General features: G+C 46.6%; 4 protein-coding genes and 1 pseudogene across 23 annotated transcripts; 3 read left to right on the plus strand and 2 right to left on the minus strand.

Moving 5' to 3' along the window:
* Nucleotides 1–138513: 138513 nt before the first annotated feature.
* On the plus strand, nt 138514–220439 carry top2a (DNA topoisomerase II alpha). Of its 3 annotated transcripts, XM_038778601.1 has the most exons (36): nt 138514–138669; nt 140823–140972; nt 141274–141364; nt 141454–141517; nt 143325–143470; nt 144814–144911; nt 145280–145492; nt 153550–153723; nt 155244–155345; nt 156530–156667; nt 157545–157683; nt 165631–165788; nt 168536–168661; nt 171420–171530; nt 171703–171808; nt 172473–172582; nt 172668–172760; nt 173013–173127; nt 176354–176475; nt 179978–180126; nt 185886–186117; nt 188042–188176; nt 189287–189487; nt 190878–191073; nt 191964–192055; nt 196156–196299; nt 196974–197057; nt 198659–198856; nt 200496–200607; nt 202124–202285; nt 206148–206277; nt 206375–206457; nt 207972–208163; nt 208795–209006; nt 214398–214399; nt 219901–220439. In XM_038778601.1, the coding sequence occupies exons 1-36, from the start codon at nt 138637–138639 to the stop codon at nt 219965–219967; spliced, it is 4680 nt and encodes a 1559-aa protein (XP_038634529.1). In that variant the 5' UTR covers nt 138514–138636; the 3' UTR covers nt 219968–220439. The 3 variants fall into 3 exon arrangements, with proteins under 3 accessions (XP_038634529.1, XP_038634530.1, XP_038634528.1); XM_038778602.1 differs by lacking the exon at nt 214398–214399 and having other exon boundaries at nt 208795–209010; XM_038778600.1 differs by lacking the exon at nt 214398–214399 and having other exon boundaries at nt 138515–138669.
* Nucleotides 220440–242345: 21906 nt separating this feature from the next.
* LOC119954526 lies at nt 242346–243390 on the plus strand (annotated as a pseudogene).
* A 27796-nt stretch (nt 243391–271186) lies between these two features.
* LOC119954525 (gap junction delta-3 protein-like) lies at nt 271187–276826 on the plus strand. The gene is made up of 2 exons (XM_038779824.1): nt 271187–272321; nt 276776–276826. Exon 1 carries the CDS (start codon nt 271199–271201, stop codon nt 272054–272056), a length of 858 nt encoding a protein of 285 aa, XP_038635752.1. The 5' UTR covers nt 271187–271198; the 3' UTR covers nt 272057–272321; nt 276776–276826.
* A 28201-nt stretch (nt 276827–305027) lies between these two features.
* raraa (retinoic acid receptor, alpha a) lies at nt 305028–961546 on the minus strand. Of its 16 annotated transcripts, XM_038778946.1 has the most exons (13): nt 760086–760310; nt 737488–737546; nt 711964–712058; nt 673418–673531; nt 670034–670088; nt 546309–546864; nt 415968–416116; nt 381455–381596; nt 349065–349225; nt 331725–331901; nt 327941–328145; nt 311254–311412; nt 305028–309511 (listed from the first exon to the last, which is right to left on the minus strand). In XM_038778946.1, exons 6-13 carry the CDS (start codon nt 546481–546483, stop codon nt 309315–309317), a joined length of 1365 nt encoding a protein of 454 aa, XP_038634874.1. In that variant the 5' UTR covers nt 546484–546864; nt 670034–670088; nt 673418–673531; nt 711964–712058; nt 737488–737546; nt 760086–760310; the 3' UTR covers nt 305028–309314. The 16 variants fall into 16 exon arrangements, with proteins under 16 accessions (XP_038634874.1, XP_038634871.1, XP_038634876.1 ...); XM_038778943.1 differs by lacking the exons at nt 673418–673531; nt 711964–712058; nt 760086–760310 and adding exons at nt 895510–895610; nt 961432–961546; XM_038778948.1 differs by lacking the exon at nt 737488–737546.
* Nucleotides 961547–973256: 11710 nt separating this feature from the next.
* Nucleotides 973257–1004567, minus strand: cdc6 (cell division cycle 6 homolog (S. cerevisiae)). Of its 3 annotated transcripts, none has more exons than XM_038778938.1 (12): nt 1004493–1004567; nt 996920–997059; nt 994556–994852; nt 993089–993288; nt 990806–990978; nt 989361–989467; nt 987536–987675; nt 987211–987311; nt 985166–985230; nt 977913–978121; nt 976036–976176; nt 973257–974675 (listed from the first exon to the last, which is right to left on the minus strand). In XM_038778938.1, exons 2-12 carry the CDS (start codon nt 997047–997049, stop codon nt 974586–974588), a joined length of 1653 nt encoding a protein of 550 aa, XP_038634866.1. In that variant the 5' UTR covers nt 997050–997059; nt 1004493–1004567; the 3' UTR covers nt 973257–974585. The 3 variants fall into 3 exon arrangements, with proteins under 3 accessions (XP_038634866.1, XP_038634867.1, XP_038634865.1); XM_038778939.1 differs by lacking the exon at nt 1004493–1004567 and adding an exon at nt 997461–997530 and having other exon boundaries at nt 977913–978118; XM_038778937.1 differs by lacking the exon at nt 1004493–1004567 and adding an exon at nt 997461–997530.
* Nucleotides 1004568–1153433: the final 148866 nt, after the last annotated feature.

The raw sequence follows: 1153433 nt of genomic DNA on the forward strand, positions 1-1153433 counted from the left end.
CTGTTTGCCTCAGATGGAATGGGCCTGATCTTCCTTTAGGGATATACATCATCACCCTAAAGCCAGATATTTTAGTTGCAGGTTGCCAATAGTTGAGGTGCGGAACTCTTCAAACGTGTGTTGGGGTACTCATCAAGCTTAACGAGTTAAGAAATGAAATGAAAAATGAAAATGAAATGAAATGAAAATGATGGAGGCATCCTGCTTTCCTGTCAGCTACCATCCTAACCATATGGGCAATATTGTGCAGGAGTACATGATGATAATAATAATAATCGCTTATTGTTACAAGTAGGATTCAATAAAGTTACTGTGAAAAGTCCCCAGTCGCCACATTCCGGCGCTTGTTCGTGGAAGCCGGTACGGGAATTGAACCCACGCTGCTGCCTTGTTCTGCATTACAAGCCAGCTATTTAGCCCAGTGTGATAAACCACCCCCTATCCTTGGAAGGAAATGCCGGACATCAGAGCTGTCGACCAATCAGATTGGCTGACCACTCTTCAACCTGGCCGGGCACAGCACTGCAGAGGCCAGAAGCGGTACTGCAACGCTCTGCCCGGGACTGAGTCACGGGACCTACAAAAAGGTAAGTCGCGAATATGATGAGTGAAAAGATCCTGCCCTCAGGATCCAGGTTCACTTACCAGTCATCCGAAGTGCCTGATGCACCACATGGCCTTTCAAAGAGCTGTTCCATGGGTAGAATTTTAAGGATGGCAAGTGTGGTGATATGAGTGGGAGCACTACCATTGGTGCAGAGCATTGGTTTCCCATTGGCTCTGGCTGGTCATGTGCCTCTCGTCTGATTGGCTGGGACTAGTCATGTGACTGCTCACCAATTGGTCGAGAGGCAAGTAGACCCCGCCTCTGAGGCGGGGTATAAGTGCCCAGGTTTCCCGGCGGTCGGCCTTTCTCTGTAGTCGACCACCGGTCTAACAACTAGCTGATTAAAGCCACAGTTTGGATCTTCATCGTGTCTCGCGTCCAATCGATGGTACATCAGCAAGCGATCGGTATTCGCCACCCTGAGAGTCAGAGTAAAACAAGCAGCAGCCAACTCTCGAACTCCCACTGGCATTTACCTTAACCTTGAGCATTGATTGGTAGTGGGAGGGATTTCCATCTACCTTAGAAGGAAATGCCAGACATCAGAGCTGTCGACCAATCAGATTGGCTGACTGCTGACTTCCGGTGGCTGTGATGGATCAGTAAGCCACACATTTGGGAGCTCCCGTTTTAAAGAGATTTTTCGGCTCTTTTGAGAGCCCAAAACGGAAATTTTTCGACGTTTCCCGGTGGGGGAAGGTGTGCTGAACAACTTTCCCTGCAGTCCATGACTCGAACTCGGAGTGGATTGGGGGAAAAAAACAGCAGCAGCTCCTCAGAAAAAACGGGGGAAGGGATCCAAGATGGCCGCCGACAGAGCTCCAGAGGAATGGAGACTCTGGGCCCAGGAACAACAAACTGATCTCCTGCGCTGCTTTAAAGAATTCAAGGATGAAGTACTGAGCTCTCTGCAGGAAACGAACAGAAGGCTGTCAGAGATTCAGTCCACCCAGGGTGCTGCCATCAAGAAGTTGCAGACGCAGGCCATTGAACGAGAGGAGGAGGCCGTGGTCCTCGTGAGTAAGGTGGAGGGGCACGAAGCACTCCACAAGAAGTGGCAGGAACGCTTTGAGGAGCTGGATCACCGCATGAGGCGGAAAAACCTGCGGATCTTGGGCCTTGCAGAGGGGCTGGAGGGATCGGACCTGACAGCCTATGTGGCTGTAATGCTGAATTCGCTAGTGGGGGCCGGATCTCTCCATTTGCCCTTGGAGCTGGAGGGAGCGCACAGGGTGCTGGCCAGGAGGCCCAAGGAAGATGAACCCCGCATGCGGTGCTGGTGAGGTTCCACCGGTTCAGTGATCGGGAGTGCGTGCTGCGCTGGGCTAAGAAGGTGAAGAGCAGCATTTGGGAGAATGGGGTAGTGCGGATCTACCAGGACTGGAGTGCGGAGGTGGCTAAGCGGCGGTCCGGATTTAATCGGACGAAAGAGGTGCTTTATAGAAAAAAGATAAAGTTCGCAATGTTGCCGCCCGCGCGCCTGTGGGTAACTTATTTGGACCGGCACCATTATTTCGATTCCCCGGAGGAGGCGTGAGCCTTCGTGCGGACGGAGAAACGGGACTTGAACCAGGGGTTGGGGGTTGCGAGGTCGGCTGTAAGATATTAGTGCTGGATTCTGCTGTTGCTGTGTTCTCTTTTTCTTCTGTTGTTTTCTTCTTGTTTTAGTACTTTTGCAATTTTGATATGGTTATTTACGGAGGGGTTGTTCTGCTATGTTTTTGTTTTTGTGCTGTGGGACATTGTCTGGGCTGTGTATCTTGAGGGGAGGGGAGGGGGGGTATGTTGTATTCTATGCCGGAGTGGGGATATGGAGTGGGGCTGATATTTGGGAGCTGCGTCAGAAGGGTGTGGTGGGGCAGTGCGAAAGCGCGGGCTTTCCTCTGGTTTCCCGTGCTGCGGGGCTGGGGGGTGGAGATGGTGACGGGTGAGGCGGGGGCTTAACTGGTTCTTCCCCGCGCTGGAGCGGTGCCAGGAGGAGGGATAGATTGGGGGATGATCCCACTTCGGGAGGGGTCGGGCTATTGGCGGGAGTTTCCGGGGTCAGCAGAAGTTAGCTGACCCACGGAAGTACAATGGAGGACGGTTCGCGGCTGGGAGGGTTCCTAGCCTGGGGGGGAAGGGAGGGGGGGAAAGGGGAATACCGGGTTGCTGCTGGTAGGGTCAAGAAGGAGCTGGTGGGGGCTGGGGGGACAGAGGTGAGGGGTTGTCGCTATGGGGACGGGGTCGAGCAGGGGGTGCTGGCCTGGGGCGGGCAGTCAACGGGCTATGGCTAGCCGACGGGGGAGGGGGGCGGGACGCCCTCTGATCCGGTTGGTCACCTGGAATGTGAGAGGGTTGAATGGGCCGGTGAAGCGGTCGAGGGTACTGGCTCACCTGAAGGGGCTAAAGGCGGATGTGGCAATGCTTCAGGAGACCCACCTGAGGGTGGCGGACCAGGTCCGCCTGAGGAAGGGATGGGTGGGGCAGGTTTTCCACTCGGGGTTGGATGTGAGGAACCGGGGAGTGGCGATTCTGGTGGGGAAAAATGTGTTGTTTGAGGCATCGGAGGTGGTGGCGGATAAGGGAGGTAGGTATGTGATGGTTAGGGGCAGGCTACAAGGAGAGAAGGTGGTACTGGCTAGTGTGTATGCCCCAAATTGGGACGATGCGGGCTTTATGAGGCGTATGTTGGGACGGATCCCGGATCTGGAGGCGGGAGGTTTGATCATGGGGGGGACTTTAATACGGTGTTGGATCCTTCACTGGATCGGTCCAGCTCTAGGACGGGTAGGAGGCTGGCGGCGGCCAAGGTACTGAGAGGGTTTATGGACCAGATGGGTGGGGTGGATCCATGGAGGTTTGTAAGGCCGAGGGCACGCGAGTACTCTTTCTTCTCCCACGTACATAGGGTCTACTCTCGGATAGATTTCTTCGTGGTGAGTAGGGGACTGATTCCGAGAGTGGAGGAGGCCGAGTATTCGGCCATTGCAATCTCCGACCACGCTCCGCATTGGATAGAGTTGGAGATGGGAGAGGTGCAAGACCAACGTCCGTTGTGGCGGTTGGATGTGGGGTTGTTGGCGGAGGAGGAGGTGTGTAGGAGGGTCCGGGCAAGTATTGAGGGGTACCTTGAGGTGAATGATACGGGGGAGGTTCAGGTGGGGATGGTCTGGGAAGCCCTGAAGGCAGTAATTTGTGGGGAGCTGATATCCATCCGGGCACACAGGGAGAGGAGCGAGAGGAGTGAGAGGGATAGACTGGTGGGAAAGATGCTGGAGGTGGACAGGAGGTATGCAGAGGCACCAGAGGAGGGACTGTTGGGGGAGAGGCGCAGCCTGCAGGCTAAATTTGATTTGCTGACCACTAGAAAGGCGGAGGCACAGTGGAGGAAGGCACAAGGGGCAGTGTACGAACATGGTGAAAAGGCGAGTAGGATGCTGGCTCATCAGCTGCGTAAGCGGGATGCGGCTAAGGAGATTGCTGGAGTGAGAGATAAGAGTGGGAATGTGGTGCGGAAGGGGGTAGAGGTGAATGAGGTCTTCAAGGATTTTTACGGGGAACTGTACCGGTCGGAGCCAACGGGGGAGAGGAGGGGAATGGAGAGGTTCCTTGACGGGCTTTCTTTCCCGAAGGTGCAGGAGGAGAAGGTGGAGGGGTTGGGTGCGCCGATTGAGCTGGAGGAGCTAGTTAAGGGGATCGGGCAGATGCAGTCAGGGAAGGCACCGGGGCCGGATGGGTTCCCGGTGGAATTTTATAAAAAGTTTGTGGATCTAGTGGGCCCCTTGCTGGTGCGAACACTCAATGAAGCGTGGGAGGGGGGGACTTTGCCCCCGATGATGTCACGGGCGCTGATCTCGTTAATTTTAAAGAAGGACAAGGACCCCCAGCAGTGTGGTTCATACAGGCCCATATCTCTCCTCAACGTGGACGCTAAGGTGCTGGCAAAAATCCTGGCCACCAGGATAGAGGACTGTGTGCCAGGGGTTGTGCACGAGGACCAGACAGGTTTTGTGAAGGGAAGGCAGCTGAACACGAATGTGCGGAGATTGCTGAATGTCATTATGATGCCGGCGATTGAGGGGGAGGCAGAGATAGTGGTGGCACTGGATGCGGAGAAGGCCTTCGATAGAGTGGAGTGGGGGTACCTATGGGAGGTGTTGGGGAGGTTTGGATTTGGTGAAGGGTTCATTAGATGGGTAAGGCTGTTATATGAGGCCCCGATGGCGTGCGTGGCTACGAATAGGAGGAGGTCGGAGTACTTCCGGCTTTACCGAGAGACCAGGCAGGGTTGCCCCTTGTCCCCCTTGTTGTTTGCACTGGCAATCGAGCCGCTGGCGATGGCATTGAGAGATTCAGAGAGGTGGAGAGGCTTGGTGCAAGGTGGAGAGGAACATAGGGTGTCGTTGTATGCCGACGACCTGTTACTGTATGTGGCGGACCCGGTGGGAGGGATGCCGGGAGTGCTGGATTTACTAGCCGAGTTTGGGACCTTCTCAGGTTATAAATTAAACTTAGGCAAGAGCGAGGTGTTTGTGGTGCACCCTGGAGACCAGGAGGAAGGAATTGGTAGGCTCCCGCTTAGGCGGGCAGGGGAGAGCTTTAGGTACCTGGGGGTGCAAGTGGCCAGGGACTGGGGGACTCTCCACAAGCATAACTTTACCAGGCTGGTAGATCAGATGGAGGAGGAGTTCAGGAGGTGGGACATGCTGCCATTGTCGTTGGCAGGGAGGGTGCAGTCCGTCAAAATGACAGTGCTTCCGAGGTTCTTGTTCCTTTTTCAGTGCCTGCCCATATTTATCCCCAGGGCCTTCTTTAGGAGAGTGACTAGCAGTATTCTGAGTTTTGTGTGGGCACATGGGACTCCGAGAGTGAGGAGGGTGTTCCTGGAGCGAGGAAGGGATGGAGGTGGGCTGGCACTGCCCAACCTTCTGGGGTACTATTGGGCAGCCAATGTGTCAATGGTGCGTAAATGGGTGATGGAGGGGGGAGGGGCGGCGTGGAAAAGAATGGAGATGGCGTCATGTAGAGGTACGAGCCTGGGTGCCATGGTAACGGCACCGTTGCCGCTCTCCCCTAAGAGGTTTACCACGAGCCCGGTGGTGGCGGCGACCCTAAGAATCTGGGAACAATGGAGACGGCATCGGGGGGAAACAGGGGGCTCGATGGAGGCTCCACTGGGTGGCAACCATCGGTTCATCCCGGGGAACACGGATGGGGGATTCAGGGGGTGGCAAAGGGCGGGCATCAGCAAATTGAGGGACCTGTTTATTGGCGGGAGGTTTGCGGGCCTGGGGGAACTGGAAGATAAATTTGGCCTTCCCCAGGGGAACATGTTCAGATACCTGCAGGTAAAGGCGTTTGCTAGGCGACAGGTAGAGGGATTCCCTTTGCTGCCCTCGCAGGGGGCGATGGACAGAGTGCTTTCGGGGGTGTGGGTAGGAGAGGGGAAGGTGTCTGACATCTATAAGGTAATGCAGGAGGTGGAGGAGTCGTCAGTGGAGGAGCTGAAGGCTAAATGGAAGGAGGAACTCGGGGAGCAGATAGAGGACGGGACTTGGGCGGATGCCTTGGAGAGAGTCAACTCTTCCTCCTCATGTGCGAGGCTTAGTCTCATCCAATTTAAGGTGCTGCACCGGGCCCACATGTCCGGGACTAGGATGAGTAGGTTCTTCGGGGGTGAGGACAGGTGCACCAGATGTTCGGGGAGTCCTGCGAACCACGCCCATATGTTCTGGGCATGCCCAGCACTGGAAGAATTCTGGAAGGGGGTGGCGGGGACGGTGTCGAGGGTGGTTGGATCCAGGGTCAAACCAGGGTGGGGACTCGCGATTTTTGGAGTTGCGGTAGAGCCGGGAGTGCAGGAGGCGAAAGAGGCCGGTGTCCTGGCCTTTGCGTCCCTAGTAGCCCGTCGAAGGATTCTGTTACAATGGAAGGATGCAAGGCCCCCAAGTGTGGAGACCTGGATCAGTGACATGGCGGGATTTATAAAATTGGAAAAGGTCAAATTTGCCCTGAGAGGATCAATACAAGGGTTCTATAAACGATGGCAGCCTTTTTTGGACTTCCTGGCTCAGAGATAGGTAACTGGGTCAATAGCAGCAGCAACCCGGGGGGGGGGGGGGGGGGGGGGGGAGGGGTGCATTATTGTAGTGTTTATTCTGTAACTTTATAGTGTGTTAATATGCGTTGTTGTTAAAATGCTGGGTTGTTCATGGGGATGGGGCGAATGTATATGATTGTTAATATTATTGTTATTTTCGGTATTTTACTAAGGTGCGTCAATATTGTATAAAATCAAAATTTCTCAATAAAAATTATTTTTAAAAAAAAGATTGGCTGACTGCTCTTCAACCTGGCCGGGCACAGCACTGCAGAGGCCAGAAGCGGTACTGCAACACTCTGCCCGGGACTGAGTCACGGGACATACAAAAAGGTAAGTCGCGAATATGGGAGGGTAGGGGATGCCAGCTGGGTGGGGTAAGGCCCTTAAGTGCGGCATGGTTGCTTCACAGAGCCAGAATCCCAGGTTCAATTCCCGCTTGGGTCACTGTCTGTGCAGAGTCTGCACGTTCTCCCCGTGTCTGCGTGGGTTTCCTCCGGCTGCTCCGGTTTCCTCCCATTAGTCCTTGTTAGGTGAATTCGACAATCTGAATTCCCCCTCCGCGTACCCGAACAGTGTGGCAACTAGGAGATTTTCACAGTAACTTCATTGCAGTGTTCATGTAAGCCTTTTTGTGACACTAATAAAGATGATGATGATTATTATTATTATTATTAAGTGGCCATTATGTGGCCGCATAAGGGCTTTAATAGGTTCTTGGACAGTTTTCGTGCCCACGGCCCTGCCAAGCGTGAAATTGTGGGTCTGGGTCGGGGCAGACGAGTTCCTGGGGGGAATTCATCCATTCTATTTTATACGAATAGCTGTTACTCGTGTTGCCTGCATCACGATTGAGCAGCATTACCTTTTGAAAATTAAAAAGATTATCAAATCAAAGTCGTGAGAAGGCGATATCGTAATATCCATAAATCACCGTTGTTTTTAATTGCTGTCTAGGATAGCTAACTAGATATTTTTGTGAATTACAAATAAATAAGGCATTTCAGAAATAAATTAAATTTACTGAACCATGTCGGGTGTTCAGTGAGAGTGCTCGAAGTACTCCACATGGAACCAATTAAAACGTTATAATGACAAGGAGTTGATTGAATTCCATTGGGATCACTTTCGACCCAACACTACACCTTGAGGTGAGAGACAAATGTGCCTGGTCTCTATTTTTCTAATTGTATGGCTCAGTTTTTTCTAATAAGTGACAGTCAAATTTAATAAAAGATAAATCATCTCCACGTAAATAAATAGATCCTTAAACCATTTGTTTACCTGTATTCTTTATGATTTTGGTTTAATTCTAATTACTAGTTCATTCTGATGGATATCATTGCTTAATAATAAATCCTCACTTGAGTATTGGAAACGTGCTGGCCAAGAGGCATCTTTTGGTTTGGATTGAAGGACAACTTTATGGCGCACTGATGCTCTGGTGTGACAATAACTTCAGCTAAAGGCATTATGAGTGGGTAAGGACCTAAGGGACATGTTGCATAAGCAGCAGAGTATTGCAGAAGAAAAGACAGTATCCAGAATAAAAACTTCAAACATTTTCATGTGAGTAACCATAATGGGTTTCTGGTAAGTTATATTGAGGACTGAGTTCAGTTCTGTTCTGGTTTGTCCATTCAAGCCTTGAGTCTATTGTTCATGGAAGAAACATGTCTAAAGATATTGGGTGGGATTTTCAACCCAGCGCCCGGTTCGATTCCAACCTTGGGTGACTGTCTGTGTGGAGTTTGCACGTTCTCCCCATGTCTGCGTGGGTTTCCTCCCACAGTCTAAAGATGTGCAGGTTAGGTGGATTGGCCATGCTGAATTGTCCCCTAGTGTCCAACAGTTAGGTGGGGTTATTGGGCTACAGTGATTGGGCCAGAGAGTGGGTCTTGGTCGGGTGCTCTTTCAGAGGGTCAGTGTACACTAGATCGGCTGAATGGCCTCTTTCTGCACTGTAGGGATTCTATTCCATAAATATAGTAGAGGCAAGGATATGCACAATGTCCACTTAGAATAGGGTTCACGAAGTTGACAAATAGCATGTTGAAAAAATTGAGCTTGATTTTCACGGTGAGGCTGAAATGTACATGGAAATCTGAAGCAATAGAGAAATGCACAATTATATTGAGGTAGAAAGATATATTCTTGATGGTAGACCAGCATGGAGTTTGAAAGTTGCACAAAATTCAGAATACTTTCTACCAATAGCAAATTATTTAATCAAAGGTTAGTTGAAAAGATTTAAGTTTGCCACTTGAAGGAGTGGAGAGACGGCTTGCCTGAAGCACTGGGAGATTTTTTTAAAAACAGTCCATACTGTTGATGCATTTTCATGTGTGACCATAATGGGTTATTAAATTTGCAGCGCTGACAACATTTCCCACAGCAGGGGAAATGCATCAACTACACAGAGCTTGGTACCCAGTGCCAATATTCATATTTTTGTTTGAGAAGACTGAGCAAAATGATTATTGTTTATAAGTGAACTGCAATCGAAATCATAAGGGGGAACATGCCTTTTGAAATATGGGGCGGGATTCTCCGACCCCCCGCCAGGTCGGAGAATCACCGGGGATCGGCGTGAATCCCGCCCCCGCCGGCCGCCGAATTCTCCGGCCCTTCAAAAGTCGGCGAGGCGTGAGTGGCGCCGCCCGTCCCGGAGAATGGCGGGGACCGGCGCGACTCAATGGCCCCCGGGGCTGCCCGAAGTCTCCGGCCCGCAATGAGCCAAAGTCCCGCTGGTTTTTGCCGGTCCCGCCGGCGTGGATCAGACTAGGTCCCTTACCGGCGGGACCTGGCGGCGTGGGCGGGCCCCGGGGTCCTGGGGGGCATGGGGAAATCTGGTCCCGGGGGGTGCCCCCACGGTGGCCTGGCCCACGATCGGATCCCACCGATCGGCGGGGGGGGGGCCTGTGCCGTGGGGGCACTCTTTTACTACGCGTCGGCCGTGTCAGCCTCCGCAATGGCCGACGCGTAGGTGACCCCCCCCCCCGCCCTGCGCATGCGCGGGTTGACGTCAGTAGCCGATGACGCACCCGCACATGCGCGGACTCTCGCCGGCCGGTGGAGTCCCTTCGGCCCCGGCTGGTGTGGCGCCAAAGGCCTTCCGTGCCAGCCAGCGGGGCGCAAACCACTCCGCCGCCGGCCTAGCCCCTAAAGGTGCGGAGGATTCCGCACGCTGGCCCGACGCTGGAGTGGTTCACGCTATTCCGTCCTGCCGGGACCCCCTGCCCCGCCGGATACGGGAGAATCCAGCCCATGGTGTTTGGTAATTCTATTACACATTACCAAACTTCAGTCAATGCAGCTGCTGTAATGATCATTTTATATCCCTGATGAGCTAGTGAACGGGTATGAATGCTGCAAGATTCTTTCATGTGGTTGTGGAATTCTCTGTACTCAGAGAAAGAAAAACTCAATGCTACTTTGATTCACCCACAGACTCTGCTTGTGCGCAGCCAGGAACCTTCTATCATAGAATATAAGAACGTAATAAATGGGGGCAGGAATACATCATTGGGCCTCTTGAACCTGCTCTGCTATTCAACAAGATCATGGCTGATCTGATTATAGTCTTGACTCCACTTTTGTGCCTGCAATCCCCCCCCCCCCCCCCCCCCCCCCCCCACCCCCACCACCGCCAACACCCCGGCCCTCCTCGCCACACAGAACCCTCGATTCCCTCATCGATCAAAGATGTCAAACCCATCACTGATCACTGAAAAGATCATTCCAAAACGCCCGCCACCGTCTGAGAGTGGAAATTTCCTCCTCGTCTCCATCTTGAATGGAAGCCCCCTTATTGTGAAACTGTGTTGCCCAGTTCTAGATTCTCCCCTGAGGAGAAACATCCTCTTCAGATCTAGATTCATGTGGTCCTCATTAGTTCTCACCCTCACCCCTTCCAGAAGACACCAGTATAAGAGCAGCTTTGACCTGAGGCAGGAACTTCTAGGCTGGAAGTTTCCTTGTCCTTGCTGCTGGAGCGATAGTCAACCAGTACAGTGGGTAACACATTGACTTGTTGGTGCGGGGCCTATCTAAGACTCCAATTGTGAGTCGTGGATATCTATGTAACCAGTGGTGGTATGGAAGAGCCTGTGGTTGCAATTTCCTTATTAGTTATCCATTTAGTGTATATATCGTAATTATTCACAAATGCATTTACTTACAAGCAAATTATGCCAGGCTTGAAATGGAATGAAGCTTAGTTTTCCATTTTAATGGCCGTGATTTTTCACTCCTGCTATCCCACATCAGGAACGTAATCATAATACGTTAGCATAACATTATCAGGATGGAAGGGAGACATAGACATGTCTGATCCTCAATCTCCAGGAACTGAGACAGGTGTAGCCACCTGGGGTGGCCACGTCCCGATTTCAAAATGGACACTTGCAGAGAATGAAGGGGAAATTGGACAGTGCTAAGAAAGCAAGCAAATGCAAGGTTTGTCTGTGGATTGACGTTTGCAGCTCCCAGACAAGACCGATACTACAAGCCATTAGTATACTAATGAGCTATCTCCAGGGACAAAAGAGAAACATTTAAGCAAACGATACCAGAGCAGACTCCCCGGCGCCAGTGAAGACTAAAACAAAGGCAGGCCAACGGTCACCTAGGGCCCGCCCAACAATCAGGCAGCCACCCCTTTATTGGAGAAAATCAACACAGATGATTAGGATATGGTCCAATTAAATGGGGCCAAGTTCAAGGACCGCCCAAAAGAGCGTGAAGCCCCTTTGGGGTATAAAGAGGAGCCCCCAAGACAGATCGCTCTTCTTCTTTTTCATCATCTTGGCCTTGGCTCTCAGTGACGAGAGACCCGCCAAGCACCAGACAAGTAAGTCCAAAGTCAACGCACGCTACGAGATAGACGCTCCTAGCTACTATTCTATACCAGTTCGCTGCCAGCAGCCTCAGAACCGGACAACGGCCATTGTTCCTCTGACTGAGTGGGCACCCGAAGCTAAGTATAGGCTTTAGTAGTAGTGATAGTTTAGTGAGTGGAGTTTTTGCATGAGTATAATTGACTGTGTGTGTAAATAAATGTGCATTGATTTCAAACTTACTAACTGGTGTATTGAGTCTTTGATCAGTATTCGGTTTTGAACCTTGTGGCGGTATCGAAAGGATACCTGGCGACTCTTGAGCAAGCATAATTAAAACAGAGCAAATTAAGGAGAGAGTATAACGAGCAGCATAGGCTCTGTGAATTGTCCTGATTTTTCTGTGCCTCTGTTGGGGCTGGAGTCAGGGATTTGGATTGTTGACCCCCCCCTCCCCCCCACTTTGGCTGCTCCCCAGGTGAGAAAAGGGAAGTCATTGTTGCATGGCAGGGGCCTGAGAAACTGCAGAAAGGGCTCGCAACATCATAGTCTGATGGATGCTGCAATGCTGGTTGAGCACCACCAAGCTCACCATCAGCAGAGGAATGGTCTATGTCCTCACCGGCCCACTGAATTGCTCTCTCCTCAAAGTCCCTGAGGACCTTGCGTTCTGGTATCCCTCCACCCGTCTGGGATCTCTCCCTCTTGTTATGTGCCAGTTTGTCCTGTATGAAGACAGATGGAGAGAGTATAAGCAGGAGGCGTGCCAGGGCAAATGATAAGGATGTCTATGTCTATGTCACATGTCACTGTGTCTATGGTGAATGGGAACCAGGGAGGTGATGAGGAGACGAGCCACAGGGGAGATGAAGATGTGTCTGGACAGTGAGTGAGCGAGCCTGTTAGCAACCAATGTGGGAGAGGAACGGTCTTGGGGGAGTAGTTTCTTTCAGAATCTTCCATTCCCGCCATTTTGAAAACTCTCTCCAGGGGCCACTTTGGAGGACCTTGCCTGCCATAGGCAATCAAATGGTATTAAAGACTATATGAACCATCATTCAACACCGTCTTCTGTTTTGCTTACCCTGTTATTTATCTCTGTTGACTACAAACAGCATAATAAATCATGTTATTCTCAGATGTCAAAAGGCCCAATTGCAAGATTAAGGATATAAATTTATATAAGAGCCTAGGCTGGTTACAACTGAAATTAATTCGTTTTAATAGGTCACTGTCGTCATTACAGCCTGAAAGCCCAGACCATACGTTAATATCTGGCTTGGTTTGATTTTTCCAACCCCTTCCCTGTGCCAATAAAATCAATGGAGCTGGAAATGAGATGCAAGTGACTCAGCGCTAACTCTATGAAGTTAGTCCCATGCTGATGCACTTGAGCTAATCCTGGTAAACAGATGAGGGAGAAAGGAATAAAAGGTTTTGCCGATGGGGTTAGATAAAGAGAGTTGTAGGGACGGCTCATGTGAATCGTAAACACCGGCACAGATCAATCGTGTCAAATGGCCTTTTTCTGTACTGTAATATTCATTTTAATTATTTGCAAAACTCTCTGTGGTGATTGTATATCTGGCCAATTACTAGACACTAAAACCTGGCAGCTGTGGTGTGAGACCTGACTGACTTCCCTCGGGATATCTTTACACGACAGGGTAATCTGCAATTCAGCACTCCCAGCAAGATAGCCGTAAGGGGGGGGACGGTTCTGTAGCACTATTGAAATTGGGCTAGTAATCCAGAGAGCCAGGGTGATGCTCTGGGGATTTGGGTTCAAAACCCACCATGGTTCTTTCACTAGGAAGTGCTGAGGAATTTAGCCAAGTGTGTTATCATGACCGTTACAGGCTTGGAGGGCCGAAGGCTGTATTGTTCTTTGATCTTTGGTAGATGGTGAAATTTGAGTTGCATTTATGTCTTTCATAAAAGCCCACTAATGTCTGTAAGGGAAGGAAACCTCCCATCCTCACTGCAATGTGGTTGACTGTTAAATTCCACTCTTAGCAAGCTACTCAGTTCAATGGGCAATAAATGGGCAGCCAGCGATGCCCATGTGCTATGAATAAGTGAAAACAAAATCACTGGAGAGTTAATGCGTCTAAAAAGATCCCAGACTGAGTTTCTTAAATATCCCACAACATCCACCTGACAAATGCCATCTCCATGTTGGATCTCAGTGTCATATCACATACAATGCCCTCTCTCTATTGGCTATGCTAAATGTGGCAAACAGTTACGTTGGCAGTATAGTTGAGAGCAGACATGATAGTGTCAATAGAGATCTGGCTTGAGTGCAATTTCTGGTCTGGAGACCGTATGTAAATATTGAAACCAGTACATCCAGTTTAAATGGAGCAGAGGGAGAGTGTGCATCTCTCTCCTAAAACTGAATCCCATATCGCAGTGAATAAAGGGAACTTTAACTGTGGAAGGAATGAGAAAAATTTACTTTTATTTCTAGTATATTGAGTCCAGTGCACAAACCTACAAGTAAATCAAATATAATGATCATTTTTCTTTACTTGTTGGAGGTAGGAATTGCAACTGGGCCAGCATTGACTGTCCATGCAGAATCCCTTGCTAGGGCACTTAAGAACAAAGAACAAAGAGAAGTACAGCACAGGAACAGGCCCTTCGGCCCTCCAAGCCCGTGCCGACCATGCTGCCTGACTAAACTACAATCTTTTACACTTCCTGGGTCCGTATCACTTCATTCCCATCCTATTAATGTATTTGTCGAGATGCCCCTTAAATGTCACTATCGTCCCTGCTTCCATCACCTCCTCTGGCAGCGAGTTCCAGGCATCCACTACCCTCTATGTATAAAACTTGCCTCGTACATCTACTCTAAACCTTGCCCCTCGCACCTTAAACCTATGCCCCCTAGCAATTGACCCCTCTACCCTGGGGAAAAGCCTCTGACTATCAACTCTGTTTATGCCCCCCATAATTTTGTAGACCTTTATCAGGTCGCCCCTCAACCTCCGTCGTTCCAGTGAGAACAAAACGAGTTTATTCAACCGCTGCTCATAGCTAATGCCCTCCATACCAAGCAACATCCTTGTAAATCTCTTCTGCACCCTCTCTAAAGCCTCCACATCCTTCTGGTAGTGTGGTGACCAGAACACTATACTCCAAGTGTGGCTTAACTAAGGTTCTATACAGCTGCAACATGACTTGCCAATTCTTATACTCAATGCCCCAGCCAATGAAGGCAAGCATGCCATATGCCTTCTTGACTACCTTCTCCACTACCTTCTCCACCTGTGTCACCCCTTTCAGTGACCTGTGGACCTGTACACCTAGATCTCTCTGACTTTCAATACTTTTGAGAGTTCTACCATTCACTGTATATTCCCTACCTGCATTAGACCTTCCAAATTGCTGTGCATCTCTGGATTCACATGTAGACAAGACCAGGGAAGGATGGTAGCTTTCCTTCCCAAAAGGACATTCGTGAATCAGGTGGGTTTTTACAACAATGGTTTCAACTCAAATTTCACCATCTGCCATGGTGGGATTTGAAGCCAGGTCTCCAGGGCATTACCCTGAGTCACTGGTCCAGTGACAGTACCACTACGCCACCACTTTCCCTCCCTGAATAGTAGAAATTTCTTGGGTGGGATTCTCCATCTCGCCAGCCCAGTTTTCCGGCGCAGTGCAGCACCCCCCAGCCGGCAGCGGGATTCTCCGTTGTGGCCACCCCACGCCGTCGGGAAATCCACGGGTGTGGTGCCCTGCTGGTGAAGCGGAGGATCCCTCCCGACGGAGAATCCGACAGCTTGGAGTCACTATTTGTAACAGCATTGTGAATGCGTTTGTGAAGATCCCCTCTGGTTGTCAATTCCATTAAAGTTTTTTAAAATGTTACTGGAAATGCTGAACTGAGAGACCTGCAGAATTCATCATCTCTAACGGGCATGTCCTAGGGATACACAGAATTGGGCTGTCTGGATAAACATGAGCCACCCTTTGAAAATTTAGAAAGAAGGATGTGCTCAGCATCTAACGTGTGATGTAGTTGACTTGTTAAGACACTTGTACAAAGTGCGTATTTTGGAATGTTTATTGCAGGGATCCTATTCAGACCTTTTTATGCCTACTCCAGGTCCAAAATATTCCAGTTCATGCCTGGAATTCCTCAACAAAAACAAATTACCGACGATGCTGGAAATCTGAAATAAAAGCAGAAAATGCTTGAAATACTCAGTCAGTCTGGGAGCATCAATGGAGAAAGAAACAGAGGTAGCATTTCAGGCCAATGGCCTTTCATCTGAACTGGAAAAAGTTAACAGTTCGTCAGGTTTGAGGCAAAGACAGAGGCAGGGAAAGGGGGGAAAAGAGGATAGAATGAAAGGAGTGGTCTGCGCAGGGATGTGTCATAATATACATCTATGTATATAATGGATTGTAGACAGGCAGTGATTGGCACACAGGATGACCAGTAAGCACACAGAACACAGCAGCCAATCACCAGACAGGACACTACCACTATAAAGCCAGAGGGCACTAGGTTTCCCGCTCTCTCTGAACCCAGCCACTGAGATAATCAGAGTCCCCGAGCTAGTCAGTGCAAACACCATGCGGTAGCTAGTAAGTCTGGTCAGGCTAGTACATAGGTCTCCAGTCAAGTCAGTATAGTGTCAACCCACAGTTGAACATGTATATTAGTTAAGACGTTAAATAAAATCATGTTGCATCTTATCCAGTGTTAGAGGTCTGTCTCTCGCTACACTGCATCAAGTGCAGTCCATATCGACCCACCCTGCCTATCACATCAGGATGGAAGACGAGGGAGATTAAATGATGAAAGGGATGATGGTGCAAGGCAAAAGGGGAACAGAACCACATTTGGATGTGGACTTCATAAAGGCCTAGAGTTGTTGAGGGGAACAGAATGTTTGGCACGAAAGAGGAAATATTTTCTCGGATGTAGCTTTAACTATGGAGGAGGTGAAATGGAGCACCAGTTATAACTTGGGGTGACAGTTATGCTGGCAGGGACCGTGGTAGGTGGCAAACTATCCTGGCCTCAGTAGCATGAAGTGTGAGACATAACTCTTGAGCTTCATCTGTGTGAATCTAGTCAGATCCCCTCAAACAAGCTACTGCCAATAAAAAGAAACACTTTAACTTCTAACCGATACCATCTTTATCTCCACTCAAACAAAACTTGTCACAGGTCAAAAGACACTTATAAATAGAGTTAGAAAACACAGGACTGCTCGCCAATTTTTGAATAAAGAGATATTTTAAGAGACTGCTTGAAGAGAGAGATTCTGTCAGGTTAATGCTGAATCTCTGACAGCCTTCTGCAGAAGCTACTGTTCAGCTCACAGCTAAAACTAAACTTTGCCTGCTACAGCCCTGGCTCCTCCCATTAATTACATCATTCCACTCAAATCCCATGACCCAATTGCTTAAATTACTGTCTTTAATTATCTATTCCTCAGGGAATTCCCAAAACTCGTAACAAAATCCAATTAGGTCTCTCTTTGTAAACATATACAGGTTGGAAAGAAAGATTATATGACTTTTCCAACATCTTAATTACACGTTTTACGGGCAGCACGGTGGCCTGGTGGTTAGCACAGCTGCCTCACGGCGCTGAGGTCCCAGGTTCGATCCCGGCTCTGGGTCACTGTCCGTGTGGAGTTTGCATGTTCTCCCCGTGTCTGCGTGGGTTCTGCCCCCACAACCCAAAAAAAAATGTGCTGAGTAGGTGGATTGGCCATGCTAAATTGCCCCTTAATTGGAAAAAATAATTGGGTAATCTAAATTTTAAAAAATAAATAAAAATTACACGTTTTACAGCCACAAAGTCTGGCTGTCTTTCAAACCAGGACTTTTAAAAAATGTTACAGCAACAGATACAAACACACCCTAACCCAGGCTTTTAAAAACTTTACTTCATCAAATACCTATTATACATCAGATATACCAATTTCTTACATTCATCACGACCCTCTCAAAACTGAATCTCCAGGTCACTGCTAGTGTGCAAACCTGGATAAATATCGTCGGGACATTAAAAAGGTTGTTTTCCTTTTGTCATTTTCTTTGAATGTTTCACTTTATCAGAAATGAAGTTATTGAAAATGAGGGGGAAAAGGTTGTTTGCCTGACAGCCAACTATCATCCAATGAGTCTTTTTGCTTTCCAATTGCATTGGAAGGTGGTACATCGCAAGGATGGTACATCGCATTGGTCGACTATGGCTGGAGCGTGGGGGCAAGTCATGCGATTAATTCTCCAGGAACATATTCACTCCCAAATAGTAAATCTCGAGATGCCTCTAAATTTTTTTTTATAAATTTAGAGTACCCAATTATTTTTTCCAATTAAGGGGCAATTTAGTGTGGCCAATCCCCCTGTCCTGCACATCTTTAGGTTGTGGGGGTGAAACCCACGCAGACACGGGGAGAACGTGCAAACTCTACACGGACAGTGACCCAGGGCCAGGATTCTAACCCAGGTGCTCAGCACTGTAGGCAGCAGTGCTAACCACTGCGCCACCGTGCCCCCCTTTAGATGTCTCTAAATTGACGGGAGAATAATCTGAAGGTAAAGTATCAGCTACCGCCCAGACAGAGCAATATGAGAGGAAACTGATAGCTTTGGTGGAAGAATGAAGTGATTAGAAATCGGCAGTGTCAACTTCTGTTAAAGGCTTTCGAGGCACCCAAAGCAATGACAGATGATTCACAAAACTGCTCAAGATTAGAGTTCAAGAGATGTGTAACAAGGGAAATAACCATACGGTGTTAATGGAATGAACCGGAACATTCAAGGTGATAGATAATTGAGAGCTAACAGCAGCTGCCAAAACTTCAGAAAATACTCGAAAGGTCAGTAAATTGAAAACAAAGATAAATCATTTTTGTCCAAACCTGAACAAATTTCCACAATGCAATGGGAGCTGAAGATTCCATATTAATAATCTTATCTCCCATTCCACTCAGTGTAAATTAAACACAAGACGCTTACCTGTTCCACCAATTCTAATCATTTCTAGTGACACAGTGGATCTTAGATTCATCGGCTTATTTTGCATTCATATTTTGTATTCGTATATTTTAAATCACTTATTAATTCTTTAATATGCAGCTCTTTCAATATGATATTCCTGTCCCTTCGTGAGAATAAATCTTGGTCCAATGTTTAATTAAACCACTGCCTTGAATTTTATTTTGCTGATAAGCTCCATTCATTTTCATTTAATAATTAAAGGACAAAAGTTTATTTCTAGCATGACTTCTTTCTCCCTGTTGGCCTACCAACAGGGAGAACTCTTCACAGCTTCGTGTCGGAAATTGCCCAACCATTTTAAAATCAGCGCAACAGAACCTAGAGGATACGAGGATGAATCAGCTACTGAATTGAGAAGATTAGAAGACAATGTGAACATTGAGGGCATGTTGTCTGAAAGAAGCTTGAGTTCAATCAGTTGCAAAAGAGTGAGATAATGGGAAGGAAGAGATTGGAAGCCAAACAAATGCAAATGATGCTCAGGGTTGCCAACAGAATTGGCCTGAAATTGAAGATCAATCTCCAGGACACGGCAGTGTGCAAACGTGGAGAAATATCATTGAGAAACTTGTGTTCTTTGTTATTTTCTTTAAAACATTCTTTTTGCCAGGTATAAATATATTGTAAATGGGGGGAAAAAACTACCACTTGAGTGAGTTCAACTCAACTGGTAGCACACTCGGACCTCAATTAATAGGCTGTGGTGTCCAAGACCCCAGTTTAGAATTTGGTGGACATTTCAGCGCCATCCAGAGGAGCTGCTGCACTGTCAGGACACTGATCCGATAAGATAGGCCCAAGAAGTCTAATCAGGTACCCATTGGAGATTGAACAGGAGCACTCAAAGAAGGGTAGGAGGTTTCTGGGTGAAAATCATCTTGGGCAGTAGCCCAAAATGTGCAACCGCATATCAACACCCTTCAGCGAAGAAGAAAATGGTGCGGTGTATAAAACTGCGATTCGCGATGGCCTGTTGCTCGCTATCGCACTAGGCGGATTTCGCAACCTTGTGGCCCGGACAGTATTCTTCCCCAAGCAATCACTCACTTACCTCATTGCCGTATGCAAAGTGGCTGACACGTATACTGAGCGTGATTGATTACACTTCAAGATGATTCATTATATGTGAAGGGCTTAAAGATGCCCCAAGAGATCTGTTAAAGTGATGTATTTTTTTTTTTTTTTTAAATTTTTTTATTGGAATTTTTTGCAGAAAATATAACAAAAGTATAGCAAAAAGCAGTAATATGCAACTAACAGCCCCATAACACCCACAATTCCCCCCCATACCGTAACATCACATGTATCACATTCCCCCACCCCCCCCCCCAAACAAGAGAACTTAACCATAAATTAAAATTAGATAAATCAAATTTAAATAAAATAAGCTAACATAATCAACGCCCCCCCCCCCCCCCCCCCGGGTTGCTGCTGCTACTGTCCCAGTACCCTATCGTTGAGCCAGGAAGTCGAGGAAAGGTTGCCACCGTTTAAAGAACCCTTGCACCGATCCTCTCAGGGCGAATTTAACCTTCTCAAGCTTAATAAAGCCCGCCATGTCATTGATCCAGGTCTCCACGCTTGGGGGCCTCGCGTCCTTCCACTGTAGCAAAATCCTTCGCCGGGCTACTAGGGACGCAAAGGCCAGCACACCGGCCTCTTTCGCCTCCTGCACTCCCGGCTCTACCCCAACCCCAAAGATCGCGAGTCCCCATCCTGGCTTGACCCTGGATCCCACCACCCTTGACACCGTCCTCGCCACCCCCTTCCAGAACTCCTCCAATGCCGGGCATGCCCAGAACATATGGGCATGGTTCGCTGGACTCCCCGAGCACCTGGCACACCTATCTTCACCCCCAAAGAACCTATTCATCCTCGTCCCAGTCATGTGGGCCCTATGCAGCACCTTGAATTGGATGAGGCTAAGCCGTGCACACGAGGAGGAAGAATTTACCCTCTCCAGGGCATCAGCCCATGTCCCGTCTTCGATCTGTTCCCCCAGTTCCCCCTCCCACTTCGTTTTCAGCTCCTCTACTGACGCCTCTTCCTTCTCCTGCATAAGCTTGTAGATATCGGATATCTTCCCCTCCCCGACCCAGACCCCCGAGAGCACCCTGTCACTCACCCCCTTCGCGGGGAGCGCAGGGAATCCCTCCACCTGCCGTCTAGCAAATGCCTTTACCTGCAGATATCTAAACATGTTTCCCGGCGGGAGCCCAAATTTCTCTTCCAACTCCCCCAGGCTCGCAAACCTTCCGTCGATAAACAGGTCCTTCAGCTGTCTAATGCCCGCTCTATACCATCCCCGAAATCCCCCATCCTTAAAGTGATGTATGAATGTAAAAATTCCTTCCTAAACTACGAAAACCCATCACCTTGCCAAAAATACACAAAAAGACTGCTCCTTCACAGAACTATTTATGCTGATTGAATGAGTAATTTGCAATTTTTATTAGACGGGGAATTTTTGAATCTGTATTTTGGGAATTGTATTCCATGATTTCATGTGTTTCATTCTGAAAATTGAAAACCGGCATGCTTTCTTAAGGGTGACTTGCCACAGGATATGCTAAGCATAGAATGGGAGATAAGATTATTAATATGGAATGTTCAGCTCCCATTGCATTGTGGAACTTTGTTCAGGTTTATCTTAATTGGGCAAAAATGATTTATCTTTGTTTTCAATTTACTGACCTTTTGAGTATTTTCTGAAGTTTTGGCAGCTGCTCTTTATGACCAATGAAGTACATTTTTAAGTGCACACAGCAAGATCCCACAAACAGCAATCTGATAATGACCATGTAATGCTGATTGGAGGGATAAATGGCCGCCAGGGAAATGGGGGTGATTCCCCTAAGAGGTAGTGCCACGGGATCCTTTAATGCCACCTGAGAGGGTAGTAGAGTAAGAAGTCTTACATCAGCAGGTTAAAGTCCAACAGGTTTGTTTCAAACACTAGCTTTCGGAGCACTGAGGACTTTAACCTGGTGTTGTAAGACTTCTTACTGTGCTCACCCCAGTCCAACACCGGCATCTCCACAACCTGAGAGGGTAGTAGGCCCTCCATTTAATATCTCATTCAATAGGGGCAGCACGGTAGCTCAAGTGGATAGCACTGTGGCTTCACTGCGTCAGGGTCCCAGGTTCGATTCCCTGCTGGGTCACTGTCTCTGCGGAGTCTGCACGGTCTCCCCGTGTCTGCGTGGGTTTCCTCCGAGTGCTCCGGTTTCCTCCCACAGTCCAAAGACGTGCCGGTTAGGTGGATTGGCCATGATAAATTGTCCTTAGTGTCCAAAAAGGTTAGGAGGGATTATTGGGTTACGGGGATAGGGTGGAAATGAGGGCTTAAGTCGGTCAGTGCAGACCTGATGGGCTGAATGGCCTCCTTCTGCACTACTATACTCTTCTACTATGTTAATAGGCAGTACCTCTGACAGTGCAGTACTCTCTGACTACTGCACTGAAGCATTAGTTTTGATTTGTGTGCTGCCACCCACAGCCTCTTGACTAAGAAGCAGGAGTGATGCCAACTGAGCCATGTTTGAATCTTTAGTTCTGTATTACCCTAAATCATAGATTAATCATAGAATTTACAGTGCAGAAGGAGGCCATTCGGCCCATCGAGTCTGCACCGGCTCCTGGAAAGAGCACTCTACCAAGGTTAACACCTCCACCCTATCCCCATAACCCAGTAACCCCACCCAACACTAAGGGCAATTTTGGACACTAAGGGCAATTTATCCTGGCCAATCCACCTAACCTGCACATCTTTGGACTGTGGGAGGAAACCGGAGTACCCGGAGGAAACCCACGCACACACGGGGAGGATGTGCAGGCTCCGCACAGACAGTGACCCAGGCCGGAATCGAACCTGGGACCCTGGAGCTGTTAAGCGATTGTGCTATCACACAATGCTACCGTGCTGCCCCCTTATAAAGATTTATAAGGGCTATAGATTTATGCATATCTGTATTGGCTCTGTAACTCTTATCCTGTCGGTTTAACGTGATGGACAAATGTTGTGTGGGGGTGGGTGGGGAGTGAGGGTGGAGGCACACACAAATCCCTAATGCCTGTATCCATTACAAAACACTGCTCAGGGAACGTACCTCCCTGCTGCAGTTAGGCTGGGGCACAGTTAAGGGGTGATACCGTCAAGCCAACCTAAATTCAAATCTGTTCACTTTCGATATGTTTTTTTTCACATTGCTTTTATTCTTAATGGAGACAAATCTAAAATAAGTGAAGGATCAGATTAAATCATGTTCTGAAAATGCCTATCTTTTCCTGTCGTGGTTTCCAAAGCTCTACTCAATACTGCTGATAAAAGCTTTTGACACACAGGCTTCCCTCACAGCAGGGAATGTTATTTGTGCATACATCAGAGGATTGTTTGCAACAGTGCCATGGTTTAGGAGAGTGATAATAAGAAGTAACAGTCTGGTGTGAAAAGATAGGCGGCCCCTCAGCCATGTTTGGCAACCATTCGAAACCTGGGTGGTTGTAGAAACATGAGATAGGCTTACATCCAGCAGGGAGAGTCGATATGGCTCAGTTGATAGTCACCCTTGTCTCTGAGTCAGAAGGTTGGGAATTCAGAACCTGAGCACAAAATTCAAAGGCTGAACTCCAGTGCAGGACTGAGGAAGTATCGCATTGACAGACTGCCTTTTGGTTGGGACAATTAACTGAGGCCCTTTCAGGTGGGGTGAGAATGATCCCGTGGTGTGATTTTTAAGAAGAGATGGGGAGCTATCACCTGTGTTGTGGTCAATATGTATCCCTAAACCAAAATCACGAAAACAGATTACATTGTCATTGTCACATTGTGTGGGAGCTTGCTGTGTGCTGAAGAGCTGACATGTTTTCTACATTACATCAGCAACTGTTTATTTTGACAGTTTTATGAGCATCTCAAAGAATTCCCAATGGGAAAGTAGGATGGGGTGAGGTGGGGACATGGGGGCCACAGAGGATGAGGGAGTGTGGAGGGATATAGAAGTGCATGGATGCATATGGTGCCATGGAGAAATATGGGAATATGGGTATAATGGAAGTATGGATTGGGAGGTATATGGGCGACATTACAGGTAGAGAGATAAGGGGTGAATACGGGGGTAAGGGGATGAGTTTTAGGGGCTGTCACACACATCCACTGAACTGGATTCATGTTCCAGTGAACAGAGGCCAGCCTTTCAACCATAGTTTATGTCTTGGGCTACTTCAGGAGACAGCGCCCCCCCCCCCCTCTCTCCCCCATGCCACCACTCCATAATGAAGATAGCATGGGCAGGCAGGCGGCAGGATTGTGACATCGGGAAATGGTCCAACTCACCCTGCCTCGAAGGGGAAAGTCCAGGCAAGTCTTACTTTCTTATTTTGATAAATGAATTATAAATGTTTGCATTATCATGGTATATTTGGAAAAATGTGCTAAATATAAAAACATCAACTGACAGATGTGACTCCACAAATGGGCAGCAGTTGCTGAACAATCCTGAGTGTTCTAATAGCTACACTAACACCCAAATTAAGAAAATCAATTGAGGTCGTAACCTGGCTCATTTAAACCTGCAAGAAACGACATACATTCATGCTCAGAGACGGCAGCACCGGGATTTGCCATCCCACCAATCGGCCAGTTGGGAAATCCCCGGACGTGGGTTCACTGCCAGCGTAGCGGAGAATCCCAACAGCGGAGAATCCAGCCCTTTGAAAACAAAAAGATTAAGTTTAAGCCTTGAGACTTTTGGAATTGCCCAGGAGTCTGGACAGCCTATCCTTCCCTGTTGCTGTCTCCATGGCAATACCTAACCAATCAGAGTCGACTTGCCAACCAATCAGCAACCTTTTCTCCTGTAGTGTGAATTTTTGTGATCATTTGAAATTTGGCATTCTTTGTCTGGATTCTCTGCCGCTGATAGCGGAGGTCCCAATGCGGCGGAGAATCCAGTGTCGAGTGAAAAAGGGGATCGGCGCCAAGCGCAATCTCTTTCCGATCTTCCGGTTTCCCGCTGGCGGCGGTATCAAGGCATCCTCCTGATTCCACAACATGAAAGTTCAACAGTTCACCTACGCTTTCACCAAACAGGCAGCCCACATCCATTTATGACTTTGGTTACTGGCCATATGTGCTGCAGCAGAGTTGACTGTGTATCCAAAGCAGAATGGCATAATGATGCCCACGTTTTCGTTTCTACATTTCTTTTAATTAATTTATGGGATGTGAGCTTTACTGGCTAGGCCAACACTTGCCCATCCCTAATTGCCCTTGAGAAGGGGGTGGTGAGCCACCTCCCTGAACTGCTGCAGTCCATGTGGTGTAGGTACACCCACAGTGCTGTCAGGGAGGAAGGTCCGACAGCGAAAGAACGGCGACCTATTTCCAAGTCAGGATGGTGAGTGACTTGGAGGGGAACTTCCAGCCGGTGGTGCTCCCATGTGTCTGCTGCCCTTGCCTTCCAGATGGTAGCAGTCGTGGGTTTGCAAGGTGCTGCCCAAGGAGGCTTGGTGAGTTCTGTGGCAGTTAGTGAAGCCATCCTTCAGACCCGACACCATGCCAGCTGAATTTTAAAATGTTATTACTAAGAAGCTGTGAAAACGTGAGCAGTTTGTAGCCACGCTCATTATCCTGCAGCATTTTCTTTTTGGGTTGTATGAGTGATTCTAACACAGTTTGAAATGATTGCCAGGGAACAGTGTTTGATGAGCAGCATTAATTAACATCACTGGTGAGCATCTAATCTTCAAACTGAAAGCAACTAGTCGATAACAATAAGAGAATCAAATGGCTGTTCAGGGTTTGCCAATTGAACAGGCTGAACTCTGAACTGAAATATGTTTCCACCATGAAATTTAACAAAATAGAAAACCATTCAGTCTTATTGCTTATTTACTTACTTCCACTGTAATGGTAATGAGGGGCGGAATTCTCTGACCCCCCGCAGGGTCGGAGAATCGCCCGGGGCCGGCGTAAATCCTGCCCCCGCCGTGGCTTTAATTCTCCGCCACCTGGGAATCGGCGGGAGCGGGAATCGCGCCCTGCTGATCGACGTGCCCCCCGCGCCGATCGGCGTGCCGCCCGCGGCGATTCTCTGGCCCGCGATGTCCCGAAGTCCCGCCGCTAACAGGCCAATCCCGCCAACGTGGTTTCAACCACCTCTGGTGGCGGCGGGATTGGTGACGCAAGCGGGCCCCCGGGGTCCTGGGGGTGGCGCGGGGCGATCGGACCCCGGGGGGTGCCCCCCACGGTGGCCTGGCCCGCGATCGGTGCCCACCGATCGGCGGGCAGGCCAGTGCCGTGTGGGAACTCTTTTTCTTACGCCGCCACCAAGGCCTCCACCTTGGCAGGGGCGGAAGAGAACCCCCCTACCGCGCATGCGCCAGTGGTGACATCAGCGGCCACTGACGCACCGGCGCATGCGCGAACTGCCGAAGGCCTTTCGGCCAGCCCCGACGCCGGGCGGCGGGCGGCAAGATGAGCCTAGATTGCTTATTGCTGATATAACCTGTGGCATTGCTAGTAAAACTGACATTTATTGCCCATCCCTATTACCTTGACCAGATGGTTGCAGGCCTTTCTCCAAAACCACTGTAGTCCTTTTCTTCTTCCTTCACAGGAATTGGGCCTGATTGGCTAGCCAAGAATCTTGCATATGGTGCACACTGTGGCCACTGTACATCAGTGGTGCAGGGAGTGAATATTGAAGGTGATGGATGGGGTATCAGTCAAGCGGGCTGCTTTTTTTCTAGATGGTGTCCAGCTTCGTGGGTGTTGTTGGAGCTGGTCTCATCCAGGCAAGTGGAGAGTGTTCCATCACACTCCTGATATGCCTTGAAGGTGGTGGACAGGCTTTGGGAATTCAGGAATTCCCAGCCTGCCAGTAATAAATGTTATTTGCCACTTATCAACCAAGTCTGAATGTCGTCCAAATATTGCTGCTCATTGGCATCAATTGCTTCTGTATCTGATTTGATTAATGTAAGAAATTGGTATATATTTTGTATTTTATATCTGTTGCAGTAAAAGCCTGGGTTAGGGTATAAATCTGTTGCAGTAATAGTATTAATGAACCTTGGTTAAGGTACCCAGACTGCGTGTCTGCTGAAGCTGTGATTAAGGTGTTGTAAGAATGAGGTAATCATTCATTCCAACCACTTGGTTACAGATAACGGGCAAATGGAATAGTGTTTATATTTTGGATAGTTCCTGGGGTTTAGATCATTTGAGGGATTCTGTTTCATCCTAGCTGAGCAGGTCGTGGGACAGCTTAGTGGGATACAGATGATGTAACTAATGTGAGGAACCTGGTCTACGATTCTCCGACCCCCCCCGCCGGGCCAGAGAATCGGCGGGGGGCCGCGCGAATCGCGCAACACCGCCCTGACGTCGGGACACCATACTCCCACCCGTGAAAAAATGGGCGGACACGCTTGGCGCTGGGCCGCACGGAGAATCGGTGTAAACGGCCGTAGTGGCGATCCTCTAGCGGCGCTGCGATTCTCCAGCCTGGATGGGCCGAACGGCCGTCCAAAAAAGTCTGAGTCCCGCCGGCGCCGTTCTAACATGCTCTGGGCCGGCGGGATCTCAGGATTGAAGGGTCTGGGGGGCGGCCTGTGGGAGGGGGGGGGGGGTTCCAACCCCGGGGAGGGCCTCAGTAGTGACCTGGCCCACGACCAGGGCCCACCGATCGGCGGGTCGTCCTCTCTGGCTGCAGACCACTTTTCTTCCGCGCCGGCTCCTGGATCCCTGCGCCATTTGGCGTTGGGGCCGGCGTGGGGATGACGGCCAGTGCACATGCACTAGTTGGCGCCGGCCCATCTGCACATGGGTCGACGCTGGGACCGGAAGCTGGAGCAGCATGGGCCGCTACAGCGCCATGCTGGCCCCCCAAGGACCCAAGAATTGGGTCTCGGAACCGGAGCTGGCGCCCAAGTAAAGTACTCCTGTTTTGGCACCGGTGCCGGCACTCTGGTGCCACACCAGAGAATCGCGACCCAGGTCTGTCTGTAGTTTTAAGTTTCGTGAACTGTTGTTAGGTTGAACAGAAGGGTCTGAGTACTGGATCTGCTCTTGGAAGGTCTCTCACCAAAAGTCTCTACACAGAGTAAACCTGTTTTGTTAACTTTATTTATAAGTGGCATTTGAACTGTATTTGCGTTTGCTTGGTTGGAATATTTATAGTGAATATGTAGGGAATAAATTAAAATTTTTCCTTTTGTTTTCAGAACTATGCAACTTTGAATTGTAGAGCTATTTCTGTGATCATACTGTGGTTAATGATGTCTTAAAATAATGTTTGTTTTAACCTAAAAGATCCCAATTTGTCAGTGGAATCACTCCTGGGTGAAGTATCCATTCCTCACTGTTTTACAAATGGCAAATTGTTGGGGTTTCTCATCTTATGTCCGAACATAAATTGGGGTCTGGTCCGGTATCCTAACACTGAGGAATCATGAATGGCACTGAACATTGTGCAATCATCAGTGAAGGACCCAACATCTGACCTTATGATGGAGGGAAGGTCCTTAATGAAACAACTGAAGATGGTACCTAGGATGTTACCCTGAGGAACTCCAGCTGTGATATCCTGGAACTGAGATGTAGACCTCCAATAACCACAACCAACTTCCTTTGTGGCAGGTATGACTCCAATCAGTGGAGAGATTTTCCCTTATTCACATTGCCTCCAGTTTTGCGAGGGCTCTTTGATGCCTCACTCAATCAAATGCTGCCTTGATGTCAAGGACAGTGGGCGGGATGCTCCGCCGTGCCACATTTCTGCCTCACCACGCCGGCAGGATGCTCCGTTACCCCGGCCCATCAATGGGGTTTCCTATTGTGGGGCAGCCCCACGCCGTCGGGAAACCTCCGGGCGCCGGCAAAACAGAGCATCCCGCCGGCGGAGAATCCCGCCCAGTCACTCTCACCTCGCTTCTTGCACTTAGTTCTTCTGGCTATATTTAAACCAAGGCTGCGGTGAGGTCAGATGCTGAGCGACCCTGGCGGAACCCAAGCTGAGCATCAACAAGCAGGTTATTACTGTGCAAGTGTTGCTCGATAGCACTGTCGATAAGACTGTCCATCACTTTGCTGATGATCGAGAGTAGAGTTATGGGGTGGTAATTGGCCAGGTTGGATTATCCTGATTTATTTGCACAGGACATACCTGGGCAACTTTCCACATTTTCAGGTAGTTGCCAGTGTTGTAGCTCTCCTGGAACAGTTTGGCTGGAAGGTGAAGACAAGTTCTGGAGCACAAGTCTTCAGTTGTTGCAGAACGGTGTCAGGGCCCATATCCTTTGCGGTATCGTGTGGTGCATGTGGTGAAGATGTGCTCATAATGTTGTCCAGTTGGGAGTTCCAGGATTTTCACCCAGAGACAATGAAGAAATGGCATTTGCGTCAGGATGATATGTGACTTATAGGGGATCTTTGAGGTTCCCACACAGCTGCTGCCTTTGTCCCTTTAGGTGTTGAAAGCTATGGTTTTGGGAGGTGCTGTTGAAGAGGCTTTTGTGATTTGCTGCAGCGCATCCTTCAGACAGTGCATACTGCAGCCACAGGTGGCGGATGTTTAAGTGGATGAATTGCTAATCAAGAATCCAGGAAACTGAAGAGTATTCTGATTAATGGAGTGAAGTAGATTTGAGGTTAGAATGAGAGCCTCTCACTGCCCTGTTGTTGCTCCAGTCACCGTGGAGTTTATATGACTTGTCAAGTTGACTTCCTTGTCAGTGTTGGCTTCTCGGGTGTTGATGGTGGAGGATTCAGCCAAGGTAATGCATGGAATCTCAAGGCAGGTGGTTAGACTCTGTCTTATTGGAATAGAGAGAGAGAGAAGAAATAATAGATAAGAAAGGAAATTAAGAAAAGATCAAAATTAAAAGGTTAAACTTCTAAGAAAAATTCACAACCAGCAGGAATGAGGCTCCCTGCTCCAATTGTTCACCTTCTGGTCTGGAGAGTTAGAATGATGTTGCAAGAACATAAATCTCCTCATTAAAAGGCTAGGCGTACTAGCCCCAACTGTCTGCAGTAATTTTAATTCTTCATTCAGCTGCAAATGCAACAATTTCTTGAAACGTGTGTTGAGGATCAGCTGACATGCTCATGAGGGCAGTATGGCAGCCCAATGGTCAGCACAGTTGCTTCACAGCTCCAGGGTCCCAGGTTCGATTCCCGGCTTGGGTCACTGCCTGAGCGGAGTTTGCACATTCTCCCCGTGTCTGCGTGGGTTTCCTCCGGGTGCTCCGGTTTCCTCCCACAGTCCAAAGATGTGCAGGTTAGGTGGATTGGCAATGCTAAATTGTCCTTAATTCCCAAACAAAAGGTTAGCTGGGGTTACTGGGTTACGGGGATAGGGTGGAGGTGTGGGCTTAGGTAAGGTGCTCTTTCCAAGGGCCGGTGCAGACTCGAATGGGCCGAATGGCCGCCTTCTGCGCGATAAATTCTATAATTCTATGAGGTTAATGGCATGAATTTACCTCTTCCTCTCTGCAACATACCCCACTAGGGTAATCTTTTGTATGAAAGCATCTATCCCAATAATTATTAGCTGTTTCCACACATGTCCTGCTCTTTGAAAATAAATACAGCACTGAGATAATAATAATAATCTTTATTATTGTCATAAGTAGGCTTACATTAACATTGCAATGAAGTTACTGTGAAAAGACCCTAGTTGCCACATTCCAGCACCTGATCGGGTACACAGAGGGAGAATTCAGAATGCCCAAATGACCTAACAGCACATCTTTGGATTGTGGAAGGAAACCGGAGCCTCCGGAGGAAATCTGCACAGACACGGGGAGAACGTGCAGGCTCCGCCCAGACTGTGACCCAAGCCAGGAATTGAACCTAGGACCCTGGAGCTGTGAAGCAACAGTGCTACCCACTGTGCTACCGTGATTTACACCCTATCCACATGGATGGAATAGTGGTCTGCTCTGTCTTCCAGCGCCCTATTTGAAATGAGTTTTCCAGTCTCAGCCCACCTGCCATCAGGGCACACAACTGCATCTATACAGGCTTAAAGCAAAATTGGCAGCTTGACCAAGGGTGGTCATAGGGAGTAGTTAATGTGAGATATGACATTTGTGCAGCAGGGAATACATTTCTTATGGGCTTTTGCACATTGTTGGAATAGATTAGTTGCCGCTCACTCTGTACCTGGATGTGGTGCCATTCAGCTGGGATTTCTCAATGCTAACAATGAATATCCAAGATGTATGACATATTCATCGCCATCACACTGACATCCAACACAAAAACAAACTTACCCTACATTTTGTGGAATAAAATAACTGCAGTTTGAAACATTTTCAAGAGGGTATAAAATGTATACTGTGCACTAATAAAATCTGATTGATGAAGTCGCACGGAAGTTGGTTCCTATGCAAGCATCTTCAGTTAATGCATGGCTGCCACCTTGAAAAATGAGAGTGGCTGGGGGAATCTGAGGTACAGTTAATCATTTGTGAAATGAGCTAAGTCAGCTCATCTTGTTCGCTGTCTTCATTACAAATGAATCTCGTGTTCCATTTTAATACCAGGATCCTTTTGGATGTAAGTTGATTATAACTCATCTATTTTTGGAGCTGGGCTAATCTATATATAACCAACGTCTTGACAATGGGCAGTCTAGCAAAATACTTTCTGATGCCTTAATCTTAAAATGAATCCGTTACAATGCAGCTTAGTCCAGGTGACTACAGGGGAGATACAGAGAGACAAAATGCACGAAAGAGTCAGCCCTCCATCTGTGTAGCTGAGTATAAATACAACTCACGCAAATAGGCTGTGGTTTCTTACAGATGTTGGACTTACCAGAATATCTTTGACACCAGCAATCCCAACAAGCTTGAGAAAATGTGCCTTTTCTTTGACTATACTGGATTGGTTCAAGGTGGAACTTGAGTTTGGAATTAAACTAGATGGGAAGGTATAGATATTCAGACGGTACAGCTACTCAGAAACCAAGGAAACCATTAGATCAAAGGGAGTATTATCTTGGTCTTTAAATAGATTGTTCATGATGATGAGAAATGTCAGTGCTGGGAATGGAACTCTTCTTAGTTCAGAGACCCAACTGTAAGTAGCAGTCACCCCAAGGTCACATATGGCACTCCACATCTCTGTACCCTGGGCTCTCTAACGACGGGCTCACCCGAACCTCAGACAAGCTCCTCTGGTTGCACCACTGCACCATCGTTCAGCTTGGGGAAGACATCCCGCAATCTCCCTCAATAAGATTATCAGCCAAGATATTCAGCTGAAAAAAGAGACGTGTTGTCAAAGCTCCTCCTCGCCTTGTGCTCACCAGGGCAGACGCAAGGATACCAAATCTCAAAGGGAACAACAATTTATACTGCATGAGAAGAGAGCGCTGATTGGTTGGCAAACGGATTCCGATTGGTAGAGTATTGCTCTGGAGAATGCAGCAAGCTTTTGTTTACATTCAAAGCAGGCAAGTCAAGGCACTGCCATGGGGAATGAACCAGGAAATGACTGTGCCCCAAGCTTTAGTATAATGAAAAGGTACAATGCACGCACATGTTCTATTTGTTTGCAAAGGACATGACCCTGTGTGCGAATATACACAGCTTCTAGCATGCATAAGTGAGCCTGATTGATAATATTAAACTGGTGGTTAGTGTAATTCTTAGCACAATCAGGATTGTTGAGCAAGTGTTTTCCAATCACAAAATCACATCTGATGTTGGACACTTGTTGGACACTATGCTCTGAGTGTTGTAAGCATGGGCTGATTGAGTACAGCCAGTACTTTGCCTGCTGCGAACAGCTGAAGGGGCAGGTTGTTTGATATCAGCCCCCAGTTATTGGGACATACAGCCTATGTACCTGGTATCACACTAACACCAAAATTCATATACCACGATGCTCAATTATGTGACTACAGCATCTTGGTAGTGAAGAATACCACTCGTGTTGCTATTGCACAGTAACAGCATGAAACAACTGGCTTCATTCACCCTGTTGTTCACCTTTACTGAGCTCAGTTTATGAGGAATAAATCTTAGAATCATATAATACCATGTAGAAGGTGGTCATTCGGCCCATTGAGTCTGCATCGACCCTCTAGGCCCACTCCTCTGTCCTATCCCCATAACCGCACCTAACCTTTGGACACAAAAGGGCAATTTAGCATGACCAATCCACCTAACCTGCGCATCTTTGGACTGTGGCAGGAAACCGGAGCACCCGGAGGAAACCCGCGCAGAGACGGAGAAAATATGTAAACGCCACATAGGCGGTCACCCGAGGTCAGAATCGAAGCCAGCTCACTGGCATTGTGAGGCAGCAGTGTCTCCGTGCCAGCCCATGATCCTCAGCCTGGCCATTTACAAAGCCCAGGTGCAGTTAATGCACAAACCTTAGCCACTGGACAACTTTCACTGGCGTCATAGTTGCCTCTGGAAAAGGCCGGGAATATCTGGATTCTCCTGGGTGATCTTTAAAACCAACACATTTATCAACTTTAATCTTCATTTTGCTAATGGGAACCCTGGAGACTATCTGAGTGGCATTGAGGGAGTAAAGTCCAGTGAAACAAACATTCTCAGATATCCCGATGCTCTGGTAGCCAACTCAATGGCAAATGAGATCATACAGCCAGAATGAATCCTCTGGCTTCATTGTAATAGGAAATTTGCAGCTGCATGCTTAACTATGTCCATTAGGGAAGACCCCAATTCTGGGTCAAGAGCCAATGTAATCAGTCTCTGCTCCTTTTTCCTCAATAATATGTTGATTTTCTTCAAATGCAGTGAAGAGGATGCTCCATCCTGGCTTCTTTAGACCAATTCATTAATTACAAATGAATCCACTTTAAATTCCACTGACACATGTGGGGCGCGATTCTCCGCTCCCCACGCCGGATGGGAGAATCGCGGGAGGGCCGGGCGAATCACGACACGCTGCCCTGGCACCCCCTGCGATTCTCCTACCCCCCCCAAAAATGGCGTGTCGCGTTTTTCGACATGCCGCTCAGAGAATCGCCGCTCGCCGTTTTTCACGGCGACCGGCGATTCTCCGGCCCGGATGGGCCGAGCGGCCTGACGAACCCAACGGGTTCATGCCGGCGCCAACCACACCTGGTGGCTGCCGTCGTGAACAGCGCGCGACAGGTAAGTGGGGGGCGGAGAGAGGATCGAGCACCACGGACACAGTCTTTTCCCTCCGCCACCCCGCAAGATCAAGCCGCCACGTCTTGCGGGGGCAGCGGAGGGGAAGACGGCAACTGCGCATGCGCAGGTTGAAGCCGGCCAACCTGCGCATGCGCGGCTGACGTCACCTCGGCGCCGCCGGCCACGTCATTCCCGGCCCGCCGCTTTGACGCAAGCCTCGAGGACGGACGTTCGGGATTCACGTACCGCCGCTCCTAGCCCCCTGGGTGGGGGGGGGGAGAATAGGGTGCGAGGAGCGGCCTCCGACGCCGTTGTGAAACACGGCCAAGTTCACGACGGCTTTCCCGATGCCACGTGGCATCGGAGAATCGCGCCCGAGAAATCATAGATAAATTCTGACGACTTCGCTTCGGTTTGTTGACAGTGAAATTACCCTAAATCTAAATGTACATTTTGCATCAAGGGAGCCATCCTGGGTAAGCCTGTAAACGGAGCGGTGCAAGTGTAAAGATTATAATTTTCTGCTAATGTTTTATTTATTCGGACCTGACCTTTTATGCTAAAACAGAATCTAATCTCAAACCAACGTAGGAGGATTCTCGGGCAATCTCTTGCAGGATAAAAGAGCGGCTTTACATTTAAATCCCATCTGGAAAAAAAAAATCAGGCTTCAAGATAGAAACATGAAACAGCTGTTCTTTTACATTTGGCAGTGACGGTCTATTGGCCCAGATGTTCTGACTTCTGTATTTTCAGAGATTGGATGCACAATCCCCCCCATAAAATACATGTTGGGGCCCCTCAAAAGTCCCCATCTGCTGAATCTGTGGGAATTGCCCGAGAAGTTTGAACCTCTAATTTTAATAATAATTAAGTTCAAGCAAGGTTTTCACCTTCTTCTCAATGAGAAGTTTCTGTCAAGTGAATACAAGCTGTCTTCACACTCCCATGACGCCTATGTAGGCTATGTTATCATAGTTCAATGTTAAAACTTCCATTATTAGTGGGCTTAAATCCGAGGAGCTCTTTCCCATATCGGGAGTGTCTTGAGCAAGGGGGAATAGTCTCAGGAAAAGTGGTCAGACATTTTGGCCAAAAGGTTCACCACGGCGGAGAGGGTCTCCATCGTGGCAAAAATGGCGGTCCGGCCTGGAAATTCTAAGCCCCGCCTATTAACACAGCGTTCCTATTTTCACGGGGGTGGGACTGGAGTCTGACCGAGGTTTGTTTATGTGTAGGTTATGGAGGCAGCTGGCTACTTAAATCATCAGCTGCCTCTGCTGAAGTGGAATTTTGGCTTGCCAGGAGTATGATACCTGGAATGCACAGATTACACCAGGAAAGAACTTGATTCGTTTGGAAAGCCAGTGCACTCCTTTGATGAAGTAATGTACCCCTTTGGATATGGTCCTTGGGTAACTTTGGGAGACGTAAGGAGCCCTATTAAACATGGCTATGTGCAAATTAACTCATTGCAACTGACAAAGCTGTCAAGGAGTTTGCAAAGGTGTCAAGGAGCTGTCAAAGGATACTAGATGAGTTGGCATGGAGGAGTTAAGGGCAAAAGATGGCGAGTGGGTGCATGGTTTGAGCTGAGTTGGAACTAAGTAGGCATTGGGGTTAAAAGGGGCCATGGAGATGTAAGTAGGGGCCATAGGGTGCATGCGGGGCTATGTGGAGAGGGACATGGGTTGGCATGGGGGTATGAAGGGTAGGTAGAGGGGTATGAGTTGGTGTGGGGGTATGAGTGGCCCGGGGGTGTATGGGTGGGGGAAAGGTTTGGCATAAGTGGTAACAGTGTTCACTGTTGGAAGGGCAAGCTTTTATAGTCTCATGTTATTTTATGGAAATATATTTATTTTACTGCCATAAGTTGTTGTGAAATACAAAACATTTCTTTCCCATGAGACAGCCTGTTCAAAAATTGAAGGAGTCCATGCCTGTCTGCCTCAAGACAGTCGCCCCTTGTTAAACTCTTGTCTCGAAAAACCAAGGTGATCGTCAAAGTCAGTACATCACCAAGGTTGAGAAGAGCAGAGGACATGATAAACATGATAAACTCAGAAGAAATAGTGTTCTTGCTATGTCAAGTTTGGGTTTTGAAAACATGTAGATTGTAAGATGGATGGCGGGAGACCGCAAATCAATAGGCCTCGTGCAGCACGCTAACCAAGAGCTGGGGCAGGATTCTCTGAGCCCGGGGCCGGGCCGGAGAATCGCCGCAACTGGCGCGGATCGCGCCACGCCGCCCTGACGCCAGCACGTGATTCTCCGGAGAGCAGAGAATCGGCGCCATTAGCGCCGCTGCGGTGGGCACGCCGCCGGGTCAGGGGCCACTCTACGGGTCCCCCCCCCCCGCCGATTTTCCACCCAAGATGGGCCGAGCGGCCGTACCAAAAAAACCCGAGTCGCGCCGGCGCCGTTGTAACCTGGTCTTACCCGGCAGGACCTCGGCCTGTCGGGGGGGAAAGGGGGGGGGGGCCTCTGCTGTGGCCTGGCCCGCGATCGGGGCACACCGATCGGTGGGCTGGCCTTGCAGGCGGGAGTCCTCCTATGTTCCACGCCGGCCCGTGTAGCCCTACACCATGTTGTGTCGGGGCCGGTGCGGAGAAGGGAGACACCGCGCGTGCGCGGATATGCGCCGGCCCCACTGCGCCTGTGCAGACCCGTGGCGCCCATCTGACGCCGGGATCGGCAGCTGGAGCGCCGTGGGTCGCTCCAGTGCCATGCTGGCCCCCTGTAAGGGCCAGAATTGCTGACCCTGAGGCCATGTTGATGTTGTCAAGAAACGCGACGGCGTTTACGACGGCGTCAACACTTAGCCTCAGGATCAGAGAATCCTAACCATGATCTTATCGACGCTGATAAGATCCTGGGGGGACTTGACAGGGTGGATGCTGAAAGGATGTTTCCTTTTGGGGGACAGACTAGAGCTAGGGGATGCCATTTAAAAATATGGGGTTGCCCATTTAGAAAGGAGGGGAGGAGAATTTATTTCCCTCAGAGGGTCGTGAGTCTTTGGAAGTGTCTTTCTCAGAGAGCAGTGGAGGCCAGGTCAATGAATAATTTTCAAGGCAGAGGTAAATAGATCCTTGACCAACAAGGGAGTTGAAGGATATCAGGGGTAGGCAGGAATATGACATTGAGACCACAATCAGAACAGCCATGATCTTATTAAATGGCAGAGCAGACTCGAAGGGGCTGAATGGTCTACTCCTGCTCCTAATTTGTATGTTTGTATAAGGTCCTGAGACCAGTCTTCTGGTCAGGTAGGCAAACAAGATTCAGCCATGGTGGCACTGGCACCTGTCTGGGATATTTAAATAGAATAACCCACCACTCAATTTTCAACAGGTTTCTTCTTCAAGCAGAGGAGGTTAAGCAAAGTTTGATAGAGGTGTTCAAAACCACAAAGGGGTTTGAGTAAATTATTGGAGAGGTTGGGATTCTTCTCCCTGGAGAGCAGAAGGCTAAGAGGGGATTTGCGAGAGATGTTCAAAATCAAGAGGGGGCTGGACAGATTAGGTAGAGAGAGACTGTTCTCACTCATAAAAGGATCGAGAAGGAGAGGGCACAGATTTAAAATAATTGTCAAAAGAAGCAAATGGGATGTGAGAAAAAAGATTTTCACACAGCGAGTGGTTTGGGTCTGGAATGAACCAGCCGAGTGGGGTGGAAGCAGGTTTAATCGAGGCATTCAAGAGGGAATTGGGTGATTATTTGAATAGTTTTGTGAGGGCCACGAAGAATCCAGCACAAATCTTCAGGATACAAAGAAATAACATTTATTTACAATAACATATATATACAACAGCAGCAACTTCCCTTGCTGCTCACTCCTCTCTCTCTGCTGGTTCCAAACTGGCCAGCTCTATTTATGCAGGGAGTCTGCTAATGATTTCTCCGCCCCCCCTCATTGGGGAAGCTCATACTCCCATAGGATTGTGGGATTGTCAATAGTCCCCAGCCAGTGGTAAGCAGGCAGGTTATAACAAATAGAAACAATGTGCAGGGGCACGGGAAACGACAGGGGAATGGCACTATGTCATGATGCTTGTTTGGCGGGCTGGGGCAGTCACAATGGGCCAAATGGCCTCTTTATGCACCGTTACAGTTCTGAGATGCTGTGAAGGAGAAGCTGTTTCCAGTGTCGGAAGAGTCAATAACAAAAGGAGACAGATTTCAGGCGATTGGCAGAAGAACCAGGGGTGATATCAGGGGTATTATGCAGCAGGTTGGTATGATCGAGCATGCACAGCATAAAAGGCCGGTGGAAGCAATTCAACAATAAATTGGATTGGATTTGTTCATTGTCACGTGTACCGAGGTACAGTGAAAAGTATTTTTCTGCAAGCAGCTCAACAGATCATTAAGTGCTTGGGAAGAAAAGGGAATAAAAGAAAATACATAATAGGGCAACACAAGGTATACAATGTAACTACATAAGCACCGGCATTGGATGAAGCATACAGGGTGTAGTGTTAATGAGGTCAGTCCATAAGAGGATCATTTAGGAGTCTGGTAACAGCAGGGAAGAAGCTGTTTTTGAGTCTGTTCGTGCGTGTTCTCAGACTTCTGTATCTCCTGCCCAATAGAAGAAGTTGGAAGAGTGAGTAAGCCGGGTGGGAGGGATCTTTGATTATGCTGCCTGCTTTCCCCAAGCAGCGGGAGGTGTAGATGGAGTCAATGGATCGGAGGCAGGTCCGTGTGATGCACTGGGTTGTGTTCACAACTCTCCGAAGTTTCTTGCGGCCCTGGGCCGAGCAGTTGCCATACCAGGCTGTGATGCAGCCCGATAGGATGCTTTCTATGGTGCATCTGTAAAAGTTGGTAACGGTTAATGTGGACATGCCGAATTTCCTTAGTTTCCTGAGGAAGTATAGGTGCTGTTGTGCTTTCTTGTTGGTAGCGTCGATTTGGGTGGACCAGGACAGATTTTTGGAAATGTGCACCCCGAGGAATTTGAAACTGCTAACCATCTCCACCTTGGCCCCGTTGATGCTGACAGAGGTATGTACAGTACTTTGCTTCCTGAAGTCAATGACCAGCTCTTTAGTTTTGCTGGCATTGAGGGAGAGATTGTTGTCGCTAGTTGCGAAAGGATAAATCGTTGAAAACTAACCTTCTGCAGAGCATTGGGGAAAGAGCAAGTGTTTTGGATTAATCGGAGAGTTCCTTCGACAAGGCAACACAGCTACGATGGACTGAATGGCCTCCCTCATTTCTGTATCTAATTCTAGGTCATGGACATTTGTAGAATGGTTTTTACTTCACCATGTTAGAGCCACTGATTTCTGACACCAAGCAGTTTAATGGTTTTCAGCTGCTAAGCTTGAATGAATCAGGTTAGGTTTGAAAGTTGTAGATTTCAATACGAGGGTGCAAGGAGGGGGGAGAAGCATACAGGCTGGCATATTTTGTGCATTTCTACTGCATCATTTAGTACTGCGGTCATCCTGAGTTTGTGACCTGCCGGTGGAACTGTTTTGGTGACTAAGTGGCTGTGAACATTTCAGCCTTTAAAAGAGAAAGCAGATCTGGGGGGTGAATCTTTTTGAATTCAAAGCTTTCTGTTGCTTTAAAGGGAAGAAACCACAATTAAAGAATATTGTATTCATCATTTTTGCACTATGTTGTGCCACATAATATATACACAGTATATTATATATCCATGTTCCGGGCACATTTGGTGCAGTGGGTTAGCTCTGTTGCCTCACAGCGCCAAGGCCCCAGGTTCAAGCCCGGCTCTCGGTCACTGTCCGTGTGGAGTTTGCACATTCGCCCCGTGCTTGCATGGGTTTCGCCCCCACAACCCAAAGATGTGCAGGGTAGGTGGATTGGCCACGCTAAGTTGCCCCTTAATTGGAAAAAAATGAATTGGGTACTCTAAATTTTTTTTTAAATATCCATGTTCTAGTGTTAATTTGTACTTTATTGCTCCTCCTTCGACAAACATTCAAACCCTCCACCACCGACGAACAGTGGCAGAGCAGTGTGTACCATCTACAAGATGCACTTTGATAACTCACCAAGGTTCCTTAGGCAGCACCTTCCAAACCCACAACCACTACCATCTAGAAGGGGAAGAGCAGCAGATACCTTGGAACCCCACCACCTGGAGGTTCCCCTCCAAGTCACTCACCGCCCTGACTTGGAAATATATCACCGCCGTTCCTTCGTTGTCGCTGGGGCAACATCCTGGAGCTCTCTCCCTAACAGCACGGTGGGTGTACCTCCACCTCAAGCGGTTCAAGAAGGCAACTCAGCACCACCTTCTGAAGGGCAATTAGGGATGGGCAATAAATGCTGGCCTAACCAGCGACGCCCACATCCCAGAAATTATTTTATTTTTAATTTAAATAAAAATTTTGGCCATGCACAAAGGGAGCTCTTGGCCTCAGAATCATTTGTTTCCATTATTATACGATCCCAAAAACTGTTCAGTTATATTACAGGATTGATATACAGTCAATTCCTGTAAGAACATAAGAAATATAAACCTGGTCACCATTCAGTAAAATAGAGGCTGATCTGACGTGACCTAAGCTCCATGTTTCTGCCTGACCCCGTTACCCTTATCTGATTCCTGCTGTAACAGTTGAAGGTCTGCACCTTGACTGATCTCTAATGTTCAGCTCCGGCAATGGTTTTACAGTCTTGTCACAATGAAATTTGTCTTTCTGCCTTTTCACCTTGATTTTTTTTTCATTCACACCTGTTGCTACTTCTGGTTTCAGTGGCTTTGTTTTTCCTGTGGGATGAGTAGTCTGCGTGTGATATGACATTCGTCTTTGGACTGACAACTTTCCATGACTTCAGTCAGTGTGTTTCTCCACTCGAGGGATGCCTTGTATATATCAGTGCTCGATTCGCTCGATTCCTTCATGATTCCTTTGGCAATTTTCACTGCCCCCCTCAGTCTTTCCAATCAATTGAGGATAAGGTGGAGATGATGCATCGTGTTAAATTTCCCAATTGCTTGTGAAGCGGCTGAATTCTTCACTTGTGCACTGATGGCCATTATCACTTATCACAATGTCTGCAATGCCACAATGACTGAAGTGTGCTTTCAGCCTTCTACTGGTTCTCCTGTTGTCATTTAAATCTGCTGGTTTGATTCCCAGTCATGAGAAGCCACCTCTCCTCTAACGCTGACATTGATGCAGAGATCCAACCTTATATCCAATCCGCGAGCACCTCCTTTGCATGCCTAAGGGCGTGCCTTTGGCGACAGTGACACCAAGATCCTGATGTACAAGCTCATTCCAACTCTTCCATGCAGCTCAGAAACCTGGACTAGATACAGATGCCGGATCAAGGCTCTGGTGAGGTACCATCAACACTGAGACGGATTCTCCGCATCAGTTGGGAGGACAGGCGTACTAACATCAGTATCCTTGAAGGAGCCAGGAGCACCAGCATCGAGGCCATGATCATCCAAAACTAACTCCGCTGGGCCGGCCATATCCTTAGGATGTCAGAGTCCCAACTGCCAAAGCAAATCTTCTTCGCCCAGTTCAGGGAAGGCTTCCGAACAAGAGGAGGACAAAGGAATCACTTTAAAGGCATCCTGAAGGTGAAATTCAATAAATGCAACATGGACACCAACACCTGGGAGACCCTTTCTCAGGAGAGACCTACTTGAAGGAACCTTCTGATTGAAGGGACACAATCCTTCGAGGACACCTGATGGCAAGAGGAGGTCTGGAATAGGAGCCCGGAAAAGGAATACCAGTGATCTAGAGTACAAGGACCGATCCAACCACTTGGAACCACCTGTCAGGCATGCAGTTGAAGATGCGGCTCAAGGATTGGACTCATCAGCCATGGAAGAACCAACAGAACAGATGACCAGTAACACAAGATTTCTTAGATGAACACTCATACTCTCTAACGAATGGTGGCCGAAGTAAAAGAACACATCTCTCACTTTCTTCAGCATAAATTTCTCCTCTTCCAGTAGACTTGCTCTCACTGAGGGTTCTTGAATTTCTAAGAAAATTCCATCTTTCATCAAATCATCTTTTATTGCCTGAATTCACATGATTCTTCAAACTGTGTTAATGCAGTCACATACTGATCAATAGTATTTGTTTTCACCTTGAACTCTGATGTTGAATACATAGCGTTCATAAGTACTAGGGGATTTTCACAGTAACTTCATTTGAAGCCTCCTCGTGACAATAAGTGATTTTCATTTTCATTTTCAAGTTACATTCATGTGGCATTCAAAGCATGCATTTAAGACCTGCAGAATCTCTGCCGCCTCTTTTCTTTGTTCGTCAGTTAGATTTAGGGTGGAATACAATTTGCAGTAGTCCCTTCCCAGCAATGGTAGAAGTATTGCTATTGATATTAGTTCTGGCTTGTAGTTTTGCCAGTGCAAGCAAAGAACCTGCCAATTCTGCCACATATCGCCTTTCATTTCTCCCAGAGTAGAGAGGGGTACCTTTACAGCCATGTTAACTCGCACAATATTTTCATGCGCCACACAAGTACCAGGCAACAAACATCTCCAACAAGAGATGATCTAACCATCGTACTTTGATATTCAATGGCATTACCATCGCTGAATCCCCCACTGTCAACATGCTGGGGGGTACCTATGCCCAGAAATTGAACTGGATTAGCCATATAAATACTGTGGTTCCCAGAGCATGACAAAGGCTCGGAATCCTGTGGTGAGTAAGCAACCTTACTTACGAACAATGGCAGCTGTGTGTACCATCTACAAGGTGCAGTACAGGAATTCACTAAGGTTCCTTAGGCAACAGTTTCCAAACCCAAAACCACTACCCTATAGAAGGTCAAGGGCAGCAGAAACATGGGAACACCACCCAGGTTCCCCTCCAAGTCACTCACCATCCTGCCTTGGAAATATATCGTCATTCCTTCATTGTCGCTGGGTAAAATTCCTGGAATTTCCTCCCTAACAGCATTGTGGGTGTACCTACACCTCAGGGCATAAAACAAATGACATGCAGCCTTCCATTTATTTTGCTTTTCCTTGTCTTTTTTCAGCAGCTTTGAGCAGATTCAAATATTTCTGTGTGCCTTTACTGCGGCATTTCCAGGGTTTCAAAGTTCTATTTTAGCTCCACCTCTGATATCAGGTTTTATTTTCAAAGACCGCATTCCTTTCTTGTCTAAAGTCTTTACTGAACTGATGTAAAATGTCAGCTTACAGAGAGAGACATTAATGGCAGTGATCGTACGCCGATGGCAAGCCAAATAGATCTTGGGTTGGATTCTCCGATTGCCGACACCGAAATCGCGTTCGGCGACGGTCTGGAGAATTAACTCCCCGACAGAATCGGGAGCAGCGCCGCTTTCGCGGTGCTCCGCCCTCTCCAAAGCGGCGTGCTCTTTGAGTACGCCACGCCACATATCCACAGCCTCAAGCCAAGCCATTGCCTGAGGCCCAACCTCTAGTAGTATTGAGAGGGTACCCCAATGATGCGCTGGAGAATACCTCCAGGAAGTCCCCACATAAGGGTTTACCCGCAATTAACTTCCTCTGGACAATTGCGCTGGGCTGGGAATCATCCCACAGAAGCAATTTAGGTCGCTAACTTCTGATGGTTCTGCCAGTTTTATCCTGATAGTTAAAAAGATCACTTCTAACTCCAGAGTAACTATTTTAAAAAACTATTTTTTTAAAACCCAGATCCAGCCTCGCACTGGACTGCCCCCCCTCCCCCACCGCCCCACACACGCACACACATGAACCCCCAAGTGACCCACCCCACCCCTGCCCCCCCGCCTGATCAATCCCCCCTCACCCCATCCGACCCAACGTGACTCCCCCTCCCAGTGCAACTCCTCCCCCCCCCTCTTCCTGGTGCGACCCCAAATTTGATACAGGGGATACCTGAAAATGTAGCAAAAAAAACATGCTGCTCAAAAATACAGAAAGGATATAATGGCCCTGGCTGCAAGCCAGACTCAGGATATGATAATGTTCACACACTTTTAAACAGGAAATACTGCACTTCAAATGGAAGCCAGGCATAAAACAAAACCAATTTAAAAGGAGAAACTTAAGATGGGGGTGTACTGTATTATTTTTATTCTGAATATACTTCCATCCTTTCCTGCCAGGCATCCACACTTTGGCCGTCTGTGTGGAGGGCTACTTGCTTCGTCTCCAGGTTCACTGCTCCGCAGTTTGCTGTGTCTCCCTACTGTCCACCACGAGCCACAGATTTTGCTCCTTAGATTTTGTCTTCTGTCTTTTGTGCAATTTCTCAGAGAAATTATGCAGTGTCCTTGCAGGTGCTTTTCAACCACCGAGCATATTCCTTGTGCGTTTTTGTTTTTAAGAATCCGCAAGTTCTAAAAGCATTCCAGCCAGCACATTTTTTAAAAAGAGCAAAGCCTTCTAATGGCCACTTAAACTGCATGTGTACAAAGACTGATTTCATCTCAAAGAGAGGACACATGGGACATGTAAGGTTAACTTGCATCATCTCCTTCCACATCAGTCAGTCTCGAAGATTGAAAAGGCAGTCTTGTAAATTCATAAAGATAATTTATGTTAAGAGCATTTTAAAAATAGGTTCTGCTGAGTTGCAGAGCGCAAGATGAATGCCTCCGGCAAAGTGCTCGATTGTGTTCGTTTGAATGCCCTTGCTCGCTGACGGAGTTAACCTGGGGGGCGGTGGGGGGGGGGGGGGGGGGGGGGGGGAGTAGAAGGAAGAGATGGTTAATGTCAGCACTGGCCTCAATTGAGTTCCAACTGGCCAAGCAGCAGAGGTTGGGGGCGTCTAAAACTAGAGGGCATAGGTTTTAAGGGGGGAGATACAAAAGTGTCCAGAGGGGCAATTTCTTTCACACGGAGGGTGGTGAGTGTCTGCAACGAGCTGCCAGAGGCAGTAGTATTGGCGGGTACAATTTTGTCTTCTAAAAACATTTGGACAGATTTAGGTAAAAGTGAATATTTTGTGGTGTCTCGGCTAGGAGTGGGGACAGGGCTGGGGGAGGGGGGGGGGCTACCATTCTGTAGGGCAGGGACTCACTTTAGATGTCTGTGGGTGCATGTGGCACGAGGTTAGGGGGGGGCTTCGTAGGTATAATATTACTAGTCTGGTGGGAAGGGTGAAAGCGGATCTGGCAAGGTGGGATGGTCCCCCTCTGTCGCTGGCAGGTCAGGTACAGGCAGTTAAAATGAATCTCTTGCCCAGATTCTTGTTTATTTTTCAATGTCTGCCGATCTTCCTGCCATCGGGATTTTTCAAGGAGGTCGAAAAGTTGAATACCTCGTTTATAGAGTGGGGGGGGGGAAGGTGGCTAGTATTAGGAAGGTGCTGTTGCAGAGAGGACGGCAGTCAGGGCAGGTTGGGTCTTCCGAATTTACTATTTTATTACTGGACGGCGATCGTGGAGAAGGTGAGGAGCTGGGTTAGAGGGGGGGACTCCCAGTGGGTTAGAATGGAGGAGAGTCTGTGTAGGGGGTCGGGGCTGAGGGAATTGGCAACAGCGCCGCTCCCGATGGCCCTGGGACATACTCAGAGAGTCCGGTAGTAGTAACAACTGTGGTGACAACCACTTTAGATATGCATACTTGCAGTAGGGGGATGTATGGCTGTACCTGTAATACAGGTTCCTCCGGTAAGCCCCTTCCGGCTAGCTCCGCCCACAGGGAGCTTGTGTATAAATATGCGTGTGAGTCACTCAGACTCTAGTCTTCAGTTGCAGCCGGAGGAATAGCATCACACAGCAATAAAGCCTCGATTGAACTTGTCTCTCGTCTTTGACTGTAATTGTAGGCGCCACAACATCGTTGAAAATCTGGAGGCAGTTGCGCCAGAACTTTTGGCTGGGGGCGGGATCAAGGGGAATGCTGATTTGGGGGAATCACAGATTTGAGCCAGCAAGTGGGATGAGTTTTCGGAGATGGGAGGAGAAGGGAGTCAGGGCATTAAAGGATTTGTTTCTAGGGGACTGGTTTGCGGGATTGAAGGAGCTGGGGGCGAAATATGGGTTGGGGGCAGGGGGAAATGTTCAGGTATATGCAGGTCTGAGATTTCGCTAAGAAGGAGATACAGAACGTTGCGGCAGCGCCAGCCTCCACACTGTTGGAGGAGATGCTAACGACAGGGGGAATGGAGAAGGGGGTGGTGTGTTCAATTTATGAGGTGATTCTGGGAGAAGAGAAGGAAGGAAATTAAGGCAAAGTGGGAGGAAGAGTTGGGAGAGAGCATTGGGCAGAGGTTGTGGTGTGAGGTGCTCCGGGGGGTAAATGTCTCAACATTGTGTGCGAGGTTGGGGCTGATACAGCTGAAGGTGGTGCATCAGGCGCACATCACAAAGGCGAGGATGAGCCGACTCTTTGAGGGGATAGAGGATGTTTGTGAACGTTGCGGGGGGGTGGGGGTGGGAGGGGTGGGGGGGGGGGGGGAGCGTAAACCACGTTCATATGTTTTGGTTCTGTCCAAAGCTTGAGCGACATTGGAGGGAGGTGTTCAGAGTAATTTCGAAGGTGGTACATGTGAGACTTGAACCAGGTCCTCTGGAGGCCGTAATCAGGGTACCGGATCGGCCGGGGTTGGAAGCGGGTGCGGAGGGAGATGGTTTAGCTTTCGCCTCGCTGATCGCCCGAAGGCGGATCCTGTTGTGTCAAGTTGCTAGGAATAGCTTTCATTCTGTCTTGCTTTGGAGCAATTACCTTGAGCTAAAAACAAGGTGCAGTCCACTTAACAAGTGACTGATCAAAACCCTACTCTGATCTGTGTGGACAGACAGCTGTTTTATCTGTACTTCCATTGTATACTCATTGCATAGCCAGAGAACAATTGTGAATAGCAATATATCAGAAATATAGTAAACCCACTGAATGAGGTATTTTCTGAATGGGCCATTCATTCCATACACTGCAATTTTTTCTCAAATCTATTGGTCATTTAAATATATTTTCTTTATTTCAAATTTCATCTTGTTCCTCAAGGCACTGATTGCAAGCTGTGTTACAATTTCCCAAGTACTGCCTGCCTTGTAGTACATTTGCCTCAAGGTTTTCGCTCCTAAGTCAGCCTAGATAATGATGTGATGGTTATTTGACAACCAGAGAATCATTGCCACGCAAAGCCTTGTCCTCAACTGGCATCAATGTTTGAAATTGTGTCATTGGAAATCAAGCAAGAGAACGCTGATGCTCCCTCTCCGGTATCTCTGGGCTCTGAGGGCAAACCTGGGTGGACACTGCTGACTCAGTACTAACAAGCTAACACTTTGCACTCTCTACGGACTGAATTTTCCCTGCGGCAGTAGGTTAGGAGTTGGGACCAGGAGTGAAATGTTGAAGTAGCGTGTCAGTTTATTCCCATCTCTGAGGAATCATGTAGGGTCAAAAGGCAGGGGTCGACAGGGTGTTAATGAAATGAAAATGGCTTATTGTCACGAGTAGGCTTCAAATGAAATTACTGTGAAAAGTCCCTAGTCGCCACATTCCGGCGCCTGTTCGGGGAGGCTGGTACGGGAATTGAACCGTGCTGCTAGCTTGCCTTGGTCTGTCTTCAAAGCCAGCGATTAGCCCAGTGAGCTAAACAGCCCAAGATGATGCCGTCACTTGGATCTTCCCGACATCGGACATATCCCCTGCTGAGGCCGGAGCCCCATATTTAACTAGAGGTGGCATGTCAGGGGGCCATCAAAATCTCCTGTCTCTCGCCCCAGCATGAATCAGTGTTACAACAACCAGCGAGCAGTTCTTCTTCCACAATGGGCAGCACGGTAGCATGGTGGTTAGCATAAATGCTTCACAGCTCCAGGGTCCCAGGTTCGATTCCCGGCTGGGTCACTGTCTGTGCGGAGTCTGCACGTCCTCCCCGTGTGTGCGTGGGTTTCCTCCGGGTGCTCCGGTTTCCTCCCACAGTCCAAAGATGTGCGGGTTAGGTGGATTGGCCATGATAAATTGCCCTTAGTGTCCTAAAGAATAAGGTTAATGGGGGGGGGGGGTTGTTGGGTTACTGGTATAGGGTGGATACGTTGACTTGAGTAGGGTGATCATTGCTCGGCACAACATCGAGGGCCGAAGGGCCTGTTCTGTGCTGTACTGTTCTATGTTCTATGTTCTAATGATGGCCTGACAACTGTGGCCATACTTTTGTTTTACCGCCTCCATTTTGACGTTCGCTCGGGGTCTTCTACCTGCCTCACCAGGGTCCCCCCCCTCTCAGACATCACTGTTGGCCCTCCTATTGGGCCTCTTGCTTCCCTGATCCACCTACCATTCTTAATTGGACGGGGATTTCAAAGATAGCTTCTTAATTGGTTGCCTGTGAGAAGGTCGTGACTGATGTCCCACAAGGGCCACTTCCAGGTTCCTGATCCAGAATTGAGAACCACATTGGGATCGCGACCTTTTCAGAAAAACCCAGTGTTATGACGCCCTGGGCCAGTGTATGAACAATTCCAGACCCACTTGACCCGGAGTCACAACACAGTTGAAATTAACTTTTAATTTAAAAAATACCCGAATTCTTGCGCTGCCCAATACATACAGTCACCATGTTTGTAAATTTAAACAAAATTAACTTTTTATTATTACCAGTTGTTAAGTAATGGGTTAATAGACATTTCAATTAGTTGAGTCATTTATGTTAAGTATCCAATAATTCACACTGATATGTAAAGGGGCTTCAGGTGGCATTTGTGTCAGGTGATATAAAGATAGAGGGGCGATTCTCCCCTCCGCGGACCAAGTGCCCGCGCCGTCGTGAAACGCGACACGAACAGGGCCCGGGCACGACCTATTCTGGCCCCCACAGGGGGCCAGCACATGCTGGAGCGGTTCATGCTGCTCCAGCGTCCTTACGTGGTGCCAAATGGGCGCCGCGCCAACCCGCGCCATCCTGCACATGCGCGGGGAACTTCTTACACGCGCCGGCCCCGACGCAATATGGCGTGGGTGTTCAGGGGCTGGCCACGCCGGAATGTAGGCCCGGGGGGGGGGGGGGGAGAGAGGCCGGCCCACCGATCTGTGTGGCCCAATCGGAGGCCCCCCAAGTGAAGGAGCCCCCCCCCCCCACAAGGCCACACCCTGGGCGTTCCCGCAGAGCTCCCGCCGGCAGCGACCAGGGGTGGACAGCACCGTCGGGATCCTGTCATTTCGGAGCGGCCGCTCAGACCATCCGGGCCGGAGAATCGCCGCTCGCCGCTCGCCGTTTGCGGCGATTCTCCGAGCGGCCCGGCGAGATTCACACGCCGCTGGTTTCGGGGGGGGTAGGAGAATCGCGTGCGGGGGTTGGGGAGGCGTGGCGCGATCCCCGGCGATTCTCCCTTCCGGCGGGGGAGGGTGGGGCGTGGGAGGGGGGTAAATACCGCCCAGAGTTTTATGCAGAGTCTGTGAAAGTGAAATAAAGGTGGTTGTAAAAAGGAGCAGTACCTTTGACTCTTTATACAATTACTGGTGCTAAACGTCTAACACCAGTAACTATAATTAAATAGCCAGCAGATGCAACTGGTTAACTGCTACCTAATTTCTAACCCCCTCTTTAACTTGGTCCACCCTCTACGCACACAGAAGACAAAGACAGAGGGGAAAGACGGGTGTAAAAAATAATACTATAAGTAAATGGATGAGTCTTTGTTTAAGATGGGCATCTTCCAGTTAGATTATTCCTTCAGTCTAGGTCTACAGTCGGATGGTACCTTTGCCTTCAGTCTGTAATGGTTTTCACTGTGGACTCATCATGGTTTTGGAAACTTCTGACTTCGGACAGTAGACAGAGAGAGAATGTGGTTTCCACCTTGAGTGCCCAGTGGCTTCTCTGGAAATTCACAGCAACAGTAAGTAACCACCATTTGAGAGACAGCAAGAGAGAAAGAAAAAGCAACACAGCTTCCTCTTTCTGAGTCCAGAAGCTTTCTGCTGGGTTATCTGAAAGCCCCACCTTGCAGGATTCAATCACTTGTCTGGTTCCAGGCAGGATACTGTCTCTGGCTAATCCATTAGCAACCAGCGAACCAATCGAACCGAATCGTTCCAATCTCTCGGGTGCCATAAAGTCTGGGTTCTGCTGTTCAAAATTTGAAACATAAACAAGTGTGCTGTTTTGAAACGTTTGCGTTCCGCACTTCCTCTGCTCCACTTAAAATATGTCTCCATTAAAGATCCATGGACCAAAAATGATAATGACAATATAAAATAAATAGGAAATAAGGGAATCAACAGAAGGCCCTTACTCCAGTCCTATGGCTCAGTTCCACACTCATTGGTAAATGTAACAAATAAATCAGCATGCAAGAACTTTTACAGTGGCATATGTCACATTTCTGTAGTTTGATAAGGTGTTGCTGATAATGGGCATACAACTCATTATAGCAATGTCACATTGAAATGACCTGTGCTTATGCAATACTAATATTTACCTTCAAGCACTTATTTAACTGCTTTAAAAGGACTTTTAAAAAGCGAGCAAAGACAGTAACTTAAGATGGCTGCCATATGTCACATGATGTCTGGTATTACAAGTTGGCTGTTTCAGGAAGACTCCAATGTGCATTACAATTAAGAAATGCCAAGGCCACCCCATTTGGAACCTCAAACCTGCTGATGTCAAGATTACTGATTACTGGAACTCAGAAGAAATTTAAGTTAAAACTTCTCAGGTGCAAATAAGAATTGTTTTATTTGTCTTCTATTGATTACAATTTGAAAGTCATTTAAAAGACAATTCGTAGGCAATTTGACGCTTTCAAAGAACCACAGAAATTATCTTCTTGCTTAGGCAAACAGCTCGACAATAGCTTTAAAAGTCAACGTCTGAAAATGAAATATGAACACAGTGAGAAAGTGAATAGTTCAGATCAAAATATAAATGATTCAAGGAAAAGAGGGAGAGAAATCCAGCTAATCTTCAGCTTCAAACCAACACCACCAACCAACCAAAACTAACCTACCTACCAACAAAACCTACCTAAAAGTTGTGTTGGAGAAAATGATTGAATAAATTTGCAGAATATGTGTTTTTAATCCTTAATTTAAAACTGGGGCTTAATATTTATGCTTAAACAGCAATCTTTTACCTATATTAGGTGTATTAGAAATACCTGGCTTCTACGCTATGGCAGCAGGAATGGAACCAACAGGCCACCATTAAAAAGCCCTTCCTCATCACTGACCCCCACATTCCACCCACTCGGCTTGAACTTCCTACACCAACATTGGGCACTCCTCAACCTTTTCCGTACTGACCAAGGCCTTTGTTCAGCAAATCAGCACAAGTGGAGCTGTGGTGCTCCCCAATCAATGGCACATCATTGAAGAGTGCGGAGGGCTCAAGGGAGCTCCATTTAACCACTGCTGAAGTGTGACGAATGCAGAATTTTAGATATATCGGATTATAAACATTTGGTGATTTAAGGGTTAAAAGCCTGTGGTTAGAGTGTGTTTGACTGCAGCAGTCATGTTTTTAATAAGAATCTTGTTTTGCAAGACCAGGCAGCTTTTAGGAGCCAGAGGTGAAATTGACCAGAGTAATGTGTTTTCAGCCTAGGCTAATGCAATGTTGTTTGACTAGGGGGAGTCCCTGGGGAGTTCATTTGTTTTCAGCTTGGGGAGATGATGTCATTGCTGGGTGGAGTTAAGGCATTCAGAAATATTGAGAAAGCTTTTTGAGTTGAGTATTGATCTTACTATCTCTTTAGACCACAAGAAAAGTCGTTAGCTCCCAGTAATATGGTCATATAAGAGTAATAGTATTAAAGCAGTACAGAATTGAGAACAAGGGTGAAGCTGAAACAAACCAGTTGAAACAGCTTTTTGAAGGCATCCAGCCAGAGTCTACAGGGATTCTAACAGGGGCTAAAGCGAGCAAGTATTAATCTGTGCCATTGGGATGCAGGACGATCTGAGAGCTGTATGTTTTTTCCCTTTCTTGTTTAATTGGGAATAGAGATAGTAATTACAGGCATGGTATTTACCGAATTGAGCAACATTGTTTACGGAGTAATTGTAAGCTATTTTCGGGTGTGTAGTTTTAATATTATGTTAATAATAAAGTTTTTGTTTTAAAAATACCAATACCTTACTTCTTCATGCAATCACTCCTGGAGCGAATCATTCTTTCTGTACAGTCTTATAAAAGGTTAGGTGGATTGGCCAGGCTAAATTGCCCTTAGTGTCCAAAAAGGTTAGGAGGGGTTATTGGTTACGGGGATAGGGTGGAAGTGAGGGCTTAAGTGGGTCGGTGCAGACGCGATGGGCCAACTGCCTCTTTCTGCACTGCATGTTCTATGTTCTAAAACATAAAATAAAATATTGGGGTTTTGGTTCAGTGTCCTAACCACTGTTGGGGCCTGGTCTGGGATCATAATAAAATTAGGGGTTCGTCCAGGATCTTAAGTATAATTCCTTGTTTGACTTGGGATTATTGAATTTAAAGACCGGGAGTGTGTGTGGAACGATTGCATTCTTTCAGGTATTGAAGTTTAAATAGGAGTGACTGGAGATGGCTCTTTCAGTTACAAAAATGTCCCTGGGCATTTAAGAAAGTACCTGGGATGATTTACAAAGGGGGACAAAAGCGAAACTTCTGGTTTTGGCGGAGAAGCTGCAGTTAAGCTTATCAAAAGGGGTGAGGAAGGTAGAGGTAATTCAAGCCATAGCTCAACATTTAAATTTGCCAGGGACGCAGCCTGAATCATTGGAGTTAGCTCAAATTCAATTACAAATGAAACAAATGTAGGAAAAACATAAACAGAAAGAAATAGAACTGAAGACATTGGAAATGAAAGAAAAGGAGAGGTTGGCAGTGGCAGAAGAAAAGGAAAAAGAGAGGGCTTTTCAAAAGGAAATGGAAAGGAGGAAAGTTGAGGTAGAAATGGATAGATTAGGAAAGGGATAAGGAAAAAGAGACAGAATTTGAACTTAGGAAACTGGAACTGCAAGAAGAACAACACCTTAAAAGGTTGGAGTTAAAGGCAGAAGCTGAGGAAAGTCTAGAGGAAGAATAAATACTTCTTAGTATTGTTTCCACATAGTCTTACATATTGGGGTTTTGGTCCAGTATCCGGACTATTGCTGGGGTCTGGGCTGGGATGGTAATAGAAGCTGTTGCCTGTGTTGTTGACAACTGCACCTTCTAAATTAAATAAAGACAAATTTAAGGGTTAATGGCTGGGACATTAAAGAAACTAATCACCTGGGCTATAAAATTGCCGCAATCTGTCCAGACAATCAATTACTTTCTGAAGTTGTTATGGGGAGAGAATTCATGTGACCAGAATAACAACTTTCAAATGTCTTTTAGTAAACCACTCAAGCTGCTAAAAACTAGAGTTTGGAAGACATCTGCCAATGGGACAGAAACAGCCTTCTCCCCCCTCTTTCTCATGTTCAAGAATTTTGGAAGCCACCACAGAGATATTCCATTGAAAAGAACCTTGGTACAATCACCTCAACTTTTGGAAAAGTCGGATTACAATTTAAAAGACACTTTTCCTCTGCGGGGGATGGCTCGGCAGTGGCTCTTTGGGATTGTCAATGGGGTTTCCCGTTGAACATAACACTCGGGAAACCCATGGCGGGAATGTGCCATCAGTGGGACCGTAAGATCCCACCAGCGTGAACGGCCAGAAAATCCCACCCAACTCGGGAATGTGCCGTCAGTGGGACCGTAACATCCCACCAGCGTGAACGGCCAGAAAATCCCACCCAACTCCTCCAGAAGTTGCAGATTACATCAGCCTCAACTCCACTGGAATTTCAAAGCCACCATGGAAAAAGTTTACCACAGCCACAGATACTACTGAAGGACTCCTAAACAGTGAACTTTCTATTTTTGTTTTTCCCATTTATCAATGAATTTTAATTTGGACAAAGATCAACCTCCTAAATTAGAAATTGTAATTTTGTGCACATGTGTGTGTGTGCGTTGTGTGTGTGTGTGTTGTGTGAAGGTCAGAACATGGGTCAGCCTTTTATATATCTTTATATCATTGTCTGGTGAGCTTGCCCCTCAATGAAAACTAACCCTTTCCTTTGAAAGCCAGTCAATCTGGTTGCTTGCAAAGAATGCATAAGCGGTTAAGCACAGACATTGAGTTAATGTCTTCACCTTTCTATATCATAAACTAATCCTGTCATGAGCATTCGAGGAGTGGAAAAGAAAGATACAGTCCTGACACATCCAAACGTATTCCTGCTGTATTTATTATTCACGACACAATACTTGGGGCAGTTTTGCAGGCCAAGTTGAGAAAGTAAATATAGCGTCAACCTTGACTCAGACATTGGACTCTCCCCTGAGTCAAAAGGCCTACGAGCATAATCCTGAGCAGATAAGTGCAGTGCTGAAGGAATGTTGCACTTTCAGGATACCCTCTTTTGGATAAGACATTAAACCAGGCTCCAGGTGGTTGTAAGTAATCCTCGGACTGAATTCGAAGAAGGGCAGGGGAGTTATCCCATTGACTTTGCCAATAGTTATCCCTTTAGCAACATCTCTTACAAGAAAAACTGATTCGATTCTCAGCAAAGGTAAATAACCTACAAAATAGTACAAATGATTAAAACCCAGTTCCACCCAATGATTGAATAAACTCTGGCTGACAGTTCCTGTCCTGTGAGTGGACATGAAATGAAATGGAAAATGAAATGAAAATCGCTTATTGTCACGAGTAGGCTTAAAATGAAGTTACTGGGGAAAGCCCCTAGTTGCCACATTCCGGCGCCTGTTCGGGGAGGCTGGCATGGGAATTGAACCGCGCTGCTGGCCTGCCTTGGTCTGCTTTCAAAGCCAGCGATACCTGACAGCACAAGAGTTCATTCACTCAGTGTACCTAATCCCCTGATTTTTGTCTCACAAGTTAAAGTCTGCAGATTTGTACTCTCCAGAGAAAAATGGACCCAATCACAATACAAATCCCTGTAAATCCCACGTCATAAAATCCGAATGTATTAATCTTGTCATTATAAACATAACTCCTTATCAAGCGACTGAAGGTCAAATGAAATCCCTAAAATCCCAGCAAAACCCATAAACCCCTGTAACAAAAGCAGAATTTGATGGTTGTCAGAAATTGCTCGCTAATTCAATCATTTACCTTGAAATCCCTACGTTCTGTATACTTATCCTGCTGCTATTTACATTGTTTAATTCAAATCATTGAATGATGCGTTAAATTAATGATCCAAATTATCAGCAGTACATTTTATTGCTGCCGTAAATCTGGTTTTTGCCTTAACCCCTTATCCAGGTGACCGAATGTGAAGCTGATACTTCAAAGGGAGGCGATGGCATAGAGGTATTGTCTCTGGACGTGTAATGCAGTGACCTGGGGGCCTGGGTTCAAATCCTATCATGGTAGATGGAGAAATTTGAATTCAATAACAAGCTGTGAAAAGGGGCAGCATGGTGGCGCAGTGGTTAGCCCTGCTGCCTCACGGCGCCGAGGTCCCAGGATCGATCCCGGCTCTGCATCACTGTCCGTGTGGAGTTTGCACATTCTCCCTGTGTTTGCGTGGGTTTCACCCCCACAACCCAAAGATTTGCAGGCTAGGTGGATTGAACACGCCCTTAATTGGAAAAAATGAATTAGGAACTGTAAAAAAAAATTTTTTTAATTAGTGAAATGGTCTATGGATGCCCAGAAATCACCATTGTTAGAAATGCACCTGCAGGGCGGTATGGTGGCACAGTGGTTAACACTGGGACTACGGCGCTGAGGTCCTAGGTTCGAATCCCGGCTCTGGGTCACTGTCCGTGTGGAGTTTACCCATTCTTCCCGTGTTTGCGTGGGTTTCACACCAACAACCCAAAGATGTGCAGTGTAGGTGGATTGAACACGCTAAATTGCCCCTTAATTGGAAAAAAAATAATAATTAGGTACTCTTGTTAGAAACAAAAGTGCGTGTTCAAAGTTGTCACCTAAGGAGACATTTTTGCACTTAGAACATAGAACATAGAACAGTACAGCACAGAACAGGCCCTTCGGCCCTCAATGTTGTGCCGAGCCATGATCACCCTACTCAAACCCACGTATCCACCCTATACCCGTAACCCAACAACACCCCCCTTAACCTTACTTTCATTAGGACACTACGGGCAATTTAGCATGGCCAATCCACCTAACCCGCACATCTTTGGACTGTGGGAGGAAACCGGAGCACCCGGAGGAAACCCACGCACACAGGGGGAGGACGTGCAGACTCCACACAGACAGTGACCCAGCCGGGAATCGAACCTGGGACCCTGGAGCTGTGAAGCATTTATGCTAACCACCATGCTACCCTGCTGCCCACTTGAATGTAAAATAAACACAGAAAATGCTGAAAATACTCAGCAGGTCAGGCAGTATCTGTGGACAAGGGAAAAGAGTTAATGGGACAGGATTTTCTGGCCCTGCCATAGCAGGTTCCCTCACAGCAGATTGACTTTGGTGGGACTGGAACATCCCGCCAGCAGGCGGGGCTGGAAAATTCCAGTCAAGGTCAAGGAGCTGAGGAGGAATCTTGTGGAGGCGACGGGGGGGGCATCTCAGTCATCAGCGGGAGAGCCAACGGGAACCCCGTGTCACCTCTTTTTCAGGAAGGCCACGCCACACCGTGGTCCGCTCGGGCACTTGACAGGCTGGTGATGAACCTTTCCCGCCTGCCGAGAGCTGCCGGCCACTCAGAGGTCAGCAGCTCTATTAAACGGCCGCGACGCTGGGGAGGTGGTGGCTGCTGCTGTTATGACACCAAACGAAGGCCGGGGATCATCACTGGATCCCAGGCCAGAGCTGAATGATGGTGGGGCTGGGTGGTGCTGGTTGGGGGGGGGGGGGGGGGGGCTGGGGAGGGGGGGTGTTGCCAGAGTGGAGGTTGGCAGCAAGGGCAGAGACAAAGCTTATTTTTTCCGATGAAGTGTCCCCATCGGTCAGGTACGGACTGGGCGCCTTTGAACAAGAGAATCCCTTCCCCCCCCCCACCCCTCAGGAGCAACCTCATATGGGTTTGTTTGCCATGCTTGTCGAGCGTCCTACCTGCCATTGGATTATTAGTAGAGACAGTGGGATGATGAACTTCATGGGCGGCACGGTAGCACAGTGGTTAGCACTGTTGATTCACAGTGCCAGGGTCTCCGGTTCGATTCGCGGCTTGGGTCGCTGTCTGTGCGGAGTCTGCACGTTCTCCCTGTGTCTGCGTTGGTTTCCTCCGGGTGCTCCGGTTTCCTCCCACAAGTCCCGAAAGACGTGCTGTCAGCTGAATTCTCCCTCCGTACCCGAACAGGACCGGAGTGTGGCGACTAAGGGACTTTCACGGTAACTTCATTGCAGTGTTAATGTAAACCTACTTGTGACAATAAAGATTATGGGCGAGATTCTCTGATCCTGAGGCTAAGTGTTGATGCCGTCGGAAACGCCGTCGCGTTTCTCGATGGTGTCAACACGGCCCCAGAATCAGCAATTCTGGCCCCTACAGGGGGCCAACATGGCGCTGGATCGGTTCACACTGCTCCAGCTGCTGATCCGGCCATGGAATGGGCGCCGGGGATGCGCGCATGCGCAGTGGGTCCGGTGCAAACCCACGCGTGCGCAGTCCCACCGGTGCGATTTTAGCGCATGCGCGGTGTCTCCCTTATCCGCACCGGCCCTGATCCAACATGGCGCAGGAGTACAGGTGCTGGCGCGGAAGAAAGGAGGTTGGGAGACAGAGAGGCCGGCCCACCGATCGATGGGTCCCGATCGCGGGCGAGGCCACATCAGAGGACCCCCAGGGGTCGGGGCCCCCCTCCCACATCTCCCCCGCCACCCAACCCTTCAACACTGAGTTCCCGTCGGCTGAGAGCAGGTGTGAACGGCGCCGGTGGGACTCGGCGTTTCCACGAAGGCCGCTCAACCCATCAGGGCCGGAGAATCGAGCGGGGGGGGGGGTGGCTCATAGAGCAGTGACCACGCCGGCGCCAATGGCACAGATTCTCCGCTCTGCGGAGAATTGCATCCCAGCGTCGGAGCAGCGTGGCGCGATTATTATAAGTGGACCAATAATTAGCCATTCAATGGTCGCAATTTTCAGAAGGGCAGGAAGGTGCCTATGGGCATTCCCGCCACAGACTTAATCGGGTTGGAGACAGGAAGATGAAGAGGTTCCCCCTTGCCGCCACCTTGCCATATTAAATGGCCGCCACCCACTGCACACCCCACCACCAAACTCACCACGGGCACATGATTCCGTCCTTCGTGTTACCTTGCATTACGCTCCCAGAATCATGAGCTGCAGGGGTGTAAAAAAATATTATCTTCGGAGACAGCCTCACCAAGGAAGATGTGAATGTTGTAATGATGAAATCCTTTAATTATGTGTAGGATAGCTCTTCTTTCCCTATAGGGTCACCTTGACTAGTATCAAGAAGATAATCCAGACAATGTACTTGAAAGTAATTACTGTTGCAGTACTAATCACCACTATCTGTTTTTTTCTAATGGAAAACGTACCCTGTGGTCACCTTCAGCGGTTCGGTTTTTAAAGGATAAAAAAGCAATATGATTCATTTTAAATTACAAAAAGAAATTTTGATTTCCTGCAACATTTCATTCACTGTGTTAGTCAGTGATGCCAGATGATGCTTCCTTTGATCACGTATATAAATATATGCAGCTTTTGAAGAGATAAAGGAATTCCTCTGAAATTTTCAAACGATGAATGGCTCGGCTGATTAAACCTGTGAGCAGTTGATCCCTGCAGACTGGGCAGCGCTGTGGAAGTGCCCTCACCACACAGACTGAAATGATGGTTCAAGTAGAGGCTCAACGCCACTTTCTCAGGGGCAACTTGGGATGGGCAACTATTGCTGGGGGCACCTATATCCCAAAAATAAATGTTTAAACATGTTCAAGTTACATCCCTAGAGCTGGATCTTCGCTTTAGGGTCAGGAAACAGAAGTCAGGATTGTTTCCAGTGCCTTGAAACACACCCCCCACCTCCCCACGCTCTGTCCCCCACCCCCCAACTCCCCTCCACCGAGGGAAGCAAGCACCAATTTGGGATTGAGGCAGCACCTTGACATGGAGGCAGGTTTCACATCCAGTTCAGGGCAACAGATGATGAACTTCACAGGTGGCACAGTAGCACAGTCGTTAGAACTGTTGCTTCACGGCGCCAGGATCCCAGGTTCGATTCCCGGCTGGGGTCAGTCTGTGCGGAGTTTGCACGTTCGCCCCATGACTGCGTGGGTTTCCTCCGGGTGCTCCGGTTTCCTCCCACAAGTCCCGAAACACGAGCTGTTAGGTAATTTGGACATTCTGAATTCTCCCTCTGTGGACCCGAACAGGCGCCGGAATGTGGCTACTGGGGGATTTTCACGGTAACTATAATTTGACTAAGTGTGAGGTTATTCATTTTGGAAGCATGAGGCACTCTCAATTACGACACGAAAGTTAGGTCAGTAATCAAAGGCTTTAATAAGCAGTGAACAATGGCAGCGTCCATGAGAAGTGTGCTCGCAAAATGGAGTCTCATCTTAAGTACTGTTTCCCAGGGGGCGTAGCCAGAGGCGGAGTCCCCCAGGGTTCCAAGCCTCTTAAAGGGGCAATGTATTCCGATCATCACAAGCCTCTTAAAGGGGCAAGGTATTCCGATCATCACAAAGCAACAACTGGAAGGCAGATTACTACCTGAATGGTTGTAAATTGGGAGAGGGGAGTGTGCAGGTAGTTGATTCGAAAACTTTGAATATATTCAAGAGGCGGCTGGATATAGCACTTGGGGAGTATGGGATCAAAGGCTATGGGGAGAAAGCAGGATGAGACTATTGAGTAGGATGATCAACCATGCTCGTGATGAATGGCGGAGCGACTCAAAGGCTCAAAAGGCCTCCTGATCCTATCTTCTCTATATCTATGTAACAATGGACTCTCAAAAATGGAGGGCCATTCAGAGGCCTTCCAGGTTGAGAGGAATAGCAGGATGCAGCAGAGGGTAACTTCAACATAGAAGCACCTTCTCAACAATTCTTTTAAAAATATAAGCTAAAATCAGAAAAATCAGCCACACCACCAGTTTTGAGGAGGGGGGGTGTGGTGGAGTACCTCTACAGGATGGCCTTTGGGAGCACCCATGCTCAGGCAGGGAGGTTGGGCCTGTAGAGCTGCCTGGAATGCTGCCCCCTTCTGCTTCCAGGTAGGTTAAATGGCTCCACACCTGGTCAGGAAATTGGTGGCCGACTGGAAATCCCCAGACGGCTTTTAATTTGTGGCCTTAACCAGGCTCATTGGCTGCGCACCTCAAGGGGGTAGTCAGCCCCACCAGGCCGTGAACCCGCCTCTCCTAAAATAGCTAGCAGCAGGTGAAGTGACGAAACCAGAATGCCAGCCAGCACCTGTACATCTAAGCCCCTGGCACCTTGTTTGCTGAACTCGACAGGGCCTCAAATTCTGTCCCTGCCCTGTGTTGTGATAATAGGGGCTGGCCTCCGTACCCCCAGGTTGGAGACGGAAGTATTGGCCGTATCTCACAATTACTATCCAAAACACCCACATTGGAATATTTTAGAGTCTGTTATTAAAGATGAGATCGCGAAGCACTTGGAAGTGCGTGGTAAAAGAGGACTGAGTCAGCACGGCTTTGTCAAAGGGAGGTCATGTATGGCAAATCTGTTAGAGTTCTTTGAGGAGGTAACAAGTAAGTTGGACAAAGGAGAATCAGTGGACGTGATCTATTCAGATTTCCAGAAGGCCTTTGACAAGGTGCCATACAGGAGACTGTTAAATAAGTTAAAAGACCATGGTGTTAAGGGTAAGATCCTGGCATGGATAGAGGATTGGCTGACTGGCAGAAGGCAAAGAGTGGGGATAAAGGGGTCTTTTTCAGGATGGCAGCCGGTGACTAGTGGTGTGCCTCAGGGGTCTGTGCTGGGACCACAACTTTTCACAATATATATTAATGATCTGGAAGAAGGTACTGAAGGCACTGTTGCTAAGTTTGCAGATTATACAAAGATCTGCAGAGGGACAGGTAGTATTGAGGAAGCAAGGCGGCTGCAGAAGGACTTGGACAAGCTAGGAGAGTGGGCAATGAAGTGGCAAATGAAATACAATGTGGAAAAGTGTGAGGTTGCACTTTGGAAGGAAGAATCTAGGCATAGACTATTTTCAAAATGGGGAAATGCTTCAGAAAGCAGAAGCACAAAGGGATTTGGGAGTCCTTGTTCATGATTCTCTTAAGGTTAATGTGCAGGTTCAGTCGGCAGTTAAGAAGGCACATGCAGTGTCAGCATTCATGTCAAGAGGGCTAGAATACAAGACCAGGGATGTACTTCTGAGGCATATGGCTCTGGTTAGACCCTATTTGGAGTATTGTGAGCTGTTTTGGGCCCCATGTCTAAGGAGGGATGTGGTGGCCTTGGACAGGATCCAAAGGAGGTTCACCAGAATGATCCCTGGAATGAAGAACTTGTCGTATGAGGAATGTTTGAGGACTCCGGGTCTATACTCGGAGTTTAGAAGGATGAGAGGGGATCTTATTAAAATGTACAAGATACTGCGAGGCCTGGATATAGTGGACATGGAGAGGATGTTTCCACTTGTAGGAAAAACTAGAACCAGAGGACACCATCTCAGATTAAAGGGATGATCCTTTAAAACAGAGATGAGGAGAATTTTTTTCAGCCAGAGGGTGGTGAATCTGTGAGTCTTTGCCGCAGAAGGCTGAGGAGGCCAATTCACTGAGTGTCTTTAAGACAGAGATAGATAGGTTCTTGATTAATAAGAGGATCAGGGGTTATTGTGAGAAGGGAGGAGAATGGGGATGAGAAAATATCAGCCATGATTGAATAGCGGAGCAGACTTGATGGGCCAAGTGGCCTAATTCTGCTCCTATTTCTTATGGTCTTCTGATTTCTGCCTGTGGTCAAGGCATCTCTTTAGACTCACATATGAAGAATGGCACGTGAGCAATTTACTACCCAAAAAAAAACATAATTTTTAATTTACTTTGGCAGAGGAGGCTGAGGGATGGAAGGACATTTGCAGGAGAAAAACACAGGGCATAATTCTCCCATTTTGAGGATCGACCGGTCGCGTTGCGTCCGAAAAGCTCTGTGGCACAGTGCCACGCGACCGATAGGTACTGGGAAATCCCACTTCCGGGATCTTCCCGGCTCGCCGAAATGTGAATCTGCCCATTGTGGTTGAGATCACCTTTTTGGCAAATCTGCATATTAGAATGAGACAGCTAGTCCCACTCTAATATGCATTCCCGAGATCGACCCAAGGCGTGGGATATATCCCCTTTGCCTCAGAGACCATGAGTGAGTGCCGTTCAGTGCTGGTCACCACAAACAGGGACCAGATGGATTGGCACTTGTGGGGTCGCCCAGGGGATCGGAGGTCACCAGGTGCATGCCCTCTGGGCAAGGAACCCTGGTACTGCTGGTGCCACTTGGGCAACCTGGCACTGCCAAGGTTCCAAGCTGGAATTTATGTATGGTGGTGATCAGGCTGAGGTGTGCCCTGCATGGGTGTGGAGTGCTGTGGGGAGTCTGGGGACCTCCTTATAGTGAGTAGGGAATTGCAGGGGACTCGGGGGTCACGTTGGCGGCGTGAGAGATCGTGACGCCATTTTTAAATGGCATCCCGATCTTTAGCTGCACTGATGGGTTCCGGCGAGCATGTAGAAAATGGGGCTAAGTGCGGCCTCGCCTGGGAGTTCCCAGTTGTGGCCCCCGATCTATACGCATTGCCATTGTTTGGCAGGGTTATTTTCAGCACTCCAAGCACCGGGAAACACCCAGATAATCTCGCGCTCTGGGACTTTGTCCCCATTTGGGTAGGTTGGTCTATAATGTCATGGCAGGGGCAGAGACGAGTGTTTTCCTCTGTGGCTGCCAATGGGATGACATGCCAAATCTTCCTGCCCCAACCTCATTAATTAAGCGCCCAGGTGTTTTATGTCATATTCAGTGGTGGGGCAGGCCTGGTAGTCCACGACTGTGTTCGAGTGTCGCGTTGAAAAGATGCCCAACATCACTGACGTACTATTGAGGGCCGATGTCTGACTGCCTGAAAATAAAGATATTTTTCCAGGAGCAGTCTGAGACCGGAAATTGGACCTCCTGAGGACGAAGATGGATCTTCAGGAATTGTACAGGTCCCTCCTCCAGGACACCAAATCTGGAAGCACCACTCGCAGATGCTCCCCCCGACCCAGTGCTGCACTGTCCCATAGTGCAGAGCTGCATCAGGCCTCCATCCTGACCTCTGGGGGCACTGTTCGGGTGAGTCCTAACAGCAGCTGTTCCGAACGTGTTTCACGCCAGCTTGTATTCCCGCCAACATTGCGGAGATTGTGGTTGTGTGGGGGGGTGGGGGGGGGCGGGGGAGTTGGGAATTCATCTGCATCTCATTACGCAAATGAGGTTCATGCCAGCCTCCAGCGGGTTTTCTGAGCCACCATACCGGGCACGAGAGGAAGATCCTGCCGTAAATTCATACCAACGTGATACCGATTTCTGAGCACCCTGCCCGCCATATTCTTCCCCCCCCCCCCCCCCACCCCCCCCCCCCCCCCACCCCCCCCCCCCCCCCCCCCACCCATGCCCACCATCAAACATGCCAGTGGGGGTTTGAGGGAACTCTGCCTCCACACTTTGAAGTGGAGATGCTCTTTCTCAAATAGGAATCTCAATACTAATCACAAATAACCGGTTAAAAATTCTAACCTTCATGTCAGCACATAATTAGGAATGTTCTTATCTAAATGTAGAATAGTTAGTGATGACATTGTTGTATATATTGCCAATGAGATTCCATCAATTAAAACAGCCCCGGGCATGTTAGAATTGGAACATACCCAGTTTCATTAAACAGCATTTACACTGGATTTTTTTATACGGAGGATCTGTGACTAAACGCGTGAAGTATGTGCAATGTGATTCACAGAATCGCAACAGTGCGGAAGGAGGCCATTTGGCCCATCGAGTCTGCACCAGCCCTCATACTTACTCTTTATGTAGGATTTAAATTTTTCAGTTTGGTGATATTTCCAGGCAGAAAATCCCAGCCTGGGACTTTGGAATGTCCAATGTGCCTGACTGAAACAGTCATTCAGCTTCCACAGTAATTTTAATCTAAGTTTTAACATCTGATTCAAAACCCCACTCCCAAACTGACAGCTACAGTAATATCCACTGTTATGTCAATACTTCTGACTTGTCGGTCAGGGAATTGAGTCGGATGTTGGTGAGTTTTGGCAAAGCTATCTTAACTGTGTACCTGCTACATTCCTGTGGAGGATGGAAGTGTTAAAACCCAGGTTTATAGAACAGTACAGCACAGAACAGGCCCTTCGGCCCTCAATGTTGTGCCAAGCCATGATCACCCTACTCAAACCCACGTATCCACCCTATACCCGTAACCCAACAACCCCCCCCCCTTAACCTTACTTTTATTAGGACACTAAGGGCAATTTAGCATGGCCAATCCACCTAACCCGCACATCTTTGGAGGAAACCGGAGCACCCGGAGGAAACCCACGCACACAGGGAGGGGACGTGCAGACTCCACACAGACAGTGACCCAGCCAGGAATCGAACCTGGGACCCTGGAGCTGTGAAGCATTTATGCTAACCACCATGCTACCCTGCTGCCCTGCTGCACAGACGTTTCTCATTCAATAGATGACTTGTTCTTAGTCTTGTAACTGAGGGCAGCATGGTGGCACAGTGGTTAGCACTGCTACCTCACAGCGCCAGGGATGCAGTGATTGAGAAAGATATAGAGGGAAAGATAGTCTCTGGCCCATAGTTTTCAGGCGCATTCATTGCCTAGTGTCCCATGTACTTAATGACTACACGCGTGAGATTCAAGAGGATTACCTGCAACCTGTAGCACAGAGGTTAGCACAGTAGTTAGCGCTGTTGCCGCACAGCGCCAGGGATCCGGGTCAGATTCCGACCTCGTGTGACTGGGGAGTTTACACATTCTGCCGTGTTTGTGTGGATTTCCTCCGGGTACTCCTGTTTCGTCCCACAGTCCAAAGATGTGCAGGTTAGATGGATTGGCCATGCTGTATTGCCCCTTAGTGCCCAAAGGGCAGGTAGAATTGCAGGGATAGAGCGGGGGAATGGGCCTGGGTTGGGGTGCTCTTTCGAAGTGTCGGTGCAGACTCGATGGGCCGAATGGTCTTCTTCTGCACTGTAGGGATTCTATACTCAATGTGCTTGATTCTCTGCGTGTGGACTCAGACTAAAGTAAGCCAACACCACAGAAGCTAAACTGGAATACAGATATTTAGAGATTGCAGAGATATTTTAAAACTCCTGTAAATAAAACCCATTGCACACTTAGAAACCGGCATCCTCCCTGTATTGCTCTGAGGTATGTAACATATATAACATCAGTATGAAATGAACAGATATTTTATGACCTTAAGAACTGATGCAGCACAGAATACAGAATTGAGACAAGAAATTGGGCTTATGCTTTCAAAAGATTTCTGTTAGTCATCTTGGATTATTTAAAAAACTGAGCTTGTCCAAATCTGGAATGATTACAATGGAGTTCCCAAATAACAGAATACCCAGATATGTACAGCCCCATGGATAAAGACTGTTGAATTAAAATTTGATCCGATAAATTTAAATTCTACACAAAGCCTTGCAGGAATTTATTTTCATGTAACTAAGGTGTTTCACTATTCATTAACTCTGGCATGTGGATTTGTCATGAACAGGAAACTAACAAGGCTCGAAATGATATTACAAGTTGAGAACCCTTCATCTGAAACCCTTGAGGCAGACTGCCTTTTGGGTTTCAGATCATTCCAGATTGGCGATGCTGCAGATAGGCCGAGCACTACTTACATTAGAATGGCCAAAGCCTAGGATAGCTATGGTCTAAAACAGTGTTCTTCAAACTTTTTTTCCGGGAACCCATTTTTACACACCGGCCAACCTTTGGGAACCAACTCAGCCAACCTTCGCGACCCATGCCAGCTGACCTTCGCGATCCACGTGGCTGACCTGCGCGGCCCACCATTTTCTCTTACCCTGTTTGCTGCTGACAAAAATTGAGAAAATGGTTTGGGGTCCATTTGGCCCTCGTACACGCTCCTCCAATGGAACCTGTTGGATGAAGGTGAAGCTTTCTGGTGTCGGAAAGTATGGGGTCTCCATCTGTCCAAAGTTCTGCATTTTGTTCCTGTAAGATTTCATCAAATAAATCCTCCCCCCCGAACTTGTGTAAAAAAAATGAATGAAATAAATGAAAGAAATAAAAATTAAATGAATAAAATGAATGAATGAAATGAATAAACGCCCACCCGAACTTGTAAAACAAAAACTGCGACCGTTTAAAAAAAAAGTGGCCGCATTGTGCATGCGTGTCCGATCATCGGCGCGCATGCGCATAGTTTTGCGCATGTGCGCTGGTGATTGGGCACGCATGCGCAGTGTGGCCGCAAATTTTTGACATCATTGTGACCATTTTGAAGGCCACTTGCAGCCGGCATTATTAACAACCGGCTGCTGCGGCTGTTGTGCGCAGATTTGCACGATCGGAAGCGCCGCGACAGATGCTTCCGGTCGCGCACGCGAGTTTGACAATGCCTGGTCTAAAATAAATGACCTGGCGAGACAGGTATGCTGTCTCGCGGAATAGTACGTACAGGGCACCTGAGATACGTTCCCACCAGTGGCACCATCAGCAGTTCTGCTTATGGGAGAGGATTCGCAAGGTAACAGTGCGGGCAAACAACTAGACTTCCTGCGCTAAATGACCTGCAGGGGGGCACGGTTTATTTCGACCCGGGTCAAAGACTTACCGTGCAAAGGTTGACGAGGTTAAAAAAAGTGAATGTGTTGGATTTTCGGATTTAAGGATAGAAGATACTCGACCTGAATTAGGAGTGTCTCAGCAATTTGCTTTCAGGATTTCCTGAGAAGCAAGTTGTGATGGATATCACGTTTGCCGCAGAATTTGGTTTGAATTAAGTGATTAATAAGAAATTAATACGACCAGTATTTTAATTCAAAGTGGAATAAAACCATTTCAGCTAAAGGTCGTCCAGAAGTCATCATTTGACGGGAGAAACTTCTAGCCGACTTCCAGGATAATTAATACATTCCAAACAAATACAGGATAAGGAAATCCTTGCATTGACACCCCGGAAATTCTCTAGATCATTCCCCTACACCTATAATTATTCAAACCATGAGGACAGGAACATTCTTCAGATAAACAATACACAAATCCTTCCTCAACTATATAACTCTTGACACTTAGAATAACACCCTCAAAGAAATGTCTGTTTGACAATCTATATATCTAAGAAACATGGTAACACTGAAAAGAGACAGATCTCTATACGAGTCCCTCTTTCCCAATATATCTTAAGACACCTGACATTCACTCAGGCACTAAGATCATTAAAACATATATTGATGATAATACATCAAATTAGCCATTTGGCTATAGGCAATTAGCCAACAATAAGTGATAAGATAACAGAGAAAGTCCTTGACCAATTAAAAGATTTTATGTATAAAAAGAGGGGCAGTTTGGCAGAAAGGTACCTTCTCATCCCCTGCGGGAGTGTGGGTCAAAGCTCTGTTCTTCAAGCTTGCCACATCAAACAAAGACCATCATGGTTTTGTAAATATTTTTCTGTTAAACTTCTTAGAAATGTATTAGAAATTGATAGGAGATGCTTTAGGATTTTCCATGTTTTAGATATTTCATTCTCTTAAGAGAAGTTAGTGTGTTAGCAGATAACAAAGGACTGTTAATGGTTTTTAATATTATTAACAGATAACTAAAGACTGTTAATCAATTTATATTTTTAACTCTGCAATTCTGAATGTATCAATTAAGGGTTTTTTACAATAAAAATACTTTAATTAAAACTGTACTGTGTAGACTTACTCTCAAAGTTTAAAATCATAGGCACTCATTTAGGAAGTCTTAAATGACTAGGACCCACGAAGATAGAGGTAACGATTTAGTTCTGAAAAGTAACTGAGATCCTGTTTAACTGTCTGAGACCTGGAAAAGCATTTTCCCTTTGTGAGATCTAGTTTGAGTCTTAGCAGAGAAACGGATTTCCCTCTTTTGGTGGGTTAACCTGGAGCATGGGTTAATAATAAAGTATTATCAGGTCCGGAATAACCCAAATTCATCATAAAGTGTCACTTCCATTGGATGCACAAGAACATAGAATCACTTCTAATGCTAACTAAATAAAAATGTGCTATGTTCTTCTTTCACGAGATGTGGGTGTCGCTGTCTAGTCTGGCATTTATTTCCCACCACTAATTGCTCTTGCGAAGGTGGTGGTGAGCTGCCTTCTTGAACTACTGCAGTCTATGTGGTGTAGGTACACCCACAGTGCTGCTAAGGAAGGTGTTCCGGGATTTTGATCCAGCGACAAGTGAAGGAACAACAATGTAGTTCCGAGTCAGGGTGGTGAGTGGCTTGGAGGGTCACATGCAGGCAGTGGTGTTCCCATGAATCTGATGTCCTTGTCCTCCTAGGGTTCTAGGTGGTAGAAGTCACAGGTTTGGAAGATGCTGTCAAAGGAGCCGATGTGAGTTGCTGCAGTGTATCTTGTAGATGGTCCATACCACTGGCACTATGTGTTGATGGTGATGGGAGTGAATGTTTAAGGTGGTGGATGGGGTGGCAATCAAGCGGGCTGCTTTGTCTTGGATGGTGTTGAGCTTCTTGAATGTTGTTGGAGCTTCCATCAAACTCCTGACTTCTGACTGACCTGGACAGTCTTTGGTGAGTTACTCTGCACAGAATTCCAAGCCTCTGACCTACGCTTGTAGCCATAGTACTTATATGGCTAGTCCAGTTCAGTTTCTGGTCAATGGTAAGCGCCAGGATGTTGATAGTGGGAGATGATTAGATTTTCTCTTATTGGAGATGGTCATTGTCTGGCACTTGTGTGAATGTTACTTGCCACCTATCAAACCAAAATTTAATGTTGTCTAAGTCTTGCTGCATATGGACATGGACTGCTTTAGTATCTGAGAAATTGCGAATGGTGCTGAACATTGTGCAACCATCAGCAAACATCCCCACTTCTGACCATATGATGGAGCAAAGGTCATTGATGAAACAGCGGAGAGATGGTTGAGGCGAGGACATCCCCACTGAGGAACTCCTGCAGTGATGTCCTTGGACTGAGATGGTTGATGTCCATCCATCTTTCTTTGTGCCAGTTATGACTCCAACCAATGGGAGATATTTTTCTATTGAGTCCACTTTAGCTTAGACTCCTTCATGCCACACTAAGTCAAATGGTGCCTTAATGTCAAAGCAGTCAGCCTCACCTCACCTCTTGAATTCAGTTTTTTGTCACTTTGCTGACCAGCATTTGAGTACTGCTGAAAAAAGTAGCATGTTGTCAAAGCTTTTCATCTTGCACTGATGAGGACAGATACGTGAGTATGAAATTTAAAAGGAAACAACAAATAATACTGCCTGTGAAAATGGTGCTGATTGGTTGGCAAGTGGACTCTGATTGGACAAGGCACTGCCTTGGACAATGCGCCAGGGAAAGGTTACACCCCCTCCCCCCCCTCCCCCCCCTCCCCCCCCCCCCCCCCAGCTTTTGTTTAAATTCAACAAAGGCACGTCTTTCTCATGCAGTTGCTCCCTTTGAAATTTGGTATTCTTGCATTTGTTCTGATCAGTGCAAGGTTAAAAACTTCGACAGCATGGCTCTTTTTTTCAACAGTACTCAAGTTCTGTACTACCAAGAGATTATCTGATTATCATTCTAGTTAAGGTAATTAACCAGGCTATCAAATTAGTGCAAATTCTCAAAATCTCACATTGTTCTGATTTTTTTCTCCATGACATTTGCATTAATTTTAAAATAACCTCTCTGTGGTCCCCAGAGGAATGAATATCAGAAGTACAAGAGGGTAGCTCTGCTCACAAAACAAACTAGGAACGAGTGCTGATGGAGACACAGCAATGATCAAACCATTAGTGTATGTTGTGACTGCAGAAAAAGCAGAAGCCACTGGCACAAGTGCATTTAATTCACACCCTGGCGGCAGTAGGATATTTAGACCATGATTTAAATATCAAACCAGGTAAGGATGGCAAGTTTCCTTCCAGGGGAATTTTTAAAAATAAATTTCGAGTATCCAATTCATTTTTTCCAATTAAGGGGCAATTTAGCGTGGACAATCCACCTAGCCTGCAGATCTTTGGGTTGTGGGGGCAAAACCCACACAGACACAGGGGGAACGTGCAAACTCCACATGAACAGTGACCCAGAGCCAGGATCGAACCTGGGTCCTCGGCACCGTGAGGCAACAGGGCTAACCCACTGCGCCACCGTGCTGCCCCTTTTCCCGGGGAAATTAATAAATCAATTGAGTGCTACAGATTTTCGCCTTCAGACCAAAATCAAATTCTCAAGTTGTTATTGTGGGCCTTGTGTTTTCTGGAGTGCTCGTCAAGTAATATAACCACTGCACTGTCAAACCATGCAAACATACCTCTACAATTGTTCTAAATTTCCCCCTTTGCGATCCATGATAGTATTTATAATTCAGTGTATTTGAAATGTACTATCAATGAAGACACATATATTTCCAAAGCTACTTATTAATATTAATAATCATAAATATATAAGCAAACCTGCTTTGTGTCTACATATATATATATACATATATACTGTATTACTATTTGTGTCTGTTTCCATGTCTGCATGGGAATTGGCAGTTCTTAAAGGATTAACCCTTCAATTAGTCAACCTGCCATTTGATATATTCCTCACGTACTGGGTGTATGGCTGGTTTTCCCGTAACAGCCTCCCCGAACAGGCGCCGGAATGTGGCGACTAGGGGCTTTTCACAGTAACTTCATTGAAGCCTAATCGTGACAATAAGCGATTTTCATTAGGGGCTGGTTTAGCTCACTCAGCTAAATCGCTGGCTTTTAAAGCAGACCAAGCAGGCCAGCAGCACGGTTCAATTCCCGTAACAGCCTCCCCGGAGAGGCGCCGGAATGTGGTGGCTAGGGGCTTTTGACAGTAACTTAATTGAAGCCTACTCGTGACAATAAGCAATTTTCGTTTCATTTTTTCATTTTCATACGAGGTGTTGGACATTATTTGTCGATTCACTACTGGTGCATTTTACACTCTACCCCAGAAATCTATCTGTGTCATTCTTCTGTTCCCTGGTGGTCTCCATACCCTGTGGAGATCCCATGTTTTCTGGCCTGCCCTCCCAACAATCCTTCATTTCTATTTTTCAAACTAACACCTTCTCCTATCCTGCCACGCATTATCCTGAAGCTATTTTTGGCAAACAGGCACGTGTTGGAACTGCCTTTCTGAAGTCTGCAGATTAGGTTGCAGATTTTCTTGCTTCTTTCAGTCATTTGATTAATAACAATTTCAACCTTCAGTTTCAGAGATGCTCTCTGTTTAATGGTTCACACTGAGTGACAGCATTGCGCTCCATTTCGGGCATTAATTTTCATAAAATCAGTGTGGGTGCAGGGGAAGGGCTAATTTGTTTTCCTAAGTGAGCTTTGGCAAAACACACAAGAAATAATGTGGCATGAATTAAATCTGCTGCCTCCTCTCACTGCTGTATATATGAGAATTCGCCTGAGTACTTTTCCAGTCTGTCTTTTGTCATTCTCAATGTTTCCTTAAGTACTGACATAAAGATTTTTCATCGGCACTCACTATACCATCTCTTGATTTTATCCTCAGCAACCTCGAGTTAAAATCTCATTCTAATTCCACACGTAACCTCCCCAATTCATTCAGGTCTCCCATCAGGCTCATTGAATCATCGTTGTGTGATGCTGAGAAAACAGTTCTTTCACTTTTGTATCTTGTTTTGAATAAATAGATAAGGACCTCCTTGCTCTGATGCACCCCCCCCCCCCCCCCCCAAAGTATAATAAGCTACCGCTGCCCATTTATTATGCCTGCTGAAATGGCTCATCCATCCTCTGTGAGCCACGAACAACCAGCACGAGTTTGTAGAGCCAAACAGAAAGTAACTTTATTGACGATATTTACACAGCACCAGTAGTTCACTACTGGTTCCCTCTCTAGCCGGGACCACACTGGCCAGCTCTATTCATACAGCTGCACTGCTAACGATTGGCCCCGCTCCCCCTCATTGGGGGAGCTCATATTCCTCAAGATTCTTGGGGCAACCAATCGTCCCCAGCCAATAGGATCGGGGCAAGTTGTAACACATCATAATACAGCAACTGATATCCGTGGCAACATAAAGATATGACGTGGAGATACTGGCGTTGGACTGGGGTGAGCACAGTAAGAAGTCTTACAACACCAGGTTAAAGTCCAACAGGTTTGTTTCAAATCGCTAGCTTTCGGAGCACTCCTGAGGAAGGAGCAGTGCTCCGAAAGCTAGTGATTTGAAACGAACATAAAGCTCTGTGGGAATGACCACTGGAGCTTCAGAGAACACAAACAACCCTCATATTGTCTTCCTCCTCCTTCAACGGCACCTTCCAAGCCTGTAATCTCTACCACCTAGAAGAATAAGGACAGCCGAGACATATAAACACCATCGTGTAAGTTCCCTTCCAAGCCACACACCACCCTGACATTTTCTTATTCATTTACAGGATGCAGTCATCATTGGCGAGGCCAGCATTCATTGCCATCCCTAGTTGCCCCTTAGAAGGTGGTGGTCAGCTGCCTTTGTGAACCTCTGCAGTCCTTGCGGTGTGGGTACCACCAGGGAGGGAGTACCATGCGTTTGACCCAGCAATAGTGAAGGAACGCTGATACAGTTCCAAGTCAGGATGGTGAGTGACTTGGAGCAGAGCCTCCAGGTAATGGTGGTCCCCGGTCTCTGCTGCCCTTGTCCTTCTAGGTGGTAGCGGTCATGGTTTTGGAAGATGATGCCGAAGGAAATTTGGTGACTTACTGCAGTGCATTTTGCAGATGGTACGCACGGCTGCCGCTGCTCATCGGTGGCAAGGGATTGAGTGTTTGTGAAAGGAGTAGCAATCAAGCGGGCTGCTTTGTCCGTGATGGTGTCAAGCCTCTTGAAAATATATTGTTGTTCTTTCACTGTCACTGGGTCAACATTCTGGAATTCCCTCCCTAACAGCACAGTGGATGTACCTACACCACATGAACTGCAGTGATTCAAGAAGGCAGTTCATCATCACCACCTTCTCAAGGAGGTTGAAGGATGGGAAATAAATTCTGGCCGAGCCAGCGACACCCATATCCTGGGAAAGAATTTAAACAAAGATGTGTAATTGTTTGCATTAGTTAAATTAGTATTTTTGGTTGGTAGAGACGCTTTTTAGAGTTTGGTAAATTATGCTGCCTAGTATAGAATTGAATTCAGTCAAGAATAAAGAACAAAGAACAATACAGCACAGGAACAGGCCCTTCGGCCCTCCAAGCCTGTACCGGTCATGCTACTAACCTTGGCCAAAGCCATCAGCTCTTCCTTGTGCCGCATCCCTCTATACCCATCCTATCCATGCATTTGTCAAGATGCCTTTTGAATGCCGTTAATGTATCGGCTTCCACAGCCTCCCCTGGCAACGCGTTCCAGGCACCCACCACCCTCTGTGGAAAAAACCTGCCTCACACATCTCCTCTAAACTTTGCCCCACGGACCATAAACCTATGCCCCCTGGTGACTGACTCCACCCTGGGAAAGAGTGCCTGCCCATCCACTCTATCCATGCCCCTCATAATCTTGTAGACCTCTATCAGGTCACCCCTCAACCTCCGTCATTCTAATGAAAACAGTCCAAGTTTATTCAGCCTCTCCGCATAGCTAACACCCTCCAGACCAGGCAACATCCTGGTAAACCTGCTCTGCACCCTCTACAAAGCCTCCACATCCTTCTGGTAGTGCGGTGGCCAGAATTGCGCGCAATATTCCAAGTGCGGCCTTACCAAGGTTCTATACAACTGTGTAGCATGACTTGCCAGTTTTTATACTCGATGCCCGTCCAATGAAGGCAACATTCCGTATGCCTACTTCACTACCTTGTCCACTTGTGTTGCCACTTTCAAAGATCTATGTCAAGAATATGTCAAGAAGATCGCATATTGAATCCCCTGTCTGTTGCTGAGTTAGCTGACGGCTGACAGTGTCCTGCCCTTTGTCGCTGAATCGGATGATTGTGGGCTCAAGTCACCTGTCGGAACCTGAGTGTAGTGATCTCTGTATAGTAATACATGATCAGACTATGTTCAGTTAGTACTAGCAACTGAACACTAGATGGCCACACCAGGACCTATATAAATATTTTCCCGCTCTTTCTTAGAGGAAGTGTGTATCTGGAGTGCAGAGAGTACAGAGCTAGAGAGAAGAAGTTAATAGTTATTAGTAATTATCTTTATCTTATTTAATAGTTTGATCGACAGTTATTTATTTGTTTGCTAGTTTAGTATTAAGTAAAAAGACCACACAAGATTATTTTATATTACTCATTAAATTACTTTATCATCACTGGAAGACTACGACTATATTTCAACAGCTCGGCCAGATAAAAAGAGTAATGTATATAACAAAATAGTAATATAACACTGTCCACAAAAACCAAAGGCTGACACTTCCACAAACCACGGCGGTGGGGGTAGAGAGCCGCTGACATGGCGCATTCAAGATCTGCCAGCGCCGACTCAGCAATTATAGAGGACAATATAACAACCCTGTCATCCAGTGAATAAATATATTTACTTTCTAAAGGGAGACAATGAGCAGAATAGAAAAACCATCAGTACCCTATACTCTGCTGCAGATTACTCAATTTGAGTTTTCATTAGAATGCAAACATCTTAGCAAAAACACAGGCCGAAAGTAAATATCACCCATGATTCCCACTGGATGCAGCTAGATATTTTATTCGAACCTGACAGAATGATAGTCAGAGACATCAGCCATGGAATTAGGGTCAATCTGCAGCCCTAAATACACCAGATTGATAAATCCAGCCAGACGTCTTGCCAAGCTTCTACTCCATCCCGAGAAGGTGAAGTGGAAATGGATCACTGGGTATGTTTGCTTTTGCAAAGCAGCTTCAGGTCACACCAGGGCGACTCTCAGTTCTGTCACTCTGAAACAAAATGTAACGGTGCTTAACAATGGACACTTGTATTAATTGCATCTTCAACACAGAGAAATGTTGCAGGTATCTTGTAGCAGGAAACTGTGGATAAGAAAATAAATAATTAGAAAGGAAACCACAACCACTGTTTGATGGAAATTCCAGTGTGTAGATTTTGACAGTTGACCTCAAAGATGCACTGGGGACTTCCTCATGGAAGCTCCCAGGGAATTGTCCAGAAGCGCTAACTTCCTCTGAACAATCGCATTGAGAACCATCCAATAAAACAACTTTGAATGGTTCTGCCAGTGTTATGCTAATAGTTACTCTGAAAATGTTAAAAGGAATAAAATCAGGGCGGCATGGTGGCGCAATGGTTAGCACAGCTGCCTCACGACGGCGAGGACCCGGGTTCAATCCCAGCCCTGGGTCACTGTCCGTGTGGAGTTTGCACATTCTCCCCGTGTTTGTGTGGGTCTCATCCCCACAACCCAAAGATGTGAAGGTGGATGGAACGGCCACGCTAAATTGCCCCTTAATTGGAAAAGACTAGAATTGGGTACTCTGAAATTTTAAAAAAGAAATAAAATCAATTCTAATGTCAGTATAACTATTACAAACACACAGACCGATCAACACACAGGACACCACACTCCAAACCCCGAGGGGACACCCAACCCCTGACTAATCACCCTCCCATAGTATCCCGCTACCCCCTACCTCATTCTCCAAACTCTCCAGCCCCCCCACACCCACAATCTCTGACCCAGAATCCAATCCCCATCACCCGCCCCGCTGACTCCGACCCCTCAAACCATCCCCCCACCCAATCCCCTGTCACCCTCACCCCTAAACCCCCACACTCTGACCTCTGATCCCCTCACCCCTGAACCCCCACACTCTGACCTCTGACCCCCTCACCCCTGAAACCCCACCACCTCTGAGCCCGCCCCACACCCTGACCTCCAACCCCCAAAACCCCCAGACATCCAACCCACATCCCTCTCCTCCTGTCCTCTGACACCCCCAGTCTCCAACCCTCCCCATCCACTACGTCCCCATCCACCACCGACCTCCACACACCCTGACCTCTGAACACCCCACCCTGACCTTTGATCTCTCAACCTCTAAACCCCCCCAGACCTCTGACCCCCACGCACCACCCTATCCCCATCAACCTCCAAACCCCCCCACACATTCCCGACCCTCCCGTTCACCCAAATCCCAACCGCTTCCCTTGGGCCTGTCAATTTCACTGGGCCATTGAAACTTACTTGCGTTACAGCAGCTAGTGCAGTACAATTTACATAGATGATTTGGAGTTGGGGACCAAGGGCAATGTGTCCAAGTTTGCAGATGACACTAAGATGAGTGGTAAAGCGAAAAGTGCAGAGGATACTGGAAGTCTGCAGAGGGATTTGGATAGGTTAATTGAATGGGCTAGGCTCTGGCAGATGGAATACAATGTTGACAAATGTGGGGTTATCTATTTTGGTAGGAATAACAGCAAACGGGATTATTATTTAAACGATAAAATATTAAAGCATGCCGCTGTGCAGAGAGACCTGGGTGTGCTAGTGCATGAGTCACAGAAAGTTGGTTTACAGGTGCAACAGGTGATTAAGAAGGCAAATGGAATGTTGTCCTTCATTGCTAGAGGGATGGAGTTTAAGACTAGGGAGGTTATGTTGCAATTGTATAAGGTGTTAGTGAGGCCACACCTGGAGTATTGTGTTCAGTTTTGGTCTCCTTACTTGAGAAAGGACATACTGGCACTGGAGGGTGTGCAGAGGAGATTCACTAGGTTAATCCCAGAGCTGAAGGGGTTGGATTATGAGGAGAGGTTGAGTAGACTGGGACTGTACTTGTTGGAATTTAGAAGGATGAGGGGGGATCTTATAGAAACATTTAAAATTATGAAGGGAATAGATAGGATAGATGCGGGCAGGTTGTTTCCACTGACGGGTGAAAGCAGAACTAGGGGACATAGCCTCAAAATAAGGGGAAGGAGATTTAGGACTGAGTTTAGGAGGAACTTCTTCACCCAAAGGGTTGTGAATCTATGGAATTCCTTGCCCAGTGAAGCAGTTGAGGCTCCTTCATTAAATGTTTTTAAGGTAAAGATAGATAGTTTTTTGAAGAATAAAGGGATTAAGGGTTATGGTGTTACAAAAAAAAAACAAAAACAAAAACTAACAAAAAGTAGAGGCAGCACAGTAGCATTGTGGATAGCACAAATGCTTCACAGCTCCAGGGTCCCAGGTTCGAATCCCGGCTTGGGTCACTGTCTGTGTGGAGTCTGCACATCCTCCCCGTGTGTGCGTGGGTTTCCTCCGGGTGCTCCGGTTTCCTCCCGCAGTCCAAAGATGTGCAGGTTAGGTGGATTGGCCGTGATAAATTGCCCTGAGGGTCCAAATTGCCCTTAGTGTTAGGTGGGGTTACTGGGTTACGGGGTTATGGGGATAGGGTGGAGGTATGGGCTTGGGTAGGGTGCTCTTTCCAAGAGCTGGTGCAGACTCGATGGGCCGAATGGCCTCCTTCTGCACTGTAAATTCTATGAACTTCTATAAAAGGGGATGTTGCCACCCTGAATCCGATGCCACTGACTAGGCTGGAATCTGCGGGACTCTTGCAATGCAGGCCTCTAGTAGCTCTGGCCATCGGAGGTTTAAGTGCAACGTTCAGGTGCAGGTCAGGGTGCATTAAAGTCTTGTCATTCTAGTGGGTCTTTACATTTCAACACCAGTTGAAAGTTATGGCCCGATTATCGTATTTTTTTATTCTAAAAATTGAATCATACTTTTTGTTAAGTCCTATTCCATGTCTGGTCTCAGCCATAGTCCATGTGGATATCGTATTTGTTTACAACTCTCCCTCCTATGAGCAGGAAACTGTGGCAAAACAAGGGATCACAACAGAAGTGATAAGGAAAGTATCAGGATATGGAAATTCCAACAAGGGTAATGAGTTGATTACAGCAAATTAACAGACTTGGTTTTGTTGATGGACATCTAACATGCCGGTGTACTCACCGTTCCTTTCCACATTTAATAGACCACACAGTAAATGCATTAATCTGGCAGTATTACAGAATGCAGTGTTAAAGAAGTACGTTTGGCTCGGAGGTGACTGATTGACAGAGCCCTGTGCAATGTGTCAGACTGATAGCGAAATATTCTTCAATACACTGGGCCGCAACCACTGAGCTCCCCAATGCCATATTTGAGGGGTACCCCAAAGATGTGCTGGGGGATCCCCTTCAGATGATCTCAGGTTTAAACAGCAATTGCCCAGAAGTGTAAACTTCCCCTGGGCAACTGCCCTGCAATGGGAACTATCCAAAAATCCGATTTATATCGAAAACGTCAGATGGTTCCAACTGGGTTACCCAGAAAAAGTTGGAAGAATTAGAACCACGTCTAACCTCTGGGTAATTACTGTGCAGACCGAGGCCCAACCCCACGGACTCCACCAGCAACCCAGAGTAGGACTGCCCCCATCCCTCAACTACTCCTCCCACCAATGGACACCCGTACTCCACTACCCACAGGGTTCCCCCCCACCCCCTCACTACCCAAGCCACAGGTCTCCCCGCTCAACACTGACCCCCAAGGGTTCTCCTCTTACTCACTGACTATCCCACCCATAACACCCACCCCATCCCTGACCCATTGGGGACACTCCCATTCTCTGACCACCCACCCCCAAGGGACTCCCTCAACCTTCACTACCCCCCAGAGATCTCGCCCCAACTCCCGACTACCCAACCCACTGGAATCTCCCCACACTCCTGATCACCCCACCCCCAGGCTAATTCCCCCATTCCTGCCTGCCCCACCCATAAGACTCCCCTCATCCCCCACCCATGCAGAGGTCCTCCCCCATCCCCCAACTAACCCCCCCATAGGATTCCCCCACCCGAATCAGACTGCCCCCTCCCCGGTAGGCCTCATTCCAAACACCCTGAGGCCTGACCTGCCCAACCTCCAATGATTCCCCCGACCTCCGATTTCACCCAATTCACCCCCTCACCACCCCACTCAATCATATCCACCGACCTTAGACACTTCCCTTCTCCCTGGCCTGTCAAGGACCTGTACATTTCAATGGATCTTTAAGCTTACCTGCCTTCAGCAGCCAATGCCATTGTGGTGAGATAACCACTGTAGTTATGCGTACTGCAGTAGGGGGATGTATGCCTGTACCTGTAATACAGGTTCCTCCGGTAAGCCCCTGCCGGCTAGCTCCGCCCACAGGGAGCTTGTGTATAAATATGCATGAGAGCCACTCAGACCCTTAGTCTACAGTTGCAGATGGAGGTACAACATCGTACAACAATAAAGCCTCTATTGAACCAGTCTCTCGGCTTTGAGTATAATTGTTAGCGCTACAATTTATTGTTGTACGATTTCCCAGTCACCATGGACATCAGAATCAAGCCTGACCGTCTGCAGCTGGATCCGCAGTCGCCTCAAGCCAGAAAATACTTTGTTCACTGGCTCGCAGTCTTCGAGGCCTACATCTCTTCAGCGGACCCATAATAAAGGGGCCTAGCCTCCTTCAGTTTGATCTCCTGCACTTTTTTAATACCTACAACTAATTAAGTGCCCCATTTGAAAGGGGCACTGTTACACCACTGCAACAAAAATTAAATATTTCAAGGAAACCTATCTGCTCAAATTAAAATATAACTTAAAATGTGATTCCATCTCCCCCAGCGCCGGCACCTTGTGGATGGCCTCAAGTGTACTGGTGAACACCACGTTCTCACTCTCCAGTGAGATCCAGGCAAATGCTCCCTCTGTGGTGCACAGGCCCTGGACTGAGTCTGGAACTCAATGCCTTCTGGCCTAGAGACCGGAACTATTCTGGCTCCCGCTTCTATAGATAGAAACACAAGTCAATCCCCAGTTAATACCAACCAAAGGAATGCAATTAAACACTCAGTTCATATGCAATTAACATTTCTGTCCAGCAACTCCAGCAGCGAATCTACATTATGAAAATGTAGGTGCCCTCATTATCTTGATCTTGGAGGGGTAGAAATTACCGCAGTCTCACCAGTTTTCCGACAGCCAGTGCCCTGTTATCTGGCACCAGCACCGTTATAGTGCACCCCTTTGTTCCATGCATTGTGTACTGAAGTGCTAAAATAGAGTGAACTTTATGCTGTGGGGTCTGTATCCACTGGGCTGTTTTCTTTGAATAAGAAGGTTGTGAGCTCAAGACTGACTCAAAGGCTTCAGTACACATTCTATGCTGGCTCTTCAGTGCAGAACTGAAGGGGGCAGCACGGTGGCGCAGTGGGTTAGCCCTGCTGCCTCACGGCGCCGAGGTCCCAGGTTCGATCCCAGTTCTGGGTCACTGTCCGTGTGGAGATTGCACATTCTCCCTGTGTTTGCGTGGGTTTCGCCCCCACAACCCAAAGTTGTGCAGGTTAGGTGGATTGAACACGCTAAATTGCCCCTGAATTGGAAAAAAATCAATTGGGTACCCTAAATTTTTTTTTTTTAAGTGCAGAACTGAAGGACGTCAGCATTTGAATGGGATGTTTAATTGTGGGCCCCATCTGCCTGTCCTGGAGGATATAAGCGATCCTATCCCACTTGTTAAAGAAGAGGAGGGAGATTTATTTTTATCCCCTGACCGACCAACACCATCAAAACAAGCTAAGCGATTCTTTCTCACTCGTGCTACGTGCAAATTGGCTGCCACATTTGATGGCAACCTTCCCTCTCATAAGACGATGGTTTGTCCTGAGGTGGTCAATTCTGGCTTAAGCACCACCTGACCTGGCTCAGGAGCTCCACTCTGGCAATGTAGTGTCTGCCCCATTGTCTGCTGAGAATGACAGTGGGCTGAGAAGATGCACAATTCACTGGTCTGTTTTCTCTGGGCCCATTCCTCGGCCAGCCGAGCTTTTAGTTTCTGATCATCTCTTCAATGCCCTGCCAAACACTCAGCTTCCAGAGGTCAAGGCCTTCAGCAACTGTCTCCCAGTTGTCAGCGTCATCTTCATATCTTGCTTGCAGGTTTCCATATAACAGAGTTATGGATACCCAAGAGATCATGATCCAGTGACCAGTTCACCATACAGGTCATGGGATTTATGATCATCATCTATCCAATGAACATGGCCAAGTCGACACAGGTATCGTTGGCTCAGCAATGACTGTGTGCTGATGGAATTAACACACTTGGGGAACCCTGAGTAGGTGATCTTGACCTGAAAAAGAGACGCTAAGGATACGTCTGAGAAACTGTCCAGCCTTTTCTCCTGCCTCACATATGTTATCCAGGTCTCATCACTGTAGAGGGGTGCACTGAGGATGCAGGGTTGGTGGACTCACAGTTTGGTGTTTTCCATCAGGTGCTGTTGTTCCGCACTCTCTTACTCAACTTGGACATAACAGCTGCAGGTTTTGTGAAGCTGTGTTGGTTTCAGCATCAACTGACAGATTGTTGGTGATTATGGAGCTGAGCTATGTGAAGCTATCAGCAGCCTCCAATTTCACATTATCAATGTGAATAGATGGTGGTGAGGCAACATCAAAGACCATGATATTTACCTTCCTGATTGTTGATGGTCAAGCCAAACTCTTTACAGATCTGTGAGAGTCTGTCTATTTGTCACTGAAGATATTCCTCGGAATGGAATAATCATTGTAGAGCAATTCCCTGATGACGACTTGGCACAGCTTTACCTTGGATCTCAGGTGAACAAGGCTGGACAACTTTCCACCTGTTCCGGTATCTAAGTAGGAACCCTCTGGCTTGTCACATTTGCTTAAAAAGACAACAGCAACTATGCTTCATAAGTATTGTGCTAATTTTATGATGTCCTAATAAGGTGTTGCATGAATACAAAATCTTTCCTCTTTTTAAGGACACCTCATAATATTACAGATGGCTGCAAAAACCAAAGAATAGTCCTCCTGTTGCCATAGTACGCACGACCGCATTGTTGTCCATGTTTCTAGAGAAATGAGGCTCCCTCCTGCAAAGGGGATTATGTTGTTGTGGTTCCAATGAGCGAGTGGGATGACAGAAACCCCCTGGAGCCCACAGGGCACCTGCTGCTGGTCGATGTCACATTTCAGGGGTAAGTGAACAAAGGATGAAATTGAAAGTGGCACAATATCACCAAAGAAATCTAAAGCACTGGGGTAAATTTTCCAGCCCCCTCACCGTGGGAAGAGTCATGGGCGGGAAGGAAAATTTGACAGACCATTTAAAAGTCCATTAACCTCGGGCAGGAATGTCTGATCTTGGGGTGGACGGGACTGGAAAATTCCTCCCAATGTTACAGATAGGAGGCGGTGAGTTCAAGCAGCACTAGTTTTTCCGCTTACTTCCCCTGTTCATACACGAAGGTGTTTTGAAATTTTAAATAAGCGGGGTCCTATTTTCCAACCCATAGGTTTTTGTGCGTTCCATTTTCTGCTAATAACCCCACAGCAAATTCGAATTAGGATTAACTCAGAAGGTTCATTTATGGCGCACAGTCAAAAAAACCGTGAAATGGAGGGAGCGCAGCTCTCCCCCCTCAAACAGTAAAAGGAGGGATAGAATGAAGAAGGTTTTATGGTGCAGAGACCACAGAAAGAATAGATATTGGTTTGTGTGAGTGCCAGAGTCCAAAATCAAAGTCCATAAAGGTTGGTGGACTGAAAGCCTGTGTTGTCAAATTCACTTTTCCGGTTGATACCACAGGGTGTAGTAGGCACCCAGAGTTGTATCAACTCTGTAGGCCATTGTTGCGAAACGTGAATCAGAGTCAGGGTAGATGGCGGCCCATTGTCTAGACGGGCCAGGATTTGCTTCAGTGAGGCCTGCCGGTCAAATGTTAAACAGCAGGATGGATTTGCAGGTCAGAAGACAGTATTAAACTGTTCAACAACTCAGAGGCTTAGGTTATATGGCTTTAATTCACCACAATGTCTTCAAAAATCTATCCAGTGCCTGAAAATTGTTCTTGAGTTCCAGGCTGATAACATCCCAGCTATTATGGGTTCAGGGTCTGGTATTTGGAAAGTCATTGGGTGAGATTCTCTGGCCTCCCCGTGGCAGGTTCCTCAGCTGCAGGAGGTGACCCACTGTTGGCCGGCAGCGGGATCCTCTGGACTCGCTGCTGTCAATGGGATACCCACGGCAGGGGGCGCACCGTCGGTGGGAACAGAAGACCCCCACCAGCATGAACACCCGGAAGGCCTCGCCCATTGTCTCCATGGTCTCACAAGAAGCCGGGGTTTGACAAATGCAAACAGCCCCCAGGTGATTTGGTAGAAGCTCCTTTGACACGATGAGGTGTGACATTCCCAATACTGAGCCGTGAATTATTTTGTTCTGGAGACTCGCAGATGATAATTCACGGACAGAGGGTCAGCCATTTTAACGGTCTCCATTCAGCCAAAAAGTCCAGTTTAAAAGTAAGAAATGCCAATAAGGAAATATTTTAGATAAACATATCGGGTTAGATTTAGTTGCGTCATAGCACAAAGAAGAGATCATAACATCTGGAAGATAGGTGGCAAGGTCGAGGTCACCGATTTAAAGAGAGTATCAAAAGAATGAGAGACTCCATGAGGAGATACTAATGCAGCAGGTGGATCGGATCTGGAATGTACTGTTTGTGAGTGTGGTGATTGTGATGTTCCTTGTGATTCTTGTTCTCAGGATGGATGTTGTAGTGCTCACAAAGACCACAGAAGCTAAATTCATTAACAAAGCTAACATTTATTTCCACTACTTATTAAAGCTCGACCGCTTACTCCGATAGTGAACAATAATCTAGTAATCTACACTCAACTAACGCTAGTCTCTACACTCTGGGCTGGATTCTCCGATTTGAAGACTAAGTGCTGACACCGGCAATGGGAACAGTGGTGTTTTACGCCAGACAGAATGGTGCAAAAGCTGCACCGATCCTCTGTCAGGTGGGGGGCTAGCAGGCACACAGCGTAAAGCCCCCGGCTTTATCTGCAGATATGACTGGAGAATTGCCGGGCCTGCAGCGGCTGCACTGTGCAACATGGCGCTGGCTGCACGAGGACCCGCCCTGCCAAATTATGCCCCCCTTTGGCCAGACTCTCCATGCCCAGACCACCCCCTACCAGTGCCCCCAGTCCCCGCCAAAGCCCCCCTACCCACGGATCAGCATCCCCCCACCCACCCCCGACTGTGGCAGTGCTGGACTCAGACTGTAGCCAACACGCCGGGTTCACGAGAATAAATAGCACACGTGTCCAGTGCTGTCGGGAACTCGACCTGTCAGGGGCGGAGTATTGGGGGAGGGCCTCTGGTGACGTCCTGAGGCCATCCATACGGTGAGAGGCATACTCTACAAGTACGCCATTTTGGAGGGGACGAAGCATCGCAAAAGCGGCACCGGCCCCGATTTCGGTGTAAACGGGGATTCTACGGCCGATTGCCGAGCCCGACTTTGGCGTTGGAGACCGGAGAATTCCGCACCCTGTCTATAACTGTACTGTCTTCTCTATCACTGCTCGCTCTAGCTCTCCTCCAGCTCTCTCCCAGGAGTCTGTGAGTCAGTGCTTTATATAGTTCTGCATCTAGCTCCATCTAGTGGTTAATTATGATACGGCATTAACTCTTTGTATTCTGAACATTTCCCATAATGTCACAGTAATAGCAGGTTCATAGCGAGGCTTTCAATTATCCGAATGAAAATATTTGCAGGTCTGTGGGACTATCTGATTGGCTCTCTGAGACAGGTGGCACAGCTACAGTGGCCGAACGTTCTCCTTCTATGCTGTAACCATTCTGTGATTCTCTGAGAAATAATTTTCAATGGTGGAGACAATGCTAACTGATATAGAAATAGGGTTGGTAAATTTAAATACCTTCTACCAGTGTAATGAAATACTCCCCACTTGCCTGGATGAGAGCAGCTCCAACATTATCCAAGAAGCTCGACACCATCCAGCCCGCTTGATTAGCACCCCATCCACAAACATTCACTCCCTCCACCAACAACACAGCAGCAGCCGTGTGTACCATGCAGGAACTCACCAAGGCTCCTTAGGCAGCCCCTCAGGCAGCCCCTCCAAAACCCACAACCACTCCCACCTAGAAGGAGAAGGGCAACACATGCATGGGGACACCAACACCTGGACGTTCCCTTCCATGTCACTCGCCATCCTGACTTGGAAATATATTGGCCGTTCTTTCACTGTCGCTGGGTCAAAATCCTAGAACTCCCTCCCTAACAGCACTGTGGGTGCACCCACACCTCATGGACTACAGCGGGTCAAGAATGCAGCTCACCACCACCTTCTCAAGGGCAATAAGGGATGCACAACAAATGCTGGCCTAGCCAGCAACACCTACATCCCAGAAAAATGAATTTTTAAAACAACAGTCTTAGAGGATGGAACACTAGAGGAGATGCAGATCACGGAAAGTTCCTACCATCCAATTCAATGGAAGAAGGGGTGGTTAAACTTCTGTTGCAGAGAGCTATCATGGAGACGATGGGCCAAATGGCCTCCCTCTGTGCTATACAGCAGTCTGATTCCCTTTATTCCCGCATATAACATTTGCACCTGTATCAGAGAAAATGAACAAAGACAAAGGACCTGAAATATTTTGAAATTACATGTCATCTTTATGTTGAGCCAACTTCTTCCCAATCTCCAAGGAGGGGAGGGATAGGTTGTGGGGTTGTGGGGGGGGGGTAGTGGGAGTTGCTGGTATTTTATCTGAAATGCTTTGTGACATTTAGATACCAGGGCAATTTGTAATTATGCAATTGATTTATTGTTGATGATAAATTTCTACACTAACATTTAATTATTGCTCCTTAACCTTCTCTGTGATTTCCCCCCCCCCCCCCCCCCACCCCCACCCACCCCCCCCCCCCCCCCACCCCCCCCCCCCCCCCCCCCCCCCCCCCCCCCCCCCCCCCCACCCCCCCCCCCCCCCCCCCCCCCCCCCCCCCCACCCCCCCCCCCCCCCCCCCCCCCCCCCCCCCAAGTGCACTCTGAGATAGAAAAACACTACATGTGTCCATATATTTCATAAGAAATACCTGCTGGTGGGTATATCCTAAGGTTAAGTATATTGATTTTAAATGTCAAATTCTGCTCGATATTTATTCTTTCAGACATCTGTGTTCTTCAATGTGCAGCAAGCAATTCATAACCACAATGCATGTTTAAGCAGCAAAGTTAATGGATTCTTTTCTTCATCTTTGGAAATGTTAGCCTACTGCTAATGTTGAAGAGGACAATATAGACACTGGTGTTTGGACTGAAAGGAGCTTCCGCCTATTCACCCAGCTCCTGTTCACGTCAATGAATAGGCTCATAAGATCATAAGAACTGGGAGCAGCAGCAGATCATGCAGCCTTGAGCCTCCCAATCACTAAGATCATGGCTGATCTGATTGTGCCCTTATCTCAACTTTTCCCCCACGCTACCCCACCGACTCCCTCATCAATCAAAAATCTGTCTAGCCGTAGTGATGGTGACTATCACATTTGATTGTTGTTAAAACTCAACTGGTTCACCAATGTCCTTCAGGAAAGTTAGCACTGCTGCCTCACTGTGTTAGGGACCCGGGTTCAATTCCGGCCTTGGGTGACTGTCTGTGTGGAGTTTGCACTTTCTCCCCCGTGTCTGTGTGGGTTTCAAAGAACAAAGAAAATTACAGCACAGGAACAGGCCCTTCGGCCCTCCCAGCCTGCGCCGATCCAGATCCTTCATCTAAACCTCTCTCCTATTTTCCAAGGTCTATTTCCCTCTGTTCCCCGCCCGTTCATACATCTGCCTAGATGCATCTTAAATGATGCTATCGTGCCTGCCTCTACCACCTCCGCTGGCAAAGCATTCCAGGCTCCCACTACCCTCTGCGTAAAAAACTTTAAAAACCACGCACATCTCCCTTAAACTTTCCCCCTCTCTCACCTTGAAATCATGACCCCTTGTAATTGACACCCCTAATCTTGGAAAAGCTTGTTGCTATCCACCCTGTCCATACCTCTCATAATTTTGTAGACCTCAATCAGGTCCCCCCTCAACCTCCGTCTTTCCAACGAAAACAATCCTAATCTACTCAACCTTTCATCATGGCTAGCACTCTCCATACCAGGCAACATCCTGGTGAACCTCCTCTGCACCCTCTCTAAAGCATCCACATCCTTCTGGTAATGTGGCGACCAGAACTGCACGCAGTATTCCAAATGTAGCCTAACCAACGTCCCAATACAACTGTAACATGACCTGCCGACTCTTGCACTCAATACCCCGTCCGATGAAGGCAAGCATGCTGTATGCCTTCTTGACCACTCTATCAACCTGTGTTGCCACCTTCAGGGTACAATGGACCTGAACTGCCCAGATCTCTCTATACATCAATTTTCCCCAGGACTCTTCCATTAACCATATAGTCCGCTCTTGAATTTGATCTTCCAAAATGCATCACCTCGCATTTGCCTGGACTGAACTCCATCTGCCATTTCTCTGCCCAACTCTCCAATCTATCTATATTTTGCCGTATTCTCTGACAGTTAACCTCGCTATCTGCAACTCCACTAATCTTAGTATCATCTGAAAACTTGCTAATCAGACCACCTATACCTTCCTCCAGGTCATTTATGTATATCACAAACAACAGTGGTCCGAGCACGGATCCCTGTGGAACACCACTAGTCACCTTCTCCATTTTGAGACACTCCCTTCCACCACTACTCTCTGTCTCCTGTTGCCCAGCCAGTTCTTATCCATCTAGCTAGTACACCCTGAACCCCATATGACATCACTTTTTCCATCAACCTACCATGGGAAACTTTATCAAACGCCTTACTAAGTCCATGTATATGACATCTATAGCCCTTCCCTCATCAATTAACTTTGTCACTTCCTCAAAGAATTCTATTAGGTTTGTAAGACATGACCTTCCCTGCACAAAACCATGCTGACTATCACTGATAAGTCTATTTTCTTCCAGATGTAAATCGATCCTATCCCTCAGTATCTTCTCCAACAGTTTGCCTACCACTGACATCAAGCTCACAGGTCTATAATTCCCTGGATTATCCCTGCTACCCTTCTTAAACAAAGGGACAACATTAGCAATTTCTCCAGTCCTCCGGGACCTCACCCGTGCTCAAGGATGCTGCAAAGATATCTGTTAAGGCCTCAGCTATTTCGACCCTCGCTTCCCTCAGTAACCTGGGATAGATCCCATCCGGTCCTGGGGACTTGTCCACCTTAATGTCTTTTAAAATACCCAAAACTTCCCCCTTCCGTATGACAACTTGACCTAGAGTATTTAAACATCCATCCCTAGCCTCAACATCCGTCATGTCCCTCTCCTTGGTGAATACCGATGCAAAGTACTCATTAAGAATCTCACCCATTTCCTCTCACTCCACACATAAATTCCCTCTTTTGTCTTTGAGTGGGCCAATCCTTTCTCTAGTTACCCTCTTGCTCCTTATATACGAATAAAAGGCTTTGGGATTTTCCCTTAACCCTGTTAGCCAAAGATATTTCATGACCCCTTTTAGCCCTCTTTATTGCGCGTTGAGATTCGTCCTACTTTCCCGATATTCCTCCAAGCTTCATCAGTTTTTGAGTTCCCTCGATCTTATGTATCCTTCCTTTTTCATCTTAGCTAGTCTCACAATTTCACCCGTCATCCATGGTTCCCTAATCTTGCCATTTCTATCCCTCATTTTCACAGGGACATGTCTGTCCTGCACTCTAATCAACCTTTCCTTAAAGACCCCCACATTTCAAATGTGATTTACCCTTAAACAGCTGTTCCCAATCCACATTCCCTAGCTCCTGCCGAATTTTGTTTATACTCTGCCTTTCCCCAATTTAGCACTCTTCCTTTAGGACCACTCTCGTCCTTGTCCATGTGTATTCTAAAACTTACGGAATTGTGATCGCTATTCCCAAAGTAATCACCGACTGAAACTTCAACCACTGGCCGGGGATCATTCCCCAATACAGGTCAGTATGGGACCCTTCCTGAGTTGGACTATTTACATACTGCTCTAAAAAACTCTCCTGGATGCTCCTTACAAACTCTGCTCCATCTACGCCTCCAGCACTACACAAATCCCATTCATGTTGGGGAAGTTAAAATCTCCCATCACAACCACCCTATTGCTCCTACATTTTTCTATAATCTGTCTGCATATTTGTACCGTTACTTCATGCTCACTTTGGGAGGCCTGTAGTAAAGTCCCAACAATGTTACTGCACCCTTCCTATTTCTTAGCTCCACCCATATTGCCTCAGTGCTCAAATCCTCCATAGTGTCCTCCTTAATCACAGCTGTGATATCATCTCTGACTAATAATGCAACTCCTCCACCCCTTCTACCACCCTCTCTATCCCTCCTGAAGCATCTATACCCTGGGATATTCAGTTGCCAGTCCTGCCCTTCCCTCAACAAGTCTCAGTAATACCAGTAACATCATATTCCCAGGTACTAATCCAAGCCCTAAGTTCATCTGCCTACCTGCTACACTTCTCGCATTAAAACAAATGCACCTCAGACCACCTGTCCCCTTTGCGATCATCATCTCTTCCCTGTCTACCCTTCCCCTTAGTCACATGAGTTTATTATCTAGTACCTTACTGGCTTTAGTTGCTGCCTCTTTACTGACCTCTAACTTCCTAATCTGGTTCCCATCCCCCTGCCACATTAGTTTAAACCTCCCCAACAGTGTCAGCAAAGCACCCCAAGGACATTGGCACCTCCGGGTGCACCGGTTTCCTCCCACCAGTCCAAAGATGTTGCCAGCTTATGTGGACTGGCCATGATAAAACTTCCCTAAGTGTCCCAAAGATGTGTAGGTTAAGTGGGGTTAGGGGGATAGGGTGGGGGAGTGGGCCAAGGTAGGGCTGCTCTTTCAGAGGGTTGGTGCAGGCTCAATGGGCCGAATGGCCTCCTTCTCTCCTGTAGGGATTCTATGAAGAAAACCTTACCTAGTTTGGCCTGCTTGTGACTCCAGACCCACAAGTGACGGCCAAATCGCATGGGTTAATGGCCATGACTTTCCCGTCGCATTTTCCTGGGACTCGAGTCTCGTTTTGGCCTCTAACTCTTGCAGGGGTTTCTAACCGATTTGCAGTGGCGGGATTTCAGTTTGAGATCATCCCCCCCCCCTCCACCCACCCCACCGGTGATGTAATTAGGTTCACACCCAGGTGGCGAAACACCTGTTTTGACACAGTGACAGAAGGTCGGGAGTGAAAACCTGGCCTATGTTTCTGGGGAGAGAAACACTCCGCTTTCAGTCAGAACGTGACACTTTGCCATTTTTCAGGAAAATTCCACCCAATATTTAAAAAAATCAGTGCGATGTTTGGAAAAACAACTCTGTAGGTCAAAAAAAAGTTCTTTACACCCAGTCACCATTTTCAATGGGCCCAGCGTAGTTATACAGTCAATCCTCAACTGGACTCTGATACATTAGGTACCGTGGGCGGGATTCTCCGAACGCCGATGTCAAAATCGCATTCGGCAATCGGGCAGAGAATCCCCGTTTATGCCGGATTCGGGGCGGCGCTGTTTTTGCGATGCTCCGGCCCCTCGGGGAGTACGCCGCATGCCGTGGTGAATGGCCTCAGGACACCACCTGAGGCCCCCCCCCCCCCCCCAATGCTCTGCCCCCAATGGGGCGAGTCCCCGACGGCTTGGGACACGTGCTCAATACAGTCGGGGGGGGGAGCCTTTCCGCTGGCAGGGGGGGGCTTTGGCAGGGTGTGTGGGGACTGGTGTGGGGTGGTCCGGGGTTGGTGAGGCTGGCTACAGAGGGGGAAGTTTTTGGCAGACCGGGTCGGCATGCGGCTGGGGCCATGTTGCACGCTGCTGCTGTGCGCATGCACGGCCACGGACCTGGCCATTCTCCGGCCGTATCCACAGGTAAAGCCGCGGGGGGGGGGGGGGGGGGGGGGGCTTTACGCTGCGCGGCAGCTAGCCCCCCCATCGGATGGAGGATCGGTGCAGGGGTGGCGCCGGCTTTAGTAGTCAGTAAGACCAGGTCGATCCTGCGATCATGGCCGCAGGATCGGAGAATCCTGTAGGTACAATGATGAGGAAAGGAATGGGATGTCATTATTTCACATTCATTTTACCTAAACTCAGATTTTGTACAAGGAAAATGAACACAGTAGCTAATCTGGCCACCCAGCTGTAATTAGAAAATTAGTTTGAAGCAAATCGGGTCCATGTGGGGTGGAAATAATGAAAGCTCAAACCATTCTCTCAACTAACCATCTCTCCAAAGAGTCCCTTTAATCTAGAGTTTGTGATGTTTAATTAGATTCAGAGCTTCAGCAGCCACCTAAGAATTTACCCGAAAGGGTTTTAAATATAGCGAGCTGTCAAGTGTTTGTCATGATAGGCAAACATGCAACCAATGAACACTCAGAATAGGAAACAACCAATGGGCAGTCAGGACACCGAGAGGTGGCGTCACCACAAGTGGGCATGACAGAAACACTATAAAAGGGATGTGGCGCTCACGCCCTGCCTCTTTCCACAGACAGACATCTAGAGAGTTAGACAGGGTTGATCAGCAGCATCACACCCCAGCACGTGGCTTAGAGCAAGCTGCTGCAGTTAGACTGAGTTACTACAGTTAGATTAGCAGAGAGTCAAACTCATTTGAGAACTGTGTTAATAGTTCAATAAACACAGTGAACTCATTTCAGAGTCTGGAGCATCCTTTAGTTAAGACTGCATCAAGTAGCAGCCTGTGTTATCCGAAGCAGCATAACACAACAGTGTTGTGTTCGATTAACCTTTTAAATTGAAGGTGTGAGAGCCTTTAAAGCCCTCAAAAGTGTTGCAAATGAAACCTTGGCCTGAATCTGGTACTCGCCAATACGAAATGTGCAACCGGACGCATTCGGTTTCATGCTGACTGGCCAATTAACGGGCAGCCAGAGTGAAACACGCACCAAGAAAGGCTCCGTGCTGCTGGGAATGGGGGGGCGGACGCCTAGAAAAGTAAGAGTGTGGGCGGGCACTTCTATTGAGCTCCCTTAAGGCAGACAGCTGCTGCTGCTGTGGAGCTGCCTCAGAGCTGCGGGCTCTGTACAAATTAAATGAGATGAAAAAGATGGAACCAACTGTGTCTGTGCAGCACATTCATTTTTTAAATTAATTTAGAGTACCCAATTCATTTTTTCCAATTAATGGGGCAGTTTAACATGGCCAATCCACCTAACCTGCACATCTTTGGGTTGTGGGGGCGAGACCCACGCAAACACGGGGAGAATGTGCAAACTCCACAAGACAGTGACCCAGAGCCGGGATCGAACCTGGAACCTTGGCGCCGTGAGGCAGCAATGCTAACCACTGTGCCACTGTGCTGCACCTATGCAGCACATTCAAGCACCTGACAGCAGAACATAAAATAGCACCTTTTAAAAAATTATGTTTCACCAAATAATTGCTTCTATTTTATACAGTCTGAAGATATTTAAATTGTTGACAAATTAACATGATTATTTAATGGCTCCTATTTTATACGATCTGAATTCCTGAAGTTCTAGGGTAAGACGAATTTGAGGTAGAAAGTTGGAGCCACTAAATAGACACAAATGTTAATCTCAAAAATATAATCGGTTGTGACCTGGCATTTACACCAGATATGTGTCCATTGGCGCCATTCAGTACTGACTTTACCCAGGTTTGTCGGGTAAGTAGTGGGGCCATTCACGTTAAAAAAGGTCAAGTCTACCATCCGAGCTTCGGAGGAAGGCTTCCTTACTGCATGGGTGCAATTTGTCGGCCTGTCCCAAAACGTCCTCGAGGCCAGCAACAGGCAGTAGAGAGGGAAACTGGAAAGTAAAAATAAAGACAAAGAGGGACGTGGGGGATGCACAACCAGGGGGGGGGGGGGGGGGGGGGGGGGGGGGGAGAGAGAAGAGAGCTTGAGAGGGAGGAAATAAACAACGCGGAGTGGGGTGGAGAGGGGGCAACCACATCGCCCCCCCCCCCCCAGGGGCAGGAAAGAATCATAGAATCACAGAATTTACAGGGCAGAAGGAGTCCATTCGGCCCATCGAATCAGCACCAGCTCTTGGAAAGAGCACCCCACCTAAGCCCACACCTCCACCCTATCCCTGTAACCGCCCCCCCCCTCCTCCCCCCCCCCCCCCCCCACCTAACCATTTTTGGACATGAGGGGCAATTTAGCATGGCCAATCCACTTAACCTGCAAGAAAGGGGGGGAGGGATGAAGGAGCGAAACGAGGAAAAGGGGGAACACACCCCCAGAACAAACAGGGAGGGCATCGGGGGAGGGAGGGGGGTGACTTGATTAATTAGTCCAGATGACTATAGGTTGTTTTCCCCTTTTGAGAGGGAGAGCTGACTGGTGGTGATTTAACCTGAGGATCACCACACCTCAGGCGAGGGGCCTTCATGACTATCCTCACCCGGCATGGGGATTGAACCCACGCTCGTGGCCTCGCTCTGCATCACAAACCAGCTGTCCAGCCAACTGTGTTAAACAGATGGGGCTGGTGGTTACACGTAGCATCAAGCACACATCTATAGATTTGTATGTCCCATGGAGATGGAAAATTCAGCATCTGGTCATCTTTTGGGCAGGGGCATGAGGTGGTGTTGGGGTGGGTGGAGGGGAGGGGTGGTGGGGGTCTTCAGGGCAGAGATGTTGGAGAGCTTGTTCATGGACCCCCCTACCTCACGCAACATTTTGCCAGAGCCAGTCCCAATTCAGGGATCACATTTGATTTTTTTTTTTAATTCTGCCCATTTTTTCAGGAATCTGACTTGCTTCTCTCTCTGAAAGTTTTCGGATCATTGGTATTCCCTTTGAATCTGCTGTGTCTCGTCTCGGGGTCTAGTCTTCAATTCAATCCCTGGTTCCAGATGAGCTGGAAAAACAAGAAACCCGATTACAAGCAGTCAGACCCCAAATCCATTTGCTTTTGTTAGTTAGGCAACAGGAACAAGCATTTTGCAAGCAGATTGAAACCATCAGGTTGCAGAACTAAATAGTTGAGCAGGCGGCAGGAACCGATGGACCTCTATAGTTACGGAACATTTTAAAAACTATTTCATATAAATGTAAGTGTTATTTTTTTTTTTTTCTTTTTATAAATTAGATTACCCAATATTTTTTCCAATTAAGGGGCAATTTAGTGTGGCCAATCCACCTACTCTGCACATTTTTGGGTTGTGGGGGCGAAACCCACGCAGACACGGGGAGAATGTGCAAACTCCACACGGACAGTGACCCAGAGCCGGGATCAAACCTGGGACCTCAGCGCCGTGAGGCGGTTGTGCTAACCACTAGGCCACCGTGCTGCCCTTAAATGCAAGTGTTATTGACAGTAGGAGCAAATGTCAAGAATTCTTACACTCTCGATGTGGTTCTGGACTTTGCAAAGTCTGCCAAATATAACTGTAGTGCTCATTGATTTAATGTGACTTAGAAATTGACAGCTAAATTAAGCGTTCTCACTTATTCCAGCAGTTAGTTACAATGGGAGACAGGTTGTGGCATTGAAAACCCTATGGCCCATTTATACTATTCCTTGCTGAATATCAATCATGTTATTTTTTTTAATTCTTTCACGGAACCTGGGTGTCGCCGGCCAGCCCAGCATTTTTATTGCCCATCACAAATTGCCCTTCTTCTTGAACCACTGCAGTCCATGTGTCGTAGGTACACCCACAGTGCTGTTAGAGAGGGAGCTTTCTCATTACAGCATCTACCACTTTCTGACATGAGTGCGGGTCTCCTGGCCTTCACCCATATCCCGTTCAACTATTGATTGGTGGGGCAGCACGGTAGCACAGTTGCTTCACAGCTCCATGATCCCAGGTTCGATTCCCGGCTTGGGTCACTGTCTGTGCAGAGTCTGCACGTTCTCCCCTGTGTGTCCGTGGGTTTCCCTCCGGGTGCTCCGGTTTCCTCCCACAGTCCAAAGATGTGCAGGTTAGGTGGATTGGCCATGATAAATTGCCCTTGATGCCAAAAAGCATGGGTGGGGTTACTGGGTTTGCGGGGATAGTGTGGGCATGGGTGGGATGCTCGTTCCGGGCTGGTGCAGACTCAATGGGCTGGTGCAGACTCAATGGGCTGGGTGGCCTCCTTCTGCACTGTAGATCTGTAGATTCTATGATTCCATGATTCCCCTCTCATTTGAAGGAAGACTTCCCGGGTGGAATTCTCCGGTCCCCCCCCCCCCTTGCTGGGTGGGAGAATCAGCGCGGCACGAATCGCCGCCCCGATGCCAGGATGCAATTCTCCGCGGTGCAGAGAATTTCGGCGCCAGCGTGGTCAGCGCGGCGCCAGTTGGGGTACGCGCCGACTCTCCGGCCCGAATGGGCCGAGCGGCCATTATCACAAAGCCGAGTTCCGCCAGCGTTGTTCTAACATCCTCTGAGCCGGCAGGACCTCAGCGTTGAAGGTTGGCCTGTGGGGGGAAGGGGTGGTCCGACCCCGGGGGGGGGGGGCCTCCGTAGTGGCCTGGCCCGCGATCGGGGCCCACCAATCAGCGGGCCGGCCTCTCTGCCACCCGGCCTCCTTTACTCCATGCCGGCTCCTGGAACCCTGCGCCATTTGGCGTTGGGGCCGCCGCGGGGAAGAAGGCCACTGCGCATGTGCGGACCCCACGGCACCAGATTCAGGCCGGGATCGGCAGCTGGAGTGGCGTAGGCCGCTCCAGCGCCGTGCTACCCCACTGGATACCAGATAAGTGAATTGCTCCTTATCTTTTTCAGGAAAGTCTGGCGTGAAACGCCAGCGTTTTACGCCGGTGTGGGGACATAGCCCCATTTTTGGAGAATCCAGCCCCTTTTCTTTTATCCATTGAAGGGATGTGGTCATCTCAGTGTTGCCTTTACTTTCAAAGAGCAGGACACTTGGAAACACGTGGAAATAGGGGCTGCTTAGCTCACTGGGCTAAATCGCTGAATTTTAAAGCAGACCAAGGCAGGCCAGCAGCACGGTTCAATTCCCGTAACAGCCACCCTGAACAGGTGACAGAATGTGGCGACTAGGGGCTTTTCACAGTAACTTCATTTGAAGCCTACTCGTGACAACAAGCGATTTTCATTTTTTCATTTTCAACAGCAGACCACTAATGGGATAGAGTCTGCTGACAAAATAACAGGGAGTTTAACACACCTACCATTTTTAGTGTGGAACTTGTGGAGAAGAAGCTAACTGTGAGTTAGGAGCTGCCAAAAATAAAACCTGCGCCGTTTTGTCAATAACCTCATGAAAATACCAACTTGCCCTCAACACAAATTTGTTGGATTTGGACATTGATGGACCATTGAACGCACTGCAGAAAGGTTGGGGAAGTACTCTTGCCCTATTAATGAGGAGATTTATGTTATTGTGACACTCCAGGCTCGAATGGGAACAGCTGGAGCAGGGAGCTTCGTTCCAGCGGGTCGGGAATTTTCCTGGGAAATTTAAAAAGATTTCAATCTTGAACTTTTTTTACTTTTCCTTCCTTGTCTCTTTTTTTCCCTCTCTCTCTCTCTCAATCCAATATTTATTTCCCTCCATTTATCTGTCCCTGATTTGACTCTAATTCACCCATTTCTTTGGTTAAAGAGATGGACAGTTGGTCCCACCAGGATCCCAGATGCGGCGTTCCCCCCCTCGTTATCCGCTTGTGCCTCCATTAATTTGCGATGCAAAAGCTACTTCATCTGAAGTGTGACGAGAGGTTCAATAGAGAACGCTGGCAAATTCTGGGCCAGTGCTTAAAAACGTCTCGAGAGACAGAAAGACAAGAATACATGCACACACACACAGGACACACAGACACACAGACACACACACAGATACACACACACAGATACACACACAGACACAGACACACACACACAGACACAGACACACACGCACAGACACACACGCACACACACAGACACACAGACACAGAGACACACAGACACAGACACACACACAGAAACACACACACAGACACACAGACACACACACAGACACACACACACACAGAGACACACACACACACACACACAGACACACACACACACACACAGACACATACACACACACACATACAAATGCAACACACACTTCAGTTATCACATTTATCTATTTTTTTTTCAGCTGCTGAATTCTTGTGACCTCTAAATAACTTCAGAAACAGCCTAAATGCAATTAGTTTCGGAACAAGAGTATGTCTGCACACTATTTAACAACAGCAACTTGTATTGCTATATTTTTTTATTCATTCTTTGAATGTGGGTGTCGCAGGCTGGGCCCATCCCTAATTACCCTTGTGAAGGTGGTAATTGAGCTGCTTTCTTTTTTTTTTATAATTTAGATTACCCAATTATTTTTTTCCAATTAAGGGGCAATTTAGCGTGGCCAATCTACCTATCCTGCACATCTTTGGGTTGTGGGGGTGAAACCCACGCAGACACGGGGAGAATGTGCAAACTTCACACGGACAGTGACCCAGAGCCGGGATCGAACCTGGGACCTCAGCACCGTGAGGCGGTTGTGCTAACCACTAGGCCACCGTGCTGCCCTTTGAGCTGCTTTCCTTAACATTTTAATATAATTAGAGTACCCAATTATTTTTTCCCAATTAAGGGTCAATTTAAGCGTGGCCAACCACCTAACCTGCACATCCTTTTGGGTTATGGGGGGTGAGACCCACGTAGACACGGGGAGAATATGCAAACTCCACACGGACAGTGACCCGGGGCCGGGATCAAACCCGGGTCCTCGGCGGTGTGAGGCAGCAGTGCTAACTATTGCGCCACAGTGCCGCCCCTCTTCTTAACCGTTTCAGTCCATGTGGTGTAGATACACCCACAATGCTGTTAGGGAGGGAGTTCTATGATTTTGATCCAGCAACAGTGAAGGAACGACAATATGTTTCCAGGATTGTTGTTACATAACAAAGAATAAAAACACAAAAACCAACCGCGGCAGCAGCAAAACAACCAAACCATCCTTACACACTCCCCCCACCATCCCCCCCCCCCCCCCCCCCCCCCCCCCCCCACCACCACCACTCCACCCACTGCCACCCCGGCGCCTGCCCCCACCTTTCTAATTTTTAGCCCAACCCGAACAGAAAAATAAACCCCCCCCCCCCCCTCCCTCCCCCGCCAATGCCTCAATACTCCTCAAAGAAGTCGATGAACAGCTTCCAACTCTAGGTGGGCCCCTCCTCTGCATCACTAATGGAGAACTTGATTTCCTCTGAGTGCAGCAGCTCTGCCAAATCGCTCACAGTAAGAAGTCTCACAACACCAGGTTAAAGTCCAACAGGTTTGTTTCAAACACTAGCTTTCAGAGCACAGCTCCTTCCTCAGGTGAATGAAGAGGTAGGTTCCAGAAACATTTATAGAGACAAAGTCAAAGATGCTAGACGATACTTTGAATGCGAGCATTTGCAGGTAATTAAGTCTTTACAGAGTCAGAGAGAGGGGTCACCCCAGGTTAAAGAGGTGTGAATTGTCTCAAGCCAGGACATTTGGTAAGATTTTGCAAGCCCAGGCCAGATGGTGGGGGGTGAATGTAATGAGACATGAATCCAAGGTCCGGGTTCAGGCCGTACTTATGCGTGTGGAACTTGGCTATCAGTTTCTGCTCAGCGGTTCTGCGTTGTCGCGAGTCCTGAAGGCTGCCTGGAGAACGCTTACCCGGAGATCAGAGGCTGAATGTCCATGACTGCCGAAGTGTTCCCCGACTGGAAGGGAACATTCCTGCCTGGCAATTGTTGCGCGATGTCCGTTCATCCGTTGTCGCAGCGTCTGCATGGTTTCGCCAACGTACCACGCTTCGGGACATCCTTTCCTGCAGCGTATGAGGTAGACAATGTTAACGATGGCTGAGTCGCACGAGTATGTACCGCATACCTGGTGGGTGGTGTTCCCACGTGTAATGGTGGTATCCAAGTCAATGATCTAGCACGTCTTGTAGAGATTGCCATGGCAGGATTGTGTGGTGTCGTGGTCGCTGTTCTGAAGGTTGGGTAGTTTGCTGCAAACAATGGTTTGTTTGAGGTTGCGCGGTTGTTTGAAGGCAAGTAGTGGGGGTGTGGGGATGACCTTGGCAAGATGTTCGTCTTCATCGATGACGTGTTGAAGGCTGCGAAGAAGATGTTGTAGTTTCTCCGCTCCGGGGAAGTACTGGATGACAAAGGGTACTCTGCCGGTTGTGCTCACATATACCCCTATGTTCGGTGGTTCTGAGTCCCACCAGCACACCAAAATCCATCCCCGGGCTGTCAGAAGGCAAAGGCCAACACATCGGCCTCTCCCTAAGAAGCTATTTTCAACCGAACACCTGCACTGACAGCAACATAGAAACCAACAAAATTCCGGCAAGGGAACCCCTCTCCCAAATATGGGGCGAAATTCTCCCAACGGGAGACAAAGTGCCGACGCCGGAGTGAAAACCGGAGTGTTTCACTCCGGTGTCGGAGGCCGCTCCTCGCCCCCTATTCTCCCACCGCCAGGGGACTAGGAGTGGCGCCGTGTCAAAGCGGCGCTGCGTAAATGAAGCTGGCGGCGTTTAAATGGCGTCACCCGCGCATGCGCAGGTTGGCGTCCTCCCCACGGGCGCCCCGCAAGACATGTCGGAGTGATCATGCGGGGCGGCGGAGGAAAAAGAGTGCGTCCTTTAGAGACACCGGCCCGCCGATCGGTGGGCACCGATCGCGGGCCAGACCCCTACTGAGCACCCACCTGGTGCTCGATCCTCCCCCCCCCCCCCACCACAGGCCACATACACAGCGTTCGCGCGCTGTTCACGGCGGCAGTGACCAGGTGTGGTTGGCGCCGGCGTGAACCCGTCGGATTGGGCAGGCCGCTCTGCCCATCCAGGCCGGAGAATTGCCGCTCGCCTGCTACAAACGGCGAACGCCGATTCTCCGAGCGGCCTGTCGTGAAACGCGGCACGCCGTTTTGGGGGGGGGGGGGGTGGGAGAATCACGTGCGGGTGCCAGGTCTGCCCGGCGGGAATCGCCCGGCACTCCCACGATTCTCCCACCCGGCGTGGGGGTCGGAGAACCGCATCCATGATTCACTTTACTGCATCGAGTTGTGCTTCATACAAATGGAGTTCCTGTCCCATTTAACCCTGACAGGAACTGATTGTATCGGGCCAAGAACAAGCCTATATGGGTCCTGTCTAATTTCACATCCCCTCCGCTGAACTGACAGTGGGTTTATGCTGGGAGCTCCCGTACAAATGTTGGCTGCAGCTGATTTCATGTCTGCCCCAGGGCTGGTAACAATAGTGTAAAATAAATCCTTTATTCATGAGATCAAATCCCATCAGGTGTGGAAGGGACGGCGAGAAATAAGATCATTAGATGAGATTGCCCTAATTTAAGATCTATTTATTTGTGATAAAATATTGCCACGTAGTCATAACCATCACATAAATATCAATGCTGGATTTGTTTTAGCGCTTAAATGTTATTACTGTTTAATGTAACTATTGCACTTGTGCCTCCCTGATATGTTGGTAAAAGTCATTCTCATTTTCAGCCTGCATTTTGTAACACGGTGACACTAATTTTCCAATAATTGTTTCATTCTGGCACATTAGCCAGCTCTCCTTGTGATGTTTTGGCAGACCCTGCAGCTCCCTGAATCAATACAGTTATGTTTTTTCATCACAAATCTCATAAAACTCATTAGTCTTCAGCATCTCGCATGTGCTGATCACAAGCTTCACACACAAAAAATACAGTTTTGCTCGAACCAGTGAAGAAATTATATTTATTAATACGTATACGCGCCTTACCCACTCTTGAGAAGCCTCAAAGTGTCTCACAGTCACTGAATTACCTTTCTCTGAAGTGTAGTCACTGTTGCCTTGCAACCTTTGCCCACAGCAATGAAACAAATGACCATTTGGAACATCAATGATCAAAATGTGCCCTCAGCAACATGGAATCTATGAAAAACATCTTTTTAAAAAACATATATTTGTGGAATTTCCAAAAATAAACAACAATATCAACAGACAGGTACGCAGGATATATAGGTAAAGAATCAGGAAAGTGTTAAGCATATACATTGGTCTTTATGGGTTGCATGGTAGCACAGTGGTTAGCACTGTTGCTTCACAGCTCCAGGGTCCCAGGTTCGATACCGGCTTGGGTCACTGGCTGTGCGGAGTCTGCACATCCTCTCCGTGTGTGTGTGGGTTTCCTCCGGGTGCTCCGGTTTCCTCCCACAGTCCAAAGATGTGCAGGTTAGGTGGATTGGCCATGATAAATTGCCCTTAGTGTCCAAAGTTGCCCTTAGTGTTACTGGGTTATGGGGATAGGGTGGAGGTGTTAACCTTGGGTAGGGTGCGCTTTCCAGGAGCTGGTGCAGCTGGTGCAGCCTCGATGGGCCAAATGGCCTCCTTCTGTCCTGTAAATTCTATAAAAACAGTGGTTAGCACTGTTGCTTCACAGCACCAGGGGCCCAGGTTCGATTCCCAGCTTGGGTCACTGTCTGTGTGGAGTCCACACGTTCTCCCTGTGTCATAGAACATAGAACAGTACAGCACAGAACAGGTCCTTCACCCCTCGATGTTGTGCCGAGCAATGATCACCCTACTCAAACCCACGTATCCAAACAACCCCCCCCCCCACTTAACCTTACTTTTTAGGACACTACGGGCAAGTTAGCATGGCCAATCCACCTAACCCACACATCTTTGGACTGTGGGAGGAAACCGGAGCACCCGGAGGAAACCCACGCACAAACGGGGAGGACGTGCAGACTCCGCACAGACAGTGACCCAGCCTGGGAACCGAACCTGGGACCCTGGAGCTGTGAAGCATTTATGCTAACCACCATGCTACCGTGTCTGCATGGGTTTCCTCCGGGTGCTCTGGTTTCCTCCCACCCCTGTTAGATAATTTGGGCATTCTGAATTCTGACTCTGTACCCAAACAGATGCCGGAATGTGGCGATGAGGGGATTTTCAAAGTAACTTTATTGCAGTATTAATGTAAGCCTACTTGTGACAAAAGTAAAGATTATTATTATAACAAACAACTTAACTAGTGTCTAACTTTCTGGCCTTACCGACCCTAATGTTACGTCTTGCTGGTTCCCCAGATGGTATAGCAGGAGTGGAGGCGGCCTGCTGTGATCCCCGCTCTGCAATGGGTTTCGTTGGCGGCTGTCTTCTGGGGCTACCGGGCTGAATTGGCCCGGCTGCTGCTCAGGCATCTGTGGTTGTGTTGTGACGCCCTGTTCTGCCCGCTGCCCACCAGGTGCCCCAGGGACAGAAGGGAGGAGTCCGAGGTGCTGCGGTATTCCAGCATCTCCCCTGCGGGAGTCACTGGCATGGACCCCATCACCAATCCTCCCTCAGGGTGCCCGATGGCCCCCGGCTACCCCATGGGATGGAGGTGCTAGGGGAACTATCCCCTGAGGCTCTCCCACCATCTGGCACTGCAAATCCTGGAGGCCCGCTCTGGTCTCGATCAGAGTCTGCATGCTGCCGTCCATGGAGCTCAGGGAGTGGGCCATCTCCATCTGGGATTGCGCCGCATCACCCATTGACTGTGCCACCACCCTCTGGGTTTGTGTCAGTGGCTGTGCCATCTCCCTCTGTGTCTGTGCCACATCAGCCAGCGCCTGGGCAATACCGGCAATGTTCCCAGCCACGGCCTACTGTGATTGGGCCACGCTAAGGAGCCCCACTGCGATTTACAGGTGGCTCTCGCACACTGTGAGGTGGCAACCCTGCCCTGGGCCTCGGCCAGCACCTGCACAGAAGTCCCAGGCCTTGGAAAACCACCGCCCCCAATGCCTCCACCGCGGATGCCATCCGTGGAGTGTTGGCCTGGGTGGCACACATTGTCGGCACCACCTCCTGCTCCTGCACGTAGTTGGACTCCTCTAACTACACGTGCAGTTGCTGGATGCTCACCAACAACCCCTCATGTAGTCCCTGGCTCTGTGACTGCATCTCCACAATCGATGGGACTGTCCGTTCCAGAAACCCAAAACCATCTGGATGGCAGCTGGTCCTTGGGATTGGCCTGCCCTCTGACCGTCTGCCACCTCGGGTGTTCCTACCTCCACCTGCTGTACCCGGTCAGCACCAGAGAGTGTCCCAGGAGCCTCTTCACTAAAGTACCCGACCGAGGTGAGTGTGTCTGGGATGGTGGAGGGTGTTGGAGAAACTGTGACGTGAAGTCAGTGTTATCCCCAGACTCGAGCTCCGGGATGTCCTGAGTCTCGGGCGGAGGGCTGGTGTCCGAGCTGCTCTCAGCGTCACTGCTCGGCTCGTGGGGGGGCTCCGGCTGTCGCACTGTCTGGGGGTGGGAGACATCAGATGGACCCGCCCCATCTCCGCCAGGTCCTATAAGACACAAAACAAGAAGTATGATCAGACCGTGGGCCAGGAGAGGGGAGTGCTGGTGGTGGGGGTACGGGTGGTGTTGGGGTGAGGGTGGTGTGGGGGTGAGGGTGGGGGGGGGGAGTGGGTGGGGGGGCATGAGAGCGAGAATGAGGGTGCTGTGGGGGTGAGGCTGATGTGGGGGTGAGGGTTTGGTGAGGGTTCGGTGAGGGTGGTGTGGGGGTTAGGGTGAGAGTGATGTGGGGGTGAGGATGGTGTTGGGGTGGGGGTGGGGGTGGTGTGAGGGTGAGAGTGACGTGGGGGTGAGGATGGTGTTGGGGTGGGGGTGAGGGTGGTGTTGGGGTGGGGGTGAGGGTTTGGTGAGGGTTCAGTGAGGGTGGTGTGGGGGTTAGGGTGAGAGTGCTGTGGGGGTGAGGCTGATGTGGGGGTGAGGGTTCGGTGAGGGTGGTGTGAGGGTGAGGGTGATGTGGGGATGAGGATGGTGTTGGGGTGGGGGTGGGGGTCAGGCTGATGTGGGGGTGAGGGTGATGTGGGGATGAGGATGGTGTTGGGGTGGGGGTGGGGGTGAGGCTGATGTGGGGGTGAGGGTGATGTGGGGATGAGGATGGTGTTGGGGTGGGGGTGGGGGTCAGGCTGATGTGGGGGTGAGGGTGATGTGGGGATGAGGATGGTGTTGGGGTGGGGGTGGGGGTGAGGCTGATGTGGGGGTGAGGGTGATGTGGGGATGAGGATGGTGTTGGGGTGGGGGTGGGGGTCAGGCTGATGTGGGGGTGAGGGTGATGTGGGGGTGAGGCTGATGTGGGGGTGAGGGTGATGTGGGGTGAGGATGGTGTTGGGGTGGGGGTGAGGCTGATGTGGGGGTGAGGGTGATGTGGGGGTGAGGCTGATGTGAGGGTGGTGTGAGGGTGAGGCTGATGTGGGGGTGAGGGTGATGTGGGGGTGAGGGTGATGTGGGGGTGAGGATGGTGTTGGGGTGGGGGTCAGGCTGATGTGGGGGTGAGGGTGCTGTGGAGGTGAGGCTGATGTGGGGGTGAGGGTGATGTGGGGGTGAGGATGGTGTTGGGGTGGGGGTGGGGGTCAGGCTGATGTGGGGGTGAGGGTGATGTGGGGATGAGGATGGTGTTGGGGTGGGGGTGGGGGTGAGGCTGATGTGGGGGTGAGGGTGATGTGGGGGTGAAGATGGTGTTGGGGTGGGGGTCAGGCTGATGTGGGGGTGAGGGTGCTGTGCGGGTGAGGCTGATGTGGGGGTGAGGGTGATGTGGGGGTGAGGATGGTGTTGGAGTGGGGATGGGGGTGAGGGCGGGGAGGGTTTTGCTATTGTGGAGCTCCACGAATCCTGTGCCGGCAACATTAGTCTCAGAAAAGGAGAATTCCGCCCATTGACTGTTTTGTTGAGTTTGATAAAGTTTGCTATGGCAGCAGACAAATGCTATGATTGGATTGGATTGGATTGGACTTGTTTATTGTCACGTGTACCGAGGTACAGTGAAAAGTATTTTTCTGCAAGCAGCTCAACAGATCAGTACATGGAAGAAAAGGGAATTAAACAAAATTCAAGAAAATACATGAGACTACATAATAGGGCAACACAAGATATACAATGTAACTACATAAGCATTGGCATCGGATGAAGCATACAGGGTGTAGTGTTAATGAGGTCAGTCAATAAGAGGGTCATTTAGGAGTCTGGTGACAGTGGGGAAGAAGCTGTTTTTGAGTCCGTTCGTGCGTGTTCTCAGACTTCTGTATCTCCTGCCCTATGGAAGAAGTTGGAAAAGTGAGTAAGCCGGGTGGGAGGGATCCTTGATTATGCTGCCCGCTTTCCCCCGGCAGCGGGAGGTGTAGATGGACTCCATGGATGGGAGGCAGGTTCGTGTGATGGACTGGGCGGTATTCACGACTCTCTGAAGTTCCTTGCGGTCCTGGGCCGAGCAGTTGCCATACCAGGCTGTGATGCAGCCCGATAGGATGCTTTCTATGGTGCATCTGTAAAAGTTGGCAAGGGTTAATGTGGACATTCCGAATTACCTTAGTTTCCTGAGGAAGTATAGGCGCTGTTGTGCTTTCTTGGTGATATGAAAAACAACTTTGATACTATCTTGTTTGCCCATTCCAGTGGAGTGCTGACGTAACTCCAATGAGAGTCCAGCTGAATGATGGTAAATTCTCCGGAACTCAGTTACTCTGAAACGAAAGGGAAAATGCTGGAAAATCTCAGCAAGTCTGGCAGCATAAGTACGGAGAGAAAAGAGCTAACGTTTCGAGTCCGATGACTCTTTGTCAAAGCTCTGACAAAAGGTCATCGGACTCGAAACGTTAGCTCTTTTCTCTCCCTACAGATGCTGCCAGACTTGCTGAGACTTTCCAGCATTTCCCCTTTCGTTTCAGATTCCAGCATCCGCAGTAATTTGCTTTTACTCTGAAGGAGCCAGGAGCCGTCATCACCAGCAGCTCCAAACATGGTGCTGGGAGTCTCTCCTGAAAAAGACCCGAAAGTAACGCAAAATAATTTCACGCAATGATACATTTCCTTAATATTCCAATGAGTGTTTATTATCCATGAGTTAATGGATTCACTATTTCCCTTGATTCCTTCAAAAGACTTCAGCAGAAAACCTCTATCTAATTAAAATGCTTTTAGCGTCTTCATCTAAATTCCAAATGAGGCAACGTTTACTTGTCTTTTCTTGAACCTAATTACCTTTCATCATTCAATAAAGGAGAGACAATTATCTGTGACTCTACTATTCTTCATTTCATTTTGCTGTCAGTGATAACATTTATTGGCGCGAGGCATCGGATCGTTGGATGATGGATCAGCTATAGCTGCGAATGCATGTTGCTCTTCAGGAACAATGCAATTTAATCATTGATTATCATAATCCAACATTGATATATGTGGCACCAAAGCACCCACAAGTATGCTGACGGATGAAAATCAGGATGGCACTGTAGCTGCAAGACGACATTTTCCAAGGGGCAGCACGGTGGCGCAGTGGGTTAGCACTGCTGCCTCACGGCGCCGAGGTCCCAGGTTCGATTCCCGGCTCTGGGTCACTGTCCGTGTGGAGTTTGCACATTCTCCCCGTGTTTGGGTGAGTTTCGCCCCCACAACCCAAAGATGTGAAGGGTAGGTGGATTGGCCAGGCTAAATTGGCCCTTAATTGGAAAAAAAAATGAATTGGGTACTCTAAATTTATAAACAAATTTTTTAAAAAGAAGACATTTTCCAGACTCCCCGACGGTCCGTTTTCCTGTTGCAGAGGCACTCGCCAATGGCCACCAGAAGGATCTTCCGGGCCCACCGAAGTCAAAAGCATTGATCGTTGGCCGCGCCCCTGGGGAACCCGCCGCAGGATGTTGCCTTCAGGGCTACTGGAAGTTCCCACCTTTGGGAAGGATTGGAAAATCCCACCCATTGAATTAATGAAGTGGTGAGAACAATGGTGCATGAACATACGAAATGAGAGCAGAAGTAGGCCGTTTGGTCCTTCGAGCCTGTTCCACCTTCAGGCTGGCCCATTTGTGTTTTGACTTCCACATTCCCACCTGCCCCTGATAACCTTTGAGCCCCTTGCCTCACAAGAATCTATCTACCTCCCCCTTGTAAATATTCAATGACCCCCCACCTCCATCGCCTTCGAAGGCAGAGAGTTTCAAAGTCGCACAACCCCCTGAGAAAAAAATATTCTCACCTCTGTGCTGTTATGTATCAGAGAGAATACATCCCTGCTGGTGAAGTGTCACCTGATCTGTAGTGACCTCAGCAGTGATTTTTTTTGCGCGGGCTTCAGTTCTCCACCTTAAGTTGTGTGAGCAACAGCCCAATAAGACCACTCATCGTCTTTGTAAGAATCCAGAGTGCCGGCACCTCCACACCTTTTCTCTTTGCGGCAAACTCAAAGGGAAAACTGGCGATGAGGATTGAGGCAAGAAAACAGAATTGCTGAACAAATAAACAATTGTTGGCAAAATGGGTGGAGACGGCATCGAGAGCAGAGAAAGGTTCTCAGGACAAGACCCACACACACGTCAGGCAAAGCAAGCCGCCGATGTTGAAGGTTTTTTTTTTAAAAACGACTACTCGGGCAGCAGGGTAGCATGGTGGTTAGCATAAATGCTTCACAGCTCCAGGGTCCCAGGTTCGATTCCCGGCTGGGTCACTGTCTGTGTGGAGTCTGCACGTCCTCCCCCTGTGTGCGTGGGTTTCCTCCGGGTGCTCCGGTTTCCTCCCACAGTCCAAAGATGTGCGGGTTAGGTGGATTGGCCATGATAAATTGCCCGTAGTGTCCTAATAAAAGTAAGGTTAAGGGGGGGGGTTGTTGGGTTACGGGTATAGGGTGGATACGTGGGTTTGAGTAGGGTGATCATGGCTCGGCACAACATTGAGGGCCGAAGGGCCTGTTCTGTGCTGTACTGTTCTATGTTCTATGTTCTAACCGTGAGGAAAGAAGAATGAACGTTTGAAAACTCGCTTGAAGTTGAAGTGGGTAGAGTGCTGCAGGGACCGGTCACTTTTTTTTTTTAAATTTTAGAGTACCCAATTATTTTTTCCAATTAAGGGGCAATTTAGCCTGGCCAATCCACCTACCCTGCACATTTTTGGGTTGTGGGGGCGAAACCCACACAGACACGGGGAGAACGTGCAAACTCCACACGGACAGTGACCCAGAGCCGGGATCGAACCTGGGACCTCAGCGCCGTGAGGCGGTTGTGCTAACCACTAGGCCACTGTGCTGCCCTAGGGACCGGTCACTTGATGAATCTTAAATGGGCTGCGGGAATGGGGATTCAGAAGCCTTCCGACTCTGCCCACAACTCGGGGAAAAAGTCAAACCACAGTCCGGCAAAAAGGAAAAGAAAACTCTGAGCAGCTTTGTGGTTAAGGGGATCACTTGTGCCATATATACAAAAGAAATGGAAGGGAAGAAGTTGTTTCAAGTATAAACCCGAGGAGCCAGGATCCAGACTGGCAGGAAAAATGGGAATCATGGGTGCATTTGACGAGGACTGTGAAGCTTGGAACTCATAAGAGAAAAGATTCCAATTGTATCTCATAGCGAATCAAACACCAGAGAACCTAAGGTTGCAACATTTCTTAGTTCGGTAGCACGTAAAACTTTTATGCTGCTACAAAGTTTAGTTCACCCAGCAAAACCAGGAGACAAGTCCTATATCAAACGAATGAACACTTTAGAAGAGCATTTCTCACCTAGACCATTGTTAATTCCACTGCCAGAGAGTCAGAGAGAAGGTGAGAGCATTTTACCATTCATAGTGACTTTAAGACGGTTAGCAAAATACTGCGAGGTTGATGCAACACTCGATGACACTCTTTGTGATAGGCTGGTTTGTGGACTCCACAGTGAAGCTATTCATAGAACATAGAACAGTACAGCACAGAACAGGCCCTTCGGCCCTCAATGTTGTGCCGAGCCATGATCACCCTACTCAAACCCACATATCCACCCTATACCCGTAACCCAACAACCCCCCCCTTAACCTTACATTTTATTAGGACACTACGGGCAATTTAGCATGGCCAATCCACCTAACCCGCACATCTTTGGACTGTGGGAGGAAACCGGAGCACCCGGAGGAAACCCACGCACACAGGGGGAGGACGTGCAGACTCCACACAGACGGTGACCCAGCCGAGAATCGAACTTGGGACCCTGGAGCTGTGAAGCATTTATGCTAACCACCATGCTACCCTGCTGCACCAACTATTCAGTGGAAGCTGTAAGTGATTTAACTCTTAAAGCTGAGAGGTACTCAGTTCACTTTGAAGGGGTTTGAGGACTACCTAAAGGGAAACAATGTGCACCAGATCAAGTCAGCTCCCCACCTTCCAGCATCAAATGGTTTAGCCGTACGTTTCAGCCAATCATTGAAACTTCCATCAAGGCATCGAAGGACCAAGGTACATTGGCAAGAAGAGTTCGCAAATTGGTAATGTCTTACTGGAACACCTCACACGCAACAACAGAGTTCACCAGCAATGCCGTCGTTCAAGAGGAAACTGTGAAAACAGTTTGATCTTTTGATACCACCTGATACTTTAGAGTTTGTCAAATGGCAACAACAAGCACAGATTCCTAGGAGGGAACAAAACTCTAAAAAAGTGAGTATTCAATCAAGGAGAGGGAGCTGGCCAGAAGCTATACTGCTAGCAAGAAATGGGTACGTGCTGTGATCCTAGCGAAGACAGGTCCAATATCAGACACCATACGAGATGGAGGATAAAAGAATCTGGCATCATCATGCTGACCAGCTACTAGCTTCAAGGGGTGAAATCGCTTAAACTTCTCAAGAAATATTTTAGACAGAGATAGTTCAGAACAGACCCTAAACACAGAGACAAGTGCAGATTTGGGGTGGGTTTTATCAGCTGTTCACAGGGGGGGGATACTCCAGCCCCTTGCTGGTGCACAGGTTTCCCGACGATGAGGGGCGCAGTCAACAGGAAATCCCGCTGATAATGGTGGGACCAGGATATCCCACTGGCGGGCCCCCTCTGTCACCGGAAAACACACGGCGGGCGGGTTGGTCGGTAAATTCAGCCCACTGTTTCTGAAGACTTCCCATTACCTCCAGAGACCAGAGTAACTTCCCAAGAAGTACCACCTACTGGAGGAAAAGACAAAGCTTCTGAAGGTCACGAGCAGCCAGGTTCCAGAACGTCAAATACAACCCAAGAGGAATAGTCTTATTAAGTTGTATATATTTGTATAGAGATAATGCACAAGTGGGTCTGTTGTATAAATGTTAAGTCGTTGTCACTGTACTAAAGAAGTAAAGGGGGACCGGTGTTATGCATCAGCGAATACTATCCAGCTGGCAAAGCATCACATGGTCTGTAGTGATGTCTGCAGTGAGTGTTTGCGGGAGCTTCAGTTCTCTATGTTACATTGTATGAGCAACATCCTAAAATAGTAACTCCTAGGGTTGGATTTTCCGTGGCTCGCCATTGGTCGGCATAGGTATCTTCTGCTCCCGATGTTGTCAGCAGGGTTTCCCGTCATATGCCTCCTTGTCACCAGCAACTCACAGCAGGAGTGCGCCGCCGGAGGGACTGGAAGATCCTGCCTGCGTGAACAGCTCCTTGCTTGAGTGATTGGAATGCACTTACCTCACTTTGACGTGGTCGATGTTTACAAGCATTGGGGTTTCACCACTTAGGCCACGGAACATGGAGGGAGACGAATGGATCAAAGCTGCAAAGTGGTTTCTAGAAGCTGACAATCGCGCAGACAACTACTAGAAAGCTATGAATGGCCTGCAGCTAATGGAACTGTGGGACCCAGACGCAGATCACAGCTGTTCTCTTTGAGGAATGGACATGTGGAGCTTCAAAGTAAGTGATACAGCTGTAATTCTTCTTACTGCCCCTGTCAGGACAATTCTCTCGCTTCCAGACAGGGTTCTGTTTTCTGGGTGGGCGGGGGTTCTGTTTGGGTCTGGGTCTGTGGTAAAATCCAGACCAAGAAAGGAAACACAGGACCTCAAGAAACACAAGAAATTCAAAACTTCAGGCAGCGAATTAATACTGATCCTCAGTTGTTCCATTTTAGCATGCTGTAGGTATAATGCTTTGGTGAAAAAAAATGACTTGTTGTTTGTTTAGAGGACAGCAAATTCATTATACAGACTATGATACATATGCAATTTTCTACACCTCAAGGGAAGTAGCATCCAGCCCAATCTTTTCAACCTGAGACGCCGATTTTACAGCACAAAAGGTTATTGTCTTGCTCAATTAATGCAGCAAATTTCTTCCATTGAATTCCTTCAATGTGTGCCGGGTTTTCTCCCAAGAGCCATTCATGAATTTTGATCTATACTGGAGCCAAAATGCTGCTGCAACCTTTGAAAGAAAACTCAGGCAGATAATTTCCATCAATTCTGCCCTATCTGCGATGAGAAAATGGGTAAGTTTTATGAGGAGCATCTCAATAGATGGCATTTAATTTCACAAGATCCATCCTAAATATTTTCTAGAGTCTGTGATAAATACCGGGCGTGAATACAAATCTGCATGCATCTTAAGAATAATGATCACAGCCATCAACTATTTCCTCCAAAATTTAGTTTGGTCGGTAAAGTTAAGCTTTCATGTGAAGCTGGCTTCTTTGCAGAGTAATTATATCCGACAGGATAATTTCTCAGTTTAGTGAATGGGGGAATACTGTGATGGGTTTAGCTCAGTTGGTTTTGTGATGCAGAGCGAGGCCAGTTCGATTCCCGTACTGGTTGAGGTTATTCATGAATAACCCCGCCTTCTCAACCTTGCCCCTGGCCTGAGGTGTGGTGATCCTCAGGTTAAATCACAACCGGTCAGCTCTCTCCCTCAAAGGGGAAAGCAGCCGATGATCATCTGGGACTCTGGTGACTTTACTTTTACTGTGATAGGTGAAAGAGTATCATCAAACTGGTTGAGTCAACACTTACATTACTTTTATCTTGTATTTTGCGAACAACAAAAACTCATTAGAAATGTTAAAATCGTAAACATTTGTGCAACAATAGTCATTGTCAATTGGCCAGTGTCAAGGCAGCAACACAACTGTTCCAGAACAAAGTTGACTGAGCTGAGAACAACCCTTCAATTGCAGGACAAGTTTGCGTTCAAATTGGTTCTTGATGAGCGACTGATGATCTAAACATCAGCGAATTATCATCCCCTGTGGTGTTTGGTAGACTGATAATGTTTTTGAAAGCTGCATTCAGCAAGAGGTGATGGTATGTCGCGGTTTGCTCGGGGAGTCCGCATTGCCGTGGTAACATGCACGCTGTAGTTCAGAGCTACCTTCTATCACATTGCTGACCAGGAATCTCTCTGGTTGTTAGGGCCTGCCATTGGTGTGTGTTGGAAGGGCTTGCAGGTCGATACTCAGCCTGTTTGACTGCATTATGAATGCAACTTGCTTGGCCATCGAGTCTCGGGGTGGGACTCAAATCCATAGGCTTAGAGGCAGGGGCACTACCCATTGCGCCACCTCAACAAGGAGTGTCAGGCCTATTTTAAATTTATAAACAAGGGAGATGAATTAATTGCAAATTTGCACAGTCAGTTCTGATGTAATTTATTCTTTAACTGGAGTCTTTAGAGAAATAAGCGGTAACTATGAAGGAGGTTTTTATTTTTGCGGCCTCGTGGAGTCCATGGACTCTTCTTTTTAGTTTTCTGAAAAATCTTTTGTTGAAGTTTTGTTTGCACTTCTGCCCTATGCTCCACAGCTATATTCATAGCCAGATATTCCTAGAAAGAGAGCATGCAGTGCCCACGGGCACCATCAAGGCCTTCTACACCCAATGGGCACCACAGGGGTTGAAGTGCTTCATTGATCCTTTTAAATGCACTCCTATTTGATGGTTTTTAAAAATACATTTAGAGTACCCAATTATTCTTTTTTCCAATGAAGGAGCAATTTAGTGTGGCCAATCCACCTAACCTGCACATCTTTGGGTTGTGGGGGTGAAACCCACGCAGACATGGGGAGAATGTGCAGACTCCAAACACACAGTGACCCAGAGCCGGGATTCAAACCCGTGTCCTCAGCGCCGTCTTATTTGATGTTTCAAGGTTCTGTTGACCTTTGTTACATTTGGGCAGTGCCCCTCTCAGAAGCGGCTCATCTTGCATTATCCCTTTGCTTAATTGCTTTTGTCTACTTGGTTGCCCTTCCTACTCTCTTGCAGGTGGCTCCTGCTTGCTCCTGCAGAGTGCCGCCAATGCCTGGAGGTTCACCGTCGGCTCTTCAGCCGTCGTGACTGGGGGAGAGGACCCAGAGGATGGGAACCAACATGCTGCCTGCGCCGGGGGGAGGAGCCTGGTCGGAATTGGCCTGCTGCTGAGCTGAAGGTGGAGACGGAGCTCGCTCGTGCTGTCATTGAACTGGGTGGTGCCGGTGCTGTGGGAGAGGCAGGCGGCGGCCTGATTGACTGTGCTGCTGTGTTTGTGACTATGTGCTGCTCCTGTATTCAGCCTTGCTCCTTTGCACTGTGGAATTGTTAATAAATGAAAAGATCTAAAGGAGTTTTTCAGCAAGGTTCCAGGTGGAACTGAATTAGTGTTGAATTAGCTGATCATTTCTGGTGCAAGGGCTGGGTGCTATCATTGGCCTTTGTGTTCTTGACCTTGGGAGTAGAAAAAAACTATTTCTGAGAGCTACTTAGTGAACCTTCCTGGAAGATCCATGCATGAAGTCAGTAAGGAGGGTATCAAATTCAATTGATTAACACCTTTATTTATTTATAGACTACTGACATTGTCTGTGGTCATACATGTAGCTTGTCCACTTTGGTGGATTATTTGGAGAGCTACCATCACCTGTGAGATCATATACCAGCAAAGGTCACTTTTGTCACAAGAGAACATTGAGGTTGTGCATAAGAACAGGAATTGGAGGGCAGCACGGTGGTGTAGTGGTTAGCACTGCTGCCGCATGGTGCCGAGGTCCCAGGTTCGATCCCGGCCCTGGGTCACTGTCCGTGTGGAATTTGCACATTCTCCCCGTGTCTGCGTGGGTTTCGCCCCTACAACCCAAAGATGTGCAGGGTAGGTGGATTGGCCACGCTAAAATGCCCCTTCATTGGAAAAAAGTGAATTGGGAACTCTAATTTTTTTTAAAAAGAATAGGAATTGAAAAACATGACGCTTGCTTTTAGGGACAGACCAAAACCTAAGAACTGTAAATGTGTCAATTCTGCAACATTACTGCTGTGCCCCAAGTTCAAAACAGAAGCGTTTTCCCCACACAATCCAAGAATGTGCAGAGTGAGAAAATTATACATTTAAGGAACAAGAGTTTTTTCTGAATATTTTTATTAAGGCTTTTTATATATATATCCCATATCAAACACAACCACACCAAAAAGAGAACAAACAGGAATTCAAATAACCGATAAATATCTAACATTCCACCATCCCCCCTCCCTGCCACTACTCTCCAACTCCCCTACCTCCTATTTAACCCCCCCCCCCCCCCCCCCCCACCCCCCAACCCCACTGCTAACATCTTAACTGTTTTCAAAGTAGTCGATGAACGGTTTCCATCTCCGGGCAAACCCCTCCACAGTCCCTCTCAATGTAAACGTGATAGAATCATAGAATTATAGAGTTTACAATGCAGAAGGAGGCCATTCGGCCCTTGGAAAGAGCACCCTACCTAAGCCCACACCTCCACCCTATCCCCATAACCCAGTAACCCCATCTAACCTTTTTTGGACACTAAGGGCAATTTAGCATGGCCACTCCACCTAACCTGCAAATCTTTGGGCTGTGGGAGGAAACCGGAGCACCCGGAGGAAACCCACACAGACACGGGGAGAACATGCAGACTCTGCACAGACAGTGACCCAGCCGGGAATCGAACCTGGGACCCTGCAGCTGTGAAGTAAATGAGCCAACCGCTGTGCTACCATGCCGACTATGTGCTGCCGTACCTCCCATCTTTTCCAGTCTGAGGAATTCCGCGAGGTCGCTCACCCACACCCCTGGTTTCGGCAGCCCCAGGTCCCTCCATTCCAACAAGATCCATCTCCAGGCTACCAGGGAGGCAAAGACCAAAACGTCGGTCTCAATGGCGCTCCCTGGACTCCCGGCTCTTCCAACACTCCAAGGATTGCCACTTCTGGACTCAGGACCACATTCACCCTCAACACCTCAGACATCACGACAGCAAACCCCTGCCAGAATCACTCCAGCTTCGGGCAGGCCCAGAACATGTGGACATGGTTCGCCAGCCCACCCGCGCACCACCCACACTTATCGCCTACCCCTCGAAAGACTCATCCCTACTCACCCTACTCATCCTGGCCACCGTCATATGCACTCTGTGAACTACCTTGAACGGAAAAAGGCTAAGCCCCGCACACGACAAGGATGCATTCACTCTCCTCAGAGCCTCCCCCCACAGCCCAGCCTCTAACTCCCTACCCAGCTCTTCATCCCACTTGTGCCTGACTTCTCCTCTCGGAGCGCCCTCCTAGTCTATTGACTCTTTGTAGATCTCCGAGACTCTGACCTCACCCACACCTGTTTTCGACACCGCCTTGTCCTGCAACCCCGGGGGTGGCAGGTCGGGAAAGGATGGCACCTGCTTCCTCACATAGTCTCTCACCTGCTAATACCGGAACCCATTCCCGCTGGGCAGCTCATATTCCTCTGCCAAACCCTCCAAGCAGCTTCCCTCAACGAATAGGTCCCCAAACCGCTCAATGCCGCCGCCACCTGGACCTATGATTCCCGCAGATTGGTTCCCAAACCGAGGCCCCCTCCAGCCTCCAGTCCTACCGCCATTGTCCCCCACACCCTCAGGGCCCCCACCACCACCGGAGGAGTACCTGGCCGGCGAGAACGGCAGAGGTGCCAACAACAGTGCCCCTAAGCTCAAGTCCTTGCACGAGGCTGCCTCCATTTGCTCCCATACCGACCCCTTCCCCACTAATGGTAATCACAGTAGCACAGTGGTTAGCTCTGTTGCTTCACAATGCTCTGGTTCCGAGTTTGATTCCTGCTTGGATCACTGAATGTGCGGAGTCTGTATGTTCTCCCTGTGTCTGCGTGGATTTCCTCCAGGTACTCCGGCTTTCTCCCACAAGTCCCGAAAGATGTGCTTGTTGGGTGAATTGGATATTCTGAATTCTCCCTCAGTGTACCCGAACAGGCGCCGGAATGTGGTGACTTGGGGATTTTCACAGTAACTTCATTGCAGTGTTAATGTAAGCCTACTTGTGACACTAAAGAAGGTTAGCCGGGATTCTCCCCTCCCTGGTGGGGCGGGGGGTCCCGGCGTGTTGGTGTGGCGTGAACCATTCCGGTGTCGGGCCGCCCCAAAGATGGGGAAGTCTCCGCACCTTTAGGGGCCAAGCCCTCACATTGAGGGGCTAGGCCCGCACCGGAGTGGTTCCCGCTCTGCCGGCTGGCGTGAACAGCCTTTGGCGCCACGGCAGCCGGGGCCGAAAGGACTTCGCCGGCCGGCGTAAGTCCATGCATGCGCCGGAGCGTCAGCGGCTGCTGACATCATCCTGGCGCATGCACAGGGGAGGAGGTCTCTTCCACCTCCGCCATGGTGAAGACCATGGCAAAGGCAGAAGAAAAAGAGTGCCCCCATGGCATAGACCCACCCGCCGATCGGTGGGCCCCAATCGCGGGCCAGGTCACTGTGGGGGCACACCCCGGAGCCAGATCGCCCCCCCCCCCCCCAGGACCCCGGCGCCTGCCCGCGCCGCCAATCCCAACAGTCAGGTAGGTGTTTTGATTCCCGCCGGTGGGAGAGGCTTGACAGCTGCGGGACTTCGGCCCATCGTGGGCCGGAGAACCGTCGTGAGGGGCCCGCCGACCGGCGCGATTCCCGCCCCCGCCGAATCTCTGGTGGCGGAGAATTCGGGACACGGCGGGGGCGGGATTGACGCCGGCCCCGGGCGATTCTCCGACCCGGCGGAGAGTCAGAGAATCCCGCCCATTATTACCCACTTTCTTACCATGGCTATATTTGCTGCCCAGTAATAATTCATCAAGTTTGGCAAAGCCATCTCCCAGCCCTATATCCCCACTCTAGCAGCACCTTCTTTACTTGTGGGGCTTTACCTACCTACACAAACCCTGAAATCAGTGCATCAACCCTCCGAAAAAAAGCCTCCGGAATATAGATCAGGAGGTTCTGGAACACAAATAAAAACCTGGGGAGAACCGTCATTAAGGAACAAGAAATTAATTTACAATAACAGGTTGAGAAAGATGACCTGTTCAGAATGATAAGATTTTCAGGCTCAGCAATTTTGTGAATTTAGCTTTTTGGATTGACAAAAAAATGTAATTGTGATTGCTGATGGAAGAGACTTGAGTATAGAGTACTGAGGAACCGGCATGTACTTAAATATTCTTTTCTCTCATTATAACAAGATAGCATCATTAATCATCTTACACAGGGAGGAGATTTGACAGCATGGTAATATCAGCAGACATAGCAGTGCAGTCTGGTTTAACTGCAATTGCCTGTTCTTTTCTATATAATTGCTGGAAACTGACCAGCTGACATTTACAGTTCGACATTGTACTGCACTGTTAGCTTTGGCTTCGTCACTGAAATGAGTGTTTCACAGCATTGAAGGTAGTTGCAGAAATACAAGCCCGCCAGAGGCTATTACCGTTCTTCTGAAATGTGTGAAACTACTCTGATCTCTGTCATATGACGTGTGCTATCTCTGGAAAATGTATTCTGGTGAAGAGTAAGCAGGGCTGGCACTCGCACTGGCACCTTCAGCCCTGCCCGCTTGAAATAAATCATCACTGTCATAGCCTCGGCTCCTAAAGTGGGCTGTCTCCCTCGTCTCACTACAGGATGATAAATGGACATCCTCATCTCCCACTTCCTTCAGTTTTCCTATGCTTTACTCAATTCACGGTATTTGGGATGCTTAATCAATACCACTTATTGACTTACGACCACCCATTTTGGAAGGGGCATAAACTGTGGCAATAATCCTCGGCCCCCATCATTGCTTGGATTTGCCAGGTCCTAACGTAAAACTGCCCACTTTTGTTGGGTGCACTCAGATCTGTTATTAACCCATCATTCGGAAGGGAAAATGCTGGAAAATCTCAGCAGGTTTGGCAGCATCTGTAGGGAGAGAAAAGAGCTAACGTTTCGAGTCCAATGACTCTTTGTCAAAGCTAACAGACGGAGAAAGTGGGAAATATTTATACTGTGGAGTGAGAATGAAAGATGAGTGGGACTTCCCAATATTTCCCACTCTCTCTGTCTGTCAGCTTTGACAAAGAGTCATTGGACTCGAAACGTTAGCTCTTTTATCTCCCTACAGATAGATGCTGCCAAACCTGCTGAGATTTTCTAGCATTTTCCCTTTCGTTTCAGATTCCAGCATCCGCAGTAATTTGCTTTTCTCATTAACCCATCATTCAATGGCGTTCTGGTCATTAACATCTTAGCAATGTTAGGCATCAACACTGATCTGCATTTATAAGGCACGTTAAATACAGTTAAACACCCCAAGACATTTAATTTAATTTATTTATTTTAAATTTAGAGTACCCAATTCATTTTTCCAATTAAGGGACAATTTAGCATGGCCAATCCATCTACCCTGCACATCTTTGGGTTGTGGGGGCGAAACCCACGCAGACACGGGGAGAATGTGCAAACTCCTCACGGACAGTGACCCAGAGCCGGGATCGAACCTGGGACCTCAGTGCCGTGAGGCAGCTGTGCTAACCACTGCGCCACCGTGCTGCACCCCCCCCCCCCCCAGACATTTTCAAACAAAATATGACACTGCTCTGATAAAATTATATATTTTTTAAATGTCACACTGGAGGAGATATTTGCCACAAGGTGGTATTTGAATAGGGGACTAAAATTAGGTCAAAGAAGTTGGTTTTTAAAGGTGTCTTAAAAGGAGAAAGGGGTTGAGAATAGGAGAGGTTTAGGGAGGGAATTCATAGAATCGTAGAATCCCTACAGCGCAGAAGGAGTCCATTCGGTCCATCGACACTGCACCAACCCTTCGAAAGCACACTCTACTCATGTCCACTCCAGCCATGTCCAATTCTAGAGCTTAGAGGCAGCTAAAGGCAGCCACCGATGTTGGAGTGATGAAAATCAAGGATTTGAAGAAGACAGAGCTGGAGGAATGCAGAGCTCCTGGAGGATTGTAGGATTGGGGAGGAGGGTAGAGTTTATGAGGGACAACACCAGGGTGGGGTTTGAAAACAAAGAAAAGAATTTTAAAACTGAGGTGCTGCTGGATAAGACACAAATCCGGGGACAGCAAGCTCACGTGTGAAGAGTGAATAGGACTTAGTGAGGGTTAGGATGAACTTAAGTTCACGGAAGGTGCAAGGTCGGAGGCCAGCCCCACTGTTGTGCCCTGCTTGCATTGCGAAAGCAGCTGAGGGAAATTTTAAAAATGTAAAGCTTGCATTGCCCAGTGCAATCCGTCGCAGATGAAAGCAGGTGGTTGGAAGACTCTTTACACTTCAGCTGGTTCAATTCCGGCTGAGGGTGACTGCCTGTGCGGAGTTGGCACTTTTCCCCCGTGACTGGGTGGGTTCCCTCCGGGTGCTCCGGTTTGCTCCCACAGTCCAAAGATGTGCAGTTTAGGTGGACTGGCAGTGCTAAATTTCCCCTTAGCTTCGAAAAGGTTAGGCGCGTTATGGAGATAGGGTGGAGGCGTAGCGTGGTCTTTCCAAGGGCTGGTACAGAGCCGATGGGCCTAGTGGCCTCCTTCTGCACTGTAAATGCTATCATTCTATGAACTCAGACTGGGAACAATATGTTGTGGATTGGTTGGCAGAGCTTGGATTGCATGTTTCAGTCTGGAATGGGCCCCATTCCCAGTCTGGTATTTCTCATCATCAGTTTGGTTCTCCATATTATTCAAAGGATCAGACTGGCGAGGAGGCGAAAGTAGACTTAGTTAATGTGATACCTTCAGGAGACCCAAGAAGGTGATCCAAGCATTGGTTTATTTTCCAGTCAATAGACAAGGCCGCAACACGGCATACAGCACATAAATCCCAACCAGTCCTATTCCGACATGCCGGTCCCATTCCAGGCCGGTTTTTAAGGATTGATGTCATGAGCACCAGCTGTTTGGACTCCGCCCATCAGCGGGGGAGCTCGTATTCCACAAGCCCAATGGGGCGATCAATTGGGTCAATCAATAAGTGGTTGGGATCTGGGATGCACTGCCTGTAATTGGAGGGCCAATAGAGGCAATTAAGAGGGAATTGGATTGTTGGGCGGGATTTAACTAAATGGGAACAAAGTTCCATAGTGAGCACGTTTAGCTGTGCGTTTCCCGGCAGTGGCAGCGCGGCCGAAGCCGCACATAACCCTGTTTTATGCACTGAGGAGCACTGCTCACCGGAAATCCTCAGTGTAGCCCCCCCCCCCCTCAAAACTCCCCTCCACACCCGCGCACGGCACCCTGACCCATCGCCACCATTCAAAAAAGCCAGCTTGGCACCTTGGCAATCCCTGGGAGACCCCCACAAGTGTCATTCCGTCTGGCGTCTGGTCCCCATTTGTGGAGACCAGCACTGAACGGCTCTCGCCCAAGGTCTCTGAGCCGAATGGGATATATCCCAACACCTCGGCTACCTTGGGAAACTGCATATTAAAGTGAAACCAGCCGTCTCCCACATCGAAACATCTCACAAGGTCACATTGGAACCTTGTGAGGCGTTGCGAGCCAGGTAAATCATATAATTTACAGTGCAGAAGGAGGCCATTCAGCCCATTGAATCAGCACCGACCCTTGGAAAGGGCACCCTCCCCAAGCCCACACCTCCACCCTATCCCCATAACCCCAACTAGTCTTTTTTGGACACTAAGGGCAATTTAGCGCAGACAATCCACCTAACCTGCACATCTTTGGACTGCGGGAGGAAACCGAAGCGCCCCCGGGGGAAACCCACGCAGACACGGGGAGAACGTGCAGACTCCGCACAGTGATCCAAGCCGGGAATCGAACCTGGGACCCTGGAGCTGTGAAGCAACTGTGCTAACCACTGTGCTACCGTGCTGCCGACCCGGGTCTCCTGGCTTCCTTCAACAATGCTGCACCTCGGCGGGCTGCTTTTCGGGCACAGCATGGCCGTTCGATCGGGCCCATTATCTGAAAAGGAAGAAGGTACAGGAACACAGGAAGAAGGCCAAAGAGTGGCACAAGATAAATTGTACCCTTGGAGAGAGAGTGGGAGGCACGATGGGCCAAATGTCCTCCTTCGTGCTGTAACCATTCTGTGAAATACTGTGTAACTTTCTAACTCATGCAGGATAACAATCGATATTACTTTCCCCGCTTCTCTAAAGACTCTGTGCAGAGATTGAGCATTTCCCCATTCACCCCTCTTGCGCTGCGGTGACACAGGGCAACTCCCACACAGACTGGTTCCATTCTTTCTTCAAATTCGGAAAAACCTGAGCTATTTCTCCCACGCAAGCTGTCTCGGCTGCCTTTGTGCAACACAAATAGAATTTCTGACCTTCGATCAAACTGAGATTCCCAATGGCAGCAGCTAAAATGATTGCACTTTAATTGAGTTTACTTTCAAAGACATGTGCTGGAAAGTAGATTGCTGCTGTAAGGGTTGCTGGCAGAGAATCAATTTGCTCTAAGTATTGGGAAATTGCCAAAATTCCTCACCAAGAGGTAAAAGTAGCTTTTTTAAAAACACGTAGTAACTACATAAATGGGGCAGTTTGTACACGTAATTGAGAAATATGTTTAAAATGCTAAGACAGGGCATACTGGGATTCAAAGCCTTAGAGGCTCCCTTGGTAAGAACTAAAACATGCAATGAATTTAACCTTACTTAAAGTTCAATCTGAAACAGTCACGTTAGATGATTTTTTTTAAAAACAGGCCCATTAGATCCTTGTTCATTTCCACCTTTATACTCAACATCCTTTGGTGCTGTGGGTCTGTAAACCAGAAGCTTTGGGTTTAAGTCACACCCTAGGACCCGATGGCCAAGGAAGGCGCATTCATAACGTGGCCAAACAGGTGAGGCTCACTGATGCACAATGAATGGACACGAAACATAGATGAAGTCCAAACGAAAGGCTTTAATGCACAAGAAGTGTGCCCGGCAGCAGGCGGACAGAAGAAAGGCCGACTGCCGGGAAGCACGGGTTCTTGTATCCCGCCTCGTAGGCGGAGCTACCTACCTCTCAGCCAATCGGTTGAGAGGCACATGACTTACCCGGGCCAATGGGCAACGAGTCCTCTGCACCAATAGCAGCTCACTTCCAGATACCGTAATACCCCTAGTCATACTACCACATTCACCCCTTGTTGAAAAAGAACCGGGGGGGGGGGGGGGGGGGGGGGGGGGTGGTACGGGAAACGTGGACATGAGGATTGGGGGGGGCGTGTCCCGTGAGTACGTGAGAGACTGGTAGTATGACTAGAGATGTTTAAGTCGTACTACGGCATTGATGGCTGCCCACTGGCCCGCAATTATGTGCAAAATACAACAACTATGTACAGTGTATAAAATTGCGGGGGGGGGGAACAAAAAAATGGAGAACAGACAAGGAAAACAAGAGTCCATCCACAGGCAAGAGTCCACCAGTAGGTCATATTGATTCACTCAGTCAATCGGGTGTCTTTAATATCCTGCTTGACCTGCGTAGCTGTGCCGGCGACGTTGGAGCGGTGGTTGTCCGTGACTCCGGGAGCGATGATCCTGTTCCTGTGTCCGTACCCTTGCTGGAGCTAGCGGGGGCCAGGCCGGGGGAGGGGCGTCCTGTCCGCTGGGCCATGGGGGTGTCGGTGGGGCCGGGGGGAGGGGGGGGGGGGGTTGCTGGGGGAAGTTGGGGTTGGGGGGGGGGTGCTGGCGCTGGGGGGTGTGGTCGAGATCCGGCGGGTGCCAGGTCCCGAAGGGAGACCGTGTCCTGTCAGCCGTCGGGATACTCCACACACGCGTATTGCGGGTTTGCGTGGAGTAGCTGGACTCTTTCGACCAACGGGTCCGACTTGTGCACCCGCACGTGCTTCCGGAGCAGAATGGGCCCGGGGGTAGCCAGCCAGGTCGGGAGCGGGGTCCCTGAGGAAGACTTCCTGGGAAAAACAAGAAGGCGTTCGTGAGGCGTTTGATTAGTGGAGGTACAGAGAAGTGACCGGATAGAATGGAGGGCGTCTGGGAGGACCTCTTGCCAGTGGGAAACTGGGAGATTTCTGGACTGTAGGGCCAGTAGGATGATCTTCCAGACCGTACCATTCTCCCTCTCGACCTGTCCGTTACCCCGGGGGTTGTAACTGGTCGTCCTGCTGGAGGCGATGCCCCTGCTGAGCAGGAATTGACGCAGCTTGTCACTCATAAAGGAGGACCCCTGATCGCTATGGATGTAAGCGGGTTAACCGAACAGGGAGAAGATGGTGTGTAGGGCTTTAATAATGGTGGTCGTGGTCATGTCGGGGCAGGGGATGGCGAAGGGGAAGCAGGAGTACTCGTCAATCACGTTGAGGAAGTACGTGTTGCGGTTGTTGGAGGGGAAGGGACCTTTGAAGTCCATGCTGAGACGTTCAAAGGGGCGGGAAGCCTTTATCAGATGCGCTTGTTCAGTGCGGTAGAAGTGCGGTTTGCACTCCGCGCAGATGTGGCATTCCGTGGTCACTGTCCTGACCTCCTCGTTGGAGTAGAGCAGGCTGCGGGTCTTTATGAAGTGGAAAAAGTGGGCGACCCCCGGGTGGCAGAGGTCCGCTGGAGGGTTCGGAGACGGTCCACTTGTGCGTTGCCACGGGTGCTGCGGGACAGGGCATCGGGAGGCTCATTTAGCTTCCCAGGACGATACAAGATGTCATAGTTGAAGGTAGACAACTCGATCCTCCACCGCAGGATCTTATCGTTCTTTATCTTGCCCCTCTGTGCGTTATCGAACATGAAAGCCACTGACCATTGGTCTGTGAGGACGGTAAACCTCCTGCCGGCCAGATAGTGCCTCCAATGTCGCACAGCTTCGACTATGGCCTGTGCTTGATCCTCCGCCGCAGGATCTTATCGCTCTTTATCTTGCCCCTCTGTGCGTTATCGAACATGAAAGCCACTGACCGTTGGTCTGTAAGGAGGGTAAACCTCCTGCTGGCCAGATAGTGCCTCCAATGTCGCACAGCTTCGACTATGGCCTGTGCTTCCTTCTCGACCGAGGAATGGCGGATTTCGGAAGTGTGGAGCGTACGGGAGAAGAAGGCCACGGGTCTGCCCGCTTGATTGAGGGTGGCCGCCAGAGCTACATCGGACGCGTCGCTCTCGACTTGGAAGGGGAGGACTCGTTGATAGCTCGCATCGCGGCCTTTGCAATGTCTGCTTTGATGCGGCTAAAGGCCTGTCGGGCCTCCATCGACAGGGGGAAAATGGTGGACTGGATGAGTGGGCGGGCTTTGTCGGTGTAATTGGGGACCCACTGGGCGTAATATGAAAAGAAGCCCAAACAGCGCTTGAGGGCTTTGAGGGAGTGGGGGAGGGGAAGCTCCATCAGGGGGCGCATGCGTTCGGGGTCGGGGCCTATCACTCCGTTATGCACTATGTAGCCGAGGATGGCTAGACGGTTGGTGCTAAACACGCATTTATCCTTGTTATAGGTCAGATTAAGGAGTTTTGCGGTACGGAGGAATTTTCGGAGGTTGGTGTCGTGGTCCTGCTGGTCGTGGCCGCAGATGGTGACATTATCGAGATATGGGAAGGTTGACATATTATCGAGATACTGTACCGTCTGCTCCTGGTGGCGACGGGTTTGCAATCCGGGGTGAGGTTTGCAAACAAGGATGGGGGATCGACCTTGAGGGACGCGAGGCTGCAGACAGTAAGAGGGGGCATAGGGCCGCCGAATTTGAACGTTAAGCTCTGGAGGTTGCACTGGAAATTTAACCCCAGGAGGGCTGCCGCGCAGAGGTGGGGAAGGACGAAGAGCTTGTAGTTTTTAAACTCCCTCCCCTGGACTGTGAGGTCCGCTATGCAGCACCCTGTGATCTGGACCGAGTGCAAACCGGAGGCCAGAGCGATTTTTTGTTTTACCGGGTAAGCGGGAAGTGCGCAGCGTCTTACCGTGGTGGGGTGGACAAAACTCTCTGTACTCCCGGAGTCCAGCAGGCAGCTTGTCTCGTGGCCATTGAGGAGGATCTTCGTGGTTGCCGTGGACAGCGTGCGGGGCCACGACTGGTCCAATATGACTGAGGCGAGTCGTGGCAGGAACTCCTAGTCGTCATCTGGCAGAGAGCAGTCGCCTGCGGGGTCCTCGGTGCCAATCCAAGATGGCGGCGCCCGTCGGCCGCACGTGGTGGGGGGTGAACAAAATGGCGGCGCCTGGGGATCACGCGTGGAGTCGGGGGCCCAAAATGGCGCCACCCGGGGGTCGCACGTGGCGTCGGGGGTCCAAAATGGTGGCGCCCAGGGATCACTCATGGCGGTGGGGGTGGGGGCAGCGAGGTCCGCGGGACGCACGGGGCCCCTGAGGAGAGTGGGGGGGGGGAGGACCCGCGGTCGCTACTCGGGACCACAGCGACCGCTTTGGACTGACAGACGGCCGCAAAGTGGCCCTTCTTGCCGCAGCCTTTACAGGTTGCGGTTCGGGCCGGGCAGCGCTAGCCGGGGTGCTTTGCCTGGCCGCAAAAGTAACAGCGAGGCCCCGTGGGTTTATCGGGGCGCCCTGCGGCACAGGCCGGGGGGGTTCCGGGTCTGTGGAGGTGAGGGGGGTCATGTTGCATGCTGCCCAGGGGGGCGCCGCACGGTCGGGAGCGTACGCGAGGGCGTAAATATTGGCGACATCTAGGGAGGTGGCGAGGGCCCGTCCCTCGGTGAGGCTTAAAGGTTCTTTCTCTAAAAGTCTCTGGTGGATCTGCGAAGATTGCATACCCGCAACGAAAGCATCTCTGATTAAATGTTTGGTGTGCTCGGCCGCAGAAACTTGTGGGCAGCCGCAGTTCCTCCCCAGAACAAGGATGGCCCGGTAAAATTTGTCTAAAGACTCACCAGGGAATTGCTGCCTCGTGGCCAGTAAGTGCCGAGCGTAGACCTGGTTCACCGGCCGGATGAAATGTCCTTTAAGCAAGTCCATGGTCGCGTCGTTGTCTGTTGTGTCCTCTATGAGCGTGTACACAGCGGTGCCAACGCACAAGTGGAGGATGTGCAATTTCTGTTCCCTCGTCGGGACGTTTTCAGCTGTGCTCAAGTAGCTATTGAAGCAAGCCAGCCAGTGTTTAAATGGTGCTGTTGCATTTGCTGCGTGCGGGCTGAGTCGAAGGTACTCCGGCTTGATACTAAGCTCCATCCTTTAAAATCTTGTGCATTAAATTGATGCCCAATCAATGGACACGAAACATCGATGAAGTCCGAACGATAGGCTTTAATGCACAAGAAGTGTGCCCGGCAGCAGACAGTCAGAAGAAAGGCCGACTGCTGGGAAGCACGGGTTCTTTTATCCCGCCTCGTAGGCGGAGCTACCAACCTCTCAGCCAATCGGCTGAGAGGCACATGACTTACCCGGGCCAATGGGCAACGAGTCCTCTGCACCAATAGCAGCTCACTTCCAGGTACTGTAATACCCCTAGTCATACTACCACACTCACCCTGCTAGTCCTTCCAACACGTCAGGTGGTAACAGTGGGAGAGAATCCTCGACAACCAAGTGATGGACGTTAGCAAGAAAAAGCAATAGACCTGAGGATTGATTACGAAGGGGAAATCACAATATGAAAGTCAGTGAGCGGGGAACATAAAAACTGAAGGTGAACTACAGGTATGTAAAGAGAAAAAGTGTGACAAATACGAATATAGGCCCCTTACAGTCAGAAATGGGAGAATTCATAACGGGGAACAAAGAAATGGCTGAGGAACTAACTTTGTACTTTGCTTCTGTCCTCACAAAGGAAGACATGAATATGCACTGGAAGTTCTGAGAGGAGCTGAGGAAATGAGTATTAGATAGTTTTGGGGGAAATTAATGGGGTTGAAGCCGATAAATCGCCAGGATCTGATAATCCTCAACCCAGAATACTCAGGGAAGTGGCCTGAGAAATTGTAGATCTATCGGTGGTCATTTTCCAAAATTCGTTGGACTGTGGAATAGTTCCTCCATATTGAAAATATTTTATCGAGCTTTAAACATTTTATGTCAAAAATTCACAAGGCCAAACAAAACCAGCACATGGGCACGATTCATCGTCCACGCGGCACCTGAAAAGCAGCTTGCCGCGGCACAACATGGCCGATAAAAGCCACGAGACCCCGCTCCCAGGATCTACCCGGCTCCCCAACACCTTGCAAGATCCATCATGATCTCATGGAGACGTTGTGATGTAAATCCTGCCGATTATGGGCAGGATACCTTTTGGCAAATCTGCATGTTAGAGCGAGACAGTTAGCGGGTGCTAGCCTGGGACCATGGTGGCAGGTTGGCATTGCCAAGGTGTCATGCTGGCATTTTCTGTGCACGCTCTATCGGGCCAGGGTGCCCTGCTTGGGTATGGGGGGGGGGGGGGGGGGGGGCTGCTGGGGACCCTCCCATAGTGCATTTGGACTGGGGTGGGGGGGATTGCTTTGGGGGTCTCGGAGATTGGGACGCCATTTAAAATTGTCTACAAAATTATGAGGGGCATAGGCAGAGTGGATAGTCAGAGACTTTTTCCCAGGGTAGAGGGGTCAATTATTAGGGGGCATAGGTTTAAGGTGCGAGGGGCAAGGTTTAGAGAAGATGTACGAGGCAAGTGTTTTACACAGAGGGTAGTGGGTGCCTGGAACTCGCTGCCGGAGGAGGTGGTGGAAGCAGGGACGATAGTGACGTTTAAGGGGCATCTTGACAAATACATGAATAGGATGGGAATAGAAGGATATGGACCCCGGACGTGTAGAAGGTTTTAGTTCAGACGGGCAGCATGGCCGGCGCATGGAGGGCCGAAGGTCCTGTTCCTGTGCTGTTTCTTTGTTCTTTGTTTTCACTACACTGGGGAATTTAGATGAGCGAAGCTCCCCAGGGTACAAAACGGGGCTATGTGCGGCCTCAGCCACGTTCACCGCCCCCCTCCCTCCCCCCCACCTGCTGAGGCCCCTTACACAAAGTGAGTTTTGTTGTATAGCCATGTGTTTCTCAGCGCTGCGAGCACGGCAAACACGTGGCTAAACACACTTGCTATGAGACTTTGCTCCCATTTTGTTTGCACATTCTCCCCGTGTTGCGTGGGTTTCGCTCCCACAACCCAAAGATGTGCAGGCTCGGTGGATTGGCCACACTAAATTGCCCCTTAATTGGAAAAAAATGAATTGGGTACTCTAAATTTATTTTTTTTAAACTTCAAAGTGTATTATGGAGTTCATGTGACCTAGAACTTTTTGTTGAATTTGGCTAGGATGAGCACAAGGGCCTTCCTATCAGGTGTGATCCAACAGTCTTCCTAGACACTTTAATCAAAATAAGCTTTATTCTCAGAACTTAATTAACATTTGTATAAACACACAGCAAGAATTCTTATCAATTACAAATATAAAGACACCCCACATCTGTCGTAGTCAATATTTTCCCCACTTCGGAACTGTGATAGAGAATTTAAACAGCATTCATTAGGTAAGCAAAACTGAACTTTATTTACAAATTAGAACTGACTGCTAGCAGCAATGGCTGAGACTTGAAGTCGGAAGGCAGTCAAATACAAACTGCTGAGTCCGTCCCAAGTCTGCGATATTACAGAAGAATAAGGCGATTTTTATACATTATAGGATCAAGATAACATGAATACAGCTTGGTCAGGAATTTGATCGAAAGTAAAACATAAGTAATAATCGTTACAATGGCGTCACCTTGCTGACCTTTAGAGGACTAAAGTCTCATATCATTATCTTGTCTTTGTTTTAAGAAATGGACAAATTTGTTTACGTACAGGAAGAGACAGTTTTTCAGCTTGGTATGTATTGAGACTACTCTGGTCTCATGACGAACGAACTTTATCCGAGTTTAGAGTCAGCCAGTTCCCGGGTCAAGTTGACCTTGGCTGTTTGTATCTGTGTATTTTGTATCTGTGCCTTAGGTTATGTGAAATCAGTTTAAATTCAATTGTACCAAGAAGACTTGACTAGTTTTCCCATCATGCCGTTATTTGCTTCGCACAATACCACATATCTACATTAATCTGTGTATAACACTCAATGAATTCCCCCTTAACTGTTCCAATTAATAAACAGTATCTCATAAACCAGAACTGTAGAAGACTTTCAAGGGCGTGGCCCAGCACTCTGCATTCCCACTTGAATAAGACTATTTTCCTGAGATTCTGACCCCGTCTCACCAGCAGATTTAAATCCTTCCGTAAATCAAACAATGGGCGAAATTCTCCGACCCCCGCATGGTTGGAGAATCGCCCGGGGCCGGCGAAAATCCCGCCCCCGCCGTGTGCAAAATTCTCCGCCACCTGGGAATTGGCAGGGGCAGGAATCACGCCCCGCCGATCTGCGTGCCCTCCGTGCCGATCGGCGTGCCCTCCGTGCCGATCTGCGTGCCCTCCGTGCCGATCGGCGTGCCCTCCGTGCCGTTCGGCGAGCCCCCCGTGGCGATTCTCCGGCCCGCGATGGGCCGAAGTCCCCCCACTGAGAGGCCTCTCCCGCCGCCGTGGTTTCAACCACCTCTGACGGCGGCAGGATTGGCGGCGGGAGCAGGCCCCCGGGGTCCTGGAGGGGTCGGGGGGCGATCGGACCCCGGGGGGTGCCCCCACGGTGGCCAGGCCCGCGATCGGGGCACTCTTTTTCTTCTGCTGCCGCCACGGCCTCCACCATGGCGGAGGCGGAAGAACATCCCCCAGCACGCATGCGTCGGTGGTGACGTCAGCGGCAGCTGACGCACCGGCGCATGTGCAAACCGGCGAAGGCCTTTCGGCTAGCCCTGGCGGCGGGCGTCAAAGGCTGCTGGCGCCGGTTTTGCCGCCAGTCGGCGTGGCGCCGACCACTCCGGCGCGGGCCTAGCCCCCAAAAGTACGGAGAATTCCACACCTTTGGGAAGGCCCGACGCCAGAGTGGTTGGCGCCACTCCGGTATGCCGGGATCCCCCGCCCGCCGGGTAGGGGAGAATCTTTTAAGTTACCACCAAGGTATTTTTTACTGAAACAGATATTTAAAATGAAATTAGAGAGAGACAGGTCAAAAGACTTCTCTCTCCTGTCTGAGTAGACAGCAGCCAAATGTGAAAGCAAAACCAAAAAATCTAACACAGCCACAGCCCAGCTCCATCCATATAAATGACATCACTGAAGCCATGTGATAAGACAAAAAACGTTCTTAAAAGGGATACTCCCATGGCAACAGGGAGAATGTGCAAACTCCACACAGACACAGTCACCCGAGGTCAGAATCGAACCCAGGTCCCTTGCCTTGTGAGGCAGCAATGTTAACCACTGTGCCACCGTGCCACAATGGGATGCAGCGGCGCCCATTATTTTGATAAACAACATTATTTTCAGACCATTTTCATCAGTGCTCATTTCCTTACAACATGAATATATCTAAAAAGGGCACGAGCTTTATCTTCAAACACCCAGTCCCTGTTTTATAGTTAAACCTAGAAACAGCTGTTCATATTGTATTCCTGTTACAATCTTAATATTGAGATGTGGCAGACATGACTTGCTCCTTTGTGTTGTCCATGTTGCTGAGCTCTGGTTGTCCGGATTGAGTCTGGCAACTACTAGAACGATGAGAACTCGTTGGTAAGACAATAGTTTATGATTCCATGATGATTGCCCATCTCAGATGTTACTAACATGACGATTCGTAAGCAACCAACACCCTCTGCTGTACAGCTGCGGTATTAGAAGTAAGATTTCCATTTCTATGATGTCTTTTCCCATCTGAGGACTTACCAAAGCATATTGCGACCAATAAAGTACTTTTGAAGCATAGTCACTGTTGCAATGTCGGAAATCAGACATGCAATATCTGCATAGCAAGTTCCCACAAACTTCAATCGATAAGGGTCAGATAATCTGATGATGGTTGAGGAATAAATGTTGTTCAAGGTACTGAGGAACATACCTCATCTTTTAAAAAGACATTTAATTTCGCAACACCTGTGACAGTGCAATAGCCTCTCGGTACTGTTCAGACTAGATTTGAGCTCAATTCCGTGGACGCATGGTAGCACAGTGGTTAGCACTGTTGCTTCAGGGTCCCAGTTCGATTCCCGGATTGGGTCACTGTAATTTTGATTGTAGTGCCTGCTGTTCAAAACAAAGAGGGTAGAGGAGAGGAACTTTCAACTAATTTGGCTTATTTGGGTAAGGCAAGGTCCAAAAGGAAGAACTGAATGGGTTAAAAGTCCGTTAAAAATGATACCAGCTAAAAGTCACACAAGTCGCAAGCTGTTAAATTCTCAGAGACAGAAAACTAGAGATGAGAAACCTGGATTCTATGTTTTAGGGACTATGTCCCCATGACGTCGTGAAAACTGTTCCCTTTTACGCCAGAAAAACTGGGGTCAAAATGCCACATAGTCACAGCCCTGCAGAGGACTAGCAGGGACGTCATGAAACTCGCAGCTCCAGCTGCATATATGGGCCCCCGCACTTCAGGTCAGAGGTTGCACATGTGCACGGCTGCAGCCATGCTCCATGGCGACTCAGACCATGAAGCTGGGCCATGTAAATAGTGCCCTTGATTGGCTGCGCGCCCGACCCGGACCACCTACCCAAAAATAGCCCAATTCTATATAAGGTCCCCCCCTGCCCTCTGTCATGTGAGAGTACCTTTACGAAATGGGTGTTTATAAATGGGTGTGTATATAAATATCTGTAGTGAGAGTACCTTTAAGAAATAGGTGTTTATTACTGCAGTGATGTCAGAGAGTGGGTGGAGCTGGGCTGTCTGTCAGCTTTTTACTTTCGTTTTAGGTTGTTTGCTGCAGGGTGTGGTTTAATTTAGTTTTCAGAGCTGGATAGCTGCAGTCACAGCCAGAAGGTGTATTAGAGACTCTCTCTCTGTAATCTAAAGAATGTAAATCGATCCTTTGGTGATTTAAAACTAATAACTGCTCTTAGTAGTGACTTTAACCTGATGTGCTTCTGTTAAAAGTTATGTTTTTTGTAAGTCTTCTGGATGTTAAAAGGACAGTGTACGCATTACTGAGTGTTGTATTCTTTGGGGGTTGTATTTGAATTAATGGTTGCTAAGATGTTCACTGTATGTTTTTAACTTGAGTTCATAGAATAAACATTGTTTTGCTTTAAAAAATACTTTTCCATTTCTGCTGTACCACACCTGTAGAGTGGGCCGTGTGCTCCCCATACCACAATCTATTAAAAGTCGTGGGGCAGGTGGACGCCATGATACACTTTGGGGTTCTCTCAACCCTGGCCCATAATACCTCCGATCGACCCTCCCCCGACCATGGCGACTGCGGAGTGAGTCCGAAGCCACCGCGAGTATCCCAAACGGCTTATGTTAGATCCACGCCGTCGTCCATGCCATCGGGACTTCGGCCGGTCGGGGGCAGAGAATAGCGGGGCGGGCCTCTGGCAATTGCTGCAGGTAGAGGATACGTGGCGGGCGTACACTCCGAGTACGCCCCTTTTCAAGGGCCGGAGAATCGAGGAAACAGCGCCGGTCCCAATTCCATGCACGGAAATGGATTCTCCGCCCTGGTGCCGGACGCGATTTTGGCATTGGGGTGCGTAGAATCCAGCCCCAATTGTTTCAGCTCTGACTGTCTACAGATACCATTCAAAGTCTGATGCTGTATTAATTCTCAAGAGACAGTAGTCACACAGCTCACATACGAACATTCAGTTGAACACTGTACAGCTGTAGTTCTCGTGTGTGCACTAACACGCAGGCCAATGGATAGGGACAATGGTACATCACTGGTCAGGCATATTTTTAAATCTTACTTATGCCTAGTAGTTATTAGATAAGTGGAAATCAATCTGTGCTTGGTGACATTATAATTAAGTATACCTGCCCAGATTATGATTGATAATTATACTCATGTGTTATACATTATGTAATCCTAATTATTAGTTCTGAATGGACACAGATAATTAATACACAGGATGTATTCTTTGATTGGTATATATTAATTACCTGAACTATAAGCAAAGATATAATTACTCTGTATTTTCTATGATCAGGGAGCTGGCAAGCCATCTGATGGATGTTTAGCTCCCCTGCTGTAGCTTGAATAGAGTTCTTGAACTGAAACTCTGAGTGTGGTCTAGTCAGTTGTGAAATGAGGGACGTTATAGTCGAATAGTTGTTTGTCTCCTGCAACATCACAAAACTATAACCGGCTGTCATGAAAACTCACCTGGTTCACTAAAGGGAAGGAAATCTGCCATCTTTACCTGGTCTGGCCTACATGTGACTCCTGACCCCTAGCAACGTGGTTGACTTTTAACTACCCCCTGAAATGGCCTAGCAAGCAGTTCAGTTCAAGGGCAATCAGGGTTAGGCATCAAATACTGACTTTGCTGGTGTTGGCCATATTCCATGAAATAGAAAAAAAAGTTGATTGCCTTCGCCTCCCTGATTGCCCAGCAACGAATCTTATTGGCGTGGCGGTCAGCAAAGCCACCGGGTTGGGGGGGGGGGGGGGGGTAGCAGCCTGGCTGGGGGGACTTATATGAGTTTCTTAGGATGGAAAATATCAAATACAAATTAAAGGGTTCAGCGGAGGGTTTCGAGGCAAGGTGGGGGGTAATTGTGACCGTGTTTGAGGAGTTGTTCGTCTTGGGGGGGGGGGGGGATGGGGGGAGGAGGGCGAAAAAGGGGGGAAATGTGTACAAACTACAGAATCACGTGGTGGGAAGTTTGTTTCCCGAATTGTTTATGTGTTGTAACTTTTCGTATACGTTTGAAATAAAATACATTTTTAAAAAAGAAAAAAATTAATTGAGGGGAGGTTGGTGTGGAATGTACACAGTATAATAATAATCTTTACTATTGTCACAAGTAGGCTTACATTAACACTGCAATGAGGGTACTGTGAAAATTCCCTAGTCACCATACTCCGGCACCTGTTCGGGTAGTCAAGTCGGGCCAAAGTGCCTGCAAATTCTATGTAGACACCAAGAATTGGTTTTACCTGACCACTATTTGCTTTTACTTCTGTCACTCTTTTCAAACTTGTCAGTATATTACTAATTAAACAAGCTTTAACAACCAAGGCCATCTAAAAGAAATTTACAACCAATGAAGTGTAATAACAATAATCACTTATTGTCACAAGGAGGCTTCAATGAAGTTATTGCGAAAAGCACCTAGTTGCCACATTCCGGAGCTTCTTCGGGGAGGCCGGTACGGGAATTGAACCTGCGCTGCTGGCCTTGTTCTGTATTACAAGCCAGCCACTGTGCTAAACCAGCCCCTATGTGTAGTCACTGTAGGGGGCGTAACAGGCATTTTGTGCACAGCAAGCTCCCACAAATGGGGAATTTAGCGTGGCCAATCCACCTATCCTGCACATTTTTAGGCTGTGGGGAAGAAACCCACGCAGACACGGGGAGAATGTGCAAGCTCCTGACGGACAGTGACCCAGAGCCGGGATCAAACCGGGGACCTTGGCACCGTGAGGCAGTAGTACTAACCACTGCGCCACCGTGCTTCCCTAACGATGAGAAGTTTTGGTAGAGGTGACAGAGAAAGCAATATTCCCTTTGGCGTGTGGGACAATAGCTGTTGGTCAAAACCATGAGGCAAAAGGCCAAGCAGGAAATGAGGAGAACTTTTCATGAAGTTAGGATTTGGAATGTTTTGTCTGAAAAGGGGGTGGAAGCTGATTCCTTAACTAATTTGAAAGGTATTTGAGGATGAGACAGTTACAGGGTTACAGGCAAAAAACAGGCATGGAGGACTAAGGGTGGTTGCTCTTCCAAAAAGCTAGCACAGGCTTCATGAGCCTTTGGTGCTGTATGTTTCTCTGATTCCAATGTGACCACAATGGAAATATGACATTTTCCGTTGAGGTTGCACAGCAACAGAAAAGCAGAATGTAGACGTTGGAAATCTGAAATTAAAAATTTGCTGCTAAAGTCTATGGAGAGAGCTAATCTTTGTTGGCAGCGCTGCCCCCCCCCCCCCCCCCCCACCCCTCCCCACCCACAGGTTTGCCGGCGCCATGGGGTGGCTTTTCTAGTAATTCCTATTGACAGCGACAGGAGCAGAGAATCCCGCCGCCAGTGAGATACACGTGGCTGGGAGGCTGAGAATCCCGCCCAACATTTCAATGAGCCACTGCAACACAGAAGGGGGCCATTCAATCTATTTTATCAACTCTGCAGAACAATCCAATCATTCCTCATTCCCACTGAAAGACATGCATTTGTACAGCACTTTCTATGACCATTGGATGTCTCAAAGTGTTTTACAGGCAATGCATTACCTTTGATGTGTAGCCACTGTTGTAATGTAGGAAATATGGTGACCAATTTGCACACTGCGAGCTCCCACAAAGCGCTATGTGATAATTTACTGATAAGATCATTGAAGCATGAAGGGGGGGCGATTGGAATGCACTTAACTCTCCTTGAAGTGGTCAATGTTTATCAACATTGTGATGAGAGCACTTCAGAATTACTCAAACATGAAGGAAGATGAATGAAGCGAGGCTGACAGCTGTGTGTGTTTGTGGAAGCTGTCAGTCACAGTCCAGTGAGGGAAATGAGTGAATGGCTTGCAGCTCAAGGATCTGAGGGGTTGAAACACAGGTCACTGGCTACCTTTTCCAGGAATTGACACATGGTGCTTCCTGTGTCTGAGCCAGCAAGGTGTATGTCCAGGTGAGTGTTACAACAGTTGTTTTTTTTCACTGCCTCTTTCTGGTCTGCTCTAGCTTCCAGACAGGGGTCTCTTTTCTGTGGGGTGGGGGGCTTCCTGACAGGTTTCTGACAGGTTTCTCTTGTCTGTGGGGTTTCCTGAAAGATTTTGTTTTTCTGGGAGGCTTCCTGACAGAGGGTCTGGGTCTCTTTAACTAGTGAGTCTCAAAGGGGGGGTCTCTTTATTTACGGGATCTCTGGGGGAGTCTCTTTATTTAAGGGTATCTGGGGTTTCTATTTTTAGGGGGTCTCAGGAGGGCCAGCAGGAGGGGTCTGATTGGGGTGGGGTGGGCAGGTCTTGCATTGTTGGGGGTGGGTGGCCCTCAGATGGACTTTGGGGGTCCCCCTTGGCCCACTGTGAGGTCCCCCGCTTCAGGGCCACGCTGGGAAATACTTGTAGTAAATTCCGCCCACGTGATTCCCAGCCAAGAGGACCAGAGAATCATGCAGGCCTGGAGAATATGTGCCCGTCCGCTAAGTGGATGCAAATGGGTCATTAGGACCCATTTCCATCCTCCTACTGGCACCTGGGTGTGCACCTCAATCCCACTACAAGCGGGAGACCAGAGCACAGTTGCCGGAACTGCTTTTTCCCCGACACCCTATTCTCTGCCGCATCAGGAACCCCCGCTACTGCTGATGGAGAATCCAGCCCCTTTATGTCTCTCTTGAGGAGACCATGAATTGGATTCAATTTGAATTGGCACAAGGTTTTGGAGCAACAATGAGATGGATTAAGGGCTCTCCCTGTCTACTTTGCGCATTGGCTTTGTAACTTTAAGGATGGAATAAAAATTAAAAATAAATAAATAAATGGTGGCTTAGCATCCTGTGAAACATCAAAATCTGACCCAAAAGTGAGCAACTCCAACAGTGCAGTTCTCCCTCAGTGCTAGATCAATAGACAGGTAGGTAGATAGATAATTGGTTGATTGAAAAATCATAATAGCACCAGCCAGAGTCCGCCAAGGTGTTTTGATGATACAAATAAAACAAGCAATCATACAGCTCCCGTGAGGCGGCACGGTAGTACAGTTGCTTCACAGCACCAGGGACCCGGGTTTGATTCCCGGCTTGGGTGACTGTCTGTGTGGAGTCTGCATTTTCTCCCCTTGTCTGCGTGGGTTTCCTCCGGGTGCTCCGGTTTCCTCCCAGAAGTCCCGGGAAACGTGTTTGTTGGGTGAATTGGACATTCTGGATTCTCCCTCAGTGTACCTAATAGGCGGCAGAGTGTGTGGCGATGAGGTACATTTTCACTGCAGTGTTAATGTAAGCCTACTTGTGACAGTAATAAAATTATTATTATTTATGAAACCAAACAGGAAATGCTGGAAAATCTCAGCAGGTCTGGCAGCATCTGTACGGAGAGAAAAGAGCTAACGTTTCGAGTCCAGGTGACCCTTTGTCAAAACTGGTTTCAGATTCCAGCATCCACAGTAATTTGTTTTGATCCTTTATTTGTTGTTATTATTCATAATAATAAATTGTGGGCAGCATGGTAGCATAGTGGTTAGCACAGCTGCTTCACATAGTGGTTAACACAGTTGCTTCAAGGCTCCAGGGTCCCAGGTTCCATTCCTGGCTTGGGTCAGTGTGTGGAGTCTCCACGTTCTCCCCGTGTCTGCGTGGGTTTCCTCGGGGTGCCCCGGTTTCTTCCCACAGTCCAAAGATGTGCAGGTTAAGTGGATTGGCCATGCTAAATTGCCCTTCGTGCCCAAAAAGGATAGATGGGGTTACGGGTATAAAGAGGATAGGGTGGAGGCGTTGGGCCTAAGTAGGGTGCTCTTTCCAAGGGCTGGTGCAGACTCGATGGGCTGAATGGCCTTCTTCTGCACTGTAAATTCTACGTTAATGTAACTGCAGTAAATTATTAATGTAAAAAGTATAAATAAATTACACAATTATGAACAGTCAAGTGTACAAATAGTGAGGGCAGCACGGTGGCGCAGTGGTAGCACTGCAGTCTCAAGGCGCCGAGGTCCCAGGTTCGATCCTGGCTCTGGGTCACTGTCCGTGAGGAGTTTGCACATTCTCCCCATGTCTGCGTGGGTTCCACCCCCACAACCCAAAGATGTGGGGCGCGATTCTCCGCTCCCCACGCCGGGTGGGAGAATCACGGGAGGGCTGGGCGAATCACGACACACCGCCCTGGCACCCCCCCCGCGATTCTCCCACCCCCCCCCTCCCAAATGGTGTGTTGTGTTTTTCGCCGCTTGCCGTTTTTCATGGCGACTCTCCGGCCCGGATGGGCCGAGCAGCCTGACGAACCTGACCGGTTCACGCCGGCGTCAACCACACCTGGTCGCTGCCGTCGTGAACAGCGCGCAACAGGTAAGTGTGGGGCCTGTGGGGGGATCGAGCACCACGGGCGAGCTCATGAGGTGACTGGCCCGCGATCGGTGCCCACCAATCGTCGGGCCGGCGTCTCTAAGAGTCACACTCTTTTCCCTCCGCTGCCCTGCAAGATCAAGCCGCCATGTCTTGCGGGGGCAGCGGAGGGGAAGACAGCAGCCGCGCATTTATGAAACCAAACAGGAAATGCGTCAAGGCCGGACGGAATTCACGAACCGCCACTCCTAGCCCCCTGGGGGGGGGGGGGGGGGGGGGGATAGGGTGGGAGGAGCGGCCTCCGACGCCGTTGTGAAACACCGGTTTCACTCCGGCGTCAGCACTCAGTCTCCGGTTGGGAGAATCGCGCCCATGCAAAGTAGGTGGATTGAAGAGGCTAAATTGCCCCTTAATTGGTAAAAATGAATTAGGTACTCTAAATTTTTAAAAAAGTGTACAAATAGTGTCAATACAATATTGTACTGGGGGTATCAACTTGGGTTTATGCACCGGGGTGACATGAACCTACAATCCTTGGAGCTGAAGACCTCTCATTGAGCCAGCGCTGGGTATGTGATGACGTCGAAGGGAACCGCGGAGAAGCCGGGCCGACCCCAACCCCCGTCGGGCGCCGCGTGCTGACGTCACGTCCGCGCGCCGGCGCCGCCCAATCGGATTCAAACCAGAGGGCCCGGGCGGCCGGGATTGGCCGGCGCTTTGGCGGGCTGCGAGTCTGATTGAAGAGTCCGGGGGCGCGAGCAGCGAGCGTTAGTTTGAGCGGGAGGAGAGCGGAGCGCTTTCACCTCAGCAGCCGCTGCCGCCGCCGCCGCCACCAGAGACTCCGTGAGGAGGGCAAATAACGTCCCATCTCCACTTTGTTCCAGCAGCTTTTAACATCCCCCATTTCAAACCATGGCGTCGGATCTTGCATCGAGCCCCTTGAGGGTGAGTACAGGTGCCCCTTCCCCCAAAGCAAACGTTAATCGTTCGCTTCAAATTGTACCCAATGGCCGAATAAAAATCGGGCTATTTTTAATGAAAACTCGATGAAGTGCAAAGTTCCAGTGGCCGATTAACTTTTAAAATGCACAAATACCTTCTGGGGGGGGGGAGGAGGGGATGTGGGATTTTATTTAAAACTCGGATGAAGACGTTGGTGGTCAAAGATCTATATCTAACCTCGAAGATGAGGAGAGTACATTTTTAAAAAATAATCCTACTTTTGCAAAGTTTCCCCCCCACACAAACACTTTTTTTTTGTCTTGCCAGACATTAGGCAGTCAGTGATTGGAGAGGAAGATTGACCAGAGTTATTGAGAGGGTTTTAGTTCTTTTGGAGCAACTGGCATTACTCCCCCATTCTTGAAGCTGGGGAAGTTTGAAGGGGGTTTAATAGAGGTGGACAGAACTATTCAAAGATTTGTTAATCTTGCAGAGTTGTCAAACTTCCTTAAATCTGCTTCCAATGACCGCCTTTTTCTCTGGCCAGGAACCAGCTCTGGAGATGTGCACCTATCCTCGCCTGATGTCAACACGACCTACGCTGTGCTGATATCAGGATGTGACGCTGGTGCATCTCTGGACCATAACAGTAGCATTGTGGCTTCATAGGGACCTGGGTTTGATGCCCGGCTTGGATCACTGTGCGGAGTCTTCTAGTTCTCCCCGTGGTCTGTGTGGGTTTACTCCGGGCGCTCTTGTTTCCTCCCGCAAGTCCTGAAAGACGTGCTTGTTGGGTGAATTGGACATTCTGCATTCTCCCTCGGTGTGCCCGAACAGGCACCGGAATGTGGCGACCAGGGGATTTCGAAGGCACAACATCCAGAATTGTGAGAGTGCACAAAGGTCCAGTGAAAAGTGGGCAAAACGTCGTGAAGGAGTTCAGTGTTGCTAGGATTGAAGTGAGCCCTATTAGTGCGTGGGGTTGCCAACTGTGATTATGTGTATTCTTGAAGGCCCCATCACGGGACTTGCCCCCACGCTCTAGCCATTTGTTGGCCAGCGCATTCATGATGCACTGCCTTCCTAGGACTTTTGGGAAGAAAAATTATTCATTACCTGATTGAATGGCGCTTGACTGTCAGCCAAATAGCCCTTTCCCCCATTTTCAATATATTTATACCTGGTAAGAGAAATGTTCACAGAGAATAACAAAAAATATATCATTTAATAGCCTGGTGATTTTCATTCAAGGTTACACACAACAGTGCCCTGGAGATTGATTTTCAATCCCAGATAAACCCAAGATTTGTGTGTGTGGACTTCTGTACTCTGACCACCTAGCATGTGGAAATGCCCCAATAGTGTAATAAATATAGATTGGTCCTTCAAAACATGGACTGTATTTTAAGAGAGGAATTTGAGCTGCAAAATGCTGAAAGATATAGGGTGGGATTCTCTGACCCCCCCCGGGGTTGGGTCAAAGAATCTCTGGGGGGGCGGCAGCGTGAATCCCAACGGCAGCTGTTCAATTCTCCGACGCTGGGTCGGGGCCGTTGGTTACTGGCCAGCCCCGTCGGCATGAATTGGACATGGTCCCACACAGTGGGACCTGGCTGGTGTGGTCTTCGGGGGGGGGGGCACCACTGTGACCTCGCCCATGATCGGGCCCACCAATCTGTGAGCGGGACCTATGCGTGAGGGCACACGCTGGCCCTTCGCGGCGTTCTTGCCGCCGGCATCGGGTCATCCCACCCATAGTTGTGATTATGTCGCCTGTGGCAGCATTTTTTGGTGAAAATCCATTGGCAAAGCATTAAAACATCTTTGCTTCACTATAATCTTTGTCCTGGCAGCCCTTCAAAGATATGTTTGGTGCCAATTGCCCAGAATCACTCAGCAAGTATTTTAGCAATATGATATATGTTTTGCTACAGGGTGTACAAACTCTGGGGTGGAGGGGGTATGTAAGGAGCTAGTATGTCAGTTAGATTAGCGGCAACAGCATGGAGTTTGATCCCATTCCGGCTGAGATAGACTATCTGGTAGCAAAGAAATTAGGGCACTTTGCGTGGTTCAGCCAATATTCACCTAGAACTTAACTTCAGGCAGAGAACTCGAGTAATGTCAATATTCATTTTCTTTTCATCTTCCCTCAGCCTTTGTTTCCCAATCAAGTCAGTAAGGTGAAAAAAGGTGATCCTGATCGCAGATTGTCTGTTGAGAGAATCTACCAGAAAAAGACACAGTTGGAGCATATTTTGCTCCGTCCTGACAGTTACATCGGCTCCGTGGAGACAGTTGTGCAAGTGAGTATTGACTTTTAAGAACTTCACAATTAAGAATTTGTAGTAGCCTAACCATGTGAAATCATTGTTTGATGGGGAAGTTGATTTCTCTTGCACTCCATCCCCTCCTGGATCCAGATTGAGGCCATTTGTAACATCACTATTTCTGGGGTGTCCTTAGTAATATTTAAAATGCGACATTGGGGGGTATTCATTTGCCTGAAGTTTACTGAATATCTTTGAAAACACAAGAACTGTACAAGAAAATTACTGTGTCTGTGATCTCAAACTACATGAATATACTATCTCTACTCTTTTATAGCAAATGTGGGTGTTTGATGAAGAAGTTGGTCTTAATTGCAGAGAAGTGACTTTTGTTCCTGGTTTGTACAAGATATTTGATGAAATTCTAGGTATGTGGAAAAGAAAATCCGAAATAATCTTTCTGCATTTTGGAATAAGAATATAAACTAAATTGCAAAATTAATCCTTTTTTAAATAGTGAATGCAGCTGATAACAAGCAGAGGGATAAAAATATGTCCTGTATCAAGATCAATATTGACCCGTAAGTATTTTAAAAATCTATTTAGAAACGCGGTGGATTCTTAAATATTTATGATGGAGGGAAAAAACGTTTTGAAGTGACAATTAGTTACCTTGAATTCAACAGTTTAAAGCTCACCCCATGTACAATCTGACTTTTAAGGTGAAAGAGGGCACAATATACTGGCTGCATTCCACCCGAATGGTGGCACGATGTTGCCGGGAGTGGCCTCGACTGGGGTTTACCCAGCTCGCCACCTCGCAAGTTCTAACGGAATCTAGTGAGATGCCACGATCTGGATCCTGCCCATTGTGGGTGGGATTGGTATTTGGCAAATCTGCATATTAGAGTGAGTAGCTCCTCACTCTAATATGCAACTCGCCTGATCTACCCGAGACGTTGGGACCTAAGCTCTCTGCCTCGGAGACCTTAGGCCTGTGCCGTTCAGTACTGGTCTCCAAAAACACCCGGCTAAACATGCTCGATACGGGATTCTTGCAGCTCATTTAGATTGCACTCCTTGTTTATATGAACTGTGTCACATGAAAAAGTATATGCGGTGTGCAATCAAATTTATTTTTAAATTACATTTCAGTGAGACTAGGTGGTAGCTTGTTATTATCATAATTATGCTTATGCTTAGTCCAAATGGCCACCAGTCCAATCATTGAGCACTGTTCGAGGAGCTCTAAACTTTGGTAATATTTAAAGCTTTGTAGTCCAACAGAATGGGAAGCCACAATTATGGGGTACGTCTAGAAACTTTATTTGACGCCATTCGTTTCAAATTAAATGTGAGAAATAGGTGTGCTGCATTTGAACTTATTTTGTCTGGTCAAACTTCTCATTATTTACCTTATATTGTTACATTGACTACCAAGCGTACGAAGAATCACGATCAATCTGGTCAGCTTTGTAACTTAATATCATGAATCCAACGGCAGTTCAATGATAAATCATTTTAACTCCGCAAGGTTTAATGCAGCTCCACAAGTGCCATTGGCACCTCCAGAAGTGAGGTTATATCGTTCAACACAATATAAAATATGGGGTGGCACAGTGGTTAAGCCCTGGGACTACAGCGCTGAGGAACCGGGTTCAAATCCCAGCCCTAGGTCACTGTCCGTGTGGAGTTTGCACGTTCTCCCTGTGTCTGGGTGGGTTTCACCCCCCACAACTCAAAGATGTGCAGGGCAGGTGGATTGGCCTCGCTAAATTTCTCCTTAATTGGAAAAGAAAATAATTTTTAAAATGTATAAAATATGACAAAACTATCTCTGCCGATGAACAAAATTACCTGTGATGTGAATATCATCAGCACGGCTGGCATTTGTTGCCTATCCCAGATTGAGACGGTAGTAGTGAGCTATCATCTTGAACTGCTGCGATCTATTTGGTGTAGGTTCACCTAGAGAGGTTAGGGTGGGAGTTTTAAGTTTTAGACCTGACAAACCTGAAGAAACTGATGTAAGTTTGAGTCGGGATGATGTGTGGCTTGGAACAGAATTTGCAGAGTGTGGGGTTTCCGTGCATCTGCTGCCCTTGTCCCAGATGGTTCAGATCATGCGCTTGCAAGATGCTGTTGAAAGCGGCTGGGTGAGCTGCTGCCGTGCATTTACGGATAGTATACACTGCTGGTGGCAGAGGAAGGTGAGTGTTTGCGGTGATAGATGGAATGCCAACCAAACTTGCTGTTTGTTCTTGATATTGTTGAGCTTGAGCATTGGAGCTGAACTCATCTGGGTTTGTGCCTTGTAGTTAGTAGGCGTCGTGTGCGACTCATGTATAACATGAAGAAAGTGAAATTGTTATGTATTTTTACTCACAGTGAGAACAACACAATTACAGTGTGGAACAACGGAAAGGGAATTCCTGTTGTGGAGCATAAAATAGAGAAAGTTTTTGTTCCTAATCTCATTTTTGGCCAGTTACTGACCTCCAGCAACTATAATGATGAACAGAAGAAAGTTACCGGTGAGTTGTGTTATTATTATTTAGAGTTAGACTGTTTAAAAGTATGACATTTTAAATAGCTTTCGGATGTTATTGTTTGGCTTAGGACAGAATGTGTTATTGAAGCTTAAGAAAAACATGATGTGATCATTAAAAATGAAGAGTGACCAGTTATGGACTTCATTGGTAGATGCCATGGTGTCCTGGGTGCTACATGTAGTTTGTACCCGGGAACTTGGGTATTAAAAAACCTTGATTTGATTTAAATTTATGAACCCATGAGGCAACCATCAAGAACAGTTTTTTTTTAAATGAGCGCAATTAGGACTAAATGGCCTTGATTTCAACATCATCACCAGGTTTTCACAATCCTGATTTGGAGCATCTCTGGCATAAAATTTAAGTCACTTTTACAAACTTATGCAAGATGGGGTGGAAAGAAGTTGCCATCACCATTTCACTGAGTATGTTTGTGACAAATGGGTTTCCTGGTACATTTTTGATGGGAGAGATCAAGATTAAATGGATTAGAAGGTGACGATAATTGCAACGAGGTGCTGCATCATATTAGTTTAATTCATTATTCTGCTCTGACCTATAATTTCTATTTCACTTTATGTTATTTGTAGTTAAATAGCAAAACACATAGAAGTTTGAGAAATAGATTTGGTTGAACTATAGTTTTTTTGTGGTACAGTTTGAGGAACTGGGAGAAGCAAAACTGAGACGTAACATTACTTGTGGGAGATTGTAATTACAGAATGACAAGTCGACATAAGCAATTTAAATCTAAATGTAATTAAAATATGACTACAATGGAAGCAAGGTTTTAATATAGATAATGCCTTATCTCAGGGGTGGGCAAACTACGGCCCGCCAAAGGTCTTTATGCGGCCCACCAAGTCATTAAAAAAAAATTTTTTCATTAAAAAAAATTTTTTTTTTAAGGTTAATGGGGGGGGGGGGGCTGTTGGGTTACTTACTGGTATAGGGTGGATACATTGACTTGAGTAGGGTGATCATTGCTCGGCACAACGTCGAGGGCCGAAGGGCCTGTACTGTTCTATGTTCTATATGAGGCGCCCGGAATCATAACCGGGTGAAGTAATTATTTTACTTAATATACTATGCGGCCCTTTAAAATTGTGAATTTCTGAATGTGGTCCTTGCACGGAAAAGTTTGCCCATCCCTGCCTTATCTGCTTATGTTTTTTTTCTCTGTGATACTTGAATTTCACTCTCTTACTCGGACAGTAAAGCTCTGAATACTATGTTTAAAAAGTCTGTATCGATTGCAGGTTTGATGCCATTAGCTGTTGCTTTTTAAACTACCAAACAGAATAACCCTTATTTGTTTCTTTCAGGTGGGCGAAACGGTTATGGTGCAAAACTCTGCAACATTTTCAGCACAAAGTTTACAGTGGAAACTGCTTGCAGGGAGTACAAGAAATATTTCAAACAGGTGCACTGAACAGACCACTCTAGAATGAGAAATAAATAGTTTCGGTCAAAAGAACTTCAGTATTAACCTTACTCAGAGCAGTTGTAGTGTGAGACAGTTCTTGGGCTGGTATCTACAAAATATCCTGTACCTTTAGTAAGCACCGCAGTCTTAAAGAATCACTGAGAAAAATCATTCAACATCACATTGTGGATTTTTTAAATAACACATCCGTTTTTAAACGTGTTGGTATTCTTGTTTCCATGTTTTTGGGGAATGTGTTATAGTTGCAGTGTGTTTTAGTTAAGTTCTTAATTAAAATTCTTTTCGACAAATTCATTTAATCAAGGTAAGTTATCTTTAATTTTATTGCACTTTTCTTTCTACAGACATGGACAAACAATATGGGAGATACACAAGAAGCTAAAATCAAGTTTTTCGATGGTGATGACTACACTTGCATCACTTTTCGACCTGATCTCCCTAAATTCAAAATGGAGACCCTTGATAAAGATATTGTGGCAATAATGTCACGGAGAGCATATGATATTGCTGGCACCTGCAAAGGAGTGAAAGTGTTCCTAAATGGCAAGAAATTACCTGTACGTTTTTTTAAAAATACTATTGCGGTCATTCGGGAGAGCTATATTGTTATATGCTATATCTGAATGCCAGGCATTTTAAAAAAATGATTTTTATTCAAAATTTCAATAACAAGATACAAAAAGAAAAGAGGAAACAAACCCCCCAACCCACCATATATACAAAATAAATAAATTAACACCCGTCATCAACACTGAACAAATATACACACCCCTTCAGAGACGAAGCCCCGCCCCCGCCCGCCCGGGTTGCTGCTGCCGGGAAATCTAGGAATGGTTGCCACCTCCTGAAAAACCCCTGCACCGATCCCCTTGGGGCAAATTTCACCCTCCAATTTAATGAACCCCGCCATATCATTGATCCGGGGGCGGCGCATACTTCCACTGAAGAAGAATCCTCCGCCGGGCTACCAGGGACACAAAGGCCAGAATACCGGCCTCTTTCGCCTCCTGCACTCCCGGATCCTCTGCAACCCCAAATATTGCGAGCCCCCAGCACGGTTTGTTCCTGGATCCTACCACCCTCAACACCGTCCTTGCTACGCCCGTCCAAAATTCCTCCAGTGCTGGGCATGCCCAGAACATATGGGCATGGTTTGCTGGGCTCCATGAGCACCTAACACACCTGTCCTCACTCCCAAAAAACCGGCTCATCCTTGTCCCGGTCATGTGAGCCCTATGCAGCACCTTAAATTGTATGAGGCTGAGCCTCACGCAAGAAGAGGAGGACTTCACCCTCCCCAGGGTGTCCGCCCACGTCCCCTCCTCGATCTCCTCCCCCCAGCTCCTCTCATTTACCCTTCAGCTCCTCCACCGAGGCCTCGTCCTCATCCTGCATCACGTGGTACGTTGCCGAGATCCTCCCCTCTCCAAACCACACCTCCGAGAGCACCCTGTCCTAGACCCCGCGCAGCGGCAACAGTGGGAACACCGCCACTTGCCGCCTCACAAACGCCCTTACCTGCATATATCTGAAGGCGTTCCCCGGGGGGAGCCCAAACTTCTCCTCCAACTCATCCAGGCTCGCAAACTTCCCGTCCACAAACAGGTCCCCCATCTTTCTAATACCTGCCCTGTGCCAAATCAGGAACCCGCCGTCAATTCTCCCCGGGACAAACCGGTGGTTCCCCCCGTATCGGGGACCTCACAGAAGCCCTTCACCTCCCCCCCCTGTGCTGCCTCCATTGCCCCCAAATCTTGAGGGTAGCCGCCACCACCGGGCTCGTGGTATACCTCGCTGGAGGGAGCGGCGCCGTCACCAGCGCCTCCAAGCTCGTGCCCACACAGGACGCCACTTCCATCCTCTTCCATGCTGCCCCTTCCCCCTCCATCACCCACTTGCGCACCATCGCTGCGTTGGCAGCCCAGTAATACCCACAGAGGTTGGGCAGCGCCGGCCCCCCCATATCCCTGCCCCGCTCCAGGAACACCCTTCTCACCCTCGGGGTCCCCTGCGCCCAGACAAACCCTGTAATGCTCCTATTAACCCGCCTGAAGAAGGCCTTCAGGATAAGGATGGGGAGGCACAGGAACAGAAATCTTGGGAGCACCGTCATCTTGACTGACTGCACCCTACCCGCCAAAGACAGCGGCAGCATGTCCCACCTCTTAAACTCCTCCATTTGCTCTACCAGCCTCGTGAGGTTAAGCTTGTGCAAGGCCCCCCAGCTCCTGGACCCCTAACTACCGAAAGCTCCTCTCCGCCCTTTTTAATGGGAGCTTACCAATCCCCCCCTCCTGGTCCCCTGGGTGAACAACGAACAGCTCGCTCTTCCCCATGTTGAGCTTGTACTCTGAGAAATCCCCAAACTCCCTGAGAATCCTCATTACCTCTGGGATCCCCCCCCCCCCCACCGGGTCCGCCACAGACAACAACAGGTCATCTGCACAGAGCGACACTCTTGTATTCCTCCCCACCTCGCATCAGCCCCCTCCAGTTCCTTGACTCCCTCAACGCCACGGCCAGGGGTTCAATTGCTAGCGCAAAAAGCAAGGGGGACAGGGGACACCCCTGCCTCGGCCCTCGGTATAGCCAAAAATACTCCGACCTGCTATTCGTGGCCCCACTCGCTACCGGAGCCTCATATAGCAGCTTCACCTACCTGACAAACCCCTCCCCGAACCCAAACCTTTTCAGCACTTCCCACAAATACCCCCACTCGACCCTATCGAAGGCCTCCTCCGCGTCCATCGCCACCACTATCTCCGCCTCCCCTTCCATTGCTGGCATCATTATAACATTCAATAGCCTCCGTATGTTAGTATTCAACTGCCTCCCTTTCAGGAACCCTGTTTGATCCTCGTGAATAACCTGCGGCACACAGTCTTCTATCCTCGTGGCTCAAGTCTTCGCCAACAACTTGGCGTCTACATTTAAGAGTGAGATTGGCCTGTATGACCCACACTGCAGGGGATCCTTGTCCCGCTTAAGGATCAAGGAAATCAGCGCCCGAGACATCGTCGGAGGCAAAGCCCCTCCTTCCCTTGCCTTGTTGAAGGTCCTAACCAACAGAGGGCCCAGCAGGTCTGCATACGTCTTATAGAATTCGACCGGGAACCCATCCGGCCCCGGCGCCTTCCCCGACTGCATGCTCCCTATCCCTTTGACCAACTCCTCCAGCCCAACCGTTGCCCCCAGTTCCCCCACCCTCGGGAATCTCAGCCGGCCCAAAAAATGTCCCATCCCCCCCATCTCCAGTGGGGGTTCGGACTGATACAGTTCCTCATAGAAGTCCCTGAAGACCCCATTGATGCCTACCCCACTTCGCACCACATTCCCCTATCCTTAACTCCACCGATCTCCCTAGCCGCAATTCGCTTCCGAAGCTGGTGCGCCAGCATCCGGCTCGACCTTACCTTATATTCATACACCGCCCCCTGTGCCTTACTCCACTGAATTTCCGCCTTCCTGGTGGTCAATAGGTCGAATTCGGCCTGGAGACTACGCCGCTCCCTAAGCAATCCTCCTCCGGAGCCTCCGCGTACCTCCTGTCCGCCCTCACCATATCCCTCACCAACCTCTCCCTCTCTCTCTGCTCTCCTCTCCCTGTGGGCCTGGATGAAGATCAATTCTCCCCTAACCAGCGCCTCCCAGACCGTCCCCACTCGGACCTCCCCTTTGTCATTGGCCTCCAGGTACCTCTCAATACAACCTCGCCCACCCCCTCGTCTGCCAGCAACCCCACCTCTAATCGCGAAAGCAGACGCTGGTCTCTCTCCTCCCCCAGCTCGAGGTCCACCCAATGCGGGGCATGATCAGAAATGGCTATCGCCAAGTACTCAGTATCCTCCACTCTCGCAATCAGCGCCCTACTCCGGGAATAGGCCTTCTGCACATGGGAGAAGAATGAAAATTCCCTGGCTCTCGGTCTCGCAAACCTCCATGGGTTAACCCCCACTACCAGTTCTGGGTCGATCCAGTGCCGGCTCCAGCACTGTGTTGAAATATCCCCCCATTATCAGGCCCCCCATCTCCAAGTCTGGAATCCGGCCCAACATGCGCCGCATGAAATCTGCATTGTCCCAATTCGGGGCGTATACATTGACCAGCACCACCCGCTCCCCCTGCAGCCTGCCACTTACCATCACATACCTCCTGCCACTGTCTCCCACAACGTCCGACGCCTCGACTGACACCCTCTTTCCCACCAGGATCGCCACCCCCTGATTTTTTGCATCCAGCCCCGAATGAAACACCTAGCCTACCCATCCCTTCCGCAATCTAACCTGATCCGCCATCTTCAGGTGCGTCTCCTGAAGCATGACCACATCCGCTTTCAGCCCCTTCAGGTGCGCAAACACGTGGCCCACCCTCCCCTGCCGACTAGCCATTACCCTTCCTCAGCCCGCCACGTGCCCTCGCTCGGTCAGTTCCCCACGGCGGCAGACCCTCATCTCAACTTCCTCTACCTGCTCCAGCTCCCTCTTGGCCATTACAGCAGCAACCCGGTTAACCCCCTAGCTAGGACCCCCCCCCAAGCTGCATTGCTCCCTCCATTGCACTCCTGTAAGTCAGCTGACCCCGGCCATCCTTCGACCCCTCCCAGCGTGGGGCTTTCCCATTGCCCACCAGCAGGTTCTCCTCTCCTACCACTCTCAGCGCGGGAGAAATCCCGCGCTGCCCAGCTCTGGCCCCGCCCCCTTCAGCGCAGGAAGAAGCCCGCGCTTTCCACCTACCCGACCCCACCTCTGACGTCGCTCCCTTTACCGGCCCGGTCCCCCCGCCATCGGCCCCCCACATTGCAGATCCCGATCCCCCCCCTCCCCGAGCCCATCGGACAGACCCAAGCAAAAACTGCCCCACCCACTCGAAAAGCAACAAAGAACCAACAATAAACAACCCCCCCATAAAATGTAACACAGCTACACGTAAACCCCCGTACCCAACCCTCAGTTTGAGTCCAATTTTTCGGCCTGTACGAAGGCCCACGCCTCCTCCGGGGACTCAAAGTAAAAGTGTCGGTCCTTGTAGGTGACCCACAGCCGCCCTGGCTGCAGCATGCCGAACTTCACTCACTTCCTGTGTAGCACCGCCTTCGTCCGGTTGTATCCGGCCCTCTTCTTTGCCACCGCCGCACTCCAGACCTGGTAGATCCGTACCTCGTTCTCCCACCTGCTGCTTCGCTCCTTCTTGGCCCACCTGAGCACACACTCCCGGTCAGCAAACCGGTGGAACTGTATCAGCACCGCCCACGGCAGCTCATTTGGCTTGGGCCTTCTGGCCAGTACTCTGTGGGCCCCCTCCAGCTCCAGGGGCCCCTGGAAGGACCCAGCCCCCTCCAGCGAATTTAGCATGGTGACCACACAAGCCCCCACGTCCGACCCCTCGGGGAGGCCCAGGATCTGCAGATTTTCCCGCCTCGAACGGTTGTCCTTCTCCTCGAACTGCTCCTGCCATTTTTTATGGAGCACATCGTGCACCTTCACCGCGAGGCCTAAGATCTCGCTTTCGGAGACCTTTTGTCGGACCTCTCGGATCGCCATCACCTGGGCCGTCTTGAGTTTCCGGTAGCCTACCGGAGCCTTCATCGACTCCAGCAGCTCCATTTTAAGCTCCCTGAAGCAGCGCTGAAGAGCCTCCTGCGCCCACTACATCCATGCCGCCTGGTCTCCGCCCGCTGCCATCTTGTGCTTCTTCCCTCGCTTCTGCTTTGGCTTTGCTACCACTTTTTTACTCGCCCCACTCCTGGTCCAGGCCATACACTGCTGGGAAATGTTGCTGACTCCTTCCCACACCGGGAGACGTCGAAAAAGTTCCGTTGGGGGCCCTAAAAAGAGTCCAAAAGCCCATTCCTAGCGGGAGCTGCCGAACATGCGACTTAGCTCCGCATAGCTGCAACCGGAAGTCGAATGCCACAGCATTTATAAGAAGTGGCAGGTTGAGAGTTATTTTAAGGAGCTTGTTTCATTTTATGTACAGGTTTAAAATTAATACAGTGATTTAACCTAATTTTAATGTTCAACACTAATTAATGACTGACCTGAAGCAGCTTAAATTGAAAAGTGAAAATTGCTGCAGCTCATTTTCAAGATACAAAAGAGACATCCACTTGTGCATTCAGGATTACTGATCCCCAAAAAAGTTTTAATGCACCTCATATCAATATTAGATTTATATCTAATATTACTTGGACCCTCAGATGGCCATTTGCTTCTTGGCTCCTGTTTCCCCTGAGTTGGCTCACAATTTAGATCCCCTTCCCTTCTTGTGTTCTCCAGTTTATGATAGAATTTACCCTGCAGTTTGAGAGGGAGAAGCTGCAATCAGATGTAACGGTATTACAATTAAATAAGGGTAACTACAAAGACATGAGGGGGGAGCTGGCTAGAGTTGATTGGAAAAGGAGCCTAGCAGAGAAGATAGTGGGACAGCAATGGCAGGGGTTTTGGGGTGTTATTAGGGAGGCACAACAGAAATTCATCCCGATAAGGAGGAAACATGCTAAGGGGCGGACAAGGCATCCATGGCTGACGAGGGATGTCAAGGACAGCATAAAAGCTCAAGAAAAAGCAATAAGGGGGGAGAAGATGAAGTATGAGTGCATGCTAGCTAGTAATATAAAGGAAGAGTTTTTTTCAATATATAAAAGGTAAGAGGGGCAAAAATAAACAATGGACCGCTGGAAAATGTAGCTGGAGAAGTAATACTAGGAAGCAAAGAAATGGCAGACGAACTGAATAGTTACTTTGCATCAGTCTTCACGGTGGAAAACAGCAGTGGGATGCCAGAGCTCTGGGAGAACCAGGGGGCAGAGGCGAGTGCAGTGACCATTATTAAGGAGACGGTTCTGGGGAAACTGAAGGTGGATAAGTCACCTGGACCAGATGGACTACATCACTTTGTCCTCAAAGAGATAGTTGAGGAAATTGTGGAGGCATTGGTGCTGATCTTTCAGGAATCGCTGGAGGCAGGAAGGGTCCCAGAGGACTGGAAAGTGGCTAATGTAACACCACTGTTTAAGTGTTGTCAGAAGACAAACACAGGACACAACCGACAGAGTACACTTCGTCGTCCAGTACTTTCCTGGAGTGGAGAAACTACAACATATTCTTCGCAGCCTTCAACACATCATCGATGAAGATGAACATCTTGCCAAGGTCAACCCCACACCCCCACTACTTGCCTTCAAACAACAGCGCAACCTCAAACCATTGTTTTGCAGCAAACTACCCAGCCTTCAGAACAGCGACCATGACACCACGCAACCCTGCCATGGCAATCACTGCAAGATGTGCCAGATCATCGACATGGATACCACCATTACACGTGAGAACACCACCCACCAGGTACGCGGTACATACTCGTGCGACTCGGCCAATGTTGTCTACCTCATACGCTGCAGGAAAGGATATCGTGAAGCGAAGTATATTGGCGAGACCATGCAGTTGCTGCGACAACGAATAAATGGGCATCGCGTGACAGTAACCAGGCAGGAATGTTCTTTTCCAGTCAGGGAACACTTTAGCAGTCAAAGGCATTCGGCCTCTGATCTCCAGCTAAGCGTTCTCCAAGGCGGCCTCCAGGATCCTTGATCCTTGAAAACAGAGATGAAGAGGAATTTCTTCAGCCAGAGGGTGGTGAATCTGTGGAATCTTTGCTGCAGAAGGCAGTGGAATCCAAATCACTGAGTGTCTTTAAGACAGAGATAGATAGGTTCTTGATTAATAAGAGGATATGGGGTTATGGGGAGAAGGTAGAATGGGGACGAGAAACTATCAGCCATGGTTGAATGGCGGAGCAAACTCGATGGCCGAGTGGCCTTCAGCTCCTATGTCATGGTTTCAGTGGGAGAGTAAAGAATGTTTTGTGTGATAGTCTCAGCAAATTTAAATTTCCGTGCATTTGAACAGAATTGATCAGTAAATTACCCGGTCAGTGGTTGCTACTTAACCCAAAGAAAGCTATCCATAAATATCTAGTAATTCTTTGGTGTGAATTTTCCCTTTCTTAACGTTAAACGTTTAAATATGGTGCCAAGCCAAGGGGAGCTCAACTATCCAACAATAACATCCAGCAAGTAAAAAGCTAAGTATTTTTAGTCAACCTGAGAGAAAAATGCACTGATTGTCCTTCACTTTTAATAGTTTATACGGAGATGAAAATAATTGAGACACACATAGGAGATTAAGGTATCAATTGAAATAACTAAGTCTTGGAATATATTTTAAAATGTGAACGATTTACCACAAATATAGAATTTTGTTTTGCAGGGCCTTGAAAGGCTTTTCAACAATACCTATCGCATTGTTGAATGTAGTTATCCCTCATTCAGTAACGTGTGTCTTTTTCAGTGGGTTTTGCAATAAGATGTGGCGGAGAGTTCTCATCAGTTCATTGATTTGTAATGTTTGCAGTCAATTGGTATGTTAATGGTGCAACCTCTGGATAAGCTTACAATCACTGCAGCAACCTCTGGATTTGACTGTGCATTTGGACACACCCAATGTCTGTTTCAGGAGAATAAAGATGGCAAGGACTGATACTCTCGCCATCTTAATGTTGCAACGTTCAGGCCAGTGTCCAAAACTAGTACTTTATCTTGTCTTCCTGCTAATAGGTTTCTGGATTCCGTAGTTATGTGGATCTTTATGTAAAAGACAAAGTGGATGAATCAGGCAGCCCACTTAAAATAGTCCATGAAGTTGTAAATGAACGATGGGAAGTCTGTATGAGTATGAGCGAGAAAGGCTTCCAACAGATTAGCTTTGTAAACAGCATTGCCACCACAAAGGTAAGTTAATATTTATTTTTGCTATCTACAGATGTTTGGCCAAATAGATTTGCCTTGATAAACATGGCCTGAAAAACAATTCTCTTTACCCAGGGAGTAGCTGAACCATACACACTACAGAGGTCCATGCTTTGATCTTATGTGAGTTGCCTAATCTTAACCAAGGAAGTGGTTTATAAAGAGAAATGGAAGTGGCTCGGCTATCATGAGAGGTGTATTGCAGGACAATTCTTCAGGAATCAGAAAATTTCGGTTTATAATAATAATGATCTTTATTAGTGTCACGAGTATGCTTACATTACACTGCAATGACGTTACTGTGAAAATCTCCTAGTCGCCACACTCCGGCGCCTGTTCAGGTACACTGAGAAATAATTCAGAATATCCAATTCACAGGTTGAGGATTGCATGGAACATTGATTTTGAAACTTTTATTTGTAGCTTCAGTAAGTTTACATCCATCCTGGCATGTAAGGTGATAATTGGAATAAATTTTGAGTAATATCAGTTCCAAGTAGACCACACAAATTCCCAGAATTGTAAGTTTATCAAAGAAAACAATTGTCAATCTCAGACAATCTAGCAGGATTGGTTTAGCTCACTCAGCTAAATCGCTGGCTTTTAAAGCAGGCCAGCAGCACGGTTCGATTCCCGTACCAACCTCCCCGGACAGGCGCCGGAATGTGGCGACTAGGGGCTTTTCACGGTAACTTCATTGAAGCCTACTTGTGACAATAAGCGATTTTCATTTCATTTCAGGGTGGCAAATGGAAAATGCACCTCGATTCTGCAGAAACCTTTATCCACATGACAAGGGTGTACTTGATTATTACAATGTGTGGCAAAGATATTCAGCATTCTGTCATCTTTTTCTGCAATCCTAACGAATATAAGATAACATAAATAAAAGTTAATTTTGTAATTAAATTGATTGCCTTTTCAGAACAATATTTGGAATGAATTCAAACATCTGGATGGAGCATTGTATCTTTTTACAATTAAAACTTGCAACTTGCACTTATAGGGCGGCACAGTGGCTAGCACTGCTGCTGCAGCACTGAGGACCCGGGGTCACTGTGTGGTGGAGTTTGCACATTCTGCCCGTGTCTGTGTGGGCCTGACCCCCGCAATCCAAAGATGTGCAAGGTAGGTGGATTGACCATGCTAAATTGCCCCTTAATTGAAAAAAAATAATTGGGTACTCTAAATTTATTTTTTAAAAAGTGCACTTATGTTGGGCATTTAATGTAGAAAATAAATGACAAGATCCCGTTCAAAGTTGTACTTCAACATCAATCAACATGGAATCAGAGGACATAGTGGGTATGATGACTAAAAGCTTGGTTTTAAACAAGTTTTAAATGTATTTGGTGAGGCAAATTAATTTGAACAAGTCACTTCAGAGCTTGGAGCCTAGATGGTTGAAAGCATCACCGTCAATAGTGAAATAATGAGAGGATGTTGGTCATCGGTTGTACTGAAGTTATTTTAATAGCTGGTGTGACTATTTCGTTTTACAGGGTGGGAGACATGTTGACTATGTCACTGACCAAATGGTGAACAAATTAATTGAGGTAGTTAAGAAGAAAAATAAAGGGGGCGTTGCAGTGAAGCCATTTCAGGTAAGGTTTGCATAAAATGTAGTTGTCAGTGGAGCTGTTGAAAGCCGGTGACCCCGCTCCAGGGATCTACCCGGCTCACCAATGCCTCATGAGATTCAGCGCAAGTCTGCATATTATCAAGGCAGCAAGCTTCGCTCTAATATGCAGATTCCTGAGGCTTTGGGGTTCATCCCCTTCACCTCTGACCTCGGGTGAGCACCGTTTGGTACTGGTCCCCTTAAAGGAGACCAGGTGGAACGGCACTCGTGTGGGTGTCCAAGGGGATCGGAGGCCCCCAGCCGCATGGCCTTTGGGCAGGTGGTGCCCTGGCACTTTGGCAGTTCCACATGGGTGCCAGCCTAGAATTCCCAAGGTGCTCAGGTGGTTAGCTGGCATGGGCACTGCCAAGCTGGCATTATTCGCGGGCGCATGATGAAGCTGGGATTGCCAGCGGGTGTTTGTGGGGGCAGACGGACCCTTCCATATTGTGTTTGGGGTGGGGGGGGAAGGTCGGGGATTCTTTGGTCCTAATCTCTCCCCCATTGTAAAAATCCGGAGCTACACGCGGCCTCAGTTGCGCTTTGCCGTTCATGCCCCTTACCATGTTGAATAGCTATGTGTTTCACGCGGCTTTGGAAGATCGCACCCCGTTTCCTGCCAGAGACCACACGTAGAAATCGGGCAGAATTGCGCCCTTTGTCTTTTTGTCGTAACTGGTATATGGATACATGATAGAAGATGGATTTTAAATGAGAAGGAATGTAACTCCTTGTGATTTTTTTTGAAAACATTTGCAGTGTGGCTGTCCATTTTAAATAATATCCACTGGAGAGATTCCTTGTACTAATAGAGTACTAATTAAAGACAAAGCACCAGAAATCTGATGGCTTCATGGTTCACCTATAGTCCTCAGAGTTAAACGTGAAACTAAGACAGTGTCCATTTCTCTAGTTTCTGAAATGTGCAGTATTATCAGGAAAAACTAATGAACCTTAGATATGTTGTCAGTCCCTGATCCAATCTAATGTTTGTCATCTGCCTTTTCTTTAAAGAAAATTGACTTGTTGATCAAGGAAATACATTTTAATCATCTTTTTTGTGATGGTGTCTAGTAGTTTGATTTGCTGTTATGACACAACATGTCTGATTATTCTCTGTTGCCTGTTTGTGTGTTATTAACTATTATAAACTTGTATTTATAACAGATCAAGAATCATCTTTGGATCTTTGTGAACAGTTTGATTGAAAACCCAACATTTGACTCCCAGACCAAAGAGAATATGACCCTTCAAGCAAAGAGCTTTGGGTCACGATGCATGTTGTCTGAGAAATTCATCAAAGCGGTATGCTCCGACATCCTAATCTATTTAATATCACATTTTTTTTCATTGAATGCCACTCCTTTTTCCCAAAGTATACTTAACACTTCTCTACACCTGCCATGCACTCATCTGCTGTGTAAGAACATCTGTTAGCACTTTGCATTCTTTTTCCATACTCATATTTTGCTCACTTTGCCCCTACTCTTGCTTCCCTATTACTGGCTCTATCACTATCTGTCCTGGCAGGGGCACTGATCTAATTTTCACATTTATATCCAATTTCAGTTGCTGGTGCTTTTCCACTGGCAAAAATATTTTGAATAGTATTTGTTGTGAAATGCATGACAGCTTCAACATGCTGACATGGGGGAAATCTCAGTTCCTGCCTGCTGAAATTGGGAATCTTAATTGGGTGGAGAATCCCGTGATAGCTGAAAAACTGGATTGGTGCTGGGTAGACCCGTCCAGAGTCTCCGTCCCACCCTGCCGGCCAGAGCGGCTTCCCGCCACGCATCAGCAGGGACATGCAAATAGCTCTTAAGTATTCGGCCCGAATATCCAAGCCCCCCCAACCCCAGGTACCAATGGGAAATCTACCGGACAGGCATTGGTGCAAGTATTGACAAGCGCTTTGCATTTCAATTTTGCAGTGCAGTACTGTTAACTGACCTTAGATTGACAGCTTAATGGTTTAAACACAGCAGGCAGGAGGTTTATTTATTTTTTTCCCTCATGCTTGAATGTACCCTCCATTGATCCGAACCGCAATGTTCCCTGTTCTGATTGACAGCTGCTGGTCACTTCAACAGTGTTAAGAGCTTTCTGTGATTAGACAAGAAGAAGTGAAAGTGCTCTGCGTTTTGAAATTGTGCTTCATTTCATTCTGTTTCTGTTGTAGGCAATGAACTGTGGCATTGTTGAAAACATCATGAACTGGGTTAGGTTCAAAGCTCAGAATATGCTTAATAAGAAATGCTCAGGATTGAAACAAACAAAAATCAAAGGAATTCCAAAATTGGATGATGCTAACGATGCTGGTATGTTGACATTTCTGGCATTTGTCACGAACAAATTTTTAGGGAAGGCAAACTATTGTAGTAGTAAAATATTAATGTTCAAGTGCTCAAGCGTTTTAATGCACGAAAAGCTAGTTTGTGGGCTGTAACTGAACGTAAAACTTGTTAATCATACCTGTATTATAAGCGCAACTAGGAATTCTGTTCTTTTGTTCAATGTATTCATTTTCTTGTAAGGAAGATTATTTAATTAAACTTTTTATTCCCACAAGAGATCTCAAACTACACGAAGAAGATATTAGCTGGGATTTTCCCACCACATGCTGTCTGTTTTTCAGCAGTGGAGGGGTCCCGCCAGCGGGATCTACCGGTCCCGCTGTTGTCAGCGGGAAACCCGTGCGCCGGCGTGGGACCGGAATTTCCCGGCGGCATCGACAGTCAGTAAACCCGGCCCACTGACTAAAAACTCATAACTGGTCTGCAGAACTCAATATTAAACAAATTGGGCATTCACAACTAGAACAAGTTACTCACGTGTGTCTTTCTAATTCATATTGTTATATTTAGCTAGCCCATCTGACAGTTTATACTTGAGCTGATTGTTGAATAAGTTTTTAGTTGGTATTTGGAGGTCAAGTTTTAGTTGACAACAGGGAACAATCCAGCCTGTGTGATTTGCGACATTATTTTTCTTCAGATTTGCCTTCCTATCGAGTATAGGAAGCATTGACTAAAATTCATCCAAAGGACATGAGTGCACCAGATGCGTTTTTACAACAACTGATGAGAGTTTCATGATTTCAATTACTAAGACTAGCTTTTAATTTAAAAATTTTCAAATTGATTTAGTTTTCTCAATTGAATATAAATTTCACGTGCAACTATGGTATACTTTGACCCGGTGTCCCGAGCATTAATTTGGGCCTCTGGATTTATCATCTCCCCAAATTGCATGCATGTTAGCTGAATGGCATGTTAGAATCAAAGTTAAGTAATCCCACAACCGACAAATCCGATCAAAGCTCAGCAGTTCCTGTTACATCCACTTGTAAGAGGCAGTGGACAATTAAGCAATGGTGGAGGAGGCTCCATCAACTTCCCCAGTTTGAATGATAGGGGAGCCCAGTACAGCAGTGGAAAACAGGAGGCTGCAGCATTTGCAATCATCTTCAACAAGAAACGGCAAATGGATGATCCATCTTCTGAAGGCACTGGCAATACAGATGACAGTGTTTGACCAATTCAATTAATTCCACATGACATCAAGTAACAGTTAAATGCACTGGCTACACCAAAGGCCATTGGCCCTGACAAATCCTGTGTAATACTGAAGGCTTTCTCCAGAACTCCAAGCCAAGCTGCAGCACTGGGATAGACCCAACAATGTGAGAAATTGCGTGGGACAAATCCAGTCCAACAAATGACTGTCCATCAGTCTATTTTCAATAGTTCGTGAAAGACGGTGCGATCAAGCGGCATTTACTGAGTGCAACTTGCTCACTGATGCTCAGTGTGAGTTTTAAAAGAGCCAGCTAGCCCCCAGACCACAATACTAGGGGTAGGTGGTGTAGTGGTATTGTCACTGGACTAGTAATCCAGAGACCCAAGATAACGCTCTGGGGAGCTGCGTTCTAATGTCACATGAGAACTATGAGCAGGAATAGACCATCAGGCCCCTTAAGCCTGCTCTGCCATTCAATAAAATCATGGCTGATCTTTTTGTTCAGTAGGAAGTCTTACAACACCAGGTTAAAGTCCAACAGGTTTGTTTCAGACACTAGCTTTTGGAGCACTGCTCCTTCCTCAGGTGAATGAATAGGTATATTCCAGAAACATAGGTATAGACATAGTCAAAGATGCCAGACAATGCTTAGAATGCGAGCATTTGCAGGTAATCAAGTCTTTACAGATCCAGAGATAGGGGTAACCCCAGGTTACAGAGGTGTGAATTGTCTCAAGCCAGGACAGTTGGTAGGATTTTGCAAGCCCAGGCCAGATGGTGGGGGCTGAATGTAATGCGACATGAATCCTAGGTACCTGTTGAGGCCCCACTCGTGTGCGGAACTTGACTATAAGTTTCTGCTCGGCAATTCTGCGTTGTCGCGCATCCTGGAGGCCGCCTTGGAGAACGCTTAGCTGGAGATCAGAGGCTGAATGCCCTTGACTGCTGAAGTGTTCCCTGACTGGAAAGGAACATTCCTGCCTGGTTACTGTCGCGCGATGCCCATTCATTCATTGTCGCAGCGTCTGCATGGTCTCGCCAATGTACCACGCTTCGGGACATCCTTTCCTGCAGCGTATGAGGTAGACAACGTTGGCCAAGTCACACGAGTATGGACCGCATACCTGGTGGGTGGTGTTCTCACGTGTAATGGTGGTATCCATGTCGATGATCTGGCACGTCTTGTCGAGATTGCCATGGCAGGGTTGCGTGGTGTCGTGGTCACTGTTCTGAAGGCTGGGTAGTTTGCTGCAAAGAATAGTTTGTTTGAGGTTGCGCGGTTGTTTGATGGCAAGTAGTGAGGGTGTGGGGATGACCTTGGCAAGATCTTCATCGATGGCGTGTTGAAGGCTGCAAAGAAGATGTCGTAGTTTCTCCGCTCCAGGAAAGTACTGGACGACGAAGGGTACTCTGTCCGTTGTGTCCCCTGTTTGTCTTCTGAGGATGTCGGTGTGGTTTTTTGCCCCCCTTCGTACGAGGGCATCTTTCAGCGTCTGTAGATGTCTGTTACGCTCCTCCTCGTCTAAGCAGATCCTGTGTATACGGAGGGCTTGTCCATAGGGGATGGCTTCTTTAATGTGTTTAGGGTGGAAGCTGAAGAAGTGGAGCATCGTGAGGTTAACCGTGGTTTTGCGGTAAAGCAAAGTGCTGAGGTGACCGTCCTTAATGGAGATCAGTGTGTCCAAGAATGCAACTGATTTTGGAGAGTCATCCATGGTGAGTCTGATGGTGGGATGGAACTTATTGATGTCATCGTATAGTCGTTTCAGTGATTCTTCACCGTGGGTCCAAAGGAAAAAAATGTCATTGATGTATCTGGTGTATAACATCGGTTGAAGGTCCTGTGTGGTGAGGAAATGTTGCTCGGTTTCTCTCGTTATAAATATGGCGGTCAGTATGGTCGCCTTTCTCAATCCTAATTATGTTTATGCCTTGGAGTCGCCAGGTATCTCTCAGTACCGCCACAAGGTTCAAACCCGAATACTAATACTTAACTTAACTTACCCATACCCATACTTAACTTTGGGTGCCCACTCAGTGAGAGGAACAATGGCCGTTGTTCGGATCTGAGGTTGTTGGGTTCGCAGAGGTACAGGAGAACAGCTAAGGTCGTCCGTCTGGTAGCGAGCGTTGACCTTGAACTTGCTTCTGGTGATGCTGGTGGACAGGTCTCTGGGGCAGCACGGTAGCATGGTGGTTAGCATAAATGCTTCACAGCTCCAGGGTCCCAGGTTTGATTCCCGGCTGGGTCACTGTCTGTGTGGAGTCTGCACGTCCTCCCCGTGTGTGCGTGGGTTTCCTCCGGGTACTCCGGTTTCCTCCCACAGTCCAAAGATGTGCGGGTTAGGTGGATTGGCCATGCTAAATTGCCCGTAGTGTAAGGTTAATGGGGGGATTGTTGGGTTACGGGTATAGGGTGGATACGTGGGTTTGAGTAGGGTGATCATTGCTCGGCACAACATCGAGGGCCAAAGGGTCTGTTCTGTGCTGTACTGTTCTATGTTCTATGATCAAAGAGCCAATACACCAGTTAGTTCAAAGTCAATACTATTTATTTACACACACAGTAAGATCTACGCATGCACAAAGTACTACAAACTAAACTATCTTTTACGCTAACGCCCATACTTAACTTTGGGTGCCCACTCAGTGAGAGGAACAATGGCCGTTGTTCGGATCTGAGGTTGTTGGGTTCGCAGAGGTACAGGAGAACAGCTAAGGTTGTCCGTCTGGTAGCGAGCGTTGACCTTGAACTTGCTTCTGGTGATGCTGGTGGACAGGTCTCTGCTTTGAGAGCCAAGTCCAAGAGAGCAATTCTCTCGTGGGGCTTCCTTCTTATACCCGGAGGGGCTTCGCGCACTTTTAGGCTGGCCTTAAACTTGGCCCCAATTAATTGTGCCACTTCTTGATCACTGGTATTGATCTTGACCAATAAAGGGGTGGGTGCCTGATGGCTGGGCGTGTCTTAGGTGGCTGTTGGCCTGGTTTTGTTTGTGCTTTCAGTTTGAGGAACTGGCTCCGGGATGTCTGAAACAGTATCGGTTGCTTGAGTGTTTTTCCTTTGTTCCCGGAGATGGGCCATCAATATGCTAATTGACCTATAGTTTCAATTCCGTCTAGGAGCTGTCTCTCCAATATGCATGCAGGCTCTGTGCCTGCTTGTTTTCATAACATTGTCCACAGTTCCCTACATTCTTTGCGAGCGTCCATTTTGTATTCTGGAAGTGCCATCCCAGATAGCTGCAGAAGTCTTGTTCAAACTTGTGCATGAAAATGTTGCCATATTGAGGTGCGAATTTGGTCCCCATGGCTGTTCTGTGCATCTGGATGAAGAACTTGTTGTCGAAGGTGAAGACGTTGTGATCCAGAATTAACCGGATGAGTTGTAGAATTGCGTCTGAAGATTAGCGGCAGCTGGTGCTGAGTACTGAGGCTGTTGCAGCAATGCCATCGTCATGGGGGATGCTGGTGTTGAGTATCAAGACGTCCATTGTGATGAGGAATATTCCTGGTTCAACTGGTCCATGGGTGCTGAGTTTCTGTAGGTTCGTCTTGTGACAGAAGCTGGGCGTACCTTGTACGATGGGTTTCAAGATGCCCTTGATGTAGCCAGAGAGGTTCTCACACGGTCCCATTGCCTGAAAAGGTAGGACGGCCTGGTGTGTTGGCTTTGTGTATTTTCGGGAGCAGTAGAGATCTCCAATGCGGGGAGTACATGGGATGAGAGCACGTAGGGTGCTCTGAAGGTCTGGATCCAAGGTCTTGATCAGTCTGTTGAGTTGGCGGATGTGTTCCTTGGTTGGATCTGCAGGTGTAGTGTTCCTGTGAGTTGTCAGTATACTTTGCAGTAGTCCGTTCTGTTCAGTATGACGGTGGCCTCTCTTTTGCTGGTTTGATGACGATGTTGCGGTTGGTCTGGACAGTGCGGATGGTGTTACGTTGTGCTTGGGTGATGTTCGGGGCTGTCTTGTGAATGCGACTGATGAATCTGGCATTGACGCGACTCCTGATGGCTTGAGCATACATGTCGAATCTAGGGCAGCGGCCTTCCGGAGGGGCCCAATTCGACTTTCCTCTTCGGTTGCCACACCGCAGATCTCTCGGTCTGCTGTTCCGGTTCATTGGTAGTCTCCTTGGGTTCGCTGTCGGCCTCTTTGAGGTCTGTGGAAGAATTCCCGGAGCCTCATTCACCTGATGAATTCTTCCATGCCTGCCGCAAGGCTGATAGGGTCCATTTTGGTGGTGGTGCAGAAATTGAGCCCTCTGCTGAGGACTTTGATTTGCTCTAGTTGACGGGTGTAGTGTGACAAGTTGACAATAGATTTCCCTGTATTGTTTTCTACTGCGGTACCGGGGGAAGCTTGGTTGCTGCTGGTGGTGATGCCGAGTTTCTCAAGCTTCCTGTTCTTGGTGTGCATATAGGTGGCATAGTGTTGTTGTCTCATCTGTTTGCCGGTGTTCCGCAGCTGGTCTGCTGCATCCTGAGTGCAAGTTGAGAATATGGCCTCTATCTTGGGTTCCAGGTTGCGTCGTCTACTGTAGAGCTGGCTAGAGGGAAACAAATGTACCCATCAGGTACATTTGTGGAGTGTGAGAGGTGCGACGGCAGAGTCTCTCAGCGTAGTCTGTGTTGTAGATCGACCTGAGTGGGTTTGTGATCTGTAGTCCTTTCGGGTGCTTTCTTGCATCTTTGTAGAAACTTAATGTCAGTGTCTATATGTGCGCTCTTCCTGGAGATCCTCTCCACTTTGAGACGGCAGTTTTCGGTGTCAATGGTAGCCATGATGTGGAGATGCCAGCGTTGGATTGGGGTGAGCACAGTAAGAAGTCTTACAGCACCAGGTTAAAGTCCAACAGGTTTGTTTCAAACACTAGCTTTCGGAGCACTGATCTTTTTGTTGACTCAGCTCCACTTACCCGCCCGCTCACGATAACCTTTTATTCTTTTACTGTTCAAAAATCTATGTCCCTTTGCCTTAAAACCATTTAATGAGGTAGCCTCAACTGCTTCACTGGGCAGAGAATTCCACAGATTCACGATCCTTTGGGTGAAGAAGTTCCTCCTCGACTGTGCTCCCCCTTATTTTGAAGCTCTGCCCCCAGTTCTAGTTTCACCCGCCACTGGATATAACCTCCCTGCTTCTATCCTATCTGTTCCCTTCATAATTTTATATGTTTCTATAAATTCCCCTCATTCTTCTAAATTCCAATCAGTATACTTGGTCTCTCCACGGCAGAAGGTGAAATTTAAATTCAATTAAAAACCTGGAATTAAAAGCATGAAACTATATCGATTGTCATAAAAACCCATCTGGTTCAATAATGTCCTTCAGGGAATGAAGTCTGCCATCCTTTCCTGGTCTGGCCCACATCTGCCTCCAGATCCATAACAACTGGGTTGACTCTGAACTTGCCTAGCAAGCCACTCAGTTCAAGGGCAATTAAGGATGGACAATAAATGCTTGCCCACTCAGTGACGCCCATTTCACATGAATGCATTAAAAACAAAAACGACCTGAATTCCTGATGTGATATTGATTCCTGACCATCAGGGCATCATTTGACTAAGTGTCAATAACCTGCAGCAAGATTGAGAGAAATCTAAATTATGGGGTAATCCCCATTAGTTGGAGTCATAACTGCCTAAAGGATGGCTACATACACATTTTCAGCTGCTTTGCCAATGATCTTGCCATCATGAGGTAAGTGGGATTGATTGCACACTATTGAATGCCATTTGCAACTTCTCACATGGTGAAGCAACCATGCCTGCATGCAGCAAGACCTGGATACCATTCGGACTTGGGCTGATCATAACCTTAGCACAACAAAAATGTCAAGCAATAACTATCTCCATCAAGAGAGGATCCAATCATTGACCAGAAACTTAACTGGATCATCCATGGGTACAGAGCAGGTTCGGGGCTGGAAATTCTGTGACGAGTCTCCTAATCCATAAGCCTATCTACCATCTACATGGCACCATTCAGGGCTATGAGGGAAAAGTCTCCATTTGCCCGGATATGGGCAGTTCCGACAACTCCAGTAGCTTGACACCATTCTAGACAAAGTAGCTCATTGTGATTGGCATGCCATCCAACGTGTTAAACATTCACTCCCTCCAGCCCGATGCACAGTGGCTTTAAAATACACTGCAGGAATTCACCTAGGCTCCTTTAAAAGCACCTTCAAATCCTCCAAATTCTACTCTTTTTTTTAAATAAATTTAGAGTACCCAATTATTTTTTCCAATTAAGGGGCAATTTAGAGTGGCCAATCTACCTATCCTGCACATCTTTGGGTTGTGGGAGTGAAACCCACGGGGAGAATGTGCAATCTCCACACGGACAGTGACCCAGAGCCGGGATCGAACCTGGGTCCTCAGCGCCGTAGGCAGCAATGCTAAGCACTGTGCCACCGTGCTGCCCTCAAATTCTACTCTTTACAAGGGTAGCTAGCAAATGGGATCATTGCCACCAGAATGCTCCCTCTCTCAGCCACACACCATTCTGACTTAGAAATAAATGAGTATTCATTCACTGTTAGAGGCAAAATCATGAAACTCGCTCTTTAACATCACTTTTGAGTTTACGCATTAAATATGGGCCGAAAGGGTACAAGAATGTGGCTCACCACCTTAAGGACAATTAGAAATTTGTGATAAATGCAGGTCACATCACATGTACAGGAAAAGAATCAATTTTATATGAGTTATGTGACGATAAGGGTAAAACTTTTTATTTCAGGGACAAAGCATTCTCAAGGCTGTACCCTTATCTTGACGGAGGGAGATTCAGCCAAGACCTTGGCTGTATCGGGTCTTGGAGTAATTGGACGGGATAGGTATGGCGTGTTTCCTCTTAAAGGGAAAATTCTCAATGTACGGGAAGCCTCTCACAAACAGGTAAGTCAATGTCAATACTGGAATTTATTTTGCATCCTAAATGTTAAAAAATGTCCCAAAACGCTTCACAAAGACAAAATGCAAATGGCAAGTCTGCTAAAGCTAGGGACAAGGGGTGCACAAGAGCTTAGATTTGGAGAAATTGGTAGTAGGTATCTGCAGCACCAGAAAAAGTTACTCGTCGCCTCGGAAGGAATGAGATCATCAGAAGAATTTTAAGCTTGAGGCATTGAGCGTACCAGGAAGCAATTTGAACATAAGTTCTGAGCAAATGGGATGGAATTTGCCAGCAAGAGTTTTAGATGCTAAAGGAAGTTTGGAGGCTAGCAAAACAGCCTTGGAATAGGATGTGGTATGGTTTTCAAAAGAATACGTTGGGGCAAGTGTGGAGACAGGAATATTTAAGGTGGAAGTTATCGAGTTTTGTGATAAAGGGTATGGATTTGTAAGTTCTGCCCAGGGAATTCTAGGATGTTGAGCTTCTGAATAGTCCGGTCCAGCCTAGAATGATACTCGGAGAACGCTGGAATCAGTGATATGGATTCGGTCTGTGGTGAAAGCTAAGACGATGGCTTTGGTGTTTTCAAAGACTGGGGCAATTCTCCGGCCAAGTTCATAGATCATAGAAGTTGGGAGAACCCTGCAATGGGATTTGTGCCAGGTGCCAGACAGTTTCTGATGCTCCCATCCTGTTCCAGCTGGTGTGATCTGGTTTATGCCCAGAACCAGATTAGCATTAATCTTTATTTAAATATTCAGGATCTGTTTTAAACCATCTCGACTCCAGGACAACGCTGCATGAGTTCCTCAGAGTACTAGGCCCAACCATTTTCTTTTTATTCTTTTTTTAAAATAAATTTAGTGCACCCAATTAATTTTTTTCCAATTAAGGGGCAATTTAGCGTGTTCAATATACCTTGCACATCTTTGGGTTGTGGGAGCAAAACTCGCGCAAACATCGGGTAGCATAGTGATTAACACAATGGCTTCACAGCGCCAGGGTCCCAGGTTCGATTCCCGGCTTGGGTCACTGTCTGTGCGGGGTCTGCACGTTCTCCCCGTTTCTGCGTGGGTTTCCTCCGGGTGCTCTGGTAGGTGGATTGGCCATGATAAATTGCCCTTAGTGTCCAAAAAAGGTACGGTGGGGTTACAGGGATAGGGTGGAAGTGTGGGATAGGGTGGAGGTGTGGGCTTAGGTAGGGTGTTCTTTCCAAGGGCTGGTGCAGACTCGATGGACCGAATGGCCTCCTTCTGCACTGTAAATTCTGTGATTCTGGAGAGAATGTACAAACTCCACACAGACAGTGACCCAGAACCGGGATCAAACCTGGGACCTCGGCGCCATGAGGCAGCAGGACTAACCCACGGCGCCACCCTGGCCCAACCATTTTCAGCTGCTTCATATGACCTCCCATCCATCATAAGATCAGAAGTGGGGATATATGAAGCAGTTCATGTCCAAATGCAGCAAGACATGGACAATATCCAGGCTTGGCTGGAGACTTAGTCCCCAAAAAGGGAGAATCCCGCCCGTGGAGTCTCCCAGTGCTTGTCGTTTTGGCAGGTAGTACCCTGGGTGCAAGCTGATAGGGGCACTGCCAAAGCAACAGGTGATGTTTCATCTTAACCTCCGAGACCTCGGGCGAATGTTATTCAGCACTGGTCCCCACAAACGGGGACTAGATGGAATGGCATTCTACACGGGGGCAGAGAATAGCCGTTTACGTCATGAATCCGGCGGGGCTTCTGTGATTCTCTGTCGACCATCCAGTCGCGCGCGCGTGGTCGTCCATGCACCAGCCGGGGGCCGCTAAAAGAGGCCTCCGCGGTCGACCGGCTGAACACCCGCCGGCGTGGTTTAGATCTGGTACCCAACAGTGCTGAGTTGGGGTGGGGGGGTCGTGGACTCTCCTGAAGTGGTCGGGGGCCTCCCAAGATCAGGACACCATTTTCAAATGGCATTCCGATCTCTCGCTCCACTGAGGTGCTCCGGCGAGTGGAGCTCCTTGATGTAGAAAAAGGGGCTATGTGCAGCCTTGGCTGCACGTACCCCGCTGAGGTCCCTTTTGTAACGAGTGACAATGTATAGCCATGTGATTCTTGGCGCTATGAGCGCCAGGAAACACACAGATAATCACACTCGCAATGGGATTTTGTTCCCATTTAGTTGAATTGCGCCTTTAATGTTAGATGTCTCACAAAGATAATTCTGGGTACTCTGCAGTAAGGATATGGGAAAAACAGTTGCTTCACAGAGTGGGACCCAGGTTCAATTCCCGGCTTGGGTCACTGTGCAGTCTGCATGTTCTCCCTGTGTCTGCGTGGGTTTTCTCTGTGTGGTCGGGTTTCCTCCCACAAGTCCTGAAGGACATGCTTGTTAGGTGAATTGGACATTCTGAATTCTCCCTCAGTGTAGCCAAACAGGTGCCAGAGTGTGGCGACATGGGGATTTTCACTGTAACTTCATTGCAGTGTTAATGTAAGTCTACTTGTGACACTAATAAAAATTATTAGATTATTATTATGTGTCCCCAGCAGACAGGTCACCAATAGTTCTGCTTTGATTAAGCACTGTTGGTTGGATCAAGAAGGGGAGTGCTGCCTAATCTGAGTTGGTACTTCAAATGAACCATGCTATTTTCCATTCTAGACGGTGAAGATTCTAATGGCTAATATGGTGGGTTACTACTTTAGTAGGCAGTTAGAAATATTTGGGCTATGTACCAATGGTATTTTTGTTTTTGCAGATTATGGAAAATGCTGAGATCAACAACGTGATAAAAATCATTGGTCTACAGTACAAGAAGGATTATAATGATCAAGAGTCTCTGAAGACACTCCGCTATGGAAAGCTGATGATTATGACAGATCAGGTTGGTTTAATTGATTTATCACATCAAAAAAGTAGCTCGGGCGGAATTTTCCCAAAAGCCTCTCCCGGGCCCCTATTCTCCCCTCCCCGGGCGGGCCGTGTCGGGTAACTCAGCTGTGGGGCATTGTCGGCAGTGTCATGGCCTGGCGCGCCTAATGACGTCAGCCGCGCATGTGCAGGTTGGACAGCGCCAATGCGCAGATGACGGCACGAACCCGCGTATGCGCGGTGGCCGTCTTTCCCCTCAGCCGCCCCGCAAGATGTGGCGGCTTGATCTTGCGGGGTGGCGGAGGGGAAATAGTGCATCCGATTTGGACGCCGGCCCGACGATCGGTGGGCACCGATCGCTGGCCTGTCCCCTCCCGAGCACAGTCGTGGTGCTCTTGCCCCTATAGGCCACCCAGAAGCCCCAAACGGGCTTCTCACTCCCGTTTCACGACGGCAGCGACCAGTGTGTTTGCCGCTGTCGTGAACGTTGGCCCATCGGGGTCGGAGAGTCGCTGTGAAAAACGGGGGCCCGCGATTCTCCGCGGGTTTTGCGGCACGCCATTTTGGGGGGGGGGGGGTGGCAGCGGAGAATCGCGCCCCTCATCTTTTCGAGTAGTGTGTAAAGTTCAGGCCGTGAATATCCAGATGTCGTCATTGATTTGCAGCAACACTGCAGCCTCTCCTCCCTATGCCACAATTCCCAACCCCATCCCCCACAAAACGTTGTGATCTATTAAAATTGCACTCTATTGCCAGTGAATGCCATTGGCTAAACAAGGTATAAATTGCTGACAAAAGCAAAGTGCTGGGAATACTCAGTGGTTCTGGCAGCATCTTAGAGAGATAAATAGAGTTTATGGGCACCGAGTGGTTAAGCATGATTGCAATAACAATCCACCCACACTTGGGACAATTATTTGGAGGTTGGGGTGATTTATGCCGTGAGAGATGTATTGCGACCTAAAGAGTCCGGCAAGGCCGACTCCTCAGAGATTGTGGTGGCAGTTTTAAAAGGCGCCCCGAACTCAAAATAATGCTCCACCCCATCAGGCACCCCTGCTTCAGGCCCCCCACATCAAGTCAGTGATGCCATGACCCCCCCCCCCCCGTCCGTTAGGCCCTGCCGCTTGGCTGTGCCAAACGCCAGGAGACCAGTCCCTGACCACCCGGGGCCTGAGCATGGTCATCGCGTCTTGTCTCTGTTTTCAGAAATCAGTAGTGATTCCTGCCAGCTTTACGTTACGTGGGTAGGTGGGTGATTTCCAGGAGCCGGGTGAATCCGGCTTAAAACAAATTAATCTTATTTAAATATACTAATCTCATTCATGCCCATTAGTCGTCAGCCGGGAGAGGGAAGAACCTCAAAATAAGTTCTGCCTGGCGCAAATCACGTGATGGCCCTCTCGCAAGAGTCTCCAGCCCTGGGGTGATTTGCCTGCGTGAGCTGGACCGGAAAATTTCCCCCAATGTTTTGAGCCAGCTATGACTCCTCAGTCCTGAATAGTACAGTTCAGAGCTGAGTCTTTCCAGCACTTTGTTACTATTTCAGATTTTCTGTATCCGCAGTAGTTTGCTTGTTTTTAAGATATAAAATGCTGCAGGATTCGGTCTGCTCGAGGTGATCTGATCATTCAGCATATTACTATATTATTAAGGCAATTATAGGAAAACATTTGTGGTATTAAAAAGTTGACCGATTTTAGTAGTGTTGTGCACTGTATGGTGACAATTCTGAAAACAAATGAAATATGATACATTTTTATTGTGTTAAGACAAAGAAAATAAAGTGGCAGATTGAATTTAACACAGAGGAGTGTGGTGAATTTAGGGAGATCAACCAGTTATAGGGAGTACACAATAAATGGTAATATACTAAGGGGTAGATGAAGTGAGAGATCTTGGCGTACAAGTACACAGGTCCCTAAAGGCACCAGATCAAGTAGACAAGTTTATTAAGAAAGCATATGGAATGCTCTCCTTAATTGGCAGAGGTATCGAATATAAAAGTAAGGATATAATATTGGAATTATATAAAACAGCGGTGAGGCCACAACTGCAATATTATGTGCAGTTCTGGTCGTCCCGTTACAGGAAGGGTGTTATTGCTCTGGAGAGAGTGCAGAGGAAGTTTGCAAGAATGTTGTGAGGGCTAGAAAAGTGTAGCTACGAGGAGAGATTGGATAGGTTGGGGTTATTTCCTTGAAACCAAGAAGGCTGACGGGTGACTTAATTTTTTATTTAAAAAAAAAATAAATTTAGAGTACCCAATTCATTTTTTCCAATTAAGGGGCAATTGAGCGTGGCCACGGGGAGAATATGCAAACTCCACACGGACAGTGACCCAGGGCCGGGATCGAACCTGGGACCTCGGCGCCGTGAGGCTGCAGGGCTAACCCACTGTGCCACCATGCTGCCCGAGGGTGACTTAATTGAGGTGTACTAAATTATGAAGGGAAGAGATAGGGTTTTACAGGATAAAAATTGTTTCCCTGGGGGAAAATTCTAGACCAGGGGTCATGAAGAAGAGCCATTTTACGCAGAGGGTAGTAGGGGTCTGGAATTTGCTGTCCGTTGTGGTGGAGGCAGAGACAATAAACTCTATAAAAAGTACCTGGATCTGCACTTTTAATTGCTTTCAGCTACAGGAAAGAATGTATTTGAGATCTTGTTTATAAAAATCTTATGTCCTAATGCATTTTGTTATGCATGCCTGTGGAAAATGTTCCACACTATAATGTGAATCCTAATTCTACTGAATTATTATTTCGCAGGATCAAGATGGTTCACATATCAAGGGCTTGTTGATCAATTTCATTCATCACAACTGGCCTTCATTGCTCAGGCATAACTTTATTGAGGAGTTTATTACTCCAATTGTGAAGGTTTGTTCAGATATTTTTGAATAGCATTGAATGAAATAATATTCTGAAACAGTCCATCATGTAAAAGATGCATAATCAGACTTAATTTTACGTCATAGTTTTCAGTGCTCAGTGAACTAATGCAGCAGAGGCATTTAATAGTCTATATAAATTCAGGTTATGGTTTTCCCAGGTGTCAAAAAACAAGCAAGAACTGGCATTTTACAGTGTCCCTGAATTTGAAGAATGGAAGAGTAACATCGACAACAGCAGAACTTGGCGAATAAAGTACTACAAAGGTTTGTTAAAACCCTGTGTTATGGTACGCTCAACTGTAAAAACCTATTTTACTTCGTTATAAAGTTTCCTCTGATACAAAAAAATATATACTTTCAGCATTTAATTTTTTCTTGTAAATAGATCAAAACGGCGCAGAAGACCCAGGTTCGATCCCGGACCCGAGTCATTGTCTGTGTGGAGTTTGCTCATTCTCCCTGTGTCTGTGTGGATCTTATTCCCACAACCCAAAGATATGCAGGGTAGATGGAATGGTCACGCTAAATTGCCCCTTAATTGGGAAAAAAAGAATTGGGTACTCTACATTTATTTTTAAAAAGTAAATATGACAGAATAGAATCTACTCTTCATTCTTGTAGGATTGAGTTCTGACTTGATGGTGGGAAATTTCTAGACCCCCGCTGCGAATTTCTCCGCAGTGGAGCCGGCGAGCCATTGAAATCTCCGATCACATCGGAGGTTCCACTGACATGAAGGACTGGAATATTCCGGCCCATAAAATAAAATTTGCCGTTTTCTTTTTGCCTGTACCTCACCATTTTTGATTAACAGGTGAACTGTTAGTATTCCACTCTTAACTCTTCCGAAGTGTCTCATGACTTCTTGTAATATTCTGTGTACTCATGAATTTGGCTAACATCTAACTACTGGACTTAAATCATCTAGGTTTGGGTACGAGCACTGCTAAAGAGGCAAAGGAATATTTTGCTGAAATGCAGAGGCATCGAATCCCCTTTAAATATGGTGGACCAGAAGATGATGCTGCGATAACTCTGGTGAGAATTGAGTGCTACAGTATATTGTCAAAATCAGAGTTTTGTCACCTAAAATGCTACAATTAATAATCCTTTCGTTCTTCAGGCATTTAGCCGGAAAAAAATTGACGAACGCAAAGAATGGCTGACTAACTTCATGGTTGACAGAAGACAGCGGAAAATAGATGGATTACCAGAAGTACTGTATAAAAATTAATTTGCTGCAAATCACAACAAATTTCTTAAATTAATAATGTTATAACCCAGTATTTGAATGCGCCACATGGAAGCTGAATAAAAATAATTTATGTACAGACAATACTATAAACTATGTAGATCCTTGGTAGCTATGAAGAATAAACTCACAACTGTTGAGGTGCAGGACATGGCCTGCTTTGCTGTAGAATATTCCTGGGAATGCTTACATAAAATCATTTTGACTTTTTTACAGCAATACTTGTACGGGAAAGAAACAAAATATTTGACTTACAATGAGTTCATCAATAAGGAACTGGTGCTTTTCTCAAACTCTGACAATGAGAGGTCAATTCCTTCACTTGTGGATGGTGAGCTTTTAGCTGTGATAAATACACTGGTTTATTCATTAGTTTATAGCATAATGGTAGTTTTCTATTTGAAATGTGAACATTTAAAGACAAGTTGTCTAAAAATTGATTAATTATCACTGTTCTTCCTTACTTGTGAATGCATCTGGTCTTCATTATAGGTTGTAGGCATCAAAAGGCTAACGGTTGGCTGCTTCATATAATTTTTTTGTTAGTTAATTGCATAAGTTGATTTGTTGCAAATCAATTGATGGCCAAAGGAAATAGAATACTGCAATAGAAAGGGGGTCAGTCAGCCCATCATGTCTTTCGACTGTTTGAAAGAACATAAGCGATGGAATAAGCCATTCAGCCCATCCCATTCAATGGAATCGTCATCTTTACTTCAATGCTATTTTTCTGCACTATCCCCGTATTCCTTGATGTTTTAATATGTAGAAATCCAGTAATCTCAGTATTGAACATACTCCGCTTCCACAGCCATCTAGGGCAGAGAATTCCAAAAATGTACCACCCTCTGAGAACAGTTGCCGTACCTAATTTTTTTCCCTGCAGCTTTGCAAATTTTTCTATTGAGGTATGTACACAATTCATATTTGAAAGTTAGTATTGAGCTTGCTTTCCTCCACCCTTTCTGGCAGTGCATTTCAGATTAGCAACAAATCATTTCATTAAAAATTCTCATCTCCCCTCCGGTTCTTGTTCAAATACTTTAATTGATGTCCTCGTTACCGACCCCCAGCCAGCGTCCCAATATTTCTCTGAAAATTGTTTATAGTTTTGGACAGAAATCAAATCTCTGCTCTGTTCAGCTGTTCCGGTCTTTCCACCGAAAATAGTCATAAGTCATAGGATCAGAATTAGGCCATTTGGCCCATCTGGTCAGCTCCGCCATTCAATCATGGTTGATGTATTTCTCATCCCCATTCACCTGCCTTCTCCCTAAAACCCTTGATCCCCTTTTTAATCAAGAACCTATCTATGTCTTGTCTGAAAGACACTCGAATGATTCGCCACAGATTCTTCTGGCTGAAGAAATTCTTCCTCATGTAAGTTTTAAAAGATCGTTCCTTCAGTCTGAGGCTGTGGTCTCGGATTCTAGTTTTTCTGCAAGTGGAAACTTCCTCTCCGCCTCCACTCTATCTGGGTCTCTCAGTATCCTGCAAGTTTCAATAAGAACCCCCTCATTCTTCTAAACTCCCAACGAGTATAGACCCAGAGTCCTCAACCACTCCTCATATGACAAGCTCTTCATTCCAGGGATCATTCTTGCGTACCTCCTTGGACCCTTTCCAAGGCCAGAACATCGTTCCTTAGATACGGGTCCCAAAACTGCCCACGGTACTCCAAATGGGGTCTGACCAGAACCTTATACAGCCTCAAAAGTACATCCCTGGTCTTGTACTCTAGCCCTCTCGACATGAATGATAACATTGCATTTGCCTACATAACTGCCGACTGAATATACACGTTAACCGTAAGAGAATCTTACTAGAACTCCTAAGTCTCTTTGCTTCTGATTTCCTAAATCGTTTCCCATTTAGAAAATAGTCTATGCCTCCATTCTTCCTACCAAAATGCATAACCTCAAATTTCCACATTGTATTCGATCTGCTACGTCTTTGCCCACTCTCCTAGCCTGTTCAAGTCCTTCTGCAGCCCTCCTGCTTCCTTAGTACTACCTGTCCCTCTGAATATTTTTTGTATTATCTGCAAACTTAGCAACAGTGTCCTCCGTTCCTTTTTAAAGATCATTAATGTATATTGTGAAATGTTATGGTCCCAACACCGACCCCTGAAGCACACCACTAGTCACAGGCTGCCATCCTGAAAAAGACCCCTTTATCCCCACTCACTACCGTCTGCCAGCCAACCAATCCTGTGTCCGTGCGAATATCTTACCCTTAACACCATGGGCTCTGAACTTATTTAACAGCCTCCTATACGGCACCTTGTCAAAAGCCTTCTGGAAATCTAAATAGATCACATCCACTGGTTCTCCTTTGTCTAACTGCCTTGTTACATCTATTATACCACTCATAAATTTCCTGCAGCTTCTTCCTGTACTATGGCGTCTAAAATTGGACACAATGGTCAAGATTTTCTGCCCTAATTTCGACGGGCAGCAAAGGGGGCAGAAAATCCCATGGGAGTCTGAAAATTGCTTTTACGTCAGTGGGATTGTCTCCCTCAATTGTCCATGCCAATGACGTAATGGGGTTAACCCCCCATGCAATTGTGGTGGTTGGTGATTTCTTGAAAACCGTGGTTGCTGGCGGGGTGAGCTCATTCAGAGCCTACCTGGCCGGCATAATGTCGTCGGACCAGCCTCCAGGGTTTCATTTGACTGTCAAAGCTATGACGGGAAAAGTACACTACTTTTCCCCCACCCCCTTTGCATTGACACTTAGTCTAAAAGATGGAGAATTCCACCTTCCATGGAATCTCTACAGTGCAGAAGGAAGCTGTTCGGCCCATGAAGCCTGCACCTACCCTCTGAAAGAGCACCCCACCTAGCCACTGCCACCACCCTATCTCCATAACCCCACCTAATCTACACATCCCTGGACACTAAGGGGCAATCTAGCATGGCCAGTCCAGCTAACCTGCACATTTTTGGACAGTGGCAGGAAACCGGAGCACCTGGAGAAAATCCACACAGTCACCGGAGGTCAGAATCGAACCCGGGTCCCTGACACTGTAATGCAGCAGTGCTAACCACTGTACAGCCTTTCCCACCTTATATTCCAGCTGAGGCTTCACCAGTTATATATGATTTAGCATATGGTAGAAATGATGCAACAAAGTCCAAACTTTCAGATGTCCTGGAAAAACCTGGGACATGTGGATAAATTGTTTACTTTAGTTAACTCGAATGAGTTGCAAAAACTCAAATGAGTTGCATAAATATAGGTTGATGGAACAGAAAAGGGATTTCTGCACGTGAGTGTAAATGAGCTTGTAGTCATTTCAGCTAAAATCTGTGTCCAGCTACTTAAAGTTCAGATTTTATGATATGCCATTTCTTGGTGGATGTGTTTAAATGTACCATGTGATGTTCTACTAAGTCATGTCACCCTAGGAAATGTGCCCTATGTCTGCTGGATTTGTTGATCTCAACCAGGATAGCAATGGATAGTAAAGTTAACGTTTCACTTTGGGAGTGCATTATACTTGGGAATATTTGACTTTACATTTCTTTCATCCAACATGTTTATTAATCAAGGACTGAAACCTGGTCAGCGCAAGGTTTTATTCACCTGTTTTAAGCGAAATGACAAACGCGAAGTCAAAGTTGCCCAATTGGCTGGTTCTGTTGCTGAGATATCAGCCTATCATCATGGTGAGGTAACTGCTGTTAATTTTCCTCTTCTATAAAAACAGATTTGTTTAGCTTGGAAACAATTCATGATGCATGAAATGTTTGTGCTCATGTGAATTTTGTGGCATATATCAAATTCCCACTTGACAAAGGGACAACGTTTGCATTTTAATGTCCTCTTCCAAAGTTCACGAGAGAATAATATTTAAATGATTTCTATAATTGCTAGTCAGTGGTAGTCCTACCTTAAGAACTAATATCCGCGGGTTTCCTGGCAGCGTGGGACCACGCAGTGCCGCCCGCCGGCTGCGCGATTCTCCGTTCCCGAAGCCAGCTAATGGGGTTCCCCATTGTGGCCACCACATGCTGCCAGGAAACCCGCGGGCATGAGTGCGCTGCTGGCAGACCGGAGGACCCCGCCGACGGAGAATTCTGCTGATTGTTTCAGCTTCTTAAGGTAGGACTACCACTGACTATCAAGGCAGGGTATTTAAGGGCATTGCTATGATAAATCTTCCAATGAGTCTGGAATCTCAGTATTGAGATCCAGAATTAACAGCTTCATTGCAAACACCACAAAAGAATGGGTCTCTTTACCTGTCATATCCTCGAGTACCATTACTGGACTAGCAACTTGGGTATCATATATGCAAATGCCACGTGGAAAGTTATGAAATTGAATCGCAAAAAAATATATGATTTTCAAAGCATTGGCCACGCTTGCAGTCATACATTAGCCTTCCCTTAACCTCAGTGTTCAAGTATCAAGAACTGTGGCAGTTCAAGAAGAAAGCACATCATCTTTTCGTGGCAACTCAGAATGTGTAATAAATATGACCATGGCAGCATTGTCTGCATTCTGTACATAAATAAAGAGTTTATTGACTAGCAATTACAAAAAATAAATAATTTCCATGAACACAAATTACTCCTATAATGTTTAACAGATCACCCATGGTTTTTATATTTAAAATACCATTTAAGTGTTAAAAATGGTTCAGACGGATTTTCAACAGCAATAAAGAGGCAAATTGACTTAGATTAATTCTCTGTAAAGTCCTATTTTCTCAGTTGGTGAAGAGACCACAAAGACGGGGAGATATCAGAACAGTTGATCAAAATGCAACGGTCATGCCCTACCCGACGCGACCGGTAAATCTCGCTAGATTTACCCATTCCGTTACATCTCATGGCATCTCGTGAGAGGCTGTGATCTGGATCCTGCCCGCAATGGGCGCGACCCACATCTGCATTTTAAAGTGTTCAATGAGGCAGTGTTCTTCAAACTTTTTTTCTGGGGACCCATTTTTACCAACCTGCCAACCTTCGGGACCCAACCTGGCCGACCTTCACGACCCACCATTTTCTCTTGCCTTATTTGCTGCTGACAAAAATGGAGGAAATTGTTTTGGGTCCCTTTGGCCCTCGTCCAATGGAACCTGTTGGATGAAGGTGAAGCCTTCCGGTGTCGGAAAGCATGGAGTCTCCATCTGTCCAAAGTTCTGCATATTTTTCCTGTGACTTTTTATCAAATGAAACCCATGATGTTCAATACGGTTAAGTGGGGTTACTAGGTTAGAGAGCTAGGGTGGAGGCGTGGACTTGAGTAGGGTGCTCTTTCCAAGGGGCGGTGCAGACTCGATGGGCCGAATGCCCTCTTTCTGCACTGTAAATTTGATGATTCTAAAACACCGCCCGCCCCGACCCCCGGAAGTTGTAAAAAATAAAATATAATGGAAGAAAATTAATAACCCCCCCCCCCCCGAACTTGTAAAAAAAAATAATTAAAATGAACAAAATAAATGGGGGAAAAAACCCCACTGCGGAACTTGTAAACCAAAAAGTTGCATCTGTTTTAAAAATATAGCAGCCGCACTGTGCGTGCGTGCCCGTTTATCGGCCCGTATTCTGCGAACATGTTTTAAAAATCGGCCGCATACGGTGATCGGCACGCATACACAAGGCGGCCGACTTTTTTTTTATCATGTTCGCGGCCCCTTGCAGCCGGCGTTATTAAAAGCCGGCTGCTGCGCGGGAATTTGCGCGATTGGGCGCGCTGCGGACAATGGCTCCACGACCCGCAGGTGGGACGCGCCCCTGACTTTGAAGAACACGGCAATAAGGCACACTTTGATACGCACTCGCCCGAGTTACCCAAGTCTTGGATCTGACCCTGAATGAGCGCTGATTAGTACTGGTCTCTACCAACATTGGCCAGGTATACCGGAACTTGGGGGTGTCCCACAGGAGATTGGGGTCCCTAGGTGGTTGGATTCTGGGCAGGGTAGTAGCGTGGCAACCCAGTGCCTCTCTGGCATTGCCAGGGTTCCCAGGTGGCGCTGGCAATGCCTAGGTGACATCTTACCCGTGATGGGGATTTGGCGTGGGATGGCCTGCCATTATGGTGTGGGAGGACATGATGCCCCCTTGTAGGGGAGTTGGGGGTCCAAAACTGCGGTGAGGGGTCTCTAGATTGGGACGGCATTTAAAATGAAATGGGACTATGTGTCGTCTCTGCAGGGTATTTCTCGCCGAAGCTCTGAAATCAAGCAGAATCCTGTTTGATTGTGGATTGTTCTCGTCGCTCCCAGCATCGGAAATACCCGGCTAAGCGTGCTCGTCATGGGACTCTGTTTCCTTTCCGTTAGATCGCGCCCAATATTTCTCATTGTCAAGTTTGGCCAAAATAAAACTTTCTAAATTAAATCACTACTTTTACTATCTTTGGGGGGGGGGGGGGGGGGTACTTTCTGGGCTGGTTTTATGATGGAGGTTAACTTGCAAAAATTCAGTTGAACACCATACTTATGAGATTAGCTGATACTTTGATGTGAAACATCAATGGGGGTATTGAGATTAAAAAGATTATTCAGTGGATACATTTAATCATGGAATATGTGATTTTAAAAATTGTTTGAACATTTCAATCACTGATGACTAAGTATGATTTCAAAAAGCATTTCTAATTAAGTTGATTGATTTATCAATATATTTTCCCATAAATTTTCTATTGTAGGTATTGACAAAAACATTGCACAAAATGTGTAAACAGGAAATGTGTTATACACGAGAATTCTGATACATATGGCAGACTTTTCCAGCTCTTGCATGGAAACCAGCATGTTCTCTGCCAAGCATAAATATGCATGGGCAAGGACTACCGTGCAGCTGGATGTCGCTCCTAGCGCCAGTGGGGACCAGTCCTGATTCTCTGCTGACGGGAGCACTGAAACTCCTGTCGGAATCCCAGCCTATATGGACTGGGTCTTAGAACTGTCTGAATTGAAACTTTTGGAGGAGAGGTGAAATGTGTGTACTAATATATAGGATTTGCTAAAACATCACCCTTAATTATTGTTTGTCTCCTGATAAAATGCAAGTATATGCCATAATAGCATAAATGGAACACTCAGTGGCAGCATAACAATATCCTGATTTTATTTTCATGAATTATTATTCAATCAAATAATTTGTTGCATTGCAGTTCCAACACATTTTACTATCTGCTGCTTTAATTGATGCTTTCAGGCTTCTCTTATGATGACAATTGTTGGATTAGCTCAGAACTTTGTGGGCAGCAATAATATCAATGTTCTGCAGCCAATTGGTCAGTTTGGTACAAGGCTAAATGGAGGCAAAGATGCTGCAAGTCCTCGATATATTTTCACTATGCTCAGGTGGGTGCCATTACAATGTTTAAGTCGTAATTGATAGCAGCTAGAAATGATTTTGGAAGGATTTAGTTAGCTGGCCTATTGCACATTTTGAAGGCTGCTTTTAAAGGAAGATTCTATTTTGTCAACTACTAAAACAATCTGCCTATATTTCATTGTTCTGCTTCTCAACGTTCATTATGGCTAAGCTGGTTAATAGATTCATGTGTAGTATTTTTAAAAAATATTTTTATTCTCCTTTTTCACATTTTCTCCCGAATTTACACTCACCAACAAACAATAATCAACAACAAATATGTCAAACCCCATAACAATAACAATGATCCCATCCTCCCATCGACCCCCAAACATCAGCCCGCATGTTTACATAAACAAATGACAAAAAGGAATCGGGGATTACCTATAGTTACCCTTAATATACACAACCCCCCCCCCCCCCAACTAATGTTCGATGTTGTCCAGTTCTTGAAAGTGCATAAAGAATAATGCCCATGACTTGTAGAACCCCTCCGTCCTTCCCCTCAGTTCAAACTTAACCGCCTCACGAGTCAAGTATTCCAACAGGTCCCCCCCATCATGCCAGGGCACAGGGTGGAGAGGCTGCTCTCCATCCCAGCAGGATCCGCCTTCGGGCGATCAAAGAGGCGAAGGCTACGATATCTGCCTCCGCACCCGTTTCCAACCCTGGCTGGTCCGACACTCCGAATATGGCCTCCCGGGACCAGTTTCACATGCACCACCTTGGAAATTACCCTAAAAACCTCCTTCCAGTACTCCCCTAGCTTTGGACAGGACCAAAACATATGAACGTGATTCTCTCTTTTCCCCCCCCTCACTCCCTCCCCCGCCGGGCAACATCTTCTACCCCTTCAAAAAATCGGCTCATCCTCTCCCTCGTGAGGTGCGCTCTATATACCACCTTCAGCTGTATCAACCCCAACCTCGCAGATGAAGTGGAGGCATTCACTCTCCGGAGCACCTGACACCAGACCCCCTCCTCTATAACCTCTCCCAGCTCTTCCTCCCACTTCACTTTGATCCCTTCCAGTGGTGCCTTATCCTCTTCCAAAATAGCTTCGTACACCGCTGACACTGCCCCCTTCTCTAGTCCCCTTGTCGTCAGCACCTCCTCCAGCAATGTGGAAGTCTATTCCTCCAGGAAGCTCTATCTCTTTCCTGGCAAAATCCCGAACCTGCATATATCTAAACACTTCTTCCTGCTCCAGCCCATACTTCGCTTCCAGCTCCCTCAATCCTGCAAACCGACCCCGAAGAAACAAATCTTTTAGCGTCTTAATCCCCATCTCTTCCCAATTCCGAAAAATTCCATCCCACCTCCCTGGCTCAAATCTGTGGTTCCCCTGAATCGGCTTTTCCCTGAAGGGAATGAAGCTATTATTACCGGACTCTGAGTATTTCCCAGGAGCTATCAGGAGCTCTTGCTAGTGCTTTCAGCTCTGACCCTCTGTACAAACTCTCCTCCATTCTGACCCACTGGGAATCAACCCCTCTGACCCAGCTCCGCACCTTCTCCAGATTTGCCGCCCAGTAGTAGTACATCAGGTTCGGGAGACACAAACCCCCTGCCTGCCTTCCCCTCTGTAGCGGCACCTTCCCCACTCTGGCCACCTTCCCTCCCCATATGAACGAGGTAATCCTTTCCTCTATCTCCCTGAAAAAAGACTTTGGCAACACATTCATTTTAACCGCCTATACCCGACCCGCCAGTGACAGGAAGACCATCCCACCTTGCCAGATCGGCTTTCACTCTCCCCACCAAACTAGTGATGTTGTACCTGCGAAGCCGTCCCCACTCCTGGGCAACCTGCATCCCCAGATACCTAAAGTGAGTCGTCGTCGCACCCCCCCCCCCCCCCCCCCCCCCCCCCCCCCGGCCTAGACACCACAAAATACTCACTCTTGTCCAGGTTCAACTTGTACCCCGAGAAAGACCCAAATACTCGCAGTAGCTCCAATATTCCTTCTATCGAAGAACTCGGTTCCGACACATACAGCAGCAAGTCGTCGGCATATATTTCTATTTCTCCCCCGCCCCCGCACTATTCCTTTCCATGCTCCCGAACGTCTTAATGCGATGGCCAACGGCTTAATCGCAAGTGCAAACAGTAGGGGGGACATAGGACATCCCTGTCTCGTCCCACGGTGGAGAGAAAAGCATCTCGAACTGAAGTTGTTCGTGCGGACACTCTCCTTCGGCTTCTTATATAATAGCTTTACCCAGTTCACAAACCTTGGTCCAATCCCAACCCGCTCCAGCACTGCCATCAAGTACCCCCATTCTACCTGATCAAACACCTTCTCGGTATCCAATGCCACAACCACCTCTGTTTCCTTCCCTTCCGTCGGTGCCGTAATGACGTTCAAAACCCTCCTAATGTTCGAAAACAGCTGCCTCCCTTTCATGAACCCAATCTGATCCTCACCTATCACCTTCGGGAGGCACTCCTCCAGCCTACACGCCAGTACCTTCGCCAATACTTTCATGTCCACATTCAGAAGTGATATGGGCCTATACGACCCACACTCCGTCGGATCCTTGTCTTTTTTTAGCAACAGTGAAATCGATGTCTGCCCCAAGGTTTGTGGCTGCAGTCCCTTCACTATCGCTTCTTCAAACATCCACACCATCAGGGGTGCCAGCTTATCCTTAAATTTTTTATAATATTCCACCAGAAACCCATCCGGCCCTGCCACCTCCGACTGCATCCTCCCAATGGCATCTTTTATCTCCTGCTCCAGTATTGCTCCTTCTAATGTAGCCCTGTCCCCCTCCCCTAGTCTCAGGTACTCCAACCCATCTAGAAATTCCTGCATCTCACGGTCTCCCCCTGGTGGCTCTGACCTGTACAACCTCTCGTAAAACTCCTCAAAAACCTTGTTAATCAGCTTCCACCAACCAACTTCCCTGCCCTATCCCTTACCTGAAGAATTTCCCTTGCCACTGGCTCCGTTGGATTCTCTGTTCGGGAAACTATGGACAGGATTCTCCGGCCGGCGATTGGAGAATCCCGCCTGAGGTCAATGGAGTTCTCCATTGTACCCAACTTGCCCATGATGTTCCTATGGCGGGCGGGGCATGAGAATCCAGCCCTATGTTCTGCTGGATCTGAATCGCTTCTTTTCGCGTAGGAGCAGCACCAGAAGCGATTCAGTGTCTCTTGCTATGCAAATTTATGGATGGCTGCTATCGTAAAAGATTCTGTCACAAATCACACTATCAGGCTGCCATTTTAACAGGTGACCAGATAGTGAGGTCCAACTGCTGTTGGCCACTAGTGAGAAGGCCGTCCCTTCTCACTAACAAGTAGGGGCTTCCTCCCCATCCCACCCCCCAACGTAGGACTTGCCAGGGTGCCCCCCAACCGAACTCATGCAGGAGGGTAACCTGACCCCCTCCCCCACAACCAGTGACCCTGATCAGGTCTTCCCCCACCCACCCCAATCAATCAACCTGCCTGGAAGCTAATGAGCAGTTCAGGCCAAAACAGTGAAAAACCATCAAGCTCCTGACCCCATCAAAAACAGTTAAGTGCTTTCTGTTGAGAAAAAGATCAATTGAAAGCACTTGACTCCTAGATGTCAATAAATGTAGTGGTTAGTTTCACAGCAGGCTAATTGAAATCCATTCAAGCATGAAGGGAAGTGAAAATAAACAATCCAGATATCTGGCTGTCTGGAAGCTACTAAATGATATTTCTCTTTGAAGTGAATAGAAGCCTTAAAGATCGTGGATCTGAAGGTGTTCAAAATCTTGTGATGTGGTTTTGGCGTTTTTATGAAGTTACTGCTGCTTTCTACAGATCTGTCTGAGGCAGCAGGTGTCGGACACAGATGAGTGCGGCTGATACGGCTGCCCCTGCCGGCAACTGGATTTTCTGTCCCACCAGCTGGCCAATGGGGTTTCTCATTGTGGGCAGCCCCATGCCGTCAGGAAATCCCTGGATGTGCGTGCACTGCTGGCACAACAGAGAATCCAGCCAATGGAGAATCCAGCTCTCTAATATGGGGAAGTTCTCTGATTCAGTCGTTCCCCTTTATGGGGTGTTCTCTATTATGTGGGGTGGGCACGATTTGCATTGTCGGGGGAGGGGTCCCCCTGCTGGACTTTGGAGGTACATACCTTAAATACATAACCAGTTTGTCCACAGGGCCATACTGACACATACTTCTACCAATCCACACCTAGGTGAATTCCGGCCCAGAGAATCACAGAGGTGTGGAAAATCCGGTGTTCAGCTCATTAATAGAATGCAAGTGAGTCATTTTGAACCATTTGCATCCTCCCATTGGTGTGGGCCGTGGACCTCTATGCCGCTGCCAGTGGAGGGCCAGAGCATCGGAAACGCTGAGCACTGATCACATGTTTTACCTGGCACTGGCAGGATTCTATGACACATCAGGAACTCTGCTGCGGGCGGTAGAGAATCCAGCCTCAGATCTCCTGTTGTCTTAGTCTCCTGAAATGTTTTTGTTTTTAAAATATGTCTGAGCTACAAGTTCAGAACAGGTAAAAATGTTTTAATTGTTCCAGTTGTTACTCTTTGAAAGGGAGGAATTGCCTCTGAAAATTAAATCATATGACTGAGTTTTACTTTGTGGACATCTGAGCTAAATCAGTTTATTTTTCTAACAAATCATGTTGGAAGATTTTTTAAAGAAATGTTTGACCTGATTCTGGGTGAGTTGAATATTTTATTGGAAAATAAATGCGAATGGCACATTGACTCAGAATGGGCTTAACAGGGGGCAGCATGGCCACACAGTGGTTAACACTGCTGTCTCACGGCGCCATGGACCCGAGTTCGATCCCGAGTCACTGTCCATGTGGAGTTTGTACATTCTCCCCATGTCTACATGGGTCTCACCCCCACAACCCAAAAAGTTATGCATGGTAGGTGAATGCCACGCTAAATTGCTCCTTAATTTGGAAAAAAAGCAGCTGGGTATTTTAAATTTATACAAAGAAAAACAAGAATGAGCCTAACATTTATTTGAAAAGAACAGAGTCGGTATGGAGCCATGAACCAAATTCCCCCTCAGTCATAGCATTCTCACCACTGCCAGGAAATTTGGATTTGAATATGCAGTATGAATACGTCCCAGGATCATGGGCTGGGCAGCTGAATGATGGTGCAAACAGGATAGCAAGGGTACTTTGCAAACAGAAGGTGGATTTCTATGCATTAGAAAGGCTTGGAGAGATTTTCTGTGGTTGAATATCCTGAAAAGGGAAAATAAAATACACTCAGTTTCAAAATAAAGTTGAAGAACTGCTATAAGAGAGAAAATCACACTAAAATGAAGGATACAGTTCAGCATCGCAAATTTTTAAATCTTTCTCTGAAGCTACAGCCTGAAAATGGACATCGTGAAAAGAGGATAGGGAAAATTGATAATGAGAAACATGGGGAAATTTGTGCTCTGATTTTTAGAACTTTGAGAAAACCTCAATATTTGTGAAGAACTAAAAACTTAGAATTTCAAACATAGTCACTTCAGTATTTTTTCCCATTTTAAGCTAGCTCCTAATTTTTTTCAACCTTTCTCTGCTGATCGTAGTATTTCGCGTTTTACTGTTATGCAGGTAAATAAAGTTAATTTTACCATTGCCAGTTGCAGATGTAACATTCTCGTATTTCAATAGGTGGGTCATATCTACAGATTTTAATACATAAATTGTCAAAATTGTATTTGAACTAGCTTCCATGAATTGCGTAGTAATCACAATTTATTTTCCTTAGTACATTGGCTCGTTTGCTCTTCCCCTCAATGGATGATGCTATCCTGAAATACATAGATGATGATAATCAGCGTGTGGAGCCAGAGTGGTATATACCCATTATTCCTATGGTGTTAGTGAATGGTGCAGATGGTATTGGCACAGGATGGGCATGCAGAATCCCCAATTATGATGTAAGAGAAATTGTTAATAATATCAGACATATGCTGGATGGAGATGATCCAGTGCCCATGGTAAGTTGATTGTTCCCATTTCCATTAACTTGAATTCTTTAAGGCAGGGATTGTGATGTTGAAAACTCACCACTATTAGAATTCCCCCTATACCAAAAAGGGCCGCCATTCTAAATGGTGGACAGGGATTCTCACTCCCTGACTCCGATGCAGGCTTTGGGGGTGCTATTCAGGTCAAACTATATTTTCAAGTTATCCCCGGTATAACCCATACCTTCACCGAAGAATTTTCCTACTTACCCCTTAGTAGCATTGATATCCTGGGTCCTGTGTTGCTAAGTAAGTAAAGTAGGCTAATAACCACTGTTTCGGGTTAAAACGTTTAAGTTATTTTATTATATTTTTTCTTTTAAAAGCTGCAATCACTTTCTTTACAGAAAGGTAAAAAGATCTTGCTTCTGGATCCTGCTGGTTGGTTGAAGGGACCTTCAGGCCCACCTTGACAATCAATCTTCTTTAGAGTCTGTTCTTCTTGAGATGTATTCGCCTGTGAGCTCGGTTGCTATGATCTATCTTTCCCATGACCGAGCTGACTAAGCTGAATATGCTTGTTTCTCTTGTTCCTTCTCTGCTTCTCTCCTCTCTTGAGTTCTGGTTCTGCCAGTTCCCGCTCTGGTCTCTGGGTTTATATTCTCTTTCTAAGTTATTATGTTTTATGACCTTATTGTAAAGTAACTATTATTTCATTTTGATTGTAAAAAGTATCATTGATCTAAACATTCTAATACAACTAAGTATTCATTTTGACATAACCTCACCTCTCAGGTCTCTGATTACAGTGTTTCCTTTGTGATGTTCAAAGTTCCTTTGTGATATTCAAAAATGCTTTGGTTTCAATAGAGGTGTGAATTTTGGTTTGGTTCCTGTCATTTCTATAGTTTTATTTTCCAATTGTGTCCCCAGCTCATAATTTTGACTTTGATTTTGACTTTAAATTGTTTCTTGTAGACTAATAGCCTCCAATTTTCTTTTAATTTACTTGATATCGGCAGAACATCACACTTAGTATTGTCAGCAAATTCAACTGAACCTCATCCTTTCCTTTTGAGCTGTTTACTAAGATAGTTACTTTTAATGAAGGTGTGAGCCATTGTTTTTAGCTTCATACAAAAATCCTGTGTGTTTGCTAAGCCTGCTTGAGAGAAAGAATCTGCATTTTATAATCCTGCTCTTTTCAGCTGCTATTAACCCGTTGTGGGATCTTTCCCTGTATTCTCTCATTGATACTATAGGGTTTGTTCTGTACACAGTCTATACTGAGTGAATGGGCATGTAAGTGCCTTTGGTTGACAAGAGGGACTGAGGGACACAAGATGGCATGGAGGATATGAGGGACCATGGTATTGAGCGGAGAGCATGGTTAAGATCCCTTTCTAAAGGCTCCCTCATCCAGACTGTGGTCCACAATGCCTCTGAGGGGTCATGAGTCATTAATCTGAAAAGCTGGCTGGACCTCAAGACAATTGCAGACCACTAGGAGTTGCTTGTCCCCATATTGGAGCCAATTGGTCGGATTAGACCTGTACCAGCCTGCATCCTGTGCTGCGGTTGGGGTGCTGAGAATCCCAGAATCAAGTCCCAGCTCTATTTTTAAATGTATGCAGAGACTCCCCGACTGAAAATCCAGCCCGATGTCTGGAAAATTAGTCAGGCCCTATGGATTACTAGTCCCAGTGATGTTGCTCCTGTGCGTCTCTCCCAATTTGAGAACATTTTAAGATCATCCTCCTTTGTATTAATACACTGTTAAGAAATTTGTTGGTAGGAATCTTGTAACGTGGGTAATTTAGTTTTAGTCGATACCTGATTAAATTAATTTGCTGACCGGTGGCACAATTTGTTCATATTAAATGTGGTGTTCATTATTACAGAATTTTTGAATGTAAATTCTTCTGATGTGCACGTTGGATTTTTTCCTCAATAGCTTCCAAATTACAAGAACTTCAAGGGTACAATTTTTGAATTGGGTGCCAATCAATACATGATTAATGGAGAAATCTCTGTGTTGGATACCACCACAGTAGAAATTTCTGAACTCCCAATCAAGACATGGACTCAGGCAAGTGGAGCTTTCATATCTTATTAAACCACATTTGTTATATAAAAGTAGCGCAGTTAATTTAAGCAGGCATTTGCTGTTAACATCCACCTCCGTCAAGTTTTTTGTAGTTGCTTTTTGGTTGCATCAGTTTTACGTGGGTTTTATAACGGGGTTTGGCTTGCTGTTAAACGGTTAGCATTGTTCCATCACAGCGCCGAGGACCGAGGTTCAATCCCAGCCCCGGGTCAGTGTCCGTGTGGAGTTTGCACATTCTCCCTGTGTGTGTGTGGGGGTCTCACCCCCCACAGCCCAAATGCGAAGAATCGTAAAGGCTGCCGTGGGACAGGCCATGTCCCACGACAGCCTTCACACGCCCACTTCTAGGGCCGATTTCTTTCTCTCTCTCTCTCTCTCTCTCTCTCTCTCTCTCTCTCTCTCTCTCTCTCTCTCTCTCTTCCCCCCCCCCCCCCCCTCACCCCCAGCGGGGCTAGGAGCCCGGCCCCGTGTGTCAAGTCCGCGCGTCACGCCAGCTGACGCGGCCGATGACGTCAGCCGCGCATGCGCAGTTGGCGTCTTTCTCCTCAGCCGCCCGGCAAGACGTGGCGGCTTGATCTTGCCGGGCGGCGGAGGGGAAAGAGTGCGTCCGTTTTGGATACTGGCCCGACGATCGGTGGGCACCAATCGCGGGCCTGTCCCCTCCCGAGCACAGTCGTGGTGCTCCTGTGCCAATCGGGCATCTGTCGCCTGTTTCACGATGGCAGCGAGCAGGTGTGTTTGCTGCCGTGTTGAAATGGGCGTGAAGGCCCGGCCTCGGAGAATCGCCGCTCGCCGTAAAAAGCAGCGATTCGTTGGGGGGGGGGTGAAAAATGTCGAGAGGCCCTCCCGCTATTCTCCCACCTGGCGTGGGGGGTGGAGAATTGCGCCCTCTATATTTTAAAAATAGTTGTATTTCCACACTTAGCCAAACAGCTATACAAATAGTAGCCATGGTTATGTCGGCATTGCTTTGAAGTACTTTATTTCAGTGAAGTGTATACCTCAGCACCATGGATTGATAAAGTATTTATACATTTTTCTTACCAAGCTAACTTAATGGACTATTTCTCATTGCTGCTGTATCTTCTGCAGACTTACAAGGAGCAGGTACTTGAACCAATGTTGAATGGAACAGAGAAAACTCCATCATTGATCACTGATTACAAGGAGTACCACACTGATACCACTGTACGTTTCGTAGTAACAATGACTGAGCAGAAACTGGCTGAGGCAGAAGCAGCAGGACTGCACAAAGTCTTCAAACTTAATGTCCCTCTTACATGCAATTCAATGGTAAATAATTTCCAATTACTAAATTATCTACGTATATTGCAGTTTTGTTTGGGTATCAATACTGACAGTTACTTCATATATATGCTTGCACACTATGTCCCTTCTGAGCCACACAGCAACCTGAGTTCCTCTGGAGGTTGTGCAGAAGTCTTTAAGTTACTGTAAGCAAGCGGTTGCACACTAAAACAAATCATCCTTGCAATGCAAACAAAATAAGGGCATGCTGCTTCTACCACTGGAACAAGCTTCAAAAGCTCCAGAATCTCGATGCTTTTACAGCAAATCTGCAGCAGCATTATTTAGAGAGCCCTAACCACTCCAGGCAGTCCTAATATTCCATTGAAACTATTACGTTTGGAAAAATTACACACCATTTTATTTTTCTTTTGATTCCCTGATTGTCTGTGAGAGCCAGCCAAGTTTTTTTTTTTCTCTCCATGATTATTTTTCACTGCCTCCACTCCCCTTCAGAGGTTGAAGACCTACGCAATCATTAATGCATTGAGGGATGTTTTTGTCCCTAAATCACCTAGCAAAAATGCAAGTGATCTTTTAGTCTCCCGGGGCTGGCCATTGTATTAGTAGTTATGTGTGTGCATTGATATTAATGATAAGGTTGATTGTTTGGCCTAAATGTTGATTCTAAACTACAGAAGTAAAAACCTTAGTTACTGGTTTTATTAGGTATAAAATTAAGTTACCCCAATCCCCCTATGACCATGGGTGGAATTCTCACAAAAGATTTCTAAAGTGTGGTCTCTGGCAGGAAATGAGATGTGATTCCCACTGGGTGGATCAGCATGATCCACGGCACAATCCACCCACACTTAGAACTAGTTTGTATTCGCACCATAGAATCCAAAGAAGCCTGTAATATGCCAATTCTTCCAGCCCTGAACTCGTTAATTATGCATCCAAGTGTTTCACGCCGTATTCAGTGGCGGGGAAATGCCTCCATCTCGAAATCCGGAGACAGCCTGGGCATTGTTGAGGTGAATCCTGTCATTTGCATGCTACAATCTGGCATGGGGAGGGGAGCAGGGGTCAGGCCTTCACGTACATTTCATTAACAGGCAACAGATGATGTTCACGCCAACCTTTGGCAGGTTTCCCGACCCGCCATGGCAGGCACCAGCAAAAGATCCTGCTTTAAATTCATCGATTTCTAGGCCACCAGCCACATTCTGCACTCTGTTCCTCCTTCCCCCCCCACCCCATGCATGCCATCAAACCCACCAGTGGGGGCTTGGGAGAATTCAACCCATTGTATATTTCCCATTAGAAATGGATGATTGGTATAATGGTTCAAGACACTAGATTTTTTTAAGCTGGTTTACATGCTAATCAGTTAAAAGTCATCTTAATTTGGTTTTCTAATTGCTTTTTTTAGGTGTTGTTTGACCACACCGGTTGTCTGAAAAAGTATGAAAATGTACAAGACATACTGAAAGAGTTCTTCAACTTGCGCCTGAAATACTATGCTTTAAGAAAGGATTGGCTTGAGGGATTACTGGGAGCAGAATTTTGCAAATTAAGCAACCAGGCTCGTTTTATTTTGGAAAAGATTGAAGGCGTATTGGTCATTGGTATGTCTTTTAATTATTGCCTACGGGTTTATGTAGCATGTGTTTTGGCCTTGCCTATGCTCCAAATGTGGGCACAGGACAAAATATTTGGAAGCGATATCTGGGGCTGGTTTCTCCCCTACCCGGCGAGGCGGGGGGTCCCAACGGGATGGAGTGGTGTGAACCACTCCGGCGTCGGGCCGCCCCAAAGGTGTGGAACCCTCCGCACCTTTAGGGGCTAGGCCCACGCCAGAGTGGTTGGCGCACTGGCGGGAACGGCCTTTGCCGCCACGCCAGCCGGGGCCGAAGGGACTCCGTCTGCCGGCGGAAGTCCGCAGATGCGCGGGAGCGTCAGCAGCTGCTGATGTGATCCCCGGGGGGGTCGCCATCACGGAGGCTGATGCCCGGCGCGGAAGGAAAAGAATGCCCCCACGGCACAGGCCCACCCGCGGATCGGAGGGCCCCGATCGCGGGCCAGGCCACCGTGGGGGCACCCCCCCCCCCCCCGGAGCCCGCCCGCGCCACCTGGTCCTGCCGGTAAATACCTTGTTTAATTCACGCCAGCATAACAGCAGCGGGACTTTGGCCCGTCGCAGGCCGGAGAATTGCCGGGGGTGGGGGGGGGGCCTGCCGACAGGCGCGGCGTGATTCCTGCCCCCGCCAAATATCCGGTGCCGGAGAATCGGCGGGGGCGGGATTCACGCCGGCCCCCAGCGGGGGTTCGGAGAATCCAGCCCTGATTTCTTTTGTATCATTGGATGTACCAGTGTGTGTGCTATGTGATTTTAATATCCAGTGACACTGGGCTACAAAATTCTATTTTATGCTCGGGCCATATAATGTATAAGGATACCTTCCTTTAGTGGTCTTTAAGGCTTCATATTAAATTTATAATTGTCTTTCCTCTGTAGAAAACAAACCAAAACGTGAATTGATCCAGTTACTGGTCAGCCGAGGTTATGACTCTGATCCTGTGAAGAACTGGAAAGAATCTCAGGAAAAGGTGATAGGCTGGCAATATCAGATGAGACTTGAGCTGTGCAAATGTACACTTATAATTTCATGCATTATTTTAAACAATGATTTTACAAATTGATCTATTAAACAAAGAATAATACAGAACAGGAACAGGCCCTTCAGCCCTCCAAGCCTGTGCCGACCATGGTACCTGCCTAAACTAAAACCGTTTGCACTTCCGGAGTCCATATATCCCACCCTATTCATGAATTTGTCTAGATGTCCCTTAAATACTGCTATAGTACCCACTCCCACCACCTCCCCAGGTAATGTGTTCCATATGTTTACCACCCTCTGTTTTTAAAAAAACTTGCACGCACATCTGTTCTAAAATTTTCTCCACACACTTTAAATCTAGTCCTTGACTAGACTTGACCCCTAGTACTTGACTCTCCTACCCTAGGAAAGATCGTGGCCGGGATTCTCTCCTACCAGGTGGGGGGGTCCTGGCGTCGGGCCGCCCCAAAGGTGCGGACGTCTCCGCACCTTTAGGGGGCCAAGCCCGCATCGGAGTGGTTCCCGCTCCACCGCTGGTGTGAACGGCCTTTGGCGCCATGCCAGCCGGGCCAAAAGGACTTCACCAGCCGGTGTAAGTCCGGGCATGCGCCGGAGCGTCAGTGACTGCTGACGTCATCCCGGCGCAGGGGAGAGGGTCTCTTCCGCCATGGTGAAGACCATGGCGATGGCGGAAGAAAAAGAGTGCCCCCACGGCACAGGCCCGCCCGCCGATCGGTGGGCCCCGATCGCGGGCCAGGGCACCCCCGGGGTCAGATCGCCCCGCGCTGCCAATCCCACCAGTCAGGTAGGTGTTTTGATTCCCGCCGGCGGGAGAGGCTTGTCAGCGGCGGGACTTCGGCGCGGCACGATTCCCGCCCCCGCCGATTCTCGGGTGGCGGAGAATTCGGGACACGGCGGGGGCGGACGATTCTCCGACCCGGCGGGGTGGTCGGAGAATCCCGCCCCATCTGACTATCCAGTCTTTCCATGACGCTGATAATTAGCTTGCCTCTCAACCTCCGTCGTTCCAGTGAGAACAGACCGAGTTAACTAACCTCTCCTCATAGCTAATGCCCTCTATACCAGGCAATGTCCTAGTACACCGCTTCTGTGCCCTCTCCAAACCATCCGCATCCTTCTGGTAGTGTGGCAACCAGAATTGTACACAATATTCCAAATGAGGCATAACTAAGATCCTGTACAGCTGCAGCATGACTTGCCAATTTTTATATTCAGTGCCTCGACCTATGAAGGCCAGCATGCCGTATGCCTTCTTGACCACCTTATCCACATGCGTTGCCACTTTCAGTGATTGGTGGACATGCACACCCAGATCACTCTGTAAATCAGTATTTGCAAGAGTTCTACCATTTATTGTGTAATTCCTACATGCATTGGATCTTCGAAAGTGCATTACTTCACACTTGTCCAGATTAAACTCCATCTGCCATTTCTCCACCCAAGAATCCAACCAGTTTATATGCTGCTGTATCCTCTTCACTATCCGCAACTCCACCAATTTTTGTGTCTTCTGCAAACTTACTAATCGGACCTGCTGCATTTTCTTCCAAATCATTTATATACACCACTAACAAAGGCCCAAGAACTGATCCCTGTGGAAAGCCCCTAGCCACCGCCTTCCATTCAGAAAAGCACCCTTCTACTGATACTGTCTTCTGTGCCCAAGCCAGTTCTGTATCCAACTTGCCAGCTCTCCTCTGATCCCATGTGACTTCACCTTTTGTACCAGTCTATCGTGAGTTACCTTGTCAAAGGCTTTACTGAAGTCCATGTATATAACATCTACTGCCGTTCCCATATCTATCATTTTTGTCACTTCTTTGAAAAAATTAAATAAATTAGTGAGGCATGACCTCCCCTTCAGAAAACCATGCTGTCCATCACTAATAAGTCCATTGTTTCCAAATATGACTAAATCCTATCTCTAAGAATCTTTTCCAATAATTTCCCTATCACTGACGTAAGGCTCACCAACCTATAATTTCCTGGATTGTCCCTACTGCCCTTCTTAAACAATGGAACAACGTTGGCTACTCTCCAGTCCTCTGGAACTTCACCTGTAGCCAATGAGGATACAAAGATTACTGTCAAGGCCCCAGCAATTTCCTCCCTTGCCTCCCTCACTATTCTGGGGTAGATCCCATTAGGCCCTGGGGACTTGTCTACTTTAATGCTTTTTAAGATGCCCAACACCTCTTTGTTAATATCAACATGACTCAGAATAGCCACACACTACCCATACTCCTCATCCACCGAGTCCTTCTGTTTGGTGAATACTGAGGCAAAGTATTCATCCTTCCCATTTCCTCTGGTTCCATACATAGATTCCCTCCAAGAGCCTTGAATGGACCAACCCTTTCTCAGACTACCCTGTTGCTCTTTACATATGTATAAAATGCCGTAAAGTTCCGTAATCTTGTTTGCCAATGGCATTTCATGACCCCTTTTAGCCTTCCTAACTTCTACTTTAAGTTCCTTCCTACTTTATATTCTTCAAGGGCTTCGTCTGTCCTCCCCTAACCCTTTTAGACCTTATGAATGCTTCCTTATTCTTTTTGGCAAAGTTCATAATATCCCTCGTTATTCCAGGGTTCCCCATACTTGCCACCCTTATCTTTCGTCCTCACCGGTACATGCCAGTCCTGAAATCTAATCAACTGACATTTGAAAGCCTCCCACATGCTGGATGTTGATTTTTCCCTCAAACAGCCTCACCCAGTCAACACTCTCCAGATCCTGCCTAATGCTGTTGTAATTCACCTTCCCCCAGTCTAACACCTTCACCTGAGGACCACTCTTGTCCTTTTCCATAAGCAGCTTAAAATCTCCAGAATTATCCCTGTTCCCGAAATGATCTCCTATTGAAACTTCAAACACCTGGCTGGGCTCATTTTCCAGCACCAGGTCTAATGTAGCCCCGTCCTGAGTTGGGCTATTTACATAGTGTTTCAAGAAACCCTCCTGGACGCTCCTTACAAATTCTGCTCCATCCATGCCTCTAACAGCATGTGTGTCCCAGTCAATATAGGGAAAGTTAAAATCACCCATCACAACAACCCTATTGTTTATGCATCTTTCCAAGATTTGTCTGCATATCTGCTCCTCTATTTCCCACTGGCTGTTAGGAGGTCTGTAGTAAACCCCAACATTGTGACAGCGTACTTCCAGATTGCCTTGCTGGGATATAAATTATTTGTGATACTGGTTATATACTTTCCAAGCTATTGTGAAAAGTGTGGGGTTAATAGAGCCTTTGAGAGGCAGACAATGGTGCAAAATGTTCACAGCATCAGATCTTACCAATCTATTACTACACAGATATCTTTGTTTGTTGGCAACCCTAATAGGCGGGATGCCCCAACCTCGGAACGCCCAGAATGTGTTCTCCGATGGGATGGAGAATCGGGCGCGAGGCAAAATTGGTTCGGCATCCTCTGACCCCTCGTTGGCTGCATGAATGAGTTCCGCGTCAGCGGGAGCATGGAAATAATGACCCATTTGCACCTATTTAGCGGGTGCCAGCCACAAGACCCGCTCGCTCAAGATGACAGCCCGATAGTGGGATTCCCCTCGGAAATCCTGCTTTACGGCCACGGGGTTCGTAAAACTAGTGCAATTCAGCTCCAGCAGAAGAGCTGGCCACTACTTTCTCCATTTGAAATCCGACAAATTGATATTTCCTATACTGGCGAGAGTTTCCTGGGTGGGGAAATTGAACATTTATTGAGTGCGGAGGTGTGAATTTCCAAATTTCATTTATCTACTTTAAGATAGGGGTTTAAGGGTGCCACAGTGGTTAGCACTGCTGCCCCACGCCGGTGAGGATCTCGGCCCCGCGTCACTGTCTGTGTGGAGTTTGCATATTCTCCCAGTGTCTACATGGGTCTCACCCCACAACTCAAAGATAAGCAGTGTAGGTGGATTAGCAACGCAAATTGCACCTTAATTGGAAAAAAAATATATATTAAATAAGATAGGAGTTTAGGCCTCAGTTGGATTTTATTTGAAGCTACTCACTTAATTCCTTCTGTTTTTCTTGAATAAGTATTTTTAATTGCTTCCTGGCAGGATGAAGAACCTGAGCTAGAGGATACCGAGGGAGAGGCAACCACTACTTCATCTGGGGCCGATTTCAACTATCTTTTGAATATGCCCATGTGGTATTTGACCAAAGAAAAGAAGGATGAATTGCTTAAGCAGAGAGATGTCAAAGTAGGTTTATGTGGATTAATGGAGACTGACATTAAATGTGAAGACCTTTTATTGCACTTGAGAATGGTATTGTCTTTAAGAGATCTAAAGTTTTAACAACCTTGACACTATTGCGTTTTTTCTAAATTAATTTGTTATTGGGTATTTGTGTGCTGTGACATAAATGGTCCCAAGATGCAGACAGGAAGTATGAGATGATTTGACAAACAATTTGTCAATGCCTGAATCAGGTATTGGGTTTTTTGCACATGCATATGAGTCCATATGTGGATTCCTTCTGTAAGATTAATTTCCCGTGAGGCGACCTATATTAGCACTTCATGCAAGGAAACTAACAGAAATGTTGTTCCCAGCTTCATATTAAAGGACCCGTTCAGCACTCTTTACACATATCTACCCACTGTTCCCTGTATCTTGATAACACTTGTAGCAATATCAACTTGGAAACCTCTGCACCAATGGGACCATGATGCTTTACAGATTCTTGAAATAAGGACTGATGTTGAACTGAACTAAGTGCCTCTGTTCCTGGCTTTTCGACATGAGTTGTGCAAGCCACACAACTCACTTTACATCCATATCTCTGCTATGGTGCTGATTTGGAAGTGAGGAATCTACAGTGTATGACTCGGACAATGGGGATTAATTTTTGTTTCCAAATTATTTTACGTTAGGAAAAAGAATTTAAAGATCTGAAACGGAAAACCCCAACTGATATCTGGAAGGAAGACCTGGCAGCCTTCGTTGAGGAGCTTGAGGTACTATAACTGTTTCTGCTTGCTTGGAGACCCAGTTGAATTAATGTGGGAATACTTATTGCACTATATACATTGGGATCACCCAGTATTTTGCCTCATCCCTGTCCCTCTTCCTTTTGATACAGACCTTTCGTAAGGGCATTGAATGTGTTGTCTTTAAAAAATATTTTGTCATGAAGTAATTTGCAAGTTCATATTATAGAGAAAAAATTATTATTTAACACAAACCTACTGCTGCAATTAATGTATTTTTGGTTGAACTAGTTAAGGAAAGAATATTTGCAAGGTACGCAGATGCTATTCTGTAAATACTGTCCTGCGATCCTTGGTATTCATCACAGCCAGGTATCGAGCAGTTGGGATCTACATTAGACATTTCTGGCACATAAGTCATATACTTTTATTGGGTGTTGTCACATTGCTAGGCTCATGTTTTATTTGCCCAAGTACATAATGTGAATTTGTCTAAAATTTAGCCGTGGCTTATTTTTCTTAATGCTGAGGTATTGTTGCTAATGGGCTAGATCTACCGGCTGTATTGCACCTGAAAAGCGGTGCGGCCAGTATATGTTGGGAGATCCCATTTCCGAGATCTACTAGTGTGTGAGTTGGGGAGGGCAGCACGGTGGCCTAGTGGTTAGCACAACCGCCTCACGGCGCTGAGGTCCCAGGTTCGATCCCGGCTCTGGGTCACTGTCCGTGTGGAGTTTACACGTTCTCCCTGTGTCTGCGTGGGTTTCGCCCCCACAACCCAAAAATGTGCAGAGTAGGTGGATTGGCCACGCTAAATTGCCCCTTAATTGGAAAAAATAATTGGCTAATCTAAAAAAAAATTTTAAATGTGCGAGTTGGGGCCCTGCACTAAGGAGTTATGGCAAATGTAGCTCCTTAGTGTGGGGTTAAGTGTGGCCTTGGCCGCGCTTTCCCTGCTGAGGCCTCCGATCTACCCGGATCGTCGTTAGATAGCCTGCCGTATCTTGGCACTCTGAGCGGCGGCAAACACCAGGCTAATCGCGCTACGGTACTCTGTCCCCATTCGGGTAGATCACATCCAAAGTTTGTCTTGCACCTGCTCCACTGATTGCGAACAGTTTCAGCGAAGGATCCTAAAACAGATGTTGAGTTGCTCATTTTCATAGACCTGGCCTCTGTTTTAGGCATGCCTGGAGATACTATTTTCGCCCTGTGCCCTGAAAATGTTTTTTTTTGGCTGGGATTTTTCTGCCGAAACCCACGCCCCTATGGCAGATTCCCCAGCAGCGTGGCTGATGAGCAACTCAAATGACCATTGACTACAGCAGGACCGGAAGATCCTGCCAGCAGCCAGTGGCGAGGCACCACCCCATCAGAAAATGGTGCAACAAGGACCAGCTTACTCGTTGTATTTCATTGCTGTTTTCAGGTCTGTGTACCGCAACCTGCTTACACACCTGTTGAGTTTGCTGGTTGACTTTGCATTTTTTAGGTGAAAGGTAATATAATTACATTTTCTTCCATCCATTGCACAATGCAAGAGATTTTATGGACAATATAAGTTCTTTATCACTCTGAAGAAATGTGTATTTTCTCTTTTCAAAACAATTTACTTTTTCTTTATTCAGCGTGTGGAGATAGAGGAAAAAAATGATGAAATGGTTCACATTTCTAAGGCTGTTAAAGGTAAAGGTGGTAAGGGCAAAATCAGGAAGCTACAGATGGAAGAAACCATGCCATCTCCTCAAGGCAGAAGGGTTGTCCCCAGAGTTACGACTGCCATGAAGGTGGAGGCCACCAGAAAAAATATCAAGAAAAAGGGAAAGGTGAGTCTATCTGCTTCTGGTGTGATTCCTAAAGGCCAATGTTAACAGAAATTCCAGTGAGAACAGATGCAGTGGGTTGAATTTTCTCTCAATTTGTCAGTGTCAGTCCCTGACTAAAAAAATCTGTGTGTATCTCTCCAGATGCACAGCCAGGTTTCCAGACTGATAACCACCCATTCTGAACATGGGAATTAGGTGCAGAAGTCGGCAATTCAGCCGTTTGAGCCTGCTCTGCCATTCAGTCAGATCATGGCTGATCTCTTCCTGGTCTCAAATCCACCTCCCTACCTGTTCTCCATATCCCTTTAACACATTTTTTATCAGAAATAATCTGGGGCATGGTTTGCGGCTTCATTGGTAGGGTGGGGCCTGATAAAGCAGGCACGGTCAGCTCCAGAGGGATCAGGGCAGCATATTTAAAAGATGTCGTGATCAGCTCTGAAATTAACCCCCCCACCCCACCCACCAGCACCATCAAGCATGGAGAAATCAGGGGCTGTCTTTCCCAACACTACTGTAGCAGTATCACGGGCACTCTTTCCCCCTTCACAGCCAAGGGTCGTTGCCACCCTCCCCTGCAACCCCCGCCGAGCAACTCTTACCCCGCTCATGGCATAAGGTGATTTTCCCCGTGGATGTCCATCTCTTCTCCCCCCCCCCCCAATCCCAGGGCCTGTACTTAGCTTGGTGTCCCCCAGCAGGATCCCCTCGACTGAATCCCATCTTTAAATACCGATTGTAAACCTCGTCACATTGGTGACGTTCGAATACTTAGTGAGAGGAAATCGTGACAAGGAAGCCTTATGATAATATTATAATGAAGGGTGGGAATCTCGTTATGTTACTGGTGAGGGGCAGGGAAACAAGAGCCAAAATTCTCTGGCCGTTCACCGGAGGCATGATTTTCAAATCGCTGGCTTTGAAAGCAGACCAAGGCAGGCCAGCAGCACGGTTCAATTCCCGTAACAGCCTCCCAAACAGGTGCCGGAATGTGGCAACTAGGGGCTTTTCACAGTAACTTCATTTGAAGCCTACTTGTGACAATAAGTGATTTTCATTTCATTTCTGGTCCCACCAATGGTGCACCCCACCTGCAGGTTTCCTGGTGGTGTGGGGTGGCTTTGATGGAACAGCCACTGTCAGCGGTGGGAGCAGAGAATCCCGCCGCCAGCGAACAGTGCAACACCATTTGCTGTCGAGAAACACATGGCTGAGAGGCTGGAGATTCCCGCCGGGGAAATCTAATTTCCCATCTAGTGGGATTTTGCGTGTGCGTCGCTGTTTACTGTCGCGGCGGAAGCAAAGCAGATTATTTTGATCAGCCATCTGGAGATGTCCGTGTTTTCAGTTGAAATCTTAAACCTGATTCACTGATTGCAATTTGCAAACCATCTTTGTACTTTTTTTCTTTATGAATATTAGAGAGCTTGTTGTCAATGGTAATGGCTTCAACAATGTTACTTTTGTTTGCTTGTTGTGATGTAAGACTTTGCAGATTATAAAATTATTAATTATTCAAAATGCTACTTGTTCCACATCAGTTTTTGATCTTGAACTGCAGTGTAAGATTGCTGCTATTTGTTGTGGCTGTAATGTGAATTTTAGACTTAATTTAAAAAAAATATTTGTTACACTACAGAATGAAACAGATTCTCTTGCTGTTAAGATGGAATTTGGCGATGAAGAGGGAGGTTCTCTTGAACAAGGAGGTCTTGCAGAACGACTTTCAAAGAAAGTGAAAATTGAAGCAGGTATGTATACAGTGTAATTTAATCAAAAATGACTCTATCTGTAAAGAGGAACTGACACTCGGTATCTGTAAACAGGAACTGACACTTGGAAACACCAACATGTGGAACTATTGTACAAGCAGATGTTTAATTTCTTCTAATGCACTTGAACTGAATGCCCAAGTTGAGGAAAAGGAGAATCTCTCCTGTGTAAATTACCTTTTATTTTATTTTTAATTACATTTTTAATGGAGCAAATATAACATACTCAATACATCACCGAACATTAATTGACTTGGAAATTAGTGGCACAATTTAATGGTGAAGCCTTGCGATTAAATATATTTATTTAAATTAGGCTCATTTAAATATGGCTGCGCCATTTTCTCCCAGGGCCCGGGAACTATCAGTCTTGCTGGGAGACCTTGCCATGGTGTCGCTTAGCACTGGCCCACACAAACATGAGAAAGGGGGGGCTCCGAGGCCATTGGAAACCCGTGGGCGGTCTGGTTCTGAGCAGAGTAGTACATCTGCTGACACCTTGGCAGTGTTCGGATGGCACTAGTAGGGGTCCTGGCTGTGCCAGGTTGACAGGGCAGGGGGTGCCTTGCCCTTGAAGGGGGGGGGGGGGTTTGAAGACCCCCTAAGTGGTATGGTGGGGGTAGTCCGGAGGCCATGGTGGGGGTGGCTGAAGGGGGTCAAAAGATATGGCCCCCTGATCTGCAGATACTCTTCCTGAAAGGAAATTAAGGCGAGTGTGGCAAAGTCCCGTTAAATGGTAGTGTAATTCTCAGCGATGTAGGCCAAGAAACACCCCACTAAACGCGTCCAAAACAGGGCTCTGTTTTTGTCCTGTTATGTCGCACCCTACAACACTGTTGCACATTGTTTTGGCCGAGTAGAACGTAGAACATACAGTGCAGAAGGAGGCCATTCGGCCTATCGAGTCTGTACTGTCCCACTTTAGCCCTCACTTCCATCCTATCCCCGTAACCCAATAAACCCTCCTAACCTTTTTGGTCACTAAGGGTAATTTATCAAGGCCAATCCACCTAACCTGCACGTCTTTGGACTGTGGGAGGAAACCGGAGCACCCGGAGGAAACCCACGTAGACACAGTGAGAACGTGCAGACTGCACAGACAGTGACCCAGCCGGAAATCGAACCAGGGACTCTGGCGCTGTGAAGCCACAGTGTTATCCACTTGTACTACCGTGCTGCCCATCAAGTAATTACCATCATCGTAATAGCAAAGATGTCTTGCCTCCGATTGATTGCCTGGTGTGTTGGCACTATCAGGTTGACACTTTCGGTATGGTTATTGTGTCTGAATCTATTTTCTCCCAGTCCGTAATATACATCAATCTCAACCCAGTGGCATAGAATGATGTAATTTCAGAAGAATAAGATCAAATGATAATTGTTATTGTGTTTGCCATTTAATAGCCTGCCTGATTTTACATAGATATAATCCATTTGAATGAGCTTATTGCACTGTTTCTATTGTTCTAATAAATAATTGATCATTTTTTTTAAGGGACCAAGACCAAGCCAAATGCTCAGAAGCAGACTAAACTTCAATTTAAACCTCTTGCAAAGAAAAGGAACCCATGGTCAGATTCAGATTCAGCATCGGGGTCAGACAGTGATATAGAGATTATTGACCTTCCTTCCAGGCAGAAAACACAAAGGGCTGCAGGTAGTGCTTTTGAATCCGTGTTTATGCTAAATATTTTGCTAGCGGGCAGCTCTTTAATGGTTTGCAAAGATATTTTATAAGTACTGGTTTTGTGAATACAGAAGAGGAATATACTAACAACAAAAAACTATCAGAGTTGAAGTATTAAATTATCTACACGTATAAAAGAAGTCATGGTTAGCTTTAATGGATCAGGTGGGAATAGCAATATCAATCATACGGATTGAAAGCTCCTGGGCCTCTGCTTGATCCCAGGAGTGGTAGCAATGCCAGTAATTTTGGAATTGGGCATGGTTTTTGCAACAGACTGCTATTGAGTTATCCTTGCTCCAAAATATATCTGTTGGACAAAGAACAGATTTGGCTCTGACAGCATTAGCAGTCAAAATACGCCTGCCATAACACTTGTTAATTAAGTTCATATTAAAAAATGACCATTTGTCCTAGACTCTGGAAAACAGCTGACATCCTACACAAAGAGGATGCCCTTGACATGAAGGCACCATTTCACTGAGTGATATTAAGGATATTGAAATCAATGGGAATCCAGGAAAACCCCAGTATCAGACCTAGCACAAAGATGATGATTGTGGTCATTGACTGCTAATCAATGCAACTGCAGGGGTTTGACAGGGCAGTGCCTTGGGTCCAACCATCTTCAGCAGCTTCAGTGACCTTCACTTCATCATAAGGTCAGAAATGGGTTGCCTATTGATGATCACACTGTGTTCTGTTCCATTTTCAAAAAACAACTCGTGCCTCCATGCAGAAAGCCATAGACAGCATTCAGGCTTGGGCTGATAAGTGGCAAGTAATAACATGTGTCACACAAGTGAGAGGCAGTGATTATTTCCAACAAGAGAGAGTCTAACCATTTCTACTTGATGTTGGACCCATTGACAGAGGCCAGCGCAGCGATCCTCTGCTCCCGACTGACCGAGTTCCCGATGGCATGGAACTAACCTGCTATTGCTGGTCGGGATGCTCGCATGGCGGCTACGGACTCCGTTCGCCGGGACGCGGGGGATCGGACACGGGCTGGGGGAGGGCTTATTGACGGCCGGGATTAATATCCGCGCGGTCGGATCCTCGGGCGCGTGGCTGATCAGGGGAGGTCTTAAGTTTTCAGTCTGCCTACGCGGTCATTGGAGGCTGTCGCCGTGCGCATGCGTAGACTCAAAACTGGAAGTGTGGGGGCTGTATCCGCAGCTGAGGCTGCGTGAATTACTCTGGGTCCCTGCAGGGCATTGAATTAACTGATCTTTTTTATAGAAAACTCCAGCGTTTTTACACCGGCGTGGAGTCATAGTCCCATTTTGGGAGAATCCAGCCCCTTGGGTTTACCATTGACGGGACCAGTTACTTGAGAGCAGGTTATAGGCTGGGAATTCTGTAGCGAGTAATTCACTTACTGACTTTCCACGCCTATCCACATCTACAAACACGAGTCAGGAGTGTGGTGGAATGCTCACCATTTTTCTCGAATGAGTGCTTTATCAACAGTGCGCAAGAAACTTGATACCATTCACGACAAAGCAGCCTCCTTGACTGGGGGATCAAACCATCCTCAAGTTAAACAGCAGCCTGTATAAAATGCACTACAACAACTTGCCATGGTTTCTTCAGAACCATTCAAATCCATGACCTCTACCACCTAAATGAACAAAAGCAGTAGGTGCATTGGAACACCTTCACCTGCAAGTACCCCTCTAAACCATACATCATCCTGACTTGAAGCTATATTGCTGCACCTTCACTGTCATTGGGTCAAAATCCTCAAACTTAATTCCTTACAGCTCCATGGGTATACTAACACCACAGGGGTTCCAGCGGTTCACCCCTACCTTCTTGAGTACAATTGGGGTTGGTCAATAACTGCTAGCCCTGCCAGTGATACCCATAACTCATAAATTATTTTAAAAACCAGTGGGCGTAATTCTCCGCTCCCCACGTGGCGTGGGAGGGCCTCCTGACATTTTTCACGCCCCCCTGGCACCCCCAGCGATTCTCTCTCTCTCTCTCTCTCTCTGTCTCTTCTCCCCGCCCTGGGGCTCGGAAAAATCACCGCTCGCCGTTTTTCACGGCGATTCTCCAAGGCCGAGCGGCCGGCCCTTCACGCCCGTTTCAACACGCCAGCAACCACACCTGGTTGCTGCATTCGTGAAACGGGCGCCAGATGCCCGTTTGGGACATCGAGGGGCCCGATTGGCACGGGAGCACCACGATTGTGCACGGGAGAGGACAGGCCCGTGATCGGTGCCCAGCGTCCAAAACAGACAATCTCTTTCCCCTCCGCCACCTGGCAAGATCAAGCCGCCACGTCTTGCCGGGCGGCTGAGGAGAAAGACGGCCATAGCGCATGCACGGATGACCTCACAAATGCGCCGTTTTGCACGTCATTTCCGGCGCAATGAGGTCGCGGCCGGGAAAGACGGAGGCCCGCTCCTAGCCCCCCCCCCCCCCCCGGGGTGGGGGTGAATTAGGTGCGGGGACGGGCCCCGAGGCCGATTTCACGACGGCCATCCCGGTTTTTATCAGGAGCGGGGAATACTGCCCTGAGTCTTCAAAAGAGTTGAAATGATAAAAAGATCACGTGCTTGCGAGTCCTTCCTATGCTGAAAGGTTTGCTGTATATTTCCAGCATTTTGTTTTCAGATTTGTTATTAGTTGCTTTCTTTTTGTTTATATCAACTTGTAATAGCTAAAAGCATTACCTTATTTCAAAGCTATTTCATCCTTCAGTTGTCACACACAAATCAATTGTTGGTAAATTAAGATAATTGTTCCCAACCAGTACTATCAAATGATATACAGTAGAAAAATTTACTTGGCAGAAGGCTGTTCATTTTCAAAAACATAAGTGTGCAGTTTAACATTTCAGTCAACTTGCACGCCCTTTAGGGCAGCACGGTGGCCTAGTGGTTAGCACAACCGCCTCACGGCGCTGAGGTCCCAGGTTCGATCCCGGCTCTGGGTCACTGTCCATGTGGAGTTTGCACATTCTCCCCGTGTCTGCGTGGGTTTCGCCCCCAGAACCCAAAAATGTGCAGAGTAGGTGGATTGGCCACGCTAAATTGCCCCTTAATTGGAAAAAATAATTGGGTAATCTAAATTTTTTTTAAAACTTGCACGCCCTTTAATTTATGTGTCTGCAATTTAATTTTAGTAACCAAATCATATTTTTATAGACAAATTCAAGAAAGCTGTTACTAACACTAACTAGTTGAAATGAAAAAATGAAAATCACTTATTGTCACAAGTAGGCTTCAAATGAAGTTACTGTGAAAAGCCCCTAGTCGCCACATTCCGGCGCCTGTTCGGGGAGGCTGGTACGGGAATTGAACCATGCTGCTGGCCTGCCTTGGTCTGCTTTCAAAGCCAGCGATTTAACCCCGTGCTAAACCAGCCCCTAGTTGGCATCTTTCACTCTCTGATTCTTTCAATATTATCTTTTGGAGATTTCAAATACAAGATTATAACTTACGTTTGCTGACATTTTAAGAAAAAAGATGAAACCCATATATAATAGCTATTACTGGACACTGAATCCTGTTCTTACTACCTCAGTTTTTCCTTTCTATAATCTTTAAGTTTCTGATTCCCAAACTTGATGGCACCAAAACGTTGGCATTTTATGCAGGATTTTAGTTCTACAATTGGATTTTCCAAGTCACAATACACTAAATTAGAACTTCAAACCAGAAATCGTCTTTGCATACTAACATTTTTGACCATGTGTTTGTCCTCCCGGGGCTCATTTGTGGTGTTTTTTCGAGTGCTGCTCGCAATTTATTTAATATTTCCTAAGTGGAAAGGTACAAAATTTTCTTTCTTAAGTTTTCGCTTTCCCCATTTACCATAGCTTCGAAGGCCAAATATACACTTGGGTCATCTGATGAGGAGGATGATAATGATGAGAAAATGATGAGTGATCAGGAAAGTGATGCTGAATTTCATATTTCTGACAGCGAAGCTGAGTTCTCGGCTCCAAAGTAAGTGTGAAAATTAGATTTAAGATCATTGATGAATTTGTTCCAATTGGAATGAGAAATCTTACATTTCCTTATAATAAATAATGTGTTTTTACAGGAAAGCTCAATCAAAAACTTCCAAAAAATCTGTTCCTCGTGAAAGTACAATTCTGCAATCATCACAGACATCGTCCAAGACATGTAAGTGAATCTCCATTTCCAATGATAATAACTTTAAGGAACTGTCATTTTTATAAAGATTTGAAGCACTGCTAATGGTTCAGTCATTTTTTTAAATAATTATTTTTTAAAATAAATTTAGATTACCCAATTATTTTTTCCAATTAAGGGCCAATTTAGCATGGCCAATCCACCTACTCTGCACATTTTTGGGTTGTGGGGGTGAAACCTACGCAGACACGGGAGAATATGCAAACTCCACACAAACAGTGACCCAGAGCCAGGATCGAACCTGGGACCTCAGCGCTGTGAGGCAGCTGTGCTAACCACTAGGCCACCGTGCTGCCCTAAATCATGAAAATGAATGAACTGTACAAACTAGCGAGTCCCGGGTTTGATATCTAAACTGCTGTGCATTTCAGCCAGCTGATTGAAGATGGAAAAATTCTCTTTCTGTCCTTGGAAACAGTCATCTGTTAATTTTAAAGTGGGTACATGAGCTCTGGTGTTTCTTTATGGTATGTTTATCGGGTTAGGGGGGGTGGATGGTGGGCTGGACATGGGTAGAGTGCTTATCTTGAAGTGTCTGCAGACTTCATTGGCCGAATGGCCTTCTGCACTGTAGGGTTTCTATGGGGAGAACAATGCGGCACATGACCAAGTCTGATCAAAACTGGTAGAACCAAATCCTAACCAGATAATACTTTCATGAATCAGATGGGATAGAACAAAATGTTGTATCTATAAAGTATATACCAATAAAAGAAAGTTCAAATATTTAAATGGGGTTATTTTCACAATTGCATTGTGAATGTGGGAGCAGCCACGTATCATAGTATGATTGTGCATTCTTAATACAATAGTTGATACTATACCAATGATGACCACATTTTCTTCCTGGACTGGTTATAAATGTTCAGATTTGACCGAATGTGGATATTTAGCCCCAGCATTCCTTGTGTGGACAATAATTGGTGAGGAGATGGTACTAACTGACCAATGTTGCCTGATTTGCTCCTGCATGCCACCTACTGGTTTGTTGTAGAGCAATCGGGTTTTGTTTGCAGGGAGATCAGCAAAAGGATTTTTAAAAGCTGACTTGTAATCAAGTCACATTTTCTGCTTATTATGAATTGGATTTAGTATGAACGAGGGTCCAAAGGGTCAAGATGAAAAGCTTTGAGTAAAACTTTTAACCCACAATAATGCTTGAGATTGAATTGCGTTTTGGCATGAAATGTCTAAAAAGCTGTACATGTGCCTTGCTAAATATGACTGCCCAGATCAAACACATTTAATTAGATATTTCAAGAATTCGTTGTATTTTTGTAATTCTGAAAAACAGCACTGAAATTGCTTTGCTGATTGTGTATAGCATATATTTTTTCAAGGTGATCTTTTTCTTCTATTGAGGAAAATATTGGTGCAACCTGTTTAGAAAGTGCACTTAATATGCAAATAGTGTTTTTCAGGATTTTGACCGTGCTATTAGATTTTTTTAAAGTAACTGTAAAATCTGTTTTTGTTTATGACAGCCACGGAGGACATTCAAAAGAATATTCCTGAAGTAGCTGATGATTCTTTATCAGCTTCTGATTCAGTTAACGAACCTGAAGCTTCCTCAACCAATTCTACCACTTCTAAACCAGGAGCCAAACCTGCTGGAGAGAAAGCAGCACCAAAAAAACGTGCTCTTGGCAAGAAACAAACCTGTGCTTCTAAGAAAGGCAAGTAACTCTGTTCTGATAAAGATCTGGTATGAATTGCAATCTGACAGTACTCCATTTCTGGTAAGAAATTACTGCTCCAAATTGGAAAGGGTATCAGAAATTGTTCCAATTATATTTATTTCTTTGGATTTAAGTTTAATTTGAATTTAGCTGTGGCTAATGCTCAGCAATAATAGTTATCAATGTGTTATAACTTTGAGGCCAATCTGCCGTTGCTATTGAAAGCATATAATTGCTGGATGAATTTGATAGTTATAACTGAGTTTTAAAGATTTATATCATATTGTCAAACATTGTTCATAAAAAGAGTTATAGCAAAGCTCATTTCCTAATTTACAACAGTGGCCACACTTCAGAAGTAATCATTTTGAGATGTTTGGTGGTCTTGATAGGTGTTACTAGGAGAATCCTGAGAAGCTTTCCTTTTGACAAGTCATGAGGACTGCCTACTTGAGAAGCTTTGTGGAAAATCGAGATTTGGTTGTTCTCGCAGTCAGGGAAAAGGGATATTTATTGTATTAATTTGTGTTCTAAGGTGAATTATATCTGCTGCAAAGCTATTGAACAGTTAATAAATAGTGGCTTTGAAAAGCTCAATGTTGGGTCTAACCTAAAATATTATTTCCAGATGAAAGCCAGCCTTCCATTTTTGACGTTCTCACCAAACAAAAGCCTGCTCCCAAGTCTTCCAAGACCGCTACGAAAAACAAAACATCATCTGATGAAGGCAATGTTTCAAAGAAAGCTGCTCCAGCTAAAAAACCTAAAAGGAAAAAGGACAGTGATTCTGATTCGGAATCTGATTTTGGATCAAAGCCTGCAAAAGCAACTGCGAGCAAAGTGAGTGTTTTCTCATTTCAAATTCTGGGTCAGCCTTTCACTTTTCAGAGCCCAAAATTGCCAAACGTATTTCTTTAAAGTTAGTAATAAGACCTTCAGAGTCCAACTTCACTTTTTGTAGATTAAGTCAATAGTTATAGCTAGTACGTACTCCCCATAATCTATGAATTTAGTGATTGTGAGAAATCAGCATAAAACAAAATAACCATGTCACGATTGAGAGGGTTGCAGAGAATTATAAAGTGACGACATTGAAATTTCCCTTATTCTAACAGCATAAATAGGAGCAGTGGTGGCTATATGACCCCTGCTCTCATTCATTGGGATCAAGACAGATCTCACATTTGGACAAGGGGCCAGGAGTCGGCAACTCTTCAACTCAAACCACTCCACAATTCAATAAAATCAAGCTGATGCAATAGTAACCCCAAATCTGCAGCCGGTCTACTCCTGATAACCTATCACCTCCTTACTTACCAATAACCTATCTATCACTGCCTTAAAAATATTAAGATTCTGCTTTTTCAGGAGAGTTCCTAAGACTCAAACCTCTGAGTGGAAATATTTTGCCTCATTTCTGTTTTAAGTGGGCAATCTCTTATTTTTAAACAGTGACCCCTAGTTCTAGATTCTCTGACATTGGAAACATCCCCTCCACATCCACCTAGTCAAGACCCCTCAGGGTCTTTTATGTTTCAATTGAGTTGCCTCTTGCTTTTCTAAACTTCAGTGGGAAAAAAAGTCTAACCTGTTCAACCTTTCCTTCTGAGATAACCCCCTCATTCCAAATATTAGTCTGGTAAATCTCTGAACTTCAAGGCATTTACATCCTTCCATAAATAAGGTGACCAATATTGTACACAATATTCCATAATAATCTTTATTGTCACAAGTAAGCTTACATTAACACTGCAATGAAGTTACTGTCAAAAGCCCCTAGTCGCCACATTCTGTTCGGGTACACAGAGGGAGAATTCAGAATGTTCAAATTACCTAATAGCATGTCTTTCGGGACTTGTGGAGGAAACCCACGCAGACACCGGGAGAAGGTGCAGACTCCACACTGATATTGAACCTGGAACCCTGGAGTATCCAGATCCCTCTGCACCTCCAAGCTCTGCAATCTCTCGCCATTTAGATAAAAATGCCTTTATTATTCCTGCCAAAATGAACATTTTCCCATATTCTACTCCATTTGCAAACTCTTTTGCCCACTCACTTAACCTATAGCCTATCTATATCTTTTTGTAGCCTCCTTATGTTCTCTTCACAGCTTACTTTCCTACATATATTTGTTAAATCAGCAAATTTGGCAACCGTGCCTTCAGTCACTTCTTCCAAATCATTTGGTTTTTTAAAAAATTTGTTTTTATTCAAAATTTTACAAACCACTACAGAAAGAAAACAACAAAAAACATAATAATTATAAAGAAAAGCGAATTAGTAACTTAAAGCAAGGTGAGGTATCTGCCCTTTACAAGTAAAATCTATCCACCACCCCACCCCCGCCCCTCTGGTTTGCTGCTGCTGCTGACCTCCACGTAACGTTCCGCGAGAAAGTCAAGGAACGGTTGCCACCGCCTGGAGAACCTCTGCAAGGACCCTCTTATGGTAAACAATATGCTTTCCAAACTTAGAAACCCGGCTATGTCACCGACCCAAGTCTCCACACTTGGGGGTTTCGCGTCCTTCCACATTAACAAGAACCGTCTCCGGGCTACCAAGGAGGCAAAGGCCAAGACTCGAGCCTCTTTCCTGCACTCCTGGATTTTCTGACACTCCAAATATTGCTATCCCCCAGCTCGGCTTTACCCGAGTGTCCAAGACCTTGGACGTAGAGGCAAAGCCTCCAAAATTCTGTAAGTGCCGGGCATGCCCAAAACATATAGACATGGTTTGCTGGTTCCCTGAACACCTCACACACCTGTCCTCCACCCCAAAGAACTTGCTCATTCTCGCCACTGTCATATGTGCCCGGTGCACCACCTTAAACTGAACTAGGCTAAGCCTGGCACAAGATGAAGAGGAATTGACCCTGCCCAGGGTGTCTGCCCAAGGCCCTCATCCAGCTCCTCTTCCCACTTGTTCTTCCATCGAGGCCTCCTGCAGCTCCTGGTATATGTCCGACACCTTTCCGTCCCCTACCCACAGGTCAGAGACCACCCTGTCCTGTATCCTCCGGGCCGGTAGCAGCGGAAATTCCCCCACCTGCTTCCTCGCGAAAGCCTGGACCTGCAGGTACCTAAAGGTATTCCCTGGGGGCAACCCAAATTTATCTTCCAGTGCCCTCAGGCTAGCAAAAGTCCCCCCCCCCCCAACTGCATCCTGGTCTTTGCATCCAGCCCCGAGTGGAAAACCTGCCCCACCCATCCCTTCCTCAGCCTGGTTTGATCCGCGACCTTCAGAGGCGTTTCTTGTAGCATGGCTATGTCTGCCTTTAACCCCCTTAAGTGCAAAAACACACAGGCCCTCTTGACCGGCCCATTCAGGTCCCTCACAGTCCACGTGATCAGCCTGGTTGGGGGGTTAATTACCCTGCCAACTAGCCATCTCCTTTTTTCGGCCAGCCATGTGCCCGTGCCTCCCGCACACACCAGCCCCCCAGCCGGAGACTCCCCATCCCGACTCTCCCTTTTACTCTGAAAATTGATTCCCCTCCAGTCAGCAAAGCAGCATACCAGCCCCTCCCCAGTCCTGATAAATACGGATCTCGCAGTTCTCCCACCTGCTACATACGCACCAGCATCCGACTCCTCCACGCCTTCAGGGAGACCCAGAATCCGCAGGTTCTGCCTGCTTGACCTGTTTTCAAGGTCTTCCAGCCTCTCCTGCCATCTTTTGTGTAGAGCCTCGTGCGCCTCCACTCTAATCGCCAGGCCCAAAATCTCATCCTCGTTATCAGAGGCCTTCTGCTGCATCTCCTTGATCGCCGTCCCCTGCATCTTCTGGGTCTCCACCAACCTTTCAATAGAAGCCTTCATAGGGACCAACATCTCCACCTTTAACTCAGCGAAGCAGCTTATGAGAAACTCCTGCTGTTCCCATGACCACTGGCCCCACGCTGCCTGATCCCCGCCGACCACCATCTTGTTTTTTCGCACCAGTTCTCCTCTCTTCTCCAAAGCCGCTTTTTTGATCGCCCCACTCCTGGTCCACTCCGTACAGCGTTGGGGGACCATCACTGTTTCCTTCCCACACCGGGAATCGTCGTCCAGGTGCCGCTGGAGCTCCATAAAAGGGCCCAAAAGTCCGTTATCGGCAGGAGCTGCCGACTGTGCAATCAACCTAGGCACAGCCGCAACTGGAAGTCCTTCCAAATCATTTGTCTAGGTTCCAGCACTGATCCCTGTGGTACACCATTTGTTAACCATGCCAAGTTGAGAAGGACCACATTGATGTTTACTCTCTGCTTCCTTTTAGTCAGCCAATCTTCAATCCAGGGAGCGTGATCTTCCGGCCCTGCAGCGCCCAAAAAGCAGCAGGCCATTGCTCAACGTGGCCGGTAACTACCGAGAGACCCCGATCCTGGGATCTTCCCATGCTCGCCACGTCTCTGATCTCGAGATGTGAAGCGCATCCATTGTGGGCAGGATCACTTTTGACAAATCTGTCGATTAGAGTGAGGCAGCAGATCTCACACTAATATGCAATTCCCTGAGGCTGCAAGCACCAGGCAAAATGCGGCTAAACCCGCTCACTATGGTACATAGTTTCCATTTTGTTTGATTGCGCCCATGACATTTTAGATCTTGGCTCGATTTACCTGCCTACTCACCATATCCGTGATTTCCTTAAGAGTCCAAAAAAGGTTCTCCATGTTAAATGTACAATGGGTGATTATTCACCTACGGTAGAGAATTCCAAAGATTCCACAATTTATTGAATGTTTGTTGCATTGCCTCTGGTGAGCATTTCCCTCCAATGGTATCTAGAAAATGCAGTATCTGAAAAATGTAATAATTGAATGATGTGTTCCTATTGAACTAATGTGCTGCAGAGCAGCTTTAGAAATTACATTTAAAAAAACTTGTGTTTAGAGAATTAAAAGCAGTGAATGAATGGGTGTGTTTTAGGATAATATAGCATCAAATAATTTAATCTAGTGTAGTTCCATATACAATGATATAAGTGGAACTAAATGCAGTTAAAGACAGCTGTCTGGAGCAGGTGATTAGCATCTTTTCAACTCTGAGATTTGGTTCAAGACTAGCCTTAATGGAATTCTTTTTTTGCTGCTCGAAAAGTCTTTACTAATTTATTCAAATGTGCACTGTGATTTATTTCTCTTTCTCTCTTTCCCCCCCCCCCCCCCCCCCCCCCCCCCGTCCCCTCCTCTTCCCCCAACCCATGTTCTCGCCTGCACACCTCTGGTGGGTTCTGCTCGCAAGGTGCAATTGGTGAGGGGCTTGTCGTCATTCACGTCAGTGTGATTGGACAATCCAACTATCGGACATAAAGGCCTCATAATTATATGTAAATGCATTCAAATGGGTGTGCAGCACGGTGGTTAGCACTGCTGCCTCATGGCTCCGCGGACCCGGGTTCGATCCCGTGTGAAGTTTGCACATTCTCCCCGTGTGTGAGTGGGTCTCACCCCCACAAACGCAAAGGTGTTCAGGGTAGGTGGATTGGCCATGCTAAATTGCGCTTAATTGGAAAAAAATAATTGGGCACTCTAAATTTACTGTAAAAAATGCATTCAAACAGGGATTCAACAGAGCAAAAAATCCCACGCTCAGTTTCTGTCTGCCAGATGATTCATATAGCAGATGTGCTCTGCTGTTTATCCAGAACCTTGCTTAATGCTGCTTTGCTTACCATAAGACATAGGAGCGGAAGTAAGGCCATTCGGCCCATCGAGTCCACTCCACCATTCAATCATGGTTGATTTCAACTCCGTTTACCCGCTCTCTCCCCATAGCCCTTAATTCCTCGAGAAATCAAGAATTTATCAATTTCTGTCTTAAAGACACTCAACGTCCCGGCCTCCACCGCCCTCTGTGGCAATGAATTCCACAGACCTACCACTCTCTGGCTGAAGAAATTTCTCCTCATCTCTGTTCTAAAGTGACTCCCTTTTATTCTAAGGCTGTGCCCCCGCGTCCTAGTCTCCCCTGCTAATGGAAACAACTGCCCTACGTCCATCCTATCCAAGCCATTCATTATCTTGTAAGTTTCTATTAGATCTCCCCTCAACCTCCTAAACTCCAATGAATATAATCCCACGATCCTCAGACGTTCATCGTATGTTAGGCCTACCATTCCTGGGATCATCCGTGTGAATCTCCGCTGGACCCGCTCCAGTGCCAGTATGTCCTTCCTGAGGTGTGGGGCCCAAAATTGCTCACAGTATTCTAAATGGGGCCTAACTAGTGCTTTATAAAGCCTCAGAAGTACATCCCTGCTTTTATATTCCAAGCCTCTTGAGATAAATGACAACATTACATTTGCTTTCTTAATTACGGACTCAACCTGCAAGTTTACCTTTAGAGAATCCTGGACTAGGACTCCCAAGTCCCTTTGCACGTTAGCATTATGAATTTTGTCACCGTTTAGAAAATAGTCCATGCCTCTATTCTTTATTCCAAAGTGCAAGACCTCGCACTTGCCCACGTTGAATTTCATCAGCCACTTCTTGGACCATTCTCCTAAACTGTCTAAATCTTTCTGCAGCCTCCCCACCTCCTCAATACTACCTGCCCCTCCACCTATCTTTGTATCATCGGCAAACTTGGCCAGAATGCCCCCAGTCCCGTCATCTAGATCGTTAATATATAAAGAGAACAGCTGTGGCCCCAACACTGAACCCTGCGGGACACCACTTGTCACCGGTTGCCATTCCGAAAAAGAACCTTTTATCCCAACTCTCTGCCTTCTGTCTGACAGCCAATCGTCAATCCATGTTAGTACCTTGCCTCGAATACCATGGGCCCTTATTTTACTCAGCAGTCTCCCGTGAGGCACCTTGTCAAAGGCCTTTTGGAAGTCAAGATAGATAACATCCATTGGCTCTCCTTGGTCTAACCTATTTGTTATCTCTTCAAAGAACTCTTAACAGGTTTGTCAGGCACGACCTCCCCTTACTAAATCCATGCTGACTTGTCCTAATCCGACCCTGCACTTCCAAGAATTTAGAAATCTCATCCTTAACGATGGATTCTAGAATTTTGCCAACAACCGAGGTTAGGCTAATTGGCCTATAATTTTCCATCTTTTTTCTTGTTCCCTTCTTGAACAGGGGGGTTACAACAGCGATTTTCCAATCCTCTGGGACTTTCCCTGATTCCAGTGACTTTTGAAAGATCATAACTAACGCCTCCACTATTTCTTCAGCTATCTCCTTTAGAACTCTAGGATGTAGCCCATCTGGGCCTGGAGATTTATCAATTTTCAGACCTTTTCGTTTCTCTAGCACTTTCTCCTTTGTGATGGCAACCATATTCAACTCTGCCCCCTGACTTTCCTGAATTGTTGGGATATTACTCATGTCTTCTACTGTGAGGACTGACGCAAAGTACTTATTAAGTTCCTCGACTATTTCCTTGTCTCCCATCACTAGATTACCAGCGTCATTTTGGAGCGGCCCAATGTCTACTTTTGCCTCCCGTTTGTTTTTAATGTATTTAAAGAAACTTTTACTATCATTCCTAATGTTACTGGCTAGCCTACCTTCATATTTGATCCTCTCCTTCCTTATTTCTCTCTTTGTTATCCTCTGTTTGTTTTTGTAGCCTTCCCAATCTTCTGACTTCCCACTACTCTTTGCCACATTATAGGCTCTCTCTTTTGCCTTGATGTATTCCCTGACTTCCTTTGTCAGCCATGGCTGCCTAATCCTCCCTCTGATAACCTTTCTTTTCTTTGGGATGAACCTCTGCACTGTGTCCTCAATTACTCCCACAAACTCCTGCCATTGCTGTTCTACTGAGTGTGCTTGTTCCATACACACTCTTTAAAGCTGCCAGTTATTATCATAGAAACTAGGAGCAGGGATAAGCCATTCGGTCTTTTGAGTCTGCTACAACATTCAATATAATCATGACTGATCCTCTATCTCTGCCATATTCCTACTTTCTCCCCATACTCCTTGAGGCCATTAAAATCTAAAAATTTATCTGTTCTTTCCTGAATACATTTAGTGACTTGGGTGGCACAGTGGTTAGCACAGCTACTTCACAGAGCGTGGTTCAATTCTAGCCTTGGGTTACTGGGCCTCCCTGGACATCCTGATGGCCAGTACGCCTCGCAGGTAACCAGATCTCATGAGACGTCGAGATCTGGGCCCTGACCACAATATGTGGGACCCAGTCTTGCATAGCTAAGTGGATTTAAGAACCCACTTATAATAATAATCTTTCTTATTGTCACAAGTAGGCTTAGACCAACACTGCAATGAAGTTACTATGAAAATCCCCTAGTCGCCACACTCCGGCGCCTGTTCGGGTACACGGAGGGAGAATTCAAAATGTCCAATTCACCTAACAAACACATCTTCGGGACTTGTGGGAGGAAACCGGAGCACCCGGAGGAAACCCACGCAGACACTGGGAGAACAAGCAGACTCCACGCAGACAGTGACCCAAATGGGAATCAAACCTGAGACCCTGGCGCTGTGAAGCAACAGTGCTAACTACTGCGCTATTGTGTCACCCTAACATAACTTAACAGTGCTGATGCCAGATCTAACCAACTGCTGCATCTACCAACCTCTGCAGGGAGATCCTAGCCAGGTGCCATTGGAGGCTCCTGGATGGTCAGGGACAGTGCAGATTGGCAGTGTCGGTCAGGGCCTGAGGGGAGCCATGCTCATGAAAGGAGGGATTGGAGGGTAGGGGTGAAGGGGGCATGGAAAGCCTGAAAAGGGGGGGCCCCCTCAGCATTCCCATATCGGGGTGCGCTCACTTGGTGGGCAGAGGGGGTGACTGTCCGTTGTTGTGTGGGGGCCTTCAAGCTCACTTAGAGATCGTGCCATCCTTTCAAAGTGATGGCCTAGCTTCTGAGTAACTGGTCTGGCCAGCGAATTTGCCTCCCCAGTGAAGTGTGGGCTAGCCCGGAGGGAATCTCCCCAGCGCCAAAAAAGTAGTTGTGTGGTTAGATAGCGGTGGGGAGAGAGCTGGGGAGAAATTGCCAGCCAACCCCACCTGAAATGACAATGAAACATTTCTGTTAGATCGCCCTCTGCTTCTAGATTGCCAACCAGTGAAAACATCCACCCTGCACATAGTGTGTCCAGCCCTGTTAGAATTTTATACGCTTAAATCAGATTTCCTGTCATCACTCTAAACTCCAGTGTATACAGGCCCAGTTGAACTAATCACCCTCATAGGACAGTACCGCTAACCCCAGTTAACTTTTAATAGATTTTGGTTATGGGGAGCACAAGGGCCCACTTTCCAGGTGTTATGCAACAGAGATCTTAAAGTATTTTTAAACAAAACAATGTTTATTCTATGAATCCAGCTAACGTTTTCTAAACACACAGTAAACATCTTATCAACTAACAACACAAATACCCCCGAAGATACAGTACTCTATAGGCAACCCTTAATAACTTTCCTAACAACAGCCAGATGCCAAACACCCTTTATCTATAATTTTTCTTGAATTCCTCACAGACAACAGGTGTTACTTTGAAGTTATCAAGTAGTCTGGAGACATTCTTTAGCATGCAGAGAGAGAGACAGAAAATACACCTTTCTTTAATTGCAGCTCCCAATTGAAAACAAAACCACAAGAAGTCAGAGCCACAAAGCAGCTTCCAGCTCAAAATGAAAGTAAAAGACAGAATCACAGCCCAGCTCCACCCGCATAGTGACATCACCGCAGCCATTTGATAAAACACATTTTTTAAAATCGTAAACCAATGTAATGGCTGCTGAGGGAGAGATGGGGGGTTCAGAGAGTGTGCAACATTGCCATACTTTGATGACAGTTGAGCCGCACACTTGGCGGGGGGGGGGGGTTCGGCCAGGAGGGGTTGGGGTGGATGGGCACGGAACACCATTGCCGCAGCCAGCAAAGCAGCTGCACACGCCGCTGATTGCCCACTGTGAACTTGGGGCCAAGGGGCTGGTTTCGCTCACTGGGCTAAATCGCTAGCTTTTAAAGCAGGCCAGCAGCACGGTTCGATTCCCGTACCAGCCTCCCCGGACAGGCGCCGGAATGTGGCAGCTAGGGGCTTTTCACAGTAACTTCATTGAAACCTACTTGTAACAATAAGCGATTTTCATTTTCAAGTGTCATATAGGTATCACCCCAGACCAATCCCCTTTGTCCCCAGCTGACCCATAAGTGGGATGTGCACGCTCCAGCACAACCAGTGCCATCTTGTGGCTGGGATGTGTGTGTGTGTGGGCATTATAATGTGTATATTTGGCTGCAGCTCAGAGTGTCAATCACAGACCCGGTGAATCATGCACCATTTTTCATTTACATTGATTGTATTCCACATGGCGCCAGTTCTAGCCCCTCCCCAGTTGCTAAATCAAATCGGGTTCGGCGCCATCTTTGCTGTTGTGAAAGTCCACAAATTCTGTGACGGCGTCACCACTTACATCTCTGAACAGGAGAATCCTGCTTCCTATTTCTGAACTCAAATTCTCTTACAATTAAGGTCAACCTATTATTTGCCTTCCTTGCTTGCGGCACCTGCCTCTCCACTTTCATTGACTGGTGTGCAAGTACATCCAGATTCCTTTGTAGACCCACATTCCTCAATAAACCACCATTTATATAATACTCGTCCTATCTGTTTTTCACACCAAAGTGTATAACTTCGTTGGGGGGGGGGGGGGCAGGGCAGAGAAGACAGCTCTCAATTTGTTCTCACTCTGTTTTGTGTCTGTCAACCAATTGTTGATCCATACCAATACATTACCCTCTACCCCTTTTGTGAGGGACCTTGTCAAACGCCTTAAAGTCCAAATACACCATATCCATTGGTTCTCTGATCTCTATTCTAGTTACATACTCCAAAATCTCCAAGAAATTCGTTAAGCATGATTTAGCTTTCATAAATTCATACTGGCTTTGTTCAATCCCATTAATGCTTTCCAAATGTTCTATTGTTACATCTTTTATAATTAACTCAAACATCTTCCCTCCCCACTACTAATGTCAGGCTAACTGGCCTGTAGTTCTTCTTTTCTCCTCTTGAGTTTTCTTTCTTCTGTTCTGATATTTCGATTGACCAAGCTGACAGTAATATTTTCCTCCATACAAGGCTGTTGTTTTATCTGAGACACTTAAGCAGGTAGCCAAAGAGCGCATTGATCAAAAACTGACACAAGTACTGCTTTGTATCATAACATTTTGCTAACAAACTGTTAAAAGGGTTAAAGTTCACTTGCATGTGCTGTGTGAATAGAAGTATTGCCATCATTACCCAACAGCGATGTCTGATGCTTATGTTTACTTATAAGTAAAATTGTTCTGCAAGACATCCAACTCATCCGTGCGAGGATGGCTTGCTGTTTGTGCACTGCTCTCAGCTGATTTAGCTCATTTTAGGTAGAGCATCTGGAGGGTACTAGTATTCCTGAATTAAGGAGTAAGTTCTCACTCGTAATTGCAATTCGGCAATGCCTGCTGAAAATGTGTGAACATGAACATTGGCACGGACCCAAAGAACAGTGATGCCCTTGCCTCCTTCTACATCTACATGATGATACATTACTGATGACCGTTTGAGATATACATATATCACCACTTAGTTAATTAGTTAATTTACTGTTGACTTTGGAAAGCCATGTTGGCCACTACATTTATTTTCGTTTTTGCTTCTTTACTTGTGATCATTTGAACTTTAGTTCTGGCTTCCCTCATCATTTAATAAAACACAACCAGAGTCCTCAAATAGTTATATTGTTTTTTCTTTACCATGATTATCCTTCAGAAAAGCAAGATGGTGGACGATGAGAGTTTCCATGTCGATGAAGACTCCAATTCAAGTATTGATCTAGAGAGAGCACCTAGAATGGCCAGCCGTGCAAAAAAACCTGTTCGGTATTTGGAGGACTCTGATGAAGATTTGTTATAAATTTTTTGATATTGACCCAGTTAATATGTTCACTGCCTGTGTTACTGGAGACTTCCTGGGGGGGGTAGTGGGTGAAAATCCATCCAGATTCCTGCTCTTAACCTGTGGGGGGGAAAGTGCAGGTGTTATGGACTGGGTTATAGGCACAATTGAATAGCCTTTTGAGTGCCAATTTTCTAACCTGTATGAAGAATTATCTAATAGGCTGCAAATGAATTCATTTGGAAAGATGCAGGCTAATTTTAAACTTGATTTTTGTCTGTCTGTTGTAAATATTTGCTGGCAACATAATCTTATACTCTTAACTGAATCTTATACTCTCACTTACCTGTTCACTCGCACTTCACTTTTTTTAACTTTTTCAAATTTCTGAAATAAAACTTTTGTAAACGGTACAAGTATTGTGAGCCTTCTTTCAGTCAAATTTGTGCTTTTGGGTAAAACATAATCTCATTCATAGTTGCTTTATTTAACTTAATATTATTGCACAAAAATTACTTATTTGAAAAATAATCAATTTATTAATTAATTTTCACATTAGTTCAATGCCCACAAATAAGTATGATCAATGCATAACTTGAATTCGACACTACGATCAGCATCAAGTACCATGGTCTGGTACTCATTCCCTCACGCATGGAAGATCAACGGGTGGTCTGATTGAGGTGTTTATGATGATTAGATAAGATAGTTTGGATTGGATTGGATTTGTTTATTGTCACGTGTACCGAGGTACAGTGAAAAGTATTTTTCTGTGAGCAACTCAACAGATTATTAAGTTCATGGGAAGAAAAGGGAATAAAAGAAAAAAGAATGGGGCAACACAAGGGTATACAATGTAACTACATATGCACCGGCATCGGATGAAGCATACAGGGTGTAATGTTAATGAGGTCAGTCCATAAGAGGGTCATTTAGGAGTCTGGTAACAGCAGGGAAGAAGCTGTTTTTGAGTCTGTTCGTGCGTGTTCTCAGACTTCTGTATCTCCTGCCCAATGGAAGAAGTTGGAAGAGTGAGTAAGCCGGGTGGGATGGGTCTTTGATTATGCTGCCTGCTTTCCCCAAGCAGCGGGAGGTGTAGATGGAGTCAATGGATGGGAGACAGGTTCCTGTGATGGACTGGGTGGTGTTCACGACCCTCCGAAGTTTCTTGCGGTCCTGGGCCGAGCAGTTGCCATACCAGGCTGTGCTGCAGCCAGATAGGGTGCTTTCTATGGTGCATTTATAAAAGTTGGTACGGTTTAATGTGGACATGCCGAATTTCCTGAGGAAGTATAGGCACTGTTGTGCTTTATTGGTGGTAGTGACGATGTGGGTGGACCAGGACAGATTTTTGGAGATGTGCACCCCTCGGAATTTGAAACTGCTAACCATCTACACCTCGGCCCCGTTGATGCTGACAGGGGTGTGTACAGTACTTTGCTTCCTGAGGTCAATGACCAGCTCTTTAGTTTTGCTGGCATTGAGGGATAGATTGTTGTCGCTGCACCACTCCATGAGGTTCTCTATCTCCCTCCTGTATTCTGACTTGTCGTTATTTGAGATCCGGCCCACTGGTTGTATCGTCAGCAAACCTGTAGATGGAGTTGGACCCAAATTTTGCCACAAAGTCGTATGTGTACATGGAGTAGAGTAGGGGGCTAAGTACGCAGCCTTGCGGGGCCCCGGTATTGAGGACTTGTGGAGGAAGAGTTGTTCATTCTTACTGATTGGTCTGTTGGTCAGAAAATCGAGGATCCAGTTGCAGAGTGAGGGGCCAAGTCCTAAGTTTTGGAGCTTTGATATGAGCTTGGCTGGGAGTATGGTGTTGAAGGTGGAGCTGTAGTCAATTAATAGGAGTCTGATGTAGGAGTCCTTGCTGTTGAGATGCTCTAGGGATTAGTGTAGGGCCAGGGGAATGGCGTCTGCTGTGGACCAGTTGCGACGGCATGTGAATTGCAGTGGATCACGGCAATCTGGGAGTATGATGGTGATCCGCTTCATGATCAACCTCTTGAAGCACTTCATTACGACTGAAGTTGGGGCCACCAGACGGTACTCATTGAGGCACATTGCCTGGTTCTTCTTTGGCACCGGTAGGATGGTGGTCTTGAAGCAGGTGGGGACCTCGGAGTGGAGTACGGACAGGTTAAAGATGTCCGCGAACACCTGCCAGCTGGTCTGCGCAGGCTCTTGAGTGCACGACCGGGGATCCCGTCGCCTTCTGAGGGTTCACTTTCAAGATAGCCAATCTGACTTTGGAAGCTGTGATGCTGGGTATGAGTAAGTTATGGGCTGCTGGGGCACTAGACAGCAGATTATTGGTTACCTGGTCAAACTGAGCATAGAATGCATTGAGTTCGTTGGAGAAGGGTGCGCTGCTGCTGGAGATACTGCTTGGCTTCGCTTTGTAGCCTGTTATGTCGTTTAGTCCTTGCCACAATCGCCGAAAGTCTGTCTGTGACTAACTTGATTTGATATTCTCTCTTGGCATCTCAGATGGCTTTGAGGGGGTCGTACCTGGATTTCTTGTATAGGTCAGCATCGTCTGACTTTTTAAAAAAAATAAATTTAGAGTACCCAATTCATTTATTCCCAATTAAGGGGCAATTTAGCGTGTTTAATCCATCTATCTTGCACATCTTTGGGTTGTGGGGGCGAAACCCACGTGAACATGGGGGGGTTTAAACTAATTCAGCAGGGGCATGGGAACCTGGATTGTAGTTTTGGGGTAAGGGAGATTGAGAATATAGAGGTCAGGAGCACAGATTTGACTTTGCAGGAGGGAGCCAGTGTTCAGGTAGGTGGTTTGAAGTGTGTTTACTTCAATGCCAGGAGTATATGAAATAAGGTAGGGGAACTGGCAGCATGGGTTGGTACCTGGGACTTCGATGTTGTGGCCATTTCAGAGACATGGATAGAGCAGGGATAGGAATGGTTGTTGCAGGTTCCGGGGTTTAGGTGTTTTAGTAAGCTCAGAAAAGGGGGCAAAAGAGGGGGAGGTGTGGCGCTGCTAGTCAAGGACAGTATTACGGTGGCGGAAAGGATGCTAGATGGGGACTCTTCTTCCGAGGTAGTATGGGCTGAGGTTAGAAACAGGAAAGGAGAGGTCACCCTGTTGGGAGTTTTCTATAGGCCACCTAATAGTTCTAGGGATGTAGAGGAAAGGATGGCGAAGATGATTCTGGAAAAGAGTGAAAGTAACAGGGTAGTTGTTATGGGAGACTAACTTTCCAAATATTGACTGGAAAAGATATAGTTCGAGTACATTAGATGGGTCGTTCTTTGTACAATGTGTGCAGGAGGGTTTCCTGACACAATATGTTGACAGGCCAACAAGAGGCGAGGCCACATTGGATTTGGTTTTGGGTAATGAACCAGGCCAAGTGTTAGATCTGGAGGTGGGTGAGCACTTTGGAAACAGTGACCACAATTCGGTGACCTTTACGTTAGTGATGGAAAGGGATAAGTATACCCCGCAGGGCAAGAGTTATAGCTGGGGGAAGGGCAATTATGATGCCATTAGACATGACTTAGGATGTGTAGGTTGGAGAAGTAGGCTGCAAGGGTTGGGCACACTGGATATGTGGAGCTTGTTCAAGGAACAGCTATTGCATGTTCTTGATAAGTACGTACCAGTTAGGCAGGGAGGAAGGGGTCGAGCGAGGGAACCGTGGTTTCCAAAGAAGTGGAATCTCTTGTTAAGAGGAAGAAGGAGGCCTATGTGAAGATGAGGCGTGAAGTTTCAGTTGGGCGCTTGATAGTTACAAAGAAGCGAGGAAGGATCTAAAGAGAGAGCTAAGACGAGCAAGGAGGGGACATGAGAAGTCTTTGGCAGGTAGGATCAAGGAAAACCCAAAAGCTTTCTATCGGTATGTCAGGAATAAAAGAATGACTAGGGTAAGAGTAGGGCCAGTCAAGGACAGTGGTGGGAAGTTGTGTGTGGAGGCTGAGGAGATAAGCGAGATACTAAATGAATACTTTTCGTCAGTATTCACTCAGGAAAAAGATAATATTGTGGAGGAGAATGCTGAGACCCAGGCTATTAGAATAGATGGCATTGAGGTGCGTAGGGAAGAAGTGTTGGCAATTCTGGACAAGGTGAAAATAGATAAGTCCCCGGGGCCTGATGGGATTTATCCTAGGATTCTCTGGGAAGCCAGGGAAGAGATTGCTGAGCCTTTGGCTTTGATTTTTAGGTCATCATTGGCTACAGGAATAGTGCCAGAGGACTGGAGGATAGCAAATGTGGTCCCTTTGTTCAAGAAGGGGAGTAGAGATAACCCCGGTAACTATAGGCCGGTGAGCCTAACGTCTGTGGTGGGTAAAGTCTTGGAGAGGATTATAAAAGATACGATTTATAATCATCTAGATAGGAATAATATGATTAGGGATAGTCAGCATGGTTTTGTGAAGGGTAGGTCATGCCTCACAAACCTTATCGAGTTCTTTGAGAAGGTGACTGAACAGGTAGACGAGGGTAGAGCAGTTGATGTGGTGTATATGGATTTCAGTAAAGCGTTTGATAAGGTTCCCCACGGTCGGCTATTGCAGAAAATACGGAGGCTGGGGATTGAGGGTGATTTAGAGATGTGGATCAGAAATTGGCTAGTTGAAAGAAGACAGAGAGTGGTAGTTGATGGGAAATGTTCAGAATGGAGTTCAGTTACGAGTGGCGTACCACAAGGATCTGTTCTGGGGCCATTGCTGTTTGTCATTTTTATAAATGACCTAGAGGAGGGCGCAGAAGGATGGGTGAGTAAATTTGCAGACGACACTAAAGTCGGTGGAGTTGTAGACAGTGCGGAAGGATGTTGCAGGTTACAGAGGGACATAGATAAGCTGCAGAGCTGGGCTGACAGGTGGCAAATGGAGTTTAATGTGGAGAAGTGTGAGGTGATTCACTTTGGAAAGAATAACAGGAATGCGGAATATTTGGCTAATGGTAAAATTCTTGGTAGTGTGGATGAGCAGAGGGATCTCGTTGTCCATGTACATAGATCCCTGAAAGTTGCCACCCAGGTTGATAGGGTTGTGAAGAAGGCCTATGGTGTGTTGGCCTTTATTGGTAGAGGGATTGAGTTCCGGAGCCATGAGGTCATGTTGCAGTTGTACAAAACTCTAGTACGGCCGCATTTGGAGTATTGCGTACAGTTCTGGTCGCCTCATTATAGGAAGGACGTGGAAGCTTTGGAACGGGTGCAGAGGAGATTTACCAGGATGTTGCCTGGTATGGAGGGAAAATCTTATGAGGAAAGGCTGATGGACTTGAGGTTGTTTTCGTTAGAGAGAAGAAGGTTAAGAGGTGACTTAATAGAGGCATACAAAATGATCAGAGGGTTAGATAGGGTGGACAGCGAGAGCCTTCTCCCCCGGATGGAGGTGGCTAGCACGAGGGGACATAGCCTTAAATTGAGGGGTAATAGATATAGGACAGAGGTCAGAGGTGGGTTTTTTACGCAAAGAGTGGTGAGGCCGTGGAATGTCCTACCTGCAACAGTAGTGAACTCGCCAACATTGAGGGCATTTAAAAGTTTATTGGATAAGCATATGGATGATAAGGGCATAGTGTAGGTTAGATGGCCTTTAGTTTTTTTTCCATGTCGGTGCAACATCGAGGGCCGAAGGGCCTGTACTGCGCTGTATCATTCTATGTTCTATGTTCTAATGTGCAAACTCCACACGGACAGTGACCCAGAGCCGGGATTGAACCTGGGACCTCGGTGCTGTGAGACTGCAGTGCTACCACTGCGCCACCGTGCTGCCCTTAGGTCATTTGACTTGAACGCCTCAGATCTGTCCTTCAGTAGGGAGTCAATCTCGCGATTGAGCCATGGTTTCCCGTTGGGGAACATACGTACTGCTTTCTTTGGCAAGCAGTCGTCCACGCATTTGCTGATGAAGTCTGTGACGGTGGTGGCATACTCAAGTTGGTTGCTGAGTTCTTGAATATGGACCAGTCCACTGTAAGCAGTCACGTAAGAGCTCTTCTGTTTCCTCGGACCAGCGCTGCTCGACCTTAGCTGGATTCTCCCGCTTGAGTTTCTGCTTGGAGAAAAGATAAAATCTCTAGTGAGGCAAAACGGGTACAAAGAAGCATAACCTTATAGTTAGAACTAAACTGAATCGGGGTGATTGTCAAGAGAGACCTTTTACACTGGAATGAAATGCTGCTGAGGCTGGGGACGGTTGAACATTTCAAATCAGATTGCTGGATTTTTGTTACATGGTTATGGATCTGAGATAGGCAACTAGATTATTTAAACAATCAAACATGATTTAATTGACTGGCAGGACAGGTTCAAGGGTTGAAAGGCTCAATCCTGTTCTACCCAAGTGCCAGGTACAACATGAACATTTTACTGGACACGATATAGTGCTCTGCATGACATTGTGCCTCTTGACTTGCCCGTTAGCTTTTCTGAGGTTAGTTCAAGCACGCCAAAGTAGCTCACATAATGTTGCTTGGCTACTAGAGGGACCAATAAGTTTGGATTTAAACATGAGGGCATCATAATTCCAGATCCATATGGGGAAATTGGCCATAATCTCAAGGGCAAGTACATGATAGTTATCCTGAAGTTGTACATTACAGGCCTCCACCCCATTTGATGTTGCCGACGGCCACCCCAAAGAAAATATCCAAATTCCCATTGCCGTTCAAAAATCTTTGTTCCTGAACTCAAATTAAGTGGTTGGGACCTCATCCCCCTAAAACAGCTCTAATTAGTTATAAATGACATACTTTTTTTTGCCTCAATTTTAAAAATCTTTAGATCTCCAGTTTTACTCTATTTATAATATACATAGTGCTCCACAGAAATATTGTTACAAATGAGGGTCTGGTGTGGCTCAGTTAGCTAAACAGCTGGTTCACGATGCAGAGCTGAGGTTATTCATGAATGATCCGCCTTCTCAACCTTGCCCCTCATCTGAGGTGTGGTGATCCTCCGGTTAAATCGCCACCAGTCAGCTCTCGCCCCTCAGAAGGGGAAAGCAGCCTCTGGTCATCTGGGACTATGGTGACTCACCTTACGAAATTACATAAAACAGTACAGGCCCTTCGGCCCTCGATGTTGCGCCGACCTGTGAAACCCCTCTAAAGCCCATCTGCACTATTCCCTTATCGTCAATATGCCTATCCAATGGCCATTTGAATGCGTTTAATGTTGGCAAGTCCACTACTGTTGCAGGCAGGGCATTCCACGTCCTTACTATGAGTAAAGAACCTACCTCTGACATCTGACCTATATGTACCTCCCCTCAATTTAAAGCTATGTCCCCTCATGCTAGACATCACCATCTGAGGAAAAAGGCTCCCACTGTCCACCCTATCTAATCCTCTCATCATCTTGTATGCCTCAATTAAGTCACCTCTTAACCTTCTCTCTAACGAAAACATCAAGTTCTACCTCGTCACCACATGTCAGCCCCCTCTGTGCTTCCAAGATAGTTTTTCAGACATTCTCGCCTCTTCGAACCACAATTTAGAACATCGTGGTCAGTCCAGCCATGAACTCCACCCCTACTTGTTGCTGTTTTTGCTGCTGAAAAGTTGCTACTCGATTACTTGCAGGCACGGCTAGTCCAACTTCCCCACCCCATAAACTCCAGGTCATTGAAAATCACTGACTTCTCTCCATAACTTGCAGCAAATTGCATCCTCCCCCTCCCCTTGGTGCACCCCAATGAACCAAGCTCAACCTCATCTGAGGATCCTCTCGATAGAGAACTGTGTGTTCTTCCAACAGGACTCGTGGTGCACCCCCCAATTTCAAACAACCCAATCCATATATGATCCCTTAAATGAATAATGATGTGGAGATGCTGGGGTGGGCACAGTAAGAAATCTTACAACACCACATTAAAGTACAACAGGGTTATTTGGAATCACTAGCTTTCAGAGAGTAGCTCCTTCAGCAGATGATGAAAGAGCTACGCTCCAAAAGCTGGTGATTCCAAATAAACCTGTTGGACTTGAACCTGATGTAAGACCTTTTTTTAAATTTAGAGTATCCAATTCATTTTTTCCAATTATGGGATAATTTAGCCTAGCCAATCCACCCATCCTGCACATCTTTGGGTTGTGGGGGAGGTGAGTTGAAACCCACGCAAACACGGGGAGAATGTGCAAACTCCACACGGACAGTGACCCAGAGCCGGGATCGATCCTGGGACCTCAGTACCATGAGGCAGCAGTGCTGACCACTGTGCCACCGTGCTGCCTTTGTAAGACTTCTTAAATCAATTAAGCTACAATAATAAAACTGTGCCTCCAATGGTGAAGGCCCCAGACAGTGGAATTCTACCTGGACCTCTTTAAGACCTGACCTCGACTAAGCCTTTGGTCCCAATAACTAACCTGGCTCAGTATCCTTTTTTTTGTGCCATGTTCCCGCGAAGGCCTTACGGGCATTGTCCTGCACTGAAAAGCGGTTTACTTTGGGTGGGGAGGGATAGCAAAATGATTTGCCCTGCTGACCCCTGTTGTGGTAGGAGGCCATGATGTGGAGATGCCGGCGTTGGACTGGGGTGAGCACAGTAAGAAGTCTTACAACACCAGGTTAAAGTCCAACAGGTTTGTTTCAAACACGAGCTTTCGGAGCACTGCTCCTTCTCACCTGAGGAAGGAGCAGTGCTCCGGAAGCTCGTGTTTGAAACAAACCTGTTGGACTTTAACCTGGTGTTGTTGTAAGACTTCTTACTGTGGTAGGAGGCAGCAGATCCAGCCCCGTGGGGGGGGGGGGGGGGGGGCGGAGAATGTGGGCTCCTCGTTAATCCCTGAATGAAACTGGACTCTGCGTTGACAGCTGGGTGATAACATAGAATTTACAGTGCAGAAGGAGGCCATTCGGCCCATCGAGTCTGCACCGGCTCCTGCAAAGAGCACCCTACCAAAGGTTAACACCTCCACCCTATCCCCATAACCCAATAACCCCACCCAACACTAAGGGCAATTTTGGACACTAAGGGGCAATTTATCATGGGCAATCCACCTAACCTGCACATCTTTGGACTGTGGGAGGAAACCGGAGCACCCGGAGGAAACCCACGCACACACGGGGAGGATGTGCAGACTCCATGCAGACAGTGACCCAAGCCGGAATCGAACCTGGGACCCTGGAGCTGTGAAGCGATTATGCTATCCACAATGCTACCGTGCTGCCCCTTATGATGGCACAGTGGTTAGCACTGTTGCCTCGCAGCACCGGGGGCCAGGTTCGCTTCCTGGCTTGAGTCACTGTCTGCGGGAGTCTACGTTCTCCCTGTGCCTGCGTGGGTTTCCTCCGGGTGCTCCGGTTTCCACCCACAAATCCCGAAAGACGTGCTGTTAGGTAATTTTGACATTCTGAATTCTTACTCCGTGTAGCCGAACAGGCGCTGGAATGTGGCGACTAGGGGCTTTTCACAGTAACTTCATTGCGGTGTTAATGGAAGACTACATGTGAGAATAAAGATTATTATTATAAAAGTCTGCAAACTTTGTTGTGTCAAAGTGAGCGGTTCAGTTCCTCCCTGCAACATGTGCAGGGGCAGGGAGGACGCCGGGGGGAGCACTGGGACAATAAATAGCAGCAGCCTTCACACAGAGGGGGGAGAAAACCCCATCTGGCTGGGCTGAGAGCTGCTGCTCTGGGTCACAAGTGAAGAAAAAGTGGATTGGTCGCGTTTCCCAAAATAGGTGGATGGATTTGGCGCGCGGGGGGGGCTGGGGGGTTCAGGGTCCAGCCCTCGGGCACGTCAAAAAGTTACTTGTTTGGAAAGGCTCCAGGATCGTCCAACTGAGAAGAAAGCTTCCATCGTGATCCCGGCCGCTGCTGGAGGGAGAGTGTGTCCAGACACCGCAAGATGGGATTTGTCCTGGAGAGCTTTGCCTGTCACTGAGAAAAGTTAAGTGAAACTTCTCACTCACTCCTCTCCCTGTTTTATTGCTTTGGCGCCTTTCAGGGGCAGTTTGGAAACAGACACGGTTCACGGTGACACTCTTACTGATAGAGGATTGATGGTTCAGTTTGTCGTCTTACCCCCCCCCCCCCCCCACTAATGTTTGATTTTGAAGGGGACATTCCCCCTCCCCAGTACTAAGCTTGTGACAAGCCACATTGTCAATGTGTGTGGCAGCGACTGGAGAAGTTAATAAGGAACCTTTCAGTTGAAATTGAAGCGCATTGAGAGCGCGGTTGGAGTGAAAATGTTTGTGTCACTAACCCTGCCGGGGAGGGTGGCAATGGGATGTGGAGTTTGCCCCCCCCCCCCCCCCGGGTGTCCGAAACGCAGGTTTTCTGCATCTATTTACCAGCTGCAGATTGGGTGGCTTTCCACAGCAGGAGAGGCGGTGTGGTTGGCAGAGCTTCTGGAGATTGCCCACCCCTCCTCCCTCTTAAAACGACACTCGGCCCGAAACGTTTCCTATCCGGCTTAATTCCCATTGAACCCTCATCCCCGGTGGCACAGTGGTTAGCACTGCTGCTTCACAGCGCCAGGGTGCCGGGTCGGATTCCTGGCTTGGGTCACTGTCTGTGCGGAGTCTGCACGTTCTCCCCCTGTCTGCGTGGGTTTCCTCCGGGCGCTCCGGTTTCCCCCCACAATGTCCCGAAAGGCGTGCTTGTTAGCTGAATTGGACATTCTGAATTCCCCCTCTGTGTACCCCAACAGGTGCCGGAATGTGGTGACTGGGGGCTTTTCACAGTAACTTCATTGCAGTGTTAATGTAAGCCTACTTGTGACAATAAAGATTATTATTATTATGTTCCTGCTGAGATAAGGTTGTTGGTTTCGGTTGGTCTCAGAATCGCTGTGAAATCTCAACTGGCCGGTGCTGAAATTGTTGGTGGCTCCTTACTGGGCAAGTCTGCTCTCCTTCCAAAGTAATCATTCTCTCTCTCTCCCGGTTATGTCACTCCAGGGGGAGTGGACACCACAGCCAGGCTGGGATCACCCACTGCTGACAGAAGCTTCGTTTCCAGTAGATGTCACTAGATAGTAATCAGAAGCTGAAACTCCCCCGAACCGAGCAGTCGCCTCCCTCGCCCTGTTGGGGTATTCATGGTATTCTTTCTGACTTTAGCTAAATCAGCAGATTCCAAGGATCTAGCTATTCTGTGAAGCACAACTGCTCATCACCTCAACTAGGTGACACTTTAGAAAAGTTATTTTCACGACCAAGAATGCAGATCATTTTTTAAAAAATCATTGTGTTGAAGCAAGATTTTCAATGAATTACTTGAGTGAATGAAATGAAGGTTAGCCACATTAAAGTGAAGGTTATTGATAATGTCACTGGATAGATTGGTTCTGGAAAGCTATTTAAAGTAATATTCTCAAAATATCTTTGATCTGTGAACTGGTGCCACACTCAGCTGTACAAAACTGCTTTGATTCCCGGGTTGTGTGAACTGGGGGCAATAATTGACTGCATTGTTCCTGAACTGGGAGTAAACAGTAATCAGGTTTTTTATTCGGGTCGTATCCAATTGCCTTTGCTGGAAATTGTGCATGTTGCAAGACTTATGTTTAACTGTGCATCTACAGCGCAACAGCTTGCTATCATTTATTTTTAATGTGGAGATGCCGGTGTTGGACTGGGGTCAGCACAGTAAGAAGTCTTACAACACCAGGTTAAAGTCCCAACAGGATTGTTTCAAACACTAGCTTTTGGAGCACTGCTCCTTCACCTGAGGAAGGAGCAGTGCTCCGAAAGCTAGTGTTTGAAACAAACCTGTTGGACTTTAACCTGGTGTTAGAACATAAGAACATAAGAACTAGGAGCAGGAGTAGGCCATCTGGCCCCTCGAGCCTGCTCCGCCATTCAATTAGATCATGGCTGATCTTTTGTGGACTCAGCTCCACTTTCCGGCCCGAACACCATAACCCTTAATCCCTTTATTCTTCAAAAAACTATCTATCTTTACCTTAAAAACATGTAATGAAGGAGCCTCAACTGCTTCACTGGCAAGGAATTCCATAGATTCACAACCCTTTGGGTGAAGAAGTTCCTCCTAAACTCAGTCCTAAATCTACTTCCCCTTATTTTAAGGCTATGCCCCCTAGTTCTGCTGTCACCCGCCAGTGGAAACAACCTGCCCGCATCTATCCTATCTATTCCCTTCATAATTTTAAATGTTTCTATAAGATCCCCCCTCATCCGTCTAAATTCCAACGAGTACAGTCCCAGTCTACTCAACCTCTCCTCATAATCCAACCCCTTCAGCTCTGGGATTAACCTAGTGAATCTCCTCTGCACACCCTCCAGCGCCAGTACGTCCTTTCTCAAGTAAGGAGACCAAAACTGAACACAATACTCCAGGTGTGGCCGCACTAACACCTTATACAATTGCAACATAACCTCCCTAGTCTTAAACTCCATCCCTCTAGCAATGAAGGACAAAATTCCATTTGCCTTCTTAATCACCTGTTGCACTTGTAAACCAACCTTCTGTGACTCATGCACTAGCACACCCAAGTCTCTCTGAACAGCGGCATGCTTTAATATTTTATCGTTTAAATAATAATCCCGTTTGCTGTTATTCCTACCAAAATGGATAACCTCACATTTGTCAACATTGTATTCCATCTGCCAGACCCGAGCCCATTCACTTAACCTATCCAAATCCCTCTGCAGACTTCCCGTATCCTCTGCACTTTTCGCTTTACCACTCATCTTAGTGTCATCTGCAAACTTGGACACATTGCCCTTGGTCCCCAACTCCAAATCATCTATGTAAATTGTGAACAATTGTGGGCCCAACACGGATCCCTGAGGGACACCACTAGCTACTGATTAGTTGTAAGACTTCTTACTGGATTTAAGTGTCACTGGCAAGTCTGCAGCCAGGATGTTTTTGGGGTCTTTGCTGTATCCAGTGCACTCAGCAGTTTGTTGACATCATGTGGCATGAGCTGAATTGACTGAAGACCAACTTCAATGGTAATTTCAGGTGGAGGCCGAGACGGGCCATCCACTCGGCACTTGTGGCTGCAGATGTAAAACTTTCAGGCTTTTTTTTTGTTGCATTCGTGGGCCGTGCCACTTATCATTAATGACTGGATGTGACAGATCTTGTGGGATTGTCTTCAGAAGGACTCTGCGGTGCTTCTACAGATACTGCCATGAACAGATACATCTGTGACAGGTGGATTGGTGAAAATGAGATACAGTAAACTTGTCCCTCATGGGTTTTCTCACCACCTGCTATAGATCCCATCTGGCAGCTGTGTCTTTCAGGAATTTGTCTGAGGGACAATTCCTCATGTCCATCATCCATGAAGAATGGCCATTTGGACAACTTCATAGATCATCATAGAATTTACAGTGCAGAAGGAGGCCATTCGGCCCATCAAGTCTGCACCGGCTCTTGGAAAGAGCACCCGACCCAACGTCAACACCTCCACCCTATCCCCATAACCCAGTAACCCCACCCAACACTAAGGGCAATTTTGGACACTAAGGGCAATTTATCATGGCCAATTCACCTAACCTGCACATCTTTGGACTGTGGGAGGAAACCGGAGCACCCGGAGGAAACCCACGCACACACGGGGAGGATGTGTAGACTCCGCACAGACAGTGACCCAAGTCGGAATCGAACCTGGGACCCTGGAGCTGTGAAGCAATTTGCTGCAGGACTTCCAGACCAATGGCATTCTTTTTTTATATATAAATTTAGAGTACCCAATTATTTTTTCCAATGAAGGGGAAATTTAGTGTGGCTAATCTACCTACCCTCCACATCTTTGCGTTGCGGGGGGTGAATCCCAAGCAGACACGGGGTGAATGTGCAAACTAGACCAATGGAATTTTACTCTAGAATTCTACTCCCGCCTTTAGCAGAGAATGAGTAGGTGGGTCAGACAACTGGAGGTCAAAAAGGATCATAACCCCATTAATACTAAGCACCGACAGTTTAGTTATTGAAAGGGCTTGAGGGGTAGTTAAGAGTCAACCATATTGCTGTGGGTCTGAAGTCACATATGGCCAGATCAGGTATGGATGGCAGATTACGACAATGGTTTCATGGTCATCGGTAGACTTTTAATTTCAGATTTTTATTGAATTCAAATTTTATCTTCTGCAATTTGATTTGAACCTGGGACCCCAGAGCAGTACTCTGCGTCCACGGATTACTAGTCCAGTGACAATGCCACTACGCCACAGCCTTCCCTTTTAATTGTATATGTTGGATCTGGAAAACAATTGGAACCATGGTTTCAGAATATATTCCAGAAGGTATAATATTTAAAAAACAGCATAAATAGACCTAATAATGACAAATAATGCTTTGAGAGTGGATTTACTGTAACTTTATAGAGCAATATATGTATGAATTTCACACATAATTTTTTGAAAATAAACAGTTGACATTAGATCCAACAATTCAAAGAAATAATCCTAGAATTGTTACAGCACAGAAGGAGGCCATTCGACCCATCAAAATTATGCTGGCTCTCTATAATAGCAGCTCGGCTAATCCCACTTCCCTATCTTTCCCCTGTAATCCTGACGAGCGTTTTCCTTTGGATCATTCTCCAATTCCCTTTTGAAATCCGTGATTGAATCTGCCTCCACCACACCCTCGGACAGTGCATTCCAGGTCCTAACCACGTGCAGCGCAAAAGAGGGTTTCCCCATGTTTTGCCTTTAGTTCTTTTGCCATTCGCTTTGTAAACTGGTGTCATTGGGTTCCTAACCCTTCCAGCAATGGAAACAATTCCCCCCCCCTGTCTACAATGGGTGGGGTCTTCTGGCCTTTCCCGCCGGCAGGTTCTGCCGGTCCTGTCGATACAGACCCTCCCCGGCGGTAGGACAGACGAGTCACTCAAAGCGGCGTAGACATCAGGGGGGCTGGAAGACCCCGCCGGCGGGCATCGGGGGGGGGGGGGTTCCTGTCCTCTGACTGATGCCTTTGTGCTTCTGAACACCTCTATAAAATCTCCTCTCATCCCTCTCCTTACATAGAACAAGCCGGCTTCTCCAATCGATCCAAATCCATCATCCTTATTTGCTATTTGAACATCATCTGCACAGATTTCCCATAGTACCATTGAGCTATAGCATTGTATAGAAAACAGCTATCAATTGTACCAACAAATATTTTTATTGAGGTGAAAATCCATTTGTTCATTATGCTAGAACAGAGAGAGTTGCTTTATATAATAATAATCTTTATTAATCTTTATCACCAGTCGGCTTACATAACACTGCAATGTGTTTTGGGCATGTGTTTCTGGCAGGGGTTTCATGTCAGAGGTTTTAAAGGGGAGGGGGTGTTCGAGTCCAGAGGTGGCGATCTTTGGTGTGTCGGAAGGCCCGGGAGACCAGGGGTAAGAGAGGCCGATGTCCCGGCCGTTGCCTCCCTGATGGCCAGACGGATCCCATTAGGGTTGAGGGACTCGGAACCCCCCCAAGTCAGGGGTATGGGGCAGGTTTTCTCAGACTCGAGGAACTTAAATTCGCCTTGTGGGCTTCATTGCAGGGGTTTGCTCGTAGACGGCAGCCATTCATTGACTTCTTCGAGAAAAATTAAGCTGCCAGCAGTGGGGGGGAGAGAGAGAGGTGGGGGGAAAGAGAGGCATGAGGGGGCGAGTAAGGGCAGGAGAAACAATGGTAAGAGGGGCTGGGGAAGGTGCTGCTGTCAGTGTAAGTCATGTTGGCTGGGGTTTGTTACTGGGGGTGTGTTGGTAATATTGTTTTGTTTTTGTTGAAACCTGATGTTTAAAGTTGTTAAAATTCTAAATGCCTCAATAAAATATTTTTTAAAAAACACTGCAATGAAATTACTGTGAACATCCCCTAGTCGCCACATTCCGGCGCCCGTTCGGGTTTACTGAGGGAGAATTCAGAATGTCCAATTCACCTAGCAAGCGCATCTTTCAGGACTTGTGGGAGGAAACCCACACAGACACAGGGGAGCGTGCAGACTCGGCACAGTCAGTGACCCAAACCGTGAATCGAACCCAGGTCTTTGGCGCTGTGATGCAACAGTGCTAACCACTGTGCTACCGTGCTGCCCATATGCGATCTTGTGTCACACCTTGCATTTCTAGAATTGACACCGGACCTGCGCTTACCCTCCTCACCTGAGGTCTACAAGCAAGTATTGTCCTGCAGTGCTACAGGACAGCAATCTGAGTTTTTTTCCCCTTGCTTTTCTTCCGCATCAATCCCGTGGTTTACAAGGCCAATTAAAGCAGTGCCAATAGTATTCAAGATCAGAAGCAAAGTACTGCTGAAATCTGAAATAAAAACGGGAAAAGCCAAAAGTACTCAGCGGCTTCTGTGAAGAGACAAAGAGTTTTTAACAGTTCCTGTTGGCAACCTTTTTATCAGAACCAAGATGAGTTGAGCTGTGTCAGCACAGAATGATGACCGAACTTGCGAACTTCCTACTTAGTGTTGATGAGTATCAAGACAATTATGAGACTGAGATGTCAGGTACAATCTGTGATTTTTTTTTTTCCATCCTGCTATTGCCAGTTTATAACAGCCTGTATTTAAGAATCTGATTTTTGAGGTAACTGTGTACTTAGTCCTGTTTATGATTGCAATTAAGTAATAAACCAATATCAGCACTTTCCCGAGAAATATAAGATTAGGAAGGTTTATTCGTTGAAAACACCACAGGCATGTGCTCAATTCGCTGGGACAATTAGTCATGGAAAGATGCTTCGGGTGGGGTACACATATTATGGGCTGGATTCTCCGTTTCCCCCGGCCGCCTGTTTCTCGGTGGGGCGCCGTTCGCTGGTGACGGGATTCTCCACTCCTGCCGCATGTCAATGGGATTTCCTGTTCAGGCCACCCCCAAGCTGCCGGGAAACCTGCGGGCGGGGGTGCCTGCCAGCGGGAAAAGAGAATCCCAACGGCCGGAGAATGTTGTATAAAATTCTGACAGGCTGGACAGACTGGATGGTGGGATGTCGTTTCCTTTGGCTGGGGCCTAGAACAAGTGATCACAGTCCCCAGATACAGGTTTCGGACTGAGATGAGGAGAGATTTCTTCACTCAGAAGGTGGTGACCTGTGGAATATTCTACCATAAAAGGCTGTGGAGGCCGAATTGCCAAATATATTTAAGAAGGAAATAAAATAGATTTCTAGGGTGGAATCTGAGCAGAATTTGGCAGAGTGCCAGGCTCCCACAGAAAACTGGCATGTGACTCTCCAGTCGCACAGACCAGCTTTCTCATGCAATCTTGAGCCTCTTTGCCAAAGATATTGGTGCGTGTGGTTTATACTGCCACGCTGGTGGGGGCCGGACATCATAGAGCCAGGAACCAGCTCCAAAGAGATCGGAGCGCCATCTTCAACGGGTATCCCTACCAGCGGCACAGCCTAATGGCTCTGAATCCACATCATAGAGGTCTCAGAGGGGACCACCCCCAGCATTCATCGCCGGCAAAACACCCCCTGACATTCTTCACTGGCAAACCCCCCTCCTTATCCATCGTTAGCAAACTCCCCACCGCCTGACATTCATCACTAACATTCCAACCCCTTTCTCCCAATGTCTACTCTTCCCCACTCACCACACATCAACGCAACCCGCCCCCCCCCCCACACCAAATTGGACTCCCGCTATTATCCGCCATTGGCACTGCCACGTTGGCATTATGGACCTCTACGCTCCCAGAGGGATTCCCTCAACTGACTCACAGCTGACCCAACCTGTAGTAAACCTTGCTGATGTGGCATTAAATCAGTGATGTATGAACATTTAGTGAGGGGGGTGAGAGATCATTTGGCAGGGGGGACTGCTCATAACATGAAAATGTGTCAAAATGCATTAAAATGAGATTTGCATTCTTTGTGGAGTGAATCTCGTGATGTTACCGGCAAGGGGCGGTGCAAATTGGGAAGCGCACCCTCTCTGGAGTGAATTGCATTTCCTGATTCCCGCGAGATTTGTGACCCGCGTCGTCGATCCTGCGGGCGGTGAGTGCAGGCTCAAGATTCCGCCCCTTCCCCATTGTTACTAGACTCCTGAATGGCCTTCTTAAGGACTGATCTGATCGCTCTACTCATCTTCTCTACTGTTGTAGTATGCTTGCAAATGCTCGCATTCAAAGCATTATCTTGCTTCTTTGACTTTGCCCATATATATGTTTCTGGAACATACCTCTTCATTCACCTGAGGAAGGAGCAGTGCTCCGAAAGCTAGTGATTTGAAACAAACTTGTTAGACTTTAACCTGGCGTTGTAAGACTTCTTACTGTGCTCACCCCAGTCCAACGCCGGCATCTACACATCACTACTGTTGTAGCACCTCTGTATGCTTCACCCGATATCAATGTCAATGTATTTACATTGTGTACTTATCATATGTCCTGTGTTTTTCATGGCTGGAACAATCTGTCTGGACTGTATGCAGAACAATACTTTTCACTGTACCTCGGTACATGTGATATTAAATTTAAATCTATAGATGTCAAGGGGCATGGGAGAGTGCTGGAGTACGGTATTGAGATCGAGGAGCAGCCATGATCATATTGAATAGCAGAGGAGGCTTGAAGGGCTGAATTTCCGAGTTTCTATGTTGCACTTGTCCCCTATAGATTCATGAATCGTACACACTTGACTTGGAGGTGAGGAGGCAAAGGGAGATATTTATGTAGAATTTTTTCTCCACCAATTTAAATGGGGAGTCCACAGGAGGGTATAACGGTCACACAGTGGTTAGCACTGTGGCTTCACAGCTCCAGGGTCCCAGGTTCGATTCCCAGTTTGGGTCACTGACTGTACGGAGCCTGCACGTTCTCTCCGTGGATTTCCTCCGAGTGCTCCTGTTTCCTCCCACAAGTCCTGAAAGATGTGCTGTTAGGTAATTTGGACATTCTGAATCCTCCCTCCGTGTACCCGAACAGGCGCCGGAGTGTGACAACTCGGGGCTTTCCACAGTAACTTCATTGCAGAGTTAATGTAAGCCTACCTGTGACAATTATTGAACATTGCATGTGAAAGGGATCATAGCATCCCTACAGTACAGAAGGAGACCATTCGTCCCCTCAATTCTGCACTGACCGTCTGAAAGGGCACCCTACCTTGGCCCACTCTTCTGCCCCATTCCCGTAACCCCACCTAACCTCAGTAAGGGGCAATGTAGCATGTCCAATCCACCTCACCTGCATATCTTTGGACTGTGGGAGGAACCCAGAGGGAACCCACACAGGCACAGGGACATCGTACAAACGCCACACAGTCACCAAGGTCAGTTTCGATCCCGGGTCCCTGGCGCTGTGAGGCAGCAGTGCTAACCACTGTGCCACCGATCAAAAGACCTTTTTCTCAGCTCTTTTTTTTTTAAATTTAGTGAACTCAATTCATTTTTCCAAACAAGGGGCAATTTAGCGTGGCCAATCCACCTCGCCTGCACATCTTTGGGTTGTGGGGGTGAAACCCACGCAAACACGGGGAGAATGTGCAAACTCCACACGGACAGTGACCCAGAGCCGGGATCGAACCTGGGACCTCGGCACCGTGAGGCAGCAGTGCTAACCACTGTGCCGCCATGCCGCCCTGGAAGGTTGGTCACTAAGTTCATGGATAACACGAAAATTGGTGGGGTGGTAAATAGTGAGGAGGATAGCCTTAGATTACAGGAAGCTATAGACGGGCTGGTCAGATGGGTTGATCAGCGGCAAATGGAATTCAATCCAGATAAGTGTGAGGTGATGCACTTGGGCAGGACAAACAAGGCGAGGGAATACATGATAAACGGCAGGACCCTGGGAAGCATCAAGGATCAGAGAGACCTTGGTGAACATGTACACTGGCCCCTTAAGGTAGCAGAGCAGATGGATACAGTGGTTAAGAAGGCATATGGTGTTAATCCCGCTGTCTCACGGTGCCGGGTTCAATCCTGGTCCTGGGTCACTGACTGTGTGGAGTTTGCACATTCTCCCCGTGTTTGCGTGGGTTTCGCCCCCACAACCCAAAAAGAAGTGCAGGCTAGGTGGATTGGCCACGCTAAATTGCCCCTTAATTGGAAGAAATGAATTGGGTACTCTAAATTTATATTTTAAAAAAGAAGGCATCTGGTATTCTTGCCTTTATTGGCCGAGGCATAGATTTTAAGAGCAGGGAGGTTATGCATTAAAATGTTGCTTCGACCACAGCTAGAATACTGTATGCAGTTCTGGAATCCACAATATAGGAGGGTTATGATACCGAGGAGATTTACAGGAATGTTGCCTGGGCTGGAGAGTTTTCGCTAGGAAGAGAGATTAGATAGGCTGGGGTTGTTTTCCTTAGAGAAGAGGAGACTGAGGGGGTGACATGATTGAAATGTATAAAATTACGAGGGGCACAGATAGAGGAAACGGGAAGGAACCTTTCCCCTTGGTGGAGGGATCAATGATCAGGGGGGGATAGATTTTATTTAGGTAAGGGTGGTGGGAGTCTGGAACTCACTGCCCAAGTTGATGGTGGAGGCAGAGGCCCTCATAACATTTAAGAAGTGTTTAGATGTGCACTTGCAATGCCATGGCATACACGGCTATGGACCGGGTGCAGGAATGTAGGATTAGAATAGTTAGGTGGTTGTTTTTGACTGGTGCAGATGTGATGGGCAGAATGGCCTCCTTCTGTGCTGTAGCTTTTCTGTGGTTCTAAGTGAGACGGTCTTATAGAGCCAAGGAAAATAACTGCAACCTATTCAATCTCTCCTCGTAGCTACTTTATAATGTAATTAACTCCTATCAAGAATAAAGTTGGGTTGAGATCACAGCCCTGGCTCAGAACACTTTGTCAATATGATCCTGGCTGCTTTGTGTGGGCATAAAGCTCTTATGATTAATAATAGAATTTTGATGGGGATATCTAGAGATTGTAACAGGAGTCATAGGCACTTTGCATTCATGAATCAAAACCTTTCTCAAACTGAGGTAAGCAACCTATAGCGTCTCACTGTATTTGTCTCAGTTGGTTGCACCTGCTGTAGTGTAAATAGCTGTTCGATGTTGGACCTATTCTCTATTCTCCGTGACATTTGTGTCTGTGAAGGTCCTTGATGTGAGTAAATATCATCCAAGCAAATTATTTAGCCACTGCTGACAACAGAGTAATAGCCTCATAGTTAATGCAATCACATTTTGGTGCTGTGCGTTTGTAAAAAGAAATAAGTGATGATGCCTTTCCACCCACGATGAGCGATGATTTCAACAGCCCATTCTTTTGTCATGTTGTTCCTTCATGACTGTCTTTGAAGGGCGATGTCCCACATGTATGTTTGGAATGTAGGAACAAGAATAGGCCCTGAATCAGCACCTCAGGCTTGTTCCGCCCTTCAATTCATCCACTCTTCAATTTGGCAGATTTTCATTCATCCGCGGGGGGGGGGGGGGGGGGGGGGGGTCAACTTGCCAATTCTGTCATTTATGTTCCCATCGGTGGGCTCCTGAGCTATTATGTCGATAATCTACAGGCTTCGGCTCAACACACAACCGCGCAGTTCACATAAATTGTAGAGGAGCAGGAAAAGAGAATGTTGAGATGGGGCAGCACGGTGGCACAAGTGGTTAGCCCTGCTGCCTCACGGCGCCGAAGTCCCAGGTTCGATCCCGGCTCTGGGTCACTGTCCGTGTGGAGTTTGCACATTCTCCCCGTGTTTGCGTGCGTTTCGCCCCCACAACCCAAAGATGTGCAGGCGAGGTGGATTGGCCGCGCTAAATTGCCCTCTTAATTGGAAAAAATTTAATTGGATACACTAACTTTTTTTAAGAAATAGAGAATGTTGAGAAAAATAACCCACAGTGTGTCGTCCGTGATGTGGACTTGAATCCCTCTGACAACTTAGATCCACGAGGATTGAGATAAGATTGCGACTGGTTTGTTTTCAGTATCAACGACTGTACTGAGGTCCTTCCTAGTTTGCATTGCACAAAGCACTGGAGGAGCAGCTTATGTAGTTTCTGAAACCAGAAATCTATTTAAATCATTCTCTGACATTTTTAATTCTACATTTTCTCAGATACTGAATAATGTCAGATCTATTCCCTTCCCCCTCCCTTTGGGATAAATATACCCTCCCTGTCTGCATAGCAAAATGACACGTGCTTCTGTTTAGGAGTTATGCCGAGGAGTTATAGGGGTTGAGTGGATAAATTTCAATCTCTCCTTGTCCTCCTGTCATTCTGCAACCAAGTATTTCTCGGCAGTCAGCCACACAGCACTATAAGATCTAAAAATAAAATCAAAACACTTTTCGATGAGCCTTCGTCATGCTCTTCACTGACCCTGATTAATTTAAAGGTATATTCCCCGGGGGAGAGAGGCTTTGGATTAGTGGTTAACATTTCTGCCTTTGAATGAGAAGACAAAGGGTTCGAGCTCCTCTCCAGACAGACCTAGTGGTTGGAGACAAGAATGTGGTCCCTAAGCATGGGGCTGACATCCTGCAGGGCACGCACATCCAAATAGAGGGACCATTGACGCAGTGGTAGCATTCCCACCACTGAGTCAGAATGTTTGCGTTTGGGACCCGCTCCAGGCAGCAATCCAGAAAAGGAAGTAGAACAGAATGAACTATCGTGAAAGAATTTAACTCAGCCGAGCCTGCCGTAGTGGCACCAAGTCCGCACAATTCAGGAAGGCTACAGGGATGGAGGTAAAGGCTGGTCGAGAATCCACTTTACAGCGTGGCTTCAATGAAGGTTACCAAGAGGGTGTGAAGATGTTGGTTCCTGGACAGATGAAAGGGCTTCTGAGTGCTATGTTATCACGGTATCACCTGAATGGAACTGATCCTAATCTCCTGGTCAAAGTAAACCAACTCTTTGGTGTTGCTGCCCAGCAAGAGGAACCTATTTTTAGAAATCTGAGTGCACCGTCCCAAGAAACAACGGTTGGTGACGTAACGGAGTGCATCGAAGACATGGGCTTGGACACATTGCCAGAGAAGCAACCAGCTGGGGGCAACTGCAGTCGTGCTGAAGGTGAAAGCTGCAGACCTGACAGTGAGATTGGAAATCATGACCATGGGATCAGCAGTACCACTTTGCGGGCAGCACGGTGGCGCAGTGGTAGCACTGCAATCTCACGGCGCCGAGGTCCCAGGTTCGATCCCGGCTCTGTGTCACTGTCCGTGTGGAATTTGGACATTCTCCCCGTGTTTGCGTGGGTTTCGTCCCCATAACCCAAAGATGTGCAGGGTAGGTGGATTGACCACGCTAAATTGCCCCTTAATTGGGGAAAAAAAAATTGGGTATTCTAAATTTTTAAAAAAACATTACCACTTTGCAACATCAGAAGTGCTGTAGGACTGCAACAGGAATTGATGAAGCAGAAATGGCGAAGCAACTGTGCCGAGACTGAGCCGTCTTGTTGAAAGACAGTGATCTACCATCAGATATAGCACTTCATTTCCAGCTGTAACCGTAACAATTTTTCAGAAAAGGCTTCCGCCCAATATTTTTCAACATCTTTTGGGCTGTTTTTTAAAATAAATTTAGAGTACCCAATTCATTTTTTCCACTTAAGGGGCAATTTAGCGTGGCCAATCCACCTAACCTGCACATCTTTGGGTCGTGGGGGTGAAACCCACGCAGACACGGGGAGAATGTGCAAACTCCACACGGACGGTGACCCAGAGCCAGGATCGAACCTGGGACCTCGGCGCCGGGAGGCAGCAATGCTAACCACTGCGCCACCGTGCTGCCCCCTTTTGGGCTGTTTTAATGTGATTAATTGCACCTATTCACTACCTCTAGAAGCAATAAAAAAAACTTAAGAAACTAAAAAAAAAGAAAGAATTTCACTGAAAGAAATAATGATCAATAGCAATCCCTCACATCTACACAGATCCATGTGTCTCAAAGTACTAAACAGGTTTTCCTTCACTCGTTCTATGGTTCTTTGAATACCATGCCGAAAAAAAAAATTCCGTGTTTGTGTGGGTTTCACCCCCACAACCCAAAGATGTGCAGGGTAGGTGAATTGGCCACGCTAAATTGCACTTGGTGTCCAAAGAAGATTAACTGGGTTATGGGGATAGTGTGGAGGTGCGGGCTTAAGTAGGGTGCTCTTTCCAAGAGCCGGTGCAGACTCGATGGGCCGAATGGCCTCCTTCTGCACTGTAAATTCTATGACACTATGAAGTGGTGGCACGGTGGTGTTGCGGTTAGCACTGCTGCCTCACGGCACCGAGGTCCCAGGTTCGATCCCGACTCCGGGTCACTGTCCGTGTGGAGTTTGCACATTGTCCCCGTGTCTGCGTGGGTCTCACCCCCACAAGCCAAAAATGTGCAGAGTAGGTGGATTGGCCACGGTAAATTGTTCCTTAATTGGAAAAATAAGAATCGGGCACTCTAAATTTTTTAAAAAGGGGGAAAAATATTAAGGCTAACAATATAATCAAATATAACCACGTTTGACAACCGTAATCTATATAAACCACCTCCTTTGATATTTCTGAGTATGCTCTGAACCAACTCTCGGGACTTTGTTCTGCATCGTGTTGCCACCTTTTCGAAGTCCAAGGAATGAATTGGGGACAAGGTGCAGCTTTATAACTTGGATTCGGGTGTGAATTTCCCTGCCAACCTGATTGACTAATATCACAGGAGGAAATGCACTTCTTAAAAATACATGGATCCATTCCGTGCCTGGTCTGTCCAATTCAAGATTAAAAAGGTGTCTTAATCTCTTAGGTAAAAACCCATTTATCTTTAATCCTCCAGTAAGCAGAAGATGAGTTCAGAAGAAATAGGAGCAGAAACAGGCTATCAAGCCCATTCCACCATCCAATAATATCACGGCCGGTCAGGTTGTGGTCTTAATAGCACCTTCATACTTGTTCCCTTGAGGCCCTCATCAATCAAAAATCTGTTAAATGTGCCTCTGATATGTTCAATGACCCGGCCTCCTCTGCTCTTTATGGAAGAAAATTTCAAAGGCTTGGAGAGAAGAAGTTCCTCCTTATTTCCATCTTTATAAACTCTGTTCCCCCTCCACCCCCCACCACCATTTCTAGATTCCCCATGGGAGGAAACATCGTCTTAGCCTCCACCATGTCAAACCCCCTCAGAATCTTGTGTTTCACGATCAGGTCACCTCATTCTTCGGAACTCCATTGAGCATGGGCCCAACTTGCTCTACCTTTTCTCATAGGACCGCTCCTTCATCTCAAGGGTCGGTCTAGTGAATCTTCTAAAAAAATAAATTTAGAGTAACCAATTCTTTTTTTTCCCAAATAAAGGGCAATTTAGCGTGGCCAATCCACCTGGCCTGCACATCATTTTGGGTTGTGGGGGTGAGACGCACGCAGGAAAGGGGATAATGTGCAAACTCCACACGGACAGTGACCTGGAGCTGGGATCGAACCCTCAGCCCCGTAAGGCAGCAGTGCTAACCACTGTGCCACCGTGCCGCCCCTTAGCCTAGTGAATATTCTCTGAACTGTTGCAAGTATTTGTTTCCTCAAATAAGGAGACCAAAACTGTACTCCAGGTGTGGTCTCACCAATGCCCAGTACAGTCGAAGCAAGACTCCAGTGTGGTGTTTTGTGGAGTAGTGGATCATGGGATTTAGTCCTGTGTTTCCCCCCATGTATGATGTGCCATTATGAGGGACAGGAGAAAGTTATGGCACAGAGAACCATTGTGCATTCATAGGAAGGATGAAAAGAAAGTTTAGTGGATGAGTCATTTTAGAATGGGATATCTGTCCAATTAATTAGCTTGTGTTGCATGCTGGTGGCTCCAATTGGGTAACCCCTTTGCTCGGTGTACTATCGACCCCACTCAGTGCTCATCCGCTGACTGCTGATCTGTGGAGAGTGAAACCACTCTGTACATAACGGGCAGAAAGGAACGTAAGTTGCTGTGTTTTGCTAATCTAACTTGATGCTGGTTTCATTGTGATTATTTCAGGTAATGTTTATCAATCACGATTTTGGTCCCTCTGAGTTCAGTTTCAAAGCCTTTGCTATGATTATTAGATGTTATGAATTTCCTGCTGAAATTAGTAAAGTGAAAGTATTTATCTGTACACTGATGACACTCTGATCCGATCATTACCATGGATAGCATTCGGTGTAAATGATTCACCTTGTGTTCATCAGGACAGATTGACAAGGATATCAAATGTGAAGAGAATAATAATTTCCACTGAAATTAAATGAAATGAAAATCGCTTATTGTCACAAGTAGGCTTCAAATGAAGTTACTGTGAAAAGCCCCTAGTCGCCACATAAAATGTTTATTTAAAAAAAAAGAATTCCTACAATGATGAAGGTGGCCATTCGGCCCATCGCGTCGGCATTGACTCTCCGAAACAGCACCTTACTCAGGCCTACTCCTCCACCCTAACCCATAAACCCATCTTACCTGCGCATCTTTGGACTGTGGGAGGAAACCGGAGCACCCGGAGGAAACCCACGCATGCACGGGGAGAAAGTGCAAACTCCACACAGACAGTCGCCGAAGGCCTGAATCAGACCCAGGTCCCTGGTGCTGTGAGGCAGCAGTGCTAACCACTGTGCTACTGAGCTGTGCTGAAATCCCCCATGGAAACCATTATCATCAGGTTGACTCCTTGCTGGCAGGTATGAAGATTTTTTTCTTTTAAAAAAAAACAAATTTAGAGCACCCAATTGGTTTTTTTTCCAATTAAAGGGCAATTTAGCGTGGCCAATCCACCTACCCGCACAGCTTTTGGGTTGACCCACGCAAACACGGGGAGAATGTTCAAACTTCACACGGACAGTGACCCAGAGCCGGGATCGAACCTGGGTCCTCGGGGCCGTGAGGCAGCAGTGCTAATCACTTGGCCGCCGTGCTGCCTTCAGTATTAAGATTCGAAGAGCAAGTGGGGGAAAAAAGAAAGAGCAAAGACATCTCAGTATCAATATCTTCCCTGGTTACTATTACCCAGCTCCTTTTCTCCTTCGTTGTTGGGCATGCATTCATTGATGCAATTAAAGATTGATATTCAGGATCATGAACATAGAGAATAGAACATACAGTGCAGAAGAAGTCCATTCAGCCCATCGAGTCTGCACCGACCCAATTAAGCCCTCACTTCCACCCTATCCCCGTAACCCAATAACCCTTCCTAACCTTTTTGGTCACTAAGGGCAATTTATCCTGGCCAATCCACCTAACCTGCACGTCTTTGGACTGTGGGAGGAAACTGGAGCACCCAGGAGGAAACCCACGCAGACACGGGGAGAACGTGCAGGCTCCGCACAGTCAGTGACCCAGCGGGGAATCGAACCTGGGACCCTGGAGCTGTGAAGCCACAGTGCTATCCACTTGTGCTACCGTGCTGCCCACTAAGAATAGTGTGTTTCGGTGTGCACACACACCCATGTGTGAGCTTGCACGCAGTGGTATGAGGGAGGGGGGGCAGATGTGCATGGGTCTTGGAAGGCGTGGCAATATTGGACCTGTATTTGTCTGTGGATGTGTCACTCAATGGTTCTACAATCCAAAGCAAGCTCCCTGTCAGGACTTTTCCATAAAGTGTAAGTACTTGGGTGAGATACAGAGGTGCTGACGGTGCCTATGAATATGTACGTCAATGTGACTCACTGCCCGTGGAGGAGGAGGAAAATGAAAAATCTTTATTATGGCCTTAAAGGCCCCAGTAGAATAGTCAAGCACTGACTAACGGTGTGGCAACATTGATCTGATTGTCACTCCAGTTAAACCGGTCTAGAGTCCCACATTTTTGTCATTGTTGCTCAGAAAGCTTATTAAGAGACTCGTAAATCACAGCGTGAGGGAAATGCAAATTGCTGCGGAGGTCAAAGACATTCTGGGTCATTCACCCTTGAGTGATTGGCATTGGAAAAGATCACGAAGCTGTCAAAAATCATACCGCAACATTCCACACGCCCTACAAAACGTCTTCAGGACAGCTAAACAAAATAAATTTTCAAATCTGCTGCTACAGTTCACAGAATGGACCAGCAGAGGAAATTATTCAACCCCGGCATATTTCTTCTCCTTGCCCGCTGTTGACTGTTCCTTGCCTGGTTGTGAGGGGGCACGGTGTCTGAGTGATGGGATGTTGGTAGATCTTGAAGTAAACTTTTCAGATTTGCCCAATCTGCTGGACGGAAAGATCCAAGGAGTCATGGTCACTCAGCCTCAGCACATTTACCCGTCTGCTTTTGAATTTGCCACTGATTGCACATGTCACATGTGTCAGCAGCCTTCACAGGAGAATATGAAAGCATCTATGAGCCTCTTGTAGCTGGGTGTGGGGTCATGGGCTGGGAGGGAAACTCCAAAATGCCCTAATTGCTTGAATGCTCTTGTTTCTGTATCTCAGGTCTGCCTTTTGTCTCCTGCAGGTGTGCTGGAGGCAACCCGGGGAACATGAAGGTTGTCTCTTGTTCATTGTCACTCTGAGCATTTACCCGACAGATAGCAACGCCCATGCAAGGGTGGATATGTGCCAATTATTCAGAGGTTGGGATGTTTTCGCTTTGAGTGTTTTGTTGGCAGCACAGGAAAACACTGTAGGGTATTGGTTAAGGTATTGGTCGGACGAGTCAGAGATCATAGTCATCGAGTTTTTACAGCATAGAAAGAGGCCTTGCCAGGCATTCCACGCCAAGGGAAAGAATACCCTAAACGGCCCTTACAGTGGCCATGCCAGCGTGTGGAGCAAAGCGCTCCCTCAGGCGAGATCAGTGTCCTTCAAATTTCAACCCAGTGCTTTCAATGTAACAGATCTGGACACTTAGGCAAACTGTGCATGGACAAAACATCTAAAGGCACAGAAGACCCAGAGATGACTCATGAGGTCGAGATTGCACACAAAGAGGTCATACAACCAAGCCTCTGGGGTGAGGTCAAAGACTCTGGATTTTCATTTTGGAATGCAGGCATTTTGGTTAGCGACCATCTCATAAACTTTAAATTCAACACAAGAGCCACTGTTCGAGTCCTATCAGACAGACAGATATGGCTGAGAGAACTCTGGTAATGGACAACAGCAACATCTGGTCATAGGCATGATTCTGGAACCATTAAGGAATGGCGGCAAACAAACCTTTGAGCCGATGTATATCACCTGTAACCAGTCTTCCTCTCTCTTGAGCAGAGATTCCCGTCTAGCCCTGAATCACTTCAAAATGGCAGAAGATGTCAAGATAATCACTGTTGTAAATTATACAGAACTGCCAATTCCTGAGCGTTCAAACAAGGCAGAGTCTCCTGTCCGGGACTTCAGCTCTGAGCTGTCTTCTCTCGCAATTCTTCAAAATAAAGTTTTGCCACCGGTGCTGGAAAGTCCTCATTGGTCAGAGCAGCTAACCACTCAGATTGTTACCACAACGGCTCCATTGCAGGGTGGGCAAGGGAACAACCCACAACCAGAGTATTGATTAAGTCAACACCTCAACCATGGAGCAAACGCTGTAACTCCCAACCAGAATGGGCAAGCCACAAACGATGCTGGAACCAAGCGGCAGCCAAAAGCCAAAAGCAAAGCTGAGCTTACTAAAAAAAACAAAACACACCCTCAAAACAGAATGGCATCTTCTATCACGACAACCCACAGGACGAATGATGAAGAGTAAAATAAACACATGGAATCGGGCACAAGGTTCGTCCAACCTGTAAGGAACAGGACGGAACAACAACTACCTATTCACTGTATTTTGAGTTATTCTAGTTTACCCCATGCATTACATCGTTATTACTATTCCATCACCTCCCTTCAGGTCACTGAGTTCATAGGTTCAGGTAGCTACCTATCACCATCACTACCAAATCGACAAAGAGCAGTTCAATACCAATGAATGGAAAAGGGGGATGAAACGATACCCAAATGCCACAACAACCTCCAATCTGCAACCACAGACCCCATCACTCCTCTGGTAATAGTGCGAACCAAAATGGTAAGGCCTGCAGGCCACCTGAACCTATGAGCTCAGAGACCTGAAGGGAGGTGATGGAATAGAAATAACAATGTAATGCATGGGGTAAACTAGAATAACTTCAAATACAGTGGATAAAGATTTTTTTCCGAGTGGGGGGGGGGGGGGGGGAAGTATTAGGGCCTGACACATAGAGTTAACGTGGGACTGAGTGCAGTACGGCCCACATAGTGATGTCAGAGTACACATGACCCACATCTAGGTGTCAGTCTAGTGTTGGGTCAGAGCTGTGTGTATAAGCAAGCATGGCGAAAGCTCCCAGCTCGAACCCTTTACTACTATATATGTGTCCAGAGTTCTCAGTTAATAATCTACAATTTTTTTAAATTTTAAAGTACCCAATTCATTTTTTCCAATTAAGGGGCAATTTAGTCTGACCAATCCCCCTACTCTGCACATATTTTGGTTGTGGGGGTGAAACCCACGCAGACACGGGGAGAATGTGCAAACTCCACACGGACAGTGACCCAGAGGTGGGACCGAACCTGGGACCTCGGCGCTGTGAGGCAGCAGTGCTAACCACTGCGCCACCATGCTGCCCCATAAATACACACAGTTAAGAAATTTCAGACTATGAAGACTTCACCATTAAGACCTATTGAACAGTATCCAACATCCTACATGAAGAGCGTTTCTTTCCAGAGGGATAAAATTGAAAGATGATGGAATTATGCCAAACCTAGTTCAGCTCGAACTTTGGTTAGAGCACACTTGTGAGTTTTGGCTGCCATATTTTAAAATGTAGATAGAGGAATTGAAAAGGGAGGAAAAATAATTACAAGGATGAGACTGAGGTTATGCCTATCAGAATAAAATAAACAGAAAAGCAGTAGTCCAATAGAGGGCTGTAAAATTATGAAAGGTTTTAATAGTAAACCGAGAAAGAAAGAGTGTTTCTGCTAGTGGGAAAGAGCAAATCTAAAGGCCATCAGTATAAGATAACAAGTAGGGAATTTAGAAGAAAGTTTATTTCGGCAGATGTGGAACTCGCTATAATCTTTATTGTCACAAGTAGGCTTACATTAACACTGCAATGAAGTTACTGTGAAAAGCCCCTAGTTGCCACATTCCAGCGCCTGTTCGGGTACACGGAGGGAGAATTCAGAATGTCCAATTCACTTAACAGCACGTCTTTCGGGATTTGTGGGAGGAAACCGGGGCACCCGGAGCAAACCCACGCAGACATGGGGAACGTGCAGACGCCGCACAATGACCCAAGCCGGGAAACAAACCTGGAACCCTGGAGCTGTGAACCAAATGTGCTAACCATAGTGCTACCATGCCGCTAACACAGCGGTGACTGGGCTGAGCAGTATAGATGCCTTTTACAAAGAAGCTGGTTAAGCTGATTTCAACACTCTCACGTCTCCCGACTTTTACTTGGAGAGAACAGAGAACAGAGGGTGATGCTGCTCATTTAGATGATGGGAGGAAGCTCACAACGGAGTGTAAACGCTAGCATGGATTGGTGGGGCCGAATGGTCTGCTCCTGTGCTCTATGTCCTGCTTAATTCATCCCTACAGGATGGGAACTTTTCTGAGTGACTTTTGAATCTAAGTTGTTGATGTAAATTGAAAATATCAATTGAGGAAGCCGACAGCGCCTCGCCACTGCTCCACGTGAGACTTCTAACCCTGCCCCAATCCCGATTCTACGAACAAACTCCCACTTCTCGAACCTTTAGCCAGTTTCTCGTCCCTTCCTGACTTTTTACTGCATCTTCTTTTCAGTTGAAACGGCAACCCTCCACTGCTTTGTCTGCCAAAGACCTTTTTGCAATTTGAGGTCTCTCTTTTTGGCAAGAAGTCTTACAGCACCAGGTTAAAGTCCAACATGTTTGTTTCAAACACTAGCTTTCGGAGCACTGCTCCTTCCTCAGGTGAATGAGGAAGCTAGTGATTTGAAACAAACCTGTTGGACTTTAACCTGGTGTTGTGAGACTTCTCACTGTGCTCACCCCCGTCCAACGCTGGCATCTCCACACCGTGGCGACCATCTCTTTTTGGTAACCGTGGAGCGAGCTTCCACCGGCAAGTGAAGTGGGCAGACAGGTGACCTGCCTCTGACCTCTGTCAGCAATGCTGTTGAATGGACAGCTTCAAATGTGTGAGTGCCTTGAGCAAACGATCTCTGGAAGCAACTGCTTCCCATAATGGCAGGGCTAAAATAAGGAATCCGGCATACTGTGCAGGAACTGGTGGTCACGAGACCTCTGTCTCTCCAGTGCTGGCCGCACTATCATTCCCGCTCCTGATTTCAACACCCTCACGTCTCCCGATTTTTACTTTCCCCTGTCTGAGTCAGGTCGTGGCCAGCCTTGTGCAACATTTCATTTGAACAGGCAAGCCGCAAAACAGCCTGGCTGCCGGCAACTTGTTCTAATGAGGGTGGAATTTATTTGTTTTCATTTCCAGAAGGCCTCCAATGGCTTTTCCTAAATAAGGGAAAGAAAAAAAGTGCCTGACAAAAGTTCCCAAGTGACGCTGTTGCTGTGCAGAAGCCCTGCACTGATGATAAGTAGTGAGCTTTCCTGCAGTCCTGTTCTGGAATCCATCTCGGTGCGTACTGGGCCAGACATCAAAAAATAACGAACCGTGCCAACCTTCCACAGGGCTGTGCACAATGTTGACCAAAGAACAAAAGAAAATTACAGCACAGGAACAGGCCCTTCGGCCCTCCCAGCCTGCCCCGGTCCAGATCCTTTATCTAAACCTGTCGCCTATTTTCCAAGGATCTAAAAGAACAAAGAAAGAAAATTACAGCACAGGAACAGGAACACAGGCACAGGCCACTCTCTTATCTCTTACGAAAGTATGAGAGATGCTGCAGAGGGGATTAGCCAGGATCGTTCTGGGACTTCTGGGGCAGGGGCTGAAACCTCACCAAACACAGCTCGTTCTCATTGGAGAGAAGTCGGTTTAAGAGGGAGCATGAACGAGATTTTAAACTGACAGACGAACGGAGAGGGTGCGTCGAGCAAGTTGATTCCGTGTTTACATTGCTGATTGAAGCCCACGAGAGTCATACAAGAAGCAGCCTGCATCTGGGCAGCGTCTTGAATTATATTGTACACTCTGACGAGACTGTCCTTGTCGGTAGCTAAGACCCAAGATGGAGAAAAACTGTGTTGGCTAGTTGGATCTCTGCCTCAGTGAAAAATTAATATAAATAAATACCTTTATTGTCAGAAGTAGGCTTACATACATTACTGTGTAAATCACCGAGGCACCACATTCCAGCGCCTGTTCGGATACACGGAGGGGGAATTCAGAATTCACAGCTGGTACGGGAATTGAACCCACGCTGCTGGCCTTGTTCTGAATCACAAACCAGCTGCCTAGCCCGCTGAGCTAAACCAGCCCTGCCATTGAACAATATGCACAAGACCAGACCGCTTGAAACAACACCCACAACGGAGGAACTGGTCAAAAGATAAAAGCGGATGCTGGAATCTGAAACCAAAAGAGAAAATGCTGGGAAATCTCAGCAGGTCTGGCAGCATCTGTACGGAGAGAAAAGAGCAAACGTTTTGAGTCCAGATGACCCTTTGTCAAAGCTCTGAAAAATGAAGATGAACTGATCATTCATTTTGTTACTGTTTTTGGGATCTTGCTGTGTGCAAATCGGCTGCCACATTTCCTGCATTTCGAAAGCGCTTCTTTGGCTACAAAGCACTTTGGGATGACGTGAGATTGTGCAAGGTGCTATATAAATGCAAATCTGTCTTTTCCTTTAAAACCCATTCACATAGCAACTTCATTGCAAGGTAAGCCTACTTGTGACAACAAAGATCATTATTATAATAAAGTATAAGCATGGGAGCAGGCATACTGGAAACACATTGGACATGTGTTCGAATTGTGTGTGTGTGTGTGTACACGCACTAAGGTGAGGGATAATGGTGTTTTCATGCATCATGTTTGAACATGGAAAACTGCATGAGATGGGTTTAAAAAGGGCATCTCAACCTAAACCAATGCATGAAAAATGCAAATCTGTCTTTTCCTTTATTATTTTACCTGAGGAAGGAGCAGTGCTCCGAAAGCTAGTGATTTGAAACAAACCTGTTGGACTTTAACTTGGTGTGGTAAGACTTCTTACTGTGCTCACCCCAGTCCAACGCCGGCATCTCCACATCCTGAATACATGAAAAGTTGGGTCTGTGATGTCAGCGGCCTTTTTCGATTTACGAGTGTGCACGGAAGAGCAACACCAGAGGCAGACTTTACACTTTTAGGGCCACACGCTCTCCCTCTTTGCGGTGACCCCACATCACATTGAGCCCTGCCCACAATGACATCTCTGCTCACCTCCCTCTCGAGTGGGCCAAGCCTTGACCCTCAAGAACCATATGTGTGGCTGCCTGGCTGCTGCAGGCTATCCGGCCTGGCCTCCGCTCTCTCTCGCCCTCGCCGCCCAATCCAGAGGCTGCCCAATCCAAACCCCTCACTCTCAGCCCTGCCTGGCTGGCCTCTGGTCAAGTTGCCCTGTTCCCACTAACTCCCCAAGACATGTCTGGCCTTCTTCACACCTCCCGACTGCTGATCCGCTCACCTCTCGGCTCCCACTCAGGTGGCCAGGCCTTGAGCCTCAACTCTCCATGACCACCTATGCTCCTGGCTGGCAGCTGCTTCTGGCTATCTGGCCTGGTGGCCTCTGTTCCTTTCAGTTGGTTACCCTGCTGCTTCCCTCAATGGCTGTTTGCCAGCACCACCTTCTCATCTTGCTGAAGGCTTCCTAGGTTCACACCCCCATCTTAGGTCAGCGACCTCACTTTTGCTTCAGGCTGTCCGTCAGGCCAAATGCCAGAAACCTGACGACTGCTTTGTACCTTTTAGCCAATGTTCCGAAATTTCACACCGATTCAGGAGATCCGTGTCGGAACTTCTCTAGGCCTCAATGCCTGGCAAACTGTTTTCCCGCTCGAAAGGGGAGTCCACCAATCAGAGCCCCATGTTGTTCTGTACTGCCTGCTGCCAATAAGCAAATTTAGAGCTACCAAGCCTCTGATTGGTGTTCCCACCATAGGTCACCTCTCTGTATGGGGGCCCCCAATGGCCGGGGACATTAAACTTCCACCTCTGAGCAACACCAAAACTCAGACCTTCGAAGTCATTCCCTCAACAGATCTTGCTTAAGCCACACTTGGAGCACTGCGCACAGCAGGTGGCACGGTTAGCACTGCTGTCTCATGGGTTCAATCCCGGCTCTGGGTCTCTGTCCATGTGGAGTTTCCACATACTCCCTGTGTCTGCATGGGTCTCACCCCCACAACCCAAAGATGTGCAGAGTAGGTAGGTATTAATTACATCTATACTGGACCTCTTGGCTGTCTTACCACTTTGAACTAGGCGACCCTGGTCACATTTCCTTGCTCTATGTAAATAAAGGATATCATGGTGTTAGGTGATGACAGAGCTGCTCTCTTGTACATATACTTTGAGCTACAGAGGGAGCCGAGCATATAAAGCCCGAAATGTGGTGGCTTAAAGAAACTTGCATCTTCCTCTCCCCACTCAACCCCCAGCAGGCCATCAGTTGGTTAGGAGACATGTCAGCATAGCAACCAGGGTCTTAGCAGAAACTCTTCAATGCTGTTTCACCCCGTCCCCCAAAACTACCATGGTAGCACAACTAATATACAATGCACAACTATTGGAAAATGGGCAACAACTACACAGCTGAGATCCGACAACCGCAGTGATCAAAACTGGGACCTCTCTGCTCGACATTGTGACATTATGGGAAATGTTCAGAATACAAAGAGTTAATGTCATATCATAATTAACCACTAGAAGTGGCCTAGTGGTTAGCACAACCGCCTCACGGCGCTGAGGTCCCAGGTTCGAATCCCGGCCCTGGGTCACTGTCCGTGTGGAGTTTGCACGTTCTCCCCGTGTCTGCGTGGGTTTCGCCCCCACATCCCAAAAATGTGCAGAGTAGGTGGATTGGCCACGCTAAATTGCCCCTTAATTGGAAAAAATAATTGGCTAATCTAAATTTATAAAAAAAAGAAAAAAAAAAAAAAAATTAACCACTAGATGGAGCTAGATGCAGAACTGTATAAAGCGCTGACTCACAGACTTCTGGGAGAGAGCTGGAGGAGAGCTAGAGAGAGCAGTGAGAGAGATCAGAGTACAGTTATAGATAGAGTGCAGAGACTAGTGTTAGTTCAGTGTAGATTACTAGATTACTGTTTACTATAGGAGTAAGTGGGCGAGCTTTAATAAGTAGTGTAAATAAATATTAGCTTTGTTAATGAACTTAGCCTCTGTGGTCTTTGTGAGCACTGCAACATCCATACTGAGAACAGGAATCACCAAGAATGCCACAGACATCTGAGTTTCTCACTGGCTGGCGCGCTGCCCGCAGGAACCCTCTGGATTTATTACACTTCAACCTTAATTTTATTACACTCCTCTCACAATTACTTGCTTTGTTACGGATGTTTGCAGAAAACAGTTTCACCAACTCTCAAAGTCCATGAGCCAGAACCGGTTTCCCTGCCTAAACTGAAGGTCATTTTTTAGCAAAAGATGGAAGTTGAACCACTAACCCAACATGGTTGACTTGGAGCACGGAAGGAACACATTGGGGATGAGGGGGTAAATAGAGAAGTAATGATGCAAAACTATTAATTCGAACATGGGACAATATTACCATTCAGACAGGTACATTTTTCACATTCCCCGGTGTCGTGACTACTGACATTGAAAGGATCGCTTTCTGTTTCCGCTGCTATTGTCTCTTTGTACTTTGATTCAGAGGCAATTAGTTGCTGTCAGGGTGGCACGGAAAAATCTAAGGTCAAAGCCAAGGGAGAGGCAGCTTCTTTCCCCCTCTCTGCCTATCTCTCACAATCTTTACATCTACTGATAGCTGGATCAGAGTTACACTGGAAGAATGACTCACCCTGAATTGTTGCAGTTACAAGATGTAATTGCAGCAATGATGGTCTATTGTAGGCCGATTCTGCCAGCAACACCAGCCACCCAAGCATGCAAATGGTGTGGAGGAAAAGCACAACCAGAAACAGGCAAACAAATGGAAGGAAAGTGGACAGAACACAGCAGTAAAATTAAAAAGAAAACTGATCACCTGCTGAATTTGCTAAGTTTAACCAGGGGACAAGGGAGAATAGAAGTCAGCCTCTGATTCCTGTTCAATGACTTTCCCGCTAGAGTGCGTATGGGTGTAGGTGTCGAGTAAAGACAATTCAACTGCGGCGTTGCTGACACAGCCAGTTTTTGTTCTGCATTCCTGCTCCAATTATATCATGGAACTGTTACAATTAAGGGTGGGTCACTACGGGTAGCACGGTGGCGCAGTGGATAGCACTGCTGCCTCACGGCGCCGAAGTCCCAGGTTTGATCCCGGCTCTGGGTCACTGGCCGTATGGAGTTTGCATATTCTCCCCGTGTTTGCATGCGTTTCGCCTCCACAACCCAAAAGATGTGCAGTGTAGGAGGATTGGCCACGCTAAATTGCCCTTTAATTGGAAAAAAAAAATGAATTGGGTACGCTAAATTTATTTTTTTTAAGCCAGTGTAATTCTGACCCAGCTAGCAGTGTATGCAGGAATTGAAAAAGATATGGAGGGAAAGATAATCTCTGGCCCATTGTTTCCAGGCACATCCATTTCTTCGTGTCCCATAATGACTACTTGAGTGAGATTCTAGAGGATTATCTGCAACTGTGGCACAGTGGTTCGCACTGCTGCCTCACAGCGCCAGGGATCCGGGTTCAATTCCAACCTTGGGTGACTGTGCGGACTTTGCACATTCTCCCCATGTCTGCGTGGGTTTCCTCCGGGTGCTCCAGTTTCCTCCCACAGTCCAAAGATGTGTAGGTTAGGTGGGTTGGCCATGCTGAATTGCCCCTTAGGCTGCCCAAATTGCCCAAAGGTTAGGTGGGGTTATGGGCTAGGGTGCTCTTTCAGAGGGTCAGGGGAGACTTGATGGGCCGAAAGGACTCCTTCTCCACTTTAGAGATTCTATGAACCTCTGAACTGGACCCTACACGGATCAACATCCTCAAGAGGAGGGAATAAATACAAGAAGGAAATAGTTTATCAAAATAACAACATAGAGAATTCTCAATCAATTTGAATAAACTTCTGTCCTGCATTCCTTTGGAGGAGAAATTAAAATGGGGATTTGACTACAACATCATTGATGATAATAGCTGACAAATGTTTGATGTGTCCTGTCCTTAAACATTCCTCTGCTTGTCCCTCTGAGATAGTAACCCAATGGAGATTGAAGAAGGCAATATAAGTCACAGATTTAGTTAGGGTTGTCCCAGATTGTGGATAAGGGCACAGATTCTGTGGAATTCTTTTCAGTGTGATAGCAGAAGGGCCATTTTGCGTGTCTCAATGGTGCGCTCTTGCCTCTGAGTCGGAAACTCATGGGTTCAAGACCCACTGAGACTGGAGCATTAGGTAGGATAACTTTGCAAGTGCCTTACTCAAAGGGTGATGCACTATCGGTGGCGCTGCCCTTAAGATGAAGTGCTAAACAGTAACCTTGTGTGCCTCTCAGGTAGATGTGAAATATCCCACAGTGCTACGTTGAAGGGGAGGGAAGTTCCCCTTCGTGTCCTATGATTCATCCCTCAACCAATATCGCTAAAACAAGTTATCTGGTTATTATGACCTTGTTGATTGCCAGAGTTGCTATGCAGAGATTGGCTTCTATATTTACAACTGTACAACAGTGACTACGCTTGACAAGTACTTAATTGGCTGTAACGTGCTTTGAGATGTCCTGAGGTTCTGAATGTCTCTCCATCAGTTCAAGTTCTTTCTATTTTGTGATGGGGCCATTTGTAATGTAATGTAATGACTTCCAAGATGGAAGTCAAACGCTATTCTGGAATACAATCTTTTTTTCCGCCACTAATACAGTAAGGTTAACCACTCATTGAAATGCTGGTTGCTGTAATGATAATTATTCAACTTAATTAGCTGTAAGTCATCCGTGGCCAAAGGTCAAACAGGAGCTGGACACGAGAAGTGAAAAAGCGAGCCTTTGGCAAAAAGGAGAAAATTCAGATTAAGGTGTAGGCATATCTCACTGAAGAAACGTAGATCAGGTTCAAATCCAAGAGCGCAAGAGATAGTAGTCCAAACAGCTCAATGTCACTTCCACAGTTGAAGGATCTGGAAAACAAAAGGACAAAAAAAAAATCAATGTTCAGGGTGGAAAGAAAAACTGAATATGTACTCGGGAGTTTTAGGAATGGTAGGCTCCACTCCAAAGACCAAAACCAAAGAAAGTGCGACGAGCTTTAGGGAGGGAAGGGTCAATGTGAGGACCTGGAGACGCATCCTCTGAACCCGGTCAGTTTGGGAATTATTGAGGGAGTGGGAAAGCCATACGTTGCCACTCCTCATTGCCATCTCATCTGGGTACAAGCAGACTGGTGTTGGTGTGAGGGCAAGACCAAAGTTGATGAGTGATATGAATGCTTGCTTTGAAAGCTACCAGATGAATGGCCAACAGGGCAAAATATTGGTAGGTTGCCATTGTCCTATGGAACCAATGGCATTCCATGGGGACAGTACTCCTGGAGATGAGAAAAGAAATTAGTGTAGCACAAATGACCTGACAACTCGATTATAACCTGAAGTTATAACTATTGAAATAAAAGTTCTGTCTTGATTCATTGAAGGAACCTTCTGCACTATGGGGTGTATCTATATTGCCAGATTTGGCTGCTTCATCCATTGCCTTCCCTTCATGATGAGGTCAGAGGTGAGGATGTTTGCACAGTGTTCAGCACCATTCGCGACTCCTCAGATACTGAAGCAGTCCGTGTCAATATGCAGCAAGACCTGGACAACATTCAGGTTTGGCTGATAGGTAGTAAGTAATCTCATGCCACACAAGTGCCAGGCAATGACCATCTCCAACAAGAGAGAATCTAATCCCCTCCCCAATACCAAGTTCACCAACTGCAGAGGTCTGAAATAACTATGGCCGAGTACTCTGCTTTGCTCACCCAGGAAGAAGGGACCTGCCCACTGAGTGTTCTGCCAGAGTATTTGATGGGCCCTATCCAACTCTGAAGGTACCTCTCCACCCCCACCCCACCAGCTCAGTGAACATCTGAGAAATGTACTTAGTTGGCTTCGGGTCCTCTCCGGTAACCCCATGATTCTGAGGTTTTGTCTCCTCGACCTGTTCTCCAGGTCATCCACCTTTTCCTTCAGATTCTTGTCCAGCTCCTCCACCAGCAGCATCTCAGCTGCCAATGAGGATTTGGTCGCTACGCTGTGACAAGGCTGCCTCTGCACCCTTCAACACCTCGCCATGTTCCTTCACAGCCTCTGAGGGTTATCTCAGCTGCTCTGTCTAAGCGCCGCCTCAATTGACTTTTTGAGGGTTTCCATCACCGCCTTTCCTTGCTAATCAAACTGTATCTCAAATTGCAGGGCAGGGCAGCACGGTAGCATTGTGGATAGCACAATCGCTTCACAGCTCCAGGGTCCCAGGTTCGATTCCGGCTTGGGTCACTGTCTGTGTGGAGTCTGCACATCCTCCCCCTGTGTGCGTGGGTTTCCTCCGGGTGCTCCGGTTTCCTCCCACAGTCCAAAGATGTGCAGGTTAGTTGGATTGGCCGTGATAAATTGCCCTTAGTGTGCAAAATTGCCCTTAGTGTTGGGTGGGGTTACTGGGTTATGGGGATGGGGTGGAGGTGTTGACCTTGGGTAGGGTGCTCTTTCCAAGAGCCAGTGCAGACTCGATAGGCCGAATGGCCTCCTTCTGCACTGTAAATTCTATGAAACTCTTGTGCCAGCACTCCAATCAGCGTTTCACCATAATAGGAGCGGCCACACCCGCCGAGGCCGCATCTGCCATCTTCCCTCCCAATGAGCCTCATGAACATCCTGGCTCCGAAGGATTACCAACTGTAACCTTCTTGCCACCAACCTGTAACTTTCGACATACTTTTGCCGACAGATGCCTAATACAATTAGATGGGCCGGGTTTGTCCACCAAAATCCCTCAGGAACCGGCCAAAAAGGACCAAAAAACAAGACCCCTGGTGGGAGCTACCTTATGTGCGACCTCCTCCTACATGCCACTACCAGAAGTCTCCAATGGCTTCAGGCTTGAGGGACTTTGATTCCCTGGATAGGTTTCTGAAGTTGGGACTGTTTTCCTTGGAGAAGAGAAGGCCGAAAGGAGATATGATAGAAAATCATGAGGGGTCTGGACAGCCGAGAGGGAGAAACTGTTCCCATTGGTGGAAGGGCCAAGAACTGGAGAACACTGAACTTAAGATGATTGGCCAGAGAACCAAACAAGGCATGAGGGAAAAAGTTTTTATGCAGCGAGGGGTTAGGATCTGGATTGCATGGCCTGAGAATATAGAGGAGGCAGATTCAATTTGACTTTCAAAATGGGAATTGGAAAATTATATGAATAGAAACAATTATAATAATTTTCATTGTCACAAGTAGGCTTACATTCACAATGCAATGAATTTACTGTGAAAGCCCCTAGTCGCCACATTCCAGCGCCTGTTCGGGTACACGGAAGGAGAATTCAGAAAGTCCAATTCACCTAACAGCACGTCTTTCGTGACTTGTGGGAGAAAACCAGAGCACCCGGAGGAAACCCACACAAGACACAGAGAGAAGGTGCAGACTCCGCCTAGACAGTGATCCAAGCCGGGAATCTAACTTGGGACCCTGGTGCTGTGAAGCAACAGTGCTAACCATTGTGCTACCGCGCTGCCCGTGATGGGGGTTCAATAAGAGTGCCTGGTATAGCAGCCTCAGGGTAAAGGCAGGAATAATGGATTGCTCTTATCAGGAGCTGACATGGATACAACAGGCCGAATGGCCTCCTTCCATGCTTTAATCGTTCTATGATTCACACAGTATGGTAGTCTGTGGACAAACGACCCAGGTTAGCACAAGTGTCATTCAGGATGTGAGCTAGACAGGTCCGCCCAAACTGTTATTATTGGTTCTGACGTCTCTCAAATGGATAGAAACCAACAGCTGTGAGACACAATAATTCTCACGCACTGAATGACTATTCAGACCAATCTACCGGAGAGCCTGGGGCTCACAGGACTTGAGAGGGAGATTGGCTGATATTTAGCCTTAGCACACGACTTGTCATTGGCTCAACAATATCGTGATCCCTTTCAATTCAGAACAGATGCCAGTCAGATCTCCCCCGGGTTCGCCACCAGCCAAGCAGCAAGGTAAGACAGCGCAAGTGCCAAAACCACTATGCCTGGTGTGATTTGAAGCTTGATATCAGAGGCCACGGCAGCTATTGGCTCCAATTCCTCCACCTGATATGCCACAGCAAGCAGCAAAGAGTTCTCATTACCAAGTGTTAATGGCTATTAATTTTAGTTATTATAATTAGACTAATAAAATAACAAAATGAGACGCATTTTTACCTTTATTCCCAGTATTGAATGGATTGCAGCCTCCTCTGGATTGGATTGTGCTATTTCCATTGTCCCCCGTGCCATCCTCCGTTTGGAATCTCCGGCCAGGAAGCCTGGTGGAGGCAGCTTCAATTGAAGCATTCAAGAGGGCATTAGGTGATTATTTGAAGAGAAACCGTGTGCAGGGGCAGGGAAAAGGCAGGGGAATGGCATGATGCTCCTTTGGTGTGCCGGTGCAGACACGATGGGCCTCCTCCTACGCCGTAACGATTCGGTGATTCTCCCATCTTGTGCATCCTTGTGGTAAAGTTCCAGAGACATCAGTAACTTGGCCATGTACTCGTTCTTCACTTGTGTTCCAGCCAGAGATGCCTGTAGCTCGTAGTGTCCTGTTGTACGGTACATGTTGTCACCACAAAGACCCACGTGCTTCAGTTAGGTCACAGAAGAGTGATCAAGGATAACCGTTATCACACAAATAAATGCACGGGATAAGGTATTCATCCCATTAGCTTATCCATTCAATGAATTCCATGGCTGATTTTTCTTCTGTTTTCCCAAATCATTGACCCTGGGGCCCACTAAACTCCCAATTGCAGCCCCGCTCCTAGAGGATGTTCAAACATTAAGCCTTTCTGGTCCACGTGCCTCACACAGACACACACACAGCCCACTGCCAGAAGCCAAAGGGCAAATTTTCTTTCTGTTTATATGATTACCTAAAAAGAGGGTTTTACTTTCACGCCAATCCTACTCAAGTAACAAAGGAGAATTCATGCCGAAGATAAACCCCATAATAATCGATGGTGGGCTCTTTTTGAGCATGAATTTTGTTTTGTTAGTGGGGATTCAGCATCACAAGCAGAGCCAGCATCTATTTCCCGTCCCTAATTGCCTTTGAGAAGGTGCTGATGTGCTGCAGTCTGTGTGCAGGGGTACATGTTGGGTACTTCCAGTTTTTTGACCCAGCGACAGTGAAGAATTGGCGATACATTTCTGAAGAGGAGTCCATACTGGACTCAATGTTAACTTTGCTTCTCTCCTTACAGATGCTGCCTGACCTGCTGAGCTTTTCCATCATTTTCTGCCTTTGTGACAGATGTGCAGCGTCTGTAGTACTTTGCTCTGATGATACATTTCCAAGTCCGGGTGGTGTGTGATCCAGTAGGGGAAGGTGATGGTGATCCCATGAGCCCGTCCGTCTTGGCAGCAGCTGTGGAAAGTGCAGTTGGAGAAATGTTATGAATAAATCATTCCGATTTACAATGGTAGATTTTGTCAACTTGTGGCCCTGGCATTGTGGCTGGTAATCCCTGCAAATGACTATCAGACAGCTTCTATAACAGGTAGTCATTGTCAATTTTACACCCCTCAGGTCTTGCATTAATCAGGAAACGAATGTGGGATGTGTATTATCCACCTATTTGCCAGCTTGTACGGTATAACTTATTGGCTCTGTAGTTCCTCTTTCAGTCTCCCCAGTTGTGCTGGGCAGCTGTTGCTGCCAAATCCGTTGAGATGCCGAGTTCTTAATGCAGCCACCAGCTGCTCGAAGGGCCGTTGCTATAATCAGAGCGAGGGTGTGTCTGGAGCTGCATATCTCAATTATGATTGAATATCACAACTGAGTGGGGATCAAACAGAATTCCCCTCTCGCCGCCCTGCCCTTAATAATGACTTTAATGAGGGACTCGTTGACTTTTTGTGCGAGCCATTACACCAGGTGGAGAGATGGTGCCGATTGTGCCAGAGAAGGACTTACTATTGCCCACAAGTGAATTTCAAGAGTTAAGCCTATGACTCCAATTGGTCAGCAATAAATAGACTAGGACAGGGCAAAGGTGCTGGTTGTGAGTCTCGTTCGGAGATGCATTTCATTTGTGGAGGATGGATGTTGAGTAACTGAAATTGTTAGAATTCTCCCCCATCCACATCACCTCACAGCTATTTACAGCGTCGGCGGACGATGAGCAACCTGCATTTATATTGTGCCTTTGACATCCTCCAAAAGGAAACATCTGACAGAGCTTCACCATTGGCAGGAGTAAGGAAACCATCCAATTCAAGCAACCTTTAGAAGCAGAATCTAAAAGGCTTGGTTCAATAAAGGTTTTTTTTTAAAGTTGGAGCGAGAGTCAGAGAGTTAGGAGTGGAGTTTCACTGAGCGGGATTAACCCAAGACTAGATTTGGAGAAAGGCTATGTTTGGTGAAGGGGCGTATTGCAGATAGGATGAGAGGAGCCATGGGAGAGAATTAAACACAAGGACAAGAACTTCAGATTTGTTTTGTCGAAGGGCACTCTGGGTTACTAAGGTCGCTGAAGTTAGGAGGAAAAGAAAGTGGCTCTGTCATTGGCAAAAAATGTTGCTGTAGCCTTTCAAAGGTTTAGGAATTTCAGAAGAGGGATATAAAACAACCAGGAACCAATCAGAAACATCAAAGTGTGACATCACAGGAAAGCAGGTAGGCGATTGGCTGGTATTTCCGATTTATCGTATCTAACGGAGGGTATTTCAAGCAGGATAAGTATATAATTTAAATCATTGACAGGACTGGAGGCATTGATCAAAATTGAACTAGTTGAATAATAATTTTTTTTTTACAGTACCCAATTCATTTATTTCTTCCAGTTAAGGGGCAACATAGCGTGGCCAATCCACTTATCCTGCACATCTTTGGGTTGTGGGGGTGAGACCCAGGTAGACACGGGGAGAATGCGCAAACTCCACACGGACAGTGACCCAGGGCCAGGATTGAACCTGGGACCTCAGCGCCGTGAGGCAGCAGTGCTAACCACTCCGCCACCGTGCTGCCCCCCGAACTAGTTGAATAATTACTTAATTGAAATACTATAAAGATGCCAGAACTAAATGTGTTGCAGCTGCAGAGTGTGGGAGCTTATGGACTCCGCTGTGTCCAAGGTGAACAGGTCTGCAGTAAGTGTCTGTAGCTCCAGGAGCCTTGGCTGGGAGATTAAAAACATTTTTTTATAGAACATACAGTGCAGAAGGAGGCCATTCGGCCCTTCGGGTCTGCACCGACCCACTTAAGCTGCACGTCTTTGGACTGTGGGAGGAAACCGGAGCACCCGGAGGAAACCCACGCAGACATGGGGAGAACGTGCAGACTCTGCACAGACAGTGACTCAGCGGGGAATCGAACCTGGGAGCCTGGTGCTATCCACTTGTGCTACCGTGCTGCCAATAATAATAAGCTGCGTTTTTGACACTTCGGGGGGGGGGGGGGGGGGGGGGGGGGGGTAATGTTACCTGGATAATTTGTTCCAGGAGATAGTCACACACTTTAGACTCAGATCTTCTGCTTTGGTCAGTGGTCAGAGAAAGGAGGATGTGCCTGTGAGTGAGGCTGGCATGGAGATCGAGAGGATTGAATGGAGGAGCCTCAGCCTTTGCAATTCTCCAATAGGTTTGAGGATCTTTCAACTTGTATGGATGAAAGCAGGGGCTGCAGGATGGATGAGCACATTGACCATGGCACTGTGGCACAGGAAGCTATTCAAACAGGAGGAGTTAGTAGGAATGTAGTTGGGATAGTATGTTTTCTTCGGGACAAAGGTTTTCAGTACTTTAATGGTTGTCTGGGCTCTCGGCCAAGCATACATAATGAGGATTATGAATTTAATTCTTATTGAGTGTGTAGAAGGGCAGAGCTTGGGGTTGGGTAGAAGGGCAGAATTTTGCATTGGGGGCATAAGGGTCAAAGGGGTGTGGGTGCAAGGAGAGGGCAGAGGTGGAAAGGCACGGCGGCATAGTGGTTAGCACTGCTGCCTCACAGTACCAGGGACTCGGGTTCGATTGTGGCCTTGGATGACTGTGTGGAGTTTGCACTTTCTCCCCGTATCTGTGTTGGTTTCTTCCGGGTTCTCTGGTTTCTGCCCACAGTGCAAATATGTGCAGGTTAGGTAGATTGGTCATGCGAAGTGCCCCTACGTGTTCAAAGATATACAGGTTAGGTGGAGTTATGGGGATACGGCAGGGGAGTGGGACTTGGGAGGGTGCCCTTTCAGAGGGTCGCGGCAGACTTGATGGGCTGAATGGCCTCCTTCTGCACTGTTGGAATTCTATGAGCTTAGCAAAGGGGGCATGAGGGACCAAGGGAAAAGGTGGGTGGAAGGGTAAAGCTTGGTATAGGGGCACGAGAGGCTATGGGAGGTTGATTAATGGGCAGTGCTTGGCATAGGAGACATGAAGGGCCATGGTGGGTGGGCAAGGGCCATGAGAAGAACCCTTTGAACTTAACTTTTAAAAGATGCCCTCATGCAGATGAGGGCTTATGACTCCTTTGAGGGGCTGTGAACCACACTCTTTAAAAACCTGGCCTGACGCCACAAAAATTACAGAGGACATGTCTATGTCCACAATGGGTCTGGACAAGTCGGGAGTGTTGGACGTGGGTTTTGACAGGAACTAACCTGAATCCTTTATAAGGCTCTCCTGAAAATCAGACAACCCAGGAAGGGGGTCAGGAATCCCAGAATCAGGACCTGCCCAGCATTCTTGAAGGGCTCCCGAATCAGCCCAACTCAGTGAAGATCCTGGCCAATGAGCCTGCAAAGGGATATAGGTAGGCTCCATGAGTGGGCAAAGATTTGGCAGATGGGTTATAACGTGGGAAAATATGAACTTGTCCAGTTGGGCACAAAGAATAGAAAGCTGCACATTATTTAAATAGAGAGAGATTGCAAAACCCCTGAGGTACAGAGTAGTCTATGTGTCCTGGTACATGAAGCACAAAAAGTTAGTACAACGGTGCAACAAGCGATCAGGAAGGTAAATGGAATGTTGCAAGGGGAATGGAATATAAAAGTAGGAAAGTTGCAACAATTAGACAAAAGATTGGTGAGACCGTATTGGCAGTAATGTGTACAGTTTGGATCTCCTTATTTCAGGAACAACATAATTGCATTCGAAGCATTTCAGAGGAGGTTCATCCGACTGGTTTCTGGGATGCAGGGTTTATCTTCCGAGGAAAGGTTGGGCCTGTATCCTTCGGGCGTTTTGAAGATGGAGAGGTGATCTTATTGAAACATAGAAGATCCCGAGTGGACTTGACAGGGTGGATGCTGAAAGGCTAGAACTAGGGAATACTCTTTGAAACTATGAGATGAGAATTTCTCTCTCTCAGGGATTTGCTAGTCTGTAGAACTTTCTTCCCCAAAGAGCAGTGGAGGCTGGGTCATTGCATATTCTTCAGGCTAAGATAGATAGATTCTTGATCGGGTCTAAGGGGATGGGGGTGGGGGGGGATAGACAAGAAAGTGGAGGCCACAATGGAGCAGGCTTGAGGGGCTGAGTGGCCTCTCCCTGTTCCTAATCCAGCTGTCCGTAGCAATTCCCGTAAAGGAGATGTTGAAAACGTTCCCTTATCTTTAATAGGAAGGGGCTTACTCTATCCACAGAATATTAGTGGAGTTGCAGAGGGAATCTATTTCTCCACCAGTGTCCCGAGTCCAGTAGTTTTTTTTTCCTGCAACCTCGCTCAGCGCTGTCTGTGTTCATGATTCAGTTTGAATTATAGATCTTTGCCCTAACCTTCCAATGAGGACAGGAGCTTCCAGTCATTTTATCCCCTTACTTTAGAATTCTCTTTCTAAAGCCTCTATGATCGTAGTTTGGGCACTCCCTTCCTCTCTTTTTTCAGCACTTTGCTGTTGTTACACGGCAGTGAACAATCCCATAAAAGCTCAGGAAACCAGCCTTTGACAAACTTGAATCCTGAGATTCAAGAGCCTTGCTTCCCAGCATGGCAACCACTGTTAACTGTTTTTTTTTTAGTAAGTAAAGATTGACCAATATAACATAGGATTCAGTTCCCATATTGGACATACTTCCCCCATACAGGATAGAGAAGCTCCTAGTTTGATTCCTGCCCATGCTGGGTTTACTGATCTTGGGTGGGACAGCACTGGGGGACTTATAATTGACCTCAGCACCCCCGCTTAAGAGAACTATGGAGGATTCTTTTCCTGTTTGTAGAAGTACTGGGTTGCAATGACTAGCGGCCAGGGACTAACAACAATAAAGGTTTATTGATAATACCGAGCGGCTCTTCCATGCTGCGTATCTGTCAGCACCCAGGGGAGATGTCCTGTGCTCCTGACACCTGACACCTATTATACCCGGGTCAGCCCAGCGTCCACGTGACCACCCAGTCTACGTTGCTCATTTTCAATGACAAGGCCAGCTTTCCGATATCGACTATTGGCCTCCTAAAGCTTATTCTTCTATTCTTCCCTTCTACTGTGGAATCCTTTAGTCACGTGTCTATACTTGATTATTCCAACACACTCATGGTTTGCCTCGCCTATTCTAAGGTCCATCAATCTCAAGTTGTCCAAAGCTCTGCTGCCCGTAACCCAACTTGCATTAAATCCCATTTACCCATCACTCCACGTTTGCTGACCTGCATTCGCTCCCAGTTAAGTGGCACCTCAATTTTAAGATTCTCATCCTTGTTTTTGAATTGCTCTCCTGGGCGGCACGGTGGCGCAGTGGTTAGCACTGCCGCTTCACGGCGTCGAGGTCCCAGGTTCGATCCCGACCTTGAGTCGCTGTCCGTGTGGAGTTTGCACATTCTCCCCGTGTCTGCGTGGGGCTCACCCCCCACAACCCAAAAATGTGCAGGGTAGGTGAATTGGACACGCTAAGTTGCCTCTTAATTGGAAAACAAATAATTGGATACTCTAAATTTATGGTAAAAAAAGTTTTTGAATTGCTCCTGTCCACATACATTTGTTCCTGCAGCCCCTGTAAACACAATCTGTGCTCCTCTTAATTCTGACCTCTTGGGCTTCCCTCATTTCTGTCACCACAACACTGGGGCCTGTGCCTTTGGCTAACCAAGACCCTAGTTTCTTAATTTCTATTTTAGGCCCTCTCTGCCTCTCCGGCTCACTTTCCCCTTTTAAGTTGGCATTTAAAACCGGCATATTTGACTAAGCCTACTGCCATCTACCTGAATATTTCTTATGTAAGGGGTGCCATCTTTTGTTTTCTGATGCTTTGTGAAGCATTAGCATATTCTGTTACATTGAAGGTGCTGTATAAATACAAGTTGTTGTTGTTACATCTTTGGAGAGTCTGCTTGTTGATAGTGTGGATCAGGAAAATCTCCATGAGATCAGCACACTTGGCCAGCAGTCCCAACGCCCCCCCACCCAATTTTATTGAACGACTTGGACAATAGGGAAAGTCACAAGTTAGTCACATTGACCTCTGCGTTCAATTCTCCAATCCACATTCTCTATTTTTAAAAATAAATTTAGAGTACCCAATTAATTTTTTCCAATTAAGGGGCAGTTTAGCGTGGCCAATCCACCTACCCTGCACATCTTTGGGTTGTGGGGGCGAAACCCACGCAGACACGGGGAGATTGTGCAAACTCCACATGGACAGTGACCCAGAGCCGGGATCGAACCTGGGACCTCGGCGGTGTGAGGCAGCAGGGCTAACCCCCTGCGCCACCGTGCAGCCCCTCGCATTCTCTTAAGTGAGATGCTACAGCAGGAAGGGAGCCTCAAAAGATTTACCCCATTTATTTGGTAGAATGGCCAACAGACGCCAGGAGAAATCTCTGGAGGATTGCTACATGTGTTGCTGGGATCACGTGTCAATACACTCTGCAGGAGGAAGTTGCATAAAGTAGCAAGGCTCCCAGTAGTGAATGGGATATTACTAATAAGGCTCGGTCAATAAAATGGCATGCAACTAGACACTTGCATGCATTGCTTTATGACAGGGATTAGGCGTTTTGGTGCATTCTTGCTCAGTGGTGTCCTGTCGACGTTTTGCACAAACCTATAATCATGTTTTCCCAAATGACAGGGTTAAGTTATCGCTGAAACTGGCTTCAGACCTCCACTGCTATAGAGGTTACATATGTTTGACAGAATTAATGTGGGTGTTCCTTAGCAACACTTCAGAGGCACGATGAGTGTCTTATAAAACAGAACACCGTAAGTAACTCCGTTTCAACTTTGGTTTTGGTAGAATGTCAACAATTGTATCCTGGCAACTTTTCCACCCCCCCCCCTGAATTTCCTGGCAGAAAACCATTTGTGGTCACGTGGCCTTATTCAGCTGTGTCAAATTCACGCACAGAGTTGAGAAGTGGTGTATTACATCTTGTTTCCATTGCTGGTACACGGAGTCCAATTGCTCCAACTTGGATGGAGAACTTGGATTAGGTAGATGGCAAAGTCCCTCATCGGTGTAGGAGCAGTGTATTAATTCAGTGCCGGGAGAGATGCAATGGAATTCTTCCGTAACTGCGGATCGAGTAACGCTGTTGCAGAATGCACTTTTCCAGCAACTGAAAAATCTGATTTCAAATGCATCAACCAGTACAGCGATGCTCTGTTTCTCCAGTTGAGTTGGTGGGACGGGCAGCACGGTGACGCAGTGGGTTAGCCCCGCAGCCTCATGGGGCCGAGGTCCCAGGTTTGATCCCGGCTCTGGGTCACTGTCCGTGTGGAGTTTGCACATTCTCCCCGTCTCTGCGTGGGTTTCACCCCCACAACCCAAAGATGTGCAGAGTAGGTAGATTGGCCACGCTGAATTGCCCCTTAATTGGAAAAGATGAATTGGGTACTCTAAATTTATCAAAGAAAAGAGTTGGTGGGACAGTGAGTTTCAACACTGTCCGTTCAATGCTGGCACCTGTATTGGAATCTGATCCAGGCATCAGGATCAGTCTCGCTCTAGTTTTCAGTAATGCTAAACTGGCAGTAATTAAGACACCAATTAAGGAAATTAGGAGTGGACAATGTTAATTGAGTTACTTTGTGTGTCGCTGATGAATGTTTTTTTTAAACTCCCTTTCTGCAGGTAGGAAACGGGACTGAGCTACAATGGGAGAATGGAGTTTCTTGAGCGAATTGCTGGAATCAATCAAGAGCCACTCCCCGATGCTGGGTCGCATTTGGCTCCTCCTCATGATGATTTTCCGTATCCTTGTCCTGGCTACGGTGGGGAGTGACATCTTTGAGGATGAACAAGAGGAGTTTGCCTGCAACACGCTGCAACCTGGCTGCAAGCAGGTGTGCTACAACAAGGCCTTTCCCATTTCCCCCTTCAGGTTCTGGGTGTTCCACATAGTGATCCTGTCCGTGCCGTCCCTGCTGTTTGTGGTGTATGCCATGCACCAGTCCTCGAAGGACGAAGAGCAGCAAGTGAAAGTCGGCATCCTGCAAAGGAAAGAGCAGGCCCTCGATGGGACACCAAGGATACAGAAATGTTACATCACTCACGTGATTCTGCGCCTGCTGACGGAGATTGGCCTCATCGTTTCGCAGTGTTTAATATACGGCTTCACAATCGAAGCCCGCTTTCTGTGCACTGGCTTCCCGTGCCCTCACATCGTGGATTGTTTTGTCTCCCGGCCAATGGAGAAGACGGTGTTTTTAATGTTCTATTTTATAGTCGGCGTCCTCTCAGCGATCATTAGCTTTGTTGAGTTGCTGCACATTCTTCACAAACTGTTTTACAGGAGGCCGCTGAAATCCTGCGAACAGCAGAACCGCTCAAACATTGACTACGAGAGGGGTAGGGACCCCCACTCAGTCCAGCTAATAGACAGCAAAGATACAAAGAACCACAACACCAGCCGTTCTGACATGGAGTCTAGTCATAAGACCAAATCTTTAGGCAGCAGCAACAGTGGAAGGTCCTCGCAATCCAGTGCAAAGAAACCCCCTCTTAATATCTGAGAAGAAACTGGTGCAGGATCTAATCAATGACTGACTTTTGTAAGGGACAATCCTTGGTGCACCAAGCAAAGAAAAACAGGATCTGGAATCTTAAAAGGCGCAATATTGAATCTGATCAAAACCTTCTGTGGGACCATGGACACGGAACAAAATTGATTTCATTCATTTGAATCCAGTTTCTCTCTTTCATAAGCTTGTGCTTTTATCTGGCCAGTCTTTGCCTGGCTATTTGATTGACTGCAGTCGATCAATGGAAGTTGTTAAGGTTAGTGAGATATTCTGGAAATAGACAATCACTTTCTTTGGGGGGCTGAATATCCTCCCGGGGAGGGAGTGGTGTGGTTAAGTGAGTTGGTGGAATCCATACTCGAATGGGTTATAGCGGAAATAGGCCTTGGATTAAGTCAGGCATTTCCCTGAAAGGTGAGGAAGACACATTATGGCAGGTGCCTGTCAGATTAGAAGACTCAATGACTATCTCGCAGGTTGGAGATTTTTAAAAAGATTGTTTTATTTTATAGTGGAAACGCCTCTCTCCTCCTTTACCTACGATCCCTGATTAAATCTACAAGGATCTCAATGAAACGGGCGCTAGATTGAAGATTAAGGGTGCTGGTCTGGCAAAACAATCCATGAGCTGTAGCAGCAAGATGTTGGCAGCAACCACCTCACTTGCCCAGTTGTGCTGTGTGTGAATGTACAAAGGTTCCAGATTCAACCTTGGTCTGGTTAGTTTCAACTATGGTTTGTAGGAAGGGTCTCTTGGCGGAGCGAGGGGTTGGCGGGCGTGGGGGCAGTAGAGAAGGAAACATTGGTCGGTGATCCAGCTCACAAAGTGAATGGACGATGGGTGAGGATAGAACAGGGCAGCACGGTAGCATTGTGGATAGCACAATCGCTTCACAGCTCCAAGGTCCCAGGTTCGATTCCGGCTTGGGTCACTGTCTGTGCGGAGTCTGCACATCCTCCCCGTGTGTGCGTGGGTTTCCTCCGGGTGCTCCGGTTTCCTCCCACAGCCCAAAGATGTGCGGGTTAGGTGGATTGGCCATGATAAATTGCCCTTAGTGTCCAAAATTGCCCTTAGTGTTGGGTGGGGTTACTGGGTTATAGGGATAGGGTGAAGGTGTTAACCTTGGGTAGGGTGTTCTTTCCAAGAGCCGGGGCAGACTTGATGGGCTGAATGGCCTCCTTCTGCACTGTAAATTCTATGAAATTCTATGAAACGTGATATGCCTACTGCCGTTGTCCACGTTCACAATGCCCCCCGCTCCAGGGTTTCCCTGGAGTCTCGTGCAATTGACGATTAATCCTTTAGAGGCTGCTGGGGCAAAAACCTAAGGTAATTGAAAGCAATTTGCATGTGTTTTGTTTTTCATTTTTGTAGAACACTTTTAAAAGTTATAGAACATTGGAGATTGATTGGGGAACGTTTGGAAGGGAGGGAGGAGATGGGAGGTCTGGTGATGAACCCTTGGAGTTGGCCGAGATACTGAAGAATGGCCAAGGACTGAGTGTCGGTATGCAACACGAGTCAGCACCGTGAGGAGGCAATGAAAGCTGAGATGGGGGGAGGATTGTTAGAAAATAAGATTCTGCCATATTCTGCAACAATTTTTTTAACTGGAGTTGGCTGGTACCAACTTTGTACTGTAACAGAGCGACATTACGTTTTACTCAAATGTGTAAGAGTTCCTGGCAATATTTGTTGTCTGCTCATTTGTACATTTTATTTCTGATTCTACATCCTTTTAAATGTTATTAAAGCCATATTTGAAATGAATACAGTGGGGCAGCATGTTGATTTATCAAGAGACGGGAGGGAGATTGCATTTGACCTTGCTTTACTATTCAACTGAGTTTTTAAAATCTCAACTGAGATTTCAGGAAAGCAGTTAAGCAAGAGGTCAAGTATTTTTCATTCTTTCATTGGGTGTGGGGGTCGCTGGCAAGGCCAGCATTTATTGTCCATCCTAAATGCCCCTTAAGATGGCGATGGGGCAGCACGGTGGCGCAGTGGTGGCACTGCTGCCTCACGGTTTCGATCCTGGCTCTGGGTCACTGTCCGTGTGGAGTTTGCACATTCTCCCCGTGTCTGCCTGGGTTTCGCCCCCCACAACCCAAAGATGTGCAGGTTAGGTGGGTTGGCCATGCTAAATTGCCCCTTAATTGGAAAAAATGAATTGGGTACTCTAAATTTTTTTTAAAAGGTGGTGGTGAGCTGCCTTCTTGAACCGCTGCTGCCCGTGTGGCGTAGGTACACCCACAGTGCTGCTAGGGAGGGAGATCCAGGACTTTGACCCAGTGACAATGCAGGAACGCCAATGTATTTCCAAGCCAGGGTGGTGAGTGGCTTGATGGGGAACTTCATAATAATAATACAATAATAATAATCGCGTATTGTCACAAGTAAGCTTCAATGAAGTTACTGTGAAAAGCCACTAGTCGCCACATTCCGGCGCCTGTTGGGGGAGGCCGGTACGGGAACTTCCAGGTTGTGGTGTTACCGGGTATCTGCTGTACTAAGAGAGTAGAATAAGGTGAGTGTTGTTGATGAGACAATGTGGCAGATCTGGCCTGTGAGCAGCCTGTTCGCTGGTAAGGGCATCCTGGTTTGGCCAAGGCGGGATGGCAGAGAAAATGGAAGCTATCCTATCAGAGAGAAAAGGTGCATCCCTAATTTCAGGAAGTAAATATTGGAATCTGCGAAACACGCCAAAAGTAACGATTTTCATGGTGACCAATTTCCAGATTTTGTTATGCCACCTCCCTCATTGTCTGTATGATGGCGCTCTGGCCTCGGATTTAGAGTACCCAATTCATTTTTTCCAATTAAGGGTCAATTTACCGTGGCCAATCCACCTAGCCTGGACATCTTTGGGTTGTGGGGGCGAAACCCACGCAAACATGGGGAGAATGTGCAAACTCCACATGGACAGTGACCCAGAGCCGGGATCGAAACCATGAGGCAGCAGTGCCACCACTGCGCCACCGTGCTGCCCCCATCGCCACCTTAAGGGGCATTTAGGATGGACAATAAAGGGGAATATGAGTTTAACCTCCACGTCCAGGGTTTGAGCACAAGGTCCAGGCTGACACTTCAGGAATGATGGAGTCCTTCATCGTTTGGAGTAGATAAGATGTTAAACAAAAGCCTTACAAGTTGTTTAGTTGAACCTGAATTATCTCCAGATACTGTAGAAGAGATGGAGGGAATTTTCCAAGTGTTCCGATCAACATTTTCCCTCAATCGTTGCTACCACAAATGTCCGATTCATCTCAATCCTGTGCACAAGGATCCTGCTGGTTTGCCTACAGAACTGAGAACTCTCAATGCGAATTTTTAAATTCATTTATTCTTTTTTTTTTTAATTCATTTTTTACGGGATGTGGGCCTCGCTGGCTCGACCTGCATTGCTGTCCATCCCTAATTGTGCTTGAGAAGGTGGTGGTGAGCTGCCCCCTTGAACATCTACAATCCATGTGGTGTAGCTACACCCACAGTGCTATTAGGGAGTGAATCCCAGGATTTTAACCCAGATGCAATCAAGGAACAGCGATATATTTTCAAGTCAGGATGGTGAGTGACATGGAGGGGAATTTTCAGATGGTGGCGACGGCGTTCCATGTGTCAGTTTCCTGGATGGGAGTGATCATGGTTTTGGAAGGTGCTGTCCAAGGAGCCTTGGTCAGTTCCTGCATTGCAACTTGTAGATGGTACACACTGCTGCTACAGTGTGTTGGTGCTGGAGGGCCAATCAAGCGGGGCTGCTTTGTCCTAGATGGTGTTGAGCTTCTTGCATGTTGGTGCTGCACTTATCCAGACAAGTGGACAATGTTCCATCACACACCTGACTTGTGTCTTGTAAATGGCGGACACTTTGGGGAGTCAGGAGGCGAGTTGCTTGCCACTGGATTCCTGGCCTCTGACCTGCTCTGGTAGCCACAGTATTTATATGGCTAGTCCAGTTCAATTTGTGGTCTATGGCAACCCCCAGGCTGTTCATAGTGGGGGATTCAGTCATGGTAATGTCATTGAATGTCAAGGGGCGATGGTTGATTCTCTCTTATTGGTCATTGCCTGGTACTTGTGTGGCACAAATGTTACTTGACACTTGTCAGCCCAAGCCTGGATATTGTCCAGGCCTTGCTGCGTTTGCATAAGGACTGCTTCAGTGTCTAAAGAGTCGCGAAATACTTTCAGTTGTTTCTTTGATATAATAAAGTTGCTATATAAATACAAACTTGTTCTTATTTTTCTTTTAAACTTTTCGCCAATGATTTGAACTTAAATGTTCCCTTCCATTGCAAGTAGAATTGTCTTCAGATTATCCCGGAATCTTCTGGATACTGTTGCAAGCAAATCCCAGGAAGAAAATCATCAGGGCATTAAAATAAAAATCCCTGACCACTTTATAGTTGTAAAAATATTGGGGAAGAGCATTACTGGACAGTGGGTGGCAGGATGTTAGAGACACGACTTCCAGAAGTAGATTGAAGCAGAGTTGGCAATGCTGGAGGCCTGATCTATGATAGTCCCAGTCCACAACTGCCCACGTCTTTTTGTCCCCTTTTGTTTCTAACCCATGCCCTTTGGGTAACTTGGTTGCCCCTCTCCTGGGTTTGGGTGGTCCATTAAAACTCGCTCAATCTGACACCAGGGCAAGTCATTTTCAGAAATGAGCCACCTTAGATTCACAAAATTCTTCTCTTTTTTTTCAGTTTTGTTTCCCTTTGTTGATTCGCCTGTTTGCTTGTGCAAGGATGTGACCGGTACAGCTCGTGTGACTTTTCAAACTACATAAATAATCCTGGAAAGAAATCTAGTTTTGTTTATTTTTCAACGTGTTTAAATAAAACAAAGGAATCCCCAGGCAAATTTGAAGTGTGAAATCTGTAGGGTGGAAGGGGGAAGGTTTCTTTCATTCCCTTTACTGGGCTGCACATTTTACTCATCGTCAGCTTCCAAACTTCTCTATAAATGACACATTCAAGTGGAGTGCGTGTGGAATGTGTTCACAGTGCAAGCTAATGTTGACAGAATGACGCACTTCTCCCCAGGAAACGGCTCGTTCGTCTATGAAATTCATCTACCCTGAATACACCCGCTCCATGAAAACAGACAATTCGGAACCAAGAAACTAATCCTGTGGATCCTGTTTCCAGCACATTGCGCATAAACTGGGTGGACAATGGAGCATGATTTAATCTGCTCCCAATCTTCTCCTTACACATCACTCCCCAGCCAAAGCAGGAGAACTGACAACCTACTGACAGTCCACATCATTATAGTCTTGTGTTAGAGTAGCCTGAGGGGGTGGGCGGGGATGGGGGTGGGAGGGGTCACTTGTCATCACTACCCCTCCACCCCCCCCCCCCCCCCCCCTACACACAAATACCACTCCCGCAGTTAGAATTCAGCAGATTTCTGTTGGGTAGGGCTCCCTTCCCTGGGCAGACCAACTGAGATCAGGGACTCACCCAGATTTTCACAGTAACCTCATTGCAATGTTAATATAAGTCTATTCGTGACACTAATAAAGATTATTATTATTAGCGTGCGGACCCAGTTCTGAGCATTGGCAGAACTGACGGCTCCGCTCTTCCCTCGCTACATCAGAACTGTCACATTTTTCACTTTCTCGGGGGGGGGGGGGGGGGGGGGGGGGGAGCCTTTTACACGCAATCCCGGGAATGGAGAGGGATGCTGGGCAGAACCAAACGATGAGGTTGGATTTTCCTGTCTCTTGCTCCCTCCCCTTCCCATCGTTACTTTGTCTCTGTGATGATCAAATCGCACTTAAATAGGCCAGCATGGTGGCGCAGTGGGTTAGCACTGCTGCCTCACGGCGCCGAGGTCCCAGGTTCGATCCCGGCTCTGGGTCACTGTCCGTGTGGAGTTTGCACATTCTCCCTGTGTCTGCGTGGGTTTCACCCCCACAACATAAACTGCTTCTATTGCTATGCCCTTTATAACTTAATGGGGATAGGTTTATTTTTTTTAAAGGGACAAACAAGCTTTCTCATTTAAAGGTATGGCGTATTTGTCTCGCTGAGATTATAGCCATGGGGATTTTATATATAAACCATCTGAATCCATAGAAGGCCTTACAAGTTTTCATTGTAGCACAGTGATACGCCAGTCAGCACAAAAAAGCTTTTAAAACTTTAAACAAACAGAACGCCCAAAAGTAATTTGGATATTTCGCCAAATCAGCTTTTGTCTTTCCACTTCCCCATCTTCTGCGTTCTCCAGAAAGCATTTGGTCTCCGTCAGGGACCCGTTTCGGGGGCACCCATGACCGTTGCTCCTTAACCGTTACTCAGTGTCACATTAGAACATAAGAACTAGGAGCAGGAGTAGGCCATCTGGCCCCTCGAGCCTGCTCCGCCATACAATGAGAACCTGGCTGATCTTTTGTGGACTCAGCTCCACTTTCTGGCCCGAACACCATAATCCTTAATCCCTTTATTCTTCAAAAAACTATCTATCTCTATCTTAAAAACATTTAATGAAGGAGCCTCAACTGCTTCACTGGGCAAGGAATTCCATAGATTCACAATCCTTTGGGTGAAGAAGTTCCTCCTAAACTCAGTCCTAAATCTACTTCCCCTTATTTTGAGGCTATGTCCCCTAGTTCTGCTTTCACCCGCCAGTGGAAACAACCTGCCTGGATCTATCCTATCTATTCCCTTCATAATTTTAAATGTTTCTCTAAGATCCCCCCTCATCCTTCTAAATTCCAACGAGTACAGTCCCAGTCTACTCAACCTCTCCTCATAATCCAACACCTTCAGATCTGGGATTAACCTAGTGAATCTCCTCTGCACACCCTCCAGTGCCAGTATGTCCTTTCTCAAGTAAGGAGACCAAAACTGAACACAATACTCCAGGTGTGGCCTCACTAACACCTTATACAATTGCAACATAACCTCCCTAGTCTTAAACTCCATCCCTATAGCAATGAAGGACAACATTCCATTTGCCTTCTTAATCACCTGCTGCACCTGTAAACCAACTTTCTGTGACTCATGCACTAGCACACCCAGGTCTCTCTGCACAGCGGCATGCTTTGATATTTTATTGTTTAAATAATAATCCCGTTTGCTGTTATTCCTACCAAAATGGATAACCTCACATTTGTCAACATTGTATTCCATCTGCCAGACCCTAGCCCATTCACTTAACCTATCCAAATCCCTCTGCTGACTTCCAGTATCCTCTGCACTTTTCGCTTTATCACTCATCTTAGTGTCATCTGCAAACTTGGACACATTGCCCTTGGTCCCCAACTCCAAATCATCGATGTAAATTATGAACAATTGTAGGCCCAACACGGATCCCTGAGGGACACCACTAGCTACTGATTGCCAACCAGAGAAACACCCATTAATCCCCACACTTTGCTTCCTATTAATTAACCAATCCTCTATCCATGCTACTACTTTACCCTTAATGCCATGCATCTTTATCTTATGCAGCAACCTTTTGTGTGGCACCTTGTCAAAGGCTTTCTGGAAATCCAGATATACCACATCCATTGGCTCACCGTTATCTACTGCACTGGTAATGTCCTCAAACAATTCCACTAAATTAGTTAGGCACAACCTTCCCTTTATGAACCCATGCTGCGTCTGCCCAATGGGACAATTTCTATGCAGATGCCTCGCTATTTCTGCCTTGATGATAGATTCCAGCATCTTCCCTACCTCCGAAGTTAAGCTCACTGGCCTATAATTTCCTGCTCTCTGCCTACCTCTTTTTTTAAACAGTGGTGTCACGTTTGCTAATTTCCAATCCACCGGGACCACCCCAGAATCTAGTGAATTTTGGTAAATCATCATTAGTGCATCTGCAATTTCCCTAGCCATCTCTTTTAGCACTCTGGGATGCATTCCATCAGGGCCAGGAGACTTGTCTACCTTTAGCCCTATTAGCTTGGTCACACACACTGAGCACAGGTTCAGCTGGCAGAACATTATGAGTCATAAAGATCTGCTTTAAGTCGTACTCTGGACACTTGAGCACAAAATCTAGACCGACCCTCCAGTGTTGGGCAGGTGGTACTGCACTACGTAGGTGCGCCTTTTAGACAAGACATTAATCCAAGGCATCGTCTGCAGTGTCGGGGATGAAGGGGGAGTGGGGTTGGGGAGGAAGGGTGGGGTGGGGGCAAATGATCCCATGGCACCATTCAAAGAAGAGAAGATTGCTCCCAGGTACCTTGTTAATATTTATCCCACAATCAACACAAAAATACACAAACTGATCGCTGCTTTGTAACTTGTAAAAACACGTCCGCATGAATGATTGCTGAATTGAAATCCAAGCTTACATGTGGTCAGAGTGGAGGTAAAGATGGTCAATATTGCAATGTGCACCTTGAGCTGGGCAAACGTGGAACTTGCTGATGAGCAATGAGGTGGAAAAATCAGCCGTTGACATCACCGCAGTACAGGCCAGTGCAAGACAGATTGAGCCAGTCCTGTACAGGAGCAAAAACTCCAATCAACAAGATGCCGACGCTGCCACTCAGTGCGTTTGATGTTAAGTAATGGGTTAAGAGACATTGCAATTAGTTGTCTCATTTATGTTAAGTGTTCAATGATTGACACTGATATGTAAAGGGGCTTTAGGTGGACTCTGGAGCTTGTGATGATCTGTAGAGTTCTGTGCAGAGTGAGTTTGAACCATTAAAGGTGTGTTGGTGGAAAAGGAGCTGAACTCTTGCCTCTTCATACCACAGCATCTAGTACATTTTACATTTGACAGAGTCTCATTCAGTTTCAAAAGTAAAAGTTATCTTCCCTACTTTCTCTCACAAAATCAAAGAGGTCGTTGTCGTAACTAACAATAATAATTCACGTGAGTGGAGTGTCCGGTGAGTCCCAAGTCCATCAGTGACTCTGTCTGCAGCATTCTGAAGGCCAGGCTTGAGCGCGATGGTGGTTAGAATTACCAGCCGTGCCCACCTGCAGCCATTGTCTCAGCAAAGGCCCATTTTCAAAAACAGAATTTAAACAAGAGAATATGGAAGTCAGGCAGATTTTTAAAGATTTTCTTGTTTTATCCGTTGTTGGCATGGCAATTTAGATAGCTTTTTTCCGCACTTTGTCTTCACAAAATCCTCAATTACGTAGCTAAAATCGAGTAAAAACGCATTTTCAACTGTCAATGTTGTTGAGTTTGTCAAATGTTTCTGGCTCATCGTACTTCGCAAATAATTTTAATTAAAGAAAAAGAATGTTCTGCAGAAACATTTGTTTTTTTTTAAATTTAGAGTACCCAATTCATTTTTTCCAATTAAGGGGCAATTTAGCGTGGCCAATCCACCTACCCTGCACATCTTTGGGTTGTGGGGGCGAAACCCACGCAAACACGGGGAGAATGTGCAAACTCCACACGGACAGTGACCCAGGGCCAGGATCGAACCTGGGACCTCGGCGCCGTGAGGCAGCAGGGCTAACTCACTGCCCCACCGTACTGCCCTACAGAAGCAACTGTGACAGGTACTGTTACAAATATTTTCAGAATGGTTTCCACGAAAGGTTGCCTGCAAACCATCACGTGCCAGTCTTTACAAATCACCCTTTGAGAGAAGTGATTGCTCCTCATCTCTGTCTTAAATCTGCTACCCCTCATCCTAAAATTGCGACCTCTTGTTCTAGATTGCTCCACAAGAGGAAGCCTCCGCTCTACTGTTGCTCATTCTTGTGAGTGCGTTTTACACTCAATTGGCTCTGTTTTATTACTTAGCCCTAGAGTCGCCAGGTATCCTTATGATACCGCCACGAGGTTCAAGTTCAGATCAATGACTCAATACACCAATTAGTCAGGTTCAAAACAAGACGCGTTTATTAATACACAGTTATTCGCTACTCATGCATATAATACTAAAAGACTAAACTATTCCTACCACTAATAGGCCAATACTTATCTGGATAAGGGAACCCACTGGATTAGGGAACAATGGCCTCTTGCGCTGTACTGGATCTGCAGGCTTCCAACTGGTATGGACTAAGGGGTCAAGAGTGTCTATCTTGTAGCGTACGTTGTATGACATTTACTTGGTGGTGCAGCAATTGGCCAGGCCTCTCCTTCTTACGGTCAAGTTCTTCGAGAGCTGCTAAGATGTTCTGCTGGGAGGGCCGGCTAAGAGAATGAACTGAACTTGACACCTGTCTTTCATAGGTCCCCCCCCCCCCCCCCCCCCCCCACCCCACTTGAATGGCTCCCTGTATCACGGTGCTATGGTCAGTTTGCTCATCCTCCTCACAGACCCCCACTCTCACCCACAGAGGGAGCACGTTGTGTTTCAATTATATTCACCTCTGCTAGCACCTGGTCATGTTCTTAATGAATGATGGAACAAGGGCAGCACGGTGGCACAGTGGTTATCATTGCTGCCTACGGCGCTGAGGACCCGGGTTCAAATCCCGGCTCTGGGTCACTGTCTGTGTGGAGTTTGCACATTCTCCCCGTGTCTGCGTGGGTTTCACCCCCACAACCCAAAAGATGTGCAGGATAGGTGGATTGGCCACACTAAATTGCCCCTTAATTGGAAAAAATAATTGGGTAATCTAAATTTTTTTAAAAAAATCAATGATGGAACATGCACAAAGGGGCTGAATGTAATAATAATCATCTTTATCATTGTCACAGGTAGGCTTACATTAACACTGCAATGAAGTGACTATGAAAATCCCCTGGTCGCCACACTCAGGCGCCTGTTTGGGTACTGAGGGAGAATTTAGGACGGCCAATCCACCTAACAAGCACGTCTTTCAGGACTTGGAAACCGGAGCGTCCGGAGGAAACACGCAGACACTGGGAGAACGTGCAGACCCCGCACAGACAGTGACCCAAGCCGGGAATCGTGTGCAAGTCCCTGTCTTCACAATTTTAAGCTGTAAAACAGGTTAATTTGTGTTTTAAATGGCACAGGCAGAAATTGGGTACTTACCGGTTAAAAAGCTTTTATATCAAAACACCTTGGTTGAGGAAATAGGGAAAACATGGCGAGTTATCCCGGCTATCTCCACTGGATGGCGACATGGCCTTTCCAAGCTAAACTGGTTCTTTGCACTGTTGGTGCCCCCTTGTGCTGATAATAAGAATTACAGTAGGATGGGAGACAATAGGTGGCATTTCAAAACAAAATTGCCAAAACCTAAATCAACAATAATGAAACAAGGCCAACTACTTTCCTGGTCCGTTGTTTCATTTTCATTTCATGCAAGTGAGCTTCCCACCAAAGATATCTGAAGAAATCTACTAATATTAAACAAAATACCACCAGTCAAAATCTGAAGCAAATAGTAAACTGAAGCAGAAAAACTGGAAATGCACCTGATAGAATCTGAAAGAGGAAGGGCAGGTTAACATTTTTCACTATTTCTTGCAGGGTCCCACCCAAAAAGAGACAGTGTAGGGGGTCATTCAGCCCATCGAGTCTGCACTGACCGTCTGACCCTTGGGGCAGCACAGTAGCACTGTGGTTAGCACAATTGCTTCACAGCTCCAGGGTCCCAGGTTCGATTCCCGGCTTGGGTCATTGTCTGTGTGGAGTCTGCACATCCTCCCCGTGTGTGCGTGGGTTTCCTCCGGGTGCTCCGGTTTCCTCCCACAGTCGAAAGATGTGCAGGTTAGGTGGATTGGCCATGCAAAATTGCCCTTAGTGTTGGGTGGGGTTACTGGGTTATGGGGATAGGGTAGAGGTGTTGACCTTGGGTAGGGTGCTCTTTCCAAGAGCCGGTGCAGACTCAATGGGCCGAATGGCCTCCTTCTGCACTGTAAATTCTATGAAATTCTATGAAAGAGTCGCCCACCTAGGTCCCCTCCCCACCCCAGTAAGCCCACTTAACCTTTAGTCATTAAGGGGCAATTTTATCATGGCCAATCCACCTAACCTGCACATCTTTGGACTGTGGGAGGAAACCGAAGGACCCTGAGGAAACCCACGCAGACACGGGGAAACGTACAAACTCCACATGGACAGTGCGGGGGGGGGGGGCACTGCAGCACCTGGAAGAAACCCACGCTGACACGTGAACAGCACGCAAACTCCACACAGACAGTGGTCCAAGGCTGGAATTGAGCCCAGGTCCCCACGCTATGAGGCAGCAGTGCTAACCAATGTGGCATTCTAATTCTATTTCTTCTAATCCTATTTTCCAATGATTTGGCTTTTCAAATGCTCATCTAAATACTTCTTAAATGTTGTGAGGGTTCCTGCCTCTACCATCCTTTCAGGCAGTGAGTTCCAGATTCCCACCACCCTCTGGGAAAAAACATTTTTCCTCAAAACCCCCCCCAAATCTCCTATCTCTTATCTTAAATCAATGCCACTGGGTTATTGACCCCTCCATTCAGGGGACAGGTTTCTTGCAATCTACCCTGTCTATGCCCTTCATAATTTTGAACACTGCGACCTGGTCCCCCTCTGCCTTCAACTCACTCGTAAATCAACTTCCCTGTAAATGAATCCATCTGTAAAATAATTCAGCTGTAAATCAACACTGACCTGTGAATTAATTCACCTGTACAGGAACCCACCCATAAAGGAACCCAGAAAAACTGTTGATAGTGGCTGTGTCCACGTGTAGCCCCAGGTAAACCTGCCCACATTCTCAAGGTACTGACCATCACCATGAGATGTGAGTGTAATCGACGGCTCTCACTGGATACACAAGTTCCATATCCCAATGACCTTCAGATAAGGTAATGAAATTAATCCAGGTAAGCATTACAAAAACTAATACAAAAAATAAAATGCCGCAGATGCTGGAAATCTGAAATAAAAGGAGAAATTCAGATGAATGATCACGGACCTGGAACATTAACTTTGGCTCGGTCTGCAGATGATGCTGAGCACATAGAACATACAGTGCAGAAGGAGGCCATTTGGCCCATTGAGTCTGCACCGACCCACTCAAACCCTCACTTCCACCCTATCCCCGTAACCCAATAACCCCTCCTAACCATTTTGGTCACTGAGGGCAATTTATCACGGCCAATCCACCTAACCTGCACGTCTTTGGACTGTGGGAGAAAACCGGAGCACCCGGAGGAAACCCACACAGACACAGGGAGAACGTGCAGACTCCGTACAGACAGTGACCCAGCCGGGAATCTAAACTGGGACCCTGGAGCTGTGAAGCCACAGTGCTATCCACTCGTGCTGCCCTAATGTCTTTCCAACATTTTCTCTTTTTTTTAATCCCAGGGGAGCATTAGTCATACATCAGCAAAATAACGGAACTGATCACCGGGTACAAACTGCATGGTTAACTTGCATGACAGTAACCCAATAAATCACAGACGGCATGGTTTGAGACGTGGCAGAACCTACTGCTGTTTTGGAAGGAATGACGCCGTAAATTGACATTTGAAAGACCTAACCTTGTACCTAACCTTACACTCCAGAAGACTTTTCACAAAGTTCTCCATGAAAGGCTGCTCTGGAAGCTTGGAGTCGAGTACAGTAGCACCAGGAGGTGGTTAAGCAATAATTGGGTTCTAGTTACAAGAGCGTTATCTGATGGAGTGCCATTTCCTCTTTTACAAAAATGGCCTTGTGTCAGAAATAAGATGTGAGCTGGTCATGTTCAAAGAAAACTCCAGACCAGGGTGTGAGGAAGGAGAAGTGTGACGAGGCACACAAAACACAACAGAAGAGTTTCAACGAAAGTTGCAGCCGGACAAAGATTTACTGAATGAAACTCAGATGACTGTGAGGCACTGAATAACAAAGGGAAGAATGCAAGACACACCTCGAGTGAAAAATGATGTAAAGACTACAAAGTTTTGGGAGGAACATGTGCAGTTAAAGACAGAGCAGCCACAAGGGATGCAGAGTATGTTGTTATATAAGAACCGTGCATATATTTATTTAATTCTTCTTTAAATTTAGAGTGCCCAATTCATTTTTTCCAATTAAGGGGCAATTTAGCGTGGCCAATCCGCCTACCCTGCACATCTTTGGGTTTATAGATAGATAGAATTTACAGTGGAGGAGGAGGCCATTCAGCCCATCGAGTCTGCACCGGTTCTTGAGTTCGAGATAGAGCGAGTTTATTAACTACTGAAAAGGTAACGAGAGAAAGGATAAAACATGTGGATCTACATTCATACAGATTATAAGTGAGAATTGAGTCCAATATTAAGTAAATATAAATAAAAGGCTCTTGAATCACATGGAGTGAATGATGAAGAGAGCGGCCTTTGTGGTTTGATTCCAGTAAAGTTCACTAGTTGATTCTTCGACCCATCTGCTCCATGGTTTGATAAAGATATTCTGGTTCCCATCCTTTTGCTGGGCTAATTTCCTCAGTCAGATGGGTGGCACAGTGGTTAGCACTGCTGCCTCACGGCGCCGAGGCCCCGGGTTCGATCTCGGCCCCGGGTCATGGTCCGTGTGGAGTTTGCACATTCTCCCCGTGTCTGCGTGGGTCTCACCCCCACAACCCAAAGATGTGCAGGTTAGGTAGATTGGTCACGTTAAATTGGCCCTTAATTGGAAAAAAATGAATTGGGTACTCTAAATTTATTTTTAAAAACTTTCTCAGTCAGTGAGCCATGTCATGGCTATTTTGCAGCAACACGGCTTCGGTTACTGTATCTCACACCTTCAATGTGGAAAATCTTCCAGCTGCTTATCCACACTGGGGCAACTCATCTCACTAGCTTTAACCCCTTGTATATTACAACTAGAAACCAGAATCCACTAGTCCACTTGGGCATTAATAATAATAATAATAATAATCTTTCTCCTCAAAATAAAATCGAAACTTATCTGAATTATTCATCTTGAGAATGGTTTATTTACTTCAATTGAATGCAAGCGGTGATTTTTAACATCACAATTCCTGCTGGTGCAGGATTCGCTATGGTCAGCATTGTCTCCATATCCCCAGCACATTTCGGGCAGTTTCTCAGCGTCTGTCCAGAATCCTGTTCAAAAGCATTTCCCAAAGGACAAGGGCAGAAACAATTGAAGATGTACTGTAAGAACTTGCCATGTCTTCATCCACAGCACTTCTCAAACCTGTGATCATTACCACTTCGAGCAGTGGGCACGTGAAGTGCTGATTGCTCTCAACATTGACTGTGAGAGCCGTGTGCTCCCTCTGCGTCCAATCAAGTGTCGACATTTATTCTGTTTTTACCATTTGAAGTTGATGGCAGTCTATTGATATATGAATGGTTAATCATTTTCCATAACTTATAAAATATTGGACGTGTGTTAAATGTATTTAATCTTTTTCAAGGGTCATGTTTTTTTTGTAAATTTAGAGTACCCAATTCGTTTTTTCCAATTCAGGGGCAATTTAGCGAGGCCAATCCACCTACCCTGCACATCTTTGGGTTGTGGGAGCAAAACCCATGCAAACACGGGGAGAATGTGCAAACTCCACACGAACAGTGACCCAGAATCGAACCTGGGACCTCAGTGCTGCAAGACAGAAGTGCTAACCACTGCACCACCGTGCTGCCCACTGAAGGGTCATGGTTGGTGAACAAGCCCGATTTCAATTTTGCAGCCCACTGAGATGAAGGAGGGCCATTCATCCAGCCCACTCACTAGTCTAGGGCGCCCATCACTGAATTAGAAGGACAAGGGCAGCAGACCACTATCTGCAAGTTCCCTCCGATTTGCACAACACCCTAATCACCGATCGGTACTGGGTCAAAACCCTGGAACTCTCTCCTTTCAGCACTGGGGGTGTACGTATAGCATGTGGACCTGCGGCTCAACATTACCTTCTCAAGGGCCATCAGGGGTGGGTATTAATAGAATCCAAGCCGGTGGTGAAGTCAAAACTAAGACACCGAGCTTTTCTTCACTGAGAGAGTTTATTGCTTTTTTATTCAGTCTCATAGCACGAGTGTCCCATCCGTCCCCTATTTATACTCTTTTAATAAAAACAATCAACAAATGAAACAATGAGAGGAGTGACAGCCTCTGGTGGGGCACTCTAACTGAAATAGAATGTTGGAAAGAAACTTAACTAATGAAAGGAAAATGTAATTCCTGGACATGACGACGTACCCAGCCTTCATGATGCCCAGCGATTACGGGAGGCCTGAGGCATGCCCAGTGGACGCCCTCTTTACATGTGCACAAAGTACTTAATTAAACAATGCCTCTCTCTCTCGTTCTCCCGCGCTCTCTCTCTCTCGTTCTCCCGCGCTCTCTCTCTCTCTCTCGTTCTCCCGCGCTCTCTTCTCTCTCCCGCGCTCTCTCTCTCGCTCTCCCGTGCTCTCTCTCTCGTTCTCCCGCGCTCTCTCTCTCTCGTTCTCCCGCGCTCTCTCTCTCTCGTTCTCCCACGCTCTCTCTCTCTCTCGTTCTCCCGCTCTCTCTCTCGTTTTCCCGCACTCACTCTCTCTCTCGTTCTCCCGCACTCTTCTCTCTCTCTCTCCCGCGCTCTCTCTCTCTCGCTCTCCCGCGCTCTCTCTCACTTACTCTCTCCTGCTCTCTCACTCTCCCATGCTGGGGCTGGTTTAGCACACTGGGCTAAATCGCTGGCTTTTGAAGCCGGCCAGCAGCACGGTTCAATTCCCGTACCAGCCTCCCCGAACAGGCGCCGGAATATGGCGACTAGGGGCTTTTCACAGTAACTTCATTTGAAGCTGACTTGTGACAATAAGCGATATTCATTTCATTTTTTCACCTTCGTATCTGAACAATATAATTAACATACAATTAACAAAGGGTAATAAATACTGGAATGAACGAATTAATGTCTACTGGGAAACTGAAGGAGAAGATTCCACTTCTGATGGAGACATCAACTTGTGATGTTAACCAGTTTCTCTCGCTGAAGAATTGGTAGAGTTGTTTGCAACATTGACATTTCAACACCAACAAAGTTTCCTTTTTATTTGCTTATGTAGCTACAATTGTACCAGCGTCAGAGAAAGCCAGCAGAACAACAAGATGAAGATATGCATCTGGTTAGAGCTGCTCTTGAATAGGTTGATCTACTGAGGATTATAGGGGGTTAAAAACGGGGGAGGCAAGGTGGGTGGAGGGAAACGACAGGGTGGGTGGGGTGTTATTTATTTGTTTTGAGACTTCCTGTTTGTTCTCTTTCTTTCGTTCTGGTTGTGTATCATGTATAGGGGCTGGTTTGGCATACTGGGCTAAATCGCTGACTTTGAAAGCAGACCAAGGCAGGCCAGCAGCACGGTTCACTTCCCGTACCAGCCTCCCCGAACAGGCGCCGGAATGTGGCGACTAGGGACTTTTCACAGTAACTTCATTGATGCCTACTCGTGACAATAAGTGATTTTCATTTCATATAAATATATATTTATAAATGCCTTCATAAAAATATTTTTTTTAAATAAGTTTGATCTACTATTCCAAATATTAACTTTAAATGTGTTTAAAAACAAAGCAGGAAACGTTATCTGTTACTGTCAGCACACCCAGAGGAATGATTCACAGGAACCTTTAACAATAAATGCTCTCTCCTTATCCTGACGACTGAGGGCGATTATGTAACATAGGATAAAGTACAACTCTTCCCTCCTCCACCATCATGATTGTTTTGTGTGAACTCCCTCCCTCACCCTTCCTGTAATGGTTCACGGTGTGTCGCTCAACCAATCAAACTGGAATGCCCCAAGGTTCAATCCCTCATTATACTTGGGAGGGGTAAGAAAGGACAAGAGCAAAGTGATTTCCCCCAGTTTGGAGCATGCAGAACAGAATAGGAACTAATCTGAGTCATTGGTCCAAGCTCCTGGGTTCTGGGAGCATGCACACACCTGAAGCCCAGCCATGCAGAATGAAGATATGGATGAAGGTATTGCAGGATTACCACTTGCCAGGTGGTTCTGTAACTTAGCAACACTCCTTAGCTTCAGGACAAGTGAAAAAAAGAGAAAACTACAGCATCAATTGTGGAAATTTCAAGGCATTGGTGAAGGATAAGACTAACTGACTGAAGATTGAATAAGATTTGGAGCGTAACCTTTGCTTATTTATTGCCTGAATTCCCAGTACCCATGAAGAACCTTGCCTGCTGCTAGAAATGTGATAAACCTCCACCAATTTAGGTGGTCTAAATGAAATGCACAGCTCTCTGTGTGGGAATCATAGGAATGGTCTAACTATTCGCTATTATTGTGTCTGATGGTCTCACTGGGGCCCCAACGTCATGCAACGTATATCAATAACTTGGATGAGGGGAGTGAAGGCATGGTAGCTAAATTTGCAGATGACAGAAAAGGTAAGTAGGAACGTATGTTGTGAGGAGGACGTAAGGAGATTGCAGACTGATATAGATTGAGCGAGTGTGCAAAGAAATTGGGCAGATGGAATATAATGTGTGAGAATGTGAAGTTGTTCACATTGGCAAGAATGGCTGCAGTATTCCAAGGGGCAGAGGGACCTAGGTGCTTTAGAGCATGTGTCACAAAACATTTGAATGCTGGTCGAGCAAGGAATTAAGACGAATGGAGTGATATCCTTTATTATGAAATGAAATGAAAATCGCTTATTGTCACGAGTAGGCTTCAATGAAGTTACTGTGAAAAGCCCCTAGTCGCCACATTCCGGCGCCTGTCCGGGGAGGAATTGCGAGAGGAATTGATAAGTGTAAGGATGTTATGCTTCAGTTGCACAGGACATTAGTGAGAACACATCTCGAAATGGTCTCCTTATTCAATGAAGGATGGGGTAGTTCAGAGGAGGTATACCAGATTGATTCCTGGAATTGTTTGATGAGGAAAGGTTAGACAGACTGTGTTTGTTTCCATTAGAGTGTAAAGAGTGAGGGGTGACTTGATTGAAGAATATAAGATCCTGAACTGTATTGACAAGGTGGACATTGAAAGAACGGTTCCTCTTGTGGGCGAGTCTAGAATTGGGGGGCACTGTTTTAAAATTAAAGGTTGCTTGTTAGGACAGAGACGAGGAGATGTGTTTTCCCTTCGAGGGTTGTGCAACTTTGGAACTCTGCCTCAAAAGCCGGGGTCATTGAATATTTTAAAGGCGGAGGTAGATAGATTTTTGCTACGCAAGGGAATCAAGGATTATTGGGGTAGATGAGAATGTGGAATTTGAAACACAAATACATCAGCCAAGAACGATGGGCGGCACGGTAGCACAGTGGCTTCACAGCTCCAGGGTCCCAGGTTCGATTCCTGGCTTGAGTCACTGTCTGTGCAGAGTCTGTACGTTCTCCCTGTGTCTGCGTGGGTTTCCTCCGGCTGCTCCGTTTTCCTCCCACAGTCCAAAGATGTGCAGGTTAGGTGGATTGGCCAGGCTCAATTCCCCTTAGTGTCCAAAGGGGTTGGGTGGGGTTACGGGGATAGGGTGGAGGCGTGGGCTTAAGTAGGGTGCTCTTTCCAAGGGCCGGTGCAGACTCGATGGACTGAATGGCCTCCTTCTGCACTGTAAATTCTGTGGAACCACTCCCGGGCCGGAGTGGTTCCCGCTCCGCCAGCTGGCGCGAATGGCCTTTGGCGCCCCGCCTGCCGGGGACGAAAGGCCTTCGCCGGCCGGCAGAAGTCCGCGCATGCGCCGGAGCGTCAGCGGCTGCTGACGTCATACCGGCGCATGCGCGGGGGAGGGGGTCTCTTCCGCCCCCACCATGGTGAAGGCCATGGCGGGGGCGGAAGAAAAAGAGTGCCCCCATGGCACAGGCCCGCCTGCCGATTGGTGGGCCCCAATCGCGGGCCAGGCCACCGTGGGGGCACCCCCCGGGGTCAGATCGCCCCCCCCCCCCAGGACCCCAGAGCCCACCTGCGCCGTCAGCGGCGGGACTTTGGCCCATCGCGGGCCGGAGAATCGCCGCAGAGGGCCCGCCGCAGCACAATGGTAGCATGGTGGTTAGCATAAATGCTTCACAGCTCCAGGGTCCCAGGTTCGATTCCCGGCTGGGTCACTGTCTGTGCGGAGTCTGCACGTCCTCCCCGTGTGTGCGTGGGTTTCCTCCGGGTGCTCCGGTTTCCTCCCACAGTCCAAAGATGTGCGGGTTAGGTGGATTGGCCACGCTAAATTGCCCGTAGTGTCCTAAAAAGTAAGGTTAAGGGGGGGTTGTTGGGTTACGGATATAGGGTGGATACGTGGGTTTGAGTAGGGTGATCATTGCTCGGCACAACATCGAGGGCCGAAGGGCCTGTTCTGTGCTGTACTGTTCTATGTTCTATGTTAATTCCCGTCCCCGCCGAATCTCGGGGGTCAGAGAATTCGGGACAAGGAGGGGGCGGGATTGACGCCGGGGGGGGGGGGGGGGGGGGGGGGGGGGGGTCGGAGACTTCCGCCCTTGATTTAACCTGCGCCAATTTGAAAAAAAAAATATTTAGAGTACCCAATTCTTTTTTTCCCCAATTAAGGGGCAACTCAGTGTAGCCAATCCACCTACCCTGCACATCTTTTTGGGTTGTGGGGGTGAGACTCACGCAGACACGGGGAGGAATATGCAAATTCCACATGGACAGTGACCCAGAGCCGGGAGCGAACCCAGGTCCTTAGTGCCTGAGGAACACTACGCCATCGTGCCGCCCTGTCATTTGGAAAACCAGGTCTGGATTTTGGAATGCAAATTACTGGAGTATGAGAGAAGATTTTTAAAGTGTGTTTTGGGAGTGGAGGTTGTAAACTCTCACTTGACAATCATCTAGGGGGATTCTGAGGAGGTATCCACAAACATTGACTTGGCATTTAGAGTGCAATTTGCCCACAGTCTTCTGGTATGATTAAAAGGGCCTTTGCGTGGCATGATGTTGATTGAGATATTGGGGGAGGGGTACGATCCCTCTCGGACTGGATTGGGCTCATAGGTCGAGGAGGCCCATACCAAAGGCGAGTGAGCCGCCAAGAGTAGTGACTGTTTGTTTCCGTCGGTGCAGCGTGAAGGAGAAAGTCCTGTGCTGGGCAAAGCAGAAGCGGGTGGTGCAGTGGGCTGGAGCAGGTATACGCATATATCAGGACTTTACAGTGGAGCTGGTGAGGAGGCGGGCTGCCTTCGGACGGGTGAAGAAGGCACTGTACATCAGCAAGGTGCAGTGCGGCAGTGTTTCCAGCTAAGTTGAGGGTGACCTACAAATCCAAGGACTTTCATTTTGGGACGGAGGGAACGGCGGAGGGGTTTGCGAAGGCAGAAGGACTGTGGCAGAATTGAGAAATGGGACTGAGAGCTGGTCTTGTACTGATGTAGCCTCATGAAACTTTCACTGCGTGTTGGTGTATGTACTAAATGAGTCAACGCTGTATATTTGGACAAGGGAAGAGGTGGGACTTCCATTTGCATTGATGGTTCTTCGGGGCTTGGATGTGTATACTGGGGTTGTGTGTAAAAGGGGATTTCTTCGTTTCTCTGGGACCGGGCAGGCGGGGGGGGGGGGGGGGGGGGGGGGGGGGAAACCTGGGCGGGGGCCCCCACGCTGGCCGGTTTAAGCCGGCCAGTGAACGGGAGTGAGGTGGGGGGAGGGGCTGTGGCCATTGGAGCCTGGTAGAACAGGTTTTGGCGAGTCTAGCCGTGGTGAAACGTTGGGGGAAGGAACCGATGCTGGGGGGAGGAGTTTACAAGAGGAGGTGGAGGGGAGGAATCTGTATGTGGGGGGGGGGGGGGGGGTGAGAGTTGGGGGAAAGAGTGGGGGGAGAGTTGGGGGGGGGGGGGTGGATTATATATGTTTTTTTTTATAAATTTAGTGTACCCAATCATTTTTCCAATTAAGGGGCAATTTAGAGTGGCCAATCCACCTAGCTTGCACCTTTTTGGGTTGTGAGGGCGAAACCCACGCAAACACGGGGAGAATGTGCAAACTCCACACGGACAGTGACCCAGAGCCGGGATCGAACCTGGGACCTCGGCGCCGTGAGGCAGCAGTGCTACTCACTGCGCCACCGTGCTGCCCTGGATTATATATGTTAAAGGTGACCATGGGCGATTCCCAATTCCTTTTTTTTCTTAGGTTTCTTTTTATTTGATGCTAAAATTGTCAGTTGTTTGGAGGTTGGTGGGAGGATGGGATTGTTGTTGTTGATAAGGGGATTGACATTGTATTCGTTACCGTTTACTGTTTGTTGGTGGGGTGTAAATTTTGAAGAAAATATGAAAAAGGGAGAATAAAAATATTTTTCTGAAAAGGGCCTTTGCGTGTTAATGAGACCGTAGTACCTTAAAATGTACTTTGTAATCCATGTTAATCCTAAAACCCCTTTGCGACTGTTAATCTTGGGGTGGAAGGGGGGGGGGGGGGGGGGAGTAAAGTAGTATTATAGAAGAATTCAACTTATCATGTATAATACATGTTTTTTTCATTTTTGTTAAAAGTAATTAGCGATCCTGTGACTCTGCTCTTGCACATTTTACATTTAAAAAAGTACAGGTTACAGTCTTTTGAGCCAGGGGTCCATTCTGGGATCTTCCCATCCAACTGGGATTGTTAACAAGCCCTTAGCTACACATACTTCCTTAAGTAGAATCTCTTTCTTACTTCTGCCTACGTCATTGATGCCTACTTGGAGCGTGATCACTGGATCTCTCTCCCCCCTCACCCCCCCCCCCCCCCCCCCCCCCCCCGCATGTCCCTCTCCAACCCAGAGCAAATGTCCTCGAACTTGGCCCCGGGCAGGCACCACAGCCGTCTGGACTCCGGCTCATGGTTCCAGAGAGCTCTGTTTAACATAGGGTAAAAATAAAATGGCCTCTAGACATAATGGGTGCTTGGAGGTGGACAGCAGTACACGCCAGGCAGATACCTGATCTTCAGATGGAGGCAGACGGGGGCGGGGGGGGGGGGGGGGGGGGGGGGTCTTAATACTTCGGCTACTGAGCAGTAAGCCGCTGCCACAACCTACTTCAACATCCTCTGCGCCTTCAGCAGGTAGGAAATTAATCTCGCCTGCCATGGGTCATATGCTTTTCCAATCTGCTTAGCAGATGCATAGTATCTGAAGTTACTTCTTAATCAGATACATAGAACATCCAGTGCAGAAGGAGGCCATTCTGCACTGACCCACTTAAGCCCTCACTTCCATCCTATCCCCGTAACCCAGTAACCCCTCCTAACCTTTTTGGTCACTAAGGGGCAATTTATCATGGCCAATCCACCCAACCTGCACGTCTTTGGACTGTGGGAGGAAACCGGAGGAAACCCACGCAGACACGGGGAGGACGTGCAGACTCCGCACAGACAGCAACCCAGCGGGGAATCGAACCTGGGACCCTGACGCTGTGAAGCCACCGTGCTATTCACTTGCGCTACCGTGCTGCCCATGATAGAATTGGAAGTGGGAACTTTGTAAAATGGGGAACAAATTTAAAGTTTTTTATTTCATTTTGAGGGATAGACAAGTGAACTTGTTTAATCAATACTTTAATATTGGGAATGAGTTCTTGGCTGCCTATTTTGAGTGATCTGTGACTCCTGAACCTTACGGCATTTTCAGCATTTAGATTTTACCCTCGAGGCATATGCTTGGTAACTCCTTACCCAGAGGCTTAAGAAACACGAATCGTGGACTTCCGGTGGTGCTTGGGAGCGGGACGGCCGCATCGGGAAGCGCTCCTGCCGGTGGCCACGATTTGCGAGGCTTTCGGGGGTTTCGACGACTTTCCCCCACTATTGACGGCCGTGGGGACTGTCACGGGCAGATAGCAGGGCCGTTTGAAAACTGGTGAAGAACCCCGCGCGGGTGTCAGGTGGCGGGTGCCGAGACGTCGGGTCCAGCGCGCGCTCGAAGGGCAGAACAGCCGGGGCGGAGCCAAGCGGGTGCCGAGGTGTCTGGCCCAGCGCGCGCTCGAAGGGCAGAGCAGCCGGGGCAGAGCTAAGCGGGGGCCGAGGCGTCTGGCCTAGCGCGCGCTCGAAGGGCAGAGCAGCCGGGGCGGAGCCAAGCGGGGGCCGAGGCGTCTGGCCCAGTACGCGCTCGAAGGGCAGAGCAGCCGGGGCAGAGCCAAGCGGGGGCCGAGGCGGCAGGCCCGAAGCCAGGGTGGGATGTAAAAGAGATGTTCCACGTCAGATGGCTCCCACCTAGAACGTGCTAAGAAGGTTGAAGTCCAGTCCCATGCAAAAAAGAGAAAGAAGTTCTAAATAAGTTTGGTGAAAGTTTTATTTCCCCCCCCTTTTGAAAATTTGTTTGTTTTTCAAAGGAAAAAACGGATTGAAGAAGGACAGGAGGGTGAAGGGGGGAAAAGGGGAAAGAAAAAAAAAAAGGAAAAACAATATGCCGTTAAAGGATGCAAAAAGCAGCGTCGAAGAAGGGAGGAAACGCGGGCTTCCCGCTGAATGAGAGGCCAAACCGCATGGTGGGGCCGCACTACTTACGGTAGAGAAGATGACGAGGTGATGGCGGTAGAGCTGGAAAAACAGTTTGCGAGGCACTTGGAGGCGTTGAGGAAGGAGACGGCAGCCGCATTGAAACCAATGGTGGAGGAGGCAATCGCCCCGGTGAGGGGGGCTGTGGCAAAGACATCGGCCAAGGTGAGAGAGCAGGGCGAGAAGATGAAGGAAGTGGAGGAGGCCGTGACACAGCACAGCGACCAGCTCACCTCGATGAGGGACGAGCTGCGGAGGGAGGTGGAGGTCAATGGAGGACTCAGAGCAAAACTTGGGGACTTGGAGAACCGCTCGAGACGGCACAATTTGAGGATTGTGGGCTTGCCCGAAGGGACAGAGGGCCCAAGGCCAACACAATACTTCGCTAAGAAGTTGGCGGAGCTGATGGGGGAGGGTGAGAACACCTCCCAGTACGAACTAGACCGAGCTCATCGGTCATTAAGGCCAAAGCCCAAAGTGAACGAGCCGCCAAGAGCAGTAATTATCTGCTTCCATAAGTACTGCATGAAGGAGAAGGTGTTAAGCTGGGCGAAGCAGAAGTGCAACGTGCAGAGGAATGATGCTGGAGTTCGAATCTACCAGGACTTGACGGTGGAGTTGGCAAAAAGACGAGCGGCGTTTGGGCAAGTGGAGGTGGCACTGTACAGCAAGGGGGTGCGATTTGGTATGGTATACCCGGTGAAGCTGAGGGTGGCGTATAGTGCCAAAGACATTTATTTTGAGACAGCGGAGGCGCCTGAGGCGTTCATGAGGGCCAAAGGCTTGGGACAGACGTGAGGAGCGGAGCTGGAAGAGAGACTGTGGACTGTGATTGGGGAGCTAGAAAATGTATAAATGCTACAGCTTTCTGTTTACTGATGTGTATTGTAATTTACTTCTCTTCACATTGTTACAGAGTTCAAGTTAATGGTTGGGTTGATTGGCGTTCTGTGTTGCGATGGTTATATCTTATTTTAGTGAATTGTATGGGTTGGATCGTTGTTTTTGTTTTTTCTTGCTCTGGAACCGGGTGGGAGGGGACGGGATAGCGTGGCGTGGAGAGCCACCCGTGCTAGCTATCTAAAGTCGGCTAGTCAACGGAGGTGAGGTGAGAGGAGGACTGTGGACATTGGAGCCTGGTTAGCAGGTTTCAATGGGCCTACGAGGCGAGCGAGGGGAGGGGAAGGGATTGATGCTGGGAGGGGAAGGGATTGATGCTGGGAGATGTTTTTCCAGGAGTAAATATAGGGGGGGGGGGGGGGGGTGTTCTTGGGAGGGGGGGGGGGGGGAAGGGGTTTGATGTTAATAATGGATATGGGCGGGTCAGGCTTATGGGGCAGGGCCCTGTGGTATGATGATGGTGGATAAGAAGGGTGGGGGGTCGGGGGGGGGGGGGGGAGTGTGAGACCCCCAGTTAGGATAGTCACGTGGAACGTGAGAGGGTTAGGAGGACCGGTCAAGGGTGCTTGTGCATTTTAAAAGTTTGAAAGCCGATGTGGCAATGCTGCAGGAGATTCACTTGTGGGTGAAGGACCAGGTGAGACTTAAAAAGGGCTGGTTTAGCCAAATGTTTCACTCTGGATTTGACGGAAGGGCTCGAGGGGTAGCGGTAATGGTCAGCAAAAGGGTACGCTTCCAGATGGAGAAGGTGGTGGCAGATCAGGGGGGTAGATATGTGATTGTGACAGGGGCGCTGGACAGGAGGTTAGTGGCGCTGTTAAGTGTATACGGTCCCAATTGGGATGATGTGGGATTCGCAAAGGTGTTCGGGGCCATCCCGACTTGGACACACACAAACTGATTGTGGGGGGGGGGGGGGGGGGGGGGGGGGGAGAGGGGGGGCTGGAACCTGGTGCAGGAGCCAAGGTCGGACAGATCACGGCCGCGTCGCTGGTCCCATCGGGGGGGGGGGGGGGGGGGCGAAGGCGCTGGCTGGGCTAATGGTGGAAATGGGAGGGGTGGGCCCTTAGAGGTTTCTGCACCTAGGGGAACGGGAGTACTCGTTTTTCTCAGCGGTCCATAGGGTATACTCGCGGATCGACTTTTCCGTGGTGGGGAAGGCTTTGTTGGCTGGGGTTAAGGGGTCAGAATACTCTGCAATTGCTGTGTCAGATCATGCTCCGCATTGGGCGGATATGGTACTGGAGATGGGGGTAGCGCAGAGGCCCAGGTGGAAACTGGATGTGGGGCTTTTGGGAAACCAAGTGTTCTGTGAGAAAATTGAAAAGGTCATTAAGGAATATGTAAGATTCAACTGTACGGGAGAGGTGTCGAAGGCAGTCGTCTGGGAGGCTCTAAAGGTGGTGGTGAGGGGTGAGGTAATTTCCTTTAAGGCCAGGGTGGACAAAGACGAGAGGTAGGAGCAGCAGAGGCTAATAAATGAGATGTTGGAGGCAGATAGGAGTTATGTGGAGGATGGGGACCCAGCGATGCTGGGAAAGAGGAAGGAACTACAGGCGAGCTTCGACCGTCTGTCCACCAGGAAGGCAATGCGCCAACTGAGACAAGCAAGGGGTGCAGTTTATGAACATGGAGAGAAGGCCATGTTAGCAGGTCAGCTCCGGAGGGAGGCAGCGGCAAGGGAAATTCTCCAGGTGAGGGATAGGGCAGGGAAGTTGGTGGTGGCTCCGGAGCTGATTAACAAGGTTTTTGAGGAGTTTTATGAGAGGTTGTACAGGTTAGAGCCACCCGGGGGAGTCCATGAGATGCAGGAATTTCTAGATAGGTTGGAGTACCCGAGGCTAGGGGAGGGGGACAGGGCTACATTAGAAGGAGCAATACTGGAGCAGGAGATAAAAGATGTAATTGGGAGGATGCAGTTGGGGAAGGTGGCAGGGCCGGATGGGTTTCCGGTGGAATATTATACAAAATTCAAGGATAAATTGGCACCCCTGATGGTGGGGATGTTTGAAGAGGCGAAAGGGGAGGGGGTGCTGCCACAAACCTTGGGGCAGGCATCGATTTCACTGTTGGTAAAAAAAGATAAGGATCTGACGGAGTGTGGGTCGTATAGGCCCATATCACTTCTGAATGTGGATGCAAAAGTATTGGCGAAGATACTGGCGGGTAGGCTGGAGGAGTGCCTCCCGAAGGTGATAGGTGAGGATCAGACAGGGTTCGTGAGAGGGAGGCAGCTTTTTTTCGAATATTAGGAGGGTTTTGAACGTCGTTATGGCACCGGCGGAAGGGAAGGAAACAGAGGTGGTGGTGGCACTGGACGCCGAGAAGGCGTTTGATCGGGTGGAATGGGGGTACTTGATGGCAGTTCTGGAGTGGTTTGGGATTGGACCAAGATTTGTGAACTGGGTAAAGCTATTATATAAGGAGCTGAAGGCGAGTGTCCGCACAAACAACATCAGCTCGAGATACTTTTCTCTCCACTGTGGGACAAGGCAGGGATGTCCTATGTCCCCCCTCCTGTTTGCACTTGCGATTGAGCCGTTGGCCATCGCATTAAGAAGTTCGGGAGCACGGAAAGGAATAGTGCGGGGGGTGGGGGGGGGGGGAGGGGGAGATAGAGCATAGGGTGTCCTTGTATGCCTATGACTTGCTGCTGTATGTGTCGGAACCGAGTGCGTCGATAGGGGGAATATTGGAGCTACTGCGAGTATTTGGGTCTTTCGCGGGGTACAAGCTGAACCTGGACAAGAGTGAGTATTTTGTGGTGTCTCGGCCGGGGGTGGGGGAGCTACCATTCCATAGGGCTGGGACTCACTTTAGGTATCGGGGGGTGTAGGCTGCCCGTGAATGGGGGAGACTTCGCAGGTACACCATCACTAGTTTGGTGGGGAGAGTGAAAGCCGATCTAGCAAGGTGGGATGGTCTCCCTCTGTCACTGGCGGATCGGGTGCAGGCGGTTAAAATGAATGTGTTGCCGCGATTTCTGTTTATTTTTCAATGCCTACCAATTTTCCTGCCAATGGCTTTTTTCAGGGAGATTGAGGGATGGATTACCTCGTTTATATGGGGAGGGAAGGTGGCCAGAGTGAGGAAGGTGCTGCTACAGAGGGGAAGGCAGGCAGGGGGTTTGGGTCTCCCGAACCTGATGTACTACTACTGGGCGGCGAATGTGGAGAAGGTGCGGGGCTGTGTCAGAGGGGTTGATTCCCAGTGGGTCAGAATGGAGGAGAGTTTGTGCAGGGGGTCGGGGCTGAAAGCACTAGCAACAGCGCCGCTCCCGATAGCTCCGGGGAAATACTCAGGGAGTCCGGTAATAATAGCTTCATTGAAAATCTGGAGGCAGTTTCGCCAACACTTCAGGTTGGGGGCAGGGTCAAGGGAAATGCCGATTCAGGGGAACCACAGATTTGAGCCAGGGAGGTGGGATGGAAGTTTTCAGAAATGGGAAGAGAATGGGATTAAGACGCTAAAAGATTTGTTTCTTAGGGGTCGGTTTGCAGGATTGAGGGAGCTGGAAGCGAAGTATGGGCTGGAGCACGGAGAAATTAGATACAGGCAGGTTTGAGATTTTGCCAAGAAGGAGATTCAGAGCTTCCCGGAAGAACCAGCCTCCACATTGCTGGAGGAGGTGCTGACGACAAGGAGACTGGAGAAGGGGGCAGTGTCAGCGGTGTACGGAGCTATTTTGGAAGAGGATAAGGCACCACTGGAAGGGATCAAAGCGAAGTGGGAGGAAGAGTTGGGAGAGGTCATAGAGGAGTGGGTCTGGTGTGAGGTGCTCCGGAGATTAAATGTCTCCACCTCGTGTGCGAGGTTGGGGCTGATACGCTGAAGGTGATATCCACAGCACACCTCACGAGGGCGAGGATGAGCTGATTCTTTGAAGGAGTAGAAGATGTGTGTGAGCATTGCGGGGGGAGGCCCCGCTAATCACGTTAATATGTTTTGGTCCTGTCCAAAGCTAGAGGATTACTGGAAGGAGGTTTTTAGGGTAATTTCCAAGGTGCTGCACATGAAACTGGACCCTGGGTCCCTGGGAGGCCATTTTCAGGGTGTCGGACCAGCCAGGGTTGGAAACGGGTGCTGAGGCAGATATCATAGCGTTCGCCTCGTTGATCGCCCGAAGGTGGATCCTGTTGGGATGGAGAGCAGCCTCTCCATCCTGTGCCCTGGCGTGGTGGGGGGACCTGTTGGAATACTTGACCCGTGAGAAGATTAAGTTTGAACTGAGGGGAAGCTCGGAGGGGTTCTGCAAGTCATGGGCATGATTCATTATGCACTTTCAAGAACTGGATAACATCGAACATTAGTTGGGTGGGAAGGTTGGGGGGGGGGGGAGGGGGCTGTGTATTAAGGGTGACTATGGGTAATCCCGGATTCCTTTTTGTCATTTGTTTATGTAAACATGCGGGCTGATGTTTGGGGGTTGGTGGGAGGATATGATTGTTGTTATTGTTATGGGGATTGACATGTTTGTTGCTGATTATTGTTTATTGTTGGTGGGTGTAAATTCGGGAGAAAATGTGAAAAAGGAGAATAAAAATATTTTTAAAAAAGCAAATTGCACCCTAATGACTGCTGACATCATAATACACATCATAACAAAACCTCCATGACAAAATTTAAGAGTAGGTCTCTGAATTGGTGGCAATAATTTTCAATTCAATGGACTGCCCTCCTGGTTTACTTGTTATAATTGGCATCCTTGGTCAGGATTTTTCGGGTTGCAGCGTTTCCCTTCCCGCCATCCAAGGAGTCGGTGGCGAACACATTTCCACCAACAGTGACTGCCCTCCAAGGAGCAGTAATTTCCTGGATGTGGGACCTCAGCCCCTCACTCGGGAGGAACGCCTGCCTGAGGGATCTATCAGTCAATCTGCTTGGCCAACAGCTCTCTCGTCCCAGCAGCGCCAGAAACCGCAGTGGACAGAACTGGGACTGCAAGCAATCCCCAGAGCCTAATGCAGGACCAGGGAAGAATGGGTTCGGGGTGTTGGTGGAGAGGCTGGGGGAGTGGAGCGCCTGATGTTAAAAGGAAGAACCTGAGAATTGAGGTTGAACAGGGAAGCAGGGACAATCCAGCACATTATTGGCCGGTGAGCCTGACATCAATGCTGGGGAAGCTTTTGGAAAAGGGAAAGGATATATGAACATTTGGAGAAAAATGGGCTCGTTAGTGATAGGCAGCATGGTTTTGTACGGGGAAGGTCATGTCTCACCAACTTGATTGTGTTTTTTGAAGATGTGATAAAGAAAATTGATGAGGGCAGGGCTGTGGGTATAGTTAAAGTGGACTTTCGTAAGGCGTTTGTCAAGGTCCCGCAGACTGGTACAAAAACTAAAATCACATGGGATTCGGGGTGGGCTGTCTAGATGGATACAGAACTGGCTTGGTTATAGAAGACAGAGAGTAGCGGTGGAAGGGTGTTTTCAGAATGGAGATCTGTAGTTAGTGCTGTTCCACAGGGATCAGTGCTGGGACCTCTCTTGTTTGTAGTTTATAAATGAACTGGAGGAAAATGTGGGCAGTCTGATTAGTAAGATTGCAGATGATACGAAGATTGGCAGAGTTGCTGATGGTGCCGAGGATTGTCAGAGGATACAACAGGATGTAGATAGATTGGAGACTTGGGCACAGAAATGGCAGATGGAATGTAATTTGGACAAATGTGAGGTGATGCATTTTGGAGGATCAGATCTAGGTATGAATTATACTGTAAATGGCAGAAGCCTTAGGAACATTAATGTACAGAGGGATCTGGGCGTGCAGGTCCACAGTTCCCTAGAAGTGGCAACACAGGTGGCCAAGTCGATTAAGAAGGCATATGGCATGTTTGCATTCATCAGCCGGGGCACTGAGTAAAGGAGTTGGGTAATCATGTTGCAGCTGTATAAAACCTCGGTTAGGCCGTATTTGGAGAATTTGTGCAGTTCTGCTCACCACACTATCCGAAGGACGTGGAAGCTTTGGAGAGAGTGCAAAGAAGGTTCACCAGGATGTTGCCTAGTCTCGAGGGTGTTGGCTATGGGGAGAGGTTGAATAAACTTGGATTGTTTTCACTGAAAAGATGGGAGGCTGAGGGGAGAACTGATAGAGGCCTACAAAATTATGAGAGGCATAGACAGGGTGAACAGTCAGAGGCTTTTTCCAAGGGAAGAAGTGTCAATTACAAAGGGGGCACAGGTTCAAGGTGAGAGGGGAAAGTTTAAGGGAGATGTGCGGGGTGAGGTTTTCACACAGAGAGTGGTGGGTGCCTGGAATGCACTGCCAGAGGATGTGGTGGAAGCAGCACATTAGCAACATTTAAGAGGCATCTGGATGGATACATGAATTGGGAAGAAATAGAGGGATAAAGACCGAGTAAGCGCAGAGGTTTTTTTAAAAATTAGGGCATCCCGCTCGGCACAGGCTTGGGTGGGTCGAAGGACCTGTTCTTGAGCTGTACTTTTCTTTGTTCTTTGAAATGTTGGATATTGGGATGAGCATAAACATTTTTATTTTAGATAATAGGGAAGGGGGATAAAAATTATTAAAATATAGAAAATAAAAAATGGTGGTCGTATGTAGTCTTGTAGAGTTCTTATTGGTCCACGGTGTCATCTGATTAATGTTGACCAAACAGCAAGTTAAAGTATCACAATAGAATGAGAGTCATTGGCAGGTGTTCACAGATTTCCAATACAATAAATGGAACCACTTACCCAATAGAAACAAAAAGAACAGTCAAGACATCTGTGGGAGGAATTCCTATTTTAAAAGTATCATTTTCTGAATTTTCTGTTTGTGGTGACGTATGGTTCACTGTTTCACCAGTAGCCCATCCCTCCTGCCTCAGCCACTCACCCATTCGGTCACTCAGCGAATGCTGGCATGCAAATGAGCCACGGAGTGCATTACCATAGAATTCCTGAGGATCAGAAGGAGGCCATTTGGCCCATCAGGTCTGCATCGACCCTCTGAAAGAGCACCCTGTTACTCCCCAATCCTATCCCTGTAACCCCACCTAACCTGCACATCTTTGGACACTAAGGGGCAATTTAACATGGCCAATCTACCTAACCTGCACATCTTTGGACTGTGGGAGGAAACCGGAGCACCCGGAGGAAACCTAGGCAGACACGCGGAAAACGTGAAAACTCCAGTCACCCAAGGCTGAATTGAACCCGGGTCCCTGCTGCCTATCACCCATCAAGCGCAATTGTGCTCTCGCCCACTACAATTTCTGAAGCAGCCAATTCAGGAAAATCAATGTTCTGCTCTTTATCGCTCAGTATCACCCCACTCGTACAGCATGCTCACTCGCCAAGCTACCAGATGATTCGCTTTGCTCTGCAGTGGTGCTGACTTTACCTGTGGCCGATGCTGTGATGGGGTTGCCCTGGTGGTGAGCGGAGCCCATAAGGGGCACAGGTTAGGAACCTGCCTTCTGGCCAAGATCAAGCGTCATATCGAGCCCAAGATGGGGAGCCATGCCTGTTCCTGTCAGCTTGGATCTTGTAAGCCTTTCTTCTGGGGACCATAAATAGGATTCAATTTGAATTTGAATTGCTTTTTGGAGCAAGCAACGAGATGGATGAAGGGTTCGTCCTGTCCAGTCTGCGCAATGGCTTTGTAACTTTAAGAAATAAATAAATTGAAGCAAAACCCAGTCAGTTCCACACTCACCGTATGCTAATCCCAGAACCAGCCTTATTATCCAAGCGGAATTCTGATTCTTGGTGCCGCTCAAGTAGAAAAGTAACGCATTATTCCAGGAATACAGCAATTGCCCCATCAGCAAAGACGACTATGTGCAATTGTAGAATAAATATAACTTTATTCTTTTCCCAGTAGACTTCATGAAAAGTTCAACAGTAACTTCTGCACAGAGAAAGCCTTGTTGTAGGAAATCTTACTGTACAGTCTGACTCGGTACACTAACACATCCATGAACAGAACAAGAACTCGCCATTAACAGTGGAGGTGTCAGGTCAATGATTCAACTAAATGTGTAACTGTACCTTTCCATTTGATAAAACCACGGGTGGCTGTTTTACAATAGAAAAAAAGTGTAAAATATGACACTGAGTTGGGCCACATTGCCACTCACAAACACAGAGATGTGCTGTCACTGGGCTGGGAGGAAGGTGCGGGGAGGGGCGTGCTGGAAGGAAAGTGGAGCGACAAGATTAACATCCGTGAACAAGAGGAAACCACACTGCAGCCAGGGGTGGGGGGGGAAGGTTTTCATCACGAGCAATAACTCACAATGACTGCCCCATCGGTTCTGGGGCACAGCCAGGAATACATGGCGTCTTCCTCTTGTGCATTCCAATGTCTGCAAGACGTTACTGGGAAATAGGTGCCAACTTTGAGCAGTTTCTGCTGCTGGGCCACTTGAGCCGTGCACTGAAAATTAATTTGCGATGGTGACCATAACCAGTAGGTGGCACTATTTGCTCACGTTTGCTGTGGTTGTGTGGTTACGCAGCATGGGGAAAACAGACTTGGGCTGAAGCCGCCTTGTTCAAATCAAGAGATAAAATTCAAATAAATATTATATATATATATAAAAAATTAATACTGAGCTGCGAATTCTCCTTTGAACGAAAACTGGAGCCACTTGAGGGGGAGAATTTGCTCAAAGATACAACCTGCGCCAAAAAAAACCTTCAAATCTGGTAAAGCATCGACCCTGCACCTTCGGAAAGGTGTGTTTTTTTATCCTGGAACAGTCACCAAACTGGGAGGGGGTGGGCTGAAGGGCTTTCTTTGTGTTGTGCTCACCAGAAATTACAGAACTGTACAATTGGTATCCAATTTAAGGGCACCTTCGCCGAAATATCCAAATGAGATGGTCCAAACCTTCTGTGGGAACCTGCGCAGTGTGAATCTGGATGCACTTTGTGACGTTCTTTTATTGATTTAACCCTGTGAAGCCCGTGTGCAGCAGAGGTAGGAGACTGGGGAGGGTGGGGGGGGCGGCCTTGCCACACCTCAACGGCGATTCTGGGACTTCACTGAAGCCCAGACGAAGGCATCGATCGCGTCGGATCTTACATCAGCCGAGTCTGCGAGCTCTGAAAATCCTATCTGGAGCTCCCGGGAGTTATTGCCAATTGTACCGATGCTGAACTCCCTGTGCACCTTGCTGCTGCTGCGCTGTGCTCAGGGTGAAAGACTGTCAATTTGCACATAGTAATACCACCTTATTCCCCCCCCCACCCATCCACCCCATGTTTCTCCCTAGAAGGTGGCTCCTCATCTCTATTGTTTCAATGGGAATGAAAGCCTCTGAATTCTCTTGACCCTGACTGCAACTCCTGCCAAAAATCTGGGATATGAGTGGAAAAGCGAACTCCTTTTAAAGCGTTTGTGAGGTCCCATATTAAGGAAACAAATCTGCATGAAGTCTATCTTTCAAGCCAAACAGATCCCAGAGCATCACTTCAGGTCAGATCCATTTGTGAACCGCGCCCCTTGTCTAGCTGATGCAAGGCCAGTGTTCCTCAGTCAAGGAAATATGTTTTGGTGTCTGGCAGGTAAATTAATTCATTTTTTTTTGTTAAAAAAATGATGCCTCGACTGAATCTCATCCCAGACTGACAGCCCAATGATTCCCCACAGCCTTTTAACCTTCACAACTGAACACAGGGACCTTGCTTCCTTATCCTCCTAGTTTTTCATCTTGTCACAAGTTCAGTCACCAACCGAAGGAATCCCATCATCGGAGACCTCAACATCCACCGAATAAAAGACCTTGACCTTTGCTGGGGACAGATTCGCGAGCTGCGGGATCTTGCTCCTGCAATTGGGTTTCTAATTTTGATGAAGGGTTGAGGGTCAAAATAATTGCCTCACAACTGATGTGAGAAAACTCATCAATAACCCTTCTCCCCCCCCCCCCCCCCCCCCCCCCCCATCCCAATCTCACGGCCCAATCTTTCTGATGGAGGAACCCAGATCGATTGAAAATGGTTTCAGTCCATTCGGCTGATGTTTTCTGTCTTACACTTGTTCAAATACGCCGAATCGCTAGGGCTTGTTTTGGGATGCACCAGTTTTCTATCACCTGAGCGCGCACAACGCCAGTCAGACATGAGCTTCGGTAAATGGTAGCAAAGGCCTGAATGGTCTGGGGTTTGAGAATTTGAATTCAGCATGAACCCAAAAAAAAAAAAGAATCTGGGAAATGCAACATTGGCACCAGTAGAAGTGACCACGAAGATGTTGCACTGTTGCAAAAAACCCAACTGGTTCAACTCATGTCCTTTAGGGAAGGAAATCTGCCGTGTTTATGTGGCCTATCGATGGCTCCAGTCCAACACCCATGTGGCTGACTCTTAACTACTTTCTGACCCAGCTTTAATAAGCCACTCAATCATATCGAACCTCCCACTAGTGATCACCACCACCCTCTCTGGGCAATTAGGGGTGGGCGATAAATGTCGGCCTTGCCAGCGATGCCCTCGTTCTGAGAAGGAATATAAAAGAATGCCGGTTTGTGCCATCTTGGAAGAGCAGTTTGCCCGACCTGAGTCGAGATTTGCAAGTTGACGAGAGAGGTAGAGAGCAGACGAAGAATGAACTTTGAAGGAGTGGCGTTTCACCTCAGCCTGTGGCAGCGCACTTGTATCCAGTTCGGCCTGATTCACTCTTAAGAAACGCGCATGGCTTCAAACACGGCAGCCTCAAATATCAAAAAATTCCAATGCAGTTTAAAGCGTTAACTATAACAAGATTACTGAGAGTCAAACAGGGCGAGGTCGAAAGGTGATTGATCATTCTTTTGAATGAACTATCAGAACATACTGAGCACTATGCAGGTCTATGTTCACAGTACATCACGGTCAAATCCTGAGAAGCTCAAATTCCTTTTTTTGCCAATGACACCACTGGATGTGACGGAACCTCCTGTGCAAACTGCAGTTCAAAATAATCCACTGATAATTTCTCAGGTTGATACGTATGGTCAGTGAGGGCAAGGCAAGGCTTGTTTGCTAAAGCTGTCGCCAGCCCCACTGATACACTTCACCACGGTCGGAGGTAGCGCACAATCTCAGGCTCCAGTCAATTAAAGCCCAAGGATACGGGAACCTTCTCAGTCAGCAGCCCTGAGCTGGAATTGTGACCCCGTTTCTCGGTCCCAGACAGAGAGTGGGCACCGTCCAATCCAGTCCAGTCCATCTCAATCACAGCGCGGCGTGTGAAGCATGGCCCTGGCGTGCGATCACACATGCACGGCTCCCTCGCCGGGCCGTGGCCTGGGAGGGATATTCGAGACCTACACAGTAATTCAGAACCACGCTCTCTCAGAGTAAATGTGCTTAAAATGAACATCCAACCAACAAAGGCATAAAAGAAAAGATTGGAAACCTCTTGTGAGTACATTAAACAGAACAGCATATTTACAGACATCCCTAGTGTAACCTAGTTACCTTCATTATCTTCCAGCTTGTATGCAACTCATTTCAAAAATGTAATGAAGCCATAATTTGTTTTCCTTCCTCTGCAAAATCCAATATAAACAGTTCAACAAAAAATAATCAGTTAAATGTTTCATTCATATAAATCTTTCTTTGTTCAAATTCCTTGCGTTTGAGTGCCACTGGACTTTGCGCTGGTGACCCAGTCTATCAGATAGTATTATATGAGATTATGAAAGATAAACAAAAGGAGAGGAAAAATATTCAAAAAATAAAACTACAAAGGGTCTTCATAGTTCTCTCCTAGCGTTAAATCAAAGCAAGTTCTAAAACCAGAAGCTGAAGGCTTGCAAAGTGAAGCACAACCTGCTTCAACAATGGTTCATTCCTATTTCGGAGAGGGGTGGGTGTATATGTGTGTGTGTGTGTGTGGTGTTCATCTCTGCTGCTCAGCACAGCCCGAACTCGTGTCCATCTCAGTTAAGCACATTTGAAAGAGCTTCCAGCGTGGTTAAGCACAGTGTTTTAAGTTCCAACTCAGTCCCAATCGCCTTCCGCAAGCTGCAGAGTATGTGGCAAACAATACTGTGGCTCTCCTGTGAACACTTCACCTTTTACAAACACGTCAAAATGTCCATGTGAGTGAGAGTCCGACTCACTTGCTCCTTACGCCCGAAGCTATGGTGACTGAGTATTGGGGCTGCTGCTGGCGGAGCTTGGGGACATGCTCGGGCTGCTGCACGGGCGGGCAGCGCTGCTTTTGCTACAAGGTGAGGAGGAAGGGTCGATGCCGTCGGAATTCTCCAGCATTTCCTGAATGAGTGGTGGCATGGATCCGGGAATCTCCATTTTGAGGGTGATTACCCGCTCAGCTCCTGCGAAGAGAGAGAGAGAGAAAAACACAACCATTTAACTGAAAGAAAAAAGTGATACTGCAGCAAATTATTGCCAAATATCAGAGGGTGGCACTGACCCGGTTGACAGACTCCAGCGGCAGGGTACATACAGGAAGGGCAGGATTGGAAATCAGGCAGAAGTAATTGAAGTAAAGTTTTCTTCTTTTCCCTGTCCTGTTTTCTTGCATCTTACAATCATTGCAAATAATAATAAGTAAAGTTATTACAGTTTTCCCCCCTTTACCATCCATGAAAGGATTTGATGCTTTTTATGTTAAGGGACTGTGTAAATGCAACTGCTTATTGTTCACTGTGATGGCCTGTGGCCATACTGGACTGAAAACGCCCGATCGCGTCTGATTTCGGAAGCTAAGCAGACTCAGGTTAGTACTTGGCGGGTGGGAGACCGCCTGGGAATCGCAGGTGTGGGTAGGCTAAGGAAAAAGTGCTGATGGTAATAGGATGATACCATGGTCCTCAACGGATGTTCAATTGGGATCTAAATGGCCAAGGATATGTATACTATCGAAATGACAGACATTTCAACGTTAGACTTCTTTCGAGAGGGCTCGAATGCAAGAGCGCGTATATACTGCTGAGGCTGTATGAGGCCCTGGTCAGACTCCATTTGCAATATTATGAGCAGTTTTGGGCCCCGTATCTGACGAAGGATGTGCTGGCCTTGGAGAGGGTCCAGAGGAAGTTCACAAGAATGATCCCTGGAACGAAGGGCTTGTCATATGAAGAGCGACTGAGGACTCTGGGTCTGTATTTGATGGAGTTCAGAAGGATGACGGGGGGATCTCATTGTAACTTATAGAACACTGGGCGGCCTAGATAGAATGAACATGGAGAAGATATTTGCACTGGTAGAAGAGACCAAAACCTGAGGGCACAGCCTCAGATTGAAGGGACGATCCTTTAAAATTGAGATGAGGAGGAATTTCTTCAGCCAGAGGGTGGTGAATCTGTGGAACTCATTGCCGCGGAAGGCTGTGGAGGCCAAGTCACTGAGTATCTTTAAGACAGAGGTAGATGGGTTCATGATTAATAAAGGGATCAGGGGTTATGAGGAGAAGGCAGGAGAATAGGGATGAGAAAAATATCAGCCATGATTGAATGGCGGAGCAGACTCGATGGGTCGAATGGCCCAATTCAACTATGTTATGTCCAAACATTGTGAGTGAAAAACAGGGGACAGATTTTCGATTTGGCCGCCAGCTGAGTGAGTGCGAGTGAGCTGTGCTTTATTAGCAACCTCTGAGCATCAGTGCATTACACGCTTTGTTTTACATATATAAATAAAACAATATAGGTCAGCATCCTGTTAGAATACAGTGCCTAACATTGGGAGTTGGTCAGTGCGGAGAGTATGGAGAGACCTTTAGGGTACTTTACACAGGGCGAGAGGTAAATTTAAAAGAATGTAGCCATTTAAAGATTTGGGCATAAAACAACATTCGCCTTTCAAAGACAGCAAGTAGTTTTAATATATACACTGACCGTTGTCAAGTAATATTTGGCAGGAAATTTAATCTGCATCCAAGTTATGCACCATTTCTGGCATAATGTACTGATTGAAAGATGGCTGGCCCTATCCCCATTGAGATAAAATGAGCCTGTTAACCTCTGCAGCCCAAACATCTCAGTCCTATTGACATCGGTCACAGGGCAGTTCGGTGTACTTGTTTTATTTTTGGTTGACCATCTCGCACACTCACCTTTGGCACTGATGCTGCGCAGATCTGTGATCTTCATCAGCATTTTTGGGAACATGTGGGGCTTGTTCGGTCGTCTTTTCCTCACATAGATCTTCAGGGCTTCCAATAACGGCTCCTGCAGCTTGTCCACTTTCTCTGGCTCCTCCAGGTCCTGACGATCTACAAACAAAAAACAAACCCCAAGGTTATTCGAGAACTTTTGTTTCTCAGTTCCATCCTCATGTTCCTCAACTTGCTTCAGTCACACTCTCGCTGCCAACTACACCAGTCAGTGAAATGCAGACAGAGCATGGAGGAGTTGTGACAGTGTTGTACTTCCTGTATCCCAACTTGTGCTCAGTACCATTTGCCCACGCCTGTGTTTGCTGATCCTCATTGGCTCCCAGTCTGGCGTCGTCCTGATTCTACAAAGCTCTTCTTTAATTTCAAATCCCCCCCTGGCCGCGCCCCCTCCATACCTTCTTGTCACTTCCTCCAGACATAAACCCCTCTGTGATCTCTGGCTTTTTGCACCTCCCTGATTTTCTGTGTCTCAATACCAGAAGCCTCTCTCCCTTCCTGCAAGATGCTCCTTAAAGTCTACCTTTTGAAGCAAGATCAAGTCAACTGTTCTGACCTCCATCAACGTAAGATGATCACCAAGATATCAAATGGGGAATTCAGAAGAAATGTTTTAATGCAAAGAGTGGTGAGAATGTGGAACTCGCAGGGCAGCACGGTGGCGCAGTGGTTAAACCCAGGTTCAAATCCCGCCACTGCAGATGGTGAAATTTGAATCCAATAAAAATCTGGAATTAAAAGATTTTTAATTCGATGTCGTAAAAACCCATCTGGTTCACTAATGTCCTTTAGGGAGGGAAATCTGCCATCCTTACCTGATCTGGCCTACATGTGACTCCAGACCCTCAGCAATCTGCCCCTCAAGGGCAATTAGGGATGGGCAATAAATGCTGGCCCAGCCAGCGACGGCCACATCCCAGGAACAAATTTTTAAAAATATGACAAGGAAGGGACTTGATGGTTATGATGGTCGATTTAGATGAGGAAAGTTAGGAGAAGGCTGAGGTGGAACCGAAACAGCAGCATGAACTGGTGGGTTCAACGGCCCGTTTTTGTGCTGTGCATCTCATGAATGCCTAATGTGGCGCGGTGTTGAATTTTGTTCAACAATCACTCCTGTGAAATGTCTTGAGCCATCATACTACATGAAAGACATTATGTAAGTTGTTCCTGTGCAGTTGACGCAGTCTCCCAGTGATGCAAATTATAATGTTGTACTGGATGTTTATTGATGCTTTCTTTTTAATTGCCCAGTTTCGACTTCAGCTGAGCCAGATTTATAGGCACTGAGAGCTGAGGGTTATCATACCCAAGTGGCCACTTTCCATGATTCTTCTGCCTGTGTCAGATGACTACTTAACAGTGGTGTTCACCGTAGTCAAGTCTAATTCTATTCACATCTGACATTGACACACACTTGCATGTTCCAGCCGGGTGGTTACTAACAGCGACGAAGTGCAGAATCCAGGCTTACTTTTATCCTCTTTATCCATGGATTGCAAAGGCCAATTTTACCTCTTCAATGACCATTCCAGCTAATTTGACACTTACTGCGAGTTGAACCAGATCTTTTGGTCTATGTGAGTTAGCTAAAGAGCCAATGCGGAATTCAAAAGGCCTTCTTAATAGCTGTAAATGTCAGTAATACTCCTTTATGAGTTTGCAAGTCCTCAGTTTCTAGAACGAGTAGGTTAATGGAGAATTTTACCGATAGTTTCTAAAGAGAAGTCAAAAAACTCAAATGAGTAATATTGAAGAGAGCTGACTATCTCTGAAACATTTATACTACTGATTGCAAAAATCATTCCATGACTATGCCCTTGCAGTATCTGTTGCCAGGTCAGTCTCTGATGAAGAAACACATCCACTGGGAATTGAATAAAGAATGTGCTCATGCTCATTTCACTTATGACCCTTAATAGCTATCAGTCAGAAAGGACATTATCATCCCATCTGTCTAGATTGGTTTCAAACCCAAATCCCCAGCTGTTAAAAGGACAGCGTTCCAAGACTGTGCATCAGAACGTCCTTCTACCCATCAGACACAAAAACAGATTTTCACTTCCACCCCCACCCTCTGGACAACTTGATTCCGGGGCCCAAGCCATTGCACCATGCTGCATATACCCTTCTTTCCCACATCCTTTATTCTCTCATTGATTTTCTCCCCATCTCTCCGGAAGGACATTCACTGCTTTCTGGGGTTAGGTTCCATGGGTCCCCATTATTTTTCTGGAACTGTACCGAAGTAGCCAGTATTAAATGTGTGAATGTAGACCACAAGTACCAACAACCTGTTAGCTGGAGGAAACTGAAGTCAACATTGATTCTCGCCCAGCAGCCACATATAGACATCTCCAGCCAGTAATCAGGAACACTGACTGCCTTTGACTTCTTTTGCAAGGGCAACCAAGAGTCCACACCAAGTTTGGTTGAAACAAAAACTTACTTAATTTTACAATTACCATTATATACAGCTCCACTCAATCCCTACTGGGTCTTCTCTAGTTGGTGACTTAGTGCCGACTCTATTCATACAAAGCCAAGTATTGTTATCAGGCCCCTGCCCTTATTGGGGGAGCTTGTACTCTGCAAGATCCAGGAGGTAGTTAATCATGGGACAGCACGGTGGCACAGTGGTTAGCACTACTGCCTCACAGCACCAGGGACCTAGATTCAATTTCCGCCTTGGGTGATTGTGTGGAATTTGCACATTCTCTTTGTGCGTTTCCTCCGGGTGCTCTGGTTTCCTCCCAAGGTCCAAAGATGTACAGGTTAGGTGGATTAGCCATGTCAAATTGCCCCTTAGTGTCCAAAAGGTAAGGTGGGGTTATGGGGATAAGAGTGGGAGTGGGAGCCCAGGTAGGATGCTCTTTTAGAGGGTCGGTGCAGACTCGATGGGCTGAATGGCCTCATCCTGCACTGTAGGGATTCTATGGTTAAGAAAAAAAAATCTTTAGTTTCCTTCTCTTCTACGTAAATAAATTTTATTCTGTGTACATAACTGTAAATATACTTTGTTCAAAAACCCAATAAAAAACATTTATATTAAAAAAATATCGTCCATACCTGTAAGACGTGCCGATGATAACTTTCTCAACCCAGAGGGATTTAGCTGGCATTGTCCTAATGGAGGCCAGCGACGAAAGACTAGAGATTGAATCTGGGATCGCTATGGTCCACATGGTTTGCTACATAACCTGGGGGAGTTATTCTCCGAGATTTTAAACCGTAAGAATAAATTAGCAATCATTGTACTGATCGTGTGAGGAATGAAGCTACACTTTGATCCTCCAACTGGGGTAACACGCAAGAAAGAAGTTTCAAGCATGTAGAAACTTGAAATTAGTGTCTCTCAGCTAAAGCCAAAGTACTTTATGGGGAATACATTATAGATAAATCAGAAGTAATTTAAGAACATAAGAAATAAGGAAGAGTAGATCATACAGCCCTCGGGCTTGCTCCATCATTCAATATGAACACAATTGATAATCTGCCTCACCTCCCCTTCCCTGCCCACTCCCATATCCCTTAATTCATTGAGAGCTCAAAAATCTTTCTATCTCAACCTTAAACATACTCGGTGATGGAGCATCCACAACTCTGTGGGGTACGGAATTCCAAAGATTCACAAACCTTTCAGTGAAGAAGCTTCTCCTCATCTCAGTCCTAAATGAGCAGCCCCACATTCTTTGACTGTTGCTCCTGTCTTCCACATTCTCCAGTCAGAGGAAAGAACCTCTTATTGGCTAGCTAGCCTGCCAAGCTCCTTCCGAATTTTGATCACCTCTCATTCTTTGAAATTCCAGGGAGCCCGATGCCCAATTTACTCAGCTTCTCATAGAATTTACAGTGCAGAAGGAGGCCATTCGGCCCATTGAGTCTGCACTGGCTCTTGGAAAGAGCACCCTATCCAAGGTCAACACCTCCACCCTATCCCCATAACCCAGTAACCCCACCCAACACTAAGGGCAATTTTGGACACTAAGGGAAATTTATCATGGCCAATCCACCTAACCTGCATATCTTTGGACTGTGGGAGGAAACCGGAGCACCCGGAGGAAACCCACGCACACACGGGGAGGATGTGCAGACTCCGCACAGACAGTGACCCAAGCCGGAATCAAACCTGGGACCCTGGAGCTGTGAAGCATTTGTGCTATCCACAATGCTACCGTGCTGCCCAAATAGGACAACCCTCTCATCCCAATCTAGTGGATCTTTGCTACACTATCTCCAAAGCAAGTATACCCGTGTTCAAATATGGAGACCAAAATTACACAGCGACGTCCAACAGCAACAATGAGATGAATGACCTGTCGACATGTTTTTGATGTTGTTGCTTGGAGATTAATTGTCTCAGGACACTGGGAACACCCTTTGTTCATTTCTGAAATATCGCTGTGAAATCTGCACATTGATCTGAATCATATGGAAAAGACCTGACAGCTGGTCCGAAGGACACATCTCCATAGATGCAGTACTCCTTGCAATGTCAGGTTAGATTATGTTCTAAAGTCCTGGAATAGTACATTAATTCACACTCATCTGAGGTGGGAACGCCAGCAACTGAGCCAGTATTGCCATAAGAGAGGGGTAAGGGTTAATAAATATTAAATGCAAACGTTAGTTTGATTACTACCTTCTTGCATCTTGGTGATGGTGTTTCAGTTTAATAATTAAAATTATTACTGGCTCCAGATGAAAATCAATTTATGCTCTAACCAAACCACATATTACAAACACCAGAGGGTGATATAAGCATGCAATGATGCTCTTCTGTGTTACACAAAACATGTTGATAAAACTGGCTCTATTTCCAAATATCAATGCACGTCATGACACAAACTTCTAATGGATTTGTATGACCAGTTGGCAAACAAGTCCCAATTTTTTCCTGTTTGCTGAATACAAACTGGGCCAAGTTGCTCATGGAGACACGAAAAACTATGGACCTTCCCTTTAAATCAGGATGCCAGCAGTGCACTTTGATTGTACGTAATTACTGCCCCTCTCGCTCCTGCAGAGAGCAGGTTAGATGCAGTGAAGCAAACTTGAGGCAAAAACTCCAGAGACCAGATTTTAAAAGAAGGCAAAGCCAATGTTGTATTTAGATCTGCAAACCGATTTGACCAATTATAGTGACATTCCAGCTTTCTCTGCCTCCCACTCGATCCCCACTCCCCGGTGATCCAATGTTCTGCACATCTCGCATCAAACATGTCCACTCTAACAGAGATCACTATAACATTGGGGAACTCTGGCTGATTTCTCCCTCCCGAATCCATGATTATTGAAGGCAAGTATAGCATCCTGCTAGCCCAACCCTGGTCAAGATGAGTTAAATCAGTGCAGAAACAATATTGAACTTCCCGGTTGAATACGGCTCAGTAGCTCTCTGAATAAAATGTCATTACTTTTTAATTTGTCCCTTTAAACACTGTCATACAACAGGGTTGGTGGGCTACCATGAACCTGTACGACGTAATTTTTTGGAACAATCCTCAACATAATTTAAGTTAGTACCTGCCTCCACTCTAGACTCTTAGGCTGGTGAACAAAAAAATGTAACGCTGACTGAAGGTAAAAGTTTCATTTGGAGTGCACTTAATACTCAACAGAACTGAAATATTCCCAACCGTGAAACACGTCAAACTTCAAAAGACGGACAACTGTCAATGAGTTTCTCTGTTGAGTCAGTGAAGTTTAGCAATCGGGCTGCCAGGTGGCTGTATTGGTGAGAGGGTTGAGTGAGGATGGAGGTGGCTGTATCAGTTGGAAGATGTGGCTGTGGTTGAGGACTGCTTTGGTGCTTGCTACTTCCCTCAGAGTGGTGAAAGCACGATGTGTTCCTGATGTGCTGAAGCTAAAAGGGTTCCTCAGACTACAGTAAGGTTAGATGTCGTGTGTTCCATTGTGGGTGCGATGAGATTGGAGAAAGCTGTGTTACTTGCAGGGTGAGGTTGGAGTGGAGATGACCATGTTTCTCAGAAGGTTTGCGCGGGGCTGCTGAGTCCAATTGGAAGTTGGCTGTATTGGAAAGGACCCGCTAATGGTGCTCATGGGTGGCGCCTGTTCTTCAAATGTTTCGTGGGGATATTCGGGCTGGGAGACTGTGCTGAACTCTTACACATTGTTACCAATATGAATCTGGTGTAACTAAAAAAATGCCAAATCCTTTCCATCCTGATGGGTAAAATAATCCCTCAACATCATAGAACATAGAACAGTACAGCACAGAACAGGCCCTTCGGCCCTCAATGTTGTGCCGAGCCATGATCACCCTACTCAAACCCATGTATCCACCCTATACCCGTAACCCAACAACCCCCCCTTAACCTTACTTTTATTAGGACACTACGGGCAATTTAGCATGGCCAATCCACCTAACCCGCACATCTTTGGACTGTGGGAGGAAACCGGAGCACCCGGAGGAAACCCACGCACACAGGGGGAGGACGTGCAGACTCCACACAGACAGTGACCCAGCCGGGAATCGAACCTGGGACCCTGGAGCTGTGAAGCATTTATGCTAACCACCATGCTACCCTGCTGCCCATCAGTGAATAACACCTGGAGAAAGTAACGCACCTTATCCTAAGTTCAACCGAACGTGGCCTACTTTCGTGATTTTCTGGTTTCCACATTAGCCGTCCTATTTTAGTTTGCAATGCTAGGTAAGTATCAGGGAAATGTGGGCATTAATTGAGTTACAAGGTTGGCCTCCATTCTACGGCTTAAACATCAAGGACTCTTGTGCTTGAAGATTAAGAATTCACTTCAACTGGGTAACACTTTAGGTGGAGTGTCTGTTGTAAATTAGCACTTGCTATTTAACAGAGCTGAAACTCTCCCAGCTGTAAACCCTGCAGCGTTTATTGGCAGCGTTATACATCATTTCTTTTTTTTTTAAATGTTGCTGTCATAATAAAAAGATCATAGACAGCTATTATCTTTTTTTTAAAGAATAGTACTTGTTTAAACTATGCCAAAAATGTATCATTTTTTAAAAAGTGAAGTTTAATTAAGGATCTCCTTCGATGGTAATGACTGAACCATTAAAAACCAGAAGGCCAAAGGATCAATTCCTGATCTGCACTGAGTGTTCTGGCATCAGCAGCTTGAGGTTTAGGGAGGAGGAACACCAACTCACTCCAGCCAGCGACTTCATCTGGGGGTGTGCATGTCTAGACACTGAGGGAATGGGAGTGGTTTCGGCTGTGGTACCCAGCCCCGTGGGCAAACAGCACGCCAACACTCACCGTCTAAACTCATACCAGGTAATTAACACTTGGACAAAGTACCAAAAGGCGGAACAGCACCTGCAGAGCTCAGACCTCAGTTGTGATTAACACTTTCGGGGAATGGAAGAGGAAATGGGAAAGAAACGGCCCAAAAAAATTCTCAGGTTAGTAACCGTCCGTTTTGGTCTGTTGTAGCATTCAGTGAGGTAGAGGCTGACCTGCAACTTAATTCCATATCTAAATACCTGTGGTTAAAAGACATCTATCAATCTGAGATATAAAACTAACAATTGATCAATTGCCTCCTACTTGCAGAATAAAGTTTCCAAACTTCTAACAACTGTTGTGTATAGAGGTCATAATTTCGCAACTGAAAGGTCAGGCTGTAATTTTTCAGCAAGGTTCCTTCAATCCGAGACACCCCAATTGCTGTCATGTAATAACTTCTCTCTATAATTCCAGTCTTGAATACTTTGATCAAATCACCCCTTAATCTAAAACATTCCAGGGTATCCAACCCTAGTTTGAGCAGCCTCTCCTTGTAATTTAACCTTTGGAGTCCTGGTATTATTCTAGTAAATCCATGCTGCACTTCCTCAAGGCCCTCCTTTGGCAACTGCTTTACCGAAACATTATCAATGAATTCTTACACTTGCATAAACAACCAGTTTACTGCCATGTTAATGTGGCTTTAGATCTTTTAACAATCGTGGCATTACTTTGCAGTATTACAGCTTAGTTGCACATTTAGTGCGTTTACATTGGACACTAAAAAAAACTGTTGGCACAAATCTGATCACCATTAGTGCAAACAGCATATTTGTCACATTAGGGAGAGGGAGTGGCGTCGTACTATTGCCACTGGGCTAGTAATCCAGAGATAAAAGAAAATTACTGTGGATGCTGGAATCTGAAACGAAAACAGAAAATACTGGACAATCTCAGCATGTCTGACAGCATCTGTGGGGAGAGAAGGGAGCTGACGTTTCGAGTTCGTTCAGACTCGAGATGCTTCAGTGTGATTTGGACAAGTTGACTAAGTTGCTAAAATAAATGCAGGTGCAACAGGTGGGGAAGAAGGTGGTCACCTTATCCGAGGAAGGATGTTCTTGCTATGGAGGGAGTTCAACAAAGGTTTACGAGACCGATTCCTGGGATGGCGGGACTGATGTTTGAGGAGAGATTTAGACGGTTAGGATTATATTCCCTCGAGTTTAGAAGAATGAGGGGAGATTTCATAGAAACCTATAAAATTTTAACAGGACTGGAGAGGGTAGGGAGTGATGAGCTTGTAGAATTCGCTACCAAAGAAAACAGTTGAGGCCAAAAAATGTTGGGCAGGATTCTCTGTTTGGAAGGCTATGGGCTGGATTCTACGATTTTGCGGCGAAATGCCGACGGTGGTGTGGGAACAGTGGCGTTTTATGCCACAAAATTGGTGCAGACCCCTCACCGATTCCGGGACCGGTGAGAGGCTAGCAGCGGCATGATGTAAAACTCCCAGCTCCCGCACTAAAAAAAGCCGGAGAATGGCTGGGTCCGTGGCCGCGCATGCGCACAGCGACGACCTGCAGCGGTCGTGCCGTACAACATGGTACCGGCCGCGCGCGGTCCAAACCTGCCAGATAGTGCCCCCCGTACCCCCCTCACCATCCCCCACCGGTCCCCCCCCACCAGACCCCGCCGAAGCCCCCCCGGCCAGCACAACAGCTCCCCCCCCCCTCCCCCCGCCCGACTGTGGCGGCACTGGACACAGTCTGCAGCCGCAGCCGCCACACGAGGTTGCCTAAAATTCGGAGCTGACTTGTTCTGAGCCATCGGGAAGTCGGCCCATCAGAGGCGGAGCATCAGGAGAAGGTCTTCAGGTGACGTCCTGAAGCGGTCCCAACAGCGTGCGGCATACCCCCCGATGACGTCGTTTTGGAGGAGGCAGAGCATCCAATCTCGGCTAAAAAAAGGAATTCTCCGCCTGATCGGCGATTATGATATCGGCGTTGGGCAATGGAAATTCCCGCCCTATGTTCTGCAGCCGGCGGTGAATTGCAACTGGTTTACGACCCCCCGGGAGTGCAAACCGGCAAGTAATTGGTGTTCCTTGCCATGCAAATAAGGATTTCTGCTATGGGGCGCCATTTCCAATGCTCAGCCGGATAGCAAGGTCTCGCAGCTGGCCACCAACCCACCCTCCACACCGCAAAGCAGCCCCGAATCTCTCCCACATGGCACAGCAGCCCCCCACCCCCAGATTACCTGGGTGCCCCCTTCCTACACCCAAGTACGGGGGTGACCCTGAGGGACCCCTGTAATAGGGAGACCCTCCCCAGGGACCCTTGTAATAGGGAGACCCTCACCAGGGAACCTTGTAATAAGGAGACCCCCACAAGGACCCCTGTAATACAGAGATCCCAAAGAGACCTCTGTAAAATGGGACCCCCCCCACAAGGACCACTGTAATAGGGGGAACCCCACACCACAGGGTCCCCTGCCAAAGGGACTCTCGCCATGGACCACATCAAAGGGAGGTAAGTGCAGTGCAACTGTACAATTTGAGATATTGGAATGTACTTAGTGCTTGGGATGCACTTACCTCTCTTGGTCAATGTTTGTAAACATTAGGATTTCACCAGTTGGGCCATTGAACCGTGAAGGGAAATGAATGAATCAAAGCTGTAGATGGTTTGTACAAGCTGTCAATCATAGACCACTACTAGAAAGCTGTTCTCCTTCGAGGAATGGACACATGGAGCTTTGAGATGTAATTCTTCTCACTGTCCCGTCTGGACTTTACTCTAACTTCCAGACAGGGGTCTCTTTTCTGTGGACGGGATGGGGGTTGTGTGTGGAGGAGGCTCCCTTTAGGCAGGGGGTCCCTGTGGGCAGTCCCCATATTACAGGGGTTCCTGTGGGGGTCCCTTGGTGGTGGTGGTGGTGGGGGGGGGGGGGGGGGGTATGAACAAGCAGTGCATTGTGAGGGTGGCCCTTGGTTGGGCTTGGATGGCCTCTTCCAGCATGGTCCTGGTGTGGTGGACCTCACAGTGGGACAAGCGGAGTTACTCCTTTGGCCCACCACATCACCAAACCAGGGCCACGCTGGCAGAGAACACAAGTGATCCACACCCATGCGATTCCTGGCCGTGGGGACTGGAGAATCACGGAGGGCCGGAGCATCAGGTGCTGGGCCCACTAACAGATACAAATGAGTCATTAAGACCCATTTGCATTCATTTACATCGCCCCATTGGAACGCAGTTGCGGACCTTATTCCCGCCATCAGCGGGAGGTTGGAGCATCATGATTGGGTCGGCGCCCAGTGTTGATCCTGATTTTTCAGAGGTGCCCGATCCTCCGTCTCCAGATGACGTGATGCGGGCGTCCCGGGACGGAGAATCCCACTCTGTATGATTTGTGAAAGGAGTTAGCTGTAGCTCTTGGGGTGAAAAGGATCAAAGGGCATGGAGGGATAGCAGGAACAGGTCACAGAGTTGGATGATCAGCCATGATCATAATGAATGGCGTTGCAGGCTCGAAGGGCTGAATGGCCTCCTGTTCCTATTTTCTATGTTTCTAAAAGCAATGGTGGTTGCAATTGTGAATATGTTCAAGTAATTTGCCTCATATTTCTGTGTGTCTCGCTCTGTGTGTTTGTGTGCATGTGTGTGTTTGTGGCTTTGTGTGCGTGTTGGTGTGTGTGTGCATGTGTGTGCTTGTTGCTTGGTGTGCGTGTGCATATGTGTGTTTGTGGCTTGGTGCGCGTGTTGGTGTGTATGTGCATATGTGTGTTTGTGGCTTGGTGTGTGTGTTGGTGTGTGCATGTGTGTGATTGTGGCTTTGTGTGCGTGCATGTGTGATTGTGGCTTGGTGCGCGTGTTGGTGTGTGCATGTGTGATTGTGGCTTGGTGTGCGTGTTGGTGTGTGCATGTGTGTGATTGTGGCTTTGTGTGCGTGTTGGTGTGTGCGTGCATGTGTGATTGTGGCTTGGTGTGCGTGTTGGTGTGTGCATGTGTGAGATTGTGGCTTTGTGTGCGTGTTGGTGTGTGCATGTGTGTGTTTGTGGCTTGGTGTGCGTGTTGGTGTGTGCGTGCATGTGTGTTTGTGGCTTGGTGCGCGTGTTGGTGTGTGCATGTGTGTGTAGCTTGGTGGCGTGTTGGTGTGTGCGTGGCTTGGTGCGCGTGTTGGTGTGTGCGGCATGTGTGTGTTTGTGGCTTGGTGCACGTGTTGGTGTGTGCATGTGTGTTTGTGGCTTGGTGTGTGTGTTGGTGTGTGCGGCATGTGTGTGTTTGTGGCTTGGTGTGCGTGTTGGTGTGTGCATGTGTGATTGTGGCTTGGTGCGCGTGTTGGTGTGTGCATGTGTGTGATTGTGGCTTTGTGTGCGTGTTGGTGTGTGCATGTGTGTGTTTGTGGCTTGGTGTGCGTGTTGGTGTGTGCGTGCATGTGTGTTTGTGGCTTGGTGTGCGTGTTGGTGTGTGCGGCATGTGTGTGTTTGTGGCTTGGTGCGCGTGTTGGTGTGTGCATGTGTGTTTGTGGCTTGGTGTGCGTGTTGGTGTGTGCGTGCATGTGTGTTTGTGGCTTTGTGTGCGTGTTGGTGTGTGCGTGCATGTGTGTTTGTGGCTTTGTGTGCGTGTTGGTGTGTGCATGTGTGATTGTGGCTTGGTGCGCGTGTTGGTGTGTGCATGTGTGTGATTGTGGCTTTGTGTGCGTGTTAGTGTGTGCGTGCATGTGTGATTGTGGCTTGGTGCGCGTGTTGGTGTGTGCATGTGTGATTGTGGCTTGGTGCGCGTGTTGGTGTGTGCATGTGTGTGATTGTGGCTTTGTGTGCGTGTTGGTGTGTGCATGTGTGTTTGTGGCTTGGTGCGCGTGTTGGTGTGTGTGTGCATGTGTGTGTTTGTGGCTTGGTGTGCGTGTTGGTGTGTGCATGTGTGTTTGTGGCTTGGTGCGCGTGTTGATGTGTGCATGTGTGTTTGTGGCTTGGTGTGCGTGTTGGTGTGTGTGTGCATGTGTGTGATTGTGGCTTTGTGTGCGTGTTGGTGTGTGCATGTGTGTGTTTGTGGCTTGGTGTGCGTGTTGGTGTGTGCGTGCATGTGTGTTTGTGGCTTGGTGCGCGTGTTGGTGTGTGCATGTGTGTGTGGCTTGGTGGCGTGTTGGTGTGTGCGTGGCTTGGTGCGCGTGTTGGTGTGTGCGGCATGTGTGTGTTTGTGGCTTGGTGCGCGTGTTGGTGTGTGCATGTGTGTTTGTGGCTTGGTGCGTGTGTTGGTGTGTGCGGCATGTGTGTGTTTGTGGCTTGGTGTGCGTGTTGGTGTGTGCGTGCATGTGTGTTTGTGGCTTTGTGTGCGTGTTGGTGTGTGCATGTGTGATTGTGGCTTGGTGCGCGTGTTGGTGTGTGCATGTGTGTGATTGTGGCTTTGTGTGCGTGTTGGTGTGTGCATGTGTGTGTTTGTGGCTTGGTGTGCGTGTTGGTGTGTGCGTGCATGTGTGTTTGTGGCTTGGTGTGCGTGTTGGTGTGTGCGGCATGTGTGTGTTTGTGGCTTGGTGCGCGTGTTGGTGTGTGCATGTGTGTTTGTGGCTTGGTGCGCGTGTTGGTGTGTGTGTGCATGTGTGTGTTTGTGGCTTGGTGTGCGTGTTGGTGTGTGCATGTGTGTTTGTGGCTTGGTGCGCGTGTTGATGTGTGCATGTGTGTTTGTGGCTTGGTGTGCGTGTTGGTGTGTGCGTGCATGTGTGTGTTTGTGGCTTGGTGCGCGTGTTGGTGTGTGCGTGCATGTGTGTGTTTGTGGCTTGGTGCGCGTGTTGGTGTGTGCATGTGTGTGTTTGTGGCTTGGTGCGCGTGTTGGTGTGTGCGTGCATGTGTGTGTTTGTGGCTTGGTGCACGTGTTGGTGTGTGTGTGCATGTGTGTGTTTGTGGCTTGGTGCGCGTGTTGGTGTGTGCGTGCATGTGTGTTTGTGAGAGAGGGACAGCTGCATCTTTCAGACTATATTTTCCTCTACTCTCAATCTAAAGTGAAAAAAGTTACTCTCCCCACAGAACGCCACTCACATCAACTCTTGCCAGCGAAGATAGTAAATGCAGGATTAAAATACCCCGCCAATGTCAAGCATTTGATGCGGACATTCTGGTGCTCTTTGAATAGGGGAACATGACCCCAAATTACAGTGCAGCTTCAACTCGATCATAAAATAAAAAGTACAGCATTGACAGTATTTAGAATTCACTCAGAAGAAACTATCCACGTCATTATCAATCATCTCAACACTCAATTGGCTCTAAAACCTGCAGCCTGGAGAATGGTTGATTTGCGTTTGGGGGAATGATCTGTTTGTGCTTTTTAGTTGGTGAAAGGCAAAGTGCATCCTTCATCTATTTTCAATGAATGCACTCGATGGGAAATCCTAATCAGCTTTTTATAAAAAGCCGGGGCGGCACAGTGGCTAGCACTGCAGCCTCACGGCGCCGAGGACCAGGGTTCAATCCTGGACCCGGGGTCACTGTTCATGTGGAGTTTGCACATTCTCCCCGTGTCCGTGTGAGTCACACCCCCACAGCCCAAAAAGATGTGCAGCGTAGGTGAATTGGCCACGCTAAATTGCCCCTTATTTGGAAAGAAGAATTGGGTCCTCTAAATTTATTTTTAAAAAGCTTTTTATAAAAAGCTTATTGTAAAGCAATATCATGTATATATTATTTTTACATCGTATCTGTGCCATTAGCTGTTACTGGACCCTAACTCCACAGTGTTTCTGACAGGCAAAGCTGCTTAAATGACTGTGTGATTTCCAATGCGAAGATGACCTTGTCACTTACGTCTCTATGTGTCCTGGTTTGTAAAAGGCCATTAGCATGAAATCCAATGAGTAAATTTCATCTGCTTGCAGACTATGGACCAGAATTTTACTGCTACTGGGCCCCAATTCCTTTGAGCAACCATTGGTGAAATCCATCTGGACCCTGTCATAAATGTTTGGCCAAGTATTTTCTTTCCACCCTAACCGTTGTAATATCCGGTGACTTTTCTACTGTTGTAATTCCCTCTTTGTTACTCATGTCAGTGAAAAGAGAGGTGCAGTATCTATTCAATTTCCCTGTCATCTTAAAATTATCCTCTGCAAACGTATTTTGTTCTTCCTTTTGTGGACCTATTCCTACCTTAGTTTCCTCTGGCTACTCATGTGCGTACGGAATAATTCATTATTTCTTAATTTCTTTGATATTTTAATTTCATATTTCCTCCTTGCCTGTTTAACCTCTTCCCTGAGCGTTTTATATTCCCCTATGACCTTACCTCCTTTCTCATTAATATACTTATAATCATACACCCTGACAGCACAGTAGGAGGCCTCCTGCCTTTGCTCCAATCAGTCCCATTCTCCACTCTACGCCCATTGCCATGAAATACTTTAGTTTGCAAGTTTTCACCAAATCTCTTTAGCAAAATGCAATTGAATCTGCTTCCACCACCTTTTCAGGCATTGCATTCCAGGTCACAAATCTTGCTGCATAAAAAGAAAAACATTCGCTGTTTTAGCCAGTTATCTTTAATTTTCCATTTAAAAAAATTTTAGAGTACCCAATTCATTTTTTTTCTAATTAAGGGGCAATTTAGCCTGTTCAATCCACCTACCTTGCACATCTTTGGGTTGCGGAGGCGAAACTCACGGGGAGAATGTGCAAACTCTACATGGACAGTGACCCAGAGCCGGGATCGAACCTGGGATCTCGGCGCTGTGAGGTAGCAGGGCTAACCCACTGCGCCACCCTGCTGCCCCTTTTGCCAGTTATCTTAAGAATGAAATGAAAATGAAAATCGCTTATTGTCACGAGTAGGCTTCAATGAAGTTACTGTGAAAAGCCCCTAGTCGCCACATTCCGACGCCTGTCCGGGGAGGCTGGTACGGGAATGTGCCCTCAGTTACTATCTTTCCTTGCCAGGAAAATCAATTTCTCCCTGTTTACTCTATCAAAACCCGTCTTTGTTTGAAAACTCCGTGAAATATCCCCTTAACCATCCCTGCTCTCAGAACAGTTTCAAATTCACTCATAGAACATAGAACATAGAACAGTACAGCACAGAACAGGCCCTTCGGCCCTCGATGTTGTGCCGAACAATGATCACCCTACTTAAACCCACGTAACCCGTATACCCATAACCCAACAATCCCCCCATTAACCTGACACTACGGGCAATTTAGCATGGCCAATCCACCTAACCCGCACATCTTTGGACTGTGGGAGGAAACCGGAGCACCCGGAGGAAACCCACGCACACACGGGGAGGACGTGCAGACTCCACACAGACAGTGACCCAGCCGGGAATCGAACCTGGGACCCTGGAGCTGTGAAGCATTGATGCTAACCACCATGCTACCGTGAGGCTACTCGCCTCTCCGTGCAACTGAAGTGACTTAACCTTGGTCTAATTTTTTGCTATTCTGTACCCTCTCCAAATACCTTTGGTGTCTGGCTTTTCCTTCAACTTGAATTTAACCGTCCTTCTCTTTATTTATCTACAGCATCTTGACCATCTTGGTTCTTAATTTTTTATGAAATTTAGAGTACCCAATTATTTTTTCCAATTAAGGGGCAATTTAGCATGGCCAATCCACCTAACCTACACATCTTTGGGTTGTGGGGGTGAAACCCGTGCAGACACGGTTGAGAATGTGCAAACTCCTCACGGACAGTGACTCAGAGCCGGGATTCGAACCCAGGTCCTCAGCGCCGGAGGCAGTAATGCTAACCACTGTGCCACCGTGCTGCCCTGGTCCTTCATTTTTTAGTGGAATATATTCCTCCTGAACTTTACTAATCTCGCTGTTTAAATGTTGGCGCCTGTTTGGCAATATTTTCCTCTAATTTGCCTTGCTTAGGCCCGACCGTCATGATTTATTTTTCTTTTCCCCAATTACTTTGGGCATCGTATTATCAGTATCCCTCTCAAAACTTGTCGAAAATCTTATTATTTCTGTGATTGCTGCCCCCTTGGTGTTCCCTTGCGTGTACCCCTTTTACATTCCCTTCAAGCCACACAGCATCGTGACTTGCAAATCTTCGCTGTTGCTGGATCGAAATGCTGGAACTCCCTTCCTAACAGCACTGCAGGTGTACCTCTATCAGATGGACTGCAGCTGTTTAAGGAGGCGGTTTCTGCCCTATTCTCAAGGGCAATTAGGGATGGGCAACAAATGCTGGCCCAGCCAGTGACACTGATATCCCATGGAAGAATAAAAAAAGGCTCCAATTAATTTACCCATTATTAATCATGAAGCAACTGTAAACAGTAAAGTCATCATGTTAATATCTATTAATTTTCCACATCGTAGCGTAATACAATGCAGTTCCCATCTGCAGCTCTCGTTTAAAAGGTGAAAGGTGTTAAATTATAGTATTTTCTTACCTCCACATATGAGGCAGATGGCACTAAGAAGCCCAGTCTCTGCATCGTCCATCTCCAATGGCAGTAATTGATTGGCAAACGCAAAAACCAGATCAGTGAGGGGGCCAAAGCCTGCATTATGCATCTGTGTCCTGTTCAACGTAAGGCCATCAGAGAAAGTCATGGTGTCCTGGTCAGGGGTGTACCTGGTACAGATTCGCAGAATCTAAGGAAATAAAGAAACACAATTCAGTGCACGGCAATCGAGGGCCAGATGGTCAGTCAGTCAGAAAGACAGCACAGACCTGAAAAATGGTGGGTGGGACCTGGATACTGCAACCCCCGCCCCCATTTCCAACAGATCCTTTGTTTCTGCCAGTGTGGTAAAAGGGGCAGGGTGTGATTCACACAGGAGGGAAATTCAAACTCAGTAGGGCCATTTGAATTCAGTGTTCATTCATACGGACCCCATCCTTGCTGTCGCAAGGGCCTTAACCCACAGCATGGGAGTCACAAATTGTTGGAGTAGATGTAAAAACTCTTAAAGGGCAGTTAAGAACATAAGAACTCGGAGCACGAGTAGGCCATCTGGCCCCTCGTGCCTGCTCCGCCATTCGATGAGATCATGGCTGATCTTTTGTGGACTCAGATCCACTTTCTGGCCCGAACACCATAACCCTTAATCCCTTTATTCTTAAATAAACTATCTACCTTTATCTTAAAAACATTTTTTTTTAATTTAGAGTACCCAATTCATTTTTTTCCAATTAAGGGGCAATTTAGCGTGGCCAATCCACCTAGCCTGCACATCTTTGGGTTGTGGGGGCGAAACCCATGCAAACACGGGGAGAATGTGCAAACTCCACACGGACAGTGACCCAGAGCCGGGATCGAACCTGGGACCTTGGCGCCGTGAGGCAGCAGGGCTAACCACTACGCCACCGTGCTGCCCACATCTTAAAAACATTTAATGAAGGAGCCTCAACTGCTTGACTGGGCAAGGAATGCCATAGATTCACAACCCTTTGGGTGAAGAAGTTCCTCCTAAACTCAGTCCTAAATCTACTTCCCCTTATTTTGAGGCTTTGCGCCCTAGTTCTGCATTCACCCACCAGTGGAAACAACCTGTCCACATCTATCCTATCTATTCCCCTCATAATTTTATATGTTTCTATAAGATCCCCCCGCACCCTTCTAAACTCCAACGAGTACAGTCCCAGTCTACTCAACCTCTCCTCGTAATCCAACCCCTTCAGCTCTGGGATTAACCTAGTGAATCTCCTCTGCACACCCTCCAGCGCCAATACGTCCTTTCTCAGGTAAGGAGACCACAACTGAACACAATACTCCAGGTGTGGCCTCACTAACACCGTATACAATTGCAGCATAACCTCCATAGTCTTAAACTCCATCCCTCTAGCAATGAAGGACAAAATACCATTTGCCTTCCTAATCACCTGTTGCACCTGTAAACCAACTTTTTACGACTCATGCACTAGCACACCCAGGTCTCTCTGCACAGCAGCATGTTTTAATATTTTATCATTTAAATAATATCCCTTTTGCTGTTATTCCTACCAAAATGGATAACCTCACATTTGTCAACATTGTATTCCATCTGCCAGACCCTAGTCCATTTATTTAACCTAACCAATCCCTCTGCTGACTTCCGGTATCCTCTGCACTTTTTGCTTTTCCACTCATCTTAGTGTCGTCTGCAAACTTGGAACACATTGCACTTGGTCCCCAACTCCAAATCATCTATGTAAATTGTGAACAATTGTGGGCCCAACACTGATCCCTGAGGGACACCACTAGCTACTGATTGCCAACCAGAGAAACACCCATTAATCCCCACTCTTCGCTTTCTATTAATTAACCAATCCTCTATCCATGCTACTATTTTACCATTAATGCCATGCATCTTTAAGGTCTGCATAACTGTCAGGATCTGAAGTTCCTTAAATAACCCGCTCTTTAAAGGTGGAAAAATAGGCTGCTGCTGTCGGTGAGAGTTAACAAGACCACGCTGCTCCACTGCTTTGATTGGCAGGTATAGGCTAGAAAATAAAAGTAGTATCTGGTATTGCAGTTTCAATAGAGCCCTTTTTAACTTTTTAAAAAAAAAAGGGCTATCATTCTGCCATTATGAATATGGAGAATAAAGAGCGGCACGTGCCATAGTGGTTAGCGCTGCTGCCTACGGCGCTGAGGACCCGGGTTCGAATCCTGGCCCTGGGTCACTGTCCATGTGGAGTTTGCACATTCTCCCATTGTCTGCATGGGTCTCACCCCCACAACCCAAAGATGAGCAGGTTAGGTGGGTTGGCCATGCTAAATTGCCCCTTAATTGGAAAAAAAATAATTGGGTACCCTAATTTAAAAAAAAATGAATGTGGAGAATATGAGACGGGTTTGACGAGTCAAGAAATTTCCCAACTTGAACTAACTGCCTCAATAGCCAAAATCTGGCGTGAACTCTTCAGTTTCACAATCAATACAGGTACATAGTTCAGACACTCAACATTAATATCAAATGGCCCAAAGTATTACAGCACAATGACGTGCCGTATACGCGTCATTTGACACAAAGGTTGTGGTTGTTGGAGGTCTGTCATCCCAGTCCCATAATATTACTGCGGGAGTTCCTCAGGGTAGTGTCCGAGGCCCAACCACCTTCAGCTGCTTTGTCAATGAACTACCTTCTAACATAAGGTCAGAAGTGGAGACAAGTCAGGAGTGTGATGGAATAATCTCCACTTCTCTGGATGAGTGCAGCTCCAATAATAATCAAGAAGTTCAGCACCATCCCGGACAAAGCAGCCCACTTGATTGGCACCCCGGCACAAACATTCATTCCCTCCTCCGCCGACACATAGTAGTAGTAGCGTGTACCATTTACAAGGTGGAACTCACCAGGGCTCCTTCAGCAGCACCTTCCAAACCTACAACCACCACCATCTATAAGGACAAGGGCAGCAGATACATGGGACACCACCACCTTAAAATTCCCCTCCAAGTCACTCACCATCCTGACTTGGAAATATATTGCCATTCTTTCACTGTCACTGGAACAAAGTCCTGGAACTCCCTCCCTAATACCACAGTGGATGTACCTACAGGGACTACAGTGGTTCAGGAAGGCAGCTCACTACCACCTTATCAAGGGAAATTAGGGATGAGTAATAAATGCTGTCCCAGCCAGGGAAGCCCACAGCCTGTAAAAAGGAATTTTAAAAAAATTAACTGCACTGTCTCACTGAAGTAAAACATCTGCTGGCATGGAACCCCTACAGTGCAGAAGGAGGCCATTCGGCCATCGAGTCTGCACTGACCCTACGAAGGAGCACCCTCCTTAGGCTGACCCTCCTGCAACTTTGTAACCCCACTTAACAAAGGTCAATTTACCATGGCCAATCCATCTTTGGACTGTGGGGTGAAACTGTAGCCTCCCGAGGAAACCCACACAGACATGGAGATCAAGCAAACTCCACACAGTCACCCAAGGTCGGAATCGAACCCCGTCCCAGACACTGCGAGGTAGCAGTGCCAACCACTGCGCCACCATGTCGGTACAGATCATATGTGAAGAATTTCCAAATCTATTTAGGGCTAGACAGACTGTGCCCATGTAGTAAGAATTAGAATTAGAACAGTACAGCACAGAACAGGCCCTTTGGCCCTCGATGTTGTGCCGAGCACTGATCACCCTACTCAAGCCCACGTGGAATCAGTATCTTCTGTAGAGGAAGACAGACAAGACATTTGTAAGAAATAAGTGATAAAACAGAGAAATTGTACTCACCAAGATGTCTAGGCAGGCAGCTTTGAGAAGGGTGATTTGGTCAGCGATGGTTAGAGTGGTAAACCCAGGCAGGTGTTTGGCAAACTCGACTGTCTTGATAATGCACTTAGTCGAGAGTTCGCTGAACTTGTCCCAGAGGTCAATGTCTAACGTTACTCGCTGTTCAGCGCTGTTATTCTGCAAAGGCAACAGAGTGACGTCAGAATAGGAAAAATGGAGTGCTCCAGCATGATCATTTCCAAAATATATTCAGCTTTGTTTCTTTATCCACAGCAATATAAATACTAAACATTCACATGAAACATAATCCTGTTTCTTCCTCCTGCAATGAGAACTTTATAGTTATTGTCACATCCATTTCCCTCTGACAAAAAACTGTATACACATGAAACCAGACACTGAAATCTATTTATACATTAATAGGAGTTGCATCCAATTCCACCCCCTCAGTTTGTGTTATTAGCCGTCCCGATTTACTGCAGAATAAATTGGACCAGAGAATGCTATTGCAGGATCGGTCCATTCACGCTTCCTGGTCTGGGTGACATTAAATTCCGAGTGGTACTCCCATACTTTTCCCTTCAAATTAACCAACCGAGATTGAGGTATGAATACGTGATTAAAGGGCACAAGTTCCTTTGGAACAGAAAACAGAGAAATGGTTATTTCCTTCTGTAAGCCAAGCACCAGCCACTGAAATTGAGGGAAGTGGCTGGTTTTAAAACATTAATTATTCAGCAGTCCAGTGTTTTTGGATAGATTTATTTTAAATGAAAGCGAAAAACATTAGGTGAGCTGAATGGGGAAAACTGTAAGCAGCATCAATTCTTCTGTGAATTAATGATACAAAAGAGGCCGAAATGTGTGCTTGGCCCCTTCTTAAATGCACATCAGATGCAATTTTAAATTATTCTTGTTCCTGACACATAGCTTCCCCTGATAGAAGCCCAAAGAGTAAATTGCAGCATGGACAACAAGATGTTTTATCACATTCTTGCTATTAGACTGGTTTCCCACTTGTATTTGCGGAAGGCATGACACGTCCACAATTGCAAAAGTTACTTGATGATCGACACAATTAATCTGTTTCGAATTCTGATGAAGATGTAGTTGATCATAATTTTGGAAAATAATATTATTGGTTTTCAAATCATAGTTGAATGGGAATAATTCACACATAGTCATCTTGCATGGCTCAGAGCTCAAATTGCACTGTTTGTTTCCACTCTGTATTCCATAAAGCTGCTCAAACATCTTCCCCACGGCTCTGTGTACCATGTAATGTTAGACTGAATCATATAGATGATGTGGAGGTGCCGGCGTAGGACTGGGGTGAGCACAGTTAGAAGTCTTACAACACCAGGTTAAAGTCCAACAGGTTTGTTTCAAACACTAGCTTTCAGAGCACTGCTCCTTCCTCAGGTGAATGAGGAATTATATAGATGACTGGGGGGGGGGGGGTGCTCCGACTTCTATCCCCGTCTTCAGTTGCGGCTGAGTCACCTGATTTCAAGCGGGCAAAAATGAATTGGGTTTCAACATCCCTGGAATATGGAGGGTCGGGGATGGGAGGGGTTTGCCAAATATCAGTTCAGCTTCCTGCTGCTGATTGTTATCTACTGACTCCTTGCTGAAGGTGCCCCACACGTGCCTGTTGTTGGGTGAAGAGCGGTTCAAGTTCGACTGTGATATGTGCTCTGTATAATTATTATCCAGGCTACTGAGTCAAAGAGCCATTATTGGCACAGAAGGAGGCCATTCGACTGAGGGCAGGGACTGAAAGACTGCAGACGTCCAAGAAATGAAATGCTGCAAGCATCAGGCATTTGGGTAACAATGGAGAGAAAATTGGAATTTCTTTTAAATCACAACATCTGGAGACTTGTCCAGCAGTGTTAACACCAAATAATGTCTCTCCCAACAACCCAATGAGCAAATAGTCACAGTGGAAGCGCCAATTGATAGGGAGTGCCTCCATCCTTTCAACAGGTGAAAGATTACAGCATGTTACTTTTCGGCAGCTCCATCGCAGTTACTTTCACTTCCCCCGAAAAACTCTTTGCTCTCACTTATGCACTTGTACATGTGATCAAGGACACAACAACCTTAATAGATGCCACATCGTTTAAGGATCAGTTTTAATGGAATGCTTGTTTCTGCTTGGTTTAGCAGTAACTGCAAGCAAGCAAGAAACTAAAGTGCTTAATGCAGCGGGGTTTCTTCCAAGCAGAAGACACTGACCTTCACAACTGTCATTTTGCAATGACGGTCTAGGACAGGGGAATGGCGCAAGCAGGGGGTTGCAACAGAGAAGAATGTAACATTCGCTCACTTGACACAAAGGATTAAGAAATAAAATAAATGGGAACAGCTGCTGACAAAGTATGAGGTAATTATTACGGTTGAAGCTCACAAGATTATTTTGAACTAACCTACCGTAGAACACGGTACAGGTGTTTGCAGAGGCCCGGCGTCCAATTTCTGACCTCTCGTCCTCTTTTATTTACCAGGCCGAGACAGCCTGGCTACAACCTCGTCCGTGAACACAATTAGAACAGTTTCATGCACAACTGTTTTTTCCCTTCCAATTCCTTCTCTCTCGAAAGTAATGGCTCTTTTGCCGGGATTAGGTTTCACCGCACCAGCACCCATTCTTCATATCTCAGCTGACACAGCAAGTGGCAGCAGACTGCTTGAGCATGCAGACAATCACAGTCTGAGCCGGAGCCTAATCCTGCTCTCTCCTGATACCCACATGAACATTTTCCAGTCAGGATATCGGCGCTTCTCTAATTCTGGTCGCTCTTGCACCCCCGATTCTAGTTGCTCCAAAATTGGTGGGTGCACCTTCAGTTGCCAAGGCCACAATCTCGGGAATATCCTCCCTCCACCTTTCTATCCTCCTTTAGGACACTCCTTAAAAACTACCTCTATGTTGAAGCTTCTAATCACTTTACCGAACAGCTCCTTACGTTGCATAATTTGTTTTATAATGCTCCTATGCATTATAATTTACTACATTAAAGGAACCACATAAATATAATATAGTGTTATTGTTTTTGAGGTTCATCTCAAACAAGGTTCAGATTCCTACAATGGACGCTCCAGGATTTTGACCCAGCAATAGTCAGAATGATGTGTGGCTTGCAGAGAAGAACTTGCAGAGAGTGGTGTCCCCCATGCAGTTGCTGCCCTTTTTCTAGATGGCAGGGGTCATGGGTTTGGAAAGCACTGTCAAAGGAGGCTTTGTGAGTTTCTGCAATATATTTTGTAGATGGTACACATTGCTGCCACGATGAGTCAGTGGGAGAGGGAATGGATGTTGAAGGTGGTGGATGGGGTACCAATCAATCGAGCTATTTTGTCCTGGACGGTGTTGAATGTCTTGAGTGTTGTTGGAGCTGCACTCATCGAGGCAAGTGGCAAGTAGTCCATCACAGGCCTGATTTGTGCCTTATAAACAATGGGTAATCCTTAGGCAGTCAAGAGGTGAGTTAACCTCTGCAGAGTTCCCAGCCTCTGATCTGCTCTTGTAGCCACTGTATTTAAATAACTGTATTTAAATAACTGGTCCAGTTCAGTTGATGGTTAATGCTATCTCCCAGGATGTTGATAGCAGGGGATTTAGCGATGATAATGCTATTGAATCTCAAGCGCAGATGGTTGGATTCCGGTCATTGCCTGGCACCTGTCTGGCACAAATGTTACTTACCACTTATCAGCCTAAAATGAATGTTTCCAGGTCTTGCTGCACATTGACATGAACTGCTCCATTATTTGAGGAATCCCGAAAGGTGCCGAACATTGTGAAATCAGCAGCGAACATCCACAAATATCCTCATCCTCAATGATGGGGGAGCCATTCAACCCATCGGGTCTGCACCAGCCCTTGGAAAAAGCACCCTACTTAAGCCCACACCTCCACCCCAGCCCCGTAACCCCACCTTTTTGGCCACTAAGGGCAATTTATCATGCCCAATCCACCTAACCTGCACATCTTTGGACGGTGGGAGGAAACCGGAGCACCCACGCAGACACGGGAGAACGTGCAGACTCCGCGCAGACAGTGACCCAAGCAGGGAATCGAACCTGGGACCCTGGAACTGTGAAGCAACAATGCTAACCACTGTGCGGCCGTGCCACCCCATTCCATAGGTTAAAGATTGTGTTTGTGTACAATTCTGCTGCTGCTGATGGTCCACAGCGTCTCATGGATGCCCAGTTTTGAGCTGCTAGGTCTGTTCAAAATCTATCCCATTTAGCATGGGGATAGTACCACACAAAATGGTGAAAGGTATCCTCAATGTGAAGGTGGGACTTTGTCTCCACAAGGATTGTGCGATGGGCACTTCTGTCAATATTGTAATGGACAGATGCATCTACAACAGATAGATAGGTGAGGAAGAGATCAAACAGGGAAACCTCTTGGTTCCCTCACCACTTGCTGCAGACCCAGTCTATCAGCTGTGTCCTTTAGGACTAAGCCAATTCCTTCAATAGTGGTGCTAATGAGCCACCTTTGGTGATGGACATTGAAGTCCCCCACCCCGAGTATATTCTGTGCCCTAGCCACCCTCAGTACTTCCTCCAAGCGGTGTTCAACATGAAGGAGTACTGATTAAATTAGCTGAGGGGGGGTAGGCAAGTGTGATAGGTGACAATCAGCAGGAGGTTTCCTTGCCCATGTTTGATCTGATGCCATGAGACATCATGGAGTCCAGTGTTGATGTTGAGGACTCCCAGGGCAACTCACTCTCGACTGTATATCACTGTGCCACCACCTCTGCTGGGTCTGCCCTGCCGGTGAGACAGGACATACCCAGGGATGGTGATAGTGGTGTCTGCCACGTTATTTGTAAGATATGATTCCTTGAGCATGACTATGCCAGGTTGTTGCTTGACTGGTCTGTGAGAAAGCACTCCCAGACGTTAGTAATGAGGACTTTGCAGGGTCGACGGGGCTGGGTGTGCCATTGTCGTTCCCAGTGCCTTGATCGATGTTGGGTGATCTGTCCAGTCTCATTCATTTTTGTAGTGGTTTCATACAATAATGGCATTACTAGGCCATTTCCGAGGGCATTTGTCAACAAAATTGCTGTGGTTCTAGACTCACAAGTAAACCAGACCCGGTAAGGATTTCCTTTCCTAAAGGACATTAGTGAGCCAGATGGGTTTTTGCAATAATCGACAATGGGTTCATGGCCACTATTTCCAAGACGAGCTTTCCAATTCCAGATTTATTAACTGATTTGAAATTCCATTAGTTGCTGTGGTTAGACTCGGGTCCTCAGAGCATTAACATGGGCCCTCTGGATGCTGGGTGTAACATTATCATTATGCCACTTCTTCCTCAAAACATGTATTTACATACAGAATCATATGATTCACAGTGCAGAAGGAGGCCATTTGGCCCATCGAGTCTGCACCGGTCCTTGGAAAGAGCACCCTACCCAAGCCCACACCTCCACCGTATCCCCGTATCCCAGTAACCCCACCCAATCTTTTTGGACACTAAGAGCAATTTAGCAAGGCCAATCCACCCAATCTGCCCATCTTTGGACTGTGGGAGGAAATCGGAGCACCCGGAGGAAACTCACACAGACACGCGGAGAACGTGCAGACTCCGCACAGACAGTGGCCCAAGCCGGGAATCGAACCTGGGATCCAGGAGCTGTGAAGCAGCTGTGCTAACCACTGTGCTACCGTCCTGCCTAAATATGTTCCAACATCGGACATGTGTGTCAGGTGAAGACACATACTATCCAAAATCCTCATTTTAATAATTTCCGTGTCAGTTTATTCATCCTCCACTAATAACATTTGATCCTCCCTGGAGCATGACGCTAATTACTTTCCAGTATCTCAGCTTTGTTCCTACTCATGCGTTCTGGCTGCTGGGATTCATTGTCCAACAGGACTCTGTTTATGGCGATGAGGAACTTTTTCTCACCTTTCTCCTCTCTAACTCGGTGTTGTCCAATTTTGGCACTCTGACCAGTACCCCCACCTCAGAGAAGCTACCTTTGCACAGGCCCCGTAGTCGGTCGAACCCAGGGAGCTCCAAGCTCACTACAGCTCAACTTCTCATGAAATAAACTCAGAGCTATCGGGGCAGCATTTTAAAAATAAATTTGAGGCAAGACTGCATCAAGATGCCTTTAACAATTTAATAAATACTGTAATAATTACCAACGTTAAAATTAAATTCAACTTCCTCAATTCCCTATTGGAATTGCAATGACTCTTGAGATTACAGTATGGGCTTTTAGTGCATGAATAATTAACATACGTCTTTGAAAGTCCTCCCTCTATTTCAGTGAAGATGTTAACCCATTTACTTTAAATTAACATGAAATGGGTTAGCATCTCTGTTAAAATATTGTTGAGGCCAATTTTAGATGACAGATTCTTGTTTGAACATTGCTACACCATGGCATAATTTTGGGCCGGTGATTTCCAAGAGGCCGAACAGTCCCATCAGTCCCATTTAGACCCATTGTTTTCCTGTGACAGTCAAACATTGGTTGGCATCTTGGTTAGTCACAGATCAGAACCGTAGCACCGTGAAGAAATTCCCTGCGAAGGTGGGGCATATCCTACGACAGGCAGCAAAGAATATCAACAATCTATTTGGATTCACACTTCTGGAAATCTTAGCATGGTAGCACAATGGTTAGCACAGCTGCTTCACAGCTCCAGGGTCCCAGGTTCGATTCCCGGCTTGGGTCGCTGTCTGTCCGGAGTCTGCACGTTCTCCCCCGTGTCTGCATGGGTTTCCTCCGGGTACTCCGGTTTCCTCCCACAAGTTGAAAGATGTGCAGATTAGGTGGATTGGCCATGCTAAATTGCCCTTGGGTTAGGTGGGGTTACTGGGTTACAGGGATACGGTAGGGTGATCCTTCTAAGGGTCGGTCACACCTCGATGGGCCTTAGGCTCTCCTTCTGCACTGTAAATTCTATGAAAAATCCCATGAACCACCTTTTAAAAAAAATATATTTTAATTCTCCTTTTACACAATTTTTCTCCCGAATTTACACCCAACAACAATCAATAACCAACAATATCTCAAACCCCATAACAGGTACAACGATCCCATCCTCCCACCATGCCCAGACATCAGCCCGCATGTTAACATAAACAAATGACAAAGAAAGAAAAAAAAAGGAATCAGGGATTACCCATAGCTATCTTCAACATACATACGCCTCCCCCCCAAACTAATGTTCGATGTTATCCAGTTCTTGAAAGTGCATAATAAATAGTGCCCATGTCTTGTAGAACCCCTCTGAGCTTCCCCTCAGTTCGAACTTAACCTTCTCAAGGGTCAAATATTCTAACAGGTCCCCTCGCCACACCAGGGCACAGGGTGGAGAGGCTGCTCTCCATCCCAGCAGGATCCGCCTTCGGGCGATCAATGAGGCGAAGGCTATGATATCTGCCTCCGCACCCGTTTCCAACCCTGGCTGATCCGACACCCCGAATATGGCCTCCCGGGGACCCGGGTCCAGTTTCACATGCACCACCTTGGAAATTACCCTAAACACCTCCTTCCAGTAATCCTCTAGCTTTGGACAGGACCAGAACATATGAACGTGATTAGCGGGGCACCACCCCCCCCCCCCCCCCCCCCCCCCCGCAACGTTCACACACATCTTCTACCTCACACCAGACCCCCTCCTCTATAATCTCTCCCAACTCTTCCTCCCACTTCGCTTTGATCCCCTCCAGTGATGCCTTATCCTTTTCCAAAATAGCTCCGTATACCGCTGACACTGTCCCCCTTCTCCAGTCCACTTGCCATCAGCACCTCCACCAACAACGTGGAGGCCGGTTCCTCCGGGAAGCTCTGAATCTCCTTCCTGGCAAAGTCCCGAACCTGCATATACCTAAACACTTCTCCCTGCTCCAGCCCATACTTCGCTTCCAGCTCCCTCAATCCTGAAAATCGACCCCGAAGAAACAAATCTTTTAGAGTCTTAATCCCCTTCTCTTCCCATTTCCAAAAGCTTCCGTCCCACCTCCCTGGCTCAAATCTGTGGTTCTCCCGGATTGGCATTTCCCTCGACCCTGCCCCCAACCTGAAGTGTTGCCGCAACTGCCTCCAGATTTTCAATGAAGCTATTATTACCGGACTACCTGAGTATTTCCCCGGAGCTATCGGGAGCGGGGCCGTTGATAGTGCCTTCAGCCCCGACCCCCTGCACGACCTCTCCTCCATTCTGACCCACTGGGAATCAACCCCTCTGACCCAGCTCCGCACCTTCTCCACATTCGCCGCCCAGTAGTAGTACATCAGGTTCGGGAGACCCAAACCCCCTGCCTGCCTTCCCCTCTGTAGCAGCACCTTCCTCACTCTGGCCACCTTCCCTCCCATATAAACGAGGTAATCCTTCGCTCAGTCTCCCTGATAAAAGCCTTTGGCAGGAAAATCGGTAGGCATTGAAAAATAAACAGAAATCGCGGCAACACATTCATAGCTCACTAGGGGGCTGATTTAGCTCAATCGCTGGCTTTTAAAGCAGACCAAGCAGGCCAGCAGCACGGTTCGATTCCCGTATCAGCCTCCCCGGACAGGCGCCGGAATGTGGCGACTAGGGGCTTTTCACAGTAACTTAATTGAAGCCTACTCGTGACTATAAGCGATTTTCATTTCATTACATTTCATTTTAACCGCCTGCACCCGACCCGCCAGTGACAGGGGGAGACCATCCCACCTTGCCAGGTCGGCTTTCACTCTCCTCACCAAACTAGTGATGTTGTACCTGCGAAGCCTCTCCCACTCCCGGGCAACCTGCACCCCAAAATACCTAAAGTGAGTCCCTGCCCTACGGAATGGCAGCCCCACCACCCCTGCCCCCACCCCTGGTTGAACACCACGAAATACTCACTCTTGTCCAAGTTCAGCTTGTACCCAGAGAAAGACCCAAATACCTGCAGCAACTCCAATATTCCTCCTATCGATGCACTCGGCTCCAACACATACAGCAGCAAGTCATCGGCATACAAGGACACCCTATGCTCTATCCCCCCCTCACTATTCCTTTCCATGCTCCCGAATTTCTTAATGCGATGGCCAACGGCTCAATCGCAAGCGCAAACAGCAGGGGGGCATAGGACATCCCTGCCTCGTCCCACGGTGGAGAGAGAAGTATCTCGAACTGATATTGTTTGTGCGGATACTCGCCTTCGGCTCCTTATATAATAACTTTACCCAGTTCACAAATCTTGGTCCAATCCCAAACCGTTCCAGCACTACCATCAGGTACCCCCATTCCACCCGATCAAATGCCTTCTTGGCGTCCAGTGCCACCACCACCTCTGTTTCCTTCCCTTCCGCCGGTGCCATAATGACGTTCAAGACCCTCCTAATATTCAAAAACAGCTGCCTCCCTTTCACGAACCCTGTCTGATCCTCACCTATCACCTTCGGGAGGCTCCCCTCCAGCCTACCCGCCAGTATCTTCGCCAATACTTTTGCATCCACATTCAGAAGTGAAATGGGCCTATTCGACCCACACTCCGTCAGATTCTTATCCTTTTTAAGCAACAGTAAGATCGATGCCTGCCCCAAGATTTGCGGCAGCACTCCCTTCCTTATCGCCTCTTCAAACATCCCTACCATCAGGGGTGCCAACTTATCCTTAAATTTTTTATAATATTCCACCGGAAACCCATCCGGCCCTGCCACCTTCCCCGACTGCATCCTCCCAATCGCGTCTTTATCTCCTGCTCCAGTATTGCTCCTTCTAATGTAGCCTTGTCTCCCTCCCCTAGCCTCGGGTAGTCCAACCCATCTAGAAGCTCCAGCATCTCGCGGTCTCCCCCGGGTGGCTCTAACCTGTACAACCTCTCGTAGAATTCCTCAGAAACCTTGTTAATCAGCTCCGCAGCCACCACCACCTACTTCCCGGCCCTATCCCTTACCTGAAGAATTTCCCTTGCTGCTGCCTCCCTCCGGAGCTGACCTGCTAACATACAGGCCCCGCCTTGTCTCCATGTTCATAAACTGCACCCCTCGCTCGCCTCAGTTGGCGCACCGCCTTCCTGGTGGATAGTCGGTCGAAGCTCGCCTTATGAACCACCTTGGGTGTTCCAACAAATGTGTTGCTCACACCACGAATGTAGGAATCTTAACGGGATGTGTGTTAAAGTTTAGCTCATTGTTCTTTCGAAGAATGTTGAAGGGACTTAATTTTTGGCTGTTATGAATGTTAACTGAATGGCGCCAAGGCCCTGGGTCACTGTCCGTGTGGAGTTTGCACATTCTCCCCGTGTCTGCGTGGGTCTCACCCCCACAACCCAAAGATGCCTCACGGTAGCATGGTGGTTAGCATCAATGCTTCACAGCTCCAGGGTCCCAGGTTCGATTCCCGGCTGGGTCACTGTCTGTGTGGAGTCTGCACGTCCTCCCTGTGTGTGCGTGGGTTTCCTCCGGGTGCTCCGGTTTCCTCCCACAGTCCAAAGATGTGCGGGTTAGGTGGATTGGCCATGCTAAATTGCCCGTAGTGTAAGGTTAATGGGGGGATTGTTGGGATACGGGTTACGTGGGTTTAAGTAGGGTGATCATTTCTCGGCACAACATCGAGGGCCGAAGGGCCTGTTCTGTGCTGTACTGTTCTATGTTCTATGTGCAGGGTAGGTGGATTGGCCTTTAATTGGGGAAAAAGAAATTCGGTACTCTAAATTTATTTTTTAAAAAATGAATGTTAACTGAACTCGGGACCCTGCCTATGGCATATATTTAATGTTGATTTTTAAAGTGAAAGTTACTGAGAAGTTATTTCTGTAAACTGTCACTTATCACCCAGTACCTTCAAAAGTCCACTGCACCAGTTAGATTTGGCCATTTCTCATGTTTGCGTGGAACAATAAACGGGCTGGAGATGAATAGTAATCCTCAGTGATCCTCCTCCACAATCTGGAGCTTGTATTTGCACAGATGGATTTCTTACTCATGTTCATATTGGCCACAAACCTCTGATTGTGACTTTATATCACCTCCAATATTTGTAGAAGTAATGCAGTAATGTAACTATACTGTATACATAAACTGGATGCTAATTGTTGTGTATTTATTCAATGTCCATAACCCTTATTAACTGGTCTTTTTCTTTTTTTTAAAACATAATTTTAAGAGTACCAAATTCTTTCTTTTCCAATTAAGGGGCAACTTAGAGTGGCCCTGTACGTCTTTTTGGGTTGTGGAGGTGAGACCCATGCAGACACGGGAAGAATGTGCAAACTGCACAAGGACAGTGACCCAAGGATTCAAACCCGGGTGCTCGGCGGCGTGAGGCAGCAGTGCTAACCACTGCGCCACCGTGAAGCCCGACTGGTCATTTTCATTAAAAAAAATGTTTTTTTTTTAAAATTTAGAGTACCCAATTATTTTTTCCAATGAAGGGGCAATTTAGTATGGCCAATCCACCTATCCTACGCATCTTTTGGATTGTGGGGGCGAAACCCACGCAGACATGGGGAGAATGTGCAAATTGCACACGGACAGTGACCCAGGGCTGGGATTCGAACCCGGGTCCTCAGCGCTGTAGGCAACAATGCTAACCACTGCGCCACCGTGCTGCCCGACTGGTCTTTTTCTTAACTACTAAGCGTTCTGTACATGGCCACAAGGTGAGTATCCAACAGTTTTACAAATTCTTGAGACTTCCGGTGGCGGCCAAGGTGGAGTAGTTCGCACATTTGATAGCTCCCGCCTGTGACGGACTTTTGGACCTTTCTCCCCCGTTTCTTTCAGGATTTTATGGGATGAATCGGTGAAGAGTGAGACAGTACGGAGAAATCCCCCTGTGGTATATGGCGAATTGGGCCAGAAGTGGCCGTGTGAGAAGTCCAATAAGGAAGACGTGAACAGAGCTGGTAACGCGAGAAAGCATGTCCGAGAGCAAGGGCCGCGGGGAAACGGCACAGTGGTCGACGGAGCAGCTGGTGACGTTTTTTGAAGATTGCTTCGCCAAGCTGAAGGAGGACACGCTGGACCCGATTAACGCTTCGATTGATCAAGTTATGCAGAACCAAGAGACCCACGGGACGGCGATCCAGGAGGTGGAGGAAAAGGTGTCCGAGCACGAGGAATACATAACCGTGCTGGAGACCAAGCTGTAGGTGATGAACAACCATCAGAAAAGAATGCAGGAGAAGCTGGAGGACCTGGAGAATAGGTCCAGGAGGCAGAATCTTAGAATTGTCGGCCTCCCTGAAAGCAGTGAGGAATCGGATGTGAGGACTTATGCTGAAGAAGTTGACGGGGGCTGAGGTGTTCCCATGGAAGTGGATGGAGCACACAGAGCCCTCGCGAAGAAGCCCCGAGCGATCAAGCCGCCGAGGGCGATGGTGGTACGCTTTCACCGTTTCCTGGACAAGGAACACGTTCTGCGGTGGGCCAAGAAGGAACAGAGCAGCAAATGGGAGAACTGTGAGCTGTGCATTTATCAGGACCTGGGCACGGATTTGGCCAAGAGGCGAGCTGGGTTTAATCGGGCAAAAACTGCCCTCTTTAAGAAGGGGGTGAAGTTGAAAGAAAAGAGGCTGGAGGCAAATTAAAAGACACTGAAGTCCTGGAGAAGTACTGTGGCGGCGATTTGTTGTGCTGGGTTGTATAAATATAAGTCGTGCTATGTGTAATAAGGGGCTGTTTGGATGGCTAACGGTAACTTTGTCTTGCAGGGAGCTGGTTAGAGGGGGGATGGGCTTTGGGGTTGGTTCTGCTTTTTGGGTGATTATTTTTCTAAAGTTGCTGTTTCTTCACAACTTTTTCTGATGTTTGTTTACTGGGGACTGTGATGCTTTTAAAATGCTTTTCCATGTGAGGGGAGAGAGGAGAGAACAATGGGGAGGCAGACTGCTTGGTGCCAGGGGTGGGCGCTATTAAGTCAGCATGGGTCAGCAGACTCTCAGAAGCGCAGTGGGGGGTGAGCAGGTGTTAAGCTGGAGCTGGACTTGGGGGTGGGGGGGGGGGGGGGGGGGGGGGGGGGGAGGGGGTGGAGCTGCTTTGCTGACATGGGAGGAACTGTTACCAGGAGACAAATGGGAGGTCGGGAAGGCCACAGCCCAAGGCGGGGGGAGGGGGGGCTCGAGGAGGCGGAGGGAGCGAGCTAGAGGCTGGCCTAAAATGTGTGATGGATAGTCAGCGGGGGGAGGGTGGGCTGGAAGCCCCCCAACCAGGCTGATTACATGGAACGTCAGAGGGCTGAATGGGTCAGTCAAGAGGGCTCGTGTGTTTGCGCACTTGAGGGAGCTAAAGGCGGACGTGGCAATGCTACAAGAGACACACCTAAAGGTTACAGACCAGACGAGATTGAGAAAGGGGTGGGTCAGCCAAGTATTCCACTCAGGGCTGGACTCAGGGGTAGCGTTCTTGATCAACAAACGAGTGGCATTCGAGTCAGGGAGAATCATGTTAGACAAGGGGGGTAGGTACATAATGGTGTGTGGAAAGCTGGAGGGGGTGCGGGTGGTACTCGTGAACATATATGCTCCGAATTGGGACAATGTGGAATTTATGAGGCTGGTTTTAGGTAAGATCCCAGACTTAGAGTCACATAACCTGATCGTGGGAAGAGACAGTCATTGATCGAGAACTGGACCAGTTAAAATCCAGGACAGGGAGGAAGCCGGCCGCGGAAAAGGGATTGAAGGGGTATGGAACAGATGGGGGGAGTAGACCCATGGAGGTTTGCAAGGGCAAAGAAGTTTTTCTTTTTCTCACATGTCCACAAGGTATACTCTCGCATCGACTATTTTGTTCTGAGCAGGGCACTAATACTGGAGGTGGTGGATACTGAGTATTCGGCAATCGCAGTGTCGGATCATGCCCCTACAGGTTGGTGTGGAGAGAGGGCAGCGCCCGCTGTGGGGACAGGATGTGGGGTTGCTAGTGGACGAAGCGATCTGTGGTCGGGTTAACAAGTCCATCCAGAACTACCTGGAAACAAATGATACGGGGGAGGTCTCCGCAGCGACGGTTTGGGAAACTCTGAAGGCAGTGGTCAGAGGGGAATTAATCTCGATACCGGCCCACAGAGATAAGGCTGAGAGGGATAGATTAGTGGAGGGGATACTCCAGGTGGACAGGAGATACTCGGAGGCCCCAGACGTGGGGCTACTGAGGGAGCGGCGGTTGACCACAGGGAAAGCAGTGGAACAGTTGAGGAAGGCAAAGGGGGCGATTTATGAGTACAGGGAAAAGGCAAGCAGAATGTTGGCGGACCAGCTCAGGAAAAGGGAGGCGGCCAGGGAGATTGGCAAAGTACAGAGTAGCGGCGGGAATACTGTCCTGGACCCAGCAGGGTGAACGAGGTGTTTAAGGACTTCTATAGTAAATTATTTGAGTCGGAACCCCCTGCTGGGGTGGACGGGATGAGCCAGTTTTTGGATCAGTTGAGGTTCCCGAGGGTAGATGAGGATCTGGTGGAAGGGCTGGGAGCCCCAAATGAGATTGAGGAAATAATCAAGGGGCTGGAGGGCAGACAGTCGGGCAAGGCCCCGGGGCCTGACAGCTACCCGGTGGAATTCTATAAGACGTTTCAGAGATATTAAGCCCACTGCTGGTGAGGATATTTAATGAAGTAAGAGAGAAGGGAGTCCTCCTCCCAACAATGTTGCAGGCCTTGATTTCATTGATCCTGAAACGGAAGAAGGATCCGGAGCAATGCGGATCATACAGGCCAATTTCTCGACTGAATGTGGACGCCAAACTGCTGGCTATGATACTGGCCACAAGGATAGAGGACTGTGTCCCGGGAGTGATAGGGGAAGATCAGACAGGATTTGTAAAGGGCAGACAACTCAAGGCCAATGTTTGATGGCTTTTAAATGTTATTATGATGCCCTCAGAAGGAGAGGAGGTGGAGGTGGCGGTAGCGATGGATGCGGAGAAGGCGTTTGATCGGGTGGAGTGGAATTACCTATGGGAGGCGCTGGGAAGGTTTGGGTTTGGTGAGGGCTTTATTCACTGGGTGTGCTTGCTCTATCAGGCACCAGTAGCGAATGTGCTGAGGTTGGGATACTTTAAACTACAGGACGAGGCAAGTGTGCCCCCTCTCTCCGTTACTGTTTGCTCTGGCCATAGAGCCATTGGTCATGGTGTTAAGAGCCTCTAGGAACTGGGCTGGTTTGGGGTGGGGGGGGGGGGGGGGGGGGGAGAGAGCTGCTGCTTATAATGGTAGGGAAGAGCTTTCGATATCTGGGAATCCAGGTGGCCCGGGAATGGGAGGCACTGCACAAGTTAAACCTATCCCGGTTGGTAGAACAAATGGAAGGGGACTTTTAAGAGATGGAACATGCTCCCGCTATCACTGGCGGGGAGGGTACAGACCGTGTAAATGTCGGTCCTCTCCAGATTTCTGTTTATCTTTCAGCACCTCCTCATCTTCATCCCAAAGGCCTTTTTCAAGCGGGTGAATAAGGTTATTTCGGGCTTTGTGTGGGCGGGTAAAACACCGCGAGTGAAGAAAGTGTTGCTGGAGCGCAGTCGGGGCGAGGTGGGTTAGTGCTGCCTAACCTCTGCAATTACTACTGGGCGGCTAATATAGCCATGATTAGGAAGTGGGTAGTGGGAGAGGGGTCGGCATGGGAGCGGATGGAGGCGGCGTCATGTACAGACACCAGTTTGGGAGCACTGATAACGGCACCTCTTCCGTTCTCGCCGGCACGATACTCCACAAACCCAGTGGTGGTGGAGGCTCTGAGAATCTGGGAGCAATGGAGGAGATATGAGAGACTGGAGGGAGCATTGGTTTGGACCCTGATTTATAATAATCATTGGTTTGTACCGGGTAGGCTAGATGGTGGATTCCAGAATTGGCAAAGGGCAGGAATTAGAAGGATAGGGGATCTATTTACAGATGGGAGCTTTCCCAGCTTGAAAGCCTTGGAGGATAAATTTGAATTGCCAGCAGGGAACGGGTTTATGTATTTGTAGGTGTGAGACTTCCTGAGAAAACAGGTGCCGGCCTTTCCGCTGCTGCTGTCACGGGGGTTTACAGGATAGTCTCCAGTACATGGGTGGGAGAGGGGAAGGTATCGGATATTTACCAGGAGCTTTCGGAGGCGGAGGAAACTCCAGTGGAGGAGCTTAAGGGCAAATGGGAGGACGAGTGAGGAGGCGAGAGAGAGGCGGGTCAATGGGTGGATGCCCTAAGCAGGGTTAATACCTCCTCATCATGTGCCAGGCTCAGCCTGATACAATTTAAGGTAGTCAACCGGATGAGCAGGTTTTTTTGGGTAGAAGATAGGTGTGCGAGGTGCGCGGGAAGCCCAGCAAATCATGTCCACATGCTTTGGGCATGCCCAAAGCTTAACAGGGTTTTGTTAAGGCAGTGCCCACGGTACTAAAAACACAGGTTGGTGCCGAGTACGGAGGTAGCGATCTTTGGAGTGTCGGAAGAGCCGAGAGTTCAGGGGGCGAAGGAGGCTGTGTCTTGGCCTTTGCCTCCCTGGTAGCCCAGAGATAGATCTTGTTAATGTGGAGGGACACAAAACCCCCGAGTGCAGAGACCTGGGTTAGTGACATGGCTGGATTTCTCAGTCTCGAGAAAATAAAGTTTGCCTTAAGAGAGTCAATGGTCGAGTTCACCCAGAGGTGGCAGCCGTTCGTCGACTTTCTCGGGGAAAATGAAAATGTCGGCAGATGCAGTATTACCAGGAGGGGGGTGAAGATTGTGATGGGGGGAGAAATGTTTATTATACCATGTTGATGTCATTGTCTATGTTATTTTTATAAGCATTTTCAAATACCGTAATAAAATATGTTTAAAAAAGTTTTACAGATTCTTCTTCCACTAATCCTTTCCTGTACCCGATGTTCTAGCTATGAATAGGGATTCTGTTGTGTGCCATTCATAGACACGAATCTGCTGATTCTGCCAATTAGCTCCCCTTCCTTTAAGGCATTGACAGCATGCTAGAATATCGGTTCATGGATGCCAGCCAGCCTCTAGTACCTGAGCTAAAGTAGCAATTGTTGTTGTGTGAGGTTGGTGTATTTACACTGCTGGGGTTTCTTGTCTCGCACTGTGTTTCACTGGTCATGAAAATGGTGTAACTGATACAGCTGAGTTTCAATGCACCCCCATGATATGAGTGTTTGTCTTCAATGCAGGACTTGTGATACTTACAGTAACATAATATAGCACAATATCTTCTAGCACATTTGCCACTGGAGTATGCTTAAACAATGGCATTAACAGTAATACATCTGACACTGCCTAAACTAGGGTTATTAATCTCTCGTCTTACAATAATGTATTAGTGCAGAATCTAAGAAGTGCATTTAGCACTGGTATTTAGCGTAGTTTGTTAGTGTTATTACTGATACTTACAGTAGTGTATTTGCCAAGCTGACACAGAGCTGGAAAGGTTTCCTGATGGGCTTTGCGTACTTTCTCTATTAGATCCTCAGTCTCGGGTGTGATTGTGTAGCTTTCTGAACACTCCTGCTTGGGGGTGTCCTTCTTCTTCTTGTTCCTGTCATTTCGCACAGCTGGGAAGTGGCAGAAAAAGAAAGTTGTTGGTTAAGGAACCAGGATTTCTCATTCAGGATTTTTAGTTCTTGGTGACGAGTTGAAACTGCTGGTTCCGCCTTTGTCAGACTTTCCCAATTAATTTAGCTTTGGGACTCCTGAACTCGCAAACCCCCTCCCCATCCCACCGACTAGTGATAAAGCAATGATGCGATGCCCTGGGCTCAGGGCATGGACCCCACCTCTTAGGGGCTGGTTTAGCACACTGGGCTAAATCACTGGCTTTTAAAGCAGACCAAGGCAGGCCAGCAGCACGGTTCAATCCCCGTACCAGCCTCCCCAAACAGGCGCCGGAATGTGGCGACGAGGGGCTTTTCACAGTAACTTCATTGAAGCCTACTCGTGACAATAAGCAATTTTCATTTCATTAAATTAGATAATGGAGTGCTGCATGAGGGATTTTCAGCAGAAGGAAAAACAGCAAAGCTGAAGGAAGATATATAAATAATTGAGTGACTATTCGAGCAGGAATTCCGCGACAGGATAAGAGAGTCTAAGTGCAAAATCTGTTATCACAAACAAACATTTTTGTCTAAAGGCCACAACACTTTTTATGTCAGTGTGGGGGAAATAACGTTCGATTGGAGTCCCCTGGCCAAAGACAGAGGAAAATGGACAGAATAATTTAATTCAAATCCAAAAATTCCCGTACCAGCCTCCCCGAACAGGCGCCGGAATGTGGCGACTAGGGGCTTTTCACAGTAACTTCATTGAAGCCTACTCGTGACAATAAGCGATTTTCATTTCATTTTCATTTTTCAAAAGCACCAGAGGGTGTCCAAATGTGTGAAAAGCAAGTTTCCTGGAGGCTCAGTCTGCGTGTAGGGTCCTGTGTTTCCCTGCCTCTGGACCCGTATACCTTTTGAGCCTCGGGTGCCGAGGCAGGCATAGAGTTCACCCTCCCTACACTGAAAAGTACCCTTGGTGACAGGGGCATCGCTTGGACACCGCAGATAGCATATGGCTAAAGTAAAGTCACAATTAATTCACAAGGCTGGGTCACCGGAGGGTCCGCAATTGAGGAATTACAATGAAGCAGGGGGGGTTTGAGCCTGGTGTTCTGGCTCCAACGCTTAATTATTATTGTAACTGAAAAACGACAGGCAGAACCCAAAGCTGTGCAACACGATTCACAAAAGAATGAGCTCATTACTGAACTATTAGACTGCGCGTATAATCACTCATGTCTGTTGTGTGAATTCAATAACAGGGTTGGGAAAGCAAAAAAAAAAAGAGCAGAAAATTTAGGAAGAGAAAATTGCAGCTGCACCATGTCGTTAATCATTGCAAAGATCAAATTAAATTGACCGATAACGAGCACAGCCTGATCTTATATCTTCAAGGGTATAACTCTACAGAGAGATCTATCATCTTGTACTAATACGGTAATTCCTCTTAAGCAAATAACCTCTTTGCCATTTCATTTTTTTTTTTGCTCCTCAGAGAGGAGTGTCACGGAGTCTGGGCATGTTTCAGATTTTAGCTGGTTTGTCTGGAGCTGGATTTCACAAGCCAAATGCCCCAATCTTTAAAAGGGCACCTAGCTTTGCTGAGCCTGTCTAAAAGGTCAGGAAGCAAATAAGTACGTTCCAGATCTAGGTTTATTGACATTTCAGTAATTTGGCAGTTTAGAAGGGATGGCAATGAAGTGACAGGAGCACATGCATCAAGAGACATCACCCCTGTGACAACTGGGGTACAAAAAGCAATGACTGGAATATAAACGTAGCCCATTTGTTTGGGTAAACATGATCATGAATAATTAGCCTGTACCCCAACCCCATAATACAAACATAACTCTGGGCTCAACGGCACTAATGGCGTATGTCAGCCAGATTTTCTTTTTGAAGGAATGATTTCTGACTCTTTTCACTGGTTGGGTTTAAACCTGGAACCCTGTGCAGACAATTGTGTTTTCTTTTGAAGAAACAGCTCAGATAGTCTGAGCTGCTACAAAACACAACTTCACATTCCACAAAGTTGGAGCAAAGTTGACAATCAATCCCTTGGGAAGCAAAACTCCATCTCTTGACTATTCACACCACGCAGAGACTTTGCAAATAGTTCTGAGCTGAGACGTCAAAATTCAGTTACCTGCTCTGAAACAACAACTGCAGTAGACATGAACTAATCAAGCCACTTTGGAATGTACAACCAGCAGGGTGTATCAAGGGAACCCGTCAAGAAAGGGAGAGAAGTGAGAAGGAGCTGTGTGCCCTACCTCTTGGGAAGTACTGCACCCAGTTTGTACTGTGACCACCCTGAAAAGGAGCCAACTAGGAACCAAGATCTTTTAAAATTCTATAATTGGAGGGGGAAGTGGCACAGTGTTTAACACTGCTGCCTCATAGCGCTAGGAAACTAGGTTCAATTCCGGCTTTGCGTGACTGTCTGTGTGGAGTTTGCACTTTCTCCCAGTGCCTGTGTGGGTTTCCTCTGGGTGCTCTGGTTTCCTCCCACAGTCTAAAGTGCAGATTAGGTGAATTGGCCATGTAAAATTGCCTTTTAATGTCCAAAGATTTGCAGGTTAGCTGGGAGTATGGGGATAAACCGGGGGGGGGGGGGGGGTTTCACCCCCGCAACCCAAAGTTGTGCAGGGTAGGTGGATTGGCCACACTAAATTGACCCTTAATTGGAAAAAATGAATTGGGTACTCTAAATTTATTAAAAGAAAGACACAGCTAACCGTATATTCCAGTTTTGCTTTCATGGACTGTAAAATCCTGATAAGCCTATCCTTTTGCCATCTGCAGTTCTGTGTGCATGGGCCCAGACAAAGGTGTGTGACTTTCTGAATGGTGTCCCGTTTTTCATAATATTTTGAAGCTAGGGAATAGTCTCAACAAAATTACCTCTTCCTTTGCTTAACCTAAGAAAACCTGTCCGAGTAATGAGTAATTCTCTACAACCTCGACACGTAAATAGTGGAACACTTCCAGAATTGGCAAAGCACATTCCCTCAAAATCCTTAAAAAGAAACTGAATCCTGTTATCGTCAAATGAGGAGTGGGGAATAGAGTTTTTTGGGGTGTGGGGATGACGTGCCACCCACCGGCAATCCCCCCCCCCCCCAGTGATAGTATTCCACCCAGTGTCTGTGATGGTTGAGTTGATTGAATCGACAACGTGAAAGCAATAGACGGCGTAGACGTGGTCTCACCATGCTAGGAGACAGGGAGCAGTAAAATTATTTTTTGCCATATGGGAGTCCTGCTAGAAAGTATGTGAACGTTGGGTCAGGACTAGAATAGACCACAATAATCCCCGTGACTAAATAGCTGTTAAGACTCACTCTCTAGGCTTAGCTACGTGAGCAAGGCTGTGGGAGCTCTGTTCCCCAGCTAGAGTCAGAGCCTTTTAGGAAATAAAAGTCAAAAATTGGGGGGGAAGGGGAGGGGAAAATGAAACACACCGGCTCAAGTGGTAACAGGGGAAGCAAACGTTTTACGGGGGCAACTCAACTACCTCCCAAGTGTTGAAATGCAACTAACCCCAATTATAATTCTGTGAATGTTGGAAGGTCACTAATGCTTCACGGAGTAGGCAATGGCAAACAGTAATTATATTTAAAATTAGAAATATTTATGTCAGCAACTGCAAATACTAAGAAATAATAAAAAACTTATAACAAGGCTAAAATGACACTTGCATTTAATCAGTGTCGACAAGTTATTAAAGTATGTTGCATTTGAAACCACTGTTGTTCAATTAGACAAATCATCCTCGCTGAGTGATGCAACATTTTATACTTTCAACCAGCGCACTTCAATATTCTGCAGGCCCATTTAATGAAACACGGCCCACAATTCCAAAAACAATGCCCATTTCATGCTAGTTTTTTGATGCTGCACTAATTTCTCCCCAGCTCACTCTCGCTGAGATATGGTTCAATGTTTTCGAGCGACAATGTGCAGTCTCCGCGTACCTTGCCCAAATGATCATGTGTCAGCAGAGAACAAAATGAGTTTGAGCAAGGAGCACTATGGCTTCGCAGCTCCAGGGTCCCAGGTTCGATTCCCGGCTTGGGCCACTGCCTGTGCGGCATCTGCACGTTCTCCCCGTGTCTGCGTGGGTTTCCTCCGGATGCTCCGGTTTCCTCCCACAGTCTAAAGATGTGCAGGTTAGGTGGGTTGGCTGTGCTAAATTGCCCCTTAAATGTCCAAAAGGTTAGGTGGGGTTACTGGGATAGGGTGGAGGCGTGGGCTGAAGTAGGGGGCTCTTTCCAAGAGCCGGCGCAGACTCGATGGGCCGAATGGCCTCCTTCTGCACTGTAAATTCTATGTTCTCCCTTGCCCAGGGTGCCAATATGAATCACAGCACCCCCAACTACTGTTTGGGTAGCAATAGGCTAACAATTAAATGGGAGTTCTCATCCCTGTGGCTCAGTCAAATCCATCCCAACACTACTACCAGAGGCAGTTTGTTGTTAAATCTATCCACGGAACAAAGCAAAATGATGTTTCTTGGGGGCACACAGCACCGCAACAGGAACAATGCCAGACAGATTGCAAAGAAGGAATCTTTCATGGAAATCAAATAAATACACCGAAACCACGGTGGCTATCTCTGTATGCTTTCATTCAAATCAGCTGGGGTAACAAAACTATCTTGCATTGAAAACAAGACAGGTCAGAACAAGGATATAAGTGAGGGTGTGACTCTTCACAGGGTTAAGTAAATTGGTAGTCAAATACAGCCGCATCTTTATTTTTGTCACAGCTACCTGGACTGTAACGCCAGGTCAGTAATTATGAAACAATAGTGTTCGCAGCTAAAATCCGGTTCATCCAGAAGCTACGCTAAACAATGTGTCTTTACACGCTGCTATGTCTCCCTATGCTTGCGCATCAAAAATCTATTTATCCTTTATTTAGAATGATCTTTCCCTCCCAAGCAAAAGGCTCCAGGTTATTATTATCCACACTAATTGAATCCAAATGTCTCGAGTTCTTATGGTCCAGTGAATACAATTCGTTTTTTTCCCTGCAGAAGTAAAAGTAAGAGGAATACATTTTTATATCGCGCTTTTCACAACCACTGTCCATCTCAAAGTGCTGTATAGCCAATGGAGCATTTTCGAGTGTCGCCACCTTGGGAAATCTACGAAACGTAGCACGCAGCAAGTTCCCACAAACAGCAAACCAATGATGACCAGATAACCTAAAACGAAAGGGAAAATGCTGGACAATCTCAGCAAGTCTGGCAGCATCTGTAGGGAGAGAAAAGAGCTAACGTTTCGAGTCCGATGACTCTTTGTCAAAGCTGCTATGTCTCCCTATGACCAGATAACCTGTTTTTTGAGGAATAAATAATAGCCCGAGCACCTGAGTTAACTTCCTTGCTCTTCTTCGACATAGTGACACAAAATCTTCTACATCCACCCGCAATGGCCGATGGGGCTACGGTTTAATGTCTCATCTGATAGACAGCACCTCCAACTGTGCAGCGCTCTTTCCAGCCCTGCATCGAGTGTCAGCCTTGATTTTTGCGCTCAGGTCCCGGAGTGGAACTTGAACCTGGAACCTTGTGACTCAGGCGAGAGTTCGACCCGCTGAGCCACGGCCAACGCAGCTTTGAACGGGCAAGGTACAAGATTTATATTGTTCAACTGGCATAATGTGGCAACAGCAGTAAAGTCGTTGTAGTCGGGAAAGAGGGCGCCAAAGAATGGAGCAGAAGTTCATGGGTGGGTGGGTGCGCTGGTGACCCCTCTGGATACAAGTGACACTACATCCACCATAACCATGTTCTGTAAGTGTTGACCCCTTTCCAGTCTCATCAAAATGATGGTCAGTAGAATTATGTCATCATAATGATCTTTCACTCGAATGACAGTAAAAAGTGAAAATGGAGTTAATGTAAAACTGAAAAAGTCTCAAAATTTTGTTATCACTTGTCCTGCTGTTTAGCCATTTGGTTGACTTTCTCTTTCAGCTTAATTTATCCGGTTTGTCAACATTGCATTGGATTGGGTTGGATTTATTTATTGTCATGTGTACCGGGTACAGTGAAAAGTATTTTTCTGAGTGAAGCTCAAACAGATCATTTAGTGCATGAAAATAAAATACATAGTAGGGCAACACAAGGCCCACAATGTAAATACATAGACACCGGCATCGGGCGAAGCATACAGGGGTGTAGTATTAATCAGATCAGTCCAAACGAGGGTCGTTTAGGAGTCTGGTAACAGCGGGGAAGAAACTGTTTTTGAATCTGTTTGTGCGTGTTCTCAGGCTTTTGTATCTCCTGCCCGTTGAAAGAAGTTGAAGAGTAAGTAAGCCGGGTGGGAGGGGTATTTGATTATGCTGCCCGCTTTCCCAAGGCAGCGGGAGGTGTAGATAGATTCAATGGATGGGAGGCAGGTTTGTGTGATGGACTGGGCGGTGTTCACGACTCTTTGTAACTACATAATGTAGAATGCACTGCAGTTGGTGTCTGATGTTTAGTTCACTAGCTAATTGGCTAGTGTCTACTCACTTTCCTCCTTCAGTTACCTCTGAATATTAGTGGTCAATATTTGCAATTTGCAAAATACTTTTTAGGCGCACAGATCTTGTGTGAAATTTAAATCATAAAGGAAATTAAATTCAAATTTCCAACATGAACCTCTGCAAATTGCAGGGCCTGTGAGTAAACCACATGCATTGACAGCTCAGAACTTCAAATGATTGGATCTGAACGTCTTTGGTTGGAAGAAAGTAGCACATTGAGTATCGATAAACCATTAATTCTAGTGGGTGAATGTCCGACAGAGTTATGCAGATCAGAAGGTCCCAGGTTAACTCCTCAGCTGCAATGACGTTAGCTTGCCTCAGCTGGGCATCGACAGTGAAGCTGTAATTGGTGACAGACCCGCTAGGTTTGGGAGAAGGGAACAAATGGGGATTTACTCTTCTGATCTCTGTTACTATTCCCGAATGGAAAAATCTGTGCATGTGTATCTTGAGTGGGACAGAATTGGGCTGAAACTTGACGTTCTTTATGGTTGACTAGTGTCTAGGGGCTGGTTTAGCACACTAGGCTAAATCGCTGGCTTTTAAAGCAGACCAAGGCAGGCCAGCAGCACGGTTCGATTCCCGTACCAGCCTCCCCGGACAGGCGCCGGAATGTGGCGGCTAGGGGCTTTTCACAGTAACTTCATTGAAGCCTACTCGTGACAATAAGCGATTTTCATTTCATTTTCATTTCCTGCTGTTCTTTTTCCAGGCTCACAGGTTAAAAAGTGGCTATTTGAGTGAAGAACCAGGGGTCAGTTTATGCCTGTGTAAACAAACTCGGCATGAGTCACTGCCTCCAGAAGAGAAGGGGAGAAAACTCAGAAGGGGTAACTTGGAAGAACGGAATTTCTCCAGAGCTCATGTAGATTAATTTATCCAGGGTGGTTTCTCTACTTGTGTACACGCCTCAGTACCCCCCAGTCCTTCCCAAAGGTGAAATCGATCTTTACTTAAGAGGGAAAATGATAAAACAAATGTAAACCATAAAGTAATTTTGAAAAAATCATTGCTTGACTTTTGAAACATGATATATAGTTGATGCCCAAAAAAGCGTCAACAGGCTGCAGCACAATTTCAAGCGCTGAGGTGACTTTAAAACTAACACAATTTACTTCCGGTTGCGATGATGCGGAGCGAAGCCGCACGTTCTGTGGCTCCCGCTTTTTTCGGTGTTTTGGGCTCTTTTAAGGGCCCGTAGTGGCGCTGGCTGGACTTATCCCGGTGGGGGAACACATCTTCTGCGTTTATCTGCCGGTGGATGGACTGGACCGGGAGCGGGGCGGTCAAAAAAATCAGCTTTGGAGCAAAGAAAGGTGCGAGGCAGGAAGAACAACATGGCGGCGGGCGGGGAACCGGCAGCAGTGGGCGCAGGAGCAGCTTCAGAGAGGTGAAAGCTGAGCTGCTGGAACCGCTTAAGGCCTCACTGGACAAGCTCTTGGCGACTCAGGGTGCAGAGATCCGCGAGTTACGGCACAAGGCCTCGGAGAACGAGGATGAAATCCTAGGCCTGGCAGTGAAGGTAGAATCGCACGAGGCGCTCCACAAAAAATGGCAAGCGAGGATGGAGGAAATGGAGAACCGCTCGCGGCGGAAGAACTTGCGGATCCTGGGCCTCCCGGAGGGGCTGGCGGGATCGGACCTGGGAGCCTATGTGGCCTTGATGCTGAACTCGCTGATGGGAGCGGGGTCTTTCCAAGGGCCCTTGGAGCTGGAGGGTGCCCATCGAGTGTTGCTGAGAAAGCCCAGGCCGAACGAGCCGCCAAGGGCGGTGCTGGTCTGTTTTCACCACTTCGTCGACCGTGAGTGTGTGCTGAGATGGGCGAAGAAGGAGAGGAGCAGCAGGTGGGAGAACGCAGAGATCCGGATTTATCAAGACTGGAGCGCGGAGGTGGCGAAGCGAAGGGCTGGTTTTAACCGGTCGAAGGCAGTGCTTCACAAGAAAGGGGTGAAGTTCGGCCTGCTACAGCCGGCACGCCTCTGGGTCACATAAAAACCGCCAGCTCTATTTTGACTCCCCGGAAGATGCCTGGGCCTTCGTCCAGGCAGAGAAGCTGGACTCGAACTGAGGACTGAGGGGGGGTTGGGGACTGATGTATATTGTCCGGAGGCTCTGTTTTCCCTGGTACTTCTTTGTTGGTCCTTTTTTTGTTTTCTCTCTTTTCGGGGCTTTTCAACTATTTATTTCGGTGCCTTTTGCACTGGTGGAGGAGCTGTTGGGGAGCTGTATTGCAGGCCTGTTGGGTCGCGCGCCCTTTTCTTTCCCGCGTTTTAGGTCGGGGGCGGGGTTTCAGATGGAAGCGCGGGCTTTTTCCCCGCGCTGGAGGTGGAATGGGAGGGGCCTGCACCAGGCGGGGGGAGTGGCGGTTGTGTCACACCGGGGGGGGGGGGGTCGTTGGGGTGGCGGGAGCAGCCGGGGTCAGCAGGAGTCGGCTGACTTACGGAAGTACGACGAGAGATGCAACGCAGCTCGGGGGTGATGGGGGGGTACCGGGTTGCTACTGGAAGGGCCGAAGGGGAACAGATGGTGATGGAGGGGGTCGGGTTGGGGATCTGCCACCGTGGGGAACGAGCCGTGGGGGTACTGCGGGCTCGTGGTGGGCCGAGGGAAAGTTATGGCTGACCGGCGCAGAGGGAGGGGGAATAGCCCCCCGATTCGGCTGGTCACATGGAACGTAAAGGGGCTGAATGGACCGGTGAAGCGGGCCCGGGTGATGGTGCACTTGTAGGGACTAGGGGGGGATGTGGCTATGCTCCAGGAAACGCACCTTAGGGTGGCGGATCAGGTTAGGCTGAGAAGAGGGTGGGTTGGACAAGTGTTCCGTTCGGGGTTAGATGCGAGGAACCGGGGTTGGCGATTTTGGTGGGAAAGTGCTTGTCGTTTGTGGCGTCGAGCGTGGTGGCGGATAGCTGTGGCTGATATGTAATGGTGAGCGGTAGACTCCAAGGGGAGCGGGTGGTGCCGGTCAATGTGTACGCCCCAAATTGGGAAGATGCAGGATTCATGCAGCGTATGCTGAGCCGGATTCCAGACCTTGAGACGGGGGGCTTGATATTGGGAGGGGATTTTAATACAGTGCTGGACCCAGCCCTGGATCGTTCGAGGTCCAGGACCGGTAAGAGGCTGGTGGCGGCCACAGTGCTGAGGGGGTTTATGGATCAGATGGGAGGGATGGACCCTTGGAGGTTTATGAGGCCGAGAGGTAGGGAGTTCTCGTTTTTCTCCCACGTCCATAAGGCTTACTCCCGGATAGACTTTTTTGTCTTCTGCAGGGCGCTGATTCCGAGGGTGGTAGGGGCGGAGGACTCGGCGATAGCCATATCACACCACGCTCCGCATTGGGTGGACCTGGAGCTGGGGGAGGGGAAGGATCAACGCCCTGTGGAGGTTAGAGGTGGGGCTGCTGTCGGATGAGGAGGTATGTGGGCGGATCCGTAGGTGTATAGAGGGGTATTTGGAAGCTAATGACAATGGGGAGGTGCAGGTGGGGGTGGTCTGGGAGGCGTTGAAGGCGGTGGTTAGAGGGGAGCTGATTTCTATTAGGGCACACAGGGAGAGGGGGGAGAAAAAGGAGAGGGAGAGGTTGGTGGAAGAAATGGTAAGGGTGGACAGGAGGTACCCTGAGGTCCCGGAAAAAGGGCTTTGAGGAAGCGTCGTAGTCTCCAAGCGGAGTTTGACATATTGACAACCCGGAAAGCGGAGGCGCAGTGGAAGAGGGCGCAGGGGGCGGTTTATGAGTATGGGGAGAAGGCAAGTCGGATGCTGGCCCACCAGCTCCGGAGGCAGGATGCGGCGAGAGAGATAGGGGGAGTTAGAGATGTAGAAGGGAGTCTGGTGCGGAGTGCAAGGGGCATTAACGGGGTGTTTAGGACCTTTTATGAGGAGTTGTACCGGTCAGTGCCCCCTGGGGAGGAGGGTGGGATGGACCGCTTCTTGGACAAGCTGGAGTTCCCGAGAGTGGGGGAAGAGCAGGCGGAGGGTCTGGGGGCCCCAATCGAATTGGAGGAGCTGATCAAGGCGATGGGGAGTATGCAGTCAGGGAAGGCCTGACGGATTCACGGTGGAATTTTACAAGAAGTTTTCAGACCTGTTGGGCCCGCTGTTAGTGCGGACCCTGAATGAGGCAAGGGAGGGGGGGGGCTTTGCCCCCGACAATGTCCAGAGCATTAATATCTTTGATCTTGAAGCAGGATAAGGACCCCCTCCTGTGTGGATCTTACAGGCCGATCTCGCTCCTCAATGCGGACGCGAAGCTGCTGGCCAAGATACTGGCCAGGAGGATGGAGGATGTGGTCCCGCAGGTCAGTCACGAGGACCAAACGGGATTTGTGAAGGGGAGGCAGCTGAATGTCAATGTGCGGCGGCTTCTTAACGTCATAATGATGTCGGCGGTGGACGGGAGGCGGAGATAGTGGCATCGATAGATGCGGAAAAAGCTTTTGACAGGGTGGAGTGCAGCTACCTGTGTGAGGTGTTGAGGAGATTTGGGTTTGGTGAGGGATTCATTAGGTGAGTGAGGCTGTTGTATAGTGCTCCGGTGGCGAGCGTGGTGACGAATGGGAGAAGGTCGGAGGACTTTCGGTTGTCCCGTGGGACGAGGCAGAGGTGCACCTTGTCTCCCCTGCTCTTCGCGTTGGCGATCGAACCCCTGGCCATGGCGCTGAGGGAATCGAGGAATTGGAGGGGGATTGTGCGGGGGGGGGGGGGGGGGGGGGGGGGGGGCATCGGCTGTCGCTGTACGTGGACGATTTACTGCTGTACATTGCGGATCCGGTGGAGGGGGTGCCAGAGGTGATGAGGATCCTGGGGGAGTTCGGAGACTTCTCTGGCTATAAGCTCAATGTGGGGAAGAGTGAGCTGTTTGTGGTGCAGATGGGGGACCAGGAGAAAGGGAAAGGGGAGCTCCCGCTGAAAAGGGCAGAGAGGAGCTTCAGATACCTGGGAGTCCTGATAGCCAGGAGCTGGGGGGCCCTGCATAGGTTAAACTTCACGAGGCTGGTGGAGCAGGTGGAGGAGGAGTTCAGGAGGTGGGATGTGTTGCCACTCTCCCTAGCGGGCAGGGTCCAGTCGGTTAAGATGACGGTGCTCCCGAGGTTTTTGTTTCTCTTCCAGTGTTTACCCATTATGGTTCCTAAGGCTTTCTTTAGGAGGGTTAACAGGAGCATTACAGGGTTTGTGTGGGCTCAGAAGACCCCGAGGGTGAGGAGGGTGTTCTTGGAGCGAGGCAGGGAGGTGGGTGGACTGGCGCTGCCCAACCTGTGTGGGTATTACTGGGCTGCGAACATGGGAATGATACGTAGGTGGGTGATGGAGGGGGAGGGAGCCGCATGGAAGAGGATGGAGGCGGCGTCCTGTCTGGGCACGAGTTTAGAGGCGCTGATGACGGCCCCGTTGCCGCTCCCCCCGGCAAGGTACTCTTCGAGTCCGGTAGTGGTGGCTACCCTCAAAATCTGGAGGCAGTGGAGGAGGCTTAGGGGGGAAGTGAAGGCCTCGGTTTGGTCCCCGGTACGGGGGAACCACCGGTTTGTACCAGGGAGGACAGATGGAGGGTTTTTGAGTTGGCACAGGGCAGGTATCAGGCAGATGTGGGACCTCTTCCTAGACGGGAAGTTTGCGACCCTAGAGGAGTTGGAGGGGAAGTGGGGTCTACCCCCAGGGAATTCCTTTAGGTACATGCAGATTAGGGCGTTTGTTAGGCGGCAGGTAGCGGAGTTTCCGCTTTTGCCGCCAAGGTGGGTTCAGGATAGGGTGCTCTCGGGGACGTGGGTCGGCGAGAGTAGGATCTCTGCAATTTATCAGGTGATGCAGGAGGGGGAGGAGGCCTCAGTGGAGGAGCTGAAAGCGAAGTGGGAGGAGGAGTTGGGGGAGAAGATTGACGAGGAGACGTGGGCGGACGCCCTGGGGAGGGTGAATTCCTCCTCTTCTTGTGCACGGCTTAGTCTAATCCAGCTAAAGGTGCTGCATAGGGCGCATATGACTGGGACCAGGCTGAGCCGGTTCTTTGGGGGTGAGGACAGGTGTGGCAGGTGTTCGGGGAGCCCAGCGAATCACGCCCACATGTTCTGGGTGTGTCCGGCATTGGAGGGTTTCTGGGGACCTTGTCCAGGGTGGTTGGCTCCAGGGTGGAACCGGGCTGGGGGCTCGCTATTTTTGGGGTAGCATCGGAGCCGGGAGTGCAGGAGGCGAGAGAGGCCGGTACCCTGGCCGTTGCGTCTCTAGTAGCCCGGCGAAGGATCCTTTTGCAGTGGAGGGACGCGAAGCCCCCGAGCCTGGAATCCTGGATCAGCGACATGGCCGGGTTCATTAAACTGGAGAGGGTCAAGTTTGCCCTGAAGGGGTCGGTGCTTCAGGCGGTGGCAGCCTTTTTTTGATTTCCTGGCGGAGCATTAGAGGGTGGTCAACTTCAGCAGCAACCCGGGGGGGGGGGACTATGGGTTCGTCATGTGGGTTTGTTCTTATGGTTCTATGTTTATTACTCATTCTCGTTGTTAATTTATTGTTTTTGTATTGAGGGGAGGGGTTATTGTTTTTCTCTTTTCGTTGTTGGGATAAAATTTGTTGTTGGAAAATTTGGAAAAAAACACAATTTGCTCCTGTGATTCATGGTGCCATGTGAACCTCCAGGATTCTACTGAGCTTACACTGTTGTACTCTATTTGTCTAGAAAATGTCAGCGCGCTAGTGGTTAAATAATCGTGCCAGGATTTCATGGATTCTGCTTTCAGCTCGAGATCACCTTACGAGAGAAGCCAGCTGAAGAACGTAAAATGCAAACATTCACACAAAAGGAGAGTGATTTACCTGCAGTGCTCGTTCAGACAAGAATGTTGCCTCAATTAACATTTACTCAGCGAAACTGAAACGAGCCATTCAAATGATGAGGTATTTAGCTATTACTGCCGCACAAACGGAGAGCTAATATGTTAAACGATTTTCTTTTCTGTATGCAAACAAAGTTTAACGCTCTCATCCAAAACAAACAGAGCCACTCTCATTTTATGGTCTTGCAACATCTGGACAGTCTGCTGCCCAGGCTAGAATTAAACGTCATTTCATTCACAAGCCTCGAGTCCTTGATGTTTATTTCCTTTGTTCCCATTTCTTTTATTATTTTGATCCGTGAACCCATAATCGGAACGTGCCTTTCAGCAGTAGACTCAAAGTTGAAGCAGCCTGCTTGTTCGGACACTGTGTTCCCTGCTTTTGTTTTCTAAGTGGAGAAGCCAGACTCCTCGGCATCGAGTGGATCTTAGAACCAGGTTTGGAGGGAGTCAGATAGATTGGTCTAATGGCAATCGGTGGCCAGGGACAGTGTTCTGCGTTGACAGTAGTCAGTGATTGGTTCTTTCATGATGCTTTCTGAGAGAACTGGGAAGAAGCCTTTAGACCTTGAAAGTGAAAGGAACTAACTCTCTCTCTCCTACTTGCTGAAGTGAAAGACTGTTTTATTGTTCTGAAAGCAATGAGGGCCCAGCACATCCTTTGTGGTAAACCTGAAATGATGAGGAGTCTGCAAAGAAGGTAGACAACCTTGCCAGAGAAAACTATCTCAAGCTCAGAAGGAACAAGTACCAAAATGTAAGCCGGACTTCAGAAAGACACTAACTAGAGTCAACCAGGGGCATCATATATCTTTATCCTTTTATTTCATTGAATACGTTCTTTTCATCAACCTTTTCCCTCTGTGTTGTTTGTCTGTGCGCGTGTGTGTATATAGAGCAATTAGGAAGGAGGGGTATTGGGAAAGGAGTAATAGATAACCATCTACATTTTCTGTCCATTTAATTATAATACTGTACATAAGAAAAGGTTACTTGGGGCGGCACGGTGGCACAGTGGTTAGCATTGCTGCCTACGGCGCTGAGGACCCGGGTTCGAATTCCGGCCCTGGGTCACTGTCTGTGAGGAGTTTGCACATTCTCCCCGTGTCTGCGTGGGTTTCACCCCCACAACCCAAAAGATGTGCAGGTTAGGTGGATTGGCCACGTTAAATTGCCCCTTAATTGGAAAAAATGAATTGGATATTCTAAATTTATAAAAAAAAAAGGTTACTTGTATTGAAGTTACATGCCTGGTACTCAACTTACTTTACTGGACTCAACCAAGGACCTCGGACGTTTTAAATAAAATCTAATTTCACCTGTACCGCGACTCCAGATCGAGTGGCGCTGGAATTCAACGTGCACTCGCCCAGGGTGCTGTGACATAGTTTGGGGGCTCGGTTCCAGGATTGTTGGAAAGGTAGACGGCAACGATTTGGAGTACAGTATATATTGAAGAGGCACCAGGTTTGTAATAGCATAATAGAATTTTTAAAAATAGCGTTACGAGAAAAAGATGAAGAAAGCTTTTCAAATTGAAATGATGAAACTTGATGTAGAAATGGAAAGATTAGCAAGGGAAGAAATGATAAGGGGGAAGAGAGAGAATATTGGTGGCACAGTGGTTAGCGCTGCTGCCGCACAGCACCTGGGACCCGTGTTACATTCTGGCCGTGGGTGACTATCAGTGTGGAGTTTGCACATTATCCCCGTATCTTCATGAGTTTTCTCCGGGTTCTGTGATTTCTTCCCACAGTCCAAAGATGTGCAGGTTAGGTGGGATATTTGGGTGGGGCAGGGGTATGGGCCTCCGTTGGGTGCTCTTTGAGGGTTAGTGCAGACTCAATTGTCCGAATGGAATCCTTCTTGCACTGTAGGAATTCTATCAATTTAAAAGGTTGGAGTTAAAGACAGCAGTTGAGGAAAGTAAAGAGGGAGGTGTGATCTTTTCCAGTCCAAATAATTTTAAGTATGTATAGACCCTACCAAACTTTGAGGAAATGGACAAAGAGGCATTCTTCATGGCATTTAAAAAAATAGCAACTCAGATAGAGTGGCCGAAGGAAAAGTGTGCATTGCCCATGCAAAGTAAACTGATGGGGCGGGCACAGGAAGTTTATGCTTCCTTGTCAGAGAGGCTGTCTAAGAGTTACAAAGAATTTAAAAAGACCATTCTAGGTATATATGAATTAGTTCCGGAGGAATATAGGCAAAAGCTTTGGAATTTAAGGAAACAGCCAGGACAGATTTATGTTGAATTTGAATGGGTTAAGCAGAACAATGTTAATAGGTGACTATGAGCATTGTGAGTTGAAACTACCTATGAGGCTCCAAGAGAAACCATTTTCTTGGCAGAATTTAAGAATTCACTCCTTTTGTGATAAGAATCCATTTTGAAGACCAAACGGTTATGACTGCTAGACAATTAGTAATAATGACTGTTGATTATGAGCTGGTCCAAAAATTTAACCCGTTCATCGTCATCCCCATAATTTTGAAAAGGAGAGGAAGTGGGAGAGCGAAAGGAAGGCAGGTAGCCAAGGTACGGAATGGATATCTGGGATCACCTTCTCAGACCAGGAGGGAAGGTACTGAGGGTTGAGGTGAGATTTGAAGGCCCAAGTGTTAACATTGCAATGAAATGGGACACATTTGTTCAGCATGTTGGAAGAAAGCACATGGGATTTGTTGGGGTTCATAAGGAGGAATCTGAAAAGGGATTGGAAAGTGGAGAATACTACAGGGCAGCCTGTAGCTCCAAAGGCACTTAGGAACCTGAGGTAAACACTGCTGTGGGAGCAGGTGTGATGAATGAGGTAGATGAAAGATATGCAGGGTTTCTGTCTAAGAAGGTCACCCCATTTTCATCAAATGATGCAGCCAAACCTATAACTATTTTAAGGGCCACAGGTGCCAAGAAAACCCTCTTACTGGAGAGAGATTTGTTTTTCTCTCCAGAGAGTTCAATGAAAGCTAAGGGGCGGGATTCTCCCCTGCCCGGTGGGGCGGGCCGTACCAGCGCCGAGGAGTGGCGTTAACCACTTGGCGTCAGGCCGCCCGGAAGGTGTGGAATCCTCCGCACCTTCAGGGGCTAGGCTGGCGCCGGCGCTGCGCCAGGCGGGGTTGGTGCCGTGCCAGCTGGCGCCGAAGGGCTTGACGCCGCGCCAACCGGCACCGAAGGGCCTCCACCGACTGGCGCGAGTTGGCGCATGCATGGGAGCGCCAGCATGTGCTGGTGTCATCCCAGCGCATGCGCAGGGGGGTGCTTCCGTGCCGGCCATGGCGGAGGTTGACAGCAGCCAGTGCGGAGGGAAAGAGTGCGCTCACGGCACGGATCCGCCAGCGGATCGGTGGGCCAGATCCCCGCACGCCCCCCCCCCCCCCCCCCCCCCCCCCAAGGACTCTGCAGGCCGCCCGTGGAGCCAGGTCCCGCTGGTACGGACCTGGATTTACGCCAGCGGGACCAGCTGAAAACGGGCGGCCGGCGATTCACGCTGCCCCCCGGCCATTCTCCGACCCGGCGGGTTGTCCCGCCCAAGATGTTAGTGAATGGGTTAAGTGGAGATTATATCCCAGTTCCATTGTTTCAAGTACAATAGGTGTGCGATTTATCGGTTCCCGTAGTTGTGGGAGTCGCCAGTGGACGGAATATACTTTTGGAGAATGATTTGGCAGGAGTGAAGGTTGTAGCCTCACCCATGATTACAGAGAGTCCGAGGGAAGATAAGGAGCTGGAACAGTTCCAGGAACAGTTTCCAGATATTATTCCAACATGTGTAGTGACTAGGGCAACGGCGAAACAAAGTCCACCACCACAGATTAAAGTCACACCACAACTGGATGGCAGAATAGCCAAAACTATCCTTAAGGATGAGGATAATTCTGAGCAAGTTTTTATTGGGGCTGAGTAAAGTGGCTTACCTAATAGATTAAAGTTTATTGACTCACATGTAACTTCCATCTGAAAGTGATTTATAAAAAGGATATCTTTGGATCAATCATTACATTTTCAGAAAACAAAAGTTACATATGCTTAATTTGCTTTGTTTTTCCAATATGCTAACAAAAATGCAGTTTGTAAAATGCATTTTCCAAAAACAAACAAAGCCAATCGCGGTGTAGCGGCAGGGAAAATCTTTTATGCAATTAACAAAGGTACTTAACTATGATCAATGCCTGAAAGTATATTACTTCAACCACACGAGGATGCAATATTTGTGATAAATGGTTCCAGCAAAAGTGGACACGGTCCCTAATTACCTAAGAAGCACACTGCACTATCAAGCACATTCGCCATCTTATAATACAAGGGTCATGAGAGTGGGTGATCATTCTTTCATGATGAATAATGTAATTTTCCCCACAGACTCGCTCTTTGCAGCGTATTTCTTCTTTTAATTTTAATGGCAATATTAGAAGAAGGCACAGGACCTGAAAGTGATCTTTAAAAGAAAGCCGCATCATTTTGGCATCCAATAAAAGTAGGGTTTGACACATATTGTTCAAGATTGTTATTAGAGGTAATAGGCCCACATTCCCATTCTGGTTTATTGTATGGAACCTTGATAAATGCCCTCACTGCACATGCACTATTCACAGCGAAGATCCTTTAGGGTAAACCTTATGAATTTTCGCTGCTGGAACAGAGATTCGCATACTGAGGGTGCACATTGGGAATTCAGAGGCAGAGGTCAACATGCCTAGCAGGATTTTCTGTCTGTTAAAATTAATGAACGGAAAATCTCACAGGGAGTGCTGACCTTTGCACCCAAATTCCCAGTATGTGCTTCAAGCATGTGAAGCTGTATGTCAAAAATGGAAAATGCATAAAATATATATCCTTAAATCCTTTGGTTTTTAAAAAGAGGGGAAAATATTTTGTTTGGGGAAACGACATAAATTTTAATAATTCATTGCTATGTGCAGACATGACGACCTGCTCTTGTGGATGATATTGAAATGTGAACAATCATTTACATTATTGCAGCAGGGGAATGATGAAAATAAACTGTACAGATTATATGCGTTTTCAATCGTATGCCAATCACCGTGGCTGGACTATGTGCCCACCCCCACCAAATACTTAAAAAGCTTTTACCACTAACATTTTTTACCTCGTCATTCAAATGCTTTGGGCGAGATTCTCCGCAAATGCGGAGAATCGTAAAGGCTGCCGTGGGACAGGCCGTGACCCACGGCAGCCTTCACGCCCGCTTCCGGGGCCGTTTCTTCCCCCCGGGCGGGGCTAAGAGCGCAGCGTCGTGCGTCACGGCGGCGCGGCCTTCACGACGGTCGTCAAGGCCGCACGTCAAGCGTCACGCCGACGATGACGTCGGCCGCGCATGCGCAGGTTGGACAACGCCAACCCGCGCGTGCGTAGTTGCCGTCTTTTCCCTCAGCTGCCCCGCAAGACGTGGCGGCTTGATCTTGCGGGGCGGCGGAGGGAAAAGAGTGCGTCCGTTACGGACGCTCAGTTCCGCGATTAGTGCCCACCGATCACGGGCCTATGCCCCCCTTGGTACGGCCATGGTACTGTCGTGCCAATCGGGCCCCCAGATGCCCCAAACGGCGCCCGTTTCACGACGGCAGCGAGCAGGTGTGTTTGCTGCTGTGTTGAAACGGGCGTGAAGACCCGGCCGCTCAGCCTCGGAGAATCGCCGCTCGCCGTAAAAAATGGCGAGCGGCGATTCGTGGCGAGGGTTGGGCGTGGGGGGGGGGGGGGGGGAGGAATAGCAGGAGGGCGTGAAAAACGTCGGGAGGCCCTCCCGCTATTCTCCCACCCGGCGTGGGGGGCGGAGAATCCTTGCCCCCTATCCCGAGGAACATCCTTCAGCTTTGATTAATCACAATTGGACAGGGGCTTTCCTGCACAACTGGCCTTCCCGTTAGGCTTTCTGATTTAAAAAAAAAAGTGATACATGCTGGCTCCCTGAGAATACATATTCCTAAGGCTGGCCAAAAGTGCAGTTAATTCTCAGTATAACGATTTCAAATAACGTTTATGGACCCAATCACATGAGTTCAGTTAAATGAACCGGCCAATTACATTAAATGGTTTTACCTGCTGAGCCCTTATTTTCACATTTTTCTGATCGCATTTCGTACCCACCCAATGCAGAAATGTAGATCTAAATCTCGTCCTGCACCAGTTATCTGTTTTAAGAACCTTGAGCAGACGTTTCAAGCTGAATATTCCACTTATTTATCCTAATCCTAAAAGTCCCATCCTTCTTAATGATCATTGCTACAGGTATTAACAAGGGGGATTCACAGTACTCAGTGTTAAAAGGGTATATACAGTACTCCGTGTTGAAAGGGTATATTCGGAAGGTGATTTTCTCAGAATAACTACTTTTTACGTGTGCAATTTGTGCTTATCAAGTTGAGTAATGTTAGTGCTGGGGAATGGAAGACAAATTGGCCAAGCATCAACCACTTCCTGGTGAGATGCAGGATGGTGAGATACAGAATAAAGCTCACTCTACATTACAATGTCAACCAGACTTGTGCGTTCAAACCCCAACATTAATTCTCCATGTCACAGTGAACCAGCTGACCTTAGGTGAGAACTCCCTGCTAAATGCAGCCACGCTTTACTCGTATCCTCAAGCTCACTTCAGCCCATTCACCAAAATGGCCGACATTCATTGCTGAAGTCACCTCAAATGAGTCTATTTTCCCATCCTCCTTCCGCCATATCAGCAGCAGATGTGAGCCTGCTTAGTCATGCCGACCGCACCCAACAACTGTCTGTGTTTTGGGTTGAAAATTTGAGTAAGTCAGCAATGGTTATTTGCTTTGGCACTCACAGAAGACATCTCCTGCTGTCAGACACTCCTAGATGTGTTAGAAGTATGCTGGCAATAGTCAATTATACAGGGTGAGTCATGTAGGGTTCAGAGTAATCAATGGTGAAGAAGAATATTTAGAACAGGTTCACAAAATGGACAAGATTTTCTCAATTAGTCCATGGTTGGATTCTCCATTTCAGGGGTTAAGTGCCAGCTGAAACAGAGAATTCCCGGGCATTTTACGATGCCACAATTGGCGCGAACCCTCACTGATTCCGGGACCGGCAAGGGACTAGCAGCGGCACCGGGCAAAATTCCTGGCTCCCGTACTGAAAACGGCCGGAGAATATCAGGTCCATGGCCACACATGCGCATGGCGAAGACCTGCAGCGGTCGCACCGTACAACATGGCGGCGACCGTGCACGGACTCGACCCGCCAAATGCCACCCCCTGGCCAGCCCCCACCAACTCTCCTGGAAGCCCCCCTGGCCAGCGGCACAGATCCCGGTCGACTGTGTCAGGTTCTGACCACTCAGACCACACATCAACCGTGCTGTTGGGAACTCAGCCCATCCGGGGCGGAGCATTGTCGGAGCGTCTGCCGATGACACGCCAACACCATTGCAAAAGCGTGCGCCGCGTGACATGATGACGCCATTTTGGAGGGGGTGGAGACTCGAAAACCGGTGTCAAACGGGCGTCCTCCCTCCGAATTGGCTGTCGGAAGAGATACTCTGCTCCATCGCCGAATACGATATTGCTGTGGGACAACGGAGAATCCCGCCCCTATGTTTTATCATATAACTTTATTTACATCAAGTTGAAACATACTGGTGTTAAATTGTTTCTAATTCTGTGAACTCCTGTTGCTGATTAGAATAAAGCTCCCGCTACTCTGATCGAACAATTTGTTGCAGCACTAACCACAGGAAAGCATTTCCTGGTGTACAGTCTGATATTTTCTATTTTTGTTACTCGCTAAACGTCTACATTTGATGGTTTTAGGGAAAGGATAATTGAGGTTAAAAAAAGGCAACATTTCCCCATTTTCCCCTCAAGTCTGTTTTCACTGGCCTCTCTGAACAAGAGTTAGTGCCAATTGCCGATGAATTGAAGGCACTTTTCCGTGATGCGCCTATGGTCACCACGTTAATTTTGGGTAGACCTACCAACCAGCAGAGACGACCTGAGGTACACCACCTGACCCGGTTTTAAAAGAACATATTCTGGGTAAAAAGCCAGACTCCAAATTTACTTGCTCTTTTAGTTAGGCATCGCATCATTGCACTGCCACTTATGAGAGTGGAATCTGAGCCTGGATCCTGTGATGGCTGTGCTGTAACGCCCCCCATTCACTTGCTGATGCTGTTGGTACCTTATTACCATATATTAACATGCATAGCAATGGACGTTATAGTTGCTAAATCCAACATCGTGCACTTCCCATTCAACTTAGGGCAACAGAACAAATTAAATCTGCTGCCAACATGAATTGATACTGATGGGAGTGTGTTGCTTCAGAGGCTGAAGCTTGATTAAGCTTTCAAGAGAGAGAGATTACTTCAAGTTACAGAAAATATTTTGAAGTATTTATTTTTATTATCTTGTCCCCGAATTGAATTGAATTTATCTCTGACAGCCAGAGAGCCCCCGAGATCAGCAGGAATAGTTTGGTGCAACCCAACGCAAGAAATTCTAAGTATGAGCTCTGGGATTTCCTATGGGAATTGCCTTGTATGCAATTATAGTGAAAGGAGTTGGAAGGGTAGAGGATGGGGGGACCAAGAAGGATTTTTAAAAAAAAGTTGATCTCCTAATTTCCAACTGCCCTCCCATCCCCACCTAGCATTGTATTGCACTGCTGCATGGGAGTTACACTACTAGACTGCCAAATGTAAAGGAGGACAGATTCAAACTTACGATGAAGTGTGACAAATGTAGTAATTTCAGATATATTGTATTATATTGTATTTGATGCAGAAAGGGTCAAAAGCCTAGGTTAGTGTGTTTGACTGCTGCTGTCATGTTATTAAAAAATCCTGATTTGAAAGGTTTGGGGACCCAGAGGGGCATGTAAGGCATTGGAAAGGCTTGGGTTCATGGATTTTTTTTTAATCACGTGGGTTCCCTGTGGAGTATTTAATTAGAGACCTTTGTGTTCAGTTAATAAGATGGTGTAACTAATGGGAGAAGCTAGAGTATTAATAATAATAATTGCTTATTATCACAAGTAGACTTCAGTGAAGTTACTGTGAAAAGCCCCTAGTCACCACATTCCGGTGCCTGTTCAGGGAGGCTGCTATGGGAATTGAACCCGCGCTGCTGGCATTGTTCTGCATTCCAAGCCAGCTGTTTAGCCCACTGTGCTAAACCAGCCCCTAGGTATTTTAGCAGAGAAGCAGAGATTGTTCAGTTGGGAGATGGAAGTCAAACTATGAAGACCATTTCTGAAGACAGAGATAAAGATCCTGTATTGTTCTGACAAGATTCAGGACCCTCTCTTAATAATGTATCAAAGCAAGTATGCCTGGGTCAGCCAACTGTATTTAAAAATGATGGTTCAGTTGTTTGAGTAGAAGTAAAGCTAGCAGTTAAGAGTTTTGTGTCGGGGCGGCATGTGGTGCAGTGGTTAGCACTGGGACTGCGGCGACAAGGACCCAGGTTCGAATCCCGGCCCTGGGTCACTGTCCGTATGGAGTTTGCACATTCTCCTCATGTCTGCGTGGGTTTCAACCCCACAACCCAAAGATGTGCTGATTAGGTGGATTGGCCGCACTAAATTGCCTCTTAATTGGAAAAGAAAAATAATTGGCTACGCTAAATTTATTTTTAAAAAGTTATTGTGTCTTAATACAAATGTTTAAGGAGTAATTGTAAGCTAGTTTCTTGTTTGATGTTAAATATATCTTAATACTCTGTTAGTAATCAAGTTTGTTTCGGAATAAAGTTTGTTTTAATATACCATTTTGCGGGGGCCGCACGGTGGCACAGTGGGTAGCATTGCTGCCTACGGCGCTGAGGACCCGGGTTTGAATCCCGGCTCTGGGTCACTGTCCGTGTGGAGTTTGCGCGGGTTTCACCCCCACAATCCAAAGATGTGCAGGATAGGTAGATTGGCCATTCTAAATTGCCCCTTAATTGGAAAAAATAATTGGGTACTCTAAATTTATTTATTTTTTACCATTTTGTATGGAATCACCCCTGGAGCGAGGTATCCTTTTCTCACAGTCTTACAAAATTAAAATAAAATATTGGGGTTTCTGTCCTGGATCCCAGCTACTGTTGGGGACTGGTCCGGGATTGTAATAGGAGGCTCCAGGATCCACAGAAACAGAATCATGGACAGCCCTGGAAACAGTATTTCACAGAGAACGAAGGAGAAACTTTAGCTCAATCATCTTTGATCTGATTTTGCAGCAGAAATAATAGTGAAAAGGGCAGCACGGTGACACAGTGGGTTAGCACTGCAGCCTCACGGCGCCGAGGTCCCAGGTTCAATTCCGGCTCTGGGTCACTGTCCGTGTGGAGTTTGCACATTCTCCCCGTGTTTGCGTGGGTTTCACCCCCACAACCTAAAGATATGCAGGCTAGGTGGATTGACCATGCTAAATTGCCCCTTAATTGGAAAAATGAATTGGGTACTCGAAATTTATTTTTAAAAAAAGAAATAATAGTGAGGCTAATAGTGCTTACTATTATTAACATGTAAATCAGACAACAATTTTCAATGATCACGCATGTGCAGTTAAATGCACAAACCAAATTTGCTGCATGAGATTACTGCTCCTCCCGAAACAGCACTCCATCAGTACATGGCTAAGAGACTCAACATTTAAAGACAGGGATACATGCAAATTAAGAACTTCCTACGTAGGGAAACAAAGACATACCAATGGGTGCCAAAGCAATCGCTATTAGAGGACCTACTGGATGCGGGACCTGTATGGGCAACTACTGGGAAAGGCACTGGACGAGACAAGAGGAAAATGGGCGGAAGGCCTGGGGCTTGAAATTGGGTGGGGACTCTGGAGCGAAGCACTGCACGGGATCAACTTCACCTCCACTTGCGTAAGACTCAGCCTAATGCAGCTGAAAGTGGTACACAGAGCGCACCTAACCATAACCCGAATGAGTAGGTTCTTTCCGGAGGTGGAGGACAAATGAGAACGGTGTCAGGAAGGCCCGGCCAACCACACTCACATGTTCTGGGCATGCCCAGACTTGTCGGGTTCTCGACAGCCTTTTTCAAGGCAATGAAGGTGCAACCATGCTCGAAAGTGGCAGTCTTTAAGTTATCAGAACAGCCAGAATTCTCTATGGGGAGGAGGGCCAGCGCTCTAGCCATTGCCTCCCTAATCGCCTGCCGAAGAATCCTGCTGGGATAGCTATCGGCAGCATGACCCAAAGCTCCGGTCTGGCTATCCACGGACTGGCTATCCAACCTGTCGGAATTTCTCCAAAGGGAAAAAAAAAAAAATTCACCATCCGGGCGTGGGAAGAGGGCTTCCACAAGATGTGGAGGCCATTCACCAACCTGTTCCAAGTCCTGTTTGTAGCCAGCAGGTAATAAGCCAGGGGGAGGGGATCCACAGAAGAACCACATGCACAAACGTAAAGAGGGGGAGGGGGAAGGGTGGCAGGGAGAAGGAGGGAACAAAGAGACACAGAACCCCACACGGGAGGGGGGGGTGGGGTGGGGAGGAAAGAGGGGACACCCCCTCCAGACCAAAAATGCTTATGAACAGGAACAACCAAATAAGAGCAACTTAACACGAGGCAAGATATGTAACACTACACTACCATAATAGGTTCAGGTTTCATGAATCAACAAATAAAAACAACACACCAGATAGCAAGATGGGGAGAGGATCTTGGAAAATAGGGGGAGTTGGGGTTAGGAAGCCAAGTCAAAGCTGGACACTTGCAAAAAATGTGAACTGTAACCAATCTAGATAATTTCTGTGTATTTTCGCTTTCATCTTTATTTTGTATAAAAAGAAAAACCTTAATAAAAACATTTTTAAAAAACATTTAAAGACATGGAATGGTGTTATTGCTGCAATGGTGAAATTACTGTACTTGCCCGATAGTAGAAACGGTTTGGGCTTTCCCATAGCAACATATACAAACATGTACTGTCACGGTAAGTCTGAATCATTAACAACATCACTACCACTCAAAATGAATTTTAATAAATGTGGTGTCTCATTCCTTCAGATTTTAATCATTGTTAGACTTTAAAAAAAATAACTTTTTCATCTTCCTCATCACCCTTTCTTTCTTTCTCTTTAGTTTGTTTTCTGGAAATAATTTAATACAAAATTAAATATTCTAACCACAATTTCTGGTTTAGACTCTTCCCTGCTCATCAACAATTCGTCAATCTAATTGGTTGAGGATGTACGTAGTTGCTTGCACTGTCTACACAGGTCCCGGCTGCTGTGTAGCTGGGCTTTTTAAATGGTTGGATGATGTGCCATGCAAACGCTCACAGGAAGTCTGTGAACACATGCGAGGCTAATGAACGACTGGTGTCGCTTGTTCGCCGCTGACCACACATATTATTCACATATGCATAATCTGCACAGTTTAGGGGATATTCAGTTCTCAGGGTGATTATGTCAGTCTGTTACAAGAGAGGATTGTGTGATTGCCTCACCATTCGATAGATGGAATTGTTTTTCAAAGCTCAATTCTTGCAGCTGTGTTGGGGGTATCCAGATGACAGAGTTACAGTTTTGCGCTTGTTCGCTGCAGTGCCTCAATACTTGGTGATGTGGGTTGCTGCCACCAAACGCAGCCTTCTAAAAACCCATCTTGCTTGACATCGAAGTGCTCTCTGACCTGCCTGAAGCTAAGCGGAAGCCAGTGAAACAGAAATGTGTTTGTTTTCTGATAGCATCGATCCTTGAGAAAGAAACCTTTCTCTCCTTCCCAATTAATTACAGTCAGTAGCCAGTCCATCGTATCAAGTCAAAAAGTGTCTCTTCAGACCTCACTTATTTAGAAAATGGTTGTATTAAAATAAATCTGCACCATGTTTCCCACTTAAGCATGTACTGCACCAAAACATATAGCCACCAGATGGTCAATATACTTCCTTAATAAAAATTTTTAATCTCACACGGCATCATTATTTCTTGCCAATTTATCTATTTCTTTTCGGAATTAAACATGGATATGGCTTCAGGGCATCAGCAGTCTCCCTCTTGTCTGCCCAGATGTACCTCTTCATGTACAAGCCCAGTGTCAGCAGGGTATTCAATCATTACAGTTATCATTGAGGAACCCAGTCTGGTCCTCCATATAAATACAGAGTTACTGGATGGAGACGAGTAACAGGTCCATTTTTGTCCTTCCGCACAACACCACCACCCGTTCTTGGTTCAAGGGTGTTGAGGTCAACAGGAGCACTCCCTTCACTTGACCCAAGATAATTTCGGCCAGCGTAAAAAGCGCCTGGGGATAACAAAGGAGCTCAATCCTGTTTTTTTATTTAAGCTTATAGAACATAGAACAGTACAGCACAGAACAGGCCCTTCGGCCCTCGATGTTGTGCCGAGCAATGATCACCCTACTCAAACCCACGTATCCACCCTATACCCATAATCCAACAACACCCCCCTTAACCTTACTTTTTAGGACACTACGGGCAATTTATCATGGCCAATCCACCTAACCCGCACATCTTTGGACTGTGGGAGGAAACAGGAGCACCCGGAGGAAACCCACGCACACACGGGGAGGACGTGCAGACTCCGCACAGACAGTGACCCAGCCGGGAATCGAACCTGGGACCCTGGAGCTGTGAAGCATTTATGCTAACCACCATGCTACCGTGCTGCCCCGTGCTGCTTGTGTTGAAAATAAATGTAACTTCATGCCAGATGATTCAGTCATCAACACTTTGCAAAATAATTAAGACCCAGACTGAGAAGGTATGCGGTTTGCACAACGTAAAGCCGAAAACCAATCCCACGTCTTAAAAATAGAGGTAACGTTGCAACTCAGATCCTAAACGCAAACCTGGCAGAATACAAGTCAGTGCGGTGCAGTTCCTGCTCGGAGCTGCTCTATACATTCGAGTGCTACGATTGACCGCACTGCCTTGCACGAGGGTTGGGCAAAAGGAAGCTCGATTCCCACTCCTGGAGAGATGTTGAGTGAGGAAGGAGGAACTGACGCTGATGCCTACTGCAATCAAACAGTCTGTCACCCTTGCTGTCTGACCTTTTACTAAAAGAACGAGTCAGCAGGAGTCTGTGCCTTCAGGACAGCAGCAAAGAAAATTAGACAAAACGGAAACAAATAACAGTATAAGAAAAGGTAGAAAGCGTGAGCACGCCCATATTTTATAACCATGTGATTTTCTTGGATTTGTAGCAAAAGAAAGCATTATGCTTTTTATCTTATTATCCAAACATACATGTGTATACTAACACATACACACAAAGACTACACCATTTACAATGCAAGGTTACCTTGCAGGCTGCGCTAGAATTCATTGGACAGGTTCCTTGATTATTCCTGACACTGAGTCAAAATGTCACATCAAGTTAATCAGCCACACTTTTATATCTTGCCATGTCTAAGTGACCCAAGTCTTATTTTAGCTCTTCTTCCATTGACCCCTGGTATTACGACAAAAGGCATTTGTGAAAATTACCCTTGCAGAATATCAAGTAATTAAAAGCACAGACTTTCGACAATGCCATGCAGTACTTTCTTCTGACATTAAAAAATGCCTCATTGCTGAAAATGTTTTCTTGCTACGCCCATTCCATTCGTGACATTGAAAGATTTTGGCTTATTTTCTTTAGGCAGATGGATCCAATTGAAATTTTAAAGTTTATGAAAGGTCATTACAAATAAAGCATTCACTGTGATGACTGGTTCAAGTACTACAAGACACCAGTTAAAAATGAGGAAGTTAGGATCAAGAACGTAAATCAGAAAGAATCTTTGCAACCGTGAAAGGTCATTGACCCAAAATGTGAATTCTGTTCTTCTCTCTCCATAGATGCTGACAGATGCTGCTGAATATTTCCAGCATTCTCCATTTATTTCAACCTCTTTCGATTCTACAGGAAAGTGAAACAGTTTATCACGGAGGGCAAACAGCATAAGGGGGCGCAAGAGGCAAATAAATATGTGCATAGTGCAGCGATTGGGAGGGTTAATAGTAAGAAACTGGGAGGTGGGATTAATCTTGACAGTGTTCTTTTTATTCATTCATGGGCTGTGGGTGTCGTCGGCTTGGTCAGCATTTACTGCCCGTCCCTCAGGACATTTAAAACTCAACCACATTGGTGTGGATCTGGAGTCACATCTAGTCCAGACCAATTAAGGATGACTAATTTCCTTCCCTAAAGGACATTAGTGAACCAGATGGGTTTTTAAGACAATCGATATTGGTTTCATGGTCATCTTTAGACTTTTAGTTCCAGATTTGATAATTAAATTTTTCATTGATTTCAAATTTCACCATCTTCCATGGCGGGATACAAACCCGGGTCCCCAGTGAATGACTCTGGGTCTCTGGATTACTAGTCAAGCAACAATACCACTATGCCACTGTCTCCCTCAATTGGGCCTAACAGCTCAGATAGCAGTTACTGCATTTCAGAAGGCTAACAGGCCTAAAAGGCACAAGAGGAGAGGTTTCTCAATTTAAAAAAAAAATTTAGAGTACCCAATTATTTTTTTTCCAATTAAGAGGCAATCCACCTAATCTTTGGCTTGTGGGGGTGAAACCCACGCAGACATGGGGAGAATGTGCAAACTCCACACGGCCAGTGACCCAGGGCCGGGATTCGAACCCGGGTCCTCAGCGCCGTAGTCCCGGTGCTAATCACTGCGCCACGTACTGCCCTTAGGTTTCTCAACTTTGTGCAATTCTGATTTCTACTGTTCACACTGAGCTCAGTTCCTCAAACAACAACTTGCATTTATATAGCACCTTTAATACAGTAAAATGTCCACTGTGCAAAGCACTTTATGTTTGGTTCCGATCTGCGGCGCTGTCTTCCCATATTTACGCGACTTTCTAGTTCAACTTTCCACATAGGCCCTCTGGAGCCCAATAGCAAAATTGGAAGCCTGCTACTTTCTATGTGAGCAGCATGGCGTAACGTGCTCTTAGTTCAGTTCCAATGGGAACTTCAAAATAATTTTTATTGGTTTTCTTTTAACACAACTGTTCTTTTTGATAGGGATAGAATGAGCTCACGTCATGCTGCATGTAGGCAAGGCTGGGAACTTGACGGCAAACAAGATCTGCCTTCAGTTCATGACTCACAGGTGCTACTTTACCAAAAGTAGATCATAGAACTTTCAGGCGCATAATCCAAGCCCAACAAAATAATTCAGGATCTTCACTGGCATTGGGTTCCCAAAGCCGGTTACTTTTGAGTAAAGGAAGAAAAAGTTCAATTTAAGGGCGGCACAGTGGTTAGCACCACTGCTTCACGAAGCCGAGGACCCCGAGTTCGATTCCAGCCCCGGGTCACTGTCCGTGTGGAGTTTTCACATTCTCCTCGTGTCTGAGTGGGTCTCACCCCCACAATCCAAAAGGTGTGTAGGGTAGGTGGGTTGGCCACGCTAAATTGCCTCTTAATAGAAAACCAAAATAATTGGATACTCTAAATTTTAAAAAAAATAAGTAAAAAAAGTAAAGATTCAATTTATCTCGCACCTTCCAAATCCTCAAGATGTTCCAAAGTGGTTCACAACCAACAAAATCCTTCTGAAACGCAGTCACTGCTATCTGACGGACAAATCCCATGCTCAGCAGCATCCCACAACAACAAAGACAAATGACCATCCAATCTCTTCGGGTGATTATGATTGAAAGATAATGCGCAGTCAGGACACTAGGAATTGACCAGGGGTATGCATTTGACAGGAGAAATTGAGGTGGCAGCAAATAATCAGCCTCCTTCCCAAATTGACCACTTCTGCGAAAATTCAAATGTCTTCATGATGGATGGAGCTAACGATTTAGCTTCTTTACATTTCTGACAAATGCTAAAATGCTTGAAGGCAAGGTTCAATATGTGTAAGACCATTTTTAGGCTTCTTTAGGCAGAACTCATTTAATTTCTGTCACGGTTCAGTTAAGCAAGAATCTGACTGGAAGCTGCTCTTCAAAATGCCTAAATCTATTAGGATTTCTTTCAGCAACATGTTGCAACCTGTCACAAATTAGTATTACACAAATGGAAGTAAGAGGCTTCTATGTACTGCTGTGGGCAGGTATGGGTGTACTTTCACTGCTGAGGATTAATCATCTCTGTTCCCATGGAAACTTAACAGTTCTTAGCAAGAATGAATTCCCATCATGGCCAGCTTCACTAAATCAACATCTTCATTCGAATCATTCCTAAGTGGATACTTCACCTTGAAAGAAATACTATGGTGCTCCTTGAATGGAATTAGTAAGTAAAGCACGCTGTGTGATACGGAGGCGTGCAGTTTAAGGAAGCCCCAGATTTGGTTTCACGTTTGTGCGGAGTGGGTTGATCTCAAGGTGGAAATACTAGCTTTGACAACGGCTCATCCAGACTCGGAACGTTAGCTCTGTTGTCTCTCCACAGATGCCGTCAAATCTGCTGAGATCGTGCAACATTTCCTATTTTTGTTCCAGATGCCAGCATTATCTTTATCTATGGCAATTTCTAGGGCAGCACGGTGGCGCAGTCTGACGGCGCCGAGGTCCCAGGTTCGAACCCGGCCCTGGGTCACTGTCCGTGTGGAGTTTGCACATTCTCCCCATGTTTGCGTGGGTTTCGCCCCCACAACCCAAAGATGTGCAGGGTAGGTGGATTGAACATGCTAAATTGCCCCTTAATTGGAAAAAATTAATTGGGTACTCTAAATTTATAAAAACAAATCTATGGCAATTTATCTATGGCGATACTATAATTGGGTTTAGAGTCCCTGAGTTTAGGGTGTGCAAAAAATACATAATGAATACATAAGGAATTCCGAAAGAGATTTTGTAAGAGTGACCGCAAGCTTGTTCAAAGGGATGAGTTTTAAGTTGGGGGCGTATTAAAGAAGAAAAAGGAGATGGAAAGGCAGAAGAGTTAAGTCAGGAATTTCAGAGCGTGGAATCTGGACAGCTGTCTGACTGCCAGTAGTGGGGCAGTGGGATGAGGGTTTGCCCAAGAGGCCAGTGTCAGAGAAAATGCAGCATTCTGGGGGAATTGTAAGACGGTTACACAGATGTGAAGGTTTGGGGGCGGGGAGGCAATGGATTGGGTTAAAATGGGAGGGGGATTATACATTTGAGATATTGGGGGACCAGGAGCCAGCAGAATGTAGCAAGGATAGTAAAGGGTGAGTAGTGCTTGGTCGAGGATAAGATGAGGCCAAAAGGTATTGAACTTTATGGAGGTGGGAACTTGGCCAGGAGAGCATCCAATAGCTGAGTCTGCAGTGCAAAAGCATGATAATGGATTTCAGTAGCAGATGGGTTGAGGAAAGAATGGAGTCAGGCGACATTATGGATATGGAAGTAGGTGGTCTGCGTGGAGAAGGTATAGGGTCAGAAACTTGAGTCAGGGTCAAATACAATGCTCAGGTTATAGCTTAGCTCTATCCAGGAGGCTGAGGAGATTCACTCAGTGCAGAGGCTGAAGCAGACAGGGGGCAGGAGGAGGAAGGCGGGGGGGGGGGGGGGGGGGGGGGGGTATATCTCTGTGTGGCGATAGAGACGGAAAATCGTGAGGTGCTCAAAGGAAAAAATGCCAAAAGATCACGAGGAGAAACCCTGATTTCGTAGTATTTACTTCAAGGTGATGTTATAATGAAGATATTGATTTGGTGAAGCTGGCCATGATGGAAATTCATTCTCGGTAAGAACTGTTAAGTTTCCGTAACTTGGCAATAAGGTGTTGAATAACACACCTCATCACACTTTCAAAACTTGGTAAACTCCTAACAATTGCAAGTCGAGCTGGTTTCCTCCGAATTCCACCTTCCTGGCACCAATGTACAAGCTGGCAGTAATATGAAACGCAAAATGTTAAGAAAAGCCGGGGTGATGCACATCAATTCAGAGGCAGTGCAGAGACTTACATTCCTTGGACATGCCAACTTCCAAGCACTTCTGCAGCCGGCAGTACTGGCATCGATTTCGAGTGACTTTGTTGATGATGCAGTTCTTGTCTCTGTGGCATGTGTACACCATATTCTTTTGGATACTTCTTCGGAAAAAGCCCTGCACAAAAAACACAGGAGGAAAATATAGGACTGACCATAGATGCAGACAAACGCAACACAAATCTAAAATCGCAGAACCAGATACAGAAATAACTCCTTCAATGGTTCCCGTAATGAAGGTGACGGAAGGGCTAGAATTCTCCAGCCCTTCTTGGTGGCGGGATTCTCTGGTCCCACTGGCACCGTGCCCCCGCCCGCGGGTTTCCAAGCAGCAAGGGGTGGTTTGAATGGGAATTACCACGGCGGGAAAAGAGAATCCCGCCGCCAGCGAATAGCACGTCGCCTCCCGCTGCTGAGAAACCCGTGGCTGGGAGGCTGGAAAATCCAGCCCATGGTCTCAGCTTTAATTTCCGGATAGTACGATGAGCTGATCTTAGCCAGACTAGTAATTAGCACAATCCCAATTGGGCCTCAGCTAGCTGGGCATGGGGAGGGCAAGATTGGCCATGGTTCCCCATCACAATCATCGTGCAGTGATTCTTATCGCACAGCAGCTGAATGTAGATGTCAAGCTAGGGCAAGGTCAGGCTCGGCTGCGGATCTCCCCAGGGTTAAATAGCAAATCCACATTCACCATTCCGGGTTCCACATAGAGAATGGTTACCTGGGAACGGTACTAGGGAGGGCTCATTGTATGTGGAAACTTACCCCAACAAGAGGAGGAAAAAAATGAAGGAAATATTAGAAGGGGAAAGAAAACATAAACTGCTTCATGAAGTTTGTATGACTGTAAGCTCACTCACAGGATGAGATACCCAGTGAAAATCCATCTTAGAAAGCTCATCTCAAGGTGAAAAGTGACAACGGAGGAACAGGTTACATGTCTGCCTAACTCATGTGGATATTTTCCTAAACATACGCAACTGAAGTGAAAGGAAAACTGATCAGGACTCTAACTCCTGACAGTTATCCAGTGACTACTACTGGCAGTGCACATGGATGGGCGTTGGCAGCATCGACTCTGACAGCCCCTTGCGCAATGGTATGTATAATCTAAGGAGAGTAAAGGGTTAACAAGGTGATGTTCGTGTATGTCAACACTAGATGGCATCACTGAGTAGTCTTATAAAACAGTAAGAAGTCTTACAACACCAGGTTAAAGTCCAACAGGTTTGTTTCAAACACGAGGTTTCGGAGCACTGCTCCTTCCTCAGGTGAATCTTATAAAAGTCTTATAAAAGGCTGTGGTCTAAGCATTCTGGGAGAAGCTTATGGAGAAGGACAGTGCGAAGTTGAGTTAGAGTGTTATTTGTATTAGAGAGATATAATAGATGACTGTAACATAGATTCAATATAGTAATTTTGTTAGCTATGACCCCGTAGAGTGTGCGAACCATTTAAAGTAGTGTAAAATAAACTAGTTTTGTTTTAAATACATAGCTTGATGTTCTTTGTAAACACTACAACTTTTAGCTATCTTGGAGAACCATACATGGAACATCACACCTTTCATCTGGAATGCACTGGAATTCACCATCAAGGTCACACGATTAAGGCTTGAGATTTGTCATAGGAAATGTCAGACATCATTAGGCAGTGTGGATAAGATTGAGATCACACACATAAAAAGCTAGGGCCAAGACAACGCGAGTGACATGCCACCCAACTCTGCTCCTCTGCATTTGGAAAAAGCTCCGTTAATTTATCGCTGCAAGCAGTCAACTGAATACCTCTGAAATATTGCAGAAACATTTACTCAATAGATCTTCACTGCCCTTGCCCTTCCAAGTTTAGTGCTGGCTCCTGTTCTTTTCTCTTCTATCCAATCTTGTTCAAACATTGTGTGGTTTGAAGAATTATGTTACTCATTAAAAAAAAATTATGCAGGGCAGCATGGTGGCACAGTGGTTAGCACTGCTGCCTACGGCGCTGAGGACCCGGGTTCGAATCCCGGCCCTGGGTCACTGTCTGTGTGGAGTTTGCACTTTCTCCCCGTGTCTGCTTGGGTTTCACCCCCACAACCCAGAGATGTGCAGGTTAGGTGGCCACGCTAAATTGCCCCTTAATTGTAAAAAAAATAATTGGGTACTCTAAATTTATTTTTTTTTAAATCATGCTTAGCACTGAAATTTATAAAAGCACCTTCTTTTTCATGGATAACAGCAACTTGCAGTTAACATCGTAAAACTTCCGACGGTGCTTCACAGGATTGTTATCAAAACAAAGATTGTAACTGGATTACATAAGGAGGTATTTTAAGTCAGATGACCAAAAGCTTAATTCAAGAAGTAAGTTTTAAGGAGCGGCTTAAAGGATAGGTGAAGAGGCGGAGAGGTTTGGCGAGGAAATTCTAGAGGCCAGACAGCGATGGCACAGCCACCTATGGTGAAGCGATGAAGATCGGGGTTAGCATTCTGTTACATAGCACCACCCTTATCAGAGACTTACTTTAGGGGAGTGGGAATTGCTCTCGCAGTGAACTGGGGCAGGTACAACTGGCCAAGTGATTTCCTTCTGTGCTGTGCCCATTCCATGACTCTCTTGGAGTCAATTACTGACTGATTACTTAGCCCTGTTGAGTAGTGCGCCAAGCAGGAGTTAATGTCGGCAATCAAGCAGATTTGAGTGGCAAAATTGGCAAGAGAAAACAGCAAAGTAAAAAAAGGCCCACGAGTCAAACTCCAATTGAGCCAACTGAATTTGACACAAATACTGATCGTTTCAGAAGCAGGTCTCACTCACACTGAAACCATGAGCTTTGACATTTCAAAGAAAAACATTAACCTCAGGTTAACAAAGTTTCCTAAACCAAGGCTAGCCTGTCTAAGCACAATTGGAATGGAAATCTTTGAAATCGATCTTCTCACTCCATTGATGTTGAGGATTTAACCGATGCAAGAAAATAAGTAGTGGAAAACAATTTTGCTCCGTAATTGTATGAGGTTATCTGGCCTGAATATCTGGGTCTAGTGGAATAAAGTCACTCCAGGCCAATTTCAATTAACTGTTATAGACTTGTTAATATACTGGGTCTGAACACAGGTAGGTCATACACCCGCTTAACCATGGGATGACAAATGGCATTTGAGGCGGTTAAAACAGCCAACGTGGCTTGGGATGAAATAATCTATGCCGGCATTGTCTATTAATGATGCAAAGGTTTTCAGTGCATTTTCACCGATGCCATTGTAAATTTCAGAACTCATGGCATGATTACCCGACCCTCACCTGCTCCTACCTGGTTCCAAACTTAGTAAAAAGTGGCCACTTGCCTCTGAAACGTTCATATATGAGGTGACTGTCAAGACTGCTTCGCTATTACACTGGACTTGGGCGAGTGTCACCAACCTCATCGCAGGGGTCATCCACAGAAGCTGGCAGCCCCCAAAGGAAATTAGCTGAAATTGTACTTTGTATTTGCCACCATGTGGCCTCATTTGTCCAGATAACAATGGACAATGATGTGCAGTTCTCCTTAGCCATGTCCAGATCTCTAATAAACAGATTCCGCAGAACTAACGTGTAGAAAAAATACAATTCTTGTTACGGAACTGCTTTTACGACGCATGGGAATTCAGATCAAAGACTTCTGGCCCTGCGCATTTCTTTAAGAATGTGGAGTTGGTGAAGTCATCATAGATCATAGAATTTACAGTGCAGAAGGAGGCCATTTGGCCCATCGAGTCTGCAGCAGCCCTTGGAAAGAGCACCCTACTTAAGACCACGGCTCCACCTTATCCCTGTAACCTAACCTAACTTTTTTGGACCCTAAGGACAATTGAGCATGGCCAATCCACCTAACCTGCACATCCTTGGACTGTGGGAGGAAACCGGAGCACCCGGAGGAAACCCACGCAGACATGGAGAGAACGGACAGTGACCCAGCCGGGAATCGAATCTGGGACCCTGGAGCTGTGACACAGCTGTGCTAACCACTGTGCTACCATGCTGCCCACAGAGATGGCAGAAGCATCAAGTGCACAACAAATCTTTCCAGTATCTCCAATAATAAATACATCATTAATGATTTAAAAAATATAAATTTAGAGTACCCAATTCATTTTTTCCAATTAAGGGGCAATTTAGTGTGGCCAATCTACCCTGTGCATCTTTGGGTTGTGGGGACGAAACCCACGCAAACACGGGGAGAATGTGCAAACTCCACACGGATAGTGACCCAGGGCCAAGCCGGGATCGAACCTCGGCGCCGCGAGGCAGCAGTGCTAACCACTGCGACACCGTGCTGCCATACATCATTAATACTTGACAAATGGACATGAGTCAGCTCTTATCTTGGAGCACACAGTAATACAAACGTAGCGTTCTAAACAAAGCTGCATACCAGAGTGAAGAGGTTTCCAAAGATAAAATATAAATCTGACAGTACATTTAATATTTCAAGGCTGTTCCATGATGAATCACTAAATCTCTTTTTTTCATGGTTTAGCCTCTCACTTATTGCTTCCCCTACAGACCCTATTTCAGTCTGACTACAAACGGTTTTACTTGACTACTACTTTGCTAATTGTGTAATAGCTTAATACACAAATAAAGAGGTTTTGTGGTGTAGTGGGTAGCATCCCTGCTTCCGAGTCAGAGGCTCCTGGTTCAAGACCCACTCCAGGAGGTGGCCAAAGAAGGTGCGTGCGTAACGCGGCCAAACAGGTTGAGTATCGACTTGTAAATGCTTCCAACAAAGGAAAAAGGCAGGTGGTAAGGGCAGGAGAGGTTCCTGATCAGTCATGTGATAGCCTCTACTATCACTATCCATAGCTCCAGGCCACAATCTGCATGCTAGTGTGTTTGATGCCACAGCAACGCGGACTCCTTCGGATCCGGTTGGCTCAGTTGGCTGGATCAGATTGGTATCAACAGCACAGGGCTTGATCCCTGTTCCAACTCATCTGCCTTCTTGCTCTACTCATTGCGAAGGTCGTTGTCATAATATACACACAAGTATATGATGGTGCATAGACACACACTGAAAGACCAATCAACACACAGAACACAGCAGCCAATCACCAGGCAGGGCACGGTCACTATAAAGCCAGAGGGCATTAGTTTTCCCGCTCATTCGGGATGCAGCCTCTGAGACAGACAGAGCCCGCAGTCAGTAGCACGGACATCTACCATGTAGCAGTATAGTCTGGTCAGGTTAGCCATAGGTCTTCAGTCAACCTAACATAGTGTCAACCCACAGTGCAAGTATGTTTAACAGCTCATAGTTCAATAAAATAGAGTTGTACTTCTACAAGTGTTGGTAGCCTGTCTCTTCTACTGCTCTGGTAAACGCAGTCATCACAGACCCAGCATACCCAACACATCAGTCGTAACGATACAGGTTGGATCTGCTTTCAGGCACAGAACTCGAGAATATTCAGCTGATTTTTGATTTTAAATGTCAGCTATATTCTATCTGATCAAAAAAGTTTCATTTTGAATCCTGAGAAATTGCAGTGCTCAAGGGCGAAAAAACCCCCAAAGGTTTCCACGCCTGCTGGAAGGCATGTGGATAATTGTCTGGTAAGAACAGGGTCAGGTATGACTGAGGTTCTCGCAGAGGTTAATTAATCCTGCAAATTAATTAGGACATGGTTCCAGGGAATAGTGGAATGTCTACACCTGGGTTTCACCTATTTATTAGTGCTTTCTCTCCATTTTTACGGCAGCACTAGCTGGACCTCTTGTTGTACTATGACTTTAATGGCTAGCAGCATGCCATCACTAGAAGGGAAAAGTGCCATGTGATCCAGTCTCTGTTTCATTTCTGCCTATGAGCAGAACACAGCACACACAGCTCTGCTGCTGATATCTTCATGTTTTCTACCTTTCTTTCTTTTAAATTTAAAGTACCCAATTCATTTTTTTCCAATTAAGGGGCAATTCACCTACCTGGCACAGCTTTGGGTTGTGCAGACAAGGGGAGGAATGTGCAAACTCCATACGGACAGTGCCCCAGGGCTGAGATCGAAACCGGGTCTTCAGTGCCATGAGTTTTCATACTTTCTGTAGCTGTTCTTATGTGCCTACTCTAAACAAATTACCCCACAACTTGGATATCCAATCCCTTAAGAATGATTGGTGGCTCGATATCAGTTTAATAACACAACACCTCTGGCTTTCAATGTCACTCCAGCTGAATATGGGGGACAGGAGCAGGTTACACAGGAACAAGGTTGAAGAATGTAGCCAGCTGTGACTTAGAAGGGGAGCTATCTCTGTCCCAGGCACCTTTTTGCAACAAATGAACAGGTAAGCAACCACTTCACATGATACTGACCCTCAGATGGCATCTAGAAGCATTGGAATAAGTGAAAGAAAGGTAATTTCAGCCACCCTTGATCAGAACAGCATTAGGAAACAAAGACAACTTGTGTTAATTTTGAACTTCATTAAAAAAGAGCATGCTCTGATGTTGAGTTTTTGTTATTCGTGGAATTTAGAAGCATACAGGAATGACTGCACTTAACAGGTGCTGATTTATATTGTCAGGTAATGATTATCCCATGTTCATATTGGCGTAATAAAATCACAGAATAGAATTTACAGTGCAGGAGGCGGTTATTTGGCCCATCGAGTCTGCACCGGCCCATGGAAAGGGCACCCTACTTAAGTCCACACCTCAACCCCATTCCCATAACCCCACCTAGCCTTTTCTGAAGCTCCCCAGTCCTCTCCAACTTCACCTGTTCTAGTTTACAACTAACTCAGAAATTATTTCTGTCCTAGGGTGGTCTTGCCTGCAAAGAAGCAGCCTAGTTTTCCTTTAAACCCTGTTTTCAAATTGTAAACCCTTATTAGCATGCATGCATCTAAACCAGGCTGAAATCATAAACCCGTTCAAATGCAGAAACACAAAATTTTACTCACTTAAAGCGATACCCTATTTTAACACCCAAAAATACAAACGTAAATTTATTAAAACTACCTGTTTCCTGACAGAAGGAGGTAAAAAAGTTACACAGAAAAGAAGTCTTGCTCTCTGATGCCAACTGCAGTAGTCACTAGGGTTACCTCAACAGCCATGTCTAACGTCCAGTACTTTCTACATAAGACAAGATATGCAGGGCACATCAAGTCACAGTTACACATCGCACAATCTGGAAAATGTAGAGCCTCTCTGAGCTGCCTATGCAGGAATATAATCCCTTTAAAACCCTGATAGTCCTCTTGATTTCCAACCTAGTAATGGGCATGTTTCTTAGCATGGTAGCATTGTGGATAGCACAACCGCTTCACAGCTCCAGGGTCCCAGGTTCGATTCCAGCTTGGGTCACTGTCTGTGCGGAGTCTGCACATCCTTCCCGTGTGTGCGTGGGTTTCCTCCGGGTGCTCCGGTTTCCTCCCACAGTCCAAAGATGTGCAGGTTAGGTGGATTGGCCCTGAATAAATTGCCCTTAGTGTCCAAAATTGCCCTTAGTGTTGGGTGGGGATACTGGGTTATGGGGATAGGGTGGCGGTGTTAACCTTGGGTAGGGTGCTCTTTCCAAGAGCCGGTGCAGACTCGATGGGCCGAATGGCCTCCTTCTGCACTGTAAATTCTATGAGATTATTGCAGCACTCCCTTGCTGCTGTACAGGACACTCTTAGTGGGGAAACCCTTGTCCCTGCTCTACATGGGAGTACGGTAGGCTTTGCCACCTACAAATCCATCTATTGGGAGACTGGATTTTAAAGGAAGATTAACAACTTCCATAATATCTGGTGGTAACAACTGGAATCCTATACATGGTGTCACACAGAATTTGTGCTATGAGGGAATAGAGACAATTCCTGTTGAGTGGGTTGTCTGCAGGCGCTCACAAAACAACAGAAGCATCATTGCATTCTGGACCTTGGCAAAACCAGCGAACCCCATAAAACCCAATGGCCCATATTGCTGCTGCCATGTAATGCCAAAGGTGATGAATTAGCTGCCAGCTCTTCTGAAACGTGCATCAGTCGCCTGACAAAGGCATGTGCGTACTGCAGCATGGCTTGCAATACCAGAGGTCCCCTGCACTCTGCAACAGATCTCTTTACAAAGATACTCATACGACCTATACTGCATACATATAAAGTTGGCATGTATGGTCTGTAAATACATTAAACCCCAAGCCTGCTCCCCTCTCACGATAATGGATTATCTTGGCAGGAATGCCAAACCAGCTACAGAGAAGCCCTTGCTGCAGATGAAGGATAGAAATCTCTCCATGGTGACACCCTGCCACAGACAGAACAGCAAAATTCCCGAGTGAAACTTTTCAGACTCTTCGGGCCCGGAAATGCCTCATCTTCACTTGTCCCACTTGAAGCGGGAAATAGCTGTGCCTTATAATTCTCATTTTACATTAACCCAAGTGTAAAAACCTCACCCCCAGTCACAGAAATGCACACCATTGGCCCTCATTATAACAAATACCCAAATAAAGTCATTCAAAATGAGTGGGTAGATCTTGGGAAGAGTCAACAATTGTAAGGAGAAATCGATTTTGAAGCAAAAAAAAAGTGCTAAAAGCTTCTGCATCATTTTTCTGCCACTGTAAGTTACTTGTAAAGGTAAGTGTTGCAATCATGTGGGAAAAGAAGCTTGGAAACATTACCCCACTGTAACTTAACAGAGATTAACGCCTTCAGAAAGAATGCTGGAAATTTTAGGGTATAGCCATCTGAGATCGCCACCTGCAAAGGACCATGGGAATTATGGCCAACCCAGGATTCAGACAGATACAGAGCTTCTGTATATTTGGAACACAGATATCTGGACCTGATCGAAACCCGCGCTCGTTTGCATTTTAATGGCCCGTTCCCCAGAACAACAGGTCTCCAATTAAGAAACCGGCACAGCCACAGACTGATCGGTGCCACTCCCTTTACTCAGAGAGCCCAACTGCCAAGGTCACTGACCGCTAAGGACCCGCCCAGCCACCCAAGCACCCGCCCCTTTATTGGCCAAAGTCGAAGGCAGTGATCAGAGCCCTGTCGAACTATTGGGTCCAAGATCAAGGACCGCCCCAAAGAGCACGAAATCCCAGAGGGATAAAAGGGGGCACAGCCATGTGTTCAGTCTCTTTTGGACCCGGCCTGTGTCAGCCCAACTGTAGCAGGAACAGCCAACCAAGTTCAAGACCAACGATTGCTACCTGACGGATGAGCCCAGCAGAGACCGAGCCATTTCTACGAACCAGCCACGTGAAATCAAGATAAAGGCCTTATCCATTTGCACAGTGCCGGTTGCCCTTAAGTTAAGTATAGGTTATTGTAGCTGATAGTTGTAGTTTAACTCGTAGTAGATATTGTGTTTGCATGTCGAAGTAATCCTAGTGTGTGTAAATAAATCATCTTTTAAACTGACTAACTGGTTGTGTGGTCATTTGACCGATATAAGGGAAAGACTTGTGGTTCACCGAGATAAATATAAATACCCACAGTATTGGCGACTCTGCTGTGACATAACATATCATAAATAGAGCCTCAAAGTTCCTCGGCTGGATTCTCCGGCCGCCGACACTGAAATCGCATTCGTCAATGGGCCGGAGAATCAAAATTCACGACAGAATCATGTGCGGCGCCCCTTCCGTGATGCTCCGCCCCTCCAAAGCGCGCCACGTATCCACGGCCTCAGGCCACTGCCTGAGGCCCGCCCCCGACCGGCCGAGTTCCCGACGGCATGGGGGGGACTATTTTGCGGGCCGGGTCCGCGAGCGGCATCTGCCATGAAGCACAGCGTGGCCGCTGCAGGCTGCTGCCGTGCGCGTGCACGGCTACAGATCTGGCAATTCTCCGGGGCGTATCGGCAGCTAGAGCCGGGTACTCTACGCTGCCCCAGCAAAATGGGGAATCAGTGTTCGTTTTGCGCCAGTTTTCCTGGCCGTTCCCACACCGATGTGGGGACATAGTCTCCAAATCGGAGAATCGAGGATCTATATTTCTTCTGGCTTTTTGCTACTCCTGGTTACAAATTTCTTCCTTTTATTCGTTTTTCTTTTATCCTGCTCTATAATTTATTAGTGGTAAATAGAACTCCCTTCTAAACTTAATCCAGCTGCATTGATACTGCTCACCAACCTGATACTAGGTTTAGAAATTCCTCCCCGTGTTCAGGACTGCTCCTGTCTGTGGACAGATCAATGACCCCCATTTACCTTCAAGCAAGCCCAGATCCTGCCGACTGCAGCAACTAGTGCTTGTCCGGCAAGGCCACGTGTACTGATTACTTTAAATAACAATCATATCAACAAGAAAGTTTGTTTTCAAAGGCTAACTAACATGAGCCTGATTTGGAAATTTATCAAGGCACAAATAGATAAAACTAGCATCAATTAAGCCTGTAATGTCATTCCAAGCATCAAATGACACACAAACAACTGCTTATATTTATACAGCACTGCTAATGTGGAAATCGATCTCAAGTTGCTTCACGGAGGCATGAGGAAAAATGGATGGCAGATTAAGGAGATTAGGAAAGGTGCCTCTCAGGAGTAGATCTGAGTCGGTTTTAAGAAGGGGCCTAAAAGGGGAGGAAAAGGTAGGGGTGGCAGACTAAACAGGATGGCAGTGTTATCCTCTAAGTTACAAAGTTGTTTTTGCCAGTGCCAGTGCTGAAGTAGACCGTCCAATATCGAGTTTCAGAATAAACAAGCCAGTTATACTACACTTGTGTTGATGTGCAGGAGTTTTAGTTTCATAATCTGGCACCTTGTGTGGTGTAGCTTCGAAAGTGAAGTTGGTTCGTTTTGTCTTTGCATTGGCTTCAGTCGAACAGTCCTGCAATGTGAGCTGATCCAGGTGGGGTCTGGGCTGCTCAGGGGTTTTGCTAAATTGCTAAGTTTTAACAAATGGTCTGGCTGATTTGTTACATCGGTTACACAAAAACAAAATCATAAATGGCTGGTGAACATCAATGGGTAGAGCTCGGGGCCTATCTTGCTGCAGTCAACATTATAACCTGGGTCTAGTGGATCCACATTCTCTAAACAAATACTGTCTCGAGAGGCTCTTATATCGTGCTAAGTGTTCTTGAGAAACATCAGGAACCGGAGATCTGAGTGCACTCATTCCCCTGTTTATTTTACCACTTGCCGTTATTTTTCTTGATGACCTATTGGAAGCAGGATTCCCATTGATGAAGGTGAGGGGATACCATTTCCTACTTCCATTGATAAATGGAAATTCGACAAGTCATAATCTCAGGAAAATTGGGTTGGATTATTTACATATATGAGAGCAGCTGATAGGGGGACTGAGCATTTGCACTCTGAGGATTCTGCACTCCTGCGGCCTCTTGCTCATTCCCAATTTCCCTCGCACACTATTCAGCTGTATAGACTCCAAGCTCCAGAATCTGCTCCCTAAACTTCTCTACTTCTCTCACCTTCGCTAAGACACTCCTTAAAACCTACCTCTTTGACCAAGCTTTTGGTCATCTGCCCTAATATTTCCCATGTGACATGGTGAAAAACCTCTGTCTGATGATGCTCCTCGGAGGTACCTTGGAACTTGGTAACGGTGCTACAAAAATGCAAGTTGTTGTTGCCATTCCCTGTGCTCTTGGGCAGCACGGTAGCACAAGTGGATAGCTTTGTGGCTTCACAGCGCCAGGGTCCCAGGTTTGATTTCCGCTGGGTCACTGTCTGTGCGGAGACTGCACGTTCTCCCCGTGTCTGCGTGGGTTTCCTCCGGGTGCTCCGGTTTCCTCCCACAGTCCAAAGATGTGCAGGTTAGGTGGATTGGCCATGATAAATTGCCCTTAGTGTCCAAAAAGGTCAGGAGGGGTTACTGGGTTACAGGGATAGGATGGAAGTGAGGGCTTAAGTGGATTGGTGCAGACTCGATGGGCCGAATGGCCTCCTTTTGCACTTTATGTTCTATGTTCCATGTTCATCCTAGGAAAACAAAGGTAGCTTTAAGGGATTTATATTTGCATTGGTAAACATTAGAAATAAGGTATAATTTTAAGTGGGTTCAATTTAATGTTTCTGTGCCTAGAATGGTATAACCTACAGTTAGATTCATGCTGGACAAAGGTGTTTGTATGTGTCAGGGTTGGTCAAGTTCAAACTGTGTTTCTATTGTGCTTAGAGAGGACTGTGGTGTGAAGAATAAATGTTACCAAGTACATTGTTTCGCAACAGGAGGACAAGAAACGGTGTTCCTTTTTTCTTAGTTTTAACTGGAACCAGAGCGAGAAGGCAGTTCTCACAGCTCTGCTGGAAGCAGTGGGTTGCGAGAGCTGGACAGGGAGCATCTCTCTCAGCTTTGCCATCAGAAAAACCATGCCATGTAACAATGAGCAGCCAGGTTTTTAAAAAATATGTTTATGAGACTGTTTTCATAATAATCAACACAAAGTAGAACAAATGAATGCAAAACTACATCACAAACAAAAATGAAAAACTAAAAAATAACACAATTAGTAATTAACTTAAATACTGAAACTAGCATAAACTACCAAACACGCTGACTAAATCCTTAAAAAAGGAAATAAATGGTTGCCATCTTAGGTAGAACCACTCCACGGCCCCCCGTGATGAACTTCACTTTCTCCAATTGTAGGAATGACATTAAGTCACCCAACCAGGTAGAGGTGCTGGGCGGAATGGGAGACCTCCAAACAAGCAATATTCGCCTCCGGGCTATCATGAGGCAAAGGCGACAACATCCGCCTCTACCCCAGACTGAATCACTGGCAAATGTGAAACCTCAAATATGGCCACCAGTGGACATGGGTCTAAATCCACATGGAGTATCTCCAACATGGTCTTAAATAAGGAAGCCCATAAGCCTACAAGTTTAGGGCAGGACCAGAACATATGCATGTATCACAGCTATCCTCAACATTTGGGAAAAACCCACTCATCCTTGCCCTGGTCAAGTGCGTCCTGTGTAACACCTTAAACTGAATTAGGCTCACCCAAGCACATGAGGACGAGGAGTTGACCCTGTGATGGGTCTCACTCCAAACCTCACCAGTAAGAATAGGGCCCAATTCAATTTCCCATTTTGCCCTCACACCGCTTAACGGAGCAGAATCCGAAACAGAACCCTTGCCAGGCGGACCCTGGTACAGAATCCTCTTCAGCAAGGAAGAAGGCGGTACCAAAGGAAAGGAAGGAATAGCGTTACGTGAGGTTGGGCAGTTGGAATTTATCAGCTAACTCCCTAAAAGTTAGCATCACGGTAGCATGGTGGTTAGCATAAATGCTTCACAGCTCCAGGGTCCCAGGTTCGATTCCCGGCTGGGACACTGTCTGTGCGGAGTCTGCACGTCCTCCCCGTGTGTGCGTGGGTTTCCTCCGGGTGCTCCGTTTTCCTCCCACAGTCCAAAGATGTGTGGGTTAGGTGGATTGTCCATGCTAAATTGTCCTAAAAAGTAAGGTTAAGGGGGGTGTTGTTGGGTTACGGGTATAGGGTGGATACGTGGGTTTGAGTAGGGTGATCATGGCTCGGCACAACATCGAGGGCCGAAGGGCCTGTTCTGTGCTGTACTGTTCTATGTTCTAAAACCAGCAAAACCTCCCCTCCACGAACAGGTCCCCAAAATGCTCCAGACACTTCTCTTCCCAAGTTTTAAATCTACGATCCAAAGAAAAGTGATTGCTCCAAGTTTGGGCTGGTGAAGACAGGGAAATGAGCTTAAAATGCTGTCTAAGAGAGGAGAGTACCAGTGGGTTTGAGGAAAATCTAGCAGGGGAAAATCTAGCATGGCAATAGTGCAGTGAGTATGACAAGAAGAGTAGAAGTGGTCCAGGAGCGATCCTCCATTTTTCCCCAAGTAGAATCACTGATCCACGACAAAGTTTTTTGAATTTTAGCAGCCCAATAATAAAACAATAAATTGGTGAGGGCCAATCCCCTCGATTGTCTATCCCTTTGGAGCAGAACGCGACAGATTCTAGGATTTTAACCTGCCCAAATAAAAGAGGATATCAATTTAACAACCTTGATTAAAAAAAGGATTTGGGGAGAAAAATAGGAAGACATTGAAAGAAAAATAAAAACTCAGGAGCACGTTAATTTTAATAGTTTGAATCCTACCTGCCAAAGATGAGTGGAAGGTTATTCCGCCTCTACAACTCCATTCTGACACTATTAATCAGGCTTGTGTAATTCAGTTTATGACGTGAAGCCCAGTTATGGGCCACCTGTACCCCCGGATAGCGAAAGCTTGTACGAGAAAGGTAAAAAGGTAACGTCCCCGATTGGGCTCGCCTCCCAAGGCGGGTTAACTGTGAAACATTCATTCTTGCCTAAATTCAATTTATATCCAGAGAAGGAACCGAAGGTGTTAGGCAACTTCATTATGTCTTCGATGGAGGGGGCTGGGTCTGTAATAGAAAGAAGTAGGTCGTCCTCATAGATAGACACCCGATGTTCCAGCTCATCCCGACTAATACTACTTTATTGACTAGAAGACCTAAACGCTATAGAGAGCGGCTCTATTGCCAAGGCGACAAGAGTGGAGAAAGTGGGCAGCCCTGTCCAGTGCCCCTATTCAAGGGAAAATAATCAAGAGTCCAAAGCATTCGTACGAATACGTGCAGTAAAGGCATTACATCACTTGTGAATCCAAGAAGCAAATTTAGGACCCTGACCTATACAAGAAATCCAAGTACGACATCAGCAAAGTCATCCGGGATGCCAAGAGACAATATCAGACCAAGCTAGATTCACAGACTAGCGTTAGAGACTCGCGTCGGTTGTGGCAAGGCCTAAAAACCATAACGGGCTACAAAGCGAAGCCGAGCAGAATCTCTGGCAGCAGCGCACCCCTCCCCGATGAACTCAATGCATTCTATGCTTGGTTCGAGCAAGAAACCAGCAAACCACTATTGACTGTCCCAGCAGCCCTGGGCACACCCATACCCACTATCCAGCATTTTCTCTTTTGTTTCAGGTTCCAGCATCCGCAGTGATTTGCTGATATTCATACCCACTGTCATAGCTTCCAAAGTCAGATCGACCTTCCTGAAAGTGAACCCTCGGAAGGCTACGGGGTCCCTGTTCGTGCACTCAGAGCATGCACGGACCAGTTGGCAGATGCATTCGCGGACATCTTCAACCTCTCCCTACTCCATTCCGAGGTCCCCACCTTCTTCAAGAAGACCACCATCAAACCTGTGCCGAAGAAGAACCAGACAACGTGCCTCAATGACTACCGTCCAATGGCCCTGACATTGATCGTAATGAAGTGCTTTGAGAGGTTGGCCATGAGCACATCAACTCCATACGCCTAGAATTCCTTGATCCACTCCCAGAATTCCTTGATCCACTGCAATGTGCATACTGCCGCAACCCGTCCACAGCAGACGGCATCTCTCTGCCCCTTCACTCATCCCTGGAGCATCTCGACAACAAGGACTCCTACATCAGACTCCTATTTATTAACTATAGCGCCATCTTCAACCATAATCCCAGCTAAACTCATATCAAAGCTCCAAAACCTAGGACTTGGCTCTCCACTCTGCAACTGGATCCTCAACTTTCTGACTCATAGACCACAATCAGCAAGAATAAACAACAACACCTCCTCCACAATAGTCCTCAATACCGGGGTCCCGCAAGGCTGCATACTTAGCCCCCTACTATACTCCCTATATACACACGACTGCATGGCAAAACTTGGCTCCAACTCCATCGACAGGTTTGCTGACGACACAACCATAGTGGGTACGATCTCGAACAACATCGAGTCAGTATACAGGAGGAAGATAGAGAACCTAGAAGAGTGGTGTAACAACAACAATCTCTCCCTCAATGTCAGCAAAACTAAAGAGCTGGTCATTGACTTCAGGAAGCAAAGTATTGAACACCCCTGTCTGCATCAACGGGGCCGAGGTGGAGATGATTCACAGCTTCAAATTCCTAGGTGTGCACATCACCAAAAATCTGTCCTGATCCACCCACGTCAACGCTACGACCAAGAAAGTCTATACTTCCTCGGGAAATTAAGGAAATTTGGCATGTCCACATTGACTCTTACAGCTGCACCATAGAAAGCATCCTATCTGGCTGCATCACAGCCTGGTATGGCAACTGCTCGGCCCAAGACCGCAAGAAACTTTAAAGAGTCATGAACACAGCCTAGTCCATCAGACGAATCCAACACTCATCCATTGACTCTGTCTACACCACCCGCTGCCTTGCAAAACACTCCAATTTCACTCTGTCAACTGTCTTTTCAACATCCTGCCCTGGTTTGCCCGCATGCTACATGAATTTACTCATGCGGGCAAAGCGGGGATGATAAGGATGGGACAAAATGTATGGTTTGCACCAGGGTTTTCTACCATGGCAGGGAAGGTTGCTGCCCAGTGCCTTCTCTGCTAACGCCATAACCCGGGGAAGACATCTCCAGTGACTGCAGCGGTGGGCCTGTAGCAGCAAGAAAAAGGGCAAAAAGATCAGTTCTCCACCGGGAGCCACCTCGTGCACACCTTCCCTTTACATCGCGCCACCAGAAGCCCCAATGAGCAGCTAGTTCAGGTAACAGAATTCTGAGGTCAAAGATACTAGATTAGAGATTTTTTTCAGTCAAACAGGCAGAGTTGAGAGGAAGGCTGAGATGCCAGAAAGGCGATTTTCAAGTTTGTGAAATTTTACTACAGTCAGTGGAACAGGAGTTGCAATACCTAATGAACTCAGTGGCTGGACCTCAGAATTTGTGCATAAGCCGATATATAAGACATAGAAATCCTAAAAGGGATGGTGTAAAATCCTGGATTGGATTTGCTGTTAAACGTAAAGCGGAAGCTTTGTTTGAAAGTGTTATTTGTAAAACGTGGACAGGATTTTGGAATACAAACTGCCACGGGAAAGCATTATTATGAGCGATTGTTTGGGAGTGGAGTTTGAAAACTCTCATGGAACAATCATCAATGGAACAATGGGGACTCTGAGGAGAAAATCACGAACACTAACTTGGGTTCAGAGCGGAGTGTGTATTTGACCACAGACAATCTGTGTGTTAAAAGGGAATTTTTGTATTATTGAGGCCATTGTTGCTTAAAATGCACTTTGTGATCCATGTTAATCTTTAAATCTGTGTGCATTTGTTCAACTAAGGGGCAGTAAAGGAGAATTGTATTCTAATCCAATTTTTCATGTTCAATAAATGTTTTCTCTTGTTGTTAAAACGGAATAGAGGTTCTGAGACTCTGCTCCTCCATGTTTTATACAAAACAAATGAAAGTTACAGTCTTTTGAGCCAGGGTTCCATTCTGGGATCTTCTTTCCAGTTATAATACCAACTGGGATCATAACAAACCATCTGGATGCAAGATACTCGAACCCTATCTTGGGATATAGTGCAGCTACAGCAAGAAAATATCACTTCACTCACAAGGCCGAATCGCAGAGTTTGCACCGACAGTAGGGAACATTGCTCATGGGACGTAGATGTTAGGCAATTGCGGCCATCACACCCATTGTTTCCCATGTGTGCAGCTGGCAGGCAGCAACTTCCACCTGTAGCATGAACTTGTAAAACTGAGGGGTGGCACCGTGGTTAGCACTGCTGCCTCATGGTGCTGAGGACCCAAGTTCAATCCTGGCCCCGGGTCACAGTCAGTGTGGAGTTTGCACATTCTCCCCGTGTCTGCGTGGGTCTCACCCCCACAAGCCCAAAGATGTGCAGTGTAGGTGGATTGAACACGCTAAATTACCCCTTAATTGGAGAAAAAGAATTGGGTACTCTAAATTTATTTTAAGAAAAGAATTAGTAAAATTGATCTAATATCTGTTTAGCCATTTGCATTCCTCCCCATACTTCCGAGTACACAGACCTCACTGCAGACAGCTGTTTCCCAGTGTACTTTTGATAGGAACAAGACAGCATCTGAACACAATGCATTCAACATGGTTACTGGTAAATTATGGTGACATTCCCATTTTAAAAATGCAAATTTAAAGTATCCAATTCTTTTTTTCACAATTAAGGGGCAATTTAGCATGGCACTTGGGGGATTCGGGCCATCGGGGGCGGAGCATCGGGGGAGGGCCTCAGGTGGCGTCCCGAGGCCATCCATACGGCGTGCGGTGTACTCCCCGATAATGTTGTTTTTGAGGGGCCGAACATCGCAAAAAAACGGCGCCACCCCTGATTCCAGCGTAAACGGGGATTCTCTGGCCAATCGCCGAACGCGATTTTGGATTTTGCGATCGGAGAATCCAGCCCCATGTTTTCACAATCTCTAGCGTTGAAACATTTCTTTACAGCCAAATAATCAGGATCACCATTCTGTTGTTCTTTTGTTAGGCACAGGTCTTGATATCATACAAGACTCAGAGGCAACGGTGCTAACACAAAGCCAAGGCTGACACACACAAATAGCTTAGTGATACACTGCACAGTGACTTGATCTACCCAGTCATCAGGGAAGCTGAGGTGGTAAAATCATGTGAACTGGCCTCATACAAGAAGAAAAACCCACGGCTTCCTTGGACACAATATGTTTTTTAAATAAAAATCATTGCCATTAGTTAAAAGGTTCACGATTACTCCAAAGTTTGAAGAAGAAATTTGGTATGTTTAAGAAATAGGATTGTGTCGAGATCAGCCTCTCTGCCCCCCCCCCCCCCCTCCAATGGAGTCATGCTGATGCTATTTTCCCAAGCAACCCCTCCCTGAGTGATAGCATGAGCCAGCAGACACAGTGCAAGTCGGCACCACAGCCTCTAGTTCTAACATAACAGGATACGACGAAATGAGCTTATGTATCTCTAAAGAACGCTGCCAAATTGGAAGCTCTTCTGGACTTCTTTTCAGTCAGAACATCTGTGATAGCATGAAAAGTCCACAAGGTGCAGATATTGTTTTTTCCATCTATTAGTCAGGAGGTAGAGTTTACAGGATGAGTTACGACGCAATGAAAGCTGTTTCAAATACGTTGGCCAATGCTTTCGAACAGCGCAGTCCATGTAATTAGACCAACCGTGGCATGTATTTCCATGTTTCTACAGCGGTCTCCTCATGGACATGCAAATGAGATTCCTTCTGTTACTGTTAATAGGGGATTGTTACACATTGCTGATGGTCTTAATGATTCATTCACAGTCGGAATTACTGAATACTTTCACCAGAACGGGAGATGAAACGGGTCGTGAGCAAGTACAGAAGCAAGGAAATGTGGGTGTGAGGGAGTACAGAAAGGCAAAAGAAAATTAACAAATGCTCACGTACAATTTGAACTTATAGTGCTAAGTGTGAATGTTAAAAATCCCGCTATTATAAGTAATGAAAATAATAATCTTTATTGTCACAAGTAGGCTTACATTAACGCTGCAGTGAAGTTACTGTGAAAAGCCCCTAGTCGCCACATTCTGGCGCCCGTTCGGGTACACGGAGGGAGAATTCAGAATGTCCAAATTACCTAACATCACGTCTTTCGGGACTTGTGGGAGGAAACCGGAGCACCTGGGGGAAACCCACTCAGACACGGGGGGAACGTGCAGACTCCGCACAGACAGTGACCCAAGCCGGGAATCGAACCTGGGACCCTGGGGCTGTGAAGCAACAGTGCTAATCACTGTAACCAGCAGTACTGAAAGTGGGGGAACAGGCAGTCAATGCTGATACCAGGATCACACAATTGTCTCAGCTTAAGCAGGGTGCTCTGTCCAAGGGCCAGTGCAGACTCGATGGGCCAAATGGACTCCTTCTGCACTGTAAATTCTATGATTCTATGATACCAGAACCTGGAGTTTTGCTCGCATTTATTAGCATGGTTCTACTCTATTGCTGCAGAAGTCTGAAGAGGGAGCAGCACAGGAGAACTTTTTAAATCATACTGTGCTCGCAGATAAGCAATGGGAGAAATTCAGCCAGTCAGCATGATGGTTAATTGTTTTTCACTGCCATGGTCACCGAGCTACTGGGCAATTATACCAGCCAGAGGACATCATGTTGTGTGTATTACAGATTGCACAGCAAGTCTTGTGTATTTATATTTTCGAGCCATCTTTTCCTCTTGTCAGCTACAGGGATCGGAAATGTTGGGTCAGACTTCTTATTCTGTTGTCAAGGTCAATCTCTTGACAGGTGATCACTTTTACAAGACTAGTCCTATTAGCTTTTCGTCACTGCAAAGATGCAGCACTCCATTGCTGTCAAGAACTCTATTTAAGCCCAACCAAGGACAACGGAACCTGGAAAGCTAACATAATCAAGTCTGAATAATAGTCACAACTGGGTATTGAGCTTGGGTCCAATGAACACACAAGTACAACACTACTTCTGAAGCTAACCAACAATGAGCAAATGAAGGTCACTTTGGATTAATAGGTTTAACAGAAGTTCATTGAATGGATATAAAAATAACCAATGACTTTAATTTACAGGGCTTCAGGATCTAATGGCTTATAATTCACCAACGCTGTGAATCAAGATTATCTGTGAGGTAACCGTAGCATTGCTTTCTCGGTGCCGAGGACCCGGGTTCGATCCCGGCCCTGGGTCACTGTCTGTGTGGAGTTGGCGCATTTTCCCCGTGTCTGCGTGGGTTTCACCCCCCCCCCCCCCCCCACACAACCCAAAAGGTGTGCAGGTTAGGTGGATTGGCCACCCTAAATTGCCCCTTAATTGGGAAAAAAATAATTGGGGACTCTAAATTTATAGTGTCATGTGAGAGTACCTTTAAGAAATGGATGTTTAAGCAATGTACCTTTAAGAAAATAGTGATGTCAGAGAGTGGGTGGAGCTGAGCTCAGTTCGGCCATTTTGAGGTGAGTTTTGGGTTTTTAGTTGCAGTTTGAGAGAGCAGCTGGGAGTGTCTGTGTGTTTTGCTGAGAGCTGCAGGAAGAAACACCGAGCTGGTCTGTTGATGTTTGCAAATCCAAAGACTATAAATATATTGAATGTAACCTCATGTCTGTTTTTGAAGGTTTGTTAAGTCTTTTGAATGTGTAAAGGAACAGTTTGCAGGATTGGGTAGTGTATTATTTTGGGGGTTATCTTTGAAGTAAGGGGTGTTAAGTGATCCAATGTTTATTTAAAAGGTTAATTTGAGTTCATGGAAAAAACATTGTTTTGTTTTAAAAACCACTTGTCCATAATTGCAATCCTATACCTGGGGAACAAGCCGTGTGCTTCAAAAGCAACAATCCATTAAAGGTGAGGGTTGGTTGAACTCCATGATACATTTTGGTGTTCTGAAAACACCTCTCCCATAACAATAGAAAAAAAAAGAGGGGGGGAAAAAAACCTTTGAGATAACCGCCCATCTGGAAATAGTCAGGAAAGCCATTGTGTCGCATCAGGAATGGACCTGCCAGACATGGGTATCCTTTTAAGTCTGATTCCGGGCACTAAAAATGGTCACCCTGCCTTAGCCACCAATAATACAAAACTTCAAGAACTTCAACTAACTCAGAACATTAGCTCTGTATCTTCAGCATTGCTAAGCTTTCCAGCTGTGTCTAAATATATATAGCTTAACCTTTGACACAACTGACCTCCATCACGCAATGGTAAAAAAGCCAATTACCCTGCATTTTCTATTTAAAACACATCTTTACTCAGATTACAGCCCCAATACAGTTAATTACAACCTACTCTCTGGAATCGCCACCTCCCTCTCTACACTTTAAATCCTAGCTGTGAAGACACCTCTCTGAGGAAGCTATTATCAGCACACCAAATCTCTTATTTGCTAACCATTTCCTCTATGCCTCTGTGAAGCACCTTGGGATATTTTTTCCATGTAATAGGCATTACACAAGGGCAGCACGGTGGCACAGTGGTTAGCAGTGCTGCTTCATGGCACCAAGGTCCCAGGTTTGATCCCAGCTCTGGGCCACTGTCCATGCGGAGTTTGCACATTCTCCCTGTGTTTGCGTGGGTTGCGCCCCCACAACCCAGGTGGATTGACCACGCTTAATTACCCCTTAATTAGAAAAAAATGAATTGGGTACTCCAAATTTATTTTTTAAAATAGGCATTACACAAATACTAGCCATTGTTGCTGGGTCAGGCACTGCCGCTTGAATGCTAATCGATAAAGACTGAAAGCTCACTATCAATCCCACGTTTAGTTGGCAGCCAGCTAATCTCTTAACTATATAGTAAGTTTTGGTGTGCGAGACAGATTCTTTTTTTCAGGAGGGGTGTGGAATGGCAAAGGAAAGGTTGCGGTTACAAGGTAAAATTTACAAGATTCGCAACTCAATGACCCCACATGCAGATATCACTGAGAACAGTCAGGAGGAGGAAACGTGGTTTACATTTTCTTTTCCAAATCAGAGATGATGAATTCAGTCACAGCATCCAATTACTCTCCTGGTTAACCATGATGCGGAGATACCGGCGTTGGATGGGGTGAGCACAGTAAGTAGTCTTACAACACCAGGTTAAAGTCCAACATGCTTGTTTCAAACACTAGCTTTCGGAGCACTGCTCCTTCCTCAGGTGAACATGTTGGACTTTAACCTGGTGTTGTAAGACTTCTTACTGTGCTCTCCTGGTTAAAGTTTACCTTCAAGTCTGGTTTAGTACTGGCTACTGTACAGTAAGCATAATTGGTGAAACTGTTAAAAATGAGGATTAGCCCTGCTGCCTCACGGTGCCGAAGTCCCAGGTTTGATCCCGGCTCTGGGTCACTGTCCGTGTGGAGTTTGCACATTCTCCCCGTGTTTGCGTGGGTTTCGCCCCCACAACCCAAAGATGTGCAAGGTAGGTGGATTGGCCACACTAAATTGTCCCTTAATTGGAAAAAAATGAATTGGGTACTCTAAATTTATGAAAAAAAGTGAGGATTCGTCATTCAAAGAACAATTTTGCAATTAAACAAAAAAATCTACTGAAACTATGTAGATTTGTGAAACAATGTAAGATATTGTAGGAACACAATATAAGATACTGTAAGAACATAGAGATTAGCCATAACCTCAAGGACAGGTTGAGGAAAAACACTTAGGGTAACAAATTACATTTTCCTTAATTGGCAATAACTGATGTTACCACTAAGGTATAAAAAGGAGGATGACTTTGGAATTGTGAGTCTACAGGAAGAGGTTGGATGCACGTGCGGTTTTATATTTTCTTATGTGTTTGCTGTTTTGAAATCGGAGTCCCTCAGCTTTCGAGTTTAAATTGAATTAGATGCAAAGCGACTTGAAATTACAGACTGATCAAATTCCTAAATTATGAATATGGGTTATCTGTGGCTGACCACCATAAACTAATAAAAAACAGTGTCTCGTTTGAGGCATAGGACTGTTACCAAACAATTGGAACCTCTGTTTTATAACAGGGAATCAATACGTTAAGCTTTATTAGGCTACATAAGTAGTGAATTGTTATGTATGAATAAAGTGACTGGAGTTCTTATGTTGGAGAATTTGAGTGCAGTTTACATCTGATAAAGCCTAGTTAAATGCAAGGCATGAATGAAGTTCACCTTAGGGTGAAATTCTTAGGAGATTCAAGATCGTCCTCCTTTATCTCATTCATTTTGGTCTATTTTTAAGGAAATTAGAACAGTTAACAATTAATCCACATTGAACTAAGTTTCGCAGTGTACCTTAAAGAGTGTCTTGTGACTGATGAAAAAAGACTCGAATCTGGTGAAGTCCTGGAAGATCTTCAGCCATCCAAGACACAGACATTTCCTGATTGTTCTGTATTGACCGAACCCACGTCAGATTTACCTGCTCACAGCAGATCGAGTTAAATAAGGCGTTTTGAATACCTTTCAACTACAAGAGGATGATGGATTTTACAAAAAATGGAGATTAATATGAATCAAACGAAGGTATGGCCTTGTGTACAGATGGTGCATAAGTAGGAAACACTTTTTGTTTTCTTTTAAGTGTGATGAGCTAAAATTCTGTCTCCCGTAATAGAATTGGGTTTCACAGAAATAAAGGAAGTTAACTCTTTCTGCATGTTTTAACTTTCCTGCAAGTTCTTTATAACTGTACAGTCAGCTTATGATATTGTCGATCATGGTAGAAATGGTAACGGCTGGGGAAAGGATTTCTGCCTATGTTGATAATGTTGAGAACTAGAAATCAAAGTGGAGCAGGCATGACTGACTTCAGGCTGGAATTTATTTTGATAGAATTCATGTGCTTGGCTTGGGCAAATCATGCATTAATTCTGTGATAATATTTGTGCAACTTTTATTTGAAGTTAAATTGATGCTTGTGGATAGCACAATTGCTTCACAGCTCCAGGGTCCCAGGTTCGATTCCAGCATGGGTCACTGTCTGTGTGGAGTCTGAACATCCTCCCCGTGTGTGCGTGGGTTTCCTCCGGGTGCTCCGGTTTCCTCCCACAGTCCAAAGATGTGCAGGTTAGGTGGATTGGCCATGCTAAATTGCCCTTAGTGTCCAAAATTGCCCTTAGTGTTGGCTGGGGTTACTGGGTTATGGGGATAGGGTGGAGGTATTGACCTTGAGTAAGGTGCTCTTTCAAAGAGCCGGTGCAGAGTCGATGGGCCGAATGGCCTCCTTCTGCACTGCAAATTCTATGATATCTATGATACACCCAGGAGATATTTTACACCACCATTAACCACACAAGGAGTTAAAACAGAGTGGAAAGGAAGGTTTGGAGCTCAGCTACAGGATGTCTTGTTTTAAATCAAGTCACATTCCATTAATGTATCACTTACTTAAATTTGCACACTGGGGGCGGGATTCTCCCGAATCCCCGCGATGGCCTGATGCCGGCGTAAAAAACGGCGTGACCCACTCCGGCGTCAGGCCGACCGGAAGTTGCGGAATCCTCCGCACTTCCGGGGGCTAGGCCAGCACCGGAGGGGTTGGCACCCTGCCAGCCGGCACCAAAGGGCCGGCGCAAGTTAGTTTCAAGCGCAGAACCGCCGGCGTGGTTCCGTGCATGTGTAGGCCGGCCAACGTATTCTAGCCCATGCGCAGGGGGATGTCTTCTCCGCGCCGGCCATGGCGGACCCCTACAGGGGCCAGCGCGGAAGGAAGGAGTCCCCCCCCCCCCCACAGCACAGGCCTGCCCGCTGATCAGTGGGCCCTCATCGTGGGCCACCGTGGGGGACCCCTCGGCGTCGGATCCATCCGCGCCCCACCGAGGACCGCACCAGCCGGCCTATCAGCCAGTTCCCGCCGCGTGGGACCATGTCCAATTCACGCCGGCGGGACTGGCCAGAAACCGATGGCCGCTCGGCCTATCGAATTGCCGGGGGGACCGCTGCTAACGGACCCCGGCCGGCATGGCGTGATCTCCGTCCCCGCCCGAAAACCTGAGCCGGAGAATACGGCAGCCGGCGTCGGAGCGGGATTCACGCCGCCCCCCGCGGATTCTCTGGACCGGCGGGGGGTCGAAGAATCCCGCCCTGGACGTTTGAAGCTTTTGGGGTGGCTGACTTTACCATCCATCTTTCCTAAAGTTTTCAAAAATTCCACAGTTAAGAAATAATTTATTCCTTATTTCTAGTCTCCCAATTGTTAAGAGATTTGCTTGAATATTTATTGATCTCATAGCTCCGAGGTCCCAGGTTTGATCCCGGCTCTGGGTCACTGTCCTTGTGGAGTTTGCACATTCTCCCCGTGTCTGCGTGGGTTTCGCCCCCACAACCCAAAGATGTGCAGGGTAGGCGGATTGGCTACACTAAATTGCCCCTTAATTGGAAAAAATTAATTGGGTAATCTAAATTTATATTTAAAAAAATATTTATTGATCAATATTTTGCTAAATTGCAGTGCCGAATAAAATTAGGCTATTGTAAGAGATTTTCTTTAAGTGTTTTCACTTAATTTGAGCGAAGATTGAATAACTACACTCCCTGTGGCGGCAGAAGGAAATCAGAAAATTGTCAACTGTATATTTTGCAGATTAACCCATTCAAGGGCTTTTCAGAAGAGCCACAATTGATTTTCTACCCTTTATTGCAGCCTTTAATAGTTTTCCTGACCAGGTTCAGGAAAAAGGGTAAACGTATCACAAAGAAACATAAATCACCTAGGAATAACACCAAAGCATATTCAATCAGCAATCAATATACAATCCAGAGAAAGTTAGACATGCGTCCTAGCAATAGTTTGCTGCTTCATCTTGTGATGGCTGCGTCTATGCCGATATTGAAGGAGCACGTAGTTTGTAACCGGGTCAGTACCTTAAAACATTGGGACCATCACTGGGTGTTAATCATAGACATCTGGATACTTGTCAATCTTTCGATAAGGCTGCCTGAATGGCTTCTATTTGAGATCATGTGTTGCATGATCTTGGCGTTTGTTAATGTAATATGTTGTTCATGAGGCAAATAGTATGCTGAATGGATAATGAAAATATACTTTTTAAAAATAAATTTAGAGTACCCAATTCATTTTTCCCAATTAAGGGTCAATTTACCTTGGCCAATCTACCTAGCCTGTACATCTTTGGGCTGTGGGGGCCGAAACCCACGCAAACACGGGGAGAATGTGCAAACTCCACACGGTGGTGGCAGAGCCGGGATCGAACCTGGGACCTCGGCGCCGTGAGGCAGCAGGGCTAACCCACTGCGCCACCGTGCTGCCTTAATGAAAATGTACTGAGGAGCATGTCTCAGACATGCTCGTGTTGACATACTGGTAACACTAATATATGAAAACGTTAATGTGGCTCAGGAGACTGACAGCAGATGGAGTTTAATGCTTGTGATGGCTGTAGTCAATGATAATTGAATGTAATCTCCCCGTTTGCACCATTCTTGGTATGGGGACAACCAGTGTGTCTTACGCGCGATATCTTGATGTCCATGATCTAAGTACGTACAGGAATATGTTACAGTCTAAAGTGATCTTTGTTTGCATAATATGCTTTTGTAAAGGCCACCCATTCGCAGAATTTGAAAGGAAGCAAACTTTGGCTGGAGCAAATACTGAACACATGGTTTTTTTTTAAACAATGAAACATTACTTGGTGTTCTACAATGCTTTTGATCTCATCTGATTCAGATTATAAAATGGCCAAAGGCTGCTGTACCAAACACTTTTTTTTCCAAAACTCAGAAACGATCACTTCGCCTCCAACAGTTATTTGGACATAGACACAGGGGATAGTAATGAGGACAGATGTCTTGAAGAAAACTTGCGGACGGGCCAACTCAGAGATTTCCCAACCCCTATTACTGTACATGCAGCAGCAGCAACGCTAGTGAACAGGAAGAGAATGTTTGGCCAATTGGCAAATTGGTAACAAAAGAGTCAAAGAAGATTACCATTGGATGAATGAATGCCAAAGTTAGAAGCAATTTGTTTTGCAGAGGAATTTAAAAATATGAAATGCTTTAGTTGAAAAGCTCTTCAGGTGGTGTTAGGAAGTCACTTAAAATGGAATTGGAGAAACATTTGGAAAGGAAGACTTGTCGGAATGTAAGAAAAATTGGATTAGAGTAGATGGATGAGCCACCCGGGGGAGACCTTGAGATGCAGGAATTTCCAGATGGGTTGGGGTACCCGAGGTTAGGGGAGGGGGACAGGGCTACATTAGAGGGAACGATAGTGGAGCAGGAGATACAGGATGCGATTGGGAAGATGCAGTCGGGAAAGGTGGCAGGGCCGGACGGGTTTTCGGTGGAATATTATAAAATATTCAAGGATAAATTGGCACCCCTGATGGTGGGGATGTTTGAAGAGGCGATAGGGAAGGGGGCGCTGCCACAAACCTTGGGGCAGGCATCGATTTCACTGTTGTTAAAAAAAGATACGGATCCGACGGAGTGTGGGTCGTATAGGCCCATTTCACTTCTGAATGTGGATGCAAAAGTATTGGCAAAGATACTGGCGGGTAGGCTGGAGGACTGCCTCCCGAAGGTGATAGGTGAGGATCAGACGGGGTTTGTTGAGAGGGAGGCAGCTATTTTCGAACATTAGGAGGGTTTTGAACGTCGTTATGGCACCGGCAGAAGGGAAGGAATCAGAGATGGTTGTGGCATTGGATGCCGAGAAAGCGTTTGACCGAGTAGAATGGCAGTTCTGGAGCGGTTTGGGATTGGACCAAGATTTGTGAACTGGGTAAAGCTATTATATAAGGAGCTGAAGGCGAGTGTCCTCACAAATAACATCAGCTCGAGATACATTTCTCTCCACTGTGGGACAAGGCAGGGATGTCCTATGTCCCCCCTGTTGTTTGCACTTGCGATTGAGCCGTTGGCCATCGCATTAAGAAGTTCGGGAGCATGGAAAGGAATAGTGCAGGGAGGGGGGGAGAAATAGAGCGTAGGGTGTCCTTATATGCCGATGACTTGCTGCTGTATGTGTCGGAACCGAGTGCATCGATAGAAGGAATATTGGAGCTAATGCGAGTATTTGGATCTTTCTCGTGGTACAAGCTGAACATGGACAAGAATGAGTATTTTGTGGTGTCTCGGCCGGGGGTGGGGGAGCTGCCATTCCGTAGGGCTGGGACTCACTTTAGGTATCTGGGGGTGAAGGTTGCCCGGGAGTGGGGGAGGCTTTGCAGGTACACCATCACTAGTTTGGTGGGGAGAGTGAAAGCCGATCTGGCGAGGTGGGATGGTCTCCCCCTGTCACTGGCGGATCGGGTACAGGCGGCTAAAATGAATGTGTTGCTGCGATTTCTGTTTATTTTTCAATGCCTACTGATTTTCCTGCCAAAGGCCTTTTTCAGGGAGACTGAGCGAAGGATTACCTCGTTCATATGGGGAGGGAAGGTGGCCAGAGTGAGGAAGGTGCTGCAGGGGGTTTGGGTCTCCCGAACCTGATGTACTACTGGGCGGCGAATGTGGAGAAGGTGCGGAGCTGGGTCAGAGGGGTTGATTCCCGCTGGGTCAGAATGTAGGAGAGTTTGTGCAGGGGGTCGGGACTGACAGCACTAGCAACAGCTGAAGGTAGTATACAGAGCTCACCTCACGTAGGCGAGGATGAGCCGATTCTTTGAAGGAGTAGAAGATGTTGCCGGGGGAGGGGGGGCTAATCACATTCATATGATTTAGTCTTGTCCAAAGCTAGAGGAATACTGGAAGGAGGTTTTTAGGGTAATTTCCAAGGTGCTGCACATGAAACTGGACCCGGGTCCCCGGGAGGCCATATTTGGGGTGTCGGACCAGCCAGGGTTGGAAACGGGTGCGGAGACAGATGTTGTAGCCTTCGCCTCATTGATCGCCTGAAGGCGGATCCTGATGGGATGGAGAGCAGCCTCTCCACCCTGTGCCCTGGCGTGGCGGGGGGACCTGTTGGAATACTTGACCCTTGAAAAGGTTAAGTTTAAACTGAGGGGAAGGACGGAGGGGTTCTACAATTCATGGGCATTTTTCATTAAGCACTTTCAAGAACTGGATAACATCGAACATTAGTTGGGGCGGAGGGGGGGAATTAAGGGTGACTATGGGTAATCCCGGATTCCTTTTTGTCATTTGTTTATGTAGACATGCAGGCTGATGTTTGGGGGTTGGTGGGAGGATGGGATCATTGTTATTGTTATGGGGATTGACATATCTGTTGCTGATTATTGTTTATTGTTGGTGGGTGTAAATTCGGGAGAAAATGTGAAAAAGGAGAATAAAAATATTTTAAAAAAAAGAGTAGATTGATGAATTTGAAGAACTAACAACAATACGGGTACGAGGGCTAAAAATACCTTCTTCATGCTGGAGTTTCTATGATTTTTCTGCATTGTGATATTTTAAGTCTTACTCTCAAGAAAGGGAATAGTATAATAGAATTTACAGTGCAGAAGGAAGCCATTCGGACATCGAGTCTGCACCAGCCCTTGGAAAAAGGACCCGACTTAAGCCCACAACCTGCTCCCTATCCACCTAATCATTTTGGACACTAAGGGCAATTTAGCGCGGCCAATCCACCTAACCTGCACATCTGTGGACTGTGGGAGGAAACTGGAGCACCCGGTGGAAACCCACACAGACACGGGGAGAACGTACAGACTCCGCACAGACAGTCACCCAGCGGGGAATCGAACCTGGGATCTTGGAACGGTGAAGCAACAATGCTAACCACTGTGCTACCGTGTTTAGATGTGTAAGGCAAATGTGCCAAACTATGGGAAAGGTCAGCAGACAGTACAAAAAAAAACTCAAGAGTTGGAAACATAAGAAAAATGGTCATTTCCATGGAGTCAGAAGTTGAAGAGACTTAAAAAAAAAACGTCATAGGGGTCTGGAAGATACCGGCACCATGTATTTGTCAAAGCTTCAGTTAATGCGGTCACAGCAATGTGTGAGTGGATTCATCTTGCATCTGGTTTCTATTTAGTCACCCTCCTGGCGCCCTAGCTGAGGATTCTGCATCTGCAGGTAATAGCAGATCTCCATCCTACTACTGCCGTGCACTTTGGGAACATTAGGCGCACATCATCTACGAAATAAGTGTTCTCAAAAAGAGAATGGACGGCTTAAAGTCACTGTTTAGGTTTCATTGTGAAGAATATGCACAAAGGCAAGGTGCCCAAATTCTCTGGCACCCGAGGAGCTGTATCTGATGAAGGTCAGTGGGTTGAGGATTCGTGGACAAACTGAGGAAGGAAAATGATTGTGATCTACAGCAGGGTGATTGGATGGTGGAAAATTGCAACGTTGTAATTGGACAATAGCAGAGGGTAATGGAAATAACTTTTCCCTGTTACTCAGAACTTTAAACAAATCAAGATTTATTGCATGGGGCTAATTAAGTATAAATGATCACTGAACAGTTGAGAAAATCTCACTTACATCAAATGTTAGATTTTTGAAAAGATGATCAAGAGTGAGCCGTAGATACAGTGAGAACAGGGAGAATGGATGAGCATCAGAATTTTGGAGGAGTTCAAGTAGTGGCAGATGATAGGCAACATTACAGAATTGGCAGTGGGCAAGCATTCCTTGTGATCGGTGAGGACATAGCATCAGAAGCTGAGCTCAGCTCAGAGTCAAATAAAATGCAGCAGTTGCGGACAAACCATCCGATTCAGCCTGAGACAGTGACCACGCCGGGGGGGGGGGGGGGGGGGGGGGGGAGGGGGGGGGGGAGACACGACGACAGAATCAGTGGCTCAGGAACCAGAGTTTGTAATGGGTGGGAAGACATTGACTTCATGTTTGCCAATGTCAGATATTGGACAAGCAGCCTGGCAACCCAGAGGCAGCAGAGGTGTTATAAGTGGTGGGGAGGTCACGTTGGGAATCGTCAGTGAGCACGTGGAACCCGGTGTATTTTTGGATTCGGCCACTGATGATCAGTGTACATGAGACCAGGATCGATCCTTGTGGGACTCCACTAGGTCCCTGGATAGTGATCAGGGGTGAAAACTCTGGCTGATTCTTCTCTCTCAAATGCAGGGGATCTGAAGCCAGATTAAGTAACCTACAAGCAACCCAGCAGAGGCCAACCCAAGTTAATTAGCTGATCAGAGCGAGGATCTTCATTAAACTATTGAAGGAACTCGAACCTGCCAAGTCGACCGCAAAGTGATAAATTTAAAAAAAACTCCCATTCTATTCTTAATACTGGCAATTTGGCATAAACTACACTATAAAGCAATTAAGAGCAGAAAGTTTACAGTTAACACTTGAATGTACAAGCCAACAATACTTTCAATTATTAAAAGCAGAAACCTGTTCCACAGACATCAGAATCTAACATGACTTTTATTCCAAAGCATTTTGGCAGAGTTGTCGGAGAACTGTGCCAGAGGAGAAACTCAGATAAATTAGACTACAAAACCATGCCCAGTTACTTAGGAAACTACAAATAACTTCCTAACATTCTTGTTACTTAAACCTCCTACAGTCACACTTCTCCCCCACTTCAATCTAAAGTAATTGCATCACTTGGCACCATTCAACTCAAAGATTCAAAGCTTCATCAACAATGTACCGAGTGCAATGCTTACATGAAGGTTTTGCTCCTGCACTTGAACCACAGTGTTGTTGAGGTGTTTGCCAAGAACTAACACTGTTTGTAAATCCGCCAATGGCGGCTCAAAGCGGATTCTGCCCCAAAGGAAATCGCTGAAAGACTCCATAAACCAAAGGAATGTCTCCCTTTCAACTCCATAAATGAGACATGAGATTAAGTACTTGGAAAGAATCTTAATTTTTACTCTTCTTTCATTCAACAAACCACGTTGCTGCTTTTGTAGAAATCCACCTCACAGTTATTATTATGGCCAAATAAAAAGGGATTTCGTTTCTACGTCTCTAGCTGAAGGGATTTATTTTATTTTCATCGTTCACCTTGCGTGTGACAGGGGCTTGGTTACATTAATCCTTTGTCTCAAAGGGAAGGGGAGCAAAAAGCATGGTGAATGGGTCTGAAAGATCACTTCTTGAAAGACAAACATACTTTCTGTCAAATGCTACGACACAGAATAAATGAAAGAACTTGGATTATATTGTGCCTGCCCCATTAATCCTAAATCACTACAGGTACAATTAATAGCTCAGTTACTGTTGCTATGGAGATAAATATGGCAATCATTTTGCACACAGCAAGATCCCAGAAATGATCAGCTGACTTATTTTTGGCTGAGGAAAGAATGTTGGCCAGAATAACGCTCTGGCTGTCTTTGGATGGCGCCATCTAATCTGGAATGCCCGCATGAACAGTCAGACAAGGTATAGTTTAACACCTCATCCTAAGGATGGCGTCTCCAACAGTGTTGCTGTTCCTTATTACTGCACTGGAGTGTCAGCATATGGTGTCAGCCCAATTCGCAAGCTTAATTTGAAACCACCACCTTCGAGGAGTGTAAGCTGCAGGTTTAACTAGGGAAAAATAACATATAGATCATTCTTATACCAGCCATGTGGTGATGGTGATCACCTTAGTGTAAGGGTTAAGTGCCATTTCCATTGTAAATCTCTTACAATAGCATCTGCAAACATTTACAAGTAGCAGTCTCATAATTACTTTGCACACACTAACCAAATGTTCTTGTGTAATACTGACAAGATGGATGAGTTCCTATTGGCCAAATTTAAAAAGCAAAGGCAGGTGGTCACTGAAGACTTGGTGAGAGTGGCAGAACCAATTAGGGCTGTCCTGGAGAGGGTGAAAGGCAGTTGACCAGTTGCATTGGGTACGGGTGGGGGGCGTTCTGTGAACATGGGAAGGCCAGTAGGTTGTTGGCACACCAGTTGAGACGGCAGGCAGCTTCAAGGGAGTTTGGGCAAATAAAGGACCCCGGGGGCAGGGTGGTCTCTGGCCCAAGTACGGTAAATGGGGTGTTTGAGGCCTTTTACTGGGCTGTACAGCTCGGAGCCAAGTACAAACAGTTCTTGGACGGCTTGGATTTCCCAGTAGTGGAGAAGGGAAAAGCATAAGGGTCGGAGGCCCAACTTGGGTTGCAGGAAGTGCTGAGGTGCACTGGTTCAATGCAGTCTGGGAAGGCTTCAGGCCCAGATGGATTCCCAGTGGAATTTTAGAAAAAGTCTGCAATGGAGCTGGGGTCTCATTTAATGGAAATATTCAATGATCCGTTAGCCCAGGTGGAGCTTCCGCCCACGTTGGCACAAGCTTCGATTTCGCTAATTTTGAAAAAAGATAAGGATCCCAAAGAGTATGGGTCTTATCGGCCTATATCAATATTAAATGCTGATGCGAAATTGCTGGCTAAGGTGTTGGCAACACGTTTGGAGGATTGTTTGCCGGGGGTAATAGCCGATTACCAGACGTGGTTTGTGAAGGGGCGACAATTGTCGGCCAATATATGGAGGTTATTGTATGTAGCGACGACGCCCCCGACTGGTCAGGAAACAGAGGTAATAATTTCCATGGGCACGGAGAAAGCGTCCTACTGGGTTGAATGCGAGTATTTTTGAGGTAGTGGGTTGGTTTGGGTTTGGACCAGGGTTCATTGCCTGCATTAGGGCCCCCTCAGCTAGAGTCCGCACTGCCACAACAAGTTCGGGGTAGTTCCGTTTACACAGGGGTACAAGGCAAGGATGTCCACTCTCCCCGTTACATTTTGCATTGGCGATTGAGCCGCTGGCGATTGCGCTAAGGGCATTGGCAAGGAGGAGGGGAATAGAGAGGAGGGGTTTGAAACACTGAGTGTCCCTATATGAGGACGACTTGTTGTTATATGTAATGGATCTTATCTCCAGTCTGAGTAGGATTATGGCGATGGTGAGTAAATTTGACTTTTTTCAGGGTACAGACTAAACGTGGGAAAGAGTGAGGTGTTCCCAATGCGTTTCCAGGGACAGGGCAGGGGCCTGGACAAGTTGCCGTTTTGGCTGTTCAGTGAACCTTCTTTGGACTGCCTCCAATGCCAGTATATCGTTCCTTAGATAAGGGGATCAAAACTGTTCACAGGTCAACTCTCCTCATTCCCATGATGACAGGGAACCACCATTCTGTGAGGCTCAGGTGCTCCCATTGATTCACCAGCACCCTTTCTGACTGGTGCCCTGGGAGGTACTGGCAGTGGTTGGAAAAATAAACAGTGAAAAACAGCAATCGGGGGAGGTATTATTGCGCCACCCTCCTGACTCTGGCAGAGCAAAGTGAAAATACCTCAGGTCTTATCTCGTACCTTGCATCCTTCGCAAGCGCTGACTCCATAGTGGTAGCCTGATGACTTGTCTTGGCAGACGAAACAGGGTTTGTATACACGTGGAGGAGGGGGTGGGGAAGGTGGACTGGGCACAATCTCCTCTGAGCTAGTACTCTGTGTTTCAATGGCTGAAATACAAAATAAAAGAAAACAGTCTGAATTTAAATCTAAAAGGAGGAATTCAACAACATTTTACTTTTTCACTGCACTCAGTTCACACGAACTATAACAATTATAGGCTGAAGGAACTGGAGACAGTCAGGAGGCATACTGAGGTGTGTTTTTGGCAAGTATTATACAGCAAGTAGAAGCTGACCACTGGACATTGAATTGTCATCCAGTAAATCCGACTCGCTATAGAGAATTACATTCAAAGAGAGAGTGGGTTGGGGAATGCGGATTACAGTTTCTCCAATCCTCATCTGATTTCCATCATGAAAACATCAACAAATGTACAGAAACACAACATGAACTGCTGTAAGTCGGCCATCATGTTTTCATGACTTTCACAGCCGAACTATATTTAGTACATTTTTTTTACAATTTTACTATGCTTTGTACAACAGAATAAAATTATTACACTTGCCATTTATTTTCAATATTCTGTAATTTTTAAAAGAGTTATCATTGGATGATTTAGGTGCTATTTCTACTAAAGGCACAATCCTCTGCTAGATCTTTCCTGGCTTCTTCTATTGGTTTAACTTCAGATTCTATTGTTCTATTCATTTTTAATTGCTAACAATTAGTAATATATTATAATTGAAATTCAGCCAGATAACTCCAGCACCTGTCAATCTATTCACTGGTTTACCTATGCTTCCTAACTCTCCCCCTCCTCGGCCATTCTCCTCTGAAGGCTCCCATCCGTCAGCCCAAGGGGGCACAGACTTGAATGCTGATGGTGCACAACTGGTTCAGGCATTCGTTACCAGATCTGGGTGGACCAAATCAAGCGCCATCAGCCCCGGATCTCCTGTGACAAAATAATGCTCACAACTCCAGCATCATTCAGGATTGCTTTTGCTCTCCACTATGTAACAGTCTCCTTAATTCCCTCTCCCGTCCACCAACAAGAGCAAGAAGCTCAAGAATTGTTTTGGCACCATAAATAAGGCCATCCCATTCAGTTGCCAAGCCAAGCCCCCCTGGAACTTTTTGCCCTGCCCTATACCTTTCTCTAGTTTCTCTCCTATTTTCCATCATGCCACACCATACCCTACTCTTGACCATAGCACCCATCCCCCGCTCTGAATGAAGCAAGGGTGGAAACAATGGAGGGCTCGGGCATCTTTTAATCCTCCTTACATTTGGAATTGGTGCTAGAGAACCAGAATTGCATCTTCGTTCGGGAAACAGGAAGAGGGATAAACCTGGGGAACTACCAACTTACATTGGCTCCCTGTCCACTAATAGCTGAAATTCTAAATTCACATTCCACTCATCAAATCTCTCCATGGCTTTGTTACACCTCCTTTCTGAAACTTCAGCCATCTTTACAGCCTACCAAGATAATCGACCAACTGGGAATACCCTTTATAATGGAATGTTTTCTTAAGTCTGGAGCCCAAGGGTCAAATGCTCAACGGTAACAAAGCAAGTATCCAGAACTTTGTACAAGTGGGGAGCCATCGCTTAGATTAATATCTCGAGGCCGGCATTTTCCAGTTATCAGTCAACATAACCACTTCAAAATCCCTGTCTCAATTCCTTGATTATAGTCTTTACAGCTGTTGGCAAGCTACAGAATCATGGCAAGATCTAGACATTCAGAATTACTGTGGGAGGGAAGGAAAAACTGTTATTACACATTTCCTTAAAACCTACTGACAATGGAGGAAGAAATGTTCGGGAAAGAAACACACACCGGCTGACATTCACCAAACTGAGTTGTGATTCTGTGGCTTTGAATCAGAGAACAAAATAAGTTTGAAATGCCGAGCGACTGAAGAGGAACACCAAGGGGAATAACTCGGGAAACAGTTTCTCTGTTTACCACTTCGAGTGAAATTGTGAGGCTGCACACAAAGATTCAAATCACGATTGTCACACCCCAGCCCGTGGAAGTACTCTCACCTCCAAGTTAGAGAGGCATGTTTTCGTGCCCATTCCAACAACTTGTGCACCTAATCTATACTGATACTCAGCACAACGCTGAGCTGTCGTAAGTACAGTCTTTCAGATGAGATGCGGCTGGGAATTTGCGCCTCCAATCCTCCCCCCCCCCCCCCCCCCCCCCCCCCCCCCCCGGGTTTTCCGATGATGAAGGCAGCTCGCCATTGGAATATTCTGGTATCGCCGAAGTCTACAGCGTTGTATACGGCTTTCCTGTCCAGGGAACCCGGCGAAGGTGGGACACCTTTTGAAGATCCACAGGAAGAGTTTTACTGGTGTCCTGGCCAACTTTATTCCGCAATAGCCCCTTTTTAATAAACTAAATTCCCCTTAATTGGCAAAAAAGGGATTGGGTACTCTGAATTTACATTTGAAAAATGTTTTAGTGTGGCCAATTCACCTGCCCTGCACATCTTTTTGCTTTTTGGGTTGTGACTCATGCAGTCACAGGGAGAATGTGCAAACGTCACAAGGACAGTTACCCAGTCCTCAGCACCGTGAGGCAGCAGTGCTAGCCACTGCGCTATCGTGCCGCCCAATAGCCCCTTTAACACATTTATTTATCTCACTGCTGTTGGTGGGACCTCAGTCTGTGAAAACTGGCTTCCGTGTATCCCGATATTAAAAACACAAATCACACTTCAGAAGTGCTTTACTGCAAGGAAGCACTTATGGACACCTGGGCCGGGATTCTCCCCTATCCGGCGGGGCGGGGGGGTCCCGGCGTGTTGGAGTGGCGTGAACCACTCCGGCGTCGGGCCACCCCAAAGGTGCAGAGGTGCGCACCTTTAGGAACCAAGCCCTCAGGGGCTAGGCCCACGCCGGAGTGGTCCCCGCTCCACCGGCTGCCGTGAACGGCCTTTGGCGCCACGCCCGCCGGGGCCGAAAAGACTTTGCTGGCCGGCGTAAGCCTGCGCATGCGCTGGAGCGTCTACGGGTGGGACTGTGCCCCGGGGGCACTTCTTCCTTCCGTGCCGGCCCCTGTAGGGCTCCACCATGGCTGGCGCGGAGAAGAGAACCCCCCCTGCGCATGTGGCAAAACACGGCGGCGGTTCCATGCATGCGCGAACTCGCGCAGTCCCTCCGGCGCGAACCCCTCCAGCGTCCACCTCACCCCGAGCAAGTGGAGAATTCCTCACTTTCGGGGGCCGTTGACGGCGGAGTGGTTCGTGCCGGTTTTCACGCTGGCGTCGGGTCATTTCAGCGTAAAGCGGAGAATCCCGCTGAAAGCCTTTCTTTCTCTATGTGGAAGGGGGGAGCATCAACCTCTGCTAGATACTATAACCGTGAGCACCAAAGAGGCAGATTGTGACCATCACTGACACAGATGAAATTTCAGCAGTTTGTTGTTCACAACTTTCACCTGTTCTGTTTGAATCTGGGTTCCCCAATATTACACAGAACTGTGAAGAAAACCAGCTGTCATCTGCAATGAACTAATTTGAAAATTCTAAACAAATTGGCTCACACACCAAGCATCAGATTAAATTTCAATGAATTTCAATGCACTGAAGATTAAGAACAAAAAAACAGAGGAGCAGGATTGGACGAAAAGCTGATCTCCAGCTTCAGTCCCATTTCCCCTATCCCATATCCTTCTATTCGGAGAAACCAAAAATTTGATTCGCTCAGCTTTAAATTTATTGAATAATGGAGCATCCATAACCCTTTGGGATAGAGTATTCCAGAGATTCACAACACCACGAGTGAAGACATTTCTCCTCCACTTGGCCCTAAACAATTGACCCCTTATTCCAAGACTCTGCCCCCATGTTCTGAATATCTGCAGCCAGGGGAACAACCTCTGCATCCGTTCTGTCCATCCCTTTCAGAATCTTGTACGTTTCAACAAGATCGTCAATTCTTCAAAACTGTAGGGAATATAGACATGAATTAGTCTGCCATTCATCGTGAGACAAACTCCTTACCCCAGGGACCAGGTTGAAACATATCCTGTCATGGCTTGAAACTACTTTTCTTTCAGTAATTGGTTATTCTGAATGTCTCTATTTCAACTGTACTTGCTCTGGGTAAGCTGTTATGTTGCCTCGAAGTCTAATTTTCTTCTCTGAGCCTAGTGGGGTGCATTCTCTGCAGGTGGGATTCTCTTGTCTTTTTTTTTTTAAAAAGAGTACCCAATTATTATTTTCCAATTAAGGGGCAATTCTGCATGATCCATCTACCTATCCTGAACATTTATGGGCAGCATGGTAGCAATGGGCAGCATGGTAGCATGGTGGTTAGCATAAATGCTTCACAGCTCCAGGGTCCCAGGTTCGATTCCCGGCTGGGTCACTGTCTGTGTGGAGTCTGCACGTCCTCCCCGTGTGTGCGTGGGTTTCCTCCGGGTGCTCCGGTTTCCTCCCACAGTCCAAAGATGTGCGGGTTAGGTGGATTGGCCATGCTAAATTGCCCGTAGTGTCCTAAAATGTAAGGTTAAGGGGGGATTGTTGGGTTACGGGTATAGGGTGGATACGTGGGTTTGAGTGGGGTGATCATTGCTCGGCACAACATCGAGGGCCGAAGGGCCTGTTCTGTGCTGTACTCTTCTAATCTAATCTTTTGGGTTGTGGTGGTCAGACCCACGCAAACACGGGGAGAATGCTCAAACTCCACACGGACAGTGACCTGGGCCGGAATCGAAGCCTGGTCTTCAGTGTCAGAGGCAGCAGTGCTAACCACTGTGCCGCCCATGGGATTCTCTCTTCTTCCGGCAACAACCCCACCCCCAGCGGGGTTGCTACAATGGAAAATCACAATGGCCAACGTTGGAAACGGAGACTCCCACTGCCAGCGACGGTGTGCCAAGAAACACGTGGCTGGGGGGCAGATAATTCACCCAGTGACTTCCAGCAGGCTACCATTTGAGAATGTAACAGACAACACGGGCCTTGTTTTCACCAAACATTTTCCAGCACGGGTCATTAGACACTGATAAGGAGCATGGCTGATTTTTAATCTTCATTAGCCAGGGGTGCTGAAGCAGCACAGTGGTTAGCACTGCTGCCTCACAGCACCAGGGACCCGGATTCGATTCCAACCTTGGGTGACTGTCTGTGTCAAGTTTGCACGTTTTTCCTGTGTCTGCGCGGGTTTCTTCCCGGGTGCTCTGGGTTTCCTCCCACAGTCCAAAGATGTTAGGATTGGCCAAGCTAAATTGCCCTTAGTGTCCAAAAGGCTAGGTGGGGTTATAGGGATATGGTGAGGGAGTGGTCCTAGACAGGGTGGTTTATCAGAGGGTTGTGCAGACTCAATGGGCTGAATGGCCTCCTTCTGCACTTTAGGGCTCCTATGGCTTCTAAAGCACAAAAATAAATTATAGGTTAAATAAATATTGGACAAATCCTTGCTCAGGTCAGCTACATAGGTCACCCCTGTTGTTATATTTTTTTAATATAAGTTTAGAGTACCCAATTTTTTTTTTCCAATTAAGGGGCGCTTTAGCATGGCCAATCCACCTACCCAGCACAACTTTGGGTTGTGGGGGTGAGACCAATGCAAACATGGGTAGAATGTGCTGTTTTGATATTTTTAGCTGTGCTCTTTTATTTAAGCAGGCAAAAATACTAAAAAGGAAGTGATTTCCCAACATAAAGAAGCCCGTAGGATATACAACCTTCTGTAAGCAACAGCTTCAGAAACTCTCAAATATAAACAAAGAACAAATAAATAGAAACGGAAAATAATCAACTCAAGGTTAGTCACTATTAGCTTTGCCTTTCAAGTTCTTTCATGTCTTTTTTTTTGCCAAATGATTCTTGGTAAAATAAATCTCAACAGCGCAGTATGTTATAAATTTTGTTTCTTATCATGCACCTAGCCTCAACTCCACAGGAGTGTGACTGCACTGCATTTGACTAATGGAGCTTATCCCTCACATATCAGGGCATTGAAGGTTGGCTCAGGCATTTGAAAAACCAGAACATAGGATCCTTGATGGCGCAATGAATTTATTCGGCAAAGTGACGGAAACATCTGAAATGTCCGAGGTTTGAAACTTGAACAGTGATGAGTCGTGAAACCCAGAGAGGTGATGAAAATGGTACTTGTGTCAAAAATGGAGAAATCAGCTGATCTACCTGCTTTGCATTGACACCATTTAGAAGTGCACCCAGGTGGTTATCAGGTGAGGGCAAGATCAGACATACCACTCCTACTCCACCACAGAAAAATAACCTAGACAGACCGCCCTTTTAAAGTAGATGGGCTCTTGGCTATCAAGCGAGTTGCAGAGTATCAGGGGAGGTGGGAACGTGGCGTTGAGGTGGCAATCAAGATCAACCACCATTTTATTGAATAGTGGAGCAGGCCACAGAATGGCCTACTTCTGTTCCTAGCTCGCATGCATGTCTTGTCAAGATTCATACATGAATACTAGTTTGCGCCGTGGAATTGTAATTCAATAAGAGAGAACACGGTGGAATATAAGGGAAAGACGTGAGTCTGTGTTTCCAATATACAATTTACAAGATACAAGATTATAACCGTGTTGGGTTCCCGAATCACAGACAACAAAGACTTATAACGAAGAGTAGTTAATTCACTAGCCCAGCAGCAACTTCATACTTGTGCTCCGCCCGTGCTTCAGGGGATAACCTTTGCTCTCCCAACATGTGACCCATTTGTAGCCACATCATCCTGTGACCACTGGGCCTACAAATATAAATTACAGACATTATTTTACTCTAATGGGCTTTGCCAGAAAATTAAGATATTTCACAATGCGATAATTACATTTTTAGACTGTGAGGTAGGTTAACTTTGATCATCCTCACTGAAAGCTCTTGACCTAGCTTTTCACCTTACATTATCCAAGACATGTATTTGCCCCATGTACACAACACTTCTACGGGACAATGCTGTGATACTGAGTTCTCCCCAGACATCGCACCTCCCCAAATAATAATGACCCCTGGTTAAGTGTTGAACAATCCTGCAATAAGCCACTGCTTCTAGCAGAATTATCACTCGGGTATGTTTTGAGCCAAGCCTACACGTGCAGGCTGGCTCAATTACATCACTGAAGTTGTCATACACAACATGCTCAAGTGCAGCTAAAGATGCTGTTTACAGTGTAACTGAGGTCCAGTACTTCTAGGACACACATAAATGCGCAAAGGCATGTTTAAGCAGCAGTGAGGGAATATTGCAATGGTGTCATGTGTGTCCAACTCATACTGCTCCGAACCGACCAACTTTCATTCGTATTGCAGAATAAATAATATCTTGAGAAGCGCAAAGATACACTCAAGGTCAAGTCGTCCTTCAGGTTTAAGCCTACAGCTCCACCTTTTGCCAACATGCTAAAATGTAACAACGTACATGAATTGAATAAATAAGTCTTTCACAATTCAACATGGTTCTTAGCAAAGGTGTGATGCTGTTCACAGTCAAAAAGCTTCCCGACCATCATCCTTTAGACTCAATAATGAGTGAGGCTCCTGAGAGCAGCAGCAAAACAGTGGAGAAGACTGGAAAACAAATGTGGGTTTTGTTACCAAAGCCTTTCTTTGGAAAATGCCACATCAGACGCACTCAAACAATGACGAGACAGAGTACAGGAATGAGACAGAGAATCTGGTGAACTGGTGCGACAACAATAATCTCTCCCTCAATGTCAACAAAACAAAGGAGATTGTCATCGACTTCAGGAAGCCTAGTGGAGAACATGCCCGTCTACATCAGTGGGAACGAAGTAGAAAGGGTCGAGAGCTTCAAGTAAGTTTTTAGGTGGCCAGATCACCAACAACCTGCCCTGGTCCCCCCATGCCGACACTATAGTTAAGAAAGCCCACCAATGACTCTACTTTCTCAGAAGACTAAGGAAATTTGGCATGTCACCTAAAACTCTCATCAACTTCTACAGAAGCACTTTGAAAGCATTCTTTCTGGTTGTATCACAGCCTGGTATGGATCCTGCTCTGCCCAAGATGGCAGGAAATTACAAAAGGTCGTGAATGTAGCCCAATCCATCACGCAAACCAGCCTCCCATACATCGACTGTCTACAATTCCCGCTGCCTCGGAAAGGACCCCACGCACCCCGGACATGCTCTCTTCCACCTTCTTCCGTTAGGGAAAAGATACCAAAGTTTGAGGTCACGTGCCAACCGACTCAAGAACAGCTTCTTCCCTACAGTCATCGGACTTTTGAATGGACCTACCTCGTATTAAGTTGGTCTTTACTCTACACCTTGCTATAACTGTATCATTATATTCTGCAGTCTCTCCTTCCTTCCCTATGTACGGTATGCATTGTTTGTGCAGCAAGAAACAATACTTTTCACTGTATACCAACACGTGACAATAGTAAATCAAATCAAAATCAAATCAAATCAACCATGCTGGGGAAAATGGGAAAAAATATGTGGCTGTAAGTTTTTGCACTATTATGCTGACATCCCATGTTGTATTGACAGCAAATATGGAAAAAGTACCCATGACCTTGGAGCACGTGACATCAAGAAAACCATCTATTAGTTTACTACTAGTTCAATGCTATTGCATTACTGTCAAATTTTCGAATATGCTCTTTGAGAAGTTATCCCAGGAGAAATGCCTGTTCACTTAGTGAAGATACAGGTCAGGCGTAAATAATCGGTCTAAATTTGTTAGTGGGATTTTGGCTCCAGCTGCTGTAGTCTTCCCATAGGGATTAAGAGCTACGTGACTTGTGCGCGATGTCTGGTAAATATCAGTGTGTAACAGATGAGGGAAGGGCGGTAATGAACTCAGGGCAGAGCCTGCAGAGTTCTTTTCCAAATGCTTATCAGTGTAGAACGTTGGAAAGCACGCATCAGTAAAAAATGTACACAAGCCCAGAACCAGCTGAGAAAATCTGCAGTTGCTGGCTCGGAGAATGAATTCTGTGGGAGCTACAGAGAAATGTTTTCAGTCAGAATTACTTTGGCTTCTCAAACAGTACCGAATCTTAATGTTTCGCCTTTTCCCCATTTCCAATTATTCCAGGCAGACGACTTGCCTTCTACATTTTTCCTCTATCAGTTGAGGCACTGTGGGATCTAAGCCTGCCAACTCTCCAAGTGATTGCCAAAATGTGTGTTTGAGGACGTGGTATCAATTCTTTCCTTCAGTTTCTGCTTGGTGACTTGTTTAGTGGGCAAGTCAGAAAGAGCAGGAATTCACCAAAAGGTGGCTTAGCACACTGGGCTAAATCGCTGGCTTTGAAAGCCGACCAAGGCAGGCCAGCAGCAAGGTTCAATTCCTGTACCAGCCTCCCCGAACAGGCGCCGGAATGTGGCAACTAGGGGCTTTTCACAGTAACCTAATTTGAAGCCTACTTGTGACAATAAGCGATTTTATTCATTTCATTGAAGGTTGGCGATAATATAGTAGTATTAGTAGCCGGAAATCCCAAAACACGATTTACGACAGTGGGGTTTCCCATTGTGATTGTCTCCACACCCCGCCAACGACGTAAAGGGAATTCCTACGCCATTGGAATACATTCAAATGTCATTGTCAGGCCTTTAAATCTGAGCATCATAGCGACAATAGTTCATAACCTTCTGATTAGGAAGTAAGCACTTAACAAAACTGTGAATCAAGACCCACCAATGGGGTCGCAGAACAAGCAATTGGGTTGCAAGTTCCCTCTAACTGTGGGTCAGCAACAGTGGTCATGGAGTGGAGACTCAGATGGGACAGGCCTAGGATTGGCTCTGAGGCTCTGTGACATGTGCATGCACGCTTTCTCGTCTTAGTGGGACTGGCCTAATGAATTCAGCTCTGAAGCACAATTGCTGCCTGCTCCCCCCCCCCCCCCCCCCCCCCCCCCCCAAAAGGCCGCTATGTGATTCCTTGATTGTAACAATAAGGATCCTTTGAGAGGTACTCTCAGGATAATCCCTCTTTTCAGTTGAGCTGGCTAAGGACGATCAAAATCATTACTATGGAGTATTCATTTTTTCCAATTAAGCGGCAATTTAGCGTGGCCAATCCACCTACCCTGCACATCTTTGGGTTGTGGGGGCGAAACCCACGCAAACACGGGGAGAATGTGCAAACTCTACACGAACAGTGGTGACCCAGAGCCGGAATCGAACCTGGGACCTCAGCACCATGACGCAGCAATGCTAACCACCGCGCCACCGTGCTGTCCAAGTTCAAGTTTCTTAGTGTAGAAGCCACTACGTTTACAAGTCCTCCTTCTGCAGACCTTCTAAACCGACAGTAACGAAGGATAATTTAACCCGTGTGTAAAGGGTGTAATCATCATCATAATCCTTACAGTGCAGATGGTGGCCATTCGGCCCATCGTGTCTGCACCGACGCTCGGAAAGAGCACCCTACCTAGGCCCATATCTCCACCCTATCCCTGGAACCCAGTAACCCTACTTAACCTTTTGGACACGAAGGGGCAATTTATCATGGCCAATCCACCTAACCTGCACATCTTTGGGCTGTGGAAGAATCCGGAGCACCCGGAGTGTGCAAACTCCACACAGTCACCCAAGGCCGGAGTTGAAAACAGGTCCGTGAAGCTGTGATGCAGCACTGCCAACCACTAATCCTAAATCAAAAACAGTTTGATGGACCAAACAGCTCTTTACTCAGAAAGATTACAATAAAAAACTTCTGTCCTGGTGTACAGAATTTGGGGCTACAATTTAATACACAGTCATTTTCATTGGTGAGTGAAAAAGAGTCATTAAATAACATCCAGTCAAAGGATCCTTAGGCCAACTGTAGGTACCTGACTGCTGTGGGAATCAACTAACATTAGCTGGCAACCAAGCCTGGCTCCTTTCATGTCTATACAGGTCAGTGACACATCACAGCGCATGGGGCTGTTTAGCTCACTGGGCTAAATTGCTGGCTTTGAAAGCAGACCAAGGCAGGCCAGCAGCACGGTTCGATTCCCGTAACAGCCTCCCCGAACAGGCGCTGGAACGTGGCGACTAGGGGCTTTTCACAGTAACTTCATTTGAAACCTACTCGTGACAATGAGCGATTTTCATTTTTTCATTTCATTCACGCCAGCACTGTTTGACAGGTCGTCTTTTGGAAAAGAGACGTTACACTGAGACCATGTCTTCCCTCCCTTGGATGAAAGATGCCACAGCATTTCTTTGAAGAGTAGCAAGGGAATTCTTTCCTGTGTCCTGGTCAATACTTACCCTAACATTTCAAAATAAAAATGATCTGGCCATGATAACACTGTTCTTTGTGGGACCTTGCAACGTGCAAATTAGCTGATATTTTTAAAATAGAAGTGTTTATTCTTCAAAGGTCCTTCATTGGTTGTAAAGTGTTTGGGGACATCAAGGTCATGAATGGTGCTACATAAATGCAAGGATTTTCACCTCCTTCCATTGAATGACTGAGGCATGAAATACATTATCTGACCAAGATGAAATAAATGTTCCATTCTTCTTGCTCTAGTCAGCGGGGTGTGTTACACCTGTGCCACATCAGGGTTGCAAGTATACGGGTTTAACTGTAACCAGCAACTTGGCAATAACTGGCAATCTCCATGCTGAAGTTAAAAAGCCACTATACAGTTTACAGCGCATAACAAGTTTCCACCACATTAAAGTTATGTAGGAGACATTTGGATCAGTGTAATGAGTATCAACAGTGGGCTCTGGAGTCAGCAGTTCTGTTGGGATTTTAGACTAACAGTAAAATAAACTGTGGGGGGGGGGGGGGTTAATTTTGGGGGGAAATTAGCCTTCGACGCCTAAAAGCCCTCAAATTAAATAAAGTATCTCAAACGATGCAATAAAATAGCTTGACTGAAGATGGGTTCCTATCCAACAACGTCTGATATAACTCAAGCTCCTAATAAAATGTTTTATTGACATGCTTTACAGGGCATTGTCACTGTGTACTGTAACAACAGACTGGATGGTGAGTATGAAAGCAGTCGGTGAAATATTGAACGCACATTTGCCATGGCAGATTAAAGAGCCAGCTGCCATGGGGGTTGAGTTGTGTAAGCTGTTGTAATGAAACAACAGCTGCATGTACAATCTCTTCAATGGAACAGTTTTTTTTATTAAAAAGATCCACTTTGAAAGCTGGCAGCCGATTCTCACCCAGTACTCCCAGCACCGACAACAACGCAGTGCAAAAGGAAGTGAATACCTGGGATCGGACTTTTCTTTGGTCTCAGGTATACCTGCCAGAGGCATGGAAAACACAGGGCTGCGTTTGCCTCCAATGACCTCAAAAGAAACTGCTACACGCTGATGAATGTAGATAGGGAAGGGCCGCACTCAAAGGCCACGAGTCACCACCACTTGTGCCCCAATCTTCCCACACCATTCTTGGTATCAATATGAAAGTCCACTGTGCACATCAGTGATTCGGATAGTATGCGTGGTGTCTAACATTTTCAGACAGTGTCTAAATTAGGAGACCTAGTAAATAATTCTGAGAACTTGAGAACGATGAAAAAGGGATACGGATACGAAGGTGGAATGAGGGGAAGGGTGGCAAAAGAAACCCAACGGCAATCAATCTGAGGCGGTACATTTTGGTGAACAATATCATTACACTGTCAATGAGGAAAAGCAGAGCGATTTGCAAATGCAGATGGATTTGGGGGTTCAGGTTCATAAGGCAATAGGGCAGCGCCTCGAGTTGATAATATAATTTAAAAACTAAGAAATAACCCAGGTTTTATAGCAAGACCTTTAGAAAAGTTGAGATATTGCGGCAAATCTGTGTCGAATTTAGGTTACACTGTATCCATATTTGGGCTCCATGCTATGTTGAATGTGGTGATTGGAGGATTTTAGGAACATTGGCTTCTAAATATCGGGGCATGTTAAGAGTTAAAAACCTGAGGCCAGAGTGTGTTCGGCCACAATGGTCATGTTTTTAAAAAGGATTTTGTTTTCCTTCTAGGAAACAGCAGGTTAAATTGACCAGAGGAATGTGGATTGACTGGGGAGGTCCCTGGGGAGTTAATGTGCTTTTGCAGTTTGCAGAGATAATTTGTTATCAGCTTGGGGAGATGAGGTCCTTGTTGAGTGGAGCCCAGGAAAGCAGAGGTGCAGTGAATTTGGAGAAGCGCTGAGAGAGATGGGCTGAATTCTGATTTGCCTGGCCCTAAGTCCACAATTTCTTCCTAGTAGGATAGTTTTTTTAAAAAGCTAATATTTTAAAGCAGAGATGTCTTATTTGAAGACAAGGAAGAGGCTGAAACAACCTGTTGAAGCAGCTATTTGAAGACATTCGGCCAGAATCTGCAGGGTTTCTATTTTGGACCCAAATCTGTTCTGCAAAACAAGTATTACTTTACGTCCGACTGATTTTTAACCTGGAGTGAGGGCTGTATGTTTATTTTCTTGTTGTTTAATAGGAAATTGTCCAGTAGTGTTAAGGGGTAATTAAGGGGTAAGCTGTTCTTTTAGGATGTGAAGTTAAAAGTTTGTTAATGTACTCATAGTAAAGTTGGTTGTTTTAGAAATGCAAAAGACCTATTTTTCATGCAATCACTCCTGGAGCGAATCATTCTTTCCTCACAGTCTTAAAATAAACTAAGTTATTGAGGTTTGGGTTCAGTATACTAGCCACTGTTGGGGTCTGGTCTGGGTTTGTAATATGAAGCAATAGAGAGGGTGCAATGCAGAGCCATCTGACGCTGCCTGGTATGAGGAAATGAAAATACAAAAGAGGACCTGGAACGATTGGGTTTAGTTTTGTTTGGACGGAGCGGATTATGGTGTGCTTTGATGGTGCGCTTTAAATTTTGAAAGGATGGGACATAGTGGTTGAGCGATGTGGAGCAAGGGGGTGTAGATCCAAGATTAAAATTAGTAATTTAGGACAGAAAGCACAAGATTTTTTTAACACAATGGTAGAGAGACAGTGAAATATATCCACAGAGTTAGTAATTAGAAGAGGTCATGACAACATTTAGGAATAGGTAGGTGATGTAGTAAATGGATTTCAGCACACCAAGGGTTTAATGCAGGGCTGGAGAACAGTACCGCCCAAAATATGATGTAGAGAGACACATGAGAGTAGACAAGAGACAGAGTTGGATGCCGAAAGTCAAGAAGTCAGCATGCAGTTAGCTCCCAGTATGGGCGAGACATGTGTAATTAGTTGTGCTGCTAAAAACACTACTAATCAGAAAAAAGCAAAATACTGCATGTGCTGGAAATCTGAAATTAAAACAGAAAATGCTGAAAACTTTCAGCGGGCCTGGCAGCATCAAAGAGAGAAACAGAGTTAACGTTTCTCGTCCGTATGACTCTTCTTCAGAACTAAAGAGAGGTAAAAGTGTGATGGATTGTAACTAGCGAAGGGGGGGGGGTGGAGCAAATTAAAAGGTCAGGATTGGTGGGAGCTCGGAGAGATTTGGCAAAGATGGTCATAGACACAAGACAAAGGGAGCGTTAAAGACTGCAAGTGGTGCTAATAAAGGTAAGATAGCAGAATGTGTTAACATCTGAACAAGGGTCAGTGCTCTGTGAATGCTGTTGACGGTCCTGTGTGGGAAGGGGGGGGGGAAGAAAAAAGATTTAGAAAAGATTCAAATGGAGGAGAGAGCTCAATGGTTAAGTTAAAAGGCTGTTGCGTGCCTAACTGGACGATGAGGTACTGTTGCTCCAGTTTGTGTTGGGCTTCACTGGAACATTGCAACAGGCCAAGGTCAGAGATGCGGGCATGAGAGCAGGATGGTGAATTGAAATGGCAAGGTCGGGGTTATGGTTGCGGACTTAGCGAGGATGTTCAGCGAAGCGATCATCCAGTCTGCAAAGCGTATAAGCCTCTGAGCCTCTTCATGAGATCAACTAACCAAACCATTACAAAATGTGATGGGAAGGTTTTGGGAACTGAATAGTTCTGAGGAATTAGGAGTGCTGCTCTTGTGGAAGAATAATACTGACAGGGAATGTTTGGGCCCAACATTCTACTTCCACATTGTAATTTCTGTGTGGTATGTAGAAATGGAATAATTAAGAAGTAGGCCATCCAAGGGTGCGGGAGCCCATACGTGTCAAGACTATTAACATCATGGATCGGATCACTGCGTGGCAACAGCTGGAATAATTATTTTCAGAATAGTAGCCATTATCGTAATTAAACTCATTATAACTCTGAACAATAAAAAGAAACGTGCAGATACATACAAGTGGAAGCGATAAGGACTGCATATCCTGGTATTGTCCTGCTACCCAAATAATTTGATCGCTTTGTTTATTTTTGATCTTTTTAAAACAGGCTCTCGGGATGGAATTTAATACCCTTCACTGCAAGGGTTTAGTGGTGGGAGGTCACCTACCAGCCTCCACCCTGATTAAGTCTGGGGCAACAAGGCAATTAATGCCTACTTAAAGGCCCCATCCTACTGTAGCTGGTCTAAACCCAGTGGTGGGCAGTGAATTCACCATGCAAGGGGTAGGATTCTCCCAGCCCGGGACCGGATCGGAGAATCCCCGCAACTGGGCCCCACCGCCGGCACGTGATTCTCCGCGGAGCGGAGGATTGGCGCCGGCCGCTCTCTGGCCCAGATCCGAGCGGCTGCTCTAAAAAGGCAGAGTCCTGCCGGCGCCGTCCGCATCTGGTCGCAGCCGGCGGGAACTCTGCGCGCAGGGTTGGGGGGGGGGGGGGGGGGGGGGTCCCTCCAGTGGGGCCTGGCCTGCAAGCGGGGCGCACCAATCGGCGGGTTGGCCTCTCGCTCCCCCTGGGCCTAATTTCTTACGCGCCGGCCCCTGAACTGCAGCGACATGTTGCGTTGGGGCCAGCGCGTTGAGGGAGGCCACCGCACAAGCGCGTGTTGGCGCCGGCGCAACTGCGCATGTCCTCATTGACGCTGGCACCTCTGCGCATGCGCAGATCTCGCGGTGCACAGTTCGTGCCGGGATGGGAGGCTGGAGCAGCGTGTACCACTCCAGCGCTGTGCTGGCCCCCAATCGGTACTCCCAGCGGCCCGTTCACGCCGTCGTGAAACGTGACGGTGTTCCGACAGTGTGGACACTCTGCCGCCAAATGGGAGAATCCCGCCCAGGGAGCGTGACAAACAAATCGTGACGCGTTTGTGTGCGTAATCTAGAACAGGGACACATTGAGTGAAATCTACAACAGATAAAAGCCTGTTGACCAACATGTATTATGTATGCACAAGAGCATACATCAATAGCTGGGTTAACTGGGCAGCATGGTGGCACAGTGGTTAGCATTTCTGCCTCACGGCACCAAGGTCCCAGGTTTGATCCCGGCCTGGATCACTGTCCGTGTGGAGTCTGCACATTCTCCCCATGTGTGCGTGGGTCTCACCCCCACAACCCAAAAGATGTGCAGGGTAGGTGGATTGGCCACACTAAATTGCCCCTTAATTGGAAAAAAAAATTGGATACTCTGAATTTATTTTTAAAAGTAGCTGGGTTAACTGGAATGGTCTCTTGCACAAAGGGCCTATTTGTGTATTTGACAGCACTAGTATTTGAATCAGGGACTTGCACACATAAATCTTCCAAGCTTATCCACTGCCCACACAAGGAAATTGCAGGAAAAATATACATTATTTGGTGCGCAGGCCTATTAGATCATATTTACTTTTTCTTTTAAATGAGAGTAAAATATAACACACATTAAAATCATTGCACAAACAATTCAAGGGATAAAAATGTTCCAAGATAGTTTATGACACACAAACCAGATCGATCACGAAATGAAGCACGGATTAGCTCCTGTGTGTTTCCGTGTTTTGCAAAGTGCCCAAACTGAAGGTACTATGCAAATACAAGTTTCTGTGTTACATTGCACATTTTACACTGATGCTCAAGTCACTGGGCAGCAATGCTGAAACAGGAACACATGACCTCCAAGTGACAGTGGCCTGATTACCTTTGTCAAGCTTGCCCCTCATCGTTTCTAGCTTGAAGGCCAAATTTTACACACCCCACCTGCGGTCCTTTGCTGGAGTCCTGGATGCCAGTGGAATTATGAAGCCTGTCCCCTTTATTTTGACAGTGTGTCACAAGCAGCCACAGGCTGGCTACCAAATCTATTTATCATCTATTAATAATGAGCTATGGAACAGATCCATCACCTTTTCACAGTATATTTATGAATACACAAGATGAGGGAATCAGCGTCTGGAAAAAAACAGATTAACAGCGCCTGCATTCTGGTATTATTGTACTGCAAGCAGGTCAGCAAATTCTGGATCTCTTTTCTAACCAAGTGGACCGAGCTGGAGGAGGATGCTTGAGGGTGGAGTAACCTTAGACGTACATAGGACAGGGCAGCATGTGGCGCAGTGGCTATCTCTGGGACTGCGGCGCTGAGGACCTGGGTTCGAATCCCGGCCCTGGGTCACTGTCCGTGTGGAGTTTGCACATATTCTCCATGTCTGCGTGCATTTCACCACCACAACCCAAAGATGTGCAGGTTAGATGGATTGGCCACGCTAAATTGCCCCTTAATTGGAAAACATGTATAATAATTGGGTACTCTAAATTTATTTTTAAAGAGAAGTACATAGGACCAGGTCCATTGATGGCTAAAGTGGATGAAGCCACATTGTCTGTTATGTTACTAAGCGAGCAAACTAGGAAGTCCCAAGTTCAAGAACTGATTTCGGCCAAGAGAATAACTGGATTATTCCTCAATGGCCTCAGTGCCTCTCAGTTGGCAAGAGAAAAAGCAAAATCAGCCAAGTTTCCTGTTCATTATCCAGTGCATGTGGGAGGATTGGATCTAGTTTAGCTTTTAATGCCCTTCTAGTTCACCCCTAACTTGCACCAAGTCGCATTCATGCACCAGCTCTATGCTCACTGGCCAACTTTAGCCCTCAGTTCTGCAATATCTCGATTTTAAAATTCTCACCCTTGTTTTCAAAGGCGTCCAGGCCTTTGCTTATCCAACATCCTTTTCTCTTCCACTTTTGGCCTCTTGTGCATCCTTAATTTTCATTGCAGCATCATTGGTGACCTTATGGTCCTCAACCTGTCTCCTCTAAGACATTCCTTAAAATCTGCCTCTCTGAGCACCTAATATCTCCTTAGGAGTGAGACACAGCCAGCTATGAAGTATCTTGGAATGCTTTACCATGTTAAAGGAACTATCTAAATGCAAGCTGCTCTTCTTAGTATTGAGGTGCGCTGGGAAAGCATCTTGGCCTACAGGTTAGTACATGGCTAAGGAAATAGAAAATGGTGATTAGGTGCAGTCAAGCTTGGGATTTGCACGGCTGAGGAACGCAAGAATTCCCACTGTTAGGAAAGAACAATCTTTGAGGACACTTATACTGTCGTTTAAGGGTCTTTTATGCTGTAACCTGGATGTTGAGTGCTACCAGTCTCCCTGTGAAGCGACTACATCATAGAAACATTAATTAAATGAATCACGATGCACAAAATAGTGCAGATGAACACACAGGTGCAAATTTGCCCTGATGATGCACAAGTTCCAAATATGTCTTCCTGTTCAGCCCAGAAGCTAAACCTTCCCTCACTGTTTCTCCAACTGCAAAAGAGCAGCGTGTAGCATAATGAAAACATGGATCAAGAATTCAGAATAACACATTATGACAAGGTGATGGAGGTAGAATGGTAATGGGTTTCACCTTTTGATCTTTTAAAACATGCATGCTCCAGCCAATACGAGAAATGCAGCTTTATTGACAAAGACATTTCATTCCAGCACTGCCCCCCCTGGTTTCCAATTCCTGTTGCAGATTGATCAGTTGCTGTAGCTAACAGCCCGCTCTACACTCCTCGGATGCAAACCATTTTTGCAATGTCTAATCAGAAGTAAAAATCAACAAACTACTGAATTCTGTTCCTGGATGAAAGGACAGCAGCCTCAGTTGGGACAAGAAGCAGAGCTCAATTTATCTAGAAAAGCAGCAAGCAGTTGTTTACATTGTAATACGAGTTACAGCTTCATTGCTCAAGGAACCTTTACAATGATGAGGGCCATTGACAGACGTAGTACTCCTCCCATCAAAGACATTCTCTAACACAAAGGGTCCGACCTCCTATGATCCCATCATCAGATATGCATCAGAGACCCATGATTCTTTTGGGTTCCTTGTGTCACAAATTGGAGCCACTAATTGAATCAGGACATGATTAGTCCCAATGCCACCTAGAACCTAACCACAGAAGTGGTGTCATGAATATTAATCTTGCTTTGCTGTACCCCTCATTTTACTTACATGTGCAGAGTTGAGAAAATCATAGAATTTCTACAATGCAGAAGGAGGCCATTCGGCCCATCTAGTCCACACTGACCTTCCGAAAGAGCACCCTACCTAGGCCTACTCCCCCACCCTACCCCGAAACCCCATCTAACCGACACATCTTTGGACACTAAGAGGCAAAATATCATGGCCAATACACCTAACCTTCCCCTTTTTTGGATTGTGGGAGGAAACAGGAGCGCTTGGAAGAAACCCACGCAGACATGGGGAGAACGTACAAACTCCACACAGTTAACCAAGGCCAGAATTGAACCGGGTCCCTGGCGCTATGAGGCAGCAGTGCTACCCACTGTGCCACCGTGCTGCCCATGCACCCTAAGGGGTACAGTAGTGTAGAGGTTGCATTACTGGCCTTGTAATCTAAAAGTTTTTTTTAAATAAATTTAGAATACCCAATTCATTTTTTCCAATTACGGGCCAATTTAGCGTTGTCAGTTCACCTACGCTGCACATCTTTTTGGGTTGTGGGGGCGAAAAGCACACAGACATGGGGAGAATGTGCAAACTCCACACGGACAGTGACCCAGAGCCGGGACCGAACCTGGGACCCCGGCGCCGTGAGGCTGCAGGGTTAACACACAGCGCCACCTTGCTGCCGTTGTAATCTAAAAGTTTAACTAATTGTCCAAAGTTCAAATCTCACCATGGCACAATGGGGATTGGAAGTCAGTTGAAGAAAATATCAGGAAATAAAAAAGTTGGTGTCAGTGAAAGTTGGACTGTTGTAAAATATACAACTGCTTCATAATTCTCCGATAGGGAAAGAAACCTGGTGTTCTTACTGATGTTGGTCTGTGCTGAACTCCAGTTCCATCTGGGGTGACTTCCTAAACTGTCCTCCGAAGTAGTTAAACAAGCCACTCAGTTTTGTCAAAGCACTGTAAAGGCTAAAAGTACAACAGTTCAAATCGGCATCCTCAGGGCAACTGGGGATAGACAATAATTGTCAGCCTTGCCCAAGGGCAGCCCACATCCTGAGAATGAGTTCCTAAAATGTGAAATGTGTAGACAGATGTCTTATAAGAATTATTTCTCCACTGGGTCTAAGTTTGGTTGCAGGTACACTTTGGGGAGAGACACACGAGTGCAAGTTTATGTTCATGAAACGATGTCCCCAGAAACTTAAATATAAAATTAATGTCCTTTAGGATAAGAAAGGTATTGTGATAAGTATAGTAAAGCCCACAGTGTAAAGTGCCTTGATACTAGCCAGCTATGGAAATCTGACAATATTCTCTAGTCACTTTCATGTTGCATAGGCACCATCGGGCTCTCCACGTCTGGCTATTGTACAGCTGGCTGAAGATCAAAAGTAACACTGCTGGGACTTGCTCAGCCCTGGAAGACTTGCTAATAAGGGGTCTTCCCAGTTTTATTTTTGGCTTACAGTCAATTGCACTGATGTGAAATAGAAGGTGAAGGTAAAGTCGCCATAGCCCCAGATGATCATAGGCTGCTTTCCCCTCTGAGGGGGGAGTGCTGACTGGTGGTGGTTTAAACTGAGGATCATCAAACCTCAGGCGAGGGGCAGGGTTGAGGAAAGCGGGGTCTTCATGAATGACCTCGGCTGGTACGGGAATTGAACCTGCGCTGCTGGCCTCGTTCTGCATCACAAACCAGCTATCTAGCCAAATAAGCTGAACTAGGGCTCAAAGGGGAAAGCAGCCTATGGTCATCTGGGACGATGGTAACGGTACCTGTGAAATAGGAGAGCACCTAGAGATAGGATAATATCCTAGAGCTGGCCTACAGCAGAGCATCCAGACACAAACATACAAAAACACTGAATTAGCCAACTGTATATTTGGCTTGGCTGCTGCAAAGGATGGTTTGGTATATTAAGCGTTAGGGATTTCTGAGATGCAACCAGAGCTCTAAATACCTTTCATTTCCTACTGAATGCATCAACACATTATCTATTTCCCTTTCCAGATTGAAAACTCTAGAAAATATAGCTGCGTTGTCAAGGCAACATTACTCTAGCGAATGAGACTCCTTTCAACCTGCACTTAACAAACCCGAGACCGTTTGTAATCTTCCAAATGGACTCCAGAGTTAAATACTAACTTTGGAGGAGTCCATGTCTGCCTGGAATAGGAAATAACCTAAATTTAGCAACCCTGCATCTTGCAATGAGGGGCAGTTTGTCTCATCTGCACATAGGGCAGCACGGTAGCACAGTGGTTAGCACAGTTACTTCACAGCTCCAGGGTCCCAGGTTCGATTCCTGGCTTGGGTCACTGTCTGTGCGGAGTCTGCACATTCTCCCCGTGGCTGCGTGGGTTTCCTCCGGGTGCTCAGGTTTCCTCCCACAGTCCAAAGATGTGCAGGTTAGGTGTATTGGCCATGATAAATTGCCCGTAGAGTCCAAAAAGGTTAGTTGGGGTTACTGGATTATGGGGATAGGTTAGAAGTGTGCGTTTAAATGGGGTGCTCTTTCCAAGAGCCGGTGCAGACTCGATGGGCTGAATGGCCTCCTTCTGCACTGTAAATTCTATGATTCACACAATACGAGAGGTTATACAGTCTGCTACTCGGTTGACCAAGGATAGCTTTTAGACCTTGATCTTATCCTAAACCAACTTACACTTGGGCTTACTAAAGCAATATTATATTTGATTCTTTCAGGGGGTGTGGGCATCGCTGGCCAGGCCAGCATTTATTTCCCATTCCCAATTTTGCTTGAGAAGGTGGTGGTGACTCGCTTTCTTGAACCGCTTTACTCCATGTGGTGATAGGTACACCCATAGCGATGTAGGAAAGGAATTACAGGATTTTGACCCAGCCCCTGTGAAGGAGCAGCGATGTAGTTCCAAGTCAGGATGGTATGTAGCTCAGAGGAGTACTTCCAGGTGATGGTGCTCCCATACATCTGCTGCACTGATCCTCCTAGCTGGTAAAGGTTGCTGGTTTGAATGGTATTGTAGAGCATCTTGTAGATGGCACATACTACTGCCACCGTGCGTTGATGGCGCAGGGATTGAATGTTTAAGGTGGGGGATGTGGTGCCAATAATGCGGGTTGCTTTGTTGGAGCTGCACCCAACCAGGCAAGTGACGAGTATTCCATCACACTACTGACTTGAGCCTTGTACATGGTGGACCACTTTGGGAAGTCAGGTGATGAGTTATTGGCCCTAGAATTTTCAGCTTCTGACCTGCTGTTGTAGCTGGAGTATTTATATGCTTGGTCCAGTGCAGTTTCTGGCCAACGGTAGCTGCCAGGAAGTTGCTGTGGAGAGATTCAGTGATTGTAGGTCCAGGATGGGTACAATCCCCTCAGGAATTCCTTCCACTGCTTCCTCTCTGATAACCTCTACTGCCGGCCTGGTGACCCTGGCCAAAGGTAACATTAAATGTCAAGGGGACATTGTTGGAGATGGTCATTGCCTAGCACTTGTGCAGCACGAATATTACTTGCCACTTATCAGCCCATTTATAACACTATTAATATGGATCCTGAAAGACTAAGGTCAGCAATGTTATTCTGAACTAAATACAAATCCCTGATCCTCTCAGACTCAATAACTGGTTATATAGGCCTGCTGCTCGGGTAAAGGAACCGGACTCAGCAGCTTAAGTAATGGGAGCTGGCTTGTGGATTTGTTTTCAATTTCAGGAATGCAACAGGAAGAGTCAGTATATTGTTTGTGCCACTAGTGACTAGACCCAAAGGGGGTCAATTCAAACCGCACCATAACTTGCCGCTGAATTTGATGAATCTGCTGGCTGCCACAAGAAATAATGACCATGAAAACTGCAGGGTTATTGTGGGGATTCACTGATGCCTTTCGACGGAGGGCACTTGTTCGCCCTACTCAGCCTGGCAAGTATCTGAGTCAAGTCACATATTACGTGGCTCTGAATGCTCTCGGAGATGGTCTAATTGGAGCAACTTGATATTGACAATAAAAGCAGTCTTGTGAGTATCACCCACATCCTGATAACAATTTTGAAAAGCATTTTCTTGTACTTATTCTTACATCATTCAGAATAAGAATTAAGCACTTCAGATTTCAGCATTAATACATGCCTGGCTTGCCTTTTTTAAAACTTTCTCCCAAATCGATACAAGGTGCCCTTCAGTGTACTATCATTAGAATGAGATTTCTTCATAAAACTGTCAACATTCCACTGAATTTTGTGTAAAGCCCTCTGCTAAATCCTAAATTTCCTGTGCAATTTCCTGTCAAAATACAAACATTCAAAAATTCCAGAGGCAATTATAACAATAAAGAGACCATTTAGAGAACACATCCCTTCTTGTTTAAATCATTATTTTAAGGAACAAAAAGTCCTAGCATCCAGAAGAGGGTAGATAGAAACTGATAGCAATGTTGGCCAGAATTCGAATCCTCTGCACACAGTTGATGCTTCTCGTACGACGGCGATAATATTTGGTTCAGCCACTGTGTTCAGACCTGGTCCCGGAGCTGGCTCAAGATGTTAATGAACAGCTCAGGGATGGCAATAAGCACGATTTCCGAGCAGAATGACGTGTCTCCTCTTCTCATCAAGCATACGCCTTCAGCACCCTCATGGCAGTTGCTCTGTGATACACAGAGCTCCCGACAGCAAGGTCTCTGCAGTTGGCAGATATCTCGATGGTCCAATGTCACATCAGCGGATCTCAAGTACGCCTAATCTGGCGGATTGAATTTTGAGTTGTCCGCGTGCCTGCGACAAAATTAATTTTCAAGACCTTTCTAATAAACTCTGCACGATATTCATTTTTCAAAAGGACTTTTAAGAATTGCCCTGATTGAAATATAATAAACATTTTTCCTGGTTTCTGCTGATAAGAAATAGCTTGTGAACTCCTAGGAGTACAGAATAACAAGACAAGGGCAGCACGGTGGTGCAGTGGTTAGCACTGCTGCCTCACGGCGCCGAGGACCCAGGTTCGATCCTGGCCCTGGGTCACTGTCCGTTTGTAGTTTGCACATTCTCCCCGTGTTTGCGTGGGTTTCGCCCCCACGATCCCCAAAAAAAGATGTGCAGGCTAGGTGGATTGGCCATGCTAAATTGCCCCTTAATTGGAAACAATGAATTGGGTACTTTAAATTTATAATAAAAAAGAAGAACAAGACAAAATTGTCATGATATGTATAGTACAAGTGTAGTAAAGGGTTAACAAGAGAGACTACATGTAACTTAACACTAGATGGCGTTACTAAGTGATCATATATAAGGTTGCGACTCTAGGAATTCTGGGAGAAGCTGATGAGAAGTTGAGAAAAGAGCTGATGGAGATTTCAATGTAGAAGCATAGTACAGTTTGGTTTATAAATTAGAGAGATTATTGATTATCGTATCACAGATTCAGTACCATTATTTTATTATCTGTTACTCAGTAAAGTGTGCAAACCTAATCAAGTTTAGTAGTGTAAAATAAATTAGTTTTGAGTTACACGTCTTAGTTTTATATTCTTTGTCAACACTACATATCTGGCTATCTTGGAGAACAAGACAAGGAATATAACACAAATGAAAGTTGTTTCCAATCAAAGCAGTATAAGTGGCTGCTTTAGCACTAACTCAGCAAACAAGGACTTGGGCAAGATTTTACTTAAAGCATTCAACTAAGTGGATTCAGTATTTAAAAGCCAATGGGGATTATTTTCATTCTTTTAAGTAAAATATATGTTAGAAGATGCATCTGCCTCCCTAAGGGAACACAAAATCTCGATAATAAACTCAAAAATCCTATAAGAGCTCAATTAGCGACAGAAGAGATTAACTGATCTATTTCAACATTGGAAGGCTCTGAAAATCATACAGATCGTTCATTCACTTTCCAGCGATTACTACCTCTGACTTCAAGAATTCTGCTGGAAAGCAACTTTGCAAAGTAAACAAAGCAACAAAAGTGCCATTTGTGTCATGTGAACTCCTCTTGGGACCAGGGCTTTTCTCCTGCTGAGGAGCCAACACAAATAGAGGCTGCCAGAGGCTATGGCGCTCAGTTTGCCAAGTTTGGTCTGGCTGTAGATAGGCCCATCGAGCACATGTAAACCATGTGGTTTGAGCATTGCTGGATCCGGAACCAGCCAGCAGCTTGAGAAAAGATCCCAGTCATGTGAACAAATGAATCAGGGCTTTGGAAGAGGCTGTAGATTCAGAAGATTCCACTTAAACACACAGCATTATTCATGGCTACAGAGAAACTACAAGTCTGATGCATGACCAGTTATCCACCTCACAGTATAAATGAAGCAAACAAGTTGCTGCAGTGCCTTGTGATATATTGTGATTGAAGATACCGTGTGCCTGCTATGAAAATAATTGCATTTAATTTTGGATGTGAGGTAATTTGCAGCAATGGCCTGGTTTCCATCTCCCCCCCCCCTCGCTCGCGGCAGGTTTTTCCGCAGTGGATGCAAACGAGCCATTGGCCGCCAGCCAGATCTTCCAGCGGGACATCAAAGTTTACAGGCTCTGGCATGGTTTACCTGCTCCACCGCCAGGGAACTCGCGCGTGCTGGGGGAGGGGCGGCAACTTCAGCGGGACAAGAAGATCCCTCCAGCTGGAAGGGTTGGAAAATCCCACCCAATAGCTTGCTCAGTATCAGTAATGTTTGATCATATCAAACAGCATGTCCCTTCTGCCGTTTACAGTGGGCAAGGTTCAGACCATAACCAACCAGCCTGTGATTGAAAAACTCAAACCACAAGTGTCCCAACAATAGATTCTGTGACTGGACAAAATTTGCTACATAATCCTCAGTCTGCTGAGAACTACGCTGACCACCAATTCAAGATTGTTAGTTGGACTCAGTGAGGCGCATCTTGGTGCACTGGAAGCAACATATATAGTACACAGGCCCTTTTTCTTTGCAAACAGGAAGAGAAGGTCCACACATTGCACATCGGTTTTAGCTAAACAAAATAAGTGACAACTATTTTCTGGTTGATTCTTCAGGACCAGAGTCAAGGGGCTTTGACCAGTCAGAGTCAAGCTGCCTTGCTTGCATTTCAAACAATGCTTGGCAGTTAACTGTCAGTCACCATCCACTGTTGCATTTTCCAGAGCCATATCTCTACCAATTAAGAGTCCACGCCAACCAATCAGCACTCTCTTCTTACACAGTATACATTTGTTGATTTCCCTTGCATTGTATTGGTGAATGCCCTGATGAGAAAAAAATGTCTCTTCTTTCAGCTCTACTCAAGTAATGTCTTTGTTCATTTGTACCTATTCCTCCAATCTATTCCTCAATAGCCAAATTGCACAGTGACATGACAAAAGGTAAAGCAGTCGGATTAGCCTTTCAAGAAGAATGTGAGTTAGGACCTATTCCTTCAATCCTCCCCCCCGCCCCCGCCGCCCCCCTCCCAGCCCAAATTGTCCCATTGCGGACTGGGGATGGGAGTGAGCAGTGTTAACTGCATATCCACTCAGTTTGGGGGGAGATGGTGGGGGTCAGCTGAGGAGGGGAAACAGAACTGTTCAGGCTAAATTTCTGCTGCCTTTTCCAATGTTATTGGTCAGCTTGAGGAATGACTCTCCTCGGATTTAAAAAAAACATTAGGGTTCCTTGTTTGCCATCTCCTGCATTCAGCAGAGGGGGTGGGGAGAAAATTAGAAGTGTTGGGGTTGAGGGCAGGAGGTAGAAAATAGAAGATGGCAGTGACTAAACTTATAAAATAAATGAAGCTAGTGACATGCTGGAGTCATTTTGCTCAGATCAATACAGTTGACATCAGTTAATGGCTTTGTGGTTAACTGGAGTCTTTTGTCGGGGAAATGGCTTTGGACAAAAAAACGATTCTCAGTGAATTTACATCAGGGCTGACAGTGGGGAGGGGAAAGCTGCAGTTGTGATGGAGAATTATGTCATCAGAGATTTCTCCACAACAGCTTTGTACAGCGTAATGGTGTAAAGGGTTAAAATTGTCTGGAAAAGATCCCAAAAAGGCTGAGGCACTGAAGGGAGTTTGATGTTTTGATAGTGCTTTCATACAGGAAGCCCGAACGGATGTTGCAATTTTAACGTCTAGGTGTTGAGGTCTGGTTTTATTCTTTAATATCCTGCTGTACAGTTTCACTTTGATTTTAATTTCTGAAAACATTTAAGCGCTCCTCCCAACAAAAGGATTACCAGGCCATACTTGGAAATGAAAGAGATCTGTTTTATATGAAGACATTTCCTGGGCTGCCCAGCGGAGTACAAACAACTCTGTATGCCCCCAATGACACAGACCCATTTAATCCAATTAAACTGTGCTGGACAGATGTTAGCTACAACAATATCTCATTTATGTTGGCAGAAGCTACGAGACCAGAAAAAAAGCAATTTTGAATTTTTTTGTTGAGGCACAAGGGAGAGTATGTTTCCGTAGCTGGAGAGAAAGGAAGCGAGGACAGTGAAACATGAGGGTAGAAAAACAGACAGACGTGATTATCTGAAGTTATATCACTGAATACAATTTTTAATGAAAACTACTTTCAAAGATGGTCCCAATGGCATTATTTTCCTGTTCGTACGGTACTGGGCCCCGTAAACTATAAACTATGTTTGATTCTCAATCTGCGCTGACCCAGTTAATCTCAGTCAGGGTAACAAAACTGGCCTGAATACCCAAATTAATGGGGTTCCTCAGAGCACTATCAGCTGATTCACGAAGAAGCAAGGGATTAATATAACTTCCAGTGGCGATATGTAGGGGGAAGACATACATGAGGTGGCTCTCGCTAGAATACTGTACTTTTAAGCCCTTTTGATTATTCTGCTGATTATTCTTTTTCATAGAATTTACAATGCAGAAGGAGGCCATTCGGCCCATCGAGTCTGCACCTGCTCTTTGAAAGAGCACCCTACCCAAGCCCACACCTCAACCCTATCCCCATAACCCAGTAACCCTACCCAACACTAAGGGCAATTTTGGACACTACGGGCAATTTATCATGGCCAATCCACCTAACCTGCACATCTTTGGACTGTGGGAGGAAACCGGAGCACCCGGAAGAAACCCACGCACACACAGGGAGAACGTGCAGACTCCGCACAGACAGTGACCCAAGCCGGGAATTGAACCTGGGACCCTGGAGCTGTGAAGCAATTGTGCTCTCCACCATGCTGCCAAGCTGCCTTCAAATTTCTTGTCTACTATGTTCGTACTGTGTACGTTTCCTCGGCCGCGGAAAAATACTTTTCACTGTACTTCGGTACATGTGACAATAAATCAAATCAAAATCATTTGCGCGCAGTTTGTGGGGTATTTCTGTTTAAAATCCCACTTCTTAAATTTAGTGTACCCAATTCATTGTTTCCAATTAAGGGGCAATTTAGCGTGGCCAATTCACCCACCCTGCACATCTTTGGGCTGTGGGGGCGAAACGCACGCAAACACGGGTTTCTCACACAGACAGTGACCCAGAGCCGGGATCGAACCTGCGACCTTGGTGCCGCAGGCAGCATTGCTAACCACTGCGCCACCGTGCTGCCCTTAAAATCCCACCTGATTGATGGTATATGGTACCCACGAAATGTAAATGCCCAGAAGGACCAGAGCAAAGAAATTTGAAGGCAGAAGTTCGTCGATGGAATTAGCGGCTACTCGGGGCTCTTTAGTGGAGAAAATGGCGGAGGCTGCTTCTGAGACTCTGGCCACTCTGCTAACGGCCGAGATGCTTGCCGGCATCTTAGTGCCGGAATTTGAGAAGCAATGACACGTTGTGTCGGAGGACCTCGAGAGGCAAGGTGCAAGATGGCCTGGCTCCCATTCGGTCGGCGTTGGAGAAGACGAACGACACAGTGAAAGCGCATGGCGCTGCGATACAGGGCATGGAGGTGACCGACTCTCTCTCTCGGCACAGTGACCAGATTGCTTCTCTGGAAGCGCCGATGTCTCTGATGGAGGGTGTGAATAAATCATTGAAGGCCGAAGTGGATGATTTGGGAAACCGTTCCAGGAGGCAGAATATTTGAGTTGTGGGTTGCCAGAGGGGATGGAAGGCCCAACTCCCAGACCACTTTTCAAAGATGTTTGGGAAGGTGGTGGGAGAGGGTGTATTTATGTCTTATCCTATGGAGCCCACCGGACAGTAGAGCCTGGCTGTGGCACTTTTAATCATAGAATTTAGAGAGCAGGAGGCCATACCGCCCATCGGGTCTGCACCGACCCTTGGAAAGAGCACCCTACTTAAGGCCACGCCTCCATCCTAATCCCGCAACCCAACCTAATCTTTTGGACGCTATTGGGTAATTTAGCATGGCCAGTCCACCTAACCTGCACATCTTTGGACTGTTGGAGTAAACCCACACAGACAGGGGGAGAAACTGAACACTCCACACAGACAGTAACCTGAGGCTGCAATTGAACCCGGGTTCCTGGAGTGGAGAGGCAGCAGTGCTAACCACTGTGGAAAAGGGTTCAGTTTTTGGTCGCTAAGATCTTGGTAGATCCTAATGGTAGGCATTTGATTGTTAGTGGGTTCTTGGAGGGCACTTCGGCGGTCCCGGTTAAAGTTTTTGTGCCAAATTGGGATGATACGGGTTTTATTAACAAGCTGCTAGCCTCCACACCCGATTTGGATTTACATCAGCTAATCTTGAGGGGAGGGTAGCTAAGGGGCTGTTGGCTTTCACGTAGCAGGGGGGGGGGGGGGGGGGGGGGGGGGGGGGTGTGTGTGTGGAGACAGGTCCGTGGCGTTTTTTGCAACCCAGGGATAAAGATTTTTCTTTTTTCTCCCACGTCCATCAGGTTTACTCGCGTATTATGCGCAGGGTCGGTGGATTGGCCACACTAAATTGCCCCTTAATCGGGAAACAATAATTGGGTACTCTAAATTGGGTGGAGCGGCAGAGGCGAGTGAGGCAGACCATCGGTACTCACTCCACCCTACCCTGGAGTTGCTTGCGAGTAGGAAAAAGCTGCAGACGTAATTTTAATCACTATCAAAGGTAAGGCGGTGAGCCGGCTGCGACGTTCAAGGAGGTCATGTTAGGAACACGAGGAGAAGGCCAGTCGCCTTTTAACTCACCAACTGAGTCGGCAGGCTGCTTCCGGGGGATTGTGCAGATAAGGGACTCGGCTGCCAGTTTGGTTTCGGCCCCAACTAAGGCCAACGCGGCTTTTGAAAAGTTTTATCGGGATCCCTATAGATTGGTGCCCCTAGAGGAGAGTTTGGCCATGCCAGAGTTTTTGGATGGATTATCTTTCCCATTGGTGAAGCGGGAGAGGCGGGAAGAGTTGGAATCCGATTGGTCCCTGAGAAAAGACACTGGTTAATGCAGACGGTTAAAGCTCCCAGCCCCAATGGATGCCCCATTGAGTTTTATAAGCATTTTGCAGGACAGTTGATCCCTTTAATATTACAAATGTCCAACGACTCCTTATCCCGGGCACCATTGTCCGTTACACTTGCGCAGGCTGCTATTTAAACGTTTTCAATAAAACTTTGTTCAAAAAAAAGAGCAGGCAGAAGTTGGCTCGCCTGTGAACAAAGAGTTTGCTGACACGATAGTGGCTTAGTCACAGGCAATTGCCACTTGGACATGGAGATGGAGAGTGGGCAACAGATATCAAAAACTGTTGGCACAGGACAAGCCATCGCACGTTCAGAAGAGAAAGAGAGAGCAGAGGAAGACCGACCGTTATACTTTGGTTATTTCCCCATATTGTTGCAGATCTGCTCTTATGTTGAAAATCTTGCGTTGGTTTACAATATGGATTCCTGGTGTGAACCACAAAGGCCCTTCCCTGTTTTTAACTATAGAGTGCTAGCTGGACAATGCATGACACAAAAAGCCTATATATTTTTAAGAACAGTAAGAAGTCTTACAACACCAGGTTAACACCAGGTTCTTTTTTTAAGATGTCAAGGAATCTTGTCCTCTTCGAATGTCCACATATGAAACATTCTTATTGCCCCCCTCCCTTCTGATAAAGCAATGTGTAAATGCACCACTTTCTCTTTAAAGATCCTGACCGATCTGCTGCATGTTCTATTCTTCTGTCAGATTTACAGGTTTTTAAAAATTGGTAGTTACCCTTACAGCTGCCCAGCTGAGACCAGATAATTTAGCACAACCTGGGAATTGAATCAGGGACCCCTACTTTTAGCCACAGCTCAGTTAGTTATTCACCAGAAAAAACGCACTGTGTCAAAAAGATGAGCCAATACTACTTAATTTGAAAGTTAATTTTGAGCTGCAATTTCAAATTGATTTTGCAAGTTTTCTCTGGGGAAGATGAGTGCAATTTTAACGTAAGGGGAAAATAATGAAGGGCAGAAACGCATATTTGTTAAAGTTCTTCTACTTTCCCACTGCCCACAGTACATCAGCTCCATTCCTACCTGAGTGATTACATGCTATCAATAAATCATCTGAAACCTTAGTCTCATATTAAACACACTGCGATGGGACATCAATAATTGATTTCATGTCAGAATTAATGCATGACTGGACAAATGTATAAAAATGTGGTATTGTGCAATCACTCACTTTGAATTGTCTGCCTGAATTGCTCAATCATGTCAAGCAGTCCCATTTTTAAAAAATGTTCTTCCTTCGCATCCTGACCTCTGCACTGCTGAGGATTATTCCATGAAATGAGGCCCCAAGATCCCCTTGAACAATGGGAAGCAAGCTCCTGGACAACTTCCAAATAACTGGAGCCAGCCCTAATCGAGGTACTTGACATTAGCAGCCACTGCTTGATCTGCATGGAGACGCTGCTGAAGAAAGAAACTGGTTCGAGGTGGCAAAATACAGTATAACCTTTGTTATCCAGCATGCCCGGGGAATGTGTGGGGTTAATCAAAAATGCTGGTGGAGTTTGCACATTTTCCCTGTGTCTGCGTGGGTCTCACTCCCACAAACCCAGAGATGTGCAGGTTAGGTGGATTGGCCACACTAAATTGCCCCTTAATTGGAAAAAAAAAATTGGGTGCTCTAAATTTGTTAAAAATGCTGGTTAATGGGGAGTTACATTATTACAGGCATGAGACAAGGTGCGTTATATCTTTGTTCAGGTAGAAAAATCAAAACTGGCCCAATGATTTTGATGTAAAGCCCAAAGACATCCTCTGCAGATTTACAATCTATCATAGTTCTTTTTTAAAGAATGCGTTATGTGAACACTGAAAATTATTGTTTTTCAAAAAAAAAATCAAGCTGCCATGTACCAGTTACTAGAAAACGCAGCTTGGTAGGATGCTGGATAACACAAAGTTTACTGAATATCAGTAAGACTTTCCAGCCTGCCCTCTGTTCACATCCTCACTTTTCAACATTCTATTCATGGAATAGATGAGGTGTCTGATTTTTTTTAAACCTTCTTTCCCTACTCCAACAAGGCCAACTGTTGTTCGCCAATTGAGATTAGTTAACAGGTTATAAATCAAACCTGCGACCTGATCTGCCTCTCTTGGTGTCACCCACACTAACACTACAAGCCATTGAGGGTCACGAATATCTAATCACATTCTGAAAGCTGACAATTAATGCTGCACTCTACTAATACTGAAATCAACGCTGAATTGTTGAACAGCCCTTTGCTGTAACATTCTTCAATTATTAGGCAGTGTTGAGATTTGAATGGCTCAATACTTCAATACTTGTGTAGAATGAAGGCAAGTTGCATAGCCCCATTTCTTTTGCAAAAACATCAAGATGAAAATGATGGGTGGCTAATCTTCATTTCACTGTGTCGCTAATTAAATAGTCTCACCAGTAGTGCTAACGAGTCAGACAAGTCTCGTTGTTCTCTGGAGGTATGATCTATTGTTTGTTGCTAGATTTGATACGCAAGAATTTAGAGGGGTAGAAATTTGTCTCAGGCAGTGGTGCAGAATGGCTGAGACTGGATTGGTCACCCGTTATACACTGTGCCTGATATGCAGTTCTATTGCAGTAAATGCCCCTTTGTAACTTCCTGCTCTGGTCTTATAATTTGTCATCTCAAAATTTGGATATACATCTCTCTAATGCTTCATCCAAGTCATTGATATTTATAGGGAAGAGCCGAGGTCAAAGCTTGATCCCGAGGAACACACTTGCGACATCTCACCATCCAGAGAACATTCCTTTTCTACCTACTCTGACCCCCCCCCCCCCCCCCCAAACAAATTACCAACCCACCATCATGGGTACGATTTAACTAAATGGGAACAAAGTCCCATAGCGAGCACATTTAGTCATGTGTTTCCCGATGCTTGCAGCACCAAGAAACACAAGGCTATAAAATGCGACTCGTGTTTGACAAAGGGCCTCAACTGGGAACACGCAGCAGAGGCCTCACATAGCCCCGTTTTGTGCACTGAGGAGCTCCACTCGCCGTCCCCATATGGGACCATACGGCGCCCCGATCTCCAAGGCCCCTGAAACGACCCCTGACCCACCCCCCATAAGTCCCAATGCACTATGGGAGCCGAGTAGATCCTGGGAGTGGGGTCTCCCGGCTTTTACCGGCCATTCTGCACTGCGCGGTGAGCTGCTTTTTGGGTGCAGTGTGGTCACTAAATCGCGCCGCACAAGTTATCTGCAATATTGTTTGCACTTTTATTTTGGCTGATAATCTTTTTGCACAATCTTATATAACACCTTCTCGAAATCCATACAGACATAATAACCACTGACACTCTCATATCCACAATGATGGTGACTCCCTGCAAGAAGTCAGCTTGGTCAGTCAAAAATGATTTTCCCTTTACGAATCCATGCTGATTCTCATGATGCCTTGTGATAAATTCCAGTAACTACCCCAAGAATGACAAGGATGCTGTTTCCTGGTTTCTCCAACCCCACTCCTCCTTTAAAAAGAAAGTGACATTTGCACCTTGCAATAGCATCTTGAGAGAAGCCGTAAGCTAAAACAATTGGTTAATTATTTAAATGAGAAATCATTTTTAAAACTATCTCTAGCTTTGAGCAAACGACCAAATGAACACTTTGCAGATCTCAAGCAAAACCAACTGAGCAGCAGCAATTAAAACCCGACAAAGGGAAATGAAATGTAATCCGGAAGAACTGGGGAACATTATTAGGATATGCAAATGCAAAAGGAAAGAATGAGCAAAGCCACCCTGTCAGATCAGAAAGGCACAATGCAAGTGCTAGCCACGGAAATTAGACAAACAAATACCATGTTAATTAGGGCCAGGGACTGACTATAAAGCCTCAACTGCTGTTAGTCAAATTAAAGGCAACAGTTCAAAAAGAAGGCAGAGAACTTGTTCACAAAGGAGCTTTGTTATGTTAACTCTTCAGGGCTGCTGCAGGACAATGGGAAAACTGGAGAACACACTAAACAAATGGTCTGGTAATCTGCATGCCAGGCAGCTATTCAGAGCATCTGCACTCTGCATGAATTCTGCCACACTAGCATTACACCAGATGACAGAACTATTAGGAGGCACTGAAGGCCGGATAGCAGAAGACATATTAATAAGATGGTACATCAATTATACATTATTCTACGAAATACAATTTTTCCTAGATTTTCATGCTTATGAGTTACTTCCGTTTCCCCCCCCCCCCCCCCCCTCCCCTCCCGTCCACACCGTGGAGCCAGTTATCAGGGTAATTTCAGACAGTGCCTGCCATGTTCCCACCCTGGTGACTCCCTTTACCATTTCCCAGTAGTCAGGGGCAAGATAATGAATTCAGCGAATAACAACGAATGCAAGGGTCACCCATTCACACAGGACCATGGTATTATGTCCTATTGTATGTCCTTCTTGCACATCACCTTCAGTGATGTACAGTTCCCCTTTTAAAATTGTCCTTGTCCTATATTTTAAAATTCTCAATGGCCCCATGCCTGCCACTTGCTTCCCTGAAGAAAGGCCTCAGCTGGCACCCATTCCCAAACCGCTTTGCCTATCTGTTAACTTTTCCTCCTCCCAAAGCCTTGACAAAAGACATAGTCTCCGCTCCCGGGACAAAGTGCCCGTGCCGTCGTCAACGCCTTCGCTTTTCACAACAGCGCAAACAGGGCCCGGGCACGATCTATTCTGGGCGCCTCGCCAACCCACGCATGCGCAGTTGGGGCAGCTCATTCCTGCGCAGGGAACTTCTTACGTGCGTTGACCCCTCACCAACATGGCGCCAGTGTTCTGGGACCGGCCGCGGAAGGAGGGGGGGGGGACTGGCCTGCTGATCGGTGAGCCCCGATCGCGGGCCAGACCCCATCGAAGCCCCCCCCCCCCCCAGCGTTCCCGCTGGCAGCAAACAGGGGTGGACGGCGCCGGCAGGACCCTGTCGTGTTGGAACAGCCGCTCGGCCCATCTGGGCCAGAGAATCGCAGCTCGCCGTTTGCGCCGATTCTCCGAGCGGCCTGGTGCGATTCTCGCGGCGCTGGTTTCGGGGGGTGGGAGAATCGCGTGCGGGTGTCGGGGTGGCGTGGCGCGACTCGCACGGCGAGTGGCGCGACTCGCACGGCGCCCCGCCGATTCTCCCACCTGCCGTTTGGGTTGGGGGGGGGGGGGGGGGGAGAGAGATTACCACCAATGTTTTTGGCTTTAATGAATCAAAAACCTTCTAATTGCCTCCTCCAGGATTCAGCATCCACTTCACTATCTGTTTCCATTTGCTATGCACTGGGAGTTGCTTTTTAATCTTTGACGGTGTTGTATAAAACATTTTGAGACGTCCAGATATTTGTTATAATGCAAGTTGTTGTTTTTCTTCTAATTTCTTGTTCCTTCCTCCACTTCCTCAGATGAACACACCGTGTCACATGCATATCCCCTTCTAAGATAACAGGAATCCTCCTTCACTCAAGTGTCATTCATCATAATGTAGCCTAGACATTTTTAAATTTATTCTGTCACGGGTTGTGGGTGTTGTTGGCCAGGCTGGTATTTATTGCCCATCCCTAATTACCCTTGAGATGGAGATAGTAGGCCAGCTTCTTGAGTTGCTGCAGTCCATCTGTTCGCGAACAGCCACAGTGCTGTTAGTATGGGAATTCCAGGATTTTGACACAAAGACAGTGACGGCGATATAGTTCCAGTTAGGACGGTGCGTAGCTTGGAAAGAAACTTACAGGCGGTGATGTTCCCATGCATCTGCTATCCTGGTCCTTCTAGGTGGTAGTGGGCGCAGGTTTGGAAGGTGCTGTTGAAGCAGCCTTGGTGAGTTGCTGCAGTGCATCTTGTGGATGGTGCACACTGCTTCCATTGTGCATCAATGGTGGTGGCAGTGAATGTTTAAGGTGCCGGATGGGGTACCGATCAAGTGGGCTGTTTTGTCCTGGATAGCAACAAACTTCTTCAATATTGTTACAGCCACACTCCTTGGCAAGCGAAGAATATTCCATCATATTCCTGACTTGTAACTGGAAGATGACAAACAGGCTTTGGGGGAGGGGGGGGGGGGGGGGGGGGGGGTGTCAGGGGTTGAGTTACTTGCCTCAGAATTCTCAGCTTCTGACATGTTTTTTTAAAACTTTAGAGTACCCAATTATTTATTTTTTTTCCAATTAAGGGGCAATTTAGCGTGGCCAATCCACCTAACCTGCACATTTTTGAGTTGTGCGGGTGAAACCCATGCATACACAGGGAGAATGTGCAAACTCCACACAAACGGTGACCCAGGGCCGAGATTCGAACCCGGGTCCTCAGCGCCGCTGACCCACTGTGCCACGTCTCTGACTTGTTTTATAGCCACAGTATTTAAATGGCTGGTTCAGTTCAGTTTCTGATCAATGATAACCCCCACGATGTTAATACTGGGTTAATACCATCAAATGGCAAGGGGGAGAAGATCAGATTCTTACTTGTTGGAGATGGTCATTGTCTGGCACTTGTGTGGTATGAATGTTACTTGCCACTTATCAACCTAAACCTGATTGTTCAGGTCTTGCTGCATATGGACACGGACTGCTTCAGTATCTGAGGAACCGTGAATGATGAACATTGTTCAATCATCACCGAACATCCCCACTTCCTCATTGTGGAGGGAAGGTCATTGATGAAACAGCTGAAGATGGTTGGGCCTTGACCACTACCCTGAGGAACTCCTGCAGTGGTGTCCCAGGACTGAGATGACTGACCTCCAACAACCAGGACCAACTTCCTTTGTTCTAGGTATGATTCTAACCAGGGGAGACCGATCCCCCTACTTCCTATTGACTGCAGTTTTGCTTGGGCTCCTTGATAACACACTTGGTCAAATGCTGCCTTGATGTCAAGGGCAGTCACTCTGGAGTCACCTCTTGAGTTCAGCGTTTTTATCCATGTTTAGATGAAGGCTTTAATCAGGTCAGGAGCTGAGTAACCCTGGCAGAGTTCAAACTGAGCATCAGTCAGCAGGTTCTTGCTGAGTAAGTGCCACTTGGTCACACTGTCGACAACCTCTTCCATCACTTTGGTCATGTTTGAGAGTTGGCTGATGGGCCAGTAATTCGGCAGGATGGATTTGTTCTGCTTCTTTCACATTGTCTGGTAGATGCCGGGGTGGTGATGAAGATGATGTCTGGGACATTGTACAGTATGATTCTGTAAATATGACTATATCAGTCTGCTGCTAGTCTGTGGGACACATCTCCCAATGTTGGCACATTTGGCTCTGAAAGCTATTACAACCCAATATAATCTTTAGCTCCTGCTACTTTGCAGCAGGAGTCACTGGATAATGAATCGCAACTTCCCTAGCCAAAGGCTAATCAAGCCAACAGCAGTGCTGAGCTTGATCAACATGGCACACACCAGGAATTGAACTTGGAACCTGACCTTGGAACCTTCCAAGTTTTCATGGTTTCATTCCAAACGCAGCAGTAAATGTAACCAGTAAACTTTCAGGTCAGCTGACTTAATTTCCCAGACTACATGGTTAAGACTAGTTTCGCATTTATTATTGAACTTCGCTCAGTGTCACTACCTCAGTGTTTTTGTACATTTTACCACACTGTGATACGCATTAGGATTGTGTTTCCGATGTCAGACATTGCCTCCAGTATTGAATGCCATTGTCTCCTTTACCAGCAGTGTCATCACTTGTAGTTAACCCTCCCCTATTTTTCCATAAATGGAAACCATTAACTTTTTAAAAATAAATACAGAGTACCCAATTCATTTTTTCCAATTAAGGAGCAATTTAGCATGGCCAATCCACCTAGCCTGCACATCTTTGGGTTGTGGGGCGAAACCCACACAAACATGGGGAGAATGTGCAAACTCCACACGGACAGTGACCCAGAGCCGGGAACAAACCTGGGACCTCGGCACCGTGATGCAGCAGTGCTAACCCACTGCACCACCGTGTTGGAAACCATGAACTTAACACTTGTTGTTGCCTATAGGTGACTCCAGACCTGTCGTAAAGTCTAGACTGCCCTCCAAAATGGCCTAACAAGCCCTCAGTTATCAAGATGATGGCGCACAACCATCTTCTCAAGGGCAAACTGTGATGGGGTAAAATGTCGACTTTGCCGACAATGTCCACATCCTGCAAATAAAACAAAAACCATGCCAGATATTATAGATTACAAAAAATACACATACTTTGAAATTTGGAAAGGATGTCAGTCCTCAAATGTGGATAAGGACCTCAACTAAATTTTCCTTGAAACACTGTTTGTGACATTGGGCCGGCAACCTGTGCACTCTACACTGCCAGCCAAGTTGGTCAGTTACTGTCACCAACGTACTGTGAACAGTGCAAAATACAGTAATCGTGTAGCAGAGAGACAGTATTGTTTAATCACCCTTTACCCTTTGTATTTGACTCCAGCATCTGAACAATTTGTGGAGGAAAATGTCACTCCACAGCCAACGTGCATTCTTTTAACATGAGAGAGCATCTTGTAACGGTTTCAATGCTTGCCAACTTCTTGCTGAATAATCGTCCTGAAAAATGGGTTCATGCGGAGGCTTTTTTTACTGAACAAAAAGAAAGCAGAAAAATCACAGTGTAACTTGGACTGGCTGGCAAAGAAGTGAGCCGGAGACTTTAGGGTCTCAGCTTAACTAACATCAGAGATGAGTGCCCAAAATCAGCAGTGCTTTTCTCACGTGCTGGAAGTATACGTGAAAAAATCCCCTATTTTTGTGTTTTCAGGCGATCCCCATGTAAGTGTTTTTCTTAAGGTCAAAGTGAATTTGAATGGGTGGCAAACTCGGCTTTCTGTTGTCACTGGCAGCTTTAAGTGCAGGAATTCTTCTTCAGCTTCAAGTTAAAAACAGTCAAGACTTGAAACTAACATGTTTTTCATTTTCCAATGGTTTGAACTTCAGCTTTGGAAAATCCAAAGAATCAAGACAGTGAGGCTCCAGATCCATAAACACTTGATGTCAAATTCCAACAGTTATTCCAAATTCTGAGCACGTGTTGCTATTGTTCCCCCACCCTCCAGAAACAAGTGCCTTTTTATTTATACTGGTTGCTGGAAATTTGGATCTCTCTCAAACAGAGTCACATAATTGTTACAGCGCCCAAGGAGGCCATTCTGCCCATTGAAGCTCCAAATGAGCAGTTCACTTAGTGCCCCGTTACCCATCTTCTCCCCGTAACCTCGCACATTCTTCCTTTTCAGACCACAGACCCTTTTGAGTGCTTCGATTGACCCTGTCCCTACCACACACTCAGGCAGTGCGTTCCACAACTTAAAAAAAAAAAAATTTCGAGTACCTAATTCATTTTTTCCAAGGGGCAATTTAGCGAGGCCAATCCACCTAGCCTGCACATCTTTTGAGTTGTGGGGGCAAAACCCACGCAGACACGGGGAGAATGTGCAAACTCCACACGGACAGTGACCCAGGACCGGGACCGAACCTGGAACCTCGGCGCTGTGAGGCAGCAGTGCTAACCACTGCACCGCCATGCTCCCTTCGTTCCAGAACATAACCACTTGCTGCATGAAAAAGTTTTTCATGTTTCTTTAGCTTCTTTTACTAATTACTTTAAATCTGTGCCTCTCATTCTTGACCCTTTCAAAAGTGGGAACAGTTTCTCCCTATCTATTCTGTCCCAACACCTCATGATTTTGAATACCACTCTCAAACCTCCTTTCAGTCTTCCCTCCTCCAAGGAAAACAATTCCAATTTAAGATAAAAGCAAATTACTGCGGATGCTGGAATCATCCAGAATCGATCGTTGGCTCCGTTCTCTCTCCACAGCTGCTGTCAGACCAGCTGAGATTGTCCAGCATTGTCTGTTTTTGTTCCAACTTCTCCAATCTAGCTTCATAACTAAAGTTCCTCATCACTGAAATCATTCTCGGGAATCTTTTCTGCACTCTCACCAATGCCTTCGCACCCTTCCTAAAGTGCGGCGCCCAGAACTGGATTCAATACTGGACGTAATACTCCAACTGAGACGAAACTAGCGTTCGATACAAGTTCAACTTAACCACACTGCGGGCAGCACGGTGGTCTAGTGGTTAGCACAACCGCCTCACGGCGCTGAGGTCCCAGGTTCGATCCCGGCTCTGGGTCACTGTCCGTGTGGAGTTTGCACATTCTCCCCGTGCCTGCGTGGGTTTCGCCCCCATAACCCAAAAATGTGCAGAGTAGGTGGACTGGCCACGCTAAATTTCCCCTTAATTGGAAAAAATAATTGGGTAATCTAAATTTTTTTAAAAACTTAACCACACTGCCTTTGTACTCTATACCCTATTAATAAAGTTGGGGTATTGTATGCTTTATTTTTTTTAAATTTGAAGTGCCCAATTCTTTTTTTCCAATTATGGGGGAATTTAGCGTGACCAATCCACCTACCCTGCACTTCCCGTACCAGCCTCCCCGAACAGGCGCCGGAATGTGGCGACTAGGGGCTTTTCACAGTAACTTCATTTGAAGCCTACTTGTGACAATAAGTGATTTTCATTTCATTTCATCTTTGGGTTGTGGAGGTCAGACATGGGAAGAATGTGGAAATTCCTCACAGACAGTGACCCGGGGCCGGGAGCGAACCCGAATCCTCAGCGCGGTGAGGCAGCAGTGCTAACCACTGCGCCTCCATCCCTCCCTTGTATGCTTTAATAACTGTTCTCTCAACCTATCTTCAATGAGCACAGTAAGAAGTCTTACAACACCAGGTTAAAGTCCAACAGGTTTGTTTCAAACACGAGCTTTCGGAGCACGGCTCCTTCTTCAGGTGAATGGAAAGGCTTGTTCCAGAAATGTTTATATAGACACAGTGTCTATATAAACATTTCTGGAACAAGCCTTTCCATTCACCTGAAGAAGGAGCCGTGCTCCGAAAGCTCGTGTTTGAAACAAACCTGTTGGACTTTAACCTGGTGTTGTAAGACTTCTTACTGTGCTCACCCCAGTCCAACGCCGGCATCTCCACATTATATCTTCAATGACTAATGCACATATACAACAATGTTTCTCTGTTCCTGCACCCCCTAGAGAATTGGGGGCTTTAGTTTACCGTGGGCACGATTTCCCGGCCGCATCCCGCCGGAATCCTCTTGACTCCCCAAGGCCTGTCCACCATCTACAAAGTGGAATTCAGAAGAGTGATGGAATTCTCCCCAATTGCCTGGATGGGTGCAGCTCCAAAAACAGTAAAGATGCCCAACACCCCATCCAGGACAAACCAACCCTGCTTGATCTGCACCCCATCCATTGCCTTAAACATTCACCCCCTCAACCACCAGTGCAGCGCGGCTATAGTGTGTACCACCCACAGGAGGCAATGCAGCAATTCCCCAAGGATCCTTTGACAGCACCTCCAAAACCCGCAATGTCTAACATCTAGAAGGACAAGAGCAGCAGGCACAAAGGGACACTTACCACCTATAAGTCCCCTCCAAGTCACACAAAACAGTGATTTATAATTTTATCACCATTACTTCATCACCACTGTGTCAAAATCTTGGAACTTTCTGGTAACAGCACTGTAGTAGTATGTACACCACACAGAATGTAGGGATTTAAGAAAGCTCACTATCTCCTTCTCTGGACAATGAAGGATGGGTAATAAATACTGGCACCCACAACCCCTGAATGAATAAAATGCATGGATCGATAGCCACAAACATGCACTTCCACTTGGAGTTTTTGTTTAGAAACCTAGAGAGAGAGGAGGTCAAGTTCCCACTGTAACCTGGAAGCATAAAGTTGAATGTGGCTGTCTAGCTGAGGTAACTAACTCAATATTTTCTTTTTGTATTTGTATGGCTGAGAAAGCAGCTATAGTTTGATGTTGAAGTTTTAAACACTGAGATGTTGTCCCAATGTCTTGGAGTTCTTTAGTCTGGACAGCCAGGGCCAAGTCATCAGCAAATGCAAAGAGCTGCGACTTTGTGGAAGGGTGGTCACTGGCAGATATGCTGAACTGGGCTCTTGCGAGGACTGATCCCCCAAGAAGCCCATTGTTAGTTATCTGTGGGTGGTTGATTTGATCTCCAAGGGGTATACAGAACCGTCAGCTGCTGATTACGGAGTTGATTGGTTGTAGGGTGGTTTCCACACTTGTCGATGTTTCAGCAGAATGCCTGTACTCCACTCTGTGCCACAGGTAATGCTTAATATAAGTTAGGATCAAGTCACAGAATGATACAACATGAGGCCATTTGGCCCATCCGTCTTGTGCTGACTCTTTGGTAGAACTACTACCCAGTTTCGCCATCATTTCCCACAGTCTGAATCATTTTCTTTTCAAGTGTTCATTAAATTCCCTTTGGAAAATTACCACAGAATCTGCTTCAGTAAGAGTCAGAATCAGAGAGGGGAAGAAATTTGGAAACGGACATAATCACTTGACATGTGCAAGCAACTATTTGGATGATCTTTTGGCAGGGGTGCTGCTGGCAGAATTCACGACTTGCAAATCCATTGGCAAGGACGATTAAAGACCCGAAGAAGGAAGTAAAAGGATCAATAAAGTGGCACGAATAAAATAATGACTGCCATGTTAGCGCTGTGTAGGCTAATGTACTTGCCATAAGGCCTGTCGCTAATCATCACCTTCTCGCTTTAATCTTCTTGATGCTGATTCTCCCCATGCTAAGTGAGAAGTGGAGAAAAGCCCATTACAGTAAACTGTTCTTCTGTAGTTTGATTTTGCGCCATATTTGTTGATACTACCAAATGGCTTTAAACTGTTAACAAGAAACAAATTTAATTTGATCTTAAATGCAGTAAATGCTTCTGCTACTATATAAGTGGCAACATGGAAATGTTAACAGGCAAAATCAGCAGCTGCTCCTGCTAAAAGAGACTGATCTTTCCACTTGCCAGGGTCCTTTGTGGCCTTGAGTCCGCGTCTTGAAGTCTATGTCAAAATAAAGGCCCATTGAGGCCTTATTGGGACGTCACAATGTTTTCATTCAATTTTGATTGCAGTAATCCACTTATTCATGGTTCTTCTCCAAAACTAGTCCAGAGATCGTGGCCTAGGTCACTTCGTGAGTGGTCAAACAAACTTAAAGTTGACAAGCAGCTCCATGGAAATGAAGCTAATTGAGACTACGGCATTAATTCAGAGTGAAATAAAATATTTGGAGGAGAAAATACGTTTTCAGGTTTTCAATTGTTTGCTTCCCAAGGCATGAGGGCGGAATTAGTAAAAATAGGGAGCAGTCATCAATTCATACAGATATCTTCCTGCTCTCCAATCGCGTGTGTGTATGCACGTGTTCGTGTGTTTAAAGAGTTTACAGTAAGGCCATTCTTTACTTGAACAAAGCATTTATCGAAACTTGGGGTCCCAATTAGCTAACCATTAGATATTAATTACTTAAACTCCATTATGTAATGCTGGAAGCTATTTAACCATTGTTTTGAACAGCTTTAAATTTCAACATGATCACGAGAGTTCTTGTAACTAAAAATGGAACAGACTCTCTGGGTGATTTCACGAGTTAATTCATCCTGAATGACAAGCTTTCACAAAGACCGTGGTTTCTGCAGATATGTTGTCAGATCAGCCAAACACGGACGCATGCGAAGTGATGCTTACACCCACAAATGATATACAGAATACTACAGGTCAGAAGGCGGTGTAAGCACTATTTGGAATAATAGATGCGTGGGAGGTAGTTACAAGACTGCAATTTAATCGAGTTCTGATGAGGTTTCAAACCTGCAAGAGCAAAGCTCAAGCAGTTTCTGTACCTCAGCAGAAACAAAATATTCAATTACTGTCTTTAAGTCCCTGCCCAACAGCTGTTCCTTTATAAAATAAACACTGACTATGTAGATGCCTGCATTTATTTTAAAAAGTGACATTTTTAAAATACCCATCTTTGATGGCACAATGCACTGGTGTACAAAACGCAGGAGACAACCCAAGTTTTAAAAAATGTATAAAAATCTGATGGAAAGCTGCTTATGTCAAGTTTAAAGCAACATTAATAGTGATAGTGGTTGGGCAGCACGGTGGCACAGTGGTTAGCATTGCTGCCTGCGGCGCTGAAGACCCGGGTTCGAATCCCGGCCCTGGGTCACTGTCCGTGTGCAGTTTGCACGTTCTCCCCGCGCCTGCGTGGGTTTCACCCCCACAACCCAAAGATGTGCAGGTTCGGTGGATTGGCCACGCTGAATTGCCCCTTAATTGGAAAAAAATAATTGGATACGCTAAATTAAAAGAAAAAAATAGTGATAGTGGTTAGCACTGCTACCTCACGGCGCTGAGGACCCGGATTTGATTCCGGCCCGGGACACTGTCTGTGTGGAGTTTGCACATTCTCCTTGTGTCTGCGTGGGTCTCACCCCCACAACCCAAACATGTGCAGTGCTAAACTGCCCCTTAATTGGAAAGAAAAAAAAATTGGGTACTCTTTAAAAGAAAATTAGCGATATATTACACCTTTAAGCACACATAAGTACATTTAGGGCACAGGAGCACCCCGAGGAATGCAGTATGTTATATGCCAAAAAGATAGCTGATTCCTTGAGTTAAGCCACATTCTACTGTGGTACTGAATTTTATAGATCACTAAGATTCCAGGTTCAATATCCATTCATTCTGTGTCAAGTTTGTCAACTTCAGCAGGTGCTGGTAGGTGAGTCGTTCTTAAATTGGTCGCAGTGCCTCTGAGGCACGGAAATGAAAAGGAGGATTGCCGTTCCTGATCACTGCCCTGTGGAAAAGTGCACGAGGGTGGACACTGAGTGAGGACTCGCACAGTTGAATAGCCTATTGCCATTCAGTGCGAAGGGTCACACATTCAAATTACCAACAGCCATCATGAATTGTCTACTTTGGGGGCAAAAGGGAATAAGATGCAGATTTTAAGAAATACAAGTTCTACGGTTCATTGCAGAGTCACACCATGTTATGTATTTTCGAGATGGTCTGTTGTTTTGCACTGAACTGTTCAAATCCATATCAAAAATGTCTAAAACATTGGCAGTTTATCGTTGCATGCTGTGATGGTAGTGAAATAGGCCAACAGTAACAACAATACTGCCAATCCAGCTTAAATAAACCAACTCTGTACACACTGGGGATCAGTCTCAGGATCTTCCTAATCTGCAGTTTCTAACCCACTGGGGAAAGTATTTGAACGTTTAATGCAATGAAGGTACACAGAGGTGACAAAGATCGCTGACCCACTGCACAGAAGTAAACTGTATCCAAGTCCAAGTACAGAAAATATTACGATACAGAAAGTGTTGAGGAAGTGGAAAGGGGGCGGGAGTGGGTGGACAAACTTGTAGACGAGGAGAATCATATTCCCAAAGTGCAGAGGGCGCGCTGCCTGTTTTGCTTTGACTGGGCTGTGCTGGTGTCAGCAGAGGTTGTTGCACAGACATTACAGAAATGGGCACAGCAGCTCTCCAAATGAGGGCAGGGCTTCCTCACCTTACAGTTTCTGTGGTTTGTTTCAGGAAGACACCACCATCACTGAACGCCAGTATAAACAGAGGCACATCCAAATGCACTTCCTGGCCTTCAGTTTCTTAAAGGTGTGTGTAGCTGGTTTCTGAGGGTGTGAGAGCTGTTCATGTTTTGCTTTGTTACATGCAGATTGCCACACTGTTAAAGATTGTTTTTCTTCTCGTTTCCTTTCTCACGTCCTACCGCACTGGGACGTTTCACTGCCAAATTTGAGACTGCTTCCATGTCAGGGTGGGAATTCCTCTTCCTCTCAGGGAGCTAGACAATAAGGAAGAGATCCTCAGGAATACGGAGAGAGGGGCGCTGTGGTTAGTGTTGCTCCCTCAGGGCGCCAGGGTCCCAGGTTCGATCCCGGCTCTGGGTCACTGTCTGTGTGGAGTTTGCACATTCTCCCCGTCACAACCCAAAGATGTGCAAGGTAGGTGGATTGGCCATGCTAAATTGCCCCTTAATTGGAAAAAATGAATTGGGTAATCTAAATTTATATTAAAAAAAGGAATCCGGAGAGAGAAAACTCAGAAGCCCGCCTCACCGCAGTTATATGGTTAGGTTAGTAGAGATGTATTTCACCAGTCTCTAGGTTGAGACTACACCCTTGTGCAGCTAGCTTGTGGTCTATGTAGAAAAGTAGCTGAGAGATGCTCGAAGTTGAAAGAATGGAACATATCCAACATCGGATGTGCGCATAACCTGCACGCAGACATGGGTTAGAGGATGGCACATCGGGTAGCCAGGTGCTTTTCACAGTAACTTCATTGCAGTGTTAATGTAAGCCTACTTTTGACAATAAAGATTATTAACAAAGGTAGGTTTGCAATAGCTTTTCAAAGTGTGACCCCCTAGAAAATGGGAATGTGGCAAGGCTTTCAATTCTGTGCTCCACATTTAAATTTGCACCGGGACAGGAGATGCAGAGAGAAAGCTGTAGGTTTGAATGTGAGAACCACTAGAGGCCTGGAGTAACGTTTGGATGTTTGTGTGGAGTTTGCACATTCTCCTCGTGTCTGCATGGGTTTGCTCCGGGTGCTGCGGTTCCCTCGCAGTTCAAAGATATGTAGGATAGGTGGATGAGCCATGCTAAATTGCCCCTTAGTGTCCAAAAACTTGAAAGCGAGGTGGATTGGCCATGATCAACGGGAATAGGGCAGGGAAGTAGCCTGGGTAGAGTGCCCTTTCGGAGGGTCGGTGCAGATTTAATGGGCCGAGTGGCCTCCTTCTGTACTGTGGGGATTCTATGGGACGGGCTAACAGGCAATTTCTGCAACATTTAATATTTTTCTTCTTTATTTTAAAAATAACTTTAGAGTACCTAATTCATTTTTTCCAATGAAGGGGCAATTTAGCATGGCCAATCCACCTGCGCTGCACATCTTGGTCATGGGTGTGAAACCCACGCAAACACGGGGAGAATGTGCAATCTCCACACGGACAGTGACCCAGAGCCGGGATCGAACCTAGGACATCGGCGCCAGGAGGCAGCAGTGCTAATGCAGCATTTAATATTAGATCAACTACTCAATACATGGCACTGTAATACTCCTATGCCTTGCCTCGTCGGATTCCTTAAAATGTACCAATTACTTCAAATCCTGCAGGTAGTGCACACTGCATTGAACCTGGTAACCACCTGCAGCTAGAAACAATGCACTGCTGTCCTCCAAGATACCAAACAGAGACCTTCCTCATATCAGCCTCTCGCAGCTGCACATCGATTTTTGTTGACATTCAAATAAGGGGCTGTGTGCTGTATCATTGAGATTAGAATAGAGCTAGCAGCATTGGCACATCGTCAGATTCTATACAAATATAGCTACAGTGAACATTCCGTCTCCGTATAGCTTTAAAGCAATAAAAGAGATGTTGTATGACGACCACCCCCCCACCCCCCCCCGGGCCAACCCCCACCTCCTTAAATGACGACCAGGTGGTTTTCAATCCCACTATTGTATTCATTTGGATTTGATTTATTGTCACGTGTACCGAGGTACAGTGGAAAGTATTGTTCTGCGTACAGTCCAGACAAAATTTCATAGGTGGCTTATTATTTTGATTATTTACAGCATGGATTATCTGGCTGATATTTGGAAAATAGAAGTGTTCGACTAATAGAATGTCTCCATTGACCGAGCATAAAAGCATTAGCATTTTTAAATGCAGGAATAAATCATTAGGGTCCAGGAAACAAGTCACTTTTCCACCACTCTCACCAACTCTGCCTTCTCACCATGTTCTTCAACCCCTTTACTTTTCTAAACAAAAATAGTTGAATTTATACTATTTACTACGAGTGCGTTCTTTTTTTTTAAAATTTAGATTAGCCAATTATTTTTTCCAATTAAGGGGCAATTTAGCGTGGCCAATCCACCTACTCTGCACATTTTTGGGTTGTGGGGGCGAAACCCACGCAGACACGGGGAGAACGTGCAAACTCCACACGGACAGTGACCCAGAGCCGGGATCGAACCTGGGACCTCAGCGCCGTGAGGCGGTTGTGCTAACCACTAGGCCACCGTGCTGCCCTCCGAGTGCGTTCTTGATAACATATTCGATAAACTTAATATCCTTCAGGCGAAATAGCTCTGCCCAATTCCCTAACCTGTTTTGAATTCCTCAATGTTTCTCCTTGTGATTTAGGGTATTGGCCATAATCGAACAGCTGCGCTGCGCCCAACTCGGGACGTGATATGGCCTCTCGCATGATTTCCCTGGCTTGTCACGCCTCACGAGATCTAACAGGATCTAACGCAGTTAGGCTCACATGAGTATGCTCTCTCCGGAGTTACCCAAGGCGTGGGATGTAACCCCTGCACCTTGGGAGACCCCAAGCGAGTGCCGTTTAGCACCAACGTGGACCAGGCGGAACAGCACTTGGGGAGGTATCCCAGACAATCAGAGGCTCGCGGGTGGTCAGTCTCTGGCAGGGTGGTGCCCTGGTACTGCTGATCCCACCTGGATGCCTTGGCACGGCCAGCCCAGCACCACCACATGGGCACCCTGGCAGTGCCATCCAGGTGCACTGCCAGGCTGCCTGGGTGGCATTTTGCCTGCGCCAGGGATCGGGCCTGGGTGTGCCCTGCCCTTATGAGGTATGGTGTGGGGGTCTCGATTGCCCCTTTATAGGTGGGTTGAGGGGTCCGGAGACCATGGTGGAGGGGGGGGGGGGGGTCTAGAGATTGGTACGGCATTTAAAAATGGTGCCCACATCTCTTCCTGCACTGGTGAGCAAAGCAGTGGGGCGTTCTTCACAGAGGCCCCAAAGTGAAGCAGAGTCCCATTTAATAGCGGGGTTGTTCTTGCCAGCGCCAGGAAACACCCGGCTAAACGTGCTTAACGCGGGTCTCTGTTTCATTTCCGTTAAATCGTGCCCATTCGGTGTAAAACAATAATTAGTGTTTAAAAAAATGCTCCAAAATAATTTTAGTCTTGTCAAGGAATCCAAAGCAGGACATTAGATTGCTGCAAAATGTTGAACCTAACTGGACAGAACATTTTAAAGATATAATTTAGGCCATGGAATATTCTGCATAAATTCCTGTAAAAATTAGTAATAAATGTTTCTTGGAATGAGAGGTATTTAATAACGCAGGCAATAAGCACCTTCTCTTGGTAAAACTATTTATAAAGGATGAATAAAAATGGTGCTTTGTACAGATAGAAATCACAGTGGCTAAACATAACCACATGCTGAAATTCTAGGCCTGGAGGCCTACCCGGCCCAACAGTGTCAGCAAAGACACAATTTTCTCACAGCACAAAAAACAACAAATGGTTCAGAGGATAATGATCTGCAGTTTAGGTTAAGCTTCAGAAAAGTAAACACATTTTTAACAATTACAACCCTTCTCCTTGGTCTTTTTATAGATTCATTCCAAAGCCTGTTAACTATCTCCTGCTCAAACGAAAATAGTTGTCACGCAAAGCCGTTATGGCTGAAGATGCCACAGCAGTTTTGTTACTAAAATGTCGATGCCAGGAATGGCACGGTGGTTAGCACTGCTGCCTACGGCACTGAGGACCTGGGGTCGAATCCCGGCCCTGGGTCACTGTCCGTGTGGAGTTTGCACATTCTCCCCGTGTCTGCGTGGGTCTCACCCCCACAACCCAAAGATGTGCAGGGTAGGTGGATTGGCCATGCTAAATTGCCCCTTAATTGGAAAAAATGAAATGGGTACTCTAAATTTAAAAAAAACAAGAACCACGTTGAGATTTTGTTTAGACCTTGTTAGGAGAGATGAAAGTATTGTTTTTTTTTTAAATTTCAGAGTACCCAATTATTTTTTTCCAATTAAGGGGCAATTTAATGTGACCAATCCACCTACTCTGCACATTTTGTTTTGGGTTGTAGGGGTGGAACCCACGCAGACACGGGGAGAATGTGCAAACTCCACACGGACAGTGACCCAGAGCCGGGATCGAACCTGGGACCTCAGCGCCGTGAGACAGCTGTGCTAACCACTAGGCCATCGTGCTGCCCCATGAAAGTATTGTTAAGGTGACAATGCGCACTGAGCAATTACACTAGAAAATTATTAGGTGGGACAAAATATTGAATTAAGTCAAATTATTCTATCCCATTTTGCAAACTTTTAAAAATATTTTTCTTTTGCCAGTTATTTTAACTTTCTTACTGAAGTTTCTGGATGTGTCCACATTGATCTGCTTCCTCAAATGATACTTTACAAAGCCAACTAGAAACAAAGCCGTGTTGAGGACTTTGATGGATAGTAATATGGCCCAGTGTAAAATCCCAACAAAGCAGCCCAAGTATGATCCCCATCTTGATCAGCTGAGTTATCCAATCTCACTCAAGGCACCAACTCTAGAGTAACAGTTGGCAATTGTTACACTACTTTTCAAGAAAAGCAGGGGAGAACAAATAGTGAACTACAGGTTAGTTAGCCTATCAGTTGTTGGGGACATGCTGGAATATATTATTAAGGAACAATGCACATAGAAAATTATAATACGATTACAACAAATCAACATGGTTTCATTGAAGGGAAATCCTGATCGACAAATGTTTTTTTTTGAAGATGTAACTAGGAGGATAAATAAGGGGAACTAGTAGGTGTAATATAGATTTCTAAAAGGCAGTCAATGAGGAGCCACAAAAAAGATTAATAGGCAAGATAATAGCTCATGAGGTTGGGAGTAAGTCTTTTTTGTATTTAGAGCACCCAATTCATTTTTTCCAATTAAGGGGCAATTTAGCATGGCTAATCCACCTACCCTGCACATCTTTTGGGTTGTGGGGGTGAAACCCACACAAACACGGGGAGAATGTGCAAACTCCACACGGACAGTGACCCAGAGTCGGGATCGAACCTGGGACCTCGGCGCCGTGAGGCAGCAGCACTAACCACTGCGCCACCGTGCTGCCGTGGAAGTAATATCTCAGCATGGATAGAAGAAAGGTCAATGGATAGAAAACAGAGAGTGGACATAAATGAGGCCTCTTCAAGTTGGCAGGCAGCTAATTGTGGAGTGCCACAGGAATCAGCTCTGGGCATCCGCTATTTGCAATCCATATTAATGACTTGGATGAAGGGGCGGAGAGTAATGTATTAATATTTACTGCTGATACCCTAATAGGTGGGAAGATAAGCGGGAGGGAGGATACAGAAAGACTGTAAAGAGATACAGAGTAGTTAAATGACTGGGCAACAAGACAGCAGGTGGAATGTATAAGTAGGGAAGTGTGAAGTTATTCACTGGACCATAGAATAGAAAAGCAGAATATTTTTTAAGAAGGTGAGAAACGTGAAAGTGTTGCTATTCAAAGAGGCTTGGATGTTTGGCACATGGAATTCAGAAAGGCAGCATGGTGTACAGTTTTAGTCTCCACATTTAAGAAATGATATACTCATATTGGGGGGCAGGACAGCAAAGGTGCACGAAACTGGTCTCTGGGGGGAGGGGCTTGTCCGATGATGAGAGGTTAAGTAAATTGGGCTTATGTTCTATGAAGTTTAGAAGAATGAGAGGCGATGTCATTGAAGCCTACACGATTCTAAAGGGACTTCATAAGGTAGACGGTGAAAGATTGTCGGGAGTCTAAACATGAGGCGCAATCTCAGGATAAAGGGCCAATAATATAGGACAGTGGTGAAGAGAAATTACTTCAAAGGGTTGTGAATCTTTGGAATTCCCTGCCCCCCGAGGGTTGTGGATGCTCCATCGTGGAATACATTTAAGGCTGAGATAGACAAGACATTTGGTCTCTCATAGAATTAAGAGATATGAGCAGTGTGTGGGAAAATGGCATTGAAGCCCAAGATCAGTCAGGATGATAATCAATCGAGGAGCAGGCTCGACGGCCATATGGTCTACTCCTGCTCCTATTTCTTGTGTTCTTGTGTCACAGTAAGCAAGATCAGGTCCCCACAATATATTGCAACAGACACAATTTTGGGTAGATGTCATTGAAATCGAGGTCAGGAATAGGCTGCATAGCTAATTATTTTTCCTCTTCAGCTTGAAGGCTCTATGTCAATCAAAGTGCACTCATTATTTCCCTAGTTAGACTCACTAACTAAACAGAAAGCAGTGGTCAAACCCGAGACTATTCCTATTTATATCACGCTCAGCTCATCGATCTAATGGAGGAGTTTGAGTGAATCTTCTGAAGAATTGCAAGGATGGTATACTGCATAACAGGGATGATCATGGCAAGACTTCTTGTTACTGCTTTAGAATTTTCAGATGCAACTTTAGCTCCAATTCGATCCTGTGGCAAATTTTAAGATTATACAGCAGATCCCTACCTGAAACTTTGGCCTGTTTGGTCTCTGATTGCTGAATGCTTCTGCCACTTTCTTTTCTTGTTCAGACTGCCAAAACCAACAGCTATTTTTGTTCTTGCATTGGATTCTGTGGAATGCCATGGCCACTAGCTCCTCATGGATGGATCGGGTACAGCAGCAGTAACCCCAAAGTAAACATCTGGATTCACCAAAGCCTATTTTGCCTGTGGTGTTCCCAGATGTTCATTTTAACTCTTCTGGACTTTAAAAAAAAAATTTAAGAGTACCCAATTCATTTTTTACAATTAAGGGGCAATTTAGCGTAGCCAATCCACATCTTTGGGTTGTGGGGGAGAAACCCACGCAAACACGGGGAGAATGTGCAAACTCCACACGGACAGTGACCCAGAGCCGGGATCGAACCTGGGACCTCGGCGCCGTGAGGCAGCAGGGCTAACCTACTGGGCCACTGTGCTGCCCTTCTTCTGGACTTTTTAAAACTTCGGCTTGTCAATAGCTGCCTGAGTATGACCTATTCTTCGTGAGCCAGTGCCCAAGCAAATCAAATATAAGCAACTAAGTGGAAAGATAAAGCAGTGATGCTCCTGTTTGTTCAATCAGTAAATACATAGAGCAGCACAATGCTGGACTGGATAACTAGGAAGGTTGCAATTTGATCTCAGGACTATGTTAAGTTAGTTACTTTCAGCAGGGTAGTAGTGGGATTGAGTGAATCAATCTCGGTGTTCTGAGGCTAGGGAGGGAGCTGGAGGGGGGGGGAAAACAAACAAAGATCCCTATCCTGATCATTATCCAATGACTTCTGTCACACAAAATAGAATGCACAGTTATTGTGTGAGGATAGGCTTAGCTGTAATGTCATCAAGGTGAAACAGCCTCAAGCACACTCTGGTTAGGTTTGCCCATGAAGACGGGGTATCAGAAGACTGCTGGCCCCTGTGGAACAGCACACTAAACAAGGAGACAATGCCCTTGGGAAAGAAGAGAAAATTGGAAGGGCAGGGAGGGGGGGGGGGGGGGGAAGCTGCTTGATGCCTGTGTTTTATCACAGAAAGGCTGCAGGCCCTGACACTGCATGCCTTTGTCAGCAGACAAAACCAGGCAGGCCACCCTTAGAGCCTTTTACATTCTGCTGCACACACGGTGAAAATTACACCGCATCTAGCCTCCCATAGTGAATCTACAAAATCTAACCCACATCAAAAACAACAACAAAAAAAGGAATAGAAACCAGCCCTGCACAACCACATAACAAAACATTGGCCACCTCGGAGCACCATCCTAGCTACAAGAAGCAGTGAAACTGGGGGGAGGAATAAATTAAATAAACTATTTTGTGCAAATTGCTGCAGTAAATCAATGGAAAAAAGTGAAATTTTGATTAAAGCCTTGTCAGCGCTTCTTTTTGTGGGTTAGGTATTTATAAAAAGTGCCTCCTGTATCTAACATCTTAACATCTAGGACAAATACTTCAAGTGCAATCCTTGTCGTTCTGCGAGTAAATATGATAGACAATTTGTACAAAGTAAAACCCTACAAATATGAGACACATGACCAGTCAATCTGCTTTTTTTTTTGGTGCTGTTGGCTGAAAGGAACATTTTCACGGTTATGGAGTGAGCTCCCTGCACATTTCAGATAGTGCCATGGAATAAGGGTAGCCCATTCGCTCCATTGGGCCTGGTCCATCAATCCATGAGGTAAATAAAATAATAAAATAACTAAAAACGCATGGCATAACAACTCTATTTCCTCACCTTGGCTCTGTGCTCCTTCACAACCTTAGCTAGAAAAATAATCTAGCAATCCCCAATTTAAATGTTATTAATCGAGCGAGCATCTATTGCCTTTTGTTGCAAAGTTCTACCACCTTTTAAGTGAAAGAGTGAATGTTCCCCAACTCCTTCCCTAAATGGTTTGACTCTAATTTTAAGGTTATGTTCCCAAATCGCAGACAGACCCCACCACCACAAAGCTTGTCTCCATACCCCATCAATTCCTCTTAGAATCCTAAAAACCTCAAATGGTATCAAATTTTAGAATTCTATATTCCAGGAAACGCAGGCGTAATCTGTGTGATTACTCCTCATTACCTAACCCTTGTTACCCAGCAACATTTCGATGAATATGCACTGCACGCTTTCCAAGGTCAATATATTCTAAGGCGCGATGCACAGAACTAGACTCCAAATGTAACTTAACAAGGGCTTTGTACAACTGTCGCAAAGCTTCCTTCCCTTTATACTCTTTACAGCCACCAAAGTCAGCAGATAGGGTAATGGTTCAATAACCCACTGTCACCCCCGAAAGTGCTACACCACAATTAAGTGTGGTGTCCTGAATTGCATGTTTCAAAGTCCTGGATGGAGTGGGACTTGAACCCACAATTGCCTGATGCAGAGATGAGTCTTACGAATTGAGCCAAGATCACACAGGGTGAAATGCATGGCCAATAACAAAAGTCTACAATTTTAACCTAGGCTCTCCCAAGCATTACAAGAAATGTTTTAAGTTCGAGTAACATTCCCAGAAATACTGCATGAAGTATGGACTTCAAAATCTGGTGGACTTTTTGTCTCTCTTTTTTTGGATGGAGCAGCATTATATGTGATCCCAAAGTTGTATGATAAAGTCTTATTTCACAGTTAAATGTGTAAAAGGGCAGTATTGACCCGAAACACACTTTCTGATGCCAATTTTCAAACAACATTGGTTACCGCCTCTAATTTTTTTCTAACTCCTGGCTAATATCCAATGCCCATTTTGAATTAAGGCTTATTGGGTACTGATCAGGAGCTGCAACAATAAAAGAATATGGAACTGTTTTGCTTTCTTACAGAAATGAAAGTTGCTATTAATAACTTATTAGTATTAACTTTATTTCAAATCATGGTTCTAATTCTAATCTACTCTAACAAAGGATTTGTGTTTAACAGCAGATTCTCAAGCCAGCTGGCTTTAAATGAGAAAAAAAACAATGGACGACTATTTGAAATATCATGTTGCAAATTCCAATTCCAAATAAAGAGCGATTGTTGGCATTTTGGGCCATTTTCTTTTTCATTTAGTGTTTCTGCAGCTTGGATCATGAAAGAGTGACAGCCGCGTGCCAGCTCTCCATATTTACACTGTTCAAATCCACTTCCTTCTAATGACAGCATAACAAGGATTTACGATTCTGCTGTCGGGAATAAGGAAGCTGCATTTAGTAATAGAAATCGGAGGAGCTGCTGTGCTCAGGAGGCTCTCTCTTGGTCTGAAATACGGAGGCACTCGGCACTACAGAGGGGAGCAGCTCCACGTCATTTTAATCATGATGCTCGTTTCGTGCTAGAGACCCAATCCATGACGCTGAGATGTTTTCATAACGCAAGTAGTAGAATTGCACAGCGTGTTTTAAAACAAGAGGGAAAAGTTTTTCCAACAGGTTTACAACAGAAACAGTATCCCCCTTAGGAGCACATTAAACACGGGAGTGTTTGTAGTCGTTAATAACAATACAGGAATGTGAAACTTGAAAATAATGAAGCAAAAAACAGATGCTATTGCTGTGTCATCTACACAGCTATGCCTTCACTTAAACCTTCAGCCATCATACTCTTCACCCAAAACATACCCTGCTTTTAGATTGTTACAAATCAGCATGAATTATGAAGAGCCTCTGAATATCTACCCTATACTGCCCATTTTTAAAAACAAATTTAGAGTACCCAATTATTGTTTTCCAATTAAGGGGCAATTCGCCCTACCCTGCACATCTTTTTGAGTTGTGGGGGTGACACTGACACAGACACGGGGAGAATGTGCAAACTCCACATGGACAGTGACCCCTGAGGCCAGGATCGAACCCGGGTCCTCGGTGCCGTGAGGCAGCTGTGCTAACCACTATGCCACCATTCTGCCCTACTCTATACTGTTCAAATTATTTTCAGGCAAAACCACATTTGGGAAGCTAGGACAAGGAGAATCAATGATCAGGAATAATTTTTTTCCCCTCCTTTTTTTTTAGAAATTTAGAGTACCCAATTCATTTTTTCCAATTAAGGGGCAATTTAGCGTGGCCAATCCACCTACCCTGCACATCTTTGGGTTGTGGGGGTGAAACCCACGCAAACACGGGGAGAATGTGCAAACTCCACACGGACAGTGACCCAGAGCCGGGATCGCACCTGGGACCTCGGCGCCGTGAGACTGCAGTGCTAACCACTGCGCCACCGTGCTGTCCTATGATCAGGAAGAAATGTCGGAAACGGTTAGGCTAACAGCAGAAAAATTGTGCGCCATGGGGAAACTAATGGCAACCGTACCAGCTCACAAGCACCTTGGAGCAAGAAACATTAGATTCTAATTACCAGCAAATTTTAGCAGTGCAAATTTCCCGCCGACAGAATACCTTTGGAAACATGAGAGAAAAGTTTATTGCTTTGGCTCTACATTGGGTTGGAAGCGGTGGTGGAGTGGGTGGGGGACGGAGGGGGGAGGAGAGGGGAGGGGGGAGGAGAGGGAAGGGGAGCCACAAAGACTTAATCCTCTAGTGGTACTCTTGTTTTAGCAAAGAATCTGGCCCTTTGCACTGCTGGTTTTTTAGGGCTGGGTTTGAATATGCATGCTGACAGCCTCTGAATATTCAGCTGGCTTTTGCAACAGACATGTTGATCACTCCTTTTGAAATTGTTTTTTAACAGTGTAAAATAGCCGTAAAAAGTCACACTGCAGATTCTTACTCACAAAGTTTGAATCCTCATTTTCTTTAAGACTAAACTTGTACTTTGCACTGCTTGTCGGCGTGAACCACTTTTTCATGATTTTTCATGAGCTGAATTTTAACGTGTTTAAATTGTTTAATAACTCGAACTGGAAGAGGCCGACAACAATACGCACACAAGAATTCCCACAAATTTTACGTTCCTGGAAAGAGACCAATATGGATAAAGTGAGCTTGTGATACCTACACTGAGAGTTAGGAAGCCTCTGCCAGTCTTTGTGTCTGATCCCAATGAAGCAGGGTGGGCTCGATCCTTTTTCCTGGAGCATGCAGGAGGGACTCTGAGAGTAAAAATCCACCAGCTGCCCTGGGTTTACTGTCAGCACATCCATGCAGTCAAACATTGCGAAAACAGGGCGGAATTCAAAATGTACCAAGAATACTAAACAGTCCACAGTCCTCTTATCTCTCTCTCTTGCTTCTTTCAAGCAGGGATCGGTAGCCTGCAAATTAGCATCAGGCTTCAGAGAAACACCTCAGAGTCAAAAGGGGACAAGGTTGCCGGAATTAGAAACAGAGATCATGTTTGAGTTCTGCTTCTGTTGTTGTGACTGGGACAGAGAATCATGGTCAGTCCCAGCTGCTGAAGTCGTGATCCTGTAATCAATCCAACTGTTCATTTACCATTTAAAGATCTCGACACCACCAAACCCACAAAGGGAGGCACAGCCCTGCTAAGTCAGAATAACATCACCAGTTCCACTGCTACGCCCGTCAGTAGAGCCTCGAGTCTCAATACATCTTCAGCAAACGCCTCTTCAAATGTCTGGGGCAGTCCTTACAGATTAAAACGCACAAGTTTAACCGGTGTTCGCTCTCATCTCCCCTTCCCTCTGATCCGGAGTAAGATATCTTGGTGTTCTCTGCTGGTCTCTCTCCTCCCACCCTCTCTGTCACTGGGTTAAAAGGATTCATTTGCTTAATATATGCGCCTGAACTCTCCCTGAACCCTTTTCCCTGGCAGCTAACCTTCAAATGACCCTTCACCATTCTGACATCACATTCAGCCCCTCTCAATCTCACTTCTTTCTCTTTCAGTGCGACTGCAAGTATTCCTGTCAATCAAACCAGACACTGAGACGAACTCCTGCAGCCAGCCAGCAACTGGGGGAAGCACAGAAAACAAGGACAATTTAAGAAGCTGAGAGGGTTTTGCACTTCAGACAATCCATATAAAAGGCAATAGATAGCCTCTCTGATGGGTCATTTATAATTTTCACACAGCACTTTAAAAAAAAATTAAATTAACGTTTCGGGAATAGGCATAAGGCGTGGAAGTGGACAACCGAGACTTGAGCTGCTTTGGTCACACACTGTTGCAATAATGAAATTATTAATACCGTTTTACAAAACATTGGTGGTCCTGGTAAAAAAAGCGCGTTTTTAGTCTATTCACCTTCCCATCTTATTGTTTTATGAGTCTTGCAGCAAAATAATTTATTATCATCGAGTAGCATTGGGTGGTTACCCGAAGAATGGCAAATACACATTTTCTCACTCCACTCCGAGATGCTGAGGTTACCACACTATACGGTGGCGTTCATGGATAAAATAAGAAAATATATGAGTTTTAAATTGTTCATTTGTCTGAAGTTTGGCCATTTGCCTCCGCTGGTAACCCAAAATCACTTCGGGCAAGCTGAAAGATTAAGTTGAACCCTATGTTGGCAGTGTATGAATACAAAGGATCTTACATGGAGCGTTGATGGCACAGGAGGACGTTCTCTCCACACTATCTATGTCAGCCTAAAAGGAGCTATCTGGCCTAATGACACTTTCTGTAGCCTTGTAGGTATGGCACTTTAAGTGCTTATCCAAGTACTTCAACAAAAATGTGCTTAGTGTTTCCGCATGTATCACTGTTTCAGACAGTGAGTTCCTGATCCACATCACCCTTTGGATGAAATAATTTATCAACTCCCTGCTAATCCTCCTGCAAATTGTTCCAAATACTGTCGCAGAATATGGAAATAAGCACTTAATAGCGCATTGCTTTTTTAAAAAGCTGACAACTCAAAATCAAACACCGAGACCCAAAATGGGCAAATCAGAGATATGTTAAATCAGGAATCAGTGGTGAAGCGAGTGAGTAGTTACTATACTTTCCACCTTTCACGTGATAATCCAACCTTAAATTATAAAAGCCAAGGGTGGCATGTGGAGCAGTGGATAGCACTGGGACTGTGGCGCTGAGGACCCGGGTTCGAATCCCGGTCCGTGTGGAGTTTGCACATTCTCCCCATGTCTGCGTGGGTTTCACCTCCCCACAAACCCAAAGATGTGCCGGGTAGGTGGATTGGCCACGCTAAATTGCCCCTTAATTGGAAAAAAAATAACTGGGTACTCTAAATTTTAAAAAAAAATTATAAAAGCTTGTGAGAGGAAAGAATGAATCATAGAATCATAGGAGGCCATTTGACCCATCGGATCTGCACCGGCCCCTCTGAAAGAGCACCCCACATAGGCCCACCCTACCTCAGAAACTCCACCTAACTTCTGTACACTAAGGGGCAATTTAGCATGGCCAATTCACCTAACCCACACATATTTGGACTGTGGGAGGAAACCAGAGCACCCGGAGGAAACCCACGAAGACACGGGGAGAGCGTGCAAACTCCACACAGTCACCCAATGTCGCAATTGAACCCGGGTCCCTGGCACTCTGAGATGGCAGGGCTAACCACTGTGCTGCCCACACAATGATTGAGGAATGATTGAGGACAGGAGGAACCCGGGTCCCTGGCACTGTGAGGCAGCAGGGCTAACCACTGTGCTGCCCACACAATGATTGAGGAATGATTGAGGACAGGAGGAACCCGGGTCCCTAGCACTGTGAGACAGCAGGGCTAACCACTGTGCTGCCCACACAATGATTGAGGAATGATTGAGGACAGGAGGAACCCGGGTCCCTGGCACTGTGAGGCAGCAGGGCTAACCACTGTGCTGCCCACACAATGATTGAGGAATGATTGAGGACAGGAGTCTAGAAAGAATAAAATAAAGTCTAAAATAGTGGGATGATTCTTGGTTTAAACACAGGATTTGAGCAGGAAAGAAAGAACTCACACTTGAATAAAGCCGTTCACAACCCTAGGATCTCTGAACATGATTTATAGTCAGTGACATACACTGTTGTAATGTAATTAATTTGCAGCCAATTTGCACACAGTAAGATGCCACAAAAGTAGTAATGAGATGACTAGATAATTTGATTTGATGATGGTTAAAGTCTAAACCTTGGCCAGAACACTGTAGAGATCTCTCCTGCTCCTTTTTTAATAGTGGCGCAGGATTTTTTACCATCAACCCATGAGGACAGACATTAGTTTTACGTCTCTTCTGAAAATGGCACTTCCAACAATGTAGCACGTCCTCAGTACTGCCCTGAAATGCCTGGCTAGATTAAGTGCTCAAATTTCTGGAGTGGAACTTTGAACCCACAATCTTCTAACGCAAAGGCAAGAGTGCTCTTACTGAGTCGGGGCCTGCATAAGGAAGAAAGATGTTGGATGGTCTCTGCAATTTGGGAGTAACAAAAATAAGGCATTATGCCATTGAAATTCCTTTAAAAAATTTTACAAAATGAACATACGCCATGTTATAGAAAGTAAAGACCAGGGGCAGGACTCTCCGCGAACCGGCGGGATGGGCCACTCTGGCGCCGAGGAGTGGCGTGAACCACTTCGGTGTCGGGCCGCCCCGAAGGTGTGGAATCCTCCGCACCTTCAGGGGCTAGGCCGGCGCCGGAGTGTTTGGCGCCACACTAGCTGACGCGGAAGGGCTTGGCGCCACGCCAACCAGCGCCGAAGGGCCTCCGCTGGCCGGCGCAAGTTGGCGCATGCGCGGGAGCGCCAGCGTGTGCTGGTGTCATCCCAGCGCATGTGCAGGGGGTTCGTCTCCGCACCGGCCATGGCGGAGGTTGACAGCGGCCGTTGCGGAGGGAAATAGTGCCCCCATGGCGCGGACCAGCGCCAACCACTCCGGCGCCAACGGCCCCAGAAAGTGAGGAACTCTCCATTTTTTAGGGGGCTAGATTGACGTCGGAGTGGTTCCCGCAGATCCAGCCTGCGCCGAAGGGCCGGCACGAGTTTGCGCGGGCGGCGTATTTCCACGTATGTGCGGGGGTTCCCTTCTCTGCGCTGGCCCCCGGGCAATGTGGCGGAGCCCTACAGGGGCCCGGCGCGGAGGAAAGAAGGCCCCTACAGAACCAGTCCGCCTGCCGATCGACAGGCCCCGATCGTGGGCCAGGCCACCGTGGCCCCCCCCCCCCCCCAGGGGTCGGATCCCCCTGCCCCTGCACCCCCCCCACCCTCCCCCCCCAACCCCCAGAACAGCCCCCGCACACTTACCTGCCAGGTCCTGCCGTGTGTGAGGTGAGTAATTCACGCCGGCGGAACTGGGCAAAACCTGTCAGCCACTCGGCCTATCGTGGCCCGGAGAATCGCCGAGGGGGCCGCTGTCAACGGCTCCCGATCGGCTGGGCGGTATTCCCGCTGGCCCTCGAAAAATGGCGCTGGAGAATAGGGAAGCCGGCATCGGGGCGGGTCTCGCACCTCCCCCCGGGGATTCTCCGACCCGCCGCAGGGTCGGAGAATCCCGGTCCATGTGTCTGCGTGGGTTTCACCCCCACAACCCAAAAGATGTCCATGTCAGATGAATTGGCCACAGTAAATCGCCCCTTAAATTGGAAAAAATGATTGGGTACTCTACATTAATTTTTTAGAAGTGCGTTGGGACAGGAGGAAAACCAGATGGCGGTAATGCTAGGCCACTCCTGTAGATTCTAATGGCTGGCTGCACAGCAGTGCTGACAAAAGAAGGTCTCCACTCCATGCTTGGAGCTACACATAGCAGAGGAAGACGTATGCTGCATTTATATGACAGGTTCTCAGTCAGAAGCAACACAGAAGCAACACAGTCTTCAGCTCTGCAACGCAAGCCACACATGCCCATCCCCTCAGGTGACGGGCAGGCACGCACCAAGAGGTGGCTCCTCACGGTGTTACTGCAAACAAGCACAATGATTGCCTTCAGAGGCAATGGTAAACAATTCTGGAGTTTGCTAGTAGTGCTCTGATCCCATTCATACAAACAATAATGTAGGAGTTCCTGGAATATATGATCTCTTCTCAATATGAGGGCAAGTCTGTGTGGCCTGATGTTGAAGTTGGATTTATGACTGAGGCAACTATTGTTGCTTCAGTATTGCCATGAGCGCTCTTAATCAGTAATACAAACAAGGCAATATTCAGGGTTCTAGCAGGAATACTCTGAGTGGCTGGGAAACAAATATAAATTTATCATGCAAGAAATAAACAGGAACTGTTCTTGACATATTAATGTTAGTACTGTAATAGGAGCCAATCTAAGGAACTAATCATTGATTTACAGAGATTATGCAGTAAAGGACACAACCCCCCCCCCCCCCCCCCCCCCCCACTGATATCAGAGAAATTGTCATGTTCACTGCTGGGAAGACTGATTGCTATGTTTTTCAGTTCAGAAAAAGATGCTCATCAGGCAGAAGCTGTGACTTTAAATTACCATTTGAACAGGATCGGTGGGGTTCCTTCTGTATTTGCAAGTTAAGGGGGAAAAAGAAGCTCCCACTGTTTGCGGCAGTTCCATCTGAAATAGCAGGCTGTGTGTGAATGGGAGGCCTGTGATGGGTGACCGCCCTTCAGCTCAGTAGCAGAATGCCCAGACGAAGATGCCCCCCCCCCCCCCCCCCCCCCCCCGAGGCCTTGCTGTAGAATTCTAGAACAGAGTTTGTGGCTTAAACAAAACAAGTAGTAAGTTTTTAAAAGCGCAATGGGTCAATAAAGCTTCCATATTTTCAACCCCCCTTTTATTTTAACTTATTTTGCTCCCACCAACTTTGACTAAAATGCTGGGCGCACAATCACAAAGCAGAATACTTAATTCAGGCCGAAACTGCCCTGTTCAAAGATATAATTTTGAATCAAGTTAAATTGGATTGAAAGATCAGTTTTCTGCTGAATTCAACATACATGGCGGAAATTATTGGGCTAGTGCATTCCTGCTAGGAACAATGATGTATCTCATGACCTTGATATGGTAATATCCAGCCAACCTTTTCTAGAGAAGCGAGGCTGCAATGCGATTATATATCTGATCTACATAAAGTGAAACATTACCACCGAGTGGCAGGGCAAGTGCTGGGTGGGGGGAAAGTGGCATTACTCTGGCCACTTTCTGTAGTGGGACTGAGAAGCGCATTTGCAATGAATGTTTGCGATTCATACATAGTGACTGGAGCAATTCTCCCAAACCCCCCCATCTGGATTATTTTATAACCCACCAGCGTATACGTGGTGTAAAATATTCCTGCACTGCAGCATTTTGAACCTCATTTGAAAAAGACGAAGATTTCACTTTGAAATTTAATAAACCAAACAACACAAGTTCTCTCCTGCTCCCAGATTAAATTAAGTTCCCGTGGACTGGCAATCAAACACAACCATCGGGATAGCACGGACAAAAATTCATTCCCAATCTCTTCCAAGATAATTGTTACCTATTTATCAGCGACAACAGCATTATGTGGCTCTGTTCCACATGCGGGTCTATCTCTCAGATCCCCTCCAGCCCCACAACCCTTTTCGACAATCTGCGTGCCTCGAATTCTGGTCTCCTGTTTATCCCCAGTTTTCATCACACCACCATTGGTAGCTGCACTTTCCGTTGGGTTACAAGCTCTGGAATGCCCTTTCTACACCTCACTCTCCGCCTACAATGCTTCTTAGAACCTACCTCTTTCACCAGGTATTGGTGCATCTCGCCTAATTCTCCTTATATGACCCGTTGTCACACTTAGTGCTCCTGGGAAGAGCTTTAAAGACATTTAATTACATTAAAGATGCCATATTTGGGAAAGTCCCGGGAGAGGCCGAGATTCGAACCCGGGTCCTCAGCGCCGTAGGCAACAATGCTAACCGCTGTGCCACCGTGCTGCCCTGGCACCATCAAAGTTGACAGCAAACAGGAATAGCAGCCAGAAAACTATGTGCGCCTCACGACGCCCGAGGTCCCAGGTTCAATCCCGGCTCTGGGTCACTGTCCGTGTGGAGTTTGCACATTCTCCCTGTGTCTGCGTGGGTTTCACCCCCACAACCCAAAGATGTGCGGGTTAGATGGATTGGCCACGCTAAATTGCCCCTTAATTGGAAAAAATGAATCTAAATTTAAAAAAAAGAAAACTATGTGCGCCACCTACACTGGGGGTGCCTACTCATTTCACTGATATCAAGTGTTGTCCCGTCAGCAACACAGACACAAATAGGTGCACATACCCGGCCACAGGTAGGCTATGACCAGGGAGATTTCATCATCTGAACAAATTCCACTACCGAAGTGGAGCCACTGGTCGGACCCATTTACCTGGCAAAGATATAGGTTGGGATTTTCCAGCCCTTCCCGCCAGCGAGATCACCTGGTCCCACCATAGGTGGCGGCACGCTCACCTCTGACTCACAAGGTTTTGGGTTCAAGCCACACTCTAGAGACTTGAGCACAAAAAATCCAGGCTGACAGTCCAGGGCAGTGTTGAGGGAGCACTTCACTGTAGAAAGTGACGTCTTTCGGATGAGACATAGCAGAGGCCCCATTTGCCTGCTCAGGTATTGGTACGAGATCACATGCCAGTGTTTTGAAGAGCAGGGGAGTTATCTTTCACTGTCCGGTTATCAGCTTCTACACCAAAGAATGGTCTATTAGTTTGTTAAGAAAGTGACGCAAAGTTGAAATTGTAAGAATGAATAGGGAAAGGCTTACTCTATCTAGATCATTGACATCTTGGTAAAAATCCGTGATGGTCACTCCAGTGAATGGGAGTAGGTCAAGTAACACAGGCAGTGTCAATGAATGATGCTGCAGAGTGCGAGAGATCATCATTTTACTGCTCATCAGCTAGATTGAGGAAAGCTTCAATATTATTTGTTATCAAAACCCACAGGAAAATGAGTAATCCTTCAGGGCATCATTACGGACACAATGTGATTGGCAGAATTACTCTGCCTCGGCAGCTTCATTCAGTTTCCCAGACAACAGTAGATTTGGTATCAAATGCGATAGGGTCACTGCAATGTTTGGCACTGAGCTTGACCCGAGATCGTAACACACACTTCCACGTTGATCGAGGCCAAGAGTGCTACAACCTAGAATTTGCACCATATTTTTCATATCAAAGGAAATCAATCATACAGAAGTTAAATCTAACAACTTTGCAGAAACAATGACTGTCAATGCAACACAACTTATATATGTATATACATAGCATCTTGAAGCAGTAAAATGCCTCAAGGCACTTGAGAGGAATGTTACCAAACAAAATTTGACCAGGAGGAGATAATAGGGCCGAAAGGGTTAGGTGTTAAGGAGCGTCTTAAAGAAGAAGAGAAAGGAGAGAAAGGCGGAGAGGTTTCGGGAGGAAATTCTGGAGCTTGGGGCTGACCATGGAAGAGGGATAAAAACTGGGCATTTTCAATTGGCCAGAATTTGTATTTTATTAGACAGAAAAACCAAAAGCAATACAAGAAAATGAAACTTCAGCCGATTGTTGAGCGAATACTTTGGGCAGTGGATTCCACTTATCCGAAACCTTTTTACCCCCCCCTCCAATTACTCATAAAGGTCCACCACAAGGGACAGTGCAGTGACAACAATGAATAGCAGCCATTAATCATACAAAGAAAGAATAATAAAGCTAAACTAGTTTACCATTCATCATGGGGATGGACAAAGACACAGGGACGATGACTTTTATCACAAACACATCCCAGATTTTTTTTTTTTTAAATGGCAAAAAAGAAAAGAATGTATTTGAAAGGGAAAAGATTGAAACTCTGTGCCGGATCAATGTTTTTTAAATCTTTCTTTTTAACTTGAAATGCCCTGAATAATATTTAACTTAATTCTCTGTTTCGCTGTGCTCTCATCAATCTACCTATCAGCCCTTCCTTTTATGTATTTCATACTATTGTAATGCGCTATTCAATCAGCATTGCAATCAAATATTTAGGCTTTTGTGCTTCTCTCTATCTGTGCCCTTAGGTTCAAAGGATCTCATTAATCCAACTCATCTTGAACTATACGAAGGAGTTTCAGGAGAAATATTCAATGTATCTAGTACCTACGAATGACAAAAGGATGGTAACCAGTGGCCTTTCCGTCACTGCTCTATGGCAGAGGAGAAATGGAGGATGGCTAAAATGGGCTTGAAAGCTGAATGCTTCCACCGAGTTTATATTGTAAACTGGTGCAAATACATTGTCATGGGGTGGTGGTGGGGGGGGGGGGGGGGGGGGGGGGGGGGGGGGGGGAATAACCTTCTCACTTGTTGCTTCAAATTGGTCCACAACCAACTGGAAAGAATTGCAAGTCAGATATGTAGCTCAAAAGTCCCCCTTCAAATGTAAGTCAAATACAGCTGGGTGCTATAATAATTATCTCAGCATGTATGTGTCACAGTACAAGCGGAAATGATCATGAAAATTTCACACGCACATCAACACACTTTACTGACACCCATTGAAAGGCAGAAGGAATAACTCAATGTACTTTTTGAAACAAAAGTCACCTTCCTCATGTTGCAAATGCAGCAACTAATTTGGGTACAGCAAGGCCCCACTTAAATAAATGGTGTGCTGGTCTGTTTTATGTGATGATTAAAGAACCAAAGTTGACCAGGACGTGGGTTAGACCTCCTGTGCTCTTCTGCGAATGGTGCCATTGGATCTGAAAGGCAGGCAGGTTTAGCATCACAGCCGATGGTTAGCATCTCCAATAGTATGGCACTCCCTCAGAACTGTACTAAAATGCTAGCATAGCTTTTATTTCAAATCTCTGGGGCTTGAACCTATGGCCTTCTGACTTGTCGGCAAGAGTAATACAACTGAGGTGAGACCTTGTAGGGGGAGGGAGGTAGGGGCGAGATTCTCAGCCCGGGCCGGACCGGAGAATCCCCGCGACCGGGCAACGCCCCCTGACGCTGGCACGCGATTCTCCGCAGAGCAGAGAATCAGCGCCACTAGCGCCGGCGTGGTTGGTGCGGCGCCGGTCGGGGGCCGCTCTATGCGGCTGGCCCGCCGATTCTCGGGCCGGGATGGGTCGAGCGGCCGTAGTGAAAACGTTGAGTCCCGCCGGCGCCGTCCACACCTGCTCGCAGCAGGTGGGAACTCTGCGTGGAAGGGTCGGGTGGTGGCCTGTGGGGGAGGGAGGTGGGCTCCGACCCCAGGGGGGGCCTCCAACGCGGCCTGGCCCGCAATCGGGGCCCACCCTCTCTGTCCCCCGGCCTCCTTTCCTCCACACCGGCCCCTGTACTCCTGCGCCATGTTGCGTCGGGGCCAGCGCATTGAAGGAGGCCACAGCGCATGCGTGCGTTGGCACCGGCACCACTGCGCATGCGCAGATCCCGCGGCGCCCAGTTCACGCCTGGATCGGCAGCTGGAGCGGCGCGAACCGCTCCAGTGGCATGCTGGCCCTCTGTAGGGGCCAGAATTATTCCTGGCAGCTGCCCGTTCACGCTGTCATATAACGCAACGGCGTTTACGACGGCGTGGCACTCTGCGGCGGGATGGGAGAATCCCGCTCTATAGATGTGTAACAAAGGGATGACTCAGCAAGATGGCTCCAATAAAATTTTAAAACTAAAATAGTCTGTTGAGGTTTTCACCTTTCTGCTGTTATGTGAATGAGAATTGTAGAATTCTACAGGAGGCCATTTGGCTTTTTGAGTCAGTGCCATCACTTTCGAAGAGTAATCTAGTTAGTCGTACTATTCTGCTCAACCCCCCATATCCCTGCAATTTTCTCCATCATGTATCTATTCAGTTTGCGGGCAGCACGGTGGCGCAGTGGTTAGTGCTGTTGCCTCACGGCGCCGAGGTCCCAGGTTCAATCCCGGCTCTGGGTCACTGTCCGTGTGGAGTTTGCACATTCTCCCCGAGTCTGCGTGGGTTTCACCCCCACAAACCAAAGATGTGCCGGGTAGGTGAATTGAACACGCTAAATTGCCCCTTAATTGGAAAAAATGAATTGGGTGCTCTAAATTTATAAAGAAAGAAAAAATCTATTCAGTTTGCGTCTGAAAGCTACGACTGAACCTGTTTCTATTACTCTAGAAAATGGTGCATTTCAACTCTTTTTTTCTAAATTTAGAGTGCCCAATTCATTTTTTCCAGTTAAGGGGTAATTTAGCATGGCCAATCCACCTCTCCTGCACATCTTTGGGTTGTGGAGGCAAAACCCACGCAAACACGGGGAGAATGTGCAAACTCCACACGGACAGTGACCCAGGGCCGGGATCGAACCTGGGAACTTGGCGCTGTGAGGCCGCAGGGCTAACCCACTGCGTCACCGTGCTGCCCTAACTCCTTTTCAAAAAAAAAAATTTAATAAATTTTTACAAGGGGCAGATTAGCGTGGCCAATCCACCTACCCTGCACATCTTTGGGTTGTGCAGGTTAGACCCACGTGGACGTGGGGGTGAATGTGCAAACTCTACAGGGATAGTGACCCGGAGCCGGGGTCGAACTCGGGTCCTCGGCGCCGTGAGGCAGCAGTGCTAACCACTGCACCACCGTGCCGCCGCTGCATTTCAAATGCCAACCACTCATCGCAGAGTTTTACTTCAACTTCCCTCTGGTTAGGCCTCCTGCATGGGGACCTCCCTCCGGGCCCTCGCCACGGCAGCACTCCCATCCCCACCCAAAAAACACTCCAGCAGCTCAGTGGTGACAGCCACCCTCCAATCCTGGAACCAACTGCGGCAGCAATTTGGCCTGAACAAAATGTCGGACAAGGCTCCCATCTGCAACAACCATAGGTTCACACCAGCACTGACTGACGCCACCTTCAAAAGGTAGAGGCAGGACGGGGGGACACTGACAGTCAGGGACCTATACACGGACGACAGGATCGCAACAATGGACGAACTGACAGAGAAATTTTGGCTAGCCGGGGGGAACGAGCTACGGTACCTGCAGCTCAAAAACTTCTTACGGAAGGAGACAAGGACGTACCCACAACCGCCACGACAGACACTACTGGAAGACCTACTGGACGCAAGTATCCTAGAGAAAGGGAACTGTAGCGACATTTATGACCGACTGGTAGAAAGGGACGACACCGTACTGGACGCAACAAGAATGAAATGGGAGGATGACCTGGGGATTGAGATAGGGTGGGGACTCTGGAGCGAAGCACTGCATAAGGTCAACTCCACCTCCACGTGCGCAAGGTTCAGCCTGACGCAACTAAAAGTGGTACATAGAGCCCACTTAACAAGAAACCGTATGAGTAGGTTCTTCCCAGAGGTGGAGGACAGATGTGAACGGTGCCAAAGAGGCCCGGCCAACCACGCCCACATGTTCTGGTCTTGCCCCAGACTTGTGGAGTACTGGACAGCCTTCTTCGAGGCTATGTCCAAAGTGGTGGGGGTGAGGGTGGAGCCATGCCCGATAGTGGCGGTCTTCGGGGTTTCAGACCAGCCAGATCTATTCCTGGGGAGGAGGGCGGACGCCCTTGCCTTTGCCTCCCTGATCGCCCGCCGTAGAATCCTGTTTGGCTGGCGGTCAGCAGCACCGCCCAGAGCTGCAGACTGGCTGTCCGACCTCTCGGAATCTCTCCAAATGGAAAAAATCAAATTCGCCATCCGAGGGTCAGACGACGGCTTTCACAGAACGTGGGAGCCATTCATGCAATTGTTCCGGGACCTGTTTGTGGCCAACGAACAAGAGAAAGAATAGCCGGGTGGCCAAGAATCAGGGGAAAATGGATGGGAATCGGGGGAAGGTAGCCGGGGGGGGGGGGGGGGGGGGGCTACGGGTTCGTTATGGGGGTTTGTTCTCATGGTTTTATGCTTATTTCTTTTTCTTGTTAATTTATTGTTTTCTATTGGAGGGGAGGGGTTACTGTTTTTCTCTGTTGTGATAAAAATTTGTTGTTGAAAACTTGAATAAAAATTATTCCAAAAAATAAAACTTCCCTCTGGTTCTTTTGCCAATCGCCCTCTGCTTATCGACCCTTCCGCCGCTGGAAACAGTTTGTCTTCACTTACTCTATCTAAACCCTGCATTGCATTAAACACCACAAATGAGACAGAAGGGGCAACGGTAATACAATCTTTACAGTGCAGTTCGTTGCCTGTGCAGCCCAACCTTGGAAACTAAGTTCTCTGTTTGATTAGATGGACTATAATAAAAGCAGTTGGAACATACGGATGCCCTTTTCAACCCCCACTTAAATTTCTGACTGAACAGTGGAAAAGCTGATGCAGTATTTACCAAATCACTTTCTATTAGCATAACCTGATCAGGTGCTGAGCTGATCCCTCTTTGTGAATCATATGAATAGGGTTCACATGACTGAGATAAGTGCAGAAATAATTGAATAAGCTTTAAATAGTCCCAATCACTCCTAATTATTTCACTAACTCTCTCAGTCCAGCCCTCTAACCCGCTGTCAGTTGTGTAACATCTATATAACATCCTCAATAGTAGCTTTCATTTACCAGCGATTCTCTGCAGTGTGACTGAAAATTGAATTACATAGCGGAGACAAAGGCATATCTGGGCACAGCAATACTCAACAGTGTTTTATTCTCCCGCAGATTCATCATCAGAGATAACAAGTCATGTCGTGCACACTAACTGCAATCTTCGTTTTCAACAAGAGTCAGTTGCCTGAATTCAATCTATAAACAAACCGCCGATGCCTCGGCATGTCTTCCTAGTATATAACTTGATATTTGGAATAGATACCTCGGGTTGAGATAACAGAGTGCAACCTTATCTAGGGATTCAGATGCTTTAAACCATAAATGTGAAATCTGAGCGACGTTTAAATTGCACCCAAACCTGAAATCTGCTTATAAATTCAAAGTGCCTCACAGACTATATGTACACGTCTCCATTTAATTTCAATGAAAATTTCAAGCACATAATTAGCTGTAAGCAAACAGAGTTATAAGTTGCGAAAGTTACCAATATGGAACAAGACTACATGCCTTTGTGATTGGACAGAACAGCATCACCTATACACAAAGGAGGTATTTTTGTGTTGGCAGCAGAGGTGATTATCCTTTGCTATCAACGTTTTGGAGAGTTCACACTGATCTTTTTCTCCTCCTGATTAATGCACAGACACTGCTCTACAGCAACACCAACTTGTATTCATATAGCACCTTAGGACATCACGTTGGTTAGCGCCGCTGCCTCACGGCGCCGAGAACCCTGGTTCGATCCCGGCTCCGGGTCACTGTCCATGTGGAGTTTGCACATTCTCTGTGTGTCTGCGTGGGGTTTCGCCCCCACAACCCAAAAAGATGCGCAGGATAGGTGAATTGGCCACGCTAAACTGCCCCTTAATTGAAACAAAGAATTGGATGCTCTAATTTAAAAACAATAATATATAGCACCGTAATCAAAGGCACTTCACAGGTTCAGCAAATAAAAAACTGACACTGAGACATTAAAAGAGTGGCTAGGCTGATGCCAAAAGCTTTTAAAACATCTGGAAGGTAGAAAAAGAAGGGAGAACCAGTGGAGTTCAGCAATAGATTCCGAGAACATAGGCAGCCAATGGTTAAATTATTAAAATCAGGAATTCCCAAGGAGCAGGAATTGAAGGATAACTTGAAGGATCATGGGGTAGAGGAAGATTTCAGAAACAGGGAGGTTTGAGGCCAGCGGAGATATTTAAAAACAAGAGAATTAGAAAAAATGAATTGGACACTCTAAATATTTTTTTTTTAAAAAAGTTTATGGAGAACGGAACATGGGAAGCCAGCCGGAGTGCATTGGAATAGCCAAGTCTAGAGGTAAGAGGAGCTTGAGTGAGGATTTAAGCCAAAGATACCGTCTTTCAGATGAAACGTTCAACCCACAGTCTGGACGGGTTTCTCCCAGCCCGCGCCGGGCCGGAGAATCCCTGCGAACGGGCCTCGTCGCCCCAACGCCGGCACGTGGTTCTCCGCAGTGCAGAGAATCGGCGCCATTGGCGCCAGTGTGGTTGGCGCGGCACTGCTCGTGGGTCGCTCTACGCGGCCGGCCCGCCGATTCTCCGGCCTCAGATGGGCCGAGCGGCCATAGGAAAGGAGCCGAGTCCTACCGGCGCCGTTCTATCCTGCTCTGGGCTGGTGGGACCTCGGCGTGTAAGGGTCGGGTGGCAGCCTGTGGGAGGGAGCCCCCCTCCCTCCCACAGGCTGCCACCCGACCCTTACACGCCGAGGGGACCTCCGATGTGGCCTGGCCCGCGGTCGGGACCCAGCGATCGGCGGGCCGGCCTCTGTGGCTGGGGGCCTCCTTTCCTACGTGCCAGCCCTTGTAGCCCTGCGCCATGTTGCGTTGGGGCCAGTGTGTTGAAGGAGGCCACTGCATATGCACACGTTGGCGCCGGCGCCACTGCGCATGCCCTGGTTGGCACCGGCGCAACTGCACATGCTCGGATCCCATGGCACCCAGTTTGCGCCGGAATCTGCAGCTGGAGCAATGCGAACCACTCCAGCACCGTGCTGGCCCCCTATAGGGGCCAGAATTAGATGTCAGAGTGGCCCTTTCACACCGTCGTAAAACGTGACGGCGTTTACGACGGCGTGGAAACTGTGCCATGGGATTGGAGAATCCCACCCTCTGTATCTCCTCTCAGGTGGACATAAAAGATCCCACAATACTATTGAAAAGGAGTGTCTGAGCCAGCACTTATCACTCAACCAACTGAAGCAGATTATCTGATTTTGCTGCTTGTAGGAGCTTGCCGTACACAAATTAGCTGCTGCCTTTTTTTACTTCATGACACTTAAACAAGGTACTGGCTGTACAGTGCTTTGAGAATCCTTGAAGTCATGAAAGGCACTATTCTTATACACTTGGGAATATACAGCATTGAACACCAATGTTTTTTTTAAACTGAGTGGGTTTTCTTGATTGTGACATTATTTAGTATTTAACCTATTCCTGCTGCCCCAGAACCTTACAAACAGGTTCAGATTACCTGCCAGTTGCAATACAACTTCTATAGGTAAAACTGGGTTGGGTGCTATTGAGGGTTTGACCCGTCTTATTCACTTAACTCTCAACACTGATAGTACCATAGTAACCTCTAAAGAATCCTTCAGAGTACTGGAAACTGAATACAGGAAGCAAGACTTAAATGCCTTTATGATGATGGGGAGTAGTGATTCAGTGGAGTTTGACCAACTCTGCTCTGATTATTTTAGTGTGTTAGTGTACCACTGAGTTGAGTAGAGTCAAAATTAATTTTGTGCTGCCTCTGATAACAGCCTTTGGTGGTTTTCAGTTAACTGAGTTGCCTAGTTTGTGACTCGGAGCGACGCCAACAGCGTGGGTTCAATTCCCATAGCGGTTGAGGTTATCCATGAAGGCCCCACCTTATCCCTCGTCTAAGGTGGTGAAGTTAAGTCAGCACCAGTCAGCTCTCTCGCAAAAGGGAGAGCAGCCGATGGTCATTGGCGACTTTCAGCTTTCTTTCACAGTTACAACACAGCACCAACAGAGGTACCACACTGCAAATTGTAAAAACTTACTCTAACATGCGATCCAGATCCATGACAAGTACAGCCCTGCTTTTGGACCAACTAAACTCTGGCAGTAAATGGAAGTCGAAACAAAGGAGGTAATAAAGGAAGATCCACTTAGTACAAAGGAAATCGACATTTTCCTGGTGATAGATCGAACTATTTAGTAGATTTAACACTTTCTCTACAAAACTAATGTTCATTTTATTTTCATTTCATTTACTCAGACTATCACTGCATTTAAAGTACAAGGCAAATGGTTTGCAGTGCCAAACTCATTTTAATCCAGGTCAAGACTTTGACGTGAATTTGCTTAATTCGGCAATAGCAGCCCAGACTGATCAGCGTGAAAACCATTCTGGGAGAGGTGGGGGTCAGTGTCATCACCCATTGTTATGAGCCTCTTTCTCAAGTAAATGTTTCGGTTCCGAAAAAGCTAATGCCAAGTTTGGTTTCTGTCACTCGGTGTTTCACCCCCCACTACTGATATCTCTTGCAAGGCAGCATTTAAGGAGCCCCTCAGCTCCTCGTCCCATAATAAGGTGTTCTCCACTCTTCACTGGAATCTTTCAGGACAGGGGTGGGCAAACTACGGCGCTGAGGTATATGCCGCACGCTAATTGGTTACAACCGGGACTATTAATACTATGCGGCCCTTTAAAATTGTGAATTTCTGAATGTGGCCCTTGCACGGAAAAGTTTGCCCACCCCTGTTTCAGGAGAATCGCGTATGACTGGAGGCAAAGATATTGGCACAACTGAAAATTTGTGACACCAGCTCAGGATCGATAATCAAGTCTATCTGACCAAATCTGGAATGTGCTGATTCCAGCCACGGCACAGTTCCACAGCAACTTGTCAAAATGACTGTACGAAACCAGACCGTGAGCACGGGCAGCTTATTTAACTGTGATGGGCATCACACCCATGCCTGAAGATGTTCTTTGCTGAAGCACGTCCCACCTTCTGCATTTATCAGCGGGCTAGAGATCAGGAGCAGAAACTGATTAATTTGCCTCCTTCCAGAAACTGTTCCTGCCCCAGGAACGCCACTGTTCTGGCTGAAATTAGCAATACTACACAGTCGGAAAAATGACCAAAAAGTAGCTTCTAAGGAGGGTATAGGACTGCTGACCCACGGACTGCAAAAACTGAAAAGCTCCGGAGCTTCGAATGGTTGCATCGTTGCATAGAAATCACTGCTAAAATGCAATAGGAAGACTTAATTAGCTTTCTTTAAAGAGAATGCATGGCGAGGTGCTTTTTCTTCCCTTCTGTTTCACCATACTAAGCTTAAAGATTAAAAGAAAAGCAAAAGACAATGTCCAATAAATATTTAATTGACTTTGGTGGAACATGCAAACCCCCTGTCAATGCAACCACCTCAATTTATTCTGGACCTTTAAAGGTCATGCATATAATCAAATATAAATATCCACACAGACACAAGCTGACCCCTGATTCCCCCTCTTCCCCACCCCCCCCCCACACACACATTGCCAGCAATATTAAGGTCAGATAAACTTATCATCGACCCCTCAGCTGGTCTGACAAATTCTTTGTTGGGGGGGAAATATCCTCACATCCAGCTCCGCAAGATTCTTATGCAAGATTGCTCATTTGTTCCGGTGAAGAATGGGGAATTTCTTATTGCGTGATGAAGCGGCGAGTGTAGGCATCCAGGTTCACTAATGACTGCCTTCAATAAGCCTGACAAGTCTCATTACATCAATTACTGAATCCATCTACTGCCTGCGGCATTGAATCTTTGATTTTATTTCAACATTATCTCAGTTCCAGAAACAGAAAAGATGACTGGAATACTGAATCTGAGAATGAAGGCACCAGGAAGAAGAAGGGGTCACCCGTCACTTTGCGTTAGACATACTGGTTTTGTTCTTTTACACTGTGCAGGCCTGTACGAACAGTTAAAGTATTACATTCAACACTGTTTACAGCCTCGGGATGGCTGCAGTATTTCTTTCATCTTGAACAATGTCACCTCTAAAGATGTAAAATCCCCATTTCCTGAACATTGTAAAACCTACTCACAATCCCTTACTTTCAATCAGATTATCACTCTGTGCCTTTTTGTTTATTAAGGTATAATTTTCGGGGCAGCACGGTGGTTCGCACTGCTGCTTCACGGCGCTGAGGTCCCAGGTTCGATCCCGGCTCTGGGTCACTGTCCGTGTGGAGTTTGCACATTCTCCCCGTGTTTCACCCCCACAACCCAAACATGTGCAGGGTAGGTGGTTTGGCCACGTGAAATTGCCCCTTAATTTAAAAAAAATGAATCGGGTACTCTAAATTTATTGGAAAAAAAATTTAAAATTAAGGTATAGTTTTCCTGATACATTTGTCGAAATACTGCAGCATTTTCATCTTACTCTCTGATGTCACAGTTACCCCCCATGCCCCCAAGCACAGAAACTCCATCACAATGTACGTACACTATTACTCCGGTGAGGGGATAGGCCAGTAGCCTGACACTAGAATTCAGCCCATGTTACTTGGCAGCTACCGACAAGGAGGGCATGGTTGTAGCTGTGAGGGTTTACCTGTACACCTTTTTAAGACACCGTGCACAATGCAGGATGGTGCACTTATAGTGCTTTTGCTTTACTGGGTTTTATGATGAATCTTGCCTCAGGGGTCTGAGTTTTTCCTGTCACTGATATTTGGCTCCAGGTGCTGTGCTCCTTGGACCTGCTGTGCTTCAATGCAGAGGTTCAAAGTGCAAACGCATGGATTTCACTTGCCACCTTTGGTTTCCGAACAGGGGGCCTTAATCAGAGGGTAGATTTGATACGCCTACATTTTCTCAGTCAACGATGCTGTCAAGTTTCCTGCAGGTTTTAATCATTCGCACCCGGGGTGCAGCTGATGGTGAGAGAATTGTAGGCCAGCCAATCAGCTGCACGTGTCCAAAGTTAAGATGGCTATGGAGCACGGCTGGAACACGTCTGAAATACAGTGAGATGGGACTATTGAAAAATGCAGAAATAAATACTGTAGGGGGCTGGAATTTGCACGGGCTGTGATCCCGCTTCCCTTCCCCAAGTTTGTGCTAATTCCACCAGCACAAGTGTGGGGAGGGGCTCCCAGATTGGCGGCCAGGATGGTGAAAGGGGCATCTAAAACTGAACTTGGTTAAGGCAGGGAACATTACCACGATTTCTACTCCAATTGCTTCTGAAAGATCCATGTACAATGTGAGAGCAGAGCATTGGGCTCAGCTGCGATGTCTCCCTGCAGGCAAATTACCTGTCGATACCGACAGTCAATACCCACTCATGAATAATCGTCTACAAAAGCAAAATATAGCAGATGCTGGAAACTGAAATGTAATCAGAAAATGATGAAAATATGTGGGGTGAGGGGCGGGGGGGGGGGGGGGGGGGGGGGGGTGTTAACATTTCAGGTCAATGACCTTTCATCAGCAGGTTCAGATGAAGGGTCTTCGGCCTGGAATATTAACTCTATTTTTCTCTCTCTGCAGACGTTTCCTAACATGCCGAGTGCTTCCGGCATTTTTGGTTTTATTTCATGAACAATCGTCGCCGAGGCACGATACCCGAGGATCCCAGCACATAGGAAACACCCCAGCAGGGAACCAGCACGTTCACTAGGCGAGAACATTTGAGGAGAACATCTTATCAAAAAGGTGAGAAAAAAACAAAATCGAAATGTCATAATCTTATTGTATTATTTACCTGATTAAGTCTACAGTGAAAAGAAGGTCTTGGGAACTGACTGAGCAAATATTAAATCCAACGCTGTCCTCCTCTCTGCCACTTACTTCATAACAGCCCTCATTAAACTGTTAACAAGGAAAGGCTTTTACAGCAGACCTGCTTTGGCTAGACAATTGCACATCAGTTTTCAATTAACCGTCCAGCTGTTTTCATGCTTTGAGTCATACACAGCACACTGATATGCTTGAGATTCAGCAAGGCAGCCAATCTATTCATGAGCGTCGCACAGAGAGAAGTTTAATAGCATGATCTGTATTAATAATTAATTATACTAGTTCATCTCCATATTGCTTCTCACAGACAAAAATTAAAAAGTATCTCTTCACGCAGCTGTTGTCGTGCTTATTTCCCACTCTCTAGGCAAAATTCTCCCATCCCATCTGTGGTGGGTTTGGTGGTGGGCAGGAGCATAGCCAAAACACCTGAAACCCACCGGCGTAAAATCACATTGTAATTCCCCCAATGGTGGGTTAATGGCAGGTCGGTCTTCTCGTAGGCAGGCGGCGTGAAGGCCACTTTCATCTCACGAATGTTCATTAAAACTGCTGTCAGGCCTCCCAATCTTACGTCACATCAGCATGAAATTATGTCAGTCTAAACCCCGATTGCTCAAGAGAGGTGTGCACAAGGCGGTCCTCAGTTCACAAGAGGCTTCCGATGCGTTGTTCACCACTCTGCCGGGGCAGACTGGATCCTGTCATGCGGGGCTGATCTGCATGGTCAACACCATGCTGCTGGACCCATGGAGCCTCCTGTGTCACCGTCTTGGATCAGTACCGTGCCTGCGGTTGAGGAGTATAGGGATCTCCTTCCCCCTGGTGCCACAGGCCAGTGTCTATCTGGCCATCCACCGCCGCAAAGGTCCAAAGTTCGGTGTATGTCTCTCCCGAAAGATAGTTCTTCTGACAATGCAGCTCTCTCTCAGTATTGCAATGAAGTGTCACCCTGGATTATGTGCTTAGGTCTTTGGAGTGGGGCTGGAACCTATGGCCTTCAGGCTTAGAGGTGAAACTGCTTCACACTTTGCCTGGGATGACACCTTAACACAGAAACATAGCATCTTTTTTTTTATAAATTTAGAGTGCCCAATTTTTTTCAATTAAGGGGCAATTTAGCATGGCCAATCCACCTATCCTGCACATCTTTTGGGTTGTGGGGGTGAAACCCACGCAAACACGGGGAGAATGTGCAAACTCCACACAGACAGTGACCCAGGGCCGGGATTCGAACCCAGGTCCTCAGCACCGTAGGAAGCAATGCTAACCACTGTGCCACCGTGCTGCCCAACATAGCATCTTTGCATCAAAAGATGCCCTTTTTGGTTTCATAAAACACCCAAATGTCTAACAATTTCATGAAAGATAAATGTACATTCTTGAAAATACAATAAAACAGTACAGATGAGTTAAGTGGAGACTAATCAGGCATAATAGTCTTCGATGTGACAGCTGACAATATGCAAGCTCTTTATTTATTGAATTCCCAGCCTGCAAACTAACTATATCTGCTGGAATGTTTCTTTTGCTGAGCACCATTCATTCACAACTTACATTGTTGTAGTGTTCCTCTCATGCAGGTAGATGTTCTTCAAAACCAGAGGAAAGGATACAAGGAAATGCTGAACAAGAGGGTGGGCTGATGTGCCAAGAAGCAGTTGAATAAAAGGGTTTGTGGAGGAAGGTGATGAGGCGGAATTCAAGAGAACAGGAGCATAATGGCAAAATGAGCAGCATTACAGAACATGGTGGGGTAGAGTGGGGAGCCAAGCTCAATCTGGGGTGGAGAACCATGCCAAGGTTCGCAGTCTAAAGGGGTGGCTGCAAGGGTTGATGGGAGTCAAAGCCAGAGGCATACAAATCACGATTGCAGCCAAACGGGCGCTAGTCAATTGAAGGAATCTTTAGCTCATCCAGGTCTCGACGTTGATTAAACTCATTTTATTAACCTGGGGTTACCTCCCAGGCAAAAAAAATTACTCAGGGAGCTGGGAGGAGACAATGAAGGTCGTGGCTTGGGACATGGACAGTCACAAAGTCAGATTAAACTCTTGACTTGCACAGATTCTTATTGCAAGCTTTCTTTGACTGGGATTTAGGGATGTTGAGCCTCGGATTGGGAGCTATGGTGGCTCTATGGTGTGAAGCTGTACAAAAGACCTGAAGAGGTACAAAACCAGCACATCACAGACTGTTAACCAATGAGGGAAAAAAGTATTGATGAATGCTCATAACAGATACGAAGATGTGTTCTGAGCATTGAGACTCACCAACAATGAGTGCATGTTGAGAAATCATGCACATGCTCCCCAAAATGTTTCACCTATCCCTGGCAGTGCAATTTTGTAAACCTGTATCTCCACTTCAAAGGAAAAGGTACAGATTTATTAACAAGATTTAACGTGTATCTCCGCTGTCAAATTGGAGGGTTAATAAAATTATCACATTACTATCAATAATACTTGTTTCGAGATTCTTTCCTGATGCTCAGTTACAGAAAGGTAATACCCGAGGCTAATTAGAATCCATAGAACCTCTAGTGCAGGAGGAGGCCATTCGGCCCATCCAGTCTGCACTGACTCTCGGAAAGAGCACTCTACCTAGGCCCACTCCCCCACTCTTTCCCCGCAACATTGATCATGGCCAATACACCAAAACTGCACATCGTTGAACTGTGCGAGGGAAGCAGAGCACCTGGAGGAAACCTATGCAGACACAGGGAGAACGTGCAAACTCCACACTGACAACCATCCCAGGCCAGAATTGTTCTTGGGTACCTGGTGCCGCGAGGAAGTAGTGATCCCCTGTTGATGTTTTTTTTCCAATTAAGTCGACTGTTTAGCCAGAAGATCTCAGACCATCTTTTGCACATTAAAATGAAACAAAAAGCATTGTTCATGGGAATCAAGATTCAGAAAATTTGAGGAACATTCACCATATTTGTACTGCATTTGTGATTATCCTCTGGAGGATTGGTAAACTTTGGGTAAAAAACGGAATCCAAGATGAACAACTGCCATCACAACAAAGCCAGCCCTGGGCAGCACGGTGGCACAGTGGTTAGCATTGCTGCCTACGGCGCTGAGGACCCGGGTTCGAATCCCGGCCCTGGGTCACAGTCCATGTGGAGTTTGCACATTCTCCCCGTGTCTGCGTGGGTTTCACCCCCACAACCCAAAGATGTGCAGGGTAGGTGGATTGGCCACGCTAAATTGCCCCTTAATTGGAAAAAATAATTGGGTACTCTAAATTTATTAAAAAAAACAAAGCCAGCCCTCAGTGGCAGACATTATTCAAGACATTGACCAGGCAAGTTTCTAATGCTCCAGCGCACTGAGCAGTAAGTCGAGTTCCATAATGGAATGTGTTGGGATAAACTTTTCAAGGAGGGCTGGCATTCTTCCCAGTCTGTTCCAGATAATATTGAAAACGCCTAATGAATAGGGTTAGCCTAGCTAGACAAGCAATGTATGCAGAGGCTTCATTAACTCACCAAAGCTCATTAAACATCAACAGCATTGTCAACAATCTGGAAGATCCCCAAGTATTGACTCTGTCAACCTGCATCTAAACGCTCTGGACTTAAGTGGGATATTTCACTCACTTTGGGGAGAGAATGTGCACTCTATCAGGAAAACAGATAGATCAGGATTTTCCACTTCCTTTGCATTGGGCGGGTTCAGTGACAGGAACGAAAAATAAGAAGTGTGGAGTCGCACTTGACGTCAGCATGTACGCACGATGTGATTGTCCCCTTCCCCAGTCAGTGATTGGACACGTTTCCCAACATTCAACATCGGATTCTTTATTTGAATAAATTGGGCGTTATGGTAGCACAGTGGTTAGCATTGTGGCTCCACAGCACCATGGTCCTGGGTTCGATTCCCGCTTGGGTCACTGTGCAGAGTCTGCAGGTTCTCCCTGTGTCTGTGTGGGTTTCCTCCGGGTGCTCCAGTTTCCTCACACAAGTTCCGAAAGACGTGCTTGTTAGGTAATTTGGACATTCTGAAATCTCCCTCAGTGGACCCGAACAGGCAGGGGAATGTGGTGACTAGGGGCTTTTCACAGTAACTTCAATGAGTGTTAATGTAAACCTAATTGTGACAGTAATAAAGATTATATTAACATGTCACTATAAGGCCCATCACCAGAATTATCCCCTCCATCAAAAGATTCATCCAAGGCGACAGTGTCAGAGCAGTGCTGGGTGATGCCAGGTTAATGCCCAGGCAGTGCCAGACAGGGATGGTGTCAGGGTTAGCTGGTTTGGTCGCTGTGCACTGGGGTGCCTTTAAAAATGACACTTCAATCAAAGAGCGTCTAAGCTGCTGGCAGCGTGGGAGAAGCAGAGGCCGTCACGCGTCGTGGGACCCATCCCTTGAAGTTTATTTTCCTATGTCGCAGACTATACGGCAGAGAAAGCCATCATTGCCATCGGCGGCTTCAATGCTACTTTTCCAGCCTGACATCACCCTTTTCCGATATCTGGGATAATCCCGGCCATAACCTATGTTTAGTTTTGTTGGCAGATTGGTAGCACAAGTGATTAGCACTGTGGCTTCACAGCGCCAGGGTCCCAGGTTTGATTCCCTGCTGGGTCACTGTCTGTGTGGAGTCTGCACGTTCTCACCGTGTCTGCGTGGGTTTCCTCCGGGTGCTCCGGTTTCCTCCCACAGTCCAAAGATGTGTAGATTAGGTGGTTTAGCTGTGATAAATTGCCCTTAGTGACCAAAAAAGGTTAGGAGGGGTTAGTGGGCTACCCGGATAGGGTGGGTGAGGGCTTAAATGGGTGGGTGCAGACTCGATGGGCCGAATGGCCTCCTTCTGCACTGTATATTCTATGTTCTAAATGGCTGACAGTTCGGCTCCTCCGACAGCAATGAGGGAGCAAGGGGACAACTCTGTAAATGTTCCTTAACTCTATCTAAAACCTCTGTTAAAAAAATTTGAGCACAAAATCAAGCAAGGACAGAACAGGGCGTGATGTTCTCCAGCATTGAAGAGCCTCACATGAGAGGAATGGCACTCGCGTATGGGATTAGATGGTTTGAGTAGGAGCACCAAAGCAAACTATATCGTGAACAGACAATTGTGTATGGGCATGTGACATGGAGTGGTTGGAGAATAAATGTTATTTATTTAAAACACAAGCAAAGTGTCTATTTCTCATTGTCTGCCATTGGAGGTTGTAAAGGCTGAAGAACAAAGTCACATCCTCATACAATAATCAGTCCAGTTTCTTTGGAACACTGAAAATGATACTGTCTGTGTTAATCCATCTAAATTGGAGAAAATTTGATCTTCTATCACCGAAAAGAAACAAGCCCAGGGATAACAGTGGGATTGCATAGTTCAGATTTGTAGCGATCCCCCAGGCAAATGATTAGTTACTTACATAGAGGTTCAGCCAATGAGTGAATTTATCGACTCAATTAAATTATCCTCAAGTTTAGTTAATAGGTTTCCCTATCCCTCCCACCGCACACAGTATCTACTTAATGGGGAACATTTACAACGGGAGCTGAGAAATCTTCACGTACAAACGCCTCCTGACATTTTTGATTTGGTTCCCAGTTAGCGTTTGATTCCACAAATCCCCCGGATTAATAGAAATGGAAGGTTTTACAAACAACTGCAATCCTGCACCGCGACCTCCAATGTGGTTCTGAATGGGCTGCCATGCTTTCAAAAATGTGCGTCCTCAGTATTTGCCTTATTCTGGATTGTAAGTCTTGTGATATCATTTATTGTCTTAACATAATCTTGTAGCCATTTCAAAAAGCTGCCTGTCTAGTGTTAAAAAAATTCTAAATTACAGGCAGTGGTTTCTCAATGTTAATGGATCAGTAGAATGTAATAGAATATATTTGCCTACACAATACAATTCAAAATAATCCATTTGTGCCAAGCACTTGGAGACATTTCAACATAAATGCAAGTTATTATCAACAGGGAGGATGTGATATCAAAGTGTTTGGAAATATTTATCAGCTGAAATAAGAGAGTATGGTTGGAAAACATTTGACATCAGTACCAATATTTTTGTTTTATAGATTTAGAGTACCCAATTAATTTTTTCCAATTAAGGGGCAATTTTAGTGTGACCAATCCACTTACCCTGCACATCTTCGGGTTGTGGGAGCGAAACCCACGCAAACTCGGGGAAAACGTGCAAACTCCACACGAACACTGACCCAGAGCCGAGATTGAACCTGGGACCTTGGTGCCGTGAGACAGCAGTGCTAACCATTGTGCCACCGTGGTGCCCAGTACCAATGTTAATAAATAGCCTTACAGGGGGGGGGGGGGGGGGGGGGGGGGGGGAATACAGCCCTGTTAATGACCTACGATTCAGATTTTAAAATAATTTAGCATATTTTAGGGCAAAAGAAAAGCAATCTTTTAAAGTACTAATCACAATACAAGTTATTCAAACCTTCTTTATATATCTCAAAACCTATTCCTTGGACTCTTGAAGATGTTGATTCATCCAGATTTACGGCTGGAATTAGGAGCAGGAATTGGCCATTCCGTCTCTCGAGCCTGTCCCAATCATGGCTGATCGGATTGTGTCCTCAACTCCACTCCTCTGCCTCACCCCAATACTCTTCGATTCCCTTGTTAGCCAAGAAACTATGTACCTCTGCCTTAAAAATATTCAGTGTTTGTTTGTAATTACCAATTATCAATTTTGTGCAATCAACGTGATAGTCACAGGTCCACAGGTGTGGAATTTCTTTTTAGTTGGCATTCAGGGATAGGCATGGATTCTACAAGTGTCTAATGGCTGTCGTATGAATAAGAATGTAACGGTTTACAAAGCTGTATGTAATCCAAAGCTCAAACTCAGCAAATGTTCACTGTCAGTCTCCTGCAGGTGAAAGCAAGGAACGTCCTTTAAATCTGATCTTGTGCTTTGTCGAAAAGGTGTTTTATAAACGGAGACCTGACAAGATACCCGTTTCCTTCAGTGTCCAGGTATCTGCGCCGTTTACACATTGTGAAAATTCTGATAATGTGCTTACATTTCACTTCGTCAACAAAGTATGTGCAAGTATGGTTTTTGCAAACTGCCAATCAAAATATCCAATTTGTGAACCTTTGTACCACATTTAACCCATTTAATTACTTGAGAACTCAGTCTAAACGGCAATAAAAGGCGATAAGTATATTTTTACATAAATGTGAGTAAACTAAAATGCAGCATTGTCCCTTGCTGAAATTTGTGGAATATGGAGACAAGAGAATTGTAAATATTCTGCATTCTGATCAGAATTTTGTGTTTATTTTTCTTGCGTTATACAGCAGGATTGGGATGTGATTTTCTAAACTGGAATGCTATTCAGGTCAGACTGCAAAGTACTTGTCCAGAAGAGCTCAGGAGGCAGTGACTGTAATAATGAGACTCAACTCCACTCACACAGCCAAAGCTGGCACATGTGGTGAGTATGCATTCGCCGTTGACCCTCAGAAGGGAGTTGATTTCCACTTGTAGAAGTTCTCTCATTATAGGCGGTAAATAGGTTACCTGAGAACAGCAATGGACATGCGATATTGCTTGGTTCTCCTCCTGTACCTTGTCCAAGGGGCCACGCTTTAGGCAAAGGGCCTGGATTTGAGCCCAATTTCTCTTCACCTGATGTTATGTACATACACCTTCCAACAGCACTGCTTTCAGGTGTGGTTCAGTGGCTATCACTCTTGCCTCTGTAGCAGAACATCATGGGTCCATGCCAGAGACTTGAGCACATAGGCTGATGCTTCGGAGCGGCAATGTTGTGTTTCAGGGACAATGGGCGGGATTCTCCCATCCCGCGGCAGAGTGTCCACGCCATCGTAAACGCCGTCGCATTTTACGACGGATGAATGGGCTACTGCTAGGAGTAATTCTGGCCCCTACAGGGGGCCAGCACATCACTGGACCTGTTCACGCCGCTCCAGCTGCCGATCCCGGCGTGAAATGCGGGATACGCACATGCGCAGTGGCGCCGGCATCAATGCGCGCATGCGCTGTGGCCTCCTTCAATGCGCCGGCCCTGATGCAACATGGCGCGGGGGTACAGGGGCAGCGCGGAAGAGGCCGGTGGACCAGAGGCCGGCCCGCCGATAGCGTTTCCAACGGCGTCAACACTTAGCCTCAGGATCACAGAAACCCACCCTAAATGTTTCCACTTGTGGGAAGAGCAAAACTAGTGGCCATCAGTAGAAGGTCACCACAAAACATTCCACTTGGGAATTCAGAAAAGTCTTTGTTGCCTCTCGAGAGGATGTGGAACATGCACCACAACTATAAAACCATAGAATCCCTACAGTGCAGAAAGAGGCAATTCGGACCATCGAGTCTGCACTGACCCTCTGAAAGGGAACTCTACCTAGGCCCACTCCACTGCTTCATCCCTACAACCCCGCTTAGCCTGCACACTAAGGGGCAATTTAGCATGGCCTATCCACATAACCTGCACACTAAGGGGCAGTTTAGCATGGCCTATCCACATAACCTGCACATCTTTGGGAGAAAACTGGAGAACATGGCGGAAACCCACACAGACACGGGGAGAAAGTACAAACTCCACGCAGTCACCCAAGGGCCAGAATTGTATGTGGGTCCCTGGCGCTGTGATGCAGCAGTGCTAACCACCGTACTGCCCCAAGGAATCATTGAAGTGAACTTAGGGGGAAGCTACAGAAGCACAAGATATGAGAGAGAAGGAAATAGTAGATTACGCTGATAAAATTAGATGAGGAAGGATGGAAGGAGGTTCGAATGGAACATAAACAGCGCATGAACTGGTTGGACAGAATGGTCTGTTTCTCTGCTGTATTTTCTACGTAATTCGGAGTAAAGCATTTTGGGAAGTTGTGAAAGTCACTATGAAATTGCAGTCCATATTTTATGTTATTGGGCTATGATGAGGAGCAGGAACCGTTTCTATGACATTCCTTTCTGGCCCAGGGACCTTATGGGCGGCACGGTAGCACAGTGTTAGCACTGTTGCTTCACAGCGCAAGGTTCGATTCCCGGCTTGGGTCACTGGCTATGTGGAGTCTGCACGTTCTCCCCTTCTCTGCGTGGGTTTCCTCCGGGTGCTACGGTGTCCTCCCACTAGTCACGAAAGACGTGCTTGTTAGGTAACTTGGACATTCTGAATTCTCCCTCTGTGTTCCCGAAAAAGCTCCAGAGTGTGGTGATTAGGGGCTTTTCACAGTAACTTCATTGCAGTGTTTTTTTAAGTCTACTTGTGACATTAAGGATTATTATTATTATTATTATTAAGGCCACTCTAACTGCTACACTGACTCAAATCATCAAACAGACAGATTCAAACCTGAGAAGCATTGGCCTGTACAAAATGCTGACTTGTAAACCCATAGTCAACCATCTACGCTGGAAACATTTTCAATCACAACATCTGACAAGGATCAGTATTGAATTCCCTCAGTAGCAGGCTTTCTGCTTTTCTCTGCATCAAATAGTTCATTTGAATTCCATCAGTAAATCAATTAATTCCATCAATTGGTAATCTGCTTCTGCACCAATAAAAATTGATCCATTCATTAAACAACTCACTGTGGGGTGCAGCAATGTCAATATTTTAGCAAATAACTCAAAAAACCTTTATTGACAAATTTTTCTTGAATACATGGTTTATAACATGAGATCTGGTATATGACGAGTAGAAAGTCATTCAGACCCTTGATCCTATTCTACCTTCCTAGTTGATTAGAACTGATCTGCACCTTAGTTTTTAGTTCGGGCATCAGAATCAGCAAAGGGATGGAGGGCCGAAGGGCCTGTTCCTGTGCTGTATTTTTCTTTGTTCTCATCTAATAATCTTTATTAATAATCATTATTATTGTCACAAGTAGGCTTACATTAATACTGCAATGAAGTTACTGTGAAAAGCCCCTCGTTGCCACACTACGGCGCCTGTTCGGGTACACAGAGGGAGAATTCAGAATCTCCAAATTACCTAACAGCACGTCATTCGGGACTTGTGGGAGGAAACCAGAGCATTCGGAGGAAACCCACCCAGACATGGGGAGAGCATGCAGACTCTGCACAGACAGTAACCCAAGCAGGGAATCGAACCTGGGACCCTAGAGCTGTGAAGCACCAGTGCTAACCACTGTGCTACTGTGCCGTTTAACTCCATTTACCTGCCTTTGATTCACATCCCTTGATAGATTTACCAATAAGAAATATAATTCTGTCTGGAAAACAGAAACTGACACATCCAATATCCCCGCCTTTTGATGGAGAGAGTTCCAGATTTCCAGTTTCCTTTTGTGTGAAAAAGTGTTTGCTACTTCACTCCTCAATGACCTAGTTCTATCTTCCAGATTACCCTCTCCAGTTCTGGATTTCTCAGTATTTATCCCATCGGGTCTCTCTGTCTTTTGAAAGACCTCCTGGTGCGGCAGTGCTCAAGCCATTTAAAACATTTCTTTCCAATTAAGGGGCAATTTAGAGTGGCCAATCCACCTTCCCTACACATCTTTGGGTTGTGGGGGTGAAGTGAGACCCACACAGCTCAAGTCATTTTTAATGGAGTCCTGGGGAGCACCTATGACAGACATAAACATTAGCCACCAGCAGCACTAAAGTTACATTTGCCATTTTGAATAAGCCCATATAATTCACATATACAAGCCATCAGTTTAGTTTTGATATTACTAGCCCATGCAGAACTGCCCCGCAGAACTACCCCCCAGATTTGGGAAGGTTCTGTCCAAAATGTTCAAGTTGCAGGACGTGAGTATGTACGAACAGTATGTGTGAACTGTGCAAATATGACTTTTGCACTGCTACTTAATCTGGAAGGTGTCTGCGCTATAAATGGTCCACAACAGGACAACAGCCTCTGTACATAGCTAACAACCAGTCGAGTAAGGAGGGGAACACAAACAGGGGACAAATAGGAAAAGACAAGGGGGGTGGGGGGGGGGGGGGGGAGAGAGGGTGGGTGGGTGGGGGGGGGGGGGGGAGTGCTCAACACTGGCTTATCACTATTCTATTATCAGCACCGTAAAACCTGGATTTTAAATTAAAAGTCAATGTTCTCTGTTTACTTCTCTCTTCATGGGATGGCAAAATTAAACATTCATTTTGATACATTTTCCAAGCCTCATTTCCACCCCGGGTAGCTCTAAAATAGATATTGTGGGTGCAGCAACTCAGCAGGTCTGGCAGAATCTGTGGAGAGAGAAAAACAAGAGTTAACCTTTCCAAGTCCAACATGACTCTATTCCGAAGAAAAGCCATACTGGACTCGAAACGTTAACTCTGTGACATTCTCCACAGCCCTGCTGAGTTATTCCAGAATTTTTTCTGTTTTTATTTCAAGCATCTCTATCCTGCACTCGTCTGGTTTTCAACTCACAAAAGATGTGAACTTAGGGGGCGGGATTCGCCGTTTTGCTGGCACGCGGGGGGCTCCCGACGGCGTGGGGCTGCCCCACAATGGGAAACCCCATTGATCGGCCGGTGTAACGGAGAATCCCGCCGGCGGGTTGGGGCAGAAACGTGGCGTGGCAGAGAATCCAGCCTAGAAACTTTACTCTCATTCTAACCCTTTACGGTGGATGCGTTATAGCGCCAGTGTAAATTGTAAAGCACCAATGTGAATACTATGTAAGTTATGGACTTCTTCACTTCATCTCGTATGGATTTTGTTGCAGTGCATGCAAGGAAAGAACATAAGACATTAACCTTTATAGGACAAGTCATTGGGTAAAATAAGTGAAACATGATCCGCTAACACAAATCACAGGAAATTGTTTAAAATGCTACTTGGTGCGAAAGAGTATTTGGCCTCCTGTAAAGATGCATTTTCACAGACTTCATTCGTAAACGTTAAAGGTATTTATCAATAAGAATTGTACAGCGGCCTCATGGCTGTAGCTCGTTCCCAAAATGCCTCTTTGCCTAGGAGCCTCTCTCACCATGGGGTGATTCCACACTCTTTAAGTCCTGATTGGTCGCACAGGCCATGTGACCCTTACTCTGCTGTGTTGCCCTGAAAGTGACAGTCACCACACCCACTTACTACAAATGGACATTCTGTCAACCATTAATTATTAACTGTGACAATGGACACTGGGCAGTGGACAGAAAGTAAGTCAACAGTGTGATGAGGGAACTGCAGATAATTATTTACTCTTGTGTTGACACAAGGTTTTCTCAGGGCTGGAGATTAAAAGAAACTCTTCAGGCATTTATGGTCATGATGAACCGATTTTAGAAGAGTGGGACACGTTTATATCAGGCAAATCCTAATTATTCCTCCTCTGGCAGCTCTTCATCTGAGCGGCCATTTTTCAGGAACAAATGCAGCGTGGGCATAATTGTCAGGAGACACTGGATGGAGACGTTTTCACTGTGATTTGCTGCTGTCTGTAACAATGCGACACCTGATAGATGCACATTAGTTGCAAGACTTGTACATAATATATATATATATGAATATCTTGGAAGACAATATTAACTAACACGGTGTGATTTATTTTTAGCAGAAGGGAACAGAGCAAGGCTCCACCACCTTCCTTCAAGTGTCAGCACTAGAGAAACATCTTTCCCTATAGGTTTGAAAAAATATTCACTCTTTTGAAAAATCCTCCTTCGGGGAAATGCTTTTTAAATAAACTGGTGCACATTATCCAGACTATTAAAATTTGCCTGCAGGGAGTTTCAAATATGCAGTTACACTGCTCGGTAATTGCTTTCCATTTGAAAACATATTTGATAATGATACCTTTTATACACTACCAAAAAACCCTGCTGGTTTTTATGTAAAGTGGCATTGGTTCAATTAAGACCTTTCAGCGCTCCAAACTTAATCTGAGTGTTACCCAGTTAGAGATTTTGTCATATCCAATGATGCTGAGGAACCAAGGTTCCTGCGCAAAGCAGCGCATCTGGAAGATATAAACATATAAAAATGGTTTTATCTATAACTTAGAAATACGAAACCACCAGCCAACCTCCTGTAGCTAAACCCGTCAACAGCTGAAAGCAAACCAACTGCTGGAATCAGCGTGATGGGGATTGCTCCAAGATCGGGTCCCTCATCGCAAGGCAAATTGTCCAGCTGATGGTTTTCAAGTTGCCATTTTCTGTCCGTAGGTAGGGCAAAGGATTGAATCAATGGCACTCGTATCATTCTTAAAATTTTTAGAAAATGGCAGAGGCACGGTGGCGCAATGGTTAGCTCTGCTGTCTCGATCCCGGCCCCGTGTGGAGTTTGCACATTAGCCCTGTGACTGTGTGGGTCTCATCCCCATGACCCAAAGATGTGCAGGGTAGGTGGATTGGCCACGCTAAATTGCCCCTTAATTCAAAATAAAAAGAATTGGGTACTTTAAATTGTAAAAAAAAACTGAGAAAATTAATTAATGGGACTGAGATTAAAAAGTTAAAAGATTCGAGTGGAACTGAAGGCTTTTGGAGGTACATAAACTTGGGCTCTGTTAACAGAAGACTAGCTGAAGCTGATGTAAAGATAGAGAAAGTGGAAACTCCAGTGAGATGACCATGGCTGACAAAGATTGTCGGTTAGTAGAATTTAGAGCCGTAATAAAGCTTGGGAGGTTGCACTGTATCTAAAAATCACAGGGAAAAGCTGTTAAAGCTATATTGTTCTCAACCTTTGGCCTTTCCCAGCCTTTACTGCACTTTTAATCTTTTGAGTTACAGTCTCACTGCAATTGGTCCCATCTCTAACGGTGACCCTTCATCGTTCATGTTTACAGTTTCTAAAATGATCAGCTTTATTAGATTTAATTTATAGATAAGACTAGTATCGGCAGACATAGAATTGTCCAGAACAAATAAAAAGTGATGTGCTTTCTTCATGCAAACTTGCTTTCCTTCTACTTTGATCTTTTGTACTTCTCATAGTCATTTTCTCCGTACCCAGTCCTGGAGGCAGCAACTTAAGTTGGGCAGAGTTTCATGTTTCCTGGCAGCCCTCGAGTATCTTGTCTAAATTGATTTTCTTCATGTGCTATTCGATCATAAGAAGCTTCAGAGATGATGCCAGCCCTGTCCACACATATCACCAATAAATGTTCCTTTATATTCTGCCCTTAACATAGAAAAATGAGCCTTGAGCTCCACAGTTGGAAGATAGATCACAGCAGGAGTAGGCGCTAAAGTCAGATTTCTGAGGTGATAGAAGAATAAGAAACAGATGCAGGAGTAAACCATTCCACCCTTTGAGCCTGTTCCACCATTCAATATGAACATGGTCGATCATCTACCCCATCTTCCCGCAATATCCAATCATACAGCCATAGAATTTACAGTGCAGAAGGAGGCCATTAGGCCCATCGTGTCTGCACCGGCCCTTGGCAAGAGCACCCCACTTAAGGCCACGCCTCCACCCTATGCCCGTAACCCCACCTAACCTTTTTTGGACACGAAGGCCAATTTAGTCTGGCCAATCCACTTAACCTGCACATCTTTGGACTGTGGGAGGAAACCGGAGCACCCGGAGGAAACGCACACAGGCACGGGGAGTTGGTGCAGACTCGTACTAACAGTGACCCAAGCCAGGAATCAAACCTGGGACCCTGGAGCTGTGAAACAACAGTGCTACATCTCGATCCCTTTCATATCTAAAAACCTATCAATCTCAGCTTCAAATATACTCCACAACTGAACATCCAGAACTCTTTGGCATCAAAAAACCAAAGATCCACAACCCTTCAAGAAAAAGAAATGTCTTCTTCTCAAGTTCTAAATGGCCAACCCCTTATTCTGAGACTGTGAATTCTATAGGTGTGCAGAGCTCACAAGGAATATGGGATATTTGCCTTTATTAGCCAAGGAATAGAATATAAGAGCAAAGAAGCTATGATGGAGCTGTATAAAACGCTAGCTAGCCCACAGCTGGAGTAGGAAAGAAGTGATTGCACTAGAAGAGGTGCAGAGGAGATTCACGAGGATGTTCTCTGGGCGAGAGCATTTCAGCTTTCAAGAGAGACTGGAATGGGTGGGGTTGTTTTCCTTGGAGTAGAGAAGGCTGAGGGGGGGACCTGATTGAAGTGTAAAACATTATGTGGTACATTGATAGGGTGGATTGGAAGGTACTTTTTCCTCAGTGGATGGGCCAATAACCAGGAGGCATAGATTTAAGGTAAGAGGCAGGAGCTTTAGAGAAGATGAGAGGACAAACATTTTCACCCAGAGGCTAATTGGAATCTGGATCTCTGCCTGAAAGGGTGGTAGAGGTGGGAACCCTCACAACATTTAAGGAGTATTTAGATGAGCACTTGAGGAGTTTGCACATTCTCCCTCTGTCTGCGTGGGTTTCACCCCCACAACCCAAAGACGTGCAGGGTAGGCGGATTGGCCACGCTAAATTGCCCCTTAATTGGAAAAAAATAATTGAGTACTCTAATTTTTTTTTAAAAAGATGAGCACTTGAACTGCCGTAGCAAAGGAGGCTACGGACCAAGTGCTGGGAAATGGTGGATGCGTGCTTGATGGCTGGTGTGGACACGATGAGGCAAACCACCCTCTTTCTGTGCTGTATAAACTCTATGATTTTCTAAGTTAACTCTAACAGAACTCTGAGCAAATTGGTTGAGGGGGAGATTGTATGCAGGTGGACAGAGGCATCTGGTACCCATTTTGAGTACCTCCCTTCCAGGACAGGCACTGACAAATGCCTGCATCCTTCCTAAAGGTTTTTTTTGTTAAACACATTTTTCCTCTACACATTTAATTGGAGTGCTTGCCCTTACTGCAACACCAGACCAGTAATGAAGTGGTAATGAGATTTCACGTGTTATTAACTAACACGATTATACTAACGCATATGTGGCAAAGCATGTCATCGTCAAATTATAATTATAATTGTTTAGTGAAATGAACTTGATTATTTTATTTTTTTTCCTTTTTTAAAATAAATTTAGAGTACCCAATTCATTTTTCCAATTAAGGGGCAATTTAGCATGTTCAATCCACCTACCTTGCACATCTTTGAGTTGTGGGGGTGAAACCCACACAAACACGGGGAGAATGTGCAAACTCCACACGGACAGTAACCCAGAGCCAGGATCGAATCTGGGACCTCAGCACCATTAGACTGCAGGGCTAACCACTGCGCCACTGTGCAGCCCTTGAACTTGATTATTTTATCGGGCATCGCTAACTCTGAAAACACTTTCTTGTCTGATTGGAGTGGATGGAGTACATTTGCTTCCAGTAATCAGCTTCAATTTTCAGCTGGAGGACAGTCAAATCCGAAGTGCTTTAAACATAGCTACACATTCCAATAATTTCATGTCTCTTTCTGATGTACCATTTTGACGAGGATTGTTATCCTGGGTTCTCTCTTTTTGGGTGCTGACAGAGCTGTGAGGGAGGTACATAATCCTGTTCAGGGCCAAGACGCAAGAGGTCAATGAGGCAAACGACCTTACTGTAAAAACTGGGCATCAGAAGTCCGCGAGTTACCAACCCAAAAGTAGGAGCAGCTTGAGCTCAATTTTATATTTAGGTGGGGCAGCACAGTGGCGCAGTGGTTAGCCCTGCTGCCTCATGGCACTGAGGTCCCAGGTTCGATCCCGGCTCTGGGCCACTGTCTGTGTGGAGTTTGCACATTCTCCCCGTCTTTACGTGGGTCTCTCGCCCCCACAATTCAAGGTGTGCAGGCTAGGTGGATTGGCCACGCTAAACTGTCCCTTAATTGGAAAGAATTAATTGGGTACTCTAAAAAAATTTTAAAATAATAATTTTATATCTAGGCTTCCACTTTGGTAATCTCAGTGCCCGCAATTGGTTTTTATTTGCAGGTTTGCTTCTTATCCTCAGTTTGCGACCTTTTATGTGGTGCACTGAAGTAAAAAGCAAGTCTTGTACGCCACTGACTCAGCACGATGCGGGCAGCACAGTGGCGCCGAGGACCCGGGTTCGAATCCCGGCCCCGGGTCACTGTCCGTGTGGAGTTCGCACATTCTCCCCGTCTTTTCGTGTCCCCCCCCCCCCCCCCCCGGCTTTCCCACACAAAAGACTCAACAGGATGTGGAAATTTCCATTCCAGAATATTCCTGTCTATATTTTTACATGAAGGTTGAACAAAATGGGAATTTCATCCACCAAATATGCAGAAATCCAGGACTCTAGGAGTATTAATTGAACTCAAGTGCCACAATCACACAGCCTCTACACATTTAACATTCAGATCATTATCTTATCTGAACACGAGTTTTATTAAAATCCAGCGCATATTCCATCTCAAACCCAGAGGGTTAAACCCACATGTGGGGCGATTCCTGTCTTCCGCTTTACTAAAAAAACAATCCCTGACCTGTCTGGCTTTAGTTACCAGCAGCTTATAATTGCGCGCGTGTGTGCGAGATCAGTCAGAGAAGGTAAAGTTCTGATACTGTTGGCAATGATTTATTTCACTGAAAGAGCCAAACAGTTTTCAGCTGTGAGCTATTTCTTAGACTACATAAACCACTAAGTAAAAGGATGGTCAGCAATGTTAGGTTTAATATTCCACTGGTGCTTATAATAAAATAATGCATGAACTTTTAATTTCCTGCATGTTGGCTATAAGCAGAAATAGATTTATAACATCCAATGCTGAGCACTTAAAGAAACCCATTACTTTTTAATGTGAAAAAGGAAAGCAGAGATTTTATTTGAAGATATACTGCCACTTGTCTAATGGCTTTGAGGTAAATTCACCACCTTTAATCCATAAACTCCAGGAAGGCCAGAAGTTTGATGTCTAGCTTGGCTAAGTTTGTTGAACACTTGTAGGTACACCACAAATGGCCACAGTCTCTTAGCGAAAGGGGGGAAAAAAAAAAAATTGGGTTCTTGTTCCTGATCACTATCAGTCATCCCAACAACAACCTGTATTTAACACAGGAGACTCTGCAAAGCCATTCATGGGGGTGTGGGAAAATTAAACATTGAGCCAAACAAGGAAAGCCTAGTCGGGATGACCCAAAGGTTAGTGAGCTGAGTTCTAAGAAGGGACGGAATGGAACTGCAGAGCCTGGGGACAAGTTGACTGAAGGCACAGACATCAGGTCTGACAACAGTGGACAGAGATCAGAATGGAGATCATAACTAATCCTTTGCACTCCTTTTGATGCAGCTGATTTCAATGCAGCAACCCCGATACACTGAACAATACTTAAGTGGGAAAGCTGATACAATTCATTCCCTCTATTTTCCTCCCACCTTGCCTTAGTTATTGATAAGTTGCTGGGGTACATTCCTCAAGTGGCAGGCACCCTCCAATATTACAGCCATCATTCACCTGAATAGTGAGCATCAGTAGCCTAATGGATCACTGGAGGAATCCCAAGTAGAGGCTATTGCAACGAACCCAACCTACCCGCATGCGTCCACCAAAGAGATGTTGAAGTCAACATTAGCACCCCGACGCAGTCCTTTCTGAAATATATTAACCCAGCGGAATTCAAGCGGTGCAGGGATTGAAGATCTTTGTTGTCTTTGTGGCCATCTATTTAGTGGGAAAACTTACTTTGCCATCGAGACCTAATGCTGTTTTTAAAAAACACATAGAAACGGTAATAGATTTCCATCTTAATCTCTGTCCACGTAAAATATCTTTTACGGTCTCCTTTACTGAGCCCCAAAGTAAGAACAAAAATACCATAAAGTTCAAAACACTTCAAGCGGCAATGAATAAAAATGGAATTTTATGAGGTAAACTTAGAGACAGATTGCACCCACTAAAGCAATTAAAGTACTGGGTGCTGTTCAAGGCTATTGTGTAGTGATAAACTACGAACATCTCTGTGAATATGAGTCTGATGTAGGAACCGTTGCATTAATTATTTAGAATTATTACACGTTGTCAGGAATGTCGGAGTTAAGTAGGAATTGTCCTTATTTATGTCGAGCAGGAAATGTCTGATATTCATTTTATGTTCAGAACAAGCATTTGAAACAAGGTGGGAATGGGAACAGTCTGCTCTTGTGGGTTAAGGCAGCTTTTGAAGTGGATTAATTTAATCTCCTCTCACATAGTAATGTAACCAGAAGCATAATACGATTTTGCTTTGTTCTGTTTGTCCCTCTAAATTTCATAATTTTCAAACAGCCCACATTTCAACACCTTACATTGGTACCACACAGGGGGAGAGAGGGAAAATGCCTCTGTATTTATACTAAAATCATAAAAAAGTATATAATTTTGCTATATAGAGTGGAGAGTATTTAAAAAATAAATTTACAGCACCCAATTATTTTTTTTCCCCAATTAAGGGGCAATTTAGCGTCGCCAATCCACCTAACTTGCACATCTTTGGGTTGTGGGGGTGAAACCCACGCAGACACAGGGAGAATGTGCAAACTCCACATAGGGACAGTGACCCAGGGCCGGGATTCAAACCTGGGTCCTCAGCGTCGCAGTCCCAGTGCTATCTACTATGCTACATGCCGCCATATAGTGTTGAGTTAACTATGGGCTGGATTCTCCACCGCCCGTCACTGGTAGCCGGGTCCACGATGTGGCGGAGAATCAGGCATCCGGGATAAATTAGAATCCCTCCGCTGAGAGGGGATTGGGGTTTGCACCCAAGCCCCAGTGGGAGGATGCACAAGAGTCTCGGGGCCCTCATGATTCACGGGCCCTCGTAATTCTCCGGTCCTCTGTGAACCTGACGTAGTGGTCCTCGGGGTGAGTCAAGGGGGTAACTCCTTAAGGGAGTTGCCCAAAAGTCCATCCAAGGGTCACCCTGCCCCTTCCCAACCACGATGCACCTTCCCACCCGAGTAAGTCTAAGTGCAGAAAACACAATATTTACAAACATCAACCATATCAAAGAGGATTAAGTGTATTCCACGCATGCCCCTTCATGCTCGAGTGATTTTGAAGTGTTGAGCTGGAAATTGACAGCACTTAACTCTGTTTGATGTGGTTGATGTTTGTAAACATTGTAGCTTCAGCATTTAGGCTTACTCATCCATGAAGATGAATGAAGCAAGGTTCACAACTAGTTTGTGGAAGCTGCCAAACACGGCCCACAACCAGAAATGAATGAATGGCTTGCAGCAATAGATCTGAGGGGTTTAAACATAGGTCACAACTGTTCTGCTTCCAGGAATAGACACATGGTGCTTCCAGCTAAGTGTTACAACTGTAATTTTTTTAATTGCCCTAGTCCAGACTGCTCTCAAGCTTGCAGACAGCGTTCTTTTTTCAGGGGGGGGGGGGGGGGGGGACACAAGGACACACGGGGTCTGTGAGGGTGTCCCTCTAGTTAGGTGATCTCTTTGGGGAGTCCTTCTAGTTACAGGGTCCCTATGGGGTCCCTCTCGTTAGTGGGTCCCTCTAGTTAGGGGGTCTCTGTTGGGGTCCCTCTAGTTCGTGCATCTCTGTGGAGGGTTCCTGTAGGTAGAGGGTCTCTGGGGATGGTCTTGCTATTTATACAGTCCCTGGGGGGGGGGGGGGGCTCCCTATTTCGGAGGTTAATCTCCCTATTTAGGGGTCACTGGGGTGGTCTCCTTATTTAGGGAGTTCACGGGCGGGGGCCGGTCGGGTCACCCCTGTACTTCGGGGAAAAGGGACACCCAGAAAACCCGGAGGTGGGGAGGCTGCTTTGCGTTGCGGGGGTTTGGCTAGTCGCGGGACTTCACTCTCAAGCCACCCGCTGAAAATGGCAGCCCAATAGCGGGATTCCCTCGGCAATCTCTCGTATTCATCACCATGCATAAATTTGCATGGCAAGGAGGACTGAATTGTTCCGGAGAGTAATTAAAACTTCAGTCTGTAACTTTCTACAGGTCCTTGACCAGCTGGGTGAGTCAGTGTGGTTTTGAATATTCCAGTGCCAGTTCCTATGGAGATGAAAGTAGATTTGAGAATTAATTGGAATATTTTCCAGTCAGTATGGCTGAACTATGCAATTGCCACAGAATGGAACAAGAAGCCCGAACAAACAAGAGTACATAGAAACTCTGTGGTCATACTGAGGAAAGTGTACTTGAAGCTATATTGCACCCTAGATCTCACTGAGGAGCAGAAAAGGCCTTGAAGACCCACTTTGAACCCTTTACTAATGTTATTTCTGAATGCTACAGGTTCAATATTGGGGCTCAGGATGACAGGTAGAATGTTGATCAGTATGTGACAGCAATGAGACGAGCAGCTGAATCTTGTGATTTTGAGCATTTGAAGGATAATCTAATCAGAGATAGGATTGCCTGAAGAAGCAGTCCTGCCGTGAAAGCCTGTCTGCCGAGAGAAGAGAAACCTACTCTCCAGAAAGCTACTGACCTGTACAGAAGCTTGGAAGTGATTAACCATCAGCTGAAGAATATTGATGGGAGAACTAGTAATAGAGAGGTAGTTCAGGCCTTTGAACCACAAGACATGGGGAAAAGGAAGTATTATCAACAGAAGGGCCAACAGAAAGATCAAAACCAGAGGACAACATAAATTTTGCGGAGGACAGCACACAAAAGGAAGCATGTCCAGGATCGGGCAAGCAGTGCTCCAACTGCAAAAACCTGAATCACTTTGGACAGAAGTGTTTTGCTGGAAAGAAGAAAAGCAAGAGTATAAAGCTTGCTGCTGGAGGGAGCTCAACAATGGTGATTCCGATGAATCACTTGACACCCTGGAGCAGGTTGGCACACTCTAGTTTCAAGGTAGAATATGATTTGTGACTATTGCAATGATAACTGCAGAGGGAGTGCATAAAGTTAATGTGAATTGGCAGGTGGATACCAATGCTGCATACAACGTCATGAGCTTTGCAGACCTGTGTGAAATTGCTCAAGGTGGTGACCTGAAAAGTCAGCAAAAGGTAAAGTTGAAGCGCTGGGATCGAACAATGCTCACCCCAAGAAGGCAAACTAAGCTGAGAGCCCAACGCAAAGGGAAGAAAGAAGATCTAAAGTTCCAGAAGGTCGACACTAAGCAAAGTCCTCTCATCTTTGGTGAAACAAGCCAGAAGCTTGGACTGGTAAGTCTCCATGTACAAGGAAGAGAGTTGCAGTGTTTCACATGGCACCAAGCCATTGACTTCTGAACTGATCGTGACAAATTACAAATTTCACAGGTGTTGGGTGTCTTCCTGGTGAATATCATCTTGAAGTTGATGAAAGTGTGTAGCCAACTCAGCACCTGTCAAACTCTAAAGTCCAGCCTCAAAGGCAAGACAGGGAAGCCTGAAAATATGGGGGTAATCAAGAAAGTGAAAACTCCTCCAGACTGGATTAGCAGTGAAAAACCCTGGAATATTGAGTTCAAACATTCATCGTACTCAACAAAAGTCAGCCCACTTGGCAACTTGGAACCTGTGTAAAGCAGTTGAAAGTGAACAACCAGATATATCCTCGCAAGCACAGACACACAGGCACAACCAGAGAAGCAGCTCCTTCACAGCAGGCAGCAGATGAGGAAGAGTTGACTTTAATAAGTGATCAAGGAATAGAACAACCATCGGTCCTGGAGGTCAACTGCTCCCCAATAAATGCATCGGATCAGCTGTAACACATCTCGGGCAGCACGGTGGCACAGTGGTTAGCATTGCTGCCTACGGCGCTGAGGACCCGGGTTCGAATCCCAACCCTGGGTCACTGTCTGTGAGGAGTTTGCACATTCTCCCTGTGTCTGCGTGGGTTTCACCCCCACAACCCAAAAGATGTGCCCGGTAGGTGGACTGGCCATGCTAAATTACCCCTTAATTGGAAAAAATAATTGGGTACTCTAAAATTTAAAAAAAAGCTGTAACACATTTCATGGCAACGACACAGGCAAAGTCACTCCAGGACCAGCAGATACCAGACGAACAATTAATAACAACCCACACATGTTCCATTAGAAGAGCTGTGTGTGTAGAGACAGACGAAAGTGAGACAGACTAGAATTAATGTTTTTCTTTGTTCGCCCGTGATGATTTTCTCCATAGATCACGTATGTGGATAACATGCAACTGCAAATGATCCTGCAAAAAATGTGTTTATATTCTTTTTATGGAAATGATGTTTGGAGAAATGCCTCTCGTGTATTTTCTGCTTGCTGTGTACCGTGTCTTGCCATGGTGACCTGTGTCATGTAACCTCTGACATCAATCGTTTGTGAGTAAAGGATTGAGGCAAAAGAGTATCCGTCACATGGAACTGAGTCCAAAATATGTACTGGAATATTTCCTCTGGTGAATCGTTCTTGTGAAGTCATAAAACCATGCTTTTAAAACACTCAAAAGTAAATGCTTCCTTCTTATATCAATCATTTTGAAACTGCAGCAATACTGATTGCCAGATGGCTCCATGGATGGTCTTCTAGGCGATAGGGCTGCCAGGATGACTGCAAAGTCGTCATCCGCTGCTGGTCTTCAATTCAGATTCCTGTAGGAGATAATTAGTCACAGCTTGGCAGTAAATTTCTACCAATGTTAAATTACCCTGTAATTTCTTCCCACACACTTTCTTTCCCCTCTTCTCCTGACTGATGCAGGCGGCAGAGGGAGGGTGGGGGGGGGGGGGGGGGGTTGAGATTGTATGTGTGCCAGCTGCCCTTTGCCATCTAAGCTTGTCTAACTCAGGGATCTGAATCAAAATGGCAATCTACTTCAGAATTTCAGCAAGTTATTGCTGAACTTAAACAAAAGCGAAACACTCCAGGTTCTGAAATCCTGAAACAAACAGAAAATGTTACAAACACACAGCACGTCAGACAGAATCTGCACAGAGAGATAAACACAAGAGTTACCACTAGTAACCTCGGTATCTCTCTCCATGCATGATGTCTGATCGTCTGAGTGTTCTTAGTATTTTCTATTTTTATTCTGGAAGTTATATTTCACAGGTAATAATCACAGCTTTGCTTCACCACAGCACCAACTCCTCACCATACACAGTACTAAAGTACTAAATGCTACTAAATAAAGCCCCACCACAGAAATCAATCCCCCTCCCCACAGCAATAAATCGCCCCAAACAATTCCTCACCACAACAAAATTCACTCCCACCAATTTGAAGTAATGTCACCTGACAATGACAATCGATGCCCCAAATTACCACTTCACTCCGCCACCCGGGAATTGGCGGGGGCAGGAATCGCGCCGCGCCGATCGGCGAGCCCCCTGCGGCAATTCTCCAACCCGCGATGGGCCGAAGTCCCGCCGCTGAGAGGCCAATCCCGCCGCCGTGGTTTCAACCACCTCTGGTGGCGGCGGGATTGGCGGCGCGGGGCGATCGGACCCCGGCACGGTGGCCAGGTCCGCGATCGGGGCCCACCGATCGGCGGGCGGGCCAGTGCCGTGGGGGCACTCTTTTTCTTCCGCCGCCGCCACGGCCTCCACCATGGCGGAGGCGGAAGAGAACCCCCCTACTACGCATGCGCCGGTGGTGAGGGCTTGGCCCCTAAAGGTGCGGAGAATGGGAGGCCCGCGCCGGTGGTTGGCGCCACTCCGCTACGCCGGGACCCCCCGCCCCGCCGGGTAGAGGAGGAACCTGCCCCAGGTCAGCAAACAGGAGACCCCGATAATCCGCGAGGCCTTCCCCCAGCTATACGAGGTTTCAGGGCAGTCCTGATTGCAGGAAGTGCTACTCCCCAAGGATGGAGGGAAAGGTCCACCTCCCCTACAAAGAATGGCTCGCAAAGCGAACCCAACACCCCCAGGTCCTCATGGTTTCTAGCCAGCCCTGCACTCAGGCCACACTGCACACCAGGCTCCAGCTCTCACCCCCCCCCCCCCCCCCCCGAAAACAAGAAAAGCCCCCCCCTCAAACAAGAAAAGCCCCACTTAGAACCAGCCGCTTCTGCCTGGAAACTAGTTGCAGACCCAAGGACTTTCTGTACGGTGAGACCGCCAGAGCCAGACGACCAATAGGACACCCAAAGCTCGGCTTCGAGATTGCTTGCAGGATTGACATAAAGGCCCTAGACACGATTATTACACTTAGCTGAATGTAGAGGAAGATGGTGACACTTCCTGGACTGGCATGCACTAACACGATGGCTATGGCACTTGGCAACTGACACCAATGGCAAATGCAACAATCACATTGAAACTTAGTAGCTTCGTGTCTTGCACTTGTAGTAGAACCTGCCTTTAAGGATTGGCCACTTCAGCCATCAGCAAAGGTGTGCCTATAAAGATAACCCATCCAAAATTGACCTGTTTGCTGTGTGTACATCATCTCTCCTAGGTGGAAGGATGCTGCCATTTATAATTTCATCTTTGTTTCACAAAATGTCCATTGTATTCATCAATTCTCTTCATTGTTTATATCAAAACCTGGACCCCTCTTCTCACATCTGCTTTGACCTCCAATCTGGAGCCTTCAATTAATCTCTCACCAGACTTCCAAAATAAATAAAAATTTTATTTGGTTAGGGATGACAAACTGATGGATGACTCTTGCATCTGAGTTGGAAGACTTTTGGATTCCAGTTCTGTTGAGCGGCACGGTAGCACAGTGGTTAGCACTGTTGCTTCACAGCAACAGGGTCGCGGGTTCGATTCCCGGCTTGGACCACTGTCTGAGCGGAGTCTGCACGTTCTTCCCGTGTCTGCGTGGGTTTCCTCCGGGTGCTCCGGTTTCTTCCCACAAGTCCCGAAAGACATGCTTGTTGGGTGAATTGGACATTCTGAATTCTCCCTGTGTGCCCGGACAGGCGACTCAGGGATTTTTCACAGTAACTTCATTGCAGTGTTAATGTAAGCCTACTTATGACACTAATAAAGATTATTAAATAATACATCAAGACTCTGCCTGTTCAAATAGATACAAAAGACTGGGTGGATTGGCCATGCTAAATTGCTCCCGAGTGTCCAGGTACGTGCAGGTTGAGGACAGCACGGTGGCGCAGTGGTTAGCATTGCTGCCTCACGGTGCCGAAGTCCCAGGTTCGATCCCGGCTCTGGATCACTGTCTGTGTTGAATTTGCACATTCTCCCCGTTTTGTGTGGGTTTCGCCCCCCACAACCCAAAGATGTGCAGGCTAAATTGCCCCTTAATTGGAAAAAATGAATTGGGTACTCCAAATTTATTTTTTAAAAAGGTATACTGTGCAGGTTATGGTGATATGGTGGGGTGGGCAGGTACTGGACCTGGGTAGGGTCCTCTTTCAGAGAGTTGGTGCAGTATCCATGGGCCGAATGGCCTCCTTATGCATTGTAGGGATTCTATTGATTCTATTCTTTTTTTTCTTAAAATTTAGAGTACCCAGTTCATTCTTTTTTCCAATTAAGGAGCAATTTAGCATGGCCAATCCACCTACCCTGCACATCTTTTGGGATGTAGGGGCGAATCCCACGCAAACACGGGGAGAATGTGCAAACTCCACACGGACAGTGACCCTGAGCTGGGTTGAACCTGGGACCCCGGCGCCATGAGGCTGCAGTGCTAACCCACTGCGCCACTGTGCTGCCCTTATTGATTCTATTCGTTTTTTAAAATAAATTTAGAGTACCCAATTATTTTTTTCCAATTAAGGGCCAATTTAGCTTGTTCAATCCATCTACCCTGCACATCTTTGGGTTGTGGGGGGCGAATCCCACGCAAACACGGGGAGAATGTGCAAACTCCACACGAACAGTGACCCAGAGCCGGGATCGAACCTGGGACCTCGGCGATTGATTCTATTCTTGATACTATTTGACGAGAAAGGGATTTTTGGTACCGTGGCCAAAATTCCTTACCCAGCCAAAGCTCCAGAATACAGTGTTGGTCGTCCTTCTCATTCTATATGAGTGGGATCATACTGTGTGCAACCAGACTGTCACACCCGTTTATGTAATGGCACTGACTACACTGCAATAGTAATTAATTACTTGTTGAGCGCTTTAAAATATCCCGAGGGCATGATGAAGTACTGCATAAACACAGACCTTCTTACTGGGTACTTCCCATTCCATCCAACTCGTCCTTCTCAACAAACACCACCAAAAAGCAGCCTAACTGGTCATTCATCTCATTGCTGCTGTGAGGTATCTTTATACAAAAATTATTTCCATCTTTACCTCTAATTACTGTCCACCAAAGTAATGAATTCTGAGTGAATATTGCGATATGATCAGGCATAATAGAAACGTATGCCTTTCTTTTTTCTTCAAAACCGTTTGAATACCTGCAATTTTTTTCCACTCGGAGTCGATGCTCTCATGCTCCACATCACTGACTGTATAATTTTGTGCAATTTACAGTCTATGGATCTCGGTAGCTTTTTTTCAACTACCTATTACATGACATAGCACATATTTTGCAATCGGCTGCTTTAAGCAACAAGATCTCTCACTTGAGAAAAGTAATAATGCGGTATATAAATTTCTTGAGCCTTTCTTTCCTAATTGATGATATTGTTTTTTTTTTAAATTTACAGTACCCAATTCATTTTTTCCAATTAAGGGGCAATTTAGCATGGCAAGTCCACCTAGCCTGCATATCTTTGGGTTGTGGGGGCGAAACCCACGCAAACACGGGGAGAATGTGCAAACTCCACACGGACAGTGACCCAGAGCCGGGATCGAACCTGGGGCCTCGGTGCTGTGAGGCAGCAGTGCTAACCACTGCGCCACCATGCTGCCCCTCCTTATTGATAATATATAATACCCTTCACCAAGTCAATACATTAGCCAATCACACCACGGCTTTTGACTTGAGACAAATAACTTCATTCATGAGGGATCTTATTAAATACATCCTGAAAGTCAAACTGTATAATTTCTAAAATAATAACACTTACCCACTAACTATATTACATACATCTTCAAAGAAATGCAGTAATTCCAACAGGGAGGCTCAACCAGTCTTTAAAAAAAAACACGTGAGTTATTGCTCTGTTAAATATGTTCAGATTGCTTCCTGGAATAGATTGAACTATTTTTCCAGCTGGACCATATTAATAAGCCTGATGTTATTAATTTCTCTCAGCCCTGTTTTTCTATTGGTACTCTCCTGAAATATGTAAATGTTAACATTTGTTCCCTTCCTTTCTCTGTCCCTCTGTTGCCTTTGATCCTTTCCACAGCATTTAATGCAATACCACTGATGCTTTAATTTTTTTTCATTCTCTCCCTTTTTGATTTTCTCTCTGCTGTTTTGATTATGAATCTGATAATAATAATCTTAGTGTCACAAGTAGGCTTACATTAACACTACAATAAAGTTACTGTATTCTTCCAGTGACTACCAAAGCTGTCAGGTGGTTCTAAAAACGTGGCCTGGTTCACTAATGTCTCTTCATTCACCCCTGCCTAATCCAGTCTCCATGTGACTCTAATCCCACATTCCATGGTTGACTCTTTAATGTCCCATGAAGCTAGCAAACCATTCAGTTGAAAAAAATCTTGACTCAAGAAGCGGGTCCATCAACAGCTTCTCAGGGCAATTGGGGATAGGCATGAAATACTTGCTTGCTGGCTAGCACTGACTGTGTTGAAAGAACAAAAGCAAATTCTCACAGTGTTAAATGACACTCAATTCACAGCCCCTGCTTCTACAGCTCGGGTTCGGCGTTAAAATTGGGGCTAGATCACTGGGACTGCGGCGCTGAGGACCCAGGTTTGAATCCCAGCCCTGGGTCACTGTCCGTGTGGAGTTTGCACATTCTCCCCGTGTCTGCGTGGGTTTTACCCCCACAACCGAAAGACGTGCAGGTTAGGTGGATTGGCCGCGCTAAATTACCCCTTAATTGGATAAAAAATAATTGAGTACTCTAAATTTTAAAAACATTGGCGCTCAAGGTTTTTAGATATTGATAACAAGTGTCTTCTCTGTTATTTGTTACATTTGAGAGTTAGAAGCAGTGTCTTATGATGTTTACTTCGGAGTACAAAACATGTCTGAAATTCTACGCTCAGTGTATTTTCCATGTTGTAATTGTGGACCTAATCCTGGGTTCGATCCCTGCCCTGGGTCACTGTCCGTGTGGAGTTTGCACATTCTCCCCGTGTCTGCGTGGGTTTCACCCCCACAACCCAAAGATGCACAGGCGAGGTGGATTGGCCATGCTAAATTGCCCCTCAGTTGGAAAAATTAAATAATTGAGTACTCTAAAATTGATTTTTAAAAAGTAATTATGGGCCTTAAAAAGGCAAGTAGCATGTTCCTGAATCAGCAACCTTCCTCAATATTAATACTTCTAAATTATAAAACTCAAATAACATGGCCAACTAATACATGTGTGTGTAAAATTGTTGATCCAAATGATACATGGACAGCAGTATCCTTGCCGTCTCGCCAGAGTTGCCATTTTGAACATGGAGGAACTGAATGAGGCTTAGTTGCACACCCCCCACCAACTTGTAGCCAGCAGCTATTTCCCAGACATGATGCATGATAAAGTGCCAGATGTGATAGGTTTGTTATGGCATTCGTTACAGAGGCCGCATAGAGGGATATGGGACCAGCTGGGTTGAAGGATCAATTTCCTAACCCTTTTAAAAAAAAATGTCCCCTTGGGAGTGATGTGGGTACATTAAAAAAAAATGAACAAACAGAGCTCCTTCAAGAAAATTTATACCAATCGCATGGACAAAATGGTATTGGTATATACATTACTTCCTAACATTTTGCTTGGAAAGACTTTAAACACAACCATTGCATCAGATTTACAGCACCTCTGAACCTTAGAGCAGTTGTAACTCAACAGCCTTCTGCAAAGACAAACATTCACATCATCCATCCCTACAAACATAAACCCAGCAAACAGAATGGTATACATTTCTAACCTGACACACAGACAGAAATATATACTGTGGATGATTTCCATTCCAGCACAGAAATGTAAAAATTGCACTGTATTGAGACAAATCATGAGTTTCCCAAAAGGCCACCTTCAATTTAACATACCTACTGATGCAAAATACTTAGTGAATGAACTAGACATTATCTCTAACTTGTTTTGTACTCAAGTAGCACAATACTGTATTTTACTGCATTTTTTAGTAATGACCTGATGACAGACGTTCACTGAGGAAGTGATTGTGAAATTTCAATCTCACTCCATTCCGATAACGAGAATTTCCTGACTAAGGGATCTTAGCTAATAGTGTCATAGACCTACACTGTGATCCATTTGACAGCATAGACCTACACTGTGATCCATTTGACAGCATAGACCTACACTGTGATCCATTTGACAGAAAGCATTTCACAAGAAGTCCACAATAAATGACTATTCATTTTTCAGGGGGCTGGTTTAGCACACTGGGCTAAACAGCTGGCTTTTAAAGCAGACCATGGCAGGCCAGCAGCACGGTTCAATTCCCGTACCGGCCTCCCTGAACAGGCGCCGGAATGTGGCGACTAGGGGCTTTTCACAGTAACTTCATTGAAGCCTACTTGTGACAATAAGCGATTTTCATTTCATTTCATTATTCCTCTTCGTGCATAACTTTATTCAAAGGCAGAATGTTATTGGGGGTGGGATCAAATGGTGCCAAGCGGTTTGACTTCATGCTGATGCTGCATTTACAGTGGGAATATCTAGCCTCAGGAACTGAGATGACATCAGGGTGAAGAAGAGAAACTTACAGAAGGAGGAAACCTCACACTACTTAGCTTGGGAGTCAATTTAAGCCTTGGCACCCGGCCTACGCTGCCAACTTTAGAAACACTTTTCGGTTTCACGCCAGTGCTAAACTTGGGTAGTAATGTGGCCTTAGTTAACACCAAAGATGCTGGCATAGCCACATGCTTGTGCAGCTTAATGTTGTTTATATTATTTAACCTCTTCAAAAAGATGTAGTTCTGCAATATTAATGCTTTTGGTGCTGGGGGAGCTGCTTTGTTTACATTACTTAAGAGTGTGCAGTTGCTCAAAAGCCACAATTCATGGTGATATTTTCTGGATAACTTTGAGCTGGAAAACGCAGCACTGATGTATATAGGTGGGCTCAGATCTTCTGTAGACAGAGGAGATGCCAGCGTTACCATCAGAAGCAGTGTGTACTTGGTTTTTGCAGGACTGATGACTTCAGGGCATCAACAAAAATCACCCCTTTTTGGGTGTGTTTCATGCTTCCAGAGGCAATGTTTGTATAGTAGGCTCATCCAAGTTATATCTTTCGAGTACCCAATTCTTTTTTCCTAATTAAGGGACAATTTAGCTGGTTAATCCATCTGCCTGCACATCTTTGGGTTGTGGGGGTGAGACCCAGAGAATGGTCTCACCCCCACAGACACGGGGAGAATGTGTAAACTCCGCTCGGACAGTGACCCAGAGCCGGGATTGAACCTGGGACCTCGGTGCTGTGAGGCAGCAGTGCTAATCACTGCGCCACTGTGCTATGTTGTTTATTCATAAATGTATAGTGACAAAGTGATGGATCTGTCCAAAGCTTATTGCTAATGATCTGTGGGCTTAGTTTAAAAATACTCCAAAGAAAATATTTTAAAGGTTTTTGCCATGATTATGTGCAGTTAAAGTGCTTTCTCCTGACTGGATATAGCTCTTAATCACAATGCCATTCCGCACTAACGTTCAGGACAAAGCACTCAAAAATTTGCTTGCATATTTTTTTTATCACGTGGAGCTATTCAGAAGCCACAAGTACAACTATAAAACACATGCGGAAGTTTTCAAGTTTTCTTTCCAATTAAGGGGCAAATTAGCGTGGCCAATCCACCTACCCTGCACATCTTTGGGTTTTGGGGGTGAGACCCACGCAGACACAGGGAGAATGTGCAAACTCCACACGGACAATGACACGGGGCCGGGTTCGAACCCAGGTCCGAACCCGGGTCCTCGGCGCCGTGAGGCAGCAGTACTAACCCCTGTGCCACCGTGCCGCCCTCCATTAGTTAATATAAAGGCACATTTATGCTCCCATCGATTTGCTCTGCATCACACACTGACCCAAAATTGTGTAAATGCCACACCGGCACCTAATCATCACAAACTCTCAACAAAACCTAAGAGGAGGGTTTAATGCTCCGGCCAGTGCCAGCTCCTGTAAATTCTGATGTCCACATTCCTCTCACATGCCAGAAATGTACTGTTACAGAATTTCATCCTCCCAGCCATAGATGTTTTTCCCATTAACATCAATGGGTAGAGAATCACTGGTTGGGAGTGCATATCTTTATAAATATATAGAATCATAGGATAGGACAGTACAAGAGGAGGTGGCCGTTGGGCCGACTCAGTTATTAAAATTAAGCGGCTGCATTTCTGCCGATCTCTTGGAAAGGGGGGTGGGACTCAGCAGTCTTGTCCCAACATCACCGTTAAAATCTTATGCGCTCTGAGTTAAAGGGGTTAATCTGCACATGATGTATGGACATCCCAAGTACCAATTTTTGGTTAATGACACTGGAAAGCTGGAACCAACATAACTGAGCCTTTGTCCCTTTATGTGACATTGAAGCTGCCTTTACATTGGATTTGCTGTTCCTGATATGTAGGTCTCACTCAGCCAGTAGTAATGCTGGCCTTATATCCAATTTTGCATTACAGCACCTGTACAGAGAGTGGGACAGATATACTTGTGATAGCTTTCAAAACACTACTGCCAGAAGCTGCTGGTCATGATTTTCTCTGGCTGCAGGGAAGCTGAATTTTCCAGCCCAACTGTGCAGACCATTAATACATTTTTTAAAAAGACATTATTTGCTTGCAAAGACTCTCCCTCCCAGGTCTGCTGCAAACTAAAACTGAAATGATATAAATTGTGTCTTTTGAATGCTGGCATGTGCACAATCTGGCCCATGTGGCTGCTGCAATATTCCTTTGATGGTTCTCAGTGCACAAAGGAGTAAATTTAGAATGCCAGCAGTCTTACAACAGTGTTGATATAAATGTGCCATTAGAGCTTTGGCCTCTGTGCTCCTTTGCAATTTAATGCCTGTCGTACAGTGTTGATCAGAAACTATTTTAAAGGCCTGTGGGCCCAAAAACAAAAGGGAGTTGAAGCCCGCAATCCAAATATAAACAGAGATAAGCATTAAACAAACAAGCAGTTAACGTGTGCACAGATCATTTGCTGTGCATCCCTCTGTCTCTCCCTTCCTGCCCGTGAAGCTAAAAAGCTGGAAGATATTTACAGAGCACAATCAGGAACAATTTGTTCCCTGGAGGAAGGGCTGCCATGCCAGAAGATAAACACAATAATGGCTCTACACACCTTTCCTCTCCTTTGGGCCAAGCAGATAAACAAGCTCACGCTGTTCTAAATGCCTAGGGATTTACCAAAGAGATTAGACCATTCAAAGTTAACAGTGCATTTCTCGAGCCTTCCATTCTAACCAGGCAGTTTTCAGTCAATGCTGGAAAAGCTTTGCTTAAAGCAAATTCACATCTTTTAGCCCGAGATTATAAAGATATTTGGTTTCAAGATCTGTTCTGTTGTGTGTCCGTGCTGCTTGCTGAGGTGGCTGAGGGAACACCAGAGGCAAGGGAAAACCTTTCAATCTTCCCCAAGACGTAGGCCCGTGGCAGCCCTGAAGCTTTTTACTAATCAATTGTGTCATTTTACAAATAAGAAAAAGCAAAGTTTGGGCAGGGACCTTGCAAAGTTTGGGCAGGGACCTTGCATAGTTTTCTTGCTGCGCCAGCATCATTAGTTTTAAATCTAAACACTGCAGGAACAGGTCTGGGGCTCTTGCAAGGTTCTGCAACAGCCATGGGTCCTCCACAGCTGGCGGGGGTCGAACAATGTCAGAACCATTGGGCAAGCTTTCCATTAATGGGAAAGTAACGCGGCAACATGCCAGAATACTGCAGGGAAGTGTAAACAGGATTGAAAATCGCATGCCAAGAATTCTAGTATTTGGAATAGCACATCTCGCAAAATTGTATCATTTTTTCCCTCACATAACAGAATGAAAGCAGGACAATCGTTGTAATACAGTGTAATCCTGCCATTGTTTCCCTCAAGGGGAACATAAAATGACCTGGTAATCAAAACTTACCTCAAGCTGCGTTAACACTAGAAAATAAAGCTTTGTTGCAAAATGGTTGGCCTTCACTGCAATGCTAAAGACTTGCTTTTTATGCAACCTCACCGGCATAATTAGTGAGCTCCACAAACACTGGGAGCAACATTAAGCAGCCCAGCTACTTTCATCTTCTGAAATAAAAAGAGAAAATGTTGGAGACATTCTGCAGCTCTGTCTTTCATCAGGATAGATCCAAGTTCTGGTGAAAAGTAATCAACCTGAAGTGTTAACTCTGTTCTCCTCTCTCCAGATGCTGCCTGACCAATGTTTCCAACATTGTCTGTTTTCATTTGGCATTTCTAGTGTCTGTGTATTTAGCTTTTGTACTTTAGTCTTCTTCCTGACGCCAGCAAATATTTTCTCATTTGGTGGTTGGCTGGCTGCATAGCCTCAGTCAGCAACCTCCCTCTTGGAAACATTTTGAGTGAATGGATATTTTTCAATCCCAAATAGGCTTTTCCTTCCTTTAGGACACATCCTGCTGTAGTTCACCAACCCTTTAGCCAAGATGGAAATTGGTCCCTCATTTGCTGAGCTGTAACCCATTCAATGCTGCTCTCTGATCAAACTTTGCACCCTCTAAACAAGTCGCCATGGGCCAAGGTCCTCGGGCAAACTTTTCATGTGCCAACACAAATTGGCTGAAAAACCCTCACTGCACACAACCTACACCAGTGACTAACTGAAGCCCATTTTTTACTGGACAAGCAACAATTTGGAATGCTTCGGGCTTCACATACATTCTCCAGTTAAATGAGTCTCATTCCATTGAAAGTCATACCTTTAAAGCAACTAGAATTTAAGAGCAATATAAATAAAATCCAGGGGTATGAGGAAAAGGCAGGAAAATGTCAGTAAGCTGCATGGCTTATCTACAGAGATGGTGCAGGCACATGGCTTCGTTCTGCGCCCTAACAATTCTGTGGTTCTGTGAAAAAGTCCATTTTAGGGTCCTATGCCAAATCGGATATTAGACTTAAAAAATACTTTGAGCAAAATGAGATGTTCTACTCTTACAAAAACAAGTTGTAAATTATTCAGTGACAATGAGAGCTCAACCTCTTGGTTGGCATGATCTAGATGCTGAAATGTGGCAGATTTATCGCTCATCCAACTATTGACTGACAACAAACATATTCTTTGATAGAGTAAACGGGAAACACGGTTTCCACTGGCAACAGGCTTGGTAAGCACAAGGAAGAGGTTTAAAGAAATTGGCAAAATAATTAGTGGAGAGATGGAGAGAGATATTTTTAAACAACAAGTTACAATCTGAAACGCGCGGCCTTCAAAGATGGTGGAAAGACATTCAACAGTAGCTTTTAGAGGGCAGCACGGTGGCACAGTGGTTAGCCCTGCTGCCTCACGGCGCTGAGGTCCCAGGTTCGATCCCGGCTCTGGGTCACTGTCCGTGTGGAGTTTGCACATTCTCCCCATGTCTGCGTGGGTTTCGCCCCCACAACCCAAAAATGTGCAGAGTGGGTGGATTGGCCACGCTAAATTGCCCCTTAATTGGAAAAAAATAATCGGGTAATCTAAATTTTTAAAAAACAGTAGCTTTTAAAAGGGAATAAGATATATGCTTGAAGGAGAAACATTTCAGAAATATGGGGAAAGGGAACCACTTTCAAAGTTGGAAACCACTTTCAAAGAGCTGCTGTGGGAATAATGGTTCACAAGTAGCTGCCATTAGTAAACTGAGACAGATCAATTATATTTGTAAAAATTCCCACACAACTGTTAGGATGCAAAAAGTGTGTTGTCTTGCAATTACATTGTAAAGATTAAGAGAAACAGGGGATGTGTATTAATTGTCTTTGAGCACATATAGATAGGAGATAGCTGGGACACTGGGCTGAGTGGGTGGAGAGCTGAGAGACTGAACAAATCAACAATCTCTCTCATTGAAGGAAAGTTCCGCGTCTTGGTTTCGACTTCATGAATCAGCTTGGATCGTATTAACATAGTACCCCAGAATGAAATGCCATTGCCTCTGGCTGTTAACCTGAAAATTGAGACAGATGGTGAAAAAGAGGTGCCACACTCAGAACAATTTCAGGAAGGTGTGGAGGGGAAATCAGCAGAAAATCATCTTAAACCACTTTTGCAGGATTAGTACTGGTGAATGTGAGTTTGAGTCATGTTATATAACTGAGGGTTAAAACAAAAGATTACTAAGGGCAGCATGGTGGCACAGTGGTTAGCCCTGCTGCCTCACGGCAACGAGGTCCCAGGTTTAATCCCGGCTCTGGGTCACTGTCCGTGTGGAGTTTGCACATTCTCCCCGTGTTTGCATGGGTTTCGCCCCACAACCCAAAGATGTGCAGGGTAGGTGGACTGGCTACGCTAAATTGCCCCTTCATTGGAAAAAATGAATTGGGCACTTTAAATGTATATTTTAAAAAAAGATTACTGGTCCTAGCAGTCCTATCACTGCATAAAACCAGGCCCTTGGCCAATAAGAAGAAAACAAGATACCTGAGTAACTAACAAGCACCTTCTTGCACCTCAAGAAACCAGTCACAAGGCAGGACTGATGGTTACCTAGAAACAGGACACCTACCTGCAGTCTCTGCGAAGTGTGTTGATTTTAAAATTCTAATCCATGATTTTGTGCTTAGAATAAAATCATTGCCATAAAACACAAGGAGGAGAGGGTTGCGCTCTCATTCTGTGCATGCCCTGGAAGGACTGGAAGACGCAAAGAAAAATAAAGAGTATGCCAAGGTAAACTTTATTATGGGAACTTCAGCCAAACTGAAGACTCCACTCTGCCAAATACAGTACAGTGCATGGATAACAGCAAAGCTCACTAAACATTAGCACTGAGGAGACGGAATCCTTGGTAATCCTTGTAAATGTGGCTAGATCGTCCAAGGATCGGATGTTCTTGACAACTTTCAGTGCATGGAAAATGTTCCCAGTCACATACTCAGACATTGTTAACATTTCAAAAGAGAACATTTACATTTCACCTTCACTGAAAGTTAAAGAGCAGCTTAATAACAGCTGTTATCCTGATAGATTGCTACGTTGTCAAGTTAATAGCGGTCATAACAGCCCAGGTAGGTCGCAGAGTCAATCCCTAGTTTGTGCTGAGTTTGCTGATCAAACGTTTAAAAGGGCCAAGTCTTCGGATCACTGTCCAAAGAGCCCTTGTTTAAAGTGTGCAACATGTGGACATCGGGCGGGAAGGCGGTTAACATTAGCTGCAAACCCCTTCTATCTCCGTGCCAATCAAGCAGTGTCAAATCTTACATGGGAAGAATGGCCACTTGAGAAAAGCACCACAGGGCAGCAGCAGAAGCAAGGAGAAAACTGACAAGGATGGTTATCAGCTTGAACTACACATCACAAAGTCAAGTGAAACATCTACAAATGAAACATTCAGTCTGTCGACTGTTAAATGTTTGCAAATTAAATACGCACTGTTTCTGCTGATAAATGTTTGCAAATAAGCTCGCCAGGTCCGCTCAAATCTTTTGCCCACAAGTAACCAAAGCACAAAAGCACAGATGTATTTAAGGGGAAGCTACATATGGGCATGAGTGGGAAAAGAACAGAAGGTTATGCTGATATGATCTCCCATGTTTGTCTAACTCGAAGATCATAAAAAATGGTAGCAGGAGTATTTCGCCCTTTGAAGTGGGTGCTTGTGTAGAACATAAAGGCCAGTATGGACCAGTTGTGTCAAATGGCCTGTATGAGTGCTGTGGACATAATGTTATCCCTTTGAGGTCAACTTGCAGCAATGGCCCAGGGCCATGATGTCATTTGTTCATTTACGACAGTTTTATTACAATCAAACTTTTCTTATTTTGCTGCTGAAATGTATTTGCAATGAAATAGTTTATCCACTCAAGTATACTTTTAAAGCGAGCTGAGCAATTATACGCCAACTTTTTTTGCCCCTCTGTCCTGGTATAATTCATGGGAATTTCCTGAAACCCTAATCAAATGGCCCTTCTTCCCAAAATGTTTTTAAAATTCAGAGTATCCAATTCATTTTTTCCAATTAAGGGGCAATTTAACGTGGCCAATCCACCTACCCTGCACATCTTTGGGTTCTGGGGGCCAAACCAACGCAAACACGGGGCGAATGTGCAAACTCCACACGGACAGTGACCCAGAGCCGGGATCGAACCTGGGACCTCGGTGCCATGAGGCAGCAGGGCTAACCCACTACGCCGCCGTGCTGCCCTGCCCTTCTTCTTAAATGAGCTCAGAGGATGAGCTCCAGCCACATTCACCCCTCAACCAACATCATCAAACAGATTAGCTGATTACTTTTTGCATTACTCACTGTGGGGTCTTACTGTGCACAAATTAGCTGTTGCCTCTCCATATACTACAACAGTTACTGTACTTCAGAAAGTACTCCATTGTCAGTGAAGTGCTTTGGCCATCTTGAGATTGTGAAAGGCACGATAGCAGCAGTACTCAAATCAGGGTCGGTAGAGATTTTCTCAATGGTCCATGCCACAGGGTAGTCTTAATAGGATACACTGAGGTATCCTATTGTTCGGATACACTGAGGGAGAATTCAGAATGTCCAATTCACCTAGAAAACACGTCTTTTAGGACTTGTGGGAGGAAACCAGGAGCACCCGGAGGAAACCCACACAGACACGGGGAGAACGTGCAGACTCCGCAATGACCCAAGCCGGGAATTGAACCTGGGACCCTAGCGCTGTGAAGCAACAGTGCTAACCATGCTCTTTCTGTGCTCTGCTTCCTACATGCTCCAGTCCAGACAAAAACAGAGAGACTCCTCAGTAAGAAGCAAGCACTCCGAACTCACTGATACCGGAAAGTAAATGCCTACTTTCTGAAAAGATTAGAATACTCTTTACTTGAAGCACTTCCATATTACGAGTATTACATAATCTTAGAACTCAAAAAAGGTTCCTTCAACCAAAGAAATTACAGAATCACTGCAGTATAGAATATAAACTGGTTCTTTCTTTTTTAAATTTAGAGTAGCCCATTCTTTTTTTCCCCAATTAAGGGGCAAATTAGCGTGGCCAACCCACCTACACTGCACATCTTTTTGGGTTGTGGGGGTGAGATCCACGCAGACAGGGGGAGAATGTGCAAACTCCACATGGACAGTGACCCGGGGCCAGGTTCGAATCCGGGTTCTCGGCGCCATGAGACAGCAGCGCTAAACACTACGCCATCGTGCCACCCTGAAACTGGTTCTTTCCAACAGCAAAACAATTATCAACAATGCATTTTTCTCTTTCAATTTCCTGCACTGAAGTACTTCATGACTTGCTGGAGTGTGATTCCCCAGACCCTGGACACATCTGATACCAAGTGACCATAATTCACTTGTGACCTTTGGCAACCAGTGAGGCAGGCTGACACGGGGAGCAGCTGCCCTCCCTTCTGTCCTCACCTGACATCCACACATATGCACATCAAAAAGGAATTACAGAATTTTAATCAGGAGCAGGAAGCCGGCCCAATTCATCCCATTGTAACCTGAAGGTGCTGCACACAATTGCAATACCCTAATGCAACTTTGGCTCATCAGCTAACTCAACATCAGCAGAGGATCAAACCTGGGGCCTTCCGGGTCTGAATGGCTTGGCAGCTCATTGAATGAATGGCTACACTATCAGGGGAAATCTACTTATCAACAACGTTTGCACGAAGGCTTAAAACTGAAATAATTACTCTTGAGTAATGATTTCTAAGTATTGGCACAGTAGAGTGTTGTGTACACTCTGATTTAATCATCAGAACTCACTCTCCTGCAGGCAGCTGACAGTATTGTGATAAGATAACAAACAGTGTTTCAGCTGTCACGTCAGAAACTAGTCAACACGATGGCTGAAAACGGATATTTGAAAGGAGATGGGGCTCACTTAAACACTGAGAAGATTACATTACTGTACAAAATCACAATCAAGCCTTCAGCCTGTGGTCTTTTTATATCAAGTTCCACTATGGAAGAATCCTGAAAGCAATTTATTCTATATGTCCTCCTGATTTATTAATACTGTAGGCATAATTATCAAGGTTTAGAAAACTTGCACCCAAACTAATATATTTTATGTGCTTACTTCACTGCCCTACGTTATAACAGGAGATGCATCTCAAAAGTACTCCATTTACGTGTAAAGTATTTAGGAACATCCCAAGGTTGTGAAATGTGCTCTGTGAGCACAAGTTTTTCTTTTCTTTCTAAAAAAAAATTTAGATTACCCAATTCATTTTTTCCAATTAAGAGGCAATTTAACATGGCCAATCCACCCACCCTGCACACCTTTGGGCTGTGGGGGCGAAACCCACGCAAACACGGGGAGAATGTACAAACTCCATAGGGACAGTGACACAGAGCCCCCGGGATCAACACCGTGAGACAGCAGTGCTAACCACTACACCACCGCGCTACCATTTTCCTGGAAGTATCTTTAATCTCTGTCAGGCCTGTAACTGCCAGTGCTTCACTCTTGCCTTCGAGAGACACATTTATCTTTAAATAGAGATCCCACAGGAACGATGCTCAAACGGACAAGCACAGCCACCTTTGGCCTGCTGTCCCCTTTTCTATCTTGTTCCTGATTCGATTCCTAATCAAGGACTTCTTATCGGAAAATAAGTGAAGGTTTGTAGTAGCTCATCTTGAAGCGAGAGAACGCAGTGAGTTGCAGAGAACCGCATATCTTGTCACCATGATGTAGCATTAGCCCAAAATGCTGTGTCCAGACATAAACTGAATTTGGAAAATCAGTATTGCATGAATGGTTTTTAATGTCCAAGTAGTATGAACATTTTACATGTCAGCCATTACAATTATTCAGAAAATCCACTTGCAGATTTGTTCCTTCCCCGATATTCTTTTTAAAATAATGGGATCAGAGAAATCATTTTTTGCGTTTGTGACCTGGCACAAAGGTATGCTAGCACAAGCGCACACCAGCAATTTGGATGTGCTCCTATGATTTCCGACTATAATTTTTAATGAGGTGCGTGTGGTGATATGCTTCACTGTAAATACACAAGGGGTTAATGTAGGTACACTGCAAATAGGTAAACACTAGAGGGAGCACCAGAGACATTATGACACACAGACATTCAACCAATAGGTCAGCTAAATAGGACACAAACAATGGGCAGTCAAGGCACACTGAGAGGTAACACTCCCACAAGGGTGCTACCCATATAAATGGACAGGGCACACATTCTCTCCCCATAGGCGACACTCAGAGATACAGGGACAGATCAGGAAGCATCACACCCACCGCATGGATTAGAGCAGACTGGTTAGTTAAACAGTTACTGTAGTAAGATTAGCAGGAGAGTCAAAAATTGTTAACTGTTCAATAAATGTGTTAAATCTATCTCCAAGTCTGAACCTTCCGTTGTCAGAGCAGACATCAGGGAAGCAGCTTATGCTACATGAAGAAGCATAACACAACAGTGTGATCACCGGGGGCGGGGACATTGAATTTCTGATATACCGCTGCTGAGTGCGGTTTTGTGCCAGGACTGCAAATATGTAAAAGTAATCCTTGATATCTGCTATTTGAATTATCAGCAGATGTTTACTATCAGCAGGAATACTCGAATATCTTAGTGAGATGTCTGACCATTGAGTAACAGATTTTATTTCTGTATTTTGCTGATTCTTCTACTTATATGAATATACCTCATCCTCATGGATTAGTTCTGGGATCATTTTTTAAAAATTTAGAGTAACCAATTCATTTTTTCCAATTAAGGGGCAATTTAGTGTGGCCAATTCACCTACCTGCACATCTTTGGGTTGTGGGGGCGAAACCCACGCAAACACGGGGAGAATGTGCAAACTCCACACCGACAGTGACCCAGTGCCAGGATCGAACCTGGGACCTCGGTGCCGTGAGGCAACAGTGCTAACCCACTGCGCCACCGTGCTGCCCCTGGGATCAATGAGTATCAGAAAGACCGTGGAGGAAAGGGTAAAAACAGGAGCTAAGTAAGTGCTGTGCTAATAAGGCATGGTGTTTGAAAGCTTGAGTACAACATTTGTGTCTAATTTGTTATCTGCAATTGAACCTGCCTGGAGATGCTAAAATAGGCATCTGCAGGTTTAGCACTCAAAGTGCTGATTAGAATTAATTTTCTGGGTGTAGCATATGTGGGCGTCATGCATTCACTTCCACTGAAGTTGGGGAATGAGCTGGATGATTCACGATATGCTTCAGTTTGGTTCTGGGACGGATGGGTGGGGCACAAATGTCTTGTACATGGTACTGGAGTTCTGGTTGAGGAGATCCAGAACACCCTCCTCCAACCTTCACTCCTACCTCAGTTTGTGCTACGGATCTCACATCCTCCTCTCATTTAATGTGCAGGCCAAGGCTTTCCCAGGAAATGTCCATGACCAAGGTATGTCTTGCACACAAAAAGCAGGACCCAACCCGGCCACTTCAAGCCCTATCAGTCTACTCTCAATCATCAGTGAAGTGATGGAAAGGGTCATCAATAGTGCTATCAAGCAACACTTACTGAGCAGAACCTGCTCACTGACGTTGAATTGGGTTCCGCCAGGGTCACTAAGCTCCTGACCTCATTACACCCTTGGTTCAAACATGGACAAAAGAGCTGAACTCCATGAGCAGCATGGTGGCATAGTGGGTTAGCCCTGCTGCCTCACAGCGCCATGGTCCCAGGTACGATCCCGGCTCTGGGTCACTGTCCGTGTGGAGTTTGCACATTCTCCCCGTGTTTGTGTGAGTTTCGCCCCCACAACCCAAAGATGTGCAGGCTAGGTGGATTGGCCACACTAAATTGCACCTTAATTGGAAAAAATGAATTGGGTACTCTAAATTAATTTTGTTTAAAAGAGCTGAACTCTAGGGGGGAGGTGAGAGTGATTGCCCTTGACATCAAGGCAGCATTTGGTGGAGAACGACATCAAAGAGCTCTAGCAAAACTGGAATCAATGGGAACCAGGGGGAGAACTCTTCACTGGATGGAGTCATACCTAGCACAAAGAAATATGGTTGTGGTTGTTGGAGGTCAGTCATCTCAGTCCCAGGGCGTCACTGCAAGAGTTCCTGAGGATAGTGTCCTGGGCCCAACCATCCTCAGCTGCTTCATCAATAATCTACCTTCCAATATAAGGTCAGAAGTGGAGATGTTTACAATGACTGCACAATGTTCAGCAGCATTCATAACTTCTCAGACACTGAAGCAGGCCACGTGAAAGTGCAGCAAAATCTGGATAATATCCAGGCTTGGGCTGACAAGTGGCAAGTTACATTCACACCACACAAGTGCTAGCCAATGACCATCTCCAATGAGAGAATAAAACTATCGCCCCTTGACATTCAATGGCATTACCATCACTGAATCCCCCACAATCAACATCCTGGGGGTTACCATTGACCAGAAACTCAACTGGTCTAGCCATATAAATACTGTGGTTACAAGACCAGATCAGAAGCTAAGAATTCTGCGGCAAGTAACTCACCTCCTGACCCCCAAAGCCTGCCCACCATCAACAAGGCACAAGTCAGCAGTGTGATGGAATACTCTCCCTTTGCCTGGATGAGTGCAGCCCCAACAACACTCCACAACAAACAGGACAAAGCATCCACTTGATTGGCACTCCTTCCACAAACATTATTCCCTCCACCAGTAACGCAAAGTAACAGCAGTGTGTACCATCGACAAGATGCACTGCAGGACCTCACCAGGTTCCTTAGGCAGCACCATCCAAACCCACAACCACTACCATCTAGAAGGACATGGGCAGCAGATACATGGGAACCCCACCACCTGTAACATCCTGACTTGGAAATGTATCGGTTCCTTCATTGTCATGGGACAAAATCCTAGAACTCCCTCCCTAACAGCACTGTGGTGTATATATACCACACTGAGTGCAGCAGTTCAAGAAGACAGCACACCACCAGCTTCTCAAGCACACTTAGGGATGGATAACAAATGCCGGCCTAGTCAGCGAAACCCTCACCCCATAAAAATTAATGAATAAATAAATTCCTTTCTCCTAATGACTGACATAACATGCCCAATAAGGTAGAATAGTACAGCACTGGGGCAGCACGGTGGCCTGGTGGTTAGCACTGCTGCCTCACGGCGCTGAGGTCCCAGGTTCGATCCCGGCTCTGGGTCACTGTCCGTGTGGAGTTTGCACATTCTCCCCGTGTCTGCGTGGGTTTCGCCCCCACAACCCAAAGATGTGCAGAGTAGGTAGATTGGCCACACTAAATTGCCCCTTAATTTAAAAAAAAGAATAGTACAGCACTTACTCTTGTGGCATGCTCAGGAAATTTCTGGAACAAACATCGATAACAGTATTGAAGATTTGACAAAGTGTCCTGAAAGTGTTTTGCTGCATTTCGGAAGTCCTCCTTAAACCTCCAGCAGCAGCGAGTGAACAAGGAAAATTGAGAATGCCTTTATGTGGTGCTCAAAATCCTCAGCAGTTACCTATTTACTCCTGTTCAGCTGGCCACCGCTAGGAGAGGGCATTAGTTCAAGTGTGGCCCATCAAAATCCCATACAACGTCATTAATGAAGGCTAGCAGGAAATCAAATTAGCAATCGGCCCCTTACTGGCCCCCGAGCTAGCACTTCAACCACTTTACTAAGATGGTGTCTTGTGCTAAATGTGGGATAAACCAGCATTTCAGTTTAACACCCCACCTTAGCCACCACAGGAGGCTCCTTCGCACTTAAAATAACCGGAGCAAATTGTTCCCAGTGAATTTCTATTCGGATCAAATACTGGTGAGGCTTGCTGATTTCAGTAATGAGCCAGAAAGTCATTTACAACACATAAGGAAGCCATTTGGCATGGCGTCTAATCTGGCTCTCCATAGAGTAATCTTGTCAGTCCCAAGCGTCAACTCTTTAATAGCTGTCGAACATATAAGACAATATATACCTGGGCCAGCAAAATTACAGATACTGAGGATAGGGCCATTGGCCATCCAAGTCTGAAACAGACCATTTTGTTTTTGCAGTGAGTTGTCCAAAAATATCTTTACTCACAAACTTTTAGCAGTTATCTTTTGTGATTTAGTTATTTGTCATGCAAAGCGGCTTTTTTCCTCAATGAAGGGGCAATTTAGCGTGGCCTATCCAGCCACCCTGCACATCCTTGGGTCGTGGGGGTGAGACCCATGCAAACACGGGGAGAATGTGCAAACTTCAGATGGATAGTGACCCAGGGCCAGGATCGAACCCGGGTCCTCGGCGCTGTGAGGCAACAGTGCTAACCACTGTCCCGTACCAGCCTCCCCGGACAGGCGCCGGAATGTGGCGACTAGGGGCTTTTCACAGTAACTTCATTGAAGCCTACTCGTGACAATAAGCGATTTTCATTTCATTTTCATTTCATTTCATGTCCCACCGTGCCGCCTTATGCAGAGCGATATAATGGTCTCTCATACTGTTACAACTGTACAATTAGATTTACAGGGAACTATGATACCACGCATTAGGTCATTGACTCATGTGTTGAGCGACAGGAGTAATGGGAGACAGGTACAATCCCTGTTGTTACCAGTTCCCGAGAACGTAGAACCCAGGTGATCCCGGTCGCAGGAAGGGAAATGAAATTATGGGGATTATGCTCATGGAGCACGGCCATGTGTCTGGTAACAGTCAGCTTGGAGTAGCACGATGGAAGCCCTGGGATAAAACTACCTCAGGGGTCGTATATGGTCCCAGAGTGATCAGAGGAATCAAGAAAAAAAATCTAAGAGTTTAGTACCCTCATTTATCCAGTTAGATTTTTTAAGACCGTTTTCAAATTCCAAAGCAATATTATTCAGCAACTTTGACAAAGAGTCACCCAGACTCGAAACGTTAGCTCCCTTTTCTCTCCACAGATGCTGTCAGACCTGCTGAGATGGTCCAGTATTTTCTGTTTTTGTTTCAGATTCCAGCATCCGCAGTAATTTGCTTTTATCTTCATGTTTAATTCACTGCCACTTCTCTTTGAGGAATGCCGGCCTTGAAGAAGTACTGCACTTCCCTTATTCTGCAGTATCTTCCAGCAATATTTTCTTTTACTCGGGGGAAAACAGACATGAGGGTGATTGCAACGCGGGCAGCAGAGACTGTCAGTCGGGAAACAACAGGCAGATTTCCTGTTCGTAATCCCTCTGCAGTGGGCCCTGCCCCTCGATAATTGAATGGCCTAACAACACTCAACTGCACAGGTTAAGGATGATCATATTGCTTCAAAACTGGCACCACCCCAGGGAGCAGTGAGTGAGAATCCTAGAGAGAGAGAGAGAGGGGGTGGGGGGGGGGGGGGGGGGGGGGGGGGGGGGGGGGGGAGGTGGGAATGGAGGACGCCAAAAATTGGGAAAGAAACAGGAAGCTGGTGGGTGGGGGCGAGAGCCAGTGCAGTGTCAGCCCTTAAGCAGACATGACACACAAAAGGTAAATTTTAGGACATAGCGCCTCCTAATAAAGAGACCAGCAATGCTGAAGGATTTTCCGTCCATTAATTGATTGGATAGGAGTACAAATTGTCATATCCACACCAGTGACAGGCATGAGGTGACTGACAGGTGATCACTGTCAGAATTGCTGGGTTACTTTTTTTTGAAGCAAATTCACCGGTGAAATAATTGACAGAAGTCTACACCCGAGAGCGCGAGAAGGGATTGCCGGCGCACATTCCAAAACGGCAGAACAATAAGGTTCTCAAACACAGGGAACTATGAAGGACACGTCACCGGGGGGTGGAAAGAAAAGAGGCAAACCTTGTCCCTCGACCTTTAAGGAATCACAACAGCACCAGGAGAGACATTAATGTAATTGTGTTAGCTTGCAACCTGAGCCGGCATGCATCCTGTAGCTCTTAATGGTACCTTTAATTTTCATCAGCATTGAGGAGGACAAGTGGGACCCTGGAGGTGTCTCATTTTACAGTGAACTGCTTGTCATATTACAACACAGCAGCAAATTGAACGTTATGGGAGATAACTTGCTTTCTTTTATTTGAGGCCTGATGTTGTATACCTAATAGAATAGCAAAAAAAAAGCATGGGCTTTATCAATAGTAAAAAAAAAACTGGATTTAGAACAAATGCTTTCAGATTTCTGTTATTAAAATACTCTGCCTCTCAGAATTTGGTACAATGTTCTGGCTCACTATGCAATTATGACTAAATTATTTGTAATCCTTTAATTAAATGGCATTTTTCACATGCTTTACTGAACTGTTGCTGTTTCACATGTTTTGCATTCATGGAATCCAAAGGCCACCCAGTAAGTAGGTGGTCACATTAGCAAAGATATTACATTTCTGTTGTGGGAGAATGTTGCAATCAACTTCTGCCTCAGCAGGTAAATGCACTGCAAGATTTAATACTGGGCCACACAGACCTGGAGGCTCCACGCTTGATCCCTAACCGGGGCAGAGTTAACTTGTGGCTGTGGAAACAGTGCGGTTGGTTTCAGTTTCTCCAGACTTCATATCATTATCAAAACCGATGCTGGACATCAAGTAGGAACAGAATTGGGTGGCACAGTGGTTAGCACTGCTGCCTACGGCGCTGAGGACCCTGGTTCGAATCCCTGCTCTGGGTCACTGTCCTTGTGGAGTTTGCACATTCTCCCCGTGTCTGCGTGGGTTTCACCCCCACAACCCAAAGATGTGCAGGTTAGGCGGATTGGTCACACTAAATTGCCCCTTAATGGGATAAAAAAAATTGGTTATTCTAAATTTATTTTAGAAAAAGTAGGAACAGAATTAGGTCTGGTTATATTGCTCACCATGATCTGTGCATCGCTTATTTCTATGTTTACTACTGGAAGACCATTAATATGGATGAGCTGAAAGGAGATTTAAATACTCATGGAACTTTATATTGATAAGAGCTGCTATGATCAGGAAAAGGGAATGCAAAAGAGCGATAATTCATGGTCCTCTGTGGATTAGCGTTTACCTGATGTGTCCCAGATAGCATTATTTTTGACAGTCATTTCATTTTTTTAAATATAAATTTAGAGTACCCAATTCATTTTTTCCAATTAAGGGGCAATTTAGCATGGCCAATCCACCTACCTTGCACATCTTTGGGTTGTGGGGGCGAAACCCATGCAAACACGGGGAGAATGTGCAAACTCCACACGGACAGTGACCCAGAGCCGGGATCAAACCTGGGACCTCGGCGCCATGAGGCTGCAGGGCTAATCCACTGTGTCACCGTGCTGCCCTCTGATTTAAAAAAAAGATCTGTCAGCTTTGAAAACGTGCAGTAAGAGCAAATCTAATTCTGGGCAGGATTATCCCGTACCCGGTGGGGCGGGGGGTCCAGGCGGGACGGAGTGGCGTGAACCACTCCGGCGTCGGCCCGCCCCAAAGGTGCGGAATTCTCCACACCTTCAGGGGCTAGGCCGGCGTCGGAGTGGTTTGCGTACCACCGGCCTGCGTGGAAGGCCTTTGCCAGCCGGGGCCAAAGGGAGTCCGCCGGCCAGCGAGAGTCCACGCATGCGCGGGTGCGTCAGTGGCTGCTGAAGTCATCCCTGCGCATGCGCAGGGGTCACCTACGCGTCAGCCATCGCGGAGGCTGACACGGCCGACGTGCAGTAAAAGAGTGCCCCCATGGCACAGGCCCGCCCGCCGATCGTTGGGCCCTGATCGCGGGCCAGGCCACCCTGGGGGCACCCCCTGGGACCAGATCGCCCTGCTCCCCCCCAGGACCCCAGAGCCCGCCCATGCCGCCAGGTCCCGTTGGTAAGGGACCTAATCTGATACACGCCGGCGGGACCGGCAAAAAACCAGCGGGACTTCGGCCCATCGCGTGCCGGAGACTTCGGGCAACCCCGGGGCCCATTGTGTCGCGCCGGTCCCCGCCATTCTCCGGGGTGGGCGGCGCGACTCACGCCTCGCCGACTTTTGGAGGGCTGCAGAATTTGGCGGCCGGCCGGGTCGGGATTCACGCCGACCCCCGGCGATTGTCCGACCCGGCGCGGGGTCAGAGAATCCCGCCCTCTCTCTCTCACTTGTAATTTTAAAATTTTCTTTGATTGCTTTGCTCAATACTCTGCCCGGTGATGAAACTTGTAAATTTAATGTCTGAACTGGAATGTGTAACATAAAAATGTGCAAACCAATAAAAACTTTTTGTTTTAAAAAAAAAGCAAATGTAGTTGCCACTAATGCCAGGTGACATTTCTAATGTAAAAGGACCCCACAAAAGAATGTTACCTCAACTGGAAAGGTGAGCATGGGGAGCGCTAACAAGCTTTTTAAACTACTGCAATGTGAAATTGTAAAAATAAAACTGATCCTCCTAGGAGATAGCTTGGGGCGAATGCAAGGAGGATATCTGATCTGTTTTCAGGTTAACACTGTAAAAAGTAGATTTCCATCCCTGCAGACTTTAACCCATACTGCATTAACAGCCATGCCGAGATGTATTTTGACATATGGTTATATGAAATGAAAATGAAAATCGCTTATTGTCACGAGTAGGCTTCAATGAAGTTACTGTGAAAATCCCCTAGTCGCCACATTCCGGCGCCTGTTCGGGGAGGCTGGTACAGGAATTGAACCATGCTGCTGGCCTGCCTTGGTCTGCTTTAAAAGCCAGCGATTTAGCCCAGTGAGCTAAACCAGCACTTGGAGAAAGAGCTAATGTGGAAAAGGAGCAATGTGGTCTCCCCTTCCTGACAAGCTACCCATATCGGCAAAACCACAGCACTGCACATTCATTGTCCTCCTTGGAAAATTGTAATTTCAATACATCTATTACATAGGAGATGGCTATTCAACCTCTTGAGCCTGTTCCATCATTTAATTAGATCAAACCTGATCTGTATCTTAACTCCATCTTAACTGTCTTGTTTTCATATTCCTCAATACCCTTACCTAACAATCATACTAATGTTTTGGGATTTTCAGTTGATCTAATTTCTGGGAAGAGTTGGGTGGAAAGGGGCAAGTGTTTCAGATTTCAACTGCTACTCAAGGCTTTAGTGACAAGTGTTTGAAGCAGAAGGTAACCCTTTTCCCAGCACAAATTTAGCTTGAAACCAGATAAACTCCCAATAATCTTACTTATAATTTATATCTGTATCCAAATCTTCATATCTTTCCCATGCAACATTATGGCTAATGTTCAATAAAAAGTTTGATCCAGATGAAAAAAGTCAGAAAGAAATAAAAGCAATATTTTGAAAATGCACAAAATTCACAATTAGTGCTAATTTAACAATATCTGCGGAGTAAGGATTAAAATAGGAGTTCTGTCTCTTTGTCCTAGTTGACAACAGAGATCTCAAGGCATTAATTTCAAACAGCAGGGGGTGACTCCCTTGTCCTGTCCAATATTTCTCTAATAATTACATTTAGTGCTGCCAGTGTTGGCAGTCTTGACGTTGACAGCAACACTGTAAGGTAAACATTATTGCTTCCAGAGCTGCTGAGACCCCATGAAGGAAATGCTTTTGCCAGTTGCATCTGGGACAAAGGAATAAACACTGCCTTTGGGAGCTTTTTAGAAATGTACAAGCTGAGTGTAAAGCCCATCCATCCATACCAGTCACCAGTGCAATTTTATCTTCACTATTGTGGTTGGACCTTCCTGAACGTAATTCAACACCACAGCAGCATAGGTTATTAGAGAACAGCTTCTTTCAGTGGTTCTGTTATATAAATGCAACTGAAGGGGAAGCCTCTAGTTTCCCTGCTTCTCCCAGGGCCCCAATGAAAACGAGAAGAGTGCATTCTCACTGTGCTACCTATGGGGCTGATGAAATATCTACAGATAAACAAACAAACACAGCACACTCCATTTCCCATTGAAATGAACACCCAACAGGGCTCATTAGAAACAATTCTTGTTCGTTAGCAAATCCTGGCTACAGGCTTTAACCCTGCTAGCTACTCGGGTCAAACATCTGCAGTAGGCAGAACTTTAGAACTTCACTGCTATTGACCAAAATTCTCCATTGAAGATTTCACTGCCCTTGAGGTTTTGGCCAACGAGTCCAGTTGTTTGTGTGGCAAATCTGGCTGAAGTATTGAAATATGCCAGTCTGTGTTCAGGCATAAGGGTAAGGAAATTTAACGGTCCCAATTACTGAATGATCAACGGTGAATCCATTCAGACAACGGACACTATAAAACGTTGCTTTCGTATTAAAATGTACTGTGTTAGTGCAAATGGTTCCCAATGTGCGTGACTCAGCCGGCAACAATCCCAAGTAAAGTTTCAGTCAGCCAGCTTTAGCATATTCAGCTGGTTACCACTCGCTGCACATGCGTTGGTTGCTAGCAGCACTAACACAACATAAAAACAGCATAGCTCAATTTCTTATGTAGAATCAGTTCACCGACTTGCCCAAGAGTTTCAGAAACCTGTACTGTCTTTCTGTCCCTAATTTTGCATCCCCAAACCAAAGACATTGTTAAACTGTTTCAAAAGTAAAGAAAATGGAAAACTGACAAATTAGTTATTCTCTAAGGATGGAGGTCCAGCTATGTATGTTGCAACAAAGACATTGACCTGAGTTTTTGCTCCTGGGTCAGGATTAGGATAAATCCCAGCTCTGAACCTGGCTCGGTAGAAAGTGCCCTAGATGGTTAGATTTTTGTTCTGGATGTGGCAGGTGTCAAGGGGAGTTGTGCCCACCACCCAACGCCAGAACAGGTAAGAGGCAGCACATGGGCTGCCATGTGCAGAGCAGAGCGAAGGCCAGCCTCGGTGATCTGGCAATTTTTTCCCCGCTGCAAAAATATATAAAACAAAAAACAGCTCTCTAGCCTCACTCCCCGCCACAGACTCAAGTCCCCATCTATGTCAACCCCATGGCCCTTCATATCCTCCATCCCAACAAATTCCTCTCTGCCCACCCCCATTATCCTTTACAGCCCCTATGCGAACCTCGTGCCAACTCATGCCACCTACCCTGCACCTTTGCCCACTTTAAAATTTAATGGCCAGCTTGACAGTTCCACTGAGCTATGACAGCTTCCCTGACAGCCCCAATACCTTTATCCACTTTTTACGCACATTCACGTCGACTTTTAACAATACCAAAGGGCACCTTCCCTCTCTCAAAGATGTCCTGGAACTCTCCAATAGCATATCCTGCCTCTCCAAAAGGTTATTCTACCTCTTCAAAGAACTCCATTAACTTCACACCTTCTTCACAATTCATGTTTGGAGATCCAATTGGCCAAAATTGGATTGGATTGATAGCAGCAGCACGTTAACATGTGCAGCTGCCTCTGTACACTGTGAACCACCGATGTGTTAAGTACAACCCACCATGTTCTCCACACCCCCCCACACCCCCCCCCCCCCCAAATGGCTGTTTCAGGGGTGGGGGGAGGAGAACATCCAAAATCAGGCCTCTGGCGCCATTTTGAATAAGCCTGCTACCCTCTGTTGTTGGGAAAATTCAGGCCGTCACATCAAGAAAAAACCTCCACAGTGGTGTTCCAGGCAACGAAAACCTCAAAGAATCCTTTTCAAACACACCCAAACTATTTAGCTTTAAAACACAGATCTGAAATAGAAACAATGGCATGTTACTTACTGGCAGGTGAGGGGGTACTGTAGCCACTGACTGGAAGCTGGTGTTGCAATCCATTTATGGATGGTGGTGAAAGGCCCCCGAGGACCGGTGGGAAGAAGAATGGGTAATGGGGCACTGGGTAACCATTTACGTGTCCATTACCCGGCGGTGTGCACGAACTGCTGTTGGTTGACATGGTGAAGTAAGACGTGTACAGGATAGTCTTCACATGTGCACCACAAAGCTGATCAGTGCATATCAAATAGGAGAAACGTCCAGAGAAAGCAAAGGCAATGACAGCCTTGACGTGCAGAATTGAATTCAGAAACAAGCAGGGTTCATATAAAAAATGATGTAACACCAGTTCTCCTAATAGAAAAATTAAAAATTCCGTCTGTATTCCTTATGGATGGCAAGCCTGGTAGTCAACCATTGGTTCCATATGAATCTATCCAAGTACTATCCTAATGTATATTGCAGCTGAACTCTTGTAGGAATAATGCTCTTCACGTCCTCAGAGACTCCTTGAATAGGCCTTCTTCTCCTCTAAATCTGGGCCAGACTGGGTGTGCTTACACTGGAAAAGAACATAATTGTAAGAGCAGAGGAAAACTTGTTGCGAAACAGCAAATAACCACAGCTTTTAAAAATCGAATCTTACAGTGGAAAAGACAGGCGAAGCATCTGGGCCCTCCCCAGAAAACAAGGGGGAGGGAGAATGGTGGAAGGGCGGGAAGGAGGATAAGAGTCAGCTCTTGTATGTGTGTGGGCTTTGTCGAGCTGTATTACAGTGTTTAAAATAATTACTCCTCTTGTCCTGAAACATCTGATTTAAAAACACACCAGGCCGAGCATGTGCAAATTAAAAAGTGCAAGAATTGAAAGGGGCTCTTTAAAAATAATGGAGTTTGATATGAATTTCTACTGACTGCCCTCCCTTCCCCTCCCCCCTTAACCTACTGACAGACCTGCCTCCCACATATTGTTGGGAATAAGAACCCTAAAGCATCAACATTTCTAGGCATATGGAACACATTTTGACCCCTTTATCAAAGTAAATACACTGTCTAAAGATGGCAAGCAGATTTTTCAATCTGGTCAAAATTGGATTATGATATTTCAATGCAAAATATCACAATGCTTCCTTTTGCTCAGACACTTTAGAAAATAAACAGATTATCCACGACTTTGTGCAACCTCCAATGATGGACCCATGAGTTACATTTTCTTTGCTAGCTGCACACACTTGGTTGCCAACTTTCTGTAGGTGCCAGCAACAGAGCAAACCAACATTTCCTTGCTACAGGAATTCCTCTTCCGTTAGCCGCGCTCACACACACTTCACTAATGGGACCTGGGGAGAGGTCTGCAATGCTGAAACCAAGTCTCTCTCCCAGTCAACACTGAATCAGCATCGACAGATCCATAAAAAAGTCTAACCGAGACTGCTTGAGCAACATTGACAGGAACTCAGCTAAAGTCTACTTAAGTCCAGGCGACACGGTTGCACAGTAGTTAGCGCTTCGGGTTCAATCCCGGCCCTGGGTCACTATCCGTGTGGAGTTTGCACGTTCTCCCTGTGCCTGCAGAGGTCTCGCCCCCACAAAGCCAAGTTCGGGCGGCACAGTAGCAGAGTCGTTAGCACTGTTGCTTCACAGCGCCAGGCTCCCAGGTTTGATTCCCGGCTTGGGTCACAGTCTGCACGTTCTCCCCATGTCTGCGTGGGTTTCCTCCGGGTGATCCAGTTTCCTCCCACAAGTCTCAAAAGACGTGCTGTTGGGTAATTTGGACATTCTGAATTCTCCCTCTGTGTACCCGAACAGGCACCGGAATATGGCGACTAGGGGCTTTTCACAATAACTTCATTGCAATGTTAATGTAAGCCTACTTGTGACAATACAGATTAGTATTATTATGTGCAGGGTAGTTGGTCACGCTAGAAATGCCCCTTGATTGAAAAAAAATGAATTGGGTACTCTAAATGTTTTTTTTTAAAGTTTCCCTAAGGCCGTCTCTCCTTGCTGGGCAGTCAAACACCAATACAGAGGAATTATAGAATCATGGAATTGTACAGCACAGAAGGAGATCAATTGCTGCATTGTGCTCTTGTTGGCTCTTTGAAAGAGTAATTAGGACCATCTTTCCCCCAAAGCCCTGCAATTTATCAAGTTTTTATACAATTACCATTGCAAAGTTAGTTTGCTCCCACCATCCTTTGGGGTAGATAGATTCCAGATCATAATAACACGCTGCATTGAAAAATGTCACCTCATCTCAACTCTGGTTCTGCCACCAATTATCTGAAAATTTCCCATTGTAGTCTCTCCTGACCTGCAACCTATCCCTGACCTTCTATTTTACACCAGCTGCTTCTCCCCCCTTTTAATAGCATAAAACCCATCACGTTTCTACCTCTCCTCAGTTATCATGAAGAGCCAAAGAGCATTCGGCTCAAAACGTTAACTCTGTTTCTTTCTCCACAGATGCCGTCAGACTTGCTGCGTTTTCCCAGCATTTTCTGTTTTTATTGCCTTAAATCTGTGTCCCCTGGTAACTCCCTGCCAGGGTAACTAGTTTCTCCTTTTTATTTCATCAAACCCCTCCCGATTGCAAATGCCTCCATTCAATCATCCCTGAACCATTACTGCTCTTGTGCAATGAAACATCTTCCTGTTTGTACAGGCTGTCCTTCCTTGCCTTCCCAGAGAATGGTGGAAAGAGTTGCATGCTAAATAACAAAAAATTTCATACAAGGTTTTGGGATGTCTCAGTTTTTATACCCCCCCCCCCCCCCCCCCCCCCCCCCCCGTTTAGGTAGACAGCAGAGAGCTTCAGGAAATAAACTGGAGGGATTCTGTTGCTGACAAAGGGCATCCGCCGCCGTTGGCACTCAGCTTACAATCACCAGAGTGTGAAATAAAGCCCCTTTATCATGACCCTCATCGGCCCGAAACGGTAACTTTCATTGTCTCCACAGAGGTTGCCTGACCTGCCGGGTATCTTCTGCATTTTCTGTATCTGCAGTATTTTGCTTTTGGTTCTTTCCAAGGCTGATACTTCGCAGGCTCAGATTCTGCAGTCAGTGGCAAAGCAAAGGAACTCGCTACTGATCTCCTAGGAAAGCTACCCACAAAGATCTGGCGACTCCTGCAGCAAGGTTTCCCCCTTTCCCTGTGGTAGTTTAAGCCTGGCGTCAAGTAAAAGGAATGAATGTCTTGGCCTGCAGCAGCATTGGGTCCCAGCATGTAAGGAGCCAATCACATTTAAGTATTCATGCTCAGCAAACTAGGAAGTTAAAACCACTGAATCGGGCGGCACGGCGGCACAATGGTTAGCACTGCTGGCTCATGGTGCAGACTATCTGGGTTTGATCCCAGCCCTGGGTCAATGTCCATGTGGAGTTTGCACATCCTCCCCGTGTTTGCGTGGGTCCCACCCCCACAACCCAAAAAAGATGTGCAGGGTAGGTGAATTGGCCACGCTAAATTGCCCCTTAATTGGAAAAAATAATTGGGTACTCTTTAAAAAAAAAACACTGAATCATTTCACTTTTTAATTTATTTACAAAAACACTTAAAAAAAATATTATTTTGTAAATTTAGAGCAGCCAATTATTTTTCTTTTTCCAATTAAGAGGTGGCCAATTTAGCGTGGCCAATCCACCTAACCTGCACATCTTCTGTATGAAACCCACGCAGACATGGGGAGCATGGGCAAACTCCACACGGATAATGACCCAGGGCCGGGATTCGAACCCAGGTCCTCAGCGCCGCAGTCCCAGTGCTCACCACTGCACCACATGCCGCCGATCGTTTCACTTATAATTTACGCTTTCAGACAGTGAAAGAAAGGAATATGATGAATTAAGATAGAAGTTAAAATAAAGACAAACACATTTTAAAATGCTTCCATGTTTAAAAAAATATATGCGTTACTTTTTCATTATGGAGAAATTTGGCCTTCCAGAAATAGTTTTACAGGACTACTGAGGGTATTTAGCAGTAATAACGAAGTCAGTACTTAATTAAAAACACAGGGTTACCTCACTTAAAAATTATTCAAGCGCTTTTATAGCGAGTAAACAGTGGTAGAGTAAACTTTTTCATCAAATCATGATTGTTATGCAGATTGCAATCTGTGGGAACCTCCACATCATGCTCTGTGGAGGAGCACTGAATCACTGACGACCTCTGAATTCCCACATTACTCTGTACACATGTGAACTCCTGAAGTTGCTGTCAGTTTCAGTGGAGTAATGGTGGCAAACACTGAACAGTTTCACTGTGATTACTACAGCAGAATCTGGATTATTGGCTGCAAATATCACAAAAAGGGTGCACGAGCGATAACCATTCAGTTCACAGGGAAAAGATATTACAGAACAAAGGGGAAGGGAGAAGCAGGAGCAACCCGCAAACACTATGATATGCACATTTTAGAATATGCCATTGAGTTGCACAACAATTTGTGACCATAAGCACACTTCTACATGTGCTTTAGTGTGCTTGGATCTGAAGGATCTGAAGGATGATGAGAAGTTTCTATTCTAAACAAAATGGAGACAGCATAGGGCGCCATCTTCCACGGCGCAATGTGGACGTTGAAAGCCGGGAGACCCCGCTGCCAGGATCTACCTGGCTCGCAACGCCTCACGAGATTCAACGCAATCTCGCGAATCGCTGCAAGAGGAATCCCATCCACAATGGGCGGAATCAGTTTTTGGCAAATCTGCATATTAGAGTGAGACTGTACACAGATCCTCGAGGTACCCGAGGCTTTGGGATTGAATTGCTTTGCCTCTTGGACCTCGGGCAAGTGCCATTTGGTACTAGTCCTCACAAACGGGGCCCAGATGGAATGACACTCGTAGTGTTCTCCAATGGGATCGGAGGCCCCCAGCGGGATTCCCTTTGGGCAGGGTGGTGATCAGGCCAGGGTTGCCCGCCGTGGGCATTGGGGGGCCGAGGGGGAAGTACCGGGGGACCTGGTATTCAAATCGCACGCCGCCACTAGCAACCACACACACACACACAGACACAGACCAATCACTCTACTCTCCTTTAGCCCTACAACCCTTTAGATTTCTGGGCTCCACAAACTCTGATCTCATGCCCATCTCCGATTCATCACTTCACCATTGATGACCATGCCTTCGGCTGCTAAGGTCGTAAGCTCTGGAGTTCCCTCCCTAAACTTCTACCCTTCTCTCTTCCCTCTTTAAGATGCTCCTTAACACTTACCTCTTTGTCCAATCATTTAGTCGCCTGTCCGAATGTCGCAATGTGACTGGATGTCAAATTTTATTTAGTAACAATCCTTTTTATTTTTTTTATTTTTATAAATTTACAGTACCCAATTCATTTTTTTTCCAATTAAGGGGCAATTTAGTGTGTTCAATCCACCTACCTTGCACATCTTTGTGTTGTGGGGGCAAAATCCACGGAAACATGGGGAGAACGTGCAAACTCCACACGGACAGTGACCCAGAGCCGGGGTCGAACCTGGGACCTCAGCGCCGTGAGGCAGCAGGGTTAACCCACTGCGCCACTGTGCTGCCTTTTTAGTAACAATCCTGAAGCACGTTAAGCCGGTTTACTCTGTTGAAGGTGCTCTATGAATACAAACTGGTTATTGCTTCGAAATCCAAAGCGTTAAATCCATCTCTCCGCGTTACTGCGAATACTTTAGCAAGTGGATCTGAAGTCGAAGTGGGAGGCCATATTCAAACGAATTAGGAATTCACGACGGAACAGCATGAAGTTGGACCATGTGCACCAGGCACTATCACATTCAGTTTGAGTCAAGCTGATCTACTCTGAAGGTAATTCTCTGGGGTGTAGAGTCAAGGCAGTCTTCATTCAGTTTACATGCTAGCAGGTGCTAAATTACCTGCCACTGGTGTGCCGTGCACATCAGTCCCAATCTACAATTTTGCATCAACTATTTCTCGCAGATTGATGCAAATCTTTACACTATAACTCAATAGAAACCAGGAGGAGTGGTTTGAAACAGAAATACTTCCAGATAGCTGTTCACCTTGCACAAGTTTCTGCAATTTCTCTACCAAATCATAAGAAATACAAAATCCTAAATCCAAGAATACTTTACAACCAGACCTCAAACTTCAGAGTCAATCTGGGATAAATCCCATGCCGAGAAATGGGAATTTATATTCTGAACTGTATCACTGGTCTGTCCTCCAGGAGAATTTCTAAAGCAAATTAATTTCAAACTTAACCCACAGCAGTTTCTCTTCAGCCTATGCTCAATAACATAAATTGTGGTATTGATTTACAGAATTGCTGCTTTTTCAGAACTACCAATGTATTGACTCCGAGTTTCATTACTGCAAACATTTGATTTCATTAATCGTGTTATGACGCAGTTGAGAGTTGAAAAATGATACTGATTATCTAAAGTTGATGCACCCCTTTCCTTGGGTTTTCAATGGTTTTCCACAGTAAGCCTTCTACAGCCAATTAGGAAGCGGGCCAAACGAGCCAGGTTTCCCATCACTTTTGTTCTTCAGTGGCTATTTATGGAAAGGACAAATGTGCAGAATGGGAGAGAATCACATTAGTTGTGGGCAGCACAGTAACACAGTGGTTAGCACAGTTGCTTCACAGCTCTTCGGGTCCTAGGTTCGATTCCCGGCTTGAGTCACTGTCTGTCCGGACGGTCTGCACGTTCTCCCCGTGTCTGCATGGCTTTCCTCCGGGTGCTCCGGATTCCTCCCACAGTCAAAAGATGTGCAGATTAGGTGGACTGGCTATGATAAATTGCTCTTAGTGTCCAAAAAAGGTTAGTTGGGGTTACGGGGATCGGATGGAGGTGTGGGGTTAGGGTGGAGGTGTGGGCTTGGGTAGGGTACTCTTTCCAAGGGCCGGTGAAGACTTGATGGTCCGAATGGCCACCTTCTGCAGTGTAAATTCTATGATTCTATGATTCAACCCAAGGTCAAATAACCAGCCAATACTCCATGTAGACTCAAAGGGATGAACATAGTGCCAACAGGAGGGAATGGAGGAAAATTGAACGTGATGAAAAACTTCTAAAAACATTTTCTAAAAGGCTTCTAAAAGGCTCCCGCCTTTGGGCTTGCTATTTTGTCCATCGGGGAGGCTGAACGAATATCACCTGCATGTTCTCATCTATTTGCAACCTGACGTGGCTTCCCAGTAAACAAGTGAACTACTCAGAATAAGAGGGTAATATTAATAGTGTAAAGTCGGTGATATTAGGTCAACTGCCTATTAAATGCCACCTATGACCTTCTTTACACTGAAGTCAATAGAAAGTAGAATTAGGAGCGGCGCATAATCTAATAATACCTCTTATACTATCATCAAAAGTTAATCACCATCATGGGTTCATTCTATATCATGATTTCAGCTGACCAAGAGACACAGTTCTCAAGGCAAAGGCTGCAATTTTGAGTCTTCTGACTCCAAAACAAACAAACAAAGGGAGGATGAGGCAGCACAGTAGCAAGCACTGGTGCCTCACAGCAGCAGGGACCCACGTTCAACTCCAGCCTTGGGCGGCTGCCTGTGTGTAGTTTGCACTTTCATCCCATATCGGTGTGGGTTTCTCCGGGTGCTCCAGCTTCCTCCCACTGACCAAAGATGTGCTGGTTAGCTGGATTGGTCATGCTAAATTGTCCCGTACTGTCCAAGGATGTGGAGTTACGGGGATGGGGCAGGGGAGTGGGCATTAATGGAGGGAGGGGGGGGGTGCTCTTTCAGAGGGTCAGTGCAGACGTGATGGACCGAATGGCCTCCTTCCACGTGTAGGAATTCTATGGTTCCATGATGCATTTCCTTAATGGATGGATTCAGACCCGTGGAACAATTGTCGAGCTCACATTTCTTCCTAGGAATCCCACCCTAAACTCTTCTACCTCTTCAAAACACATCTCTTTGACCAAGTTTTTGGCCACCCCTCCTATTCTCCCCTCTTGTCTTTTTCTCTTGTGAGGCTATTGGAACATTTTTATACATTGAGGAATGTACATAAATGTAAGCTGTTGTTGCATGCTGTCTGTCTAAGATGCACAGGTGTGGTAGAGAAACAAGAAAGAGATTGAGAGAAATACATATAATTTTTTTCAAAGGCTTGTCTCACCCAGAGGGTAAACAAAAAAGTGAGATGAAAATCAATCAGTGCTGACAGAAGCAAATGCAGATAATTGCATTTATCCTAAAAAGGCGCAAGTGCCTTTGTGAGAATTCTTCAGTCGCCAACATGCACGGCTCTCAGAAACACGATCCATTCTTAGCATGAGGATTTCTGACATAATGCTGTTTGCACAAAATAATGGCCAGGTTGTTAAATGACACGTTACTGTTTTCAACATAATGGTTCTGTACTATATAATTAAAATTGGCAGCGTTTGTAATTTCCAAATTAGGAATGCAAAACTTGTCAATGGTTCATTTTCAAATCGCTTTGTAAATGTGCAACATATTCGCAAACTAGAAATTCTTTATTTTCTTTCCGGTCCAGAAAATAATTTTAATTTTGGCAAATCACCGAATACATCGAGCTATTTTAAAAACTGCGTTAAAAAAAAAAACAAAAGCAAAAGCTCCTCGCGCTGCATAGTTTTTTTTGCTACACTATCATTTGCCGTGAGGATGTGCTCGGTCATCAATTTTAGCTGTTGTTAGCTTGTTTAGAGCTACTGAAACTCTTTCACAGCCCAAGCTGATGTGCACTACATGGACTCCATTATGGGGATGTGTAGCGTACAGTGGTAGCTGAGGAATATGCCTCACTGACTGAACATCAACCAACCGGCTGCCGAAAGAAACCAGCCACTCATGTTGAAGAGACAATGATGCATCCTTCACCTGCTCCAGTTTAATAATGCCACCCAAATATTAGAGAGCACCGCTGAGAGCAGCAGCAACATAGAAACTCTGGAACTGATACCTAAAGCACCAAATTAAATTCCACTTTAACACAAGTTGATGGGTTTTCATAATACAGTGGAGTAAATTTCCATTATTGTGTCTGTGCGCTGTATGAAAGGTAGGTCAGGTGAAAAGGATTTTATGAATAGATAGAAAGTCCAGTTGATTTGAGGACACCACATAATCATTCCAATCCAGTTCTTCCAGTACATAATATATGCAGCAATAAAAAAGTCTACATTATACATTGATGTCCTGCTCCATGGATCATCATTAATTTTTTTGAAAAGTAGATCAAAGTTGACCTTTAAATTTAACAATATATGAAATTGGACGTCCAGAGCTTAGGTTACACTGGACCGTGCAGTTAAGACAGCTACACTTTCCATTTAGCCTATTGGATAAAGGCATTGTTGGTGTCGTCTGAAAACAGTCATACCCAGATTCAGGTTCCAATCTGTAATAAGTTAACTTATCGCGACAGGGACAGCACCTTCAGGGTTACCGAGATAAGGAGAGGAAATCAACCCAGGGTCTTCATTCATTTCCAGTGACTGTAGACTCAGTAATATTGGATGAGGACACAGTTGTGTTCACTGCAGTAACCCCTCCAGTCAAAAATGTTGATAACCAAGAAATAGGAGGAGTGGGCCATTCAGTCCTTCGAGCCCTCTTCACCATTACATGAGATTGTGGATGATCTTCTACTTCAGCACCATTTTCCTGCACGATCCCTGCATCTCTGGATTTATTGTCCCCAATTAAGTAGCAATTTAGTGTGGCCAATCCAACTACCTTACACATCTTTGGGTTGTAGGGGTGAGACCGTGGCAGACACGGGGAGAATGTGCAAACTCCACATGGACAGTGACCCGGGGCCGGAATCGAACCCAGGTCCTCGGCGCCGTGAGTCAGCAGTGCCGCCTATTGATGTTTTTAATATGTAGAAATCTATCGATCTATGTCGGATCCAAATTCAATGAGCTTCCATAGCCATCTGGGGCAGAGAATTCCAAAGATTCACCACCCTCTTAGTGAAGAATATCCTCCTCATAGAATTATTGAATTACAACAGTACAGAAGGAGGCCATTCGGCCCATCTGGTCTGCACAGACACTCTGAAAGAGCACCCTACCTAGGCCAAACCAGGGCCGGGATTCTCCCCTACCTGGTGGGGCGGGGGGTCCCGGTGGGATGGAGTGGTGTGAACCACTCCGGCGTCGGGTCGCCCCAAAGGTGCGGATTCCGCACCTTTAGGGGCCAAGCCCTAACCTTGAGGGGCTAGGCCCGCGCCGGAGTGGTTGGCGCCCCGCCGGCCGGCGGGAAAGGCCGGCGGAAGTCTGCGCATGCGCCGGAGCGTCAGCGGCTGCTGACGTCATCCCCGTGCATGCGCAGGGGAGCGGGTCACTTCCGCGTCCGCCATCGTGAAGACTATGGGGAACGCGGAAGGAAAAGAGTACCCCACGGCACAGGCCCGCCGGCCAATCGGTGGGCCCCGATCGCGGGCCAGGCCACCGTGGGGGCACCCCCCCGGGGCCAGATCGCCCCGTGCCGCCCCCCCCCCCCCCCCCCCCCCCAGGACTCCAAAGCCCACCCGCGCTGCCTGGTCCCGCCGGTAAGGTAGGTGGTTTGATTCCCGCCGGCTGGACCGGCATGACAGCAGCGGGACTTCAGCCCATCGCGGGCCGGAGAATCGCCGGGGGGGGGGGGGGGGGGGTGGGGGGGGGGGGAGGCCGACCGGCGCGGCGCGATTCCCGCCCCCGCCCAATCTCTGGTGCCAGAGACTTCGGGAGATGGCGGGGGCGGGATTCACGCTGGCCCCCGGCGATTCTCCGACCCAGCCGGGGGGGGGGGGGGGTCAGAGAATCCTGCCCCAGATTCCAAACTAAATCAGCCCCACCCTTTCTCTGTAACCCAGTAACACTTCTGAACACTAGGGGGCAATTTAGCATGGCTAATCCACCTAACCTGCACATCTAATAATAATGATAATCTTTATTATTGTCACAAGTAGGCTTATTTTTGTTACAAGTAGGCCTATTTAACACTGCAATGAAAATCTCCAAGTCGCAATATTCCGGCACCTGTTCGGGTACACAGAGGGAGAATTCAGACAGAATGTTCAATTCACTGAACAAGCACGTCTTTCGGTACTTGTGGGAGGAAACAGGATCACCCGGAGAAAACCCACACAGACATGGAGAGAGCATGCAGACTGCACAGACATTGACCCAAGCTAGGAATCGAACCTGGGATCCTGGCGCTGTGAAGCAACAGTGCTAACCACGGTGCTACCTCTCAGGACTATGGAAAGCAACCGGAGCACCAGGAGAAAATCCACGTAGACATGCAAGCTCCACACAGTCACTCAAGGCCGGAATTGAACCTAGGTCCCTGGTGCCGTGAGACAGCAGGGCTAACCACTGCGCCACCGTGCCGCCCTCTCCGTGCCCTCTCATAACCATATCTAAGTTTCTACTTCGTCATCATCTTTGATCTGTCCCAGGGCCTCTTTGTCCTCTTTCAATGCTTTCCATGATTTTATTGAACTACAATACAGCAGTTCTTGTTGGCAAATGGCTGCAAAATTTCCTTAGAGAATAATGGCCTGACACTGCACAGCCATCAGACTGTTGCTGATTAAATTACTAGCCTTGGAACAGTTGGATATTGTAGAGGTCAAGTCACCATTTAGGCCTCCTCAGATTATTAATGATATGGTTTAATCACATAATACTATTACCACACTGCTCTAGGAGACAAGGAGAGTTCAGCCACAAATAGACAGGGAAAGCTTGATATTGTACACCACTGACCGGCCTGAATCTCGATCAATTCCTATTAGAAAACACAAACTAGGCGGGTGACAGATTGAAACATTATTAAGTGGAGTAATCCAGAAAAAAAACAGTACCGAGTCCAGGATTCAGGAAATCCCCCTCTAAAAACGACGTAGTTGATGACAGATAGTCCGAAGACCAGGCTCCAGGCAGCAAGCCTAAAAGATAAACAGTTGTTCTTTTTGTTCATCTGATTCCAAGCAGCCCCCCCCCCCCCCCCCCCACCCCTACGTATACACACACGGGTGATATTCCTAAAATCATTCCAACCCTGCAATTCTTCTCCAAGCCCACACATCAGGAAGCACATTCACATTTCCACAGAAATGCCACACAGACTGCAGGATTTTTCGATGCATTATGTTACTGTTCCTATTTTCCCCATGTGGTTCGACCACTTTCCCTCCTTTACCTGCTTTTTCTCTCTATCCTGTCATGTTTTTGTGGGTTTTTGTCTCTTGCTCCGTCTTCTCGCTCTGTTCCCTTACTGCCCTTGCTCTCACAGGATGTAGGTTTTTAATCTGAACCGCCACAAAAATTACTGCAAAGTAAATCCCTTCAGTCATGTGTCCAAGATTGCCTTCAGTGTGGGAGTTAAATTGTTACAGTATTCAACTATGCTGCAAAATGTCCAGACTAATAGCCATCTTCTGTGACCAACCAACATGAAAATATGTAACAAACTCATGTTTTTCTGCCCATCGACTCTGTGGCTGGGAATCATAAGTAGTATGCTTGTGATTTTGTGTTTCTTACTGGGGGTGGGTGGGTGAGGCATCTTGCCAGCAGGCTAGCCTTACAATATTGACATAGGCATTTTAAATAATAAATACCTCGGGTGTTACTGTGGCACAGTGGTTAGCACTGCTGCCTCGTGGCGCCGAGGACCCGAGTTTGATCCCGGCCCCGGGCCACTGTCCGTGTGGAGTTTGCACATTCTCCCCGTGTCTGCGGGGATTTCACCCCCGCAACGCAGAAAGATGTGCAGGGTGGTTGGATTGGCCACGCTAAATTGCCCCTTCATTGGAAAAAAATAATTGGGCACATCAAATTTTTAAAAATAATAATAAATATGTTGAAGAGTTTTGTAACATAGTGGGTTGCCATGCTGTCATACTGCAAAACAGAGAGTTAGTACCGTGGGTTCAAACAAGAACTGCTTCTCAACTATTTCCCAACTCTGGTGCAGGGTAGGGCAGGTGAATTGACCATGCTAAATTGCCCCTTAATTGGAAATAAATAATTGGATAATCTAAAAAAAAATTCTTTTACATTCCCAACTCTGGCTGGAGATACTCAGTGAGCCACGAATTAAGGGGCGGCATTCTCCCCTACCCGGCGTGACGGAGGGTGCCGGAGTAGGGGAGTGGCGCCAACCACTCAGGGGTCGCGCCTCCCCAAAGGTGGGGAATTCTCCCCACCTTTGGGGGCCAGCCCCGCGCCGGAGCGGTTGGCACCAGGAGACTGGCGCAAACACCCGGCGCCCCCGGGACCGGGGCTGGCCGAAAGGCTTTTGCCGGTCGGCGCATGCGCCGGCAGTGACGTCAGCGACCTTCTATCTACACCAGCCAGGTCAAAACAGTCCACTTGATTGGTACTTTCACAAACATTCATCACCCCCCCCCCCCCCCCCCCCCCCCCCCCACCACAGGCACACAGTGACAGCAGCAGTCAACAAAAAGCACTGCAGCACCACACCACACAGCAGTTTCCAAACACACAAGCTCTACATCTAGAAGGACAAGGGTATCAGATACATGATAACACTACAACTGCAAGTTTCCAGCCAAACCACACACCATACGATCATCACTCCGTCACTGTCGCTGGGTCAACATCCTGGAACTCATTCCCTACCAGCATGGTGGGTATAACTACACCACACGGACTGCAGTGGTTCAAGGCATAGCTCACAACCGCCTTCTCAAAAGGAATTAGGGATGTGCAAGAAATGCTGACACAGCCAGAGATGCCCACATCCCGTGAACGGATAAATAGAAAAGAACGATCACAGATGCACTGTAGCTTGCATATTATTTAATGATATCTTTTCTTCTCGTCTCCTGGGCAACCTGACTCCAGCTGAGTTACGTTCCCATGGGACCGTGTGCCTTGTTGTGCCTCATTGAAGCGTCCATTTTTTGCATCGATACCAAGACAGCAAACATCCTCCTCCATTCACTCCTGTAGGAGTCACTGGCTCGCAAGCAGGAAGCCTGGCTAATTTTCCTCAATTCTTCAGCACACCTACTGCCGCGTTGGTGAGGCAAGTTAATTCCTGTTGAGGTCCATCTCCCCTGTCACTGGGCATCCCCTGGTACTTTATCCAGGTGAGATATTAAATGTTCACATGCAACATTTCCTGATGATGTCAACAATCTGTTTCCATATAAAGCAAACTCTAAAATTATGCGGCGTGATGCTCTGTCCCGCCGTGCCACATTTCTGCATCACCCCACCGGCGGGATGCTCCGTTACGCCAGCCGGTCAATGGGATTTCCCATCGTGGCGCAGTCTCACGCGATTGAAAAACCCCCGGCTGCCGGCAAAACAGAGCATCCTGCCAGTGGTGAATCCCGCCCCTGATCTTTACACAATATCCTTCATGCAAATTTTAAGCAGCGTCTCATTACAGTTTTAAAAAAATAATTTAAAGTGTACCCAATTAATTTTTTTTCCAATGAAGGGGCAATTTTGCATGGTCAATCCACCTGGCCTGCACATCTTTGGATTGTGGAGGTGAGACCCGCACAGACATGGGGAGAATGTGCAAACTCCACACGGACAGTGACCCAGGGCCGGGATGGAACCCGGGTCCTCAACGCCATAGGGGAGCTTCCCATCTTAGTGTTACGGCATGTTACTCTGGTCATTTTGATAACGCTATCCCTGTCTGAAGCAGACTCATTCAAACAGCTCAGGAGTTATCTTTTAAGAGGTTAGGGTATTTACTTACTGCGACAAGAGAAGAATCCAAAAGCTTTAATTTGCTTCAGATGACAAAATATTTCAAACCTCACTGGTACGCACTATCATAGCAGAAGGAGTTCAGGGATTGAGACTATTTAAAAGAATTTGCAATCATCGGTCACTTCTCATTGAGGCAGGCTGGAAGAGCAGCTTCCCTTGTAGTCCTTATGCACAGAGCCCTGAAGATTGGGAAAGTTCTCATTTTTTTCTTGAATATGCTTTTTAAACATAGAATAGGTAAATATCACAGCCAGACGAATGTGATTCAGCTACTACCTGTCGCAGCAGGCAGCGGTGTATATCAAAGCAATAAGCTAGAAATGTCCCACAGCGCCCAGGAGATGATAAGGGCTCATTTTGAAATAAATATTGCTGCTAAACTGACTGAGGCAGGAGTTCCTAATTACATCCATTACCAGGATGTATGGACACCAAGGGATAGCTACAGGGAACAATGCAGTAACACTATCAGTCCTCATAGATTTTATATCATAGGTTGAAGAATTGTACAATCTGATTTGAAAGACGATGAACTCTCCACCTCCAGTGTACAGATTTTCCCTCTTATCACAAGCTTTCCCGAGCTGACTCCCCAACCAGGAAAACAAAATCTCTGTGTAGGGTTTTGAATTTGGATTAAATGTAGTTTTTTTTTAAAGAAGTTATTTTGGTGTTACTGCTGCATAGAAAAAAGTACACTTAAAAGCCAAATCCCTTAAAGGTTGGGTGAACATAGTTCTTGTGTGCTAGTCTTAATTCATTGGCCCAAATTGCTCCCAGCACACCTACTACCAGTAACAGATTTGTAGCCACCAGTGCTTCCAGTGTCTTCAGGGATAACTCAAGCTTGAAAAGGAAGCATTTTACAAATTAACTATCGCTGAGTGTTTTTTAGTTTAAACAAACATATTAGAATGTCTATTATATTTTAAACAGACACACATTGAGCTGTACTAAGGCATTCAACTACCATAGAATTCCTGGCAGTTCTCGTGAAACATAAAATCACACGCCAGGCAACAAACTATTAGGCTTTCTGAATTATATATTTTTTTAAATAATCAATAACCTCATGTTTCTGTTGATTAAAGGGGTTAAGTCTGAACCCTTAATCAAATGTGACCTTCTCGAGTGGAGGAAGAGATCCATCAAATCCATCTGTTACAACAACAAAGGAATGAGATGTGACAAGCAGCGCAAAATAATGGACAAGATGAATGGCACACACTGCCGAGACAAGAGGCAACCCTAACTACAGACGCTTTTCATAAAATAAAATGTCTTAACCTTTTGAAACTTAAATAGCTGTTGGCATGTCCTTCAGCTGCTTACTGTAATCTCTAAAACAAAATCTGGATTTTCACCAAAACGTTTACAATCCTTCTCTGACCTTTAACCCTTTGAGGATTGCAGCTGCTTGCTTCAACCAGAATCTAATACATTCGGTATAACCAAAGAATCCTACCAGCTAACGGCTCCATTAGTCAGGAGACTATCATCGCAGGCAAAAAAAATCTTCAGGTTGGCAAATGTGTACATAAAACCATTTATTGGCTTCATAACGGATCCAACGAGGCACGTAAACAGCCTTCCTTACAATACTGCTATGAAAAAATCTGAACAATAATCGCTCCCCCCATAACAGACCCTCACAATGACCCTTATTTTGCAAGTGCAGCACCAGAAGCATGTCCGTTCCATCCCTCATACTCTTCTCACTACTGAAACTGATAAGTCCAAACTTATTTAATTGAACAATTAATTACACCACATTTTCAGCTAAGGTTCCTTACAGAAGTGACAGGAACACGTTTGGATTTTTAAGAAACACAGTTCTGCAGTGCTGTGATTCAGTCACATGTATTGCTGTGTATTATTTGCCCCACTTATTGTCTATCTGCATCTATTATTTTTTTTAAAATTTAGAGTAGCCAATTATTTTTCTTTTCCAATTAAGGGGCAATTTAGTGTGACCAATCCACCTAACCTGCACATCTTTGGGTTGTGAAGGTGAAACCCACGCAGACATGGCGAGAATGTACAAACTCCACACGGACAGTGACCCAGGGCTGTCTATCTGCATCTATTATGTTAACATATAAAAATGTTCACAACTGTACATACTTTCAGCATCATGATATATTCCTATATCCACGTTTATATGGAAACTGCCTTAGTCGTCTTGTTTCACTGTAATTACAGCCCCTTTCTCTGGTGGTCCTTCAGCGCTAATTCTGCATTCTCCAACTCCTTAGTTTTCACTACAGGGTGACTCACATGTTCCACCGAACACTGCTTTCCAGATTATGATAAGTTTTGCTCTTTAATTAGAAACAATTATATCAAATTAAAATGTTACAGAAAAAAATAAAGAAAAAATGCATGGTTTAAAAATGGAAACTGAATTATATCTGCATGCCTTGATGTGCAGAAGACTACAATTGGTGGTGACTTCTTGGGCTGATCGTTATATTAGAGCAAACAAAAAGCAGAATAAAGGAAAGGCTTACATTTAGAAATCATGTGCTTTGCAGTCAATTACGTTAGACTCCATAGAATCTCTGCACTGCAGGAGGTCATTTGGCCCATCTAGTCTGCACCGACCCTCTGAAAGAGCACTCTACCGAGGCTCACTCCCTCGCTCCCCCGAACAGGCGCCGTAATGTGGCGACTAGGGGCTTTTCACAGTAACTTCATTTGAAGCCTACTTGTGACAATAAGCGGTTTACATTTACATTTACATGCTCATAACCCCACGCATTAATCATGACCAATCCACCTAACCTGCACATCTTTGGACTGTGGGAGGAACCCCATACAGATACGGGGAGAAATTGCAAACTCCACACAGACAGTCACCCAAGGCTGGAATCGAACCTGGGTCCCTGGCACGGTGCGGCAGCAATACTAACCACTGTGCCACCATGAAGTGCAGACAATATGGAAACTAAAGGCAGCACAGTGGCGCAGTGGTTAGCACTGCAGTCTTACAGCGCCGGGGTCCCAGCTCCGATCCCAGCTCTGGATCACGGCCCGTGTGGAGTTTGCGCATTCTATCCGTGTTTGCGTGGGTTTCGCCCCCACAACCCAAAGATGTGCAGGATTAGCCATGCTAAAATTGTCCCTTAATTGGAAAAAATTAATTGGGTACTCCAAATTTATTAAAAAAAAATATGGAAACTGAAGGAAACATGGCAGCCAATTTACACCCAGCTGGCTCCCAGAAATCAGCATGACAATGACCAGTTCTGAGACGTTGGTCTAGGGATACATGTTGGCCAAGATATTAGCGATAGCTCTGTTGCTTCTTCGAAACACTGCCGTGAATCATTTACATGATCTGAGAGAGCAATGCGGTCTCAGCTTAACATCCCATCTGAAAGAGGGACACCTCTGACGCTGCAGCATTTACTCAGCATTTCACTGGAATGTCAACTTTGCTTTTTTATGCTCAAGTCCTGGAACGGCACTTGAAGCCCCAGTCTTTTGCTTCAGTGGTGCGAGTGATACCCCTGCTGGCACTCAAAATACCTGCACAACCTCTCCACTTGGGTTCTCTGCTGGTGACTGTGTTATCATATCTACAAAATGAAATATATTGGGTATGACTTGCTACAAATATCATCATCACGGTGGTGCAGTGGTTAGCACTGCTGCCTCACAGTGCCAGGGACCTGGGTTCGATCCCTGCCCCGGGTCACTGTCCGTGTGGAGTTTGCACATTCTCCCCATGTCTGTGTTGGTACCAACCCCACAACCCAAAGATATGAAGGGTAGGTGGATTGGCCACGCTAAATTGCCTCTTAATTGGAAAAAAGAGAATTGGGTACTCTAAATTTATTAAAGAAAAGAAACAGGGCATGTCAGTGTTTATGCTGCATGAGTCTCTCCTGACACATCTCTATGTAGCCACATCAACATACCATGATATTCCTTTTGCTCCTGCGTGCTTAACTAACTACTTATTAAAAGGATCTATGCTATTCATCTTGTGGCATAAATACATTCGGAGTAGGATATCTTACCCATTCTTCTGCTTTGGCCTCTGTGCCAGAAAACAGTTTAGAAACTAATTGGCAAGTAACTTTCTGCCACACTTTAGCCGGGAGTTGCACCCAACAACAACTTGCTTTATACATGGGGCGGAATTCTCCGAGCCGAAATCGCGATCGACGCGGGGGCGGAGAATGGGCGTCAAACCCGAGATCGGGTCCAACGCCGCTCCCGCAATTCTCCGGTCCTCGGAGAATCACCACCAATTTTGCGCACATGGACGACGCGGTGCTGGTCGGGGGCCATTGAAAGAGGTCCCCACGGCGATTCATGGAGTGCACGTGGGACGTCGGGGACGTGGCAGCTGCGGACTCAATCCGTGGCCACCCTGGTGGGGGGCATCATTCATGGGGGGAGGGTGGAGGGGGCTCCAGGACGGCCAGGCTACCAATCGGGCGCCACCAACCCGCAAGTGTGCGCGATCGGGGGGGGGGCCTATGTTTTTCGGTGTGAGTCGGCCATGTCGCGCGGGGTACCAACGCAGGCCCCCGCCCTGCGCATGCGCGGACCCATGACACAAGATAAACCTTTTTAAAACTTGGTGATGCCAATTTGTGGGACCTATACTGACTAATACAATAAAGTGGACATGTTTAAATGGGATAAAATAATACAGGGTCGTCCATTTACAACAGAGGTGAGGAAAAATAGTTTCTCTGAAGAGGGTTGAGATACTTTGGAATTTTCCTCCTCAAAAGGTGGTTGAGGTAGATTCTTTGAATATCTTCAAGGCAAAAGTAGATAAGATTCTTTTTTAAAAATAAATTTAGAGTCCTCAATTCATTTTTTCCAATTAAGGGGCAATTTAGCGTGGCCAATCCACCTACTCTGCACATCTTTGGGTTGTGGGAGCGAAACCCACGCAAACACGGGAAGAATGTGCAAACTCCACACGGACAGTGACCCAGAGCCGGGATCGAACCTGGGACCTCGCCGCCGTGAGGCAACAGTGCTAACCACTGCACCACCGTGCTGCCCCTATAATAGATAGATTCTTGATAAGCAAGGGGGTAAAAGGTTACCGGGGATAGGCAGGATTGTGAAGCTGAGGGGGGCACGTGACACAGTGGTTAGCATTGCTGTCTGCGACGCTGACGACCTGGGTTTGAATCCCGGCCCTGGGTCACTGTCCCTGTGGAGTTTGCACATTCTCCCCGTGTCTGCGTGGGTTTCAGAGGTGCAGGGTAGGTGGATTGGCCATGCTAAATTGCCCCTTAATTGGAAAAAATGAATTGGGTACTCTAAATTTTTTTTTTAAAGGATTGTGAAGCCGAGGTAAAAATGAGATCCACCATGCTCTTATTGAATGGTCGAGCAGGCTCAAGAGATGGAGTGGTCTATTCCTGCTGCTAATTTGAATGTTTGTAGTTAGATGAGGATTCCTCTGTCCAACCTTTCCTCGGTAACTTTTCAGGTAATTCCCACGAAAATTTACTCACGTCTCAAGAGCGTCTCAGGGAGGTGTCGTAAATTGAAATTTCCTGGGCAATTCGCACTGAAGTCAACGGGTTAGGACATTCGCAGGGTCCTGACGTGGATCTTGGGTCACATGTCCAGTCTCTACTGGAGACTGGAAGACCTGGGCCATATTTATATTTGAGATTGGGAGCTTGGGTTAGTTCAGACGTCAAGCTTACTTGCTCCAATGCATCAAAGTCATATGAAAGGATTTTACAGACTCAAACGAATTACTCAAGAGTTACATTCAGCGCCACACATGCTGACATTCCTTGTCATGCATCTGCTTAAAGCATTGCAGATAATGGGCTTCACCTGGCACTGGGTCCAATTTCAATGTTCCAGGCTAATTCAATTCCAAAGTTTAGATACGCCCATCAAAATTTTAATTATGTTTATTAGACTGTAACTGCACATTGAGCATCTCCAGTAGTAGCTGCTTGTGAGGCATGTTAGGTAATACGGCTCCATTCCAATTCCACTTCTGCTACTGGTAGTATTTCTCTTTACCTGCAGATCTCATCCAGGCTAAAGGTGATGGAACAATGTGGCACCATGCTGGAACGGTTTAATGGCAATGGGGGCTTTTCCTGATCACTGCTTTTTAACCAGATCCCTTTAGCCGATTTTCATAGTAACTTCATTGCTGTGTTAATGTAAGCCTACTTGTGACACTAATAAAGATTATTATTATAGCTTTCTTGTAAAGGATTAAAAATTGATATTAAAAAAGTCAAGTTGAAACTGCGCACTGTGGTTTAGTTTAACATTTAAAAACTGAAACAGTGTCTTAGTTGACTCCCCTGATAATACAATGTAATTATCCAGTGGGTAGAGGCATAACAACAAACTACTATTCCTTGCCTGTCCTAACTTGGTGGGTCTCATTCAGTTGGCATAGATACAACTGGCCATAGCTTCTCCAAATAAAAAGAGGAGTAAAGACTCTGATTCACACTCCTTGTTTTTCCTATATATTTAGAGTATCCAAATTTTTGTTTCCAATTAAGGGGCAATTTAGCGTGGCCAATCTACCTACCCTGCACATCTTTGGGTTGTGGGGGTGAGACCCACGCAACACAGGGAGAATGTGCAAACCCCACATGGACAGTGATCCAGGGCCGGGATCGAATCTAAGATCTCGGTGCCGTGAGGCAGCAGTGCTAACCACTGTGCCACCCTATGATTCGCACTCCTGATTGATTTTGATTGGCGCTTGCTGAAAGTATTTATACGTGGTATCAAGTAAGGAGTGGGCTGGACAAGCTATAATGCCCATCCATTGTCACTACCCGTATGGGGGTTTGCACGTTCTCCCCGTGTTTGCGTGGGTTTTGGCCCCACAATCCAAAGATGTGTAGGGTAGGTGGATTGGCCACGCTAATTTGCCGCTTAATTGGATAAAATGAATTGGGTACTCTAAATTTATTTTTTAAAATAATAATGCCCATCCATCACCTCAAACTCCCGCCCTTTACCCTCCTTCACCTCACAACTCATTGGCCTTCCAACACTTGACAAGCTTGACCACTGCAATAAATAATGGTCAAATGGGGGCAAAAGGGACACATCCAGGATCAGCGGAAGCATTTGACAGTAAGGAGTTATAAACGCGAGGAATAAAGGCCTTCAAGCAACAACGGTATAATAAGAAAATTGGCAACAAAAAAAAAATGAACTGGCATTAAAAATAACATTTCCCATTACGTTGTACGCAAAGAAAGTTGGCCAGAAGAACGGGATTAAATATTAACGAGCTATATATTTTCTTTTAAAACTGTGCCTGGGGAAGCATTCCCCATAATGGAGGGCTGTGTTTACAACATACGTGGTGTTAATGAGAGGAGTACCTTAACCTCTGCCTCATACTCCCCAGTGATTCTTCTTGTTTTTCATACAATACTTTTAACAAGTTCATTGCTCACATCTGGCTTGAACGTTGTTTTGTGACCACATTTGTTTATCATAAAACATAAATGTTGAAAGAATATCTAATGCATCGCATCACGGCCAACCACAATCCAGACCAATCAAGGAAAATGTTCGGAGAAAAATAAACGAGGAAAGGCATGGGCAAAAACAAGCAAATCTGTGCAGTAAAAGAATCAAAACCTCAAAATAGTCAAAAGCCGGGAACAGATTCATTTTCCCCTCACCAGCTACATATATTTTTTTGGTTCAACGCAAACCACCTACAAAACACTTGGATGAAACCAGACTTGGGAGCTTGTAAAATGGGCGATAGTGCATCGGCAACTCCTCTTTACAGCCTGCCCGATTGCAAAGTGGGCTGGGCATTTGCTCTTTTCTGTAGTAATACGCAGCCAGGAATCTCATAAAAGATAACAGGCAGCTGGGAATGCATTACATACATAGTAATAAATAGCTGGGATAACAGATAGCTAGGAGTGTCTTCTTAGATGTCTTTCTTCATGGTGAATGGCCACACATTTGTACAAGTGGTTCAAATTGAAGGGCTTCTATGACTATATGATTCAAACTGCAGTGATAAAAGTGTTAACTGACTGGCATTAAATACTTGACTAACAAGTGAACTTTTTACCTTTAAAGTCTGGTATTGATCTTTGCATATGCCCCAGAACACAAAGGCAGCAATAAAATAATAAAATGCACATTCTATTCCATCCTTTCTCGATGTAATCCAAAATCCACGAACTATTCCCTTCATCCTCTTGATTAATCACCCACTTTTTGCCCCTTCCTGTCTCCACTGCTGAAACCATAATTGACATTGCTTTCTGCTTCTGGGCTCCACATCACATAGGCCTTCTTTGCCAGTCTCTGCCCTCAGACTCCAGTTCATTCAGGACAGTGTTATGCATTGTAACCAATGCCCCGCGGCATAGTATGTCACATGATAACATGGTGCAATCAGCAGAGGCACTTGGGAGATTTTCCCTCTGCCTCCATCTTCGACTGTGAGCAGGCCACACCTCTGCAATAAACTCTGGCAACTGGTGTGTGGCAACCTGATTTTCCTTTGTTTATACGGCGAGTAAAATTAAAAAGCCCCAAAAACAATACAGACAGCATGGCCCATGTCCCCATCTTTGTAACATTAAAACCTTTGAAAATCTCCACTGGTTCTCCATCTCGCAGTAAAATATCGAGAAGGGGGGGGGGGGGGGAAAGGAAACGACGACATGGATCTGGTATGAACCAGTTCAGTTTTTGGACTGTGTGCCTCCACAAGTGGGAGAAGGCAGTGCTTTGTGAGGCGTTCCATGTCCTGTCCTAAAACAAGAAGATGAGCTGGTTCTACCACTCCCAAGTAGTGACTCCATAATCAAAACAGAAGTGAAACTGTTACAGTTCCCGGCCATCAGAAGGAAGTAAAAGCAGAGATTAGTAGCGTCTCTTCTAAAAAAAAAATGAAAATTGAATTCATCGTTCACTCAATTTCATTGCAAGTTTTACAAGCTAAATGCAGATGAGGGAAGACATGTGCCGCGTATCAGTTCATGCACCTAGAGCAGAAATGTTCAAACGTATTGCTCCCAATTATATTTACATGGCTAAAAGCAAACTACTGGGATGCTGGAATCTGAAACAAAAACAGAAAGTACTGGACCATCTCAGCTGGTCTGACAGCATCGGTGAAGTGAAAAGGGAGCTGACGATTCGAGTCTGGATGACTCTTTATCGAAGCAGGGCGGCTTTGACAAAGAGTCATCCAGACTTGAAACGTTCGCTCCCTTTTCTCATGGATGCTGTCAGACCTGCTCAGATTATCCAGTATTTTCTATATTTACATGGCATTCTCCCAATTCTAACCCACTATTCCTGATACAGCATTCTGCATTTTATTGACTATCTTGACTGCCTAATACTCATGCTACTCCACACAGAACTGCACAATCGTTTATTTTGTACCTTTTGAATTGAAAAGGATTCAGCACAAGAGCAAAATGACGCACAGAACCACACAGCAGACTGCCGCTCAAAAATTATTTGCTGAATAAGCTTTCCCTGAAGTCTGCCTATGCAATCAGTTATGCATTTTTGTCTCGATAATATGTTGGCAACCAGAAAACCAATTTCATTGTCAGCAATACGTGAATGGTAACACATGAGACTCAATCATGTCATTTGAATAAACAGTTCAGGACACCTCCACAGATGATAGATTGACACAGGGAGGATTGACACAGGGAGTTAGTGGGTGGAATCAAGGGAGTGGAGCAAGAAAGATAAGGGGCATAATTCTCCGACCCAGCCGGCGTCAATCCCGCCCCCGACGCGTCCTGAATTCCCCGCCCCCCGAGATTCGGCGGGGGCGGGAATTGCGCCGCGCCGGTCGGCAGGCCCCCCGCGGCGATTCTCCGGCCTCTCCCACCGGCGTGATTTAAACCACCTCTCTTACCGGCGGGATTGGCGGCGAAGTCCTTTCAGCCCAGGCTGGCGTGGCGCAAAAGGCCGTTCACGCCGGCCGGCGGAGTGGGAACCACTGCGGCGCGGGCCTAGCCCCTAAAGGTGCAGAGACTTCCCCACCTTTGGGGAGGCCTGACGCCACTCCAATACGCCGGGACCCCCCGCCCTGCCGGGTAGGGGGGAATCCCACCTCAGGTCCTACACAACATTGAAAAGTACATAGAACGAAGACAAAGCAAATCTGAACAAAGTGCGTATCGTGACAAACAAATATACTCAGAAATTTAAGATGCAAGTTCGTATGAACTCTATTATCTTGATTTGATTCATTCTCAGTAGGTTATTGATTTGTCGTGTATTTGGGGTCCAGATAAGGTTCTTTGGGGATTGTCTATTCTCCCAAAAGCTGTTTGAGACTCCAGTTTGTGAAAACTATTACTCTGTATTCACAGATACTATGTGCATGTTAGGAACTCTGCACGAGGTTGGAGCTTCTGCTCACTGCAGATCTCTTGTTACTCAATCATGCAATGTTTTATTTACGATCTCTGGCCAGACCCTTGAACATCGGAAGGACCAATAATATTTTGTCCAAAATAGATAATGGGTGAGATTCAAGAGCCCTTGCTTTTGGAATGTAGCCACAAATTTGCATGGGTTTTGAACAAGCTAAAACAAAATATACTAAACAAGTTCAGAAAGGTAAAACAATTTCCAACATTTATGTTATATTCTCACATTCAGCGTAAGTATGAGGCACATGTGGATTAACAGATGAACTGTGGTTGGATGCACCATACCACAGAGAAAACGTCAGATGCAACCAAGGCAGAGTCCATGGATTTCTCAAGAACCCACAAACACCAAGTCAAACAATATCATTGAAATTCTGTCACACAAGGGATTCCCAGCTTCACCTGCGAAGATCTTTCCTTGGAATGCTCTTCAAAAGTCACACACATATGGATAACTTTAACAATGGCCCACCTCACAGGGTTTCAATCCCGCCTTCAGAGATTCCTTTCCCTAGGATTCCCGAGTGCACTCAAACAAGTTCACAAGGATACTTTCAAATCTTTGGCCTTGCCAAGCAGAACACCACTGCTCCAAAGTGGTACCTTTCCCCAATGGTCTTTTTTCTTTTAAATCAACTGGAACCGGTTTCTGTCCCTTGTGTCTTTGTGACAATTGTTGGCTAGCATATGGTCTCAAACTGACTACCTCAAGAAGAGATGTTCACTGACCCTCTAACTGATGTTGACCTATTAAAACACTCCCAGAGGGTCCCACCCTTCTTAATAGGCAGGAACCAATGTAACAAGCATTGGAACATCTTATACCATAAATGTTACGATCTCCACAGACTGTGGATTTAGAATCCAGGGACACAAAGGTCAATCGATCTCATGACATGTTACATCATAATTACATCAGTCTGTTCCCTCCTCATCTTTCTGTAGCAACCTTTTCTTTCAAATCAATAATGTTTGGGTTTCCGAGTTTCTCGCTTGCCTGTGTTTCATTCTAGTGCAACTTGAAAGAAACTATCCTCAATCAGGTTCCTGTCCCCAGTATCAAACAAGAGCTGTAAAGATTAAAAGTACATACATAAAAACTGAAAGCAGACAGTAATCAAAGGAAAGGGGACGGCAGGAATAATCCAATCAACTAGGGGTCATCCCATCTAGGTCTGGCCCTTTAATAGGGCCAATGTATCATAGTTCTTTTTTTTCATAAATTTAGAGTATCCAATTAAGGGGCAATTTAGCGTGGTCAATCCACCGACCCTGCACATCTTTTTGCATTGGGGGGGGTGAGACCCACGTAAACATGGGGAGAAAGTGCAAACTACATGCGGACAATGACCCGGGGCCAGGATCCTTCGGGTCCTCAGCGCCGTGAGGCAGCAGTGCTACCCATTGCGCCACCGTGCCGCCCTAATGTACCATAGTTAAACCAGTGTTGTAGCTTTCAATCGCTTCCTGAAGATAAAAGCCTACCCATGGAAGCCCTTTCATAGATAACTGGTTTTACCTTTGCACATTCACGGATGATTGAAGTATTAGACACACGGCTGTTTTTAAATTTTTGGTTCAAATTTATTGCTAGACTTGGCAAAACATGCCAACCTAACATGACAGCATTTATTGCAGTCAAAGCACAATTCTGGAGAGGCGGTATGGTGGTGCTGTGGTTAGCACTGCTGCCTCAAAGCAGCGTTGACCTGGGTTCAATCCCGGCCCCGGGTCACTGTCTGTGTGGAGTTTGTATATTCTCCCCATGTCTGAGTGGGCCTCACCCCCACAACCCAGGGTAGGTGGATTGACCGCGTTAAATTGTCCCTTAATTGAAAAAAAAAGAATTGGATACTCTAAAATTTATGAAAAAAAAGAACTATGATACATTAGCCCTATTAAAGGCCCAGACCTAGATGGGATGACCCCTAGTTGATTGGATTGTTCTCGCCGTCCCCTTTCCTTTGATTACTGTCGGCTTGCAGTTCTCTCCATGTTTGCGTGGGTCTCACCCCCACAACCCAAAGATGTGCAGGGTAGGTGGATTGGCCACGCTAAATTGCCCCTTAATTGGAAAAAATTAATTGGGTACTCTAAATTTAAAAAACAAAGGAAATGCTGGCTGATGATCAGGAAATGAACCCCAGTAGTCAAATGATACCCAAGAAGGCACCAATTAACTCAGCATCATCCTCATCCAAGTGAGGAAACAGGATTAAAAAATGATTGTGTATATTCTCAAAATGGTGGACATGCATCAGTGGAAACAAAGTAATTTATTCTGTCCCTTTTGGAATAATTTAATGACCTGCTTTGTCCTGCAGTCAGAATATACTTCCCATTATCCCTAAATCTGATTACCCAACTCTCATGTAAACTCATAGAATTTTGCACTTCTAATCAGCTCCAGCTTGAAGCAAACCCACTTCCTGGGTAGGTTTCACATCAGGGTCAATCTGCAGGCACTGCAATGTAAAAGGTCACCAATTTCCTGCCAAATTTACTTTCTTCAGTGCAACCAATCTAAAAAAGACAAATGCTGCTCCCATGCTTGGCGTGCACCCTCAGACTCCGCCAAAGAAAAATCAATTTCATGCAAAATTGCACACTCGTTTCACAAGTTCTCTGTGGGTGCTGGAAACCCAGGGCTGTGGCTTTTTTTTTTGAGGTGAAAGCAGTCGTGTAGGCTGATTCTCAAACAAATGTGAATGAGACACTGAGGTTTTTCAGCTCTGTTTCTGGTGAAACATTACGACATTCCTCCATTGACGCAAATTGGATGCGGTAAGCAAGAGGGGTTGTGTGTCGCAGCGGTAATGAATTGACACTGGCTACTTGGGATCTTCCAGCTATGTTGATGTCATAAAATGAGTTAAAGGCCAGAACCCCTCCCCCAGAATCACTGTCATCAACTTTCCCAGCCCCTGCAATTATTTCTGCTTTCTGTTGAGCGGATATATTTTCTTATCACTCAGAAATATTCATAAATCATCTGCAATGTTTCCAGAATCTCTGATTATGGGGCACTTGGGCAGTAAATCTGGTTACACATGGTAATCTACATTAAAACACTGGCCACATCAGCACGGTGGCACAGTGGATAGCACTGCTGCCGCATGGCACCGAGGTTCCAGGTTCGATCCCGGCTCTGGGCCACTGTCCGTGTGGAGTTTGCACATTCTTCCCGTGTGCAGGCTAGGTGGATTGGCCACGCTAAATTGCCCCTTAATTGGAAAAAAATAATTGGACAGTCCAAATTAAAAAAACACTGGCCTAATTTGAAAATTATTTTGCTGATTTTAAAGCTCTTTGCAATATCCTAAGGTTATGCAAGGTGCTAATGTGATGGGCCGGGGTTTAGAGAACATGGAGTTCACCTGACCCACAACTTTTACTAGATTGTGGTATGGGGAGCACACAACCTACTCTACGGGTGTGGTAAGCAGAATTTTAAAGCAAAACAATGTTTATTCTATGAACTCAAGTTAATCTTTTTTAAAACATACAGTGAACATCTTAACAACCATTAGTTCAAATATAACCCCCAAAGAATACAACACTAAGTAATCCTTTAAGCTGTCCTTTTACCATCCATACAACTTAAAAACAAAACCTTTAACAGAAGCACATCAGGTTAAAGTCACTACTGAAAACATTTATAATTCTAAATTCACCAAATGATCAAGAGATAGTCTTTTGATGGCAGAGAGAACAGCTGTACACCTGCTTGGTCTGGCTTCAGCTCCAACACTGAAAACAAAACTAAAACACAATCTGCAGCAAACAGCCTAAAACAAAAGTAACAAGCTGACAGACAGCCCAGCTCCACCCACACTCTGACATCACTGCAGTAGTAAAGCCCCATTTCTTAAAGGTACTCTCACTACAGATATTTATATACATACCCATTTATAAACACCCATTTCTTAAAGGTAGTCTCACATGACACTAAATAAATGCAAACTCTTTCTTTTTACTTCAAGCGTGGAAATTAAACTTATTTGAAGCAAAACAAAAAGGAAATTCCAGAGTTTGGGGATTAGAGAACTGAAAACCTGGTTGTTTGATGGGGTGAAAGGCGGATACACAAGAGGCCAAAGTCGGTGGACTGGAGAATTCTGGGGTTCTTGGGCTTGAAGGGTTTACGAGTGGAACGTCTTGAAGGAATGAGAATTTTCAGTTGCATTTATATTGTTTTTTCGTAATGTCTTCAGAACTTACCAGAACATTGGGCGACACAGTGGCGCAGTGGTTAGCACTGCTGTATCGCGGCGTTGAGGACCTGGGTTCGATCCCCACCCCGGGTCACTGTCCGTGTGGAGTTTGCACATTCTCCCAGTGTTTGCGTGGGTTTCATCCTCACAACTCAAAGATGTGCAGGGTAGGTGAATTGGCCACGCTAAATTGCCCCTTAATTGGGAAAAAAATTGGATACTCTGAATTTATTTTTAAAAAGAACTTCACAGATAATGAAGAAAATTTGGAATGTTGGCACTTTTGCGATGTAGCAGTGAATGCGCGCAAAGCAAGAGCCCACAAGCAGCAGTGAGATAAAAACCCGGTAATCTCTTGACTAGACGTTTGCTGAGAGACAAACCTTAATCAGACACAACAAGAATTCCCTGGCTCTTCTTCAAATTGTGCCATGCACTCTTTCACGTCTATCTGAGTGTGCAGATGGAAACTCAAATTGATTTCCCTTCCAAAATTTTATTTGAGCGGGGCAGTACAGTGGCGCAGTGGTTAGCACTGCAGTCTCGCGGCGCCGAGGTCCCAAGTTCGATCCCGGCCCTGGGTCACTGCCCATGTGGAGCTTGCACATTCTCCCCGTGTTTGCGTGGGTTTCACCCCCACAACCCAAAGATGTGCAGGGTAGGTGGATTGGCCATGCTAAATTGACCTTTAAATTGGAAAAAATTAATTGGGTACTCTAAATTTTAAAAAAAAGTTTATTTGAGCTGTGCAGAGCAATGGGATACACAGTCTGGGTAAGTTTACTTTTTTTTTGCCGTGGCGGTGGTGGTGGAGAGATGGGGGGCATTTGCAATTTTCCTCAAGATGTTATTGTGCAAGAAAGAATGGATTTATTTGCATCTTAACGAAAATGACTAGATCAGTGGGATCCTTTCAAGATATCGCTACTATTTGTATTAAAATGCATAAGCACAAACACGTCCTGATGGGAAGTTTCATGGGTCATTAGAAGCCTTTTGTGCCTTCCCTACCTAAGATAATACAGTTCCAATAATCCTTTCTATACCTACAAAGTAAGCTCTAAATTGGGAGTGACGGGGAGGGTTTGGAGGGGGTTGCTAAATCCACAATCCACTACCTGTTCAATCCAGCTATGGTAAACAGAATAAAGCTATCAAAATGGCTTTATTGCACACCCACGCTTCATTTATTCTACTTCCGAGGCCTCTTCCCCTCTGCTTGCCTCTTTATTGCTTGTGATGTGCAGAAGTATATTGTCCATATGATTTTCCCTCTCTTACGTCTGGAGCATGTCATCCATCTGATAAGACATCTCGGCAAGGCATACCCTCCAGCCACTTCACTCGATCACAGAATATTGCAAATCCAGCCTTGTTTTTTAAAGACTTCCAAATGTGCTTTCTTTATGCTGCCCTCCATCACTGTCAGGTTTCAGATACCACAACATAATGAAACTCTTCAGCCTGCAGCCTAGAGCCCTGTTTACACGCAAAGGTTTAATTTAGGATTGAAGTTGGATTAACCTCTTCCAGTCCAACATTTCGTCCAAAATACGGTTTACTTAGAAGCTCATTTGCAAACTATTTAACTGCCCCCAATGTCTACCGTGCTTATTGGGCCAGTTTAGAGACCGCATAGTAACTTCCCACCGCAAAACTGTGGTCAGAAACTCTGCCTGGGGAAAACCTGAGTACAGAACGTTAGCTGAAGTTGTAATCTAATGTGGAGTTCTTGATGTGGGGCACTAGTATTGCTCAACTAGGGCAACACAGAGCAATCTTTCTAGTTCTGAATCTATAATACAAAATTAAGAGCCGGATAAGCAGTATATACGCCCACATTGTATGCAAAACACATGTTTAAAACCTACGTTAGCACTTTCAAATCTCCTATTTTCTCTCATGATAAAGGTTTTGCACAGTAAATTCAAACCACTACAAGCTCCTGTCTGTGGAAAAGCTTTGAAAACAGCCAATGTACCAGACTTAAGATAACCAAAAGGATTTTAATACCATTGTCATGGTACAAGAGGAGAAATGGTGCTCATACAGAAACCCACAATCTCTAAATGAACACTCCTGTCTTTGTACTGTCTCTGATATGTCATCAGTCTCCTTTGGAGTATGAAAGGACTCCAACTGCAACATTCAGGACCCAAGTAAAAGTTGTGTCACTGGGGCTATTATCTAGTGCAGGGTCAGCAAAGGAAGTACCTCATATCTGCTGTCAATGTTAAGTCATCAGTATGCAGCACCTTAATTCTGAATTTTGATGTAGTGACTGCTGTCTGGCTGACATTTAATGAGATGGTACAACAGTCAGAAAAGTTCTCGGAAGAACACTGAAAACACATGGTCAGGTGATTAGTACTGCTGCCTCATAGTGCCAGGGACCCAGGTTCGGTTCCGGTCTTGGGTGACTGTGTGGAAATTGCACGTTCTCCCAGTTTCTGCATGGGGTTTCCTCCGAATGCTTCGGTTTCCTCCCACAGTCCAGAGATGTGCAGGTTAGGGCATGATCAATGCACGGGGTTACAGGGCTAGAGCAGGGGAGTGGGCCTAGGTAGGGTGCTCTATTGGAGGACTGGTGCAGAATCGATGGACCGAATGGCCTCCTTCCGCACTGTAGGGATTTTATGGATTCCCTGCTAGCAAGGGGAGAAATTTCCTAACTCTCATTTTCCACAAGCTTTAATCTTCTTGGATAAACAGCAGATTCCTTCCACCATTATTGAGAAATGGAAAGCGCCATCTATCACGCATTCCATTATTCTCTTAAGCAGATGCCTGAGGTTAAAAACAGTAAGTGGGAGGGCGCCCACTGTCCAGACAATCTTGACATTTAACTTATTAAAAAAGAAAAATTGATTTTATAAATCTGTGAAAATATCTACGAATAAATCATTGTTATATTGACTGACACACAAAGTTAAATCACAGTGTGGTTCCAAAAGCAAGCTGAGCTTCATGAAGCTCCGAAACACCGAAAGAAGGCATAGTTTCCCTGAATGGATGTGATCTTTTTTTTTTTCTTTTATAAATTTAGAGTACACAATTCATTTTTTACAATTAAGGGCAATTTAGTGTGGCCAATCCACCTACCCTGCACATCTTTGGGTTGTGGGGGTGAAACCCACACAAACACGGAGAGAATGTGCAAACTCCACACGGATAGTGACCCAGAGCCAGGATCAAACCTGGGACCTCGGCGCCGTGAGGCACCAATGCTAACCACTGCCCCACCGTGCTGCCATGGATGTGATCTTAACTGTGGTTAATACTTTGTGCCAGTATCGGTGAGAAGCAAAGAATGTAGCAATACAACACGTCATGCTTCCTAGTTAAAGTAAAAAATTGAGGAAACTGTGCTTAAGCAACAAAAATATGCTTTTGTGTTTTCTTCCTTCTCACAGCAAGCTATAGTGCCCCAGGGATTGCTCTGGTTGAAATTAGGCAATGCAGCACAAACATAAGCCTGGACTTCCTTATTTATGTTGTTTAATACTACATTGGGGCTTTAATACTATATTTAATCCTATATTGGGGCTGGTTTCGCACAGGGCTAAATCGCTGGCTTTTAAAGCAGACCAAGGCAGGCCAGCAGCACGGTTCAATTCCCGCACCAGCCTCCCCGAACAGGCGCCGGAATGTGGCGACTAGGGGCTTTTCACAGTAACTTCAGTTGAAGCCTATTTGTGACAATAAGCAATTTTCATTTCATTTTCATTTTTTCATCAGACAAGTGATTTTCTTTTAAGGCTCAATTTTTCTGTTAATAAGGATAATTAAGCAACTTTTGTTTGTCAGGCAAATACAATTTTTATGAAACTTAGCCAGGCCTCAAAAAGTCCCTCAAAATCCCCTCAACAGGTAAGGATCCTGTGAGAGATTTCACAGACCCTGGGTTCCCTCTCCTCGTTGCTGTTCAGAAACAACTTCTGGAAGCAGCTTGAAGATTGAGGCAGTTATCAGCTGTCATATCATCCGCAAATACAGCTTGTTTTGTGAAAACAAAACAAGAATACCATGGATTTATATAGCGCCTTTAGTGTAGTAAAATATCCCAACGTCATTTGGGCGGTTAGTGCAAGAAACCAAAGGGCAATTTGCTTCTGTGAAATCAGATCTCAGCAAAAGGCTGTCTATACCTTCAAGGCAGACGGGAGAAGGGAAACGATCGTTGAGAAAAAAATTAAAATGATCTAATTGCTGAAAATTGACATTATTACACTGTCTCCTTTACATAAGGATGGAACTCACTGGATGGGCCCCTGGGATCAGGGCCTTGTCTGATGATGAGAGGCTGAGTAAGTTGGAGTTTATTCTCTGGAGTTTAAAATAATGAGAGGAGAGTGGCACAGTGGTTAGCACTGCTGCCTCACGGCGCCGAGGTCCCAGGTTCGATCCCGGCTCTGGGTCACTATCCGTGTGGAGTTTGCACATTCTCCCCGTGTTTGCGTGGGTTTCGCCCCCACAACCCAAAGATGTGCAGGGTAGGCGGATTGGCCACGCTATATTGCCACTAAATTGAAAAATAAATGAATTAGGTACGCTAAATATATAATAAAAAATTTAAACAAATAATGAGAGGTGATCCCACTGAAACAAACAAGACTTTGAATAAAAGGCAGATGCTGAAAATCTCAATTCTGAAGGAGCTTGCCAGGGTTGATGTGGGATGTTCTTTCCTCTGGCTGGGGGATATAGAGCATGGGGAAAGGGGCTAATCATTTAGGTCTGAGATGAGGAGAACTTTCTGCACTTAAAGATTTGTGAATTGTCGGGATTCTCTATCCCAGACGATTATGGATGTTCCATCTGTCGTGTTAATCACCCTGGGGTAACACGGACTACAATTGGATGCAGTTGTACTTGAAAGTAGACTCCAAACTTTGATGTTAGTTCAATATGCTTTATTGAACTTGTTAAGCAGTGCACACAGTTCGCTGTGGGTTTGACACTTTACTAGCCTAAGCGTGCATGTTATAACTAACTAGACCAGACTAGCTCTGAGCCATGTGTAGCAGGTGCTAACTGATATATACACCCTGACTTTCACTACAGTTGTCACCAGTGGAAAGAGGCAGAGTGCTGATGCCTCGTGTTTTATAGTGGGAAACCACCTTCTAGTGTTCTGCCTGGTGATTGGTTGTGTTCTGTCCTGTGTGTTGATTGGCTGTACTAGGTGCCTGTCTGTATCTCATTATGTGCATGAGTGCACATCATGACACCATCAATTAATATTTTTAAGGCTGAGACAGACACATTTTTGCTCTCTTAGGAAAACAAGGGATATAGGGAGCGAGTGGTAAAGTGGAGCTGAAGCCATGAATGGTGAAGCAGCCATGCCGGGTTGCATGGTCTACTCCTGCCTCTATTTCTTGTGATTTTAACCCGAAGTACTGACCCGCAGCAGAAAGCAGGAAACACAAACAGTTGGCTTTGGTCAGCCTCATTCCCTGCTCCGTGCTGAGTTAGCCAATCTCAGCTGGCGTACAAGTAGACATCTTACTCACATAAACAGGGTGTCATTCACCACTGTAAAGAAAGGGTTAAGTTAGCTAGGGTTCCATCTCCTGATTGCTATCCAGCAAGTGTCTGCTGGCATCTGTGAATGTCAGTGAAGGACAAGATGGGCCCGGTTGTGATGCTCGTCTACATTCAATTTGAAGAAGAACCATTCAAGTAAGGCACTGAAGGGCTGCTCAGTTAGCTGAGCCTGAGTAGTCTCCTTCAAAAGAGGGGAGCTGGGCAGCACAGTGGCGCAGTGGATAGCACTGCAGCCTCACGGCGCCAAGGTCCCAGGTTCGATCCCAGCTCTGGTTCACTGTCCGTGTGGAGGTTGCACATTTTCCACGTGTTTGCATGGGTTTGGCCCCCTCCTGCCCCCCACAACCCAAAAAATGTGCAGGCTAGGTGGATGGGCACGCTAAATTGCCCCTTAATTGGAAAAATGAATGAGGTACTCTAAAATTATTTTTAAAAGGCGGATAAAAATAAAGTAAATTTAATAAGAACATTAGCGAAACATTCCTGCATTGAGGGATCAAAAAGCTTTCCTTTCCCCAAACGCAAACCACATTCATTTAAGGTAAAATTCAGGGGCTGCACTGATTCACTATTATGGTTTGTTTCGTGTGAGAATGGAAATCCAACTGGACTGTTAATTCTACTGAATCAAACATTGATCCTAATATTCAGTCTTAAACAGCTGAATTTTCAAATCCCAGCTTAGCTTCAACTCTTCACAGGCCTTGATCAGTCCCCTGGTTGATATCAATATACACTCTCCAGTTCTGAATTTCATGTATCTTAGGAAACAGTTTTCCCTTCTCTTTTGTTTTAGTCATCCCCAATTCCCTGAAAATAGTTTGCATGCCCTCCACCCATTTACCTCAGTTGCTGCAGCAGGGTAGGCTGAAGAAGACATATTCAGAAAGGACAGCACATCAATTAGAAATAAAAGCATCTCAAATTAATTACTTGTAGATGTGTAGATTGTCCCTGAACAAAATAAAACTATACTTAATGGAAGTTCTTTCTCAATCAAGGGTAATTAGGGACAGGCAATAAATGCCGGCCCAAACAGCGATACCCACATCACCTGAACAAATAAAAAAGTCTGCATATTAATTATTTTGAAAGTACACATGCTAGATAGTGCATTTTGATATAACTATACAATTACAAAGTAAAACCAACTAAAACAAGTCCTGCTATAGGATTCCTTCAGTTCTGTAGTTATTTATATGTTGGTTGTGAAGCTCTAGTTTCTGCACCAATTGGACACAAACTCAAATTCAGTCCTTACTGATGGAATGCCAGTCTCCAAAGTCGGCTGGCTTGATGGAACCAAACATTTTCAATCAGTTACCCATGGATCTGGTCCCACGGCACAACGCTGCCTTATGAAACAAAGGGGGCGGGATTCTCTAATCCCACGGCAGAGTGTTCACGCTGTCGTAAAGGCCGATCTGACGACTAATTCTATCCCGTAAAAGGGGACAGCACGGCACTGGAGCGGTTCACACCACTCCAGCTGCTGATCCCGGCACGAACTGGGCATCGCGGTATCCGCGCTTGCACAGTGGCACCAACGCGCGCATGCGCAGTGCCTTCCTTAAACACACCAGCCCCGACACAACATGGCGTAGGACTACAGGGGCCAGCACGGAAGAAAGGAGGCTCCCTGCCAGAGAGGCCAGCCCGCCGATCAGTGGGCCCCGATCGCGGGCCAGGCCACAACAGAGGCCCCCCCCCCCCCCCCCCCCCCCACGGGGTCGGACCCCCCCCCCCCCCGCCACAGGACGCCCCATGACCCTTCCACGCCGAGTTCCCGCCAGCTGAGAGCAGGTGTGGACGGCGCCGGCGGGACTTGCCGTTTTCACGACGGCCGCTCGGCCCATCCCGGTCCGAGAATCAGCAGGCCGGCCGTGTCGAGTGGCCCCGACCCACCAACCAGGCCGGCGCCAATGGCGCCGATTCCCCGCTCTGGGGAGAATCGCGTGCTAGCGTCGTGGCAGCATGGCGCGATTCACACCGGTTGCGGGCATTCTCCATCCTAGCCCCGGGTTGAGAGAATCCCGCCCAGGATTTGGGAGCAGGGAAAGGGCTTTCAGCCCTATGAGCTAGTCAATAAGGACATGGCTGGGCATTCACAGCAATAGAAGCAACTTTACTCCAGATGCCTGGACTATGTAGTTACAAAACAGTTCATTGGTCGCAGTGGAATGCTCTGGAGATCGAAACTACGCCATTCTGCACGACTAAACGGAGCTTCACTTTGCATCAAGGCAGGCTGCGACCAACCTTGGAACACTTAATGCTGAAAACCAAAACTGGAAAGGCTCCCATTCCCCAACATTAACATCCCTCACCTAGATTACTGCAAAGGCCACATAAAAATCTAATTAACATTACACATGCTTAGTCCGAGACCATATGGTACTACTTTCATCTTCAGCCAAAGCCTCATTTTGAAAGATATGCATCACTGTAACAGTTCAAAAGACAATTTAAAACAAAAATTCCACACCTGTTCCACATTACATATGATCGGTTTTACAACTATGGGGATTGTTTGGATATATATCCCTCCGATCTCTAATGTGATTTAAAAAGTCAGTGCAAGTATAAAACAAGTCTGCAAGCAGGCTTGTTTTATACTTGTACCCACTTTTTTAATACTCAAGAGCGACCAGGAGAGAATTATCCCCCTCGCATAGCATATATTCATTTTGATGAAACATAAATTTAAAGACGACAGATAGCTGTAAGTGAATTGAAGGAAGCAATCCACAATGTGCTCTGAACTCTTCTGATGGATTATTACCCAGTAATTCACTTAGAGATATTCCGTATCCTCAATTTGATTTTCCTAAAGTCCTTATTAGATTGCATTCACCTCATTCATAAGTCGCTACTTAGACAGTGCCATTTCTTTAAACATTAAAAAACATCAGTGACGCTAAGAGGATTTTATGTTAATCACACCTGAAGCACTGAGAAAGATTTGCATTTATATAGCACTTTAAGTACTATTTGAAGTATTGTAAAATGTCAGAAGCTGGTGTAAAGAGGACTTTGTTTTAGGCAGTGCTATCAAGGAAGCTCATATGTTTTGGGATATGACATGCGAACAGGCCGGGAGTCTTTGGAAACTCCTGGAAAACATGCACAAGGACTCACGGTGACAGGGATGGATAATATCAGAACATGGACTGGACTGTCTCTGAGACAGGCAGTGAGGGAAACGGAGGATAGAAATCAGTGTTGATTGTTCATTGTGTGGCCAATGCTCAGATCACACAGGCAGACACATGTAGGAAAAGTGGCAGCTAACTTGTGTACAGCAAGGTCCCACAAACAGCAATTAAATAGATGATCAGATCATCTGTTTAGTTAGGTGAGGTGGTTGTTGTGTTATTCACCCTGGGGTAACACAGACTGCAACTGGATGCAGTTGTACTTGAAAGTAGACTCCAAACTATGATGTTAGTTCAATACGCTTTATTGAACTTGTTAAGCAGTGCACACAGTTCGCTGTGGGTTTGACACTCTACTAATCTAAGTGTGCTTACTATAACTAACTAGCTCTGAGCCATGTGTAGAAGGTGCTAACTGATATATACACCCTGACTGTCACTACAGTTGTCACCAGTGGAAAGAGGCAGAGTGCTGATGCCTGGTGTATGTTATAGTGGGAGACCATCCTCTAGTGTTCTGCCTGGTGATTGGTTGTGTTCTGTCCTGTGTGTTGATTGGCTGTATTCGGTGTCTGTCACTGCCTGTCTGTATCTCATTATGTGCATGAGTGCATATCATGACAGTGGTTCTGCTGCCTCTTGACAATGTAGCTTTGTCTGTGACTAGTGATTGCAATGGAGGGCACGATCTACTGGCCACGCTGTGACCGAAAAATAATCCTCCGCGGCGCAGCATGGCCGGTCAATGACGCGAGACCCCATTCCCGGTTTGCAAGCGACTCGATACGCTTCGCGAGATCTAACGCGAACTTGCGAGACATTACAATGTGAAGTCCGCCCATTATGGGTGGGATCATTTTTTGACAAATCTGCATATTGAAGCAAGAAGCTAGCCTTACTTTAATATCCAGTTCCCTGAGGTAACCAATGCATTGAGATCTATCCACTTTGCCTTGGAGACCTTGGGCAAGTGCTGTTCGGTGCTGGTCTCTATAAATGGGGACCAGACAGAAAAGCACGTGGGGGTCTCCCAGGGGATCAGAGGCCCCCAGGTGCTTGACATCTAGGCAGAGTGGCACCCTGGCACTTCTGATGCCACCTGAGCAACCTGGCACTGCTATCCTGGCACCCCAGCTTGGCACTGCCAAGATGCCCAGGTGGCACTTCCCTGTCCCGGGCTGGCAGTGCCAAGCTGACATTTTTTGTGCGGCGGTGATCAGGTCAGGGGGGTGCACTGCGTGAGTGTGGAAGGTGCAGGGGTGCCCAAGGGCCCCTTACAGTGAGCTGAGTTGCTTTGGGAGCTTAAGAATGGCATCCTGATCTCTCACTATACTAAGTTTCGGCAAGTGGACCTCAGTGCAGAAAACGGGGCTGAGTGCGGCCTCAGGCGTGCACACCCCACTGAGGCTCCGTATCTAACCGGATGGGCGTTAGATAGCAGGGTGTTTCTAAGCGCTGCGAACGCCGGGAAACACGCGGCTAAACGCGTCCGCTCTGGGACTCGCTCCCATTTGGTTTGATCGGGGGCGGGATTCTCCCCTACCCGGCGGGGCGGGGTGTCCCGGCGGGATGGAGTGGCGTGAACCACTCCGGCGTCGGGCCACCCCAAAGGTGCGGAAGTCTCTGCACCTTTAGGGGCCAAGCCCTAACATTGAGGGGCTAAGGCCCGCGCCGGAATGGTTGGCGCCCCGCCGACTGGCGGGAACGGCCTTTGGCGCCACACCAGCCGGGGCCGAAGGGACTTCGCCGGCCGGCAGAAGTCCGCGCATGCGCCGGAGCGTCCGCGGCTGCTGACGTCATCCCCGCGCATGCACAGGGGAGGGGGTCACTTCCGCCTCCGCCATGGTGAAGATTATGACGAAGGCGGAAGGAAAAGAGTGCCCCCACGGCACAGGCCCGCCTGCCGATTGGTGGGCCCCGATCGCGGGCCAGGCCACCATGGGGGGGGGGGGGGGGGGGGGGGGGGAGACCCCCCCCTGACCATCGCGGGCCGGAGAATCGCCCGGGGGGGGGGGGGGGGGGGGGGGGGGTCGACAGGCGCGGCGCGATTCCCGCCCCCGCCGAATCTCTGGTGCCGGAGACTTTGGGAGTCGGCGGGGGCGGGATTCACGCCGGCCCCCAGCGCTTCTCCCCTACGTCTCATGCCCATCTCCATATCTGCAACTGGTAAACAGGCAAAAAGGCAGTGAAGAATCAAAAAACTGAAAAAAGAGAATCCCGCCCATGGTCTGGAAGCTCATTTTGCCGAGAATGTTGGCCACAGCTGTGTTGAGTGGCTCAGTTTGCAAATACAAGCCAGCAATCTGGGCTTTCCAACCATTTGTACCAACTTTTCTGGTCAACAGGGAAAGCCCAAAGACTAGAAGCAAAAGTAATAACGTGCTGTGGAAATAAGATGCAATATAAGTAGCCATGATCCCACAGCACCGGGAACTATTGTTGAAGACAAATCCTCAAACCAATCTAATTTACTTCCTAAGCATCTGATTCCAGAAAGGCTGGGAATAAGTCTCATGCTCATCTCCATATCTGCAACTGGTAAACGGGCAAAAAGGCAGTGAAGAATCAAAAAACTGAAAAAAGAGAATAAAAGCATCACACACCACACACATAAATAAATGTTAAATATTTAGCAGCACATAAACATCCTTCTTTAAAGGGTGAATTTGCACTGAGTAAAAGAATAATTGACTGTCAACAGTGTATGAGCGAATGCAACCGGAACATGCAAATCCTCCCAATTGTCTCAATATTATCTCAAATATAGCTCTCGCAATGAAACAGTCAACATGAACAAAAGCTGAACATATTGCTACACAAACAATTTTGAACCCCACCTTCCACACACAGCAACATAATTAATTCAGGGAGGACTGAAATAAAATGCAAATCGGTGCACAAGCAAGATATCAAAATAAGCTATTGAAACTCTTTGTATAACTTTTCTCCCCCTTTTCTTCAGAAGGTGCTGATTCTTGCTGTGACCAGAGATACCAATGCTCCACAGTATCTCCCTCAAGTGACAACTTTTCAGAGAAAAGATTAGAGTTGAACAACACAGTAGCACTTGCTAACACAGCCCCAATACTGTCACACACACTCTGCCCAGCAATCAAGAACAAGGCCCCTCGCAAATTTCTGTTCCTTCACCCATCAACTGAGGCCACATGCAACACTCACCTGGTTCATATCAACTGGAGTTTCAATCTAACCTTCGGAAATCAACAAGAGTTCAGACAGGATCAGAATATAATGCTCAGCAAAACAAGCTCATTATATGTTTGACAGGAGCTCTCTGTTCCACCCAAGCAAGATTTGGCATTCGACTACTCAGCACACTCGTGACACATCATTCTCACTGTTCATTTGGATGTGTTAGCCTTAATGTCAACACCCACAATTTACATACACATAGCAGCTCATTTGCACAAAGGCAGTTAACACTTACAACTATTCACTGCCGCATTCAAAATTCAGATATTTTTTAAAAAATAAATTTAGAGTACCCAATTCATTTTTTCCAGTTAAGGGGCAATTTAGCGTGGCCAATCCACCTACCCTGCACATCATTGGGTTGTGGGGGCAAAACCCATGCAGACACGGGAGAATGTGCAAACTCCACACAGACAATGACCCAGAGCCGGGATCGAACCTGGGAACTCGGCGCCATGAGGCCGCAGTGCTACTCATTGCGTCACCGTGCTGCCCCTCAATATTCAGATATTTTCTATCAAGTAAAAATATCCATCGTGAACAATGAATAATAAAATAAGAGAATTAAAAGATGTTCCCGAAATAATAATTTCCAACTTCCAACAATTTCCAACTCATATCCGATATGCAGCAAGTTTCAATGTCCATCAACATACATGACTGAACCACATCAAGTTCTGGTAGACCTCACCAAGCCTTCTATTCTGTATCAACCACACTCATCTTTAACTTTAATGTACATCTGCCATTCACACAGACCTTCACCCCCAACAGCTTCATCTTGCACACCAAGCCAAACCTATTCCACGCCATCCCCCAACCCCAAAATCAGGTTATTTCCTGCTCAAGCCGCAATCTCCCATCTCCTTCCTTGCCCTCTCCAAACTCTTACAGTTTTGACTGCTCCAATGCCCACCTTGACATCGACCCATCTCTGACCCCTTGGAAATTTGGCTAATCTTGTCATCCTTATCCTACTTCACACCAAGTTTCACTAATCCCTGTCTCCACAGTCCCTCAAATTTTAAATGTAAATTTCCATGGTTAAATCCATTCATGGCCTTTCTACTCTCGGTTTTGTAAATCTCTTTCCGCCTTATGATCCCATCCTTGATCTCCCTGTTCCTCTGACATTGGCCTTTTGTGCATCCACCTTCCTTTTGGCAACCATCCCAAGTTCTGGAATTAGGTCCTAAATTCTGGAATTCCCACTGTAAACTCCTCCTCCACTTCTTGCTAACCTCCTTTATATTGTACAACCTTTCTTGAAGTTTACCTCTAGTTATTGGAATAATATCTTCATCAGGCAGGAAATTTGACTATACCTCTGTAAAGTATTTTCGGATCTATTCTTCAATGAAGAAACAACAACTGTTATGCAAATAGTTGTCCATCTGATAACAACCATTAAATAAATTTATAAAAATAAATCTTCAGTTTAATTCATTAATACTATTCAACTCTCGAGGTGTATTGTGAAAATGTTAGAAGTATAATTTACACTGGATGTACATGAGAGAGATCACAAATCAATTTAAAGATACAGAGCTCTTCTTTATTAATGAATAAAATACATTAACATTGGCAGACGAATGGCTTTCTCCTGTGCTGGAAATTCTAAATTTTGGAAAATTCACATTTTTAAACTGAACAAACGGGTTGCAATTTAGTTGCCAACTTACACTGAGGGCCATGAAACATTTTACAAAATATCCCCTACAAAACAGATCACTGACCGTTCAGATCATATGACTGGAAGAGAAGGTTCATAATAATAATCTTTATTATTGTCACAAGTAGCCTTAATTTTAACACTGCAATGAAGTTACTGTGAAAATCCCCCAGTCGCCACACTCTGGCACACTGAGGGACAATTCAGAATGTCCAGTTTCACCTAACAAGCACGTCTTCCGGGACATGTGGGAGGAAACCGGAGCACCCGGAGGAAACCCACGCAGACACAGGGCAAACGTGCAGACTCCGCAAAGACAGTGACCCAAGCCGGGAATCGAACCTGGGACCCTGGAGCTGTGAAGCAACAGTACTAACCACTGTGCTACCGTGCCGCTCACTGCCATAGAACATAGAACAGTACAGCACAGAACAGGCCCTTCGGCCCTCGAAGTTGTGCCGAGAAATGATCACCCTACTCAAACCCACGTATCCACCCTATACCCGTAACCCAACAACCCCCCCCTTAACCTTACTTTTTAGGACACTACGGGCAATTTAGCATGGCCAATCCACCTAACCCGCACATCTTTGGACTGTGGGAGGAAACCGGAGCACCCGGAGGAAACCCACGCACACACGGGGAGGACGTGCAGACTCAGCACAGACAGTGACCCAGCCGGGAATCGAACCTGGGACCCTGGAGCTGTGAAGCATTTATGCTAACCACCATGCTACCGTGCTGCCCCCTTTTTTTTTCTTAGACCTTCTGTCTAAGTTCGCACAGTGGATCAGCACAGATTGGGCCTCTTTCTGTGCAACTTGTATGCGAACCAGAAAAGATGTACGTGAATGGTCCCAGCAATTAGGGTCTCCAGTTGTGTGGATAGGCAGAGAAGTTGGGGTCATTCTCCTCAGAGAAGGTTGAGAGGATATTTGGTCGAGATGTTCAAAATCAGAGCAGATCGGTTATCACTGGAAGAAGGGCTGAGAACCGGAGATCACAGATTTAAGGTGATTGGCTGTTGAACCAATGGTGTGATGAGAAAAAGCATTAAAAAAAAAACATTGTTAGTGATTAGGATGTGGGATGCCCGAGAGTTGTGGTGCGGGGTAGATTCAATCATGGCTTTCAAAGAGAATTGGACCTCGACGAGAAAAATAATTGCACGGGTTAGAGGAAAAGGGCAGGGAAGTGGAACTAGTTGGTTTGCTGTTTCGGAGAACTGGCATGGTCTAGGTGGGCTGAATGGCTTTCTTCTGTGCTGCAACCAGTCTATGAATCTACATATTCACAAATCTACATATTCTCAAAAGTTAAATTTATGGTAGAAACCTGAACAAGATTCACGGAAAGCAAGCAAGGGCCAAAACCTGAAGGATTGAAACCCAAATCACAAGTGCCGAATATGAGTGTGGATCAAAAATCCAGACAAGCCTCAGCCAGGAGGCAGAAATGGAAATTGCAAAACTCAGCAGCAGCTAAAGTTACCAAGTGCAAAAATGTTAAAATGACTCAGTCTTGCATCTCTTGCTCAAAATATCATCTGTCTGGGAATGCACGACTAGCTGCAATATTGCTCCTGAGTTTAGATCACTCCACAAACTACTCAAAACCCTTTGTTGTGCTCAGAAAGGATATTACCCGAAACAAATCTTCACTTTCTCTCAAGCTGCAATATATTATTAGCTAAGGTGCAATAGCAAAAAGCACTTAGTTAAATAATTAGATGTGCATTTATCATCATATTTGTACTTCAATTTAAAGTCAAGTTTAGTGAGTCAATTTTAGGCATAACCCACTGTAAATTAAACATGGGGACTTAATTGAGATATTATTTACAATGCCTATTTTAACGTGCAGTAAATACACAAATAAAATACCTCGTACAAAGACATCAACAGTAGAAGTTTGTATTCAAACACCACCTTTAACACCATAAAAAGTCCCAAGGCACTTCACAGGAGCATTAAGACAAAAGTCTTGCACAGAGCCACATAGAGATACTAAATCAAATGATCAAAAGCTTGGCCAAGGAGACAGGTTAGTTTTAAAGGGGCAATTTAGCATGCCCAATCCACCTACCCTGCACATCTTTTTGGGTTGTGGTGGTGGGACCCGCGCAGTCACGGGTTGAATGTGCAAACTCCACACTGACAGTGACTCGGTGCTGGGATCAAACTCAGGTCCTCAGCGCCACCGCGCTGCCCAAGGAGGCAGGTTATAAAGGAACTTCTTAGAGGAGGAGGGGGAGATGGAGAGGCCGAAAGGTTCAGAGCTTTGGGCCTTGACAATTGAAGGCACAGCCACCAATGGTGGAGGGATTATTATCACTTATAAAATAAATTTAGAGTGACCAATTCATTTTTTTTCCAATTGAGGGGCAATTTAGCGTGGCCAATCCACACCTATCCTACACTTCTTTGGATTGTGGGGGTGAAACCCATGCAAACACAAGGAGAATGTGCAAACTCCACACGGACAGTGACCCAGAGCCAGGATTGAACCTGGGACCGTGAGGCAGCAATGCTAACCACTGCGCCACCGTGCTGCCCCGTGGAGAGATTATAATCAGGGATGCTTGCATATAACGTTTAGAAAGGGGCTTGCAAAGTTCCGACTCATTTCTGACAAAATTATTTGAAAAACAGGAATTGGAGGATAATACATTTTCAATACATTCCTCTGATCACCACAAACTAACTGAGTCAAAGAACGGAAAGTAATCTACCACCTAGACCTTCACCAATGCTGCTCTGATGGTGGCAAGAGAAATCTATCACCATCATTTTGTACTATCGAGCTTCTTGGGTTCATGTATATTCTGCCAGTGACTGCACAGTTCAATTTTTTTTAATCCAATTCTCTCTGCAACTCTCCTGGAGGGATTAGCTGTGACTGCTGACAGGCGTCCAGCCCTAGTAAATATTCTTCACATGTGGTCCTGATCTTTGAGGATCAGCAAGTTAATCGATTGCAGAAGGTGCCACAGCCAAGCCCAATCATGACCACCACAGAGGTCTGCGCCAGCCAAAAACAACCAAGTATTCATTTTCCCAGCACTTGGTCCATAGCTGTGTCTGCCTTGGCATTGCAAGTGCTCATCTAAATACTTCCTACATGTCATGAGGGTCTCTGATTCTACCACCCATTCAGGCAGGGTTTCAGACTCCCACCACCCTCTGGGTGAAACTATTTTCCTCACAATTTCTCTAAACCTCCAGCCCCTTACCGTAAATCTATGCCTCATAGTCATTGACCCCTCCACCAAGGGAAAACCTTTCCTCCTGTTTTCTGTATCTATGCCCCTCATCATTTAACACATCTCAATCAGGTCCCCCCTCAATCTCCTCTACTTCAAGGAAAACAACCCCAGTCTATCCAATCTCTCTTCATAGCTAAAACTCTCCAGCCCACATACATACTTTCCAGCTATGGTTCATTGGTAGCACCGTTGCCTCGGAGTCTGACGGTCATGGGTTCCAGTCCACTCAAGCGACTTGAACACAAATTCCAAGCTGATACTGCAGTGTGAGTACTGAGGAAGTACTGCAGTGTGAGTACTGAGGAAGTACTGCAGCGTGAGTACTGAGGAAGTACTGCATTGTGTCTCAGATGATATGAAATTGAAGCCCATTTTGTCTTCTCAGATGCAAGTAAAATATTGCAAGGGAAGTTTCCTGTTTATCCTGGCTAGTACTTACCCTGCTCATTATCACATTGCTGTTTGTAGGAGCTTGCTCTGAGCAAATTGGCTGCCATATTTCCAACATTACAACAGGGATCACACTTCAAAGATGCTTCATTGGTCCTGTGCTTTCAGACAGCATTGTGAAAGGCATCAATTTTTTAAAAAAAATTTAGTGGACCCAATTAATTTTTTCCAATTAAGGGGCAGTTTAGCGTGACCAATCCGTCTGCCCTGCACATCTTTGGGTAGTGGGATCGAAAGCCACGCAAACACGGGGAGAATGTGCAAACTCCACACGGACAGTGACCCAGAGCCGGGATTGAACCTGGGACCTCGGTGCCGTGAGGCTGCAGGGCTAACCCACTGCACCACCGTTCTGCCTTTAGGACAGAGATAAAGAGAAATTAATTCTGTCAGAGGATTGTGCGACTTTGGAACTCTGCCTCAGGAGGCGGTGGAGTTGGGTCATTGATCATTTTGTGGCGGAAGTACATAGGCTCTTGTTAGGCAAGGGAATCAAAGGTTATCGGGATTAAGTGAAAATGTAGAACTTGAAACACAAACAGATCAGCCATGATCTTATCAAATGGCGGGGCAGGCTTGAGGGGCTGAATGCCCCTATTTCGTATGTTCACATGTTTAAATCTGGGATCTCCTGGCTTCTGGCATTTACCCATTAAAGGGCCGTTTTTACCGTTGCCCACCTAGTAGAAATCAGCCATGCCGGCAATTAAAATGCCCATAGCTTCCCTCCACCGATCCTGCTGACTTCCCACTGATTGTAATTTTAACCTGCTCTCTTGGGCAGGAATGCTACACACCCACTGAGAGGCAGCGAGTTCTGCTTTAAATATGAAGATCGAGCTCTGGTGACGTCATCAGCCCTCTTGACTGCAATTTTAACCTAATGCCCGCTTTCTCTTCCAGAGCACCCGCAAGGCAACCTGGGCATTCCCTCTCCCAGCTTCTCTCCCAGCAACCGCAAAGCCCTCCTTACCCTGTTTCTAAGCATTTATCTCACTGCCGGGGACCAGTCCTTCAGGTCAATATGGCTGCCTCCTGCTGCCCGAAACACGTTCCCACGTGTAGGCCAGACGGGGCTTCCCACCAGCACCAGGCAGGAGACTGACGGCGTCTAGCCTGATGAGGTCCACAAATTAAAAGCTCTTGCGTCTCACACTGCAGAAGGCCAGATATTTTCCCATCCGCCTTGGCAGCCGCATGTACAACCTTGGCTGGGAATGAAATGCTTTCACAGCTCTGTTTACACCAACGCCCACTAGGAATTCTGGTGAGGTTCACTCCAGCTGATGACTGCCATGGCGAGATGTGCTGCAATGGCTACAGATGCCACCAAGAGTTGTGTGGAAACAACCCGGGCTGAGGTTTATCCTGGAAATTTGTTCAAGGCGATTTATGTTGCTTCTTAACTTAACGCAGCACAAATGTGATACTGAAACCCACGGCTCTACGTGTCAAAATCACACCAGAACATAATTCTGGGCTAAATTCTTACTGGAGGAATTAAACTCTTCACTGCATTCATCCCAAATTAGTCTCCAGTAAAAAGAGAGCTTTTGTTCTCTGACTTTCTGGAAGATTTTGGCTGAAGATAGGAGCGAGCAGGCAAGCTTAATGATCGCAGAGTGGAAGTGTCAGCTTGACTTTACTGATGTAACAAACAGTGGCTGCAACTCCATATGGTTTCTGTGATTAATTGAGACTTGGGAAGTGTGTTACTGCCTGACATTCCGAGCTACTTTAGCGTGTGGTAACCTGTAATTGGAAGCTGGCGAGTAGGTAGCTGCTCCGTCCGACCTTCGCTCATTTGTTTCACAGGGGCGCTGTCATTTGTGTCTGGGAGCATGATGAAGTACAACATGGTAATTACCCCCAAAACAATAGGGTCAGAAGTGCTTGGAGAAGCAGGGAGCTGTGACAGAGTGAAAAATGTCAGGTATCTGTTGCTGTCAGCCTGCAAAAAGACGCCATACATCACCACTATTAGGCATCAAACAGGAACTAGCGATGTGTAAATTTAATTAGATAGACAAAAGTCACAGGAAGCCAGGGAGAGGTACTTACAACAGAGCAAATGATAGTAACGTGGGATTGGAGGGAATAGCTGCATCTCTTTGCAATTCAAAAGAGGCCAACAGTTTTAAAGGTTTCCTTTTATTGCCCCCCCCCCCCCCCCCCCCCCCCCACATTTTGAACTGAATGGGCCAGTTTGGCATTGCTCCTTTAAATGTGCAGTTGACAACACACGGTGTCATTTGGCTGCTTCCCAAATGTGATCAGTTATCAGCCTGTGTGTGAGGCATTCTGCTGTCTGAAAGCTTCAACACTATTTTTAAATGCTCTGTTTTTTTCATTCATTTTAGCTCTTGCAATATGAAGTTGATTAAATTAAATTATGCTCAACACTTATTAAGACAATATTGGCAGCTAACATCCAACTAATGGAAATGTGGCCAGTGACATATTCCTCTTCAGCAAGAACACAATGGTCCGTAACACCCCCCCCACCCCCCCACCCAGGTGTGGTAATTTCTGGTGGATTGTCACTCTCAAAAGACTTAGCCAAGCTGGGATTCCAAAGCCCCGTCTTACTTAACTTTCCTCACGTAGGCTGGGTGAGGCAGGAGCAACCAAGCGGTTACATCGGTGTGGAGTAACTGGGGTGCCGAGAGGTAAGAAATGCCCCCTTTTTATAGCATTAGCTGGAGGTCTGGATCGGGGGGGGGGGGGGGGGGGGGGGGGTGGGGGTATTTGGTCGTGTCCATTTTGGCAAGGATTCTGATTTCAATGCCTCGTGAGATCTGGACAATCCTGTGAGGCTTAAAGGCTGCCGAAGCCCGGGGGAAGCCTCCCCTGGAATTTACTGGCCACATTCCCGTTCAACCACATCGCGGCCAGTAGATTGTGACCAATCAATGAGATCTTTCGAATGCCAAATTTGAATCAGGACTTCCCTGATTGTCTCTCTAGTCAATTTTCTGAAACTGACTTGGGAGAGTAGGGAACATGTGGAAAGATCATTCGCTTCATTCCCCACATTATGCTTCACTATTTGAGTCACCTTTGGTAAACCCCAGCGATGTCTCAAACATTCCACTCGGTTGTACACGTGGAGGGATGATTTTGGTTGACAGGGTAGCTGCAGTTTCTCCCTCAATCACTGATAGCAGCCTCTCTCAAATTGAGGTTTTGATTTATGACAAGAAGGATGCAATATAAAGACCACTGCAGATTTCCCGTCACTCGGCAAATCTTTTTATTTCCTCCAACTCATCCTTGCAATTATGCAAACGGTAAAAATGCTGGTGTGAGAACAAATTGATGGCATAGCAGTATATCAGCTTCAAACTAAATTGAAAAGCCCACACAATGGCACTTACACCTGCACTCCAGTACACATTGAAACCTGACAAACTAGTCACAATCAACCAAATGAGCCAACTCATGTTTTATATCTGAACTCAAATAAATTGTTACCAGCACTCAAGAAAATACATTTACAGTTCCTGTGCATTCTCTCTAAGTAGTATGTGACCCAGAAGCACCGCTCAAGTAAATTGAGGAATCCATACCCTTCAGGCAATGCTCTTTTACGTCAAATCATTACGTTTAATGGCATGCACCCTCTAGTGGGCCAGCAGCATGCTTTTTAATAATGAACATGCAAATTGTCCCGTAATCCACCGTTAAAATGGAAATGTTTCAAATTTTCATGGTTCATAATACAAATCCAATATCCAAGTTTCGTCACACTATCAATGGCATGCTCAGTCATGCAGACGTACATTTATATAGCGTCTTTCATGGCCACAGGACATCCCTGAAAGTTTTACAGCCAATTAAATACTTTTGAAGTGTAGTCACTGCTGCAATAAAGGAATCACGGCAGACAATGTGTGCAGAAAGCTCCCACTAACTAATAATGATCAGATGGCCTGTTTTTGTGATGCTGATTGACGTATAAATATTGGCCAGGACATCAGGGTTAAGTCAGTCCCCTGCTCTTCTTCAAAATTGTGCCATTGGGTCATTTGCGTTCAACTGTAAGAACAACGTGTCATCTAAAAGACGATATCTCTGACAATGCAGTACTCCCTCAGTGCTGCACTGGAGTGGCATCTGGATTTTTTTGTGTTGAAGTTCTGGAATAGGATTTGTGCTCACAACATTCTGAGTCAGAGGCGAGAATGGTACCAAATGGCAGCTCCAGTCCATATACCATCGCTTTCACCTTCACATGGCAACCAAATCTGGCTTATAAGGAAAACGGATTGATATTCTAAAGTACAGGTACTTGAGTGAGTTGACAAAAGTTCTTTAGTGAAATCAAGAAACTCCACAAATCAGATTGTCTCAAACTACTTTGAAATGCTTTCCAAGTGCAGTGACTGTAGTCATATAAGCAAAATGATATACCAATGCAGCAAAAGCTTTGCTGATGTAATGGATGATGGTACCCTAACCCCTTTGATTTAACTGCAGTGTTGTAATTCACTAAGAGTTATCCATTGTCTTCTCTGAATATTACACAAACAGCTCTACTGTACCAATGCTCTTTGCTAAATAGCTGCATTCTCAACTTAGTCTTCATTAAATATCAGCTATTATTTATTTGAGACGACAAACCACAATATTTCCCAATATTTGACGTTTGGATGCAGAACTCAAGAAAACAATGGGGCAGCGTGTTGGCAAAGTGGTTAGCACTCACAGCACCAGGGACCTGGGTTCAATTCCGGCCTTGGGTGACTGTCTGTGTGGAGTTTGCACATTCTCTCCGGGTCTGTGTGGGTTTCCTTTGGGTGCTCCTGTTGCCTCTGACAGTCCAAAGGACTGGTCTGGCCATTGGCCATGCTAAATTACCTCTTAGTGTCCAGGTTTGTGCAAGTTAGGTTATAGGGTTACAGCGATAGGACTGGATGGATAGGGGAGTGGAAATGGGCAGAGTGCTCATCTTGAAGGGTCGGTGCAGACTTGATGGGCCGAATGGAGTCCTTCTGCACTGTAAGGGTTCTATGAATGGAATGGGCCAAGACCATGAACTTAATTCGCTCCACACTGTTATGGCCTGGGACTAATTAAACCCATTCAAAATTTCTGAGCAGATGATTTAAACCAGGTAGAACTTCTAAAAAGACAAAAGAAATATCTTTCTCCACCTACTGTGCTCTGTGTTGAACAACATACTGTAGCATTTCACAAGTCTCTGCCTATGAACCTGAATTCTAGGGTCTGCTAGCTATGATTCTTTCTTAAAGCTGCTCAGTAAATTAGTACCAAGTCCGATGGAACCTCATATCATTCACTAATTTAGAAGAAAAAAGCTCCTACAAATCTCCAACTTCAAAAGTTGGACTCTGTAAGCAATTCCTTACATGCATTTATTGCTGTCATCCTTATAGAACTCACCAGAACATGAACTTTCTCTACACTGATTACAGAATCACAGATTTGTTACTGCGCAGGAGGAGGCCATTCTACCCATCATGTCTGTACCAGCTCCCTGAATGAGCAGTTATCTTAATACCATTCTCCCACCTTCTCCCAGTGACCATGCACATTCTTTCTTTGCGGAGAACAGTCTTAATTCCCTTCTGAATGCTTTGATTGAACCAGCCTCCATCACACTCTCAGGAGTGCATTCCACACCTTAACTACTTGCTGCGTGAAAAACTTTTTTCTCACATCGCTTTTGCTTCTTGGGTCAGTTGTTTTAAATCTGTGCCCTTTTGTTCTTGGCCCTTTCAAGAGTGGGAACACTTTCTTCGTATCTACTCTGTCCAGACTCCACATGACTTTGAATAACTCTACCAAATCTCCTCTCAGTCTTCCTTCCTCCAAGGGAAACAGTCCTAACTTCTCCAATCTATCTTCATAACTGAAGTTGCCTATCCCTGGAACGATTAGATCCAAGCTGGAGCCAATTTTTTTTAAATACAGAGTTCATCCAATCTCATTGTTAAATATTCTTAGGGCAATGCATCTTCATCAATTTAGGCCCTCAACTCTGGAATTTGCTTCTAAATCTCTCCACCCCTTTAAGTTGCTCCTTAAAACCTGGATGTTTGGTCAAGCTTTCGATGATCTGCACCAAATCTCTTTGTGGTTTGGCGTCAGGTTTTGTTTGATAAGGCTCCTGAGAAACACCTCTGGATATTTTACAATGTTAGAAACACTATATAAATGCAAGTTGTTGCAGTGATTAACTGATGTCACATTATTACTGGGATTTATAGACAACCCAATTAGTTGCACGGCTTCACCTCTGGCTCCTTAACCTTTAACTGATGAACTTTCCCCCATCCCCCTCCTCAACCCCACTCCCATACCACAAAAATACATAAGTATTGATCTACAGGGCAGCACGGTGGCGCAGTGGTTAGCACAGCTGCCTCACTGCACCGAGGTTTCAGGTTCGATCCCGGCTCAGGGTCACTGTCCGTGTGGAGTTTGCACATTCTCCCCATGTGGGTTTCCTCCGAGTGCTCCGGTTTCCTTCCACAGTCCAAAGATGTGCAGGTTAGGTGGATTGGCCATGATAAATTGCCCTTAGTGACCAAAAAGGTTAGATGGGGTTATTGGGTTATGGGGATACGGTGGAAGTGAGGGCTTAAGTGGGTCGGTGCAGACTCGATGGGCCGAATAGCCGCCTTCTGCACTGTATGTTCTATGTTCTATGACCTCAGTATCCTTTAACGAGGAATCATAGAATCATAGAACGTACAGTGCAGAAGGAGGCCATTCAGCCCATCGAGTCTGCACTAGCCCTGGGAAAGAGCACCCTACTATTGCACCCCGCATCCACCCTCTCCACTTGATCCCCGTAACCCAACCTAACCTTTTTGGATACTAAGGGCAATTTAGAATGGCCAATCCACCTCACCTGCACATCCTTGGACTGTGGGAGGAAACCGGAGCACCCGGAGCTCACACTAATCCTTGAAAGCAGCTTCCCACCAAGGAGCACAAAATCGGCAAAATGTCCCATTCTATTAGCGTTTGCACCAAATCAAATGGAAAATGTGAGTATGGATTCAGGATAGCATTGGATTGTCAACTCACAATTATACCACAAATCAGGCAATGAATTTTGCAACCAAAGGAGTGCATTCAATGGTACATTTGAAACACCAGAATAAGAATCTGGTACAGGAAACAATGAACAGCATTACTCAAGAGGGGGCAATACCATGTAGCCTTGCAGCTACATCAATGTTCAAATAGAAAAGTACACCAGGGTATGACTGGATCACACTTCTCAGGAACCAACTAAATGACTCATTTCATCATCACAATGAGTGGCACACATCATAGGGGTGGTTATCTGAATCACTGTCCAAGGAAAGCAAATGGTTAAAAAAAAAGAATTGAGGCAGAGTCCCCACTCTTGATCCATTTCTAGCAATTCATAGTAGCACGTGTGCACATGCTTGGCTGTCAAGAAGACCAGACCAGGATGGTTAGGCAATTCCCTCTAATAACCTGCCAACAATCAAATTTGTTGCTTAAAGGCAAAGAATGCTTTCAAGGATGCAGTACTGAAAACCAACAACACCCGCAGAACTGTACCCAGCAAGAGTTAATACTTGGCAGGGAGAAGGGAAAAAATGAAAATGCAACAGTATTTTGCATTGCTAGTACTGTGGAACCCTCCCTGTTCTCTCATGATCAGCTGCTTTATTGTTTTACTTGGCAAGTCTCAAATGTGCATAAGATGTGTTAGCACTCGTTCAGACTGGACCTGTTTGACATTGCCAATAATCATACCAAAGAAAATACCCTTATGGTTTATGAACCCATTCATTGTGTTACTGGCATGCAATTATTATATGTACTTTTTTTTTACATTACCGATGATCTCTACTAATCGTTATTAATGAGATTCTGAGCATCCTGCAATGCAAATTTAGGCACCTCACTGCAACAAGTGACTCTTGTGATATTAGCATATGCAAGTTTTATATTTGACATTGTTATTTTTCTGCAGACGGCAATCGGTTTAAAAATAGACAGGTCAGTGCCTCGAGTGATCAAGTGGACAAAGAAATTTCATGTGGTCAAATTAGACACTTCGATGCAATTATACACAGCAGTTCCCAGGTTATTAACGCAGCATTGTAACTATTCCATTTTTGTAAAAGAGTTCCAATTAAGGTTTTTAAAAAATGGTTTTCACAGAAATGAGCGGTTGGATTTGTTTTGGGGCTGGTGCCTCCATTCACCACTGCCACAGGGAAGGGTAGAGATTTCCTACGACAGCAGCTGCTGTGTCCTTGGCTTCACTGGAGTGAGGGCCTCTATGCCTGTCCTGCTGGAGAGGAAAATGGACCCCAATTCAGATTGAGGATCCAGACAAAATCATGCCCCCCCCCCTCCCCACCATTACCACCCCACACCTGACTCAACCCAAAGAATGGGTCAGTCGCTTACCTTTTTATTTTTTCTATATAAGGTGCACTTACAAAAAGGGTAGAGTGGAGTAATATGAAAGTGTTTAGATGTGGGGAGCAGGGAAGAAAAGCTATTCCTTTCAACAGGACAGGTAAGATGCACCTAACTTTCTGGTCTTTGGGTTTTTGAGACGTACAAATGGACAATGGATTCTAATTTGACACACTCCTCTCACTACATCCTAACTGCGCAAACATTCCTGTGGGAACAGCAACAGTTTAAGGCTGACAACACAACCTTTTGGATTTCAGGCCTGAACATACAGGATGGGTTCAGGGCCAATCAGTATATTCCATCCTAGGATAGCAGGTCACATTTCAGGCTGGCGACATGGAGCTCCTGATCGCCACTAGACCGCTGAGAGGCAGTTTCCTGGGTTCACCCAGGGACTGGCACGGAATTAGGGGTGTTCCTCCGTGCCTTACAGCATTCAGTTACAAAGTCTGAGATTCAATGACAGGTTACCGTTTCTTTTTCAGAAGGGAAATTGTGCTAATATGGGCATAAAAGTGCTTTCAGAGCAATGTTTTTTTAACCCTCCATTGGTGCAGTAAACAGAATAATATTTTAAACAGTAAAGCAACTGTGGCTATTTTTAAAGTTAAACACATACCTTAAGCACATCATCACGGATATAATATGTTAAAATCTTAATTTCCTTCCCTGATATGATTAAACTAGTGAGTGATTTGCAGTGGGCTACACATTTTTCTGACCTGCATCAGTCTTTTGTGCAGGGTTAAAATCCCCCTACAATGCTAATTCAGTTGTACAGTAATTAGCACCAATCGAGAACATTGCAGTAACTCAAAAGTGAAATTTTTCTGTACAAAGACATATATCATACGAAAGAAATAATGGAGTAATTCCACTTTTAAACTATCGTCATCCTGCACCAGACAATATACTGGCTTATATAATAAATTCATCTGGATTTAACAATGACAACAACTTGCATTCGTACAGCACCTTCAACATGGTAAATGTCTTCACAGTAGCAGACAAAAATTGACACCAAGCCACATACAGAGATATCAGGGCTGGTGGCTAAAAACCTTGGTCAAAGAGATAGGATTTAAGGTGCGTCTTAAAAGATGGGTCTTAAAAGAGAGAGAGTTGAAGAGATTTAGGAAGAGAATTCCAGAGTTTAGAACGGCCATTACGAAAACAAACTCAGATCCTTTTCAGACTTTAATGAATGTTCTAGAACTAAAACAGTGATTTAATCTGGGATACAACTCTAGGTTCATCGGCAGAGATTCAAACTTTATGCTTGCCTGTAACTTTTCACATTACATTTCCAGCTCATCAAATCACCTTCCACATGCAGCCAACCACTTTTTAAAATACTCCATTAGAAGCCTATTCTTCTTCCAGGGCGAGGCATTAAGTCTCAGGATGTAACACTGAGAATATTTGAGCAGGATTCAGCTTGACAATTCAACCTGTAGGACTGAATTCTGCTTTCAAGGTGAATTGACAACTCGAATCTTGACACTTGCTGAGCCTCCATCCAACCAAACAGAATCTTTCTCCTGCCTTAAATCGATCAGAAAAGAGAAGGGAAAAAGAAATCAATAGGTCGTCACTGAAAATGATGTAAACAACTCAACTAACCATCCCGAGTTACAACTGACACACATTTGTAGTGAGTGTTGCAATTGACTTCTTGCATGTTGCAAGTGTGCGCTGACTGGCAAGGTCGAATTTCATTGCCCTTGATGCTGCTGTTATTTTTGCAAAGGGCTCAGGTGATGATGTGGATTAAGTGTGATGCATGTCAGCTCCATTCAGCTGCCAGGGCTGTTTGTGCCTCAGAGCTGCTGCTTTGTTTTCTTCTGATTCTGCGAGATACTGTGTGCAAGCAGGTGATCATTCCAAATTTTAACTTTAAAAAGACAAACTTCATTCAGTTTGTGTAGGCTCCTCCTTTAGCCAAGGTCTAATTCTGGAGTGTCTCTACAGGCTCTAGGGATTGGTTGGGACTTTGTGCAACCAGAAGCAGACAGCGGTGTCAGTAAGTATCTCTAGGGCCCCATCCTGGGAAGTGAAGGGGAAATTGGATAAGATGACGTTTTAAATATTCTTGGATGTGGGAATTGCTGACGAAGCCAACATTGCTCGAGAAGGTGGTGGTCAGATGTCTTCCTGACCTGCTGTAGTTCATGTAGTGTAGGTACACCCAGTGTTGTTAGGCAGGACGTTCCAAGGATCCAGGACCCAGCAACAGTAAAGGAACGGCAAGTTCCAAGTCAAGATGGTGTGTGGCGTGGAGAGGAACCTGCAGGTGGTGGTGTTCCCATGTGTCTGCTGCCCTTTCCTTTCTAGGTGGTTTGGAAGGAACAGTTAAAACGGTAGTTGCTGCAGTACGTCTTGTAGACGGTACACACTGCTGCCAGTGCACATCAGGGGTGGAGGGGGTGAATGTTCAAGTTGGGGTGCTAATCAAGTGGACTGCTTTGTCCTGGATTGTGCTGAGCTCCGAGTGTTTTAGGAGCTGCACTCATCCAGCCAAGGGGAGAGTATTCTACCTTACTCCTGACTTGTGCCTTGCAGATGGTGGACAGGCTTTGGGGAGTCCGGTGGTGAGTTACTCAACTCAGAATTCCAAGCCCCTGACCTTCTCTTGGAGCCATGGTATTTATATCGCTAGTTCAGTTCAGTTTCTGATCAATGGTGTCATCGAGGGTGTTGATAGTGACAGATTCAGTGACAGTAATGCCACTGGATATCAAGGGTGGATGACTAGATTCTCTCTTGTTTGAGTTGATTATTGCCTGGCACATGTATGGCACGAATGTTACTTGTTACTTCTCAGCCCATGTCTGCATATTGTCCCAGTCTTGCTGCCTTTGGCCAGAGATAGCTTCACCATCTGAGGAGCTGTGAATGGTACTGAAGATTGTGCAATCATCAATGAACATCCCTACTTCTGATACTTTTTTTTTTAAAGTTTAGAATACCCAATTATTATTTTATTTTCCAATTAAGGGGCAATTTAGTGTGGCCAATCCACCTAACCTGCACATCTCCGGGTTGTGGGGGTGAAACCCACGCAGACATGGGAAGAGTGTGCAAACTCCATATGGACAGTGACCCAGGGCCGGGATTCAAACCCAGGTCCTCAGCACCGCAGTCCCAGTGGTAACCTGCTCCACCGTGCTGCCCCACATCTGCCCCGAACAGGCGCCGGAATGTGGCGACTACGGGCTTTTCACAGTAACTTCATTTGAAGCCTACTTGTGACAATAAGCAATTTTCATTTCATTTCATATCATGATGGGGGGGGTGGTTGTTGATGAAGCAGCTGAATATGGTTGGGCCTTGCCCACTACCCGTGGGACTCCAACAGCGATGTCCTAGTATTTAGATGATGTGGAGATGCCGGCGTTGGACTGGGGTGAGCACAGTAAGAAGTCTTACAACACCAGGTTAAAGTCCAACAGGTTTGTTTTAAACACGAGCTTTCGGAGCACGGCTCCTTCTTCAGGTGAAGAAGGAGCCGTGCTCCGAAAGCTCGTGTTTAAAACAAACCTGTTGGACTTTAACCTGGTGTTGTAAGACTAGTATTTAGATGATTGGCCTCCGGCAACAATAGACATCGGGCGGAATTCTCCGCTCCTCACGATGGGTGGGAGAATCAAATCAGCCCGCGATTCTCCGACCCCGATGGGCCGAGCGGCCTGCCGTTCGCGACCGTTTCACGACGGCGGCAACCACACCTGGTCGCTGCCGTCATGAAAACGGCGTGATATGCCCGTTTGGGGCTTGTGGTGCGCCTAGAAGGGAATGAGCACCACGACTGTGCTCGGCAGGGGACAGGCCCGCGATCGGTGCCCACCGATCGTCGGGCCGGCGTCTCAATCGGACGCACTATTTCCCCTCCGCCGCCCCGCAAGATCAAGCCGCCACGTCTTGCGGGGAAGACGGCAACCGCGCATGCTCAGGTTGGCGTCGGCCAACCTGCGCATGCGTGGCTGACGTCATTAGGCGCGTCAGCCGCGTCATTTTCGGCACGCCGGGCCTTGACGCCAGCGACAAGGCCCCGCAGCCGAGTTTCCCGGCACGGCCCTCCTATCCCCCCCGGGGAGGGGAGAATAGGGGGCCGGGAGAGGCCTCCGACGCTGTCGTGAACCTCTCCGGGTTTCACGACGGCGTCGGGCCTCTGGGAGAATTTCGCCCATCTTCTTTTGTGCGAGTTATGACTCCAAGCAGTGGAGAGTTCTCCCCCCGATTCCCATTGACTTTGGTTTTGCTGGAGCTCTGCCATTTCATACTTTGTCAAATGCTGCCTTGATATTGAGGTCAGCCACTCTGACCTCACCTCTTGAGTTTAGCTCTTTTGTCCATGTTTGGACCAAGGTTGCAATGGGTTCAGGAGCCAGGTGGCCCTGGCGGAACCCAAACTGAGCATCAGTGAGCAGGTCATTGCTCTCAAAATGCTGTCTTCGCTGATGATTAAAAGGAGGCTGAGGTGCGGTAATTAACCTGATTGGATTTGGCCTACGTTTTATGGACGGGTCGTACCCTGGAGATTTCCCACATTACTGAGTAGATGCCAGTGTTTTAGCAGTACTGAAACAGCTTGGTTAGGGGCACAGCTAGTTCTGGACACAAGTGTTCAGTATAATTGCCAGATGTCGTCAGGAGGGTCCAGAGCCATTGCAATTTCTTGATATCACATGGAGTGATATCGAATTGACTTAAGATTGGCATCTGTGATGTTGGGGATCTCTGGAGAAGGGCAAGATGAATCATCCACTGAAGACGATTGCAACTGCTTCAGCCTTGTCTTTTGCACCAATGTGTTTGGCTCCCCTGACATTGAGGACAGGGGTATTTGTTAAGCTTCCTCCTGTTAATTGTTCAATTGTTTACCCACCATTCCTGGATGTAGTTCAGAGATTTGATCTGATCCACTGAAACGGAATCACTTAGTTCTGTCTATCGCATGCCACTTCCATGACTAACATGCAGGTCTTCTGGGTTGTAGCTTCACCAGGTTGACACCTCATTTTTAGGTATGCCTGATGCTGCTCCTGGCATGCCTACCTGCATTCTTTATTAAAGCAGGATTGATGCTTTGCCTTGATGGTAATGGTAGAGTGAGGAATATGGTGCGCCATGAAGTTACAGATTATGGTCGGATATAATTCTGCTGCTGCTGATGGCCAACAGCACCTCTCGAATGCCCGGATTTGAGTTGCCAGACCTGTTGAGTCTATTCGTTTAGCACGGTGGCAATGCCACACAACACGATGCCCAATGTGAAGATGCGGCTTCATCTTCACAATGACTGTGCGGTGGTCAGTCCTACCTACACTGTCATGGCAGTTGCATCTCATTACTAAAATGAAATGAAATAAAAATCGCTTGTCACAAGTATGCTTCAAATGAAGTTACTGTGAAAAGCCCCTAGTCACCACATTCCGTCAGGAAACAGTTTTCCCTCTCCTCGGTTCCATCACCACCTGCCGCACGCCCAGTCTGGCAAATGTGTCCTTTAGGACTTGGCCAGCTCGGTCAGTAATGGTGTTATCGAGCCACTCTTGGTGAAGGACTTTGAAGTCCACATCCAGAGTACATTCTGTGCCCTTGCCACCCCGCGTCCTTCAACATGGAAGAGTACTGGCTCATCTGCTGAGGGAGGGCAATAGGTGGTAATCAGTAAGAGGTTTCCTTGTCCATGTCGGAACCGATGCCCTGAGACTTGTTGTCAATGTTGAGGACTCCCAGGGCAACTCTGTTCCCACTGTATACCACAGTGCCGTCACCTTTGCTGGTTTATTCTGTTGGTGGGACAGCACATAGCCTCGCCACTTTATCCCCGTAACCCAGCCTAACCTTTTTGGACACTAAGGGCAATTTAGAATGGCCAATCCACCTAACCTGCACATCTTTGGACTGTGGGAGGAAACCGGAGCACCCGGAGGAAACCCACGCACACACGGGGAGAACGTGCAGACTCCGCACAGACAGTGATCCAAGCCGGGAATGGAACCTGGGACCCTGAAGCTGTGAAGCAACTGTGCTAACAACTATGCTACCGTGCTGACCCGTTAGGGCCCGGCAACTTCAGTTACATGGAACATCACAGTAAATTAATTGACCCCACATTATTTGCAGGTGCTGTAGATGCAGAGTCCAAAGGTTAGAGAAGACCTCATAACTAACACTAATCCTTGAAAGCAGCTTCCCACCAAGGAGCACAAAATTGGCGAAATGTCCCATTCTATTAGCGTTTGCACCAAATCAAATGGAAAATGTGAGTATGGATTCAGGATAGCATTGGATTGTCAACTCACAATTATACCACAAATCAGGCAATGAATTTTGCAACCAAATCAATGGTACATTTGAAACACAAGAAGAAGAACCTGGTATAGGAAACAATGAACAGCATTACTCAGAGGGGGCAATACTGCGTGCCTTGCAGCTACATCAATGTTCAAATAGAAAAGTACACCAGGGTATGACTGGACCACACTTCTCAGGAACCAACTAAATGACTCATTTCATCATCACAATGAGTAACACACATCATAGGGGTGGTTATCTGAATCACTGTCCAAGGAAAGCAAAGACACAGCTGAACATAATGCTGCTCTTGCAGATGTGATCCAAAGTATTCATGCCAGCTAGCCTTTGCTTATCATATCTCAGTATATTTCTAACATTTGCATGCTAAATTCATATGTAGGATTAGAAACTACAGTACTGTCAGGAATTTTGGAAATTAACAGTGAATTTGAGATGAAAAATAAATAAGTAATAAGACTAGCAGGTACCTAGAGGAACATTGAGATGCATTTTGTCTAGTAACAAGATTACCAGGTCTCCGAGTTATGGAGGCCTGTTCCATCTAATATTTAGAGCCACAGCAGATGGCAGATATTCTCCTCTAAGTGTAGTTTTGTGCCTTAACTGAACCAGAAGAGATGTTTTGCCAGACTTAGTTACCTAAGCAGTATTGTGTGGTAACTATTAACTGGATTTGACCTACAGACTTACTAACATTGGATGTTGCTTGGGAAAAGAGATGTCTCAGTGAGTTCAGAAAACATAGGTATATTTTGGGAACAAGAGATAACTTCAGATGAAACGGTGTGTTTAGTTTTTTTAAATAATCTTTATTGTCACAAGTAGGCTTACATTAACACTGCAATGAAGTTACCGTGAAAAGCGCCTAGTCGCCTCATTCCGCTGCCTGTTCGGGTACACAGAAGGAGAATTTAAAATGTCCAATTCACCTAACATCACGTCTTTCGGGTCTTGTGTGTGGCGACTAGGGGCTTTTCACAGTAATTTCATTGCAGCGTTAATGTAAGCCGACTTGTGACACTAATGAAGATTATTATATTATTTTTGTTTGAATTTCATGGCCTTCAATATTTACACTACTGACTCCAATTCTCCTTCCTGGTGGTAGATTCATGAAAAGCTGAGTTTATGAGACTGCCAACAGGTTATGGGAGTGTAAATGGCCATAGCTGTTTCAAAGATACCAGAATCCCAACTAAGGCAGCATCAAAAGAAAAGTCGCTCGCAGTGAATGGATTATTAGAGACTCCCTCATTCTGCTTTGGGTGAAGGGTCAAGTGCTAGCTTGAGACACCTAAATGTTTCAAAGCAAAACCTCTCTTCAATTCTATTTCAGATTTCGCCAAAACTGCCACTTCACATGAAATTAATACATGCCACTTGACAGTGGGTTAGACTTCAATTGCTGAATTAAATTTATTGAAAGTAAAAAAGCATTTTCTGACAACTAAACTCCGGAAGTAGTTCAAATTCTACAGAAAAATCTGACCAAGGATCTGTTCAATTAGCTGTAGCTGCTTGAAAATGTGTGCAAATAAAATTAATTAGGGAATCAAAATAGGAAACTCAAAATAAACAAACAAAAGCAATAATCTTTTCATACGAAAAAATGTGAGAAGCAGAAAACGTTTCTCTTAACGACTCCTTTGTACTGTCCCATGAAAAGATGTAAAAGTATCACCAGGTCTCTGTGTCTCTTTGATCACATGAGAAAGAATACTAAGTTGAGAGGTATATCTCACCATAGATCTTGGAATTACTCATTCCAAGCTGTCAAGCAGGAAGCAACTTGTATGGGACACGAGACAGACACATCCTCAGCCACCTCCAATATACTGTTCTGCAGTCAAACATCAGCTTGATCAAATACATCTGGAGGCTAATTAAAAGCATATTCATTCAGAATGGGTTTTTTTTTTTTGCAGACATCGCATCACTCATCTCTTTAATAAAAATTATTAAGGCCATCAGTCAAAAAAGCCAATATTGAAGAACTCCCAACAACATCCTGAACCCTGCACCTTAGCACTAACAAACGGAATCGCTAACATGATTCAGTCTTTGGAATACTGAAAGAATATAAAAGACATCCAATTGATTACGAACAAACGTCAGGTTTTGAGAGACGGAGCTAAATGCACCTTCAGCTTTTAATTAATGATACTTAGACAAAACCAACTTAGGATGAAGGAACATCAAATCTATTAACATATCCCAAGGGAATGGCAAGCAAAGCTTTGAACATCCTTATCCCCAATTTACATTGCAATTTGCTGCCACTTTTCCATATGCCTGTAGAAAGTGGATCCATAAAATGGAGACTGTTTTGGCCAGCACGTTAGTGGATACCAGTGCCAGCGACTATCAAGCCTAGTCGGCCAGGGATCATTTGAAACAACAGAGCAAAGTATTGTCAAATAACGATTTTGTGCAGAAGGGTTTTAAAAATCCATTAATGTCAAGCATAATTAAAGGTGCTTCATTATTGCAACTCACGGACTAAGAGACTGCCATTTCTAGAGAGCTTGGGGCTGATATACTTGCCACTTGTTGCATAAGAAACAATTTCATTGATCTGGATTTTAGGGCCAAGACTTTGATATTGACATGCAGGGTTGCACCATGATACAAAGTGGCATTATGATATAGATATAGAGCTGCACAAAACTATAATGGAAAAGGATTAGAGGCACTTGTATCACAGAAGATTCCAAGGCTTACAAAAATCTGGATTTACAATGATAACGGAACTTTAAAGGTCAGGTTCTGTATATTAGAGAGTGCCTTGAGAAACATCAGGGTCGAGATTCTCCGTTCCCCGAAGCTGATTTCGTAATCGACGATCGGACAGATAATCCCTTTTTACGACGAAATCGGAGGCAGCGCCTGTATGACGCAGATTTCGTATGCTCTGCTCCCTCTGAAACGGCGTCATTGTGGCGTGCACAGCAGGCCGTTGGGACGGCCTCAGCGGGTCACCTGAAGGCCCTCCCCTGATGCTCTCCCCCCCCTCCCCCCCCCCCCCCCCCCCGCGCTGGGCTGGGTTCACGATGGCGCAGTTCGCTTCTGGCCACAAGGGAACCTGGCGTGGCGGCTGTGGACTGTGTCCGGTGCTGCCACGGTCGGGTGGGGGGGGGGGGGGGGGGGGGGGGGGGTCTTCTGCAAGGTGACAGGGGGGACTGGTGGGTGGTGGCCAGGGGGTGTTGAGCTGGGCTCTATCTGGCAGGTCGGGTCTGCACATGGCCAGCACCATGTTTTGGGGTGCGACCGCTGCAGGTTATCGTCATTCCCTTCCCCACGGCCACGGACCCGGCCATTTTCCGGCCGTTTATTTCGTGGAGGTCGGGAGTTTTACGTGGCGCAGCAGCTAGCCCCTCACCGGTCACAGCAGCAGTGAGGGGGTGCTGCTGATTTTTTCCCATGTAAAACGTCACGGATCCTCCACACTTAGCCTGAGAATCGGCGAATCTATCTGGCCCTAGCTGTATCATGTTATTGGCTTCCTGCTTTGTGTCGTGTTACAGGGAAATCAGCTTCACTTCCAGAGCAAAAAGATATTCAACCTTATTTGGTCACAATTATTGCAGCTCCAGTCTGGGTAAGGTGTAGCATTGGCCTCAAGCATTCATTTCAAATGCAAGTATCCTATCTGATTGATTTGAATATATATAGGTAGCTCTTTTGAAAGGTAAAGGAGAACATTTGAATCTGCTACCGCAATGTCAGTTGTTTTTATTAACCGGTTTCAAGTTCATGAATTCACCTGAAGTCTTTGGAAACAGAAAGTCTGACCTGAGAGCGTTCTATGGATGGCAAAATAAAAGAATCACAAAAATATTACACTGTTTTTCAAAAATAAATTTTGGGTACCTAATTCTTCTTTTTCCAATGAACGGTCAATTTAGCGTAGCCAATTCACGCACCCTGCACATCTTTTTGGATTGTGGGGGTGAGACCCACGCGTACACGGCGAGATTGTGCAAACTCCACACGGAGAGTGACTTGGGGCCGGGATTGAATCTAGCTCCTTGATGACGTGAGGCAGCAGTGCTGACCACTGCGCCGCGTGCCACCTCCAAAATATCACATTGTGACTATTCACTACTTACCCAAATTAAGTAGGTTCAATAACAAGTGCAAAATGTACAATGTGATACAAATGTGGGCAGCACGGTAACACAAGTGGACAGCACTGTGGCTTCACAGCTCCAGAGTCCCAGGTTCGATTCCCGGCTGGGTCACTATCTGTGTGGAGTCTGCACGTTCTCCCCGTGTCTGCATGGGTTTCCTCCGGGTGCTCCGGTTTCCTCCCACAGTCCAAAGATGTGCAGGTTAGGTGGATTGGCCGTGATAAATTGGCCTTAGTGACCAAAAAGCTTAGGAGAGGTTATTGGGATTTGGGGATAGGGTGGAAGTGAGGGCTTAAGTGGGTCAGTACAGATTCGATGGGCTGAATGGTCTCCATCTGCACTGTATGTTCCTTGTTCTATGTTTTATGTTCTAATTGTTCGCTTATTTACTTTCAATAAATTTAATTCAGCAATTGAAGTCTACCTCACTGTCAAGTGAAATATATTAAGCCATGTTCCGAAGACAAGGAAGGTCATGGCCAGAGCATGTGATAAAATCAACAAATGCAGAGCAACTAAAAAAATGTAAACGTTAGAACTCTGAAATAAAAGCAGAAATTTGAGGAAAAGCTAGAACTGTTTCCATTGGCAAAAAGAAAAGATGAGTTAACATTTTTGCTGAAGGGCTGACACCTAAAATGTCATCCTTTCTTCCCTCTTTCTTTACAGACAGAGTATCACGTTCTCTTCAGCTTTCACTAATAATCATTGAGTGTGATTGATGGCAAAAGCAAAATTCACTGGTTATCAATGTTATTCTCTAAATGTCCCATAGGTTATGCTTTCATGAGCTCTATGCTTACTCCAAATATTTCTGACGCTCAGTTTCACAAACTATTCCTCTCTTTCTGTGTCATGTGCATAGCCCGAGATGATTTTCAATTATCCCTCTACTCACTGGAGCCACTGAACAAATTACCAGGGCAGGATCTACCTGTCACCTTGCGCCCGAAAAGCCGCACGCACAACACGACCGGCAGATGCCGGGAGATCCCTCTTGCAGGATCTATTCGGCTCACCACGCCTCGCAAGATTTAATGCGATTTTGCGAGACATCATGATGTGAATCCTGTCCATTGTGAGTGGGATGACTTTCTGGCAAATCTATATATTAGATTGTGCCAGCTAATCAAGGCGTGGGATCCTCGCTTTGGAGACCTCAGGCAAGCGCCATTCAGTGCTGGTGTCGACAAATGGGGACCAGACAGAACGGCACTAATGGGAGTCTCCCAGGGGATTGGGGGCCCCCAGGTGCATCCACCCTGGGCAGGGTGGTACCTGGCACTGTGGGTGCCACCTGGGCATCTTGGCACTGCCACCCAACAAATCTCACACTACAGGACTCTGACCCCTTTCGGGTAGATTGAGGCTCAGAGTATCTCCTATAAAAACACAGCCAAAATCACAGACTCAGAAGTCAAACTCGAAGTCAGCTCAATGGCACTCCGATGTGCAGAGCCAATACAGTACTTGTGCTGAGACATGGCCTTTTCAATTACTGGAGCACCTTTCAGTGGTCAATTGGGCTAGCAGAGAAGCACAATGCCTGGTCCTTCTCATTCACCAGGGTTCAATCTCATGAAGGAGAAGCAGGAGGGTAGAAAAGCAACTTACAATGGACACGCCGAGGTTTTAATTTCCCTCAACTTGGTGACAGGCTAAGTTATACATAACATATGCAAAAACATTATTTCTTTTGCTTGTCTGCATAATCCTGTGCAACATACAAAAAGACAAAAAAAAAGTGGAGATCGAAATACACAAAAATACATAGCTTGTGAAACAAATCAAACTCATAGAATTGTTACAACACAGAAGCGGGCCATTCGGCTTGCCATGTTCATGTTGGATCTCTGCCTCACAGCTCCAGGGACCGAGGTTCAATTCCGGCCTCGGATGACTGTGTGGAGTTTGCACTTTCTCCCTGTGTCTGTGTGGGTTTCCTCTGGGTGCTCCGGTTTCCTCCCCAATCTAAAGATGTACAGGTTAGGTGGATTGGCCACGCTAAATTGCCCCGTGTCCAAAAGGTTAGGTGGTGTTACTGGATTACGGGGATAGGTTGGAGGCGTGAGCTTAAGTAGAATGCTCATCCAAGGGCCGGTGCAGACCTGATGGGCCAAATGGCCTCCTTCTGCACTGTAAATTCTATGATTTTCTACACCAAGGTCCTGGAACCCCCGCCCAAACAGCATTATGGGCACACCAACAGCACATGAACAGCAGTGGTTCAAGAAGTCAGCACACCATTACCTCCTCAAGGCTAATTAGGGATGGCCAATAAATTCTAGCCTTGCCAGTGACACCCACTTGCTATGAACAAATATATATTTTAGAAACCCTTTCTAATGCCTTTATATCCTTCCTAAAGTACAATGCCCTAAACTGGACCCAGTACACCAGTTGAAACCAAACACCATTTTATAAAGGTTTATCATAACTTCATTGCTCTTGTACTCTTGGAATTTAGAAGGATGTGGGGGGAACTTATAGAAACATATAAAATTATGAAGGGAATAGATAGGATAGATGCGGGCAGGTTGTTTCCACTGGCGGGTGAAAGCAGAACTAGGGGGCATAGCCTCAAAATAAGAGGAAGTAGATTTAGGACTGAGCTTAGGAGGAACATCTTCGCCCAAAGGGTTGTGAATCTATGAATCCCCTGCCCAGTGAAGCAGTTGAGGCGCCTTCATTCAATGTTTTCAAGATAAAGATAGATAGTTTTTTGGAGAATAAAGGAATAAAGGGTTGTGGTGTTCGGGCCGGAAAGTGGAACTGAGTTCACAAAAGATCAGCCATGATCTCATTGAATGGCGGAGCAGACTCGAAGGGCCAGATGGCCTACTCCTGCTCCTAGTTCTTATGTACTGTGTGGCTCTATTTATGAAGCCCAGGATCTTGTATGTCCTTTTCACCACTTTCTCACACTGCTCTGCCACCTTTATCAATTTGTGCACATATACCCCAGGTCTCTGTCCCAGTATTCTCTTTAGAATTGCATCCTTTATTCCATATCGTTTTCCCTGGTTCTTCCCATCAACATGAATCACTTCACACTTCTCTGCATCCAACTTAACTTGTCACGTTGTGCCCATTTCACCAGTCTGTCTATGTCCTCTTGAAGTCTATCACTTTGCTCCCCATAATTCACAATATCTCCAACATTGTACCATATGCAAATTTTGAAATTGTGCCCTATACAGCCAAGTTTAGGTTACCAATGTATATTTTTAAAAAATCTGCAGTCCAAGTATGTACAGCTTGGGAACCACACTGTATCCCTTTCCTCCAGTCCAAAAACCAACCACCATTCACTGTATCCTGTCAGGCGTTTGCATCCGTGCTCCTATTTTTAGCCTGTCAGCTTCAACTTTGCTGACAAGCCTCGCATGTGCCACTTTATCAAGCCTTTATGGAAGTCCACGTACACCAAATCAAACATATGCGGCGAGATTCTCCGGAATTGGTGATGGCCCGACGCCGGCGTCAAAAACGGCGTGAACCAATCCAGCGTCGGGCCGACCGGAAGTCGCGGAATCCTCCGCACTTCCGGGGGCTAGGTGGACGCTGGAGGGGTTGGCGCTGCGCCAGCCGGTGCTGAAGGGACTGCGCGAGTCCTCACATGCACCAAAGTGCCGGCGTGATCCCGCACTTGCACGGAACCACCGGCGTATTCTGGCGCATGCGCGGGGGGAGGGGTGTCTTCTCCGTGCCGGCCATGGCGGAGCCCGACAGGGGCTGGCGTGGAAGGAAGGAGTGCCCCATGTCGCAGGCCCGTCCGCAGATTGGTGGGCCCCGATTGCGGGCCAGGCCACCGTGGGGATCTCCCCGCGCCCCTGAGGACTGCCCCAGCCGACTTATCTGCCAGGTCCCACCGCGTGGGACCATGCCTAATCCACGCCGGCGGGACTGGCCAAAAACAGACGGCCACTCATCCCATCGGGGCCCGGAGAATTGCCGGAGGGGGCGCTGCCAACGGCCCCCGACCAGCATGGCATGAACCCTGCGCCAGCCCGAAAACCGGCGCCGGAGAATACGGCAGCCGGCGTCGGGGCAGGATCCACGCCGCCCCCTGGGGATTCTCTGACCCGGCGGGTTGGTCGGAGAATCCTGCCCATGATCCTTATCAACCTGTTATTGTCTATTATCTCGAAAAATCTCAATCAGGTTTCAGTCCCGATCTCCCAGAAACAATCGAGCAGTACCGCGAACCTTCAAACCGCTGCAATGCAGAATGGCCCAGCTCCTCCTGAAGATGGTAACTGACCTCCAAGCAGTTCCCTTTACTAGGAGCCTCTTCCACATCCTGTGGATGAGTGAAAGGTTTATTTTGATCTCTAAAAGGCCCCTGTTCCCTGTTCTGCTTACTCCCCAAGTTCAATAACTTCATCCTGTCTGAACCTTTCATTAGTTGGACAGAGTTGCAACCTCGATCCATAGTTCGATTGTTAAACACTCACCAGGTCAGCATCACACAGGAAGCCACTGGGCACTGCACTGTGTTCGGCGGACTTTTATGGAGGAAGATTAATTGGATCAATGCCGCGAACCGTGGCAGTGACACTAATTTATTATCAGAATCACTGTCACACAATTTAGCCCCAAGTCTTCAGAGCAAATTAAGAAACTTCTGCACAGAATGTGATGCTGTTCTGCTCTCATCCATCTTTGTTTTAAACTCGAAAGGGCTTCCACTTCCTAAAGCCGGGTTCCTGTCTGGATGGGAGCCAAATGAGGACGAGGAACTCCAGAAATCAAGCAACCGCAAACCCCTAACTCAAGCAAATACTGTGCTCTGTGAAAGAGTTGGAATCATTGTCTTTAGTTAATTCCACGAAAAGAATCAAAACACTTTCCCGGTGATTCAGAAATTTCATCAAATAAGTGGCTTGAGCCGAACAGAAAAGGCAGATCACTTTCTTGATCCAGAGCTGATTGAGCCCAGGATTGCTCATTTTAATTAAAGGCAATCCAAGAGTTTTCATCACCTCTTGCCTTGAAACACCCTGGGCTGGATTTTCCGGCTATGTCCGGAGGAAGCGTCTGGTCTTACGGCCAAAAAGTTCGGCCCCGCCCCCGATTTCAGCGTCAAAATGGATTCTCCGGCCAATCGCGAATGCGATTTTGGCGTCGACAATCGGAAAATCCAGCCCCCTGCCTCTACTATTTCCATGTTTGGTTGCCCAACCCATACATTGTCACCTCCCTCCCAGCCAATTGAAAGCAAAGATACTCTTCATCATCCAAATGGATCATTCTTCACTGTCAAAAAGCCTTTTCTCCCAATCTGCAAATCGCTCATAAATAAAAGTGTTTCATGATTTGTTTTTAAGAAACAATGCCCCCAATGATTTTTCTCCTGTGTTACTCATACCAGCCCACTCAAGATTAAACTTTCATTCATGGAGACTCCAGAATAATCCTGGCTGGCTGGAAATCCTGATTTAGCTTGGGTGCTAGAACTGGTCTCAATACTCCAGGGTTAGGAAGGGGAAAATCAGCTCATTGGCCCATAACCAATTTCAAAGCAGCAACCAAATGCATGGGAGCACTGGGTGGATCGAAATAGAGTTTGGTTTTAATACTCTGGTGGTTAAACAATCCCTTAATACTCACTGCAGAGACCCTCGTATGAACAACTGCCACTTGGACAAATAACTAACTGGAGAATGCTCACTGCCAAGGAACTGCACCTCAGCAAAGAGTCACTGCTTTCCTGACCCGGGGTGGGCAAGATATGAAAAAATCTGGCAAAAGCTGATAAGAAGAAAAATCAGTGTGTATAATCCTGCATTAGTCTTTCAGAGTTCTCAGACGGTATTGCTGTTTATTCAGCTGTGTAGGACTTTGAATTAAATTGGAACTACAATAAGTATATATCTCAATACTCATTAATCAGTGTTTATAATGCTAAAGTTTTGCTAGCTCTTTTCAAAGTAAATTTCTTGCTAACAGCTAATTGTATTTGTGGGGCACGGTGAATGGAGGAAAACATTTCAAGGCATTTCACAGGCGTGTAATCAGACAAAAATTGACGCCAAGCCAAAGGAGATATTTGGAGGGGCGACGAAAAGCTTGGTTAAAAAGATAGGTTGGAAGGAAGTGGTAAAGGAGGAGAGGAGAATTTTGAAAGAGGCTTTGGTGGACTGGGAGCCTTTGAAGGTCAATAAGCACGAGAAAGATGGGTGAATGAACTTGGTGACTTTGGGCAAGATGAGCTCAAGTTATGGGGCTTAGCCAGGACAGCATTAGCATAGTTAAATCTCGAGGTAGCAAAAGCATGAATGAGGATTTCGGCAGTAGATTACTTATAATAATAATAATATTTTCAATAATCTTTTAATTATTGTCACAAGTAGGCTTACTGCTGCAATGAAGTTACTGTGAAATACCCCTAGTCAAGGGCAGCACACTGGCACAGTGGTTAGCACTGCTGCCTCACAGTGCCAAGGTCCCAGGTTCGATCCCAGCTCTGGGTCGCTGTCCGTGTGCAGCTCGCACATTCTCCCCGTGTTTGCATGCGTTTCGCCCCCACAACCCAAAGGATGTGCCGAGTAGGTGGATTCGCCACGCTAAATTGCCCCATAAAATTGGAAAAAATTAATTGGGTACTCTAAATTTTAAAAGAAAAGAAAAAAAAAGAAAATCCCCGATCACCACATTCCGGCGCCTGTACGGGTACACTGAGGGAGAATTCAGAATGTCTAATTCACTGAACAAGCACGCCTTTCTGGACTTGTGGAAGGAAACCGGAGCACCCGGAGGAAACCCAGGTAGACACGGGAAGAACATGCAGTCAGAGACCCAAACGGGAATCGAACCTGGGATCCTGCCGCTGTGAAGCAACAGTGCTACCCACTGTGCTACCATGCCGCTGAAGCCGGGGCTGTATATGGAGGTGGAAATAGCTGGCTTTTTTTGATGGAGAGGATGTGAGGGGTCAGATGCTCAGCTCAGAGTCAAACAGGGTGCCAAGGGAATTAGTTTGGTTCAATGGCCAGGGAGGGGGGATGGAATCAGTGGTGAGGGTCCAGAGGTTCTCGCACGGACAGAAGACAATGGTACTCATGTCGTGTTCCCAGGGTTTAACTAGAGGAGACTGCAACGCATCCACAATGGATGTCAGACAAGCAGGCACAGCCAAGGTCTCGCTTGACTTTGGCGAAGTTATTCGTCAATCCTTAATGCAAGTGATGGTCTGGGGCAGCACGGTGGCATAGTGGTTAGCGCAGCTGACTCATGGCGCTGAGGTCCCAGGTTCGATCCTAGCTTTGGGTCACTGTCCATGAGTTTGCACATTCTCCCATTGTTTGCGTGGGTTTCACCCCCACAACCCAAAGAAGTGCAGGGTAGGTGAATTGGCCACGCTAAACTGTCCCTTAATTGGAGAAAATTAATTGGGTACTCTAAATTTAAAAAAAAAAGTGATGGTCTGTTTGAATGAGAAAGTGACTGCTTCTCCCCTGTCTGCACAAATATGTGCTGGTGATGTCACCGATTTAAGCAAAGAGTGCACTCTCTCAAATTGTAACCGTGTGTTTCAAATTGCTGATTATCCTAAAGAGGCCCAAGAGAGTTTCAGAGACAGAATTAGAATTGAGCCTGTGATGTAGGTGCACCAGCACAATACCCCTTCACCACTATCCACATATCCGATTATCCACGAATCTCTGCAACCGGATTCAAGGCTGGAAAAGAAGCGAGACTTAGGGTGAGGGTCACAGTTGTATTATGGGTCGGAAGAGTCATGGCCAAGAAAGCACGGGGTGTCGGACCAGCTGGATTTGTGTACTGCAGCAGCAGTAAATGATTCCAGCCATTATTTTTTCCTTTAGGGAAGAGAGATATAACTCACGCCAAAAGAATGTGAGGTGGAGGAACACAAACCCCTCATTATCTTCACCCATAGTTATGTTACTGGTTTTTAACAGGCTCCTTGTCGGACCGTCTTTGGCAACAATACCTCTTAAACTTAAGAAGTTGCTGTTGTTGTGATCTGGAATGCACCCTCTGAAAGGCTGCTGGAAGCAGATTAATAGCGAGGTATTTAGGTTAATAATGGGAAAGGAAAAATCTACAGAACTATGGAAAAGAACGGGTGAGTGGGATTAATTGAACAGCTCTTTCAAATAATTGGCACAAGCATCATTGGCCAAATTGTTTTCATTTGTGTTGCAAGATTCTATGATAATGTCGAGCTCAGATTCTCAAATTGTGAACATGAAATCCGTACATTAAAAAAATTATAATTGCTTAACACAGACACAAGCTTTGATAGAATGCGGCTAATCGTATATTTTTATACCAGAGGCAATACATTTATCCCCTGTTTGGATTTGAATAAAATGTACACTGGACAACATTAGCAAATAAAATGGATCTTAAATCATCCACCAATTTCCATTATGGTGGATAATGAAGATTCCAGTACAATACTTTTGCAGAATTTCAGACAATTTGACAACTGCCACGTCACAGTAGATGTCCCCTTCTAATTGAGGGACAAATATAGTGCATCACCAGTAAGTTAATACAGACGTCAATGGCTGAACATTTCCTCTTACTCTCAGAATCATCCCATTGTGCAACAATGCCTTCAACATGAACTCAAATGGTAATGCCTCATCGTACAATCAGTTTGCAAATCCTGTCCAAAAATTACAGTAAGTCAAGTATCTATTTGCAAACTGCCCAAAGTTTCAGCATATTCAGAGAGCAGCACTATCAACAATATCAGCAGCACATAATGCAACAGGGCTCAAAGTAAGATGTCACAGCACAATGCCCACAATTCAATCCAATACAGCACTGACACAAGACATGACAACACAACCCAAAGCAACCCAAGAGAATACTGCACAAGAAAGCTTAACACAATATAGTGCAGCTGAACTATGTGCAAGACACCAAACATATCCCCAGACTAAATTACACAACATTCACACATAGAACATTAAAAAATGAGTGCAGAACACAATAAAATAGAAGGCACGTTTTTACTGAATAAACCATTGCCCGAGAAGCAGACACATTTCCGCATACTATCTAATTCCAAGCACAAGTTTTGACTGATTAAGGCAGCTTGTCCTCCAGAGCATTTGCACAAAAAGACAGTATCATCAGTTATTCAAATTATATTGAATAAATTGACTCTATGTTATGGTGGGACAAGCTATTAAAACACATTTACAATTTTACTCTTTTGTTTTAAACATGACCATTTTTCACTGCAGCGGGTTTAATTAATGTAAGCTCTGCTGTGATGCAGAGACATATGCAACTAACAAAAAAAAACGGTTTGTGCAAAGCACTTCAAACATTTTAATCAACAGTGGGAGTCAACTGTTTAAAAAATACAAACCATTAAAATATCTATTCCTGGAAGTCAAAGGCTTCAATCTGGATATCATTTAACAGCACTGTACATCCAAACCAATTTTATCTTTCAAGTTCTGTTGAGAGTTATATATTTACCAGTGATTGCCAGCAACATTAAGGATTTCCTGTCCCTTGTCTTATTATCCCCTTCCCAGGCGTCTTTCCTGTCGTGTGAAGGCATTCAGAGCAGTCTGCAGCCTGTCGCTCCCTTGCATGCTGCTCGCTGAGCATGTTCCTGTCTGGTAGCTCAATCGCTCAACTTGCTTCCCATTTCTTCACGTATGACAAATATTTTGCCAGTTGCCAAGTGACTCCCTGGTCGGTGATTAATGATATTGCACAAATCCACCCCAAAATCCCAGGGTCGATTCCCCTGAGAACAGCGATACTGCTTCAACCCAGGGCCAGAAAGCTGGAAGGATGAGGCGTGGCGGGCTGCACCTTCTAACCCTTCCAGACAAGTTTTTTTTTCTTTACTACTTTAGACAAATCGGTCCCAACAAAAGCCCTTTTTTCCTGCTTTGTTTTGTGCAAAACAAGTACAAAAGGTTCTGAGTGCCATTAGGTGAGTGTGTAGACTTAGAGAAATCCCTCTACTGAGAGGAAGAGTAATAAAGCTGTCTCTATAGGATAGAATCAAAGCCTTCCTACAACAATACAAGTGTAAAATGCAGTTGCCTGCCACTTTGCACCAAAACAAATGCCACCTCCCGACATGAAAGTCAACGACCACACAGGCCATTTGACTTGTCTTAAGGTCCCTCCCTGTACTGCATGTCACCTTGTTGAAGAGGATGAAAAGCCGGCACTAATAATTCAAGATAGTAAGGCAGGAACGAATGCGTATAAACAAAGCAGCTCTTTTGAAGTCCAGGATGATGGTGGAGGTCTTTGAAATGATGGCTTTGTGAAATGCTTTCAGCTTTTAAGAGGCTGATTTTCCTGGTTCCTTTCTGCCAATGCTGGATAGCAACAGCACAATCAAAGTGCAGAGCACCTCGCAAGGAACAGGTTTGCCATTCCAGCCTATCTATCTGATTAGGCATGATGCACCCTGGATGAGCTACTGGCATAAAAAGGAAGCAGGAAAATCAGGTTCCTAAAGGTTAAAGCATTTCGCAGAGCCATAATTCTGAAGTTTATATTGCAAAATGGCTTGGGGTTGTGCCCGGCACATGCCTGCTCACCCACAGAGCCGAGTGCTGGCAATAATTGGAAGAAAATGTCCAGGCTGTCAGCCTCAGGGCCTTCTGGCTGTCGCTCAATCCCAATGCTTGCTTTGTAGGGGACTCCCTCACTACTCCAAGAGAAAAATCTCCTTTTGCCTCATTTACATGGGAGCAATGGGATTGTACCTACTGCAGAGGAACCCAGAAAATCCTCAGCAAGCCAAAAAAGGATGAAGAGACAGCAGAAAAAGGGCTTCACTGCTTTCACCCTGACCCTTGTGCATGGGAAAATTAGCATTGCCAAGGACCCAAGCTTGGGAAAACTGATGTGGAACTTCCCAATAGTTTGAGTAATTACGGTAGTGACCATCTGAGCCATACAGATCAGGAAAGTTCTCTGGCTTTTGCAAAGTTAGTTGACCATCGGTACTAAAATTGTCTTCAAAACTCCAGGTTCTGTTCCAACATATGCATGGATCTCTGGTCATCCTTGCTATTGCATTCTTATGGTCAAACTGTTTGTCTCGCATCAACAATTAGGAATAGTCACTTGGTGACCGGCGTCTGTAGCATTGTAGCTCAACAAGGTGAGGAGGAGGAAAGTGAGAGAAAATAAATAACGAGATAAAATGAGTACAATCGTCAAATAAAATCTTTTAAGATTTTCTTGCAACTGTAAGGATCACAGCAGACCTGAACTTTTTATTGTGTTTGATATAGCTAAGCAACCACGAGTGGTGTGAAAGGTAGAGAGATGTTGCACAGCCGATAGGATTGCTCCTAATTTAAAAAAAAAAATTTAGAGTACCCAATTATTTTTTCCAATTAAGGGGCAATTTAGCGTGGCCAATTCACCTAACCAGCACATCTTTGGGTTGTAGGGGCGAAACCCACGCAAACACGGGGAGAATGTGCAAACTCCACACGGACAGTGACCCAGAGCCGGGATTCGAACCCGGGTCCTCAGCGCCGTAGGCAGCAATGCTAACCACTGTGCCACCGTGCTACCCAAACTTGCTCCTAATTGCCTACTGCTCTAAATCAAAAAACAAAGTGTGATTTATGTGCACTGCCGTCATCGCTAAGGTAAATGTCTTCCTGTCTCAAATTCCCAATTTCAATTGGATTATCTAAGGGCAAGTGGCAGGGAGAGGCAAAACTATAGCCTACAGGTATGCCACGGGGAGAGGTCTGGGTGTAGGTCACTTTCCTGCCCCTTCAGATAGTAATGTAGGGGAAACATGCAAAGAGGGCAACACGGAGGATGAGAAGGCTGCAGATAAGCAAAGTTATTTTTAAAACTCGATTTCCCTGAACTGTTTGCACTAACTGGTTATGGGTTAGTGAAAACCATATGTAGATCTTATTCAATTGGGATCATCGGAATTCAAGCTTCTCTGGAACAACTTGATAGGTGATGAATCTTTGCAGGAAAAACATTCCGATTTTCAGATCTTTCACTGCCATTGGACACATGGCATGGCTACAGATCTATGCACTTTCGTGGTCATTCACAATTTCTTGAATTGTTTTTTGAACAGCGTTGGCTTTGAAAGGTACAATTTTTTTTTTAAATGTCAATTGTTCTACGGGAGAATGGCAGGACCTCAAGCAGCTGAGTTATGCCAACGGATCCAATCAGTAATTCATTACCCAATAGCGATTCCACAGTTAATATCAGCAGATGATGGCTCGTGAGCTATTGGGAAGGGAAGAGACACATTGGTCGCCATTATTTATTTTCACTCTTACTGATGATGAATGCCCCAAAAACCTACAAACTTCAAAGTACCTTGCTCATACAATTTCTAAGATACGTGCGTGAGCAGTCATGCACTAAACCAAAGTGGGCGTTCTGTTGGAAGCTCAGGGAGGTGGTGGCATAGCGGTATTGTCACTGGACTAGTAATCCAGGGACTCATAGTAATGTTCTGGGGACCCCGATTCGAGTCTTGCCACGCCAGATGGTGACATTTTAGGTATATAAAAATTTGGAACTAAAAGTCTAATCATGACCATGAAACCATTGTTGATTGCCGTTAAAAAACCATTAAAAATCTAATGATGAGCATGAAACCATTGCTGATTGTCATAAAAATACCTGGTTCACTAATGCCCTTCAGGGAAGGAAATCTGTTGCCCTTACCTGGTCTGGCCTATATGTGACTCCAGACCCACAGCAATGCGGGCGGCTCTTAACTGTCCCCTCAAGAGCAATTCAGGATGGGCAATAAATGCTGGAAAGCCAATGACACCCACATCCCATGAACAGATTTTTAAAAATGGGTAGCATCTTTGGGGTTCTCAAGAATATATTGGGAAAACAGACAATGGGCAAGAAAAAGAGACCCAAGAATTAGCTTTGGTCTAACCAGGAAACCTGACTGTTGTTGCAACGGTCTTGCTCCTCATGCATTATATAGTATGACGCCCAGGTACTAGATTACACAACTGCAATTTGCTTAACTCTGCTGACTTTATCAGCAGTCAATCCATTTAAACTGCAGTTGGCAGTTAGATTTGCGTCTGTCGTTTCAATGTCAAACATGATTAGGTTAACCCTTGCCTTTAAGTAATGCAGGCAAGACTGCCTTAAACACTCCAAGTAAAAGCTCAGTCATTGTAAAATTTCCTCTCAGATTCATATAGCATTGTTAGTTGGCCCAGAAATTATTTTTTTATTTATTCAGTCACAGGGTATGGGAGTTATTGGCTAGGCCAGCATTTATTTCCCATCCCTAATTGCCCTTGAAAAGGTGGTGGTGAGCTGCCTTTCGTGACTTGCTGCACCCCATGTGGTGTAGGTATACCCACTATGCTAGCCGGCAAGGGAGGGGGGGGGGCATTATATCCACGGCTAATCTAGTCCTTACCCTATGCCTGTAAATGTACACTTGCCAGTAAGGGTCCCTGGATAGTGAAGGAGAACCATGGCTGAATTTCACTTACCTTGCTGAGGTTTGCATCTTGGTCTGTGCTGGGTTAACTGCTCTCAGTTAGTTGAGGCTGATTATAGTGTCCAGTTCTAGATTTAAACAAGAGACCTCATTCCCCTGTATCGCTCAGCTCTCAGTACCACGCATGCAGATGCAATTAGCCAACAGTCCATTCTTTACAAACAGCTCATCCATTGTTTTACTGCTCATCTTGCCACTTCCCAACATAATCTGCAGTGTCGTTAACCCCCAGATACAATGGCGGCTTCTTGTTCATTATAACTTCATTAACTGGTGCTGACAGCTAGTTGTTACAAAGCAGTTCACACCAATATGCAAATAGAATCCTGGACCAAAACATGGCACAGTGGTTAGCACTGTTGCCTCACGGCACCGAGGATCCAGGCTCGATCCCGGCACTGGGTCACTGTCCGTGTGGCATTTGCACATTCTCCCTGTGTCTGCATGGGTGTCACCCCCCACATGCCAAAGATGTGCAGGATTGGCCATGCTAAATTGCCCCTTAATTGAAAAAAAAAATGAATTGGGTACTCTAAATTTATATAAAAAAGGAATCCTTGAGCAAAACAAAAGTTAAATAGTTCCATTTAAGTAAAAAGTGTCCATAAAATAATGAAAGCCCTGTCACATTGAATACTCTGCAAATCATTTCAGAGATATATAAAGCACAGTAATAAATCTTTTGGCCTAATATTCCATAAACAACATGACACTGAACTGGGCAGAACGTTCTTTTCATATTTGAAATTAGCACAGAATAATGGTACAGATGGGTAGGTGGAAAAGACCAAAAATTCTACAATAATAAGCAACAAAGCTGTGCCATTTGCAAATACCCATGGAATCCTCAATCATATTTCTCATGTGTATGAAACAAACAGAACCTCACCTGTGATGATGAGTTACTGTAATTCCTCCTGAAGATTCATAAAGACCATAACTCATGAGTTCCACAGGAGCAAGTGAGCTCCAGCCATCTTTTGCGACTCACTCCCTGACATGGTTGAGATGTTCTATTATTCCTATAGTATAGCACTTGGATACTTTTGAAGGTGACTTACAAAGTGAACGCTGAAGTATTGCCCTGCATCAACGAGCAATATAGATTCATAGAATAGAATACCTACAGTGCAGAAGGAGGCCATTCCGTCCATCGGGTCGGCACCGACTCTCTGAAAGAGTACCCTACCCAGGCCCACCCCGTTCTATCCCCGTAAATCTGTAACCCCACCTAAGCTTTGGACACTAAGGGGCAATTTAGCATGGCTAATTCACCTTAACCTGCACATCTTTGGACTATGGGAGGCAACCGGAGCACCTGGAGGAAACCCGCGCGAACATGGGGAGAATGTGCAAACTCTGTACACGTAGTCACCCGAGGCTGGAATTGAACCTGGTGGTCCCTGCAGCTGTGAAGCAGCAGTGCTAACCACTATGCCACCCAAATTATGCATTAATTCACTGTGTGAAAAAACTAACATTTTGAATTCTCCACATATGAAATGACAATTGTACCAATACTCAGGCCTGCGAGTCTTCTAAAACGAAACAACCTTCTATATATACTTTTTTTCTTTTGTGATGTTCATGTCCCCATCGCGATGATAGGGTTGGATAATGACATATTTTTACACAGTTGGCACTCAGTAGCGTACGGTGAGGTGAGGTGTCGCATTGACAGACGTTCCCACTCTGCCCTTCAACTCCAAACCCAGAACAATTACTGCATCACAATTTTGTGACTTTCTTCCCCAGTTGATGCATCAATTTATCATTCTGGGAAAAATTTCCTCCATGCATTCCAAGTCCATTCTTTACAAGATAATTTACGATATTGCTTCAATCTTCTCATGGTCTCTGAATGAGCCAGACGACTCGCGCAATGGATTTTTGCATGACAGTGTCATTTCAATAAAATAGGCAATGGGTTTTTGAGACATAGAGTGCGGGAGACCATTTGGCCCATTGGAACTGGGTTTGCACTTTGTTTTTTTAAATAAATTTGGAGTACCCAATTCCTTTTTCCCAATGAACAGACAATTTAGCATGGCCAATCCACCTACCCTGCACATCTTTGGGTTATGGGGGTGAGACCCACGCAGACCCGGGGAGAATGTGCAAACTCCACAAGGACAGTGACCCGGGGCTGAGACTGAACTCGGGGTCAGGATCAGCCCTGGGACTGATGCGCTGTGAGGCAGCAGTGCTAACCACTGTGTTACCCTGCTGCCTGGGCTGACTCTTTAAAAGAGATTTCCAATCGTTTCATCTCTTTTGCTCTTTCCCTTTTCCCTGTAAATTTCTGTCTGATTAAATGAGTCCAAAAGCTTTCATTAAATCAGTTTCCACTATTCTTTCAAGCACTGCATTCCAGATCGCAACAACTTGCGACATAAACATTGTTCCCCCTCCGATCACCACTGGCTCTTTTCCTTTGGTGGCTGACCTTTGTGCCACTGGAGTCAGCCTGTCAACCAGAATATCATCTTCTAATTACATCACAATGATGGCATGTGCCCGCGACGCTCTATTGGGCTCTGCAGCCTACGCATATTTCCTTGTAAAAGAAACAGAACATTTTTAGCTCAAACTTGTACAGACACTGTCATCACTGGGGGGGGGGGGGAAGAATCTCAAGCTCTCGAGTGCCAGCGGTGACTCTGAATCAGTAGGTTGTGGTTTCAAGTCCTATTTCAGGATTTCAGCAGAAAAGTTAACGCTGATATTCAATGTGGTGGTGAAGGAGCAGCACTGCCGAAGGTGCTGGATTTCAGGTGAGACAATAAAACTGAGACCCTGTCTGAAATTTCATGTGGACCTAAACGATTCCATTATTTCAAAGAATGGCAGGGAAGCTAGCCTGAGCGTCCTGGCCAATATTTATTCCATAATCCAAATCACAAAAATGGATTGGTCACTATTGCTGTCTGTGGGAGCTTGCCGTCTGCACACTGTGTCGCCTGATTTTCACATTACAACAGTGACTGCACCGGAACAGTGCCTTAGGACTGCTCTGGGTCACTGTCCGTGTGGAGTTTGCACATTCTCCCCATGTTTGCGTGGGTTTCGACCCACAATCCAAAGATGTACAAGGTAGGTGGATTGAACACGCTAAATTGCCCCTTAATTGGAAAAAAATGAATTGGGTACACTGAATTTATTTTTAAAAAGTGCCTTAGGAGATCCTGAAGTCATGAAAGATGTTAAAAGGGGTGGCACGCGGCACAGTGGTTAGCACTGCTGCCTACAGCGCTGAGGATTCGGGTTCGAATCCCGGCCCTGAGTCACTGTCCGTGTGGGGTTTGCACATTCTCCTTGTGTCTGCGTGGGTTTCACCCCCACAACACAAAGATGTGCAGGGTAGGTGGATTGGCCAAGTTAAATTGCTCCTTAATTGGAAAATAAAACAATTGGGAACTCTAAATTTAGTTTAAAAAATGAAAGATGCTAAAACAAAAGTTTCTATTTCCGAACCTCATTGATAAAAGACATAAACTCAGTGCTGGTTCCCACTTCCTGATTGCATGCAGATGAAGGCACATAACTGGGGAGATGAAATTTATTGTAATGATTTCTTCTGTAAAATAATGAACAGGAGGAATCCCACCCTTGTGTTTCTCCAATAAAGCACAAGCAAGAAGTTCACTTAATAAAAACAGAAAGTGCTGCAAAAACTCAGGGGGTCTGGCAGCATCTGTGGAGAGAGAAACAGAGTTAACGTTTCAAGTCGATTGTGACTCTAGAATTCCAGAGAGGAATTATTCTAGTTCTGTCTTCTTAATGTGTTCCCTACTCCCTTCGGAGACTGTTTTGACACCAACCTTTTGATTCTGCACCTGTGAGGCTGGCTACCTGTTTGAGTGTTGTTGTGCCAACACGGAATGGACTTTTGTTTTTAGTCATAGCTTTTCCATAAGTTTCAAATATCCAATTTGGCGCCTTGATAACGGTGCACCAAATGTGGATCTTCTTCAAAAGGAGGAAGTGGAATTTAGAGGGCAAATCACGCTTGGCTCACATCTCTCGGGATGGTTAAAACGGCAATGTAAAAGCCAGGACAAAGTTCATTCCCTTTCATCTCAACAGGGTGAGGCAGAAAGGAGGATATAACAGGGATTATAAAATAAATTATTTTCAACTTTCTTCCTTCATCCTTCCTCTCTTGAAAATATGTCAAGTAATCACCCAAGTAATCAACCTTAATTTGTAAGTTTGGATAACAAGTTCCATCATCCAGGGAAGCATCACAGCTTGCCCAATCTCAATCCACACATACCCACTTTCCAGCATTGCCATTGGAGGACATGTCAGGAGCAGAAATCCCCTTTAAACCTTCTCCCTGAGACACAAAACCGATGAAGGGGAAAAATCAGAACCTTCATGGTCTGCATTGATCAGTGCATTTCATTTAGCCAATGAAATATGAAAGGAAAGCTCATGTCTAAGCAGTAACAGCCAGAGAGCTGATTAAAGCATATATACAGCAGGGTTTTAAATTCACTGTATGCCTTATGTTCCAGTTGAATGGCAGAGCAGACTTGATCTAGTCCAGCTCCTATTTCATATGGGTTTCCTCCGGGTGCTCCGGTATCCTCCCACAGTCCAAAGATATGCAGGTTAGATGGATTGGCCATGCCAAATTGCCCCTAGTATCCAAACATTTAGGTGGGGTTACTGGGTTACGGGAATAGGGTGGGGCCTGACCCTAGGTAGAGTGCTCTTTCAGAGGTTCAGTGCAGACTTGGATGGGCCGAATGGCTTCCTTTTACACTGTAGGGATTCTATATGTCCTTAGCTTGATGCACACACATGTGCTGTAGGAAATGCAGCAACCAAACAATGGCTGCACTTCAACACGTACTTTACTGACGACAAAGTGTTTTTTTTTAAGACATGTATGCGCCGAGATTGTGAAAGGTGCTGTAAATGCAAGTCTTTCTTTTTAAAGTACATTACAAGAGACTAAAACAGAAGTAAAAAGAAAAATGATCTGAAAGTTTGGGCTGCCTTCGGGTCATGCATTGCAATTTTAAAAATCTCAAGTTCCTGCTGGAGTTAACTCATTTTGGTTAAAATCTTAACCTGAAAGCTGGTGGTGTGGTGGGTTTGCATAGCAAAACACAACGCAATGGAGTGATAAATCACGGGTTACAGTTCCTTTAGCGAAACTTGGAATTTTGTCACAGGGAGAGAAAATAGTTGGTCAAATCTTAAACCACTGTCTGGTTGGGCCCCAGAGTCTGATTATAGAGTAATCACACAGCCATGGTTAGAAGCAAATCTATTGTTTTCTATTTCTGGGTCTGAGCATGTGAGAGAGGCACAAAACAAGCAGGAAAAGTTAAAATAGGGAAACATTGCAGTAAATGAAATGTGATGCATAATGCAGCACAAAGAACTAACGCTGGAAGTCTTGAATGAATCCATTTGGGGTTATAAGGCTAATCATTACTTTTCTGGAAGCCACCCCGATACCATACGCACGGGAGTACCAGCCTCAAAACCAGATGGTTCCAGGTTTTTATTCTCAATTCACAGTGTGCTCCATTCGAATTCATCAGCTATGGTTTGTAACAAAGTGATGAAAACCCAGTCAGCAATAAGAAACAAATTAAACTTTTAATCCCAACTGTGGCCTCTCCGATTTATTTAGAATGTAGCCACATCCCGCTTTTTTGTACAAAATATCCCGTTTGAATAATAGAATCATAGAATCCCTACAGTACAGAAGGAGGCCATTCAGCCCATCGAGTCTACACTGACCATTTCAAAGACCACCCTGCACAAATCCTATCCCTGCCCTATCCCTGTAACCCTACCTAACCGTTGGACACTCAGTCCAACCGTTGGCAATTCAGCATCTTTGGACTGTGGAAGGAAACCGGAGCACCCGGAGGAAACCCACACAGACACGGAGAGAATGTGCAAACTCCACACAGACAGTCACCCGAGGCCGGAATCGGCGCTGTGAGTGCTAACCACTGTGCCACAAAAACACAAATGAAATATAACGGGGGGGGACGAAAGGGGAATAAACATGCTAAGTGAGTTTAATGGGAATGCTGCCAGTTGCAAAAAGATTAATGGATAAACAGTTCTCAGAACTGCTAACAGTGCTCAGTGTGAAAAAGCATGACCTACAACAGTGCAGAGGTAGATTCATTCTGTGAATATCAATCTGGTCTATTTGCTCCAGCAAGATCTGTAGCCCAGAGGTTGCAGCAGCAAAATATTTAGTATCAAGTCGCTTGGATAAAACAATCAGCAAGGCATTTATATCATTCTTTCACTTTACAATTACAAAACATTACAAAATAACTAAGGCGGATAAGAAAGCCAGACAAAGAACACAATGAATTAAATGGCTTGGACAATGTAATATTTTTCTGATAAACTAAAGATTATCAGCACAGTAACTATCCAAACATGATGCGATAAATAAATTATTCTCTCCCAAATTTGTCACTATGTAGAAAGAAAAGTTGCTCTAAAACAAAGCAGCAGCTGACAAAGTGTAGTACTACTGCTAGAAAGTGCCTAGATATGACAGATTTGCTGGGAGGGAACTTTAGATTCAGATTTTGTTATCTCAATGACTGCTGTGAAAATACTTTTGGCTATTGGACTGGGGTTAAATGTACTTTCAAATGTGAACAAATGTGATACAGTGAATTCCTTGGTGGCTCTGAAAGTAAATCTAACGCTGAGCACAGCCAGACAAACAAGGAAGTTTTATGACAGTGCCACCAGTACAGTAGCACCTCAACACTAGCGTGCAGGGGCAGCACGGTGGCACAGTGGGTTAGCCCTAATGCCTCACGGCACCGAAGTTCCAGGTTCGATCCCAACTCTGGGTCACTGTCCGTGTGGAGTTTGCACATTCTCCCCGTGCTTGCGTGGGTTTCACCCCCACAACCCAAAGATGTGCAGGGTGGGTGGATTGGCTACACTAAATTGGCCCTTAATTGGAAAAATGAATTGGGTACACTACATTTTTTTAAAAACACTAGCGTGCTAAAATAGGCCCTGACTAATGTCCAAGGTCCCTTACAAGAAGGCTGCATAAGCAGAAATCGGCTGAGCACAGTCCCAGTTTTAACCACAAATCTCTCCTGACCAAACAGCTTGCTGAGACTCAATATGCGAATACTCCAGCCAGGTTTTAGAATAAAGTGGGTTTTTTTAAGACATGTAAAAAAACTCAGGGATCTAGGTTCAGAGTGGTATGATGTAAGAGATTTCCTGTGTTCACTATTTGTAAGAAAATGCATTTATTCTAAAACACATTTACAATTACTCTAACAAAGAACAGAAATCGGCAACATTCCGCTCAAAGGTTTTAAATTTTTGTTCACATAATTAAACTCAGCGACCCAAGTTTACCTTTTTTGAATTTCTAACATTTGCAATATTTCCCCCTCTCATTGTACCTACATTCCCCCATGTTAAGGGCAAGCAGCTGTACTTGAACTCCAGTCTTTGGTGTTCAGGGGTTACCCAAGAAGTGTATATGATTGTTTGCCCGTCAACAGTTGCTCTTTCCCAGCAGAAGGCTGCATTATTTCCACCGTGCATTTCCACTGAAGTGCGACAAAGACTGGAAACTTAATGCAGATCAATTTGAAGTAGCAAAGTGTGGAGGGTACATTTTAGTGAAAAGAACTAGGCGAAGCAACGTAAAGGAAAAGGCACAATATAAAGGGGGTGCAGGATCGGAAAGACCTGGGGATATATGTGCACAAATCATTCAAGGTAGCAACGGTGGCTGAGAAATTGGTTATAAAGGATTAGGGGATCATGGGCGAGACATAGGGCGAGATCCACCGACAGCATTGCGCCCGAAAAGCACGGCCAGCAGATGCCGGGAGATCCCTCTTCTGGGATCTACTCATTATAAGTGGGATCACTTTCTGGCAAAGCTACATATTATGGGCATTCCGGTGGCACATTGGTTAGCACTGCTGCCTCACGTCGCCGAGGTTTCAGGTTCAATCCCGGCCCTGGGTCGCTGTCTGGGTGGAGTTTGCATGTTCTCCCCATGGGTCTCACTCCCACAACCCAAAAGATGCGCGGGCTACGTGGATTGGCCATGCTAAATTGCTCCTGAATTGGAAAAAAAAGAATTGGATACTCTACATTTATTTTTTGACAAATAAGCACTTAGTGATTTGAAGAATAGAGATGGAGGAAAGACTGAGACACACAAAAGTTCCGGTTCTGCATTCCTGGGAAAGAATTAGGAAACTCAGAATAAGTGTTGATTAACAGCAGAGCAAAATTGTTTGAAATAAGAAGGGCACCAACTTGAAAAGTAGGAAAGATTATGACTGTGTATATTGACACTCCAGTTAAATAAATCAGACCCCTGAATAAACAGCTGGCATCATGGCACAAGGATGTGATGCGGTCAGTTAACCTGCAACAATCTAGCGCAGAGTGTCACTCAAACAAACTTGAATTCAATGCAGCTTTGAATGAGTAATACAACAGAGTCAATTTAGTCCAGTTTGTTGACATGGGACTGCAAAGCTCTGCAGCTACTGGCTTGATTTTAAACCAAAATTGGTATGCAAAATAAAACTGTGGTTAAAGCTACTTCTTCAGAACTTCAGACCACATCTTTTTTCCACTTCCTCTTTCTCAAACCACTTACTGGTGTCCATCCAATTTTGCTGTTTGGAATCTTTTCATCATTTGGTTGAAGGGAACAATTCACAGCAACGTTCTCTCAATAGCCATGCATGAGGCACTCTATAAGTTTTCACTCCCAGGTGCATGGCTTGTGTAGAAACGCCACCAGAATAGGCCCATGGAGATTTGCAAGACAATTATGAACAAGAAGCCACTCAGCCCATTTTAATTCATCCACCTTACAATCACCAGGATATGGCATCCAACTGGTTCTTAAAAGACTCAAGGGTTTTTGCCTCTCCTACTTAATCTGGAAGTCCATTCCATGTCGGAGGGCCATCATGATTGCCTTTTACTAGTCAGAACCTGTGTCACTGTCTCTTAGCCTTACAATTTTGTACACCTTACTTGGCAGTCCACTTGATTTTCTGACCATTAATTTTAATGGACAAAACATCCAATGAGTTACAAAACTGAAGTGCTTAACTGTTACGCCTCATGTCCTGAAAGGTGCTCAAGCTGTGTAAGAATCTGAATGGTGTGCTCAACCTTGTAACGCTCCCCTTACAAGTACATCAGTTGTTGGCACCTCAATGCCATAAGGAAGTATCACGCGGAAAACAATATTTGGTCTGTCTCAGTGTGGTCTTTCTTGTCTTGAGAGAACTGTGCAGTTATCCCAGACTAGGGCCAGGCGTACAATGGATTAACCTATTTTTCCTCCGCAAACACATCCGTCACTGTTAATGTAATTTTATCTCCACTGTACAGTGTGCTTGAATGGATTTCCCTTCCTTTTGAGGCTGAACCTTGCACAAATCCATCTTTCTCCCTGCGTTAACTGCTAGTTTAGGTCATCTGTGTTGTGATTGTGTATTCCTACAGGTAGGCAACTTCCATTCCCAGGAGATCAGGAATCCCTTGTAACAGCTTTTGATGGTTGAAATGCATCATAGGCTATTGCAATTATTGAAAGCACTTGAAATGAAATGAAATGAAAATTGCTTACTGTCACGAGTAGGCTTCAATGAAGTTACTGTGAAAAGCCCCTAGTTGCCACATTCCGGCACCTGTTCGGGGAGGCTGGAACAGGAATTGAACCATGCTGCTGGCCTGCCTTGGTCTGCTTTAAAAGCCAACGATTTAGCCCAGTGTGCTAAACCAGCCCCACTTGAATCGTATATGCTTAAAAAGGGTATTAACACACACGATATGGATTTATCCAAAATATTTTCAGTCAAAAATATCAGTTGTACAATCTAAAAAAAAATGCAGAGAAATAAATTTCTAGGTTTGTGTGGAGAAAATGCAAACAGTGCCAACAATGTTCTGCCAACACTTGCTCACGAAGAGCCATCAACCATATCTGAAAATAAACAACCGTGTTTGGATCTGGGGCAGATCCAGAAAGCTGCAAGGTTCCCTGACTACTCTTGCACACCACCAGTCCTCCCCCCTCCAACAGAATGTCTCATTTAGCATTGAGGAAAGAAGGTGATGACAATATGGATGCAATGGCACTTAAAGCACATGAAATGTCTATAAGAACACTTGTGAATTCATCACTTGAGCTATGAATCCAGATTCTCTCATTGAATAATCCTCTGTATCGAGTTATTTAAAAACCTCTGTGAAAACACTAAGGGCCCGATTCTCCACCCCCCACGCCGGGTGGGAGAATAGCGGGAGGGCCTCCCGACATTTTTCACGCCCTCCCGCTAGTCTCTCCCCCCCCCCCCCCCCCCCCCCCCCCCCCCACGCCATGAATCGCCGCTCGCCGTTTTTTTACGACGAACGGCGATTCTCCGAGGCCGATGGGCCGGGCGGCAGGGCCTTCACGCCCGTTTCAACACAGCAGCAAACACACCTGCTCGCTGCCATCGTGAAACGGGCGGCAGATGCCCGTTTGGGGGCCCGATTGGCACGGCATTACCACGGCCGTGCCAAGAGGGGCATAGGCCCGCGATCAGTGCCCACCGATCGCGGGGCCGTGCGTCCGTAACGGACGCACTCTTTTCCCTCCGCCGCCACGCAAGATCAAGCCGCCACGTCTTGCGGGGCGGCTGAGGGAAAAGATGTCAACTGCGCACGCGCGGGTTGGCGTTGTCCAACCTGCGCATGCGCGACTGACATCATCGGCCGCGTCAGCCGGCGTGACTCTTGACGTGCGGCCTGGACGACTGTCGTCAAGGCCGCGCCGCCGTGACGCACGGGGCCTCGCTCCTAGCCCCGCCCGGGGGGGAGAATCGGCCCCGGAAGTGGGCGTGAAGGCTGCCGTGGGTCACGGCCTGTCCCACGGCAGCCTTTACGATTCTCTGCATTTGCGTGAATCTCGCCCTGTGTCTTCCGTTTACCTAGCACCAGTTAAGACCTTGGCCTCAGGAGATCCCAAAGTGATTTACAGCTAATGAAACATCTTTTTGAAGTGTAGCCACTGTTATAACTTAGGACTCTCATCACAATGTTTATATTGCATCCATAATATGCACTAGGTTGTACTAGTTTTATCATACTTTCACGAGGTGTGAGCATTTCTGGCTAGGCCAGCATTTATTGCCCATCTCTAGTTGCCCTTGAGGAGGTGGTGGTGAGATGCCTTCTTGAAGCTCTGCATGCTGCGGTGTAGGTACATCCACAATGCAGCTAGGATGGGAGTTCCAGGATTTTGACCCAACGACAGTGAAGAAACGGTGTAGCAATGTAGTTTCAAGTCAGGATGATGAGTGACTTGGAGAGAAACTTGAAAGTGGTGGTGTTCACAGAATGACAGAATTGTTACTGCGCAGGAGGCCATTTGGCCCATCGTGTCCGCACCGACCCTGAAAATAACATCATGACGTAGTGCCATTCCCTCGCCTTTTCCCCATATCCCAAGCATCTGCTCCCTTTGTCTCATATGGTCGTAGGCATCACGTGTTTGGAAGGCGCTTTTAAAGGAGCGTTGGTGAGTTGTTGCTGTGCATCTTGAAGATGGTCCACACTCTACTGCTACTGTGCAGCAGTGGTGGAAGCAATGAATGTTTAAGGTGGTGGACGGTATGCCAATCAAACAGACTGCTTTGCCCTGGATGGTGTCAAGCATCTTGACTGTTGTTGGAGCTGCAGCAATCCAGGCAAGTGAAAAGTATTTCCATCACACTCCTGATTTGAGCCTAGTAGGTGATGGATAAGCTTTGGGGAGTGAGAAGGTGAATTACTTGCTGCAGAATTCCCAGCCTTTGACCTGCTCTTGTAACCTCTGCATTTATGCGGCTGGTCTAATTCAGTTTCTGGTCAAGGGTAACCCCCAGGATGTGGTCATGTATTTAATACAACACTTTGAGTTTAAGAGCACTTTAGATTTAAGGGGTTTTGAAAATAAAGCTTCAATTCATTTTAAACACCAACAAATGAAACAGAATCCAGTCTCTTCCTGTATCAGCACAAATTCAAAGGCCACCACTATTGCTGACAGAGTACTTAAAAAAGGTTTTGGTAATATCAAGATTGACAGTCACAAAGGCCTCACTTTAGAGTTGCACAAGGCAAATTTGTTATTCCCTGCTGTGGTAATGTGAAACCACTGTAATTGTTCATAATTGTGATAGATGAACAGAAATGTTGTTAAAATGCAATGTTCTCTAATGTGTATATTAGAATGATACATGTGGTTTTAATTTTGAAAGCAATCAGCTTTTGAACACTTCACATGCTTCGTTGACAGACTATCCTGTCAATCACCCTGATGTGCATCGAGTTATACCTTTCACTGCACAAAGGTCACAGAAAAGGTTTCCAATGGCAAAAAGAAACAGATGCTCCCAAGTTAAGAAACGGCACAAGGCAACCACTGGAGGAACAAGTCAAACTAGGCCAGCAGCAACAAAAGCTGCTTTTATATTGGTGTTAAACCACCATAACCATCTTAGCTCATTTTTGAACTGCTGGTTCCTGAAATGCAGGACTCATTTGGCCAGAGGCAACTCCAGCATTAAATTGCTGGATTCACTAAGGTGGGCTTCTGAGGGAGCCATTCAAACCTGACCTTCCTAGATCTAACAGGTTTGCACTGTGTTGACACTGTCTGTGCGAGACTAGCATTTTGGGAATAAGTTGCACAAACACTTCATTGATGTTGAAATGAAATCAACTAATGATTGTTGTGTATCACATTTAAATGCTTGTCAAGAGTAGTTTAACTGAGAACAGCCACGTTCTTTTGCAATCCCATACATGTTTTACTGTGTGCAATCAAGTACGTACTGTAATAGGATTAAGTGGGAGACGGCACAATATAGGTACAGTTGACAAAGGCCGCTTTCCCATCTTAGGTCATTGTTCCAGGTGGCAGTAATAGAGAGCCATATATCACTGAGGTTACAAGGCTGCTGGAAACTCAACTTGTTTATACTATAGAGTGTAACGGAGGATGGGGGGGGGATTGCACACACCAGTATTAGGATGCAATCACAACCTTTTAAATTACCAGGATTTTTTCCCTCCCCTCACCCGAACCAGAAGTGCATCCTCTGCACTGGTTGCTCTTTTCTTTGACCCACCTTTAAATTGCCCTGACATGAGTTTGAACCCTGCTCTAATGGAAGGCATTCATGTATTGGTTTAAAAATAGCGAAACAACACAAGAAACACATACCAGGCACAGCATTTTACATCCATGAACATCCTTTAAAAACCTGCAGTAAGACAGTTCTAACTATGTTGCCATGAAACATCGTTAGTACCCTCTAGAGAGCTATGGGCTCTTTAACAGTTTGCAATATCATCACTCTAACTGGATTACTGCCATAAAAATCAGCTCTGCAAACATCGTCAATATCCACTGTAAAGTGGTAACTAAGCTACAGCCTCTTACAAACTTAGAGAGAGATAGCACTAACCATACCACTGTCTCAAAACTGAGCTGGACACTGATATGGTCCCTATTTAACTGTATGAATGAATGGGTTTGAGCGAGTTCAAATCTCAAATGTTAAGCTACCCATCCTGGAAGGAAATATAACTAAACATTTTGAAAGCTGAGTTTACACCCTGTGTAATGAAATCAATGAGAGCAAATGCATTTGAAGAGTAAACCATTCAGTTCGACCTGGTCAGCTTCCCGTCTGGGTAGCTAAATTAAAATTGCTCCCATTGTGTCAAGGTGTTCCATAAAGTTACAAAGAACCATGCGCTTTAAAAAGCTACTTGAATTATACCATTACTCTCACATTTCTCTCATCATTCTCTCCACAGGGGAAAGTCTTACCATCTCCCCTTGACATCCCCCTTGACATTCAATGGTATTACCATCGCTGAATCACCCACTATCAACATCCTAGGGGGTACCATCGACCAGGAACTGAATTAGACCAGCCATATAAATATTCGGGCTACAAGAGCAGGTCAGAGGCTGGGAATTCTGCAGCAAGTAACAGATCTTGTGACTCCTCAAAGCCTGTCCACCATCTACAAGTCAGGGGTCAGGAGTGTGATTGCCTCGATGAGTGCAGCTTCAACAACAATCAAGAAGCTCAACACCATGCAGAACAAAAACAATTCACTTGATTGGCCCCCACGCACCAACTTAAACATTCGCTCCCTCTACGACCAATGCATGGTGGCAGCAGTATGTACCAGCTGCAAGATGTTCTGCAGCAACTCACCAAGGCACATTCTGAGCCCTCTGATATCTATAAGATCAAGGGGAGCAAATTCATGGGAACACTGTCACCTGCAGGTTTCCCTCCTCCACATTGTACACCAATATCGCTGTTCCTTCACTGGGTCAAAACCTTGGAATCCTTTTCTTTTATGGAGAATGGGCAGGACGGTGGAGTTAAGACCAGGTTGAGATCAGCCATAATCGAATGGCAGACTCGATGGACCAAATGATCTAATTCTGCTCCTATATCTTATGAACTTATGAACAGCATCGTGGGTGTACATGCACGGAATGGACTGCAGCGGTTCAAAAAGACAGCTCACCAACACCTCTCTGAGCAGCGGGGGATGGACAATCCAGCGATGTCCGTATTCCGTGAACGAAATAAAAAAAATATTAAACCAACCATAAATATGACCCTTTAGTACACAAATCTGAAAAGCTTCAGTTTTGATCGCAGTGCCTGTTGAGTTATCATTCAATGTTATGGTAGCACAGTGGTTAGCACTGTTGCTTCACAGCACCAGGGTCCCAGAATTCTCCCTCACTGTACCCGAACAGGCGCCGGAGTATAGCAACTAGGGCATTTTCACAGTAACTTCTCCACAGCGTTAATGTAAGCCTACTTGTGACGCTATTATTATGAGTGGCAGTAGGAACATTAGAATTTGCTTCCATGTTTTTGGGTTAGGGAGAAGAAAACAGCCAGGGTTTTCACTTTATCCCCTACTGTGCAGTGGCCCATGGTGGAAAGTGCATGCAAATGTGACAAAAAAGAATCTAGGTTCTGAAGTCACATTGTACTCGAAACATGTACTCTCTCTCTTTCACCACAGATGCTGCTAGGCCTGCTAGGTTTTTCCAGCACTTTCTGATTATGTTGCAAATCTGACAGTCAGCAATAATTGCGTCCTTTGATGCCTTTGACATCCCTGTATTTATCAAGGCACAAACCAAAAGAGTGGGAAGAGTACTGGATGGTGCCTTGATGCCATTGAAACAAAACTCACAAGGAGGAAAAACTGATTTGAAAGAAAAACAATGAAATGGAAATTTTGGTACTGATCTGATCTGCCTGCCTTCTACAAAGTTTTGTCAGAAGAAAATAGTATTTTCTGAATAATCTTTTGTGGATAATTTCCTGCAGATGCTTACTCCTTCTAGACCGGAGTATTCCTTTAACTCAGTAACTTAACTTCTGGTTTATATTGCCTCTCAGACAAAGTCATGCTTCATTCCTCCATTTTGTGATGTCAAAGTAAATTCACTTTAATATATATACAACTTGAAAGAGCAGAGATTAATAAGGGGAGAAAAGTAAATTCAGTCGCATCTCTTTTGGCATCCTGAGGTCATTAAAGGCACCTTATAAAAGCCTCCCGTAGCCTTCCCGTAACAGCCTCCCCGAACAGGCGCCGGAATGTGGCGACTAGGGGCTTTTCACAGTAACTTCATTTTGAAGCCTACTCGTGACAATAAGCGATTTTCGCTTTCACTTATAAAAACAAGTTCTTTTGTTCCCAATTCTTTTGTCGCTGTACGGTCAAAATCCAGAAGTTCATTTAAGCATAAACCTTTTTAAAAATAATTATTCCGTTCTTAAAGTTACAAAGCCAATGCGCAGAGTGGACAGAGAAAGCCCTTAATCCATCTCATTGCTTGCTCCAAAAACCAATTCAAATGCAAATTCAATTTGAATTAAATTCATGGTCCTCACAAGACAGACATACAAAATCCAAGCTGACAAGAAATGGCACGGTGGCACAGTAGGGCAGCACGCCGCCACAGTGGTTAGCACTGCTGCTTCACAGCGACAGGCACCCAGGTTCCATTCCAGCCTTGGATGACTGTGTGCAGTTTACACGTTCTCCCCGTTTCTGGGTGGGTTTCCTCCGGGTGCTGCGGTTTCCTCCCACAGTCCTAAGCTGAGTGGATTGGCCATGCTCAAAAATGAAATTGCCCCTTAGTGTCCAAAGATGTGCAGGTTAGGGCAGCACGGTGGCACAGTGGTTAGCATTGCTGCCTACGGCGCTGAGGACCCGGGTTCGAATCCCGGTCCTGGGTCACTGTCCGTTAGGAGTTTGCACATTCTCCCCGTGTCTGCGTGGGTTTCGCCCCCACAACCCAAAAGATGTGCAGGTTAGGTGGATTGGCCACGCTAAATTGCCCTTACATGGAAAAAATAATTGGGTACTCTAAAATTAAAAAAAAAGAAAGATGTGCAGGTTAGGTGGGGTTGCGGGGATGGGGTGGGGGTGTGGGCCTTGGTGCTCTTTCAGAGGGTCAGTGCAGGCTCCATGGGCCGAATGCAGTCTGCAGGGATTTTATATTTCTATGGCATTGCCCTTTATCTGGGCTTGATCTGACGCTTAATCTTAACCAAAGGACCAAAAGACCAAGAAACCTCTTCACAGAGTGGCAGCTTACCACAGGGACATACATAGAACATAGAACAGTACAGCACAGAACAGGCCCTTCGGCCCTCGATGTTGTGCCGAGCCATGATCACCCTACTCAAACCCACGTATCCACCATATACCCGTAACCCAATAACCCCCCCCCTTAACCTTACTTTTTAGGACACTACGGGCAATTTAGCATGGCCAATCCACCTAACCCGCACATCTTTGGACTGTGGGAGGAAACCGGAGCACCCGGAGGAAACCCACGCACACACAGGGAGGATGTGCAGACTCCGCACAGACAGTGACCTAAGCCGGGAATAGAACCTGGGACCCTGGAGCTGTGAAGCATTTATGCTAACGACCATGCTACCGTGCTGCCCATACATCTCAGCTAAGCCTGATCCAGTTTGTACTACTGCACTTTCAGACCAGGGTGATTGGATTAATGGCTGGAACAGGAGTTTTGTTTGATTTGCCGATCCTCGATTCACAGGCACTGAGGATAAAGTGTTGCTGCCATCATCCTTGCTGAGATCGGTGAATTCAGCATGGCCCAGGATGTATATGGTAATCTATGAGGAAGTCCTTAATGTTTCTCCAGCACCGCATACAACTGACTCAATCTGAATGTCATTGGCGCGAAAAATAATACACAATAGGATGCAGTTTCGCCGAGATTGTACCCAACAAAAAAGGTTTTCATGCACCAACAGTTTTCCTACCTGATTTATAAAAAAATGGAAAGTGGAGTTTGCTTTGCAAAGTGGTGGAAACATTCAGTACACCAGGTGTAGATAGCTTCCTGGTGTACAAACCACAGAAACCTTGTTTTGGCTGTGTATCAATGACAAATGGAATATAGCTAACTGCCCGTGCTAAAGAAAAGGTTTAAAAATATTTTTCAAGTGAATTGGGAAGAAATAATATGCCAGGTTGACCAAGAGAGCAGCTGGTGTGAACCAAAATTGTAACATATCAAATTTGTGAGTCCTAGCTTAAACAAAGAATTGCCAGTCAGACTTGTCGCCAGTAACTTGCCTTGAAATCTTCAATTCTTGGTGATTTCCTGAATGGGTCTGTTGACATGTACTGCATAAAGAAGCCCTACACCAGATACGGCACCCTTTCAAACTTTAAAATTTTTTTAGAGTACCCGATTATTTTTTTTCCAATTACGGGGCAATTTAGCGTGGCCAATTCACCTAACCTGCACATAGAACATAGAACATAGAACAGTACAGCACAGAACAGGCCCTTCGGCCCTCGATGTTGTGCCGAGCAATGATCACCCTACTTTAAACCCATGTAACCCGTATACCCGTAACCCAACAATCCCCCCATTAACCTTACACTACGGGCAATTTAGCATGGCCAATCCACCTAACCCGCACATCTTTGGACTGTGGGAGGAAACCGGAGCACCCGGAGGAAACCCACACACACACAGGGAGGACGTGCAGACTCCACACAGACAGTGACCCAGCCGGGAATCGAACCTGGGACCCTGGAGCTGTGAAGCATTGATGCTAACCACCATGCTACCGTGAGGCCCCATCTTTGGCTTTTGGGGTTGAAACCCATGCAGAAACGGGTAGAATGTGCAAACTCCACACAGACAAGTGACCTGGAGCCGGGATCGAACCTGGGTCCCCAGCGCTGTAGACAGTAGTGCTAACCACTGCGCCACCCGGATTTTTTCAAACTTGTTGAATTTATTGCGTTAATTTTCTACTGCTAGTCTGTCTTTTCTGCTGTCTTGAGACAATTATTACATAAAAAAGCTCTGTCAAAATGTAACATCTTATTGATGATGTTGGGGTACAATTTCTAATAGGAGTCACTAGCTACAATCAGGAGTGGAAGTGCTGGCTGATTTCTTCCCATATCCAGACCAGAGATGCTCAAAGGCTAATTGCAAGTTCCAAGCCACAGCCCCAGATGATGTCAGCTAATTAAGGAGGGACTGAAGATCAAACCTGGCACCTTTTGATCTAAATCGCTCAATATAACACCAAGGAGTGCATTTACCAATTAAGTCCGTGGGGCAGCTGATAAAAATGCAGATTTAAAAACTGGAGATTGAAAAATACTCCACAACATTCATGCTGTGTTGTACACATGGAAACCGTTAGGATGTTACTTGGTTGAATTGTCAACCTTCCACCCATTGAGAAGGTATGACTCTCTAGAATTCTGTGTGCTCCAGCAGTCACTTGTCACATAGAAAAATGGCAGGGTTATTAACCGCATCAGCAATCACCCATACCATATAGGCGGTTATTCAGGAATACTTAATACAATTTGTTCTTTGATAAATATGAAAGAAAACATGAATGCTCAATTTTGCAGTTCAGTGTTGGTTTTGAAAAGGGATAAAGCAGAGAACTAAACCCATGTTGACGTATGAAAGCAAATGCACACAGAGACTCAGCATCATAGTTAATCGAATGATTCCTGTACTTAAGGTGCATTTTCTCTCTGAAATGCCTTCCATTGAATGTTAATATCTAAAAACAGCACCAAGTCTGAAATAACAAAAAGGACACTGTTCATTAGAAATTGTCTGGGGAACATTGAACTTCGCAAGACAGTTGTGTTTTAAAATGTTCCCTTTAACTTCAGGTGAAACAGAATGTTCTGGAAAGGGGAAGGTAAAGTCATGACAAAGACCTGAGTTCAGAGACATGCCCATGTGATCCAGCTGCCATGGGGAGAGAAGCTCAAACAGGAACTCACTGAGGTTGGAATGGCAGCTTTAACATCATTTCGCAGCTCACATAAACAGACAACTGCTGTTGAGATGCAGATACAAAGGTGCGACTGCTGTGGGAGCAGGGTACATAGTTTCAATGTTAACAACCAAGTAGGATGCTTAAGAGAGTCTAGTTTCTGTTAAAAAGAGAACAGAAACAATCGCGACTTATATATAGAATGGAGAGTCATCAAGGTGTGCCTTGCTGGCAGTAATCAGAATTGGAAAAACTCAAACAAAGTGGAACAATTGCTGATGAACAATGGGACTTCCGACCTGGCGTTGCATTGCGTGGGAGGAAGGGAACCTGCTGGAGCTGGGAATGACTGTGGGATGGTTTCTGCAATGCTGCATATCTGCCAGCCAGAGCCAGGCATTGCATAAAAGGGTTTGTACAACATTCTTCTGTTGCAAAAGTTTGTGTGAAAAGTACTTTTCCTCTAGTTTGCTGTGTTGGTTGCCTATCAGCATGTTAACTATGATGTTAAGTAATGTTTGATCTACGTTGATTTCAGTTTGGTTTGTCTTCTCACAAATTTACTTTGGTGTCTGCTTAGTGCATATTAAGAATTTAAACCCCGTGTCTGAGTGGGTTTCACCCCCACAACCCAAAGGTGTGCAGGGTAGGTGGATTGGCCACGCTAAATTGCCCCTTAATTGGAAAAAATAATTGGGTACTCTAAATTTAAAAACATTTTTTTTTTAAACCTTTCTGTACCACAAGTGAGCAATTTTATGTAGCTTAATGTACAGTACATAGTGCTCATTCACCAAACAGTGGTCAATTTTGTGCAGGAATTACAGACCACAAATCTCAAAAATTGCCAAGTCTTACAGAAATGTTACCAAATACTCCCATGTACTTATTGGCTTTCACAAGCAGTTTTAATAGGAATATAAAGCTGGAGTAAATCATACAGCAGTATCATGTTCAGATCAAACGCGCGTGTGCTTCAAAGCCAAAGACTCATTGCTATCGCTGTTTCATATCCAAATGAAGTGGGCATTAATGCATTGTTTTATCTGCAAATGTAAATCTGTAAGTTCAGAATGAACACCTCCACCGATCTGCACCATTTATTTTCAGACAACAAGGAATGCCAGAGTGGTGCTGCAGTCCAGCTGACATGCATACCCGGATAAACACACTGTTAAGGCCAGGTTCTGTAAATTCAGCCAGACTCGGTTCTGACCTCAGCAGCATCCACACCTAGATGCACTGGAGTCATTCCAGACACTAATGTAAATGGAATACTGAAAGATATTTTTCAGTTTTGGCAGTGCATACTGCCCCTCCCTTAAGTAACTGCTATAACATGAAAATAAATTCCAATCCCAAATTGATCCCAGAGAGGAATGGCAACAAGCCATAGGCAGCATTTCTCACGTGATCTTTTTAACTTTGACCTATATTTTACTCGAAAATGCAGCAAATTAAAGGACCTAGATAACCTGGAAATGTATTTTTAATTCACAGTGTTTTGATACCTGACTTGGACAATAGTAGTGCTCCTGTACATCTCCCAAGTAGCCATTCAAACTTCAAGTCCAGACAACAAGCCTATTAAGGGCATTGCAGCAGAGTTCAATCTTTTTTCACTTGATCACTACCTACATGTTTCTTCCAGCAGGCGTCACTGAATAGCAATTATACAACAATCCAAAAATGTATAATTTTATAGCGCCTTTAACATAATAGAAAGCCCCCACAGAGCTTCACAGGATCATTTTAAACGAAATATGACACTGAGCCATTTCAGGAGATATTAGATCAGGTGACAAAAGCTTGGCCAAAGAACTAGGTTTTAAAGGGCATCTTAAAGCAAGAAAATGAGGTAGTGAGATGGGGAGGTATAGCGAGATTATTCCAGAGCTAAAGGCCTGGAAAATCGAAGACACATCACCAATGTTGGAGCGATTGAAACCTGGGGTGCTCAAGAGGCCAGAATTAGATGAGGGCAAAGAACGTGGAGAGTTTTGGGGCTGGATGAGATTCCAGAGATAAGGAGGTGTGAAGCCATGGAGAAATTTGAAAACAAGGATGAGAATTTCAAAACTGAAAGGTTACTCAAGCAGGAGTCAATGTAGGCCATTACGGTGAATGGGAGCTGGTGCAAGTAATGATACAGGAAACAGAGTTTTTGATGACCTCAAGTTTATGGAGAGTAGAACGTGGGAAGCCAGCTAGGAGTGAGTTGGAATAGTGAAGACTAAAATGTAACCAAGGCATGGATGAGGGCTTCAGCAGATAAGCTGAGGCAGGGGCAGATCTGGGCACAGTTACAGAGGTGGGAATAATCTGTAACCTGCCTTGGTGATGGCACGGATATGTGGTCAGAAGCTCAGCTCAGGGTCACATGTGACACTAAGGTTGCCTCAGGAACTTGCAGGAAGAGGAACAGAATTGGTAGCTAGGGAACACAATTTGTAGCAAGGATCAAGGACAATTGCTTTGGTCTTCACAATAATCTAGATAAGCAATAACAACCCCAAAACTATTTTGATTATTCTATAATCCTTATACTTTGTTGTTATTGCTTCTCTCTGCAGCATTTTAATATTTCTGCAGTACTAAACTCAGCTATGATAGTATTTTGTGATGGTGTAACTCTTTAAAGCTTACCATACTTGACACAAACACTTTTGCAAGAACATTTTAGTTTCAGAAGTAAAGTTTAATCAAACATGGCTTCAAAGGGCAGCACGGTGGCACAGTGGTTAGCATTGCTGCCTACGGCGCTGAGGACCAGGGTTCGAATCCCGGCCCTGGGTCACTGTCCGTGTGGAGTTTGCACATTCTCCCCGTGCCTGCGTGGGTTTCGCCCCCACAACCCAAAGATGTGCAGGTTAGGTGAATTGGCCACGCTAAATTGCCCCTTAATTGAAAAAAATAATTGGGTACTCTAAATTTAAAAAAAAAAAACATGGCTTCAAAAAGCAATTTTACTCCACCCGCACCCATGTATTAAGTATTAAGTTTGAGGGCGGCACGGTGGCACAGTGGTTAGCATTGCTGCCTACGGCGCTGAGGACCCGGGTTCGAATCCCAGCCCTGGGTCACTGTCCGTGAGGAGTTTGCACATTCTCCCCGTGTCTGCGTGGGTTTCACCCACACAACCCAAAGATGTGCAGGATAGGTGGATTGGCTACGCTAAATTGCCCCTTAATTGGAAAAAATAATTGGGTACTCTAAATTTATTTTAAAAAAAGTATTAAGTTTGAGACACAATATTTAGTATCTCAATTAATTCTCCACAAATTAAGGTGCCTGAAGTTCATTACTTTTACTTATTTCTTTAAGTTCTATAACATCAAATTAGTTGTAAAGCGTAGATAATGAGATTGTTCTTCAGTATGTCCAAGAGGTTTTTTTGTCCTAATCACGTGATTAAAAAATAAATAAAAGTTTAATGGACTCTTCTGTAAGGTCCGAAGGTGCCCATATCCTGGATGAAGATATTGAGAAGATTAAGCCCCAGGCATTCTCCCACGGGAATATCTGAAGGTTGCACTATTGTTGGTGATGCATTTTATCTGCTTCCATATTCATTAGGGGCTATATTTCTTGTTCACCTTTTCTCTTTTTTAAGTTTTGTCTAAGGTTCGGCAGTGTCTTGAGCTTAAAAGAAAACCAGACAAATATGGTGCTGGCTTACAGTCTGCCAACAAGGAAATGAAGGATAATCAATAACAATGCTGAGACGTGAATATTGTCCACTGGGGTTTTCCGAAACCAGAGCAGAAATGGATATCACTGGGTCAGAGATCTACAACTGCAGCTGCCTAACGAATACATTGTTTAAACATAAAAAACACATGGAACATATCTGGTGCTTCATGAGTGGCTTGCACAGTGAGTATTCTTTCATATTCACTCTAATTAGGAGACATTATGAATCTTTTAAAACATTTTTCTTTTTATAAATTTAGATTAGTGGCAGCACGGTAGCATTGTGGATAGCGCAATTGCTTCACAGCTCCAGGGTTCCAGGTTCGATTCCAGCTTGGGTCACTGTCTGTGCGGAGTCTGCACATCCTCCCCATGTGTGCGTGGGTTTCCTCCGGGTGCTCCGGTTTCCTCCCACAGTCCAAAGATGTGCAGGTTAGGTGGATTGGCCATGCTAAATTGCCCTTAGTGTCCAAAATTGCCCTTAGTGTTGGGTGGGGTTACTGGGTTATGGGGATAGGGTGGAGGTGTTGACCTTGAGTAGGGTGCTCTTTCAAAGAGCCGGTGCAGACTCGATGGGCCGAATAGCCTCCTTCTGCACTGTAAATTCTATGAAAAATAATTACCCAATTCATTTTTTCCAATTAAGGGGCAGTTTAGCGTGGCCAATCCACCTACTTTGCACATCTTTGGGTTGTGGGGGTGAAATCCACGCAGACACGGGGAGAATGTGCAAACTCCACACGGACAGTGACCCAGGGCTGGGATTCGAACTTGGGGCCTCGGCGCCGTGAGACAGCAGTGCTAACCCACTGCGCCACCATGCTGCCTAAAATTATGAATCTTAAAATCAAAAGGAGGTTTAAGGTTTTGAAAAGGACAGCCCTGTTTCCATACACACAAAATACAAAGCAACACATCAAAAATAGTAAAGCGAGGGCGGCATGGTGGCGCCGAGGTCCCAGGTTCGAATCCCGGCTCTGGGTCACTGTCCGTGTGGAGTTTGCACATTCTCCCCGTGTCTGCGTGGGTTTCACTCCCACAACCCAAAGATGTGCAGGTTAGGTGGATTGGCCTCGCTAAATTGCCCCTTAATTGGAAAAAAATTAATTGGGTACTCTAAATTTTGGGGAAAACATTTTTTTTAATTTATTTTTTTTTACAAAAAGTAAAGCGAGAGATGGGGGGGATTCTCCAGTCCACATGCCGCGTTTTCCTGCACGGGACGCACCGCTGGCAGCAGGATCCTCTGTTCCGGCAGCCGGCCAATGGGATTTCCAATTGTGGCCAGCCCGCTGCCGGCGGAGTGGAGGATCCCACCGACGGGGAATTCCGCTGAGTGAATTCCTGTTATGTTAATAGCTTTGCTTTCAGTATGGGATTGGTATGGGTTGGTGCTGTTACAGCAAACATATGATAAAAATTGGTAAACATGGTGAGTTGATTAAAAAAGGTTCAGTTGGATTTTGGAAAATTATTATGTGCAAGTCTTTGTTGTGCAGTTTCTTGTACACGTTTCATTATAATAGAATGCTTGAAGGTAAATTTTTAAATATGTTAATTACATTTATCTTGCTTTCATCTAGAAGATTACTGAAATTGGTTCCCATATCTTATCCACTTCTCTTGCAAGTGCCTGTCGAAATCTCTATCAGGTTTGCACCCTTGACGCTGCCTCACGGCGCCAAGATCCCAGGTTCGATCCCGGCTCTGGGTCACTGTCCATGTGGAGTTTGCACATTCTCCCCGTGTTTGCGTGGGTTTCACCCCCACAACCAAAAGCTGTGCAGGGTAGGTGGATTGGCCACAGTAAATTGCCCCTTAATTGGAAAAAATGAATTGGGTACCCTAAATTAAGAAAAAAAGGTTTGCACCCTTGCCAATGCACAGTGGCGCAGTGGTTAGCACTGCAACCTCACGGCGTAGAGGCCCCAGGTTGATCCCGGCTCTGGATCACTGGCCGTGTGGAGTTTGCACATTCTTCCCATGTCTGCATGTGTTTCACCCCCATAACCCAAACAATGTGCAGGGTAGGTGGATTGGCCATTCTAAATTGCCCCTTAATTGGAAAAAATGAATTGGGTCGTCTAAATTTATTTTAAAAAAAGGATTGCACCCTTGGCAAAGGACAGAAATGGTCTTAATCAAAGTCACACATGACATTCTTTGTGACTATGCAGTATATTTCCTCACCCTCTCTGTAACTTTTCATATAGTCCAAAGTACCTTTGTGTCCAACATCGTTCCTCTGCTGTCTCATGTCCATGCGATTGTCTCACTTACCTGTTCGATACCTCTCCCCAGCCCCAGTCACAGGCTGAACTTGAATATTTACAAAGAAAATAGGTGCAGGAGGAGGCCATTTGGCCCTTCAAGCCTGCCCCATCATTCATTATGATCATGGCTGATCATCTAACTCAATAGCCTTTTCCCACTTTCCCCCACATATCCTTTGAACCCTTTCACCGCAAGAGCTCTATCTAACCTACTTCTTGAAAACATACAATGATTTGGCCTCAACTACTTCCTGTGGTAGTGAATTCCACAGACTTGTCACTCTCTGGGTGAAGGAATTTCTCCTCACCTCAGTCCTAAATAGGCTATCGTGTATCCTCAGACTGTGAGCCCAGGTTCCAGACTCCCACAATCTCAGTGTCCAATTACAACCCCAAAGTAGTTGCAACTCTATGTCCTATCCATCATAAAAAGTGCCTATTTAATCTGCGTAATCTCCCACAAATTCACCCTGCCTCAGTCCATCTTTCGCTGAAAAACTTATCCATGATTTTGTCACCTCCAGACTCAGCTATTCTGATGCTCCCCTAGCTGACGTCCCGTTCTCCAATTATTATAAACTTTAGCTCATTTAAATCTCCGCTGCACCCTTATCCTATCCTGCACCAAATTCTGATTACCTATTAATCCTTTTTGTGATGGCCTGCAAAGACTCTCAGTTTAACAATGCCTCAAATTCATTATGAGCCTTAAACGTAAAACCCTTCATGTGGCCTTCCTCCTTCCCAGCTCTGAATCACCCACCAACACTACATCCCCATCCAAACTTTCCACTGCTCTTGCCTCGTGTGGATTCCCCGCTCCCATTTGCCCCATTATTAGTAGGTAAGTCTTCAGCCATTTACGCTCCATACTCTGTAATTAATTCCTTAAATCCCGTCGCCTTTCCACCATACAGAGCCTACCTCCCTGCCAATGTCTGTTGTCACCCCTGCTCACATTTCCTTCTTTGTTCAGCTTTTGATTTCACCTCCAGCTCTTTCAGGCATGTTTCCATGTTAAAGGTGTCGTGCAAATGCTATGTGTTGTCTAAAAGGTAATCAAATACATAGAACATACAGTGCAGAAGGAGGCTATTCTGCCCATCGAGTCTGCACCGACCCACATAAACCCTCACTTCCATCCTATCCCCTCCTAACCTTCTTGGTCACTAAGAGCAATTTATCAAGGCCAATCCACCTAACCTGCACGTCTTTGGACTATGGGAGGAAACCTAAGCAGACACGGGGAGAACGTGCAGACTCCGCACAGACAGTGACCCAGCGGGGAATCAAACCTGGGACCCTGGCGCTGTGAAGCCACCGTGCTATTCACTTGTGCTACCGTGCTGCACATGATAGAATTGGAAGTGGGAACTTCGTAAAATGGGGAACAAATTTAAAGTTTTTCATTTCATTTTGAGGGATAGACAAGTAAACTTGTTCAATAACAGCAATGAACGCTGTGCGGAAAGTAGACTTTGAAGATCAACACTATTTACTTGAAAAGTCACTGTATGAAACCAAAACCACTGGTAAAACACTTTAGCCCATCCCCATAGGGTAAGTCTTCTATTTGCTGTGTACATATTGAATACTGGCCACTTAGGCCAGCTGCTTACCTTGTACCAACAAGCAATTGACAAATCAATAACAACTAGTACTTATGCCAAGAGCCTTAATGCTGTGTGTGATGCATTATTCCCTAATTTCAAAACATTCCAAAAGGACCAACCTTCAGTAAAGAATCTGGCAGCCGTTCATTGAATCAATCCTACTTAAACCCTTTTTTAACCAACTCACCATGTTTACCAATTTTTAAAGCATGTTTACATTTCCAGCACCAGCCCCAGTCCAATCCTATGCAGAGTGTAAAACAAAGGCTGCGGGCAACACTTCAAAGGGTGGGCTGAAATTTACTCTTGTCCCTGATCTGATTTGTTAAAACTAGACTACCCTCTGGCTCATACTCAAACCCGCTCTTCGGAAAAATCTGTTTAAGGGAAAAGTATCCACCTTGGAAAATATACAAAGGCAAGAACTCCATGCTATACTCGCCAAATAGTTTCAAAATATAGTTCAAACCTCATTCCTTTTTTCCTGGCTCAAGAAGCGAAAGGAAACTTCATTCCTGCACTTGTTTTAAAAAGTGGAGGGGAGGGGAAGAGGTTGGTGGTGCTGCTAATTTACCAACTATCTATACACGCATGCTAAAATCTATCACAACAGTCATTAAATGATTTACTGTTCAATTAACATTTGAGAAACAAAAATATATATTTTTAAAACAAAACAAAACAAAAAATCATTTTGTTGTGTGACCTTCAAGCATTGAAAATATCTTCAGCAATTAAGGGTTAACAGTAATTTCCACTGCATCCCACCCTGTCTGAATAGGAAACATGCACTGCATTGTCCGAATAAAGTTCCATCTGAATTATAAATGTACTAACAACAGTGATAAATTCTCTCTTGCTTGGATCTCTCGGTACAGTTCAAAGCCATTAAAAACTGTAAATACTTTTCTCTCTCAACATTATTCAAACCTGTCAGTCCCAACAATCAGTCAAATCCAATTCATCACAGAGCATGCGGTAATCCTTTTGGAATGCAGAAAATTACTTCCAGATGTGGATCCCAGGAATATTTAAAAACTGTTTGCCCCCTCTTCTTAAAAAAAAACAATAAGTTACCCAAATATATCAAAGTCAAGCTTTTCTTTTTCTTACGAAAATCGCTCAGAACCAGATGAGCATCTGCAAAGTTGTCTGCTGAACTGAAGTGAACTGATGTTTATGTTGGAGAGAGCTAGCACTCAGCAATCTGACCTTAATAGAAAATACTGTCAACATTCCAGTTAGCATGCTGGATTCATACTCTGTCACTTCTTCAGGAAAAAAAAAGTAAGCACAGTCTTATCAGATGTGGGAAAGAGAGAGAAATACTAAAGCTGGAATCCTGACACACTTAAAATGCAAGACCTGGCCTACAGTACATTTTAAACAAAAGCCTCATGTCCTGTTTTTACAGCAAATCTCAAAGGCATTAGGATTTACAGCAACAGCCAGCTAGCCAGCTTGTAGATTTTTGGAAGGGAGCTCAAACATGTATCATGACTCAAATAACCTACGCTAAGTAAAGCATTTTGATATCAGAACATTACTAAAAGTATCTGAAATCTAATTCCAAAAATACAGTATAAAATATGCCGCTTGCTCAAGTGGTCAAAACCAGAACCCAAAAAACTACCACAATAAATTGGTTTGAGTTACAACAGTGCAGCTACAAATATGTTTAGGATCATGGTCCTGTGCCCAGAATGCATTGCACAAAGATGTGGATGACACCAGTATAGCACATTGGAGTAACCCCCCAAATTTGCAACTGGCCTGAATTATGGAGCGGGATTCTCTGAGCCCTGCGCCGGGCCGGAGAATCGTCGCAACCGTGCCACGCCACCCCGACGCCGGCACGCGATTCTCCGAGGAGTGGAGAATCGGCGCCGGTTGCCGGCGGCTGTCCGCGGCCAGGCCGACGATTCTCCGGCCTGAGCGGCCGCGCGGAAACGGCAGAGTCCCACCGGTGCCGTCCAAACCTGCTCGCAGCCGGCGGGAGCTCTGCGCGCAGGGCCGGGGGGGGGGGGGGCGGGAAGGGGGCTCTTTCACTGGGTTGGGGGGGAACCTCCGATTCGGTTCAGCCCACGCTTGGGGCCCACCGTTCGGCGGGACACCCTCTCCAGCACCGGCCCTACTTTGTGACGCGACCGGCCCCTGAACCCGCTCGCCATGTTGCGCCGGGGTCGGCGTGTTGAGGAAGTCCCGCGGCACTACTGCGCATGCGCGGGTTGGTGCAGCGCCCAGTTGGCACCGGGAGGGGAGGCTGGAGTGGCGTGAACCACTCAAGTGCCATGCTGGCCCCTTGTGGGGGCAAGAATCGGTAGTGCCCGCGCCCATTTCGTGCCATCGTGAAACACATTTCGGAGAATCTCTCCCAGGAAATTTAATCCAAGTGCAGCGGGAACAGAAGTAGAAGTGCTTGGAATCTGGGAAATAGGGGCCAGTGTAACATCGTTCCAACAAGTATTCATTAGGTGTTGACCTACTGACATCTATCCTCATTGAATTAAGGCTGGGAAGCTGGGGTTCGTTGGGCTGGGTTGATTCCAAAATTATGCATCAGGTGATGGGAGATGGGAAGTATCTGCCCCTCTGTGACAGACACAGCAATCCTGAAAACTCCACAGTATTCCAGGGAAATATCTGTAATTTACTCACTGGAGGGACCTGGAGTGATAGATCTGTCACTGTGGTGTGGGATTCTTCCGTCTCAGAGGAATTAGAATCAGAAGTAGGCAATTCAGCCCTTTGAATCTGCTCCGCCATTCAATCAGATCATGGCTGATCTCTTCCTGGTCTCAAATCCACTTCCCTGCCTGATCTCCTTATCCCTTCAATCTGTTTTTTAAAATCAGAAATATATCTATCTCCTTCTGGAAGCCATTTAATGATTCAGACTCCACCGCACTTTGGGGCAGCGACTTCTGCAAATTCACCATCCTCTGCGGGAAGTAGTTCCTTCTCATCTCAGTTTTAAAGCTACCGCCTCTCAACCCATATCTGTGACCTCTCGTTCTAGATTGCCCCACAAGGAGGAACACATTTGGTCCATGTTTACTTGATCAATTCCTCTTAGTGTTTTATATACCTTGATCAGATCCCCTCTCAGTTCTTGGTAACCCAGCACGTTGGGGCCCTAACATATAGGATGGCACTGGATCATCTGTTCTGGTAAACTGCGCATTTTTGTCTGTCACTGTTCTTTAAAGAAGAAATTTACACTTTATATCAGGCAAATGGAAAATGTACATAGCTTGGTTTGGAGATTCTGACCAATGGAAATGGATATGCACACGTAACAACCACCTGGTTGTATATTATCAATAATCATTCACTCTGTGAATGCTACTCTTGACAGCTTTAAAGTTCACAAATGTTTGCTAATAGGAGGCAGTGGCATAGTGGTATTGCTGCTGGTCAATAATCCAGAGACGCAGGGTAATGCTCTGGGGAACTGGATTCTAATCCCACAAAGGCAGATGGTGGAATTTGAATTCAATAAAATAAAACTTGAAACTAAAAGTCTAATGACGACCATGAAACCATCGTCAATTGTCGTAAAAACCCACCTGGTACACTAATGTCCTTTAGGGAAGGAAATCTGTCATCCTTACCTGGTATGGTGACTCCAGACCCACAGCAATGTGGTTGACTCTTAAATAATAATCTTTATTGTCACAAGAAGGTTTACATTAACACTGCAATGAAGTTACTGTGAAAATCCCCTAGTCGCCACACTCCGGCGCCTGTTTGGGTACACGGAGGGAGAATTCAGATTGTGAAATTTACCGAACAGCACGTTTTTCGGGACTTGAGGGAGGAAACCGGAGCACCCGGGAAAAACCCACGCAGACACGGGGAGAACGTGACGGCTCCGCACAGAGACCCAAGCTGGGACCCTGGTGTTGTGAGCAACAGTGCTAACCACTGTACTACCGTGTCGCCCTCGGGGATGGACAGGGATGGGCAATAAATGCTGGCCCAGCCAGTGATGTCCACATCCCATCAATGAATTAAAAAGAAAATTCTCTTGAGAAACGTGGGCCTAGATTTTCTGGTCTTGTCTGCCACGGGAATCATAGCAGGCAGGGTGGATAAATTGACAGACCAGCAGTGATTTCAGACAGGAATTTCCAGTCCACCGGCAGGCAGGACCTCAAAATCCTGCCCAGGATTTCTACATATTTCAAAAGGTAATATATATATAAAACTAATAAATATATTTCCAATAGGAACATCTTTTTATTTTATAAATTTAGAGTACCCAATTATTTTTTCCAATTAAGGGGCAATTTAGTGTAGCCAATCCACCTATCCTGCACATCTTTGGGTTGTGGGGGTGAAACCCACGCAGACACGGGGAGAATGAGGAACATCTTCTTAAAGATTGTGTGTGTGCACACGCTTCCTTTCTGCCACAGAGGAGACAGATTTAAGGATTGGCATAAGATTCAGAGGTGACATGAGGAAATATTTTTTTCCTCGATAAATTGTTGCGACTTGGAATACACTGCCTGAAATGGAAGCAGACTCAGTAGCAACATTCAAAAGAGAATTGGACAAATTCTTAAAGGAAAAACATTTACAGGGATATGGGAAAGAGCAGGGGACTGGGATTAAGTGGATAAGTTCTACCAGAGTTGACACAAACTCAAATGGCCAAATATTACAGCATATGCATGAATTTGTTTTTTCTTTACAGCATGATCCGATGATTTGCTTACATTTTGTCCATTGCTTTTCCCCTCTGATTTGTTGCCTCAGTTTGCTCCCCTCTGTTAATGATGTTGCTGTCTCCTGGTGGGTTTCACAGGTGACAGTCATTCTATAACAATTTGCCTGTGGACCACTCATTATTTGTGAACCCAGAGGTGGAACTCGTAATCAGGCTGTTTTGATCACAGAGCCGAGTAAACATGCACTTTGGTAGAGGTCATCCTGACTAAAATTCCCCTCTTTAATAATCATAATAATCTTTATTGTTGTCACAAGTAGACTTACATTAACACTGCAATGAAGTTACTATGAAAATCCCCTAGTCCTCACACTCCAGCACCTGTTCGGGTACACAGAGGGAGAATTCAGAATGTCCAATTCACCTAACAGGAAGTCTAACAGGCACTTGTCGGAGGAAACCGGAGCATCCGGAGGAAACCCACGGAGACACGGGAAGAACATGTAGACTCGGCACAGACAGTGACTCAAGCCGGGAATCGAACCGGGGACCCTGGCGCTGTGAAGCAACAGTGCTAACCACAGTGCTACCGTGCCATCCCAAAGAGGGCTAAGAGGGTTTCTGCTAAGAGGGTTCCAGTGCTTACCAAACCTTTCCCTGATGTAATAGCATTTAATGCCTCAGACTTATTGTGAAGCCAGGGTAATTATTGGGGGGGGGGGGGGCGCGGAAATATGGGGCTGGTTTAGCACAGTAGGCTAAACAGCTGGCTTGTAATGCAGAACAAGGCAGCAGTGTGGGTTCAATTCCCGTACCGGCTTCCCTGAATGTGGCGACGAGGGGCTTTTCACAGTAACTTCACTGAAGCCTACTTGTGACAATAAGCGATTATTATTATATGGTTGACAAGGGGCAGGTGAGGCGGGGAGATATGGTTGACAAGGGCAGGTGAGGCGGGGAGATATGGTTGACAAGGGGCAAGTGAAGTGGGGAGATATGGTTGACAATGGGTAGGTGAAGTGGGGAGATATGGTTGACAAGGGGCAGGTGAGGCGGGGAGATATGGTTGACAAGGGGCAGGTGAGGCAGGGAGATATGGTTGACAAGGGGCAGGTGAAGTGGGGAGACATGGTTGACAAGGGGCAGGTGAGGCAGGGAGATATGGTTGACAAGGGGCAGGTGAGGCGGGGAGTGTTGTGGGGTTGGGAGCGTGGTCTTAAAATTGTTGGGTCTGCCCTGAAATTAGTGGTGAACCACCTTATGTGGGCTGCGGTTGTCGCAGCAATCGGGCATCAGAGAGGGACGATTAAGCCACACCCACTGACAGAGAGAAAAAAAGACAAACATTTAAAGAGGCAAAACTTCGCCCGAACTCCACAGCCACCATTGCTGCTTCAGAACTCATGACCCCAAAATCGCATCCTATGACCCACAGTTTGAGAACTTCTAGTTCTAATAATGACTCCAGACGAGAACTGACCAATCTTATCTTCCAGTGCAAAGAACAGTCTAAGGAAGCCCTGTAAAACAATTGCAATTCCAATCATCAAACGGTCTCAATAGGAAAAAATATACTTTCAAAACAACCCACACGCCCTGCTTACAACACAACTAAAGGGGATTACAGCTGCTTTTAAATTGGACTTGAAGAGTTAAAGACTTCCAACAGGCAAGTACTGCAAATCCAGCAACCACCCCAGCTTTTGCCAGCTTTGCTGAGCCTGACTCCCTCGCATTGTAGTTTATTCTCATTTTACATGAAAAATACTGGAGTTGGGACCACATCTGTGAAACTGTGACATCAACCATCAGTGCAGTTACTCCCTCAAGTAACAGATTAAAAGGGTCCATTTGTAAACTGTCTCAGTTATAGCAATCTCATAAACCTTCTGTTAAGCATATATCATAACTCAATAAAATATACCAGCCAGTAAGTGAAATCTTATCTTTTCATTTATCAAACTTTTCTCTCACCCCTACCCCCCACAATATATATTTTTTTTACTTTGGAAATTGAACACACACACATTGGTTACTTAGGAATTAAAAAAACAGAAGCAGAAGATTAGATTGTCATTAGATCCACGGTACTACAACTCTTTTCTCTCTCCCTCCCTCCCCCTTTATTTTCTTTCCTTTGTTTTTGGCACAGCGGCTGGAAAAATATCAGCAAACTCAGCCGACTGACATGACTGGGGCCAAGAACCAGGCTTCAGACAGAGCTCGCATTCCCACAGGCGAAGAGACTGATCGAAAACAGAACACAGTCTAGGCACTACAAGACCTGAACCCGGGCCAACCAGTAAACATGCAGCCTAGAAAACATATTATCCGCACCTAATCGCTCAGTAACTTTCTTCTCTCTTTCTTGAAGTAGCCAAAACGTTCAGAAGAATAATACTGTAAAAGCGCCTCCACTGTCAAATGTGCCCAAGCGTACACGCAGCCGTGAGGTTTGCACCAACCTTGTATCTGGGATCCGAGTAAGAGCCACGCACTGGTGTCAAATCCACTTGAACAGAGAGCAGAATGGTGAAAAAGGAGGGGAAGGCAGGTTAACTGTGCAAACTTTGGAAACAGGAAAAACAAAGCTGTAATATGAGAACTCTGCCGATGTCATCAGCGCAGCAAGCCAGTTGAAACCCTGCGATTGCAGCCTCCCGAGCACATCACTCACTGCACCCACCTGTCGAGCAGTGCATCGGATTTGTGAGCTTCTGTGATTTCCTGTCTGTCCGCCTGGCAGCACAGGCTGTGTATGGGCAGCAGAAGGATTACAGGGAATGACACAGGCAGTTACAGTACAACAGCAACATTGTGAAACACAAGAATTACTGCTCAGCGTTTTTGAAAATACAGTTCAGCTCTCCCCAGTCGCTTGGAAAATGTAACCAGTGAGTAGTTGAACTGCACAGAACATAAAGGTCCCAGGTACAGTTCTGGGTCTGTGCCAAGGTGGCGCACCTCAGCAATGGCGGTGGCCATCAGTGGGGCTATCAAGCGGCTCTGTGCATCAAATGAAATGAAATGAAAATCGCTTATTGTCACAAGTAGGCTTCAATGAAGTTACTGTGAAAAGCCCCTGGTTTCCACATTCCGGCGCCTGTTCAGGGAGGCTGGTACGGGAATTGAACTGTGCTGCTGGCCTGCCTCGGTCTGCTTTCAAAGCCAGCGATTTAGCCCAGTGTGCTAAACCAGCCCATTTGAGTTAGCAAAGGGAAATTCAGTCAAGGTTCCTGCTCTTGGTCGCTGCCCAACAGTTCCTGCTGGATTTACATATATGTGCATGGAGCTGCGGGCAGGCCACGTTTAGGTCTAATGCCCCCACCATTTCCCAACCATCAAAGTGGAACAACTCAGTGACACCAACTCTCGCACCACATACAGAACGGCAGTGAGTACTGGGGGCTGACTGGCATCTTTGTAACTCAATCTCAAAACAAGGCGTCAATGATTTCTGGAAATGAGAGCAAGGGAAATCAACTGGCAAAGGGAAACCAAATGTTCAGCAAAAACAGCTTTTCAATTTGGCTCACTCAAGATTCTAGCAATAATTTTGAACTGCTGCTCAACACTACACCCTAGCTAAGGGGAAAGGATTGGGTGGGATCTTCCAACTGGAACACACACTAGGTGGGGATTGGGACCACTCTTCAAGCACCTGCAAGTGATTGATTCATGGACATCATTGCTATGTTTATTTCATGCCCTTAAGATCAACCTTTGTTTCACAGTCCAATGGAAACCACACTTGCAATTAATTACTTTTCGCAATTAGCGGAGCTCAATTTCACAAGGAAATTCAGTGCTCCTTCAGCATTCCAGCCACTACAACCTGCATTGCCCTTCAGTGCAGCTCAATGAAGGAAGTATCAGTGAATTTTACCTGGATTGTTCTGCTCCCAGGTCTCTTCCACCTTCATCTTTTCTTCAGAACAGAAAGCAAATACTCTAAGTCAAAGAAAGCTAAACAGAATTCTTCCTGAACAAGATGTGGTTAAAAACTGGAAACAATGGAAATACTCCGCAGGTGAAATTACATCCACGGTCACTGAGCTGAAACATTAACTATTTCTCTTTCCACAGTTACAGCCCTACCTGCTGAGCATTTCCTGAAATTTGTTTTTGTTTCAAATGCCCATCACCAGGAGCCTTTTACTTTTGTGAGAGGATAGTATGGTATCACTGTAAAATTTAAGCTGCCCCAAAATTGAGTTAATTCACTGAAACATAGAATGATGCAGTACAGAATAAAAGAGCTATCCAATTAGCTCCACTCACCTGCTGCTTGCCCTACACATTTCCCCTTTTCTGCTACATATCTCGGGAATAATTCTCCGCAACGGCCGACGCCGTCATGAACCCCGGAGTGTTTCACAACGGCGTTGGAGGCTGCTCCTCCAAGGCAACCAGGTGTGGTTGCCGCCGGCGTGAACAGGTCGGGAACGGCAGGCCGCTCGGTCCATCCGGGCCGGAGCATCGCGATTCTCCAAGCGGCGTGTCGCAAAACGCGACACGCCATTTTGGGGTGTGTGGGAGAAGAGCAGGGGGTCCCTCCCGCGATTCTCCCACCCGGCCTGGGGAGCGGAGAATCGCGCCCCTCATTCCCTTGTGAAAGTTACCACTGGATCTGCTTTCACCGTCTTTGTTCTGAATAATAAGTCACTGATTCGAGAAATTTCTCTCTTGGATTGTTTACCAATTCCTGGAAATCTGTGCTCTCTGCTTACCGATCCTCTTCCAGTGGAAACAAGTTTCTACATATTTGCTCCATCAAAGGCTCTCACAATTTAAAAAAATAAATTTAGAGTGCCCAATTATTTTTTTCCAATTTAACGTGGCCGATCCACCTAATCCGCACATCTTTGGGTTGTGGGAGTGAGACCCACGCAGACACGGGGAGAATGTGCAAACTCCACTTGGACAGTGACATGGGGCCGAGATCGAACCCGGGTCCTCGCCGCTGTGAGGCAGCAGTGCTAACCACCGTGCCACCTTGGCTCTCACAATTAAATCAAAATCATATCCGAAATGTTGGTCGGGATACTCCCGCAACTGGCCGGATGGCCCGATGCCGGCGGCAAGAGTGGCGCGAACCACTCTGCCGTCGGGCCAACCGGAAGGTGCGGAATTCTCCGCCCTTCCGGGGACTAGGCCGGCGGCGGAGGGGTTGCGGCATGCAAACCAGCAGCGAAGGGTCGGCGCGAGTTGGCGCATGCACAGAACCGCCGGTGTGGTTCCGCGCATGCGCAGACCGGGCGGCGTGTTCCTGCACATGCGCAGGGGGGGTTCTTCTCTGAGCCGGCCATGGCGAAGTCCGACAGAGGCCGTGCGGAAGGTAAGAGTGCCCCCACGGCACAGGCCCGCCCGCAGATCAGACCCCGACTGGCGCAGTGTAAACCCCGCTCCTATCCGAAAACCGGAGCCGGAGAATATAGCAGCCGACGTCGGAGCGGGATTCACGCCATCCGGCTGGGGATTCTCTGACCCAGTGGGGGGTCGGAGAATCCCGCCTGTAGAGTCAGTCGGTCTGGATTTACCTTGAAATAAGTACAGAGAGAAAAAAAACAATGATTTGATGTGACTGGATTCTAGACATACTGTTTCAAATGCATTGGGTATTTCACAATCCCTAAACCTTTTTGACACAAGATCGACTGCGCAGGATGTGAAAATTAATATGAATTTAAACCAGAACTGCTTCTGCAGAGTTTTCTTTTAAAGATATCCTTTCCATTACTTAATGAATAGAGAATTGAACAAAATAACATTTTTGAAATATTTTATTGCTGATTGCAAAGAAAAATATTTCAGAGAACTCTTATATCACACTATTTTGAGAGTGAAATACCAAACAGTGGTTGTGCTTGGTTTCTTGGTGAAGCATGCTCATGTGCCTCCGACTGATCGAAATATGCACTGCTTAGCAGCCATAAACATGGCATCGCATTTAAGCATGACCTGTCCACGGATCGGATACTGAAAACTGAAAGCAGCTGCTGTCACCTGCGCACCATTAATTATTCCACCACATGTTACGCCTTGAAAGATTTACCACAACCAGCTCAGTTTTCATTCCAGGGCACTTTATGACTCCAACACTATATGCTAGAAAGAAGAACTTGGCCCTTCCTGGGCGTAGGAACACAGTAAGAGTTTCTGAAAAAGCTGAACCTCCAATAGTCCCGCCAATAAATATGTGGGCATAATGACTCTTTTGGAACCCCAGGATCAATTTAAGAGGGCCTCCATTCTCTGTTTACATTTATTATAATACAATGAAGTGAAATCCATTCTTGACCTAAGCATGTGATTTCAACATTTTGTTGGCATCAATCATCCAGCCTGCAGGTTGGGAGCACACAGTTGACTACACACAATCTTGCAAAAACACTCTTATGCAATATTGCAACCATGTCCAAACTGTACTATTTCATTTTTTTCTCATAATCACAACCAATAGTTTTTGTTCAATTGTATAGATAGATTTTTTAAAAGACATTTGTTGAAGTATATGGTATGTGCTGATTGCTATTCAGTGATCTGCTGCTGGAAGACATGCATGCATGCACACTAGATGAGTTCTGGATTAGATGTCGTAATGATGTTTTCTTCTGTAGAATAGCCAGCAGGTAGGGCCTGGGCTCATAAGTAGAGAATGGCGACAGGCCAAGGGTATTTAACATATCTCTGCAGCCACACCCCAACAAGAATGAGTACGAATTACTCCCTCTCAAGCCTGCCAACCACTACAGCATGTGGCACGATACCTCAGAGAATTGGGAAGAACATCCGCTTTTACAATACAAACAGAAAATGCAATTCAGTTCACTTTTCCCTGTGATCTCCATGGGCAGGGCTAATCCGGTTTGGAGTGCAGGTGGGAACTTTTAATTTCAGAAGCCGTCTGCAACTATATATTTAGTGTCAACTATTGCCAATGTTATCTTTTAGGAATGTTTAATACTAACTTTGGAACCATATCAACCAGGGTTATAGAACGTTAGAGAACAAGCATGACACAGTTGAGGAGTATTTTCTTTCGCCGTTTGTTTTTTCACGTGGACAGGACAAAGTCTTGCAGTATAATGTGGCCTGATAGATGTTTTCCTCGAGCATATTTAACTGATCTGAGACACAAATTCTATCATTCATTTTTTAATTCAAAATTCTGACTGTTGTTTTTGGAAACATTGCAACTTTAATTGTTACTTCCAAAGCCCGCTGTTCTAAAAAAAAATATGAAAATCAAGTTCGTAACCTGAACTAGTTGGAATTTGACACAATGCAGAACCATCAATTGCGCCACTCAGAATTTGATGATTCTGGAACAGGTGAATCCGAGCTAGGCCGAGGTGCATGTTTGAGGCGTCATTGATTTTTAAACCAGGAGGAAGAATTGCCAAAATACAGCATCACCACTTACAATTAGTAGCAGGAACCAGGGGCGCTATTCTTCGACCCGTCGTGGGAGGGCCTTCCCGACATTTTTCCCGACCTCCCGCTATTCTCCTCCCCCCCACGGCCGCCCCTCGACACGAATCGCTGCTCGCCGTTTTTTACGGCGAGCAGCAATTCTCCCCTAGCCGATGGGCCGATTTCCCAGGCCTTTACGGCCGTTTTCACGAACTCCAACACACCTGCTCTAGCCGTTCGTGAAAACGGCCGCAAAGTGGGTGGTAACCATGGCACCGATTGGCACGGCCGCACCATGGCCGTGCCAAGGGTGGCATGGGCCCGCGATCGGTGGGCACCGATCGCGGGCAGCGGGTCCGAACCCGGCGCACTCTTTGTTCCTCCGCTGCCTGGCAGGATCAGTCGGCGGGGCAGCTGAGGGGCATAACGGCCCGCGCATGCGCGGGTTTCACGCATATGCGTGATGACGTCATCCGCGCATGGCGGCTGACATCATCGTTTGCGTCAGCCGCCGTTAACTTTGGCGCGCAGGCTTAGCGAAATTCGCTAAGCCCGCAATGCCGAGGTTCACGGGGCCCCGCTGCTAGCCCCGACCGGGGAGCAGAATCGGGTCCCGGGAGGGGGCGCGGAGGCTGCCGTGAAACACGGCCGGTTTCACGGCAGCCTTCACGACTCTCCGCATTTGCGGAGAATCGCGCCCCAGAACTGAGAGCTGGGGTTGGAGGGGCTGGTTTAGCACAGTGGGCTAAATAGCTGGCTTATAATGCAGAAGAAGGCCAGCAGCGCAGGTTCAATTCCCTTACCGGCCTCCCCGAAGAGGCGCCGGAATGTGGCGACAAGGGGCTTTTCACAGTAAGTTCATTGAAGCCTACTTGTGACAATAAGCGATTATTATTATTTAAATATCACAGCAATGGGGGAGTGCAGCAACACCTGTATGCACTGTTGTGCCTGTGTTGTGATGTTCAATTCTTACTCTCCCTCACGCCTGTGGTTTTTAAGATTTAACAGTCACCCGTAAATTTGAGTAAAATTTTCTTTGCTGTCCTCCAAGACATCAGAACAGTCAAGGAGCTACTGGCTAAAAGTGTGATCTCTCATCGGTTCCCTAATGATCTGCTAATGCAGTTTTATATGCTACCGCTATTATTTCAGGTTGCTCCATAGTTCAAAACAGAGGGCAAGATTCTCCAGTAATGGGGCTATGTCCCCACGCCAGCGTCAAAATGCAGGCGTTTCACTCTGGACTTCCCTTAAGAAAGTAAAGAGTGATTCTCCTGCCTGCAGTGTTTAGCAGGACCCCAGAGTGCTCCAAGCACCTCTGGCTGCGGATATGGGCCCTGCACTTCCGGTCGGTAGTCCGCGACATGGTGGACTCACACCACGGACCTGGATGGAAGAAGTAGGTCCCTTCGAGATCGCGCGCGCCCGTGGATCGGTGCCACCCGAGCACTTGCCTGGCCGTCCGTGAGGCCCCCCCCTTTCCCCAGGGAAGGATCCCCCTGCTCCCCACCAGGGCGGCCGCGGACTGAGCCCGCCGCAGCCGCGGCTGTTCCCGAAAGGCAAAACGTGGTTAGAACCACGCCGTCGGGAACTCGGGCAGTTTCCCTAGGAGAATCGCCGCGGGGGCCTCTGTCAATGGCCCCCTACCTGCGCTGTGTAGACCCCTGCACGCGATTCGCCGCGATTCTCCGGGGATTGCGATTTCGGCTCGGAGAATCCCGCCCATGATTTTTCAAACTTTGTTTCCCATGACCCAAGTTTCCCAACTGATAGACCTTCGGGACCCAGGCCGGCTGACCTTCGGCACTCACCTTATTCCGAATGCTTCGTGCATTCAGATACAAAGCCTTTAGGCTGGATGTTTTGCCATTTTTACTCATTCTAACTTTTCTTTTTACTGTAGACCTATTTGATTGATTAATTGTCACATGCCCCGAAATACAGTGAAAAGTATTTTTCTGCAGCAAAGGGAATGTACACAGTAGACAAAAAGAATAATCAACAAAGTACATCGACAAATAGTGATTGGTTACAGTGCGGAACAAGGGCCAAACAAACCAAATTGGACATGAGCAAGAGCAAGAGCAGCATAGGGCGCCATGAATAGTGTTCTTACAGGGAACAGATCAATCCGAGGGGGAGTCTAGTAGCTGTGGGAAAGAAATGTTCCTATGTCTGAATGTGCAGATCTTCAGACTTCTGTATCGTCTGCCTGATGGAAGGGTCTGGAAGAAGGCAATGCCTGGGTGGGAGGGGTCTCTGATAATGCTGTCTGCCTTCCTGAGGCAGCGGGAGGTGTAGACAGAATCAATGTGAGGGTGGCAAGCTTGTGTGATGCATTGGGCAGAGTTCACCACACTCTGCAGTTTCTTGTGATCTTGGGCTGAGCAGCTGCCATACCAGGTTGTGATGCAGCCGGATAGGATGATCTCTATGGAGGGAAGCACGGTGGCGCAGTGGGTTAGCCCTGCTGCCTTACGGCGCCGAGGTCCCAGGTTCGATCCCGGCTCTGGGTCACTGTCCGTGTGGAGTTTGCACATTCTCCCCGTGTCTGCGTGGGTTTCACCCCCATAACCCAAAGATGTGCAGGTTAGGTGGATTGGCCACGCTAAATTGCCCCTTAATTGGAAAAATGAATTGGGCACTCTAAATTTTTTTTAAAAGGATGATCTCTATGGCACACCTGTAGATGTTTGTGAGAGTCGATGCAGACATGCCGAATTTCTTAAGCTTCCGTAGGAAGTAGAGACGTTGTTGGGCTTCTCGCCCTTGATTACCCTGTCTACCATTTTTGTATTTTACTGTTCTTTCTTTTATTACTGTCGTTGTTTCTCTTTCCCTTGTCAACCTGCTTCGGTTCCCACCCCCTGCCATTCTAGCGAGACGGTGGAAATATTGAACTCCCTCCCACAAACAAGTGTTAAAGCTGAGGGGAGGGGTGAGAGGTTAACAAGAAATTACCAAACTTAAACTGCTCGATGTTGTTCAATAAACGAAGATTATAAAACGAAGGTGAGTAGATGGAGTTAAAATGCAGACCAGTCATGGGAGACGGGTAAGGGCAGGAGAACCAACAGAGGGGTGGCTGGGGAAGGTAGCACTGTTTGTGTAAGCCATGTTGGCTGGGGTTGGTGCCTGATGGGTTTGTTGGTTATATTGTTGTATTTTTGATTTTGCTGAAATTTAATGTTTAAAATTATAAATGCCTCAATAAAATATTTTCTGGAAGAAAAATGCAGACCAGTCATGATCTCATTAAATGGCAGAGCTGACAGGAGGAAGAATAGTTTATTTATTTCTGTTTCTGCATTCCAAACTTTAATCCGGAACTGAACAGGTCTTCAAATTCTCACCGTCTGTACATGTTTGTCTGTTACAGTCAATTCCTCCGCCCCCTGTTCAGAAAGAAAAACTAAATCTGAAGGAACGGAAACGAGATGCCACCCTTTTGTTGAGGCCATTATTCTCTCACTCCTGACAACCTCTGGTCCTGAACTACTCACAACTCAGCTCCCAGTAAATGCTGAGAATAATGCCCAAGCTGCAATTCTCGAATAAATATCAGCCAGTGCTCAGGGTGATAACCCCACTGCTTGTGTGTCTTCAGCACAGTGCCATGGCATCACTTATGACAGAATGAGAGGGTGGACTTGTGGCTAGATTCAAGACCAAAATCCTGTCACAATTACTTTTCAAATCAGGCTGTGACCTGCATGAAAACGCAGCAATTAAAATTCCTGCTTGTCCATGAGGAAAGCTAGGGAGGTATTTGCAAAACAAAATAAACTCTGGATCTGTAAAGACTTAATTACCTGCAAATGCTCGCATTCTAAGCATTGTCTAGCATCTTTGAATTTGTCTATATATATGTTTCTGGAACATACCTATTCCTTCACCTGAGGATGGAGCAGTGCTCCGAAAGCTAGTGTTTGAAACAAACCTGTTGGACTTTAACCTGGTGTTGTAAGACTTCTTACAAAACAAAATAATTCAACTAAAACTTTACCTTAAATTTGCTCTCGAGGCCTGAGCAGGAGAGCGGCTTGATCCTGTGACAGGAAACAAGGAGGACCCGGAAATCCCGCACTGAGACCGGACACACTAACACCACAACCCTTAGCTCTGCTACCCTCCTGACACCTGCCCCCGATCCACACTTTGATAAACCCTGGTTTAAAAAGTCCACACTATAAATGATTAAAACTGTGCCAGTGCGATGTTTCCAAAGCCATCAGCCCAGAAGGATACTATTTGCATCCCCCCCCACCCACATCCCACCTGCACGACACAGTAGAAGAGAATTATGCACCACGTACATTTTTCTATGGCGTTTCATTTTTGTCAAAAATTTACCCACATCCGTTTTAAACGCTATTTACCGCAGTTTTCTGAATAGCTCTCCACAACCAAACAATCCTCTGCGTTAAAAAATCGTAAACTTTCCCTTCTTAGTTTCTTCTGATAATTTTAACTTTATATCCCTTTAATTGCTGCTTCACCAAATGGCTGAAATAACATTTTTTCTGATCATCAAATTCTTCCATTAGTAATTGCTTAATTAGATCTCCTCTTATCCTCAGTCCTGGTGAAAGGAGTACTACTGTCTTAAATCGTCCCTCATAACTGAAGTCTCTCGTTCCCTGTATCTTTTTAATAAATCTCTTCTCTATCATCTATGATCCTGCCACACTTTATTAAGTCAGGCACCCTTTTTCTCAGTAGTTCTTTGGACAATCTCCTTCTTTCTGATTAATAACTAACATTCGGTCTTTGGCAACCTTTTGTGAAAGACATAAAACAATGTTTCGCCAAAACCAATGGGTGCAGTGTCCTGAAATGGGCACCTCTGTTACCCACTATCTCTGCTCTCGCCCCTGTATCTCCTTAACACTATTTCATGGTTTGTCTTGTTATAAAGAATTAAATGAACCCTGCAGCACAGATTCAGGCCATTCAGCATAACTGGCTTGTGCCAGTGCGTACAATTCACATGAGGCTCCTCCCATTCTAATGAACTCTTTCCACCCTGCCTCCATAATTATCCAATCTCTTCCTCCTCAGGTATGTATCAAGCCTCCTCGTCTCAAGTGCTTCAATATTATCTGCTTCAATCACTCCACTCGGCAGCAAATTCCACATTCTCACCACTCTCTTCAGACTTGACTTTGCCTGCATTGTGAGGCCTTCCACCCAGGTTCGCCAGTACAGAGGGGATCATTTTTCACTTTCAGCGGGATTGAAAAACGGGCATTCATGGATCAACCAACAGTTATGTACCGGGCACTAACTCCCGTTACAATAAAGTCAATGGATAAAAAAATCTTCAACGGGTTTACATTGGGCAGCCAATTCACGATCGCCAGTTTGCCAAACATTGGTGAATATCAAAATTGGCCTCAAAAAGTTCAGACCAGAATGCCTTCCCAGCTGAGGAATCAGCTCAGTGGTGAACAGGAGCAATTAGCAAAAAGAAAAATAGGTACGTAGAATACAAGTTCTCAATTTCTCTCCACAAAAATTCAATTTGAGCGCATTCCCCAGTTTACACCTTGGTTCAATACTTCTAAATTTCTTTTGGAAATTAATAAATAATAGAGAAACTTACCACTGAAATATTTACTGCATCCCCAAGTGTTCCAAAACGAAGTCAAACAGGGTACCTGTGAATATAAAATGTCAAACTGTTAACGGTATATATACATATATGTATTTTAAAATCAACTGCTTTACAAAAACGTTATTGATAAGTTCATTATGGAAACATCTTCAATCACAAATATAATCATGTGAATCATCCCTCACTTATCCATGACATTGCAGTTTTGTCAGGAATTGTTCAGTCATATATTTGTAATCTGGGCAATCCCAATGGTCCACTGTGTCAATCCAGGGATTACCTGAGCTACACAAACCAGGGGAACCCAGGCTCAATACCTGGCTTGTGCCTATTTTGAGAAAACGAGCGACGGTAACCATCGGTAGCATTCTCACCTCCAGGCCACATGGTTGTGGGTTTAATTTCCACTCAAGGGGCGGGATGTCCCATGCCCGACCACCCCACTCTCCTCGCAGCATGTGTCGTGACGACGGTGGCTGCCACCACCACCAACAGGGTTTCCCGTTCGATGCACCCTCCGGAAAACCCACGGTGGGAGTTTGCTGTCGGCTAGCCCAGAAGGTCCGGCCGGCAAGAATGGCGAGGAAACTCCAGCCCGGCATTTGGGTGTAGAAATTAAGGCTGAGACCCCAGTGCAATATTAAGGGAGTGGTGCACCGTTGGAGATGCCATCTCTCAGCTGAGGCATTGAACTAAGGTCCCAACTGCCCTGGTAGGTGAACATAAAACATCCCAAGGGACTATTTAAAAGAAGAGCAGGAGTTGTGTTTGGTGACCTGGTCAATATTTATTCCTCAAACAATATTACAAAAACAGATTATTCAGTCAAAGTAACATTGCTGTTTTTAGGAGCAAATTGACTGCTGTGCTTCCTATTTTACCACAGTTGCTACACTTCAAAAGTACTTCTAGTGGTTGTGAAAGTCACCATAAAGTCATCCTAGCAACTCGATCTTTTCTAGGAATGCTACAATTGGCCTTAGCATCCCAAGTTTAAAGTAATGCGAATTAGCCCAGATTGTCATTCTGATGAACAGCCTCTGTTGGAACACCATGTCTTTCTATGTTTGGTGACAGCAGGGTCAGGCTTGGTCGAGATATTTCATCCACCAATTAGTTTCCTGACATGAGGATTCACCATATCCGGCTATTTGGGTGAAGTTACGGAGAAAAGCTGCAGCACCTCCAACTGTACCCCAGAACACAATTTTTAAGAGATATGGAGAAAAAATAGTCAAGAATAAGAAAATCCAGATGCACATTAATGGTTATCATAGGAATGGCAGGATATGGGTGAAGACAAACATCTCTCATAGTGGAAGATCCCAAGCCTGGCTCAGCTACCTGAGGAGGCTGAGCATTGGAATGAAGTGGTTCCCCATATAGTGTTTGACAGACAAATAAAGAGTCCACAGGCTCCCTTGGCAAATCTCTTAGCAAACCAGTAAAAGGTCTGAAATTCTTCATTAACAAAAAAAACAACACCCTGCCTGTTATGCCTCTTGAAGACAATTGCGGCCTTCAAATTAACATATTTCAAAGCAGGACTTTCCATCAGTTTGGTAGATGTTCTATTAATTAAAGACCTTATAAACCTTCATGCCTTTAATTGTTTCACAACCAATACCCTCAGAAAAACACAGGCATTCTCCCACCTTCCATTAAAGAATAATTTTGCGCATAAACTAGACTTGACGTTAACACTTAGGAACAATAGCATGGCAACTCAGACTGGCTAGGATTGCAAATATATCATAGAATTTACAGTGCAGAAGGAGGCCATTCGGCCCATCGAGTCTGCACCGGCTCTAGGAAAGAGCACCCTACCCAAGCCCACAACCCCACCCTATCCCCATAACCCAGTAACCCCACCCAACACTAAGGGCAATTTTGGACACTATGGGCAATTTATCATGGCCAATCCACCTAACCTGCACATCTTTGGACTGTGGGAGGAAACCGGAGCACCCGGAGGAAACCCAAACCCACGCACACACAGGGATGATGCGTAGACGACACAGACAGTGACCCAAGCCGGAATCGAACCTGGGACCCTGGAGCTGTGAAGCAATTGTGCTATCCACAATGCTACCATGCTGCCCGATGAATGAAGAATGGCCAATCACAAAAATAAGAGTTTACAAAAAATGATGAAAAATATAATTCTTAGCAGCCCCAGTCACAATTCCAAACTGATCTCATCACCCCAGTGGGGCCAATCTCTACTCTCCTCTCACTTGGCATACGATTGGACCACTAGTACACCAAGATTCTGCGAGGATGGGGCATGGCTTTATAAGGGCAGCTGGGGAGTCTAATACTTACAATGCCATCCAGGAAATTGAGCACCACAGCTGGAATCTGGCATACCTGGTTGCCAGAAACGTTCCTGGTCATTTCTGCACATTTCCACCAAAGATATGGCAGAACTGCAATACAAGTGTCTTAGCATCATGGTCAAAATTGACAAGGCGGAAAGAACATATGGCCTTAAGACAGCAATATGACACATCAAGGTTGAATAATTACTGATACAAACTATCAGTCCAAAGCCATAAACGTGCCATTACTGCACCTGACAGGTATCCGAAATTCCAATAAAGTGCCACGGAATTTTTAGTTTCAACTGCAAATAATGTCATTAAAATACACATAACATTATCAATACTGCATTACTTCACGGTATTTTCTTTTTATAAATTTAGAGTACCCAATTATTTTTTCTCCAATTAAGGTGCAATTTAGCGTGGTCGATCCACCTAACCTGCACATCTTTGGGTTGTGGGGGTGAGACCCACGCAGACACGTGGAGAATGTGCAAACTCCACACAGACAGCGACCCTGAGCCGGGATCGAACCTGGGACCTTGGCGCCATGAGGCAGCAGTGCTAACCACTGTGCCACCGTGCTGCCTATCCTTCATGGTATTTTTGAACAACCTCTACCAGCTATTCCCAGATAAACAATCAATAAACTTACAACAGCATACATTATCATATTTGTAAAGTACGTTCAATAATGCAACCCAACTCAAAGAGGAAATTATGTGCTGATACGAGTGTCATCAGCAACGCCAGCATTTATTGCTCATCCTTAATTACACTAGAAGTGATGGTGAGCTGCCATCTCGAAAACTGCGACCTGTGTAGTTCAGGTATTCCCAGAGTGCTGGGAGTTTCAGGATTTTGCCTCTGTCAAAAATGCTCTTGGGCCAGAGGTTAAACACCTGTCCTTTATTTGGCACTTTGCCGCTATGGGGCACTACCAGAGCGAGTCCCCATCAATGGAGGAAAGTACTACTCTTCCTTTTCAAATATTGTTTGCAATTAAGCTTTCCCAAAGCCAACTTGACTCAAATGACAACATTCTCACCCTGAAGTCAGAAGCTTGTGCGGTTTAAGTGCAACTCCAGGAGGTCTGGGCTGACATTGCAGTGCAGGGTTGAGGGACTGCCCACTTTGAGATGTTGATCTGAGGGTCAGCTGCCTATTCAGGTGGACAGAAAAGATTACATGATACTTTTTCAAAGAAGAGCTGGGAGTTTTTCCCCTCAACCAACATTAAAAACAGATGTTCCCAAAAACAAGGTCCCAGGTTGGATTCCCCGCTGGGTCACTGTCTGTGTGGAATTTGCACGTTCTCCCCGTGTCTGCGTGGGCTTCCTCCGGGTGCTCCGGTTTCTTCCCACAGTCCAAAGACATGCAAGTTAAGTGGATTGGCCATGATAAATTGCCCTTAGTGTCCAAAAAGGTTAGGAGAGGTTATTGGGGCGGCATGGTGGCGCAGTGGTTAGCACTACTGCCTCACGGCGCTGAGGTCCCGGGTTCGATCCCAGCTCTGGGTCACTGTCCGTGTGGAGTTTGCACATTCTCCCCGTGTCTGCATGGGTTTCACCCCCGCAACCCAAAGATGTGCAGGGTAGGTGGATTGGCCACACTAAATTGCCCCTTAATTGGAAAAAGAATTGGGTACACTAAATTTTTTTTTAAAAAGGAGGTTATTGGGTTACGGGGATAGGGTGGAAGTGAGGGCTAAGTGGGTCAGTGCCGACTCGATGGGCTGAATGGCCTCCTTCTGCATTGTATGTTCTATGTTCATCTCATTGCTATTTGTGGAACCTTGGTGCTGCATGTGCCTCTAAACTAAACTGGCAAAAATTTCAAAAGTAACCCATTTGCTACAAACCACAGTGGTTTAATATCATTAACGGCTGGGACACTTCAAGCATCACCCCTCCGTAATGCTCCACCCTTCTGAGGCGGAAGTCTCGCAGACGCAAATTAGTCAGGGTATTCACAAGTGGGGCCTGGGCGCCATAGCTGTGGAAGGGGTGTAGGAAGATTAAACAAAACTCACAAAAGGCCTTAACGATTATTGGCCTTTCTATGGGATGGCTGCCCTGGCTGGGGGCAGTAGCGGGGGAATGACTTGATACAAGTCTGCGAACTCGGTGTATTGTCCTCGGGACTGCTGTTGCTACAGTATATGTTTTAAATACACTCCTCTGGTGCTACATACAGTCCGGGCTGCCCACAGTGCTGAGTGCCACCTTTGCATACTCTGGGGGCCTACCCAGCCCGCCCCTCTGGACACCCTTATACTCCAGATGTTTCATCAAGGGCCAAGTTCAATCACCGGTCCACCAGGTGTTGGCACTCCTCAGAAGCACAGCCCCACTGCAGAGGAAGAGGGAATCAACAGAGCTCACCCCAACACCTGCACCATTTGGCCTTTAGAACTCTCCCTGGTTCTCTGCCCCATCTCAGAGCCAGGGCCTCACCAGTGAGCTCCTACCCCTCAGGATCACAAGCTGTTGTCTTGGTGAGGCTGGCTGCACCGACTGCCTCAGCCACCACCTCCCAGGCGCTGTTCAGGAGGGCAGGCTCAAGTCTGTTGCCTACCCTGGGAAGAGGGCGTCCCTCCCCTCCTCACTGGCACGGAGCTCTGGGCCCACCTTGGAATCCTGAACTCAGAGGGCAGGTCTTCTGTGAGACATCTTTGTGGCTGCAGTGAGAGTGTATTGTAGGTGGAGTGCTTGAACACAGCTCCAGCTGTCAGGCTCTTTGACACTAACTCCGGCCCCAGCGGATACAACGCCACAGGGCAAGGAATTGTGCTTGATTCGCACTGGCAGAGTGTTGGCCCATTTATCTGAGACCCTCCCCCAATGCTCCGCCACCCATGGGCCGACTTCCTGAAGACGTCGGTCGCATGTGCTCACAGTTTCTGGAGACCTCGCATGGCGGCTGCGGACTGTGTCCAGTGCCGACGCAGTCGGTGGGGGGGGGGGGGGGGGGGGGGGGTGGAGCCGCTGGCCGGAGAGACTTCGGCAAGGGATGGGAGGATTGGTAGGGGGTGGCCCTAGGGAGGTTACGGGGGGCACTATCTGGCAGGTCGGGTCCACACGCGGCCGGTGCCATGTTGTACGGGGCAGCCGCCGCAGGTCGTCGCTGTGTGCATGCGCAGCCACGGACCTGGCAATTCTCCATCCGTATCTTCAGGTAATGCCCGGGCTTTGAGGGGCGGCTAGCCCCCCCCACCAGGCGGAGCATCAGTGTGGGGGCGCCGCCGACTTTTCAATTGTAAACTAGACACTTCCTCCGGACATAACCTCAAAATTGTAAAATCCAGGTCTTAGTCTCCCAAATAGTGAATTCCAGCCAGGATCTCTCTCTCTGAAATGAAATGAAATGAAAATCGCTTATTGTCACGAGTAGGCTTCAAATGAAGTTACTGTGAAAAGCCCCTAGTCACCACATTCCGGCACCTGTTCAGGGAGGCTGTTATGGGAGTTTTAAAGGAATTCTTTATCCAGGGGCTGGAAAGTAATCCTGTGTTTGCTAACTTTATTTAAAAGTGGGTTTTGATCTGTGATGAGGTTTGCTTGACTGGAGATAACAAAGGTAGCAGTTAGGAGTTAGAGTATTTCATTTTATTTTTAGCATTGTTTACTAATGTATTTTAATTTGGAGCACCCAATTATTTTTTCCAATTAAGGGACAATTTTGCATGGCCAATCTGCCTAACCTGAACATCTTTGGGTTGGGGGTGGACAGCACAGTGGTTAGCATTGCTGCCTACGGGCGCTGAGGACCCGGGTTCGAATCCCGGCCCTGGGTCACTGTCCGTGTGGAGTTTGCACATTCTCCCCGTGTCTGCATGGGATTCACCACCACAACCCAAAGATGTGCAGGATAGATGGTTTGGCCACGCTAAATTGTCCCTTAATTGGAAAAAATAATTGGGTACTCTAAATTTTTTTTTTAATCTTTGGGTTGGGGGGTAAAACCCACAAAGACAGGGGGAGTATGTGCACTGTGCCACATGCCGCCCTAGTTAAGCATTGTTTAATTGGTAAATGTAAGCTTTATTTTGTCATATAGTTTGATTCAATATACCATATTACTTGTGAGTGAAATCACTTCTGGAGCAACGTATTCTTTCTTCACAGTTTTACAAATTAAAACAAACTGTCTGGTCGAGATCGTAATATAGAACAGTACAGCACAGAACAGGCCCTTCGGCCCTCGATGTTGTGCCGAACAATGATCACCCTACTCAAACCCACGTATCCACCCTATACCCGTAACCCAACAACCCCCCCTTAACCTTACTTTTTAGGACACTACGGGCAATTTATCATGGCCAATCCACCTAACCCGCACATCTTTGGACTGTGGGAGGAAACCAGAGCGCCCGGAGGAAACCTACGCACACACGGGGAGGATGTGCAGACTCCGCACAGACAGTGACCCAAGCTGGAATCGAACCTGGGACCCTGGAGCTGTGAAGCAATTATGCGATCCACAATGCTACCGTGCTCCCCCATGCTCACACATGAAGATCAGTTTCTTGGGTGAGGCACTGTAGGGAAATTTGTGGAACTATGTCCCAGTAAAAGTCAGCGCAGGGGTAAAAAAAAGGAAAATGGTAATTTCTTTAAAGTAAATAGACAGGTGACCTGCTGATTTGCTTCGACATATAGTGCCAAGAGCTATTCTATCAAGATGTCTTCAGTTGATCTTTATAGCATCTTAGTTAAAACTGTGTCTCTCTTTTTCTTAATATAAATTTAGTACCCAATTATTTTTTTCCAATTAGGGGGCCAATTAGCATGGCCAATTCACCTAGCTTGCACATTTTTGAGTTGTGGAGGTGAAACCCACGCAAACACGGGGAGAATATGCAAACTCCACACGGACAGTGACCCAGAGCCGGGATCGAACCTGGGACCTCTGCGCCGTGAGGCTACAATGCTAACCCACTGCGCCACCGTGCTGCCCAAAACTGTGTCTCAATCCCTTCCAAGCCTTCAACTATTTTCTCAGGTGCGACTGAATTGACATTGAAATAAATCCAGCTTGTTTTTTCTTCATGTCTGAATTGCAGCAAAATACCGTAAAATCATTTCCTTATTCCAAACACGATTACTGCTGCATATTCAATGTTTTTATAATAACTTAAAATTCTATTTTTATTCATTTATCTTACTTGCCCCTTCAGTAACTGATAAACTGCGAGTTAGCTTGCTTTTTTCTTCTATCTGACTGTGCAAAATAAATCTTCCTCATTGTTGCCTCAGCAAAAGGCTACTCACCTGATCATTTCTCTCACCTCTATATATTCCTTTCCCGAGATCTGTATGCAAATAGCTTTGAATGATTTGTCCACTGATCCCTTTTTCTTCATGTTCGGACACATTTGGTCTCTTAAGAACATAAGAACTAGGAGCAGGAGTAGGCCATCTGGCCCCTCGAGCCTGCACCGCCATTCAATGAGATCCTGGCTGATCTTTTGTGGACCCAGCTCCACTTTCCGGCCCGAACACCATAACCCATAATCCCTTTATTCTTCAAAAAACTATCTATCTTTAACTTGAAAACATTTAATGAAGGAGCCTCAACTGCTTCACTGGGCAAGGAATTCCATAGATTCACAACCCTTTGGGTGAAGAAGTTCCTCCTAAACTCAGTCCTAAATCTACTTCCCCTTATTTTGAGGCTATGCCCCCTAGTTCTGCTTTCACTCACCAGTGGAAACAACCTGCCCGCGTCTATTCTATCTGTTCCCTTCATAATTTTATATGTTTTTTTAAGAAATCCACCCGCATCTTTCTAAATTCCAACGAGTACAGTCCCAGCCTACTCAACCTCTTCTCATAATCCAACCCCGTCAACTCTGGGATTAACCAAGTAAATCTCCTCTGCACACCTTCCAGTGCCAGTACGTCCTTTCTCAGGTAAGGAGACCAAAACTGAACACAATACTCCAGGTGTGGCCTCACTAACACCTTATACAATTGCAACATATGGGGCAGCACGGTGGCGCAGTGATAGCACTGCAGTCTCACGGCGCCGAGGTCCCAGGTTCGATCCCGGCTCTGGGTCACTGTCCGTGTGGAATTTTCACATTCTCCCCGTGTTTGCGTGGGTTTCACCCCCACAACCCAAAGATGTGCAGGTTAGGTGGATTGGCCACGCTAAATTTTTTTTTTTTTTAAATTTAGATTACCCAATTATTTTTTCTATTAAGGGGCAATTTAGAGTGGCCAATCCACCTACTCTGCACATTTTTGGATTGTGGGGGCGAAACCCACGCAGACATGGGGAGAATGTGCAAACTCCACACGGACAGTGACCCAGAGCCGGGATCGAACCTGGGACCTCAGCGCCGTGAGGCGGTTGTGCTAACCACTAGGCCACCGTGCTGCCCTTGGCCACGCTAAATTGCCCCTTAATTGGAAAAAATGAATTGGGTACTCTAAATTTATTAAAAAAAACAATTGCAACATATCCTCCCTAGTCTTACACTCCATCCCTCTAGCAATGAAGGACAAAACTCCATTTGCCTTCTTAATCACCTGTTGCACGCAAACAAACTTTTTGCGACTCATGCAAAAAGTCGCACAACTAGCACACCCAGGTCTCTCTGCACAGCGGTATGTTTTAATATTTTATCATTTAAATAATAATCCCGTTTGCTATTATTCCTACCAAAATGGATAACCTCACATTTGTCAACATTTGTCTCGGATCAATATTGGTCATTGTCAGCTGTAGCCCAAATCAAGAACTAACTCCATGGAGAAATGCTGGACCCGAGCTCTGACAAATCCACTTTTTTCTCCTATCATTTATCTTTCCTTAATTTTCCACCCTTTTCATTCCCTCTCTTGAAGGCACCAACTTGCTGGAATTGGTCCCAGGGCACTGCCTGTCCTCCAAATGGTTAATCTTCACATGAGCCCAGGCAGTCAGTGTAGCTTCATTATTCAGTGGGAAGTATCATAATTTAAGAGTGATCCTGTCAAATAAACACAATCAAGAGGAGACATACTTGCTTTGCATCAATTCTGTTATTTAGCAAGGGAACTGTGATCATTCTAACTGCCTCAGATTAAGGGCGAGTCCTGGTATCCTCTAGAAGTACATCAGCCAAAGCCTTTATTTACTTGGCTATTGGGAAAACATTGCTGTCCTTATTTGCGAGAAATATAACTTCTCTATTCCTGAGCAAAGGTATAAATGTGCAAAGATCCAAGTAAATTTGGTGACAGGAATGTGAACAGACTAGATTTCCCTCTGGAGTTAAGAGAGCATCATCATTCTAACTGTGCTATACTAGTGGCAGCAGAGGCTCTTTCCCAACTACCATCTCCATCTGCTACCACCACTCCTCCCCCCAGCAGAGATTGCACACCATGTTACAGAAGGGATTTTCAGCGGGGTTTCAACAGCGAGCTTTCGTCAAAAGAATCAAATATAAAAAAATATTTACTTTTCTGCAACTTGGAGAGTGAAAATAATGGCACTGTGACTGTAATCATGGGACAGAGATCCGGCTCTGTACCACTGGTTTCCTTTGGCGCAATTTGCCCACAATTAGAACATAGAAAGAACATACAGTGCAAAGGAGGCTATTCGGCCCATTGAGACGGCACCGACCCACTTAAGCCCACTTCCACCCTATCCCCTTAACCCAATAACCCCTCCTCACCTTTCTTTGGTCACTAAGGGCAAATTATCATGGCCAATCCACCTAACCTGCACGTCTTTGGACTGTGGGAGGAAACCGGAGCACCCGGAGGAAACCCACGCAGACATGGGGAGAACGTGCAGACTCCGCACAGACAGTGACCCAGCGGGGAATTGAACCTGGGACCCTGGCACTGCGAATCCACAATGCTATCCACTTGTGCTACCGTGCTGCTCACTAATTGGAGTAGCCCACTGTGGAATTCTAAATACAAATTGAGTTTCCTTGATATTTTGTGCTAGTTGAAAACACATTTGTGTCAGAAATTAGACACGTCCCAAGGTACATTAATCACTAGTGCAATCTTCCACTAATTATGTAACAAAGGAACATAGGAATTAGGAGAAGTAAGCAATTCAGCCCTTCGAGGCTACTCTGCCATTCAATCAGATCATAGCTGATCTCTTCCTGTCTCAAATTCAGCTCCCTACCTGTTCCCCATATCCTTTTAACCCATCCCCCCCCCCCCCCCCCCCCGCCCCAGAAATCTATCTATCTCCTTCTTGAAACCATTTAATGACTCCGATTCCACTGCACTTTGGGGCAGCGAGTTCCCCAAATTCACCATCCACTACGAGAAGTAATTCCTCCTCATCTCAGTTCTAAATCTACCCCCTCTCTACCTATATCTGTAACCTCTCATTCTAGATTGCCCTAAAAGCGGAAACATTTGATCTACGTTTACTTTGTCAATCCCTTTTTGTATTTTATATACCTCAATCAGATCCCCTCTCATCCTTCTGAACTCCAGTGAATATAAGCCCAAACTGTTTAATCACTCCTCATATGTCAATCCTTTCATCCCTGGAATCAATCTGGTGAATCGCTGCTGAACTGCCTCCAATTCCACCACATCCTTCCTCAAATAAGGAGATCAACACTGGACACAATACTCCAGATGTGGTCTCACCAACACCCTATACAATTGCAACAACACTGTACATTTGCAGAACTTCAAGGAGGCTCTCAAAATCAAGCTGGTTCTTTTAGGCACTTGGACACTAAGAGGCACATTTTAAAATGTTTTGAATGTGATATAAAAAAGAAAATTCCCAAGAAACAAACTACTGTAGCACAATCTAACGAGCAGAGAGCCTGTTGTAAAATTGGGTCCTTGGTAAAATTGGATTGACAAGGATTAAAATGAAATGAAAATGAATGAAAATGAAAATCGCTTATTGTCATGAGTAGGCTTCAAATGAAGTTACTGTGAAAAGCCCCTAGTCGCCACATTCCGGCGCCTGTTCTACTCTTTGTCTACTCTTTGCGAAGAACTCATTTTTTTTAAGGGGCAATTTAGTGTGGCCAATCCACCTACTGTGTACATCTTTGGGTTCTGGGCTAGTGTTTGCTCAGTTGTATTGCATCTAGTCAATCTACGATCACCACAAGACCCACGCAGGCGCTGGGAGAATGGGGAAGCTCCACACGGACAGTGACCCAGGGCCGGGATCGAACCCGGGTCCTCGGCACCATGCGGCAGCTGCGCTAACCACTGCGCAACCATGCCGCCCTGATTAACCTATTTTTAACTGTATTAATCAACCTGAATCAAGTTGCTACTCTTAAATATATCGAGGAATATTGTTTCAAACCATTTTTCATGTATTGAATCGTACTGCGCTGGTTCATGGCAGATTTCATTAGGATACTTTTCTTCTCTCTCAGAGGGTCTTTAGTCTGTGGAACTCACCTTCCCAGAAAGCAATCAAGGCTGTGTCCTTCCACTTATTCAAGGCAGAGTTAGATAGGTAATTGATTATCAAGGATTATGAGGGTCAGACAGGAAACTGCAGTTGAGGTCACAAGCAGATCTTATCGAGTGCCAGAGTTGGTTCAAATGGCCAACTTCTACTCCTAATTTCTATGTTCTTGTGTTGATGGTTGGTAATAGGCAAATGAGTTCGAGCAGACAAAAAAATTGTCTTTCTTAGTTCTGAAATGGCCTAGCAGACAGGGAGATGGATAAAATCACTTTGCTCTGCATAACCATTAATAGGTAATTCCAAATGTTACACATTAACAGTTTGAAGCAAGTTGCATCTTACAAATGATGGACTCCACTGGGGATTAATGACTACTTGCAAACTAATCAGGTGGCCAGATTTTCATTATCTTGCTTACTAATGGATGTCATTTGTGCCAGAGCTGGTTGATGGGAATCAGATGTTTTATACAGAGTAAGTCGCTGCATTTCACAAATCCGCTCCCCTCTAGCAGAGCAGAGCGACATCAGTCAAAACATTGAACTGAACATCAGTAGCATACAGGCATTTTCCACATAACAAGCAACTCCGCAAAATCTTTTTCATTAGCCTCAGCATGCTATTAAACTGCTGATATGGCACATCCAGCAACTAGCACGTGCAACAGCTACTTCCTTCCGAATAGCATTCTAATTTCACTGTTTCAGACAAATGCAGTGTTTAAATCCTCATACATCTCATGCCTTTGAAGTTAATTTCAGTTCAACAGTAATACAGGCAGGTCAGTGAATGTTGCAGCTGATAAACATACCAGCCCTGGAAATATCTGCTTTCTCTTAGATAAAATGCGGCTGATTTTAATGCAGATCAGCTATAGTGAAAACATGCCAAAATGTTCTTGTTTACTGTTAATTACTGCCAAATGTGAGGCTCCTTTTGTACTCTAAACTAACATCCACTAAACCTGTCTCACATCACTTTGATACTCCATTTATATTGCGGATCTATCTCTGAAGGCAACTCCATGTTGTAAACAGCATGCCTTATGAACCCCCAGAGGCATGGATTATTATGCAGAGGTTTTATTGTCTAACTCTGGAGGAAATTTGGGTGCAATGAATTGCAGCCAGGTTTTGTCCGGCTATGGACAGGTTGAGTTTCCCTGTGTATTTATACGTGGACACAGTTAGGGTGACATTAATTTGCGATGCCCCCACTTTCAAACGGCTTGTTGGCACTTATAAATGAAGAATTGCCAGTTGAGTGAAACGGCCAACAGGCTGCCAGCTCCTGCAATTAATGCATTTTTAAAATTTAGAGTACCCAATTAATTTAATTTTTCCCAATTATGGGCAATTTAGCATGGCCAATCCACCCATCCTGCAGGGTTGCAGGGGTCAGACCCAAGCAGACAAGGGGAGAATGTGCAAACTCCACACAGACAGTGACCCAGAGCCCGGATCGAACCTGGGACCTCAGCGCCTGAGGCAGCAGTGCTAACCACTGAGCCACCCTGCTGCCACAAATGCTGACTTGCTCAATTCCGACAAACCTGTTTCTGGTTGGGGTGAAGATCACCTCATAGAAAAGGTCACTACAGACAAGCATGGGCAAGCTGGGCTGAAGGGCCTGTTTCCATGCTGCAAACATCTATGACTCTATTAGTCAGGGACGGAGAGGCCTCCTTGGACTGTTATAATCAGCTAAGGGTGTGGGATATGAATTTTCAAGATTTGTTTTCCCTGATTGGCCTGGATTTTCTCCTCACCCAAGTAATTCCATGGTGTGCAGGTGGGGTGGAGTATGTTTATATTGTGAAGCATAAGGAATCGCAGTTATGAGATAGACTGCCCGTCATTGTTTGTATGTTCATGCCAGGAGGTTGTGGCACTCATGGAGCCGCATCTCCAACAAGAGTCACCCTCACTAGAAGGGGGAAGGTTGGAAAAAAATGCTGGACATGAAATTCATTTTACAGTAAAGGTCTGACTTTTCTGACCATTCATTTCAACAAAAATATTCAATTGCAGGAATTTCATCAATGAACGTTTTGGCATTTGTTGTTTTGGAAATCACAAAGTTCCAATAAATGATCATCAACTTGAAGCATTGACTGTTTCTTTCTCCACAGATGCTGCCGGACCACCCGGGTTTTTCTCGCATTTCTATTTCAGATTCCCAGCATCCACCGTATTTTGCTTTTGTTTTTCCTCACTATTAGTGCTGCATAGCCTCAGGAAACCATAATATGGGAAAAGACAATCTGCACCTTTATGAGGATGCCAGAGCACTCGGTTCTCAAGTGGAGCCCTACCATCTCTAAAAATTCTTCAAATCTTTCATTACCAACAAGTTCCAAGCCCCTGTTAACTAATCCGCTTGACACACTCACTGTGTGGCACAGTGGCGAGCACCGCTGCCTCACAGCACAGCGCCTCGGGTGACTGTGTGGAGTTTGCACTGTCCCCCTGTGTGTGCGTGGGTTTCCTCCGGAAGCTCCTGTTTTCTCCCACAGTCCAAAGATGCGAAGGTTAGGTGGATTGCCCATGCTAAATTGCCCTTTAATGTCCAAAAGAGATTACGGGGATAGGATCGGAGTGTGGGCCTAGGTACAGACTTGATGGGCTGAGTGCCCTCCTTCTGCACTCTAGAGATTCTATTCTATGATTCCTGCATTCATCCCAAGTTACCGTTGGACTCATTAGGGGGTTAATATTTTTTTTTAAATTGAGAGTACCCAATTCAGTTTTTCCAATTCAGGGGCAATTTAGCGTGGCCAATCCACCTAACCAGCACATCTTTGGGTTGTGGGGGCGGAACCCACGCAAACACGGGGAGAATGTGCAAACTCCACACGGACAGTGACGCAGAACCGGGATCGAACCTGGGACCTCGGCGTCGTGAGGGCTAACCCACTGCGCCACCGTGCTGCCCCATTAAGGGATTAATATGATGGAACCCAATATTTTGTTCACACACCCCCCCACGTTCATGATTTGACCCTGGAGGCTCAACAGTGGGGCAGGTTTTGCCTTCTTTACATCGATAGCACGTTGTTTGTTGCTGGAAGACGACTGCATGCTTAAATTACCAGCACAAAAATACCCAGCAGCATTCACACCAAGACCTTAAATCCACCAAGATGAAATCTAATGAACCACTCGCTGAGCCTAGATGATGCAATAACTATTACCCCTGCTGCTTTAGAGCAGATGAAACAATGTTAATGTGAATAGTAATAGCAAAAGAAACATTCTGCATGGCTGCTGATCCAATAACATAGCTACAAAGTTTAATGAATACACAAATTACACAATTGCCCTTATACCTGTAATTTTAATTGGTTACAACTAGGAAAGAGGATCAAATATTAATGGAAATTTTGAAGAAATCAGTGAGCTTGAACATTCACAGTAACTGCGCCAACTGCTATGGGAAAAAAAATCACTACATTTAATTCACATTAAATTAGTCTCAGGGGCATGGTAATTAATAGGAGTATGTAAACACCACATTTAATAGCAATAGCGTATTTTCCTACATAAGACTTTTTGCATCCTCGCTCCAAAAAGCAGTTTTCCGCAATGCAAGATATGTAAAGTCAAGGATAAAACTAGGAACAGGATTATCATCCTCCACGTGAGACAGGACTTCTGCCTGAAGACAATGTACCAATAGGGTGCTGCAAGAATTTGATCTCTCGCAATTGGTTGCAGCCATCGGAGCAGCATTGCAGTGTTGCACCATTCTGTTACGCAATGGTGGTCCACTAGCGCAACGTGCATTGATGACCAGTTCTCCCACGGCAGCTATTACTTCCTACTCCGGTCTAAGTTTGGCACATGGAGGTCAGTAGATCTGGCTCAGCTACAAAACCCAAGTCACATCAATGCAGGTCTACTTCTTCTGTTTAAATGTATCACACTTATACTTCAGAAATTTATGAGTTGTGGTACTGGACGAGAAACCCATGAATCCTGAGTTTGAACCGTGACAAGTTATGAATTTGAACTTAAGAAGTGAGGAATTTGCAGCCTGGTACCAAATAAAATGACCATAAAAGATACTGTACTACAGGTAAAATAAAATACCTGGTTTACTAAAGGTCTTTAGGGATGAGGCCGTCTACTACCCAGTCTGGCATACATGTGACTTTAGTCCCACATAATGTGGTTGAATCTCTTGAACAGACTTTCATCTGGTGTGTGGACGCTGAGCGGAACAATAACATTAGCCACCTGATTGTACTAGTGGGAGCCCCGAGCCATTTTCCTAACTGGGCCTTTAATGCATGATTTAGGTGAGCTACGAGTGCTGATGTAGCATTCACAGGTAGCTTGATAGTAGAGTGCGAAGTGGTGGGAGGGGGAAGGCTGTCGGTGACAAATCCAGAATTCAGCAGCTCCTGCACAGCACTGAACTAGAAACAGGTGAGAAGACTGCACAAATAGGCCAGCAGAATAACGTAAAACGTTTGTGGACGATTGTGACCAAGGATTTGATAATGTTTTCCCCCACTGATTTTCTTGCTTCTTCTAACATTTCTTCAATTTGGTTTCAACATAATACAAGTGCATTGGGCATCAGACACTGCCCAGCATCTCAGCCAAGTTATGTTGGTCTACTGTGAGCCTCAACAATGCATTTCAGCTGTGTTTTAACCACATGGACTTCACAACTGAGCCCGAGCCTTTCCTCTTTCTTTTAAAGTATTTTTATTAAGATCAGCGAGAACGGCAAAGGAGCCGTTATCAAAGCTCCCAGACTAGTACCTTTACACAACGCCGCCTCCAGCTGCTCCCACACCGCCTGCACTCCCCCCCCCCCCCCCCCCCCCAAATCGCCCACTTCCTACACATAGTTATATTGGCCGCCCAGTAGTAGTTGCAAAGGTTCGGCAGTGCCAACAACCCCCCCCCCCCCCCCCCCCCCCCCCGCCGACCGCGCTCCAACAGCGATCTCCTGACTCACGGGGTCTTATTCGCCCACACAAAGCCCGTAATGATCCTACTCACCCGCTTAAAAAAGGCCTTAGGGATGATGATGGGGAGGCACTGAAAGACAAAACAACATCTGGGGAGGACAGTCATTTTCATGGTCTGCACCCTCCCTGCCAGTGACAGCGGGAGCATGTCCCACCTTTTAAATTCCCCTTCCATTTGCTCCACCAACCAGGTCAGGTTGAGCCTGTGCAGGGCATCGGGCATCCCATTTCCTGGCCACCTGTATACCCAGGTCACGAAACTTTTCTCTACCATCCTGAGCGGCAGCTCTTTCAGTCTCTCCTCCTGCCCCTTGGCCTGGATCACAAACAAGTCGCTCTTTCCCATGTTCAGTTTGTACCCTGAAAAACTACCAAAATCCCTCAGGATCCGCAGAACCTCCCCCATCCCCTCCAGAGGGTCCGAAATGTACAGGAGCAAATCATTCGCATATAGCGAGACCTGAGCCTTTCCTCATTAGCATCAACCTAAGGAACTTCAAACAGAGATCTCTGGTTAATAGGCAGGGCTGGGAACTCAGGCCAGTCCACTCCTCTCAAAATCAATAGCAGCAGTTGTGAACCCCATGCTGTCATCCTAGACTGAAAAGGCTAGCTAATTAACCTACTGGGTAAAGTCACTGTCCTAGACTTCCCAATTTGAGTTTCGGCAATTTTTCGCATTGATTTAAAAAATATCGGGCGGCATTCTCTCAGCCCGCGCCAGGTCGGAGAATCGCCGGGCTGGGCGCAATGCTGGTCTGCCGATTCGCCGATCACCGGAGAATCAGCGCCATTGGCGCTGGTGGCTCGGGATTCCCCATCCAGGATGGGCTGAGTGGCCGCCAAACAAACCCGAATCCCACCGATGCCATTCACATCTGGTCTTACCCAGCAGGACCTCAGCACCCATCCTGTCGGGGGCGGCCTCGTGGAGAGGGAGGGGGGGGTCCGAGCCTGGTGGGGGGGGCTTCCACCATGGCCTGGCCCACGATCGGGGCCTGTGAATCGGCGGGCCAGCCTCTCCTGGTGGGGGCCTTTTTTGCTCCGTGCCGGCCCCTGTAGACGTACGCCATGTTGCGTCGGGGCTGGCGCAGAGAAGGAAGCTACTGCGTATACACACATTTGCGCCGGTCGCAGTACGCATGCGCAGACCCGTGGCGCCCATTTGACGCTGGTATCGGCAGCTGGAGCGGCGTGGGTCACTCCAGTGCCGTGCTGGCCGTAGGGCAGAGGATCGCTACACTTAGCGGCCTGATGACACTGTCGTTAAACTCTCCAGTTTTTACGATAGCGTCAACATTCAGAAGGGAGAATCCTGCCCATCATGCTAGAATCCTGCCCATCCTGCTAGAATCCTGCCCATCATGCTAGAATCCTGCCCATCCTGCTAGAATCCTGCCCATCCTGCTAGAATCCTGCCCATCCTGCTAGAATCCTGCCCATCCTGCTAGAATCCTGCCCATCCTGCTAGAATCCTGCCCATCATGCTAGAATCCTGCCCATCATGCTAGAATCCTGCCCATCCTGCTAGAATCCTGCCCATCCTGCTAGAATCCTGCCCATCCTGCTAGAATCCTGCCCATCATGCTAGAATCCTGCCCATCCTGCTAGAATCCTGCCCATCATGCTAGAATCCTGCCCATCCTGCTAGAATCCTGCCCATCCTGCTAGAATCCTGCCCATCCTGCTAGAATCCTGCCCATCCTGCTAGAATCCTGCCCATCCTGCTAGAATCCTGCCCATCCTGCTAGAATCCTGCCCATCATGCTAGAATCCTGCCCATCATGCTAGAATCCTGCCCTCCCATTGAATAAATCACCGTTGGGAGTTTCTGCTCATTCCACTTGTTTACCTAAGGAGGCTCCAAATATTAAGCTGGAACTGTTTTAAAAAAAAATATTAAAACGCTGCCATTGTAATACTGGTTCACACTGACTGTATTTTTAGCAACATTGCAATAAGTTTGAGCAGAAACTTGGGGGCAAAAAACCCCCACTCCAAAACAGGAATAATTTGGTCTGGAATTATTGATTCTGCCATAAATGAAAACTCTACCTATTTCCGATTACTCCTGAATCTGAAAGTAATTAATGTTTATGTTTCTGTCGTCAAGAAATGATGAACACTTATTGCCCTTAAGTGTCCAAAAGGTGGGCAGCACGGTGGCCTAGTGGTTAGCACAACCGCCTCACGGCGCTGAGGTCCCAGGTTCGATCCCGGCTCTGGGTCACTGTCCGTGTGGAGTTTGCACATTCTCCCCGTGTCTGCGTGGGTTTCGCCCCCACAACCCAAAAATGTGCAGAGTAGGTGGATTGGCCACGCTAAATTGCCCCTTAATTGGAAAAAATTATTGGGTAATCTAAATTTATTAAAAAAAAGTGTCCAAAAGGTTAGGTGGGGTTACAGGGATAGGGCAGGTTATTGGGCCGAGGCAGGGTGGTCTTTTGAAGGGTCGATGCAGATTTGATGGGTCAAATGGCCTCTTTCTGCACTGTAGGGAATCTATGATTTTAACCTGCCTCCTTCTTGGGCAGCACGGTGGCACAGTAGTTAGCACTGCTGCTTCACAGAGCCAGGGACCCGGGTTCATTCCAGTCTTGGGTGACAGTGTGGCATTTGTACGTTCTCCCCGTGTCAATGTAGGTTTCCTCCAGATGCTCCGGTCTCCTCCCATAGTCCAAAGATGTACAGGTTAGCTGGATTGGCCATGCTAAATTGTCCCTCCAGGCTTACCCTGCTTCATTTTATCTCAATCTGTTATTTATTTTTCTCAAATTCATATTATCTTGTTTCCTTTTGCACATACAGCACATATGCCTAAAACCTTGAGGCAAATATCCAAAACTCAGTAATTCAAAATCAAACTACTCTACATGTCAAAAATCGTAAACATTGGACAAGGAGTAGTCCGTTCAGCCCCTTGAGTCTGTCTAGCATTAAGACTCAATTACAGTATGGTTTATCTGTACCTCAACTCTCTTTAACTGACGTACTCCATATCTCTTAATACTCTTAACTAACACAAATCCATCAATCTGAGACTTGAAAATTACAATGAACAGCAATTAACCCAAAGGCTTTGAGAAAGTGAGCTGCAGAATCACATCAGCCTTTATTAGATAAAGTGCTTCCTGGACTGTAAAGCCCTGTTTATTTTATGGAAAACTTCACTGACCCAACCCTTCACACCGGTTTAAAACATTGTTCAAAATAGTGAAATAATCATACTGAATACTCAATATCCTATTTACGCTGTGTGCCACACACAAGAAGTTAAATCAGAAATAGAAGCAGAACTGTTGTAAAAGGATGAGGCTATCATCTTAGAGCAAATTTAATAAAAATTAGTACTGCTGTGACACACCGGAGAGTATTTCAAGATTTTGAGTGTGGAAGTCAGTGCATCCGGTCACATTTTCCCATGAAATAAAGCGCACAGCAGAAAATCATGCAAAAATAATTCAAGCACATTCGCCTCAAATTGTCCCCTTTAGGATAAGAAAGCCAAAGAAGCAGATGAAATGGAGGGGACTTGAACACCCCCCTGAAGAATATCTAGAGGTCAAAGAGAGATCGCCGAGGTAGTGAACAAGACAATCATACAAGGCAGTTTTTATATGCTTCTGGGTGGACATATGGTGACTTGTTTAATCGATTTAAATGTTGCTAATAATAAATAATAAATTGTCACAAATAGGCTTCAATGAAGTTACTGTGAAAAGCACCTAGTCGCCACATTCAGGTGCCTGTTCGGGGAGGCCGTTACGGGGATTGAACCCGCGCTGCTGGCCTTGTTCTGCATTACAAGCCAGCTGTTAGCCCACTGTGCTAAACCAGCCCCTATTGAATCATTTTCAAAACAATTTTCCCAATTAAGGGGCAATTTAGTGTGGCCAATCCACCTACCCTGCATATCTTTTGGGTCATGGGGGTTGAGACCCAGGCAGAGACGGCGAGACAAAACGCTGCTAATCAAACATGTATCCCTGCAATGATACTGAATTACTACAAAGAGAGCAAACTTATTCAAAGTAGAATTCTCCAAAACCTTGGGATTTACTGGAAGGGCCTTTCCTGTTCAATTCCTTATTTCCCTTTAGTAAGAAGTCTTACAACACCAGGTTAAAGTCGAACAGGTTTGTTTCAAACACTAGCTTTCGGAGCACTGCTCCTTCCTCAGGTTAATGAAGAGGTAGGTTCCAGAAACATATATATAGACAAATTCAAAGATGCAAGACAATGCTTAGAATACGAGCATTTGCAGGTAATTAAGTCTTTACAGATCCAGAGATAGGGGTAACCCCAGGTTAAAGAGGTGTGAATTGTCTCAAGCCAGGACAGTTGGTAGGATTTCGCAAGCCCAGGCCAGATGGTGGAGGATGAATGTAATGCGACATGATCCCAGGTCCCGGTTGAGGCCGTGCTCACGTATGCTGAACTTGGCGGACATCACGCGACAATTGCCAGGCAGGAATGTTCCCTTCCAGTCGGGGAACACTTCAGCAGTCAAGGGCATTCAGCCTCTGATCTCCGGGTAAGCGTTCTCCACGGCGGCCTTCAGGACGCGCGACAACGCAGAATTGCCGAGCAGAAACTTATAGCCAAATTCCGTTCCCAAGACATAAGAACATAGGAACATAAGAATTAGGAGCAGCAGTAGGCCATCTGGCCCCTCGAGCCTGCTCCACCAGTCAATGAGATCCTGGCTGATCTTTTGTGGACTCAGCTCCACTTTCCGGCCTGAACATCATACTCCTTAATCCCTTTATTCTTCCAAAAACTATCTATCTTTATCTTGAAAACATTTAATGAAGGAGCCTCAATTGCTTCCATGGGCAAGAAATTCCATAGATTCACAACACTTTGGGTGAAGAAGTTCCTCCTAAACTCAGTCCTAAATCTCCTTCCCCTTATTTTGAGGTTATGCCCCCTAGTTCTGCTTTCACCCACCAGTGGAAACAATCTGCCCACATGTATCCTATCTATTCCCTTCATAATTTTATATGTTTCTATAAGATCACCCCTCATTCTTCTAAATTCCAACGAGTACAGTCCCAGTCTACTCAACCTCTCCTCATAATCCAACCCCTTCAGCTCTGGGATTAACCTTGTGAATCTCCTCTGCACACCCTCCAGCGCAAGTACGTCCTTTCTCAGGTAAGGAGACCAAAACTGAACACAATACTCCAGTTGTGGCCTCACTAACACTTATACAATTGCAGCATAACCTCCCTAGTCTTAAACTCCATCCCTCTAGCAATGAAGGACTAAATTCCATTTGCCTTCTTCATCACCTGTTGCACCTGTAAACCAACTTTTTGCAACTCATGCACGAGCACACCCAGGTCTCTCTGCACAGCAGCATGTTTTAATATTTTGCCATTTAAATAATAATTCCTTTTGCTATTATTCCTACCAAAATGGATAACCTCACATTTGTCAACATTGTATTCCATCTGCCAGACCCTAGCCCATTCACTTAACCTATCCAAATCCCTCTGCAGACTTCCAGTATTCTCTGCACTTTTTGCTTTACCACTCATCTTAGTGTCGGCTGCAAACTTGGACACATTGCCCTTGGTCCCCAACTCCAAATCATCTATGTAAATTGTGAACAATTGTGGGCCCAACACGGATCCCTGAGGGACACCACTCGCTACTGATTGCCAACCAGAGAAACACCCATTGATCCCCACCCTTTGCTTTCTATTAATTAACCAATCCTCTATCCATCATAGAATTTACAGTGCAGAAGGAGGCCATTCGGCCCATCGAGTCTGCACCGGCTCTTGGAAAGAGCACCCTACCCAAGGTCAACACCTCCCCTATCCCAATAACCCAGTAACCCCACCCAACACTAAGGGCAATTTTGGACACTAAGGGCAATTTATCATGGCCAATCCACCTAACCTGAACATCTTTGGACTGTGGGAGGAAACCGGAGCACCCAGGGGAAACCCACGCACACACGGGGAGGATGTGCAGACTCCGCACAGACAGTGACCCAAGCCTGAATCGAACCTGGGACCCTGGAGCTGTGAAGCCATTGTGTTATCCACAATGCTACTTACCCTTAACGCCATGCATCTTTATCTTATGCAGACCATTCGGCCCATCAATTCTACACCGGCCCTCTGACAGATCACCCTACCTCATCCCACTCCCGCGCCCTATCCCCATAGCCATCTAACCTGCACATCTTTGAACATTATGGGGCAATTTAGCATGGCCAATCCACCTAACCCTCGCATCCTTGGATTGTGGGAGAAAACCAGAGCCACCCGAAGGAAACACACATGGACACAGGGTGAAAGTGCAAACTCCACACAGACAGTCACTCGAGGTCGGAATTGAACCGGGTCCCTAATGCTATGATGCAGCAGTGCTAATCACTGTGCCACCCCCATTTTGCCTTTATCATTTTTGATCCATGGATGTTTAATGGACATATACCTTTCAGTCCAGGAGAGGACATGAGGAACTCAAAAGTTACATAATAGTACACTGTGCTAGCTTTTCAATAGCAGAACTTAGATTTTTTGGCAGAAGCATTTGGGTAGATTGGTTGGCTGGCAGCCAATGAATTGGCAAAAGCCCATATTCTGCCCGGCACAGGCGGTGATTGGGTCCTATCCAAGTCGGATCGTTTTCAGAGAACCAAGGAAAGTAAGGTCGGCCGGGTCTTGGATGCTCAGAGTAGAAGCTGTGAGTCTTTCTCTCTTTCTCCGGAATAGCTGCATAGTTGCCGTATTTCTGAAGCTTCTGAAAACCTGGATGAACCTCCAGAATGAAAGCCAAGACTGAAGAAAGTTGTACCAGAAGACAACCATCTGAAACAAAGACTCTTCATCCTTTTACTTTCATCATTATTTATACACCCCTCTTTTCCCCTCTGTGTTTGTTTGTCTTGTGTGTATTTGTGTGTGTGCGTATATATTTTATAACAGTTAACCAGTTGTTTTTGTCACATATTTAATGAGTTATTGTTTTTTATAATCGTAATTGCTCTTAAATTTACTAACCTGGTGACTATGGTTATTGGGCAGCTGAGGGCCAAAAACTTTGGGTGTTTTGTCCAAGAATTTTTTCTGAATTTCAATTGTATTGCGACTCCGGGACAAGTGGGGCTGGAATTGGCTGCATACCAGCCCAGGGGGTTGTGACATAACTAAACTTGTCACTTAGGACATGTACGGCTGCTAAATCCAACTGACAGCTATGCCATTTTATTCCCCAAATTTGATTGCAGCGGTGGCTTGTAAGAGTAATTATAACTCTGTCCAAGAGTGACAGATTAAACCAGGTGCAGGCTCCATTTACTTACGCTGCTAACCTGTCATTTTAATTCTGGTAGTTGCTGGTCCTAATAAATTAAATTAGAAACCTGTTAATTTTGAAAGAGAAAACAAAAACAGCTGTTGAAGACAGACGGCTGGCAGTTTAATTAACACTGAGTGAAATGTTCAAAGTGGGCTCGCCTCCTTCTGAAGCAGCGCAGCTCTGCACCCTGTCAGGAATTATTTTTCCTCAAGATCGACCAATATATAAGCAACACCACAGTAATTAAAACCCCAACCTGCTACAATATTATGTCACAAAGCAGCATTTTAGCACAAATAAGCACAGGATTTGAAACTTGCTATCCGCATGCCCAACAATTAAAATGGCAAGTTCACGGACTTCATCAAAATATACTTTCTTAAAGTGAGGTGGCACACTTTGTCCAGGCAGCATTTTTCATTCATCTTATTCTCCCGTCCCTCTTTTATAAAGACATAACTTCCTGCTGGGTCTGTTATATAGATGGAAGGCAACCTCCTGTTTGGGTAGGCATTCTTTATACATGAGACTTCAGTGACTGTTGATGAGATATTTTGACTACAGTGTGCAACCAATCACAACCATGCTTAACCGTGTCCTCATCCAAACCACATATTTGCACTGATTTTTTTTTCATAGAATTTACAGTGCAGAAGGAGGCCATTCGGCCCATCGAGTCTGCACCGGCTTTTGGAAAGAGCACCCTACCCGAGGTCAACACCTCCACCCAATCCCCATAACCCAACCCAACACTAAGGGCAATTTATCATGGCCAATCCACCTAACCTGCACATCTTTGGACTGTGGGAGGAAACCGGAGAACCCGGAGGAAACCCACGCACACACGGGGAGAACGTGCAGACTCCGCACAGACAGTGACCCAAGCCGGAATCGAACCTGGGACCCTGGAGCTGTGAAGCAATTATGCTATCCACAATGCTACCGTGCTGCCCAGTCAATGATCAAAAGAGAGTGCTGTCGGGCGGCACGGTGGAGCAGAGGGTTAGCCCTGCTGCCTCACGGCGCCGAGGTCCCAGGTTCGATCCCGGCTTTGGGTCAATGTCCGTGTGGAGTTTGCACATTCTCCCTGTGTTTGCGTGGGTTTCACCCCCACAATCCAAAGATGTGCAGGGTAGGTGGATTGGCCACGCTAAATTGCCCCTTAATTGGAAAAAATGAATTGGGTGCTCTAAATTTATATATAAAAAAAGAAGAGAGTGCTGTAATCAGCAATCAGAGCACTGGCTGAGTGTTTCTTCCTTGAACCATGGCATTGAACTCAAATGTTGCATTTCTGCTGGGAGCCACCCGCCTGCTCCTTCAGGCCTGGAATCCGGTGGTCTTGCTGGTGGCACACTTGAAGGCAGGAACGATATACAATTAGGTGGAACGGTGGTGTACCAGAACTCCTCTGACAACTGATACCATGAAGTAGCCAGTTAATGCCCATGTAAGGGCCTCACCCCATCACCGCTGGGGTTAACCCAACTGCATCACGGGGCTGTCGCCAAGCGGCATGCACGGCAGCTAATGCCGTGCGGTAAGCTTGTCAACTCCTTTGGGTGGGGGGTGGGGGGGGGGGGGGTTAATCAAAGCTACTCAGTGGCTTGATCGAGGACTGGACATTGGGAAATGGAGATCCACTGGAGCCACCTCCTGACCTTGCTGCTGGCTCCCACTGCACCCTTCTCCCCGCGATCACCACCCGGCAAAATTACTTACCTGTGGCCTAGACTGCTCTGTGACCCTGGGATTCCAGTGCCTGTCCTTCCAGCAGCAGCCACAGCCTCCCCAGGGCAGCTGCTGAGCACTAGAGCTGCCAGCTTCCAGTTAGCAGCAGTCCCGGGTTCTTGATTCCAGGGGAAGGCCCAGCACCGGCCTTAACACCACCTTGTGGTTGGGTGGGCCCTCCTGATAAGGGGCAGCGCGGGTCTCTCACTAGCTCTCCAGCCAGCAGGCAAGAACCCAAATGCCCCAGCAGGATCCTGTCCCTCAGGTAAGGCCAACTAACCAGCAAAGACCTGAGATGGAACCTACAATTTATCTGGTTCAGTAGCATTCAACTATGCACTGCCTTAAGCAGATCAACTGCTCGATAAACTCTTTGTGATGCTTTGATTCAATCAATAATTATTATAGCTTCTGTAAGATGCTCAATGAAGTACAGAATCTCCTTCCACTGTACATCAACCTTCCTATGCCCAGACTGGCTATTCATAACTCTGAGATCAATGGTGGAATCTGGCATCAATGAAGCTTACTTCATTAGAAATGCTGGGCAGCTCAATTTGCATTCAAACATTGTGTGCGTGTGCATGGCATGTTATTTATTTACATTTTTAAAAGTATTTTCCAACCAGGTGATACATGACGTTATAGCAGCAAACTGGAGGAAGAAATCAGATGGTCAGAGGTATTCCAATCATATCTCAGAGGGTGGTCTTGGAGTTTCTGGCACTAATTTGAAACCATTAGCTTAGGGTTGTTTATTGTGGCCAGGTCAGATTTTGGGATTGCTAATTTGCTAATTTTTTACTTAATTAGGTATTTGCTTTTGCTAATTTCGTCCCACTGCCCCAGTCCGGAGAGGAAAATCAGCCCTGGTTTGGGTTAGACTCTGGATGTGCAGTATCTTCTGCCGAAAAGTACATGGGTAAATATTGCGGGGTAACCAGGATTAGGCTGAGCAATGACGCCCTGCAAGGTCAAGTATCCTGTTGATATTCACCGTCAAGATTCACATATGCACAAGAGACAAGTTACTGCAAGGTTGTTAATGCCTGGGGAAGCATATGCCAACAGGAGTCAGACCTTTAGGCAAGGAGGGGAAAAAAGTTGGGGAAATATTTTAAACTATTTCAAAATGAACCAACTCTGATCTACAGTCCCCAGAAGTCCATGTATAGCCCCAAAGCATTATACCAGATCTTTGTGCTCTTGTCACACACACTGTGGACAAACAGGCAGCCACGACCTCTCTACAAGCTCTGTCGATGTTGCTCTGTGAGCAAAGAAACTTAATTATGATCCGTTTTTGACATTTGTTTTTGTGGCTGATAAATCAGGCAAGGCCGACAGCGAGGCACTTGGAAAAGCCGGTTTCTCAGTGTAATCTGAGGTTGTGATTTGAACTTTGGTCTGTTTTCAGGCCTCCATCTCACACAAGTCTATCAGATGGTTAAAAACTGGAGTCACACCCATAAAACAGGAAGCAAAACTAACCACCACAAAATGTGTACATTAATTCCTTTAGGGTTTACAAGCGAAACTTCCCAGCCCTTTTCAACTTCCTGCCTACTTGCACACAACAGTAGAGAGGAACTTTAACACGTGAGTGATGATTTGAAACTGTTAAAAATAATTCATACTTAATTATTTCAAACCAAATCTAATGGCTTATACTGACAGAACGTGGCTCGGAGGGAAGGGCCATAAATTGCATGATAAACCATCAGAATGACGAGATTCCAACCTTTAGACCAGGGTCCGGAAGAAGTACACATTTAACCTCTCATTGGCAATAACCTTCTGTGGCCTAACGAGGCTGGTCACTACAGTTCAAAACAGCGTCGCCCGATAACCAAACTGCATGTATTCAGGCAGAAATAGTCCATTGCTGGATTTTCTTTGAACCACGTTAATTAGCATATAGCAATTATCCAAATAAGAATATTGAGCTTTCACCAGTGAGCGTGGGTAAGAGCTACTGTTGTTTATGGTTCATTTTCTGGCACTGATTTGCGAATGAGACTTTTGGGGGAGGTAGATTTTTAACTTAGTGCCCGGGTTTAAAACTGACATAAGCAAAAATCTGAAAATACTGGACAATCTCAGCAAGTCTGACAGCACCTGTGGAGAGAGAAGGGAGCTAATGTTTCGCATCTGGATGACTCTTTGTCAAAGCTGGCATTGTGGACTGGTCATCAATTATAGTAAACCTGCCAATCTTATTGGCATCAGCTTCGATGGACATGAAAATTGTGTGGTTTGTACAACCAGGTGACAGTGCCGTCATTTATGTTTCAGTGGCAAGTGACAATCTATCCATGTGAAGTTGGCGCAAAACTATTAGTGTTGACAAAGTGTGCAGCACCTGAACAAAATGAATTGGTTTCATCTCTACCTCAACGAACACTTGTACACCTGATGGTGGTAAATGGCAAGTTGTTTGCTGCTGTTGGGTACAAATCCCGCCCCAAGTTTCTTTGGTTTCGACGGGTCAAATTGAAGCATTCCAGTCCACTTCCATGCAAGCCAGCAATGCAACTATTTTCCTGCTGCTGGTTTGTACCAGCGTTCCCTAGCTAAGGACAAGATTCTAGCCCAGTCAAATTGCGCTCGTATCTTACAACACCTTTGATTCAAAGTACTGGGATTAAGACTCATTGCTAGACTTGACCACTGCCGCCTTCAGTCAAACGTCCCATATTTAAAGTGCAATGAAATTTCAGCAGCGTGAGGACATAAAGTACCTGACCAAAAAACACTGTATGGATCCTTTACGAATGCACTTCTCGCTATACAATTAAAATTTGATTCAAGAGAAGGTAGTATCCAGCACATACATGCATGCACGTGTACACATACGTACATACATGTACACACACGTGCGGATACATACATACCTGCGTACACACACACATGTGCGTTCACATACACATGCCTGCATACACATACGTGTGCATACATATATAACACACACACATTCACGAACCACCGAAAGGTTATTCAACCAGCTCGCAGCATCAGTGCCAGTACTGAAGAGTCTGAGACGGTACTTTTCTTTCACCCCTGCCAGTTGATGATCCAGGAAAAGTGAAAGTCTTGTCTGGCACCTTGGACCCTGGCAAAATTACCAAAAGGATGAGCTTCATTTCAAGCAGATGGTAAACTTACACTGGCTAAAGTGGAACGAACCGTGAGTGAACAGAATAGAATCGGAGAGAATGTTTACAAAACAGAAAGCAGCCAGTCAACATGTCTGGAAGAGGTCAGGAGCAATTTACAGATAACCATCCACTCCCCCCCCCCCCCCCCCCCCCCCACCTTGCATTGTTGGTTTCTATAAAATGGATACAATACTGAACTGCCGGGCCCACTGAACGGGAGTGAAATATTTATAACAAAACCAAAAGGCTTTTGCTGCCAAAAAAGTTGTAATGTCTGAAGTAAAATAACTTTGCAAGCACAGATGAATGTTTGCTGCCTGAGGCACCCTCAGCAGTCAGTAGGCAGTGACATCTACCAGCATAACTGCAAGAGTTCTGCCTTGAGGCATGCACAGCAGTGTCAAACTAGTGGTGCTCCGTGTGCTGGAATTCATGGAGCTGGAAATTTCTGAATTGATCAGGCGATTGCTACAAAGAGCTGTATTAAAAGCCTAAGGGAGGACGAAGGTCCTCCAGCATGTTGGTGCATAATTATATTAATTTATTAAGAAATAGGCTGCTTTTTATGTTTACAGTGGGAGCCACCAAGAAACACAATACTTTGATCATTTATTTTTCTCTGATTCTGGCTGAGATATATAGCCAAAGGCTAGTGAAGCCCTCTAGTAGCTCTTCTAAGCAGCCTTGACAGCCAGTGTTTTATCATGTTATTTAAGCAGAGTTTTGACTGTTTGCACCCTTGCACAGTCAGGAGGTTGAAGACCCAGTATAGAGATATGGGCAGAACATCAAGGCCGACACACCCCTGCAGTTCTGAGGGAGCCCTGCCCCGGCAGCCTGTCAGATGAGACGGCAAACCGAGGCTGCATCAGAATTTTCAGGTGGAAAGCACTGTTCAAAGAAGAGTAGGGGAGTTATCCTGGTGCCTCAGCATGTGAACAACCCTCAAACAGCAGCTAATAAAAACCAGGTGATCTAGTCCTGCAGCTTGCCACTGTTTATGGGGCCTTGCTGCGTGCAAATTGGTTGTGGTGCTTCCTATATTACGACAGTGAATGACTTCAAGAGGTACCTCGTTGGCTACTTTGGGTTGTCCTACGGTCATCAAAGGCACGATATCAGACTACCCATCATTTTACATATTGAAACATGTAGGATTCTGAGGGGGCTTGACACAGTGGACGCTGGGAGGCTGTTTCGCCACTTGGGGCAATCTAGAACCAGGGGGCAGAGTTTCAAAGTAAGATGTCTCCCGAGGCTGGGTCATTGAATCTATTCCAGATTGAGTTAGATAGATTTTTGATTGACAAGGGAGTTGAGGACCATTGTGGGGGCAGCAGGAAAATTTAGTTTAAAAAAAATTTAGAATATCCAATAATTTGTTTCCAATTAAGGGGCAATTTAGCGTGGCCAATCAACCTACCCTGCACATCTTTGGGTTGTGGAGGTGAGACCCACGCATGACACGGGGAAAATGTGCAAACTCCACACAGGCAATGACCCAGGGCCGGGATTGAACTTGGGGCCTTGGCACCGTGAGACAGCAGTGCTAACCACTGCGCCACCGAGCCGCCCCAGGAAAATGGAGTTAAGACCACAATCAGATCAGGCATGATTTTATTGAATTGTGGAGCAGGCTCATGGTGCCCAATGGCCTATTCCTCCTCCAACATCTTGTGTTCTTTTATGAATGCGTGTCTTTCTTTTCCTTCATACATGACCTTACATCACGGCTGAACCCAATCCTGTCCTCCCCCTGTGTTCATGTTGCAACAGCAGGTGCTGGTGGCGATCGGCAGCAGGAATCTGCAGTAAATTCTGCCTCCATAGCGAGGAGTACAGAGGCCAAATGTAACATCTATGGAGGTTGCTGCCACTGAGACAAGTTAAACTCAGCAAAGGACCAAGAATCAAAATGTCTCTCTTCTGCTCTCCACATTTCAAAGCAAAGCTAAATGAAAGCAAAACTAAAATGACTGGAAAATTTTAAGCAAGGACGTTCATATTTTTTATCTGTTGCTTAATATCAATACAAATGTATAAATGGAACAAGAAACAGAGAAGTAGTTTTGACAATGGAAATGTCAAGTATCAGGGTATTTTGAGAGTTGAATTGCTGAATTGTGCAGAAATACTAACACTGGCATTCAGTTCAGGCTACCCACATACAACAGTGACTGTTCAGGCCATGCCTGGAACATTCTGTTTGTGAATGTCTTTTCTCGTTTAAAGCAGTTTTAGTGTCAATCAACATTTTTCTCATTTAATCCACCTCTGGTTCTGCTCCTCACTCTAAATACAGTCCAGGCACTTGGAGGCAGGCAGTTGCTCTGAAAACTACGTCGTTATTCACTACACTCTGTTATCCCCATCAACCCAAGAGTGTTGGAGATGAAAATTTTTAGTGCATTCTGGAAATACTCAACTTCAGAAGTACTTGTTTTTGGGAATCTCCCCCATTGTACTTAATATTTTTTGTTGATAGTTTATCACATAAAAACTGGAATTTGAAAGCTGACAGAGAAGATTGCAGAACTTTGGCAAACTAACAGACATGCCTTAAGGTTAAATATAAATAGAATTAGTGGCGGTAAAATTGTAAACTTAACAGTGGTTAGCACTGTTGCTTCATAGATCCAAGGTCCCAGGTTTGATTCCGGCTTGGATAACTGACTGTGTGGAGTCTGCACGTTCGCCCTGTGTCTGCGTCGGTTTCCTCCGGGTGCTCCAGTTTCCTCCCACAAGTCCCAAAGATGCGCTATTAGGTAATTTGGACATTCTGAATTCTCCCTCCGTGTACCCGAACAGGCGCTGGAATGTGGCGACTAGGGGCTTGTCGCAGTAACTTCCCTCGTCCAAGTAGCCATTCTTCATATGTGAGTCTTTGATGGTAAATGTTGGCATGATATCTATTACGATTCCAGACCAGACCCGACCAGTCAATAGGATACAGTACCAAAACCCCAATATTTTAGTTTATTAAGATTGTGAGGAAAGAATGATTCGCTCCAGGAGTGATTGCATGAAAAACAATAGGGTTTTGGTATTTCTTCTGCAGCTCAGAATCCAGCTTAAAAATCAACGACGCATAGAGTAATACTTGCGGTTCAGAACAGATTGTGTCTCTTGTAAGAACCCCTTCAGACCCTGGCTAAATATCTTCAAATAGTTGCCTTAATAGTTGTTTCAGCCGCTTCCCTGTCTTCAGACAAGACTGCTCTATTTTTAAATATTATTACTCTTTTTCGTCTATCCTCGGAAAGAAAACTGCCTTTATCTGTGTTCTGAAAACACAAGTGTTGCCAGATCAGACTTCACTTCCAAAAGCCTTTTCTCCAAAATCATGGGTGGGATTTTCTGATCCTGAGGCTAAATGTTGACGCAATCAGAAACGCTGTCGCCTTTCCCGACAGCGTCAATGTGCCCTCAGGTTCAGCAATTCTGGCCCCTACAGGGGGCCAGCACGGCACTGGAGTGATCCACGCCGCTCCTGCTGCCGATTCCGGCGCCAACTGAGTTCTGCCGGGCCCGCGCATGCGCAGTGGCACAGGCGCCAACGCGTACATGCACAGTAGCTCCCTTCTCCGTGCCGGCCCCGATGCAACATGACGTAGGGCTAAGGGGACCGGCGCGGAAGAAAGGAGGCCCCAAGCCCGAGAGGCCGGCCCACCAATCGGTGGGACCTGATTGCAGGCCAGGCCAAAGCAGAGGCCCCCCAGGATCGGACCCCCCTCCCTCCCCACAGGCCAGCCCCGGACCCTTCCACGCTGAGGCCCCTGCGGGTAAGACCACACGTGGACGGCGGCGGTGGGACTCGGGTTTTTTGTTGCGGCCGCTCGGCCCATCCCGGACCGGGAATCGGCAGGGAGGGCCGTGTAGAACGGCCTCCGACTGGCGCTGCGCCAACCACGCTGGCGCCAATGGCGCCGATTCTCCGCTCTGCATCCCGGCGTCGGAGCGGCGTGGCATGATTCATCCCGGCGTCGGAGCGGTCGTGGCGATTCTCCAGTCCAGCCCTGCGGGGGCTGAGAGAATCCCGCGCCATGTCTCCCCACAAATTTCCTTAAAACTGCTCCACCCCACAGCTTCTCAAAATGTCTCTCCACCCAGCTCATCTCCCCAAGCTAAAAAAAAAGAAATGAACTTTCCAAGGATGAAATCACATTAACACCCCAAGGACTTCTCCAGGCAAACACTATGCATTAGCCCAGACTGAAAAACACATTACTTGGCCAATTTCACCTGCTACCTGTTAAAATAAAACCTCACAACCCTTGCAGAACAGAACTCTCTTTTTAAAAAACATGATCATTGCAATAAAATACACTCTAACCCCAAGCTTTTAACCATTAACCACATTTATAATCTAATTTTCCTAAAATGTTCCAATAGTCACATATCTGATCATGGAAGTGGTAGCTGAACACTGGCCTGATGTCTCAGTGTGTCCTTCATACCAGTCACTGGACAATGGTAGGCGCCATAACTCAGGCCTGTCCTCAGCTTCAGTGCAATGAGCAGTCCCATTACAACAAATTAATCCAGCACAGAGGAAATCAAATCTCAGATATTCAAACCAGCACTACGCCAGGCAATAACATCTACTCTCTACTGAACTAAGTCGAAATGAAAAGTTTCTATTACTCATAAAATGTGCAATTTATTAAACAACTGAAACACATAAGGAGTCAATGTCGCACAGTGGGGCTGTCATTCTGGTTCTTGAATACCCAAGTATAGCATGGCCCCATGATGTCCTCACTTTACAAAATCAACAATCAATCTGGCACCATAATTTAGTACAAGGCAATCATCACATTAAATGATATTCCAGCTGCACGACCCAGCTCACAATGAGGCCAAGAAACAAGGAAATGGGTTCCTCCCGCTGACAAAAAGGGACCTCAATGAATTCGGACTTCTTTCCCCTTCTCTGAAAGAATCCAAAGTAAAGCCGGATATGATTCCAGACAGTAAACAGTATTCCATACTCGTTTACCTGAGCCTCAAAGGCGAATTTCAACAAGCTATTTTTGTGTGGAGATTAGACAAAACCTCCAATAAGCATATTACCATGGCAAAGGATTGGCAAGAGTAAGACTTCCATTATCTCCAAGTCAGGCACCATCCTGGCTTGGGCAGTTTGTCCTTGTTTGTCACTGCATTAAATCCCCAGAAAAATCCTATACATAGGAAAACCTTCGCCTTCATAATAATAACAATCTTTATTGTCACAAGTCGGCTGACATTAACACTACAATTAAGTTACTGTGAAAAGCCCTAGTCAACACATTTTCGGCGCCTGTTCGGGTACACAGAGGGAGAATTTAGAATGTCCAATTCACCTAATTCATGGACTACAGAAGAGGAAAACATACCACGTCTTCTCAAGGGAAACTGTTAATGGGCCATAAGTGTTGGCCTTGCCAGCAACATTTACATCCCAAATAAGCAATGCTTGGTGTAGAACAGCCAAAACTCAATGTCATACCACCAAAGATCAGTGTAGTACCAGCATTGCCAGAGCTCTAATTCATGAGCAGAACAGGGAATCAACATGCACCTGTTTTGGGGTGTCCTATACCACACAATGCATTTACTTACTGAGCCATCCGGAGGTTTAGTTGATGATCATGGGAGAGCAGTCACATCACAAAGTTCCTGGCAACTGAGAACCTTTTAGGGAAAAACTGCATTTCAAACAGAAAGAAAATTCAAGTTTTCAGAGACACTCCCCAAGTCAATAAACAGCTACAGTCTTGTGGATTGAACTTTACCTGTCATTTATCATGTTTGTTCCTATTTTACTGCCTACATTACAGATGCCAACAACTTGCCATTTTTTGTACAAGGGAATTAAAGATTAAAGTGTGGCTTTGTATGTAATTTGCTTTTAACACTCAAACTTCTTAAACCAAGTGATGAGACCATCAATTCACAAGACACGTGATTGGAAGTGAACAGTGTTTTTTTTAAATAAATTTAGATTACCCAATTATTTTTTCCAATTAAGGGGCAATTTAGCGTGGCCAATCCACCTACTCTGCACATTTTTGGGTTGTGGGGGGCGAAACCCACGCAACACGGGGAGAATGTGCAAACTCCACACAGACAGTGACCCAGAGCCGGGATCGAACCTGGGACCTCAGTGCCGTGAGGCGGTTGTGCTAACCACTAGGCCACCGTGCTGCCCTGTGAACAGTGGTTTTAATAGTCTTACAACTGAGCCTGCCTGCGACGAGATGAACTGAGAGCAGGCTTACGACTGCAGTGCTTTATACTTCCGGTTAGTGGGAGGAGCCATGGGCGGAGCCAAGGGTGGAGCCCAGTACAAACTCCTCATCTCCCCCTATGGGCAGAGCCCACAACGGCTAGTATATAGAGCCCACAAGGACACAATACACGTAAGGCAATACAGTGAGAATTAACGAGTTATATAATTCACCACACCAAGTCAAAATTTTTCTGTCTGAATCCCCATCAGCATAGATGTTACAGCATTTAAACTGAATAAATAAGAGCTGCTCGAATATTGTCCCTTTAATTTGGATTCTCTAATATTCAAGAGCCAGTTCCCAGGGTTTATTGTGAAACCCAGTTTTGGGTCTGGAAGCCAAGTCCTTGGTTGTAGAAAATGGGTCTCACACCAGAACTACACAAATGCCGGAAGTCAACTCCCAAAATCTGAATTAAGAGAATATAAGAACGGTTTAAGACAAAGGGGGCTTGTTCGCTGTCCACACACAATAAAAATTGAATAGCACTTGGGATAGCCACAAAATGCAACTGGACTTATTGCTGATTGCTCCGCTTGGCAGTACTAAATTATGTCAAACATATAAACTTGCAGCTATGGCACCTTTCACATAATCAGGACATTCCAAAGGGCTTCAGATATTTTTGTGTCATGGTCTCTGTTATTTTATAGGCAAACACAGCAAACAAAAACAAAAGAGCTTGGATTTATGTAGCAGTTTTCACGACCTCAGGATGTCCCAAGATGCTTCACATTACAACCAACAAAAAATTTCTGATGTGCCATCACTGTTATAATGTAGACAGCTAATTTACACACAGCAATCTCCCAGAATAGCAAAGAAAAAAGTGCTCAGATCATCTCTTGCGTGTATTGGTTGAGGGTTAAGTGTTGGGCAGAACATCAGGACATCTTCAAATAAATTGAGACTCCTGCGTGAAACATTTCACCTGCAACCTAAAATTAATCAGATGGAAAATATAGGGTACTAATCTAACAGTTATGCATCTTTGCATGCATTCTGTAGATGACATTTCCGCAATCTCAGCAAGATTGAAATCATAATATTTGCATGCAACGCATGATTATCTCAAGTATTTTTTTTAAAATTTAGAGTGCCCAATTCATTTTTCCAATTAAGGGGCAATTTAGCGTGGCCAATCTACCTAGCCTGCACATCTTTTAGGTTGTGGGGGCGAAACCCACGCAAACACGGGGAGAAAGTGCAAACTCCACACGGAAAGTGACCCAGAGGCGGGATCGAACCTGGGACCTTGGCACCGTGAGGCAGCAGGGCTAACCCACTGCGCCACCGTGCTGCCCCTTCTCAAGTATTTTGTACGACACTACTGAAGCACCAGGAGAATGCCACTTAAAATAAAACCTTGTCGGCTTCCATTGCAGCTCTCTGCTTTCACGTCCCGTGGGGCTCCAGAACCCCATCAAGACAATAGAAAGAGGCATTTGTTTTCTGTAGCGTCAGACTTCATTCTTGGCACCCGTAAATGGTTATGCCCAAAGCACAGAGTTCAGTTGTTTTGCACGAGTCTTTCACAGTTGGCAGGGGCACTGCTCGCCCGAGCATTCTTATCAGTGCCTTGGGTCTCTTTCAAAGGGATTACTCAACATAGCTTTTAACTGCGTTTGATGGCAGTCTATTTTGAACATCTACTGCAGGAAAAAGAACATGTCTTCTCAGGTTTATTAATTTTGTTCTTTTGCCCTCCAGCAAACATTAAAACTAAAATTTGGAGCAAATGTATCTAGTGCTCTCGACAACGACAGGATGTCCTGAAGTGCTTAAACTACACAAGATTAAGTTAGTTGATGTCGCAATGTAGGAATATAAGTTTTTAAAAAAATAAATTTAGAGTACCCAATTTTCTTTTTTTTTCCAATTAAGGGGCAATTTAGCGTGGCAAATCCACCTAACCTGCACACCTTTGGGTTGTGGGGGTGAAACCCACGCAGACACGGAGAGAATGTGCAAACTCCGCATGGTCAGTGACCCAGGGCCGGGATTCGAACCCGGGTCCTCAGTGCTGTAGGCAGCAGTGCTAACCACCGTGCCACTGTAGGAATATAAATTGAAGAGCGGAGTGTCAGTTTTGAGTGAGACGCGCAACCTTCTGACTCAGAGGCAAGAGTGCTATCAACTGAGCTATAGCTGACACAGTTTAAATTCAGTAATCTACACTTCCAGTATCTTAAAGTACTAGACGGTATGTCCGCTCAAATACATTTGCAAATCAAAGTAGGAACTGCATATTGTGTACATAAATAATAACTGCTTGTGCCGCTAGTAATACACACAATGAATTACTTCGGGAATAAACGGAAATAATATTGAGTACAATCTCCTCATGTTAGCCCATGATCCAAAACCCCTCGTTTTTTTTTTGAAATAATTTTTATTGAAAAATTTTGAATTTATACAACAATAACGCACCATAGTAAAATACCAAAAATAACAATAATATTAGCAATCATAAACATTCGCAACACCTCCATGAACAACACAGCATATTAATAACAACGCAGATTAACACAATATAAAGTTACAGAATAGAAACTACAATAAGGAATCCCCGCCCCCCCCGGGTTGCTGCTGCTATTGACCAAGATACCTATCTTTGAGCCAGGAAGTCCCGAAAAGGCTGCCATCGTTTATAGAACCCTTGTATTGATCTTCTCAGGGCAAATTTGACCCTTTCCAATTTTATAAATCCCGCCATGTCACTGATCCAGGTCTCCACACTTGGGGGCCTCGCATCCTTCCACTGTAGCAAGATCCTTTGTCGGGCTACTAGGGACGCAAAGGCCAGGACACCGGCCTCTTTCGCCTCCTGCACTCCCAGCTCCACCGCAACTCCAAAAATCGCGAGTCCCCACCCTGGTTTGACCCTGGATCCAACCACCCTCGACACTGTCCCCGCCACCCCCTTCTAGAACTCTTCCAGTGCTGGGCATGCCCAGAACATATGGGCGTGGTTCGCTGGACTCCCCAAGCATCTGGTGCACCTGTCCTCACCCCTAAAGAACCTACTCATCCTAGTCCCGGACATGTGGGCCCGGTGCGGCACCTTAAATTGGATGAGACTAAGCCTCGCACATGAGGAGGAAGAGTTGACTCTCTCCAAGGCATCCGCCCAAGCCTCGTCCTCTATCTGATCCCCGAGTTCCTCCTGCCATTTAGCCTTCAGCTCCTCCACTGACGATTCCTCCACCTCCTGCATTACCTTATAGATGTCAGACACCTTCCCCTCTCCGACCCACACCCCCGAAAGCACTCTGTCCATCGTCCCCCGCGAGGGCAGCAAAGGGAATCCCTCTACCTGTCGCCTAGCAAACGCCTTTACCTGCAAGTATCTGAACATGTTCCCTTGGGGAAGCCCAAATTTATCTTCCAGTTCCCCCAGGACCGCAAACCTCCCGCCAATAAACAGGTCCCTCAATTTACTGATGCCCGCCCTTTGCCACCCCCTAAATCCCCCATCCTTGTTCCCCGGGATGAACCGATGATTGCCACCCAGTGGAGCCTCCATCGAGCCCCCTGTTTCCCCCTGTCTCCACTGTCCCCAGATTCTTAGGGTCGCCGCCACCACCGGGCTCGTGGTAAACCTCTTAGGGGAGAGCAGCAACGGCACCGTTACCATGGCACCCAGGCTCGTACCTCTACATGACGCCATCTCCATTTTTTTCCACACCGCCCCTCCCCCCTCCATCACCCATTTATGCACCATTGACACATTGGCCGCCAATAGTACCCCAGAAGGTTGGGCAACGCCAGCCCGCCTCTATCCCTCCCTCGCTCCAGGAACACCCTCTTCACTCTCGGAGTCCCATGTGCCCACACAAAGCTCAAAATACTGGAAGTCACTCTCCTAAAGAAGGCCCTGGGGATAAAGATGGGCAGGCACTGAAAGAGGAATAAGAACCTCGGAAGCACCGTCATTTTGACGGACTGTACCCTCCCCGCCAACGACAATGGCAGCATGTCCCACCTCTTGAACTCCTCCTCCATCTGATCTACAAGTCTGGTGAAATTATGTTTGTGAAGAGTCCCCCAGTCCCTGGCCACCTGCACCCCCAGGTACCTAAAGCTCTCCCCTGCCCGCCTAAGCGGGAGCCTACCAATTTCTTCCTCCTGGTCTCCAGGGTGCACCACAAACACCTCACTCTTGCCTAAATTTAATTTATAACCTGAAAAGGTCCCAAACTCAGCTAGCAGCTCCATCACCCCCGGCATCCCTCCCACCGGGTCCGCCACATACAGTAACATGTCATCGGCATACAACGACACCCTATGTTCCTCTCCACCTCGCACCAAGCCTCTCCACCTCTCTGAATCCCTCAACGCCATCGCCAGCGGCTCGATTGCCAGTGCAAACAACAAGGGGGACAGGGGGCAACCCTGCCTGGTCCCTCGGTAAAGCCGGAAGTACTCCGACCTCCTCCCATTGGTGGCCACGCACGCCATCGGGGCCTCATATAGCAGCCTTACCCATCTAATGAACCCTTCACCAAATCCAAACCTCCCCAACATCTCCCATAGGTACCCCACTCCACTCTATCGAAGGCCTTCTCCGCATCCAGCGCCACCACTATCTCTGCCTCCCCCTCAATCGCCAGCATCATGATGACATTCAATAATCTCCGCACATTCGTGTTCAGCTGCCTTCCCTTCACAAAACCTGTCTGGTCCTCGTGCGCAACCCCTGGCACACAGTCCTCTATCCTGGTGGCCAGGATTTTTGCTAGCACCTTAGCATCCACGTTGAGGAGAGATATGGTCTGTATGAACCACACTGCTGGGGGTCCTTGTCCCTCTTTAAAATTAACGAGATCAGCGCCCGCGATATCGTCGGGGGCAAAGTCCCCCCTTCCCACGCTTCATTGAGTGTCCGCACCAACAAGGGGCCCACTAGGTCCACAAACTTTTTATAAAATTCCACCGGGAACCCATCCGGCCCCGGTGCCTTCCCTGACTGCATCTGCCCGATCCCCTTAACTAGCTCCTCAGATCCAAAACCCCTCTTTGGTTATTTGCTCAAATTAAACTTAACAATGCACATTCTCACATGATGTTTTAGCCTCAAGCTGAGCTTCAAATTCCATATTCAGTCCATTATCAAAACATCTCACCTCCCAAAACCTTCTGCCACGATGACTCCTGCAATCCAATGATGGATTCCTGAAAATTAGACATGATTCTAGATGATTCTAACCATCCCCCTGCGACATTTAACGGCATTGCCATCTCCGAATCCACCACCATCAACATCCTGGGGAAATTTAACTGGACCAGCCAGAGTAATATTGTGTCTACAAGAGCAAATCAGGTTGGGAATTCCTGGGAGAGTAACTCACCTCCTGACTCCCCACAGCTGATCCGCCATCTGGAATGCCCAAGTCAGGAGTGTGATGGAACACTCTCCACTTGCCTGGATCAGTACAGTTCCAGGGGCAGCACGGTAGCATAGTGGTTAGCACAATTGCTTCACAGCTCCAGGGTCCCAGGTTCGATTCCCGGCTTGGGTCACTGTCTGTGCGGAGTCTGCACGTTCTCCTCGTGTATGCGTGGGTTTCCTCCGGGTGCTCCGGTTTCCTCCCACAGTCCAAAGATGTGCAGGTTAGGTGGATTGACCATGATAAATTGCCCTTAGTGTCCAAAATTGCCCTTAGTGTTGGGTGAGGTTACTGGGTTATGGGGATAGGGTAGGGGTGTGGGCTTGGGTAGGGTGCTCTTTCCAAGAGCCGGTGCAGACTCGATGGGCCGAATGGCCTCCTTCTGCACTGTAAATTCTATGATCTATGAACACTGAAGGAGCTCAACACTATCAAGGGCGAAGCCTGCTTGATCAACACCCTATCCGCCACCTTAAACAGTCACTTCCTCCACCACCAGCACATAGTACTATCTGCAAAATGCGTCGCAAGATCTTGCCAAATCTCAAGAGCACCTTCCAAACCTACGGTTTCCACTATTTAGAAGGACAAGGACAGCATTTGCATGGAAAGGTGGTTCACCGTCACATTTTCAGGGGCAATTAGGGTGGGAAACAATTGGTAGCCTTCCCAGCCATAGAACATACAGTGCAGAAGGAGGCCATTTGGCCCATCGAGTCTGCACCGACCCACTTAAGCCCTCATTTCCACCCTGTGCTTACATCTGATGATTAGAAAAAACACGATGATGTTTGTTTTGTTAATGCATTATAGTTTATGTGCATTATATAATTATACATGTATAGCTAACCACACAATACTGGTGTTTATTTCATTGCCAGTTAAATACTGCAAATATTTCTCAGTTCTTCCAGTCAAAGTATTATTCACTTATTTAATTTCTTGAGTTGCATGAGCTCATTCTCCTGCTGAGAATTATGAGTAAATCTATAGCTGGGGAATTTCAGTTCCTGTTTAAAGTTCTGCTGTTAATTGAGTGGCCATTGTTCAACTGTGCGCCTTCTCAATTAGTCTCCAGGAAAATTAATTCTGTTCTGACCTAATATCTACTCACATGGGTATCTCCAGCAGTGATTTTTGAATAATACTGCAGAGTGAGAACTCGGGCCAAATGTTCCCTTCCCGAGACCACTTGTGGTACTCCTATCACTTGAGGCCAGTTAACTCAGAAGAGAATGAGATCACATCTGGCACCTTATTGCTTTGAATGCATCTGTCCACTCTACATAAACTATTTGAGCCATTACAGCAACTCCTACCTCTATTTACTGATGATCCAATCTTCATCTCCAGAGCCAGTAAAGCACCATATCTAAACGTTCAGCCAGTCCTCCGTTATCTCAGGGCTTCAATTCTACATCAGTTGCATCAATGGGGAATTCATAACATGTCCAAATTTGTTAAGATTATGGCAGAAACGGGGAAGGAAACAGAGAGAAAAAGATCCAGTCATGATGTTGTTGCTCACACTTCCAGGATATTCTCACAGTTTACCACGGTCAACAAATAAACCGCAGGAACGCAAATGCAGAAGAGGATGTAATAAAGTTGCAAGTAACATGGCCAAGGGTGACCCATAAAGCTGGATCCGGCCCCGGATTCTCTTCATTAAGGTTTCAACAGACCATCAGTGGGGGTGAACAAAGGACAAACAATAGAAAGAACTACGGGAAGAGTAGGGGAAACCACAATGAGGTAGTTCCCACGTATATCCTAATGGTTCGTTAGATAACAGCAGCTCTGAAGTAGAGTAATACAGATTCGAAACGCTAACTCGGTTTCTCTCTCCACAGATGCCGCCAGACCGGCTCAGTTTTTATAACAGCAGCAACACATGAAGAAAATTTATTTGAGCAGAGAATAACAAACAGCTTGCTGGTCCTCTAAGAGAGGTAAAGGCAAATGAGTGGAATGGAAAACACAAGAAAAGGTTAAAAAACGACATCTATGATAGTGCTGCCGAAGATATTGAATGTAAATACAGACAGAAGAGGTCACTGAATAATTTTTTAAAATAATAATCTTTATTGCCACAAGTAGGCTTACGTGAACATTGCAATTAAGTTACTGTGAAAATCACCCAGTCACCACATTTCGGCGCCTGTTCGGGTACACAGAGGGAGAATTCAGAATGTCCAATTCACCTAACCACACGTCTTTCGGAACTTGTGGGAGGACACCGGGGCACCCGGAGGAAACCCATTCAGACACGAGGAGAACGTGCAGACTCCGCAAAGGCAGTGGCCCAAGCCGGGAATCGAACCTTGAACCTTAGTGCCATGAAGCAACAGTGCTAACCACTGTGTTGCTGTGCTGCCAGTACTTAGGTCAACCTTCTATAGAAATCTATGTTTCCCCAATAGTTGCAGCTAACTCACTAATTGAATGTTTCCAGAATTTATGCCTCTAGGGTTAGGTAAAGTCGCCATAGACCCAGATGACCATAGGCTGTTTTCCCTTTTGAAGGGGAGAGCTGACTGGTGGTGGTTTAACCTGAGGAGCACCACACCTCAGGCGAGTTGGGGCCTTCGTGAATCACCTCAGCTGGTACGAGAATCAAACTCGCGCGGCTGGCCTTGTTCTGCATCACAAACCAGAACTCCTACAGTAAATCTACTTGTCTAGGCCACTGAGCTAAACCAGGTTATCTTTGAAGGCCCATCTTCTCAACCTTGCCCATCACCTGAGGTGTGGTGATCCTCAGGTCAAATTACCACCAGACAGCTCTCCCCCTCAAAGAGGAAAACAGCCCATGGTCATCTGGGACTATGGCAGCTTTATCATTGAAGGTATTGATCACTCTTTATATGAAGAAGTATTTTCTGAAGTAGTCATGAATTTGCCTTTTACCAGTTTGTATAGATCTGCCCTTGTGCTGTAAATAGAACGTAGAACTTTTCAGACTAGTTCGGCACAACATCAAAGTCGTGATTTAATTTGAAATAGTGCTTCACATCAACATTCTTTTTCCATTTATGGGCTGGTTTGTGTTGTCATGTTATCTCTGCCACATAGAATAAGTTCCATATACCATACCATGCACACAAGGTTATCGAAGCTCATTTCACTTTCTTCTGCTCACCAATTTTATGAACAGAAGGCTTTTACATTCCAGTCACTACGGTATTGGTTACTGGATTAGTTCCAAACTTGATGGCAGGAGACCTGATGACTCCAAGCTAAGAGCTGGAGTCATTCCAAGTAATAAAACGCACAGGTCTCATCATGATGTAAACACAAAACTGGGCAGGATATATGCACACAAGTTTTGTTTATAAAGGAAGTCAGGAGCAAGCATCTTTGATGCAAATCCAAAGTTTCTTAATGGTTTGATATATTCCCTTTGCTATGTGTCCATCTTGAAAATAAAATTTTTCCCATCGCCAGTCACGTTTGGTCACTAATTTAAACACAAAAATAATCCAAGTTAGCCAGGGAAAAACAAGCTGATCACAGACCTTTCCTTTTCTGTTCCAAAAATTCCCAGGTTTGCTTCCTTTGTAAAATGGATGAAACGGAATGAATTGTAATCTTTTTTTCGAAACCTATTTTTATGTGCAGGGTAGATGGGCGAAGGGATTGATATCAATGAATAGCGAATCTTGCACTGCATTCAAATAGAAACAAAGGACAAGATTTGAAATATTGACACCACTTGTTTCAAACAACCTGACTGTATAGCACCATCCAGAACATAGAACATACAGTGAAGAAGGAGGCCATTTGGCCCATCGAGTCAGCACCGACCCACTTGAGCCCTCACTTCCACCCTATCCCCGTAACCCAATAACCCCTCCTAATCTTTTTTTTTTGGACACTAAGGGCAATTTCGCATGGCCAATCCACTTAACCTGCACGTCTTTGGACCGTGGGAGGAAACCAGAGTACCCGGAGGAAACCCACGCAGACACAGGGAGAACGGTAGCATTGTGGATAGCACAATCGCTTCACAGCTCCAGGGCCCCAGGTTCAATTCCGGCTTGGGTCACTGTCTGTTTTGGAGTCTGCACGTCCTCCCCGTGTGTGCGTGGGTTTCCTCCGGGTGCTCCGGTTTCCTCCCACAGTCCAAAGATGTGTAGGGTAGGTGAATTAGCCATGCTAAATTGCCCTCAGTGTCCAAAATTGCCCTTAGTGTTGGGTGGGGTTACTGGGTTATGGGGATAGGGTGGAGGTATTGACCTTGGGTAGGGTGCTCTTTCCAAGAGCCGGTGCAGACCCGATGGGCCGAATGGCCTCCTTCTACACTGTAAATTCTATGAACATGCAAACTCCAGACAGTGACCCAGCAGGGAATCGAACCTGGGACCCTGGCGCTGTGAAGCCACAATGCTAATCACTTGTGCTACCGTGCTGTCCAATAAGAATACAAGAAGCTACAGATAATTTGTTACAAACTTATCGTTAGGTGAACAAAATAGTGAAAATTTGCATGAAGTATACATTACTGCTTCTATCACACAGTGTTATTCTTCATTTCAAAACATTGAATGAATCACATTAATAGTAAAATGCAATGAAGTGATTGGGCAAGGTATTTAATATTTCAAATATGGTAGCATTTCCAAACATTTCAAAACCATTTGTTCCTGAAAGTAACGACAGTCATGAGTTGGTTGAAAAAATCTGAAATGGTGCCTCCTAATTTCCATTTTAAAGGGCATATAGGAAATGACTCCAATGGACTAATTTAATAAATAATCACAATAGTATTTTTCTGGATATTTTAATCTGGTATTCTCGATCTGACTAGTATCCGAGCATTAAGAGGGTGAGCAGAGGAAAATTGTCCCTCTCCTCTTAAATTCACTCCTGAAACTTGAGCACGTAAGGCAGGCTGGCACGTCAGTGCAGTACTGAGCAAGTACCACACTGCAGGACATGCCCACTTTAAATGGCCCTCTCTCAGGCCAGCATAATAAAAATCCCATGGCATTATTTGAAGAAGAACTGGGGAATTCCTCTTGTGTCCTGTCCAATGTTTACCCTTCAACCATTTCTCAAAGGAAATTAGGGATGGGCAAGAAATGCTGACCTAGCCAGCGAAGCCAACATCACTTCAAACAATACTTCATTAGTTATAAAGAGCTTTGGGACTGCCTTATGAAGCAAAAGGCTCTAGGTAAATGCTAGTCCTTAGAGGATGGTGGATGTGTTTATAGAGGGGAGCTTTCCGAGTATGAGGGCGCTGGAGGAGAAGTTTAGGTTGGCGAAGGGAAACAAATTCAGGTATCTGCAGGTGCGGGACTTCCTACGTAAACAGGTGTCATCCTTCCCGCTCCTACCACTGAGGGGGATTCAGGACAGGGTGGTTTCCAGAGGGTGGGTAGGAGAAGGGAGCATTTCTGACATTTACAAGGTACTTATGGGGTCAGAAGAGACGCAGACCCGTGTCTGCGTGGGTTTCACCCCCACACCCCAAAGATGTGCAGGTTAGGTGGATTGGCCACATTAAATTGCCCCTTAATTGGAAAAAATGAATTGGATATTCTAAATTTTAAAAAAAAGAAGAGACGCAGACCGAGGAGCTGAAGCGCAAGTGGGAGGAGAAGCTGGGAGGAGAGATAGAGGATGGTCTATGGGCGGACGCGTTGAGTAGCGTCAACACGTCCGCAACATGTGGCAGGCTCAGCCTGATACAATTCAAGGTCGTTCACTGGGCTCACATGACAGTGGCCCGGATGGGCTGATTCTTTGAGGTGGAAGACAAGTTTGCAAAATGTGCGTGAGGACCAGCGAACCACATGTCCACATGTTCTGGGCATGTCCGAAACTTAGGGGATTTTGGCAGGGGTTTGCAGATGTCATGTCCACGGTGTTAAAAACAAGGGTGGCACTGAGACCAGAGGTGGCGATTTTCGGGGTGTCAGAAGACCCGGGGATCCAGGAGGAGAAAGAGGCAGACGTTCTGGCCTTTGCTTCCCTGGTAGCCCGGAGACGGATATTATTAGCTTGGAGGGACTCAAAGCCCCCGAAGTCGGAGACCTATCAGACATGGCTAGCTTTCTCTGTTTGGAGAAAATCAAGTTCGCTTTGAGAGGGTCACTGTTGGGGTTCGCCTCGAGGTGGCAACCATTCGTCGACTTCTTCGCGGAAAATTAATTGTCAGCAGAGGGGGGGGGGGGGGGTGGTTAGTTTAGCTTAGAGTAGGGGGTTAATAAAGGTGGGACCTGTAAGGAAGGGAGACCGCTTTTGCACTATGTTTATAGTTTCATGTACATCGCTTATTTTGTTGTTGTTACACTACCAAAAATACCTCAATAAAATGTCTATTAAAAAAAAATAAATGCTAGTCCTTTCCCTTCCCTCACCTTAATTGAAAGCTAATAAATCCTTTCTTAAGCCCCATGAACCAGCACATCATTCTTTGTTTCAGAGAACCGTGGAATCCATACAGTTCAGAACAAAACCGTTTGGCCCATCGAGTTTGCACTGACCTTCTGAAAGAGCACCCTACCTAGGCCTACTTCCCCGCCCTATCCCTGTACCCCACCTAACCTGCATACCTTTGGACTCTAAGGGATAATTTTAACATGGCCAATTCACCTAACCTGCCTGTCTTTGGACTGTGGGAGGAAACCGGAGCACCCGGAGGAAACCCACGCAGACATGGGGAGAACGTGCAGACTCCGCACAGACAGTGACCCAGCAGGGAATCGAACCTGGGACCCTGGCGTTGTGAAGCCACAGTGCTATCCACTTGTGCTACTGTGATGCCCATTGTACTCCAAATGTTAACTCTGTTTCTCTCTCCACAGATGCAGCCTGACCTGCCGATATTTCCAGCACTGTTTTTATTTCAAATGAATTACACTAGTTCTGTTATGGTAGCCACGGTGAATTTAATGATATAACTTAACAATGATGTACTCAGGCCTGTTTCACATTAACTGAATGACAAAATTCCAGCTCCTCGTCTTTGTGTAACACAATAAGCCGTCTTACATTGCTTTAATGCTGCAGACCGCAAATTATCAGATTTAACGAAGACGATTGGAATTTCAAAGAAATTCAATCTTCTTAGGATTTCTAAGTGCTACACTTTGATAAAGGAGAACCTTTACTAAATGTGGTTTGCAAGCACTGCGCACTGGCTCATCAGTACTGTGAAAACCAGTAAGTAAAGCTGATGGGGGAAAATTCACAAGTCCCCTGCTCCAGCAAAGAGTCAAGATAGAACAGAATGATATAGGGCTGCAACACTACTGATGATTCTCCAATCTATTCATCGCTGCAAGAAGCAAGGGGCGGTGAATTCCTATCAGAGTTTAAAGTATACACAGACTTGTGCAATATTTTTGGACGGGAAATAGTTTCAAATGTTTGTTTACTATTGCACAAAAAGGAAATGCGAACACATACACTGTCTTCATGATAAAAATGCTTTCTTTTCAGTTTACAAAAGATACGCATTTCTCCTAAATCCATCCATGAAAATATTTTCATTAAAGCCATGTTAATTTATTAAGGCACAATCAAAACTATGGGAATCAAAACTTGGCAGTCAGATGTCTGCTTTAAATCAATCATTCTTGCAGTTAATTTCCCATCAGTCCTTCCTTCCTCTTGTAATCGTCAAGCTTCTAATTTCCAAAGAGGGTTTCTCCTAATTATTACTTCCTGATTTACCTTGCCTTTTCTTGTTTTTGTTTAAAACTCTGTTGTCTTGGATTATTGGTTTATAGATTCATTTGCAGGGTTCAAAGCAGACAAGCGGGAAGAATCATTTCAAATAGTTCTAACCTGAGCACACAAGAGCTCGGGTGAGACAACTGCGCTTTAAAAAAAAAAAATTTACGTGATGTGGGCATCGCTGGTTAGGCCAGCATTTATTGCCCATCCCTAGTTGCCCTTCAGAAGGTGGTGGTGAGTTGCCTTCTTGAACCATTGCAGTCCTTGAGGTACACCCACTGTGCTGTTAGGGAGGGAGTTCCAGGATGTTGCCCCAGCGACAGAGAAGGAGCAGCGATATATTTCCAAGTGAGGGTGGTGAGTGGCTTGGAGGGGAACCTCCAGGTGGTGGGGTTCCCAGGTATATGCTGCTCTTGTCCTTCTAGATGGTACTGATCGTGGGTTTGGAAGGTGCTGTCTAAGGAACCTTAGTGAGTTCACGTAGAGCATCTCGTAGATTCGTAGATGGTACACACGGCTGTCACTGTTTGTCGGTGGTGGGTTTGAATGTTTGTGGAAGGGGAGCAATCAAGCGGCTGCTTTGTCCTGGATGGTTTGTGCTTCTTGAATGTTGTTAGAGCTGCACTCAACCAGGCAAGTGGAGAGTATTCCATTACACTCCTGACTTGTGCCTAGTAGGTGGTGGACAGGCTTTGGAGAGTCAGGAGGTGAGTTACCCACCACAGGATTCCTAGCCTCTAACCACCCTGGTAGCCACAATGTTAATATGGTTAGTCCAGTTCAGTTTCTGATCAATGGTAACCCCAGGATGTTGATTGTGGGGAAATCAGCAATGGTGATGCCATTGAATGTCAAGGGAGGTGGTTAGATCCTCTCTTTTAGGAGACGGTCATTGCCTGGCACTTGCGTGGCACGAATGTAACTTGCCACTTGTCAGCCCAAGCCTGGATATTGCCCAGGTCTTGCTGCATTTAGACATGGACTGCTTCATTATCTGAAGAGTCACAAATGGTGAACATTGTGCAGTCATCCGCAAACATCCCCACTTCTGATCTTATGATGGAAGGGATTCAAGGTCGTTGATTGTCTTTGTGGTTATTATATAAGAATGCCTGTTTACCACACTGCCAGGTATGACAGGACCTGATGAACAGTGCCAAGTAGAAGTAGCTGGAGAAGCACTGAAGGGGGCACCACAAGTAGGATGGAATAGTGAACTCAATCATGTCCCACAAGTTACTCAAGCCCACCAGGGATCACTGGTTAGCAATCAGAGCAGGAATCCTACAATTAAAAACAGAAAAGGCTGGAAATACTCAGCAGGTCAGGCAGCATCTGTGGAGAAACTGAGTTAAGCTTTCAGGTCGATGACCTTTCATCAGAACTGTTAACAGTTAGAGATGTAACAGGTCTAAAGCAAGCACAGAAGCAGAGAAAAGAGAACAAAAGGGAAATAAATAAATCAGCTGACTTGCACCATCAGTTCTTTTGCCATTTAATCTCTCCTGTCTTCCACCCTAGTACAGATATGTTCTTTTGCTGCTTGATCTGCTCAGTATTTCCGCATTTTCCACATTAACTACAGGTTCTCACATCTTACTTCCACAATAAAGCAAAAACCCTGCCCAATTTCCCCCTCCATGACAAAGAGATGCTGAGATTATGGCACCCTACTTGATTGGCTGATGTTAGCGATCCGAGCACAGAATAGTGATCAATACTGAGCCATTGAGGGAATCCTGACCAAAATGGAAGAGTCTGTATCAAAATCCATTGTAGCATTTACACCACACAAAGGATATTGGTTCTGAAGAAAGGCGAAACATCCAGTGGTTTGGTCTATTAGCGATATCATTGTGTTTTATTTAGCTTTGAGTTATTTGGAATATGTCAAGCCAATGGACCCAATGATTGTTCAGTTCCTCAAGCTGGCACCATTCAACAAGATCTTCTCATTTCAGTGCAGTTGAATCACAGAACAACTTCAAACAGGTCACAGCATTTCAATAATAACTTGGAAGCTTTACTTGCCTTTTTGAACACACACCGAAAAAATGACAAAACAGCTATTGACCGAAACATGTCAACAGCTACACCTCCATTAAATGTCAAAAGCAGTGAGAATTTGCTCAATGTAGACACCAGGTTGAAGACCGCAGCACAATTTTACAGTACTTACTGCTCCTGTTGCAATCTGTCAAGTTGCAGGATGAAGGCCTGCAGCGCAATTTGGACCCTTTTGTTGTTAATAACCATGACTTTTGTACCCTGATTGTATGAACCCATAAAGAGCAATAAGAGGGAATCTTGTTGCTACAGACATACACATAGCAACGAGCCTCATACATTTTTCTTTTGCATAACTGCCGTCAAGCTGCCGCTCGATAGCTTTTCCAGCTGTTGGGTTAGTCACCAAAACGGTCTCCAATGTCAATGTTTCCAAATGAGAAACTTTACAAAGAAAAACATATAAGTTTTCTTTACACTACATTGTCTCTTGCAAGGTAAACAGGTTACCTCTGGCACTGCCAACAAGTTTCTGGACTGGGACATTTCTCTGTCAATCATTTCTGAATTTTTAAGAGCAACAAAGCTTCCAAGGTGTTTCCACTTGTTTAAGTCCAACATTACACGCAGACTGGAACAATTTAACAACTTAACTCAAAAAAGCACCTTTGGACACATACCCAACATTCTGAAACATTATCTTATGATGTCTTGGGATTGAGAAGATTTCAGTAAAAATGCTTTAGGTCTCGCACGCTCCTATTTCTGCAATGCGTCCTATAAAATTTCAGCTTTTCACTTTACAAACACCAGTTTTGCACAGTATCCAATGAGCTCCGAGTCAGAGAATTTAAAATGGCACATTACAGGCAAAATGATACAACTGGCGAAATGCAGCAACAAATCACACTTCCAATGCACTTTCAACAGAAAAACGAATCACATAGCATTTCCAAAGGCATGTGGGAGAATTGAAGGCTGAACCACCAAAGATCATCTTAAGAAGGATAATCAACAATTTGTTCACAGTCATGTTTTTTATGGAGAGAGAGAAGGGCTTATGGAAGGGCGTCCAGTTGAAGGTATGATTTTGGAGGGCCGGTGGGTGGAATTCACGAGATGAGTCAGAGGAATATAGCATTGGGTGTGTGTGGGGGTGGGAGAAATTGCACAAGGCTGGAGGAGATAAGACAATAAAGAGGTTTGGCACTGGGCTAAATCGCTGGCTTATAAAGCAGACCAAGGCAGGCCAGCAGCACGGTTCAATTCCCGTACCAGCCTCCCTGAACAGGCTTTTCACAGTAACTTCATTTGAAGCCTACTTGTGACAATAAGTGATTTTCATTTCATTTCATTTTCGGATTATTTATCAGGATTAGAATTTGAGGTCTGAGGTTTTTTTTTGTTTTTGTTTTTTAAAATTTAGTGTACCCAATTCATTTTTCTCCAATTGAGGGGCAATTTAACGTGTTCAATTCACCTACCTTGCACATCTTTTTGGGTTGTGGGGGCGAAACCCACGCAAACACGGGGAGAATATGCAAACTCCACACAGACAGTGACCCAGAGCCAGGATCGAACCTGGGACCTCGGCGCCGTGAGGCAGCAGGGCTAACCCACTGCGCCATCATGCTGCCCGAGGTCTGAGGTTTAAGGATTCGTATAGGTCAGCAAGGACAGGGGCAATGGTTCAACTTAGTGTGGGACAGGATGTGGATGAGTTGCAGATAGTGCAGAATGGTAGGTTTGTCATGAGACTATTGGGAAAGTCAAGTACGAAGGTGACTAGAGCTTGAGAAGGGTTTCAGGGCAGCACGGTGGCCTAGTGGTTAGCACAACCGCCTCACGGCGCTGAGGTCCCAGGTTCGATCCCGGCTCTGGGTTGGCCACCCTAAATTGCCCCTTAATTGGAAAAAATAATTGGGTAATCTAAATTTATTAAAAAAAAAGAGAAGGGTTTCAGCAACAGATGGGCAGCGGTAGGAGACTGCAATGACACAAAAGTGGAAGTAGGTGAGGACATGGGGTTGGTAATCCATTTCTGTGTGAACCTAGACGCCAAGATTGTGATCAGTTAGTTTCAACACAAGACTATAGTTGGGACGGGGAATGAAATTGGTAGCAAGGGTATGAAGTGTCTGGTGGAGTCAAAGGCGATAACTTCAGTCCCAACAAGGTAGCTGGGGAAAATTGTTACTTATCCAAGTTTGTACGTCAGATAAGCAGTGAAGGAATTGAGACAGGTGATGGAGACTTATGTGCTGTCGGCATATAACTGCAACAGAAACTAAATTGGATTTATGAAAAGATAGGTTGCCGTTCCACTATGTATGTTTCACACATGTCAAATACTGATGTTAACCCCACTGTTGGTGAATATTAGAGGACTCAAAGATGACAGAAGGGGACATATTAATCATTCTCAACCAAACAGCAAACTCTTCCGATATTTATAATTAAGATCGCTCTGAACTCTCAAATAAAATTGGATAATTCAACCTCTGGGGTCATTTCTTTGGTCCTGTCCTAACAGGCTCTTGTCTACTGACCAGATTTTGCACATTTGGAACCTACCCCCTTGTGGCACTTTGAAAAGGGTTAATTTTGCATGGATTTTAGATTTTTAAAATTTCAGTTTTGTTGTTTCAGCATAACAAAAACCCATGTCAATGTTTCATTTCCCCATTAATAACATCACTAGTGCTGTAACAATATTACTGGTATGTGTTTCTGGAAATTTGTGTGGGTGTCAAAACTACAACGTGCAAAATTGCTCTGAGCTCCCTAATACCATTATTTGGCAGATGTGTATTTTCTTCACATGCTGGAGTGTGCCACTCTTTTTAGACCTTGGTGGCAGCTACAGTAATAATGTGTCTCATATTTACTCCAAATTGCCCAACTAAATTTGAAAGAGAGAAGTGATCCGCAGTGGTGGTGTAATGACATCCTGGGTCTGACATCAGCTCCTTTAAGTTCCCAGAACCTATTTGCTCAGCACTGAGCCAAGGTATTATGATTTATGACTGAATGGGTTAAGCAAAATTGCCAGTCCAAAGGCACTCTCTCAGTGGCCATGGGGAAAGGCAGTCAATGTGAGAGCAGTAACCCATGTTTTCAGGTTATCATGGGACAGGCATAGCCCAATACACTTGTGAGGAACCATTCCCTTCCTTTCCAAGAGACTACCTAAGAAGTGGAACTTAGAAAGAGTCAAGATTTGCAGTTATATAATTTTATGCCAGCACACAGATTGACCATATTGCCGTCTCTTTGCCTTAGAAGTGTGTTTTATTAAGTTGTCGGATGAGAACATAGCTGGTAAGGTCAGCATTTATCGCCTATTCCTAATTGCTTGTGAGAAGATGAGAGGGAGCTTCCCTTCTTCAACTAATGCAGTCCCAGTGGGGTAGGTGCACCTACGGTGATGTGGGGCGGAGAAGTTCAGTGGTTTCTGATCCAGCAACAGTGGAATAACAGCGATGCAACTTGAAGATGGTTATGTTCCCACACGTCTTCTGCCTTTGATCTTCTAGATAGTAGAGGCCAAGGGTTTTGAAGGTATTGTTTTGTTATATATATATATAAATTTAGAGTACCCAATTCATTTTTTCCAATTGAGGGGCAATTTAGCGAGGCCAATCCACCTACCCTGCACATCTTTGGGTTGTGGGGCGAAATCCACGCGAACACGGGGAGGATGGGCAAACTCCACACGGACAGTGCCGGAATCGAACCTGGGACCTCGGCGCCGTGAGGCAGCAATGCTAACCACAACGCCACCGTGCTGCCCTGAAGGTATTGTTTAAGGAGCCTTGGCGAATTGCTGCACTGTATTTAATAGATGGTATACACTGCTGCCACACTGTGCTTGTAGCAGAGGGGTGACTGTTTAAGGTGGTGAATGGATGCCAATGTAGTGGGCTGCTTTATTCTGGGTGTAGTGCTTCTCGAGTGTTTTTGGAACTGCACGCTAGGTAAAATTGCAGTGTTCCATCACACTCTTTGGGAAGTCATGCAATGAGTTACTCACTATAGAATTCCGAGCCTCTGAACCACAATTTTAGCAACAGTATTCATATGGCTGGTCCACTTAAGCTTCTGGCCAATTGTGTTGCTTAGCAACCGCGGCTTTGTAAGATAGAGAAGCTTTCAAGTTTTAGTTTAGCTAATTTTTTTCCCGATTGGTAGGAATAACAGCAAACGGGATTATTATTTAAACTATAAAATATTAAAGCTTGCCGCTGTGCAGAGAGACTTGGGTGTGCTAGTGCATGAGTCACAGAAGGTTGGTTTACAGGTGCAATAGGTGATTAAGAAGGCAAATGGAAATTTGTCCTTCATTGCTAGAGGGATGGAGTTTAAGACTAGGGAGGTTATGTTGCAATTATATAAGGTGTTAGTGAGGCCACACCTGGAGTATTGTGTTCAGTTTTGGTCTCCTGACTTGAGAAAGGACGTACTGGCACTGGAGGGTGTGCAGAGGAGATTCACTAGGTTAATCCCAGAGCTGAAGGGGTTGGATTATGAGGAGAGGTTGAGTAGACTGGGACTGTACTCGTTGGAATTTAGAAGGATGAGGGGGGATCTTATAGAAACATTTAAAATTATGAAGGGAATAGATAGGATAGATGCGGGCAGGTTGTTTCCACTGGCGGGTGAAAGCAGAACTAGGGGACATAGCCTCAAAATAAGGGGAAGTAGATTTAGGACTGAGTTTAGGAGGAACTTCTTCACCCAAAGGGTTGTGAATCTATGGAATCCCTTGCCCAGTGAAGCAGTTGAGGCTCCTTCATTACATGTTTTTAAGGTAAAGATAGATAGTTTTTTGAAGAATAAAGGGATTAAGGGTTATGGTGTTCGGGCCGGAAAGTGGAGCTGAGTCCACAAAAGATCAGCCATGATCTAATTGAATGGCGGAGCAGGCTCGAGGGGCCAGATGGCCTACGCCTGCTCCTAGTTCTTATGTTCTTATGTATGACCTCCGAGTGAACATCTCTCAACTCTGCCAGAAGAAAGACTGGACAAGACGGGGGATGCAAATAGGCAGGCTTCCTAAAATACAAGTTACAGTCCAGATAACCAAGGAATTGGGACAGAAAAAATGTTTAAGACGACTGGAATTAATTGAACAGAGGCCAAGGTATTGTTCAGAAGAATTCAAGGAAAAGAAAACAAAGTGTTCTGAGTTAAAGAGACTATTGCAGTACCCAGATTTAAAGTGGGACAAAGCCTTCAAAGGTAAATCAAACATCATATTTAATACTGGGCGACATTTAATACTGCCTACGGTGCTAAGGACCCGGGTTCGGTCCCGGCCCTGGTTCGCTGTCCGTGTAGAGTTTGCACATTCTCCCCATATCTGCTTGGGTTTCACCCCCACAACCCAAAGATGTGCAGGGTAAGTGGATTAGGCACTCTAAATTGCCCCTTAATTGGAAAACAATAATTGGGTACACTAAATTAAAACAAAATGTTTAATACATTTTTTTTTGTTGTGAAAATTAATTAGTGGTCCTGTGACTCTGTTCTAGGGACCAATGTAAAAGTTATATGCTGGACTCTCCGCAGTCCGACACTGTAATCGCGGTCGTCTTCGGGGCGGTGAATCCAGTTTGACGCCGTAATCGGGCTCAGTGCTGATCCTCCGGGCACCGAAAATTTCGGGAGTAAAACTCCACAGTTTTTACGCCAACGTGGGGACATAGGACGGGATTCTCCAATCCCGCGGCAGAGTGTCCACGCCATTGTAAACGACGCTCCAGCTGCAGATGCCTACACAAACTGTGCGTCGCGGAATCCACGCATGCGCAGTGCGCAGGTGCCAACGAGGACATGCACAGTGGCACCGGCACCAACGCGCACAGGCACAGTGGCCTCCTTTAACGCGCCGGCCCTGACGCAACATGGCGCAGGACTACAGATGCCAGCCCGCTGATCGGTGGGCCCCGATCACAGCCCACATCGGAGCCCCCCCCCCCCCCCCAGGGCCGGACCCCCCCCCCCCCCCAGGGTCGGACCCCCCGCACCCCCCCCTGCAAAAGGCCGCGACTCGACCCTTACACGCCGAGGACCAGCTGGCCCACAGCAGGTTAGAACCTCGCCGGCGGGACTCTGCTCTTTTCGTACGGCCGCTCGGCCCAGAGAATCGGTGGGCCGGCCCTGTAGAGCGGCCAATGACCAGCGCCACGCCAACCATGCCGGCGCCAAAATTGCCTGGCGGCGTCGGGGCAGCGTGGCCCGATTCGCGCCGCCCCCCCTCCGCGATTCTCCGACCCGCCCCATGTCTCATTTTGGGAGAAACCAGCCCATGGTGTTCTGAACCAAGGTTTCATTCTGGGATCTTCCCATCCAGTTATAATATCAATTGGGATCGTAACACTTGTGTGACATGAAAATTTCTTGCCACCTATCAGCCCAAGCTTGAATGTTGTCCAGGTGCATGAGGGCACAGGCTAATTTGGTATCTGAGGAACACTGAAATAATTAGCCAACAACCCATTTCTGACCTGTGTGAGGGAAGGTTGTTGAGTTTCCCCCCCACCCCCGATTTCCATTGACTTTGCTGCCATGCTCAGTCAAACACTGACTTGACGTGTAACTAAGGTTTGAAATAAATGGGTTCTGATCCAAGCTTAAATGTCATAAAAAAATGCAGCTACTTAATATAAGAACTATTAAATGTGAGTTCCACTGTATTCAATCTACTGTACCCAAGGTACTGTGACACATAAAACTCATGATAATCGATGTGTGCGGTCCCTGGAGCTGTTGATTGTCACAAGTTGAATATGATCTCAGTCAGAAGAATTTATCACTGGTCCTGGTATAGTATTCCCACAGGTGCACCTTTGATGTTTTCCCCTCACGAATGCTGGTAGCAGCATTGTCCTCTCGATGCTTTTCTCAGTAAGTCAGTAAGATCAAGTGATTTGCTGGCATATTATATGGGAAAAGGCTAATAATCTGAATTTCTGGTGGAGGTTATACCGGTTCAGCCATGTGAAGAGTGCCAAGCATTCTGATCTTGCATTTATTGCTGGCCATTCCACCTTGAATTAATAGATAAACTGAAATTTATAGACATTTGTTTGTAACAAATAGGCCCAGGCAAGTGGCTTATTGTTCAGTCTGAGGTATTATAACAAATGAATGCACTACATTGATGCCAAACAATACTCTTCCTTTTACCTAAGCTGTGGTTCTCCCAAGTTAGTATAGTGATGATCTATGCAGCTAAAATTAGGGGAAAAAAAGTCAAGGCTTTGGGGGTCACATAACTTTGGGCCATTACATAATGTGTCTAGATCTCAAAAGTCTCACTTATGTGACATTTGGGTGGATGTTCATGGCTTTTCCCCCGTTCTCTTTTGCCACCTCTTGCCATTTTTTAATGTTCTATCCCGCTGCCCTCTCTTCATCAACATCCCCTCCCCCATTTTTCTCATACCAACACTCCTGGTTTCTCCTAAAATGGGTTTTGGAACTCCTGCGAGTTCCCCAACTGTGTTGTTAAGGGTGTAGCGCAGCCTAGCTGAAAATACAGAGACTCTCACAGCTACCTGAATTGAGTCTATGCTATAGTAAGGCAGAGCAGTGTGAAAAGACAGACGTAGTTGCAGGTCACCTTGCAGAAGTTGACAATCTGTTCTAATGACTCACACTTCTTGCACATTTCCTCAATAAAGGTCATTATATGAGCTTCCCCTTTTTTTCTATGGCATGAGGCAATAGCTGGTGGGTTGCATCCTCCTTAAAGGGTTTTTGGCACCTGTGGTCTATCGTGTACTGATCATTCTCCAAGATAATGGATTACAAGGGAATTTCCTTTTTTTAATAAATGGAGAGTACCAACTTTTTTTTCCTCCCAAATAAGGGGCAATTTAATGTGGCCAATCCACCTACCCTGCACATCTTTGGGTTGTGGGGGGTGAAACCCACGCAAACATGGGAGAATGTGCAACTCCACACGGGCAGTGACCCAGGGCCGGGATTCGAACCCAGGTCCTTAGCGCTGTAGGCAGCAGTGCTAACCACTGCGCCGCCGTGCCACCCTATATTAGGTCATTTCAATAGGTAATACCGTAATTGCTCATGAGACGAACCTCACTGCGGGTTGGGAATGGGAGCTCAAAATCTTCTTCCCCTGTGGAAAAGTCTGTGCGACGAGCGCTTACCAGCTGGATAATGCACATGTCGGAAGACTCTTCGCTCTCAGAAAATCCTCGCTGCTGCCCAACTCAGCTGTCCTTGCAACAGCTGGGCCTTCTAAACCTCAGTTTAAGTTACCCCAATGCACTGTAAATATAAATGGGATTTAGCAGGCAAATTAAAAGAATGTCAGAAAATAGCAAAGAGGAGCCAGGGACGCATTAGAAGAAAATGTAAACGTCCATTCCTTCACAGAAATTCACACTCAATAATGTAGCGAAAAATTGCTGAAATTTACCCGTATTTTCTTTAACCCATTCTAAGCCGAGAATGTTTTTATTTCTAATGAACAGTAGAAATGAGCTGTTTAATTTATAGATACTGTACACAGAAGAGCTTTACAGCCTTTGATTGACAAGAGGAATGAAGATGTTGCCAATGCTACCATTCACTCAGCTGCCGCGAAAAATTGCACACAATAAAATCCATTCGGCTCCGGGCTCACATTTCTGTTACATGAGAAAGTTTTCTGTTCTGCTGTCAGAACCTATCACAGTCGGTTTTGTGTTACACAAAAGATTATCATCAAGAAGCTTGTGATGTGAGAATGAGAAATGAAAAAGGAGCACATTGTTTATTAATTTGAAAATGTGAGGCTGGGCCTGATGTAGTTACTTTTCTCATTTTCTCCTTCACCTTTAACACACATTTTACCCATTATAATTGCACAGAGAAGGCGGTATGCGTGACAACAATTATCAATCATATAAGCTTTCAAAAACGTAATTGAATGTCGTAATGGTTTGTGTGTACAGTTCAACTTTTTCAAAAATTCTTTGCTTCATTTTTAAGTTATTCCTTCTCCCAATTCTTACGGGGGGGGGGGGGGGGGGGGGGGTGAAGACTACCTGCAGTTCTCACTCATGCCAGCTGACACAAAGTTTATAACATTAATCGCGGGTGGTATTCTTGGTGTTTATTTTGTGTCTCCGTCCCAAGTTGGGAATTGCTTGCTCACAACCTCTCAAACAAAGTAACTCAACAGGATGCTGAGTTAAGAATGGTACAGTATGTGTTTTGGCACCTTGTCCTTATTGGAGATACTTCATCTGTGAGTGTGACCATGTATTGCCAGGCAATTTGGACAGTGATGCCAATACTAATTCAGCCACAACATCTACAGCACTGAACTCCCAACAAAGACTTCAGAATAGGGATCGCAGTTAAAACTCTGGGGTTTCTCTCTTGCCAAATTCATGGTTGCAAAGGCCAACCATGCTTTCCCTCAGTCATCTCAGCACAAATCAAATCTTGGAGAGTTCAACAGCACCCAATTCATGTACACTCAGTTACCAAGGGGGAGAAGGCAACATCTGTCCCTGTTGCAACATTTAACATGGGCTAACCACGCATCATCAATAACCAACATGTCCCCATCATATACAAATTGTTGAGAAGAAAAAGGACAGCCTTTGCAACACGTGCATGTTGTCCCGCCCAAATGTCACTCCCAGATTCTGATAAATGCGGCCCATCTGAGGCTGTTTTCATGCTTCTAGCATCTGGATTCCCAGCACAATATCTGCCCGTTCATTACCATCAACCTGGGCAGAAATATTGCTGCTGCCACCCCCCGTCCAGTGAAATAAGGAGCTTTAGCTTCCCTCGACAGCTAGCAAGAGCACAAGTACGGAACCACTGAAAACATTCCAACAAACAACCCTTTCTCTGCAGCTAGATCATTAAGTATTTGAGACCATGGGCAAGTAGCGAAAGCACAGGCCAGAAATCCATGTTGTCTTTGCAGGGGGTAAGTACTGGTCTAGGACAATCTTAATCAGACCACTGTGGAGAGACAGATGGCCAGCGATTCAACAGAAAAAGAAAATGAAAATTGGGACAGTTTTGCACTTTCCATAGGGGAAAGCAAATTGCCAATGCGAGATGCTCAAGAGCAGAAGTGTACAGCACACAGAAATTTCACAAAGGGGAAAAAAAATCACACTAGAATAGGAGGACATAAATGAGCTTAACTCCTGAACAGGATTTGAAACTGGTCTATGCTAATCAAAATCTGGCACTCCAGTCAGATTTCAATCAAGTGTTGCCATTTTTAGACCCAACAAAACAATCTTCTAGCTTAAGCTGGTTCATCAAATGAGACGGAGCTGGAAACAGCATATGCATGTCGGTTGTTGTGATGTATCACATACTGTTAAACCCAAGAGCAAGTGTAACTTAATCCTGCTTTTCAACTTCCTTTCAGATCTAACATTTTTTTTATTATTCGCTCATGGGACATGGGTGGGATGATCTGCAAGGGATGCAATTTACTGGAAAGCTTTCGCACTCTGTCAGTATCAACAGTGGTGAGGTTTTGTTAAAAATGTGCTTCAACTTAGCGTGTAACCAATTTCTAAAAACAAAGCATTCACACTCTTTCCCGTGCAATCTGCAGAGGCTCCTCTGTTCAATTAGCCAATCCAATAAAAGATGGGCAGCATGCGCCCTTCAAAACGAACAATGCCAATATTACTCTGTGAATGGGCACAAGATACAAGTGATGTAGGAAGTGCCTTCCCTTTGTGCAGTGGCCTGACTTAACACCACAGCTAAAATTAAGAAGTTGCACAGGAGAAATCGTGTGGACCAGCCTAGATCAGGCCGTGACATTTGGTGCCATTTGGTCAAACTTTTATAACCCCAAAAAAGGTAGAGTTGTCTTGGAAATGATGAGGCCTGAAACGAAAAGAGCTAAAGATTTTACTAAACTGTATCGGTTCCACAGTTTGCTTGGCTATTGAACTACAGGAAGATATGAAATTTGACTGATTGCACATAACATAAAATTGAACTGTAAAGCAAATTTCAATATAGGTTAATGCTGCCCTCGAGGCGTTTTACCAGCATTACCCTTCTACAGGGTAATGCTGTAAATGGGCCTCACAGTGTGACTAATGCTTCTATTAACCTAAATACAGTGTGTCTACTGTAATGCAAGCATTAAGTTTATACAGAAGAATGTCACTCTCACTCCACTAAAGCTGCTTTTATGCCGATTTAGAATGGATTATGGGGAAACAGGTGTTCATGTGCCAGGCATTTACACTTGCTATATCTGGCACTCGGAGCCAGGCAGCAAAATCATGGACAAAAACATGAAGTTTGAGTGGTCTGCTCCAGAATAAGTGGGCCGAAGTGTTATACCTTGCAAGATCCCTGATACTGCTACCAGTTCAGCATACGGACCAGCAACCAGGTCAGATGCCTATGGCCCCAAGTCGCACTGCGGGGTGTGGGAAGGGACTGGGACAATTTAGGTGATTTCTCCGGTGGAGTGGAAAAGAGGGGTTTGCCCACACCTCTGCCTTATCGACACTGTCACCACCATCGAAAAAACTCAACAGTAACCTCAAAGTAGATTTCCTGCATTTGCTAAAATTGGGGTGCGGTTTTACGGGCGCGCTGAGCCCGAAAATCAGCTCACCATAGCGCAGTGTGGGGATAGAAGCCGGGAGACCCCCACGCCCGGGATCTCCGTAATTCACAACCCCTCACGTGATCTCTCGAGACGTTGGGACGTAAATCCCGCCCATTGTGGGCAGGATCACTTTTTAGCAAATCTGCCGATTCTCGCGATGCGGGATCTACCTCCTTCGCCTCGGAGATCTCGGGTGAGCGCCGTTAAGTCATGGTCTCCACGAATGGGGGCCTGACGGAATGGTACTCATGGGGGTCTCCCAGATGATCGGAGGCCACCAGGCGCATGCCCTTTGGGCAGTGTGGTAACCTGGCACTGCCATTAAAAATGGCGCCCCGATTTCTCGCTACACTGTGGAGCTCCGGCGAGCAGAGCTTCTCAGGACAAAAGACTGGGCTGTGTATGGCCTCGGCCGCGTGTTCCCCACTGATGCCCCCTATCTAATGTGAGTGCCCTGTTATAGCATTGTGTTTTTCAGCACTGCAAGCACCAGGAAACATGCAGCTAAATGTGCTTGCTATCGGACTATGTTCCCATTTAGTTAGATCCCGCCCTTGGTCTTTGGGAAGACTCAACAAAATTTCAAATGCACCATGGTGACTAGACTAGGGCAGCACGGTAGCACAGTGAATAGTACTGTTGTTTCACAGCGCCGAGGTCCCAGGTTCGATTCCGGCTCTTGGTCACTGTCTGTGTGGAGTTTGCACATTCTCCCCGTGTTTGCATGTGTTTCGCCCTCACAACCCAAAAGATGTGCAGGCTAGGTAGATTGGCCACACTAAATTGCCCCTTAATTGGAAAAAATGAATTGGATACTCTAAATTTTTTTTTAAAGTCCCGGAAAGACGTGCTGTTAGGTGAATTGGACATTCTGAATTCTCCTTCCATGCACCCAAACAGGCACCGGAATGTGGCGACTAGTGGCTTTTCACAGTAACTTCATTGCAGTGTTAATGTAAGCCTACTTGTGACAATAAATATTACTATTGTAACTCTGAAGCACTACAGTTTTCCTGACCACAATGTTGACAATGATAGCATGCAACTGAGCAATGAAGACAGATGATCACAACCAGGTTACAATTGCGGAGCAGCAGCACGGTGGCGCAGTGGTTAGCACTGCAGTCTCACGGCGCCGAGGTCCCAGGTTCGGTCCCGGCTCTGGGTCACTGTCCGTGTGGAGTTTGAACATTCTCCCCATGTTTGCGCGGGTTTCGCCCCCACTACCCAAAAATGTGCAGGGTAGGTGGATTGGCCACACTAAATTGCCCCTTAATTGGAAAAGAATTAATTGGGTACTCTAAATTTAAAAAACAATTTTAAAAAACACAATTGCGGAGCACAATTGGTTTTAGCATCTCTGGACTAGGGAAGGAAATCAGCAAGGACTCCCACTCCTGATTACCATCCATTGAGCCCCTCTGGAAAGTTTCAATATGTGGAGACGTCAGACACAAACAGAATTGGGCTAGGTGGGATGTCCTGCATTCACCACGAAGTTCGTAAATGTAGAAGGGGCCTTAGGTGAAATACTAGAGGTCAATTGTCATTGATGGAATAGGATTTTAAAAATTGACTGACTGAGTGTGGGCTTCAATGGCTAGACCAGTATTTAATTCCCACTCCTAATTGCCGTTGAGAATGCGGTGGTGAGATGCCATCCTGAACCATTGCAGTCCCTGAGGAGTAGGTGCACCCACAGTGCTGTTAGGGAGGGAATTCCACAATTTTGACCCAGCGACAGTGAAGGGATGATGATATATTTCCAAGTCAGGATGGTGAGTGACTTGGAGGGAACTTGCAGGTGGTGGCGTTCCCATGTATCTCAATGGCATGGATTTGGAAGGTGCTGCCAAACGAGCCTTGGAAGTTCCTGTCATGCATCCTGTACTTGCTACTGTGGGCTCTGGCACAGGGAATTACTGTTTGTGGAAGGGGTGCCAAACAAGCAGGCTGTTTTGCCCTAGATGGTGTTGAGCTTCTTGAGTGTTGTTGGAGCTGTACTTATCCAAGCAAGTGGAGAGTATTCTATCACACTCCTGACATGTGCCGTGTAAATGGTGGACAGGCTTTGGGGAGTCAGGGGGTGAGTTACTTGCCATTTATGAATTCATTATGCTGTTAAGAGGTGGGAGCAGTGAAAATTATCCATGGAAAAGTGTGTCTCAAAGCAATAACTGATCCAACAGCAAACTCAAAAGTCACATAGTTGATGAATCTCCTCGAAAGACAATGTTCTGATGTTCAAAATCTTGAGCTTTCCAATTTGAGTCTTTAAAAAAATGAAACCACGGTGGCGCAGTGGTTAGCACTGCTGCCTTACGGGACCAAGGGCCCCGGTTCGATCCCGGCCCTGGGTCACTTGTGGGTCACTTACAAACCCTGTAGAGATTGTAAAATTCCCACTGAATCTGCGTGGGCCTCACCCTCACGACCCAAAGGTGTACAGGGTAGGTGGATTGGCCACAGTAAATTGCCCCTTAATTGGAAAAAATTTTTAACAATGAAACTGATCTTCTCCATCGAACAAGTCAACTAGAAATCGATGGCCTATGTCATGACTGGAATCCACTGAGAACATGGAAAGCAACATCAATTTGCTAATTAAAATGAAAGTGTTAAACCATCTGAACACTTCGCATTTTAATAAGGGATCTGTTATCGGTTAAAACCTTAAAAGTTGGTCATTTGTACTTTAGATTGTGGGAATTTCCCCTGGTGGCTATGTCACTGGAACAAGAAAAGGTTCACTTTTAAAAATGTGATCATTTCCATTTAGACTGACATCAGTGATTTGTTAACAGATTGTGGTGGAGAAGCAAGTTTCAGTACACCCACATGTCTAGTGCTAAATGCGAGTAACATCCTTCCATTTCCATGTGAAAACAATAAGTTGCCCAAAATGACAACTTACTTCCTGTCAAAGTGAATCTTATCCTCTAATGTAGTTCGATATTGTGATCAGAGTACATTTTTGACATCAGCTAAAAACAAATTCTGGGTAAGTTGCTGATGGATACTTTGATAGTGAATTGAAGCTTTAATACCAACTACTTGTCATGTGACTGAAAGTTTCTTAGGGCTTCTGACTGTCTTTGAAGAGTTGTAACATTTTCAGCTTGGTTGAATACCACGTTGCTTTGATGGGAGGATTAAAAACTGCACAGATACTACAAATAAGCGCAAGTGACGAGGTGCAACACGCAGCATGTAAGTTTAGCTTTCTTGCACTTACAATGAAAAATTTGATATCCTTGCAAATGCAAACATGTATGTAATAAAACATGCAACACACAGCTTTATCCCTGCTAAAATGAGAAGAACATTAAGGTGGGTGGGTGATAGGGTGCAGAAGTAACTTCAATAATGAAGAGAGAAAAATCAGCCACAGCTCTTATGACTGAGGTTAAGTTTCTTGCAAGGGGCAGCACGCAGGCGCAGTTGTTAGCACTGCTGCCTCAGGGCGCTGATCCCAGGTTCGCTCCCGACACTGGTCACTGTCCGTGTGGAGTTTGCACATTCTCACCGTGTTTGCGTGATTTTATCCCCTAAACCCGAAGATGTGCAGTGTAGGTGGATTGGCCACGCTAAATTGATCCTTAATTGGAAAAAATGATTGGGTACTCTAAATTTTTTAAAAAAGTTTCTTGCAGCCAGTTGGTGAAAGGGGAGACCAGAAGTCAACCTTTACTTAATTTTAGATTTATTCAAAGCGAAACATTACAAACGTATAAATCATGTGCGGGATTCTCTGATCCTGAGGCTAAGTGTTGACGCCGTCGTAAACGGCGTTGCGTTTCACTTCGGCGTCAACAGGCCCCCAGGAGCAGCGATTCCGAGCCCCTCAGTAGGCCAGCACGGCACAGGAGCGACCCACGCCGCTCCAGCTGCCGATGACAAATGGGCGCTGCGGGTCTGCGCATGCGCATTGCGACCGGTGCCAATGCACGCATGCACAGTGCGACCGGCGTGGTTGCGCGCATGTGCGGTGGGTCTCTTCTCCGCGGCGGCCCCGACGCAACATGACGTAGGGCTACAGGGGCCGGCACGGAGCAAAAGAGGACCCCAGCCCAAGAGGCCGGCCTGCCGATCGGTAGGCCACAGCGGAGGGCCCTCCCGGGGTCGGACACCCCTCCCCCACCCCCCACACCAGGCTGCCCCAGGATGGATGCATGCCGAGATCCCGACGGGTAAGACCACACGTGGACAGCGCCGGTGGGACTCATTTTTGCGGCCACTCGGTCCATCCCCGGCGGAGAATTGCCCCCGTGGAGAGCGGCCCCTGACCGCCGCCGCGCCAACGGCAATTCTCCACTCTCCGGAGTATCGGTGGATCGGCGACGGGGTGGTGTCGCGCAATTAATGCCCGGCCCGGCTATTCTCCGGCCCGAAGTGGGCTGAGAGAATCCCGCCCCATGATTCTACATCCCACCCCCACCGTGTCAATAAGTAAATACCTTTGGACCGTGCGAGGAAACCTGAGCACCCGGAGGAAACCCACGCAGACACGGGGAGAAAGTGCAGACTCCGCACAGACAGTGACCCAAACTGGAAACGAACCTGGGACGCTGGAGCTGTGAAGCATCTATGCTAACCACTGTGCTACCGTGCCGCCCACAAATTTAAAAGAACTTTAATAAGAGCTCAACAAATAAAATTTAAATGATATTCCTAAAATTATATTCCTGACACTGATGATGCACTGCAGTTCTTGCAGAAACATACTGATTATGGTCAGTAAGGTAGCACATGCATTCAGCCTGTGATATTTGTATGTTCGATTTCTAATGTGGAGTTCGAACACAACCTTCTGAGTCACAGGGATGAGCGTTATCCATGGAGCTGAACTCAAAATGCAGTGTCTCAGTACGTGCACAAGTAGTTATTAATGACACCCACCCCACACCACAGCCTGCATAAATGACCTTAATTTATAAAATTGACTGGCATCCAGTGAATCGTGTTGAATGTTCTGATCCGCAAAAAACAAATGGAAACGTATTGGATTTGAATATAAAAGCCAGTATGGTGACTTTCACTCTCCATTCCCCGCCATTCTATCTTTTAAATAAATTTAGAGTACCCAATTTTTTTTTTTCCAATTAAGGGGCAATTTAGTGTGGCCTAGCCTGCACATCTTTGGGTTGTGGGGGTGAAACCCACGCAAACACGGGGAGAATGTGCAAACTCCACACAGACAGTGACCCAGGGCCGGGATTCAAACCCGGGTCCTCAGCACCGCAGTCCCAGTGCTATCCACTGCGCCGCATCCCGCTCTTCCCCTGCCATTCTAAGAAGAATTGCTGTGAGAGGTGGAAGAGGACACCAATGACCACTGAGCAATACTTCAAGGTTCTTCTTCCATGAAAGGAGAATTAATAAAACAAGACTGGAGGGAACACAGGAACAGGCCATTCTGCACTTCAAGTCTGTTGCACCATTCAAATAGATTGTGGTTGATCTGTACCTCAACTTCATTCATTTACCTTTAATTCATATTCCTTAATACCCTTACCTAATAAAAATCTGTCGATCTCTGCCTTCAAAAATTTCAGTTGACTCAGCAGGCGCAGCCTTTTGAGAGAGGGAATGGGAAGAATGTTATGTTCTGTTTCCTACAGTTAAAATGGTTATGCAAAACGTAACTACAGCTCACGTCTAAAGTGGTTGATAGAAGATCAGCCGCATATTATATACCTCAATCAACTTTCCTTTTATTCCTTTCTTCAATGGAAAAGGGAACTGGGCAAGGTGCCTAACAGGCAGGCAATCTGCCATCACCTGCTTTACTCACGTCTTGTGGCCAAAGGTTCCTGCGGTCATCTCTCCACCCACGCTTATTTTGATTTTTCTCTTCCTTTTCCATGCATTCAGGGCTTTAGTTATAAACTGACTAGCTACCAGGCTCTCGCGAATCACAATTCATAAAACTGGGCACATCTGAGAGAAGTGCGGAGCAACTGATCTTTTTTATTTCCCTTTTCTCTGTATGAGGAAGGGCCTCTAAGCTGCTGCCTCTCCAAGAGCTCCAACTGAAATCATTTGTCAGAGAATTATTAAGGCATGATTTGCGTGCAGAGCCGCAAACCTGAGGCCCTATCAGTGTGAAAATATTGCAAATAGCTATATTCTTCCGAATTCAAATTCCACACCGTTTTAATTTGCTGCACCATTGGCTGCTGTACCTTCAGCTGCCCCCGCCTGAAGATCTGGAATTCTCTCCCTGAAACTCGCCTACTTTTTTTTTTAAACAAACAATTTTTAATGAGGTATTTTTGGCATAACAAACAACCATAGTACAAAAAAACAATAGAGTGCAAAGAACAGTAATCAAAAAACAGCCGCCGACATCCGTCACTCCAAGGCCTGCCTATTTAACCGAAACTCTCCGACTTACTATCCTTTGTCCTCTTTGAAATGATCCTTAAAGCCCACTCTCTGATCAAGTTGCCCTAGCGTCATCTTATGTGGCTGGACATCAACGTGTAACTGATTAGGCTCTTGCAAAGTGCCCCAAATCATTTCACTGCTATATAAATAGAAGTTGTTGCTGCTTTCAGGTGACTTTGCAAATATAAATGGTAGTATTTTTCAGAAGAGAAGCAAGTTCTCCTAGTGTCCTGACCACCCATCATTTAATTTGTGCCCATTTGACAATTTGATCACAAGGTTGTTTGTGTACAAAACTATGAGATTTTCAGAAATTAATTGGCTGTGAAGCACTTTGGGAAACTCAAGAAGATGAAAGCTGCTATATAAATATAGGCTCTTTTTCCACTATTATACAACACTGTGTGCGAAGGAGAAATCAGTGAAAGCGTGGACTGGCTCTTTTCTGCTATTCCAAAATGTAATCTGCGGAGCCATTTGGTATTCCATGTCAGAATCAAAAGGACATTCTTCCAGCTACAGAAATTTCTTCAGAAAATGAACTGAAGGCGACATAAACAATGAAACAAAAAATAAAATCTGCAGTCAAAAGGTTCCATGGCACAATCAAAGAAATGCTGGAGTGCAAGAGAGCATAAGTGTAGGAGAAAATTGTTCACTCTGCATAGAAGCCGATTACTTTTCAAGAGATATTTGAATTCCAGTGGCTGATTGATATATCAAGATTTCATGTTTTAAGATTTTTACTATAACAAACAACTAAAATCAACATTGACCAAGCATTATTTTTGTAGGCACCTTATACTCTAAACTGCAGAAAAGTTTCCCCAATTAACTTTTAAAACAATTAAAAATCTTCCGCTACTGTTATCCCATACACTGTCCCTCAAGTGGACAGTCCAAAGCAGAACCTGTCCAGAACTATTCTCCACTCTCAAGGTCTGCTTCTTTTTTTCCTTTCCCAGCTGGATAACTTCTAATGCCAGAACTGACTTTTACTGTGAGGATTACACTGGAGATTCCTTCGCTCTCCACAAAGCTAGGCAAATCTTCCAGCTTCCTTTAACTGCTCACAAACTCAGTCTCTTCAATCTGAGTACAACCTTCCAACCGCATTTTCCATTGAATGACATTGTCATCAATTTCTCTGCTTCATGTACAGGTCAAGCTGACTCTAGCACACACGTACAGAGACACACACACACGTACTAGCACACACGTTCAGGGATATCTTAGAAGACCCACAACCTACTATTACAATGGCTTTGTATTGACTTTTCTACTCTCATAGTCCATCTCCATGCAATATGAATCACAGGGGCCTTGTATCAGGTATAAATATTAAGTAAAACTGATCACAAAACCTAACATTCCTAACACCTCCCTGTGAGACCTGGAGACCAGCAATCGACACACAGTCAGCATAACTGCCCTTACCATTGTTTACAAGGGTCACCATCTAGTACAGAGATGCAGAGCTGGGCTGAGAAGTGGCAGATGGAGTTCAACCTTGATAAATGTGAAGTGATTCATTTTGGAAGGTCTAATTTGGATGCTGAATACAGGGTTAAAGGCAGGATTCTTGGAAGTGTGGAGGAACAGAGGGATCTTGGGGTCCATGTACATAGATCCCTCAAAGTTGCCACCCAGCTTGATAGGGTTGTTAAGAAGACATATGGTGTGTTGGCTTTCGTTAACAGGGGGATTGAGTTTAAGAGCTGCGAGGTTTTGCTGCAGCTTTATAAAACCCTAGTTAGACCACACTTGGAATATTGTGTCCAGTCTGGTTGCCTCATTATAGGAAGGATGTGGATGCTTTGGAGAGGGTACACAGGAGATTTACCAGGATGCTGCCTGGACTGGAGGGCATGTCTTACGAAGAAAGGTTGAGGGAGCTAGGGCTTTTCTCACTAGAGCAAAGAAGGCAGAGAGGTGACCTGATAGAGGTGTACAAGGTGATGAGAGGCATGGATAGAGTGGATAGCCAGAGACTTTTCCCCAGGGTGGAAATAGCTGTCAGAAGGGGACATAATTTTAAGGTGATTGGAGGAAGGTATAGGGGAGATGTCAGAGGTAGGTTCTTTACACAGAGCGTGGTGGGTGTGTGGAATGCCCTGCCAGCAGAGGCGGTGGAGACAGAGTCATTAGGGACATTTAAACGACAAACACTTGGACAGCAGTAAATTGAAGGGGTGTAGGTTAGGTTGGTCTTCGATTAGGATAAATAGTCGGCATAACATCGTGGGCTGAAGGGCCTGTACTGTGCTGTACTGTTCTATGTTCTATGTACATTCTTCCCAGTAAGACAACCCGAGTCCCCCTCAATCTTTAACAATCAGGGGCAGTCCCAAACAAGACGCAGTCTTATACATTTTGTATTTGTAACAGAATTCTAAATTAACACAAAAGGTTTAATCACAGCTGTTCAGATAGCTTCACTGTTTAGAACAATGAATATTGGGATTTTCTTGTCTGATTCCCTGTCAAGATAAATAATCTCAGTCAGGGTGATGGTATGTGCAACACAATTAATCCCAGTACCCAAGGCTAGTTAGGGAGTGAAAAGAATCAACCAAGGTTCTTATCCCTGATCGCTATCCATTTCTGAAGAGTGCATCTACGGAAGGTAGATGTCCTTCCGTAGGCTCATGCATAATGATTGGCAATTCACACAACTTAGAGGATGTTCACTGATGCCCATGGAACAAAGAGTCAATATCCTCAAGAAACCATTTCAAAAAAGAGCAGGGTTGAAAATGAAAAAAGTTGAATTAACTTGTAGCATCCTTTTTGTTTGAAAGCCAAAATAATGCAAATACTTGCAACACTTAAGCAGTAAAATCTAAACATACTTTACTCAAAAGGTAATAACACATTCATGAAATAAAACTGTACACGGACTCTAGATTCAATCACTCCTGAGAGCAATTGAAAGACAGTACGAGTGCATCCATCATAGGTTCAGTTATTAAGCTGAGAGATGTTTTTTTAAATAATTAAATCGGACAACCGAGTTATTCATTTGAATTTATGCACAATCTTACAGCGACAGAATTTTCTTCATAAAACGACCTGAAGATTACACGAACTATGAAATAAAAAAATAGAATCTGCATTCAAGGAATAACGAATAAATATTTCAGATCTCCTGCACCGACAGCTACATTTTTACTTAAAAGGAAAATGTGACTCACAACTATTTAAATCATTCAAATAAATCACTCGTTGGAAAGTGCACCACTGCCCAATATTCCCCCCACAGCGACCCGCCTACCCACTGCAATGGTCCCCAGGGCCCCAATCTAAATGAGATGAGCCATCTCACTGAGCAAGGCTGGTTAAACATTTTCAAAATGAAAATAAATCATTGCAGCTGTCAATGTTGGCATTCAGCCTCAAAAGAAAGCCTTTGACTAATTCTAAACTAGCAAAATTGACTTGCTGCAGTCGAGGGTCACGGTAGAAATTTTTGCAAAGAGTGGATTTTGTCCCTTGGACTAGTACCAATGAATATTTTTGTACTCATAGAAGCGCTCGTCCAGATGTTCAATCACAGCTTGAAATTATTTGAACAAAAAATTTGTATTTTTGTGGCAACGTTGCACCACATTTAAACATCAGTATACGAGCATGCAATCAGTAGGCGTAATTTTATTCATGCTCTATCGGTACAAGACCCAGAGGCTGCACTCCTTATAAATTACTCCGACTGTAGAAGCCATTAAAAGAGGTTTTGAAGGTGCTCTAGATTTTAAGGTATTATTTGCATAAAACAATTCAAAACATGACAGAATATAGGTTCATATCTGTGATTCATAAGAGCACGAGCTGGCCATTTAGCCCCTCGAGCCTGTTCCACCATTCAATTAGACCCTGGTTGATTTGCACCTCGACTCCATTCATCTGCCTTTGATGATATTCTTATGTAACAAAATCCATCGATCTCACTCTTGACAATTTGAGTTGATCCATCATCCGCAGCCTTTTGTGGAAGCGTGTTCCACATTTCTACCACCCTTTGTTTGGAAAAAGTGCTTTGATTTCACTCCTTAATGGCCTAATTATAATTTTAAAATTGTGCCCTCTTATGCTACATTACCCAACCAGATGAAGTAGTTTTTCTTTATCGACCCCATCAAAATTCCGTATCATTTTAGCCATCTCAACCTTTTAAATTCAACAGAATACAGACCAAGTTTGAGCAACTTGTCCTCAGAATTTATTCCTTTACATTCTGGTGAAATAAAATTCTTGTGAATCTGTAGTATACCCCCCCGTCTAAGACAAATATACATTGTCTGAGGTTTGGTGCCATACATCAAATGGGGTTTGACCATGACTCTATACAGCTGAAACATAACAGGCAGGGTTCTCTGATCCTGAGGCTAAGTGTTGACGCCATCGGAAACGTCATCACGTCAACATGGCCCCAGGATCAGCAATTCTGGCCCCTACAGGGGGTTAGCACGGGACTAGAGTGGTTTGCGCCGCTTCAGCTGCCGATCCCGGCGTCAACTGGGAGCCGCGGGGCCTGCGCATGCGCAGTGGGACTGGCACCAACGCGCGCATGCGCAGTGTCTCCTTTCTCCATGCCGGCCCCAATGCATCATGCCGTAGGGTAAAGGGGCTGGCGCAGAAGAAAGGAGGCCCCCAGCCCGAGAGGCCATCCCGCCGATCGGTGGGCCTCGATCGCGGGTCAGGCCATGATGGAGGGCCCCCCGGTGTCAATCCCCATATCCCCCCCCCCCCCCCCCCCCCCCCGGTGTCGATCCCCATACCCCCCCCCCCCTCACAGGCCGCCCCGGACCCTTCCACACTGAGGTCCCACTGGCTGAGAGCAGATTAGAACGGCGCCGGCGGGACTCGTCCCGGGCTGAGAATCGGCGGGGGGGGGGGGGGGGGGGGGGTGCGTAGAGCGGCCCTCGACTGGCGACGTGCTGACCACGCCGGTGCCAATTCTTCGCTCTGCGGAGAATCATGTCCCGGCGTCGGGGCGCAATTCGCGCTGGTCACGGGGATTCTCCGGCCCTAATTTAAAGACCTAATTTCACTGAGCATTTTTGACTTACTATTTGTACCTATACACTAACTTAATGTATGTACAAGTGAAGAATGTCCAATCTTTTGCTGCTCTACATTTTCTAGTTTCTGAATATTAAGAAAATATTCAGATTTGTCTTCCTCAAAATCAAATTGGATAATTGTATGTTTGGCCACATTGAACTCCATCTCCCATAGTTTTGTCCATTTACTTTGTCCCTCTGCAGCTTCCTGCTGGCATTCACACCACCTACCGCACGTCCTAACTTCGTGTCATCAGTATGTTTGGATATTTTTCATCCAAGTTGTTAATATGTAAGTTGTTAATCTGACAAATGGGCAATAACACTGCTCACATTCCACCATTCATTCACTCTGTCTCCTATATTACAACCAATTATCAACTGAATTCTCAAGCTTAACTATAATTCCATGGAACCTTATTTTTGCTAATAATCTCACATCTTCTGGCAGTCCAAATAGGCATCAATAGACACTCCCCTATCTACCACGCCAGTGACCTTCTCAAAATATTCAACTATATTAGTCAGACATGACCTATTCTTCACAAATGCATGCTGACACTTGTCCAAATGTTCAGTCACGCTATTCCTCATAGGTTCCAGTAACTTCGCACAACCAATGTTAAACTTACAGACCTGCAGCTACCAGTTTGTACCTCCGTCCTTTTTCGAATAATGGACTGGCATTTGCAATTTTCAATCCAAAGGCACATAGAGATTCTCATCTGAGCAATTGCTGAAGAAGAAGCCAAATGAAAGGCAAGTATGAGTAGGGGGAAAAAATTGGTGGCTGGAGATAGTTGGTTAAACTCACATGCTTCTTAACAGCAGGATACAGAATGACACGGGAAGAGACCGGGCAGCACAATGCTTACCTTCTTGGCCAGAGAATGTTTTCATAAAAAGTTCAAAACAGGCAAAAGAAAAAACAACCGTGAGAGAGGAGAGACACCTAAAACTAACCAGATACATGCTGATTTCTTGCGGTATTACTCTATCCCTTCTCTTGTTTGGTCTCCGTCCAACACCCATCATCAGTTTCTAGGAGATGTGGCACTCGAGCATTCACTCAACTGATTTTTCAACCATTCCTGTGCAGAAGTTCTCAACTTCATTCTGCTGCTTTATTATACTGCAGCTGAAATCAAGAGTGGCAATGTGAAAATTGCTCCAGATCTGCATCCTGCCAGTTTTTCACTGGAGCTTCAACTAAATTGCTTCGCCACCTGGGAGCATTTTTTCCCCTTTCCAAGATGTTGTTTTGAACATGCCAGCTTTGGCACTTCCAACAAGTGACCATTGTGTCAGCCTAACCTAACCACCCCTTGAAGTACCCTTGCCTCACCCCATGGCCAGCTGTGTACTTTCAAGCAGGGGCCATTAGACAGCAAATCAGAAGTGAGAATCATGGCTCATTTTCATGTGTTCAGGAGGCGAGCTGTTGACCACAACTGCAGTGACTCAACTAAGATCAGTTAACTTAGCGATCATTATTTTTATAAACACACGTTGTTTGAATGTTGGTTCTAGATGGAAACTGGCCATTTGCAATGTAGTATTGATACCAAAACGGTTTTCTTCTGCTAATATCTGGAATACAGACGTATGACCTAAACACTTCGTTCATCTTATTGCTGTTTCTTGAGGTTTGATGTGCGCAAAATGGCCGTTTTGTTTGCCCTTAAAACAAATGGCAAGTAATCCATTGGTTGTGAAGATCTTTGGGACATCCTCAGGTTCTGTAACTGCTTTATAAATGTAAGTTCTTTACTTTCTTTCAATGTGACTGAATTAAAGGAACATGGGATTCCACTTTACCCTAAATTTTAATTAATAATCTTTATTGTCACAAGTAGGCTTACATTAACACTGCAATGAAGTTACTGTGAAAATCCCCGAGCCACCACATTCCGGCGCCTGTTCGGGTACACAGAGGGTGAATTCAGAATGTCCAATTCACCCAATAGCACATCTTTTTTTAAAAATTTAGATTACCCAATAATTTTTTCCAATTAATGGGCAATTTAGTGTGGCCAATCCACCTACTCTGCACATCTTTGGGTTGTGGGGTGAAACCCACGCAGACACGGGGAGAATGTGCAAACTCCACACAGACAGTGACCCAGAGCCGGGATCGAATCTGGGACCTCAGCACCGTGAGGCAGCTGTGCTAACCACTAGGCCACCATGCTGCCCCTTCCCAATAGCACATCTGTCGGGACATATGGGAGGAAACCGGAGCACCCGGAGGAAACCCAGGCAGACACGGGGAGAACGTGCAGACTCCGCACATACAGTGGCCCAAGCCGGGAATCGAACCTGGGACCTGGCGCTGTGAAGCAACTGTGCTAACCACTGTGCTACCGAGCTGCCACGGTATGCAAATGGTTAGCAGCACTTTTTTTTAAATTTAGAGTACCCGATTATTTTTTCTAATTAAGGGGCAATTTAGTGTGGCCAATCCGCCTACCCTGCACATCTTTTTGGGTTGTGGGGGTGAGACACATGCAGGAGAATGTGCAAACTCCACACGGACAGTTACCCTGGGCGGGGATCGAACCTGGATCCTCAGCGCTGTGAGGCAGCAGTGCTAAACACTTCATGCTGCCCTTTATTGCAGAATATTTTAGCCTTGCCCATCCAATGATATAAGCAAAGGAAACTGACAGACCATTGTAATAATGATAGACAAGAATGAATTCTGGGCTGGTATTAAGTAACAGTCTCACCGTGGGAATAGACTACAACAGTATAAGTTGAAACTGATCCATCAATATCCTCTTCTCCAATTTAAAAATAATTCCCCCTTTAGGCTCCCCCAACACCATGCACCGTTCCTCATTGAAGAGGTCATTCAAATGACCTATTCCCTGACCTCTGCCAATGCCTCTCTGGATATGGTTGCTTGAAGCCACGCAAAAGCGGCCCGAGGGATTCTTCACCATTTTTTTTTCACATTCCCACATGGCTTTGCACAACAACAAATTCTCCTGAGTAAAATTAAACAGTTAAAAACACTTGCCTTAATGGCCTGTCACAGCTGTGAAATGAAAAGGGTCTGGAGTACTCATATCAGCACATTACAATTGCACAGTTTTATCACGTAATCCGATTTACAACTGGGAATCTCAAGAATGATGAAACTTTTCCTATCATATATGATCAATTTCACTTGATGAATTTCCGGCCTAACATTTTACTAACTTTCTCAGCACTACGGTCTGAAAGAACATCACGATTGTCAACACTGCAGATGTTGGGGGACAAGGCTGGTAACGTAGGGAAGAATAACAAACTTACACTCAGAGTAGTCGGGGTGCACGTTTTCTTGCATGAGCACATTTCAGCTAAAGGCAAGCAAGATGCTGAATTGAACTTCCACCATAGGCAGAGCAAACTGCAGCAATATGTCAACATCAGAGGGAATGAACCAAGTTGCAGCGTTCAGCATTCAATCTACATGCAAATTAGCCAGTTAACAAGCTGAAGACAAAGTGGGAAAATAAACTGCTGTTCGTTTTGTTGCATAAACACTGTCAGCCTTCTCTTCCAGAAACAGAGGCAAATATCAGACATACATGGACTCAGTATTTGTAACAGGCTGCCCTAATGGCAAGTCGACAAATTGATTATTGCCATTCGTTTGTCAGAGCAGATTTATAATCAATTGGAATCAATTAATCAGCACTTCCCTGCAAAAAGCAATGACATTTCCAGGCAAACAGAAGCCAGGGCTGTGTGCTCCTTATTTTCAGCAGTATATTCCCAAATACATTTTTTGGACAAAAGCTTCAGTCACCAGCTATCTCACTGAGGTGCTGAAGAGTTACATTAGGTGGAGAGGCACTTTACAGAAAATCAATTTGGCCAAGGATATCATTAAGTGGAAATTATTTATTCTTGAAAAAATATTTCAATTTTTGCACCAGGTCCAAGACATTGACTCCCCTGAAAACATCAGGATACATTTGAAATGTGCTTGCAGACTTCCAGCACCTTATCCAAGTGGCCATTATTTCTGTATGAATCTTAAAAATAAATCACCATAGGCTTATTCATCATGGTGGTGCATGACGAAAAACATCCAACACACGCTCCAATAGTTGTTACGGCTAAGCCACCTAAGCAATCAAGCCAAAATCTCCCTTCCCATGCCCAAGTACATGGAGACAAACTGTCGTGTCCTGTCTTTTACCATAACTAAGATCAGGTAACCATACGCATTTCAGGGATTTTAATGTGGAACACCACTGACCTTGATGACTTTGTACTACACTATGCAGGGTACTTACTCAATGACCTACCTGGTGTTTTTCATGCATCGGTGCTGGCTCGATGGGCCGAAGGGCCTCTTTTGCACTGTATTATTCTGTGATTCTGAGAGGTGAGGACTGTCATTCATATTACAGATGGTGCTGGAGTATATGTTCCTGGAAAATTCTGATCTTATCTCCATCAGTGCTACAAGAATCACTATCTATAAACTGACTATTATGTTTTTAACTCCAACGTACCTGAGACACAATTTTGTGAACAGTGAATTTGAAGGAGCACGACTCCAGTTATTCTCAAAACCATTCATTTTGTTTTTACAAAAATATTCGAGCCATATTGATACTCTTCCTGAAAGTGGCATTTGCTTCAAATTAAGCTTTGCTACACGGAGATCTGAAACGGTATCATGTCAACAGACTGTAGTACAAATGTATTTAATCCACAGTTCTATATTAAGCAATAAAGGCTTTTCCTTCCAGGGGAGCGTTCTATAAGGCTGCTTGCCCATTTCAATAAAATTCTGAGTATCCCGGTGAAATGAGACAGAATTGCTTTAAGTGAAATGGCATCTCCCTTTCACAAACTGCAAAACCCAGAAAATAAAACTTCTATAATGGTGGCCCCACAACAGAATAGCGGCCCATGGTAATACACCCTGAAAAGGAGAGCTTAAACAAAAATGAAGGAATACATACACCATTTAAAAATGATTAGAGGAGCACACTGATAGGAGTTACTGATTAAAAACCTCAATCTTGTCTTTGCTATGCACCCTTTCATGAAAATCACGTCATACCATTTGTCACACGATCGCAGTTGTCCATTCCAGCACACGATCATGCTGTAATTGCCCCTCCTCAAGACTGGAATCCTCTGTACAATGCACAAGACATGGGACAGCACTTCATTTCAATACCCAAAGAAGATACCATAATGCTTCTGGTAGTTAAATCATTTTAACAAGGGAAGTTAAATGTTTAATGATCGCTTATCGCAATATCATAGATAAAACACTTCTGCTTCTTTCTGAAGTAGCCAACCTTCTAATTGCGAAGTTTGATGTTTCGAATATACAGCACAGAAACAGACTGATAGTTTATCACAATAATTATTAATGTAAAGATTTCTGATCATCGCCTTCAACAAGGAAAGGTAAAAGACTCAACATCCACTTCAAGATTTCAAGTAAAATAATCTAGATTGGCATGCGAGCGCAGAACTGGAGGAGATGCAGCACATTCTGATGAAAAATTAAACTGAGTTGCTGCTCACCATTACAACTTCGACTGTACCAATCACCGAAGCAGAAAGATCTTTTTCCCAGTAGTCAACATTGCCCTCTCAACCATCACAAAAATATTGACTAACTGGTCACTCAACTCAGTGTTAATGAGATCTTATGCTCTCATCAAGATAGCAGTCCCTGAACTTCAAAGTTAGTAATTTTACACAAAATGCTGCGAGATATTTCCAAGATATAATAAGGCTCTATGTGAGTTCAAGTCTTTTTGGCTTATTGGAAGGCTGCCAACACTCGTCAGATCATATCCCAGTGTGACATGCATTAGGGTGGGCAAGGGACGCAAGAGAAAAAGAACGAAAGAAAAATATTGCAGATGTACAATATTTCAGATGGCACGTTCAAGAATAAATGGATGTACTGCATTGCGAGGCAGATGTAGATAATTTCATTACAGGTCTTGGTGTACTCTTCCTATGTTTATTGGTTTGTGGTTTCATCATTGGTTCATGATTAGAAAAACTATTTGCATTCCTTCATTGGTTGTTCAATGCTGATTAGTATAGAAGCTCCAGATGCAATGTAAAGAGGTATTTCTTATCACAATATCAATAAATGTTGAATATGCTGTTACAGCAGCACACTGACAACACGTTTGCAGTGGATGGCTGGACATCTGAACACTTGCTTGACCCCACACCTATCCTCTATCATATTCTAAGGAAAATGGACAGTTTTCCTGTTCTTTCATGACAGACTCCTTTAACCACAGGTTACATGCACTAATAACCTTCCCTTACATTGACTAGACAAGAAATATCAATCCCATTGGCAGAAGAGCCTTCCTCAACTTCCCCACCAACCCCAACACACCAGCATCACAGTTCCATTTGTTAAACTGCACGATGCATTTGAGTCGCATTTTGTGCTGTGAAATTTTGGGCACCAGATTGAGACTGGTCGATTTAAATTGCCAACGGGCTCTGAATAGTTACCAACAATTTATGATTTTCATCTCATTTGTGTTAACGCTATGTTTAGAAACACATGTCACTCAGTCCATCAATCCTATTCCCTACCTACAAATAATGTGCAGCATACTCTATTTGAAAGTACATTTCATTTGTTTAATCTCATTGAGGAAAGGTATGGTGAAATTTCTCTTTGATTCTCCTCAAAGGTAACTGACCAAAACATCTAACTTTATACCGCCATTATTCTACACTGCATCTTGCAACCACTTTGGTGTGTAAATATTCTGAAAGAATAACTTGGGTTAATATCAGTTTTTATTAAACACCAGAGTGTTTAATAAGCTCACAGAAATGTTTCCTTTTTCCATGATGGAGAATTTCAGTAATATGTGCAGTGTTCCAATGAAACAAAAGTAGTGCAGGATGCTCAGGTTCGGATTCAGGTCCATATGATGATTAGCACAAATGAGAAGGGCTTTTAATCACTTTTTAACCATGACAGCAGGTAAACTGTCACATGAGAGCAGATTAATACTGTACACAGCAGAAGAGGGGAGTTTGTTTAATTTCATCCGCAGTAAATGTATCATGTTCAGCATTGGCATAGGAAGCTGCAGTCCTGCCGAATTGAAATTGATGAAAGAGGCCAGGCCGATTGAAATGAGAAATCACGTGGCAGCACGGTGGCAGTGGTTAGCACTGCTGCCTCACAGCTCCAGGGTTCCAGGTTCAATTCCTGTCGGTGTGGCGTTTGCACTTCCTCCCCGTGTCTGTGTGGGTTTCCTCCGGGTGCTCCGGTTTCCTCCCACAGTCCAAAGATGTGCAGGTTAGGTGGATTGGTCATGTTATATTGCCCTTAGTGTCCAAAATTGCCCTTAGTATTGGGTCGGGTTACTGGGTTATGGGGATAGGGTGGAGGTGTGGGCTTGGGTAAGGTGCTCTTTCAAAGAGCCGGTGCAGACTCGATGGGCCAAATGGCCTCCTTCTGCACTGTACATTCTATGATCTATGATCTTTTTCTGATGTGAACCAAAAAATGGTTGGTGGTGAGCAACCTAACCATGGAATATGCCACAATCAAGCCTGGATTTGTTCTCATTGTGTTCACAGAAGTGTGCCAGCCAGCAAAGATTGCTGGGTAGTCATCTTCCAATTGGATTGGATTGGATTTGTTTATTGTCACGTGTACCGAGGTACGGTGAAAAGTATTGTTCTGCGAGCAGCTCAGACAGCTGAGGTGATGAGGTCAGATGTAGCATCACAACTGCTATATTGCACATTTGAAGTTTTATGAAGGATTATTTCTGAAATAACAAAAACTCAAATAGATGTCAATAGATAGTGACTGTACCCACCAAGACAAATTAAAATTGTAATTCAGAAAAAGATAATGCTCTAAAATTAATATTCCGCAAAGAGGCATCTCAGATGGGAGGAGTGTGGAGGGAAGAGGGAAATAAAGGGGGGAGCGGGGGTGAGCTGACTGCATAAACTAGCAGATAAAATAAAATGATTACTGGGGCCATGGCAAAAGATGGGGTAAAGATGATCTGAAACAGCGGAAAATGAATGATTCAGAGCAAAAGGAGGGTAGAGATATACACATTGGGAATAAGTGGTATACTCACAGACAAACCTTATAAACTCACTGGCTCAGCTTATTCCTTATGACTTTGAAGAAAAGGTAACGGAGTAGTTGCTAGTTTAAAATAAGGAACAACAAACCTACTTAAAATCCCGCGGCAAATTAGGAACAGTTAAACGTCTGTGGTAGAGTTAGAGTTGGCACGATGAACGTGTACATGAAAAACACATCAGGAATCATGACTTTTTTTCTTGCTCATGGTACCTTGAACCACTACTGAAGATGCAGCTGTGATCTGAGACTAGTGGCAGTGTTACTATGTCAATATAAAACAACAGCAGGGAATGCACGCAGCGAATCATGGTTGAGAAGGGTGACAAATGGGAAAAATGTGCAAATATATCTAGCCGACCCGAAGCGGGGAGCAGAATTTGTGTAAATCACAAACATGCACTGTAACTGTCGCAGTTAATCAGTAAGGAACAGAAACCTGAACAGAAACTTTAGGTAAGGCAACCAGGCCTCTAAGCTTCAATTTCAAACAGAAGTTGATGGCTTCAGGATAAAATTCCCAGGTGACCAGAACAATATTTGTGTGTATCATATAAGTATTTTGTGGATAACTACAGGAATTAGTCTACAGTTCTGGCTGACTTTGCATTACAAAAGATGAGATACCTTAGTTGGTCAAAACTGTTTCTCTCTGTTCTTTTCTCTGTACTGTTCTCCGTCTTCGGATAGGATTGATTTTTTTCCTGGGCTGCAGTTCTACAAGTGCTGGACATCCTCCAGTAATTCACCCATGTGGTCTGCTTTAAAATATTTTTAAAAATAAATTTAGAGAACCCAATTCATTTTTTCTAATTAAGGGGCAATTTAGCGTGGCCAATCCACCGACCCTGCACATCTTTTGTGTTGCGGAGGCAAAACCCATGCAGACACGGGGAGAATGTGCAAACTCCACATGGACAGTGACCCAGAGCCGGGATCGAACCTGGGACCTTGGCGCCGTGAGGCTGCAGGGCTAACCCACTGCGCCACCGTGCTGACCCCTGCCCCTTGGTCAGTTTTAATATATGCGGTATATATATTAAACCAATATCTATGTACAAAAAGACTTGCATTTGTATAGCACCTTTCATAACGTAAGAACATCCCAAGTGCTTTACAGCCATTGAAGCACTTTTGAAGTGCAGTCATTTGAAACATGACAGCCAATTTGCATACAGCAAGCTCCCACAATATGAAAAGGTTTTTTATAATGTTGATTGAAGGGCGAATTTTGGCCTGGATACCAGGAATAATTCTCCTGCTCTTTTTCAACGCAGTACCATGAGATTTCTTTGCTTTCACCTCAGAGAGCAGGCAGGGCCGCGTATAAATATCTCACCTGACAGACAGCACAGCTGACACTGCAGCACCCCCTCCCTCGGAACTGCACTGGCACGTCAGCAGTAGATTTTTGTGCCCAAACCCACAACCATCTAACTCAATGATGAGACTGCCTGCAACTGAGTCACAGCTGACGCTGTTAGCAACATCGGAATGTCACATGCTACAAGTCATAAGCCGGCAGGGATCATTTGAGCATTAAAGTAGAACTTGCCTTTTTTTTTTGCTGCTGTACAATGTGAAAGGGAACCTCACCATGAGAGCAGGAAATGGCATTATCGAATCTTATTAACATCTGTCTCCAAAATAAAGTAGAGCTAAAAGGTGGGAGGGATTCTTTATCTTTTTCCAAATAAATTTAGAAAAATAATTTTAGAAAGGTTGCAAACAGAAGAGGTAACTTGACCCATTTAACCCAGGCATACAGCTTTTCTCAGCAGGAACTAAAATCTGAAACAAAATAGTGCACATTCTGCATAATTTTCTTGAAGATTTGCAAATTCATAAAATTAACCCCCTGGATCCCTGGGATCTTTTAAAGAGGCATTGAATTTAGTAAAAGAATAAAATTGCTTTGATTATTTAAAAAATCATTCAGACAGCTGTATAGAGAAGAACGGTTTGAAATAAGAATTCCTTGATAAAACTAAATGTCAACTTCCTACACGTTTACATTGTTGCAATCATTGCACCAAGAATTTTTTTAATATATTTTTATTGCAAAATTGTTTTCATTATTACAAAATTAATCCATACTAAACAACAAATACATAAAGGTACAATACATAATTAACACAATTACCTCCCCCCCCACACCAAGAAAGAAAAACACTCATCATCGTCTTGGTCAGCTGCACTCTGTGCCCCGCTGTGAACTGAATCAAGCTGAGCCGAGCACAGGAGGAGATAAAGTTGACTCCCACCCCCGCCATCAAAAACCCAGCTCACCCTCCCACTTCCTCTTCACCTCATCCAATGGAGCTTGCTCCGCCGACAGGATCTGGCCGCAAATGTCCAAAATCTTTCCCTCATCCACCTCGGCCAGAGGTAAGATCCTATTCAAGAGGGTGAAGGGAAAGGAAGTGATGTCCCCACACAAGAAATCACATACCTGGAAATACCTGAATAAATCAGACCTTGGGAGTTGGAATTTATCCAACAACCTTTCAAACCCGACAAACCTACCCTCCACAAACAGGCCCCCAACCCTCTCCAGCCCCTCGACCTGAACTTCAAGTCTAAACCCGCTGGTGCAAAGAGATGATTACAACAAATACGGGCTGACAATGACATGGAGTCGAGCATAAAATGTTGTCAAATTGCCCCCAAATCCTCAGAGAGGTAAATGTTGCAGGGGAAACCGGAAGCCAAACAGTTAATAAGACCCCCAGGCTAGAACCAGTACAAGAGCCCACCTCCACCTGCCCCCATACGGAATTCAGATCCTTGAGCCATCCAGCACTTTTTCAATATTAGCTGCCGAGTATCATCTTCCCAAACACCTTTGATGTATAATCAGTTGGATTTGGGCCCTCCACTCCCTTCGGCTGCTTCCTGGAGAAATTCTCCAGGTTATCCTTTTTTGCACGCAGTGCTGTATTAATACCGGCCAACATTGCTATCTCAGCCTCCAAGGAGACAATCTTCTCTTTCTGCTTCGAGAGCCGCATCCACAGTCTGTAACACGCACCCTGCGTCATTATCATTGCCATCAGTCTTTACCAATGCCCATCGAATTGGAGCCACGGCCACATCTATTGATTTGTGAAGGTCCACAGAGATAGCCTGCCACTGCTTCTTAAATTCCTCTGCCAAGATGCCAGCAAGAATTTCGGCCGTTAGTGAAGTGACCTGAGTCACGGCAGGGGCCTCCGCCATTTTCTCAGCAGAGGAGCCTCAAGAGGCTTCCGAATCAGTCAACGACTCTTTACTTGCTGGCTTCTTTGATCTGGACCCTCCGGGCATTTCTATTGTGTGGGAACCTTATCCCATCAAATTAGTTAAGTTTCAACCCAAACACTCACCAAACACTGGGCGAAAAGAACCGAAAATAAAGTACTCAGCCATGAGCCACCGCGTGCCCGACTACTCCATCCATGCCGCCACTGGAAGTCCCCTACTGCACTAAGAATAATGGGAGCCTGAGTCGCTGACGGGCACAATGAACATAGAACATACAGTGCAGAAGGAGTCCATTCGGCCCATCGAGTCTGCACCAACCCATTTAAGCCCTCACTTCCACCCTATCCCCGTAACCCAATAACCCCTCCTCACCTTTTTTGGTCACTAAGGTCAATTTATCATGGCCAATCCACCTAACCTGCACATCTTTGTGGGAGGAAACCGGAGCACCCGGAGGAAACCCATGCAGACACGGGGAGAACGTGCAAACTCCGCACAGACAGTGACCCAGCGGGGAATCGAACCTGGGACCCTGGCACTGTGAAGCCACAGTGCTACACCACTTGTGCTACCGTGCTGCCAATGAATGGACCATATAGAGCAAGTAGAGAAAAATGTAAGTACAGTATTTCTATTATATGTTCCATGCAGAGGCCATGTAAATGCACAGACTAACCAAATGAGAAAATACCTCCACACAGTTATAAATATCTTCCACTGAATTGCTCTATCTTGGTCATCTAGTTCTCTCTGGTCCCTCACTCCTTTCTTTAAAGAGCGAACATAGATTCCATGGACACTACCGATTCTATAACCTACAGTGCCTTGCTCAGCCACATGTACAAGTCTATAAAGGGTGCTTTCAGAACATTAAAGCATGGGGCCAGCATCAATACAGCCAGCATCAATATATGCACTATTTAACAAGCATGCACCACAGCTACACTGGAATTTGCCCTCATTCAACTTCCAGACTCACTTCCCAGCTAGAGTGACTGAACAGTGACAAGAATGGAAGTCCTGGATGGCTTCTGATTCCTGGTCTGGGAATGCTAACAACAACTGTCGCAGTCCCTGTGACTCATTCTCTTACCCCTTCACCTCCCGCCAGCCACTACTGAACTCAGTGTCAGTCACGGATCAAACTTGGCACTTTCTCCAGATTTGGATGGCTTACGGCATTTATTCATTCAACATCAAATATGATATGTCAACAACAGACTGCGAAATGAGTGCATTGTGATTATACGGTAAATGTTACCAGTTAGGACACCCAGCCTCATTGGAGAGGAGGGGAGATGAAACAGTTGGATGTAGAAGTCAGTTTGGCCTATGTGCCGTCCTTTCAATTCTCAGTCTTTTCATTTTAATGTGAGATAACCCATGAAGGCTGCACTCAAGTCGCACTGATCGCTGCAACCAATTAACTGAAGTAATTTTAAAAAATTAATGTGGCCTCTGGTTGAGAAAAGTTCAACACCTGTTAAGCTAGCTCTTAATCCAACTTTACTTTGCAAAAGCTCAAATTTCATCTTCAACTTCCTTCTGACATAGAACAGCAATAAACTCATAATTACTTAATAAATTAAAATAGTTTTCTCTTCAGAAAAACAATTAATTTAAACTATTTAATATATTAGAAGGGGCAGCACGGTGGCGCAGTGGTTAGCACTGCTGCCTCACGGTGCTGAGGACCCAGGTTGGGTGTGGCAAACCACTGTAGTATATAGTAAACTGCCACTGTATTATATGTAATGTGGTAAACCACTGCCTGATGGCTCCGTCTCCCCTCGGGCTCGGTATAAAGGTGGCTGGTCTCCGCCTCTGCCCCAGTTCGTGATCAGAGGCCAGGAGGCTTTCTGTTTAGTTTATTAAAGCCTCAGTTATGTTCACTACTCGTCTTGGGTTCATTGATGGCACATGATTGGGTACTTTAAATTCATTTTTAAAAATATTAGAAATTTGGGGACAGCACGGTGGTTAGAACTGCTGCCTCACAGTGTCAGGGACCCGGGTTTGATTCCAACCTTCGGTGACTGTGTGGAGTTTGCACGTTCTTCCCGTGTCTGCGCAGGTTTCTTCCGGGGGCTCCAGTTTCCTCCCACAGCCCAAAGATGTGCAGGCTATGTGGATTGGATATGCTAAATTGACCCTTGGCGGGGTTACAAGGATGGGGTGTGGGTGATTGTGCCTGGGTTAGGGTGCTCTTTCAGAGGGTCAGTGCAGACTCGATGGACCTAATGGCCTCCTTCTGCACTGTAGGGCTTCTAGTCTATGATTCTATGAAAAACAAAGCTATTGTGCTAGAACAGTTATTAAACTTACAAAATAAAATGTAAATAGGTTCTATGGGCTGCCAGCCTCTCGTGTCTGAAGCATGGGTCACAGCAGCTGGGAACAACATTAGAATAAACTTGCTTGCTATCCAACCATAACAAACATCAGAACTTAGCCCAAATGCCACATAAATGCACTGAATAGTTTTTTTCCCCTAGCCTGGGGATGCGAACGACAATTACGGCATTTCAGTGCTACTCTAGTCGAGATTGGGTAACTCAAAACAGACTAGTGGTCAAATTTGGGGTCCTCTGGTCTGTTGCACCTCATTAGCACACTGCATCACATATTCATCCAGTGAGTCGCTGGAGGCTTAATTCTGCTAATTATTAAAGACATCTCTCGAAACATACCAACACATTTCAATAATTATATAAATGGTTTTAGTTTGTAACAATTTCCGGCTCCCCTGAAGGTGTTGACTTCCTGTTGTGGTACAGTTCGATACGTGCCGGTCATCCTCGAATGCCTTGGCCAAATCGTCATTTTTTCATGAATGAATCCTGACAGGGAATGCTGACAAACTAATCAGACTCGAGGGGGAATCACAGACAAGGCTATTCTCGCCCTCACTCAACATTCATACAAGTGCACTTTGATTAATGATCAGTGAATAAAAACGTTCATTTATTATTTATTATACAAAGTGCCCATATGTAAGAAGTTCCAGAGAAGTATTCTCAAGCAAAAATGTGGCATTCAGCCATTTACGGAAATATTATGGCAGATGACCAAAAGCTAGATCAAGAGGTTTGATTTAAAAAGAAGCAAAGTAATGGATGTAAGAGTGGTAGATACGCAGAGACGTTTAGGGAGGGAAGACTCATCAGCTGAAGTTACGGCCGCTAACAAAGAGCAAAGAACAATACAGCACAGGAACCAGGCCCTTCGGTCCTCCAAGCCTGTGCTGACCATGGTACTAAAACCGGATGCACTTACAGAGTCCGTATCCTTCCAGTCCCACTATTCACATATTTGTCTAGATGTCCCTTAAATGCCGCTCTCGTATCTGCTCCCACCACCATCCCAGTCAGCACGTTCCATATATTTACCACCCTCTGTAAAAAATTTGCCTTGCACATCTGTTCTAAACTTTTCCCCTCGCACTTTAAACCTATGTCCCCTCGTACTTGACCCTCCGACCCTAGGAAAGAATATCTGACTATCCACTCTATCCATGCCACTCATAATCTTGTAGACCTCTATCAGGTCGCCTCTCAACCTCCAGTGTTCTAGTGAGAACAGACCAAGTTTATCTAACCTCCCCTCATAGCTTATGCCCTCCATACCAGGCAACATACTCGTAAACCGCTTCTGTACCCTCTCCAAAGCATCCACATCCTTCTGGTAGTGTGGCGATCAGAATTGTGCGCAATATTCCAAATGAGGCCTAACTCAGGTCCTATACACAGTGAAGGAATTAAAACTGGGGGTGCTCAAGAGGCCAGAATTAGAGAGGTGCAGGTATGTAGAGGGTTATGGAGCCGAAGGAAATTATAGAGATAAGAAATGGCAAGGTCATGAAGGGATTTGAAAACAAGAATGAGAGTTTAGCTTTGGGGCATTGTTTCTCCAGGAGTCAACGTGAGTCAGTGAGCATAGTGGTAATGGGTGATAGGGATATGATGCGAGCTGGAACATGGCAGCAGAGTTTGGAAGATCTCATGTTTCCGTAAGGGCGGGGGTTGAATACGAGAGGCTGGCCAGCGGCACATTGGAACAGTTATGTCTAGAGATAACAAAGGCAAGGGTTTCAGCAGTTCAAGCTGAGCTGGGATTGGAGTTCAGTTGCAGAGATGGAAAAGGGCTGCTCTAGTGATAGCACTTGTACAGCTTTAGAATGGCGCAAATCGCTTCACAGCTAATGGATTATTTTTGAACAATAATCATCATTTCTATATTTTTAAACGTTGCAACCAAGACACTTCCATTAAAGTTCAAATGAGAGGAAGAAGCAGTTTGCCTAAATACTGATCAGGCTATTTTCCCCTCCCTAATTTGGGAATGTTGAAGCCATTTGTTACATTAATACTGCTGCCCCAGCTGGTATCAGCTCACTCAGTGCAGGCCATGGATTTCTGTTATTCGCTGAATAAACCCGCTGAGCCATCAAGGGATTCAGATCATAACTTTAACCAATTTAGCTTGTGCTCATGTTTCTTTAATTTAATTAACAGCAGGAGACTGATAATCAGTGTGCATCCATTCTCCGTGATATTCTGTTTCTAAATCCTAATATCAACTCACTTAATAATATAAATTCACCAATTCCAGTGGGAGCTCTCACAGGTTGGAGAATTGGGACCCCAGTGTCACACCACCCTATTTCCGACCTGTGCTCTGTGCAAGTAACCCTCCCGCTGGAAGTGTGGGTTTGGTGAATTTAGAATAGTATGCAACATATTGAGGACCCCTGACTGAAATATACAGTTTACTCGCTTACAGAACCCTCCCAACTGTGATATTCAGTTATTCTGAAAAAATACTCCACCTCTTTGATCTTTAAACACACATATAAAGTCACCGATCGTTGTAAGTTATCTATATATTTGAGCAGCACGAAAACTAATTCATTACTAAAAGTAACGCACAACTATTTATAACCTATCCTGGACTTTGACAGATAAGGGTATTTCTCAACCAAGTTCTTCAGCTTGAAAATTAACTTATTTTAAACACTTCAGAGAAAGTAAAACCATACCAAGAAACACAGTAAAATGTGATTCTTTTGCCATGTGATTCTATCTAATTAGCATTTGGCATCTGTTTTTACAAAACAAAACTAATTTCCATCGGCCAACCGGGGCAATAGAACGGAGACAATGTAAAACTTAAAAAGAGAATTACATGACAGTGAGGCCTCATTCATACAAGCTCGAGTAAATGCAGCTCTACCCACATTTTCCACCCCCCCCCCCCGACCAAAAAATGACCCACTACCCTTACAGTACATACCTTCACAGGCCTCAGAGACTTGCTGAATAAAGAAATGTGTCCAAAGCTGAAACCTTCACACCTAAATCACTCGCTAGTTGATTTTAAAAAAGCAAAGAAAACTACAGCCGCATCACTGTTTAGACCGACACAGGCCGAGGAAGGAAATCTGCTTCACCAACTCTTCAGAATCTGCCATTAATCTGCACATCCTGTGCTATGCTCCACCTCTGCTTCCTAAGGACAGCAGAAGTCATGAGACCCAAGCCTGCAGTGCGCATGGGTGCCAGCAGCAGCACAGAGTTTTGTCTGTGTGCCAGTGGTTCTAGTGTGGCGTGCATTCAGCCGTAAATCACCAATGTCAGCTTGAGTCACAGTCACCCTGCCTAAGCGGATTTGACATTTACAGCACACAGAGCGAGAGAGAGAGAGAGAGAGAGAGAGAGCGCTCTGAACAAGGCTGCTAATATAAGTGAAGGTTACTGTGTTTGCTTTTGTGAGTTCCGTTCCTGCAATGGCACAAATCTGTCATTGCCTGACATCTGTTCCTGCCATTTGTATCAACTCACTCCGCTCTGGTTATTGACCAAGCAGTGACAATATGGTTATAATGAACAATCTTACGTGTCTCATGCCAGAAGAGGGGAACAACACTGCTGATTAAACCATAAGGCGCAGCTGAAGCACTTGAATCATCTCTCAAGGAGCCTATTCCAGCATAAGCACAACAGAAGATTCATTATAACCATTAGTAGATGCAGGGGAGCGAGTGGGTGGGGGGAGTGAGTGGGTGGGGGTAAGGGTGGGGGTGATGGTGATGAGAGTGAAAATGAGCCAAAAGGAACATTTAGCAACTTGCAAATCCCTCCCTCTGCCCGCTAAGCTTGTTCCAGGCTTGCTATTGTTTGTCATAAATTGATCCGTTTTTATACTTCGCAGTCTTCCCATCCTGCTTCAGATCAGCTTCAATATGCCGTTCTACCTCTTCAAAATTTGGAGTGAGCGCAGCCTTTGACCAAACCTATTATACAGCTACCCCGGGCTAGATTCTCCCATTCTGAGGCTAAGTGCTGACGCCGACATGGGAACGGTGTGTGTGTGTGTGTGTGTGTGGGGGGGGGGGGGGGGAGAGGAGAGAGAGAGAGAGAGAGAGAGAGGGGAGACGGTGGGCAGGCACGCAGTGTGGAGCTCCTGGCTCTAGCTGCGGACACGGCCGAAGAATTGCAGGGTCCGTGGCTGCGCATGCGCACGGCAAAGGCCTGCAGCGGCCGCGCCGTGCTACATGGCGCCGGTCACGCGTGGACCCGGTCAGCCAAATAGTGACCCCCTTTTCCCAGGCCACATCCCCACCAGTGCCCCCAGCCCCCGCCAAAGCCCCCCATGCCCGCGGATCGGCTTCCCACCCCGACACCAAATTCCCAAAAATAAATACCATGAGTGACCCACGCTGTCGGGAACTCGGCCCATCGAGGGCGGGGCATCAGGGTGAGGGCCTCAGGTAACGTTTTGGAGCGACACCACCCCCGCTTTTGGCACGAAAGTGGATATTCCGAGCGATCGCCAAAGGCGATTTCAGCATCGGAGATGGGAGAATCCCACCCTCCAAGTTTACTTCAGTAAAACCTTTAACCCCTTCTTCGATAGTCCCTTAGAATCGAGGATGACTTGCTTCCACATTAAAACTAAATTCTCAGGTGACTAATTAGTCCAATGCACAACATGGTCTCTGATGTACCATCAATTCGACTCAAGACACATTTAGGATCCGAACTGTGGCTTTAATCAGCTAGTTGTTAGCCCAGTGGTCGACTACAGAGAATGGCCGACCGCCGGGAACTCTGGGTACTTATACCCCGGCTCGGAGGTGGGGCCTACTTGCCTCTCAACCAATTGGAGAGCAGTACCATGACTAGTCCCAACCAATCAGACGAAAGGCACATGACCAGCCAGAGCCAATGGGAAGCCAGTGCTCTGCAACAATGGCAGTGCTCATATCCATACCACCACATTCACCCCTTGTGGAGAAAGAAGGGGGGGGTGTAAGTGGAAGAGGGGGGAGGTCCGAGGATGTCTGGTGGTATGAGCAGCGAAAATCGATAGGTGAGCTGGCCACTGGCTCATGGCGAAACAATACTACTACTAATAACAACAGGATGACACAACAATGTCCAAAAAAAAGTCCATGGCCGCATCAGATGGAGACGATCAGCCTGTCGGGTGCCCGTGGTGTTCTGGAGGACCTTCGCAGTGGAGCCGGTGATGTCGGGCCGATGGTCGTCCTTGCCTCCGGGAGCGTTAGTCGTAGATGTGTCTCCGTACCCCGAGCCGGTGGTGGAGACACTGTAATCGGGGAAGAGGGGACATGTGCGCTGGGTCGTGGGGGGGGGGGGGGGGGGCGGCGCTGGGGGGAATTGGGGTTGGGGGGGGGGAGGTGTTGGTGTAGGGGGAGAAGGCCGCACGCCGGCGGGTGCCAGGTCCCGGAGCGAGACCGTATCCTGCCGACCGTCGGGATACTCCACGTACGCATATTGCGGGTTGGCATCAACCAACGGGTCGGACTTGTGCACCCGCACATGCTTCCGTAGCAAGATGGGCCGGGCCAGCCAGGTCGGGAGAGGGGATCCTGAGGACGATTTCCTGGAGAAAACCAGAAGACGTTCATGAGGTGTTTGATTAGTGGTAGTACAGAGGAGAGACCGGATTGAATGCAGGGCGTTGGGAATGATTTCTTGCCAACGGGGAATAGGAAGACCTCTGGACCGTAGGGCCAGCAGGATAGTCTTCCAAATGGTGCCATTCTCCCGCTCGACCTGACTGTTACCACGGGGGTTATAACTGGTTGTCCTGCTAGAGGCTATGCCCCTGCTGAGCAGGAACTGACGCAGTTCGTCACTCATAAAAGAGGACCCCCAGTCGCTGTGGATGTACGCGGGGTAAACAAACAGGGAGAAGATGGATAGGAGGGCCTTTATGACAGTTGTTGTGGTCATGTCGGGACAGGGATTGGCGAAAGGGAATCGAGAGTATTTGTCGATAACGCTCAAGAAATAAGTGTTACGGTCGTTGGAGGGGAGGGGACCCTTGAAGTCTATACTGAGACGTTCAAAGGGCGGGATGCCTTGATCAGATGCGCTCGTTCGGGGCGGTAAAAGTGCGGTTTGCACTCGGCGCAGACGTGGCAGTCCCTAGTGACGGTCCTGACTTCCTCGACGGAGTAGGGCAGGTTGCGGGTCTTAAGAAAATGGTAGAAAGGGTGACCCCTGGGTGGCAGAGGTCTGTGTGGAGGGAGCGGAGGCGGTCAACCTGTGCGCTGGCGCAGGTACCGCGGGATAGGGCATCAGGAGGCTTGTTGAGCTTCCCAGGACGATACAAGATATCGTAGTTGTACGTGGACAACTCGATCCGCCACTGCAAGATCTTGTCGTTCTTGATCTTGCCCCTCTGTGCATTGTCGAACGTGAAAGCTACTGACCGTTGGTCTGTGAGGAGGGTAAACCTCCTGCCGGCCAGATAGTGCCTCCAATATCGCACAGCTTCGACTATGGCCTGTGCCTCCTTTTCCACCGAGGAATGGCGGATTCCGGAAGCATGGAGGGTTCTTGAAAAGAAGGCCACGGGTCTGCCCGCTTGGTTCAGGGTGGCCGCCAGAGCTACGTCAGACGCGTCGCTCTCGACCTGGAATTGGAGGGACTCGTCCATAGCATGCATCGTGGCCTTTGCGATATCCGCTTTGATGCAGCTAAAGGCCTGGCCGGCCTCCATCGACAGGGGAAAGGAGGTGGACTGGATGAGGGGGCGGGCTTTGTCGGCGCAGTTGGGGACCCACTGGACGTAGTATGAGAAGAAGCCCAGGCAGCGTTTGAGGGATTTGAAGTTGGGGAGGGGAAGTTCCATCAGGGGGCGCATGCGTTCGGGATCGGGGCCTATCACTCCGTTACGCACTACGTAGCCAAGGATGGCTAGACAGTCGGTGCTAAACACGCTCTTATCCTTATTGTAAGTTAAATTAATGAGTTTTGCGGTTTGGAGGAATTTTTGGAGGTTGATGTCGTGGTCCTGCTGGTCGTGGCCGCAGATGGTGACGTTATCGAGATACGGGAAGGTGGCCCGTAAACCGTGCTTGTCGACCATTCGGTCCATCTCCCGTTGGAAGACCGAGACTCCATTTGTGAAACCGGATGGAACCCTGAGGAAGTGGTAGAGGCGCCCATCTGCCTCAAACGCGGTGTACTTTCGGTCACTCGCGCGAATGAGGAGCTGGTGGTAGGCGGACGTAAGGTCCACCGTGGAGAAATGAAAATGAAATGAAATGAAAATGAAAATGAAAATCGCTTATTGTCACGAGTCGGCTTCAATGAAGTTACTGTGAAAAGCCCCTAGTCGCCACATTCCGGCGCCTGTCCGGGGAGGCTGGTACGGGAATCGAACCGTGCTGCTGGCCTGCTTGGTCTGCTTTAAAAGCCAGCGATTTAGCCTTGTGAGCTAAACCAGCCCCACGTACAAGACTTTGTACTTCACGATCCTGTTAACCAGGTCGGAAATATGGGGGAGAGGATACACGTCCAGCTGCGTAAACCTGTTGATGGTCTGACTGTAATCGATGACCATCCGGTTTTTCTCCCCAGTCCGAACTCCCAGCACTTGGGCTCGCCAGGGATTGTTGCTGGCCTCGATAACTCCTTCTTTAAGGAGCCTCTGGACCTCGGACCCGATGAAGGTCCGGTCCTGGGCACTGTATCGTCTGCTCCGAGTGGCGACAGGTTTACAATCTGGGGTGAGATTAGCAAACAAGGAAGGGGGGTCCACTTTGAGGGAGGGACGCGAGGCTGCAAACAGTAAGAGGAGGAATAGGGCCGCCAAATTGAGAAGTCAAGCTCTGCAGGTTGCACTGGAAGTTCAGGCCCAAGAGTGCCGGAGCGCATAGACGGGGGAGAATGAGGAGTTTGAAATTTTTGAAAACCCTCCCCTGGACTGTGAGGTCCGCTATGCAGCACCCGGTGATTTGGACGGAATGCGAACCTGAGGCCAATTCAATTTTATGTTTAACTGGGTATATGGGGAGCGTGCAGCGTCTTACCGTGTCGGGGTGGACGAAACTTTCCGTGCTCCCGGAGTCCAGCAGGCACCTCGTTTTGTGTCCGTTGAGCTGCACCGTCGTTGTAGTCTTGGTGAGCGAGCGTGGTTGCGACTGATCTAGCTTGATGGAAGCCAGTCGTGGTGAGAGTTCCAGATCCTCTTCAGTGGCAGAGTAGTCGCTTGCAGGGCCTTCCGAGTTGGCCCAAGATGGCGGCGCCCAGGACCCGCACGTGGAGTCGGGGTCCCAAGATGGCGGAGCCCAGGACCCGCACGTGGAGCCAGGGCCCGAAGATGGCGACGCCCATGGCCCGCACATGATGTCCGGGGCCCAAGATGGCGGCGCCCGTGGGAGCCTAATGGCGGCTGGGGGCCGTGTCAGCGGCATCCGCGAGCCGGTCGGGGCAGCTGGGGGCGCGGGCCAGGAGGACCGTGGGGCCATTGCGGGAGCCGGGAGGCGGGCCTGAGAGGTTGGTGCGTGGCGTGGGGCCCTGGGGGGACCCGGGTGGGGAGGGGGGCGTTCCGCAGTCGCTGCGCGGAACAGCAGCGACCGACTTGGTCTGGCAGACCACCGCGTAGTGGCCCTTCTTCCCGCAGCTCTTGCACAGAGCGGAGCGGGCCGGGCAGCGCGGGCGGGGGTGCTTTGAGAAGCCACAGAAATAGGAACGGGGCCCCGCTAGTTTATCGGTGCGACCCGCGGCGCAGGCTTGGGGGGGGTCGGGGCCCATGGAGGATGGGGGTGGCGCATACCATGAAGTCCAGGGGGTTGCTGCGCGGCCGGGGGCGTATGCGCGGGCGTTCAGGTCAGCAACCTCCAGGGAGGTTGCAAGAGTCCGTGCCTCAGCTAGGCTGAGGGTGTTCTTCTCTAACAATCATTGGCGGATAGAAGGAGACTGCATGCCAGCAACGTAAGCGTCTCTGATTAGAAGTTCCATGTGCTCCGCCGCCGAAACTTGGAGACATGCGCACGTTCTCCCTAGAGCTGCGAGGGCCTGGTAAAACTCATCGAGGGACTCACCAGGGAACTGTTGTCTGGTCGTCAGGAGATGCCGTGTGTATACTTCATTGACCGGCCGGAGAAAGTGTCCTTTGAGAATCTCCATCGTCGCATCAAATTCGTCTTCATCTTCGATCATTGCGTAGACCAATGTGCCCACGCATGAGTGGAGGATGTGGAGTTTCTGCTCCTTGGTGGGCTTGCCGGCTGCAGTCGTCAGGTAGCTATTAAAACACACCTGCCAGTGTTTAAAGATTGCAGACGCATTTGCAGCATGCGGGCTGGTGCGGAGGCAGTCAGGCTTGATGCGAAGCTCCATTCCAAAATTCTAGCTGATTAAATTGATGTACCATCAATTCGACTCAAGACACATCTAGGATCCGAACTGTGGCTTTAATCAGCTAGTTGTTAGCCTGGTGGTCGACTACAGAGAATGGCCGACCGCTGGGAACTTATACCCCGCCTCGGAGGCGGAGCCTACTTGCCTCTCGACCAATTGGAGAGCAGTCACATGACTAGTCCCAACCAATCGGACGAGAGGCACATGACCAGCCAGAGCCAATGGGAAGCCAGTGCTCTGCACCAATGGCAGTGCTCATATCCATACCACCACAGACTCTGTCTCAGCTGGGGCGATGGTGGTTAGAGGAGTGGGTGGGTGGGTAGGGTGCCCGAGTCACCACGCGCTCCTTTCATTATTGACGCTTGTTTGCAGTTTGCTCTTGTCAATGAAACTCCAGGTGCTCAGTTCCTTTCCAGATGCTTTTACTTCACTTCAGGCAGTCTTGGGCCAGGGATTCCCATGTGTCGGCAGAGACGTTTTAAAAAAAAAATTAGAATATCCAATTCACCCGGAGGTGGAAGACAGATGTGAACGGTGCCAAAGAGGCCCGGCCAACCACGCCCACATGTTCTGGTCTTGCCCCAGACTCGTGGAGTACTGGACAGCCTTCTTCGAGGTTATGTCCAAAGTGGTGGGAGTGAGGGTGGAGCCATGCCCGATAGTGGCGGTCTTCGGGGTTTCAGAACAGCCAGATCTATTCCTGGGGAGGAGGGCGGACGCCCTTGCCTTTGCCTCCCTGATCGCCCGCCGTAGAATCCTGTTTGGCTGGCGGTCAGCAGCACCGCCCAGAGCTGCGGACTGGCTGTCCGACCTCTCGGAATCTCTCCAAATGGAGAAAATCAAATTTGCCATCCGAGGGTCGGACGACGGCTTCCACAGAACGTGGGAGCCATTCATGCAACTGTTCCGGGACCTATTTGTGGCCAATGTACAAGAGGAAGAATAGTCGGGGGAAGGTAGCGGGAGGGGGGGGGGGGCTACAGGTTCGTTACGGGGGTTCGATGGCTAGCTAAGGCCCAAAACCAAACTAAATAAACATGTTGAGGGGGGGGGGGGGCGCAGTTACTACTACGAAGATGCTTACCTGTAAATATGTATGTTAATTTTTGCGTGTTTGTTTTTGTTTGGTTTTTTTTTGTTTCTCTCTCCTAACAATTTGTAATTTGTTCAATATAAAATACGAAAACTGAATAAAAACATTTATTAAAAAAAAAATATCCAATTCATTTTTTTCAATTAAGGGGCAATTTAGCGTGGCCAATCCACCTAGCCTGCACATCTTTGGGTTGTAGGGGCGCAACCCACGCAGACACGGGGAGAATGTGCAAACTCCACACGGACAGTGACCCAGAGCCGGGATCGAACCTGGTACCTCGGCGCCGTGAGGCAGCAGGGTTAACCCACTGCGCCACCGTGCTGCCGCGTCGGTAGAGGTGTTGCTGTTTTTCATGGCGGCTTTGAGGGTATCCTTGAAACGTTTCCTCTGCTCTCCTGGGGCTCGAGTGCGGTGTCGCAGCTCCAAGTAGAGCACTTGTTTCGGGAGTCTTGTGTCAGGCATGCGGACGATGCAGCCCACCCAGCGGAGCTGATCGAGCATGGCCAATGCTTCAATGCCTTAACCCCAGCAGCATACTGATGGACCCGTATTTTAATAGATCTATAACAGCAATGAATACCTGAATATTAAGTTTCTTGCACGATGGCATGCAGCCAAAGGAGGACATGCACTTGCTGTCTGCCTGCTTCTGCCAACATCAAGAACAATCAGGGTATGGTTTTTAAATAATAATTTATTTTTGGGTGGGGTGAGGCAAGGTTCAAGGGAGTTATTGTCTAAATGGTTTACAGATATTTGTGCTCAGAATTTTCTAGAATGGATTAGCAGTGTGAGTGACATTGAAATGCCAAAATATGAAGTTGAAAGAGATCTGGGGATATTACTTCACAGAGGGCTCAACAGGTCCATTCATTGCTGCGTAGTAATCAAAAATGCAAACAGAATGCGGGACTAGAATCTAGAAACTACTGTTGTTGATATTAGCCAATGAATGCTTAGTGCATTCATGGTGCTGCTTTGTCTACTCTCTTAACGCGAGCAATAACCCATTTATCTAAAATTCTTCCAGAAAGAGTTGTTATAAGGAAAAAAAAACCATGCCATTATTAGGTTTCTCGATTTTTTTGTACGATGTGATTTTTTTTTTTGCCAGCTCTATGTACTTTGACATTACATATTGACAATCTGCTGCATGTCTGCCAATAAAGAGAGCCAAATGTTCTCTTTGTCAGCCACGGCAGTATAGAGTGCCAGTCAGTGCACTTGCATCCATCAGCGCTGAAATTCTGCGATAGGTGATGGGGTTAATAAGAGCCACAATGCACCCACACCACTGATGACAACCTTTGTTAGGTCAAGGGGTGTTCTCTGTTTTACACCGCAATTGTAGGCACCCATGTGACCCTCCCACACCTCCAATAACCCAGATGTAACTGAGTAGAGTGTTCCCAGAATAACTTGAAGGGGCTACTTAAAAAATGTCCATAAATTGGACACTTTGTTTGGTTTCCAGGCCAAAGTCTTTGTCCGGACCCCCAAGTAACGACACTTCGAGTGGAATTTTCTGCTCTGGATATTAAGTGCAGTGGAAACTAGCAACATATTGCACCATACAGTGGGGTGGACTCGGATTTGTCAACCCAGCTGCTACCTCATCGCTCATATATCCAGCGCCATATTTAAGCAGCATCCAAACATACATTCACTCTCTGCAGCTGTCGATGGCCGCCAGAAAAGACAAGCGCTGTTCCCCGAGGTTCAGCGCACACCACCACTGCAGTCAGCATCTGCACTGCTCAAAAGGGGACCGCTATCCGGTGCAGGAAGAGGATCAATGATCTGATCCACTCTGCCAAGGTAAGGCAATCTTCTCCTCAATCTCAACTCACTCTCACAAGGCCACCAGGCATGCATTCGCAGACGTTTACATCTTTATCTCTTGACACATCCTTACACAAATCCACTCTGTCGGTCAAAGCATGTTCATCATATGTGTTGGCATCCATTCTGCTCAAAGTCTGTCCATCCGTCTTTAGCAGGAAAAGATCACCCATAAACATGGAGAGCCCCCCCCCCCCTCCCCCCCCCCCCCCCTCCCCCCCCCCCCCCCCCACTCCCCACCCCACACACACACACTCTCAGAGAGACGTAGGTTGTAGAGCAGGCTTGGGGTGACCATCTGGTGGGCAGATGGAGGTGGCAGCCAAGGTCACCAACATTCAGAGCACTGCTGAAGGCCAGGCTCCTGCTGAATCTGATGATGAGCCTCTGGAATCAGCCCCCAGAGAGATGTTGGAGCAGGGGCAGAGCAGGTAATGTTGCCAGTCGCCATCAGCAGATTAGAATGGACGACAGAGGAGTCTGTCTACATTCTGTCTAATGTTGTGATGCTGACATGCCAGCGCATCGAGCTCACCAATGGAAGGGTGACAACCACCATGGAGACTGTGGTGTAGCTGTGTTGGCTATGCATGTAGACCTGTACACCTTCGCTGTAGTCATGAGTGTCTTGTTATATTCTTGGCGTAGCATAATCTGCTTCCTTGACGTTCACTCAGACAAAGGAAGGTTCAGACGTGGTGATAACTTCAACATGTTTATTAAACTATCGTATATACTCGCTTATCATGCGACTTTTGAAAACCTAAATTGTAACCTAAATTTGGGGGGGTCGCATGATACGCGAGATACAAAATTTGCGGGTGTGAAGTGCTGGCCAAGATTAGGCTGTTAGGCTGTTAAGCAGACCGTATCCATTTACGGTAAGTCAAATAGTACCCAGTAGTTAATGAAACTATTATATTTATTTTTGGACATAATGAAATATAAAACAGGAATACATATGTAGGTTAATTAACATTTAATAAAATAAAAACACTATTAAAACAAACTATTACAGGTAAACTAAAATCCTTCAAATTCGCTTTCATTGTTATCAGTGTCATCATCAAATAAAGCTTGGAATTCTTCTTCATCGAGGCAGTCGTCATACTGATCATCTTCCAGGTCTTCAATATTTTCATCCTCTTCTCCTGCATCTTTGAATAAAGCATCATCTTCACTTCCATCCAAAGCATTTGCTATTCCACATTTTTTAAATGCTTTAACCATCAAATCTCCATCTATCTCAGCCCATGCTTCTTTTACCCACAAACACAGTAGAGGCAAATCCGAAGTCTTCATAGTCCCTCCCTTCGTAAATGATTTCTCTCCTTCCATCATCCAGTCATTCCATTTCTTTCTTATATTGTCTTTAAATGGCTTATTAATGGATACGTCAAGTGGCTGAACGACGCTAGTCAAGCCAGCTGGAACGATTGATATATCGGTGTTCGATTCGCGAACAGCTTTCACAACAGAATCCACTCGATGTGACCTAAACGTATCCCACACAAGTAAACTTTTTTGGCGTCGTAAACCACCTGCTCTTGATTCCCAAACTCTCTTCAGCCAAATCTTGCAGCCATTATCGTTCATCCATCCTTTTTCATGGACATGGACAATGATACCATTTGGAAGCTTTAGTTTGGGCATTAATTTCCGTTTAAAGATAACCATTGGAGGAAGTTTCGTCCCATCTGCCATACACGTTAGTACAACCGTAAAATGTGTCTTTTCATGCCCTGTAGTTTTGATAAAAATACTTTTCTCGCCGACTTTATTAACGGTTGAGTTTGATGGCATATCAAAATTCACGGGTGTCTCATCCATGTTTCCAATGCACGATAACTTATAGCTGTTAGCTTTGCGATGTTTGATTACAAATGTTTGAAAACTCGTCACTTTTTCTTCTAATTCTTTTGGGCGTTTCTGTGCAATTTTTGTTTTTCTTCTTAACACAAAGTCATGTCTTTTCATGAACAGCAGATTTGCGATGCAGAACAAGAGCGGGTGTGTGTTATACTAAACAGGAGGAATGCAATATGGATTCTCTATGCTCAAGAGAATTTCAAAGAACTGTCGGCAGACAAACATCAGTAGGTTAAATAACTCATCCAATCTGATGACAGTGCTTCAGCATGCTGTGGCTGCTGATAATGAAAACGCGATGGTACCCAAAGCTGATGGTTGGTGGAGCAAACAATGTATTGATCGTCAGGGCTTCAGTTTTTGTTGGTGATTGTTGTGAAGCGTTTTAAGAGATTAGGGAGCCATTATTGAAGAGGTGGGGGCAGGTCACTACAAAGAGCAGGAATTATATCAGGAAAAACAGAAAAGAATTTGGGGGATGGTCACGAGGTAGATAGAAAATAGAGAGAAAAAGATGTGAAATAACAAAATTGTGGAAAATCTAATTCTGCATCAGAGACAAAAGTAATAAAATTTCATAGGCACCATAGAAATCCAATAAAATCTGGAATGGAAATAGATCACTTCAGAATCTTAATTTTAAAAAAATAAATTTAGAGTGCCCAATTCATTTTTTTCCAATTAAGAGGCAATTTAGCTTGGCCAATCAACCTAACCAGCACATTTTTGGCTTGTGGGGGCGAAACCCACACAAACACGGGGAGAATGTGCAAACTCCACATGGACAGTGACCCAGAGCCGGGATCGAACTTGGGACCTCGGCGCTCTGAGGCAGCAGTGCTAACCACTGCGCCACTGTGCTGCCCGGAATCTTAATTTTATATCTTTTGCAGGCAGCAAAAAAATAATTAGGGTTAAGGCCTACTTTCCACGTGTCAGCAAAATATAGTGGTTTCTTAGCTAGCAAATATAAAAAGCAAATGAATAACGTATCAAAATGAAATTAAATTAATTTAAAATCGCTTATTGTCACAAGTAGGCTTCAAATGAAGTTACTGTGAAAAGCCCCTAGTCGTCAATTCACACTTTGACGAAATGAGCTTTAAGACAATATTGCAAACTAGTCTTTGTGCCTCATTTCTGCTCATTATTTGCACACTTCAGCATCCTCACAAACGCAGGTCCTTTACTCCTAAATTAAACCCTCTGATGGCAGCCCTGGTTACAGTTACAAAGTTACATATTTTCCTCCTCCTCGAAGTTTATCTTCTGATCTCTTTGGTGCCAAATTCTCCAAGTTTACATTGATGTCCTGCTCTGATTTGATTTTAGGCTTTTCATATCATTATCTCATTCCCTCGCTGGTTGGTCTTCCTGCCCAGATGTTCAATTTTGTCCTCTAGTTATGGCTGCAAAATCTAATGTAAGAGATATACTGGGCACATATCATCTTCTATGTCTTTTAAATTGTGCTCTTTTCAACTCCTGCTATGAATTATTCCATATTCAACCTCGGGTATATTGTAGCTACCGGCCCAAAACCAGTAAGAACAAAGAAGAAAGAAAAGTACAGCACAGGAACCATTCGGCCCTCCAAGCCTGCGCCAACCATGCTGCCCGTCTAGACTAAAATCTTCTACACATCCAGGGTCCTTATCCCTCTATTCCCATCCTAATCATGTATTTGTCAAGGTGCCTCTTAAACATCACTATCGTCCCTGCTTCCACCACCTCCTCCGCCAGCGAGTTCCAGGCACTCACTCCCCTCTGTGTAAAAAACTTGCCACGTAAATCTCCTCCAAACCTTTCCCCTCGCCCCTAAACCTATGCCCCCTCGTAATTGACCCCTCCATCCTGGGAAAAAGTCTCTGACTATCCACCCTGTCTCTGCCCCTCATAATTTTGTAGACCTCGAACAGGTCGCCGCTCAACGTCCGTCGTTCCGGTGAGAACAAACCGAGTTTATTCAACCTCTCAGCATTCAACCAGTTGCAAAAGCACTCACTCCCCTTGCGGCCAACAGGGCAGTGCAGCAGACACACACATTTGTTTCTTCAGAAGGTTAAAAATTTTCCATTCCAGTCTGAAAATTTCCCAAGAGCTCAAACAAACCAGTTGGGCATCTTTACGTCAGGCTGAAGTCATACTGAAGGGGCAAACCCAGCTTTGCTTTACTGTGCTCGGGTTTCAAATCGAAAACTGACATCCAAGCGCTGCTACTTTTCATGTCAATGTACACCTGAAATCACTTTATATTAATCCAAACGTGGGAATGTAACTTAGTCTGGTGTCTCCAGTGCCCGTGAGGACGTTTTGTCTTTTTGATCATTTGGTAATACAACCAATATTGTTACCTTATCTACCTTTGTCGTAATCTTTATATGACTTTTAAATAGTATGATAACATTTTTGAATGGTATTTCCTATTTCTAAAATGTCAGTAAATGTTACTGTTAAAGAGAAACTGGAAGATGAATGCTTAACTTAAACATTTACCATTCCTGTGTCTGCTATTTTTACCTCGGTATTATAGAACATAGAACATAGAACAGTACAGCACAGAACAGGCCCTTCGGCCCTCGATGTTGTGCCGAGTAATAATCACCCTACTCAAACCCACGTATCCACCCTATACCCGTAACCCAACAACCCCCCCCATAACCTTACTTTTTTTTTAGGACACTACGGGCAATTTAGCATGGCCAATCCACCTAACCCGCACATCTTTGGACTGTGGGAGGAAATCGGAGCACCCGGAGGAAACCCACGCACACACGGGGAGGACGTGCAGACTCCGCACAGACAGTGACCCAGCCGGGAATCGAACCTGGGACCCTGGAGCTGTGAAGCATTTATGCTAACCACCATGCTACCGTGCTGCCCCTATTGATTTGTTCATTTGAAACAAATTAACATCACTACTAAAATAGCAACAAAAGAATACTTACAAGCAATTAAATGTTAATAAGGGCAGCAGGGTAGCATGGTGGTTAGCATAAATGCTTCACAGCTCCAGGGTCCCAGGTTCGATTCCCGGCTGGGTCACTGTCTGTGTGGAGTCTGCACATCCTCCCCCTGTGTGCGTGGGTTTCCTCCGGGTGCTCCGGTTTCCTCCCACAGTCCAAAGATGTGCGGGTTAGGTGGATTGGCCATGCTAAATTGCCCGTAGTGTCCTAATAAAAGTAAGGTTAAGGGGGGGTTGTTGGGTTACGGGTATAGGGTGGATACATGGGTTTGAGTAGGGTGATCATGGCTCGGCACAACATTGAGGGCCGAAGGGCCTGTTCTGTGCTGTACTGTTCTATGTTCTAATTAATTAGCACTAGTAAAAGCAGGCTCAAAGTTTGTTTGTCACCCAATGTCCACTCATGATATATAGATATAGAATTTACAATGCAGAAGGAGGTAATTCAGCCCATCGAGTCCGCACCGACCCCTGGAAAGAACACCCCACACCTCCACCCTATCCCCAAAACCCAATAACCCCACCCAACCTTTTGGACACTAATGGCAATTTATCATGGCCTAACCTGCACATCTTTGGACTGTGGGAGGAAACCGGAGCACCTGGAGGAAACCCACGCAGACACGGGGAGAACATGCAGACTCCGCGCAGACAGTGACCCAAGTCGGGAATCGAACCTGGGACCCTGGAGCTGTGAAGCAACTGTGCTAACCACTGTGCTAACCGTGCTGCCCAGTTGCTATTGCTGGAAAGTAATCAGGAAATTAACCTTATCTGATTTACCACTGACCCCAGACCTCGAACCTGAGCACTGATGTCAGCTAGAGAACTGACCAGAAATCGTTTTTTGTACAAATTTAGAGTACCCAATTTTTTTTCTTCCAATTATGGGGCAATGTAGCATGGCCAATCCACCTATATGAATTAGCGCAACGTGCAGCGGTGGATGTCCGGCTCACAGCCAATGCCATCCGAGACCTCAAAACAATCGTGCTCGGACTCGATGGCACTCATGGTTTGGAGGACGCGCAGGTGTGTGCTGGTATCCCGTCTGGGCAAACCCCTGCCCGGATGGAATGCCACATTGGTCCCAGGCCCCGAAACCTCCCTCGGGGGCTGGTGCCCCACAATCCTAGCCGCCTCACGGAAATACCCTCTGTGCCTTTTCGCACTGCGCGGAGGGGTTTCCTGTATGGGCTGCTGCTGCACCACCCTTCACCTCCTTACTCTCGCCCACCGTCCGGACATGCCATGGTGTGCCTTGTTGCCATCTGGCAGTGGAGGTCCCTACTGGAGATCCCTCTATCGTGGAGTCCTCACCCTCAATCTTGGGGACCTGGGGTGGAGGGTGTTGCATGCAGCAGTGCCGTACAATCACCGATTGCACTGGCTCACGGACTCCCAAGAAGCCTGCCATTTTTGCGGCCTTGTGGAGTCCGTGGACCATGTCTATGTTACATGTTTTAGACTGCATCCCCTTTTTAGTTTTCTAACCAATCTTTTGCTGGAGTTTTGTTTGCACTTCAGCCCCACGCTCCTAATCTATAGGCACCGGTGCGGAGAGGGGCGGGGAAGGCGGAGGACCTCCTTGTGAACCTGCTCCTGGGCCAGGCGAAGCGCGCCATTTATAGGTCCAGGCAGCAGGCAACCGAGGGGGTTGTCCAGCCAGAATGTCTGCCCCTCTACCACGGCTACATTCGCGGCCGGGTGTCCCTGGAAAGGGGGCATGCGGTGTCCAGGGGCACCATCGAGGCCTCCCATGCCTGGTGGGCACCACAGGGGTTAAGGGGGGTTTATTGACCCCTTTAACTGCACTCTCATTTGATGTTTTTTAAGTTCCCTTTGATCTTTGTTATGTTCGGGCAGTGCCCCTAACAGGAGCGGCCAGTTTTTCCTTTGACCCTCAATTTGTTTTCCTTTCTTCTGTTTTGTTGGAGGACCTTAAAAGAGTGGCCAATCCACCTACTCTGCACATCTTTGGGTTGAGGGGCCGATACCCATGCAGACATGGGGAGAATGTGCAAACTCCACACGGGCAGTGACCCAGGGCCGGGATTCGATCCTGGGTCCTCAGCGCCGCAGTCCCAGTGCTAACCACTGCGCCAGCAGACCAGAAATCTGATCAGGTTTTCTAGTCTTTGCTGCCCATCACTCTACCAGGTATCGCGTTTTGCAGCTAGGCTAATGGAGAAGTCTTTAATCATTTTGGGATGATTGCTCATCTAGTCAGTAAGCAGCTTCATGGTCAGAAAATGTTAAAGTTACAAAAAGATAGCCATCGGATTATCCAGTTTCATAGGATATTAAGCAATGATTCACTGGTTGCCCTGTTGCCAAATCTGGCCCTTTAAAAAAAATAAATTTAGTGTATCCAATTAATTTTTTTCCAATTAAGGGGCAATTTAGCGTGGGCAATCCACCTACCCTGCACATCTTTTGGGTTGTGGGGGCGAAACCCGCGCAAACACGCGGAGAATGTGCAAACTCCACACGGACAGTGACCCAGAGCCGGGATCGAACCTGGGACCTCGGCGCCGTGAGGCAACCGTGCTAACCACTTGCACCACCGTGCTGCCCATCGGTCCTTTTTATAAAGGCAGGGTAAATTTAGCAATAATGTATATTGCTAAATATTGCCGTGGCCAGCACGGTAGCACAGTGGTTAGTACAGTTGCTTCACAGCACCAGGGTCCCAGGTTCAATTCCCGGCTTGGGTCACTGTCTGTGTGGAGTCTGCACATTCTCCCCGTGTGTGCGTGGGTTTCCTCCGGGTGCTCCGGTTTCCTCCCACAGTCCAAAGATGTGCAGGTTAGGTGGACTGGCCATGATAAATTGCCCTTAGTGTCCAAAAAGGTTAGATGGGTTTACTGGGGAACGGGGATAGGATGGAGGTGTGGGCTTCGGTCGGGTGATCTTTCCATTGATCGGTACACTCAATGGGCCGAATGGCCTCCTTCTGCACTGTAAATTCCACGATTCGTGATCTATATGACAAGACACATGTAAGAATGCCATTTGTGTGTCGCTCCAAAGCCATGAATATAACTTTAGCAGAATTTGCCTGCTTAAGTCACATTTTGGATTGGAAACCATCTTAATATCAAAGAAGATCCAAACAAACTGGCAATGTGGAAAATCGATCGACAGCCTGCATGAGCACCTCAAATGACAGACTTAATTTCATTTCGTACCGCTGCCGATCGTTGCTGATGTTCGCCTCTGCTAGTACACAGAATCTGCAGGGCACCCAGAACGCTACTCATAGGGATGGTCTGGGTGCTTCTGCTAGCACTGCCATTGCTATTTTGACTTTAGGTTGTTGCTCCAGACGGTAGTCAGTTCTATAAACAAAAGGAGTATCAAGCTAGAATTTTCTGTGCTATATTCGAAAATGATTGCTGTTTGCAGCTTCAATTTAATTACTGATCATGAAATGTCACAGGAACAGATTTGTTACTGTCAAAATATTTAGCCGGAAAGCTGAAAGTGTATAAAAAATGAATACAGTCAAACAAATCCCTCAACTTCCCCTGAGGGAGGTATGGAAAAACTGTTCAACATACTGAAGTGAAAAAAGACTTCCGCTCAGCAAATAGCTGAATTCTCCAGTAATTTCTGTTCAAATATCATCAAATTTATCACCTTCACTACTTTCCCCTTTCCATTTCACCTGAAATTTCACTATGGGCAGCACGGTAGCATAGTGGTTAGCACAGCTGCCTCACAGCTCCAGGGCCCCAGGTTCGATTCCCGGCTGGGTCACTGTCTGTGCGGACTCTGCACATTCTCCCCGTGTCTGCATGAGTTTCCTCCAGGTGCTCCGGTTTCCTCCCACAGTCCAAAGATGTGCGGGTTAGGTGGATTGACCATGCTGGATTGACCATTAAATTGCCCATGGTGTCTAAAAAGGTTAAGTGAGGGTTACTGGGTTACGGGGATAGGGTAGATACATGGCCTTGAGTAGGGTGCTCTTTGTAAGGGCCGGTGCAGACTGAATGGGCCAAATGGCCTCCTTCTGCGCTGTAAATTCTATGATCTATGTGTTTGCCATTCTCCCTATCAAGCACCAAAGCTTAATTCTAGCTTTATAAAAGAAAATTACTGCAGATGCTGGAATCTGAAACGAAAGGGAAAATGCTGGAAAATCTCAGCAAGTCTGGCAGCATCTGTAGGGAGAGAAAAGAGCTAATGTTTCGAGTCTGATGACTCTTTGTCAAAGCACAAAGCTTTGGCAAAGCTTTGACAAAGAGTCATCGGACTCGAAACGTTAGCTCTTAATTCTAGCTTTCTTGTTTTCAGTGTTTTAGGTGATTGGCAACAATAAGGTAGCCTTGTAACACAAACAATTATTTTCTGATTTTTGTAGCAATCTATCCTACTCCTATAGTCATGACTCCCTCATCTCTAACATTACATGTATTCAATTTGGCACTGAAATTTGTGGAATGAGTGGTATGGTAGGTTGGTGGTTCAGTAACTAAACCAGTAATCCAGAGGACTAGAATAATAACCCGGAACGTGAGAGTTTGAATCTCACCAAGGCACCTTGAGAATCGAATTCAGTTTAAAAAGACTGGAAGCAAAATCTTGCTATCAGTAAAAGTTTGGACATAGAAATCAAACTGGTTCGCCAATGTCTTTTCGGGATGGAAGTGTGCCATCCTTACTGGATGCCGATCTGACTCAATGTGCAAACTGCCAATTCAACTGTACCACAGGAACAGGAGTAGGCAATTTAGACCCTCAAGCCCATTCTGCCAATCAAAGAGATCATAAGTGGCCTCTCTCCTAACTCCGCCCACTTGCCTCATCTCCACATTCCTCAATACCATTAAACAAGCAAAACAGCGGTTACCTCCCCCAGCATCAGGTAACACTCCAGCCAAATTAACAACGTAGCAAATGCAATCTTTGAGTATCTGTTTACGAGTTGATTTATATATTCAGCAATTTCTTTCTTGCCGCTGTACACACCCCACAGAATCAAGAGGGCAGATATGACAGTGAGGGAGTCGAGCAACATTATGAAGTAGAAACAGAAAATGTTGGATCAGCACGTCGGGAGAGGAACAGAGTAAACGTTTTACATCTAAATGACCCTTCCACTCCTATGGATCATTTAAATTCGAAACGTTAACTCTTGTTTCTCTCCACAGATGCTGCCTGACCTGCTGAGTTTATGCAGCACTTGCTGTTTTTATTTCAGATTTCCAGTATCTGCAGTATTTTTCTTTTCAGCAACATTATGAACCTACTTCCATTGAACATCTTGCAGGACGGTAACGGAATCCTCGAAGACTGGGCAGCACTTTTAAAATGCAGTGCAATATAATGCCAGACAAGATAGTTCGCTAGTTTTAAAACCTCTCCTTCGACCTATAGCCTCAACAGTTATACAGCACAATCAACTTTTACTGCCTCACATAATGCCTGAGAAAGGTTTTACTTCTTAATCCTTTCCCCATTCACACCATAATTGCTCATCACACAATTCCTCAGCACAGTCACCAGTACAAGCAGAGATACAAATTGATTTTTCCAGTTACTGCATAAAGAAATCGAAATGTACGCTTTACAAGCTAACACTGTGTCTTGATACAGGTTAATTAAATTTGACGTTTAGGGTGAAGTGGGGCTCCTTTGAGCTGGCTGCGTGCTCCAAGAACAATGGAAGCCGAACTGAAAAACAGCGACGGCAAAGGATTTATTAAAAATTGATATCACAGCATTACCCACATCCTGATTTATAGCAGTACTGTGTAAAACCTATAATATTCCTGTCATTTTTCTGCTCTGCAATGATAATCATAAACCAAAGGAATTAAGTTCCTGTCCCTGGAGCTACTCTTGTGATGTGGAATTGGTTTCAGCTGACACTGACAATTACACTGATGATTAAGCTTCTGCTGCATAATAAAGAAGGTTGTACCCTTATTATGGGGTTATTGGTATATTACTGAATCAATTGATCAATGATGTACGGGTTCCACTGTAGGCCTGTTGAGTGACCACACCACAGAAGCGCACCATTGATATCCAGAGAACCAACAAAATAAATGCCCCATTGATGCATTCAAGCCAGAAAAGTCCCAGGATCAAAGCAGTTGATCTCAGTTAGTGAGGCAGAGCACTCGGCCTCAGTTTCTGGGGCTCGGGAGGTGAAAAGGACCAACTTGACATCTTGTCGTCATTGCTGCAAAGTCCAGTTGTGGAAATTACATTAAGACCAACACAGACACAAGATTCGCAAAGGAGGCCTTCCGTGGCTGAATAGGTTGCCAGCACAGAGTGGCAAAGCTCATGGAGGAAAACATAAAGACGCGACAACAGAAGAGTTCAATAGCCCTTGAAACCATCCCCAAGAAGGCATCAATGTCTTAACCATTGAGCACTGTAAAAAAATAGTTGTGAGACCTCTGTTAATGGGCAAAATATCCCCAATGCAGCCAACAAAGTACATTCTACCCTAAAGGTTTTACTCCAGGAGCAGATCCGTAAGTGGATACCCATCCAGAGGGCACAAATTAAAATCCAAGATTTTATTGTCATTTGAACTAACCTAACTGCATCAGTGGCTTATGGCCACCCACCTGTCACATGAACCTTGTGTAGAAACGAGAAACAATTAATCCTTGTGGAATGGAGAGTTAATTGACTGCTGATACCTCCTGTTGGTGGACTACATTTATGTGCCAAGTGGAATCTCCGGCAACAGAGCACCCTTCCACCTTCCAATGAACTCAATGCATTCTATGCTCGTTTTGAGCAGGAAACATAGAATTTACAGTGCAGGAGGCCATACAGCCCATCGAGTCTGCACCAGCTCTTGGAAAGAGCACCCTACCCAAGCCCACCCCCCCACCCTATCCCTGTAACCCAGTAACCCCACCCAACACTAAGAGCAATTTTGGACACTATGGGCAATTTAGCATGGCCAATCCACTTAACCTGCACATCTTTGGACTGTGGGAGGAAACCGGAGCACCCGGAGGAAACCCACGCACACACGGGGAGGACGTACAGACTCCGCACAGACAGTGACCCAGGCCGGGAATTGAACCTGGGACTCTGGAACTGTGAAGCAATTATGCTAACCACTATGCTACCGTGCTGCTCACAAACCATTGCCAAATGCCCAAACACACCCATACCTACCGTCACAGCCTCAGAAGTCAGGTTGACTTTCTTGAAAGGAACCCATGGAAAGTAATGGGTCCTGACAGAGTCCCTGGCCGTGCACTCAGATCCCACGTGGACCAACTGGCGTGTGTGTTCGCAGACATCTTTTTAAAAATAAATTTAGAGTACCCAATTATTTTTTCCAATTAAGGGGCAATTTAGCATGGCCAATCCACCTAACCGGCACATCTTTGTGTTGTGGGGGCGAAACCCACGCAGACACGGGGAGAATGTGCAAACTCCACACGGACAGTGACCCAGGGCCGGGATTCGAACCCGGGTCCTCAGCGCCTTAGGCAGCAATGTTAACCACTGTGCCACTGTGCTGCCCTTCGCAGACATCTTCAACCTCTCCCTACTCTGTTCCAGGGTTCTCAGCTGCTCAAGAAGACCGGTAAAAAGAAGCAGGCAACATGCCTCAACGACTACCGTCTCGTGGTATTGACATCTATCATTATGAAATGCCTCAAGAGGTTGGTCATGAGGCACATCAACTCCATTCTTCCTGACTGCCTAGAACTATTGCAATTCACAAGCTGCTACAACCAGTCCGCATTAGATGCTATCTCCCTGGCCTTACACTAATCCCTGGAGCATCCCGACACAAGGACTCCTACATCAGACTCATATTTATTGACTATAGCTCCGCCTTCAACACCATAATACCAGCCAAACATATCCAAAACCTAGGACTTGGCATCTCCCTCTGCAACTGGATCCTCGACTTCCTGACTCATAGAGTAAGGATACACAACGACACCTCCTCCACGATAATCCTTAATACCAGGGCCCCGCAACACTGCATACTTAGCCCCCTACTATACTCCCCATACACACATGACTGTGTGGCAAATTTCGCCTCCAACTCCATCTACATGTTTCCTGATTATACGACCGTAGTGGACAAGATCTCGAACAATGATGAGTCAAAGTACAGGAGGGATATAGAGAACCTAGCGGCATAGTGCAACAACAACAATCTCTCCCTCAATGTCTGCAAAACTAGAGAGCTGATCATCGACTTCAGGAAGCGAAATGTGTACGTACCTCTGTCTGTATCAATGGTGCCGAGGTGGAGGTGGTTGACAGCTTCAAAGACTTAGGTGCACACATCACCAACATTCTGTACTGGTCCACCCACATCAACGCCACGACCAAGAAAGCACAACAACACCTATACTTCCTCAGGAAACTAAGGAAATTCAACATGTCGACATTGACTCTTCCCAATGTTTACAGATGCACCATTGAAGGCATCCTATCTGGCTGCATCACAGCTTGGTATGGCAACCGCTCGTCCCAAGACCGTAAGAAACTACAGAGAGTTGTGACAGTCCATCACGCGAACCCGTCTTTCATTCACTGACTCTGTCTACACCTCCCGCTGCCATGGGTAAGTTGGCAGCATAATCAAAGACCCCTCCTACCCGGGTTATTCTCTCTTCCATCGGGCAGAAGATACAAAAGTCTGAGAACGCGCACTAACAGATTCAGAAACAGCTTCTTCCCCGCTGTTATCAGAATCCTGAATGACCCTCTTATGGACTGAACTCCACATATCTTTTTTATTGTAGTAGCATTACACTCCGTGTGCTTCTACTGATGTCTATGTATGTACATTGTGTATTTATCGCATGTCCTATGTTTTTCATGTATGGGCGATCTGCCTGGACTATACGTAGAACAATACTTTCCACTGTACCTCGGCACGTGACAATAAATCTAAATCTAAAATAAAAAGAAATTCCAACGCTTGGGTCATCATCACATCAAAAACCAAGGAAAAATTGAGACAGTGGCAGTGATGTCCAATGAGTGGGGAGTAAATCTTGGGCAAAGTGGAAATTAAAAGCTGAACAACTGAGGTGTGCGAAATGTCTGAAATGAAAGGACCATCTTAACTAGCCTTTAAACTCATTCCCTGAAGGTCATCTGAAGGAGAGAGCTCGGAGCATCAAAATAAAACCGAAAAGGGAGGCATCTATGTTCATAGCCAGTCAAGTATGTATTTTGATGGATCAACCATGGAAATGTATGGGTTAACAGGGAATGAAAGACGCAGCCAGTGTTCATGTTATTAAGCAGCAATTGTTATTAAGAGCTCGAGCACCAGACATTAAATGGAAAGTGATATTCCACCTGCCAAAATGTTCATCCTGCACCTGCAAATCACCACAGGGGCAACTACTTATCAACCTAAACAAAGCTCATTTGAGTCCTGCTTTTTCTTCTTCATAATCTGCACCTTAGTGTAAAATTAGCTTGCTTCACCTCATTCGGTGTTGAAATTAACATCAATTATTCAATAGGTACATTAAAGTAAACCATAAAAATTGATTACCCCTTAAAGATGTCAAGGGACTGCATTTAATTAACAAATGGCATGGGGAAGGTTGTGCTTAATGGAGGTCATGGGTACTTAGATCATAAACAGCAAACGGCCTGTTTAAATGAAGTGGAATTCCAAACGACAATCAGGACTTTGTATTAAACATCAATAGCCTAAGAGTTACTGCTTTTTCCGATCAGATCAAATGTGCCCTGTTCCAACATGCTTTATCGGGAGCACGCTATAGTAATTCACATATGCAAAACAATCCGCAACCCTGCACCTCAACTAACTGTTCAATCTTCCACCCCATATTCAGAAAAAAGTGGCAAGTTTTCAGGTAAGGGTTGCAGCATCAGTACCAAAACACAAAATAAACAATGAACAGAAGTACTTCCCCTCTGGGTTTTATTTTATCGATTAGAAAATATAAACGTTTTAGTTTAATATTCATTTCTCTAGTGAGCATGTTCACCTACACAAACTAAAAAAATTGTAAGTTTCTTTTTGGAGCTTTATGTGACTATAGCACCGAGCACTTACAGGTCTTCAAGTCATGAAGGTACCAGCATTCGGGATCAGTGGTTAGCACTGATGCTTCACAGTGCCAGGGTCCCAGGTTTGATTCCCGGCTTGGATCACTGACTGTGCGGAGTCTGCATGTTCTCCCTGTGATACGACTGTGGCGGGTCGTATCTCAAACAACGACGAATCAGATTACAGAAGGGAGATAAATCACTTGCTTGCATGGTGTACCGAAAACAACCTCTCTCTAAATGTCGGACATTCTAAGGAACTAATGATCGACTTCAGGAAGGTAGCACGCACACATTCCCGTCTGCATCAATGGCTCCGAAGTGGAGACGGTCAATTGCTTTAAGTTCCTGGGGTCACTATTACCAGCAGTCTGTCCTGGTCCACTCATGTTGATGCAACAGTCAAGAGCCCAACAACGTCTCTACTTCCTACGGAAGCTAAAGAAATTCAGCATGTCTGCATCGACGCTCACAAACTTCTACAGATGTGTAATAGAGAGCACCCTATCCGGCTGCATTACAGCTTGGTATGGCAACTGCTTGGCCCAAGATCGCAAGAAACTACAGAGTGTGGTGAACTCAGCCCATCGTATCACACAAGCATGCCACCCTCACATTGATTCTAAATACACCTCCCGCTGCCTCAGAACGGCAGACAGCATTATCAGAGACCCTTTCTTCCAGACCCTTCCATCAGGCAGAAGATACAGAAGTCTGAAGACCCGCTTATCCGGACATAGGAACAGCTTCCTCCCCACAGTTACTAGACTCCTCAACGACTCCCCCTCGGACTGATCTGTTCCCTGTAAGAACACGATTCACGATGTCCTATGCTGCTCTTGCTCATATATTTGCTTTGTTTGACCCCTTGTTTCACACTGTAACTAATCATTGTTCGTCGCTGTACCATTTGTCAATGCACTCTGTCGCATATTTTTTTTTGTCTACTATGTACATACTGTGTACGTTCCCTTGGCCGCAGAAAAATACTTTTCACTGTACTTCGGTACATGTGACAATAAATTAAATCAAATCAAATCTAATGTCTGCCTGGATCTCATCCGGATGGTCTGGTTTCTTCCCACAAGTCCCGAAAGACGTGCTATTAGACAATTTGGACATTCTGAATTCTTCCTCCGTGTACCCGAACAGGTGCTGGAATGTGGCAACTAGGGGCTTTTCACAGTAACTTCATTGCAGTGTTAATGTAAGCATACTTGTGGCAATAAAGGTTATTATTATTACTTGCACTCCCAGGTACATGTAACAATGGGCTGCGAATACCCGTGTCAGCATTCCATTGAATGAGCTTGCTCTCCGTCTCAGGAACGCAGATAAATTAGAATCAATCTTCTTTTAGTTAAAAACTTTCAATATATGCTTTATGATTGCCTGTATTCTGAAGCTTTATCCCTCATTTGTAGGTTAGTGTGGGCCTTATTCCCAAATACCTCAAGCACGTTCTGTGCTCTCCAGAGCAGACTTCATTTCCACTATGTACCAAAAGCACGAGAGTTTGCACATATCCATTTATCCTCAGACCTTTCACTCTTCAAAGAATCAAATCAAACTAACAGTAAACCTTTACACTCTGACAGAAAATAAAACTGCCACTGAAATGAATGATTTTTTGATGAAAAAAGTCTGGATAATACAAGGAACTTTCCCCACTTACTGCAAGACCAACACTGAACATATTTCATTAAAATGAATATAGCCTGGACAGATGATTTGGCTGAATGATACAGTAAAATGACACTTTGGAATTGCCAGGAATGATATTGCTATTGTACTTTATATAGAGTATCCATTTTGAACATCTATGGGGTAGGATTTATATCCCACAAATGGGCTGATCTGGCAATTCACTAGTGAGTTATGGTCCACACTGTGACTGCAATGGAAACCTTTTATAATAGGTCTTCGAAAGGTATTCTGTTTGCAGAATTCATGAAGAATTAATCTGGTATGCTGACTCCAATGACTTAATGAGTTTATATACTGAGCAATCAAATAATCAGGAGCTAGACTTTGAGAGTTTGAATCACCTTTCTGCACTGAATTTGCTGTGTAGTGGTGCAGGCTGATGAACCATCAATAGAACGCGAGACGAGTTGCTGTACAAAAGTTAGGCTTTAATAAGCTAGAAGCTAGCCCTGCGGTCGACTACAGTAAATGGACGACCGCCAGGCGTTCTGGTTATTTATACCTCGATCTGGAGGCGTGGTTAACTCAGCCTCTCGACCAATCGGAGAGCAGTCACATGACTTTTCTCAACCAATCGGTCGAGAGGCACATGACCGACCAGGGCCAATGGTAAGCCGATGTTCTGCACCAATGGCAGACAGCTATGCAAATCATACCACCACATTCACCTCTTGCGGAGAAAGAAGTCGGTGGGGGGGGGGGGGGTATCAACGAAAGCCGGGGGGGGGGGGGGGGGGGGGGGGGGGGGGGCGGAGAGAGAACTGGTGGTATGAGTAGCAGCCAGAGAAGGGAGAAAAAAAAATTTTTTTTTGTGGCTTCCCACTAGCCCAGACAATTGACAATAGTACAAAATGTCCCAACAAGGTCCATGGAGTTGTTGTAAATTAAATCGACTCGATCAGTCTTTTCGTGGCCCATGATGTTCTGGCAGACCGCCGCAGTGGAGTAGGTGACGTCGGTTCAGCCAATGGTGGTGGTTCCGCTGACGTCCTGGAGTCCGGGAGCGATGGTCCTTGAACAGTCTCCGTCACCCGAGCTGGCGGTGGAGACGCCATGGATGGGGAAGGGGTGGCCAGGGTGGGGCGCTGGGGGAAAAAAAACAAGGGGGGGGTCTGTGATGAAGGGGGGGAAGGCCGCACGCTGGCGGGTGCCAAGTCCCGGAGGGAGACCGTGTCCTGCCGACCGTCGGGGTACTCCACATACGCATACTGCGGGTTAGCGTGGAGTAACTGGACTTGTTCCACCAACGGGTCGGACTTGTGCACCCGCACATGCTTCCGGAGCAAGATGGGTCCGGGGGCGGCCAGCCACGTTGGGAGAAGGGATCCTGAGGACGACTTCCTGGAGAAAACAAGAAGACGTTCATGAGGTGTCTGATTTGTTGCGGTACAGAGGAGTGAGCGGATAGAATGTAGGGCATCGGGGATAACCTCTTGCCATCAGGAAATAGGGAGTTCTCTGGACTAGAGGGCCAGTAGTATGGTCTTCCAGATGGTACCATTCTCCCGCTTGATCTGCCCGTTACCCCGACGGTTATAGCTGGTCGTCCTGCTAGAGGCAATGCCCCTGTTGAGCAGGAATTGACGCAGCTCGTCGCTCATAAATGAGGACCCCTGATCGCTATGTATGTACGCGGGGTAGCCGAACAGGGAGAAGATTGAGAGGAGGGCCTTAATGACCGTCGATGTGGTCATGTCGGGGCAGGGAATGGCAAAGGGGAAGCGGGAGTATTCATCGATTACCGCCAGGAAATAAATGTTGCGGTTGTTAGAAGGAAGGGGCCCCTTGAAGTCAATGCTGAGACGTTCGAAGGGGCGGGATGCTTTGATCAGATGTGCGCGCTCGGGGCGGTAGAAGTGCGGCTTGCACTCTGCGCAGATGTGGCAGTCACGGGTTACACGTCCTGACTTCCGCGATGGAGAAAGGCAGGTTGCGGGCCTTAATGAAATGGTAGAGACGGGTCACCCCTGGATGGCAGAGGTCCGCGTGGAGGGAGCGGAGGCGGTCTATCTGCGCGCTGGCGCAGGTACCGCGGGACAGGGCATCAGGAGGCTCATTGAGCTTCCCAGGACGATACAAGATCTCATAGTTGTACGTGGACAAATCGATCCGCCACCGTAAGATCTTGTCATTCTTAATCTTGTTCCTTTGTGCATTATCAAACATGAAGGCTACTGACCGTTGGTCTGTGAGGAGGGTAAACCTCCTGCCGGCCAAATAGTGCCTCCAATGTCGCACAACTTCGACTATGGCCTAGGCTTCCTTTTCCACAGAGGGGTGGCGGAGTTCGGAAGCCTGGAGGGTTCGAGAGAAGAAGGCTACGGGTCTGCCCGCTTGGTTCAGGGTGGCCGCCAGAGCTACTTCTAATGCGTCGCTCACGACCTGGAAGGGGAGGGACTCGTCAATGGCGCGCATCGTGGCCTTTGCGATGTCCGCTTTGATGCGGCTAAAGGCCTGGCAGGCCTCTGTCGACGGCAGGAAGGTCGTGGTTTGAATGAGGGGACGGGCCTTGTCAGCGTAGTTGGGAACCCATTGGGCGTAGTAAGCGAAGAAACCCAGGCAGCGTTTGAGGGATTTGAGGGTATTGGGGAGAGGGAGTTCCATCAGGGGGCGCATGCGTTCGGAGTCGGGGCCTATCACTCCGTTACGCACTACGTAGTCGAGGATGGCTAGACGGTCGGTGCTAAACACGCACTTATCCTTATTGTATGTGAGGTTAAGGAGTTTTGCGGTTTGGAGGAATTTCTGGAGGTTGGCGTCATGGTCCTGCTGATCGTGGCCGCAGATGGTGACATTATCAAGATACGGGAAGGTAGCCCGTAATCCGTACTTGTCGACCATTCGGTCCATCTCCCGTTGGAAAACCGAGACCCCATTTGTGACACCAAATGGAACCCTAAGGAAGTGGTAGAGGCGCCCATCTGCCTCAAACGCGGTGTATTTGCGGTGACTCGCGCGGAGGGGGAGCTGGTGGTAAGCGGACTTAAGGTCCACAGTGGAGAAGACTTTGTATTTCGCGATATCGTTTACCATGGTGGAAATACGGGGGAGAGGATACGCGTCCAGTTGCGTAAACCGGTTGATGGTCTGGCTATAGTCGATGACCATCCGGTTTTTCTCCCCAGTCCGGACCACCAGCACTTGGGCTCGCCAGGGACTGTTGCTGCCCTCGATGACCCCTTCCTTCAACAACCTCTGGACCTCGGACCTGATGAAGGTCACGCACGAACAGACTCAAAAACAGCTTTTTCCCGCTGTTACCAGACTCCTAAATGACCCTCTTACACTACACCCTGTATGCTTCATCCGATGCTGGTTCTTATGTAGTTACATTGTATACCTTGTGTTGCCCTATTATGTATTTTCTTTTATTCCCTTTTCTTCCCATGTACTTAATGATCTGTTGAGCTACTTGCAGAAAAATACTTTTCACTGTACCTCGGTACACGTGACAATAAAAATATCCAAATCCAAATCCTAATAATTTTCTCGGGTGAAAAATGCTGAGGTGATTTTAAAATCAATATGTATTATGGAAAGGACAATAATAGGATTATGAGTGAAGGTTAGATGATTGAGTCCATACACAACACTGTAGCTTACAGAGCCAGCGTCACAGGTTCGATTCCCGGCTTAGGTCACTGTGCGGAGTCTGCACGTTCTCCCTGTGTCTGCGTGGGTTTCCTCCGGGTTCTCCTGTTTCCCTCGCACAAGTCCCGAAAGACGTGCTTGTTAGGTAATTTGAACATTCTAAATTCTCCCTCCGCGTACCCGAACGGGCACCAGAATGTGGCGGCTAGGGGCTTTTCACAGTAACTATGTTGCAGTGTTAATGTAAGCCTACTTGTGACAATAAAGATTATTCTTATTATTATAAGAAATTTAGGGACAGTGGTTAGCACTGCTGCCTCACGGCGCTGAGGTCCCAGGTTCGATCCCGGCTCTGGGTCACTGTCCGTGTGGAGTTTGCACATTCTCCACGTGTTTACATGGGTTTCGCCCCCACAACCCAAAGATGTGCGGATTAGGCAGATTGGCCACGCTAAAAAGCCCCTTAATTGGAAAAAATGAATTGGGCACTCTAAATTTATTTATTTTTAAAATTATTACAAGAAATTTGTCTTGCAATTTCCTCCAGCCGTGAAAGAGCCATGCTAGATATAGCAGAAGCATCAAAGTCTTGGTTAGTGTTAAACTTTACAGGGAATTAAGAGCCATTGGGGATGATTTTACAAAGGAATGCTACCTGTGCAGAGCCTTACTTGTTGTTTCTGTATGTCAGGAATCAAGATTTTTATTCAAAACAGATTCACAGTCATAAACTGCATGCCTGCAATTTCCCAACGTGCACATTCTAACAGGTAAATCTTTTCAATGGTAGGGTGCATTCAGAAAAAATCAACTCCTTTGAGAGCAAAATTAATTTTTGGCATGAAAGGGAAAAGTGAAGTTCTCCAAGGCAGCTTCATCAATGGATATTCCACTTGAGTTCAGAACAGATGATGAAGGGCAGCAGGGTGGCGCAGTGGGTTAGCCCTGTTGCCTCATGGCGCCGAGGTCCTAGGTTCGATCCCGACTCTGGGTCACTGTCCGTGTGGAGTTTGCACATTCTCCTCATATTTGCGTGGGTTTCGCCCCCATAACCCAAAGATGTGCAGGGTAGGTGGATTGAACATGCTAAATTGCCCCTTAATTGGAAAAAATGAATTGGGTGCACTAAATTCTTCAAAAAAGAACAGATAATGAGGTCAAAAATGCTGGGACATCAAGAAGAATTAAAGATGGAACCATCAATGTGATAATTGTTGATGAAGCTTTCAAGAGACAAAGAACCGTTTAGCACGGAAACAGAAAGAAACAAGAGAGTGTAGCAGTTTTAGTCCAGGTAATCGAAGATCTACTGCATATTGTATAAAAGCGCATCAATCATCTTTTCTGTTTTGTCAGAATACCGCAACATTTTTTTGCAGAGATGATTTATTATACCTCAAAACATCTAAGATTTAAAATGGAAACATGTGTGGGTTCTTTGAGCATTTTGTAGAACTGTGTCTACTTTGAACATAATGCTCCAAGGCGCGGAAGTTCAGTTATTATCCTCACGATACTGTGGGTATGCGAATGACTAAGATTAGAGTCAATAATAATTCTCCAGACATAACAGATTTAATTTTGCAAGGCTCCATCAGTGGCCTAAATTTTTCATCCAAATCAGGGATGACTCTCTTCCAGGAGACGTGGTTATCAAAGTTCCGAAGCTTCTATGCTCCTAGGCCAAGAAGAAAAACCCAAAGGATAGTTTTCACAGGCCAAGGATTTTCCCTGGCTCTCGACACCCCAACACACGAGGGTAAGGACTCAGGAGAGTTGCAGTACAGCCAACTTATACACATGGATATGATGAAAAGTACCTCCTTCATCCGAAACACAGATTCCATTGCTTAGACTGATATGGATTAATCTGACAGCCGAAGGATCTGAAGAAGGTAACAAGGAATGACCATGAGAATAAAGACTTGTTTGCTGAATGAGCTTCTCCGACTGCAGCAGTCATTAGACAGGATCTAATTGGGGAAGCATTCAATAAGACGTTTTACGTGGGAAAAATCGGCGTGGCCCCAGCACCGGTCCTTCGACTGGCGAGGGACTAGCAGTCCGCGCCATGTAAAATGCACGGCCATCCCAATATAAGCACCTGGAGAATTACCGGGTCCATGGGCGCGCATGCGCACGGCGATGACCTGCAGCGCTTGCACCATACAACATGGCGTCGGCTGTGCATGGACCCGACCTACCAGATAGTGGCCCCTGGACACCTCTTCACCACCTCCCAACAGTCCCCCCAAACCTTGCCAAAGCCCCCCCCACCCCCCCCCCCCCCCCCCCCCCCCCCCGGCCAGAAGCTATTTGTGGCATCTTGATGTGTGCAAATTAACTATGTTTCCCTAAGCCATCGGTCATATTTCCAAAATATTTAATTGACTGTAAGATGCCTTGTGAGTTCCAGCAGATGTGAAATGCACTGTATAAAATGCAAGGTCTTTCTTTCAAGTCGTTAAATTAAGCAACAGTGATGCACCGTTAACAGCAAGGATCCATCTGAAGGCTTCCACAGAAGCGTTTTTAAACAAAGTAGTGCACTTTAATCAGCCTTATGAAGTCTGGGTACGGCCTTCTGCCATATAAGTATTCCAAGAGCACTGGGTGTGAAGTAGGCCTAGGGACTCTTGCTTCCAAAGCAATAGGAACTCAATATCATATCATCAGTCATCAGATTTGTCACATGTTACAAGAGAATTTTATCTAACTGATCAGCCATTCACAGAGGTGCAGGCACACTGACCCAATGAAATTTATATCAAGGTATATTTATGAGGCAAACGTTTCCCTTCTTCACCTTTTTCGCCCCAAATATTCCGGTAGCTGAGTTATCAAAAAGCTGCTTCAAAGCTCCTAACCTATGGAGAGACTTCCTTCTTAATAATACTGTGAATTGAGAGAATTAGATCTATAACTGAGATTTGCAATGCAGATCCATAGCAATTTGGAGGTTAATCTCTTGTGTCAGGAGATGATTGGAGAAACTAGACGTTTCAACTTGGAAAGGAAGCCTCTAAGAACTTATCTGAGAATGGTGTGGCAATGGGCAGCACGGTGGCACAGTGGTTAGCATTGCTGCCTACGGCGGTGAGGACCCGGGTTCGAATCCCGGCCCTGGGTCACTGTCCGTGTGGAGTTTGCACGTTCTCCCTGTGTTTGCGTGGGTCTCACCCTGCAGAATCCAAAGGTGTGCAGGTTAGGTGGATTGGCCACGCTAAATTGCCCCTTAATTGGAAAAAAAATGAATTGGGTACTCGAAATTTAAAAAACAATGGTACGGCAGATTGTTAAAAAATATAGAAATAATTAACCTGGAAAAGGTATCACAGATTCAAATTAGGGAAGGGTAAATTTAGCGCACATGTCCGAACAAAAATCTCGGAATCTTTTAGGAAATAAGTGAACGGCACATTAGAATGGAGGCGGTTAGGACCACTCTGGATGGATGAGTCAAATGTCCTGTCTCATCCATAATATACTTTTGATCTCATTTATTTTGGCATACACATGTGTTCTGTCATTCTCTAAGATTTCATAAAGCCAAAGATTTGTACTTCTTCCTCACTTACTAAAATAGGTCAATGCCTCTGTAGAAGAGTGGCAATAGGAATTTGGTATAAACTTGTAAAACATCATTATTTCTAAGTCTTTCATTTGCATAAATGAGAGAGCCGTGATCTTTACCTTTTTTAATTCCACTGCTTTGATACTGTGCAGTATTAGAACATAGAACATTACAGCGCAGTACAGGCCCTTCGGCCCTCGATGTTGCTCCGTCCTGTGAAACCCTTCTAAAGTCCCTCTATACTATTCCCTTATCGTCCATATGTCTATCCAATGACCATTTGAATGCGTTTAGTGTTGGCGAGTCCACTACTGTTGCAGGCAGGGCGTTCCACACCCTTACTACTCTCTGAGTAAAGAACCTACCTCTGACATCTGTCCTACATCTATCTCCCCTCAATTTAAAGAACATCACAGTCAAGTCTGGCCCTGTTCTTAGTTATTGTTAACACAAGTTCACCTTCCAGCTAGATTCTGTAAATGCTGACCACTACTGGGTCGCCAAGTTGATCTTTCCCCTCTCTAACCCAGGGATATTAAGCCTACTGCTCTGGTTCAGATTAGTCAATCCAGAAGAGAAAGTCAGAGGATTTCTGGTCTATATAATTTAGTACTATTCTTGGGTATCAGGAGCAGGGTGGTTTTCACAACATATTAATCGTGTCAAACCTATACTACTGTTGCAAGACCTGACCTTATTTGTGGAGCTACATCTCTCATTTTCACAGCATTACAAAAGGTGAAGCTTTAAATATTGCAATACGCAGAGATTGAGAAGCTCCACCAATATTGGTTATACTGCGAGACGAAAGCTGGGACAGCTCCATGATATCATGATATGACAAATCAGTCCCCGATGTGCAGTATAAGACCTGAGGCTTCCTTCTGTACTAACCAGAAGGGGGAAAAAAAGTCAACACAATGAGCTTTTATCAAGCATCTGGCTGTAGGCCGTTACAGGCCTGTTTCAGTTCAGGATTATGCACTCCACAATACACCACACAATGACAAGATTGGCATCAACTTGCTATACAGTGCGTTATGTTTTGAAACATTCCTCCCCCTTTCCCCTGCCAAGCCTGTATAACTGGTTTCAATTAAAGAAAACTCACATTTGCTGCAACCAAGAATAAAGTGAAATTGTTTTGGATGTTGGCACTCAAAAGGCAATACTAACTTGAAGACACAAAAATATCAGCCCAGATCAGAACTAGCATTGTGAAAGATATTGGGGAGTATTCTCCATTTGAGAGATTAAACGCTGACGCCGGGACTCAATCGCATGAGTTCTACGGCCCTGAAAATGGCGCTGGTCCCGGAGTGATTCAGGATATTCTAATGGGCTAGCACAGACGCCACTTGGAACTAGTGCAATTCCAAAAAACTCTGGCGTGCGATTCGCCGGGATTGGGATTGGCACTCGAGAGTCTGACAAGCAGGAGCTGCAAATAGGCACTCCACGCCCCACACCCCCTCATCCCAGCCAAGAAGATGGCACTGGTTGCGCTGGAGCATGCCCATCCCGTTGATGGGTCGGCTGGGGCCAGAGGGTGCCTCGGGGGTGGACTGGGGAGGCACTCATACGACCAGTGGTGCTACGTTTACAGTGGGCAGTCAGCGGTGTGCGCAGACGCATGGCTACCTTGCAAGCTGTGGCAATGGTGGTCCTTGCCCGTACACACCTCTCCCACAACCCAGCTCCTTGCAGCCCGCTCCTGGCCAGCGGCACAACTGTCAGCACACTATAGCAATGTTGGACACTTTTCGTACACCCTCTCTCTCCTTCAGCAGCCGCAGCGCCAGTTTCCCAATTTTAAATACCCACAAGCGAACTTTGCCGTAGGTAATTCCTCCTGATGGAGGCGGAGTATTGCAGGAAGCCCGGACATTGCCGGGTCGGGCCCGTTAATGACATGCCAATGGCGTTTACTGTACAATTTGCCTGAACGCGGTGTCAAGGCATCAGAGCCTGGCATTCCGTCTGGTGTCCGGCGCCAGCCTTGATTTTCAACTCTCCGCCCGATCACGTTTCTCGATTTCAGCGTCGCTGGACAGAGAATCCTGCCCATGGTGTTTGCAAGCTATCAGAGATTGCTACTTAATTTTACACATTACAACAATTACCAACAAATGCAAATGTTCATTACATATCATTACATTTGAACAGTAATTGCACTTGAGGAAATGGATTGAAAAAAAATCTTACACCCATTAATTAACAAATAGAGATTATGTTTCTTGTAAGTAGTCAAATCAAAGTTAACCAAATGAGGAGGCATGGCTAATTGTCGTCCAGCATTTCTATGGAAACTGCCTGAAAATGCTTTGAGAATAGGTAAATACTCCAGTAACTTTGAAATTGAGATTTCTAATTGATTTAGACCAGTGATCGGTAGTGAGTGGGTCAAATTAGTTTCCCTCCTTCCTCTCTGTGGGCTGCAAAATTGAAGTCAGGCTTGTTCACTAACCATGATACCATGAATCAGATTGAAGACATTTAAAAAAATAAATTTAGAGTACGCAATTCATTTTGCTTTCCAATTAAGGGCAATTTAGCGTGGCCAATCCACCTATCCTGCACATTTTTTTGGTTTGTGGGGGTGAAACCTACGCAGACACGGGGCAAATGTGCAAACTCCACACGGTCAATGACCCGGGGCCGGCATCGAATGAGTCCTCGTGCTGTGAGGCAGCAGTGCTGACCACTGTGCTGCCCAAGATTGAATATGTTTATGGGTAGCATGGTGGCACAGTGGTTAGCACTGCTGCCTACGGCGCTGAGGACCCGGGTTCGATCCCGGTCTTGGGTCACTGTCCGTGTGGAGTTTGCACATTCTCCCCGTGTCTGCGTGGGTTTCACCCCCACAAACCAAAGATGTGCAGGGTAGGTGGATTGGACACGCTAAATTGCCCCTTAATTGGAAAAAAAAATTGGGCAATCCAAATTCAAAATAAAATATTGAATACATTTAATACATGCTGAGTATTTCATACCAAGTTATAGAAAATGCTTAATCATTCATACATTGCTAGAACGGTCATCAATTTCAAATGGCAAAAACAAAATAAATATTTTTGCTTAACTGGATGCAGAGGGAGCACGCAGCTCTCACAGTCAATGTTGTGAGAAATCAGCGAGCCTCTCACTTCACTTGCTTCAGTCAAACCGGTGGAAAAAAGAATATGTGGATGGAAACCAGCAGAATGTGGCAGCCCTGAGCGTGGGCACCGATCAATCAAATGTCTCGTGGGCCGCACACATAACCTAGATGGGCCGTATGCGACCCACCCACTCACATGTATTGAAGTATCATAGTTCAAGTCAACATCTTGGAACATTTTACCACATTAAAAGTGCTGACTAAATATAAGTTGTTACTGCACAAGTCAGCCAGTTTGGCTACCAAGGTTTTCGAGCCTCTCCAGACTATCAAAGTATTTTCTTGCCACAGATTGTGCATTTTACCATGCTTGCAATCTAAATTCCATTTCTTGCATCAAATTAGTTCCAAAACATTCACGTGTTACGTTTGTATTAAAGAGGTGGCATAAACCCAATGGGCCAAATGGCGTCTTCTGCACTGTATGATTCGAACAGGAGGTCTCACTGAAACGTATTTTTAGCATTCAAGAATAGTGACGGCCATTTCCGAAGTACTGAGCATGATGTGCAATGTTGAAAAGACAATAAACATGGGGGGGGGGGGGGGGGAGTGGAATTCTCTGCCACTAGCAGCGGAGTTCCCAATGCAGCGGAGAATCCCGTGTCAGGGAAAAAAACGTGATTGCCATCATTTGCAATGCTACGGTCCCTGCTGGTGGCCGCATCGAGGTTCCCTTACCGTGCCAGCTGGACACCGGATTCTCTACGCTTCCGTGATGCTCAAGCCCTCTGAGCTGGGATTCACATGGACATGGATGGCTGTAAGTATTTTCCAGCGTGGCCCTGACAGATGGACCTCACAGTGGCCCAAAGAGGTAAGTATTTAAGGTAGGTGCCCCCAAAGTCCATCGGAGGACCTCCCTCCCTCAAAAATGTAAATTCTGCACCCCTCACCCCCCATTAGAGACCCCATCAGACCCCTCCCCATGTCAGGGACTCCCCTGAGAACAGAGTTCACCCCCCCCCCCCCCCCCCCACCGCCTCTTATCAGTCACTCCAGTCTGGAAGCTAAAGTGCAGTCCAGGCAGAAACAGTGAAAAGATCGCTTCTTTTTCACTCACCTGTCCATTACATCTGCTGCCTAAAACAGATGTCTGGAAAGCAGCAGCTGTTATTTCATAAAAAGTTTTTAAAAACTCAGATCCTTTGATCTGCAAGGTTTCTATTCATTTCAAAGCCAAATAGCTTTTAGTAGGCTGTAACTGACAGCTTCCAGACATCCAGATGTCTGGATTGCTCATTTTTATTTCCCTTCACTCCTTAATGTGTCTCAAGTAACCTGCTTTGAACCTAACCGCAATGTTTATAAACATCCAGGAGTTAAGTACTTTCACTTCCTCTTTTCCTCAGCAGAAAGCACTTAACTGCTTTTGTGTGGTCAGGAGCTGTCAATCATAGCTAAATATTTAGGTTCAGAGAGATGGATCTGTAATAAACATAGCTTAAGCATGCTTCTCTTTTTCTCGCCTCAAGAATATGGCAGTGTGAACTGCATGTAGAGAAGAACCGCATTCCAAAGGGGACCTAATTCTGGAAGCAACATTTTCGAAAAGCTGAAAGTCCATCAGGTCCTGATCTTTGATAGTACATCATTTATATCGCTTGACTTACTTCATTTTAAGTCATGGGCGAGACTAGCTTTTTTTCTTTGTCCAGCTGGGGCAGTGGTAGATTGGCTAAATATCCTTGAATGTTGTTGGCTGAATGGGTAATTTCAGACTTACGTAGTTCTCTACTCAATTATTGCTTAATTGCTTTGGAATCAGAGGTTCTAGTATGAGTGTTGGTCAGAAACGTTCTACTGGAATGTTGCTGCCTTTGAATGCATACAATACTAAGAGACTGTCTGCCTTATTGCACTGCTCATACTGTGATGCATATTGTACGGTTTGATTTGACCACAAGAGAGTCTAGTTGTCTCCAGGCATTTTAAGAGAGACTTGCCAAATTGTTGGGAGGGATAAACTTGTTCAAGAATGAGTTTCTCTCTCCCAAATTGTTCTAGTAGTCAGGCTGACCTTTCTCTTACAGATTACATACATCCCTGAACAACGCTTCCGCACTTCTCCAGAGCAGGATGAGGGTCACCAACCATTAGTTTAAGAAGTCTGCCCATTTGACATTTCAATAGGGAAGAACATTGGGGATGATAGCAAGGACGGTTGAAGCATCAATGGTGCAGTCTTTGTTTGAGAAAGAATATCTATATGTTGAGCAATACTGATGCATGGTCAGATTGCAGTATAAATCTTATCAGAACCAATCAAAGATCACGGAGTTAAACACTGTGCCGGATTTTTCCAGCTCCATGGATGTGCACTTGGAAGTGGAAGGGCCTAGGATGTAGAGGGCTGGCCGTGTTAGAAGTGCTATATAAATACTATTTATAACAGTAGAAAAAGCCTGAGGTCTGGTTCTATCCAGCTTCTGAGATTTGCATGCTCAAGCCAGTTACGTGGGTCTCCTGATGGAGACTATGTTCATGCATTCATCACAAAAAAAGTCAGTATCTTTTGTCTCCTTAAAAGGTAAGATTTCCCAAGTGCATACAGCCCTCTGCAAACTTTGTTTTAAAACTCCTCAGACAATTAAAAAGTTAATTTCCAAGGATGATAACAGAAATGACAGGCTATGCTGAGGGGTGACGTAATAGAGGCCTTTAAAATTGTGAAATGTTCTGATAGAGTACATAGAACATACAGTGCAGAAGGAGGCCATTCGGCCCATCGAGTCTGCACCAATCCACTTAAGCCCTCACTTCCACCCCATCCCCGTTACCAAATAACCCCTCCTAACCTTTTTGGTTACTAAGGGCAATTTATCATGGCCAATCCACCTAACCTGCTTGTCTTTGGACTGTGGGAAGAAACCGGAGCACCCGGAGGAAACTCACGCAGACACAGGGAGAATATGCAAACTCCGCACAGTCAGTGACCCAGTGGGGAATCGAACTTGGGACCCTGGTGCTGTGAAGCCACAGTGCTATCCACTTGTGCTACCATGCTGCCCTAAATAGACAGGATGTACTTTCATTTGTGGGGAAGAGCAAAGCTAGAGGCCATAAACATAAAGTTGTCACCAAGAAATCAAGTAAAGAATTCAGAACAAAATTCTTTACCCTGAGAGTAGGGAGAATGTACGGCCACAGGGAGTGGGTGAGGTGAACTTTACAGGTGCATTTAAAAGGAGGCTAGTTAAACAATGGAGGGAGAAGGGAAGGGAGAGTTATGTTGATAAAGTTAAATGAGAAGGATGGGAAGAAGTTCAAGTGAAGCACAAGCACTGGCAGAGACTGGTCAGGCAAAATGGGCTGTTTCTGTGCTGTATATTAATAATAATAATAATGACGACTTATTGTCACAAGTAGGCTTCAATGAAGTTACTGTGAAAAGCCCCAAGTCGCCACATTCCGGCGCCTGTTCAGGGATGCTAGTACGGTAATTGAACCCGCGCTGCTGGCATTGTTCTGCATTACAAGCCAGCTGTTTAGCCCACTGTGCTAAACAAGCCCCTATTCTGGCAGCCTATATCACATATTCTATGTAATATTAAGTAATTTACCAGGAACCAGATACCACTATCATTTTCAGAAGCTTTGTTGGGAAATGTGATTTTCAAGTTAACCTTGCTGATTACAACGTTAACCCAACCATCCTCGCTTAGAAGGTAATGATGGTCGTATCTACAAGGAACATCTTGCCACGGTACATTCCATATTTACTCTGTAAATTGAAAGGTGGTCTTAATTTTGGAGACATTTGCTTGTTGATTGATGTGATTGGAGTCCCCCTAGTGGATTTGACTATGTTGATAATGTTGTAAATTTCCATCTGTAAAGTATGTCGAAATGTCCCTTCGTTCTCAAAATTTCTCTTTCTTTGTGCTTTCCCACCACCTCCACACCAACACTTTTCCCGTTTCCTATCCAACATTCTCTCCCTTCCAACACTCGCTGTTATTTAGCCATTGTCCACAGCTCTACTATGCTCTAATTCACTTAAACACAAATAATGTATATTTGCTTTAATTATGCCAAAATTACAAAGTAAACAGATGGAATCAATACATTATACAGCACCATTCTGGCTAAAATTTGCTTAGTGAAATACTGATTCTATACGTTTACATTTTTCTATAAAAGCAGATTTCTTATTGCAGCTCTCAAAGATTTAGGTTGTTTGATGACCACTGGCAGTTTCGTATTGAAGGAACAATTTTTCCATGATATCAGTAGAATGATACTATATCAACAAGAAACATCTGCCTTTGTTTAGTCCTGCCCAGTAAATCTGACACATCAAAAAAAAAGCATTTACCGGAACAAGTGATGCATTTCTAGAGTACTATTTTCATTTTCAGAATCTTCACTAAGAAATTTCAGATTAAATAACCTACTTGAGCACTTCCATTTAATTCACACTGCAAACAAGATTACAACACTAACTCAGTCATTAGCGGACTCTATCTACAAGGAACATCTTGCCACAACACATCTGACCAGAAGATGAAAAATTTGTTTTCAACCTTCACTGCTTCCATTATCGATAATGAATGTTTAAAACTACAGCATTTAAAATATTAAACACACATTTCAGGCTGGTTTTGCATATTTTATGTTCGGGAAATTAAATACATATGCACATAAAAATTACAAGAGGGAAATGGACCATCCAGTCCATGGCAGCACTTCTCCACCAGGTGAGTAAACAGACTTGGGCCAGGACGCTCAGAAATCCCGGCCAAAGGGCAGCACGGTGGCGCAGTGGTAGCCCTGTAGTCTCACGGCGCCGAGGTCCCAGGTTCGATCCCGACTCTGGGTCACTGCCCGTGTGGAGTTTGCACATTCTTCCCGTGTTTGCGTGGGTTTCGCCCCCACAACCCAAAGATGTGCATGGTAGGTGGATTGGCCATGCTAAATTGCCCCTTAATTGGAAAAAATTAATTGGGTGCTCTAAATTTAAAAAAAAGAAATTCCAGCCAAGTGGCGTCAAAAATGACGCGAGTGATGCCGGCGTCAACGGGTCTCCAGGCCCAGTCGTTCTCCCCTTCCTTGGGGGCTAGCATGGCGCCGGAGTGCTGTGCGCTGCTCCGGCGCCGAAAGCCAGCCCTACACGTCCGGCGCGGGTGCGCGCATGCACGCCACATCCGGCATGGATCCGTGCATGCACACCATAGCCGTCCCGGCGCCAGCCCCCTGCCAACATGGCAGAGCCCGACAGGAGCCCGGCGTGGAAGAACATAGGCCACCCCAGGTATGAGCGTGCCCGCCGATCTGTTGCTCCGATCGCAGGCCTGGCCACCAGGACAGCCCCGCAGCCAGAGCGGGTAGGACCACATGTGAACCACGCCGGCGGGAGTAGGCGGGCACTCGGCCGTCAAGCGTGGAGAATCGCCACGGGGTCCCCGACCGGCGCCGCGGCGGCACGATTGGTGCCGATTCTCCGGTCGCCAGAGAATTGACATGGCGGGATTCATGCCCCCCCCCCCGGCAATTCTCCGATCCGGCTCGGGCTCGGAGAATCCCACCCTTAATCTTAATCATCCGGCCGATTGAAATATCCTTTGGTCCCCGTTTCCTTCACTCATCTATCCATTCTAATCTAGACAACTGACATAGTTTCTGCTTCATCCATTCAACATGGAACAGAATTCTGTGGCATCATAACTTTCTGTGTAAAGACGTTCACCTTTGCTCTCTGTTCTAAATCTTTTACACGGAACCTTCCACCTCCGGGCGTTCATTCTGGACCGCTCACCTACTTGAAACAATTTGTGACCATATACCCTATCCCTCTCAAATTGCAAATGGCCAACATTTCAGGGGAGGACAAAGAAAATGCTTCAAGGACACCCTGAAGCTCTCCTTGAAGCACGGTGGCATTGACCTTAATGACTGGGAGGTGTTTCTACCAATTGCTTAGAGTGATGACTATTTGTTCATCATGCAGCTTCGAGCCCCACTGCCAAAATAATGAGCCAGAGGAGCAATAGAGGAGGAAACGAGAGGAAGCACGTTTTGCACTTTGTATCCCACTACCTAATGCGACATCCTTCCCTGAGTGCCCAAGGGTCAGTAGATAGAGAATCAACCTGTTCAGCTGTATGGATACCCAAGACAGAAATGCGTAGGGCAGCACGTGGTGCAGTGGTTAGCACTGGGACTACGGTGCTGAGGACCCAGGTTTGAATCCCGGCCCTGGGTCACTGTTGGTGTGGAGTTTGCACATTCTCCCTGTGTCGGCTTGGGTCTCACCCCCACATCGCAAAGATGTGCAGGTTAGGTGGATTGAACACTAAATTGCCCCTTAATTGGAAAAATAATAATAATTGGGTACTCTAAATTAAAAAAAAAGTCTAATGATGACCATGAAACCATTGTCGATTGTCGTAAAAACCCATCTGATTCATTAATGTCTTTCAGTAAAGGACACCTGCCATCCTTACCTGGTTTGGCCTGCTTGTGAGTCCTGATTCACAGCAATGTGGTTGACTCTGAAATTCATTCAGGGATGGGCAATAAATGCTGGCCTTCTAGCGACGCCCACACCCCATGGACGAATAAAAAAAAAGACATCCTCGAATCGAGGGACAGCCGATGATGAATTCAAACATTTCACTCTGACTGACCCTCAATCGACAATGTTCTAACAAAGTTCAACTTTTCAAGTCTGCAATAGTACTAATATTTCCTCATACTTGGCAGCATCCTGTCAAATCTGCATTTTCACATCTCTAGGCCCTTCATGTTGCTTGGGGCCTAACACTGCAAACAGTACTCTCACTGAAGACTTTGCTGGCTTTTATATAAACTCATCATCACCTCTTCACCTTTATATTCTACACCTCATGATAAAACTCCCAATTATACTGACATTTTAAAAATAATTTTAAAACGGCCTGTCCGTGTTTCTGTACTAACATTTTCCATTTCTGGTTAGACTTAAAACCAGATCATATTGGGGCCACAGAACCCAAGATATTCACCCACATTAATTCTTTAAAACATAAATGTTGCAGCAAAGTTCAAAGTTCTCAGTCCGACACCAGTTCTTTCCTTTTCACAAAGTCCAGCGCTTCATTAGACGACTCGAAATAGAAATGTTGCTCCTCATATGTGACCCAGAGGCGGGCCGGATACAATAGCCCAAAAGGGTCGACCTGATCTGGTTAAACCCCGCTCTTCTCCTGGCCACCTCCGCACTCATGACCTGATAGATCCGCAGGATACTGTTGTCCCATTTACAGCTCCGTGTCTGCTTGGCCCACTGTAAAATAAACTCCTTATCCAAATACCTCACCACCATTGCCCTCGGGGGTCTCCCATTTGCGGCTTCCTTGCGAGCGCTCTGTGGGCCCTGTCCACCTCCAAGGATCAGGGGAATGCCCCATCTCCCAGCAGCTTCTCGAACATGGCCACTATGTATGCCCCAGCATTCGCTCCATCAGATCCCTCCGGGAGACCAACGATTCTCAAGCTCTGCCGGCGGGACCTGTTCTTTAGGTCCTCCACCTTCTCCAAGAGCCTTTTCTGCTGGTCTCTCAGCATCCCCACCTCCAACTCCACCGCTGTTTGATGTTCCTCCTGGTCAGCCAGCGCCTTCTCTACTTTCTGGATCACCCGATCTTGGGCATCCAATCTAAGCTCCAGCCACGCAATTGACTGCTTAATCGGGTCCAAGCAGTCCCACTTCTGCTTGGCGAAGCCCTCCTGGATAACTTGCATCAACTGCTCCGTTGACCGCTGGGTCGACAAGCCAGAGCTCCGGTCCTCCGCCATGCTTACTCCCGGTGCAGCTTCAGCCCAGGCCTTCTCTGTCCTTATGTTTCTGCCTTTACGAGCACTTCTACTCCTCCTCTCCAGGCATCGATGTGGGAATCCAGTACAGAATTGCCTCTGTCATCAATTTTTCAAATCAAGTCCGGTAAAATATCGGGGGAAAAGGTCCAATAAGTCCGACCCGAGCGGGAGCCACCAAATGTGTGACTTACTTCTTCATAGCCACCACCAGACGTCCACCCAGATTAATTCTACCCGATCAATATTACCATTCATAACCAGGTCTAGCAACATCTCTGCCTTTGTAGACCTACAAACATACTACTCGCATGAGGTGAAGCAGCTTGCACACATTTTAGTGATTCCATTCCTGTTTCTCCATTTATTCTCTCTCTGTCCTGATCAGTAAATAGATAATTAAACTCACCAAGAAAAATCATTTTGATATTCCTACTCATCTCTAATCTGACCATAAATTTCCCTTTCAACTTCCGAACCACAACACGTAACCTTTGAGCTCCAGCCATTCCTTTTATTACAAATATTCACACTCTGCCTCCTTTCAGATATTTTCTAATCTCCTAAACATATTATATATTTATTTTCCGTTCTTTGAAGCCAGATCTTTGTTAACGCATTTTTAGTTTTTTATTTTGAAGATTTTTCTGTGCGGTAATTGGTTTCAGTTAGAACATAGAACATACAGTGCAGAAGGAGGCCATTCGGCCCATCGAGTCTGCGCCGACCCACGTAAGCCCTCACTTCCACCCTATCCCCGTAACCCAACCTAACCTTTTTGATCACGAAGGGCAATTTATCACCTAACCTGCATGTCTTTGGACCGTGGGAGGAAACCGGAGCACTCGGAGGAAACCCATGCAGGCACAGGGAGAACGTGCAGACTCCGCACAGTCAGTGACCCAGCGGGGAATCGAACCTGGGACCCTGGCGCTGTGAAGCTACAGTGCTAGCCACTTGTGCTACCGTGCTGCACAAATCTATTTCCCACAACCTATTCATTACCATGAAAATATTTAAATCATTTGTGCAACATTACTCGATTTCCCATGATATGTTTTTGTCTAAACTAAACATTTCCCAGTACTTTAGTACTTCTCCTGCCCATAACTAGTCCATTTGGCTGTATGCCTCTATTATATATCTCTCTCTTGCTAAATTGTTAATTTTCTTATCTTTTTCTCTCTTCACGATTAGCTGACCCTGGCTCATTTTATTTTTCCAGTTTCCTCTTCTTTATTGAAAACCTCACTTTTCCTTATTTAACCAATATCCCACAAACTGGAACTTATTTCATTGCTGCATTTTAAAAGTACTTCAATGGCTTAAAGTGTTTTCGATATCGTGAGGTTGTGAAAAGATCCAATCTTCAGCCAGAAGTGCCGCGAGGATGACTCATCTTGGTCTTCCCCCCCCCCCCCCCCCCCCCCCCCCCCCCCCCCCCCCCCCCCCGGAAGGTCCCCACCATCCCAGATGCCAGTCTTCATCCAATTTGATTCACTCCACGCAATGTCAAGAAATGGCTGAAGGCACCAAGTACTGAAAAGGCTATGGGCCGTGACAAAATTCTGTCAATAGTACTGAAGACTTGTGTTCCAGAATCTGCCTCACCCCTAGCCAAGCTGTTCCAGTTCAACTTTAACACTGGCAATCGCTTCTCGGCCTTTTGGCTAAGATCAAGCGTAGATTGAGCTTTTTGGCTCAGATCTGGGGCGGGATTCTCCCCTACCCGGCAGGGCGGGGGGTCCCGGCGTAGCGGAGTGCCGCCAACCACTCCGGTGTCGGGCCTCCCCAAAGGTGCGGAATTCTCCGTACCTTTAGGGGCCAAGCCCTCACATTGAGGGGCTAGGCCTGTGGAGGAGTGGTTGGCGTCACGCCGACTGCTGCCAATACCGGCGGCAACGGCCTTTGACGCCCACCGGCCAGTGTCAGGGCTGGTCGAAAGGCCTTCGCCGGTTCGCGCATGCGCCGGTGCATCAACTGCCGCTGACGTCACCACCGGCGCATGCGCGGTAGGGGGGTTCTCTTCCACCTCCGCCATGGTGGAGGCCGTGGCGGCGGAGGAAGAAAAAGAGTGCCCCCACGGCACTGGCCCGCCTGCCGATCGGTGGGCCCCGATCACGGGCCTGGCCACCGTGGCGGCACCCCCGGGGTCCGATCGTCCCGCGCCCCGCCCCAGGACCCCGGGGGCCTGCATGCGCCGCCAATCCCGCCGCCACCAGAGGTGGTTAAAACCACGGCGGCGGGAGAGGCCTCTCAGCGGCGGGACTTCGGCCCATCGCGGGCCGGAGAATCGCCGCAGGGGACTCGCCGATCCTGGCGGCGCGATTCCCGCCCCCGCCAATTCCCGGGTGGCAGAGAATTCAGGCCACGGCGGAGGCGGGATTTTCGCCGGTCCCGGGCGATTCTCCGACCCTGCGGGGGGTCGGAGAATTTCGCCCCTGGTATGTCTCCCTTGTGGGGACCATGAATTGGATTCAATTTGAATTGTTTTTTGGATCAGGCAAGGAGCTGGATTTGGGGTTCGCCTCTGATCCACACTCTGAGCCCTGGCTTTGTAACTCAGATAAAGTAATTTTTAAAAACTTTAACACTGGCATCTACCAGAAAATTGCCCAGGTATGTCCTGTCAACAAAAAGCAGGACAAACCCAACCCGGCCAACAGCGCCCCTTCAGTCTGCTCTCGATCATCAGTAAACTGATAGGAGTCATCGACAGTACTATCAAGCGGCACTTGCTTAGCAATAACCTGCTCACTGACGCTTGGTTGGGTTCGGCCAGCCTCACTCTGCTCCTGGCTTCATCGCAGCCTTGGTTCAAACATGGACAAAAAGGTGAACTGCAGAGATGAGGTGAGTGTCAGGGCAGCATTTGACCGATTAGGGCATCAGGGAGCAAAACTGGAATCAATGGCAATCAAGGCAAAGGTTTTCACTGGTGGAAGTCAGACCTCACACAAAGGGCTGTGGTTTTTGGAGGCCAATCATCCCAGTTCCAGCATACTACTGTAGACATGGCACATAGCAATGTCCTAGGTGCAACCATCTTCAGCTGCTTCATAAATGACCTTCCTTCCATCATGTTAGAAATGGGGATGTTCGCTGATGACTACACAATGTTCAGCTCTATTTGCAACTCCTCAGAAACTGAAATAACCATCTCCAAATGCAGCAAGACCTGGGCAATATCCAGGCTTGGGCTGACAAGTGACAAGTAACACAAGCGCAACACAAGTGCCAAGCAATTACCATTGCCAACAAGAAAGAATCTAACCGTCGGTCTTTGACATTCAATGGCATTACCATCGATGAATCACCACTATCAATATCCTGAGGGTTACCATTGACAAAAAACGGAACTGGGCTAGCCATATGAATACTGTGGCTACAGGAACAGGTCAGAGGCTAGAAATCCTGTGGCAAGTAATTCACCTCCTGACTCCCCAAAGCCTTCCCCACTATCTACAAGGTACAGGTCAGGGGTGTGTATGGAATACTCTTCATTTGCCTGGATGAGTGCAGTTCCAACAACACTCAAGACATTTGACACCATCCAGGACAGAGCAACCCACTTGCTTGGCACCCCATCCACACATAGTGGCAGCAGTGGGTATCATTTACAAGATGTACTGCAGGAACTCACCAAGGCTCCTCTGACAGCATCTGCCAAACCCATGACCACTACCACCTAGAATAACAAGGACAGCAGATACTGGGAACACCGCCACGTAGAGGTTCCCCTTCAAGCCACACTCCATCCTGGCTTGGAAATATATCACTATTCCCACACAGTCGATGGGTAAAAATCCAGAAACTCCCTCCCTAATAGCTCTGTGGGTGTACCTACACCACATGAACGACAGTAGTCCAAGGTGGCGGCTAACCCCTACCTTCTCGTTCGGGGCAGTTAGGGATAGGCAACAAATGCTAGCCTAGCCAGGAATGCCCACATTCCATGAATGAATTTTTTTAATTGCAGGTCGTTCCTTCATATATTTCATACATTTAGATGTTTATTGATTTTCCTAATCATCTTATCCTCTATTCTGGAGAAGTAACGTTGACTTTATCAATTGTGAAGTCCACTGTTGCTTGTTATCCAAATTCAGCTCGCGGGGTTTGATCATTTCTTAAAGTGTTGGGAGAGTAAAATTGGGCCGGAAGAGGAACCAATACTGACTGATGTTCTTCCTCCTTCCCAGGCCAGACAACCCCCTGGATCCAGTTGATGCACCCCTGCTGATTTTCTAGTTGCCGTCAGCTAATTAAGCATCAGCTGTCTGCTTTGGACCAGTTTTTTTTCCTAAGAGGATTTACTCTTTACACTGCCCCATTGGACACTGCACAACAAATTTATTCTTAAAGAAAACAACAATTTTGACTCACTTTAATTCGAATCTAATGACTCAGTCTCACATTGCCCAGTGCACTTAGCAATTGGGAAAGTTTCAAAATATATAATTGCAACATAAAAATGTAACTTGTGTCCTCAAACATATTAAAATATAAATATTGACTACATAGTATAAAAAAGGAATATTTGGCTCACAATGATCCAAGATGACAAAATTAATTCAAGGCTGCGAGACTAGTCAAGCATTGTATTGCTTTGTATTGCAGTGTAGGCTAATCAGTATTAATAACCTTATGGGCCTCTGCTGTGCACGGCTAGTCAGATAGAATAGAATGCCAGATCATTAGCACAAGTTGAAAACAGTCAAATGTTCTACACAGCTGAAGATCATGAGACCATAGCAAATGCAAACTATGTGTCTAGACAAACTTGAGCACAATTAAAACTGTAACACATTTGAAAGTCGGGAAAGTGCAGTGATTAGACATTGTTCTTTCAACCCTGAGACTTGGGTCAAATTTAGGTGTGAAGATCTTGCCTGAAATGAGTTCCAACAATCTCAATCAACCCAGATCCTTCTGGTGCAGGTTTAAAACACAACCCTGCTTCCATTTCAGCAATAATTGGCATTAAGTGGCAATCTTCTTTAGAGGGTAACAGGTGGTTGGTGTCACAAATGTCACACTAATTCTGTGGAGAGTGATCTTTTGAGGTTAGGATTTGAGTGAATAAAGGGACCTATACCTAATTCAGATAACTGATGATGACTAAGGGGCACAAATGGCCCATTCCCAACCAATAATTTACCTTCACCCAGATGAGCACAAACCTCAATGAAGAAAGTGAAGAAAGAATAGCCAACATGTTTTGATTTGTGGCTGCATGGACCGAAAATCGATTTTGTTAAAAAAAACTACAGCCAAGATGACAATCCCATCAAAGAATATTTTAAAAACCCACTCAGTCCTTCCTTATTATACTTAAATGTCATTTGTTTAATGTAGTACTGGAACATACCAGAAGTTTTTATATTCTGTTGCACTTTGTTCCTGTAATGCAAACACAGTTCCCCCTCCCACATTAACCCAACCTCACAATATAATTGTACGACCAGGTGCATTTCACAAATGTTTATTCTTTCCCCACAAACATGGGAGTTCTAATTTTTTATTAAATTTCCCCTCTTGACAGCGATACTTTCTAGCTTTACAGCTCTACAGGTGTCAGACGCCCTTGTATGACTAAAGTGAAATATTTTCCCCCAAGTTTAGATTGGCAGTGGATCTTTTAGTTCAGCTGCAATACACAAATGGGTTAAAACCCAATGTATTCCAAATTATAATACCAGCCTGACAACATGCAATCTTCTGAACAGATCGCTTTAAGCGAGGACCCAAGCCATAGAGTACAATTCAAACACAAATAACGTTACAATTTATTGAATTGTGTGTTTGACCTGAAGCACTTTTTGAACGTGGTGGAGAGCTAATTAAATCCCAAAGTCAATCCCTAAGACACAAAGTCCCAGCAAATGTTTCAATCATGTTCAAATAGCTTACAGTCTTCAAATGTGAAAGCTTGTGTTAGGAATTCTGCTTCTGTACTCATAAGCTGACAACTTTCCATCCATTCACATTTATGGACAGAAAGTCTCAGGTGGGGAAGCAAAGAAGCAAAATCCCTAACCCTTCATCTGTAGTTTTCATAAAGATCCGGTTTAGCTAGTTCCCTCAATTAATAAGAAAGGGAATAATTGCGCATTTAAACATTAACGGCAAGGTTCATCATGGTGCTGAGATTATGAACCACTTTAATTTTCTTCGCTTTACATCAACTGCAAATATACACAATATATCGCAGTTATTTATTTGCTTTTCCTTGTCTATTTTCAATAGATGCACAGGACATGAGGCCTAAAGTAATGTCAGGTGTTTGTTATAGCCAAGGAAGATTCTTCAGAGACAGAGATTAGATCCAGCAGTCAAAGCAATTCGAAATTAAAGTTTTCTAATTGCTGTTTTAGGCATGCTACTAAATTTACCTCGATTAGTACCGAGATATCTTTATGTGCATGAGAGCTAAAATAGCCTCTGCCAGAACAGTCTACATAAGGATGTGTCAGGAATGTGGGAAATTACCAAGATTAACAGTGAATTTTGAGGTGAAAATACAATCACAGAAAAGTAACAATGCTCGCAGGCATCTAGAGGAATAATCAGATGTGATTTGCCAGTAACAAGATTAGCAGGAGCCCCGTATCTGCGTGGGTTCCCTCCGGGTGCTCCGGCTTCCTCCTCCAAGTCCCGAAAGACGTGCTTGTTAGATGAATTTTACATTCTGAATTCTCCCTCAGTGTACCCAAGCAGGCGCCGGCCGGGGTGTGGCAACGAGAGAAATTTCACAGTAACTTCATTGCAGTGTTAATGTAAGCCTACTTGTGACAATAATTTTTTTAATTTTTTTTAATAAATTTAGATTACCCAATTATTTTTTCCAATTAAGGGGCAATTTAGTGTGGCCAATCCACCTACTCTGCACATTTTTGGGTTGTGGGGGCGAAACCCACGCAGACACGGGGAGAATATGCAAACTCCACACGGACAGTGACCCAGAGCCGGGATCGAACCTGGGACCGCAGCGCCGTGAGGCGGTTGTGCTAACCACTAGGCCACCGTGCTGCCGTTACTTGTGACAATAATAAAGATTATTATAAAGATGCAAATGGTCTTATCAGAAACATTGTTTATCAGAGAGGCTATATAAATGGTAACTTCTAATGACAAAGAATTCAAAAGAGATAGACAGAATCCACAGAGGGAATATCACAGAGACGGATCAGTATAACTGCTAGCACCCTCATTGGGAAGCAGGTGAGTTCTCCGTCTAACAGACAGGCCAGTTCCATCTACGATTTAAGCCACAGAGGCCTGTTCCAGCTAACATTTAGAGCCACAGCAAATTGCAGATATTCTCCTCTAAATGACAGTTTTGTGCTTTCGCTGAACCAGGAAGAAATGCTTTCCCAGACTTGGTGACTTAAGCGGTATCATGTGGTAACTATTAACTGGATTTGACCTATAGAGTTACTAACATTGTATGTTGCTCGGGGGTAGTAGCATGGTTGTGTGACCTGTATGACATCCTGCGGTTAGAGAAGATAAAGTATGAGTTAAGGGGCTCAGCAGCGGAGTTTGAGAAAAGGTGGGGGATGTTTGTGACCGTGTTTGAGGAGCTGTTCATTGCAGGGGGAGGGTGGGTGATGGGGGGGGGGGGGGGGGGGGGGGGGGGTGAAAAAGGAGAAAAATCTGTACAAACTGTATAGTTGATTGTTGGGAAGAATGTTTCCCGGGGTGTTTATTTTCTGTAACCTACTTTGATACAAGTTTGAATAAAATGCGTTTTAAAAAAGAAATTGTATGTTGCTTGGGAAAAGGAAGTTCAGGGAACATGGACATATTTTAGGGACAAAAGGTAACTTCAAATAAAATGGTGTGTTTAGTTATTCATACAGAGTCATCAACGTCTACAACACATCTGTGCCGGTCAAAAACAACAACCTAAGTCTCTAATCTCATTTTCCAGCACATGTCCCACAGCCGTATCCTTTGTCACTGCAAGTGCACATCTAAATACTTAAATGTTATGAGGGTCTCTGCCTCTACCAACCTTTCAGGCAGTGAGTTCCAGTGTCCCAACACCTCCTGGGTGAAAACAGTTTCCCTCACATCGCCTCTGAACGCCTGCCCCTTACATAAAATCTATGCCCCCTGGTCGTTGATCCTTCCACCAAGGGGAAAGGCTTCTTCCTGTCTACTCTATCTCTCATAATTTTATACATTTCAGTCATGTACCTTCTCAGTCTTGTCTGCTCCAAAGAAAACAACCCCAGTCTCTCCAATCTCTCTTCATAGCTAAAAACTCTCCAGCCCAGGGAACATCCTGGTAAATCTAATATACTTAAGTGTCATTGTGTATCTTAGTCGTTTGTCGTGTGTTTTTTCTTTTACTTCAATAAATATTATTTATTAATTGTTTACACAACGACTGGACTAGTTCCTCACTGGGTTGTACATGGTTTCCCACGTTATTCCAAACAAAAATACAACACTAAGGAGGGGCGGCACAGTGGTTAGCAGCACTGCATCATAGCGCCAGGGACCCGGGTTTGATTCCGACCTCTGGTGACTGTCTGTGTGGAGTTTGAGCATTCTCTCCGTGTCTGCGTGGGTTTCCTCCGGGTGCTCCAGTTTCCTTCCCCAGATGTGCAGGTTAGCTGGACTGGCCATGCTAAAGTGCCCCTAAGTGCCCAAAGGTTAGGTGGGGTTACAGGGATAGGGCTGGGATTGGATCTGTGTTGGATGGTCTTTCAAATGGCCGGTGGGACTCGATGGGCAGAATGGCCTCCTTCTTCACTGTAGGGATTCTGATTCTATGATTCAAGTTATCCTTCGGGGTTTTGAGATGCTTGCGGGTAACATCAGTGGGGTTAACAGCAGCCAAAAATTAACAAGGGAAGAAAAGGTCCAAAAATGCAACAGCCTCTGGTAATTGTTCCAACTGGTCCTATTCATATATTGAACAATGACAGGTTATATACACCCACAGAGTTCACTGCCCAATCCAACATGTACATGTTCACTTCTGGCAGGAGCCCGTGGATAGGAATCAGGAGCTGGAATCCAAACTAACATTTCCCCAACCACGGGCATGAGGGTAATTTTAAGCACTTTATTGCTGCTCTGGCCAAGTCCAGCCAATTCACGCCAAAATGTTAAGTTGGGATCATCTTGGCCCAAACAGATCCGTTGTTAAGACACTGAGCAGGTCCTGTTTCCTATTGGGGCTGGTTTAGCTCACTGGGCTAAATCGCTGGCTTTTAAAGCAGACCAAGCAGGCCAGCAGCACGGTTCGATTCCCGTACCGGCCTCCCCGGACAGGCGCTGGAAAATGGTGACTCGGGACTTTTCACAGTAACTTCATTGAAGCCTGCTCGTGATAATAAGCGATTTTCTTTCTTCTTCCTCTTCATCAAATTTATCACATTTTCAGTACTTCATCAAACTCCTGTGTACAACTACTAGGCCTGACTCTGCTTGAAAAGAGAAGGCTCCAGCACTGTGTCTGTTTGCAGATTCTGCACCCATAGCATCCTAATATATTTTAGGAAATGCACTGCATGAAATGAACTTCAAAGGTAAATCCTGTATAATTTTACTTCAGACATGAGTTTTATGTTAAACTTTACATCTCCGTAAAATACAAAAAGCTTTCAGAAGCTTTAAGTGAACAGTACAATTCAACTGTTAATACCGACAATTCTTGTATTGCTACTTACCTCTTTCTGGTTGTTTAACAGCATAAATATTTGAAGCCAACATTTTACTTGCTATAAACCTCAAATAGATTTGATGAACATTCTAATAATTGCAGTAGGATTTTACATTCCCGCTTATTTCTTTCATGTACTCACCATTTCAACATCCTACCTCTTGGCCCAACTAAAGCAAAAGAAAATTACCAGTGTAGTTCCCTGATGTCTCAGTTGGTAAACGTTGCTGTGCCATTTAGAGCAGAAAATCCCAGATGTATTTCAGTCTATAATAAGGGAGGTGATGTTCCACTATTGGCTGCTGTGCGTTCAGCTGCATAGGCCCCACACACTGGAATTACCACATTAACATTGCTGTTCCTCCAGCCATCTCTCTTCTTTTTAGACCATCGCTACAACTTAGCTCTTTCGGTCACCTCCCAATATCTCTCATTTTCATCTGACATCCACTTATCTTCTGATTACGCTTCGGTAAAGTGCCTTGAAATGTTTTTCTACATTAAAAGATGCTTTATAAATGCAAGTTGTCGTTATCGTGTAAGGAACGAAAATGGAAAGGAAAATCGGCACAGAATTATAACAATTTTAGTTCTGCTGTTCAGCTGATTCTTTTCTTTTCTTTTTTAAAATAAATTTAGAGTACCCAATTATTTTTTCCAATTAAGAGGCAATTTAGCATGGCCAATCCACCTATCCTGCACATCTTTTGGGTTGTGGGGGTGAAACCCACGCAGACACGAGCTGATTATTTTCTCAACCAATGTTTTTAAAGCAACTTTAATAATATACAAGTATTATAAATAATGAAATGGTGATAGAAACGCAGCTGGTCAAACATGTACAATTCACACAGCAGTGAAGATGGATTAGCAGCCGGGGACTTGGCGATGCAATGGTGGAGCAGCCATCCAGCATGTCGTAAGCTGATGATGAATTTATATCTGTAGTCTCCTCACATACTGAACTATTGGTCTCAACAGTGTAGCATTGTAGTTAGCTTTCCAGTGAGTAGAAAAATACAGACTGGCTTCATCTGGAGGAGTTCCACTCAGAAGGGAGACCAATAGATAAGGGAAGAGGAATAGCACTTTGTTCGTAGGGCAGGAAACATGAAGCGGTACGACAAAATGCAGCTGAACAAAGTGGCCGAGTCAAAGTGGATTATTTTCCAAGCCGTATTCACGAAACCAGTTTTTTCTACAGACTTATGAGGCCCCTCACACCAGCTTATTTGAAAGCGAGGGGGGCTCACAAAATAAAATGGGTGGCCTGTTCTCCTCCCCACCCCACCCCCAACCTGCCTCCCATATCAGGGTGATCAGGCAAGGCAGCTTTAGGCTGAGAGAGTCCCTTAAATAACCAAGTGATAGCACTTAAGGACCGGATTTCACCTCCATTGAATCCCGACAGTGCAGAAGAAGGCCATTCGGCCCATCGAATCTGCACCAACCCTGCGAAAGAGCACCCTACCTAGGCCCACTCCCCCACCCCATCCTCGTAACCCGACCTAACCGTTGGACACTAAGGGGTAATTTAGTCTGGCTAATCCACTTAACCTACACATCTTTGGACTGTGGGAGGAAACCAGAGCACCCGGAGGAAACCCACAGGAGAAAGTGCAAACTCCACACAGTCAGTCACCCGAGGCCGGAATTGAACTCTGCTCCCCGGTTCTGGCAGCAGTGCTAACCATTGTGCCACCATTGGAAGTTTTCTGTCCGTTGGGGAAGGCAGTGGGGGCAAGATGAAGTTTTAATTGTAGCTTCCTCAGTGCAGTGTCATGTGTGAGTACCTTTAAGAAATGGGTGCTTATCAGTGATGTCAGAGTGTGGGTGAAGCTGGGCTGTCTGTCTGTTTTTACTTTTGCTTTAGGCTGTTTGCTACAGGGTGTGTTTAGTTTTGTTATAGATTTGGAAAAGCTGCAATCACAGCAAGATGTGTATGAATCTCTGCAAGCTTATGAATGTTCATTTGGTGTTTTCAAAGTGGTAACTGTTCTCAGTAGTGAAGTTAAACCTGATGTCTTTCTGTAAAGCGGGTTCTTTTTGTCTTATGGATGTTGCAAGGAAAGATTAAGGGCGTGATTCTCCCAAAACGGGAGAAATCGTAAGGCTGGCGTCAAACCCGGGCGGGTTTGACGCCAGCGCGCCCCTTCCCGACCGGGAACCGATTCTAGTCCCCGGTCGGGGCTAGCAGCCCGACGCCGCAAGCTCCGGCATCACGGGCTTAACGAATTTCGTTAAGCCCGCTTGCCGGAGTTAGCGCCGGCTGACGCGTCATATGACGTCAGCCGCGCATGCGCGGATTGGAAGACTCCAACCCGCGCATGCGCGGATGACGTCATCGCGTATTTGCGCGAAACCCACGCATGCGCGGGCCGGGATGCCCCTCAGCCGCCCCGCGAATGGATACTGCGGGGCGGCGGAAGGACAAATAGTGCGCGGGGATCGGGCCCGCTGACCGATCGCAGGCCCATGGCACCCTTGGCACGGCCGTGGTACTGCCGTGCCAATCGGTGCCATGGTTATAAAAAGCGAGTTGTTCCCGCCGTTTTTACGAACGGCCAGACCAGGTCTGTTTGCCGTTCGTAAAAACAGCGTAAAGGGCTGGGACTTCGGCCCATCGAACAGCTGTGAATCGCTGCCGGCCGTAAAAAAACGGCGGCAGCGATTTGTGTCGGGAGTTGGGCGGGGGGGGGGGGGGGGGGGGAATAGCGGGAGGGCAGGAAAAATGTCGGGAAGGCCCTCCCGCTATTCTCCGACCCGTCGTGGGGGTCGGAGAATTTCGCCCTAAGAGTTACTTAGAGAGTACTGTATTCTTTGGGGGATTTATTGGTGTTGATAGTTGTTAAGATGTTTACTGTGGGTTTATAAAGTGTTAACTGGTTTCATAAATAAACAGTGTTTTAAGATAAAAGTACTGTCGATTTCTGTTGCATCACACCTGTAGAATAGGGCCGTGTGCTCCCCATAACCACAATCTATTCAAAGTTGTGGGTCAGGTGAACTCCATGATATACTTTGCGGCTCTCTAAACCCTGGCCCATAACAGCAGACAGGACATGCTCACAGATGGGGGCAGAAATATAATTCCAAACCATTTAAGATTGCCCCCAGCATATTATCGCTGCCGGGCAATCAACAGACTTTTTGATTGTAAAATTTACCCCGATATCTTTTTACTTTGCTTTCATACAAGTTTTAAATGTTGACCTTTTGGCATAAAGATCAACAGAACAAATGATCTTCAAGCCTTTCAGAACAACGCACTGCAGATTACATCTCTGCAAGCTTTGACTGTTGAGGCCTTAATCATTTATTTAAAAAGTTACAAAATGTTCACTTGTAGCAATTTCTAATTCATTGAAGTAAACTGCAACAGAGTTCAATTACTTCTCACAGGAACGTATAAAATTCTAACTGGACGAGACGGGATAGGGATGGAGGAAGGATTGTCCCTATGATGGGGAGTCCAGAATCAGGAGTCACAGTTTCAGGATGTGGGGTAAACCATATAGGATAGAGATTACCAGAAATTTCTTCAGCCATTGAGTGGTGAGCCTGTGGAAATCTCAACCACAGAATGCAGTCGAGGCCAAAACATTGTGTGTTTTCAAGGAGTTAAATGTAACTCTGGGGCTAAAGGGATCAAAGAATATGTGGGGAAAGCGGGAACAGGTTACTGAGTTGAATGATCAGCCACAATCATCATGAATGGCAGGGCTGGCTCAAAGGGCCGAAAGGGCTCCTTCTGCTCCTATTTTCTATGTTTCTCTCGGGGACAAAGTGCGAGCGCCACTTTTCGAATCAAATGTTTTGAAATAAGGAAAATAACAGAAATGCAAAGCCCCGTCTGCCCTCTCCAGGGGAACAGAAAAGATCCCCTGCCACTTTTTCGAAGGACAGCAGGAGAGTTATTCCCAGTCTCCTGGGAAAGAGCTGTTCCTCTATCAATATAACAAAAACAATTATATGACTGTCTCATTGCTGTGTGTGGGAGCTTGCTGTGCAAATTAGCTGCCTTATTTATTATACTGTATCAGTGGCTGTACTTAAAATGCATTTCATTAATTGCAAAGCACTAGGGACATCCTCAGATTGTCAAAAGTGCTTTCTAAATGTCAATCTTTCTTTCCTTCAAATGTTTTGTATACTTCCTTTTTTTAAAATAAATTTAGAGTACCCAATTAATTTTTTCCAATTAAGGGGCAATTTAGCGTGTTCAATCCACCTACCCTGCACATCTTTGGGTTGTGGGGCGAAACCCACGCAAACCACACAGACAGTGATCCACACAGAGCCGGGATCGAACCTGGGACCTCAGTGCCGTGAGACTGCAGTGATAACCACTGCGCCACCTTTGTACACTTACTTACGCCAAATTACAAATACAGTGTCTGAAAACCAGCAACGTCGGGACTGAGGCCATACCAGATTTCGGATCTAGCCGGATTTTGGGTCGGGCAGATCAAGCCAGGCCAGGACGGGTCAGATCAAGGGTCCTTTGGAGCACAGGAAGAGACCAGCGTGCGAGCAGCAAAGTGGCAATTAGTCCAGCACCAGAGCACGCCAATACAACGCCGAGCCGAACTGTCCGGGTAATTTTTATTTTTATTTTGTTTCATTAACAATTGATGCATGGCCTATTCTCAAAACGTCCGGTTTTCGGACACCCCCGCTCTTGGGACAGCTGGGTTTGAGACGTTGCACCTGTGTTATTCGCTCTGATGCACTTGCATTATGGGAGCCTTCAATTCCTCTGCACACCCAAAGGATGCCATCGCACTGGGCGGTTTCATTCCTTGAAGACAAAGTCTCTTTGACAGTTAAATGACATTAAATTGCTCCTCTGGGGGCACAACTGCCACTGGCCCCAGTCCAACCATACAGGCCGGCAATGGGGTTTTCACATCACTGCTCAATGTGAGCCTTCTCCTGACATTAGCAAAGGTTCACTGCCAGGAAGCCAAAGCTGCAGTTTTTAACCTGAAACAAACTCCACATGCGCGAATGTTTTAAAATTGCAGTCGTAATTTTAAACAATTGTGAATGCCCAATCATAACTTGTAAATAGGGTAATTTCATAGCACTGAAAGCCAACCTATATTGGAGACACACTTCAAAGCTACTACCCTGCTCGACAAATTGTGCATTATAAATCAGACAGCCTTAAGCAAGGCTCATTACAGCTAATACTCATGACTGTGGCAATGAATTGCTCGCTATGCGATAACAGTTCCTGTACTGGAAGGACACAATCTGACTTCAGCAAAACAAATCACAAAGTCTTTGATGTCCTCATTTATACATTGCAGAAACAACACCGTTCCTTATTTTCTTCATTAGCACTGTTTTTCCGACCTGCGCATGTACATCAGAGATGATTTAACAAAGCAGGTATTTGCGCCTTTCCAAGCCATCTGTGAAAAGTTGCAAAAGCCACTTTATCAAACAACACCTAGTAATTGCTTCCTATGGATGACAGTATTTTACCAAAGGGACAAAGATGAGCCTTTCAACGGCTTCAAGTATTTTCTAAATGACCAGCTTGCAGCAACTGAGGAGAAAAATGTCAGTGTCTGCAGCCTCTGACCAGAGCTGTGTAAATCTTCCACACCGCATTGACCAGACAATGGGAGCAGCGTTGATTAATGGGCCATTATTCTTAATTTAAAAGCTGGGAATGAGATCTACCTATACAGTTACTGATAGGTCTCATAAAAAGGGAACCATCAGATCCCGATCTCTGGCAATGCCTAACTAAAGATAACAGGACAAAACAAAAAAATACTGCGCCCTATAACCAGTCCATCCCAGCAACCTGTTCCGCTAATTTTGAAACAACATTCTCCCCGCCAAAAAGAAAGCCATATATCAACCGGCCTCCTTGGACAATGTAAGCTGCAAGGCAAAGAGATGGTTTGAGAGCACAGATAATAGGATCAAACGGAGCACAGTTTACAGCCAGTATCAAATAAATCACTGCTGACAGGCTTTCTCATTAAGAGAATTAAGAAAAACAGTAATTTCCCTGGACTTCATCCATCATCATGCCGTAATTCCAACTGAAAGATAAGGTGCATACTTTCAGCTAAACTTCTCTCAGGGCATTTTCATCAGCAATTGTGAACGATTCAGTCAAACAGCGTACTTAGGTGGAAGTAGAGACCGAATACAGGGAGAGAAGGGATGATGATGAGTTACATATAGCATAGCTGCTAGGGCTAGAATTTACAGACTGCCTAATATCTGAGTCCATCCCAGCACTGGGAAAAAAAAATATTAGATTCGGGAAAGATGTTAGTAAATCCAGAATGTTACTTTAAGTCAAATTATGGGAATAGGACAACGGGAGGCAGTTTCAAACCAGTAAAGAGAAAATTATTGATTATTGCATATATAGAGTCCCCAATAAGGGACGGCACAATGGCTAGCACTGCAGCCTCATGGTGCCGAGAACCCAGGTTCAATCCCAGCCCTGGCTCACTGCCCGTGTGGAGTTTTTAACATTCTTCTCGTGTCTGCGTGGGTCTCACCCCCACAACCCAAAAAGATGTGCAATATTGGTGGATTGGCCACGATAAATTGTCCTTTAATTGGAAAAATTAAACAAAAAATAAAATTAAAATAAAGTCACCAATGAATGGAATAGACTTATGGATAGAATAGTGATAGTCAAAGTCCTGTAATTATTTGAAACCCCCCCCAATAAAGTGAAACATATTGGGGGTGAATTTAGGATTTTTTTCGGCGAATGAACTAGGATTGTCTAAAAAGGCCTTCCTCATCAATAACAGCCTTGTGATGGATGAAGCGGCAACACATTAAGACTGGCTGCAAAGAACCTTCACCATGGAAACATTTACAGCCAAGTGTCAAAGTGGATGAGCGTGAAGTTACTTTAAACACAATACATTTTTCTGCGTATAAATGTCTTATTTCTTAAACTGCAAAAGGATTAAATAATTAGGTGAATTCTATAGGAACTTGTAGTTGTTAAGAAAGTGCTGAGGAACAGCAATTGGGTGGCAGGAGAGTGAACAAAGGTAGCTGAGTAAACATCCCCCCGTAAAGCAGACACAAGAAGAGGAGATGGGCTTGAGGGTGGTGGAGTGTTGTGGAATCTCTACTGCCTAAGTCCTGTTCATTATTACCCCATGTACTCATTAAGCTACACTGGTTCCAGGTCGGTCAACATCATCATTTCTAAATTCTTATGCTTTCCATTAAACCTTTCAATGACTTCCCATCTCTGGAGCATTGCCTAGCCCTGCAATTCACCAAAATCTCTGCGCTCTTTCAATTTTGCACTCCCATGCTAGCGGCTCCAGCATTTGGCAGCGACGCTATCAGCTACCTATGTATACAGTGATGTAGTGGAATCGTCACAGGACTAGTAACACAGACACCCAGGGTAATGCTCTGGGGTTCCAGGTTCAAATCCCACCATGGCAGTTGGTGAAATTTGAAATCAATAAAAACCACCCCTGCTCTGAAATGGCCTAGCAAGCCACTCAGTTTAAGGGCAATGAGGGAATAATTTTTTTTATTTTTTCAAAAAAATACTTTATTCATAAAATTTATAATAAACTTTACAGAACATTTCAAATTGTCTTGACTGTACATTCTCATCTAAGTTACATTCATTTGCCTTTCTTCAATTCAATTGGGATAACGTTACACACGTATCCTACTTTAAGTTACAGTTCTTTCTTAAATATTTACATTGCTTTGTTTCTTTCATACATTGTGGTATTGAAGACCCGGACCGAGGGGCTTTACACTGTTACCCACCCCTCGGTGTACATTTGCTGGTAAGACCTTACACATTGCGCCTTGGCGGCAGCTGCCCCAAGCTCGAGTGCGTCCCTCAGCACGTAGTCCTGGACCTTGGAATGTGCCAGTCTGCAACACTCGGTCGAGGACAATTCTTTGCACTGGAAGATCAGCAAGTTTCGGGCAGACCAAAGAGCGTCTTTCACCGAGTTGATGACCTTCCAGCAGCAGCTTATATTTGTCTCGGTGTGTGTCCCTGGAAACAGTTCATAGAGCACACAGTCCTGTGTTACAGAGCTGCTCGGGATGAACCTTGACAAATACCACTGCATCTCTCTCCAGACCTTCTTTGCAAAGGCACATTCCACAAGGAGGTGTGTGACTGTCTCATTTTCCCCACAGCCACTCCGAGGGCAGCGTGCAACGGTGCTGAGCCTTCGGGTGTACATGAAGAATCTGACTGGGAGGGCCCTTCTCACCACCAGCCAAGCTAGGTCTTGGTGCTTGTTTGAAAGTTCTGGTGATGAGGCATTCTGCCAGATGGCTCTGACAGTCTGCTCAGGGAACCATCCAACGTCCTGCAGTTTCCTTTTCCCTGAGGGCCTCGAGGACATTACGTGCTGACCACTGCTTCATTGCCTTGTGGTCAAAGGTGTTTTCCTTCAAAACATTTTCCACGAGGAACAGGTGGTACGGCACGGTCCAACTACTTGGAGCGTTCCGCGGCAATGAGGCCAGGCCCATCTTTCGTAACACCGGGGACAGGTAGAACCTCAGTATGTAGTGACACTTGGTGTTTGCATACCCGGGGTCTACGCACAGCTTGATGCAGCTGCACACAAAGGTGGCGTTGGGTACGTTCCTCCCTCCTTTATCTAGAGGTTTGTACATTATGTCTCTTCGGACCCGGTCCATCTTGGATCTCCAAATGAATTTGAAGATGGCCCGGGTGACTGCTGCGGCGTAAGGTCGGGTAATGGGCCAGACCTGCGCCATGTACAGTAACACCGAGAGTACCTCACACCTGATGACCAGGGTTTTGCCCGCAATGGAGAGGGAGCGTTGCTCCCACCAGCCCAGTTTCTGTTTTACTTTAGCAATGCGCTCCTCCCAGTTTTTGGTGCACGCCCCAGCCGCTCCGAAACATATCCCCAGCACCTTCAGGTAATCTGACCTGACCGTGAAGGGGACAAAGGACCGGTCGTCCCAGTTCTCAAAGAACATGATGTGGAGATGCCGGCGTTGGACTGGGGTGAGCACAGTAAGAAGTCTTACAACACCAGGTTAAAGTCCAACAGGTTTGTTTCAAACACGAGCTTTCGGAGCACGGCTCCTTCTTCAGGTGCCTTTTGCCTGAAAAGCACCTGAAGAAGGAGCCGTGCTCCGAAAGCTCGTGTTTGAAACAAACCTGTTGGACTTTCTGGTGTTGTAAGACTTCTTACTGTGCTCAAAGAACATGGCCTCGCTCTTGCCGCGGTTTACCTTGGCTCCTGAGGCCAGTTCAAACTGGGCGCAGGTGTCCAAGAGCCTGCGTACAGACGCGGGTTCCGAGCAGAAGACGGCGACATCGTCCATGTACAGGGAGGCTTTGACTTGCACGCCTCCGCTGCCTGGGATCGTCACTCCTCTCATACCCGGATCCTTCCTGATAGACTCGGCAAAAGGTTCTATGCAGCACACAAACAGGGCCGAGGAGAGAGGGCAGCCCTGCCTGACTCCAGATTTGATCTGGAACTTTTCTGATTCCCACCCATTAATTGAGACTGTGCTATAGATGTTTGTGTAGAGCAGTTTGATCCAATTGCGAATTCCCTCCCCAAACCCCATTTTGGAGAGCACATCCATCATGTAGGTGTGCGATATGCTGTCAAAAGCCTTCTCCTGGTCAAGGCTGATGAGGCAGGTGTCCACCCTCCTGTCCTGCACGTAGGCGATCGTATCCCTGAGTAGCGCGAGGCTGTCAGAGATCTTCCTGCCGGGTACAGCACAGGTCTGGTCGGGATGGATCACCGACTCCAGAGCAGACTTGACCCGATTGGCGATGACCTTGGCTAAGATTTTGTAATCCACATTTAACAGTGAAATGGGTCGCCAATTTCAAATTTCTTCCCTTTCCCCCTTCTGCTTGTAGATGAGGGTGATGATGCCTTTCCTCATGGATTCTGACATGCTGCCATCCAGAAGCATACTCTCGTACACTTCCAGCAGGTCTGGGCCCATCCAGTCCCACAGAGCCGAATACAACTCAGCCGGTAAGCCGTCGCTTCCGGGAGTTTTACTCGTCTCAAAGGACTTGACGGCCTTTGTCAGCTCGTCCAGAGTTAGTGGTTTGTCCAGGTTTTCCCCCTCGTTGTCATCCAAGACCTCCGTGATAGACGATAGGAAAGTCTGGGTAACAGTACTGTCTGTTGGCTTCAGATCATACAGTCTGGCATAAAAGGATTGGCTGATCCTCAGGATGTCAGACTGCGATGTCTTTACAGAGCCATCTTCTTCCTTCAGGCTGCTGATCACAGAGGTCTCTCTGTGTACCTTTTGGAAGAAGAAGCGTGAGCACTTTTCATCCTGCTCCACGGAGCGGACTCTGGACCGGAAGATAACCTTGGAGGCCTCCGAGGTGTAGAGCGAGGCTTGCTGGCCCTTCACCTCTTGGAGATCCTCCTTGACATCAACCCCCATCAACTGCAGCTGGACCAAATTCTGCATGCTTTTCTGGAGCCTGGACATGACCCCTCGTCTCTCTCTCACCTTTTGAACGCCTTTGAGGATGAAGAACCTTTTGATGTTCCCCTTGATTGCTTCCCACCAGAGATGTGGAGACTCAAAGAGGGGTTTCACGGTTCTCCAACCTTTGTAATCCCATTTGAGTTCCTGGAGGTTCTCTGGGGTCAACAGTTTTACATTCAGCTTCCGTGTCCCCCTGCCCACCCCCTGGTTTTCCTGCAGGTGGCAGTCAGCCAGTAGGAGGCAGTGGTCAGAGAAGAACACCGGCTTAACGTCGGTGGGCCTGACCGTGAAAGCACGGGACACAAAGAAGAAGTCTATCCTGGAGCGGACGGACCCATCTGGCCGTGACCATGTGTATCTACGCTGCGCTCCATCTGCAGGGTTGCTGAAGACGTCGAGCAGCTTGCCGTCTTTTACCGTTTCCATCAGGAGTCTGGTCGTAGCGTCTAGTTTGCTGTCGGCTCTGCCGGATCGTCCAGCCGCATCGATGATGCAGTTGAAGTCACCGCCCAGAATGACCGGCTTGGAGGTGGCCAACAGCAGTGGTAGTTGCTGAAGGACTGCCAGCCGCTCAGTTTTTACGGCCGGGGCATACACGTTAATAAGTCTGAGAGGGGTGTTTTTGTATTTGACGTCTGCTACGAGGAGGCGTCCACCCACCACCTCCTTAACGTCGGAGATGGTGAAATTACCTCCCCGTAGCAGAATACCCAGGCCGGAGGAACGACAGTCGTTTCCTCCTGACCAGACGGATGGCCCGTGGGACCACCAGCTCGACCAGCGCCTGTAGTTGCTGAGGTGTGGAATCCCACACTCCTGCAGGAACAGTATGTCGGCTCTCACATTTGCTAAGTAGCTGAGTGTGGCTACACACCACGAAGTGTCTTTAATGCTTCGCACATTAACAGATGCAATTTTAAATCCCATTTTAAAAAAAGGGTAGATTTACCAGTCTCAGAGTCCAGAGTCTATTACAGTTGGTTGTTCCAGCTGTTCAAAGTTCCCCAGCATGCCGGGGGGGGGGTTTGTCCGTCGTGGCAGTCAGTGGGTGTTGGGGTTGCAGGCTGGTTCCCATCGTCCAGAGGTTGGTGCTCTGGGCGAGTTTTATTTCCGTTCCTGTCTGTGGTCTGGGGGTTCTGTGCATCCCCTTCCACGTTGGTGCTTTGCCTCTTTAATTGAGGGCTATTCTTAGATGGTTCGCCCTCATCGCAGGTGTCAGCGCTAGGGAGTTGCCGCTTTTTACCATTCACCGTCAGGGGTTTCTTTGGTTTATTTTTCAGTTTTCTCTTTCCTTTGTTTCTGCTCGGCTTTTCCCAGCGCCTTTCAATCTTTGTTCCATCCTCGACTGTCGCGTATTTCCCGTCAGATGGGAGTGGGGTTGTTTTGTCAGGCTGTGCTGGGGCCTCCACTTTCTGTTGAGGGTCTTTCTGTTGAATTTCAGCATTCTGTGGTATGGTGTCTTTGTCAATGGAGGGTGCCTGAACCTCCTCTGTGGTTGCCTTTTTGACTCCACCGCTGATGATTTGCGCATAGGTTGCCCCACGTTTTGGGCAGGCCCTGTAAAGATGGCCGGCCTCCCCACACAGGTTGCAGTACTTGCCTTCCTTACAGTCCTTTGTCATGTGCCCCTCCTGCTTGCAGTTTTTGCAGAAGGTGACATTGCAGTTGGTGGCCATATGCCCCGTTTTGCCACAGGTGTGACATACTCGTGGCTGCTCCCCGTAGTAGAGGTAGCCTCGATTTCCTCCAATGGCGAAACTGGAGGGTGGATGTAGGATGGTTCCATTGCCGTCCGTTCTCAGGGTCACCTTGACCTGGTGCTCACTTGTCCAGATGCCAAAGGTGTCCTTTAGTTGCACGCTGTCACTTTTCAGCTCGACGTACCTGGCGAGGAACGTAAGCACATCAGACACGGGGACGTGGGGGTTGTACGTGTGCAGTGTAACAACCCGGTTTTTCTGCGACGGTAGCGTGAACAGAGGCTCCGCAGTCAGGATAGACAGGGGGCTCTGGTTGCCTTTTTCTTTAAACACATCCAAGAACTTGATGCAAGCAGCAACACTCTTGAAGGTGACATTGAAATAACCATTGTTGGGGAAATCTTGCAATCAGAAGACATCTGTTGCTTGAAACCCACAGCACTCGAGCAGTACCCGCTTGACGAAGAAATTTCGATCCACAGGCGACTTCCCTTCCGACTTCTTCACTGTGACTGTTTCGCACTCCCCAGCCTGGTGGTCGGGATGCAGCTGTAGTCATAGCTCAGACGTTGACTCTTGACTGTACCGGCGTTAGGCCTAAACCAAAGGCTTAGACCAGCATGAAGATCCACCAATAGCAGCCGAGCTCAAACGTTTCTTCTTCAAAGGGAATAAATGCAAGCTCAGCAAACAACGCCCACATCCCAAGAACGAATAAAAACAAGCTCCAAAATTGCCTCCTTAATCCTCTTTAATTCACAACCTCTCTTACCTTCTTTAAGATGCTCCTTAAAACCTACTTCTTAATGACTTGTATTAATATACCCTTGTGGCTGGGTGTCATTTTTTTGATTGGTAAGACACCTGTGAAGTGCCTTGGGACATTTTCCTCCATTACAGACACTACATAAATGCAAATTTGTTAAGTAGCAGAAAGCAGTTTCACAATCACAGAGGATGGAGTGTTCAATGATTGGAGTAAGAGGTTCTATTATTTTAAGAGGAGGGCCCAATAGCAGAGGCCAAGAAAATGAATCACTGCGGAGGGTAAACTCTGACTAAAGAGAATGAGTTCTCATTTTTGAGTTATCAAAAATAAAACTGGCAGATTCAGAAACTGAAGACAGACATTTCCCTCGTTCAGAGGGGTGTGTTCTCCGAATGCGTCAGCAACATGACCATAGAAGGCTATTTCATTCAGATTAAGTTCATTGTACTGAATATAATTTGCCCAATTAGAATTTCTATCAGTCAGCGATATAACTAAGTGTGCGTTGGTTACAGTAGGTATGGAGGTCAGAGAATGCCTGGCATTAGGAGGGAGGGAAGAAAACAGAAAGCAGATTTAGACATATCAGAAGGAAGAGAAATGAGGTAAAAAGTTCTGTTCACTCAATTACAATTAAATTTTCTTTTGAATTTTCACTGCATTAATAGTACAGTATTTAGTTTCACCGCAGTATGGTAACTTAGCACTTAAGATGCTTACGTCATAGCACTACAGTCACAGTTTTCAGTTCCTGCGGTGCAAGATATTTAAGGCACTTTTCTACTAACTGGAAAATCCCCATGAGATTGGTCATAATAAAATGGGAGGAATTATTATTTTATAACTACAGGAACATTATACTGTACAAGATCATTATTCTGTTGCTTAGATGAAGTGATACTCAAATAGTCTGTCTCTTTATGGTAACAAAATCTAATTTGTGAAAAGGGAACGTACTAATTAAATGTGTTGGTTATTCTGGGGATGTAAGAAGGCAGTACATAAATTCAAGTTCTTTCCTTTTTCAACAGAACTACATTTTGCTTTCAACCACCCCATCTGTGAGGCTCCCATGCAGATGTCATATGGCCAGGACATCATGTGGTAAAACCTGCAAAAATGTCTCCAACCAGGGAGGTTGCAACCCCGAACCGAGGGAGTGAAAAGTACTCTCCCCTTTCAAGATGGGGCAGGATTCTCTGGTCGCCGACGGCGAAATCACGTTCGGCGATCAGCCGGAGAATCCCCGTTTGCCCCGAAATCTGGGACAGTGCTGCTTTTGCGATGCTCCGCCCCCTCAAAAATGGCATACTCAAAGAGTACACCATATGCTGTATGGACAGCCTCAGGACTCATTCTGAACCCCCCCCCCCTGATGCTCTGCCCCTGATGGGCCGACTTCCTGACGGCGTCATTCACTCATGCTATTTATTTTTGTGGACCCCGCGTGGCGGCTGTGAACTGAGTCCAGTGCCGCCACAGTCAGGGGGGAAGCCGTTCCGTGGGCAGGAGGGGCTTTGGCGGGGGCACTGCTGGGGGGGTGGTCCGGGGGGTAGTGAGGGGTGTTACAGGGGAGCAGTTTTTGGCAGGCCGGAACGTGCGCGTCTGGCGCCATGTTGCACAGCGCAGCTGCCGCAAGCCGCCGCCGTGTGCATGCGCGGCCATGGACATGGCAATTCTCCGGTCGTACCTGCAGGTAAAGCCGGGCTGCGTGGCTGTTAGACCCCCCACTGGACACAGATTTGGTGCGGAGGCTGTTTTTTCTGGCATAAAACGCCACTGTTCCCACGCCGGCGTCAGCATTTAGTCTGCAAATCGGAGAATCCAGCCCATGAGGTTTACAGACATGAAGGTCTGTTTACAGACATGAAGGTCTCCCAGGAACAAGGAATTGTCTCATTTAAAGGGACAATTTAATTGACTGTGGCAGATTTAAATTTCACCATGGTCCTAGAGGGTAGCCACAGTTGTATGACCAAACAAACCAGAATATAGAAACAACTGCCCCAGCACTTTGAAAGAGATCCCAATCTATGCTGGGGCCTCAGGATGAGCAAAATTGCCCTGAAAGGGAGAAAGAGAATGTCAAACGGTGATGATGAGTCAGAGCTTCCTTCATAGGTTCAGGAAAATTCTGCTTTTAATAATTCTCAGGGGCATAATTATGCCAATCTGATCAGTAAATCAACTGGGAATTTAGGAGAAAATTCTTTCCCTTGAGCAGTCAGAATGTGGAAATGACAGATAGCATACTGGCATTCATGGTGAAGCTATGTAACTACACGAAAAAGAAAGGAATCAATGTTTATGCTTTTAGGGTTGAAAGCAAAGGGGGTTCAAAAGGAGTTCATGTGGGACATCAACACCAGCAGAGTGCAGTTGGGTATAATGGCCTGATTCTGTGCTGTCCATCCTGTGTAATTACCATTGCTGAAGGAGCTATGAAGACTGCCAGCTATTTGTAAACCTCTAACACCAGGGAAGTAGCATGACAACCTTGAGGGCGCGACCGTGAGCCTGCACTTGTTGTCCACGGGATTGGCGATGCGGACAGAAGATCTCACGAGAATCGGGAAACACGATACTTTCCCCGCTCCTCGCCGGTGACATCATGAGATTCATGCCCACAAAGGGCGTGAACCTCATTTTAATAAATTTAAATACATTTCAATATTATTAGCGGCCCTCCTGCCAAAATTATCCCCCCCCCCCCAATCACTAAATATTCATACCTCGCCGACGTGACGTCAGTGACGTTTACAAAAGGTTTGGCCAGGTGTGAGGCAGTCAAGGGGAACCCCCTGGGGGTGCAGAGGTCAGTATAGCCTGGGGGCGGGAGCACCCCGTACCTCTGTGCTGGGATGTTTGGCTGCAGCACTGACTGGGGCGACCTTTCAGCATGACACCCCATCTCCTTGGAGCCAGTTCCTGGCTCTATGAGGTCCCACCAGATGGACGGCGCAAACCAGGTCCACTCTTTTTTTTGACAAAGTGGATCAAGATTCCGTGAGAAAACTGGTCTGTGCAACTGGACAGATATACACCAGTTTTCTGTCTGAGCCTGACACTTTGCCAAATTCTGGGAAGATTCCAGCCAAAGTTTCTGTTTCATTAACAAAATACGAGTAAAGCACTAATTATTTACTGGTAAGACACAAGTACAAAATCAGTTATGATAAGTTACTATTTACTTTAGTCAAGGTCGGTTCATCATTCCGGTGCTCCAATTCACATGTGAGACAATGTAAGCATGGCACACTAGAAACAAGACTGTTATATCTGTCATAGCAGATCTTCCTTGGTAATACTCATCGTCAGTCAGACATTGTATTGTTGTATGCGGATAGTGATGTGTGGAATTGATAGTGGGCAGCACGGTAGCACAGTGGGTAGCACTGTTGCTTCACAACTTCAGGATCCCAGGTTCGATCCCTGGCTTGGGTCACTGTCTGCGTGGAGTCTGCACGTTCTCCCCGTGTTTACGTGGGTTTCCTCCGGGTGCTCCGGTTTCCTCCCACAAGCCCCGAAAGATGTGCTGTTAGGTAATTTGGACATTCTGAATTCTCCCTGTGTAACTGAACAGGAGCCTAGTGTGGCGACTAGGGAATTTTCACAGTAACTTCATTGCAGTGTTAATGTCGATCTACTTGTGACAATAAAGATTATTATTATTATACTAAGGTACTCAAATCCAGTGATAGTGAAAGAGAAAAAAAAACATTCTATCCTCACCTACTTTAGCTGCTTCGGTGAAGAACAATTATGTTCAAAATTGCAATTTATTCAATATTGATTTTCTTCTCTCTCAGCTACCCTGCCTGATGTTAAACACTTGAAGTTCAAGCTTCTTTGGTTTCAAAAATAATTTGAAAAATCTCAATTACTGTTCTAGATTGAGGAGAAACGCGATTTTGAATTGAGGGAAATTAATTAATCTTTATGTAATAAGGTTTTTTGAATTCTCATTCTAAACTAGAAAACGCAAGTCAGGTCCTGTATTTATTGCCCCCCCCCCCCCCCCCCCCCCCCCCATCTTTCCCTTCCCTCGCTCAGCGCCAGCTCGTCTTCCAATGTTATTTGAAAATAGTTTCCCTGTGAAAACTTACTCCAAAAATATTTGTACCGTTTACATTCCACCACTTCTTTTTAAAATAAGTAATTTCAGGGGAAATTAATGAATTGTGTTACTACAGTCTGAGTGAAAACATGCATCAAGGTGTTTCACCAAGAAGATCCGATAGCTGTGCAATGGGAGATTCCAATGTACATGCTCAATCTTTGGTCATCTGGGAATTGTGGGCAGAGGTGTTGCCTATTTTCAGGTAGCAGAGCAAGGGTTTGGGAAAATGAACAACTCCAAAGCAGAGAGGCTGACAGATTAATAAAGTGGTCAGAGACATAACCACTTTCTAATTCTGTTTGATCAAGGTATTGTGAAATCCGTAGCTTTTTATAGCTTCAGTAATACGTGACAAACCATTCAAAATTCCAGCGTAACAAATGTTGGCCACGAGAACTTTCACTAAACGTCTTGATTTCCTGCCTAGTTCCTGCTCTTTCCTAGTATATCTTTCTCAATTACGAAACATTAATCTGTTGCTTATATAAGCATTCAGAGGGTAAACCAATTAATAAGTGGGATGCAAATGTTGAAAGCTTCATATGACACACAAAGTGTGGCAAAGCAAACAGGAAAATACCCAAGAGATAATTTTGCCCACTATGCTAATGCTGGCTCTATGAAATCTCAAATACCATGGGCGGGATTTTTCCAGCCCCCCGCCGGGCCAGAGAATCCCCGCAACCGCGCCATGCCCCTACGCCGGCACGCGATTCTCCGCACAGTGGAGAATCAGCGCCAAGCGCTTTTGGCACGGCGCAAGTCGCGGGCCACTCTAAAAAGGCAGAGTCCCGCGGGTGCCGTCCACACCTAGTCGCAGCCGATGGGAACTCTGCACGCAGGGTCGGGGGGGGGGGGGGGGGGGGCTGTGGCCGTGGGACCCGACCCCGGGAGGGGGGGCACCAATGGGACCTGGCCCACGATCAGGGCCCACCAATCGGCGGGCTAGCGTCTCGTTCCCCGGGCCTATTTTCTTATACGCCGTCCCCAACACGCTGTGTTGCTTCGGGGCCGGCATGTTGAGGGAGGCCTCCACGCATGCGCAGGTTGGCGCAGCGCACAGTTCGTGTCAGGATGGGAGACTGGAGAGGCGAGAACCACTCCAGTGCCATGCTGGCCCCCTGTAGGGGCCAGAATCGGTACTCCCAGCGGCCTGTTCATGCCGTCGTGAAGCACGACGGCGTGGACACTCTGCCGCTGAATGGGAGAATCCCGCCCCATATTCAAGATCAGTTTAGTTTGAGGGCGGCATGGTAACACAGTGGTTAGCACTGTTGCTTCACACCGCAAGGGTCCCAGGTTCGATTCCCGGCTTGGGTCATTGTCTGTGCGGAGACTGCACGTTCTCCCCGTGTCTGCGTGGGTTTCCTCCGGGTGCTCCAGTTTTCTCCCACAAGTCCCGAAAGACATGCTGTTAGGTAATTTGGACATTCTGAATTCTCCCTCGGTGTACCCGAACAGGCGCCGGAGTGTGGCGACTGGGGGGTTTTCACAGTAACATCATTGCAGTGTTAATGTAAGCCTACTAGTGACAATAATAAAGATTATTATTATTCATAAAAATCCAATACAACTAGTTAGGAAACTAACAAGGTTTACTAAACTAAAACTATAAGCATTCGATTTTGGCGAAGATATTCCTCTCAGGGATGGAACCTTACACATCACAGTGTATATATGGGATAGGTTAGGTCACAATGAACTATAAAAAAATAAAAATGTCCAGGTGACCACTGACACTGACTTTGAAATGACAAAATTTGCCAATTGCCTTTCTTCTCCAAAAGTCCATTCTTCAGATCTGCATTTAGCAATTGATGGTTGGCTGTTTTTCAACAACACAGAACAAGCTGATTATTCAATAAGTGTGAGTACCATCACTGAGTTCAATCCAATCGCAGCCACATCCAATGAACAAGATGAGCACTATTTCCAGCAGGTCGGCACCGTGCTAATTTTCTGACTCCGGATCTAAAGATGATAAACCAGTTGTTGTGTCCCTAGATTAGTTGGCCTGGAACATGGACTGACAACATGACCTCAGACTTTCTGATCTTCCTGACCCAGCTGCATGCTAGCTTTATCGGCCAGCCACCTGATAGCCATGACTGAAGTTCCCTTGAACAACAGTTTTTCTGCAGGTCTTAAATGGTTCCTTAAATCTGTTACAAATGGGATAGTGCTCTATGACCAGTTTAATTGTTCAGGATGAACCAGATTATATTACCAACAAGTGATTAATTAAGTACTACAGGTAATACTGTAATGTACCATTGGAAACTGAACAACAAAATCCCCTAGGAAACTGATTACAATGATGATTGTGCATTTTTCAACAACAGTATTAGTGTCTGCATCAAGCAAAGACATGCCCGACATCAGATCCAGCTTCATTACTCCATCTGTCTGTGTAAATGCTCCTGAAACTTCCTCTCCGGATGAGCCACTCTGAGCACAATGGGAAATTCAGTCACTAACACTGCCTGGTGAATTGCTTTTATTACAATAGTGAATTTGTGAAGTTATGTTTAGCTTTAGTTGTCCCCCCCACCCCCCAAATCAGACAAATAATTTTGATAAACCGTTAGGAAATTGTATCTTTTTTTAATATAAACATCCTGCTATAGAAGCACAAAATTATCCCGAGTTCACAAAAGAAGGCCTGGGAATGTAATAATAACTTGGCAGAAGAACTGTTCCTTATCCACAGTAAACATTATCATAGAGAATCATAGACTTTACAGTGCAGAAGGAGGCCATTCAGCCCATCGAGTCTGCACCGGCCCTTACAAAGATCACTCTACTCAAGCCAACGTATCTACCCTATCCCCGTCACCCAGTAACCCCCACTTAACCTTTTAGGATACGAAGGGCAATTTAGCATGGCCAATCCACCTAACTCACACATTTTTGGACTGTGGGAGGAAACCGGAGCACCCGGAGGAAACCCACACAGACACAGGGAGAACATGCAGACTCTGCACAGACAGTGACCCAAGCCGGGAATCGAACCTGGGACCCTGGAGCTGTGAAGCAATTGTGCTAACCACTATGCTACCGTGCTGCCCTCATTCAGGAATGAGGGGAAAACGAAGACATATTAGTTCTTGTTCCACCGGTTTTCCTGGTTCTCCAGCACTTGCAAGACATTTTGTCTGACATGGTGGTGGGCTGCAGGGAACTAGCTGAATGGAGTTACTTTCGAAAATGCAAATAATGGTGACGATGTAGTGGGATTCCTTCAACTCTGGGTGCAAAAGGGGTAAAATGGGAACATGGTGCAGCAGTTTGCATACTTTATTTATATTTCATTGTGATAGCACTGTAAAATGTGTGGGCTGTATACTAGACAAAGGGAGATTATCTAAAGTGCCATGCCTTTTGCAGTTGAATAATCTTCCAATATACCCCAAGCAGGCTAAGACATGAAGAATGGGTGCAGCAGCTACATATAACAGGCCTGCACACAGGTGGGTACCCGTATCCCATCAAGATTCAGTACCTTCAGGAAAAAGAAGAATGGCAACAATAAGAATGATCCAAAAGAATGATCAAGTACCAGATCTTTTATTGCAGCCATAGCTTCAATGACCGGTACATTATAAGTAACGCTTAGATATGTGCACAGTAAGAGCATCGTAAGTAACTGTTGTCTGCATGCTCAAAGTAACTGTGGCGTAAAAGCTTTTTTGGAATCCAGCAAGAAATTCCAGTTGATAAATGTAAAGGGTGCACGCAGTTCCGGTTAAAACAAGAGCAGTGATGTGGGAGTACAGAGTTTACAACGAACACTTGGTAGTTTCAATATTTTTATGACAATTTATAGACTGAACCATTTTGTTGTGATTTAACAATGCTGCACATTTTAAAAAACAAACAAAAGCGCGACACGGTAACAAAGTTAAATACCATTTAAATTACTATCAACTATTTATTCTATTTTGCTTTTATATTTTGTCACTATCATCTTCAAAGTCTTAATTAGCTGATTGGTTCTCAAATCTACTCTGCAGTCAGTTTAATTATGAAGCAAAACATAAAAATTGATTTTCTTTTCACGCAGTCAACAGAAATAAGCAACACTCTGCAGGTTCAGTTAACAATTCCACATTTAGAAACACAGAGAAACATGTGATGCTTCACTTTGCACTCCTGTGGTTAATTCTCGGTGTTGGCTATCGCTCCACGAGCGATTGTATATTGAAGTTTACTATTTCACATGAAAACAGAAAGCGGTGGCAAAAATCAGCCGGGGTCTGGCAGCATCTGTGGGGAAAGGAACAGAATTAAAGGGTGGGATTTTCCAGCCCTTTCCACTGGTGGGATCTGCTGGTCCTGCTGAAGTCAACACACACACCCCCTCCCAACAACAGGTTCCCTGGTAGCGCAGCAAGGTACGTGGGCTATGCTGAATTCCGTAGGATTTAGTGGGATCGGAAGACCCCGCTGCCAGCCAATAGCTCACTGCATCCACCAGCGGAAACCCACCACGGTGGGGCCAGAAAATCCCAGCCAACTTTGACTCCAATAGACCTCTTCTTCAGAATTTTGGATTTCCAAAGAAAGCCATCTTGCCCTCAAAACGTTATCTCTGTCTCTCTCTCCGCAGAATCTGCCAGACTGGCTGAATTTTGCCAACACACTGTGTTTACTTTGGATCTCCAGCATCTGCCGTATTTTACTTTTTTTTTACTATTTCACACCCAGATTGCTCCAAGTGGAGCAGACCAGGATAGGGTACCTGAACACCTAGTCTTAGGACAACTGGATAAAAAATTATTTTGACCTAATTAAATGTAAAAGGATATCAACTCACTTGCTCTCCTATTTCACGCAGGTTTCGATAGAACATAGAACATAGAACAGTACAGCACAGTACTGGCCCTTCAGCCCATGATGTTATGCCGACCATTTATCCTAATCTAAGATCAACCTAACCTATAACCCTTCATTTTACTGCTGTCCATATGCCTGTCTAAGAGTCGCTTAAATGTCCCTAATGACTCTGACTCCACCACCTCCGCAGGCAGTGCATTCCACACACCCACCACTCTCTGTGTAAAGAATCTACCTCTGACATCTCCCCTATACCTTCCTCCAATCACCTTAAAATTATGTCCCCTCGTGATAGCCATTTTCACCCTGGGGAAAAGTCTCTCACTATTCACTCTATCCATGCCTCTCATCACCTTGTACACCTCTATCAAGTCACCTCTCTGCCTTCTTCGCTCCAGTGAGAAAAGCCCTAGCTCCCTCAACCTTTCTTCAAAAGACATACCCACCAGTCCAGGCAGCATCCTGGTAAATCTCCTCTGTACCCTCTCCAAAGCATCCACATCCTTCCTATAATGAGGCGACCAGAACTGGACACAGTATTCCAAGTGTGGTCTAACTAGAGTTTTATAAAGCTGCAGCAAAACCTCGCAGCTCTTAAACTCAATCCCCCTGTTAATGAAAGCCAACACACCATATGCCTTCTTAACAACCCTATCAAGCTGGGTGGCAACTTTGAGGGATCTATGTACATGGACCCCAAGATGCCTCTGTTCCTTCACACTTCCAAGAATCCTGCCTTTAACCCTGTATTCAGCATTCAAATTCGACCTTCCAAAATGAATCACTTCACATTTATCAAGGTTGAACTCCATCTGCCACTTCTCAGCCCAGCTCTGCATCCTGTCAATGTCCTGCTGTAACCAGCAACAGCCCTCACCACTATCTACAACTCCCCCAACCATTGTCATCGGCAAACTTACTAACCCACCCTTCCACTACCTCATTCAAGTCATTTATAAAAAACACAAAGAGCAGAGGTCCCAGAACAGATCTTTGCGGGCGTGTCGCGTCTTTTCGTCCGACGTCACTTCGTCCAACGACACTTCGTCCGCGTCTTTTGGTCCAACGTCTTTTTGTCCGCCCGTCTTTTGGTCCAACGTCACTTCGTCCAATTATCCAATTACAAATTAACTCCGTATAAAACCATTTAATTGATAAAATGCACGTACAATACAGCAAGTGAATTTAATTGCTAAAATGCAAGTAATTGATAAAATGCAAGTAAAATGCAAGTTGAAAAATGCAGTTAAAAAGTTAAAAAATCTAAAAATGCAGTTATAAAATCTAAAAGTTTACTAATTACTTAAAATTCCCGAAATTACTTAAAATTGATGTAAATTGTAAATTCCCGAAATTCCCTAAAAGTTAGATTTCCAGAACTGTACCCGAGAGAGAATAATGGGGAGAGGACAAGATGATTTGATATTCTACAATTCCGACAGACACAGATATAAGTGGGAGTCTAATTGGATTTAGACAATGAGTGCAGTTCTGAAAGAAGCAGGTTTAAACTCGATTTTCGTCGAGTGATTAAAACCTCTGGTTGACAGTGGGTTCTGACATTACAGGTCTGAAATGATCAAATATTCCATCAGATACAATGGCTCTCATCACGCTGGAGCATACATGGGTGAATATCCTGCAGCTTATCTTAATAATGTCTGGAGATCAAGCAGCACAAATGCAGAACTCAACTTCAAGAGGCGAAAAAGGTGGAGAGGATCCTTGAGCAGTAACATTGAAAAACTAAATTAAACTATTTGTAATTGGATAATTGGACGAAGTGACGTTGGACCAAAAGACGGGCGGACAAAAAGACGTTGGACCAAAAGACGTGGACGAAGTGTCGTTGGACGAAATGACGTTGGACGAAAAGACATAGCACCCTTTGCGGGACACCACTGGTCACCGACCTCCAGGTGGAATACTTTCCATCCACTACCACTCGCTGTCTTCTTTCGGCCAGCCTATTCTGTATCCAGACAGCCAAATTTCCCTGTATCCCATGCCCCCTAACTTTCTGAATGAGCCTACCATGGGGAACTTTATCAAATGCCTTACTGAAACCCATATACACCACATCTACTGCCCAACCTTCATCAATGTGTCTCGTCACATCCTCAAAGAATTCAATGAGGCTTGTGAGGCATGACCTGCCCCTCACAAAGCCACGCTGACTATCTTTAATCAAACTATGTTTTTCTAAATAATCATAAATCTTATCTCTCAGAATCCTTTCCAATATTTTGCTCAGCACAGACATAAGACTGATGGGTCTATAATTCCCAGGGTTTTCCCTATTCCCTTTCTTGAACAGGGGAACAACATTCACCACCCTCCAATCATCCGGTACTACTCCAGTGGAGAGTGAGGACACAAAAATCATCGCCAACAGCGCAGCAAACTCCTCCCTCGCTTCCCGTAGTAACCTTAGGTATATCCCATCAGGCCCAGGGGACTTATCTATCCTGATGCTTTTCAAAATTTCCAGCACATCCTCCTTCTTAATATCAACCCGTTTGAGTCTATTAACCTGGTTCACACTGTTCTCATGAGCAACAAGGTCCCCCATCTCCTCAGACTCTAGGCACAAGTTCCCTCCACTATCCCTGATCGGCCCTACTCTCACTCTGATCATCCTCTTATTTCTCACATAAGTGTAGAACGCTTTGGGGTTCCTTAATCCTTCCCGCCAGAGCTTTTTCATGCTCCCGTCTAGCTCTCCTCAGTCCATTTTTGAGTTCCTTCCTCGCTACCTTGTAACCCTCTAGAGCCGGGTCAGATCCTCGCTTCCTCAACCTTACATAAGCTTCCTTCTTCCTCTTGACTAGAAGCTCCACTTCTCTTGTCATCCAAGTCTCCTTCATCTTACCATTCCTTCCTCGTCTCAGTGGGACAAAACTATTCAGCCCTCGCAGCAAGTGCTCCTTAAACAATCCCCACATTACTGTTGTGCATTTCCCCAAGAACAATTGTGTCCACTTTATGCTCCCCAGCTCCTGTCTAATAGCAGTATAATTTCCCCTCCCCCAATTAAATACTTTCCCATACTGTGTACTGTCACCGAAATGCTCCCCCGCCGAGAAACCTGGCCTGGTTCATTGCTGAGCACCAAGTCCAATATGGCCTCCCCCCAGTCGGCCTATCTGCATATTGAGTCAGGAATCCTTCCTGTACACACCTGACAAAGTCTGCTCCATCCAAACCATTTGCAATAAGGAGGTTCCAGTCAATATTAGGGAAGTTGAAGTCACCCATGACAACAACTCTGTTACTTCTGCACTTTTCCAAGATCTGCCGCCCAATCTGTGCCACTCCCCCTCCTCTTTTACCTCCCTCTGTATTCTTCTGAAAACATCTAAACCCCGAAACATCTAACAACCATTCCTGCCCCTGTGAAATCCATGTCTCCGTAATGGCCACAACATCGTAGTTCCAAGTACTGATCCATGCTCTAGGTTCATCTGCCTTATTCCTGACACTCCTTGCATTGAAACAGACACACTTTAACCCATTCCACTGAGTGCAACTTTGCCCTATCAACTGTCTATCCTTCCTCACAGACTTGCTGCATACTGTTTCTGCCTGTTCAACAGCTACCCTATCCTCTGATCCATAGCTCTGGTTCCCATCCCCCTGCCAAACTAGTTTAAACCCTCCCGAAGAGCTCCAGCAAACCTCCCACCCAGGATTTCCACATATCTGAAGCCTTCCTTCCTGCACCAGCCCTGTAACCACGTGTTCAGCTGCACTCGCTCTCTGTTCCTTGCCTCACTTACACGTGGCACCGGTAGCAATCCTGAGATCACTACTCTGCTTGTCCTGCTCTTTAGCTTCCACCCTAACTCCATAAAATCTTTTTAGATCCTCATCCCTACTCTTAGCTATGTCGTTGGTGCCTATGTGCACCACGACGTCTGGTTGCTCCTCCTCCCCATTAAGAATCCTGTAGACTCGATCCGAGAGATCTCTGGCCCTGGCAACCGGGAGGCAACATACCTTCCGGGAGTCTCGCTTGCGACCACAGAATCTCCTATCCATTCCCCTAACTATTGAGTCTCCCATCACTATTGATTTTCTATTCTCCCCCTTCCCTTCTGAGCCACAGAGGCAGACTCAGTGCCAGAGACCTTTCCGCTAGGACCTTCCCCCGGTAGGTCATCCCCCCCAACAGCATCCAAAACGGTATACTTGTTTTGAAGGGGAACGGCCACGAGGGATCCCTGCACTATCTGCCTGTTCGTTTTCCTTCCCCTGACTGTAACCCAACTATTCTTGTCCTGTACCTTGGGTGTGGCTACTTCCCTGTAACTCTTCTCTATCACCCCCATGCCTCCCGGATCATCCAGCTCCAGTTCCCTAACGCAGTCTCTGAGGAGTTGGAGTTTGGTGCACGTCCCGCAGGTATAGTCAGCGGGGACACCAATGGTATCCCTCACCACCCACATCCTACAGGAGGAGCATGCAACTGCCCTAGCCTCCATCCCCTCTGATCTGAATTCACAAAGAGATTTAAAGGGGAAAAAAAGAAAGATTAAACACCCGTTAGGCCCTTAAAAAATATATATATATATACTGCTGCTACTCTCCCAAGTGAACCCTCGAAAATTGATGATTCTGCGAAAAGAAAAAATGATAGCTTGCTGCCCCCAAAAAACAAAACACAAAAAATAAAATTTTTAACAATTAAAAATGTTTTAAAAACCAAAAACAAACTCCTACCTTATAGAATGTAGCTGCCCTGTGGACCAACTGGAACTCCGCCCTCTGATTCTACTCCCAGTCAACTCTCTGTAAACCCCTGGCTCCCTTCACGCTCTTTGAGGAAATGTAGGAAATTAAATGAAAGGAGCACTTTGCTCCCTCCTCACCTAACTCCCTCAGTCACCAAACTCTCACTATAGCACTCAAATGCACCCAAATTCAGCACTCAGTGTACATGATCGCTAATTATAATGTGAAAAGTGATATGAGCATAAGGAAGATTTTTCTGCCTTACCCTCAATTTTTTCACTATCATTAGTAAATAAGACATAGATTAGTCAATAAAAGTTATTTACATTGAGGTTGTTTATTTATCATGAATAAAGCAGCTACAGAATATTTAAATAAGTATTAATCCAAAATATATAGGGCGCGATTCTCCCAGAAGGGAACATAGTCCCTTAGCGAAGTGGTTTAGCTGTGCACGCACAGTGCTGAGAAGCACAAGGGGTGGGATTCTCCGACCCCCCGCCGGGTCGGAGAATCGCTGGGGTGGGTGGCGTGAATCCCGCCCCGCCGCTCCAACGCCGGCTGCCAAATTCTCCGGCGTCAGTTTTCGGACGTGGACGGGGATTGCGCCGCGCTGGTCGGAGGCCGAACGGCCGCCCGTTTTCGGCCAGTCCCGCCGGCGTGAAATGGACATGCCCTATCCCGGCAGGACCTGGCTTGGAGGGCGGTTAGCGGGGTCCTTGGGGGGGGGGGAGATCCGGCCCCAGGGGGTCCGCACGGTGGCCTGGCCCGCGATCGGGGCCCGCGATCGGGGCCCACCGATCTGGCGGCGGGCCTGTGCCATGGGGGCACTCTTTCCCTCCGTGCTGGCCTCTGTAAGGCTCCACGATGGCCGGCGCGGAGAAAAAACCCACTGTGCATGCGCAGGAAACACGGCAGCGGTTCTGCGCATGCGCCAGAACACGAAGGCAGTCGTGCGCCGGCCTAGCCCCCGGAAGTGCAGACGATCCCACAACCTCCGGACGGCCGGACGCCGGAGTGGTTCACGCCGCTCTTGGCGCCGGTATGGGCCACCCCGCCGATTGCGGGAGAATCCCGCCCATGCTATTTAATGCAACTCGCGTTGAATAAGGGGCCTGATCGGCGAATGCACGGCCGAGGCTGCACACAGCTCCGTTTTCTACAATGGGAAGCGCCACTCGTGGGAACAATGCAAAACCTTCCCCTCTCCAAGTCTGAACGCACCGTGGGAGGGTCCCCCGCAACCTCCCCCCCTCAAAGTCCGAACGCAGTATGGGAGGGTTCCCCAAGGGTCTCATGAGGCATTGTGTTGAATCTCACAAGGTGTTGTGAGCCGGGTAGATCGGGAGCAGGGTCTCCTGGCTTTCGATAGCCATGCTGTGGCGTGGCGAGCTGCTTTTCCGGCGCCGCGTGGCCATTGGACATCCTAAACCAACAACATCAGGAAGCTAAATACCATTGAAAATTAAATAAATCACGCTGAAATATCTACTGTTAAACTTTGCAATTGTGCAAATTACTTAGATAAGACTTTCAACAGTAAGCATGTGGTTGGGTTCAAAATAAACTCACAATGCAAACATGGGCATTGGTATGGCTTGTGCTTTTTTAGCTTTTACTGCATCTTCTGAGCAAAACCTCCAGCTAATGCTTCCTCCTCACTCACTGCTCACTTCCTTGCATGAAATACTGTATAAAAATTCCACCATTGCAAGAAAAACAACCCACACTGTTAAGTTGCTTCTCCATGTGATCGATATCACTTGACAAATGTGATATCATACTGTGAATAACTCATAAAACATGCAGTTCAGCAAAGATTTTATAAGAAAACCTCAGCGGAAACAATGATATAAACATAACCGTTGCTAAACAGCAAAGGGCCACAGTTCGGGGTTTAAACTGTGGGGCCTGCTAGGGTAAATGTTGAAAACAAATTATGATTTATTGCAGCGAGTCTCTGTTGATTTTGAAAGCTCCATTTTGATTAGTTGTTAATTGCAGATGTTTTGCTTTGGAGATCTTGCAAAAGAAAACTGAACAGTAAGACTTGCCAAACACTGCTTTTACTTCCTCCAAGATTTTTATCCCATTGCTCTTTAAAATATCTTTAATCTGAATTATTAGTTGTGCTTTTTCAGTCTTCAGACCCAACATTGTCCCATCACTGTTCAAAATTCCGCATCTTTATAATGAAATATTGAGCAATGAAATCCATATGTACAATTGGTTACTTGTGCCTTTGAAAACCAAAAGAGCTTTTCTTTGGAACAGTCTGAAACCCACTGAATAAGGAATAATACGTGGTTCCATCAAGCTCCATTCTATTCCTAACCATCTTCACTTTCCATTGACTGGGACAATTCCCCTCACTCCCCATTGGCATTCCGCAGAGACCGTTCCTTCCAGTATCCCCTGATCCACTCCTCCATCACCCCTCCCCCACCTCACCCTCTTCCCACGACACCTTCCCATGCAATCACGGAAGGTGCAACACCTCTCCCTTTACCTCCTCCCTTCTCACCATCCAAAGGCTTAAACACTCTTTTCAGATGAAACAGCACTTCACATGCACCTTCTTCAATCTATTGCATTCGCTGCTCCCAACGCAGTCTATGTGAGGGACTGTGGAGCATCCTCCTCAAATTCGGCAAATCCCGCAGAAATTCGTCACCATTCTCCACCGGCTCCACGATGATATGCAAGCTGTGATCCTCACCAACAGAACCACCACAGACCCAATACATGTGCAAACTGGAGTCAAACAGGGCTGTGCCATCGCACCAACGCTCTTCTCCATCTTCCTGGCAGCAACACTCCATCCATCACCCTGAAGCTCCCCACTGGCACGCAGCTAACGTACCGGACAAGTGGGAAATTGTTCAACCTCCAACGATTCCAGGCCAGAACCAAGACCACCCCAACCTCTGGCATCGAACTGCAGTACGCAGACGGCACCTGTGTGTTCTCACATTCAGAGGCCGAGCTACAAACCATCATCGAAGCATTCACCGAGGCATATGAGAGAATGGGCCTCAGACTAAACATCCAAAAACAATGGTTATCTAACAGCCCCCAACCATCAAGATCTAAGGTGAGCCCTTGGACAACGGGAATCATTTCCCATACCTTGGGTAGCCACCTCTCGGTGCGAGTAGACATTGACAACGAAATCCAACATCGACTCCAATGTGCCAGTGCAGGTTTCAGATGCCTGAGGAACAGAGTGTTCGAAAACCGAGACCTCAAGCCCAGCACCAAGCATATGGTCTACAGAGCAGCTGTGGTCCCCGCTTGTGTGCATCAGAAACATGGACAATGAATTGGGGTAAGATACATAGATTAAGGATTCATTAACAGGCAGAAAACAGGAGGCATGAATTGGTTATTTTTGGGTTGTTGCAAGGATCAGTTCTTGGATCTTCCAGTTTATAACAATGATTTGGATGAATGGACTGAGTGTGAGGGTAGAAGCTCAGAGGATGTTTCCCTGCCTGAAGAGTCCAGAACTCAGAAACCCAGATTCAGAATAAGGGGTTGGCCATTTGGGACTGAGTTAAGAAAGTTTACTCAAAGGGTTCAGAATATTGAACTCTTTACCCCAGAGAGCTGTGAATGCTCAATGAGTACATTCAACTCTGGGATGGTGAGATTTTTTGTTGCTAGGGGAGTTAAGGGATATGAGGATAGTTCAGGAAGGTGTAGTTGGTGTAAGTTAGCCAATGGTGGAGTTGGTTCAAAGGGGGAATGGCCTACTCCTATTCCCAGCTCTTATAAAGATCTTGCAGGACAAGTGTGTACTCCAATCACACTGTGCAGAATCCAGTGTACCTGGGTTCCAGCCTTCTTTCAGTATCTTGCCCAAGTGGCAACTCTTCACGCAAGCTTAATAAATAAACGTTTGCTGCTAATGCAGCTTTGAAAGGCACCACAACTGAGGCCTATCTCTGCTCGTTCAATTTTCCATTTTCCAACAAGAATCAGCGGGATGTGGTCAGGAATGGGAACCCTGCTGCAGCAAAGCATGTTGAGGCGAACAGTGGCCGACATCAGCTAACTCAATACAGACAACAGATCAATCCCAGGACCTTCCTGGTTTACATGACTCAGGTTCCACAATGAGTAATGCACTTATATTTACACCTCAGACAGTGGTATATCAAAGTGTTTAATAGTGAAGAGCAACTTAGTCACACGGAAGCGCTGCAGGATCCGATTACGGGCACAGATTTGTTTCCCATCAGTATCAAGTTGTCAATGCAGGAATCGCAACCCCAACTTGAAAAAAAAATTCATTTGGTCACCATTGTCTAATGCAAAAAAAAAGTACTTTGCCGTGTTTTACAGGGAATTGTACAACAAGAAGGATCAAAGTACAGGGTGCAGTCAGTGCCTCAGGATCTGAACCAACTAAAATGGGCTTGTCAGAGGGGCTCTATTTGGCTGCAACATTTAGTCAAAAGAGATCATGACTGAATTCAAAGATAATAAAACTTTATCACTGGCAAAGCAACTAGAATTTAACCATATCGGAACTGAAGTAGCAATTCCTCACAAAATCAAATATACTGGAATTAATACATGTAACATAAATGACCACTTTAGATACTGCTAAAGGAGGTGACAATGACCCAAGTGCCCATGGCTTATAGATCAGGGACATTACAAAAATAAAGCTAGAATTCCACTTCTGATTGATATTCAGACACCCAGTTTGGGAAGCGTGTGAACATTGTGGGTGAACAGGATAATCTGTGATGTCTAACAAGTTAAATAATCATTGTAACTGTCCGTGTGGAGTTTGCACATTCTCCCCATGTCTGCGTGGGTTTCACCCCCACAACCCAAAGATATGCAGGTTAGGTGGATTGGCCATGCTAAATTGCCCCTTAATTGGAAAAAAAATAATTGGGTACTCTAAATTTAAAAAAAAAAGAATTGTCTAGCGTCACACATGTAGAAAGGCACTTGGCGAGACAACAGAATGCTACCTCCCTGTGTCATTTCCAGCCCAGGGTGAGGAGACTAATTGTAAGAGCATTCTCACTCCCTTGGCAGAGATGAGCAACTAACAGAGACCAGAAGAGACCTTTATAGTACGCATGGCCTAGCATCACACTAGCCAGTACCTTCACCCGCTTGACAATGAAGGAAGCCCAATGGCATAGCTGTGCCTATCACGACACTCACGGTATTGGGTCACATATAAGGAATAGCCACTTGATTAGAATTGACAGAGGAAAATTAGCCAATCGAGAAGTACAGTGAAGAGAGAAACTACAGAAAAAACAGAAGAGGATAAAAATTTTGAGATTTGTGTATCTCCACTACTTTACAAAATTTAGCAAATTCCAAAAAAACAATACAATAGAGTTAGATTATAATAAGATAGGATAGGATTGTTCTTTGTTCACACCACAGCATCAGTTTGGCTCTATGGTACATAAAAAAGTTATGAGGTGAAGCCTTCCCCAGGAGTGAGCATAATTGAGTGAAGTATTAGCAGGGTGCTGCATTCTCCGCAGTGATGATGTTTGAAGAGACACTGATCTTATAAAAATATAGACTTGCATCTTTGTAACATCTTTCAATGTAGATAAGGATGTCCCAACGTGCTTTACAGACAACCAAGTACTTTGGAAGCAAAGTGAGTCTTGTAAAATAATCTTTATTATTGTCACAAGTCTGCTGACATTGTAATATAGGAAGCTGATACTATTTGAAGAAGAGCAGGAATTCTTGACACTATTACTCCCTGCAATGACACCAAAAAAGGAGTAACTGGACATGAATCATATTGGATGCCGGTTAGTTGCTGTTTATGCCTCCATAACAGCATTGGTTTTATTTCAGAAGTAATTAATTTGTTTAAACGCTTTCAAGGTGCCCTGGTGACGAGAGAGATGATGCAACTGCGAGACATTTCTTTAAATATCGATAGAAGTGAATTCTAGGCTAGAGACTGAGATGACAAAATATCACACTTCTTAAAGGGTCAACATGGATGTTCATCCAAATAAATTTTCAGTCTATTACCTACAATAGCATTTGGACTGGAAAGTAAATTAAGAAGCTGAAACAACAGGGCTGCATTTAAAGAGTTAACCAGAAGAAACTACTGAATCCTCAAGTGCATGTGAAGCAATTTCCCCCAGTTGCTGCAGCACAGGAAGGAACGAATATTCCCAGCACCGAAAGCATCCATTTTTGCAAACTAGGGAGTTCTTGGACAGCAATATGTAAACATAACATACAAATGCTTGGCTGCAATCAAGGTTCATAATGGCAAACCACTGACCCCGGATGACAGAAGTTACCAAGGGTATGGAAGATCAGGGCAGTGTTGCGCAATTTAAATATTTAGCAGTAAGTTGCAAGCCAATAGTTTACTTGGTAAATTGAAAACTGTTTACAGCACTGTCAAGATGCACCACCCATCTCAACTTTTGAGAACCATATTCACAACAATATTGACCAATAGAATATTCCAATTGCAGTGCACTCCGAAAGGGTGGAAAAAGAGAGGGGGAAAGAGTGGGAGGGGAAAAGTGAAGAAGGGGAAAAAGAGAGGTTGGGGAAAAATGAAGGAAGGCGAAAAGAGAGGAAGGAGAAAAGAGATGGAGCGGAAAAGAGAGGTAGGGGAAAAAGAGAGGGGGAAAGAGAGGGAGGGGGAAGAAAGAGGGGAAGAGAGTGGGGAAAGAGGAGGAGGAAAAGGGATGGAATAGGGAGAGAGGGGGTGAGAGTGCGAGGGTCGCAAGAGGGTGAGAGAGCAAGAGGGGTGAGAGAGCAAGGAAGTGAGAGAGCAAAGGGGGGAAGAGGGCGAGGGGGGTGAGAGAGCAAGGGGGAGAAAGAGCAAGGGGGGAGAGAGAGAGCGAAGGGATAAGAGAGTGCGAGGGGGTGAGAAAGCAAGGGGGGAGAGGGAGAGCGAGGGGAGAAGAAAGTGCGAGAGAGCGAGGGGGTGACAGAGTGAGGGAGACACACAGTGAGGGGGGAGAGAGAGCGAGGGGGAGAGCAAGGGTGAGAGAGAGCGAGGAGGAAAGTGGGGTGGATGGTGGCAGAGAAGGACACGGGGAGGGACACGGAAGGAGGGAGACACAGAGGAGGGAGAGATGGGAGAGGGAGACACGGGGGGGGGGGGGGCAGGGAGACAAGGGGAGAGAGAGAGAGAGAGAGGGAGGGGAAGAGAGAGAGGGGAAGTCAAAGGGAGACCATGGCAAGGAAAATGAATGGGAGGAATAGAGAGGGACTCAGAGAGGGGAGGGACAGAGAGAGGGGCAAGAAAGAGAGAGAGAGAGAGAGAGGGAAAAAAAGATAGTGTGTGGGGGGAAGAGAGAGATGGAGGGGAAGTGCAGGCTGCAGAGACTGCAGGTGGAGAGACTTGCACTTTTTGCTAGGACTGTCAAAGTACTTTTACAGACAAGGAAGCACTAAGTATATAATCACCATTGTAATGTCAGAAATAAAAGTTATTCCAAACCTTCTGTTTCTTTCTCGTTTTCTGAACTTTTTGTGCTGCAATGTTGTTTTATTAGAAATAGAGCTGTCTTACAGTTTACAAAAGGTCAAAATGGAAAATTTGTTGCTAGTTCAGAAGAGGCTGGAGTCGGCATGTGGCGCAGTGGTTAGCACTGGGACTGCGGCGCTGAGGACCCGGGTTCAAATACCGGCCCTGGGTCACTGTCCGTGTGGAGTTTGCACATTCCCCCTGTGTCAAAGAACAAAGAAAAGTACAGCACAGGAACAGGCCCTTCGGACCTCCAAGACTGCACCGACCTTGCTGCCCGTCTAAACTAAAATCTTCTATACTTCCGGGTTCCGTATCCCTCTATTCCCATCCTATTCATGTATTTGTCAAGATGCCCCTTAAACGTCACTATCATCCCTGCTTCCACCACCTCCTCTGGCAGCGAGTTCAAGGCACCCACTACCCTCTGTGTAAAAAACTTATCTCGTACATCTCCTCTAAACCTTGCCCCTTGCACTTTAAACCTATGCCCCCTAGTGTCTGCGTGCGTTTCACCCCCACAACCCAAAGGTGTGCAGGTTAGGTGGATTGGCCATGCTAAATTGCGAATTGGGTACCCTAATTTATTTTTTAAATGTTTTGAAGCGGCTTCACTCTGTACTTTATGACTGGATAGCGAATAGTCTCTCCCATAGTTGCTAAGGGTACAACCTCTTTTTCTTGTAAAGTCTAACAAAATTGTTAATACATTTAGAAAGAAAATGTTTACATAGCACACAGAGCAGATCTTCTCCCACTCCATGTCACTCACTAAAGACCTCTGTTCACTCCCAATTCCCTAGTAAGCAAGTGAAAAGAATATACATTTTTGGAAGATTTGTTTCCCCCAAATTAAGGGGCAATTTTGTGTCGTCAATCCACCTACCCTGCCCATCTTTGGGGTGTGGGGGTGAGACCCACTCAGACACGGGAAGAATGTGCAAACTCCACATGGACAGTGACCCGGGGCCAGGATCGAACCCGGGTCCTCGTCACCATGAAGCAGCAGTGCTAACCACTGCTCCACCGTGTTGCAGCCCCAGCAAATGAAAAATATAGAGAATGATAACAGTTGTGAAAATATAATAAACAAAAAAAATTATTTATTATCCTGACATTTGCTAAGTTGTAGTTTCGGAAATGGCAATGAGGAGAAATGCAGTCCATTTAAAAGATAAAAGAACTTTATTTTATTTTCAGTTTTCTCCCTTCTTCCGAATTGATGTGGAGATACCGGCGCTGGGTTAGGATGGGCACAGTAAGAAGTCTCATAACACCATGTCCAACAGATTTATTTGAAATCACAAGCTTTCGGAGTGCTGCTCTTTCGTCAGATGAAGTGGAGGTAGGTTCACAATCACGGAATGTATAGGAGAGACACAACTGCAAGATAATTACAGACTGGAATGTGAAGAATGGTTGGAACATGTCAGCCTCCGATCTTCAGGAAACATTCTCCAAGGCGTCTTTCAAGACACACAACGCAGAATCGCCGAGCAGAAACTGGTAGCCAAGTTTCGCAGACATGAGGATGGCCTCAACCAGGATCATAGGTTCATGTCACATTACATGTTACCCCCCCCACCATACTGCCCGGGTTTGCAGAGTCCTACTAACTGTCCTGGCTTGAGACAATTCAGACCACGATTGCCTGTGGTTATCACTCACTCCACTAACACTGTCTGTTCCTGTAAAATTTCACATTCCCGATCTTTCTTCCTAAGGCCTTCATCCGGAGGTTGGAAACAGTGATGTCGGAGTTCATTTGGGCAGGGAAGGTGCCCAGGGTAAAGAGGGCTCTGCTGCAGAGGTAGAGACAGGAAGGGGGTTAGGCACTCCCGAACCTACTGCCCTACTATTGGGCGGTGAATGTGGAGAGGATTGGTTGGGGGGGGGGGCGGTGTAATGGGTCAGGGTGGAAGAGGAGTCCTGTGGGGCATCCAGCCTGAGGACCATGGTGACTGCTCTGTTGTCCAGGGAAATATACGGGGAGCCCAGTAGTGCAGTCGACAATCGGGCTGTGGAATCAGCTGAGGAGACATCTTAAGTTGGAGGGGATGTCGGTGTTGATGACACTGTGTGGGAACCATGGGTTCAAGCCAGGGGAGATGGATGGGATGTATGGGAAATGGAGGGAGGCAGGGTTGGAGAGGGTTAGGGACTTGTACTCAGAAGGGAAGTTTGCGGGTCTGGATGAGCTACGGGAGAGATTTACGTTACCAAGGGGAAGTGAGTTTAGATATATGCAAGTGCGGGACAATGAGTGAAGGGCATCTCCAGGTTGCTGGAGTCCACTCTGTTGGAGCAAGTGCTGCTTCCGGATGAGTTGGGGGAGGGTAGGATTGGAGATATAGACAGGTGGTTGGGAAAGCAGGTTGGGGCGCAAGTGATGAGGGTCAAGAACAAATGGGAGGAGTTATTGGGGGGGAATAGGTTGGGGACTGTGGTGCGAGGCGATGCGGAGGGTGAACTCAACCTCCTCCTGCGTGAGGATGAGTTTGATTCAGTTCAGGGTGGTGCATAGGGTGCATATGACCCAGCCGAGGATGAGTGGGTTCTTCCAGGGGGTGGCCGATGAGTGCACGAAGTGTGGGCGAGGGCTGGTGATTCATGTTTGTTTCAGATAATGATCTGTTTGAGCTGCACGCAGAAAATACTTTTCACTGTACCTCAGTACACGTAACAATAAACAAATCCAATCCAATGTCCTGGGGTTGTGAGAAGCTGGAGAGATACTGGAAAGCAGTGTTGGGGACATTACCTGAGATTGTGGGGGTGGTGGTCAAGCCGGACCCGATGGTGACGATTTTTGGGGTATCGGAAATGCCGGAGCTTCTGGAGGAGAAGGGGGCCGACGTTGTGGACTTCGCCTCTCTAATTGCCCGGCGAAGGATCTTGCTAAATTGGAGATCGGATATGCCGCCGGGGGTGGGGGCCTAGCTGAGGGACCTGTACGACTTTCTCTGGATGGAGATTAAGTTCAAGTTGACAGGGTCAGTGGAAGGCTTTGCGTTGCAGTGGGGGTTCTCCAATTTTTAAAAATAAATTTAGAGGGGCAGCACGGTGGCGCAGTGGTTAGCCCTGCAGCCTCACAGCGCCAAGGTCCCAGATTCGATCCCGGCTCTGGGTCACTGTCCGTGTGGAGTTTGCACATTCTCCCCGTTTCTGCATGGGTTTCGCCCCCACAACCCAAAGATGTGCCATGCTAAATTGCCCCTTAATTGGAAAAAATGAATTAGGTACTCTAAATTTAAGAAAAAATAAATAAATAATAAATAATAAATTTAGTGTATCCAATTCATTTTTTCCAATTAAGGGTCAATTTAGCGTGGCCAATCCACCTACCCTGCACATCTTTTGAGTTGTGGGGGTGAAACCCACGCAGGCACGGGGAGAATGGGCAAACTCCACGCGGACAGTGGCCCGGGGCCGGGATCGAACCTGGGACCTCGGCGCCGTGAGGCAGCAGTGCTAACCACTGCACCACCGCGCTCCCCTTCGGTGGGGGTTGTTCATGATGCTGTCGGAGGAATTGTTAGTCGCGGGGGGAGGAGGGGAATAAAAGGGGAAAAACTGTACAAACTGTGAACTGTGATTGTATGGAGTGTGTGTTTTACATTTGGCAGTTTTTACACATGTTTGGAATAAAGTTTTTAAAAATTAATTGTCACTGACATGCTTGCAATTCTTACTCAAACAAGGCCTAAATTTCCATAACATACCAGTTTTTGATGTGCATTTGTTATCAATGGAAGGTGCACTTTCTGGTAGCATTTCCAACACCTGTAGTTGGGTGTAGGAATGCACCAGAGCACCGATGGTGTAATCTCCTTCAAAAACACAAACTTTATTTTTTTTTTTTTATAAATTTAGTGTACCCAATCATTTTTCCAATTAAGGGGCAATTTAGCGTGGCCAATCCACCTAGCTTGCACGTTTTTGGGTTGTGGGGGCGAAACCCACGCAGACACGGGGAGAATGTGCAAACTCCACACGGACAGTGACCCAGAGCCGGGATCGAACCTGGGACCTCAGCGCCGTGAGGCGGTTGTGCTAACCACTAGGCCACCATGCTGCCCTGAAACACAAACTTTATTGCTCGAACTCCAGTCACCTGCTTTCCCCCCCAAGCTTTGTGGAGAAATTCCCCTGGTGGGCATTGAGGGAAGAAGCCAGGAACTCTGCTGCAGGCAATTAAGAGCACAATGACATTACAAATCAGTTAGTGCCACAAGTATTTGTCTTCATATAAAACAATGTATTTGCATCTGGAACAAATTTATTAATATTACATCCAATGTTTACTGGCAAAGTACTACTTTAGTTGGCTATGACCCTCGGCAATTACAAGAAAATGCCTGTTTAATTGGCTCTGACAAAACCCCAGCCCTGTGGAATTCTAATTCACAAAAATATCTTAGACGACTTATAGCCTAGATTGTTGTCTTTAGCTATACTGCTGCCTAATATGATTGTATGTGTATCTGAACTGACCGAATTATAGAATTTACAGTGCAGAAGGAGGCCATTTGGCCCATCGAGTCTGCACCGGCCCTTGGAAAGAGCACCCTACACCTCCATCCTCTCCCAGTAACTTACCAAACCTTTTTTGGACACTAAGGGCAATTTAGCATGGCCAATCCTCTTAACCTGCACATCTTTGGACTGTGAGATGAAAACGGAGCACCCGGAGGGAATCCACGCAGACACAGGGAGAATGTGCAGACTCCGCACAGCAGGTGACCCAAGCTGGGAATCAAACCTGGGACCGTGGTGCTGTGAAGCAACAGTGCTAACCACTGTGCTACTGTGCCGCCCCAGCAATTTCCCCCCGGCCGGAGTAACAGAAGGAAACTCAATACTTCCTTAGCAAAAACTATCATTTTATCCTGCACAATTTTCTCTTCACACTATTGACTCTTGGGTTACAGTTTTAGGGGGACCAACAGCTCTTACAAAAGTGCCCTGAACAAGAGACTATTTAGTTAGCGGGCATCATAGCTAAATTGTATCCCTGCCTAATGGCCACCCACTCAGACCCGAAGCAGGGTTCACTGATATCCGTCGGATGTGGCAACCCTGGCTGATTCCAACCCCCCCCCTCCCACACACACACCTTTAGTCAGGATTATTAATGCCACTTGATATCCACCTCCCACTGTCAAGCTGAGATCAGCACAGAAGAAGGATCAAAATCTGGAACGATCTTGCATGTATGACCTACATCAGGGAGCGCGTAGGTCTTAGCACTGCATCAAGCAGTGCTTTTGCACATTATGCTAGTGCAAGAGTCAGCAAGATGATCGCGATTGCTTTTAATGGGAAGGTTAGATGTGGAATATTGTCTATTGACACACAGGTGCCATACTCCAAAATCTGGACTGGTTCAGAAGAAAATATCTTGAGCTCATCAACACAACAGCTTGCCTCAATACAGTTTTAACAGAGAGAGAGAGGGAATTGTGATCCTTCCAGCCCCAACTTTTATTTCTCCAAGTGCCACATTTTAGGAGTTCCTCGGAGTATGATGTAGAGTATGATGTAGGAGCGGATGTAGAGTATGATGTAGAGTATGATGTAGAGTATGATGTAGGAGCTGATGTAGAGTATGATGTAGAGTATGATGTAGGGGCTGATGTGGAGTATGATGTAGGGGCTGATGTAGAGTATGATGTAGAGTATGATGTAGGGGCTGATGTAGAGTATGATGTAGAATATGATGTAGAGTATGATGTAGGGGCTGATGTAGAGTATGATGTAGAGTATGATGTAGAGTATGATGTAGGGGCTGATGTAGAGTATGATGTAGGGGCTGATGTAGAGTATGATGTAGGAGCTGATGTAGGGGCTGATGTAGAGTATGATGTAGAATATGATGTAGAGTATGATGTAGAGTATGATGTAGGGGCTGATGTAGAGTATGATGTAGGAGCTGATGTAGGGGCTGGTGTAGAGTATGATGTAGAGTATGATGTAGGGGCTGGTGTAGAGGATGATGTAGAGTATGATGTAGAGTATGATGTAGGGGCTGATGTAGAATATGATGTAGGGGCTGATGTAGAGTATGATGTAGAGTATGATGTAGAATATCATGTAGGGGCTGATGTAGAGTATGATGTAGAGTATGATGTAGAGTGTTATGTACAGTATGATGTACGGTATGATGTACAGTATGATGTAGAGTGTGATGTACAGTATGATGTAGAGTGTTATGTACAGTATGATGTACGGGATGATGTAGAGTATGATATACAGGCTGATGGCTCCGATGGTGAGGCGAAGGGCTGGAGAATCCTCAAAGCTGAATTCAAAGGAATTGAACATTCAGGAGGAAATATGCGGCTGCTGGGAAATTTTAGAGAAAGGGTGGAGTGGGGCAATAAAAGTTAATGAGGCAGGAAACAAATAATACAGATTTATAGATAAGGGTGGGTAACAAATGGGAATAGAATTTCAAAAGGTACCATGTATCTCTTTTATATTATCCAGTTTATTGTATGCTTTTAGGATCAAAAACACCCTGGGCGGGATTCTCTGATCCTGAGGCTAAGTGTTGACACGGTTGTAAACGCCATCGCGTTTCTCGACGGCGTCAACCTTCCCTCAGGAGCAGCGATTCTGACCCCCTACAGGGGGCCAGCACAGCACTGGAGCGACCCACGCTGCTCCAGCTGCCGATCCCAGTGTCAGATGGGCGCTGCGGGTCTGCGCATGCGCAGTGGGAATGGCGTCAATGCGCGCATGCGCAGTGGCTCCCTTCTCCGACGCAACATGGCGTAGGGCTCCAGGGGCCGGCCCGGAAGAAAAGAGGGAGCCCCTCCAGGGTCGGAACCCCTCCCTCCACAACAGGCTGCCCCCGGATGCATGCACGCCCAGGTGCCAAAGGGTAAGACCTGATGTGAACGGCGCCGGCAGGACTCGGATTTTTTCTTTTCTTTTTTACTTTTTTTAAATTTAGAGTACCCAATTAATTTTTTCCAATTAAGGGGTAATTTTAGCATGGCCAATCCACCTAGCCTGCACATCTTTGGGTTGTGGGGGTGAAACCCAAGAAAACACGGGGAGAATGTGCAAACTCCACACGGACAGTGACCCAGAGCCGGGATCGAACCTGGGACCTCAGTGCCGTGAGGCAGCAGGGCTAACCCACTGAGCCACCGTGCTGCCCACAGGACTCGGATTTTTTGTGTGGCCGCTTGGCTCATCCCGGGCGGATAATCGCCAGGGTCCCCGACCGGCGCTGCCCCGGTGCCAATTCTCCACTCTCCAGAGAATCGGCAGACCGGCGACGTTTTGCAATTCGCGCCCAGTCTGGCGATTCTCCGGCTCGGCCTGGGTTCAGAGAATCCTGCCCAGGGTTTGGGAAGATTAACCATCAGGCCTTATGAGTGTTTACCGATCTCCTCCCAAAACCCACGTTCAGGAGTTATTATTCCTATTTTGGATCAATCAAATAACCAATTAAATGAAATCAAATAAACTGATGGATGGCTACTTTGATCAACAACTCATTATGTTGATAGGAAGGCAGATTGTGTTTTATTGTAGATTTTCAATGCAGAAAGGTTTCTTATAAATCACCCCGTCTTTTGTCACTTTCTCTCAGATTAGAGCACAAAGTTCCCAAAAGGTCAAAACATTCAGGATAGCTGAATGTCAAGTCTATTCTTCAGCACACAGTATATATTTACAGCAGCTAGATGTCACTAGGCGATCGCCTCTGCGAATGAAAACGTAAAGGTAAAGTTGCCATAGTCCCAGAGGACCACAGGCTGCTTTCCCCTTTGAGGGGGGAGAGCTGACTGGTGGTGATTTAACCTGAGGATAATGGGGCTGGTTTAGCACAGGGCTAAATCACTGGCTTTGAAAGCAGGCAAGGCAGGCCAGCAGCACGGTTCAATTCCCGTACCAGCCTCCCCGAACAGGCGCTGGAATGTGGCAACTAGGGGCTTTTCACAGTAACTTCATTTGAAGCCTACTTGTGACAATAAGCGATTTTTATTTTCACAATGACACCTAGTGGATGATCAACAGTAATGCACCTTTTCCACTTGTAAACCTAAATAGGTGAGAACACTGCTGGAGATCCATAACTAGTTTTTCACTAAAGTTAATTGTGAATTACAGCAACCAGCAGACAAGGTAGCATTGTGGATAGCACAATTGCTTCACAGCTCCAGGGTCCCAGGTTCGATTCCGGCTTGGGTCACTGTCTGTGCGGAGTCGGCACATCATCGCCGTGTGTGCGTGGGTTTCCTCCGGGTGCTCCGGTTTCCTCCCACAGTCCAAAGATGTGCAGGTTAGGTGGATTGGCCATGATAAATTGTCGTGTCCAAAATTGCCCTTAGTGTTGGGTGGGGTTACTGGGTTGTGGGGATAGGGTGGAGGTGTTGACCTTGGGTAGGGTGCTCTTTCCAAGAGCCGGTGAAGACTCGATGGACCGAATGGCCTCCTTCTGTACTGTAAATTCTATGAAACTGCTTTTTGAAGAAATGAAACTAATAGCGTCAATTCATTTGTTGCCATTCCCAAACTTCTTCCTCTTTTCTCATTTGATCATGAAGGCAGTGGAGCCAATTTTAATCTTCAGTACTTGGGTGCCGACGGTGCTCAACAGAAACGGAAATTCGGCAAAAGATCAGTCTCAACTAATCTCGGTTTATTAAACATCTATTTTGAGTTTCTAGGGCAGCACAGTGGCCTAGTGGTTAGCACAACCGCCTCACGGCGCTGAGGTCCCAGGTTCGACCCCGGCTCTGGGTCACTGTCCGTGTGGAGTTTGCACGTTCTCCCCGTGTCTGCGTGGGTTTCGCCCCCACAACCTAAAAATGTGCAGAGTAGGTGGATTGGCCACGCTAAATTGCCCCTTAATTGGAAAAAATAATTGGCTAATCTAAATTAAAAAAAAAAAAAAAAATATTTTGAGTTTCCAGTCAGGATCGGGTCAGATGTCTCATCCAGATGGAGCATCATTAATGTATACTAAAAGGGCAGCACGGTGGCGCAGTGAATTAGCCCTGCAGCCTCACGGCACCGAGGTCCCAGGTTCAATCCTGGCTCTGGGTCACTGTCTGTGTGGAGTTTGCACATTCTCCTCGTGTTTGCGTGGGTTTCGCCCCCACAACCCAAAGATGTGCAGGATAGGTGGATTGGCCACGCTAAATTGCCCCTTAATTGGAAAAAATGAATTGGGTACTCTAAATTTATATTTAAAAAAATTAATATATACTAAAGGGAACAGATCATACCGCGTGCAATTTCCTGCCACACAAGTAAGCATCATGTGAGAGTTCAGATCTGTAGCTTGTTTGTACTGGCAGCGAATACCGCAGTTACATTTGGCCATCAGTTGGTTGGACAGCTGGTCCGTGAAGCAGAGCGAGGCCAACAATGCGGGCCCAATCCCCCCATACCAACTGAGGTTATCCATGAAGGCCCCGTCTTCACAACCTTGCCCCTCGCCTGAGGTGTGGTGATCCTCAGATTAAATCACCACCAATCAGCTCTCTCCTTCCCAAGGGAAATCAGCCCATAGTCATCTGGGATGATAGCGACTTAACTTACTTACTTTACTTGTCTTTCCAGCAGGGGTTTCTGGGTAGCTAGCAAATGTGGAGACAAATACAAAGATTCTTATTCACTGGAACTCTCAATGCTGAGGTGAATTAAGGCACCACCAATACCCTCCATTTGTGGCCAGCTAATTTAGCTTATACCATTTAATGTATCAGGGACTTTTCTGATTCTGATGCCTATTAAAAGTTCCTTGCAAGGCTCACTCACTCAACGGAGGATCACGTTTCGGCAGAATCCCTGTCATGTTCAATCTCTCAGTTATTGCAGAAAATTAGCTAGGTTACAAGAAAGCACTAACTTGTTTAAATCACCTATAAGCAACAGATGTTACCATGTGGGAACCTGAATGCCCTTCTTGAATTTCTTTCAAACATTCATCATTTTGTGTGTCCCCCCCCCCCCCCCCCCCCCCCGAGGCACTAATTTATGAAAAAAAATATTGCCACGGGCATCGTCATGACTTCCAGTAACTTAACTAAGTGGGAATCCTTCACGTTTAAGCATGTGAACAGGCACTCATATTCTGGGATCCATCAGAGCGAAACCCACTCTCATCCTCACTTAGCAGTTACACACGCAGAGGCTGCAGATAGCAATCACCAGGAAAAAACCCAACCTGTTTCCCTTGCTCTGGCCACATGACTTCAGGCCAATTTTAATTTCTCTCCTACCACACCTAAGTTTAGGTTACCCAAGACAGGTGCTGACCGTAAATCAGATCTGTTACTTTTGGTCTGTATTGTTCCAGCTATGCGTCCTTTCCCATACCCTCCACCTCACTTTCTTAAAACCCAGCTTTCAGCTTAGCTTTTGGCCAGCTTTTTTATTTGTTCTATGCCATAAGAAGCGTTCCTTTTTATTTTCCCCCTATAAACTGCCCTACGAAGCTTTCTGTGTTAACTCTAGCGTATAATTACATAATTGCCATTGCTGTTTACTAAGACAATTGGGGCAGGAGGAGAGTTCGCTGGAGATCTGAATTTGACCACGGTCAGGTATTTATTTGCATATCTCTGCTTTGGAGATCATGCAATGCTCTGCCCCCCCACTGCCCCACACCCCCAAAGTGCAGAACGAATTAAGTACGGGACAACATAATTTTTGGCCACATAACCAACAGGGCACCTGCCCATAAGAGCCGAGGCTTGCTCAAAGTTTGGGGGAGGGGGGGCCTGGAATGGACATTGGGAGACTGAGAAAGGAGTGACTTGCTCCATTTATCAATTTACAGCAAAGTGTTTGACACAGGCTTTAAACACGTCATTTACACGCATAAGGAGAAGCGGATCCTGGCGTCTTATATTACTGTGACAACTTTCATACTTTGGCACCATGTGGGCATAGGGCATTGTTCCCCAAAATTAGAATTTCTATCTTTATTTGGTCTCAATTGAAAGTCTATCTGGTCACTCCATTACTGCTCAGCACAGTAATGTACCTTTTTCCAATGCAGGTTTTGTCTGAAAAGAATATTTTGATTTATGATGAAGCTCTAGTGGTAAAAGGATGTTCACTGGTGGTCAGTGCTGTGGAGGTAATTTGAGATAATAAAAGTAGTCATCACAGCCTGCCTTTGTGAGAATGACACATTTATTTTTACATTGTTTTCTGCTTGTTAACCAACCTTTAATCCCTTGTGATTTAATTTTGCTAACCAACCTTCTATGGTGGACCTTATCAAAAGCCTTCAGAAAGTCCAAGTGGACGTAAACTCCAACAAGTTCGTCAAACATGATTGCCTATTCATAAATTCATTGTTTACTGTTCCCAATCAGATCATTATGAACCAAGTGTCCATTTACCACATCTTTTGGAATACATTTTTAATTAAAAAAATTTTTTTTAAATTTAGAGTACCCAATTCATGTTTTCCAATTAAGGAGCAATTTAGCGTGGCCAATCCACCTAACACGCACATCTTTGGGTTGTGGTGGTGAAATCCACGCAGACACAGGGAGAATATGCAAACTCCACACGGACTGTGACCTAGAGCCGGGATCGAACCTGGGACCTCGGGCTGTAAGGCAACAGGACTAACCCACTGCGCCACCCTGCTGCCCCCTTTGGAATACATTTGATCATTTTCCCTACTACTGATGTACGGCTAACAGGTCTGTCGTTTCCTGTTTCTTCTCTCCCTCCCTTCTTAAATAGTGGGGTGACATTTGCCACCTTCCAATCTGCAGGAACCGTTCCAGAATCTATAGAACTTTGGAAGATGATCACCAATACATCCACCATCTCCATAGCTAACTCTTTCAACACTCTGGGATGTAGAGGACTCAGCAACCTTCAGTCCCATTAATTTCTTCAATATAATTTTCTTACTAATTTCCTTCAATCCCTCATTCTCCCTCGTCCCTTGGATCTCTAATTCTGGAATATTTCTTGTGCTTCCTCAGCGAAGACGGACGTAAAGTAATCATTTAGCTTCTCTGCCACCTCTCTATTTCCCATATAGCCAGAATGATCATTCTCTTTGGAAATTAGAAATTACTACTGGCAATATCAGCAGTGAATGATCCATTTTAAATAACCATGTTTTTTTTTTTTTTTAAATTTAGATTAGCCAATTATTTTTTCCAATTAAGGGGCAATTTAGCGTGGCCAATCCACCTACTCTGCACATTTTTGGGTTGTGGGGGCGAAACCCACGCAGACACGGGGAGAATGTGCAAACTCCACACGGACAGTGACCCAGAGCCGGGATCGAACCTGGGACCTCAGCGCCGTGAGGCGGTTGTGCTAACCACTAGGCCACCGTGCTGCCCTTAAATAACCATGTTAACTCCTCCATTAAAATAGTGGAATGAGAATATCCTACAAAGGCACAAGTGTTCATTTGTTAATATCGGCAACAGGAATTCCTTAGTTGCAATTTCAAAGGTTACAACTTAAGGAGACCGATAGTGAATAAATGCACTAATAATCACGGGATTTGCACGGGACTCCGAGGGTGAGGAGGGTCTTTTTTGAGCGGGGCAGGGATAGAGGGGGGCTGGCGCTGCCCAATCTCTCTGGGTATTATTGGGCGGCTAACGTCTCGATGGTACGTAAGTGGGTAATGGATGGGGAGGGGGCAGCATGGAAACGGATGGAGATGGCGTCCTGTAGAGGCACGAGCCTGAAGGCACTTGCAACGGCGCCGTTGCCGCTCCCTCCAACGAGGTACACTATGAGCCCGGTGGTGGCGGCTACCCTCAAGATTTGGGGGCAGTGGAGGCGACACAGGGGGGATGTGGGGGGCTCGGTGGAGGCCCCGCTGCAGGGGGAACCACCGGTTTGTCCCAGGGAACATTGATGGTGGGTTCTTGGGGTGGCACAGGGTGGGCATAAGGAAGTTGGGAGATCTGTTCATTGACGGGAGGTTTGCGAGCCTGGGTGAGCTGGAGGAGAAGTTTGAGCTCCCCCCAGGGAATATGTTCAGCTACCTTCAGGTTAAGGCGTTTGCTAGGCGGCAGGTGGAGGGGTTCCCTTTGCTGCCCCCGCGGGGGGTAAGGGATAGGGTGCTTTCGGGGGTGTGGGTCGGGGATAGGAAGGTGTCGGACATCTACCAAGTGATGCAGGAGGTGGATGAGGCATCGGTAGAGGAGCTGAAGGCTGAGTGGGAAGTGGAGCTGGGGGAGCAGGTTGAGGAGGGGACATGGACGGACGCCCTGGAGAGGGTGAACTCCTCCTCTTCATGTGCGAGGCTTAGCCTCATCCAGTTCAAGGTACTGCACAGGGCTCATATGTCCGTGACGAGGATGAGCAGGTTTTTTTTGGGGGTGAGGACAGGTGCATCAGATGTTCGGAGAGCCCAGCGAACCATGCCCATATGTTTTGGGCATGCCCGGCACTGGAGGAATTCTGGAAGGGGGTAGCAAGGACGGTGTCGAGGGTGGTAGGATCCAGGGTCAAACCAGGCTGGGGACTCGCGATATGTGGGGTTGGGGTGGAGCCGGGAGTGCAGGAGGCGAAAGAGGCCGGTGTTTTGGCCTTTGCGTCCCTAGTAGCCCGGCGGAGGATCTTGTTGTAATGGAAAGATGCGAGACCCCCAAGCGTGGAGACCTGGATCAATGATTCATTAAGCTGGAGAAGGTCAAATTCCCCCTGAGGGGGTCGGTACAAGGGTTCTTTAGGCGGTGGCAGCCTTTCCTCGACTTTCTGGCTCAACGATAGGGAACTAGGTCAGCAGCAGCAGCAACCGGGGGGGGGGGGGGGGGGGGGGTTTCAGGGGGGCATTGGTTATGTTAATTTAATTATTGTTAATTTATTTTGGTGTTTATGGGGTTTGGAGGGGGGTTGGGGGGGTTCGTTATATGCGTTGTTACGGGTGCCGGGGGGTGTTTATTATTGTTATTATTATTGTTCTGTTGTTATACATTTTTTTCAAAAATTTCAATAAAAATTATTTTCCAAACAAAAAATGCACTAATAAATACGCTAAGCCAATATGGGGGACTCAATACGGGCTGAGTTCGCTGATCTAAACCAGGGAAGAGGACCACAATTGGCCTAAGCATTCCGTGGGTGAACAAATAGAGAAAAGGATTCCCATTCCTTCCTATCCGACATCTGTGCGCAGATTAGGTAAGGACAGAATTGGGGTTCTTCTTGGCAGCAGAAGCCCACTGACGCTCACTATCGAGGTGTCCCACATTAGAGTGCAGTCCAAAGACATGCGGGTTAGGTGGATTGGCCATGATAAATTGCCCTTAGTGACCAAAAAGGGTGGGAGGGGTTATTGGGTTACGGGGATAGGGTGGAAGTGAGGGTTCAGTGGGTCGGTGCAGACTCGATGGGCCGAATGGCCATCCTCTGCACTGTATGTTCTATGTTCTATTAAAATGGCCAGGGCGTTGAGGTCCTTAAGGGTTATCGAGGTCCATGCAACCATATATCTCAGCACAACTCAACACTTTCTAAATCGAAGGGAATAAATTGGAGCTTTCAAAAATAATAAATGAAACATAAAATGTTTTATTAAAGATTTACAATGTAAAATGGATGAATTACTTGCCTGCTTTTTTTCCTGAAATGATGATCCTGAGAGCATGTACCCTTTGATCCAATTTCTTTCTCATCATTTTCAATAATATGTCACGCAGCATTTCACGAACTCCAAATTTCCCGAACATTATCAACACTCTTTTTAAAGATACCTATCACTGTCCCTGATAACCCATCAACGACAATGTAAAACACCAGGAATGAGCAGTTCAACAGGTATGAACATGCGACACCACAGCCGAACTGCTCCATGTACAGAAGCTACTTTGCAATTCTACTTATTGTCTTGATTTCCTGCTTTATATACAATTCTACCTGTCTATATTAGTAATCCAGAGCTTATTCAATGGGGTTAAAAGCTTCATCTCCTGTTACTATAAAAAGTGGTCTGAGACCACCCAGAATAAATGGTCACCACATTTTGCACAGCGGAGATGGCATCAGGTAATGCACCCAAACAAATTTGTAACACTGAATTAACATGGGAGCTACCAATTCCGCGACATTTTACTCTCTTCTTCCTATCACTTTTCACATAATTTCAACAAAGCACACATTGTGCTGTGCCCTTTTGGCACGACCCAAATAAAGTGCTTAAGAATAACAATCATCCAGAATACAATGCAGGATGAAATTAAATGAAAAATGAAAATCGCTTATTGACACGAGTAGGCTTCAATGAAGTTACTGTGAAAAGCCCCTAGTCGCCACATTCCAGCGCCTGTTTGGGGAGGCTGTTACGCGAATCGAACCGTGCTGCTGGCCTGCCTTGGTGTGCTTTTAGCCAGCGATTTAGCCCAGTGAGCTAAACAGCCCCTAATTGTGCATAGTGTGGAGGCAGAAGGTAGGTCATCATTCCTCATTCTTCACTACCTCACTACCAGACAGAAACACCAGAAGTAGTTGTCTCATCAAGTATTCACCCTGTCCTCATGTTATAGCTCCGCACATATCCAAGTCAAGGCCTGCTCAAGAGAACCAAGAGGTGCCATTTTTAGTCCAGTCCAATATTAAACGGTGGTAGACTGTTCATGGATGAAATATTTATATAAATATTTATTTTAGGGTATCTAAAACATATTTAGCGCCTGACATTTCAGCTGCAAAAGTGACTGAGCAGCTAACTTCAAACTGGACTATTCAGTTCAAACCATATGGATGTCCAACCTACTGACATTCCTCAACGCAAGCAAGACAACATTTCAACCACATTTGTTTTTCAACTTAACAGTCTTGCACCTTTTTAAGGCATTCTGCACAAGAATTATAGTTTCCATAATACGTCATATCAAAGACAATTATGTAAAGTAAGTAAAACTGCCTGCCTGGGAACAGAAAGTACTAGAGTTTGTCTTTATTCAGGGAAGTCCCTCTTCAATCTGGTCACCCTCAGTGGTGGCAGAACAAGGGCTGCCTCCAATTCTTCATGATGCTGAGATTCACCACTGTGGGCTTTAGCTGAAACCATCTGCCTTGATTTGATTTGATTTATTGTCACATGTACCGAAGTACAGTGAAAAGTATTTTTCTGCGGCCGAGGAACGTACACAGTACGTACATAGTAGACACAAGAATAATCAACAGGGAACATTAACAAATGGTACATCGACAAAACAGTGATTGGTTCCAGTGTGGAACAAGGGGCCAAACAAAGCAAATACAAGAGAAAGAGCAGCATAGGGCCTCGTGAATAGTGTTCTTACAGGGAACAGATCAGTCCGAAGGGGTGTCGTTGAGGAGTCTTGTAGCTGTGGGGAAGAAGCTGTTCCTATGTCTGGATGTGCGAGTCTTCAGACCTCTGTACCGTCTGCCTGATGGAAGGGTCTGGAAGAAGGCAATGCCTGGGTGGGTGGGGTCTCTGATAATGCTGTCTGCCTTCCTGAGGCAGTGAGAGGTGTAGACAGAATCAATGTGGGGGTGCCCTGATCTCCAATGTCAATATGCTCCTTCCAACTTGCTACTTTCCTGCTTCCTGTTACCCCAGATCTCAGGGACTGATGAAAGCAAGCTCATGCATGGGGCTTGAGTATCTCACTCAATTGCAACACTTGATAAATAAAAGGTAGGCACAGGTCAACCTTGGTGCACTACAGCTGAGATCAGTCCTGTCCACACTGCATAATCTTCCAACTCTGCTTTAGGGATGTTAAACCTAACCTAGCTGAAATCTGCTAATTCAGTACAGGCTGTGGATTAAAATGAGGCATCTTCCTGATCTTTCAGACTTCATTTTATTCGAGGTACTTTACAAACTCTGCCATTGGGGATATTCAAGGAAAACATCTTAAACTAGAGAGATTAATAACCTGTAATCAGGAATTACTCAAGCACAGATAACTACAATGACTACATAATTTACATTTCCTTAATCATGGTTTCTAATACTCAACCGTAAAAGATTTATGGAAAGTAATTGCTATAGATGTAATGGCAGTTGGAACCCTGTAACCATTGATAGCTGCAATGAAAATTAAGTAGATGAAATAAGTGTATGTTTGAAGCAGCAATTTGTTTAACTAATAACCCCAAAGAGCCAAAAAAATTGACAACTTTCCAACTATTTCAGCTATAAATTAAAAACAGTTATCAAGGGAAATGTTAAAATAAGAGACGATGGCAAGCTGGAAGGAGCAGAATGTGTTAAATATAACAAAAGTTGGCTTTCAGCAAAACCTCAGTCGGAAGTTTCTGGTTTGTGGTTTTACAAATACTTTACATCAAAACAAAGCTGTCACGCATAACAGGCGGGCGCTCCCATTTTCCACAGGTTTACTGCAGAATTAGTAAATTACTGCTGCACTCAAGTGTAGAAACGAAGGGTACTTCTGATTAATTTTATATGCACCATACAGGAAAACTTGTTACTTGCAACAATTCAAACACCCGGGGATTCCTGTGATGTGGTGCTCAGTGCTCACTTTGGGGATATAATAATGGGATATATCCAAGGACATAATAATTACTTCAAGAAAATAATAAGATTACAGGTGAGCAGCTTGAAAGTAATAGATTTGGCATTATTGTGCTTGCTGTTGCTGTATGGCTCTTTGGTTAAATTGACTGTGATAAATTAGGATTTCAGATATCCACACGCACGGGGAATAATTAGTCATTTTTATATTGTGTTAGACCCATGTTTGGTGAGTGCGTTTTGCAAAAATAAATTTGTCGGGCTCCATGAGAACCAGACGTGGGAGCTAGTACTCCCAGCACAGTTCCTGGTACAATATAAAAACACTAGGGTCGGAATTCTCCGGTTGTTGCGATTCGTTAATCCCGCCGGCAGCCCACTCCCGCCCATGGGTTTCCCGACGGAGTGGGGTGGTTTCAATGGCAAACCCCATTGACAAGCGGCAGGAAGATGGAATCCCGCCGCCACCATATAATTTCAGTGGGTTAGCCCTGCTGCCTCATGGCGCCGAGGTCCCAGGTTCGAATCCCGGCTCTGAGTCACTATCCGTGTGGAGTTTGCACATTCTCCCCGTGTTTGCGTGGGTTTCGCCCCCACAACCCAAAAAATGTGCAGGGTAGGTGGATTGGCCACGCTAAATTTGCCTCTTAATTGGAAAAAATGAATTGGGTACTCTAAATTTTTTTTTTTTTTTAAATAATTTCAGAATAAAGGTATTGAATATGATTTGACCAATCGGCCCATCGAATCTGCACCGATCTCTGAAAGAGCACCCTTCCCTAGGCCCAGGCCCCCACCCTCTCCCCGTAACCCAATAACCCCACTTAATCTTTTGGAACCTAAGGGGCAATATAGCATGGCCAATCCACCAAACCTGCACATCTTTGAAATGTGGGAGGAAACCCACGCAGTCACAGGGAGAGTGTACAAACTCCACACACACAGTCACCCAAGGCTGCAATTGAACCCGAGTCCCTGATGCTGTGATGCAGTGGTGCCAGCCACTGTGCCACCGTCCCGTACAGGGGTTCATTTCTAGAGGGACAGAATTGAAAAACAGTGAAGTCATGTCAAGGATGTATAGAACATCAGTGAAACCACACTTTAGAATACCATGCAAAGTTCTGGTCTGCACACCATAAAAAGGATTTAGAGGCATTGGAAAACCTGAAATAAAAAATATTTACTTTTTTTTAGAATTTATTTTTTAAATTTAGAGTACCCAATTCATTTTTTCCAATTAAGGGCAATTTAGCGTGGCCAATCCACCGACCCTGCACATCTTTGGGCTGTGGGGGCGAAACCCACGCAAACACGGGGAGAATGTGCAAACTCAACACGGACAGTGACCCAGGGCCAGGATCGAACCTGGGACCTCGGCACTGTGAGGCAGCACAGCTAACCAATGTGCCTCCGTGCCGCGTTATAAAACAGATTTACAAGAATGAATGAAAAAGAGTGAACAGGCTGAGTTCTGAAAGAATTCAGGAGGGTAGCTGTGGAGATGATGTTTTCAATTGTATGGGGTAGTGGGGGGCATACACATAAGATAGCCAATAATGGCGGGGTCACATGATGTGAGCGCGAGAGTGGCTGTGTTTGTACGAGCTCTGGCTCTGCCATCTTTCAATCTTTGTTTTCATCTATGTACACGTTTCTTGTATGTACATGGCGTTTACTATGTGCCGCGATATGTTGGTCAAGGTTTCAGCACTTTCGAGTCGAGGCAATATGCTGTAATCCTCGTTGGTTTGCGGCAGCTGGAAGGAGTTGGGGTGGGGCCTAGCTTTTGGTGACACAGTTGACTTCGAGAGGTTTCCCGCCCTGACGATACGGTGCACACCAATGGATGATGGCTGTTAGTGATGAAGGTGGTCCATCTGATTGTCTTAGCTCTGCTGTGGAGGACATTAAAGCCCAAATTCAAGGGTTGCAAGGTGTTTTTATGGAGGCAGTGGCAGTGCATGAGAGGGTTCTGAATTGCAGAGGCAGCACCGACTCCGGTGGCAGTCCACCGCCGCACGGTTCAGTTCCTTCTGCATGGCATGCCGGCCATCCTGAGGAATTCAGGCGAGGACGAGGTGGGGTGTGTGGAGGGTCGGCAATGAGGAGCCCAGTTTTGCCTGGTGTCTCCATTGAGGTGGTAAAGATACTCCCAGTTTTGGGTTTTGAGAAATGGCTGCCATGTCTTTGGAATCTCGATCTGGAGGCTGGGCAGCTTAGATTCAGAGGAGCATACTTAATCATCTCCGATGCTTGGGGTAGGGTTGGCCTTCTAACCCCTGGTTCAGTGCGGTCATGTTCCTGCTGTCGGTCAAGAGGGGATGGATTAGCCCTGCTGCCTCACGGCGCCGAGGTCCCAGGTTCGATCCCGGCTCTGGGTCACTGTCCGTGCGGAGTTTGCACATTCTCCCCGTGTTTGCGTGGGTTGCGCCCCCACAACCCAAAGATGTGCAGAGGAGCTGGATTGGACACACTAAATTGCCCCTTAATTCGAAAAAGAGGAATTGGATACTCAAAAATTTTTTAAAAAGAGGGGTTAGGGTTGAATGAGTCTGCCAGGCCGTCCCTCCCTGCAGGTAGTTGACCGCCTGGGCTCAGTCAAGTTGGCATGTTGGAGGTAATGAGATTTGTGTTACAATCGTTGCAGTCCTTGGAAGATCCTGAAGTGTGCTCTCCATTTCAGATCCTCCTTTATCCTGGATCTCTACTTTCTATTGTGGCCAGTGGAGTGGTCTTTACTCTGATGACTGCCTGGTTTCTCAGTTGTTATCGTGGACTTTAGTTCCTGTTAATCATGTTGTTGTCTATTAATGTTGTCAATTTATTCATTTGCAGGGAAGTAACATTTTGGGCGTGATGTCCTTCCTGCACCTTTAGTTATCCTGATTTAATAAAGTTCTATCATGTTGCGTTGAATATGGACTGTGGTGTATGTACACTGGGTTTTTACCCTAATATAACCTTGGGGGGAGGATGAGCAGAGGCGGAGAGGGGGGGGGGGAGGAGTGGAGAGTATGGGTAGTACAGTTAGATTTGTCCTTGTCACGTTTTTTTTTAATGTTTTTTTATTGAGTTTTCATATTTTATATATGACAAATTACAAGTTATTAGAGAGAGAGAAAAAAAAAAAAAAAATGGATTCCCGTCCATTTTCCCCTGGTTCTTGGCCACCCGACTATTCTTCCTCCTGTACGTTGGCCACAAACAGGTCCCGGAACAGTTGCATGAATGGCTCCCACGTTCTGTGGAAGCCGTCGTCCGACCCTCGGATGGCGAATTTGATTTTCTCCATTTGGAGAGATTCCGAGAGGTCGGACAGCCAGTCTGCAGCTCTGGGTGGTGCTGCTGACCGCCAGCCAAACAGGATTCTACGGCGGGCAATCAGGGAGGCAAAGGCAAGGGCGTCCGCCCTCCTCCCCAGGAATAGATCTGGCTGGTCTGAAACCCCGAAGACCGCCACTATCGGGCATGGCTCCACCCTCACCCCCACCACTTTGGACATAGCCTCGAAGAAGGCTGTCCAGTACTCCACAAGTCTGGGGCAAGACCAGAACATGTGGGCGTGGTTGGCCGGGCCTCTCTGGCACCGCTCACATTTGTCCTCCACCTCCGGGAAGAACCTAATCATACGGTTTCTCGTTAAGTGGGCTCTATGTACCACTTTTAGTTGCGTCAGGCTGAGCCTTGCGCACGTGGAGGTGGAGTTGACCCTATGCAGTGCTTCGCTCCAGAGTCCCCACCCTATCTCCATCCCCAGGTCGTCCTCCCATTTCCTTCTTGTTGTGTCCAGTACGGTGTCGTCCCTATCTACCAGTCGGTCATACATGTCACTACAGTTCCCTTTCTGTAGGATACTTGCGTCCAGTAGGTCTTCCAGTAGTGTCTGTCGTGGCGGTTGTGGGTATGTCCTTGTCTCCTTTCGTAGGAAGTTTTTGAGCTGCAGGTACCGTAGCTCGTTCCCCCCAGCTAGCTGAAATTTCTCTGTCAGTTCGTCCAGTGTTGCGATCCTGTCGTCCGTGTATAGGTCCTTGACTGTCAGTGTCCCCCCCGTCCTGCCTCCACCTTTTGAAGGTGGCGTCAGTCAGTGCTGGTGTGAACCTATGGTTGTTGCAGATGGGAGCCTTGTCCGACATTTTGTACAGGCCAAATTGCTGCCGCTGTTGGTTCCAGGATTGGAGGGTGGCCGTCACCACTGGGCTGGTGGAGTGTTTTTTGGGTGGGGATGGGAGTGCTGCCGTGGCGTTGGCCCGGAGGGAGGTTCCCATGCAGGAGGCCTCCTCCGCACGCACCCACTCGGCTTCTGGCTCCTGGATCCATCCCCTTACTCGCTCGGCTGTTGCCGCCCAGTGGTAGAATTGTAGATTCGGGAGGGCTAGCCCCCCCCTGGATTTTGTTTTTTGTATGACCTTCTTTGGGATCCTAGCATTTTTACCCCCCCATACGAACGCCATGATATGTTTGTCCAGCGCTTTGAAAAAGGCCTTGGGGATGTAGATCGGAATGGATCTAAACAGGAAAAGGAACCTGGGCAGTACGTTCATTTTGATCGTCTGGACTCTCCCCGCGAGGGAGAGCGGGAGTGTGTTCCATCTTTGCAGGTCCTTTTTTACTTCCTCCGTCAGGCTGGTGAGGTTCCATTTGTGGATCCCTTTCCAGTCATGGGCTATTTGGATCCCCAGGTAGCGGAATTTATTTCGGGCTTGTTTGAACGGCAGGCCCTTTAGTGCTGCCCCCCCCCCCCCCCTTGCGGGTGTACTGGAAAGATCTCACTTTTGCTCATGTTGAGTTTGTAGCCCGAGAAGGCTCCAAACTCTTTCAGGAGCGCTATGATTCCGTCCATGCTGTTTTGTGGGTCCGAGATATAGAGGAGCAGATCATCCGCATAGAGTGAGACTCTGTGCTCTCTACCTCCCCTTCGGATCCCCCTCCAATTTTTTGCTGCCCTGAGCTTGTCACGTTCTTGGAAGGACCACATAGTCAGTTTCTTTTTATTTTGGGCTGTGCCTTTTCTCTTTCAGGCCCAGGCGGACTGTGTATTATCCTGTTGAGGACTGGGGTTTGTTGGGCTCCCATGAGGGGCGGGTCAGACAGGTGGCAGGAACATTTTAGGGATTTGGTCTCCGATTTGTCGGGTCTTATTTGTTCTCAATTATGTACTGATTTTGTTTTGTGTTGCACCAACATTGATACCTAAAGCGATCTTTCTACTTTTGTCTGACGCAAATTTTTGTACACAAAAATGGAAAATCTAAATATATAGAAACAAAAAAAATCACAGCCATTAATAAATCCAATAGGAAATTGAGGAGAAACTCTTTGCTCAGAAACTGAGAAGAATGTGGAACTCATAACCACAAGTATCCATTGAAACAGAATAGCATAGGTGCATTTAAAAGGGAAACTAGCTCAACACAAGTTAGAAAGGAATAGAAGGTTACGCCGATTGGGTTCGGTGAAGAGGAGTAGGAAGGAGGAGGCTCATGTGGAGCATAAACACTGCATGGACCAGTAATTCTATATACAGCTGGAGCACTAGAGAAACCCGAGACTTAGGAGCAGGAGTGGGCCATTTGACCCTGAGACTGCGCTGCCGTTTGATAAGACCATGGCTGATCGCCTTTGTCTGTCAAAAATCTCTCCAACTCAGCCTCGAATAAATGTAATCACCCAGCCTCCACTACGTTCGTGAGAAGAGAATTCCACACCCCCTCAAGGAAAAAAAAACAATCCCTAATCTCTATTTTGAATTATTAAATTATGATCGGAACAGGTTCTGTCTGCTTCCTCAGATTGCTTGTGTACATAATGATTATATAGAGACTTTCTAATTGATAATTTGTTAAACTGCCCATAAATGCAACTACAGCATTTTTAAAAAATGTAATTGCCCATTGCTTGGAAAATCATTTTCAAGGTCATAAAAAAGGACAGTGCTTCATTATATTCGCAAGATGTCTCGCTTTAATTTTGGGCTGTGGATACTGTTGTTACATAAACATGGACAGTGACGCAGGGCCGGGATCGAACCTGGGACCTTGGCACCGTGAGGCAGCAGTGCTAACCACTGTGCTGCCCGTCACTAAAGATTATTAAGCAAAAGGTAGATACAGTGGTTAAGGCGGCATATGGTATACTTGCAGGGAGGTTATGCTGGAACTGTATCAAACATTGATTAGACCACAGCTAGAGCATTGTGTGCAGTCCCGGAATCCACATTTTGGAGGGATGTGATAGCACTGGAAAAGGTGCAGAGGAGATTTACCAGGATGTTGCCTGGGCTGGAGAGTTTTAGCTATGAAGGGAGATTGGCATAGACTGGAGTTGTTTTCTTTGGAGCAGAGGAGACTGAGGGGGACGTGACAGAGATGTATAAAATGATATGGGGCACAGATTGAGTCAACAGGAAGAAACGTTTCCCCTTTATGGAGGGATCAATGACCACAGGGCATAGATTTAAGGTAAGGGTCAGGAGGTTTAGAGGGATGTGAGGAACCTTTTCACCCAGGGGGCGGTGGGAGTCTGGAACTCGCCGTCTGAAAGGGTAGTGGAGGCAGAGACCATCATAACATTTAAGAAGTATTTAGATGTGCACGTGATACAAAAGCATACAAGACGAAGGGCTAAGTGCTGGAAAATGGGATTAGAAGACCTAGGTCAGTGATTTTCAAAGTGGGGGTCTCGACCCACGAATGGTTCACAGGATGGTGTAGAACGGATCCAAAAAGTTCCCAAACATTATCCCCAAAGATCGCCTTACCATTATTGTCTCTCCAGGTGAAATCTCACTGCAGTATAGTATATAACCGCACAAGACTGACGTAGAAGGCGGTGCCATGGACTTCCTTGCCTCTCTGGGCCACAGGGTAGTTGGGGCAGTTTGCAACCTGGGGTAGTTTGCAGGGATCCTTTTTCTGAAGTGGAAGTTTAAAGTTTAATTTCCTACCCGAGGTCAGGTTAGGTTCAGAACGAGTGAGCATGATGTTGTTAAAACTGTGCAATATTGAGTCTGTCCAATCTTTCCAACGCTTGCACGCAATTCTCCAAGTGCTATCAATGGGTGAGATGATACAATGCCAAATAATCCTGAGATACACCCTTTAGCAAGGTGTCCTTTACAATTTTACATTTAATAATACAGAAGTGCCAACAATGAATCTGACGTTTTTAAAAGTAACTATGGAGAATCTATTGTGAATATGGCGCGGGTCGCAAGAGTCTGTAAAAATGGGTCGCTGGAAAATGTTAGAAAAACTGACTCAGGTGATTGTTATTGAGACACGGGGAGCTGAAAGGCCTTTTTGTGATGTAGATCTCGATGACTCTATATTGACCAACACACACTGAGGAGCCAAATAGCCTCCTTCTGTCTCACAATTGTTTCCATGTTTCTATGAATTGGTCAATGTCAAGCCCCCCACCCCCAAGTCTGAGGAGCTATGCTGTGTGGATTCCCATTAAGTATATCAGTTGTACTATATCAGTTCAATATAACGTAGAGGAATTCCCCCAAAGTCAAATCTGAATCCTGGTATATAACTTGTAACTTTCTAAGCCAAGCTAGTACCAGGCATCAAACAGAAGACTGGGTGGATCTTTTAATGGCCAGGCTGGAAAGAAATATTAAAGAGGATCAGGCTGTGGCCAAGACACAAACCAGATTCCTCAGAACAGTTTTAATAAATGAAGATTGGGAGCCTGGAGCTGAACCAGTCATTTTGGCTCAGGAATTTGCAACACAAGTAAACCACATGGGAGGGAAACACACAAAGAATTAAATGTTTACAAGGCACTCGGGCCAGATGGGACATCCAGAATCCTTAAGGAAATGAGAGAAGCAATAAGCACTGCTCAATATTTTTTCAAAGTGGGCAGCACGGTGGCACAGTGGGTTAGCCCTGGTGCCTCACGGCGCCGAGGTCCCAAGTTCGATCCCGTCTCTGGGTCACTGTCCGTGTGGAGTTTGCATATTCTTCCCATGTTTGCGTGGGTTTCACCCCCAAAATCCAAAGATGTGCAGGGTATGTGGATTGGCCACACTAAATTGCCCCTTAATTGGAAAAAAATGAATTGGATACTCTAAATTTATAAAAAAGAAAAAAATATTTTTCCAAAGCACTTTAAATTCTGGAATAAGACAGAAGAGTACCAAATGTTCTCACAATATTCTCAAAACATAGAGACTGGTTCCTGAAAATAACAGAGTATTGACTCAGATATTGAAAAACTGGAAATCTGGAAATACTGGCCGACCAGTAGAGTATTATAACTCAATGCTTTGACTCAAGACATTTTGAGCGAGGTTCTGTGAACACCCGACTGTTGAACAATCTTTTCTCTTTATAGATGCTGACAGACCAGCAGCCTGCTTCCACCATTTCCTATTTTTATTTTAGCTCAACAGCAATAGCATGGAAATGCTTCACAGTATACCAAATATGATCGGTGTCCACTTAAATGCAGAAAGGAATGGACGCCATCAGTTTGAAAGCATTAATGAAGCCTGGTCTCTGGACTTTTATTTTTAGTTTCATCAAAGTTGCTGCTTTAGATTTATTCAAGAGACAATAAAGGAGATGTGATAAACCAACTGGGCGTAGGGGCCAGGATTTTTAAAACAGCAGCTAAGTGTTGAAGCCAGCGTAAACACCAGAGTGTTTCACGCCGGCGTCAACGGGCCTCTTGGCCCAGAGATTCCGTGACCCACAGGGGGCCAGCACAGCACCAGAGTGCTCCACGCAGCTCCGGCTGTCGTACGTGGCCTTGCACTGCCGGCTGCGGGTCCGCGCAGGAGCGCGGCAGCCACTTCCGCGCGACATGGTGGACCCACACAGCGGGCCGGCGTGGAAGAAGGTAGCCCCCCCCCACTGCGCGCCCACTGATCGGTGGACCCCGATCTCAGGCCTGGCTGTCATGGAGGCCCCCCGAAGCCTGATCCCCTCGCTCCCCCCACCAGGACGGTTACCCCAGCCGTGATGCCGAGCTCCCGTCGGGTAGTAACATACATGAAGCACGCTTGCAGGAACTTGTCCGGTCGACCGCAGAGGCTACTTTCAATGGCCCCCAACAGGCACCGTGTGGACTGCGCAATACTGATCGTTAGTTTATTGATATTAATTATTACTGTTTTTTCACGTGAAATGCCCGTAATTCACCAGCATCACAACCATTGGTGATCTCTAAAGGTACATTTCAAAACAGAAATATCTTTGACAATCCACCACCATTATCTCTCTGTGGAGTATACCATGAGCTGTTCGGTGAAAGCACTTTTGTAATGTTAACGCAGACACATTTTTAAGTTACAAAGGACATTTTATTGTTTATTCATTCATAGGATGTGGGCGTCGCTTGAGAAATAATGGAGCTGCCTTCTTGAACCGGTCATCTATGTGGTGTAGGCACACCCATAGTGCTCTTCGAGAGTTCCAGGATTTCGATCCAGCGACTGTGAAAGAATGGCAATGTGGTTCCAAATCAGGATGGCGAGTGGCTTGGAGGGAAGCTACCAGGTGGTGGAGTTCCCCATGTCTGCTGCCCTTATCCTTCTGGATGGTAGCTATCATGGATTTTCAAGATGCTGTCTAAGATGCCTTTGTGAGTTCTTGCAGTGTAATTGATGGATTACAAGTGTATAATGTAAAATAAGGCAATTATTTTGCTTTCTTGAATGGACTGAATGATTCACTGGTACCTTCCAAAGTGAAATGGATATATTTTTGAAAAGGAAACATTTGCAAGATCATGTGCAAAAAGTGGGAGAATAGGTCCAATTGGATATCTCTTTCAGAGAGCCAGCTCATGCACCATGGGTTAAATGGCCTCCTGCTCTATAAGATGCTATTATTCTATTTTACATTAGATCTCAATTAATTTTTCCAATTGAGTGAACAGACAAAGAAGTAGATTAACACAACAAAAATTGACTTCTAAGCTAAATGGAATCATGGAATTTGTGATCACTCTTAAGATTCCTCCATTAGCCTTTCTAATTAACAAAATTGAGAGAATCTGTACAAATAATCACAAATCAGCTTGAATTTCAAGATGTAAAACTGCCCTTCGGGCAAATGCAAGTTTAATACTGTTTGACAGAATCTGTGCATAGTTCAGTGGCAAGGATTTCAGCTCCGATAAAACTCATATTACCATCTCACTGAAGATGAAAGTAAATGGTTTTTTTAAAGAAAATATTCATCTCTATGCCATTCACGGTGTTGCTTGGTGCTAGAAAAGCTGTGATTAGTATAGAGATCAGATAAGAAAAGTTTTTTTTTTTAAAAAGAGGGTGCAGCAACAAAATAACATTTAATTCACATGAATACCTTTCACAAAAGACAGTGAAAAAATCATACACAACTCGCCTTTCTCTACTCAAGTTTATAGTTCATCCCAGATCAATAATTAGCAATGTTGATGAAAACTATGTTTACACAGTACCTCCTGCACTGAAGGGAAGTCAAGATTAATTTCATGGTACGATGAGGACGCTGCTTCATTTTGACTAAACCCTCCAGTTTCCCTGCACGGTTTCCCAATTGCTAATGGTTTCACCTCCAAGTTTTAAAAAGTCCATGTTAAAATGAAACACAATGAAACTGTTTTTTGACGCCCAGGATTGAATTTCCCTCCACTGTTCTGCCCAAAATGGCAGCATGATTGCAGCTATCAGGGCATACTGGACAACGAGGCCTCCCACTTTATTCTTGCCTCAACTTCAATTAACATCCCCCACACCCCCAGCAAGTGCATCAGAATGGGCATTGATCCACCCAGATGGTCAGCACAGTAGCACAATGGTTAGCACAGTTGCTTCACAGCTCCAGGGTCCTAGGTTCAATTCCTGGCTTGGATCACTGTCTGTGCGGAGACTGAACATTCTCCCCGTGTCTGCGTGGGTTTCTTATGGGTGCTCTGGTTTCCTCCCACAGCCCAAAGATGTGCAGTTAGGTGGTTTGGCTATGCTAAATTGCCCTTAGGAGTACAAAAAAGGTTAGGTGCGGTTACGGGGATAGGGTGGAGGTGTGAGGATAGGGTGGAGGTATGGGCTTGGGTTGGGTGCTCTTTCCAAGGGCTGGTACAGATTCGATGGGCCAAGTGGCCTCCTTTGCACTGTAAATTCTATGATTCTATGGTCCCATAACGATAGTTCCCAACCAATTTCCCTGCCTTCAAATACCCAAGGAACCAGTAGGAGAAAGGGCCAATGATCCCAAGACAGTAACGGCTAGGGACCCAAGTGACCTCATAAATGGATGTGGCTTAGCAATGCTTGCCTCTTCCTTCAGAACAACTCCATTTTGGCCTAAATATATAGTTTGTGGATGCTGGTTAAGTTGAGAGTTTTCAGGGCCAAGGCCGATAAAATTTGCCGAATTACTTGAATTACTTTCCATAGCTGTTGGATGAAGATGGGGTAGTTATTTTGGAAGAAGGAAAAGTGCATCGTTATCAAAGAGTTCAATGCAAGAACACTTTTGACAGATGGCTACAACGCTGTCTCTGCCTATTAAAAATAGATATTTTGTACAACATTCCACAAAAAAAAATGAATTCACAGAAGACAAGAATCCAACATTCGGATACAATGTCTTCGCCACAGAAGACATGATAGCTAAACAGCTTTCTCCACAGTAGCTAGGGGCCAATTGTCACAGAATAACGTGGACATAAATGCATGACAGCTTTGGGATTGCAGTTCAATCTCTAAACACAGCATGTTTCGAGCCACAAAAATACCTACTTGCCTTTTGAAGAAACAGCACATTGGGTAATAACTGCTCATTTGTTTCTCTCTTCTCAGGGTACTAAGTAAGTGCTATGACATTGTAAAATATTGAGCAAATGAGGGATAATTGCTAAACAGTTTCATAATGCTTAACCGCATGGTTATTCCTCCGAGTAACAATTTGTTAATGACGTCACCCGGACTGCAAAAAGCAGCCACTGCCACAGAGAAAGGCTTAGGGTAGCTTTTCTTCACCATGAACAAGTGATTTTGGCAGTCACGGGCTGGAAAACTTCAGGAGAAAGTCACACCATCACCCACCACTATCAAGATTTTTTCCATCAGAGATGACATTGAATATGCATGCCCACTTTCAAATGTAAGGCTATTTCCAACCACTAATACTGTATTATTAATACTGGGCATTGTTGGATTAGTGTCCTTCAATGAAAGAAGGCTTTAAACATTCAAGGGCTACCATAGTGCAATTGATTGCACTTAGAAGAAATATATTTTTCTTCAAAAATATATTGTTGCAGCCCCAGTGCTCCAGGCCATTTTACGCTGTCCCACCCGATTTCATTCCATCCTGTCTCCACCATTCCCGCCTCCCCACCCCCCAACTTCAAGTTGTCACTGTAAACAAAGTGACAACATGAATTATTCGTACAATTTAATACAAATGATATGTCATGATGTCAGACATTTGGTCATTGGCTTTCCACCGTAGGCTGGAGCCGACCCAAATGTACACTCTTCGTTATGGCAGTTCTGGTGTAGGGGGGTGGGTGCGGCAGAGAGCTGAAGTGAACTGAAGCATTTAACTGCTGGCCTGCCTGAGCCAAGTTAAATAAGCAGAGATCAGGACCAGAGCATCGTGTGAGTATTTTACTGGACGGTACCATATACTACAGATATTTCTAGGGGGGAGAGAATTAATCTCTCCTTACAGAAGGAACTTGTGCAGGAAAACAGGCAATTAAAATCATAAACTATGCTTTTTAAAATAAATGTTTTTGTTTGCTTACAATCAAAATGTTAGGCTGTAAAAATTGTTTAAAAAGGTAATATATATACACACACACACACACACACAGTTCTCTTTAACATTCTTAGACATTCCATCTTTAAAACATGTTGCAGAGCTGCAGTTCTTGCCTCCAGCATTACATCTGGTCTGTCTCTTCAGTTCCCTTCCACCTGACAGGCAGCTTAAATCATTAACGTTCAAATGCATAACTTGGATTTCAGTCTCTCTCCCTCTCGCACGATTGCTGCAAATAAATTAATCAAGAGGAGAACCAGTGTCCTGATTTTACTCCTCAGCGGTACATATCCCCTTGGAAGACCAGTCAACTTTTAATGGCGCCAAGTAACACTTTCCATAAGTTTGGAAATTAAATGCTGAAATTAGGTGAGTGGGCTGTGGTCATTTAACATCCCTCCCACAGACAGCAGGAGGAAGACCCAAACTGCAGCCTTTTTACATACGAACATACGAATTAGGAGAAGTAGGCCACTCAGCCCTCGTACCTGCTCCGCCATCCAATAGGATCATGATTGATCTGAGCGCACCTGACCAGAACCCGAATGAGCAGGTTCTTCCTGGAGGTGGAGGACAAATGTGAGCGGTGCCAGAGGGGCCTGGCCAACCGCATCCACATGTTTTGGGCATGCCCCAAGCTTGCTGGGTTCTGGACATCCTTCTCTGAGGCAATGTCCAAGGTTGTGGGGGTGAGGATGACACCATGCCCAATAGTGGCAATCTTCGGGGTATCGGAGCAGCCAGAGCTACACATGGGGAAGGGGGCCAACGCCCTTGCTTTCGCTTCCCTAATCACATGCCGGAGAATCCTGCTCAGCTGCCGATCGGCAACACCACCCACAGCTGCAGACTGGCTCGCTGACCTCGGAATTTCTCCACCTGGAGAAGAATAAGTACGCCACCCAAGGGTCAGAGGAAGGCTTCCTGGATACTTGGGGGGCAGTTCGTCGACCTGTTCCAAAATCTGTTCAAGGCCAGCAACGAGGAGTAAGCCAGGGAAAAAAAGATGAAGAACCAAAGGACTGCGCAACCCGGGGTGGGGGGGAATGGGGAAACCACAAGAGAAGAGGAAGGGTGCATGCCTCACGGCGCCAAGGTCCCAGGTTCGATCCCGGATCTGGGTCACTGTCTGTGCAGAGTTTGCACATTCTCCCCGTGTTTGCGTGGGTTTCATCCCCACAACCCTAAGATATGCAGGGTAGGTGGATTGGCCACACTAAATTGCCCCTTAATTTGAAAAAATGAATTGGGTACTCTAAATTTATATTTTAAATTTTTTTTAAAAGAAAGGGTGCTGAAACCAATGGGGGGGGAGAAGTGAGCATAGGAGAGGAGGAATGGGGGGATATCATAGACCAATCCAGAGGGCAGCAAAATGTATGTACAGTTAGTCAAATGAAGGACAAAACAAACCTCACTGCAATATAAAGCAAATTAGCGCGGGCAAGAAAAATGTAATGTATATAAGTAACAATTGTTTATAAATATGAGGAAAGCCAATACAAAGATTTTCAAAAAGTTTTGTCTTTCATTTAATTGACATTTGCATTTCGCCCGCTCTGGGTCGGTCTATGGTACCTCCTCCCTCCCGTCCCCTCCCTTGCATACTCCCCCTATCCCTTTTCCCCCTCCCCCTGTTGGCTTCAGCTGTGCTTTGTTTTTATTTTATCTTCTCTTCTTTTTGTGGTTTCTCCACATTCCTTCCGTTCCCCCCCCCCCCCCCCCCCCCCCCCCCCCCCCCCACCCCAGGTTGTGCAGTCCTTTGGTTCCTCATCTATCTTGTTTTCTTTATTCTTAACTTAGTCCTCATTGCTGGCCTCGAACAGGTTTTGGGACAGGCCGACAAACTGCCTCTAAGTTTCCTCGAGTGGTATACTTAATCTTCTCCATGTGGTGAAATTCCGAGAGGTCAGCGAGCCAGTCTGCAGCTTTGGGTGGTGCTGCCGATCGCCAGTCCAGCAGGATTCTCCGGCGTGCGATTAGGGAAACGAAAGCAAGGGTTATCCCCCTTCCCAAAGTGTAGTTCTGGTTGCTCCGATATCCCTCAATTTTTTTATTAACCTTTGATGTTGCCCTGCTCAATAATTTGGAGAAGCAAAATTGCTGAACGGCATATTTTTCTCTTTCCCACCGGCAACTTAACACAGTTCTCTTCTGTGTGACAGGTCCAGTTAGCCAAAAAGCTAAGAACAGATTGAATAAAAAAGCACAGTAAGAAGTCTTACAACACCAGGTTAAAGTTAATCTGGTGTTGTAAGAGTTCTTACTCTGCTCACCCCAGTCCAACGTCGGCATCACCACTTCATGAATATAAAAGCCACATAATAGGTTTCAGGCGTATTTCTTAAATGTCCCCCTCCTATGTTAACCAGGGCACCCTTACATTTACAGCCTTAAAGGGTATACTAGATGCTCAGGCCAAAGAAAATTGTAGAATCACAAGTTCTACAAAAGTAAGCACTCTTGCTCCAAGTGTCAACAAAAAGTCCACCCTTTCACGGCATTGCCGATTGAGAAGGTTGTTTTGAATGGCACTCAAAACAGGCACTTCAACATCAGCAGCCAAGCGCTCAATAACTCAGTTACTATGGCCTAAAGGGCCAAATGACTTCCTCCTGCTCCTCTTTCTTATGGACACTAATTCATTCAATTATTTATGTGTGCCCTGCCTGAAGGCAGGTCCCCGGGTCATCTCGAGACATTTTCTTGGCAGTTGTTGGCAGTGATGGTTTTCCAATGCCTTCCACTCTCAGGATAGGACGAGGAGGCTGGTCCCAAGTCCACCTCAGCCAGAACGGGAATCAAACCGACGTTCTTGATGCCGCTCCGCATCACAAATCAGTCAACTGAGCTAACCGACCTCCAGACTACACTACACATCCAGACAACTGAGCTTAAAGGCCCTCCAATGAGCACCAATACCTAGACATATCTGACATTGCAGATGTATAATTGAGTTGACACCAATAATTTCTCTTAACAAAACTTTGGCCTATGGTTGTGCCATGTTGAAACTAGCAGTATGGTCTGGTACAAAGTCTACCACAGTGCACCTAATCACATGTAGCTTGAGAGTAGGCCTCTAAAAAGGACATAGTTAGATGATTGCCTGGCACTAGATAGATAACATTATAAAGTTCCTTAACATGTCTATCCAAAACATCCCCAAGCACTTCCCAAATATATTAGCTTGAAATCCAATCACTGCAGATGTAGAGAGTATTGATGTCCAGGGGTCTATCTTCTAATTGCTACTGAGTGGATATAATGTTCAAAGCACTCTTCCAAATTCTGGTCAGAAACATTTGAGAATCGCTGTGAAATGCTTTACTTTAAACAGGTTAATGCCTGCACTAAAATGTATGGAATCACGGACTTCCAGTGGCAGCATGTAGAGAGAAGTCACGCACAAGGTAGCTCCTGCCAGGGTACTTGCTTTTTGGCCCTTTTTGCCCGGTTTCTGGGGTAATTCATGCAGAAAAAACATCCAGTTGAAGATACAAGGTGCCTGCACCAGAAAAATGCCAAGAAAGGCTAGGGGTAAGAAACCTGCAGGCAGACATTCTTTGGCAGACTCCGAGACTTTGCATGGCTCCTCTGTGGAACAAATGGCGGAGAATTCTCCTGTAACTGCGGCCGCTCCAACAAAGGCAGACATGCTTACCAGCAAGCTATCGACATAATTCAATAAGCAGTTTGAGAAGCAGTGGAGAGCGATGTCTGAAGGCCTCCGAAAGTCGATCGAGGTAGGCCCTGGGTCCCATCTGATCGGAATTGGAAAAGACCTCCAAGATGGTGAAGGAGCACGGCGAGGTGTTAGGAGGCCAGGTGTTAGAAGGCTTGGAGAAGGCTTTGCCGAGGCACGGTGAGCAAATTGCCTCGTTAGAGGCCGAGATTGCCCTGGTAGCTGGCGAGCATAAACAGCTGAGGGCTAAAGGTGAGAACTGCTCAAGGAGGCAGAACCTCAGTCATGGGGCTTCTGGGGGGGGACTCTCCCTGCCTATGTTTCGCAGATGTTTGGGAAAGGATGGACTAGCGTCTCTCCGGAGTTGGACATGGCCCATCATACATTCCGGCAGAAGCCCCGACCGAACGAACCACCACAGGCAGTCATCGTTTGGTTTCACAGATTTCAGGAGAAGGAGCGGGTCCTAAAGTGGGCCAAGGAACACCGGGACAGGAAATGGGATGGTAACCTCGTCAGGATCTATCAAGATGTTGGAGATGAACTGGCGAAGAAATGAGCGGCCTTCAACAAGCGACGGCTGCCGTATGCAAGAATGGAGTTCGGTTTGGGGTGGTGTACCTTGCAAGGCTTCATGTAAGCTATGAGTCAAAAGACTATTATTGTGTGCTGGAGCATCCTGTATATATCTGTTTGTATTTCTTGGATTTTCAACATGTTGTTTGTTTGTTGGGGAGGGTCTATCTAATATGCGGGGTGTTGTTTTATGTAATATTGTTGGAAATATATAGCTCCCGGTGGGAATTTGGTTTTTGTATGGGGACTGGTTTATGCTTTTACCTTTTATCCCTGGGACAGGCAGTCGTGTTTTCTTTTCTCTTTACCCTGGTTGGGGGTTGCCCTGCTAACAGTAAAGTTAGCTAGCTAATGGGAGTGAGGTGGGGGTAGGAGCTGCAGCTCATTGAGTCAATTTGGCTCAGTTTATTGAGCTTAGCGTCTTTGTTTTGTTGGGGGTTGGGGTTGGCTTGGAGAGGGCTTTGGTCATTCTCATGTGATCAATATGTACATTTGGGAGGGCTATTGTTTGGGGGTGGGGGTGGGGGGGAGGAGGCGTGTTAGTTCGCTGACTGTGATTACAGACTTTTCTTTGATCCAATTAGCGGGTGGGTTTGGTGGCCATCTTGGGTGGGCCTTGGGCTTGTACTCTCTGGGAAGTCACTTGATAATCCTTTTTGGCAGAAATGACCGACCAAGGAGTGAGAGTGGGTGGGAAGCCTCCGATTCGGTTGGTCACCTGGAATGCAAAGGGGTTCGGGGGGCCCAGTGATAAGATCAAGAGTATTTGCTCAACTAAAGAACCTGAGTACTGATGTGGTGTTTCTGCAGGAGATTTATTTGCGGGCAAGGGATTGCAGAAGAGGTTAGTGAGCCAGGTATTTTATTCGGGCTTTGAAGGTAGGGCCCGGCTACCAGGACCATGGCAGACATCGGCAGCAGATACGTGATGATCAGCGAGTCCTTGGCGGACATGTTGGTTCTGTTGGTCAATGTCTATGCACCAAATTGGGACGCTATGGCATTTGTTAGGAGGTTGTTGGCTTCCATTCCTTAGGATTTTTTTTCTGATGGGTAGGTCTCTTTTCCCTTGGGTGAGGAAGACGGAGTACTGGGCTATAGTAGTTTTAGACCATGCTCCACATTGAGCGGACTTGGCTCTGGAGTCAGGCCTTGCTCAGCGCCCATGGAGGTTGGATGCAGCGCTGATAGCGGATAAAGGTTTTGCGGGAGGATACCCGGTCCCATTGAGAATATGTTAGGTTCACCAATAATTAGTCTGTCTCACCCTCCACGCTGTGGGAAACACTTAAGGCGATTATTAGAGGATAGATAATCTCCTATTAAGACGCATATGGTTAAGACTGCCAGGACGCAGCAGCAAAGGCTGGTGGATGCTATCCTTGAGGTGTACCACTGGTAGTCTTGTGATCCTGTCCTGGAGCTGCTGGCAAGCAGAAAGAAGCTGCAGACGCAGTTTGAACGTTGTCTACAGGCAAAGCAGTAAGCTAGATGCGGCGCTCGAGAGGTGTATTTTACGAATATGGAGAGAAGGCCAGCTGTCTTTTAGCCCACCAGCTGAGGCGGCAGGCGGCTTCCCGGGAGATCATATTAGGGATTCGAGTGGTAGCTCGGCCTCCACCTCGGTTAAAGTTAATGCAGCTTTTGATGCATTCTACAACAGTCTTTGCAGGTCAAAGCCCCCAGAGGAGAATTCGGACATGGCGATATTCTTTGATGGGGTGTCCTTTCCGGTGGTGAGAGAGAGGGATGGGAGGTTAAGCCCTGAGGAGATACCAAAAGATATTGGATTGATGCAAACAGGTAAAGCTCCCAGCCCCAATGGGCTTTCTATCACGTTTTATAAGACGTTTGCGGGCCAGTTGACTCCATTGATGATGAACATGTTCAATGACTCCCTGTACCGTGGTTCGCTGTCTGCCACACCTTTGCAAGCTTCTATCTCTCTTATACTGAAGGACAAGGACCCCATGGAATGCGGGTCATATTGACCCATATTGCTATTGAATGCAGATGCCGAATTACTTGCCAAAGTGTTGGCATTGCGACTGGAGCTCTTTCTCCCGGAGGTGATTGCAGAAGACCAGACAGGTTTCATTAAGGGTCGGCAAATGTCGGCCAATATAAGGCGGTTGTTCAATATTATTCTTTCCCCCTCTTCCCTGCTCGAGCCAGAGGTGACTGTACCCATGGATGCCAAGAAAGCATTTGATAGGGTGGAGCGGGGGTAATCCTCGGAAGGTTCAGTTTGCGGCAAAGGTTCATTTTGTGGGTACGGTTATTGTACAGGGCCCCCACGACTTGTGCCCATATTAATGCCTTGTGTTCGGGGATCTTTTTATTGAATAAGGGTACAAGATAAGGGTATCCACTGACTCCGCTCTTGTTTGCTTTAGCGATTGAACCTTTGGCCATTGCATTGCGATCTTCCAAAAGTGGAAGGGGATAAGTCGGGTCGGGGTGGAGCATAGGGTATTTTTATATGCAGGCGACCTGCTGCTTTATATTACGGATCCACTCTCCACTATGGATGAAATAATGAAGTTACTGAGAAGCTTTGGCCCTTCCCGGGATACAAGTTGAATCTGGAGAAGAGGGGATACTTTCCCGGTCAATCCCTCGGGCTAATCTGGGGCGTTGACTTTTCATCTTGCCAAGTCTAGAGTTCTGTTATCTTGTTAGCCAGGTGGCCCATGATTGGACTCCGATCCATAAATGAAACTATGCTAGTCTGGTGAGCAAGGTGACGTCTGACTTGCAAAAATTAGTTAACCTTCCCCTGTCCTTAGCAGGCAGGGTCCGGACTATTAAAATGTATATTCTCCCAAGGTATCTTTTTCAGTGTCTTCCCACTTTTCTCCCTATATCCTATTTTGTTAGGGTTAGTAAATTTGGGGGGGGGGGGGGGTCTAGTGAAGCCCAATTTGTTTTTTCATTTTTGCGCAGCCAACATGGAGACGGTGTTGGGGTGGTTCAACAATCCTATTTTGGATGAAGAAATGTACACTCCATGGGCGCGATCTTCAGGCCTCGTGGACACTGTGTGGGATTCAACACCACACACGCAGCAGTCAACATCCGAACACCCAGGCAATGAAACACAGCTCCCAGGTATGACACTCATTACACTTGTGCTCAAGCATAGCGAGGCCGGTGAATAGCGGGAGAGGCCAAAAACGGGAAGCGCTCCAGGCGCCACACAGTTGGCGATGCAACCGGCCCACTCCCATAGGCAAAATCGGAATCTCCCCGTAGTGCAGCGAGAAACCAATTATCATCACATAAGCCCCATTTCCATACAATTAACGAGAGCTGCCGTGATCCAATGGCCTCTTGTGATTCACCAGCCTCCCCAGCAAGTGGTCGCGCTGGCACCGATTAGTACTCTTTTTGACAAACGTGAACCTGGCGGAAGGGCTTTCATGGGGAGCCGAGGAGGGGAGTAGCAATCTTTGCTCACAAGCAAAGAGACCGGGGGCGATGGGCTTACCACCCCAGTGTTCAGAGGGGGTTGGGGGATGCTCCGCAGGGGCGGGCCATCATGGGGGGGGGAGCAATTGCTCACGGCACCACCATGTCAACCCCTGGATTCCAACCCCATTCCGGGTGCAACCCCGTCCCAGCCCGTCTGCCACACTGATCACCAATTTATTTATTTATTTTTTTTATAAATTTAGAGTAGCCAATTATTTTTTTCCAATTAAGTGGCAATTTAGCGTGGCCAATCCACCTAACCTGCACATCTTTGGGTTGTGGGGGCGAAACCCACGCAGACATGGGGAGAATGTGCAAACTCCACACGGACAGTGACCCAGGGCACACTGATCACCTATAACCCACACCGACTACTGAGGCCTCTGGCTGTGCAGCTGACGGCTATTGCGAATAGGGAATTGGCAATCGTGGTTAAGTGAGCACTTGAGTCATGAAAGTGGGTTCCAATGGGTAGGCGGGCCATGTAGCATGTGGGAGTCATTGCCTAGCATTCCGATCGCACCTTGATGCCTAGACACTCTGTGAAAGGCAACACCACACACGCCGCTGCCAACATCCGAACACCCAGGCGATGGGATACAGCTCCCGGGACATGACCACAGGCGGAGGGTGGGTGGGTGCCACGGGGAGAGGGGGTTGCCTGGAGAGAGAGGCAAAGGGTCCAGGGGTCACCCCGCATTGCGGAGGCAAGTGACAGAGGCATTATAATATTTGTGCAAAAAGTTGTTTAATGTTCCGATTCTGCTGCCCCCCTAACCCCTCCCCTGGAACCCTCAGTGATGCTCAACGTGCCTGGCCTTTTAGCTCTGCCACTACGTCCAGGTATTTCCCCAGAGTGCACATCTGCTTACCTCGGCCCGTGGCTTTCACTGCCCCTGGCGGGCGTCCTCTGGGGCTGGAGGCCTCCCTAGTCTGCACCATCGTGTTGACACCCTCGGAGATGTTCCTCAGTGACTGGGACACATCCCCCAGTGACCGGGCGATGCTCTGCAGTGCCTCAGCCATGCCCATCTGCGACTGGAACAAGCTTTCAGCTACTCGGCCATTCCCATCTGAGAACGGGAGATGTCCCGCAGAACCCATTAACGTCGGCCTGGTACTGGGTGACATCTCCCAGTGAGGCACACATATTGCCGAGACCCTCAGCCATGACAGTCACCGACTGCGCAACATCTTGGACACCTTTGTCGGCACCATCTCCTGTGCCCGTAACCTCTGGGACTCCTCCCATCGGCTATGGATCTGCTGGGGTGACGTTGACATCACCCTCTGAACGCCCAGGTTAGTCCCTTTAGTCCCCATCAGCTCGGGTAACTCTGTTGCAGAGGCTCAGCAATAGGCTGGGACCCAGCTGGGTCTTGGGATCCAGCAGCCCTCCAATTGCTGTATCGCCTGGGGGTTCCTGTCTCCACCTGATGTACATCAGCAGCAGCCTGGTGCTCACCAGGTTGTGCCCTAGAAGCCTGACCACTAACATTTCCAACCGAGGTGTGTGTATCCACACTGGTGGTGGGTAGGGATGACAGCTGTGTCACGACTCTAACAGTTGTCCTCAGAGCTCTCCTCCGCGGTGTTCTCCTCGGAGTCACCTGGGATGGGCCGGTGCCATCGGCTGCTGGACCTGCGGGAGAATGGACATGGACACGTGGTCAGTGGGAGAGATGGGTCAGTCAGTAAGGCAATCACTACTCACCTTTGACAGGTCCTCCAGGTGCAGCCTGGTGGTCCCTCACCTCTGCGGCGTCCGCCAGCCTCCGCATTGGTGACCGCCCTGTCCTCACCACACCAGTCACCTCCAGGGCCCGCTCCTCAAAGGAGGTGAGGATTCTCAAGTCCGGCACTCCACCGCCAGTCTGGGCCCTCTCCCACTGATTATGGGAGAGCTTTTCTGAGGGGACACAGAGAGGGCATCGTTAGCCACACGCGTGGTTCACAGTTGTGGGGGCATGTCAACTGACTCAGTTTTCAAAAAAATTCTAAGTGCCCAATTCTTTTCTTCCAATTAAGGGACAATTTAGCGTGGCCAATTCACCTACTCTGCACATCTTTGGGTTGTGGGGGTGTGACCCACACAGACACGGGGAGAACTTGCAAACTCCACATGAACAGTGACCGGGGCCGGGATCGAACCCGGGTCCACAGCTCGGTGAGGCAGCAGTGCTAACCACTGTGCCACCCTTACTGGCTCCATTTTGAGGATGTTACCGCATTGTTAAGTGATCTGGACAAGTTAAAAATCGGCATGTATGCATGTGAAGGAAACAAAGTGAGGGTGAGATATGACGTTCTAGAAATCTCCACCATTTGCCGAAATTCAAAAGCAAATACAAAACTGTTAGGTGATCGAAAGCAAGAGATTGCAAGAAACATCATCAGCCAGATATAAAATCCAAAGCACTCACTCAAAACTCGATACCAGCAAATATTCTGATGGGCCTCCGGACTGTACCATGTTATCAATGTGAGACACCTGACATAGTTAGAATCACTGAATTTACAGTACAGAAGGCCATTCGACCCATTGAGTCTGCACCAGCTCTTGGAAAGAGCACCCTACCCAGGCCCACATCTCCACCCTATTCCCATAACCCAGTAACCCCACCCAACACAAAGGGCAATTTTGGACACTAAGGGAAATTTAGCATGGCCAATCCACCTAACCTGCACATCTTTGGACCGTGGGAGGAAACCAGAGCACCCGGAGGAAACCCACACACACACGGGGGGAACGTGCAGACTCCGCACAGACAGTGACCCAAGCTGGGAACTGAACCTGGGACCTTGGAGCTGTGAAGCAATTGTGCTAACCACTATGCTACCGTGCTGCTCTAGTTCTGCAGCATCCGGTAGAGTTAGCCAATGGGACGCTGGAAAAAATCAAAAGCTCAAGCAAGTGTTATTGAAAGGACTAAACCTATCTGTCATTTTATGTCGGAGGCAGCTCTCGTTGGGCGCAGCACAACTGAAGCGCACGGCTCAGACTCTGCACAGATGATGGTGGAGAAAGGTTCTATGATTTCCCAGAAGATCACACAGATGATCACACAGCGAAAAGTGCAGAGGATACTGGAAGTCTGCAGAGGGATTTGGATAGGTTAAGTGAATGGGCTCGGGTCTGGCAGATGGAATACAATGTTGACAAATGTGAGGTTATCCATTTTGGTAGGAATAACAGCAAACGGGATTATTATTTAAACGATAAAATATTAAAGCATGCCGCTGTTCAGAGAGACTTGGGTGTGCTAGTGCATGAGTCACAGAAGGTTGGTTTACAAGTGCAACAGGTGATTAAGAAGGCAAATGGAATTTTGTCCTTCATTGCTAGAGGGATGGAGTTTAAGACTAGGGAGGTTATGTTGCAATTGTACAAGGTGTTAGTGCGGCCACACCTGGAGTATTGTGTTCAGTTTTGGTCTCCTTACTTGAGAAAGGACGTACTGGCGCTGGAGGGTGTGCAGAGGAGATTCACTAGGTTAATCCCAGAGCTGAAGGGGTTGGATTATGAGGAGAGGTTGAGTAGACTGGGACTGTACTCGTTGGAATTTAGAAGGATGAGGGGGGATCTTATAGAAACATTTAAAATTATGAAGGGAATAGATAGGATAGATGCGGGCAGGTTGTTTCCACTGGCGGGTGACAGCAGAACTAGGGGGCATAGCCTCAAAATAAGGGGAAGTAGATTTAGGACTGAGTTTAGGAGGAACTTCTTCACCCAAAGGGTTGTGAATCTATGGAATTCCTTGCCCAGTGAAGCAGTTGAGGCTCCTTCATTACATGTTTTTAAGGTAAAGATAGATAGTTTTTTGAAGAATAAAGGGATTAAGGGTTATGGTGTTCGGGCCGGAAAGTGGAGCTGAGTCCACAAAAGATCAGCCATGATCTAATTGAATGGCGGAGCAGGCTCGAGGGGCCAGATGGCCTACTCCTGCTCCTAGTTCTTATGTTCTTATGTTCTTATGAACGTCGGTCATAGGGGAACAAACCACTTCCCGAATAGCAATGAGAGGTCAAAGTAACAAGCAGGTTTGTCAGGAGGTGGAGTTGGAATATTACAGTCAGCAGATCCTGGAGTCGGCAGCTTCACATGAGTGAATGGGACACAGTTAATGCGGTCCGTTTAGATGCAGAATCAAGCCAGACTGTTTTGTTACAAGGATGCTTGAATCTGATCCCTCAAAGCTCCAGCTAACTCTATTGGAGATACTTGTGGAACCAAATGTTGATTCAGTAAATGCCACTGTATCATTTTTGGGATGGTCTTGCCGGTTACCAGTGTGACCTGGTTGCCAATGAGTCTGCTGGTGACCAGTGTATTCTGGAATGGTTGATATAATCCCTTCCCTTGTGTACATGCACATCCCTCCATAGTAAAACTGATCTCACTCATCACATTTCCAAAAACGAAATGTACAAAAAATTGACAGAAAATCAGTTTTAGAGTTTGAAGGTAGCCATGATGTGGAGATGCCAGCGTTGGACTTCACCTGAGGAGGGAGCAGTGCTCCGAAAGCTAGTGTTTGAAACAAACATGTTGGACTTTAACCTGGTGTTGTAAGACTTCTTAGAGTTTGAAGAAATTAGATATATTTATTTCTATCCTCTTGCAATGATAAATTAAATCCTTTTGTCATAAACTTTATTTTCATATTCTGTACTGAAGTGATTTGCAGACAACGATTGAGATCTGGTCATTGTATCGAATTCATGCACTGGTTCCAACAAGAGGGCAGCGGAATAGATGGAATAGGTGAGTAAGAGAGAGTTACCATACAGTTTGTGTCTGGGTGTGTGAGAGAGAGAGGTTTATGGCTCAAGGTCGGCCGGCGTGGGCCCCGAAGGTCGGCCGATTGGCAGAAGTGGGTCCCGGGGAAAAAGTTTGGAAAACACTGCATTAAATCAATGATTTCGGCCAGGCAGGATGGTTGGCGAGGTCATAGATGCATAGAAGATAGGAGCAGGAGGAGGCCTTTTGGCCCTTCGAGCCTGCTCCACCATTTATCACGATCATGTCTGATCATCCAACTCAATAGACCGATCCTGCTTTCTCCCATAGCCTTTGATTCCATTCTCCTCAAGTGCTATATCCAGCCGCCTCTTGAATATATTCAATGTTTCAGCACAACTACTTCCTGTGCGAATGAATTCCACAGTCTCACCACTCTTCGGGTGAAGGAATGTCTCCTCATTGCTGTCCGAAATGATTTACCCTGAATCCTCAGACTGTGATCTCTGGTTCTCGACACATCCATCTTCCCTGCATCTATCAAAGGCCATGTGATGAAACCTCAGAAAAACGTACCACCACAGCCGAGAGTCCTATTGTCCCATCAGAGTGCTTCAGCGAGCTAACTGCTGTAAATACCACCCAGTTTCAATTCACAAACCAACAAACTCGGAGCAATTGCTGGAGTTAGGGTTGGGCAATACTTAAGAGGTAGAGAGAGTGAATGAGAATTTAGCAAAGAAAAAAAAAAAAATTTTTTTTTAAATGTGGTTCATGATTAATGCATAATTTTTTTCTTGAGAAAATCATTGTTCAACATTGGGACAGGAAGAAAATTTCACCGAATGATCCTGAATTATGCAGGTTCCTCGTATTTCAAAATTATCCTCACATTCTCAGCATCCTCATTCTAACTACAATTCTTCTCTCCAACCCGGCACCTCCACATACATAAAACGTATAAAAGGTACATGTTAATGTACTGCAGAAATTCACCAGGATTACACCAGGGATGAGGAGATCCTCAAAATACTGGGATTCTTTTCACTGAACAAGTGGGGATTTAATTGACCTTTTTTTTTAATTCTGAAGTTTCAAAGAGGACAAAAGATTCATTCCTTCTCTTTGAGAAGCTATTCACAATGGTTACCAATTTAAAATTGCCATTATGTGGGGTGTGATTTTAGAAAATTATTTAATGCAGATTGTTGCTAAAGCATCAAATGCTGGTGACACAGAGTTATCACAGAATTAACACATAATAATCTTTATTATTGTCACAAGTAGGCTTACATTAATACTGCAATTAAGTTACTGGGAAAAGCCCCTAGTCACCACACTCCGGCGCCTGTTCGGGATGCAATGAGGGAGAATTCAGAATGTCCAATTCAGCCAACAAGCACGTCTTTCGGGACTTGTGGGAGGAAACAGGAGCAACCGGAGGAAACCCACACAGACACGGAGAGAACGTGCAGACTCCGCACAGACAGTGACCCAAGCCAGTAATCGAACCCAGGTGCCTGGCACTGTGAAGCAACAGTGCTAACCACTGTACTATCGTGCCGCCCATGAGCAACAAAGAAATAGCTTTACAGTTAACAGTTAAAACAGCTCTTAAGTAAAATAAGAAACCTTAACTTACTTACAAAACCTGCCACTATATTCCAACTGAACAAACCAATGTATATTAAATACCATTCGTGATATGCATTAGCAATATAACATACAATTTTTATAAGCAGATATTTTGCCGATGCAACATTTATGCTCAGTTTATGCACAGGAGTGCATAAATCTTTGGTCATTTTCAAAAACAGTCTATATGCTTGGCAATATAGCACAGGTAATAATTAATCACAACATTTTACCAGTATTTTTTCCAAATTGACCAAAAAGATTTTAACCTTTAAAAAATGCTTTCAAAGCAAACATTGGGGGCAGAACGGTGGCGCAATGGTTAGCACTGTTGCCGTACCACACCGAGGACTCGGGTTCGATCCTGGCCCCGGGTCACTGCCCGTGTGGTGTTTGTACTTTCTCCCCGTGTCTGCGAGGGCCTCACTCCCACAACCCAAAAAGATGTGCTGGGAGGCGAATTGGCCACGCAAAATTGCCCCTTAATTGGGGACAAAGGAGAATTGGGTACTCTAAATTTAAAAAACAAACACTAAGAATGCTGTTGAAGCAAAGAATATTGCACCTTATGGAGGAAAATGAGAGTAAATATTTGAAACACTCGAAAACACAGGGTTTTAGGGAGAAGGTAGGATAGCGGGATTAGCTTTAAATTGCTCCAACAAAGTTACAGCAATGGTCTCCTGTCAACGTTTAAATATTTCTGCTTCCATGTGCCAGCTGGAATGGAATGGAATGTCTGCAATTGGTTGAGACCAGGTGAAAACTTTATTTATTTGTTTGTGGGATGTGGTGTAGCTGGCTAGGCCAGCATTTATTGCCCACCCTGAATTGTCCTCATGGCGGTGAGCTGACTTCTATAACTGCTGAAGTCTATTTGGTGTAGGTACACCCACAATGCTGCTGGGAAGGGAACTCCAGGATTCTGACCCATTAACAGTGAAGGAATGCAGATATAGTTTCAACTATAATAATAGTAATTTTTATTGTCACAAGTAGGCTTACATTAACACTGCAATGAAGATACTGTGAAAAGCCCCGAATCACCAGATTCCGGCACCTGTTCAGGTACACAGGGAGAATTCAGAATGTCCAAATTACCTAACAGCACGTCCTTCGGGCCTTGTGGGAGGAAACCGGAGCACCCGGAGGAAACCCACGCAGACATAGGGAGAGCGTGCAGACGCCACACAGACAGTGACCCAAACCAGGAATCAAACCTGGGACCCTGGAGTTGTGAAGCAACAGTGCTAACCACTGTGCTACTGTGCTGCCCTCTGGGTGGCGCGCGGCTTGGAAGGGAACTTGAAGGTTGTGGTGTTAAAGAGACGTCTGGAAATGGGAAAGGCCTGAATACCATGCAGTTGAAAGTTTGATTGCCCTCTGTTGTGTTAAATTCAACAATGACGATCAATTTTCCCAGTGATTAGGTTCTGTACAATTTATTTTACATTCACTAACAAGACTAACCATTGCAATGGTGGAAAAATAGAAAAAGATAAATGCAAAATGTGTCAATTTGACAGGTTATGGGAAAAGCAGCTATTAGTTTGCTGATGTTATTATCTTCATACTGAGCTGGAAACAGCCGGGGGAGCATCATTTACGGAGATCACTGGAAATGAGTCAGATCTTTTGCTGGTGATATTGGTTGTTTTGATCACTCCACCCACCTAGTGCAATGTAACGTTGAAAAGCTGCTTTAAACATTATTTTCAGAACATGTCAAATGCCTGCATTAAGAACTTGAATTCACCAAATAACAAGTGTGGAGGTTCTAAGTACAAAATGTGGCTTCCACCCTCACAAAGAGCTTTCTGCCCTCTCTTTATCGTGAACAAAATACTTCCAGGTTACAGATCTAGAGAAAGCTAATAATTTGGAGGCATGAATCTTTATTGAAATGAAATGAAACTCGCTTATTGTCACAAGTAGGCTTCAAATGAAGTTACTCTGAAGAGCCCCTAGTCGCCACATTCCAGCGCCTGTTTGGGGAGGCTGCTACGGGAATTGAACCTGCGCTGCTGGCCTGCCTTGGCCTGCTTTCAAAGCCAGCAATTTAGCCCAGTGTGCTAAACCAACCATGAAATGAAATGAAAATCGCTTATTGTCACGAGTAGGCTTCAATGAAGTTACTGTGAAAAGCCCCTAGTCGCCACATTCCGGCACCTGTTCGGGGAGGCTGGTATGGGAATTGAACCATGCTGCTGGCCTCCCTGGGTCTGCTTTAAAAGCCAGCGATTTAGCCCAGTGTGCTAAACCAGCCTCGTTTTGCTTCGCAAACAACAAAATACATGATGTTAAACCAAACAGGAACAAGATATAGGAGCTGGAGGGAAGAGGGCACGCCAGACGATGAGAGATGGGGGGGGGGGGGGGGGGGGGGATCAGGAAGAAAAGAGGGAGAGGAAGGTTGGGGACCCGGCTAGAAGGAAGCGCCTAATGGCAATACAAAACAAGAAGCCGCAACCGTTGTAAATAACCAAAGACCACTGATGTATATGTATATTTTTTTTGTTTCCAATGTACGTTCACGATCACCTTTGTTTTGCATAAAATAAAAAATCCTTAATAAAAACATTTTTTTTTAAAGTAGTTGATAAGATATTCACAATCAAACAGGATTCAGGAAGCCTCACAGTCAGCAATGAAGATATAAAACAAACACTGCATCGCTTCACTTTTCCAATGTTACAGGTAGATAAATAAATGATTAGAATACACACATGACATAAATGTAGAAACTGAAATTTCAAACTTATAAAATGTATTAAAATTTGCATGGCATTTTTTTATCATATAGAAATTAATACCCCACAGATACTAGTTTTTCAGGGGCAGTAATTATGAACTTAGTACAGTGCAGCATTAAATAATGACTTATAATCATTCAAGACAGCGTAACTTTTAAGATTTTACAGTGAGACTAATAGCACAAGACTGGAAATTCTCATCAGTCCATAGATTTTCTATTGACTGCAGTCTGAGGGACAGAAAATCACTGACCTCATTCTGGATTCTTGCATTTAACTGCGCATGTGCAGTCTCCAGAAGTTGTTGTCGGTTTCAGAAGGGTAATTGAGTTTTGCCATCATTACTACCACAAAGTTAGAGCTGATAAGTTTTGTTGCAACCCATTGAACAAACACAGCAGTTAATTTCTACTTGCTTACCTGAGTGTGTGTGCTCGCAAATTAAATTTGATAATCAAAGAGGAGACAAAGTGAAAGCAGATGTCAACAGCTCATTAGCGATTCTTGTAAAGTTGCAAATGCTGCAAAGAAAGAGAAAGGACAAACTGAACCAAAGCAGACACCTTACGGTCAACGTGATTTATTTTTTGGTGAAAATGTTACAGACAACTAAAAGCTGCATTTATATAGCATCTTCAACATTGGAAAAAAGAAGTCCCAAGAAGCAAAACAGTCACCAAACTAGAGGATCAGCCATGGCTACAGGGATGGCAATTTAAAGGAAAGGAAATTGGAGGTATCAGGGAACTGAAAGCCATTGGACTTGGACAGGTGCGGCACGGTAGCACAGTGGGTAGCACTGTTGTCTCACAGCACCAAGGAACCGGGCTCAATTCCGGCCATGTGTGGAGTTTGCACTTTCTCCTCCCTTGTGTTTCCTCCGGGTGCTCCCGTTTCCTCTCACAATCCAAAGATGCGCAGGTTAGGTGGATTGCCCCCGAGTGTCTAGGGATGTGCAGGTCAGCTGGGGTTACAGGGATAGGGTGGATGAGTGGGCCTCGGTAGGGTGCTCCTTCAGAGGATCGGTGGCAAATGCACTGTCGGAATTCTATTCTACTCTATGGAAGCGTGGGCAAGGGTCAGATGTGGACACCTGCCTTTTTGGACGAGCTGAAGGTGCCAGAGGGTGGAAGACTCCAGCAGATGGCCCGAGGCAGGAATGCTGCAGGGAATAGCTACAGGGCTGGTTTAGCTCATTGGGCTAGACAGTTTGTTTGTGATCCAGAACAAGGCCAGCAGCGCGGGTTCAATTCCCGTACCAGCTGAGAATTCGGAATTCTTCTCTGTGTACCCAAACAGGCGCCGGAATGTGGTGACTAGAGGCTTTTCACAGTAACTTGATTGCAGTGTTAATGTAAGCCTACTTGCGACAATAAAGATTATTTATTTTATTTTATACAAGTGGATGTTCTCTTGGGGAAATACACACATTAAGAATGCAGCATTAATTTCAGTAATCCTAAAGTAAAAACAGAAAATGTTGGAAACACCTAGCAAGTCTCAAAGTATCTAAAAGAGCATAGGTTAGATGGAGTGTCAATCTTTCAGAATAGAAACCCTTGTGCCTATACTTTTCTAGGAAATTAGGAATTAGTGTCCGATTTCCTAGCGGACACTATAGTGTTTACAGCAGCAACATTTCTGGAGACATACTAATAACCCATTATTGTCATAGATCACCATATAGGAGATTTCATTGAAGAGTATGGAGGAAGAGCAGAGATTCCAAACCAAAATATACTGCACAGATTTCTTTTAACCCAAGCATTTTCACATTCACATAAAGCAAAAATTGTGCCCCGATAATTTTTTTAAAATGCTTTTTGCAATATTTCCCCGGTAATTAAAATGTCCACTTTAAAACAGGAAAGAAAATGCATCGAAAAGACCAATTCTGCTGTACTTTTGGGTCTAACCAATACAAATGCAACTATACGCAACATGAAATGATACAGGATTACAACATGGGCGCTCCACTTTCATGCATAATAAAAACAAGTCATAATGAAAAATGAAATATATACACAAACATTCAATTGCTGAGCGTATTTTTAAAAGCCTGGGCCCCTCTCTGTCTGTTTGTTTTATTGTTTATGTTCCCTACAGATCTAACAGAAGAACAGTGTGTTTCTCCTAGACATTGTGAAATTCATTTCCAGGCCAAAAAATACATAGCTTCTGCCAGTCTAAAGCCTGCCAGCACTGATTCACCATGGAGTTCAATAACCCTCGAATGTAACTGTAACAGAGTTCACAGCTCTCACAAAATCCAGTTCTGCACACTGAACACAGCCGCGCACACGCCAGCCTGCACGTATTATATACCGCACTGCTTATAAACTGGAGATTAAAACTAAAGCTGTAAAATACCACAGACGACAGCTAAACAGATCTCAACAGGGGTTGAAGTAATATACGATTTTTCAACAAATTAAAATAAGATCCACTAACATAATTGAAACTATAAAGGTGATTGTTGTACCTTGTAGCCAAAAGCATTTTGAATGAAACCAACACAAGAATTTGCAGGTTAATCCAACATAGAAGGCCTCACAGCTCACCCAAACCCTTCCTTGGTGACATACCCATGTAATTTTCAGCAGGGGTCACTGAGCAACGATCAGAATTAGGAACCCTGGCTGAACATTTCCCCCCCCATCCATCCCCTCAGCCTAAGGCAACTGGTAGAACACACCTGTCTCCATTCTGGCCAAAATCAGTTAAGTTCCCAAGGATTTGTACCTGGATATTTCCAGACCTGTACTGCTCGGCACGGTGGTACAGTGGTTAGCTCTGCTGGCTCACAGCTCCAGAGTGCCAGGTTCAATTCCGGCCCCGGGTGACAGCCTGTGTGACGTTTGCACTTTCTCCCCGTGTCTGCGTGGGTTTCCTCCGGTTGCTCTGGTTTCCTTCCACAGTCCAAAGATGCGCAGGTTAGGTGGAATGGCCATGCTAAATTTTTTTTTAAATAAATTTAGAGTACCCAATTCATTTTTTCCAATTAAGGGGCAATTTAGTGTGGCCAATCCACCTACCCTGCACATCTTTGGGTTGTGGGGGTGAAACCCACGCAAAAACGGGGAGAATGTGAAAACTCCACACGGACAGTGACCCAGAGCCGGGATCGAGCCTGGGACCTCGGCGCCGTGAGGCAGCAGGGCTAACCCACTGCGCCACTGTGCTGCCCTGGCCATGCTAAATTGCCCTTAGTTCCAAAAGGTCAAGTCAGGTTGCTGGGTTACGGGCATAGGGTGGAAGCCTGGGCTTAGGTAGGGTGCTCTTTACAAGGCGGGTGTAGACTCGATGGGCCGAATGGCCTCCTTCTGCAATGTAGATTCTATGATTCTATGCTCAGTTCTACAGTAAGCAGTAAACAAATTACCCTTCAGGGAAACTCCTCGTCTAATTTAGTACTAATATGGTGGGCACTTTAATGCCTCCCTAAGTTTTGAAGTGAAACAGTTAAGTCACAGGGAGATACAATTTTAATAGCTTGTCATAGAGCTAGTTTACATTACCAACTCTGACTCATTTCACTATATACATTAGACGCATATAAATGCATTTTAGCTGCGTTGACTTACCACAAATGCTTAGTAACAGGGAAGCTAGTTCCATTTCAGCCCCTTCCCAATTTCAAATTTGAAAATGTATATTCATACAAATTTGACACTGCCAATGAGTCATGAGCTAAAACTTTAAACTAGTCCCCTGTCAATTTATGAAAATACGTACATGTTTTTGTAGCTTTCACTGTGGTCGTTCTGAGGACTGAGTAAATTATCAAAAACTAAATCTAAGTTCTCAGCAGAATAAATTTAGTTAGGCACTCACTTCAGAATAGAAGCTGCAAAACAGCTGCAAGTCAATTATAAAAGAATAGGGGCAGCACTGTGGCACAGTGGTTAGCACTGCAGCCTCACAGCACCGAGGTCCCAGGTTCGATCCCGGCTCTGGGTCACTGTCTGTCTGGAGTTTGCACATTCTCCCCGTGTTTGCGTGCGTTTCTCCCCCACAACCCAAAGATGTGCAGGGTAGATGGATTGGCCACACTAAATTGCCCCTTAATTGGAAAAAATCAATTGGGTACTGTAAACTTTAAAAAAAATAATTTTTAAAGAATAAAAACCTCAGTGCTATTTCTAGACATATTGAGTGTTTTGGCAGCAGTGCAAAATATGAAAAGTAACAATAAATTATATATTTGTATATATGTATAAATATAATTGTTGGCCAACAGATATGTGACAACTCAAATTTCTCTCAATACGACCAACACCAAACCTGTAATCACTTGCTCTCGAGCGATGCAAAGGTTAAAATTCTTCCCTCCAGGCAGCACGGTGGCACAGCGGTTAGCACTGCAGCCTCACGGTGCCGAGGTCCCAGGTTCGATTCCGGCTCTGGGTCACTGTCCGTGTGGAGTTTGCACATTCTCCCCGTGTTTGCGTGGGTTTCACCCCCCACAACCCAAAGATGTGCAGGGTAGGTGGGTTGGCCATGCTAAATTGCCCCTTAATTGGAAAAATGAATTGCGTACTCGAAATTTATTTTAAAATTAAAAATTTCTTCCCTCCGAGCATGCAAGAAAAGAACCTGTAATACCACTACCAGGCTTCTTTTGCAGCTTCAGTGGATACTTTACAAAGACTACACCCATCAACCATTGTACTTTACCAAAAACTTTTTACCACCCTAAGTAACGTGTAACGGTTCAATAAATCTGTAAAGCATACATTATGAAAATGCAGTAACCTAATTGGTCTTCTGTAAAGGCTGGACTCGAGGTGTCACCTTTTAATGAATTCGAACACAGATAAAGGTAGATTTTCCTGATCCTGAACTTGGGAGTTCCTGGATCGCAGAGCGCACCAAATTTAAGCAAGTCAAGTCAGGAATGCGCACAACCATAACAAAGACATTTCAATTTTTTTCTTCCATTCAGTCTTAGTTTAAGTTCTTGGAAAAGATCAGTCCTTTCCCTTAGGGCCATGTGTTCTGCACTGTCTAATTTACCTGCATTCATTGCACATGGGTGAAGCAGCAGTTTGCCCCGCCAAAAAATAAATGTTGGTCCAGAATTTGCTTCCATTTGTTAATCATTTCCCTTTGCAATCAGAGGTAAATAATTGTTTTAATAGAGGTATCTTAAAATTTTTTAAGAGATTGTGCTACCGTACGCTACAAAAATTATCTGCCCTGTATCTGTGCATCAGTGGAACTTATTAAGCCTCAACAGGATATGTTTAAAAATACCATACTCAGTATTTATTTTTTTGATGTTTCCTGAAGTTCCTGTTCAGCTTTCATAAGAAAACTTTTCCCAGGCGGCACGGTGGCGCAGTGGTTAGCACTGCTGCCTCACGCCGCCGAGGACTCAGGTTCGATCTCTGCCCCGGGTCACTGTCCGTGTGGAGTTTGCATATTCTCCCAGTGTAGGTGGATTGGCCACGCTAAATTGCCCCTTAATTGGGGAAAAAAACAAATTTATCTTAAAAAAATAAAACTCTTCCCTGACCAGTCCATAACAAAATAAATGGATTTGACCATTTCCTTCATGGAGAAACTTTACTCCACTTAATTTAAAGCGGAGCGTAGAAAATTAAAGATATATTATGAGCTTGTTTAGGTAAGTTTAAGTTTTGATCCATTCAATGCTGCCTTCACCAGCCACAAAAAGAATCTGGTGACAGGTGCAATTGCAGCATTGGTTGCCCATGCTGGCAGCTGCTTCTATCAACAGCCATGTCTGCATTCCAGCAGCAATAAATGCGATTTTAATGATGTGCATTCTATTTTATTTCTATTTCCAGAAGGTTTATTTACTCCTTTTCCCGCCCCTCCCCCCCGACACTTCCTCACCCCACACCCACCCCAAGATCGCCCCAAGCCACAGAACAACCTGGCAAAGTAATAGAGGCAAAAACATTTGCAGTTGCTCAAGATGCTGTGATCGGAAAGTTAGGATGCAAGAGCTGTCAGCCTAACAACTTATTTGCATCCTGAACTTTGTACGTGCTAAGAAAACAGGACAAGCACATTCTATCAAATTCTTTGGCAAAATCACTCAAGATGCTCAGCTGGGGCAGCACGGTGGTGAAGTGGGTTAGCCCTGCAGCCTCATGGCGCCGAGGTCCCAGGTTCGATCCCGGCTCTGGGTCACTGTCCGTGTGGAGTTTGCACGTTCTCCTCGTGTTTGCATGGGTTTCACCCCCACAACCCAAAGATGTGCAGGGTAGGTGGATTGGCCATGCTAAATTGCCCCTTAATTGGAAAACATTAATTGGGTACTCTAAATTTATTTTTAAAAAGATGCTCAGCTGTAGGTTAGGCCTCCCCCCATAAAGTGATCATTTCTCTAATAGACACTGAGGAAGTTTCTATGCATTTACAGCATTTCTGTTTTTGCAGCTGATTCTACACTGTACTACAAATCAATCAGACATTGAAATTTTACCTTTCGGGAAGTTACTTCCATGCAGACCAATTTCAATGATCTCTATCAACATTTATGTTAACTGGGGCAGCACGGTGGCGCAGTGGGTTAGCCCCGCAGCCTCACGGCGCCGAGGTCCCAGGTTTGATCCCGGCTCTGGGTCACTGTCTGTGTGGAGTTTGCACATTCTCCCCGTGTCTGCGTGGGTTTCACCCCCACAACCCAAAGATGTGCAGGGTAGGTGGATTGGCCACGCTAAATTGCCCCATAATTGGAAAAAAATGAATTGGGTACACTAAATTTATTTTTTTAAATAATTTACGTTAACTAATTTCTTTGGCATTGCACCCTCTGACGGATGCAGAATTCCACACCTCCCCCAATAATTTGACCAGGATCCAAATTGCTTCCTCGCATTTCCTCTGTAAAGAATGCACCATTGCTCGGTTACAAAATGTAAATAAGAAATTATATATTATCAATTAGGGGCTGGTTTAGCACAGGGCTAAATCGCTGGATTTGAAAGCAGACCAAGGCAGGCCAGCAGCACAGTTCAATTGCCGTACCAGCCTCCCCGAACAGGCGCCGGAATGTGGCGACTAGGGGCTTTTCACAGTATCTTCATTTGAAGCCTACTTGTGACAATAAGCGATTTTCATTTCATTTCATTAAGCATTTTAGGTGGAATGGACAATTGGGTATTGGAGTGGAGGTGAAAACCGTGGACTTATTTAAGATCCAATTAAAAGCAGAAATGGGTGTGATGACCTTTAAAAGCTTTCCGTGATCATCAACATAACATAACAAATCCACCTAACCTGCACATCTTTGGGTTGTGGGGGTGAGACCCACGTAGACACGGGGTTCAGTCCCTTTTGCACAAATCCTGATACTGCATTTTGGAATGGGCTAGCCATCCTACGTGAAAGAAGGATCTTCAAAAGAGAAAAAAAGGACTGTCTTGCCTAATTAAATGGTATAATAACTGCAAAATCTGCTCAGAGAACATGCTTTAAAAACTGTACAGTTCTGGCTATAAGCAGGCATTCAACTTTCTAAAAAAAAATTAAAAAGATGCGTACAACTAGACTGTTAATAATGATTATGCTTCAAAGTTTTCTCTATAGATTCATGACACTAATGACTGGTACTGCAGAGAAACTACTCGTTATGAGTCCACCGTTCCTGGCCAACCTCGCGCCCCCCCCCCAAATATATGAAGGAGATCTGTACCAGATCTTCAGATTAAAATATTTAGGCAGTTTGACTGGTGAATTGCGAAACTGCTTGTCTACATAACAACGCTCTGCACTCCAAAAAAAAAGTAATTATTTGTACATTGAGTTAGGTATTTTCACATTGTATTGTTAATGTAAGCCTACTTGTGATAATAAAGATTATTATTATAAGAGTAATTGAAATGCAAGTGCCTTTTCCTTTAATTATGGTTAAAACATCAGATTCAGCGAGTAACTGGAACCTCGACTTAATGAAGATAAGACAAACTCCTTTATGAATGGACAATTCTGGATTTAATCATTATCAATGGAATATTTATACTGAGAGATTAACAAAATTTGGACAGTTTCCAAGTCCTGCTTGCTATTTTTCCTTTTGTAATAAAATCAAATAAATGTTTTCACTGTCTGTTTCATTTTTGTGTACTTACTGTAAAGGGTGGGGGCACTTCAATTCCCTCTGTATTTTTGCTAGGTTACGTTCCCTTGTATTCAGAAAAGCTTGTATCATCCCACTCTCCAACTATATAAACAGACAGGATAATATAGCCTTAATAATACTAACAGCTGGTTCCATGAAAGTTTGGAGGCTTTTATCTCCAGTAGCAAATCAAATTTTAAAAATAAATGGTTGGGACTTCGGAACACATGGAAAACTCGACTTTTAACTTCAAACCGCATCATCCGCATTTTACTCCAAAGTGCGAAACGGATTTTGAAAGGAAATAATTACATTTCTGATCTGCCCATCATTAAGCTTACATGTTTTTTGTGGTTCTGAGGTAGATTATAAAACCCTATTTTAGTTGGAGCTACGCAAACTCCTCTCCTGCTTTAAGGATTACCATTGTAATAGCCAAAGAGCTATGTAATGGCTGAGATCCATGGAAAATGATGGGTCCAGTGCACACAAAACTCATGCGTGAAATGGTTTGTGAAATAAACTAAATAAGAATGTTCTTCAGTGCCAATATGTCTAACTGGCCCAATGTATTTTGTACAACAACAAGGGGGAGGGGGTGGCTTAGTTGTATTGTCACTAGACCAGTGATCCAGAGACGTGGGGTAATGCTCTGGGGACCTGAATTAGACTCCTACCACTGCAGATCGGGAAATGTAAATTCAATTAAGAGTCTAAGGATAACCATGAAACAAACCATTGTTGACTGTCATAAAAACCCATCTGGTTCACTAATGCCCTTTCGGGAAGGAAATCTGCCGTCCTTACCTGGTCTGGCCGACACATGACTCCAGACCCACAGAAAAATGGTTGGCTCTTAAAGCACCCTCTGGAATGCCACTAAAATGAAGGGCAATTAGGGGTGGACACTAAATGCTGGCCCAGCCAGCGATGCCCACATCCATGAACAATTTTTAAAAGCAGCATCAGAGCCACATCATGAGAGACATTCACCCAATTAAGCCACTGTTACTCCCTACTCATTTTATTATTTTTTTACAAGTTCGGAGGGGTTTTATTTGATGAAGTTTTACAGGAAAAAAAATGCAGAACTTTGGACAGATGGAGACTCCATACTTTCCGACACCGGAAGACTTCACCTTCATCTAACCGGTTCCATTGGAGGAGCGTGTACGAGGGCCAAATGGACCCAAAACCATTTCCTCCATTTTTGTCAGCAACAAACAAGGCAAGAGAAAATGGTGGGTCACGCAGGTCGGCTAGCGTGGGTCACGAAGGTCGGCCGGCGTGGGTCACGAAGGTCGGCCGGCGTGGGTCACGAAGGTCGGCCGGCGTGGGTCACAAAGCTCGGCCGGCGTGGGTCACAAAGCTCGGCCGGCGTGGGTCACGACGGTCGGCCGGCGTGGGTCACAAAGCTCGGCCGGCGTCGGTCACAAAGCTCGGCCGGCGTGGGTCACGAAGGTCGGCCGGGTTGGTAAAAATGGGTCCCCGTAAAAAAAGTTTGAAGAACACTGCTTTAGACCAATCAGGGAAAGTCTAAAGTTTGCAATTCTTTGGAGAACAAAGAACAGTACAGCACAGGAACAGGCTCTTCGGCCTTCCAAGCCTGTACTGGTCATGATACCAACCTTTGCAAAAACCCTCAGCACTATTGTGTGCCGTATCCCTCTGTACCCATCCTATCCATGTTTTTGAGAGGTAGGGTACCTTGCTCAAGAAAAAAGAAAGAAGATGCCCAAGGTCAGGTTTCCAAGTTGCTGCTCATCCGTCCCCACACAACCACTGCACTTTCTAAGTAACTAATTGAGTGTAGCATTCAGATATTTTAATGTTATTAGAGGCTCTATTTTTATGTGAAAATGTGGATCATGGGGAAACAATGGCTGGAGTAACTGAAGGGAAAAGACAAAAAAATTACCATGGACAAATTCAAAAGTTCCAAGTAAAGATTTTGTCTTAATTTTGGATAGAGAAAATGATATCATTTTTATAAATGTCTATTTTATATATTTTTTCTTTACAAATACCCCAATCTGTTTCCAATTATATGTAATTGTTCTGGAGGAGTCATTAAATTGCTGCAAATCATGTCTAATGCAGATGCAAGTAGACTACTTAAAAGCTGTGACCACAAAAATAGAGGGCATGATTACAAACTTCACAAGCGTCAAAGCAAGACAACAGATTAGAAGAATTTTCTCTCCCGCAGAGTCGAAGATATCCCTAAAAAGCAGCTGACGCTACGTCAATTATTTCCTTCAAAATGGAGTTGGATGGTTAAGAGAAGAAAGATACAATATGTGTGGATTGCGGGTCAATAGTGTGCAAGTGCTTAATGCATTCTTCCAAACTCCCTTTGTTATTTCAGCGTAAGCACTAAACTATTTCAAATACATTAGGTTAACTCCTCTGGCAAAATAGCAGACAATAGCATTTCAGATGAATGCATTAAATGTTTGATTACTACTATCACACCATGTAATTTCAACACATCAAATTTCAGTCCTTTTGAGGCCAAGATAATGTCATCTGTGGAAGAAAACAGAATAATGTTGATTGCAATCTTAGATGGATATCCTGGAGTTTTCACTCAATTGCCTCTGGGCAATGAAGAAATGATGAAAAGCAGCGAACTTCTCAGCAATTTTACCCGTCCCTGGCTGTTGGTGCTCGTCAAGGGATTTAGCTAAATGGACAACAGTCCACGTTAGTAGATAGTCAATAGGGGTACAGCTGATGGACAAATGATATTTTTGTTCCTATACTTTAAAATGTTAAAAGCAGACTTAATGTTTCGAATCGAAAAATTGGACTCTTTCTCTCTTCACAGATGCTGCCAGACCTGCTGAGATTTTCCAGTGTTATTTTAACTTGGGCTTGGAAGGAGCAGGAAGCTACACATTTAGCTAATTATATGGGCCTCCCTGCAAGGCTTTAGCAGGCCACTCAGCCATATCAAACCCAGAGGCAGCTCACCAGCACTTTCTCAGAACAATGAAGAAGGGGGAATAGACGCCAAAATTATCGGCAGCGTCCACATTCCGAGGATAAATTATAGAACATGTGTATTTGTATCACTCAACTTATCTCGGAAAGGCTGGTCTTTCATAACCCAAATTGGTGTTCCTGTTCCTCCTGTCAATAAACAAACTCTCTTTGGACACTTTGCACACTAACGGTGCTACAAAAATGCACAGATTTAAAATTTTACTTGTCAAAATCCCAATTATACTCATGAAATTTTGCATTTCTCTGTACATCCATATTTATGCTGTTGGGATGGCAGGAATTGCTCTGTATGTAATCATTTAAATGAGTCATCTTTACAGAAGAACCTTTGACAAAGAGCATGATTAAAAAAAGGACTTCCAACTAGATGCCATGTTTCATAACTCAGGATAGAACATAGAAAACATAGAAAAATACAGCACAGAACAGGCCCTTCGGCCCACGATGTTGTGCCGAACTTTTGACCTAGATTAAGAACAAATTAATCTACACCCCATCATTCTACCGTAATCCATGTACCTATCCGCTTGGAAGGTCCCTAATAGCCGCTTGAAGGTCCTTAATGTTTCCGACTCAACTACTTCCACAGGCAGTGCATTCCATGCCCCCACTACTCTCTGGGTAAAGAACCTACCTCTGACATCCCCCCTTAAATCTATGTCCCCTTGTAATGGTTTTGTCCAAAAGCAACGATACTGTTGTTTTTAAAAATAAACTTAAAGTACCCAGTTATTTTTTCCAATCAAGGGGCAAGATAGCGTGGCCAATCCACCTAGCCTGCACATCTTTGGGTTGTGGGGTGAACCCACACAGACACAGGGAGAATGTGCAAACTCCACACGGACAGTGACCCAGGGCCAGGATTGAACCATGGCCCTCAGCACCGTGAGGCAGCAGTGCTAACCATTCCACCACCCATAATGATACTGTTGTAATGTGGAAAATGCAACAGCACAACAAGCACCCACAACATTGAGGGATCAATGTTAGCCAATCACTGGGGATACACTGGATAAAAGCAAATTACTGCAGATGCTGGAATCTGAAACGAAAGGGACAATGCTGGAAAATCTCAGCAGGTCTGGCAGCATCTGTAGGGAGAGAAAAGAGCTAACATTTCGAGTCCGATGATTCTTTGTCAAAGGGGATACACTGCTGCCTTACAAAATAGTACCGGGGAATCTTTTACATCCACGTGAAAAGGCAGACAAAGCCTTGATTTAATGTTGGATCTGAGTGACAACACTGTTGACAGTACAGTGCTCCCTCAGTACTGTACTGGAATAATGTGTTCATCAATACAGGGAGGCAGTGGCGTAGTAGTATTGCCACTGGACTAGTAATTCAGAGACCTATGGTGATGCACTAGGGACCCGGGTTCGAATCCCACCCACAGCAGATAGTGAAATTTGAATTAAATAAAAATCTGGAATTAGAAGTCTAATGATGACCATGAAACCATTGTCGATTGTTGTCAAAAGCTTGGTTCTGAATATTCTTCAGGGAAGGAAAACTGTCCCACATGCGACTCCTGATCCACAGCAATGTGTTGACTCTTACTTGACCTCAGGGATGGGCAACAAAGGCTGGCCCAGCCAGCGATGCCCACATACATCCCATGAACAATTTTTTTTTAAACTCCACAAGCTTCCAACTCCGAAGGGGGAGCCCACAGTTCCTCTCAGTCCTATCTTTCAGCACAACCCTATAAATAAATCAGATGAGCAGTTTTTGGCGCTCTTCTATTAATTAAAACAGTGTGGTTTTATTCCATTCCATTAATGTGTCAAAATATTCCCAAAAAAATCAATAAACTTTAATTAAGTGGCGTACCACAATGGTAAGCCAGCAGTGCTTGGCTGTGTGAGCAGAAGAGAGCCTTTCAAAACAATTTCTTACACAGCGCAGTTCCTGTTCTCAATCAGGATGTTTGGTGCTTTTGAGGTGAAGGAACTCAATATGATTTGCACAGTAGGTCAACTGCAGTTTTCATCAATCCTAGCTGATCTCCATTACTAAGACTTCCATCTTTCCAAATCATCAAACCCCACCCTTCCTGAGTGCACCTCTTGCTGAAACACTCATTCACGATTTGTGATCTCCAGACTCAACTATTCAAATGCTCTCCTAGCCAGTCTCAACTCCTGGTAATCTCTCCAATCTCCATAAACTTCAGCTCATCCAAACTTTTCTGCCCCGCGGACGGCACAGTGCTCATTGTTACCTCACAGCGCCAGGGACCTGGGTTCAATCCTGCCCTTGAGTAACTGTCCGTGTGGAGTCTGCACTTTCTCCCCGAGAATGTGTGGGTTTCCTCCGGGTGCTCCAGTTTCTCCCACAGTCCAAAGATGACAGGTAAGGTGGATTGGCCATGCTAAATTGTCCCTTAGAGTCCAAAAAGTTAGGTGGGGTTATTGGTATAGGGCGGGGGGGGGGGGGGGGGGGGGGGGGCGCAGGCCTAGGTGGGATGCTCTTTCGGAGGGTCAGTGCAGACCCGATGGGCTGAATGGCATTTGGCACAGTGATTCTATGATTCTGTCTCTAGTCGCTAGTGTGTTCTCCTTTCCTCAATCAGTGCGCCATTAGACACATGTAACACATGCGCATTGAGGGGAGATGGTGATGTAGTGGTAATACCACAGAGCTAATAATCCAGAGGTCCCAGGCTAATATTGTGAGGCCATGGAATTCAAATCCCATCTCAGTAGCTGGTGGAATTCAAATTCAGTTAATAAGTTCTGGAACATAGGCTTGCCTCAGTAATCGGGACCATGAAACGATCATCAATTGTCATAAAAACTCCATCTGGTTCACTAATGTCCTTAAGGGAAGCAAATCTGCCATCCTTATCTAGTCTAGCCTACATGTGAACCTGATTCACAGCAATATGGCTGACTCTTAACTGCCCTCTGAAATGGCCCAGCAAGTCACTCAGTTGAGGGGCAATTTGGGATGGGCAACAGATGTTGCTGGTGCCCACATCCCATGAAAGAATACATTTCAAAAATTAATTCTCTTCCTAAACCTTTCACGCCTTCCCTGAAGGCTCTTTTTAAGAAGCCATTTCTGTAACAGCATTCCTCATAGTAGCATCTCCTTTTGCTCAGTGTCCATCATTGTCTCATTACAATTGCGTGAAGTGCCTTTGGATGTTTCACTATGTTCATGTCAATGGAAGCTATTATTGATTTCTAATTTACAAATGTCTTACCTAGCATATTCTGGTTTCACACACAATGGGTTTACAATAACAATCAAGAACAGTAAATATTTACATATTACACACAAGGTCGTGACTCTTTGTGTACATTATTTTAAGAGTGTAAAATTAAAGGTCTTGCATCAGAAAACACTTATTACGTCATGTCCTAAAATGGTTATATCTTAATATCCTTTGTCATGCAGCAACCTTCAACATTAACTGCATCAGAAAGCATCATTTTGGTCCTGGATTACTCAGCAGTTTTATACAATGTCTAGCCAAGCCATATAAAAACAAAACGCAGGAAATATTAATGCTCCGATTCTCAGTTAGCCGATTTGGGCCAAGATGGTTATACGTGCATATACGACCACTCATAACTGGCCTTTGTATGCCTGGGTGAAAGGAGGGGGGAAATCAGTTCAGGTTCTGGTCCTGATTTCCATTTAGTGACTTAACACTGGAAAGTGTAGTCAGTGAATGAGGAAAGGATCAGACTTGAACAATGTGCCCCCCCCCCCCCCCCCCCCCAATAATGGAACAGCCTGCTTCGGAGCAGGAGCCAAACGTCCTACTCCTGTTCCCATTTCCTATGTCCCTCTGGTTGCCAGAATCCACCGTCAAGAATCATATATCAACAGCCACTTGGGTGTGGCAATAAAGGGCGTCAAGGAGACAATACCCTCAGAACAAAAGGAGGGAATACAACTGCTGGCGAAAATCATCAAACGGATGTTGACGTCCTCACTGACAGTTGTTGCTGGCACAGAAAACTAAACAATGGTATCCATGAAGCTCAAAGTACTACTGCCAGAAATAGAAGAAAGTTTGCATCTAGAGCATGGTTATATATATTTTTTTAAATTTAGAATACCCAATTCATTTTTTCCAATTAAGGGGCAATTTAGCGTGGCCAATTCATCGACCCTGCACATCTTTGGGTTGTGGGGGCAAAATCCACGCAAACATGGGGAGAATGTGCAAACTCCACACAGACAGTGACCCAGAGCCAGGATCGAACCTGGGACCTCGGCGCCGTGTGGCAGCAGGGCTAACCCACTGCGCCACCGTGCTGTCCTGCATGGTTATATTTAAAGTCCTGAAGATTGGCCATGATAAATTACCCCGTAAGTTTCCAAAGATGTGTTGGCTAGATCAATTTTAGTTGTACAACATTGGACTAAGGAGGAAATGCAGACCAAAAAGTATTGCACCAGTTATGTTCTTTCACACATCTTTTAATACACTTTGCAAACATGATAATATTTACTCAATGAGTTAGTAACAATTAGAGCATCGATACTGCACCAACCTTTGTTTTTATTTATTAATCTTTGCTGTGTATTTAATTGGAATGTCACGAGTCTAATGGATATTTAGATATATTTAAACGTTTAACAAATTATGTTTAACCATCTTGGAATTGAGGTAGAGGTTATGATCCGCTCGAGCTTCGCTTTAACTACTTATGCTACACCTGGACTTCTTTCCTACAATTAAGAAAGGCTGCAATGTTTCATGAAAATTAACCGTTAACCATTTAATCAAGATAGTCAGTGCGAGATATGGGTGTTATTAGGCATCAACGACATGCACTGACAGCTGAAATTACCCACAGACAAAATAAAAATGACCGAACAAATGCAATAAAACATAGCTGAGCGCTTCATTGCATAATCAGTAAAAATGAACAACTTTCTGATTTATAATCTTATTTCAAGATTTAGATGGCAGCTATAAAGAATGAGTTGAACCTCAATGAGATTATTGCATTGTAATCATTCCTAGTCATCCATTATTCTGTACACTTACAGCTCCTTGTTTTCCATTGTTCACAATGTATATTAAAATATTTCATGTATGCACAGATACTAAATTGCGTCCAACTGCTATCTGCATATCTGCAGCCTGAATTGTAACTCCGAAGAAGAAATTGCAATTGTGTTTTTCCTTTTGCGTTACGCAGAATTTCTATTTCTTGTTCACTTCAGCCAAATTTATCTCTGGGGAAACACTGATGCAGGCTTCATAGCAAGTGACGTATTATTTGTATTAAAATTGCAACCAAGAAATGAACCACCAGACCTCACTGCTTCTCTGCACACAAAACTGGGGCAGCAGTAACATAATTTAGTGCAGAATCCGAAAACACTGGCACAGCATGGCAGCTCGTTGCCTAATGAGGCCTTTAAGTCATTGCTACGACAATGTCCCCACTGTGTGGATGCGTGTCTGGTGTGCAAGTAGAACCACAGCTACTCTAAACCACCTCCTAGCATAGAATGATTTTGGAGCCAATCCAGTGTACATTTTAGCTTTAAGTAGTGATTTGTGGTGAAGGGTTCACTAGTCATTGCATAGTTGGGCACTTGGTTAGTTTGATGCTGCACACAGGTGATTACATAGCGTATACAACCAGCTTTAAAACTATTATCACAGCTTCTTTATCTTACAAGGTAAGAACTGGCTGGACTAATGTTTTGCAATGGCCTCAGCTCAACGGAACCGCGCCATTTAGTTTCTGAATCTGTTGCACTGGAATCAGTTCAGCCATATTTAATTCAAACATTAATTCCCGGGTGAGAGAGAATAGAATAAATGGCCGTACCTCTTCATGACTGGAGAAAACTACAGCTACCTTCCAAATAGTTATTTTTAAAATATAAATTGAGAGTATCTAATTCTTTTTTTTTTACAATTAAGGGGCAATTTAGCGTGGCCAATCCACGCACCCTGCACATCATTTTGGGCGAGACCCACACAGACACGGGGAGAATTTTCCAAATAGTTAAGGGGCAAATCACTTTCCATGTTTGGTCAATCTGGAATACTTTGCTAATTTACAAGTAACAAAAGCACAATTATCCCTTAATCTGCTTGTTTCTCTGCTTTCCTCATAATTCTAATCCTTTGTGATAAATTGCAGCTACTTCCTTAGCCCACTGACCAACTTCATCTTTGCCTTGTTTTCTCTGGTTAAAGATTAAATTGCAGATTTTGGAAAGTGTAAAGTTAAGTAAGTAAGTACTTCCAGTTACGTGCTTAAATCTCAGCGACCTGTAGTTAACAGAAAGAAACTTAGATCAGAGGTGTAAAAATTATAACTAAAATGGCATAGTGGAAAGTTTTATTCCTGCAATTCCAGTTGTTCGCCCTCAACACATTGCAGCAATTTTTAAAAATGATCCAATTATTTTGTGAAGAATCATATGATTAATTCACTTTGTGACGAGCACTGCCAGACGTCAGATCCTTCTGTGCTTTCAAGTCATCGTTAATTCCTGGAATGACCTTTTATTCTCCTTTATTAGATGATGTGCAAATTGCACAAATACAGTCCACTGTTCAAGAGTACAAAAATGCTTAATCCAAATGTGTAATGGTTTAATTTTAATTAAAACAAAGAACTACAAATTACAGTAACAAGTTGCTTTGGAAAGATTTATAATTCAGCACCAACTGCTTGAACTAGAACACAAAAAAAGTCACAGATCTTAAAACCTCGCCAGGGGATATTTGTGCACGTTTCATTTCTCCACCATTGGCAGTGATGCTTTCAAACTCTGGAATTTCCTCTCTCGACCTCCCTGCTTCAGTACCTCTCTCTGCTCCATTAACACCTACCTCTGAACGAATCCCCTGTCCTAACAACACCTTGCCTGTTGTAATCATTCCTGCGAAATGCCTTGGAATGTCTTACTATGCTAAAGGTGGTAAATAAATGCGAGTTGTTGTTGCTGCAGCACAGATCAGTTTGAAATTTCGTCCCAAGGCATTACTTCCTTCATGAAGGAGCAGTGTTCTTCCGCAAGCTTGTAATTTCAAATAAACCCGTTGGACTTTAACCTGGTGTTGTGAGACTTCTTACTGTGCCCACCCCAGTCCAGCGCCGGCATCGCCACATCATGGACTTAAATAAAATCGCCACAGCATGGTCTTAAATAAAATCGGCACATCATGGACTTAAATAAAATCGCCACATCATGGACTTAAATAAAATCGCCACATCATGGTCTTAAATAAAGACACCTCCCTCTGTTAAAATAGCAATCGAAAGGATTTTATACAATCACACATTATCTTTCCAAAGTGCACTGCAAGTTTTGCAGCTGCTTGTGTTCGCAAAGTAACAATGTTCAGTTTCACCTTCCACAGTGTCCATTATTTTAATGTCAATATCTAAACCCAGCAATTAGATTGAGAACATGGTAGAAGTATAGGGGACTAACACACAGAACTGGCCCTGTAGTCTAGAAAGGTTCTGTACTAGGAGTGAAGCCGAACCAAAATTTGCACTAATTGCAGCTAGAGCTTTCAATGCCAAGCAATTGGAATACCCTTTTGTACCTTAATAATAATCGTTTTTAGCCTTCCAAGTAGGCTTACATTAACACTGCAATGAAGTTACTGTGAAAAACCCCAGTCGCCACATTCCGGCGCCCGGTCAGGTACACAGAGGGAGAATTCCGAATGTCCAAATTACCTAACAAGCACGTCTTTCGGGACTTGTAGGAGGAAACCGGAGCACCCGGTGAAATCCACGCAGACACGGGGAGAACGTGCAGACTCCGCACAGACAGTGACCTGGACCGGGATTCTCCCCTACCCGGCGGGACAGAGTGGCGTGAGCCACTCTGGCGTCGGGCCTCCCAAAGGTGCGGAATTCTCCGCACCTTTAGGAGCTAGGCCCGCGCCGGAGTGGCTCCACCGGACGGCGCAAACGGCCTTTGGCGCCCAGCCAGCCGGGGCCGAAAGACCTTCGCCGGCCGGCGGAAGTCCGCGCATGCCGGCTGCAGACATCATACTGGCACATGCATAGGGGAGGGGGTCTCTTCCGCCCCCGCCATGGTGAAGGTCATGGTGGGGCGGAAGAAAAGGAGTGCCCCTACAGCACAGGCTCGCCCGCCAATTGGTGGGCCCCGATCGCGGGCCAGGCCACCGTGGGAGCAGATCGCCCCCCCCCCACCAGCACCCCAGGGCCCGCCCGCGCCGCCAATCCCAGAGGTGGTTTAAACCACACCGGTGGGAAAGGCCCGTCAGCGGGGGACTTCGGTCCATCGCGGGCCGGAGAATCGCCGTGAGGGGCCCGCCGACCGGCACGGCGCAATTCCCGGCCCCGCCGTATCTCAAGGGGCGGAGAATTCGGGACACGGCGGGGGCGGGATTGACGCCGGGCCCGGGCGATTCTCCGAATCCCCGGGGGGTCGGAGAATTCCACCCCTGGTGTCTGCAAACAGAGTGTCCAGACATACACCAGGTGCAGAGCAAAAATATTCCCACCTTGTTTCAACAATGTTTAAAGCTAACTGCAGAGGATTACTTTCTAGTGAATTCAACATGGACGTTCTCCCACTAGTCCCCTTTGTCCCACATCTGAGTGAGTCAATTCTTACAGGGGTGCAGGGAAATGCCACTAGCTAAATTGCAAGGAGCCGGCATAGACATGACAGGCCAAACGGCCCCCTCCTTTTCTATAATGATTCTATGATTCACTGCCCAATTCCTCTGAAATATGCAATTTTGTGCTGCACCCTCGTGCCTACTGAAGGCTTAAGATTACTGAACACATAGGACCCTTACAACCCAGGCTCAAGCTAAAAGAACAATGTACGAAACTCTCATCCAAAAAAGCTTTCATTTTTAAAAAGTTTAGAGTACCCAATTAATTTCTTCCAATTAAGGGACAATTTAGCGTGGCCAATCCACCTACCCTGCACATTTTTGGATTGTGGGGGCGAAACCCACGCAGAATTGGGGAGAATGTGCAAATGAAGAAATGGAGGAAAACGGAGAAGAATTTTTTTAAAAAAACAAAACTAGTAAGTGAAAATATATGGATCATAGGAATATCATGTTTCTTCAGATTGGGCTAAAGATTGCAACATCTTGTAATATGGTATTTTTAAGTTTCCAGCAAGAACTATGGGAGCAAGTACTTGATCTTAAAGTGGTCGGCTATCAAAGCTACTGGTGATAGGAATCATCTCAATTTTTGACTTGGACATTTCAATATTAAATTACTGGCAAAACAAGTGCCAAACATTCAAACTCTCCCTATGTGCATCGAACAGCTGTGGGCTGCTGACTGGGATTTGTAGATTACCAGTCCCTTCTGTTGGAACAATCTAATGGCAGGTGTTTGCCACAGGGCATAGTTCTTACTCCATCAATATGCAATCAGCACCTTGGCAAAATAGTGGCTTCTGTGGCGAAATGCCATTTGAGAATAACCGCATTGATAAGCAGTCTGAGAATGTGGGAGAGCTCATTCCAAATATGCCTGTAAGTGATTGTAAAGAAATGTTACACCATGAAAGTTGCAAGATAAACAAGCTCATAATTTCCACAGAATGTGGCCGGACAGAGGGCTATTCTCAAACTAGCACTGTACCACAGCAGCACATCTGATTCAAGCTTCTTGGCACCAAACAAGATCACAGCAATAACATACCTCTACCCCAAAGCTCGTCAGTTAAAAGCAAAACAACTATCTCTGGACTCCATGGAAACCCTCTATTTATTTTTAAAAGTTTTCCCTTATCTCCTAAAGGCATGCTTACATGGGTACTAACTTCTCCCAGTAAATTTATCAAGTAATACTCTTCATGTGTGTGCCAAGGCAGTGAGTGCTGAGAATCTATCTAACTGTTGGGATAAATACAGCCTGGCCTAATCCTTACCTGAACTTCATACATATATATTTTCTAGCAGGGGTCACTGGGTCAGGAACGGGCATCGATTACCATTTCTGTTCAGCACCACCCACATACACTAGAGTGTACTTTAGCAGCTGAGCTACCAAGAAGGTTAATGCTTGACACTCACAATTGCACATATCCAAATAGAGATGCTGAATGTGTTCAAAGTTATAAACACAAAATCTGTACCGAATCCCCTCTACTTTTGTTGAAGTTCAGACTTCAATAGTCAAGAAAATATTATGAACTGGTTTTGCTGTGAAATGAAATTGTGTAAACAATGTTAATAATATTAAATTCCTCACCACCCCTACTGCAAGGTATTTCCCCATTATCCCCTAAATAAATTGACTTCAGTTTGAATCCTGTTCCAAAAGCTGTTCTCCATGTTTGTGCCTATATGGCGAGTGGTGGCAGCTCATTTAAAATGCAGGTACAGCAAGCAATTACGAAAGGAAAATAACATTCTGGCCTTTACTGCAAGGGGACTGGAATATAAAAACAAGTCTGCTAAACTTTAGTGAGACCCCACCTGGAGTAGTGTGCAATGTTTGGGTCTCCATGATCGAAGAAAGGAAAGACTTGCTTTGGAGACATCAGAGTGAACATTTGCTAGATTAGTTCGAGGGATGAGAGGGTTGACCCCGATGAGAAACTGAGCAAATTGGGCCTATACTCTCTTGAGTTTAGAAGATTAAGAGGTGATCTAATTAAGCCATACAATAGTCTGAACGGTCTGAAAAGAGTAGACAGGGGTACAATCTCAGGATAAGAGCTTACCATTCAGGATCGAGAGGATGAGAAGTTTCTTCCCTCAAGAGGGTTGCAAATCTTTTGAATTCCCAACCCCAGGCGGCTGTTACGTTCCATCATTGAATATATTCAAGGCTGGGCTAGATAGATTTTTGATTGCTCAGGGAATTAAGGGATATATGGAGCGAGAGAGAAAGTGGAGTTGAGGCCGATGAGCCATGATCATATTGAATGGCACAGAAGGCTTGAGAGACCCTTTAGTCTATTCCTGCTCCTATTTCTTATGCTGTGTGCAGGACATCACAGCTGAACCCAATCTTGTTCTCATCTGACTTCTAAACATGTGTACTTTTCAGCCCAATTTCAGTGCTTCCATTTGTTTCTAACTGTTTAAAGGAATAAGAGTAGGCCATTCAGCTCCTCGAGCCTATTCCGCCATTCAGTTAGACCTCTACCTCAACGCCATTTACTCATCCTTGTCCCATCCAAACTGATATCCTCATCTAACCATTATGATAGTGAATGAATATTTTAACATGCCCTTTTTTTAAAAAAATGACTCCTGGAAAATATGCTTATGAGTCATGAAAACATTCAGCTTTGAATGGACACCAACAATTATTTGAATTAAGAACAAGTCCTGAATTGGGCAAGCTCTAATCTTGCTCACTTGTCAATGATCGCTCTGCTTACGTGTCCATATGCAAGTGTTGCAGCAAAGCAACTTGCGCCTGATTTTTGCTCCCCTATCCAACTTTGGGCACTACTGCCCCACCTGAAATCAGTGAAATAGTCACAGATCAGGAAACTAATCCTTGATTTTGAGCAATACAGCTTAGTGCTATACCGGGGTTTAAACCACTTTTCAGTGGTTTAAACCACCTGGGAACTAAAAATAGCAAATGTAATTATTGGATATTTGGGATTTAAATTGTTGATGCCTAAAGAATATTAGAATTGATCTCAATCTCTTCCTGGGGAATTGCCCTTGTGAAAAAGACTTTAAAATTCCTTCGAAAAATTACGTGCCTTTTGCACCCATCAGGAATAAAGCAGTGCATCACTAGTCTCACAACATCCTTAATTTATTTTGTGGGTATGATCAGAAGTCGTACAGCTTTCAGGATTACTACTTCACACAAATGACAATCAAGTATTATTCTGCAGATGTGAAGCAAGACTGTGCAACCTCAGGCTACACTCCAAATCACTCCTGAAATTAGGCTGTAGATTCCACCCAGAGAGAACTGGGCTATAAAATGGAGAGAAGACCTCATGCACGACGAGTCCTTGGCTTTCATTCTTTTGTGGGAGGCTATCTTAACACATTCACATTGCAAGGTCTGTCACATCTGCGAAAGAAATGTCAAGCCCACCCAAAAGGGTGCAATTCGCGTAATAAAATTAACAGCAATTTACGGCACTGGCATTCTGAGCTTGAATGAGAATGTGTTCTCGTCTGGAGCTTAGTGTCTTACGATATTCTGTAAAGTCTATAAAAAACATCTCTTTGAATAATAGTTAGAAGCATTTTCATTTAGTGCGAGCACAGATGCTGGTTGAATTCCAGCACTAGAGCTGAAACATGATAAATTCCAGGCTGCAGTAGGAACATCTCCCACCTAAATGATTCATGTGCTCTTAATGCTCACTGAGTGCCTGAGAGAAGCAGTAAAAGGTTATCCAGAATGGTGCTTTAAAAGCCCACTGATCCAAAAACATCCTTCACATACAACATCCTTCCTGGAGATAACAACAAAACAGGGCTGGCATACCCTTCAGAGGAGGAAAAACTCACTTCTTCCAGTTGACGTGTACTGCAGTTTTTTTTAAAGCAGTGCAGATAAGCCCTCTTAAAGATGAAATGTTCCAATTATTTGTCATTTTAAAATTCTAGTTGCATAAAACTCTGAACCACAACAGTATTTATTTTTGCAGGGGAATCTATTTCAGGAGGGGTGGAGCGAGTTTACTTCTGTGCTGGCTACAAATGCTAACATCTTGCATAAACAAAAACCCTATTTTATTACTGTCCTGTCTTCACACGCCTACGGAAGGGGGAGTAACGCTCATGCAAAGATTGCACGTTGCTTGTTTTTTAGTAACTACAGCAACCTCGAAGTACCCAAAAGACACTCAGTAGAAGTTAACAGATATCAAATGAGAACTCCTTCCATTTTTTTTCTAAAATACAGAGATGCAGCCTAATCGTGCAGTATAATGTGGCTTTAGAAGTTCAAATAGCAATGGTCTCTAATTCCACTCCCCGATGCCCTAGTACAATTTCCCCACTCAGTAGGCTTGCTTTGTGCTGGGTTTGTTCAGTTAGTGCAGAAGCTCTCCAGCGCCTCATCAAGCAGCTATTCTACTTGCATAAGTCTGCATAGTTAGCCTGGCAGACTATTTAGCCATTGGGAAGAGAAGCATTAGAGCCAGGCCCAATCCAGTCAACAAAATGGCAATTGTGGATGATGATTAATATCAGTCACTTTTACCCCTCTCGAGGCCAGGGGTGCAGTGGGCAATTGCGAATGGGAGCACCATGCCAGAATATTGGACAAGAAATCCAAGCATATCTAACAAAGAAACACAGGTTAACTTCTCCAGTGTAATCTTTGTCAAATTTGATGCAGGGCTTCCCCTTAAGATATCAACTGTCAATTCTCTTTTAATCGTGGACAGATTTTGACTGCATTATTTAGTAAAAAGCTGCTGACCTCAATGATGGGGGAGTAAAAGCTCCTGCCTGACCTCAAATGATAGGGGAGCCCAGTACATCAGTGCAAAATATAAGGCTGAAGCTTTTGCTGCGACCTTCAGCCAGAAATGCAGAGTAGATAATCCATCTCAGCTTCCTCCGGAGGTCCACAGCATCACAGATGTCAGTCCTCAGCCAATTTGATTCACTCCACATGATATCAAGAAACAGTTGAAGACATTAGATACTGCAACAGCTATGTGCCTTGACAAGATTCCAGCAATAATACTGAAGACTCGTGCTCCAGAACTTCTGCACCCCTAGCCAAACTGTTCCAGAACAGCTATGTTAGGAAATAGATCTGGTTTAAACAATTTATATTTGTATTGTGGGTATTAGAAATCAGGTATATGTTTAAGGTTAAGCTTAATTTATGTTTCTGTATTTGTGTGCAAAAACTTCAGTTAGCTTCACGTTAAACAAAGGTGCCTGCATGGTCATAGGTTTTAGTTTCACTTTAAATTTTGCTTTGCAATTAAGGATTTATGACGTAAAAGCAATTGCTGGGGTAAAAAAATCTAAGCTGTTACTTAGCAACTAGAGGCCCACACTGAAAAGTAGAAGCACTTGAGTTTACTTGAAACCACATAACAGAGTAGAAAGCAGCTCTCTGGAACTACCAGTACTGGCAAGATAGTAATGTAAGGGGTAGAAAACCAGTCCCAGAAGCTCAAAGAACAGAAAGAGCCAGGAAGACGGAATTCAGAGGGACAAGAATCTGAACAAGATACAGTTCACTGAACTTAGAGAAAGGGGCAGAGAGAGAGGCTCCCAAATAAAGAGAGCTGAAAGGTACATACCTGGAGAAGTCGGCTACAGAGAAGCCAGGTATCAGAATTAATCCGAAAGTTGGTGACACCGTAATGCAGCCTGTGAAGCAGTGGTGTTCCGTTAGTGTGGTTGGGTACCTCAGAGATTGTGCAGAAGTTTGAATATGTGTTGGTCCAGCGCACAGGAGTACTGAAAGGAGGGGCTGAAATCCTGGATGTTAATCCTAGATGAAGGCATCTGAGAGAAAGCCTTGTGTGGGAGACAATTTCAAAGTGTGTCCTGAGAGACTGGTGATTGGAAACCCTCGTGTGGAGCCAGAGTTCCAATGAGACCAGGTGACCCAGTGTGCAAAGCATCTGAGGGTGTTTGATGAGAAATTCACAGAAGTTGTACTGGGTGGCATCTATCACTTGCTTTCAGAATGTGATGTGTCTGACCACATTTGATCTATTGGGTTACATAGACTGTGTACTTACAGACAACATTAGAGTATCAGATAAAGTTTGTAACTTGTGTTATCCTTATAAATCTGTGCATAGTTTGGGGTAGCATCGGAGCCGGGAGTGCAGGAGGCGAGAGAGGCCGGTACCCTGGCCTTTGCGTCTCTAGTAGCCCGGCGTAGGATTCTCTTACAGTGGAGGGACGCGAAGCCCCCGAGCCCGGAGGCCTGGATCAATGACATGGCCGGGTTCCTCCGGGTGGAGAAGGTTAAATTTGCCGAGGGGGTCGGTACAAGGGTTCTTCCGGCGGTGGAAGCCCTTTCTCGATTTTCTGGTGGAGGGTTAGAGGGTGGTCAATCTCAGCAGCAACCGGGGGGGGGGGGGGGGGTTTGTTTTTGCAACGGTGTGTTTGCTATTTTCTTCTTTTTTGTATTGTCGTTAAGTTATTAATTTATTGCTTTGTATTGGGGGGGGGGGGGGGATTTCTCTTTCTGTTTATTTCTACACCTTGGTTACTTTATTGTTGGGAGAAAATTTGTTGTTGAAAAATTTGAATAAAATTTTTAAAAAAAAAATAAATAAATCTGTGCATAGCTGTAAAGGTATGGCTGGAGTGAAGGAATAGTATAATATAGTTTTCCATAGAATCCTACAGTGTAGGGGAGGCCATTCGGCCCATCGAGTCTGTACCAATCCTCTGAAAGAGCGCTCCACCCAAGCCCAATCCTCCGCCCTATCCCTGTAACCGTGTACATTGATCATGGCGAATCTACCTAACCTGCACATCTTTGGACTGTGGGAGGAAACCCGAGCACCCGGTTAAAACCCACGCAGACACAGGGAGAACATGCAGACTCCACACAGACACCCAAGGTCGAAATTGAACACAGGTGCTGCCCGACTTGCTGAGATTTTCCACCATTTTCTCTTTTGGCACCTTCAGCTGTCCAGGTCTGACTTTCTGGAATTCCCACTCTAAACCATTTTCCTCTCTTGCTTCAAGTCACTCCTTTAAAATGCACCTCTTTGACCGATCTTTCACTCAACCCTCCTCCAATCTTTTTCATTGCCTGGCAACCACTTATGTCTGGTAACACTCTGGAAAGTGCAAAATTCGACATTAAAGCCACTCAACAGATGCACACTGTCCTTGTCATCTCTAGTTTTGTTCCATTTTTATAAGTTTCCACATACTCGCTCTTGAACCACACAACAGGTGGGACTATATGGTGGTAACTTTAAACAAGGCACTCAGCTCCTGAAGCCAGCGGTGTTGCCCATCTCCTTTGAACGAAATCTTCTCCTCTACGTGCTGCCTCCCAACCAAACCTGGCCTAAGATTAGAAACTATCCTCATCCATCCATTGAGACAGTTCCACAAATTTTGTCCTATTTTCAAATACTTTAGCTGTTTTTCTTCAAATCCTCTCACTGAATGCAACTTTGCAACAAGGCATGGCATCAGAAAAAGAGCTGATATTGCATTGTCCCTGAATCTCTGTGCAATGCCATCTCAAGGGCATGGTGCTCAAACACGCACCTTAGTAATAAATGTGTTAGAGGGCAGCACGGTGGCACAGTGGTGAGCACTCTGCCTCATGGCGCCGAGTTCCCAGGTTCGATACTGGCTCTGGGTCACTGTCCGTGTGGAGTTTGCACATTCTCCCCGTGTTTGCGTGGATTTCGCCCCCACAACCCAAAGGTGTGCAGATAGATGGAATGGCCTCACTAAATGGCCCCTTAATTTGAAAAAATGAATTGGGTAATCCAAATTTATAAATAAATAAATGTGTTACAGTGCAGGAGACCATTCAGCCCATCACGTCTGCACCAGCTTACCGAATGAGTAATTCTTGGTGTCATTCTCCCTCCTTTTCCTGTCCTTCTGTACATTCTTCCTCTTAAGATAAGTCTAATTGCCTTTCGAGTGCTCTGATCGAACCTGCCTCCACCATACTCTCAGTGCATTCCAAATCATAACCACTCACTGAATGCTCACTATTTAATGCATTCCAAACCATAACCACTCACTGAATGCTCACTATTTAAAATCTGTGCCCTCTTGCTCTCTGCCCTCACTGCGACTCAATGAACAATTTACAAGCTATTGATGCAGGTACATGCTAACCTGTGGCGCATTTGCCACTGCAGGATTCCTAGCCTCTGACCAGCTCTTGTTGTCACAGTATGTTACTTTCGACTTGTCGGTCCAATCCTGGATACTGTCCAGATCTTGCTGCATATGGACATTGACCGTTTCAGTGTCTGATAAGTCACAATTGGTGCTAAACATTCATCAGCAAACATCCCTGTTTCTGGTCCCATGATGGAAGGAAGGTTACTGGCAGAGCAGCTATAAATTGTTAGAGCTAGGATACTACCCTGAGGAACTCCTGCAGTGACGTCCTGGAACTGAGACGATTGACCTCCAACCACCACAACCACATTTCTTTTTGCTAGGTATGCCTCCAATCAACTGGGATGTTTTCCCCCTGATTTCCATCGACTCCAATGTTAAGGCAAGCATTCCCTTAAGGGTAAAAGAAAACATTAACTTTTTTAAAAATATAAATTTAGAGTACCCAATCAATTTTTTCCAGTTAAGGGGCAATTTTAGCGTGGCCAATCCACCTACCCTGCATATCTTTGGGTTGTGAGGGCGAAACCCACGCAAACACGGGGAGAATATGCAAACTCCACACGGACAGTGACCCAGAGCCGGGATCGAACCTGGGATTTTGGTGCCGTTAGGCAGTAGTGCTAACCATTGCACTGCCGTGCTGTCCTTTCTTTTTATTTAAATGTTTATATTGAATGGCATGTTAAAGCCAATACGAAATTCCATGGATTCTCTTCAATGCCATGTGTCAGTAACAGACTTTAGTTTGGTCCTAAATGTTAAAAATCAAACCTACTGCTAACCCACTGCACCACCGTGCTGCCCCAAAGAAAACATTAATGACACCCATAAAACATAATACAAAGATTATTTTGCAGTTCTTCCAGAACCTGAATAGAAACAAATTCTGTGCCAAGGAAAAAAAAAAAAGATTTTTTTCTCAGATTCAACCAAATCAGGGGCTGGATTCTCCGTCCCGCCGCACCAGATTTCTGGTTCAGCACGCCGTCAGGATGCGCCGTTTCGCCGGTGGACAATGAGGTTTCCCATTGTGGGGCAGCCCTACGCCATCGGGAAACCCCCGGGCTGCCGGCAAAACGGAGCATCCTGACGGCAGAGAATCCAAACCCAAATGGGACTTTCGGGACAGAAAGCGAAGATCATCATACCTGAATGTGCTATTCAAGGACGTAAGTGCTGTTATATGGGCAGCACGGTGGCCCAGTGGTTAGCACTGCTGCCTACGCCGCCGAGGACCCAGGTTAGATCCTAGCCACGGGTCACTGTCCGTGTGGAGTTTGCACATTCTGCCCATGTCTGCCACATCCCAAAGATGTGCAGGTAGGTGGATTGGTCATGCTAAATTGCCCCTTAATTGGAAAAAATAACTGGGTACTCTAAATTTTAAAAAAAGTGCTGTTATACGAACTAAGCACCTGAACTCATTGTACATACAGCACGGAAAATGGTTATGTTACAGCCTCATCAAAAAGCCAGGTATCAATTTATCTGGTGTATCAAACTTTCAGGATTCTGCTTGAAATCATGCAGATTCAGGTTAGTTCTTCCTGTCACACACAATGCTCTAGTTCTATCAGCAGCAATACCCTGTGAGGTTGTAGGTCACAGATTTCTCTCATACTGCCACTGAATTCCTGCATTTCTAACCTCCAATGATAGATGGCAGGGTGCAAGTCTGCTTGATGAGACAATCATTATTCCATACCTCCCAGTCTAAGGAGTGATTTTTCACATAGCATTAGATTCATATCAAGCAGCTCCCATCAGGCCACATCACGAATGGCACAGAAGTAACTGACATGATTTTAGAGGGCAACAATGCATTTTTACTGCCAGGCAGAAAAACAGATAAAAGGACTTAGGGCGGCACAGTGTTTAGCACTTTTGCCTCACAGCGCCAGAGACCCGGGTTCAATTATGGCCTTGGGTCATTGTCTGTGTGGAGTCTGCACATTCTTCCAGTGTCTGCGTGGGTTTCATCCGAGTGCTCCAGTTTCCTCCCATAGTCCAAAGATGTGCAGGTTAGGTGGATTGACCATGCTAAAGTGTCCAAAAGGGTTAGGTAGGGTTACTGGGATACGTGGATAGGTTCGAGGCGCGGGCATAGGTAGGGTACTCTTTCCAAGGGTCGGTGCAGACTTGATGGGCCGAATGGTCTCCTACCTCACCGTAGAGATTCTATGATTCGATGACTTGCATTTAATCGGGTGCCGCCAATGACATCAGAACACTCTGGAGAGCTTTCGAGCCAACAAAAGGCCTTTTTGAAAAGCAGTCATTGTTGTGATGTCGAAAACACAGCAGCCAATTTACACACGCACATTCTGACAAATAGCACACTATAATGATAATAGGTTTTTAAAAATGTAGGTGGTTTGCGCATCTGCTGCTTGTGCAGCCCTGCAAATACTACCTATCAGCACGGTAGCATGGTGGGGGGCAGCACGGTAGCATGGTGGTTAGCATAAATGCTTCACAGCTCCAGGGTCCCAGGTTCGATTCCCGGCTGGGTCGCTGTCTGTGCGGAGTCTGCACGTCCTCCCCGTGTGTGTGTGGGTTTCTTCCGGGTGCTCCGGTTTCCTCCCACAGTCCAAAGATGTGCGGGTTAGGTGGATTGGCCATGCTAAATTGCCCGTAGTGTCCTAAAAAGTAAGGTTAAGAGGGGGGTTGTTGGGTTACGGGTATAGGATGGATACGTGGGTTTGAGTAGGGTGATCATTGCTCGGCACAACATTGAGGGCCGAAGGGCCTGTTCTGTGCTGTTCTATGTTCTATGTTCTAACTCCAAAAGCCAATGGAAACAGAGATTGGGGAGTGTGCAAGTGGAATGGGCGATCTGCTACTTCCAGGTTTGCGCCTGGCAATAACAAGGAAACTTCAACCCCGGATTTTTGTCACTCATTTCAGTTAGGCAAAAGGTTAGGGTTGCAATCAGGGATGTGGGAATAATTGCCCTAAAGATTTCCACTCTCCTCCAGTCTGTATTCTTGTCATATTGAAATGAAGACTCATCCACATTTATATCTGCAACAATGTACAGATATAGTAGGTGGCTTTTTGGCAGGCTTTAGCTGATTGATCATATTGGCATGCTTTAATACATGAAATACAGCTAAAAACACGATTTACTGTGACTGGAGCATTATTAAGAAAGCATGCAACATTATGGTTAGACAAGCATTCACGTAATTAGTGTTGCCATCTGGTCTGTTTAACAAAGCTTCCTTTGGGATCAGGAGTGTCGCAATATATTAATCAATTGCCAAAACAAGGTTTGTTCTACTCTGTTTGATGATGTAGCTAAATGAGTAACTGGATGTGGGCACATATTCTCTCATGCAACCAGATCTGTCTGACATTCTTATTTTAGTTCATTTTTTAGGAACGTGGGGAATAGGAGAAGTAGGCCATTTGGCCCCTCGAGCCTCCTGCAACATTCAATTAGATCATGGCTGCTTTTCTAGCTGAAAACCATTTTCCTGCACCATCCCCATATCAATTCCACAGAATCCCTATAGTGCAGAAGGAGGCCATTCGACCCATTGAGTCTGTACCGACCCTCTGGACCCACTTGCCTGCCCTACCCCCATAACCCCACCTAAACTGCATATCGTTGGACATGAAGGGCAATTTTAGCACAGCCAATCCACCGAACCTGGTTCACTAATGGCCTTTAGGGCAGGGAATCTGCCATCCTTATTGGATCTGGCTTATATGCGACTCGAGATCCAAAGCAACGGAGGTTGAAGATGGCTTTAACTCTGAAATGGTCTCGTAAGCTACTCAGGTTGTATTCAAGACGGTGGATCAAGGGCAATTCGGGATGGGCAATTAATTCTGGTCGTGCCACATCCCCCGAATAAAAAAAAGCCTTGAAAAAGAGGGAGAAGAGAATTGAAAACAAAATTGTTCCAAATATAAAACTACTCCTTTGACAATTTCCTCAGTGCAATTGGGTATTTGGAAACGTCACGTTCAATTCCTGATTCATTCATTCTTAGTGGGGATTCCATTCCATGGTCAAAGTTTATTGCTTTTTTAAAAAAATATTTTTATTCTCCATTTTCACATTTTCTTCAGAATTTACACCCCACCAACAAACAGTAAACTGTAACGAATACAATGTCAATCCCCTTATCAACAACAACGATCCCATCCTCCCACCAACCCCCAAACGACGGCCCACCTGACAGTATAAGCATCAAATAAAACAAACCCTCCCAAGGTGGGGGAAAAAAAGGAAAAAAGAAAAAGGATTCAGGAATCGCTTATGGTCACCATTGACATATATAGTCCATCCCCCCAACCCCACCCCCCAAATATTCAACGCCATCCAATCCCCAAAAGAGTACCGTGAATGACACCACCCCCATCCAGACGTCTCCCCTCCACTTCCTCTTGTAAACTCCTCCCCTTAACCTCGGTTCCTTCCCCCAACTTTACACCCCGGCCAGACTCACCAAAACCTGTTCTACCAGGCTCCGATGCCCGCAGCCCCTCCCCCCACCTCACTCCCGTTCACTGGCCGGCTTAAACCGGCCAGCATGGAGGCCACTACCCGGGTCTCTTTCCCCCTTTGCCCGGTCCCAGGAAAACCAAGAAACCCCCTTTAGCACAGATCCCCAGCATACACACCCAAGCCCCAAAGAACCATCATTGCAAGTGAAAGTCTCATCTCTTCCCTTGTCCAAATATATACAGCGGTGACTCATTTAGTACACACACCAACACGCAGTGAAAAAATAAAGTTACATGAGGCTACATTGGTACATGACCATTTCTCAATTCTGCCACAGTCCTTCTGCCTTCGCAAACTCCTCTGCTGCTTCCGCCATCCCAAAATAAAAGTCCTTCGATTTGCAGGTCACCCTCAACTTAGCTGGATATACTATGCTGCACTGCATCTTGCTGATGTACAGTGCCTTCTTCACCCGGCTGAAGGCAACCTGCCTCCTCGCCAGCTCCACCGTAAAGTCCTGGTATATGCGTTTACCAGCTCCAGCCGACTGCATCACCCGCTTCTGCTTTACCCAGCACAGGACTTTGTCCTTCACGCTACACCTACGGAAACACACAGTTACTACTCTTGTCAGCTCACTCGCCTTTGGTATAGGCCTCTACAACCGATAGCTTTGCCAACTTCATGGCAAAATACTCCGCTGGCCTCGGGCCTTCCACCCCTTTGGGCAGACCAGCGATCCTCAGATTCTGTCACCTGGATTTGTTTCCCAGGTCTTCCATTTTGGCTCGCAAACCCTTGTGGTCTCTATCACCTCCGCATCTCCTTCCCCATCGAGGTGAGTTGATCACTGTGCTGCGATAATGCCTCTTCCACTTCCTTCAGTGTCTCACCTTGCTCCCACACCTCCGCCACTGCGCTTGATACCGCCGCCCTCACCGGGGCAATCACCTCCTCCACCAGCACTTTCAATACCGCCCCCATCTCCTTCTTCATCACATCCATGTCTTTGTGAACTGTTTTTCAAGTTCCACAGCCATCACCTTGTTCATTTCTTCTGCTGCGAGCGATGCGGCCTCTCCTGGTGCTCCAGCCTTCACTTTCCTTACCGTTCCTGCTCTGACTTTTCCACTCACCGACAAACTTCCGTTAACCCCCTTTTTCACGGCCGTGTTTCTCCCAAACTTAGACATTTCTCCTCCCTGTGTCTTCTTACAGCTTTTTCAGCCTCCGTTGCCCCCGGGACCAGGCGTTAAAACCCCAAAATTTCTATCCCGAGCGGGAGCCTCCTGCCCGCCGTCAACGGAAGTCAAAGTTCATTGCGTTTGACAGAGTTAACGCAAGCTTGTGAAACCTTTAAATCTAAAGAAGATTGAACCCTGGTTCCATTTTTCCCCCTCTCTCGTTGCACTCACAAGGTGAAGGATCAGACGTCAGTTCAGAGCTAGCGGAGTGAAAAACACAAACCCCTGTTTTGAAATGAGACTATGGCTAAGTGAACGTGATGGGTATTGATTTGACTTCAATCACTTATTCCCCCCACACACACACACAATAAGTAAACCAAATCCGTTGAGAGCAACTTTTAAGTAAATGCAGTCCCATAAAGATTCTCACTCTTCATCTAAACACATTAAAGCACTGATGCACTCAAGAACAAAAACAGCTCTACACCAATACTTACAACAGAGTTCTGTGGAAAAGTTTGCTTCAAGTTGACCCACATTCACTCTAGTGACACATATTTATTGTGAATGAAGTCCTGTGTCAGTAGTACCAGCTTCTAATGTGCAGGCTTTATAAATCCAGATACAATGGAAAGTAAATTTATTGAGATTTGCTTTAAAAAAAGGCCTTGCAGGCCATCAGCCTGAGCAAACCCCATCAGGTTTAGTTTGGGATTGTGCTGGCCTACAGAAAGCAATTCAGACCGCAAAGCCAATAATTACTCTCAATAAAAAGTGCAATACATTTCTCTTTCTAAAATGTTATTTTCTGCGAAATGGTACAGTGGGAGAGTTCCCCTTCCCCATCCACTCCTCAAGCTGTCAAATTAGACTAAGTGAGATGTGAGAATAGAGCTGAACTGTGATACACTGCCAATCTCCAGCTCTCTCCAGAGACAAAGTATCAAAAGTGATGCACGCAAAAGCAGAAGCCGAGTTCCCATAAAGCAAGACAGTATAGAACAACTTGCCTTTATATAGATTTTTTAAACAAAGTCTAAAATGACCCAAATAACAAGCTATAATTTTTTTTTTAATTATAGAAATAAAACCATCAGAGTTGGAAGGGCACAATAGCCCTGAGCTGTTCCGAACCACTGAGGCTACATAATACACGGATTGAACAGCAGCGGTGTGGTTAATATGCTCATTGCTGTGATTTTCCCTTTTTACATTTAGTTCAAAAGCCCAGTTCACCAAAATGAAGGTGGAAGAGGTCAGTCACCACTGTGCCACACCCACGCAGCTAGCCTTGACCGAGGGAGAAGATCAGCTGTATACTTTTTTTAAAAATTCAGAGTACCCAATCAATTTTTTCCAATTAAGGGGCAATTTTAGCATGGCCAATCCACCTACCTTGCATATCCTTGGGTTGTGGGGACGAAACCCACGCAAACACGGGGAGAATGTGCAAACTCCACACGGACAGTGATACAGAGCCGGGATCGAACTGGGACCTCGGTGCCGTGAGGCAACAGGGCTAATCCACTGTGCCACCGTGCTGATCATGCTGTTTATAGCTGTACGTCATGGAAAAGGTTGACGACGCTTAAGCCTACCAGTGCCATTCATATGGTTTGCACTACAACTAAGCAAAGGACAGAAACCGCACTTGCCTGAAAGCCACAACTTTGTTTACCACCAGGTCTTCCCAATTGGATTAAAGTTGGATTGATTAAAAACTCATTCTTCTAACAGAAGGTTTGAGGGACAGAGAAGTTTTCTTAGAAACCAAAATAATGTGTTTATGCCACAATGTACTTACTTCCTCTGTCTTAAATGGTAACCACACTCAGCAGACCATCAACTCAAACAGATGCAGCAATTGCCGAGCAATAAAGCCGAGGAGGAGTTAGGACAAGGTGAATCTTCACCGACAGCATTTATTATTCAGACAAAGAACTGGCACAAACGTACTGGACTGAATGGCTTCTTTTTAGGTTCTAACCGCTGAACCTCAACCTCACTGAATTCTACGCTGTACTTCCTTAAACAGTCAAGATGTGATTTGTCCATTGTGAGAAAATGAAGACCTGGCTCACTATACACCCACAAGTAAAAAAAAGGTGGCATGATATCAAACTTTCTTTACTAAGTTATTAAACCTCAGAATTCCAACATCCCAAACATGCACAGGTTTACAATACAGCATCTGCAATCAGACTGATTAGTTGTCATTTTGTGTCAAATAGCATTGCATTTAGCAATGGTATATCGACTCAGTAATTGCAACATTTTGGGATGTGATTATTAGGTAATTAAGGAATAAATTCTAAATCCTTTTAAAAAGCTTTTTCTCTCATGCTCCCCAGAATTACTACATCATGTTTGCATTTTAAGGCTGTGACTATAAGCAACAGGCCCTATAATGAATATGGGACTAAGTGATGCATATTCAATGGCTGGTTCTGAAAACAGAAACTGAGTAATGGAATTCGCATTTGGAGATCCAACAGCAGTACATTATGCAAACAGTGGATATTTAATCCCAGGAACTCAAAAGAGAAAATCTGCATCCCAAAACGGCCTTTCATAAACTTAGGACACTCTTAAATGCTTCACCACCAACAATGTACTTCTGAAGCTTAGTCGCTGCTGTTTTTCATAGGATTTACAGTGCAGAAGGAGGCCATTCGGCCCATCGAGTCTGCACCGGCTCTTGGAAAGAGCACCCTACCCAAGGTCAACACCTCCACCCTATCCCCATAACCCAATAACCCCACCCAACACGAAGGGCAACTTTGGACACTAAGGGCAATTTATCATGGCCAATCCACCTAACCTGCACAGGAGGAAACCGGAGCACCCGGAGGAAACCCACGCACACACGGGGAGTATGTGCAGACTCCACACAGACAGTGACCCAAGCCGGAATCGAACCAGAGACCCTGGAGCTGTGAAGCAATTGTGCTATCCACAATGCTACCGTGCTGCCCTGTTATGTAAAAATAAAATAAATTCCTATCTTTGCAACCAAAATACTAATGATTCTTGGCTCCTCTTTTCTAATGTCACTTATTTTACCCACATTATGTTACTCAAATGCGAGTGGCAGGAAATAACCAATTTCAAAAAGAGAGAATCTAATCATTCCCGCTCTACATTCAATAGCATCATCATCGGTGAATTCCCCCTCCATCAACATCCCGTAATCTACCAAATCCAACAGCCTGACCTTAAATTTAACTGGTCCAGTCATGCAAGTACTGTGGCTGCCACAACTGGTCAGAGGCTGAGAATACTGTGCCGTGTAACTCGCCTCCAGACTCCACAAAGTCTCTCTACCATCTACAAGGTACACTCTCCACTTGCCTGGGTGAGTGCAACTACAACTTGCCAAGGTGTCTTCACTAGCACCTTTCAAACCCTCAATTCCAATCATCCAAGGACTTGAAACGATATCGCCATTCCTCCACAGTTGCTGGGTCAAAATCCTGGAACTCCCTTCCTAACAGCACTGCAGATTTACCTTAAATACATGGTTCAAGGAGGTAACATACCTTTCCAAGGGCTGTTAAGGATGGGTAATAAATGCTGGTCTTGCTGGCGTCTACCAAATTCCATAAATGAATAACAGAAAGTGGACAAATAATAAATCCCTACCTGTGGAACCGGACAATTGATCTATGTTATCAAATTGGAGACTTTAATGAACAGCTAAGGGGGGGAAAACTCTCCAAAATACTAACACAAAAGCAAAATACTGCAAGCTGGAAATCCAAAAAAATAGAAACTACTCAGAGGTCAGGCAGAATCTAGAAAGGGAAACAGATTTAAAAAAAATAAATTTAGCTTATCCAATTATTTTTTTCCAATTAAGGGGCAATTCAGCGTGGCCAATCCACCGAACTTGCACATCTTTGGGTTGTGGGGGTGAAACCCACGCAGGCACGGGGAGAACGTGCAAACTCCACACGGACAGTGACCCGGGGCCGGGATTCGAACCAGGGTCCTCAGCGCCGTAGGCAGCAACGCTAACCACTGCCACCGTGCTGCCCTAAAGGGAAACAGATTTAAAGTTTCCGGAGGAGAAACAAAAACATAGGTTGCTGGTTTCAATCCCCCAAAACACTGCTGCAAATTATTCTTGAGTCTGTTAGGATGCTGGACCAGACCCCAAACAATTTGCAATTTGTAAAACAGTGAGGAAAGGATACCACACCCAAGGAGCAATGGTTCTGTCCAGCAGGTATGATTTAGGCAAAAACAAACTTTAATTTAAACACAGAATTAACCGCATTAACATCAAACTATAGCTTTCCGATCATCGGCACGCATGCGCATAGTTTTGAGCATGCGCGCCGATGATCGTGCGTGCGCAATGCAGCCGAATTTCTTTTACATGTTTGCGGCCATTTTAAAGGCCGCTTGCAGCCAGCGTTATTAAAAGCCGGCTGCTGCGCGGGGATTTGTGCGATCGGGAGCGCCGCGAAGGACGGCTCTGCGACCCTCCCGACACCCGCTCGCGACCCCGAGTTTAAAGAACACTGCTTTCGAGAGAGCCTCTCAGGAACAACTTGAAAATCCTTCGCTCTCGTCAGACTCAAATCCAGAGCAAACTGCCAAAAAGTACAGAGAGACCCGATTCATCCCATTAATTACGACATCTGTCTCCCACTAAAATGTCCTATGACCTTCTCGGTAGGACTGAACACAATCCCTGAAATTATCTGCACCCCTGGGAATCTCCTTTCTATAAACAATATTCCATTAGCCATCTCTCTGTAAACAAGTAAATTGTTAAAATCAATGATTATCTCACAACTCCTTAATCATTGGTTTAGCAGACAAATGGCCTGTTATGGATTTGTACCCAGCGATCTTAATAACATTACTAAAAATATAAAATAATATATAACAATTTTTTATATTCATCACAGGTCCCCATGTCCAATGCTTCCTCAACGCTGCCCAAAATAGATGAATAAAGAACTCAAAAAGGGGCCCCACTAAATAAGAACTCTCATTAATTTAGTTTGGTAAAACAAATATTTATGTATGATAACTCCCAGCTGTACACTAAACAGTATTTTACATAGATATCTCCAAGTGAATTCTGTTAAGAGTGAAGCTACGTTAGCTATGCAAACCTAAGAGGAGATTTATTGGATTAAACCTACCATAGAACTTGAATTAGCTCCTTGTAAATGAAAGGAATTTTGCATTCATTGTGTTACTGGCTTAGTTAGGTGGCTAATCAGTTGTAACTCGATTCCCACCAGTAAAAAGTGATCAACTGAAGTGCAACACAAAGCATTCTAGCGCCACCCGTCTACAGATCATTCACATTGCAAGGAAACCAACTAAACCTGTTATTTAGGGTTTAATGAGTAAAGAACATTGTCCTTTCTCAGTGTCTAAAACATGTCGAATCACACAGCAGAGAAGAAAAATACACTTTTGTTTATAAAGCACATGGCACAAATTTCAGATGTTTCAGCAAGCTATACAGCCAAATAAATACTTCTGAAGTGCAGTCACTGTTGTCATGTAAGAAACGTGGCAGCCAATTTCCACATAGCAAGCTCCCAGAAACAGCATTGTGATAATGACCAAATTAGCTGTTTTTCAAGTGATGCTGGCTGAGCATCACTTTATATTTATATTTTAAATATATTTTATTTATGAGCAATAATTCTCCCTCCATGTACACGAACAGGCACTGTAATGTGGCGACGAGGGGATTTTCACAATAACGAGTACCCGATTATTTTTTTTATGAAGGGACAATTTAATAATAATAATTTTAAATAATATGTGGCCAATCCACCTAACCTGCACATAATAATAATCTTTGTCAGAAGTAGGCTTACATTAACACTGCAATGAAGTTACTGTGGAAAAGCCCCGAGTCGCCACATTCCAGCGCCTGTTCGGGTACACTGAGGGAGAATTCAGACTGTCCAATTCACTGAACAAGCACATCTTTCGGGACTTGTGGGAGGAAACCGGAGCACCCGGAGGAAACCCACGCAGACACAGGGAAAACGTGCAAACTCCGCACAGACAGTGACCCAAGCCGCGAATCGAACCTGGGATCCTGGCACTGTGAAGCAACGGTGCTAAACACTTTGGGTTGTGGGGGTGAGACCCATGCAGACATGGGGAGAATGTGCAAACTCCACACAGGCAGTGACCCGGGCATTGATCGAACCCAGATACTCAGCACTGTAGGCAGCAGTGCTAACCACTGCGCCAGCATGCCACCCCTTCATTGCAGTGTTAATGTAAGCCTACGTGTGACATTAATAAAATATTATTAGATTATTGACTAAGGCACCAAGGGTTCCTTGCATTTCTTCAAAATAGTGCTGTGGGATATTTTGAGCTCACCCTAGTGAGAGAGCAGATAGGGCCTCTGATTTCTGATCAGTTTGGAAATCAAGGGTTAGATATAGATATAGAGAAATACAGCACAGAACAGGCCCTTCGGCCCACGATGTTGCGCCGAACTTTTGTCCTAGGTTAATCATAGAATTTTGGAGATGGGGATAAGGCAGGAAAGTGGCATTGAGGATTATCAGATCAGATACAATCTCATTGAATGGCGGAGCAGACTCGATCGGCCAAGTGATCTACTTCTGATCCTACATCTTATGGTTTAGTGTCTCGTTTGAAAGATGTTACCTCGTGTAGTGTTAGCACCCCCTCAGAATTTTGTGCTCAAATCGTGGAGTAGAACTTGAACCATTTCTTCCTTCAGACTCGGAGGCAAGAGTGCTACCAGCTGACATTCAAGCCATCATGTCTGTGCTGGCTCTTTGAAAGAGATATTCAATTACTCTCGCTCCTCCTCTCTTTCTCTGTAGCCCTGTAAATTTCTCCTTTTCAAGTATATCGAATTCACTTCGAAAAGTTCCTTTTGAATCTGTTTCCATCTCCTGTCAGACAGTGCATTCAAGATCACAACAAACTCTTGAGTAAAAAAATATTTTTCATTGGCCATTTTGATTTAAGTAAAGCCACACAATTTCTTTAGGTCACTTTCCAAAGCATAAATTGTAAAAGACTTATGACAAAAAAAATCAATAAAGCAACCCTGAAGTCATAACATGTAGCTCAATATTACCTTGCGATTAAAACAGGAGACTCCAACAACAACTTTTATTTGTATAGAACCTTTAATATAAGAAGGGTCCCATGGCGCTTCAGTGGAACATTTAAAGAACAAAATTTGGCACAAAGTCATACAGCTTTATATTTGGGCAAGTGACAAAAAACTACATTACGATTATCTCCAAAGAGGGGAGAGGTTGAGAGGCAGACAGGTTTAAGGAAGTGACCTTAGGACCTGGAGGCATGGCCACTGGAGCAATTAAAATCAGGGATGCTCAAGAGGCCAGAAATAAAGGAACACAAAGTAAAAGAGATGTGATACTCCCAACATTACTTCACAGATGTGGGATATTTTTTGGCACATTTTACGATCACTTCGACGAGGTGCATATTTTTGGTTATATTATTGTTTCTGCTGATGGGCGAGCTGCTGATGGGCGAGCTTAACCAACCAGCAGATCATTAATTAATTGTTACCTAAAAGAGGGATTGCGCTCAGAACTTGGGAGATTTTTCAGCACTTTTTTGACATTTCCATTTGCTCTCTCTGCTATGAGCCATTGCTCAGCCTACAGGTGTGTGAATCAACGCTGAAATAGAAATATCAAAAAATATGGAGCAAGCAAGAGTGATCCTTGGACTTGTAACTTTTATAAACAAATATTTCACTGCCACTCTGTTCCTCTGCTGGGTTGGATATTTAACACATTTGGAATTGGGAGTATAAATTTGCATTCTCTCATTTGCAATGCACTATGAATGAGGAGTGTGGAACCAGAGGCCACATTCTCAGAATAAGGGGTCTGCCTGCCATTGAGAACCAAGGCAAGAAATTTCTTCACTCAAAGGATTGCAGATCTGTAGTATGCTCTGCCCCAGAAAACTGTGAATGCTCACTGAATATATTCAAGACAGAGATCAATAGATTTTCAGAGAAGAAACCTCTCCTCATCTCAGACCTAAGTGGCCGACACTTTATTCTGGGACGAAGGGAATTAAGGAACATGGGATAGAGTGGGAAGTGGAGCTGAGGTAGGAGATGAACTATAATTGCATTGCATGGTATGGTACAAAAGACTCAAAGGGCTGAAGTGAAGCTGATGCTTCCTCTTGTGGGGCATTCTAAAATGAGAGGTCATTATCTTAGAATGAAAGGTAGCAAACTTAAAACAGATTTGAGGGAAAATCACTTCTCCCAAAGGGTTGTGAATCTGTGAAATTCGCTACCCCAGAGTGTAGGGACAGTGAGTAAATTTAAGGAGGAGTTAGACAGATTTTTTAATTGGTAATGGGTTCAAGGGTTATGGAGAAGGGGCAGGATAGTGGAGTTGAGGTCAGGATGGAATCAGCCATGATCACATGGAGGATGTTAGGCTCGGGAGGCTAAATTGCCTATTCCCGCTCCTAGATCATGTGTTCTAGGGAGGAGATGCTCTGGCTGATTTTGCAATCCAGCTCTTGGTTTGTAACATTGTAGGTAGCGGATGAGGAACATATCAGCCATGATAGAATGGTGGAGCAGACTCGATGGGCCGAATGGCCTAATTCTGCTCCTGTATCTTATTAACTTATAAGTGCCTACTCCGGATCCGATGATTTTATGGCAATCTGCCTGACCACTGCAATCACACGCTACCGGCTAATTAAACAATTGTGTGAAAGAACAATCCTACAATTTTAATAAGTTGAGTTCCAAGATTTCTTGCCATACAAACTATCACTACCCTCAATTCCACTGCACAAATAATTCCGGAATTTAGAATCCCGCATCATATAAACTCCTATGTCCCTGTTAAATAAGTAAGCAGAATGTCACAAAAATGCATTTGTCCACCACAACCAGTAATTTCAAGCTCAACTCATAGAACATGAATTTGTGGCATGTTTATATTTGCCTGATGGTGCTTAAGACATGAAGCACCATCTCAAGAGCATATCAACAAAATGTTTTGTTTAAAATAAATTTAGAATACCCAATTATTATTTTTTTTCCAATTAAGGGGCAATTTAGCATGGCCAATCCACCTAACCTGCACATTGTTGTGGATTGGCCATGCTAAATTGCCCTTAGTGTCCAAAAAGGGTAGATGGGGTTACGGGGATAGGGTGGAAGTGTGGGCTTAAGTGGGGTGGTCTTTCCAAGGGCCGGTACAGACTCGATGTGCCAAATGGCCCCCTCCTGCACTGTTCTATGTAATTGTATTACCCTGTGTGGAAGCCAACTTTACTTGAAATCTTTTTTTTTTCATATAAATTTAGAGTACACAATGCATGTTTTTCCCATTAAGGGGCAATTTAGCGTGGCCAATCCACCTACCCTGCACATCTTTGGGTTGTGGGGGCGAAACCCACGGAAACACAAGGAGAACGTGCAAACTCCACACGAACAGCGACCCAGAGCCGGGATCGAACCTGGGCCCTCGGCACCTTGAGACAGCAGTGCTAACCACTGCGCCGCCGTGCTGTCCTATGGACAGGAATTCTGAATGTAGGCAATACGGTGGCGCAGTAGTTAGCACTGCTGCCTGACAGTGCCGAGGACCCGGGTTCGATCCCAGCCCTGGGTCACTGTCTGTGTGGAGTTTGCACATTCTCCCCATGGCTTTTAAAGCAGACCAAGGCAGGCCAGCTGCGCGATTCTATTCCCGTACAAGCCTCCCCGAACAGGCGCTGGAAATGTAGCAACGAGGGGCTTTTCACAGTAACTTCATTGAAGCCGACTTGTGACAATAAGCGATTTTCATTGTATTTCATTTCATGTTAATTCATTAGCTGTATAGCATGTCCGATTGTCCTTGGTGCATAAAAGAGGCTTAAAAAATGCAAATCCTTAATTCCTTTGTCCAGCAGTGTTAGATTTTGGGTTTAGCCTGAGAAGATAACATATTGAAGTATTTACGCTCTTTTGCCTGCTTTGTAGATAGGATAAGATTGGAGGATAAGACTGGACTTAAAGAAAACGGTAAGCTACACACACTACATTGAATTTATTTTTATTACTGTATTGACAGGCTTGTCCATTTGGACACCTTTGATCCTCACTGCGATGTCTAATTGAAATGTCTATCACCCACTGACACCGGCTCGTGGTTCAACAGAATACTGATGCCCAGTTCAAAGCACAAAGCTACATACTGGTTAAAAATCTGTTCACACTGGGAGGAATACATCACTGCCCTTGAAGACATCAGCAAACAGAAGCAGGTAACTGAATTTTAAAACTAATGTGATGCCACAGGATGTTTCTAAACCCGCTACTCTACATAGAAAGATTCCAGTCTCCCATCTGGGATTATTTGGGATCGAATTATCTGGAGAACAGTGAATCATTGAATGCAGCTTAGCCTGAACTGCCAAAGATTTAGGAAACATTGGCAGAGACATTATATGCTGTACAAAGGTTTATTCCTTTAGGTTTCCAAGACTTTAATCATCTACTTAATTAATTTTCCACTGTCAAGCAGATATCATTGCACAACTTTCTCTTCCCTGCACCGTTCTATGAGGCTTTGCTATCACATTCTGTTTCCCTGACCTTGAATATGTACATTTTGGTGATTTTACCTTGAAGGAAACGGCATTTTAAAAAAACAGCAAAAAATATATTTATTACAATCCATGTTTTCTTCCGATTGCAACACTGGCAGATGAAGAGGTATAGAGAGCTTCCCTGACCTCCACCAATCAGCAGATAGTGCCTGCTTCCAGAAAAGTCAACTTCCTTAATTTATAACATGTCTAAAACAGGCTTATCACAACTCAGGGTGGTGACTGCTTTACAAGTTACAGGTTTGTAATCAAAATAGACTGATGTGATCTCACCGTCTCATCCAGTAGATTTGATTTTTAACATTTAGGACCAAACTAAAGTCTGTTACTGACACATGGCTTTGGAGATAATCCATGGAATTTCGTATGGGCTTTAACATGCCATTCAATATAAACATTTAAATAAAAAGATAGGACAGCACGGCAGCGCAATGGTTAGCACTGCTGCCTCACGGCACCCAGATCCCAGGTTCGATCCCGGCTCTGGGTCACATGTGGAGTTTGCACATTCTCCCAGTGTTTGCGTGGGTTTCGTCCCCACAACCCAAAAATGTGCAGGCTAGGTGGATTTGCTGCGTTAAATTTCCCCCTAATTGGGAAAAAATATTTGGGTACTCTAAATTTTAAAAAAGATGTTTAAATAAAAAGATACTCAGAGGACAACTAAAGTTGCAGTTTGCTACAAATGGTCCCTACACCTCTGGGTGCGGGAGAGAACAGAAAAAGAAATCAGTCAGGCTTTTCAGTTTTTCGTTATTTGTTCACTGTATGAGAGTGTCAACGGCAATACCATTGTTTGCTGCCCATTCCAAATTGTCCTCAAGAAGGTGGTGGTGAGCCGACTTCTTGAACCATGTGGTATAGGTAGGTACACACAGTGCTGTTAGGGAGAGAGATCCAGAATTTTCATCCAATGGTAATGAATGAAGGGCAAATTGACTCCAAGTAAGGATGATATGTGAATTGCAGGCGGTGGTGCTCCTATGCGTCTGTTGTTCTTGTTTTTCTCAGAAGAAGGGATCGGGGGTTTGGAAGGTGCTATTGAGTCTGTCGAAATAGCGTTGGTGAGTTGCTGCATTATATCCTGTTTGTATACGATACACACTGTTGCCACAGTGTGTGTATGTCGGTGGTAGAGAAAGTAAACGATTAAGATGTTGTGTGGAGTGCCAACCAAGCAGTATGCCTTGATCTGGATGGTGCTGACTTTGAATGTTATTGGTGCTGCACTTATTCAAGCAAGTGGGAAATGCCCTGTCACATGCCTAACTTCCGATTTTCTAACCCACAACTTGTGCTACAAAGCGGAGTGGTTGCATGTGGATTATGACCGCCTCAAAGCACAATAACCTGCTGACCCTCACTCTTTCATGTCACTAGGTTATTCATGAAGAGCAGCAACATTCGAAAGAAACTGGGTAACTACCAACACCTGTTAAATCATATCAAAGGCTGATTGAGCAGAGGGGAAAATAGAATTATGTAATATGGTTCCAAGTCAGGATGGTGAGCAACTTAGAGGGGGACCTCCAGGTGGTGATGTTCCCATGTGCCTGCTGCTCTTGTCCTTGTAGATGATAGCGGTTGTGGGTTTGGAAGGTGCTTTGGCAAGTTCCTGCAGTGCATCTTGTAGATGGCACACACACTGCTTGTCAGTGGTGGAGGGAATAAATCCACATGGTTGTGGTGCCAATCAAGTGGGCTGCGTTGTCCTGAATGGTGTTGAGGTTCCGAGTGTTTTTTGAGCTGCACTCATCCAGGCAAGTGGAGAGTACTCCATCACATCCTGACTTGTGGCTTGTAGATGGTGGGCAGGCTTTGGAGAGTCAGGAGACGAGTTACTCACCACAGGATTCCTAGCCTCTGGCCTGCTCTTGTAGCCACAGTATTTATATGGCTAGTCCTGTTCATCTTTGTGAATGTCAAATTTGCAAAGTCAAATATAGCTAATTTGCCTAACTATATCAGTTTAAATTCTAACCATTAATGACCAATGTGCTACAGTTCAGCTCACTCTCCCTACCATGTCAACAGCTTAACCGGCAGCAACGGTTGACACTTGATTTCACCAGGCATTGGCATTGAATTTCATTGCTTTTCATGGCTTCGCGCCGTCTTCAGTCAGTTGAGCACCGCACACCTCGGAAGCCACAAAGGAATGCAAGAATCCTTCCTGTCTATTTCCTTTGTTCCCATTTATTTTATTGTTTTGGTCAGTTGATCAATGATTGAGATGTGCCTTTCAGCAGAAGACCTAAAACTGCCTGCTTGCCAGGATACTGTATTCTTAGGCTTGGTGTTTGGGAGAAGAAGCCAAACTCTTTGGCACCGAGTAGGTGAGAGGAACCGGTTTTGGAGGGAATCAGTTTGATTGGTTAACTGGCAACCAATGAGTTGGCCCAGGACAGTGTTCTGCCTGACAACAGTCAAGGATTCACTCTTGCTGGGTGGTGTTTCTGAGAGAACTGTCCAGGAGTGATCAGACCTCAGAAGTGAAGGGAGCCGTTTTCTCTCTCTGCTGCCTGCAGATGGGAGCTGAAGATCTTTCAAGTTTATCAAAACCAGCAGCGTGTTGTTCTTCAGGGGCTGAAGTAAAATAACCGATCTATTGTTTTGAAAGCAGCGAGTGTCCAGCATATCCTTTGCTGTGAATCTGAAATGACGCGGAGCCTACAGGGAGGGTAGACAACCTTGTCTGAGAAGATCATATCAAGCCTGGAAGCGAGGATGCACCAAACCAGAAGCATGAACTTCAGAAAGACATTGACTGGAAGTCATCCATGTGATTCAAAGATCCCTATTTTATTGAGATTTTCTTTCCCTTTCCACCACCCTTTCCCTTCTTATGTGGTTTGCCTGCATGCGTGTGTGTATAAAGAGTGGGGCGAGTCAGAAAAAGGTGGGGGGGGGGGGGGGGGTTGGAAAATGGGTAGTAGATAGCCAACTATATGTCTGTTTAATTAAAGATACTGTTCACAATAAAAGATTACTCGTGTTTTAAAGTTACAAACCTAGTGATTGTAGTTAATTGGAGTCAACCAAAGACCTCAGTATTTAAATAAATCTAATTTCACTGGTGTTGCAACTCCGGTTCAAGTGGGGCTGGAATTGATGCTAGTCCAGGTTGGCATATCAGGAAACATTCCCAAACCACACCCAAGGTACAAGGCAGACAAACCACTTTATACCAACCTGACAACATGTGATAAACATGGCAAAGGAAGGGTGAAAAGAATAAATAAAGTTTGTAAATTTACTAAATAAATTAAAACTTCAGAGAGGAGATGCTGCCCAAGGGTGCACTGCCAATCTAGGCTCTCATTTGCAGCTCAGACCTGGATTCCAGGGACTCTGTCGGAGTCAGAATCAGAGGGCAGTAAGGACCTCAAGATTAGTGCATCGCATTAATTCTGCCTCTTTAATAGAGGAGGAAAACTGTAGTGGTGGGTGTAAGAGGCAGTGGATAACAAAAGAGAAAATGTGGGAGGAGATGTGTTAAAACAAAAAGGAAATGTATCTCCCTGGAGTTTCCAATCTGAATTAAGTCAGATTTCTAAAACTACTTCAAAGCTTAGCTGCAAAGAGAAAAGCTTACTTTAACATAGAACATAGAACATAGAACAGTACAGCACAGAACAGGCCCTTCGTCCCTCGATGTTGTGCCGAACAATGATCACCCTACTTAAACCCACGTAACCCGTATACCCGTAACCCAACAATCCCAACAATCCCCCCATTAACCTTACACTATGGGCAATTTAGCATGGCCAATCCACCTAACCCGCACATCTTTGGACTGTGGGAGGAAACCGGAGCACCCGGAGGAAACCCACGCACACACGGGGAGGACGTGCAGACTCTTGCACAATTTTAAACATACGCAGCAAGAAAAACAGTTTCTTCAAATCAACGTCAAAGTCTTGGGGCCTCAGTGTGTTGCTCCCGGAGCACTGATAACACATCTTGCAAATGCTACACCAGTTTTAGTGAATCACATTTTTGGGAGCATTCCTATCTGCACTGTGCGCATCTATGCATAATGCCTGTGTCACTGTCTAAAGAAAATATCGCACTCGTCTACCATTATCTGTTCTTTAAATATATTTCTTCAGCAAATGCAATTGAGAAATGACTTAAAACAATTGCAACTATCTGAGAACTGATAACTGTTCTTATTAGCCGCATTTCTCAGCCTGGTCCTTAGATACCACAGGCTTTGTTCTGAGATAATTGTGGAACATCACTGTAAAATGACACTGTACAAGACGAGATAGAGAATAAAGGATTCATTGGAGTGATTTAAAAGGCAATAATCTCAAACTGCTCCTGTGGTTTATAACCATCATCTGAATGCCTCCAGCTGATCACTCCATCCGTTTTCTTTTGTGTATTAGCATTGCTCATGGCGAGCCAGACAATAGGGGTGTCATCTTCAAAGTGTGATGGGAAAGTATGTCAGGAAGTAAGTGCATTACTTACAAAAAGGATTTTAATTTGTTACCAGCTTATCTCCTACCACATTGCTCGTGACATCAGAATGCAATGTTTTACATCAACAAGGATATAATCAACAACGCGTGATGGGGAGTATTTCAGGAAGCAAAATGCAAAGCTTACAGGAAAAGCAGGCTGCACAAGAATTTTAATTATAAACTCAATAATTGCGCAGCTATCCACTTGTGGCGTTTGTGGGTCCATTTTATTTGCTGGCAACAGCATCAAGAGACGCAATTACAGATGCCTCATGTAATCAATGCAAGTTCAGACGAACTCTGGTGTGCCAGAACTTAACGAACTTATGGAACAGGAAAAGTTTCACCCAAGAAATATGTTGTATTTTTTTAACAATTTGATCTAGCCCCAACTCCTCTCCATATGCAACTCTCCCCTACATTCAGAAACATATATAGTTACATTCTAAAACTTCCTGCTCAAAAGATCATTGATATTTATCATGGTGATAAACTTTCATATATTTTACACAGCACCATGCTAGATTACCAGGCCAGGAAATAATAAATGCGTTATATTTACACAACACAATTGCAGCTAATTATTTTCATAAATTCATAAGCAACAGTACATGTAATTTACTTTCCTCGACTTTTGTCTGATACAGGCGGCACGGTGGCACAGTGGTTAGCACTGCTGCCTCACAGCTCCAGGGACCAGGATTCAAGTCCGGCCAAGGGTGACAGTTCGTGTGGAGTCTGCACTTTCTCCCCGTGTCTGCGTAGGTTTCCTTCGAGTGCTCTGGTTTCCTCCCACAATCCAAAGATGCACGGGTTAGGTGAATTGGCCGGCTAGATCGTCCCTTAGTGTCCAAAATATTAGGTGGGGTTACTGAGTTATGGGGATAGGGTGGAGGCGTGGGCTTACGTAGGGTGCTCTTTCCAAGGGACGGCACAGACTCGATGAGCCGAATAGCCTCCTTCTGCACTCTAGGGATTCTATGATCCTATTAGTTATGATCACAGAAGGGCAATACAATTAGTCCCGTGCTACAAAAGAGAAGCAACTTTCAAAAATAGTCTAACTGGAGGGCAAGTTCATCTGGAGCACACAAACTTTTCAGCATCCAATTTATTTTAAGAGCTAATCATGGTATTATTATTGGGCAGCAAATGGTAAGGAAATGGGTGGTGGGGGAGGGGTCGGTTTGGGAGTGGGTGGAGGCAGCCTCGTTGAAGGGTACTAGTTTGGGAGCGTTGTTGACGGCGCCTCTGCCATTCTTGCCAGCCAGTTACTCCACAAGTCCGGTAGTGGTATTCCTGAGGGTGTGGAGACAGTGGCGACAGCATATGAGGCTTGAGGGAGCCTTGGTTTGGGTCCCAAATTGTGGGAATCACAGGTTCGCTCTGGGGAAATTGGAACAAAGAACAAAGAAAAGTACAGCACAGGAACAGGCCCTTCGGCCCGCCAAGCCTGTGCCGACCATGCTGCCTGTCCAAACTAAAATCTTGCACACTTCCGGGGTCCGTATCCCTCTATTCCCATCCTATTCATGTATTTGTCAAGATGCCCCTTAAACGTCACTATCGTCCCTGCTTCCACCACCTCCTCTGGCAGCGAGTTCCAAGCATCCACTACCCTCTGTGTAAAACACTTGCCTTATACATCTCCTCTAAACCTTGCCCCTCGCACCTTAAACCTACGCCATCTAGTAATTGACCCCTCTACCCTGGGAAAAAGCCTCTGACTATCCACTCTGTCAATGCCCCTCATAATTTTGTAGACTTCTATCAGGTCACCCCTCAACCTCCGTCGTTCCAGTGAGAACAAACCGAGTTTATTCAACCTCTCCTCATAGCTAATGCCCTCCATACCAGGCAACATCCTGGTAAATCTCTTCTGCCCCCTCTCTAAAGCCTCCCCATCCTTTTGGTCGTGTGGACTGGGGGATTCAGGATTGGCGGTGGCGGGGATTGAGCGGTTTGGAGATTTGTTCGTCGAGGGCAGCTTCCCGAGTTTGGAAGGACTGGTGGAGGAGTACGAGTTGCCCAGTGGAAACGGGTTCCGATACTTACAGGTACGGAACTACATGAGAAAGCAGGTGCTGTCCTTTCCTGATCTGCCGCCCCCAGGGTTGCAGGACAAGGTGCTGTCGAGAACAGGGGTTGGAGAGGGAAGGGTGTCAGAGATACACAGGGAATTGATGGATTGGGAGGGCGCCTCGATAGGGAGTAGTTAAGCAAAAGTAGGAGAAGGAGCTGAGGGGTGAGCTGGAGGCTGGGCAATGGGAGGAAGCTTCGAGCAGGGTGAATGGGTCCTCCTTGTGCACCAGGTTGAGTCACATCCAATTTAAGGGAGTCCATAGGGCGCATATGACGGTGGCTGGAATGAGTAGGTTCGTTGAGGGGTTGGAGGATAGGTGTGGGTGGTGTACGGTGGGGCCTGCAAATCACGTTCACATGTTTTGGGCCTGCCCAAAGTTGCAGGGATTTTGCTGGGGGTTTGCTGACCTGATGTCGGAGATACAGGGGGTGAAGGTGGTCCCGCATCCGGAATCGGCAGTGTTTGGAGTGTCGGAACACCCGGGTGTCCAGGGGGTGAGAGAGGCCGACATTCTGGCCTTTGCTTCTCTGATAGTCTGGATCCTGTTGGGGTGGAGGGACTCAGAACCTCCGGAGCCGGGGGTGTGGGTGAGCGACCTCGCGGATTTCCTTAGGCTGGAGAAATTAAAATTTGTCTTAAGGGGGTCAATGCAAGGGTTTGCCCGGAGATGGAAACCGTTCATTGACTTCTTCGAGGTATAGTTAAGTCAGCCGGGGGGGGGGGAAGAAAAAGTGGGGGTAGAGAGGTTGGGGGATACGGTAGGGAGGGCAGGTTGCGATTGTTGGCTATTTATGCCGAGTTATGCTGTGTGCTCCTGTTTGTTATTTGTTGGCTCTCTTTTTCATCTTTGATGTTTATTTATAAATGCCTTAATAAAAATATTTTTGAAAAGGGCTAATCATGGTACTCGCATAGTGTTCATGCGGAGATGTTCTTTGGAATATTACTGAAACAAATTGGCGCTAGTGGCGGCTGTAGTTATGTCATCATGTTACATTGGTCAAGGTCAACACTGGCGGGCACTTGGGGCACAGCGTCTCATCCAGAAACTGGAATGTAGTATAGGAGGCAAAACAAAACAGCTCTTCAAATACTTGTCAGTGCATACAGACTAGAAATAAGTAACAAGAGAAGAGAAACGTGAACAATTTAAAAATGAAACACAAAGAGTTATTGTTCATCTCTTGCATTCAACATTGAAGAGCCTGATGTAAGCGCAACAATATACACACACATTCAGCTCAGTGCAAATTCTCCTTCTTTGACTAAGCTTTTGGTCAGCTGTACAAATATCGCTTCGAGGCTCAGTGTCACATTTGATCTGAAAACATTGCTGTTTCGGAAGTGCTGTGGGATGTTTCTCTGTGTTAAAGGTGCAACATAAAGGCAGGCTGTTGTTGTTGCAAACAAGGCTCAAACACTGCTAAATTCACAGCAGCTCTCTATCGTTTAACACAAACTCTCTGAACACTACGAACACCAAATTCCAGTATCACGTTCTGCAATCTGAGGATGCACGAACAAGTTCAAAGGAAGGAAAGGCCATTTTCCCCATCAAATCCACCCCATTTCAGAGATCAAGTACCATTGGATCTCTCACTGCACGTTACCATCGCCCCCCCACCCCCATATCTAATCATTCCTTGATTTCCTACTTTGAACAACACAAGGATATGTGTAACTCTCCTGAACAAATTTTTAAAATTTCTATAAATCTCACTGATTCTTCTCATTACATATTAATCTAACTAATCTAGGACTAAATTTCTTTCTCCATTGTGCATCTCCTACAGTGAATATCCACATCATCCACCTCACCAATCCTTAGTTTTACTCAAAGGCAGCAACTTGCCGACCTCCTTCAACAGCACTTTCCAAGCCCACGGCTTCTACCACCTACAACAAAAAAGGGGAGTACACTTGCAGGTTCCCCTCCAAGCCACACATTATCCTGACTTGGAACTATAATCGGCATTCCTTCACTTCCAGGTCAAAGTCCCTCCCCCGACAGCCCTTTGGGTGCACCTATATGATATCAACTGCAGCAGTTCAAGGCAGCGACTCACCGGCACCTTCACAAGGGGCAATTAGGCATGGGCATCACACGCCGATACTGTCAGTAACACTCATATCCCAACAAACAACATATAAAAAAAAAAAATCAAATGCTTGTTTTCACTGAAAACAAAAACATTACAAATGAGAATAAGTCTGTGATGTAGTGAGCAGTCTTCCTATGATTAAAAACATGAAATTGCCCACGGTGGTATACAACATCAGCGTAGCCCTACAACTGCACAGTGCAATATAATCCATGCCTATTTTCTGTTCAGAAATACATTTTAATGATGCAACTGTGACCCATCTCTAGCAAACAAGAGAAACCGGTCCGGAATTAGGAATAAAACAACTCCCACTGCTCAAAAAGTCATAGATCAACAGGCACAGTATCACACATGTGGGAGCCTCCAGTTAAAATAATGGCTTTCCAATTGCTGGCAAACTAAACTTCAAAGCACGTCTAATCTCAAAATGTAATTAGTTCACGTTGAAAATCCGGCAACAGATTAAAAATTGCACAAGATTAGATCATCAAAGCCAATTAACATGCTGACCAAATCACTGGGTCACAAAATATTCTAATTCTCATCATAAAGTAATAAACCTTTTACAAACATGTCATTCAAACGAATAAGTCAACCATGTGACAATTCCAGTGAAATTCGAGGAGCAGGATTTTGCCCCAAAGCAGCAGTACAATAATTAAAGAAAACTGTCAAACACATGTGGCGGTGTCTTCTTAAGACAAAATTTGAATCCTGCAGGCGATTACAGAATAATGAAAATGAAAATCGCTTATTGTCACGAGTAGGCTTCAATGAAGTTACTGTGAAAAGCCCCTAGTCGCCACATTCCGGCGCCTGTCCGGGGAGGCCGGTATGGGAATCGAACCGTGCTGCTGGCCTGCTCGGTCTGCTTTAAAAGCCAGCGATTTAGCCCAGTGAGCTAAACCAGCCCCTTAATAATACCACTGTAGCCATACAAGCATTCTCCTGCTGCAGCCCACTGACTATTCCACATCAGTGGTGGTGTGGCTGCACCATCCTTGAGCAAAAACAATACGGTGCTCCGGCTGCTCCCTGGCTACTTTCTACTGTCTTAAAAGCCACAATTCAGAGATCATAGAATTTACAGTGCAGAAGGAGGCCATTCGGCTCATTGAGTCTGCACTGGCCCTTGGAACGAGTACCCTACTTAAGCCCACACCTCCACACCACCCCGTAACCCAGTAAATCACCCAAACGTTTTGGATAGTAAGGGGCAATTTAGCATGTCCAATCCACCTAATCTGCACATTTTTGGATTGTGGGACGAAAGCGGGGCATCCGGAGGAAACCCACGCAGGCACGGGGAGAAAGTGCAAACTCCACACAGTCACCCAAAGCCGGAATTGAACCCGGGACTCTGGAGCTGTGAGGCAGCAGTGCTAACCACTTCGCCACCAACTAGTTCAGCATCAAGAGATCATTCTTCCATCTCTCACTTCCACTGAGGGGCTATACTATCCAGAAGAGTAGATAGTGCAATATTGTAATTCCCCAAATTGCGCTCCCTTATTGAATCATCTCCCATGATGTTACCCATCTGCTTATGTCCAGGATAACCTTTGCCCACCCCTTCTGATGTTAGGGCTGTCCTGTGACTTTTGGATAAACCTCTTATTAAAACTATCTATTCTATATATATGTCAACAGCCTTCTGCAATACACTTGGTAGTGAATGTTGACATTAGGCTTACAAAAGAAGTAAGTTTCATTATGACAACGGCATGAGGCTTTCATTCCAAGTCCAACATTATACCGATCAATACAAGCTATATATTTTCCTTCTAAACTTGGGTTGTGTCTTTGTAAAATAAGTGTGTCGCGAAATAAATGTTCTGGCAGAAAACTGTTGTTGAAGTTGTTTTTTTCATGGGTACGGTTGGCACCAACATGCCGAATTCACTTCGCAACACAACTATCCAGAAATAAAATGACACTTAAATCAATGTGCTTTGACATTGTGCCTGACACTCCTTGCGCACCTCTTGCCATTCATCACCTTTGAATGTATTGTCACCGTCCAATCTGTGAACCTCAAAAGCCAGACAGCTCATGATACTCTTTCCAGCTACAACAAAATCTATACTTATTAGGTTACTGGAAGCTTTCCTCAGTACAGCGCGACATGGTACAGAAATCTTGCATGCAGCCGATTATAAACACACCTCACTGAAATCCTAGCAGCAACATTGGACATAATAACATTCCAAAGACCAATATTACCGAGTCGTGGGTAAAATCCCTGGCGATTTACTGGATAAAACAAATCAGCACAGTACAGAGGGCTGAGTGGTCCATTAGGTCAGTTTGACTTCCTGTCACCTCAGAAAGTGGGTCAAACTGATGGGAAGAGACATTCATCCCCAAATTTAAATCAATTTGTGCACAGCTGATGCATTTCCCAAACGATACATGTCTACAACACAAACCTGCCCCTTGTTTTAACTGTCAATTTGTTACTCATGTCAAGAGATGAGTATGGATGGTAAAAAGGTAAAAAAAAAAAATCACTCAAGTGAATATCACGCATTTGTTACTGGGCATTATGGAATTAAAAGCACTTAAAATGGTGATTCTATGGGTAAGCTAACTACTGTGTGGTACTAAGCCAGACTCCTGTTCAAGAAAGGGAATAGGAATGACCCTGGTAATTATAGGCCGGTTAGTCTTGCTTCGGTGGTCGGTAAGTTCATGGAAAAGGTCCTGAAGGATAGGATTTATGACCATTTGGATAGATGCAGCTTAATCCGGGATAGTCAACACGGATTCATGAAGGGTAAGTCTTGCCTCACAAATTTGATTGAATTCTTTGAGGCGGTAACTAAGTGTGTAGATGAAGGTAGAGCAGTTGATGTCGTACACATGGATTTTAGTAAGGCGTTTGATAAGGTTCCCCATGGTCGGCTCATGAAGAAAGGAGGTGTGGGATAGAGGGAAATTTGGCCAATTGGATAAGTAACTGGCTGTCACATAGAAGACAGAGGGTGGTGGTGGTGGATGGAAAATTTTCAGACTGGAGACCAGTTACCAGCAGTGTACCACAGGGATCACTGCTGGGTCCTCTGCTATTTGTGATTTTTATCAATGACTTGGAGGAGGGGGCTGAGGGTGGGTCAGTATATTTGCTGATGACAGCAAGGTTGGTGGAGTAGTGGATGAGGTGGAGGGCTGTTGTCGGTTGCAAAGAGACATTGATAGGATGCAGAGCTGTGCCGAAAAATGGCAGATGGAGTTTAACCCTGATAAGTACTAGATGATTCATTTTGGTAGAAAAAATTTGAATGCGGATTACAGGGTCAACGGCAGGATTCAGAGGAATGTGGAGGAACAGAGAGATCTTGGGGTTCATGTCCACAGATCTCTGAAGTTTACCACTCAAGTGGATAGAGCCGTGGACGTTCAGAGGCTATTTCCTCGGGTGAATGTAGCTGTTACAAGGGGGCATAACTATGAGGTTCAGGGTGGGAGATATAGGAGGGATGTCCGAGGTAGGTTCTTTACTCACAGAGTCGTTAGGGTGTGGAATGGACTGCCTGCTGTGATGCGGACACTTTAGGAACTTTCAAGCGGTTACTGGATAGGCATATGGAGCACACCAGAATGACAGGGAGTGGGACAGCTTGATCTTGGTTTCGGACAATGGTCGGCACAACATCGAGGGCCGAAGGGCCTGTTCTGTGCTGTACTGTTCTATGTAATAGGAAGATCGCAGGGTTGAAACATTGGGGACTACACAGAGTGAGCTGATCTTGGGTTAACTACAAGTTGTCTGGTATTGTGCGCCAGATAGGCAAAATAACTAGCAACGGATTTCACTTTCCAACACTTAGTCTCAGTAAGATCGCACCTGAAAGCCAGACCTTCAGACTGCGCGCCACTCCCCTCAGTTTTTTCACTGGATTGCCAGACTAGATTTTATGCTCAACTTTCTGGAGTGGGAGTCGAATCCACAACTTTCTGGCTCACTTGTGATGGTTAGCTGCACCTAACACTGGAGAGGTAAAAGATGACAAAACTAGGGCAGCACGGTGGCGCAGTGGTTATCACTGCTGCCTCACGGCGCCGAGGTCCCAGGTTCGGTCCCGGCTCTGGGTCACTGTCCGTGTGGAGTTTGCACATTCTCCCCGTGTTTGCGTGGGTTTCACCCCCACAACCCAAAAATGTGCAGGTTAGGTGGATTGACCATGCTAAATTGCCCCTTAATTGGAAAAAAACCGAATTGGGTACTCTAAATTCATTTTTAAAAATGAAAAAAAAACTTGAGAATACAGTTAACTTTAAAGTTTACTGCTAACATTGTTTCATGCTGTGTTTAGACCAGACAGCCTCAGAAGTTAATGCACCTTATTTAACCCGAGTTGCATGTTATTTTACTAAAGTTATTTAAGATGTGGAGATGCCGGCGTTGGACTGGGGTGAGCACAGTAAAAAGTCTTACAACACCAGGTTAAAGTTCAACATGTTTGTTTCAAACACTAGCTTTCGGTGCACTGCTCCTTCCTCAGGTGAATGGTGGAAGCGCTCCGAAAGCTAGTGTCTGACTTTAACCTGGTGTTGTAAGACTTCTTACTAAAGTTATTTAAAGAAGCTCTCTGCTGACCAATGTAGAATCCAGAGATTCTCTCACCAAACAAAATTGTGAAGGGTTATCTGAGCAGTACATGATGAAGTTCCGACAAAGCTGTTGACAGAGCCCCCTCAACAAATGTATTCCTCAGGCTTTGTTTTAACTGTTAAATAAGGACGGCCCTCCTGCAGTAACAGAGCATATTTTTAAACCACACATCACCTCGGCCAATAAAAAACGAGTTGGAGCCCCTCCACCCATTGAGCTGCAGCGAGTTGGTGAGTGAGAAGAGGCACAGCTGAAACCAACCAGGACGTCTCGTGTTCAATGCCCACACTTTGCAGCGTTAGCTGATATAACCCTGGGCAGCAGGAGAGATGTGACATTCGACCTTTCTACACCCTTGGTAAAATTGGTGAGGTGTAGTCAGGGTGTTTGCTCCTAACCGGGGTCCAGATTGATGCTGGAAACCTCACAAGCACTGACACAAGGCGAGTGGGCGAGTCAACACCCGGATCAGTCTCCTGCAATGATCTCCACATTCAAGGAAGTCACATTCAGGATCTACTGGTAAAGACAAATTGCTAGCATCATGGAATGAGTTGGGGATGCCGAGCTCAGGGAAGGGGTGATGGGGGTGTGGTAGAGGAAGGGAATTAATTCAAAAGGGAGAGAGCCTTTGACACAAAACGGTATGCAACTTTCACTCAGACATGCATCGAAAAATAAACCATACAAGAGGCTTCGACCGCCTCCTCCTCTTAATTGATCAGAATTGAGGCGGGAGGTAAGCAACCTAGCAATGTGACATTTTTCATATTCCTTCGTAATTAACCCTCCACCAAAATCTCTGGAGAACATGGTTTTGAATCTCACAATCTCCAAGATTGCAATTTAATTAGCATGTCATTAATTACATGGAAAATAAAACAGGCAATCATTCCATGTTAGAAATTGCTCCCCGTCAGGGCAGCGCAGTGGTTAGCACTGCTGCCTAATGGCGCTGAGGTCCCAGGTTCGATCCCGGGTCACCGTCCGTGTGGAGTTTGCACATTCTCCCCGTGTCTACCTGGGTCTCACCCCCACAACCCAGAAAGTTGTGCAGGGTAGGTGAATTGGCCACGCTCAATACCCCTTAATTGGGAAAATGAAAATTGGGTAAATTTATTAAAATAAAGATATTGCTCCTCATTAAGCCAATATTCCTGAAGGCAGTTGCCAAAAAAAAAAAATTGCTTTTAAATAGAATTTTGTTCAATAGTTGATAAACCAAAATTTGTCAAGGCATGATTAAGATTAGATTATTTTCGAGCTAAATTTTTAGTTGTCAGCACCCATCACAGACATTAACAGCTGAACCTCAGACATAACATCTTTTACAGCCTTACAGCTAATGATGTTTTTTTGCAAATTCTATTCATAGACAAACAAGACAGCCAACTGCAGCACAGCAAGGTGCAAGAAACAGCAACGAGATAAATGAGAAGATGAAAAAAACCTCGATTTTACGACATGTATGGAATTAATACCAATACCCCACTACTCCACATCATAGTATGCTGCCTCACTGTGACTACCAGATCGTGACTTCAATTTGCAATTTTGAGAAATGCATTTGCATCTGATGATCAGGAATCTCATAGTACCCCATGCAAGTTCCCAGCTTGCTCAACCATCCCAGCTTCTACCGGAAGAAATAAACTCCAAAACTGAAAGCACCATCAGATTAAAATCTGAGAAAGTGCAGCCATACAGAGGTAATGCAACAGAGGTATTCATTATTCACTAAGGCTGTAGCAGTCAATTCGTAAAATAGACATTTTTAAAAAATCGACACATGCACACAGGACAAAACTACTAAAAGTTCTTAACCAGTAGCCTTAAATTGTCACGTTGAAACAGCCAAAAAATGGCATTGTATTCATACTGCTGTCGCCTGCTCATCAGGACCCATTCTAATCAGAACAACGTTAGAAGAAACAATGCACACATGCGGGTGACTTCAAACCGTTGAGCTTTGCCGTTTACAATGCTATCTGAACCCTCTTGATGAGATTACTGTCCTGTAATCACACTCCGAAATCAATTACTCACTATGTAACGTACAGAATTTAAAAGAAATTAGCATATTCCAAAGTAGTTCCTATAAACTAGGAATTTCATACAAGTATCATTACAATCTAACCATTAAACTTTTGCAAGTTGCCTCTTTATCCACATTTTGCTCATTTAAATTATGCAACTCCACCTGCAGGGTCTAAGCTGTACTGAACGGGAGTATTGCAAACACAATAAAATGTGAAGGAATGGCAAAATATACACGTACCAAGGGATACTCCATCCAGTCGGCTTTTAATTCAAATAAAACGGGATCTAACTAAAATGCCTGCACTCCTCAAAATGCTACGGTACAGATGCGCTTACCCAGAATTGTATTTCATCACAGCACTTTAGCTCCTGCGTTCTTCCATGCTAGAACAGCACTATAATACAGGTCATCTCTCGCCGTCCTCCCGCAGGTTGAGTATTCCTTATCCGAAATGCTCGGGGCCGAGTGTGTATCGGATTTCGGAATAATAATTTTTTTAAAAATTTAGAGTATACCCAATTCATTATTTTCCAATTAAGGGGCAATTTAGAGTGGCCAATCCACCTACCCTGCACATCTCTGGGTTGTGGAGGTGAAACCCACGCAAACAAGGGGAGAATGTGCAAACTCCACACGGACAGTGACCCAGAGCCGGGATCGAACCTGGGACCTCGGCGCCGTGAGACTGCAGTGCTAACCACTGTGCCACAGTGCTACTCTGCTTCGGAATAATAATAACCTTTTATTGTCACAAGTATGAAGTTACTGTCAAAAGCCGCTAGTCGCCACATTCGCTGCCTGTTCGGGTAAGCTGGTACAGTAATTGAACCCACACTGCTGGCCTTGTTCTGCATCACAAACCAGCCACCTGCAGCTCATTGGGAACTGCGTGCCTGCGGAACGTTGGGAACCGCCTATCGCCCAGGGACTCGAGACTCATGTCGGCACTCGAAAAAAAGTACTGATTTCGGATAAGGGATGCTCAGCCTGTCGTAATTTATGCAACAGCATAGATTCAGAACACAATGCTTCAACAGTGTAGTTTCTTTTTTTTTTTAAATATAAATTTAGAGCACCCAATTGTTGCACATCTTTCTGGGTTGCGGGGGTAAGTCCCACGCAGACACAGGGAGAATATGCAAACTCCACACAGACCCGGGACCAGGATCGAACCCGGGGTCCCTGGCTCTGTGAGGCAGCAGTGCTAACCACTGCGCTACCATGCTGCCCTTCAACAGCATAGTTTCAGAGCAACTACCCACTCTCTGTACCTTATCAATGTGGTCTTTTACCCCTCCATGTCAGTTTAAACATTGGGTAAAGCAGGCTATTCAATCGCAGGAATGTTTTGCTCTAATTCTACATTCTTAGGATAACGACCTAAAAACCTTGACTGCTTATTTTGTTTCCCTGGTGGACAGAGAGGAAAGGTAGCAAAGAACTTGCATTGGCCAGGCTCCCTTCGCGCCCTTGGGATGTCCAAAATCACCTTTGAGCCAATGAATCACAACAAGATCCCTCAAACAGCAACTGGATAAATAACCAAGTCATCGGCTTCAATGGCATCAGTTTTGGCTTCAATGCTGGCTAGGGCACTGGGAGAACTCCCTTTGAAAAAGGTAAAGGAATTTTTAACATCTAACTACAGTTTTATATCTCCTCTGATAGACAGCACTAGCAACAATGCAGTCTTCCCTCTGAAACGCACTGAACTGTCAGCGTAGATTAAAACGCCACCACTATCACTTTGGCGCAGAATCATAGACAAGTGTACGATGACATGACACACAGGATCTTTGTTCAGTGAACCCACTGAACTACCAGGGCAAAGTAAGAATAGTGAGAAACACTGCTTTATAAGCTGCGCAAAAGTTTGTCGATGTGCTTTTTGTTTCATTAGTAAAAATAAGGTGAAGGAAACTTGGAAGCAATTATAAAGATGTAATCCTATCTCAGACATTATTGTGCCTTAAAGCATTTTATGGTACTTTGTGTCTCAGAAACATTGTAAAATGCTTCTTATACAAGATATTTAAGATATTCCTTAAAGTGCAGTGATGATAATTCTCTAGGTAACTGGGATAACCATTCTGCAAACTATATCCCACAAACAGAATGATCACTAATTCGGATGGGAGGAATGTTAGCCAGTTTACTATAAAAACCCTTAAGCACAGATGTTTTAAAATACAATTCATAGCATTAGTTTCAGGTCCATTTTTCTGTCAATTATGATTCTGTAACAATTTGTATACTGATAAGCAAGGATGTCCCATGAAGCTTTAGCCACTGCAAATGTCATTGTTAAAAATGGACTTGACAAAATAATTTTAGCGCCAAGAAATTCTATCATCAGTGCATTTCATGCACAGCATCATAAATATCATGCACTGATTACAAAGTGCCAAAGTCCCAGGTTGGGGAGCCAATTTAGCTCAGGTGGCTAGACATCTGGTTCATGACACAGAGAGAGGTAAACAGCACGCGTTCAATTCCTGTATTGGCTGAGGTTATTCATGAAGGGCCACCTTCTCAATCTTGCTCCTCGCCTGAGGTGTGGTGATCCTCAGGTGGTGAACCATTAAACTCCCCCCACCCCACTTAAGGGAAAGCAGCCCATGGTCATCTGGGACTATGGCGACTGTACGTGCAATGAGATCACTCAAGTATATCTATTACTTTCTGTATATCCAGATTACTGGGGTTCGTTTTACGTTTCCAACCCTTCCCCCTTTTAAACGTGCTGGAATTTGGAAGGGAAGGTAGAATGATACCTCTGTTTGCCTCACTCGTGGCCATTCAACATGCCAGTGTAAACAGTGATCACTGGCCTACTATTCGACCACAGATGGCATCGCTCTCAATCTTGACTTCACTCAACATCCATGGATATGTGCTTCCAATGGGAACCAGTAGATCCGAGACAGGGAACTGAGGTCAACTCTGGTAACTCACTACCATTCCAGCTTAGCAGAGGCCAATGATGTAACCAACAAGTTTCTGGTCTACATGGCTGGTCAGTGATCCACTTTTAGCACAGCAAAGGAAATACGGAGTAAATAACCTAGCTGGGGTTGCGCTATTACAGAAGGTTCCTGCTTCTGATTGTTAGCCAGTGACCCCCATGCTGGAGAGTGCATGTTTGAACATCAGGGTCAGGTTCGACTCTGCTCCCACCCACGGTACTAGCTCCCAGTGCCTTGGCCATGGAGGACAAATTCAGTAAAGCACCAGATCATGGCTGGTATCAGTGGAGCCAGTCCAACAAAAGGTTCAATACCTTCAGGGGAAACAAAGACAGACTATCATTTAGATTTGTCTTCCCCCTTCTTAGGTAGCACCTCAGGACCGAGAATGACTTGCCCTCCATTCCAGTTCGATGGGTTCTGTCATGGCTGCTCAGTCCATCTGCCATCGCAATCTTTGCCAAATGCAAGGCAGCGAGTGCTGGAAGGGTTGGCAAGGTGGGTTGTTTGGAGGGTTTAGCACTCCCTCTGCTGCCTCAACTTTGCCTCTACACATTCCAGACCAAGTCTCTTATATCCAGCATCTTCCTAAATGAACGAACCTTCACCCCCCCCCCCCACTTCGATCGACTCGGTCTCCCATGGGTCAGCGGGAGTGTTTAACCTCTTCTGGGATGTGAGGACATTACCTCTGGGAATCCCCTCACATGAACAGGTTCCTGAGTTGAGCAGTTGCTTCGGGACCCCGGTGTTGTTCAGATGGCTGACATGTCTAGTCCAGTGGAGCAGGTTTCAAGTGATTAGCTCCTCGAAGCTGCAGGAAGGAGCGGATGTTTTGCCATTTATGGACCACCAGCCATTGCAAAAGTACCTCCCCAATTTGCAAAAAGCAGGATGACACAAACAGCAATCTGATAATGACAGGATAATCAGTTCAGGCGATGTTGATCGAGAGACAAATATTGGCCGTTGAAGGGCTTCAGGGAGAAATTCTTTTCACCAAGAGCAGCTGAAGGGGCCTCAGTTTAAAAGTCATGGCTGAAAAGTGGCACCTCCAACCGTGCGGCACTCCCTCAGCGCGGCACCTCCAACCGTGCGGCACTCCCTCAGCGCGGCACCTCCAACCGTGCGGCACTCCCTCAGCGCGGCACCTCCAACCGTGCGGCACTCCCTCAGCGCGGCACCTCCAACCGTGCGGCACTCCCTCGGCGCGGCACCTCAAAACGGCGTGGCACTCCCTCGGTGTGGCACCTCCAACCGTGCGGCACTCCCTGGGAACTGCACCTCCCACCCTGCGGCACTCCCTCAGTGCGGCACCTCCCACCACGCGGCACTCCTTTGGCGCCGCACCCCCAACTGTGCGGCACTCCCTCGGAGCTGCACCTCCCACCGTGCGGCACTCCCTCGGTGTGGCACCTCCAACAGCGGCACTCCCTCGGTGTGGCATCTCCGACCGTGCGGCACTCCCTCGGTGCTGCACCTCCGACCGTGCGGCACTTTCTCGGCGCGGCACCTCCGACCGTGCGGCACTCCCTCGGCGCGGCACCTCCGACCGTGCGGCACTCCATCAGAGCTGCACCTCCCACCCTGCCGCACTTCCTCGGCGCGGCACCTCAAACCGCGTGGCACTCCCTCGGTGCTGCCCCTCCAACCGTGCGGCACTCCCTCGGTGCTGCCCCTCCAACCGTGCGGCACTCCCTCGGTGCTGCCCCTCCAACCGTGCGGCACTCCCTCGGTGCTGCCCCTCCAACCGTGCGGCACTCCCTCGGTGCTGCCCCTCCAACCGTGCGGCACTCCCTCGGTGCTGCACCTCCGCCGTGCGCCACCTCCCACCGTGCGGCACCTCCCAACGTGCGGCACCTCCCAACGTGCGGCACTCCCTTGGCGCTGCTCCTTCCACCGTGCGTCACTCCCTCGGTGTGGCACCTCCAACCGCGGCACTCCGTCGGTGCTGCACCTCCACCGTGCGGCACTCCCTCGGTGCTGAACCACCACCGTGCGGCACTCCCTCGGTGCTGCACCTACAACCGTGCGGCACTCCCTCAGTGCTGCACATCCAACCGTGCAGCACCTCCCACCGTGCGGCACCTATCACCGTGCGGCACTCCCTCGGAGCTGCACCTCACACCGTTAGGCACTCCCTCGGCGCTGCACCTTCCACTGTGCGGCACTCCCTTGGTGCTGCACCTCCCTCGGTGTGGCACCTCCAACCGCGGCACTCCCTCGGTGTGGCACCTCCAACTGTGCGGCACTCCCTCGGAGCTGCACCTCCCACCCTGCAGCACTCCCTCGGCGCGGCACCTCAAACCGCGTGGCACTCCCTCGGTGTGGCACCTCCAACCGTGCGGCACTCCCTCGGAGCTGCACCTCCCACCCTGCAGCACTCCCTCGGCGCGGCACCTCAAACCTCGTGGCACTCTCTCGGTGCTGCACCTCCAACCACGCGGCACCTCCCACCGTGCGGCACCTCCCACCGTGCAGCACTCCTTCGGCGCCGCACCCCCAACCGTGCAGCACTCCCTCGGTGCAGCACCTCCCACCGTGCGGCATTCCCTCGGTGCTGCCCCTCCCACCGTGCGGCATTCCCTCGGTGCAGCACCTCCCACCATGCGTCACTCCCTCGGTGCTGCCCCTCCAACCCGGTGGCACTCCCTCGGTGCTGCACCTACAACCATGCGGCACTCCCTCGGTGCTGCACCTCCACCGTGCGGCACTCCCTCGGTGCTGCACCTCCAACTGTGTAGCATTCCCTCGGTGCTGCCCCTCCCACCATGCGTCACTCCCTCGGTGCTGCCCCTCCAACCCGGTGGCACTCCCTCGGTGCTGCACCTACAACCGTGCGGCACTCCCTCGGTGCTGCACCTCCACCGTGCGGCACTCCCTCGGTGCTGCACCTACAACCGTGCGGCACTCCCTCGGTGCTGCACCTACAACCGTGCGACACTCCCTCGGCGTGGCACATCCAACCGTGCGGCACTCCCTCGGTGCTGCACCTACAACCGTGCGACACTCCCTCGGCGTGGCACATCCAACCGTGCGGCACTCCCTCGGTGCTGCACCTACAACCGTGCGGCACTCCCTCGGCGCTGCACCTACAACCGTGCGGCACTCCCTCAGTGCTGCACCGGCCTATGTTTTCGTGCTGAAACCGAGCGGGTCGAGTACAAGCCACAGCTTTTGTATCATAGAATTTAAAGTGCAGATGGAGGCCATTCAGCCCATCGAGTCTGCAGCAGCCCTCAGAAAGAGCATCCCACTTAAGCCTCCTCGCCTATCTTCAGAAGGCTCAGCGATGAGGGGAAGAGAAAGGGAGAGAGGAGGCAAAGATGCAAAATAAATAAACAAACTTTCACAGGCAGCTCGCTTTGGAAGAAAGTCCCTCCTGCAACACACACATTGCAATCAATAACTTCTGCAGACTGCAAGTGAAATGAAATCACCTCCACCTTCAAAGACTTTTGTTTCTAACAGTAAATATTTCCACAAGATGATAAATCAACAGCCAAATATTTTCTTGCAGCAAAAGGTAAACATGTGAACACATTTTTAATAATCAAACCCAGAGGGAATTCCAGAGACAATTACTGATCAATTAAGTTAACTTTTGAAAAGGTGGCCCCCGCCCTGCAGCCGCCCTGGGGACAGTCCTGGGGAGATGCTGCTGCCTGAACTTTCCCACAGGCAGCATTGACATTACTGCCCTAGGCCCCGCCTGGCACTCCCGCAGCCCCGCCTCTCGATTTGCCTCTTCCCCGCCTCTCAGTGAGTGCCGGCCGGGGTGAGTGGCCAGAGGAGCCCCCGCTCAGGGGCACGCCGGTCCCCGGCCTGAGGAGGGGGAACCCAAGCTGTCTGCGCGCCAGATCTCTCCCCGCGCGCCACTGTCCGGGGGGGGCGCCATACTCACTGTCTGCAGCCGACCGGCGGCGCCCGCGACTCGGATCCGGCGGCTCCTCAGAGGCGCCTCAGCTCAACCGGGGGGACAGCAGCTGGAGCGGCCGCTCGGCGTGAGCGCGGCCGGGTCCTAGTGCCCACCGGCTGGCAGGGCACCCTCTCCACCGCCGGGTCCTAGTGCCCACCGGCTGGCAGGGCACCCTCTCCACCGCCGGGTCCTAGTGCCCGCCCGATCACAGGGTACCCTCTCCACCGCCAGGTCCTAGTGCAGCCGCATGACGGGCACCCTCTCCACCGCCGGGTCCTAGTGCCCGCCAGCTGGCAGGGCACCCTCTCCACCGCCGGGTCCTAGTGCCCGCCGGCTGGCAGGGCACCCTCTCCACTGCCGGGTCCTAGTGCCCGCCGCATGACGGCACCCTCTCCACCGCCGGGTCCTAGTGCCCGCCAGCTGGCAGGGCACCCTCTCCACCGCCAGGTCCTAGTGCAGCCGCATGACGGGCACCCTCTCCACCGCCGGGTCCTAGTGCCCGCCGGCTGGCAGGGCACCCTCTCCACCGCCGGGTCCTAGTGCCTGCCAGAGGGGTACCCTCTCCACCGTCGGGTCCTAGTGCCCGCCCTATCACAGGGCACCCTCTCCACCGCCAGGTCCTAGTGCCCGCCCTATCCAAGGGCACCCTCTCCACCGCCGGGTCCTAGTGCCCGCCCTATCCAAGGGCACCCTCTCCACCGCCGGGTCCTAGTGCCCGCCGGCTGGCAGGGCACCCTCTCCACCGCCGGGTCCTAGTGCCCGCCGGCTGGCAGGGGACCCTCTCCACCGCTGGGTCCTAGTGCCCGCCGGCTGGCAGGGCACCCTCTCCACCGCCGGGTCCTAGTGCCTGCCAGAGGGGTACCCTCTCCATCGCCGGGTCCTAGTGCCCGCCGCACGGCAGGACACCTTCTCCACCACTGGGTCCTAGTGCCCACCGGAGGGGTGCCCTCTCCACCGCCGGGTCCCAGTGCCTGCCGGAGGGGGTACCCTCTCCACCACCAGGTCCTAGTGCCTGCTTGACCGCAGGGCACCATCTCCACCGCCGGGTCCGAGTGCCCTCCGGAAGGTACTCAGTCCACCGCCGGGTCCACCAGAGGGTCGCCCTCTCGACCGACGGGTCCTCATGCCCACCAGATGGTCACCCTTGCCACCACCAGATCCAAATGCCAGCTGGACGGTCACCCTCTCTACCGCTGGGTCCAATTACCTGACAGATCATCAACCTCTCCACTGCTGGATCCTAGAGCCCACTGGATTGCAGCTTTCTCCACCACCAGGTCCTGGTGCCTGCCGTCAGGTTCTCCACCACTGGCTATAGTGACCTCTGTATTACCATCCACTCCACCGCTGGGTCCTAGTGCCTGTCAGATGAACACCCTCTCCACTGCTGGGTCTTAGTGCCCGCTGGAATTTCGCCCTCTGCACCAGCAGAGTCTGGCGCCCTCCAGATCATTCATTTCCCCATTGCTGGGTCCTTGTACCTCATGAATCAACACCTCCTCCACTGGGTCCTAGTGCTCCCTGGATTTCCCAACTCCTCAGATACTGGAGCAGCCTGTCCCTCATAAGCATGAAATGGACAACTTTCAGGCTTCAGCATATGTGGCAAGTGATATTTGCGCCACACAAGCGTTAGGCAATGACTATCTCCAGAAAGAGAGAATCTAACCATTGCCCATTGACATTTAATGGCATTGCCATTGCTGAATCCCCCAATTAACAAAGGAACTATTTGGACTTCTGGTGGGCGGCCATGAGCTGATCGGTCACACACAAGCATGGGCGGCACACGGTAACACAGTGGTTAGCACTGTTGCTTCACAGTGCCAGGGTCCCAGATTCAATTCCGGCTTGGGTCACTGTGCGGAGTCTGCATGTTCTCCCCGTGTCTGTATCGGTTTCCTCCGAGTGCTCCGGTTTCCTCCCACCAGTCCCGAAAGATGTGCTTGTTAGGTGAATTAGAAATTCTGAATCTCCCTCAGTGTACCCGAACAGGCGCCGGAGTGTGACAACTAGGGGCTTTTCAAAGTAACTTCATTGTGGTGTTAATGTAAGCCTACATGTGCCAATAATAAAAATTATAATATTTATGTTTAAAAAATTAAAAACATCCAGGACAAAGCAGCCCTCTTGATTAGCACCCCATCCACCGCCTTGAAAATCATTCCCTCCACCAGCGATACACAGTCGAAGCAGAATCTACCATCTATAATCTGCAGTGCAGCATCTTATCAAGGCTTCTCAACGGCACGTTCCAAACTCACAACCTATGGCACCCAGAAGGTGAGGGGCACCGGTCACCTGCATGTTCCTCTCCAAGCCACGCACCATCCTGACTTGAAAGTTTGTGTGGAACTTTCCCAACATTGCACAGAGCGCTAGATCAGGCAGGGAATGCTGCAGTGAAACTCGCCGGCTTCAGGGATGGCTTTTTCCGGCTGATTAAACAGCGTTCCGATTAATTTCAAAGTGCTGCCGTGGATCACACAGGCAGCTGGGCACGGTGGGGGGTGCGGGGGCGATGGGGTGCCTAAATACAGCAGCAAAGAATTTAGAATTTAGAATGATACAGCGCAGTACAGGCCCTTCGGCCCTCGATGTTGCACCGACATGGAAAAAAACTAAAGGCCATCTAACCTACACTATGCCCTTATCATCCATATACTTATCCAATAAACTTTTAAATGCCCTCAATGTTGGCGAGTTCACTACTCTTTGCATAAAAAACCCACCTCTGACCTCTGTCCTATATCTATTACCCCTCAATTTAAGGCTATGTCCCCTCGTGCTAGCCACCTCCATCCGCGGGAGAAGGCTCTCGCTGTCCACCCTATCTAACCCTCTGATCATTTTGTATGCCTCTATTAAGTCACCTCTTAACCTTCTTCTCTCTAACGAAAACAACCTCAAGTCCATCAGCCTTTCCTCATAAGATTTTCTCTCCATACCAGGCAACATCCTGGTAAATCTCCTCTGCACCCGTTCCAAAGCTTCCACGTCCTTCCTATAATGAGGCGACCAGAACTGTACGCAATACTCCAAATGCGGCCGTACTAGAGTTTTGTACAACTGCAACATGACCTCATGGCTCCGGAACTCAATCCCTCTACCAATAAAGGCCAACACACCATAGGCGTTCTTCACAACCCTATCAACCTGGGTGGCAACTTTCAGGGATCTATGTACATGGACACCGAGATCCCTCTGCTCATCCACACTACCAAGAATTTTACCATTAGCCAAATATTCCGTATTCCTGTTATTCTTTCCAAAGTGAATCACCTCACTCTTCTCCACATTAAACTCCATTTGCCACCTCTCAGCCCAGCTCTGCAGCTTATCTATGTCCGTCTGTAACCTGCAACATCCTTCCGCACTGTCTACAACTCCACCGACTTTAGTGTCGTCTGCAAATTTACTCACCCATCCTTCTGCGCCCTCCTCTAGGTCATTTATAAAAATGACAAACAGCAACGGCCCCAGAACAGATCCTTGTGGTACGCCACTCGTAACTGAACTCCATTCTCCACTCATATTGTGTCAGGAAACCCTCCTGCACACATTGGTGGGATTCGAAGATCGGGGTGCCTTCAATCTCAAAGTTACATTTAAGCCCCATTCCCACAAGTGGGAAAACTTGTACTTACAATAACACAATCACGTTAAAGAAGTGTCTGCTCATCCCTCTCTTGAATGGACAGGCTCTGATTTTAAGGTTATGTCCCCTTGTTTAAAACCGATCACTTCACTAGGTTTTCATGCTTGTATCACCTTTATGTGGCTCAGTGTCAAATTTTGTTTGCCGAAGCTCCTTGGGCCATTTCATTACTTTATTGATGCTTACGTAGATACACGTTGTGACCCCCCCCCCCCCCCCCCCACCCCCTCAATGGAATCCCCCTTTGACCTCTATACTGCAGGGAATACAAACCTAATTTTATGTAATCTCGCTTTATCCCTGCTTCAGGGCCAAACTTTGCCATCTCACCATTATTTGAACTCAAAGAATAGATTCACATGAAGTTACGTTATGCGACTGACAAAGGAATCGTTTGTGATCCTTGGGTGTGGATTTTGTTTGACTCTGTCAAGCCACAAATTGAGGTCATAGGTATTTCCACAATCACAACCATTATTGTCTGCTGTGACTCCAGTAGTTTTTCTATCGCCTCTCTCTCCCCACTGTAGCACAGGGGCTAGCACTGTTGCTTCATAGCGGCAGGGTCCAGGGTTCAACATGGCAGATTCACCTACCCTGCACATCTTTGGGTTCTGGGGGTGAGATCCACGCAGACGCGGGAGAATGTGCAAACTCCACATGGCCATCGCTATGAGGCAGCAGTGCAAACCACTGCGGCACCCTGCCACCCCTGTGATTGAATTAATTAACCACTCCCCCAACAGAATGTTTTTTTTTCTTTACTAATTGGATGTAGGCATTGTTCCCCATCCCTAATTGCCCTAGAACTGAGGGGCTGGTTTAGCACAGTGGGCTAAACAGCTGGCTTGTAATGCAGAACAAGGCCAGCAGCACGGGTTCAATTCCCGTACCGGCCTCCCCGAACAGGCACCGGAATGTGGTGACGAGGGGCTTTTCACAGTAACTTAATTGAAGCCTTCTTGTGACAATAGTGGTTATTATTATTATTATGTCAGGAGGCATTTAAGAGTCAACCGTTGGGACGACTCCCGACAGCCGCCTGCCCAGGGTTGAAGACCGGGGTCACCTGGTCGAGGCTGCTCATCGGGGAGGAGTGCAGCCTAAACTGAGGACCTCCGTGCCCTGTAATTCGTGCACGCCTTATTCTGCACTTTAACATGACAGGGTGATTTCTAAGGTGCGTTTGAGGTCCAGCTGGGTTTCAGCAAGCAAATTCCACTGGGTTGATGCCCTGCGGATAACACAGACCAATCTGTCTTGCAACATCTCGGAGAGGGTGGCACCATATTCGCTGAACTCTGCACGTTTCCGGAGGTGTTCCAAACATTCCGTGGTGAATTCCCCAGGGGTCTGTTCAGTTGTATTGAAATGGTAGCGTTGGACTATTACAAAGGGTTTAGGGTTGATTTAAGTCAGACCTTTTTGGAGTGAAATTAGGAAACACTTTGACACACAGAGTATAGTAGAGGTTTGCATCTGCTCCACACTTCATTTGACACAGATCAATTGTTAATTTTAAATCAGAGATTGGTAGATTTTTACTATACAAAAGCACCAAGGGATATGGGGCAAAGGCGCGCATCTGAAATTAGGCTACAGATCAATGGAACAGGTTGGAGGAGTGAAGTGGCCCCACTTTTGTTTGTACATTCCGAACCCCAACACAATATACATTAAGGATCGGCTCTCCGGGGCCTCAAAACAATAAACAACATAAAAATAACTAACCTCTCAGCAATCCTCAGGCTTTAAAAATGATGTTTGGAGTAATTAGTGGGCCTTCACTTGAGCTTTGCTACCATCTGGTAGTTTGAGCAAGTGGGAACTTTATTAATCAAATATTAATTTGATTGCTCAAAGTCCATGGTTTAGCACAGTGGGCTAAACAGCCGGCTTGTAATGCAGAACAAGGCCAGCAGCGCGGGTTCAACTCCCGTACCTGTAGCGATCCTTACTTGAGTGTGTACAGAAGGGGCTGATGGGTAATGGAAAGACCACCAGGGGGCAGCACAGGCATGTATAAAAGTGACGCCGACGGTCCTCCCCCTCACTTTGGCTGACGTGACTGTGAGGGGAACAGGAATGGAAATTTAGCTCAGGGCTGCTAGTGTGGTCAGGCCTAGTCGCAGAGCATAGAAAAGTTGTAACTTCATTTACAAGTGCAGTTCTTTAAGTAAGAGCTCACGCAGTTATTTAAGTTGTGTTGCTTAATAAACCTACCATCAAACTTCTGGACGACTTCTAGCCTTCTTTCCAGAGCATCTACTGTAACTGAGTTACCATCTCTACAGGAAACAAAACAGTACCGGCCTCCCCGAACAGGCTCCGGAATGTGGCGTCTAGGGGTTCACAGTGACGTCATTTGAAGCCTACTTGTGACAATAAGCAATTATTATAAGAGGCTGGTTTAGCACAGTGGGCTAAACAGCTGGCTTGTATTGCAGGACAAGGCTAGCAGCGCAGGTTCAATTCCCATACCGGCCTCCCTGAACAGGTGCCAGAATGTGGCGACTAGGGGCTTTTCACAGCAACTTCATTGAAGCCTGCTTGTGACAATAAGCGATTATTATTATTTTGAAGATTTCCTTCTAACAGCGTAAAGAGATGGAGGGAGGAATTGACCCCTGATTATAAAGTTAAAATGATAACATTCAGCGTACGCAGCGGGATGTGGTATTTAATTGTGTGGAGTACAAACACCATTTGAGTTCATGATCTGATGTAATTTATAGAATCTTTTGTATCCAACTGAGCACAACCCTTAAAATAAAAACAAATTGCAACTTTTGACAAGCGAAGTATAAACTATAAACAGTACAAAAATGTGTAGAATAAACACTACCATGAAACAGGAGACCTTTCCACTCCCTTCAGCTGCACTATGAATTCCAACTATGCAGATGGTTCACTGCTGTCCCCATGTGGTCACTCGGACACATTACAAGGCATAAATTTAAGATGAGAAATAGATGGGAAGAGTCTCGGGTGGAGGGTCAATAGTTCTCGAGAACAATGCTTTCCAAACTTTTTTCCCCCAGGACCCACTTTTACCAACCTGCTGACTTTCGGGACCCACGACAGCCGACCTTCATGGCACACCATTTAATAATAATCTTTATTCTCACAAGTAGGCTTACATTAACGGTGCAGCGAAGTTACTGTGAAAATTCCCTAGTAATGATAATAATAATCGCTTATTGTCACAAGTGGGCTTCAATGAAGTACTCGCCACATTCCAGCGCCTGTTCGGGTACACTGAGGGACAATTCAGAATGTCCACATTATCTAACAACACGTCTTTCGGAACTTGTGGGAGGAAACCGGAGCACCCGGAGGAAACCCACGCAGACACGGGGAGAACGGGCAGATTCCGCACAGACAGTGACCCAAGCCGGGAATTGAATCTGGGACTCTGCCACTGTGAAGCAACAGCGCTAATTACTCCAACAGGTGAGTTTCCTTGATCCTCATGATCTCACTTGTTTTGTTGTTCAAAGTTAAATTTATGCTAAGGTCTTCAGCTGGTGATTTTAAGTTCTCACTGCATGCGTTGAAAAACACCAAGAGGTTTGTCCTCAAACTCATCATGTGTCTTGGTCTTCAAATGCCTTTGGCGTTTCTCAGGAAATCGTCTTTCTCGTGCTTTGTTCCCGATTTCAGTTTCTTCTCAACGGGTTGTTCACCAGAGGCCCTGGAGTTCTCACCAGCACTGCTTTGTCCTGCCGGGGACTCTCCTGAGAAGCTCTCTCCAGAAGGTTCAATTGTGAGATCCTGGCCTGTTTGTGTCTCTGATCCTCTCTTCATTGTTACACAGCGATCCATCTTCAGCTCTTCACAGTCCTCTCGCTTGCTTGCTGGCAGCTACAAAATGGAAACAAAATGAAAATCGCATATTGTCACAAGTAGGCTTCAAATGAAGTTACTGTGAAAAGCCCCTAGTCGCCACATTCCGGCACCTGTTCAGAGAGGCTGGTACAGGAATTGAACCGTGCTGCTGGCCTGTCTTGGTCTGCTTTCAAAGCCAGCGATTTAGCCCCGTGCTGGGTCTCTCCTCCGTGATTTTGTGCCCAAACCACGGACGTACAGGGTGCGTGATATCAGTGTACATGGCGGGTGCATGACCTCTGCTCTCTGCCACCGCTTCTAGCGGGAAGACTCCATCATTTGTATTTAAACACAGGTCGTGACCAGCATTCTTAACCAAAAAGTCAGTTGCGGCCACTGGGCACTTCTCCCACAATCAAGAACATTGCGACCGATCGATCGATCGGCGACCTTCCTACCACCCGCCCTGCAGTTTCAAAATCCTGCTGTAGAAGGATCATTTAGATCCGAAAGGTTAACTGTTTCTTCCTCCACAGATGCTGCCAGACCTGCTGAGTTTATCTGTTTCTAATGCAGATTGCCAGTAGCTGCAATATTTTGCTAATGTACTGGTTGGGCCAGAGGGCCGGTTTCTGTGCTCGATATCCAGTGTAACCTGACATATGTTGATGACCCGGCTCAGAATTTTAAAATTGCAAAGTATTCACCGTACCGTTGGCCTCAGTATTGAATGAAACAACTTCAGACCCTACCCACAATTTCATTGGCCATCAGCTGCTGGGATTTGTCATCTGAACCCATCTCTTCTTTCTTAATTGTCCCATTTCCAGCCCTTTTCCTTGCATCGTCATTCCTTTTGTTATTTAATCGCTCCTACCTTCTGACCTGTAACATAAACCTTTGTCTTTTTGCTTCTTTCCCCCACCCCAATAGAATCATAGGAGGCCATTGGGTTTGCACCAACCCTCTAAGAGCATGCTACCTCTGCCCACTCCCCCCGCCCGTCACACTAAAGGGCAAGTTAACATGGTCAATCCATCTAACCTACAGTTGTACCATGCGAGGAAACCGCAGCACCCAAAGGATGGTGTGGGGACCTGGAACGTGTGGTAGAGGCAAAAAACCTTCGTATTGAAGACCCCCACCCCATACCCAGATGTTTACTTCCAGGGTTGTGACTTTTTTGGAATTATCTACCCCTGTATGCTGGAGTCTGTGATTGTTACACTGTCATCTGTGGCTTGTCCGGCTGTACTTTCGCTGCAGAATCAGTTGGTTCGAGTCCCACTTCAGGACCCGAGCACAAAAATAAAGACCGACACTGCAATGCTGTACTGAGGGAGTACAACACTTCCCCCTTGCAAAGAAAGACAGGGTAATTATCCCCAGTATCATGACCAATATTTACCCCTCATCAAACATCACAAAAACAGGTCATTGTCACATTGCTGTTTACGCTGTGCTAAATGGGCTGCCACGTCCCCTGCCGCAGAATAATCACTTCGACAGCAAGCATTTCATTGGCTGTAAAGTGCTTTGCAATGTCATGTGGTTGTGAAAGACACTATGGGCACATATGCACATCATGCGGCACCGGTAAAGCAGCGTACTGCATCACAGCGTGGCCGCTGAAAGCCAGGATCTACCCACTGTAACGCGATCTCGTGCGACGAATCCCACCCACAATGGGCAGGATCACTTTTTGGCAAATCTGCGTATTAGTAAACCTCACTCCAATCTGCAGGTGCCTGAGGTACCTGCAGCTTTGAGATTCCACCCCCCCCCCCCCCCCCCCCCACCTCAGGTGAGTGCCATTCAGTTCTGGTCCCCACCAATGGGGGCTGGACAGAATGGCACATGTGGGGGCTTCCAAGGGGATTGGAGGCCCCCAGCTGCATTCCCTTTTGGGCAGGGTGGTGCCCTGGCACTGCCAAGCTGGCATTTAAAAAAAAAAAATGCATGTGCCATCAGGCCGAGATTGCCTGGTGTGGGTGTTGGGGACCCTCCAAGTGTGTGCTTGGACTGGGGGGTTGGAGGTTGTGGATTGTTTTGGGGGCTTCAGAGATTGGGATGCCATCGCACGCAAAAATTAGCAGTTCTGGCGAGTGGAGCTCCCCACTGTTCAAAAAGAGTGCTGTGTGTGGCCTTGGCCACGTGCTCCCCGTTCAGTCCGTTTATTTAACTCGAGTCTAGCCATGTGTTTCTCGCCGCTGCAAGCACCAGGAAACTCTTTTCTAAACACGCTCGCTATGGGACTTGTTCCCTTTTGGGAGAATCGCGCCCCATGTAACATTTGATGGGGATGGAGTAGGTGAGGTAAAGATCAGCCGAGATCTTACTGAATAGGGCAGCACAGAGGTTATCACTGCTGTCTCGCAGCACCAGGGATCAGGGTTCAATTCCTGCTTGGGTGACTGTGCAGAGTTTGCCGAGTCCCCCCCCAGTGTCTGCGTGGGTTTCTTCTGGTTTTCTCCCACAGGCCAAAGATGTGCAGATTAAGTAGATTGGCCGTGATCAAGACGCAGGGTTACTGGGATGGTGCATGGGAGTGGGCCTCGGTAGGGTTGCTCCTTCTGAGCTTTGGTGCAGGTTTGATGGGCCGAATGGCCTCCTTATGCACTGTAGGGATTCTATGGCTGAATACCTGAGACGTGTGGCTGACGCCTACATCTTACACAAAGACATTGCGACCCATGTTTCCCACTGGGATCCAAATGAGAGGTTATCGTGACTCCCTCAGTGGCAGTTGAGAGAGGCAGCAGTGGGGGTGTGGGCAGAGTATTCAATCTTCACATTTTTAAAAGCTTACCTTTCCAGCCTCAAGAATTAGGGCACAGGAGTATTTTTTTCTTTTCAAGACTGTGGATATAAAGGGCTCTTGCAGGTGTTAACATTCAGGCTCAACAGCGCCAAGGACTCAGATTCGATTCTGGCCCCGGGTCACTGTCCGTGTGGAGTTTGCACATTCTCCCTGTATAGAATTCATAGAATTTACAGTGCAGGAGGCAACCATTCGGCCCATCGAGTCTGCACCAAGGTCAACACCTCCACCCTATCCCCATAACTCAGTAACCCCACCCAACACTAAGGGCAATTTATCATGGCCAATCCACCTAACCTGCAAATCTTTGGACTGTGGGAGGAAACCGGAGCACCCGGAGGAAACCCACGCGCACACGGGGAGGATGTGCAGACTCCGCACAGACAGTGACCCAAGTCGGAATCGAACCTGGGACCCTGGAGCTGTGAAGCAATTGCGCTATCCACAATGCTACCGAGCTGCCCTATCTATGTGGTTCTCACCCCCACACCCCAAAGATGTGCAAGGTAGGTGGACTGGACACGCTAAATTGCCCCTTAATGGGGAGGAAAAAATTGGGTAATTTATTTAAAAAAAGAAAATGGGCGCTCTAAATTTTTTTTAAAAAAGAATTCTAAACAATCAAGGGTACAATACACCACTGTTCTGAAATTGCTACTAACATAGAACATACAGTGCAGAAGGAGGCCATTCGGCCCATCGAGTTGCACCAACCCAGTTAAGCCCTCACGTCCACCCTATCCCCGTAACCCAATAACCCCTCCTAACCTTTTTGGTCACCAAGGGCAATTTATCCTGGCCAATCCACCTAACCTGCACAGGGAGAACGTGCAGACTCCAGACAGTGAAGCAGCAGGGAATCGAAACTGAGACCCTGGAGCTGTGAAGCAACAGTGTTGTCCACTTGTGCTACCGTGCTGCCCAGAGCTATACTTCAATTATACTTAACCTATACATAAAACAGCTCTGATAATCTGCAGGCAGTCAGCGGCAAAGTGTATTACATCCACAAGGTACATATACAGCTGGAAAGATTATTTAACTTCATTATGGATAAACTTAGGGCAGCACGGTAGCATTGTGGATAGCACAATGGCTTCACAGCTCCAGGGTCCCAAGTTCGATTCCGGCTTGGGTCACTGTCTGTGCGGAGTCTGCACATCCTCCCTGTGTGTGCGTGGGTTTCCTCCGGGTGCTCCGGTTTCCTCCCACAGTCCAAAGATGTCCAGGTTAGGTGGATTGGCCATGATAAATTGCCCTTAGTGTCCAAAATTGCCTTTAGTGTTGGGTGGGGTTACTGGGTTATGGGGATAGGGTGGAGGTGTTGACCTTGGGTAGGGTGCTCTTTCCAAGAGCCGGTGCAGACTCGATGGGCCGAATGGCCTCCTTCTGCACTGTAAATTCTATGAAACTTACTGCAGCTACTCGATAGAGAACTGAACCACCATTATAATATTTTCACCTAACAGCCAGCAGGATAATCAAAACGCAACAATTGGAGAATTCTGGCCGTTATCTTTTAATGGAAGCAGCAGGTGCCAGGTATTCGGTTAGAGGTAGCAGCAACGGTAAAAGCGTTCCCACCATGACAATACTCCCAGTTGCCACGAGAAAGACGCAGAGATACATCAAAATGTTTTTAATTCTTATAAAATCCTATTCACAATACAATGCACATTTAAACCGAAGAGATAAATAAAATGATACTCTTTGCACCAAAAACATTTGTTTTTAAAACCGTGACAAACTGCAAGCAGCTACTGTACATGGCAATCTTACAACCAGAAATAAGAGATACTCTCATGTAGATCAGCCTTATTTTCATGTACATGCTTTGCACCAGAGTGTGGGTGAAGATCAAAACCGCCAAGTTAAAGCAGTTTCTCCAGGTTAAACAAACCTGGTTTATTTGGAATCACTAGATTTCGGAGTGCAGCTCCTTCCTCAGGTGACTCACCTGCGCTCTGAAAGCTAGTGATTCCAAATAAACCTGCTGGACTTTAACCTGGTGTAGTCAGACTTCTTACCCTGCCCACCCCAGTCCAACGCCAGCATCTCCACATCCTAATACAACAGGAGAGGAGGGGAAGTAAACAATAATTTTTCTCCAGCAGTCACATGGAACTTAAAAGGTCAAACTAGTTCAGGTCTCAATTCCATTACTAACTCAACAATTTGCAACACACGAGCCTGCATTTAGTAGGACGATTCCCAAACCTTCCTCCACTCTGCTCCCAATTCGAGGCTTGGATCTTTCTATAACCATCCCCATATAAAAGGGGGAGGGGGTGGAGAGAGAGCTGGAACAGCTTTTAAATCTTCACATGCTTTTTAAAAACTTGCCTTTTCCGTTGGTTTTCAGTAACAGGGCAAAGGCAGCAACCATTTAAAAAAAATAAAAAATCACGAGGATTTAAAGGGGTCTCGATGTTAGCATTTAGTCAAAACTCTGCGGACGGCATTGCTCCCGCAGAGCTCACAAACCCAAATTCTCGTCTCGTGACCCCCCACTGGGAGGGGGGGGGTCTCCCCCCCCCGACTTGGGAGAAGTCGCTTAAAAAAAAAAGTAGAACCACTTGGATAAAATCTCGAGTTAAAAACTAAAACGCACTCTAGTCAGACAGGTGATGGGGTTTGTAATTGAGTAAACCCATCTCGGAGACTTCAAGAAGAATGGAAGTCAGCACAAGTGTCGCCGTGTTTCATTTAAAATACACCCTGACTGCAATTCGCGTTCATGCCGCGCACACCCTATTGTGATTACCGAGTCATGGCAGTGGTAATTATTAAAACCCTTTTTAAAAATAAAATTAGTATACACTTTAAAAACACTCAAGGAAGGCCTCTTTGTAAAATGTTCCCCATCAACACCTTGTCGTGAAGAGCATATTCAACATCCTTCTCCTCAATTTTCAGGGCTACCTGAGGAGGAAAGAGCAGGAGATTAGTTCAGCGTGCACTGGTTTTTTTTTTTAAAATCAGTCTCACCCTCCCCCCCCCGCCATTTTCAATTATTACCATCCAGTCTGGACGGAGTGTGAAATAAGGGGTTAACAGGGGCTGGTTTAGCACACTGGGCTAAATCGCTTGCTTTTAATGCAGACCAAGGCAGGACATCAGCACGGTTCAATTCCCGTACCAGCCTCCCCGAACAGGCGCCGGAATGTGGCGACTAGGGGCTTCTCACAGTAACTTCATTGAAGCCTACTCGTGACAATAAGCGATTTTCCCAAGGTACCAGACCTCAGCCAACCCAACTTGTTGGCCTGAGAAGTGTGTGGGGCACTCGTCCCAAGACATCAGGTCAGCATACATTAGCCTACAGTACAGGAGACCATTCAGCCCATCGAGTCTGTACCACCCTCTGAAAGAGAACTCTACCCGGGCCCACTTCACTGCATCATCCCTGTAACACCCCCCCCCCCCCAATGCATCGGAGAGAAAATAAGTAATTATAAAAGTTCACCCAGCCCCAAATGACTGGATTGCTCACCCTCCGAGCTAAGCTAACGCCCAGTATCAGCCAGCCGGGGCAGAGAGGAGCGTTGCTCTGCAGCAGGAGATCGCTGTTCTGTCTCAGCTCCAAGGGCCGGCTAACACAAAGCAAATTACAGGACCGGATTCACACAAAGACAGGAAACACAGACAAACCGCAGGCTCACAGGTACCTGCACTCACGCTGCAACTATAAGGCAGCCGTGCTGCAGCAGCAGTTCCAAGTGTGGCAGCAGGAACAGATGAGGCAATGGTGATGTCCGTCTCGGCACAGTATACCAGGTGCAGCATCACTGGAGAGCTTTTTCTGGGTCACGGGCAAACTGAACCACCAGCACTTCCATACCGACCAACAGTTCTATTCCCGCACCGCACGCCTAGGTTAAAACCTGCTGATATCTTACCATTGGCAGCGTCAGGGGTTGGAGCATTGCTAAAGTGGGTCTCCCATGATTTAGCAGATGGAAAGTTAAGTCTGAGCGAATTATGCTGTAGGTGCGAGTATGGGGCCCGACGGCAGAGGTGGCAACACTCATACAAATATCACTGAAGCACCTCAAAGGCATTTCACAGAAACGTTAACAAAATCTGACACCGAGTCACAAAGTGACCAAAAGCTCGGTTTTATTTTTTAAGCCTTAAAAAGGAGAGATGGGGCTAATGGAGCAAATTCCAGAACCTGGGGTTTCAGCAGCGGAGGAACTGCGCACCATTCATCACTAATTGAACACATTACAGATCAACGCTGTTTAGCATCGCCAATAAGTTCAATTCATGCCGCCCTTACCTTTGTGAGTCGAGCTTCTTTGGCTCGCTTGAGCGACACGATTCCTCTGGATTCCAGAAGGCTGCAGAGCGACAAGCATTCCGACTGATCCACCCCAGACATCTGGTGCTGTCTGCAAACTTTACTGTACGTGTCATGGAGCTGCAACACAGACACTCATAAATACCCTCCGAACAAGAGTGCTCTCACAGCAGACACCGTGCAAACCAAGTGTGCTCTCACAGCAGACACCGTGCAAACCAAGTGTGCTCTCACAGCAGACACCGTGCAAACCAAGTGTGCTCTCACAGCAGACACCGTGCAAACCAAGTGTGCTCTCACAGCAGACACCGTGCAAACCAAGTGTGCTCTCACAGCAGACACCGTGCAAACCAAGTGTGCTCTCACAACAAGACAAGGGTTTTTAAGTAAAATCCACAGTAACGTTTTAATCATGAATGGTTCAGATAGACAGCGAATACATTTTTCCCCCCCAACGACTGGAGGGTCGACAACAAGTTGGCATGGATTAATTTGGTGACTTGACGAAAGAATCAGAGACAATGGGGAAAATCTAGATTGAGAGGGAATCCGTTCAGATTCATTAGTAACAGTCAAAAGGGGAATTGGCTACGCACCTTGACACAGAATTGCAAGGAAATGGAGAAAGGGCAAGGGAGTGGGACTAACTCTTTTGAAAGAGCCGTCCTACACCTGATGGGCCGAATGGCCTCATTCCATGTTTTATTCTTCACGATGCCATGAAAAGTGATGACAAGCACCGGCCCACCGGTAACCTCCAAGTTACAAAACTGCAGCATACAGCTAAAGCACTGAGCAGTAACCGAGGGGGGGGGACAGGGCAGGACAGCATACAGCTAAAGCACCGAGCAGTAACCGAGGGGGGGAACAGGGCAGGACAGTATACAGCTAAAGCACTGAGCAGTAACCGAGAGGGGGAACAGGGCAGGACAGCATACAGCTAAAGCACCGAGCAGTAACCGAGGGGGGGAACAGGGCAGGACAGCATACAGCTAAAGCACTGAGCAGTAACCGAGGGGGGGAACAGGGCAGGACAGTATACAGCTAAAGCACTGAGCAGTAACCGAGGGGGGAAACAGGGCAGGACAGTATACAGCTAAAGCACTGAGCAGTAACCGAGGGGGGGAACAGGGCAGGACAGTATACAGCTAAAGCACTGAGCAGTAACCGAGGGGGGAACAGGGCAGGACAGCATACAGCTAAAGCACTGAGCAGTAACCGAGGGGGGAACAGGGCAGGACAGCATACAGCTAAAGCACTGAGCAGTAACCGAGGGGGGAACAGGGCAGGACAGCATACAGCTAAAGCACTGAGCAGTAACCAAGAGGGGGAACAGCGCGGGACAGTAAGTGCGATAATGACCAACTAAATATCACTTTTTACAGTCTTGGGGTGCAATGACGGTAGCGTCCCCACCTCCGCCACTAAGTCCCACTTCATGACTTGATGGCCATGGAAGGAGTGTTCAGGAAACGGCCAAAAACAGGTCGATTAGCAGTCTGTAAACCCTTCCAATACAGCTGGCAGCAGGTGGTAAGTGAGAGTTTCCTGTACAGCCGCAGAAGGCACCGGCAAACCAGTGAAGTATTTTACGGACCATTCCAATGGAAGTAAATGGCTGCTAACACCCACTTGGGGCATGAAAGAGGGCATATACAGGGGCCAGGAGAACTCTCTCTCTCTCTCTCTCTCTCTTCATCGGAATAGTGACGGGGATTTCTTCCATCCACTCGCGAGGTCTCAGTTTAACTTCCCAACCCGTCTTTCAGAGGAGAAAAAAAAAAAGTTCTATTGATCTACAAACTTGCACTGTTATTTACACGGAGGAAATTCCAGCAGACCTGGGCTCTGTTTACCTTTCCGAGTGTAAACTCCTTCATTTTCGACTGCCTGGTCAGAAGGAGCAGGGAGCAGACCAGCAGTTTCTGCTGCAGAGGAAAGCACTCATCCGACCCCGAGCTGGACTTCATCCGGTCACCATCGACTTCGGAAACGACCTGGGAAACTTGGAGCAGTCCCACCTTCTTCAGGCGTGGGGACGGAGCGGGCTTCGCGGGAGAGACTGCTTCAAAACGGAAAAATAACCCAAGTGAATGGAAGGAGCGAAACCGGGTATTCCACTTCAAACATCCGAGCAGAAAGCAATCGTTGCAATGACTAACCCTTTAAAGCATCAACAGAAAATCCATTCAAACGGGGTAGAGCCGCCGTGTTAAGCGAACCGGAAATCACTATTTCGGGGACAGTGAGAGAGACAGAGAGAGAGACAGTGAGAGAGACAGAGAGAGAGACAGAGAGAGAGACAGAGAGAGAGACAGAGAGAGAGACAGAGAGAGAGACAGAGAGAGAGACAGAGAGAGACAGAGAGACACACAGAGAGAGAGACAGAGAGAGAGACACACAGAGAGAGAGACACAGAGAGAGAGACACAGAGAGAGAGACACAGAGAGAGAGAGACACAGAGAGAGACACACAGAGAGAGAGACACAGAGAGAGAGACACAGAGAGAGACACAGAGAGAGAGACACAGAGAGAGACACACAGAGAGAGAGACACACAGAGAGAGACACACAGAGAGAGACACACAGAGAGAGAGACACACAGAGAGAGACACACAGAGAGAGACACAGAGAGAGAGACACAGAGAGAGAGACACAGAGAGAGAGACACAGAGAGAGAGAGAGACACAGAGAGAGACACACAGAGAGAGAGACACACAGAGAGAGACACAGAGAGAGACACAGAGAGAGAGACACAGAGAGAGAGACACAGAGAGAGAGACACAGAGAGAGAGACACAGAGAGAGAGACACAGAGAGAGAGACAGAGACACACAGAGAGAGAGATACAGAGAGAGAGACACAGAGAGAGAGACACAGAGAGAGAGACACAGAGAGAGAGACACAGAGAGAGAGACACAGAGAGAGAGAGAGACACAGAGAGAGACACACAGAGAGAGAGACACAGAGAGAGAGACACAGAGAGAGAGACACAGAGAGAGAGACACAGAGAGAGAGACACAGAGAGAGAGACACAGAGAGAGAGAGAGACACAGAGAGAGACACACAGAGAGAGAGACACACAGAGAGAGACAGAGAGAGAGACACAGAGAGAGAGACACAGAGAGAGAGACACACAGAGAGAGAGACACACAGAGAGAGAGACACACAGAGAGAGAGACACACAGAGAGAGAGACACACAGAGAGAGAGACACACAGAGAGAGAGACACACAGAGAGAGAGACACACAGAGAGAGAGACACACAGAGAGAGAGACACACAGAGAGAGAGACACACAGAGAGAGAGACACACAGAGAGAGAGACACACAGAGAGAGAGACACACAGAGAGAGAGACACACAGAGAGAGAGACACACAGAGAGAGAGACACACAGAGAGAGAGACACACAGAGAGAGAGACACACAGAGAGAGAGACACACAGAGAGAGAGACACACAGAGAGAGAGACACACAGAGAGAGAGACACACAGAGAGAGAGACACACAGAGAGAGAGACACACAGAGAGAGAGACACACAGAGAGAGAGACACACAGAGAGAGAGACACACAGAGAGAGAGACACACAGAGAGAGAGACACACAGAGAGAGAGACACACAGAGAGAGAGACACACAGAGAGAGAGACACACAGAGAGAGAGACACACAGAGAGAGAGACACACAGAGAGAGAGACACACAGAGAGAGAGACACACAGAGAGAGAGACACACAGAGAGAGAGACACACAGAGAGAGAGACACACAGAGAGAGAGACACACAGAGAGAGAGACACACAGAGAGAGAGACACACAGAGAGAGAGACACACAGAGAGAGAGACACACAGAGAGAGAGACACACAGAGAGAGAGACACACAGAGAGAGAGACACACAGAGAGAGAGACACACAGAGAGAGAGACACACAGAGAGAGAGACACACAGAGAGAGAGACACACAGAGAGAGAGACACACAGAGAGAGAGACACACAGAGAGAGAGACACACAGAGAGAGAGACACACAGAGAGAGAGCACACAGAGAGAGAGACACACAGAGAGAGAGACACACAGAGAGAGAGACACACAGAGAGAGAGACACACAGAGAGAGAGACACACAGAGAGAGAGACACACAGAGAGAGAGACACACAGAGAGAGAGACACACAGAGAGAGACACACAGAGAGAGACACACACAGAGAGAGACACACAGAGAGAGAGACACACAGAGAGAGAGACACACAGAGAGAGACACAGAGAGAGAGACAGAGAGAGAGAGACAGAGAGAGAGAGACACAGAGAGAGAGACACAGAGAGAGAGACACAAGAGAGAGAGACAGAGAGAGAGAGACAGGAGAGAGAGAGACAGAGAGAGAGAGAGAGACACACAGAGAGAGAGAGAGAGGAGAGAGAGAGAGAGAGAGACACACACACAGAGACATTGAGGGATCCTCCGTTCCACCAGCCGGCCAATGGGGTTTCCCATTGTGGGCACCCCCATTCCGTCGGAAAATCCTTGGGCGTGAGGGCGCTGCTGGCAAAGCGGAGAACCCTGCCCCCAAATTTTTTGGAATATTTAACAGTTGATGTAGGATCTACAGCAAGGCACGGGTAGCTCTTTTGGAGTGGAGGGCAGCACGATGGCGCAAGTGGTTAGCACAGTTGCCTCATGGCGCCAAGGCCCCAGGTTCGATCCCTGGTCACTGTCCGTGTGGAGTTTGCACATTCTCCCTGTGTCTGTATGGGTTTCACCCCCACAACCCAAACAATGTGCAGGGTAGGTGGATTGGCCACTCTAAATTGCCCCTTAATTGGAAAAAATGTATTGGATATTTTAAATTTATAATTAAAAAATAACTCTTCTGGAGTGGGCAACACCTGTACCCATAAGGCAGCCGCAAGGTTAACATCTCACCGATAATTTACCCCCAGGCCTGGAGCTATTAAATGTCAGGGGTGCACTGCAGCTCCTCCTGCCTATGGAATCACCAGAAATTCACAGGGCCGTTGATGGGAGAGTGGACATCGATCACGAGTCTGGAGCCGGGCAAATTTTCTACTCGCCAGGACAGCGGTAGAATCTTCATCTCACTTCTCCCTGGCTGCAATCGGGTAAGACCAGGGAATAGTGTTGGCACCTCCCTGCTCTGGATGGTGTCATTCCCCACAGGATAAGCCGCCAATCCTGGGAAAGGAGGGGGGTAGACTGCAAAACGGTTCCAGTTCAATGTGAGCGTCAGCCGGGGGGTAAGCGGCAAGAGTCAGCATTGCACAGAAGGCCATTTGGCCCATCGAATCCAGTGCCGAATCTCTGCCGAACAACCAACTAGTCCCGTTCTCCCACTCCATCCCAATTAAGCCACAATTAAAGGATTGCATCCCGTTCTTATCACGCTTTGGAAAGGAAACGAGGGATTTACCAAAATAGTTGCTGGAATGAGGGTTAGGCTGCAGAGGCTGGGATTGTTCCCCTTGGAGGCCAAGGGAAGTTTGGCAAAGGTGCACAAGAAATGGCAGGTTTAGATAAAGCAGACCAGGCGACCTCTAGTGGCAGCTATGAAGGAATAAGTCGCACATTTGGCGGCTCCCGCTCAGGTCGGACTTTTGGACCTTTCCCCCCGATTTTCTACCGGACTTGAACTGTAAAACCGAAGACAGAGGCAATTGTGTACTGAATTCCCACCTCGGTGCATGGAGAGAAGGATTAGGAGTGCTCGTAAAGGCAAAAACAGAAAGACAGAGAAGGCTTGGGCTGAAGCTGCAGCAGGAGACAGCATGGCGGAGGACCGGACCTCTGGCTTGTCGACCCAGCGGTCAACGGAGCAGCTGATGCAAGTTATTCAGGAAGACTTTGCTCAGCAGAAACAGGACTGCTTGGATCCGATGAGTCGATTGAGCGGCTGGAGCTTAGATTGGACACCCAGGATCGGGCAATCCAGAAGGTGGAGAAGGCACTGGCTGAGCAGGAGGATCACACAACTGCGGTGGAGTTGGGGGTGGGGATGCTGAGAGACCAGCAGAAGAAGCTCCTGGAGAAAGTGGAGGACCTAGAGAATAGGTCCCAGTGGCAGAACTTGAGAGTCGTTGGGCTCCCGGTGGGGTCCGAAGGAGCAGAGGCTGGGCCATACATAGTGGCCATGTTTGAGAAGCTGCTGGGGGAGGGGACATTCTCCCGGCCCTTGGGAGGTAGACAGGGCCCACAGAGCACCCGCGAGGAAGCCGCGAGCGGGAGACCCCCCCCCCCCCCCCCCCGAGGGCAATGGTGACGAGATTCCACAGGTACTTCGATATGGAGCACATTCTACAGTTGGCCAATCAGACACGGAGCGGTAAGTGGGACAGTAGTATCCTGCGGGTCTACCAAGACCCGAGTGTGGAGGTGGCCAGGAGAAGAGCAGGCTTCAACCAGATTAGGTTGATCCTTTTGAAGAAAAAGGTGAAGTTCGGACTGTTGTATCCGGCCCGTTTCTGGGTCATGTACGAGGAACAACACTTTTATCTCGAGTTGCCTGACAACGCGCTGGACTTCGTGAAAAGGAAAGAACTGGTGGTGGACCGAGAACTTTTCTGCAACATTCATGTTTTTTTTCTTCTTTTTGTTTCTTTGTTCTTTTTTTTTATAAAGTTTCTCGTTTTGTGGAAGCTGTTTGTAATGCCTTCAGTATTGATTTGGGAACAATGGCAGAGCTGAGTGAGTTAAGGATTTCATTTGCACTGTTGGGGGATGGAGGTGTGTTTGTTTAGATTTTGTTGTTTGTCTGTCGGCAATTGTGTGGGGATTGTTTGATGTTGGAGTATGTTTGTACGGAAGGGGGGGCAGGGATGGGGGCCACCAAGCTAGCTGGGCGGACTAGCTCATGGAAGTGCAGTGGTGGAGGAGAGGGGGTGGCATATGTTCGGTTTATCAAAGGTGTTGGGTTACAGTGTTTTGTGCTGGGGGGCGGGGGCTAACTGTTCTGCTGACGAGGGAGGGACTTGGGCCAAGGGACAGAGAGGAGGTTGGGGACGGACCGGTGGAGCATGGGCTGGAGGCGGGCCCAAAAAAGGGGATGGCTGATCGGCGAGAGGGGGGGGGTGGTTCAATGAGCCCCCCAACTAGGCTGATCACTTGGAATGTTCGAGGGTTAAATGGGTCGGTCAAGAGGGCACGTGTGTTCGTGCATCTTAGGGGACTGAAGGCGGGCGTGGTAATGTTGCAGGAGACGCACCTCAGAGTAACTGACTAGATTAGATTGAGGAAAGGCTGGGTCAGTCAGGTCTTTCACTCGGCACTAGACTCAAAGACTAGAGGGGTCGTGATCCTGATCAATAAGCGGGTGGTGTTTGAGGCGGGTAGAATAGTCTCGGATGTGGGAGGTCAGTACATTATGGTCAGTGGGAAATTGGAGGGGGTGCAGGTGGTATTAGTAAATGTGTATGCGCCAAATTGGGATGATGTGGAGTTTATAAAGAGGATGCTGGGGATGATACCGGACCTGGACTCGCACAGGTTGGTCATGGGAGGGGACTTCAACACAGTTATTGACCCTGGCTTGGACCGGTCAAGCTCACAAACAGGCAGGGTGCCAGCAATGGCTAAGGAACTAAAAGGGTTCATGGAGCAGATGAGGGGGCGGGGGGTGGATCCATTGAGATTTGGGCAGCCGAGGGTGAAGGAGTTCTCCTTCTACTCACACGTGCATGACGTGTACTCCCGGATCCATTTCTTTATTCGGAGCAGGGCTTTACTGACGGGGGTGGTCGACACGGGGTACTCGCCGATCACAATCTCAGATCATGCTCCGCACTGTTGACCTGCAGGTTAGTAAAGACAGTAACCAGTGCCTGCAATGGAGGTTAGATGTGGGACTTTTGGCTGACGAAGGGGTGTGCGAGCGGCTGAGGAAATGTATTCAGAATTACCTGCAGGTCAACGACATGGGGGAAATTTCAGCAGCGATGGTCTGGGAAGCACTGAAAGCGGCGGTTAGAGGGGAGCTGATCTCAATACAGGCCCATAGGGAGAAAGTGGACAGGGCAGAGACGGACCGACTGGTAAAGGAGATACTACAGATCGACAGGAGGTATGCGGAGACCCCAGAGGCAGGGCTTTTAAGGGAAAGGCGGAGGCTACAGGCGGAGTCTGGCTTATTAACCACAGGGAGGGCGGTGGAGCAGCTGAGAAAGGCGAGGGGGATGATCTATGAGCATGGAGAGAAGGTCAACAGAATGCTTGCACAGCAGCTTAGAAAGAGGGAGGCAGCCAGGGAGATAGGGAAAGTAAATGACGGAGATGGGAACCTGGCTGGAGATTCAGCAGGGGTGAATAAGGCGTTTAGGGATTTCTACAGTAGGCTGTACAGGTCGGAGCCCCCTACGGGGCCGGAGGGGATGAGGCACTTCTTGAAGGGGCTGAATTTCCCAAAGATGGACGGGGAGCTGGTAGAAGGACTGGGGGCCCCGATCGGGTTGGATCTAGTGGAGGGTCTGAAGGCCATGCAGGCGGGTAAAGCCCCGGGACCAGACGGATAACCAGTGGAGTTTTATAAAACGTTCTCTGGGATATTGGGGCCGGTATTGATGAGGAATGTTCAATGAGGCAAGGGAAAGATGGGGTGCTGCCCCTGACGATGTCACAGGCCACGATTTCGCTGATGCTGAAGCTGGACAAGAACCCGGAGCTGTGTGGGTCCTACAGGCCGATATCCCTGTTGAATGAGGACGCCAAACTGCTGGCCAAAAGTTTGTCCTCCAGGATTGAGGATTGTGATCCGGATGTTATTGGGGAGGACCAGATGGGGTTTGTTAAAGGTAAGCAGTTGGTGGCTAATGTAAGATGATTAAAAAATGTATGGTGTTTGACAGAAGTAGTAATGGCAACAGGAGGAAGAAAAACATTTTTATACATCGACTGGTAGGATGTGGAACCCGGGACGGCACGGTGGCGCAGTGGTTAACACTGCTGCCTCACGGTGCTGAGGATCGCAGAGAGCTGCCACAGAAATGACAGGCCGAAAGGCCTCATTGCTCAGTGTGATCATTCAGCAATTACATTTCCAAGTTTGCCAGCTTTATCTTCTTGAAAGTGACAATAGTTCTCAGACAACTGACTGAAACGTTCTACCCCTTAGAACTTACATTCCAACACTGGCTCTGCTGTAGTTTGGTTCCGAACGTTTGACTCTACAATCTCCACAGCACGCCTGTAAATATGATCAATAGAATTAATTAATATCATTAGCAACCGGTGAACCTTTCATTTCAAAGAAAAAAGTGCATTTATAAAATCCCAAACAAATTCAAACGTCTGAAGGCCAATTTACTTTTCGTAAAACTGCACGCCAGTTATTCACAAGATATTAAGGTGCACAAGGCATACCAAAACACATTCCGTCCTGTATCGCTGTCTCCACTTACTTTTGTACTGTGTGAAACATATATATGATAGTGAAGGCCCTCCTCAACCACTTTCCCAACTGTGCCGTGAAAAAATATTCAAAATTCATGTAATTTCTAAAAAACTAAATTGAGTATCCAATAATTTTTTTTTCCAATTAAGGGGCAATTTAGCGTGGCCAATCCAACTATATCTGTTGGGGTGTGGGGGCGAAACCCACAGACATGGGGAGACAGTGACCCGGGGCCAGGATCGAAACCGGGTCCTCAGTGCCCTGAGGCAGCAGTGCTAACCACTGTGCCACCTGCAAAATTCACATAATTAAACTAAAACTAACCTTGGTCTTCAGCTCAGTGGTTGGCATCTTTTTTTTTATACATTTAGATTATCCAATTATTTTTCCAATGAAGGGGGCAATTTAGCGTGGCCAATCCACCTACTCTGCACACTTTTAGGTTGTGGGGGCGAAACCCACGCAGACACGGGGAGAATGTGCAAACTCCACACGGACAGTGACCAAGAGCCGGGATCGAACCTGGGACCTCAGCGCCGTGAGGCAGCTGTGCTAACCACTAGGCCACCGTGCTGCCCCAGTGGTTGGCATCTACACGACCCAACGAACCTTGGGCCGGCTGTGAAAGAGCCACGCAGGCGTGGTTTTGATTTTTTAATGTTGGTCAGGCCCATGTGCTTGACCAAAGGGACAAAGATCCCATACGCCTGCACAAAAAGTGAAAACGCAAAAAAAAAAAGGGGGAACATAACCCTGGGAGAGGTTTAAACAAAAAACAGGAGGGGACAAGGAGAAGTTAAAAACGAAGTTCCTAATGAGGGAAGTGTTGGAACCAACAATTCTACGGACACGTGCTTGTAGGATTAGAATAGCAGTTTTAACATACTCACAACAGAGCCAGCCAGTTAGCCATTGAATTTTTGGTGAACTGGCCGGCTGACCATGTGGCACTGATCTTTATACAGCAGCTCCAGGGGGAGGAGTCCTGGGCGGAACCAAGCGAGAAGCCCAGTACAATTCTCGAGCATTCCTAGAGCTACTCCGCCTGGTGGTCTGGTAGTGCAACTGCACTTACAATACAGGCACATGTATATACACATTATAATCCGGTGTGAATCACATTCACCACAGGAAGGAGACAGAGAAAATAGGGTGTGTGCCTGAAACTTCTTTATTGTATATAGAGGTGTGTCATGACATAGGACAGCACGGTAGCATTGTGGATAGCACAATTGCTTCACAGCTCCAGGGTCCCAGGTTCGATTCACGGCTTGGTTCACTGTCTGTCCTGAGTCTGCACGTTCTCCCCGTGTGTGCGTGGGTTTCCTCCGGGTGCTCCGGTTTCCTCCCACAGTCCAAAGATGTGCAGGTTAGGTGGATTGGCCATGGTAAATTGCCCTTAGTGTCCAAAATTGTCCTTAGTGTTGGGTCAGGTTACTGGGTAATGGGGATAGGGTGGAGGTGTGGGCTTGGGTAGGGTGCTCTTTCAAAGAGCCATTGCAGACTCGATGGACCGAATGGCCTTCTTCTGCACTGTAAATTCTATGAAAAAGGTTGGGAATCGCTGGGATACAGAGGTTGCTGCCCCTGGTTGGAAATCCTAAAGTAGCAAAGTCTGCATCAGCTTCAAAAGGTCCATCTGACAACAGGAGCCCTTTTTGGCTAATTGTGACGCTTGGTTTTCAGATTGATTTGGGAACCGTTCCACCCTCTTTGCATTTAGAACACAGCCTCAAGCTTGTCAAGACAATTAAACTGATCTCCATTTCCTACCTGCACATGTCCAAGGCTTTGCGAGCATCTCCAGACACAGATGAAACCTTGCGAGCACAGAACTGGACGGCAACGGAGTCAAAGACATTCTCCCCAGAAACCTATTTTTAAAAATAAAAAGTGTCAGGAGTGAACCTCGGATGCCGCCCTCGCACTGACATTGTGGACTGGAGCACACAAACAGAACCGTGAAGTGTGACGTCTCAAAAGATCTGTGCCCACATTGTCACAACCGTGTGCTCGTGCGTACTCCAATATTTTAAAGTTATCAGACGAATTAGCACTGGGAAGCAACCCAATAACAGGCACAGGCTCGTATTAATACCTGATTCAGTCTGTCCTGTACAATGGCCACAATTTGCTCCCTGGAGTATGGAGCAAAATTCAGGAGCTCGGGTTTACACTTGGGCCGGGCTTGAAGCCGGGGGAGGATGCGGTCGGTCAGGTCCAGGGCGTTCGCAATGCCTGAGGAGAGAAATCGTAATTCAGCTCAAACCGAGTTTGGTCACTAGCCCTTTCCGCTCCGATTACTGCAGCTGAAGACATCCCTGTTTCTAGTCAAATCAAAATTCTGTAACTACATTGATACGTCAGAATCGGTTTTCAATACTAAACCTTTTCCAAATAGACCAAATTCTGATGATGGGGTCATCAAACTGAGACGGCGACTCCGTTTCTCTCCATCCAGATGCTGTCAGAGATGCTGATTATTTGCAAGATTTGTTTAAATTCCAGATTTCTAGCATTCGGAGTGCTGCATCAGTGTAGTGAACACTCGAGACTAATGCACCAACATTTACACGGTCAGGCAATGGTCCACTGCCACTCAGCAGTGCGAACCACTTGACAATTTTTGGAACTTCAATCTAATTTTGTCCAGGTGAATTACTGGGAACACACACCTTCCCCGTCCTAACAATCAGTGGTTATCGACAGATTTACAGCAAGTCATTCAGCCATGGTGACGGAAGGTGCAGACAGATCAAGCACACAAGGTAGCCCCCAGAGAAGCTTAACCTTCCACCCAATAGGCCACAGGTCAAAACAGGTGAGCTGTAAAGCAACTTTAAAAACACACAAACGTATCATTCTGGCACAGGTTCCGACTCATCAGAGAGAGCACTGTAGGATGCAGGTTCGTACCTGTAGCCGGCTACAGATTGAAGGAGGCCCACAGTTCTGGGCGGCCCTTGGAACATTTGCTGTTCCCATGCGCATCTGTCTGGCGAGTTACTAACTGAGGATGGACGGATCGCTGCCGCCTCACTCCCCAAACTTCAGCAAAATACAGGCAAGAGAATGAGGGTGGGAAACAGGGTGTTCTTCCCTGCCTTGTAAGCTATACTAAAAAAAGTTATTTAAGAATGGATTAGTTCCCGCCTCACCGTCTCGATGAACGGGTGGCCCTGCCTCCACTTGGCAATGATGCACAGCGTGGGGGCTCTGAGCAGCCCATTGCAACTTTCCCGTGCATTATCCAGGAGCAAGAAACTGGTACGGCTTTGTGAGGCCACCGATAAACGAGCTGGCCACCTCCCAAAAAGAGGTGGAAAACCAACGATGCCCCCACACCAAGTTTCCACCTGCCCCCTTTCCCCACCACTGACAGCCCTGCGTTCACATGCCGAGGCCCCAACGCTCTCGGAACTTGTTCCCGCTGCCCCTTTCCTCCTCCGAGATGCTAAAAACTCTTTTGACAAAAGGTGTCGCCCACCCTGTCCTAATATCACGTATGCGGCTCAGCGTCATGTTTGATGATCGGTGGCAAAAGATCTCCAGCGGATTCTGCCAGCCTAGAATAGCACTTTGGAGAAAACATTAAAACCAGGTGCAAAACAAGCAGATAAATATTGCTGCTCGGACACTTAGCAGCCTATCACTTTGGGACTAAAAGGTTACACGTGAATATGAATGAAAGTCACGCCAAAGTCAATGAATAGCTGGCTGCATTTTTCGTCCCATCACCACTGCAGAGCTGGAAAATCCCACCCAGTGTCTTTGTCCACTATTTTGGTTTATTTATTAAAAATGGCTCAACCAGGTATACTCAAAAGACTAACTGCCTTGCCCGCTTGTTAACAGCAGCAGCAGTAATTTCTACTCTTTGATCCACAAGTCAGGGATCAGTGCGATACTTTGACAGATCTTACCGATCAGCACGAGCCTAGAGTTGGTCAGCCACGGCCACTCAAACAGCCGGTAGAGGATATCCTGCGCCTTGCTGTCCAGCTGATCCATCTCATCCAGAATCAAGAGACTGTGAATAAACGACAGCTTTCTCAGAATCAAAAGCAACTGTTTAAAGTTTCAATCAGCCCATGAGGTGCCACACACGCCTTACAGAGACCCAACTCTCATGAGGACCTTATCCCACTCTACAGCATGCTTCCTTCTCTTCCTTTCTCCCTCATATACATCGCTAACTTTCCCATAAATATATCCGTGCTATTGGTTTCACCTATTCCATGCGGTAGCAAATTTCATATTCAAATCATTCTTTGGAAAAAGATGTTTTTCCCGAATTCCCTATTGGGTTTATAGGAGACTATTTACAGTGTGCATATTTCATAGCCTTGTTTTTTCCAACCCCTCCACCATCAAAAGTGTGCATACTTTGTTTGCCCCTTTACAGTAAATGTTATGAATCGATTAGCCCCGATGTATATTTTAACGACAGACAAGTGACTTCGAACATAGAACAGTACAGCACAGAACAGGCCCTTCGGCCCTCAATGTTGTGCCGAGCCATGCTCACCCTACTCAAACCCACGTATCCACCCTATACCCGTAAACCAACAACCCCCCCCTTAACCTTACTTTTTATTAGGACACTACGGGCAATTTAGCATGGCCAATCCACCTAACCTACTGTTGCCCCTCGATTGAGCTTCAACAATGCCATATAAAAATCATACAGTACATAGAACGTACAGAGCAGGAGGCCATTCGGCCCATCGAGTCTGCACCAACCCACTTAAGCCCTTACTTCCACCCTATTCCCGTAACCCATCCTAACCGTTTTGGTCACGAAGGGCAATTTATCATGGCTAATCCACCTAACATCGTCAGAGCCCATTTTGCTGATGCTATCGCTCTTGAGCGTGGTACTGATTAATCTTGTACTCCCACTCACATCCAGCTCCCTTTTGAAAGTTACTATCGAATCTGCTTCCACCACCTTTTCAAGCAGTGGATTCCGCATTGCAATTTGCTGAATATATTAAAATATATATAATTTTCTTCCCTGATCTTAAATTCATCTCCCTGGTTAACACCCTTGCAGCTCGTGGGTACGACCTACCCAATTATCTTTTTCCAATTAAGGGGCAATTTAGTGTGGCCAATCCACCTACCCTGCACATCTTTGGGTTGTGGGGGTGAAACCCACGCAGACACAGGGAAAATGTGAAAACTCCACACGGACAGTGACCCGGGGCCGGGATCGAACCCCAATCCACAGCGCCGTAGACAGCAGTGTTAACCACTGCGCCGCCCAAAACCCCTCAATTAAAAATTCTTCCAGAACCTTCTTCACACAGAAACATGCAGGTCGCTGTTCCCCCACCAAAACAGATGATTTCCAGGAGACACTTACACCATTGGACCCGGGCTGGTGAGTTTATTTTCCAGTTTCCTGGGAAAATCTTTTCCTGCACAACGAAGCTTGCTCTTTCCATACAGTTTGTCTACGATGGAACGGAAAATGGTCTGCGAGCTCCTCAGCGACATACAGTTAATGGAAATGACGATGGTGTCCCCAAGTGTGCCCTGTAATACAAAAGGAGTGTTGACAATTGAACAAAAATCCTTTCCCTCCCCCTTGCCATTATCTCCCTTTGTGAAAAGACTGGCTTCTAGTGGAGGGAGTACCATTAATCAGCAAATTATCTAATCAAGGAGAGGGGGTGGGGGCACGGCTTAGGCAACGAAAATTGGAGGTCATAAATATATATAGGATAGACAGTCGTAATCCCATTGGGGAATGGAAGAAAAACTTTCTGCACTCAGTAGAATTTGCTACAACTGGGAGTAGCAAACAGCCTAAGTGCATTTAATGGGGCGCTAGTTAAATGAGGGTAAAACTACTAGAAGGACATGCTAGTGGGGGGTAGATGGAGATGGGCAACTGTTGTTTGGAATACCCGGCTGCTGCGTTGTAAATATGGCATTCTCGGGGGGCAGGTTACTAGTCACAGCTCACAACACAGAAGACACACAACTGTATCAACCCCATTGAAGTTTTTTTAAAACATTTAAAGTGTCAAATTATTTTTTTCCAATTAAGGGGCAATTTAGTGTGGTCAATCCACCTAATCTGCACATCTTTGGGTTCTAGGGGTGAGACCTGCACACACACACACGGGGAGAAGATGCAAAACTCCACACAGTGATCCAGTGCCAAGATCGAACCCTGTGAAGTGCAAACTCCACAGTCACCCAAGGCCTGAATTGAACCCAGGCCACGGGGTAGCAATACCAGCCAATACTCGGCGTGGGTCAACTGATCATCCATACTCAACAAACTTGCTCCAAACACAAATGCAAATATTTTACTTTTCCATCATCTCCCCCTCCAAAGACACTGTCTTCTTCCCAGCATACAGTTCTAGAGGTCAGACACTCTCCAGGGTTCCACTCACATTCTTCAGCAAACGTGGGACATTCCACCGGAGACCAGTTCTTCTGGATGATGTGTTAACTCCTCATTTCAATTTTGTGGATCACATGCCATTGATTTCCATCCGTGTAGCTTTTTTGTTACCAGTATGACTGAAGGGATATGCAGGCAAGGCAAGGGCAAGTGAGGTGTGCGCTGATTGCTCACATTTAGACTGCGAGGGCGGCACGCAGCTGCAGGGACCCGGGTTCAATTTCGGCCTTGGTGACTGTCTATGTGGAGTTTGCACGTTCTCCCCGTGTCTGCGTGGGTTTCCTCTGCTTTCTTCCCACAGTCCAAAGATGTGCAGGTTAGGGGAATTGGCCGCGCTAAATTTCCCCCGACTGTCCAGAGATGTGTAGGTTGGATGAAGGTGTTATTGGGGTAGGGCAGGGAAGTGAGCTTGGGTGGGGTGCTCCTTCAGAGGGTCAGTACAGACTCGATGGGCCACATGGCCTCCTTCTGCACTGTAGGGACGCTGTGACTCCGCAGTGCGCTCCCTCTGCATCCATAGTGTAAATATTTAGTTTGTTTTTACCATTTGATGTGGAAGACAGTGCAATTAATAATAAAGTTGCCTGGGGTGGCATGTAGACACAGTGGTTAGCACTGCTGCCTCACAGTGCTGAGGGTCTGGAGTTCAATCCCTGGAGTTTCCACACTCTCCCAGTGTCTGGCATGGGTCTCACTTCCACAACCCAAAGATGTGCGGGGTAGGTGAATTGGCTGCGCTAAATTGCCCCTTAATTAGAGAAAAAAAAGTCACCCTTGCCCCAGATAACCATAGGCTGCTTTCCCCTTTGAGGGGGAGAGCTGACTGGTGGTGGCTTAACCTGAGGATCACACCTCAGGCAAAAGGAGAGGTTGAGAAGGCGGGGCCTTCATGAATAACCTCATCCGGCATGGGGATTGAGCCCACGCGGTTGGCCTCGCTCTGCATCACAACACAGCAGTGCAGCCAACTCAGCTAAACCGATTGTGCAAGCCCGTTTAAGCCGGGGATCTGAGACTATCTGGTCCTTTTGGCTCAGAAAGACTTTCCGATGACCAGCTGAGGCAGAAAAAGGAGACGACAAAACACGCAACGTTCGCTTGTTTATGAAGAAGTCTCATTCGACTCAAAACATCAACTCTCGCCGCAAATCGACGCGAGTACTTGCGGCAGTTTTATTTCAGATTCCCAGCATCTGCAATGTTTTGCTTTACTTCAGACTGCAATACCTTTCCATCTTCTATTATTCGCTCCACACACGCCGTCTTTCCTGTGCCAGGAGCTCCCGAGATGTACAGACTCCCTGGCTTTTGGTCACAGACGTGGCCCACGATAAACCGAGAGATGGCTTCAGTCTCATCCTCACGTGCTAGAAGGCGCTCTGGGATAGCTGTGTTCAGTACCTGTTTGGTCTGTTGATACAATGTACCTGAAACAGTAACCAAAAAAGTCATTAATCGCTGGAATTCAATGGCTCTGCACAGAATCTTGTACTACATTCACTGTACAAGAGAAAGGCAGGTAAAGTGACCAAAAGGGTTTGGCATTGTTCAGCGCTCAAGGACAAACGCGATTTATTTCAATGACCATTTAGAGCAGCCAAATTTGCCGTGTGCGGCTCTCTCTGGAACCCATTTGAAAACTTGTTCAAATTTACGAAGTTTAGCAAAGTCAGAACAGAAATTCATATGCAGACGTCACTAAATTAGCGGGCTATAGTTTGGATTTCAAGTGCAGGATTAATAATGCAGAACGCAAGGGATCGAAAAAGGAAAACAATGGGGGGGAAATTATAATTGCCTCCTTCAATCATTCCACACTCCACATAAATATGCAGTAACCCCAGATAGCCACACTGCTCTGAAAACTACCAATCTCCGTGTCAAACAGAGAGTCAAACCTGGTTAATTCTTTGAAAAGGGAGCCCGAGAATACAACTATCGGACATATTTGCTCTCCTGCCTGGAAAGAAACCAGAGAACTGTGGGTTCAGGCCCCATTCCAGACACTTGCAAACAAAGCCAGGCTGAGACTCCAGCGGAGTACTGAGGGAGCACTGCACTATTGGAGGTGCTGTCTTAACAGCTTGGCGATTCGGCAGGGAATAGGGAAGGCAAATGGAATGTTGGCCTTTTTTTTTCCATAGGGAATAGAGTATAAAAATAGGGAAGTCTTGCTAAAAATATACAAGGCAAAACGTTTGATATGGAGGGATTTTCTTATGAGAAGAGGTTGAGTAGGTTTGGCCTGTACTTATTGGGAGATTGGAAGAAGGAAGCCATAATCTTGAGACATATTGGATTCTCAGGGGGCTTGACAGGGTAGATGCTGAGAGGTTGCTTCCCCTTGTGGGAGAATCGAGGAGGAGAGGGCATAATCTCAGAGCAAGGGGTCGCAGAGACGCTGAGGAGGCTGAGTCGTTCAATATACTCAAGGTGGAGATAAGACAGATTTTTAATCAGTAAGGGAATCGAGGGTTACGGGGCTAAGTTGAGAAAGTGGAGTTGAGGATTATCACATCAGATCAGTCATGATCTCATTGAAAGGCGGAGCAGACTCGATGGGCCGAATGGCCAACTGCTGCTCCAGTGTCTTATGGTGATCAGCCCGCAGCACTGAACCAAACAAACCAGAAAATCATACATCACATGCAGTCAAAGAATCCAGATCAATTTTACACCAAATGTTGATCATACCTTGCTGCGTTGCATTCCTCGCAAGAGATTTCCGTCCTTGGAAGGAGTTTTTTGAACATGGCGTCTCGCACCCCTTGCTGAGAGGGTTTGCTGTTCGTCCCGGTGATTTACTGGTAACAAATGGATCAGCAAGTGGCTCGTGCTTTTCTGGAGAACATGCTGCCTGTTTAACCAGACTCTCATCAAATTCTAATTTCCGGCCTCTGGGAGTTAATGGAGCGAAAGGCTGGTTTTCCTTCTTCCGCTTGGTTGGCGAGCACTGCAGAGGCTTGGGTACGTTACACAGGTTCTCAGTGTCTAGAAAGGTTAAAGGCGCAATCAATACAAAGGAACATTTCAATAAAGTACACAGAACCTCCACTGTCTCCCCAGCCAGGACTCCAACCTGGACTGCCACATGAATGTCTTGGGTTTGATGGAAATCCTGTCCCGACTATCAGCAGGTCCATCTCCTTCATGGAGGCAGGCTCCACCCAGATACATGGTCTGCAACATTTCTCCCTAGATTTCCCACCAAACCCCAACTTCATCCACTCCCCATATCTGAGCGATTCAACGTTTAACATTTTTTTTTTAAATCCTCATTGTTTGATACCCACTGAAGCTGAAATAACTAATTTCTCTTCATCCTTCTACATTGCACAATGCTTTTCCGATTTCAATATCCACTTAGACACCCAATTTTTCTACCCTGCACATTGAACAGGCTGGGCCTGGTCTCCTTACCCAAGGAGATAGCAGTATTATGGCAACATTAACTAAATCAATAAGCCGGAGACCTTGTCTAGCTCCACAGACAGGAATTGAAATCCCATCACAGCATCTAGGGTTATTTCAATTCATTGAATTAATAATTCTACAGTAAAATGGGGCTGGTTTAGCTCACCAGGCTAAATCGCTGGCTTTTAAAGCAAACCAAGCAGGCCAGCAGCACGGTTCGATTCCCGTACCAGCCTCCCCGGACAGGCGCCGGAATGTGGCGACTAGGGGGCTTTTCACAGTAACTTCATTGAAGCCTACTCGTGACAATAAGCGATTTTCATTTTCAAATGCTAGTCTAATTAACCATGACAATGAAACTAACGGATCGCCACAAAAACCAACCCACCCATCCTCACGGTGCCAAGGATCCAGGTTTGAAGCCGGCCCCAGATCATAATCATGGAGTTTGCTCATTCTCCCCGTGTCTGCGTGGGTCTCACTCCCCACAACCCAAAGATGTGCAGGGTAGATGGACTGACCACTCTTTTGAGGTGAACCAAATATAAGAAAGGAAACAAACTTAGGGATAAAGCAAAAAAGGGCCACTCCTGATAGGGGCACTGCTCATACGTAACAAAGATCAATGGAAACTTAAAACATCAAATGAGAGTGCAATTAAAGGGGTCAATAAAGCACCCCAATCTATGCGGTGCCCACCGGGTATCGAAAGCCTGGAATGTGCCTGTGGATACGTGCTGCCTTTCTAGGAACACCCGGCCACAAACATAGTGGGGCAGACAGTCTGTTTGCTGAATTGCCCCTTAATTGGAAACGGTTGCAAAAAAGCCAACCCTAATGCCCTTTAATGGAGGAAATCGGCCACCCCCACCCAGTCTGGCCTATATGTGACTATAGTTCCACAGCCAAGTGATTGATTCTTAACTGCCTCTCTGAAATGGCCGAGTAAGTCATTAAGTTGTATCAAACAGTTAAAGTAAACGGGTGGATGATGGCATAACGGTAATGTCACTGGTCTAGTAATCCCGAGACCCAGGCCAATGCTCTGGGAATGTGGGTTCAAATCTCACCTTGGCAATAAAAAAAATTGGGAATTGGAAACTAGTCTCAGTAACGGTGCCCTTGAAGCGCTCATCAATTGTTGTGGTTCACATATGCCCCCCCCTCACAGAAGGAAATCTGCTGACTTCATCTGGCCCGGCCTACATGTAACTCCAGATCCACAGCCATCTGGTTAACTTTTAAATTAGTAAACTTGTTACGGTCAACTTTTAAAAATACACATTTTCTAACGGCTCCATGGTATCTGGCAGGAGTGTCTTTGCCATTATCAAGGGGGGACCCCTGGAGGCAAATTCCCAGCGTTTGGATGGAGCAAGTTTTAGGCCCATGTTCATGTTGGCAGAAAGCAAAAAGCCAAGAGCAATTAATCCCATCGGGAAGTCAGATTTTCGGGGATAAAATAACCATATCTCACTCTGCAGTTATTAGTATTAAAAGAAAATAAAGTGTCGGAGCTGCAGATTAAGACAAGGAAGGGCTCAGAGCTGCCAAGATGCAAACAGTCCAAGTTGCCGTCAGCGGTCTTTTTGTAGGTTAAAGAGAACAGAAAAAAACATAAAGCAAACCAAAAATCAACATTACCGAGACGCTTCCGGGGGCTGAGGGGCAGCGACTCTTGCCTCGTTCCTTTACTGGCTGGGCAGGAGCGCTGGAACTTCTTCTTGGGAAAGTCGATGGTGGTTTGGGAGCGGCTTTTCCACATGGAAGGCATGGTGTCCGAACTGGGAGAGCAAACAGAGGGGAAGGGACATGTTAAAATACAACGGAACTGGGCCAGAGAGTGAAGCTGAGAGACACACAGAGAGGGAAAATTAAACCCAGAACTGGGCAAAAGGAGAGATGGAAAAAGAATAAATCCAACAAATAGTGACGAGAGAAAATTTAACCCAAAATTAAGTTAAATCGGAGAGAGAAGTAAACGCAGTAAGTTTCCATTTAACGGAAAGACAAGTGAAGTGAACCCAGAGCTGGGTTAAGGAGGATGAAAGTTCACACTGAAATAAATTATTGCAATTTCAAGGCCCCAGCCTGAGGAATTCAGCCCAATCTGGGGCTCGGATTGCTGATCAGCAGCAGCTTTCATTCCAACCTGAAGCCCAGCTCAGCGCCAGGAGCCCCTCACCGGTTAATGCGGGCGGTGTTGTCTCTCCCCCGGTGCCTGCGTTGTCTCTCGGTCTCTCTCCCGGTGTGTCTGTCTGTCTCTCTTTCTTTCTTTCTTTCTTTCTTTCTCTTTCTCTTTCTCTTTCTCTCTCTCTCTCTCTCTCTCCCGGTTCCTGTGTCTCTCTCTATCCGTCTCTCCCGGTGCCGGTATATCTCTCCGTGTGTGTCTCTCTGACCGCAACTCCCGCCAAATGCACACTTCAGGTTTTGGCGCCAGCGCCGGGCCGGCCGATCTGATTGGCTCCGGCTTCACCCTCATGTAGCATTTCGCCGCCAGCCCCACCCACACCCGCTCCTGATCGGAGCAGCCGCAACTTCCGTGTCGCCCCGTGCGGCCTGAACCGGTACTGCAGCCGACCCCTCCACAACTCATCCCAACTTCCCTCCCCCCACACCAACCGCCCCACCCCCATCCCAACCCCTCCCCCCCACACACACACCAAACCTCCCCCCCCCACACCAACCACCTCCAGCCCCCTTACACCACCCACCCCATCCCTCCCCACCTCAAAGTCCCCCTCCCAACGTATCCCCCACACTGCAAACCCCCATCCCAACCTCCCTCCCACCCCCCTACCAGCCTCCTCCATCCCAACCTCTCCACCCCATCCCTCCCCACCTCAACCTCCCCCTCCCAACGTATCCCCCACACTGCAAACCCCCATCCCAACCTCCCCACCCCCTCATCCCAACCTCCCTCCCACCCCCCTACCAGCCTCCTCCATCCCAACCTCTCCACCCCATCCCTCCCCACCTCAACCTCCCCCTCCCAACGTATCCCCCACACTGCAAACCCCCATCCCAACCTCCCCACCCCCTCATCCCAACCTCCCTCCCACCCCCCTACCAGCCTCCTCCATCCCAACCTCTCCACCCCATCCCTCCCCACCACCCCATCCCAACCTCCCTCCCCATCCCAACCCTCCCATCATCCCACCAACCCCATCCCAACCCACCAACCCCATCCCAACCTCCCCCCTCATCATCCCAACCTCCCCCCATCAACACCCCGATTCCCCCATCCCAACTCCCCACCCCCCACCCTAATCCCAACGTCCCCTATCCCAACTTCCCCCATCTACACCCCCATTTCCCCAACACCACCCACATCCCAACCCCCCACCCTCACTCGAACCTCCACCCAAACCAATGATTCAAGTTGTCTTTTGGCCGCAGTCATTTTTATTTAATGCAAAATAAAGCTCCTTTTTCAGGCGAATTAGAGCTGACAATATAACGGAAATTCTGCTGATCAGGGATTGTGACGTATTCAGACTTTATTCAGCAGCATTTTATATACTTTTTACACTATAAAGCCAGCTAGCTGGCTTGAAAGCTTTCTTGGTGCTATTTATACTTTTAATAAAACCAAAGGTCAATAAATTAAACGGAAATGAGAGGGGGAGTGACAGCTGCACGTGGGGTCTTTTTTTCTTTCACAAATTCATAGAATCCCTGCAGTGCAGTAAGAGGCCATTCGGCTACCTACCTTACCCCCATAACCCTGTCTAACCTGCACATGTTCGGACTTGGGATGAGACCCATGCAGACACGAGGAGAATGTGCAAACCACACAGGCAGTCACCCAAGGCTGGAATTGGACCCGGGTCCCTGGTACTGTGAAGCACCGGGCCACCCGCATATATACGTTGTTGAAAACACATAATCAGTAAATTAAACAAATGAGATGAGGGGGTGACAGCCCCTTTTGTGCCTTGGTGCATTTAGAACATAGAACAGTACAGCACAGAACAGGCCCTTTGGCCTTCAATGTTGTGCCGAGCCATGATCACCCTACTCAAACCCACGTATCCACCCTATACCCGTAACCCAAAACCCCCCCCTTAACCTTACTTTTTATTAGGACACTACGGGCAATTTAGCATGGCCAATCCACCTAACCCGCACATCTTTGGACTGTGGGAGGAAACCGGAGCACCCGGAGGAAACCCACGCACACAGGGGGAGGACGTGCAGACTCCACACAGACAGTGACCCAGCCGGGAATCGAACCTGGGACCCTGGAGCTGTGAAGCATTTATGCTAACCACCATGCTACCCTGCTGCCCTCATGTATCTAAATCTTGTAGCATTGAGTGTCCCAACGACGGGCCTGGAAGTGTGCAGGACCTCCATTCGTAGGCGAGGTGGCTGACTAAGTGCAAACTCACTGCCATCAGCCAGTCAGATAATCATGGACGGGGCGTCCAGCCAATCACGCAGCAGGCATTAAGTCTGTGGACCGGCCATTTTCTCGTGGGGTCATAAGACCAGGTGCCACATTTAAAGGGCTTTACCTACTCCCAGTTCCCCGACCTATCACCTGACCTGCACATCTTTTAACTGTGGGAGGAAACCGGAGCACCCAGAGAAAACCCACGCAGACACGGGAGAAAGTGCAAACTCCACACAGTCACCCAAGGCTGGAATTGAACCTGGGTGCCTGGCATTGTGAGGTAGCAGTGCTAACCACTGCGCCGCCTGTGTGAGTGGACGCCTTGAGACTACAGCTGCCAAAACCTCTCAGCTTTTCCTCCTCTAGGTCAGTTTAAAACCTACCTCTTTGGATAATGTTTCCTAAGTGCCCCAGTACCTTTTTTAAAAATAAATTTAGAGTATCCAATTATTTTTTCCAATTAAGGGGGCAATTTAGAATGGCCAATCCACCTAACCTGCACATCTTTGGGTTGTGGGGGTGAGACCCACGCAGACACGGGGAGAACGTGCAAACTCCACACGGACAGACCCAGGGCCGGGATTCGAACCTGGGTCCTCAGCGCCGTAGGCAGCAATGCTAACCACTGTGTCACCACGCTGCCCAGTGGCCCAGTACCCTACATAGCACCCGTGAAGCGCCTTGGGTTGTTTTGTGAAGTTAAAAGCACAATATAAATAGACATAGTTTTTGTTGATGTTATATTTGGTTTGGTGAGCAAAGCCAAGACACGATACTACTGTCCTCCCTCTGCCCAAGCTAAAGGAGTTTCTTCAGAGGGATTGGGAGCAAAAATAATGGTCAACATCTTTGTTGTTTGAATTGAGGGTAACAGCATAAGATTCTGGCCATGGTATGCACATTCTATTTTTATAATTTGATTAATTTTCTTTGGTCATTCTGTAACTGGGCCAAATCATGTTAAAACTCGCACCAAGTCCGTCCCACTCACCCCTGGGCTCATTGCTGCAATCCCCCAAGATATCAGCGCTCCTCTAACTTCGGCTTTTTGGGCATCCTTGATTTGTTAAAAAAAAAATTAAAGAATTTTCATTTACAACAGACAAAATATTCAAACAAAATTTAATTACCACAAAAAGATCCCAGACACATCCCCACCCATCCTCACCCAGGTTCGTACCAAGATAACCCCCCTACCCACCACCCGAGTTCCCCCACAAAGAAACCTCTCCTAGACTGACCAACATCCCTGACGGTAACCAGCTCCTTAAAAACCTTAATGAACGGCTGCCACCTTGGGTAAAACCCATCCACCGACTCTCTCATGGCATATTTGATCGTTCCTGGTGCAGAAATTCCACGAGGTCTCCTAACAAATCCCAAGCCTTAGCCCGAGCGAGACTCGTCTCCGGTCATTTAGAGAGGCAAAGGCCAAGTCATCTTCCCGTCCTGCAGCACTGGCATGTCCGACACTCCAGAAATGGCCACCGTCGGGCAGGGCTCCACCGTAACGCCCAGAATCCCTGACATTGTTTGAAAAAACTAGACCCAAAAATCAATAAGCTTGGGGCAGGACCAAAACATGTGCGTGTGGTTTGCCGGCTCCCTAGAACATCGCTCATGCCTATCTTCCACCCCCGAGAACCCACTCATATGCACCCTGGTCAAGTGCGCCCTGTGCACCACCTTGAACTGTATCAAACCGAGCACAAGAGGAGGTGAAATTAACCCTATGAAGAGCCTCACTCCACACACCCTTGGAAAGACCAAATCCAACTTGTCCTCCCACTTCCCCTTTACTGCTTCCAATGAAGCCTGTTCTATCGCCAACATTTGCCCATGAGTGTCTGAGATCCTTCCTTCCCCTGGCTCATCGAAGGACAGAACTCCATCCATAAGCCGTCATCAGGGGAAACAAAGGAAGTTCCTTACACACAACATCCTGCACCTGCAAGTATCGGGAGCTAGAATTTCTCTACAATCTGGTCCAGCCCAGCAAACCTACCCTCCTAAAACATGTCCCTAAACCTCTCCAATCCCTCCCACTCCCATGCCCAAACAATGAATCTAGAACCAGGAGCACAAACGTGTGGTTGTCACAAATTGGCACCGATAGCGATGGAGCCTAATTTTAAATGCTACCTAAATTAGTTCCAAATCCTCAAAGAGGCTATTACCACTGGGCTTGACAAAAACATTACTGGAAAGAAGGCAAGAGGAGCAGCAACAAGAGCCCTCAAAAGTGATCCTATACAAGAAAACTCCTCCATCCCCACCCCTGGAATCTTAAACCACCCCCTCACCATAGCTTGCCACCCAGTAATAACACAGCAGATTAGGTAGTGCCAAACTCCCCGACTGTCCATCCCTTTGCAAAAAAAGCCCTACGAACCCAAGGGGTCTTAACCTGCCCCAAATAAAAGTAGATAATAACTTATTGACCCGACTAAAAAAAGCATTCGAAAGAAAGACACTGGAACAGTAACAAATGTTAAGTTTATGAAGTTTATGAAACAATGCCCAGTCATGCACCACCCAAATTCCCAGACAATGGAAACTAATCCTGGCCGGATGAAACTGTAGCCTCCCCAGATTAGCTCCATTCCTTGGAGGGTTCACCAGAAAAAGGCACTCTTACCCAAGTTTAGTCTATACCCTGAAAAGGAACCAAACACTTGAGCACCGGCATGATATCCCCCACACTGGAAATAGGGTCCATAATGTATCACAACCAATCACCCGCATATATTGACACCTTATGCTCCTTTCCTGCCCGCTCTATCCCCCTCCACTGAGAAGAGGATTTCAGGGTAATAGCCAGCGGCTCAATTGCAAAGGCAAACAACAACGGGGATAGTGGACACCCCTGCTTCACACCCCTATTCAGTTGAAAGTGCCCTGAGCTCAGGACATTGGTATGGACACTCGCAGTAGGGGGAGGGGGGGGGGGGGGAGGGGGCATAAAAAAAGCCTAACCCAGGATACAAATTTTGGCCCAAAACCAAATCATCTCATAATCTCAAAAAGATACCTCCACACAACCAGATCATACGCCTCCTCCACGTACATCAAGATAATAACCTCTGTCTCGGCCACTGAGGAGGGCGTCACTGAGGGTACCACATTCAGGAGTCTCTGAATGTTGGCCAACAACTGTTGGTCCTTAACAAATGCTGTCTGTCCCTCCAAAATCACCTCTGGCAGGCAGGACTCCAAACAAATTGCCAACACCTTAGCCGACAGCTTAGCTTCAGCATTTAACAGAGAAATGGATCGGTATGTCCTACACTCGTTGGCCTTTCTCAAGATCAAGAATTGATGCCTGTGCCAACATGACTGACAACAACCCCTGGGACAGAGAATTGTTGAACATATCTAACAGAAGTGGAACCAGCAGACCAGCAAACTGTTTATAAAACTCAACAGGGAATCCATCTGGACCTGGTGCTTTACCCATCTGCATTAGACGCGTACAGTTCAAAATCTCCTCCTGTCCAATTGGCACCTTCAGCTCCTGTCTTCTATCCCGTACCACCTCCAGAAAGGTCAATCCATCCAAAAATTGTAACGTTGTCGAATCCTCCTCCATATGCTCAGACTTATATAGCCCGCGGTAAAAGGTCTCAAACATGTCGTTGAACCTCTCCAGGGCAGAAACCAACCCACCACCCAAGTCCCTCCTAATCTGAATTATATCCTGGGAGGCAGCCTGCCACCTCAGTGGGTGAGTTAACAAGTGGCTGGCCTTCTCCAAAACATTCCCCTCGAGCGACAAAGTTGGCTCAGCACCGTTGCCCGCTAACACCTCACTTACTATTACATTATCTCCCTTCTGAGCCTGGCAGAAAAAGCCATCCTCTTGTTAATCAACACTGTAGTCCCCCAGGCCCTAGCCTCAAGACTCAAGTGAAATACTTGCTCCACCCATCCTTTCTCCAGCCTTGTTTGATCCTTAATTATCAAATGGGTCTGCTGTAGAAAGACTGCGTCAGCCCTTAAACTTTTCAGAAGGGCAAATATCTGGGACCTTTTAACCGGTCTATTTAACAGTCTTATATTCCATGTAACCAACTGGACAGGGGGCCTGTCCGCCCCCCAACCCCGCCCCCCCCCCCCCGCGCGCCCCCGTGAGACAATGTGGCAAGGCCCACTCAAAATGGCCACCCCATCACACCCCCATTAAGCCAGTTCATAAACAAAGAAACCTGCACCAGGGGGCAACAACGCCACAGGGACCTTCACCATTTTCTCCCATTCTGAGGCTCGAGAGGCTTCTGAATCGGACTGGGAACCCTTGCCCAACTTAGGCCCTGTATTAGGCCCTCAGGCATCACTCAGCAGAAGGGATCTAATTCTGTTGAACTGTACTAATTTCTTCCCAAAGATCACCCGTTATCTGGGTTGGAAAGAGCCAAAATGCCAAATCCCCAGGCGGGAGGAGCCACCCTCCTGTGCGGCTGCTCACCTCATAGCTGCCACCAGGAGGCGAGCATCCTTGACTTTAATCAATCCAACATTCAACTGGAGGACATGAGTAGAGCGTTTAAATTGGAACTTGGCAAATCTTTCTTGGGTAATTCGAGGCTTTGGTGAAAGAAAAGGATTGTTGGCCATTGCTTGCTTTACCAGACCGGTGCCATCACCACAGAAAACAAGTCTGGAGCTAACTCAGTGCTTGTTGGTAGATTAATTTAGTTTGTGAATCGAGATTTTCAGGGGAGTTTGCTAGGAAGTAAAATTGCAGAAGTGGTTGCCAAATCCTAAAAATATACACTATTTGAATAAATCTAGTGCGTTGTGAAGACAGACTCCATGTACCTGAGGACAATGCCAGACGTGATGAGTTTTTCCTCTTTCACGGGATGAGGGTGTCGTTGGCTATGCCACCATCTATTGGCCATCCATTATTGCCCTTGAGAAGTGCATGTGTTACATTTTTTAAAACACTGTAGATATTGATATAAATATAGTAACTTACACTGTGACCTGACAATTAACCTCATTGAGTGTAACTCTACATCCTAATTATCCTAATAAACAAACCGTAATTATTTTTTATTTAATCTTTATTAGTGGCACAAGTGGGTTTACATTAACACAGCAATTATGTTACTGTGAAAATCCCCCAGTCACCACACTCCGGCGCCTGTTCAGGTACACAGAGGGAGAATTCAGAATGTCCAATTCACCTAACAGCACGTCTTACAGGACTTGTGGGAGGAAACTAGAGCACCCGGAGGAAACCCACGCAGACACGGGGAGAACGTGCAGACTCCGCGCAGACAGTGACCCAAGTGGGAATCGAACCTGGGTCCTGGCACTGTGAAGCAACAGTGCTAACCACTGCCAATGATGATGTGATTGATGTGCCTAAGGAAATGCCAAATGTCTGGATGAAGCATTTAGGGAAAGAGTTTTACAACTGAAATTAAGGGTCATAGGTTTGCCACACTAAACCACATTCAGCCTTCCTCAGAGTCCGCAGCAAGATCAATATATGTGTGGCGACCAACTCTTGAAGGATCCTTTTTTTGAAATTGATTATGTTGGCAGATTCTAAACTGTCCACATCAGGACAAGAACATACTGATGAAGTAATCAACCTGAAAAGTCAACTTCCATTTTTCTCCCCACAGAAGCTGCCTGACCAGTTGAGTATTTCCAGCATTTCCTGTTTCTATTTCAATTCCCGGTGTCTGTAGTATTTTACTTTTGCAAGAATGCACTTGGTTTAAACATGGCTACAGAAACAGCAGGGGGACTACTTTTCATGAATACACGTTTGTTGACATTGGTACACTGACCAGGTGCGCCAGATACAGATTTTCAAAATGTCATTTTCACGATCATCAAAGTTACCTTTCATTGGGAACTTGCAGGTGGTGCTGTTCCCATGTACCTGCTGCCCTTGCCCTTCTAGATGGCGGTGATTGTAGGTTTAGAAGGTGCTGCCTAAGGAGCCTTGGGGAGTTCCTGCAGTGCATCTTGTGGATGGTACACACGGCTGCCACTGTGCATTGGAGGTGGAGGGCGTGAATATTTGTGGAAGGGGTGCCAATAAAGCAGACTGCTTTGTGCTGGATTGTGTCAAACTTCTTGAGTCTTGTTGGAGTTGGGCTCATGCAGGCAAGGGGTGAGTATTCCATTACACTCCTGATTTGTGCTTTGTAGATTGTGTACAGGCTTTGAAGAGTTAGGAGAGAGTTACACACTACAGGATTTCTAGCCTCTGACCTTCTCTTGTAGCCACAGTATTTATGTGGCTAGTCCAGTTCAGCTTCGAGTCAATGGTAACAACCAGAATGTTGATCGTGAGATATTCAGCGATGGTAATGTCATTGAATGTCAAGGGGTGATGGTTAGATTCTCTCTTTTGGGAGATGGTCATTGCCTGGCATATGTGTGGTGCATGCATTACTTGCCACTTGTCAGCTCAAGCCTGGATGTCGCCCAGGTCTTGTAATGAACGTGGACTGCTTTGGTATCTGTGGTGATTGTGGGTTTGGAAGGTGCTAAGAAGCCTTGGTGAGTTCCTATAGTGTACCTTGTAGATCAGGCATTGTCAAACCCAAGGTGGCGATCTGCGGGTGGGTCGCAGGCAGGTGTCGGGAGGGTCACGGAGACGTCCATCGCTGTGTTCCCGATCGCGCAAATCCAGCTGCGAGCAAGCGCATGTGTGCCCGATCATCGGTGCGCATGTGCAAAACTATGCGCATGCGCACCGATGATCGGGCACGCATGCGCATTGCGGCCGCATTTTAAAAATATGGTCGCAGCCTTTTTTTTTCAAGTTCGGGAGTGGCCGGGGTAAAAAAGCTGGCGTGGGGACATTGTCCAGCCCCTTGACTTTTGTTGGATGAGAATGCTGCTTTTGTTTCTTTTGCCAATTTAAAATCTGCACCTTCTCATTCTCTCTCCTCTCACGAGTTCGAACAGAACAAGCAAATGGTGAGCGTTAAGTGATTGTTGTCCTTTGAAGGGGTACTTGACAGGTTCCTCAGATGGCAGCGATAATTACAGGGAGCTTTATTAGATTCTGATGTGTCATAAGCAAGTCTCTCCTGGAATGTGCAGGAATTGAGAAGACATTGCTCAAAGGATTTTGCTGAACTGGCCAACTTCTTGTCTGTTCCAAGGTGGGGCAACAGTCGGCGAGGTTCTAGACTCCACTGCAACTAGGCGAGTTTAATAGACCTGATAATCTTTATCAGCACTGTCGTTTTGCATGTGCACAGACTGGCAATTGACTCTGGATTCTGCCTGGTGTCTGACTCAGAGGATTTACTCAGCTAATAGTTCAGCCCAGAGACATTACCCCTCATCTCTTCCCTTTACTGTTCCTTGCTATGACCCGGACACAATTGAGAAAACACACAGCAAAAGTTGGTTAATTTTACTTTGTTTATTTTTGGATGATTTAAGTCTTTGAAACGTGACAGACCCAAAACCAGTGGCTTTCTCCAGTCACACAACTGAGATGCCACGCGCATCACAATAAAACACCCCCGCACCCACCCCCACCCAAGACCATGTGATCTCCCGAGAGAGGCGAAAAACCAGATCAAAAACCCAGGCCAATTTGGGAAAAGGCTGGAAAATTCCTCTCTGACCCCCTGAGGCGATCGAAACGAGTCCAGGAGATCACGCTGGTCACTATCGCCACTGAGAACTGCTTTCCACTTGTGCTTTGCTGACATGACGTTAATCAGTGTCTGAGGTGACTCCCCCACAATCTGCAGTCCAGCTCTGTACCAGCCCCAACAGCCGATAATGTCTTGAAATAGTTCGACAGGTCGCCTGAGATGCCTCTCTGCTGTACCAGTTAAACTCGAGTGAAAACCGTACTGACCTTATTTTTAATACATTGCCACTTTTTAAATGGCGTCCTGATCTCTGGAGCCTCGACGCAACCTCTGAACTGCACCCCCCCACACACACACACACATCCACTCTACCCCACCCAAAGCACCAACTCACCGATAAGAGGTTCCTCCATCGCCTTACACCACACTTCACACGCACAAGTCACCCCAAGCCCGATCGCCACCACAGGACAAAATGCCAGCCTGGCACCTTGGAACTACCCCTGCCAGGCTGCAGTGCCAGCTGGACACCTTGGCAGTGCCAAGGTGGCTGGATGTCAGCAGCAGTGCCAGGGTGTCACCTGGTCCAGGGGGGCAAGCACTTGGGGGGCCTTCGATCCCTTGGGAGACAGACTCCCACAAGTGCTGTTCAGGCTGATAGCCATGGAGAATAGCACTGAACAGCACTCGCCAAATCTCTGAGGCAAAGTGGGGGTTAAATCCCAATGCCTTGGGTAGATAAGAGTGCACATTAAAGTGAGACTAGCTGTCTCATTCTAATATGCAGATTTGCCAAATAGTGATTCAGATCGTGATGTCTTGCACGATCCCGTGAAGCGTGGTGAGCCAGGCAGATCCCATAAGGAATCGGCTGGCATTTACCGGCTGCGATGTATTTTGGGCGCAACAGGGCCTGGGCGAGATTTACCCGATTGGGAGCAGAGTCCCTGGGTACGTGCGAATAGCCGGGTGTTTCCCAGTGCTCGGAGCAGCGAGAAACACCACGCTACCAAACGCCCATTCGGGTTGATCGGGGTCCTCAGCGGGGAACGTGTGGCAGACGTCGCACTTAGTCCCATTTTCTGTACGGAGGAGGAACTCACGGTAGCATGGTGGTTAGCATCAATGCTTCACAGCTCCAGGGTCCCAGGTTCGATTCCCGGCTGGGTCACTGTCTGTGTGGAGTCTGCATGTCCTCCCCGTGTGTGCGTGGGTTTCCTCCGGGTGCTCCGGTTTCCTCCCACAGTCCAAAGATGTGCGGGTTAGGTGGATTGGCCATGCTAAATTGCCCTGAGTGTCCTAAATTGCCCGTAGTGTAAGGTTAATGGGGGGATTGTTGGGTTACGGGTTACGTGGGTTTAAGTGGGGTGATCATTGCTCGGCACAACATCAAGGGCCGAAGGGCCTGTTCTGTGCTGTACTGTTCTATGTTCCGCTCACCAGAACTCCTCAGTGCATGGAAAAATGGGGAGGTGACGTTTTGCCAGTTTGGCACCCTGGTGACAGTACCAAACTGGTAGTGCTAGCATAGGATGCTTGGGTGGCATCAGCAGTGCCAGTTGCCACCCTGCCCACATGGAAAGCACCAGGGGTCTCAGATCCCATGGGAGACACGTACAAGTGCTGTTCCGTCCTGGTCCCCATTTGTGGAGAACAGCACTGAACAGCATTCTCCAAGGTGAAGGAGTTAGACCCCAATCCTTGGTTAGATCTCAGGAATGCATGTTAGAGTGAGACTAGCTGTCTCACTCCAACAGGCAGATTTGCCAGAAAGTGATCCCGCCAACAGTGGGCAGATTGCACAACGCAATGTCTCGTATTAAATCCAGTGAGGCATGTGACCGTGTAGATCTCGGAAGCGGAATCTCCTGTATCTCCTGGCCATGCCGCGCTGCTCTTTGGGAGTAACGTGACCAGTAGCCCACAGTGTGGGCTAACCCGGATTCTCCCCAGGGCCGGAAAAAGTGACTAAAGGCGTGATGCTTTGTCCGCGTTGTGCTCGAGCGGTAGCACAACGTGGCCGGAGAATCACGGGAGAGCCCTCCAGCAGGCTCCCGACAGCCCCCGCGTATTGCGGGATTCACCAATTTCTGCAGGCCGTGGGATTCAGAACTACGCCCAAAAAGGGGGAGGGCCAGGCACCCAAGGGTGCCTACTACGGAGGTAGTGCCATGGGCGCTATTCTCTGGCTGTGCTATGCTCAGGGGAGAGGATAACGCAGCTGGAGATTCTCGAGAGAGAGGCCGACAGTGAGCCTCCAGATAGCCTCCCCGCCTCGCAGGATTCACCAGAGTCCTGCGAGGCAGCGGAGGTGGAACTCTGCCCAAAAGGGGCGTGACCAAACAGCGCTCCCGGAAGTTGGTCTACTTCAGACCTACTCACCCGGGATACACCGTCCACACTCGATTCTCCGGGCTCCCCAGGGAGGCAGCAGCCAGGTGCCGTTCAATACTGGTCCACAAGAACGTGGACCAGGCGGACCGGCACCAGGGGATCTCCCGGGCCATCGGAGATGCCAAGGTGCCACGGTCGGTGTAGTGTTTCCCTGACCCTCCTCCCCTGGCCAAGGGCATCGTGGCACTACCTCGCTGGCACCTTGGCACTGCCACCCGAGCACTGCCAAGGTGCCTGGGTGGCACTGTCAAGCTGGCTAGTGCACTGCCTGGGTGCCAGGTTGCCAGTGCAACGGTTCCAGGGTGGCAATGCCAAGGGTCATGGCCCAAGGGTAATTCCCAAGAAAGGAGGGTGGAGGGTGTCTTTTTCATGGGTGTGGGTTTGCGGCCAATGTGTTAGAGGCCATCGGGTGATGGGTGGGGGTCCTGAAAAGGAGGGGGTGTTTTAAGGGGCTTGGTGGGACTTGAAGAAGGGGGCACCCAGAGAATCTTGAGAGGGGCCTACAGCGAGCCTCATGACAGCCTCCGTGCCTGACGGGATTCACCAGAGTCCTGCAAGACATTGGAGTCGGAAACTGCCCAAAAGGGGCGTGACCGAACGGCGCTCTCAGAAGTAGGTCTTAAACCTACCTAGGACCTACTGACCCAGGATATACCGTCCTCCCTCCATTCTCCAGCCTCCCCAGGGAGACTGCAGCTGGGAGCCGATTAATGCTGCTCCACAAGAACGTGGACCAGGCAAAAAGGCCCCCAACGGTCTTCCGGCTATCGGAGTCCTCTGGGTGGTGTGGGATAGTGCAGGGTGGCTCCCTGGGCCTCACCAGAATGTGGGCACCTAGGCTTAGGGGTGCGATCTTCCAGCCACGCTGTGCCGGAAAAGTATCTCTCGCTCCCGTGATCCAATCGGCTTGCAACGCCTTGCAAGATTCAACGCAATCGTGCGAGACGTTGTGAGGAGAATCGTGCCCATAATGGGCAGGAGCACTTTTTGCAAATCAGCGTACTAGAGCGAGAGAGTAAGCCTCAGATTCACGAGGTACCTACGGCTTTGGGATTCAATCCCTTTGCTTTGGGGACCTCAGGCGAGCACCGTTTGGTATTGGCCCCTACAAAGGGGCACCTGATGGAATGGCACTCGGGAGGTCTCCAAGGGAATTGGGGCCCACGGCTGCACACCTTTTGGGCAGGGTGGCTGGTGCCACCTCTGTATCCTGGAAGAGCTAGCCTTGCACCTTGGCAGTGCCACATGGGTGCCATCATGGCACTGTGAGCTGGTGGGGCACTGCCATTTTGGCACTTCCAAGGTGCCAACATGGCATTTTTTTGCACATGTGTGATTGGACTCGGGTTGTCCACATTAGGTGTTGGGAGTGGGGTGGGATGGGGGGAGGATGGGGTGGTGTTAGAGGCTGGGGGACCCTCCCTCTCATAAGAACATAACAACTAGGAGCAGGAGTAGGCCATCTGGCCCCTCGAGCCTGCTCCACCATTTAATGAGATCATGGCTGATCTTTTGTGGATTCAGCTCCACTTTCCGGCCCGAACACCATAACCCTTAATCCCTTTATTCTTCAAAAAACTATCTATCTTTACCTTAAAAACATTTAATGAAGAGGCCTCAACTGCTTCACTGGGCAAGGAATTCCATAGATTCACAACCCTTTGGGTGAAGAAGTTCCTCCTAAACTCAGTCCTAAATCTACTTCCCCTTATTTTGAGGCTATGCCCCCTAGTTCTGCTTTCACCCGCCACTGGAAATAACCTGCCCGCATCTATCCTATCTATTCCCTTCATAATTTTATATGTTTCTATAAGATCCCCCCTCATCCTTCTAAATTCCAACGAGTACAGTCCCAGTCTACTCAACCTCTCCTCGTAATCCAACCCCTTCAGCTCTGGGATTAACCTAGTGAATCTCCTCTGCACACCCTCCAGTGCCAGTACATCCTTTCTCAAGTAAGGAGACCAAAACTGAACACAATACGCCAGGTGTGGCCTCACTAACACCTTATACAATTGCAGCATAATCTCCCTAGTCTTAAACTCCATCCCTCTAGCAATGAAGGACAAAATTCCATTTGCCGCCTTAATCACCTGTTGCACCTGTAAACCAACTTTCTGTGACTCATGCACTAGCACACCCAGGTCTCTCTGCACAGCAGCATGCTTTAATATTTTATCGTTTAAATAATAATCCCATTTGCTGTTATTCCTACCAAAATGGATAACCTCACATTTGTCAACATTGTATTCCATCTGCCAGACCCTAGCCCATTCACTTAACCTATCCAAATCCCTCTGCAGACTTCCAGTATCCTCTGCACTTTTCGCTTTACCACTCATCTTAGTGTCATCTGCAAACTTGGACACATTGCCCTTGGTCCCCAACTCCAAATCATCTATGTAAATTGTGAACAATTGTGGGCCCAACACGGATCCCTGAGGGACACCACTAGCTACTGATTGCCAACCAGAGAAACACCCATTAATCCCCACTCTTTGCTTTCTGTTAATTGACCAATCCTCTATCCATGCTACTACTTTACCCTTAATGCCATGCATCTTTATCTTATGCAGCAACCTTTTGTGTGGCACCTTGTCAAAGGCTTTCTGGAAATCCAGATATAGCACATCCATTGGCTCCCCGTTATCTACTGCACTGGTAATGTCCTCAAAAAAATTCCACTAAATTAGTTAGGCACGACCTGCCCTTTATGAACCCATGCTGCGTCTGCCCAATGGTACAATTTCTATCCAGGTGCCTCGCTATTTCTTCCTTGATAGATTCCAGCATCTTCCCTACTACTGAAGTTAAGCTCACTGGCCTATAATTTCCCGTTCTCTGCCTACCTCCTTTTTTAAACAGTGGTGTCACGTTTGCTAATTTCCAATCCACCGGGACCACCCAGAGTCTAGTGAATTTTGGTAAATCATCGCTAGTGCATCTGCAATTTCCCTAGCCATCTCTTTTAGCACTCTGGGATGCATTCCATCAGGGCCAGGAGACTTGTCTACCTTTAGCCCCATTAGCTTGCCCATCACTACCTCCTTAGTGATAACAATCCTCTCAAGGTCCTCACCTGTCATAGCCTCATTTCTATCAGTCACTGGCATGTTATTTGTGTCTTCCACTGTGAAGACCGACCCAAAAAACCTGTTCAGTTCCTCAGCCATTTCCTCATCTCCCATTATTAAAACTCCCTTCTCATCCTCTAAAGGACCAATATTTACCAATACTTAGCCACTCTTTTTTGTTTTATATATTTGTAAAAACTTTTGCTGTCTGTTTTTATATTCTGAGCAAATTTACTCTCATACTCTATCTTACTCTTTATAGCTTTTTTAGTACCTTTCTGATGTCTCCTAAAGATTTCCCAGTCCTCTAGTCTCCCACCAATCTTTGCCACTTTGCATTCTTTTTCTTTCAATTTGATACTCTCCCTTATTTCCTGAGATATCCATGGTCGATTTTCCCACTTTCTACCGTCCTTCCTTTTTGTTGGTATAAACCTTTGCTGAGCACTGTGAAAAATCGCTTAGAAGGTTCTCCACTGTTCCTCAACTGTTACACCATAAAGTCTTTGCTCCCAGTCTACCTTAGCTAGTTCTTTTCTCATCTCATTGTAATCGCCTTTGTTTAAACACAAAACACTAGTATTTGATTTTACCTTCTCACCCTCCATCTGTATTTTAAATTCCACCATATTGTGATCGCTCCTTCCGAGAGGATCCCTAACTATGAGATCATGAATCAATCCTGTCTCATTACACAGGACAAGATCTAGGATCGCTTGTTCCCTCGTAGGTTCCATTACATACTGTTCTAGGAACCTATCGCGGATACATTCTATAAATTCCTCAAGGTTGCCTTGACCGACCTGGTTAAACCAATCGACATGTAGATTAAAATCCCCCATGATAACTGCTGTACCGTTTCTACATGCATCAGTTATTTCTTTGTTTATTGTCTGCCGCACCATAACGTTACTATTTGGTGGCCGATAGACTACTCCTATCAGTGGCTTTTTCGCCTTACTATTCCTGATTTCCACCCAAATGGATTCAACCTTATCCTCCATAGCACCGATGTCATCCCTTACTATTGCCCGGATGTCATCCTTGAATAACAGAGCTACACCACCTCCCTTACCATCCACTCTGTCCTTCCGAATAGTTTTATACCCTCGGATATTCAACTCCCAGTCGTGACCATCCTTTAACCATGTTTCAGTAATGGCCACTAAATCATAGTCATTCACGATGATTTGCGCCATCAACTCATTTACTTTATTCCGAATACTACGAGCATTCAAGTAAAGTACACTTATGTTGGTTTTTTTACCTCTGTTTTGCATCTTAACATCTCCAGTTTTATTCCTTTTAGTATTACTGGGCCTATTCACTGAGCTCCCCTCAGTCACTGTACCTTGTACTGTCACCCTTTTTGATTTTTGACTATGTCTTCTCTGCCTTGCACTTTCCCCCTTACTTCTGTTTGCTTCTGTCCCTGTTTTACTACCTTCCAACTTCCTGCATCGGTTCCCATCCCCCTGCCATCTTAGTTGAAAGGCCTCGTAGATTGGGTTTCTATTTATAAATGGCGTCCCGATCTCTTGCTACAATGGGCAGTTCCGATGAGGGGACCTATGTGCTGCCTTGGCCGTGCATGTCCCGTTTAGGCCCCTTATTCAGCAGGAAGTAGTGTTGAATAGCCACGTGTTTCTCGGCACTGCGAATGCCTGGAAACACGCGGCTAAACATGCTAGCTAGGGAACTTTGTTCCCTTTTGGGATGATCGCGCACTAGAATGTTTTTGGGAGAACCGCACTGCGGACTAAACTGGAAACTCCCCAGGGCCTCAGAAAGTGACTGAGGTCTTCCGGTGGTGGCAATGCGGAGCTAAGCCGCACGTTCGGCAGCTCCCGCTTTCGTAGGACTTGTGGGCTCTTTTAAGGGCCCCAAACAGCGCTGATTCAACGATTCCCGGCGTGTAAAGGGGTCTGGAGTAATACCCTCCGGGATTTATGGTGCGGACCCGGAGTGGGGCGAGGAAAAAAACGGCGGCAGCTCCCCTGGAAAAGCGGGGGAAGGTGGACAAAATGGCGGCCGGTGGAGCCCCCGAGGAGTGGAGGCAGTGGGCGGAGGAGCAGTAGGCGGCCCTTCTGCGCTACTTTACGGAGCTGAAAGTGGAGTTGCTGGACTCTCTGAAGGTTACGACAAGTAAGCTGCTGGAGACCCAGACAACCCAGGGTGCAGCGATCCTTGAGTTGCAGCAGCAGGCCTCTGAGCGCGAGGATGACGTCTCGGCCCTCGTGGGGAAGCTGGAGATGCACGAGGCGCTCCACAAAAAGTGGCAAGATCGTTTTGAGGAGATGGAGTTTCGGTCAAGGAGGAAGAACTTGCGGATCCTGGGCCACGCGGAGCGGCTGGAGGGGTCAGACCTGCCGGCTTATGTGGCCGTGATGCTGAATTCGCTGGTGGGGGCAGGATCTTTCCATCTGCCCCTGGAGCTACTGGCCAGGAGGCCTAAGGCGAATGAACCCCCGCGGGCGGTGCTGGTGCGGTTCCATCGGTTCAGTGACCGGGAGTGTGTGCTGCGATGGGCCAAGAAGGTGAGGAGCAGCAAGTGGGAGAATTCGGTAGTGCGCATCTACCAGGACTGGAGTGCGGAGGTGGCTAAGCGGAGGGCTGGGTTCAACCAGACGAAGGCGGTGCTCCACAGCAGGCAGGTGAAATTCAGCATGCTGCCGCCTGCGCGCTTGTGGGTCACCTACAAGGACCGGCATCACTATTTTGAGTCCCCGGAGGAGGCGTGGGCCTTTGTGCAGGCTGAAACGTTGGACTCGAACTAGGGATTGTTCTGGTTTTTTTTGTGTACGGGGTTGGTGGATGGGTTGGGACTGCTATTTGGGAGCTGCGTTGAGGGGGTGGGGTGGGACAGTGTGAAAGCGCGGGCTTTCCTCTGGTTTCCCGCGCTGCGGGACGAGGGGGGTGGAGCTGGAGGCAAGGGGCGTGGATATCAGTTCCATTTTCCCGCGCTGGAGCGGTGCCAAGGAGCTGCTGCGGGGGGTGGGTGACCCCATATCGGGAGGGGTCGGAGTTAGGGCGGGAGCTGCCGGTGTCAGCAGAAGTCAGCTGGCTCACGGGAGTACTATGGAGGGAGTGTCGCGGCTAGGAGGGGTCCTAGCCTGGGAGGGGGGGGAGGGGGGATACCGGGTTGCTGCTGGATTGGCCAGGGAGGAGCTGGTGCGGGTCGGGGGGATCGGGGTGAGGTTCTATCGACATGGGAAACGGGCCGAGTGGGGGGTGCTGGCCAGCGGCGAGCAGTCGATGGGCTATGGCTAGTCGGCGGGGGAGGGGGGCGGGGTGCCCCCTGATCCAGCTGATCACGTGGAACGTGAGGGGGTTGAATGGGCCGGTTAAGCGGGCCCGGGTGTTTTTGCATCTGAAGGGGCTGAAGGCGGACGTGGCCATGCTTCAGGAGACTCACCTGAAGGTGGCGGACCAGGTTCGTCTGAGGAAGGGGTGGGTGGGGCAAGTTTTCCATTCAGGGCTCGACGCGAAGAACCGGGGGTTGGCTATCCTGGTGGGGAAGAGGGTGGCGTTTGAGGTTGTGGCTGATAGTGGCGGCAGATATGTGATGGTGAGCGGTAAGCTGCAGGGGGAGAGGGTGGTGTTGGTAAATGTATATGCCCCAAATTGGGATGATGCTGGTTTCATTAGGCGTATGTTGGGCCGCCTTCCTGACCTGGAGGCTGGGGGCCTGATCATGGGGGGGGACTTTAATACGGTGCTGGATCCCCCACTGGATCGTTCTAGTTCTAGGACGGGCAGGAGGCCGGCGGCGGCCAAGGTGTTGAGGGGGTTTATGGACCAGATGGGAGGGGTGGATCCCTGGAGGTTTGGGAGGCCGAGGGCTCGGGAGTACTCTTTTTTCTCCCATGTGCACAGGGTTTATTCCCGTATTTATTTTTTTGTCCTGAGTAGGAGGCTGGTCCCGAGGGTGGAGGATGCCGAATATTCGGCTATAGCGATTTCGGACCATGCTCCGCATGTATTGAGAGGTATCTCGAGGCCAATGATACTGGGGAGGTCCGAGTGGGGATGGTGTGGGACGCTCTGAAGGCAGTGATTAGGGAGAGGGGGGAGAGTAGGGAGAGGGAGAGACTGGTGGGGGAGTTGCTGAGTGTAGATAGAGGGTATGCGGAGGCCCCCGGAGGAGGGATTGTTGGGGGAGCGGCGTAGCCTGCAGGCTAAATTTGATTCCCTGTGGTAACCACTGTTCCCTGTGGTTCTCCTTTAGTGAGATTGTCAACCTGAACAAGAACCATTTATCCCTACTCACTGCTTGTGTTTGCTAACCAATTTTCCATCTAATATGTTACCCCTAAATAATGGCCTCATATTTTGTGTAAAAACCTCTAATGTGGCAACCTTATGGAGTCATCATAATTTGTGCTCAGCCATGTGGCGGGCCTTTGGGCTCATTGTAGACCTTGCAAATCTCAAACCTGTGCTGTTATTTTCATTTGCTGGGCAGCACGGTGGCCTAGTGGTTAGCACAACCGCTTCACGGAGCTGAGGTCCCAGGTTCAATCCCGACTCTGGGTCACTGTCCGTGTGGAGTTTGCACATTCTCCCCGTGTCTGCGTGGGTTTCGCCCCCACAACCCAAAAATGTGCAGAGTAGGTGGATTGGCCACGCTAAATTGCCCCTTAATTGGAAAAAATTGGGTAATCTAAATTTATAAAAAAATTTTTAAAAAAATTATTTTCGTTTGCTAATAATTTCCTTCGATTTTCAACCCATCCAACCCTTCTTTCCTCGACCTTGTTTTCCTTGAAAGCTTTTGGAAACCCAAGCCCATCACATCTACAGGTTCCCCTTTATCCACCTCATGTGCTTTTTGCCTCAAAGGCCTCTGCTAAATTAGTAAAACACAACATCCCTTTCACAAAACCATGTTGACTCTGCCGGATTGTATAATGATTTCAAAATGTCCTCTTTTTTCTCGCCTTTTGTAATGTACTCTAGCATTTTCCATGTTCGGCCAGCTGGCCTATTGTTTCCTGCTTTCTGTCTCCCTCCTGTCTTGAGTACAAGAGTCATGTGAGTGGTTTCCCAAACCACCACTGGGAACTTTCCAGAATCTGGGGAATTGCGGGAATTTTGGAAGATTACAACCAACGCATCCCAACTATCTCTGCAACCACTTTCTTTAAAACCCTAGGATGTATGTAAAGGCCCTCAGGCCCAGAGGACTTGTCAGCCTTTACCACTAATAATTTTCTCAGTACCTTTTTCTCTCACGATTGTGATTGTGTTGGGTTCCTCCCTATTGCCTCCTGATTTTCAAATGTTCTTGGGATTATTTTGTGACTTCTACAAGGAATGCCCGTTCAATGTGTAACAATATCCACTCATGTATATCATGAGATGCAGAAAGGCAGTGATTGACACACAGGATAACCAATGAACACACACGACACAGAACAATCAATCACCAGACAGGACACCACCACTATACAGCCCACAGGGCATTAACGCTCGCTGTCTCTCACAGCACACGGCCAGGGAAATAGTCGCAGTGCACAGACCAATGAACGTCATCACCATGTGATAGAGAGCTAGTCTGGTCAAGCCAGTAGGAGGTTATCAGTTAGGTTAATAGAGTGTCAACCCACAGCAGATTATGTACAGAAATCAACAGGTTCAATAAAACAGTGTTGGACCATCTCCCGTGTCGGAAGCCTGTTTCTCGTTTTACTGCATCCAGTTGCAGTTGATGTTAGACCAACACAGATAACACATCACAATGCTTCCACCATTACCACTTTCCCATCATTAATTCCCCAGTCTTACCCCAGTCTCACTCTTTAAGGGACCAACGGTTGGTCCCCTTTACTCTTTTCCTTTTTAAATACTTGTCAAAGCTCTTATTGTTTCTGAATTTCTAGCTGGCTTTCTCTCTAATTTCTCCCTTTTTGGAGGGAAATTTGCCACTGTTTTCTATAATCTGACCAATTTTCTGACCTACCTGCTCGCTGCTGCTCTGTAACCGTTGCAGGCTCTTTCTCTTATCCTTTCGATTTGATACCAACCTTACCTCCATTCCAACCCCCCCCCCCCCCCCCCACTCTCCATTGGCTGTGACTAGATGGACCTGCGGGAGATTGACTGGCCGTCAAATGAGAAAACAAATTTAAAGATGTAAATAAAAGCAAATGACTGCGGATGCTGGAATCTGAAACCAAAAGAGAAAATGCTGCAAAATCACAGGTCTGGCAGCATCTGTAGGGAGAGTAATGAGCGAACATTTCGAGTCCAGATGACCCTTTGTCAAAGTTAGAGTTGGGCCCTGAAACAAGAATGGGAAAGCAACACGATGTGCTGTCTCAGGCGTGATATACTTGCTTCGGTGAGTCTGTTACTTTAGTCGTTGGTTGTTAGACAGTCACTTCCTGCTGCTCATCCTGACACCAGCCATATGCCTGGCAAAAGAACAAAAATACACCCGACAATCACTAGATTGCAACAAGGACAATAGTATTTAATCTGCAAATGCTTAATGCAGATTATGGATGCAAAATCTATCAACTTGTAACATTAAGGGGCCTCACGGTAGCATGGTGGTTAGCATCAATGCTTCACAGCTCCAGGGTCCCAGGTTCGATTCCCGGCTGGGTCACTGTCTGTGTGGAGTCTGCACGTCCTCCCCGTGTGTGCGTGGGTTTCCTCCGGGTGCTCCGGTTTCCTCCCACAGTCCAAAGATGTGCGGGTTAGGTGGATTGGCCATGCTAAATTGCCCGTAGTGTAAGGTTAATGGGGGGATTGTTGGGTTACGGGTATATGGGTTACGTGGGTTTAAGTAGGGTGATCATTGCTCGGCACAACATCGAGGGCCGAAGGGCCTGTTCTGTGCTGTACTGTTCTATGTTCTATTACGGGCCCAAATTATGATTCTGATATTACCTGAATATTACAAGCGGAAGATTCCAATGCTTCTGGAGTTGGAGTTGGACAATTGACACCTTCTCCTGCAATGCCCTCAGGTGAACGAGAATCCCTCGTGCATGAGGAGCTTTCTGACACTGAGTGCTTTAGGTGGCAGTAGATACATTCAAACAGTGCACGTGTCCCAACGAAAGATTTTCCCCTTTAAAAGATGAGTAAACAGAATCTACTGCAAGTACTGTAATCTTTCATCAATAAAACCTGGGACAGAATGTTCCTCCCCTGACTCCTCGAGTATCATTGCCTAAGGCCAAGCCCATCTCTGAGAAATGCAGCTCAGGAAAATTGGTCAAGGCCCTGAAATCATAATCACAAACAAATGAGGCCATTCAGCCCATCATCTTTGAAAGAGATAACCAATTTGTTCCCAAACAATTCTAATTTACGAGTATATGCAATTCCCCTTTGAGAGTTAATGCTTGGGCCACGTGGTTTTGGGTGGGAGCTGTGTAGACGGGTAACAAGTTTAGTCAATGCAGCTCCAGTGGGATTGCTGCTAAGGAGGAACATCCACCACCCCAGGTTTGGGACCCAGTTAGTATTACTGACAGCACTTCAAGCCTTGGTATGCCTGTGGGCAAAGTCAAAGGAGATCTCACCCTGATCAGTGTTATTGGACCTTCAGATGTTCACACTATAGGGAGTCCAGATGGAACTAATGATAACTGTCTCCCACTGATCATTCTGGCCAATTCTCCATCTACTGCTCAATTACAGGACTGGCTACATGTGTCCAATGCAAGCTACTTCAACTAATGCCACCCAATTCTTCAAATGATACAAAAGCAGGAACTACAGATCTAAACAAACTCTCTACATCAACACCCAAGCGTTGTTAGCTGTTGGCGATATTCCCATTTCCTTCACAAAGCTAAGCTGCACAGGTGTTTTAGCCAACAAGAGTCACACATCTAGATAGATCAGTTTAAAAGTCAGGAAGTTCAGCTCCCTTTCCCCCCTGAATCGAACTGGCTGTGCCGTATCCGGCTTCCCAACCCATTGTGATATCAGATCTCATTCTGATGCATAGTTAGAATTAGAACAGTACAGCACAGAGTTCTATCTATCTAACAGGCCTTTCGGCCCTCAATGTTGTGCCGAGCAATGATCACCCTACTCAAGCCCACGTATCCACCCTATACCAGTAACCCAACAACCCCCATTAACATTATTTTTTAGGACACTAAGGGCAATTTAGCCTGGCCAATCCACCTAACCTGCACATCTTTGGACTGTGGGAGGAAACCGGAGCACCCGGAGGAAACCCACGCACACACGGGGAGGACGTGCAGACTCCGCACAGACAGTGCCCCAGCCGGGAATCGAACCTGGGACCCTGGAGCTGTGAAGCATTGATGCTAACCACCATGCTACCGTGCTGCCCACAGTCTATGCTGCCCATAGTGTAAGAGTGAAATGTGAGATGTCAAGGTGTCAGAGATTTACGGCACAAAGAGGCTCTTCGGCCCATCGTGTCTGTGCCAGCCATCATGGTTTGACCTGTCCAATTAGCCTTCTCATGACGAAGCTGTGCTGAGCAAAAAACATCTTTGGCTTTATTTCTGTCACGGTGATATTCTACAGTGAAATAATAGATTTTCATGTGACAAAATGGTTCACAAAGCAAAGCTGTTCACTGCAACTGGTCACGCAGCCTCCTGCCTATCAAACCTATCCAACTTACAAACCTATTGTGAGGCGCAGTGACGATGAGGCCTGCTCTGCGATGTCACCGTTTTGACCTGTGCAGTTGAAATGGCCCCAGGTTGATGAGACCTTGTTGGGCAAAAACCATTGGGTTATATTTTAGCTTACAGTTACGATGTGCTAGAATACAATAACAGGTTTCCATGTAGTTAGAGTGAGAGAACAGGATGGGTGGGCAATGATGAGTAATTCCTGCCATCTCTGAAGTCCTTCTTCTGAGTGGAGGACGCTTCCAACAGAGTCAGAGATGCATGGATGATGGGAAATGGTGGGATTGTTTGCCTTTTACCTACTATGTTAGGTAATTAGATACAATTAGAGCACAGAGGGTGGCCATTCAGCCCCTCGAGTTTGCTCCACTATTTAATTTCACGACTGATTGATATCTCAATCCCATTTACCCATTTCTGATCTGTATCCCCGATCAATGTAGGATCATAGGAATGGGAATGGACCATTCACCCCCTCAAGCTTGTTCATTTTTCTTTTTAAAAAAAATATTTTTATTGGCATTAGGAATTAGAAAAAACAGTTTTGCACATAAATAACAATACAACCCCAATTGTAACAAAATAGAAGTGACAAACATGAGCCCCTCACTGTCACCATGACCACGACTGAGGTGCCAATATTATTTAACATTTTTACAGTCGTGTTAATTTTTACAGTATTTTGACGGGTTCTTACCGCTTGGCAGCAGGAGTTGCCCCCTCTTTTACCCACACATTTACAAATATTGCTGGGATCTTTCCCCTCACTTGACGGGGGTGGGGGGGGTGGTAGTACTGCTTCCCCCTTAAGTTTGAGTTTTCAAGGGAGGGTGGGTCAGTTTGTTCCCCCAGTTCAGCCCGTGTGGGAGGGGTTTGTGTTCCCTCCTGTGGGTGGTCCTCCTCCCCGCTCCTCGGTTCTTCGCGAGCTCCCCCTCCTTCCAGACGACATACTTGTTCATCTTTCAATTAGATCATGATAACCCTGTTAACTATCCTTCCTGATTTTCAATCGCCCATATTAAATCTCAATTTAACTGTTAAAGAAGGTAAACAGTGCCAAGATAAAATCAATTAACGCAATTACAGTAACCTCACCCAGGTACTCACAGGTTAAGGAATAAAATCCTGGCATTGGCAGCTGTGTAGCAGAAGACAGCACCAATTGTTGAGTTAGTCTGCACTTATGCATGTTTCAAGTCATGTCACATTTCACAAATGTTTGAGGGCTGTGAGAGAAGCTCCATCCCAGTCCATGCAAATCCTCACGTTTAATACACAATGTCACTGGAGGTGACCATGGAGGATTCCCGAGGGGCATTATTGCTGTGGAATTAACTCGAAAATGATGGTGATTTCACAGTACACTTTCCTATCGTTTTCCTTTTATGCATTATGCCCAATTCCTGGGACAGTCTCACTTTTGCATTTTTTTTTGGTACGAGTTAGTAAATTATTTCTTGCATCATTGTTGACTGTTTCTCTTGTGTAATAGCACTATTTATAACAGTGATGATCCTAATTCGCACAAAGTCACAATAACACATCATCCCTGTGCATGCTGACCTATATTAGCTTGTGATTCAGCAACGCCAATTAAAAAATTCTCATTCTTGTTTTTAAATTCCTCTGTGGTCTTGGCCCTCCCTATCTCTGTAAACCATCGCCAATGTTATGGCGCGCTTTGAATTCCGGCCTCTTGTGCACCCCCAATTTATTTTTTTAAAGAAATATTTTTATTAAAAACTTTTTCACTGGAACAAATTGTAATTCAGAACAGATGTTTTACGTTACAATGTAAAAAGAACACAATCAACGTTTAGGAACACGTGCAATCCTGGTGCAGTGGTTAGCACTGTTGCCTCATGGCGCCGAGGTCCCAGGTTCGATCCTGGCCCCGGGTCACTGTCCGTGTGGAGTTTACATTCTCCCCGTGTTTGCGTGGGTTTCGCCCCCACAACCCAAAGATGTGCAGGGTAGGTGGATTGGCTAAATTGCCCCTTAATTGAAAAAAAAAGAACTGGGTACTCTAGATTTATTTTAAAAAAAAGAACACATCCAATCCTACCCCCCCCCCCACCACCCCCCCCCCCCCCCCCACCACCCCCCCCCCCCCCCACCCCCCCAAACCCCCCCCCCCCCCTCCCCACCATATTACACTAAAAAAAATCCTTAACAACTGACGGTGACTAACTCCTTAAAACGAGGAAATGAATGGCTGCAAGATGAGGTAGAATCCTTCTATCGACCCCTAACAGTGTACTTGACCTTCTCTGAATGTAGAAACTCCATGAGACACCCAACCAGACCGAGGCACTGGGCGGAGTAGGAGTCCTCCAGCCAAGTAGAACTCTCCTCTGGACTTTCAAATTCTGGAATTCTTTCCCTAAACCTCTCTGCCTTTCTACCTTGCCCAAGGCAGTCCTGAAATGCTGCAATGCCCATCAGGCATTCTCAAGGTGCGTAAAAATGCAAGTTGCTGTTTTCCCTCTCACCAGAATAAAATCTATTGATCTCGGTCTTGGAAATTCCACACGACCAGCACCCACAGCCTTTTGGGTGAGCAAGTTCTAGATTTCCACTGCTCTTTGCAAATTAATTTTAGTTGTCTGAAAAACGCACAAACAGACTCAAAAACAGCTTCTTCCCCGCTGTTACCAGACTCCTAAATGACCCTCTTATGGACTGACCTCATTAACACTACACCCTGTATGCTTCACCCGATGCTGGAGTTTATGTAGTTACATTGTGCATCTTGTGCTGCCCTATTATGTATTTTCTTTTATTCCCATGTACTTAATGATCTGTTGAGATGATTGCAGAAAAATACTTTTCACTGTACCTCGGTCCACGTGACAATAAACAAAATCCAATCCAATCCAAAACAATTCTGAAGTATCAGAAGTAGGAAGCGTACAGCATGTTCAGTAGCAGAAAGTGGGCTGGAACCTTTCAGCCTGGAAGATGATGTGGACAATTCTCAAATAGCCCAAATTTCTGCCAACATAGAACATAGAACAGTACAGCACAGAACAGGCCCTTCGGCCCTCGATGTTGTGCCGAGCAATGATCACCCTACTCAAACCCACGTATCCACCCTATACCCGTAACCCAACAACCCCGCCCTTAACCTTACTTTTAAGGACACTACGGGCAATTTAGCATGGCCAATCTACCTAACCCGCACATCTTTGGACTGTGGGAGGAAACCGGAGCACCCGGAGGAAACCCACGCACACACGGGAAGGACGTGCAGACTCCACACAGACAGTGACCCAAGCCGGGATTCAAACCTGGGACACTGACAGATCTAGAGAAAGTTAAAGGTCAGAACAGAATCAGATTCAGTGCGAATGGTTAGCATTTTTTCATCCACAAAGAATGATGGGAATGGAGAAGTCAAATAATCCTATCCACTACACTTTTCGGTTGTCAAGTCTGGGCAGGATTTAGAAACACAGAGTGGAACCTTCTGCCCCCTCCACTGGCGTGTTTGGAGGTGGGGAGGGCATTTAATCAGGTGAGAGGTTGGCAGGCGAGCAGCCCGCCTGCACCACAATTTAGCCCAGGGTGGCATCGCTCCTTCAAATGCACTCAGTATCTGATTGAGGGACCTGGCATTGGGAAGGGCGGGATCTGCTGTTTGCCACCCCTTTCCCTTACTGCTTATAGTCCCATGACCCCACCCCTACCTGTGTACCCCTTCTGCCACACCTGTGGCCTGGACTGTTCCATGATGCTGGGCCTCCAGCAGGTGTCTTTCCTGCAGCAGCCACTGCCCTTCCTGTGGCGCTACTGAGCAAGCGAGCTAACCGCTCTCGGTAAATGGGACTTCTGCTGCCATGATTCTGATCCCAACGAAAGAGCCACCTCTGGCCTCTCAACTGCTTGATTATCTTGTGGTTTGGTGGCATTTTCACAAAGGACGCAATGTGGATATCCCCCAGCTCTCTAACAGAAGACAAGTCCCACAAACTTGCCAAAAGGAATCTGGAGGGAGGGCAGGAGCCTCAATGTCTGGAATCCACTTGGTTGAAGGAACCCACTTGGTTGCTTACAGAGATCACCAGTCTCCTCTAAGATTCCACTCCAATGCCTTTGACTCTCCTGAGCCAGATCGGTAAGGTATTGGGTACCAACCCATAGCTCAGACCCGGTTGCTAGATGCAAGGGCAGGTCCACACACCACTGAGCCTGTATATTGCATCCCCGGGAGGGTCAAAGTTCCTCCAAGATCCATTACAATTCAGCCTAGGGCCAGAGGGAGCCTTGTTGCTTGCGTCACCATGAGGAAGCACAGCAGAGACCTTGGTGTTGCAGAGGCTGGATACCGGAGACGTAAGCACTCAGCTCGCTCTCTGCAGTAAACTAGCCAGTGTAAGTGGATCAAGCGACTGCTCTTGATGCATAACATCACCCTGTGAATATATTGTGTGAATTCTTTACTAAAAGTGCACTGCAGAATCAGTCCTGCCAATAGCTTCAAAAACTTACAAATTCACATCCATAACTAGACTGGGGAGTTGAAACAGAAGTACCAGATAATGATTACAGATATATCCCAGATCAATTGTCTTAAGTTCAGGTTTTCATTAGTAGAGTTGTAAACATTGGATTCGATGGGATGTAAAATATTTAACTGGCGCTCCGCTCCCATGGGTACATGTTCTCTGTATATCTCGCAGCTTCTTGACACAGGCTCTGCAGATGTCTGAGTCGATTATATTTGAATGAATTTTTGTTCGTCCTAAGGGATTGCGTTCAATTCACTGCATTGATTCGCCAAAGTCAATAGAAATCTACAGCACCGAGACCAGCAGAACTCGCCTGAGCAGCAACTGAAAATACGATTCCCAAATTTAAAAAGGCTTGATTCACCATTAAAATGATAGTCAGCCACAAATTTAATTCTAACAGAAGCTGAAGAAACCCCCCCCCCCCCCCCCCCCCCCCCCCACCGAAGTTATTCTCTCCAGGAAGTGAGGGGTGCAGAAGTGATTCGAGACAGCGGCAGGGAAGTGAAGCGAGGGATTGGGAGAGATTCCCAGGCGTGGTGAAAACTAAAAGGTTGCTAAGATGGAGTGTTAGGCCTGTCCATTCTGTTCATGCCTCGGTCTGGCAACTTGCACAATGTCCAGCACCATTCATGGATCAGGTACTGAAGTTGTCTGTGCCCACAGGCAGCAAGATCTGGACAATAGAACATAGAGCATAGAACAGTACAGCACAGAACAGGCCCTTCGGCCCTCGATGTTGTGCCGAGCAATGATCACCCTACTCAAACCCACGTATCCATCTTATACCCGTAACCCAACAACCCCCCCTTAACCTTACTTTTTAGGACACTACGGGCAATTTAGTATGGCCAATCCACCTAACCCGCACATCTTTGGACTGTGGGAGGAAACCGGAGCACCCGGAGGAAACCCACGCACACACGGGGAGAACGTGCAGACTCCACACATCCCAATATTGGGATGATATGTGGAAAGTAACATTTAGGCCACACAAGTGCCAGACAATGGCCGTTTCCAACCAGAGGATCTAACCATCTCACTTTGACATTCAATGGCATTGCCATTGCTGAATTCTCATTCACTGATTGTTACCATATAAAGGCTGTGGCTACAAACAGCAGGACAGTGACTGGAAATTCTGCGGAGAGAGTAACCCACCTCCTGACTCCGTAAAGACTGTCCACCGTCTACAAGGTACAAGTCAGGAGTGTGATGGAACACTCTGCACTTTCCTAGATGACTGCAGCTCCAACAACACTCAAAATGCTCGACGACACACAGGGCAAAGCAGCTCTCAACACCTTTAACATTCACTCCCTCCACCACTGCTACCTGGCTGGCAGCAGTATGTTCCATCTACAATGTTCATTGCAGGACAGCACCTTTCAAACCCGTGACCTCTACCAGTTGGAAGGACAAGGGCAGCAAATACAAGGGAACGCCACCACCTGGATGTTCCCCTGCAAGTCACTCACCATCATCACTTGAAAACATCATAGTTCCTTCAATGTCGCTGTGGAAAGATTCGGAATAAATCTGCCGTAATGGTTCACTATTCCTCAATTTAAATTTCAATGTATTCTTGGGGGCTGGTGCATCCTTAGTTGCTTTGATCCTGCCCTCCATAGGGTGCAGCTCTTTGGCACCTACCCTGAATCCCAGGAATGTCACTTCCAGAACTTGGAATGTGTATTTTTCTCTATTCTGCCTTACTCCAGCCACCTTAAATCTTTTTAAGACTTCTTCGCGATTTGCTCTTCAGACGCTTCTGCAATCAGAACATCATCTAAGGGGCTGGTTTAGCACACTGGGCTAAATCACTGGCTTTTAAAGCAGACCAAGCAGGCCAGCAGCACGGTTCGATTCCCGTACCAGCCTCCCCGGACAGGTGCCGGAATGTGGCGACTAAGGGCTTTTCACAGTAACTTCATTGAAGCCTACTCGTGATAGTAAGCAATTTTCATTTCATCTAGATGGACAATTACCTTGGGTAGGTCCTGCAGTAAAATTTCTATCTTGCATTGGAATATTGCCCAAGCAGATGCGATTGAAGGGTAACTGGGTATACTGGTATAGACCTGTGTTGGTGTTTATCACAACAAATTCCCTGAAAGTTTTGTCTAACTCTAATTGTTGGTATGCATGACTCATATAAAGTTTGGTGTAAGTTAAACCTTCTGCTAATTTAGGGTATAAATCTTCAATTCTTGGAATTGGGTACCGGATCAGTTTGGTTGCCTGATTCAGTTAGTTTGTAGTCCCTGCATATTCTGATGGTTCCATCTGACTTCACCACTGGCACGATTGGTGGCGCCCACTCTGGAAAATGTACAGGTTTGATGATACTTAATTCTTCTCGTCGATGACGCTCACACTCAGCCTTCTCGTTTAAGGCATAAAGGTGTGGGTTAATCTCTGAAAAACTTCAGCATGGCCTCCAGATCCACATAAATCTTTGCTTAAAAGCCCTGCATTACAAAGAACAAAGAACGCCTATCGCGATTTGGAAAACCTGATTTTTTTTAAAGAAGTCATGACGATCTCCTTTGTTAATTTGGAAGGTTCCTAGCCAATTTAAATTAATTTGGCAAAGTCAATCCTGGCCATTCAGACTTGGTCCTTGCCCCCCCCCCCCCCCCCCCCCCCCCCATCGCTATCAGGGACAGTTGAGCTGACAAATTCCAGTAGCTTATGGACATTGTGATTGTTCTCAAATTATTAAAGCTTCCCCATACATGTGGCTAGTGTTTCTTCCCCTACAACTGTAGTGGAGGCTTCCGTGTTCACCTCCATTCTAAGCAGTTGACAATTTACTGTCAACACAATTGTAATTAGGGGCATCTTGCCCAGTTTGATGTTGTTTAAATCATGTACTTCGTTTCCAGGGTTATTCTCAATACTGTCTGCTGGAGGTGGGAGTTTTTTTTAAGGCCCCACGTGCTCTCTGCCGAGACTTGCATTTCCTTCCAACATGCCCTCTTCAATTGCAGGCGAAACATGTAGCTTCCCGGAATTTACACCCCGCACTGGTAGCTAACGTTTCGAGTCCACATGACCCAAAGTTTTCTCTCTCTACAGATGTTGCCAGACCTGCTGAGATTTTCCAGCATTTTCTCTTTTGGTTTCGGATTCCAGCATCCGGAGTAATTTGCTTTTATAGACAGTTGAATGAGTTTGCTTCGAAGGAAATGTTTCCACATGAGGTCAGCTCTCACAAAATTTGGAACAGCAGGAAAGCATACTGGTTGATCCTCGATCCTCGTCGCCAATGTATTATCCTGGCAGACAGAGTTTTGGGCGCCGGTTCCTAACAAAAAAACGGAAGAAAACCGCGATCCCCGGCGGGATCTCCTCCACGTGCGGCTGCCCTGCTACATGGCGCGCCGGAAGTCCCCTGTGTGAAAAAAATGAAAATCCCTCGTAAAGTCACACGTGGGTCAGGTGTGCATTTCGAAAACTGCAACAATGTGCACGTCAGCTTTTCCCAAGCCCAGACGGAAATTCGGCCCCGCATTTCTCAAACATTTGGAGAACTGTGAAAGTCATTTTCAGATGCCCTGTAATTCCATCTGACATCAATGCACTGATGCAGTTATGAAAATTTAAAAGCATTGCATTACTCTGCCATCCACTTACACATCTCTCCCAGGACAACAGTTTGTCACTGCCACGATGTATTTCATACGGTCATTGCATTAATGTATTTCATTAACTCGTATCTCTCAGCCCTGAATTCCAGAACCACTTTTGAAACATTAGTTACAATGGGAACATTGGGTTTTAAAAAACTCTTTGTATTAATTTTAATAATAATTTAATAATCTTTATTGTCACAAGTAGGCTTACATTAACACTGCAATGAAGTTACTGTGAAAATCCGCTAGTCGGCACATTCCGGCGCCTGTTCGGGTACACGGAGGGAGAATTCAGAATGTCCATTTCACCTGACAGCACGTCTTTTGGGACTTGTGGGAGGAAACCGGAGCTCCCAGTGGAAACCCACGCAGACACGGGGGGAACGTTGCAGACTCAGCACAGAGAGTGACCCAAGCCGGGAATCAAACCTGGGACCTGGGTGCTATGAAGCAACAGTGCTACATTTAATTATACTAGCTAATGCTTTTCTGTTAAATTCTTATCTGCGGTATTTTCACAGGCTAGTAGCACATTTAAGATACTAACAAGATAACTTAAGTGAATATTTTACATATTACCCAACAAGACTAACACTCACAGGAACAGGCCATTCAGCCCGCTGTGCCTACTGTGCTATTCAATGCAATCAGAACATAGAAAACGCTCAACAAACCAGGCCGCATTGGTGGAGACAGAAAGAGAATTAATATTTCAGGCAGATGACCTTCCATCAGGACTGGAAAATGGGGGCAGCATGGTGGCCTAGTGGTTAGCACAACCGCCTCACAGCGCTGAGGTCCCAGGTTCGAATCCCGGCCCTGGGTCACTGTCTGTGTGGAGTTTGCACATTCTCCCCGTGTCTGCGTGGGTTTCGCCCCCACAACCCAAAAATGTGCAGAGTAGGTGGATTGGCCACACTAAATTGCCCCTTAATTGGAAAAAATAATTGGGTAATCTAAATTTTAGAAAAAAAAAAAAAAGGACTGGAAAATGGAAGAGATGTAACATGCTTTAAACAAGTACGAAGGTGGGAAGGGGGAACCAAAGGGAAAGTCCGTAATAGGATGGAAGACAAGATGAAAGGGGTAATGGGGCAGGACAAAATGGCACGATAATGGAACAGGAAATTTAAAAAATAAGATTGGTTTTGTAATTGCGCAAGGTATCAGCAAGGAGGCTGTTTAAATTACAAAGTGATTAGTAGAACAACAATGAGGTTAAACTATGGACAGGCACAGTGGTATACAATACAGGCCTTTACTCTTTGACACCTGGGTCCACACTCACTGGCACCCTGTTCCTTGGGCCCTGCGTTTTCTTCCCATTGGTCAGGGTTTACACGCTCTCACTCGATAGACCCCAGGCAGGTCACGTAGCCCACGAATGATCGCTCCTTAAAGGGGCCAGACTACACATTCTTCTACCCTTAAGTCCCACAATACTATACACATTACAAGATAATAACAGATAACTATTTACAACAAGGGCAGAACTACAATAAGGGGTGCTGGATACATAAGATTAGTCTGTCAGGCAACCTCCGAGGTCTGGTGGAAGGCCTCAGTTCTCTGACAGGTTCTTCCACCATTGAGGTGGTGGTGTCGTTAGCAGCAGATGGTTGTCTGAAGGTCTCAGCAGCTGCATCAGTGTTGCTCCCCTCTCCAGTTACCACCGAAGCAGCAGAAGAGGCCTCTTCTGAAACACCCGGTACCCCCATTTCTGGCTCTGATGAAGAAACATTAATCGTTACGATTGGATCCACTTGTTTTGCTTGCCGGGCCTGCAGCCTCTCTCCATATGTGGCCAATGAGTTTTCGCACCCTCTCCCTTGTAGGCCCACCGAGTAACAAACAGGCCAGACGTTGCTACGATTCTCCCCGGTAACCTTGTTGGTCCAGCCCTGAAGTTTCTGAAAAAATCTAGACCATCTGCTTGGAAGGATCTGTGGCCTTTGGTCGAGTGCCGGTGTTTCTTTTGGATAGCCTGCCTCGCCTCGCGCTCCCCGCCAAATACCAGCTCCAGCTGAGTTCAGAGACGACGGCCCATCCACAGTTTCGTTGGTGTGATCCCAAAGATAATGGGGGTGGGGGGGGGGGGGGGGGGGGGGTGGGGGGGTTGTCGTACGAAAGGAGGGAATTGGCGGGCCTGAGCTGCAATGGACTATCTGACTGCTTCGTAATCACAGGTTTAAAAGTTTGCATTGCTCTTTCCATTCGCGGCCATTCGAGGCTGGGTGATAGGGGACTGTGCGGATGTACTGGATGCCATTGGTCTGTACAAAATACTGGAATTCCTCCCCCATAGAGGCGGTGCCGTTCCCTGAAACTATAACTTCTGGAAGGCCACGGATCACAAAAAATCTGTCTTAAAGTTTCAATGGTGGCTGCAGAGGTTGTACACATTTCTTGGATGCCTAACCACTTGGAGTGGGCGTCGACCAGAACCAAGAACATTTTCCGAGGAAAGGGCCGGAAAAATCTCTATGCAATCTTGTCGAAGGGCGGCCTGGTCATTCCCAGGGTTGAAGTTAAGCCGCAGGTGGCAGGACCTGTTGTGACTGGCAATGGACACACTTGATGTGGAGATGCCGGCATTGGACTGGGTTGAGGAAAGTAAGAAGTCTTCCAACACCAGGTTAAAGTCCAACAGGTTGGTTTTGAATCACTAGCTTTCGGAGCACTGCTCCTTCCTCAGGTGAATGAGCAGTGCTCCGAAAGCTAGTGATTCGAAACCAACCTGTTGGACTTTAACCTGGTGTTGTAAGACTTCTTAATGGGCACACTGATGGACCAGATTCTCGATGTCCTTGTCGATGCCAGGCTACTACATGTAGCTCCTGGCCAACATTTTCATTTCAATTTGACCAGGATGCGGTCTATGTAGCTCTCTCTTGCTGGGGGTGGTTCCAACACCCAGGAACCGCAGAGTGTAACTCAGTCTTTGCAACTGAGTTTGTCTTTCCTCAGTTGGTAAAGGTCTGAGCTGCTCTGAGTTATCAAAGTGCCAGTCACCTAAAACCATCTGCTGAACTTTAGACAGGACCATGTCCCTCTGAGTCCAGTTCCTGAATCGCCCTAATGCGCTAGGGCGATTACCTGTGAGGGAGCAGGAGTCGACTCAGGGCGTCAGCATTGGAAATCTGAGACCCGCGCCGATATTATAGGCTGCCAGAATCAGAGCCCACTGCTGCAACCCAGCCAGACCAATGGGCGGAATGGGCTTATCCTCGTGGAGTAATCCCAGTGAGAGTTTGTGGTCGGTTACGATGGCAAAACGGCAATCAGAAAGATGTTGATGAAATTGTTTTGTGCTGTACTCCACTGCCAGGCCCTCTTTTTCAATTTTATACAATAGTAATCTTTATTCGTGTCACAGGTAGGCTTATATGAACACTGCAATGAAGTGACTGCGAAAATCCTCCAGTCACCACACTCCGGTGCCTGTTCGGAGGGAGAATTTGCAAATATCTTCTTGGTGCATTGGTTAATGTCCGGAAGGTAAAGACGATGGGTCGGTCAGCGTCATCTTCTTATCGTGTGGCAGGATGACCCCTGTCCAATAGGGTGAAACATTGCGGGCTGAATTCTCCAATTTGCGGACAAAGTGCTGACACCGACGTGGGAACAGCGCCGTTTTACGCCAGAAAAAATGGCGCAAAAGCCGCACCGATCCTCTGTCCGGTGGGGTGGGGGTGGGGGCTAGCAGCCGGGCAGTGTAAAGCCCCCGGTTTTTCCTGCCGGGACGACCAGGGAATTGCCGGGTCCGTGCACTGTGGCGGCCGTGCCGTGCAACATGCTGCCGGCCGCGCGCAGATCCGGCCTGCCACGTACTATTCCCCAGTAACCCCCCTCGCCACCCCCGGACCACCCCCCCACCAGTGCCCCCAGTCCCCACCAAAGCCCACCAGTTGATGGACAGCCAGTGTGAAACGTACGCTGTGAAAGGCTCAGCACTGCCGGAGGGGGTGGGAAGAGCGTGGACGCCAAGGAAAAGGGGGGGGGGGGGGGGTGCGGGCTGGCACTTCTCATATGCCCCAAACTTGGCCAATTTTCCCTGAGATAAGCCTACGGAGACAGTCTTCTTGGGTCTTCTCTCAGGTGAATGAGATTGTTAAATAAAATAAATCAGGTGTGTGAGGGTACCTGCTTGTAATTGGATGTTGAATCTATAACATTCATTGCCCTTTTCCGTGGAAAATCGTCCCTATTCTTTCAGAGAGTTGGTGATGAATTGTCAATTTTTAAAAATAAATTTAGAGTACCCAATTATTTTTTTCCAATTAAAGGGCAATTTAGCGTGGCCAATCCACCTAACCTGCGCGTCTTTGGGTTGTGGGGGGTGAAACAAGGGGAGAATGTGCAAACTTCACACGGACAGTGACCCGGGGCCGGGATCGAACCTGGGACCTTGGCGCCGTGAGGCAGCAGTGCTAACCACTGTGCCCCCGTGCCACCCATGAATTGTCAATTTTGATGATTTATAAAAAAATATTTTCTTACCTCTCTTGGTCTTTTGTGTTTATTCCATAACCAAATGATTGTGTTGATGATTTTCGCTCAAATGTTTTCCAATGCAGCTGCTTAGTGAAGCAATGGAAATAATGGAAACCTATCGAGTGTCTCAAAAGCAAGGCAGATAGATTTTACCTCACATCCCCACAGAACAAGAAAAAAAAATTGGCCCTGATGAAAAAAAAAACCCAGCTACCATTTGAAGAAGAATTGAGGTTTTCGCCCTGGAGTCATAGGCAATGGTTAATCCTCAACTGACATAATGAAAAACAAATTAACTGGTTCTTTTATCTTATTGTTCCTGTTTAAGTCGTGCCCCATTCAACCATTAGCCCTGTGCCAGCCAACCTGTAAAAGTTTCCTGCATAACGCACCTATGGAGCACCTTCGGGCATCATATATAAATAGATGCTATTTGTTTGGTTTTCTTGACTGTACTTTAGGTGCCACCTTTGTTGAAATAGCAACAATTACTCCACCTGTGAAGTAATTAATTGGCTGCGACTTGCTTTGGTGTCTACAAACTAAGAAAATAGTAGAAGGAGTAGGTCATCCGGCCCTTTGAGCCTGCGCCGCCATTCAACGTGATCGTGGCTGACCCTCAGCACCATTCCCCTGCTCTCTCCCCATATCCTTCGATGCATTTAGAGTCTAGAAATCTATCTATTTCCTTCTTAAGTTAATTCAGTGGCTTGGCCTCCACAGGTTTCCATGGTAGGGAATTCCACAGGTTAAACACCCTCTGAATGAAGGCGGCCCCTTGTCCTAAACCCCGCTCAGCCAGAGGAAACATCTCTGCATTCAGTCTATCCTGACCTGTCAGGATTTACTCCAGGGTGTGGTCTTACCAAGGCCCTGTACAGCTGCAGTAAGGCATCCTTGCTCCGTACTCAAGTCCACTTGCAATGATGGCCATTTGTCTTCCTAACTGCTTGCTGTGCCTGCATTCTTGCTTTCAGTGACTGTTGTGCAGAATACTAGGTCCCCTTGTACATCAAGATTTCCCAGTCTATCACCATTTAAATAACTCTCTGCCATTCTGTTTCTCCATCCGAAGTGGATAACTTCTCATTTTTCCATGTTATACTGCACCTGCCATGTATTTGCCCACTCACTCACTCAACTTGTCTGAATCACTTTGAAGCCTCTTAACATCCTCTTCAACACTCACATTCCCAGCATGTTTATCAGCCAACTTGGGGATATTACATTTGGTTTCCTCATCCAAATCATTGATGTGCATTGAGAATAGCTGAGGCCCAAGCACTGAACCCTGCGGGCCCCCACTAGTCACTGCCTGCCACTTCGAAAAAGACCTTTCTGCTAATCAATTCCCAATCCATTCCAATATATTACTCCCAATCCCATGTGCTTTAGGTTTGCACACTAACTTTGTGCGGTACTTTATCAAAAGCTTTATAAAAATCCAAACATCACATTCACTGGTTCACCCTTATCTATCTACTAGTTAAATCCTCAAAAAACTCCAGGTTTATCAAACATGATTTCCCTTTCATAAATCCATGTTGAATTAGTCTAATCCCATTAATATTCTCTAAGTGTCCTATCATCGCAACCTTCATAGAGGACTCTAGCAATTTCCCTACTACAGTACTGATGTTAGGCTGTAACGCCCGGTTTCCTCCCTCCCTCCTTTTTAAAATAATGGGGTTACGTTTGCCACCCTCTAATCTGCTGGGTCTGTACCAGAATCTACAGAATTTTGGAAAATGACAACCAACGCATCCCCCATTTCCATGGCCACCTCCTTTAATACCCTGGGATGTAGATTATCAGGCCTTGAGCATTTATTGGCTTTCAGTCCCATTAAATTCTCCAGCACCATTTTTTCGTTTAGTTCCTCCTTCTCACTATTTAAAAAAAAAATTTAGAGTACCCAATTAATTTTTTTCAATTAAGGGGCAATTTAGCTTGGCCAATCCACCTACCCTGCACATCTTTGGGTTGTGGGGGCGAAACCCACGCAGACACGGGGAGGATGTGCAAACTCCACACGGACAGTGACCCAGAGCCGGGATCGAACCTGGGACCTCGGCGCCGTGAGACCGCAGTGCTAACCCATTGCGCCACCGTGCTGCCCCATCCTTCTCACTAGACCCTTGGTTTCCCAGCATTTCTCGGAAGTTACCTGTGTCATCTTTTGTGAAGACAGAACTAAAGTAGTTTTTCAATTGCTCCGCCATTTTCTTGTTCTCGCTTATAAATACTCCCATTTCAGACCGCGAGGGACCTACATTAGTCTTGGCTAAAATAAGCAAAATACTGCTGATTCTGGAATATGAAGCAATCAGAGGATTCTGGAAAAACTCAGCTGGCTTGGCAGCATCTGCAGAGAAAGAAAACAGAGTCAACATCTCACGTCTGTTTTGGCTCTTCATTGGAATTGGATGAAGAACCAAACAGACTTGAAACGGAGTTGGAACAAGTATCCATGGTGGGTCAGGCGTCAGGGAGGGGCTGTTCAATATATGTGGAAAGGCGACCCCTGAGGGTGGTGTCCACCCCCCCCCCCCCCCAAACCCCCACTCCTCACCTCCACCCCTGCCCCAGACCTGGACAGGATGACCTGCCAGGTTTCCGCCTGCTCCTGAACATCTCCGGCCAGCCTCAAAATTGAGGGGTTTCATTGGGGCAATAGTGGGCGAGCTGCCTTGGGCCTCACCCGCTCCATGTGAAATTGCGGCCGGTTCAAGGGCAGCTGGAGGGCCGCTATGGGAAATTTACGAGTCACCCCGCCCCGCCCACCCTAACTGCATTGGTGAACTGCTTGTTTTCTCCTCCCCGTGACCACGATTCTATCTTCGGGACAGGCTCTGTCTGATCATTTCGTCCAGGTGTGGCTGAAAATGCCTGAACCATTTGAAAGCTGGTTTCGCCTGCTGGGCGTGGAAGTGACATTTCCTATCTAAAATTTAAAAAAACTTCCGAACATTCTGGCAGGCAACGAGAGAGAAGCTGTGAAAGAAATTTCAAAGCCGCACCACTTCATTTCAATAGACCTTTCCTTGGAAAGAAGAGTCAGTTCCCCGGAGCATCAATAAACATGATAAAACAGCCCAGTCACAAGACAGAGATGCGGAGTAAGATTGAGTATGCTTGGCACTCCGGTGTTGGCACTATTTTGGAATTCTCAATGGCATCACCGTCACCCTTGGGACTTACAGATGGACTGGCCGGTCTGACATTTTCTTTCATATCCTTTTCATGCTCCATCAGATATGTCTCTGCAGCTTAGATCACTCGCCCTTTCCATCTCTATGGTCCTTACACACTCCCTCTTCATATATTTTCTATACATTTTAGTAATGCCCAAACATTTACTTCTATAATAGACAGCCTATCAGTTGGGCCTTTTACATTCCAGCCTTTTTAACTTTCATCTCGGTGTTCTTGGCCAACTCCTCCCCCTTTTTTTCTTCACCTCACTTTTTCTGTCGTATTTTCCACTTTTCTCTTCCTCAGATGTTCACGCTGGTGAGAGCAATTTTACTAACTGGCCGATTCTCTGTCCCTATCAATCCTCGCCGAGACCTCTGCTCTCGTCTGTCGCTCTCTCTTCCAGTTCTGAAGTCTTCAATTCCTCCGTCCAAACTCTCTGCTCAGCTCCCCCCCTCACCCCCCAACCACCACCATCACTATCCCCGAGCCAAAGGCGTAATCAGCTCTCCAACCAACCTCTCCATTTGGCTGGGCCAGCGAGACAAAAGACTATCAGCCAGAACCTGCCATTAAATTCAGTCTGATCTGAGGGAATCCTGTTCCTCCAAGTTTACAGTCTGATTTATTAACTGTGATGTGGTAAACAATTGTTTTATGGCAGCTTATTCAAGAAATCTTTTTCATGCAAAAGGGAGCCATTCAGCCCTTGTCTTGTCTGTTCTGGCTTGCTGAAAGAACATTCTTTCTAGGCCCGCTCCTTGCCTTATCCCTGTAACCTTGCAAACTATCTTTTCAGATAGCAATCCAATTCCCTTTTGAATGCCTCAATTGAACCTGCCCCTCCATTACCCTCTCCGGAAGTTCGTTCCAGACTCCAACCACTGTCTGAGTGAGAAATATTGGGCGGGTTTCTGCGGGAATTGGCGGGGCGGGCAACTCCGGTGCCGAGGGGTGGCATGAACCACTCCGGCGTCGGGCCGCCCCACAGATGTGGAATCCGCCGCACCTTCAGGGGCTAGGCTGGCGCCGGAGTGGTTTGCGCCACGCCGGCTGGCGGGGAAGGGGCTTGGTGTCACGCCAACCGGCGCCGAAGGGCCTCCGCCGGCTGGCACAAGTTGGCACGTGCGCGGGAGCGCCAGGGTGTGCTGGCGTCATCCCAGCGCATGCACAGAGGTGTTCATCTCCGTGTTGGCCATCACGGGGGGGGGGGGGGGGGGGGGGGGGGGGGGGGTGGAGAATATCGCCCATTTTTCATCACGTCACTTCTTCCCCTTTTGCCTATTATTTTGAATCTGTGCCATCAAGTTTTTCATATGCTCCTAAGAATTTCTCACTATTTACCCTGCTCATACCCCTCAGGATCTTGACAACCTCTTGGCAAGTCTCTTCTCAGCCTTCTTTTCTCCAAGGAAGACAGACCCAACCTCTCCAATCTATCCTCATAGCTACAGTTCTTCATGTCTGGAATCATTCTTGTGAATCTCCTCTGTACTCTCTCCAATGTCTTCACATACTTCCTCAAGCACGGCACCCAGAACAGGACACAGTCTCCAAATTAACTGGAAATCATCGGCTCTTTCATTAAGGCAAGGGTGATCGAGTTTAAAAATAGGGAAGTCTTGCTACAAGTGCATTGGTAATACCACATCTAGACTACAGCCTACAGTTTTGACTTTCTTATTCAAGGAAGAATATGAGACATTGGAGACAGTTCAGGGAAAATTCACTGGTTTGCTTATTGGGATGAACGATGTGCAGCCCAAAGATGTGCAGGTTCGGTGGATTGGCTATGCTAAAGTTGCCCCTCAATGTCCAAAGATGTGCAGGTTAGGTGGGGTTACGGGGATAGGGCCTAGGTAGGGAGTGCTTTTAGAGGGGTGGTGCAGACCCAATGGGCGAAATGGTCTCCTTATGCATGGTAGGAGTTTTATGGTTCTAAGATGAGGCTGTTTTATGAAGAAATGTGGTGTAACTGGGGCTAATGCTTGTTGGTATTTGGAAGAAAGAGAGGTGAAGTTATTGAAATCTATAAGAGCCAAAGGGGGCTTTACAGGTAACTGCCACAACGACATTTCCCCTCAAGAGGACATCGAGAACGAAGGGCATGGTTTCAGAATAATAAGCCTACCATTTCGGATGGGGAAGAGGAGGAATTCCGTCCCTCATAGGGTCGTGAATCTTTGGAATTCTCTAACCCAGATAGTTGAGGAGGTTGAGTAATTGGATATATTCAAGACTGAGATGGACAGAATTTTGAAATATAGGGGAGTCAAGGTTATGGAAAACGAGTGTCAAAGTGGAGTTGAGGTCAAGATCAGATTAGCTGTGATCTTATTGAATGGCAGATCAGGATGTATGGCCTCACTTCCTGCTTCTAACGTTTATAGTTCTACGATCTGACATTTAGTTTGGCCATTTAACTACACATTACACAGTTACAAATTGAAAATATGCACTCTCTAATTGCAATTTGATAATATAATACATACGGCTTTCATTTGTATAATATTAACTATAAAATGCTTTGCAGAGCTGTATTACAGATTGTTAACATGAGAAATAGGAGGAATCGGTCACAGGCTCCTCCTGAGCCTCCTTCACCAATCAATAAGGTCATGACTGAACTTGAATCTTAACTCCACCTTCCCAACGTATCCTCACATCCTTTACATGCACCAAACTGTGCCAATGTGCAGAGTCCTGGCATTAAATGCACACATTAGAACCTGCACAGCACTCCATTTTCCTGCCTCCCCAGACCGCCTGCAAGTACAATTATAATACCCATGTCCTCACAAAACGTGTGCGCATGGCAACTTGGAAGCAGCATCAAACCTCACCCCAACAGGGATGCACTCATGTCAACCTTGAACCTGCTCCCAAAGAGACGGTCAGACCTGGCAGAGAGCTCTTTCAGGCAGAACCTGATAGATCAGTCCCCAGAGAGAAGCAGCATGATATCATTTGGCCCCTTGGGATCGCTCCACCATGCGGTTTGATCAAGGGCGATCATGTCCCTGCCATCCCCCAGTCATCACTCGCCCATAGCAAACCTCTTATCCCTTGATATCTTCATCTTGCCGTGAAGTTTGGAGGTTGCTTTCCAGTCCATTTGCTGAGAGTATCTCACCTGCACGATGGGTTCTAGATGGTTTTAGGATTAGTGTGAGACTGCGATTCATCACTGGGTACACCCCAGCCAAGGTAAGCATCTTTCCTCCATGGACGTTGCAGGGACTGATGGAGCCTCTGATGCTGCACAGGGATAACCTCACAGTTCCCAGCATGGTCCAGCACACAGACCCATTCTACTCTCTCTCCACTCATAGACTAAGACCCTGGCCCTTCAATGATGTCTGATGCACTTTGTTTGCAAACTCTGTGAGATTTACTGTTACCCTTGATAAGGAGACAAGTAGGCCAGACAAATCTCCATGTGAAGTTTGACAAAGACTTCAGTCAACTGCGCACACACACCTCTTTAATCTGACACTCAAAACCCTCTTGCAGTCAAGACTAACTTACCTGTTACCTCTTTACCTGCAGCCATCACTCGCATATTGGCTCAAAATGACGAATCACCAAGAAAGGCCACTTTTGATTGGATGTGCCCACCACAGCTTCTTCCAGACATGTAGGGCAGCCTCTGGGTTTTCTACTGTCAAGACGACAATGTAGAGCTTCACTCTCTCAGCCCTGAAACTGCATCGACAGTGCTCTTTGCCACTCACACAGCAGCTTTAACTCACCTCGAGTTCCTCATGGCTGTGGTAGTACCACTGCTGTATATATTAGGGTATGTATGGTAAGGCCCTGTACTAAAGGTACCAGAGTAGTCCTGCCTGCTGGCTCTGCCCAATCAGCAGAGTATAAATATGTGTGCTGCCTTTACAGCAGCCATTTCACCAGCTGCTGTAGGAGGCCACACACCTTTGTGTAATAAAGCCTCAGTTGTATTCAACTCTCATCTTTGTGCAATTGATTGTGCATCAATGGCATCCACCTGCCTCCCACATCAGGGCAGCAGCAGCAGGAGCTGCAGTGATCTCGCTGAACTCGTTTTCAGAGGTTCAAATATGGTGAGCCACAATAGCTTCCACGATGTGAGGTCAGGCAGCACACTCACAAATGATGGCCACTCCCCAATCATGCACGTGTGGGATTATTGAGTAGTCACTGTGTTGATATTGTGAGAGAAGTGAATTTGTTAGAGCTCACTATCAGACTCTGATGGAGCCTTGGGTGCCCACAGCTATCGAAGCAATTAGAGGCAAGATGGAATCCAGGACATATCCAAACAGTGCAAGTGAGGATGTATTTACAAGTGGCAAAACTGTATACAACAGCTGTTTCTGCAACCACTGTTCATGCTGCGAGGGCAGATGGGAGGGCCCCCTGACACCATCCTGAGGAAACAGCACCTCTCACCTTTCCTCGACTACCTGGACGAGAGTCTCTCTGGAGGCTTTGCTAAACCGTGGGGCTGCACATTGTTTCCTTCTCTGGGACCTTCTCCATCAGAGTTGACTGGCAGGAAGCTCCCGACCTGCAATGAGTCTCTGGGTGCCCTTTAGATATGGCACCCGAACCTTCGACCTCATGAGGCAATAACGGGGATGGTGACTTCCTGCTTTCCCTCACCACGAGATTCACTGTACACCACATGGTGGCGTAAGCAATGAGCTGACCAGCAATGCAAAGTCCTCACCACAGCCAAGAATCGCCAAGAGGCAATTCTAGTTACAGACCTGCTGCACCGGTTGAAACAGCTAAGGCTGGGCTGGATTTTAGTGTTCCTGGTGGGCTAATGGAAGTAGAACGGGGAGTGTGTGGCCCGCTCGCTCCCAACATCCACTTCAGCACAATAAATCAAACATCAGCCAGCCAATCAGTGGCTGGCGGGAATGGCGGCCAATTGGCAATGTGAGGTCGGATATCTGGCGGGGAGAGGTGCTCGGCCCTGAAAACCGAAAACCGGTTCTGGCCACCAAATTAAGGCGCACACTTCCTTCTTACTCCAATGTGGGATGACACCTTCAGCAGCTCACTCCTGCTCACTGTTGCAGCCATCGTCCCCATTTACAGGCCTTATCACTCACCCTTGTCCTGCCGTCTCGTACCTGGCGTCACTCACTCCGAAGGTATTTCCCTTGTGACGAGCGAAAACTGAAGTTGGCAGCGAAGGATTGACTTTTTAACGAGTTTGTTGGGGGGAAGTAAAACTCAGAGTCTGTTCTCGACAGCGTGTAGTTGTAAAAGTTGCGTTTAAAAAGTCAGCTCTGATCATAGACAGAATTACACGCAGATATATTTAAGGTTCTTTCAGATTTACAAGTAGGCATTGACGTCATCAATTCAGTCGAAACAATACAGGGTGATCAGTATGCATATTTTCTGGTCCCTTTAATGGGAAAACGATCAGCTGATACAATGCTTCTTTACAATGAAAAATGAAGTGGGCAACAAAAGATTGGCTTTTTAACGAGTTCAATAGCTTGTTAATTTTTTTTCAGTAGGTGGGAGGAGGGTTTCCAATTTCGGCAGCTACTCACCTTCCATATTATCGGAAACTGGTGGGATGACATTGGATGGCTGACCCGACGTTATCACAGCGTATTTTATGGCGTAGAATCCAGCCCCTTTTTTGCGTTATAATTTATTTTATTCGTTCATGGGACGTGGCCGTCGCAGACTGGTACAGCGTCTATTGCCCACGTTGCTGTGGGTCTGGCCAGGCCAGGTAAGGACGGCAGATTTCCTTCCCTAAAGGACATTAGTGAACCAGATGGGTTTTTACAATAATCAACAATGGTTTCATCGGACTTTTAATTCAAATTTCACTATCTGCAGTGGCGGGATTTGAACCTGGGTCTCAGAGCATTATTCTGGGTCTCTGGTTTACGAGCCCAGTGAGAATACCCCTATGCCCACCACCTCCCCGTGTGACTAATGAGAATTAATTACCAAATTCCTTATTCCTAGTGCAGGATGTAACTTAGACCGATATAATCTGTGCCAGGCTTGGTGTGCGTTAAGATTTCAATGCACAAAATGGGGTTAGTTGGCCTTCACCCACCTTTCAAAGGAGATGTTAAACAAAGGCTCCATCTGCCCTCTCAGGGGATGTAGAAGATCACATAGCACTACTTCAGGAAGGGAAAGGGAATTATCTCCTGCGCCTGGCCAATATTTATCCCAAAACCAACATCAAGAAATGATTATTATACCGTTGCTGCTTGTGGGACTTTGTTGTGAAGAAATTAGTTGCTGTTGCCCACAACAGTGACTGCAGTTCACTGGCTGGAAAGCGGGTTGGGACATCATGAGGTTGTGGACGACGCCGGGCAAATAAAAGTTATTTCTTTGTACGGGTAACGAATGAATTCCAAAATCCTGAAAAAGCAAGGACTGCCGCTTTCTGAGTAAGGCCACAAGAGGGCGGACTTTAATGCAAGGTACCGAAAGTAAGCTTGAGAACTGAGATCAGCACCACCAGCAACCCTCAGTCATAAACATACGATGGCAGCAACAGGTGATCTTTCACAGTCAGATTTTAATTAGAGTGGGGCTTTCCTTCAAAATCTCCCGCTAATCTTTGCGTTTGCATTCTACAAAAAAAACCAAGCTGGATAATATTTACTTCCTCTGATGCTGTAATTGTCCTGAAAACATCAGCATTGCCTTCGTCTTGCTCAATGCCTGCTGCACGCCTTCATTCCCGTGACCCATGTATGTCCTTGCCATGCAGGCAACATGCCAATCTGCCACCCGCAATCCCAGTTATGTGACCTCCATTGAAATTGCCCAGCCCCTCAAACACACAGGGACCACCTGCTCTCTCTCATTACAAAGCAACCTCTTCCTGTTTACACTAATTTAATCAGCAGAGTCTCAGAGAGGGGAATCTTAATTTAATCAGCCAACTGCTCCTCCAGGATAACAAGCCATTAACCCTTCCATTGATTCCCACCACACCAGGAGTTCCATCAATGTTTTTAAAAAATAAATTTAGAGTACCCAATTATTTCTTTTTCCAATTAAGGGGCAATTTAGCATGGCCAATCCATCTCGCCAGCACATCTTTTTGGGGTGTGGGGGTGAGACCAACCCAAATACAGGTCAAACCTCACACGGACAGTGACCCGGGGCCGGGATCGAACTTGGGACCTCGGCTCCTAGTTCCATAAATGTTGATGACTTTCTATTTTGATGAGAAACACTTCTTGTGAAATAAAAGGCAGAAACGCTTAATAGATGGGGCAGCATCTGTTGGAGAGAAAAACAGAGTTGACAGGTAGAATCTTTCCAGACACTTTAATACGTCTCCTGAGGTTTCCACCACCTGGAGGGGGTCTCGCATTCTCCTGTCTGGTGCTGCAGTGCCCACCTTTCCCAGTGTTGTGTTTGGTCACTTGTACTTTATGAAGTAACTCATCAAACACTTTGAAATGTCCAAACCAGGATCCTTTTATTGTGCCTCATGTGGGAAGGTGGCAATCTGATACAGAGCACGTTACCATGGAGTCTTGCTACTCCTCTGGAACTTACACCTAACACTGACCAATTACTTTAAAAAGAAACTTTAGAGTACCCAATTCATTTTTTCCAATTAAGGGACAATTTAGCATGGCCAATCCACCTACCCTGCACATCTTTGGGTTGTGGGGGTGAAACCCACGCAAACACGGGAGAATGTGCAAACTCCACACGGACAATGACCCAGGGCTGGGATCGAACCTGGGACCTCAGCGCAGTAAGGAGCACTGACCAATTACATCTACATCTTATTACCCTCTCAATCTTCTTCTGAAGATGACTGGATGTGCCTCCCTTTATATCCAGGTCCCAAGTCACATGACCTTGGTCTGGAGACCGCATGGTGTGTCTGTACCGCCACCCGCTGGTTGGAGGCCTCACATCATCCAACTGTGATATAGCCCATAGGCATACCACCGCACTGACCTGCTCCTCTAATGTTTCTGTGGCCTGATGCACTCCCCCAGGGAGCTGCTGGCTCCTGGTGCGGTGAGGCAGCTGTGCTAACCTCCCTGCCGTCATACCACCCCATTAAAACCCACCTGGTTCACTAATGCCCTTTTTTGAGGGAGGGAAATCTGCCATCCTGACTTGGTCTGGCCTAAATGTGACTCAGGATCTACAGCAATGCAATTGACTCTGAACTGCCCTTTGAAATAGCCCAGCAAGCAGTTCAAGGGCAATGAGGGATGGGTAACAAAAGTTGGCCTTGCCGGCCACATCCACATCCCACAAAAGAATCTTTTTTTTAATTCTAAAAATCCTCTACATCCTCCGTAAGGCCGTGACAACCTTTTTTATTTTTAAATAAATTTTAGAGTGCCCAATTCGTTTTTTTCCAATTAAGGGGCAATTTAGCGTGGCCAATCCACCTATCCTGCACATCTTTGGGTTGTGGGGGTGAAACCCACGCAACCATGGGGAGAACGTGCAAACTCCACACGGACAGTGACGCAGGGCCGGGATTCGAACCCGGGTCCTCAGCGCCGTAGGCAGCAATGCTAACCACTGTGCCACCGTGCTGCCCTGGCCGTGACAACCTTTTGAAAGCACGGTGCCCAGAACTGGGCACAATATTTCAGCTGGAGTTATATCAGCTGTATTCCACGCTATTTCACTGTATGCCGACTTTTAAAATGTCACAAATTAAACCAGTAGGTGTGAAAATAGCTTTAAAAAAAAAGTATAGCATTTTGACCCCCAAGCCTTCCTGAAATAAAATCAAGAAATCAAAATGGGGGCAGCACGGTGGCACAGTGGTTAGCATTGCTGCCTACGGTGCTGAGGAGCCGGGTTCGAATCCCGGCCCTGGGTCACTGTCCGTGAGGGGTTTGCACATTCTCCCCGTGTCTGCGTGGGTTTCACCCCCACAACCCAAAAGATAGGTGGATTGGCCATGCTAAATTGCCCCTTAATTGGAAAAAATAATTGGGTACTCTAAATTTATAGAAAAAAAAAAGAAATCAAAATGGAGGAACAAAAAGAAATGGCACAAATCCTAGGAATCTGAAAGAGGAACATACAATATCAGACACATATTGTAGGTGGATCATCATCTGAAAGAAAAAAGATAGGTTCATGTTTGCAAGTGACCTTTCGGCATTGTACTTCCATCTGACACCACAGTCTTGATTGATATCCACGATTCGGGTTGTCTGGAAGTGAACATTTGCTTGCTTTGGATGTCCAATCCAGGGGAGGGAGGGAAACTGTGTGAAGTGCGTCTCTTGACGGGAATGACAAATCGCCATTTTGACCATTTGCGGGGGAATCTGCAGGCTCAATTGTCCTCGTGTCCATTCCCATTCAAGGATCTGAGCGGCCTACCCAATGATAGGCTTACATTTCTGTCCTTGCTCCCCATGACAGGAAGTCCATGAAGTCTGAGGACTGCTTTTAACAAAGGTCAAAGCATTTCCAGTCAGACGTCAGATCGGTCTTTTGTGTATCACACAATAAATTCAATCTTTTGGATTCCGAAGCAGATTGCGATTATATAATGCATCACTGTGCTTTTGTTTTGAAAGGTTAAGACGTGCCCGAACAGGGCGTTTGAAGACAATGAGAGGTTTTGACAGCGTAGATAAGGAAAATCCCCCTCTGGCGAGCGGGTCAAAATGTAGAGGTCATGTATTTAAAATCACTGACGAAAGATCCAGATGGGTGGTGAAGAGTATTTGGAAAGTCTCGCGTCGGACTTACAGGGTGGGAATGGTTAGCTTCACCATGGTCCTCGCGGAGTACGAGCCCCCGCTGAGAGGTGGGGGCACTCTATTAACCATTACATAAAAGATCGGCCAGGAAGGCACCAACCAGGAGAGGAATCAAGATTTACCGGGTAGTGTACATGTCGTTACTGTGAATAAATTTAAGTTCTTTATTTTACTCGGTGTGGCCACCCAGTGTTCTTAATGAAGTATTCACTCTGATTAAGATTAGACCGGTCAATATTATTTTAAAAGGGAATTGTACATGTGCTGGAAGGTGAGGAACTTACAGGTGTACGTGTACGGATAAAAAAGAATGGCTTTGGAACTAAGCGGCACAGCTCTTCCAAAGGGCAAGCACTGTGTGATGGGCGAATGGCCTTCTTCTCTGCTGTCTATTTTTGTGGGCCATGTTCTCAAGCCTCCCATCTGCGCGATGCTCGGTGGCGGGAGGCGGCGCGCCATTTGCTGGCGCCGGGATTCTCTCATCCCTCTGCTGTCAATGGCAATGCTCATTGAAACCACACCTTACCGCCGGCAAACCCGCGGATCCCTGCAGCCCTTGCCAGCGTTGTGCACGCCTGAGTATTCTTCTCTTGCTACTTTATCATCTAGATTCTAGAATACCTTCAAATGACCATAAGGAGATCATTTACAACCCTTGTCGGTCAAAGAAAATTTTCAAAATGCAATCTGACCCCAGCGGAAATGATCACCCGGCTCTGAGACGTTCCTGAAGCTGGGAAATCAGACACAAATCAATGCTTGATTTCAAATTATCATCACGGTGATAAGTGCGCAAATTGAGGAAAAGTAAGAACAAGAAATAGTTCCTGAGACTAAGGTGGGATTCTCCGTCGGTCGACGGCAAAATCGGGAAACGCGGTTGGAGAATCAGTTTCGACGCTGGTTTCATGCCAAATCACAATTCTCCGGTGCCGCAACACCGGCATCAACGCGTTCCACTCCGCACGTACAGTAAACGTCGTTGGCATATCATTAGCCGGCCTAACCCAGTATTCTCCAGGTCTCCGCAATTCTCCACCCCCACTGGGGGGGGGGGGGGGGTATTCCCGATGGTGAGGTTCACTTGTGCATTTAACATTGTGGAACTGGCGCCGTGGCTGGTGATGGAGAGGGGCTACAACATCACCATAGTTTGCTGACAGTCACGCTGGGGTGTGGGGGGAGCAACAGGGTGGCCAGGAGGTGGACTGTGGGGTCGGGGTGGACAGGCACGGATCACCATTGCCGTGGCCTGCAAGGCAGCCAAGCAGCTGCTCACACTGCTGATTGCCCACTGTGAACCTAGGGCCACCGCTGGTATGCGTGTTCCCCTGGCCATCCCCCTATCTGCCCTCTGGCCCCACCCGACCCAGCAGCGGGATGAATGCGTAACCAGTGCCACCCTGTCGGCTGGGATGGTGTGTGTGGTGAGTGAAGTGTGTCTATGCGGCTGCAGCTTGTCAGCCTCCTGAGTGTCAATCGCGGACGGGGTGAATCCCGCACCATTTCTCATTGGAATCGATTGTGTTCCACGTGGTGCCGGCGTTAGCCCCTCCACAGTTGCTGAATGGATCCAGGTGCAGTGCCAGTTTAGCTGTTGTGGAAGTCCATGAATCCTGTCCCGGCATCAATACTTAGGGCTGGATTCTCCCAAAATGACACTATGACCCCACGCTGGCGTAAAACCGATAGAGTTTTACTCCCGAAATTCCTTGAAAAAAGTTCGATGAATTTATCGCCCTGCAGGTGGCTAGCAGGGAACCGTAGTGAATCTCGCAGATAGTTGAATTTCAATATCCATTGTCTGCAGGGGGTGAAAAGCCAACATGTTAGCATGGTGTGTACCCCCCGTACCCAACCAAGACCAACCTGCTACATGGTTCCCCCAGTTGGCACTGCGGACTTGCCCCCACACGTCAGCCCCTACCATTCCAGCAACCCTGGCCCCCTCGGTGCCCGGCACTATGGGGCACCATGGGGGGGGGGGGGGGGGCCTCTGACCCTGGAGTCTGTCCCTGCAGCCAGGGGTACCGTCTGCTAGCGGTGCCCATGCCAGTGGTTCGCTCCGCAGCCCCCATCCGACTCCCTCGTAGGGACTACTGTGGGTATTGCCCTTGGGTGGGCCACGTGATGCCCCGCCGGCCGGTGGCGGCTGGGGGGGGGGGGGGGGGGGGGGGGGCGCGGGGGGGGGGGGGGGGGCGGGGGGGGGGGGAGCGGAAAGGCAGAGGGTGGGGTGCGGGGATGGGGCACCCATACGGCCGGTATCACAATGTAGAGCCAGGAGCCAAGCTGGGTTGGTCAGTGGATTGCGCAGCAAGCTGGCTGCCTTGCAGGCCGCAGCAATGGTGGTCTGAGCCTGGACAGCGGCCATTCCTGTGGGGGATCACCCCAGTCACGTGGCCCATTCCCCCATCACCCCCCACCCACCAGGCACTGGCAGGACCCCACCTCCCCACCCCAGCCAGCCTGGCCAGTGTCCGGCCCCAGCAGCCCACAGTCGTGCCTTTCCGTGTACGACCTCCTCTCTCTCCCTCATCAGCCACGATGCCGGTTTCACAATTTTTAAAAGCACAAGTGAACCTCGCCGTGGGGAATTCGGCCCATTGGAGGTGGAGAAGCGTGGAGGCCACGGGGAAGACCGGGTTGGGCCCACTAATGATTTGCCAATGGTGTTTACTGTATGTGTGTTCTGGATTGCATTGACGCCGCTGTCGAAGCGACGGAGAATTGCGATTTGGCGTGAAATCGGCGGCCACCACAATTTTGCCATCAAAACTGATTCTCCGCCCAATCACGTTTCCTGATTCCGACGTCAGACGACGGAGAATCCCGCCTGAGGACTTCATACAACACCACTTATGCAGGACCACTCCTCACCCCGCAGGGTCACCCTCCCCGACTTGCTCCCAGGTTTATAGCCTATCAGGTTCCTCCTAATTAAGGGGGAGGCTCCGCCACCCTCCCCCTCCCCACCCCCCAATCACTTGGGGAGTTCGTATTCCAAGGAGGGGAACCATATACAATATAGAGTTTGGATTGTAACAATCACTGAATCAGAAATCAGGTGATGGTTGCCGAATCAAAGACTGGGCAGGACCCCAAACAGATTCCTTAAAACCTGAGGCATTGCCGTATTTCAGACTTTGTTGCAAGCCATGTCCCTCCTTCAAGAATCTGGGACAGGAGATAATACGGAACATAAAGTGATTTTACGGAGTAGAGACACACCATTGACTGGCTCTCATTTGAGTTCTGAAATATTTGATACAATACTGTGATTTTCTACAGCTTAATTCTGACATAACTGACTCTCGGAACATTGCCGATTAGAACCAAAGATTTTCTTGAAGCATTGATCCTGCTGCGAAGATTACAGAAAGTGGACGGGGGCTCCTGGCTGTATCGAGAATTCTGGATTTCTGACTCATATATTGGGCATTAAGAGACCAGACAAATTCTAAGCCGTAAGACAGAACATAACAAACAGTTGATTTCTCCCTTGTCTGTTTGGAAGGTTACTATGGATATACCATTCCAGTGCTCCGTGGCTGCTCTCCCACCTTCTGCCCCCCGTAAAATTGAGGTCATCCAAGGTCATCGAACCATGTCGCATTCTCCCTCCACCCCTGTGCTCGCTGAACGACATTGGCCCCCTCCAACGCTCGGCCCTGCAACGTTTTTGAAATAATTTCCTCGTCTACCTGCTGCCTGATTCAGCAGCCTCCATCGCTCCTGGTGGCTCATTTGAGGCTGTTGAGATTCTGCTGCCTGATTAAACCAGCAGCTCTTGGGGACACACACACACACACACACACACACACGGGGGAGGGGGAGGGGGGGGGGGACACGGGGGGGGGGGGGGGGGGAGGAGGGGACACGGGGGGGGAGGAGGGGGGTGGAAGGACGGGGTGGGGGGGGAGGGAGGAGGGCAAGCTGCCTTACGTATGAGCACAGTAGCCCCGGTGGTAGCCACTTCACTGGCCTCTGGCGGACGAATGCTGCCCCTAGGTCCTGTCGAAGTGGGATTGCTGCCCCCCTCCCCTCCTCTCTCGCATCTGGACATCCGTGTTCTCTGCAAACTTCAGGTCACTGCTTTGCCCCCCTCAGAAAGGCGGCACGGATGGTCGCCTGCAGATTTCAGACTGCAGGCAATTTGCATGGTTCTGAGACATTCTTTAAATTTGAAAAAATCTACTCTCGTGATTTGAAAATAGATTTGTTGATCCAACAAATATTGGCCGTGGCTTGGAGGGCTACCTCAAATATTATCCTGACATCGCTTTCATTTAACATAATAGTGGCCGGTATCAACAGCAAATCAGCGATAATGAAGTATTTTTAGTGTGCAACGAGAACATTTTTTCTATAAATGGTTCAATGCACAGAATGTAGAAGTCTCATAAAACAATATGCAAAGCAGTATGGCTGCTGCCCTTTAGGAAGTAAATCTGCCATCTTTGCCCGGACTGGCTAACATGTGACTCCTTGCCCACAGCAAAGTGGCTGACTGAAAAGGTGCGGCAAGCCATTCAGTTCAAGAGCAATTCGGGGTGGGTACTGTCATAATATCCACTCATGTATATAATGAGATGCAGACAGGCAGTGATTTTTTTTTTTTTTTTTAATTTTTTTATTGGAATTTTTTGCAGAAAATATAACAAAAAGTATAGCAAAAAGCAGTAATATGCAACTAACAGCCCCATAACACCCACAATTCCCCCCATACCGTAACATCACATGTATCACATTCCCCCACCCCCCCCCCAAACAAGAGAACTTAACCATAAATTAAAATTAGATAAATCAAATTTAAATAAAATAAGCTAACATAATCAACGCCCCCCCCCCCCCCCCCCCCCCCCCCCACCCCACCCCACCCCCCCCCCCCCCCCCGGGTTGCTGCTGCTACTGTCCCAGTACCCTATCGTTGAGCCAGAAAGTCGAGGAAAGGTTGCCACCGTTTAAAGAACCCTTGCACCGATCCTCTCAGGGCGAATTTAACCTTTTCAAGCTTAATAAAGCCCGCCATGTCATTGATCCAGGTCTCCACGCTTGGGGGCCTCGCGTCCTTCCACTGTAGCAAAATCCTTCGCCGGGCTACTAGGGACGCAAAGGCCAGCACACCGGCCTCTTTCGCCTCCTGCACTCCCGGCTCTACCCCAACCCCAAAGATCGCGAGTCCCCATCCTGGCTTGACCCTGGATCCCACCACCCTTGACACCGTCCTCGCCACCCCCTTCCAGAACTCCTCCAATGCCGGGCATGCCCAGAACATATGGGCATGGTTCGCTGGACTCCCCGAGCACCTGGCACACCTATCTTCACCCCCAAAGAACCTATTCATCCTCGTCCCAGTCATGTGGGCCCTATGCAGCACCTTGAATTGGATGAGGCTAAGCCGCGCACACGAGGAGGAAGAATTTACCCTCTCCAGGGCATCAGCCCATGTCCCGTCTTCGATCTGTTCCCCCAGTTCCCCCTCCCACTTCGTTTTCAGCTCCTCTACTGACGCCTCTTCCTTCTCCTGCATAAGCTTGTAGATATCGGATATCTTCCCCTCCCCGACCCAGACCCCCGAGAGCACCCTGTCACTCACCCCCTTCGCGGGGAGCGCAGGGAATCCCTCCACCTGCCGTCTAGCAAATGCCTTTACCTGCAGATATCTAAACATGTTTCCCGGCGGGAGCCCAAATTTCTCTTCCAACTCCCCCAGGCTCGCAAACCTTCCGTCGATAAACAGGTCCTTCAGCTGTCTAATGCCCGCTCTATACCATCCCCGAAATCCCCCATCCATGTTCCCCGGGACGAACCTATGGTTCCCCCTTAATGGAGCCTCCATCGAGCCCCCCACTTCTCCCCTATGTCGCCTCCACTGCCCCCAAATCTTGAGGGTAGCCGCCACCACCGGACTCGTGGTATACCTCGTGGGAGGGAGCGGCCACGGCGCCGTTACCAGGGCCCCCAGGCTTGTATCCCCACAGGACGCTCTCTCCATCCGTTTCCATGCTGCCCCCTCCCCCTCCATCACCCACTTACGCACCATCGACACGTTGGCCGCCCAGTAATACCCCGAGAGGTTGGGCAACGCCAGCCCCCCCCCATCCCTACTCCGCTCCAAGAAGACCCTCTTCACCCTTGGGGTGCCATGCGCCCAAACAAATCCCATGATGCTGCTGGTCACTCTTTTAAAAAAGGCCCTAGGGATAAAGATGGGCAAGCACTGGAAGAGGAACAAGAACCTCGGGAGAACCGTCATTTTGACGGATTGCACTCTGCCCGCCAGCGATAGCGGCACCATGTCCCACCTTTTAAATTCCTCCTCCATCTGTTCCACTAGTCTGGTGAAGTTAAGCTTATGAAGAGCCCCCCAACTCCTGGCCACCTGCACCCCCAGGTACCTGAAACTCTTCACTGCCCGCCTGAAGGGGAGCCTCCCAATTCCCTCCTCCTGATCTCCCGGGTGCACTACAAATACCTCGCTCTTTCCTAAGTTCAGCTTATAGCCCGAGAAGCCCCCAAATTCCGCTAACAGTTCCATCACCCCCGGCATTCCCCCCTCTGGGTCCGCCACATATAACAGCAGGTCGTCTGCATACAGCGATACCCGGTGCTCCTCCCCCCCCCGCACCAGACCCCTCCACTTCCCTGACTCCCTCAACGCCATGGCCAGCGGTTCAATCGCCAGTGCAAAGAGCAGGGGGGACAGGGGACACCCCTGCCTGGTCCCACGATAAAGCCTAAAATACTCCGATCTCCTTCCATTTGTGACGACACTCGCCATCGGCGCCGCGTAAAGCAGCTTCACCCATTTGATGAATCCCTCCCCAAATCCAAACCTCTCCAGCACCTCCCATAGGTACCCCCATTCAACTCTATCAAACGCCTTCTCTGCATCCAGCGCCACCACTATCTCCGCCTCCCCCTCCACTGCCGGCATCATGATAACATTGAGCAGTCTCCGCACATTCGTGTTGAGCTGCCGCCCCTTGACAAACCCTGTCTGATCTTCATGAATTATCTCTGGCACACAATCCTCTATCCTGGTAGCCAGGATCTTCGCCAGCAACTTAGCGTCTACGTTAAGGAGTGAAATAGGCCTATATGATCCGCACTGCAAGGGGTCCTTATCCCGTTTTAGGATCAAAGAGATCAGTGCCCGCGACATCGTCGGGGGCAAAGCCCCCCCCTCCCACGCCTCATTGAAAGTTCGCACCAGCAGGGGACCCACCAGGTCCGCATATTTTTTGTAAAATTCTGCCGGGAACCCGTCCGGCCCCGGGGCCTTACCTGACTGCATTTGCCCGATCCCCCTGACTAGCTCCTCCAACTCTATCGGCGCCCCCAGCCCCTCAACCAGCCTCTCTTGAACCCTTGGGAAACATAGCCTGTTCATGAAGCTCTCCATCCCCTCTCTCCCCCTCGGAGGTTCCGACCGGTACAATCCCTCGTAAAAGTCCCTAAAGACCCCGTTTACTTCTGTCCCCTTCTGCACTACATTTCCACCCCCATCCTTCACTCCCCCAATTTCCCTAGCCGCATCTCGCCTACGGAGCTGATGCGCCAACATCCTGCTCGCCTTCTCTCCATACTCATATACCGCACCCTGCGCCCTCCTCCACTGTGTCTCCGCCTTTCTGGTGGTCAGCAAGTCAAAATTGGCCTGCAACCTGCGCCGTTCTCCCAGCAACCCTTCCTCCGGTGCCTCCGCATATCTCCTGTCCACCTCCAGAAGCTCTCCCACCAGTCTCTCCCTCTCCTTCCTCTCCTTCCTTTCCCTGTGGGCCCGGATGGAGATCAGCTCCCCCCGGATCACTGCTTTCAGAGCCTCCCAGACCATCCCCACCTGGACCTCCCCCGTATCATTGGTAACCAGATACCCCTCAATGCTTCTCCGAACCCTCTTACACACCTCCTCCTCCGCCAGCATCCCCACATCCAGGCGCCAGAGCGGGCGCTGGTCCCGCGCCTCCCCCATCTCCAGATCAATCCAGTGCGGGGCATGGTCCGAAATCGCTATGGCCGAATACTCGGCATCCTGCACCCTCGGGATCAACCCCCTGCTCAGGACAAAAAAGTCTATCCGGGAATAAACCCTATGGACGTGAGAGAAAAAGGAATACTCCCGCGCTCTCGGTCTCCCAAACCTCCAGGGATCCACCCCTCCCATCTGGTCCATGTATCCCCTCAGCACTTTGGCCGCCGCCGGTCTCCTACCCGTCCTTGAACTGGACCGGTCCAGTGTGGGATCCAGCACTGTGTTAAAATCTCCCCCCATGATCAGGCCCCCTGCCTCCAGGTCCGGGACGCGGCCCAACAAGCGCCTCATGAAGCCAGCATCATCCCAATTCGGGGCATATACGTTCACCAGCACCACCTTCTCTCCCTGCAGCCTACCCCTCACCATGATATATCTGCCCTCCTTGTCCGACACCACCTCAGCCGCCTCAAACGCCACCCTCTTCCCCACTAGAATCGCCACCCCCCGGTTCTTTGCGTCCAATCCTGAATGATAAACCTGCCACACCCACCCCTTCCTCAGACGGACCTGGTCCGCCACCTTCAGGTGGGTCTCCTGGAGCATAGCCACGTCCGCCTTCAACCCCCTTAGATGGGAGACCACCCTGGTTCTCTTAACCGGCCCGTTCAGCCCCCTCACGTTCCAGGTAATCAGCCGGATCAGAGGGCAACCCGCCCCCCTCCCCTGCCGACTAGCCATAGCTTGGCAGATGTTCGCCCCAGGCCAGCATACCCCGCTCGACCCGTTCCCCATGGCGATAGCGCCTCTCCTCTTCCCCCCCGGCCCTCATCGGCTCCTTCCTAGTCGTTCCAGCAGCAACCCGGTATCCCCCCCCACCCCCCTCCCCCCCCCCAGGCTAGGACCCCTCCTAGCCGCGACGCACCCTCCATGGTACTTCCGTGAGTCAGCTGACTTCTGCTGACCCCGGCAGCTCCCGCCAAAACCTATCCCCTCCCGGCTTGGGGTCATCCCCCTCTTGCCACACCTCCTTGGCATTATTGCAGCGCGGGAAAAAAGACCCGTAGAGGCCCTTCCCCCATCGCAAGCTCCACCCCCCTGCCCCGCAGCGCGGGAAACCAGAGGAAAGCCCGCGCTTTCACAATGCCACACCCCATCCTTCTGACGCAGTTCCCCAAAATCCAGTTTCCCCTCAATCCCCAGCCCCGTACAGAAGAGAACATATAGAACACAAACCCCCAACACTCCCCACCTACCCCACAACCATACCCAACAGACAAACCCACCCGTAAACAGAGCAAAAAGAAAACCAGCATACATAACACACATTTCGAAGTTGAAAAAGTTGAAACAGTTGGAACAAAACAGCCACAGCGGAAACAACGCCGGCCAAAGTATGTTCCCAGGCCCTAGTTCAAGTCCAGCTTCTCCGCCTGTACAAAGGCCCACGCCTCCTCCGGGAACTCGAAGTAATGGTGCCGGTCCTTGTATGTCACCCACAGGCGCGCAGGCTGCAGCATTCCAAACCTGACCTGCTTAGCATGAAGCACCGCCTTCGTCCGGTTGAACCTGGCCCGCCGCTTAGCCACTTCCGCACTCCAGTCCTGGTAGATCCTCACTACCGAATTCTCCCATTTACTGCTCCTCTCTTTCTTGGCCCAGCGCAGCACACACTCCCGGTCACTGAATCGGTGGAACCGCACCAGCACCGCCCTCGGGGGCTCATCTGCCTTGGGCCTCCTGGCCATCACTCTGTGCGCTCCCTCGAGCTCCAGGGGCAAATGGAAGGACCCTGCTCCCATCAACGAGCTCAACAACGTGGTCACATACGCCGGGAGATCCGACCCCTCCAGCCCCTCCGCCAGGCCCAGGATCCTCAGATTCTTTCGCCTCGCGCGAACGTCCAGCTCCTCCAAGCGGTCCTGCCACTTTTTATGAAGTGCCTCGTGCAACTCCACTTTCCCAACGAGGACCACGGCCTCCTCCTCTCTTTCAACGGCCTGCCGCTGCAACTCCCGAATAGACTCCTCCTGTGCCGCCTGGGTCCCAAGCAGCTTGGTCGCAGTTACATTCATGGAGTCCAGCAGCTCAGCCTTCAGCTCAGCAAAACAACGTAGGAGCGAGGCCTGTTGCTCCTGCGCCCACTTCCACCAGTCCTCGGGTGTTGCGCCGGCCGCCATTTTGTTTTTCTTCCCACGTTTTTTTTGGGGCGTATCTGCAGCCTTTTTCACCATCTAGTGTGGGGCAAGTTCTTCCAGGCACCTTCCCCCACCGGGATATGTAGCAACAGCACTGTTTGGGGCCCTCAAAACGGCCCAAAAGCCCTTAAATAGCGGGAGCGCCGGCCGCCATTTTGTTTTTTTTCACCCGTTTTTTGGGGGGCGTTACTGCAGCCTTTTTCACCAGATAATGTGGGGCAAGTTCTTCCAGGCACCTTCCCCCACTAGGATGTGTAGAAACAGCGCCGTTTGGGGCCCTCAAAACGGCCCAAAAGTCCCTAAATAGCAGGAGTGCCGGCCGCCATTTTGTTTTTCTTCCCCCGTTTTTTTGGGGGAGTTACTGCAGCCTTTTTCTTCTTCCCACTCCAGGTGAGCACCATATAGTGTGGGGCAAGTTCTTCCAGGCACCTTCCCCCACCGGGATGCGTAGAAACAGCTCCGTTTGGGGCCCTCGAAACGGCCCAAAAGTCCCTAAATAGCAGGAGCTGCCGAATGTGTGGCTTAGCTCCGCATAGCCGCAACTGGAAGTCCAGACAGGCAGTGATTGACACACAGGATGTCCAATGAACACACAGCACAGAACAACCAATCACCAGACAGGACACCACAACTATAAAGCCCACAGGGCATTAAGACTCCCTCTCTCTCAGGACCCAGATACTGAGACAGTCAGAGTGCACAAGTTAGTGGGCACTGCTGCCATGTGGTAGCCAGTAAGTCTGGTCGAGTCAGTAAGAGGTCATCAGTAGGATTAGTAGAGTGTCAACCCACAGCTGAACATGTACAGCAGCTCATAGTTAAATAAAACCGTGTTGGATCATCTCCGGTGTTAAACGTTTGTTTCTAGCTTCCCTGCATCCAGTTGCAGTCAACGTCAAACCAACCTGCCTCACACATCAGGTACCAAATGCCGACCTTGCCATCGCCGGCCACATGAAAGAATTTTAAACATGGCAAAAGGCCCCATTCAGCTGGTGAATCGGTACTCCTCAATGTTGAACACCATTTGGAAGTAACACTGATGGTGGAAAGGGCACAGAATGTGCTCTGGGGGGGGGGGGGGGGGCTTCAATGTCCATCACCAAGAGTGGCTCATTAGCACCGCTACTGACTGAGCCAGCTGAGTCCTGAAGGACACAGCTGCCAGACTGGGTCTGCGTCAAGGAGTGAGGAAACCAATAAGAGGGAGAAACAGACTTGACCTTGTTCTTACCAATCAACCTGTTGCAGATGCATCTCTCCATGCCAATAGTGGTAGGAGTGACCACCGCACAGTCCTTATGGAGATGAAGTCCTGCCTTCACACTGACGATACCCTTCATGGTGTTGTGTGGAAATAACACCATGCGCCCGTCTGGGTACACGGAGGGTGAATTCAGAATTCAGCAACCAGAGGAAACCCACGCAGACTGCAAACTGCAAACTCCGCACAGACAATCACCCAAGGTCAGAACTGAACCCTGGTCCCTGGAGCTGTGAGGCAGCAGTGCTAACCACAGTGCCACCCCTTGTATTAGCAATTATTAATGTAGTTCTATCAAAGAATTTTTCAACATGTTTTAACCGTAAATACTTGCTATTGGCATCAAGCTAGAGCCAACAGCCATGGAAACTTCCGGATCAAGTATGCCTTTGAAAGTTATTTGAAATACTGCACAGGATCTGAAATGCCTCAGAAGTAACGTCAGTATGCGAGAGCTGAAGTCTCCTTGTTTTTCTCATATACTGAAAAAAATTGGAAAACACAGGTTAGAATGCATTTGGTACGCTGGTTTGTGATGCAGAGTGAGGCTGACAGCGTGGGTTCAATTCCTGTACGAGCTGAGGTCACCACGGAGGTCCTGCCTTCTAAACCTTGTTCATTGCCTGAGGTGTGTCATAATATACACCAGTATATCATGGTGCAGGCGCACACACACCGATGGACATACAATAGGACCAATCAACATGCATAAACACCGCAGCCAATCACCAGTTAGAGCACACTCACTATAAAGACAGAAGGCATCAGTTTTCCCGCTCATTCGGGATGCAGCCTTTCAGAAGCACAAGAGCTTATAGTTTGCAGCACAGATTCTCACCATGTGCTGAGTGATCCGACTGGTTAGGACAGGCACAGGTCTTTAGTTAATCTAACATCGTGTAACCCACAGTAATAGTCTGTTCAGCAGTTTATAGTTTAATAAAATAGTGTTGGTGGTCTGTATGTGTTTCACGGATCCAGAGCACCCAACACATCAAGGTATGGTGACCCTCAGGTTACATCGCCTCCAGTCAGCTCTCTCTAAAAGGGAAGAGCAGCCTACGGTCCTCTGGGACTATGGTGACTTTCAGTCTTTTAGTCAAATCCACAGCTCACAGAAGCGCCGCTTCCATGTTGTTAAAATCTCACTTTTGGGAAAATCTCAAGTGGAATTGACACAGAAAATACTGGACAATCTTCGCAGGTCCGCCAGCACCTGTGGAGAGAGAAGGGAGCTAACGTTTCGAGTCTGGGTGACTTTGCCTCGACATGTTAGCTCCCTTCTCTCTCCCCGATGCTGTCGGACCTGCTGAGAGTGTCCAGCATTGTCTGCTTTTGTTCCAGCATCCTCAATAATTTGCTTTCATCAATTGGAACTGACTGAATTGGAAATGTCCCCATTGTCTCTTTATTAAAGGCTTGGTACTGTCCATAACTCTTGAATGGGGAATGTAACTGAAACATGCTTTTCAACTGGCTGAAATCGCCAAGCATAAAGTGTGTGATCAATCATTTCCTGATTAAACTTAAATGACAAATATTAAATTCACAAGCTAAGGCCTGCTGCCTCTTCCATTCAAACTTGATTTTGATTATTTGTCATGTTTTCTAACTCTTGTAGGCCACTGTGGAGTTTTGAACACATTTGAAGGTATTATTTTTCTATGCGTGCTCTAGGATTGTGGAATCCTTACAGTGCAGAAGGAGGTCATTCGGCCCATCGGGTCTGCATCGACCCTCCAAATGAACACCCTATCCAGGCCCAGGTTCCTGTCCCCCTAACCTTCTGGGCACTAATAATAATAATAATCTTTATTGTCACAAGTGGGCTTACATTAACATTGCAATGAAGTTTCTGTGAAAATCCCCCAGTCGCCACACTACGGCACCTTTTTGGGTACACGGAGGGAGAATTTAGAATGTCCAATTCACCTAACAGCACAACTTTCGAGACTTGTGGGAGGAAACCGGAGCGCCCGGAGGAAACCCACGCAGACACGGGGAGAAAGTGCAGACTCCGCACAGACAGTGACCCAAGTCGGGAATTGAATCTGGGACCCTGGCGCTGTGACGCAACAGTGCTAACCACCGTTTAACCGTGCTGCCCAACACTAAGAGGTAATTTAGCATGGCCAATCCACCTAACCTGCACATCTTTGGACAATGGGAAGAAACCAGAGCACCCGGAAGAAACCCAGGCAGACACAGAGAGAATGTGCAACCTCCACACAGACAGTCACCCAAGGCCAGAATTGAACACGGGTCCCTGGCGCTGTGAGCAGCAGTGCTAACCACTGTGCCACCTGGCCGTCCCTATTACTAGAAAGATGCTCCATTTGCAGATTTGACGTCACTCTGTCCTACAATGCGTCACTATGTATATTCTTGCAGCAAAAATCATTTGATAAATATAAAATGTCATATAACCTTTACTGGGCACTAATTGTTCTTTTCTGAGTAACTCTCCTAAATATCTTGTGGCACTTCCCAAAACTCTAAATGCTTTGCAATCACATATCAGAAAAAACAGGATGACCTTATGTCGCACTCAAAAGAGAACAAATAAACCAGACTTTAATTTACATAACACTTTTCAAAGCCACCTGGCATTTCAAAGTGCGCTACCACCACTCAAGTACTTTTGAATTGCAGCAGTAGAAAAATAATACCTTCAAATGTGTTCAACCCGCCATTGCGACCTGAAAGAGTCAGAAATCACGACACATAATCAAAATCCATTTTGAAAGGAAGAGGCAGCAGAGCTCAGCTTGTGGAGTTAATGTTTATCATTTAATTTTAATCACAAAATTATTAATCACACACTTTGGATGCGATCTTCCCAAAAGGGAGCAAAGTCCCAGAGCGAGCCGTGAGTTTCCCGGCACTTGCACATAGCCCCATTTTTTTACAACAAGAGCCTCTGCTCACTGGAACTCCCCATTGAAGTTAAAATGGCACCCTGATCTCTGAAGCCCCCAAAAGAATCCTGACCTCCCCCCCCCCCAAGCCTGAAAGCAATATGGGAGGGTCCCCCAGCCCCCAGCCCCCCCAACAGCCACGGTGAGCAATCTCAGCCCGATCGCCTACGTGCAAAAAATATACCAGCTGAGTACCTTAGCTGGCGACGAGGTGGCACTGCCAGGGTCCCAGGCTGGCACTACCACGGTACTCAGGTGGCACCATCAGGACTCCACCCAGCCCAAGGACATGCCGCCGGGGGCTCTCTAATCCCCGTTTGTGCTGACCAGTACCAAATAGCACTTGCCCGAGGTCTGCGTGGCGAAGGGATTGAATCCCAAAGCCTCAGGTGCTTCAGAAGTCTGCACATTAGAGTAAGGCTTACTGCCTCCCTCTAATACGTAGATTTGCCAAAAAGTGATCCTGCCCATTGTGGGCGGGATTCTCCTTGCAAGGTTTTGTGAGATTGCGTTGAATCCTGTGAAACGTTGTAGCCAGGTAGGTCCCGGGAGCGGGGTCTCCTGGCTTTCAACATCCATGTCGCACCGCAGCGATCTGCTTTTCCGGCGCAGCGTGGCCGGAGGATCGCGCCCTTTGTTCTTGGTGACATCAGCCAATTAAAATCCATGCTCCAGTCACATTCCCCGTATAATGTAGGCAACACAGCATCAATTCGCAGACAGCAACTCCCATCAGCAGCAACGTGATAGAATCTGTTTTTATGATGTTGATTGAGGGACAAATATCGGCCAGCAGACCAGTGGTAACTTCACTGCTCTCCTTTGAAATAGGGCCGCATGGGATATTCTACATCCACCCGAGAGGGTGATTAGGATCCCGCTTTGACATCACATCTGAAAGATGGCGCCCTCGATAGTGTGGAGCACCCTCAGTATTGCATTTGGCATGTCAACCTTGACTCTACAGTGCTGGAGTGGGACTTGGACCCAGAACTTTGTGACTCAGACAGCAAGAGTGCTACCAACTGAACCACCGCTGTCACATCCTATCAGAGAAAGTTCATTTGTGTGTGCTCTGCGTGAAGGGAGCTCCTAGCATCGCTGCCTGCTGTTGCATCGTCCTGAGCCATATGCTTGGCAGTTTTTTCGGTGCTGGTTTGCCATTTCTTCCACTCACTGCCAGGGTTAGGAGGCGGCGAGTGTTATTCCAAACCACACACTCGTCATCCAGCCAGTCCCCTAATGAAAGTAACCATCCTCAATTAATATATTCACAATGACATCATTGCCAGTAAGGTGACAGACTGAAGAATGTCATCCATGTTGTCCTGGGAGTGTCCCTTTAAGAAATGTTTTTGTCTTATCACATGGCTTCAGTGATGTCATTGTGTGGGTGGAGCTGGGCTGTGGCTCTGGGAGTTGGTTTCACTCTCGTTTTGAGTTTGAACTGGTTTTGTTCTGTACAGGTTAAAAGAAGGTTTTTCTCTATCTTCAGTTTAAAAGCTGTTTCCAGACTGCTTGATAACTTGAAAAGAAATAACTGTTTTCTGGAAGGAACTCAAACCGGCTGTTCGGGAAAACAAAACAAGAGCATCCATACCAGGTTTTGAGTGATGTGTGTTGGGCCACACCTTTTGAAAAGGGGTTTCTGGTTTATGGGATCTTGTTATTAAATTGGAACAGTTAAAGGGGGAAACTTATTAAGGATAATACATAGATTTCTATAGCTGTGTGGGGTATTTATGTTTGTAGTTGATAAAAATGCTTCCTCTATATGTTTATAAAATGTTAACTAAATTCGTAGGATAAAGCTTGTTGTTGATTAAGGCCTCTGTTGAATAACACCTGAAAGTCAGGCCCTTGTGTTCATCATAACCAAAATCAATAAACAATTTTAGGTCAGGTGAACTCCATGATATACTTTGGAGTTTTCCAAACCCTGGCCCATAACACTGTTGAGTAACATCGCCATTTCACACAGGAATGTGTTATTCAGCCCCTGAACCTGTTCCACGATCCAGTCAGATCATGGCGAATTTTAACTCCATTTTCTCTAACCCGTAATCCCTTCCCCCTAACCATTTAGACCCTGATTTTTAGATGGAAAAAGTGCTTTATCCAAAATTTCACCTTCAAATGAAGAATGGCAGGAAGATCAATCAAAGGTAAAACTTTTCCCTCCGCTGTCTAATTTCTACTATTTTCTTTCATCAGTTACCAACTAATAGTTTAATGTTTTCTGAATTTCTTTTGAGAAACTGGGAGCCAGGTTTTTCCTTACTGTGTAACGGTAAAGAAAGTTGTTTTTGATAATTTGCCATTGATCTACAAGCAGAAATTAATAAATAATTTTCTTTTATAATTTTGAGTATGAAAAAAAATATTTTTTTTCGACTTGGTACAGTCCAAAAACGTCACGGTTTTCAACCATAAGATGCGGGAGCAGAAGTCGACCATTCGACCTATCAATTCTGTTCCGCCATTTAATGAGATTATGACTAACTTAATGTGATAACCCTCAGCTCCATTTTCCTCCGTATCCCCATAACCCCTGATTCCCTTAATAAGACCATAAGACTATGAAATTTAATAGGGTGGTCAGAGATATAAAATTGAATTCATGTGACAGCTATCTCTCTCAGGAAGGAACATAACACATCTGGAACAATTCCCCGGGGCTGGTAGTCCCAAGTGGGATAATCGATTGCTCATTGAATCGGACGGGAGGGCCGAATCAGGAATCTTGCCCAATGTCAAACCCATTGCGAGTCTCCCGGCCTGCTCCCCCTGGCGAGATCAGGTTCCCACCAGAGAGGGGGGAGAAACTGATACAAACTAATTACCATTAACTTGAATATATTTAGCAGGTTGGAAGCAGAATGCTCCAGCCTTCCGGGATGCTCCCGCTTCGCCAGCTGGAAGTCGCCCGGTTGCAGATCATTACTGGTTCCTAAAAGCGGGACAATGTACCATGGACACCGAGGAAGAGGAAGGGGAGGTGAGTATCCTGTCAACAGTTACCTCAAGGATGCCAAGTAAGGTCCTTCAGGGGAGAGGTGGGACGGGGGCTGGTTTCGAGCTGGACTGGAAGGATTCAGGTCGAGGGTGTTTCCCCAGGAATGGTGTCGTGTGGCAGGCCAATCTCTGTAGCTTTGAAAATCATTAAACTCTCTTTCAGAATGTCAAGTTGTAGTTCAAAGTCTTCCCTCTGATGTGATGGAACCCCTTGATGTCTCTCCCGGCATGTCAAATTAAAAGATCTGTCAGATAAAGGTGAAAGTCTCATGTGTTGGAAATCTTTGAAGTGCATTTTTCACAGTCAATTTCATTCACTTTTAATTTTTTCAAGCCTCTGTGCATGCTGAGAAGCCTAAAACGCTTTGAGCTGCATTGTTTACATTCAATTTCATGGTCCATTACCTTTTACAGGCCTCTTAATTGACAGGTCTAGGCTATTTCACAGGAGGGATTATCTTTGTTTTATAGTTGTCCACGGTCCATTAACTCCAAAGTGCTTCCTCTTTTGAGCTTATATTTTTCAAACCGCATTTTTGAAAGAGGCGGAAACAGTCTTTTCAAAAACAAATGGTTAGAAATTCATTCGGGAAAATTCTGTCTTTCATATGATCTTATTATATGGATAAGAATAGGAAAATTTAACATTTGCCTAAAACTGTGGTAACTTGACCACAAAAAGCGAATGCGTTATAAGTTAATCTCCTTTAATATATGAAAATAGCAAAGTTTAAAATACAATATGGACTCAAAAACAGGAGCAGCTTGTTAAACATCAAAACAACAGTAATAGAATAGAATTAGAACTAACGGCAGTTAAATATGAATATACACAGGTAACAACACCAATTAATAACATTATAGCACTTACTGATAACATCAGCAATGGACTTACATAAGAAGATGCATAATAATAACACCCTACAATAAAAATCAATGTGCAGGTTTTTACCATCACTACACAAAGTTACACTTGACAACAAGGTGCAAATTGGAGACAGTAATTCAATCTCAGGTTTCAGAGGACAAACATATACCAGTTCTGACAAAGGGATCCAATTTTTGATCAAACTCCTATTTGTACAATATACATAAATTTGAGCTTACTGATGCTGAAGGAACAGCCAGTTCAATAATATTAAAAGGTCAGTGAACACATTACATTACCTGCCAAGGTTTGTTCCTTGAACAACAATTTGGAACCTGCTGCTTGTTGATGGAACATCTGTGGAAAGAAAACTGTCTTCATCTCCCCCACATATTACTGTGGTAACAAGAGCCGGTCAGAGGCTGAGATTCCTGCAGTGAGTAACTCACTTCTTGACTCCCCAAAACCTGTCCGCCATGTACAAGTATAAAAGCTCATGACTCGCGAAGGTGAATTCAAAAGGAAATTTATTTTAAGTCAGAAGAAAAGACTGCAACGTGGCGTACAGCACAAAGGTCACAACCAAGACTACCGATCACACTGATCCCAATCTGGGCCGGCTTTTAAGAGGTATGAGCCCCAGTTGATGGGCCTTCGCTTGCATTCCATGAGCCCCTTGGGAAGATAAATTGGGTCTTCTTCGTGTGTCTCGTGAGGGTTATTACATCCCTGCCCCTTGAAGTCTGAAGGTCCTCCTGTCTTTGGATGCAGAGGGGGCCTCTTTCATCACTTTGCCTGTGGTTGTGCTTCCGACAGCTGTGGGGCTGGGTCAGGGGTGTTCAACAGGTCGGGGAGCATTGCTTTGATGCTGAACATCAAAGGGATCCTGTCGGAGATCCGTCTCTGACCATATTGTCCTCCGAAAGTATTGAGGAATCTGTATCCATATCTGATGCAGACTCTTCCATCTCCTGCTGACCTGGGCCCAGGTGCTTGGAGAGTTGTGCTCCTATGGACTAATTCATCTGATGGGGTCACCTCTGGCACGGGCTCCCTGCCCTTGTGGTGGTCCATGAGTTTGCATATGGTCCATTCCCTGGTTTTGACCATACAAGAGATTGGCCTTGTTTTCTCCTCTATGGTCCCCAGTTACCACCGAGGGTCCCCTCAAAGTTCCGGATGTAGACTGCGCCCCCTGGTTGGAATCCTCTGTCCTGCCTCTGATGGTCATGATACCTCTTTTGGACGTCTTGTTTCTTTTCCACCTTCCCACCAAGGTTGGGAAATGTCGGGCGCGATTCTCTGCACCCCACGCCGGGTGGGAGAATCGCAGGAGGGCTGGGATAATCACGCCACGCCGCCCTGGCACCCCCCGCGATTCTCCCACCCCCCCAAAAATGGCGTGCCGCATTTTTTGACAGGCCGCTCGGAGAATCACCGCTCGCCGTTTCTCACGGCGACCGGCGATTCTCCGGCCCGGATGGGCCGAGCGGCCTGCCAAACCCGACCGGTTCACGCCGGCGCCAACCATACCTGGTCACTGCCGGCGTGAACAGCGCGTGAGCGGTGAGTGTGGGGCATGTGGGGGGCGGAGGGAGGATCGAGCACCACGGGCGTGCTCAGCAGATGTCTGGCCCGCGATCAGTGCCCACCGATCGTCGGGCCGGCGTCTCTAAACGATGCACTCTTTTCCCTCCACCGCCCCGCAAGACCAAGCCGCCATGTATTGCAGGGCAGCGGAGGGGACGGCAGCAACTGTGCATGCGCGGCTGCCGTCACTTCGGCGCCGCCGGCTGCGTCATTCCCGGCGCGCCGCTTTGGCGCACATGTCAAGGCCGAGCGCTCGGAATTCACGCACCGCCGCTCCTAGCCCCCGGGGGGGGGAGGGGGGGGGGTGAGAATAGGGGGCGAGGAGCGGCCTCCGACGCCAGAGTGAAACACTCCGGGTTTCACTCCGGCTTCAGCACTCAGTCTCCCGTTGGGAGAATCGCGCCTGTCAAACTTAGACGGATCTGGAGACGGTGACCCATCAGTCGCTCCGCTGGTGCTTCCCTGGCTGTAACATGCGGCACGGTTCGATAATTAAATATATAACCTGCCGGTTTTCTTTCAAATGACCCCATATCATGTTTTATCATGCCCCGCTTAAAAGTTTGCACTGCCCGCTCAGCCAGACTGTTTGAAGAAGGGTGACGTGGGGCAGGTTCTTCACTTGTGAAAGGGGTACCATCTTTAGTGACTAGCACCACTGGATTATCGTGAATTATTACCATATGGTCATCTATGGTGACCTCGCAAAGTCATGGAAGGCATCCAGTGTACGTCCATCCACTTTGAGTCAACATTGATCAGTAGCAGAAACGTTGACCCCAGTGAAGTCAGCATGAAAATGCATTCAAGGGCATTCCAGCTACTCCCACAGCTGGAGCAAGGTGAGTGGAAGGAGCTACTGATGCTCCTAGCAAGCCGCGCACACACTGCTTCACATCCTTTCTATACCGCCAGCGTGGCCTGTCCACCACATGTAGCTCCTGGCAAACATTTTCATTTTGGAAACCCCCGGATGGCCACTGTGCAAGTCCTGTGGAATGGTTTTCCGGCCTTGCCTCGGGATGATCACGTGAGTTCCCCACAGGAGAATGCCGTACTCTACACTGAGGAAGTTTCCCTTGCAGTCCCCACGTGGGGACAATTTGGCCAATGTGGGATGCTTTTGGGTCTGTACAGATTTGTGAGGCCGTTACAGGTAACTTGTCCATGAAATCTAGTGCCAACACAACTTTGTCCGCTACATTGTGGGTACAGGCAGTGGGACTTGGCTGAGGGCATCTACACGTGCAATCTGTGAGCCTGGATGGTACTCAAAAGTATATTCATATGCTGCCAACAGCATTGTCCATCGTTGGACCCTGGCTACTATTGGCGGAATCATTTTAACTTATTTGAAAAGGGCGAGTAAGGGCTTGTGGGCTTCGATTATCGAGAAATGACGTCCTTGGTTGTATTGGTGAAACTTTTTGACTGCAAAGATCACGGCCAGTCCTTGCTTTGCAATTTGAGTATAACCAAAGTTCATGATGCGTAGGCAATTGGCCGCTCTGATGTTGTCTGAGGAGGCATCACATGTGAGGATCAGTGGTTTTGATGGGTCATAATGCACCAGTAGCATGGACGATAATAGCTGCTGCTTAACTCCAGCAAATGCTTCTTCCTCTGGCGCCTCCCATGCCCATTTTTGGTACTTCATTAGGAGCATGTGCAGGGGGCGACAGTATGGTTGCCAGATTCTGAATACATTTTCCATAATAATTGACAAGCCCTAGGAACGACCTTCGTTCTGTCGTGCTCTCGGGTGTTGTGACCCGCTTGATGGACAGAACTTTCTCCTCCACCGGGTGTAACCAATCCTTCTCAGCCCGATATCCCAGGTATGTAACTTATTTTTGCCTGAAAGATGCACTTGCTTCTCTTCAGGCGGCCACCTCGGTCTGAGAACCGTTGCAGGGCTTCTTCTAGACCGTCCAGGTGTTCCTTCTCGGTGGCTCCTGTGAATGAGTACATCATCCAGGTAGACAGTCACCCTGAGCGCTCTTGAAGAATGCCTTTCATTACCCGCTGGAAAATTGCATCTGCTGACGACACCTCAAATGGGAGCCAGGTGCACTCGTAACACCTGTGGGTGTTATGGTGAAGTATTTTCTGGACTCCGCATCCACTTCCAGCTGGAGGTACGCATGGCTCATGTCTAGCTTTGTGAAATAATGGTCCCCAGCCACCTTCGCGTATGGGTCTTCCACATGTGGCATGGGATACCTCTCCAAGCAGGAGGCCTTGTTGACTGTCATTTTATAGTTGCCACATAAGTGGATGGACTTGCTGCTGCCCACTCTGCGAATTGGACTGGGTGTATAATCCCCAAGTTATCCAGCCAGCTCAGCTCATCTACCACCCAGAGTATATGGGACAGGATGGGCCTTAAAATATTTCAGTTGGCTATCCGGGTAGCCGTGGCCACCATTATCTACCCTCGGCCTTCCTGGAAGATTTCCAAGTATTTTCCCAGAACCTCACCCAATCTGCCTGTACCCATTCTAGATATTAGTTGCCAATCCAGGTGCTGTCTCTGTAATCAGTCGCCGCCCAGGAGGCTGGGTCCGGACTCTTGCACCACTACCAGTGGTAGCCGGACTGACTGTGGTCCATGGGTAACCGGGGTCACCATAGCCCCAGTAATTGTCAATGGCTCCCCAGAATCCATTGCCAACTAAGTGTCTTTAGACCCAGATGTTGGAACCCAAAATTGAGTTTCCGGAACATATGTTGTCCGATGACCAGGACAGCAGCCCCCAGTAGTGACCATTCACTTGGAAGGTTATCTTAATTGGAACTACTTTTGGTGCCATAATGCATTTTCATTGCCTGCAGTTGTCACAGAAGGGTCGGGTATTATATAGAGTCCTGGCTTGGGGTGTTTGTGTTAGCCGGACAAGGTGGCAGCTTTGCTGTCAATTGTGGTAACCTCGACCGTCACGGTTCCTGCGATCGCAAGTGCAGCGCTGTTGTGAGTCATCTTCCTTGACCTCACGGGAGATATCTCGTTGGGATGTGGCGGTTCTTGGCCAGCGGGTCTAACCACAACGTTGCTCAGGTGGCGACTGGTACTCGTAGGCCGTGCTGTTAGGGGGTGTCACTCGTCGAAATGGGGGTGGGGGGGGCGTGGCCAATGGTGTGTATATCATAGCCCATGGAGCTGGAGCTCATGGACCTCCATTTCCACAATTTCACGGGAAACTTATGGCTCTTTTTAGATCCCAGGCTGGTTCTGCCAAAATTTACGTTGGGCTGCCATGTTATTAATGCTACATACTAGACAACACCTTCCAAACCCACGACCACTACAATCTAGAAGGACAAGAACAGCTGATATCTGGGAACCCCACCACCTGGAGGTTCCCCTCCAAGTCATTCACCACCCCGAATTGGAAATATATCGCCATTCCTTGACTGTCGCTGGGACAACATCCTGGAACTCCCTCCCTAGCAGCACAGTGGGTGTACCTACACCTGAAGGACTGCAGCGGTTCAAGAAGGCAACTCACCACCACTATCTGAAGGGCAACTAGGGATGGGCGATAAATGCTGGCCTAACCAGTGGTGCCCACATCCTGAGGGTGGCACGGTAGCACAGTGGATAGCACTGTTGCTTCACAGCGCCAGGGCCCCAGACTCGATTCTCAGCTTGGGTCACTGTCTGTGCAGAGTCTGCATGTTCTCCCCGTGTCTGAGTGGGTTTCCTCCGGGTGCTCTGGTTTCCTCCCACAAGTCCCGAAAGACGTGCTGTTAGGTAATTTGGACAATCTGAATTCTCCCTCTGTGTACCCGAACAGGCGCTGGAGTGTGGCGACTAGGGGCTTTTCACAGTAACTTCATTGCAGTGTTAATGTAAGCCTACTTGTTACAGTAAAAGGTTATTATTATGAAAACAATTTTTATAAAATGATTGTTTAGGGTGGTAATAGGGTGGGTTTATCAAAGGTCTTTGCATTGGGGGCTGCCAGGAGGTATGGCTTTTGATCACACTGAAAGTTGGGACTCTGCAGGCAGCCAGGAGTATTACCTTGTGCAGGTCATCTCCTACAATAACATTCACCTGGAAGAAATACCACATCTGATTGGTACATTGGGTCCAATCGCCTACACTTGTGTCAAAGGTCTCTAGCCTTTCAAAAAGTGGCATTTTCAAAATCTTGTCGACCTTGCTCTCATGCTAAGGAATTCAAGTGCGGTCTGGTCTGGAAGTCTAGCACCACAACCATTGTTTTTCCTCGTCGCCAGTGTAAAAACTCAGGAGTTCCGTTTACATTCAGCCAAAAGAAAAGTGCGCAGTACAGCAGACCAATTATGCCGGTCCAAATCTGGGTCAGCTTTTAAGAGGCGATTCTCTGAACCCCAGCTGATGGGCCTCCGCCCATTAACGGGGGAGCTTGTATTTCATGAGCCCCACGGGGAGATCAATCGGGTCATCCCCATGGGTCTCTTGAAAGTTATTATAACAAGGCACAAGTCAGGAGAGATTGGGTGAATGCAGCTCCAAGCCACTCACCATCCTGACCTGGAAATGTATTGTCGTTTATAATATCCTTGCGTGTCCCGAGAAGGAACCCCCTTCTAGTGAGTTGGGGCTTGGGGGCGGGGTTCAGGGGTTGCGTTGGGAGCTCGATTGACCTCCGCAGAGCTCCTCAGTGCAAATGGCGGGGCTGAGTATGACCTTGGGTGCCCGTTCCCCACTGAGGCCCCCGTATCTAACCGGATAGGCATTAGAGAGCAGGGTGTTTCCCAGCGCTGTGAGAGCCGTGAAACATGTGGCTAATTATGCTTGCTATGGGATTCCCATTTGGTGTGATCGGGCCCCAAATGAAAAATAATTTTGTGACTCAGAGCTTTGAGCAACCCGAGCTAAAATTCAATACAATGAGCCTCAAAAATAGAAAACGACAAACTGGAAAATCTCGGTCGATAAGGCAGCATCTGTGGAGAAAAACAGAAGCATTAACGTTTCAGATCTAATGATCTTTCAATCAGAAATTCAATGTCATTATCTTCCTGGCACAAATGGAATCGAAGGTAACCCATCAGTCTCTCACAACAACATTGGCATATCTCCCATCAAAATGTTTTGCTAGCATACTGGGAGGTTACCACGTTGAAGTTTACTACATATTCACAATTCATCATTACTGCTGCCCCAGGGGGGGCAGCACGGTGGCCTAGTGGTTAGCACAACCGCCTCACGGCGCTGAGGTCCCAGGTTTGATCCCGGCTCTGGGTCACTGTCCGTGTGGAGTTTGCACATTCTCCCCGTGTCTGCGTGGGTTTAGCCCCCACAACCCAAAAAAATGTGCAGGGTAGGTGGATTGGCCACACTAAATTGCCCCTTAATTGGAAAAAATAATTGGGTAATCTAAATTTATAATTAAAAAAAAAAAAAATTACTGCTGCCCCAGTTGCATTAGACAACTAGCTAAGGCTGAATTATAATCCAGGGCTCATTCTCGAAATCAGAAGTCTACCTTCCCAACTGCAAGTTGAGCTATGAAAACTATTAGTGAGATTAGCCTTCTGCAGATCTACTTAAGCTGGATTTTGACTGATCAAAATAACAAGTTATCCTTCTTAGGTTGCATCAGAAAAGGTTAGATGTTATCAGAATTAGATGCAGTTACATACACACACAAAAGCTTTGAGTCAGTTTTTTTCAGGGCTTGTTAAGAAACCTCATTGATTTACAAATGGAGATATTCAGGCCGCCATGTGTAAAAAGGACAGCACGGTGGCACAGTGGTTAGCATTGTTGTCTCATGGCGCCAGCGACCCGGGTTCGTTTCCAGCCTCGGGTCGCTGTCTGTGTGGTGTTTGCACATTCTCCCATGTCTGCCTGGGTTTCCTCCGGGTGCACCGGTTCCCTCCCGCAGTCCAAAGATGGGTAGATTAGGTGGATTGGACATGATCAATTGCCCCTTAGTATCCAAAGATGTGCAAGTTAGGTCCTGGGGTTACGGGGATAGGGCGGGGTGGGCGGAGGAATAGACCTAGGTAGGGTGCTCTTTCGGAGGGTCAGTGCAGACTCGATGGGCCGAATGGTCTCCTTCTGCACTGTAGTGATTCTATGAATCTATGGAAATTAGAAGTTTCATGGGCATGGTTGCTCAATAGGTACACACACATGAGCACCTCAAATAACCCATAACTGCATGGCATCCTACAGTTTTATTCAACCTACTGTCCAGATAATGTATTTGCTGATGATCCAAAGTGTTTTTCTCCTTTCTCCTCAATGATATAAGCTCGAGTCCAACCAACACAGAGAGCAAGGAGAAGAGACACGGGTTGAGCTACTGTGTGCACTGGAAAATTACCCAGTACCTTCTCTCCCTCAAGCGGAATGTCAGGGTACAATCCCAAATCAATCTGCCACAAGATGAACAGCGCATTACGCAAAATGCTGTTGAATTTGCTATCAGTGGGTAGTTATTTAGCAATTCCATCCACAAGCTCTAGGACGTAAAACATAATTATAAGTGACCCTTAAAGGGCCTCCTGTGACCAGTCTAAGCACTTGTTTTGTTCCTTTTCACTTTTCTTAACTGGAATGAAAGTTCACCGTAGCGATTTTTAATGATGTTCTTGGCTGTGAATAACAAATCGCGGAGTTTAAGTGGTCTTTGAGCAGGCGTTAAATACCTGAAAGTTGCATGAAAGTTGCACTGTAAATTCTATGATTCTATGAACATTTCTACAAATGTATGAAGAGACTAAGAGTGGCAAGGGAGAATGTTGGGTGCATTAAAGACAGATGAATGTAAATAAAAGGTGAAACTATAAAATAGGCATTAAGTGGCAAACCTGTTAAATTAATGCGTTGCATCCATTTTCAATGTAAAGGATAAGGACAAACATCAGCATTCCCTTTTTCAAAAAATTTAGAGTACCCAATTATGTTTTTCCAATTAAGGGGCAATTTAGCATGGCCAATTCACCTACCCTGCACATCTCTGGGTTGTGGGGATGAGACCCACACAAACATGGGGAGAATGTGCAAACTCCACACGGATAGTGACCCGGGGCTGGTTCTCAGCACCGTGAGGCAGAAGTGCTAACCACTGCGCCATTGTGCCGCCCCAAAATATCAGCATTTCAAGGGAATTTAAAAATGAGCTGAAGGCGGGTAACTAGTTGATTTAATATAAGTAATTTTTAAAGGCAAGGAAATAATAATAAAATTTGAGGGAGATTAATCATGAATCTCAGCAGTCTATGGACCCCAGTTTGGGAACCCCTGTGTAGCTTATAGTGCTGTCCAATTGCAGAATCACATCTAATAATAAATTTTATTTGTGGTTGTTGAAAGTGTGATCTGGTAGAGTACGGTCTGTACTCTGCCTCCAACAATTGTGCAACAGGCAGAACTTCATGTTTTGGCTTGACGGCAACATCCTGTTAGTGGAAAATGCCTCTTGATTGGCCACTGCACGGCTGAGGTGTGAAACAGCTGATTTAACATGTTGTTCAAATGTTTTGAGACGCTTTACTTTTCCAAGGTAATATGAGGTAGATTAGACTCTTTTACGGGTCCAAAAGTGGCAACATGTGGCCCATTTGTGACTCTGTGTGATACACAGCGAATAATGATATGATCAAGGTGGCCATCACCCATTTTTCTCCTGCCTTGTAAATTGTTGTGATCGTTTGAAATTTGGCATGCTTGCATTTGTCCTGATGAGTCCACGACGAAAAGCTTCGGCAACATTGCCTCTCTTTTCCGCAAGATTAAATCAATTAACTTTGAATCAACAAATGTGTTTTAATAATGGGGAAAGAGAAGAAGATTCCTCCCATATTGACTGAATGGGCCACACAGAGAGTAACGCTGCCTGATCAACCCATAGTTGGGCTCACTTCATTGGTTTAAGTGAGGGCCAATTTGCCAGTCGCTGATGATTATCCAATCTTCTCTGGAAAAACAAAAAGGAGAACAGAATGTAAAGAATATTAAGCTATGTAATAATACAAAAAAAGGCTTCATTTCACCAAAGGATACTGGGCTGGTTCTTCGGTTCCCCCAGCCCCGTGTTCCTTGGCTGCGTGCCGTTCGCTGGGGGCATAATGCCATCTTCCCGCCGCTTGTCCCATTGTGACCAACGCATGCCGCCGCGAATCCTGCCGGCGGAGGTGCATTGCTGGCGGGAAAATGAACCGCAATGGACGGAGAACACCGGTCACTGTGCTTCTAATAACCTGTTATTTGCACGAGCAAGGTGTTGTATTTTTGCTCGCTTACGTCAAGAAAAGGGGAGGTCAATATGGGTCACAATTTTGCTGTCACAAAGAAGTGACAACCAACTGGCCTGACCAGATTTGTTTTCATCCTTGTATATCTAATTTTTCTAAACATCTGACCATGCAGTTGTCATGGAATCATGGATAAGTGAGCATAATTATGTTTGCTTATAGGTTCCTTAATTAACACATTTTTATTCATTTACCGTCCGGGGACATAAGCAAAACGTTTTCCATTCCTTTCTTCGGTTAACCTCCCAGCTACACAGGAGATGGGATTTGATTATAGACCAATAGATGACTCATGGTGTTGTCATGACAATCCGCTCACCACATCTCACAGTTTTCTTTTAATGTAAAAGAACGTATTGTTCCTGGGGGCAAATCTGAAAGGAAATCTCTCGAGCCATTTCAAAATGCTAATGGTAGATAATGCAACTAATTGATTGCACAATTGAGGAAGAATCTTCAAGGAGAAAACTCTTCCTAGAAGTAAGTTGAAAAGCCCTCCCGCCCACCTTTCCCCTTGACTTTTCTTTTCACATTTTCAGTTTACATCTTCAAGTGAGGCAGGCAGGTTATCAGTGTACAATCCCAGAGTGTCCGGAAGCAATATTAGCAAAACAACGGCTATGACACACAAATATTAATAACAATCTGAAAAAGATCTTCAACCGACAAAATAAGCTTAAAAAAACAGGATGGACTCATTTATAGGGCAGCATGTCCACCGTTGACTGAAATGATCAGAAAATGTAAAAGAACACTAGAACATAGAACATAGAACAGTACAGCACAGAACAGGCCCTTCGGCCCTCGATGTTGTGCCGAGCAATGATCACCCTACTTAAACCCACGTAACCCGTATACCCGTAACCCAACAATCCCCCCATTAACCTTACACTACGGGCAATTTAGCATAGCCAATCCACCTAACCCGCACATCTTTGGACTGTGGGAGGAAACCGGAGCACCCGGAGGAAACCCACGCACACACTGGGAGGACGTGCAGACTCCACACAGACAGTGACCCAGCCGGGAATCGAACCTGGGACCCTGGAGCTGTGAAGCATTGATGCTAACCACCATGCTACCGTGAGGCCCCTGCTTTGCATTTACTGAGCCAATCAGAGAGGGGGTTTAAGCTCCGAAGGTAACTCTATAATAAGAACTAGAAATCAGGTTTGGCTTCTTCTACTCCAAGTCTATTGTATTCAGTAATCACTTCTCCAACAACACCACAATGCAACCTTTATCCCCTTTATACATAGAATTTACAGTGCAGAAGGAGGCCATTCGGCCCATCGAGTCTGCACCGGCTCTTGGAAAGAGCATCCTACCCAAGGTCAACACCTCCACCCTATCCCCATAACCCAGTAACCCCACCCAACACTAAGGGCAATTTTGGACACTAAGGGCAATTTAGCATGGCCAACCCACCTAACCTGCACATCTTTGGACTATGGGAGGAAACCGGAATACCCGGAGGAAACCCACGCACACACGGGGAGGATGTGCAGACTCCGCACAAACAGTGACCCAAGCCGGAATCGAACCTGGGACCCTGGAGCTGAGAAGCGATTGTGCTATCCACAATGCTACCGTGCTGCCCTAAATATTTATATATTGGCGCAGTCCATTGAACAACAAGTACAGTTTATTAAACAATTAAAAACTCAATTCCGAAGGTACGTACTGGGGAACAGTAACGGAGAAGGGGGTGGGAGTGCGGCTAGGTCTGTTAGCTAGATGGCTAGAGTGCGATGCAGAATAATGTGAACATCGGTTCAATTCCAATCTGCATGATCAAGAGAAGAAGCTCAAAAATGAAACTTTTAAAAAATAAATTTAGAGTACCCAATTATTTTTCCAATTAGCATGGCCAATCCACCTACCCTGCACATCTTTTGGGTTGTGGGGGTGAAACCCACGCAAACACGGGGAGAATGTGCAAACTCCACACATGTGCAAACGACCCAGGGCCGGGATTCGAACCCAGGTCCTCAGCGCCGTAGGCAGCAATGCTAGCCACTGTGCTGCCCTCAAAAATGAAACTTAACATTACAGTCTCACAGCTTTCTTAAAGCAGCATGTCGGACATTGTACTGTCATAATAAATAATTTAATACAAATTGGTCAGATACCAATTAACTAAATATATTATTTTTTTTAATTTGAAGATGGTTAGAGTAGCAGCAACAATCCTACAGCAGTACATAGAACATAGAACAGTACAGCACAGAAAATTCCTACTCTGATATCTTTTGCTTTGAAGAGCTCAGTCTGAAAAGTAATGAGATTGTGTTCAGATACCATAGCGGATGAGGCCAGCCATTATATATGTATGTATCAAGGGTTCATGAAGCATGAAAAATAATTCCACAGTTGTGGGTTGACTCATATTTGCTGCGTGAAGCACAGTTTGGACAAAGTCAGAGCAATTTTAATGGTCAACTTAAATGATCAATTGTTACAACTGTAAAACTTTTTTTTTCATCCTGTGCAATTGCACAGATCCCCTTCAAATTCAATGGATAGATGTTTCCTGCAGATTTCACAGACCTTCCTGTATTTCCTTGGTGGTTTTCCTGTGGATTTCCAAGAGTGAAAAATACATCAAGAAGAAAGTATGTCTGACATGTTTTGATAGAAATGAAATACAATTGCTCCAACTCAAGAATCACACATTCTGCACACATACACATCTGTTCTCTTGCGAAGACTGTTGTGCAGGTTAACCCTGCAGGTTTCATTCTTCCATAGTGCCCAGAGGAATGGCCAGCTTGATTTCAATCGAAAAGGCAGGTCCAGCCCTCAGTACCTCAACTTCCAAGATGAGAGGATGATCATGAATCCACCCAGAATAATCTTGATTGTCACAAGTAAGCTTACATTAATACTGCAATGAAGTTATTATGAAAAGCCCCTAGTCGCCACACTCCGGCGCCTGTTCGGGTACATGGAGGGAGAATTCAGAATGTCCAATTCACCTCACAAGCACGTCTTTCGGGACTTGTGGGAGGAAACCGGAGCACCCGGAGGAAACCCACGCAGGCACGGGAAGAACGTGCATACCCCGCACAGACAGTGATCCAAGCGGGAATCGAACCCGGGACCCTGGTGCTGTGAAGCAACAGTGCTAACCATGCTGCCCAAAATGTCAGAATAAACTATCACTGCGATGGCTGGGAATCAAACCCAGGTCAACTGCTTGGAAGGCAGCTCTGCTCACCACTATACCATCATCGCTCACTCCACCCCAGCCCGAACAGAGATTAAACCCCAAGTTTTGGCACCAGTTTGATCCACAATGGCTGCCCAACTAAGCATAAATCCCTCCCATGTCCCACATAGTCTGAGTTGCTGGAGCATCCATGGTGTAGCCTGCAGCTATGGATAGTGATGGTAGAGGCTCGGATGCTCTTTCTAGCAATGGCAGACCTGGAATCTCACTCTTACCACTGCCAATGGTGTTGAAGTAAATGTCAAAGGGGGAGTCCAAAGAGTTCATAAGAAAGACGTTTATTCAGCATAACAGCAGTATTTACACAGGAAACAGTTACCCATCTCTGCTCCCTCACTCCTTTCTGTCAACTGCTACAGCAGCTGACCTGTTATACCAGTGCTGGTTAACTCACAGCCCAATCAGCACTAGGGAACAATAATCCCCACTGGATGAGTCCCGTGCAGGGTCATAATGAGTGCACCTTCCTTGGTCATCAAGTCCTGGGGTGGGACTTGAACCAGAAGCATTCTGCTTCAGAGGGAGGTATGCGACCCACTGCACCACAAGGCCTCTGATTAACAGAGTTAATTACTGTACAGGATGTGGTATTATCATGAATATCAGCATTACAAGAGTTAATGTAGTGTTGGGAGTAATCACTAGAGGGAGTTGCAGATACTACTATATAAAGCAGTGATGCTAGGGGAGGAGTGTAAACAGGAGATAGTTAGTGAAGGTCGTAAGAGCAGTTAGTGTGAGTAAGGTTAGATTGCAGTTTATACCAGTTAGTGAGAATAGCAGTAGATGAGTGTAGTTAGATGTTATTGATCAGTTCAGTATTCTTAAGAACTAAGTGTCGAATCTCAGTTAAGTAATGTAAATAAAATCATAGCTTTGTTTAACTAAAAACTATACTGTGGTCTTTGCAGAACACTACGCCAACCATCCTAAACACAAAGAACACCATACATGGTACAGAACCCAGGTAACCTAATTTCTAGCTACTGAGGTAATAGTAAAAGGAATCAAAGGCTGTTTGGGGTTAGAGAATGTCTGACCAACTCCCCTGACAAAACTATTCAAACTTGATGATTAAGTCACGTGAAAACAATTATGCGAAGCATTCTTTCCCAGAAATATGCAAACCTATACGGCAAAACTATTAGCAATTTTATTTGGAAGTGCGGGCACTCCACTTGGTCCAAGGAATTATATCGTACAAGGACTGTAGCACCAACATTCATGAGGGTTTGGCCCCAGGACCATTTAATCCTTACATCTATGCGATATGAGTGCGACACAGTTGGCTATCATCCAATGGTGTGAAAGAAAGTAAGTAATTACAAATTATACACAGAAACTACTAATATTTAAATGGGAATTGAAGAGAGTCTCTTTTCTTCACACATTGGCCTGGATTTAATGGCCATGCACACTGTGGGCATGAATTCTGTAATGGCCGCCAAATCTCGCACCGGTGAGATTCCTGAACGCAACCTTTCCTGCCCCCCTCCCATGATGTGATCAGGTTCATGCCCAGGAAGGGCGCAAGCCTAATTAGCATATTTTATAATCGATTTGAATATCATTATCAGGCTTATACTTCCGCCCTCAACATATCGACCCACCCAGCTGGCATGATGTCACGCCGGCGGGAATCACTCATGGTTTTCAAAAACAAAAAACAGTCATGGTGACCATGCCAGGTGAGTCCACAGGTAGGTGTAGCCCCAGGTGGGGAGGGACATTCCCTGGCAGTGCCAGCCTTTCTGGGCTAACGTGGCCGCACCAGGGTGGCAGTGCCAGGTGCGGGCGCTCTGGGGTGCCCCATGGAGGGGGGGTGGGTTCTTCTTCTATGTGGTGGTGGGGGATCACGCCCTGTGACTGTGAGAAGGGGAGTTGGTCTAATGCCTGTGACGGAGAGGGGGGAGGGGGGTGAGGGGAGGGAGTCTGATTCCTCTGAGGGGGAGGTGTTGGCAATATTTGTGTGGGGGGGAGGCTGGGGGTTGGTGCTTGTGAGAGGGGTTGATGCTTGTGGGGGAGGAGGGGTGAAAGGGGGCATGCCCCGATTGCTTGGGGGGGGGGGGGGGAGGGGGGGGGGGGTTGCGGGTGCCACGATTCCTGCATGGTGGGGGAGTTTCCTCGATGCTTATGGGGTTTCCTCTGTGTCGGTTTGGCGGGGGGTGGGGGGAAAGTTTAGTCTCTGACGAACGGGCACCCCGATCTCAGTGGAGCCGGTAGGCCCTTTCCGCTAGGGTGTTGGCATAAACCACGTCCCACATTCTCTGGGCACTGACGGCCAGAGAATCTGGAGTGAAAACTCCGCCGTGCACCTTGAGAGAAACACGACAGTTTTCAGTCTGAACTTTACACTCTGGCAAATTTTGGGAAAATATCGTCCATTATATTTAAAGTCCTTCCAGCATTTCATATATTAGGTGACAAAGTGCAAAAGCAGCTGAGAAGGGAGATTGAATCCTATCCAAAATAAGACTAGCTGCTTATGTTGCACACGTCTGTTGATTTTTTCAGTGAGAAAAAAATATTCACCACACATCCCATTCTCTAAAAAAAACGTACACGATTGTGGTCGGAATTCTCCAGTTGGAGTGTTCCTGCCGGGAATGAATCACGTGCGATTCTCACTTTCGTTGGGGCGCTATTTGATAATTAAGTCAGGACATGCAGAGTCGCACTTTGTCAGTGTGATTCGAGAACAATTCCCTGCCAGGCAGGAGATGTAACCACTGAGGCCACGATTATCGGCAAAGAGCCTGCCAGCTGGAGTTGTATTTTTTTAAAATAATTTTTATTGAGATTTTCCAAAACGTATCAAAAACAGAAAATAACAACAAGAAACCAGTTTTAACAACAACAAAAATAAAAACACACTAACCCCCAAAACCAACCCCCCCCCCCCCCCCAGTAACTACAAAAAGAAGAAATAGATAAACACCCGGCACATTCAATAAACACATACACATTTCTCCCTTCCCCCCGAAATAAACCCCCCCTCCCTCCCCTCCCTCCTCTCCCTCCCTCCCCTCCCCTCCTCTCCCTCCCCCCCCCCCCCCCCCCCCCCCCCCCCCCGGGTTGCTGCTGCTGCCGGCCTATTTTCCTACCGTTCCGCCAGGAAGTCCAGGAAAGGCTGCCATCGCCTAAAGAACCCCTGTACTGATCCCCTCAGGGCAAATTTCACCCTCTCCAATTTGATGAACCCCGCCATATCATTGATCCAGGCCTCCACGCTTGGGGGCCTCGCATCCTTCCATTGGAGCAAGATCGTCCGCCAGGCTACTAGGGACGCAAAGGCCAGGACACCGGCCTCTTTCGCCTCCTGCACTCGCGGCTCCACTGCAACCCCAAAAATTGCGAGTCCCCAGCCTGTCTTGACCCTGGATCCCACCACCCTCGACACCGTCCTTGCTACCCCCTTCCAAAACTCCCCCAGCGCTGGGCACGCCCAAAACATATGGGCGTGGTTCGCTGGGCTCCCCGAGCACCTAGCACACCTGTCTTCGCCCCCGAAAAACCTACTCATCCTCGTCCCGGTCATGTGGGCCCCATGCAGCACCTTGAACTGTATGAGGCTAAGCCTCGCACAGGAAGAGGAGGAATTCACTCTCTCCAGGGCATCCGCCCACGTCCCCAATCTCCTCACCCAGCTCATCCTCCCATTTACCCTTCAGCTCCTCCACCAAGGCCTCATCCACCTCCTGCATGACATGGTACACGTCCAAAATCCTCCCCCCTCCAACCCACACCCCCGAGAGCACGCTGTCCCGTACCCCACGTGGGGGCAGCAGAGGGAACCCTTCCACCTGCCGCCTGGCAAACGCCCTAACCTGCATGTACCTAAACATGTTCCCCGGGGGGAGCCCAAACTTCCCCTCTAACTCACCCAGGCTCGCAAACTTCCCATCCACAAACAGGTCCCGCAACCTCCTAATACCTACCCTGTGCCAGCCAAGAAACCCGCCATCGATGCTCCCTGGTACGAACCGGTGGTTCCCCCGTATCGGGGACTCCATCGAGCCCCCCACCTCCCCCCTATGCCGTCTCCATTGCCCCCAAATTTTGAGGGTAGCCGCCACCAGCGGGCCCGTGGTATACCTCGTTGGAGGGAGCGGCAACGGCGCCATCACCAGCGCCTCCAGGCTCGTGTCCACGCAGGACGCTATCTCCATCCTCTTCCATTCTGCCCCTACCCCGTCCATTACCCACTTATGCACCATCGCTGCATTGGCAGCCTAGTAGTACCCACAGAGGTTGGGCAGCGCCAACTTCCCCCCCCCCCCCATCCCTGCCCCGCTCCAAAAACACCCTTTCCACCCTCGGAGTCCCATGCACCCATACAAATCCCGTAATATTCCTGGTGACCCTCCTAAAAAAGGCCTTCGGGATAAGGATGGGGAGGCACTGGAACAGAAACAAAAACCTTGGGAGCACCGTCATCTTGACGGACTGCACCCTGCCCACCAGGACTCCCAGGTACCGAAAGCTCCTCCCCGCCCTTTTCAGTGGGAGCCTATCAATCCCTGCCTCTTGATCCCCCGGGTGCACGACGAACAGTTCACTCTTACCCAGGTTGAGCTTGTACCCAGAAAAGCCCCCAAATTCCCTAAGGATCTGCATCACCTCTGGCATTCCCCCCACTGGATCCGCCACATAAAGCAACAACTCATCTGCGTATAATAACACTCGGTGCTCCTCCCCACTCCGCACCAGACCCCTCCAATTCCTCGACTCCCTCAATGCCATGGCCAGGGGCTCAATTGCCAATGCAAAGAGCAAAGGGGACAGGGGACACCCCGCCTCGTTCCCCGGTACAACCGAAAGTACTCCGATCTCCTCCTATTCGTGGCTACGCTCGCCATTGGGGCCTCATACAACAGCCTCACCCAACTGACAAACCCCTCCCCGAACCCAAACCTTTCCAGCACCTCCCACAAGTAGGGACATGTAGGGTCACTCAACCCTATCGAAGACCTTCTCCGCGTCTACTGCTACCACTATCTCCGCCTCCCCTTCTACCGCCGGCATCATTATAACATTCAGGAGCCTACGTATATTGGTGTTCAGCTGCCTTCCCTTCACAAACCCCGTCTGGTCCTCATGAATGACCCCCGGCACACAGTCCTCTATCCTTGTGGCAAAGATCTTTGCCAACAGCTTGGCATCCACATTTAATAACGAGATCAGCCTATATGATCCACACTGCAGGGGATCCTTGTCCCGTTTAAGGATCAAGGAAATCAGCGCCTGTGACATAGTCGGGGGCAAAGCCCCCCCCTCCCTTGCCTCGTTAAAGATCCTAACCAACAGGGGGCCCAGCAGGTCTGCGTACATTTTGTAAAATTCGACCAGGAACCCATCCGGCCCTGGCGCCTTCCCCGACTGCATGCTGCCTATCCCTTTGACCAGCTCCTCCAGCTCAATCGGCGCCTCCAGCCCCTCCACCTGTCCCTCCTCCACCTTCGGAAATCTCAACCTGTCCAAAAAGCGCCCCATTCCCCCCCCCCCCCTTCCACCGGGGGTTCGGACCGATACAATTCCCCATAAAAGTCCCTGAAGACCCCATTAATGTCCACCCCCCCCCGGCACCACATTACCTCCCCTATCCGTCACTCCACCAATCCCCTGGCCGCGTCTCACTTACGTAGCTGATGCGCCAGCATCCTACTCGCCTTCTCCCCATATTCGTACACCGCTCCCTGTGCCTTCCTCCACTGAGCTTCCACCTTTCCGGTGGTCAACAAGTCGAACTTGGCCTGAAGGTTACGTCGCTCCCCCAACAGTCCCTCCTCCGGAGCCTCCGCGTATCTCCTGTCCACCCTCACCATCTCCCCCACCAACCTCTCCCTCTCTCTTTGCTCTCGCTTCTCCCTATGGGCTCGGATGGAAATCAACTCCCCTCTAATCACCGCCTTCAATGCCTCCCAAACCGTCCCCACCCGGACCTCCCCATTATCATTGGCCTCTAAGTACCTCTGGATACACCCCTGAACCCGCCCGCCCACCTTCTCATCCGCCAGCAGCCAAACCTCCAGGTGCCAGAGCGGGCGCTGGTCCCTCTCCTCCCCCAGCTCAAGGTCCATCCAGTGCGGGGCATGATCCGAAATGACTATGGCCGAATACTCGGCATCCTCCACCCTCGAAATCAGCCCCCTGCTGAGGACAAAAAAATCGATCCGGGAATAGGCTTTATGCACGTGGGAAAAGAATGAATACTCCCTGGCCCTCGGCCTCACGAACCTCCAAGGATCCACCCCTCCCATCTGGTCCATAAACCCCCTCAACACCTTAGCCGCCGCGGGCCTCCTGCCCATCCTGGACATGGATCGATCCAATGGGGGATCCAGCACTGTGTTAAAGTCCCCCCCCCAGTATCAGGCCCCCCGTCTCTAGATCCGGAATGCGGCCCAACATGCGCCGCATAAAACCCGCATCGTCCCAATTTGGGGCATAGACATTCACCAGCACCACCCGCTCCCCTTGCAATTTGCCGCTCACCATCACATACCTCCCTCCACTGTCAGACACCACCTTTGACGCCCCAAACGACACCCTTTTTCCCACCAGAATCGCCACCCCCCCCGATTTTTTGCATCCAGCCCCGAATGAAACACCTGGCCTACCCAACCCTTCCTCAGTCTAACCTGGTCCTCCACCTTCAGGTGCATCTCCTGGAGCATAGCCACGTCCGCCTTCACCCCCTTCAGGTGCGTAAACACCCGGGCCCGTTTAACCGGCCCATTCAACCCCCTCACATTCCAAGTTATCAGCCGGATCAGAGGGTTCCTTGCCCCCCTCCCCTGCCGACTAGCCATAACCCATCCCTTGCCCGCCTGAACTTTGAAGTTCAAAGCGGAGAAGTGTCATGTGATTTATTTTGGTTGGAAGAACATTGAGAGACAATATAGAACAAAGGATACAACTCTAAAGAGTGTGCAGGAGTAGAGGGTCCTGGGTGTATATGTACATATGTGATTAAAGGGGGTAGGATAGGTGGAGGGAATAGTTAATAAAGCAGACAGTATTCTGGGCATTATTAATAGGGACATAGCGTGCAAGAGCAAGGAAGTTAGGCTGAACTTATGCAAGACACCAGTTAGACCCCAGCTGGAGTATTGGGGGCAGTTCTGAGCGGCAGACTTTAGGATGGATCTGAATCCATTGGAAAGAGTGCAGAAGAGGTTCACAAGAATGGTTCCAGGAGTAAGAAACTTCAGTCAAGAAGATAGATTGGAGGGGTTGGGGCTGTTCTCCTTGGAGAGGGGAAGACGAACAGGAGATCTGATGAGGGAACTGGGCAGAATAGAAAGGGGGACATCCCTGCCAATGTGTAGGGTTATTGGGAAAAGGCAGGAGAATGGCACGGTAGCACAAGTGATTGGCACTGTGGCTTCACAGCGCCAGGGTCCCAGGTTTGATTCCCCGCTGGGTCACTGTCTGTGCGGAGTCTGCATGTTCTCCCCGTGACTGCGTGGGTTTCCTCTGGTGCTCCGGTTTCCTCTCACAGTCCAAAGACATGCAGGTTCGGTGGATTGGCCATGATAAATTGCCCTTAGTGACCAAAAAGGTTAGGAGGGGTTATTGGGTTACGGGGATAGGGTGGAAGTGGGTCGGTGCAGACTTGATGGGCCTCATGGCCTCATTCCACTCCGTGACAGTTCTGTGACCGTGTGACTCTGGCCTGACCTTAACTGGACATCCTATTTTGTCCATTAAGATAAACGATAGGATTAAGGAGCTGTAGCGGCTGCAATACATCGTCATGACTATCCTAATTAGCTCAATTAATTAAATAAAATGACAATGCAGTACCCTACATCACCACTAGATGTTGCACCTTCAGTGTCAAAGAATGCAATGATGTGGAGATGCCGGCGTTGGACTGGGGTGAGCACAGTAAGAAGTCTTACAACACCAGGTTAAAGTCCAACAGGTTTGTTTCAAACACGAGCTTTCGGAGCACGGCTCCTTCTTCAGGTGAATGCATTCTTCAAAGAATGCAATGACCCTGCATGAGCCTGAGAGTTAATTGGGCGCTTTGTATAGAAAGGGTTGAAACTTTGAAAGGGGTTTTCCCTCAAGCTTACAACATTTTATTGTCTTGTCAAAGCCACTACCTGGCCAGCAAACTCCACAAGAGAACAAAATTCGGTCCAATCATTTTGGCTTGACCTGTAGACCACTAACATAATGTTACGGCCCGCACATGACCTATGGGGTTGGAGCAATCTGTCTCCCCGTCAATCTCGCCAAATATGGGCTCCCACGCAAAGGCGGCAGGGAGCCCGAGGACATTCCTGACTGAGATCTGTATAATGTCGGCCAGGTATGGAACCGAAGGAGCAGACCCGGCTGGGATCTGGGCAGCACGGTCGCACAGTGGTTAGCACTGTTGCTTCACAGCGTCAGGGTCCCAGGTTTGATTCCCAGCTTGGGTCACTGCCCATGCGGAGTCTGCACGTTCTTCCTGTGTCTGCGTGGGTTTCCTCCGGGTGCTCCGGTTTCCTCCCACAAAGTCCCGAAAGACGTGCTTGTTCAGTGAATTGGACATTCTGAATTCTCCCTCTGTGCTCCCGGACAGGCACCGGAGTGTGGTGAGTGGGGGATTTTCACAGTAACTTCATTGCAGTGTTAATGTAAGCCTACTTGTGGCAATTATATTATACGATTATTATTATTGTAAATACAATTGCTTTGCAATAAACCAAGTTTTCTTTTGACCAACTCAGTTCGGCATCGTTTATGGCCTAGTAAATAACACATGCACTGTACACAACCAATGAGTAACTATGAGTCACTAATATCAGTACGTTTCCTTCACAGATTTATTTATCTATTTGAATCTTAATTTTATGACCCCATTGCTTTGGGAGGGGAGCCATAAAAGCAACAAACCAACAGGTTGCGGCATTGGACACGAGAAAATGTTTGACCAGGTAGAATCAGGGTTGATGGCAGTTCTGGAACGGTTTGGGATTGGGACCACGATTTGTGGACTGGGTAAAGCTACTGTATAAGGAGCCGAGGGTGAGTATCCGCCAAAATAACGCCAGCACGGAATACCTTTCTCTCCACCGTGGGACTCAGCAGGGATGTCTTATGTTCCCCCTGCTGTTTGTACTCGCGATTAAGCCGTTGGCCATCGCATTAAGCAGTTCGGGGGTATGGAAATGGTAGTGTGGGGGGTGTAGAGCATGGGCCTTATATGCCGATGACTTGTTGTTATACATGTCAGAACCGAGTGTGTCAATAGGGGGAATATTAGAGCTGCTTCAGGTGTTTGGGTCTTTCTCGGGGAACAAATTAAAACTAGACAAGAGTGAATACTTCCTGGTGTCTCGGCCGGGGGTGGGGGCAGGGGCGGGGGAGCGCCATTCCGAAGGACAGGGACTCACTTTAGATACCTGGGGGTGCAGGTTGCTCAGGATTGGGGGGGGGGGGGGGGGGGGGCTCCATAGGTACAATATTTCCAATTTGGTGGAGAGGGTGAAAGCTGATCTGGCAAGGTGGGATGGTCTCCCTCTGTCGCTGGCGGGTCGGGTAGAGGCGGTTAAAATGAACGTGTTGCCGCGATTTTTGTTTATTTTCCAATGCCTAACAATTTTCCTACCAAAGGCATTTTTTTTAGAGACATTAAAGGAATGATTACCTCGTTCATATGGGGAGGGAAGGTGGCCAGAATTAGGAAGACGTTGCTACAGAGAAGAAGGCAGGCAAGGGGTTTGGGTCTTCCGAACCTGATGTATTATTACTGGGCGGCGAATGTGGGGAAGGTGCGGAGCTGGGTCAGAGCGGTTGACTCCCAGTGGGTCAGAACGGAGGAGAGTTTGGGTAGGGGGTCGGGTAGCTCCTGACGACTCCGGGGAGATACTCAGGGAGTCCGGTAGTAACAGCTTTGTTGAGAATTTGGAGGCAGCTTCGCCAACACTTCGGGTTGGGGGCAGGGTCAGGGGAAATGCCGATTCGGGGGAACCACAGATTTGAAGCAGGGAAGTGGGATGGAAATTTTCGGAGATGGGAGGAGAAAGGATTTGGGACACTGAAAGATTTGTTTGTTGGGGGTCGGTTTGCAGAATTGAAGGAGCTGGAAGCGAAATACGGGCTGGAGCAGGGAGAAATGTTTAGATACATGCAGGTTCGAGATTTTGCCAAGAAGGAGATTCAGAGCTACCCGGAGGAATCGGCCTCCACATTGCTGGAGGAGGTGCTGACGACAAGGGGGTAGTATCGGCGGTTTCCGGGGCTATTTTTGAAGAGGAGAAGGTACTGCTGGACGGGATCAAGGCAAAGTCAGAAGAAGAGTTGGGAGAAGGTATGGAGGAGGGGTTCTGGTTGATGTACCATCAATTGGACGCGAGGCACGATGAAGGTCCAAACTTAGGCTTTAATCAGCTAGTTGTTAGCCCGGTGGTCGACTACAGAGAAAGGCCGACCGCCGTGAAATCTGGGTACTTATACCCCACCTCGGAGGCGGGGTATACTTGCCTCTCGACCAATTGGTGAGCAGTCACATGACTAGTCCCAGACAATCAGACGAGAGGCACATGACCAGCCAGAGCCAATGGGAAACCAGTGCTCTGCACCAATGGCAGCGCTCCCATTCATACCACCACCATCACCCCTTGTGGAGAAAGAAGGCGGTGGGTTGTTGTAAGGGGAAGAGGGGGGGGGGGGGGGGCGAGGACTGGTGGTATGAGTAGAGATAATCGAGAAGATGGGGGCTGCCCACTGGCTCATGGCAAAATGAACCAAACTAAATACAGTAGGATGCAAAAACAATTACAATAGAGTCCAATAAAGTCCCATGGTTGCATCAGATGGACACGATCAGCCTGTCGGGTGCCCGTGTTCTGGAGGACCTTCGCAGTGGAGCCGGTGACGTCGGGCCGATGGTCGTCCTTGCCTCCGGGATCGTCGGTCGTAGATGTGTCTCCGTACCCCGGGCCGGTGGTGGAGACGCTGTAATCGGGGAAGAGGGGGTCTGTGCGCTGGGTCGTGGGGGTGCGGGGGGTGCTGGGGGGAACTGTGGTTGGGGGGGAGGTGTTGATGTAAGGGGGGGGAAGGCCGCACGCCGGCGGGTGCCAGGTCCCGAAGCGAGACCGTATCCTGCCGACCGTCGGGATACTCCACGTACGCATACTGTGGGTTGGCGTGGAGTAACTGGACTCGCTCAACCAACGGGTCGGACTTGTGCACCCGCACATGCCTCCGGAGCAAGATGGGTCCGGGGGCGGCCAGCCACGTCGGGAGAGGGGATCCGGAGAACGACTTCCTGGGGAAGACAAGAAGACGTTCATGAGGTGTCTGATTTGTTGCGGTACAGAGGAGTGAACGGATAGAATGTAGGGCATCGGGGATAACCTCTTGCCATCAGGAAATACGGAGATCTCTGGACCGGAGGGCCAGTAGTATGGTCTTCCAGATGGTACCATTCTCCCGCTCGACCTGTCCGTTACCCCGGGGGTTATAGCTGGTCGTCCTGCTAGAGGCAATGCCGCTGTCGAGCAGGAATTGACGCAGCTCGTCGCTCATAAAGGAGGACCCCCGATCGCTGTGTATGTATGCGGGGTAGCCGAACAGGGAGAAGATGGAGAGGAGGGCCTTAATGACGGTCGATGTGGTCATGTCGGGGCAGGGAATGGCGAAGGGGAAGCGGGTGAATTTGTCAATTACCGCCAGGAAGTAAATGTTGCGGTTGTTAGAGGGAAGGGGCCCCTTGAAGTCAATGCTGAGACGTTCGAAGGGGCGGGATGCTTTGATCAGGTGTGCGCGCGATGGAGAAAGGCAGGTTGCGGGCCTTAATGAAATGGTAGAGACGGGTCACCCCTGGATGGCAGAGATCCGCGTGGAAGGAGCGGAGGCGGTCTATCTGCGCGCTGGCGCAGGTACCGCGGGACAGGGCATCAGGAGGCTCATTGAGCTTCCCAGGACGATACAAGATCTCATAGTTGTACGTGGACAACTCGATCCGCCACCGTAAGATCTTGTCATTCTTAATCTTGCCCCTTTGTGCATTATCAAACATGAAGGCTACTGACCGTTGGTCTGTGAGGAGGGTAAACCTCCTGCCGGCCAAATAGTGCCTCCAATGTCGCACAACTTCCACTATGGCCTGGGCTTCCTTTTCCACAGAGGGGTGGCGGAGTTCGGAAGCCTGGAGGGTTCTGGAGAAGAAAGCCACGGGTCTACCCGCTTGGTTCAGGGTGGCCGCCAGAGCTACTTCTGACACGTCGCTCTCGACCTGGAAGGGGAGGGACTCGTCGATGGCGCGCATCGTGGCCTTTGCGATGTCCGCTTTGATGCGGCTAAAGGCCTGGCAGGCCTCTGTCGACGGCGGGAAGGTCGTGGTTTGAATGAGGGGACGGGCCTTGTCAGCGTAATTGGGAACCCATTGGGCGTAGTAAGCCAAGAAACCCAGGCAGCGTTTGAGGGATTTGAGGGTATTGGGGAGAGGGAGTTCCATCAGGGGGCGCAAGCGTTCGGGGTCGGGGCCTATCACTCCTTTACGCACTACGTAGCCGAGGATGGCTAGACGGTCGGTGCTAAACACGCACTTATCCTTATTGTATGTGAGGTTAAGGAGTTTTGCGGTTTGGAGGAATTTCTGGAGGTTGGCATCATGGTCCTGCTGATCGTGGCCGCAGATGGTGACATTATCAAGATACGGGAAGGTAGCCCATAATCCGTACTTGTCGACCATTCGGTCCATCTCCCGTTGGAAGACCGAGACCCCATTTGTGACACCAAATGTAACCCTAAGGAAGTGGTAGAGGCGCCCATCTGCCTCAAACGCGGTGTATTTGCGGTCACTCATGCGGAGGGGGAGCTGGTGGTAAGCGGACTTAAGGTCCACAGTGGAGAAGACCTTGTATTTCGCGATATCGCTTACCATGGCGGAAATATGGGGGAGAGGATACGCGTCCAGTTGCGTAAACCGGTTGCTGGTCTGGCTATAGTCGATGACCATCCGGCTTTTCTCCCCAGTCCGGACCACCAGCACTTGGGCTCGCCAGGGACTGTTGCTGCCCTCGATGGCCCCTTCCGTCAGCAACCTCTGGACCTCGGACCTGATGAAGGTCCGGTCCTGGGCGCTGTACCGTCTGCTCCGTGTCGCGACGGGTTTGCAATCGGGGGTGAGATTAGCAAACAAGGAGGGGGGTCCACTTTGAGGGACGCGAGGCTGCAGACAGTGAGGGGGGTATAGGGCCGCCGAATTGGAAGGTCAAGCTCTGCAGGTTGCACTGGAAGTCCAGTCCTAGGAGTGCCGGTGCGCAAAGGTCAGGGAGGACAAGGAGTTTATAATTTTAAAAAACCTTCCCTTGGACTGTGAGGTCTGCGATGCAGCAGCCGGTGATGCGGACGGAGTGTGAACCTGAGGCTAACCCGATTTTGTGTTTTACAGGATGGACAGGGAGCGCGCAGCGTCTTACCGTGGCAGGGTGAACGAAGCTTTCCGTGTTCCCGGAGTCCAGCAGGCTGCCCGTCTCGTGGCTGTTGAGGTAGATCAGCGTTGTCGTTTTGGCGAGTGTGCGTGGACGTGACTGGTCGAGCTGAATGGCCGCGAGCCGTGGAGAATATCTGTATTCGTTGTCCGAGTAGATGCTGGAAGAACCTTGCGTGCCAGTCCCGGAAGGTGGTGCCCAGGATTCGCACGTGGAGTCGGGGCCCCAAGATGGGAGCACCCAGGACCCGCACGTGGGGTCGGCGCCCCAAGATGGCGGCACCCAGGGCCCGCACGTGCAGGCGGCGCCCCAAGATGGCGGCGCCCGTGGGGCCCCCGTGGTTGCTGGGGGCGGGGTTAGCGGTGCCGGCGAGCCGACCGGAGCAGCTGTGAGCGGGGGCAGAGAGGCGCGCAGGCCAGGCGCGGGGGCCCGGGGCCAGCGAGTGGAGAGTAGCGCGATGCGCTGGAGGGGCCCAGAAGGGCCCGGAGGAGAGAGAGAAGTGCGCAGGCCAAGCGCGGGGGCCAGGGGGGGGGGGGGGGGAGAGAGAGTTGCGCGGTGCCCAGGAGGGGACCGGGAGTGCCCGGAGGAGAGAGAGAGGCGCGCAAGCCGGGGGCGGGTGGAGAGAGTTGCGCGATGCCCAGGAGGGGACCAGGAGGGCACGGAGGAGAGAGAGAGGCGCGCAGGCCGGGGGCAGGGGCCCAGGGGTGGGGAGGGGGGGAGAGAGTTGCGCGGCGTCCAGGAGGGGACCGGGAGTGCCCGGAGGAGAGAGAGAGGTGCGCAGGCCGGGCGCAGGGGCCCGGGGGCGGGGGGGGGGGGGGGGGGGGGGGGGGAGTGTTGCGCGGCGTCCAGGAGGGGCCAGCAAGGGCCCGGAGGTGGGGATCCCTGGTCGCTGCGTGGAACCGCAGCAACCGTTTTGGACTGGCAGACAGTGGAGAAGTGGCCCTTCTTTCCGCAGCTCTTACAGAGGGCGTAGCGGGCTGGGCAGCGCGGGCGAGGGTGTTTCGCGAACCCACAAAAGTAGCAGCGGGGCCCCGTGGACTTGGAGGCCCAGGATGGTGCAGCGCGGCTGGGGACATAGGTGCAGGTGTTTAGATCGGCGACCTCCAGGGAGGTGGAGAGAGCCCGTGCCTCAGTTAAGCTGAGGTCGTCTTTCTCCAGCATCCGCTGGCGGATCACGGGAGACAGCATCCCAGCCACGTAAGCATCTCTGATCAGCAGTTCCCTGTGCTCCGTAGCTGAAACTGCAAGGCAGGAGCAATTCCTCCCCAGGATGGCGAGGGCCTGGTAAAATAGGTCTAATGACTCACCGGGGAGCTGTTGTCTGGTGGCCAGCAGATGTCGGGCGAATACTCTGTTGACTGGTTTAAGGAATTGTCCATTCAGCTTTAGCATGGCGGCATCGTAATCGTTCTCCTCCTTGATTATCGCGCAGGCTGCTATACCCACGCTGGAGTGGAGGATGTGAAGCTTCTGTGCCATTGTGGGGGGGCTGGTTGCAGACTTCAGGTATCCTTCGAGACATGCCAGCCAATGTTGAAAAAGTTCTGCAGAGTTCGGAGTTTGCGGGCTGATGCGGAGGCATTCGTGTTGATCCAGAACTCCATCTTCAAAAATCTAGCTTATTAAATTGATGAGCCATCAATTGCACGAGAGACGAGTTGCTATACAAAAGTTAGGCTTTAATAAGCTAGAACTTAGCCCTGCGGTCGACTACAATAAAATGGACGACCGCTGGGCGTTCTGACTATTTATACCTCGGTATGGAGGCGTGGTTAACTCAGCCTCTCGACCAATCGGAGAGCCGTCACATGACTGGTCTCAACCAATCGGTCGAGAGGCACATGACCGACCAGGGCCAATGGTAAGCCGGTGTTCTGCACCAATAGCAGACAGCTATGCAAATCATACCACCACAGTGGCATCGCCCGTTATAGAAAAAATTGTCCTGCAAAAGAAAAAAAATGCTTGCGATGCAGTAAACTCAATCACTTTGCCTCCCAATGCCGTTTTTCATCAGCGATACAGGCAACCAACTCGAAAAAAATCATAGCATAGATATTTAAAAAGTACAGAGTGTAAAAAATGAAGGAAGTTAATAAAGTTTCTTTTACTTCAAATTCCGATTCCTCTAAGTATACTCTGCAAGATACCTTCATGGGAGAAGCGATTACAAGGGTTAATAAACTGACACTCAAAATAACACAATACTTCAACTATCAGGTCTAATACAAGATTGGACGGTCACACTTAATGTTAACGGGTGTGATGTTCAATTTAAGCTGAATATAGGTGCACATGCAAACTTGATAACAGGCACATCTGAACAGGCACTGAAACTTGTAAATAAGTTTCCAAAGATTAGGAAATCCAAATGTTGGCTGACAGACAACAATGGGAATGCAATTGCAACAGAAGGTTCCTGCTACCTCACAGTCCAGAAGTGCAACATCTGCATACAATTAGAATTTGAAATTGCCGATGCTACGAAATCATCATTAATTGGTGAAGATGCATGCACTCAATTAAATTTGGTGCAATTAAATCAGATTTCCAACACATCTCAGCATGACGCTGACGGCAAAAAACTTGTTGTAGCAGATGCATTGTCGAGAGCTACGGGTTACAATGATGAGAAAGCTTCAGAAGTCACACTAAATGTGGAATATTTACCGTATTTACCGCAAACATGTTACCAGTGTCTGATGCAAAACTAAGCTCAATTCGGGACGAGTCTGAATACTTCAGCGGGTGATCAAACATCTGCGAGAAGGATGTCCTAATGGCAGCTGAAACAGTTTTAGAAGTGTCAAGGATGACCTGACTTGTCAATGGATTCCTCTTGAAAGGAGACAGATTTGTCACATTGTCCGGCCTATGAAGAAATATTTAGAAGAGATGCATGAAGGGCATCGAGGGATAGAGAAATGTAAAAGACGTGCCAGGCAATCAGTATATTGGCCAGGTATTAATAAAGATGTTGACAACAGGGCACGGTGGTGCAACAGTTAATATTGCTGCCTCACGGCGCCGAGGTCCCAGGTTCAATCCCGGCTCTGGGTCACTGTGGATTTTGCACATTCTCCCTGTGTTAGCGTGGGTTTCGCCCCCACGACTCAAAGATATGCAGGGTAGGTGGACTGGCCACACTAAATTGTCCCTTAATTGGAAAAAAATGAATTATGTACTCTCAATTTATTTTTAAAAAATAAAGATGTTGACAACTACGTTCAAGATTGTAGTGTCTGTCAAACACATCAACCATCCCAGTTGTAAAGAAACATTTGCATCAAGTGAAATTGTCACTAACCCGTGGTCAAAGGTTGGGATGGACTTGTTCTATTTCAGGGGAATTGATTAGCTGATAATCATAGATTACTATTCCAATTATCCTGAAGTCATAACATTGACAGATTTGGCTGCTCATTCAGTCATAGGAACTGCAAAGTCTGTATTTGCTCAACATAGCAAACCCCAAAAATTTGTGATGGATAATGACCCTGTTTCAGTAGTTGAGAATGGTTGTCATTTGCAGGAGGCTACAACTTCCAGCATGTCACATCCAATCCGTTACACACCCAATCGAATGGGAAAGCTGAGAAAGGAGTTGGAACAGTAAAACAACTGTTCAAAAAGGCATTTGATGATCAAAAGGAGTTTTCGTTAGCACCGTTAAGCGACAAAGCTACTCCTTTGGCACCAGGTTTGTCGCATGCTCAGATGTTGATGGGAAGGAAGCTACATACCCCGTTACCAGCCAAAACCGTTCGAGATCTGGATAAACAGCTGATACATGACAAAATGACACAACACAAATGCAAACAAAAATAATATTATGATAGGCATGCAAAGCAACTACCTCCACTGAAAGAAGGAGATGTCGTAAGGATACAAAATCCAAATGGTGGATGGTCGCAAAATGGAAAGGTGTTGAATGAGGTTGTACCACGCTCGTATAGATATGCAGAGTAGGTGGACTGGCCACACTAAATTGTCCCTTAATTGGAAAAAAATTAATTATGTACTCTAAATTTATTTTTAAAAAGTAAAGATGTTGACAATTACGTTCAAGATTGTAGTGTCTGTCAAACACATCAACCATCCAAGTTGTAAAGAAACATTTGCATCAAGTGAAATTGTCACTAACCCATGGTCAAACTGCATCTGGACTGTTATTTCATAGGAATCGCCGAGCTTTGTTAGAAGTCAAGAATCCAGTGCATGTTCCAGAACTAACTATAACACAACCAGACACCATGGGCGCGATTCTCCCAAACCGGGAGAAATCGTAAGGCTGGCGTCAAATCCGGGCGGGTTTAACGCCAGCCCCCCCCCTTCCCGACCGGGAACCGATTCTGGTCCCCGGTCGGGGCTAGCAGCCCGACGCCGTAAACTCCGGCATCACGGGCTTAACGAATTTCGTTAAGCCCGCTTGCCAGAGTTAGCGCCGGCTGACGCGTCATATGACGTCAGCCGCGCATGCGCGGATTGGAAGGCTCCAACCCGCGCATACGCGGATGACGTCATCGCGAATTTGCGCGAAACCCGCGCTTGCGCGAAACCCGCGCATGCGCGGGCCGGGATGCCCCTCAGCCGCCCCGCGAATGGATACTGCGGGCCGGCGGAAGGACAAATAGTGCGCGGGCATCAGGCCCGCTGCCAGCGATTGGTGCCCACCGATCGCGGGCCCATGGCACCCTTGGCACGGCCGTGGTACGGCCGTGCCAATCGGTGCCATGGTTATAAAAAGCGAGAGTTTACGGCCGTTTTTACGAACGGCCAGACCAGGTGTGTTTGCCGTTTGTAAAAACAGCCGTAAAGGGCTGGAAACTCGGCCCATCCATCAGCTGTGAATCGCTGCCGGCCGTAAAAAAACGGCGGCAGCGATTCGTGCCGGGAGTTGGGCGTGGGGGTGGGGGGGGGGGAGAATAGCGGGAGGGCGTCGGAACAGCGTGGCCGTAAAATTTTACGAGCCACGCTATTCTCCGCACCGTCGGGAGTGCGGAGAATCTCGCCCCATGTTTTGCGATATTGACTTTCCGACTGCTTTGTTGTCAAATAGAACTAATGAACAGACAAGGGCCAATTCTAATGACACTTCCGGTGTATTAAGAAGGTCCAAAAGGGCAAGGAAGCAAGCTAATCGTCTGAACTTGTAGCCAATGATACCAGCCACTCTGTAACTGTAATTGTGATATTTGATATGACATTGTACAGGTTATGTGTAAATGCGTTTTTTCAAAGAAAGGGAATGTGACATGATGTAGAACAGAAAAGCTGGTTTAGCTCAGTGAGCTAGACAGCTGGTTTGTGATGCAGAACAAGGCCAGCAGCGCGGGTTCAATTCCCGTACCAGCTGAGAATTCTGAATTCTCCCTCTGTGTACCCGAACAGGTCCCGAAATGTGGCGACTAGGGGCTTTTCACAATAACTTAATTGCAGTGTTAATGTAAGCCTATTTGTAACAATAAAGATGATAAAAATGAAAAATTTCGAGAATATAAAGGGTTAATGTAACATCATAATTGAGCACTGGATGCCGAGCTATATAAAGCACTGACTCTCAGGTTTCTGGGAGAAGGCTGGAGAGGGTGCAGATGAGAAGTCTAGAGAGTGCAGTTATAAATAGAGTGTAGAGACTAGTGTTAATAGAGTGTAAATTACAAGATTATTGCTTGCTATAGGAGTTAATGGTCGAGCTTTAATAAGTAGTGTGATAGATGTTAGCTTTGTTATAGAACTTAGCTTCTGTGGTCTTTGTGAACACTATGACATCCATCCTGTAATAAGAATCACAAAGAACACCGCACCTATGACTTCCTGATCAATCAAAAATTGATCTAACTCTGTCTTGAACATATTCAATGACCCAGTTCCTGGGGAGAGAACTCCACAGATTAACGCTCCTCCTAGAAAAAAAAAAAAAATCCTCATCTTCGTCTTCCTCTGATTCTTAAATTGTGCCCAGTCTCCCTACAAAGGGTAACATCTTCCTGGTATCCACCCTATCTAGTCCCCTCAGGATCTTATAAGTTTCAATAAGGTTACTTCTCATCTGTTGTAACTCCTGTGGGTATAGGTGCAACCTATTCAATCTTTCATCTTAAAATAAGCCCTTAAATAAATTGAGAGTACCCAATTTTTTTTTTTTTCCAATTAAGGAGCATTTTAGTGTGGCCAATCCACCTAGCCTGCACATCTTTGGGTTGTGGGGATGAAACCCACGCAGACATGGAGAGAATGTGCAAACTCCACACGGCCAGGGCTGGGATTCGAACCCGGGTCCTCAGCGCCACATGCCGCCCCTCCTTCATCCCAAGAATGAGTTGAGTGAATCTCCTCTGAACTAAAGAACAAAGAACAAAGAAAAGTACAGCACAGGAACAGGCCCTTCGGCCCTCCAAGCATGTGCCGCCCCCCCATGCTGCCCATCTAAACTAAAATCTTCTACACTTCCTGGGTCTGTATCTCTCTATTCCCATCCTATTCACGTATTTGTCAAGATGCCCCTTAAATGTCACTATCGTCCCTGCTTCCACCACCTCCCCCAGCAGCGAGTTCCAGGCACCCACTACCCTCTGTGTAAAAACTTGCCTCGTACATCTCCTCTAAATCTTACCCCTCGCACCTTAAACCTATGCCCCCTAGTAATTGACCCCTCTACCCTGGGGAAAAAACTAGTTCAAACAAAATCATATCTTTTCTCAAATGAGACCAAAACGATGCACAGACTCCAGACATCACACTTAGACATTACTAACCCCAATAGTGGTTGTTTACCAGATGCACTTGCTGTCGCACTCCTAAAGTAACTTGTAATCTATTCCAATCATGAAGATTATGTACTACTTGAGACTAGATTTGATGACAGCTAGATAATCTTTTAAAGCAGAACATAGATTGAGATTAGATGCTTCCTGAAAAAGGCTTTTCAATGTTAACTGAAACCATAAAACCCAAATGTCCTCGTTGTGGGTAATTTATTTTGAACTAATGGCTGTTTGCAAGAGTCATATTCGATTTACTGAATGACAGAAAGCAAGATTAGAGACATGTACAAACTAAAGACTGTTACATCGAAAACAATTCTTGCAATGAGATTGACAGTAAGAGGGAAGAATGTAATGTGCTCTACTTGTGGAAAGTTTTTTGATCTTGCACCGTAGCACAGTGGTTAGCACTGTTGCTTCACAGCGCCAGGGTTGAAGGTTCGATTCCCGCCTTGGGTTACTGTCTGTGCAGAGTCTGCACGTTCTCCCCGTGTCTGTGTGGATTTCCTCTGGGGTGCTCCAGTTTTCTCCCACAAGCCCTGAAAGACGGGTTTGTTCGATGAATTAGAGATTCTGAATTCTCCCTCTGTGTACCTGAATAGGTGCTGGAATGTGGCGACTAGGGGATTTTCACAGTAACGTCATTGCAGTGTTAATGTTAGCTAACTTGTAACAAAAGAACGATTATTATTATGTCATTGGCTTTCAGGTGCAGCCAATGGACTTTCCAAACTTGGCATTGAGTTGAATTATTTCAAATTCTAACTACTGATCCCGTTTATATCAGCCAGCATGTGCGGTTAATGGTTCTGTTTTGTCACTTTCAGCACCTCCAGATATATCTTTTGTTTCATTACCAGCTCCACCAGCAAACCTTCTTGACTTGCTGAATTATCCCTTTAGTCATTTAATCACTTCTGCCTTCCTCCCTACCACAGACCTTTCCTTCTGTTCTTTCCTCCTCTGACCTCTTCCTTTGAATGCTTCTGGTGTTCAAAACTGTTGAAATGTTTCCTGCTCCGATGAAAGGTTCACCTCCACACTGTTACTCCTCTAAGGAAAATCGGAAAAAGAGGAGGACGATCAGCCTGTTCTGCCATTGCAGGAGATCCTCGCTGATCTGTACCTTGACTCTACCCACCTGCATTACATCTTTCAGCAAAAGTCTATCTATCTCGGATTTAAAGGTCGGAATTCTCCGGCTAACGGGATTTTCCTTTCCTGCTGGCAGCACACCTCCACCCGCGTGTTTCCCAGCGGCAGGACCGGTAGGATCACCAGCCCACAGTTGCCCCTCTGAGAACATGACCTACCTCCGCTCTCTCCCTCAGCAGCCAATTTTTAAAACCATAAGTGAACCTTGCCGTCGGTAATTGCTCCTGGTGGAGGGCGCATAACAGGAACCCCGGAAAATACTGGGATGGGCCCATTAATGAGATAGCAACGATGTTTACTGTACGTGCAGCATAGAATGCATTCATGCCGCTGTCGAGGATGTATGGCATTACGTCGGGCATCCGGAGGCAGCCTCGATTTTCGGCTGACGCGTGTTTCTCTGCCCGATCGCGTATCTCGCCCAATGGTTTCAGTCTTCCCAACATTTAACAATCTACCTAAGAACAAAGTGAAAAATTTGGACAGCTGGATGCAGAAACTTTATGGGGAATGTACTGCACAGAAAGTAAATTCTGCTGAGCGCATGACGTCTCAATGGATCAATTCCTCCACCATGAGTGGGAATACCAGACACATACTAACGGCAAGGCTAGTTTATTTCGAATGGAAGAAATCTTCAATAACTTGCCCTCCTTTGATATCTCTGGCTAGCCTGCCAGAAGCTAGAGTTCTTGATCCACAGGAATCCTAAGGGAGGCAATTTAGTTTCCAATACTCCAAGAGGCAATGCACAGTTTTCAAAGTGTACAATATAACCATCATCCTTGTGTTATTGATCATCTACACACTGTTGCAAGAGATCAGAGGAATCAGATTAAAGTTTCAATCCCTTTCAAGCACCATTCTATCTTTTGTACTGTGCCAAAAGGGAAAATAGAAATAATTCTATTTGTTTTTTTCAAATTTTCTTAAGCTAAGACATGGGGCTGGATTCACCATTGCTGTGGCTGTGCCGGCGCCCACGAAGGATACATGGTGTTTCACGACGGGAAAATCGGCGCGAAACCCTCACCGGTTCAGGTGAGGGGCTAACACCGGCACCACGTGATACACCCAGGGATCGGGCTGAAAGTGGCTGGAGAATCGCCGGGTCCCAGACCGCACATGCACAGGGCTGACAACCTGCAGCCGCGCACGCCTGCACCCCCCACCGGTCTTGCCGGGAAACATTGGGCTGGTCGTGCTGGACTGTGCACCCGCCCACCCTATCCCCAACACTCCCCCCAGCCCTAGGAGAAGCCCCCTAGCTAGCGGCACGGATACTGGCCGAATGTGGCGGTGCTGGGCACTGTCCACACGCCGGCACGCCAGACTCACGACCACTGGGATCACATGTGGCCCGTGCCGTCGGGAACTCAGCCCATCGGAGGAGGAGCATCGCGGGTGGGCTGGCTGATGACACGGCAACAGCGGTGCGACTGCGGTTTGCGGCCCAATTCATGGCCTATCGCTGTTCCCGATTTTGGAATCGGGCTACGGGGAACTATTTGCCCATAAATTATTTGCCCCACTAAATAGCCCATGAACTATTTTTTTCAAAATAGAAAGGAATTTAAATATGCACCTCATTGCTAAAACGGTCAGGTATGTATGCCTTATGCTACCAATTTCTTGTGACTATACGCGCATCACTCTTACAGCACTAACAACTCCATTTCCTGCAAGTAGAGGCAGATGTGGCACTGCTATGACCTCTAGTGATGTCCACACTCTCAGAAGAAGCTGAAGGGGCTCATTAAAGATTTGTTTTTAACACTTTTCATGGCTCAATTGAATGTTTACCTTGACCTTTCTGCAACTCCACTTTCCAGAGCCTGCAGATTGCCATCAGTCCTTTCTTTGTTTGCCTGACTGAGCAGGCCATTGGGCAATACACCACCAACCATCAGAAGTGACGACATCTCAACCTCCATAATTGTCTTGGTAACATGCATTGACCAATATGAAAACTCGCACACTGGTCAATGTACATAGGTCTTATGTACAGAGGAGGCCTTTAGCTCTTCGAGCCTACCCTGTCGTTCAATAAGATCATGGCTGATCTGATTGTGGCCTCAACCTGTCTTCTCCTCCCCCATATCCCTTGACTTTTTTCCATCACATTTCTATTTAACGCAGCCTTGAATAAATTCAATGACCCAGCCTTGAATAAATCCAATGACCCAGCCTTGAATAAATTCAATGACCCAGCCTTCACTGTTTTCTGGGAAGTGAATTCCACAGATTAGCAAACCTCTGAAAGAAACAATTTCACTCATCTCCGTCTTAAATGGTGGACCTCTTATTCTTAAACCATGTCCACTGGTCTCCCCCACTAGAGGAAATATCTCCTCAGCATCTACCCTAGCGAGACCCTTCAAGATCATATAAGTTTCACTAAGACCACCTCTCATCCATCTAAACTATAGGCCCAACCTGTGTAACCCTTCTTCGTAATATAAGGCCTTCATCCCTGGAATGAGTCAAGTGAACCTTCTCTGAACTGCTTGTAATGCAATTATATCCTTTTTCCCGATGTGGAGATGCTGGCATTGAACTGGGGTGAGCACAGTAAGAAGTCTGACAACACCAGGTTAAAGTCCATCAGGTTTGTTTCGAATCACTAGCTTTCGGAGCGCAGCTCCTTCCTCAGGTGAATGAAGAGGTGGGTTCCACAAACACATATATAGACAAAGTCAATGATGCAAGATGATCACTTTGAATGCGGGTCTTTGCAGGTAATTAAGTCTTTACAGGTCCAGTCGTGCCGTCTGGACATTTGCCCATTCACTTAACCTATCCTTTGTGGACTCTTTATCTCTTTACTAATATTAGTCATAGCAGGATGTATAGAATATAAAAGTAAGGATATAATGTTGGATCATTATTATTATTATTAATTGTATAAAACACTGGTGAGGCCACAAGTGTAGTATTGTGTGCAGTTCTGGTCGCCACATTACAGGAAGGACGTTATTCTCTGGACAGAGTACAGAGGAGGTTTACAAGAATGTTGCCAAGGCTGGAAAAGTGTAGCTACGAGGAGAGAGTGGATAGGTTGGTGTTATTTTCCTTGGAACAAAGAAGGTTGAGGGGTGACTTAATTGAGGTTACACAATTGTGAGGGGAAGAGATAGAGTGGACAGGATAAAATTGTTTCTCTTGCTGCAGAATTCTAGAACCAGGGGAGGTAGATTCAAGATAAGAGGTAGAAGGTCTAGAAGGGACATGAGGAAGAATCTTTTTACGCAGAAGGTGATGGGTGTCTGGAATTCACTACCGAGTTGGTGGTAGAGGCAGAGATCCTTAAACTCTTTTAAAATGTACCTGGACCTGCACCTTAAGTGCTGTAAACTACAGGGCTGTGGATCGGGTGTAGGAAGACGGGATTAGAAAGGGCACCTGTGTGTCCTCAGGCTGGCATACATGAGATGGACCGAATGGCCTCCTTCTGTGCTGTAACTTTTCTATGATTCTATGACATCGCTGACACAGACAAATGAAATGCGGGCAAGCATCTCATAATAATAAAAATAATAATCTTTATTATTGTCACAACTAGGCTTATGTTAACACTGCAATGAAGTTACTGTGGAAATCCCCGAGTCGCCACACTCCGGCACCTGTTCGGGTACACAGAGGGAGAATTCAGAATGTCCAATTCACCGAACAAGCACGTCTTTCGGGACTTGTGGGAAGAAACCGGAGCACCCGGAGGGAGACAGGGGGAGAACTTGCAAGACTCCGCACAGGCAGTGACCCAAGCCGGGAATCGAACCTGGGACCCTGGAGCTCTGAAGCAGCAGTGCTAACCATTGTGCAACCGTGTCGCCCCTAAAATACTATTGCGCCGACTTGCTGTAAAATTGGTGTGCGCCGTCCGGGAATCGAATCGGGGTCGCAAGAATGGGAATCTTGCATGAAACAACTACACCAGTGGCGTAGGTTCCTAAGTTTCTTGAAGAATGAAGAAGAGGAAGGAAGAAATAACGAGGAGTGATATGGTATAATCACTGCTGTAATGTAGGAACATCAGAGCACAGATGTTAGAGCAGTTGGTAGAGGTGACAGTGAACAAGTCCCCAGTTTCCTACAGCCTAATGCATAATCAGCTAAACAAGGTGCAGCATGAAATGGCTAACCTTCTGTTAGTCTGAATATAATCAAGAACCTTACAGGAAACTGGCGTAAAGCGCTATAGACGGGTGAATCTTTCACGCATATATATAGGGAACTTTTGGATGGATACAGAATGCTTACCTCAGCAATTTTCACACAAGACATAACTGCTATTGGACAACAGATTGATTTTTTTTAACGCTCAAGTACTTGATTGTTGCTTGAGTAATGTTTTTAATTACACTGTCAGTGTAATTCACAGAAAACGTGAATGTTTCTCAGAAAACCATCAATGTTATACATTTATCGCATTGAACAGCAGGAAATCTGGCACTTAACGTGTCAGATTCTGCATTAAAAAGTGTTTAATAACAGAAATTAATCCAAAAATTACATAGGATGATCTCAGATGTGTCCAGAGAGACAATGATACGTAAAGTCACACTGCCTCTAACATTAACACAGTAAACAACTTTGTCTCCACCACACACAAAATAAAGCAGGCTGCAACAGATATTTCAAATGTTCGCCTTGCACAGTTTTTGGAGACGACACTTTTGTGGCTTAATGATGTAAAGGTACAAGGCGAGGTGCAGTGCCAACACTCTCTCTCGGAGTGACAAGGTTCATACCCCACTACAGAGACTCGCGCACATACTCTAGGCTGTTCCTCCGGTGTGGTGTCTTGTGCTGTATTGCCAGAGGTGGCGGGTGGAATTCACAGTTTCTGCGACTAAGGGCTGGATTCACTTTTTTTGAGGCTACGTGCGGAGGATCTGTGCCCCCCTCACCAATCCTGCAACCGGTTAGGGACTAGCAGCCAGCAATCCCGTAAAAAACTGCTCGAAAGGACAGCAGGGTGGCACAGTGGTTAGCCCTGCTGCCTCACGGCGCCGAGGTTCCAGGTTCGATCCCGGCTCTGGGTCACTGTCCGTGTGGAGTTTGCCCATTCTCTCCGTGTCTGCGTGGGTTTCGCCCCCACAACCCAAAGATGTGCAGGATAGGTGAATTGCCCCTTAATTGGAAAAAAATGAATTGGGCCCTCTGAATTTATAAAAAGAAAATTGCACGACCTCCTCAGGGCGGCCAGGGTGAGTGGGCAGCACTGTGCCCCTGGCACCAAATCCGTCCCACACACCCGTCAACAAAGCCCCCCCCCCAACCCGGAGGGTGGCCGAACCCCCACTCTGCAAGGTTCACCTGGTTACCTTCAACCACTGGATATTTTTAATAATTATTGTCGTATGTAGGCTCACATCAACACGGCAATGAAACGAAAGGGAAAATGCTGGAAAATCTCAGCAAGTCTGGCAGCATCTGTAGGGAGAGAAAAGAGCTAACGTTTCGAGTCCAGACGACTCTTTGTCAAAGCTCACGGCAAATCACGGCAATGAAGTTACTGTGAAAAGCCCCTAGTCGCCACATTCCGACACCTGTTCGGGTACACTGAGGGAGAATTCAGAATGTCCAAATTACCTAACAAGCACGTCTTTCGGGACTTGTGGGAGTAATCCGGAGCACCCGGAGGAAACCCACGCAGACGCGGGGAGTACGTGCAAACTCCGCGCAGACAGTGATCCAAGCTGGGAATCGAACCTGGGACCCTGGAGCTGTGCAGCCACAGTGCTAACCACTGTGCTACCGTGCTGCCTTAGCATGCATGAAATAGAACCTATTAGCTACTAACACAAATCTGAATAAATTGGATACAGTCCATGAAAGGATAATACTAATAATAATAAGCCTTGATGGATGAATGGCCTTTTCTCATTCCATGCTTTTTCATGTTATAGGCCTGCCAGGAAAACACAAATATGAAATAATGTGACATCCCCCAATGCCAAAAGCTTGTGATGGCCACCTGAAAGACAAAAGTAAAGTTAATAAAATGTTCCACTTCCCCTCATAGTCCATTCAACAAAGACCCCCACTGGGGTAATGGTAAGCCACACGAAACAAGATTTAATTCACAATCCCTGCTGGATTGGTTGACCTCAGCTGGGAGGACAATCGAGATACCAGAATTGGTGTCAGTCCTCCTGGGCTATGCTGAGGGGAAAAATGTCTTTCCTGTTCACTATTGAAACCCCGGAAGTGCACGTTTGGACTACATGAAAAATGAAAATCGCTTATTGTCACGAGTAGGCTTCAATGAAGTTACTGTGAAAAGCGCCTAGTCGCCACATTCCGGCGCCTGTCCGGGGAGGCTGGTACGGGAATCGAACCGAGCTGCTGGCCTGCTTGGTCTGCTTTAAAAGCCAGTGATTTAGCCCAGTGAGCTAAACCAGCCCCAGTGAGCTAAACCATGCACTGTGGATTTGTGCCTGCATCGATGACTCTTGTGATATATAAGCCTCTTGAACTAGAATGGCTACTCGTCTCCATTGAACCATGCCTCGGCAAAAGAGCCTGTAGGATATGAGGCAAGTAAACATGAACTAAAATAAAAAGCTTAATGAAGCTAAAATACTGTGAAGTGCACATGTCCATTTATTTTGTGTTCAAAGATTCACTTTCGGAATCAGTTCAAATGGATTTAAAGAAAATGGATATAGCAATTAATCGGGCCATATCAGACTTTGACTAACTATGGATTTGTTGAGGTTCGCTGCTAACCTTTGACAATAAATAGGTCATGTTTCGGGATTATATGTAGGCGCAGATGTGGGTTTTTCCCTACAATGCCCCACTTGTTCTATTTCTCCTCTTGGCGTTGTGCGTGGAAGTGGACACAGGATCAAAGAGGAAGTCAGGCTAACCTCGCCAGCAGGCCACTCTCTCACATTCAAGCACCCGGCTTCAGGGCTGCCCAGGAGATGGCCTGGGAGCTGGCTGCTCAGATATCCAATCGGCTGAGGGTAGGGCAAATGTGCAAAGGGATAGAAAAAAGAGCAACGGGAACCATCTTACTTTAAACACATTTTGTCATTCAACAAAAGAAGGTAAAAAAGGATGGATTTGAAGAAATGATCGGCAGCTTGTGATGAAAGAAAATAAATTTTGTACTGAGAAGAATCAAGACTATCAAATAAATAATTGAGCAGATGCTGCAAAGCAGGAAACGCATCTATTTTTGAAGGGAACATTGAGTACCCAGAGGTTTATTTTCTCAGTTACTACCACGCACATTTAATAATTTACCACATCCTTTGCTGCTTGCAGCTTGCCTGTCCCAGTTCTAGCAAATTTACAGATTACTGTCTTGTGTTATTAGGCCGCCCTTTCATTGCTAAACCACAAATTGTAATATAGTTAAAGCACAGAAAGGGGCCAATCGGCCCATTAATCCTGTGCTATCTCTCTGCAAGACCAATTTATCTACGCCCACACCCCAGCCCTTCCCGCCTCACTGTACAAGTTATTTTTCCTTCAGGGTCTTCATCCGATTCCATTTTGAAAGCTGCAATTGGACAAGCCTCCAGCAGCCTTCCAGACGACTGGGTAACAATACGATTTTCTTCTTGTTGCCTATGGTTTTTTCTGCCAATCATTTTAAATTTGTTTTGCCTGGTTCTGACATTCTGCCAATGGGCACACGTTCCCTCCATCTGTTCTGCTCACACTTCTCCATGATTTGAACGTCTTTCACAAATCCCCAATCATCCTTCTCTTGTTGAAGGAGAGCAACCCAGAACTGGACACAATACTCCGGCTGAGGTAGACTAAAAGTTTTATAAAGGTTCATCATAACCTTCCTGCTTTTGTACTTTTGTTTCTATTTATAAACCCCAGGATGATGCATACCTTTTTAATCACTTTCTCAACCTGCCCTTCCCCTTCAATGACTTGTGCAGGTAAACTTCTGAGGTGCGGTTGAAACAAAAAAAAAAATCAGAGTCCGTTCTGGTTGGGATTAGTGGGATTGTTTCCGGCACTTCACGTGCCAGGAACGACCCAGCTATCTAACGGCATTCTGTTGCTATTTCGGGCCCCGGAAGGGAACGCCCCCCTGGAGCTCCTCAGTGTGTGAAGAGATCGGGATGCCATTATAAAACTGTTCCCATCTCTTGACCTTCTGACGCGACCCCCGGGACCCCCACCAATACCTCAATTCGCCATTAAGGGGGTTGTCCCCCCCCCCTCCCCACACCGCACCCCAACTCACATGGGCAGGGCATCCCCGGGCTCGATCCCTGGCGTGGGCAAAATGCCAGGATGGCACTTTGGCACTGCCAGCTTGGCACCTGGTAGTGCCCCAGCCAGCCTATCTGTGCCACCTGGGCACCCTGGCAGTGCCAGGCTGGCATTCAGGTGGCACTGCCAGAACAGCAGTTCCAAGGTGCCAGACTGGTCAGTGCCAAGGTGCCCAGGTGACACCAGCAGTGCCAGGTGGCCACCCTGCCTGGAGGGCAGGTTGGCATTTCGTGGATCCCAACTTCGCCTGAAGGGCAGAAATGTGGCATTTTATCAAAATATCTTTTGGAAATCCATTTACTCCCCATCGCCTATGTTACTTTAATCAACCCTCTCTGTCACCTCATCCAAAAATTGAATCAGGTTAGCTCGTCACAATTTTCTTTTAATGAATCCATTCTCGATTCCCTTAACTAATCCGTGCTTGTCCAAATGAGAGTTAGCTTTATCCAGGCTTATTGTTTCATAGAATTTACAGTGCAGAAGGAGGCAATTCAGCCCATCGAGTCTGCACCGGCTCTTGGAAAGAGCACCCTACCCAAGGTCAACAACTCCACCCTATTCCCATAACCCAGTAACCCCACCCAACACTAAGGGCAATTTTGGACACTAAGGGCAATTTATCATGGCCAATCCACCTAACCTGCACATCTTTGGACTATGGGAGGAAATCGGAGCACCCGGAGGAAACCCACGCACACACGGGGAGGATGTGCAGACTCCGCACAGACAGTGACCCAAGCCGGAATCGAACCTGGGACCCTGGAGCTGTGAAGCGATTGTGCTATCCACAATGCTACCGTGCTGCCCCAAGGTTTCCAAAAGCTTTTCCCCCACCATGGTTCAAGCTGGCTGCTCTGTAATTACAGGTTTGATCTTTACACCCCGTTTTGAATAAGCATATTACATTTGCAGTTCTTTCATTTCTCTGGCACCACTTCCATATCTCAGGAGGATTGGAAGATTATGGGCCAGTGCCTCTGCATTTTCCAACCATACCTCCCTCAGTGCCCTCAGGTGAATCCTATGCAGTCCTGGTGACTTAGCAACTTTAAGTACAGTTAGTATTTCTAGAAGCTCTCCTCGCTCTCAATTTTAACCCATCCATATCTCAGCTTCCTATTCTTTCACTATGATTTTCACAGCATTTCGTCCTTGATAAAAAGCCTCCATTTTGGTGTTAGATGAGTTGTACCCTTCCTCATACTACCTTTTTACTATTTATATACCCAGCCTTCAGAACAGCGACCACGGCACCACACAACCCGGCCAAGGCAATCTCTGCAAGACGTGCCAGATCATCGACATGGGTACCACCATTACACGTGAGAACACCACCCACCAGGTACGTGGTACATACTCGTGAGACTCGGCCAACATTGTCTATCTCATGCTGCAGGAAAGGATGTCCTGAAATGTGGTACATTGGCCAAATCATGCAGACGCTGCAACAGCAGATGAACAGACATCGCGCGACAATCGCCAGGCAAGAATGTTCCCTTCCAGTCGGGAAACACTTCAGTAGTCATGGACATTTAGCCCCTGATCTCTGGGTAAGCGTTCTCCAAGGTTGCCTACAGAACGTGCGACAATGCAGAATCGCCGAGCAGAAACTTATAGCCAAGTTCCGCACACATGAGTACGGCCTCAACCGGAGACCTTGGATTCATATCGCATTACATTCACCACTCCCACCATCTGGCCTGGGCTTGCAAAATCCTACCAACTGTCACGGCTTGAGACAAGTCACACCTCTTTAACCTGTGATTATCCCTCTCTCCAGCTGCTCCGTTTGGACCTGATAAGACTTAATTACCTGTAAAGACTCGCATTCAAAGTATCGTATTGCATCTTTGACTTTGTGTATATATATATGTTTCTGGAACCTACCTCTTCATTCAGCTGAGGAAGGAGCAGTGCTCTGAAAGCTAGTGGTTCAAAACAAACCTGTTGAACTTTAACCTGGTGTTGTAAGACTTCTTACTGTGCTCACCCCAGTCCAATGCCGGCATCTCCACATCATGGCTATTTATATGCTTACAGAAGACTATTCGATTCTCTTTTATGTTATCTGCCAACCTCTTCTCTTACTTCCACTTTGTCCCTCGTTCCTTTTGTCAATTCCCCTCTGAGCCTTTTATATTTAGCCATGTTCTCACATAACATGGGGCCATGGTAGCACAGTGGTTAGCACATTTACTTCACAGTTCTAGGGTCCCAGTTTCGATTCCCAGTTTGGGTCACTGTCTGTGCGGAGTTTGCACTTTCTCCCCATGCCTGCCTGGGTTTCCTCCGGGTGCTCTGGTTTCCTCCCACAATCCAAAGATGTGCAGGTCAGGTAGATTGGCCATGCAAAATTGCCCTTAGTGTCCAAAAAGTTTAGTTGCAGTGGTTACTGGATTACGGGGATAGGGTGGAGGTGTGGGCTTAGGTAGGGTGCACTTTCCAAGGTCTGGTGCAGACTTGATGGGCTGAATGGCCTCCTTCTGCACTGTAAGTTCTATGATTCTATGAAAGCCATAAGGAGCAGAATTAGGCCATTCAGCCCAGCGAGTCTGCTCCGCCATTTGTTCATGGCTGATATGTTCCTCATCCCTTTTCTCCTGCCTTCACCCATAACCCCTGATCCTCTTATTAATCAAGGAATTTGTTTATTAATCAAGAACACCAGATTTGTGCTTGAGGTGCTGTCACCAACAGATATATACACAAAGAGCTGGAAGGTGGAATTAAACAGAATAGTTTCAATATATCAAAGGAGGAAGTGTTGAGTATCCTAATTTACATTAAGGTAGACAAGTCCCCGGGGCCAGATGGCATCTATCCAGGTTACTGTGGGAGACAAGGGGAGGAATAGCTAGGGCCTTGACAGATATCTTCACATTCTCTTTGACCACAGGTGAGGTTCCAGAGGACTGAAGAATAGCCAATATTATTCCCTTGTTTAAGACAGGAAGTAGGGATAATCCAGAAAATTATAGTGAGCCTAACATTAGTGGTGGGGATGTTTTGGGAAAAGATACTGAGGGACAGGATATATTGACATTTGGAGGGAAATGGACTAATTAGTGACAGGCAGCGTGGTTTTGTACGGGGAAGATCACGTCTCACCAACTTGATCGAGTTTTTTGAAGAGATGACAAAGAAAATGGATGAGGGAAGGTCTGTGGGTGTAGTTTATGTGCATTTTACTAAGGCGGTAGACAAGTCACGCATGGCAGACTGGTACAAAAACTAAAATCACATGGGATTCGGGGTGGGCTGTCTAGATGGATACAGAACTGACTTAGTTATAGAAGACAGAGAGTAGCGGTGGAAGGGTGTTTTTCAGAACAGAGATCTGTAGCTAGTGGTGATTAATTTTTTCCAATTAAGGAGCAATTTAGCGTGGCAAATCCACCTAGCCTGCACATCTTTGGGTTGTGGGGGGGCGAAACCCACGCAAACACAGGGAGAATGTGCAAACTCCACACGGACAGTGACCCAGGGCCAGGATCGAACCTGGGACCTCACCACCGTGCTGCCCTGTATGTAGTACATCTAAATGATCTGGAGGACAATGTGGGCAGTCTGATTAGTAAGCTTGCGGATGGCACAGAGATTAGCAGTTTCTGATAGTGCCGAGGATTGTCAGAGGATGCAACAGGATATAGATAGATTGGAGTTGGGAACAGGAATGGCAGATGGAGTTTAATCCGAGGTGATGCATTTTGGAGGATCAAATCTAGGTACAAATGATACTGTAAATGGCAGAAGCCTTAGGAACATTAATGTACAGAGGGATCTGGGCGTGCAGGTCCACAGTTCCCTAAAAGTGGCAGCACAGGTGGTCAAGGTGATTAAGAAGGCATATGGCATGCTTTCATTCATCAGCCAGGGCATTGAGTACAGGAGTTGGGAAATCATGTTGCAGCTGTATAAAACCTCGGTTAGGCCGCATTTGGAGTATTGCGTGCAGTTCTGGTCGCCACATTATCAGAAGGATATGGAAGCTTTGGAGAGACTGCAAAGAAGATTCACCAGGATGGTTTTCTGGTCTCGAGGGTATTAACTATGAGGAGAGGTTGAATAAACTAGGATTGTTTTCACTGGAAAGACGGAGGCTGAGGGGAGACCTGATAGGGGCCTACAAAATTATGAGAGGCATAAACAGGGTGATAGAGGCTTTTTTCCAAGGGTGGAAGTGTCAATTACAAAGGGGGCACAGGTTCAAGGTGAGAGGGGAAAGTTTAAGGGAGATGTGCGGGGTGAGGTTTTCACACAGAGAGTGGTGGGTGCCTGGAACGCGCTGCCAGAGGATGTAGTGGAAGCAGCACATTAGCAACGTTTAGAGGCATCTGCATGGATACATGAATAGGGAGGAAATAGAGGGATACGGACTGAGAAGGGCAGAAGATTTTTTTTTGTTCGGGCATCATGATCAGCACGGGCGTGTAGGGCCGAAGGGTCTGTTTCTGTGCTGTACGTTTCTTTGTTCTTTGTTTTTTCTTAGAGCATAAGAACATGAGAGCTAGGAGCAAAAGTAGGTAGTTTAGCCTCTCGAGCCTACCTCAATTTGAGCTTCTATCATTCTTCTAAACTCTAGAGTTAGTACTCTCAACCTGACATCTGTTATCATAGAATCATAGAATCACTACGCTGCAGAAGGAGGCCATTCAGCCCATCGAGTCTGCACCGAGGCTTCGAAGGAGCACCCTACCCAGGTCTATGCACCCACCCTATCCCTTTAACACTACCTAACCTTTTTGGACACTAAGGGGCAATTTAGCATGGCCAATCCACCTAACCTGCACACCTAACATCCATCAACAAGCCAAATAAGGGTCAAAATTCCGACCAGTGACTGTTCCCCCCCCCCATGGGCGGGTTGGATACCAATATACGCCGCTGGCTCCTGTTTCCCAACCCCACAACCATCACAATAGCATCCACATCACAGTGCCTTTAACATATTCAATATTCACCTAACATCAGCTGCTAATCACAATGTTAGTGTTTAAATTCAAAAAAATACTTTCAATATACAAATCTCAGTCATTGTGTGTTAAGCAGTTTTTTTTCCATTTCATGCTTAGTAAAGCTTGCTTTAATGACATGCCAAGTCATTGGAATCTAATGATTGATCCTTCAAGATGCTCTTACTGTTCACATTGCTGACATAAACAACTTCACTCCTAAACCACTTAATCTGTTTTCCAGCTACATTAGGCCATTAAGTGCCAATTACACTCTGCTGCGTACCATCCATTGTAGAGCCATGTCTGACTTTCCATTTTATCTTTCAAATATCTTTCCAAGTGCTCGAGTGCAGTAAGCATTGTGTGGGTCTCTCAACCCAGCCAATTATAGGACAAACCTAAACAGAAGTTCTTTGACCAACCCCGATCGACATTTCTATTTTAATTTCAGAGTGATTGCTTTGACTATATATATATTTATTCATTCATGCGATGTGGGTGTCGCTGGCTAGGGCAACATTTGTTGCCCATCCCTAATTGATCTATGTGGCCTGCTGGGACATTTCCGGAGGGATGTAGGCCAGATCAGGTGAGGGCAGCAGATTTCCTCCCCTAAAGGACGTTAGTGAACCAGATGGGCTTTTATAACAATCGGCAATGGTTTCATGGTCACCATTAAACTTTTAATTCCAGATTTTTTTTCTGAATTCAAATTTCACCTGGGTTTACCTGGGTCGCTGGATTACTAGACCAGTGACAACACCACTATGCCACTGCCTCCCCTTAAACCAAGGTTGGCACTGCAGTGCACTGCTGAGGGAGTGTTGCAGTGCCAGAGATCATAGAATTTTACAGTGCAGAAGGAGGCCATTCGGCCCATCGAGTCTGCACCGGCTCTTGGAAAGAGCACCCTACCCAAGGTCAACACCTCCACCCTATCCCCATAACCCAGTAACCCCACCCAACAGTAAGGGCAATTTTGGACACTAAGGGCAATTTATAATGGCCAATCCACCTAACCGGCACATCTTTGGACTGTGGGAGGAAACCGGAGCACCCGGAGGAACCCCACGCACACACGGGGAGGACGTGCAGACTCCGCACAGACAGTGATCCAGCCGGGAATCGAACCTGGGACCCTGGAGCTGTGAAGCGATTGTGCTATCCACAATGCTGCCGTGCTGCCCACCAATGCCATCCTTGCCATCCTTCAGAGGAGACTTTAAACTGAAGCCCTGTCTGCCCCCTCTGGATGGGATGGATCCCACAGTACTGTTTAGAAGAAGAGCAGGGGAGTAATCCACAATATCCTGGTCAATATTTATCCCCCAATCATTTACACAGTGCTGTTTGTGGGAGCTTGTTGTGCACAAATTGGCTGCCATATCTCCAACGCTACAACAGTGAGTGAACTTCAAGAGTACTTAATTGGCTGTTAAGTGCTTTAGGACAGCCGGTGGTTGTGAAAGGTGCTATATAAATTGTCATTCAAAGACTGACCAACATGAAATAAGGGAGCCAACCCCAAAACTAGTCCCATCGTGTACAACTCAGTTGTGAAGGTTTGTACTAAGTTGTACTAAGTTTAGCAGATCACACCTTACACACGCTCACACAATACAGGTTAACACTTTCATAACTCTATGTTTACTAACAAGCATCTATTGCCATTCAGTGACCAAGGTTGTAAAGTATTCGAAAACAATCAGAAAAAGCTCGCACCTTCTGCTTTTCAGCCCACTATCTCACCAACAAATGGATAAAGACTGATATACACATGCGTGTGATGTGTCAATGAATATTGTGATCACATGCAAAATGAGTGTTAAAAATACCTTTGAATAAGTTACGACACAAAACTATCACTCATTGGCTGGGGGGGGGGGGGGGGGGGGGGGGGGGGGGGGATATTCTTTTCTTTGCCAACTAGAAATGCAATTAACCAAATCTAGATTTTCAATTAGCCACAGACATGACTGGCAGCTGCTCTATTATTTGTATTTTTAAAAAAATTATATTTATTGAAGGGCAGCAGGGTAGCATGGTGGTTAGCATAAATGCTTCACAGCTCCAGGGTCCCAGGTTCGATTCCCGGCTGGGTTACTGTCTGTGTGGAGTCTGCACGTCCTCCCCCTGTGTGCGTGGGTTTCCTCCGGGTGCTCCGGTTTCCTCCCACAGTCCAAAGATGTGCGGGTTAGGTGGATTGGCCATGCTAAATTGCCCGTAGTGTCCTAATAAAAAAAGTAAGGTTAAGGGGGGGATTGTTGGGTTATGGGTATAGGGTGGATACGTGGGTTTGAGTAGGGTGATCATGGCTCGGCACAACATTGAGGGCCGAAGGGCCTGTTCTGTGCTGTACTGTTCTATGTTCTAAGTTTTACATTTTAACAAATAACACAGCAAAACCACAGAATGGTCCAGCATCTCAAGAAAAAGTGACGGCTCAACATCCATCAGGGGCAGCACGGTAGCATAGTGGTTAGCATCAATGCTTCACAGCTCCAGGGTCCCAGGTTCGATTCCCGGCTGGGTCACTGTCTGTGTGGAGTCTGCACGTCCTCCCCGTGTGTGCGTGGGTTTCCTCCGGGTGCTCCGGTTTCCTCCCACAGTCCAAAGATGTGCGGGTTAGGTGGATTGGCCATGCTAAATTGCCCGTAGTGTCCTAAAAAGTAAGGTTAAGGGGCAGTTGTTGGGTTACGGGTATAGGGTGGATACGTGAGTTTGAGTAGGGTGATCATTGCTCGGCACAACATCGAGGGCCGAAGGACCTGTTCTGTGCTGTACTGTTCTAAAAAATACAGAGGGGGACAGGAGAACAGCAGTACAACTGGGTCAATACAATCATTAGTCATAACTTGATCCCTTTAAAAGCCCGCCAGAGTAAAAGGGAGAAACAGGGTAAAACCATGAAAACCTGGGAAAGAGACGCACACCTTCCTGAGCGGCGATTGCTCCTAATTACCACGAGAGCTCAGGGTAAATTTTTCACCCCATATTCGGGCGTGCACTGATATACATTTCCCTCAAGTGCAGTGGCACTGATAACATCCTGCCGACTCCTTCCCTCAGACACCAGGCCCCTCTGTACCTTTGGAGGATTCAATCGCGGATTCATTCGGGGGGGGTGGATTCTCTGATCCGCCAGCCGGGGGTTCCTCACCGGCTCCCCGTTCTCTGGTGGCGGGATTCTGTACTGCTGCCACTTGCCAATGGAATTTTCCATTGGAGCCACCTCACGCCACCGGGAAACCCGTTGACGGGGGTGCGCTGCCAGCGGGAAAAGCGAGTCGCAGCGTCCTGGGAATTTCGGCCACCCATAAAAAGAAAAAAAGAAGAAACTTTGCGAAAACCCCAGTTCTAAAAGGGTGCTACATATACACCGGACAATGCAGCATAACACCAGTCTCAGGCCCAGTACAGAACAAACATTGTTCCGTGCATTTATACAGAGAGATTATTCAATTCAGTCCATTACGCAAACCCGCCTCTGTCTCCACCTCCCACTGCCTTGGGAAAGCGGGCAGCATAATCAAAGACCCCTCCCAACCAGGTTATTCTCTCTCCCAACCTCTTCCATCGGGCAGGAGATACAAAAATTTGAGAACACACACCAACAGATTCAAAAACAGCTTCCTCCCCACTCTTACCAGACTCCTAAACGACCCTCTTATGGTTTGAACTGATCTCGCCCCGTATCTTCTCTACTGAGTCTGCATGCTTCACCCAATGTCTATGTACTTACATTGTGTGTTTATCATATGCCCTATGTTTATTCATGTATGGAATAATCTGCCTGGGCTGTGCGCAGAACATTACTTTTCACTGTACCTCGTACACGTGACAATAAATCTGAATCTAAAACATAGAGGACCAGCAGCTATATATTCAAATTATGATCAGTGCCGTCAAAACCTCCCAATAGAGGGATGGAGAACTACGAAGATTACCGGATGACCAAGGGTCAGGACCCAACTATGGGTCCATATTCCCTGGGTTCATGGCCACCCTCGTTAATGGAAAGAAACTCTGCTCAATGAATCAAGAAGCATCTCGGCCACGGAGGGAAGTGGGGGGGGGGGGGGGGGGGCACCAGGCTATCAACTAAAGTACAGGACTCAGCTCAACCCCAGTCGCCTGCACAAGGAAGAATCCTCGCTGGATGTCCCTAATACGTGGCTTTGGGAAGGGACATCCCAAGCTCCAGGGGCACCAGGATACCAACCACAGCATCGAACCTGGCCTAGCCCAACACACCCCCACACACATATGAACCAATACCCCCAGACCCTCTAGCACACCCAAAAACCTATACCCCAGCCAATCCTGCACCTCTTCAACCGCACCCGAATCAGTGCGCCTGCCCCACTTACTACTAAATAAAAGATTATGCCAGCTGCAAATGGGGAGACCCCATCACTGAAGAGAATAATTGGGTGCCCTGGAATGGGGGTCTGACTCCCTCTTCCCTGGTACAATAAGGGGATCACTCCCCCCAGGGACTACTGAATCAAACCAGGATTTGTAACTGTACACTGCTCACTCAGATGGAGAAGAAGAAAAAAATAATTTTTAGAGAAAATGAGAAGGAAACCAAAACTGCTCAGTCAAAACTAAAAAAGGGTGTCTTGACCACAAGGGGAGCAATATGATATCAAACAAAGTGCAGGACCCGGCTCCACCCCAGGCCAATGCGTGCTGAAGAATCCTCTCAGGATATCCCTAATCAGTGCATTCGAGAAACATCATCCCAATCTCCCGGGGGGGGGGGGGGGGGGGGGATCAAGATACGAAGCACAGTACTGGCCCTCATGCCCACACCAGGCACGTCCTTGAAGGATAAAGACAACAACAATTAATCAGCAACTAAATCACAAGGCAGCAACATCCAGGGCAATTGAAGACCTGAGGGATAATGACATCACGCCCGTTGCTCGAAAAGCCAAAGCCATGACAGGATCATCGAACACTTCTCAGGATTTCCCAAGGATTCTAACGAACGGAGCACCTTCACTTCCATCAAGTCGTCACCCTCGCAAGTGACCAACAGCTTAGGCCAGGGCTGGTGAAGGGGGGGGGGGGTTATTGGGGGGAGGGGTGGCTCGAGAAAACAAGCCAGCTTCATCCTCTCACAACGACCATCGAAAATAGTATAATCTAAGGCCAGCATGCCAGAGCCCCAACCAACCACAGGCCTCGAAAACTGAATGCACCGTTGAACCTGATACAGGATTAGGATTATAACATGATGGCAACTAATCATAGAATTTACAGTGCAGAAGTAGGCCATTCGGCCCATCGAGTCTGCACCGGCTCTGGGAAAGAGCACCCTACCCAAGGTCAACACCTCCACCCTATCCCCATAACCCAGTAACCCCACCCAACACTAAGGGCAATTTATCATGGCCAATCCACCAAACCTTCAAACTCAGTCAGGAACTCACTTCCTTCCAGAAACGGAAGACACAGACACTCCCTGCCTCCGGAAACCGTCAGGATATGGGACACATCATGCCGAAGGAGCTCAAGGAACCAGGCCTACACCAGGAAAAGTGCTCCATCAAATCCATAGATTCCCGCCTAATGCTAACTTTAAACCCTAGCCTCCACCGTTCTCTCAAGGATTTCTCTCGGCTCTTCCAGGTGAGCTCCAAAGACCTGCAATACTGAGCTGGGGACACCACCCAACACAATACTCTCAGAGGCGCTCATCATCCAGCTGCATTACCGAGGCACAGGCCCGCTCATCAACAACAAAGCCACTGCCAGCTGGGCCCCATCCCAGCCAACTCCCACCCAACAGCCTCACTCTCACACAAAGATTCTTTACTATTTCACTTGGTTCCTCTTGGCAAATCTCCAGTCAGGTTCATCCAGGGACACGTTACCAAGGACCTGTGCCAAGAAAAGACAATCATGAAATGTGCACAAGGATAAAAATAGAGGCTGGAAAGACAAGTTGGTCCAGAGCTCGGGAAAACACAGGTGCTCCCGCGCTCACATCACGTGACCCCCTCTATTATGTTTTAAAATATATACATGTATAAACGTATGTATATAAATGTGTACATAGAACATAGAACATACAGTGCAGAAGGAGGCCATTCGGTGGGCGGGATAATGATAAGCATACATGGTTGCAGCTGCGCACGGCACGCGCCTCGATGACACCAATTTGAAGGGGGCGGAGCATCGTGACCCGGTGTCAAACTCCCGCCCCCCCACCCCCTCCTCTCACCAACAATCTCATCATAGGGGAGGGGCTAGATTCCACCCCGTGTGATAGGTCAAGAGAGGTTGTTTTCTCTCTAACTGGAGTGAATCAGGGAGAGTGAGTAAGTGGCATTGTCTGCTAGAATCGCAGAAAATAGAAGCAGGAGTAGACCATTCAGCCCTTCGAGCCTGCTCCGCTATTCAATATGATCATGGCTGAGCCTCTATCCTAACACCATTGCCTTCTGGGTCTTGATGTCATACTTTGCTTCATAACATCTCTGTCAAATCTCTTTGCACATTTAATTATGTTAAAGGTTCTATATAATGGCAAGCTGCTGTTGGTAGCAGAGTGGATCCCTCTGTGGTTCAGCTACCTGTTTATGTATGGAGCTAATGTGTGCAGTTGATGGGTCCCTGTACCATTGGGTGTCAATGGGTATGGGGTGGGGGTGGGAGTGTGGTGTTAGGATAGATTGTTGATGAGGGAGGCATTTAACCTGGGAGGGAGTGGCGTGCAATAAAGAGTCAACTGTATTGCTTTGGAGTCAACCGTGGCTTTGGAGTCATATCTAGGCCACCTTCCCACCTCCAACAGATTAAATCCTGGGCAGGAAGGCCCTAGACAACCCTGCATCCCGCTGCCAATTGAGCTCCTTAAGTGGATGGTGAAGCCCAATTCAGGATCTCATCCCGCTGCTCCTGGTATTAACCCAATAGTGGACAGGGGGTTCACCATGTGGAGAAGCAGAACAAGAAAATCCTGATGTGTTTGGTGGAGGGCTCTGAGGATGGCGGGGGTGGGGGGGCCTTGTTCAAAGGCACAGTGTCTGATGGAGAGACGTAGCATTGGTGAGTGGGGGTTGGGGTGCTGAGAGCCAATCTCAGCCCTTATTGCTGACTGCTCCCTCGCCCCTATCTCCTGTGACCCTCACCACGTGGCCCCTTCCCAACATCGCTCGCCTGTAGCTGGGTCCCTCGGGTGGGACCCTGGGGGTAGTGCTGGTACAGCACCCACATCCCCAGGTGGGGCTACTGAGTACTGCCAGCTTCTGATTGGTTGGCAGCTCTTGACAAATGGGACTTCCGTTCCCCCCCCCCCCCCCACAACACTTCCTGGGGCCTTGATCCCATGGGAAGGCCCACCACTGGCCTGCCCAGTGCCTGAGTGGCCTCTTAATCTGACAGGCATTCCAGAAAAGAGGCGACACAGGAGTCTCACTAGCTCTCCAGCAGGTGATGAGGCTCCGGTCAACTCCACAAGATCCTGACCCTGTCCTTTATCATCACTCGGATGTAGCCATGGACATGCAGTCACCATGCTTCAATATTGCCTTGAGGGATCTGATCATGTAGGAGCTGAGGGCCAGGGACATTTTGATGGCCACTGGGAGTGCCATCCTCGCCTTGCAGTCAGGCTAAAGGTTCTACGACCGCCACCCTGGTGGATCACTGGCCCCTGGCTGAGGTGGGAATAGGAGAAGTGCTGCTGAAAATTCTTGGCATCTAGAGCTACTGCGGAGAGCCTACCACCTCCTGAGCAGAGAGCTTACCTCCCCTGTAGCATCAGCTCAATTTCCCGGCTGTCCTTGCAGACCCAGAGGGACAGGTCGGAAGTTTCGCTGTCCTCCCTGTGAGGGAGGCAGCAACATTCCTGAATCCAGCAAGTCATCCCAACTCTTCCAAAAGCACATCCCAAAGCACTTCACAGGCACATGCCAAACAGAATTTGACACGTTCCATATGATTTTAATCAGTCTAATTATGTGATTCACTGATTGTGTTTGGAAGAAAATATAATGTAAAAAAAAAAGATTTGACTTGGTCTGGACCAGTGAAAAGTTCTATGTGAGGACCACATGGACCTGAGTCTCAGGGTCATCCGCTGGTGGACTTTTAGACGGTGGGGGAGGGGGAGGGGCAGAATATGAATGGGATTCTCTCCAAGTTCCTGTCTGCGTTCACAGCAATTTTCTACAGGGCAACACTTGCCTTAATTGAGGCCCACCCTGCCTCAATTTTGAGGCGAGTGGAACGATTTACATGGCATGGGGAATACCCAGAAAATAACGCTTTTAGATCTAGGGTGGAAAGGGAGGGGCTACTCGATCAGAAGCCGCCTCCTGACTGCAGGTACCCCACTTAAAGGGCCAGTGGTCGCAGGACTTCCCTCCTCACCATGTACCCCACCGGCCTCTCCCCCAACAACCTGACCGTTACACCCCCCCAGGCCTTCCCTATGCTCCCTGCCCTAGGACTCAAATCTACCTTGTCCTCCAGTCCTGGGACTTAGGCTCAGGCATCTTGTCACTGCAGGGACTCTTGTCAGCAAATCCCCGAGTGAGGGAGAAAGTGGGCAAGGTAGCAGAGTGATTAGCATAGTTGCTTCACAGCTCCAGAGTCGCAGGTTCGATTCCCAGCTTGGGTCACTGTTTATGCAGAGTCTGCATGCTCTCCCCGTGTCTGCATGTGTTTCCTCCGGGTGCTCCGGTTTCCTCCCACAATCCAAAGAAGTGCAGGTTAGGTGGATTGGCCATGACAAATTGCCCATAGGTTAGGTGGGGTGACTAGTTTAGGGGAGGTGAGGGCGTAAGTGGGGTGCTCTTTCCAAGAGTCGGTGCAGACCCGATGGGCCAAATGGCCTCATTCTGCATTGTACATTATTTGATCTGCAGTCAACTGATGCTCAATTGAGTGTGAAATGGCTGCGGGGCATTCGTAGTCAGTGTGGAGGTGATCACTGCCGCCGACTCTTCAAATGGTGACCCACCATCCGAAAAATTCTATGACTTCCCCATCCACATACGATAAATTCAGAGCGAAAAAAAACACCCTCTGATATTCTTGGAGCGCTGTCAGGAACTACAAAGATCAACTTTCCTCAGCTGCTGTAGGGTTGGAATGAATAAGTGTAGCGTGTGATAAAAGAAAATTCCCTTGTTTGCACTCTCTTTCTCCACTCTTGCGTGAAGCCAACCTGTGCTCAATATAAAGTTCCAGGTCAGGGATGCACAGCAGTCTACATACTACAAGTTTCTCCATCTCCAATTTTTCATTACTGAATCATTGCAATCAATAGAATTGACTTCCCACTCAACTGAGTGAGGGGCTAATTTGCTGCTTTGTTGAAAAAGCTCTTTCCTCCCTTCACCCCTATCTCCCCATGATTACGTTTCAATATAATTCTAACCTGTCCTCCAACATCAGCTGAGCAAGAATCCACCTTTGACAATGTTATCAATATTTTCAATTATGTATTTACCAAGGCTGCAGCTACGAACAGGTCAGAGGCTGTGAATTTTGCACAAATAACCTACTGACTCCCGAAAGCCTCTCCACCATCTGCAAGGCAGACGTCAACTGTGCGATGAAATACTCTCCACCTGTCCAGACACGTCCAGGTCCAGCAGTGGAGGAAGAGCAAGAGAGCAACCCACAACCAGAAGAGTCTCGACCTTCAGCTCCAACGAGTATTGATGAGGTCAATACCGGAACTGCAGAGAAAATGCCGTAACATCCAGCCAGCACGACAGAGCCACAGTCAATGCTGAAACCACATAGCAGAGACCATTGTTGACAGCACACCACGCAGCCAAACACAGAGGTGAACTTACTAAAAATCCACATCTTTGCAACGAGCATGGCCATCCTCCATCAGAGAGGACTTTGCAATGACTCACATGATGAACAAAGAAGAGTAAATAAAACAAATGGCGATGAGAAATAAGTCCCCGAGTGGGAGTAATCCACAGGTGTTGCTCGTTATGCTCTCTCCTTAATTGGCTCTGTTTATGGCGGTTAATATGGTCGCCGTCTTTAATTCTAATTATGCTTGCTCAAGAGTCACCAGGTATCTTTCCGATACCGCCACAAGGTTCAAAACCGAATACTGATCAAAGACCCGATACACCAGTTAGGAAGTTCAAAATCAATACTCGTCTATTTACACATAGTCAATTATACTCATGCACAAACTCCACTCACTAAACTATCACTACTACTAAAAGCCTATACTTAGCTTCGGGTGCCCACTCAGTCAGAGGAACAATGGCCGTTGTCCGGTTCTGAGGCTGCTGGCAGCGAACTGGTATAGAATAGTAGCTAGGAGCGTCTATCTCGTAGTGTGCGTTGACTTTGGACTTACTTGTCTGGTGCAGCTGCTAGGCAGGTCTCTCGCTGCTGAGAGCCAAGGCCAAGAAGCTGGGTAGGTCACTCGTCGTTGAGAGCCAAGGCCAAGAAGAACGATTCTGTCTTGGGGGCTTCCTCTTATACCCCAAAGGGGGCTTTGCGCGCTTTTGGGCGGGCCTTGAACTTGGCCCCAATTAATTGGACCATATCCTAATCATCGGTATTGATTTTCTCCAATAAAGGGGTGGCTGCCTGATCGCTGGGCGGGCCCTAGGTGACCGTTGGCCTGCTTTGCTTTAGTCTCCACTAGCGCCGGGGTGTCGGCTTTGGTATTATTTGCTTAAATGTTTCTCTTTTGTCCCCGGAGATGGCTCATTAGTATGCTAATGGCTTTGCAGTATCGGTCTTGTCTGGGAGCTGCAAACTTCAATCCACAGACAAACCTTGCACCTGCTTGCTTTCTTAGCATTGTCCAAATTTTCCCTTCATTCTCTGCAAGTGTCCATTTTGTAATGGGGACGTGGCAACCCCAGGTGGCTACACTGGCCCCCTAATAGTAACCCCAATGTTGGAGAAAGCACATGTCATAATCCCAATGAGGACCATGGGGAAACAATCATTGATCTCCCTGTGGGATTCATGGGGCCTGTGCTCCCTGGGGGGGGGGGGGGGGGGGGGGGTGTAGGCCAACTACCTGGGGCATGTTATGAGCAAGGCCTAACTCCAGGCCTGGTGAAACAAATCCTCCCAGCCAGGATGGCACTGGGAGTGAGATGCTGCATTACGCAGACTAATGTAAATAAATCCATCTTAATTAATGACCGCTTCCTTATGAGTTATTATATTGGCGACGAGAATTTACAGAAATTCCAACTCGCCTGTCGATTCGCCTAACCGCCGGCTGTTCGTATTCAGTGCGTTGCGGCGTATCGTTCAGATGGCCATTATTGGGTAAATTGGATGCCTCTGATGCGGGGCCTAGAGGATTGGAATCAGTGTGCAGAGCGCATGCGATATTTCTTCCAAGCAAACGGTATATTGGGGGAAGACGGATAAAATGTTCTCCTTCTGACTGCTTGCGAGGCCCAGGCATTTGGGATCATCAAAGGTTTGACCGACACGGCTGCACCAGATTCCAGGGCTTTCGATGAACTCTTGGCAATGGTTTCGGACCAATACGATCCCAAGCTGCCAGTGATTATGCAAAGGAACCGGTTTGACACTGCACTGTACTCACCTGGTGAGTCGGTTAACGACTTTATAACTTGTTTGCGGCGCTTGACAGAGCATCTCCCGAGGCATTCCTGGCAGGGTATGGTTTTCAGGTGCTCGGCAGCCCAGTGACATACTTTCCTGGACAATATACTTAAATTACCCCCTAATCCAAATCTATCTACATTCCTAAACTCCGAGACTACAACATCCCCAAAAGGACATCCCACAGGTTTTAACATAAATCCAGCAAATAATTACTGCATAAGATCTATAGATTTCTTTTGGGGACCTTTCTTCTTGTGGAACTTATAGGCCGGAACATTCTGGCAATTCCTGCCGGTGGAATCTTCCTGTCCCGTGCTGGCAGAACCCCGCCGCAGGCTTCACAACGGTGAGGGATACATTCAACGGAAAATCCTGTTGACAATAGCAGGAACAGAAGATCCTGCTGCCGGCCAATGTTGAGTCGCCCTCTGCCGCCGCAAAATACGCAGCAGGTTACACAGGGTCCATAGCGTCTGAGACAGACAGATTTCTTATTTCCTACTGCACAACAGTTTGGGTTTTCTGAGGGAGCTCTGCTTTGTGACTGGACATGGGCAGTACGGTAGCATAGTGGTTAGCACAATTGCTTCACAGCTCCAGGGTCCCAGGTTGGATTCCCGGCTTGAGCCACTGCCTGTGCGGAGTCTGCACGTTCTACCCGTGTGTGCGTGGGTTTCCTCCGGGTGCTCCGGTTTCTTCCCACAGTCCAAAGATGTGCAGGTTAGGTGGATTGGCCATGCTAAATTGCCCTTAGTGACCAAAATTGCCCTTAATGTTGGGTGGGGTTACTGGCTTATGGGGACAGGGTGAGGTTGTGGGCTTGGGTAGGGTGCTCTTTCATATAAATAATATATATTTATTCATTCATGCGATGTGGCTGTCGCTGGCTAGGGCAACATTTGTTGCCCATCCCTAATTGATCTATGTGGCCTGCTGGGACATTTCTGGAGGGATGTAGGCCAGATCAGGCGAGGGCAGCAGATTTCCTCCCCTAAAGGACGTTAGTGAACCAGATGGGCTTTTATAACAATCGGCAATGGTTTCATGGTCACCATTAAACTTTTAATTCCAGATTTTTTTTCTGAATTCAAATTTCACCTGGGTTTACCTGGGTCGCTGGATTACTAGACCAGTGACAACACCACTATGCCACTGCCTCCCCTTAAACCAAGGTTGGCACTGCAGTGCACTGCTGAGGGAGTGTTGCAGTGCCAGATATCATAGAATTTTACAGTGCAGAAGGAGGCCATTCGGCCCATCGAGTCTGCACCGGCTCTTGGAAAGAGCACCCTACCCAAGGCCAACACTTCCACCCTATCCCCATAACCCAGTAACCCCACCCAACAGTAAGGACAATTTTGGACACTAAGGGCAATTTATCATGGCCAATCCACCTAACCGGCACATCTTTGGACTGTGGGAGGAAACCGGAGCACCCGGAGGAAACCCACGCAGACACGGGGAGGATGTGCAGACTCCGCACAGACAGTGACCCAGCCGGGAATCGAACCTGGGACCCTGGAGCTGTGAAGCGATTGTGCTATCCACAATGCTGCCGTGCTGCCCACCAATGCCATCCTTGCCATCCTTCAGAGGAGACTTTAAACTGAAGCCCTGTCTGCCCCCTCTGGATGGGATGGATCCCACAGTACTGTTTAAAAGAAGAGCAGGGGAGTAATCCACAATATCCTGGTCAATATTTATCCCCCAATCATTTACACAGTGCTGTTTGTGGGAGCTTGCTGTGCACAAATTGGCTGCCATGTCTCCAACGCTACAACAGTGAGTGAACTTCAAGAGTACTTAATTGGCTGTTAAGTGCTTTAGGACAGCCGGTGGTTGTGAAAGGTGCTATATAAATTGTCATTCAAAGACTGACCAACATGAAATAAGGGAGCCAACCCCAAAACTAGTCCCATCGTGTACAACTCAGTTGTGAAGGTTTGTACTAAGTTGTACTAAGTTTAGCAGATCACACCTTACACACGCTCACACAATACAGGTTAACACTTTCATAACTCTATGTTTACTACAGTAACAAGCATCTATTGCCATTCAGTGACCAAGGTTGTAAAGTATTCGAAAACAATCAGAAAAAGCTTGCACCTTCTGCTTTTCAGCCCACCATCTCACCAACAAATGGATAAAGACTGATATACACATGCGTGTGATGTGTCAATGAATATTATGATCACATGCAAAATGAGTGTTAAAAATACCTTTGAATAAGTTACGACACAAAACTATCACTCATTGGCTGGGGGGGGGGATATTCTTTTGTTTGCCAACTAGAAATGCAATTAACCAAATCTAGATTTTCAATTAGCCACAGACATGACTGGCAGCTGCTCTATTATTTGTATTTTAAAAAAAATTATATTTATTGAAGTTTTACATTTTAACAAATAACACAGCAAAACCACAGAATGGTCCAGCATCTCAAGAAAAAGTGACGGCTCAACATCCATCAATACAGAGGGGGACAGGAGAACAGCAGTACAACTGGGTCAATACAATCATTAGTCATAACTTGATCCCTTTAAAAGCCCGCCAGAGTAAAAGGGAGAAACAGGGTAAAACCATGAAAACCTGGGAAAGAGACGCACACCTTCCTGAGCGGCGATTGCTCCTAATTACCACGAGAGCTCAGGGTAAATTTTTCACCCCATATTCGGGCGTGCACTGATATACATTTCCCTCAAGTGCAGTGGCACTGATGACATCCTGCCGACTCCTTCCCTCAGACACCAGGCCCCTCTGTACCCTTGGAGGATTCAATCGCGGATTCATTAGTGGGGGGTGGATTCTCTGATCCGCCAGCCGGGGGTTCCTCGCCGGCTCCCCGTTCTCTGGTGGCGGGATTCTGTACTGCTGCCACTTGCCAATGGAATTTTCCATTGGAGCCAGCTCACGCCACCGGGAAACCCGTTGACGGGGGTGCGCTGCCAGCGGGAAAAGCGAGTCGCAGCGTCCTGGGAATTTCGGCCACCCATAAAAAGAAAAAAGAAGAAACTTTGCGAAAACCCCAGTTCTAAAAGGGTGCTACATATACACCGGACAAAGCAGCATAACACCAGTCTCAGGCCCAGTACAGAACAAACATTGTTCCCGTGCATTTATACAGAGAGATTATTCAATTCAGTCCATTAAGCAAACCCGCCTCTGTCTCCACCTCCCACTGCCTTGGGAAAGCGGGCAGCATAATCAAAGACCCCTCCCACCCAGGTTATTCTCTCTCCCAACCTCTTCCATCGGGCAGGAGTTACAAAAATTTGAGAACACACACCAACAGATTCAAAAACAGCTTCCTCCCCACTCTTACCAGACTCCTAAACGACCCTCTTATGGTTTGAACTGATCTCGCCCCGTATCTTCTCTACTGACTCTGCATGCTTCACCCAATGTCTATGTACTTACATTGTGTGTTTATCATATGTCCTATGTTTATTCATGTATGGAATAATCTGCCTGGGCTGTGCGCAGAACATTACTTTTCACTGTACCTCGTACACGTGACAATAAATCTGAATCTAAAACATAGACGACCAGCAGCTATATATTCAAATTATGATCAGTGCCGTCAAAACCTCCCAATAAAGGGATGGAGAACTACGAAGATTACCGGATGACCAAGGGTCAGGACCCAACTATGGGTCCATATTCCCTGGGTGCATGGCCACCCTCGTTAATGGAAAGAAACTCTGCTCAATGAATCAAGAAGCATCTCAGGCCACGGAGGGAAGTGGGGGGGGGGGGGGGGTGCACCAGGCTATCAGCTAAAGTACAGGACTCAGCTCAACCCCAGTCGCCTGCACAAGGAAGAATCCTCGCTGGATGTCCCTAATACGTGGCTTTGGGAAGGGACATCCCAAGCTCCAGGGGCACCAGGATACCAACCACAGCATCGAACCTGGCCTAGCCCAACACACCCCCACACACACATGAACCAATACCCCCAGACCCTCTAGCACACCCAAAAACCTATACCCCAGCCAATCCTGCACCTCTTCAACCGCACCCGAATCAGTGCGCCTGCCCCACTTACTACTAAATAAAAGATTATGCCAGCTGCAAATGGGGAGACCCCATCACTGAAGAGAATAATTGGGTGCCCTGGAATGGGGGTCTGACTCCCTCTTCCCTGGTACAATAAGGGGAACACTCCCCCCAGGGACTACTGAATCAAACCAGGATTTGTAACTGTACACTGCTCACTCAGATGGAGAAGAAGAAAAAAATTATTTTTAGAGAAAATGAGAAGGAAACCAAAACTGCTCAGTCAAAACTAAAAAAGGGTGTCTTGACCACAAGGGGAGCAATAGGATATCAAACAAAGTGCAGGACCCGGCTCCACCCCAGGCCAATGCGTGCTGAAGAATCCTCTCAGGATATCCCTAATCAGTGCATTCGAGAAACATCATCCCAAACTCCGGGGGGGGGGGGGGGGGGGGGTTATTGGGGGGAGGGGTGGCTCGAGAAAACAGCCAGCTTCATCCTCTCACAACAACCATCGAAAATAGTATAATATAAGGCCAGCATGCCAGAGCCCTAACCAACCACAGGCCTCGAAAACTGAATGCACCGTTGAACCTGATACAGGATTAGGATTATAACATGATGGCAACTAATCATAGAATTTACAGTGCAGAAGGAGGCCATTCGGCCCATCGAGTCTGCACCGGCTCTGGGAAAGAGCACCCTACCCAAGGTCAACACCTCCACCCTATCCCCATAACCCAGTAACCCCACCCAACACTAAGGGCAATTTATCATGGCCAATCCACCAAACCTTCAAACTCAGTCAGGAACTCACTTCCTTCCAGAAACGGAAGACACAGACACTCCCTGCCTCCGGAAACCGTCAGGATATGGGACACATCATGCCGAAGGAGCTCAAGGAACCAGGCCTACACCAGGAAAAGTGCTCTATCAAATCCATAGATTCTCCCCTAATGCTAACTTTAAACCCTAGCCTCCACCGTTCTCAAGGATTTCTCTCGGCTCTTCCAGGTGAGCTCCAAAGACCTGCAACACTGAGCTGGGGACACCACCCAACACAATACTCTCAGAGGCGCTCATCATCCAGCTGCATTACCGAGGCACAGGCCCGCTCATCAACAACAAAGCCACTGCCAGCTGGGCCCCATCCCAGCCAACTCCCACCCAACAGCCTCACTCTCACACAAAGATTCTTTACTATTTCACTTGGTTCCTCTTGGCAAATCTCCAGTCAGGTTCATCCAGGGACACGTTACCAAGGACCTGTGCCAAGAAAAGACAATCATGAAATGTGCACAAGGATAAAAATAGAGGCTGGAAAGACAAGTTGGTCCAGAGCTCGGGAAAACACAGGCGCTCCCGCGCTCACATCACGTGACCCCCTCTATTATGTTTTAAAATATATACATGTATAAACGTATGTATATAAATGTGTACATAGAACATAGAACATACAGTGCAGAAGGAGGCCATTCGGTGGGCGTGATAATGATAAGCATACATGGTTGCAGCTGCGCACGGCACGCACCTCGATGACACCAATTTGAAGGGGGCGGAGCATCGTGACCCGGTGTCAAACTCCCGCCCCCCACCCCCTCCTCTCACCAACAATCTCATCATAGGGGAGGGGCTAGATTCCACCCCGTGTGATAGGTCAAGAGAGGTTGTTTTCTCTCTAACTGGAGTGAATCAGGGGGAGTGAGTAAGTGGCATTGTCTGCTAGAATCGTAGAAAATAGAAGCAGGAGTAGACCATTCAGCCCTTCGAGCCTGCTCCGCTATTCAATATGATCATGGCTGAGCCTCTATCCTAACACCATTGCCTTCTGGGTCTTGATGTCATACTTTGCTTCATAACATCTCTGTCAAATCTCTTTGCACATTTAATTATGTTAAAGGTTCTATATAATGGCAAGCTGCTGTTGTTAGCAGAGTGGATCCCTCTGTGGTTCAGCTACCTGTTTATGTATGGAGCTAATGTGTGCAGTTGATGGGTCCCTGTACCATTGGGTGTCAAGGGGTATGGGGTGGGGGTGGGAGTGTGGTGTTAGGATAGATTGTTGATGAGGGAGGCATTTAACCTGGGAGGGAGTGGCGTGCAATAAAGAGTCAACTGTATTGCTTTGGAGTCAACCGTGGCTTTGGAGTCATATCTAGGCCACCTTCCCACCTCCAACAGATTAAATCCTGGGCAGGAAGGCCCTAGACAACCCTGCATCCCACTGCCAATTGAGCTCCTTAAGTGGATGGTGAAGGCCAATTCAGGATCTCATCCCGCTGCTCCTGGTATTAACCCAATAGTGGACAGGGGGTTCACCATGTGGAGAAGCAGAACAAGAAAATCCTGATGTGTTTGGTGGAGGGCTCTGAGGATGGCGGGGGTGGGGGGGGCCTTGTTCAAAGGCACAGTGTCTGATGGAGAGACTAGCATTGGTGAGTGGGGGTTGGGGTGCTGAGAGCCAATCTCAGCCCTTATTGCTGACTGCTCCCTCGCCCCTATCTCCTGTGACCCTCACCACGTGGCCCCTTCCCAACATCGCTCGCCTGTAGCTGGGTCCCTCGGGTGGGACCCTGGGGGTAGTGCTGGTACAGCACCCACATCCCCAGGTGGGGCTACTGAGTACTGCCAGCTTCTGATTGGTTGGCAGCTCTTGACAAATGGGACTTCCGTTCCCCCCCCCCCCCCCCACAACACGTCCTGGGGCCTTGATCCCATGGGAAGGCCCACCACTGGCCTGCCCAGTGCCTGAGTGGCCTCTTAATTTGACAGGCATTCCAGAAAAGGGGCGACACAGGAGTCTCACTAGCTCTCCAGCAGGTGATGAGGCTCCGGTCAACTCCACAAGATCCTGACCCTGTCCTTTATCATCACTCGGATGTAGCCATGGACATGCAGTCACCATGCTTCAATATTGCCTTGAGGGATCTGATCATGTAGGAGCTGAGGGCCAGGGACATTTTGATGGCCACTGGGAGTGCCATCCTCGCCTTGCAGTCAGGCTAAAGGTTCTACGACCGCCACCCTGGTGGATCACTGGCCCCTGGCTGAGGTGGGAATAGGAGAAGTGCTGCTGAAAATTCTTGGCATCTAGAGCTACTGCGGAGAGCCCACCACCTCCTGAGCAGAGAGCTTACCTCCCCTGTAGCATCAGCTCAATTTCCCGGCTGTCTTGCAGACCCAGAGGGACAGGTCGGAAGTTTCGCTGTCCTCCCTGTGAGGGAGGCAGCAACATTCCTGAATCCAGCAAGTCATCCCAACTCTTCCAAAAGCACATCCCAAAGCACTTCACAGGCACATACCAAACAGAATTTGACACGTTCCATATGATTTTAATCAGTCTAACTATGTGATTCACTGATTGTGTTTGGAAGAAAATATAATGTAAAAAAAAGATTTGACTTGGTCTGGACCAGTGAAAAGTTCTATGTGAGGACCACATGGACCTGAATCTCAGGGTCATCCGCTGGTGGACTTTTAGACAGTGGGGGAGGGGGAGGGGCAGAATATGAATGGAATTCTCTCCAAGTTCCTGTCTGCGTTCACAGCAATTTTCTACAGGGCAACACTTGCCTTAATTGAGGCCCACCCTGCCTCAATTTTGAGGCGAGCGGGACGATTTACATGGCATGGGGTAGACCCAGAAAAGAACGCTTTTAGATCTAGGGGAGGGGAGGGGCTCCTCGATCAGAAGCCGCCTCCTGACTGCAGGTACCCCACTTAAAGGGCCAGTGGTCGCAGGACTTCCCTCCTCACCATGTACCCCACCGGCCTCTCCCCCAACAACCTGACCGTTGCACCCCCCCCCCCCCCCCCCCCCCCCCCCCCCCCCAGGCCTTCCCTATGCTCCCTGCCCTAGGACTCAAATCTACCTTGTCCTCCAGTCCTGGGACTTAGGCTCAGGCATCTTGTCACTGCAGGGGCTCTTGTCAGCAAGTGAGGGAGAAAGTGGGCAAGGTAGCAGAGTGGTTAGCATAGTTGCTTCACAGCTCCAGAGTCGCAGGTTCGATTCCCAGCTTGGGTCACTGTTAATGCAGAGTCTGCATGCTCTCCCCGTGTCTGCATGTGTTTCCTCCGGGTGCTCCGGTTTCCTCCCACAATCCAAAGAAGTGCAGGTTAGGTGGATTGGCCATGACAAATTGCCCATAGGTTAGGTGGGGTGACTGGTTTAGGGGAGGTGAGGGCGTAAGTGGGGTGCTCTTTCCAAGAGTCGGTGCAGACCCGATGGGCCAAATGGCCTCATTCTGCATTGTACATTATTTGATCTGCAGTCAACTGATGCTCAATTGAGTGTGAAATGGCTGCGGGGCATTCGTAGTCAGTGTGGAGGTGATCACTGCCGCCGACTCTTCAAATGGTGACCCACCATCCGAAAAATTCTATGACTTCCCCATCCACATACGATAAATTCAGAGCGAAAAAAACACCCTCTGATATTCTTGGAGCGCTGTCAGGAACTACAAAGATCAACTTTCCTCAGCTGCTGTAGGATTGGAATGAATAAGTGTAGCGTGTGATAAAAGAAAATTCCCTTGTTTGCACTCTCTTTCTCCACTCTTGCGTGAAGCCAACCTGTGCTCAATATAAAGTTCCAGGTCAGGGACGCACAGCAGTCTACATACTACAAGTTTCTCCATCTCCAATTTTCATTACTGAATCATTGCAATCAATAGAATTGACTTCCCACTCAACTGAGTGAGGGGCTAATTTGCTGCTTTGTTGAAAAAGCTCTTTCCTCCCTTCACCCCTATCTCCCCATGATTACGTTTCAATATAATTCTAACCTGTCCTCCAACATCAGCTGAGCAAGAATCCACCTTTGACAATGTTATCAATATTTTCAATTATGTATTTACCAAGGCTGCAGCTACGAACAGGTCAGAGGCTGTGAATTTTGCACAAATAACCTACTGACTCCCGAAAGCCTCTCCACCATCTGCAAGGCAGACGTCAACTGTGCGATGAAATACTCTCCACCTGTCCAGACATGTCCAGGTCCAGCAGTGGAGGAAGAGCAAGAGAGCAACCCACAACCAGAAGAGTCTCGACCTTCAGCTCCAACGAGTATTGATGAGGTCAATACCGGAACTGCAGAGAAAATGCCGTAACATCCAGCCAGCACGACAGAGCCACAGTCAATGCTGAAACCACATAGCAGAGACCATTGTTGACAGCACACCACACAGCCAAACACAGAGGTGAACTTACTAAAAATCCACATCTTTGCAACGAGCATGGCCATCCTCCATCAGAGAGGACTTTGCAATGACTCACATGATGAACAAAGAAGAGTAAAATAAAACAAATGGCGATGAGAAATAAGTCACGAGTGGGAGTAATCCACAGGTGTTGCTCGTTATGCTCTCTCCTTAATTGGCTCTGTTTATGGCGGTTAATATGGTCGCCGTCTTTAATTCTAATTATGCTTGCTCAAGAGTCACCAGGTATCTTTCCGATACCGCCACAAGGTTCAAAACCGAATACTGATCAAAGACCCGATACACCAGTTAGTAAGTTCAAAATCAATACTCATCTATTTACACATAGTCAATTATACTCATGCACAAACTCTACTAACTAAACTATCACTACTACTAAAAGCCTATACTTAGCTTCGGGTGCCCACTCAGTCAGAGGAACAATGGCCGTTGTCCGGTTCTGAGGCTGCTGGCAGCGAACTGGTATAGAATAGTAGCTAGGAGCGTCTATCTCGTAGTGTGCGTTGACTTTGGACTTACTTGTCTGGTGCAGCTGCTAGGCAGGTCTCTCGCTGCTGAGAGCCAAGGCCAAGAAGCTGGGTAGGTCACTCGTTGTTGAGAGCCAAGGCCAAGAAGAACGATTCTGTCTTGGGGGCTTCCTCTTATACCCCAAAGGGGACTTCGCGCGCTTTTGGGCGGGCCTTGAACTTGGCCCCAATTAATTGGACCATATCCTAATCATCGGTATTGATTTTCTCCAATAAAGGGGTGGCTGCCTGATCGCTGGGTGGGCCCTAGGTGACCGTTGGCCTACTTTGCTTTAGTCTCCACTAGCGCCGGGGTGTCGGCTTTGGTATTGTTTGCTTAAATGTTTCTCTTTTGTCCCCTGAGATGGCTCATTAGTATGCTAATGGCTTTGCAGTATCGGTCTTGTCTGGGAGCTGCAAACTTCAATCCACAGACGAACCTTGCACCTGCTTGCTTTCTTAGCATTGTCCAATTTTCCCTTCATTCTCTGCAAGTGTCCATTTTGTAATGGGGACGTGGCAACCCCAGGTGGCTACACTGGCCCCCTAATAGTAACCCCAATGTTGGAGAAAGCACATGTCATTATCCCAATGAGGACCATGGGGAAACAATCATTGATCTCCCTGTGGGATTCATGGGGCCTGTGCTCCCTAGGGGGGAGGGGGGGGGGGGGGTGGTGTAGGCCAACTACCTGGGGCATGTTATGAGCAAGGCCTAACTCCAGGCCTGGTGAAACAAATCCTCCCAGCCAGGATGGCACTGGGAGTGAGATGCTGCATTACGCAGACTAATGTAAATAAATCCGGCTGCACCAGATTCCAGGGCTTTCGATGAACTCTTGGCAATGGTTTCGGACCAATACGATCCCAAGCTGCCAGTGATTATGCAAAGGAACCGGTTTGACACTGCACTGTACTCACCTGGTGAGTCGGTTAACGACTTTATAACTTGTTTGCGGCGCTTGACAGAGCATCTCCCGAGGCATTCCTGGCAGGGTATGGTTTTCAGGTGCTCGGCAGCCCAGTGACATACTTTCCTGGACAATATACTTAAATTACCCTCTAATCCAAATCTACCTACATTCCTAAACTCCGAGACTACAACATCCCCAAAAGGACATCCCACAGGTTTTAACATAAATCCAGCAAATAATTACTGCATAAGATCTATAGATTTCTTTTGGGGACCTTTCTTCTTGTGGAACTTATAGGCCGGAACATTCTGGCAATTCCTGCCGGTGGAATCTTCCTGTCCCGTGCTGGCAGAACCCCGCCGCAGGCTTCACAACGGTGAGGGATACATTCAACGGAAAATCCTGTTGACAATAGCAGGAACAGAAGATCCTGCTGCCGGCTAATGTTGAGTCGCCCTCTGCCGCCGCAAAATACGCAGCAGGTTACACAGGGTCCATAGCGTCTGAGACAGACAGATTTCTTATTTCCTACTGCACAACAGTTTGGGTTTTCTGAGGGAGCTCTGCTTTGTGACTGGACATGGGCAGCACGGTAGCATAGTGGTTAGCACAATTGCTTCACAGCTCCAGGGTCCCAGGTTGGATTCCCGGCTTGAGCCACTGTCTGTGCGGAGTCTGCACGTTCTCCCCGTGTGTGCGTGGGTTTCCTCCGGGTGCTCCGGTTTTTTCCCACAGTCCAAAGATGTGCAGGTTAGGTGGATTGGCCATACTAAACTGCCCTTAGTGTCCAAAATTGCCCTTAGTGTTGGGTGGGGTTACTGGCTTATGGGGATAGGGTGGGGTTGTGGGCTCGGGTAGGGTGCTCTTTCCAGGAGCCAGTGCAGACTCGAAGGGCCGAATGGCCTCCTTCTGCACTGTAAATTCTATGAAATGATGTACCTCCCTTGACTGCTCGTCTCCACTTTGCTTAACAACCTAGCACTAGGCAAATCTGCATCTCACAATTCCTCAGTGTGGCAAAATCCCAATCACTTTCTTTTGTATCCAAATCTTTACTTTTCATTTCATTGCAACTTCGTAACAAGAAGAATTGCAAGGACACAGACCTGGAGAAACACAGAACGTTTGGAACGTTGTGGGGCTGTGGGAGACGACAGGGGTAGGGAGCTGAAAGGTCAAGAAGGTGTTTGGAAACAAGGACAAAAATGTTGAAATCACAGCGGGCGGGGATTCTGAGCAAATCGTCGGGGCGGGAAAAAATGGCGCAAACCCTGGCGGGAACCTCTCTGGCGTTGGGCCGTCCCAAAGGTGCAGAATCCTCCGCACCTTCGGGGGCTAGGATGGCGCCAGAGTGGTTTGCGCCGCGCCGGCCGTCGGGAAGGGGCTTGGCGCCACGCCAATTGTTGCTGAAGGGTCTCCGCCAGCCGGCGCAAGTTGGTGCATGCGCGGGGGGGGGGTTCATCTCCGCGTCAGCCATCGCGGGTTGGTACAAGGCAGACGCAGAAGGATAGAGTGCCCCCCCATGGTACAGTCCCGCCTGCGGATCGGTGGGCCCCGATCCTGGGCCATGCCACCATGGGGGCACCACCCCGGGGCCAGATCGGCCCGCGCCCCCCCCAAGGACCCCGGAGGCCGCTCACGGAGCTCGGTCCCGCCGGTAGGGACCAACCTTGATTTACACCGGCGGGACCCTCGTTAAATGGGCGGGACTTCGATTCACGCCAAGGCGATTTTTGGGGGGGGGCCGGAGAATTCGGAGGACGGCGGGGGTGGGATTCACGCTGACCCCCGGCGATTCCCCAGTGGAGGGTCGGAGAATTCATAAGGAAATTCAACCATGTAAAGTGTATCTTTTTGTCCAGATCGAGTGGTTGAGCTGCTCAAGAAATGCAAATCCATTTTCTTTCTTTCTAAAGCAGTGAGGCAGTCACAGTGACATCTTCAAAGAGACAGGTTAGAAACAGAAATTCCATAGGTAGACACAGTCGAAAAACTAAACAAAGCAATCCTGCCTAACCTTCCCTTTCTCCCCGTGCCCTTGAAAAATAGCATTTAAGCTGAATCCTTCAAATCATTAATTACGAAGAGAAATATACGAAGAGCGGAGAGATGGCTATTTGTTCCTTCTTTGTGAACATAGCTCTGCTTCCACACTACTGCAAACCTTGAGAGAAAGAAAAGGGTTTTATCAAAAAACTTTACTCATGTTTTCCTGTGCTGTAGACTTCACTCTCTTCTTTGCTGTACGATCTCTCCTTTGCAGACCACTTCTGTTCCCCGAATCCATAAACTGGGGGGGGGGGGATTCTTCTCCTCTACCTCACCAGTCTCCTATTTTACCAATAAACTCCTGCCATAAGTCAGGGAAAAATGTCCCAAAGGTCCACCGCGTGTGGGAGCTGCCAAATAAGCGACCACTCACTCCATGGCCGCCACCGGAAGCCCTGCTTCTATTTCCATGTAAGTTTCTATTTACGCAAATTTAAGGAGGAGTTGGACAGATTTTTTATTGGTAATGGGTTGAAGGGTTATGGATAATAACAGGACGGTGTAGTTAAGGCCAGGATGAGATCAGCCATGATAGAATGGCGGAGCAGACTCGATTAGCCAAATGGCCTAATTCTGCTCCTATATCTTATGAACTGCCCAGCTGTACTCGATAGAACATAGAACATACAGTGCAGAAGGAGGCCATTCGGCACATCGAGTCTGCACCGACCCACTTAAGCCCTATCCCCGTAACCTAATAACCCCTCCTAACCTTTTTTGGTCACTAAGGGCAATTTATCATGGCCAATCCACCTAACCTGCACGCCTTTGGACTGTGGGAGGAAACCAGAGCACCCGGAATAAACCCACGCAGACACGGGGAGAACGTGCAAACTCCGCACAGACAGTGACCCAGTGGGGAATCGAACCTGGGACCCTGGCGCTGTGAAGCCACAGAGCTAATCACTTGTGCTACCGTGCTGCCCACTTTGCTGCTTGCTGACAGATTCGCTGCTACTTGCCTCCAAGCCTTGATCGGACTTTGCTTGGTGGCTTAGAATTTTCATCGCCTAAAATCGGAGAATTCCTCCTTCCACCTCATTTAATAAAGTATCCAGGTCACCATCCATGAAGTTCTGAGCTCTCTTCTTCGCAATTAAAGTTTCAGTTGCTATATTCTAACTTGACACTGCAGAACGCTTTTAAGCAGGCCACACGTAAACTTATAGTGCAGCTTTACGTAGTGGTTACACAAATGTAAAACAATTTTAAAAATCCCGACAGTGCAGAAGGAGGCCAAAGGAACTATGATAAAACCCCAGTGAACAAGTATCAGTAGCCAGAAAGTGAGCCTGCAGCTTTGAATTATAAAACATATTTGTGCCAAGTTCATTGCTTTAAGATTTTGCTACCTTAATTCATTTTAACCACATCTTGGATAAATATAAAACCGAAATGCAAACCAACATGAATTTGGGGAATAAATAGACAAATCTAGAATCAATATGTTCTGATGTTTCAACAATTAGATTTAATTGACATTAATCTGTATATCCAGGAATGTGATATGATTTTGGTCCTTTTTATAAGCACTGTTTGGGAATCTAGAGGCCTGATCTACTGTCGTGTGCTGGTGTCTGACAGGAATTACAAGCTATGTGCAGAACAGATTGTTCATTATAAAGATATTTAATCTTAACCAACCTGGTGACCCTTATTTTATCATTAATCACCAGGAACTCTTAAAAAGCACTGTAACAGACGGAGATCTAATTACAAATATGCTCATAATCACACGACAGTGCACAGGTAGCAGCTCAAAATAATTCCTTCTTTTCTAAAGATATGATAGTAAACCCTTATCAAACCCACGCACACACACACATCCCTGACACATTGGGAAAATATCACAAATGCAGCCCTTGATATTCCACGATAAGGACAGAAAAGTGAAGAGATAAATGTACGTGGTTTCCTGACATGCGTTACCAGTGAATGAAACTCCAGATGCAAAATTCTCCATCCCGCCGCACCCGTTTTCGGGTGCGCTGCGCCCCCCCCCCCCCCCACCGGCAGCGGGATTCTCCGCCCCGGCAGCCAGCCATTGTGGGCACCTCCACGCTGCCGGGAAATCCGCGGGCGTGAGTGCGCTGCCGACGAAACGGAGGATCCCGCTGACGGAGAATCCGGCGCCCTGTCAGGGAGTAGGTGATTAGAAAATGTCCCTCGCGTCGCCTACCTCATGTTTTCCATTTCTAATTAAGAAACTCAACCTTTTGGCTAGGTTTTGTTTGCAGACATCCTCAGATGTGAGAAGCTTGTTGGTCACATGTCGATAGAAAGTTCACCATGGGGCACCCTTTTGAGAATCCGGTCTGGATTGGCCTCTAGAGTTAAAACATTTCCAATTCAGAAGTGGCGTGCATCCAGAGAAGGATGGATACAAAAACGTGCAACAACCCTTTGGCTAAATGTTGATGTAAAGCAGTTAAATGTATACAGACTTGATGAGTTCAGTGGGCACTGTTGTTATCCTTTAGAATACCAAAATTTGAAGGTAGGATTTGGCCCATCGACTCTGCACCGACCCTCTGAAAGAGCATTCTACCTAGGCCCATTCTCCCATAAACTCGCAACCCCACCTAACCTTTGAACACTAAAGGATAATTTACCATAGCCAAAACACCTAACCTGCGCATCTTTGGACTGTGGGAAGAAACCAGAGCACTCGGAGGAAACCCACGCAAGACAATCGGACTAGTTGTTCAAAAGAAATTACCAAAAAAAAAGGATAAAAAAGTTCAACATATCTTAATAATAGCAGGGAATCTTGTGGCTAACTTTGAAACTGTTTTTCACAGGATGTCCTCAATGGCCGTTCCCAACTTGGCCCAGTCATAAGGGGACAGGGCTACACGCCTACTGCGCCACACTGGGGCCTGCGCAGTCTGTCCCGCCAGAGACCTTAGGTTGCTGATTCTCTCCGGAGTTCTGTAGGGATCTTTCCACGGAGGTCAGTAGGGAAAGAAAGTCTACGTTCGCAGGCCTATGAATTTCTGGCGCTAGTCGGACGTTACGGGCCAAATTAAATCAAGACCCAGTTTGGGTGCATGCAAAATAGATTATCTGGTCATGATCACATTGTTGCTTGTGGGAGTTTGCTGTGCGCAGGTTAAAACAGTGACTACACCTCAAACAAAGTACTTAATTGCAGTAAAACGCTTTCAATGTCCAGCAGTTATGGAAGGTGCTATAACCGGTTTCGATGCATGGTTCTCATTAGAGGCCTCTTCTTCAGCTGTGGGCTGGATGACAGGATTCATGAACCAAGTGTTTAAGAGAAAATTACTCTACTTTATAGTGAATTGAGCAGTCAGGATCGAAGCCCGGGCAAAACAGAACGTCAAAGCTGCCCAAGGTCTTGGACCCGGCTGGGACTTTCCAGCCCCTCTCTCTGGCGGGAGCGCACCGAAGGTGGCCCCCTGGGGCAGGTTTGACGGCGGTGGAACAAGCGTTCCAAGCAAAATACTACAATCATCAGCAGGACTGGAAGATCCTGTCAATGGCCAATGGGGAGCTGCCTCCCCTACTGGAAAACGGGGAGCGGGGAGGGGGGGGGGGGGGGGGGGGGGGGTGTCATGTGAGAGTCCCTTTAAGCAAAGGATGTTTTATCAAATGGCTGCAGTGATGTCATTGTGTGGGTTAAGCTGGAATGTGATTCTGTCTTTGACTTTCGTATTGAGCTGGAAGCTGCTGTGTGTCTTAGTTTTGTTTTCAGTTGACAGTTGTATTCAGACAAGGATGTTGGTGTCTCTCTCTCTCTCTGTGTTAAAAAGGTATTCAGATCACTTGATAATTTAAAAGTGATACCCATTTTCTGTAGAGATTTCAAACCTGCTGTCTTTGTTAAAAAGCGTATTTGACTTATGGGTGGAACGTTATTAAGGGTTACCTAAGAGTATTGTATCTGTGGGGATTATCAGTGTTGGTAGTTGATAAGATGTTTACTGTGTGTTTATAAAACTTTAACTGGATTCATAGAATAAACATTGTTTTTGTTTAAAAATACTTTATATCTCTGTTGCATCACACCTGTAAAGTGGGCCCTTGTGTTCCCCACAACTAAAATCTATTAAAAGCTGTGGGTCAGGTGAACTCCATGATACACTTTGATGTTCTCTAAACCTTGGCCCACAACAGGGGGAGGTGGAAAATCCTGTCTCAGACCCTGGTCTATTCACCTTGGTTCTCTTAATCCCTGCATGAAGAAGGTGTCCAAAGGAACTATGATAAAACCCCAGTCAACAAGTGTCAGCAGGTAAAAAGTGAGCCTGCAGCTTTGAATTATAAAACATGTTTGTGCCAAGTTCTTTGCTTTAGGATTTTGCAACCTTAATTCATTTTAACCACATCTTGGATGAATATAAGACTGAAACACAATCCAACATGAATTTGGGGAATAAATAGACGACTCTAGAATCAATATGTTCCGATGTTTCAACAATGTCATTTTATTGACATTAATCTGTGTATCCATGACTGTGATGTGACTCTGGTTCTACTTTAGGCCAGCACAGTAGCACAGTGGTTAGCACAGTTGCTTCACAGCTCCACGGTTCCAGGTTCGATTCCCGGCTTCGGTCACTGTCTGTGGAGAGTCTGCACGTTCTCCCCGTGTCTGCGTGGGTTTCCTCCGGGTGCTCCGGGTTCCTCCCACAGTCCAAAGATGTGCAGGCTGGGTGGATTGGCTGAGCTAAATTGCCCTTAGTGTTAAAACATAGGTTAGGTGGGGTTTAGTGGATAGGGTGGCGGTGTGGGCTTAGGTTGGGTACTCTTTCCAAGGGCCGGAGCAGACTCGATGGGCCGAATGGCCTCCTTCTGCACTGTAAATTCCATGATTCTATTTACAGGCCCTGTTTGGGAATCTAGAGGCCTGATCTACTGTCGTGTGCTGGTGTCTGACAGGAATTACAAGCTATGTGCAGAACAGATTATTCATTATAAAGATATTTAATCTTAACCAACCTGGTTACCCTTATTTTATCATTAATCACCAGGAACTCTTAAAAAGCACTGAAACAGACGGAGATCTAATTACAAATATGCTCATAATCACACGACAGTGCACAGGTAGCAGCTCAAAATAATTCCTTGTTCTTTTCTAAAGATATGATAGTAAACCCTTATCAAACCCACGCACACACACACATCCCTGACACATTGGGAAAATATCACAAATGCAGCCTTTGATATTCCACGATAAGGACAGAAAAGTGAAGAGATAAATGTACGTGGTTTCCTGACATGTGTTACCAGTGAATGAAACTCCAGGCGCAAAATTCTCCATCCCGCCGCACCCGTTTTCGGGTGCGCTGCGTCCCCACCGGCAGCGAGATTCTCCACCTGGAAGCCAGCCAATGGGGTTCCCCATTGTGGTGATCTGCCACTGTATATATATGTGTGTGCTTGCATTAGGGGATGTATGACAGTACCTGTATTACAGGTTTTCCGGTAAGCCCCTGCCGGCTAGCTCCGCCCACAAGGAGCAGTATAAATATTCATAAGTTTCCCTGAGATGCCATTCTACAGCTGCAGCCGAAGAAATAGCATCTCACTGTAATAAAGCCTCTCTTGTACCGAATCGAGTCTTTGTGTGCAATTGGTAGCGCCACACCCATTATGGGCACCTCCACACTGTCGGGAAATCCGCGGGCGTGAGTGCGCTGTCGACGAAACGGAGGATCCCGCTGACGGAGAATCCAGCGCTCTGTCAGGGAGTAGGTGATTAGAAAAAATCCCTCACGTCACCTACCTCACGTTTCTAATTAAGAAACTCAACCTTTTGGCTAGGTTTTGCTTGCAAACATCCTCAGATGCGAGAAGCTTGTTGGTCTCATGTCCATAGAAAGTTCACCATGGAGCACCCTTTTGAGAATCTGGTCTGGATTGGCCTCTCGAGCCCAAACATTTCCGATTCAGAAGTGGCGTGCATCCAGAGAAGGATGGATACAAAATCACGCAACAACCCTTTGGCTAAATGTTGAATTAAAGCAGTTAAATGTATACAGACTTGATAAGTTCAGTGGCCACTGAAATTTAACGATGGAATTTGTGATAACCCTCACAAGGACCACGAGGGCTCAGCAATTGATCTTCCCTTGGGACTTTGTGGAGTACGAGTTCCCATGGTAACGGGCATAGGCCCTCCCAGCATGGACTCATTAGTGAGCCTGTTGCTCTCAGGCCCGGACAGGGTGTTCTGATAGTCCCTGGCTGGGACATTAGTCTTTTACGCCATGGTAGCGTCTTTATCTTTTGAGTTAAAATAAACCTTCTTCTTCGTGTCTCCTTGCCCTTGAGATCATAGAACACAAGGGCAAGATAAGGCCATTCAGCCTAATCAAAGGTCAACATTCAAGCATTAAAATTCAAACTCGTTTTGAGTGTCTGTGCCTCCATTAGTTTGTCAGAAAGATTTAGTCAGAATATTTATTTTATATTTCCTGAAATGTGTTTTGAATTGAGTTTGCAATCATTTAAACGTACTGGATCCAACTGACCTAACTTCACTCAATGTAATATTCTGAGGTCGGTTTCTCTCTAATGCTGCACACCACAGCCGCCTTATAGCTCTACCTCCGAGCATCAGCATCTAGTGTTGGATTCAGCCCAACCAGAAGAGAGAACAGAATCACAGAATTGTTACGGCACAAAAGGAGGCCATTCAGCCCATCGTGTCAGACGCTGGCTCTCACAATGAGCATTGTGACTTAGTGTCATTCTCCTACCTTATACAATAGATTGGTGACCCAGTGATGCTCTTGTCCTGGGAGTGTTCCTTTAAGAAATGTTTTTGTCTTATCACATGGCTTCAGCGATGGCATTGTGTGGGTGGAGCTGGGCTGTGGCTGTGAGTTTTTACTTTCGCTTTGAGTTTTGGATATGGTTTGTGGCTCTGTGAGTTTTTTTACTTTTGTTTTCACATTTGGCTGCTGTAGACTCAGACAGAGAAATATTTTGGCCTGTCTCTCTATTTTCAATTTCAAATAGTTATTCCAAGGAAGAAATCCAATGATTATAGTTACCTGCTGTTTTTGGTAAAAATGGGTCTTTGGTTTATGGGATCTTGTTATTGAATTGGAACAGTTAAGGGGAATTCATTAAGGGTTATACATAGATTACTGTAGCTATGTGGGGTCTTTATGTTTGTAGTTGATAAAATTCTTACTGTGTGTGTTTATACAAATGTTAACTAAATTCGTAGAATAAAGCTTATTTTTTTGATTAAAAGCACCTAAGAACTCTGCTGAATAACAGCTGAAAGGCAGGCTCTTGTGCTCATCGGAACCAAAATCAATAAATATTTGTAGATCAGGTGATATACTTTGGAGATTTCCGAACCCTGGCCCATAATCCTTCAATTCCTTCCTGTTCATTGTAAAAGATATTGTCATTTGCCAATGATATCCATAAGCAAATCAGTGCAGGAAATTAAGAGTGCGGCCACGGTGGGATATTTTTCACCAAACCCATAAAAGGCAGAATTCCATTTGATAGTGGGGTCGTTCTCTTCGCTGCAGAACTGAGAAACATCCCATTAAATGCGCCCAAAATGGGACTCTTTTATTTCCCATTAAATCGCGCCCGAAGAGTTAGTGTGGTGTTTAATAGAGACTGGATAAGCCCCAGAGATGGAGGTTCCTCCAGGCCTGTACCCTTTACTGTACAAATGTATACAGCTACAATCAGTGAATAAAAACTTGCTGTTGCCATATTGAAGACTGTGAAGAATTATTTAACAGAAGCATTGTGTAATCAACACCAATCTCCGGAATTCCATCCGTACACCTCACTGCTTTGCTTTCCTCTTTTTAAGAAGCTCCTTATTAACTCTGCACTTAATCGACCCAAATAGGAACAGGGTCCCATTGTGCGATTAGCCGAGTGTTTCCTGATGCTTAGAGCGCCAAGAAACACCAGTCTATGAAACGGCCATTTGGGTAGATAAGGGGCCAAGGCCACACTTAGTCCCATGTCCTGCATTGAGGAGCTCCACTCACTGGAACTCTGCAGTACAGGATGAGATCAGAACGTCATTTTTTAAAAAAATATTTTTTTTAATGCATTTTATTCAAACTTGCATCAAAGTAGGTTACAGCAAATAAACACCCCGGAAACATTCTTCCCAACAATCAACTATACAGTTTGTACAGATTTTTCTCCTTTTTCACCCCCACTTCCCCATTCACCCACCACACTGCGACGAAACAGCTTCCTCAAACACGGTCACAAACATCCCCCACCTTTTCTCAACTCCCCTGCTGAGCCCTGAACTCACACTTTAACTTCTCTAACCGCAGGAAGTCAGACAGATCACACAGCCATGCTGCTACCCCCCGGTGGCGATGCCGACTGCCACTCCAGCAAAATTCGTCGTCGTGCAATCAGAGAGGCGAAGGCCAAGACATCGGCCTTCCTGCCTCTCCATGAGCTCCGACTTCTCTGAAACCCCAAATATCATCACCAAAGGGTTGGGGTCCACTCCCTCCTCCACTATCCTGGCTCAGACCGAGAACACTCCCACCCAGAATCTTCCCAATTTTTCACAACTCCAAAACATGTGCGTATGATTCGCTGGCCCCCCGCCCACACCTCACACTCATCTGCTACCCCCTGAAAGAACCCACTCATTCTCACCCGAGTCATATGCACCCTGTGCATCACCTTAAACTGTATCAGGCTCATCCTTGCACAAGGGGAGGTCCCATTTACCCTTCTCAGTGCCTCACTCCAGACTCCCCAATTGATCTCCATTCCCAACTCAGCTTCCCATTTCTCCTTGATCTTCACCACCCGCTCGCCTCCCTGCTCCCCCAGCCCTTGTATATATCCCCAATTCTTCCCTCCCTTCCACATCTGGAAGCAGCAGTCGCTCCAGCAGGGTGTATCCCGGCAATCTAGGGAACCCCTTCCAGACCTGTAGATACCTGAACTCACTACCCTTCGGCAGATCTACCCTCTCCCTTAGCTCCTCCAGACTGGCGAACCCTTCCCCCAAACACAAATCCCTCACCTTGAGGACGTCATTTTTAAGTGGCATCCCGGTCTCTCGACCTCCCGATGTGACCCCCGAACCCCCCAAGCTCCAACTCACCTACTGGAGGCCCTCAGCACACCCCTCCCAACAGGCCATGTCTGGGCCCAATCCCAATCATGTGAAAAATGCCACCTGGTGCACCTTCACAGTGCCAGGCTGGCACCCAAGATGCCCAGGTGGAACCAGCAGTGCAAGGGTACCTCTCTGCCCAGAGAGAAAGCACCTGGGGATCTCCAATCCCCTGGGAGACATCCACAAGTGCCATTCCATCTGGTCCCCATTTGTGGCAACCGTCACTGAACAGCGCTCACCCAAGATCTCCAAAGCAATTGAGTAGATCCCACGTATTGGTTAGATCTCAGGAATGCATATTAGAGTGAGACTAGCTGTCTCACTGTAATATGCAGATTTGCCAGAAAGTGGCAATCTCGTGAGATTGCGTTAGATCTCACAATGTGTGGAAAGCCAGGTAGATCCCTGACGTGGGATCTCCCGGCATCTACTGCGTTGCTTTTCAGGTGCAACATGGCCAGTAGATCTCACCCAAAGTGTCTTTGACCGACAGTTCAGTCACCTGACATCTCCTTATGTGGCATGATATCATACTTTGTTTTATAATGTGCCTGTGAAGATCCTGGTGATGTTTCATTTAGTTAAAGGTGTGATACAAGTATAAGCGGTTAATATAACTGTGTTTCTTCTTATCGTCTTGACTAAAAGAACAAGTTATTGTCGTGTTATTGTAAAGCTTTCAATTCACAAACACAGTGACGTTTCAGCAAGACGAACCAATCATTGTGCTCCTTTGATGTGCAACTGTATCTAATTTAACCAAATGACAAATTGTATTAGCTTACTCAAAAAACAGATTCCCTTGCCAAAGCATATGCTTCTATGTTGTGGAGAAGTCACTTTCGTAATATTGCTGTTTTCCTAGCTCATCTAGTGCATCCTTATCCCTTGCCTAATTATTGTAAACGGTCCATGTTTCACAGTGAAGCAATTTCAAGATGTGTGTGTGTGTGTATGTGCGGGGTAGGTTGGAGGTGGGGGGGGGGGGGTTGCGGGGGGAGAGGGGGGTCTAGGGTCACAATGCCTGATTGCAAATTATATCCCTAATAGTTTCATCCGGTTGACATTTCTGAAATCAGTGCTCGTGTACATCTGGGATCATTCTACCGAGATGTTCAGCTATTGTGAAAGCAATCGGGGCAAGTGGAGAAAATGCCACAAATGGAATGTGCCATCCTTTGATCTAAGAAAGAAAAATGTCAGTTTTGCAACATGCACTTCTGCACAACATATACTCAGAAAAATTTACAACAGGACCTTTTTACGGTCGAAATTTGTATTGCTGTAACAAGGTAGAGTGATGTTGCAAAACCGAACTAGCCTCACTGCACTCTTGTCTTCAAATAATCTTTTTGTCAGAAGACAATAGGCCAGGCATTGTCAAACCCGGGGGCGCATGCGCAGTGCGGGCACTTTTTTTTTAACGGTCGCAGCTTTTTGTTTTACACGTTCGGGGGGTTTTATTCATTATATTCATTATTTTATTCATTTAATTTTTATGTTTTTTTAAAAGTTCGGGGGGGGGTGTTTATTTGATAAAACTTTACAGGAAAAAAATCCAGAACTTTGGACATACTTCCCGACACCTGAAGGCTTCACCTTCATCCAACAGGTTCCATTGGAGGAGCATGTACGAGGGCCAAACGGACCCAGAAACATTTCCTCCATTTTTATCAGCAGCAAACAAGGGTAAGAGAAAATGGTGGGCCACTCAGGTCGGCCGACATGGGTCACGAAGGTCAGCTGGCGTTGGTCGCGAAGGTCGGCCGGTTGGGTCTCCGATGGGTTGGCCGGTTGGTAAAAATGGGTCCCAGGAAAAAAAGTTTGAAGAACACTGGCGTAGGCCTGTGCGCGACCTCAACCCACCAACCTCGACCCCACAGCCACCCCCTGGCCACCCGCCTCCAGTTCCCCCTAGCTCTAGCAGAAGCTCCCCGGCCAGCGGCACGGATCACAGCTGAGTGTGGCCTTTGGGAACTCAGACCATCGGGGGCAGGCATCGCGGGTGGGCTGATCGATGATGAGCCAACCCTGTTGAACAGCACACGCTGCACGTCATGATGATGCCAGTCTGGAGGGGGTGGTGCTTGGCGGACTGGTGGCAAACCGGCGGTGGCCCAGATTTCGCCATGGGAATCCATTCTCTGCCCAACCGCCGAACAGGATTTTGGCGTCGGGCTGCGGACACTCCAGCCCACAGGCTATCACCCGAATAGGTAAAAGCAGCTCAGTGGCGTCCAACTCACTCCGGACAATTACGCTGGAGTGCGGAGAGCGCCTCTCCCGATCACCTCAGTGTAAATGCAGCCCATAAAGTTACTTGAGGGTTTGACAGGGGAGATGACGAGAGATTGTTTCTTCACTCTTCACCTATTCCTTTTACTTAAAATAACTCCTTTTCAAACATCAGTTTTAAGGCCAATGATTTTGAGTTTAGTACTGTTTGGTTTTGCGTGTGTAATCAGACCGGCTGTTACTATTAGTAACTTCTTAGACCCAGCCAGTTTCATAAAATATTGCAAATCACCTTGTTTTGACTGCAGTGCGCAGCAGGCCAGGCTGACAAAGTAAAAGCTAACAGCTAAGGATGCTCATGAGGTTTCAGTTGATCTCGAGCATCATATTAAGGTTTTGTTTTTAAACTCTTTGGCCACAGAAGGATTTAGGTGCAGTACATATAAGGACAAAAGTCAAATTTAGGTGGCAGGGAGGGCAGCACGGTGGCACAGTGGTTAGCACTGCTGCCTACGGCACCGAGGACTTGGGTTCGAATTTTGGGCCCTGGGTCACTGTCCGTGTGGAGTTTGCACATTCTCCTCGTGTCTGCGTGGGTTTCGCCCCCACAACCCAAAAGATGTGCAGGGTAGGTGGAATTGGCCCATGCTAAATTGCCCCTTAATTGGAAAAATTAATTGGGTACTCTAAATTTAAAAAAAAAAAATTTAGGTGGCAGGGAGTAGTAAATACTTGGAGCAGTCAGGCGGGCAGGGGTTGGATTAGACTTAGATGAATCAGTTGGTTAAATAGTTTTTTTTGTTTATGAGATGTGGCTATATCTGGCATTCTAGAATACTAATCCTTGGTTTCGAAACATAAATATATATTGTTATATATAAATATATTATGTTACTTGTAAATATGAAGATATTTTATTGCATTATTTATGTACTGTGCAATGTGTATACCAGACAAATAAAGATACACTTCACTCCTTCTTTCTTTGTAATCTCTTCCAATTCCACCAACCTCGGAGATATTTGCACTCCTCCGATTCGGTCCTCTTGTCCCATTCCCAGTGTTAATCGCTCGACCTTAGTGTGGTAGTATGACTAGGGTATTACGGTACCTGGAAGTGAGATGCTATTGGGCAGAGGACTCGCTGCCCATTGGCCCGGGTAAGTCGTGTGCCTCCCAGCCGATTGGCTGAGAGGCAGGTAGCCCGCCTACGAGGCGGGATATAAGAACCCGTGCTCCCCGGCAGTCGGCCTTTCTTCTGTACGTCTGCTGCCGGGTACACTTCTTGTGCATTAAAGCCTACGTTCGGACTTCACCTACGTTTCGTGTCCATGATTGTGCATCAATTAGTAAGGCCTAAGCTGTGGAATTTCCTCCCTAAATCTCTCCATCTCTCTTTCCTTCTTCATAACTTTCCTTAAAATGGGGTTTTTGGCCAAGCTGTTGGTCATCTGGTTTACTATCTCTTCGTGTGATTCCGTGTTAGGCGGAAGGTGAATGAACATTTTGAAGTCACTGCGTCAAGGGAAAGCAAGTGCAGCAGTGAAAAGTGAGCAGGACTGAAGATGGTTGGTAATGAGGGCTTTTGTGTTCTTGGGATGTAAGTTATGGCAGCACGATAGTGTTTAGCACTCATCCTGAAGTGTTTTTAGAAGGTGGTGGGCTTCCAAAATAATTAATTTGTCAGGGGCAGGTCCTCGAGGGAACCCCAGTGGAGAGTTCCTATTATGTTGAGGGAGGGTGATTGTGGAGGGTGGGAATCAGGTCACCCTGAGGCCTGCGTGGTGTGTGTATGTGTGTGTGTGTGTTTGTGGGGGGGGGGCGGTGGTGATCCAGCCATTGAGCTATTGGGGGCGGGAGGTTGGGCTTTCTGTTACAGAGTTGCGGTTGGGGGATGTTGGAGGAGAATTTTAAATAAAACATGGCTTTGTAAAAATGGACAGAGGAGCCAAAGGTGGCTGAGAATATAAATTCCGTGGTTGTCGGATTTTCTGTGGTGTGGATTATGCTAAGACTGAGGGACAATGGAATGTTGCAATGTTTGTCAAACAAGGACATATCAAAGGAAAGAAGCAGTTGACTGTAATCTCCTGTGGAGATAATGGAAGCTGATTGTCACCGCAGCAGGAATCACATCCTGTAGTCCCAGACCTGGTTATGGGTCTTGTTCTTCCAGGAATACACAGCAGCTGGGATTAAAAGCCATCTGCAAATCTGGTCAGTGAGGCCTGATGCTGGGTGTGTCAGAGTGCCTGACACAGAACAAGGAAAGACAGCAGAGCCCCCAACTCCCCTTGCTATGGCAGGTAAAATAAAGGCCTCACTCTCTCTCTCCCTCTCTCTTTCCTCTCTCATCTCTCTCTCTTGATTGCTGAAGCAAGCCAAGCCAGGAAAGCCACAATTGAAGAGGAAACAGGGCAATTTACCAACTAAACCACATGACCCATGGATCTTGAAGCCAACTTCTCAACGGCTTAACCCTAACGCTACTGGAATCATGAATCTAAAGCAGCTCCACCGTTCACCATTTACTCCTCACGGAAAAATCATCATTTTTAAAAATCCTTTTTTAAAACTTCTTTCTTGTTTCTAATCTATATGCATGTATGCTGCATTTTATATTCTTTTCTCACCTATCTGTACTAATAAGCTCATTATTTCTTAAACTCAAGAAAGCATTGTTAAATTGGCTCTTTTTAAAACATTTGTACATTGGGACGGAGAAAAGCATTTCAAGGGAACGGGTCTTTTAAAAATAAATCTTGTTGCAACCAGCTGAGGATGTTGAATAACAGAAAGTGGTGTTGGATAGTGTAGGCTTGCGAGGTGAACATATGCCACCAACACTGAGGAAGGTTCAAACTCTATATTTATTAACTAACTATTAACTAATCGACATACGAGAACTGTGGGTTTAAACGATGCTAGTTTAACTAGAGACCCTAAGCCCTTGTCCGGACCTTAGTTGATTCTCTCAGCACGTGGTGAGAGTCTGTGCTGGGCTTGATGAGTTCTTGTTCTACTGAGAAGGCAGCACCCAGAATGAGCGGGAACCGTGGTGCCCTCTGCCTTTATAGTGTGTGTATTCTAACTGGTGATTGGCTTGCGGTTGTTGTGCATGTTGATTGGTCCTGTGTGTGGTCCATCAGTATGTGTCTGCACCATGATATACTGGTGTATATTATGACAGAAAGGGAGCCAGTTCATTGACAGAAAGGGAGCCTCGGGGCATAGCAGTTAGAAGGTATCCAGTCCAGAATTTAACAAGTTGGGGCTCATGCCCGAGGCAGGGTATTTGGGGCCTCTCCCAGGGACTGTTGGTAACAACGGACATTGCAATGGAGGAGAATTGATGGAAGAGGATGAGTGGTTGATTGTGTCAACGGATGAGGAAAAATAAGGCAGTCGCAGAAACAGAAGATCATTAGACATGACCATTCGAGGGCAGCACAGTGGTACAATGGTTAGCACTGATGCCTCACGCCGCCGAGGTCCCCGGTTTGATCCCGGCTCTGGGTCACTGTCTGCGCAGTCTCCCCGTGTTTGCGTGGGTTTCGCCCCCATACCCCAAAAATGTGCAGAGTAGGTGGATCGGCCACGCTAAATTAGAAAAAATGAATTGGGTAATCTAAATCTATTAAAAGAAAATGGCCCGTTGACCCATCATGCCTGCTTCCCCCATTAAATACGAGTCATGGCTAATCTCACTGTGGCTTTACTTCACTATCCTGCCTAGCTCCCTTAACCTTTCACCCCCTTGTAGGTAAGAGTCATGGGCTGAAATGTTCCAGCCATTCCCGATGGCGGGAACTTCCAGTTTCACCGATGGAGGGTGGTGTCTGGCTTCAATGGTGCGGTGCCCAGCGGACGGTGCGGGGCATGAGAAGCTCCGCCGACATCGGCAGGACCAGAAGATCCACCACCGGCCACTAGTGGGTCTCCTCCGCCATTGGAAAATCCTGCCCATGGTTGCCATCTTTACTCTCCGTGGTCTTGCAGCTGCGGAGCGGGGTCAGTTAGCTCAATTGCCTGGGCGGCAGGTTTGTGAAGCAAAGTGATGCCAACAGCATGGGTTCAATCCCTGTGAGGACCTTTCCACCTCAACCTTGTCCCCTGCCTGAGGTATGGTGACCTCAGGTTAAGTTAGCTCTTTCTCAAAAGGGGAAAGCAGCTTATGGTCTTCGGGAACAATGGTGACTTTCATTTTTCATGTTCTAAAAAGCAGCACTAAATACCTATGCTGAGATGCACTTGTATTACAGTGGCAATTCCAGCCGTTTATCACAACGAGGATGGCAGTGAACTCCAGTTATGCAAGACTGACAGAAAAACAACTCAACGCGGTCAGCTATTTGAGACGATTCGCAACTTGTGGTGTATTCCTCGCTTATTGCAAATTGCTGCACCGTTTTACACTGGTGGCCAATTAATGGTGTTTAGCCCAATATGTTTGCAGACTGGCCAATCAATGGACCTTAACGGAGCAATGGCTTCAGCCAGGAAAACACCATCCATCCATCCAGCCCACAGTATTCCCCTGGTACATCTCTATTAACCCTGAATCACATAATAACGGAAAGAAGTAATTGTACTGCAATTATGAACAGATTTGTTGAGATATGGGAGCTAAAGGAGAATTAGAGCCAGGGATTCTATTGGGGCGGTATGGGGGAGGTTCTGAAGTCTTCATTTAATAGTTAATTTGTCCTTAAGTAGCTGGCTCTCAGACCGCATCTCCGCACTGCAGACCTTTCCACTTCTGCTGTGAGTGGTTGCCTGGGTAACGTTAAAAGAAAATCTTTATGTTATTGCTGCACGAAACATAAACCCAAATGAAACAGGAGATGTGAGAACAGGAAAATTAGTCTCCGTCCCGCCAGCCCCGTTTTCCGGCACGGGCCCCCCCCCCCCCCCCCCCCCTCCCCCCTCCCCTTCCCCTCCGTCCGGCAGCCGGCAATGGGTGTC

Source organism: Scyliorhinus canicula, chromosome 19, assembly GCF_902713615.1.
Source record: "Scyliorhinus canicula chromosome 19, sScyCan1.1, whole genome shotgun sequence".
NCBI lineage: Eukaryota > Metazoa > Chordata > Chondrichthyes > Carcharhiniformes > Scyliorhinidae > Scyliorhinus > Scyliorhinus canicula.

What these genes read in the sequence shown, in the direction of transcription:
- top2a (XM_038778600.1), top strand. Translation starts at nt 138,637, where the DNA reads ATGGCGTCGGATCTTGCATCGAGCCCCTTGAGG. An exon ending in TTGCATCGAGCCCCTTGAGG is followed by an intron (nt 138,670 to 140,822) that starts GTGAGTACAGGT and finishes ATCTTCCCTCAG; the next exon opens with CCTTTGTTTCCCAATCAAGT. An exon ending in GAAAGTGAAAATTGAAGCAG is followed by an intron (nt 200,608 to 202,123) that starts GTATGTATACAG and finishes ATTTTTTTTAAG; the next exon opens with GGACCAAGACCAAGCCAAAT.
- LOC119954525 (XM_038779824.1), top strand. Translation starts at nt 271,199, where the DNA reads ATGGGAGAATGGAGTTTCTTGAGCGAATTGCTGGAATCAATCAAGAGC.
- raraa (XM_038778941.1), bottom strand. Translation starts at nt 546,483, where the DNA reads ATGTCAACCAACAGCAGTTCGTGCACACCGCCGGGTAATGGACACGTA. An exon ending in CAGTACCCCCTCACCTGCCA is followed by an intron (nt 416,117 to 546,308) that starts GTAAGTAACATG and finishes TTTGTATTTCAG; the next exon opens with CCATTGAAACACAGAGTACT. An exon ending in AGCTTGGCAAATACACTACT is followed by an intron (nt 331,902 to 349,064) that starts GTAAGTATCAGT and finishes TTGCCTTTGCAG; the next exon opens with AATAACAGCGCTGAACAGCG.
- cdc6 (XM_038778938.1), bottom strand. Translation starts at nt 997,049, where the DNA reads ATGCCTTCCATGTGGAAAAGCCGCTCCCAAACCACCATCGACTTTCCC. An exon ending in GAGGAATGCAACGCAGCAAG is followed by an intron (nt 993,289 to 994,555) that starts GTATGATCAACA and finishes TTACTGTTTCAG; the next exon opens with GTACATTGTATCAACAGACC. An exon ending in TACAGGACAGACTGAATCAG is followed by an intron (nt 987,312 to 987,535) that starts GTATTAATACGA and finishes TTTTAAAAATAG; the next exon opens with GTTTCTGGGGAGAATGTCTT.